The 1,050,454-nt window shown below is 36.1% G+C and overlaps 73 protein-coding genes, 3 long non-coding RNA genes and 2 other non-coding genes across 125 annotated transcripts; 37 read left to right on the forward strand and 41 right to left on the reverse strand.

Annotated features, from left to right (window-relative positions):
- Window positions 1-43,759: 43,759 nt before the first annotated feature.
- Window positions 43,760-49,672, reverse strand: LOC123312006 (neprilysin-11-like). The gene is made up of 11 exons (XM_044896174.1): window positions 49,221-49,672; window positions 47,544-47,699; window positions 47,042-47,309; window positions 46,708-46,871; window positions 46,100-46,393; window positions 45,565-45,782; window positions 45,037-45,510; window positions 44,657-44,721; window positions 44,364-44,605; window positions 44,079-44,235; window positions 43,760-44,021 (listed from the first exon to the last, which is right to left on the reverse strand). Exons 1-11 carry the CDS (start codon window positions 49,440-49,442, stop codon window positions 43,834-43,836), a joined length of 2,448 nt encoding a protein of 815 aa, XP_044752109.1. The 5' UTR covers window positions 49,443-49,672; the 3' UTR covers window positions 43,760-43,833.
- A 223-nt stretch (window positions 49,673-49,895) lies between these two features.
- LOC123311304 (endothelin-converting enzyme homolog) lies at window positions 49,896-55,842 on the reverse strand. The gene is made up of 11 exons (XM_044895191.1): window positions 55,618-55,842; window positions 53,827-54,380; window positions 53,079-53,464; window positions 52,857-53,020; window positions 52,507-52,800; window positions 51,894-52,111; window positions 51,238-51,711; window positions 50,965-51,029; window positions 50,640-50,881; window positions 50,426-50,582; window positions 49,896-50,355 (listed from the first exon to the last, which is right to left on the reverse strand). The coding sequence occupies exons 1-11, from the start codon at window positions 55,786-55,788 to the stop codon at window positions 50,135-50,137; spliced, it is 2,946 nt and encodes a 981-aa protein (XP_044751126.1). The 5' UTR covers window positions 55,789-55,842; the 3' UTR covers window positions 49,896-50,134.
- Window positions 55,843-56,986: 1,144 nt separating this feature from the next.
- Window positions 56,987-62,098, reverse strand: LOC123310789 (neprilysin-1-like). The gene is made up of 10 exons (XM_044894447.1): window positions 61,787-62,098; window positions 61,026-61,372; window positions 60,350-60,501; window positions 59,936-60,220; window positions 59,044-59,243; window positions 58,364-58,831; window positions 58,240-58,304; window positions 57,835-58,073; window positions 57,564-57,720; window positions 56,987-57,216 (listed from the first exon to the last, which is right to left on the reverse strand). The coding sequence occupies exons 1-10, from the start codon at window positions 61,936-61,938 to the stop codon at window positions 57,005-57,007; spliced, it is 2,277 nt and encodes a 758-aa protein (XP_044750382.1). The 5' UTR covers window positions 61,939-62,098; the 3' UTR covers window positions 56,987-57,004.
- On the reverse strand, window positions 61,994-63,754 carry LOC123310819. Its single transcript, XM_044894489.1, has 3 exons — window positions 62,899-63,754; window positions 62,093-62,538; window positions 61,994-62,021 (listed from the first exon to the last, which is right to left on the reverse strand). The coding sequence occupies exons 1-3, from the start codon at window positions 63,064-63,066 to the stop codon at window positions 61,994-61,996; spliced, it is 642 nt and encodes a 213-aa protein (XP_044750424.1). The 5' UTR covers window positions 63,067-63,754.
- Window positions 63,755-63,949: 195 nt separating this feature from the next.
- On the forward strand, window positions 63,950-66,038 carry LOC123310790 (FAD-dependent oxidoreductase domain-containing protein 1). 2 transcript variants are annotated; one of them, XM_044894449.1, is made up of 7 exons: window positions 63,953-64,522; window positions 64,580-64,848; window positions 64,921-65,146; window positions 65,202-65,347; window positions 65,398-65,641; window positions 65,693-65,807; window positions 65,862-66,038. In XM_044894449.1, exons 1-7 carry the CDS (start codon window positions 64,199-64,201, stop codon window positions 65,999-66,001), a joined length of 1,464 nt encoding a protein of 487 aa, XP_044750384.1. In that variant the 5' UTR covers window positions 63,953-64,198; the 3' UTR covers window positions 66,002-66,038. The 2 variants fall into 2 exon arrangements, with proteins under 2 accessions (XP_044750383.1, XP_044750384.1); XM_044894448.1 differs by having other exon boundaries at window positions 63,950-64,522; window positions 65,398-65,807.
- A 235-nt stretch (window positions 66,039-66,273) lies between these two features.
- Window positions 66,274-68,363, reverse strand: LOC123310791 (fumarate hydratase, mitochondrial-like). The gene is made up of 4 exons (XM_044894451.1): window positions 68,139-68,363; window positions 67,844-67,984; window positions 67,016-67,779; window positions 66,274-66,955 (listed from the first exon to the last, which is right to left on the reverse strand). Exons 1-4 carry the CDS (start codon window positions 68,235-68,237, stop codon window positions 66,451-66,453), a joined length of 1,509 nt encoding a protein of 502 aa, XP_044750386.1. The 5' UTR covers window positions 68,238-68,363; the 3' UTR covers window positions 66,274-66,450.
- Window positions 68,364-69,950: 1,587 nt separating this feature from the next.
- Window positions 69,951-168,007, reverse strand: LOC123310787 (TLD domain-containing protein 2). 12 transcript variants are annotated; one of them, XM_044894438.1, is made up of 16 exons: window positions 167,475-168,007; window positions 163,079-163,216; window positions 98,813-98,872; window positions 98,295-98,395; window positions 94,557-94,630; window positions 93,999-94,203; window positions 90,367-90,816; window positions 88,046-88,232; window positions 87,818-87,986; window positions 87,474-87,701; window positions 86,842-86,975; window positions 83,413-83,543; window positions 81,780-82,012; window positions 79,585-79,713; window positions 72,310-72,591; window positions 69,951-72,143 (listed from the first exon to the last, which is right to left on the reverse strand). In XM_044894438.1, the coding sequence occupies exons 2-16, from the start codon at window positions 163,189-163,191 to the stop codon at window positions 71,832-71,834; spliced, it is 2,808 nt and encodes a 935-aa protein (XP_044750373.1). In that variant the 5' UTR covers window positions 163,192-163,216; window positions 167,475-168,007; the 3' UTR covers window positions 69,951-71,831. The 12 variants fall into 12 exon arrangements, with proteins under 12 accessions (XP_044750373.1, XP_044750375.1, XP_044750370.1 ...); XM_044894440.1 differs by lacking the exon at window positions 98,813-98,872 and having other exon boundaries at window positions 167,475-168,005; XM_044894435.1 differs by lacking the exons at window positions 163,079-163,216; window positions 167,475-168,007 and adding an exon at window positions 120,260-120,943 and having other exon boundaries at window positions 88,046-88,196.
- On the forward strand, window positions 140,803-146,229 carry LOC123310795. Its single transcript, XR_006537402.1, has 3 exons — window positions 140,803-141,077; window positions 141,137-141,861; window positions 145,764-146,229. It is a non-coding gene; the product is annotated as an uncharacterized LOC123310795 (long non-coding RNA).
- Window positions 168,008-168,758: 751 nt separating the features above from the next.
- LOC123310794 lies at window positions 168,759-170,764 on the reverse strand. The gene is made up of 4 exons (XM_044894454.1): window positions 170,538-170,764; window positions 170,127-170,302; window positions 169,627-169,796; window positions 168,759-169,006 (listed from the first exon to the last, which is right to left on the reverse strand). Exons 1-4 carry the CDS (start codon window positions 170,692-170,694, stop codon window positions 168,799-168,801), a joined length of 711 nt encoding a protein of 236 aa, XP_044750389.1. The 5' UTR covers window positions 170,695-170,764; the 3' UTR covers window positions 168,759-168,798.
- A 1,037-nt stretch (window positions 170,765-171,801) lies between these two features.
- LOC123310792 lies at window positions 171,802-173,333 on the reverse strand. Its single transcript, XM_044894452.1, has 4 exons — window positions 173,076-173,333; window positions 172,639-172,811; window positions 172,400-172,566; window positions 171,802-172,028 (listed from the first exon to the last, which is right to left on the reverse strand). Exons 1-4 carry the CDS (start codon window positions 173,245-173,247, stop codon window positions 171,821-171,823), a joined length of 720 nt encoding a protein of 239 aa, XP_044750387.1. The 5' UTR covers window positions 173,248-173,333; the 3' UTR covers window positions 171,802-171,820.
- Window positions 173,334-173,984: 651 nt separating this feature from the next.
- Window positions 173,985-175,205, reverse strand: LOC123310793. The gene is made up of 4 exons (XM_044894453.1): window positions 174,957-175,205; window positions 174,703-174,875; window positions 174,479-174,645; window positions 173,985-174,262 (listed from the first exon to the last, which is right to left on the reverse strand). Exons 1-4 carry the CDS (start codon window positions 175,132-175,134, stop codon window positions 174,064-174,066), a joined length of 717 nt encoding a protein of 238 aa, XP_044750388.1. The 5' UTR covers window positions 175,135-175,205; the 3' UTR covers window positions 173,985-174,063.
- A 744-nt stretch (window positions 175,206-175,949) lies between these two features.
- LOC123312313 lies at window positions 175,950-182,896 on the forward strand. The gene is made up of 10 exons (XM_044896678.1): window positions 175,950-176,085; window positions 176,317-176,981; window positions 177,232-178,053; window positions 178,174-179,189; window positions 179,396-179,776; window positions 179,872-180,026; window positions 180,183-180,402; window positions 180,505-180,726; window positions 180,786-180,908; window positions 181,093-182,896. The coding sequence occupies exons 2-10, from the start codon at window positions 176,321-176,323 to the stop codon at window positions 181,213-181,215; spliced, it is 3,723 nt and encodes a 1,240-aa protein (XP_044752613.1). The 5' UTR covers window positions 175,950-176,085; window positions 176,317-176,320; the 3' UTR covers window positions 181,216-182,896.
- A 105-nt stretch (window positions 182,897-183,001) lies between these two features.
- On the reverse strand, window positions 183,002-184,259 carry LOC123312316 (39S ribosomal protein L47, mitochondrial). The gene is made up of 5 exons (XM_044896681.1): window positions 184,112-184,259; window positions 183,901-184,059; window positions 183,535-183,768; window positions 183,306-183,443; window positions 183,002-183,177 (listed from the first exon to the last, which is right to left on the reverse strand). The coding sequence occupies exons 1-5, from the start codon at window positions 184,201-184,203 to the stop codon at window positions 183,045-183,047; spliced, it is 756 nt and encodes a 251-aa protein (XP_044752616.1). The 5' UTR covers window positions 184,204-184,259; the 3' UTR covers window positions 183,002-183,044.
- A 78-nt stretch (window positions 184,260-184,337) lies between these two features.
- LOC123312315 (aladin-like) lies at window positions 184,338-186,615 on the forward strand. Its single transcript, XM_044896680.1, has 5 exons — window positions 184,338-184,555; window positions 184,607-185,152; window positions 185,205-185,458; window positions 185,540-185,902; window positions 186,327-186,615. The coding sequence occupies exons 1-5, from the start codon at window positions 184,436-184,438 to the stop codon at window positions 186,535-186,537; spliced, it is 1,494 nt and encodes a 497-aa protein (XP_044752615.1). The 5' UTR covers window positions 184,338-184,435; the 3' UTR covers window positions 186,538-186,615.
- LOC123312314 (coatomer subunit beta') lies at window positions 186,610-191,338 on the reverse strand. Its single transcript, XM_044896679.1, has 11 exons — window positions 191,200-191,338; window positions 190,791-191,142; window positions 190,442-190,675; window positions 190,109-190,384; window positions 189,023-189,388; window positions 188,495-188,959; window positions 187,864-188,101; window positions 187,462-187,775; window positions 187,063-187,384; window positions 186,847-186,949; window positions 186,610-186,783 (listed from the first exon to the last, which is right to left on the reverse strand). The coding sequence occupies exons 1-11, from the start codon at window positions 191,200-191,202 to the stop codon at window positions 186,745-186,747; spliced, it is 2,712 nt and encodes a 903-aa protein (XP_044752614.1). The 5' UTR covers window positions 191,203-191,338; the 3' UTR covers window positions 186,610-186,744.
- A 268-nt stretch (window positions 191,339-191,606) lies between these two features.
- On the forward strand, window positions 191,607-193,013 carry LOC123311141 (RNA-binding protein 48). Its single transcript, XM_044894933.1, has 2 exons — window positions 191,607-191,767; window positions 191,867-193,013. The coding sequence occupies exons 1-2, from the start codon at window positions 191,639-191,641 to the stop codon at window positions 192,743-192,745; spliced, it is 1,008 nt and encodes a 335-aa protein (XP_044750868.1). The 5' UTR covers window positions 191,607-191,638; the 3' UTR covers window positions 192,746-193,013.
- LOC123311140 (tyrosine--tRNA ligase, cytoplasmic) lies at window positions 192,955-195,121 on the reverse strand. 2 transcript variants are annotated; one of them, XM_044894930.1, is made up of 6 exons: window positions 194,991-195,121; window positions 194,391-194,902; window positions 194,197-194,337; window positions 193,735-194,142; window positions 193,325-193,610; window positions 192,955-193,268 (listed from the first exon to the last, which is right to left on the reverse strand). In XM_044894930.1, the coding sequence occupies exons 2-6, from the start codon at window positions 194,896-194,898 to the stop codon at window positions 193,016-193,018; spliced, it is 1,596 nt and encodes a 531-aa protein (XP_044750865.1). In that variant the 5' UTR covers window positions 194,899-194,902; window positions 194,991-195,121; the 3' UTR covers window positions 192,955-193,015. The 2 variants fall into 2 exon arrangements, with proteins under 2 accessions (XP_044750865.1, XP_044750867.1); XM_044894932.1 differs by having other exon boundaries at window positions 194,391-194,899; window positions 194,991-195,101.
- Window positions 195,122-195,245: 124 nt separating this feature from the next.
- Window positions 195,246-197,057, forward strand: LOC123311142 (coiled-coil domain-containing protein 28A). 2 transcript variants are annotated; one of them, XM_044894935.1, is made up of 3 exons: window positions 195,246-195,607; window positions 195,660-195,810; window positions 196,508-197,057. In XM_044894935.1, the coding sequence occupies exons 1-3, from the start codon at window positions 195,473-195,475 to the stop codon at window positions 196,792-196,794; spliced, it is 573 nt and encodes a 190-aa protein (XP_044750870.1). In that variant the 5' UTR covers window positions 195,246-195,472; the 3' UTR covers window positions 196,795-197,057. The 2 variants fall into 2 exon arrangements, with proteins under 2 accessions (XP_044750870.1, XP_044750869.1); XM_044894934.1 differs by having other exon boundaries at window positions 195,264-195,607; window positions 196,472-197,057.
- Window positions 196,806-197,512, reverse strand: LOC123311143 (partner of xrn-2 protein 1-like). The gene is made up of 3 exons (XM_044894936.1): window positions 197,243-197,512; window positions 197,063-197,193; window positions 196,806-196,962 (listed from the first exon to the last, which is right to left on the reverse strand). Exons 1-3 carry the CDS (start codon window positions 197,416-197,418, stop codon window positions 196,925-196,927), a joined length of 345 nt encoding a protein of 114 aa, XP_044750871.1. The 5' UTR covers window positions 197,419-197,512; the 3' UTR covers window positions 196,806-196,924.
- Window positions 197,513-200,135: 2,623 nt separating this feature from the next.
- On the forward strand, window positions 200,136-205,909 carry LOC123311029 (organic cation transporter protein). The gene is made up of 11 exons (XM_044894779.1): window positions 200,136-200,718; window positions 201,871-202,074; window positions 202,824-203,067; window positions 203,256-203,362; window positions 203,421-203,575; window positions 203,654-203,822; window positions 203,878-204,022; window positions 204,080-204,174; window positions 204,327-204,541; window positions 205,137-205,318; window positions 205,372-205,909. Exons 2-11 carry the CDS (start codon window positions 201,932-201,934, stop codon window positions 205,504-205,506), a joined length of 1,590 nt encoding a protein of 529 aa, XP_044750714.1. The 5' UTR covers window positions 200,136-200,718; window positions 201,871-201,931; the 3' UTR covers window positions 205,507-205,909.
- On the reverse strand, window positions 205,499-211,041 carry LOC123311028 (ubiquitin-protein ligase E3C). The gene is made up of 15 exons (XM_044894778.1): window positions 210,999-211,041; window positions 210,811-210,941; window positions 210,549-210,734; window positions 210,166-210,370; window positions 209,763-210,077; window positions 209,298-209,586; window positions 208,689-208,873; window positions 208,516-208,634; window positions 208,095-208,299; window positions 207,805-208,041; window positions 207,507-207,751; window positions 207,091-207,297; window positions 206,777-207,032; window positions 206,513-206,643; window positions 205,499-206,107 (listed from the first exon to the last, which is right to left on the reverse strand). Exons 1-15 carry the CDS (start codon window positions 211,000-211,002, stop codon window positions 205,943-205,945), a joined length of 2,880 nt encoding a protein of 959 aa, XP_044750713.1. The 5' UTR covers window positions 211,003-211,041; the 3' UTR covers window positions 205,499-205,942.
- Window positions 211,042-211,227: 186 nt separating this feature from the next.
- On the forward strand, window positions 211,228-212,489 carry LOC123311030 (ATP synthase subunit delta, mitochondrial). The gene is made up of 5 exons (XM_044894780.1): window positions 211,228-211,389; window positions 211,536-211,645; window positions 211,731-211,928; window positions 212,055-212,159; window positions 212,242-212,489. The coding sequence occupies exons 2-5, from the start codon at window positions 211,538-211,540 to the stop codon at window positions 212,302-212,304; spliced, it is 474 nt and encodes a 157-aa protein (XP_044750715.1). The 5' UTR covers window positions 211,228-211,389; window positions 211,536-211,537; the 3' UTR covers window positions 212,305-212,489.
- A 218-nt stretch (window positions 212,490-212,707) lies between these two features.
- On the reverse strand, window positions 212,708-219,129 carry LOC123311846 (folliculin-interacting protein 2). Its single transcript, XM_044895938.1, has 11 exons — window positions 218,834-219,129; window positions 218,257-218,461; window positions 217,602-217,730; window positions 217,355-217,523; window positions 216,944-217,105; window positions 216,711-216,888; window positions 216,004-216,543; window positions 214,056-215,627; window positions 213,560-213,784; window positions 213,092-213,230; window positions 212,708-213,033 (listed from the first exon to the last, which is right to left on the reverse strand). The coding sequence occupies exons 1-11, from the start codon at window positions 218,896-218,898 to the stop codon at window positions 212,827-212,829; spliced, it is 3,591 nt and encodes a 1,196-aa protein (XP_044751873.1). The 5' UTR covers window positions 218,899-219,129; the 3' UTR covers window positions 212,708-212,826.
- Window positions 219,130-220,121: 992 nt separating this feature from the next.
- Window positions 220,122-228,133, forward strand: LOC123311848 (homeobox protein 12-like). Of its 4 annotated transcripts, none has more exons than XM_044895942.1 (9): window positions 220,122-220,301; window positions 220,362-220,534; window positions 220,777-220,842; window positions 220,902-221,066; window positions 221,186-221,493; window positions 221,591-221,653; window positions 221,727-222,170; window positions 222,695-223,282; window positions 224,889-228,133. In XM_044895942.1, exons 1-9 carry the CDS (start codon window positions 220,294-220,296, stop codon window positions 225,036-225,038), a joined length of 1,965 nt encoding a protein of 654 aa, XP_044751877.1. In that variant the 5' UTR covers window positions 220,122-220,293; the 3' UTR covers window positions 225,039-228,133. The 4 variants fall into 4 exon arrangements, with proteins under 4 accessions (XP_044751877.1, XP_044751876.1, XP_044751878.1 ...); XM_044895941.1 differs by having other exon boundaries at window positions 220,123-220,301; window positions 220,902-221,069; XM_044895943.1 differs by lacking the exon at window positions 224,889-228,133 and adding an exon at window positions 223,365-223,551 and having other exon boundaries at window positions 220,123-220,301; window positions 220,902-221,069.
- On the reverse strand, window positions 227,174-232,930 carry LOC123311845 (probable multidrug resistance-associated protein lethal(2)03659). Its single transcript, XM_044895937.1, has one exon. The coding sequence runs from the start codon at window positions 232,928-232,930 to the stop codon at window positions 228,875-228,877; it is 4,056 nt and encodes a 1,351-aa protein (XP_044751872.1). The 3' UTR covers window positions 227,174-228,874.
- On the reverse strand, window positions 232,899-237,524 carry LOC123311847 (bifunctional heparan sulfate N-deacetylase/N-sulfotransferase). The gene is made up of 12 exons (XM_044895940.1): window positions 237,308-237,524; window positions 236,694-237,226; window positions 236,444-236,638; window positions 236,091-236,343; window positions 235,783-235,948; window positions 235,232-235,720; window positions 234,928-235,072; window positions 234,712-234,874; window positions 234,446-234,628; window positions 234,168-234,388; window positions 233,648-234,103; window positions 232,899-233,566 (listed from the first exon to the last, which is right to left on the reverse strand). The coding sequence occupies exons 2-12, from the start codon at window positions 236,882-236,884 to the stop codon at window positions 233,341-233,343; spliced, it is 2,688 nt and encodes an 895-aa protein (XP_044751875.1). The 5' UTR covers window positions 236,885-237,226; window positions 237,308-237,524; the 3' UTR covers window positions 232,899-233,340.
- Window positions 237,525-238,926: 1,402 nt separating this feature from the next.
- LOC123312003 (cuticle protein-like) lies at window positions 238,927-240,380 on the forward strand. The gene is made up of 3 exons (XM_044896171.1): window positions 238,927-239,150; window positions 239,522-239,647; window positions 240,142-240,380. Exons 1-3 carry the CDS (start codon window positions 239,085-239,087, stop codon window positions 240,349-240,351), a joined length of 402 nt encoding a protein of 133 aa, XP_044752106.1. The 5' UTR covers window positions 238,927-239,084; the 3' UTR covers window positions 240,352-240,380.
- Window positions 240,381-240,974: 594 nt separating this feature from the next.
- On the reverse strand, window positions 240,975-241,047 carry Trnak-uuu. Its single transcript has one exon. It is a non-coding gene; the product is annotated as a tRNA-Lys (tRNA).
- A 179-nt stretch (window positions 241,048-241,226) lies between these two features.
- On the forward strand, window positions 241,227-242,512 carry LOC123312301 (cuticle protein 19-like). 2 transcript variants are annotated; one of them, XM_044896664.1, is made up of 4 exons: window positions 241,227-241,491; window positions 241,548-241,608; window positions 241,705-241,800; window positions 242,044-242,512. In XM_044896664.1, the coding sequence occupies exons 2-4, from the start codon at window positions 241,600-241,602 to the stop codon at window positions 242,305-242,307; spliced, it is 369 nt and encodes a 122-aa protein (XP_044752599.1). In that variant the 5' UTR covers window positions 241,227-241,491; window positions 241,548-241,599; the 3' UTR covers window positions 242,308-242,512. The 2 variants fall into 2 exon arrangements, with proteins under 2 accessions (XP_044752599.1, XP_044752598.1); XM_044896663.1 differs by having other exon boundaries at window positions 241,228-241,608.
- A 105-nt stretch (window positions 242,513-242,617) lies between these two features.
- LOC123312300 (EF-hand domain-containing family member B) lies at window positions 242,618-246,320 on the reverse strand. The gene is made up of 10 exons (XM_044896662.1): window positions 246,175-246,320; window positions 245,948-246,121; window positions 245,637-245,817; window positions 245,325-245,454; window positions 244,986-245,168; window positions 244,671-244,905; window positions 244,244-244,424; window positions 243,952-244,032; window positions 243,154-243,317; window positions 242,618-242,950 (listed from the first exon to the last, which is right to left on the reverse strand). The coding sequence occupies exons 1-10, from the start codon at window positions 246,220-246,222 to the stop codon at window positions 242,753-242,755; spliced, it is 1,575 nt and encodes a 524-aa protein (XP_044752597.1). The 5' UTR covers window positions 246,223-246,320; the 3' UTR covers window positions 242,618-242,752.
- LOC123312299 (EF-hand domain-containing family member B) lies at window positions 246,276-250,428 on the forward strand. Its single transcript, XM_044896661.1, has 10 exons — window positions 246,276-246,432; window positions 246,861-247,037; window positions 247,141-247,321; window positions 247,618-247,747; window positions 248,281-248,463; window positions 248,724-248,955; window positions 249,017-249,203; window positions 249,495-249,572; window positions 249,700-249,863; window positions 250,040-250,428. Exons 1-10 carry the CDS (start codon window positions 246,385-246,387, stop codon window positions 250,268-250,270), a joined length of 1,611 nt encoding a protein of 536 aa, XP_044752596.1. The 5' UTR covers window positions 246,276-246,384; the 3' UTR covers window positions 250,271-250,428.
- Window positions 250,429-250,748: 320 nt separating this feature from the next.
- LOC123311489 (ras-related protein Rab-5B) lies at window positions 250,749-257,264 on the forward strand. Of its 2 annotated transcripts, none has more exons than XM_044895504.1 (4): window positions 250,749-250,942; window positions 255,163-255,406; window positions 255,542-255,831; window positions 255,923-257,264. In XM_044895504.1, the coding sequence occupies exons 2-4, from the start codon at window positions 255,165-255,167 to the stop codon at window positions 256,033-256,035; spliced, it is 645 nt and encodes a 214-aa protein (XP_044751439.1). In that variant the 5' UTR covers window positions 250,749-250,942; window positions 255,163-255,164; the 3' UTR covers window positions 256,036-257,264. The 2 variants fall into 2 exon arrangements, with proteins under 2 accessions (XP_044751439.1, XP_044751438.1); XM_044895503.1 differs by lacking the exon at window positions 250,749-250,942 and adding an exon at window positions 251,195-251,337.
- Window positions 257,265-258,307: 1,043 nt separating this feature from the next.
- Window positions 258,308-275,248, forward strand: LOC123311463. Of its 3 annotated transcripts, none has more exons than XM_044895468.1 (27): window positions 258,308-258,626; window positions 259,714-259,866; window positions 261,526-261,557; window positions 261,688-261,781; window positions 264,536-264,994; window positions 265,203-265,259; window positions 265,318-265,386; window positions 266,021-266,065; window positions 266,275-267,912; window positions 268,039-268,204; window positions 268,512-268,892; window positions 268,957-269,879; window positions 269,934-269,966; window positions 270,064-270,108; window positions 270,164-270,280; window positions 270,683-270,745; window positions 270,803-270,898; window positions 270,962-271,045; window positions 271,435-271,575; window positions 271,705-271,839; window positions 272,014-272,568; window positions 272,636-272,803; window positions 272,885-273,031; window positions 273,094-273,471; window positions 273,534-273,937; window positions 274,279-274,666; window positions 275,007-275,248. In XM_044895468.1, the coding sequence occupies exons 1-27, from the start codon at window positions 258,432-258,434 to the stop codon at window positions 275,154-275,156; spliced, it is 7,116 nt and encodes a 2,371-aa protein (XP_044751403.1). In that variant the 5' UTR covers window positions 258,308-258,431; the 3' UTR covers window positions 275,157-275,248. The 3 variants fall into 3 exon arrangements, with proteins under 3 accessions (XP_044751403.1, XP_044751404.1, XP_044751406.1); XM_044895469.1 differs by having other exon boundaries at window positions 273,534-273,748; XM_044895471.1 differs by lacking the exons at window positions 270,683-270,745; window positions 270,803-270,898; window positions 270,962-271,045; window positions 271,435-271,575.
- Trnag-gcc lies at window positions 271,330-271,400 on the forward strand. Its single transcript has one exon. It is a non-coding gene; the product is annotated as a tRNA-Gly (tRNA).
- A 241-nt stretch (window positions 275,249-275,489) lies between the features above and the next one.
- LOC123311298 (WD repeat domain-containing protein 83) lies at window positions 275,490-276,823 on the forward strand. The gene is made up of 4 exons (XM_044895184.1): window positions 275,490-275,673; window positions 275,738-276,208; window positions 276,285-276,393; window positions 276,472-276,823. The coding sequence occupies exons 1-4, from the start codon at window positions 275,598-275,600 to the stop codon at window positions 276,749-276,751; spliced, it is 936 nt and encodes a 311-aa protein (XP_044751119.1). The 5' UTR covers window positions 275,490-275,597; the 3' UTR covers window positions 276,752-276,823.
- A 339-nt stretch (window positions 276,824-277,162) lies between these two features.
- Window positions 277,163-279,930, reverse strand: LOC123311875 (homeobox protein Mohawk). Its single transcript, XM_044895987.1, has 4 exons — window positions 279,795-279,930; window positions 279,349-279,427; window positions 278,250-278,409; window positions 277,163-277,757 (listed from the first exon to the last, which is right to left on the reverse strand). Exons 2-4 carry the CDS (start codon window positions 279,420-279,422, stop codon window positions 277,170-277,172), a joined length of 822 nt encoding a protein of 273 aa, XP_044751922.1. The 5' UTR covers window positions 279,423-279,427; window positions 279,795-279,930; the 3' UTR covers window positions 277,163-277,169.
- A 1,733-nt stretch (window positions 279,931-281,663) lies between these two features.
- On the forward strand, window positions 281,664-291,117 carry LOC123311874 (large neutral amino acids transporter small subunit 1). Of its 2 annotated transcripts, none has more exons than XM_044895986.1 (7): window positions 281,664-282,304; window positions 286,764-286,889; window positions 288,049-288,190; window positions 290,070-290,193; window positions 290,250-290,450; window positions 290,514-290,775; window positions 290,907-291,117. In XM_044895986.1, exons 1-7 carry the CDS (start codon window positions 281,836-281,838, stop codon window positions 291,044-291,046), a joined length of 1,464 nt encoding a protein of 487 aa, XP_044751921.1. In that variant the 5' UTR covers window positions 281,664-281,835; the 3' UTR covers window positions 291,047-291,117. The 2 variants fall into 2 exon arrangements, with proteins under 2 accessions (XP_044751921.1, XP_044751920.1); XM_044895985.1 differs by lacking the exon at window positions 281,664-282,304 and adding an exon at window positions 284,899-285,505.
- A 714-nt stretch (window positions 291,118-291,831) lies between these two features.
- On the forward strand, window positions 291,832-297,991 carry LOC123310777 (importin-5). Its single transcript, XM_044894421.1, has 12 exons — window positions 291,832-291,966; window positions 292,336-292,650; window positions 293,368-293,811; window positions 293,971-294,181; window positions 294,303-294,478; window positions 294,561-294,741; window positions 294,828-295,103; window positions 295,298-295,473; window positions 295,536-295,716; window positions 295,888-296,333; window positions 296,415-297,036; window positions 297,126-297,991. Exons 1-12 carry the CDS (start codon window positions 291,886-291,888, stop codon window positions 297,341-297,343), a joined length of 3,327 nt encoding a protein of 1,108 aa, XP_044750356.1. The 5' UTR covers window positions 291,832-291,885; the 3' UTR covers window positions 297,344-297,991.
- A 600-nt stretch (window positions 297,992-298,591) lies between these two features.
- LOC123310778 (protein CWC15 homolog) lies at window positions 298,592-299,589 on the reverse strand. The gene is made up of 2 exons (XM_044894422.1): window positions 299,335-299,589; window positions 298,592-299,263 (listed from the first exon to the last, which is right to left on the reverse strand). The coding sequence occupies exons 1-2, from the start codon at window positions 299,463-299,465 to the stop codon at window positions 298,753-298,755; spliced, it is 642 nt and encodes a 213-aa protein (XP_044750357.1). The 5' UTR covers window positions 299,466-299,589; the 3' UTR covers window positions 298,592-298,752.
- A 326-nt stretch (window positions 299,590-299,915) lies between these two features.
- Window positions 299,916-303,457, forward strand: LOC123312098 (protein 60A). The gene is made up of 6 exons (XM_044896327.1): window positions 299,916-300,493; window positions 301,397-301,583; window positions 301,900-302,054; window positions 302,682-302,867; window positions 302,932-303,008; window positions 303,094-303,457. The coding sequence occupies exons 1-6, from the start codon at window positions 300,088-300,090 to the stop codon at window positions 303,352-303,354; spliced, it is 1,272 nt and encodes a 423-aa protein (XP_044752262.1). The 5' UTR covers window positions 299,916-300,087; the 3' UTR covers window positions 303,355-303,457.
- Window positions 303,458-304,257: 800 nt separating this feature from the next.
- Window positions 304,258-346,748, forward strand: LOC123312529 (patronin). 11 transcript variants are annotated; one of them, XM_044896992.1, is made up of 26 exons: window positions 304,258-304,275; window positions 304,365-304,556; window positions 328,136-328,231; window positions 328,639-328,851; window positions 329,742-329,972; window positions 330,076-330,165; window positions 332,295-332,545; window positions 333,557-333,651; window positions 335,510-335,632; window positions 336,291-336,531; window positions 336,728-336,920; window positions 337,073-337,708; window positions 338,782-338,907; window positions 339,077-339,204; window positions 339,429-339,649; window positions 339,718-339,994; window positions 340,296-340,630; window positions 340,729-341,246; window positions 341,370-341,606; window positions 342,019-342,199; window positions 342,811-342,912; window positions 343,364-343,450; window positions 343,974-344,066; window positions 345,208-345,441; window positions 345,556-345,838; window positions 345,894-346,748. In XM_044896992.1, the coding sequence occupies exons 2-26, from the start codon at window positions 304,419-304,421 to the stop codon at window positions 346,036-346,038; spliced, it is 5,274 nt and encodes a 1,757-aa protein (XP_044752927.1). In that variant the 5' UTR covers window positions 304,258-304,275; window positions 304,365-304,418; the 3' UTR covers window positions 346,039-346,748. The 11 variants fall into 11 exon arrangements, with proteins under 11 accessions (XP_044752927.1, XP_044752928.1, XP_044752926.1 ...); XM_044896993.1 differs by lacking the exons at window positions 304,258-304,275; window positions 304,365-304,556 and adding an exon at window positions 306,364-306,727; XM_044896991.1 differs by lacking the exons at window positions 304,258-304,275; window positions 304,365-304,556 and adding an exon at window positions 327,429-327,582.
- A 1,615-nt stretch (window positions 346,749-348,363) lies between these two features.
- LOC123310848 lies at window positions 348,364-421,427 on the reverse strand. 2 transcript variants are annotated; one of them, XM_044894528.1, is made up of 11 exons: window positions 421,117-421,427; window positions 401,170-401,212; window positions 379,213-379,279; window positions 357,381-357,509; window positions 356,757-356,970; window positions 354,794-355,099; window positions 352,784-353,915; window positions 352,069-352,263; window positions 351,765-352,015; window positions 350,448-351,683; window positions 348,364-349,848 (listed from the first exon to the last, which is right to left on the reverse strand). In XM_044894528.1, the coding sequence occupies exons 4-11, from the start codon at window positions 357,499-357,501 to the stop codon at window positions 349,374-349,376; spliced, it is 3,930 nt and encodes a 1,309-aa protein (XP_044750463.1). In that variant the 5' UTR covers window positions 357,502-357,509; window positions 379,213-379,279; window positions 401,170-401,212; window positions 421,117-421,427; the 3' UTR covers window positions 348,364-349,373. The 2 variants fall into 2 exon arrangements, with proteins under 2 accessions (XP_044750463.1, XP_044750464.1); XM_044894529.1 differs by lacking the exons at window positions 379,213-379,279; window positions 401,170-401,212; window positions 421,117-421,427 and adding an exon at window positions 375,998-376,019.
- Window positions 421,428-422,603: 1,176 nt separating this feature from the next.
- On the reverse strand, window positions 422,604-423,188 carry LOC123312013. Its single transcript, XR_006537567.1, has 2 exons — window positions 422,935-423,188; window positions 422,604-422,827 (listed from the first exon to the last, which is right to left on the reverse strand). It is a non-coding gene; the product is annotated as an uncharacterized LOC123312013 (long non-coding RNA).
- A 408-nt stretch (window positions 423,189-423,596) lies between these two features.
- LOC123310820 lies at window positions 423,597-429,161 on the forward strand. The gene has a single exon (XM_044894490.1). It carries the CDS (start codon window positions 423,597-423,599, stop codon window positions 429,159-429,161), a length of 5,565 nt encoding a protein of 1,854 aa, XP_044750425.1.
- Window positions 429,162-430,408: 1,247 nt separating this feature from the next.
- On the reverse strand, window positions 430,409-434,040 carry LOC123311419 (signal transducing adapter molecule 1). The gene is made up of 9 exons (XM_044895350.1): window positions 433,853-434,040; window positions 433,587-433,747; window positions 432,641-432,886; window positions 432,289-432,580; window positions 432,103-432,222; window positions 431,863-432,039; window positions 431,622-431,806; window positions 430,932-431,233; window positions 430,409-430,864 (listed from the first exon to the last, which is right to left on the reverse strand). The coding sequence occupies exons 1-9, from the start codon at window positions 433,896-433,898 to the stop codon at window positions 430,723-430,725; spliced, it is 1,671 nt and encodes a 556-aa protein (XP_044751285.1). The 5' UTR covers window positions 433,899-434,040; the 3' UTR covers window positions 430,409-430,722.
- A 138-nt stretch (window positions 434,041-434,178) lies between these two features.
- LOC123311420 (pseudouridine-5'-phosphatase-like) lies at window positions 434,179-435,559 on the forward strand. Of its 3 annotated transcripts, XM_044895352.1 has the most exons (4): window positions 434,179-434,627; window positions 434,683-434,901; window positions 434,970-435,411; window positions 435,464-435,559. In XM_044895352.1, the coding sequence occupies exons 1-3, from the start codon at window positions 434,321-434,323 to the stop codon at window positions 435,377-435,379; spliced, it is 936 nt and encodes a 311-aa protein (XP_044751287.1). In that variant the 5' UTR covers window positions 434,179-434,320; the 3' UTR covers window positions 435,380-435,411; window positions 435,464-435,559. The 3 variants fall into 3 exon arrangements, with proteins under 3 accessions (XP_044751287.1, XP_044751286.1, XP_044751288.1); XM_044895351.1 differs by having other exon boundaries at window positions 434,970-435,559; XM_044895353.1 differs by having other exon boundaries at window positions 434,227-434,615; window positions 434,970-435,559.
- A 148-nt stretch (window positions 435,560-435,707) lies between these two features.
- LOC123311421 (probable pseudouridine-5'-phosphatase) lies at window positions 435,708-437,195 on the forward strand. Of its 2 annotated transcripts, none has more exons than XM_044895354.1 (3): window positions 435,708-436,339; window positions 436,435-436,647; window positions 436,774-437,195. In XM_044895354.1, the coding sequence occupies exons 1-3, from the start codon at window positions 436,036-436,038 to the stop codon at window positions 437,184-437,186; spliced, it is 930 nt and encodes a 309-aa protein (XP_044751289.1). In that variant the 5' UTR covers window positions 435,708-436,035; the 3' UTR covers window positions 437,187-437,195. The 2 variants fall into 2 exon arrangements, with proteins under 2 accessions (XP_044751289.1, XP_044751290.1); XM_044895355.1 differs by having other exon boundaries at window positions 436,822-437,195.
- On the reverse strand, window positions 437,186-437,698 carry LOC123311423 (NADH dehydrogenase [ubiquinone] 1 alpha subcomplex subunit 2). Its single transcript, XM_044895356.1, has 3 exons — window positions 437,534-437,698; window positions 437,377-437,483; window positions 437,186-437,319 (listed from the first exon to the last, which is right to left on the reverse strand). The coding sequence occupies exons 1-3, from the start codon at window positions 437,608-437,610 to the stop codon at window positions 437,237-437,239; spliced, it is 267 nt and encodes an 88-aa protein (XP_044751291.1). The 5' UTR covers window positions 437,611-437,698; the 3' UTR covers window positions 437,186-437,236.
- Window positions 437,699-438,141: 443 nt separating this feature from the next.
- Window positions 438,142-597,660, reverse strand: LOC123311745 (pseudouridine-metabolizing bifunctional protein C1861.05). The gene is made up of 9 exons (XM_044895815.1): window positions 597,321-597,660; window positions 594,364-594,586; window positions 592,546-592,685; window positions 589,893-590,226; window positions 588,618-588,733; window positions 587,731-587,790; window positions 447,773-448,063; window positions 447,451-447,565; window positions 438,142-438,748 (listed from the first exon to the last, which is right to left on the reverse strand). Exons 1-9 carry the CDS (start codon window positions 597,558-597,560, stop codon window positions 438,168-438,170), a joined length of 2,100 nt encoding a protein of 699 aa, XP_044751750.1. The 5' UTR covers window positions 597,561-597,660; the 3' UTR covers window positions 438,142-438,167.
- LOC123311749 lies at window positions 440,354-441,555 on the forward strand. Its single transcript, XM_044895822.1, has 2 exons — window positions 440,354-440,522; window positions 440,614-441,555. Exons 1-2 carry the CDS (start codon window positions 440,384-440,386, stop codon window positions 441,138-441,140), a joined length of 666 nt encoding a protein of 221 aa, XP_044751757.1. The 5' UTR covers window positions 440,354-440,383; the 3' UTR covers window positions 441,141-441,555.
- LOC123311747 lies at window positions 443,112-445,339 on the forward strand. 2 transcript variants are annotated; one of them, XM_044895820.1, is made up of 2 exons: window positions 443,112-443,466; window positions 443,941-445,339. In XM_044895820.1, exons 1-2 carry the CDS (start codon window positions 443,443-443,445, stop codon window positions 444,592-444,594), a joined length of 678 nt encoding a protein of 225 aa, XP_044751755.1. In that variant the 5' UTR covers window positions 443,112-443,442; the 3' UTR covers window positions 444,595-445,339. The 2 variants fall into 2 exon arrangements, with proteins under 2 accessions (XP_044751755.1, XP_044751754.1); XM_044895819.1 differs by lacking the exon at window positions 443,112-443,466 and adding an exon at window positions 443,582-443,734.
- Window positions 445,788-447,432, forward strand: LOC123311748. The gene is made up of 4 exons (XM_044895821.1): window positions 445,788-445,964; window positions 446,021-446,087; window positions 446,141-446,478; window positions 446,536-447,432. The coding sequence occupies exons 1-4, from the start codon at window positions 445,922-445,924 to the stop codon at window positions 446,787-446,789; spliced, it is 702 nt and encodes a 233-aa protein (XP_044751756.1). The 5' UTR covers window positions 445,788-445,921; the 3' UTR covers window positions 446,790-447,432.
- LOC123311746 (tetraspanin-9-like) lies at window positions 452,731-583,428 on the forward strand. Of its 2 annotated transcripts, none has more exons than XM_044895816.1 (2): window positions 452,731-453,034; window positions 582,141-583,428. In XM_044895816.1, the coding sequence occupies exon 2, from the start codon at window positions 582,155-582,157 to the stop codon at window positions 583,154-583,156; it is 1,002 nt and encodes a 333-aa protein (XP_044751751.1). In that variant the 5' UTR covers window positions 452,731-453,034; window positions 582,141-582,154; the 3' UTR covers window positions 583,157-583,428. The 2 variants fall into 2 exon arrangements, with proteins under 2 accessions (XP_044751751.1, XP_044751752.1); XM_044895817.1 differs by lacking the exon at window positions 452,731-453,034 and adding an exon at window positions 481,895-482,180.
- Window positions 489,018-494,584, reverse strand: LOC123311743 (serine/threonine-protein phosphatase 6 regulatory ankyrin repeat subunit B-like). The gene is made up of 2 exons (XM_044895814.1): window positions 489,810-494,584; window positions 489,018-489,723 (listed from the first exon to the last, which is right to left on the reverse strand). Exon 1 carries the CDS (start codon window positions 494,441-494,443, stop codon window positions 489,815-489,817), a length of 4,629 nt encoding a protein of 1,542 aa, XP_044751749.1. The 5' UTR covers window positions 494,444-494,584; the 3' UTR covers window positions 489,018-489,723; window positions 489,810-489,814.
- LOC123311750 (vegetative cell wall protein gp1-like) lies at window positions 528,264-528,815 on the reverse strand. Its single transcript, XM_044895823.1, has one exon. It carries the CDS (start codon window positions 528,772-528,774, stop codon window positions 528,403-528,405), a length of 372 nt encoding a protein of 123 aa, XP_044751758.1. The 5' UTR covers window positions 528,775-528,815; the 3' UTR covers window positions 528,264-528,402.
- An 882-nt stretch (window positions 597,661-598,542) lies between the features above and the next one.
- LOC123311200 lies at window positions 598,543-600,196 on the forward strand. Its single transcript, XM_044895025.1, has 2 exons — window positions 598,543-598,919; window positions 599,359-600,196. Exons 1-2 carry the CDS (start codon window positions 598,658-598,660, stop codon window positions 599,997-599,999), a joined length of 903 nt encoding a protein of 300 aa, XP_044750960.1. The 5' UTR covers window positions 598,543-598,657; the 3' UTR covers window positions 600,000-600,196.
- Window positions 600,197-600,458: 262 nt separating this feature from the next.
- On the reverse strand, window positions 600,459-603,727 carry LOC123311418 (zinc finger protein DZIP1). Of its 4 annotated transcripts, none has more exons than XM_044895348.1 (8): window positions 603,479-603,727; window positions 603,180-603,415; window positions 602,803-603,117; window positions 602,440-602,691; window positions 601,671-602,302; window positions 601,441-601,618; window positions 601,225-601,391; window positions 600,459-601,103 (listed from the first exon to the last, which is right to left on the reverse strand). In XM_044895348.1, exons 1-8 carry the CDS (start codon window positions 603,582-603,584, stop codon window positions 600,575-600,577), a joined length of 2,415 nt encoding a protein of 804 aa, XP_044751283.1. In that variant the 5' UTR covers window positions 603,585-603,727; the 3' UTR covers window positions 600,459-600,574. The 4 variants fall into 4 exon arrangements, with proteins under 4 accessions (XP_044751283.1, XP_044751282.1, XP_044751284.1 ...); XM_044895347.1 differs by having other exon boundaries at window positions 601,671-602,052; window positions 602,113-602,302; window positions 602,440-603,117; XM_044895349.1 differs by lacking the exon at window positions 602,440-602,691.
- A 114-nt stretch (window positions 603,728-603,841) lies between these two features.
- LOC123312248 (endonuclease/exonuclease/phosphatase family domain-containing protein 1-like) lies at window positions 603,842-609,171 on the forward strand. The gene is made up of 5 exons (XM_044896578.1): window positions 603,842-604,883; window positions 607,631-608,028; window positions 608,179-608,360; window positions 608,452-608,679; window positions 608,754-609,171. The coding sequence occupies exons 1-5, from the start codon at window positions 604,359-604,361 to the stop codon at window positions 609,011-609,013; spliced, it is 1,593 nt and encodes a 530-aa protein (XP_044752513.1). The 5' UTR covers window positions 603,842-604,358; the 3' UTR covers window positions 609,014-609,171.
- A 264-nt stretch (window positions 609,172-609,435) lies between these two features.
- LOC123312250 (ubiquitin domain-containing protein UBFD1-like) lies at window positions 609,436-610,613 on the reverse strand. The gene has a single exon (XM_044896580.1). It carries the CDS (start codon window positions 610,474-610,476, stop codon window positions 609,634-609,636), a length of 843 nt encoding a protein of 280 aa, XP_044752515.1. The 5' UTR covers window positions 610,477-610,613; the 3' UTR covers window positions 609,436-609,633.
- Window positions 610,614-610,672: 59 nt separating this feature from the next.
- On the forward strand, window positions 610,673-619,945 carry LOC123312247 (maestro heat-like repeat-containing protein family member 1). 2 transcript variants are annotated; one of them, XM_044896576.1, is made up of 11 exons: window positions 610,673-610,976; window positions 611,034-611,377; window positions 612,317-612,506; window positions 612,606-613,325; window positions 613,405-613,999; window positions 614,302-615,373; window positions 615,660-616,132; window positions 616,221-617,042; window positions 617,749-618,034; window positions 618,089-618,223; window positions 618,559-619,945. In XM_044896576.1, the coding sequence occupies exons 1-11, from the start codon at window positions 610,925-610,927 to the stop codon at window positions 618,808-618,810; spliced, it is 4,941 nt and encodes a 1,646-aa protein (XP_044752511.1). In that variant the 5' UTR covers window positions 610,673-610,924; the 3' UTR covers window positions 618,811-619,945. The 2 variants fall into 2 exon arrangements, with proteins under 2 accessions (XP_044752511.1, XP_044752512.1); XM_044896577.1 differs by lacking the exon at window positions 610,673-610,976 and having other exon boundaries at window positions 611,254-611,377; window positions 612,317-612,334; window positions 612,387-612,506.
- Window positions 619,854-622,302, reverse strand: LOC123312249. The gene is made up of 4 exons (XM_044896579.1): window positions 621,945-622,302; window positions 621,208-621,435; window positions 620,667-620,830; window positions 619,854-620,209 (listed from the first exon to the last, which is right to left on the reverse strand). The coding sequence occupies exons 1-4, from the start codon at window positions 622,218-622,220 to the stop codon at window positions 619,972-619,974; spliced, it is 906 nt and encodes a 301-aa protein (XP_044752514.1). The 5' UTR covers window positions 622,221-622,302; the 3' UTR covers window positions 619,854-619,971.
- A 156-nt stretch (window positions 622,303-622,458) lies between these two features.
- On the reverse strand, window positions 622,459-624,232 carry LOC123311756. Its single transcript, XM_044895832.1, has 4 exons — window positions 623,787-624,232; window positions 623,445-623,672; window positions 622,968-623,131; window positions 622,459-622,760 (listed from the first exon to the last, which is right to left on the reverse strand). Exons 1-4 carry the CDS (start codon window positions 624,048-624,050, stop codon window positions 622,502-622,504), a joined length of 915 nt encoding a protein of 304 aa, XP_044751767.1. The 5' UTR covers window positions 624,051-624,232; the 3' UTR covers window positions 622,459-622,501.
- Window positions 624,233-625,534: 1,302 nt separating this feature from the next.
- On the reverse strand, window positions 625,535-797,528 carry LOC123310956 (zinc finger protein ush). 2 transcript variants are annotated; one of them, XM_044894682.1, is made up of 4 exons: window positions 797,125-797,528; window positions 732,866-732,922; window positions 627,484-629,621; window positions 625,535-626,895 (listed from the first exon to the last, which is right to left on the reverse strand). In XM_044894682.1, the coding sequence occupies exons 1-4, from the start codon at window positions 797,162-797,164 to the stop codon at window positions 626,278-626,280; spliced, it is 2,853 nt and encodes a 950-aa protein (XP_044750617.1). In that variant the 5' UTR covers window positions 797,165-797,528; the 3' UTR covers window positions 625,535-626,277. The 2 variants fall into 2 exon arrangements, with proteins under 2 accessions (XP_044750617.1, XP_044750618.1); XM_044894683.1 differs by lacking the exons at window positions 732,866-732,922; window positions 797,125-797,528 and adding an exon at window positions 718,198-718,217.
- Window positions 644,970-645,848, forward strand: LOC123310957. The gene is made up of 3 exons (XR_006537414.1): window positions 644,970-645,290; window positions 645,357-645,519; window positions 645,597-645,848. It is a non-coding gene; the product is annotated as an uncharacterized LOC123310957 (long non-coding RNA).
- Window positions 797,529-805,065: 7,537 nt separating the features above from the next.
- Window positions 805,066-806,691, forward strand: LOC123312083 (Krueppel-like factor 10). Its single transcript, XM_044896301.1, has 2 exons — window positions 805,066-805,280; window positions 805,392-806,691. Exons 1-2 carry the CDS (start codon window positions 805,212-805,214, stop codon window positions 806,490-806,492), a joined length of 1,170 nt encoding a protein of 389 aa, XP_044752236.1. The 5' UTR covers window positions 805,066-805,211; the 3' UTR covers window positions 806,493-806,691.
- Window positions 806,692-808,267: 1,576 nt separating this feature from the next.
- Window positions 808,268-813,470, reverse strand: LOC123311481 (coiled-coil and C2 domain-containing protein 1-like). Of its 2 annotated transcripts, none has more exons than XM_044895496.1 (8): window positions 813,300-813,470; window positions 812,987-813,239; window positions 812,271-812,927; window positions 811,622-811,984; window positions 810,902-811,139; window positions 810,035-810,583; window positions 808,821-808,911; window positions 808,268-808,602 (listed from the first exon to the last, which is right to left on the reverse strand). In XM_044895496.1, exons 1-8 carry the CDS (start codon window positions 813,321-813,323, stop codon window positions 808,483-808,485), a joined length of 2,295 nt encoding a protein of 764 aa, XP_044751431.1. In that variant the 5' UTR covers window positions 813,324-813,470; the 3' UTR covers window positions 808,268-808,482. The 2 variants fall into 2 exon arrangements, with proteins under 2 accessions (XP_044751431.1, XP_044751430.1); XM_044895495.1 differs by having other exon boundaries at window positions 808,821-808,950.
- A 5,397-nt stretch (window positions 813,471-818,867) lies between these two features.
- On the forward strand, window positions 818,868-827,478 carry LOC123311350 (ATP-binding cassette sub-family C member 4-like). Its single transcript, XM_044895256.1, has 9 exons — window positions 818,868-819,062; window positions 820,285-820,521; window positions 820,781-821,211; window positions 822,005-822,161; window positions 822,869-824,122; window positions 824,397-824,919; window positions 825,275-825,425; window positions 825,553-825,780; window positions 826,247-827,478. The coding sequence occupies exons 1-9, from the start codon at window positions 818,986-818,988 to the stop codon at window positions 827,146-827,148; spliced, it is 3,960 nt and encodes a 1,319-aa protein (XP_044751191.1). The 5' UTR covers window positions 818,868-818,985; the 3' UTR covers window positions 827,149-827,478.
- Window positions 827,479-829,225: 1,747 nt separating this feature from the next.
- On the forward strand, window positions 829,226-834,933 carry LOC123311544 (ATP-binding cassette sub-family C member 4-like). Of its 2 annotated transcripts, XM_044895580.1 has the most exons (10): window positions 829,226-829,242; window positions 829,315-829,461; window positions 830,098-830,331; window positions 830,453-830,883; window positions 831,078-831,234; window positions 831,313-832,545; window positions 832,724-833,234; window positions 833,349-833,499; window positions 833,559-833,789; window positions 833,916-834,933. In XM_044895580.1, exons 2-10 carry the CDS (start codon window positions 829,385-829,387, stop codon window positions 834,839-834,841), a joined length of 3,951 nt encoding a protein of 1,316 aa, XP_044751515.1. In that variant the 5' UTR covers window positions 829,226-829,242; window positions 829,315-829,384; the 3' UTR covers window positions 834,842-834,933. The 2 variants fall into 2 exon arrangements, with proteins under 2 accessions (XP_044751515.1, XP_044751514.1); XM_044895579.1 differs by lacking the exon at window positions 829,226-829,242 and having other exon boundaries at window positions 829,285-829,461.
- A 1,412-nt stretch (window positions 834,934-836,345) lies between these two features.
- LOC123311445 (ATP-binding cassette subfamily C member 4-like) lies at window positions 836,346-842,539 on the forward strand. Its single transcript, XM_044895429.1, has 9 exons — window positions 836,346-836,624; window positions 836,677-836,910; window positions 837,498-837,928; window positions 838,516-838,672; window positions 839,079-840,317; window positions 840,471-840,939; window positions 840,985-841,135; window positions 841,233-841,460; window positions 841,540-842,539. The coding sequence occupies exons 1-9, from the start codon at window positions 836,548-836,550 to the stop codon at window positions 842,436-842,438; spliced, it is 3,885 nt and encodes a 1,294-aa protein (XP_044751364.1). The 5' UTR covers window positions 836,346-836,547; the 3' UTR covers window positions 842,439-842,539.
- Window positions 842,540-843,190: 651 nt separating this feature from the next.
- LOC123311207 (neither inactivation nor afterpotential protein C) lies at window positions 843,191-856,662 on the forward strand. Of its 2 annotated transcripts, none has more exons than XM_044895036.1 (16): window positions 843,191-843,332; window positions 843,768-844,068; window positions 844,125-844,229; window positions 844,345-844,733; window positions 845,193-845,283; window positions 845,339-845,614; window positions 845,779-846,167; window positions 846,491-847,033; window positions 847,224-847,516; window positions 847,759-848,039; window positions 848,094-848,374; window positions 848,533-848,789; window positions 849,249-849,314; window positions 849,504-849,676; window positions 849,919-850,121; window positions 855,953-856,662. In XM_044895036.1, exons 2-16 carry the CDS (start codon window positions 843,784-843,786, stop codon window positions 856,611-856,613), a joined length of 4,293 nt encoding a protein of 1,430 aa, XP_044750971.1. In that variant the 5' UTR covers window positions 843,191-843,332; window positions 843,768-843,783; the 3' UTR covers window positions 856,614-856,662. The 2 variants fall into 2 exon arrangements, with proteins under 2 accessions (XP_044750971.1, XP_044750969.1); XM_044895034.1 differs by having other exon boundaries at window positions 843,256-843,381.
- Window positions 856,663-857,011: 349 nt separating this feature from the next.
- On the reverse strand, window positions 857,012-859,029 carry LOC123311208 (presenilins-associated rhomboid-like protein, mitochondrial). Of its 2 annotated transcripts, none has more exons than XM_044895038.1 (8): window positions 858,868-859,029; window positions 858,607-858,814; window positions 858,441-858,560; window positions 858,123-858,381; window positions 857,924-858,048; window positions 857,767-857,868; window positions 857,530-857,627; window positions 857,012-857,167 (listed from the first exon to the last, which is right to left on the reverse strand). In XM_044895038.1, exons 1-8 carry the CDS (start codon window positions 858,903-858,905, stop codon window positions 857,077-857,079), a joined length of 1,041 nt encoding a protein of 346 aa, XP_044750973.1. In that variant the 5' UTR covers window positions 858,906-859,029; the 3' UTR covers window positions 857,012-857,076. The 2 variants fall into 2 exon arrangements, with proteins under 2 accessions (XP_044750973.1, XP_044750972.1); XM_044895037.1 differs by having other exon boundaries at window positions 858,123-858,387.
- A 236-nt stretch (window positions 859,030-859,265) lies between these two features.
- LOC123311209 (SUMO-activating enzyme subunit 1) lies at window positions 859,266-860,766 on the reverse strand. The gene is made up of 6 exons (XM_044895039.1): window positions 860,748-860,766; window positions 860,530-860,710; window positions 860,301-860,472; window positions 859,962-860,218; window positions 859,722-859,906; window positions 859,266-859,665 (listed from the first exon to the last, which is right to left on the reverse strand). Exons 2-6 carry the CDS (start codon window positions 860,610-860,612, stop codon window positions 859,361-859,363), a joined length of 1,002 nt encoding a protein of 333 aa, XP_044750974.1. The 5' UTR covers window positions 860,613-860,710; window positions 860,748-860,766; the 3' UTR covers window positions 859,266-859,360.
- Window positions 860,767-861,376: 610 nt separating this feature from the next.
- Window positions 861,377-868,043, reverse strand: LOC123310958. The gene is made up of 5 exons (XM_044894684.1): window positions 867,886-868,043; window positions 867,359-867,765; window positions 866,549-866,861; window positions 862,833-866,187; window positions 861,377-862,412 (listed from the first exon to the last, which is right to left on the reverse strand). Exons 1-5 carry the CDS (start codon window positions 867,902-867,904, stop codon window positions 861,698-861,700), a joined length of 4,809 nt encoding a protein of 1,602 aa, XP_044750619.1. The 5' UTR covers window positions 867,905-868,043; the 3' UTR covers window positions 861,377-861,697.
- Window positions 868,044-868,568: 525 nt separating this feature from the next.
- Window positions 868,569-877,902, reverse strand: LOC123311122 (facilitated trehalose transporter Tret1-like). The gene is made up of 4 exons (XM_044894908.1): window positions 877,542-877,902; window positions 870,864-871,054; window positions 870,593-870,795; window positions 868,569-870,353 (listed from the first exon to the last, which is right to left on the reverse strand). Exons 1-4 carry the CDS (start codon window positions 877,577-877,579, stop codon window positions 869,094-869,096), a joined length of 1,692 nt encoding a protein of 563 aa, XP_044750843.1. The 5' UTR covers window positions 877,580-877,902; the 3' UTR covers window positions 868,569-869,093.
- A 2,541-nt stretch (window positions 877,903-880,443) lies between these two features.
- On the forward strand, window positions 880,444-890,244 carry LOC123311121 (esterase E4-like). The gene is made up of 10 exons (XM_044894907.1): window positions 880,444-880,765; window positions 882,573-882,716; window positions 882,785-882,932; window positions 884,642-884,836; window positions 888,165-888,361; window positions 888,636-888,801; window positions 888,888-889,072; window positions 889,127-889,277; window positions 889,680-889,815; window positions 889,924-890,244. Exons 1-10 carry the CDS (start codon window positions 880,580-880,582, stop codon window positions 890,111-890,113), a joined length of 1,698 nt encoding a protein of 565 aa, XP_044750842.1. The 5' UTR covers window positions 880,444-880,579; the 3' UTR covers window positions 890,114-890,244.
- Window positions 890,245-890,504: 260 nt separating this feature from the next.
- LOC123311123 lies at window positions 890,505-892,626 on the reverse strand. The gene is made up of 5 exons (XM_044894909.1): window positions 892,371-892,626; window positions 892,185-892,317; window positions 891,795-892,019; window positions 891,144-891,265; window positions 890,505-890,736 (listed from the first exon to the last, which is right to left on the reverse strand). The coding sequence occupies exons 1-5, from the start codon at window positions 892,569-892,571 to the stop codon at window positions 890,560-890,562; spliced, it is 858 nt and encodes a 285-aa protein (XP_044750844.1). The 5' UTR covers window positions 892,572-892,626; the 3' UTR covers window positions 890,505-890,559.
- Window positions 892,627-892,904: 278 nt separating this feature from the next.
- Window positions 892,905-895,952, reverse strand: LOC123311844. The gene is made up of 5 exons (XM_044895936.1): window positions 895,679-895,952; window positions 895,499-895,631; window positions 894,853-895,074; window positions 894,525-894,646; window positions 892,905-893,259 (listed from the first exon to the last, which is right to left on the reverse strand). Exons 1-5 carry the CDS (start codon window positions 895,871-895,873, stop codon window positions 893,008-893,010), a joined length of 924 nt encoding a protein of 307 aa, XP_044751871.1. The 5' UTR covers window positions 895,874-895,952; the 3' UTR covers window positions 892,905-893,007.
- A 69,299-nt stretch (window positions 895,953-965,251) lies between these two features.
- LOC123312561 lies at window positions 965,252-966,313 on the reverse strand. The gene is made up of 2 exons (XM_044897049.1): window positions 965,764-966,313; window positions 965,252-965,678 (listed from the first exon to the last, which is right to left on the reverse strand). Exons 1-2 carry the CDS (start codon window positions 965,787-965,789, stop codon window positions 965,339-965,341), a joined length of 366 nt encoding a protein of 121 aa, XP_044752984.1. The 5' UTR covers window positions 965,790-966,313; the 3' UTR covers window positions 965,252-965,338.
- Between the last annotated feature and the right edge of the window lie 84,141 nt (window positions 966,314-1,050,454).

The raw sequence follows: 1,050,454 nt of genomic DNA on the forward strand, positions 1-1,050,454 counted from the left end.
TTCCAAAGGCTGTATCTTGGAAGGGAGATCGATTTCGAAAAAAATTTATAGGAACTACCCCTGCTTATTTTCATCGAGGAATCATCTCCCCAAGTCCTCAGCATTTGTTTACTGACACTTTGTATAGCGGAGTCTATCTTCGAATTTTTTTGGATTCCCTGAAATCCGCATATTAAGTTAAGTATGATTTCCTTTAGGAATATCAAGAGTTTTTCAGGATAAAATAATAATATTTCAAACAAATGATGTATTCGCAATAAGAAAAATATAATATGTATTTGAAAAAGTATAAAATTTCACGAAAAACTGCTCCAATAACTGCTTGGCATGTTTCCACCAAATTTTGGAAAAAATCACGGAACTAGTGAAATGTTTCTAGATGTCTGATATCTCATTTGTTTGGTTTTCAAAAGCCCATCCTGTATATGTGCTTCACAAATTCTCCTTATCTATATTGTACGTAAATCTCATTTTCTTCAATTTCTGGCTAAAAATTCAGACTAAATGTAGAATACATCTCACCAATTTTCCATTATAATTTTCAGAAACGCCGCCAATTAATTTGGTACCCGTAACAACAACATAATAAATTTCAGGATTCACCCCTCTGTGATTTAACGAACCCAATTCTCGTCTTGTCACTACCCTCCCTGTCTTTGTTGACATATATCCAGAAGTTACTTCACTAATTACTACAGCGTCAGGGTATTATTCTCAGTCCATTCTGAAAGAAGGTATCAAGTTGGTGTTAATGCATCTTTCTAACCATTCATGCGTAAATACACTGCGCAAAAAAATTAACGCACATTATGGAAATCTCAAATTTATTCTAAAACTGAAGGTGTTCTCAATGATAATTATTTTTATCAGAATTATGCATGCATATGCTATCCACTTTCAATGGTTTTCTTCAATACAGATGTTTTTTCCCAGCTGGAATAAAAAAAGATGATATTATCAGATTTTGAATGTATTGGCTCCATTCTAAAATCAGTTGTTCTCGATCAATTCTAGTGATCAATAGTTTTTCTTTCGTTTGATTTTCTACACTCGATCGCTATGCAACGCGAAACACGCAACATGACCCAAGAGGAATGTGCCCAAGAGGTAGTTTTGCGAGAAGAAGGGTGGACATACACAAGAATTGCAGAAAGGTTTGGAGTTTCCCATACAAGTGTGTCCAGAATGTTGCAGCGGTTCAGGGAGACAGGTACGAATGTCCGAAGACCAGGACAGGGTAGACCAGGGTAACAACTGCCATTCAAGAACGTTACTTGAGAGTTTCTTCGTTGGGACAACGCTTTGCAACCGCTCGCCTCCTTCAAATTCAGCTTGAGCAAACTCATGAGGTGAAGATTAGCACTCAGAATATAAGAAATCGCCTCAGAGAATATGATTTAAGGTGTCGTGTCGCGGCAAGAGGCCCAGCTCCTACCCCAGCCCATCGAAGGGCGCGTTTGGATTTTGCGAGAGAGCATATCCATTGGGAAGAGGCCGTTTGGGAAAGAGTTCTTTTCACAGATGAGTCTAGATTCTGCCTCTACCATTGTGATCGACGTTCCCTTGTATGCAGACGTCCAAATGAAAGATATGCGCAGTGCAATTTCCTGAATACTACTGGTTTCGGGGAAGGATCGATTATGGTATGGGGTGGAATATCTTTGACTGCTCGCACAGACCTAGTGGTCGTTGATAATGGAGCTATGAATGCTGATAAGTATATAAGGAACATTCTTGAAGAGCATGTAGTGCCATTTGCCCCATACATTGGTGAAAATTTCATTCTTATGGACGATAATGCCAGACCCCATCGTGCGCGCATCGTTCAGGAGTACTTTGAAGAGGTAGAAGTCTCGAGAATGGAATGGCCAGCGAGAAGTCCAGATCTCAATCCGATTGAGCAGGTTTGGGACAACCTTAATAGAAGGCTGAGAAGTTCAGAAAATCATCCAGCTACTCTTAATGACTTAGGAATCCAACTCGGAGAAATCTGGGAAGGATTAGATCAGAACATTTTAAGATCACTCATTTTGAGTATGAACCGTCGTTGTCGAGCTGTAATTAACGCAAGGGGTGGAAATACCAAGTAGGTATTAAATCACTTATCAGCATTTCAGTATTTTGAAAATTGTTCATTTCTCTTCTTTCACATAAGATTCGGTGAAATCCTGACTTTTTCTTCCATTTAAGGTGTCTTGTTTCGTTCAAAACCTTCCCGAGAGAACATAAAAAATATGTTATGAAGTCAATGTAGAGTTAACTTTCATTAAAATTGAGATTTTCAGAATGTGCGTTAATTTTTTTGCGTATTTCGATAATAGAGAATAGGACTATGCAGTCTAGTGAACTCATGCTGAAATTTTCAAAATTTTACGTCTACAGCTTGCTACTTGAGAATGAATTTCGAAACAATTGTTAGGTTTCCCAAAAACGTCCATTTTAATCCGAAGTAAAGGGCATCGAAAATAATCACCCCTTGTGTGAAATCAACACGTTTTTTGTTGCTCAAACCAGACCTCGATGATTTTAATCTGATTTTCATCTACCTCCGTCCGTTCCACTGCGAGGCAAAAAAAGCGTCGGAGGGAAAATATATCAGTGGCATGCACCCTTTTCGCCGGAAAACCTCCCTTACCTATAAATCTCGTAGTACATCGTTTAAAATTGATAAAATCCATTTATAAGAGATGGTCGGCTTCACTTATAAAGTATTCGCAATCGCTTTATGTGATATAGTTTTCCGGTCCCCTAAACGCGGTAGTCTATCATAGAGGGCCGGGAAGGGCAGGAAAAGCAGGGGACAGAATCACGTCGAGCGACAAAACTGTGCAAATTTCCGCCTTCGACTTCCTCTCGCACCAAATTAAGAATATGATGCTGATCCCACTGCTGATGTCCCAAGAACGCCCAACTCTTAATTGAACGCTCTCACTGATACTTTTAATTTAATTTTTAACTGCCGCATTTTCCAGGGGCGGCACTGAACGTGCCCTTTGAGATATGACACACAGCAATTATGTCGTAATACAATTTCGGGGGTATTTTCGGTGGGAGAGGTTTAATTGTGAGGTTCTTTACGCCTTTAGTGTCTTGGTGGTTCAGAGGAGGGGGAGGGTATGACTTTGGTTTTAACACGACACGTTTATTTTCGTAGGGTAATGTCAGGTGGTTCTGTGGGAAACTATGGCTTCTCTAATCAGTGGTTCATCAAGGAGAAATAAGATTGATTGAAAACTATACAATAATTATCATTACTCAGTGGAATATGTGCTACTGTTCATGATTAGCCAGAAAATGGCATTTTTACTAATAGCAGCCTGAAATGGGACTACTCCATTGATAAGTTCACCAACATACGAGGATGTATTGATATCTAGTTAGCCTAGACCAGTTTCACGCATAAAAAAAATATTGCGTTACCATAGCAACGAACAATAACTCATTAGAAATGTCAGTGTGAAGTTTGAGGCCAAAAAAGTAAACCAGAGTTACGCAATAAATTAAAAGAAAGAAGATGTCCACCGAAATTGTGCATCCATGTTATTTAAGGATTCTCAAGATTGTTGTGCTTGAAATAGAAATACTATATATACTCCATTCACATTTATTTTAGCACTCGGTTGGCCATGGAAATTTGACACATTTCACTCGGTATAGTACGAAAATGTGGGGTTATGATGTTATGAAGCTTGTCAAAACATTTTTGGGTTTTAAATCAACGCCATGTTGCCAGTTCTAAGTAAAAGTTTCTGTTATTACGTATTTGATCACAATGTCAAATCTCTTCGGAAAAAATGTGACGAACATAATTGAAGATTATACAAACTGATTGAAGGCATACCAAATCCATTTATTTGCATGGAAAATACAAGAGATCAGTATAATATCATAATATGCACTAGCTTGAGGAGAGTTAATGTTCATTATCTTCCTTGGCTAAGGTTTGAATACGTTACATCAGTTGTAGATTTAAAAAATATTAACCCGAAGATGAAATGCATATGTTGCAGTGGTTGGGAATGGGTATCTCCTGAAGGAATCAACAGATACTTACAAGAATGTTAAATTCTTCAACAAAAATCATCTTGCATCAATATAAGTAAAAGGAATTAAAGGAAGTTTCAATCAAGATGAACTTCACCTTTGAACAATAATTTCACATGAATAAACAATTAGCAGAACAACTGGCGCGAATTTGTGACTGTTCATCTTAATTCATTGATATAATAATAATAATTAGGTATTTATTGGTACCTTAAGACATTTACATTGTATAGGACAAGTCAAATGAAAAATAGAAAAATCCATTTTCGGGAACTTATTCTACGATGACATTTATCGAAAATCCTGTTGAAAACTTTTCGCATTAATTCACTCAAACATAAAATTCTCAAATGCCACCACTTTTTTGGGTCTCCCAATAGAAGGAAATTCTTTGTCATCCTCTTTATTCACAATCTTTCTAATTGTGGAAATATTCAGCTGGAATATAAGTCATTTAGATTCAGATGAAACATTATATAAATTCTCTCACATTGAATATGTTCGCTACCGTCTGACGTATTGTGGATTTTAGAATATCAGGGTATAACTATTTGAATGAGCGCACCAGAATTCTAAATAGCATTTCCTGAAACCCTGTTTCTTTTTTCAATCACTTTCGGCATTTTCGTAATGAAAATTGATATTAGCAAAGATTATAGAGTAGAAAGATAGGAAACGCCCTCATATCGCTAGTACTAAAAACCGACTACATTTTGGCCAGTGAAAACACATTTGACAATGAGATGGCGCTGAAAACGTATCATCAATACAGAAAAACTGTTTAATAACAGTTTTCTCTTTTATAATTGAGGGGCGCGAAATTCGAATTCTATTCCTTGTATTCAATTTCAATATTGACCTTGTTGAGACCAGAAAACAAACATCCTGAGCGACAAAACGAAAGGGTGGTTTTGTTTTGTGACCAGGATGTTAGTTTTTATCTGAACATTGTTTGGAATCGATTGGTACCAATGAAATACGCTGTTGGATGTGATAAATCTTTATTTGCAATCAAATTAACAAAAATTTGAAATTATGGACCACGAATAGAGCTTTGACTAGGATACAAGAGTGCATGGTTATCTGCTATAGTTACGTGAAAGGTGGTTTTTCTGTGAAAAAGTTTCAAATTAATAAACTGAGTTGAATTTTTATAATTTATATCAGAAATTAATATGAACCAATATTCGATTTACCGTCATAGGATACATATTTCCGTTACTTACATATTATTTACAAAATTTTCAGAACCACAATTGAAAAAAACCTTACAGAGGTATACAAGCCTTGTATTCAAGCCCGTCAGTATAATTTCTTCATGCTTTTTCATGATTTCTTCATGGTATGGTCTCTTTATGAAACAATATACAAATTGATTGGCGAATGAACACTCACAGAAGGTTTCATAAAACTTTGACTTTCCAAACAACAATTTGACAGTCACCCGATTTCCAAATCGAAATCCATAAAACTTTTGCATTTCTGAATATATTGAAGGCAATTGGGAATCTTTGAATGGATGTGTAAAAGTAATAATTTCCCCTAAATGAGCCCTTCATGTGAGGGATGCTTCCTGCATACAACAATTCACGTGGATAAACTTCTCAATCAACTAGCACATGGTGTAGTCACTATAGTGTTTGCAGGCCTTTACGCCCTGACAATTTTATCCACTTCGTAGCTCTGAAAATAAAAATCAATGAAAGACCGAGTCACATGTTACCAGTTAATACTTACATTCCCATTTTCCCTAGTAAAATTCGTTTTATTTGATCCACTGTTCTTCACCATACAAAAATTTTCGAACGATATTCTGAGGTTTTCGCCAAGAAATAAGACAACAATCTCAATAATCAGCAACTAGAACGGGCTCGAAAAACAAAAGGCGATACGAGGTTGTCTATGGATACGAGAATCAAAACATTCAAAACCGGTTTGATCAAAATGGCCATCTGACTCTGACATCTCGCAAAATTTCATATGTCCCTTGAATTAATAATTTAACCAGTCTTAGGGCCTTAAAAACACATTTGAAACACAGATGGCGCTAACATCACTCTAGTCGCTTCGTTTCCTATCTTTCTACTCTATAATCTTTGGATATTAGTTGTGGCAACGGCGTTATGACATTAACGACATTTCATGAGTGCCAACCTTATTTCGTTATAGTTACAAAAACTTGAGAAAAATATTTCATGGCCAACCGACTGCTAAAATAAATTTGAATGAAGTATACATCGGAAAATTTCCTAGTATCGAAGGTCGGATCCATTACTACATGATCTAATACAGCCAGGTCCCTCGCTTCGTCTCTTTCATGCACCTTTTTCTTGTTTCCGACTGAACTAGATAGACTAAGGTAAATCAAAACATGGTCCGTCTACTTTTTTGGACAAATAATCAATATATTCATAGAGTTTTACTTAAAACTAAGACCAAATCCGCGTCGATCGTTTAAGAAGAGAAACAATTATCACTAGAGGGTAAGATAGTATAGAAAGAATATCCCGATATGATCTGAATGTGTCAAATTGTACAATAAACCTTCCATCAACTGTAGTTTCATGTCAACAACCGACAAGATAATGTCCCTATTAGGATTAAAATTATCGACCAGAAACCCCCGAAGAAATCCATGACCACATCAATCCTCCCTCGGACTATCACACATTTCTACGGATGCGTTTTACGATTTGCCGAGAAAATATATCGCCGTCCACCCCCTGGAGGCGGCATAATTAGATGCGTGTGCAAGGCCATAAAAGTGACCATGGGATGTCATCTGTTTTTTTACTGTTTCCGCATAATAATAAAAGCTCGCCTTAGACGACCGTTACTGGCAAATGTTACTCGGGCATTTGCGTTTTTGGACATTTATTATTGGGCTGGAAGTGATGTCTGTCCCGATACGTCCAGACTCTTTTCCGATTTTCCTCCATTTCGTTCATCCAGTGCAGTAGGAAGCTGGGGAATGATTCGAAACTGCAGAATTACAGTTGAAGGATAGGGTGAGTTTATCCATTCCAGACTATTGGAAATGAAAACGTAAGCATGGATTTCTAAAGAATTCTTTGTACCTATCATTATCAGGTAGATAGAAATAATCGACTACTGTCTAGTAGCTGAATGTGTAGCCAAATACATTGACAGAAATGATTTGTTAGATTAGAATTGTTGATTATTCAATGAATCATCACGTCATCCACCCCAAAATATTACAGAATGCTCAATTACAAATAAAAAAAATTCAGCAATGAGCATAGATATTCAGAAAATCGTTTGATAGTGTATGGACGAAGAGTGCAGGTCAGTGGTTCCCAACTAGTGGTCCGCAGAAGCCAAAATATGTCCCGCGAACTTAGAACATGGAACTTAATTCGAAGTCCGCGAATGATTTACGGTTTTTTATTCAAGATTTAACCGCTGCTCTCATACAAAACTGTATAGACAGCGTTAGTGAATAGAATCAGTAGTACAGCCAATACAAACTTGCTCAAAAATTTGAGAACGTCGCAAATATAGAAATACATATATTTATTTTTGAAGATAACCTTCGAGCTTTTATTTGCAAACTTCAATTGTGATTATACGTGAAAATTTCCAAAAAGATGGAATCAATTAAATAATCCATAAAATTTTCAGATTTATTACTAGAAGAGTTGCTCTTTCAGCATATGTATCATATTTCCATCTGCGGTTATTATTATTGAGAGATAATTCACTCGAAAGGTGACTATAGAAAAATTTCGAAAAAGAAAGAACTAATTGAATAATCTTCATGACCGAACGGCTGCATCGAGTTCCATAAAATTTTCAGATTTATTACAGGTTTATTACAGGTGGTCCCTGCTAACAAGAATAATATACAATAATATACTCCACACCTAGTAGATGGCGGATGACAAACTCGTGAATTATACATGAAAATTTGCGTAATTTCAACTATTCGAGCATTTTTCTACAAAATAGTAAATACCAAAGATATTGAATATTCTACGTACTTTTTTACTCACTCTGTATATCACCAGCCAAAGCTAGAATTACATTGTGTATTTCTGAACTCTCTTACTCCGTCCAGCTTTCCACGCCACTGAATCATCCCGATTTTCTTTTCCGTACGAATCGTTCGGCATCCGCAGATGGGATTTGTTTTATTGAGTATCCCACGCTCTATTTGTTCCTTATTGTGCCAGATCCAAATCCCATAGCGTATTGATTATTACAAATTCCCCAAATCCGCCCTCATATTTCCCGGAAAATTGGCGATAACTTAGGAGGAAACTTTCGGAACTACTCCACCAAAGAGTACACTAATACCTATTCGCGAGTTTTATAAGTGCCATAATAACCACGCTGATAACCAAGTTATGGTGTTATGGTCCGGATTTTTAGTGGTTTGCAGTGATTTTATGTGTTCAAGTGGTAGGAAAGACATCACAATAATAGTTGTTACAATGGTGCTTTGTTGAAATTCTATTCTGGCAATAAAAGTGGATGAATAATTCAATAAAGGTATATTTCGTCGACTTGACACTTTTGTTCGTTGTTAGTCAGAACTAAAAACACAAATTTTACTGGATATTATAGTAGTCCAGTGATCGATTGCCCAGGGATGTGGATCTGAAGAGGGTGGAGACAAAATTTCTCCATATGGGCTGCTTAGCTGTACCTTGTCCTAACCCAACCGACTCCTTAATAAATCTTATCAGCGTGCAAGCTAGTACAGCAACAGCCTTATTGAAGGTAGCCAAACACTTCTCCAGTATGAGAACCATTTAACTGTTTGCCATGGAATTGTAGCGTAGAACGTGTTCCACCGACTACTCTTCAAGTTTGCAACCTCTGAGTGCCCCTTCTTCATCAGCCAGAGCCCTTCAGATTGCCTTCACTATCATTATTCTATCCTTTGACCCATTCTGTGCAGATTTACGAAGATATGCTTAATACCCTTGATGATCAATGTTCTTGGTATGCGACCGTGCAAAATTTAAGCTTCAAAAGAAGTAAATTTTCCTTTGAAGATGATGACCGATCGGGAAAGCTAGTTTCAATGTCAGTCCCCGAAAATATCGATGCAGTTCAAGACATGATTTTATCAGACCGTCGAATTTGGCTGAAACGGATATCTGAAGCACTGAATATTTCATACGAACGCGTTCATCATATAGTTCACGTCAATTTGGACATGAGAAAAATTGCTGCGAAATGGATCCCAAATGTTTGAATGTTGACCAAAAGCGTGCAAGGGTTGAAGCATCGCGTTCGATCTGTGCTCGATTTGAAAACGATATAGACTTTTTAAACCGAATTGTTACTATAGAAGAGACTTGGGTACATTCCTGCGATCCAGAAACAAAGCAACAATCGATGAAATGGCGACACTCTGGTTCTCCAAGACCTAAGACGTTTCGCGTCCAAAAATCTGCTGGAAAAGTTTTTGCTTCATCTTTTTGGGATTACCATGGAGTAATCATGATTGATTTTTTGGATAAGGGTAGAACAATAACCGGAGATTACTATTCGACATTACTGACCACTCTATGGGAAAAAATTAAAGAGAAAAGACGCGGAAAGCTATCCAAAGGTGTTTTGTTTTCGCAGGACAACGCCCCTGCACACAAAGCTCATGTTGACATGCAAAAAATTCGTGATTTAGGATTTGAATTACTAGAACACCCCCCTTATTCACCAGATTTGGCTCCATCTGACTATCAGGTCGTAAATTTTCTTCCAACGAGGAGGTAATTAAAGCTGTGGAGGTCTGGTTTGCAGAGCAAGAAGAAACATTTTCTTTGAAAGGTCTAGAGACGTTGAAGGTTCACTCTAATGAATGTATCCAATTAAGAGTAGATTATGTTGAGTAAGAAAATATTTTGACATTGAAATTTTGTTCGATGATGAAAAACTAACCTCTCTCATGGGTTAGGGAGACATGCACCAATTTTCGGTTCCTAAAAAAAGAATGGCTGTACTCAAAAAGTTAATCTCACCATAACTCTACTATTATCTATCGTTACCTATTTGGGCATGATATTTTCACGCAAAAAAGTGACTTGTTACCATTTACAGATACAACCTAAGTGGCTTCAAAGTAAAAAAGGGGTTCAACTCTCCCGGACTCCCCATACTAATTATTTAATTTTTCAATGTGCAGTGCGGAGAATCGTCAACTTATAAGTAGTAGGGTAATAGTAGATGGTTAGACCTTGACATATGAGAGGTAACCCTCTAATTACGTCCCGTAATTAAATTACAGGCGTTCTTGGACAGACGACACCGTCCGAAGATTGTGTTTTGCCGTAAACATCACGTATAAAAGAAAAAGGTCCGTCGTATAGACGTGCAGACGTTCCTGTTCCCGGAACGACCATTGTGTCTGACGGCAGATAAGGAGCCGTTTGTATCTGGTGTGTGCCATAATGACGCACGACGACGTTCCAGAGGAAGACGCTAACTTTTTACGAGTCGGACGGTCTTTTTCCTCCTTTCGATATATTTTATGGGCGATGTCCAGTAGCAGTCAATAAATAGAGGCGACCACCTCGATAAAGAAACTTACAGGGCCATTCGGACCCCTCGGGGGCGGAATATACAATTTTGGCAGGGTCGTTCTGGAGCCCGATCGGTCTCAGGAAGCAATTGGTATAATTAGGATTCGGGGGGTGACTGTTTTCGATTTCGATGGTGTTTTGATCCCTATCGATTTATTTTCGATGTCCTTGCCGGTCGAGCGAATGAAGCTAACAATACCCTCCATATAGGCTAACCTATACACCTACGTGTAACAAACACGTGAAAAATTCTTAGCCTACAATAGAACCAAACAAAATCTCAATGTCAAAAGATTTTATTACTCAACATATTCTCCTCTTAATTGGATACATTTTTTACAGCGAACCTGCAACGCAACGTCTCTAGACCTTTCAAAAAAAAATGTTTCTTCTTGCTCTGCAAACCAGACCTTCACATCTTTTATAGAGATAGAGAATTTATGACCTTTTGAACTTTTTTTCAGTTGAGGAAAGAGATGATAGTCGGATGGAGCCAAATCTGGTGAATAAAATGGGTATTCTAGTAATTCAAACCCTAAATCACGAATTTTTTGCATGGCAACATTAGATTTGTGTGCTGGGGTGTTGTCCTGCTAAAACAAAACACCTTTGGATAGCTTTCCGCGCCTTTTCTATTTAATTTCTTCTCGTAGAGTGGTCAGTAATGTCGAATAGTGATCTCCGGTTTTTTTTCTACCCTTATCCAAAAAATCAATCATGATTATTCCATGGCAATCCCAAAAAAACTGAAGTAAGAACTTATCCAGCAGATTTTTGGACACGTAAGTTCTTAGGTCTTCGAGAACTTGAGTGTCGCCATTCCATCGATTGTTGCTTTGTTTCTGGATCGTAGAAATGTATCCAAGTCTCATCCATAGTAACAATTCGGTTTAAGAAGTCTACATTGTTTTCAAATTGAGCACAGATCAAACGCGATGCTTCTACCCTTGCACGCTTTTGGTCAGCATTCAAACATTTGGGGATTCATTTCGAAGCAATTTTTCTCATGTCCAAATTTTCGTATGAAATACATATTTTCTATTTCAGAGCCACTCTTACTTATTTCCGAGATGTTTTTTACTTTTGTATATTATAACATAACCTCAAAAATAGAAGTATTGAAATGTTGTTGATTTTTCAAGAGCATTTGATTCTGTTGAGCTTGAGACCCTGTTGAACAAAGTCTCTTCATTCGGTTTTTGCCCTGTTTACTTCAAGTTGATTGGTTCTTATTCGAGTGATAGAATCAATTATGTGTTCTATGATGGTTTTGTGCCTTTTGAATATAACTTTAGAAGCTAGAGTTCTGTTGGGGTCTAATCTTGGTCAATTACTGTTTGTGGTATTCATATCTGTCGAATCCCTGAGGTGCATGGTGATGCTGATGATTTGAAGCTGTTCTTGAGGACACGTAGTGTGAATGAATTGAGGCTGCTTCAGTCAAGTTTGCCTTTGGTGTTTGAGGAATGGACTAACGCTTACCGTTGAATTTGGACAAGTGCTTTCTAATGTCTTTCACAAGAAGGTTGGCTATTTCTTTAGGTGCTCTAGGTGAGTTTGACGATCTAGAGGTATTGAGAAGTGTTTACTTCACACTTGTTATCAGCAAGTAGAAGTAAGGTGGTGGTCTGATTTGGTTTCCCTTGTGCGACTGTCATCTGAGTATTCTCGATTTTTCTTTGAAATGTTGCTGTATATTTTACCCTATATGGGATTACTCCTGTAGGATAAATGAAGTTAATTTATTATTATACATTATTAAAAGACATGATCGAACTAAAAACAGATTATATGATATAAGTTTAAAAATAGAAGAACCCGCACGGGAAAAAATAAAAAAATTCCCAACAAAACATAATATATCATCACAAATCTTTTTTGGAAGCGACTAGGGAATTCCATTAAGTCAAAGATCGAATCCAGCTAATTGTTGTTTACAACGTTCAAGTGCAGTACACCCAGATAAGTTAACTTCTATATTTATAACTCCCCCCAGGCAATATCGAAAATTATTAATTGTCCCTTTTTCCGATAGGGGGTAAACAAAGGAACATAACTTCCCCGTTCCCGGGATATGATGAACGCGACGCGTCGGTTATAAAAATAAATCCCCGAAATTTAGTTTCAATAAATCGGCGCGGAGGAAGTTCGGGGACATTTATCTAACACTTGCCGGTACAAAGGTCGGAGGAAGAATAAGTTCACGCCAGAGCCCGGACTCCTCCGGTATATACGACCCTGATTTACGGTGCATCTCGCTTTATTGGCCAGTTTGTTCCGGTCGTTATTATATTAAGGCCGGATGCCGTAGTTTATCTAACGCTGTCAACTTCGACAGATGCAAGGGGGTACGGTCGGTTATGAAGTTATAGATGGCGGAGATTATACTTACTATTTTTTGTGAAAACTTACATACATTTTCCTCTTGAAAAGAACTTTGAAGCCGACCAATATTTAAATTTTTCTCTGAGATTAAAAATATTTTGATCTTCCGAAAAATTTTCTAAAGTTAATGAAGAAATACATACAGGGTGAGTCATCAGTGCTCGATTGGTCAATAACTCTAAGGAATTTTGGGCTAGCAGAATGATTCAAACTTCTGAGGAATTGACCATACCATGGGGTGCCGAAGAGGGAAATTCAGCATTTACTCGAGCATGTCAGATTAATACAAGGAGAGATACCTTGGCTTAGAAGTTGTTTATCACCAATTATTTCACAAGTTACTTCTTTAGATTTTAATAGGTTAGAATGTAAGCATATGCTGATATAAGAATAATAATAAATAAAGAAGTCACTTTTGAATTAATTGGAGATAAACAACTTCTAAGCCATTCATCTCAAAACTAGGCTGAATGAACTTGGATCACTTTAGCTCTGAACCCCTCATATGTGGTTAATTACATGTTGAAAAGTATATATTCTCTTAATCTGACAATTTAAGCTTGACGAAAATGTGTGGAAGGGCACCAAAGTTGGCAAAAAAAAAACGTCACGTGTAAATTCTCGAACACGTTGGGGTTTTTTTATTTTGAAGCTAATTATTCAAGAATAACGGACAAAATATAATCCGACAGTTTCAGCAATCCGAAACAATTAAAATTGACCATAAAGGTCATAAAAATCATTTTCTTTTAATTATCTTCTCCCCTGGGCTTCAAATCTTTTCCGCATTCAATATAAAAGTTGTAGAGCTTAACATTTCCTACAAATTTTGTCTCAAGCAATTTTTTCTACGTTCAAGCGTTTTTGAGATATATGGCGATTAATGTACAGGGTGGACAAATTTCGATATTTTAGCACTACAGCTTTTAAACCAGAGGAGATAGAAAAAATCTGATACCCCATTCTCGTGTTCTTTTTCTGAGAAACTAACAAGAGTAGTAGTCATTTCTGGCCACCTTTTTTTGTTTTCGAGTTATAAGCGAAAATTGGAAAAATGGGGATTTCGAAATAAATTTATATCTCCGCTAATACTGATGATAGAGCTCTGAAATGAAAACATTATACAGGCACTTTTTTAAGAAGAATCCAGTGGCGTGCTTGCCTTTTTAGCAGGATTTTTAACTACGAAGCTATGACCCAAAGTTATGTTTTTTTAAATAGGAACACTAGATTTCTGTGCAATTTTTTAAAAGCTTATTTTCTACTGATTCCAAAAATATATATCATCATATGGTTTCTATCAATATAAATAATAGAAAATGGACAAAAACCTATTTTCTCAATATTTCTATGGTTTCTACTTTTGATGAGAATAGAAAAATGTAGTATCTTATGATTACCACAGTCTCCTTCTATTAGTTCTTTCATTTCTATGCTTCTCACTCAATTTCTCCAAAATTCAAATTTTGTGTAAATTGGTAAAAAGCATAGAAAGAATGACATTGCCGGAAGTAGACTGCTCTTGTTATGGGAATTTCTATTTTTCTGTGTTGTATATTTTTGAAATCAGTGAAAATTAAGCTTTGAAAAAATTGCATAGAAATCTAGTGTTCCCATTTAAAAAAACATAACTTTGGGTCATAGCTTCGTAATTAAAAATCCTGCTAAAAAGGCAAGCACGCCACTGGATTCTACTTAAAAAAGTGCCTGTTTAATGTTTTCATTTCAGAGCTCTATCATCAGTATTAGCGGAGATATAAATTTATTTCGGTATCGCCATTTTTTCAATTTTCGCTTATAACTCGAAAACAAAAGAAGGTGGCCAAAAATGACTACTACCCTTGTTAGTTTCTCAGAAAAAGAGAACGAGAATGGGGTATCAGATTGTGTCTATCTCCACTGGTTTAAAAGCTGTAGTGCTAAAACATCGAAATTTGCCCACCCTGTACATTAGACTGGGTTTCTACATTGACCTTGGCCTTTCGTATGTGGGGCAAAGCTCCTCGCCTTTATCGCCCTCTAACTCGAAAACGGTTGAGAGTAAATTGCTTCAGACCGAAGTTGTATAGAATTTTATTATCTACAATTTTCATAATGAATACAAAAACGATTAGAGGTTCAGGCAAGGAGATATTAGAAAAAAAAATGCATTTTTATTTTTCAAAGTGTCAGATTAGTGTCAGATTAATGGGTCAACACGTCTACAACACCAAGATTAACCCCTGTGACCTTGCGTCACGTCCAAATTGTCAGTACCTTGAAAAGTAGCTTCCTTTGGGTCGATTTTTTTTACATCTTTGAAAACCTGCAGACGTTTTTCCACCGCTGAAAGTACATGCATCATAAAACCTTTTTTTCTTTCTACCATCTAATCTTCAAAATCCACTAGGTTTCCACGACGCTCGAGTAAATCCCGATTTAGCATCGTCGGCTCCCCAACTATTAGCGCATAAGCTAAAATTATTTTTGACGAAAGAGAAAGTGCTGGAACACGATACCACCCTGCTTTTTCAAATCAAAATAACCAATCATATTCTGAATCTACATCTACATGTAGATTCTGATTTAGAAATACCCCAATTGTCATAATTTATCTGTGTACTTCTGTGACTAAGGCCACTTCTTCTGACAAATTTCATGGTTTTGATCATATCATGAGAGCCGTTCGAGATGAATGTATGATCTTTTTAAAAAGAATCTTCGACAGTATTCAAGTCTGCAGTTTTTCTGATCACTCTACAGTTGTTCTGAAAGACACTGAAGTTTTCGAAAATGACTTTCAATAATAAGTACATTTTTTGTCTGTTGAATACCCCAGTCGGTAGTCTTCATTTTTATGGATATATTTAAGGCCTGAAATGAAGATTTCAAAATTAATTATGGGCCCAATAAAAGAAATAAGACATCAGCCTCAAGTGAATTATTTCATCAGAGTCTCAAAAATTCAGTATTTCTCGTATTTCTTCATGAAATGGAAGAATTTGGTGAATTAGTGAATTGAAATTAAAAATCTGAGTTTTCTTCTGTGTGCTATTACAAATATATTTTTTTTTCACGCTTTTAACTCAGCCTATTGAGACAACATTCCTTATTGATGAAATGAAGCAATCCGTGGTTCCCCCATTTGTTTTTGTAATGAAGTTTTTCCTTATCCCCGTCCCCCGAGTCCGAGGGAATCGGTTGAAAAATAGCGAGTGTCCTGAAGTCCATCAGCGTTGGGGACGTGGCAGGCCGTTTAAGTAAGCGAGATCATCGTCCTTTATGGAGCGTGAACGGATCCCGTTGACCGATTAACGCTAATTCGATTAACGCCCACGGCCTATCTGGACTTGCATTTAATCACCTGTGCTGATTTATGTGCTGAAATGGGCCAATTGATGAGAGATTGATGCCAGATTGTTCCCCGATAATATATTAATTAACCTTTAACTATCCTCATTTTCTAGGAGGGAAATGCAAAAAAAGGTCAACATATTCAAAATAAAATACTTATTATTATTATTATGAAGCATGTCATGTATTCCTGTTTATCATCCAAAAATTGGGTACAGGATAATATTGGTTGCAAAATGGCGAAAGCGCTATAACGTTAACCTCGATGTCAATAACGCAATACTGAACTATTGTTACCGATTAAATCAAAGCCAATTCGATTAATTTACTTAAAAACTCATATTTTTTAGTCACGCTCAGGAGGAAACAGTAGTCGTCACATCAGTTAGGTTTTTTATCCATTCATTCTCTAAATAAAGACAACCAAACTTAACCGAATTGATTAATGGACAGAAGACCACTGATTTCATCAACATAGAGAATAAATGGTTAAAAACCCTAAAAAAACCTAACGGATGTGACGATTCCTGAAGTAGTGAAAAAAACACTTTCATTAGAAAACAGTAGTTCGTTGTCTACTGAGGGGATCTCGGGGACTATAGCAGGTAGAAGAAAATGGATGACATATTCTTTAACTCTTTTTCTATGACTAATCCAAATCTGAAAACAGAATCGGCCTATCATTTTTAGATTTCGAGTTATAAACAAAAATTTAGATTCTCACGATTCTCAAAAATTCTCATAACTTTTTTGTCTTTGAAGTTACAGATCTGAAACTTGAACCTTCTGAAGCACTTTCAAATGTAGAATCTACTGACAAAAGATATTTGTCAGTTCAAAAATAACAAATTCAATAAAAGTTTGCATTTAAAAAAATGAAAGTTCACCTAATGATTCGAAATGAAAAAATATTTTGAGCTCATCAGGGGATTCTACCAAAAAAAGTGCCTGCAGAGGGTTCAAGTTTCAGATTTGTATCTTCAAGGACAAAAAAGTTATGAGAACTTTACGAAATTGTCAAACTCAAAAACGAAGTATTGTAGGAGACTGCGGTTTTCACTATTCTTTGTTACTCTGATAATGAGCTCGGAAATGTGTCATCCGTTTTCTTCTAGCTGCTATAGTTCTCGAGATCCTCTCAGTAGACAACGAATTTTGCCCACCCTGTACAGCATGAGTCTTTGACTCGTACAAATATTTTAGCAGTAGATTCTTGAGGTCAAATGAAACATTTTTTTCCTATAAATTTATTTCCGAATCGGATCAAGAGATACAGGCTGTTGAAAAACAAAAAAAAAAAATTTTTAGTTCTATCTCACAAACGGTCCTATCGAATGAAATGAATTTCGGAATATAGTTTTTCATTTATTTGATGAATCTATTTCGAAACTTTCAGTTTTCTCATTATGACCACTACGTACCATAAAAATACAAAAAATTCAAGGAGCTCTTGAAATGAAGTTGGACGCTGTCTAATGCATATTTGAACGTTTTGTAAAATAAAAGTAATCTTCATATTTTTTCGCCGGTTTCGAGTAATTTGATGTTCAAAAAAAATTAAAATGTATCTGTAAAATTTGAAAAATTGGGACTTTGGCTGAATACAACTTTGTTTAAAAGATCCACAGATGTGTAGTGTCGCAGACTTTACCTAGTTATTCAAAGGTAATTATGAAGCTCATTATGGAAACTTAAAATGGCTATATCTTTTTATCAGAGCCGAATCGAAAAAAAGTGTTTTTTTTGACCTCAAGAATCTACTGTTGAGATATTTGTACGAAAAAGACTCACCCTCTATATTGTATATATATTTTGAAATCTAAAAGGTTTTCCAATTCATAAAAGACAATTTCAATAATAGTTCACCTTCGAAACAACAATGATTTGCGTTATGATTCGAGATCTATAGAAGTGAAGAATTTTTCATGATTGTCAGTAGATTATTCGCAAAAAAGCCCCAAAGACATAAAGTTGGGAGAAATTTTCGAAATCGTTTAAATCTCAATTTTTGCTTATATCTCAAAAACGAAGTCTACAGTTTCCACCATTCTTTGTTTCTGTAAAAAAAGAGCTCTGGAACTTGAAATCTGTTTTCCTCTAGCTCTTCTGGTTTTCGAAAACCACTCACTTCATGTGACAACCTGTATAGATACTGCATGATATTCATGCAGTTTATGCCAATTTTTTCATTTCGATAATTCATTAATAAATCCATTAGAATAATTCGCACAACCATGACTAGAACAATCTCGCTCAACATCTTTTCTCCCTGCTGTCGAATTGGCGAACCCACTCACACCCACCTCATGGAATTTCCTCGGAAATCCCTGAAACAATAAGAGAACCGGACGCACACGTCATTCCATATCTCGTCTGAAGATATCAGTTCAAAGGGATCCCTCCACGCCCTGTGGAGGAGGTTGATTCGATAAAAACTGTCAATATAGAGGGGGCTAATTAGTGGCCCTCGTCTTCATTCTTTCGACCGCCGCAAAGGGAAAATTCCCGTCATGAACGCGGCTCCGTAATGCGATTTCCTCCTTCACGTGGGCAGCCCAGCACCTAGTATCGCCTTTGGAATACCAAAAATGTTCGTGCAGGGACAAAGCGCCTATACAGGCACTTAACCACGTACGGATTTTGTCTCGCTTTGTCGCTCGCGGTACACTTCAAGGTTCGTCTTCATCGGGAGGTTTTGCGAAAGGGGGATGATCTATTTTGCCGTTTAAATCGTGGGATAGTTTTAACGAGGCTAGTGTGAGATTTGAGGCACCTTGGAAGGAGGGTTAGGTTGAACGATACAAACAACTGTATCCCAAACTATTGCATATTTTCATTTGTGCTTCTTTCTTTATTGTTCAACTGGTTCTTTATCTTACTATCACCCTTACGCTCAGCGATCAGAAGGACGTAATCAGCCTAGCCTATCCTACCTAACCTCAGCTAGCCTAGCCTTACCATACGTAGCTCAACCTAGCGTAGACTAACCTGCAAGCTTCAAAAGAGGTGAATTTTCCATTGGAGATGATGACCGATCGGGAAGGCCAGTTTCTGTGTCAGTCCCCGAAAATATCGATGCAGTTCATGACATTATTTTATCAGACCGTCGAATTGGGCTAAAACGGATATACGAAGCACTGAATATTTCATACGAACGCGTCCATCATATAGTTAACGTCAATTTAGACATGAGAAAAATTGCTGCAAAATGGATTCTCAAATGTTTGAATGTTGAACAAAAGCGTGCAAGGGTAGAAGCATCGCGTTCGATCTGTGATCCATTTGAAAACGATGTAGACTTCTTAAACCGAATTGTTACTATGGATGAGACTTGGGTACATTTCTACGATCCAGGAAGAAAGCAACAATCGATGGAATGGCGACAATCTGGTTCTCCAAGACCTAAGAAGTTTCGTGTCCAAAAATCTGCTGGAAAAGTCCTTGCTTCAGTTTTTTGGGATTGCCATGGAGTAATCATGATTGATTTTTTGGATTAGGGTGGAACAACAACCGGAGATTATTATTCGACATTACTGACCACTCTACGGGAAAAAATTTAAGAGAAAAGACGCGGAAAGCTATCCAAAGGTGTTTTGTTTTCGCAGAACAACGCCCCTGCACACAAATCTCATGTTGCCATGCAAAAAATTCGTGATTTGGGGTTTGAATTACCCCCTTATATTTACCAGATTTGGCTCCATCCTACTATCATCTTTTTCCTCAACTGAAAAACAGTTTAAAAGGTCGTAAATTTTCTTCCAACGAGGAGGTTATAAAAGCTGTGGAGGTCTGGTTTGCAGAGGAAGAAGAAACATTTTTTTTGAAAGGTCTAGAGACGTTGCAGATTCGCTGTAATAAATGTATCCAATTAAGAGGAGAATATGTTGAGTAATAAAATATTTTGACATTGAAATTTTGTTTGATTCTATAGTAGGCTAAGAATTTCTCAATATATCCTCGTAAGCTGGCAAATTCCTAAAGAGTTAGATACTCATTACATCCCTGTAATGAGGACAAGTTGTTACTCCAAAACAATACTAGGTATCAAAAAAGGGCATGAGGAAGAAGAAGAAAGTCTTCCATCATGTCTGGCATCGGGCTTTTCTGGATAAACTATTTGCATATGATGCTCTGAGAATTTGTGCGAGTGCATGAAAAATTGACCTTATGTCCAACTCAACTATACTAGGAATACACCACTACGAAATTCCAAAACACCACCAACTGCATTGCGACCAGTCGGAAGCAAATCAAATGGACATCCGGAAAATTTGACTGCACGTCAATCGCGTCGTCCGTGACGATTCGGAGCCCCTTAAAGTCCCGTCCCCATGATTGGATTACATTTAGAAGGTAATCCGTTTGACGAGGCTCCAGGGATCGGTGCCGGCCTCTCGTCACCGTCGAGACTTTAATGATCTCCAGCGACAAATCGAGCGCTTAACCTCTCTCCCGGGGGAGCCTGGGGCCCCGATTTGCCGGGGCGATTGTGGAACACATTCACAATATACATTTCGTCAGGGACGGAAGAAACGATGCTGGATAATCCGATTTTTTTGTACAAGTGTTGAGGAAACTATTACATTTTTTTGAATATCGATTTATTGTATAGGAAAAACTGTCTCAAATTATTGTTCTCCCTCCTAATTAATTACTTTAAAACTGGGAAAATGCATTTGAATCTCCTTTCTGATTACCATCTCTTATTATTTAGCCAATTCCATGAGACATACATGAGGTTGTGCATTGTTCTACTGAGTTATAAACAGTTTCCTACGAGGCTTATACGAGGATATATTGAAAAACTCTCAGCATACTATAGAACCAAACAAAATTTCAATGTCAAAATATTTTATTACTCAACATATACTCCTCTTAATTGGATACATTTATTACAGCGAACCTGCAACGTCTCTAGACTTTTCAAAAAAATGTTTCTTCTTGCTCTGCAAACCAGACCTCCACAGCTTTTATGACCTCCTCGTTGGCAGAAAATTTCCGACCTTTTAAACTTTTTTTCAGTTGCAGAAAGAGATGATAGTCTGATGGAGCCAAATCTGGTGGATAAGGGGGGTGTTCTAGTAATTCAAACCCTAAATCTCGAATTTTTTGCATGACAGCATGAGATTTGAGTGCAGGGACTTTGTCCTGCTACAACATAACAACTTTGGATAGATTTCCGCATCTTTTCTCTTTAATTTTTCCCGTAGAGTGGTCAGTAATGTCGAATAGCAATTTCCGGTTGTTGTTCTACCCTTATCCAAAAAATCAATCTTGATTATTCCATGGCAATCCCAAAAAACTAAAGCAAGAACTTTTCCAGCAGATTTTTGAACACGAAACTTCTTAGGTCTTGGACACTCTGGTGAGTGTCGCCATTCCATCGATTTTTGCTTTGTTTCTGGATAGTAGAAATGTACCCAAGTCTCATACATACTAACAATACGGTTTAAGAAGTTCACATCGTTTTCAAATCGAGCACAGATCGAACGCAATGCTTCTACCCTTGCACGCTTTTGGTCAACATTCAAACATTTGGGGATCCATTTTGCAGCAATTTTTCTCATGTCCAAATTGACGTGAACTATATGATGTACGCGTTCGTATGATATATTCTTAGAACATAGAACATATGTTCTAAGGATATATTCAGTGCTTCAGATATCCGTTTTAGCCCAATTCGACGGTCTGATAAAATCATGTCATGAACTGCATCGATATTTTTGGGGAATTGACACAGAAACTGGTCTTCCCGACCGGTTATCATCTTCGATGGAAAATCGACCTCTTTTGAAACTTGAAGTCCAATTTTTCACGGCCGCATACAAAGGACATTGATCAAGAAGGGTATTAAGTATATCTTTGTAAATCTGCTTACCTCTTAATCCATTAAATGCAGGTAGTTGATGATGGCTCGCTACACAATTTCGGTGGACATCTTCTTTCTTTTAATTTATTGCGTAACTCTGGTTTACTTTTTTTACCTCAAACTTCACACTGACACTTCTAATGAGTTATTGTTCGTTGCTATGGTAACGCAATATTTTTTTTTATGCATGGAACTGGTCTAGAGTAACAAGACATTCTCGTATATTTGGGGACATAGAAAACACAACAGTATTAATGAACTCGATAATATGGTTTTTCAATCATACCTTCAAAATGATTTTTATGTTATCGTTTATTCTTATTGAAAAGGTGAGTACGTGAATTGTTTTTTCTATCTACAATTTGCATTGCATAGTCGTGAAATACGTTATGAAGAGCTGCTTTAGTTTGTTCGCAAGAGCGAGAAGACAATAAAGTTTTGAACAGCTCAGCGAATTTGATAGGGGTATATACACTGCTCTCAACGATTGATAAGGATCACTGATCATCCATCAATTAATTTCAGGTCTATTTTGATCAGATAACAAAGTATAAATAGCAAGGAGAATGGGAAATAGGACAGCCTATGAAACACAACCTCTTAACTAACATCTATATACATATTTAGACTTCTTCACAGCCTAAATATGTAGACGAAAAGTTGATACTTAGTATTCTTAATCTTCTGTACTTTCATTCAGTCCCAAATAAGATCTACGAGTCGACTGCGTGAAAATCTAACGGAACGTGGCCCTTTCAACTTTCCAGGCAGGGACGGAGGTCCGGTTCCCTCAGGATCTTTCTATTATAGAAATCGTCGGAAGATTTACAGTGGAAAGGCCGTCCCTATCGGATGCCCTGCCACTTCGAGATTTATTTCAATCGAATATTTATAATCTACGAAGAGACGGACCAGATAACATAAGGAATTAAATGATATCTTCTGCCCGCCCAAACTTCGCTGGACCTGAATGGAAAGGAAAACATCAATAGCGAAATGGAATGGAACGAGATTTGGGAAAATACAAAGTGGGATTAGGGAGGCGACGTCGATCTACCCATTGAAAATTGTCGTCTTCTTAATCCTTGTATCTCCTGCATCGAGAGTGCGTTCGGTGAGATGAACCTTTCATTTGGAATATTCAAATTATTTTCATTCGCGTCAATAGAAATCCCACTTAAATTTTACGCACGTTCACAGAGAGAGTCATGTCCTCCTATTTGCTACTAATACCAGCAACTGTTAAGGAGCATCGTACACTGGTGCTACCCTATTTGAATCATGAAATTATCGCTCTAGTAGACAGGGTGTCCCACGATTAATGTGACTAAATTCTTATTCAGGGTCAGAATCTTGAAATAAAACGAATAGTTTAGTTTTAGTCTCTGAAACAAAATCAATTGAAATCTTGAGAGAAATTGAAAGAGTTTCAGAAGTTCCTATAGAGTCATGACCGTTGAAGAATTGCGTTGTTTCAAGGTTGAGGACGTGATGATGGATTCAATTCAATAGAGCAAAGGACATTTTTTGGAGGAAAATCATTTCTGTTTTCAATGCATATCTTTCATTGATAATATTCGAAGTCTGTGAGAAGTTATGGAAGAGAATAAAAATGGCTACCAATTTCACCCCTCTGTATCTATGGGGGATGAGTGTAATTCTGCTAAATTTCATTTGTTCGTCTTGGTCTGCTTTTGAAATGGCTGTATGTATCCATAATCAAGTCGTCATCTTCAAAGCAACGTAACTCTTCAACTAACCGTTTTCGTCTTGTTTGGAGGCTATGAACCTATATCCAAATTCATTCCCATTAATCCTGGGACAACCTGTATATCTATTGGTGAAAATTCCATTTCAATTGACGATAATTCCTCTCCTCAACGTAGTCGCCTGGTTGATTAAGAACTGGAAGCTCATGCTATTGAAAGAATGGACTGGCCAGCTAGATCTCCAGAAATGAATTGCATCGAGCATGTCTGGGCAGAGATGTCTAGACAACTGTCCTTCTTAGAGCAATCTGGAGCAGCCTTCTAACGGTTCGATTTATATTTGGACCAATTTGTCTCAAAATTTTATGAATTGTCTCATCGAAGAGTGTTCTCTTCACTTAAGTCCCCTTCTAAAATTTCTCATATTTTCAACTATATCAACTGAACATCCTGAAGTGAAAATTCCTGAAACAAATTGATGGAAAGTTAGTGATCCCTATAAACTATTGAGCAGTGTATAACCTAATCAATTGATACGCTTTAAGCGAGTTCAGTATATGTATGTCAATGCACATACACGTCTTGAACATTTCAAGGACAGTTATAATTTTTTCTTACTCGATTTCAAAAGTTTTCTCGTGAAAATCATAATAAACTAAAGAAGTAATATTATTCTTACTAAACCCATCCCTTCACCCCTGCGTCCTGTACAAAAAGTACGGCTATCCCAATAAGGAAAAACATGAAATCATCCCTTTCGTAGGAAGTCACCCCATAGCGCCGAGAGTAAAAGTGAAATCGACTTATAAACCAGATAACGGGATGAATCAATCCCAATCGGGGTTTATGTGTAAAAGTCTTGGGGTAGAGGACGTTCCGTAGTCTAGGACCCTGATCCCAATCATCCACGATGCAGTTAGTAGTCTCTTCTTCAGTTTTTGGACCGGCTATTTGCGATCCTGAACGGAATTGCAAGTCGACGGGAGTGTGTTAGGGGGTTGGGAAGTGGGCAGGGAGGGAGGGGTGTCGATATCGATTCCCGCTTGCATCCCTCCACCCCAGCCTATTTGCCGGAACGAACCCACATTTGATTCTGATTGCGCTCATATTTGTGAACTCTGAAGAGGATCGCTTGTTGGGATCACTTGTGGACTCTTAACAGTTACCTGATGGTAATTTCTGTCTTGTTGGATATTGGAGGGTTACAGATTTCAATTTTCATCCTTCACCTAGATTATATACCTAGGGAATGAGATGATCGAAATCTGAAGAAGATAAATAGATATTCGAGAGAAAGAGTACAGAAAGATTGCACAAATTTTCAAATTACAAATTGCTGTATGTTTGTTCACACACACACAGACAAAATATGTAGTTAGCCTAGACCAGTTCCATGCATACAAAAAAATCTAGCGTTACCATAGCAACGAACAATAACTCATTAGAAGTGTCAGTGTGAAGTTTGAGGTCGAAAAAGTAAACCAGAGTTATGCAATAAATTGAAAAAAATATAAGAAAATGAGAGCTGTGGAGGTCTGGTTTGCAGAGCAAGAGGAAACATTTTTTTAAAGGTATAAAATTTATAAAGGCACCATTATATTCTTATATTCGAACTGTGAATAGATTGAGCACTCAGAATACAAGTGAAAAACTTTTCTAGGTCTAGGTATATTCTGCCATACAGCTCATATACTATTCGTAGATATCGTAGTATAGCATTTTTTTAGTATACGTGAGATTCTATCTATCGTGCCAAGATTGACTTGATTTTCTCGGAAATAGTGACACAGAAAAATAGAAAACGTGGGTAGAAACAAGCGAATCCAAGTTATGGAAATGGTTGCGATTTTACATGGGAGGTTAGGGGGGTTGGAGAAAAGGGAATCTTAGCCGTCAGACGGGGTGAGGTGTCGTACGTGCCTAGGAAGTTGCAGGGTAGGCAACAGCGGATCCGCTTATATTGGCATTATTTATTTCACTGACATGTGTTCGATATGTATATTATTGTCGGTCAATCCGGATTGCCCCATTCAGTCGGGATGGGGGCCTTTATATCTCTCATACTTCATAAATATGCCGCAGAAATGGACAAGGGTGGTTTTTGCGGACCGCAACTGGCTGACCGTCCACGATTTATAGTTTTATATATTGGGCTCCCCAAACATTTAGGAAGGTCGTTGGTCAAGTAATTGATTTAAGTAAATTTCGTCCCATTTCAATATATTTCCTGTGTTTGACCGATCGCATAAAATTTTATTTTCTGTCGAGATCTCATGCCCAATATGTTCCGGACAGATTTTGGATTCTAGATCAAAAATAAATTAATGAAAAACTTTGTCTCATAGAATTTCTTCACTCATTCGAATAAAGCGATAGGAGAATAAGATATATGTATTTGTTTCACTAAAATTAGCTGATGCTACTAAGCGTTTAAATTTCGGATTTAGGCAAGACACTAAGTTGAAAAAAAATGAAAATATCTTTGATTATTCACCAAATCTTTATATTCAGGATCAGAATGTCTGATGTCTTTGATGAATAACTACTCAACACTAGATTTGAATTCCTGATTTCTTGTTCTTATTTATGGAAATTTTTGTTTATATTTCAGTAATTCATGATTTTCAGCGTCACTGAAAATTTTTGCAGTATTTAGAAGTTTAACCATATTGAACCCCGCTATATTTTGTATCTGTTATTATTGAATTAATGTTTTTTACGAATATTCGATTGATAAATTATAATCGATACAAATGAGCGAAAAAGTACGAATGAAGAATCCACATAAACCGGCTGAAAAGTAACAATCTAACCCCTAAATAGACAAATTATGGAGCTATTGTATCCTTACTGAACGTAATTTTAAAGTGGGGGATTAGAGACCGCTTTTCCCCTCGGGTATTTTCCGAGACCGGAGATGTATCAATTTATTTTGATCCCTTAAAGTTCCCGAGCAAGAGGGGTTTCTTTTGAGGGCACAAATTGAAATTTAATTGGGTCAGTTTTCCTCACAATTTCCAGATATTCATAGGTGCTCGTATCATCGATGATATAAATATCTTATTATTGTTTAGTAAGAATAACTGAAATAAAAAATTATCATACAGAGTGTCCCAACTAAAGATGTCATCTTTCATATGAATCAAATGATTAATATCCAAAATCCATTTTGTGCGAAGTACATATTTTGAAAATTACTTAATTAACTGGGCTTATCCTTATGTGATGGAAGATCTCTTATTATAAGAGGAATAAAATGAACTAACATTCTTCCAGTCTACTACCTATACTCCAAGGTTAACAATAGTTGAAAAATCTGATTCTGAAGGTTCTGAGATTTATCTAACTGAGAATTATTTTTTATCAGTACTTTTGAAATTATGTATTTCTCTCTACAGAAAAAGTTGAGGTGTTAACTTTGAACCCTAGAAAGAGGGATGAAGTTGTGTATGTGAAATCCTCATGATTCTCGGACCAGAAGGGTTCTGGAAAGACCTGTTTTTAACTATAATTTCATTAGTTATGAGCAATGTCGTGTTTTAGTTAAAACCCACTATATTTTATTTCGTTTTTCTGTTCTAACTACCCATTTTCTAAGGTCCCGCTTGCACCCCCTGCTTGATATTCTTATGCGGTTTTCAAACTTCTTCTTTGACATAAGCCTAGTAATATTCTGGAATGAATATTAGAATCTGGGGGACTTTTTAATTCAATGTTGTCGCCGAGTTGAAAATCTCGAAAATTATGTGGGTAATGTTTGGGGGATGAAGAAATGACGAGGAGAGATTGAGTCTCAACTACTAAATGGTAATGGCAGATTATAAGACTGTGATAGAGAGGGGGATGAAGAATTTTGGGGTGCCTCTAATCGAGACTTCATTTATGAAATGCTAGGGAATTGAAATAAAGAAATTGTTATGAGTAACATAAGATTCTATGTTGAAGAAAGGTTTTGTATTCCTTATAATATTGGAGGTTTATATATAGTGTGGATTTTTTTTTCAACTAGGATTATCTAGAGAATTCCTGCGATTGAACGTCGAGGGGAAGCGATTTCCCCGATTTCCTTCAAGGTGAAAACACCATCATTAGAGCCCCTATGTGCCACAGAAGAATATGGATGTTTGAAAAGATTTTGCGCCTGTTCGGGTGAAATAATACCACATGCAGGTTGGAACTTTAAATCAAGAGACCTTTGTTGGGCTTCACGCTGGTTTCTCCCATTAAGGATTTGGTGTGACAGACAGAGTAAAGGGAGGAACTTGGGGTGGCTGGTTCGATTCTTCGTTTCTATTGAATCAATTGATTCGGACGCTTGGAAAAAATATATAGTCATTTTTAGTTTCATAATGAGCTAAGCCACCCTTGGAAAAACGAAATTCCCTCAGAATAAAGAGCTAAACCTATGACACTACACATCTGTGGATATTTTGAACAGAGTTGCATTCAGACAAATTACAAATTACCCAATTTTTCGAATTCGAGAGAGATTTTGTATTTTTGAATACAAATTGCTCGAAAACTGAGCAATATGAGAGAGAATATGAAGAATACTTTCATTTTCCAAGATTGTTCAATATCCATCAGTTGCACGTTCATCTCACAAACGGTTTTATCGAATAAAATCAATTATTTAGGAATATTGTTTTTTTTTATTTGGTGAATCTTTTTCGAACATAAGATATCACCCACGTTTTTCAGTTTTCTCAATATGACCATTACCTACTACAAATTGGGACGCTATCTGATGAATATTCAAAAGTTTTGTAAAGTAAAAGTGTTCTGCTTCATATTTTCTCGTACAGTGCACTGAAAAATTAGGTACTTTGATGTAATGCAATTCTTTTTAAAAGATCCACTGATGTGTAATGTCACAGATTTTGTTTTTCCAGGGCTGGACAGCTCATTGTGAAAACTTTGCTATATCCTTTTATCAGGGCCGAACCGGAAAAATGGTATAGAAAAAAAGTTTTTCTTTCGACCTCAAGAATCTACTGTTAAAATAATTTTACGAGTCAAATCCTCACCCTGTATAAGTAGATTCACACACAAAAATTATATATGGAATATTTGTGGCATAATTTCATATATAAAAAAGGGTTGGGAGGTCGAGAAATATTTTTTCTTACTATGGGTGTCGTGTCATGAAAACGGTTGAAAAACAGTGGTGTTAGGAAATAATTGGGAAAGAAATATCATCCTCAGGACTGCTGGAGTGCGTTAGATATGGAAGTGTTAGGAAATTTTTGCTCTTCTATACTTCATTCAAATTTATTTTAGCAGTCGGTTGGCCATGAAATAATTTTCTCAAGTTTTTGTAACTAGAACGGAGTAAGGTTGGCATTCATGAAATGTCGTTAATGTCATAACGTCGTTGCCACAACTAATATCAATTTTTATTACGAAAATGCAGAAAGTGATTGAAAAAAGAGACAGGGTTTCAGGAAGTGCTATTTAGAATTCAGGTCCGCTTATTCGAATAGTTATACCCTGATATTCTAAAATCCACAATACGTCAGACGGTAGCGAACATATTCAATGTAAGAGATTTTATATAATGTTTCATCTGAATCTAAACAACTTATATTTCAGCTGAATGTTTCAACAATCAGAAAGATTGTGAATGAAGAGGATGACAAAAAATTTCCTTCTATTGGGACACCCAAAAAAGTGGTGGCATTTGAGAATTTTATGTTTGAGTGAATTAATGCGAAAAGTTCACTACAGGATTTTCGATAAATGTCATCGGAGAATAAGTTCCCTAAAATGGATTTTTCTATTTTTCATTTGACTTGTCCTATGCAATGTAAATGTCTTAAGATACTAATAAATACCTAATTATTATTATTACATCAATGTATTAAGATGAATAAGCCACAAATACGCGCAAGTTGCCCTGTTACTTGTTTATTCATGTGAAATTTTTGTTCAACGGTGAAGTTGCATCTTAACTTGAAACTTCCTTCAATTCCTTTTACTTATATTGATGCAAGATGATTTTTGTTGAAGAATTTAACATTCTTGTAATTATCTGTTAATTCCTTCGGGAGATACCCATTCCCAACCACTGCATCATATGCATTTCATCTTTGGGTTAATATTTTTTAAATCTACAAATGATGTAAGCCAAAGAAGATAACGAACATTAACTCTCCTCAAGCTAGTGCATATTATGATATTATACTGATCTCTTGTATTTTCCATGCAAATAACTGGATTTGGTATGCCTTTAATCAGTTTGTATAAACTTCAATTATGTTCGTCACATATTTTCCGAAGAGATTCGACATTGTGATAAAATACGTAATAACAGAAACTTTTACGTAGAACGGGCAACATAGCGTTGATTTAAAACTCAAAAATGTTTTGACAAGCTTCATAACCCCACATTTTCGTACTATACAGAGTGAAATGTGTCAAATTTCCATGGCCAACCGACTGCTGAAATAAAATTGAATGAAGTATAGGTAGCACACCCTGTGTGGAAGTCATTCTTCACTAGCTGGGATAGATTTCCGAAAAATTATATCAAAATATCAACCCTATTTTCATAATACTGGATAACCCCTTTCAAGGCGTAATCTGAAACAGAACATTCACCTATCCCCGCCACAAAAACGACGATGACTGAGCCACTTCCAAGCTGGCGTCCGATTTATCTCAAAAATAAATGGAGAATCTCAAGCGGGAGATAAACACTCCTTTTGAATCTTAATTCCATTGAGCCGAACCCAACCGCGAGCATCTTGTATAATTTTAACGCATCGACTGGAGAGGGCGCCGTGGAAGGGGGGGTGATCTCTCGAAATTTAAATTTGTAGTGGGTGACTTTTATGAATTATTCATCGGTAAACATAGGAATATACAGATATCGGCGCCCCCTAGCGCCGCGACTGATGTGATATTAATTAACTGGGGTTTATATACACGTTCTAACCACTATTAATCACATCCAGCGACGGCGGTAGGAGGAGGATCCCCATTCCACCCTCGCGTTCTCTTAATCTGTGCACTTGTCGACTTAATGTGTCAACGAGCAACTACAAACCGCTATCTGGAGGAAAGAAATTTTCGAGGGAATCGGGAGACGATAGAGTGTGATAGAAAACGTCATTTTCCATCCACTAGTCGTCAGGAAAACCCTTTTTATTCCTTTATTGAGAGTGTTCTCTTCGATGTTACGTCAAATCTGAGCAAGGCAATCAGATCATGCTTCATTTCATAAGGATTCGAGATTTTAGCAAGTGCAATTAAGAAATGATCAATTAAAATTCATAGTAGTCAATTAAATTTCAGAATTGGCCATTTGAAATTCACATTTATTTCAAAAACCGTCAATTCAGAATCGGAGAATCGTACAAGATTTCATCCCAACAAGAAGCCATCATGGGGGATGGAGAAAATAGTTGATAGCTGATTATATGAAAGTAGCTGGATGGGGTATAAAAATTTCGAATTTATCGATATTAAACCTAAAGTCTAGAAACAAAACACCTTTGGATAGCTTTCCGCGTTTTTTCTCTTCAATTTTTTCCCGTAGAGTGGTCAGTAATGTCGAATAGTTATCTCCGGTTATTGTTCTACCCTTATCCAAAAAATCAATCATGATTACTCCATGGCAATCCCAAAAAACTGAAGCAAGAACTTTTCCAGCAGATTTTTTGACACGAAACTTCTTAGGTCTTGGAGAAACAGAGTGTCGCCATTCTATCGATTGTTGCTTCATTTCTAAATCGTAGAAATGTACCCAAGTCTCATCCATAGTCACAATTCGGTTTAAGAAGTCTACATAGTTTTCAAATCGAGCACAGATCGAACGCGATGCTTCTACACTTGCACGCTTCTTGTCAACATTCAAACATTTGGTGATCCATTTTGCAGCAATTTTTCTCATGTCCAAATTGACGATGATAAACGCGTTCGTATGAAATATTCAGTGCTTCAGATACCCGTTTTATCCCAATTCGACGGTCTGATAAAATCATGTCATGAACTGCATCGATATTTTCGGGGACTGACACAGAAACTGGCCTAACTGATCGATCATCATCTTCAATGAACAATTTACCTCTTTTGAAGCTTTCAGTACAATTTTTCACGGTCGCATACGAAGGACATTGATCACCGATGGTATTAAGCATCTTCGTAAATCTGCTTCCTCTTAACTCTTTTAAATACAGGTACTTGATGATGGCTCGATACTCCATTTTTTCGATTTTCACAATTTCGGTGGACATCTTCTTTCTTTTAATTTATTGCGTAACTCTGGTTTACCGTTTTGGTCTCAAACTTCACACTGACTCTTCTAATGAGTTATTGTTCGACGTTCGTTGCTATGGTAACGCAATATTTTTGTTATGCATGGAACTGGTCTAGGCTAACTAGATATCAATACATCCTCGTCATAGTTGATAGCTGATGGATACATTATAAGAAAAAAGCTGGATGGGGTACAAAAAATTTAAATTTATCGATATCTAACCTAAAGTCTTTTACTGTTCGTATTGTGTTACCCGAGCTAATCTTACCACTTTCAGCCTTTTTACGGAAAGACCTTCTGACTCCTGACTAGTCCTGACGTAACCGAGGGAAAGAAATTCCCCTTCCCAAAAACAAACAAACAAGATAACGATAGAGTAACACTAACTCACAAGTCTACTCGTCTCGAGATATATGTCTATGGGCCTTTCTCCAAACTCCGGGACAATATGAGGGCTAATAAGGGTTTTCCAATCGAATAATTTGTGTGGGCGTATCCATTTTATTTCACGGCAATAACGTTCCAATTTTATGATGCCTGTGATGGAGAAATGGGAAATCGCTTAAAGGTTATCGGATCTGTACGCCGAGGAAATGGTTGAGTTCAGAACCTAGAACATTCGCCATTTAGTACCCTAAGTACTATTGAAATACTTGTTTAACTCTTATTTCTTTCTACATAAGAGCCGAACATGGTTCTAAGTGAACTATGATGGATTCCTCAAAAATATTTCAATTTATTGAAGATCGTGTGTGTGTTCAACTTTTACCAGATAACAAAGGATATTTTTATGAAGAAAACTTTCGATGGAACACTGCCTTAGTTGAAGATTCGATGGTATATTGATCTTCGTACTCTTTTAACTTAAGATGATCCTTGTCGTTTAAACGTTGGTAAATCGGTTAAAGTTTCCTTCAATATTTGGATATCTTTGGTGAAAATGGGCATCTTTTAGTAGTTACATGTATTCCAAACACCTATACAGGGTGAGTCTCTGATATCTGATATTTTAACAGTAGATTCTTGAGGTCGAAAGGAACGCTTTTTTCTTTACCATTTTTCCCAAACGGCAACTCTATTTGAAAGATCCACAGATTTGCAGTGCCACAGATTTAGCTAGTTATTCTGAAGATTCTGTATAGATTTTTGTATTTCCAGGGGTGGCACAGCTCATAATGAAAACTTAAAATGGCTATATCTTTTTATCAGGACCAAATCGGAAAAAATGGTACAGGAAAAAAGTGTTTCTTTTGACCTCAAGAATCCACTGTTGAAGTATTTGTACGAGTCAAAGTCTGTAGTGTAGAAGGTTTTTACATGTTTTTAATAAATGGCATACATTATTCGATTTTTTTGAGACAATTGCGTTTTTGGACTGAAGGCTCCAATTCTCACAGGGAAAAATGGCAAAAAGCCCAGGGATCACGTGAATAGTGATCGAAATCAGAAACCGCAACATGTTTAGTGGCAATCGAGGAAATAGGGAGGAAATCGAGCGAACGTAACGCATTATCGTTTGCTCTAATCACTGCGGCTGGTGGTTACTAATGACGGTATTGTCTAGGCCCCTGGAGAACAGTTTCAACCCCGAATGCCGGATCATTCTTTGTCGGAGACGTAAAGGAACCTTTCACGTCAACGTATTGTCCTTCTCATTGAAGACACATCTATTACCGGTTGATTTATCACTGAAAAGAGTTTGATGATGATTACCTTGAACAATTTCATCAGAAACTTGAAATGAAAATACAATTATCGGGTACTGGACTGATTTATTTCAGTCAGTGAAATCTCATTGTAGATTATAATAGTTGGGGAGCCCAAGAGGGAAATTCTGGAGTTACTCGAGCGTGGCAGATTGATATGAAGGGAGATACTTTGGACCCTGTTGAGTACCTCTACCAAAAATTAGACATGTGTATAGGAGGAATTGTCTAGGACAACCTGTCAGAATAGTTAATAAGAAACGATCATTGAAAATACTCGAGCGTATCAGATTAAAATATATGTGGTCAATTAAACTGTTCCACATGAGTTAAGGATATTGACTCTAATTGCAAAAAAACATAGTTAAAATGAGATTTTTGTGATGAAAAGTCATATTAATATGTTTTCAAGTTGCGAATTAATTTCATCCTGTAGGTCTGCAGCGTATACAGCGCGGTTAAGAAAAATCGAGTAATATAACGAAATTTTATTACCAGAGAATTCAAGTATTTTAAGACTATCGATACAATGTATGGCCACCACGGGCATCAAAAACAGCTTGACATCTTCATTTGGTTCCATAAACGGGGCAGAAGCTCTCTCAGATCATTTAAGGTATCTGGGGTAGGTTGATGATAATCTAATCTTTTTTGGAGCATATCCCATGCATGTTCTATGCAATTCAAATCTGGTGAGTGTGGAGGTATTGGTAAATGTGGAATACCAAGCTCCTCGCGCGCATTCTCAACCATGGCTGCACGGTGCGGTCTAGCGTTATTGTCTAGAAATTGAAAAGTTTCCCCAATAGTAGCGTGAAAATTTGGCACAACATTGTCAATGACATGCTCCCTATAGTGTAAGGCGGTCATATTCCCAGGACAAATGTGTAGATCTGTGCGCCCGTTGAAACATATCCCGGCCCATACCATAACACTACCCCCTCGGAATGGATGGACTTCTTTGACATAGCGACGATTACGGGGTATGCGTGGGATTGTCCATACTCCATACCCTTATTCTTCGAGACTCTGAAAATCGTCCATATCTGGATTCATCAGTGAAAAGGACACTACGCCATTGATCGTTCCAATTGATATGTTGGCTTGCCCATTCCAGTCTTTGACGCTTGTGGTCACGTGTTAATGGAACTCCTCTTAATGGACGTCTAGAACCTAGATTCACCTCTTTCAAACGTCGTCTGATGGTTTCGATGGGAACTGCATTTTAAAGAAGCATTTTTAAGAGTATTCCGTAGCATTCTACACGTAGATGTAGGGTTTCTTCTCGCCGAAACGGTGATGAAACGATCCTGAGCAGGTGTTGTTTTTCGTCGCCCACCAAGCCTTGGTCTTTCCAACACGGAACCTGTCTCCCTGAATCTATTAAAAAGTCGAGATATCACACTTTGGCTGACTTGGAGCCTTTCAGCTACAACAGCCTGAGTTAGGCTACCCTGTAGCATTCCGATAGCCTTATTAGCCTCAGCGTTTGTTAATTTACGTCTTGGCATTTTCAGAAAACTCGTTTCAAATCGAAGCCTTTGATAAACTGACTTCATTTCGAAATAAAAACATTCATGAAGCATATGCAAAGAACCAAACTTCGGAAAAAAGGCGACCAGATTGACGAAATGTCTTATACTGATTTTTATTGTATCGATTCAAGTTGTTATTGAGTTTTAAATGATTTTACAGCGATTTTCCAGAAGATTACATACTTTTAATAACGATTGAATACGATATCCCTAACTCTTGTGGAGCAGTTTACATGTTGAAAAGTATATATGTATTCCCTTAATCTCCCTACTACATGGAAACGAGGAACTTTTGCCATCCTCTAGGTATGGAAAATCTGGATCCGAAAGAAAGACCGGACGTGTAAAATAATCCGGACATTAGGGCGAGAATAAGAGGAACCAAGGGTTCAATTTATGGATTTATAAAATATGCCGCGTCGACACTCTTGACCGGCACGAACTTTCCTCGGCCATCTGGATATATCTATTCGAGATCCTGCTTCCCAGCCTACAGGGCTCGAAGGGCAGTCGCTATCGTCTAGTTCAAACATTTTGCACCCCATAAGTCGGGGTGGTTTCTGTTTACAGACAGCCTCATTAATATGCATTAATTGACATTGTACGACCTCTTAGCGTATTAATGCAAAAATCTATAGAATCTTAATGTGTTGACATGGTTTACCCAATACAGCAGCTCGCCTCAGAATGGCCATACATGATCAAACAACCTGATCCAGACCAACTCAGTCTACACTGGAGAAAATACGTTGACCGAAGAATTATTGGATTGAACTTTGAAACTATCACTACCGATCTTTGGATTCCTCAAAGAAAACAAGTTTTGAGGATCATTTCTGATTGAAATATGCTCGGAAGAATTATTGAATTATTGTTATTCAGTTCAAATGTTTCAAAGTTTATATTTTATGTTTGTTTTTCCAAAGTTTTTTTTCAATAACAGTAGATTAACGTTTAGAAATAACCAAAAATAGTTGACTGGTGTCAAGAACATAATACTCAATACGCCATAGATGTTCGTGGTATGAAAATTATACCCTAGGTCCGACGTCCATTTGAAATAATCAACAACGTACGTCCACCCCTTCGTTGAACTGTGGACATTGTCCAGATTTAATTTGTAAGATTAGCATTGTATTTATTACGTTTATCCCTTGTCCAACGACCCTGTACCAAGCTTGATAAAAGCTTTCCTCGTGAAGTATACTAGAATTTAAACAATATTAATTTAATTTCACATTCACTTTTTGAATTTATTACATAAACGATTTTTTTTCCAGTTCCTAATCTGTTCTGTATTCAGTTATACTGATGATGAATTGGTGTACCTAGGCGAATGGTTACTTTTCCGTCCTAGGGGGTTTTTCTTCCTTTTCCACATATGTAGCAGAACCAGCAATACATTGTGAGTGAAAAATTTTCTTTGATGATTTTCCAATATATGTGGACAATTAATTGTAAATAAGAATCAGCGAACCTATAATCAGTTTTAATTGTCGATAGAATGCCCTTTATCGAAAATATAAATAACATAAATATTATTCCATAATTTTCAGTGCTCATAATGAAAATTCGAAATACCAAGGAAAACATATCACACATATATTCAAATATTGAATTATCTTTTCCAGTTTTTCAAATGAATCACCCTATATTATCGGACATATAGGATTGGAGAACGCTTATAATTTGTTTACGGGTAAGTGTTGACCATTTTCGAATTATAGAACATTTTTGAATAGATCAATGCTAGAAAGCGAATAGAAACATGAACAATTTATAATTGAGAAAATATTGTCCAAAAATGAGTTTTAACAATATATTTTCCTAAATTTTTATTGTTCCATCGAGAATTTTAATGGCTGGTTTCATAGTCTAACTTAAGTTCCCTTCAATTTCAAAGCTTGCCTTAGTTCCACTGAAAATGACTCTAAAGCAAGTTTAAGCTTAAAGAAACATGGAACTGGCCGTAAGTATATTAATTATTACTGGGTGTTCATTTTCATCAATGCCAAATCACGAAATCACTCACCGCCAGCTTCATAGTTAATTTTGAAACTTTTGAAATTGAGGAGAATTAAAGAGAATTATTTTAGTAGCCTATTTTAATCTTTAAATTATTGAAGTTTCCTTTATGATATTTTGTCGACATCATTTGAGTTTCATAATCAATTTTGAAGTCCTCTATTAAGAAGGCTTTGTCGATAAAATATCATTTGTTGTTTGCTTGAAGATTTATTGAGTATTGTATTTCTGATGGAACGAAAAATGTTGAAAAAGGCAGTTCAGAGTGAGATTTTTTGTTCGCTCACATTCTAGAAATGCAGGATTTTTAATTAATAGGTCGCGGGTAGATTGTCGAGAGAACATTCCTTCAATTGATGATATTATTGTGTAATTTATATTTATTTACCGTTATATGTTTATCTGTTTAATTTTGAATTATTATCAATTTAGCGTTATATCTATTCGACGATCTACATTCTGCTCAGTAATTCATTTATGATAAGTTATTTTTTGTTCATCTGTCTAACACGTAGATCGAACAGCCTCCCTAGAATAGTTCGATTGCGGTGTCTGGCATTGAAACGGTTGCCGGAGCAGGGTTAACGGCACACGGGCAGATTTGCGAAAGTCAGCAAAATGCGAAAAGTCGATGCTCGCCTCGTTTTGCGGCCCTGTTTAACCGACGAACGCACCCTCACATTCAGTTTCATCGTAAACGAATTTGAAATCGTCGATTATTCCAATGATGATCAAAGACGAGGTGAAATTCATGGAAAATATCACTCTATATTTATTTTTGGAGAAGACTTTATGGTTTTCACAGAAAATGAAATTTTTCTTTGAGTAGAAGTATTTAATGATGTTTTTTTTCTAATTTGTTAAATGAAGCGTCCAAAACTAGACATTCGGCATTTTGAGCTGAGAATGTGGAATAGGTCCTTTAACAACACAACGTTTGTTGTGTTGCGTTCAAACATGACTATTGGAATGTGTTGTTAATTTTCTGTGGTTGGAAGTTGTTTTTAGATCATTTTAGGGAGAATTTTCTCGTTAAACATAACGATTTGATGAAAAAATAACGATGAGTTAAATAACTCTACAGAAAGAATAGTACTATTCCTCCAGTATACTAGGATGTATTGATATCTAGTTAGCCTAGACAAGTTCCACGCATGAAAAAAATATTGCGTTATCATAGCAACGAACAATAACTCATTAGAAGTGTCAGTGTGAAGTTTGAGGTCAAAAAAGTAAACCAGAGCTACGCAATAAATTAAAAGAAAGAAGATGTCCACCGAAATTGTGAAAATCGAAGAATTGGAGTATCGAGCCATCATCAAGTACCTACCTGTATTTAAAAGGGTTAAGAGGAAGCAGATTTAAGAAGATATGCTTTGAACCCTTGGTGATCAATGTCCTTCGTATGAGACCGTAAAAAATTGGACTGCACACTGCAAGCTTCAAAAGAGGTAAATTTTCCATTGAAGATGATGACAAAATCGGAAAGGCCAGTTTCTCTGTCTATCCCCGAAAATATCGATGCAGTTCATGACATAATGAATTGTCGAATTGGGCTAAAACGGATATCTGAAGCACTCAATATTTCATACGAACGCGTTCATCATAAAGTTCACGTCAATTTGGACATGAGAAAAATTGCTGCAAAATGGATCCCCAAATGTTTGAATGTTGACCAAAAGCGTGCAAGGGTAGAAGCATCGCGTTCGATCTGTGCTCGATTTGAAAACGATGTAGACTTCTTAAACCGAATTGTTACTATGGATGAGACTTGGGTACATTTCTACGATCCAGAAACAAAGCAACAATCGATGGAATGGCGACACTCTGGTTCTACAAGACCTAAGAAGTTTCGTGTCCAAAAATATGCTGGAAAAGTTCTTGCTTCAGTTTTTTGGTATTTCCATGGAGTAATCATGACTGATTTTTTGGATAAGTGTAGAACAATATCCGGAGAATACTATTCGACATAATTGACCACTCTACGGGCAAAAACTAAAGAGAAAAGACGCTGAAAGCTTTCCAAATGTGTTTTGTTTTTGCAGGACAACGTCCCTGCACACAAATCTCATGTTGTCATACAAAAAATTCGTGATTTAGGGTTTGAATTACTAGAACACCCCCCTAATTCACTACATTTGGCTCCATCCGACTATCATCTCTTTACTCAACTGAAAAAAAGTTTAAAAGGTCGTAAATTTACTTCCAACGAGGAGGTTATAAAAGCTGTGAAGGTCTGGTTTGCAGAGCAAGAAAAAACATTTTTTTGAAAGGTTTAGAGACGTTGCAGTTTCGGTGTAACTAATGTATCCAATTAAGAGGAGAATATGTTGAGTAATAAAATATTTCGACATTGAAATTTTGTTCGGTTCTATAGTCGGCTAAGAATTTCTCAATATATCCTCTTAGAAAGTGGTTAAAGATATTTTGGTCTTATTTTTGTATGGATTCTTTCCTTGATATCAACGTAGTTTGGTATTTTTCATTTTGTTTGGGAAATTGTTTCAAAATTTTGGACCAAAAATCTGCTCCACATACTGAACACTTAATACTTACATATTTCTCGTTACCTTCAAAAGACACTGTCCCTGTTATCATTCGAGCAAAACGAGTAGATGAGGGATGGTTATTAGAGTCGCCATCCACCAACCCGTATAAATAACGTCCGCGTCTGCCTAACCAAACTTGCGGACCCGATTGCTCTTCATTTTGCACAACACAAGTATATTACCAGCAACCAACGCCGGTATAAGTTATTACTAATAAATCTCTCCGGTGTAATTGTGGCTTTTCGCTTCGATGCTTCCAAATTGCATCTGATTTATGGCGCAGCCGATAGGGTCCTGCCTATTACCGCTAATACTGTATGCGCCATCATACCAAACCGGAAAAGAAGGAAATTTCATGATAATTTTGAAAATTGGGTGAACAAACAGAAAGATCCTAACTTATTTTGCACCATGCAGAACGAATGGATTGAATGAAAAAAATAAATAAATATGCTGAACATATTCTCCTCTTAATTGGATACATTTATTATAGCAAATCTGCAGCGTCTCTAGGCCTTTAAAAAAAACTTTTCTTTCTTCTTGCTCTGCAAACCAGACCTCCACAGCTTTCATTATCTCTTCTTCGTTGGAAGAAAATTTACGACCTTCTAAACTTTTTTTCAGTTGTGGAAAGAGATGGAGCCAAATCTGGTGAATAAGGGGGGAGCTCTAGTAATTCAAACCCTGAACCACGATTTCTTTGCATGGCAACATGAGATTTGTGTGCAGGGGCGTTGTCCTGCAGAAACAAAATACCTTCGGATAGCTTACCGCGTCTTTTTCCTTCAATTTTTTCCCGCAGAGTGGTCAGTAATGTCGAATAGTAATCTCCGGTTATTGTTCTACCCTTATCCAAAAAATCAATCATGATTACTCCATGGCAGTCCCAACAAATTGAAGCAAGAACTTTTCCAGCAGATTTTTGGACACGAAACTTCTTAGGTCTTGGAGAACCAGAGTGTCGCCATTCCATCGATTGTTGCTTTGTTTCTGGATCGTAGAAATGTACCCAAGTCTCATCCATAGTAACAATTCGGTTTAAGAAGTCTACATTGTTTTCAAATCGAGCACAGATCGAACGCGATGCTTCTACCCTTGCACGCTTTTGGTCAACATTCAAATATTTAGGGATCTATTTTGCACCAATTTTTGTCATGCCCAAATTGACGTGAAATATATGATGAACGCGTTCGTATGAAATATTCAGTGCTTCATATATCCGTTTTACAAGTCTTTCTTGTGACTAAGTGTTGAAGTAATATGGTTTTGGATTTGATCTTAAAATTCTCATAATGGAACAAAAATCGATGTAGACAAGTGTTTTTTCAATAGTTCGGTTTTGCTGAACTACAGAGCCGCTGTTTCGTTTTCAATGGCCCACTCTGTATTGAAATCTCCATCGAAATAAGTTAATGGTTGAGGAGTTATATAAAGACAAACAATCACTCACTCTTTCAATCAACATCCTTATCAGTGATCATTTTCCAGTAAGAAATTTCAATGCATACAAGCACCCATTAAAATAACATGTGTCCCTCTTTCCCAGAGGAAAATTGACGCGTGAAACTGTGTCAGGAGTTGAAAGACCGAAGATCATTTTCCGAACAGGACGGGGGTTGCTGGCTTTCTTTTCATCCTGGGCAAGGATACATGCAGCGAGAGTATTTTATCCGGCAAATATCTAACGAGGGTCATTGGAGGTAGCGCCTGAGGGGTCTCATGGCGAATTCTTGGGGTCAGATCGACGATACGTCACGTCCGTTCTGCGGTAGAACCGGCAGCTCCTGATCGCTACGATATTGACACGGCGGTGGTCGTGGTTCCGGTATATAAAAGGGTCTCATTAACACGGGAATTGACAATGGGGTTGCTGTAAAGAGTGTGGTTTGGCGGGCGGCGATTCTGGTTTTTTCGCGTATCAGATTTTCCGATGAAATATGCGCTTTTGACAGTTTGCAATGGTGAGGTTTCGATCGGATCAATTTTTTGACAGCCTGTCGGAATAATAAAAAAAAGCCTGTCGGAATTGTAAAAAAAAACCCATCATACTCAGATTTAGATATATGTTTCGTAGATTCGGGTGAATTCAACTTGTCATATTTTCAAAACGGTGATCTATTTTTATCTGAATATGCTTATAACTCAGACTATTGATTAGTATACAGGGTGCCCCAAAACTAGTGAGTCAAACGTCACACCACGATAGAGTAGACCAAATATTATGGAATGACACCAACATTAATTCAACGAAAATGTACCGTTTACAAAATAATCAGAATTTTATTAAAATATCTAAAGTTGACGATTTTCGAACTATTTTTCTTAATCACAGGGCCAGTTTGTGAGAAAGGATATCGATTTTAAATTATATTGAACTAAGATTATTGTTTTATCTCCCCTAATTGAAATTATTCTAAGTAGTTCGATAACCTAAGTAAATGTAAATTAAAATAATTGTTTTTCTTCATGATTTTTATTACTCAGAATAAACCCCCTCTATAGGGGTGATAATATGGGAGAAAAACGCTATCCGTTATCACAAATTTGGCTTTTGATTGAAAAAATAGTTCGAAAATCGGAAACTTTAGTTTAGGTTTTTCCAGAAACGGTACATTTTCGCTCAACTAATGTTGGTGTCATTCGATAATATTTGATCTACTCTATCGTGGTGTGACGTTCGATTCACTAGTTTTGGAACACCCTGTATATGCCATGCTTCAGAATTCGGATATAAATTTTGAAAAAAATTTGGAAGGCTTGGGACACAAATAAAAAATCTATTGATTTCTCAACTCTCAAATGAAATAGGTGACTTGGGACGGTATATAGTTTTGAAAAATTATAATTTGTGATTATATAGTTGAAATTCGGTAAGGAAATTAAATGATAAACCCCTATTACAGCGAAAGTAAATATATTGCAACTAAAATGTAAAAAAACTAAACAAAACAAGGAAACTTTGATTCTTTTCGTTCTTTGATGACTTCTTCGTGGAAATAATGCGAAAAATCGGCATATTTCCTGCTGCCATTGCGCCTCTTGTATATATTCGGTATTGTCCCAAGTCACCCTATGAAACAAAAAAATGAATGAATGAGATCCGTGTTGCCGTTTGATTTGTAAACAACCTTGTTTCATGACATATCTAATATCAAAATATCCCACGTATCCAGAAAAAAATTACACATGCACAAAGTGAAACACATGTACATGACACTAGGAAGTATAAGGGCCATAAAAAACGCGCTTGTACTCTCCTGAATTCGTTAACTTTTTCTGTCAATTCAAACGCTCTGGTCACGGCAAACTCAACAGGAATTAATTGTTAAACTAACCGAAAAGACGCTACACAATCTTATAAGTTTGTCCCTTCATCCATAAATGGTAAGAAACAAAGAAATCTGCAAGGGGGGTTAGGTTAGGAGTATGTAAAATTGCTTCAGACAAAAGTTGTGTACAATTTTATTATCCACAACTTTCATTATGAATATAGAAACGATTAGAGATACAGAAAGGGAGATATTTTAAAAAATGCCTTGTTATCATCTTCAAACTGTGAGATTAGGAAAACCCCCCCCTGATAGATGTTAGATTAATGGGTCAACACGTCTGCAACACCGAGATTAACCATCTGCATGAAAATCTGAAACGATCGAGTATGTTGGTACAAGTAACGATTTTTTTTTGCATTTCCAAAGGACCGCTGTGATGTCGAATTGTCAGACTCTTGAAAAGTAGCCGAGGAATTCAAGAGGTTTTTTGTGTAGATTCAATTCCAATCAATGAAAAACAATTCCAATCTATAAAACTCTATTTTATAAAACCATCTTGTAATCTTTGAATTTTCATACAGCATACAGTTCGATTTCACGACAGGTATGGAAACTGGAGACTTTCTTCAATCCTCGCCATTCCCGAACCAGGTTTGCATCCAAATGTTTTCAGAAACTCCCCCGAATTCCCTAGAAAGTTGGCTACTCTAAGCTGTGGTGGCAGAACGGGACTTTCGTAAGCATCAACCATGAAATCTGTGACCTTCATTTTCCGACAAAAACCTAAAAAATGTGTGATATCAAACGATTTCAGTCGTCACAGACCTAACTTTGTGATACCCTGTACTAAATGAAGAAAAAATATCTTCTCCCTTGTGAAATGTGGTGGAATCAGAGGTAGTAAATCGAGATTTTGAAAACTAGGAAGGTTTTCTGTCACAAGCTTCATTGCAGTATTTTCTGCGATACGATCACTTTCTGACAAATCGTTGTTCAGCTGAAAAAATTTCCAATTAGGTATTTCATTAAACCAGGGTTTAATTTATATTCGAATTCCTATAATAATTGTTTTTTTCACATTTTTATTCCAAGTGAATATTGGCGAATATTGATTGATTGACTCACGTTGAAATACAGCAATTTTTTCCCAAAGCTTATTGGGTTTGTGAGTAGTAGCATATCCTTGGTTTCCTCAGCAAAATCCTTATAAGTATATTTGAAAGATTCAGTGAGGTTAACGCCATAATGCATTCCGATTCTGTCGAATGAATGTCCTATTATTTTGGCTAGAGCAAAACCAACTCTAGATTCGATCAAATATTGAGGGAGATCGTCTCTGATGTGTTTAGATAAACCAAATGGCACACCTACAGAGAAATGAGTTCAAAACTGTTATGACTCTTCGCCAACTTACTCACAGATCAGATTGCTTGGATAAAAGAAAACTGGTTCTTCCTTAGTTGCATCTACGAAATGCCTGTACCTGTAAATGATGATAAAATATAATGAAAACAACAAATTAAAATGAAATTGAATAGAAGTAAAATCTGGGTTTGGCCAACATTATGAAAGTAAAATAACTATGGAGAATTAACACTATTCTTTGACAAGGAATCATCCCTCAAATTTTTCGCATATAGATGGGAAAATAGTAAATGAGAATAGTCATTTACACCCTGTATATATCATATCGATGATTTTAAACATCGGTCTTCTATCAATGAATGCGAAGCTACTTTGAACATTCTGTGAAACAAAAATTAAAGAAAAATATGTAAGAGATTTTGACCATACTCACATATTTTCAGGTGTCAACTTTTCACCGTAAAGTGAAAGGAATTGTCGCCTTCTAAACTCTATCAGGTCGAAATGATTGTGTTGATATTCGTCTTTCAATATATCTAATGGTTGATAGGTAAGTTCCAAGTGAATCTTCTCAGCATCTGAGTTGTCAGTCTCGAAGAGTAACAATTTCAAATTGTTCAATTTCTGTGTGATGGATGCTTTGGATGCATCGTCCATCCACTTTTGCTCACCGAGTGAATTCAAGAATCTAGTCTTCAGATTATGGAACATATCTCTCATGATTTTGTTCTTTTTCTGGACCACTTCTGGATTAACTATAACTTTATAGAGGTAATTCACGATATCGGGCATGAGTGTTTTGCTTTGTTCCTTGCAATATTCTTCCCGAGTGTGTCGGTGAGATGGCAGGACTGTATTCTCGTATAAACTATTGGCTAACAGAGCCAAGAAGGCGTTATTCAAATAACTGAAAAATTTCAGAACGTTTTATCACATTTTGAAAAATGCCCTTCTCCCTCACCTATTTTTTTCGGCTGAAAGTTCACGGAAAACGTCTTCGAAATACTCTTGATTGTACAACTGTATAACAGTCTCGTTGTTTATGCTCTTATTGGTGAGTATTTCGAAAAGTAGTTCCCACTGGATCATCGGAAACTTTTTCTCTAGTTGTCCCACTTTCAAATTGACATGATTACGTTTTATGTTGAGTTCTTGTAGGTTTGGGGGCAGAGGAATTTCCTGGAAATATTCGAATTATTATGGGATTTTTATTGGCATCGGTATGGCCATCTAGGGGAAAACTTCTGAACAGTTTCACCCCTCGAAGAAATTTTCTTTCTACACGGAATGGTAAATTGAAGATTTTCACTACATATATTCTTTGGTTTTAATCTCTGAAACTAATAAATCTAAAAAAAATTCTCGAAAAATTTTCTACAAGAAATTTCATTGACTATTGTTAAATCTGAAATTAATTATTTAATATAAAGTGAATTTACCCCCTATGTGTCGGTGATAAACACATATTTATTTAAAATAATGCTATAAGTACTTACATCAAATTTGGACAAGATTTCGAATTCAATAAAAATTCTTATGTCTCTTATCTGACCATAAATCTCGTTTTCGGTCAAATTTGTGAAAAATCCTAATTCCTGCATGGAGGTGCTTATGGAGTCTAGATAATCTGCATAATTCTTCTGGCATAAAAGAAAAGTGTTGTAGAGGAGTGTTACGTTCAGTTCTTTACCATATGACATATTTTCAGTTTCTCTCAGGCATTTTCTTTTAGTTTCTGACAAGGAGGACCAATGCCCTAGACTTATCGATGTTTGATCGGGAAGCATCAACTGAAAAGTGAATGGATTATACCTAAAAAACCTAATTTTCGTTAAATCTATCACATTTTGTAAGGAGGCACTTAGTTTTTTTTAAATTTTCAATGCACGAAAATGACTCAATCGCCACTCTCCTACCTTGCCGTGCCATATTGACTACAGCGGGCGAAAAGAGGTAGCGGACGAAAAGTGTCTGCGGATGGAAAATATCTGCCTTCGAAAATAGTCGACGAAAATTAGAACGTAAAATGTAATTTTTTGTTCGATCGACGGAAAAAAAGGTTATTTCGAATGCCTAACGAAATCATATTTGATGCATGACATACCTTCAAAATGTAGGTGGAATCTGTTGGGTTAACATCAATATCCACATCGAAAAGAGGCATAGAATCATAGAGAATCATATCAGCAATAAATTTCGTTAAATTGAATTCCATATTTCCTTTTTTGTTCAAACGAATAGTACCCACCCTTTCTAATAACGACTTGGCTAAGAAAAAACAAAACAGAAATAACATTGTGTTGTTCATTTGGAATTATGATGAATTACTTGTCGATTATAATCATTAAATATTGAAAATATGAATTTTATAACTGGTTCCAAATATATAAGGTTGTATATACTAAGCTTACTCGAATAAATATTTTTATTGAACTTACTATTTTGCACCCTTGTCCCATAATCGAATTTGTCTTCATGAGTTAGGCAAGATTCGTAAAATCTCCGGAATTTCTTCAAGAACTGGGGTTTATCCTTACCCATCAAATATTTAGGTGCAAAAATGTCTAGTGGTTCTTCTCTTTCATCATCATTTCTTCCACATGCATAATCGTAAAAATTCTCACAAGGTTGCTGAGTGAAGTCTATGGAGTTCATCATATGAGCTGCAGTATGGAGGCAGTCAGGATTTTTGCAAGTTAGTTTTTCCTGAATAATGAAATTTCAAATAAAAGTAACTTCAGAAAAATATATTATCCTATGATTTCAGAATCAATAATTTCACAATTTGAATTCAGCCAAATGAATAACTTCATCACATGATTTTTTTCTCAAATTCATCAACCTACGACAAATTCAAACATCAATGATTTCATATTCAGAACCATTCAACAGATAACCAATAGATATTATCTAATTATATATCATTTATATGATACTTACAAATTCAGGTTCTGCATCCCTTTCAGTGGTTTCTGAAGATGTTTTTCCCATACGAAGATCTATCTGTGGAATTCCTTCAGTGTTTCTTCTCGGTAAATCTGTTGTTCCGAATGCATTTTCTTTGCCTGGTAAACTTGCTCCAGATTCCTTACGTTCCTGAATGAATGGAAAGATGAATGATCTAGAAAACCCTTCCTCCACAAAAGCCATATAAATCTGAGATAATATATATTCTGTCCCTATTCTGGGAAAATTACACAATGAGGCCAAATTTGTTTATTATTATTTTCGAAATCTGATTTCTTTAGTTCCAGTCCACAATTTTTAGTTGTGAGCTGTTGGAAATCAAAATATAGATGTACCTATTGTTTTCAAATGGTACTCGATTTTGTACCAATTAGGCGTCTTTAGGAAAATAGATCAAAAGAGAAAAGAGAAAAGTGTTCAAAACGAACTATTTATTTTGGCAACAAAAAAAAAGATGTAATTTTGTTCACAATGTGAAAACTGAACTACCTGTATGATTTGAAGAGCACGTGTTTGAATAATCATCGGGGGAAAACGCAAAAATTGAATTTTTGTGGTGAATATCGTTATCAGGTTCTTTGTATCATTTTTTTTCGAAATAATTTAATTGTTTAAACCACCGATTGAGTACTATATGATAGGTGAGTCGATATAGTGATAATAAAAAGACAATATGCCGAGGAAAGTCGCTATTATTGATATGATAAAACCTAAAGGTAATATATTATCATAAGAGGTCATTGAATATTTGTAGAGCTAAAAAACTAAAAATTTGAATTTGTTTCAAATATAGTTTTTACAAATGAGAAGTTTGTGAAATACGAAGCCCATCATAGTTCGAGTAAAAAAATCCAGTTTATTATTTACATATCATCTTTTTATTTACATGCAAGGAAATTGCAGAAATCTGAATGATAATAATTATCGATTATCGTGCAAGGTTTTGAATCTAAACTCTACTAAATCGTTATTGCAATGAGCTGCAAATGGCACACAAAAGTACACGTGAATCCCAAAATGTTCGAAATATTGTAACTTTAACCATTAGAAATCGGAGTTGCTAATATTAGCTATACTTGATCTCCCTTAAATAGACCGTTCAGCAAATGAAGCAATTGTACATTTAAATAAAACAAAAAACGTATAGTGATACAAATTCCATGAATAAGTTGAAATAGTCTCATGTAGTGAAAACTAGAACACAGGATTTTCATTTTGAATAAACAATAAAAATCCTTAGCAATGAAGCACATCTCAATAGTCAACGATCTAATGAATGAAAACATATTTAGATTTTCATAATTTTCAAAAAGGTCACAAAGATTCTATGGAAGCAATACTAGGACTATCGATCATAGTCGTATGCTGAAGAATTTGTAACGAAGTTCATCGATTTATTTCCAGTAGGTAGTTTCCAAAAAGAATCATAGAGAGTTTTTCGAATTCTTCTTCAGGATTCCGATAACTTATTTATTGGTGTATCACGTCTCAGCTACGTAACATTTTACAGAAGTCAGTTGAGTATAATTTTAGCCCCAGGAATATGTTATTTTTCATGATGCATTCAAAAGACAATCTTTATATGCAGGATACCAAATCAAAACTTTTTATACTAGACGCAAATATATAAATTTAAAAAAGTTTACTTACATTGAGTGAAGAACAGGATTGGGTGAAATAGAGTAGGAAAACAATTATTGCTATCAAAAGAAGCTGCATAGTTACTAGGCAAAGTATGAGCAATTTAGTTCTGAGCGGTGTTGGCTGAGATGTTTCTATGCCATCTTCAAGGGCTTCAGGGCTAACAACATCCTCGACGTTTTGTGACATGTTTCGTATTGTTCCCTTAACTGTTATCAATGTACTGTTCATTCGTAAAAAATCGAACTCTAATTTCCATTCGCACTGGGGAAATTCTTTATCATTTGTAATCAAAGTGGTTATCTGTACTCAATTTGTATTCTTTCCTTCGGGGACTGAATTCATGAAAACTATTAAAACATATACTTGAATACCATTTGTTGCCCGCCTGTCTTTACAGTGAATTCATATTGGAATTATCCAATAATATTATTGGTATACAGCTATCAACTGACGCAAGAGCAATCTTCATATCGTATGTTAAGACACATATTTTCATGGCTCAAAACAATATTCTCTTCTTCTTTATTTCAAGATATTATTCAGAATAAATATATTATTCACATCAGTTAACAGTAACTTCATACGTACGAACCAATTCAGAAAAATCTCCACAATAATAATTCATAACCATTACCGATTATGTGTGAGTTGAAGTTTAGGCTTTTGTTGAAAAAAAATCAATTATAAGGACACTATATTAACAAAAATTACAAATATATTAATGGAAAACAATTGCCAAGCTGAAAATTACGAAATTTACTCCTATATTTCACCATTCAGGATATTTTTCTGGATCTTAGTATCTTGTAAAAAAGGTTGAGTTGTATATTGCTAAAGGCAGACTCAGAAAACTTTTCAATAGTGTTTTCAGTTATCGATATCGAATTAAAAATGAGTATTGACTGTCTTATCGTTCGAAATCAATTCATATAATCCAAATCTTCTTTGGACAAGGCTATCAAATGTGGAAACTGTAATCTGTCTTCAAATCTAGTCATTGCCGATCCTGGTCGACAGTTGAATTGCTTCAGGAATTCTTCTGAATTGCCCAGAATGTTCTCGATTCTGAATTGCGGTGGTAAGATGTGACTTTCGTAGGCTTCTATCATGAATTCGGTGAAATCCATATCCCGGCAGAATTCTAGAAAACGAAATGTAGAGAGTAGACACATTTTTCAGAGCAGATATAAATTTTTCATCTTGAAACGCACCTTGAGTCATTGTGAGGAAAAATATCTTTTCTTTCTTGAATTTGTAAGAGATCCATGGCAATAAAGAATCGTTTTTGAAGGTTTCGAATAGATCTGTGAGTAACCTTAACGCTGTATTTTCCGCCACTCTTTCGCTCTCCGACAAAGCATTATTCAGCTAAAAACAGTAGAAAAAATCTCAACAAGGCGATGAGAAAACTTGGTAGGTACTCACAGAAAAAGAAAATTCTTGACCTCCAAATTTGATCGGGTTCGAGAGGACAATCATGTCCCTTGTCTGCTCGGCGAAATTCAAGTAAGACAGGTTTGCTGTTTCGCTAAGCTGTGCCCTGTATTGAATACCTACAGGGTCAAAGGCATGACCTATAATTTTCGCCAAAGGGAATCCCACTTGAGCCAGAACTATGTATCTTGGAAGATCTCTAGTTGCTCTTTTCGCCAAACCATAAGGTATACCTTAAAGGGTATTCATGAATAACAAATTCGAATCATGTCAGGTCGTCTCTTAACAATAGTGTAGGTATACGCTCAATACTCACATACTATATCATTGGCATAAAAGAAAACTGGTTCTTCCTTGGTAGCATCTACGAAATATCTATACCTACGAAAAACAGATTGATAAAAAGGTGTGTCGAATGTTTTTTTTAGCAGGCCCTGCTTATATACACCCCCCCTAAAGATCTCACATGAAAAGCAATTTTAATTTTTTTTAGAAACCAGAAAACTAACAGGAATGGAACTGAGTATACTTAAATTTATATTCCTGGTTATTTTTTGTGGATTAAATGGATTGAAAGCGAAAAACTCACATATTTTCACTGGTAACTTTCTGCCCTTGCAATGAAAACAACCTCTTCCTCCTGAACTCCATCAAATTAAAAAAATTGTATTGATAATCACTGTCTTTCAGCACCAGATCCTTGTATCCATCCTCAAGATAAACTATTTCACTGTCAACGTCATCATTGCGGAACATCGCAAGCTGAATGCTGTCCAATTTTTTTCTTATCGACATTTTGGACGCGTCGTCCAACCAATCAAGGTTTTCCAAAGATTTGTTGAAACTACTCGCGAGATCGTTGTAGAGTTCTTCGATATATTTGTTATGCTCCTTGAGTTCTTCTGGAGGAATGATTTTCTTGTAAAGATAGTTTATAATATCGGGCATGAGTTCTTCACTCCTCTCGTCACAATAGTCAGTTCTTGAGTGTTTGTGCGAAGGTAGCACTGTATTCTCGAAAAGACTGTTGGCTAGTATTGCTAAAAAAGCATTGTTGAGCATCCTGAAACATACATTGATATACACACAAAAAAGTGATACAAATTTGGATGAAAATGAAACTCATGAAAATAATCTACATCTGAAACCATGAATATCTATTAATAGATGATATTTCCTAGTTACATACATCAGATTCAAATCGAAATTCTTGCTGGTTTTAGGGATGAACGTGTAGTAACTCACCCTCTATCCAACGATGAGAGTCCTCGGAAGACATCTTCGAAGTATTGTCTATTATACATTTGGATGACGGTTTCGCTTGTAATATTTTCGTTACTTATAATCCTGAATAATCTCTCCCACTCTATCAGAGGAAATTCATTTTCTAACTGTTTCAGCTTAATATTTTCATATTGTCTTCGAACTACCATCTCCTGAAGGTTTGGAGGTGGTGCTATTTCCTAGAATGAAAGGCGTAAAAATTACAAAATAATATAATGAAAGTGGGTTAGTATTTCGAAGAATAATAATGTACCCCAAAAAATAATCCTTCCTAAATTTCGATGAAGGACTCTACTACATCTGTCATAATTTACTTGCAGGCTGGTGGTAAGAGAAAACTAATAAGTAGTATACGTAAAACTAGTGACAGAAGTGAAACTTTTAATACCTCAACCACTTGCGACCAAGCGGCATTCATAACACTCGTTGCTGTATGTAGTTACTCATTTAGATGCCTCAGGAATTAAATTAACTTCTACTATTTTGATTGACTTTTTTCTTCACTATCGATCTATTTCTTCATGAATATGAATAAGACTACAATCCAAAATATTATATTTCCACAACTACTCACCTCAAACAACGAAAATATTTCGAATTCTATGAATACCCTTATATCCCTTATCTGCTTGAATATTGCCTTTTCCGATAGATGAGAGAAGAATCCTAGTTCTAACACTGCAGTGTCAATGGAATCCAAAAAATCACTATAATTCATTTGACAATTTCTGAAGTACCTATACAGTATGGTCATGTTGAGGGGAGAACCTACAGCGTTTTCCTTCGTCTCCCTCAGACATTTTCTCTTGGATTCTGCCAGCGATGACCAGTGCTCGAAGTTCAAAGAAGTTTGGTCTGGCATCATGAGCTGAAAAAAATTCTATAAATCTAAAAATTCCTATTATAACCTTCCCTGTGTCATACCTTCAGAATATACTTGGAATCATCAGGATCTATATCAATTTCAACTTCGAAAAGTGGCATTGCTTTAAACAGTATCAAATTAGCTACAAATTCCGTTATATTGTAGGTTTTGTTGGTTTGGCCATCGAAATGAAATGATCCGATGGAATGCAATAAATTTTTAGCTGAAAATAAAAGTCAATTTATCGAATATTGTACTGAAATCAATTTCATTCTCGTCACCTCTCTTGATCCTGAGTTGGTAGTTAAATCTATCTTCATGTTTCACACAGGAACGGTAAAAGGTATTGAATTTGTTCAAGAATTCTGGATTATCTTCGCTGTTGAGCATTTTGGGTGAGAAAATATCTAATTCTTCCCTCTTGATTCCCAATATTCCACCGCAAGCAAATTCGTAAAAGTTTTCGCAAGGCTGTTTGGAATTATCCATCGAAAGGATGATCCGAGCAGCTGTAAGATCGCATTTTGTGCTGTTACACACATCTTTGTCTTTCGCGAGAAGTTCATTCAGTTTGGAAAGAGAATCCACTGAGATATCTGCTGAGGACAACGTTGAATTTTTCGATACAGTATTTGTCATTGTTTGAGTTTGGAGGTCCTGGGTTACACTGAAATTCAAGTAATTTTCAATGAGTACCCTTTCTCAGCTCAAAAGAACAATTTTTTATCGAGAGAGCTGAAGTGTCCGCATTTTTTCTGAAGAATAACACCAGACATTTATTCGTGAACACAGCAAAATTACTCCTGGAATGCTCGAGAACATCAACTGGAAAATTATATGATTTTTTGGAAATTGAAAAGACACAATGATTGAAACTCAAAGGCGTTCAAATGATAGATCGTATGATTCCTCTTAACTTAACAAAATTCAGGGGTTTTTGGGACCTTGAGAATTGATATGTCTGGGTGATTTTTGAGATATATTATAATAATTTATTATTCTCCTATCATCTGACAAGCAGTAGCTTACCCTATAGTTGTGAGTGAAAAATCTTCCCCCACTTCATCCGATTGATTTCTTGGCATTGTAGTGCCATTACTTGCAAGAGTTCCTTTTTCCTCATATCTCTGGAATTCAATTTTTTTGGTCGAATTTACTCCTTCCTGTGCCGTAGAGCCTACGCTATTCTCTACTCCTGAAATAGAATCTACTTCGTTCGATTCTTGAGTACTCGTAATTTCCATATATGAATTTTCTATAGATCCGTCTATTTTTCCACTGGTCGTCTCCTCAGTTGAATCTTTCATCGTTTTTTCCCTTGAGTTAGCAATAGGTTTGTTAGGAGTTTGGAGCGATTTCAGATATTTGAGGTAGGTTAAGAAGGAAGCGACGTACTTTTTTGATGTGGTAGTACCGGGTGGTTTAGCAGTGGAAGAATTGACAGAAATTTCTGCTCTTTTGGAAGAACTGCTTATTTCTGGTCGGGCGGTGCTTATATTCTTAATGATTCCAAATTCCAATATTTTTGTTGTTTCTGTTGTATACTGGATTCTCTCTAGCATTTCAAAGGAACTTTCTTCGCTCTGGAAATTGAATTTTCTCGACTAAATCAGAACTGATCTCCAAAAAAGTAACCTATTCAATGATAAAATAACCGAAATAAATAGATTCACTTGATAACCAGGATACATTGAAGTTGATACTGAAGTTGAAAATATTGGGTGTATACCAATAAAAAAAAAACAACAATTTGTATCGGCATATACAATGCTTGAGAATTTTGATTTTTTTCTGATAATTCATGTAGAAAAAGAGAATGTTCGATTGAGTTCATAATATTTTTTGGAGGCACAATCATCCAATAAGCTTTAATGAGTATAAACAACTACTTAATATAACAGACATAGTGATGATAAGATAATTATTATATTACGTTCATTATCGAAATCTGGTACTAATTAAGTAAGATACCAAGAAATATTGTGGGCAGTGAAACTGAAGACCTGATTGTGGTTAGCTGCTGACCCATTTAACATCTGTGTCACAATAATTTGTGACTTTACTTGTATCCCTATATCAGAAGGATTTATGTTGAAAATATAAGTATACCACGGATGATGGGCAATTAGAGAGATAGATACTAAGAATAGAAGAAAATTGTAAAAAGTTGGAAACTGTTGGAAACAACATGTTCAAGATGAATTATGCTAACATGAATTAATTTTTCAATTCAAAATATGAATAAAGTAAAAAGTTTCTTGCATAACAACTTTTAAGGGTGGCTTTTCTTCCCCATGAAATTATATACGGGAACAGCAGTAAATTTCTCAGATTGCCTTCTCTGCTCTATTGAATTTTATTCAATTTTCTGACTCCCAAGAAAAAAATTGCTTCCTGAGTGTCATCTCCAGGGAATTCTAACTAATAAGGGGTTGCTCAACAAACAAAATTATAGACCCGCACCATTTTTTGATCCTTAACTTTTTTACAACCATTCAGTTACACCCTGTATTTCATTCAGTTTCACAGTATTGGACAATAGTTCCTTAAAAAATAAATATCAATTCACTTAGAATTACATCACTTACAAAATTTTTCTTATAAGTTCTGAAAAAATTAAATTTTCTGGTAGTGTCCTCATTGAACTCGAGTTCCGTCATCTCAAGAAGAATTATAAAATATTACAAGATGTTGAAAATGAAATAAATGTTAAAAATGCAAAAATATTTCAGAAAGGTTGATAGATTCTACTTTATCAGTTCTGTACCATTGAGTATTCAACCATGCAATGGCGGTTTGATACTCAATGTTGATACTAACCTTCCTAAAAAGCCCTAGCTCGCACCATTTGAACGAAAACATCAAAATTATAACACAAATCAAAAACACAACCAGCATGGTGCAGGCGCACAACCAGAAGGAATTGTCGGATCTTCTTCGGGGTGGACCCCCATTCAGGGGGCTCGATACCTCGTAGGTTTCTTTCGTCATTTCACACTAATTTCCTGCGGACGACTAGTATGTGTGTTCCGGTGTGTACGTAATTGTGTTAGAAATTAGGAAGGATATTGGTTAATCATTGGAACCACCGGTGATCTCTGGGATACCAGATAAGAATGTGTAATAAAGTGTACGTGGGCTTAAACAAAATTAAACATCATGAAATCACAACTCTGAAGGAACGTTCTGGTTTATTATTTGCAGCGCTAGCTTTGTTTTTTTTGAAATCATTTAAAACTCAATAATAACTTGAATCGATCCAATAAAAATCAGTCTGAGACATTTCGTCAATCTGGTCGCCTTTTTTCTGAAGTTTGGTTCTTTTGGTTCTTTGCATACGCTTCATGAATGTTCTTATTTTGACATGAAGTCAGTTTATCAACGGCTTCGATTTGAAACGAGTTTTCTGAAAATGCCAAGACGTAAATAAACAAACGCTGAGGCTAATAGGGCTATCGGAATGCTACAAGGTGGCCTAACTCAGGCTGTTGTAGCGGAAAGGCTCCAAGTCAGTCAAAGTGTGATATCTCGACTTTGGAATAGGTTCAGGCAGACAAGTTCCGTGTTGGAAACCATCAGACGACGTTTGAGAGAGGTGAATCTAGGTTCTAGACGTCCATTAAGAGGAGTTCCATTAACACACGTGACCATAAATGTCAAAGACTGGAATGGGCAAGGCAACATATCAATTGGAACGATCAATGGCGTAGTGTCCTTTTCACTGATGAATCCAGATATTGACGATTTTTAGATTCTCGAAGAATAAGTGTATGGACAATCCCACGCATACCATGTAATCGTCGCTATGTCCAAGAAGTCAATCCATTCCGAGGGAGTAGTGTTATGGTATGGGCCGGGATATCTTTCAACAGGCGCACAGATCTACACATTTGTCCTGGGAATATGACCGCCTTACCCAAATTCCTCAAGAAATGTTCAGCAACCTCGTGTGTAGTATGCAAAGAAGATATCAAGCTGTTATTGATGCCCGTGGAGGCTATACATTGTATTGATAGTCTTAAAATGCTTGAATTCTCTGGGAATAAAATTTATCATATTGATATGAATTTCATCTCAATAAAATCTTATTTTAACTATATTTTTTTGCAATTTAAGTCAATATCCCTAACTCATGTGCAGCAGTTTAGTTTGAAGCAAAATTGGTTAGGATAACAAAAATAAAATTCCATGTATTAAAAAGTTTATTTCAATTCAACAATCCCATGTCAAAATTCATTTGGATGTATGGAAACTGCAACTTGAAAGTTCGGAATACTGATGATTGACTATCGCAATTGAATTGCTTCGAAAATTCCTCTGAGTGGCTCAGAATATTCAAAATCCTTAGAGGTGAAGGTACTACATTGTTCTGGTAGGTTTCGATAACCACATCCATAACTTCTTTTTTTCGACATAATTCTGTGGAAAAATGGCATTATGTTAGTATCGGACTTTCGTAGCAGAAACATAATTTTCGGAAATATAAATAATTTGCTGGATTGACTTAAATAGAATCTTTCTAAAAATCAATATGAAATGGATTGCTAGATTCAGATAATTCAAAAAAAAATTTAGTAGGTTTATGAAATGTGAGAACCTACTTGATTTTCAAATTAATGGCATCTACATAGAATAATAATTATAGTTTCCTGTCAAATAAAAAGATACTGATTGTTTTTGTTGTTCGATGTTGAAAAATCTTCCAATTTCAATGTGAAAAATTGATATTTCTTTTTTGAAAGGTTGGGGTTGGCTATATTCATCACCTTGTGTAAGTCTAAGAAAAAAAATTTTCTCTCTGGAGAACTGATATGAAATCCAAGGTAACAAAGACTGCATTCCAAATGTTTCCTTCCTATCAGTGAGAAGTCTCAAAGCTGTGTTTTCTACGATCAGATCATCAAGATATGGATCTATTGTTGACTGAAAATAAAAATGAAAATTGTCTTCATATTCTTCGCAATTAATGATGTAAATATATGACTATTTCAATAAATGAAAAAAAATGGTTATTTGTTCCATTATTGACAGGGATACCTCTAAGAATAAGCTATGATTGTTGAATATGAATGGTTTCGAGAAAGTCCCATCGCCTCTCATTGTATTCAAAAAATGGGAATATTGCCCGTAGGTTTCCGGATTCATTCGGATATTTTTAATATTGGTTGGACTGAAGGCTTGACCTATTATTTTTGCTAGAGGAAAGCCCACTTGGGCCATTACTATGTAGTCTGGTAATTCTTTGGATGCCTTCTCAATCAAACCATAAGGAATATCTGAAACACAACGATGACAATTTCTGAGAAATTTTGCAATTGAAGTCAAATTTTTGTGAATATAACTTGTCACTACAATAATTTTGTTCTAAAATTGACGAATCTTCACTTAAACATCGATTTATTTTTGCATTAGTAATTGGGCTTTTTTATTCATAATACTCACAAGCTACTCCATTACTCTCGATATACAAAGGAAGGTCATCAGTGGCAGAGATCAAATAACGATGTCTGAAAATTGTATGATAGTAGGTATCAGAATTGTTCAAAATTTGAACGTACCTACTCACATTTTGGCTGAAGTAACCTCTTGCCCTGACAACGATAGTATTTGCTGATTCTTATGTTTTATCAGATTAATCAAATTTGTTGGATAATCATTTTCTATCACACTTCCATTATATATGCGGTTCAAAAAGTCTCTTTCTTCTGCATAATCTTCTGTCTTGAATAAGGACAATCTGATTCCTTGCAATTTTTCCATCATCGCTTCTCTGCTATCATCATCAATCCATGTACTAGACTCCAAGGAACTGTTGAATTGGATTTTGAAATGATCGAAAATGTTTCGAATATAACCACTGCGTTCAGGGAGTTCAGAATTCGGTATTATTTTATATATATAGTTGACAACGTCCGGCATCAAATATTTAGCTTGTCTTTTGCAGAATTCTGTCCTTGAGTCGATATGGTTCTGAAGAATGATATTTTCGAAAATACTGTATTCGCCAATTGATCTCAGGATATTAGCCAAATCTCTGAAAATATTCGTAATTCAGATTCTCGTCCATATTTTTCATTTTTATATCAATTAAAAATTGAATAATATAATTTTCTATTATTTTTAACGTGTACAACAAACAAAATACGTTCAGCGTTTGGTACGTTCCTCTCGAGTCACCCTGTATGTGTATGAGTGTTTGTGAAAATATGGAAAATACTATACATTATAAAAATTTATTCAACTAACCTCCTTTCTATTTCTGCCATTCTGATCATAAGTAATTCGAAATGAGCATTATTGTCAATCCAAACTATATCGTCTCCTTGAATATCCCCATTACTTATCAACGAAAAAAATTTCCTCCAGTTCAATATTGGATATTTTCGTCGAAGTTCTTCAACTTTTATTAGAGACTGGAAGTGAATATTTGGACTATTCAGGGATACCTGAAACAAAAAGAGACAACGAAAACCATTAGTTACTTCGTTAACTAGTTCATTATTGGGTGTGATAACTATTAATTATACAGTAAACATACATTCATTTCACTGGATGAAGGACGTATCAGATATGTGTTCATTCATTTTTATAATTGCAATTTTTATTTAAGGTAATTCATCAAAAACTATGGTTGATAAAAACAACTCTCAATGACCAAATCATCCTCAGCAACAAAAGGTCTATCCATTTCTGGCACAAAAAGTTAGGGTTTCTATTTAAAGGATCAACTCCTCAATTATACATGAGAGGTTGCGTAATTTCAAATAAAAATTCTCCTAAACGCATTTTTTTAAGAAATGGTGAATACCGAAGATATGTATTTTGTGTCTTACTTTTTACTCATTCTCCCCATTCAAGAAAGGCATAAGCTGAAATCTTTTGGTTTGAGAAACTGGCTATAATAAATTAGGCTCATCACATTTTCCTAAAAATTGCTCTGAATTTCACACATTGGCTCATCAGTTCCATATACCTTTCAAAACAATTTATTTTCATTTCGCATTGCAGATTATAAAAAAGTTTGGAAGTATAACCTGAGCAAATCCTCAACTCTAAACATTTCAGAGAACTTTACAACTTTTACATTTTCCCATGAAAAAAAGGAAGCTTCATATTGAAAGGTCCTATAGCTACTCACGTCCAAATGCAGAAACCATTTTGAAATATTTCCAACCGATTGTTTTATTTCCTCGAGAGTTTGATTTTTCCTTAGAGCATCATTCTGCTCTACACTTAATGATTCAATAGTTAATAGATAATCAGCATGATTAAGATAACATCTCCAGTATTCATTATAAAGGTTCGAGCCATCTGAAGTAGATGCATTTAGTTTTTCACTGGTTTTCCTCAAACATTTTCTTCGGCGTTCTGAAAATGATGACCAGAATTGAGAATTTGGAGCTTTGTATTTGGGCTTTCTCAGCTGAAAACATAGAGAAAATTGAAGATTTTTTTAGCTGGGAAAATTATCTTAGAGATAATTCAAAAAAGGGAGAAACTGTTTTTTCTCTTAAAAACTCCGGATTATGTACCGCTGATGGTTCAAACTCACCGCTAAAATGAACGATGAAGAATTTTTGGGATTAACATCAATGCCAATTTCCAAATAAGGAAAGGATTCCATCAACGTCAAATTGGCCAATAGCTGTTCTAAATCTGGGTCGTCATCATATCCAGCAACATCTCTAAGTAGGATCTTGAATACTGAAATCCATTATAGTTTTTTTTTAGTTTCGATCAATTTTGGACTATACATAATCGTCTTCATCTTTGCTCGGCAACCAACTTCATATTTTTCCCGATTTGAGTCAATTGTACAATTGAAATATAAACAGGCCTTTCAGAAAGTAAAATGGAATTTTGGATATTATTATTTTATCTCGTTATGAAGATACCACAAAACCCTTGAAATCTGAATTAAGAAGAGGAGTCATATGGACGTTTATTTTCAACAAAAACTTCAAAATAGTTCTTTCGTTTTAAAAATTATCGATTTTGGTAAAGTATCGTAGTGATCATTTCTTGGATTTACCCCTCTGGAACAGAACAGATACCTACTTGAACAGATATTGATTTTGACTAAAATACTTCAGAAATGACTTGTTGAAGATGAAATTTTGGCCGTTTTGGAAAAATAAGAACAACATTTCGAATTTTTGGATAACTGATTTTTCACAGAGAGCTTTTTTTGTGTTTGTAGTTTCAAAAACTTTCAATTATTCACTTACGAGCTTCAATGCGCTCCTTGTAGAGGAACCTATCTTCATAGTCCTTACAAGATCGATAAAAATTGAAAAAATCCTTCAAAAACTTCGGTGTTTCCTTCCCAGACATTTCTGATTCGAAAATATCGACTTGCTCTTTAACATCCACATGAATGCCCCCACAAGCGTAATTGTAAAAGTCGTTACAGGGTTTTTCCGAAGGTTCCATGAAACTGATGATGCGAGCAGCCATTTTATTGCATTTTCTGGATGAACACGTATCCTTGTCCTTGAAATTCAAAGTATTGAAATCTTCGTTTCCTTCTTTCGAACTCTCATTTCGATTATTATTCTCCTCATCCAGATAATCACTGAAAATAAATAGAAGTCTTCCAATTAGCTTTAAGTGTACTTCATTTTCTCATTAGGTAAGTATGTTGTTTTAGGGATTAGGGTAATATGAACTTTCTTTTTTATTCCTTTCAAATTGATGGTTAGTGGTACATACTCATGTCAGCGAGCTGTCGGAAATAAGAAATAAAACTTTAAAAATTGAAAGGTTTTCAATATACTGAGTGTATTTTAGGGTGAGGTTTTTCTTTCAACAGAAGCTATAACTGGGACATCACAATCTTCTTCTTGTTCAAACCCTCCAACAATCATCTAAAAATGATTATATACCGCACGTTGCAAGAATATCTTCGAGTGACCTGGTACTACTAATTAGATTTTTTTCCACATAATTTCTTCTGCATTAATTATTTCACGTAGGTAGAAGTACCTACCTTTCATTTATTGTGGTTGGTTTGAAAGATGTGAAATCAGTTGAAGTCTGGGAAACCTCTTGGGTTGATTGTGTGCTGGATACTTCAGGCTCAGTACTTGAATCAGTAAATATAGTTTTGGTTTCTTCAGTACTGGTAATCGTCGAAGGCATTATTTTTTCTGTCCTGAACTGAGTCGTTGGTGTATTTTCCGTTTCAACACTGAGTTCAGTAATTTTTTGGGGAAATCCTCCAGCTTCAAGAGTTGTTGAAATTGTTTCAGTGGATTGCTCGGATGTGAAATATGTTTGAGTGACTGCAGAGAACTTTTCATCGGTCGTTTCATATTCAACACTATTTAAAGTGGTTGATTCAGTAAAAATTGTTTCTGTTCCTCCTCCATTGTCTAAGATTGTTTTCGAAGGAACTGTTTCCCTTACAGGCGGTGTATTTGAAGTAAATTCTGATTGAGTACTTGTAATTTGGCTCGTGGTTTCTTGCGAACCTTCAGCTTCATCAAATCGTCGATCTTTTTTTTCTTCAACTGTTACTATGGTAGAAGGAACGGTCATCGTTTCTTCACTTTCGCTGTCTCCTGTAACCTCTTTAAGTTTTTCTGTATTTGGAGGTACAGATGTTATTTTTTGGGTTGTTCTTGCGAATTCTTGTGTTGTTTCTATGATTTCTTGGCTCGTTTCCTCTTTCGCATCGTTTCTGGCGCTCGCGTTTTCATGAATAATTCTTTCGAATTTTCCTCTCCCATTTTTGTATTCCTAAAGAAAATACTTATTGAATATTTCAAAATTCATAACGTTTACAAACATCAGACATTTAGAAAAAAACTACCTATATTATAAATAATATAACATATTACTTATAGCCAGACTAAATTTAGCTTGATGTCTTTTCGAGCTAACATATAAAACTTTTTCATTCTGTTTGATATCTACAACTCTGAAAATGAAACTTGTTGTGAAAACTTCAACCATTTTTTTGCTCGTGCGCGGTTCAAAGTTTCATTGATAGAATGGACCAAAACTCCAAATATAAAGATCTCAATGCATAATTGAGAGCAACATGGAATTTAAATACTCCTTATCTGATGACAATAGGAAACATCTGAGAAAATTTACCTTTTTGTTGGCTGCCTTTTTCAAAGAGAAAGAAAGCAATAAAAGCAGTGAACAAATCGCTAAAATCACTAACATAGTACACAAACAAGATGAGAAGGAACTGTCATTTCTTTTCGTTGAAAAACTACCCGTTCTGGGTGTTGATACATCATACGTCTTTTTCGACATTTTTCAACGACACTGACCCTTCATCCGAACTTTTGAATAAGCCGAAATCCTTAACACGGAAGGAAATGATTATCTGTTGCGGGTCACCACTGATCTCAGTTTCCCATGATAAAGTACACATGAGAAATTTGCGGGGTACCATCAGTTATATCCGTTGATACGAGAAACGCCAGAAATGCTCTCTTTCTAATTCTGGGAAATGCAACGATTCCTGATTTTTCAAGCACAATTGATCAGATTTTATCGAGAATATAATTCGAAATGTTTCATAATTGCCACCCTCTTGCAATCCTCTGCAGGACTCGAATTCTGATTATGCAGCAAAATGTTAATATATGGGAATTTTTCGGATAGACAATCATTTTCCTTTTTTGTTTCATAAATTGGAGCATTTTGTTGCATTAGATGAGGAAGTTAGATCTTCAATTACATTAATATTCTTGAATATAATTTACGTATTACTCTTCACATTCGGCAAAGTTCTTTCTTATATTTTTTAATTTTTGTTGAAATATTAACCATGTTACAAGAAGATATATGTCCTGTTATTCAAGTACAGGTCTGAATCTTTTGCAATGATTACGTTGTAACAGCCATCATCAGTGACAATAATTTTTAAGTCCGGTCCTGTCGGAGTCCTGACTGATAAATTTGTTTTAATTTTGCCATACTGATAAGAATCACAACGATATGTATAATTATAATATAAACTCCTCAAACAAATAATAATTTTTGTAATTTGAAAGGAAAATTTTGTTTGAATCACGATTCAAACTACTGATGAATTTCGTAAGAGGTTTAATTTGTTTCTATGATGTCGTTTAACATTAACCTCACTTTTGAGCTTAGAATATTTTTCTTCTGCTCTGCCTGCTCAGGCTCATGTTGACATGGATCTTAAATCATTGTTGTATAATTATTTCATTATTTAATAGTAGATTAGTAGATATAATTTGAACGTTTTGTTTGCTCATATTAAGCACTGTACCAGATTATAATATTCAAACTGGTAACTTCTAGTAACAGGTCAACTAAGATAACAGTGAACTTGTGTATGTAAAAAAAGACAATACATGTAGAGCGTCAGAATATATTCATACAGTTATATATCGAAGATCTAGTCTATAGAACTATGCTGTCCAAACATATAAGGATGTTGGTGACAAGATCATCTGTGAGTGCTGTTTACAAAAGAACAATATGCTGTTCCAATATTCTTTACAAAAAAAAGAGAATAAATCCAATACTGAGGACGTGGAATGTGCTCAAAGGAGATTTTCAAAATATGGCCCCTAATTTTCAAGATAATGAGTTGAGAGTTCTGAATTCTTTTCCATCTCACACTGATATTTTGGTAATCGGTGGTGGCATAATGGGAACGTCTGTTGCTTATTGGTTAAGGGAAAAATCTGGTGTGAGAGGGGTTAATGTTACAGTTGTCGAAAAGGATCCCACAGTAAGTCCTCAAATGGATGGTTTCTATAAATGGTAACAAGCTTGTAACTCATTTCAGTTTTCTAAAAGTTCAACAGTTCTATCAGTTGGGGGCTTAAGACAGCAGTTTTCATTACCTGAGAATATACAAATGTCATTATATGGTGCTGAATTTTTGAGAACTATCAAAGAACGATTTGGCCCAGATGCTGATGTATGTTTCACCCCTAATGGTTACTTGACGTTAGCTGGCGAAGATGGAGCACATCAGTTATTAGATAATCACAAGTTGCAGAAATCTTTAGGTGCAAACAATATAATTTTGAATAAGGTACAATTGAAAGAAAAGTGAGTAATTGAATCTCAAGTTAACTTTGCAGTAAAAACCAACTAGATAGGATAAGTGAAATCTTATTTGAGGTTCCCTTGGATGAATGTTGATGGAATTGAACTAGGTTGTTTGGGAATTGAAAAAGAAGGATGGTTTGATCCTTGGTCCCTGTTGAATCTAATGAAAAAAGGTGCTACTGAATTGGGAACCCGATTCATTCATGGTGAAGTAACTGAATTTCTTTTTGCTGAAAGCAATATTTTAGTCTCGGGTGATGAAGAGGGTGCGAGATATGTGGGATCGAATGAAGTTGTTGTGAGTTTACATGATTGCAATTTTGTTGAAGAAGTGTAATGATGATTTTCTTCAGATAAAGTTGCCCAGTGGTGAAGAGAAAACAATAACATTTTCTGTATGTGTAATAGCTACAGGTAGTGAAACAAACGAGATAGCGAAGCTAGCTGGGATAGGAACAGGTAAAGGTATTTTATCAGTGCCAGTACCAGTAGAAAAAAGGTTAGTGAATTTCCCATCAAAAATAAATCAAACTCATCAATTTTTTCTAGGAAGCGATATGTATATAAGTTTGCTTGTCGAGATGATCCACCAGGCATAAATACACCAATGACGATTGACAAAACTGGTACATATTTTCGGAGAGAATGTATAGGGGGGACATTCATCTGTGGCCTAAGCCCTTCACCTGAAGATGAACCCCAAACTGATAACCTAGATGTGGATTACGATTTTTTTGATAAATCCATCTGGCCTATTCTTGCAGAAAGAGTTCCTGCGTTTAATTGCCTGAAGGTAATAGTTTCTTTTCAAGCAATAAAAAAAACTAATTACCTGCATTTCCAGCGCCAAAGTGGTTGGAGCGGTTATTACGATTACAATTATTACGATCAAAATGGAATAATAGGCATTCATCCATATTACCACAATTTCCTTTTAGCTACAGGATTCAGTGGTCATGGTAAGGTTAAAGTATGTTAGCGAAGTAGAATTGTAGTAATTAGATGTATTTTAGGGATCCAACAAGCACCAGCAGTAGGCCGTGCAATTGCTGAATTAATTTTAGATGGAAAGTTTCAAACTATAGATTTAACACGTTTAGGTTTTGACAGATTAATTGTAAATAAGCCAATGTATGAAGTTGCTATTTTTTAATAATGTAAATTGTATACATAATTGATTCCTAGTTGGATTTGTTCGTTTCTTTCATAGAAGTCCTACCTACCAATTCCTAAGAGAATGAAGAGTTTTTCAGGCCTGTTAACTATCATCTTGAAAATATCTGAACAACGTTAATTCTTCTGTAGTGTAGTGTAATAGTGAAACCTAGGAATCGGTTGGCCTAAATGCAAAGATCAGGAAAATCCGTTCTTCGGACAAAAATGAATTAGGAAGGGGGAGTAATCAGATCAGATATAAAGATTGTATAGCAAACAGAATAATTTTTTAATCACTGCCAATGAACAATTTCCAAAGAGACTCATGATCGACAACAAAACATAACAATGAGAATTCGAATAAAAGTATAATAATAGTATTATATACACACTGCTTCATTCACAAAACAAAAACAATAAAAAAGTGTTGAATCTTATAAATAATATTTATTTGGGTCCAAGCATCTCCTCTGGTTTAACCCAATCTTTGAACTGTTGCTCATTCAAATAACCTAACTTGAGAGCAGCTTCTTTCAGAGTTGTTCCTTCTTTGTGTGCTGTCTTAGCAATTTTAGCAGCTTTATCATAACCTATATGAGGATTTAAAGCTGTAACCAGCATCAAGCTTTCGTGAAGCAGTTGTGCAATTCTTTCTTTATTGGCTACGATGCCATTAGCACAGTGTTCAGTGAAAGATTTGGTACTGTCACCCAATAAAGATATAGATCTGAGAACATTTGCAACCATCATCGGTTTGAAAACATTGAGTTCAAAATGTCCATTTGATCCACCAATGGTTGTGGCTACATGGTTGCCCATAACTTGAGCTGCTACCATAGTGATTGCTTCACACTGTGTTGGGTTTACTTTGCCAGGCATGATGGAGCTACCAGGTTCATTTTCTGGCAAGCTGAGTTCACCAAGACCACAACGAGGTCCAGATGCTAAAAACCTACGAATATGAAAAAAAAATTAAATATATTGATTCACAAAACTTTCAGTTGCAATATACCTTAAATCATTGGCAATTTTCATAATTGAGACAGCTACTGTATTTAGAGCACCAGAAACTTCTACTAAAGCATCATGTGCAGCAAGTGCTTCAAATTTATTTGGAGCACTGACAAAAGGAAGACCAGTTTCCTGTGCTATTTGAGAAGCACACTTCTCTGCAAAACCTTTTCTTGTGTTCAAACCTGTTCCAACAGCTGTTCCCCCAATGGCAAGCATATAAAGTCTTGGCAGGGTATCAGCTATCCTATCAATACCAAAGGATAGTTGTTGGACATATCCACTGAATTCTTGACCCAAAGTTAATGGAACAGCATCTTGAGTATGAGTTCTACCAATCTTGATGATGTCCTTGAATTCTTCAGACTTCTTCTGCAATGCATCTCTCAACATTTTAAGACCTGGGAATAAAACCCTGTGTATTTCCATTGCTACAGCAATGTGCATAGCAGTTGGGAAAGTATCGTTACTACTCTGACTTTTGTTGACATGGTCATTTGGATGGACAGGTTCTTTGGAACCCAGCTTTCCCCCAAGAATTTCAATTGCTCTGTTACTAATGACTTCATTGGTGTTCATGTTGGTCTGGGTACCAGAACCAGTTTGCCAAATTACCAAAGGGAAATGGTCTTTGTACAACTTTCCTGATATCACTTCATCTGCAGCTTTAACTATAGCATCTGACACCTTAGGGTCAAGACCATATTCCTTATTGACGATTGCTGCAGCTTTCTTCAGAATTCCCATAGCAACGATAACAGGATACTAGAAACAAGCATTTAGCATCAGTTTCATCAAGTGGTGTATCAAATTGAACAGAAGCACTTACTGGCATTCTTTCGCAATCTCCACCAATTGGGAAGTTGATGGTTGATCTAACCGTTTGAGCTCCATAATATTTTTCATTTGGAACTTTTAATTCACCAAACGTGTCCTTTTCAATTCTATATCCTTCTTTGGCTGAAGAAGCCTATAGATCATTACAACAAGAAAAACATTACAACAGTGATATGGAAACATGTGTAACATTGATGAATTCGTAGGTTTTTTCGCAATGAAGTGTAAGGAAATGTGGTTATAGACATTCTAATATCGTTTAGGTATTGGGTGATGATATAACGTACCATTTGAGCTCGTTGTATTTTCAAGGATATTGTAGAAGCAGCGTACATACACCGTACGCTGCTGGTTAGCCTGCTATAACTAAGGCGTGATAAAGCCATAACTTGTATAAGAAGAGATAATTAAATGATGATAATGACTTGAACCGGTCTTACGTCAGTGGAAGGACGTAGATACCAAACAAAAAAAAGGTCAGTGAAGAACTGTCAACATTCATTCAACATTTCTAATCTGATTGTCAAAGTTTGACAGTTTGGTAAGTTTGGTTCTGGTTATGTGCCAGCATGAGAACGAAATCTTCCACCAAAGAGTTCGCCTGCTTCTACTTTAGATATTTTCTTCAACTTTTCATATTTTGATGAAGATGTTATCATAAATGAATGAAACTAGTAAAAAATAAGGATTGCGTTAATATTCTTCAATCTTCATTATATACCTTACCTCGAGGTTCTCATTATTGTCTTTAATTAGTACTCCCACTAACATTATTCTTTAAGGAATTAGGAGAAATACCCTGATGTTAAGAGAAATTCATTATGATTCTGACACTTACTGAGCTCAAAATAACTTGTCAATATTATTGCTTTCATTTACAAATAGGGAAAAAAAATTTAAGGAAATCCCTCCAGCAAATAACTCAGTTGTATATCATTCTCCTGATAAACTACATCTACTGCGAAAAACGGAATTCTCTCTTATGACAACATATAACAAAAAAATTTCAATCGAATACACCATCCTAAAGGCGCAAACACATTATTAAAACGCGACGCTACCCGATAAAACGTGATGCGTGTTGAGTTGCTATCGGATGGTTGCAACAAAACACTTAATTTCAAATACCTAGCTCTAGGGGAAACCTTATGGTTTTGCATCCTACTCAAAGGACTATGAAGGGTACCCTCCATACAAAGGACGGATAACACCGCAATCTCGAATATTTCAAGATGTGAAACCTGTACCTCAAAAAAAGGTCTTTGACCAGTACACATATTTTAAGAGTAGAGACTTGAGGTCAAGAGGAACTTTTTTTCTTTCCATTTTTTCCGATTCAGTCTAGATAAAAACATAGATCCATTTTAAGTTTTCATAATGAGCCATGGCTAGTCGAATCTATGACTGGTCCATAGACAACCATGTCGTCCGAACACAGAAACTAATAAGTCTATCTATACCATGGACCTATAATACCAACTGGACGTCGAACTTCATATCCGTTAACGAAGAACAATGTGAGGCATTTGGCCGCCATTTGTAGTTTGGGATGAACTATAAAGATATAGAATTATGCGGGACGAACATGCGCAATTCAGTCGAATTTTAAAAGTTATGAAAAACGAATTCTGAAAATCGAAATATTGACCAATCTCAAATGAAGAATATTTCCGATCTGTGTGAAAAATATTGAAAATGTAAATATATGTAAATATAATACCACGCTACCACATCAAAACAGAAACTATCCCAAACTGCAAATGGCGTCTGTTTGCCTCAAAAATTTTGACAGGTTCGCCATCTAGGTTAGTATTATACATCTATGATCTATACATCTGTGGATTTTTTGAACAGAGTTGCATTCAGCCAAAGTACCCATTTTTTCGAATTTCATATTTTTATTTTTCAATATCAAATTACTCGAAAACGGTGCATCATACGAGAAAATATGAAGAATTCTTTTATTTTCCAAAATGATCAAATATCCATTAGTGACCGTCGAACATTCAAGAGATGGGCTCTTTAAATTTCTTAATTCTGAAAATCCGTTGGACTAGAATTGATGAGGAAGAGGAAAAGGAACAACACCAAGCAATGAATTTAAAATACACTGTTCTATTTTATTTATATTCAGTTTATATACAGAAAGTTTCTCAGATAAATATCTAGATAAATGTTTATAATACACAACTGAGACATCGAACTAATTCTAAGTAAATTTACGGACTGATGCATGAACCTATAAATAATATATCAACAAGCTAACTGACGCTTCCTCCCAGTGACAAATAAACACCAGTCCGCATAACAGCCTCTAATAAGAAATTATCAAATTGACAACTGATATGGCGTGTTTCCTACGCACCTAATTGACAGATAGACATAAAATCTACAGCCTGTTCCAATTGCTACAACACAATCGTTCTGAACCTGGCTGTATGCGACGCAGAACCTATTGCCAACCACTCAAAAGTCTCTTCCATAACATATAAAGATATACTTAACCTAAGCTTCGTACCAAGGATGAAAGCATAAAATCACAATCAATTACTTTTTTTGGTTTTTTGCACAATTAACTAATTGCATACATCGAGAGATTATTATTCAAGTGGTGGCAAAGACATAAACCTGCAGAGAGCAAATATGGCATAGATTTCGCAAGAGCATCCACTTTTTCACGATAACCTATGAAGAATTTACGATCTTTTTCAAGAATGGAGTAATCAAGCATGAATATTAATTGTCCTAGTTCAAATGAAATAAGAGATTCGAGTACAATATCCACGTTCGGTCTGCACAGGAATATGCCAAGTTCAAATATGGTTGCGCACAGATTTAACAACATGTATTACCGTAATAAAATCAGGATTGCCAAGTCATTCGTTGTAAACTGAGCAACACAGAATGACTATAACCTATAACTATGCAACAACGTTATAAACCCTCATGCTTTCAAATCAAATTCAGACAAAGCTACTAAAATTAGAGTAGAAAAATGACTAGGGGGACTAAATGTAACTAAATACAGTCAAGTGTTAACTTAATCATTTACAAATAAATTATAAGATCTAATGTCAATTGAAGATATCTTATTGAACGCACGTTTGCTATGTTAAATTCACTAAATATTTCTGAAGCAGATGCTTACACAATGATAAAATATTAAAAATATATATCACCAAATTTTCACTTGTAATTCAAGAAAACCTGGAGAACATGAAGTATACATTCTAAATGAGGTTGAAATGGCATGAGTCACTAATTACAAATGAAAAAATATATGATATCAAACTCATGTATCCCTGATAATTTGGGAAGTAGCTAGTTTTCAATACATCATAGTGATTTGGTACATAGCTATTCAAGCAAATTTTTGCAAAGTAAGCTAGTATCTTCTGATAACAGTACTAAATGTTCGATTAATGATCTTTAACATTATTTATATTTTAATGACATTGTTTCAGAATCAGAGCCGAGAGAAATCAAGTGAATGTTACCAAGTTTCACCAAATACGATCATGAATACTACCAATGATTGGAAAACAGCACATATGTTGAGCATTGTATCCAAAAGTTCGGTTTAAAGTGCAAAATTTTAAATCAGTTCTTTGATTGTTCAGTTAATTCACTCTGAATAAGTATATCATCGAAAAATACATATCAAATTAAAAAGAAATAAATACATTTCACTTTTTTTCAGTAGAAATAAAATACAAAATCAATTTGGTCCTCTAAAAATTTCGTGAATTGATATATTTTCGGAAATGATGGATCACCTAATGAAGTTTAAGTTTTATTATCCTGTCGAATCTCATCAATGTTATACAAAAGCCCAAATCTTGTGCAATATTATCAATCGTTTTTGTTTGTAAATAGAGCCACAACAAATTTGAATTGAGGGAGATTAATTCGCCAAAAATCTTATCACAAACAGATCAGCGTTGGTACCGTGCACGTGTATGAAGCGACCAACGATACATTTAGCTGGAGACGAACGCCCAGCATTCGAGGGTTTTCACAACAAAATCTACAGAAGGCGTCAACGGATCATTACCGTATGTCTTGCACATTTCTGTGCGTCCCAAATATAGGTCCCCGTCCAACCAGAGACCGAATTTTCCATCCCCGGCTCCGATGCTCAAGCTCTCGTTGTTCCCTTTGATGAAATACAAATTTTCACCGGTCCAGTTGTACACTTGGAACTCAGGGCTGAATCGGAAAAGAAGCGACTCGCCGGTGCCGTAAAAATGTTCTGATACTTGAAGTGCGCAAGATGTCAAAGCACCAAATACCTGAAAAATCATACATTGTAGAGAAACGCAAAAAAATAGACTACGTCATAATCAGTAGGTGTCATCTGCCCCGAGGATACTTGCTTGGTCGCAGTGGTTGAGCTACTATGTACGCCTCTGTCTATATCTTGCAGAAAAGAGCTATTTTGTTTCAGGGAATACTCACATTATTGTCAGTGTCCTCGATCACGAGCAAAACAGGCGATTCCAGTTTGTACATCTTCCTATACATAGAATTAAGGCTAAATCCGTGTTGACTAGTGCTAAAAACGAGGGTCCATGCATATCCTTCAGCCCTCGCTGGTAGGTGGCGGCACAGGTTTTCACGATGTTCATACGTCAGAATTTCCGTATTTCCAATAAGGTCAGGCGGCGTCAATTCAACGTCCAACGAAGGAGCCGCAGAGCACAGGAAGGCCTTGCGGTATTCCTCTGACATTGGTAAAACCTGCGGAAGATTACTCATTTTTATTAAATCGAACTGGGGTGAGATTCTTTCGAAGGGTGCTTCTTCGATCAAGACGCTTTCTTTGACAACTGCCCAGTGTCGCTGTTGTGACATGAAATGACATCTGTAGTGACTCTAACTTGTTAGAGTCAACTGCATCTAGTTGCGACATCTGTTAGTCGAATTCAGATCTCATTATGAATTCTATTTCAAACAAAACGTCCATTCTCATTATCTATTATCATAATTTAGGGAATTCTACTGTTGACCCTAGCGTAACATCAGTAATTCCAAATAAAAATTAGATCATAAGCCATAGGTTGGATTCGTAGAAAGAACGCAAATAGCATCAGAGAAATATTTATAGGTTTGAAATACCGTCAAGAAAATTCAACTACGCTACTGATAGGACAGTAAAATGAAAAAAAATCACCTTAGCATATCGAATGAGAGCACTTTCTATCGCATGACAATCTATATATACCTACAACGTTTAAATAGAAACGGAGTATTACTGGTACCACTCTACCAATCTCACCTCAGTGATTTGTTGACTTTCAATTTTGTCATGATTGCTAGTGTCCTCACTTTCCTCGAAGTCAAAGCCGCAGCACAATATTATTTTAAAAATAAACTTTTTCGATTCGATAGCAAACGCCTGAACAGGCACGTCCGTAATCATTTTGTTATTAAATCGACGTAAAGATGTATACTGATTCTCGAAACGACAAGATAAACAAATCCGTGTACCTATGAATTTTCCTCTTTTGAAATTTCCGAAAGATTGAGCAACTTTAACTCATAAGGAACCGCATGAAAAGGCCCCAGACATTTCTAGCTTATATGCCGATTTCTAATTACCTTTGCCCGGCTCATTCCCTGATAACGAGTGGAAATATCATTAATTTTTGCATTAAATTTTCACAAGCGTTTCATTCGTTCGGTCATAAAACAAAAGATATCGAATTTTAATGGATATTCCTAGTTGAGTTGGTATAAACAGTAAAAACGCTTTTATAATTCGAATTGATCGAAAATTCGATTGTGACGTGGTTATTGCGCGTACTTTAATCAAAATTAAATCGAAGAAATAAAAAAAAAATTAAGAACTTCACGCAGGTGAAACATTCCAAGTCGATATAATATAGAACAGAATAAATAAAATAGCTATGCATTCCACAAAAAAAAATTGGTTGTAATCGATTCGGAACTATAGGAAGACTTAATTTGAAAACTTCCATTTCTAACATTTCTTCCGCTCAAAAGCAATTTTCAACCATTATATCCAATCACAGCCGTTGAGCCGTAACCTAATTTGATAAAGTTATCGAAAACAACTGTGGAAAAGTACGTCTTAGCATATTAATATTGATGTAACCCGCATGAGATCTAAGCAACAGAATTATGACTACACCGGTGCATTTATTACCATTTATTGATATTTACCTAGGTATTTCCATTGTTTCGTTAGTTTAAATGAAGCGCAATACAGTTCTATTTTTCATACCCAAATAATTGGTGCATGATGAATCAGAATAAACTTATGGTGATTAGGAAATCTTCCTTTAAAACAAATTGGGGAATCGGCATGATTCACAAAACTCTATAGAGAAACCACGCTTGCACTCTGCTCGAAAACTATAATTTTCTACTATCACTGATGCTGGGAGAGTAAATTCATATGTTTCAAGAGAAATAAATGACCACCATGGAATTGATTGGTTTTGAGGAGTAAATTCCTCCAATATTAAAAGAGTAGAAGTTGAAATATATCAAGGAAACATTTCTTATTATTGCCAGATTCATTGAGGAGATATATGAAATATGTATGTAGTAAGCACAAAATAATCACTTTATTGAATTGATTCAAAATGCTGCCGAGCTATCGAGGAGGTATGTATGAAAAATTCATAAAACGCTTCAACGTCCACAGAAAGATTCAAGCAATCATATTCTAGCACAATACAGGGTTATAGGATGAAATGGACAAAGTTATAATACCTTCAAAATGAAAAGGACCATATATATTCATGATAATTTCGCTTGCAATTATAATGACACTAAAGGAAGTTTAAAGTGACTTTAAATTTGATTATGAAACTGGACATTCGCATGTACAGATTCAAAATGACGAGCTCCATTGAAATCTGCGAAAATAAACAGGGTTACCCATTTGAATCAAAAAAGTTGGAGGGATTTCACCAGTGAAAGCGTTAGTAGGTACAGTAGTTAGAAAAATTAAGCAGTAGTCATTGTACTCGCTTGCAAAGTATAGAATAGACAAAAAAAGGCATCTATATATCTATATCAACTCACACATACAAATTTTAACCCTTTTCTGAGAAATAATCCGAGACAAAAGTCTAACATTGTCTAACATTCGGAGAAGGAAGTGTTGCAGCTTCAGAACCTTCCAGAAAAAGACGATACCTCGTTGTACGGAATCAAAACATCCGTTATAAATAGTCGAGAAACATAAACACACACCGAACATCCCAACATGACATCCTACTCACCATCACGAAATTCTCAAACTCCCGTGGGGGTACCGAATGGAAAAACACACGAATTCTTCGATGTTCGATCGTACAGAACCACCCGCAGGTACGTCTATCATAACTTTACCGTTCGGGAATCTCGCTCGCGATAAAAGCGCGATACGTTACCGACTCCGGTAACATTAAAATATATAATTGCCGCCTTCTATTCGTGCAGCTCCTAAGAATAGAGAGAATGCCGCATGCACGGATGCTCCTCGCCCTGGTTAGAATGTACGGCGAACCGGTCGACTAAACGGATTGTAATTTGAGCGTGTGCGTTTTATGTACAAGGTGTATGAACGTGAACTAAGCTGGAAGCTTCGCGACAGCTGTCGGTGTCATCATTTGAGACGCCACCAAGGTGAATTCGACGGTGTACTACGATTTGACGGTTTTCCAATTGATTCCTAAAGAACTAAAGGTCGAAAGACGTACAGCTAGAAACGACGGCGCTTTTGAGGCTACCGGCTTGCGAAGGATTTCATTTATCCCACACTTGCACGCTTTCACAAAGCTCCATTCAGTTATTAGCAATCAGAATATCATTCTCGCATTGAGCTTCGAAATATAATACATACAAGGTAGTTCAGAATAATGCACTTTGATTTCTAGAGCATATAGCCATATTATTATTATTGTAATGTAATAATCATCACTTCAAATATCTATTTATCACTCCCAGAATATGTATTCACACCGGACATTTTCTTCGTCGAAAAACCCAAATTACCTATTCCATCAGCCAATTAAGCTTCCATATATCTGGTCAGGTAATTGAGGGAGCTATATTTCAAACCGCGTCCTTCAAAATGCCATGTAAAAAACAGTCCCCAATTGCAATCAGCCCTTTTTTTGCTACCAAAACTATTTTACGACGATCCAGTGTTGGTAATCGCCGTCAGATTTTATAACCACTTCAAGAACCGTAAAAGTGGATAAATGAGGAGCGGACCTTGATTCCAATGTAGGAGATAAAGTAAGCGATAAATTATACAGCGAGGATAGGAAGTCAAGGAATTGCTCTTCGATGATATAAAAGAAGATACATCGATTTTTCCTTATTCGTGAATTAATTCACAGGAAGACGAGTCGACTCAAGGATTCTGAATGACAAAAAACGGATAACGAACGGAATGTCGGTGCTGTATATCGGAAATTAACAGGACGATAAATAAATTCAGGACAGAATTATGTGCGTGTTTTCAGCGGGAGGATTGAAGATAACAAAATCAAATTAAATGGCATGAACAACAAATAGAACTGGTTATGGCAATCTACAGGGATAATTCAACTTTTTTTTCATGAACAGAGGTTATTTATAACCTCCTGTCATGGAATTCAGCTAAATGTTGAATTCTTCAATTATTTGAATACTTAATTCAAGTATTTGAACCTACACCGGCTGTTTCTTTAACACAAAGAGCTGATAGCAAACAGAATGTCCAAGATATTTATGGAAAATTAATAAATAAACCTACGGCATGACTCAAGTACCCACTTGAATTCAAATATGCTAATAGACCATCTTCAAGATGTGAGTAAAGGTAATAAAACCAAATTAAATGGCATGAACAAGAACATGGAACTGCATATATTAGGGCAATCTTGAAATGTGTTGACAGGGATAAATGGGATAATTTGAGTTTTTTTTTTACTGAAGAGGTTATAAATGTTATATGTCCAACTGCCCAAGAATTCATTATAATTCTACAATATATCACGATAATTATTGTCAAACCGCAAACATCGGAACAGTTGATAGCCGTAGAGCAACAACATTTTTATAGCTATTATAAATTGAAGAGTAAGGATTCTGAATGTCAAATAGAGCTGATAACGAACAGTAGATTATGTCCGAGGGGTATTTATGGGAAATTACGAGGATGATAAATGAAATTAGACGGATTTCAAGTAACCCCTCGAATAGAATTATGTCCATCTTAGATGGAGGAGCAGTGAAGGTTGTAAAACCAAATTTAATAGCCTGAACAAGAACATGCAACTATTTATGCCAATCTCCAAATGTGTTGACATGGTTGATTCAAGTATTTTTTATTCCTGAAGGGATTATAAATCTCCAACTCTGTATAAATGTTCAAAGAAGCCACAATATATGATGATTTAATCATTGTAGAACAGCAAACATTTCAATCGAAACACTAGTAGTCGTAAAGAACCCAACTTTTTTATGTAACTTGGATAATAGCTGTCACGTTTAATTAAAAGATAAGAGGGGCACTGAAAATACTCACATTATACATGATTTATGTTATGCTGGTGAAAAGTGCTCTGTTCATACATTCACTTTCACCTCAATCTTCCAATGACATATTTGTGGAAAATGACTATACTTCGGTCGTACTCTACATACACTACTTCATTAGAGCATACTGTTCGTGTCTAGATGTCCGAAAAATAATCAAAAATATTGAACGAGTTGAGAAATAACCACTTAATTAGGGCTATATCCAAAGAATTTTTTCAACCAGCTGAACCGACATCGCATTTGTTATAACAAGTGGCGCCTTGATGAAGGTTTTGATCGCCAAAATTCAGCGTTACCCACATTATAGAGTGAATTGAACCCAAATAATGATCGGGTCCGGTTTTCTCGTAACACCCATGGCGAAAATGTAAGTTCAGTAGACGAAGGAATCGACAAAATTGAAGGTCAAACTCCTGAGAGAAGTGAGTGGTGGAATTCCTTTCGATATGCAGGCGTTTCTCTTCATTACACAAGATCAAATGAATAAAAAACATATAAAATACGACAGACAGGGGTCAGGCGTTTTTCATTTTCGTTCCAGGGTAGATATCCATCTATGTAATCATTCAATTAATGCTAATCTAAAACTAACATCGAACATTTATTACGACATTCTTGGTAAAGCCACTACATTGTGTTGTTTGGAGTTGGAATTGAGTTTGAGGTTGAGCTTCTATACTCCAGACGAGGTAATTATTATCCCCTTGAAAATATTCACACGACTGATCTACCAAACACGTCCAAACATGTGAGTTTCCTCTCATGAAAAGAACCAGCGATTAAAGCTAATTTTTCGAGATTGTTCCTGCCAAATATTATCACATATAATGAAAAAAACAGAAGCATCTATAAGTGCACCGTTCCCATGACAATTTGAAGAAAAACCAGTACTTAACGTCGACTTTTCTCGAAGAGAACAATTATATAATTGCATCTGCCTCAGATTCAAATTATACATGACGCTAAATGATACGCTTAGAAAATTGATGTTATGCTCGTTTACTTGGCACTACTAGGCACGAACTGAAGCATTGGCGTACCAATCAAAAATGAAAACGAACAAAAAAAATCTCGAAAATACTTTAGCGGGTCACTTGATATGTGACTTAGGGACAACCTGTATTATGGTAGTTATATGTTTATTTCAATGAATTTTATTGAAAATCCTCCTGAGGTAATCGAAAATGTAAAAATTAATCCATGTTTCTGAGTTATAATAACGTGGGTGTCTTGTCAGACTAGTTGGTTAACTACGAGTTAACTTCTACTCATACTTTTTTATAACAATCGGTGACGTAGACAGAGTAGACAGAGATTATTTGAAATTCATCGTTTGTCATTCCGTGTGAACATCTGGAGAATAGAGGCTCAACTAATGAGGTATTTCTCGGAGTCTGAATTTAGATATTTGTTTGTGGCGTGTGGTGCATTTGAAATCACCTCATCACTGTAGTCCGCCGACAAGGTTTGCGTCTTGATAATGCTGTAGATCTTAACGTAGGGCGCCTTGATCAGCTGCATTCAAATAATCACAATTTATCATTATTAACGCGAGCCCAGCACACCATCAAAATAAAATGGAATCTTATCGTCGATGTTCATAAATGCTCATTGTTTTCCCTTTTTTTTCATTCGAATTTGAAAGGTGGAGTTTAATTTAAACCTAAATCGTTTCATCATAGTTCATTACCGAGATTTTTTAAAGGTTTTTTCACAATCTTTTCAAATTGTCCATGTAATCCTATTGAAACTATACCAAAAATGGGACTGCTTCAAATCTGTGAAGGAAAAGCAATAAATGTAAGGCACACAAGCATTACGAGGAAAGATTGCTCGGCAGATTCATCATGACGTAAGATTCATTTCAACTTCCTGGCACCAGCAGTAATTGCAAATTGTGATGATTATTTTTATTCTAATTATTTCGCTTATTGTTACTGCTGCATCTGTGCCAAATGAAATCATTCTTGTTAGTACTGGATCCAACAAGACGAGGTCTTTTCAGAATCTGAAGTTGAAAGTTTTATTTGGTTTTTGAAGTTTGAGCCGGAGAAAAAGAAGCAAGCCAAACAAACATTTAATTTTTTCCCATGATCGAAAACGATCTATTTTGATCGGAAAACAATGAACATTTTGGATATAACCCGGATATACAAAACACCACCTTGAAAAAATAAAACAACTCACCTCCCAACTGTCTTTCGTCAATTCTGATATATCACCATCCTGACTGTTGTGTCTACTATTCGAAGGTGTCGGATCATCGCTCCAGAGTTCTGTGTCCATTTCGACCAAGCAGTACCCCCTTTCTTTGATCTGGACAGAAAAAGATCAAATTACAACCACATCGAGAAGCCACGGTGAAGAATAATAATTTATACATAAAAAAAATTACGCGTTCAATCACATTTTCAAATTTTCTTCAATTAAAAACCTCAGGTAAAAGAAAAACTCGTTCTATGATCGAGGATTTATTTTTATTTGCATTTAGTAAACGTCCAAAATCTTACTTTTTTTTAAAGCTTTCTGGATCATTTTTTTGGCTCCTCGAGTTATATGCACTTCTCAAATATTTTAAATGATTTTGAAACCCAACCAAAAAAAATTTATTGGCTGATGTTCACAGAATTTCATGTGCATACTCTCCAATTCATCTCAAATTTCTACATTTCATATTCAAATACCAAATATTCAACAGCAACAAAAACCTAACCTAAACGTCTGACAGATGGATATCAATACCTAAATCCGTCAAACTACGCAGTATTTTCGTTATCCACGATTTTTCACAGCGGCACATTCACAGGGTATCGTGAAGCCAAGATTATAGGTTGTAGACAAATGTTCGTCAACAATTTTCAACCGGCTTCTTGAAATTCAAAATACAAGACTTACTACAATAGATCACTCACCCTGTATAGAGCTGAATTGAAAAAGTGTTCAAGAACCGTCTAAAATCTACACTACATTCACGATATCCACTATATGAACTTAAATGCAATCCAATTCACGTTCATATTATGAACAATAATAGTTGTTATTGTTGCGATTGTCACAATCCCGCACCTCTGGATTCGTACTGACTGAGTGGCTCAATTATGTAAGCAGGAAGCAAGACGTAATTGGGGCCCCTGTGACGACAACTTGAAACAACAATACACAACCGAAACTGACCGGTTCGGTTCGACTTTAAGCAAAGTTGCATGCCTTAATTGAAATAACGCGAAATGCGATAGACGAATTAACGAGAAAAAAAACAAAGTGCTATGCTCGTTAATGTTATCATTATCCAATTCGCGAATGGCCCACACAAGGAACATTTCATTGACGAGGTCAAGGAGATTGGCGAGAGGGTAGAACCAGAATTCTTACAGAATCAAGATTACTGGCTATAAAACACACTATAAATCACTGTGCTCGTATTTGCCTATACTGGTTCTAAAAAACCCTGTAAATCTCGAACAAAATCTTACTCTAAGGGAGTATTTCACAAAACTTTGACGAGTTAAAGGCCCCATTTTGATACTCCACATCTTAAAAGGAGTGATCTCATGTTGTTTCACGCAATATCAACTGACAAGGCTGTGAAGAGATGCATATAGTATTCAATAAAGATCTACTTTCACGTTTGTATCAGTTATCAGTCATATTCACTCGAAAAAGTTTATATTGGATAGTGTAGCAAGAATGTTATTCTCCATTTTCAATTAAGGACAATTAAGAAAGGATAAACAGGAGACTACCGCCAACATAAACTTCAATATAGACGCCATAACGTTTTGAAATTCAAATGATCGAGCTTAATGGCTTCGTTTGATGGCGATGTGACATCAACCGGTGATTACTGTTCACTTTAAACGTCGTTTGAATCGAAAAAACATACGTTACAGAATATTTCATGCGTTATTCACATCATTTTTCACTCTTATCGTGAATTAAAAAAACGTATACATGAATGAATCAGTTTGAGTAATGAACCGTCGTGGTGGTTTTTTAAAATTTATATTACAAAATGAAGTCTTATTTTGTTGATGGCTAGAAGTGTGTAGAGGAGTGTACTTAGCAGTTTACACATATCATTACTTTTTTTCGAAAAATATTCCCTTCTTGTTTTGAAACTACTACTTCGTTAAAAAAACTGCTCTACATTTTCTGATGCAGGGCCTGTTAGGATAGCTCAGATTGTTATGACCCGAAGAAAAATTGACGCCTTCTTCCGAAGTGTTAATACTCTAAATAAACCTTCAGAGGGAATGCAATTAGCGTCCTATTGAAATCGTCGATTTCGGAAAAAAAAGGAAAAAAAATTAAAAAAAAAAATAAAAAAAAATAAAAAAAAAATAAAAAAAATATAAAAATTTTAAAGTCATGAGACAACTCACTTGTTCTTCATTGAGTTCTCCGTATATGTCAGGAACCCATGCCTGTATGAATTTGTACAGCTCGTCTGCCCTATTCTTTGGTACACTGAACCAATACTCCGGCCTCATCTTCTTCTTGCCGTATGACATGAGTGGCGTAGACTTGGAGATTGGCTTGAACATCGGCTTTCCCATCCGCAATCGAAGATAGAGAGGAGGATCTTCCGATGGTCTAGCGGGTCGTGGTATCAGTTCTGCAAAAACGTGCGAAAAAAAGGTAAAATGCAATAGTCAGTAGGCAATGAGCAAGGATTCTGCTTCATTTTTCAGAAAAAGATAATTTTTAGGTTCACAAATCAATTCTATTCGTGTCTAACTCACTTTAACTGAAAACAAATTATATGATTTTCACAAAAATGAGTTGCTATCACAATAGCATCTTCAGGTTCCAACATACTTGTTTGATTTTTGCTTTTTTTAAACATGCAAAATTTATATTGTTTTAGAAGTTGTCGTAAATTGAATTCGTTAGAACATGATTATACTTCTCTTCAATCTTGAGACCTATTTATAGTTGTCATCGAATAAAAATTCAATTTTCGACAACCCAAATCAACTCCTTCGAAAGGTGAATCGTTTGCGATCGGGAAAAAATGGGATGTTTTCTTTTGTGGTAAAATCTGTAAGGTGCTACAAAACAGCCACATGCAAAACCTACCAATTGAATCTAGCCCAAAACGTGGTGAATGGACTGCAGCGATTGAAAAATGAACATGATGTTAATCTGTTGTTAGAAATGGTAATTCTTATGATGTAAACATGAACAAAAGATGGATTTTTCTATATATTCTGCAACTATTTCGTCAGACTACAACGATTTTAACGGCATCTAGGAGAAACTCTAAAGATCTACTTCTATTTCCTACTAATCAGCCAATTGCAGTGCAGAGTGTTTATTTTTGGGTGTTGATTATGTTATGTGGTGAATTTTAATGCTATATATTTTTTTTTCGAAGATGAAATACAGTTATTTTTCGATTGAAGCAACATAATTCGTTTACCGATGTGTCATCAATTTTTCCGGTGTATTGCATCACTTCGTATTCATTAGTTTGACTGAGATCATAGTTACATAAAAATAAATTACTTGGTTTATCAGTTTTCAAGGATTCAACCTCAAATAATAAATTTTCTTAAGAACCTGGATTCGATTTATCCCATCGTTTCTATAATTGGAATCTCGGAATATAACACAACGAGAAAACCATATCAAGATAACACCGAATGAAGGAACGAAGGTATTCAACCATCCTATAAATATATTAATGTGTTTTTTATGTACCTCATTAATTGAACACGTCAGTTTTTTATTAATGATTCCGATAATTACGTTGACATTATTGTTGTGTGATAATTAATCAAGACGGTTCATTATTAAAAAGGAGAAACCGGATAGTTAATTGAGAACTATAAAAATCATTGAGGTCTTGTTTAACCATCTGAATTTGATGCTCTGATTATTCAAACCCAAGGCTCTTAAACCGGCTTGGACATCTTTCTGTACTTAATTCCTCTTGAAAACCCAGCATTTGGTGTTAGAATGCTTATTATACAATAAATAAGTTTGAAATGAAAAATATTGGTCACTACTTACTATCGAATGAAACGAAGAGCTCTGGCATGTCATCCACTGACACCATGGATCGGTAATCCAGCTTTGGTGGAGGTACTTTGGATTTGGATGTTTCTGTCGGTTGTCTCATGAATGTGCCAACCGAAGAACGTCTGGAATCAAAGGTGAAACTTTAGAACGTCACATAGAATCGACTCTCAAGAAGATAAAACGAGAGTAGGGAAAATCGCTACTGATGCAAGCGCAATACAACCATTTAGATGACTTGAATGATGATGATGATGACGATGCCATGGTATTAATGAGGTGAAACTGATCCTATGTTGGATTGAAGCGTAGTTTTATAGCTACATCATGTGGAATTTGCATTATCTCTTTCGGTTTTTAAAGGGAATCAACTGAGATTGTTCGTCCTTGTCGACACATTGTTTATAATGGTTTACCCATCCCAAGGGCATTTTTGTAGTCTTTCAGTCTCGCAGATTACTCTAGGGTGTTACTCCTTTCTTGTAGGAACATTTTGCATCAGAGAAGTGTTCCGAACCAGTGAAATAAGTTAGTGCTCCTATTCTGGCAAGTGTTGGTATCTTCATTACCTTTGACGAGTGACCGAGAACCCAGTCCAAACAGACCTTGTATTTCCTGTCCATTTCGTCGACTTTTTTTCTACATTCCCATACCATCTTAGAATAGATGATATGGGAGTTGTAGCGCTTTGATTGCAGTCACATAGTTTCTTTCTAGGTTCATTCCCACACATCTTTTATTTGTGAATATTTCTGCCTAAAAGACGCTTGGACAGCAGCCTACAAATTGTGAGCATCTGGTGCTAGAACTGAATAGTCCTGAGCCAGTCCCTGTCGTGGTTTTCGAACTATTTGTATACTATGGTTTTTTTTTCTGTGGATTTGGGGGTGGGTTCACCATTTTTTTTTTCCTCGCATCGTTAGGAATGTTTTCTCGATACTGGTTTTCTTTATCATCTCTAGGAAGATCCTCTGATGGGTGATGGGATGTATTTGGTGAGAGAGACCCAGGTCCTCTGATTCCTAATTCCATCACCCTTAGGTATTTTCGTAAGATATTCTTCGAATGACCTCGTGAGCTAAGCTATTTACCACAAAATGAATAGGTGTGAAATCAGTAATGATCCTTAGTACTCTCCAGTGTTGGGAGAATTCTCATAGCTCCAGTGATGCAAACACAGGCTAGCCTTTGTATACCATCTAGGGTTTTCCTCGTACTATTCTGACATGACTTGGCATGCCAGATTGTTGCATAAAATTTACAGAAACGAAACTCGATAATAAACAACAGATAATAATCCACCTACTGCAGTAGTGGTTGACATCGCGTGAAAATTGGATGATCCCCGAACATTTAATGATTTTCTAAGTTCGAATGAATGGTCCTATGGGATGAATGATGCAGCATACCAATAGTAACTCAAGATACCAAAAGAAAAATCAAAATATATCGACCACATACACCATATCGCTAGCAAATAAGTTTGACATTCGTGTGACAGTCTAGAGAGTGTTCCGTATATAAGTGATCTGTGTTCGTGTGTTGAGTGTACAGCTAGGTTACCACCAACACAACATACCCCATGTCTTTGACGGTGGCGCCGACCTCTTTCACGGAAGACCCCACGGTTGCGCCGAGGGCGCCCACCGAGGCGCCGACGGACGCGCCCATGGCGCCCACCGAGGCGCCCACGGAAGCGCCCATGGCGCCCACCGAAGCGCCCACGGACGCCCCCATGGCGCCGACGGACGCTCCCACCGCCCCCACGCTCGCGCCGACCGTATTGATGATGTTGCTGGGGAAGAAACTGGTTGTGTCGGCGCGGGGTGAGTCGGTTAGGGGCGGCCCGCCGCTCCCGCTCGACTGGGGCCCTCCGGAGCCGCCGCTCTCTTCCGACGGCGTTTTGTTGAACAGTCCCGAGCCAAAATCCACCAGACTGATGGGGGAGCTAGGGTCCGAACGGTGTTTGGTGAGAAAGAAGCAGATTAGGAGAAAAACATGGCACCAATTTTCTTATGAATCACAGTTTTATCACAGCAGACCTGCGGGGTCTTTGTCTCTTCCTACAGGGTGAGTCTGACTTGTACGTATATCAAGTCGTCGAGAATTATGTACAGGGTGGGCAAAATTTGTTGTCTACTGAGGGGATCTCGGAACTATTGCAGTTTGAAGAAAACGGAAGAAATATTTCCGAGCACATTTTCAGAGAAACAAAGAATGTTGAAAACCGTAGCCTCCTAGGATTCTTCGTTTTTGAGTTATTAGCAAAAAATCAGATTTTGACGATTTCGAAAAGTTCTCATAACTTTTTTGCCTTTGAATTTACACATCTGTAAGTGTAAGTGTTCAGGCACTTTTTTATGTAGAATCCACTGACGAGCACAAAATATTTCGAATCATTAGGCGGACTTTCGTTTCAAGTTTCAGATCTGTAACTTCAAAGACGAAAAAGTTATGAGAACTTTTCGAAATCGTCAAAATCCCAATTTTTGTTTATAACTCAAAATCTAGAAATGACAGGCCGGTTCTGTTTTCAGATTAGGATTAGTCAGGAAAAAAGAGATCATCATCAGAATGTGTCATCCCTTTTCTTCTAGCTGCTCTAGTTCTCGAGATCCCCTCAGTAGACAACGTATTTTGCCCGCCCTTCACAGTGAGTCACTGGATTTTGTGATTTATTCATTGAGCAAAGTGAAACATTGATATGACTTTTTTCAAGGGCTATCCAAATGTGCTATAAGGAAAACTATCGAACATGGGCATGGGAAGTTATTACGGAAAAATGATTTTTGAAAGAAATATAATTAGATTTTCCTGGATTTCTAAATTAATATTGTTTCTATACCTTTTGAGTTAGAAAACCTGTAAAATCTGAAATAATTTATTTTCAGAAACGATTTTTCTGTGATATACCTCCATGCAAATGTTCTATAGTTTTTCGAATAGCAAATAAGGATATTTCTCGAAAGATACTATCCTACTGATGGTTCCCTTTTTAATTTTGTCCAATACTGGTGAAATCGTGGCTAAAACACACTGTATGTTTATTTCTAAAGGTGATAGTACGTAATTTTCGAGAGTAAGTATTTTTTTCAATTTTCACTATTTGAATAAATTGACGAAATAACAATATTTCAAAAAAATAGTCACGGTTATATGATACTTGAAATAATTCTCGATATAGAGTGCAATTTAGAGGAAAGGAAATGCGAAAGTTTTTCGTTCAGATTCAGAAGATTGCATGAAATAGGTACAAGTCAAGCACTCATCCTGTAGAGTATTCATCACGCAGGTTGCTCTCAATTTCGCTAAAAATCTTTCCATACGAAACATTATATTTAATTGAGACATACCACATGTAGGTGAACGAAGGTGATTTGCAAACCACAACTTTGATACGCCTGGATATTCACAACTACATACCTTGAGAAAACTTTGGAGAACACGGACGCATGATGGGAGTCAGCAGAATTCGGATGACTTGACGGCTTCTCATCATCTTTTTCTCCTCCTAGCGTTTCCATCCACGACAAAGGATAGGACAGTCTTTTTAACATCTGAAAATGTCGCCCATTAATAATGTTTTAAACACTTTATTTTCGTTAACAGCGTTGTGTAGCAACTCCTAATACACCTGAATAAAATCTGTATGAATTTTGAGTGTTTCATAACCCCAATTCTCATCCGAAAAATAAAAAAATTACAAATTTACACGGCATTAAAATTAAAATTGGAAATTTTTCGAAAATTTCGAATAATTCAAAAACAATTTTTCCGATTTACAGTTTCCACCAATATTATTATTCTTTTTAAGAGCAGAAATTCGTATAATCCTGAAGAAATTGAGTCTGCACACCTAAAATCTTCAGAGATAAGAAGCCAATGACAAGCCCATAGAGAAAAAACGATTTCATAGAAAAATTACTTTTGGAAAAGGGTCATTTTACTATCACAATACACCAACTATAGGATAGGTGTGTTATAGAGAATTCATTTTTATAGAGGGAGTTGCTAAATCTTCAGAATTAATATTAAAGAATAATTTAGGTGCTCACTTTGTTCTTTCTATTTTCAGCCTTTTCGTTATCATCCTTGGACTCCATACTCGATGTCAATGGCGGTAGTGTAGGATCAAGCTCAGACGTAGAGTCGAGACTGAAGGACACTGAATTGTTCTTTTTCCTCGGACTGAACATCTCGTGAGTATTCGTAACATTTGTTGGGGCTATTGTGATAGGTGGAACCCAATCTTTCGATAGTACTATATCAGCATCGCTGTATTGCTGCAATAAAGTTGGGGGATTAAAATGTTTTATTCATTCAGGGTTTACACAAGAATCATGGACCATGGACTTCTTCTATGAGTTACCCAGGGTCCCTAAGAAGTATGTACACTCACTTTTTTGGTTGGTATGGGAACCACCGGCGGTAGACTCGTTTCCCTGATATCGATTCCTGAATCATGGCAACTTTCCTTTGATATGGTCTCCTCCTCTTCTTCTATTTGTTCCACTGGCTCTTCTTGCATCGAAGATGAATGCATGGGTAGCTCATCCACGTCGATCGAACTGAAGCAAAAAGAACAAAATTGAATTTTTGCGTCATAAGAAGTGTCATAAGAACTTACGCTCTATCTCTAGAAGACACAGGCCAGTGGTGGTCCAGCAGCGATTTTCTCCTCTCCTCCAATAGCTTCTGCTGCTGCTCAGGGTCGTCAGTGTTCGTTGGAGTCACTAGGTCTCGATCAAAGGCCTTGGGGAAGGCGTCGCCCTCCCTTTCTGTACAAGAACAAACCGATTCGGCATCATCACCAGCTGAAGGAAATCTTTTGTCAATTTATGCGAGAAGATTGTTAATCTTCGTTGGAAAATTGTTGAATTCGCGATTTCGAAAGACTTCTACCGTTAATGAACATCGTCATTGTTATCTCGAAAGGCAACATTTATTGTTGTTGTGTTTTATTCAATAATTCTTCATTGCAAAATCAATTTAAAAGATGAATGAATCGTGCACAGTTTTTCCTAGGTAAAAAGTTTTAAAAAATCTTAAGATGCTACTTTGAAATGATTCAGCAGCTCTATCAACACGTGTTAAATGAAATTTGGAATCATCCAGCAGATAAGCAGAAAATATTCACGTTTTTATGTCCCGATACTGAAGGAGTTTTGTAAATTGTTAAGGGCATGTCCATTGTGGGCAACCCCAAAATTTCCCCGAGGTATAAGCGGAAACAAAGAAAAGAAAGAGAAAGAATTTCGTGAATAACTGCAACGTATTTTATGGGCGGATTTGGTATTTCGAAAAATCAACAAATGATAAGTATATTTACATAAAAACGATTCTGTCAAGATAAGCAACCAAGAGATAAACGTAAATGACACAGAGAATATTTTCACTAATCGCTTTCGGCAATTTGATCTCAATAAACAACCAACAATGTGATAAATGTAAATGAACTTTTAGTACACAAATAAACAGGCTGTCAGATATCCAATTTTTTGGAGATTTAGGCTCAGTTGCAGGAAAGTTCATTTAAATTTTATGCCTCATCAAAATATAAAACTGTAATTTTTTAAGCGAATTATGGAGGATTAACATTTTAATGGATCGTCAAACTATAACGGACTTTCCTGCAACTGAGTATTAGGGTGTTGAAAATTTAAGAATTTTCTCACGTTTTTGTTGATAATATTGAGGGGGTAAGAGATAATTCGTTGAAATTTTCGATATGTTAATAATCATCCACCTACTATTTGTTTAAATGTGTTGAAGACATCAATAGTTCTGACAAATGATTCAAAAATAACGGAAAAAATATAATCTGACAGTTTCAGCAAGCCGAAACAATAAAAATTGGCCATTAAGGTCACACAAATCAGTTTTTCTGATTTACCTCCAATCCTGGACTTCAAATTGTTTTCGCATTCATCATAAAAGTTGTAGAGCATAACATTTTCTACAAATTTTGTCCGAAGCAATTTTTTCTACCTTTGAACGTTTTTGAGATATATGGCGATGAATATACATTAGACTGGGTTTCTACATTGACCGTGGCCTTTCGCATGTGTGGCTAAGCTCCTCGCCCTTTTCACCCTCTAACTCGAAAACGGTTAAGGGTATGAAAAATTGCTTCAGATAAAAATTGTATAGAATCTTATTATCTACAACTTTCATTTTGAATACAGAAACGATTAGCGGTACAAGAAGGGAGATATTTAACAAAAATGCCTTGTTATCATCTTCAAACTGTCAGATTAAGAAAATTATAGAACCTTTTTTCTTTCTACCATCTAATTTTCGAAATCCACTAGGTCTCCACGACGCTCGAGTAAATCCCGATTCAGCATCGTCGGCTCCCAACTATTAGTCATGAAAATTCATAATAAAACCTTCCCTTCAAAGTTCCGAATCCGACCCACCCTGTTCTAGCCAAAGGCATTGTATAAAGACCACAATCTCAAACACGATACGGGATTCACGGACGTGTTCGCCAGCCAGAACATAAGACGCACACTTAACGGACAGGTATCGGACCTCAGCCAGGTTAGGGGATGAAACAAGAAGGCACAGATTCACGACAGCTCACCCCTAGGTGCGTTCTGCACCCACTGAGCATCCACGCCAGCGGGGTGCTTCAATAACAGCAGAGGTGAGCTTTGATGAATAAGGGAGGAAAGAGGGTTAGCCACTCCAAAGTGCGTTACGCACCCCCCGAGTATCCACGCCAGCGGGGTGCTTTAATAGCAGTAGGAGTGGAGCTGGGGAGTGAGGGATGAAGGAAGTTTTTGCCACTCCAAAGTGCGTTATGCACCCCCTGAGTATCCACGCCAGCGAGGTGCGAGTATCGTCTTACCTATGGTTTCGGTATGGCCACTCGCACTCGTAAATTGGTCTTTATACAATGCCAAAGGCTTATATTCCCCTGTACGAAGAAGGAGATACACTTACCTAGCTCCGGAAAAGTCTCGTCCTTGACGAGCAGAGAATCGGGCTCCATGTCCGCCACGCTGCTCTCCGACTTCGGGTAATAAATCTCCGGCTTCTCGGACTGGCTGGTCTGCGTGTGACCGACCCTCATGTGGGCGATGTCGTTGTAGATGGCCGCGTTCACCACGAACTCCATGGGCGCAATCACGCCGTACGCCTCGGGGCCGTGCTCGATGACCAGGGGGTCGGACACGTTCGGGTCGAACATCACGGCGTTGGGGGTGACCAGGAGCACCCCGCCGACCACCCCCTGGCCGTCTGTGATGTGCCGCACGTTGATCTTGAGGAACCTCTCCCTGAAGATGGGCGACTCCTCGTCGCGCTCCGTCGAGCTCTGCGCGTACGAGGGCGTCCGCACCCTTTCCACATGTCCGGGTTTGGGGCTGGCCGGCCTCAGGGTGTCCAGCAGGTCTGCAACGTAATTATAGACCGATTGAAACATCTCCGACGAAAATCCGGCTTTTAGTTCACGTATTCGCTAATTTTACGACGTCCGGTCCTGGGTTTGTGCATTTCGATTGAGAAGAAAAGAAAATCGCAATTTGAGGTAATGAATTTTCCGTTTACACAAACACTTTGTCCATCGCTTGAATAAACTGGGAAACCGACTGGAAAGGTGAGGATATCTCAACTTGTGATAACAAAATATTATGGAACATAAGTTTCAGTGGAGTCAGATTATCTTATCTGAAGGTCGCACTTGCTGTATACATGCACTGTTTAAATATTAGAGATACGTCAATTACTTTCCAAGATTTCAATTCGTTACTACAAATGAGAATCTTTGAACAAATTTTTATGGAATTTCCATACAGTTTGGTACGTTCCAAACCATAGGTTCTCAACGTGGGCAATAATGCCCCCCTTTATAGGGGGCAGAAAAAAGCCAGGGAAAATCAAGTTGAAGAATATAGCATGAAGTCTTTTGAAAATATAATAGTAAGCATGCAAAAAATTTAGTCCAAGGAAGGCCCAAATCGTAATATTAATTGATATCTTTGAGTTTTTGGTGCTGCAGCAGGTACTGCAACTATTTTCATCCCGTATATGCTACAATTCACGTATTTCTGTAGTAGACTGTGGTAACACCCTGAATAATTCCAGTAAAAAAAAATGACAAAATTCATCAAGAACAACTTAAGGAGAAGTAATACCTCAAGAATCTCCATTCAAAAACGTCTTTCACTAGTCCCTAATTTACGCTTTCAATTTCTTACGTGAAGCCTTGATTTTTCTATAATTTATAAGTTAAAGGACGTCTTGATGTCACCCCATCTCTTTCTTTCCAATTTAGTTGTTTTTTTATGAGAAAAAAAACTTGAAGTTTAGTGTCAATAAAACTTGTTTTCACAACCATTTTTCGACATATTTCGATAAAAATAACGACGGGGTGATATCGGAGATTTAATTCTTTATACAGGGTGTCACAAAACTAGAGAATCAAACGTCACACCACGACAGAGTAGATCAAATATTATCGAATGACACGAACATTACTTGAGCGAAAATGTACCGTTTCTGAAAAAACCTAACCTAAGTTGCCGATTTTCGAACTTTTTTCTCAATCACAAGGCCAATTTGTGATTAAAGCAGTTTTCATTACTCAACTCAAAAGATTTTGATTCACTGTTCAACGATTTGTAATAGCATCCTCATCTTTCCATTTTGCACAACATAGATCTAGCTAAATTTTCTACATAACTGGAAAGAGGCATAATCTTCATGTTACTTATGGTTGTTTAATTTCGTGTTATACAAAAACGTACGTTATCGTGAAAGAAATCGTAATTTCCAGAGAAAAATTCGAGACAACGAAAAAGAAAAAGAAAAAAATAAAAAAAATTATTCCTAAGCAAATTTTTCAAATTTTATTCATCACGTCGAAAAGCTCTACTAGGAGGTATTTCAGGATTATCAATTCATTCTGGTACATCCTGTATAGCTCTAATCCTACTCAAAAGATCACTATTTATTGCAAATTTATTTCAATAACTCTCAGACCACAAAATAAAATCTTATTCCGGTTCGATAAAAATTCTTATATCCTCTCGACACTTTTTCCGAGTGAAACTGATACGGCTAAACTCAATTTATCACAGGGTTTTGAGGAGCCTTCAAAATATCTATGTTGCTATTCGAAATAAAGAAAAAGGGAATTTTTTGGTATCAGGATGAAGCAAAAATTCAATAATTGGATTGTAGCTTTTTGTTTGAAATGTCCTCGGAAGTTTTGACTTTTTATTCGTGATTTCTGGATCATTCTTCTTCTTTCCCACGCGTTTTCATATCGTTAACAAACCGGGAACATTTGCCTTGGAGCGTGGGAAAATATAAATCGGATTGATATGGTTATTTCCTTGATGTTTGATGAAATTAGAGGAAAAACTTCTGATCACATATTTGCTCGATGATTTGAATCAAGTTCCGGTAGGTACTACATAAAATTGTCTTCACCTTAATGTGATCGTTTCCTATCGTGAAATCCCACACGTGGCACATCTAATTCGACAACAGGGAACAACCAAGTTGTATTTCAATCACACTTGAATCACGAGTAACATCTTTCTTTAAAAAATCTAAATCCGTATGCCCAAAAGTGCAGTATTTTGGTTGAAGAGGTAGGTTGAAAATATAAGGATCCGATTTTGAGCTGACCCTATAAAGGCTCACCAACAAATAAAAACAATTGAGCTGAATATAATCTTTTCTATTTCGATGTTATCAATACATCGAACAGTGCCTACTGTGTTGTTCTGATGTGTATGCGACCTAAAAAATCCTTGACACGACCCACAAAAGCGATAAGCTGATATACATTTTGCCCAATTCAAATTAGGAAACTGACGAAAGGCGGCTAAGCTCAAAAGACATAAAATTTCATAGTTTTATAACCTCAATCAAGGCCGAATTTGTACTTATGAATAACGCATAGATTAGCAATCGATTTAACAGTTAATATTCAGTTCAACGTCCAAATTTTTTTGATTGATTTACGCATAAAAAAGAGGTTTTAATCGATTGATAAGTGTTCTAGGTGAGCCACCAGTGGCGTACTTGACAATTTACAAATAAGCAATACCTACACAGAAAATGCTATTATTCACAAGAATTATACTGGTTGAGTCAAAGAATGACAAACAAACCACTCATTTTGATTTCAGTTTTTTTTTCATCCACGAAATTCCGTTCTAAGATACAGCGAATCCCATTTATGATCTAACTTAAGATTCAAATACTTTTTTTTTTCAATGCCGCTGTAGACAACATGAATAAACTTGGTTTACTATTCAGGGTCAATCAGTGTAATGATTTGAACTTTTCATTTATAAATATGGTGGTATTTTTCATGGTATTCTGCATTGGTTAGGATCATCGATAGATAACTTCAATATATTAACATTCTACATGTCTAAATATAGAAATTTCCGACATATATATGGAAAACTCAAGTCTAAGTTGAATACTGAGTAGTGTAGTGACTCAACTACTTAATCCCATAATGCAGTTCTTTATATAACAAAATAGAAAATTGAAAATATAAATCTCAAACAGAAATGAACTGTGTTAAGGATATTAATTGTAAATTGGCTCACCTTTCTCGTCTTTTGGGAGATCCTCATGGGCCTCTTCAACAGGCGTAGATCCTTCAGATTCCTCTTCAACTGTTTCTCTGAGAGGAACATACAATTGTTGTCCGGGAAAAATATATGGGGTTGCTAACCTATTCAATTTGGTCAATTCTGTGGGGGTAGTATCAAACCTAGCAGCTACTGATGTGAGAGTGTCCCTATCCACAACCTGAAAGACGAAAGAAGAAAGTTTGAAATAATGGCGATACATGTGCAGATATTTTTTGGATAATGTACAGAGTTATCGAATGATTTAGGAATAATTTCTGAAATTTTTCCTTTTAAAGGGATTATATTTGATTTAATTTTGGCACCGAGTTGGATGCAATAAGAACCCACTTTGTTTCTACATGTACAGTCATAAAAGACTTTCAACATTCTTCACAAAAGCGAGAAATACTATTGACACCTGTACTTACAATGAATATTTAGGAAAGCATGAGGCATTGTTATCTAAAAACCGCATATTCACTTCCCCAATTGTGTTAGTCGATTATTCAAGGAAAAGTATTGAACACTCACCGTATAAAGCGTTGTATTTTCAGGAGGTCCACACTTTTTCTTCTCTGATAAACTATTCGTTGAACTATTCAGATCTGAAACAAAAAGCTCAAATGAAACGGCGGTTCCCCATTGCAGTTCAACACTATTGACCTTGTTTGCTGTTGATAAAGACAACAACGTAGTTGTCCTCATTATCTAGGCTGAAATAAATATCCGAATAATTCGTGATTTCATTTTCTGTCATAATTTCTGACAGGCGATGACGATCAGCGAGAAAAAGGTCCTTTCCACTCACACTTCAGCTACGACGCAGCCAGTAACAGTTGCATGGCATCGGAAGAAATTCGACACGAAAAAACGGCGCAAAACATTATCGTCTGTTAGCAAATAAATGAAGCTGGTGCGTGTAATTGATACGACCCGTCATTTGCTAGCTCCGCACGTTGAATCTATGGGAAAACTAAACGGAATAAAAGTGAACGTCCTTCGTCCGCAGTTACAGATGGAATGTGTTTTGATCAGCGAATTGGTTATGGTTATCATGCACCGCACCATGCTACAGCCAGACGTCGACTATTCCAAAGATAGTGATTGATTCCGTTTTATTATAGTTAGAATTGTATGAATACTGTTTGAAGTTTGCTGATAAAGTGCAGTTTGATTAGTCACCTTGTGGTCTGAGATTCTCTTTTTCCATTCTCGAGATAGACCATTTTTTGTTGATCCACCGATCTGCCGCTTATTCCGCTTCCTGTATTCTATAGCACCCAGTCCAATTTCCTCCCAAAATTGATGCAAAAACGGAAGATTTGGTCTAGTTTTTCACTACGCTTGTCAGCTTGACAATTCCATATTCTTCATAAAAATATGTGGAAAGGAGCAAAACTCTACTCCTCGAACGTTTTATGTTAATATAAAGAGCACAGAAAAACACAACGTAGTTCAATCATTTCATGGTACGTTGGAGGAAAATTCTGAGTCTGCAGTTGTTTAAAAGCATCACCTACAAGGTTCCACACCCTGACGTCTGCTCTTCGGAATTGATCCTGTATATTTCCTCTTTTCACTACTAGGAGAAATATCTTAGTGTTTCAGAAATTAACAGTGAAATTTTGATCATCGAGCAACACCAATGTTCATTACACTACATGCTTGAAGTACAAGTTCACAACAGAATAGTGGACTTAGATAAAACAACTTTGTTAATTTCGCAGTTATGGGGCATATCAAGAGAGTTGGCGTAGGAAAGAGATTATTTGATAAGATATGAGTGGTCTATTGGCGACAATTCTTCTCTAAGAGCTTTTCATTCAGTGTATGTAGGTGTATTTTTCGATAAATGGTATTGCTATCGAAAAACTTCCGAAAAGCACACGTCCAAATCTAGCTTTAGGATGAAAATATTGGAAAGTTCCATATTTGCCATTGTTTCAGGATTAAATATCCTGGAACTTGAATAATTCATAAAAATATATTGTGTTCCCGTGATATTCGTGAACTAACGATTGAGGAATACCTTCAATTATCATTTTGAACAATAAAAAAACCTCTAGCCATAAGGAATACCATGATTCATATGTTTTTTTTCGAATGAGTCATGAGAAACATTTGTGACAATCACTCGGGAAAACTAATTGCATTATTGAATGAAATAAGCGATCATCAACGTGAAAGAGAATTACATGAATGTTTCGAAGTGTTCGATATTGAAATTGATGAATTAGAAAAAGGAAAAATTAAAAATCCGTGAGATTTCAAGTGGATAGATAGAATTACATCAAGGATTCAAAGGACTATTAGACCAACGAATTTTTAATGTTTGAAGAATTTGCTTCTCCGATGTTGTCCAATATTCTCGATTTGTTATTGAATCCCCTATCAAAAATGCTTCTTTCGTACAAGCATGAAGTTTGATGAATATTTGATAATAATTTGGATGTTGGTTGGAGATGAGTTCGAACAAACTTCCAAGTAATAAATAATGATGAAAAACTTTCTTTTCGAACATAATTACTAGAAAAGTGCGAACCTTTATGAACCAGCAACATCTGATATATTGGGGAACACTAAAAGTTAATTGATATTTTCTTGGTTGAACCAAAGAGCTCAATGACATCAAACGATGTCTCCAATTTCTCAACCAACTGTCGGAAATAAATGGGTGAAGGTCTACTAAATGCGGAAATTCTTCCGAGAAATTACAAGTATCGGATTAGATCACCGAGAGAAATCGCCTGGATTACTTAAAATTAATTTCTCCATTAAATTCACAGTTCAAGGATACTCTCAATCTCTGTAATAGGTGTAGAAAACTACGTAAGTTTATGTCGACCGATTTGATTCATTGTCGGTTCGTTAGATGGCTCAACAATTCAGTTTTCAACGAGGTTGATTTGTTTTCGAAGTTTGAATATATACAGGCTGTTTACTGAACATGAAGCAAAAACGCAGGTGATGTTTTGAACATTGTAATTTTGTAAAGAAGCATACAACAAATATTCACCCTTTCTGAAATATGGGGTGTCAAATATGAAAACTTTTCTAACGTCTTCGTTCATCAAATCGAAAAGGCAAGAATAATTCCTGTATAAGCTACTAACTGTGGTATATATAAAAAGGTAAACGGTGGCTCCATACTCAAGGAAACTATACAGTATGAACTATTGAGTTGTTTTGGTAAGGAAAAATATAGAATGTGATGAAGATTGATCACTGATTGTCTTTTGTTGAGTTATCTGGAACTGTTATGAATGTGTCTTTTATGAAAAACTGGGATATTTCAAGCTGATCAATTGTAGTAGGCTACATAAAAAACCATGTGATGATTGTTGTTTAAACATGTTTTTTCTCGTTCACAATAGTAAGATTTGAATTGGCCATAATTGAAAATTTCAAACAGCAATTTAAAAGTCAAATTTGTGCCTTTCACAGGTTGCAAAACCAAAAAAGCAGAGAGATTTTCATTTTTTTCATCGGCACAAAAGGTTTCGTTCTATTAATTCAACGAGGTAATCAATTCCAAAGCAAAATGATTCAAAACGACTTGCATATAAACCTTTCACAAATATTATGTAGAGAAAGAACACGATCCTCCATCAACAGGAAAAGTTTATGATTTAGTTGCATGATCGACAGTGTTATTCGCTATTTATTCGAGCTATTTTTAGCACTAGCGGTTTTAAAGCCCATGAATATTGCAATTAATCAACCAATCAATTGGCGAATTTTTCGTGCTAGCCATATGTTCAATATCGGAAGATAAAATTGGTTCGAGCAAAACAAACATTGCAGCTTGCATCGTGTCTAAAGGAAGATATTGACTTCACGAATAATCGATAAAATGAAGTTTGGTGTCATGAAAATTCGTTTTGGATATTATGAAACACGTGATTATAGAACTGCAAGAGATTCTTTGAAGTAGAATAGTTGAATAAGATGATTTTATCACGAGTTTATGAACAATTCCCAACACACGTTTCGCTATCTATCTATGACCATCTTCAAGTGGGAGATTCAGTTGTGTTAAAAAAAAGAACTTAACTTCTCTCTATTTTGAAATGAATACTTCTAACCACACGAATAACGAAAACCTATGTAGGTGAAGATAATGTAAATAGTTAAGTTGTGAAGAAAAAGTTTTCAAAATATAGGTTATGAATAACTTTCGAGGTTATGTTTTGGCGCATGCCTATAGCGAAATGATGAAAATTATCAAAATAAACTAAGTTCAGAGATGAGGACTGGCAAATATCTCACCTCTTTCGATGCTCTTGTCCAAATGTCCATCTACCTTAGCTCGCAGGGCGTCCAAGTCAAAAGGTGTGGCAATGCCATGATCAACACTTCTGCTTTTACTCCTGCAAAGACAAAACATGTTTAGCTAACTTGAACATTGATGATAAATTTGGTCGATCAAGAGGTCACTTATCAATGTTTATATTTTAGCTCGTAATCCACATCAGTATTGAGTTGTTTTTACGTGAGAATCTCTTGCTGCATGTATCATTAGTGTTATTTAGCTGATAAGGCAATGACAACAAGAATATTGAGAGGAAAAAGTATCATTTTGGATCATCGATATTTTAAACATTGCGTAATCAGGCTTCGAATGAATACAAACATAAGTATAAAATTAGCAGCTTCATCAGTCTCACTACGTACATTATATAGATTATACCCTTCTTGTCTCAATTGATATGGATTGAACGAGCGAAAATATTCGGGATAACAAATCCAGAAGCATCATGCAGCTGGAAAATATCAGAATCACTCACCTTAGCCATGGGAAATTATCCTTGGTAACCCTACCAGTATCTTGCGACGCCCTTCTTGATCTACGACAAGCAAAAAAAAAATCATGCAAAACAAGCACAAAAAAAAACAGAATAAAAAATGCAAACAGGCAAAAATAAAGGATAAACACGTGCAAGCGAAATTGAATCAACTCCTTATTTCCTGTTGATTGGGAGGTAATTTTTATTGTCGAATGAATAAATATGCAGACTGAGGTTGAATATGATTCATATGTTGTTCTGAATGGTTTTTAACGGATTCATAAATAACAAGAAAAATAAGGATAATGTTCTTGTTTTGAAATAATGTATAATTTCATTCATAGGCATTGATTTTCTATTGAATATTCAATGGAGAACGAAACTGTACTCACACACATGAAACAAAGAAATTATTTCGATTATCCAACTACCTCGTTATTATTGTTGTTAACGATTTTGTTTGAATATCCTTCAAATGTATGATTGGAGAACAAATTATTTTATCAATGTACAAAATACAAAACTGAGCGAAGAAAAACTTTTAAGAAGACGTTATTGAATATATTTTATTCATGCATCATATACAGGGGTGATTCCTTGTCAAACATTAGTGTGGGTCTTTTATATAATTTTTTTTTTGAGCGGCCTCTGTTAGGGAAAAAATAAACATTGCTTTTCAGGTGCCACGCGGGGGCTGCAAAGAAATGAAAGACGCTCCCAATTTTTTGACAAAAATCACACCCCTTAAATTTTTTCGCAACTAAAAATTGATAAGTAAACAATGGTCTCAAACTGAGATCAGCTGATTGGTATTTCAAACAGTGGATTGATCTTCGTTGAATACATATCGAAAATATATCCTGGAATGTCAAGGACACTCAATCAATAATCAACAAAACCTGCGAAAATTTGCATAAACTGTATGAGATTCATTTGGTATCTAACATTTCGACGGAGCTTTATTTCAATTTGATTTTTATTGTTTTGTCAAGCTGGAACAATAAGATATTAATCATAATAACAATCCGTCTTTTTTTACACATGAAAAGTGCTTTTCTCGACATGACAACTGAACAATGTTGAATGAATAGGGAACACTAGTATGGAATTTTTCTAAACAATAAAATGTGGTTCCATGAATTGGTAAAACATTAGAGTCATTTCAATCACTGAGATTTTTTACATTTCTCAGAAAAAAAACCTTTTTTAGCAAACAGAAAACGTTGATTCTCTCTGATGAAGTGAGTTTTAGTTTTTCTAAAATACATTGAAGCATATTAATATCTTTATCCTTAGTGTGAAAAACAGATGTCCTCTTTTCAAAATTTTTGAATGCACAGTGAATTTAAATTGATTTTCATATAAATTCAAAGGTAAACTGTAATGAAACAATCAATTTCGTATGTGAAACTACATTTTTGCATAATTAACGAAAGTATGTTCCGCGCCAGTAGACATAAAAAAAATCCATGAAAAACTTAGTTGGCTGAAAACAAAAATCTATGCGTACCTTATTGAAAATTTCAAAAATTTGAACGGGGATCCCGCAACAATTTTAACCATCTTCTAAGCACTTAAAAACTGTCGATAAAATCATTCACACGATGCACTCAAATTCACGTGAACTTTTCAATGGATTCAGTGACATCAAACTAGTCTGGCGACGGGCCTACACCATTATATAAAGGTTTTCACGAGAGAGGATTCTGCTAATCGATCTTAATTTTCATAGATAACCAGTTTCACGCGACGAGGATGGACGCCTGCTGATAAAAAAGAAGTAGGATTTGAAGTGAGTCAGTGTATCGGAATAAGGATGTGGAATTGTTTGAAATGAACACTAAACGAGAATAACGGTTGCAAATTAATTTTGGAGAAATTTGATAAAGTTATTCTGTAGACAATTTTCAACAAAAATGTTCCTCCACTGCGCCATCTCCATCTGGCCCCACATTTCCAATAAACTCCAGTATCTGGAGTCTTCAAGGAGTCCCCATTTCTCCTATAAGTTCCTCGTCCAAGATATTCTTTGCCCTGGGTTGCAATGGCGAGGCATTCTGTAACCAGGTAAACAGAAGTTAGCTCCTTTTCTCATTATATCCTTCCAAAGAGACAATATCCTGTGGGTATGCCACTGAGGAGGCGTTACTTGGTCTGAAATCCAAATATTTCTTGCATCTTACAGTTTCAAATCTCGAAGAAACTTTTTGAAGTTATCCATTCCTGAAATATTCCACCACAGTGTTTCTCTTTCGATTTCCTCCTACAAAAACTTCCTTATGCATTTTCCTGTATAACAGAAAGGTTCAGATCCAGTAAGAGGCGTTTGTGCTCCATTCTTAGCAAGTGTGTTCGCCTCTTCTTTTCGATGGGTTTTCTACGGAACTCAGTCAATGATTTTTGAACCATCTGTGTATCTTTACCATTCTGGGGAAAAAAATTCAATCATCATATCCTGCCATTTTGAAGTTTCCAAAAATTCGAAAATAAAATTCTGCCCCCTTTCAAGTCCCACCCGGTAGATTCAAAGGTCGGCGTGTTGCCTTGAACCGACCTTCTGGATCTATTGACTTTATAGCGCCATTCCAACACGAGCGCCACTTGGACTTTGAAACGAAGAAATTCTTGACTATCAGGATGTAAGGATGACATTCCTGCATAGCGAATTCAGGCATTATGTGGTTTACACGGATGTCTCGACAGAAATATTTTGGCCGGGCCGTGTGTTGGCGACACCAACTTTACTGTTTTGCATATTTCAGCTACTTGTTTAGAACTCTTCGAATCGGACAAACACGCGAAGTGGGTTTCAACGGAGTGGAACTTTCTGCAGTAATATATTGTTTACTCAAGTGGGCATTTTACATATTCCAGAAAACGTCGAAATAAATACTCATGCTTATTTACATTCTTAGTGTAGATATAAAATACCGGTAAGAAGCCTATAAGAAAGGTACAATATCTTCTTCACTAAAGAGAAAAAACAAATATAATCTTGAAACTGTAAGTACCAAAACTGAGCAGATTTTTAAGATAATTCAGATTTTCATTTATAATGAAAACAGCGCTCTTTCTCCTGGACAAATTCCTCCTGTTGAATTTCCCAGAAAGAATACGATTACTTAATCAAGTATCAAAACTGATGACTAATTAATGGACTGAATACTGATTGCAGTTATCGTAAAATTATTGTTTTATATATTAAAGTAATCTGCATTATTCATTGCCGAACTCTTTTTACTTATGACGGAATGTTTTAAGTCAGATTGTGATACTGAGGATATTTTATTGCATAGTTCATAAAATGCATTCAAGAGCTTGAGATTCCACTACTTATACAAAACATGAATTCGTCAAAAATCAAGGAACCAGACTTTGAAGGAAGAAATTATTATATTGAAACTACATCAAAAATTCTTCCTTTTCTTCACCTTCATCATCTTCTTTTCAATTCATGAGGAAATATATGGTTGTCCTCCCCTAAACAGAAACGAAAATTTGGTTGAACTTCTTTCCTCATTGACCTAGAGAAGGTATCACAGGAAACAAAATTAAATATGACTGGAAATTCTTCCTGTCTACTGGTACCATAAATACCACAACTCCTTCCAAATATTACATCATCCAAATCGTATTTACATATTCATGAAGCCAGAGGAATAATAGACAAATAGATGAGGATCTTGGTTATAACTCACTGCAGCTTAATTGTGTTGGAAGCTTTCAGATAACTTCCTATTGGTCCAAATGACATAGATAATCTTGTTTAAAATATCTACCTTTGCAAAATTACCTTGTGATCGATGACATGTTTAAGAGAAACGTGATTGCAATCCACGTGTTTGAAGGTATCGATGTCATCTTTCCAGTGGCGTGTATGGTTGAAAATTTCAAGATAATTAGGGCAGGGACAAACTCCGTCCTTATGAACTTATTATTTCGATTCAAAACGGTATTTTTCGTCTAAATATTTGTGTTTCATCAAAAGAGGGTGAATTCATATATTCTGTAGAGGCTGATTGAATTTTATGAGGTAACTACCTACTTCATGCCTTGTAAGTGTAATATCTGAAGTAAAGTTCAACGATGGAAAACACTCACGTTATCTCTCCTCCGTAAAAAATACTCATAATAAGCAAATAAAACTGATTACCAAAAAAAGCAATTTTTTTTCCAATTTGAGAAATCTTCGTTATCAGATTTCATTTGCTTATCGTGAAACTCAATACTTTAGATACTTCGAGAAAACCGAGTATCAGCTGTTCATTTACTGCACTATCAGATAATTTCAAGTATGAAGAAAAAGAGAGATGATCAGTTGTGCAAACTGATAAAGTGCTATAACGTGAGTTTGAAACTCTTCAGGATTTAGGGCAAACAAACCGAACACTAGAACCTTAAGCCATATCACGTTTCTATGCAGTCAGGATCGGTATAGTTTATGACGAGGATATGATTGGAATTGTTAAGTGGATCAGATTATGTGGCTTATCAAATTATGGTTTCGGCTCTCGATGAGGTCATTTAATTATAGATGATGCCTCGAAATGAAGAACTGATCTAAGGATTCCAAGAAATAACGTATGAACACATTCTATTAAATTAGTCCCGACTGACTTGACTGGGATTCCATAAATGCTGATCTCTTATTATTGCCAACTCTGAATCATGGCAGAAGAATGCATTAAATTGTTCTTTTTTCAAATTGCATACTTTATCAACTACGCAGTAACAAGTATCGTTGATCCATAAGTCATCATATATGTATTTATGTACATGAATGAAAACTCATATGTCATAAACAGGAATCAAATGACTCTACTGGTACTTATGTAAGCAAATATGTGGAAACGCATTAGGTTGAGGAATAAAATCTAGGTAAAACATTCTCACCTATTTGAATGGCTCATATTTCAGGATGTTGTCTATTGAACGTTAGGAATCGAGTCGAATGTTTGGTAGAAAAATAACAATCTGGCTTGAAACGAGATTTTAAAGAATATTTTCTTATCATTGGTATCAATCGATGTGTAAAATTGCATACATAACCATTGAAAGATTTTTTGCTAGCAATCCAAAAACTGCGTTCAACCATCATACTTTCTATGCTTTATTAATCCGACAAATTTAACGTATGAAACAGCCCTGAAAACATCGATTAGAATATGAGAGATGAAAGATTATTTTACTTTTCTCAAATTGAGCATCACGAACCTAAATCGGTCAATGAAGGTCGCCAGTAAAAACATGTTAATGGAATGCCAATCACGCATGATCTCGAATAGCGGGCGATCGTAAAAACAGTTTTAATGTATTTTTTTTCATATTGAGACTCCACGGCAAAAGCAGAAGGTGAAACGAAGGTCGTTTCTATCTCAGAGTGTAGTGAAAATGATTCAATTTTGGAGATCGTACCTCCTTATTCTTCGAATGGTTTGAAAGCTCGGAAATGCTTCTATTTATAGTTATCTCAGAGGTCTTGGTGCATCGGAAGATGAGTCCTAACTCAAATCATTCACCACAATCAACTAAAAGGCGTTCAAAAATATTTATTGTTGGCTGTAGAATTTCGAAGTTATATATTATTTGAAATCCCAACACAAAATTTTATGGGTGAATGATGAATAGGCAACAAAGATTTCTGTAACTTGAGGTTCCTCTTCTGATATTCTTTTATATTGGAAACACGTGTCGGTCAAGGTCTAACGAGATAATAATTGAAGAATAGGCAAAATATCTCATTTTGAATAATTCATACGTTTTTATTATAGGTATATCCCTCGTGGAGTTTTTTAATCAGAAGAAATGAGTCATTATGATCTTTATAAAAAACAAATACTCAGATCTATAAAAAAAACTCGCAATATGGTTTGGTGGGAATAGTGAATGGAAATTTTTTTAAAATCTCACAAGAACGCATAAATTGCTTTTTTAGGACCTTGAAGGAGGGTCAAATTGAGTCAACTTTTTTCATCTTATACTCATAAATAATTGAAGGAGAAATATACAACCGATACGTTCAGAATTGAAAATTCCAGAAATTTAGATACAAAAAACGAATAAGAATTTAAGTAAACTAATAGAGATGTATTGATGACATTTGGTTCGAAAATCGATTACTATCCAAAATCCTTTCATAACTTTTGGCTAGAATCGACAGATATGACTAATAAGAAAGGAAAAAATTATGTTCCGATCAGATTGTATTGCAATAGCAGTCTTCAAGTAGAAGTATTTGAAAATTTCTGATGGGGTGTTGAAAATGACGAATACAGGTAGCGAGCTCAAAATGGCAACACATTTCCCAATCCACAGTTTGTTCTTCAACGTAACTATAGTGGCTTTCGAAGACTTTCCAAAGAAAGACATGAAATTTCAACACACAAACTAACAACTAGCGCTTTCGCCATTTTGCAACATGCAACAAAGAAACTAAACGCTTTTTTACCACTTACTCATTCTATTTTGTCACGTAAAACGTCATATCTTGAAAAAAGACATATTTTCATATCAGCTGCCAACCTTCAAATATAAATCAGAGGATTCCTTGTTGTTCCAATGAAAATGAATTCATTTATATCCGATGCTCATTAAATATGACACATCTTGACATGTTAACAAGGCGCTCATTGATCTCGACCAAGCTGATGCATTCTTGACCTTCTCAACGTGACTGATAATTACCGTTTCGACCCATATTTGTTATGCAACAATCCTGAGACCGGTACACCCGATGGTAACTAAATTCATAATTCAGCATTTAACACATGGCAATCATTTTTCCTGTACCGCCTTTATAATTATTCATGCATTCAGTTCACTTCAAGCCACAAAAATAACCGGTAATGTGGACCATGTCTATGAACGCCAAGGATGCAGAAACATGGAAAATTAAGCGACTGTTATGGGAATATGCGACGGTAATTCTAGAGTTTGTCGAATTCATGACATTGCTTGATTATGAACGCCCGAAGAATATGATTGAATAGAGTGCAAAATTCGGATTGATACCTATTTAATTTAAAAACATAAGCTATGGAAATTCGCTCATTTTGTGAAGGTTTCTGGAGTCAATTTCTATTTAATTTTAGTTATATGGTTTGCCATGTGAAAATGCAATTTTATTCGAACATTTGAACTTCGTTGGAGCTCTGTTCAATTTTGTTCAAAATTTTATATTCATACCACTTATTTTCATCTTGTTCGATAATTTTTCTTCTTTTGTTCAACCTCTCAAAAAGATACCGAAGAAATTTTTCAGGAAGACGCAAAAGCACATTATTTGAAGGGCTCTTAATTCCTTTCTACTAACTCTCATCATTGGATTATAACAGCGGATATACCAATGGGAAATGACTTGTTTCATAGTTGCATTGGACCAACTAAACCGAATATGATACGGAATTAGGCCTTCGAAAGGTCAGAACCAATTACACAATTAACACCACTTAGCCAATTCCCTAACTCGTAAAGCGTCCTGATCCGAAGGTAATTTGTAAGGATACTGCTGCAATTAGGTTGGCGAAAATGTTCCAAATGGGGTAAATTAGACCAATTATTCCCATAATTGTAGTTGGTACATCCTTCGTTGGATTATAGAATGATACGATGGTTAATTTTTATTCGGAGCACTTTAGATGAACGTTGCTAATGTTGTGAGTATTTATTAATTTTAACAGTTGCAACCTTGTTGGTGTGATTATTTTCTTTCAGTGAAGGGCAGCTAGCTTTCCGAAATTATACAAGAGTAATGAGAACTTTCGCATTCGCCATTTTGTAGAAGCCATATGTCGATCTATCCAATGAAATCAATATTACACGATAACTTTTTAATGATAGGTAATGATAATAAATATATTCCTATTAGATTCTTCAGACTAACCATAATGGCCAGAAAGAGTAGAAAACACACAGCTACATTTTGTTATCTGAGAATTTATTGGCCTGTATCTTGAACCCTTTCAATTTCCCAAAGAAAACGTGAGAGAAGATTTAGTACCCCATATCTCACAAGATTTTGACGTATTTTCAGACAAGGAATCACCTATTTCATTTTTGTGGCATCTTTAGTGAACACTCTGTATATTATTACTATGAATGTTCAAGAATGATACTGGATATTATCTGATATGTTCTGCATTCTGCCTCTTTTAGAAGATTCATTATTCAAATTAAAGTTAGCCTCAGCTAGAACATATTATTTTTATAGCAATTATTTTTGAAAATAACCTAATTGCCCTCATTTCAAACAACTGATAAAACGTTTTTGTTGAACGATATCAAAATTGCCTGTAGGATTTGCATCATTGCTTAAATTCTCCTGGTTTTACTTATCGATAACTCTGGGAAATTATTCAAGTTACAACATTTTCGTTTGAAGAAATGATGAAACAACGAGTAAAACACCATCAAAGATTTGCGGAGTAAATCAATAAACTAGCTATTATTCAAATTGAAATCAACGCAATATTTTCTTCCAGACTGCCAACATTAATTGTTCTGAACAAAAACAAACTGAACTTCCTTCACATGTAAATTAACGTCTGATCCAAATTCGCATTACCTACGTGATAATGGTGAAACCGTTAACTGTTCCCAATAAAAAATTACAGTGAAACCGTTTTACAATTGCTATTTTCTTAGAAACAACGAAGCGAGTCGACTGAAAAGGAAACAACACAAATTTTGTAAGTAGGACAATCGTTACGATACTACTTGGAAGATTGCAAATTGTAAAACATTAGCTCATAATTCCCATGCTTTGTTGATTGATGGCGTTGTCCAGTAAAAACCTCCTGTTATTGTGCGTTTCTGTTGAAGGAAGTAACTTTCACTATGTAGGAATGAATTTTGAATGGAATATAATAAGTCATTTTATAAATTCCAAGACACAAAAAAAGTGTTTTGAGAAAAAATATTTTAACAGTTGGATCAGGTCATTCGGCTATTTAGAATGAATTTTTCCTCTATCGAATTCAACTTCTCATTGGACATCTCTCAACTTTTTTTGCCAAATTAGAAACTGTCAAAACATCTTAATGAAGATCAAGTAACCTTCACTAGGAACAAAACATTTGACTTTATCAATTGATCAGTTTTGGAGCTGTTTTCATGAAAGATAATCAATAGGCTTATCTCCAACTTGTTGAAAATTGGAAAACACTCTTTGTACTTATTGTTGTTTTGTCTGGCTGTCTTTATCTATTATGTAGACTAGGAATCATAATTAATAATCATTGAATTAATTTCGTTTTATCAAAATGCCTATAAGTCTGAACAAATCGGGCATACAGAATTACATTTTTGGAAGGCAACAAGATGAGGAAGTTATTTGTTAATATCCAACATATTATCATGGTATTTTTAAATAGTTGAACCTTTGAGCTTCCAACATGTCAGTTTATGAAAACTGTGCTATGCAACTCCACAGCTGTTGATCGCCCACATCTTGACAAAATTATTTTGAAAGGTGAAAGATCAATATTTTGTCTGAACCCATTGAAATAATCTCAAGTCAATCTATTTACCCAGTGTTTTTTTATTTTATCGACTATTTTTGGGTTGGTAGCTATCTTTCAAGATATCCAATTCTCGAGTTGTCAAAGTTGTGAAGTACACCGGTTGGCAATAATAAATGTAATAGATATCAATTCATAATTACATTACAATATCACCTCTTGACCGGTTAAGGATCTAAACCTCGTTTTTCTTCACCACACGCACTGTAGCTGAAATCGGTTGGTTACCTCTAGATCGATGAAGACATAATCACTTATCATTATTATCTATTGGGAAATAATAAGGAATTTATATTGAGCAAAATCCATTCGAAAGTTGAAGTAATCTCGCGTAAAGTTGAATTGAACTTATGACATCGCTCACTGAGGATATTGCAACTTGTCACTTAGAATTATTTCTAGATTTTAACTGGTAAGTATGCCTGTAGTGGTTGAAAAACTAATCACGATAAAATGAAGTTATTACGGCAGCTTCAATAAAAATAGAGTCAGGTATAAATTTTCACTTATAAACTATTAAATTCAACCCGGAGAATGATCACAAGCTGACCAATAAATAAAGAAGTTGAGAACAGAATGTCAAATTGGAGTGGTCGAAATTCATATATGTCTGAGTTTTTTAGCCTTAACAGCGATATTTTTTTGATAGATTCTGGAAATAAATCAATCAATTGCTATAATAAAAAAAATGAATTTATTCCAAGTTTGAGGCTCACACTGTATGCCTATTTTATGAACCGCAATTCATTGTGAGTATGAGTGTAAGTGAGTTCATCGTCTTCACCAAAATTTATACAGATATTGGTTCTCGACTACTAACGACTATGTTATTTGAAAGAACCAGACAAATGGAGACCAAAATTCAAATAACAACAATGCATTCGATGACCCTGTATGCAAGTCATGTGTTGAACTGTTACATAAACATTCTATGTGCAATAATGGTTGCAATATCTGATCATTAAACGAAGAACGTTTACAAGGTGCAGGGATTTAGATCAATTGCACCTGAAATGGTACTTGTGCGAGAACCATTATGTATGTAGGTGAAGCCATTAAAAATAACGTAAAATACAGACATGACAATTGAGTTATGTCATCGTGGTTGGTGAATTAATGTGCCCCTAGACCCCCCAGCTATTTATTAGAGCAAAATGATTGCTCGACCACGCTACATTAAGTATATTTCTATTTTTTTGAAAGCTTTCTGCGTTTGCAAAAACAAAAATTCTCGAATGATCATTAAGTAGAAGTTAAACTTTTTCTTGGTTATCGTTCGTACATACCACGAATTAGTGAGTTCAGTTGTTGCAATGGGATTCAAAAAATATGACTTCTTCTCAATCATAAAATCAGCGTTTGATTTAAATAACAATCAAGGTCAAGAAATATTTCATTCGGAAAAGTATCATCAACTCCAAGCCGTTAGTTGTTTGAAATTTTCCTAATCTACGACGACTTTCATCAACCCAATAATCAAATCCCATTTGGAATAGACACAATGAGGGATATCATATGTCTATATTCGACGACAGTGGGTGGTGAACTATAATAGATTGAATTTCACCTTATTGTCTAAGCGATGTCTAATGACAGTATCGAATATACAGAAAGAATAAAACACATAATCATCCTGAATTATTCATAATACCTGATATCCTTTACCCTTTTGTCTTGAATCAAATCGAATCGACCTTCCTGTTAGTTAACGTTAACGAGTGAGCTATATAGAAATTATAACCGCTGGTGAATGCTCGTAAAACCATTTGTCCACACCCTTTTCCATAGCAAAGGATGAAAGATGGCAAATTAAACACCCAGCCTTGCAGGTCGTTAAATTAAATTTCATTGGATAACAGCAATCTCCAACTTGGCATTAACAATTGATAAATGAATGCTATTGTTAATTCCAATTAACGACAATTCGCTATCAGTTTTAATTTATGCGATAAAAGGAGGAAAATTTCCTTTCTTCCGATTTCTCGGTATATTCGGTCAATTGATTGTGTATAGTCAATGATATCCAAAAATATTGTCAGCATACCTACATTATGAAAAATTTTAGATATCCATACCTACTTAATTTACAAACATTCATTGTCAATGGTATTTAAAGATAATCCTTAAATTATAAATATATTCCTCAATTGATTATGAGTTATATCAGTTGCAAACAATGAATAGTTCTCTACAAATTTTCCACAACAAGGATATACATATACCTAGTTATCTTCCCGAATCAATTTTTCGATAAAACTAGCCATATGTTTGATAACAAAATTGAACTGAAGACAGCCAATAAGCTAGAAAGATGCCTGAATTTTTAATTTCGATGTTTTCAGGGAAATCTAGCATAAACACTGATTCTTTATCACCTATTGAATGGGAGTGGGTCCCAACATATTCTATATTTTCCAATTAATTTTAAAACCTCTTTCATCAATTTCTAACGTCCAAATGTATACAGATCATCATATATTCAATGAAATGAATTCGAAACGAAAAGTTTGCATCCACCCTTGAGCTCAAAACTTCTTCAACTAATTTCCATTGTCGTACCAACTGGGATCACCACGAACAAAGTTTTTCTTTCGTCCTTAGAAAAATAACGATGCCTTCAAGATTGGTTCAATCAACCTCAGCTTCAGTAATTTGTCCCAAAGGAGTTTCGAACGCAATTGGGTGATCAAAAACTCATTTGGCCGGATCTGTCTAGAGATTGAACTGACGAAAAATGAAAACGAAAACTCCTTTCAGGAAATGGAATTAATAATGTTCAAGTTACAACGATGTTGGTGGAAAATCCCAGTCAAATCTGACGATTGAAATCCAATAAAAATTTGAAACGAAGGGCTTCACTTTTTGGAGAATATTAACAGCAGCAAATAAAAATTAATAAAGTGAATTTTATTTGACTCTTTGACTGAATTATCAGAACTCCTTATTTAATGCCTTACTTAACCATTTGGTGAACTATTGTCCATTTTTCTTTAGATTTCAACTTGATATCCATGAAATTCTGACGTCTGTTTGTTTCTTTAGCCAAATTCTTATAAATTTCATCCACTCAAATTACAGAATCGTAAAAGCAATAACCGAGTCTTCAGTAAGTCAAAAGCGTAATTATGGAAACATTCTATTGGTCCGTAAAACATAACGCGCCAGACACTAACGGAAATCGATTTCACTTATGTAAAACAACGCTTATCTGACGACTCTGACGTTTTACTTCATGTGGGAATGGAATTGATGGCGCCAGTAGATCTGGAATTTATAGCATACGGAGAAATTCTCTTCGAGAATAGAATAATCATTCGATTCTAGACTTTTCCAGATTCAAAACGCGAATGTCAGATATAATAGTCGGAAATAGGCTTCCTTCTGTCTTGCTTTTACCTCTGAGTCAATCTTTAAAGAACAGGAAAATAAAATCGTTCTTCCGCAAGAGAAAAGCTGATTCCAGAGATAAGAAAAGTTTATGACTCCACCTCAGTTTCCCGCTCAACTAAATATGAATCGATTATAGATTTTCTATTAATCATTAGCAGTAATTGAATATTGATATCAAATTTCCATCACATACCACTCAATTAGGCTTAATCAATGACTTCATCAATAGTCCTGAAAAATCCTTATCAATGCGGAAGTAACGCCCAATGACACCGGTAAATAGTGATTACCTATTTGTAGATCATGATTCAAACTCAAGTTTCAAGTATGTTCGAGATATATCGCCAAGCAAGGAGAACTTCAAATCATTCTATCAGCGATAGTGTCATATGCAATTGAATAACAAGAAGGCTGAATTCGTCCTTGCTAATGAAAAACAATTTAATGAATGGCTATCGGAGCTAACAGAACTATTAGACGTTGACTGAGAGGCTGCAGTCATTCTCAAACCATCGAAAGAGTTCTATGAGAAAGATTTAGCAATAGAATGATGAAAATAAAAAGAGTTTCATATTGTTTGGAGTTTGCACAACCACGCCAATCATTCAAGAGAATTCAAGTCAAGTATTGATATTGTTACAGAGTATTTCTTACTTGCACTTTTTTAAAGAGCAAAAAAAACCATCAATGACCAAATCATTCTCAGTAACAAAAAGGCTATTCATTTCTGGCACAAAAATTCAAGACAGGAAAAGAGATAAGAAAGCCTCTAAGACTGTGACAGCTGTTTAATCGGATTCAGATAGAAATAAATCCTTGTCAAGTTCGAGCATTTAGCTTGGCGATAAAGGAATATAAAAACTACGCACAATTGAGACGAAAATAAGTTTGAATCACGCGATCAAAACAATAAGAAACTAAATATAAAACGTCATCTCTTAATGGTACCTGCATAACCGATTGTGATGAACGAAACGTTGACTACAAATGGTAATAAAAGACATTATTCATTCATTGACTAAAAAAAGCTGTAGTTTCAGCCTATGCACTTCATAAAAGGTGCCTACAGGAAAATTTCCAGGGTTTGCTACCCCTGAATGAAAATTTTGCAATAGAAAGTTGTCTCCCTTCAAATGAAATTGTTTTAAAAATGGAAAAATTAAATCCCTTGATTCTAGAGTTTCCTCCTTAGTTAATTCTTAATCGACTTTTCCTGTTGAATTATTATGGTTAATAATTTTTTTCTTTTGATGGTAAACATTCCGGCATAAATTCAACATTATTATGGTAATATTATAGCCTTAAAATTCCGTCCTACATAGCTTATTTGAACTATTTCGAACTGGATATAAAGAAGAAATTCTGAACGAATTCTTCCAGTCTACTCGAATATCTCCAAACGGAAATACATTGTGTCAGTGACCTACCAGATCGAAAGATATGATGTGAACCCAATCAGAGCTACTTCGCGTCTACCTAAACCAGAAATATCAGATTGGTAACCATAATTAATGAATATGACGATGTTCAAATTGCTAGAAGTGAAAACGATGGCGATTTTGTACCCCCGAGCATCAGAAACGAGGCTGAAACAATCATTATGAATTGGTAGTTCGACATCTGGTAATCGACCATTCTTCTGTGGAATTTTTATCTCAACTTTCAGCAGTTTTTTAAGAATTGATACAGTTTCAGAGTGCTGAATTAATTAAATTTCGATTTGATGATTCACCGGGGTTGGGCTATAATATACAGGGAAATCATGATGAAAGGAAACTCATGAAGACTATATATAAGGTGTGTTGCGACTGCCACATACAGGGTGGGTCAACGACCCTGATTTTTCTAGTTTCATCTGCCTTTGGGTACTTTTCATTAGCATTAATGACTAATGAAATCTTCCTATCCAAAGCAAGAAACTCTAGGGAAATGGAAAGTAAAAGAATCGAAATATTATAAGGGAAACTAGGATATTATAAAAGAGAAAAAATGTTTTCTTAACTAATTTTATGACTAGCCATTCCGAGGACTATTATACGTATTTCCCATTTGAACATTCAATACATTTCCAATCTTTCGCATTTTTACGGTGTGAAGGTTTTCGTAATTCCTTTCCCTTCTTGAAAACTAATTGGTTATACGTTATATAACCGAGTTACAATTAATATTTCAACCGAATGTGCTAAATTACCTTATATTGAAATTCGTTTATTTGAGCCTATCTCAATAGATTGTACATTTCACAAACATCTTTCACCCTACACAGTTTCTGATTTTAATTTGTTAAGAAAAAAAATAACAAATGAGACTTTTGTTCCTTTCTGTTGTGGTATGTAAATAAGCTACTCCAGCTGGAGAATATCTCGTATTTTATATCCATATCCTAATGAGTTATAATTGTCGATATAGACAATTATCATCAACATATGATGATTAATGGAATCTTGGATAATCCGCTGAGTTCAGATTGAGAATCACATTACGATAATGTTTCGTAGTATTAAAGATTTATTCTCAGAATCTGAAGCGCAGTAAACTCATCATCAAACGTAGTCTCCATTTCATTTTTCCAGGTGTTCTATTTCAGTTACCAACTCTCACGATTTACATTGAGATAAAGGAGAATAATGAATATTTAGTTGTTATCTTTTGACTCATGACCAGATATGTGCATCCACAAAAGTGTTTTATTTATGTATATTGAACTAGCCACTACACAAACGATTGAAGAACGAAATTTGATTAGATGAAATAAAGATCACACAATGTGATTCAACAGAACAGTAACAACTCTCTTCTGTCACTTAGTATATTCAGGCGCTAAAAACATGAAGAGTGTGAAATCCTGTGCCCAGAATCAGAGTGTAATCGAGAGCAGGATTTTTTTCAGAATTCGTGGTATTTTTCGAGGAATGCCGAATGTTTGCTCGAGATTCAAATTGTTGTTGAACCAGGATTATAGTATGCGAAATGATCATTCAACACTAACTAAATAACGATAAAATATGTTGCTTGTTCACGTTTTTCTACATTTTCATGTAAATACTCGTTTCATTTCAAATTACACGACACATCGTTGAAGGTAGATGTGAGAAATTAATAATGTGTTGCGGGCAAGGTCATTCAATGCCATATTTATGAAATTTTTTGTTCGACATGCAATTTAGGTGGAGATGCAATAGGGTCAGGGTTGAATCTCGGTACCGTTCGGTACATTTCTCCGAGTTTTTTTTTGAACCTTCGATCGATGCAATTAACAATATTTTCTACGGAGAAATCATCGATTTTGGTACTGAGAGAACCAATTTAAGAAAAGCTGAAAAATGCTGAAAACAGGCATAAGATGAATGAAAGATCTAGATGAATCTGGTGGACCTTGTTGATGTTAAACATTCACACTTCTAGGCAAAAAAATATCGACATACAAAAGTTATAAAGGGCGGGATAACAAACAGGCCAAAGTAAAGATATGGCAGGAAAAGTAATCAATAATTTATCGTATCAAATGAAATATCTTTAAAGTTCAACTCTTACTGGGTGCTCGAATGTCACCCAGTATAGGTACTTCATCTGCAAAGCTGTTTCCCTCGTGCAGACAAAGCTAGAGCCTTAAGAATCTTAAGATGCCCCGTTCCTCGCTAAAGCAACTACTGCAGAAGTATTTCAAAGAGAACCAGAAGACGAGTACCGCCGAAAAAAAAAGAATCTGGTTTTCCGAGAACCATTTACAATTGCACACATCGAAACAAAGAATCTGGGTGTGGGGAGGAAGGATTCGCATCTGAAAATGCAAACTTCTTGTGGGCGTTCAGGGTCGTATAAGGCAAACGCGACAAAGAGTACCTATAGGTATAACTCTCGAATAGCCGATAGAATACTGGACAGAGGAACCGAGGGCACCACTCGTTTCTTGGAAGGTGTTTCCAAGTTTCCATTGTGCATTTAGTTCGTATTGAAAACCGCGATGACTCAGCAGCAACGCCGAAGACTCTGTGGGCAATCATTGAAATTGCGCCTGATGGTGTAATGACAGTACTCTGAAACGCCGACAGTTCTTATTTGAAGCCACACAAGAATTTTAAATGATGTGTGGGAATCTGGGGGACGTATGGGACGTGACCTCTAAGTTATTGAATGAAAGCATAAAGGTACCACTCATAGTTTTTGCGCAATATGTGTATACCACATTAATGGTTCAAAAACTTCCGCCTTGAACTGAAGAGTTTGCTCATTGAAGTTTTGTGACATGGAAATGACAAAAATTTTCTATGACTGTCGATTCGTTCCCATTCTGTGCATCTTTCAACTACAGAAATATGTCATCTTTCAGAAATAGGTCTAATTACGATCTGAGTCACTTGAAAAGTAGGAACGAAAAGGTTCGAAATTGAAGCTGAATGCAAATTGGATATTTTCCATTAATCCATTAATTCTAGAGTAACTTTTGTACATCATACTCTCTTCTTGTCAACAAGCAAGTTTGAGGGGCCACATAATCGGAATACCGCTTTCTTGGAAATCAGAGAGAAAACCACAGAATATCGTGATACATTTTCCGAATTAATTCCAAGTTTGTCATCATCCATTTTGGCAATCCAGTAGACTCATAGCTATGATACCCGCTGTTTTCGATTTTACGATGTTTTCTTTACCACCTGTTTCACTGTCTCAGGCTCATAATGTGGTGAAATTTATACGCTCGTCTACTGTTGCCAAACAACGTTACAGCCAGAAATAAAGCACCACAACACTCAAAAATACACAGGAAAAGGTGGGGAAACTATTTGGGCAACAAGGAAGAGAGTCCTAGAATTGACGCGATAATTTCAGGCTATTTAAGTGCCACTGTATGGACAAATTGAGATCAGTAGGTAATGTAGGTCTTTATTTTTTATGCAGTGGTCCATGAAATGTTGGAGCTATGAACTAAACATTCAAATTTCTTCGAATTAGAAACCTGCGGGTATTCAATTTTGAAAACAAGAAGTACGACTCCATTTGTTGAGAATTTCAGAGTTATAACTCTGAAATCATGTTCTATAGAACATGATTTCAGGATGAATTCAGTTCAATTTCAAGTTGCAGAAAATCTTTATTATACTCTTATTCTCTATAGATACACATGTTTTTTACTAAGACCTACTTTGACATGGAAATCGAATAAAATATATTCCGCTACTTGTTGATATCAATTTAGAAGTATCCATCAATTTTTTCCTCATTTTTCGGAACTTTTGAATATTCGATTACCAAAACACGTGACTGACAGCAAGACAGCAAATTCGGAAAAAATATTCGATCCAGTTTTATGAGGAATGCGGAAATCATCCATTATGTCAGGTTAGCTTGTTTATTGACCGGTCACGTTTCATATAAAAAAATTGCAATCTATTTGATAATGAACGCCATCAACTGGATGAAGAATTCTGACAGGCTATTAAGAATCGAACAAACACAGTCTTCAATCATATCGATATGTTCGTGTTTATCGTCATTTGAGGAAGAATTATTAAAAATGATCGTCGTGGTTCATTTATTATTGTTTAATATCAACATCCGATAGACTGTTTCTACTTTGACGATTGGAAATATCGACTTTACAGATTGAACAGCACGTGTGGAGTAAGGAAACGGAAACAGGGAATATTTTCGTAATTATTAATCATGTTATTGGGGCTACCGTTGAATTATTATATGGTGATGATATCTCTAATGAAAACGCTGTGAATTTCTCACTAGGGATCATTATTCTCTTCAAAATATTCCAACTTCCACTATTCCCAATCAAAATTGAAATGAATCCTAAACACTAATTCAAAAAATTGTTGATGTATGGCGAAAATAAAGTGTGTGGGTGAGAAATTGATAGGTATATTATGAATCAAAAATTCCTTAGTGCAACATCAAAGAATGGCGTGAAAGAAGTGTGCCTAGGGATCGGTTCATAATTATTTCGTGACTAATTTTCCTGCATAACATTCTTTGACTGCTATTGAAAGCAAGTAACCTAACATCAATTTTCATTCAGCTGCCGAGGAATTCTTATAGGAGAATCGTGATAGGACTATTGATAATATGATCGACAAATTCGAACTAGGATGGAAGAAATTGATGAAGTTAAGTTTGGAAACTTGAAATTTTTTCCATTACTCAATGATTATTTAAGCTAATCTCATGCAGTAGAAAGTATTATAATAGAACTACAGGGTCCTCATAAATGATTGTAACATCGCTGTAGGATTTTGTAATATAATAAATGTCATATAATTAAAATTGACGCCCACTACGATGTCACAACCATTTATAAAGATCCTGTATCCGTATTATAATGGAAATATTATCATAGATACTGAGAGGCAGAGACGAGATGGAAAAATCGACTGAATTCAAGGGTATGGAAATCGCCCTATTTATCCAAACGAATGTTGAATAATCATACCATGCCAAGGTACACTCAAAACCCTAAAGCCAGATCGGAAGAGGCCAAAAAAGCCTAAGAAACCTAAGGTTTTTCGACGTTTACCAAACGTAAATGTAAACAAATCCACGTCAGTTTGACAAAACTGACAAGAGTGAGGGTAGAGTTAGAATAGAGGTGTATTTGAACTCGGTTTCTATGAAATTCATTCTATTATGAATATTTTAAAGCAAATCAACCTGACAAAGTGCGTCTCCTGGCCTACTAGTCCGTTATAACCACAATTTTCGCACCGCCACTGTATCGGGTGATATATATGTAGTTTATATCGCATTTCCGGATTTTATCAGAAACCCACTGACCAGAGGAAAAACATAACGGAGGTTTGAAGTACGATAGCACGAAAATGTAGAGGAAGTTCATCTCATAATCGAGCAACGGTGATTGAACTGCAGATGACATCAATTCGTTGGAATTGCTGCAGAGGCCAGAGCATCAGGAGGAAATGGTTATGTAGACCAAAGCTATAAATTTTTTTTAGATGTTTAATCCCGATCAGACATCTAGAATGAGGATAACACTTCATCCTACTAGAAAATTTCTGATAAATATAATACCGGAGAATTTGGAGTTTTTTAAAGCAATACTTTTTTATATGCAAAAATAAACGCTCCTGGATCTAACCACAGGCATGCCTTCTTTCAAGTCACTTCTTATGTCCAATCAAACGAAAAATTTGCAACTTTCCATTTCAGACAATATTTTCTGAACCGTTTGGAAAGCATTCTTTTGGGATAGAACTCAAGAAAAGGTTTTTTCTGCCAACACTATAATTTCTATTACCATATCTCCCCATAGAGATAGACAATGAAAAATAAATTACTAATAACCTCACGAATTATGGCTATAGAGAATGTAAAAGGTTGAAGGATTTGATCACAATTTTTTCGAAGGAGACCAAAGTTCCCTTTTGGCATCTGAAAGATGATATGTACTTTATCAAAGGAGTTCCAATGTGTCAGCTCTTTTTCAAGCTGCAATAACACTGATAAATTCTTTGCTATTTCGAAATTGTGTTGATATGAACTTTCATCGAACTTAACGAAAAAAAGGGGAAGTGATAAGTCGAACTGTCAGACAAAACGACGAATTTTTAATTGCATTTGACCCGCAGATAACAGAGAAAAAATGTTTGTTAGTAAATAATATCAGATATGAGCTAAACTAAATGACTAATCATTGGTTTGTGACTAATTATCGTATTTGTGCAAAATTATGTCACATGGTCCCCCTTTGACAGTGCGTGAATCGATATATTATTCGGAGAATTTGTACAAAATCCTATTTTTTGATGAAAAGGAGAAAAAAAAGATTCAAGACACCTCTTCATTGTTTGAATTTACCGAGGCTTAAAACACTCATTGATGAAGAGTTCGGGGTTGAATTCTCCCCTGATGAATTGAATTTTTTAGGTTAGGTTGAGCGTTTGAAAGCGCCAGTTGAGTCCTTTAGTACATTAAATCCGCTCAATAGATTCTTAGTTATAGACCACTGAATATTTGAAAAATATCAGTGGAATTAAATTGAAATTCACTAAATACGATGAGAATACTTTCATGGAGATCGTAGCATTATTAAATGAAAAAAAATTCAAAATTTATTCAGAAAATATTTTTTTTTCGGGAGCCAAGAAATATTTGGCCAGTTCAGTACCTGAAGAGGTGGAAGTTTTAGTTATGAATTCGAAGAATAGCGCAGAAGCTCCAGAGTTCACTCAAGTGCTGCTCTCTCATTTGTATAAGGTTTCAAGTACACAGCATCAAAAATTAAAGGGTTGATCATTATACATGACAGCAAAATCCTAAATACATTCCTCATGAAAATTTAGTCGGTAGAATCTATAGAGAGGTTTTTAACAAAAATTTCAACTACATATGACGAATAAGATGTCAAAAATTTGTTAGCTCCTGGGTTTAAACTCAGATTAGGTTTAGGCCTTTCAGTATTGGCTTCTAATGATAAGTTTTGATGGAAATCAAAGAAGAGATTCATGCTGGCAATCCGCATTGCCATGAAAAACCTCCAAAGCATGCCTGTTAAGCAGCAGAAACAAATCAATACCTTGGCCATTGCGAAGAAGCAAAGATATTCCACCAAGAAGGCCTCTTCTGCCTCGACTCTGGCGGAGTACTAGGGTCAACTACGCCCTTCCTCCTTTTTCTCTCGAATTTGATGGCGTGCCATGATTTCCTCCTGGACTTCTTGTCCACAATGATCGTCACCTCCTCCTGGATATTGGGCCAGGGTTCATCTCCTCCCCTGGGAAGCGTTGCCAACGGCGATTCATCTATCCAATGCTCCTTCTCGTGGACCACTTGCAGGACTTCCGTATTCATCATCATCATCTTGCGAATTTTCAATTTACATTGCCACTTTCACTGAACCGGATAAAATCGAGGGAAAAACACTTTGTTCTAGAAAGAACCGTTGTTCACGAGACAAATGACTTTCACATCGGACCAATTCCCGCTAGTTGAAGAAAAAGTCGTTCGGTACACTTTGTTGAACTATAGCACTAGGTGTCTTCAGTATCAGTAAGGACTATTGCGTTAAATTCGTACTTGGCGCTCGGTGAAGAGCGATCGCGATTGGCTGCGACTGGACGAGCAGTCAATTCTAAGTGCACTAACCTAACCCGCTTAGTAGTATCCGTTCTAGAACCGCTGGCTGGTATAGAGCGACTGACACTGCACGCTACTTTCACAATCCGTTGCTCGATGCTTCTACTGCTACGCTCTTTCTGTTTGTATCGAAGAGCCGGCCACTAGGGAAATATATGTCACTTCTGTCTTCCCGATATGACTTATTATCATATCTCGTGTGCAATGTTTGAATTCTGGCCCAAATTAGAATCTCCTCTCACGTGGTACCATCTCCTTACGCTGGGCGATCCGGATGACTCAATCCAGTTATTTTTGATTCGATTAGGGACTTGGGTGAAAGGTTTTCCACTGGCGGTGTTTTTCATTTCCACGAGTGTGGAGGCGTTTTTATGTAATCCTCTATATCCTATGGCATTGAGTGCGAAAGGCTGACGTCTCAGGCAATTTTATATCGTTCGCACTTCCGTTGCTCTGTTAGAGTGGAAAAGTTTTTCACATGAGGCTATTAATTGAAAAGTCTACTTGTTCTTCACTTTTTCCTTCCTCATGAGAACTTTCAAGGTGCAAATGAAATACATCAATATCAAGTTTGATTACTCGAGAACCAAGTAAGTAAAAGTCAAGCACTGAAACGTAACCTCTGGATAAACATTGAGGCAAACCTAAATCCGAAGTCTATAAACCAAAGGCTCCCCTATGAGATCTCCATCTTGTTCTTCGAAAATTCTCCAATGAACCCTACAGAGCTCATCAATATAAACATCCCAAGAGATTGTGTGGAAAAACGTATTTCTTCACGATTTCATAGAAAAAAGGTCATTCTCCATGATGTGGAAATTGTAACTTGGGAAATAATAAAGATATTGATAGAAAATTTCCTGGCTCTTAAGTTATAGTTGATGATAAACCAGTTCATTTAGCCGAACCCAAGATATGAAAATTTCCACTCGAAAAACCAGGGCGAATCCTTCAAATGACCATTTTTTTCTATCTACCAGAAATAATGGTGATGTAACATAATTCAAATACGAGGACCAAATCTACATGTTCAGCGGGCGAGCTGTGAACCTAACAACCACGAAATTAGCTGGATATTTCAGCTCACTGAAGGGAAAAGAGAAGAATCCACATGAACGGGAATATGATCGTCAGATCTTGAAGCGTAAAATCAGTGAGTTGTTTCGAGCCTGACTGCACTGCGGACAGCTCGAAATCTACGACATTGGAGAGATGTGATCTTCAACACGTAGGTTCACCAAACGTGTGACTGCTTAAATGGAACGCACCTTCCAATAAATAATTCATTCAGACAAGAGCTGGTGTGATTTCGTTGAAGATAAGGATAAATTCTACCATTTTATTTCGTGAAGATAGATTGATGTCCCATTTGCATCCAAATGTGAAATGATAGGCGAACTCTTTTCTTCATTTTATAGTGAAGAGTATGTCTTGACATGCATCCTCCCTAAGATACGACGTATCCAAAAAAATAGGAGAAATTGCCACTGAAAACCTATCTCAACCTGCCAAAATTGAATGAAGTATTCAACTTTATTTTAGCAGTCGGTTGGCCATGGAAATTTGACACATTTCACTCTGTATAGTACGAAAATGTGGGGTTATGAAGCTTGTCAAAACATTTTTGGGTCTTAAATCAATGTTGCCCGTTCTACGTAAAAGTTTCTGTTATTACGTATTTTATCACAATGTCGAATCTCTTCGGAAAATATCTGACGAACATAATTGAAGTTTATACAAACTGATTGAAGGCATACCAAATCCAGTTATTTGCATGGAAAATACAAGAGATCAGTATAATATCATAATATGCACTAGCTTGAGGAGAGTTAATGTTCGTTATCTTCTTTGGCTTACATCATTTGTAGATTTCAAAAATATTAACCCGAAGATGAAATGCATATGATGCAGTGGTTGGCAATGGGTATCTCCCGAAGGAATTAACAGATAATTACAAGAATGTTACATTTTTCAATAAAAATCATCTTGCATCAATATAAGTAAAAGGAGTTGAAGGAAGTTTCAAGTTGAGATGCAACTTCACCGTTGAACAAAAATTTCACATGAATAAACAGTAACAGGGCAACTTGCGCGTATTTGTGGCTATTCATCTTAATACATTGATGTAATTATAATAATTAGGTATTTATTAGTACCTTAAGACATTTACATTGTATAGGACAAGTGAAATGAAAAACAGAAAAATCCATTTTAGGTAACTCATTCTCCGATGACATTTATCGAAAATCCTGTAGTTAACTTTTCGCATTAATTCACTCAAACATAAAATTCCCAAATGCCACCACTTTTTTGGGTCTCCCAATGGAAGGAAATTCTTTGTCATACTCTTCATTCACAATCTTTCTGATTGTGTGAATATTCAGCTGAAATATAAGTCGTTTAGATTCAGATGAAACATTATATAAATTCTCTTACATTGAATATGTTCGCTACCGTCTGACGTATTGTGGATTTTAGAATATCAGGGTATAACTATTTGAATGAGCGGACCTGAATTCTAAATAGCACTTCCTGAAACCCTGTCTCTTTTCTCAATCACTTTCGGCATTTTCGAATTTTCGTAATAAAAATTGATATTAGTTGTGGCAACGGCGTTATGACATTAACGACATTTCATGAGTGCCAACCTAACTTCGTTCTAGTAACAAAAACTTGAGAAAATTATTTCATGGCCAACCGACTGCTAAAATAAATTTGAATGAAGTATAGTCGATTACTTGATAAAAATCAAAAATTCAAGTAGGCATTGGGAATAAAACTTACTTTCTGCATATGAATCAAATTTCAAATTTTCAGTATTGCTACCAAATTGAGATGTTTGCGTATTACATACACACACAAAATATGGTCCTCATGACAATTGAAAAAAATTACAAGAAACTCATTTTTGTAGGTACATATATGATGCAAAATAAAATGATTTCTTCTCTTTTTGTATATTGAGATATGTATGATCAATTATTAATTTGAAAAATACGAGTCCTTATTCATATTTCCATGAATAAAAATCCCGAAATCAAATTCGAAGAAGAGTTTGGTGAAATATTTTTCTGGGAGCTATCAACAGGATAAAAGATGAGCAGAATGAGATGAAAGATATCGATTCTAAAAATTCCTGGATTATCCAGTGACTAACTTATATTTATTGCGACTCGTGGCAGCTTTGAAAATATCGAATATTGCTCGTAATTCACGAAATAATCGGAAATATGTATTCTGCGGAATACTCCCGAATCCCCCCTGATCCCTCTTCAAACACAAAGGCCCTCGACTTCGTATTTTTAGTGTGGCATATTTATGTCAGTATGCCGAGAACTGCGGTGGCAGTCGTTAAATATTAGCTCAGATCATGATAGGATGATGGAAGGAGTGTTTTGATAGCAGGATATAAATGGACACCAAAACATACTGTGCAGATAACGAGTGGGTCGATAAACAGAGCTAGAAAATGTGGATTCATCGGGCATAATTGGAATGAGGGGGTTAGGTTAGGACGGCAAACTTTGTTTTTGCCAAATGGATACCGAGATAAGCCAATGTGGCTTTTCAAGAGAGGTATGACGTAAGGAAAAAGGTATTTGTGGCGAGGATTTTCCTCTTGGAAGCTTAGGGTGAACTTTTAGCTGCTCAGTTAGTCGGGTAATTTATTGAATGAGTTCTCTTTCAGTAATCCTGAATATTATGATGACGGAGTATCTCAGAAAGAGTTTTAACATCAATTCATAAAAATTTAAAAGAATATACACGGGGATTGTTGTCGGCTATTGTTGGAAAAAAAATCATTTCAATAGCTTGGATAGAAACAAAGTTATATACCTTGTACACGCTCCTTGGCCACCCTATGAATATGAGTTATTCAGTGGCATTTATAAAGAACAACTACTACCTACTAAATTTTACCAGCAGTCTTCAAATACTCCTCTGATCTGGGCATTGTAAAGTAGAAGAATCAGATCTGGCCAAAAATGACTCTTTTTAAACCTGTAGGAGATCTTGAACGAGATGATATCAAAATGATTAGTCATTCTGGCAAAACTGACGTTTCTTCTAATACTAATCACTAAGATCTCTAGTAGTATAGCTCAAAATTCACACAATATACCGGAAAAGTTGAGATAACGATCTTTCAAACGGCCAGATGCTGTTTATAATCTTCATGATTATAATCATCGGTAAATTATGAAATTACTACCTGTCTCAAGTAGATCTTGTACTTCCCCGTTGTAATGATTGAGTAAGAGCCTTATTTTAGAGGTCGGACCATTGTCGAAGTGAGCCATGATTATATGCATTTGTCGGTGCAATTCTTACAGTGGGCATATCTTCATTACATCAAAGAGAGAAGGATTTATACGGATAAACATTCTATTAATCAGAGGTATGTTACAGCAATACGATCAGTTGGGAATAAAAGGATGAAAATTAGAAAAAACAGGCCCTCTTGTTGCTGTTTTTTGGTATGAATGGATAATATGGAAGGTACAGGACACCTAGAGTAACACAAGAAATATCCATAAGTAGTAACTAGGACTACCATCCTAATTGACAGGTTTTAAATGTATCTCCCGAACGGAATCACCAAAATACCTGATATTTGGAACGAAGGTATACCACACGAGGTTCAAGAAATCTGCAATCAGATATTATTTGATGAACGAGGAGAAAAATGAAAAATATTTTTCGATTTGCAGGACCGTATCCCAAAAATTCACCCTGTACAGAGATTTTCATGATTCAATCGACATCAGCGTAAACTGTAGGATTCATGATTCATTTATTCAATTAGTCGCTTAATATAGCAAGGCACTAGCCAGGTTGCCAAGTACTGAATTTTTCACTTGATAGAGACAAAAAAATTTCTTTCAAGTCGATATTTAGCATCCTATTTGTCTCATAACTGAGTGATGTTTGAATCTTAATGAATGTCATCAGTTGAATATACATTACCGAATGTTAATTTTATTGATGGAATACATCAGTTTTCTGAAGCATAACTCGAGGATGAGTGTTCAATAATTTATTAATTTATAGGCATTTCATTAGCAAAAACGAACCATAAAGTGATGAATAAGAATTATATGGAATAAAACAAAAGTAAGCGGCTTTCAAAGTTTGTTCGAAATGAAGGCCTTCCATTTGAATCTCATTGCTCATTTATAGGTATAGGTAAGTTTATTCAGTAACAATTCAACTTGCGGTATTCTGCATGAAGAATTCGTAAGTCTGAAGTGGAGGTAATGTGAATTGAACACGAAAATTTTTCGCTGCTTTTGAAGGACCTCTCCTGCCCCCGTGCGAAGCAACTGACCTTTGAAAGATGTAATATTCGATACAGGAAGGCAGTGAAAAGAAATTTCCTTCAAGCCACCCACAAATTTCTTTTGTTTTATCTGAACGCCGATCAGCTAACAAGTGAAAACCCTAGAACTCATACAATCAGAGCCAGTCTATCGATTGGCTTTCGATTTTACTAGCTGGTCCCTATTGCTCAAACTGCCATACGTAGAACTATGCACAGAACCATGTAATCTCAAAGAAGTAGGTTTAACTATCGATTGTTTCTAGCCCGGAATGGAATTATCGTAGAAGCGATAACCTTCGATACCTCGCAATAATAATCGATAGCCATTTCATTCTGTGAATTAGGTGAATCAGAAAGAGGGTGATAACATTGAACAGACCGAAGCCATAAATAATAAAACGCCGCTACTGTGGAGTACGATCTGACAAAACTGAGATTTACGCGAACCCCTAACAATGGCGTTACGTGTCAGATCGAGAAAAAAATTCGAGGATTTCTTTTCATTATGATCCTTGCTGGTGCGATCACGTATTGTTCTGCTACGGTTGTTCAGAAGGAGATGCGAAGGATTAGTGTTTTACACCATGGCATTTTATTAGCTGAATAAGCTGAATTCATGTCAGAAAAGACAATGCAGGATACGAATTTAATAAAATGATGATATTTCAATGTAGAACCGATATGTTGGTACGACAATTGGAATATTTTTTTGTACTAGAGATATAAAACTCAAAATACATCTAATATGGAAACTATGCTACATTTGAAGATTCTTTCGAATCGAGTGCAAGAATATAATGAAAAACAACTTAAAATATCACAGTTTTTCATTGTATAACAGTAGTTCCAGATAACTGACCAAAAGCCACGAATAAGGTGAAAATTGTAGGTACGTACTTGTTGAGCAGTGAGATTTTTATCTAGAGCTCGTAAATATTTTTCACTCTTCAATTTGGAATAAGATTTTACGTCTTCATATCCGTATTTCACGTTGTAAATTTTTATGTCCTAAATTATTGGTCCATAAATGAAAATAGCTGGTCTCATATATCAGTAGAGCTTAATACCTGGCGACATATCAAGATAATCTCATTATTGAAACTATAGTCAAGAATCCTCGACTATCTGGCTTTGCAATAAATTGCTCATATTTCTGAGGCAGACCTTTTTTGTTCAGAGCTGAACTGGACAGATGAATTCTTTCCACGAAGATCGTTATTTTGAAATACATGAGCACTGCAGTAGGTACGCGTATTTATAATTCTTCCGACCTTATCCTAGTTAACTTTGTCTTGAATTATTATTTTCATTCCGCTTTTAGAACGCTCAATTGTACATTCACATATTCCACATTCTGCAGTTCGATTAATTTGAGATGTATTTTCTGTATTGATCTATTTGTGGAGATGATGAATTTCAGGGTGGATGCACCAATATTTTTTTGTTGTTCAGTAGAAATATAGCTCGAATCACCTTGTAAAAATTGGTTCCGAAAAAATGTTTGTGACATTGAATTGCGATGAAATTATTGCTCTAATGTTGTGATTTATAATTAACGAATACCATAGAAATCTCGACCATAAATTGTTGATGGATTACACACACGGAATTCTTTTTATGGAGCTTCAAATAGAATACGTTGAACTCATCTCAAGAAAAATCCCGTTGAAGAACATCTTCCATAGATATACAACCCATTTTGTGAAGTAATTGTTCGTAAAATGGAATCATTCGCATATCACAGGTGTAGTTGCGAAATGAGTACACAGTATTTACTTCTTACTGCGTATTACATCATCTGCACTATTTCCGCTGTAGAAAGCGTGTCTGTATAGTGAGGTCGTTTGATATCTGAGATCTTTACTAAGTTTTCCACAAATAAGGCGAATATTTATCAGCAGGTTATGTGTGAAGTGATTTGGGTATATCAAATATCAGTGGTATTCCTATAGTCTTCTGTTTTACGTGCTTTCACTATGTTGTGTTGTTATCTTTCTTGGTTTCTTCCCAAATTATGTTGTGATTCGACAGCAATTTGTCTATTAGCTTTTCGTGTAATTTGATAGATACAATATAATTCAAGAGACAGAGAAAATTACTTCCTGAAAGCCTACAAGATATAAATTATGCAATAACTGATGTTGTCTCTTCCTAAAAGACAAATTATGTCAACGGTTTGTTTAGACACTCCAACCAGAAATTGATGAAAATGGTCAGTTGTGTAGCTATTTCAGTAGTGATACCTGTAGAATGGCTTGTTCTAGTTTCTAGTTAGGACACCCTGTAAACGTTAGCCATCCACTTTCTCAACTACTTAGCTACGTCTTACTTTCTTAACATGTTTCTAGTCTCATCATTTCATAGCAATATGAAATTGAGAATAACAGATTCTTAAAATAAACACTTTAAGTGTAGAGAGCAGTATAAGTTTATAACTCAGTAAATTATTTTACAATTTTAAGTCAGTTTTATTATCTTGTCATATCCAAAGATTTTTCTCATTTGAATAATTATTTTCCGTTTTCTAATCTTAACTTAACTTCCTTTCAGATTCATGTTCGCTGTAAGACTGCACAGAAGTCAACACTGCCAAATCAATTTCCAATTGAATCCATAACCTCACAATTCGGCGCCATTCTACCGTATTGTTCGAGGTGTGTTATTCAGGGAATATTGTGAAAACATTGTAAAAAAAAAACTAGAACCTATAAATACATCACCAGCGATATGTCCTACTTCGATGACCTAGGAATCTTCTTAGAAATTTATAATTCTGAAAAGTGTTCACGCACATCTCAAGCTTATCCAATTCTCAGTATTTATCTAAGAAAGCACACAAACTCAACGAAGATTTACAATTCATCTGTACACAGACCACATAGTCTTTTGTGTGGGACTTTCTGTTTGCGAATTTCGTACTTGAAGTCGCTTTAAATCAATGACGTTTCTTGTAATTTTCTGCAGTCGTAAATGCGTCATGCTTCTATGGACACCAACGGTTTTTGTGGGTTGATCGTCTTGATCATGATTTATGATTATTTGCTAGCATTGTTCCCTCTATAATGAGTTCATTGTTCGGTCTCTCATCATCCGATGTTGAAATCTAGAAGAATCGGTAACGTTCATCGATTTCACGAATATATCGATGGAACGTGCATTGGCAAAAATGCGTCGAATTTTTTTGAACTCGGATATTTCGACAATTCTTTCAAATATACTTAGTTGATAGGGACGTTTGACATCATGACCACAATTGATTTCGTCCTGTTAGTATTATTGGAAATATCAAAATGAAAAACGATTTCAATTGAATTCTGTGGTTGCCTTCATCCCAATGAATGAAAAAACAGGAAACACAAAATATTAATAGCGTTCATAAACTCGCAGTTCGTTAGAAATTGTGGGCGTGCAACATATTTCAGGATGTCCAGAGAGATTATTCATAACTCAAAAATTATTTGGCATCTAGTAGTCATTTCCTCACCCGAAACTTTTCAGAATTCAATTCGGAACATACCAAGCGGACCATCTCCAAGATCACTCGATTTCGAAATATCCGCCCTTGAAATCTTTCCGTAATTTATGGAATTCGTTATTTTCGGAATATTTCATGAGATGAGCCATTCAGAAAGTTCATCATTAGGAGTCGTGAATCTCATTTAATATTTAAATGTCCCGTTGTGAATTCGATGCATCTTCGTTTTCAAGTTTAAGACGTTCATCATCTTCAGTTTCTCCTTGAGAGAAGAAGAAAGCATGAAAGATATTTTCATCACCATTTCTGTAGAAAATACAGGGCGAGTGTTTCAATTTCATCAGAGGAAACGTGAGAATAGTTCCTATTTTCTACAGCCCCTATCATTTAATTTTTCTCAATAAATGCTTGCATCGCCTTATTTCCAAAAATGATGTGTTATCCATAAATGTGGGACTTGTTTTCAAGGTTTCTCAAGGAGCAGCACTTGATTTAAAGAGCTGATCTGTGCCATATTATATCAAATGAAAATTTCGTTTACTAGGATCCATTATATAAAGATGAAAGTGTGATAAACCGACTTAATAAATAATTAAAATAAATGCTGAAATATAACAATGTATAACGTATTCGCCACAGTGAGTACATATATGTATAAGGAAGCAATCTTGGTACATATTATGAAATTCGTTCCATAACATTGGTATGGAATGTAGGTAGAATTATATTATCCGAAACAACGGAAGGAAGAATATTGCAACATGAAATTTGTGCGCAGAATTGAAAATTATTGAATTATTATAATTGTTTCCATCTCCTTGTCTAATTTGTTACAATTTAAAGAATTGATATTTTTTTTAAATCATTTTATGTTGTTGATGACAAGCTTTTCATCAATAATTCTTTAAGTGGTCGTCAAATTTTTTGCCTAGTAATAACGATTAAGTGGATGAATATAAATAGAAATTTGGAGTAAAGAAGAACACAATTATTTCAATTATAATAGGTATATCTTACACAACAAAACACTATCCCACTATCGAATTTTCAACCATATTATTATATACAGCTTACAATAGTGTTCTGTGGGTGTAACCAAAAGCAAGCATTCTCCATCAAACCTGAAATTTTCTATTACGTAAATAAAAGAAGACTTCGGTCATAAAGTCCTTACCACGAGCTACGATATACTAATAGCTTGTTAAAATGCACAAGAGGAAAGCCAAACGAGTTTGGTCTCGAATATCCGTGAAAGATGAATAGTGCCTTAGGCCTTAGCTACACAATGGATACATAACATGCATAATACAGAGAATGCCCGAATAAAAGCCATATAGGTACCTTAAATATTCTCAATAGAAGGGGTTTCTACAGGAGACCCCGAAAATAGATATCTACGTATTGAATTTCGCTTTCTAATAGGACTGATTGCGTTTTGAACAGGGTCAATTAAAACTTGTTCAGTTACTTTAGCTTATTTGTGAAGAGAATCGAAATAAATTCATGTCGAATCTTGTAACCCTGTTCATTTAAACAACACCAATAATATTTATCCAGAAAGCCATTCGTATTGAAAATAACTGAATAGTATGCTGCTTATATTGGGCCATCCTGTACACATACCATCATCGAGTCATTATGGCTCCATGGGATGTCAAGGTCAAAGAGAAAGTTGGTCTATGAGTGTCCATAAGCTTAATCTATGGCATTCGAATTAAATAAATTAAAAACATGCATGGGTCGAACAGAAATCTCTAGTCTACGGGTCACTGGAATCAGGTAATCTTAGGAATAGGTATACAGGATAAGACTTTTATTCGTGGTCGGAGGAAAATTCTTAGAATATTAAGGTTATCGATTTCGGAGCTTTGAAAGAGACAAATTTTCAGAATGTTTTTCTGTTCCAGAAATAAAACAACAAATGAAATGGACGGCCAGAAAATACCATACATTGACGTAAAGAATTGGGAACATACAAAAATGTTGCCTGTTTCTTTCGAACTGTGGCAACGACAGAGTTGAAACTGCGTACATATACAGAGCGAGTAAAGAGTAGATAATGCATAAAATCTTTGCTATTTACTTTTTTGTAGTAAAATGCCCAGAGATGTCAATTTTTATTTGAAATTTCACAACTTTTCATGTACGATTGATAAGTTTTTCTGCAACTTTTACGAGGGATGGGAGGCAGGTTTTTTAAATAGCAACCCTAACATTTTGTACCAGAAATCGATAGATCTTTCGATCTATCTGAGGATGATTTCGTCACTTATAGGTTTTTAGATCATACTCTTCCTTATTATAAGGATGAAATTGTTAATGTTATTGAATTCGACTTGTTACTTTTTTATGTATTTTGAAGTCAATAACTTCCACTTCAGAAGTGATTAATGTTCATGAAATGATATCGAAAATATTCTTTTTTCTTCAGAAACTAATTAGAAGAAGTATCTTGATTTGAGTCTGTAGATTCCTCTTTTATCAACACAAAAATCAATTTGCGAATTCCCATAAGAAATCAAATTTTTAAGGGTACTTTCATCGATGAATTTAGTGGAAGAACCTATTAAAATTATTATGGATCATAAAATTACGAATGAGAAATTCATAATGATCTGAATGAAAATTTCATTATCGATGTATAATGACTGTATTTTCTGCAAACGTCGAATAACTAACTTGAACATTCAACGAATACAAAACATGCAGGTGTGAGAACAAACATTTTTCCATACATTATACATCATGATGAAATCCCGCATGCAATTTCATTGGTTTAGTCGTGGGAAAATTACTTTCTCTGTGGAAATAGGGACATATTATGGAAAAACTACAGAGGAATTTTCATTTCAGCCTACTTACTCTCTCGTTTACAACTACTATTCAAAATCGACAAAGAGACTCAGAAAATTTTAACCTCAAACATTCTCTCCATAACTGCATAGAGATGGCTTTTTATGCTGAATGATGGCCTTTTGGATCTTGTTCCAATAAATGATATTTTAACTGAAACGTTTCATGAATTGGTAAGATCTAGAATTGTGGAGGAAGCATAACTACAGATTCTACTACGACTAGAAATCTCAAAGATAACAAAATTTCACGCATTTGTGTGAATTTTTTTGAGGATATCAATAGGAGTGGTACAGGAGTTCGTTCTGCTGGTTAATATTTTTAAATTTGGCAACACCCATGATTTACGCACAACAGGTGTGCCTCTATTCATTCACAAATTCGATCAGAAACATCCTGTCCCAATTTAAAATATGCCCCGATCAAAATTCTCACCGTGTTGAAAGTGAAATTACATCATACTTCAGTACCGAAGTTGAAAAACAAATTCACGAACAAAGAGGACATCCTACATAATAACATTCCTTATATCTCCAGATCTGTTTTTGAAAAGTTGGGTTCTTTGTTACGTTCCAAGGTCCTAGCGTCATCAGCAGAACGCGATGAATTTAAATTTTTCACATCGTTCTCAGTCCAGGTTTGCCTTTTTTCCTGTAATTCGAGGCACGAACACGCGTTCACAAAATCGTGGGCTGTTTTTTAGGACGGCTAATTAGTTCCTCTAGCATGATTTATAACTCAGCATGACTGGCCGCAGATTGTACTCCGCTGAAAATGATGGATTCGCTGGCTGCTAGCATCCAGAGATGAGTAATTAGTAGCCTTTTTGTCCCAACACACATAGAATTTCAATGTATGTATTCAGGATTACCAACTTCAAACAGGTTGGTATGTTTTCAATAGATATATGTAATGTAGTAGATGGTTTATTACTCATCGATAGTACATTGATTTTTGACGTTTACTAAACGCAAACAATTGTGGAGAAATACACGTCATCAGTTTACATTACTGGCAGAAGTGAGATTAGCAAGGATCAAGGATAGGGGTGGGTACTGGGTAGTACCAATTTATCATGAAATTCCTTTCTCTATTGTTTTTTTTAGGGCTGTGAAAGTGGATCTCCTGGCCTACCAGTATCATTTACTCTTTTGATAAATCGATGGGACAGTCCCCATTGTTGATTTCCTCCAAATTTTGGCTGTTGCTCATTTTTCATCAGGTACAAGATGATGAATTATTTCGATCATTCAAGTATATGATGATGAACAACACGGGTTTCGTAATTTCTGATGGTTGCGTTATTTTGAATTTTAATGAGCATGATGGGTCAATAATGGATGAATATTTATGATGCGAAGTTCAAATTGTTACGCAGAAGAAAAATATTAGCCAATATGATATATATCGTACAAGGCTCAATAATAATCCATTGATCAAATTACCTTTCTGCATGGAAGAGATAGTAAGAAATTCAAGTTGATGGAAAAATTTCTCGAACTTTCAGTGAATATTCGGCACAGCGGGTTTTCTCCAAAAGAGTTTGTTGACAAAAAGTGAACAACCTCGAGAAATTATTTTATAATTTCAGTGTATTTTTACATGCATTTCTATACTTGCAGGGGGTTTACTAGATATGAGGGGTTTATGCAGGTCTTCTGGTCCGTAAACTTTGATATTTTGTGGAGATATGTAATGTTGATAGTCTTTCATTATTCTAAACAAAAAATTTGCCAGCAGTTGTGGCTACGACTACCAAAAATGTCATCAGTATTCTAGACTTTCGAAAACTGCATTATTATCATAATTTTTTCCATACTACGTAAATTTGTCTCATATGTTCTTCATTTGAGAAATATACGCAATTCGCAATTTTATTTTTGCGTTTCTTGGAACTAATGAATCAGATTCTAAAAGTTAAATTATAGTTCGGCAATAAATAACATAAATATTGATTGTAAGTGGAAGAGGAGCCAAGAATCCTCCGAAATCGATACTCTATCCATAATCGATTCTATTCTCGTTATCTTCCGCAAGAAATATTATTTTTAAATTATGCCTCATCCGAAATCCTACGTTACAATATCCGTCATATTTTCATCGCCTTGTTTGAAGATCCAGATTATGAATTCGTTTAGCGCCTACGAGCGGATGTTCAAGAACGTAACGCAAACAGAGAAAGACATTGGACACACTTCTTCCTAAGAGATTTCACAGATACATCCATCCGGTCATCACAATATTTCGAAAAATTCTATATGAATAAATTTCTCAACTCACAGTTGAAATATTTACGATGTATTGATATCTTGTTAGCCTAGAACAGTTCCATGCATAAAAAAAATATTGCGTTACCATAGCAACGAACAATAACTCATTAGAAGTGTCAGTATGAAGTTTGAGGTCATCAAGCTATCATCAAGTACCTGTATTCAAAAGGGTTAAGAGGTAAGCAGATTTACGAAGATATGCTCAATACCCTTGGTGATGAATGTCCTTCGTATGCGATCGTGAAAAATTGGACTGCCAGCTTCAAAAGAGGTAAATTTTCCATTGAAGATGATGGGCCAGTTTCTGTGTCAGTCCCCGAAAATATCGACGCAGTTCATGACATGATTTTATCAGACCGTCGAATTGGGCTAAAACGGATATCTGAAGCACTGAATATTTCATACGAACGCGTTCATCTTATAGTTCACGTCATATGGACATGAGAAAAATTGCTGCAAATTGGATCCCCAAATGTTTGAATGTTGGCCAAAAGCGTGCAAGGGTAGAAGCATCGCGTTCGATCTGTGCTCGATTTGAAAACGACGTAGACTTCTTAAACTGAATTGTTACCATGGATGAGACTTGGGTACATTTCTACGATACAGAACCAAAGCAACAATCGATGGAATGGCGACACTCTGGTTCTCCAAGACCTAAGAAGTTTCGTGTCCAAAAATCTGCTGGAAAAGTTCTTGCTTCATTTTTTTGGGATTGCCATGGAGTAATCATGATTGATTTTTTGGATAAGGGTTGTACAATAACAGGAGATTACTATTCGACATTACTGACCACTCTGCGGAAAAAAATTGAAGAGAAAAGTCGCGGAAAGCTATCCAAAGGTGTTTTGTTTTTGTTGGACAACGCCCCAGCACACAAATCTCATGTTTCCATGCAAAAAATTCGTGATTTAGGGTTTGAATTACTAAAACATCCCCCTTATTCACCGGATTTGGCTGCATCCGACTATCATCTCTTTCCCCAACTGAAAAAAAGTTTAAAAAGTCGTAAATTTTCTTCCAACGAGGAGGTAATAAAAGCGATGAAGATATTTAAAGTAAACATAAAGCAGCACAATCATTTGAGTACTTTTTTGACAGCATTGGTTGGTTGCATTTCATCTAACGTAATTTAGTGGGTATCAAATTCCATTTTGAATTCATTGTGCCCAGTTCATTTATATCGATGTCAAATAACTTTCGTCACAAACCGACGTCATTCTCTCACGTTTTCGTACACCTTGATCTATTCGAAATTATCGATAATTCCTCTGATTCATTGCTACATTTAACAAGTATCACTGTTCGGATTGTATTTTGGAAGCGGACCAGAAGTACTTGAAACATCAGGATAATTTCACTCGACCAATGCCACCTTCCTTACGAGATTCGCTCCCAGCAAGGAGATCAGATTTTCATGACGTTGTTTCTGTGAAATTCGCCTACCAAAGTGGCGAACATCGATCGTTTCTTACGTCGTAAATGGTTCAGATCGGAACGTCACACTCGATGGCTAAACACACCCACGGGGTGACCTTTAAGTGTTTCCTTGTTGCTGTCGAATTCCTATGGCGATTTAATTAAACATTACGTACCGTTCCTACCTGTGGCGTTGTTCGAAATGAAAAAATTGGAGCTAGACTGCCGATTGCGAGGAGGCGTCTATCTGGGGGAATAATTTCGTAATTTGAAAGGATATCGAACCTCACGACTAGGCTCCTTTTAGGGCAGGCTGCTCAACGATTGCCTAGGAGTGCGAGGGTTTGCGTAAAACTCTTGAAAGCCTCACAGTAAAATGAGTACGTTCCAACATCGAAAGGCAAGAGTGAGAAAGAATGGTAATAGCTACACCAGACAAATCCGGAAGCACAGTACATTTTGTTAATTTTTTTCACAATTTATTACACCAGGTTCGAATTTTATTAGACTTTCCATATCTAGGCCTTTTTGGTGTAGGTTTGATGTGAAGCTACACCACCCACTTGTATTATTAGAGTAGATTTCATTACGAATTGGTTACAACCTTAGAACATAGATACTTGGAATGGAAAATAAAATTTTCAAAGACTGGAGTGAAAAAGTTGCTCAGTGTCGCCAATCACAATTGAGACAGTTGATTCGGACATCATTGGCGCATCAATTTTCAATACGAATAGGCAGGACGCATGTGAATGTTTCAATAAAACGCCACTGCCTTAGTGTCGCTCTAGACAGAGAAACATCGAATGTGTGAACTACAAACAATTCATTCGTAGCACTGAATGGCCATTCCATGTATCTATGTTGTAAGGTTACAACTGACTCATAGATTCAAATCCCAAGTTTCTACTTCGATTTGAAATAATCTGAGTTCCTAAAGACAGAATTAAGTTCGATTACGAATTATTCATCAACTCCATAGTTCAGAGACCATTTTTGGCTCAAAATTCGAAAAGAACAAGAGCCCAAAAAATGGTTCCTTTTGTTGACAAAGGTCTCGATATTTCATGTGGATATACGACGATGTATAGATATCTAGATAGCTTAGACTAGTTCCATGCATAAAAAATTTTTTGCGTTACCATAGCAACGAACAATAACTCAATAGAAGTGTCAGTGTGAAGTTTGAGGTCGAAAAAGTAAACTATAGTTACGCAATTAACTAAAAGAAAAAAGATGTCCACCGAAATTCTGAAAATCGATAAATTGATCCATCATCAAGTACACGTATTTAAAAGGGTTCAGAGGTAAGCAGATTTACGAAGATATGCACCCTTGTGATCAATGTCCCTCGTATGCGACCGTGAAAAATTGGACTGCAAGTTTCAAAAGAGGTAAATTTTCCATTGAAAATGATGACCGATCGGGAAGGTCAGTTTCTGTGTCAGTCCCCGAAAATATCGATGCAGTTCAAGACATGATTTTATCAGACCGTCGAATTGGGCTAAAACGGATATCTGAAGCACCGAATATTTTATACGAACGCGTTCATCATATAGTTCACGTCAATTTGGAAAAATTGCTGCAAAATGGATCCCAAAATGTTTGAATCTTGACCAAAAGCGTGCAAGGGTAGAAGCATCGCGTTCGATCTGTGCTCGATTTGAAAACGATGTAGACTTCTTCAACCGAATTGTAACTATGGATTAGACTTGGGTACATTTCTACTATCCAGAAACAAAGCAACAATCGATGGAATGGCGACATAAGAAGTTTCGTGTCCAAAAATCTGCTGGAAAAGTTCTTGCTTCAGTTTTTTGGGATTGCCATGTAGCAATCATGATTGATTTTTTGAATAAGGGTAGAACCATAACCGGAGATTACCTACCATTCGACATTACTGACCACTCTACGGGAAAAAATTAAATAGAAAAGACGCGGAAAGCTATCCAAAGGTGTTTTGTTTTTGCAGGACAACGCAACACAACACTCATGTTGCCATGTAAAAAATTCGTGAGTTAGGGTTTGAATTACTAGAACCTCCCCCCCTCATTCACCAGATTTGGCTCAATCCGACTCCATCATCTTTTTCCTCAACTGAAAAAAAGTTTAAAATGTCGTAAATTTTCTTCCAACGAGGAGGTAATAAAAGCTGTGGAGGTCTGGTTTGCAGTGCAAGAAGAAACTTTTTTTTGAAAAGTCTAGAGACGTTGCAGGTTCGCTAAAATAAATGTATCCAATTAAGAGGAGAATATATTGAGTAATAAAATATTTTGACATTGAAATTTTGTTATATTCAGTGTTATTCACAGGATAGTAGGAATGTGGATGGCCAAAAAACTAATTCCTTAGATGGAAGTAGTTTCTGACCATCCACATTCCTACTTTCCTGTGAATAACACTGAATATGATCTCACAAGGAAATTAAATATCAGACATACGTAAATTTTATAGCTATCAATTATATTCTCCACAATTTCATACCAGAAATATCATTTGCAAAAGAGTAACTGGTAAACAATATTTAATGTTTTGTTTTATTGCTTTCAGAAACACAAAAAAACAACCTTCTCATATTTTTCGAAAAATGTTTCTTGCTTCTTCTATGTTCAATATAAGAATCGGACAACAAATAGAATGATATAACACTTCAATTCGGTGCTCGAATTTTGCAGACGCACATTCGAATGAAACTAAATGATTTCATTTCACCAGTACCCGATCAATTGACCATTGACGTAGGTATGAATTCACTCCAGTCCTCGGTAGCAATTTGAATATTGGAAAGTAAAAATATCACGTCGATCATATGGAAATCGAGAGATTAACGTACTCGGCCTAAAGCGTGAGCAAAAATATTCATGGGATATATCACCGAGGAATTTTCAGATAGCTCATTCGAAATTGTTTGGAATTCCAATGCAAACAAACAATCACATCCGCTGAAAAATGTTTCTTCGGGCCAAATTTTATTCAGGACAACCGGAGTTGGGATTCTTGAACCCGAAAAATATTTCGTGAATGGCGTCCACTGTCTTGAAGTCAAAATTAGTGTGTCTATCGGTTTTCGGAATACCAATTCCTTTAGGAGAAAACGAAGCGTATCGTTTACGGGATTTACTGAGAAATCCTCCAAAAATATAATCGATTCATCGCTGAAAAGTTCCCGAATAGGAGAGATTGCCAAGTTATTCAAATATTTTCGGATGCTAAAAAAAACATAATTCGAAGTGGAATTCCAAGTGCATTTTTATCATGTAGTTTTCATGGTCGCTAATGTTTATGAAAATTACAACAATGGATGAAATTGATCCTTGGCTAATTAAACATTGTAGTGAGCACAATTGAGAAAACCCATTGTGAAAAAGTAGGTACAAAATTAAGTAGAATGCAAAAGATTCCAGTTTTCTGTCTGGTTACACGGAATATTTAATTTCTAGGACACTTTCCCTATTTTGAGTTATCAATTACTAGTTTTGAACTCAACCGACAAAGCCTGGTTATCCATTTGAACAAGAATTAAGAACTGGGGCGTTAGTTTCAGAAAAAAAACTACAAGAAACGTTATTCATTCATAATAAATTAAACTATTAGAAATTTATTTTTAAATATTGAAATATGAAAAAGGAAAAAACGTTTTTGGGCAATAAATTTAAGGGGTAGCTTTTTCAACTTTCAACGACTGGTTAATGCTTGAATTCTGACACAGATTTAATCGATTCATTCGGTCTAATCAATGAAAAAAATGTCGCAACATATTGATTGCTGAATATATTCCTGGAATTATTAATACGCAAATACCATTTAACATTTCTAACTAGGACTCCTACTGAAGGATGAAATTATAGATCTATTAAAGATTAAAAACATGTTGGAAACCTTCTTCGATTACACTGCGTTCTTCAAAAACCAGGAAATATTTCATTCGCCAAACCCCCTCCCAATCGATATTTCTGTGAAGTAACACTACTAAGCCAATATTAATAATTACACCAACAAATCATCGGTGACCTACATTTGCCTGTTTGTTCTGCGTTTAGATAACCTTCTCGTAAAGCAAGTCAGTTGTAAATCACTTTGTTACTTCTCAAGTGTGTACTTTAGTTTATTATATCTGTAGCTTTCAACGTTTCCTTTCAAAGGTGCCAGTCGTTTCACCTTCGAAAACCGTAAGTGGACCACTGGACAAGAGACACTGATGATGTCAATGAATGTGGAGTCGAAGTTTCATCCATATTGTTTGCTTATGGTCGAATAAGGAAGTTCCTTCTGCAGCGATGGAGAATCTGTTCGACTCTTGATTTCCATGACCGATTTATTGGCGAAGAGTCTACTGAATGGGATGAGACATGGTTCAATTCTTGTAAATGTATACAAAAAATAACTGGTTGTTCTTATTTCAATATCACTCAATCTAATTAGATATTATCTAATTCTCACGTCTGTGCTTCTACAATGAATGAACGAAATCTGTAATTTATTAGCAACCACAACTTTGAAATACTTCCAATTTCGTCATGGGCGTAGATAGTAAGGGGACAGGGTTCAAGCAAGCATAAAACAGCACCTAGCTTCCCAGCCCCCAACAGCAAACCCTGGCCACGCCAATGATTCTCGTTCACATTCAACTCCATTTCATCGGAATTCCGAAATATCGTTAAATATTGCAAACGTGAGAGCGCACTCGTGGAAAGAATGGATTAAAACGATGTGAATAATATGAAATACTCAGTGATTTTATTATTGTGTTAAAGAGGTTATTGTACCGCAAGTCGAGCATGAACTGCAACCGCCATTCTAACTGGCATATCGGTCTATATTTTGTCTGTTTTCCAGACAGAAGTAAATAACAACAATGTGTTGTGTTATTAAATCGTTTCGAATCGATTCTTCGATACTGAGGCAACAATTTTTCTGTTTGGTGGGTAGATAGCGCAAGGTTCACTGCCTTCAGTTACGAAACTCTTATTTGTGTTCTAGGAGGAAACTGCTTGTGACGACAGATACAGTTAGTCATTAGGAAAGTCGGATTTTAGGCACACAACTCACTGCAGCCTGTAAAAATTATTGTACTATCCTGTATTCTTATGTAAGAAGGTTGAATATAGATCTTATAGCCCTGTCACTTCATAACTCTCGAAGTTTGAAAGGGATAGCCCTTCGATCTCAGCTATCATGCTGTCAATCCCACATTCAACCTTAGAACATAGATACATCTATGTTCTAAGCATTCGACAGACTCTTCATGTCATGTCATTTTCTGTGTGAACTGATTTTTACTAGGAATAAATTTTTACTTGAAACTGTGAAATTGATGAAGAAATGGGTAAAAGAATCAGTTGGATAAGTGGATAAACATTTAGATTTCTCATATTTGAAGGTAACTTCTGAATCAGTCTCCAAATTTCTGAAATTCCGCAACTTTTGTGGATCAGTATATATGAATATTGTTACCCTGAGGCTTCAAGTGACACAATATCATCCAGAGGCTCCAAATTGTCTACAGACACAGACATGCATCTTGTACAAGCCGTGGATACGTGGCTAGACAAAATACATATTCATCAATCATCTTCAGGGCAAGAAAGGAAGTGGAGGAGACAAATCTGGGACGTTGGAAAAACCGGAAGTGATGTAGCCGGATGTACGGTACCTGGACGGAGGAGTGCATGCGAGAATTGAGGTCGCAATATGAATATTATTCAGTAAGTCATTGTTTGGAGACGGTGGGTATAATTTTCGAACGACTTTGACGCCATTCAAGAGTGCGTAGGTACGTCAGAGCTCTGCTTTATCGATATATTGATCTCATACGCCTATCTTTCGATTTGCCAAAAAGATTAGCGGTATCGATAGTGTTCTCGAATAGATCGAACGACCCAGATTGAATGCTGGTCGGTTTTTTATGCAAGTTCGTTAAACTATTTCGTGAAATCGAGACGGTTCTGTAGACGCACAGGGTATTTCGAAACTATTGATTGGTATCAATTATCCTTTCGATACCTATCTTAATGTTAATGAATCTACATCTGGAAACACGCAATATCTTAACGAAGATATTGGACTTAATTAACGAAATGAAATGTGCCATGTACAGGGTGGGCAAAATTCATTGTCTACTGAGGGACTCTCAAGAACTATAAGAACTAAAAGAAAAAGCTCATGCCTACAGTTCGATAAATCTTTCAGAGAATTTTTTAAGCCTGTTTCACAGGATCATTCATTTATGCATTGGAATTCGGGAGATTGGAAGCGACTTCAGTGATTCTGAAGCAATCTGCTTAAAATTAAGTCCGCAATTCCTAGAAAAATGTTTACACCCCACATAAATTCAATCCACTCTTTTTAGTTCATCGCTCTGACGTTCTGGATTCGAGAATTTTCAACAGAATCTACATATATTAAAGTGAAAAACGGAAGAAGAGACTTCGTCAATAATATTTACATCAATATGTAAAATTTGCAGTTAATTGTGGAAATCTCCGCAATAATAATTTATTATCATACACGATATCGAAGGTTTATTATTGGAAATAATAAACCATCAGTTAGCTGGTGTGATCAACAAGTGCATCGAACATTCGAATGCTATTTCCGAAACCATATTAATCTCATAAAACAAATCGTCCAGATAATATAAACCTAAAAGTTATTCCACCGAACATGTAACAAGCGAAACAGATTAATTCAACAACCATCCACTATAAATATTTTAACCTTGATTATCCTGCCAAGTAATTCGAAACAAATCATGCTCTATTAATATACCGAAGATGATTGTTAATGTGCTGCTCAACATTTTTCAGAGATAAGAAATCTCTAGAAGAATTTCCAAACAACGAATTGAGATGTTTTCGCATTGAGCAATATAAATTTATCAGCAGCTGTATGACAAGCTCGATGATGTGAATGATACATATCTGAAAATTTACCATGACCACAAAATGCTGAAGTTAACTGTCAAGTTAACCCCCCACTATACACAGCTTTTCAGTTTTGGCAGGGTGTGGTTGATATTCGGGGAGGCAATTTTTGAAACGGTCTCGAAATTTCTCAACTTTCCTTTCTTTCGTGAAGCAGTATATTTTGACAAAGCTAACATTACAGTTTATTCGCTTGGTAGTGTGTTGATTTGTTCAATTATTGCTCCTAAGTTCTGAATAGGATGTCCGCATGTCAAAACCGACTGTGGGTTAGAAATCAGAATCCCACTATCTATTGTCCTCTGTTTATCTGTTAATCCGAGAACAGTTTACTAACCAGGATTTGTTTGACGAATTTTTTAACGTGTGCGAAGGTTATATGAGGATTATTTGGCCTAAGGATTGGTTACTTCATTTGCTTAGGCGTATTCCGAGCTTTTCCATTTGAAGATGATAGCACTTGGTCAAACATGAAACGACAGAACAAATATCAATGAAACATTAACGTGTGCGAAGGTTATATGAGGATTATTTGGCCTAAGGATTGGTTACTTCATTTGCTTAGGCGTATTCCGAGCTTTTCCATTTGAAGATGATAGCACTTGGTCAAACATGAAACGACAGAACAAATATCAATGAAACATTAATATTGACAAATCGATTTATTAGTTGACATAGCACATTCATAACGTGTTTCAACTGGAACAAATCTTCACGGGAAGAAAAACCTCTCTGTTATCTGTACGTTATTTTTTGAGCTTTCGGCAGAAGCATTCTTCAACAATGAGTAGACTGAGTCATGAAAGAAGAAGTATCTATGTATACAGTCCCTGGCCATATTATTAGACGCATTGATTCGATGCAAAATCTCAATATTGAATTATTAAATTGAATGTATATGTTACATATACTTCATCTGTAAATGGTTTTCACATATAATATATCATATTCAATAAAAAATATTGATTTATTGATGATTAAACATGAAATTCTAATATTTTGCTGAGCCACCCTGTGTAGCTATGAGAGCTTCATACTATTAATGCAGAATTGTTCGGTTTGCTGCATTCGAAGATAATGATTTCATATGTGGATTATCGAAATAACGTTCGAACCTGCAGAATGCAAGAAGACCACTGGAAAACATAGTACTGATTCATACTTAAGTACTAATACTACAACATCAAAAATAAATGCCAAATAGAACAATTTAATGAGAGTCGTAGATGAAACTAACATTCTGTGGAAATGAAATTCAAATATTCTGCTTTTTCCTCGAGCAATACCAGTAAATATAAAAAAAATCCTCAGTGCGTCTAATAAACTGGCCAGGGACTGTATATCGTTGAGAACGAAAAGTCATCTTAGTGTTATTCATTTTAGTATTGACTTGTTGACCACAACTAGAGGTATCTCTGTGGAAATTACAGTTTTCTTTGGTCCGAATTTTCATTGATTATTAGTGATATCAATTGAATAGTTCCTAAGGAAATTTTTTTTATTTATTTCTCAGTTTCACCCAGTATACTCTGGTTATAGGAGGAAAGGAGGACTGAATGGAATTTCCAATAATAGATGTATTTAATCCGCCAAAAATATCCTTTTTTATCGGCCTGAAAAACTTTCAAACGACACCTGAACATGAAATGGAGGGAGATATAATAAATCTCTCCCGAGCAAGGATCATTAATAATGTCACACAAAACTTTTTCATAAAGACATGGGTTTTATCATTGTTTACATGATGCTGCTTGTCACTCTCACAACTTTCTGTATATTATGTCGTAATTGGAGTGACGTGGTTATCAAGATAAATATTTCAGTATCCTGAATAGAAAATGACAACTGACAACTCTTTTACTTCACAGATCATATGGTTATAATTTTATCATTTGCTGTGTCACAATAGCAAGGCATTTTACTTGTCGAGTTCAAATTTCCATGCTTACTTTTTAATTTTGTATGCAAAAACACAGTTGGTTTTACTCAAGATTTGATCAGTTTTTGGCCAGAACTTCGTTTACAATGATAGTTTTATAAGACGAACATGTTTTGAATATTCTGGTGTATTATAAAGTTTCAGTTGGTTTGGAATAAAGTATGAAATTTCTGAGAGTGGTCTTATCCCGCAATTTGATCTTGAAGCCGTAAGCAGCGTTTAAAAATTCATCCCTTATACTTTCTCTACCTTACTGAATATTTAACGGATAATATTCTTGAAAACTTTTCCCAACCTTCAGAAGAGAATCGATATTGGAATCATTACATGCATAATAATTTGAAACATAAACTTTTCAGCTGAAATAGAGTAGGAAAATAACAAATTTTAGGTGCGATTTAGTATATTTTTCGAAGAACTCTTCCAATGAAATCAAACCGACAAAAAAACGATGAATTTTCGTATAATTGCAAAATTAACATATGAAAAATGACGGATTGGCGAAAAATTATTAATACTATCCCTGAAGTTCGTTTTTAGTGAAAACAGAATTTCATGAAGCGAACCAACAAATTCATTCATGTTTCAAATAAACACCTTATAGAAAAATAAATGATCTATTTCTGTTCTTCCATCAATAAATAGAAGCCATAAGGAAATATACATTTCGAAATACATATGCCATTACGAAATAATCAAATATATACAGTTTGATAGAGTAAAATAATATTTTTCATTTCTCCAGACAAAAGAGAGACTGCACAAAATAGTGAGAAGACAAAGCTGGAAAACTGATCGAAGACAAGATAAATTCAATCTTCAACCCTTCAGATACTAGTCTGTTAAATGTATTGACTTAAAAATCGTCCATGACTAAGATCAAACTGAATTGATAAGAAGATTCTGATCGTTTTCTCCTGATCAACAGTAGTCATGATCAGGTATTTCCTCGAAAAGTACAACGTGATTTTTAGCACGAAGTACTGAATAAACATTCTTAATCATTCTTACGACATTAATTCAACTTCTCATTATAGTAGGCTGCAACACTTTAAAGAATTTCAACCGTGAACTTTCCAGCTATGGTGGAATTTCGAAATGTTTCAACGCAGTCTTTGTTTATTTTTGCTCTATTGGGATAGTCCAGGGCGTCCTTCGTTCAACATTTTCTATTTAAACAGAGTTATCAAGTCTTCCTCATCGAAATTGAAGCAAAAAATTCCAGAATTGGCAAAGAACTTCAAGAATTATCGTTTAATTAAATTGATAAACGAAAACAAAGGATCATTTTATCGAGAGCAGACAAATTTCTAAATCTTTCGCAATTTAAGGGTATAAATGTTGGTTATAACCATTATAGCAGAGATAGCTGAAAGCGAAATTGTCGAAGTAACTGTCCTGCTTAAAAACACATCATGTGCCAATTCTACGCCCAATATAATGTCCGCAAAATAAATAGCGGCAATGAAGAGGTGAACAACCTCAATTATTCCTCAAACTACCGTCATTGCGGTGTATTCAAACATTTTGTCTCGTAAAATGAAAACGAGATATATCGTCCAAGTTCATGTACTTGTACTTAAATGAAGAATATTTTGCGTGACATTTTTTGTGTTGAACTACAAAAACTCAACAGATAGCGATCAGGCATTTTAAGCCAACAAAAAAATGAAGAATAAAAAAAAAATTCGAATCATTAACAAAAACGAAAAAGAGATAGATTGAATGAAGCAAGAAGTTTCTATTTTTGTCACTTTTTTTATGAGACCAGCTTCGAAGAATTATAAATTCTTTGTGTAGCTCTAACGACACTGAAAGTATATGTACCTAATTAAAATCAAAAAAAATCCAGCAACAAACGCTGTCAAACCACTAATTTTTCACCGCTTTTAAGGATTTCCATAAAAGTGACAATTTACCTCAATTATGTGCTAACATGTTGAGCACAAAATAATGCTATTGATTACAAAACGGTGTTAAGGTCCAACCATCGTCTATTGAGAAAACCAATAAAGCGTTTGAAATTATCATACTTGCGCTGAAGGACTCTAGTATTTTGATAGATGTAGCAATGTTGTTTACAATAATTATTACCTAGAATCTGCATCCACATTCTGATCAGTAGATCCCATCATTAAATATATAGTGGACTGTATGTTAATGTGTGGCTGTGCAGAAAATATTAATCGATATGACGGTATTGTATGGTCGATGTTTATTTTAAGAGCCCACGACAACAATTATTTTGAGATGTTTTGTCTTGTTTTTCCTTTGATTCTGGTTTCGGTTAGCTCTTCAACGTGAAATTCTCACTGAAAAGGATGATGATAATCAGTTCCAAAATGAGCAAAAAAACAGTCAAAAATTCGTGGCATGCATATCCAGGCATTCATTTTAGATTGTGAGAATCATCTTGCATCAACTTTTGTGATCTATCTTGAGCATGAATAAAATATTACCTGTTTGACCTATGAACATACATTTTACATGAATACTACTGTACTTCTTGAATTTCCCTCTGTTAGATTCCTCATTGGATTTCCCACATTGAAAACACGGATGAGGTAAATCCGGCAGTTTTCCTTTTCTCATTGGATAACAAAAGAAGCGAATAGATTATCCCTCGATCGATCAATATTGACTAGAGTTATTCTAATGTCATCGCAACTGTCGATGCAAATATAATTTGCAATTAGCTGTATTGTTAACCATTGTTTTACATGTCGCTGATGATGTCATTTTTTTGAATTTCAATGATTGTCACTGAAATAATATTTTCCTTTCAATTTTCCCTATCAATGAATCACTAGTTAATTTTTCAGTTCAACACTCTTATATTCGAGTCTTCATCGTTTGCAGATGAATATTTTAACAAGCTTTTTAGCATTCATATACGAGAAATCAAATCATAAGTATACGTATTTGAAAACTTGCAAATATGAAAAACTCTACACATAGATATTCAAGAGTAAATTGGGTTTTTCTTAAGAGAAACAATTTTTGTCCTCATCCTTCTTATTATTTTCCTTCTATTGTTCAAAGGATCTTATTCTCTTCGTGTAAATTTAACCTTCATTCTAATCCAAAAGAGGAATTAGGTCGAATTTTTTGTGTTACGACTCAACTCTCAGAAAAGAATACTTCGTTTTTCGAACACCTATTCAGCCGTAACCTATTCCCGAAAGTTATCGACCTAGCGCTTCCTGTCTGTTCCCAGAATAAGGAACAACGGGATTCCAAAGCGTTCCCGCTAAATGACTTCCAAGAATTGGATCGATCGTTTCCGAGGAACCTTTATAGGCTGATATCTCTACCTTGTGCAATAAAAGGTAATCATAACACACCTTGACATTTAGCAGCAATTGAAGGAGGAATTTAGTGGAGCACACGGTATTTATTCGGGCACATATTTCATTCATCAATAACGTGAGTTCTCTGAGGTTAATTGAAAATTAAAGTTACTTCAGACGATTGTTATCTCTTTTCGGTGAACGATCTCCGAAGGTTTCCTGAGAGGAACTGAAATGATATTTCGATCGATTTCGACATTGATTTCAAGAGAGATTAAGTACAAAATCTCATAGCTTGGAATAGAAGAACCCCAGGCTAGCTGGGATCCTGATGTGTCACCTCTGATCCACATATTGTATTCAAAACAAGAGGTTCTTTTTGACGCTGGAAGGATATATCTAGGAAAAAAGACTTCAACCAAAAGTGTAATTAAAAAGTCGTGGTGATTTTCACAAAATTAATTGCGTGACCAGTTCTACAAAATTCAATTTGGAAAATTCCCTTCTCATATAGAACTCCTCAAGAAGTTTCATGACTTCGAGGCAATCAGGAAAAGTTGAGTAGCCAGTAGGAGAGGCTTGGTGTATATTCACGTTACAGAGAACTTTTCTGATTAACCTCCATACTAACGATTACTCTCATAATAATGTGAGTAGCTAATATCTTAGGTTCAGAACTTATGAGTCCCTATTTGCCTTTATCATAAATCTGGGGATGGGTTAGTGCATTCATATTTCTCTCCATACCGATAAATTTTTTGAATTTCGAGAATGAGCTCGATTCCAAAACCCCCCACATACCAATTTTCAATAAAATAGTATCAGAATCACAGAAGGCACTGTTGATAAATGTTTCATTTGCTTCAGGATCCAGTATCTCAATGTTGTGGCAGGATATCAATAGGATAAAGAGAAAGTGGTTCAAAAATCCATAGAGTACGCAACTATACGATTTTTTTGAACGCACGTCATAAAATAACTAAAAATCAGTAGGTACCCTTGTGATTCTGATAACGAATTTTTGGTTTTCCCAACTTCTGCCTGACCAATCCAGAAACGTGACCTCAAAGAACCGTAGCTCGTTGACCCGGAGGGTAGATGTAAAACAGTTACAGATAAAGATTCAACGTTGTGAATCACATCCTTCGAATTCACGAACACTGTAATCGATCACTTCTCGGAATTCCATCTGAATGGAACTGTACGTGTCTGTCTGCATGCTACACCATCATGATGGCGAAGCGAAATAAGGATTAGCATGATGAATGCACGTAGAGAACCGGCTGTGTGTGTATAAAACGAATTCGCAGTTCGATGAAAATTCCTTTCCTTTCCGAAATTGGTTTGAGTAATCATTCTGAGGAGGAAAATATTAAGAAGGTTTTCATTTCAGAATTTATACATCTCGAGAAAAGAACTGACTCGTCCAAAGTTATTTTTCAAAATTACACTTTTTTTTTCACTCAAGAAGGATTTTTCCAATGTGGCGCTGATACAAAATCAACTACATATCTGTATTAATTGTGTTAAGTTAGGGAGCATCTGGAGAATAACAAAATACACCCACTAATACAAGGTGTATTGTTTTCTTTCAAATGTATTGCTAATCCCAATGCAAGAAGCTACTCCACCTTCGTGTTGATGCACAGAGAGGTGTAAGAGCCACATGGTCTAGTCCCACATTTAGCTTTTCTTCCTCGATTCACGAATTTGCGTGCTAGGGGCGATAATCACAAGGAATGGCATGTCAGTAGTGTAATATCCACGTCGATCAAGCATTTCCGTGAGTAAACTGCCAACAGTCATGATTCCAAACAATTAAGCGAAGTAGCATCAAATGACCGCCTATTAAGGATGCACACCAAAACAAACAGATCCATTTAGCAAGACGGAAACTGCAATTTTAACCAATTTCGCAGGTATTTAGTTCGCAATTATGATGGGAAATGGAAAAATTGACGCAGAAAACATCCAATTATCCAATGAAAATGAGAAACAAAGGACCAAGTATTAGGTTCAAAAATTAAATTTTGAAAAAATTACCATTGTTTGCGAAGAAACATTCTGCCATACTGTGATATCTATACAATTAAAAAAATTGGAGTCTGTGGTCTTCGAGTATCTGACTCTTTTTATATTTTAGGATATTTGCACTGTACTGTATCTAAATATAATGAACTCTTCTTGGAACTGTTGTCTGTCTGTTCGTCCAGGGTAATCTCCGGAATAACCCCACAGATTTTCGAGGGACTTTGAATGTTGGACCCCAAGCTGGTAGACTCTAAAATCGACTAATTATGAAAAGATTGGAGCTTCAGATATGTCCCAATATACTAGATTTTCATATTCGGCAGAATTGTGCATAAAGAGAGAGGAACTGAAATGTGCTAAAGCTAAAGCAAAAGGGGTGGTTTTGTGGTTTTTCGACCATATCTTCTGTGAGACAGAAAATTACAAAAAATAGTAGATATAGAAGTTTTAGAGCATTTGATTTTGGGTCAAACGAGAGAGTTTTTGTTACACATGTCCTCAAAGTTTAAAGAATTTTTCAGAATAATGAAAAATCCAGTGTTTTGGAAATATCTTCCAAAATAACCCATAAAGATAAAAGTGATCTCTATCAAAGTTGTCGAGTATTAAATTCTGCATCGAATGGGATAATACTCCCACTAAGCATTTCCAGAATGGAGGCAGATTTGTCCGATTGCCCGAATATCCGTTACCTATCGTATAACGATCCATCCTGGTTTCGGCAGCAGCAAAATTGATGGCTGAAATTTCACGCCCTTGTGCGTTACCGCGTCGACCAATGCGGACGGTGAACGGGCCCAAAAGGGTACTTTATGGGAGTCGTTTTTCCGGAGAACCGGAGTTGTAGGTTCGCCGTACGCGTAAAAGGTCGCGCAGAGGAAGAATTCGATAAATTATCTGGGGCAAGGACTCGGAAAGTTGTTGAGAGTGGCCTTCGCCAGCGAATTAAATCGCCCAATTTAGCACTCTTTCCGAGATAGCTCATGAATTATCATTGATAGGAAACAACGACAGAAGAGACTGATGAGTTTGGAGTATGATGATAAGTTCATCATGAAAACTGCTGGTTCACAGTTTACTCACTCGGTATTATGATCAGTTTCCGTATATGTTTTTCATTAAACACAGGGCGGCCCACGTAAAAAAATCCAGCCCAATATTTCCGTAAGGACCGCTTGAAATCTAAGGGAGAGCTCAAGTGTCGATTCATCTGTGTGACGAAGCACAAGTGCCACCTATGTGACGTAGCACAAGTGCCACCTATGTGACGTAGCACAAGTGCCATCTATGTGACGGAGTAATTGTCATGCATAGACATAGAGTTTCTATGTCTATGCTATCATGGGGAATGCCACAAGTGTCACCTGTGTGAAGAAGCGCAAGTGTCACCTTTGTGATGGAGCACAAGTGCCATCTATGTGACGGAGTAACTGTCATGCATAGACAAGAGTTTCTATGTCTATGAAGTCATGGAGAAGCCCACAAGTACTACCTATGTGACTAAGCACAAGTGTCACGTGTGTGAAGGGGCACAAGTATTAATTAGCGTCATTCTCTGCGGGGTGTTTCACATTAATGGGCCTCAGATCGCCCCCATTCGTACATGTCCGTATTGCCCGTTTACACCAACAATGCCTAAATCTTGAGCTGACATCAATGTTTAAGGGACACTTGAACTCAAAAGGAGAGCTCAAAAGTCGATTCCCCAATTTTGTTTGACAAAGAAATAGGTGGAAATGGATAATGACATTGAATTTGTGAGAAGTATCTAACAAATATAATAATTTTGATTCTATTTCTTGAAAGAATCTGTGAGTATTTCGGTCCTCATTTGGTGTTATAGAGTTTTTTGTTTTCAATTTCAATTTTCTTTTTCTTCTGAGAATCTTTTAATGCATCTTCGTAGAAATCAGCCATTAAATGAAGAACCATCGGTGAGTCAAAGGACGCATTCCCCGAAAAAGCAGTGAAGTATAATACCCGAAGAATTTTCTGGCGTAAATTCTTCTTTCCATAAGGGAGAGCTCAAGTGTCGATTCACCTGTGTGAAGCACAAGTGCCACCTATGTGACGGAGTAACTGGCATTCATAGACATAGAGTTTATATGTCTATGCTGTCATGAGGAAGCCCACAAGTTTCACCTGTGTGAAGAAGCGCAAGTGTCACCTATGTGACGGAGCACAAGTGCCACTTATGTGATGTAGCACACATGTGCCACCTATGTGACGGCGTAACTGTCATGCATAGACATAGAGTTTCTATGACAGCATAGTCATAGAAACTCTATGTCTATGCTGTCATGGGGAAGCCCACAAATGTCACCTATGTGAACAACCGCAAGTGCCACCTATGTGACTAAGCATAAGTGTCACGTGTGTGAATGAGCATAAGTATTAATTGGCGTCATTCACAGCGAGGTGTTTTACATCAATGGGCCTCAGATCGCCCTCATTCGTACATTTCCCGTCTACACCAACAATAACAATGACTAAATCTTCAGCTGACATCAACGTTTGAGGGACAATTGAACTCAAAGGGTTCACAGTTTACTTAATATGTATTATGATCAGTTTCCGTATATGTCTTTCATTATACACAGGACGACCCACGTAAAAAAATCCAGCCGAATATTTCCATAAAGGAGTTCTCGAAGGGAAAGCTCAAGTGTCGATTCACCTGTGTGAAGCACAAGTGCCACCTATGTGACGGAGTAACTGGCATACATAGACTGACGTCCAGTTGCAGGAAAGTCCATTAAAATTTAATACTTCATTAAAATCTTAATCCTCCATTTCCCCCTTCAAAAATTACAGTTTTAAATTTTGATAGGACATCAAATCTTAATGGACTTTCCTGCAACTGGACGATAGAGTTTCTATGTCTATGCTGTCATGAGGAAGCCCACAAGTGTCACCTGTGTGAAGAAGCGCAAGTGTCACCTGTGTGAAGAAGCGCAAGTGCCACCTATGTGACGGAGCACAAGTGCCACTTATGTGATGTAGCACACAAGTGCCACCTATGTGACGGAGTAACTGTCATGCATAGACATAGAGTTTCTATGACAGCATAGACATAGAAATTCTATGCCTATGCTGTCATGGGGAAGCCCACAAGTGTTACCTGTGTGAAGAAGTGCAAGTGTCACCTATGTGACGGAGCACAAGTGCCACTTATGTGATGTAGCACACAAGTGCCACCTATGTGACGGAGTAACTGTCATGCATAGACATAGAGTTTCTATGACAGCATAGACATAGAAATTCTATGTCTATGCTGTCATGGGGAAGCCCACAAATGTCACCTATGTGAAGAACCGCAAGTGCCACCTATGTGACTAAGCACAAGTATCACGTGTGTGAAGGAGCATAAATGTTAATTGGCGTCATTCACAGCTGGGTGTTTTACATCAATGGGCCTCAGATCGCCCCCATTCGTACATTGCCCGTTTACACCAACAATAACATTGCCTGAATTTTCAGCTGACATCAACGTTTAAGGGACACTTGAACTCAAAGGGAGAGATCAAGGGTCGAGAGGTTTGACATTGAATTTAATTCTATTTCTTGGGAGATCTGTGATTAATTCGATGCTCACTTGGTGTAATATAGTATTTTGTTTTCAATTTCGGTTTTCTTTTTCTACTGAGAATCTTTTAATGCATCTTCGTAGAAATCAACCATTAAATGAAGAACCATTGGTGAGTCAAAGGACGCATTCCCCGAACAAGCAGTAAAGTCTAATACCCGTAGAATTTTCTGGCGTAAATTCTTCGCAGAAGAACATGCAGGTAGACCGTGAGCCATAGACCGTCTTCTTGTGTTCCACATCCGGAAAACCGGATTTCTAAATATAGCACATAAAGGAAGTCGGGCCCTGTTCTTTTTACGATAATTTACGCTGCAGTTTTATTAACTAGGGCCGTCTATAGGTGGTCAGGTAAGCGGAGAACCGGACAGGTCCGACGCGATATTTCATTTTCATTCCTACGTCGTTTATCACTTGCATTTTTCTCCCGCGCTTCTCGAACCTACCCCAATTGTTCCTGCAGCTGAATTAGCATTGAAGTTATTTATACTTGCCGTCATTGAAGCAATGCCTGTGCGGATACACTACCGGTTGACCCAGTTCAAATCTTGTTTGAAGGCATCCTTAACGATCTGATGTATGGTGCATTTACCTTTTTTCCAGTCGTCTTTGTTCTTAGGAATTTTTATCCAAGGTCCGGATACCCAGTGCCTGATCATATCGAACGCACCCCCTAACAAGTCTCATCAATGGGTTCAACGAAATAGTTTGAGGCCGTTTTCTTCTCAAAATTACAGACAATTGGAAAAATGAAACGCTCTAGTTTCTAGAAGGAAAATTGTCTCGTCTTCATACTCTAGACATGATTAACAAAGCACCTCTTAACGAAGTATTTCAAGACGATCGAATGCGAATGTACAAGGATATATTGAAAAATTCTTAGCCTACTATTGGACCAAACAAAATTTCAATGTTAAAATATTTTATAACTCATCATATTCTCCTCTTATTTGGATACATTTATTACAGAGAACCTGCAACGTCTCTAGACCTTTCAAAAAAAATATTTCTTCTTGCTCTGCAAACCAGACCTCCACAGCTTTTATTACCTCCTCGTTGAAAGAAAATTTACGACCTTTTAAACTTTTTTCAGTTGAGGAAAGAGATGATAGTCGGATGGAGCCAAATTTGGTGAATAAGGAGGGTGTTCTAGTAATTCAAACCGTAAATCACGAAGTTTTTGCATGGCAACATGAGATTTGTGTGTAGGGCGTTGTCCTACAAAAACAAAACACCTTTGGATAGCTTTCCGCGTCTTTTCTCTTTAATTTTTTTCCGTAGAGTGGTCAGTAATGTCGAATAGTAATCTCCGGTTATTGTTCTACCCTTATCCAAAAAATCAATCATGATTACTCCATGATAATCCCGAAAAACTGAAGCAGGAACTTTTCCAGCAGATTTTTGACCAATAAACTTCTTAGGTCTTGGAGAACCAGAGTTTCGCCATTCCATCGATTGTTGCTTTGGTTCTGTATCGTAGAAATGTACCCAAGTCTCATCCATAGTAACAATTCGGTTTAAGAAATCTACATCGTTTTCAAATCGAGCACAGATCGAACGCGATGCTTCCACCCTTGCACGCTTTTGATCAACATTCAAACATTTCGGGATCCATTTTGCAGCAATTTTTCTCATGTCCAAATTGACGTGAACTATATGCTGAACTCGTTCGTATGAAATATTCAGTGCTTCAGATATCCATTTTAGCCCAATTCGACGGTCTGATAAAATCATGTCATAAACTGCATCGATATTTTCGGGGACTGACACATAAACTGGCCTTCCCGATCGGTCATCATCTTCAATGGAAAATTTATCTCTTTTGAAGCTTGCAGTCCATACGAAGAACATTGATCACCAAGGGTATTAAGCATATCTTCGTAAATCTGCTTACCTCTTAACCCTTTTAAATACAGAGGTACTTAATAATGGCTCGATACTCCAATTTTTCGATTTTCACAATTTCGGTGGACATCTTCTTTCTTTTAATTTATTGCGTAACTCTGGTTTACTTTTTCGACCTCAAACTTCACATTGACACTTCTAATGAGTTATTGTTCGTTGCTATGGTAACGCAATATTTTTTTATGCATGGAACTGGTCTAGGCTAACTTAGATATCAATACATCGTCGTAGCTATAAAACACTTATATCGCGTACTTACTTTTTTGTGAGAAAAGACGACAAAAATCCACTCGATAGATATGGTTGAAAACCATACTTTATCATCCATTCATTCTGTAACACCCATGAAGGAAGAACCCTTCAACCGACTCAAAAATGGAGCAAGGAATTTCGAAATCTCCATTATCCTGTAGAGCCGGAAAACCGCAACTTGTTCCAACAAGTTCCACCTGCAAGGCGGTTAATTGGATTGTCCTAAAACTAGCGCTTCCGCCGAATTTACAGCGTAATTTGCACTCGAATTCGCATAACGCGGAAAATTTAATCCGGCACGCCCACGGCAGTCGCCGTGAATCCGGTTACATAAAGTACGTTTTAATATTTGGCGAAAACATCTTTGAAGCGCCCACCCGAGGCGTTTCCTACAATTTCAACTTTCCGTGTATAGGACGACGAAAATGGCAATTTCTTCCAGTATCCCTACAAGTCGCGAGGAATCCGGTTTTTTTATAAACAAACAGTTAACGGTTCTAAAAATAGGATGATTCAGTAAATATGCAAATATCAAAGGAGTACCATGCATTGAAAAAGTACACTATTCGTCAAATATTAAGGATATTAGTAGTCATTTGGTTTTTTCGTGGGTAACACACAAGACTAAACGGCAATGGTTTCGTTTTTATCCCCATAATTTTTCATTTATTTGCAGGAAAACAATGAAACAAACGCCCTAACCATCAAAAGATACCTTTTTCCTTCGATTCATCGATACCTCTGGATCAACATTTATGTATGTTTTTATAATAAATTCAATGGTAAAAAGTGTCACAATGGATAGAACAAATGGATGTGGAGACTGAACAGATGAATTAACCTACAACAAAGCCTAAATCAATTTTGAAAATAGAAATGGTTAAGTAATTTTGATAATATCCATAAGAAAAACCATTTCTATTATCGACTCGTCGATCATTGATTATAAGCGGAGATTTCTTCTGGAATTATGCTCTAAAAATAACCAAATCTAAATCTAACCTTTTTTTCGTATCATAAAAATATATTTTCTCGAAGCCAATTTTCCTTATCTCCCCTTATTCACTCCAAAAGTCCATATATCTTGTATAAGATAAGACTACAAATTTTCTCATACTCTCCCACGTCTAGCTTGCGGATCTAGCGAAATATACGAGGTTGAAAAAGGTGTGTAAATTATTATACCTCATCGACCTGGTATCTCCATTTTTTCTCTATCTGGTATGGTAGAACGAAAAATAACGACCATTTAGCTGATTGATGTGGAAGATAATAGCTCAAATCGATACAGGTAAGTAAATCAGGTGATAAAATCACGCAACCATTCATTTTTGATGGACCGCAATAACCCAGATGGCGGTAACTCTATTCTAGATATTCTTGAATGACATCTTTATAAATGTATATCATAACTTGACAAATTTCTTAGCTCCAATTCTGGAAACTGTATTTCAAATGAGGGTTATCAGTTTTGAGAATTATTGGACATATTTATGGACCTAGGTTCGAAACTTGCTAAGGGAATGAAACCTTTCATTATAATCTAAAGTAGAGTGTACAATATAGAAAACAAGATTTATATATAACAAATATTTCATCAAATATATGTTTTTTATTACAAGCTAAGTGATTTTCCAGAAGTGTCATCGAATATCTGTGTAAAAGTTGATCTGCTGATCTGAATAAGATGCAAGAAAGTAGACTCAATTGATAGTGTTGCTCCATAATACATTATAACAGATCCACTGACTTTTTTCCCAAAAATTTGGTAGGCGAGAAATGCCTAATTTGTGTCAGATAGTTTACATTCAAACGTCATCAGATAAATCGTGATTACAAAATACGCAACGCATTACTTGTAACAGCCTGTAACATAAGCCCGCAGTAAAAAAAACTTTCACCAGTCTAGCTTGACTGAAAACATGCAATCCACACTAGCAGTGCGGAAAATAAAACAAAATATTTTCACTATTGCAATTTCAGTTTTAAACATTCGATGTTAATGTTGAGAATGTCCAAAGATTTTCAAACGGAAGGACAATTACTATTATTATATAATGAAAATGTGAATAAACTGAAGGTTTACAAACACTGAGCGTTTCGAAGTCTAACACATTATTAATTTTCCGTTTTTCCTACGATCGGATTTTTTCACCCTATTATATCTTCTGCTCTCATTTCTTTTTGGATGTTTGTCCCTTTAAAACGAATCTAACTGTAACGCATGCAAATGAAGGCAGTTTTCAAAGGGCAAGGTTGTTCGGTAACTGGTATGACAACACAATTGATTCGTTGATTTCCCTGAAACGTACAAAAATCTCACTTCACGATTGAGCACAGCACGTTGATACGGTAGATAATTATGTTGAAAGTTGATGGAGATCTATGCCTTGGTCTATGATAGAGCAGGAAGTTGTGACAGTTTATCCAGACATCTACAGGGGCGTAGCGGAACCTTGCAAATCGCAGAAATATGCTTTCCCAATAGTATTTGCATAACACTAGGATCAAAGGATAGATATAGATAATGTGGTTTCAGTTGAATCGTATCCTTTGATTGGTATAATATTACTGTCAATTCCCTATGAGTCTAGTCTTGTATTGAACAAATAAGGTGTATATACTAAACGAAAAAGGTACTTTGTGCTATCAAATGGTGGAAAATGTTATTCGACGATTCCTAACAGGCTATGTTTTATCACATGAATTGTGCTCATTTGACCCTTTGGCCCCCCTCAATCGACAACGAATTACCCGAAAATGGCTATGAAAATTGGTGCAGTTTTTGTCATTTCTCAATATTATTTTTACCATAGCTGTGAAACAAAAACCATCCAACACCAACAACTGTCATGGGGAAGCCTACAAGTGCCACCTTTGTGACGAAACACAAGTGCCACCTACACAGGTGGCACACGACGAAACACAAGTGCCACCTGTGTGACGAAACACAAGTGTCATCACCTGTGTGATGGAGCACAAGTGCCACCTATGTGAAGTAGCACAAGTGTCACGTGTATGACGAAGCACAAAGAATTTAAGATCGGAAAAAACGATTTTTTTTTCATGCCCACACCGCAAAGACTGAAGGGCCTAGCCCATTCTATATAGAGGTGCAAAACTTTAGGAGTTTATGAGATCGCACGAAGTCCTTTCGGCGATCCCTGACCGAAGAACAGCATTGTGCTCATTTGACACTTTGGCCCCCTCAAACGACCACGAAATACCCGAAAATTGCCTAAGAAATGGGTGCAATTATTGACATTTCTCAATATCATTTTTACAATAGCTGTGAAATGAAAATCATCTAACATCTCAACTGTCATGAGGAAGCCCACAAGTGCCACCTGTGTGACGAAACACAAGTGCCACCTGTGTGACGAAACACAAGTGCCACCTACAGATGTGGCACACGACGAAACACAAGTGCCACCTGTGTGACGAAACACAAGTGTCACGTGTGTGACGAAGCACAAAGAATTTAAGATCGGAAAAAACTATTTTTTTTTTCATGCCCACACCACAAAGACCGAAGGGCCGAGCCCATTCTATATAGAGGTGTAAAACTTTAGGAGTTTGTGGGATCGCACGAAGTCCTTTCGGCGATTCCTGACCGAAGAACAGCATTGTGCTCATTTGACATTTTGGGCCCCTCAAACGACCCCGAAATACCCGAAAATTGCCTAAGAAATGGGTGCAATTATTGACATTTCTCAATATCATTTTTACAATAGCTGTGAATTGAAAATCATCTAACATCTCAACTGCCATGAGGAAGCCCACAAGTGCCACCTATGTGACAAAGCACAAGTGCCACCTATGTGACAAAGCACAATTGTCACTTGTGTGACGAAGGCCCGAACCACGTCCCGTAAATATACCAAAAAAGGTTATGAGCTTACTAGTATCTGCTACTAAATAGGAGAAATCCTTGTGAAAAAAATCTATAAAAGTTACTCCTCAGATCCCAGTGCATTTTGTTTCCGATTTCATGAAAGTATTGAGTACGCTAAGCTAATGATAGATTTCACTATAACTTATGTATGCATGTTGTAACGTATAATTGATCAGTTCCGAACATTTTCGTGTGAACTTTTGAAGTGATTCGTAGTTTTCAAATATCCATGTCACAGTTGTCATTGCCGTGTCCAATGCCGCCCTCTTTCGGTTTGGCAACATTTTCTGCACAACCTGTATTTTAATTTAATCAGTTCATAATTAATGACCACTCGATCACGTTCTCGCAATTTCCGAACTTGTACGACAGGTAAATTTGGGATCGTAGATGGCTTCACGGCTCCCAAAAAAAATGATCTGGTTTCTGGCCATTAGATCAGGTACCTTCCTTCGTCCGGTGGTGGGGATGATGTGGATCAGATAAAGATGAATCTGGTTTTTTGCCGATTCGAAAATGCAAATTCGTCATCTATTTTATGTTTTTTTTTAATTGAGGAAACGAGCAATCCTTTGTGCGAAAGATCTAGTTTTTTTGGAGGTTAATATGCTAGATTATCAGGAAATTCTTCGAATAACCATAAATATTACAGCAGACAGAGAACAAACTTTTGGCATTCAGATTATTGAAATCCGAAAGAAAATTCAGTTTTTCCCAATATCTCTGAAAACTATTGGATTTTTACTTTCAATGTTGGTACATGTAATATTCGCATAAAATTCTACCAAATAAGAGCCAAAAAATGCTTGATTGTTAAAGAAATTCCAATTCCGAGTTCGATATAAAAGCCTACCAATAAATCCGTCAATTATAAAGAAAACTGTCATCAGTTATCAAACCCATAAATTCCATTTTGAACCTGATAATTTCGAAAGACAAGCGATTCCAACCGTGAAAACGATTTGTATTATTTGAAGAAAGGAGAAAATGCTGGATAATACACAGTAATTATAGAGAGAATCGTCCATTCTCAGGAAATAAAAGGTAATTGCCACGTTTATGGAAAAACTTTCTCGTAAATAATTTCATCAGATTCGTTTTCGAGAGTAGCAGCAGATGTTTCGGAGAAATGAAAAGTTTTGGGAAAGGATACTCGGTTTGTATCTCTATAAATTAACAGGAAAACCTGTTTGAGTATGGGGATGACACCTTAACCGACAGACCTCTATAATACCATTGAGGGCCTGTTCCGATATTGCTGGTTTTACTGGCAATAACAATAACAATAGAACTCGAACGACTGGGCCAATAGGCATCGTCTCTGAAATACTGACAGTACTGTTAAGGAATATCGGAACAGACGGTATGTATTAAACTCAAGTGGGTAATACTCAATGATAATACTGTGGTTTCTGCTGAGCTTACAGCAAAATGAAACAGTTTTTTCTACAAAAATGTTCATTTTATAGTTTGTCAAAGTACATGGTACCGATACATACAGGTGTGAATAAATTATATAAAGATATATACGACTTCCTCCTACGAAAATATGTGCATCCAAATGGAACTCCCATATTTCAGTTTTTTTGCGACAAAATAAATTAGCCGAGTTCTTTCTAGAAACGGAAATAGCATCAATTTCTCATTTCGTTTGGTGCGTTCCATACAGAGAAATGAGCGATGGTGTGCTGAAAGTGAAAGATGAATGAATATCTTCGAAATCTTGGTCGAGATGCTGTCGCTCCTTGTATCGAAGAAACTAATATTAGTAAGTGGGTTACTCTCGTTTTCATCGGTATCCTCAATAGGCTGGCTAACTGTTCTCTGCCTCGAAGGCAACATCAATTTACTTCGTGAAGTTGATTCACACTTATTTTGTAATAAATTTAACGAGTAAGATGGTATATAGAGGAATTTCACAAAAGAGTGCAACATTTCCAAAGACTTCATTATATCCCATCTTCCATCTACCAGAGCTTTTCTCGTTTTGATACAGGACGCTATATCAATATCACTACATCAACGAAAGATTCCAGAATTTCAGCCAAAAAAATACTTAACTTCGAATTCAGAATCTGAAGGAGAAAAAAAATTTATCTGGCAGAAACCAACGTTTCCAGAGCTAGCGATTCTAAACTCTAAATCTAAATATCTTTTTAAGATATCGTCAAATGCCATTCATTGGTATTATTGTTCAACATTCTCCTGTCAATGTCTTCATCTCTTCAAATCTATTTACAATTAATTGTACATACAATGCAACTTTAGTGTAGATACTGCAGATGGAAATTATTTCGAGAAAAAGGGACAATTTTGAGTTACAGATTGTGAAATTATAGTGGATGCTAGACGGAAACCATATCATAAAGCTTGACCTTTATACTTTTTGCAGATCCACATTAATTGAATTTAAGGGATATTCTATTCAGAGAGATATCAAATCATCAAAAAAATCCGTGAAATCCGATATACTTTAAATAACCAATTTATCTTTCTAAAAGCCCTTAAATTATATCAGAGTTGGCGTTCACAGTTCATTTTATCTCTACTCGAATTTAAATTCCCACTCGCAAATAATGATCACTAATAATTATTGACAGTTAATTGAAATTCGTTCAAATTATTTACTTTGGAGGCTGTTCCCATTCCAGTATTGAATTATTAGCGAATTATTATAACATATGGTGTTATAAGTTTGGATATCGCGTTCTCCAAAGATCATTCATTTCAGGTATATTGACCAAAATCAATCACTATACGTTCGCTAAAAAGTTAATGCACACCATTCGTATTCTTATCGGCCATCTCTTATCGATCGAGCGAAGCAATACAGTTGCGAAGAAGAACACTGTAAAAAAACATATTCGTATTGTAGTTTTCTTGTCAAAGGAATGCGCTTTAACCAGCCATCTTTTAGCGAATAACTGCAACACTTCACAATCGAGGACGAAAACTATTTTACGTAAAAAGAAAATTAAAGGAGTTTCCTTCTTAGAGAACGTTAAATGCCCAGGGATATTAAAATTAAAAAAGGAAATAACATTCACATTATAAGCATGCCTTATCAAGTTCATCTAACTACGAAAGCAAAAAACACTTACTGTCTGTGCGTGCCATCTTTGAAAAATGAGGGCAAGCCTCTGAAGGAAGAGAAACGAGCACCTAGAGAATTAGAACGATGCTGTCGAGGCTCGCCGCCAGAGTTCGCGGACATCGTACACGAGCACAATTAAATTAATCTGCAAATAAAGAAAAACGAAACGAAATAAAAACGAAGAAAAGGTGGAAAATAATATGAAAAGCATGTCACACGTCGAATTATCCCAGATATAAGATAATCATAAGTATCCAGAAGTGTATCTCGAAATTTTCCACTTTTCACACAAATATTTATATGCTATATAAATAGATGAAGATTTTATATTTTTCCATCGTGTGGGATATCTGAAACGCAATTTTGTTTTTGAATGTAATCATAAATAATCTGAATATTTCGATATTCAAATTTAAGAGTGCATCCGCTATTCAATTTAGATAGGTATAAGTAGCTAATGAACGTCATAGCTTCGAATTGATGGAGCCAAAGATAAAGATACAGTGGTCAATTGACGATACTTGGATCATATAATAGGCCCATCGATATCGTAGCGAAAAATCGTGTCAATTAAGCAAAAAAGCGTTTCTTTTTTCCAACGACGCAACGATTATCTACCATTAAGTTTCAATGTCCGTAGATTTTATTGAAGAATAATATCAAAAATGTATCATGTTCAGATTATCGTAAAATTTATATGCAATATACGTAGTATCCCAAGACTTGTGAGGGAAAATAGCAACAAAATGGCTTATATCTTGCAGGAAATGAATTTCTGAAAAGCATATTTGTTTTATTCGAAAATTTTTTATTTTTAACGAGGACACTAAAGAAATTATTCGATAAAACGGGTGAAGATATATTATCATATTATCTATTATGCTTTTAGCCTTGGTTGAGCATCCATTCAACAAATCTCAAGTGGTGCACTTTTTTACTATCTATTTATAGATGTACAAGGACGCTCTCTTCCCAATCAAAGAGTACCTAAGTAAACTTTGTATGACAATAGGAAAACTGTTTAAAGTATGGCCTATATTGTACCATTGTATATATATAATTGTGAAAATAAGATAGAGTAGAGGAAATTGTAAATAAAATAAGTGGAAATCTACTGATTGAATAAGCAGTGAATCTACTCCTTAAATAATTTAGGTCTGAGGATGTCTAAAGTTGGTCAAAATCGTTATTTTATTCCATTACATTCATGGCTGCAATTTGAAAATTCAAGAATGGAATTAAAAACTCATGGAATAACATGAATGAACGTGTAACGCCACTATTAAGCACAACAAAATACAGCGTAATATCTGCATTTCTGCATACATTAAAATTACTGAAAAGAAGGAGCAAAACGTGACCGAACATAAATATTACGCTTTTTTAGTGGGCCATTCAGAATTTAATGTTTCCTCGTATAACATACCTGACTTTTATTACATGCATTTCATGTGCATGATTCTGGTCGTGTTACGGTTATTGTATTCGTGAATGTTTCCTACTTTTCGAGCTCGTATTTTGTAAACAAAGATTTTACACCTTTCCTTCGATTTTGAAAATCGAAAATGTCAGTGTTATCAATAAAATACTGAATAATTACCGTCTCAACGAGAATTATGAAATACCTTTAATCCTCAAGAAGGAAAACTGATATTTAACAGAGAAATTTTCCCTTCAAACCACGAACTAAGACAGAATCACCCCCAACCGACTCAAACTACCGATGAAAACTGACCGAGAAATTGCAAACCCGCCCTTGTTCCGGTTAACCTCCGGAAATATGTCAAGTGTCATGTTTCCCAGTCGTCCGGACTACCAACTTTCTGGAGTGCCATTCACTCGGGCTGTAAGATTCGAAAGATATTGAAAATGGTCCAGTAATTTTCTACTGTCGGCGGAAAAACCGGGAACGAGTATCGATCACAATGTGCCCTTGACCTTGGTCAAGTCCATATCCCGACCCGTCGATTTTCTGGAGCAGACGACAGGCCTGGAATCAGAGCTGAGACGCTCGTGAACATTTTAGAATCTGGGCTTGATGAGCCATCTTTATCAGACGTTTTCAGCCAAAATGAAAGGATATTACGCATTTCAAATCACAATTCAAATGTTCAGGATGAAGCTTCTAGTATGGAGGAAGGCAGTCAAAGTTTTGGTCCGATCCCAACCAAAATTGGCAAGACATTGCTTTCATTTTCCATTACGAAGTTCAGCATAAGTTTTTTATTGAAACTCATGAATATAAAGGGCCTATTGCATCAAACTACTTTGCATTACTTCACTCTGCATTTTGTCCAATTTATCCTATCTAAACTTAGATTCGAAAAGTAAATATTTTGTTCGAAAACACTTTTCATTTTCCACTTGAATTTTCAGTTTGTTTTTTCAACTCTCAATATTTTCCCAGTAATGTATTTCATTTGAAAAGTTTAGTGTTATAGGCCCCTGATTACGTTCGTTCATGTTTAATGCTGAATAATAAGGCGAAATTTGTGAGTCCAATCCTGGTATTGTGGAGAACGCAGTTGGAACAGATTACAAGTTGGAGTGTAGGAAGTTACGAATCTTTCCTCAACCGACAGTCTTTTAGGGAATATTCCCTCTTTGTTACCATTTCTTGAAGAGCTTTCATAAGAGGATATATCTGTTTTGAAACACTCTTATAACTTCGCGGTTCCCTTATTTCCAATAGTAATCTCAAATTTCGACGTAGAATCTAGGAAAAAAAAATCTTAAGATTTTCTTTAGATTCTCTGGAACATATTTAACAGCAGAAACCAACTCGTTTATAATTTTCCGAGATTCCTAATTTCTATTATGAATCACGCAACTTTCTATGTATAATTAATTATTTGTAATGCACCCTCTACAAGAGTTGGAGGGTTGTTGAGTTTTTTCAACGGCAGCCCTAGTTTTTTGTTGTTCCACTTTTCAATTTCGAGTTCACTTTGAAGGGCTCTCTGGAGTGCAATTCACTATTGAGGCAAGAACTGTTTGGTTCTCTGGAATCTACAAAACAATTCCTATGTACTTCATATCCTAGGAGAGTAGTACGAAAAACAGAACTGCAAATACGTCGTTTAAGAGGGGCTAACCCCTTGCTCATTTTTTTATCCTAAAAATCGAGTTTTTGTGCTATGGTGGAAGCCTTGGCAACGCTGATTATAAAACCCCAATGCCGCAGAGTTTGACCTTTGAGTATCCAACCCTTAATACTCAGTGAACGTAGAAAACATTTTATCTAGTAAATCGGGCAGACCTAAACTTTGTGAACGATACGCCACTGATGATGCAAGAAAATAAATATCATGGAAGGCAAAGTGTGAAAATTGGCAAGCGTCGACAATTCGATTTATCAACGTCGTTTTCAGAGGTTCGCAAGTTGGGGTTCTGTATTGGTTTGAAGAAATATTTCTGAATCTCCGGAGGATAAAGAATACCTTGGTAGTTGAAGTACCTATAACTCTGTCATCCAGACACCTTCAATCAAATATAAAATATACTGATTCATTCATCGATTATGAAATTTAAGCCATTTTCCTCTAATTTGAATTCATGATCGAATTACCTAAGGATCAACTATTTACACAATAAAATTTCCAATCAAAAATATATCGAGAATTTCTTAAAAGACGAATGTTTTCCGAGATAAATGCATTCATACCTAAGAGAAATTTGAAATGTTTCTTTGCGTCATACAAATACATACGAAGAAATCGTAGTTTCTTGGGGCATCACTAAGTAACTGATTGGCCTTTCGGTTGAACTATTGAACTTTTCAACAACATTCATATTTTTTAAGGATGGTTTATGTATATGCCAATAGGTATAGGTAATCCTCTGCTTTAAAAAATTGATTATGAACTTCACCTATCTATAAGACTATAGTCAAGTGGTTTGTGGTTTGATACCACTTCTGGATACTTGATAAATTATATCTTCTTGGGTTAGTAACTCGACGAAGTCAATACGCAAGTGGTTGTGGTATTTTATCTTTGTAACTGAATAAGGGAAGTGCGGGTCCGCCCCCTTGACAACCTTGACCTCGAGAACAGCTGGATTTCATAGCTGGAGCTCCTGTTGTCATAATTAATAACATAACGACCGTTTTAATGATCTAGGTCGTCAATTGACTACATCGACTAAACACGTAAAACTCGCACTTAAGAAAGCAGATATCTGCAGGATTCATAAAAAGCATGTCAAACAAACATACAAAACGGCTGCTACGCAAATAATAAATTGATAGGCTCATCAAAAACGTGTCAACTAACAACCATCATCAGGTTCAAATACTATCACATACTTACCATACTATTTCGATGTTAAACAATCATAAACATTTAAGATCCTTGCTGTTAGAAGAGTGGAAAACCTAGAAGACATTCAGAATCAATACTTACATATTTGATGATTCCACTGGATAACCAACAGGATTTTCTTCGATCTAAAATTCAATTTTGGTCACCCGGTGCTGTAGCACTGATCAACACACGTTTAAAAAGCATATTTCGACCTGTTTCGAAAGGTGGCTTGAAAATGGTCAAAACAACCGAAACGCAGTAGGTATCTGGACTGAATCAATTACATTTTTCGCGAATTTGTCTTCGACGACTATGAACGTGGAAAATTCGGAAATTATTAGACAGTTGTCACGCACAATACAAAAATGATCGATTTCCAAAGGACCACGAAAGGTATCACATATACAAACCCCTCGGCACTTTTGACAGAAATCATAAGTTGGTTCTGTTCGTTATTCTCCTAGTGCACGCATGTGCTGGGGAAATTGATTTTCAGACGGAGAACTCCGCAAGTATTGTTGACTAGGTTGGGCGAGCTGATACAAAGTGGAAAATTAGTTCCAGATTTTTCCAGGGAAACTCTAGAAACAATTGCAAACTAAACACATTCACCACTAATGTCGATCGTTGAAATACCTTCATTTATTCAGATTTGTCAATCGTGGTATCAGAAACTGGTTTGAAGTCATCTCGTTTCGCATGAGATGTTTGTTTAGTTGCGTGGCCAGATGTAGCATAACCTAACTCCAACCCAAGTCTACCGATTTCAAATGTTTATAAATATTTCTAAGCCCAGGTGGGTCAATGAGCTAAATATAACAAAATACGCGAAACGTGTGGGCGGGCAGACGAAAAATGCATTTCCATATTTCTTCATGTTTATTTCATCCTGTTATTACATAGTTGGTGTCTGCCAACTTGCAGAAGTTATGTGAAACGACCGTCTCTTTTCGAGAGTATCATAGGGAAATATCAAAATATCAGTTTTCCACACTATCTGCGAATATTCAATACACTGCTCAACAATTGATAGGGATCACATATAAATTTTCCTTTATTCGTGGCTTTTTTTAAGTTATCTGGAATATCTGTAATAGGTACAGGTGTTCTTGTATAAAACTGGGATATTTTGAGTTTTTTTTATCACATTTTCTTTTAACTTGCTCCCTGAAATCGATTTATATAGAAGTAAGCTGCTGATGATGATATAAAAAATAGTATATCTTTCCAAATCTATTTCATCTCGTTTGAACACATATGTTGGATTCAAATTGACAATAATTGAAGAATTGGAAGCAATAAATGACGGAAAATGACCAAATGATGCGGTGGATACAGAAAGAGTTTTCCCAACGAGAGGTGTGCCGACGGTTGGAAATAACATTTTCTTCACATAAATATATTGAATTTCATATATGTACAATTATTCGTACAGATTATACATATGTCTGATGCACTTAGAATATTCATTTATATTCGGATATTTAAAAGAAGGCTCAAGTTTTTCTAAATCGTCATAAGTTATGGACACAAGATCCTTAAATCCCACTTTTTCAGCCAACCTTTGAGATGCAGGCCCCGTGAACGTTGTTATAGATGCATTCAATCCTAATTCTCCGCAAAGAAATTTCCTGAAAATGGAGAATATCTAATTATTGATGAACAAGAATTTCTCGCTACCTCAACGAGTATGAAATACAAAATCAACAATGAAATGTCGCTATAGCACCACTCAAAACAAATTTGAATAACAGACTCTCCCATAGATTTACCGTAAAACCTTCGGAATAAAATAATGCTAAAACGCGTCTTCTGCTGCCCATAAAAAATTACAAGTTTCGGAGAAAGTCGTAAAAATGTTGTGTTTTATAGAGAATCGTGTATAACCTCATATCATTATAGATTTTACTGTGAGCCGATGTCTCCATCATAATATAACGAGTAAAATGTAATGCACAAAATTCATATCTACAATGACTAAGGGTTGATAAAGAACGGAATCAATAAATAAACCACCATGAGCAACAAAAGATCAATTCATTTCTGTCACAGAAAGTTAGGGTTGCCATTTATAAAACTCAACTACCCTCCATTCATCCGTTAATACCAACTCCTCAATTAAACAAATGAAGGTGGGGTAATTCAAAACAAAAATTGAGATTTTCGAGCGTTTTTCTACAAAACAAATAGATAGCAGAGATCTTAATTTTGTGCGTTACATATTACTCATCCTGTAGAGTCTCCGACTCACCTTGCTTTCAAAACTTCAAGTCCAATATTGAAACCTCGATATCCAGGAATGGTCACTAGACCGACAGCTCCTAAATATTCTCTTATCCCTAGTCCCTCCAATAAATCTTTTGATTTATTATTGAGGTAGTGTAAAGTATCGAGGACTTGTTTCATTGCCTCTGGAATTCCCTGAAATCATTAGCATATTGCAGGAACCTTTTTCAATCTACTTATCATTATGTACGCAACAGAGATATGATAAAATTTAATTTGATGAAATTTTTAAGAGTGCGCTTTCCTTCTACTTGTCTAAAAAGGTATTCAACGATATATTGATTAGATGTGGACGATAACGATAAAAATCTATAATCAAACGTGGGGTACATGGGTACTTCATGGAGCTCTGTAAGATTCTACACGTTTTTCCTACTTTAACTTCGGCTGTAAAATTGAGCTGATTGACCGGTAGATCATTCATATAAATATGTAGTTGCCAACATTTTCAATTTTAAACATCACCTCTTTTTTTTTCATCAATTCTTCTGTAATGGAGGTTTGGTAACATAAATTAGCAGCCACCAATTCCTTTTGTCCGTTATCGAGCTCGGTGAAACAAGCCAAAGTTTTATTTTGTTCCAATATATTCCGCCAGAAGTGGACTATAAATTTCATGGACTCCTCATCTTCTACGAGTTCTGAAAAAACAAGACGCAGGTGAAAAGTTTTGTTTTTAGTACTTTTGGAATGTAATAACACTCAAAAAACAAAATTATTAAAGACCCACACTATTTTTTCGCAAGGAATCACTCCTTAAATTTTTCACATTAATTATTCATTTACACCCTCTGGAACATAGGTTAGCTTAATTGAGATTTATTCTGATTTTTTGTTGCATTAAGATTAATCTGATAATACAAGGATTATGCTTACTTAATGATTTACTCAGGGGTTCATCCCTTATGAAATATTTGCAGAAATAATCAATGGTCTTATCTTTTTGATCGTCTGGCAGGACTTGAACCCAAAATTTTCTAACCCTTCCATTCATCTCCTTCTCGAATGTTGAAATAATGCATTTTTCCACCATTTTATTTTCACTAGTGCGAAAGTAAAACTAACTAATAAACCTGGTCTACCTCAAGTGTATTTTATGGTGTGAAAAACGGTATTTATTCAATTTGTCCCAAATCAAATAGATAAGACATAAGTACCTACCTGAACATCTCTAAAAGTCCATTGAAATTCCAATAATTCTAAAAGTAAATACTTCATTATGACTCGAATGCATATAGATTGTGTTGAGGTTATCGCGAATTTTTAATCCTTGTTTGTATATAAAAGGAGTTCACGATTTTAGACCCTTAACTCTGAAACAATTTGCTTGCTCAACTCAGAAAAAGTTGTGGCTTTCTTGAAGGCAATCAAACACTTAAAAATTGAACTTCATCATATCCTCCTTTTTTGCCCAGAAAAAAGATCATGAAGTAATTCAACAAATTTAGCTGCAAGGTCATAGGATACATTAGTGAGGAACGCATTTTTCAAATTGAATTCTTCATTTAACATTGAATTTATTTCGGCAACTCCATCAATGAAAAATCTGAAAGAATCATCATCAATTTTGGAATATTTTTTTAATTTCAAAGCCCCTTTCAGTTTTTTCATGGAAGAACTTGAAGAAGCTTCAAAATTAATTGTTTATGAAACTGACTGAAGCAGCGGCTTATACAAAACCATGATGTCCCAATCAACGACTTGACCGTCACTTGAATTCCAAAATGAAATCACTGAAAATTTTCCATTCCAATATGTTGAAGAGGAAGCAATTGAGAAAAATTAAATGGACGTACATAGATGATAATTTGACCCAAGAATGATATTCGCAATACTGAGAACCAATCGATTTTGATCCGTCAATGTAGCGTTGAGTTCCCATTCCCAATCAATTACCATGAATTCCTTAATGCTCAATTGTTTGAAATTTCGAATATTAGAAATGAGTGTGAGTTTTTTGTATTTTGAATTTGAAACTCATAACATATTTTTACCAGTTTTCCACCTGAAACTGATCTCAATAGTCATCATTTTCATATTTTATGTTACTTCCAATAAAAATATGCAATTTTCTGATAGAAAAAATGTATTTTCAAGGAGAGCTGTACTTTTCTGGGGTATTGACAATAAAATTCCCAAATTATAGATTGCATTATCTATCATTCATATATGATATACATATTTCTCACATATCTCGAGTATTCGTTTATATTAGGAAATTTCAAATCGGGATTCAGCTTTTCTAATTCGTTGTAAGTCATGCCAACCAAATCTTTGAAACCAGCTTTTTCTGCCAGTCGTTGAGCTGCTTCCGAGGTAAATACAGTTAGAGATGCTTTAAGTCCTAGAACAGCACACATTTGTTCTCTGAAAAATAAAATCAAATAATCAAATATGTAAATGATATCGATTCGTCTGGTTTTTTTCTGGTATAGGTATTCGAAGAGGGTTAAATTTCACTGAAGCGTATCCAAATAGAAAAATAAATATTTCTCCTCTGAAATGATTCGTATATTTATAGTGTATCATTCCTGGACATACCATTTAACACTAATGGTGAATTTATGCAGTGTTCTTAAGAACTAAAACCTAAGAAATGGATCAATCAGACGACGATCTGCCAATAAGATTGTTCCTTTCTTAGGAACTCTGCATAAAGTCACCATTTATCTTCTACAATTTTTGAATAAGAATAAGATGCCAAATTCAAGACCTAACTGAAAATGGTATGTAATCACCTAGCTCTCAAAACTTCAAGTCCTATATTATATCCCCGGTATTCTGGAATTGTTACCAAGCCTATAGCAGCTAAATATTTTTCAACTCCTAATTCCTTCTGTGGATCCTTCAAACCATACACATAATTTACAGCTTCAACAATCTTCCCAGCCAATCCAGATTCACTCTAAAATGATTCATCATTCAATTCTATCATTAAAAATTACTTTATGATGAATACTATTCCACTACTACTCACATCACTTTCTTTTGGTGGATCATTAACTGAACATTCGTAGCAAAAGTTTAATGCAACAAGTTTTTGTTCTCCAGTTTCTAACTTCGTGAAACATGCTAGTGAGCACCTTTTTTCAGCTACTTTTCTCCAAAATTCCATGGCAAACTTCATAGACTTTTTGTCTTCTATCAGTTCTAGAAAGAATTGAAAAAATCATACTCCATGATGTTTGGATATGAACTTAAAACACATTATATAATTTAGTTTTTGTGGTGTGAAACTCATTTTTGTGAAAATCATATAACCTGTTTTAAGTTCAAATATGTATTTTCATCAAATGTCAGCCACATCTATCCAATATGTTTGGATATTGCGTTTCTTGGATAAGTAGGAAGGGTTTTTTACTTCTCGCTAGAAGTTTCAAATGAGATGAATACATATTATGATTGATAACTCACTTAAGGATCTACATAAAGGCTCATCTCTCACGAAATATTTCGAAAAAATTTCTAGCGCTTCTTCCATTTTATCGCTTTTTAGATCTTGCACCCAAAATTTCCTCAGTTTTCCTTCTATCGTTCTTTCAAACGTATTAAAAACGGTTGGAAATTGTGTCTCCGGGGTTCCCATATTGAAAAAGGACGAACTCACTCGTTTTGTATATCAAACCACAATAATGTTAGCTCATTCGAGATGGTTTTAACATAACATTGACCTTTCAGTCGCAAAAAAACATAATCGGTTTATTGAAATTAAAAATCAAGCAGATAACTTTTGACATTGGGTAGTCATTACCAAAAGAAATTTCATCAATTGATATTTATACTGAATGCCTTTTGCAAATTGGATTTCTGCTAAATTGAATTTCCCAGTTCTGGCACTCTGTTGTTTGTCAAGAATAGATTGAAAATTCATTCAAACCGTTAATCTTTCGAAATATCAATATAACCGAAAAATTAGGAAACGGTTTTTCGTTTTTGTCACAAAATATATAGAACACTAAGATTTCGTATCTCAAGCTCAAACTTCTGATTTTTGAAAATCATGAAATAAAATTGGTTCAACTCCCATATAAATTTCAGGACAATGCATGCAAATTGAGGTCATATAATTTTCATCCAGCTCAATAAAGTACCAATGCGTTTTAGCACTGTTTAATGCCAAGAAATCAGCTAGAACCTTCTGTTCAACTTATTGTTTTCAGGTTGTGTTTTCTAGTTTCTGTGATTTAATATCAAATATAATTTCTTCTTGTACTTCGTATAAGTGAAAAACTCACATAATTCTCTGCTGAGTTTTATTTTCTATTTTTTTTTTCGAACTGCTTAAGTGTGATTATCTGGATGATATTGGGAAAAGGAAACTGCTAAATTTTCTACTGATTCTATTCTCAAAAAATACCATTATTAAACTACATACTTAGATAAATAATTTTCCAAACATTTTCTAGTATAAGATGTACATGAGCCTAATATATTCAGACTTTATATCAGGAATCTCAAAATCTGGATTTTCTCTTCCAAGATCTTCATATTTGAAAGAGCAGTAATCTTTGAATCCTGCTTTTTCGGCCAATCTCTGAGATGCAGGAGCGGTGAATATAGTGATAGAAACTTTCAGACCTAAACTAGCACAAAGCGGTCTCCTGCAAACATGAAACTAATGATTGCTTATCCATTGGGTAAACGAATATTCATATAAATAATATATATCGTTTGAAATTAGTCGAGTTCTATATCTGATGACACAAAAATATGTTATTGTTGATGATAATTAGAAGAAAAGTGAAAAAACATAACTGAGTTGACATTAACATTTAATTTTTTTTTAATAAATTTCTCAAACTTTTTTTTATACCCACCTGGCGTGAAGCATTTCCAAGCCTATATTGAACCCGCGGTATTTTGGCATTGTAAATAGGCCTGAACCAACCAATACCTTATCAACATCAAATTCACTGAAAAAATCTTTCACGTCGTAAACGTATTGGAAAAGACCAAACATTTTCTTCATTTTTTCGTTAATACCCTAGAACAGTATCATGATTATACGTTGTTTTGGAAATAATTGAAGTGAAGATCAAACATTTTTCAACAAAAACGGGTCTTCTTTAGATTTCACTCGGCACAAACTGAGGGCAACCATTTCGTTATTTCCATCATCCAAGTTTTTGAAACAAGCCAACGATACTTTCTGTTGCAGTACATTTCGCCAATATTCACGGATGGGAATAATCCAATCTTCGCATTCATATAATTCTGAAATTGTGTTGAGAATTGATGAGAACCTACATGAATTATCACATGAATACATCGATTTTTTTTCTATCGTATACTCACTCAACGCCTGAGATATTGGTTCATCTTTCAAAAAATATTCAGATAAATATTCCAGTGCAGTTTCCATTTCACTTTCACACAAAGTTCGAATCCAGAATTTTTCAATTTTTCCATTTATTTTTCTATTGAAGTCTCTCCAAATTTTATTATCCGGCAAATTATTTGTAGTTTCACACATTGTGTATGATAGGTTCGTTTTTAATTCTACCTGTACAACATCAACCGAACAATAGAAATCCTTATAATCACATAATGATTACCTAATCATTTGGACAAATAAGATGATTAGACGCGGTTTGAAAATGTAATTCATATAAAAAATATACAGAATATTTCTCGAGATCGGAGGTCGAATTTCATGAGTTAATTGATCCCGATTTGGAAAGAAAAGGAATTTCTGTTTATTTTCAACAAGAGTATTTTCGTTCATGATGAATATAAATTAAGGAAAATGAGCACCATGCAGAAAAATTTTCGAATTTATTCATCTATGTGTATTTATTACAATGATCAATTATCAAAAAGTAAGTAAATTATATTTTCAAAGTAAAAGTAAAACAGTAAAATTTAATTGGTTATATGGTGGATGCGCCGCAATATTTCTCATTCGTTAAATAAATCTTCGAAATATCGGTTTTCCAACTTGATGATGTAATTCCTTTATTTTCTACGAGAGATTCGAAATTTCAGCCAGCAACTCTCAGAAAAAAATGTTATGATTCCATCAAAACCCTTTTTCCCTTCATTACCGACGTCCATGTCATATATATAAAGACACACAACATTATAATAAATATACTAGCTCATGATATTATTCTTTTAATGAATTCAATCAATTCTATAAAAGAAACTCTTAAAAATATTCGTATTTTTTTCATATCCGAAATAATTATTAATATAATTAATTTTTCATAGTTGGAACCACTGAAATATACAAAGCATAGATTTATGTTTATTTTTTATTAATTATTAGGTCTATGATTCAAAGTGACGTTTAAGTCGTATTATGTTTTTTTTTGTATTGACTTTGATTAGAAAGTTCAATATTAATGGATTGAAGAAAATCCCCATTTTCTTCGCTTGAAGAAATGTTCTAGGTACCCATGCGAAATAGCTGTGGGTAATCTAGGTAAGAAGGGGTTAACTAATTTAATGAATTTCCACTTGAAAATTTCGCAGGATGAATAGAATGAATACATTACGATTATTCATTGAACAAAAATAATTTTATACTGCAACATCATCCTTTATTTTGGAAACATTAGCTGGCTTGTTCTGATTTTCTTCGTTATCTATATATGTAGTTAAATAATCTTCACTCTTAATCTGAATCATTATTTTATCTTAATCATTATTTTAGTAAAATGGAAGTTGCCATCTGCACAAACAATGTTGAAGAAGATAGTATAACAAAAGCAAAAACACAAAATATTAGCGACATGACCTCGAGCACTACATCAATGACTTCTAGTCTATCATCCCCTGTTGATTCGGGTGTTCAACTTCTAGATAGTGAGAGTGAAGGTACATCAGTTATGTCAGCCAGTGGAACTGGCTGCGAGATGGAATCCATTCTTGTTTCATATAACGAAAGCTCAAAAAAAAATGCCCGGATAGAGCAGAATGATCCTAAAAGACTAACAGTTATAGATTTAACAGAAACTAATAATCAGACAGAATGTACCCTGAATAATACTCACTATGGTAATAATGAACATAATGAAATAGAGACTAATGAATTGAAATGTCAAATGGATTTATTTGAGAAAGAATTTGGAATAGCAAGTATCAAAGAGTACTTCATGTGCAATAAAGAAAATATTGAAAATGGATCCACGTTAGATTTATTCAGTGAAAATCTGAGTTATAAAGATAAATTAGAATTGTACACAAAGCAGAATACTATTGTTGGCTCTAACTCGTCCCCCTGTTTGAGGAATAGTACATTGCTTGATTTTGGAGCTCGGGGGGGTTTAAATAAAAGTTTGAGTGATGATGTTTTTGAAATGGAGCATCCTATACAAGGTAAAAATTCTATATATTCTTCAGTTATGTTGAACACATATGAATTTTTGTTATACAAGTGCTTAGTACTGAATGTTCTCAGAAAACATTTTAATAGCTAAGGAGTGAAATTTTTGTAGTTGTTCCTCAAGAATTAAAATTAAAAGTTATTTTTCTAAAAAATTATCAGTATTAGGGAATAGAATAGATAGTTCTCACTTTTCTATTGTTTATGATAATTTTTGTGAAAATTATTATCAACAATCCTCAGGTAAACTTGAGCCTACTACAACAGAAGCAGATTTGATGAATGTCTCTTTAACCAGCTATGAATTATTAGATTATACGTCCCAAAATTTAGTATTACCCGCACTGCAAGATTCAATGAATGTTAGTGTGTCAGAAGAAGTCAATGAAAACCTATGTACACAGTTAAAAACTAATATTAAACAAGTTGAAGAAAATATTGAAGAGGTCCCAGTAATTGAACCTGAACCTAAGGCAGCAGATGAACAAATTGTTTATCGCAGGCAAAGAAAGAAGAAATCAAAGTCAGACACCCCAAAGAAAAGGGTATCGTTTCATGAAGATATATTAAACAGTACGAAAATTGACGATATTCATATTAATCATGGTTTCATAACACATGAACCAGATGTCTCCTTTAGTTTCTTCCAAAGGGGATTCATACGAAAACCAGATGTGGTAAAAGGACGTTATAGTTGGGCAGCAGAAGGTGATGCGCCCTATTATGAAAAGCAAGTATCGAATAGAAAAACTAACTCAGACATGTATATACAGAATCAAAAATACTCATCAACATCTTCAAGCTCTACTGGAAGTATCTCGAGTTCTATAGATGAAGAAGATTCATCTGATGAGAATGTACCGAAAAAGAATCCACCACTCTCTCAACCTAAGTCAAGCTGTTTGAAGAAGACATCTAAAAAGAGAACTATAGATACCAAGATTGTTCATGAAGAAATCAACATCCCAAGGCAAAAGTCTGAAAATAACTTATTGGATTCTAATATTTTTGGAAGTTTGAAGAACATTCTTACATTTTCTACATCTGTTCCTCTTGCTGAAAGAGGTAAGAAAGTTTTCATCATATTGATTTTTTGTGAATGAGTACAAGTTATGCAGCATTTAGTTCAAATGACCATATATTTTCCTGTTTTTTTCTACTTATGGAATGCTATATTTGTTTCAGGGGTTCCTGAAGGACAAGAGGATATACCTATTTATTCCTCCGGCAATGAGAAATCCAGTAGGAGACGCTCTTGCACAAATTTCTCATTTTTGGAGACAGATGGGATGGTCATTGAGGAAGAACCAGTGAAAAGGCGAGGAAATCTTAACCTAGAAGTTGCCAAGAGCAATTTCAGATTGTCTAGAAGTGAAGGATTCTATCCAAACTACCCGGTGGAACAACAATTACCACCCAACATAATTTTGTGTGACAGCAATGTTTATGAACACAAAGGCATAAGTTATTCTTATGAATATGACAACTTCCAGAAGACATTTGAACAGCAGAATAAACCAAAGAGCTCTACTTTATATCAGTTCATAATGAAAGAATTCAATTTCTTCAGAAATAAAAGTAAAGAAGAACCAGAAAAAGAAGCAAGGGAAGAAGCAGCTGTACTTACATCAACACCTTCGAAAAATAATGAGGAAGCAGCAGTTGAAACAAGTCCCACAGATAGGAGCTCAAAATCTCTCCTCAGCACTTATGCCTCTTCTTCGAAACTTGACTGGTCCGATAATGACGCGACTCTTTCAGAGTTTTCTGAAGCCACCCATTCCAGACATCTGAACTCCCCAAAAAAAAGGATCAACAGAAGCAATCACTATTCGACCCAGTCCTCTTTCAAAATCACCTCGGAATCCGATTGCAATCCTTTTTTATCCAAGAACGAGACGGTTTCGAGGCCATCGACTTCGAAATCGTCGCTGATCGACAGGTTTTTGAGAAACGTTACTTTGAAGAAAATTTTGGATGTGAAATCGGCGAAGAGGCATAAGAACGACAGGAAATATTTGAGCCTCTATGTGAAAGGGGTTAAGGGGAAATTCGGTTATGACGAGGTTGATAGGGAACTAGAGAAGGAGATAATAAATGGGTTGAAGAAGAAGGAGGCCAATGCGGTTGTTTATGATAAGAGGATGATAACCCAGCTGAAAAGAGAAGTGTTCAGAAGTCAGTTGGAAACTTTCATTAGGGTGAGCATTGGTGTTTATTTCTGTAGGGGGTGATTATTTTTCAACAAAAAAAAATAGTGCAGTTCATAGGGTTCTATGGATGAGTTCAGGAAGTGTTGCCAACGTTGTAAATAACAGTTTAGTCACAGAAAAAAACTAAGGAGAGACATTTTGGGATATTTATCATCAACTGAAGGTACAATATTGTGAAGTTGTTTTTTTTTTAGTTATTTATGGTAAGAAGCGCTTACACACCAAAAGGAGACAGCAAACCTCTGCTGGCTATTCTTACCAATGCAGCATTATACATAACGAGTTTAATATCAGGTGGACGATATCGGAACCATTTCTTCTTACCATATACAGATCTTAGTACTATCTTGATTGGGCCAAATGGTCAGACGATCCATATCTCAAATTTCAAACAAGATATGCAGTGTATGATAACAACAGGATGTATGGAAGTGACTAATGACTTCATTAGCCAGTTGGGAATGGCAATGCGAAAAGATATAAATAAACCATGCTTGCCCGCAGTGAAGCAGCTAACTATGCATGATATGGTCAACTTGAGGAAAACCATTTGCAAGCAGACTGCTGTCCAGAAGGTAAGTACGAAATTAGTTCATGAATTTTTTTCAACTTTTATTCCAAACCAAGCGCATCTGTGATTTCTTATATTTACTGTTTCCTTTTTTTTCAGGATGAAGAATATGTGTACTATAGCATTGTTGATATTCAGGAGTTAAGCGCAGATATTGAAGATTCTACACCACACGGTCCAACAAAAGAAGGGCCTCTTATGTTCAGAACTAAAGAATCGAATCCAAGATGGGAGACTGCATATTTCATTTTGAAGTGAGTGAGGAATTTTTTCATCTTTCACGGTTGTACTAGCATAATTCCTAGTAAATATTCAGTGTTATTGAATTGGCGAGAAATTGTCTTCTATTCTATCTGAATTTCTGATGCATGATTAGTTTGGAAGAATCACATTTCGCTTAATTCTTCCAGAGCTGGAGTTTTGTATATGTTATCATCGGCATCTAATAGAGTTCCTATGATGGTATATCCACTCATCAATGGTGCCTGTCAGGGGGCTCGACGTTTGCCGAACTCCCCAAGACCCCACACTTTTCAGATTATTGTTAACGGTAAAAATCTCCAACTAGCTGCACCTGATGAATATGTGGCCAGTGAATGGTTACAAGCACTCATACATGCTGCTAATGGGGTTAGTTAATCTGCCATTTGAAAAAATAAAGCTCAATTAGAGTCATCTATCATTATCCATCTATACCTCTGACAATTCTGTAAAACACAATTTTTTTTCAAGACCCACTTCAAGGATAAGCTCATTACGCAGTCTTGCTCTCTATTAATGACCACCGAACACATTCTGACAGTAAGAGAGGCATTTCCTTGTACTCTACAAACACTGTTCCTCGATGAACTTGAACAAGAACTGATGAATGGGACGCAGGCGTTATCTTGCGCCTCGATCTTGGATCTCGTGTCGTTTCGTTTACCTTCAGCTGAACAGAGCTGGTGTATTCTCGTGAGTCAAACCTCGTTGCATATTTGGTTGTTTTGAAGTTAACCCTTTTATCGTTTTAGGAATTTGCCTGCAGGGAAGTGTACGAATGTGGGGGCGATTGGATTTTGTATTTCGCCTCGAATGCCGAGTTGGAAAACTTCATCTCGACCTTGGAGGTGCTGTGGGATTACAACAATGAAAAGGTAAGCCTAGTCATTTTCAGATTTCAGTGATTAATTCATAAAAAGGCATGAGGGTTGTTGAAACTTAATCCCTTGTGGTTTATGGGCAATTCATTGGTCATTCATGGTCACAACCATTTGAGAACTGGAATTTGTCATTTATTTATGCTGTATTGGAATTTTTAAGCATTAAAATGTCTTACAGGGTGAAAGTTTTCCCTTGTCAACCATACCAGAAACTGACCCTCTCAGCAAAAAATGTATAGATGTATACATGTCCCTTAGAAATTCTTGGTCATCAAACACTGTCCATCTACAGTTCTTGTGAAAATAAATTCTGAAACATGGTCCGATATTGGAGAGGTATTTGAATTAATCAGAGCATATTGATATGTATGCTCAACGTTCTTGTTCTCCTTATTATTCGTTAGAAAACTACTCATACAACATTATATTCAACGTATAGTCCGATAAGATCAATATAATATACTTATTCCTTATAATTTCAAACTTCTGTAATTGTAAGTTTGTATTTATGAATTTTTGTTTGGTTCAAGATGACAAACTTTCGAGCTGAAATTTTTGGAAAAAATTAATAAGAAATTTTTATGGCTAAATTATGGACTTGTAAATTTTTGTTGCTGCAATGGCCAACTTGGCTCTTTTTTTTTCAAAGTAGATATCTTGGATTATAAAGGATTAAACTTCGAATAATTGTATAAGATAAACTCAGAAAGATGTGATATAAGCACAAAATTGTTATCACCTTCATGCAGAACAGCAATATTTAGTATATTATTTTGAAGCGTAAAAGGAAAGGTTGGAAAAAAAAATTGAGGAGTATTAATCGCTTTAAAATTTGAATTTTGTAATGCTTGTTCAAAATTTTGTGTAAATATGCTTTTATTTATTCTCTTGGAGCTTTATTCTATTTTTAAGGATTCACTTATAACTTCACTCATTTTTCACACATGAACAAAGGTTTTTCTCGAACTCAATCTACTCTATTTTAGATTTTGAAATCAAATTTGTTTTAAGAGTATAAATTTTGTTTTATCGTATTTGAAACAGCTTTTGTTCATGTTCCTTCAAGGTTATAGATTTTGTGTCTGAATTCAAAAATTATTTATTGGCTCCTTCATTCCAAAAATCGTTGAGAGAAGTACATCCTTGAAAAAACAACTCATTAAGAAAGTCTCAAATGTTCTTGAAATTTCTAGTCATTGTTGAATATTAGATAAAAATATGACTATTGTGATCAGTTAGAAAGTAGGTATTGAGATATTTTAGATCAGAAACGCTTCTAGTTAGTTCAGCACAACCAATAATATTTGTATAGGTATCAACTTGATAAATGCTAATATAAAATGAAAGACATTCAATTAACGATTAAGGGATTTTTTTGCCTTAAAGAATTCAAGTTATTTCTATTTGCTTTTGATGAGGACAATGGAATGTTTAAATAATATTCATAATAGGAAGAATATCTTCAGCAATGATATTAAAAAGTTATTGCAAATTGTTAAGAACTGTAGTGAAGGGATATTGATTTCAAATGTGTAGTATGTGATTTATGTTTTACGTTATCTGATTAATATATTAACCAATTTGTTACATAATATGCTTGTTATTCTTTTGCAATGTTGTAATCTTAGTTTTAAGCTTATTTATTATTTTTATATCGATATATTTTTTAATTGATTAATTTACTAGGTTATTTGTCCTGTTTTTATGGAAGGTAACACATTGTATTGTTTCCCATGCATAACCAGTGTATTTAATGTATTTGTAACTACAAAGAAATCCACATAAACAGAGATTTTGGAAAACAACCTTACATTAGGCATTCAAAAGTCAGTTGATTGATAATAACAGGTGTCCGTTTTTTAATTACATCTTTTAGAACCTCGTGGATTTTCGTGAGTTGAAACAAATATATAACTCCGTAATATATTTTGTTATCCAAACATATAACTGTATTTTACCCTCCAATTACATTGACAATATTATGAATTGTTTCTTTTGTGGATCCTTTTCCAAAATAGCTTATAGGATGTCTTGAATCTCAACTGAATGTGCAAAAAAAATTCTCGAGGCCAATAAATCAAGAAAAATATTTTTTATCTAATATATTATAAATCATTTGACAGAATCATCTCAATCAAGTCCTTTGTATCTTCGACTTCTTTTGGCTTTCTCAATATCAACATCTGGATACTGTTCTTTCACAGCTTCCATATCCATATTTGGGAATCTGTTCATCAAACCAATGACATGGTTGAAATCCCTCCTGAAAAATGTAATTGAAATTTTGAATATTTTTAGTATTTGAATTACAATATTGTGCTAGATAGAATGTAGTTCAAAATTTTCAAATGAGATTAGAGAACTGCTAGATTTTTCATTTGCAGTACTTACACCCTCTTTCTCTTCTTTTCTAAATACTTCTTTTCTCTATACTTCAGTAAGAAGTTCTGAACATCCCTATCATTTTCCTTAAATTCAAATGAAGACCATTTCTTATTCATATGCTTTGGTACTGGGAATTCATGTAACCTTAAATACAAAAATAATAGATGATAAAAAGAATCAATAATTAAAATGGTTCTCTGAAGTGGTCCAGTTTAGGTTGATTGTTTGCCCTTACTTTTTGAATGTTCGCAATCCAAACCCGTTAATGCATTCTTGTACTGGTCTCTCTCCTTCTTTGCCTGTTTCAAGCATATGATAAGCTTTATTTCTTTCTCTAACAACATCTTCCAGATTTTTCATCGCATTTTGTACTTTATCTAAACGTTCTGGGCTAGGAAATTCCTTAATTTGTCGATTTGCTTCTGCTTCCATAGTGAGAAGCATATTCCTTTCTTTCAATAAAACAAACCTAAAGAGAAAACCCATATTGAGTTGATGAAGTAGCATGGATAGATAGAGTAGTTTAATTTTAAAATATACAATATACTTTAAATTGCCAATCAAAAGATTACGAAAAATTATAAGAAATATGTATTAATACCATAATTTGTGCAAATCTTCATTAGATTTTATTCTCAAGTCATCTTTAGTCCATGTTCTTCCACTTTTTATTTCCGAAGCTCCCCAATTTTCTTTTGGTTCAAAAAATTCCTTCAAATCAAACAATCTTGTTGTCGTAGATATTGAATTCTTGGAAATTCTGAAACCAATATCAAACTATGAATGGTGAAAGTTCACAACACTCGGTTTACCTAGGAATTTGAACATTTCCCGTCGAGAGTACCGAATGTTTAGACTGAAGTGATAATTGGGAGAAAATTCTGAATAAATGTACTCTAGCCATTTTTCCATAATTTATTTCAGTTTGAATTTAGAGGTTACAGCAGAGTCATAGATATGACAGAGAGAAAGAGAGTAGGTGCAAAGATTAACCTCTTTGGTAGGTGATTTGAGTAGGTGCAAAAGAATGTGGAGCATAGAGAAAATCAATAAGTTTCTGTGATTACCGGCCAGTTGGAGGAAATTCCAATTTGAACGAAAAATTTTCTCTTCGGATAACAAAAATAGCTGGAATTATGAGAAATCTCAATGACTTTTTACTACCTCACAAGGAAGCTGTGTGTTTATGCGAGATTGATGGTAGACCATATTATGCAGAAGATTCTTATGACAAAGTCTCTAATTTTACATTAGCTGTGAGTAGAGTGGATTTCAAATTAACGAACTCTAATCTCTAATTACTTTAGGTCGAAACTCATCCGACCATACACATAACAAGTGATTTAATACATGCCGTTTCTTCTGGAGAAGAGGGTAGATCGTTATTTGTATCAGTTGATGTGCCATTCTTAAAACAATTAACACAGGTATATTACGAGCATGGTTTGTTAGAAGCTCTCCATACAGCTTCTACCCACAGACAAAAAATAATATCTAATATAGCTTTTGTTGCCCTCAATGCATTCAGTCTATACCAAAAGACTAGGTTATTTTTCAATCCTAGTTTGCAGTATAAAGGAATCAACACTATAAATGAATATAGTCAGACACGGAACTGGGCAAGTCATTCGGTGAGATGCATTGCCTGGCAACCTTATTCCTGTATGATAGCTGTTTGTACAGTAGATGATAGTGTTCGTATCTATTCAAGTGATAATACAACAAACTATTTATTAAGATGTAAACAACAAAAAAATGTTACATGTCTTGCTTGGAGACCTCTAACTATTGGAGAACTGGCAGTTGGACATGAAGGTGGTATAATAATATGGAGTATAGATCCTCATTCATTGGTAAGACTGATAAGCTAGCATTTTATCCTATAATGAAACAAAAAAATTCTAGGTAGTACGACCATCAATAAGTAATGCAATAATTTTATATCAGCAAAACCATAAGCCTGTGATTAGCCTCACCTGGAGTCCAAGGGGAGATTTCTTAGTGAGTGCTGCTGCTTGTGATAAATCCATCTATGTGTGGAATGTTGAACTCAATAGAAATAGTGCTCTAAGGAAACCTGGTGGATCTGGAAATATTATTGTTAAGTGGTCTCCTGCTGGTGATAAAATGTTTTCTTCTAGCAATGGTATTGTGTTTAGGTAAAGTATCAAAATGTTAGAATATCTAAAATTTTAATCAATTAAATTATAGTATAATACCTTTCATGTATCCTTATATAGGGTGTGGGATTGCCAGTCTTGGGAATCTGAAAAATGGACAGTACTCTCTGGAAGAGTGCAAACAGCATGTTGGACAAGCTGCGGCACACACCTCTTATTTGCTACATCTACAGAGCCACTAATTTATGCTTTAAGGGTCAAAAGTGGCGTTGTTTTCACTTCAGATATAGAATCTTCCAACGATCAGGCTATTCCCTTATTTGACTTAACTAAAATTGAGCTTGATGGCGTTTGTATTGGAGGATTGGTTCAAGCCATGGAAATTGATCCGAAGGGCAATAATCTGGCGGTACTATTTCAGAACACCAATGTGATTGCTTTATTCAACATAGCTAGAAAACATAATATAGAATTGATTGCAAGGTTAGTATTGAAATAGTTATTAGCCAGTACCATATCGATAGATAATTATTTCATTGATCGATACATTTTTCAGCAATACAACTTATCAACATTTGTCAGTTCAGTATTGCAAATTGAAAGAAAGAGAAGTGACATCAATAGTATCATTTCTAAGATGTCTAAAAACATCTTAATCATTTCCCTACCGTACTAAAGCTAAATTCTTTGGTTTCTTCTTTCTGACAAATATTTCATATTAATTTAACAGCCTCTGATTGTGTCAAATGACTCTTTTGTAGATTAGTATTAATCATTTCTCATTCTGAACTTTTTAAAATGGATATTTATTTGTATCCGCAGCTGGTGATCTAGCTATAATGTCATTTTCTCATTCAGATACAAATATCCATACAATTGGAATTAATTTTAATTAAATTTGTTTCAGTTCGTTGATTACACAGTGTGGTGCTACACCAACATGCTTAGCTTTCCAGCAGAATTTTGAATCTGGTGCTTGCTTATCAATTGGATGGTCTAATGGAAAAGTGCAACATTTCCCAATAATTTATACCGACTTATCCAATAGCTTGAATATCTCCAACATCAATAATACCATGAAAAATTCACTATCTTACCAAACATTTCATAGCCCCTAATATTTTTTTAATAAATTTGTTTCTTTTATATTGTTTCTAAATGATGGATCCTGTTGTAAATAAAGTAATTCAAAAGTTTGATATATATTTATTAGAAATTAATAAAATAATTTGAGGGTTTTTTTTTTATGAAGATCAAAACTAATTCACAATAACAAATACATATTTATATCTTACACTAGAATAATACATTTCTAAATTTCTTAATTAATCATCATCCAACAAATCATCATCTATATTAACATCCTGGAAAAAAAATTACATTATATTTTGCTATCGAAATAAATTTAATATAAAAGGTATACTTACGGTAGTATCTATATTATCATCTAAAGTTACACCATCCAAATCAAAGTCTAAATCATCGTCTTCCTCTTGTTCGAGGTTCATCTGGACATTCGATACTGAAGCCCTGAAATAGCCGGAATTTTAGTTTCATATTCTTCTATTTTAGATATACAGGAGTGAGTGTTCGAAATTTCTTCTAGTTCTTTGATTGATCTTGATATTTAACTTGAAACTCACAAAGGCTGTGACGCAGCTTTCACAAAACTGCTAGAAGTTTTTGCCGTTTTCATTTCAGAAATTAGATTTCTGTCAGAGTTTGGTGTTATTGCAGTTGCAAGAACGGCAGGTATGAGCCCCCTATCGTTCTTCCTGAAGTAATTTTCTGCTTCGATGGCTTCACTCAAGCCAGGAAACAGATTCTCATAATCTTTTGGATTCGCTAGACTTTGCGCTGCTTTCTCATTAGTCTGAGCCAATTTTTCCTTCCACATATCTACAGTTTCAGATATTTTACTAGGGAGATAGGACCTTGCGAAAAAGGCTGCCTCTGGTAATCTACCTGTAAATATGAATATTCATATAGTTGATTCTCTCATTCATATAGAAGAGAGTTTTGGGGATTATTGAATCAATCACCTGTCGCCACTAAAATTTCCCAACTCTTTTGCAGGTCCCCCAGAAGGAAAAATGACAGAAAAGCCAAATTATTTTTTCCTTCTGCCAACGTCACATTTCCCAAGTTCAGGACAGATTCACAGTCCCCCGAACTCGTTGCTAAAAGTAAAAGTCCCCCGTAATCTTGGGCCTTCTGCATACATTCTTTGGCCAGCTGTAGATTATTCGTAGATGCTGCCAATTCTCCAAGCTGGCTCCATTTTTGAGGATTATTAGCTTCTTGAGCCAACTGTTTGGCTATATTCAGGTCTTCTAAGGCTAGAGCCAGATCAAATCTGAAAAAAGTCGAACGCGATTAACATTTTATTTCAAGAGGTTTTAAGCAGAAATTACGTGATTTATAATATTAAAAATAGGACAAACCTATGTTCTGGATCCGTACTGACTGATAATGCTTGCTGTTTGAATCCTTGTTTTTCTAAGAAATGAGCTACACGAGTTCTATGTTCTTTGGGAATTGAGGGAAGTACTCTATCTGCTGTCTGGAAATCCCTTCTCATTACTGCTGTTTGATATTCAAGAACGGAAAGTAACAATTGGTAGCTCACAACACCTAGTTCTTTATCAGCTAAATACAAACGATCATCTCTGGGGACATATCCTATAAAATTGAGAAATTCAATCATTTTCCATGAAGCTTGATGAAAATGTATAATAAAATTACAACAAATGATAAAATCCTTGGATTTTAAGGAGCAACAAACCCTCTTGTCACTTCAAGAGGTTGAAAAGGTTCCCAGCAGTTCAATATCGCTTTCACTAAATACTCTCTATTTTACTGAATTCAAAACAATGGTGGTGTTTGAAATTCCAAGTAAAAAATTATATTGTGATCTGAATAAATCAGAGTCTTCTACAAAGTAATGAATAATATAATAAGTTATGAAGACTCCAATTATTCCAATTCATTTCATGTTATTATTGTAAACTAACTGAAAACAACAAACTAAAGAAAAAGAGATTATCTTTAATTACTATTAATAAATCTACTTACCCAACACGTAAAGAGGTCTATCTAAATGAGCAATGGTAACCAATTCTCCACCAACAAAGTAGTTGATACGATTAACAGCATTGGTATATATGAAACAATCCCCAACCCACAATCCAGTCCTTACGGATTCGTTAACTTCCCCCAACACATCAAATGCAGCCTCAATACCATCTTCTGCCACCTGATTGTTTTCCCTCGCCTTGTGAACTTGCTCAACATCATATGACAAAATATAGTAGCTGTCTTCAGTAGCCAAACAAACCAATTTTCCATTATCCGACCAATATATGGCCCTTGGTTGAATTTCTATCCTCCTTATCAATTCCAATGTTTCCCAATCGTAGAAAGTGAGCCCAGACACCGATTTTACTCCCAGCAGCCATCCTCCAAAAATGCCCTCTGTTCCAAAGTCCGGTTTGAAATTTTTTTTCTCCTTGAAATTCTTAAATATTCTTATTGTAGAACCTGTAAACAGAAATGAAAAATCGTGGTTCAAAGTGGTTACCTATGATGATGAATTCAACTCGCCTGTCTCTCTAATAGCGTATTCACTTGAATCTTGAGCCCAAACAAATTCTTGAGCGCTACCAAAAGCCTTATTCCTCAAAGCCATTGCTGTGTAAATGATGTATTCACCATCACCACAAACAACCACAAATCTTCCATTGGGATTGTGCTGTATGGTTTGGGGATATATTTCACAGGCTCCCATATCTTTGATAGCAACTGGCAATCGTTCACCATCCCGTATTTCAGCTCCTTCTGGTAGAGCTTTCAAATTAGCCTGTTGCAGTTCTGAGTGGCGAGCCCAAATAATTTTACCACCGCTTGCATCCATGCTGACAGCTGGTTCTTCGCGACCAATTTTGACCAAAACACTACCTTCATCATAACCTTTGAATTGAAATACGACAAAATATCATTTGATTTGATTGGAACATTGAACTGAATATAGAGATATTAAAGTGTCTCTAGCAAAAAATTATAAGTACAATTCACGGATTTGTTTATTTCAATAATCCTAATAAAAGATTGAAACAAGATCATCTTCAGAGTGGATCAGAAGATAGGTAAGAGGGCTTTGACCCAGAGGATACAAGAGTCAGAAGCACTTCATGACATGATGGAAACTTTTTTATCGTTCCTCAATATAAAAAAAAATCATTGCAAACATTTACACCAGGTGGCGCACCATAGAAAAATCTTAATAAAAGGATTCTATCTTTTTGAGCATCTGAAATGTAGAAATCTACTAAAAAATGCCGATTATCTATTTTATATAGGATGTGGCTGAATGGTTTTTTTTGGGGAAGAGAATATTTCCATTTTCATCATATCTTCACTCAAAGAAATTTTTTGCTGATAAAGAAATCAGCAATGGTATCAATGAAGGTAACTAGAGTTAGCACATACATAGCATGTTTACCCTGAGAAACAAAGAAGGTTTTTGGTGTTTTAATAAGGGTTTTCACAAACACAAACTGGTGCTTGTAAATCCTCTGTGTCAAAGACAGTGAATTAAATCTACCAATCTTCTGATACACTTTGAAAGTAGATATACTTTCAATCTTAGAATGATAAAAATATAAAATGAGGTATTAAAAGGAGCCTCACCAAGAACAACATTGTTAGAACCTTTCAAGCAGGTAATAGCCCAAACTCTCTCAAACCCATAGTTCAAACTACTCTCCAGCCTGTGGGTATTAGCATGCCAAATTCTCACTGTACCATCCTCACTTCCTGTCAACACAACAGGTAACTCTGGATGAAAGCATACAGCAGTTACATTCTGGGCATGACCTTCTAAGGTTTGGACACAAGTCTTATTCTGATAATCCCATATTTTCACCAGTCTATCATCAGCTCCAGAAATCAGATAGGGTTTGTCACCTGAATAGAACCCACTTTTTATCTCTTTCTCACTTACTTACAAAAGTATCATCATACCTCCATGGTAATAATCTACACAATTTACACCTTTATCATGACCTTCTAATGTGAAATTCGCAGTTGATGCTCCTAATTGCCAAACTTTCAATGTCCTATCTAGAGATGCACTGGCAAAAGTATTGTTATCTTTTGGGTTAATGGCAATCTGCATAACATAATGAGAATGTCCTTCAAATACTTGCTGACAACTCCAAGCCTTTTCCCAATTCCACAGTTTTATAAGCATGTCATCTAGAAGCATGTAATATATATTCATATTCCTCTATATAAATCGATTGAAACTATAATGGTCTCCCAAACTGCAGATAGCAAAAAATACTCAATAGTGATTCAAGCAAGTGCTTACCACTACTAGTTAGAATATAGGGCTGTGTAGGATGTACTACAATACATCTAACATAATCAGAATGTGCCTCAAATGAATGCACTCTATCCAATGTGTTATAATTCAAAACACGAATCTGCATATCATCAGATCCTGTGATTATCCAATTTTTCCGAGGAACAAATTTAGCCGCCCTTACGGGCAGATCGCAAACTTCGAATGTTTTAACTAACTGTTGTGTTTCATAGTTCCATACATTGATATTTCCATTATAAAGGGAGCATAACATCCATGGTTCTGTAGGGTGTAAATCAACACATTTCACACGATCGGATCTAGCTGTAAGCTTGCGTTTTATATCAAGACGTAGAGGCTGAAATATAGAGTTCGACATAGTATGCATATCTATGGGGCCCCCATAAATACCTACCATTTTGAGCCTTTTTTAATGAGAAAAAAAATATATTTGGAATACCGACACCTACGACAGCAACGTCAGTATTCGACGAATTGACAGTGACGTGACGTGGCGGATGGCGCCGTCATCAAGTTTTCTGATTAGACTGTTTATAAACAAAAACAATAAACAAACATACTGTGGTATAAATGTGTGCGTATCCGTATTTTTTCTTCTTTTAACTGCAATCCTTATTTATTTACTGAAAAAATAACTCTAAACTGATTTCTAATAAAGAATATTGTAGTTTAAAAAAAAAGAAGTTACTAATTTTTGTGAAATATCAAAACAACCTTCCTCTTTGATCCTATATTAGTGTTCTGTGATCTAACCTATTTCTCGTTGCTGTTGTCAAAACAAGAGACATTTTTCCGTTTTCCGTTTCTAATATTTTTGATCCATATTTATCATTATGCAAAGCGGTAAATTCATCACTGAACAAGAGAAAAATTTAAAAAAAGAGACTCCACATCACAAACAACAGGAACTATGTGTGACAAGACCAGCTTATCGTCAAGGAAGAAAACTAACTGCTGTCAAGGTAAAATTTATTTTATTCCTCACTGTTTTGGGCGTGACCCTTTTCCTTATTTATTTTATTTATTCAATACATTGATAATGATCAATTTCACCCTTTCAGGTTTATACCGTATCTTCAGAATCTCAACATTTGTTTGTATATGGAGTTCCGTCGATAAATCTTCGCTCTGAATTGAAATCTTTGTTTAATAAATATGGAGAAATTTCTACTATTCATGTGGTACCACAACAAAAAGTTGAATTATTCACTGAATGCTATCATGTTCATTATAAACGAATACAATCTGCCCGAATAGCTAAAAGATTAGTTGATACTAAATCATTTTACGGTGGAGTCTTACATGTATGTTATGCTCCAGAATATGAAACACTAGAAGAAACTACCACAAAACTGCAACAACGTAAAAAAGATGTTCTTGTTAGACTGAAAAAATACAATGCTGCATTGTATGAGAAAAATACAGTTCCTATTGATCCAAATGAAGTTCTCATCAATGCAAATAAAAATGGAAGTATCGAACCTGAAACATCTCGCAAGAGAAAATGTATAGAAATTGATGTACCACAAATTTACAGTGAGGAAGATCCTATTTTATCCCTCAAGAAGAAACAAAAGAAAAATACTGAAGAGTACATTGCAAAATATGCTTCACAATGTCCAAATATGAATGGTGGACTTATCAACAGACCAAATATTTCAAATAATAGACACTCAAAAAAATTTGTACCCTTGCCATTAAGGTATAAGGTTGATTCTGAAGCTAAGGTATATGGTCCTCAATTACCAAAGTGTTTAATAGATTCAAATAAAAGTATAATACAAGGCAGTGAAGTGTGTACTCAGAAAATATCTGAAAGTAAGCCAGGAGGTTCAAAAGATAATGATCGAAATTGTAACCAGTACAATATAAGGAAAATTTCAAAGAATGTGGAAAAGAGAATTATTTTCCGAAATAAAATACAGAATAAGATAAGTTGATGAATCTAACTTGAGGAAAAAAGATGTGAAAATCTAAAATAGAGAATTTGAAAAATCTGCTGAACATTGACTAGATAAACGTGTAACAAATTATCTCAAACATTATAAGTTTCAGAGATAAGGTACAGAAAAAGATGCTACTGTTTTGAAAATGATAATCGACTAGATTAACCTTAAGAGTATAATGATTTTTCAAAGAAACACTCATATTGTGTGATCTTGTATATTGTGTCAATAATAAAAATTGAATAAAATTATTTATTCTCAACCTTATTTTATTGGAGCAGCAGCCATTGATTTACTTTTAATTTTTCCACCTGACTTTGTTAATAAATTATTTCCTTGCCACTGTGCAATGCACTCAGAATTGGTTTTTAAATCAACTTGTAATTTTTCCCACACTTTCTTCTTGGGGTTCAGCACTTCATCAGGGTTTCCTGATTCGTAGTTCTCAACATAAACCTTTTCACCTGGTATAGCATCTTCTGGTGGAATCAAAGTTTCTACCTGTTTGGGATCATCCCTAAAAAATCAGTTAGAGCTGACAGGAATTCCTAAAATTTTATAGAAAGTACTCACACTGAAGCACAAAGCACCATTCCCTGGGATTCAACACCCCTCATTTTTGCTGGTTTCAAATTACATAACACAACTACCATTCTGTCTTTCATCTCTTCGATGGGAATAAAATTCACAAGACCACTAACAATTGTTCGAGGAGCTGCTTCACCTAAATCAATCTTCTCTACATATAGGGCATCTGCATCAGGATGTCTGGAAACTTCAACAATTTTCCCCACCCTAATATCTAATCGGCTTGGTACAAGTTCATCATTAGCTTGATTTTGCTGTTGATTTGATCCTTCTAAAATTTATCACTTTATACATTTTGCACAGATATAATAATAATGAATCAATATCTTTAGTTCAGAAATAATAATAAGAGTTGCATCACTTTGTTCTGAAGGAGTTCAAATTATTTAACATACTTTGTTTGCCAGGAACTGGATATGCTCTTGCAGTCAATTCCTTCAGCTTCTTGTCTTCAAATGTTTTTCTGATAGGGTCCAATAGTCTATTGAGGTAAATTTCCATTGCACTTTTTAAATCACCAGGATGAACTTCTTCTTTGGCAAATGCCTGCTGCAGATCTTCAAACTTATCAAATGCAAGGTCTCCTCCATGATCTGCATGTCTAGGTAAAATGAACTTTTCACTTGGCTTAAGGAGAGGAAATATAACATGTTTAACAAAAGAGAGGCAGCCATTATTTTCGATATTCCCAGGCTCACAGAAAGCTTTCTTCAACTTTTTCTTTACATTTGCAGCAGAATCTAGAAGGTCAATTTTACTATCTTCTTCAGAAGAAGACATTTTTCCTCCAGTTAATCCAGGAACTGTAATTATGAAATTTCAGTGGCTAGATTTGAAAGCGTGAACTCTCATTTTACCCATTGGGTTCATCAGATGAGCTCTCTTCTGGTAACCTAATTGTGGCAAATATTTTTCTGCAAATGTGAATATTTTCCTTTGATCAATTCCCCCAAACTGTGCATCTACTTTCAAGTATTCCTCATCTAAAGCTTGCAAACCTAAAACAATCAAGTGAGCACATCCAGCATTTTCTAAATGACAAGAACAATACCTGGATAAAGCAGTCCACTAAGAAGAGGATGATCAACTTGTTTAACAACTTCAGCACCAGCTTTCTTAGCATCATGCTCAGTTATTAATGAAGATAATCGATAAACATCTAATGTGTATTCCTTGGACAACTGATAATTCGTGCCTTTAACAAATTTCAATTTATCTAATGGTACACCTATCGAACTCAACATAGCCTTGATGCTTTGTTCATAATATTGAACTCTAGGCTCCAAAAGTTCCCAAGTCGCTTTCATATTATCCAAATAAGCATGAAGATCGGCGAATAAAATTGTTACTTCTGCACCTGCCCTTAAAAAATCTGCTATTTTGGACATAGGAACGAAGTATGCAACATGGGGTTTTCCAGTTGTAGCGGTACCCCAATAAATTTTCAAGTCTCGTTCTTTCAATATACTCTTTATTTTATCTTCTCCTAGTACTTCTTGCAAATTTCTGGAGATGAGATGATATTTCTCATCTGCAGAAAGGGCGACTGCATTAACCATTCTGCTGTAAACATATGGAAAGGCGTGAAAACGTTAACACTATCATACTATTGCAACTTTCATGCTTCGCCAATAATAATCATAATAATTACCTAAAAATATAATTATTCAAAAATGAATAGAAGTTTCTGGGAAACTAGGAAGAGAAACTGTTTTTCTTTGTAAGTTTCCTGGCCAGCTCCTGTATCCGAAAGAATCAGGTTAATTGTAGTCATAAAAAAATGTCAAATTTTGCTTTTTCTTCTGAGTGTGTCTCTGTCACATATCCGAATTCCTTATTGTAAAATGCTCTCTTTATCACTATCACTTAAATTCAATTTGCAGTACATTTCTCTAAAATTATTTCTCTAAATAATATTTCAGTTTCATTAGCCTACAAAGCAGTAATTTTGGTTTCATTGGGAATTTTGACAATTTAAGATTCGATAATTCGATTATCAATGGTCTGATCAGCTGTTTCTGTTTTTTTTTTCTACAGATAAACAATATGAATACTGAATATTCTAATTGCAATTAGAAAATAGATCTCAATACTATCGATACAAAAAACAATAGATTCCATTTCCCTGTTAAAATGGAATCAAGGGGTGAAACTTCAGAACTGCAACAATTGGTTTCAAGTGATGTGGATGGAGAGTATGACGATAGCATAACACAAGACGAAGGACTCAGTGAAAGTAAAGTGGTATCACCAGTTCGCAGTAATAAGGTATTGGATTATTGATGCCCTTGAATCATTACGATCAATGAAATGTTTTCAGATTTCTTCATCAGGTAATACTAGTCGTAGTTCGATCAACAGGTCCACTGGAAGGAATATTAACACCAAGATACATTATGTAAATGAAAGAAAAACTAATCGTGATAATATTAAGAATAATAACACAGCAAGACCTAGACATCCCCATAAAGGTAGGTCTTATTGTATTTTCTGGATTATGATAAATCCATTCCAACCCAATTTCACTAGAGTTCAGTGAAGAACAAAAATACAAGGAATACTAGATGTTCATGATCAGAAGTATTCCTTCTGACGAGTTTTCAATGCAATTGTGTATATTATAAAGTAATTATGAAAGTAGCTGTACATTTTTATTCTTCATATGATCTGGGTTAATAATAATAGACATCAGTTTTTGAATTGCATGATAGATTGGATGTTTAATGAATGCACTATTAATAATAGATAAACTTATTCATGAAACTTCGATAAAGAATTCAAAAATGGGTATTAAAATAAACTAATTTGTGGTTAAAATTGATTTGACAATGTAATTCTCAACATGATTGATTTAAAAGTCACTCAATATAGTACCCAATTGAATCATGGAGTTTTATGAAACTGGTCTCTGGTCTATGGAAGCCCTCTCCAATTAGAATTTTGTTGCAGCCCCTCAATGTTTATGATTTATCTTGAGTTTCTATAAAATATGCAGTTTTATTTGTAATACTTTTTAAAACCTTCTTGGAGTTATGTGTAACTAATGAAAGATTTTTACACATTCCCAATTCTTGTTTTGCTTCAGCTTGCTTTTTCTTATATGGTTTGTTTTTATTTTGGATGTGGTATTAGATAATACAGTGAAACATCATTGTTTTATCTCTGAAGTGCCGGATGTCAGGCATATGGAGAAAGCCTTATTGGATTTATTGAGCGACTTTAATTCTGGAAAGCTCAGAGCATTTGGAAGTGGCTGTACAATGGCACAAATGACAGATATAAGAGAACAGCAAGAGAAACTTGCCAAACTTCATTTTGATTTGAGTGGAACACCAGATCCTTCTTTAAGCAACAGTAGTATAGCTAGGTCTCAGAATGCGATGAGTGAACTGATCCAAAGATTGGAGCAACTGAGTGTATCTATAGAGGGACTGCACACTAACAGCAAAACTTAATAATGATCAAATTTGATATTAAAATATATTTGTTATATTTTGTTTATAAGACCTTTTATTTCTATAATAAGACTTGTCAAGTATCTATGTTATTTTTAACTTGAAGGAAAAAATTAATGTTTTTTTCTCTTCAATTTCTTCTGGTGGGCCCTGGATCACTTTTCCTCTCTAAAAATGAAATGTTAACGATCACATGGGATTAAATACAATTATTTATTGGATGTAATGATTATCTAATTATATTAAACGTTAAAAGTAAATTACTCACTTGCTTTACTTTCTGCAGCACTGGAAGCTGTCACAAAAGTTCTTTGCAATTTTGTTTTCTTGATTTCACGATATTTATGAGCAACATCTTTGGACAATTCAGAGATTCTGATCATTACAGCTGCAGGATAACTAAATTCAAACTTAAATTGCGAACTCGTCCCAAGTCTTCAATACTTACACACATCCCATAAACTCAACATTTGCAAATGTTCTAGCTAAGGCTACTAAATAATCTTCAGAGAATTTCCCTTTATGAACCTCCATGAATTCCTTTCTCAATTCCCAGTGTTGTTCAGGCTCGGTGTCGTCCTTATATTTGTCAACATCCCAATTTGTAGGATAAGTTTGAGTCATTTTCACTATTACTTTATTTTCTTTTTAATTATGAAATAATTTTTTTCCAAAGATATACGTTTTTTCTATTTGTTTTTCTTCAAAAATGCAGATAGGTTAAACCAAAGAAAATTGGAAATTTTCGATTACAACACAGAATATCAAACCTCTTTGCTACGATAGACTTTCTCTATGCTTAGAACAGTATATTGTGTTCTGTGGACAACAGGAGCGGCTCTAAAAGGAAGGTAACAGGGGCAGTCCCCCCATAATCTGGACTATACCAAAAAAAAAAAAATTTATCGGCATTATAACGATATTTCAAATATGGAATCAACTATACGAGTTAGATTATATAACAGTGATAATATTGATCAATTAATTTGCAACAAAAGTTATTGAAATGTATAGCGTTCACTCCCTCTGTACGGAACTACACAATGTCCCTTTTATTTTGTTTGGTATCATTATAAAGATAGGATGATTTGAATGGCATATTAAGATGAATAAACATTAAATTATAATACTAAATATCTCTGAAGCAAAGAAAATTCAAGGATAATCATGAAGTTACTAAACAAATATTACAAGGCTCGCCATTCATATTCGAATTAAAAAAATTAGCTATCATTGAATTTTATTGGCGTATTTACATTCTGCGAAATGATTTAACTGTCTTAATTACACATATCCAGAAATGTTATATTGAAATTGGCGTCCAATGTTGCGTGCAAGAGATATCGATGCACGCAAACAATATATTCCATCCAATAAAAATTATATTCATTATTTATATTTCAGCAGGATAAAATATTTTCCATACTTAAAATCCGAAGTTCTATATTATTCGAAGTAACTTTTCGAATTTGAATTCTCCGTTGATTTCAACGTGATCATTAGATCATTAGACATTAGATTGTCTATAGTGGAAAAAATTAATTTTTTGTATTATTCGATAAAGTTGCGCGATTATTCAATGAAAAATCATGCTAAATTGTTTCTGATTTTTATTCTTAAAGCAATGTTTACTGGTCGAAATAAAAATATTATATTCACAAAACAAAGCCTCTTCATCCTATATACGTTTTGATAAAAATGGACCATTTTATAGTAAGATAAAAGGACGAGGTCAAGTGACTTCCAAATTTATCGCTTAGATTTCAATTTATTATTGTTGGTGTGTATAGGACATTAATTTCCAGGTGAAACCACTTTTTTTTCAACACATGGATTTAAACCATAATAAATATAATATAATCACATAATCCAAATAGTGGTGAATTATATTGTTTCAATACAATCAAATAAGGCAGTTTTTGGAAATGGAGTAGTTGGTTCCCTAGCGTTGTTTTCTCATTGTTTTTTGCTTGACTCAAGTTCTCTCTTCTTGGCAGTTGAATTTTGTTAGCTAATCCAATACAACAGGACTTCACTCGATAAAAAAATCTCAGGAATGTGGCATCGTGAGATTCTTTTTTCGGATATTGTCATCATCGCAACATTTATTTTTAGGTTCCAGACCTAGATTTTAAATGCTACAAAATCAGTCGAACAGGGGCGGATGGGACCACCGGGAAACCGGGAAGATTCCGGTTATATAAGTATTCTTATTTCTCAACAAAAAACTCCTACAACTCAATTTTCTTGTTTCTACAGTCAAAATTATCATTATTATAAATTTTTGTGTTTTCCACATCACGAAACTAGCAACATTAGGCGTGTTTAGCCTAATGGCCATTCAATTAGTTGCAGTATCAATAGTTTATGGACTTTATTTAAGTTTTGAATAATATGTATGAGTGTGTCTTCAAAATTTATGTAGGTACAGTGGGTGTTTTACGTAAGTGGGTCACTGGATTGCACTTTATTCGTTTAGCAAAATCTTGAAGTGAATAATCAATATGATGATATTTTAAGGTAGGTATATAAAAATATGATATCGAAAAAATTATCCAACATAATCATGGAAAGGTATTATGGTAAAAAACTAAAAAACCATTTTTCAAATTAGTAAAAATTCTTCAGTGTCGACTGGCTTAGAAACTAATGGTACATATATAGAGACAATTTCTAACCTTTTTTTTTCATTTAAGATTCCACCAATTTCATTCAAAATTATCGCTGTCATTTTGCCAGTTTCCCTATACATACCGATCAACATTGACTACTGTTCGAATAAATCAACCTCTTATAGGAAGATATGAACCATATTTAATTTAATTCAGGGATTGTGTATGTAGGATAATAATGTTTTCATAAAGTTTCTATAGAAACAATGCATTCTAGAAGATTTGGATGAGTAAATTGGTGCTACAGCATAACACCAGTTGAAAAGCTCAAAAATCACAGGAAAGTAAATATTTCAATTTCGCATTATATTATACTTTTTTGCTTCAAACTTATAAATCTGTTATGGAATGACAGACGCCTCTCATAACATACAAGTCTAGTTACAGAGGATCGCTCAAGTCATAATTTTTTTTGCCATTTGTATTTGAAATATATGTACCTATGTAGGAAAAGTTGGAATATTTGGAAATGATGAGACTGGCGCAAATTTTGCACCGTTTTCACTGCAGCGAAGACTTGTATTTGTTAAAGGGTCCTCCCGTTTGCATCTGTTTCGAAAAATGTCACCACTTTTGCTTTCGGATGATTTTTTTTAACACAACTGACCTTATTCAGCATCATACCCTTAGTGTTAACTGATGCATGGATGAGCCTCATTCTGGATTTTTTAACCGTCTACCGTTCTGAATAATAACAATGAATTTATGCTCTTTATTGCAAGTCAAATCAAGGCCTTATATCGTTATGTCAGGAAATCATTAGCAATTACCATTGAATATTATATTTTGTGCTCGGGAAACGTGCTAATACGTAACAGAAATCTACAACCCTATATCTTCTGTTCGTCCCGCTAATTCGATAATAAATGTTCAAAACGCTCGCAAAAGAAAACCACACATGGATGTCTGATTAGTGACTAATCTACAAATTTTAACTCCTCCTGCTGGTCGGATTTTCTCACTACGCTATCGCGGAAAATCCCATATATTCGACAAGTTAAATACAACTAATCGAATTCTCAACATTTTTGTTTATCACTGATTGGAATATCTAATGATGGGGAGGAACGTATAATTGAACAATAATTATTGTTGGACGTAACGCTGAGGCAATTTGTTTTGATTTTCCAACGTTTGGCGACCGCATAGATTTTATAAAATGTGTGACACTCAGAATGAGATTTATCTGTTGTACTTGTGCCAAGTACCGCTATGGTGAATGTTCGGACTGATTTGTTTTGTTGACAGAACCGTAAGTCTCTTTGTAGCTATGTTTTCCAATCAATTTAAACAATTATTGTGGTACATGGTGAACGCAAGAAATAAGTTTCAATTTTCATTCAAAATCGAATGGAAACAAATACTAAATATTTTGAATTCATCATCTTCGCTCCAGTTTGGAAATAACTAGATTCCTTATACCCAAATACCTTTGTGTATTCAATAATATGAAATAAAATAAATGATATATCCCAATAAATGCGCTTGCTTTCGGTGTAATATTTTGAAACAAACAAAACATTTCTTCTTTTTAGATAAATATATGCCCAGAAAAGTTGAAAACTTGGAATACCTGAGGCAAATAAATAATACATTGAAAAAGAAGCCACTTATTTTCCACATCGAAGATACTTCTGTTACATATCTGATAAAGGGGATACTTTTAATTCTACTCTTCTATATAGTTTTTATTTCCTACTAAATGAGATGAAACGCGAGAAAAAACAGTTAATAAAATCAAATTATTAGGAATTTGATGATGTTCACATTCCTGTTATTGCCAGCTTAAAAATATTAATGTAAAAAAAGTTTAGCTCCAACATCTTCAGGGGGCTCCAAATTCCTCAGTATGTACACCCTTGAAGCACATCATCTAATGGGGTTTCGGTATTTCAGTTTCTCACAAGAGTAACTAGTAAAATTAACTTAATTTTCGAATAATTTTTAAAATTTTTGTAATTATATATCCATGGAGATTACGACTACAGTCGTCAATCTCCATGACTCAAATAAATGTATTGATTGATCAGTGGAAGGCCTATTGAAGACAAACAGAAATCGACAAAGTGCGTCTTGAACTCAATACATATAACGAGAACCATTATGAATATCTTATTATTGACATAAATGCTTTGCATAACTTAAATCTTTTTTGTTATGAAAAACTAAGCCTATATATTTACTAGAATCATTTTGACGAGATAATTTTTTTAGTCCGATGAGTGCATACTAATTCCATGCAATTTTGTAATTACAAAAGAATCTAATCTATTATTATCATATATCGTAATAACCCGAATCTCAAGTACACTCTAACTCGTAGCAGGTAAGATGATCGTCTCATTTCCATTTCTTGTTGTAGGCGAGAGAAGGTTCGCTTATCTGTTAATAAACATGATTTCAGTTCACAAAGAAGGAAATCTAACACAACACGAAGAAATCGATTATTTGAGTGCGGTACAAACATGGACTTGGATGATATGCTGGAAGAAATAGGGGAGTTCGGCAGATTTCAAATAACGATTTATGGATTGGTGTGTTTGCCAGTCTTATTTGCTGCTGCTAATAGTTTGAGCTATGTGTTCACGGCTGGCGTGCCTAATTACAGGTGAGAAAGAGTTGAAAGTATAATACAACAGAAAACACGTATATTTATATTTTTTCTAACGGGAGTTCGAAAAAAATTAGGTTAAACTAAGCAAAGAGAACTGTTTTATCGAAGCAAGCCTCACCTTCGACAAGTTTAGTAGGTATACTGCTTTTTCTCTGAAAACCGAATTCATTGGCGTAGCTAATCGTGGGCTAAGGGCGCCGCAGGCCCTCATCCATGGCCTATCCTTCGCCTCATATGATGAGGGCTTATTTGATTAGTTTCTGATAGTTCGATTATAGTACGCATTTAGTTATTCTATTTATGCTTTAAGTTTTTCAATTCATAACGAAACAACGTGTACGTGGGTTCCATTTTTTTAGAAAAAACTGCTCTCGTGATGGAAATTTCGTAAGTACATGTGAATAAGTGAATGCAATAGCACTATTTTATCGCAAGTAATCTTTGACTTCATAAAAACAATATGTCCTATATATTATCAAAACCCAGCATCCAATATCTCTTGAATCTTTGAGGTCCTTCGGTATGGAAACGAAAAAAACGCACTTTGTCTCATTCAACGCAAAATTTATTGTTGTACTACATATTTTCATAATTCTTGCTTGGTCACAAGAACACCCCTTATGAGGGCACATTTTTGGCCACCTCCCCCAAGGGAGAAATAGTAGGATAATTTTGAAGGGTTACTGCCATTCAAAACAATAAATCCTTATCGGGCGATTCATACTAGTAGATTCGAATTTCAGGTGTTACATACCAGAATGCGAAGATCTGCATAGTACATCTTATGACACTCCATGGATGAAATGGGCCATACCTCCTGACACCAATGCAAACCAAGATAGTTTTAAACCTAGTACCTGTATCAGGTACGTACCTAAAAGTACTACGCCATCCAATGCGACCTGCTCTGCTTCTATCTTCACAAATTCAACAGAGAAATGTTCAGAATGGATTTTCTCCAGCGATGAACGGACCATAGTGAATGATGTAAGTTTTATTCTGAAACACATTGTGCCCTAAAATCCTGCATATCACCTTCATCTTCATCCAGACGAAGAATACTGAGGAAGTTTTTTTATTTTTTATTTATAAAACACCTCACTAAACGGGGTTGTCCATTCAAATGGTTGCTTCAATGAATTGAAATTCAACCATTCAATGTTTATATATTGCAGTGGAAGATAACTTGCATTGAAAACCAGTGGAAATTGTCCCTTGTTGGCTCTTGTCATTTTGCTGGTATTATTGTTGGATCGGCTCTGTTCGGCGTTTTAGCAGATAGGTAATTGAAGTTTACATAAACATCACTTGCAGAATTCAGAACGTTGATTTCTGTTTAGGTTTGGAAGAAAATTAGTATTCATATTTTGTATCATGTTGATGGGGATATCAGGAATGGCTCAAACTATCTGTCCAGAATACGTTACTTTTGATATCATGATTTTCGTTAACGCTATGGGCACAGCTGGAGTGTATCCTCTAGCTTTTATAATAGGTAGGTCAACTCTTCTCAAGATAAAATCTGTTCTCGGTTGAAGTATTGCTCATAACACGTAGAGAGGTATGATTTCAGGGGTTGAAATGGTTGGAAAGAGAAGGAGGGAGCTCACAGGAATCGTCCTCAACTATTTTTATGCTATCGGCGAAGCTTTGGTAGCTTTAATATCTTGGCTCACAAGAGACTGGGTAATGCTCCAACTCATCATATCAGCGCCTGCCCTTTTATTTTTTGTTTATTATTGGTATAAAATTTAGTGGCTTTGTTAAAAGTATGTTCATTCATTTGAAAATTTTTAGGATGATACCTGAGTCGGTGAGGTGGCTCTTGGCCAACCAAAAGCGGAGAAAGGCGAAACACATAATTTGCAAAGTAGCTAAAAAAAATAAAGTTATATTATCAGATCTCGTACTAGACACATTCAAAGAGGAATCTTCCTTGACGGTAAGATCATGTTAACTTGAAATACACTTATTTCATTAATGAATACATTTATTTCAGGGGATAGAAGATGATACTAGAATAATCCCTGTTGTGAAAGAAATGATTGAATCGAACAAATTGATCATCAGATTCGCGATAATTTATTTCATATGGTAAGTGAAATGTAAGAGGGGAGATTTTTAAACTTTCACTCCATTTATCCACTGGGAACTAGTAATAATATGCGGAAATTTTTTAAGATAGTTGTCCAAAACTGAAATTTTCAACATGATAATGTATCCTGAATTTAACACATAATTTTTAGGGCTGTTAACGCATTTGTATACTATGGGCTCTCTGTAAACTCAACCAGCATGAGTGGAGATAAATATTTAAACTTCGCACTAGTGAGTTTGATAGAAATACCAGGTTATACTTTAGCATGGGTCAGCATAAGGCATTGTGGGAGGAGATTTTCTTTGGTTGGTTCACTTCTGCTTTGTGGATTGACTTGCGGCTTGACAATTTGGATACCACCAGGTAATTTTCAAATACGTATTTGCAGGATCATTTATTCACATACTCGATGTGCCCTGTCGGCTTGCAGGACGGATTTTCTTCACTTTACTCTACCTCACCTCCCCCACTCCACTTCACTTTAATTCACTTCGTTTTTCAATTCGATTTAATCGGAGGAAAAACTTAGATCGCCCGGAAACAAATGAGGAAATATCCAACTTTTCTGCTCATAAGTTATCATCTCATTTAAAGAAAAAAACTCAATTTTTAATATATGCCGCGAGAAAAGTATTTTTCAATAGTGGGGCAGAATGGTGGAAAGATTAAATGTAGTCTGAAGCCTTCCTTAAAGAGGACTCCTTCCAACTCCCACCAAACTCTCTTGAAAATCGCCAATCCGGAGATTACCCGGAAAAAAATTTTGAAAAAAGTAGAAAACGTGCAGGTAACCCAAAAATGTCATATAGTTGGAAATAACAGGCACACTCTAATTTTATTCATCAGTATGTATGTAGATTATTACATTTCTCAAATATCTGGATACAGATTGAAACTGAAGAATTTTGAATTATCATATTTTGAAAATGTATGTAGTGAGACGAAATTTTTCTTTCAGATTTGGCTTGGGCATCGATGTCACTATTTTTATTAGGGAAATTAGGAATAACAAGTGCTTTTGGTATAGCATATGTATACACTGCTGAATTACTTCCCACAGCTGTCAGAAGTGGAGGAGTTGGCTCAGCTTCAACAGTGGCAAGAGTAGGGGCACTACTTGCACCTTTCGTTCCACTTTTGGTAATTAACTGAGCGTATGTTTTTTCATATTTTACCACTCAATGTTTTTTTAGGGTATCTATATGAAATCTTTACCATCAATTTTATTTGCATCAGTTGCCATAACGGCTGGATTTTTAGCTTTAAAACTACCAGAAACTCTAGGAAGGAAATTACCAGAAACTGCCAAAGAAGCAACAATCATATGAAATTATTTCTATTATAGAAATTCGTCATAATGTGATACCCTGAAATAATACTAAATTTATTAATTTTTGTATAAAACTGATTTTATATGAAAACTCAAAACACTATATTTTCAAAATAAAAAAAATATATTCAAACATTGAAATTATATCAATGAACAATAATTTGATCAAATTTTTTGATAGTTCCTATGTTTCGAAAGTGTATATTTCAGAACTAACTGTGATACTGTAACTTCAAACAGGATTTTTTATATATCTTTCATCTCATTTTGAGTTCCCTAGTTCCCAATTATTTTACCAATGAATGGAATATTTGAAATAGATTTAGACAATCCTAAAAAAGTTTTCTGATACTCTATATCTTTGTATTAGAAGTTTTGAAATAAAAAACTATATACACAAATGAGTTAACCATTATTTCATACGATTAATAGAATTAGGATAATTCGAAACCAGCCTGTTGTTCTATTGCTTCCAGAAGTTTATGCCTCAAAGTGTTCTCATCTCGAATTACAGGAATTTTCAACAAATTTAAACAGGTACTAGCAGTTGGCATTCGGTCATTTCCTGATGATTGTATACAGAAGGGTGGATTCAATTCCTAAAATACATGAATTGATGTTTTTGAGTATGACCAGAATGGGGAATCAAAAATCAATGAGGTAATGGAATTTATACAAGAAGAAAAGCTCAAGAGGAGATGGAAGAGGAAGTTTGAGGCTGGCAGTGGATCGAGCAACATTTGGAATTATGCAAGGTGGGGGATGAAATGGAGTCAAGTGCGGAATTTCACATCGATAGATTCAAAATTGAAGCGTGCCCACAATTTTTCTGAAACATTATATGGTTAGCTTCAGGACGCAAAATGCAAAAATACCTATCCACATTTATGTTTTGTAACACAACAATTATTTATTTCCCACATTAATTTTACCGCAACCAACATAAACAAATATGAAATTAAAAGCATATAAGAATTAGGACGGCTTATATATTGAAAACTCACCTTGAATCCTAGGAGAGGTGGTCTTGAGCAACTTGTAACAAACTTCAACAGTTGCTTTCTTTGAGTTGCATCAAACTCATATACAACTTTCCAAAACAAAATAATTGTTTCATGATCACTGGTGTATTCACCTAAAAATAACGCCAAATATTAATTTCCCAAAAACATGTTTGTAAAATATGTTAAACGACATTGTCAATGACAACAGTCACTAATTAGAATAAAATTCCTAAGGAAAAGAAAACTTGAAAATGAAAAACAAACCTCCATAAGTAGTGTGTGATCTCAAATCAATAAGATCGATTTCTTGGTTATCTCCTCCGATGATCACTTGAAGCTCCTTATGATTGAATAATTTGAGCCATAACAAAGGTACCACACTATCCAATCCTTCCCTAAATGCGACGCATTGTCTCTTCAGTTGAGTGTTCAATTTTAGTTCAGCAAACCGTTGTATATACTCTAGCCGGTTCTCATCAGTTACAGGAATGTTTCTACCGTTGGGCTTCAACTCGATCACCTACAAATTTCAAAATTTCTAGGTTCTAAAGAAAAATCAACACATGTATTTTACTTACGGTGGTTTCTCCTAGATCATTGTGAACTGTGGAAAAATCTAAACCTAGATCAGTGACATTACCCTCATAATCACGTAGGAAAAGCAAATTTTTATAAAGTGTTGGATCCAAAGACTGTAGATAGTGAGCAGGTGCTCTATCCACTAGTAGTTTAGCTAAAAAGAATTCAGCTAAGGGAAGATCCACCAGTATATTCTCGAATATAGCCTAAAAAAGATTGGAGTGATGGAGTATGTTCTACATATTTTTTGGTCACAAAAAGAGATCAGAGGAGAGGAAGACAGGAAAAAATCTAGGAAAAATATGTATATATGTATCATACATATTGTTAGATACTCTCAAGGTATAGTATAATAATATTGAATCAATGGAATGATGAAAAATAAGCCGTATGCAGCAAACTACAAAATTTTCACCTTTCCTATTAGACGTCCAATAAAGAAATAATGTTCAGTGAAGTTTTTAATTATTCTTTCAATATTTGGATTTGGATAAAAGGTGTTTTCAGCAGTCATGATGAAAAATCCCCTATTAGGATCGAGAGCCGTCTTTAAAACTTCATTGATGAATTCCTTGAATAAACCTCCTCCATCAATACCAGCCTCTTCCAAACCAACATTGTTGATAAATCTTATTCTAACCTTGTGTCTCAAATCAGACTCTGAAAAAGATTTTTTTTAGAAATTCAAAGAACAGGAAACAAGGACATCTTACCGTTTTGTTGTGACAACTTTTCAAAGGCATCTTCGTATAGATGAGTTCTCCTAATGACAATAACATTATCAACAGCAAAATCCATTTGCATCCTTTGCATTTCATTGCCTAAACTATTTCGACATAGTTCCCTCAGGAGCAAAACTCTGGTGTTGAAATTGATCAAAAATGGGAGATCTTGTAAAATTGCAAGTGAACGTTGCTCAATTGTAGAGAGGGGTGGAAGATGTTCATCCTCTGAAAGATAAAAAAATAGACTGGGGAATTTGGACGAAAAACAACCTTTCTACCATCTTCATCGGCTATTATACCATAGAAGGGCTTCACTGTTTTTGATAAATAATTTTTGCGTGATATGTCCTGCGTTATATAGATTTTTTTCGAGGTCCAAAATTCTGTACGACAGAATTCCTTTCTCATATTCAGCATATACAATTTTTTCACGCAATTTAGGCAGGAATTATATAAATGGAGAACTTCAGGTGTAGCTGCCACCTGTAAGTGGAATAAAATGAATACTGAATCATTCACATGAGGTTTTTCACAATGATTTTCTGATAAAGTACAAATAATGAAAATCTATTCCATTTCTGGTTGCAGTTTGACATTGTTAATCACTTGTAAATGAAAGAATTCATAATAATGTGACTTTGAGTATCTAATGAAGTCATTGGACAAATTCCATATCATTTGTATTAAAAAACTACTCACTGAACTGGATCTGCACATTGGAAATGCCACATCGATAAGATCCAGTGAGACATTGACCAATAATCTACACATTGAATATAATTCAATCTTGTTGAAAGTTCCACTGGTGTCGGAATTCTCTGGAGTCAATTATCAATTTAGCTATTTTTCAGCATTATAATACAAGCACTCACCTCTGTCGGTAAGAGCTTGAGTGTAAAAAGTAAACATATCACAAAACACTGAAAGTCTAGTATGGCAATCCCTCCACGAAACAAGATAGCATCCCTTCAAATCATTCTCGATATTTCTACTATTTCCAAGAGCTGTCCAAAGCCTTTTTAGAAATACACTGTTTAGTCCTAACTTATAGAGTAATCTGAAAATAACCGCAAAGAAATCAGATAAAATTTGTATTTTATACAGGATGTTTCACGCAAAGTGTCCACTAGTAGTATCTAGAGAACTGAAACTGTGGATCATAATGAATTGCCGGATCAATTCAACTAAAATATTCTCTTAATTTTGTTCTCTAGATACTTCCATTGGACACCTTGCTTGAAATACCCTGTATCTTAAAATTATGATGCATGTTTGAATGGTCATATTATGGATGAAGGGTAAGTCCATATAATATATTTATTATTATGCTCCTCAGAATGCTTATTGAAAATCTAAACCTGAATATCTGAGAAACTCCACAAATTGTAGGCTCACCCAGCATATTATTAAAAACATGTTCCTATAACACTGAAATCTATGAAGAAGGAAATATATCAAAATTGTTTTTGAATCAGACTCACAAATATTTGCGCACAGCATCCTTGTAAACTAATAATAAATTATGACAAAGTTGGGTGAATGCAGCAAGGACATCTAAATCCTCATTATTTCGATCGAAAAATGAGGTCCATTTCAAGACCTTATCCGACTGATTCATGATTTTCATGAATTCGGCAAGTAGAAGATGCTCATCAGAATCCAACATTTCCTCTTCGTCATCGGAGTCTTCTACATAGGCAGCCTGCATTTTCAAACAATGGACATTCTTACTCAGTTTGGCCAGTACCTCAATTGAATCTTTAGTAGGTTCTATAAATGGAAATTTGATTGACACAAAGTCCTCAAAAGAACTATGAAATAGGCATAACTTAATGAATTCACATGATAAGCAGCTTTTTAGCAAAAAGATAAGATTCAAGTTTTTGGACTATGCTTCAATACATTCTCAAAAATATTAAAAACGTTCAAGTGCATTTCTTACTCACCAAAGTCATCTGGCTCCAATGACAGAATGCAATAAAATAAACTATTATTGCCTTCATGACAGCTTTTGTTCAAATGCTTAAGAATTCCATCGAAAGGAAAGTCTTTTTTAGTTTTAAGGTAAGGTATCAAATCCCACTTAACATTCTTGGTAAGAATCGGTTTCAGAAAGGCATCACAAAAATTTGAACATATTTTTTCTTTCAATTCTATAGGTACATAAATATACTGGAAAGGACGATAAATTAGAAGCAATATCTTTGCTAAGAGTTCCTCAGGTTCTTGATCCAAGGATAATCTCAGGAATTTGAAGTAACCTATAAAATAATTTGTAGATTAAAATCAGGTAAAACATCATTGCTTTCTGTCAACAAAGCAAACATTAAATAATCATGATATATTTACCTTGCATAATTATAAACTCGATAAGTTCTGGGTTCCGTGTAAATTTTTCGATGAAATCTAATAATGCTGTTCTCAACTCTTTTGTTTTTAAATTTTTCAAGCATATCACAAGAAGCCTTTTTATCAGCCAACAAAATGCCTTATCAGATACAACTCTTTTAGAGACTTCATTGAAATTATTCAATAAAAGTCCACACATTTCCATCTAAAAAGTTAAGTTGAAAGTTATAGGTCTGCCTACATAGAGAGCATAAAAATTAAAAAATATATAATAGTGAAGGGAGGAACAAGCTCAGTAAGCTGTTTAATGAAATTTTATTTCAAAACAGTGTTCTGTAATACCACTCCACCATTACTTCATTTATTCGCTCAGATATACTTACCATTCGAATATTATCTTGATCTGGATCATAAAAAAACAATAGCTTGGATAGCAGTTCTTGGATGGTGAGTTTACTCTGTTCATTATCAAAAATAGTCCTCTCGTTTTGTTTTATAGTTTTACGCACCAAATAGCTCCTTACATGAGATTGTAATATTTCTGCATTTTCAAGTTTCAAGCGATACTCCTTCAACACAAATTGTACAAGAAAATGAAAAATTTTTTAAATTTTATAAATTGTATGAGTGTGGATCAGAACAAACCTGTCTTTTCCTCCTTTCTTCATGAGTTTTTTGTAGCAAATTTTCTCTAGAAACTTTTTTACTGGACCCTCCAAGATTTTGCTCTGGCTTTGTTTTAGTGTTTCCATCAAATATATACGAAAATTTGAAAGCTACAAAACAGGGTATTATTAACATTATTAAAGGGATTTCACTTAACGAAAACTAACCCATTTAAATTTTTTCAGGACGCTTTGGGGAAATAGTCGGTTACCAAATAGTCTTATGGGAAAATGATAATTAAAACCAGAGACAATGTGGTGTAATATCTTTGATTAATAATGTTTAATCACTGTGATGTGTAGTTTCACTTTGACGTTTTTTTTTTCATTTATTTTGACAAGTTTTGAGTTTTGACTACTGTCAAATGAAGAATCATAAAAATAAAAATCAACTATTTTTGATAGATCTAGGATCTATGGTTTTAAGTAATCGACGTGCGGATTAAGTGAAGTGTCAAGTCTAGGATTCTCTAACCTCAGCCTGACTTGATTCTGATATCTTTACAACTTTCCTGTTTTGTAAATCAAATTATCGATAAAAAACCATTTTTAGAATAAGGTAGTATCTTGGAAATGCTTATTGATCTTTATTTTTACGAGAAACTTGTTTTTTCATTACTTCAGCAAGTTCATGTTATGTAATAGGCTTCATTCATTATCATTTCCACCTACAAATACAATTTTAATTCTTTTAATTTTCAACAGAAATGGCTTTAAGAAGTGTTTCACGATTATTGAGCAACCGCGCTCTCAACCAAGTATACAAAAGAGGATATGCTGATGAGATGAGTTTCACATTTGCAGCAGGAAATAGAGTGAGTTTTCTTTCTCACGTTCGAGTAACTGATTATTATTATAACTGAATTGGTTCGCCTTTTTATCAGGGACTGTCACTTTCAGGTTTTCTATGATTCAAAAGCCGTGAAACAAGTAGATGTTCCCTCATTTTCTGGGGCTTTTGGTATATTGCCTAAACATGTACCTACCATAGCTGTATTGAAACCAGGTGTTGTAAGTGTATTTGAGAATGACGGAAACGTAAACAAAGTTTTCGTATCAAGTGGCACTGTAACCATCAATGAGGATTCCTCTGTACAAGTGAGTTGTATAAGAACAGGCAAAACTTGAACCTTCAACATGTTTTGCTGAAAATATTGGATTTCATATATTTTTCTATTATTTAGCATGCTATTCTATTTCATTCAATGCAATAATAATTTATAGATAATAGCGGAAGAAGCTGCTCCTGTTGATAATATAGATTTATCAGCTGCTAAAGATGCTCTTAATAAGGCACAATCACAACTTAATTCAGCATCAACAGACAGGGTAAGATTTGAATTCAATTATTGGACTGAAAAAATTTCTTACAAAAGGAAATATTTTCAAAAATACCAAATTTTTGTTATAGGCGAAGGCTGAAGCAGCCATTGCAGTAGAAGTAGCAGAGGCAATTGTAAAGGCTGCAGAATAAATATTTTAACCAACACAATTAGTTGTCTCAAGTGAACTGCTCGAAAATGGAAGTTTTTTTTACAGTCATGTGTATGTGAAAGAAAAATAAATTTTTTGACTTCCATATATGTGCATTTAATCTTATTCATGAATGCAACTGTCAGAATTCAACAATAATTGTATCAATTAAAGATTTGAAAATCAGACTTGGTTTTGAATTTCTGGATGAATAATTGGTTTGTAATTGTCAAGTTTCTCGTATATTTTACCTGAAATGACATATCAAGTTTGCAAATTTCAATCAAAACTCGCCATACAAGAAGGTGAAGTGGCAAGTTTTCATTGAAACACATCCAACATTGGCAGGAATCCTTGATAAATAACTGAGGAGACCGATTGACGAGGTATCCTAAACTCGTGGAAACAAAAACAAGAATTTATTCAAATATAAACTTTAAAATAAAAAAACAAATATATACCTATATTAATATGAAATTGTGATGATATGTAACTACATATTCTAGTTAGGCCAGTAAAAAATTCAATGGAAACTTATTCCATACTTTTGAGTAACTTGTGGTGAAAATGTTGAAGCTACCGCTAGCAATAGAGGAACGTCATTCACTTCCAAATGAAGGGTTGAGGTTAGGAATTCCATGCTGCAGAATTCTGTCGCCAGTAGCAATTGTGCAACAGCTCTCGAAGTAACACATAGTGCTTGTAATCTTTGCTCAATGTGCATCATACACTAAAAGAATAATTCAGTTTGATATAATTTCAAACAATTTGAAGATTAAAGTACTCACCAAATGCGGTGGTACTTGCAATTTCCACATCTTCAATAAAGAATCTAACATACTAGCTATTAACTGGGACATACCAATCTTCACCCCAGATGAATTCTTATCGATTACATATGTATGACTGGATACTAAATGAACCTCCCTGTTAAAAAATAAAATTATTAGATTAAGTCCCTTCAACTATTTAATTTGAATGTTCATGCTCTTTGTTGTTTAACATGGATGAACAAAGAATCTGAACAAATACACTGCTCAGCAATTGATAGAGATCACTGACCTCCCATCAATTTATTTAAGAAATATTTGCTTCAAGATGTTCAATGTGTATTGAAAGTGCTTGTCACATTGTTCATTGACAAAGTGCTATTATTACTACCATATTTTTTCGCTGTGTAGACAACTGTGAACGAGCAGAAGACTGTGGTGACTCTTGTTATCTTGAAATGACCTGAAGAAAAATCAAATACTCACCAGGTATCAGTATCTGCAATAATTGCCACAGCCTCATCCAGGGGCTGATCTAAAAGGCAATGTTGACTGGAAAGACTCAATTCATTCTTTAATGTAGCTTCCCAATCTTTCTTGGGAGCTGAGGTTCCCTGAAGTACTAAGTCTGGAATGTAATTATCATTCAGACCTCTCATCAATGACAATGGATAAGGAATGGATTCCTTCACAGTAGAGGATATTTCGGACCTAAAATGTTCGATTTGAATTATGAATTTGAAAAAAGTTCACACGCATTCAAATTTGAAACATTGTAGTTGTATTTGCAATGGCTAATTTATATTGCCTAGTTGCAGGACTCCATTAAAATGTAAAACTGCAATTTTTGAAGGAAATAATGAAAGATTGAAACTTAAATCAAATGGAGCATTAAATTTCAACATAATTTCCTGGAACTAAGCGTAATTCAATATGTTCAGTGTGAATCAGCTCCAAAAATGATAAATATAAATTAACTCACTTCGGCATTGGAAAATAAATTATTCTCATTTTTGAGATATCCTCAGTAGGCATTTCTTTACATTTACTGAAGCAATCGTCTTCAACAATCCAATCCTTATCTACCCCCTTATAATCATTTGGAATGTGAGTCTTCATTGGCACCGGTTTTTCACTTGATTCCCTGGCATGACGATGCTTAGACATATCTACAGTTATTTCACTTGTGAATTCTAATTCAGAAGCATTTGAAGGAGTCTGCAGGGCTTCCATTTCATCCGAATTTATTTCATACTGTGGATAATCAGAATAGTCTTCTTCATTTTCTAAAGATATCTGATCGAACCTCTTTGTTATTTCGGAGAAAGATAAATTGGACATTTCTAAATTTTTACTTCTCATGTAGTTAGTAACAACCTGGGGATACTGATGGAGACTGAACTTGACACCAGAATATCGATATTTTGCCTTTACTTCATCCTTTACCGTTTCACCTTTTGATTCGGGAGGCATACTTCGAGATCTAACAAAAGGTTTCTCCAAAGGCGAAACTGGATAATTTTCAATATTCAGTTTCGCTTCAGCCTCTCTAGCAATATCCTCTTCTTCTGCTTGTTGAAGAGAAGCCCAACTTGTACTTGGTTTTATGGAGGTATCAGTCTCATATTTTATAAAATCTTCATCTTTGAAGATACTTTTAGAAAACTCTTCTTCAAAAGTCTCATACTTCTTGAAAATAGATTCCAAAAAATTGGGAACCGAATTTTTTTTCATAGAATCCGATTTTTCAACAGTCTTATCACTTTTTATTTTGTCTTCCTTAGAAATTTTCATTTTTTTTCGACTACTTTCTCCTTTTTTTATATTCACTAACTCTTCATTATCCCCCAATACAAATACTACATTTTCCTTCTCAACTTCAATTTTCATATCACAATTGGTCATGAGCGAATTGAAAGGGTATGTCTCAACCAAATTATCCATCTCCTTAAGGTTCATACACTTAGAATTTTCACGCAATTTTGAATTTGTCGTTTCAAATATTTTGTTTTCTACACATTCTTCATCCAGGTTTCTCAAATTATACTGCGTTTTTTTCGATTTACATAAACCTTTCCTAAGTCTATTCTCAAACTTTTCAGGAAAATTTCGAGAACTTGAGAATTCATTATTATTTATATTATTCTTAGATTTATTCGAGTCCAACATTTCTCTCAAATGATCTTTGTATTTTTTGAAATTTTCCTTTGGTATACACGAATTCTTATGGCAAATATAATCGGCAGTTTTATTATCAATATCAATTGTAGATCTGATTGAATTTTTCCGTTCTAACTCTGAACAACGAATGAAATAAGTCAGGCAATTTATAATCTTTGCTATAACATCTTTCTTCTTTTCGCCCATAATTATGGTTTGAGCCATTTTTGTAGGATGTCCCACAGCTCCATAAAGATCACAAAGTTGACCCCACAGTGGATTGAAAGTTAGGTCAAAATTGAAGAATATTTGATCATCCTTTTCTTGTGGTAAACATGTAGCGACCCAACCAAGATGATGGGTTAATACAGCAGTGAGTAAAGTACTCATGAAGCTAAAAAAAAACTCCTATGATTTTGATGAAACATGGATAATATATGGGTAACTATATTTCACCACATAGATCTATGGAGAAAAATACAGGGTGTTTCAAAAGGTAGTCTTCTTTTGAGAAAAGGTAGAGCTCATAAATAAAAAATTAATCAGATAATCAATCAATAATAGCCTGTATAAAATATTCAAGATGGATGAGTTATCATCGTTGAAGTTCAATGTAATTTCATTAAATTTAAAGTGCGGGAAAATGAAACAGATGAACTGTCATTGTTAAAAATGGTTCAATTTAGTATGTTTCGAGTCTATCTAAATAATTTTGACCAGTTCTCAAAAACGCCCTTTATATACATGGGATTTAGTTAATTTATACTCACAAATTAGTGTCTTTGATATCGATAGCCTCTAGCAGTTCACAAAATTCTTGCACGAAGTTTTCAGCCAAATTATTGCCAGTACAATGTCCAAACAGCTTGGAGTTGAAATAGTCCCACTCATTTTTAATCATCTTGGTGATATTCAGAAAACTAAATTCATATCTTTCACTTTGGTTATCAGAGAGCAAGTTCACATTATCACCATTAAAACTATTAAACAGTCCACCATTTGAATTATTCAGAATCGACCTCAAAGAATTCAATGTTTCTTTACTATTATACACATCACACTTAATACTGTTATTATTATCACAGTCAAAATTATTATCACTTTTATTACACAACATAGTCCACAAGTTTAACGGTAACAGAGGACTTGATAATAAATTAGTCAGCCAAACAGAAGAGAGATTCACCATTTTCATGAGTACTGATAAGAAATTAGCTGGTTTCAGGTATGCTATTTCCGTAGCCTGCCTAGCTCTCCAAAGCATTGACTCAAGAAGAGCAATATGTTCCATAAAAAACTGAATTTGGGACCTGAAATATTAGAAACTGCCATACTTGGTTCCACTCAAAAAATTCTGCAATGCACACAACATTCACATGTAATGAATCATTGTGGGACAAAAATGGGAAAACCAGCTCATATTCTAGTATGCAAGTAAAGTAAGCATTAAATGTACAATGTCAATATTAATACCTACTCTTCTTGTCCATTAGTAAGATGAATAATAAATGCAAGCCCCAATTTACTTGTTCTCTGATGAGATTTAGTGAAAGTTTCCTCCATAGAACTATTTGATGAATTAACAGAGTATTCCAAAGAAGAACTTCGCAACCATCTCTTGTACAAGGTACTATTTGAAAATGATGTTGCACTGCCTGCGTTGAAAATTGTGTAAAAATTGTAGTATTCAATATCAGTATGAACTACCACCTTTCACTGGCATCGACTCCCAGAAGGGAATCATGCTGAATTGCCTACTTCCATCAAAGCTGCTACATGAACGATCCCCATACACTCCTGAATCGCAAACAACACTTGAGCTTGATCCAGAAAATTTTTGGGGAACCTCTAGAGGAATGCTTGGTTTACATACTGAAATTGAAAATACCCATGGGTTTATTATGCCCATAGTCAATTTCTCATACTACAAATAGTGAAACATTTGAAAGGACATTATTATTGGGAATAATAAACAAAAGGATATTTCAGTCACATAGACTATGGACGCCAAAAACACAATACCAGAAGTAGTTTACCATTATCAGTCAAACAATGTAATGCAGGTATGTATTTAATTCCGTCAAAAATAGGTAAACAATAAGCAGAAATTGATCAACTTACTTAAAAATGTGTCTGAAGCTGTACTATGAACTGATAAATAATCACTGATACTTGTTCCAGAATCATCCAAACACAGAGACTGTTCTAGACTCTGGTTCGATAGCCCTGCATTACCATGACTTGATGCAGAACTTTTCCTCCTGTGTACATATTTGGGGCTAGGAAAAACCTATAAATCCATGGAAAGTTTTGAATTTCAGTTTGTTACCTTACGAGAAATTATTAAAATCTATATTTCTATATTCACCTGTGTGAGCATCAATCGAGATGGAGACTCCAAATTATGTATTTTGAAATAGGAACCTCGATAGCTCATAGCTACCAATCCAAATATCATTTCTGCTAAATGACTGGAATCGGTCGGTGGCTTGATATACTGCAAACATTTTTTAACTCAACTGAGAAATTAATAATGAAAAATCTATGTAATTAACAAGCTTTTACATATTGAATAACACATTAACTTTTTTTAACTTCCGAATGAGAGTTCAATAGAACCACTCCACAAAAGAGGGGAAACAAAATTTTGCAATGCATCAACTTGAACCTTAGTTAAAAATAAATTTCTAAGCAGAAATGTGAGTATAATTAGATAGGAGGAAAGTATGGTCAGTTATGTGCTAAAAATAAATCCACATGCAATAAAAACCAATTGATAGTTTAGGATTTGAAATATCTTGATATAAATGCAATGTGCAGAATAATGACAATGAACTATGTAATGTCTCATCATTCTGGCTCTCATTTCTAGAAGGCTTGCTTTTTTTATTATAACAAAATAATTAACAATCAGAATTTCATTCTATTCTCATAATATGAGAATATTATATTTTACTGTTGTTATGTTTTGCAAATGAGATTTAAAGGACTCTAATTGAAATCGTATATTTCTCAGAACTCACCATATATCCAAATCCATTTGATATTTCTGCAAACGAGCCAAACTGATCTTTTTCGTCTGAGCTGCTGTCCCCTGTTCCCAAAGAGGAATTGATTTGTATTTTCTTGACAGCTGTGGAATCAAACAATAACTTCCTTCCTCGAAAATCACATTCTCTGAACAAAACCACTCTGACTTGTTCTTTTGTGAAGCCAAAATGTTTTCCACTAAAATATATGTCACACATTATTCCACATAGTTAAATACTTTGAATTCATAATTTTTCCATCTCTAATAAAAAAAAAATTGTACTATGCTCTGATATTAAGCCCCAGACTTAATGATAATGAAATTCAAAAATTTATTAATTACTATTCATTTGTGATAAGCTCTAAGACTTGACATGATAAAGAACAATTAATATTTCGAAGGCTAGTTTATGGAATTGTGTTTGTACTCGCTGTGAATGATTATAAAAAATTCAAGTATATTTTACAGCTCCAATAACGAAGGTTTTACCATAACAGTAAAGTACAATTTGCCCAGATTACTTAGTTAAAAAGATAATTTTGTGGTATAAGCTATAACAAATGACTAACCTGACATTATCTTGATTACTAGGATTATTTTTTCGAGGTGAGAACAGTTTGTTGAATAGGGCCATATCATTGAGCCCCCTCTGTTAATATATTCATCTACCACAGGCACGAGACCGTTTCGCTTGTTGCCAGAAAATATGTCATACACACAACTCGTCTAGTAAATAGAAAGTCACGTGCGGCATAGTCATATGATACGATTACGATTCGAAAGAGTGAGACGCAAAACATGTAGGTTAGTGGGTGGGTGGCTTCTGACTTTAGTTGAGTAAGTTGAGTTGACGCATTCGCCATTGATGTGATGACTTAATGACGCTTTTTGTCTATCGTATATACCTTCTTAAATTCCCAAATTAACGTTGTTGCATTTGTTGATGCACCTATCCGTTTGCGTCGTTTGCGATAGATACGTCAGAAATTCAGGAGTCCTATTAAACATTAAATTAATTAATTTATTTCCGTTAGATGATAACGTGAGGTTCTTTGCGAAAACTTATCGCTGGGAGTGTTATGTTACTCAATTCCAAAAACCAAAGATTATAGCTCTTAATAAATCTTTCCCAAAAACATCAAGGGAGGTAATTTTATTTTATTTCACGAATGGTTAGAAAACGGTTCCGAAAGAATCAGTTGAAATGAAGAGTCAAAACATAAAAGTCAATTCGTACATATCCATGAGCAAAGATCAGTGAGTTACTCACTTATCTTCAATCCATAACACTCTGAACTATAAGCTAATGAGTTCATTGATTAGAAATAAAACATCATTTTACAATTTATTGATGAAAAAAAAACTAAAAAGGTAAAACAGATGTAATTAAGAAACCTATTAGTTATTATCCTTATATTTTTATTATTTTATCAATAAGCATAGCAGTTTCAAAGACAAACTCAAACTGTCTCTGGCAGTTTATTCCAATCATTTTCAACGAGTATTTGATATATAACAGAAAGATTCTCTCCCATCTTTGATTTGAGCTGAACTAAGGATGATAAGGTCCAGAAATATAAATTTTTAAGTGTTTTATTCCTCACACAGGAGGAAGATCTGGGAGGACCGTTGTCATACGATTTCAGATCAATAATTATTGATCTGAGCATACGATATTTACGAAATTTCATTGAATTGTCTGAAAATGTTGCATGCAATCCTTACTTTGTGATAGTTCATTATGAAATCGAGAAAATTGCGAAAACAAGTCCAAAGATTTATAGTTACATCTTTGATGGGGGTCATTAAAGCGATGAGTAACCAGTGTCGCCATTGATTAATGTTCTGTGGTTTTTTATTGCACGTCTATGTAAATGTCAACCTCTTTAGATTCATTATTCATTATCAACTTTTCATTTGAAATCAAAAATTAAAAAAATCTTAAATTTTTGGGATAAGTTTCCCAAAAGAACAATTTCATAAACACTCACAACATACATGGGTTTTTTAAAATAATTCTAATATAATAATGGAAGCGTAAGTTAAATTCCTGTGTGTTTGTATAATTCAATATTTTATTCCTAATGATTTTCTTAGAATTGATGAAACGTTATTGAATGATGATAATGATGACGACTTGGATTATGATTTAGACCCCAAAGAAGAAAATGCTCTCCTCCAAGAAGAAACTGATCTCTTGGAACAAGAATTCGAGGATGAAGATATTCTTGATATTAATGTTGACTATGAGCAAATGGATGTTTCTGATGGTACTTATCATTTTAGTTTGGAAATAACAAATTACCCTTTTCGTTAGCTATCTTATATTCTCATAATTCTTAAATCATATTTCATATGTTCATGAATATAAAGAAATATTGGTGTGTGAGGGTAAAAGGCAGAGATTAAAAATTATTATCGTTGCCTATACTGCTCTTTACTTTCACACATTGAAATAAATTGGTTGAAAAATTCTGCTACGAGATTTCACAATTCAGTTTTCCCATTTCAGAAAAATTGGATTCAATATCATCAGATAAAGCAAGAAATGAAATTAGAAGAGATTCTAATGCAGGAAGTAAGTGGAACCATCTATTTTACCATATAGATTCATATCAGGATTTGTTTTGTTTGCAGAAAAAACTACTATTCCGATGTATAAAAAAGATAAATTGAATAGAGCTAAAAATCTTTCAAGAATTAATAAAAGGGGCTTTGTTAACACACTTGGAAACCGCGTAATGAGGCGATCAAAAACAGTATTGATAAATCCTAGATTTAAGGGTCCTGTACATGTAAATGGTAGTGAGTACCTTGTTTTATCCTAATTAAAACTGAACTATTCAGTGTAGTTATGTTCCTAATTGTATATAAAATACTCATAATTTTTCAACATTTATAAAAAGGATTTCTAATTTCAGGACCATTTGCTTGGGAGAAGCCAACTAGAATACTGAATCAGGTACCTGCAAATCAATACATCCACCCTTGGTCTGCAGGCAATATTTTTAATCAGACAGTTCAACCTCCTCAAAATTCTGTCAGTAATTATAGCCCAGCTCCATTTGTCCCAAACAGCTCTTTTACATATGTACAGCAACCACAGCAACAAATTCTCCAGCCTCAACCTTTTATACAACCTCAGGTTTTTGTCAATCCCCTCCCAGTTATGAACCAGGCACCTATAATGAATCATAACATGCCTCCCCCACAACAACCAGCGTTGCAGGTAAATGCAATGTTTCCATTTCATAAATAATTTTTATTTTATTTTATCAAGTGTAGGTATGGTATTTGTCAATAATTGATACTGATACTACTTTTAGATGGACCATTACATGAACAATTATCAGGTACCCTCAATGCCTCAAATGGAACTGATTCAGCAGGTAATACAGACTTTACATAATGGAATCATTTAAAGACAAAACGAGAATTCCCTCTTAAAAATTATGCTTTTAGGTACCTGAAGCACAGAAACTACCTGTTCATCAAAGGTTGGGAATTCCAATGGACAACTTCAATCAACCTCTGAATAATCCAATTCGTTATGATAATAACCAGTCTTTACTTAATCAGATGGCTTTTGAAAATCATGAATACAACAACCAATTGAACCAGACAAATTACAGTCATCCTGAGCAGATGCCAAACATGAACCAACCTCGTACCAACAATAATCATTATTCAAATAAGAAGATCGATAACTCAAAGTATATGAATTTTAACAAAAAGCAGCATAGGAAATTCTCAGGAAATCAGAACAGTAACAACAATAGGGTGTTGTTGTCTCCAAAAAAGGTCAATATCATGCAGAATCAGAAGCCCCCTATTTTACAAAACTCTGAAACAAGGGAAAATAAGCAGTGCTTAAGGATGGAAAATAACTCTAGTTCTAACATTGTGGTGAGTCTAAGAACATAGTCACAAGTAGCATTTATAAGTATCGGAAATGTTCAATCCCTGAAGAGGCTAGATTGTAGATTTTAAGGGTTGGGGTTGTGTTGAACAGCTAGCTTAAGTTCTATTGAGTCCCCATCAGAGCTGTTCTCACTACTACGTGAGGTGGAGAACTAATTTTCAGTTTCCTCCTCCTTGTGAAGGGAACAATCAAGGTTTTAGAATGGTTTACACCTAACTCCTCACCCTTGTTAGTGTTTACTGAAGGACAGCTGAGATAAGTTAGCTCCACTGACAAGCACTATTGCTCAATAATTCTGAGGCCCTTTTGCATTAAATTACATAAGGTAGTCTCTTATTCCCGTCTTACTATCAGAACTATTTAGTCAGCATAGCCTGAAGAGTCGAATGAAATAGTGAGATACTTATAGCGGATTTAAAAATAAATAGAAAAAAAAAATTTCACATCGTTGTTTTCTAGGAGACTAAGCAGTGGATTATTAACTTATTTTTGTATTTCAATAATTTAGGTTGTACCTGAAGATGAGGATGAAGAAACTCGCCAATATAGGATTAAAATAGAGGAACAGAAAAGAAAACGGGAAGAAGTTCTCAGAAAAAAAGAAGAAAATAGACTCAAAAATTTGTCGGATCTGAACACAAATGTTTCAACATCAACAGTGGAGCAGAAGATAAAGAATCATCCTAAGCATATTTTCAAACAAAAAAAATTCAGTTATCAGCATCGCCCCCAACAAAATCAACAATTTGTGAAACCTCAAGTTAACACTAACAATATTGTGATAACAGGGAATGACGACCAGTGCTATTTTAATTCGCGCCTTAATAAAAACATAGGCAATTTTAACAAAGGTTGTGAAAGCCCTTCTATAAGAATTGTAACTGCTGAACCTATTTCCTGCTCTAACATCAATTCCAATATTGAACACTTTGATAAAGACGTTGATTCTAAAAGCTTGTCGTCCTTCCTTAGCAACAGAGTCGTTTCAACTCAAGAAAGTTTAATGCAAACAAACATTGTTGTGGTTAAAAATCTAGCAACAGCAACAACCAAACCAAAGATTATGAAATTATGCAGGGGTATTGGAAGTGTTCAGGTAAGAAGTTTTTTTAGGTTATGTAGCTGATATATATTAGTGATGGATGTATTTTATTCAATTGTAGTTGTGATATTTTTAGGCCAAGGCAGTTTTATCTAGAAAAAACTTCTTTGATGCTACAATATGAAAGTTAAGGCAAATTGCAGCTTTATTGGAAATTTTATTTCTTTTCAAGTATTTTGAAATTTGAAAATTATTATGTTGTTTTATATTTGGCAAACTAAAAAAGTGGAAGAATAGGTTTATCGAATTTGTTATTGTTACCAGATGATAAATTTTTTTCTTTAATGTTGAAATATTCACCAAAGTGTTATAGGAAAAATTTACTCCATTTGATATAATTCCTGAAGTTTCTTTTGTTTTTTGTGTCCCTCCACGTCTTCATTTTAATTTATTGCTTTAATTTTAATGGAATTTTCTTTCTGAATACCGGTCTAATCAATTTTTTCACACAAAGACATTTTGTGAAATTGAACTTGTCTCCAAATATTATTTTAACAAATTTTATGTTTTTTTAGAGAAGAATGTATTAAAACAAAAAAGTAAAAAGAAAATTTCACCAAAATCAAATGAATAAGTAAATCCATTTTTATCCCAACAAATTAGAATGAAGAAAGATTATGTTATGAACATTCGAAGTTTATCTGTTGGAAGCAGTTATGTTTTATATTCCTTTTACTCAAGTTTTATTGTTTTTTAGTTTTATAATAAGACTCGTTATTTTATTCATTTTTATAGTTTTTTAATAAACTAATACTAAGGACCTCTGTTTTTCGATTTTTAATAATACTGTGATAAATTGATTTGATATTGATAATATTCTTTAATTTTTGATGAAATATAAAAAATATTTCACAATATGAAGAAAAGAATATTTTTGAAAATAATTTTTTCGTCAAGCATGAGCTACTGATAATGGATAATCTATTGTTCATTCGAATATTAGGTTCAGGTATGATTTTCAAATAAAAACTGTCTTGGTTTTAACTACAGCCAATTAATTGAAATAGTTTTAAGTTATATCAATTAATTTAATAGTTATGATACCTCCTGGATGGATTATGGGAAATATTTGTATGTTATTTCAAAAATGGCTGTGATGTTAAGAAAAACCGTTCCTAACGACTTTGAATATGTAGTGGATATTCATTATTTGATTGTTTCATTGGTGGCATATGAAATGCCACCATAGGGTTACCAACACTGTTGTCTGAAATCACAAAACTTCTATCATTAAAAATCTGAAAGCAACAGTAGTTTTGAAAACTATGTATTTGAAAGAATACTGTTATAATTTCATTTTGATAACAAAGATTCTGAAAAAAAAATTTCCAAGGTGATTTCACTTTCTGAACTGATATCTTTACAAAACTTGTCATGATACAAGATATTGTTCTCATTAGTGAGCAAAAACTAGATGTTGTCTTTGTCATGCATGTATGATGTAACTGAACATGGGAGGAAAAACTTTTTATGTTATATTTCCAGATAATGTTTGCTATTGCATTGTAAAACCCTAAAATGATTATCCATATTTCCATAATTTATTCCAGCAGTGGAGGTAGATATGTGCACCTATGTTAATCCATTATTGCATTTTCAGAAACTACAAATGGAAACAAATGAGCGTCAAGCAACAATTCATTTTGATACTGTTGCATCAGCTCATAAATTTTATAATAAATACAGACGATATATGATTGATTTATCAATGATCCAGGTGGATCTTCTGCCACCTGAAGGCAGCACCTAGATTGATTTAATCCAAGTGTTTTGTTACCTGTATATATTCATATGCTCATTATTGGTGCTTTCTTGTGCAAATCCGAATTTTTCGATACTCATTAATCGATTAATTATGTACATATGTATATGTTGTGCTGAATATCATTGCAATTATGTAATCATTCAATATTAATTATGGAATTGGGTGAATAAGAAATCCCATCCGAAAATTCATTTTTAGAATAAGAGGAAAAATGTTTTCGATAAAAATATGTCGAAAATCATTCGGTTTTATCCAATCTAATAGATCATTGTATCTTTTATCCAATATTTTTAAATTGACAACATTTTATGAGATTTTTCGTACTCGTTTTCAAGACCTAAAATTATATTCCAAACAATTTTTTATACCCATTTGCATTTTATTTATATGTATTTATTAAGTTTCGAGTTGTTGTCGGTTAGATTCTGTGAATTTACCTGGACTTGCTGAATTAATTTGTAGAAATGTAGTTGCATTGACGGTTTCGGATTTCGATTTGGGTCCTGCTTTGTTTTATTTGTTCATTGAAACTTATTTATTTTGTGATGTATGGAAATAACAGTGTTGTTCTGGTTCAGATTTACTGCTGTAATGAACTAGTATTCAATATTGAACTAGCCAGTGACTGATTATGTTTCTGTACCAGTTGTATTCATTTGTTGCAGACATTCTTATTAATAAGCCTTAATATTCAACTCAGACATTACGTTCTGTACAGAGAGACTCTCTGTTCTGTATGTGTAATTTTCAATTATTTGGATAGATGAATTAGTCTAATTGTTTTCCCTTGGATTGAATTATTTTTCAATTTATTTATATAAAAGATAAAATTTGACTTCCTGTAAGTTATTAGTAGTAATTCGGATTTAAGTGATCTCATACATGTTGTGTTCACTAGGTCAGAGGTGATGCATATACAGGGTGTTTTACGCAAAGTGTCCACTAGAAGTATCTAGCTAGAGAAACAAATGAGACTTTTTTCTTGAATGTTGTGGATCATAATGAATGGCTAATTGGAATATTTTCGCCTTGGTCTCCTTCCGGTGTAATCATGAATTGTTATAACTTCTCGAATAACTTCAGATTTAGGTATAAGGCGTGAATTATTGTTAGATAGATTCTTGCGTCCCATCCAATGGTCTATCAAACTACAAGGAGTCGAGAATATTTTAGACTAATAGATCCCAGTCATCCATTTATATCCACAAATTTTCAGGAAAAAATCTCATTTGGTTCTATAATTACTATGGGTGAAACACTCTGTATTTTAACTAATTCAGTAACTTGATATAAACAACGAGAAATTTTCTTGGTGTTACAATGAATGAAATTAATTACTGTAGTTTTTACGTAATTTTAAGAACGAAAACTGTGAAATGATTGGAAAATCTTATTATTGATCCTATTGTGTTGATATGTAAATTTATTTATTTTTGTCAGTTTCAATAACAATTTTTTGTGTGAGTTTTTGATGACAATCACTGATAATATTTTTGTGCTGTGTTTTATACATTTTGCTATATTGATACCGCTTATATGTTTCTTTATTATTTACAATTGAAAATAAACTTTGTCGAAAATAATTAAAGGCAACCGTGATTATTTGGTTAAATTGGGGAGAAACGTAACACAACATAACTTCTTTTAACTTCAGTTGATAAGAGATGAACTGTATTTGGTTTCATGCATGTTATTTTTTTAATCAATATCCAGAGACCTCCTTTTGAACGCATACAATTTTCAATATTGTATACAATGCAATGTTTTTTTTTGGGCTACAGTCTGAAAATATGCATTATATAACATCCTGAGCAAAGAAAAATTGTAATCATTTTTGGAATTCTCCGAATTGAATCTCTTATTTCAATTATCACTAAAAATATTTTATTTATCCAAATCATTGTTCGTCACTTTTTTACTGTATAAGTTTGTTGGAAGAGTCATTGCCTAGTTGTAGGCAATTATTTACATGAAAAAATATATTATACAACCTGTGTGCTTTATATATTCAAAACCTGACATTCCTTTTTTAGAAAATAACTGAAATTGTCCACTGTATAGTCTACGAAAAAATCTTCCCACATTGTGAGAAAATATAAGGATGAAAATGGAACATTCAATTTTCAAGTCAATATATTTATTGTCACTTCATGATTTTTGGTATTATTAGTTGTCGAATTATGATGAACACAAATGATTTATGTAAATATTCTAACAAAAATTGGATGGAAAAGTCATGTTAAGATAACACTCGTTATAGACAAATATGTACAAAGATGGCACCGAACAATACTCTCAAGGTCAGTGTCCTAAAGTACTTTACCAATACCCATGAATCTTTGAGTTTTAGTTTCTTTGAAATATAATTGGCTGCATATACAATAAAATAAAAGCATGGAAAATTGTACTTTGATAAAATACTTTATCTCACTAGAAAAAAAATATCAAAAATTCTCATGCAATGAAATATACATTTAACGCCTCTTTTTGGATATGCATTATCTCAAAATTTTCACAAAGATTTAACAAACAGTGATCTTACAACATATAAACATGGGTTTTCCAATTCAATTTCGAAATTTACAACTGCTTTATGGCTTTAGCACTGACATCTATAGTAAAACCCTGGTGCAAGATCTAGCAAAGCCGCAAACTTTTCAAATGAGTCCAGTTTATCCAGTTTTTTCCAAAGTATAAATTTGATTGTGTTCCATAGCTTTCATTCGATGGATTATTTATAAGAATAGAAATGTAATTCCTTCACTTAATAAATATCATATGTTCTTTCTGGATTATTTGAATTTATATATTTCAAAGTAGTTATTTAATAAGATATACCAAAAACCAAACTGAATGCATTATCACAGAATGAATATAATAAAAAATACTGTTGAAATGACTCTGCCTGTTTGCGTCTTCGCATTTTTTCATGCTCTCGGATTTTTCTCTACACTATTGAAGTTCTTTATGCTGGATAAAGGAATGTCCTGATTTAAAAAAGATGCAAATCTGTCATAAACAACACTCAAAGAAAGAAAACCCTTTAGGAACTTTCACATACTGTAAAATATGTTATCAAATGAAGATTATAATGCAAAATAAAATTTTTGATATGCTCCCAAGATTTTCTCACTTTATAAAATTGAACATAAGCCAACATATATTTCCTCTATTTCAACCATTTAGCTTGAATAATAATATTCATGAATAGAACAAAAATATTTAGTTGGAGATCTACTGGTCTGATTTTTGTTTTTTAAAACTTAAACATGCTCCATAAGATATGTCACTTTTTGAACTGAAAATGAATTTGGAATGAACACCCTGTACAACACTGAACACTTATATGAAGCTTATTTTCATTCTAGTAGATTCTATTCAATTCACATTTTAGAAACGCATATTGCCTGATAAATTGATATGCAATTCACTTGAAACTCAAAATATATTACAACCAAACTAAGAGCTAAAACTAATCAAAAACAATAAAGAAATAAATACTTCTTGCGCTATGTACAATTAACCATATCAATAAACTAACAGATCACCTAATAATAATCTTTAGGCAATAAATGTTTTAATTGAATCTAAATGATTTTAGGCCTTCAAAAACGATTATTTTCAATAGAAACCTAGGTTATCAATATTTTTTATTGAAAATGTTGAAGGGGTCCACAGATTGATATTCTACACATTCTATCGAAGAGCAACTTTTTCTCAGAAGAAATAATAAATGGTAATGACTGATATTCCAATAAATTATTTAATTCCTCCTCAATTGAATGACATTAATTTCTCATATATTAAAATTATCTACATTCTTATTCTGTTTTCGTTTGAGCTTCAAAAGTTTGTTTTGCGATTTTTCTCAAATTTTCCGCCATATGTTTTCCCGTTTTCTCAACCATTCCAGAGAAAATTCCTTCAGGATCCTGCAGCAGAATATGAGGATGATCGAATTCTGCTACTTGCCCTGCATCCATCACCAACACCTTGTCTGAATCCATGATTGTGTGTAACCTATGTGCTATGGTAAGAACGGTGCAATTGGAGAATTTCGTTCTGATTATAGACTGTATAAATTTATCAGTTTTCGCATCGATATTGGCAGTCGCTTCATCCATCACTATGATCCTATTATTTTTTAGTAGAGCCCTCGCCAAGCAAATTATTTGCCTCTGTCCGATGCTGACGTTAACTCCGCCCTCAATGATCATGTGATTGAGGCAATCCTTACCATGGGACAACGCATCTTTATTTTCGAGGTCAATAAGGACTTTCATAATCCAGTTGGTGTCGAATTCACTGAATGGATCTAAATTGTACTGTAGCGTTCCATTGAAAAGTACAGGTTCTTGAGGGATTATAGAAATTTTTCTTCTCAAATCGTGCAAGGACAACTGACTGATGTCCAAGTTGTCTATACGTACTTCACCGTAAAAATAAGCTAACCTGAAGAGTGTAGCAATCAACGAAGATTTCCCTGCACCAGTTCTTCCAACTATACCGATTTTCTCTTTGTCCTGTATTACAAAGTTTACATCTCTAAGGACATGTGCACCTTGCGGTCCGTATGTCATGAATGCATGGGAATATTCTATTTTTCCTGTCGTAGGCCAATGTGGCGGAGGCGGTTCAGCTGGTGAAGATTTCAAATTCGGCTCTGGTTCCAATTTTACGTAATCTAGAACCCTATCAACTGAAACCATTTGATTTTCCACCTCTACCGATTGCCTCAAACCCCACTGAAATAATCCAGTGAGACTGATGGTTTGCGTGATAGCCAGACCAACAAAACTGCCTTGGTTAGACATGAATAAAAAACTGAAAGACACGATAGCAATGTAAACGATACAGATGAGGTCCAACCAATAACCAAAAGCTCTGGCTGTCGCGATATAAGTAAACCACGCACTGCTATGGATATCTTGGTGTTTGTCGAACTCCGACGTGAGAATTTGTTCAGCTCCGTTCGAACGAATGGTCGTTATTCCTTGCAGGGTTGAATTTATGTGAGCAAAAACTGGGCTTTTTGTGACATCCTCAAGTCTCTTGATATTATTACTGATTTTCAAATAAAAGTTCCTCATGAAATGAAATATTATCAAAATCAAAACGGTAGGAATCAGTAGATAGGGATTTATGATTCCAACAACTAGAATGACACCAAAGAGATTCAAAAAAATCTGCATGGTATCTATGAGGGCGTTGGGAAGAACTTCGTCTATTGAACCCAAATCCTTCGAGAATGTGTTGAGAATTTCTCCGGAATTATGACTATAGAAGAAACTCATCCTGGTCTCTACTACACCCCGAAACATATTATTATGCAAGTTCAGTGAGGCTCTAGTACATAAGGTGAAAAAATGTATGGATCTCAGGAGTGCTATCACTATACAAACAATAATGATACATGAGTATACATATATGTAGGTCTTCCTAGTTGTCAAAGAGACCTCGCCTACTTTGAGTTGTTCCTCTTCTTGATTGATCCACATCGAAAGGTAATAATCGGCGGAACTTGCTACTATTTGAGTTGAGAAGAACAAGAAAAACATCAAGAAGATACCAAAGGAGTTCGAGGCTGCTTTCATGTATTCTTTATACACAGCTGAACCAACTCCGCCAGTTTTATGTGCTTCCTTGGAGAGCTTTTTTATGGCAGGCATTTGATTTTCTTTATCGATGAAAGTAGCGGTCGCTATGCTCCTCCTAGATATGTCGGCAACTATTTTCAATAAGGTCGATTTTTTTCCTTTGAGTGGTCTTTCTATTCGGTCGTCAGTCATTGTTAGTTGCTCAATCATCAGCAGTGAAAAATCGAGGCCAGCATCTTTCATATGATCATAATCAGCTTTTGTTTCAATAACGCCATCTTTCATCAAAATGATTTGATCAACATTTTCCAAGTATTGCAATTGATGGGTAACAAGGACCACAATTTTATCGGACAAATAACCACAAACGCACTCTTCAAATAAATGTTGACCCACATGGGTATCAACCGCTGAAAGAGGATCATCAAGTAAATAGATATCAGCTTCTTTATAGATTGCTCTTGCTAAATTAACCCTAGCTCGTTGTCCTCCACTGAGGGACGTGCCTTTTTCACCAACAGGAGTTTTATCACCTTGAGGCAACAACTTGAAGTCGGTATTGAGAGCACAAGCAAAGCAAACCTCTTCATAACGCCTCCTTTCGAATTTCCTCCCAAAGAGAATATTTTGTCTGATTGTTCCCGAGAACAGCCACGGTTCTTGAGAGGCATAAGATATAACACCTTTCACTTCTACGGTACCTTCGAAATACGACAGTTCTCCAAGCAACAAATGAAGCAAGCAACTTTTACCAGAACCTACTGGACCTATCACAACGGTTAATACACCTGGATCAACTTCAAAAGTGATATCCCGTAAAATGACTTCATCGTTTATTTTAACTGAAGCACCAGATGTCCTAAGAACTCCATATTCCGGAAAAGATGACACTCTTCTAGACTCTAATTGCTGATCATCCATTTCTTCTAAGAATTTCGGTTTCAGGGGAGTGGGATCGCCCACTGAAGATTCCGGTAGTCTCAGAAATTCTTCCAGTCGTTGTAGAGAAACCATGAGTTCAGCGCCTTGTGCTAGAGTTTGTGGATAATATATAGTTACAGTCTGACGTAGGATGAGAAGAAATGCTGTAATAACGAATATTTTCTCGGCAGATGCAGCACCGCCGGTATAAACGTAAGCAACTGTCATAACAAATATGGAAAATCGAAAAGAAAATATTATCAATGACATCAGTACGCCTTTTATATAACCCATTTGATTCACGAGTTTCATTTCTTGCGATCTACTTTTATATATGATCTTCATGAAAACTTCCTCCCAGGTATACATTTTCAAGACTTGAATGGCCTGTATCATCTCATTGGTTTCCCTCACTCTTTCATCAGTTCTCAAGGCAGTTTGATGTCTTAGAGTCATCACCCTCATGGCTAACCACAGCTGGATGGGGATCACAGAGATAAGTGCTAAAATGCCATAAATTCCAGCAAGGCCCATCTCCATGTACATAAAATAGGTGACGAATGCTATTTGCAAAGGACAGAGCCAAGTGTAGGGTAAAAACATGATTCCATTATCGAAACGATTAACATCGTTGGAAAGTAGATTGATTATATTGCCCATCATGCTGGCACCTGCAAATTCGAGTCTTATCCTGAGAGCTTTTCTGTAAATTAAGGAACAACAAGCGATTCTCATCTTCATCCCTAGATGCATGATGCCCATCAAATAAGGATGGCCTATCGCTATGCTCATCCAACTAGACAAAATAACTCCACAAGTGAAAAAGACAGCTTCGTGTTTAGAGATAGGTCCCTGATTTTCATCATACATAAAAATCATTCTACTCAAGTATGTGTATTTCGATGTTTCCGTTTGGTTGACCAATTTCTCCAAATTGTCTGAGGAGTAATATCTCAATAGAAGTTTCAAGAAGAGGGGCTGGGAAATTCTCACAATCATTTCTAAAACTACAGCGGCAGCAGAGAATCCTATTATTTGCCGTAGGAAACATTTGTACAGGACCGAATGAAGCCTTGGTTTTTTTCCTGTTTCCTTGGCCTTGATCACTTCTTTGGACCATAATATGGCCAGTTTTTCTCCCAAATAAGATGATTTATGTTCCGTCAAAGGTTGTGTAAGGTCCTCTTCACTAAGGTCACCTCTTTTGGCCTTATTGAAAATCCGGATAGTGTACCAGAAACTCAATATCGATAAAAAGTTTGAATTAGCTTGAGGGTTCGCTGGTCTGGCAATGAATGATTCTTGACGCATAATTTGACAACTATGATATTTTATGTTTGTACAATTCAAAATGAACATCGATAAGGATATGTGAAATGTGAAAAAGAAGAAATATAATTTCACTGGGAACTCAAAATAAAATCTTACCTTCTTGTGATTCTTAATAAGTGCAAATATAGCCTAATGTAGGCTTCAACAAAAGGAACAATTATCATGTATTTGAATACAAAATTGGTAACTAAAAATACCAAAAAAATTTTTGTAATTTTCAAGACAATAATTAAAGTCTGTGATGAATAAAATGTCAATCTGTGACCTCTGAATATTATTATTATTATATTTTTCTGTGATGTGGTCAAATCCCCCTGTTCTCATCATTTCACTTAAATCAACAAGAATAAATACGTAATATAAAAATATATACAATCAGATAAATTATAAATATTGAAAAATTTTGTACGAAATTTCAATTCAGGTCTTTATCATGACTATGCTACGTTATCGGAAAGATCATCTTTAAGCCAATTAGGAACTGTCCTTATCCCAATTCGCTTCATCATCTTTACCAATGCAGTATTATGACTTACGTAATATCTTTGCAGGAATTTCTGCGATTTTTCATCCATGGGTGGGTAATGTCTTCCTTTGCTCCTACCCAGACATTTTGGACGATTATTTTTCACTTGGCAGTAGAACCCCTTCTTCGAGTCAAACCTTGAAAGAACAAATAACAACTTGAATGAGTCTCTTACAAGTGGAGAGGCAATTTTAACATGTTTCCTAAATTTTATTTACCTTAGATGTTCTGTGTAGTTCATAAAGGGTGTGATCTTCAAAAACTTCTGCATCTCATTCATAACCTCAACAGGATTGGATTTCAGCACTTCCCCATCTATAATATGCAGATTCTGAGGTGCGAAATAAGTGAGCCATCTTTCTAAGTGTTGCGCGTATTTTCCAGGGTTCAAACATCTATTTCTCAAATCCCTCAGAGACTTTGGTGCGGTATCGGAAGCTGTGATAACCTGATTAAAAGTATAGTTGTTGGCAGAAGGATCCCCATGAGCTTTAATATGTTGGTACCAAGAGTACGCTCGTTTTGCTGGCGATATCAAGATGGTTATAAGTTTTGCATAAGGTAAGAGTGCATGCACTCTTCTAGGAACCAGTTCTCCGTCGAAATATGTGGCACTTTTTTCAAAATAATACTTGGTGGTCGAGTTGACGTCAACCGGAAAGAAGTTCATGTACCTAAAAAATTTAAAAATTTAATTTTATAAACTGGAGCAATTTTCTTCGGAATTATTACTCTTACCAATCTAAGCCTCGTAAATAATTGTGGGCGTTGAAGAATTGTATTTCTTCGAAAGTATCAGTACTGGGAATATTACTAGCGATAGCTGGATGCAGAGAGAGGAATGTATAGAGAGCTGTTGTTCCAGTTTTCTGTGGTCCTATCACTAGAAATTTCGGCAAGGAATCGCACGATTTATTTTTCGACCATATTTTTTGATGTCTCGTGTCCAAACAGGGATTCTATAAAAAACACAACCGTACAGCTCATTCTGCATTTACAGAATAATTCCCACTCACCCCCCAAACTGGATCAACTTCTCCGGGATATAATTTGAAGTAGGCTTCTGCGATTTGTAATGGAGGAGCAGATGTGAGATGTATGTTGGTCCAGCATCTAATAAATTTTATCACAGATTCAAACGTGTATAGTCCGAGTCTGTCATTTCCGTAATTAGACATATGGGTCATAAAAATGTTGATCTAGAAATGAATAGAATATTTTCTAAAATACGGCATCAAATACAAATGAGATAAAATCTTAAAAATTGTTTTGAATCACTCACTGGATTATAAACGATAGTTTGAAACAATTCTCCCCCTTGTATCGACTCGTCTAGCTTCATTCGGCCGCCAGGATACTTGTCTATCATCATTGTGTGAGTAAAGAGACCGCATGTTTGTCTTGGCAATACCATGATGTTCCTATGTATGAAGCCTCTCCTAAGTCTGTGAAAAATATCCCATCAATAAATTCTCAAAATATGGGCTTTATATTCTACCTGGCTGGTCTCAAGTGGGGATACTCTTCAGTAGATGTCACTCTTATGTTCCAAACTTTTTTCCATGCGGTATAAAGAATTTCATGAACCGGGTACACACCAGAATGGTGGGGAGCAACAGAATACCCTGAGTCTACAGGAATACCTGAAAAATTTTACCAATAATAGCATCCATATTTGAATATATCCCATTGAAATCATGCTGATCGTTAACTATGAGAAATATCAGCGGTGGCTCTATATCATTATGAGACTCTGTATAGACCGAATTATAGAACACAATTGTCCTAATTTTCATTCTCACCTTTCTGTTTCGCGAAATTTTTGTTGAGCATCATATCCTCCATGAGAAAAGTAAGATTGTCATACAAATGAGGTTGTAAGTGGTTCCACATGTGAGAAAACCACATGAACTTATCGATATTTTCCAGTATCACATCGTCCCCTTCATCCTCTTCCGAATTTCCATGATGGAAGTACTTTCCAGAAAAACCGAGGTTAAATTTGAATCCCGGAACCATAGCTTGAATTCTCGACTGGGTATCTATCAAAGCCCTAACATCATCAGATTTGAGTCGAGTTCCAACTTCCCCAACGAAGATATCATCAATGTCAACTAAGAACATTCGGTCTAGCGATAAGCTCAGCTGCCCGTGACTTAAATAACTTAGGGAGTCTAAGAAAAGTAATCTATGGAGCCAGAATTTCAAACCTGAGCCAAAAATAACTCTCTGGATATTGTCAAAAAGGCCATGATCTTGCAGGACGGTAGTGAGGGGTGTTCGAATTTCTCCTGAAATTTATAACTTGCTATTTGAATATTGCCACATTTTGATTAGACAGGTTAGAAATTACCTTCAGTTGGTTTGAAATAATCATTTTTGTGAGCCCACTCTAAAGGTTCATAGGTAGAGTGATTTGCCTGAAATACTGTCCAGTCATTTCCTGGTAATTCCCCCCAGGCTGTCTCCCCAGCACGGGTAAGCCTCAAGATCTGAGATGTTGGATTGAGAGCTGCGTCCTGAAAAATTAATTGTCATCAAGCTGGAATATGAATCTATAGCAGACTGAAAAGTAAGTTCACAAATTGATATGATAGTTAAAACCTCTATTTGGTTAAAATAAAAACCCCGAGCGAACTCAATGATTCTGGTAACACTTACTCTCAATCTGAGGTTAGTATGGATGAAAAGTGGAAATCCTTTCAGCTGGGATCCAACATAGGTCTCTTCATTTGATGGGATGAAACCTATCATACCAACAAGGTATTCCCGACAGTATTTATCCAACAACTCTCTGTTCCAGTTATCCATTTCTAAATATTTACTGAAATTCTCAAAGACTATAACACCATATCGGCCTTTATCTAAATTTGTTAATACTGGTAAACTTTTGCCTGCTACCTCTACCTTATACCTAGAAACAAATTTCAATTATTACTAGTAATCAGTTACACTGTAAAACCGAAGAATCTAGTGACCCTTGCTTTATTCTAATTAGTTGAATCCATACTTACTTAATCCGAGTATGAACTAATAATTCTGCAATATCCCGACCCAATTTTGAGAATGCAGTTTCCACAAAAACAAGTACTTTTGGGTAACTTCTGAGCTGTGCCTCGGTTTTGTGGCCATGATCTTTCAGTATCCTTGGCCCATTCATTAAGCCACATCTTATATTAGGTTCAGGGCGAGTGTTCTTTTGAATAAAACTTTAAAAAATGAAATCAGTATCTACACATTTTAAATATAAAAACAAAAACTTACTGAGCCAAATAGGGTGTATTTATGTGTTTCCAATACAAAACCATTAATATAATGCTCACAAGTATTACAGCAAGAACACATTTTTTTAATGTAGTATGCTTCAGAATCCATCCAGTTCTTTTTTTTCTCCGGTTTCTAGTTGCAATCTCATATATTTTGTTAATATATCTATTTATTCTTCTATCACCCATTGTAATTGATATAAAGTTTATTTAGTACCTAGCTATTAGTATTGACTTAAATTTATTAGTTTAGATTTGGGATACCTAGAGTCAGTGTTTGATTTGTCGCCAAGTATTAAGTATTGCCTCAATATGGCACAAACATTAGAATTAGGAATGTGAATTCAATTACAGACAAAATTTTTACTATCTCAGTTTATCAATAATTCTCCATTTACTGTGCTTCCAGATTTCTATATCACAAACTGTATTTCCCATCTTTGATTAACAGTTTATAAAGATAGATAACATAAAGTGTATTCAAGGAGATGCATTTCAAAATCATAACTTTGATTTATTTCCTTACTGTTCCTGGAAATTTGTATGCAAATTTATTAATTTAATGTTTTCAAAACAAAAACATCCAAATCACATGAAATGAATGAAGATTACCTGTTTGAGAATAATTATATTGAGGGAATGCATTCTGAGGATTATCTCTGATTGTAATCAGAAGATCATGTCCACAAGATCTCAATAAATTCCTTGAAATAATTTGTAAATAATCTTAATATTTGTTTTTGTTTAAACAATTTTTGTGTTACTTGTCTTTTGCTAGAAATTCAATACTCTATGGATCTAGTTCGTAACTAAGAAACCACAGATTCACAATGCCACTTTAATGATCGCGAGGCTACGCAATTCTTGGGACAACAAAAGAATTCATAATATGATTGGTGATGCTTACGCATTTTGATTGCAAGTTATCTTTCATTAATATTTATCAGCCTTTATTTCGAATTATTTACATGTCTGCTTCACTGCTTCACATAGGCGTAGGTAGGTAGAGGCCGGGGGTGGGGCAGATACTGAAATCGACAGCATTTTTGAGCAACCTACCAAATTTCGAAAAAAACAAAAAGTCTACTTCAATGCTCCTTCGAATATTTTTTCAAAATATCAGCTTGGATTTTTACATTCCTATGTAGGTACCTACTTATTGAAGTAGAAAAACTCTATTTAACATAAATACAGTGTGTTTACTAAAAATACGGCACAAATGCAGAAGATGATTTCTTGTTTGAAAATATTTGGTGGAGAAACATATATGGTCAAATATCCATGGAGTATGCATCCCATATGGGGTTCAAAAATGGGAACTTATTTCGTTGAAATTTTTGTCAGGGCTCAATTATAATCTACCTCTAAAAACCTTGGAGAACATTGTCGGAATTCAGGCTAGAAGAATAATTGTAATCTAAGTCGAGATTCAGATTCAAAATCAATGCCGAAATTCAGATGAGACCCCTGCTGAAAATGCATGTGACATTTATTGTTTATGCATTTCAAATTTTACGAAGGAAACGGGATGGTGTAGGTTTTTAGTTTTGTTGCATGTATCAGTATAAATAGCGTTAACACTATTTTAAATAATGAACGCACAATCTTTCAAGCGATTAATAGAACATTGTGAGTAATAACCCGGGATTATTTAGCAAATTTATCTAACAGTTTTACTTCATTCTCTTGTGGTTGACCCACAAAACTGAGATTTTATTGTTGACCGACATGTATAACAAATTTTCAGATTAAAGGTCTCCATACACGCTGAGAGTTCTGAGAGCATGCTTCTTTTCAAATGGCAATCCTAGAAATGGATAGACCTTTTGTTGCTGACGATGATTTGGTCATTGATGGACCTCTTTCAACCCTTTTCCAAAAGGGATGAAATGGTTGAACTTATACCTTTTTCATGTATTTTGAAATGACATATACCTACACTTTAGCAGTGACTGATGTTGTTGAAGTGTAATCGAAAACATATCTTCCTGAATCACCACTGAAATTTTTCGCAAACTATCATTTAAACCCTGTCTAATAAGAATCATAAAATGAAGTATATTCGAATATATATACCATCGTATTTCCTACGCCCACGATAGTAATGAATCCTTTTCCTTGTGGAAACCTTTAGATGATAATCCATCAGAAGATGTAATTATCAGCTGTTTTTTCTAGGCCGATTTAATTTGAATAGTTAGGTAATCTTCACCCGAAGTCGAGCGTTTTTCACTTTTTCCATTGTTTCACACAATTACAACTCCTTTGTTACAAGCTCCGAAAACCCGGACCAATGAACCGTGGCTAAATTGATTATTTCCGGAGATGCAATTTTTGCAACTCTTCAGTTGCATAAGTTTTTTCGTTGTTATAAATAAATCGATTTTCGATGCTGGTCTCAGTCTGTGGTAACCTACATCTCGACGAAAACATGGATTATTATGTTGTTTTATTTGTAAGTGTGTTAGTTTATCCCGAAGGGATTGGAGCCCTCCATAAAAAATCCTTATAGGATGAACGATCAGTTGGTGTGGTCTAGTTAATTAGGCAAAAGTTTAGATGCTTTACATGATATAAGATTCGTGCAGCGAACATCTTTCATTTCTTGCAGTACAAAATTTCATGTTGATGCTACCTACGATGTTAAAATTATTAATAAAGTCCCTTTGTGATAAATATTCTTCATCGAATGAGATTAACTCAACTGATTACCGATATGGTATTGAAAATTCAAATTCTGTATTGTCAGAATAATCCAGTTTAATCGTTTCGAACCTATATCCAACCCTTTTGTATAAAATTAAAAATACGTTTTTCTCTTTTCAGGGTACCTTTGCAGCAATCAGTCTGCTTGCAAGAGGAGAAGAGTCTTTTTCCTTCCACAAATTTCGAGGTCCTGTTAGTGGCGATATTCAAGAAGTGATTACGAAAAACCAAAATATCGATTATGTGGTAAGCTTATTTTTGATAATCAATAGTTAAAAAGGGGGTTGCAATTCACTGTGACCAGAGACACAGTCTCTGACTGAGTTAATTAACTCTATAATCTTTGGATGTAATTGCTCTCTGGCTCTTAATTCTCTCATTTCCCGTACTTTTTCCTGGGATGACTTCTTGGACAAATCTATCCATCACAACAGAAGAGATGTGAGATCTGTTATGATCTCAAGTGCCCTTATTGTGAGCATAAAGTAAGTCAAGATGGGTCTGTTCTGTGATTGTGAGCACGTACTCATAGTTCCAGTCAAAGATTATAGACTCTATAATCTTTGGTTCCAGTGATGTACCGGCAAGCCTTTGTACCTCATCGAGTATTTCCCTTGTTTCTCTTCTTCTCTAGCCCCTAATTTTACCGGACGGATTTCGGCACGCTATCACAGCCCTTATTATTATTATTACTAACAGCAATATTGAGTTTTACTCGCGTTAATTGTCCAATTTTTTAGGCCAAGCCAGATTACTCGTTCTCTTACGGAGTCCAGGATCCAGTGAGTGGCAACTCCCAAATCCATGAGCAATCTAGAGATGGAGATGCTGTCCACGGTGAATACAGGGTGTTACAATCTGATGGTATTGTGAGGATAGTGAGGTACACAGCAGATGCAGAGAATGGATTTCAGGCAACAATAGAATATGAACCAAATGATCCTCAATGAAGTGACTGATCGTGAGATCATGCAGATGTTTTTAATAATGTCAGCAGTAGTGAACAAAAAATAGTCCCATTTTAATATATATGTATTGATTAATATTCACAGATCTCCGTGTTGAAACAAAATAAGTAGGAGGAAGTTTGTTCAATCTTCAATTCTCATTTCAAATGATCTGTCATGAATATTAGGGAAATTGCTCTGATGAGAGCCGAATAATAAGCTATAGATAATTTTAATGTTTCGAACCAACATTTATCTGTGATCAATTGTTTTTAATCTTTTATTGAATATGTTATAGAGAAAATAAACAAAGTTAGTTTACCTAACTAGTTATCTCAGAATTTTGTGTTTTCTTCTTTTGTAATAAAATACCTACAAATACTCGATAGGTGACTCTGAAGGAGCAATAATTCAGAAAAATACTTGGGAACACAACAATTGCGGAGAATTAATTATTTTTTCTCTGTTGGGTGCGAATTTCAATGCAGGCAGCTGTTGGGACATCCTATTATCGTAACATATTTCAGACGTTTATTCTGTATATTCTTATTATTTCATAAAAATATAATTACCTAGAGTGACGAGTAAAAAATAAATGAGGTATACAAAAAGTACAAAAACGTTGACGCCCGAGCAGGGACTTGAACCCTGGACCCTTGGATTAAAAGTCCAATGCTCTACCGACTGAGCTACCCGGGCTCGCATGAGTGCTGTGGTATTTGGATGAACCCAAATTTGAGTGCAAGAATAATTAAATTTTTGATAAACAGATTATGAATGAATTTCCCTAAAGTTGGCGACTGAAAAGCATAATTAATCTTTAATTTTTGTTATAAACCAGAAAGCTGACCGAAATGAAATAGTGCAAACATTATATGGAGTGAGATAATAAAAAAAAAAAAAATCAAGTGGTGTTCGATTCCCATAAAAAACATATCAGGAAGTCCTCAAATGTGACTTGATCCAACTGAGGACTCAATTATTTTCGATAAATCTTCTTTAATTGAAGTACTACCAGCAAAACATAGATGTAAGAGACATTTCTAGCATTCTTTATACGGAATGAAACGTATGAAACAAGCTGTTAAAATTGTCCAGATTGGGGTTTGCGCCTGAGAATACAAGAAATCGCAATATCGTTTAGTGAGATTATCCCACTTCTGAAATTTCCTTATAAATGGACCCGATCCATGTTTCAGATCAGTGAAATCACATGAGATTGAAAGTAGTTTCGTTTCATATTCGGACAAAATGTTGAAGGTATTCCTTGTAAAATAAAATTCAAAAAACGTGGAGTTATCGATTTGGTTGTAAAGGCATTGAATTATTTTTCTGATTTTCATTTCTATTTCACAGGTATTTTTTATTTTAATGATCGTATCGAATACAATTTTGGGTGTCACAGTCAAATATGAACAACCTGCTCAAGAAGCTGTGAAAGAGGAACCAAGTGTGAGTAGAGTTAATTGATACAAAAAATTCATTGTATACGATTTGTTAGGCCGCATTTCCACAATTTTTGTTCATTTTCTCCAACGTTTCGTCTAGTATTCACTAGCATTATTCAGGAAGCTATCTATCTTCCATTAAAAAAAATTGGAGAGAATACCTATTTCAATATGATGGAAATAGCCTATATCCTATTACGATAAACCGATATGGGTGAACCATAGAAAAATATACTTTTCTTCGCAGTCTTACCCCAAGTACCACTTCGAATATGGAGTGAAAGATGACCATTCAGGAGATGTTAAGGAACAATACGAAGAGAGAGACGGTGATGCAGTAAGAGGGGAATACACCCTTCTTGAGCCTGACGGTACCATCAGAAAAGTACAATACCATGACGATGGTCACAGCGGTTTCAACGCTATCGTAACCAAGACGGGACAAGCAGTACATCCAGCGGAACCCGTAAAACAGCCTGTACATCAACCATACGCGGGATACTTGCATTAGAGTTGAAATAATGAAATATTTGTTGCCTTTTTATTAGTATAAGTAGGTTGAATGTCAAATTTTTTCAGTTTTAGGTGCCGCCTGAATGTTTTTAAAAATTTTTGTTAATCTCCTGTAAATAAACTTGATTCCTCCTCACAAATAATTAATGGTACTACTCCCTATACATTGTTCTGAAAATAGATGAGGCGAGTAAATCTCCAAATTCACTCGCTTCATCTAATGTTGCAGTCTCTCAGAAATATCACAGTATTTCCTCTATTAGGTAGGTTTACGAATGAATCGTTTCATTTTTTTTTCAACTAGGGCACTCGTGTAACTATATAATTTACTCTCTTTAGGAGGAAACGAAAATATCGTATCCTATGTCTATTTCCACCAAGGGTTCGAGAATTATTGAGAGATTTCTTCATCGTTCGATATTTTATTGAGCGAATCTTCATTTCTAAGTAGCTACACCGTCGACGTTCAATTTCCTCTGCAAAGGAAAATACTCGTTCATAAGATCACGAAATGTCTGCACACACACTCCACCAGAGCCATCCCTTCCTAATCCAATTTTCCAAATTTCCTCGAAATTTTGGTCGCTGAGCTCGTAACCGATTTTTCTAAACAGCGACCTTATGAAGTCCTTGTCTCGTGGCTGAAAAAATAATAAATTACAGGAAGCAACGTGAAAACCATACTTTTCACACCCAGAGTGAGTAAAAAGTAACGCACAATATTCACATCTTCGGTAGAAAAATTACGCAACTTTTCATGAATAATTGAGGAATTTGGAATTTGTACGTTATTTGAAGGACTATACCTTCAAAATCCCTATGATAAATAATGAAATGGACTTACACATAAGAAATCCCGATGCGACAAGGAATATTGCGTGAAAATGCTTGGCTGCAGGCAGGCTTTCATATTGGTGAAATCCGATAATTCGACATATTTGTCTGTATAAGGATTAGCAGGTTTTCTTTCGTCCAATCTGTGCGTCGGAATGCCAGCATCGCGTCTACCTACAATGGGAACAATTCGAAAACATTGCAATACTACCTCGAATAAAATTGAAAAATCTGGCTTTGCTAGATACAGGCTGTAAATTAAAAGTTTCCAAAAAACTCAAGGGGTGATTCCTTGTGAAAAAATATTGTGGGTATTCCACATAATTTTTTCTGAACAGCCCTTTAATTAGCTATAGCATGGCTAGATGGCACCTGAAGAGCAATTTTAATTTTTTTTCCCTAGAAAGCAGAATACTGACAGAAATGGAATTCAAGGCAATAAAATTTTTTTTGTGGTGTTACTCCATAATGTCAGAATGATATCCGCTTAAATTTAAGTTTAGAAATAATTCCAGTCTATACAACTCACGATGAATAACTTTTTTTTTCGAAAACCGTTTCTTTTAGCGATAAATTACAGGTGACATTACTTGTTCGAAGAAAATCAATCTATCAGATATTAATTTTTCTTTGATATAATGGCAATAAAAATAAATTCTTGTGAAATAAATTTTAAGGGTGACTTTCTCTACTCCTTGCAATTATAGGGGAACACCCACCACCAAAATTTGTTTGATCGCCTTTTAGCTCCCATAGAAGATTTACCCTAGTTTATGTCCTGGGTAATTTTTCTCATAGAAATACTCACAAACATTTTCATCGGGAATTAACAAGTCACAGCAAGACGCCTGATACGTTGATAAGAAATGTGTGTCATTTCCAGGTATACCTGTAATGAATAAGTTACAGTGGATTAGTAATAATTCAGAAGCTTTTTCATAGTTCTTCAGTCAATATTTCTATGATTTTGGGAATGCTTGTTTGGGACAGGCATTTCGTCAGTGAATAGATGAAAAAAATTGATTTCTCAAATAAAAAACATTTATTTTCGAGCATACTCTTTCAACATACTTCACATGAAATCTCTCTCAAAAACTTACGAATTTTCCCAAGTGACAAATGCCCCTTCAAGGCGTCCATAAATTTTTGATAATCCACAATATTTTCCACCACTATTCCCAGATACTCCATCAAAGCTTTCACGTTTTTTATATTGAAAAAGATCTCGTGACACCTCATCACCTCTAAAAGATGACCGAAAGTTATTCGGCCAGATCCATCCTAAGAAATAACATATGTACCAGGCTTATAAAAAGGTGCAAGAAGTATAAAACAGTTTTTCTTGGCCGATCACCGAGTCAAAATCACACAGATTTTTAATCCCATAAATATTGTATATATTGAAATTAGTATGCACCCACTTTTGAAGCTAAAAAAGTGAGGTGCATTCAACTCACTTCAATAAGGGGGTGCAACTAGAGCAGGTTGAGAAATTTGTGGCTTAAAAGTTGATCTGTAGAAACTCACCCTATCGAAAAACTTCAACCTTTCGTACAAGATGTTGTAGTCGAAGGTAGGCGTAATCTTCTTCTCAATCGCCATCTTTAATCGATTGAAGGATACCAGCCAGATGCGGATGTCACGTGCAGACGTTGAAATTGGTGTGTTGGGCTCCTTCAGGAGTTCCTCAACTCCATACATTTCCCTTCGGTAAGGGGCGCCAAAGGTGTGGCCCTCCGGAAGGATTTCCAGGATCTGGTTGCTGAAAGTTAAAATAAAAACCAGAATGGGCTCAGTTTGAACGTAAGGCTTCAGAAATATGAACTAAAAGTATTTTCTTACGGTTCGTAGCATTTTCCGAGTTTCCGTTGGTTTTTCTCCATCCAGTTTTTCTGGATTCCGCTCACGATGGTAACCGGGCTGTTGTTGTACCATTCTAGGCAGCATTTTGCTTTCAATCCTCTCTTGTCGTAGCCACATTTCTTGCCGAATGTTTGGGTTGGGCAAAAAGGTGGCGAAACATACCTGGCATTAATTAAAATCATTATTTAAGGGGTGTAAGTGTTTTCCATCTGCCCAGGAGATTGGTCCCTTTAATTCTTAGTGACTTTACATAAACTCACCATTAGAGTTCACTGGACTCAACTAACGCAGAGAGTGATACCCTTTGCTATTACTTACCCCCTATTGATCTGTTCACTGGGATTATAACTACCATACACTTTTTTATAAGCATCATGGTTTATTTGGCTGTCCCACAAAACTTGGTAGGGTGTCTTAGGAGGCTGAATTAAATCCTTTACGCTACAGTCTGAAAAGATTTTCCCTGTATAGTGTTCAGTTCTTCGAGAAGCAGTGGTAAAATGACATATAAGATTCTCAATATGAGGGAGAAAGCTATTTGTGAAATTTTGCTGAGTTCCTAGTTGTTTATTGTATTTTATTTGCATATATGGGTTTTTTGAGCTGGTTAATCTGTTTTCATATATTTACCATATTTATAAGGATCGCCGAAGGTAATCTCATCAACTTTCATTCCTTCAGGAAATGTTGGAGTTGAATCTGGAGTTGCTCCAAGTTGTTTGTTCCAATAGCTTGCATAAGTGGTCTCTTTTAGGTCGTTAACTAATTGACGATATCTTGTCAGCGGAGGAGGATTCAGTAATTCTCGGCTCTGTAAATTACAGTTCTCTTTGAATGCGTGAAATTCAGGTATGTAATATGTGGTGTAGCGAAAAAGCCAAAGTTGCAGCCTTTTTCACATTTTTTGGAGGAGCTCTTGGAAAAAGCGCAAAATGTGTTACCTCCAAAAATATGCCGGGATTGCGATTTGTTGCAGCCACTTTGGGCAATTTGGTCGGTTTGTATTCCTTTTTAGGCACATGAAAGTCTGCCTTGAGTGCTTGCACTTCATCTTCTAAGGTATAACGCTTCAAACAGTCTCCAGCACTGAAATTTGGTTTGTTCCAAACGCCTGCCTGTAGGAATATTTGTCAGTGACCATTTTAGAAGAAACTCGAATCGATTTTACCGCACAAATGAAGGAGAAATTATCCTTGTATTTTCCCAGATTAGCCATCGATTATGAATCGAAAAAAAAACTAGAAATGCTGCTGAAAAACATATAACAAAAAGTAAATAACATTTGTCAAAAATATTGTGACATTTTAATCTGACCAAGTTTTTCATATTTATATACTCGTATTATATATAAGATTTTATTTTTAAAAGTGAATAAAACATGTCCAATGCCGGTAGATATATTGATAGGTGTCCTGTCATTTGTGCTGTAAGAACAAGTTCTTCTTAACTTTTTTTTAATATTCATGGGAATCTGGTAAAAACATCTCCTGAATGCATCGAGGATGTAAAATATCGAGCAAGTAATACACCGATAAAGATGAAAATTAGAAAAAACAACGCTCTAGGATAGATGACCTAAGCAATCTATTACGTTTTCGCTCTAATTCCAAACATATACTAGTATGAATGAATGAATGAACGACAATTCGAAGATTTGTCGTTCCATTAATGCATGCTAGTCATGAATCAGCGAAAGAATTCCCAGAGAAGCTAAAACATATAATATACAGAAACTGTAGATCGGTTTGGGTACTATTGTCCCTCATCAGTACAGTGAAGTGCAACACATCTCAACCGGAGGATGGTGTCTTTAAGCGAGAAAGGGGGCCGGCCATAATTTTTTTTTTATTTCAGGCAGGAAAATCAACTATTCCAAACACAACAGCGAAAGTAACTTTGCAGGAATATAATCTCAGCGACAAAGTCGACGCGTTAAAACATGACTTGAAAATATTTAACGAGAAAGAATTGGATGTACCTTACAGACTGCCACAAATTGAGAATGTTAGACATAGGGGAGCCAATGATAGGGTAAGTGAAATTTTGCATAGTTGTGGGACTTTTCTGGCGTTTGGAAGAACAGTGAACATGCAAGAAATATTGTATATTTTTGTGTCTAACAATCATTTCACAGATCCTCAAACACCTGACGATGCCGAAGAAGACCAGGTACCAACAATTGGTGACCGATTTGAAGGAAACTACCTATCGTTCTTACTGGGGGCAACCATTGGGGCAACCAGCTGATCCTGTTCCAGGATTACCACAAGGAATGGACACTGTCACCACGACATTTGGGCACAAGCCCTTAGAACGTAAATTTTTCATTATTATTCGTTGATGGGCCAATGGGAAGATTTTTGGATTACCTAATTTCGAAGTTTTCCTATCCAGTGAATACAATAGAATAGTACAAGTGAATTATATTATACCACTCAGTATATAATTTCGGAAAAATTTGATAGACGGTTCGAGAGATCACCAAAAGATCTGCCAAAATCAATAAATCACCCTGTATCTCAAAATCGAAGAGCCCCAGCTCCCTTTGCTATACTATGAACTATAAGGCTAATTTGATCTTCAATTTTGACACTTTTCACAATATTTTCAGATGTCCCTTTGTACGAGGTGGTTTTTCCCCGAATACCAAGGTACCAAGTATTATGGAATAGCCAAGTGAATCATGATAAATATAAGAAAATCTATAACGACTACAATGTGGGTGAAAAAATGGACAGGAAGTAAGTCATTTGGCCTCTATTTGCTCTTCAATTTGTTCACTTAAAATGAGAAACCGATCATAACCAAAGAAACGCGTGAGGTAGTTTCCAACATTCAACCAGACATCGTGAAACTTCTTTAGCTGGGTGAAGGTAATGCTTTTTATACTTTACCTTCACCTTTCACCCACCTGCGAAGGAGCTATTGATTTAGCAAAGCACGTATAATAATCATAAACTTATATCAGTGAAAATTTCACTTAATTCATTTCCTTTTTCCAATTATTCACTTTGCTTTTTCATTTCATCGGTGAAATGCATTTAATAATGCGTCCTATTCTCCCGAAATGAAATTATCTCAACAAGAAGACTCCTAATCAATCATCTCTCCTTAATTTAATCTGTATTTATCACACTCTGCCGCGTATATAGTACCCGCATATCCGGATGTGATACCAAATTTCCCTCTGCATCCGAGACTTCAATTGTTCAGATAGATGAACACTGCGTATAATGCATAAATAAGGATGATCCCGAATAGAATTCATTTCCAGCTATTTCAAACCGCCATACAACCCAGAAAACTGCTTCGGTTACAAAACGAAAAACGACGAGAGAGGACTGGGTGCTAGGTGCGCCATGAATTGGTTCAACATCGAACCTGTCACAATAGCATCCAGCAGACAGGTCGACTATTGGGATAAGTACCACCTGAAGATGGGAGAGGTACATGCCCCGTAAGTTATTTGGGTGATTCATGCATTCTTGGAAAAGAAAGGCACTGACCTCACGTATTGATTAATTATTTTCGAATAACTTGCGATAAACAGTTCGCATTGTTACTGGCCTACATTAGCAGGCCAGTAACCACCTTCTTGATCTGGGGTCGTCCTTCTGACACGTCCTGTATCTCTAGCTCTTCGTGTACATCAGCAGTGGAAGTGCTTTCCTCAGTTTATTCCTACTTCTGAATTCTCGCCAATCCCGCATTTTCCAGCATCGGAATCAAAGATTCAATGCCCAAGACCCACACCTATGGTAAACCGTACAAAATGGAGATGCACGGAATGGCAGAGCTTCTGAGGCCTGGGTGTGAGCCTGGCATACAAAAGAGAGATGCCCTTGTGAGGATGGCTTCATTGAACATGCTGAGACAAAACATTAAGAAGAGGTTCACCCCCAGTTTCACCCTGAATGATTTATACGCCAAACTGGCTTACTACGATAAGGTTCGTCCTGATATTGGAAAATATCAGCTTTCATTGTACTATATTGTATACACTGACGCAGGATATGTCCAACTTCATCACCTTGAGGGACTTTTATCAAGTGATCGGTTGTCTGAAGATCAAAATGAACCGCGAAAATCTAGAGGACCTCTTCAGGCAAGTTGGCATAGTCCAGTCGGACAAAATTGATTACAGAAGGTTTGTGGATGCATTATCTTTCGATATGGAATTCGAGAAACAGCTTGATCGTAAGTTAATATTCTTGTTAAGGGTTCTGTATCGATTTTCTTTTGCTTTGAATCATCCTTCTTACTCAGTTGAAATTTGTAACTGATATATCTGAGGGCGAATAATTTGAAATGGTTTACAACATTGGCTTTCATGACTCTTTGAGCCGTAGACTAAATGCCCTGTATAAATCGAAAAAAGTGAATACTCGTTTATTATGATAACTTGAGAGTTGGACCCATTTGCAGCGTGAAAAAATTGCACTAGTATTTATTTGATGACAGATATTAAACAATGATTCTCATTCACAGCGCTCCCAGAAGAAAAGCTTCACTATTGTACAGAATCCGCAGCTTCTCGTCTGGACCACTATTTCATTGACAATTCTAGTAAGTTTTTGTATTCTAATTTCTATCACTTCTTGCCAACATTCTTATCATATTATCCCCTCCTATACCTACACATTTAAACATGTAAAAAAAAAATTGAACAATAAGAAAGTTTCTTATTCTCCAGAAAAACCAGCAGCAGGTCTTTCCTCGTATCGCTTCGACCTGAAGTATCCACCAAAGAAAGGTTGCGAATCGGAAAGAGAAGACTTACCTACAGATGACGTGAAGACTCTGGTGGATAGAAGTATCTTCCTCCAGTATAACATATCCTACAGGGATATGTTTAAAGTGAGTTATTGAAGAAATAAGAAAAGTCTTATATGTTTATGGGGCACAAATATTAATATCCTAATGTCTAGAAGTCTAATTTCTCTGTACTTTATTTCTAACCCTGTTATCCCACCCTTTTATTCAGAATTAATTGATTCTAAATTGATACTGCATAGTAATTAATCTTTTTTCAGGGAAGAAGCAAGGAATTTATCAAAACACTGTTCGAAAACTGTGGATATCAATTCGCCGAAGGGGCTTTTGAAGAATTGTATCAATTAGCTTTGGCCCATGATAAAACTGGTAGCGTATGTGTAGATACTTTCAACAAAATTGTGAAGCAGCACCAGCTTCCTATGAAAAAAATTGTAGATGAGTTAGCTTGTATACCAGAGGAAATAAGGAAACCATGTGCATGCGTTTAATACTCGTGATATGTTTATGTGGATGAATTTGTATATTTAATTTAGTGCAGACACTTTACATCTAGTTTATTTTTTTGATTTTTTCCATTTTTTTTTTAATATAAGAATTTTGTATTTTATTGTATAGCAGCTCTTTTTGTTCTAAGGAAATTAAAGTATGTTAACCGAATTGTTACATCATTTATACTTATTTTAAAGTGCTCCTAATATCAAATCAACAAAATAACAATCTTTTCAAATTCATATTTGATTTTTCTCATCGCAAATAATCGTGGTGAGTGAAATTAGATATCTGATAAAATCAGTAAATTTCTAGAATGATAAAATAACTCTTTTAAAAACAAAAAATAATAAAACGTTCCTCTACAATCAGTACCATCCCTATCATTGTCCGTAAAATTCATGGAGATAACCATGGTAAAAACAAGAAAAAAGCGCGTGGTATGACTGTTAAATCGTCTAGGGAATTCTTCAATTCGTCACCTTTCAGTTGGCAGTGTGGAGATTCCAAAGTCGCTTAGGAACTGTCATTGGTTTGCTAAAATTGCTTTATTGTCTGTAAATTTGGTGCTCTCCGATTTAAAAAGTTACCATTCGTTGTGTTTTTATGTGGGATAAAATAAGCAATAGTAAAACAATAACGTGATCTCCAACAAAACATTGGTTTATAAGGTAGGTTATACTTTCCCAATGTTTTTTATCATGTCAAATGCGTCATAGTGTCATTGGTGATTTCAATTTTATGTTTTACAAGTTTTAGCTAATTATTTCATGTAATTACAATGTTTACTGGCCTATTCTGATCCTCCACGATGTGGTAGATGAGTCAGCTGATTGGAGACAATGTTTGATGTATTTTCCCTGGGATCAAGTTATAATCCGCCCCCCACTAAACACTCAATTATGAAGTTATTAGATCTTTCGAAAATCAATTGCACCTGAACTTCTATAAGGATTCCTTTGCCGTTTTAATGTCTAAATATGTGTACTTCTCATATGCGCAAAAATCTTTGTAGAGTTGAATGAAAGACTTCTGTCATTGTGATCAACCATGGATCATTCCACAGGTAAATTTGTGAAACTCACGATACCGTTAGCGGAATTGACATCAAGGGTAATGAGTAAATGAGCTCTTAACGAATAATAATATAAAGTTTATTGCATATTTGTATGAGCATAAAGAGCATACTACTGAATTACCACGAACCGGAAAAATCACTATTGGCTGAGGTATGGAAGAATGGTTGGGCTTTTCTTCTAGATGAACACTAGATTAGGGATTGCAATTAATGAAGAAAGCACAACTTGCCAATATAACACTATCCTTATTTATGATCAAAATTAATATTTCCTTGCTATCTATAATAACAAACTTCTCACTCCCCTTTGAATTCTGCAGTATTTGTGCAAGTTGACAAATATGTACTAGGAAATGCATTCTATTGTCTCTACATCACCTACCATAATCTTATCATGCATTGAGGTAGCAATAAACACTAATTAATATTTCAGTTGCAATGTCATCTTTTGACCTCTAGTGTAATGATAAATTTTTACTCAAGTAACTGTATCTATAAGGAGTAATTCGAAACAAGGTTCTACATTCATAAGAATATTTTGAAGAGTTCGAATATTTCGAAACAAGTTTTGGACAGTTTATCTTGATGGGAGTTGAATCTACATCAATAGATTTTATATTTAAGAAATATTTCCATCTTTAGAAACTTGTAGTGGTTCTTTAACTAGTCTAGTTCAAGAACCCCGAATTATTAATCAAGTTTCAATAACCTCTCCATTGGTTCACATGATATTGAAAAAATTCACAAGTGATAGATTTCTGGAACAAATTAAAATTGAAGTTTCTAAATTATGTGTATAAGTATTTTTTATGATGGGTGTAATTATTGTCCTTTTTCACGAGTACATCTGAAATATTCGTTCCGCTTTGATTTTTTCTTCTTAATCCCTAATGAAGCGGAATATCTAGATGCAGATTAGAATATTTTTGAAAATATTTTTCTATCGTAATCTGAAACGATTTTTCCGTAGTAAACATGTGGAAGCATGTTTCTGTTGAAACTTTCGCTACTATAAATATTTGAACCTGTGTTATCTATGGAGATAATATCTAGGATTAATTAATGAAGAGCAGATTTCACCTCATTTCCAATGCTAGTTAACAATGGGGTATTTTCCTAAATTTCAAAATATATATCAACGAAATCCTCATATCTCAAATATATGGAAAAGTATTTTTTTTCTATTTTAACAATTGTATTTAGCCTGTTTTTAATTACGGAAATTCACATCGCGGAGGCTTTCTCCCAGAAACATTCTACGTCACTTTTACAATCCGGCATCGTTGGAACACTCATCAATGCATTGAACTCTATGGGAACCCATAGAGTTCAATGCATCAATGTTTCTCATCAAATTTTCTGATCTCCATATATTATTGTGTCTATGGTTGTGTATTGCCATCAATGACTCTTATCAATGTTTTCTGATCTCCATAGACTTGATAATATATTATTGAGTCTATGGTTGTTTATTGTCAGTTAATATTCGATCTTCCTTGGGCTGTTATTGTTGATGAAAGAAGGCATTGCTGATATATTTTATAGATTCCTAAAGTCATCAATATGAAAAAGTTTACAGGGGGTAAATTTTCACTGCTTGCTTTTGAAAAATTCGACTCCATTTCCACAAGTTATAACAATCTGACAAGAACGTTTAAAACAATGTCAGAAACTGTCATCGGTTTCAGGAAGATATAATTCTGTATCTTGGAACATAAATACATAAATGCATTTATGTTCCAAGTTCTATATAATGTCCTCTTGATCAGTTCCGATGTTGTCGAATTCACAAAAATTACTAGTCTCTAGTAAAGGCATTCTACGTCACAAGCTCTCACATATTTTTTTTCAAAGGCTATATTTTTTTTCCTACTGAATTTTGAGTGGAACCTTTTATGTGGTGACTAACCAATGGAAAATGGTTTCCAAAAATAATTTTTAATTCTTTTTTTGAGTTTTAGGAAAATACCCCATTATGTAAAAATGTTCGCAATGGGCAAGTACCCAAGTCTAGAGAAGTTTTGAAGGCTGATATTCTTTCTGTTTTTGAGCCTAATACTAAGCTTTTACTGTAACACTTGGTGGTTCCTTCAAATTTGATAAAAGGTCGAATGTTTCGGAGTTTTGCGTGAATCATTAAGATCTATTTACATATTTTCTCTTCGCGAATAATACATACAGATTACAGAATATCTACTCCATAAATTCCAAAGCCTACTTCGCTACAAATTTTTTGAACGCGCGTTATATCCTTCTTTCGTGCGTTCGGAGAGAACGGATATGACAGTGTGACCGCCGTTATTGAACAACATAATCGGCGTAGATGAAAAGTTTCTGAGGTTTTACCAATGACGTTAATTGGGATCTACATTTTATCACTTTCAAGTTCGGAGCCTATCCAAAGTGAATGAACATTAATGAATCATCCTTACCTTTTTATCAAGTTATGGTTTTTTGTGCCATTGTGCATGATTACTATATTGAAACATTTATAATGGCCCAATAATCCATTTTGAGCCCTTGAAGGAAAAAAACTTGTGTCATCATGTTATTAGTTGTTGATTTATTATTTCACATCAAAGGGGGAAGCATCTTAACCTTTATGAATTAAAAATTTGTGTTTATTCTTGTTGAAGAGAAATTTTGAAGAATGGGCAAATTTTTTTTCACTTATTCAAACCTATTTTTCTGGGAACTGAAAATTTTAGATTGTAGAGAATAGTTTTTTCGTAGCCAACATAAGGGTCCGTTATATAAGGAATCAACATGTACAGGAGAGATCTTCAATTCCGGAAAATTATCTGTTTGACTTATTTCTACTATCGTTAGCGTAGGTAGAATGTTATTTTTATGGTTATCAATGTATTAGTAGCGTATGAAGGGGGCTCCCTACAGTAGGATGTGTTGGTACAGGGAAATGTGTTGGGAATTCTTAAGGAGTTATGAAGTTTATATTGTTGAGGATACACATTACCCTACTGTGAAAACTAATTCAAATTGAATGCAGATTTCGATGAAGCAGTTATTGATATGTACAATAAAGATGTCAATAGGTCTACTGCGCAAATATCATTCTTTCTAATTGAGTTACATGTCCTGCATATGAATTATATGGGATATTGATACCTTAAGTTAAGGTATCATGCCCACTCTACAACATCTACAGTTCGCCATGTAGATGCGCCTGTTTGAATACTAAAACTGAAAATTCAAGGGGATAATTATTATAGAAAAATGAACTATAAATGTGCTGCTTCAATGGTATTCAAATAATACTACTGTGGATGTACTTACATAATGAGTAAGTACTAGTTCACTAGAGATATGATTATGTAAACTAGTGCTACGAAATTTACGCTTTTTGAGGAATTGATAAATTGTGGATGAATAGATAATTCATAAAGCATCTTGAACGGCGAATGTAAATAAGATAATTAATGATGACATTTTATGCATATCGATAGCGGTACAGTCTCATTTAATAATTAAGACAAACAAGAGAAATTTCATCCCGACACTGCTTCAATTCACGCATCAACTGAACAATTCGGGAAAGCAAGCGTTCCATACCATAAAAATTGGTACCTATGTTTGTGTTTTGGAAATTTGTCTATAGAATTTTCAGGCATACAATCAATTTTCCAAAAATGCTGAATTCTCTTCACCTAACGTCATGAAGGTATGCTGTATGAACATTTATAATGTAGCTCCAATTCACCTCTTCAGAAAATCTGAAAGTGGCCCCCTAACTAAAACATATGAGTACTTCGAATAAGGTTCCTTAAATATACAGAATGAATTTTATTGTTACAGAAATGGCAAGTAGACCAGGAGCAGCTCAAAGACCTAATGGAGTCCAAGGCAAAATATGCCAATTCAAGTTGGTTCTTTTAGGAGAATCTGCAGTCGGTAAATCTAGTTTAGTCTTGCGTTTTGTCAAGGGACAGTTTCACGAATATCAAGAGAGCACCATTGGAGCTGCCTTTTTGACCCAGACAGTTTGTTTGGATGATACAACAGTCAAATTCGAAATATGGGATACTGCAGGCCAGGAAAGGTAGGGAAAATTTGTAGGAGTCATAATATGAAGAATACAGCAGACTTGGTTAGGAATATCAATTATGGATATTCTTAAATTAAACGTCTTATTTCATTTATAACGTCACCTATTCCATATTCAATTTCTTGATAGATACCACAGTTTGGCCCCCATGTACTACAGAGGGGCACAGGCAGCTATAGTTGTGTATGATATAACCAATCAAGACACATTTGGAAGGGCAAAAACATGGGTGAAGGAGTTGCAGAGACAGGCGAGTCCGACAATCGTCATTGCTTTAGCAGGCAACAAGCAAGACTTGGCCAATAAACGGATGGTGGAGTATGATGAGGCCCAAGCGTATGCTGAAGAAAATGGATTGTTGTTCATGGAAACATCAGCTAAGACAGCTTTAAACGTAAACGATATTTTCCTGGCGATAGGTGAGAAATTAGCACAGAATTTTTGTAGTTAGATTTGAAGAAGTGTATGAATCATTAATGAATGGCAATAACAACTTATTTCCATTTTTAGCAAAAAAACTCCCAAAGCACGATCAAAATCAAGGGCAATCTGGTCAAGGTCAAGGAAGAAGGCTGGCAGAAGGAGATCAAGGAGTCAAATCTCCTGGAAATTGTTGCAAGTGATGGCCGCCAGAAGAACATGATTTATTGGCGATTTTCTCTTGAAAGGGAACGAACTGTGCTCTTGCACTTTAGTGATATATAAGTGTAATAAAAATGCCCTTCTATTTACAAATACACTGTCACATATTAGTACATTTTACTATATTATTTCTTTGCAGCCTGCGCTGAATTTCCCCATTATTTTTATCTAATTTAATTGATTGTGGAGGTTAGCAGGGATGTATGTTGATGGTTTCTTATTATTCAAAATCGATTATAGTTGCTGAATCAAAGGGCGTTTGAATCTTATAGTAATATATTTAAGTTTAAATAAATTCCGATCATGTTGGTGATAATTTCTACTTTTAAATTATATCTCACACTGTTATGTGTTGTATCGAAATAGTATAAAAGTAATCTGTGTATGTGATAGAAAAATTTATTTTTATTATAGTTTGATATATAATCAATATATGACAGTGTACAATCTCAATAACTACAGATTGTTAAAATTTCTATTAAGTGCAGTAATCTATTGAAGTAGATATCATTTAATTGAATAAGATTATCCAGAATTTTAACAATCCAACGAAATTGTTTGATTAATTTTATTAACCCATACCAGATGATTGTTTAACTGGTTTGGGAAAAAATACAAATTGAATATATTCAGTGAATGTATTTTATTAATGTTTTTCAGATAGGTCACATTTTCAGGAAGTTGTTCAGAGGTACACAGAACTATTTAATTTTTATGCATTTATTCTTGTCAATTTTTTGTCAACACAATCCTAGCGATTTCAACAATATTGCTGGATATAATTTTCTCTAGTGGCCCATTTTTTCTGAAATTATTTCACAGCCAAGTACTGGCCCTTACCAGTACTTCTTTTTTGGTGTTTAGTGTAAATTTGATCAATTTCCAAATTCCCCAACTCTGTCATGAGTAACCTCTCATGTCTTGGTTCATATAATTCTCTTGATCGTCAATGATTCCATTGATTATCTACATTGGCATGTAACAAATATTAGTTGATGTAAAAGGTAGATGGTGGTTGTACAGAGTTTAAAGAATACCAATATGGATAAATGTATAATCCATAATCATCTTTGTATAATATTTGAATATAATTGAATTTATTACAATTAGTTACTTTTATCAATTTTATTTGCTTGCTTACATCATTATTGTTCTGTATGCACAGAAATTGTACAGGAAAGATCATACTCAATAAAGTTGAAATAATAAATCTCTTCTTTCATTCTAATCCTAATATCAAGAACATACCATTTTTTTGTACCAATAAGTTTGGGGCATGCTGTGAATAAGCCATACTTTTTCAGTGATTCAGTGATGTTTTTAGACATCTTCTAGACATCCGAATCGAGAGTTATTGCTGGGCACGCTCTGGTTATTCGTCTTTTGTTATAATTTTATGCGGCGCTCAAGATGCAGCGAGTTTACATGCGCCGATGACCTAAGTGATCAACTGGCTTGGTGCAGAGAACGGCTAAACTGGGATCTTATAGTGGAATACCTAATATTTCCTCAAGTGATGAATCTATATTCTGTTTGGGCATGAATAATGGTCATGCATGGGTGTGAAGACGGCGCCGGCGTAGTGAAAGAAAAGATCTTCAATTTTCTTGGAAAGGCATGTGCATCACACTGTCGGAATTATGGTGTATGGGGGCTATTGCTTATGAAAGTAGGTCACCTTTGGTATATATATATCCAAGGCAACGCCGTGTGTTATATATCTTGCGGGCAGTGATACCCTATGCTCTAGCTTATATATTCAGAAGCTGTTCAAGTGTCAAACCCACTTTTCCTACAAGATAATGCACATGTAGCCAGCAGCCATTACTCGGATTGGCCATACAATGAATAATAACATAGGTATAGAAATACGAACGGAAAAAAACTAATGAAGTTTTTTACGAATTTTGAAAAGGGGTATTGTATAAACTTGGAAAATGTTGATGTAGGATATTTTCATTTCGATTTTCCCCTTATTTTTATAACTTTGGCAAAGCTAGTGGATGGCATTAATTCACCTGTTTAGATGAAAAACCATTATACGAAGAATTTTTCAAAGAAATTCAAGAAAAAAAGGTTCTGACAAAAGTTCAGTTATTGACGGCGCTCAAAAATTGCTTCGAGGCAATGAACAATTTAACGCACTACATCATATAAAAGCCGAGTACCAAAAAATAGAGGAAATAAGGCACATTCCCTAACATATCGTCGTTCTATTTCTGTCGCTTAAAAATATACACCAAATATATCGGGCAGTAACAGTGGAAGTGCGATCTAGTGTGTATAAGGCGGGGATTGTCATGGGAAATGAAGTTTAATTGAACTTTTACACAAGTAATGACTATAACCGATTAAATTTTACGTAGAAAGTGGTAAAATGAGTCAAGTGGCTACTTACAGAGACAAGAGACAAGTGGTGGCAAAACCGTACGCCCCTGGAGGCTGCCCTATACATGTCGGTAAACAGAAATGCGGTGAAACGCAAGGGCTGGATATCATTATGGATTTTCACAAATTGTATCAGGAGAAGATGAATGAGATAGATGTTAGCGCTGGGGGAGATAGTTTGCAGGTATATATTGAAGATTTTAAATCTATAAACACGACAAATAAGAACTTTGTTTTGGGAGAAAAGTACTTTAAGCAAATTGAAGAAAGGAGAAAATAATCACACATCTTTTGAGACTATGCAGACTGATCTGTTTTCGAGGGTTATATCATTTTCCTTATGAATTCATACAATTTTGCATTATCAAAGTGTTTCATCTAGCGGAAACCAATGGGTAATTAGGACACGAAACAATTGATAAATAGGTAGAATTGTGGTAATATTTCATAAGATGCTATACATTTTGCGTGCTCAATCGCTCACCGCGGCACAACCGTTCGGTCTTGAGGAAGTTAGCTGAACCCAACTTTTTAGGAATTTTTCGAAGGTTATCTTCCAGGAAAATTATCGTAGATCTGAACGTGTTACGTATTCTGAAAGAGCAATTCTTCTAGTAATAAATTTGAGAATTTCATCCACCCCGGCGCAACTGTTCGATCTTGAGGAAGTTTTAACTGAACCCAATTTTTTGGGAATTTTTCGAAGGTCATTATGCGAGTGGTTTATCTTCCAGGAAAATTATCATAGATCCAAACGTGATACATATTCTGAAAGAGCAACTCTTCTAGTTGTAAATTTGAGAATTTCATCCACCCCGGCGCAACTGTTCGATCTTGAGGAAGTTTGAACTGAAATTTGTAATTTTTGAAAAATGCTATTTCGAAAATGAAAATCTAAACGAAAGGAGATATGTTCACGAGTTTGCTCGCAATAGATTTAGCGTGTCGCTAATTTCAAATATCTGGCACTTTTCAGGAGAAATAATTTTTTTTTGTATTTCCACTTTTCATTTTCGAGTAAAGGCTCTCTGGAGTGCAATTCTCTTTGGAATCCTCAACTGTTTGGTTTTCTAGAATCTATTGAAGACTAAGACTCCTAATTTTCTGTCGTGAATCTGTAAGAACATTTTTTTTGCATCCATTTCGACTTTTCAAAACTCCTGGGATGCGTTACAAAGATGTAGTAGTCTTAATTCTTGTTATCAGGTCTTTTCCTCGGCCTTTTCTGTTAAAATAATATGAATTTTCTAATACGTAGGTATATTTTACAGGAGAAAGTGGATCTTCAAGAACAGTGGATTAACGACCTCACCGAACAGAACAAATTACTTGCTAAGGTGATCGAAGAACTGGAATCAGAGACCATTGGAAGGGTTCAACAATTGGAGGATAAACTGAACAATGCTGTTAAATCTCTGGGAGAGGTAACTACTTACTCAAACCCTTCACTGAACCAAAAAATGGTACCTCAATAATTGAAAAATAAATCGATGGAAATGCGGATAAACATGATTTTGTTAGAAGTTTTGTACATATTTTATCTTCAAACTATAGCTTGTTCGCATTCATGATTTTTGAAATTCTATGCCGTTTATATAATATCGGGATCCTTTTACCACTTGCTCTCCCTGAGGTGTAGGTGATGGGAGCTTTTTCCTCTCCTACAGTGAAAATAGAGTAATTTACATAGAACCTCAACTGCGAAAAGAAGTAAAAGAACCGTGAAATAAGTGAAGATTTTCCTGCAGGCGATTAAAAGGTATGACGACCATCTACATCGGGATAATCAGATTGAATTTGATTCATTTCAGGTTGTATTCTACCTGGCGCACGATCTAAAGAGCCTTTTGGAGTTCATCAGAAGGATAAGGGAAGAGGATAGGTGGTCAATTTGCGGTTTGTACTTTTATGAGGTGTCGTGGGAGGATCTATTCGGAAACGGATCGAAACCGTCAAAGAGTAAAAAGTGAGTTGATAACATTTCGAACACCGTGTGATGTTATTTGAAAAAAATATATATTTTCCAACTATTTTCAAAAATACAGGCCTGATCGAGTAAAAAATAAATACCTAGTTCTACATACACGTTTTGACGGTTTGTACATGTCATCTGTCTCAAAAACTAAACAGCAGATGAATGGGATAGCCGAAATATAGCAAAGTACATACAGATCCTTGGTCTCTATGTGACCGGCCAAAGTTTTTTTATTTCTTGGTGGTTGTACACGTTCTGGATGTAAGGCAGTCTTATAATGATACAGAAAATGCTTGAAATATTCCAATTACATACTACTACACTCTATTGCTAGATATTCTTCAGGCTTCATGCAGTATAACTAAGAGTTTAACAACTGAAAATATTTTTCATCTTTCTCCAATTTCTTATATTTCCAGGTCGAACCTAAAAAAGAAACTAAGGGAGCGGATCTTGGCAAGGTGGTAAGATAAAAGCAGTCGAGTTTGAAGCGAGTAAAATGCATGTCTTTTCAATTTAATTTCCAGCGAAGACAGTCCTGTGAATACTTTGTCAGGGGTGAATTCGATCAACTTATCATTCGAAGTTGTGACAGAATGTTCGAAGATATGCAACAACAATAGAAGAAAATGTTGTTTTTAGAAATTGTGCCTGTCCCTGTAAATGCTGATTCTGACAAGTTCAAATTAAAAGTATCTTTTGTAGAACCTAGTTTTTGTTTTTTTAATGTTAGCATAAATTTGCCTGCCATGAAGAAGGCGCTTCGTAGGCTATAAAGGAGAATTTTTTATAATAAGCGCATAAAGAGATAAGAAAGTAGGTAAAAAAGTTGAAATTTTGAAAAACACTCTTTGAATTGAATGAAATAATGTACTTTCATCCTATCAATGATATAAACTCGAGATTGTCGAAAGAAATCACAGTCCTAAACGCTAACTAGGAATTTAAATTTTCCAATCTCATTTGCATTGTAATTATCACCATCTTCTATACGAAAATGAAATTATAATAGGAACTTATACTTAGGTTGCTCAATAAAATCCTTTATTCCTGTGATTTCCATCCACACAATATAATCAGGCACTATCTTTCTTTATTTTTGTTGCAGGAGGATGGTAGACCATTGGCAGAGAAAAAAAAGTGAGTTTTTCCTTTGGTTCGGTGAAAAGTGTTAAGATAATAAGACTTTCGTATTTTTGATACGTTCGAACAACTCGATTTGAGATCAAATAGGTATTCAATGAATAAGATTCATCTTATATCCCTTCAGAAAACCAGAAGAACTTCAACAAGATTCGAAAGCTGTACCACCAGCAGAGGATGAACTTAAGAAGAAAAACGAAGAAAATGATCAACTGAAACAGGTTAGTCTCTTTTTCCTTTTTGGAGAAAATGAGGAGAGTATAATACGTGAAAGATCATAATTAGGTATAATACATTCGATATAATAATCGATGTTGATTCGGAAATCGAGAATATGTGGGTATATCGAATTCTTGGCGGGTTATCTTCATTTTCCTACCAACGATTTTTTTCAGTGCAGAGTTTTTCGTGAACAAACCCACCCTCGAAAAAAGGTAACAATCACAATTCAGTTTTCGTTTAATCTAACATTGATTCCTCGTAGGAGGTGGCAGGCATGAAAAGAGCATTGTCCGAGGAAATAGCCAAGAAACAGGATTTGATCTCTCAATTACGACGTGAAATGTTTGAGTTGGAAGAGAAGAACTGCGAAACCCTCAAAGAAACCTCAATCAAAGATGACATTATAAAGGAACTGCGTAGGGAGCTGAAGAAGTCCAAACAGAAGGTGAATTGAATGAATTTTTACGGAGGGGCATTTCCATTCTTTAACACTCCAGTTTTTCTCAACAGTTTGTGAATTTTTCACGATATTAGCCCAACTACACTGCTCGAGAATTGATGTGGATTTCGAGAAAGCTGATTTTTTGCGCTTGGATCAAGTACATAGTACGTGGTAGGCTTATGATTACGTGTATTACACACACGAAATATGGTCCTCATGACAGTTTATGGCTTATTAATCGAAAATGTCCAAAACTCAGCTACTACCCGAACCTCACATAGTCACATGTATTTCCTTTTCAATTTTCCCTGAAAACCACAACATTTTTCTTCAGTACGCAAATTATTCACTTAAATTTTTGAGCAGAGCATATTTGGATATAGAAACCGAGCTCACTGTATAGTTCGGTCCATTGAATTTGTTTGGTATGACCGTTTTAAACAGAGTGTCCTTTCAGTTCCTCACCCCGAAGAAAGAATCGGATAGACTCAAAAAAGTAACTGCCGAAAAGGCAGTGTGCACCAGAGAGACCGAAGTTGTGGAGATCACCCATTCTAATGATTCCCACGAAACCAAGAATTCCGCCATCATCTTCATACACAGGGACGAGGAGAGTATTAGAAAGGAGGAGAAATCGAAATTTGATTCTAGCGACAGTTCAGAATGCGGTCTCAACGAAAACGTGTACGAGAGGGGGCAGATTTACACCTGCAGATCGGAGAATGACATGAAAATGATCAACTGGATGAGACCCACGAAGGAGAGATCGATCCTGACGAAGACACGGAAGGGTGATCAGGGGGAGAAAGAAAGGGAGCAGTGTCCCAAAAGACTGAACATACCCAGGCATATCCCAGTGAAAACTTACGTTAATAACATAGAATATAACAAAGATTTAGAATAGTTATTTTCAATTTTGCTTATTGTATATTTTTAATCTATTGTGAAATATGAAATATATTTGTGTTTTTGCATTGTCTGTAGTTTTAGATGTTGAGTGCGCTGTCTGGTATAGATTTCTGGTTGTGTAGCAATGTATGATGGCCTCTGATATTTCAGGGCCATCAGCTGAAGCATCTTGGACAGAATAAGCTTCCGGTAATAATTGAAGTGAATGAGCAGGTGAGGTTGTTTAATTCGAAATGATGACAAGTAAAAATTTGAGTATATTTTCAGGAAATTTTACTGAACGATTGCATCCTGGATTATCCACCAACGGAGAAAGTTAAGGAAAATAAGGTAAAAATGATTTTCAGTCGAGATAAATAGGTTATGCATGAAAAACCATCATCATACTCATTCCTTACTGACCATTTGACACTAACAAAACACCGATTCAGAAATTTGAGGTATACATGTATACAGGGTATATCTAAATGAATAGGAGGCTCTTTCTAGCCTCAACTCACCACAACTCTATTTTAAATAAATTGTGTTGATTTTCTTTGTTATAAAGATTTCAATTTTTTTTTCGATTCAAGGACCTGTTTGGGGAGTTCATCAGGGGCATACAGGGAGAATCAACGCCACCTTCGCCACCGAGAAAAACCAAAAACGAATTGCCAAAATGTAAAGATTTCTGCTACATGTGGAAGTTGGTCTCTGAGATCACCTCCCTGAAGTTGCAAATTGACTTGAAGGATGACCTCTTGGTCCAACAGTTGAAAATCATCAAAACACTGGCGACGAAACTGTTCATCATGGAAACATTTTTCAAGAAGACAGGAAAGACTACAGACGAGATTGTACTAACTCGATAAAAACGCTGTTAATAGTCTAATTGAGTTCTTTTTTGCAGTTGGCCGAGGAAATATTATCAGGACGAATATTTTGAGGAGGACAATAAGAATAAGAAGATGAATAAAGTGACCGTTTTGAAATGTTCCCATTTTATCAGTTTTGAGTTTGTTCACGCCATTCCACCTCAGCGTGCACACTTATTGTCTATTTATTTTGCATTCATTTTGAACGTTCTTGTAAATGAATTAAATAAAATTTTTTGTAGGCTTAATCAGTGTCTGACTCTATATGTTATTCCATAATTATTAAAAAATTTTTTGAGTGTTTCTATTTCTTCTTCCTTTTTGGAAAATTTGGAACTATGTTTCATTTTGAATCATTATGATCGACTGTCGTGAAAAAGCCTGATCGAATATTCAAAATTTGAGAATATTGGATGAAGAGAATTATCTAATGAACCGTTGTGAAATATTTTGCAGCATAACCTCTTATTTTAATTTTAACCCAATCATTACGACGTCGTCTAATGATGAACACCTAGACCTAAAATACCAATAAACGCTCTTTTCAGTCTGAAATCCTTTCGGAAGAAGAGATCCAGAATCATTCCATGTCCAAAATAGGTTCTGGTGAGGTGGAGCAGAAAGACGAGACGAAGCAGGTCATACTTCCGGATGTAGAAGTCTTGAAGCAGCCTGAAGAAATCTCTGCTCTATCCGGACTCTCATCCAAAAACCTCTCCTTGAATACCGAGGCAGACGAAGAGTTGCCCGATCAGATGCAGGTCAAGGATAAGGTCACGTCCAAGGTGTCGTCCAAGAGCGTGCATTTGATCATCGAAAACGGAAAGGAGGAGTCGCAAATTGTTGAACCGGAAAAGGACCTGACGATTGACTCTGAGTTGGGCACACCGCCTTCCTTAGAATCGCTGCCTGTTTACGCTACCACCGATTCTGTGGAACTCCTGAAGAAATCTCCCCAAGTATCTCAGCACAAATTGAAAGATAACGCCTGCATTTGCGAAGACAAGGTCTGTACAGAGTTTCAGTAGACATAACCATATTCCTCCTTATATAATTTCGAAAATCCACTCTGAATTCAAATGTGAGTGGTTCCCACAAGGATCTAACCTAGGACCGGCACTAATGTAATCTACGGCTCAATATACTCAATACTCTATTGAAACTTGGAACTTTATGGGAGTCTCTGAATAACCATGTTTTCTTGTTTTTCCTCAGGACTACTGGGATGAGTTGGATAAACTGAAAGAAGAGAATAAAATGCTGCGAGAAGGTGTAAGCTACACAAATTAGATTTCATATAGCAGCAAGTGATTATTGATAGCTTTTTTAGGGCGAACTCCAAAAGTTGAAACAAGAGGTCGAGGAAAAAATGAGAAGAATCCTAGAATTGAACGAAGAGGTGAGTTTTTTGTTTGTCAAGATGAGGGAAGCCTATATCACCTTATCGGTGAGCTAAACGGAATACGGTAGCCTTTGCATTCTCATTTTGAACCAAAACCATCGTACTGACAGAAATCTACATTCCTATTATAACATAGAAAACGTGCCGACCGAGAACCGTAGCTATAGACAAGTTTTGCTCTCGTTTGAGCTAATAAGTATCGCATATGCGATATATATTGCAATCAACGATGCCGACCAACTGAAGGAGAGGACCCTGTGATGGGAGACAATAATGTGCCTACTGGGTTTCAACAAAAGGTACCATAGACTGCCTACAAGCACATTATAGACACCATTGGTGTGTATACTGTGCTAAAAGGTACTCATCTGCTTCATTTGGTAGGCTTCGTTAGTTGAGTTATGCGATGATGATGATGATAATGATGAGCTCAAACTAGAGCGAAACAAATCTGAAATTTCCCTCCTGTGTCCCAAGAGCAGTAGACTGGCTGTTTTAGTTAATAGTTAGGTAGTCAATGGATGTAGTCAAAGTTCTATTCTGATCGTGGCTCTGTGAATTAGAAGAATATGAATGCGATGTTTCCATAAAATTAAAATTTTCAATTTGTTCAAACAGGTTTTTGTTTCAGAACCGAACACTGAATGACATGATCAATATGCTTCGAACTAATCAAGTGAGTATTCAATAATGAATAATTGCTATATATCATAATATCCTTTTAAGTTTAAAGCTTCCTTTGATGTCATTAGGACTAAAGGAAGCTTTAAAAAAAAGTTGTATTCTGAAAGCGGCTGTAAGGTACAAGAGATAACGTTTTCTGATACTAGATTTCCTCGGTCACACCTTTATCGAAAATATTCTGATACGATTCTTCCCCGATAGAGTTCGAAGAAGCAAAAAGAACCACCGAGCGACTCGGAACCCATGAGCTCAGACTCCGACTACTGCACGGGAATCTGCGAACTTCTCAGGTCGCCAAACAAAACTCCATCATCGAAACGAAGGGCTTCTTGCAGAGAAAAATGCAGCTATCAACACAAGGAACCCCCAGATCCTAGCCAGACGAGAAAACTGTGCGTATGTCGAGAAGACCCAGAAAGGGGGAACGATTCTCCCCCTTTCATCGACGTCTACAAGCGGGAAGACAAGGGCAAGTTCATCTCCGATTCGAGCAGCACGGTGTGCAACGAAGAAGTGTGCCCCTGCCTGAACAATTTCGCGCCATACTATAACCAGCACCGGGCCAGGGGGGGAAACGACACCAACAACCCTTGCCCGGCAGGCACCTTCCCCAACTTCCAGTACAACGAAATACTCGATGAATGTCAAGATTCCAACTGTCCGAACAAGGATAGCTTCCTGGTCACTCAGGCAATCGACACCGATGCAGTAAATTGCGGGGCTAACGAGTTTGCCCTTGTGTGCGGGAATAAATCCTGCCACACCCAGGGATGCGAGTCGTTTCAAGGAGACCTTGGACCTCCAATGGCTCAATGCGACATAGGCAGCTGTTTGAATACCACTTGCGGGGGAGAAGAACGACTGATTGACGTCAAAGAATTCTGCGCCGGATGTGAAGATACCACGTGTCCTAATAAAGATTATTATCCACCATCGACACAGGCGTACGGACAGCTGAGTAGTGGGCAAAATTACGTGGATCAGGGACAATTAGTTGATTTTCCCATAACTTGTACCGACGATACTTGTCAAGTAATGGAGTGTCCGTCGAAATTTGGTAATACTCTCGAGCCACCAAGTCAAAGTTATGCTCCAGCTGGTAGTTTCCCTATCACGTGCGATGATAACAGTTGTCAAGTGGCTGAATGTTCTGCCAAATCCGGTCCTATGGTGCCGCCAGAGTCTTCATACATATCGCAAGGATATAAAGAAGTTTCCCAGTACGGCACTCAGGCGGATTTCCCAACAGACTGTCCCTGCGTGACATCGGGTCAGATGGACCCCAACTGTCCCTGTATGATGATAGATGGTGGTGCCAACGTGAACATACCCATCCAGAATGCGTTTGCTCCGCAAGGTTTGCCGAGGACACCTAGTATCTGCATCTGTGGCATGCCGGATGAATGTCAGATGGATGCCCCACCAAGTGGAATGCCTATCGACCAGCAGACATCTAGCTTCGCACGGCCACCAACCAAAACCTTCGATGGAAAGTGTCCAAGAGGTATTTGCGATATTTGCGCATGTATACAGATCCCTTCAACCGACGGTGTACCACATTCTGGAGTTCCTCCGCCAGCTATCTTCTATGGTGCCCAATCTACAGGAGGTGCAGGTGGGAGATGTTCGAGAGAGATCTGCGACACGTGTGCCTGCATAAGGTATCCAGGCGTTGTTCAGGGTGGCGAACCAAGGCCGTTTCCACCGTCAGCTGGTCCTCCCGGTTACGGTGGAGCTAAGCCGCCGAGTGATGTGGATAACGAAGGGTTCTGTGCCATATGTGGGTGTGAGTTGACCGCCAGTGACATGGGAGTTAACGCTGCGCCCGGTTCTATTCAGGTGAGAGCTCTCACGAAACACTTTCGTGGTTTCTACATAGGTACAGTAGTTAAACGAAAAATTTTACTCATACCCTCCATATATCCTATCCTCGTATACTTATTGTGATTGGATTTGTTGCTGTAGGGTACGGCTCCAAGAATGGCTCAGACCCCCATGGGGGTTCAAAGACCACCTGGCGCAGCGGATGAATGCTTATGTGTACAACAACAACCATGTATTTGTGTCGAAACCGAGAAGCCGATGGCACCTCAAACAGCAACCTACACAACACCAACAGGAGTTTCAGCAGGTAGTAGACTAGATTATATTCTGTATTAAAAAATGTTTTGTTTGAATTTCAAGCAACCGTTATATCGTACCTATATGAAGAAAAAGTGCTAAATGGGACTATAATACCCTTCTCCTTGTGTTCAAATGGTTTGAATTTCCTCAGAATGAACTGAGAACTTTGGCAACTACCTCTGAGCTGAGCTTAGCTTGTTTCAGTGCTTCGCAGTGGTCTATAAGAGATTCATAAACGTGGCAGTGATTGATCAAAACTTTTTGGCTGGCAGAAGCATTGGATAACCTAACCACATCCTCTCCAATTTCCACAGGAACCACGGGCGCACTAGAACCTCTAACCACAGTACCCTGTCCGGACGAAGTTTGTCCAGAGCCTTGCACCTGCAAGGTGGTTCCAAGCGAACCATATTTCGATCCCGATGAGCCAAAACCTACGCCCACAAACGTAACCCCAGTCAGCAGAGGTGGAGGTGGCGGCGAGTGTGATCCTTGCGATCCCTGCGTTTGTGAAGAGGACGAAGGGATGAAGGGACAGAGCAAGCCTTCTCCTGTCAGCGGTGTTGCGCCAGTAACCGAAAATATATGCCCGGATGAGATTTGCGAGAGACCTTGCACTTGTAAAGTTGTACAAAGCGAGGAATACATCGATTCCGACACCGATATCAGAAAACGACAGATAACAAGTGGAGGAGGTGCGCAGTGGATAATTATTTTAGTTGTATAGTGGAAAAAATCTTCACATTTTGCATCTTTTAGGTATGGGTGAGAAACCTTCAGGTGTAGTTCCATCGGAAGTTTGCTCAATGGTTTGCCCAGCAGCGATAGCAAACCCCTCACTTCAGGTTGCTGAGAAAACTTCGGTGGCGTGTAGTGCCGTGTGTTCGGAAGCGATTGATCGGGGAGTACCTGACAAACCCCCCGAGGTGTGCTCTGTTGTTTGTCAAGCAGCCATCGAGAACCCTTCACTTCAGATCACCGATAAGGCTTCGGTGGCATGTAGTGCTATATGTTCTGAAGCCATCGGAGATAAACCGTCTGTTCACGTAGGCGAAAAGCCTATCGGCCAACCACCCAGTTCTACCACGGATGGCGTGTGTGGCGATAGCACATGCGCCAGAAGGTATCCTAAGGGTGGATCTGCAGGAGCGTCCGTCCCACAATCCACATCCAGACCCCCACCGCCTGCTGGTGATGATAGGATGATCATACGTTGCATTTGCAAGTCGAAATTCTGCAAGGTGATTCCAGATCCCGACAACCCTAATCAAAAACTCTGCGTTGATGCTTCCGATACGAATACGAATCGTAGAGGTAGCTCCTGCGTGTGCCAACCGGATTGTCCGGAGATGGGTAACACAGGAGAGACTTGCAGTCAAGGCCAGTCTCCGTATCCGAAACAAGCTCAGGTGATGACAGTCAATCAGCTGTACAAGATGCCCAAGACGCCGGAAAGTCTAAGCAAAGAACAGGAATACGCAGGGTTGTCTCGTAAAGATAGCTTCACCAGAACGGTCGGGTATATTGCACCTAGAAAGGCATCCAGCAGATACGGTATTCAAGATGATGACGAGGATTTCAAAGTTAACGACGAAATGAAGAATGCAGACTTGAAACTGGTGATTGCTAATCTGAAGAGCAAGCTCTTGGATGCGGAAGATAAAATTGAAGAATTGAAAACAGTAAAGTGTTCTGTTATTTCAATCTTTCATCACTAATCTTCTCATATTTTTCAGGGCAAAAATTATAGTGATAAGGATAATGATACCGTAAGAGAATTCATATTCGCTATACTTCTACTTTTTCACAACCTTATTACAAATATCAGCAGAGGCAGTTTTAATCTCATGTAATACTTTTTTTCAGGCTTTGATAAGCAGATATTCTGAAGAGATAAACGAGATGAAAAAGGTTTCGATTGTTTATATCTAATGGCATTGTGTGATGTTCGTCTTTTTTGTTTCAGTCGCTGAAATGGACAAAAAAGGAAAGAGAAGAGTACGAGTATTTGAAGCAAAGAGTGAAACTCTTGGAACAGGGTAAAGGAGATACCGAACATATCACGTCTAATCTACAAACGGCAGTGAGTTCTGTTCATTAAATTAAGATCCAATGGAAATTTTCTCTCATTCTTTTCCTGTCAAATATGTGCATTTTCACTATCCTTTTTGGAATACCTGAAAATGGCATAATTTATGCATTGATATATAAGATCAGGCTGAAGGACTTCGGTCGATGGCCAATAAAGTACAGTTATTATTATTATTATTATATAAGATCTCTGAACCTTTTTCCTTAAAACCACGAGATCGAGCAAAAAAACTTCCCTTGACTTTCTATGAAAATTCCCTCAACCTTCTAATGCCCTTTACAGCTTTAAAGGGGAGAAATTTTCCGCTGGATCTCAAAATGAAAAATTTTAGCAGTTTCTTGAAGTACGCTTATTTTTGTTTCGCTTTACTATGCAACAAACTTCGAAATTTAGGTCGATCTGTATGTAGACACCATAGAGCTTCTGGAATCGTCTGAGCGAAAACTCAAAACTGAGGTAAATTTGATTGGCTTTTTCCACATAAAAAAAAGAATATATGAATCGGAATTTTAGATTGAACAATACAGAGGAGTGAATGAGACCCTCCATGAAAATATTTTAAGCATGAGGGAAGAAATAGAGAACATGAAAGAAGCTTTTCAACAAGAGGTAATTACTTTTTGATTATTTCGAACAGGTAATTCAAATTTTCAATTATGAAATTTTTTCAAGATGGATGACCAGAAGTGGACCAATTTCGTTTTGCATATAGAAAATGTTGATGTACAACAGACCAACCAAATGTATTCGGAGCAGGTGGGTCAGTATTTGATGAAGAATATTACTTCTGATCTAATATTTCATTATACAGGGTCCTTGTAAATGATTTGTTATATATAGGTATATCTCAGTTCAGTTGAAGTCAGCTTTGAAATTGAAATAGTCTGTGAGAGTGCTCTACGGAGAGTTTCGATTATAAATTATGAAATGTTGGAATTGATGCCCACTACGATGTTACAATCATTGAAATGAAGCCCCTGTATATAAAACTGATTTTATTGTAATCGAATCTATACACTCCTTCTAATGTTTGGCATGAAGCATCGGTGGTTCAGTGGTAGAATGCTCGCCTGCCACGCGGGCGGCCCGGGTTCGATTCCCGGCCGATGCACATTTTTTATTATTTTTTTTCGTTTCATTTTTAGATTCAAAAGTACCAAAATTTATATCAACAACTGATGGAACTCAATTACGAACTAGAAATGGAACACGTGAACAATTTACAAGATCTCGCAATAATGGAATCCCATTTCAATAAGTATCAATCCATTTTCAAGATACAAGAGGTAAAGACAAAATGTTACAATCTAACAGATCCGCTTCACTTCCCTGCCAGCTTGCTAACTGTTCTGCTTCAAAACAATATGAAAAGAATCCTTCTTTGACACAGTTAATACACGTAATGATTTTCACAGGAGGAAAAGATTGTGATCAGGAATCAGCTGAGAAAGTTGACAAAAAAGAACAAATGTTACGAAGAGGTTGTGAAATTTTTCAAAGATGAAATGTCTGTTATGTCTGATGAGCTACTGACACTTCAGGAAGTTCTTGTAAGTACATCCGAATCTCTGAGAAGTTCAAACCTGACTATATATGGGTAAGTATTCAGTCCTTCATGGGAATGAGTCTTCAGATTTCAAAGAAATTTATTAAGGTATTATATTGGGTGATAGAAAAAAATATTGAGTATTCTTAAACTGAACCATTTCATCTCCTATCCACAGAACGTTACCAATGTCAGCTCCCAGGAAGAGAACAACAAACTGATAGGAGCCATTCTACAACTGAGAAGGATTAACGACCGCTTGGTGGGACATTTATGCGCAATCGAGAAGCAGGCAATCCTAGAGAGCCAAATCAACCAGATCAACGAAGCCAGAATCAACGAACTCCAGAACATAATCAGCGCCAAGAACAACGATCTCACCCAACACGATGACATCATACAAGATATGCGCAGAAAACTGAACAACGCTACAAAGCAGAACGTGGACCTCAAAAAGACCATCAAGAATTTAACAGATACCGTGGTAGAGATACAAGAGGGTATCAAGTCCGTTGAAAGGGAACAGATGAAGAATTTGAGTGACGTATCCGTGGTGGAGTCCAAGGTTTGTTTAGCCAGCGGAGATTTAGAAGCGATCAAGACTTGTATGGAGCAGAAGAATAACAGAATTGTAGAGCTGGAGAACCAACTGAAGAGCCAAGAGGTCGAACTCATTCTGGCCACTAAAGAGCTGGGCGTGTTGAAGGAGAAAAAGACCGATAGCAAGGAACTGGTAAGCACATCAACTTTTAAACAGGTGTGAATCCCTGTAGATATTGATAGAATTGTATTCATCTCAGATAAATTCCCTGAAAGAACAACTTTCGATAGCAGAGAAGAAAAACGAGCAAGTTATAGGGGACTATCAGATGGTTGTGAAAAAACTTCAAGACTATTCAAGTCTCGAGCACATGAAGAATTATGAACTGAATCATTATAAATCCCTTGTCGAAGAAATGAAAATGAGCGTGAGTGAATTGATATTATTCCACTACTCATACTTCTTAGCATCATAAAACGTAACTTCAATCTGCATATGTCTTTCGCAGCTGATACAATTGAACAATGGACTGGAGAAGTGTGAAGCGTCAAACATTCACTTCTACGAAGACCTGAGGAATTCAGATCACCTTCGAGGACGTCTACAACACAGGAAGAATAATTTACCAATTGTTTTCGACGAATTGAAGAAATCGGTGAGTATACGCGCTGTTCTCAACGACGAAAACTTGTATTCATTGATTGTGAAACGGTTCAGATGGCCGATTTGAAGAGGAGGCTTTCAGAAGCCGATTTCAAAGGTGGACTTATAGAAGAAGAACTCCTCAAAGTGAAAGAATCACACATGTCCCAGATTCCAGAAGAAATAACAGATACGCAGAAAGAATTGGAAGCCAAGATCATATCCTCCATAGAAGAACAAAGTAGGCTCAATCAGCTGGTAGAAGACCAGAAAGAAGAGATACAAAGATTAGAACGGGAGTTAGAGAAGGAAAGGGCAGATATATGTTGCTGCAAACGCAGCGTCAGTGAGCTGAAGAACGAAAAAACAACGTCCAATGCAGAAATGGAGATATCTCAGCTGAAATGCGAGCTGAACAAGTCCCTTCACAGGCAGAGGCTGCTTAATGAAGAAGTAAGTAGTTGACTATATCATATTGAACTGTAAAACAATTTCCCTTGTTTTTATTTTTCCAGAATGACCAAATACACACCCAAACGATCAATCTCAGGAAGAAACTAAGCGTGTTGGAACAGGCATACGACGTGTTGAAACAAGAGAACGAAGACTACAAGTCGCAACTCAAGCGGACCATCAGGGAGAAAGAGTACTTGACCCATAAGAACCACGACCTGGCTAGGACCATTGAGCAGATGAGAAACACCCACGAACAGCTGGAGAAACAGTGCAGGTACAACAGTGATCGCGTACAAACTCTCGAGTTGGAACTTTCCGAAACCAAGACCGAGAATGAAAACGTGTGTTCTGAGGCGCAAAACTTAGCTCGGGTGGTGAGGATGTGGCTTCGCGAACAGAACGTTGTTAACGACAAGATACGTGGAAAGTTTAAGGGTTATAATGAAACGATAGCTTCCTTAAGGCAGGTATTCCTAACTGGGAAAGGGAGTTTGCTGTGTGAAGAATTAACGCAAAAGAGTTGGTTTGATTTCGAGTTGTTGCATGTGGTATTATTTGTTATTCTCTTTATGTATCGCATGTGTGTTTTCGTTGCATTTCATTCCTTTATTTTGCGGTTATTTTCCCTCATAATTTCATGAAATTGGTGCAGGTAGATGCACCCTTATCTTGTCAACCGTGCCGAATTGGAAAAAAAGTTTCTTTACACCTCAGGAATCTTCTGTTAAAATATACGTAGGAGGCTTTAGTTACTATACAGTAACTTGTCCGGCTTAAATGTAACTGAAAAACCTTTCCTTTAAGAACGATGATGAGGAAAATGTCAGAAGAAAAAAGCTGGATCAAGATGCCGATGCAACAGCCATTCTCCCCGAGACGTTACGGTACCGTAGGTCAACTAGAAAGACGTGCAGTATCGCCAGCCAGAACTAGAAAGTTGGAGAGGCACACCGCAGACGCCAGATACAGATCTTCAAGCCCTCGGCACGAGATGAACGCCTTCCTAAACGACGAATACCTTCCGGAAGACTCGAACAGCCACAGGAGCAATATCGTGAGGAACATCTCGTACGATTCCAATTCATCGCCGTACACCAGCAGAAGTCCTTCACCCAGAAGTAATTCCATACGCGCGGAAGATGACGAGTTGGACGAACTGAATTTGAACGATTGGTTTTCGCCTAATTATAAGGTGGGTATTGCAAAGCTCCAGGCAGAGAATGATTGCAGTCTGCCTATGTAGATTGGTTATTTTCTTAGGTCTTAGTCTTAAGCCTTATATAAGGAATATTCCTTAGTCCTTAAGAACTTATTTAGAGAACTTATCACCAGGCTGCGATCATGTGAACGCCATTTGCCAATGAGATTGTTCCTTTCTTAGACCTTAGTTCTTGGGAACTCTGCATGAACCCACTTAAACAGCATCTTTATCTGTTCCTTTCTTAGCTCTTTGTTCTTAGTAACTCTGCCTAAACTCACCGCGAAGGTGTGATTCTACCAAATATAACAATAATATTATGCTATTTCTCTAGGAGACAGATACAGATGCGGATGAGGGAGAAGAAGAGAACTTCATCAACAAAGTTCAGTTGATGACCGCTCAAGTGCAAGAGGCGAATAAGAGGTGGCAGAAAAAAATGAAGAAGGAACACGTGTCCAAGTCTCGTGCCAGTAACAAGTAAAGTTTGAAATTGTGTTTTAAATTATTTACAAGTGTACTCAATTCAAATGTATTTTTGTACCTATGTGCCTTTTAAATAAAAAGTTTACCGTGCAGAATTTTTAATTACGGGGTAATTACCCCCAGTACCCCCCCGTGGATGCGCCCCTGCTACTGGGGTAAAAAATTGTTATAACACGATATTTGAAATGAAACAAACCACTGTTTACAGATTTGATTTTTCGAATTGAATGAACGATCACGAAATTTCAATATCTTTCACAAGGAATGAAAAAAAAACATTGACGATTTCCTAACCTAAAGTTAGTTGTTATTATTTCTATGCAACAAACAGTATTCTATGACTGTAGTATGAAAATGAAAACAAACAATATGAATTTGAATTTTGATAATTATTATATCGAAAATTCTTGAATAGTTTTGTGGAAAATCAGCCAAAGCTATGTCAGAGCTGGATTTGGAATGCTTAGTTACTCTAGACTGCAAGCAAGGGGCAGTGAGAGCTGTTAGATTCAACGGTGAGTATTTCTACAATGAATTGCTCATTTTCAGAATTACACTATTTTATTGATATTGTTCTAGTTGATGGTTCCTACTGTTTAACCTGCGGTTCAGATAGAAAACTTAAATTGTGGAATCCATACCGCAGTCTCCTCTTGAAAACGTATGGAGGTCATGGGAACGAAGTGTTAGATGCTTGTGGTTCGAACGATAGCAGCCAAATTGCATCTTGTTCTTCAGATAAATCTGTTATTATCTGGGACGTATCTACTGGTCAACCAAAACGAAGATTTCGAGGTCATGCCTCTTCAGTTACATGTGTGAAATTCAATGAGGAGTCAACTGTAGCTGTATCAGGTAGCTTAGATAATTGTATCATGTGCTGGGATGTCAGATATACACATAATAGACCAATTCAAACAATGAAAGATGCAAAAGACTGCATATCATCTATTAGAGTTAGTGACCACGAAATTCTTGCTGGATCAGTGGACTGTACAATTAGAAGGTATGATATGAGGAACGGCAGTTGTCATATGGATTATATAGGTGGTAGGTACCTTGAAAATCATCACCAAGTGTTGTAAACTCTTATTTTTGTTATCTCACCAATTTCTTATTTTTTCAGCTCCTGTAGTATCAGTGGATTTTTCCCATGATGGTCAGTGCATTTTAGTGGGATCAGCCGATGATTCTATTAGGCTTATGGATAAAAATACAGGAGAAATGTTAGCAGAGTAGGTTCAAGATAAATATAGAAATTTTCTATATTTCAAGCATTTTCTTCTTTCAATTCTTATTCTGACCATTTTCAGGTACACAGGACATAAAACTGATGATGTAAATATTGAAAGTGGCATCATAACAAGTGATGATTATGTAATTTCGGGCTCAATTTCTGGACATCTTTATATTTGGGATCTCATTAATGCTAAGGTTGTTAAAAAGTTAATGCATACCCCTGGTAAAGTTCTCAATTCTATTGGCATTCATCCAAGGAAAAATATTGTTCTGACATCATCAACAAATAACATTAAACTTTGGGGTCCAGGCAATTTAACCATTGAGGATACAATTCAACCTCAGGAAACTTAAATATCAAACTGTAAAGAAAAACATTTCCTGTGAAAAATTTGTTTATGTTAATAGATCTTATTTGAATACTTATTATTTGTCTTTCAATATACACATTACTCTTGAATTTACATTTTATTTGAATGCTGGGGCATATTTTATAGTTCTCTTAAAACAATATCTAAACAACAAAATTTCTTAACTAATAACAGCTAATAGCCATTAGGTTTCAGTGGAGCATTATCGTCTAAAATTTTTGCCATCAAATATAAAATATATGATAAAAAAAAATTAAATTTCAGATGGTCGACTGTAGTTCTTTGAATAAATAAAAGACCATAAAGGTGGGTATAATTTGAAATTCCAGGGAGTTTGGTACTCTCCTTCTCCAAACGTAATAGATCAGGTTGAAGTGTAAATGAAACTCTGAAGAATACTACTATGATTTATTTCTACTAGAATTCGCTAACGTTGTCAATGCTTCTGCCGCGTCAAGTTCTTCTTTTCCGTGTATCTTTAACTTTTCCATGTCTTCCCGAAGACTTTGTTTGGCCACTTTTTTCTTCTGCGTTTGGAATAGCTTCACATCGAGATAACTATTTTCATTGGGTTTGAAATTGGCTGCGCTTTCTAGCCACTTCGATATCACAGAAGGCGTAGAAGAATCAGTCTCCAAAATTTCTTTTTTGACGGTTTGCTGACAGTCCCGAAGATATTTCTCCATTATGTGATTCTTGTATTTATTGGATGGTTGGACAAAGGGTCCGAAATCCAAGGTGGTGGAGCTGACCATGAAGCATTGATTGTTGTTGTTATAAGATTCTTGTTCCACGATGGGTTTCTGTTCATTGTAGTCGTCTGTATCGCTCTCATACCAAATGCTGTCGTCTGAGCATATGCTGAAGTGTTCTATGTTGCCGTGGACCTGGTTGTTGTAAGTTTTGATGAGATCTCCCCAAGTTTTGCACTGAGGTTCCTTTCCCGAATTTTTCAGCTTCCTTCTCCAGTTCGCGAACCAGTTGCAAACCTTTTAAAGATTTAATTTCGTCAAAAAGGCGCACACATAAATGATGACAATAAGTGGGATATTTCAAAATCAAATTTCATGTTGATTCAACGAATATTCTATAAAAATTGGGTATTGTCAGGGTGTAGTATCACTTCGGGACCACCCTATAAAGTCAAAAGTAGTTCTAGCTTCCGCGCTAATAACTATAATCAGAGTTGATTCCGCCAAAGTTTGAACCATTCTCCTAGTCCAAAATTTCTAAGAGTTATCGATCACTGATGTTGGCTCACCCTGCATAAAAACACTTGTAATCCAGAGTGTAGTGCAAGGTGCAAGTAAAAACAAATTGTTTAGAGAAGGTTATTGGGAATAATAAACCAAATTGAAATTTGCAGCGTTTTTGTGCTATACAGAGTGAAGACCAAGTAAAGCAAAAAATTCACATAATGTATGTATTACTATTTTCAGGAAAAATGATCGAAAATAGGTCAATTTTTATTGTTTTCTTACTTGTATGTAAGTGAGTCCAGTTTGAACAGCTAGTGTCTTCTTTTCTTCTCTATTAGGGTATGGGTTATCTCTTCTTCTAACTAGCCAATCTTTCAAATACCTTTTAATTTCGGGAGTGAAAAGTCGCTTTGGGGGTCTTTTTTCCTCTCCAAACACCTTCCTATTGAAAATATAAATTCATCATCGGAATATTCAAAAGACGTCCAAGAGAACTGAATAAGAGCTACCTTATACTACAGCTTTTTTATAATGTACAAACTGAAATATCCACCTTGAAATGTGGATCTTCATTCAATGACACTTGTTGTTAAGTAAAATAAGTGTCTTGAAATCTTTGAATAAAGAAAGATATATTTTTTTCAAAGCTTGAAATAATGTTCGCATACTTGCCTAATGAGCAATGTAAATTTGGAGGATGTTCTTAAAGTTATCTAGTTTTCATATTCAATAGTTTCGAAGTATTGGGTTAGTTTGGTAAATCTCATGGACCTTATGGACTTTTGAATCATTTCATATAGAGCATGAATTACGCATTACCTACGAAATATTTCTTCACTGAATGTTTCATTGATCAATTCATCTTTTGCGAGATATATAGACTAAGTAAACGAAAAAGTATTATTGAATGCAAACTCCCAGAAAAAAACCTGCATTTAAGTATATGTACATATATTTAATCAAAATCATAATGTTCAAATTAATGATGCATAAATTATAATGATACTATACTGACATGCGTTTTTTTCGGAATACAAGGCGCATAAACGAAAACTTTGGTAATATCATGTTTTGCGTCGATATAACTGAAGTCTTATAGAACAATAGAAAATTTTCATATTCAATAATTATTTCTTATTGAATAGGGAAACCTTCAGATAGTATTACAACCAAAACTCGCCTTTATGATCAGATGTTATGGGTGAAATTGAGTCTTACCTAAGTTATATCACTCTCGTTAACAAACCGAATTCTTTTCATTCCGAAAGAAGGACATTTCAGGGAGTTTATAAATAGTTGGGTTATTTTTTCAGCACAAAACATGAAAACAAGCATGTAAGGGGGACACTCTCCACTCCAAAGCAAAAATTCAAAAACCTGCCTGTTGAAACGCTTATTTCTAACGGGTCTTCTGGTTCTCTCCTTGGAAAAACCTTCTTCCATTCTTGTATCCATTATTTCTGATCAAAAATAAATGTCACTTAACACCAATTGAAAAACTTGTACGAAAATAGAACTTTATATTGGATAACTTTCAAAAACAAGATGGTTGCTCTTCATGTTTTCTGGACGTGTATTCCGATATTTCAGAGCGAATGCGAAAGAATTCAGAAGAAAAATTATATGAGAAAAACATTCTCGCTTTCAAAATGCGATCAGTATGAAAATTTCATGCGTTAATGCGATTTTTCGAGACATTTTCAGGAAAACAAAATTTTCATGTTAGATAACGAAAACAATCGATTTTGTAATTCTAACGTTACGAACCAATTCAAATCGATTTATTCTTGCATAAATTGATCAATGTTGAAAGGATTTGTTACATACCTGCAGTTTTTGAACAATGAGATGGAGCGCTGTCCTTATAGAAAAGCAAACATTGAGAACTTCACAGCGTAACTGATGTGATGTCTCTCTTTCAGAGGTATCTATGTACTGAGGTGTTTTATTTTCAGTACCTCTCCCGCTGTGCCATCTTCAGCATTATAATTGTTTAAAACAGTAAAAATTAATTATCAATAGAGGATAATGAATCATTCCTTCATTTCACATTTGTTTAACCGTTCATTGACAAATAAGAGTTTTCGAAATATGGAATTGGAATCGAATTTTCTATCGAAGAGGAGCTAAAAATGAGAACCAGGTGTACATTATGTAGGAATTAAGTATTTTGGTTGTCATAAAATTTGGGTCATCTGTTATATCATATATGTATGGATAAAAAAAGCGGAAAACGAAAAATGATAATCGGATCTCTGAATTCCAGTGAAGATAGTGAAGCTGGTTCTGACGACTGACGACTTTTGAGTGATTTGAGCAAAAGGTTTTTCGACCGTTACGTATAAAATTTAACAAAATGTTATTTTCCCAACAAGTGCGGAAAGTGATAATTTCCTGCAAGCAATAGTCGTGCTTTTCCGCACTAGAGCCTGAGAAAATAACTTTCCCTAATTGATAGGGGAAGGAGATACTTTTTAAACTGAAATGCAGTGCGGGCAAGTGAGTGAAAATGCACTTTAGCAGAAAAAAACCGGTCTAAACTGAAAATGGTGGATGCGCTGTTGAACGTCTCCCGCAGAGTTTATTGTACCAACAATATGTTGTTGATAATAATTGATGAAAATCCATCAAATAATTTCAGTCTGTAGTCGCAATGGGTTGCATTCAAATGAGAAATGGAAAAATTGGAGAAGAATAAGGACCAAACATAAATTGTCCTTATAGCAACTGTTGTTTTTCTTCCGAAAGTTAGGAAAGTATAACTGATCATGTTTCTCATGTCACCTACATGTGATCGTTTACAGTGACAATGATTTGAATATTTCAATCATATATCACTTGGTAGTCATATACTAATGTCATTTAGTATAAGTGTATTAATATTATAACTTAGGGGACAAGGAAAAAAAAACTTTTTCTCACATTTTTTTGAGGCAGTACATATATGATACCCTTGCTTATCGACAATAACAATAATATTGGTATTATCGATGCTTTGGTATTGCAGGTGTTTGATTTAATTTTTGAATCGTCACTGTTTTACACTGTTCAGATGAATTTTTGAGTAGATGCCTGTTGCCTGTTAAAAAAGGGAAAGAAACGATGCTCAATATACTTAAATTTCGAAGAATTCTTAAAGTTTCTAATAGTAACTTATGAGTGCCTTTTTCGTTCAAGTCTTTTGCAGATTATGGAGGAGAAGAATCATTTTGTCCGTGTGAAAGGCTTCTCAAACCGAGCAGGTGGGGTAAACCATGAGATCTATATGGGGGAAGAAAATTCGACAATCAGGTAAATTGGTACAGTTCAATGAACACGGGTAAGATGATCTCATAAGAGGATAAAGGTTCATTGAACTAACCACGTTTTTAATTCAATATCTAGGTATAGTATGGGGGCGCGCAATTTTTTATGGAAGCAAGTCGCTCTTTGGCAGCTCTTCATTTCCGATACATGCTAATAAACTTATAAGCTTTTTATAGAAAATTCAGGACAGAACCAACCGATTCCCATATCCCATTCGACGCTTGCCGAACTGCACGGTGTGACAAAGTTGACGAAATGAAATACGCGCAAACTCTCCACATAATAGGGAAAAGACGCACGGACGCACACGCGAATATTTCCTCCGCTCGCGTGGGAAAAAGACCGGCAATATTCGATTTTGTCGTCCGGCAAACAGCACAAGAGCGCATTTCAGTTTTCTACGGTTTCTGTCATACTATAGTTTCACTCTCTTTTCCCAGAGTGACTCACCGACGTATATCATGTTCCATGTGCTCTTACCGGCTTCGTCGTTGATCTGTATCGCGTGCTGAAAATCGCGGGAATGTGAAAATAAAAACAATAAAAAGAGTTCAACAAAGACATGGGATCGCGGGAGAACCTGAAGGCGACCTTTCAGATGGGTAATTCGGGGGGTGAGAGTGTTAAATTGAAGAGGAAGATCACCCTGTTGAACGGAGTCGCTCTGATCATTGGGACTATCATAGGAAGTGGTATTTTTCTTTCGCCAGCTGGTGTGTACTCCAGCACGAAATCGGTGGGGTTCTCCCTGATAATATGGTGTTTATCCGGCGCCTTCTCGACGCTCGGCGCCTTGTGCTACGCTGAATTGGGGACCTCCATAACGAGATCTGGGGGCGATTATGCTTATATCTACGTCGCTTTCGGCCCCCTTGCCGCCTTTCTGATGCTTTGGGTGTCTATACTCATCATTCGTCCTACAACACAAACTATTGTTGCTTTAACTTTCGCGGAATATGCTGCGAAGCCTTTTTTTCCAGATTGCGCACCACCTGCCAATGCCATAAGATTCCTTGCAGCCGTTTGTCTATGTAAGTAGATAATTTCACCGCTTGGATACTGCCAACGTTGTTTGCAGTTATGGGCTGATGCAATCGCCTTTCAGTTTAGATAAGAAATTTAGCCTACAGGTATATTAGTTGCACGTGCATAATTCAAATTTAGCCGCCTTACCATGTGATCTGTTTCGACCAATGGCATTTCGTCGCTCCAGGATTTCTCTTGGATACTATATCACTTCAAATTTCAATGGAATGCGATAATTGGATATCCAACGTTTGAACAATTTTCTTAAGGCCAAACCTGACATCGAAACTCAGAACTATAATTTATAATAATTTCACGAGTTCAATGAATTGGAAAGGATAAGACTGACTTTCATATTCTTGAAAAGCAACAGTTTTTTTTTTCTATTGCATCATACAATTTTGAATCCCATTTTTCTTCGCTTGTAATGAAAGTAAGGAATCAAGTACGAAAAAAAAATTATAAAGAGAAAGTTTCAAGAATATCTGATTTTCACAGCAGTAAAAATCTTATCGTTTTCGAAAAAAAGCGGACATTTTCAACCTTTCAAGAAATACGCATTTCAAAGAGTCAACTCCAAGAGTTTTCGGGAAAAAATCCTGGATTCTTTAAATATGTTTCATAATGGAAACTGTGAAAGTCTCAGAGGGAAATTATACTCATTTTTTCGTGCTCGATTTCAAAGGATCATTGTTGGAAAAATGGAGTAAAATTTCCCTTCTGAATGTTCGACTTCCAAAGTCAATACTCAAAAGTGGTAGAATCCATGTATTTCCAATTAATTCATTTTATTCCTTTTCGACGAATATGATAAGTAGTACCTAAAGGAAACAAACGACTCAATTCAAGGTCTTCAGAAGTCATACTATATTTTTTTAAGATTTCACTGTTATTTGATAATGTACGGAAGCCATTGATATCCACTATAGCACTATCTGTTTAGAAGTTGTTTATCCTCGAATTCGATGTCAAAGTATCATTAACAATTATTATTCACGGAAAACGTAAGTGATGTGATCAATTGAATATTTTGTCATACAGAAACTCCACAAGCGGTTTGATGCGAAAACCTTATCTTTTTCCTTGTTTTCTGGAATCTAGTTTAACTGTTACCTCTTTTCGTTCTCTTATCGAAAAAGATTTTCCCCTATTCAATGAAATAATGATTACAAATTATTCGTAGATCACCACTCGATATGAGTAGTGGATGATTAATATATGCAGATGTAAATTGAAGAGTGTCTATAAAAGAATAAGTCAATTATTGAGTAATTATTTCAAATAACAGACTTTGAAATCGAACATTTATTAAGAAAATAAGCATAGAAAAAAATGTCTGAATCAGAAACATAAATATTAGTTTTTGAGCAAAGGGAGTATAGGTTTCGTTAAGTATGTTGACTTCAAATCAGAGGTTCAATTTGAACTAAAGTAAAAACCTTTTTTGAGCTTCGAAATGTAGTTTTGACTAAGCTTTATTACACAAAGAATTCCTAATGTTTGAATTCCGCCCTAAATTATGTAAATATACTTACAAAAAAATATATGAAATAAGTGAATTCAGACAATTTTCTTGCAAATTCTACAACTATTTTTTACTCTTCAATGAAGGTGACCTCGATAAACAGCGAAACCTTTGGTTTATGATTTATCTCAAACAAAATCGTCGTTTCTTCTCTCTCACTTTATGAAAAGATGATAAAATAATTTTTAATAAGGACAAGGTATGTAGGTTACATCCGTTCATGTTCAAACCTTTCATTATTTTCTGGCTCCAATGCGCCCAGGCTCGTCGTCTTCACAATACATTCTTTTCAAGATTAATATTCGTCTGCCGTATTCTATTCCAATAAAGCACAAATATTTAATTCGACCTCCAGGCACAGGGGATAATTTCCTTTTGGTCCTCGAGTCGAGAGAATTTTCTCCAAATTTAAGACGAAGAGACAACAGAAAATTATTTCCAGTTATGAGTCCAGAGAAAAAAATTGTGTCGAGTCCAGAGAAATTCTTTTGTAGATAGTGCCCGAAGAAAAATTTTTTCACTTCGACTCATTTTTGACCTTGAATAAAAAGAGAAAGATTTCTTAGATCTCGAGACCGAAGAAATTTTTTCCAAATTCAAGCCTGGAGGAGAAACAAGCTTGTCGACCTAGAGTGAAAAAAATTTTTTGTCGATATTAAAAAAAATTTTCGACAAAAAAATCCTCGGAAAAAACTTTTGTGAATGCAAAGAGAAATTCATCCTTTCACTTTCATTTTGATTACGAGCCTGGAGAAAACATTTTCCCTTGCTTCGAACCCGAAGTAAAAAATATTTGCAATCTGGAGCCCGAAAAGTTCATCTCATTTATCTGCTTCAGTCTTAATATTCTGACCAGGGAATGAAAACCAAACTTATCCAACAAACAGCACACCTGAAAGGCTCAATCGGAATCCCTTTCAATTCACTCCCTTCTTGAACTCAATAGAAACAGCTGCACCAGTTATGAACGCGAAGAATAGAAATTAACATAGCGCACTTGATGGGGGTAATACCTCCGGTTCACTGGTGCTGGTACCAAGAATGTGTACCAAGTTTTGATTTGTCATTATCTCTTCGATACGCTCTATACGAGTTGGTAACGACAGTTCCTCGATATCCAATCACCAAACCACAGCATAAATGTCGTGTGGTGACCAAAACGATCTCTGAGTTTGAAGATGTGATTTCGGTTAATCGGTTACGACAATCATGGGAGGAATCAACCACGAATCTTCGCAACCATCTCTCAGTAAAAGTTCTAGTTCGGGTAGTGTCAGACTGAAGAGGAAAATAACGCTTTTGAATGGTGTAACTCTGATTGTGGGATCTATTATAGGAAGCGGAATTTTTGTGTCACCTACCGGTGTTTATATGTCCACGAAGTCCGTGGGTGCTTCTTTGATCATATGGATTGTGTCTGGGTTGTTTTCCACCCTGGGTGCTCTGTGTTATGCCGAGTTGGGGACGTCAATCACAAGGTCGGGGGCTGATTATGCTTATATCTATGTCGCATTTGGTCCACTTGCGGCTTTTCTGATGTTATGGGTGTCTATTTTGATCATAAGGCCAACAACTAATACAATAGTTGCGTTAACTTTTGCGGAGTATGCAGCTAAACCTTTCTTTCCGGATTGCAATCCTCCAGCTGATGCCATTCGTCTCCTGGCAGCAGTATGTCTTTGTGAGTATCATAAAATTCGATTCAAAGACCCTCAGCCTGATTTGATCTCAGCTGAGATATTTTTATACGAAAATTTCTGAAAAAAGACATCTGCGAGGTAATCGTTCCAAGAATCTACTGATTCCTTATCCCTCTAATACAGTGGTCGACAATCCATACTGCTCGCGAGCTATCAGTAGCTCGCTGAGGTGATTTAGGTTCATTTTTTTCCCTTTACCATTATTTCCGATTTGACATAGATAAAAAAATATTGGCCATATTAAGTTCTCGTAATGAGCTATGCCACCCCAGGAAAAACAAAATTCCCTTCAGAAATACAAGGGAAAGAGTGTTTCTTTTGACCTCCAGAAGTCTTCATTCAAAATATACGTACAAGTCAAAGACTCACACTGTATCATGAGCACTTTTGCTGTTGAAAGCTTATCTATAGGCGATAAATTTCACTAATATGTTAATCTATTTCTTATTCTCGACATGGATCAAATATTAAATTCAACATTGCTTCACCCAATGTCCAAAACTTCTTCTGTTATAGGTTGTTGAATTTGCGATAAAGACGTTCACAGATTTCCTGTTTATCGTTATGAATCTCATCATACAAAGCTTACATGATTGAAGTATTGAGTTTCACTATTCTGAGTTGTAAATGAAAAATGTAAATCAGTATATTACCTTTACTCCAAATATCGAAGACTGAAATGAAGAAATATTTTTCTGAAAATTTCCGATTTTTGGTTACTTTGAGTGTTTTTCCATATCTGAAATTTCAGATTTGATGTTCATATTTCTCAACAACTGTGACTTGACCATGTTTCGATCGCAAAATTTTATCCGAATAATTTTGTCCTCATCCTTCATCAAATTAATTAATTCTCACATAAAGATATGATGAGAATCTAACAATACTTTTTGATCCCTAAAAAATTATCGCTCGTAATTAATTCTAAGTTCAACAGTTTATCAGTGTTTATCATCTGCAGTATAGTCGCTTGAAGATCAATGACTTATCCATTAGAAATAAGTGAAATCTGTAATATTAATATTGAACCCCTCCGTATTACACAATGTGAAAGAGCTTCTCAATTTTCGCTCAGTTCTGCATGACATACATAACAGAATTACCAGCAATTGCTACCAGTGTATTAGAAACTGCTATTGCATAAATCTGGTTACGCCTGAATATCCTACTAATGAAGCGATCAAAGAACAACTTATCTCGTAATAACTCCGGTCACAAATCCTTTGTTTTCAATTTCAGGTCTTCTGACTGCTGTGAACTGCCTAAGCGTGCGATGGGCCATGCGAATCCAGGATCTATTCACTGTAGCGAAATTGTTTGCTCTGGCCATCATCATTGTCGCAGGAGTTTATCACATGATCACGGGTAATTAACTCAAACAATAACCAGAGTATCTAACTTTGATGTCGATGAATATTGCATAGACATAGGGGGTATCCCAATGAAAGCGAGCCACCCCCTATATTTCTCATATTCTATTGATCAGCGAAATATAATTTGGGTGACACTATCATCATGATTTCCTGAATAATATTTCAATGATAGATTGGTGAAATTCCAACTGATTTCACTATATAGTGGGAAACACTCGTTCATTCCTAGCAAGGGTGGCGCTGCACCCCCCTCTTTGAGAACTTAGAGAAATATTTTTTCGAATATTCGAATGGGGTCAGTTGAACAATCGTCAAGACCGAACGGTTGCACCGAGCTGCAAGAGAGATTTATCTCTAGAAGAGTTGCTTGACATTAGACAAATATTTCTTCAAATATCCAAAAATGATTTTATTTCGTCCTTCAAATAAGAATAAGTTTCAAACTAGTATTCTAAAGGCACAACATTTAAGGGTAATAAGCAGGGAATGGCAGGGATGTATGGTGCCAAAACGTTTTACTCTGCGCCATTACTAATAGTTGTAAATGCGATCGTAAAATTTATATAGATTGGAAGCCATTAAACCGACATCAACCAAAAAGAAAGATTAAGATAATACAGAGACACCACAGTGCACTTCGATAGTGTGTTTCAATTCAAAACCGCCATTAATTAGATCAATTTTCTAATTAAACCTTTTGAGAATCACCTGTCATTCTACACACAATGAATACCATTGTATATCTTCATTATATAATGAACCTTTTGTTAGAGAATACATGTTGAACATTATGATAAGGTATTTGGAATGTAGAACAATGCATTTTGATGAATAATACTGCGTATTGATTTCGTTGAATGATCAAAAAGTGCAGTGAACGTAGAGTGAATCTGATTTTGATGCTATCGATAGTATCCAGCATCCTTGTTTTAACCATTGGGAGACTTTGCATATTTCCAAACAATCTAATCGTAGAAATAATTCCCTCTGTATGTTATACACACTTATTCTAACGTCACTGGGTATATTATTTCTCGCGCTAAAATAAATGTTCTTCTACTCATTATACAACCTTCCAAACTTCCTTCGATGAGTGCGCTTCGAATTCATAAGCATTCTTCTTGATTCTGAAAGATTCCTCAATTTTTCAGGTGATTCACATAACTACAGCAATTCTTTCGATGGAAATTTCGAACTTACTAATATTGCGCTGGGATTTTACTCTGGGCTTTTTGCATTCGGAGGTTGGAACTTTTTGAATTTCGTCACCGAAGAATTGCAAGATCCCTACAGGTAAGAACAATAAGGACATATATTTCGAAGACCTTAATTCATTACACTATGAAATATCTACCTTGAAAGTAGATTTATTCATCAATTTTTGTACGAAAAAAATCAGAACGCATTATGCAGATGTTTTCCAGAAAACTTAACTGACCACTCAAGCCCTCGATCGAAGTATAATATAATTATATCTTCATTTTTCTATTTATGTATAACTACATCAACAGTCTCTAGTATCTATATATTCATTCATTCGTATAATACATATTTCGAAAACTACTGCATTAATTTTGCTAATTCGAGTTTGAAAATGTATGCATTCTTGAAACCAAGTATAATCTATTATTCCACTGTAGCATAATAGATGCAGAACTTCTGCACCATGATATATTTCAAAGTGTAAAGTTGGCGTTGCAAAATGGCGTATGCGCTTGTAGAATTTTTCTCCAAAAAACGAATCACGGAGCTATCCAACGATCCTATCAGCTTTTAGCTTCACTTTCAAGACCCAAAAATGCAGGAACGTGCCAAGAAAATCATTTAACCTATAATACATTCTTTTTTCGATAGGTGTTTGAAAAAATGGGTATGAATTTGAATAACCCAGCATAAGCTCCTGACTAGACTGGAAGTTCTGCGAAATGCTTCCCAAACTAGAATATATGTGATTAGAAAACACCCCATCCTTGTAGAATAGAATTCGAATAATTTCTATCCAGTTGTGTTGACGCAACTACTCTATCTCAAGTACCAGAGATTGCTCTGAAATCGACTTCTGGTAGAACAAAAGTGCGCTTTCATGTTCGATTGGCCGACTCCCTCGAGAAAAATACCCCAATCAAGCTGAAAGCACGATTCCTCTCTTTCGGAAGTTCGCTATGTTAGAAGAAAGAAAATCGTTTCTGTATATTTGATCGGGATCTATCTTTTATTCATACTCCTTTTTCGCTTCATGTCATTCCTCAGGCAGAAGCAAAGCTTTAATAAGTGCGGGTCTTAAATGCAGCCCCCTGGCGAGGAAAAACATCGTTTCCGTGTCGAAAACCATATCTGTTTTATCTAAGTCGAAAACAAATTCAAAGGCCGATGTCATGATAAGCTTAAAGGTACCTATATTTTCAATTTGCGAATAATGTGGTGGTGCAGGATATAAAAATAACGTTTAGACACGTACCTATTCTAGTTGAATTAGCCCTTCGTTGTGAGAATATAAAACTGCGGTAATGATTATTGGTTTCAGTTCCCTTTTAATTTTATGAGACATTATGCTCATGATATTTCTTTCAGAGCGATTTTTTACTGTCTTTCGAATGACTTGGGAGTGTTTCGTAGAGATTCCTGCGATTTTATGGGAGATACAAGTCAATTTCGAGTCCTTTGAGTTATTTGGCTATACCTACATAAAGTATGGATAAGTTATTCAATAACTTTGGAAGAAAAAATTATTTACCATTCAATTTGTGGGTTTTCATTACAAATATTTCACCTATGTACGTGATAAGTGTATACTGATTTAGACATATTATTAATATGTCTATGGGAATAAATAGGTACTCAATTTAAATCCATATTATCTTCGCATTAGCTTATGCAGTCTAGATAATTCGAAGGAAAAGTATCGCCGAATGGTCCACTATTTACATTATGTTCCATTTTCCATATTAGAAAATGAACGATCACCTTCACAAGATAATGCATATAAACCTTATTAAATCAAAAGGAACATAGTTATTGATTAGACTTAGAGCAAATATAGGTGTTCGACTATACAGAATTTGTGTTGAAAATTGGATACCTCTGAAAACGATCAACTGCGGAGGAATAATTTTTAAGTAGCTCATACAAACCTATCAAATTTTTCATTTTTAATCTTGGAAAATTATTCCAGGAATCTCCCTAGAGCAATTTGGATTGCACTGCCAATGGTAACTGGAGTATATGTTTTAGCTAATGTAGCATATTTCGCTGTTTTGTCAGGAGAAGAAATGGAAAATTCAACCGCAGTTGCTGTGGTAAGTTTAAAAAATTCTTAATTTCCATTCTTCGACATCAATATAAAATTTTACAGTCGTTTGGCGCCAAAATGTTCGGCAGCTTCAATTGGTTGGTGCCAGTGTTCGTAGCATTGTCAACTTTTGGAGGCGTCAATGGTATACTTTTCACGTCTTCTAGACTATTCTTGACAGGGTCCCAGGAAGGTCATTTACCTGAATTTTTTTCATACATTCACGCTAAAAAGATGACACCTATTCCATCTCTTATATTCACAGTGAGTGTTTCCTCTTCTAATTCTTCAATTTCATGATGTACACTGATAATTTTTTTTTTGCAGTGTTTGACTTCGTTAGTCTTACTTTTCGTAGAAAATGTTTTCACCCTCATAAATTATTATGGACAGATATTATGGCTTTCAGTAGCAGCAAGTATAGTAGGCATGCTTTACTTGCGACGCAAACAACCTGATATGCCAAGACCAATAAGGGTGAATACAATAATCCCAATTGTGTTCCTTGCAGCATGTGTATTTTTAGTTGTATTTCCAATACCGAAGCAGCCGATGTATACTTTGATTGGGTTATTGATAACATTATCAGGTAATTGAGATTTTTCTCTATTCAATTTGCTTCTTGCTCTTGGAGTCAAAGACTCACCCTGTGTACTGATAGTGAACAACGCGCTGTAGAATGTACTGTATAATTATTAATAAACTGCTCTTATTTTTCAGGAGTACCTGTATATTATCTATTCGTCAAATGGGATGTTCTCCCTGATTATATGAAGAAGAACTTGGCTACTACTACAAAAGTATTACAAAGTATTATGTATGTTGTATCTCCAGAGACTGAGCAGACTTTGCATTCTTAAACACCATCTGGAATTTTTTTAGTTATATATTTTTATTTATGAAAAAACATAATATATTGGAATTGCAATATAAAATTGTTTTATTCATTGCGTTATAATCTCAGGTGATACTTATCATTTGAATAAAAAAGTCCTCATATAGACATGAGGAAAATTGGGTTTGGATAGTTGTGCTATATTAATTCGATTTCATTTTGCGTTTTGTTCCTGGCGTTTTTTTTTGGTCAAAAACATGTAATGTGATAAGCTTTGGATGCAATTGTTCTTTTTGGAATGTTGCAAATTTCTAATATTCAAAAAGATTTAAAGGTCTTGGATTGCGTATTTGATTACTCAATAGGTGCTGGATTGTGTTTAGATCAGGGGTATTTGGCCAAGATTTTCTGATGGCTCTTCTTGAAGTAGCAAAACAATCCACCAAGACCAATTTACATTCAAAGCATACGACGTATGCAGTAGCAATCGAAGTTATACTGAATGCCTATTGTAATGTTTTTAATTGTTCAAATTATGAGTAATATTTTGAAAGTTTGTGATTCGTGTGAATTGCCTATAAAAATATTTCCAAAAATAAAACTATGCAGTATAATACCGTTGAGGCCATATTCATTTTACAGTTTGCCAGGAACGTTTAGTTCATTTCCCGTTCCATATTCTTCATTTCGGGAATTCTTATAGGAAACAAATTTACATAGATGATTCACTGCTAGGCACATTGTAAAAGAAAAAAACTTAGAATTTATGGAATCTGTGGTCCAAGGCACATAAGTCCAAAATTGACAGATGAGCAACATTTATTTTTATCCGTCATTTGTCACTTTCTTTAACAAGAAGGCGCCATGGCCGCCGATAAAGAACAATTTTACCAAATTTTAACTACTTTATTATCTACAGATAATAACATCCGATCGCAAGCAGAGGTGAGTAACTGTTAGAGCTATATAAAAACTTTGTAAAACTAAAATTTGAAGTCGCGGCACCCGTTAGAAGCTTCAAAATATTAGATTATTTTTTTGCGAAACAACGTGCGATTCAGCGTGGTCCATACACTGTAGTTCACGGTTGTTGATGATTCATTGTAGATTCCTTATTTTTTGTTGTTTTATTCATCGTAGAATCCGTTTGTAACCTCGAATCCGTATTTCTAAGTTAAAATCGCCTAAAAGCTGACACTGAATCAAAAACGCCTTTTAGGTGTGTTACTAATTAATTTTTCATTGTTGACAACATTTCTGTGATTGTTACTTTTGGTCTCTTCAATTCTTGAGTTTTTTATCATTCATTTTCAGGAAGCTTATTCTAATTTGGTAATTGACACGAAAGTGAGTCACCTCCTAATTGCCATTCAAGATGGGAACCTTTCAGAGGAAGCGCGCCAAATGAGCGCTGTTTTATTAAGGCGAATATTTTCTAATGAATTCTTGGAATTCTATCCAAAACTGTCACCAGAAAACCAGGCACAACTGAAGCAACAGGTTATTTTGTCCATACAAAATGAACATCAGTCTGTTCAGCTCCGTAATAAAGTTTGCGAGGTGGCAGCAGAAGTAGCAAGGAATTTAATTGATGATGATGGAAATAACCAGTGGCCCGAATTTTTGCAGGTAAATTTATAGGCTTTAATTATGAAAGTAGACAGTATCTCTAAGAAGTGAATTATTGCAAAATAATCGTCTTTAGAAAATTGGAGTTTGACTGAAGAAGTTTGACAGTGCATTCAAAAGACATTTTAAAGGAATACTCATTTAAAACGTAAACTTACCACCTTACTAATGTGGTATACAATATTCATTAGTTTCTGTATGTGTATGTTCAAAACTGGTAGTTGAGACTGTAATTTTTAGTGATAGTGATAGGTCTCAAAAAAAGAGTATGTGTCATTTGAAAAATATATAGTTTTTCTTTTTGATTTTTGATTCATAAATAATAGTCATACTTATTACTTTAAGGGTTACAATTCAACAGATTTTGAATATTATCTATTGATAATAATATTTGTTTTCAATTAGGATTGTATTATCTATAAGTACATTGCACATGTGTGAATATGTTAGCAACTATTACACCGGAATGTAATGTTTATCGTGGAAACTCACTTCGGTTGCACTATCTTCATGAGAGATGATAAATAATAAAGAGTTTACTTGGAAATATTCTCAACATCAAGCATTTATGAGATCTGGGCATTACTTGGATCTTGAATCAATACTTTGCTTTTATATACTCATGATAATATAAGATTAATATATTCCCATTTTTATTTAATTCTCTACTTTCTACATTGTATAATTGTAATTATGCATTTTCACCATTTCTTCCAGTTCCTATTTCAATGCGCAAATGCCCCAAGCCCTATCCACAAAGAGGCGGCTCTCCGTCTCTTTGCCAGCGTACCTGGCGTCTTTGGAAACCAACAAAACAACTATTTGGACCTCATAAAGCAGATGTTGATGAGCAGCTTGGCTAATACAGAACCCTATGATGTGAGATTTCAAGCCGTTCGGGCTGTAGGAGCATTCCTTGTCATTCATGATAAAGAAACTCAAGTTTTGAAGCATTTTAATGATGTACTTCTGCCCATGTTGATGGTTATTGCCGAGAGTATTCAGCAGCAATTAGATGATACGCTTTTGAAACTATTGATTGAGATGGCCGAGTCTGTGCCAAAATTCTTGAGACCTCAGCTGTTACCTGTATATGAGATGTGCATGAAGTTATTCAGTGATGGTACAGCATTGGACAGTTGGAGACAACTTGCGTTGGAGGTACGAACTTTTAGCTGTATCATAGTTTGTTTTTGTTTCGATCTAATGCCCATAACTAGATACTTCCAGTAGACACTTAATGTGTCTAAATAAATAAAAATATTTTAACATCATTGTTTATATGTAAATTTAAGAAACAATGAAAACATTTCTTATCAGGCTATGGTTTCTCTCGCTGAAATGGCACCTGCCATGGTAAGGAAAAATGCGGGGAAGTATATTGCCCAGTTGGTCCCTGTAATTCTCCAGTTCATGGCTGACATTGAAGAAGAGGAAGACTGGAGTAAATCTGACGAACTACTAGACGAAGAAAACGATTCCAATCATGTGGTTGCAGAAGCAGCACTTGATCGTCTTGCCTGCGGCTTGGGTAAGTCAACAAAATTATTTGTAGGTACAGTAGGAATATTATGAATGTTTTACTGGTGGAAAATTAATTGAAATAAATAATCATCCCATTGAAGGTCAAAATTCATGATTGTTCATTTCAGGTGGAAAAACTATTTTACCTTTGGTAACCCAACAAATACCAGCCATGTTGGCTAATCCTGACTGGAAACAGAGGTATGCTGCCCTTATGGCACTCAGTGCTATCGGTGAAGGTTGTCACAAACAGATGGAAGAAATGTTAGGCCAAATTATCAATGGAGTTCCTGGTGTTATGCAGGTAAAAAAACTTTGGGATACACAAAATTCTGGTATATTTTAAAATAACGATGTATATCTTCACATTGCATTGTTTTTTCTAGGGAGCTCTTACCTATTTACAAGATCCTCATCCTAGAGTGAGATACGCAGCATGTAATGCCATAGGCCAGATGTCAACAGATTTTGCACCTGTTTTGCAAAAACAGTTTCATTCCACTGTCGTTCCTACACTATGTATGCTTTTAGAAGATAATGACAACCCTAGAGTTCAAGCTCATGCAGGTAAAAACAAAAAGACTTGAGTAATAATTCATACTTCAATTCTATTTTGATCATCTTATGCTAACCTTTTCCTTTGTATGCTACAGGTGCAGCTCTGGTTAATTTTGCCGAAGACTGCCCAAAACATATTCTCACCGGCTATCTGGACACATTGATGGGTAAACTAGAAGCTATCCTTTCATCAAAATTCAAGGAATTGGTGGAAAAGGGTACAAAGTTAGTGTTGGAACAGGTGGTAACCACAATAGCGAGTGTAGCCGATACTGCTGAATATGAATTTATCGCCTACTACGATCGACTGATGCCTTGTCTTAAGTACATCATACAGAATGCTAACAAGGATGAGCTTAAACTTTTGAGAGGTATGTGGCGAATATTTCAAGGCTGTATAATTTTTTTCCGATGAAATTGGGCAGTTAAAATGCTTGGATTATTATTTTTGTTCAGAGCTTGGAACTGAAGACCATCATGTGTCGTATTAATGAACTTCCTCTTTCTACACACCATTTGACCATGGTTTTAAATAAAAAAAAGCTTATGCTGAAAATATTTTCAGGAAAGACTATCGAATGCGTTACTTTGATTGGGGTAGCTGTTGGAAGTGAAAAATTCCAAAATGACGCACGGGAAGTGATGGATATGCTTCTGAAAACACATGGAGATGGAGTCGATTTACCAGATGACGATCCACAGACGAGCTATATGATATCCGCATGGTCCAGAATATGCAAGGTAATATATTCAAAAATACCTTTCTCTCCATGATGATGACATTTTTCTGACACTCTGTTTAGGTTTTGGGAAGGAATTTCGAACCCTACCTGCCACTTGTGATGGGTCCAGTTATGAGGACAGCCTCGATGAAACCGGATATTGCTCTTCTGGACAATGAGGATATGCAAGGTGTGGAAGGTGATGAGGACTGGCAATTCGTTTCACTTGGCGAGCAAAAGAATTTCGGAATTCGGACTGCAGGTAAAGATTTCCTGATCCTTTGAGTTCGAGTACCCCTCAAAACAGAAAATTACTCCCTGAATGACTTGAGAATGGTGTTGAGAAAAGGATTAGATCAACAACCATTTCATAAGTTCTTTCCATTTTCAACCAGTGTCTTTATTTTAGTGTGTATTTTTTTTTTTTGGTTAGGTTTGGAAGACAAGGCGGCTGCATGTATGATGCTTGTGTGCTACGCAAGAGAACTGAAAGAGGCCTTCGCGAAGTACGCCGAAGAAACCGTCAAACTGATGGTGCCCATGCTGAAATTTTATTTCCATGACGACGTTAGAAATGCCGCGGCAGAATCTCTCCCCTGGCTCTTGGAATCTGCAGCCATTAATGGTCCAGCCTTTGTGCAGGCCATGTGGAACTACATATGTCCGGAACTCTTGAAAGCTATTGATACCGAACCGGAAAGTGAGGTGATGATGATCCTTTTGGACTCCATGGCTCGCTGTATCGAAAAACTTGGGATTGGTTGTTTAGATCAGGACTCCATGACTGAACTCCTCAAGTTGATCGATAAGTTGATGAAGGAACACTTTGAAAGGGCTTCTGACCGGGTATCAAAAGTTTTGGATGAAGATTATGATGAGGTAAGGAAGATAGGAAATGTTGATTTGCTCTGATGCCAATAATTGGAATTAGTGAAATTATAAATTGGAATTTTTTTACAGATTGTCCAAGAGCAGCTAGAAGATGAAGAATCTGATGACATATACTTGTTGAGTAAAATTTCAGAATTGATTCATTCTCTTTTCGTCTCGTATAGAGAACAGTTCTTACCGTTTTTCGATCAAATTTGTAACCATTTTGTTGCGTTACTCGAACCAAATAAGGCTTGGGCCGACCATCAGTGGGGCCTTTGTGTTTTTGACGATCTAATCGAATACTCAGGACCTGCCAGTGCCAAATATCAGGGTTTGTTCATTACCGCTTTTCACATGTATGTCAAAGACAAGAGCAGCGAAGTCAGACAGGCGGCTGCTTATGGATGGGGTGTTATGGCCCAATATGGCCCCGATGATTACATCCATGAATTGACAAAGGTGATACCTTCATTGGTCGATGTTATCAGAGATCCCAAATCCAGAGAACCAAGAAATATCAACGCAACAGAAAATGCAATTTCTGCATTGACGAAAATCGTGAAATACAAACCGGCTGCTGTTTCTAACATAGACGAATTGTTGCCCATGTGGTTGAGCTGGCTTCCTGTTATCGAAGATGCTGATGAAGCTCCTCACGTCTATGGTTATATGTGTGATTTGGTGGAACAGAATAACCCGCTTATTTTGGGTGAGAAAAATTCCTTCATTTTTTTGCAAATTCATATATCTGAATTATTGTTTGTTTATAATACTTCATTGGAATGTTTTATATTTCAGGAGCTGGAAACATAAATATACCAAGACTCATCGCGATAGTAGCAGAAGCATTCTTCAGAGATGTAATGGAACCAACAAAACCAGAAGGAATTAGAATGTTGAATATTGTGAGACAAGTACAGTCAAACGAAGCACTATTTCAAACAGTCATCCAATCTTTAGCCCCAGAATTACAACAGGCTCTACATAACGCATTACATGCTCCTGTAACATCTTAATAGGCGCTTTTAAAATAATTGAAAGTGAAATTTTTTTAAAATTATGTACGATTCATTATTTTTATATAATTAAAATGTGTTATGTAAGTTTATAATGCAAAAGTCCAGTTATTAGTCAAGTGAGTAGGGCTATTTTTCCCTATTTTCATGCTCAAATATGTTATTTGCTTGTTTTTCTTCTAAAATTCTCTATACTCATTTTAACTTGACTAACACTGGACATTTGCAGATTTTATCGATGCACCTAAATTTATAGGTGCATTAATAAATTTTGGAGGTCATATGTGCATACAAGAAAGAACTTGCAACCCAATGTTATGTGATAATTTTCATCTCTGAAATGCACTCAAATAAATTTTGACGATGAAGTTTTTTAGTTCTTAGCTGTTGAAAATTTCTGAAGGACACATCAATGTTATGCATAAAACATTAAATCAATTTTCGCTAAACATTCGATTACTACCCTCTTTTTTCCCATAGATTAACTCAAAATTTAGTGGAAAAAACTGTGATTCTCTTATATTTAAAATAATTGTTTCAGAATATTTATTGTTAGAAATAATTATATTGTGGCCTTGAAAAATATAACTTGAATATGTTGAGATGGAACTGCCTTAATTGAATTAATTTAATAATTTTTATTGCATAGAATTGTCTCGTTTCTTTCCCTACCTTTTTGTTCTTTTTGATGCAAAAGTGCCATTGATTTTTTTTCATTGGGGAAGCTGAATCTTTTACCTCTGACGTTTCCCATTTTTGGACCAAGATGAATAATTCATTTTTATACAGGGTCTCATGAAAGTGCCCCTTGAAAGTTAACATATCGGATAAACTTTTTTAAAATATTCGCAAGGATTTAAGATTTCCAGTTATACCAGAAATCGATATCAACTTGGTTTTTTTGTCATCAGCACAAAACAAATTTTGATATATTTATTTTTTCTGAATCAGATGATTGAGTCAAATTCAAACATTTAACTTGATGAGATATAAGTCCGAGTTTCATCTCATAAATATATTCCTCACTCTTGAAAACTACTACCTTTTGAGTTAGAATGGTAATTTAAAGAACTAAAACATAAAATAGTCTTAGTTTTCCTGCCTATAAATTTTGATAATATTCAAACCATTGAATCTTTATATTCATTATATTTTAGAGATTTTTAAGAGCTTTGACAGAAGGTGAATGATATGATTTTAAAGCATTAACTATGGAGAACCAGGCTATGTGAAGATTCAAAGAAAAAATTACTAGAACATTATTTCCTTTATTTTTACTTATTTTAAGATTTAACTCTTAAAAATATGATATATTTTTGGAAAAAATTATATTAACAATGGAACCTAATTGTCTGACTTTTCACATACCTTGATTATAAATATAAAAACAATTCAATTTAATTCAAAATTTACTTCACATACTTATCCATGAATTTCTTGTGGAATTCTGATCTCAAAGAGTCATTGATGAAAACATTTGTTTTTTTCTTAGGTTCACTTTTCGCACAATTTTTGAACACAACATCGTCATCCCATCTCCTCTTCACTTTTTGATCAGTCTTTGCACTTCCAGCAGAGTAGTGAGTCAGTAATGGATTACCACTCAAGATATTTTCCATTCTTATTCTTTCTTCTTCTTGTCGTCTTTCAATTTCCTTCTTTGCTATTTCCATTGCTCGTTCTTTCTTAATTCTATTCAATTCATTCAATAAGGTTTCAGTATCATCATCACTATCTTCAGATTCAGAATTTTCTTCTAATGGGTCATCGGCATCCAAACTAGCTGCAGGAACTTGATCTAATTTCAGACGTTTATTTTGATCAAATCTCGATCTATTTCCTGTCTTGCCTTCCCTCTCCTCCAGTTCTTTACGGAAGTCTCTTGATCTTGTTTCGTCAGCTGTACCCTGACCATGTTCTCTGTAAATTATATATGTTGAGCATTCTACATTATTTGGGACTCATAATTCCAGTTAATATCTTATACGTACCGATATTTGAGTTTAGTATGTCCAGGTAAATCTCTACTACTGTATTGTCTAGAAATTGCACTCAGATCTTTCTCATTTCGACCTTGCCCACCCCGAGCAGGTTCAAATGTTGGGCGTGCAGCAGATGTCATCTTTTGATTGAAGAATAATGTACTCAGCAACAGAAAAAGAGGAGTCAACTGCACATACGAATTATTTTATTATGAAAATTTCAATGTTTTCCAAATTCAATCTATCTGATGTCAATAATGACAATGGCAACTGTCAAGAATGTCAAGTGTCAAGTTGACTTCTTATCACAGATCGTTATATTTTTTTTCCCATAAAATGAACATGTCTTTTTTTATCTGTAATTAGACTTCAATCAGAAAAATTGATAAAATCGGATTCATGAAAATGTATACTTTGGGTCGAAAGCTTTTCAGAAAACAAAACAAAATTAGGTAAATTACTGATGCGGCATCTGTCTTCCCAAAATACATATTTTTGTATTGTTTGTTGCCTACCTGTTTGAATTAATTACTTATCCAAGTGGTATGGAATGGGGATACCTCTACTTCTGACCGCCTGCGGGTCTGAAACCCGTTTTTGAAGAGGAAACTACATAAAGTTAAACAACAACCCACACTTTCAATTATGATTCCTACAAGAGAGCAGTGAGTGTTATTGTATCATTTAAAACAGACCAGAATAGTGTTTAGTAACTAAAAAAAGTGCGTGTTTCAGTGCGTTGAGTAAAATCCGAGCGACATTATGAAAGAAACTCTTGTAGCTGCGATTGCACTTTTTGTAATTTTGAACGTTTCTATAAATATTAAGTTTACAAACAGTCTGCGGCCTTCGGGCTTCTACAGTGATAACGAGAATGATCAGACTGAAATTGATTGGTCGATGACTAAAGAAGAAAAACAAGCAATGGAAATGGAACTCCTGAATCTTTTGGGTTTACCATATAGACCTAAAAAAATTAACGAGTCCCATATAAAAAAAGCCGCGCCAAGATTCATGATGGACATTTATAAAGCACTGATGGAAAAGGAAAATGAGGATGAAAACGACGATAACCACAGGAAAAAACGTAGTAGCGATTTAGATTTGAATTTGAGCGAAAAAAATGCCATCGACGAGAGCGATGTTATCATGACTATTGAATCAGTTGGTAAGTTCAGTTATTCGGTATAGAATTTTCTCCTAGAATTCTAGATAAATATGATTGAGTTCGAGCGTAGAAACAATTATTATTTGGATTGATTATAATTAATGTTGCCATGGTGATAATTAACTACTGGCAGAAATACATAGGAAAATTTTGAACATGTACATTAAGGGAATAAAAAATGTTATACACTGGATAACAATTCGTTAATTTTGAAAATAAAGCCCCATATATATCTTTTTTGCCCTTTCTTAAATTTTTATTCGTACAAATCGTACAAATATAGGTTGTTATTTTCATAAATTGCTTACATCCCTATATCTTTGCGTGAGAAAATCAGCCGAATTATTCACTGCGAAAAACCCAAGTTACGAATCAACGAACTTGTACATTATGTCCTATTCATTTGATTCAATAAAACGCCTTTTCATCGTGTCACATAGGATCTTTGAGGTATATAATTAATGTACGTATTTGCAGTCCGGAGTAACTTGTTTACCCATCTAGACTCCTGCTGAGAATAAATGCATACCCATTATAAGTTCCGATGAATTTTTATTAGATGAAATCACTCCATAGATATTCTGTTGTCAAAATTTATTGAACGATGTTTCCGAAGAAAAATACGTGCAGATCTTAAATTTATTCTTCCAAAGTTATGTTTTCCTGTTACTTATATTACCTTTTTTTTTTCATTCAATATAAATAACTCAAAGAATAAAGACGGAACAATAGGTAACTATGTATGTTCGGAAGAACGAATGAACTTATCGGGATTCAAGAAATACAATCGAAAGCAGTCAGCGATATTGAGTGCCAATTTGATAGCGGTCCTCCCAGCTCAGAAATCTAATCTGCTGTTCTTGGAATGAAGGAAAATTTTTTGAATATTTTTTCAATTTTTAGAGCATCATCTGAATGAGGTTCGACATGAAAGAGGTAAAAGGTTATGGTTTAACGTATCTGATGTGCCAATTGCGGAAAATATTGTTGGTGCTGAACTACGTCTTTATAAGAAGGAAAATCACAAACGAAAGAAATCCAAGGCACTTTTCACTATCACGGTGTATCAGCTCATCACGATTAACGATGGGTAAGTTGAGCATAACATCGAATAAAAATTTTCTGTTGAGTTTTCTGAGAACTGGTGCCATTATTTTCTTGTTCAATCTCTCATCAGAGAAAAATGAGGTTGCATCAGAGTCGTGGAAATGCTGCTTCTCCTAGCGATAAGTGCGTAAAAAAGAAATTTCAAATGTTGGTGGTATTTTCCATTACGAGTTTAAAAATTACTGGTCTAAGAACAGAAAAGGTGTATTTTTTCTGGTATATTTTTAGACTGTTCCATTATTTTTCTTGGAAACAGTTTTTTCCTTCGATGCTGCTGAACTAACTCGATACATTTTCAGGGAGAGAGACTTAGAGTACGTTTCTGCCATAAACACCACGGCTGGTTTCACGGGATGGCTGAGTCTCAACGTGACTAACTGCCTGGCGAATTGGGTGGCCTTTCCCAATTCCAACAAGGGCCTCTATCTGTCGGTACATCAAGTAGACAAACCAGGTATGTGATTAGTCACCTAATAGCTTCCTGGAAGGTTTTATTATATGGGACCTTTTTAACTTACAGTCTAGACCTATTTATTTGAGGATTTGACCGCGGCTTCCTTTAAGTTTGAATCTAAACTATTTTGTTACCTATTTGACGTCTATGCGTCCTTCAATTTGCTTCAATAGAGAGACAATTTGAAAAAAGTGATGATCTCTCAGTGACATGTCTCCTTTATTTTAGGAGATGGATAACTGAAATGAATTTTCAACCATATAATTCGGTCATTGGAAGCTTATAATTCTTGACATTAAGCGTCCTTCAATATATTTACCATATTAGTTGAAAATGTCAACTGTTTCTGTAATGAAGTCTTCGCTTGGAAGTATTTACTCTTCAAAATGTTGATTCAACATTAAATGAATATTATAACGTAGAATATGGTGGATGCGCCGCGATGAAAAATAAATTGCTTTGTACAAACTATTAGATATGGTGAATGCGCTCAACGTTATCATAGCTTGACTTGTTAAAATTTATTAATCCATCGATAATAATATTTGAGTATTTCTGAAAGCAACTATACTAAGTAATATTCTCCAAAGCCATATATCACTTATGTAATGATAAACGTTATTTCAGATCATGAGGTAAGACCAGAAGATATAGGGTTAGTTACTGCTAGAAGTGAAGATGAGACGCATCCATTCATGGTGGCATTCATGAAAGCAACAAATCGTGTCAAAGCCAGAAGAAGTACGAGGGAAATAAAAAAAACTACTGAAAAAAAAGCTAATTATACAACGATTATGAAACGGGCAGTTCAGGGTAAGATTTACTTTCAACCATTGATAACAGGTGGTATAAATCATCACTGTAAATTTTTTTTTAGATAATGTACCTCATGAAACTCCGACAAGTTGTAAAATAAGGACCTTGTACATAAGCTTCAAAGATATTAAATGGAAGGTAAGCCTACAGTGGAATTTTTCATGAGGAGCAAAATTGTAAATTTTTTATTTTCCGAAATAACATATCCTAATTTCTATTCCAGGATTGGATAATAGCTCCTGATGGATATGCTGCATATTATTGTGCAGGAGAGTGCAATTTTCCCCTTAATGCTCATATGAATGCCACGAACCACGCGATAGTTCAAACTTTAGTTCATTTAATGACTCCTACCAAGTATCCAAAACCATGTTGTGCACCGACCAAATTAACTCCCGTTTCAGTTTTATATTTCTTGGACGATACCAATGTAGTATTGAAAAAGTTCAAAAAGATGGTGGTTAAAAGTTGTGGATGTCATTGATTTGAAAAATATATAATCAGTTAATTACATTACACTTGAAGAAATTCTTAAATCAATCAAATGATAAAAGATCGACTGAAAATAAAATTGTAAATAAATCAAATGTGTAAAAATATAGTATGTAAGGAAAATGAAAACATTTTACCACCACACTTTTATACGAAATTGATAGTCCCATTGCAAATTAAGATGCTAAAAGCTGGAGAAAAAATTGGGATGGTTTTCACTGGGAAAGAAGTTGAAATAATTCAAGGAATCTGTATTTGCTCCCTACCTGTATAGTGTCACCCTCTATCGTGAAATAGCTTAGTGATACTATAATGGAGAAAAGAAATGTTCAAATTTTTTATTATCCTTTAAGGTACCTTCATATAGGTTTGATTGAATTCAAAATAAGCGGAACTGTTGATTTTTGTATTTTTCAATATATCTAATGCTATATGACGTCACATAAGGAAAAAACGAATTTTAAAGATACCTTCTTTGTATTAGTATGTCATTTTGTTTTTACAAGATAGAGGGTGACACCATAAGGTTACAGATTTCTGCAAAAAAAGTTTTTTTTGAATAATCTATAGATAGTTATAGAGCTCTGTAATCTATGTGTATAATTGTTGAAAACTCATTGATTACATAAGTACTTGTTTTATATTATTAGGAATATTTTGGAGGCTGTATCCTTCATATATTCTCTAATATCAACGAAATAGAAGAAATTGATCTTCGAAGAAATGGAATTTTCCAGTTTTGCTGGTGTATTAAGAGATGTCACTGTGAGCGCCTGTCGATTATTAATTTGATGATTCACCAGAAGAGGTGCTGGTGCAGAAGTTTTCTTGTAAGATTTTCGTTATGTCAGTTTGTGATAAAATAATTGTCAAAAGTGTTTCATCCACCTGAAATTATTGGATTTATTTAAAAGTATGTGCATTTCATTGCTTTAAATTTTACATTGAAGTATTGACTAAAACTTCCTCACTTCTAAAACCTAAATACGTTAATTCGTGTAGGCTGGGCAATGACATTGAATAGAAAATTGCTATTTTTCCGAAAGAAACTTATGAATGTGGAGTGCAATTACAAAAATCTTTGTGAAAAAACCTTGTGCTAACAAAAAAGTACAGGAAAATACAGTTTTTTACAACGAAATGGACTACGGTGACCAAAGGAGGGACATGGATGAGACGTTCACAACCAGACAGGTAGGTGTATATTCCGAATTATTCTCCGTTTTTAGGAAGTAATCCGATACAAGTTGTTTTTTATCCTGGACTCACTGTCCACTCTGCAGTTATTCGCTGATTATGATACAAAATCAAAGCAGCTTTTATCGGGTTCTTTCTAGGTTATAAGACTATTGATGGTTTCTGTAAATGAATCAGGAGCTTTTCTCGTGTTTATCGAGAAAAAACATGAGATTCTTGTATCAAGTATATTATTCATGTTGTAGGGTTATTTGTTTCTATCCCCCTGGTTCAAGCTGCAGATCCTCATGAGCTGCTCATATTAATTGGACTATGGTGTCATAATAAAAATTAGTTGTATAAAAAACCTTGTAAACAAGTTGAATGAAATTGATCAATTGAAATTGACAGATATGGAGCTCGTGCACAAAATAGTTCTTAGAGCAAATCCTCAACTATTGCAAAATAAGCCGCTAACAAATTGCGCGAAAAAAGGTGGTACCTAGTCGAAATAATTGTTCTTCAGTTATGTTTATTGCTTTTTCTGCAAATCCTGAATATATTGGTGACTAATTATCATTATTTATAAACACTAGATGGAATTGCATGAATTTGCCTAGCAATTTGTCACCTATTAAAATTTTTCCATACTAAACAAGTGGAAATTACTAAAATATGTATTTATATTTTATTGAGTCTTTTTGAAACAGTAACCATTGTTTGTTTTTTTCGTTATATTCTATTTATAGGTTTTATACTGATGTGCATCCAAAATTTTGGAAGAGGTGAATGTACTGCATTGAAAAACATTCACATTTTAGCTGAGTCTTTGCAGTGTTATACGTTTGTATTGGTTCAGGTTGGACTTGTTATTATAGGGACGGTCTAACTGGTCTCATTTGAGCGTAGATATGAGAAAAAATACAACGATTTATTCCGAGAATGTATGCCCTGGGCCAAGCTTAGCTGGTTGATACTTTTTTGTGAAGAATTAGTCAAAAAGTAGGAAAATTTTGCGTATTCCTTCATTCATTGAAATTTATTTTGGTTTTTCGATGACACTCTATTTACATATTTGTAAAACTTGCTGAGTGCGCCAAGAACTCCCATCAGAATTGTGCTGAGATCAGTTGTTGCCTACATTCTGATTTCCAAACTTATTTCAGCTGAAAAAATGGAAGGTTTATCTTTTTCGATAGAACTATCATTTTTGTAGAACTTATCTAGCGCTTCTAAGAACTCTCCATAACTGAAATAGATATCTTATTTTTTCATTCAGAAAGCTGGTTCTCCTGATTCAAAAATTGATTTTCCTCAAATGTTCCTGATACCTGCAGGACTTTTAATACAAACGATCAAGAACCCTAGAACTGATACTTATTTTTGCGAATAACTTGGCGCTGCGATTTGTCGGTATTATTCAAAATGCTCATCAGGAAATCTACCCGGAACTAAAAAAAATAGTGATTTTGAGAAAAATCGGCGCCAACTTCACAGGAGTGAGTATCTGGAGAGGCGAATTGAAAACTTCAGTTGGGATTTTGTCGGTTTTCCATGGTGCACTTTGTTATTATTGGGAGGATTGCACCCGTACAAAAAATCCCCGGCAACATGCCGTTAACCCGAGGAAACAGTGCCGATCGGGACTAGTTTATCGTGACAGCATATCTGCATAAAATGATCTTCTATATTTAGCCGCGGCTATGCACTCCGCGACTACGTAAGCTATCGCCTATAACGATTATCAGTTTTCAGTTGGATTCCTCGACAATTTTCAATCAGGCTCATCGACGGACGTTCGCCGCGGGCCCCCAGGTTCCCCACCAGCTCGAAGGATTTCTTTCGCCTCCCGATCTCAACCTCCGCCCAATCAAGTAACCGGCGACCTGCCTCAGTGCCTCGTTATTTTTGCCCGCGTACGCGGCACATAGACGTCCGTTACACCTTACTCAATTTCTTTCGAATTATTTTTTTATAATTTCTGCTCGGATCGACGTGAAATGAGTTGATTTTAAACCGAATATGAGCCTGATTAAATAGTGATATTTTGCGATAGCGAGCGTAGGAGGAATAAGTGTGCCATGGTGGTTACAGTGACAAGTGTCAGTACTTTCAGCGAGTACCGCGGTGGTGGATTTAACAGGCAGGATAGCCAGGATAACGTAGGAGTTTCCCTGCTGACCTATGGAGTGAGTGTTGAAAAATTCGGCTGGTAGTTCTTATGTACGAATTCTGAAGCAGGGCCGTCTCTAGCCCCTGGTAATACATAGTACCCATTTAGTCGGTCAAGAGTTGGGCGAATGGAATAGGTTTTATGAAAATTGGCCCTTTATCTCGTATAAACGTCCGAATTGGCATTTTGGGCTGCTGTTTACTCTTTGGTAAAGACCCAGTCATTACTTTGTACATGGTGTTAAATTCTGCAAAAATTCTGGATGTAATGCCTTGTCCAAAAGAGCAAGAGGGAAAATTGTCATTTTACCAATTAAAATTAGGTCATCTTCTTACTGTTCATTCTAGTAATGTCTTAAGGTGTCTTAAAATCACCCTAACTTCTCTTTTAATGCATTTTTGCAGCTGAAACATTTTTTGAAACCTTGGGGTGTTCGTCAAAAAATTTTTGTCTTGGTCTATCTATCTATCATATTATGTACCTGTTGATAACCTATTTTTTTTTCCAAAAACCGCTACTTTTAGCAAGTAATTACAAGAGAGCTCATTAATTCAAAACGATTTTTTTGGTTTCTAAGAAAAAAATTTGAAATTGCTCTTCAGGTGCCATCTTCAGGGTGCTCTACCTAAGCAGGGGCTGCTCAAAAGAACATATTTTTTGACGAGGAATCACCTCTTGACTCAATTATTCATTTACACCCCGTATACGAACCTTAAGCTCAATATTAGACTCTTTGAACGCTTAACCCAGTAAAATTCACTCCGTCTTCCACGTAACTATATTTTCATTTTCCTCTTGAGTTACTCCCGTTCGAAATTTATGTTCGGCTCGTTCTGGAACGAATTTTTATGAGATATATTTATTTCTAACGGCAAGTAACAGTATATTAATTATTACATTCTCATTTCCCAATTATGAGAGGTGATTGAACACAAGAATTACATTCCATCAGCGAAGCCAAGATATTGTACCTGCCGCGATCTGAACACCGATTATAATAAGCGGCTATAGGAAAAGTTCTTCGATCTGAATCTTCTATACCTTTCCCTTTCCTTTCAAACAAGTGAGATATTTTTCAAGTCAGGGAATCGTGTTGATAGAATCATTGTCGTGGACATACATTATGCGAGGATTAATATTAGATCGGATTGAAGGAATAGTTAGGTAGTTAGGTTTAATCAACTCGTGATATGAGTGGGTAGTTCTAGCTTAATTCATCTCATTTACCAATCTACTCCAATTGCACTAGAGAGAGTAATGACTGCGACTCGGATATGAATTTATTCATTATTCCTTGAGAATTTTCTTCATCATAATTCAGTCGCTGCTTGATAGATAAATGCTTCCTTAATTTTGCAATCTCGTCCAAGATTTATTCGCCTATTGGCCATAAATTTAGAGTATGCTCGTTTCCTAGTTTCGATTTTCATGAAAGAAAATATATGATCAGATTTATTTCACCCTATTTTCAAGCACTCAGTCGATTTAATCTGTTGATGAATATAATGTCTTTGGAAAAAGACTCTAATGATTTGAATTATGGCAGTTTACGTGCATATATGTGAATTGTGGACATAAAAAATTCTTTAAAGTAGAATAAAGGATATCTTCTTCAATTGATTGATTATAAGTCGAAGAAATTGGGTCCTGCTATATCAGGAATTCAGTTTACAGATTATTAGTGCAAGATAATTATTTGTTTTTCAATTTTGATTGTGGTTGTCATTATCTGATGAGATACCAGTGAAAAGTGTAAGGCAGATAAGAAATAGGTATGTGCAGTGCTAGTTTATACTCAAATTCAGTGAATCAAAGACATTTTTTGTTGTCAATAGGTATACTCGGATAGACCGATCAGTATTTTAAATTGCTCTGAGATATCAGTCAAATATGTTTCTTCGATAAATGCTCAGAATGTTCATTTAATTAACTGGCAATATCCTAAAACTCGTTTTGGATATTTCTAATTATTTATTCTTTCTTAACAGATCAATGTTAACTGATTTGGTCCCAAAAATGTTACCCCCGTAAGAAATTTTCCAGAGGGGTTGAATCTGGAGGCCTGGGAGGCCATTCAAAAGGTGCTTTTCTACAATTCTACAAACACCAAGATTGGCTAATTTCGTGTTCTCTAGCTATTAGCTATCTATCTGGATGGGACACGATCTTTTTGAACAGAGAGTACATTCATATTGACATTTTCAGTGGAGGGCACTGTGACGATGATTATTTGTTTTTCTATATTTTATCCTCGATTTTATCGAAACTGTTTTTCAATTTTGCCTATGGACATTGGCGGTAAATCAGGATAATTCGAATCGAAGTTTCTTGAAGAACAAACGTGGAATGTAAGAATACGAGTCTGGTTTATCTATTATGTCATTCTTCTAGTGACAAGTTAAAATAATGGGATGCGAAGTCCTCTAAACTTGGAGATATATGAATGTTGTTTCCACCTTATGTCACCGTGTAAAGATATTGAGAATTTGACGCAAGCATGTTGGCGTATTTTTAATGGGCATTACCAATAATAGTAGGGTCAAGGTCTGCGGTAACACTCATAAAAATGTTCTCCGATGAAATGATGTATCTTTCTGTAAAATTTGTAGAGTTTTTTGTGCAAGTTCAACAAATAGTGAATGGAGAGCGTGCTTTTCAAAACACGATCAGTATAAGTCGTTCTTTGAAATGTGGAGAACAGTTTTGCTTTCATCTGAATGACTTCCAAAACATATTGCTGTCATTCGGAAGTAGATTAAGTATCTTAGCTTCCACAATGATATTTTCCATTTTACTTTATTTTCCCTTTGGAAAGGATTTAGTTGGCTAAAATTGATAAACCTTTATGTTGAATTTTCGTCACTTTTGTTTCTAGTTTTTCGACAGATGGAACACGTTTTGTCCTCATCACGCGATACTTGGGATCGTCCCTGTTGGCGTCATACGGCGTCGAAACGACCGGAAACGACGTCGCGGCGCATCCGCGCCGCCGGGACGCATCTGTTGCGTGTCGGGACGCCAAAACAAAGGGTGTAAAAATAGTGGACGGATGATGAGTCGGTGTGTATGTATGACATATACGATGTTCGATAGGAACAACGCTATTTGAATTTGAAGCGGTGAAATTGCGCGACATTTAGTCAAAATCGGAATTTTGATAGATTGTTTGCGATAATGGTGAAATCTGCGTTGTTTCTTCAAAAATAGGGATATCGGTATGAATAAGAAAACAAATGGTACAGAAAGGATGGGGCTCTAAAGTTTCAGTTTAAGAAATATCATTTAGTTAGCAGGATGTTGAGAAGTTGAGCGTGAAATGCGGTTTTTTGTGATGCCCTGCATGACAAAGTATCCATTCATCCTGTCCGTTTAATCAATATCATACATGATGGAGATGAAAGTATCAGTAACCTGTCAAAAAATTACCGAAATTGGTCGAAAAACTTAAAAGTTATTCAATATTGAATTCGAGGATTTTTAATCGGTCCTGTTAGTTTTATGGTTTATGGTTTTTATAATTGAGGGGCCTTGAAGTAAAAGGATTCAGGCGAACATATTTTAAAAAACGATCCAAGTGAAGAATATCACACCCAAAAGATACCCCAAATGGAAAATGTTTTTTTTTTCTTTGAACTACATATATGTAAAAACTTAATGTGTTGACGTATAATTTTCAATCTTAATCCTGGATTTTCAGAATGCAAGTTGTTTTTAAAGCCAAGTATTTCAGAACTACAAAAATGCACTTGATTGAATTCTTTAACGGCCAGTTTCATAATAAAATTCAAAGTCCCTCGAAAGTATAAGGTTTTCTTGTGTGGTTTTTTTTAGTAGAACATATAAGGTGAGTAATCTTTAAGGTTAAAGGGGCGTCAGTTTTTGAAAGTGGACGTTACTTTCTAGCCCCCCAATTGAGAGCTAACCTAAAGGCATTTCTGACTCGTTGTTTGCGTCAGTTAGAAAGTCGCATAAACCATGTTTTTTTCCTCCTTCCTCAGATACAGTAATCGCACCGCGTCATACGGGTGGCCAGAGATGAGGACCATTGTTTGTCTTCAAGGAGTCTGTACAGGATGTCACATACATCAACTGTACGGTTTATTTGTGGAAATAATAAATTAAAACCCAACCAATATTCGACGACAGATGGTTCATCGATCCCGAGATTCGCATCACTCTCTTTTTTCGAACTTGTGAATATTTTCAACGAACAATCGTACTCGTATGAGAGTTTCTCTTTATTATTAGGCGTCAGAAACAATGTGTTCTCGCCGATCGAAGCTGAACGAAATGGAACGGTCGTAAAATGTAGGTTATACGAGCAAATCGTGATTGATTCCCATTTTTCGTATGAATCTGGTGGTTTGGTACGATAAAGAAACACTCCGGATTCGACAATATCAGGATTTTTTTTTATTGAACAAATTCGTATTCTTTCTATTCTACATAAAAAAAATAGGAATAGAGGTCTTGAGTAATGTAGAAGCTAAGTAAAAGATAATATACTTACAGTGGGACTCACAAAACTTTGATTGTTAAATCAACGATTTAATACTGAATATATCGATAAAGTACCAATTGGCAATTATCAAACGAGCTTATATCAATCACAATTGATTGCAGGAATGATATTCTGAACTCTAAGAACTGAGTTTTCGATTGAAAACAAATCGACATAGCTAACGTTGAATCCCCGATCAAGCCTTGTGAAACCGGGCCTAAGTGACATAGGCTACAAAACACCCAGTATAAAATGATAATAATAACTTTTTGTATACATGTATCTTTGGGTTAGATTAGTTATCGATCAAAATTTGAGAAAACTACAGCCTCTGATGAATACTTTTACCAGCTAGTTAATGCAGGATTATTTTTAGTTTCAACTTCAGACGCGGATTTTTCAAATGGGCTTTGAAATTCAGCGTGGAATCCAACTCAACTCCTAGATATTTTGGATTGAAGTTAGGTTCCAAAAAGGAATTACCGAAAACTACTCTCAATTTTCTTTATTTTGATGATTATTCAAATGGAAACACGAAACCTCTGTTTTATTTGGGTTAGGACGCAAACGCCACTCGAAAAAGTAATTCCTCAAAATTTGTAAATCTGTAAATAGATAATCCTATACATCTAAAATCAAAATTATAATCTCAGAATAAGTAGTAGGGATATCACACAGATATAAATTGAAAAGAAGAGGTGCTTAAACTGATCCTTGTGGAAGACCGTTTATCAGAGTTTTGAAATTACTACTATTATCATCAACAAAAACACGAAACCACCATGTTTTCTATACATGTTTTTTTTTTACACAAGCTATTTAGGAAATTCTCCCTAATGCAGTAATGGACTTGTTGAAGTTGGAACTTTGTGATCGACGTATCTAATTCATATGGGCAACGTCTTTTCGTTTTTCGGAAGTCATTCCAGGAACACGTCTTGAGTTACGTAATTATAATTCCGTCCAAGAAGACTCATTGCGTGACACGTCAATTTCGATTATGGAGTTGGCCATAGTGGATAGGATCTTGCCTGGTTAGCTCGTGACTTATGCACAAGAGGATTCTCATCTCATCAAACTACAACGACCTGCTCGTTTTGCTGTTCCTTGCTCTATAAAACAGAATGTTGGGTCACGGTCACAATGGGTCTTATGCATAAAGAAGAGTACATATTTGCTTTTACTATAATACTGTCTTTGTCAGTTGCTTATAAAATGTATAAGTTCCTTTCAATAAACTGAAGTAAAAGCATTTACAACTTCTTTATGCATATGGCCAATTGTGTCGAAAATATCCCAGAAGGGATAAAACTTGCATTTGATCAATTATTGCACAATTCATAAAATTCCATTCGGTTTCATAAACTCATTCTGTACTTAGAGTTTCAATGGAACAGTTTTCTAACTGATGAATTATTTCAATTGGTTGTCTGAATTCCATGCAAGATTTTTGTACTCACCTTCGTTTTCAACATACATAATAGTTGTTGTTCGAATCTGTGCCTACATAGGCTCCAGAAATGTATGCAAATGAGCTACCGAAGTAGGCTGATATCAAGAAAGGAAAAGTGGGTTGATAATGGAGTTCGATATTTACATCATCTCAGACTTGCCGGACAGTGCGTTCTCCCTAGATTAGATTTGTTCGCCTGATAATTGTTGTCTATTTGATATTAAGCAAAATTGCAGGACAAATGATATAATGAACTTAGAGACATCTATTTCTATGACTTTTAGTATATTGATCATCGATTGCATAGACATAGAGACATATGTCTATATGTCTATGATCGATTGTCAGTTCTAATTGTCAGATATGATCACAAAAACACGTTTCTGTGATCTGTGGATATGATATCTTCCCTTGTGTTCTGAATTCAACTTTTCTATCCTGTCAGGCCTTCTATTACACTGTCGAAAACGACGTGATATTTTCTGACCCGTTTTTTCTGATGTTATTTGAACGATGCTTCATTATTTGTCACGATCTCCGTCGTTTCTCGATTTGCTCCAATTATCCGACTTCGAATGTACGTGTCCGTATGAATCAAAACGAGGCATTACTCATAATCGCCACACGGATTCTTCGGTGTTTACGGTCGCGGGATAGCTCCAGTAATGCCTGCTTTACATTTTATCCGCGAATAAAGCTTACACGGTCTTCAATTACCGTAATTTATCTCTGGTATCGCGATCGTTAATTCTGATCGGAGTCTGGGCAGGCACGATACAACGATCAGGTCTAGAGGATTGTTTCTGCAAGATCAGGCTCTTGATTTTTGGATGGTCGACACAAATTTTGAACGCTACCAAAATTCACATGCACAACGAGACGAGGCACTCTTCTCGTACTTCCTGTGAGTTGATGGAAATTATCCTTCATTCTTCACAAATTAATTATTGCCAGGTGATGATATTTCAAGAACCCCCAGGAAAAAATCTGCCGTTTATAGAGAACTCATTGTAATTTTGTGCTAAAAATTTTCTGCATGTTGGGGTTTTCTACTAATCTACGAGGATGTATTGATATCTAGTGAGCCTAGACCAGTTCCATGCATACAAAAAATATTGCATTACCATATCAACGAACAATAACTCATTAGAAGTGTCAGTGTGAAGTATGAGGTCAAAAAAGTAAGCCAGAGTTACGCAATAAACTAAAAGAAAGAAGATGTCCACCGAAATTGTGAAAATCTACAAATTGGAGTATCGAGCCATCATTAAGTACCTGTATTTAAAAGGGTTAAGAGGTAAGCAGATTTACGAAGATAGGCTTAATACCCTTGGTGATCAATGTCCTTCGTATGCGACCGTGATAAATTGGACTGCAAGCTTCAAAAGAGGTAAATTTTTCATTGAAGATGATGACCGATCGGGAAGGCCAGTTTCTGTGTCAGTCCCCGAAAATATCGATGCAGTTCATGACATGATTTTATCAGACCGTCGAATTGGGCTAAAACTGACATCTGAAGCACTGAATATTCCATACGAACGCGTTCATCATATAGTTCACGTCAATTTGGACATGCGAAAAATTGCTACAAAATGAATCCCCAAATGTTTGAATGTTGACCAATAGCATGCAAGCATCGCGTTCGATCTGTGCTCGATTTGAAAACGATGTAGACTTCTTAAACCGAATTGTTGCCATGGATGAGATTTGGGTACATTTCTACGATCCAGAAATAAAGCAACAATCGATAGAATGGCGACACTCTGGTTCTCCAAGACCTAAGAAGTTTTGTGTTCAAAAGTCTGCTGGAAAAGTTCTTGCTCCAGTTTTTTGGGATTGCTATGGAGTAATTATGATTGATTTTCTGGATAAGGGTAGAACAATAACCGGAGATTACTATTCGACATTACTGACCACTCTACGGAAAAAAATTAAAGAGAAAAAAACGCGGAAAGCTATCCAAAGGTGTTTTGTTTTTGCAGGACAACGCCCCTGCACACAAATATCATGTTGCCATGCAAAAAATTCGTGATTTAGGGTTTGAATTACTAGAACACCCCCCTTATTCACCAGATTTTGCTCCATCCGTCTATCATCTCTTTCCTTAACTGAAAAAAAGTTTAAATGGTCGTAAATTTTCTTCCAACGAGGAGGTAAAAGCTGTGGAGGTCTGGTTTGCAGAGCAAGAAGAAAAATGTTTTTAAAGGTCTAGAGACGTTGCAGGTTCGCTGTAATAAATGTATACAATTAAGAGGAGAATATATTGAGTAATAAAATATTTTGACATTGAAATTTTGTTTGGTTCTAAAGTTGGCTAAGAATTTCTCAATAAATCCTCGTGAACTTTCTCCCTAAAATATTATAGGAATTTTGCATCTTCTGGTTATACCAAAAACAGCATACTTCTTCTTTATTCAAACTGGCACACTCTCAAAACTTAAAAGACTCTTCTCCACCCCTAATTGTCTGATTAGATTGTGTAGGTATAGGAGAGGGAACCTTCAGAGAATGACTTCGAGGTTTCCTAGTTGCGAAATCCCTTTTTTCCTCGCCCAACCCAAAAAGTCATCATCTCTTTCGACCGCAGGCCACAACTCCTCCCCGATTTCAACACCCTCGCTTCCTAATCGAAGAACCGCTATTTCCCTCAGGTCTTCCCTAATCTTCTCACCATCTCAATTGCTCTTTGAATCAACTGCGAACCATTTCTAGAAGGCGAATTAAACAAATGATTAATTGAGGTTATGTCATCCTACCGATTAGCGTAAGAACGCGTGGGAGGTTTAATGGTACCATCTGAGGAAATGTAATGTTTATCGTACCGAAGGCGTTCACAAGTTAGATCGTGTAAAGAATGGAGAGCTGGCTGGAAGATGAAATATTTGCTTTTCCCAACCCAAAAGCGCGTTTTGTTTTCTTATCGCGATCTTTCTTTGATGCACAGAGCTGTACGAGGCTGTTGGTGGATTTTTATGGGACCCACCTGTATTGTTCGAGTAGTTTTATGTCGGGTTATAAACCGATATACTATGGCGCTTCGGAAAAACTTCCAATTTAAGGAGAGTTTATTTTTCATGTCTATATAAATAAGTCTATAGCAGCAATGTTTCTCCTCTATCCTGAATAAAACCTTATTATACAGTGTGTTGAATTGGAAAGGGAATTTTCGTTATAAGTGCAAAATCAGAGACGTTCTTGGGGAAGTGGCAGGTATGAAATGGAGTCTTAGATCAGATGGGCTCATAATATAAAGGTGTGGAGACCCAGAGAAACCAAAAGAAGCGTTGAGAGCTCCCAAAAACGGAGGGTGGGTGATATGAGGAGTGGTAACAGGTAGATGAACGTGGCACAGGATAGGGAGACATGGAATTGGTTGAAAAAGACCTATGTTCAGGGTGGACGAATGCAGGTTGAAGAGGAGGATGAGGATGGACCTGGAACAAGACACCTGTTGAAGCTATTTACAGTTCTGCTCAAGAGTACCTCAAAAGGAACATCTCGTACATCACAAAGGACAGACAGGTCCTGAGATCATATAGCCAAGTTTCTCTGCTGACATGAGAATGTCGTAATACCATCGCAGTTCTGAAAGGGTGAGCCCATCCCTCACGACCCAATTCAATTATAACTGATATATACCTAGACAGCATTCCTGCAATCAATGTTGGACTTGCCTCCTCTCAGCTTAGAAATGATTCGAGAGATAATTTGTTGTCTCTTTTCAAACTTTCTCTTAAATCGAGCCTGGAGCATGTATATTAGTTTTTGGCTATTATCCTGTACCTCGAATTTGCACCATCCTGTACTTGATTCAAGTTTCGCTCTACGTAAACCGTCCATTATCCCTATCCATAGACTAGACTAGATTGTCTAGGGACTAGACCTGCTCCGATAAATCTCTCGAGAACGCCTGGTAAACGCTCGCGTGAAGCCGTAACTTACTCGTGGTGTCGTGGTTCCTCCTCTGATCATATTATACCCCGCGGAACACGTGCACTCGTTCGTTGATTCGAAAGACGCCGTTTTATTCTTCGCAGTAAATTTTTCGCATGACCAACCTGCTTGCTCTTGGATATCTCTTCCGAGTAAATTAGAAACTTCGTCCGATCGAGAAATGCACGCCTCTAATGGTAATGTAAACTATGTTAAAAATGCGATATTCCATTTCTCTGTGTAGACGTTGGTTGTTAGCCTCGCTCCGAGTTCAAAACAGGTGAAATGGTTGTCGTGTATTCGGAGGCAGCCACCATAAGAACTCATCTTTCGTACCTTCCAATTTGTTGCAGATAGGAAATTCTCGTATTGTCGCACAAGAGCAACATCTTCTCGCAGACAATCACCCAGGTAAAGAACGGCAAATAACAACATGCAGTGGTCTTTTCCAGATCCTTGGTTTCACAGGTTTTGCGAAATTATTGAATTTTGTAAAGGTCAGTTAGCCACTAACAGCAGCTGCCAGAAAGCTTTGATTGCCCGATCAACGATTTGAGAGACTTGCAGCGGGTTCATAAAACGCCTTGATTTCTAAAACGAAATCACTGAAACCTTCTCCTTTCTGAATATATTGAAGAAGTAACAATAGAGAATAATTGCATGGTTGTATAAACATCATAATTTGATGCGAGAATGATATTCTGAATGATCATGACTGAATTATCGACTGAAAACAAATTGATGTCTATTCGTCAATCAAGCGTTGATTCCCTGATCAAGCTTTATGAAACCTGGAGATAGGATTTTCAGAATGACATCACTTGTTAACTCTGGAATACATACATTGTGTGGCGTAATGAATTGTTTTATGTCTAGAAAAAATCGTTCGTTTTCGAGATATTCAACATTTTCGAAAATTAAAAGGAAAATCACAGGTTTTGCCACTCTTTTAGGTGGTTATGGTTACCTGATTGCCAAAGCAAGAAAAAACATGCCTGTTCCACTGGGATGCTGAAATTGTATGAACAACTTCTAGCACCTTTACCATTTTTACTTGTAACTTCTTCCTTGAGCCATCTGGATTATTTTCTGGGTGCAAAGGGTATTTCATTACTGAAGATGTTGCAGAGGGTCGAGACTTTCGCGATTCTTTGTTGAAGGTCGCTGTTCTGACATCCCCATCGGCTCCTTCAAGTGAGGAATTGGACAAAGCAGTACCTATGTTTTAAACTAAACATGGATGAATCTAGCGTTTAGTTCTCTTGAACCTCTTGTTGATAATATTATACGCGATCTTTAAAACGATGAAAGCAATTTTGTTTTTTCATCTTCGATGGATCTGTCCAGTGGAAGAAGACATACCGGGTTGGAAACCGGCTTCTTCTGCAATAATAGGAAGAAGGTTACGTTGATTCAACCTGAATTCCATCAAAAAGAATTCTCGCAAAGGCGTCGGTTATTGTTGTGTATCTCCTTATGCGGATTGTACGTGGTGATTCTGAAGGCGTACGCATATGGGGAATCTTCATCTCGAATGATGTTCTCTATGGATGTCCGACTTTCATTCGTTTTGAGGTGTGGTTACTGTGGCTATAAGCACCTTACAGCATATACAGGAAGTTTTACCAAAGAGTTGATACTTTTTGCAGATGAAGGCATCTGCTAAATGTTTATTTTAGTGGTGTTTTCAGGGATTACCACCCTTACTTCTCGCATTATATGCAAATTTGAGGTGAAAGCCTCATTCACTGAAACTTTGCATTGTTTGTGAAAAAAAGAACTTGGTCTGATGCTCTAAACCCAAGATTTTCCCAGAAACACCCTGTTTTGTTTTTTCCTCATCGTTTATCATCTGAGATCTTCGTTTTTTGCGCTATATAGAGGATTTCACGGGAACGAGGACGTTCCCGTGAAATCCTCATATATTTGCAATGAACTCTCCAAATTCTTGGTTCTCAATAATAATCACGATAATATGTGATGATTTCAATTTATCCAAAGCACGAGGATGTAACAGGCCAAAAATACCTAGTGGCTATTTTCTGAGTATAAGTTTAACGTTAACTTCTTGGAACTTGCTCATTTAAGAGTTTCACACTCCGTACTCCTCCACTAGTAGGTCATTTGTTCATATCGGAATGCATCACGGGAACATTAACAGCCAAGTATTCGACCGACTTATTTCTCGAAAAAGATCGTCGCGAACATCTAGGACATAGGATAGATCGTACGCATCCTTGCAGCAACGTCTGGCTGCTGCTTGGGAGAAAATGTTTTATTGTCTGTTAATGTGAGCAAAATAAATTGCAAAAAAATATAGTTAAAATAAGATTTTTGTGATGAAAATTCATATTAATATGATTTCAAGTTGCAAATTAATTTTAGCCTGTAGGTCTGCAGCGTATACAGGGTGGTTAAGAAAAATCGAGTAAATTAACGAAATTTTATTCCCAGAGAATTCAAGCATTTTAAGACTATCAATACAAAGTATGGCCTCCACGGGCATCAATAACAGCTTGACATCTTCTTTGCATACTACACACGAGGTTGTTGAACATTTCTTGAGGAAATTGGTTCCATAAACGGGGAAGAAGCTCTCCCAGATCATTTAAGGATTCTGGGGTACGTTGATTATTATCTAATCTTCTTTGGAGCATATCCCATGCATGTTCTATGCAATTCAAATCTGGTGAGTGCGGAGGTATTGGTGAATGTGGAATACCAAGCTCCTCGCGCGCATTCTCAACTTTGGCTGCACGGTGCGGTCTAGCGTTATCGTCTAGAAATTGAAAAGTTTCACCAATAGCAGCGTGAAAATTTGGCACAACATTGTTAATGACATGCTCCCTATAGTGGAAGGCTGTCATACTCCCAGGACAAATGTGTAGATCTGTGCGCTCGTTGAAACATATCCCGGCCCATACCATAACACTAACCCCTCGGAATGGATGGCCTTCTTGGACATAGCGACGATTACGGGGTATGCGTGGGATTGTCCATTCCCTTATTCTTGGAGAATTTGAAAATCGTCCATATCTGGATTCATCAGTGAAAAGGACACTACGCCATTGATCATTCCAATCGATATGTTGCCTTGCCCATTCCAGTCTTTGACGCTTATGGTCACGTGTTAATGGAACTCTTCTTAATGGACGTCTAGAACCTAGATTCACCTCTCTCAAACGTCGTCTGATGGTTTCGATGGAAACTTGAACCCCATTTGCATTTTGAGGAGTATTCCGTAGCATTCTACACGTAGATGTAGGGTTTCTTCTCGCCGAAACGGTGATCCTGAGCAGGTGTTGTTTTTCGTCGCCCACCAAGCCTTGGTCTTTCCAACACGGAACCTGTCTCCCTGAACATTTTCCAAAGTCGAAATCACACTTTGGCTGACTTGGAGCCTTTCCGCTACAACAACCTGAGTTAGGCCACCCTGTAGCATTCCGATAGCCCTATTAGCCTCAGCGTTTGTTAATTTACGTCTTGGCGTTTTCAGAAAACTCGTTTCAAATCGAAGCCGTTGATAAACTGACTTCATTTCAAAATAAGAACATTCATGAAGCCTATGCATTGAACCAAACTTCAGAAAAAAGGCGACCAGATTGACGAAATGTGTCATACTGATTTTTATTTTATCGATTCAAGTTGTTATTGAGTTTTAAATGATTTTACAGCGATTTTCTCGAAGATTACATACTTTTAGAAACGATTGAATACGATATCCCTAACTCTTGTGGAGCAGTATACTTGTGACAATTTCGACAATCATCTGAATTACAATGAAACATTCATTTATCAGCGCCCCAACTCTTCCTTCCCTTTAGACGACGCACTTGTTCTATTAATACAGGAATTCCTACGAATTCAGACGCTCCCAGATGCAATTTATATTGTCGCGTCTTTACGAAAGTCTCTTCCGCCTTCTTCAGACCCCAAAAAACTAAAATGAGCCCGAACAACGTGTCTTGACCTAGTCATCTCGTAAATCAGACGGGATCTTCCCGGATCGAAGCCAACGAGAGTTTGTCTTGCGTTTACATAACAGAACATACTTTTCCAACGTCAATTTTCGACGCCTTCGGTGCCTTTGGTTATTTCTGGACGTTGGCGTTTCAAGAATAGCATTCGGAGAGAGAGAGAGAGGACGAGAGTGTGAAATAGAAGAGCGAACGAATCCAAATGTCAGCTAGTTTTTCGTAAGTCAACATTGGGTCCATTGTCTGATTTCAGTATTTCTGGACGCATCAAGAATTGATGGATTCAGAACCAAGATGGTTCTGAAAGTTCATTAGTCCAGGTTTACCCGATACACGAATGTAATCCTTCATTTGTGTGGGCTTCCTCTTGAAAAGTATTCTTCTGCGTCCTCCAGAATTATGAACGCAAGACCGATAAGAGGTTTAGGGGTCTTGAATAAATTATCGTACCGTGAAATTTGCATCGTCGAAGGGATTCAGTGTACAGTTTCTCACTGGTTCAAGTTACAGGATTAAGTGAACTATGAAATGGTGGCGTGTAGGATCTAAAAAATGACTTTGTGAAAGATTTTCTGTGTTTTTTGTAGAGATATTTTCATACATCGACTCCTCAGTATTGGAGTCTTCGAAAAAAACGTTGAACGTAACAAATTACGTTCGTGCAAACACACAATGTGTCTCGAAACTCGCAAATTATTAAATCTAGCATATCAATTAATTCGCAGGGATATGTAAATGTAGGAGCCAAGTTAATGAAACACTTGATACTTCTGCAGCAACTGAAGAATGCGTAGGATTAAAATATTAATATTTATGAAGGTGGTTTCAAGGTGATAGATGAAGTTTGCACCATTACATGTGAGCTTAGTGAATGAAATTCAGCAAATGTCATATTTGATATTGAGAATTGATGACGTAAGGTCTGGAGGTGGATAATATTTATATTTTCTGCCTACCGTTGCCTACGTTTCATTGATTAATAGTACTTCAGGTGCACGTCTTTGTTGTTCGCTATATTCGTATGAATATTTATGAGAGGAAGGAGCAAATATTGTTCTACGGGAACAAAATTGCAGTACGGCGTCTGGTTTTATCCAGCTAATTTTATACAGTAAGAAGAATTTTATTGCGTATCGTACAGAGTTAATAACGTATCAAAACAATGTTGTATAGTAGATGGATTGTTTTTTGAAATATACATGTTTGGGAGAATAAAGTGTGAATATTTCAAGTGGGTTCTCGATTTTGAACCTGATACAATCATGATTGTATAAAAACTCTTTATTGTAATGATTATGTACCCAACGCATACGCCATTTTGTCCTCCCCTGCTCTCGTTTTATAAATATTTTTTTCGAAGTTGATTTATTTTTATCAATTATCATTATCGAAACATGAAACTTCTTGCATCTTATGCTTGATCGTTTTCAGTGTAAGTCACCATATGGGCCAATCGAATTTTTTTTATCAATTTATATTCTTCAAAAGCTTCAGGTTTATTATTATTATTTTTGAATTAATTTTTCTTCGCTCATCTTCACAACAGACATAAAACTTTCCTCTCGATTATTATTTTCAACGATTGATGTAAAACAGAAGACTCTTTGCATCCGATGGCAGGCATTTTAAAAATTCGAATTTCAATGATGCGATTTATGTTAGCGGTAGCTATAAATATTAAAATACGAAACTCAATGTCACGGTTTCATAAACGAACGAGTGTAACAGCATTCGAACGGGATATTTTTCATGTCCTAGAATAAATATGACTCTGCATTTCATGAATGCGTTAGAATTGTGCACAAATGATTATTAAATATTTATGTATACAGATTAAATTTCGGGGATTATGAGTGGCATCATACAGTATTTTAACTACATATGTTAAAAATGCATGCTTATTGATCGCAACTATTCCTTCATTTTGGGGTGAAAAGGGAAGGAAGAATAATCGGAATGATTCGAAGTGTTTTTATTATAAGAGGAGATTATTGAGATCAGTGGTCAAGTCATGGTATATCGCAGTAACTGCACCAGTTACATATCAAGTGAAGATCTCTATCGAAATTTGACCAGGGTTATTCTTCTACAAGATTAACGTAGTTATACTATTGGGTATATAGAACTGGTTTTTCTCTCACTTTCAAAGATGTTTTCTCCGTTAGAGTGAAATTGTTAAAAGGCCTCGGGGTACCAGAGATTATGAATTATTTCATGCCGGTTCTTGAGCGATCCCTGATTGATGGAGTCGACACGGTGAAATCGAGGTGAAGCTATCTTGAATCCCGTAGATTTTTCGGTAAATTCTGGATGATATTTAAATGAAATGATTTGGGAATGAATATTCGTGTTCTTGTGGTGGCATATAATGCTATACATGTTCTATTTCAGTAATTAATATTTGTTTTAATAAAGGAGAAAGCTTGGCAATGGTCAACCACATGAACACGACTCTCTGAAGTTTTACAATAAGAAACGACATCATTAAAACGTTCTCTCGCTTGTGGTTGAACCATCCCAGGTTCTCATATCTCAGGTTTGTATTTATAGCGTTCGTTGAAAAATTTTGAAGGTTGATATAAGGTGCTTAAACCTAGGCTCAGCTTGTACTATAACGTTTTGTTGTTATCAGATTTTCTCAAGGTTCTTATCTCTGTTTTTTTTGCGGGAAAATCATTCACGAATCCCGAATAAAAAATAATTAACTTTAGAGTCAACTTTCTCGCGAATTCAGGAAACAACATAAAGATAGAATAGGCTCTTCGATTTTCCTTCGGGAAGGTGGAGTCGAACTTCTAAAATGATCTTCTTTGAATTAAAGTCGGCACGCAATAACTTCATCAATCAATATACGTATAAGAATAACTGGCGTTATGGGCTATCAACATGGTTGGTTATGTGGGTGGACCGTGTATTTTGGCCAAGGCTGTTGTTCCTTTCAGACCGAATGGAATTCCAATTCATTTTCCTAAAAATAAGAATGGATTGTCCTACAGTCGACCGTGAAATAATGTGTCATTTGCAAATTACACCTAGGAATCTTCGACATCGTTTAACGGTACTCTCATCGTTGTCCAATCGCAAATTATGTATTGTCGAATACACACTTGAACTGACAAGAATTTCGAATATAACTTAGAATAGTGAACAATAATTAGTCTTGTACATATAAGTTAGGGCCATTTTATCTTTGTTTTAGCTTCCTGACAACGAATCCAAATAAAGAGAAAATGGCAATGATAAAGACTTTGAAATGAAATAGAAACTAGTTGATTTTGTTCCAAAAAGTGAGCAATGTTTGAAGCAAAGAGGGGGACATTTCCAGCAGCTTCTGTTGTTTTTCTGTTATGTCAAACATAATAAACACTTGAAGTTTTTCATCGTTTTTCTTTCCCAATTCAACGAAATGAATGTGAAAAATGCATAGAACATAAATGGGTATAACTTTGATAAATAAGATGTTCATCAGCCTTCATCAGACTGAAAATTTGAATCTCGGAATTCTCTTCTCGTAACTCAATCGTTTCGGCTCGAAATTCGAAAACTACAGGCATTTGGGTATATACAGGGTGTTTTCAAAGGTGTGGCTTTTTTTGACAGAAGGTAGAACTCATCAAAATAAGTTGTTGAACCAAAAATCGTCTATATAAAATATCCAAGATGGCTGAGGTACAACGCCTAGAAGTTCGACAAAATTTCATTGGATTTCAAGTACGGTACTGTGGAAGGTGACTCCGGCATCGCAAAAACTAAACAAAACATAAACATATGGCTGGACAATGAATGAATAGTACCAAGTTTATCGGATTAGATGCATCAGGTCACTTTTGAGAGAATCATAATTTTTGTATTTAGGGTGCAATTTAGGGTGAAAAAAAATGTAGAAAATCCAGGCAGTTTCTTGAAAATGCTAGTTATATTGAAAAAATGCTATGATCTTTCCCCATTTCATCCCATTGTTACGACGATTGTTGGAATGTTCGAACAAGAGGATTGTTATGCTCATTGTGAAAAAATTCGTGAATAATTTAGACGAATTTTATTGGTGAGATTTTGAAATATTATTCTATTTTTTACACTTGTGTCCTAAGTCTCTTCTGTCAGTTGGTATCGAATTGAGCCATTTCATAAAATCGTGTAAGTTACTAAAAAATAATGAGAACATTTCGGCAATCCTAAGTTTCCATTTTCATTACCACGCAAATATCGAACAAGCCAATATAATTCAGCTAACAAATGGTCTAGGGTCGTATTAGGATCTATTTCTGTAATCATTTTCAATTTTTTTTCTTCGTCGTTTTGTATAGGTGATTTTTGGCGAAACGCTTCATTTTGACCAGTTCTACCTTCTGTTGAAAAAAAAACACCCTGTATGTCTGAAAGGACGCTGCAAATTCAGCAAGTGCACATTATTCTCAAACTCTCTGAAATAATGGGAAAATTGAAGAAAAGTACGACTTTGGTGGTCTATTAGAACCAATAAACTGAGATTATTAATATTTCCATTGAAAAAAGTGGATTTATAGAAATTGAGGACATAATGCCTCTATTCGATTATCTAAATGGATTCATCAACCATAAAGACTACTTAGTTAGAATCGATATAAAAGGAAACTTGACTACATATCGATTGAACGCATGCTCTTAACTGCTCATTTTCTCTTCCTAGGAAATACCTTGTCGAAGAAATATATCCGCAGGAAATCAACGCGTTTTACGATATTCCAAGTCTCCATCTGCCTGTGGAACCTTGAGCACGCTTCATTAACTGTGACGAATCTCGAGTTAATCATTCCGATTCTGTTTTTTTCACGTTTCTGCAGAGTTGTTGACTCAACCGAAAGTGAATCGGGATAACGTCTTCATCAGGTGCCGTAAAATCAATTTCTGATGGAATTATTAAGGTACCATGAAGTCCCGCACCTGCTTCAACATCTTTGATTCTATTATGGTCAACTGACTGGTTTATTACCTTCTGTCGTTATCGTAGATAACGACAATCGAAAACCAAATCTTCTTTTTTCAAGGGGAAGTAATACCTTAATTAAGGAATGGTATTCACTAATTTATGATCTACTATGTAATTTTTCACGTGAATAATTGATGTTGAAGGACTCTCGTGTCACTGTCCTTTGTTTTTTTTCAATTTAATTGGTATTTCAATTGAGAAAAATATTCTTAACTTTAGTGAGGTGTAAATGAATAGTCCCGACAAGATTCAAGTAAAAATAGTGTGGATCTTTCATATGATTTTTTTAGCTTTCCTGTTTAGATACAGCACCCTAAAGATGGCACCTTTGCTTATACAGGGTGAGTCTATCTCGTACAAATATTTCAACAGTATATTTTTGAGGTCAAGAGAAACACTTTTTTCTTTACCATTCTTTTCGAATCTGCTCGGTTTAAAAGATACAGGCTGTTGAAAAACCATAAAAAAATGTTATTTTTAGATCTCACAAACGATTTTATCCAATGAATTGCAATTCGGATTATAGTTTTTCATTTATTTTGAATCATTTTCGAACGCAAGATATCACCCATGTCTTCCAGTTTTTTCATTATGACCACAATGTACCATAAAAATACCAGAAAACCCTACTCTTGAAACTAAATTGAGCGCTATCTAATGAATATTTGGCCGTTTTGTAAAACAAAGGTATTCCTCATATTTTCTCGTATAATGCGCCGTTTTCGAGTTATTTGATGTTAAAAAATTTAAAAGTATCTGTGAAATTTGAAAAATTGTGTATTTTGTCTAAATACAACTCTGTTTAAAAGATCCACAGATGTGTAGTGCCACAGTTATTCTAATTTTGTTTTTACAGGGACGGTACAGCTCATTATGAAAACTTAAAACGGCTATATCTTTTCATCAGGGCCGAATAGGAAAAAAATGGTATAGGAAAAAAGTGTTTCTTTTGACGTCAAGAATCTACTGTTAAAATGTTTGTACGAGTCGAAGACTCACCATGTATAGAAAGCAGAAAACTGACAGAAAGAAAATTGAGCATTAAAACTTATTTCAATTGGAGTTGATGATAGAGTTTTTTATTTATTTTTGCGAAAATTTTTTGAAAAGGAACCTCCGAGAGCGATTATTACCGTAGCTTTTTTTCCTTTCCTATAATATCATGTCAAAATTACTTCGAAGCTTTATAGTGTAAAGCAACGTTATGCAATTATTCAATTTTGTTTGTAATTGCTACTATAATTCTCATTCGAAACATTCCATGGAAAACCCATTATACTTGCTTCCATTAATTCAGCCCTACAAGGATATATGTTAGCTGCGTAGCATTTTCTCGTCCATATTGGGTAATACGTCTTTTTTCAGGACAACTATTCTCTTTCGAGCGATCTGATCTATCCAAGAATTTAGTTCGTCATTATGTTGTCATTTGAGAGGATGAAAAGTGACCGATTTGATTATAAACAACAAGGATTTCTTTCATTTTAGAAAAAGGGACAGAAATTCAGTGAAATGCGAATTCAATGAAATTTTGTACAAAAATCGTACTTCTAAATATGTCGAAGACTCGTGTGAGTCGACATTTTTTTATTCATAGTCTAATACAGCTTAAGTAGCTTTGAATTCACAAGCTTGCGAAGACAAGTTGGCCAATATGACGTGGAGATTTTTACTTTGGATTTAAAATATATATTCGAATAAAAGATATTTCAAAAACTTCTATTTTTTTTTAAATAAATCTGAAAATCAAAAATTTTGATGGGAGTTCATAATTTTTTCTTGGCTTCGTTTTCAAAGGAAAATAATGGAACATATTCGACAAATCTCAACATACGTATTCGATTTGATTTCCAATATGTGTTTTACGATGCCTATAAGAACATGCGTGACACTTTTTCACAATTTATCATATTGTAAAAGTAGTAATTTATTTTCTGTCGTTGAAACTATCCCTGTTCCTTCTTCTTCAGTTCGTCAATGGAAAAAGAAATTTTTTATTGTGGGGTTCCTCTGGTGTATCATGCGAATTCTGATAGTGGTACGTTATACAATAGCACAATTATTATCATTATGTTTTTTTTTTACTTTGTATGGCATCCAGCAGTAAATTATTTGGTTTTATGACATTTATTCGATCCTTCTGTCAGATGGGATTCAGGTTATGGAACACTACAAAAACAAACAAAATGTACAATACATCGATAACATAGGAAAACTGATGTAAAACATGCATCAATTTATGATGATAAGATTTTACCAGCTTATACTTAAGTATAAAGAGTAAATTTTTAAATTGAGAAACTGAATATGAGATACATACAAAAGTTTTATCGATCACCTGTTTCGGTATTGAAATATCAACTTCAGATGATAGTTCCGAACCCATCGAAATCGATATCTAACTGAAATTTTCATCGAGTCGTTTCGCCAAATAACTAAACAAAAGGTGACCAAGAATTGTTCCCGTTTTATTACGTTATAAATCTCGTGAACCCGGAATCCAGTTCCGAATACGGCCGGAATTTCATTTTTCATTCTTCGGTATTGTTGGAGTTTTATTTATATTTAAATGATTTTTCTTATTGTTCCAGGGAAAACAAAGAGCGGCGGTCAAGTGGCTTTTATCGAAAGCGTTCAACAATAAAGTTCCTGAAAATATCAAAGAACCCTTCTACAGAAATCATGAGGTGAGTTTTATGGCTGAAGTAACTTAAAAAAAAAAATTCGTCCCATTTTGAAATAATCGATAAAGTTTTTCGAGATTTGTTTTTATCAAAAACTTGCAGTGTTGGCCTCATAATTTGTTGCATGACATATTTCACCTATAAGTGGTTTCAACCCCTAATGATAATAGCGAAGGATTGGGTTACGAGTGCTTCGACAAGGTCATAATTTCTGCAACATTTCCTTAATAATTCGTCTATTTGTGAATCACCCTGTATATCGTCTTGAAGGCCCTGCAAATATTCAATAAAAAAAAATATTGGAACGACAGTGGTAATAAGGTGAAGGACCAAAAATTTGGATCGCCGTGAACGAGTCTTAAACTGTGCAACGTGTGTAATTTTTTTAACCGAATTTTCCTTTTTTTCAGGACAAGGAGTGCCTCAAGCCGCAGATTATGGGAGGCTTGGCTAACGCGGAACTCTACTGTATGGCTCTCGGGAACATATTCTCGGACCCTAACTACAATAACCTCAACCATGGTAGCATTCTTCAGACATTGTCGAGGAAGGGCGTTTTCCTCAACGAATCGGATTGTCAACTGACGGAAACGATCTTGATACAAACGAATCCTCTACGAATGGTAAGAATCAATTAAATGATTAGTATTTTCCCTTCTGAACCTACCAAATCCAGAATCCATAGGCCACTGGCTTCGAAAATTATAGTTTGCCTTCATTTTCCTCTGTTGAAGTTTCTGTTTCCTTTTCTATTCCTTGATAGGTCAACTTTGGGACGATACAATATATATTTTAGATACCTGTTCTTATTTTTGCTCTGAATGAACTGCTTCCTAATTTGAGAAGAATATTTGGTTGATGAAATGGTCCCTCACACTTAGTAGTATTTTGACCCCCAATTTAAATCATAACAAAAGGATATAATATTCGTATGTGAATCAATTATACGAGGAAGTTTCGTCACTTCCTTACGACCACATAGACTCACCCGGCTGTCCACTCAGATATGGGTACCGAAAGACAGAAATCGTTTTCAGCTAATTAGCTTTGTCCTTCTTATGATTCCCTAAAAAGAAAGTCTTATATTATCCATGTTTGGTCAAGTTTTCTCCAAATTGGAGGCTTAAATATGACTGGGATTGGAATACTACTTCCACCTTCGTGTGAAAGGTGATACTTCCATCTTTCATGCCCAATATTCCTTAGAGCTGGAATCTATTATGTTACGACTTGAGAAACCTCTCAGAAGAACTCGCCGAATAGGTTAATCCCACCGGTATAGAATCCAGTTTGAGACATCTAGAACGGCTCGATACGACCTTTCTTCTATACCAAGAGCAACTCTCTGCCACCTGGAGCTTTTCCAGAAACCTTTGCTCTGATCCTCTTGTATTGTATTCCTGAATTTCCTCTTCCCACACTCCATTGGTCCGCGGTACTACCCGTGTTTGGTCCCAACCTGCGTGAATAGTTTGAAAAAAAGTTTTTAAACGTTATGTTCATTTCTTTCCAGAATGCACACATGGCGGTTATAGAGTCCATCATGACGCTTTACGCGAAAGAGGTGGTATCTCCGGACAGGGTTGTTGCTGCCGTTCAACGTTTCTGTCACGATCGAAACGCACCCTCAGCCACGCCAGAGAACTTCGAGCAAGGACTTGTGATGTGGATATCGCACGCGTGCGAAGCACTCAAACGGAAGATCGAGCAGGACCTTGGTTCCGGTGCGACAAACGGGGGTGATGTAAGTGATCATGTGATATTTTTGCGATACTTTTTGGAACTACCCATTCATTCTCTACGTCTACTAGGGGTGATTGATGATATGATCATTCTGTTAACTGCAGGTACAAGATGATTCGCCGGTACAGAATGGTGGTTCTATATTTTCCAGGATTATTCCGAAGTCTTTTTCTTTTCTTTCGTTTTTCGATAAGGTATTCCGTCTGCCTGTTAGCAAATACATGCACAAGTCACCTAAGTAGGGGCTTTAATTCAAATGCAACATTTGAATCGTTTTTTAATATTTTTGTGGAATTTCTTAACCAAAAGTAGTTTTGTACACAAGAATAAGAGTTCTCATAAGTTTGTCTTCGTAACCGTCCACATTTTTCGTGTCCAATCTTTCAGAGTGTTATCATCAAGATCCGAATTTGATATTTTTCTGCCTGCGTCCGTAAAACATATTCAATTTCATGGTAAATAATGCTTACTTGTGAGGAATCGAAAAACTATGTAGTGTAAATCTTAGAGGTGCTGGTAGATCAGTTTTCAGTAGTTCTAAAATGAATAATCAGCCAATTTGAGATTATCAGCTTGAATTTGAATGAAAGCCCCTTCATTAATAAAAAATTCGGATTCAGTTATCGGTGGTATAATTAACACCAGACCTCCCTGTTCATCAAAAATACATTACGAATTTTGCTATGGAACCTAGTTAAACTGACCACTTTATGAAGCAGTGTCGATGCATCCGTGAAAATGGAAAAGAACATTTTTGTCAAAATTTCGAATCGATTACTGAAACTGAATTTTATACTATTACATCAAGATAACCTTCATGGCTTGAACGATATTTTTGCGCTGAACTAACAGCAAGTACGACCAGCATGGATTACAATACAGGAGTAAAAAAAAATTCTCTGGACTATCGACTACCTAGACACCTCCTTCGTCAAATCGCTTGTCTATTTCTCAACTCAAATTAATCGATGCATTTCTATTTTCGTTTTATGCTCGTTCAGCGATTTGTACATTCGTTAATTCACATGCGTTTCTTATGAATTGATGCTTTTGTTCGATTGAAAACGTGTGGCTCATAAAAAGCGTCTGATGGATGATGCAGATGTACATTTATTCACATTACATTCATTGCGTCAACTTGAACTATGTGCATGAAGTTACGAATAGCTGCAATGTCAAGGATTAATTCGATTTCAAGCTTGACGGACTTTTTGCTCGTATGATGTGGTTTTAATTTGCCTTGTTAATCGAAACATTCGATCTATAACTGCTTGTTTCAATTGGTCCCTATAAATTTTCGATAAATCGATTGGAACTAACAATTGCTACCAAATTATTTCTCTTGGAAATAAAACTTTCCTCACGTTTGTTGATAGAATTAGAGGGCAAGAGATATAGCTTACTACACCAAGTCTACCAAAATATTACAAAAATCCCACTCTTCCAGGTAGTAACTTTTATTCAACAATCACTCCATCAGAGAAATTGCAGCTACAAATTTGTATTTGTGAGAGTAAGGGTGGTTTAAAGGGAGGGTAACCCCTTGAAACATCACTGAAACAAATAGTAGGGGGATGATATTACTTTTTTGTTCACCATAATGAAGGAATATAAATACATCCAAAATTCCAAAGAAATTTCTCTTGCCTTTCAATTTTATCAACGAATAAATCCAATTTTTGACACCCCCATATCTCAAAAGGGATGCATGTAGGGCCTCGTGTAGGGTCTCATGTTTCTACACTTATTACTAACGTTTTCGCATTTTCCTCAGCTGTTGTAAGCATTTTTCCTCAGCTGTTGTTAGCACCATGTGAATGAAATGAACTTTCAATGCCTCATTAATGCAGGAAAGTAATTTTCAAGGTTATTTTTTACTGAAATTGGCATCGGCCTTCCAGACTGAGTTAACGATAAAAAAATCAGAAACACATATCACTTAGTTGGTCTTCAATTATAATTTAATGATCCATTTTAAATCCTCCATTAAACGGTGTATATAACCCGTTCAATGGAGGGTGAAAACTTTAATAGACCATCAAATTATAATTCACAATCCTGCAACTGGGGTTTAGAGTAATAAAGGAACATCAACACAACTTTTGGAGACTCATGAGTCATTCTTTGGAGTTTCATAGTCCGAAACCATTATCAGCAACCACTCTGCTTTGATGTGTATGGTAAGACAAGCCTTCATTTAATAAGGTATCAACATACCTCGACTATTTTTTTCCTGATACTATGCAAGGCAGATACATTCTTGTAAACAAGCTAGGCGAGCTTTCGTGGCCCTTGCTGATTTCCTAATTTCTGTATTCAACAGGGTGACAGATTGAGGCCGCCAAATTTTCCTCCAATAAGAGAACTGAAAGACTTATGCGACGGCGTCGGTTTGGCCGCCCTGGTTTCGTACTACTGTCCAGACGAGTTGCCTTGGACGGAGCTCAAGGTATCCTACGTACCCACAGTCCAAGAGAGCCTCCACAACGTCAGCCTCTTGCAGAATTTCTGCAATAAGTGTTTACCTAGTCCTATATTTCACCTTAGTCCGGAAGATATAACCTACATGAGAGAGTGAGTACAGATGTGGTTTCTGGTGTAGAATAAAAAATTGTTTTTTGCTCAATTAATCTGATTGAAATTATCATAAGGTGTTACAATCTAGATATTTGCTGAGATTCCTTTCTTTTTCTACACATCTTTATCGAATACCTCATCCTTGCAGATATTAATGGTATAATTTCATTGGATTGCCAAGATAAGGAGTTCCATTCGGAGAAATCGCTGATACAAACGGGAAATAGGAATCAAATCGTGATAGATCAATTTGCGCTAAGAATTTAATTCGATTCCAATTCATATCTGATTAATAAGCGAGAGAGGAATGTTAATTAATGCCTCGGGTATTTTCATTGCTCAGTTGTTCAATATTTCTTGTCTAGTTCATTGGCTGGGGGATTGTTCGGAACGTTTACCAGAAAATTTATTGTAATTTCCTCGATATGTCAGAATATTGTGGAAAATTGTTCCATTTGTGACTCATTTCTGCCGAGTGGAGACAAAAACATTCGGAATAACTAACGAACGAATTGAAACAAGATTATTATTATTAATAATCATGACTCATTTCTACTAGGTCATGGGAAAAACATACAGATTATGCTATGAATTGTAACCTCTGTTCCAATTACCATCGTCAATATTTCCAAAATTTAAACAAGGTTTCATTTGCACTTTTGGCATTTTGGCAGCTTAAAAAAATTTGCTAAATGGCTGTGCCAACGTGGTTTTGACATTAAGGACATTACTTTCTTCGGTTATGATATATAATATATGAAGCAATATCCTCTGCATTTTCCAACGTCTTAATCGATTTGGTCCAAATATATCGAATGCTGTGGGTTAAAAAAATCCTTAATAGAGTTCAAAAAAATTATACCTACAGGTAAAGCTACCCTACTGCTTTCAGAACTTGTGAAAACGTTTTGATTCGCACTGCTTCGACCGGCATAAATTGAATAAAAACAGAGAGGAAAAGCATCGAGTGGATCAAAATGATATAACCAATTTTTTTTGCGCTTTCAGTTCGATGAAGCTCAATGTCACAGTTTTTCTCGCCGACCTGTTCAACATGCTCGAGATCCAGACCCTGTACTGCGTGAAATATCCCGGTAGCAACGGTAAGTCCCAGATCCATTCTTGATGCGATCCTAGACGAATACGATTTGGCTTATTATTTATTTTTTTTTTTGTTCGCTAAGCTTACGATGAGTTCGCGTTCACTTTTCGCTTTGGCCCTATATGCAAATTTTCCGACGTTCTGTTGCTCTAGTTAGATGTAGGGTTAGATAACGCCGAAGTAGAAGCCGGTTCGAATTGACCTCCTGAAGTCGGGGTCAGAACTTCGGGTTTTCATTTCTAACACACCCGCATAAATGTTGTGTACGTCCCCGTATGTGTAAATTGTCCCGAAAGTTCGAGATGTGGTGATGGTCAAGCTTTTTAAGATTAATTTTTTTTGAGATTATTCTTAAATGTAAATATTTTTCTTTCGATTCTGTTTCTTTCTATGCTTTTTGTGATACTTTTTTCATCATCATGTGGTGGTGGTCCTATATTGGTATTGGTAAGAAGAGAGTAAGCGATAATTAATATAATATGCCTTATTCATTCCTCCGATTTCAAACGTTTCAATGAAGTGAAGAAGACCTGCAATTCTCGAATGGGGCCAATATACAGGGTATTCAACACAAAGGGTCCATTGAACTATTCCGGGAAACAAAACAAAAAAGTTTTTGTCTTACTTTTCTGCGTTGAATATACCATCAAAATTCCAAATTTTTGAACACCTTGTAAGTTCTATGCGGTTTACACTCTACAAAGAAATATTCAATGCTCAAATATCGTATGTGGACTTTCTATTTGTTTCCGATAGATAAGTGGAGTAACTTTATAGAAAACCAAACAACTAAATTGCAAGGAGATATTTATCTCTCTACTTTGAGGTTGCCTTTTATTGGGTGATATCTTTTTATAGATTAAATTGGTTTTTCGCTACCTTACTGACATTCAGTTTGCGTTAGTTACCGGATATAGGAATGAATATGGGATATTCCAATTTTTTTATGGTATAATTTTGGTGGGTTATGTGTAAAATATTGTGTCCGTTGTGATATTGGTGAAAACGGAATTTCTGGAGATTTTATTATTTAAATCCGGTCATTTGCTCTGAGAAGATTTCTTGTTTCACGCCAATACGTCGAGAAGCAATCCATATCGAATATACAGAGTGAGTGAAAAGTAACGCACAAAATTCACAACTTCGGTATTTATTATTTTGCAGAAAAATGCTGGAACAGCTCAATTTTTAATATGAATTACTTGATCAACTTTAAATGTATTATTGAGGAGTCATGCACAGTCCACCCCTTGTGGATCAATGACCAAATTATCCCAGCAACACAAGGTCTATGCCATCGCTGGCACAAAAAGTTAGGGTTGCCATTCAAAAAACTCAAAAACTCCTTAATTATACATAATGCATTGCGTAATTCAAAAGGAAAATTGGTTTCTAGGAGTTTTTTTCAACCAATAGTTTTGTGCCTTGCCTTTTGCCGACTCTATATTTTTGTTGGTATCATTCAGGATATGTACTATCCTTGAGTACTAATTATTGAATACTCGATGGTACTCAAAGGTTTTATTGGGTTGTAGTTGATTAACACCCTTAGAATTTATGCTTAATGCACAATAGTGTTAGGTTATTTTATTAAGTCTTATCACTCTTTAGTGAAGATCACTGTAGGTACCCCCAAATTACTGCCTGACAACCTCGTAGTATCTGCACTATGAGAGTGGGCATTAATTCACGAATGTAGTCAATAAAAGTACCTTTGTTCAGAAATTCCACATTCATAATTCGCAACTGATTTCACAGCTGAACACACACTAACCAATATAATTGTAGAGCTAGTTTGACAATCATTATGTAGTGTAGTTCTTTATTTTAACATTGTTGACCTTCCAATGTAACTGTAGACAATTTCCCTCCACGTAACATGCACGGAGTCGCGCATAAGCGCAACTTACTGCAGACGGTGATGGTACCCATCCCGGACTTGCGCAGTGGGATTGACGACACAGATAGTTCAGCGTTTCAAGGTAAAAAATATAAGGTTATGTTATCATAATGGGGGTGCGCTCCGAAGCGCCCCTTTTCGATTTTGGTTGCAGTTATACCTATGTTTTTTCATCGTTTCGTTGTTATATATATTTTCACGTCCATTTTATTATTTTCGTTTTCGTTGTTGTATTTTGTATTGCTCCATATGAATGTGTCTGTTAGTGTGGGATGTACTATTGCATTGTCCTATATGTACTTTTTTCTAAGGTCTACTTTTAAAATGTCCATTGCTCTTTTCATACTGGGCAATATGAATTACGCCCCATTTTTATATGAAACTTTTTTGATAACCTTCAAGCATGAATGAACTCTTCATATTTCTTTTGAATTTACCATAAGTTATCATCTATTACTTTTCCTGAATTCTGCACCTCTTTTACATCGTTAACATTGCATGAAACCATATTTTCTGCTAATGTAAATTAAAGTCCCATATTCGAGATGGAAAAAAAATTGTTATGCTTCAACAACATGAAGTACATTATTATTTCTTTGATAATGGGGTTCATTCAGTATGTAGAATGCTGATTTTTTTCATACAAGATTCAAAACTTAGTAAGTTTCTCGATGTGGGATTAAATAATTCTTCCAATCGGTGCTCTTATCGTTTCTAATTGGAAAATTCTTGTTCCTTAGTATCGAGATCTGCCCCCACCCATGTGCCTCTAAGAAAAACGAATTCTGTACAGTCTGTCCAGCATAGCATTAGTCAAATGAGCGAAGATAGTCTAAGAAGGGGATCGGAAGACTCCTTTGTGGTGCACAGAGGGAAGAATATTCCCACGTTGAGTAGAATTGTAATGGACGAACCTCTCATGCCTGCCAGGCTGAGGGAGAATAAGGAGAAACATAATAACGATACCAAAGCGGACGAAAGGTAGATGAAAAATGAAATAATATAGACTCCGAAAACCGAACACCCAGTATTAATGAATTTATCGAAAAATGAAATAGTCACGAGGATACACAGAAGTGTAAATACGCCAGTGATGAATTCATTCATACTGATATTGATATTAACTGTTGGAACAGTTGGGAGTCACATAATAATCCTTCTTCTATCTTTTCATTAGGGGGGAATATTCTAATAGGCCTAGTACTGCGCCAGCTGGTAAACCAAGTAATTGGCAGGACACTAGAACGAACACTTTTTCTGGTAGAAGATCCAGAAGAAACTCTACTAGTGATGATTCACAGTTAACCATTGAAAATTTCGGAGGTAGTCAAGATAATCTGAATTTTATTGGTAGAAATCCAGACAAAGAAGTGAGTATTTGGTTTTCATACACAATTCACCTCCAATGTGAAAATCACCCAAATATATTCAGTGTGATCGGCCTAGTCCCATGTGATCGGCCTAGTCCCATGTGATCGGCCTAGTCCCATGTGATCGTCGACTCATTCGTTCTTCCTTGCAGGTAGCTGTTCATGTAGGTAGGAAAATATCGGCGCCATCTTTTCCAGTGGAAGGCCCAGCGGTAGCTTTAAGGTCTTCGATCCAAGACGCGAAAGGCTCCATTCAATTTGGCTACGATGATGACGAGAAGAAGGACAATGGAACTGAGAAATTCGTGCTACGCAGGCAGCTAAGCAGTGACGACATCGCTCTGAGGAAAATGATGAATTCTAACAATAGTGATAAGGAAAATTTAATAAGGGACTTGGTCGACGGCGAAGTGTCAAACAGGATGAGTTTCGCCGAAGTGAAAAAACCGAACAGTGGCATTCAGTTAGTTTACATGCAGCAAGATAAGGAAGAGGATCAGATCAAGAGTGAACAGAAGAAGCCCAGTGAGAAAAAGACCAGTTTTGCGGCGCTGCCAAGTAACCAGACTACTTGGCAGCAGCAAAGTAGCAATCAGCAACGGTTGGATAGTAACGGAGGTGGCGAAAACGGTTTATCCAACAATGTCCCGCCTCAGTTGAGCGATATAAGGTTGAAGTTGGAGGAGAAACGGAGACAAATCGAAAATGAAAAGAGACGATTGGAACTAGCTATGAACAAGAATAGACAAAAAATTGGGAAGCAAGCGTTTTTTCAAGCAGTTACAAAGGTGAGTCAGTATGATTGTAGCAATTTCAGTTATTGTTGCGTAGTTTTTCGATGAGTAGAAGTTAGGAAACTTTTTTATTATACAAAAGGTATGATTCAGTAGGTTTGGTTTCGTTAACAGGAACGGTACATCATTCAACTTGACTCCGATATCTGGGACATCCAGTATACCATTTCATATTCAGCTTTGAAGTTGTTGATTATCTTAAAATGCGCCGTTCCTGTTTTTTTTTTCTTCATCCAAGATTCAAGATTTGATTCTTGAAACCTGTTTGAGTCAAGATTGAGTTTTGCAGTTGCTTGCAGATGTACTTGAAAAGAGCATGCGATTTATATCAGCAAGCATGGATTCCAATTTCGTAACTGCATCATACATAATGAACTGGTCGTCAAAAGTTAAGAGTATTGATATTTTCCGAAGATGCATCAAGTTTAATCATCTTTTGTCAATGTTTGTCAGAAATACACATTTTCTCTTCAGTCTATATTTCGTTTTCAAACGTATTGATGAACGAGAGATATAGGTTACTTAAAAAAAAGAACTTATGATAATAAGCGTTGAACATCCGATAATTGATATTATAAATCCTTAATGCTGTGCACAAATTAATTCAATATCCTCAACTTTTGACTGGCAGTTTATTTTGAGTTTATCTTCTAAATACTTTATTTATTATATATAATAGCCTAGGGCCATCTGAAAAATGCATTCAGTGTTGAAACTTTGTCAGATGATGACTGTGAAAAATATCAGTATTTCTACAGACGTTTTAATTGAAAGCTCATTTTCTCATACTTTTGGATGTTCTACAGTAACTATTGTATTATCAAATTGCATTTCTATTTGCCAGTCCCATTTTGGAATTTTCTGTAATTTTTGAAACAAACTAAGCATGTTCATTCGACATTAAAATCTCGAACTCAACTAAGCTATCATACTCTTCCAATGTTTGTCATCCAGTTCCTTGAACAACCCTAAAATAGCACCACTCGTATTTAAAAATATCGTTTTCACTTAGTATAACCAGACAAGTGAAGAGGTGGTTGGTGGTCTTATATATTACTAACTTTCAGGGTAAAGGTAACTTACTAAAATCTCAAGAAAATGATTCTAACTCTAATTCCACCGAGGGCTCTGAAACCCAAAGCCCAACCTCAGATCCTGTTTCAGTTAAATCCGAGAGGCCATTTACTCTGAAGGTATAATGTGTTTGTTTTTTTTTCTTGTTATGCTTGTCCATGTTGTTGAATGCAAATTTGTGTTTTATTATTTTTAGTCATTAGTTTGTGTCCGATGAAATCTTCTTTTAGTGTTTTTTTTTAAATTTTTGTATTTCACGTTGTTGGACACTATCAAAATGATTTTTAGGATGTGACTCATGATGCAGCTGAAGTCGAGAGAAAGTGGATAGATAATGAACAACCATTCCTGGAGACGAAACGGACTCCAGAGTTGGAGAGTATGAACATAGATCAATATCAACAGTCTATTGCTCAGTAAGTGTTCATCTTCACATTGAATAATACACGGATAGAAAAATATTCATAGTAGGTATATAAGTCTTTTTTTGGGGCACAAAAAAATTATAATAATAACTGATGAAAAGTTCGAAACTTTTAGTGATCGAAACAATGAAAAAATGGAGGAGAAATTATTAATCTTCTTTTCTTCAATAAACAGGAGGTTTCTCTTTTCTGTAATGATTAATTTTTTTTTGCAGAATTGATTCTAGTCTTTACGATATTCATAATGATATACAGAGATTGAGCAGTCAGCAAAACCAGATCCAGGCTGCTCAACAGCAGAGTCTAATCGCACAACAACAGAGGCAAATTCAAGCCTTACAACAACAACAACAGCAATATCAATCCCCCATGACACCGCAATATTCTACCCAGCATTCATTCAATACGCCAATGTACCACCCTTCTAGTCCTCAAGGTAAGGAATCATTTTTATTTTATGTCTACTATGTCTCTTATCTGGATGTTTCGTTTTCTCGTTTACAGTCTATCCACCGCCACTACAACAGTCATCAAGTGTACCGCACATTCCCCAGTCTCTGTACTCAGCCCAACCCCAATTTTTCTTACACGATCAGCAGTCAAGTCAACAACATCTTCCGCATATACCTCAACCTGTGGCCCCTCAAAGGAGGACATGGGCCCAACAGGCACAAAATCCACTGCCAGTCCAAATAGACAATTATCATCAGCAGGATAACATGAGAACTTGGGGAAGGCCCCAGAACCCCGCTGGTTTCATGCTGCACGATAACTCGGAGAGGTAACAAGCATTTGCGATCTTATTTTTCGATTAGACCTATTTTAATAATCATAAAAAAGGGAGTATTGAACATTGCCACCTTCTTTCGAAAATTTTTGGAGTTGAACGCGTTTGAGGATTCGTTTACTCGCAATAATTATTCTTCATGAAGGTCTTATAGAGGTATAGAGGAGTAACTATAAATAATAGATGACTTGATGGCTTAAACAAAAAGTTTATGCGTGCATTGACAATAGCAATGAAGAACATTTTCTCTTACGTCTGTGGTCAACTAAAGGGGTTGATAATTAATTTTTTTCAGGAATCAAGCTAGCCCCTATCAGAATGGTGATAACCGCACCGTCCATCATTCTAATAGCTTCACCCTGAGCCAACAATATTTACACCAGCAACAGAGTACGCCTTACGGCACGTCCCATAGCACACCATCGGCTTCCCCTCAACACAGGATCCACAAACAGATATCGCAACTGATGGACGACCAGAAGAGAGCACCGGTGAGTCTCCAGCAGATGGAATTGACGCCACAGAGGAAGATGAGCGTCACGCATGCGCCCATACCAGCGCCATCTGCCGACGACATGGAACCCCAGAACATTTCCTTCATTGGAAACTCGGACGAGCAAGCTCTCGAAGGTAGGTTTCAATTTGACCCAGCTCGTCGATCTCGATATAATCGATTTTTTGGAAGCCATGAAACCCTAGAGGAAACTGTTTTTTCACGAAATTTACAGGTATCGGTAGGCTAAACATAACGTCGGGTACGAGAACCTACAGGATACCCTCTCCCACCAGGCCAGCGATCTCTAGAAATTCATTTCAGCCATCCTCGCCACCCAGTAGAGAAACGATGGATGTGCCCATCGCCGAAGTTAGTACCCTCGAAAGCGACCCAACTAGTCAAAAAGGTTTCTATATCAGCTTCGATAACGAGCAACCGAAACGTCCGAAACCCCCTCTCAGGACGAAGCGGGGCTCGCCGAAGAAGGAGAGGAGTTTCGTTGATTCGGAGGAGAACAGCTTCAGTAGTAGAAGGCAGGAGCAGGAAAGGTTAGAGAGGAAGCAGCAGTTGGAACGGGAACTGCAAGAAGAGAAAAACAGGAAGGACAGGGAGGAGGCGGATCAGAGGAGACAGCAGCAGGCTGCTGAACGCGAAAGAATTAGAGAAAGAAATGATGCTAGTCAAGAACGACGAAAACTGCAAACAGCGTCGGCCATAATTATAGGAAATGAATTGCAAAATCCTGATCCCGTGAGTAGTTTGTTTATAAATGAAATTTGTGTTCGACTAAACTTCTCTTCTTGTCTATTTGCATTTCGATTTTTCGAAAAATATATATAATAATTTCTGTTGTGTTTTGTATTCCCCACTCAGGATTTGCAAGACGAAAGGGAAAAGAAGAAAGAGAGGATAATGATGTTATCGTTACAAAGGAGGCAACAGCAGGAAGAGGCAAAGGCGAAGAAGGAAGAGGAAGCCAGATTGAAAAAGGAGAAAGAAAAGGCAAAAGAAGAGGAAAAAGCCAGAAGGAAAGAAGAATTGGCCGCCAGAAGAGCGGCAATCTTCGAACAATACAAACTGAAGAAAGCGCTTGAAGAAGCTGAAAGAGAGGTAAATTCTTTTTTATAATAACTTCGAACGTCCTGTATAACAAGGGGTTAAAATAGCTCCTTGGATCTGCTTTGATAGCTCTTCGCTCTTGAGCTCTGGCGCAGAAACGCCTGTTGAATCATCTTTACACCTCCTTCACACCCGCATTCTAAATAAAGGCTGATATAAATAACTCGGAATTCCACGAAGAAGGAAATCTATTTTTGATCATATTACTGCAGCCTTTCTTCTTGCACTCTCACTCATATTTTAGCGTTCATTTCGTTCATTCGAAAAAATATCATAAATCGCAATTTTTTTTAATGTTCATATCGTTAAATCCGAAAAAATGTCCTACATTTATTGGTCCTTAGTGAGTACTTCTCCCTGCAATCAGGTTTATTATTCCTTATCATTTTTGTTCCATTCCTAGGGCAAAAGTATTGACAAATCGGAATACATGGCTGCAATGAAACCCACTCCTAAAATTAGGCCAAAAGCGTCTGTTAGGCCCAGACCTAAAACCATTCACATTGACAGCGGTTCAGTGGAAATGGCTGAGGGTATGTTACAGCCCAGCAGAGGAAAGAAAGGGTCCACATCTAATCTGACAGGTTAGTTTATTTTCAGTGATATTTTTTTTTTAAGTGTTGCCAGTGTTATTTTTTGCAAAGCTCCTTTGAGTTGAGGCATCCTAGCAGCTTTTATTTCAGATTTAGAATCTCTCGAATGAATCAAATCGATTTTGGATACGTGTTTGAGAATAAAACCTGACAACTTGAAAATTTTGTGAATAATTTACACGAAATTCAGTGGTTAGTTTTTGAACTCATTTTCAATTTTTTCACACTAGTATCTTTAAACCTTTTCCTGTCAGTAGGACCATTTCATGAAAAATCGTCAAGTTTCGGCCTTCTGTTGAAACAAAAGAATCGCCTTTAAACATATCCACAATTCTATATCAATAGTTAATCATCATATCAAATTGAAAAACAATTCGATAGTGAATGTGTTATACGAAATGGACATAAAAGTTTCAAGTAATTGTTTTTTTTTTATCGTTGGATCTAATCGTACAAACGGATATGAAAAATATGCTGGTTTTACCTACTTTCTATTTTCTTCGGTTATGTAATGACGTGGTGCAGTTGAAAATAATCGTTTGTTTTATAATGATTTCATCCCAGCTTCTGCATGTTGATTTTCTTTTATTTTTTCCATTCAGCTAATTCTTTCTCGCCGCATTCAACAATGAAACGCGACTATTATAGAGGTTCTCAGGATAGTTTGGCTGATAGAAGTCTGAGCAGTGGTGTGCTGTACAGAGGTGTGTTTTTATTTTGTGTACATTTTTTTCATGTAGAATGCTGATTCTGTAGTTTGCACAGCAATTAGGGCACTATGATGTCTAGAAACTCAACAGTTCTTTCCTTAATTGAAATTATATGGACTCAAAAATAAAATGCGTATGTTTTCTAGACATCTTAGAGAATGATGCTAAAAATAATCTTTCCTTCTATCAGAAAGATTATTTCTAGTAACACAGTTTCACAAAATATTTCAATACTTCGACACTGTCAAGATAACCTATTTCTGCAGTTATTCGATATAGTTTGAACACCTGATTACCTGAATCGTTTTAATTCTCCTTATATTTTTTGGTGTATATGAAAGCAACAAGCTCTCTTCTTTCACCTTGGAGAACCAACCACCCATTATCTTGACAGTGTCCGATTATTTTTGCTCTGTTGGTCACTAGAGGTGTTGGTGAATTTCAGATTCCCCTGACGATAGCAGGGGAATGTCGCCCTGTCAAAGTGCCAATCAAACTTTGGGAAGGCGCAGTTCATATAAAAATAGCAGAGGTTAGTATAGCTTTTCTGTTTCGTTCTTTTCAGCTTCATGTTAGTATTTTGCAATGAAATGTACCTGTAGTAGGTTTCCAGTATTAGATGGAGCACGCCCATTTATTTTCAATATTATTATTTCAAATTGCATCCATTTCATTTAAGATGGTGTTTTGGTATTTTTGAAAATTTGAAATTGGTATTCTTGTCGTCATTGGACTTATCCACCCAACATTTATCGATTTAAAAGTGTATTTATTTCAGTTTTATCATCAGGTGTTATGTATTCAAAGTATATTTATGAAATTTTAAATGGGTACTCACGGAATTCAATTTATTTGGAAGTTTACTGCTGTTATCTTCAACGTCAATGAAATATTATGAATCTCATTCTTTTTTTGTCCATATATATTTTTACCATATAAAATGCATGGCTTGGCGAAACACTTCCAGACCACATTATTTTAGGTAAATTGTGGGTGGATAATTCTCAGTTAAATGAAATGGACAGTAGCCTATGTATGTAACAATGTTTTTGCAGACCCTTCGCCTGCACAGGCCCGAGGCCGCTCTAAGTTTTCCACTTATCAAAACTTTAAAGGGCGCAAGTCTAGCTCTCTTATGAATCTATATGGTAAGATGTCTCACCCCATATTGATGGCTCGCTTTGTGGTTGTGGGGCATGAATCGTTTATGGTCTCTCCTATTCTGTCTCCTACATTTTTATGACATTGTAAAGTATTGAAATTTCATCGTAAATAAACTAGATATTATTTTTAAATAATTTAAAGTATTATGAAATTTCAGCCTCCTACAGTGTCATAACCATTACTATATGTACATTCTTGTATTAGGAATTAGTTGTTTATGTTATGCGGACATATTTTGCTCCATTCTTGTAGTCCTTCCAAAATTGCGAAGTCTAGGTTTTGACAAATTATTAATTTCATTAGAAATTTTAATTTGTGCGAATCCTTTATAACATTAGTGAGTCATTATGTAGGTGGAGGATTTATAGTGAGAGTGGCGAATAAAAAATTGGTTATTGCACATTTTATTTGTTAGTCATTCATACTTTTATCGAAAGCTTAATTTTTTTAGGACAGTGATAGTAGTAAAAGCATAAATTCATCGAATTCTGTTGAGTTCAAAAACCATTGTGCTTTCTTATCAATTCAGGGAAGTTTTTTATCCAAAATGACGAAATTCCTGATAATGCAGCATTTTTTTGTGATCAATGTGCTATTCCGTCGATATATTCATTTTTCTTTAATTTTAAAATGCATTTAAATTGGATTTTGTTCCCAGCACTTGCACGTTTTATTATTTTTCCTTTAAATGTTCTTTATCTCAAACCTTCTCGTTATGTATTATAAAAATGTGAACTAAATGAAAGAATTATTTTACACTCTGGTAGCATTCAATCAAGATTAAAATAGAAATCGCAGTTAGTAACATCTGAGCACTTTTATTATGATAAATAACCACTATATTAAAAGAATATGTAGAAAAACTGTTATTAATACTTCATGAACACATATAATTAACAAAAGAATAACTTGAATTCACAATTTTCAATGCTAAAAATTTACACTTCCAAAAATTTTAAATGTAACCAAGTAATTGAATTGTTTATTGATGGGGGAAGAAACAGATGTAAGAATATTTAAAAAAAATTCAACACTTAAGAGTTCACCATTTGTTACTTCTCCGCTAACATTTTACTGATAATTCTCCTCTAGTTCAAAGTTTATTCTACCTTTCGTTTTCTACAGGTTCTAGCTCGGATCAAGACAGCTTCGCTTATCGATATGGCGAAACGGACTCGGGTCTAGGAAGGGCAACACCACCACGAAGGGCGCCATCTCCTGGTATGGGTAGTTTAAGGCACTTACCTTCGCCATCAGGACCTGGATCATTACCTGGACTTATGTCAAAGGGACGCAGGATGTTTGATGACGGTTCCAGTGATATTAGTTCTACGCCCAGTAGTATGATGGATTATAATGGTAAAATCAGAGTTTTCCTTTCCTTTTTTAATTATGCAATTATTTCTCATGGTCGTGATTTGTATATGAATTCATTCGGTAAAATTTCAGTTGTTTAGTTAGTCTGTTTTTCAGGTCCTCGGCTCTACAAACAGCCCGCCACTAAATCAAATAGAGGTCTCATGTTGAACGCTGTTGAATATTGTGTATTTCCTGGTGTTGTGAATAAAGAAGCAAAACGTCGTGTATTAGATGAAATTGGTAAATCGGAGAGTAAACATTTTCTAATATTATTCCGAGATGCTGGGTGTCAATTTAGAGCGCTCTATTCCTACTGCCCAGATAAAGAAGAAGTAACAAAACTTTACGGCACTGGACCGAAACACGTGAACGATAGAATGTTTGATAAATTTTTCAAGTGAGTTTTGAAAACCGACCTGAATAATAACGATCTAAACATGATTTATTTTCAGGTACAACTCTGGAACCAAATGTTTCTCCCAAATACACACAAAACATTTAACTGTAACAATAGACGCTTTTACGATTCACAATTCCTTATGGCAAGGAAAAAAAGTTAATCTTCCTAACAAAAAAGATATGGCCCTTGTAATTTAAGTTCAGTTATCTTTCAATTGTCATATTTCTATCCAATCGTAAAATTTAATTATTCTGAGTTCAATAGTGGTTTACAAAAATTTTACCTTCTTCTCAAAGATGATTTATTTTTTGTGCCAACGAATCAGCATTTTTCTCGAAACGCGAATATGTTTTGCACGATTTACGTCCATGAAAAAACAATAAAATTTCTTAATTGTGTCATTCCAAAAATTTGTATTTGTAAAAATGTTTATCATTAGATTAGGTGAACAAAGGGCTGTTTTGTCGAGGAATGTTCAATAGGAAACCATGTTGATATGGTTGCTTTTTTTGACGTTTCTATTTTAGGAATTGTTTAGAAGAAATGATTCTTATTTGTAACATTATTTCATTGCATCATTGAACCTCAAAATTTCCCAGTCTAGGATACAGTTGTTGTTCATATACCATTATTTTCTAGGGGTTCAATAAAAGTGTCTATAAATTATTATTTTCCTAGTAAGGTCTTGGAAAACCACTAACTCGGTGTTAAGAAATTCAAAATATTTTATATGCCTTAATTTTTTACCTAATGTTTAATATTTACATTATTATTTAATATTACATTATGCTAATCAATATTTTCATGTTTGTAAATATTATGTTTTTATATATATATAAATATTTATTAATGAACATAAACTGCATTGAAAAATTCAAAGTCATAAATAAATTATACATAACCCAAATTTGTTTGTGATTTTTTTTCTAATATACGGTGTCGACTTTGATGATTTTTTTGTTTCTAGAAGTTGCAGGCGGAACAATCTGTTTTCATAATTTTCTATCAAAAATATGAAGTGATTGTGTCACTCGAACTCTAGAATATAAATTTGTTTTTGCTATATAATTGCATTTATCAAATGATAGACTTTGTTAATGGAAACGTTAAGGATCAGCTAGGAGATTTTTGTGAGAAATAAGAAAAAATTTTCAAAACAATTTTATTTTGTTTTCATTATAACGAAAAATAATGAAGATATTTGGACGAAATAGTATAAATATTTTAAAAAATAACCTAAATCTAAATCAGGTACAAGATGCATATCGAATTATATGCCATACAATGTTTCAGTCAGTCTGCCTTACATTCACCAAAAAGCTCACCTTATATGTAGATAGTATGTGAAATAAATTAATGTAGATGCAAAGTATCTAGGTAAATACGATAAAAATGTCTCCAGTGCAAACTTCGGGCACTTGCAGGAACTGACGAACATCAGTTTTTTTCTTCAGAACTAAAGGAAAAACAAAACTAAATAGGAAAAGAAAGTATTTTATCAATGATCAATGCATAAAATGATTAATTATTATCCATTGGAATCATTGAGCATTATGATATTCATAAATCACTCGTGATATATGAGCCATGATTCACCGGTCTATCAAACTTCTTGATCAAAACCAGAGACAGAGGCTCTGAAAATACAGATATTGCCATATCGAAATGTCAGAAGCTGCTGTATTGAGTATTGAGATATTGAAATGAATACAGATATTTTGGAACTAATCGTGGATGAAGTACATTATTCTTCAGTATTTCCATGGCTATCTTCTCATTTGAAATTATGAAATGAACAATAATAGTAATCGTCTTCAAATAAAAGTATAATTTACTTTCTTTCCCTATTCTGTTATATACAAGAAAAACATGTTTTTGTTTTGCAGGTAATTGAAATTAAGTAAAGTACTAAATGCTGTGATGCTTCAATCAATTATGAGACATTTTTAATACCTTCAAAAGAAGCAGCCTATTTCAATCAGCTAGCTCAGGTTTCAAGTTGGCTGGTATCTTGAAAAGCACTCTCAAGTAGATGTGACAATCGGAACACAGTAAATACCAATTATTTTAAATATATTAATTTAGTGATTGACTAGGATTTTTGAAGTCAGGAACAACTTCCCATAGAAGAAACTGCTATCAAAGATAGAAGGAACTAAGAAAAATATAGTCATGGTTGCTAAAAAGCAATGAATATTCGAAATGGAGTTCATCAACCCAATAATAATTTGAGGTCTTTCGGCTTTAGAATATTCCAAAAATATATATTTTAAGTATAATCATTAGCAAACAATTATCTTATACTTCCATAAGACTACTGTAAACGAAAAAAATTCACATTCCCAAAGGGATTCTTAAGCGATTCCAACAGGCAATGTGAATTTTCAGTTTTTTAATAGGCACACTGTTTATAACTGAATTACAACTATATTAAAGTTTTCATTTCCTTATGAACTTTGGATCAGTATGGTTTCATTAGTGATGTAAGGTAGTTACGAGTGCCTATTTTTTTTTATCTGAAGTCTATTTGGTTTGAATTTTTTCGACATAGGATCCCTCTGAAATGAGCACATTCACGAAATATAACATGATGATGAAAAACAATGTTTTAAGACTCAGTTTTTTCAAATTTGTCAAAAATCAGTAAAAAATTTCAAGACACTAGCTGCATCCAGGTCTAGAAAATTCAGTCAGGATGTATATAAAAATGGAACGACCTACAGCACCTAATTAATGAAATGAATATTTATCAGCATTTTTTATTCAAAATAGATTTTTCTTCAACCTACATAATGCGAGAAATTGTGAGCCAGAAAATGAAAGAGTAGTGTAATTTCCTGCACTTTTTGATTCTGAAGTAAACAATAAAATTGAAAATTCATCAACAAAATTTCAGAATTTCACGAAAATTTTTTGAATTCACGAATCATTTCCTTTAAAAAATCTAGTTTTAATTCAGTGTCGTTGGTAGAGAAAATTAACAATGTTGATCAGTTGAATCGCATTACTTTTATCAAAACCTCTTCTGAAGAATCTGCATTTATAACCTCCGAACAAAATACAATGCAACATTGGAAAAGCATAAAATTACAGTTCAGTATTCAATTACGGCAGTGAATTGAGGTAAGCTGTGTGTAGCTGTCAAAGATGAACACAAACAAAGAAATTCATCCTCTGAATGAAAACCTAATTCAGTCCATTCTGACCTAGATTCAGAGATTCCCAGTTTTCATGGTACAAATTGAATCTTTGTTGCATTGTAGATAGAACTTTGAAGCTTTGTGAAATAATTATTTCAGGGCTAACACCACATATCTCACAAGGAATCTCCGGTTGGAATCATTCCTGTGTTTATGAAGGAGGCCAGACCTAGGGGTTCATCCCCTTTAGGGACGTTTTTAATGTGAACAGAAATTGAAGAGATACCGTCCTGGAAATGCATATGTTCAAGGGGTCATTGAAGAACATATGATTCATTCCTGTCATTATTATTACTGTTGAATTGCTCACTCTTGGAAGCGCACATCTCTTCTCAGATTTTCGATATTGCATGACCATTCATCAACATACTGGCCGGCATATAGTCATCATCTTCTTGAACGCCTGAATCATTGCTCACGTGTTGAGGTGGTACAAGGTAATGGTTGGTAGTGAGGACATCTTGTTGCTGATTTAATAGCGGCTCTTTTGGACAGTAGCATTCAAGAGGTATATTGACAGGATTTTCTGGTATCGATATTTGCTTTTTGAATTTTCGAACTTCCGGCGGTTTGGATGCTACAATTCTTCTGCTGAAGGAAGGAAAGTTCTTAGAGGTGGGTGTAGATCCTTTTCTGTTTGGAAAACGCATTTCTAGTTCATCAGAGTTTTCAATTTGTACAGAAGCTAGAGGAGCATCCAAACAAGGTGTTAATAGCTCTTTGTATGTGGCAATATATGCTACTATTTCCTTAGCTTGTGGCCTAGCCTTTGGAGATCTGTTCCAACAAGAATTCATGAGTGCTTCCCTGTAATAAAGAACCGTTCATCAGAATAAACTACCAACATTGACTGTTGAATATTTCAAGAAATTTGCGAACCGTACCGATTTGAAACGAACTCAACTCAAGAGGTTGAAGAAAGATTTTCTTGTTCTCCAAAACTTTTGAAATAATTTCAACGGTGTTTAAAATACCAAAAAAACTATCTGGTGGTTCAGATGGAGTTGGCGAACAAACACTAAAAGCTACTTTCTTTCATACAAGAGAAAGAGAAGGATATAAGCGAGTAGAGCCCTCCTAAATTAGTAAGACAATTCAAATAGATATCTTCAAAAACTTGTTGTTGACTTTACAGACTTATCGATAGATATATGTAAATCGGTATCTACATACACCTTTTCAGCAAATGCACCTCATCTGATTGAAAGACCAGATGAACAACGCAGAAGTTTTTAAAAGATTAATAAATGAAAAACAACATTCTACGTCGACTTTTTTACGTCGGAATCTAGGAATTTCCAACACATCTTTCCGACAAATATTTTGACGTTTATTTGGCAGCCTCCGATGGTTTTATCACATGACCCGTTTTGTAGATTGTTATAAAAAAAAAGAATAATACTCACAATTGAGGTTTCACTCCTTTGGGCACAGTTAACGTTTTCCCTTGCTTTACAGCCTCTAATACTTCAGTGTTGCTGAGTCCTTGGAAAGGAAAACTTCCAAACGTCACAATCTCGTACAGCAATACGCCATAGCTCCAAACATCTGAAGCTGTGGTGAAAACTCCCAACGCTAAACTCTCTGGCGCCATCCATCTGACCGGAAGCATGCCTTTACGATTGAACCGATAATATTCCTTCTCTGCCATCGGTCGACACATGCCGAAATCGCCTATTTTAACCATCTTATTCGCGTTCACTAAACAGTTCCTCGACGCCAAATCTCTGTGAACAAACTTACACTCGGCAAGATAGCTCAGTCCTCTCGCTATGTCTAAAGCCATCGAAGTCAGTCTTTCGCTGCTAATTTCGTTCGATTCGTATGCGCCCTTTTGGAATACCAGATGCCTCCTGGCTAATAAATACGTTTTCACATCACCGTACAACATGAATTCCATTATCACATAAAGAGGCTCAGTATCCATGATTACTCCCAGTAATCTGATGATATTGGTGTGATCGAAGTTTCGCATTATGTCGGCTTCGGATAGGAAATCGATTTTTTCGTCGGTGTTCGCGCCTATCCTCAGCGTTTTGACCGCCACCGGCAGCCAACCTTCTTCGAAACAGGCTTCGCCTCCGAACACCGTGCCAAAGGACCCTTCGCCTATTTTACGATTGATGATCACATCCTTCCTCGACACTTCCATCACGCTCAAATCCTTCAGGCTCTCTATGTTATGCCACCAGTTGAAGCCTAGAGATTTCATGTAATCTTCCGTAGCCGCCTGAACTTTCTTATCATAACGCTTCTTCAAATGGTATATAGCCAATCCAATAATCAGCAATACGGTACTGATCACGATAATGTTCAAGATCACTATAGCCATCGAACAATCGACGTTGAAAAATTTGGCCAGGCTGTCCAAGGCGCAAATCTCTGGAGGCAGTTTACCGTCGTCAGGCCTCTTACCATCGGCAGTGTACCACCTGATGAGACTAGAATTTATCTCAAGCCGACCTCCCCGTATGACAGGAGTATGATCGCTCAGATTTGGATGGAACTGGCCAATAATATGCGTTTTGTTGTCGTACCATTGCATGATGTTGATGACGGAAAATCTAGAAGGACCTCCCCTGAACTTTATCCTTCCTGATACACCCATGAAGTCTGTGTCATTTATGATTTCTACAAGTTTTCTGCAAGAAAAAAATCATATTGATTTTAACAGAACAAATAGAATGTATTGAGATAATAAAATACAAATATCACGTTCTTACTTGATTGTTGTATTTGAGTGAATATGCGATAAGGCTTCTGGGTCAGTCTTGGCAAGTTTATCTGTAGCTAGAGCATATGTCCAAACAGCATCATAGGCATAACCGGCGTAGTCAGACATTTTTTGGTACTTTTGTGCCTCCGTAGCGTCACGATACCTATTCCGCCATTGTTTAACTGTTATATTCTCCTGCATGACAGCATTATCATCTCCATAATAAGCGTGGGCAATCGAGAAATAACCGTTAGTAGCCTGACAAAAAAAATGATTAAAATCATATTATCGCTTCTCTAAACTCAAAATACCTCCAACATCTCTTTGGCAGTACAATTGATATTTCCTCCTTGAAGAGTATTGTAGGATACTGGGAGGAACCATACATAACCTTCTTTTGGCGTCATTTTTAGTTTATACGCTTCGCACATTATTAGTCTCGCCATTTCGTCAACTACGTCAGCTATGATGATTCTGGCCCTTTTTCTCTTCAGGTCCTCTAGATACTAGAAAAGGAATAATAAAGGTTCCAACTTCGTTTAAAAATATATCAGAATTATTGACAACAACATAAGACATCTCCAGAAATTAATTTGGTTTTTTTAGGTGACTTTCGAATTATTGTTTTTGTGCTCTTTATTGGTTGTTGATTATTGAAGACATAATTATAATGATCATTGGAAGACTCAACGAAGCTTACTTCAAAATGGCCTTTCAATTCACTGGATTTTCCTATACGATATTTAATTTTCAAACTCATATATTCCATTTCATCTTGGTATTGGGGATTTATTATATTAATTGGCGGGATTAATGAGGAAAATCGATTAGTGATCACGTGTGAATTTTCAAACAATACAAAGTTTATAACTGCTTTGTCATTGTGGTTTCCATAATCATATGCTTTCGATTATCCATTCCTTAATTTCCTCAACACCAATTCTAATTATAATTACAACGAATATTCTACGATGTTCCCTTTCGAACAGAGAAAAAAAATGCATTAAAGATGAAAGTAAATCTTACCTTGCTCATGATGATATCATCCTGGTTTCTTGGGAATTTTATGTTCGAAAGGAACGTTATTTGATAATCATCTAACAGGCTCTGCATCTGCGAAATGTACTCAGTGTATTTCTGTCCATCTTCAGTCAAGGCTGCGATTTGTTTCCATCCCATTCGTTGGAAAAATTTAACGTAGACGTGATTGTAATGCTTGTTCTCTCCGATTGTTCTGAAGAAGTAGGGATAAGTTTCCCTGTCTGAAAAACTAGCTCCTTCGGCACTATACGAGATGATCATAGTTTGATAATGCTTGGAGACGCTGGCTAGGGGTTCCACAGTGTCGGAACAAGCTGGCCCCAACACTCCTATCAGAGACTGGAATTGCTTGTTAACAACGTAGTCTATGAACATCTTCATCACCAAATCCGACCTACACTGACCGTCCGACAGTAAAACCTCCAGTTTATAGTCTCCTAAGATAGTTTTGTTTTTGTTGATAGCCTCTTCAGCCATCTTTGCTGCGAGAGCTATTCCATTTCCAACGTACGGTGAGTTGTGCATCGGGAAAATTCCTCCAATGTATATTACAGACTCCAATACTGGATTCCAATCCTGCCAGGTCAAACTAGACTTCTTCATCCATTCACAGGCTGCGTTTCTTACACCACCCTTCGGATTTCTTCTGAACTCGTTCAATAAAGTTTCGTAGGCATTATCTCTGAACGAGAATAACCTCGTGGTCTCCAACAATGGTTTTCCTATTTCCTGAAGCCCATTCCAAGCGAACTTAACCAATCTATTAATCTCGTACTTACAACCTAAGTGACTAGTCGAGTTGAGCAACTCGCATTTTTTGAAACCAACAGTGATGAATTCCTTCTCGTCCATAACCATAACGCTGGGGGTCCAAGTGATGAAAACCACACTCTTGTCCGATTTTTTCGCTCTGTATTTGTCGCTCAGCGTTTTCACTACTTTATGAAGGTTGTCTCCGAGCCAAACAACCTTCACGTGTAGTTTCAGTTCGTTGATGTGCTCGACGACGAAATTCGTCGATAAATAATCGGAGGCCAGCAACAGGGCGCAATCTTGATTCTTCGTGCATTGCGGAGGTACGAACATCCCGTTGGAGGTGCAATTTTGACAGAAGTACCTGAACGAGAAAATGATGAATAAATAAAAAAAAATTATAAAAGGTCGATATTACAAAAATTGAAAGTTGATGACGAAGTGTCTGTCTCTAAAAAGTGCTAGACATGCCATTTATAAGGTTTTGTGTACCCTTTTATTACCCCCTCTTCCACTGGAATTTAGCTCTGAGACCTTATGGGCTTTATAGACAGGTCAACCTTGTCCCTCACTAGTGAGAGACAGACACCCAACACAGATTTAACATATCCAGGTTTGTGAAAACATTCGAAGAATAATACGTGCAAAAAAAAAAGAGAAGAATAAAAAATGGTCGATATTACAGAAATTGAATGTTGATGACGAAGTGTCTGTCTCTAAAAAGTGCTAGACATGCCATTTATAAGGTTTTGTGTACCCTTTTATTACCCCCTCTTTCAATGGAATTTAGCTCTGAGACCTTATGGGCTTTATAGACAGGTCAACCTTGTCCCTCACTAGTGAGAGACAGACACCCAACACATATTTAACATATCCAGGTTTGTGAAAACATTCGAAGAATAATACGTGCAAAAAAAGAAGAGAAGAATAAAAAATGGTCGATATTACAGAAATTGAAAGTTGATGACGAAGTGTCTGTCTCTAAAAAGTGCTAGACATGCCATTTATAAGGTTTTCTGTACCCTTTTATTACCCCCTCTTTCACTGGAATTTAGCTCTGAGACCTTATGGGCTTTATAGACAGGTCAACCTTGTCCCTCACTAGTGAGAGACAGACACCCAACACAGATTTAACATATCCAGGTTTGTGAAAACATTCGAAGAATAATACGCGCAAAAAAAGAAGAGAAGAATAAAAAATGGTGAATATAAAACACCACAAAAATATCCTCGAGTACTCACTCTTTGGTGTCGAAGTTCTTGAAGGAATTTCTCCTTACAAGCTCCATATCGGAAGCGTCTACGTCGAACAATGAAGATAAGGCTGGATTTCTGAACAGCGACCAAGACACCTCGCTGATGTCGCTGTACCACTTCTTGTAGAACCTGTGAACTGGCCCTGTCAGGTCGTTGGGGATGAACCACCCGAATCTTCCACCGGTGTTCGCCACGTTACCGCAATCTTCGACTCGTTTTACACTCTCAATGTCGATGGTGTCCTTGTCAGGTGATATCCATACTTCCAAATTTATCGTGGCTTCAGGAATGCTGAAACGATAAGTGCGATTGCTGAAAAATGTTGCCAAAATACTCGATAGGATTCCATGAATAAACTGATAGGCACAACAAGTTTAATAAGACTACGGGTTTCGTTATTACAGCAGCATCTTCAGATGAGTAGAGATAATATTTTGGCAGTCACAACATATGGGGATCAATAAATTATTATTATTATTATGTACCTAGATGGGATTTTCGGTGCATTCTCAGTGTTCAGACAAGTACAGCATATAATTCAGCCAGCAAATGAATAAATTAACATCGGCGACTAGGTGATATATCGGACCTTCTAGGCTGTAACCGCTTCCACATGGTCAGGTTGGTTACTAGCCATAGAAATTCCGCTGATTGCGGCTCTAAAGAACCGACAAGTTTGAATAATGGAAACTTACGGATGTGAGTGATTTAGTATCTGACCAACACCCACCGACAGTAATATCTCCAATAATAATCGGCCTGAATCCATTATTACATATCTTTAAGGCTGTGGTGTTCTGATTCATAATTTCCTGAATCAATAATAATCGAGATAGGTACGAATTATTTCAAAATGTCGCTGGCTGATAACGGATTTGATATTTACGTCAATAGTTCATGGCGAAGCGTTGGAAAAATTTATACCAGACTTCGTTCATTACAGTCTGTAATAATATGTATGTAAATAAACTTCGTTCACAACCGGCATAAAATTTCCCAAGGGAAACCGACAGCTGATTAAAACGCAGGAATTCGAACTGTGATATTTTTATTGCAACAGAGGAAAAGTTTGAGAACGAAAAAGCTTCTTCATGAAGAATTAATTTGTTCTTCTCTTTTGCACAGTTTTACAGCCCTATCAGAAAGTCATAAGCAAAGAATTAAGACTTAAGAAAGAAAACGACAACAGGTCTGGGGGGAAATTGGTCCTGGTGAATCGGAAAAACACCTATTTCCCAGAATCTGTAACTTCAATTAAATCCCTTCAATATCCTTCATATTGTTATTGCTGCAAGCATGTGCAGTTTGTAAACATCAATTTATTTGTTGTAACTATTTGTGCCTCTAATAACCCAAGTGACGCGGTATTGTTCCTTGAAATAAAAGAAAACATTCCTATGAAATTGCATGCAAATTGGCCGGCTTTCTTGTAAAAACCGTCAAAGGAATAAAAACAATGGAGATTGCAACCGCGGCAAAAATTCTCTTCGAATGTACGCATGTAAAAATGTATTGATCTTTCTGTGAAATATTTTGAAACGTAGTAGGTGAATCCCTTTTTATTAGTTTTTGTTGTTTTTGTACAACAATATTCCACAAGCATATCTACATAAGTATCTTTTATCCCTCTTTTGTTGAGAGGAAAATGTAGGTTTGTTTATAGGTAAAAGCAATTCGGTTCGGAATTGAAATTGAAAATTTATTTCATATTTTCGTAGAAGTCAGGAAAATTCAAGGTTTATCCTTTTCAACTACAGGGATAAAGTACTGGTCATTTATTTCTGAAGATTGGTCAGAATATAGACTGAGAGAAAATGTATGAAAATTCTCTACTATATTAAAGTGTTTTCACTCCATTAAAAGCTAGAAACTTATCTCTGTATTCACTAACTTCATATGAAAGTTAAGTTACCACCACACCAATATGTCAACAATTTTTCTTATTTACCTGAGATTTTCTTGGTCACTCAATCTGTCAACAGTCTGAAAGATATCGAAGTGATCCACAAAATAGGACAGTTCCACTCTGGGATATCCCAACACTTCTTTGGCGAAAATCATGAAAGCATGGGAACTGAGTTGGTGTGATATTCTATCCGAAGTATCTATTTTGATGGTGACAGGACTGTTCTTGAAGTAGGGATACCTTTTGGCATTAATTTCTGCAAGAAAATATATCAGTGAGTACAAAGTAATAATCAGAATTGAATTGTTTGAAAGCAGCCATTTTTTTGATTATAAAATTGGTTCAATTATACTCTTAGTAATAGAAACTTTCACATGAATTCTGGCAAATAGAATAACCAGATGTTCAGATTTCAGTGAATGAGGTTTTCAGCTACAAGTAATATAACGAAGAATGGACTAATGATAAAATTTTGTTTGTTTAGAATGATAAAAGGCTATGAGATCATTAATATCCTGGATTTTGCCTTATCTTCAGTAAACACCCTGTATATCAATTACGTAAGAACATTTCATTGAATCAACTTCTATGCTACCAAAACATTGAACCTTTATTCCTAGAGTGTACAAATATGTATGCAAATTAGCAATAAAAAGTAATGATTACCTGGTAGATGTGTCAAGCATTTCTCATAGTATTCAGTAAGGACACCCGTATATATCAAACTGATCAACAAATAATATAGGGCGAAAGAGCCATGTATGCTTCTATGCAAGATCCACCTCATCTTGTCATCTGAAAGAAAATCAAATTCGTTAAGACTCAAAACATTGGGGCATCAGGGGTTTTTGAAATATATACTACACATTCCAATAAAAAATAACATAACAAGAAGAAAACAAGCATATAGGTAATGCTGAAATATAATCAGCATTTACATACAGCCAAAAAATATTTTCTGGCCGTGAAAACCTCCATCTATTCAAGATAAGTTATGTTAAATTCATTATTGCTTTTTGCTATCTTCTTATTTCTTTTAATTTTTTTCTGCACATTTATCTATTTCATAAAATGTGGTAATATATTTTGAATATTCAATGATGAAAAGCCGAAGAGTTTTTGTATTACAATTAATCTGAATACAGAAAATTTCTTTCGAATATGTGACCTGATATTTCATGTTTCATCCTTCACTGTCCATTGTTTCGAGAGGAAAAATAACAGAAAATATGTTAAACCTTGGACGTTCGTCGGAAATTTCAAGTGGCTAATAGAGAATGGATTCAACGATGACAGACAATTTTACGCTGGTATAATTAAAAACATAAACAAACAAAATATCGCTCGAAGGTCGCCACGGCATTTCCTTATTTATTACCTGCGAAGTAAACTAATTCCGTCAACTTATAACTCGTTCCTGGCAGTCTATAATTAAATATTTCTTTTAATAGGCTCCAATCTCGACATATATTCCATTTTCCTTTCAGTGACAACGAGCGCGCCAAAAAAACGGTGCATTATTTTCATAAGGCATCATTATTTCCAGAATAATTGAAAACTTTTTTGCCCTATTCAATATTTGTGCAGAGATTCAGTTTTTAATGAATATCTTCCATATGGAACAATTTAGAAAAATGAAGACAAATAAAATGAGAAACAAGATCGTCATCTGCGAATAGAGGTTTCTTATTTTCTCTTTTATTCTCATTTTTTTTATTTGCTGTATAAAGACACAGTAAAATAAAGCTAACCCTAATAACTATCAAACCAGGATCAAAAAACCATTCAGATATAAGAGAATACACCTAAATGACTATTTGTAGAATTGGTAACTTTTGAAACGGTCGCAAAATTTCTGAGCATCCTTAATTTCTGTGGAGCAGTTTATATCCTTAAATCAGAGTTATTAGGCGAACTCGGAAAGGACTTTGCCCCTCGCACTCCTGACAATTTCACTACAAACGACACTCGTTCGTAGTTGTGGCTGAAAAACAAAATTCCTCGTTTGAACAATACGTTAGGATTTGAATTTTTTGCTGATACCTCACTTATGTAATCAATAAGGTAGTTTAGGATTATTCCCATTAATTATGGCAGCTTTTACACCTCGATGTTGCAAAAAATCGTGTGAAAAACAACGTCACTGTCGTTGATCGAATCTATTAAGACAAAATTGAATATTTATGCGTTAGGGTATAATTCAAACACATTAATGTTGTTTTTGTGGCATTGTAATTCTAGCTTGAGGTTATCCAATACTTTTCTTGAAGCGTTCGATTCTCGAAATACCTGCAAGTTCACTTATCTTGGTATTCGTACTACTTAGCAGTTGCTATTGAATATTTCAAATTTTTCCAATAAAAATAGTAAGTTTTATCTGTTACTGTAACAGAAGGATGGGATAGGATTAATTTTTTAGTATTATTACTGATACGTTTGAACCTTAGTCCAACTTTTAAACATACGAATTATCATTCTTTATATCGATGTGAAAACTAACAACTATGTAGGTCCTTCTATATCAATAGACATCAGGATGATACAATAATGAAAATCCGAGGGGTTTCAGCAGGGATTTCCGGCAATCAGAAACGAAATACGAGATTAAAAAAGCTATACATTGTGTGTTTACATGTTACTATCAAACAAAACATTGGTGGATAGATAGCGCCGGATGGAATTTCATAATAATAAACAATGAAGATTATCATTGAGCAAATGCGTAGTAGAGTAATTTTTAATGCACCGTCATTCATGGAAACGAATCCAGAGTTGTAAGTGGCAATGTAAATCTGATTGGGAACAATGTAATAATGATAGCTAGATGTTTGTCTTCACGATATCTACGACGGTTCTGAGATCGCTATTTTTGATTCCTCAGTCGAATTTTAAGGACTTGACTTATTCAACTTTGAGATTATGGACAGACGAAGAGAATATTGAATTCATATTTTGCGAAATGTTTCGAAACCTTTTGTTTTTTCTGAAAAATGTACTTGAATTCACAGTGGTATAACAGGATACTAATCCTTTATTTGATATGTAAAAAGCCATAGATGATGAAAATGCTGGGTGGATTACAACTTGCCCTCGTTTGGAAATTAAAGTTTTTAGGTTTCCCATTTGATCTGAAATTCAATATCCCCAGCTAATACGGAAACACATCTGATATACAAGCTGAGAATGAGTAGTTTAAGTAGTGATTGCTTGTCAAAAAATAGTGCTCCCTAAAGATGGCACCTGAAAAGCAATTTTCATTTTTTTCTTAGAAAACTAAACTAAATAGGGACTGCTCAAAAAAACACTATTTTTTGAATAGGAATCACCTCTATTCATTTACTCCCTGTATATTTTTCTTGGTTATTTTCATCTGTGGATATAGTTCTGGGTGTTAAATTCACCTCTATTGCTAAGTAACTGAATATTGAATCATCTTCCTGAGCAGATAGTGTACCCAACTGTTATTAAAAAGTCAATTCCACCAATTTTCCGTATATTAAACGACATCAACTTCAAACATTGGGTATTGAAAATATTCCAATGATATCATCAGAGAGGGTGTTTGTTTATCTTCCATAATATACTGCCCACAACTGTTGTTGTTATTGTCGTTCGATGACATGGGCAGATATTCAGTGTAGTCATTAATTATACTGAGTTATGGTGTTTAAATTTAGAATAGATTGAAAGGGGGATTGGGTAACTGAAAATTCGAAAAAATAGGGAAGTTTTTTCAAGAAATGTCGAGTTTATTTTTGCTGTACTCATCGCAATTCTCAAGGCAGCCTTAACTTTAGAACCACTGGGTGGTGTAGCAAAGAAACCTATAATCCAGGCCCATCCCAGTAAAATATCATAAGACAGAAGCATACACTCTGTGTATCGAAATTAATTAATCTCCAATGAAAAATGTACCTTGCAATGTAAGAGTATTAGGCAATTTGTAAAAATAAGTACAAATTATGCAACTCTCCTTGTGCATAGGAGGCTAGATTTTAGAGGAACAATCGTAAACCGTCTATTGTTTGTGGTGCTCATCAAATTCGAAGCTAAATAATAATTCTAATCCTAGGAGATGACGTCAATTTTATCGTCAGCTGATGTATTGAATGGACGAAGCGTTTGCGTTAGCTGTGAAATTATTAGCGTAGTATCGATGACCATGAGTTGTTAATTTTTATTGCCAGGAATATATACCAGCCATTTTTCGAATTAATAGTCGCAAAAGGGAAAGTAATGGGTTCGTTGATACCTTATCGATTCTTCTGTATCGGACGTCACAATATCGAAAATTATTATTTGCTTGTTAGCAGTTTTTCATGTTCCAACACTTTGGTTTTTACTTTATGGTTAGAAAATCATAAATGTATGCCATTAATTCATTTTACGACGCGTATTATTCACATGAAGATTTTCGCAGGAATATGACATTCCTTAAAAGATTACGAGTGTTATACAAGGGAATCATGAAGACAATTTAATGAATTTGAATGCACTGTTATGTAAGGTAATATGGCATCAATTATTTATTTATTTAAACCAGGTAATAACATCGATGCCTGCATGAGAGCAGATCTGGTATAATTTTGAAACAAAATGATGAAAAAAAAAACAATAATTATCCTACATACAATAACAAAACAAAAAGTTTCAGTATAAATAACAAAATAAAATGGTACCTAAACAATTCAGCCGTCAAAAACGATACATCCAAATGTTCAATATTCTTCAATCATTTGGCAGCAAATTTATTAGTCTGATAGCTACAATGTAGCTTTTTTGCCAACTTTGGCATCTGCTAAACTTTTCCTCTAGTATTCCCTTTTTTTTCCTCATATTCGTTTCGTAACTCATGAATTACTCGAAAAAAATACGAAGTCTTCTAGATTATTTTCCAGAAACGGAAATCAAAGGAAGTGAAATGATTGAATATTGTTAAATGACCTACTTTCAATATTTACTGAAGTGTAAAGAATTTGAAGAATCCCATTCGAGAATAATGTATATTGATGATTTATGAAAATCATTTCGATTTGCAAAGCTGAAATGTCTATAACAGTTTTCTTCCACAATGATTATTGTATGAATTTGAATGATGAATTAACTGCTTAAATACATACGTCTGAACACACATAATACAGAAGGTGGAATCATTCAATTGAAGCACTTGATATGTTCAATGAAATTCATGCGGACATCAGTTGGAAAAACATAGTAAACGCACAGGAACGAACAGATTCACAGTCACATAACGCTGAACCAACTAAGGATAGGACCTTTATATCAATGCGGTCAGAACATTCCAACTAAATGCCATTAAAACTTCTGAAATGGTACACGTAAACCTATTGTATTGGAAGTATTGCCAGGAAAGTGAGCATTTACCTACGTACCAAATGAAATATAAAATATTTTATGGAGAATTGATCTACCACAACAATCGTAAATCGTAATAATTCTTTCTGATCGATCGGAAAATTTATTGAATCTAATGACGTCACATCTCCAATTAATAATTGAGGTAGACGTTAAAATTGCATAAAAGCGTCATAGGCAGTGGGCAGTGAAAATGGAACAGGTTTAAAACTGTTTTATTTCAAGTTGGGGGAAAAATAAAGTTAATGTATAATCGCTCAGATTTATGAGGAAGTATGGAATGAAACTTGTACTGATTGATAGTAAATAACTATCAATCCCCGAAGACTTTTCAAGCCCTCTGCAGTTTTCGGGTGACTCTAAAACAGTTGATCTGAAAATCACTGCAATTTTGCGAAAATGATCTTTAAAAAATTTCAATGACTCCGTTATTCAAATGACATGCTCTGAAATTGTTGTGTTTGATACCCAGGATAACCTATTGGGTAGAAATGTTTTTAAAGTAAATTTTAGGCCTAAAATGTGTATTTTGTGAGATCTAGAATTATTTCGTGTCTTCTTCAGAAAAAAGGATCAATTTACTTTCAGAACTACAACTACAGACAATTGTTCCCATTCGATAAAACGAACTGAATCAGTAATTCATGAATCTGGCTAGTTTTGAATATTTAATACTGTTTTCCTTTGCTCGTTTTCACTCACACATATGTTTTCAAAGAATAAAATGACTGTTTCGATTGCATGATATAATTCTAGACTCAGGACGAGCTAAAATTGCAGGAACACAACCAATTTGAAGATTCGTTGCAGTTGCAACGCCAACTTAATTGCGATTAACACGAATATTATATTATATCCCTCGATTATCTAATCTTCAGATAAGAGAACAAAAATATTTACTTGTAATTTCTTGCATAAACAATGCCGTATCAATATAAATGTATGCATTTATGTCATGAGCTGTGGCTGTATAGGTCGCATGCATAGTTTTCTTACCACGTCGGTTATCTATATGGTTGTATAGGATGATTGTGGTGATGACAATATGATTGATAGGTGTTGTATATAACGTGCTCTAAAAAAATTGGTTGCAAGTCACTGTGGAATGTTGAGGGGGTGATGCGTTTGAACGTAATGCTCAGTTTCCCACTATAACTACAAGTTCAAGTTTCAGCTTCTGCTAAAGAACTTTCCATTGAACTAGAGGTTGATATCGATGAGATATATGTATATTTTCACTCTGACTCAGTGTCATTTAGAGATATGTATTATTGTATACTTTTTTGTCTGTATTGACTGCTTATACTTTGTTGTTATCTCAATGTTGGTTTAAAAATTCAAAGAAGCTTATTTCTTTTTGAAATATCCAGTTCTTTATTTATTTCTTATGGCTGTAGGAGTTTTTAATTGTTATCATGTTTTCAGGAGTAATGGAATATAGGGGGGTCCTAGATACGTATACCATATTTGTCCTCAGAGTTTTTCGGCTTTAGGAACAAGAAATTGATTTACATATTTTATTTATTGTCCCATTATCATGTTGACTTTTCGAGATATTCAGTTACCCTGATTTAACTGTGAGAAGCATCTCTAGGGCAAACAATTGATTCTAGACATCTTGTATATCGAGTCAGTAAACTGCTGTTTTTTGTATGACATTGACAGAAAAGTTTAACACTCTTTACATTGTCAAAAGGTACGAGCATCAGTTGTTGGATATGCTCAATAACGTTACAATGTTGGTTCATCATTTCCAATCCCAACAATGAAAAGTTTTCATTGTGTCCTCTTTCTTAATTTTCTCCGAGGACCAAAATTGTTGTTCGAAGTGTTTTTCATAGCCAAAAGCGGAAACGCCAAGATATAACGATCCATCCGACAAACGATGACCATGCTCTACGAGTCTACGACATACAATCCGCCATAAAATTCATTATAATCACCATTATACGGTGGTCGTAAAAATTAATCTTGTGTTTTAAAACACTTCGTAGGGAGCTGTAGCTGTAATTCCATTTACATCGGTAACGGCGGAATCTCCGAGCCATAATGGAATTAAATTGTGCTTTCTGTGTGTTTACAACACGAAGAAAGCGTACAAATTTCGGGGCTTATCAAGTTATAACAATGCGGCAGCCCGTTAAACCTATCGTTTCTTATTCCGATGACGACTGAATGATTTAATCTAGCGTCTTCCGACTTATCATAGTTTTAATGCCCCATTAGGCTACGTTTGGCGGTGTTTTATGACCGAAGTTCCAAACTATTTTTTCGTGGTTTTATTGGAGAGTAACGGCTCACTTGAAGGTGAACCTCAAATGAGGTAGACGAGTCTATAGTCTATTCAAATATAAGACGGAGCAATGTAAACAAGTTCGCGCAGAGGTAGGAGGATCGTCGTTACTGGCCGTCCAGAGTCGAATTGAGGATAATTCACACATTCGTACCGTTTGTACGATTGTATGTTGTAACTCAACATAAAATATGTATCTGCACATAACTGAAAAATACATTTTCAACGCGAGTTTAAAAAAAAAACAAGGAATGCAAAATACTATTCGTTTACGCTGGAACTGTTGGATTCGAATGATATCTATCTACATTCCGTTGCAATTCCAATCCTGGCAGTCTGAAAGGGATAAAGCATGGATAAGTGTTATGACCATTTGACCAATAAGAGATACCCTATGCGCAAACCATGCGATTCGAGTTGTTTATATTGCTCCGTCTTATATTTGAATAGACTATAGCACCAGATCGAATATTGTACAAAGTTTAAGGGACATATTACAAGCTATATGTTTGAAAGAAAATTACTTTGAAACTATGCTTACTTGAAGGGGGAAATAAAATCATTCTCAAAGAGCAACCCTCCTGGAAATAAAGCTCTAAACTTCATCGAGCACGATGCAACAATTTTTAAATGACTCCATCATTTTGGGAAATTTTGGGAAAATTATCGTAGATCTAAACGTGACACATATTCTATTCTGAAAGGGCTACTCTTATAGTCATGAATCTGAGAAGTTCATCCATTTCGGCGCAACCGTTCGGTCTTGAGGAATTTTTAGCTGACCCCATCTTTTTGGAAATTTTTCGAAGGTCAAAGTTCGAGTAGCTTTTCTTCCAGCAAAATGATCGTAGATCTAAATCTGATACATATTCTGAAAGAGCAACTCTTCTCGGAATAGATCTGAGAATTTCATCCATTTCGGCGCAACCGTTCGGTCTTGAGGAATTTTTAAATGACCCCATCTTTTTGGGAATTTTTCGAAGGTCAAAGTTCGAGTAGCTTTTCTTCCAGGGAAATGATCGTAGATCTAAATGTGTTACATATTCTGAAAGAGCAACTCTTCTAGTAATAGATCTGAGAATTTCAACCATTTCGGCACAACCGTTCGGTCTTGAGGAATTTTTAACTGACCCAATCATTTTGGGAATTTTTCGATGGTCAACGTTCGAGTAGTTTTTCTTGCAGGAAAATGATCGTAGATCTAAATGTGATACATATTCTGAAAGAGCAACTCTTCTAGTAATAAATCTTAGAATTTCATCCATATCGAGGTGGGTGCAACCATTCGGTCTTGACGAATTCTTAGCTAACTTCAACTTTTTCATAAGCTTTTTTCAGATGTTGGAAACTACAACTTTAACTTCTTGGCATTCTGCGCGTATTTCTTACTTTCAATTCCTCTACATCTCGGGGCTGTGTTCTATACAAAAACGACTTTAAATGTCCCCACAGGAAACAATACAGAGGTGTCGAGTGTGGGGAGCGTGGAGCATCTAAACCGATACATAAAGTGATTATTATCTGTGCGTTTGCTTGAGCATAAAGACACATCACTTGTGATGAACCATCATTCACTGATTGTCTATCAAACATTCATATATCATTTGTGATTTATGAGCCCTAATTGCCTTATTCACTAGTCACTGGTACAGTAAAATTCATGGCCGGAATCATGAGATGAGCATAGATCGAGTAGCTTTTATTGAAAATGAGATGCAATATTTTAAAAATAATTTCGTGGATAAATAATAGTAAGGCTATTTACTTGGATTATTAATCACGATGCGAAGTCCAGTCACCTGAGTAAATGATAGCCATCATAATAAGCTCGTTGAATAATATTCTAGTAATTTTTTGATCCTGTTTCTTTTCGCTAATCACCTAGACCTAGAGAATAGCATTCTGTTTTATTCCACTAATCATAGAACTGATATGAGGTTTTTCGCAGATTTCCCCATCTCCGCAAAAATTCCAATCCAGATTTATTGGGAAATTCCCAAATCTCTAAAGACTTATCAAATTTTACCACAATCAAGTTTCCGAACTGAACTTTCCACATAGGAGCCACGCTTCCATTTAAATACCATAGTCGTCATTTCCGGAATGCAGGTTGTATGCCTGGATGGCGGTAGAAGTCACGCTCGTCTCCTTATTTCCCGCCAATCAGCGGTGGCAGTTTGTGGCGTCTTCAGCAGCGTGCACTTAGAGGCAAAGCACCAGCAGAGTGCATTGGCCTCTGGGCTCTCTCTGAGGTAATATCAGAAAGGGCACTCATCCGTGAGGCAGATGTTGTTTTTAGAGCTTTCAAGGTGAAATACGCACGTTCTGGCACAAATGGGGTATAGCGCATGCTGAGGATTAATGGTCCGAAACGTAAACAGTTGTAAGAAAATTAAATTGGACTTCTGCTATCTTTGGAAAAATCCTGCGAGGGTGTTTGTCAGTTCGGAGGGGTGCCAAGCTTTAAAGTTTCATTGCAACTTCTATGCAGGGTCACAGTGCCGGCTTTAGCGCCACTGGAGACCTGGCCAAGAATCTTCTCGGTGCCCACCAATGAAATGTTTTGAAACCCACCAGAAGAACTGTATTAAAAGTTTACTGCAAATTAACTTGTGAATCTTCCTACTATTTAAAATCCTAGAGATACGACGAACGACGCTGAAAAAACTATGCAAGTATTTCGAAAATATTTACGTTTATATGACCGCCTATGAAAAATTTCCAGTTCATATTCGCAAAACACTCAGGCATCCTTCGAAACGAACAAATAAGAATACACTTCTCAGAATTCGTTGACGCAATGGAACATTTAGGTGAAAAATGAATTGCAATTAGTGTTCTTCGACGTGCGAGGCTATAAAAATAACAAATAATAATGTCACCGGTTATCGAACAACAAACGATCGAGCTACCAATTCCATTTCGAAATAGGTCGATTCTTGAGAGAATCTAATTGGTGCTCCGATGTTTCCTAATGGAACACAGCGACAACTCTGAATTGATATCGACAGGTTTCGTTTTTTTGTTATGTTCACCTGCTGAGAATTCTCCTGTTTTTTTTCTATCCATGGCAAATGGGATTTTTCGTGTTTCAGAACTTTCTGTCTAGATTGAAATGTTCCAGAAGTCAAATCTCTACAACTCATAGAGATTTAACTTCCACTACTCCTTTCGATGAAGGATAAGGCAACAATATTTCATCAGTAATTGAAGAGATAACGAGCGTTCAAAAAAATAGGCTGTGGAATTTTGAAGGTGGATATTCTGTGTTTATAAACGTAATTCTTAGCTTCTGCTGTACTATTTTCCAGGTAAACTGTGAAGTTAGCTTTCTGTATTGTAGTATTTGAATTATCAGCAAATTTCAAACATGGTTTATTTCTATTTCAGAAATAGGGAGATTATGGAAATATACATTTTTCAGAGACTTCAGGATAGAGTATACCAATGTTGCTGTTGGTTATCAATCTATCTGAAGTACAGTTTCGCGATGTGGTTGCGTTTTACATGAAACAGTTCGTGTTCAAAGATGAAAATTAAGTTATGGACCAAAGAAGAGAACCCAATGTTGAAATTGGGATGACAAAAGCTTCACGAACCTCTGTTAGGGTTTTAACTACTGGCAGGAATCTCTATTGGCACATGTCATAAGATTTTGAAAGAAGACATCAATAATTTGTTTCTGTATAGATTGAAGAGATTTATGTTGATTACTTTCGTAGTATGGTCTTCTAACAATGATTTTCAACCAATTCATTGATAACCTTAATCATTTTTTCTTTCGTATAAAGCCTGGTTTCATCTTTCTGAATATGTCCCCAAAAAAATGAGGATGTGGATCAGCCAAAAACCAGAATAAAGACAGATTAAAGGAGCAGAAATTCTTCATAAAATTCAGCCTATCCAAAACTGAGCAAGTCTTCAACTTCATACACCTTTTTAATAAGTGAAATCACGAATTGCCTGCCAAATGAGCGCTTATCTTCAAAAATTGGCCGGGCCAACTGAACGGTTATTTTATACAGATGGAAACACAACGATGTCACGTGAACGAAGGTAAATAATCTAGAGTGAAAACGAAAACTCTGATATTTTTACCGGTTTCAATGGTCTCGTAAAATTTTTACGATTCAGAGTCGATAAATCCGGGCTACTTAAGTTAAAGTCCCCAGAAAATTAGGGGTTCCCTCACGAAAGCACTGTTTTATCGTTAACAGTTAAGACGACAGAACATATATATGTTGTATATCATTTTTATTCCAATGGGCACTCGTAAAATGTGAAATTACGCTATACGAATATAGATGTGACGTGGGAAATCCCTATTTCCATTTTATTTTCTTTTAATAGGTACTGTTTTCCATCTCGAAGTTCATGGAACATCGTCTTTTATTACTCTCGTTGGAAAATTGCTTCGATGTGGAATTTGCATTCATATTCATAGCGTTATTTCATTTTCTTTCGCTTGTCACATCTTCAGCAGTTTTAGATATCCATTCTGAATCATTCAGCATACTTGATTAATGTGGATTCCATTAACTCAAAACCATATGGCACTTCGTTTGGGACATCATCTGATGCCCAGAATTCGAAGATCGGTTCAGAAAGTTTATCCGTTCAAAGGTGGTACAGTTAGAGTATTCGTTTCAATGGACATACAGAATTGTGGTGCTTGATGCTACCATGAATGTGCTTTTTTACATAGAGTGAGTAATTGCTCCACAAGAGTTAGGGATATCGTATTCAATCGTTTTTAAAAGTATGTAATCTTCGAGAAAACCGCTGTAAAATCATTTAAAACTCAATAACAACTTGAATCGATCCAATAAAAATCCGTATGAGACATTTCGTCAATCTGGTCGCCCTTTTTCTGAAGTTTGGTTCTTTGCATAATGCTTCATGAATGTTCTTATTTTGAAATGAAGTCAGTTTATCAACGGCTTCGATTTGAAACGAGTTTCCTGAAAATGCCAAGACGTAAATTAACAAACGCTGAGGCTAATAGGGTCATCGGAATGCTACAGGGTGGTCTAACTCAGGTTGTTGTAGCGGAAAGGCTCCAAGTCAGCCAAAGTGTGATATCTCGACTTTGGAAAAGGTTCAGGGAGACAGGTTCCGTGTTGGAAAGACCAAGGCTTGGTGGGCGACGAAAAACAACACCTGCTCAGGATCGTTGCATCACCGTTTCGGCGAGAAGAAACCCTTCATCTACGTATAGAATGCTATGGAATACTCTTCAAAATGGAGATGGAGTCCAAGTTTCCATCGAAACCATCCGACGACGTTTGAAAGAGGTGAATTTAGGTTCTAGATGTCCATTAAGAGGAGTTCCATTAACACGTGACCATAAGCGTCAAAGACTGGAATGGGCAAGGCAACATATCAATTGGAACGATCAATGGCGTAGTCTCCTTTTCACTGATGAATCCAGATATGGACGATTTTCAGGTTCTCGAAAAATAAGGGTATGGACAATCCCACGCATACCCCAAAATCGTCGCTATGTCCAAGAAGTCCATCCATTCCGAGAAGGTAGTGTTATGGTATGTGCAGGGATATGTTTCAACAGGCACACAGATCTACACATTTGTCCTGGGAATATGACCGCCTTACACTATAGGGAGCATGTCATTGACAATGTTGTGCCAAATTTTCACGCTGCTATTGGTGAAACTTTTCAATTTCTAGACGATAACGCTAGACCGCACCGTGCAGCCATGGTTGAGAATGCGCGCGAGGAGCTTGGTATTCCACATTTACCAATACCTCCACACTCACCAGATTTGAATTGCATAGAACATGCATTGGATATGCTCCAAAGATTAGATAATCATCAACCTACTCCAGAATCCTTAAATGATCTGAGAGAGCTTCTGCCCCGTTTATGGAACCAAATTCCTCAAGAAATGTTCAACAACCTCGTGTGTAGTATGCAAAGAAGATGTCAAGCTGTTATTGATGCCCGTGGAGGCCATACATTGTATTGATAGTCTTAAAATGCTTGAATTCTCTGGGAATAAAATTTCGTTATTTTACTCAATTTTTCTTAACCTCCCTGTATACGCTGCAGACCTACAGGCTAAAATTAATTTGCAACTTGAAATCATATTAATATGAATTTTCATCACAAAAATCTTATTTTAGGTATATTTGTTTGCAATTGAAGTCAATATCCCTAACTCATGTGGAGCAGTTTACTATTCCTTTGTAAGATGCTGCTATTGGGCTAATTTTTTTTCGGACGACAATGCTCCACCTCATCATGAGAGGATTTATCGATGAAGCTCTGGATATCCATGATATTCCACATTTGGACTTGTCCCTTCGGTCACCAGACCTAAATCCCATTGCACATGCTTGGGATCAGTTACAGAGTTTTGGATACTCATCAACCACCTCCATACACTTCAACAATCTGATCGAAAATATGCAAAGGCTGTGACTGATATTTGAGGAGACTAAATTTTTAAATTTTTTGAGCCAACTGATTTTGTTCTAAAACTGAATTTTACCTGAAACTGTGACATTTAAAATAATTCATAAGTTAGATGGGGGAGTTAACATTCAGATCTCTCTTATTGCGAAAAATAGGGAAAAAGTTATTGGTATGAATAACACAATGTACCCGCACAAATCACAAATCCAAGAATCTAATGTTCAAACAATCCACGTAGACGCGGAGGTGCGTCTACCAGCACGAAAACTAGTTAGACCCATTATTCCCAGCCGAATGAAAAAGCCATAATCCTGTATCAGGAGGGCTGAGGAACAGGCTCCCCGGCCATTATACAAAGGGGGATCCCTCGTAACTCAGCTGCTCTCACTTTACACGGGGACAGATGAAAAAAAAACCAATAAATCTATCCTGACGAACATACATCAAAGTGCCACCGTAGACATTCTACAAGAACCAATAAACGTTAGGGGAACTAGCTTGGTACGTGCCCCCTATGAGGTGCGTGGATTTTAGGGGTTCATTCAACCCTCTTAATTTAGAACGGCATGAACGATGTGACTTCCTGTATCTTCGCGTTTAAATAGGGAACGCTATATAGGCAGTAGGAAATTAGAGACCAGGAGGTAGGTAACACCTTGAGTGTTGTCCGTATCATGTTACGGCTATAGGAAGAGACTCTTTTACTATCGGGTGTTTTGGTTCAGAATTTTATATAGAACATTCGGAAGTGGCCACTTAAAAACTGATGTGGATAATTTGCGTTCATGTAATAATATAAAGATAGAGGGAACAAAAAAAAGATTTTGTATATGCATTGATGTATTAAGTTGGGTGTCCACATACGAGGATGTATTGATATCTAGTTAGCCTAGACCAGTTCCATGCATAAAAAAAAATATTGCGTTACCATAGCAACGAACGATAACTCATTAGAAGTGTCAGTGTTAAGTTTGAGGTCAAAGAAATAAATAAGAGTTACGCGATAAATTAACAGAAAGAAGATGTCCACCGAAATTGTGAGTATTGAGCCATCATCAAGTACTTGTATTTAAAACGGTAAAGGGGTAAGCAGATTTGCGAAAATATGCTCAAACCCTTGATGGTCAATGTCCTTCGTATGCGACCGTGAAAAATGGACTGCAAGCTTCAAAAGAGGTAAATTTTCCATTGAAGATGATGACCGATCGGAAAGGCCAGTTTCTATGTTTGTCCACGAAAATATCGATGCAGTTCAGTCGAATTGGGCTAAAACGGATATCTGAAGCACTGAATATTTCATATACGAACGCGTTCATCATATAGTTCACGTCAATTTGGACCTGAGAAAAATTGCTGCAAAATGGATTCCCAAATGTTTGAATGTTGAGCAAAATCGTGCAAGGGTAGAAGCATCGCGTTCGATCTGTGCTCGATTTGAAAACGGATCAATCCGAATTGTTGCCATGGATGAGACTTGGGTACATTTCTACGATCCAGAAACAAAGCAACAATCGATGGAATGGCGACACTCTGGTTCTCCAAGACCAAGAAGTTTCGTGTTCAAAAATCTGCTGCAAAAGTTTTTGCTTCAGTTTTTTGGGATTGCCATGGAGTAATCATGATTGATCTTTTGGATAAGGGTAGAACAATAACCGGAGATTACTATTCCACATTACTGACCACTCTACGGGAAAAAATTAAAGAGAAAAGACGCGGAAAGCTATCCAACGGTGTTTGGTTTTTGCAGGACAACGCCCCTGCACACAGATCTCATGTTGCCATGCAAAAAATTCGCAATTTAGGGTTTGAATTACTAAAACACCCTCCTTATTCACCAGATTTGGCCCAATTTGGCGAAAAAGGTCATAAATGTTCTTCCAACGAGGAGGTAATAAAAGCTGTGGAGGTCTGGTTTGCAGGGCAAGAAAAAACATTTTTTTTTATAGGTTTAGAGACGTTGCAGGTTCGCTTTAGTAAATGTATCCAATTAAGAGGAGAATATGTTGAATAATACAATATTTTGACATTGAAATTTTGTTTGTTTCTATAGTAGGCTAAGAATGTTTCAATATATCCTCGTATGGTTAACCTGCCTGAGTAAGCAAGACTGTTTTATAGTGACAACAAGAACCCTTTTCGTATCTACGGTTTTTGAAATCTACACGTTTCAGAACTCACAGGGTTTCACAAAACTTTGATTACTCGATCAACGATATGACAGTTACTCGATTTCGAAAACAAATTCACTGAAAATTTTTCATTTCTGAATATATTGAAGAATATATCATCATCAATCAATCAATATATCATCGTGTTTTATTGTATTAATAAACTGTGTGTGTTTTATTATAGAGCTTGAAGAAGCAACAAATTAGTTGGGAAACGTCGCTCAAAGGAATGAAATAGTGTCTGATTCCTAACCCATTCCGATCCCACGATTTGAACAACAATAATATTGAAGAAGTAGCAATTGAGAATAGTTGAATGGAGGTATATAGATTATAATTTGATGCGAAAATGATATTCTGAATGCTCATGACTGAATTATCGATTGAAAACAAATTGACATTTATTCGTCAATCAAGCGTTGATTCTCCAATCAAGCTTCATGAAACCAGGGGTGAAACTGAAAATTTCGAGGGGTTAAATTACTTTTTTCGAAATCAAAGTGACACAACTTGAATCCTCTGATTAATGAAAGGTTTGTCTCACATGAATTAGACACCAAGGCATGATTTATGATGCTTAAAAACATGATAGCCCAAAATAATCATTTAATAAGATTCTACCCAAAATCAATGACCAGTTTAATTCGACTGTCACTTCGAAAGCAAGGTGGGTATGTCGAAACGACCCTGTCCAAAGTTCAAGCTCAACCCACGGCCTCAAGAAAAAAAAAAAGATTTGCGAAATTTAAAGCGTTAATTCACTGTCGCCGTGTGATAATTCCAAGAAAACATGCCTGCCAATTATTTCTCAATTTCCGCAAAATGCGGTGGGCTGTCGATTGCGTGAAAACCAGACTAATGACACGAGCGACGTGTAGGAAATTAAGTTGAGGTTTCGGATCATCCGACAGCGGAATTTTTCGCAGATGAGGTACAGGTGGAAGATTCGAGCTGGATTAAGATGGGGTTAATGGAACGTGTGAAGGAAAATGAAACGATTCTGAAAACACCCAGCTTCAAACATTTAACGAATATTCCTCTGGCTGATATACTAGTAAGTCTGATATTACATATACTCCATTCAAATTTATTTAAGCAGTCGGTTGGCCATGAAATAATTTCCTAAAGTTTTTGTAACTAGAACCGAGTAAGGTTGGCACTCATGAAATGTTGTTAATGTCATAACGCCGTTGCCACAACTTATATCAATTTTTATTACGAAAATGCCGAAAGTGATTGAAAAAAAGAGAAGACAGGGTTTCAGGAAGTGCTAGAATTCAGGTCCGTTCATTCAAACAGTTATACCCTGATATTCTAAAATCCTCAATACGTCAGACGGTAGCGAACATATTCAATGTAAGAGAATTTATATAATGTTTGATTTGAATTTAAACGACTTATATTTCAGCTGAATATTTCCACAATCAGAAAGATTCTGAATGAAGAGGATGACAAAGAATTTCCTTCTATTGGGAGACCCAAAAAAGTGTTGGCATTTGAGAATTTTATGTTCGAGTGAATTATTGCGAATAGTTTACTAAAGGATTTTCGATGAATGTCATCGTAGAATAAGTTCCCGAGAATTGATTTTTCTATTTTTCATTTGACTTGTCCTATACATTGTAAATGTCTTAAGGTACCAATAAATACCTAATTATTATTATTATATCAATATATTAAGATGAACAGCCACAAATACGCGCCAGTTGTACTGTTGATTGCTTATTCATGTGAAATCTTGACTTGAAACTTCCATTAATTCCTGTTACTTACATTGACGCAAGAAGATTTTTGTTCAAGAATTTAACATTCTTGTAATTATCTGTTAATTCCTTCGGGAGATACTTATTCCCAACCAGTGCATCATATGCATTTCATCTTCGGGTTAATATTTTTGAAATCTACAACTGATGTAACGTATTCAAACTTAAGCCAAAGAAGATAACGAACATTAACTCTCCTCAAGCTAGTGCATATTATGGTATTATACTGATCACTTGTATTTTCCATGCAAATAACTGGATTTGGTATGCCTTCAATCAGTTAGTATAAACTTCAATTATGTTCGTCACATATTTTCCGAAGAGATTCGACATTGTGATAAAATACGTAATAACAGAAACTTTTACGTAGAACGGGCAACATAGCGTTGATTTAAAACCCAAAAATGTTTTGACAAGCGTCATAACCCCACATTTTTCTACTATACAGAGTGAAATGTGTCAAATTTCCATGGCCAACCGACTGCTAAAATAAAATTGAATGAAGTATACATACATCAAACTCTGAATGTATTCCTCTTATAGTCGATCATTTATTTCTTTGTGAGAACCACTATGATTGTAGCAACCACGGAATAATAAAGATCTGGATTTATCTACATCATAAAAGGTTTGAAATATGCATGGCAAGAAATGCTTGAAATGGGCTTGGAAAATGTCAATATATCACCAAATTATGAAGAAGGCATTGTATTCTATTTTTTTCCATTAAGAAATTAGTATGCAATTAGTTGAATAACATACCTACCAATAAACTCGTTAATTAAAAATTAATCAATTGCTCGTTACTTTAATCGACATAAACAAGCATCAATTTTACAAATTTTCGGTAGTTATATTGAGTAGATCACGCAGTAAGTTTTTATCAAGTCGAAAAAGAGTATACTGGACAGCCTTTAAAATTCGATGCTCAAATATCCTCATTTTTCTTGAAAAATTTCACAATTTTGCTATGGTACCTGATACCTCTGTCAGTACCATGTTCGTATGCGGGAAAAATTGGTATTATTTTATTTATTATTTCATTTTATGTCCATTCCTAGATAAGAACAGTTTGTGTTTATTTTGAACGAGATATGACAAAATTTATGGAAAAATCTGAGAACCAGAAAGTTTTAAAATTCCTTGGCATACTCGATTACTTTGTATAACGAGAAAAAAATTAGCCTACCTACATCGAAACTTTCTAAAAGTTGAGGCCTCGTTGTTTCCTATCCTAAAATACTCACCAGACGAATAAGAATCCACCTCGCTCGGATACAAAAAAAAGACGCGAAACCAAAAATTCGAACGTTATGAGCGAGAACGAGAAATACCAAAGGTAACTTTCTACAACTCTACCGGCACTGACCTTGCCAACATAACGATTTACGTTCCCATATCAGGATCTACTAAAATTGCAAATTAATGTATTCAACGAACACACAAATATAATATACTCACTACGTTATAATAACGTGCGGAACCGACCACAGAGATAAACAGAATGATTATGACACCCATCGAGACAAGATTGGTTTGTTTTTTGGTTTGGCCTTTTGTTCGTAACGTACTTAACCCGGCTTGGTTCACGTACGTTTAGAATTGACGTTTCATTGGGCGTTGAGTCACCTTTAACAGGTTGTAAATAGAAGAATTAGGGCTTGTATCGTCTAGAATTGAGCAGTTGACTTGTCACTTTCGATAGTAGTTTATGTTAGCCAAGAAAAACTTGTGAGACAGGAGGCATATTCGGTGCCATTAAATTCATGCTATATATGTCACAAAAATGACATATTGGATAAAATTCTTCGTGTTCAGATCGGTTGCGATTATTTTCACCACTTGTGTATACTAATTGCTATTAAGACAATTAATACGGATAGTTGAGGGAGAAGTTGCAAAATGGCGTATGCGCCGTACATTTTTTTTTTTTGCTGTTTCTGGCTTTTACAGACTAGATAGGTGAAGACGTTGAGAGGAATCCTTGGCTCTTTTTTCGTGAAAAATTTATTGGTGGAAACCGTTTCACGAAATCTTCATTTGTCTTGAATATATCGTGAAACGGTTTCCACTAACGGACTTTTCTTGAAAATCGAGCTCAAGACTCTTTTCAATGTATCTAGTCTAGTAGAAGTACCAGAAACAGCCTAAATAAAACAATTTGGGATATTCTGTATTTTATAGTAGGTACGGTGGGATTGGAAGCAACAAAAAGTTCACGATTAGAATTACCCATCTTCACGATTAGGAGCAACTCTACTTCTCACCATAACCAATTGCAAAATGGCAATAGAAACAATTCTCATGTACCGAAAAAGCCATTGAAATTCAACGATAAACTCCCGTAACCATTTGTTCGATAATTATATGGGTGAAATGTAAAAAACCGATCACTTTTCGAATTGATTACGGTTACATGAAAACGACCCATAAAAGAATCACAATTTTTCAGTTACAGACTGTTAAATCATGAACCTAACAACAAACACTATCTAACATGAAATCGATCATTATTCAGACAACGTTATAAACGTCATTGTCTCTTAATAAACGATCGTTTAATCGACAATGTTCAGCGTGTAGTATCGTAGTACGCATTTGATTGTTCTCCACCATTTCAGCCGTTTGAATATGGATAGGAACACAGCGGATGTGCTATTGTTTCTCGCCAGAACATTCATTCATACTTTTTATTGTTTCAAGTATATTGTAAGACTTTCTTATCATCGAAAGCAAAGTTGGATGTGGTATAGATAGAGACTACTTTGATGGATCGTTATAGCAAAACAATGTTTTTATAAGTAGGTACTTTTTATACTCTTCTGTAAGTATCTTATATCTAATCTATTAATTTTTCGATAGTCACCGTAAGAGTAGTTTTTCTCTCAATAAAAATATCCGTAGATGGAAATGTGATACATATTCTGAAATAGCAACTCTTCTAGTTAAAAATTAGAAAATTTTACATGGTCGATGAAACCGTTCGGTTTTGACGAATTCTCAAGTGAAATTTGCAATTTTTGAAAAATCCCATTTCGGAGATGAAAATTTCAACCAAGTGAGATAGGCTTTCGAAATTGTTCGCATAGATTGAGCGTGTTAAAAAACCTATAATTCCATACCAAAATTCCGAATATCTGGCACTGTTTAGTAGAAAATAATTTTTTTTGTTTTTCTACTTTTCATTTTCGAGTTGACTTCGAAGAGCTCTCTGGAGTGCAATTCTCTATTGAATTATCAACTTTGGTTTTCTAGAATCTTCAAAACAAATTCTATGCACTCCATATCCGAAGACAGTAATAGAACATGATTTTTAGACAGAGTAGTCTAAAACAACTTGAAATATATTTTTTCGCACCGTTTTTAATAATTACCATAAATCATGTTAATATGTTTTTAATTGATTTAACTTTTATGTGATACACAATATAACTATATTGTTATATAACGCTAGCCACGTATGAACCACGAACTTCTAGTTAACAACAATGAAAGACTTATTGAAGAGTGTAAATTATTCGTTTACGTACAATTTGAAAAAAAAATATAAACAAACCAGCACCTGCATCCAAAATTCTTCGATTTCTCAGCTTTTTGACAGAAGAAATCCCTGATGTGTGTTTTTTTTTTCGATAAACAATTGAACCGAAATAGTGAATTTATTCAATAACATACACATAATTTTTGGATAGTCCACCCCCCTTATCCGCTAATTCGTTGGTAAATAGAGTAACATGACGCTAGCACCTTAACCACTATCCTATCACGTGAATCGAGAATGATTATGTTGAAATCTAGGACACGATAGGTGTATCTGATACGCAGTATATCGATTCCTAGACAATTTACGAAGTAACCCACCAAAGAAAACTTCACGACAATATTGACATTGTACGACGGCGTCGTTATCTGTTTCTCCGACGTTTTCTTGAATGAAATCTACACAGCAAACTTCGTTGAGTATCTGGAATTTCATTGAGGAGCGCGACCTACGAAAGAACCCATCCTGTTTGAATTCCGCGAGTCTATTAATAACGAGAAATATGTACTCATCATGCCTTTTTACGCACTGGATACAATGAAGATTCAATTTTATTTCATAAGTGATTCTCGTGATATTTAACAGAACCTGACGTTCGATTATCCACTGAAATGTTTCGAATTGAAACCGTTATTCTATATAGAGGGTTGGGATGAAAAATATGGAACCAAATAAGTATCTTTTAAAACAATAAGAACCATATTTAATTCACGAAATACAATGGAGCATAAAATACTCCTCACTTTTTTAATTAGACGGGACATCCTATATATTTTAGCAGACTTTAAAAGACCTTATTATTTCGAAATTCGTATGTAATAGATGCAGTAGAAATCGCTTGAAAAAACGTAAAATAAATCATTTTGAGTTGAGCAATAGGTGAATTTATTACTGAATAATTACATATATATAAGTACTCACCAATATTTTCATTTCTCTCTCCAAACCATTCACTGAATTATTATCAGTGGCATATTCTTATCTCTGTCTGAAAACAAAAACATAATTTGAGAAAATATTCTTTGTGAAGGATAAAAATGAATAGATATGTGTACAAATACGGAGAAGATGTCAATTGATGTTTTTTTTTAATCTGTTTGGATGAAAATTATAAGATTTTACCTAAATAGATAAAGTTTTTCGTAATAACTTTTCATTGAATAATATATCGATATGAATAAAATCAGGTTTAGTTTACAATGAAAGTATTATACAAATAGACCTCGAAATAGACTATCTGAAACTTAAATTTATAAAAATTTTATATTTATGAACAATAATTTTATTTATATTATTTATACAATCTCATCGACTTTTGACCACCCTGTACAGTATTGTCAACGAATATCGTAAAGCTATCAGCTACTAAGTTAATGAATTACACCTTCTATGTAAAATTGTAATGTGTATTCAAAAGGGGGTGTTCCTTCCTGAGGGAAAGGTCCTTTTTCGAAAACTCTAGTACTAGTAAGTAGTACACGAGTACTTCCTACGTAGTACTGAAAATTTCCGAGAAGTAATCGGACATCGCCAGTTATTTCTCAATTTCAATTTCCCATTCTTACAGCTGGAATCATTAAATAATGATATGGCATTATTTCATTAAGACTTATTATTTACGAACAGAAGGAAAGGAAGAACAAAGTTACGAACAACAAAGCCATTGTTTATTCCAACTGACTTCCTCGGTCTTATTCGTCGAATAAATCACTCGTATACAACGTGGTCTTCTTATTATTCACATAATTCAGCGTAGCAAACAGCTCGGTTCTATTGACATAATTTTCACTTGGTACGTGCGAGAAGAAAAATAATCCAGTATTGAGAAATATGGAAAAATATGAGCGGCGTACGTATTGGGGCTTTCAGAGGTGCAAAATCTGGTATCTTTCGCATACACTGCTCAAAAATAATTTGCGTACATGTAAGAATATTTAAAGTTAAAAACGATTTTGTATGTGTACCGATTTGTTAAATTAGGTGTCCACATACGGTTAACCTAAGAGAAAACACTAATTAAAACTGGAAGGGCGACAACATGGTAGAGAAATATAGAGTTGCTTCGAAAAATTCCCAAAAAGTTGGGTTCAGTTAAAACTTCGTCAAGACCGAAAGGTTGTGCCGAAATGGATGAAATTCTCAGATTTATTACTACAAGAGTTGCTCTTTCAGAATATGTATCACATTTAGATCTACGATAATTTTCCTGGAAGATAAACCACTCGCATAAGGTCCTTTTGTTTGCATAAAAAGTGAAGCACTTTTCCACACTCAATTTTAGTATTCGTTTGCTCATTGAATTTACACCAGTGTAGAGTGTGTTATACACTTGTATAAATCAAATCGAGTGTAGAAAAATGCTACACTTCTTATGCAAACGAAAGGACCTATAATGACCTTCGAAAACTTCCCAAAAAGTTGGGTTCAGTTAAAACTCCCTCAAGACCGAACGGTTGTGCCGAAATGGATGAAATTCTCAGATTTATCACTAAAAGAGTTACTCTTTCAGAATATGTCTCACATTTAGATTTACGATTATTTTTCTGGAAGAAAAACTACTCGAAAGTTGACCTTCAAAAATTCCCAAAAAGATTGGGTCAGTTGAAACTTCCTTAAGACCGATTTCTTTTTGGAATATCGATTATCCCTCCTAAAATAAGAAAAAGTTTTCTTCCAAACATATAGCTTATTTTAATATCAAAGATATTCCTATTTTATATCAACAAACACCTTATACAGAATTCCAAATATAAAATTATGCCCCCCTAAGCTTCCTCTCGAATATCACTTCAATTTTTGAGCAGTGTATTTCAAATATTTCGATATGACTGCGCGTTTTGAATGTCACTTTATGTGGGGCACTCAATAGAAATGACGAGGCGCAGAAAAGACGTTTATTTTATGCTGAACGAACCGTTAAATCATTTTAATTGACAGTGATATATACGAAACGGTGGTGGTCATTCACAATATTCTAACGATTCGGTCATTTAAGGGATTACCTTGGCTAAGGTTTCCCCCGGATTAATTTCGAAGGGAATTAATGGCATGCCAGGCCAGGTTATCCTTGAATTCAGATAAGAAGGGAGGAAATGGAGAGCTTCATCGTGGAGAGCACAAAAAGCTTGTTAGTCGGTGTATCATATCAAATTTACATCGATTAACGTCGTTATCGTTTTCCATCAACTACGATGGAAGGGTCCTGTATTTTCCATACGTTTTGATAGAAGACAGATGGATATTGCATATTTCATTTAAATGAAATAACTTGCGTTCAACTTTCATTGAGTTAGATTACAAGGATCTTAGGCGATTGGAAACATTCTTGAATCGAACTTGTAATGGGGTTGAACTTATTTCAGAAATATGAATAAATTAGGGTAGAGTCATTCGGGGCAACTGTGCGCACTTTTGCCTTTCAAGCAATACCCTGTTTCAAATGTTGAAGCTAGGAAAATTAAAACATATTAATAAGATAGAGAATTTTCTAATCTATAAGAAAACATCAAAAAGCAAACAAACAAAAACGTTTTCCTTCCGCAAAAAAGAATTTAATAGAGAAAGTCGGAGTGCGTTCACATGCCCCGTATTGCGGGTAAGTGTGCGCACCCTCACGGGGTAAGTGAACGCAGTGCTTAGTGAAACACACAATCAAAACAAATTACAAAATAATGATGTCATCAAAATGTTACAATATTAGAGAAATGCTGTTTATTGTCAATACAGAAGCGCCTTTTTACAAGCAGTGCATTATTGTTCGTGCCACAATTCTTGGTGAACACAACACTTGATACATTCCCCTGTTGGTGGCTCTTCATATTTTTCTAAACAAATAGGACAATATTGATCGAGTCTTAACCAAGAAAATCAACAATGTCATAATTTATTCCTCACTGAACTAATGCCCATATAATGAATCTATGCGCACACTTTCCCGCGCACACTTTCCCCAGTAAGCCAAAATTTGAATTGACGTTCTTATAGAGTTGAGCAGCTAAGAGAACCTAAAATTTTTTATTATATGTATATTTAGTTAGATTAATATGCCCATGATCGAATAAAATATTGTTTAACACTGAGGGACTCGGAACTTGGACCTGGCAGAATGTGCAGAGATGCTAAAAATTAACAAGAAAACTAGTGAATTTGATTGATTGCAAATAAAAAGTTGAAGAAACGTGGCACGGCGCACTCCTATGAAAAACTAATATGGCGATTCTGCGCCCTTGCTTCACCCAAATGAACCCCTCTTTCATACATTGCATAGTCGAGATATACGCACTGCGCACACTTACCCACTGCACTCAGTTACTCCGAATGACTCTAAGACTTTTAATATACCCATTTAATTTCCTATAAAAATTGAAATGATGTGGGCAATACGTGATGAAAATCTATAACTAGTCGCACCAAGCAGCATTAGGTGAGTTCAGTACCAGGATGGTAACTGACAGCCAACTGACATACCCATAACGCTAGTCTAGAACCTATAAATTTTCTATAAAGAGCTAAAGTGAATTTTTTTCCTGTTCGCCAGATTTGTTTCTGTACCGAGGGTATAGGTTTTCATTTCAGAAGATGTTCGAATAAATTTCAATTCGCCTATCTCCAAAACGATACTTTGAAGTCATATTTTTGTCAATCGATGGAGCCCATTAATTTTTAATGTGACACACTGTACATGACCGGACATTTTTGATCTCGCGTCCGTGGAATCGAATTGAAAGATCCTTCCAAGAATTGTTTACCATGTTTTTTCTTCGAAATTGTGAATCATTCCAAATATTATGGTAGGAGGTATCCTGTGCATCAAAAGCTGATTGAGGTTCATTGCAGTGCCGAAAAATATTTACATAGCCTATTTTTAACACATGTTGCCCGATTTCTATGGCTCCTCGTTGTTTTGATCCAATATAAGAGCGACTTTGATGACTTTCATCGCAATCCACATAGATAATAATTATTATTGTTGTTTACGTTTTACCGAATTTGATGATCGCTATTTGTGCGTAGGCGAGGATAAAAATAAAATTGTTTCGATATGATGTGTTTGTCGAGATATTCGACCTGGAAAAAAACAGGAATGGAATAAGTTTCCAAGACACAAATTGGACTGTGCTTCTTGAAAGTGAGGAATGATAATATTCTTGAAAAACTAGAGTATTTTTGAAAGTCCCAGATAAACAACAACTCTTCTGTCTCCGCTTTCTACTTGAAAATAACGGCAATGATATCAAGATGAACTTTTTGGGAATTACCGACGACTCTTTCAATGGGGGAATTTTTCAATACATGTGATAATCTATTTCCAATGAAATGATGTAAAATACGCAGCCTTTTCATTCGAGTGGTCATAATTGAAATTTCCTTCCTAGTTGTGTTTCTGAGCACACAACAGTTGCCAAAACGATAAAAAATATCATCTAGAAACGCATCCGTCAAACTGCAACGAAAGACCATCAATCTTCGTCCAAGAAAACACCTCGACTTCTCAATGACCCAAATTCACGAGTCGTAATTTTTTTCGAATCGTCGATATATCTATTTCTGCATCTCACGTGTCTGCGATGACTACTAAAATGCACGCACCTTGAGCTACAACGATCAATCATTCACAACGAACTTACCGATCATGTGAGATCATGATCTTGCATACTTGGATCACTAAAAATAAATTAGAGTGCCAGTAAACAACCTACAGATCATCGGTTCGGTGACGAAATTTTCACTAGGGCCGGCAAAAACAAATCGATATCTCGGAAACATCGATATTTGATTGCATCGATAACATGTACGAGGATGTATTGATATCTAGTTAGCCTAGACCAGTTCCATGCATAAAAAAAATATTGTGTTACCATAGCAACCAACAACGTGAAGTTTGAGATCAAAAAATTAAACTAGAGTCACGAAATAAATGAAAAGAAAGAAGATGTCCACCGAAATTGTGAAAATCGAAAAATTTTAGTATCGAGCCATCATACCTGTAGTAGAATTTACGAGGATGTATTGATATCTAGTTAGCCTAGACCAGTTCCATGCATAAAGAAAATATTGCGTTACCATAGCAACGAAACTCATTAGAAGTGTCAGTGTGAAGTTTGAGGTCAAAAAAGTAAACCAGAGTTACGCAATAAATTAAAAGAAAGGAGATGTCCACTGCTATTGTGAAAATCGAAAAATATCATCAAGTACCTATATTCAAAAGGGTTGAGAGGTAAACAGATTTACGAAGATATGCTTAATACCCTTGGTGATCAATGTCCTTCGTATGCGACCGTGAAAAATTGGACTGCAAGCTTCACAAGAGTAAATTTTCCATTGAAGATGATGACCGATCAGGAAGGCCAGTTTCTGTGTCAGTCCCCGAAAATATCGATGCTGTTCATGACATGATTTTATCAGACCGTCGAATTGGGCTAAAACGGATACCTGAAGCACTGAATATTTCATACGAACGCGTTCATCATATACCTAGTTCACGTCAATTTGGACATGAGAAAAAATGCTGCAAAATGGATCCCCAAATGTTTGAATGTTGACCAAAAGCGTGCAAGGGTAGAAGCATCGCGTTCGATCTGTGCTCGATTTGAAAACGATGTAGACTTCTTAAACCGAATTGTTACTATGGATGAAACTTGGGTACATTTCTACGATCCAGAAACAAAGCAACAATCGATGAAATGGCGACACTCTGGTTCTCCAAGACCTAAGAAGTTTCGTGTCCAAAAATCTGCCGGAAAAGTTCTTGCTTCAGTTTTTTGGGATTGCCATGGAGTAATCATGATTGATTTTTTGGAAAGTCTTCGATTTCACTTTTCACTTTAGTCATTCTTCAGCTGTCACGATGACAGAGTACTTTTAAGCAATTCCTCTTCGTGATTTCCAGTAAGTGATTCACCATGTATCGACGAAAACATATCGATATCTTTGGGATATAGCCATCCCTGAGTATGCTCCAGGAAAGCAATTTAACGATGCAAACAGGCCATTTTATTTGCCTATTCACCGCACACGCTGTTCTCAGATATTCAAAACGAGAATTCTAGGAATGCATTTTATGACGTATTACTCACATGACAGTTATGACCGATTTAAATATTTGTATGACGAATAAACATGAGTTAAATTCAACAACAAACTAATATCATTAACGCTCGTATATGTCGAATCAACGAATTGGAGGCTATAATGACATGATTTATTGTTTATTATTGTTCTAAATTTTGATTACCTCTATTGCCAAGTTCATAATCATCGGGACAGAAAGCTTCATTGATGGGATATGTACTACTCGATGTAATCATCAAGTATTTTACTAATTCATTTCAAAGATGCATTATTTCAATTCATGAATCAGAAATGGGTGACAAGATATCAGCCCTCAAATGTTTTTCGCAACTATTCATTGTTATAGAGTTTAGGTAAAGTCTTTTTCCTTTTTTATATTTGTAGGTACTTATTAATTATTATAATTTTATTCATTTTTAATTTTGAATGACTGTCGCATTATATTTAAAATAGGTAAACACAATGTGGAACCTTCCATTTAGAATAAAAAATAAACATATTTCTGTCATAAAAAGATTATAATATTCGCATCTGATAAAAATTAGATGCCAAAAGACGAGAGAGTATTAGGAACATAAAATTTAACAGACATGTGCAAAATCACAAAAAATTTTGAACTGAATTTACCTTGGCGTATGTATATCTGCCAGTAGAAAAAAGAAAGAACAAGTGTAATAACTAAACACGTAACAATGGTCCCCAAACAACTCCATCGACAGTAATAAAACGTGTCATGTTCAAAATTAAATCTGGATCATATAATTAAGAACAATTAAACAAGAAGGACAACTTCAAAATCGAGGTGAGCTTGATGTGGAAACAAAACATGGTAAAATTCGGTGGACATAAAAAGAATTGGACAAACCGTTAAGATCAGGAAATTTTGAGGCATTATCAAGAAACTTTCCACGATGGTGTTGATCAGAAACATATTCAAATTGTCAATTTGGATTTGGATCGTCGGAATATTTATTTATAAAGTTTCCTAGAGCTTCATTATTCAAACGGAAATGAATGCATCCGCTTCATAGACGAAACAGGTGAATATAAAAATAATTATAGAATCGTAATGGGCAGTTTATAAGATACGATATCCGAGCTGAATGAGCATAAGGGCATTTGAGGCTTTAATGATTATCATCACTTTCGTTCTTCTTAATGGACTGGATAATGAACGTTGGAATTTAACGAGTTTATTAAACTTTTCAGAATCGACGAGATAGAAAATTTCACCCAGTAAAATATTTCGAGAATATTCATTTTTTAGGCTCTTTTCCTCAATTCCAACTATGTAATTCGAAAATTTTCACTCATCATAGAAACGAGGATAATTAGTATGTACAATACATACCCAATATAAAAGTTATGAGCACAAATCTAACACTCCAGCGAAAGAGTTTCATTAACATCTTCGAAAAATTACTACAGATTAATAAAGAACACCTAAGATATTCTTTGTGTTACAATACCACTCAAATCTGTTCATCTACTCCAGACTGAGAAATGGTAATAAATTAACGTTTCTAGCAAAATTGCATCGAATCCAAATTCTTCTGACAACATTCCTCCCTTGCCAAGTCACCATTCAGAATTTTCACCTGTTGTTTTGATACAATGTACACGTCTCAAATTTCTGTAAGCATATCATGTTACGTAACACAATGAAAAAAAAATTCCTAAAACTGAATTCAGCTATATACGTCAGGAAAAATCAAGGTAACCTGAAGTGATTACCAATTGCTACTGTTCCAAATGGCACGACAAAATTGCCCCATTCGATGAAGCCTTCAGGAAAGTTGGGAGCACAAGTGGGGGAAAAAAACTACCCTCCCCTTAACTTGAAAACAACTTGGAGATATAAAATTGCAGAATAAGCTCCATTTCTCTGGGAAACTGTGGTTTATAAATTTTTATTGAAAATAAAATAGGTTTCAACACAGATCCCAGGCAGTCACAAATCGAAATGAAAAAAAAATCGTAAAACAGGAGTCCTGAGGGAAATCAGTGATAGAGGACCACCCTCATATCCGCAAGGGGATGAAAATGACTGACGTCTAATTGGAATTTATAGAGCAACCAGGACACAACGCCCTCGGCTGGGAAAAAAAACAGCTCAGCTCTCCCACACATTCTAGCCTCTCTGTCAAGGAGGCGAAAATCTAATTTTCATCACAATAGACCACCAATTTCTTCCAATTGCACTTCGGTAACCTACGCATCATGTCTAGGACGTGCTGATTTTCTCCATAAATTGATCGTTAAACACACTGTTGATCATTTTATTATTTATTGGTTTTGTCGCCTCTGTAGCAGCGCAAGAATTGAATCGAATGGAGATTTATGACTAGTTCAAAATACAACAAGTGTTATTCCGTATTGATATCTCTGAGGATGCTTGTATGACGACCTTTCAGATAAAAGGAGAATGCAGTGAAATCTATTAAATTCCATTTAAGCAGTGATATATTTCTCTTGATTTATAATCTAAGTAGTGGGCAGAGTGAAAAAGGAATGGTTTTATTTCACACAAAAACACTAAAATAATTCAGTGAATTTCTATACAGTGTGAAAATTTCAACAGCAGATTCTTGAGGTTAAAAGAAACACTTTTTATATATACCATTTTGTCCGATTTGGCCCTGATAAAAAGATATAGCCAATTTTCATAATGAGCTGTACCACACCTGGAAAAACACAATTACCTTCAGAATAACTAGCTAAATCTGTGACACTACACATCTGTGGTCCCAAAAAGAGTTGCATTCGGTTTAAGTACCCAATTTTTCGAATTTCACTAATATTTTTTATTACTCGAAAATTGGGCATTATACGAGAAAAACTGAAGAATACTTTCATTTTAAAAAACGTTCAATTATTCATTAGATAGCGTCCAACTTAGTTTCAATAGTTGGATTCTTTGAATTTTTGGTATTTTTATGGAAGGTAATGGTCATAATGGAAAAACTGGAAGACGTGGGTGATATCTTGTGTTCGAAAAAGATTAATCGAATGAATGAAAAACAATATTCCGAAATTCATTTCATTCGATAAAACCGTTTGTAAGAACTAAAAATTTTTTTATGGTTTTTCAACAGCCTGTATCTTTTTAACAGAGCCGACTCTGAAAAAATGGTAAAGGAAAAAAGTGTTTCTTTTGACCTTAAGAATCTTTTGTCAATCATATCTCGAAAAGCGTTTCAGATAAATGTATCATTTTTTTATGAATTCCCAAAGAGTCTTCTGTCTTTAGCCGTCCACTACACAGCTGGTCCAAAATACACTGCGATTCTTCGAAAATTATCATTGAAAAAAGTGAATGAGTCCATTCTTTGATATTTTAGGTTTAAAAATGAGTTTAGCTGAAATCTCGTGAATGGTCATGGAACATGTCCCAAGTTTAAACTTAAACTGATAATGGATGTAATAACCTTATGTAGTGGACAACAATAATGCAAGTTCATCTACTCAAGGCACGTGTAGCGAATTTGACGCCCATAACAATCATCATTATGCGAATGCATCAGCGATAATTGACCGTATTTTTGTGATTGTTGTCATTTTGTTCAGATAGGAAGTGAAATCGTCAGCACATCGATGAAATTCAGGAGTGCATTTTTTTTTCGTAAGATAGGAGAGCTATCCTTTAGTGGGCATGGATTATATCGCCAAAAACCATCTCCAAAGCTTCCAAAAAAAAACACTAGACTGTATAACCATTTTGAAATATAAATTGACCAGTTCAGAAAATTTTCCATTGGAAAAATTCCAGTTGGACTTCAGGTTTATAAGTCATTGTGGGAAATTTTACTTTACTCATTTAATTATTTATGATAGCCATGGTTTTCGGAATGAACCAATTTCTTAGGTTCCCTCATGTCGTGTGTCCAACTTTGCATCTCAACATAAATATCCCCTTTATTTTTAGCGACACGGAAGGCATCCTAGAATAATTGTAATTACCTGATTTAATTGACCGTGAAAACATACTAGGTACTGAAATGGACCCAGAAAATATACAAACGATGTTAGATAAACAAACATAAATAATCACAATAATGACCGGATATTTTGGTCCCCAATTTTTATCACCAGGAAATACGACAGGAATATGCATTTTTGTTTGATATATGGATAAAAAGATGCAAGATTAGATAAGGGGCATTTTGTATTTGATCGTATAATTTGATGTGGATTATTCATTAGGTATGTTCAATTTCGGTTTCAATTTAAAGCTCATTTACTACAGCGGAATAATTTTTATTGATACATAAATAATAACACTCTCTGGCAGGGGAAAATAACAAGATAACAATGAAAAAATGCCAAGTCAAGGTGAATTATGTACAGGATGTATTTGAAGACTTTTTTTAACTGATCAAAATAGAGCGTTTCACCAAAAATCACCTAATACAAAACTTTGAAGATAACAAAGTTGAAAAAAAAATTGAAAATGATTACTGAGATAGATCAAACTTTATTTTAAAACTTAAATATTACTCCATTAATGTACTCTCCTTTTGTCCAACCCAAAGGTTACTTCAGAAGATCAATAAAATTACAATTCATAAAATGTAAACCGGATCTAACAATCACCTGATCTTATGTGGGTCGTCAACTAGATGACATAGGGCCTTTGAGCCATTTAATCAAAAAAATCATTTGTGACCATTCAAGAACAAATTTTTCCCCTTTTTCCTCGTTTCAAAGTGGACATATTCATTATTCAGATATTCTGTTTTCCAATAAATAAACTTGTCGCATAGCGAGGTTGAAAAATAGTTAGCTGACCGTTGTCAAGGTCAACAGCTTCTAGAGAGTTTAAACCAATATCCACATTCTATGTGTAGGAATTGCAAATGCTTATCGTTCTCAAATTAAATCGATGGGTAAAGGAAGGATCGATGAAGCGATTTTACGTGTTTGCAACAGATTCATTATTCATGTTATGTTTACATAAAAGGAAGTCTATGCGTTCAGGATAATATGTAATATTTTGGAGTATTCTTTTAGAGCTTTCCTTCAAGAAAGTCTCAAATGACCTCTTTTATGTTGACACAACTTTATTTCTGGTTGTGGAAATACTTGAGTGATATTGAAATTAGGATATAATATATAGCTGTGTTGAATTTGGTTTACAATACCTAGAAAAATTATAAATGTGTTCTCCAATAAACTGTGTTTTGAGTTTTGTATTTATATCTGATGAGGTCTTTTCTGGCGAGAATCGAGAATCCATCATAATAATAACAAATTGCCAGCGATTGCACCTGAAGAAATATTTACGGTATTTTCCAAGGTTATTCGGTCGCGGGAATAAACAAATGATATATCTGTTCATCATGATAATTGTTGTTTACGTCCCTAGCGGTATTTTTGCATGCTTTGAACGTTCATAATTGCACATTTGCGGCACTTTGAACGAGCCTAATTTTTCTTGTTCGGCACAGGATAATTAGGCTGACGGCAGTGCTTCATTAGTTATTTGAAGCAATGACAGTTTTATCCTTGAGTGAAGCTCAACACGCCTGATGCTTTAACCCATTTGTACTACCGCATAGTGGGCATGTAAACAAAACAACATACAGGGTGCAACTTTCACTTTTACATCAATATTAACAGTAGTATACTGAGTCACATAGAAAAAAACACTCAGTATTAAAGGATTTTATTACAACAATTTTGTTAACATATTAGAGTCGGATTATAGTTTTTCATCAATGTGTTGAATCTTCTTCGAACACAAAATTCCACCCAAATCTTCCAGTTCCTTCATTATGACTATTGCATACAATAAAATTCCAAGAATTCAAAGAACCCAACTCTTAACACTATCTTGAACGATCACTATAAATTCTTGATAATTTGGAAAGTCGAAACTACATACAGGGTGTCTGTAAACAAATGCGAAGGACTTAGGGAGATGATTACTCTATGAAAATAAGCAGGGGCAGTTCCTATACATTTTTTTCGAAATCGACCTCCCTTCCAAGATACAGCCTTTGGAAGGCGATGACGAGTTGACGGTTTTTAATTTTTTTTTACGGGTTCTAAGAAACGCTGAGTCATAAAACTATACATAATATGAAGCACTAAGTAGATGTTACTCACACAATTTTTTTAAGACCTCATAACTTTATAATTAGGGGTTGAAAATAACAATCCAAATGATTTTTCTTCAAAAATTGTTTTCGTGGGATAGATTTTCAAAAAATAAAATTATCTTATGGTTTCCCATTAAATTCTGGAGAAAAAAAGTCTTTCAATTTCGATTTATTCCGAGAAAACCATCGACTGTATCGAAATTTTGCAAGAAAATTTTTTTTCTCCAGACTTGAATGGAAAACCATGAGAGAATTCTATTTTTCGAAAATCTATTCCACGAAGGAAAATCATAAGGGGTTGTTATTTTCAAACCTTAATAAAAAAATTATTATGAAATCCAAAATAATTGTATGAGTAACATATACTTAGTGCTTCATATTATGTATAGTTTTTTGACCCAGTGTTTCTTAAAACCCGTAAAAAAAAATCAAAATCTGTCAACTCGTCATCGCCTTCCAAAGGCTGTATCTTGGAAGGGAGGTCGATTTCGAAAAAAATTCATAGGAACTACCCCTGCTTATTTTCATCGAGGAATCATCTCCCTAAGTCCTTCTCATTTGTTTACAGACACCCTGTATATGTACAGGGTGGGCAAACTATAGTAGCTAGAAGAAAACGGATGACACATTTCCGAGCCCATTTTCGGAGAATGGTGAAAACCGCAGCCTCCTACGATACTTCGTTTTTGAGTTTGACAATTTCGTAAAGTTCTCATAACTTTTTTGTCTTTGAACTTACAAATTTGAAACTTGAAACTTCTACAGGCACTTTTTTATGTAGGATCCACTGATGAGCTCAAAATATTGTTTCATTTTTCAGTGGATTCTACGTATGAAAGTGCCTAAGAAGGTTTAAATTTCAGATCCGTAACTTCAAAGACAAAAAAGTTATGAGAACTTTTCGGAATCGTCAAACTCTCAATTTTTGTTTATAACTCGAAATCTAAAAATGATAGGCTGATTCTGTTTTCAGATGTGTCATCCGTTTTCTCTTCAAGCTGCTTTAGTTCTCGAGATCCCCTCAGTAGACAACGAATTTTGCCCACCCTGTACAAGTCGAAGACCTGTAAAAAATTTCTAATGGTTTCATTAGTCCTGGGAGCCCAGTTTTCTATATTTTGGTATTTTTAGACAGTCGATCTACATGAACATCTCTTCTCTCAAATCTTGAAACCCACCTTCTTCACTCTTTTTTACCGAAACGGCGGAAATCTTAATGGACCCATTATCCTTCGATCTCGCGAAACCTCCAGCTTCCGGTATACGTATCCGCCTCCGCCTGGTTTCCCCCAACGCAAAGGTCGACTCGTCGTTTGACAGACGGCATGGCATGACTAACCGATGACTAACTTATTGTTTTCCTTCTTAAATGGCAATCCGCGGAATTCTCTAGGTGTCGTTCCTTCTCACAAGGTATGTGGGCATTGTTAAAGCGACCGAAAAAGGAGAGGTAAACAATGGATTAGGATCGAAATGATACCAGAGGAATTTGCACGAATACGTGACTGCCCGATCGTACTTCTGAAGGACGCGAAGAAATAAACGTAATCGCAACGACAGTGAATCAGGTGACTGGCAGCTACCACGAGATTCAGACACGAATGCAAGAAATAGGCTGTACGACAAATCTCATTGACGTTTACAAGGTTCATCCTACCCGTAAGATGAACCGATCACGATAAACCAACTCCCTGTACGGTTCGTGATCGATTCTATTCTGAACTGTTGTTCGGAATCAGTTATGGATTTATAGTTCGGTATCAGTTCCCAACTGTATTACAACAGTTCGGGATCGATTTTGAACAGCAATTAGTACATCGGGAACACCGGTGTTGGTGTTGCTGCCAAGACCAAGAACATGTCGTGATGGTAGAAAGAATGGCCCAATGCTGAGCGGGAATAAATCTACAAAAAGACAAAAAAAAATGGTGCGAACAGACTTATACTTTCTCAGGCCTAATTGTGACTGAAAAGAGTCTCCATTATAACTGTGTACCAAAGACCTCCACTGTGATCTGTCTAACGCTAGTTGTTCCCAATTATGATTAGCATTAACTGGTTTTAGGGGTTGATATAGTATATCCTTAAACCGCTTATACTGGCCTCCTGGTTTTCGGGCTCCCTCTGTGAATTCACCACACAGAGCTATTTTCGGGAGTCTTGTGTCTTGCATCCTCAGAATGTGGCCGCTCCATCAGAGTGGGGCCCTCGTTGCTTGAGTCTCAATTGTTGTACAACTCGCGCGTTGCAAGACTTCTGCATTCGAAACATTGTGGAACCATATGATGTGCATTATTTGTCTTAGATGACGTTGTTGCGTTTGTTCAAGCTGTTTAATATGTCGTCTGTAGGGCGTCCAACTTTCGCTTCCGTATAGAAGCGTTGGGAGGACCACTGCTCTGTAAACAGCTGTCTTATGGTGGTATTCTGTTTTCATCTGTAAGTCAATCTGTAACTTTTCATGAACTCCTGGACGTTTTTAGTCATCTGTAGCTTACAGAAATCCGTAACTTTTTACGATAAGTAGTTCAAACTTAACACTGTGATGAAGATAGTTGCAGGAAAATTTCCAGAATTGCATTATTTACGAACCTATCTGACCGATCGTTCGTACTCTACAGATTTGTAACTTACAGATGAAAAGCAGAATACAACCATTAGTCTTCAGATTGAGGTCGTGATTTTGAAACACTCTGTCCTTTAGCTTCCAGTATGCCAGTGATGCCGAATTGATACGGTTGTGTATTTCCGTGTCTAGGTTAGCCCTAGTATTTATGAAGCTTCCCAAGTATTTGAACTGCTCGACCTGTTCTAGAGTTTCATTCTTCAGGCTAATATATGTTTGAAGGCTTTTTGAGGGACTTACCAGGATTTTGGTTTTGTCGATATTGAGTCTAAGACCTAAAGCTTCGTATATATGTTTATAGGTGTCCCACATTATCTGTAGATCCTCTGAGGAGCTACTAGCGATAAGTTCGCAGTCGTCTGCATATTGAAGTTCCGTGATAAACTTTGTACGGGTTTTTGCTCTGATGAGCTTCAAGTTGAATAGGCCTCCATAAAATCTTAATCTCATTCCAGCACCTCTTACAGGCATACTCATGTCAGCAATTATCGAGACAGCTATGGTGAAAACATAGAACAGTAAAGGCGCTAACACGCATCCTTGATTCATTCCAGACTTTGAATGGTCGGTTGTAGAGAGATTATGCTGTATTCTAGCGGTGTTGTTGGTATGGATGCTCTTGCACACTGCTAAGAATTTTTCTGGTACTCCTTGGCGTCCCATGATTTTCCATAGCGCTCTCCGATTCACCGAGTCGAAGGCCTTACTTAAATCGATGTAGGCTGTATAGATCCTTGATTGTTTTTCACGGGCCTTCCCTTGCAGCTGTCGCAGTGTGAAAATTAGGTCCACCGTACCTCAATTCCGTCGAAGAATGGCCCAATACCCTGTATAATGGTGCAAAGGAACTGTTTGAAAGCTCTCGTGAACCAGTTCGTTAGCTTTGGAAGGTTTGTTCGTCACTTCGATTCTACCATCATAAAGAAATTGGAACATCGTTGGGGCGTTTTGCTTTTTTATAATTCCATCTATTCCACATATCATTAAAGGAACTAATTATAATCTTGGCTGTCGCATTCTCTGCGCTACGCCCCATTGAAGAAAAGTGCAAAAATAGGTGGTCATTTAAATTGAAACGTATCATCCCACGGTATAGGACAGCGATTCTAGAATCGTCAAATGATTCATCCGGATCTATTTCTAAGGTAGCAACGTAGTTCTGATTCCACGATGGTCGATGAAAAGGAGACACCGTTAACGGTGACAAATTGTTATGTTTTCATTAACATCTGTTGGTTACGATCGTGCAGAATCAACTGGCCGAAGGTCACTGTATAATGAGTTCGTAAATTTATCTGTTTTCGATTATGGTCCGGGCAAGATTTTTATATTTTTCGGCGAGGTGCGGTGGCTGTTTTCTCACACTGAATCACGGTGAACCTTCGACAATCAGTGGGTAGATTTCCTGTTTTCCATCCATTTCACCAAGTAAACTATGGAATGGGGTAGGGTTGCATAGTGTCTGGGGTAATGCTCGATAGGGGCAAAAGCCAAAGAGAGTGAGTTCGAAAAGCGGTTGCATCCAGTTTGTTTACGTGACAAATGTTACATAGCAAGGATGTCATCCGAATCAAATGACTGCGTCCCACTTCGCGGCAAGCTGTCTGTAAATAGAAGGTTCGTTTAGTGTGTAGACTGTAGACGAAGATTTCGATTTAAATAGACTGATCGCCGATTGACCCGAGTCGCAAGGGTTTTTTAGATCTCCCTAGCTGAATTAGACAGCCAATTTCATAGAGTTTTCATATCTAAACTCCATTCACATTTATTTTAGCAGTCGGTTGGCCATGAAATAATTTTCTCAAGTTTTTGTAACTAGAACGGATTAAGGTTGGCACTCATGAAATGTCGTTAATGTCATAACGCCGTTGCCACAACAATAGATAACATCTGAATCTAAACGACTTGAATTTCAGCTGAATATTTCCACAATCATAAAGATTGTGAATGAAGAGGATGACAAAGAATTTCCTTCTATTGGGAGACCCAAAAAAGTGGTGGCATTTGAGAATTTTATGTTTGAGTGAATTAATGCGAAAAGTTTACTACAGGATTTTCGATGAATGTCATCGTAGAATAAGTTCCCGAAAATTGATTTTTCTCTTCTTCGTTTGACTTGTCCTATACATTGTAAATGTCTTAAGGTACCAATAAATACCTAATTATTATTATTATATCAATGTATTAAGATGAACAGCCACAAATACGCGCCAGTTGTCCTGTTAATTGTTGCCTTGAAACTTACTTTAATTTCTTTTACTTACATTTATGCAAGATGATTTTTGTTGAAGAATTTAACATTCTTGTAATTATCTGTTAATTCCTTCGGGAGATACCCATTCCCAACCACTGCATCATATGCCTTTCATCTTCGGGTCAATATTTTTGAAATCTACAACTGATGGTTCGTATTCAAACTTTAGCCAAAGAAGATAACGAACATTAACTTTCCTCAAGCTAGTGCATATTATGATATTATACTGATCTCTTGTATTTTCCATGCAAATAACTGGATTTGGTATGCCTTCAATCAGTTTGTATAAACTTGAATTATGTTCGTCACATATTTTCCGAAGAGATTCGACATTAAAATACGTAATAACAAAACTTTTACGTAGGTCGGGCAACATAGCGTTGATTTAAAACCCAAAAATGTTTTGACAAGCGTCATAACCCCACATTTTCGTACTATACAGAGTGAAATGTGTCAAATTTCCGTGGCCAACCGAGTGCTAAAATAAAAGTGAATGGAGTATAGTAACATAATGGTTATATCTAATGAGCGATCAACAAAATTCTTCATCAATTAGGACGAGCAGACTATGGAATTTGGACAATTGAAGTTTTGCTTTAGATTTGAAGGAAAACGTTAATTCTTTTAGATTAACGAACTGCTTTCAAAATAAATCTTTCATTTCACTCTTTGGTGGTCTTTCGAAACATTCCCGAAAAAATAGTCATCATTTAGGTTCCTCAATCAGAGGCATCCCTCAGAAGAGACATATCGAGCGGTAACCATTCAAAGCAAGACTTTCCCCGTAATTGGCAATCTCATATGTTGCGTAACAACTTCAAGGGGGAGCACCAGCGCCCAAATAATTTTCCTGATGAACAGAGGATCCCACACGATGATCTAATGATGACTTCCGCCTCCCCCAGTACATGAATAAGAATTGCATTCGTAGTTTTTCATTCATCACGCAGCTCGTGGGTGACATCTTTCAAGAGAGCACGAGATTGATATTCCAGATGTCATTCTGGTTATTGTAGTTACCCATCGCGTGCTACACATTATAATGTTCTACCGTTTGAATACTTTCTTCCAAAGTTATGAGTTTGAAATGATCAGAAATAAATGTAATAGGACATGCCCTCATTCGAATTCACAGCTGGCAACTGAAGGTTATGTTATAAAATTATAATTCTATTTGGCTTTTGGCCCCAGTTGAAGAGTCTCTCCCGTGATTTTTAGATAAACGAGTAACACTCCAAGAGTCACTCGTCTGACACTCAAAGAATTATAGTTGGGTTTATACACTGCGCAAAAAATTAACGCACATTCTGAAAATCTCAATTTTAATGGAAGTTAACTCTACATTGACTTTATAACTTATTTTTTATGTTCTCTCGGGAAGGTTTTGAACGAAACAAGACACATTAAATGGAAGAAAAATTCAGGATTTCACCGAATCTTATGTGAAAGAAGAGAAATGAACAATTTTCAAAATACTGAAATGCTGATAAGTGATTTAATACTTGGTATTTCCACCCCTTGCGTTAATTACAGCTCGGCAACGACGGTTCATACTCAAAATGAGTGATCTTAAAATGTTCTGATATAATACATACTTCCCAGATTTCTCCGAGTTGGATTCCCAAGTCATTAAGAGTAGCTGGATGATTTTCTGAACTTCTCAGCCTTCTATTGAGGTATCGATTGAAATTTATTTTGGGAGGATTTTGCATCTCTTCATAAACTTTTTAGGGTTTTCACTCCCAATCTCTGAAACAAAATCAATTAAAAATGAAATCAACGATTTGCTCCTGCGTAAATTAATTACGCAGGAGCAAATCGTTGATTTCATTTTTAATTGATTTTGTTTCAGAGATTGGGAGTGAAAACCCTAAAAAGTTTATGAAGAGATTCTATTGAGGTAGTCCCAAACCTGCTCAATCGAATTGAGATCTGGACTTCTTGCTGGCCATTCCATTCGAGAGACTTCAACCTCTTCAAGGTACTCCTGAACGATGCGCGCACGATGGGGTCTGGCATTATCGTCCATAAAAATGAAATTTTCACCAGTGTATGAGGCAAATGGCACTACATGCTCTTCAAGAATGTTCCTTATATACTTATCAGCATTCATAGCTCCATTATCAACGACCACTAGGTCTGTACGAGCAGTCAAAGATATTCTACCCCATACCATAATCAATCCTCCTCCGAAACCAGTAGTATTCAGGAAATTGAACTGAGCATATCTTTCATGTGGACGTCTGTATACAAGGGAACGTCAATTACAATGGTAGAGGCAGAATCTAGACTCATCTGTGAAGAGAACTCTTTCCCAATCGGCCTCTTCCCAATGGATATGCTCTCTCGCAAAATCCGAACGCGCCCTTCGATGGACTGGGGTAAGAGCTGGGCCTCTTGCCGCGACACGAGGCCTTAAATCATATTCTCTGAGGCGATTTCTTATTGTCTGAGTGCTAATTTGCACCTCATGAGTTTGCTCAAGCTGAATTTGAAGGAGTCGAGCGGTTGCAAACAATTGTCTCAACAAAGAAACTCTCAAGTAACGTTCTTGAATGGCAGTTGTTACCCGTGGTCTACCCTGTCCTGGTCTTCGGACATTCATACCTGTCTGCCTGAATCGCTGCAACACTCTGGACACACTTGTATGGGAAACTCCAAACCTTTCTGCAATTCTTGTGTATGTCCACCCTTCTTCTCGCAAAACTACCGCTTAGGCACATTCCTCTTGGGTCAAATTGCGTGTTTCGCGTTGCATAGCGATCGAGTGTAGAAAATCAAACGAAAGAAAAACTATTGATCACTAGAATTGATCGAGAACAACTGATTTTAGAATGGAACCAATACGTTCAAAATCTGATAATATCATCTTTTTTTATTCCTGCTAATAACATATGCATGCATAATTCTGATCAAAATATGTAATTATCATTGAGAACACCTTCAGTTGTAGAATAAATTTGAGATTTCCATGATGTGCATTAATTTTCTTGCGCAGTGTATAAAATGATGCAATTGATCGAGAACAACTGATTTTAGAATGGAGCAAATACATTCAAAATCTGATAACATCTTTTTTTATTCCTGCTGGGAAAAAACATCTGTATTGAAGAAAACCGTTGAAAGTGGATAACATATGCATGCATAATTCTGATAAAAATAATTATCATTGAGAACACCTTCAGTTGTAGAATAAATTTGAGATTTCCATAATGTGCGTTAATTTTTTTGCACAGTGTACTTCAATCTAAAATGAACCTTTCGAGAATTAAGGTGATCACATCGCATGAATTGAGACGAGTCAGCTCTATAAATCTTGTTCGAATACTGACTTGTAGAAGTAGAACTACAGCAACATTTACTATATATTCACACTAGGAGACGTCAGGTTATACTCGAGTTATAATACACGAGTATGAGAGCCGCTTGGGTTATACTGATTTAAACCTAAAAAAACACTAAAGGAGTCAGTCACTGGAGTTATACTCATATCAGTTGCCTAAAAAAAAATTGGCTATTCATAGATTGCATTTAAGAAAGTGTTGACTCGATAATACAAGTGAAAATACTTCAGACTCAATACCCCTCTCACTCGAGTGCTATTTAAACGTATAAGACATTCGATTCTTTTGATCTTCAAGCTTGGACCATGTTCAAAAATTCCGAATCGAAATTAATGGATTTTCTTTTCTAAGCAACCGGTCAAGGACGACTTTTTGTTTTTATGTGGACAACTTCTTCGCCATGATGCAATATGTTTTCTTTATACATCCGGTCATCTGACATTTCACACCTGTAGTCTTATCTTGAAGTCTCAATTGGTGATAAATATTGACACTTGTACCTCAGAATAAAATCAAAATTTAGAGTATAGCTCAGCGTCCTTATGATTATTTTATGTGGAAACCTAAGAACACTTGTTCAAATTTTTATTTGGAGTAGATTAGCTTTGTTCAAGATACTTTCATTCAATTTCAATCATAAAATGGCTCTACTCCAAAATTTCAAAGAGTTATCGACCTTTCGATCACTGCTGACTCACCCTGTATATAAAACACGTGTTCCCTCCAAAATAAATTAAATTTTCGTGGAAATTTATGGTACCATACCATTATAACCAATACAACCAAAAAAATTACAGACCCGTTATGAGTTCCGCGCGAATTCAAACGTCAGAAAGTTCTCACGTCAATGAAAATTCCAGCTCTGCCCATTCATGATGTGCCTCTCTTGAAATTACGCTGACACGGCCGATGTACGTGGGTGTATTCCAATCAATATTCATGGCGACCTTAGCACCGCCAATAAAAGTCAAACTGGTGTAAGGATAGCAAAATGAATGACAAATTAGCGATACCCTATTTGCATATAATTGATGGTATCCCCTTGCCGGCGCTCAACCTCTCCGCATATCATTTGCCACCCCTAAAATGCAAATTTCCGACGCCCAGCCATGGCCGATCTCAGTTACGCGTCGATATTTTTGATGCAGATCGTATCGTGACCGAAGAATTCTACAATTTATTTATTCCCCAAGAATGATGCACATTTATGATGTACTTATTAACATATTTTTGCTGAAGAGTTGAAGGAATGGCATTTTGTGGGCATGTTCTACAAATAAGAAGGCTACAAGCTACAATAGATATCAATTTTTGGATTCTTTTCACAGAAGATCATTTCATGCACAATGTTGTATTTCAAAATCCTATAAATTCACAAGGCAAGGCCTACGAGCTTTACTTAACCTAAAAGAACCCCTTTAATTTTCTATAAGTAATCGCCCTCTGAAAACTTTCGCACACTTGTACAAATCGTGTTCTTACCTCGAAACCTTGTGCATGTAGTGTCAAATACAATATCGAACATCTGGAACAGAAAAAAGTGATATTAGTTCATAATTCTGAAACCTTTTCGAGTTATCAATCAATGGGAAAAAATTTCAGATTCTAAATCTTTTGAGATCTCGTGAACATTAAATATCCAATGCTCGTGATACGTTTTGTTGAATTTAATGGATCAGTTGGGTTGAATATCCAGTTGAAACTGTCAATCATAATCAAATGGCACTTCAAACTGACAATTATACGAAGTAATTGCTAGTTTGATCTGGCAACTAGGTATATATATAGTTGTGTGACAATTACTTCGTATAAATGTCATTTTGAAGTGACAATTATACACGATTGTCAGTTCAAACTAACAATTATACAGATAAAACTAACCATTATACATTCTAGTCATTTCACATCGGCAATTATACATAGCTATCTATTTGACAATTCAAACTGACAAGTATGCATAATTGCCAAATCCAACTGTCAGTTTGAAGTGGCAATTATTTATAATTGCCAATTTGTAGTGACAATTATACATGATTGTCAGTTCAAACATACATAACTGCCACTTTAAACTGACATTTATACAAAGTAATTGTCACTTTCAACTGGTATTATATAGGTATAGGTATAATTGAGGTCGAAAAAGTAAACCAGATTTAGGCAAAAAAAAATGAGAGATTTTCTCCGAAATTGTGAAAATCGAAAAATTGGAGTATCGAGCCATCATAAAGTACCTGTATTTAAAAGGCTTAAGAGGTAAGCAGATTTACGAAGATATGCTTAAACCCTTGATGATCAATGTCCTTCGTATGCGACCGTGAAAAATTGGACTGCAAGCTTCGAAAAAGGTAAATTTTCCATTGAAGATGATGACCGATCGGGAAGGCCAGTTTCTGTGTCAGTCCAAAATATCGATGCAGTTCATGACATGATTTTGTCAGACCGTCGAATTGGGCTAAAACGGATATCTGAAGCACTTAATATTTCATAAGAACGCGTTCATTATATAGTTCACGTCAATTTGGACATGAGAAAAATTGCTGCAAAATGGATCCCCAAATGTTTGAATGTTGACCAAAAGCGGGCAAGGGTAGAAGCATCGCGTTCGATATGTGCTCGATTTGAGAACGATGTAGAACGAATTGTTACTATGGATGAGACTTGGGTACATTTCTACGACCCAGAAACAAAGCAACAATCGATGGAATAGCGATACTCTGGTTCTCCAAGACCTAAGAAGTTTCGTGTCTAAAAATCTGCCGGAAAAGTTCTTGCTTCAGTTTTCTGGCATTGCCATGGTGTAATCATGATTGATTTTTTGGATAAGGGTAGAACAATAACCGGAGATTACTATTCGACATTACTGACCACTCTACGTGAAAAAATTAAAGAGAAAAGACGCGGAAAGCTACCCAAAGTTGTTTTGTTTTTGCAGGACAACGCCCCTGCACACAAATCTCATGTTGCCATGCAAAAAATTCGTGATTTAGGGTTTGAATTACTTGAACACCCCCCTTATTCACCAGATTTGGCTCCATCATCTCTTTCCTCAACTGAAAAAAAGTTCAAAAGGTCGTAAATTTTCTTCCAACGAGGAGGTCATAAAAGCTGGGAGATCTGGTTTGAAGAGCAAGAAGAAACATTTTTTTTGAAAGGTCTAGAGACGTTGCAGATTCGCTGTAATAAATGTATCCAATTAAATGTAGAATATGTTGAGTAATAAAATATTTTGACATTGAAATTTAGTTTGGTTCTATAGTAGGCTAAGAATTTTTCAATATATCCTCGTACCAATCTTTCTAGCTTCCGATCAACTTGTTTGGAAAGTTGAAAACTAAGGAACGATATGTACAAAATCATATTTTCGAGAGTGATGATGCTAATAGTTAAAATTACGCACACCTTTGAAATAATAAAACGTTTTGCGGAAATTGTGACGTTTATAACGTTTTTTCCTCACTGTTTTCCCAAAAACTAAATCTGTCTCGACCATTTTTCCCAAAACTGCGTAAGCAATTCGTTAACATCGGCAGGTCAGTGTTAACTTTTCCCAAATTGCGTATAATCATACATGCCTATAAGAATAAATCTTGCACAAATTGTTGACTCGATTCCGTTCGAGAAAAAAACACGTGAGAAGCCCACCAAAGCTCTGTTTCCGAGCTCTGCTGGCGTGAACTGACCTAAAGCCCACATAATCCGAGGCAGTGGAAGCACGTACCATTTGAATTTCGCCCGCTGAAAAGTCTTTGAACCCGATAAAAACGCATATCATGGTTGCAAATTTCGGGTACGCTGAACTCGAACAATTAATGGAAACGATGATCTTATCTTTATCTACTTTTCGTCTACCTGCCCTCGGTGTAGAGCAGTGTTGTTCAACTGTTCGTCTGGCATATCCAACGTTCAAATAAACTCGTATCTGCGCCACAGATTTGCTTATTAGAATCCGTTTCGATAATAATGATTTTTTTAGGGGTACAATCGAAGAGATTAATTGAGTAATTTCAAGAAAAAAAGTTTTTCTCTTATAGTATCTACACTTCACAAGATATTCCACTGAAATTCGGCATAAATATTATAAATGATAGTTCACACCAAGTGACATCGCAATTTCGATAGCAAATATACAGGGTGATATATATTTTCGAACACTGTCCCCTGTTTATCTAGAGAACTTTTTTTTGGTAAGCCACTGTTGATTTGAAAAAATATAAAAGGAAGCTTTGTTGTTATACTGAACTTTATTGTCTCTTGTAGTTTTCTAGTATCTGTTGCCGTTTTCCAGAAAAACATTTTTGAACGATTCTCTCTAAATTCTCAGAAGAATCCAAATTGTCCTGAAAAATCCAGTTAGTAAGCTTTGGCAAATAAATTCATTACTATTTTTGATAGAGATTCGATAAACTACTAATCATTACAAAAAATGTATTAATACGTGAAAATTTAAACACCCTGTAACTCGAAAACGAAACGTTTGCGAGCCCATGTTTATGGAATTTTGTTTCGTATAATATGGTATAATATGAATAAGGAAAAAGGTTTTTCGCGAAAAAAATGTTGGTAGCGGTTATTTCCACCCCTAGTAGAAACACAATCAAAAGTTTTTTGTCTTTCCACAATCACAGAATGTCTGCTCCTTGAGATTTCTGTAAGTCCTCTGGTTTCAAAAAACAAAATTAAAAATTGCCAACTTCTGGACCTATATCTAAGAATCTTAGCAGGGGTTTCTCAAAAAAAAATAATTATATAAATGAAATAAATGAATCGTTGTGCTCATACTCATTACTGGTGAATAGAATTTCTATTCGTTCGCAAAACAATATTCGTGAAGATTCAATTGGAATTTGAGGACATTTTGAGGACAATTTTTATATCATAATCACAAACTACGCCATAATACGCGCATATGCCAGGAATTCGAAGATGTGAAGAGATTCCTGACATACACATAGATTTCAATGAATTATTCAAACGAAATGATATGGTAGCGTTGTAGTTTACGATGGTATTTCGCTGGAAGGATTTTTGGAACCGCTGGTATAGACGACAAAGCGTAAATGGTTTACGAAGAATGTTGTACCATCAACGATACCTGGAATAGGTCAGGCTGGTTTCCGAAGAACTCATACTTACGCAAATGTAAATTATATGTGGACTCAATACATTGAGTCCACATTGGTTTTTCCACGAAAGATATGGATGATAAACAATGAAGTTCCAAACTGAAATTATGGGTTTGAGTGCTGGAATTTTTCACCTTCTTCAAATACTTATATCACTTGAATACTTTGCAACACAGAATATTACAGATTTATCTCACGGAAAAACTAACGATGTTGTAAAAAAATGAATTCTCTTTTATTGAGAATTGTACATAAGTACATAAGTTCCTTAATCATTTTTGAAGTCATCAACGCGAAAATAATCACAGGTTTTCGAAGCTATGTATTCGAGAGTCTTTAAATTTTGTATTTGATTAGATCCATATTTAGGAAGGAAAACTGATTTTAAACTTCGAGAGACTATTCCAAGTTTCCCAGCTCAAAAAGCGGTATGTATCCGATGGCGCTCCAAAAATGAAACTTTTGATAACTAAGTAACTCAAGAAATATTTCTATTTGTTCAGCCGATAAGATATAGGTTTCTTTATCTTTTCCACGTATTTTCGGCGATATTCTACAATCGCATCTCATTCATAGGAGGTCTACTTCAAAACCGTCGGCATGATAGGGCCTGTTTTTCCAAGAACACGAGTTTTGTACCTGCTTTTCGGAGAAATGCGTAATATGAACGCGGGTTGATCGATGTTTCTTTCGAAAATATAAGGATTCTCACGGTCCTTACTGAGAAATTAGAGCGTATCGTTTTCACACAAATTGAATGCAGCTTTGAGTTACTTAAAATCTGTGAGGAGTTCGTATTCACAATAGAAGCGTTATTATTATATAGTTATCCTACGTATTCCTACCATTGTAGGACTGAAAAATTATCGAGAAGATGCACTTCATTATTACTTTTCTTCCCCAAGAAAATGGCCATTGAACAAATTGATTAACAATGTGAAAGCATTATCTATGGCGCTAAAACTTTCTCAAGTTTTTGTAACTAGAACGGAGTAAGGTTGGCAATCATGAAATGTCGTTAATGTCATAACGCCGTTGCCACAACTAATATCAATTTTTATAACGAAAATGATTGAAAAAAGAGACATGGTTTCATTGTAAATGATTAATGCGAAAAGTTTACTACAAGATTTTCGATGAATGTCATCGTAGAATAAGTTCCCGAAAAAAGATTTTTCTATTTTTCATTTGACTTGTCCTATACATTGTAAATGTCTTAAGGTATCAATAAATACCTAATTATTATTATTATATCAATGTATTGAGATGAACAGCCACAAAGACGCGCCAGTTGTCCTGTTAATTGATTATTTATGTGAAATTTTTGTTCAAAGTTCATCTTGACTTGAAACTTCCTTTAATTCCTTCTACTTACATTGATGGAAGATGATTTTTGTTGAAGAATTCAACATTCATGTAATTATCTGTTAATTCCTTCGGAAGATACCCATTCCCAACCACTGCATCATATGCATTTCATCTTCGGGTTAATATTTTTGAAATCTACAACTGATGTAACGTATTCAAACTTTAGCCAAAGAAGATAACGAACATTAACTCTCCTCAAGCTAGTGCATATTATGATATTATACTGATCTCTTGTATTTTCCATGCAAATAACTGGATTTGGTATGCCTTCAATCAGTTTGTATAAACTTCAATTATGTTTGTCACATATTTTCCGAAGAGATTCGACATTGTGATAAAATACATAATAACAGAAAGACAGAAACTTTTACGTAGAACAGGCAACAGCGTTGATTTAAAACCCAAAAATGTTTTGACAAGCGTCATAACCCCACATTTTCGTACTATACAGAATGAAATGTATCAAATTTCCACGGCCAACCGACTGCTAAAATAAAAATGTACGAGCATATTCACAAAAACAAAAAAATGTTTCTGATTCACTGAATTTATTCCGCATTGTCGCACTGTATAACAAATTCGTGCACTCCTTGTAACTTCAAACATATCCGAGAACGCCGTATCGTGTTGCAAAAGAGCGTGATTACAAATTTACGTAAGCAAATTACCGCAAAAATAGGTCCCCTCTTACATAATAACTAAAAAGCAACATTCGTAATTTCTGTGCCTATTAAGTAGCCACTTACACCGAAGACCGTTCGAAGTCCCACTTATCAAAGTGGGTCTAAGTCATGTTGTGTCTTTGTCAAAGTTGTCAGGAACCGAAGTTTCCGAGAATTCAGCACTATAATGTTGAGTCAGCGTCATCGATACATCTCAGACGAATCGGCTGATTGCGCGGTTCTTTTGCAGCTTCACAACTGGGAGAGCCGACAAGTGTTCTTCAAACTCACAGAAATTCTGGCCCAGACCAAGTCGATGCAGGACAAGCTGGCATCCGTGATATCAAGATTCGATCGGATAAGTCACAAAACGTCAAAACAACGGGAGATATTCTATGACAACGTCAATAATCTACAGAACAAACTGATCAATCAAGAGAACTTGCTGAAAGAAAAGCTGCATCTGCACGTCATTGAATATTTCGATAATTGCAATCCGAAGAACGGGGCAACCTCAGGTACCATGGAGGGAGAAACAAGCACTGTCACTGCTACACCTAGAGGTCCAGCATCTTTGACGAAGGCCCAGAAGAACGCCTGCAACAGGATCAGAAAGATTCGGGACAAACTGAAAGGCACCAATATAGAGGCTTTGAACGTATTAGAGAGGATACAGAAGACGAACGCGTCGAGAAACTAAAAAAATCGAACTGAACGGAATTTCAAGTCATTCAGTATATGTATCTAGAATATGTCGAAAATTATCCGTGGAAAATGAATAAATAATATTTGGAAACCGATTTTTACTGCACGGCAACTGCGCGACCTCGGATTCTTCCATATCTGTTGGTGGAAATTGTTGAAATATTTGACCAAAATGAGGGCTTCGAAGGTATCACTAGCGTTTAGCATATCAAAAATTATAATGAACCTATTTTACGCTTGGGAGTTGTAGCGGTACAATTATTTTTGAAGATTTCTAAATCAGTCTAACAGCTACAATTCGAAGTTTGCAATGAAGCAATACAGGGTGAGTCTTCAACTCTTACAAATATTTTAACAGTTGATTCTTGATGTCAAAGGAAACGCTTTTTTCCTTTAAATTTTTTTCCGAATCGGCTCGATTTGAAAGATAAATGGCTATTGAAAAACCATAAAAAAATGTTTTTATCGAATTTCGAAATATATTATTTTTATTTATTTGATGGATCTTTTTCGAACACAAGATATCACCTTCCAGTTTTCTCATTATGACCATTACGATTACGTACCATAAATATATCAAAAATTCAAAGAACCCAACTAAATTGGACGTTATCTAATAAATATTTGAACGTTTTATAAAATAAAAGTATTCTTCATATTTTCTCGTATAATGCGCCATTTTCGAGTAACCTGATGTTCAAAAAATAAAAAATAGCTATGAAATTTGAAAAATTGGGCTGAAGTGCCTGAATACAACTTTGTTTGAAAGATCCACAGATGTGTAGTATGTCACAGATTTAGCTAGTTATTCTGAAGGTAATTTGGCTTTTCCAGGGATGGAACAGCTCATTATTAAAATATAAATGGCTATATTTTTTTATCAGGGCCGAATCGGAAAAAATGGTATGGGAAAAGTGTTTCTTTTGACCTCTAAGAATCTACTGTTAAAATATGTGTACGAGTCAAAGCCTCACTCTCTATATCTGGATAAAGCTTTATGCGACAACTGATTTTTCCAATATTCAGAAAAATGTCAATAAACTTAATATAGAAAACTAGAGAATAATAAGAATGAATAACACGATAGCCACTTACACGATTGTTTTAAAGCCAGTGTTCGAGCATCTTCAACAAACTTAAATATGCTATAAGCAGCAAAAAACGAGATTTACAAACACTATATGTTATGCCTATAAGCTTTCTTCCTAAAAGTTAGAACCTAACAATAAAAAACTCAAAGTAAAAATTTTTGACTGAAAACCAAGTTGAGTACAGATTCAAATCCCACTGCGGTATCCCAAATTGCTGGATTTTGGCTATTTCTGGCACTTCTAGATAGATGGGTAAAAGCGTTTGACGATATCTTCATTTGTCTTGAAGATATAACCAAATTTTGGTATTTTGTGAATTTCGAAAATGTGTCACAACTTCTTTATTCTACATCGAATAAGGGACATCCTGTAGAGCACTCCCTTAACGGGAGAAGCCGATTGGCATTCATTAACTACTCTGTTATTTAAATAGGATTGTCGTAGGACGTGATCTCTGCATACTTCGAAGAAAATAATAAGATCGAAATGAAAATAGTGGTTAGCTATTATCCCAAGTCTCATATATCGTAAACAACATTCCCTCAAATCTCTCACCTTGACTTTTTTATAAATATAAGAATGTAAAAATATCCCGCGAACGTTGAAGTATTTCCTGAATTAACATGGGCGATATCTTGTTTTATTGTTAGATCGAGCCTTAGTTCGTTCGATATTTTTATCAAGTCGATTTCCGTAATATGTATTATTGGCATATAACATTTCTGTTTTCTCAATATTTAGATGTTGCTGAATGAATTCTCAATCGAATTTATAAATTTATATGTATAAATTCGAATTAAATTTATATTTAATTTTTCCTTTATTTCACTCCATTTCATTTCATTTAAATTAACGAAATTAATTACATCCAAAAGTTTTTAAAATTACAAGAATTGTCTAATGATCCGCTTACGTGAAACACACTGTACATGTAATATCATTTATTCATAAAAACGATAAAAACTGACAGAGATCGATATTCCAAAAAGTGAAAATATTATTGATATCAACTTTTTTTCTTATGATTCCCAGCCAGGAGAAAAACCTGCAATTTGTGGTCGACAAAAACATTGTGCGGAAATCGCAATCATCAAAATAGCCCATAATTCATAATATCCGCGTCAACATCGTCATTACAACGGAAGTACTCCAGTTTTCTCAGTCCCAAATTGTTTTTTCCGTTTCCGCGCCCTTTGTTCGCACTTAAACAGGCTTATTTTGCCAGAACTAGATCAGAGAAGTCGAACTGGCAAGGTTTTATTTTTCTCATTTTCGTCGATAGAGTTTTGAGTTAGTTCAGAAACTGGCATGACAGAAGATCCACATTTTCAGGTCGATTTTCGTCAAAAAACCAAAATAAAATGAATTTCTTAAATACCTAGGTCAAAAACACTACTCTGTGCTCTCGATGAATGGAATCCGTACCACCCACCCCTGTGGCTGTCGGTGATAACCATAGAGAAAGGGAAAGATTTCTCTTGTCTCTGGTTATAACCCTACTTTGGTTAGTTTTGTCAAACTGACAAGTGAAATATATTTGTTTACATTTGCGTTCGTAATCGTCAAAAATCCCGAATTTCTGTAGCTTCTTTTCTATTTCTTCTTCTTAATGCGAATTAGTATCTCCATGCGGATGTTTAGAGGGAGGAGGAGGAGGGAGCCACGACTCAGAAATTTTTCGTGATCTCATGATCCGGTACTTTCTCGACTGCCTATTAATATAATTAAAATGTCGGATCGTTGAACTTTCTCGTGAGAATTGCGATGGAGGCATCGATAAGCAGGCATCGACATATTTGTGAAAGTGAAAGGGGGTCTGACTTTTGCGGGCGTCAAAAAATCGAGGGGGGGGTGCCGATCTGCAAAGCAACTCGCGAATTCGCGTCGTTATATACAGGGTGATTCGTGAAGGGTAGCGACCAAAATTGATAACATGCCAAAAACATGGAAAAAAGTTGAAAAACTTAATGTTGAGATAGTCTATAAAACTTTTTTGCAACAGGTTTATTTTCTGAGCTATAACATAAAGTTGTTTTTTCTTATGAAAACAGTAGTTTAAAATGACTTAGAAAGAATCGCCACTTTTTTTCCGTATCAGAAATATATCATACATTGCCCTCAGATTCGTTCAGATATTATGAAAAAACAACTTTTCGTGAAGGTCATAAATTTCGAATTTTCCATGGACCATAACTTGAAAACTAATCTTTTCAGCAAAATTCTGTTTGCATCTTCGTGATGTACACCCTCGATTTAGTAAATACTCTAATTTTCAGCAAAATTGGGAAGAACAAAAATTTTTCAAATTTTCCATGCAAATATGTATGGAAAAATTGCAATTTTTCGAAAAATATTTTTGGTCTCCGATCAAAACCATATTTATACTGTCGACTAATTCGAGGGCGTAGATAACGAATATGCAAACAGATATTTTTTTAAAAATTTATTTTTCAAGTTATGGTCCATGAAAAATTGGAAATTTTGGACCATAAAATCTAGACTGTTCGCGGTTGATGAAGAAAATTAGAATTTCCTATTCGCAAAAGATCAATCTATCATAAAAAAAACAGTATTTGTCTAATTCTCTTTTTCTGGCTGCTACAGCTCCTCAAAATTGACCGATTTTTTCGAAATTTTCCATTAAAAGTGATTTATTTCCTAAAATACTGATCCTTAAAAAAATCTAATTGCATATTCGTAATCTACGATCTCACCCCCTCTTGGGACGATCCTGATTTCAACATCCTATCAAAAACAGAAATGGAGATAATGACCAAAGTTGAAATCGCCCAAATTTCTATTTTGGCCTATAACTCGAAAACAAAAGAAGAGAGTAGAATGCAGTTGATGGCGTAATGTGCCATTCATTTTTCTCTATCTCGCTTGGTTAAAAAGTTGTAGTTCATGTATCTATTACCAATTTTGTCCACCCTGTACACTCTACAGGCTATCCCAAATTCACAGTGGAAAAGAAGCCGTAGAAAGTTTTAATAGTTTTAGATATTTTCGAAAATAAAAAGTTATGGTACATTTTCGAAATCGACAAAACTACGAAATTTGGTTATATGTATCTTCAAGACAAATGAAGATATCGTCATCTATCTAGAAGTGCCAGAAATAGCCAACATCAAGTTATTTGGGATACCCTGTACATCGCAGTGAGATTTGAATCTGTACTTTTCATTCAAAATGGTTTTCATTCAAAAGCTTCTGTTGGTAGATACTACGTACGAAAATGCCTAAGAAGGTTCAAGTTTCAGATCTGTAACTGCAAAGACAAAAAAGTTATGAGAACTTTACGGAATCGTCAAAATCTCAATTTATGTTTATAACTCAAAATCTAAAAATGATAGGCCCATTATGTTTTCAGATTTGGATTAGTCATGAAAAAAGAGCTCGAGAATGTGTCATCCGTTTTCTTCTAGCTGCTACAGTTCTCGAGGTCCCCTCAGTAGACAACCAATTTTGCCCACCGTGTACAGGGTCGGAACGAAAGACCACGTACTAGTAATTCCACCGGATCCCACGTGAACCAACAATAAACCTCTTCTCGTCACACTTTCCGCCTTCTAATCCGAAGAAGCGGTAATCATTATCGCCGCAATTAAAATTCCTGCTAACCCAGACGCGCCTCAACGACGACGGCACGAAGCCTCAGCAGCAGCAACAGCAGCTAGCAGCAGCCCGTTTCTCTTTATTTGGGTGGCGTTCATTCACGCTGATAGGCGTCAAATGTGGGTCAGTCACTACGTATACGCCCGGCCCGATATGAATGGAGCGTAGTGAAGATATTGTTCAGCAAACATTCGTTATTGTTGGGCTCGTTCCCTGGTCTTCGAATCATGAATGGGACGGAGCTTAATCTCACACATGGACGTGATCGCGGTGTTCCGGTATGATGAAATCTAGACGGTCGTTGATGACACAATATGAGAACTATTTATGCATGAATGAATGGATGGATGGATATTCAACGTGGTCTGGCGTAGAGGTCGTTAAATTCTTCTCCTTCTTTGTCTGCGTATGTACGGCGCAAGAAGTCCGGTTGAGTCTACCAACGTTACGAAGGATAGCTATAGCAATACCATTTCCTTAGAGGTTGATGCAAGAACAGCAACTGGTTAGCGAAGCATGAACGGAAAATATCGAGCAACTATTGGTACTATACGAGCCCTCTCCTCCACTTTGCTCCAAACACTTATCACATTATTATGACAGGGTTAAAATGAAAGGACCATCGTTAATTTGATTAATTTTTCAGTGATCTGAGTCTTTAGTTGTCAGAAGAAGTTATCTGGAAAACGGAGCTTCTGATGATCATTTTCCAATACAAGGGCTAGATGATAATTGTATTAATGAATCTTTTTTGATATTGGAAATTGGTATTTTCGAGATTTCATTGCCAATTCTTGTTGTAAAATCTTGTCAACAGAATCATGGCTATTCTTGTTTCTTGTACTCCGTGCCTGCGAACTTCTGGCATCCCCTGGTGATGTGCTAGATGGTTTCATATATCACACTGCCATATCGATAGTTTTCGTCAGCCACTTAGGCATCCTTGGCCATATATTCATATACATAGTTCCTTGTAGGAATCACTTGATCCTGGATAACAATGATGAAGCCCTCTGATACGGAAAACACCTTTCCGGAAGTCAACCAGTAGTTCGACGCAGATATGTCGACGTAAACATGGTTGACCTCGATATGCTGTCTTTCATGCGAGGATTCGCCAATCAGTTTCTTCATTTTGCTCTATGCAGTATGCTCGACGATTCCTAAGTGATCCTCTTGCAGCTTAAACGGAGTAGAACTGTCAGAATCACGAACTACTCGATGAAGTTCTGATGGAACAGCATTGTGCTCCAATTTCCGAGATATAGGGTTGGACAATTCAACCATTTCTCGACCGTCAAGATATCGTGGCAGTTTTGTTCGTTCTTTTGAACTTTTAGGGTGATGTTTATGTGGTATTACGTCAGCATGCTTCTTAATTCTTCTCTATAGGGCTTCTTAATCGGTGGTGGTCCAAAAGATGATACCGAGGATGATACCGAATGAGTTTATCTGTGCTGAACAAGCTTTGATCTGATTTTTGCTATTCAGACTTGTTTCCATTATCCTTCTTTATCTTCGGGTGAACTCTTCCGTCAATTCTGTCTTCATCTGGCTCTGATTGATCCCTTTGAATCCTAGTACTTGCACGTTTCTCCTTCCTTTAATGCTTCGATTATTATTAAGAATATATTCTTAACAAATGAGAGTAAAAACAAGCAAACAAATAAGTCAATCGGTCCAGGTTATTCTTGTCAAAAATAAAAATATTCTCAAGAGGATATACTCGAATATGTGACTATCCAAGGCTGAGATACAACCCAAGATGGTTGAGATAGAACCCCTAGGAAGTTCGACAAAATTTCATTGAATTTCAAGTACGGGACTGTGGAAGGTGACTCCGGCATCGCAAAAACGAAACAAGGCATAAACATATGGCTGGACAATGAATGGTTCAGTACCAAGTTCATCGGATTAGATGCATCAGGTAACTTTTGAGAGAATCATAATTCTTGTATCGTGCAATTTAGGGTGAAAATCGAGGCAGTTCTTTGAAAGTGCTTATGTTAGTTATGTTAAAAAAGTGCTATGACGTTCCCCCATTTCATCCCATTTTTACGACGATTGTTGGAATGTTCGAACAAGAAGATGGTGATGCCCATTGTGAAAAAACTTCGTGAATTATTTGGACGAATTTTTTTGGGAAGATTTTGAAGTTTTATTCTATTTTTTACACTTTTGTCCTAAGTCTCTTCTGTCAGTTGGTACCGAAATGAGCCATTTCATAAAATTGTGTAAGTTACAAATAATGAGAACAATTCGGCACCTAAGTTTCCATTTTCATTACCACGTGAATATCGAATGAGCCAATATCTTTAACGAAACCACATGGTCGAATCAGGATATAAGTTTTTTCCGAGGTTTTTTCCCACTGCTTTGCGATAATTCAGCTAACAAACGGTCTAGGGTTGTATTAGAATCTATTTCAGTAATCATTTTCAATTTTTTTTTTAACTTTCGTCATTTTGAAAGTTTTGTATAGGTAATTTTTGGTGAAACGCTTCATTTTGACCAGTTCTACCTTCTGTTGAAAGAAAAAAAACACCCCGTATATTTCAGTTAAAAGGAGGATTTCTTGGCAGCCTGAACTTTCGTCTGAATTATTGCAAGAATGCAACTTGGATTACCATTTAACCGAGTAATCTTTCCCACCACATCGCCAGTCATTTTATATTAGGCCACTTTAGTGAACGATTCCCGCATGTACTTTACGAATTTATTCAACCTCTATGGACGCAATCATCGACGCCTCCTTCGTGGAATACAATAGAGAGCTGTAAACACTGTCGACCCAAATAATTGACTTTGGTATGCGTCTTCGTCACAGCAGGCATGTAAAGGCGGACCTTGATAAACAGAATTGTTTATTTAGAACAAGATCAAAACAAATCCCAGCTGTAGATAACGAGGTATTTCATGGAAAATCTTGATAAATTTCTGCGGCTCCACGCTTCAGAATACTGAACAAAACGTTTCGGAATGTGCGTTCTCCTGAAAAAAAAATTGGTTACAGAATTGGTGTTATGAAAATAGTTCACTGCGTTCGTTTGGTATTTCTATGGTTCCTAGTGAATGTGGCTTCATCGGTGGACAGAGTTGATCTTGTCAGAAAGGAATTTTCTTTATCTACCTATAATAATACCTTAGAACATAGATACTATCTATGTTCTTAGAATAATACCGAATACAAAATTGGTGAAGACTAGCTTTAGACCAAAGATATGTGTAATATCTTTGCTTTAGACATTATTATTTTATTGTACTGACGTCAAAATAAGCTTTCAGTGTGCACCAGTTCTATCGATGGAATTCGATAATCACTAAATTCGTTCGCCATCTTGGAAGAGCCAGCTTCGCCATGAATTTCGACAATACTGACCAATCTCTGACGGCAATGTTCAAGCCATAAAATTTTAATAGTTTCGATGCATAATCGCGAAACATTTTCACCAGTGGCCATTTTGAATTTGTGAATTTCAACACTCCAACGAAAGGATAACTGAAATGAATATTTCAAACGAAGTTGTTGATGAATGGATATCCAGCGGTCCACAAAAGATAGCAATCGAGATGTTATCCTTCCAAACAAATCTGCTGATTTTATCTGATTTGGTGCCGGAAAATAAATAGATACGAAGTTTGGTAATCTTGAACTTGGCCTTTACGACGAATTCCTCCAGGTGGAATTGCTTCATTCCGTTATTGGTTGGCCGTTTTTACTTTTTGATGGCCAATAAAATTCTGACGGGGCAGAATGACGATTATACTTCGTTATTTCCGAGGTTATTTCATTCAAGTAGTGAGAGGATGGCCAAAAGTAATAACAATACGTGTGCGCGTTAAATATAAGCGGCGATTTGATGGCGAAATGAATTCTTGGCGAGGGACTAGGCGAAATTTCCATTTCATCGAACGAGTCGTGCTACGAATCGTTAGATTTCACTTTTATGTATCGCGAAATCATCTGGCGATGCAACAAATCTCGCCGAGATGTTCGCTTATTTATAATAACCCTACTAGACCATCGTCACTATTATGAATGCCATAAAACAACAAAAAATGTAGGATCAGTAGGCTTCTTAGCATCGTGGATCAGTCTAATACTCACGAAAATGGGCTCAATAGCAATAGCGGAAACATTAGTTTTCAAAATGTAATAGGGCTTAAGCTCCAAAGGAGATGAAGAGTGTGTTTTCTTTTATACTGCGCAAAAAATTAACGCACATTATGGAAATCTCAAATTTATTCTACAACTTAAGGTGTTCTCAATGATAATTATTTTTATCAGAATTATGCATGCATATGTTTTCTTCAATACAGATGTTTTTTCCCAGCAGGAATAAAAAAAGATGATATTATCAGATTTTGAATGTATTGGCTCCATTCTAAAATCAGTTGTTCTCGATCAATTCTAGTGATCAATAGTTTTTCTTTCGTTTGATTTTCTACAATCGATCGCTATGCAACGCGAAACACGCAATTTGACCCAAGAGGAATGTGCCCAAGCGGTAGTTTTGCGAGAAGAAGGGTGGACATACACAAGAATTGCAGATAGGTTTGGAGTTTCCCATACAAGTGTGTCCAGAATGTTAAGGGCGATTCAGGTATGAATGTCCGAAGACTAGGACAGGGTAGACCACGGGTAACAACTGCCATTCAAGAACGTTACTTGAGAGTTTCTTCGTTGAGACAACGGTTTGCAACCGCTCGGCTACTTCAAATTCAGCTTGAGCAAACTCATGAGGTGCAAATTAGCACTCAGACAATAAGAAATCGCCTCAGAGAATATGATTTAAGGCCTCGTGTCGCGGCAAGAGGCCCAGCTCTCACCCCAGCCCATCGAAGAGCGCGTTTGGATTTTGCGAGAGAGCATATCCATTGGGAAGAGGCCGATTGGGAAAGAGTTCTCTTCACAGATGAGTCTAGATTCTGCCTCTACCATTGTGATCGACGTTCCCTTGTATACAGACGTCCACATGAAAGATATGCTCAGTGCAATTTCCTGAATACTACTGGTTTCGGGGGAGAATCGATTATGGTATGGGGTGGAATATCTTAGACTGCTCGCACAGACCTAGTGGTCGTTGATAATGGAGCTATGAATGCTGATAAGTATATAAGGAACATTCTTGAAGAGCATATAGTGCCATTTGCCCCATACATTGGTGAAAATTTCATTTTTATGGACGATAATGCCAAACCCCATCGTGCCAGCATCGTTCAGGAGTACCTTGAAGAGGTTGAAGTCTCTCGAATGGAATGGCCAGCAAGAAGTCCAGATCTCAATCCGATGAGGTTTGGGACAACCTCAATCGAAGGCTGAGAAGTTCAGAAAATCATCCAGCTACTCTTAATGACTTAGAAATCCAACTCGGAGAAATCTGGGAAGGATTAGATCAGAACAGTTTAAGATCACTCATTTTGAGTATGAACCTTCGTTGCCGAGCTGTAATTAACGCAAGGGGTGGAAATACCAAGTATTGAATCACTTATCAGTATTTCAGTATTTTGAAAATTGTTCATTTCTCTTCTTTCACATAAGATTCGGTGAAATCCTGAATTTTTCTTCCATTTAATGTGTCTTGTTTCGTTCAAAACCTTCCCGAGAGAACATAAAAATAAGTTTTAAAGTCAATGTAGAGTTAACTTTCATTAAAATTGAGATTTTCAGAATGTGCGTTAATTTTTTTGCGCAGTATATTTCAAGTTTACTCGAACACACCATCAAACATCTTTCGTTTTGCCCACAATCTGATCGGTGTACCATTGTGTGAACGCACTGGATGATCCTTCCCATACAGAACGCCACTGCCTTGTTTTTGTTGTGCTGCAGCATTCTTGCAACAGTCGGGGACGATGATCTTTGTTTTCAGTCGCGAAAAGGTAGTCTAGAAGGCTCCTCCACAAAGACGGCATAAATGCGTTTGCTGATCTTTCCCGAGAGTGGCTTTTAGCGGCTACACGCAAGGACTTCTGGGAACGTACTATTTTTAGTTCGGTTTTTGTGCAATAAATCCATCCGATCTGGGGGCACGATATGGGCTGCCAGGCCTTAGATTTAAATTAATCGACCAGACGGAAAAATGGATGTCGACAAGTGCCCCAGTGATTTTTGCCGGGCGGAACGAGCAGTTTTATCCGACTGTTTATTCGCTACGATGTTTGTTTCATTATTTCGAATGATAAACCTTGGGAATCGAGTTCGAAAAAATAAATACTGAACTCCAATAGATTTTCACCGTTCGCGTGGGACTTAGATTGAAAAATATATCGATATGACTATTGGAGAATGAGTCATGCCACTAGAGATATCTGGAGAATGAAAATCTGTTTTGATATACCCTCGGATAAACCTGAATGAACTAACTGTTCGTCAAAAGGGTATTGATGCTTATTTTCCGTACAATTCATGAGTATTTACTCGAGTAATTGCGCTGTTGTTACTGTGAATGCGTCATTTCTTTGAAATTTTATTATTCAAACCATTAATACTCATATCCACATTTTAAAAGGATGCGGATTTTCAAAGCGAAAATACAAATTAACTTTTGAGGAGCAGATTATATCCTGAAAAAGCGAATATATTGATAGGCAAATCTGCCTGAAGCAGCTCTAAATGAAAGGCGAATTTGAAATGTGAATCTACTCGAAAAGAAAATCCAACTAAAGGGCCAACCTTCCTGAAAAGCAAGTATGCCTAAAAGGCGAATATACTCAAGCGAAATCTCCTCTAGAAGCGTATCTTCTCAAATGATTAACCTGGTTTTTTGAAGGGAAACATTCCTACATTTTTCGACTAAAAGGAAAATTAGAAAGAACCTTGGCTGCAAACATATTAGTCAAAGTTATCGGAGCACACAAATCACAATCGTCAGCAATATTCGATGATGTCATCGAGGTAAATCCATCAATCACATATCCGCCGAGTGTTATGAAATAAGAGAGTGGCAAATCAGTTTGCCGCTAAAGATGTTTGCAAATATTACGCTCGTTATTTACGTTTTGAATTTCTAACAAAGCCAGTTGAAAGCGAAGCAACTTTTTTTGATACGTAATCTTCTTGCTACTATGTTTCAAAAGGTTATTCATGGAATTATTGGACAGTTTTCAACTTTTTTTATGAATAAGCATTCAGAATTCGAAGTGAAGAGAGCTATGGTATTCTGAAGGTGATTATCGTGCTTTGACCTTATAGACCTTATACTATTTTGTGGTTATCTTTTAGATTCATTGGAAACTGTCAATTCAGGCTTGCTGATTCAGTGAAAATCAGCTAATATTTTTTTATATATTATGTATTTATATCTTATTATTATTCTATAGGCTTGACATGTTTTAAATTTGGAATTTATGGAGTGTACAAGCTAGGTTCAAATAGAGAATATCGAACTTTAAATTTCCACAGCCAACACGACTTGACCACAAATATTTTTGAAAGCTAGGTACAACAATGAAGAAAAGTGGTTCTTTTTTCTGTAATTACCTCTAAGAATTTTTCAATTTTAAAATAATTTCATGATTTTAGAAGATTATGCAACAACTATAAATGGGCAAGTTCCATTAAATAGGTAGGCCCAAGAATTCAATATCGAGTTGAATAAAACGAGTGAGGACCAACGCGTTTTTTATTTGAAAGAAAATGAAAGAGGATTTAGTAAAATTTCACAAGAAGGACTATCAACACTTTCATTTCAAAGTGGTCATATACGATGGTTTTTGCTAATTGGCTTTCGTTACCTAGATTTGAAAAAATTCTTGAGTCTATTCCAAAAAAGAAGCTATACAACTACCTATGTATTCGAACGACTCGGAAGTAATTCATCGACCTGAATAACCCATCTGCCAAAAAATAATACGCAAATTATGATTCAGGCTTGAATTTGAATCGTAAATATTGTTCGAAATTTATTTTTACCCCACAGCGCGTGGGAATGGGTATCAACCAACCAAATTTTTTTACGCACTTGCATACGCATCTAAATATATCAACCACCAATTTAGTAAAATGATAATATGTAATGCCTTCCGAAATCATTATTGGGAGTATAGGAGTGAAACGGTTCAGGTACCCATAAGGTATAAGAGGCGATTAACAGTTCAACTTGTAAGGTACTTTCATTTCAGTCATACCGATTTCCTTGTTTACGTCTAGGTGCTTGGCATCAGCTCGCCTCTTTCATTCCCCTAAAAATTTTTGGGCCTCAAACAATGGCATGCGAGTTCCGTTTAGGATGAACTTCAAGGTGGATGACCTAACCTACATCAGTCATTCACATTATTGAATCTATATTTACTGGCTTGCCTATTCTCAGCTAATGATACAAATGACGCAAAATATTCTGTTGAATATTCAAGATAGTAACATATCATAATGATTATATGTGTTTATCATTCAACCTTAAACAAACTAGGTGATGTATTGAGCGAAAATACTACTTTCATATCTAACAAGACATCTTGTTGAGTTAGAACATTAGGAAGGGAATTGAATAACTCTTATTAATAAAAGATACCCGAAATTTTAAGCAGGCATTGAAGACTGCAAATTATGTCTCTCATAGGGATAGGTATGACACTATTGAAAGCATGTTCATTGGAAATCTTATGTGAATAATCTTACTAATACGTACATACATCCCCCAAGAAATCAATAATACTGACCAACAGAGATAACATTACAAACAAGAATTTAAATTTATTTGATACGTTACTATTTGCCAAAATTCAATTGAATTAGGTACTTTTCCGAGGGAATGCATCTAGTACAAAATATACTTCATTCAAATAATAAGACCGAAGAAGACGACGCCTTATTCTAGAGAAGATGGTTCCCATCAGAAGAAACTTGTATGAAAAACCACTCACCCAAATATTTGTCTATAACTTAATTCAAAATTGAGTCATAAAATAGGACACAACAATTCACAATCATCCAACACTGAACTTCTAGGGAACAGCACTAAAACTACAACACACTTAAATATTCTACGGAGAAAAACATTAAATATTCCTTAACTATAAATAGTATGAAAAGTGAGAGGCTCCCCAAAAATTTAGGGAAAATCGCAATGTTTACAAACTCGTACGATCAAACGCTCTGTAGATTTTTACGTAATTGTGTTATCTACATACACTCCATCACCGTCGAGTATGAAATACAAACTAACCTCATTTCCAATTAGTGTTGTCAGACCAGGTCCATTGACAATTGACATACACAAACAAAACAACACGAGGATTGTCGAATTTTAACGAAGGGATCTCTAGGATCATGGACTTCGGAAATTCCAAAGACGAAAAATCTCAATAATTTCATTTCAATTAAATACTACAATATAATTATGAAAAAACCAACTTCATATTTTCACTTCCTGGAAGTTTTAGCTTGAGTTTAAAATATATTCGAGATATGCATAATTGTTTCAAAAAGAGACCATTTTGCTGGATAATTGATAATAAAGCTCCAGTTTTTCCATTATTCTGAAGCGTGTTTTTTTATTTTTCATTATATGCAGTTTTTAATTAAAATATTTAAGGTAGGTACTCTTTTCTATTCGTATGCGTTTGGCCCAGGTAATATTTTATGGAATTGCGAGACGCTCTTTCAATCAGTAAGTATTTCAAAATGAGTCAATATACCTAGAATTTAGATAAAAAATAGTGGCAATCCATTTATTCCAGAAAAGCAGAAATAATACGGTATTCGCCGAACATATTCAAATTTCGGATAATTTGCTAATACGCCATCTGTATATTTTTTGCACATCTCTCTAAATTTGATGAAGCAAATTGGAATAAGATCCCAAACATTTTGTTACAATGAGTTAATGCATAAATTAACTTCTGGTCAATTAGTTGTCACCTAGCGCTCATAGCTTAAGTATTTCCGTATCCTAACAAGTAAAAATTAGATGTGATTAGCCAGAATAGGTTATAATGTTATGTTTTGTTGAATTTATATATTTATCACACCCTTAGAAATTTGTTTGAAAAATAATAGTAGGTCCCTTGATGACAATAGTTGTAATTAATGTCAATGTGAAGTGACCATAGACAACTTATAGATGGGAAACTATCCCTCTAATGTTTGGGTTTAATACGCCCCCTGGTGGGTGTTGAAAGAGTTATTTGTAAAAATGCTGCCAACTGGCGGTGATAAATGGTACTAATTGGCGCGAAAATTTAAAATAACCTCTCCCTTCTGATTCTTCCAATTTATTTCCTATTTTGAATTCTAAATCACTGACTCAAAATATGATAATATGATCTTATCGAATTTTTTTCGAATGATATATTATCATAATAGTGAGTATGAGTGGTTGGACATGTAAAGGCACTAAGAAAAACGAAAATTGAAAAAACCAAACATTATATTTTCTATTCTGATAAGTCAGTCTTTTCAGTAAAATTTTTTCGTGAATGTTCATCATCACCCTTTTCTTGACTGCTCCTCGTCTCAATAAGTGGATGGAATTTGAACAGCCAGCAGGTTCCCCTATCATCAGATCATTGTTGCCTTCATGGATCTCTGGAACATTGGTACATTCTTGTATTTCCAGAACATCATTACTTTCATCTGAAAATTTATTAATTTATTACTTGAAATAAATAGTTAACGAAACAGTTATGTAATAACCAATTCGGTTACCACAAATCCATGTCATATCAATTCATTCAACTCACCAGGAAGAAACCAGGACGGGTCCTTTTCGGCCCTCTGTTTTGTGATTTTCTGGAAAATGTCAATCACAAACAAGATATGTTTTCCGTATCTGTTGTGGTGTTTTATTTTTTAGGATAGAATTATTCACTTTTTCCACCCAAAGTTTGAAGAGAGTAGAATATTTTTCTGGATTCGGAAACCGATGACGCTTGCATGTCCTATCCTCACAATTTGGAACACAACACTTAGGTTTCAACCTCATATTTCTTTCCATGTTGAAATATAGAATATTCCAATATTCGCTCACCCGGCTAACCAAAAACTCAATGTTACCCCTGTGACAGTTCAACAGTGAAAGACAGAGCATAGACAACTTAAGTTGTCTATGAGACAGAGGAAATGGAAATCACAGAACACACCCACTTGACTTACTTTATGATGGAAATCGTAACGAAAGACCGAAAACCACGATGCGAGCGCTGTCTGGTGGGTGTTGATGAAATTAAAATCACCTCCAAACGTTTAGTAGGAGAGTTTCCCATCTATAAGTTGTCTATGGAAGTGACTATAAAAAAGACAAGTTTGAGATACACCGGAATTTTATTTACTGTGAGACGACTTAACATTGGTCCTTCGAGACGTTTGAATTAGTTCTTGGATAGATATAGATCCAAAGACAGTTATGGACAGAAATTCGGAAGAAAATAATACAACAAGACGTAATGCAGGTATCAACACAAGACTTGCCGATTGTTACCTATGGCCACCAGAATTTGGTTCGTCAAAAAGGAAGTCCGTCAGTGGAATGTCAAAGATTTCAGAAGAAAGTCATTCAAAACTGAATCAAATGAAAGGAAAAGATGCAGTTCTAGAAGTAGATGAAGAGGACAAGACAACCAAAAATCACTCGATTCATCGAAAAGTTCTTCCATCTGCGGACGACAAACAAGAGACTGCATCTGTTCGTTCAGTATGTTCTAGACAATCGAACTCAAGTAGTGTTGAATTACAAAGACGAAAGCATGCTGTTGAAGTTGCAAAAATCAAACAAGCCATAGAAATGAAGAAACTAGAAAATAAATTACAATTGTTAGAGCTAGAGCAGAAAGTGTTTGAGACCCAGGTTTCAGATGACGTGGAAAGATCTTCGGGTAGATCATTGCATAGTTCCAGAAGTCAAAGACAAAATGTTCCAGACAATACTCCCAGACGGAAAATGGATGTAGTAGAGGAAGCTCCAAGACTGACAATACCAGATAAGAGACCCGTGCGTTCTCCAGAACCATCCGACATCGAACGATTATGCCATACCATAAGTGAAGCAGTGAAATCAGTAGGTAGTGCTCCAAGACGAGATCGATTTATTGCACGCCAAGTTGTAGAGAAAGACATTCTTCACTTTGACGGTAACCCTGAAGAGTGGCCAGTATTCATCACACAATTCAGAAAAATTGCCTCATTGTGTGAATATTCTTCTGAGGAAATGATGATAAAATTGCAAAAATGTTTAAAAGGTGAGGCCAAACTAGCCGTATCGGGCATGATGATTTCACCTGATAACGTTGATTCAGTGCTGAAGATATTAGAAATGAGGTTCGGACGTCCTGATCTGATAATCGATGGACTTATATCGAAGGTTAAAGCTGTGACACCCATCAGAGAACATAATATAGAGAGTTTGATCAAATTTTCAAATCATATATCTTGTTTAGTCGCAACAATCAAATCCTTGGGTTATAACGAACATCTTCAGAATCCTACATTGGTTCGAGACATCGTACAAAAGCTTCCAGATATGATTAAACTTCGCTGGGGGGAGGAAGTTATGAAAAAACATGGTACTGTTGACCTCAGTGATCTCTCAGATTGGATTTCAGACATAGCAGCAGCAGCATGTTACGTGAGTAGACCGAGTTCTTCAACAATGAATAAAACGGAGCCTAGATCGAAGCCATTCGTATATTCTTCGACAAAACGATATGAGACTACTCTGACGACAGCTGATAGCAAGAAAACTGACAAATTGTGTACGTATTGTCGAGAAAAAGGACATTATATCCAAGATTGTTCAAAAATAAATCAAGACGATGTTGAGACCAGATGGGAGACTGTGACCAGAAGAAAATTATGTTTCTCATGCCTGAAAAACAATCACCAGACAATGAAATGCAGATCCAAACGTCAATGTGGTATCAATAACTGCAAACGATCTCATAATAAGCTCCTTCATAAAGATCAATCACAACAAAATTTCGAATATACACAGTCTACCCAGACGGAAGATCTTAGAAAGGAAAACGTTCTTGCTGTGGGACAAGGTGCGGCAAATATTCTTTTGCGGATGATCAAGGTGAGATTGTATGGAAAAAATGATTTTCTGGAAACCATTGCACTCTGTGATGAAGCTTCGACTGTGACTCTCATAGACAAATCCATTGTTGACCACCTGGAAATAGAAGGAAATGTGGAATCTCTTTGTATACAATGGACGAATAATATGACATCGTGCTACGAAGATTCTCATCGCCTAGACCTTGATATATCGGGAATCCATAAAAATGCCAAGAGATTCACTATGGAAAATGTGAGATCTGTGGAAAATCTATCTTTACCTGTTCAAGTCATTAAGGAAACAGACTGGAAGAAATATCCTCACTTACAGGGCATTCCTTTCAATGAAATTCAAGGACGTCCGATGATTCTTTTAGGCCAAGATAACATCCGACTCACAGTGGCCAGAAGAGTTATTCAGGGTCCAGAAAATTCTCCACTTGCAACAAAAACCAATCTCGGTTGGATTTTACACGGTGATGTGGACAATCATCATGGCAATAAGGGAATTTTTCATTCCTTTCATATTTGTCATTGTGAAACTGTTGCTGACGACGAGCTCCACAAGATGGTGAAACACTCTTTTAGTACTGAAGCCTTTGGAGTTCAAGTAGCTATAAAATCCAACAAAAAAGACAGCAGGGCGCTTGATATAATGCAAAAAACTGTAAAACGAATCGGTGACCGATTTGAAATAGGACTGCTCTGGAGGGAGAACGATATTCACTTGCCTGAAAGTAAAAATGTAGCCGTTCGAAGACTTATGTGTGTGGAAAAACAAATGCACAAAGATGAAAATTTCAAGAGAAGATACTGTGAGAAAATTGAAAGCTACTTAAGAAAAGGATATGCCAGGAAGCTGTCAGCTGAAGAAGCATCTGAAGAAGGTCCTCGTTGCTGGTACTTACCTCATTTTGGAGTAATAAATCCGAATAAACCAGCCAAGCTACGACTTGTTTTCGATGCTGCTTCAAAGTCGTGTGGAACTTCCCTAAATGAAAATTTACTTGCTGGACCAGACCTCTTACAACCATTGGTGGAAGTATTGATAAAGTTTAGACAACGAAAGATCGCCTTCTGCAGTGATGTTCGTGAGATGTTCCATCAAGTCAAGATCATTACTTCGGATCAATGCTCCCAAAGATTTCTCTGGAGAGAAGGAAATACCGAAAAACCACACGATGTTTACGAAATGCAGGTCATGACATTTGGTGCTACCTGTTCTCCGACTTGCGCACAATTCGTTAAGAATTTGAATGCCCGACAACTAACACAAAGACAAGATATTTTGGACGCTATTGAGATGAAACACTATGTCGATGATTATTTAGACTGCACCGACACTGTAGACGAAGCCTTAGAAAAGATTTTTGAAGTGAAACGTATTCAAAATTTGGGTGGATTTGAATTAGTTGACTGGACATCAAACTCTAAAGATGTTATGGATGCTCTTTCTACACAAGAAGATTTTATATGCAAAGATCTTGATTTGGACTCTGATAGGTCGATACAACGAATTTTAGGACTTTCCTGGGATTCAAAACTAGATAGCTTCTGTTTTAAACTGAAATCCAACATTTTTGAGGTCGAAACCAGAAATGGCACAACGAAAAGACAAATTCTGAAAATAGTGATGTCCATTTTCGACCCATTAGGACTTATTGCTAATTTGACAGTACGAGGAAGAATCCTCATTCAAGATATATGGAAATCCGGAATTGGTTGGGATGATTCAGTCGAACATGAACAATATAAGACATGGAAATTATGGCTTTTGGATCTTCAAAAAATTACAAATATTTCTATACCTAGGTGCTATTCAACGAGTATTTCTAAGGCTGAAAGAGTAGAGTTACATATATTCTGTGATGCGAGCAAAAGGGCGTACGCTTCTGTAGCTTACCTACGAATGATCGCCCAGACATCAATCGATGTATCTTTAATTTTTGCTAGAGCTAGGGTGGCACCGAACAAACCGATTTCAATTCCGAGACTCGAACTTCAAGCCGCTTTAATGGGATCAAGACTCAAGAAAATGCTGATCAAAACGTTAGAAATCAAAATTGACAAAACGTACCTATGGACTGATTCAACAACAGTACTTCACTGGATCAAAAACGATGGGAGTAAACTGGGACAATTTGAATCTCATCGCGTAGGTGAAATTCAAGAGTCAACAGACAGTTCTGATTGGCATTGGGTTCCATCCAAGTCAAATGCTGCCGACAATGCCACAAGAACCTATTTTGATGATGGAAATAATTTGGATTTCACTCGTTGGCATAATGGACCAGAATTTCTACAACTCCACGATGAAATGACATGGCCGATCAAGAAAACCGACTGTGGGGGAATTTTGAAAAATTCTGAAGATGAAGAAGATATTCAACCGATAGAATTTTTGGCCACTATTCTAGAAAATGATTCCTGTTTACCGGATATAAACCGTTTTTCCAAATGGATGAGGTTGATTAGAGCCACGGCCTGGGTGCTGGTAGTCGCTAAATTGTTGATTTCAAAACTTCGTTCCAAAAATAGTCAAATTATAGCAGAAATTACCACTTCAGACCTTGAAGAAGCTGAAATCAGATCAATCACGCAATGTCAACTGGAAAGTTTTCCAGAAGAAATCTCTTTCTTAAAGAAAAGCATGTGCTTGAAGAATCAGAGTAGACTAAAACAACTTTCACCGGTCATGGATAAAAATGGAGTTTTGGTAGTGAGTGGACGGACTGACTTGGCCACACAAATGGAAATGACAACCAGAAGACCCATAATATTGCCATCTAAACATAGGTTGACTAAATTACTACTGCATCATTACCATGAACAATGTGCTCATCAAGGTATCGAAACTGTATTGAATACTGCTAGGCAAAAATTTTGGATTATTGATGGTAGATCAGCCGTGAAGACCACATTCGCAGAATGTAAAAAATGCCGGATTTTAAAAGCTAAACCTGCAATTCCACAAATGGGCCAACTTCCGACATTCAGATTGACTCCACCAGCTCATGCATTCACATACACAGGAATTGATTATTTCGGACCCCTGTATGTAACAGTTGGACGTCGACGCGAGAAAAGATGGGGAGTTATTTTCACCTGTTTATCGATAAGAGCTGTACATCTTGAAGTAGCACACTCGTTATCAACGGAGTCAACGCTAATGGCAGTGAGACGAATGATAGCAAGAAGAGGACAACCTCTGCAAATTTATTCCGATAATGGAACTAATTTTAGAGGATCCTCTGAGGAACTGAAGAAAGCTGTAAAAGAAATGGATAAGGAGAATTTGAAACGAGAAATGTTAGTGAGAAATATTGAATGGAAATTCATTCCACCTGCTTCTCCCCATATGGGCGGTGCATGGGAGAGACTAGTGCGTTCAGTGAAAACTACATTTCATGTTATTCTAAATAATCAGATATTGAAGGACGAGCTACTCCTTACCTTATTTGCAGAATGCGAAAAAATTGTGAACTCTAGACCAATCACGAAAGTATCTGTTGATCCTGATGACTTGGAGGCCTTAACACCAAACCATTTTCTTTTGGATGCTACAAATTATTCGACAGCTTTCGAATCTGAAAATGGAAATTTAAGGGGACAATGGAGACGAGCTCAAGAGTTAAGAAACTCGTTCTGGAAAAGATGGACGAGGGAATATCTACCGACTTTGACCAAAAGAACGAAGTGGAGGAACGATGGCAGACCTATGAAGCTACATGATGTAGTTATAGTTATAGATGATACCGCTCCTAGAAAATACTGGAAACTCGGATTAATTGAAAAGATTTTTCCGGGACCCGATGGAAAAATTAGAGTCGTTCAAGTGAAAACAGCGAATGGTTCTTATAAACGACCTGTTACCAAGATATGTAGATTGGATATCGAAGATAGTGGACAAAGATGATACTTCTGCCACGGCAGGGAGAAATGTTATGTTTTGTTGAATTTATATATTTATCACACCCTTAGAAATTTGTTTGAAAAATAATAGTAGGTCCCTTGATGACAATAGTTGTAATTAATGTCAATGTGAAGTGACTATAAAAAAGACAAGTTTGAGATACACCGGAATTTTATTTACTGTGAGACGACTTAACAAGTGGCAATCCATTTATTCCAGAAAAGCAGAAATAATACGGTATTCGCCGAACATATTCAAATTTCGGATAATTTGCTAATACGCCATCTGTATATTTTTTGCACATCTCTCTAAATTTGATGAAGCAAATTGGAATAAGATCCCAAACATTTTGTTACAATGAGTTAATGCATAAATTAACTTCTGGTCAATTAGTTGTCACCTAGCGCTCATAGCTTAAGTATTTCCGTATCCTAACAAGTAAAAATTAGATGTGATTAGCCAGAATAGGTTATAATGAAAAAAATATTCCTTTATTCCAAAGATATTATTATTATCTTTGCTTTATTCAACCTGCAAAAATTAAAAAAACAACTGAAATATTTGGATATAAAAGGATGTTGCCACCTAGCAACAATATATCCTTACTGGATTGTTCTATCATAGAAACCTGTAAATCAGCCATTATAGAATGAAGTTTCTTACAGGTTTCTTTACGCGATATAGAAACATTTACAGATTCCTCTATTCGCTAATGGAAATATTTACAGTTTTCTCTACTTAATAGTAAAAATATTTACAGTTTTCTCTTCGTGATAGTAGAAATAATTACAGATTTCTCTATTCACTAATGGAAATATTTACAGCTTTCTGTACGTGATAGTGAAATATTTACAGATTTCTTTTCGAGAATGGAAATATTTACAGTTTTCTCTACACGATAATGGAAATTTTACAGGTAATGACAATGCTTACAGATTCCTCTAAATAAAAATTTTATAACTAAGCAAGCATCGTCAGGTGGCAATATAAAAGTCAAAATTATTCAATTTCCTTCATGAAATTCAGATAGGTTTGCAATTTGCAGTGCATGTTTTATTATTAGTCTACCTCAATGATACAATTTGTAATATCTTTGGTTCACTTGTCCACAATGTCGAATTTCACATTTCCCACGACAAAGGACAAAAACTATTTTCAGGTGATAACGAATTGTTTCGTTATTATTGCATCGGCGAAATTGGAAATTATTACCGATATTGAACGCCAATATATAATTCAGGCATAAAAAATTTAGTTCAAAATCAAATTTATTAAATATTCATATATTACATCGAGTCTATGTTTTCTTAAATCTAAAATATAACACATTTTCTGTTAACCAAACCTTTAAAATATACAAATTCTCTTTGAATATTATCAAAATTGCAGCCTAATTCTATATTCCTTAACATGATAGAAGGCGTGGACTATAATAACAATGAACATATTCCTGACATAAGCAAAAGTAAAACTTTGTTTTACAGACTTTAATGGTTTCAGATAAAAATATTATCATCACATGATAAATTTGTAATAACAAAAGGTAGTTTAGAGCTGTGGAGGGCTACATCATACGACTGTTGTTATTTGAGGTATAATGAGGCCCTGGTTGTTGGGAATTATTTGGGATGATTGTATGAGAGCTTATGGGTGCTCCCAGTTGGTAATTTGGAGGTATTGATCCAGGTACTCTGAAGTTGGGAATCCTAGAAAAAGGAGTTTATGATGGACCTCCCAAAATCAAGCATTTGTCAATTTTCTGTGTTTGCTTACCCATATTGCATCATATTGGGATCTTGATTTCGTTCTTCGTTAGTATTTGGCATCATTTGGCTTGGCATTGTTTGTGATGTCATAGGACCCGTTGTGGAACCTGGTCCAGGCTGCATGGGACCCATATGGTGTGGGGGCATCATACCTTGTAATTGCATTTGGGGGCCATAGTGCATCGGAGCAGCCTGGTGCATGTAAGGAGGCCTGTTCATGCCTGGCGGTAAATTGTTGGGACCTATTGGAGGACCCATCATGGGAAGAGTATGATGTCCATTGAATGACTGAAAATTATTCCAGAAAGCCTGTTAACATATTATCATCGTATTATTTTTCTGAAAAGCATAGAAATGTCCTTCCAATGGTGTTTAGAAGCAAGTAAAATCTTTGTAGTGACTTTTCTCATCAATAGAAAAAAGATTTCTGACAACAACTTAGAAAAGCCTTGATGTGTCACAGAATTTTTATTTCCAAAATGTGTAATTCCAACTATCAAGTCAGAATTCTGACTTGCATCTCAGAATTCCCACTTGCAACTAATAATTCTGACTTTATCTAAGAATTCCAATTTGCAACTCATAATTCTGACTTGTATCCCAGAATTCTGAATTTTATCTCAGAATTCCAACTTGCATCTCAGCAAATTCCTTTCTGGATTTTAGCATAGCAACATGGGCAGTAGGGTATATTTACCTGACTACTAGTAGGATAACCATACGGTAACTTAGACATCGAAGGTAAGCCAGGCTCTCGCATCAAGGTATGATAGAGACTCAATGCCTCTACAAGATCTGCACTCAACTGAGTAAGCTGAGCATGTTTTCTGTCAACTCTTTCCAATTCTGAATCGATGAGAGGACCCATGGCATTTACTTCCTCTAAAATAAAACAATTTTGTAAATTTCTGTAGTAGAAAAAGGAACCCAATACTTACGTTCCAATAACAGCATTTCCTCGGTGTCTCTTTCAGGATTTGTAGGATCAGCTTCATGCATCAAATGTAAAAGCCTATCTATTTTTCCCTCATTTATTTCAATGTCATCAGCTTCCTTTTCAACTTTTATATCCACAGACTCCTTGAACTGAACAATTTTCTTTGCCTTTTCATATACTAAAAGTACAATGAAAATATTTCACGAACTCAATCATGAGAATTGTCAGGAAAAACACATACATAATTTTTCAGGTTCCACACTCAAATCAGTGGTAACGAAATTTGCTGGGAAAAGACCTTCTCCACCTTTTTGGTTGGTGCCTTTCCACCAATTTGGGTCTGAGTCATCTGTTACAAAAACTAAAAAATATAAAAATGGTTGGATTTTAACATTCTTTTCAATTGAGGATCAAAAATAGAGCTTACTTATATCTCCAGCATTAAAAGTGAGTTCATTATCCTCTGCTGCTTCAAAGTCGTACAGGGCTTGTACCTTAATAGGTTCTTTAGTGGGCACTGAAGTTGAAGGTTGAACTGAGGATGTACTCAAACTTGACAAATTAGTTGATGGATAAAGACTTGTATTTGTAGTTGTAGTTGTCCTAGGTGAACCTGAACTTTCTTTCAAAGAAAGTTCAATAGCTCTCATGATCTGTTCTTCCTCTTCATTAGATTCTACCACATTTGGATCTCTACTAATTGGGACAGATTTTTTAGGCTAAAAAAATAATATTACATTTACATCATGCATTATAAAATTAGTTCTGTGTCTTCTTACTGTATCAGATGAAATTGTGAAATCCATCCCTTCTCTCTTAAGTTTTGCATATAGTGAAGGTATTAAATTTAAGCTAGTATCATTTTTGAATTCTGTTTCGGACCATCTTTTCAGACATTCCCTCAATTTTTTTGCTGCCGATGGATGGGCTTTAGTCATCAATTTGATGAATTCATTCTCAAACTCTCTAGAGGCTACTTCTAAATGAAAGGTTTTACCTGAATTCTTCACACAGGCATCTAGAAGCTGTAATTAAAATGGCATTTGTTACATTCAAAACTTTTGCTATTAATAATCTGAGAATTTAAATAAATATTGAAACCATGAAATTTTAGTCTAATGCCATAGTAAGATTAAATCTCAAGAAATATTGCAGAAATTTATTTTCCTAACTAGAATACCTAAGAAATGCTAGTTATAATCAATCAATCAATCAAAAAGGAATGCTATTCAAAAATTCCTTTATGAAAGTCACTTAAATAGAATTATGATAGATATTTTCAAATTTGCTATTATAACTGAAGTTTGTTGGATAAAGCATGCAATCTTCAAAATCTCGAAACAACTTATAGATTCCACAAAAACTATAGCAAAAACACTAAGTGTGAAATAATTCTCAAAGATGCTTGGAATTTCCAATCAATGACTAGTCATTTATTCCTTTTGTTATAATACATCTTATCACAATGCATTTAGATTATCTTAATTATAGGATGTTTCATAAATCAACATTTCTCTCCCATAATTTATATCAAAATTTCCTCAATAATTATCCTGAAAAGCTGAAACCTCAACCTTTATCAGCTTATATTGCTTATAATAATTGTAATACTTCCTTATTGTTTCCTTTTTTCTACATTGACACAAAAATAATCATATGAATATCATGTCACAAATAAATCCATAACACATTATTGTATTATATGCCTAATTAGATAAAACTCACCACAACACCTTGTATGGCGATGTGCGGATCACTATTAAATAATCTTTTAATTATTGCTCTTAGATATTTTTTTGCGTCTTCACTAGTTTTTCCTGCTTTATCACAAATGTTCATAATCTCACCCCAATTCTCTTCGGTATTGTTTTCATCTGTTGCTTTATCTGAAATTTTCATTTCATAGAATCCTGATTATTCCAGATATTTTCTGTTGTTAATAAAATATGTATATTTCTCAAAATTTGATAAAACAACATAAGGTGACTCACCAACTTCTTCAGTAATTGGATCCTCCGTCAAACCCAAGAAACCCATTTTGAGTCAACTTTTTTATTGTAGTAAATGAAGAACTGAATTTTTTAGGATATGGAATGCTATTACTATTTATAAATGCAAAACATGATATTAATCGTTGTATACTTGGGATTTCATTTTGTGAATGAAAATGACGTTTTATTTATTACGTCCGTCAGACATGTCGAACAACAATGAAAACTTTTCTTCTTTTCCCCGTTATTGAAAAAGTCAATTAGGGTATGTGATTGAAATTGTCCTTGTGATAAGGGATCGGAGTTGAAATCCATCTTCCTTTTCCTTAAGAAAAACGCAATGTGTGGAAAAAACATTTTTGTTAACTAATGCATTGTTTTGTGTTGGTAACAGTTGTAAGAAAATAGAGAACCGTTACATGTACGCATGTCAATTATTTTTGAAAAGAAGAAATCAAAATTTTTTAAATGGATGAAGAGGAATTCACTTATTCAGATGACACTTACTATTCAGATGATAATGAAAATAACGAAGTATCTCCAAGTGTTGCGATAGAAAACGAACAAACATCTGTAGTTATTCAGAAAATTGGCCCCAAAATATCAAAAGTGGGTAGTGTCATCCGAATTGCATTAAAGGATAAACTAGAAGAGGCGAACCAGGTGGAATATGATGAAAATGATATCGTTGATACAGGAATCATTTTGGAATCCCCAGAAAAGAAATATTATCCAGTGACGCATGTGATCTTCGATTTGGATGGTACTCTTTTGGGTATCACTGCGTTGTTTTTTTTTTTTAATTTTTGTGTAAATTTCCATTTTCGTAGACACCGAAACCATTAATAATAGTATAATATCCGCAATTGCTGCAGAGTATGAAAAAGAATATACTCCTGAAATTCAGAGTCAAGTAATGGGAAGAATTTCTAGTGAAGGATCAATTAAAGCAGTTCAGCTTATGGATTTACCTTTGTCTCCAGAAGAGTTTGACGCGAAAGTAGAGTTAGAGAACTTTAGATTAATGCCAGAGGTGGAACTGCTGCCAGGTAATTGGATGTTTTAGGTTTACTGCTCTTGAAGATTCGATATCGATAATACCTTTTTTATCATATAGGAGTAGAAAGACTAGTCAACCATCTATACGAACATGGGGTACCGATAGCAGTAGCAACATCTTCAAATAGAACCAACTATGAAGTGAAAAGTACTTACCATAGAGAATTCTTCGAAAATTTCAATCATATTGTGACAGGGGGCTCTGATCCAGATGTTATCAATGGAAAGCCAGCACCAGATATTTATTTGATAAGCGCATCAAGGTTCCCGGATAAACCTAAGCCTTATGAATGTCTTGCTTTCGAAGATTCTCCAAATGGAATGAGAGCAGCATTAAATGCTGGAATGCAAGTGGTTATGATACCTGACCCATCAGTTAACCCAGAGTTATATGAGGATGCTACAATTGTCCTCAAATCAATGAGCGATTTTCGTCCAGAACTATTTGGACTTCCAGCATTCGAATAAAATAAAAATGCTGAAAATGAGGCATATATATATAGCAAGACATAGCCTACTAGAGTTAGTACTCTAGAACTTCTAGTAGACTATGAGCAAGATGAATAATTAATATTCTCATTCTGACTATTTTATATGCAAATATTGTACTCGCAATTGGAAAATGGTTGAATAAATTTATTGTGTAAACATGTTTAAAAAACAAATTCAGTACATGTTGAGATATCTAGCAACCGAATGAAATTAATTTTTTCATAATACTGCCTAACATTGTCAAGTTATTCGGAATGAATCATTCTACATTGAAGAATCACAACAACATGCTGCTGTATTTCACATTCGTGATAACAAATTAATGAATGATGTGATACATATTATATGCAGGAATAAATAAAAATATTGGAATAACCAAACAAAAACAAGGGAATAAGTATTTCAGTTTTGATGTGGGGATAAATTTAATATCCAGTGGAACTAAATTGAAGAGTGCTCAGTATCTTGCACACTGATATCAAATCATAGGCAACAATGACATCTTCATTTGACAACAGGAATAGTCATTGACAATATCAAAAAACAGCAAATTCACATTTCAATCATGGAAACTAAATAAGCTCAAAAATTCAAAATTCCCCATAAATTTTCGGTACAATTACTTGAATGAGATGGTACACAAAGACTGTGATCCCAGATGCACCGGAAAATGCAATAAGAAACGGTTAACACCGGCTCCAACCGCTGAAAAAGGTTGCGATCCAAGATGCACTGGACGATGCAGTAAAAAGAATGCTAGTATCTCACCATTTGAAAGTCTGCCTCCTATCGTTGCAATAGCAGAAAACCTGCCACCTACTACAGCACCAGTGAAAAATGAAGATATTGGAGATACTAAGCCTGATGGGCAAATTGCATTACTAAAACCTGGTGAAATAAAATTTGTTATTATGGACCTGGATGGGGTAGTTTTAGGTCAGTAATTGACTTTGTGTGAACAATTCAAAACGATATCTTCCCTCATATCTGTTAAATGAAAGGTTTAAACATTGTTGATTTATATTTATCAGATATTGAAACTGTTTATCAATGGGTGATAGAGGATTTAGCAAGCACATATGGTATACCAGCCAAAGACGTGCAACATATCATTGATTTACAAGATGAGGAAACAGCAAAAAAATTGTGTGCCGATTACAATCTAACAATATCCCCTCAAGATTTCATGACTGAATTCAGAAATACCTCAATTAAACATTTAGCAAACACTCCTCTTATGCCAGGTTAGAAAATAATCGTACTTCATTCCTATTCACTCAATATAAAATCTGAAATAATTATAATTTCAACATAACAGGTACTAATTCAAATATCTTATGATGAGAATTTCATACTTTTTTATGCTTCAGGAGTTGAAAAACTAATGGATTTTTTTCTTGAAAATAATATCTCTGTAGCTGTAGCAAGCACCTCAAATGAAGAAGCTTTCAAACTAAAAACTCAAAAGCACACAGCATTCTTTAGGAAATTCAGTCACATAGTCCTGGGTGGTTCTGATCCCGAAGTAGATGCCCGTAAGCCATCTCCAAAAATATATCAAGTTTGTGGATCCAGATTTCCATCAAATCCTGATCCAAAGACAGTTCTTGTTTTGGAAGATACTGCTGATGGTGTTGTAGCTGCAAGAGGAGCTCAAATGAATGCCGTTTGGTTTCCCAATAAATATATGAATAAGGAAAACAACCCAGGAGCTCTCGCAGTGTTGGATTCTATTGATGCATTCGATCCAAAACAATTTGGTTTACCATCAATAAAAAGATGATCGCTTATATATAATTTATTTTACTACATTATTAGTGATAACAAAATGTTTCATTTAGAAAGTGACTGAATTTTTGTTAATACTTCGCTTGCACTGAGATCCTTCAATGAAGCAGCTTGCTCTTCTCCTTTTTCTGAAAGCCGTATCAATTCAGAATACATTTTTTTTATGATGATGGGATTTATATTACCATATCTGGCCCAAACTTTGGGCTTAACTCCAGAGCATTCACGAATCAAAATAGGAAATTGTGGATTTGCCTTCTTTAATGGAACATAATGTTGTTCAATAAATTCCCTAAAAAAGTTTTTCAAATACCACATAAAAAAACATGAAACAACAAATACCTTACTCCTTTACTGGATGCACCCGTCTGGCACAAGTGGATTCTTAACTCTCTCAATCTCGAAGCGAATTTGGACATTTTATAGTAATATTTATGAATATTAAAGACCAATATTTGAAATTATGAAACAAATGTCAAACTTAATGGTTATGTAAGAATTTTTGGTTATGTCAAAGAATTCAGTGAACCTTTGTCTTGTTTGTCAATAATTGGTCTTAGTCTTAATAGCAAAGCGTCTTTGCTTCCATAGACAAACTGCTTCTTTGCACCCGTAGATAGAGGGTCTACGTTTGCACCCACTCATAGCCTACTAGAGTTAGTAGAACTTCTAGTAGGCTATGACCCACTGTTAACCCAAATAACGTCCAGTTTCATAATCAAATTTAAAGTCACTTTAAGCTTAAAGCTTCCTTTAATGTCATTTTTAGTAGGGTTAAAGGAAGCTTTAAAGTTAAAGCGGCTTTAGGTTTGATTATGAAACCGGCCGTTAGTAGGGTTAAAGGAAGCTTTAAAACTAAAGCGACTTTAGGTTTGATTATGAAACCGGCCGTAAATGGCATAAATAAGTCCACTTTAAAGGATATTTTTAGAAATTCAGTGATCAAAATCAAATGAATAATTCGTTTTATTCATATTCAAGTATGTGGCATTTTATTCAATTCAGTTATTTCAGTTTCAACAACATAATACTTAGCACAATCTTCCCAGTCTTCCAAATTTTCAACGAACATATCATCACCAACAGCTGTTGACGACTTTAAAGCCTTCTTCGCTGCTGAAAAGCCAACAGACACACACTTTTCTTCAGGTAATCCTCTCAACGTGCTAAGAATCAATCCACTAGCCAAACAATCTCCTGCACCGCTAACATTAACAACATTTTTTACTATTTCTGCTGGATAGTGCCTAATCTCAATATTTCCATTTTGGGGTTTTGTCAAAAAAGTATCGCAGGCACTAGCTTTTCTCGCAATTAAAACACCATTCGTACCTAAAGTTACTATCACATTTTCCACGAAAGAGGCTACTTTCTTGGCTAGCCGCGCAATATCCTCAATACTTTCAGACCCGCATTCTCTTTCAGAAGGTAATATCTTCAAGTACGAACCTATGAAATAAAGTTCATTTATATTAGGTGTTATTATCTTTACGGCTTTCCAGAAATCGGTCTCAAAGGGCTTAGCTGCTACTATGACATCTGTTGGTTCAAAGAATACTGTAACAAAAAAACGTATTTTATTTATTTCCATACATATATTTTATTAGTGTAATGTATTAGTTCATAACTAATCAGTTTGAATTCAGCAAATTAACATTATTTGATCTGTGCTTCTTAACGAATTCTTTCCGCAGTGCTTAGTTTCCTAGAAGATATTTAAAAATAAGTTTTCATAATTTCTATAACTTCATTTAGTGTCAATAATGCACTTTTTGCATTATCATTTAAAATAAATAAATATTTTTCAAATGATGGCCAAAGAACAGAAATTGAAAAATTCGCTGTCTAAAGACAATGACAAAAATGACTCAACCATGAGCTATTTTTCCGAAAACATGACGTCACGCTTAAAGGCGCTTCAAGATATCGATTAATCGCCAAAATATGGCTTTTGGCTACTCCAAGGATTGCTGTAATCTGTGGTCTACTCTGTGATGTCAAAGAGGAACTCTTTGTGATGTTCTGTGTATCGCATAGTATATTAGTGTTCTGTGGTCGCATCACATCATTGTCTTTGGTTATGGCAAAGAGGTTATGGAGAGTAGAGAGAAGGAGAACGATCGACGTACTAAAAATGTGTCCCCGAAAACGGGAAACGTAGGAAAGGTGTCGCTGCGATTGCAGCGGGTATCGATAAGGGGTGGGGATTCAAGCGTCAATTTGAAATGAACAGCCTTCATTTTATTTTAGGTTAAGTGTCATCGTGGTTTTTCCGATGATTTTTCAAATACCTTTCTTCAAATCTATATTAAATATGACTTCTCTGAATTATATGCAATAAAATGCAAGTCGAAATCAATGAAATTCAAAAGAAATCACTGATCAAAAAAATTGCACCTACTTTTGTTTATCATTGTTTATTGAAAGCAGCTATGTTAGTTGGTTTACCGTAATCTTCAAAATTATATAAATCCGTAGTGAGGAGTAGTACACATCAAGACAACAAAAGGTAGCAGTCTCAGATTTATCACTTAGGTATTAGAGTAGATTCTGTAGCCAATACTAGGCTGAGAATATAAACCATATATTATGTTATGCCAACAAAATTCTTCAAGAATATTTACTTCTGAACCATGTAGTTTTATTGGTTAGATATTCTTATTCAGAAGAGTCAACTTCTCACGACGGATGACAATTTCGATTTCGTTTATAATGAATCCATCATCTTTTTGATATCTTCATCGCAAAAGTGCTCTCGACACACAAATTGATTCGAAGTCGATTCTTGAGATAAGGTTTTTTCCAATTTTCTCTCAAAAAAGCTCTCGGAAATTTTATCTCTTCTCCTTTTCTTTCCGATGCCAAAACACTCTTATACTAGCGCACGCTTCAACATTTCACCATGGTCATATGTTGTTCTCTTATCAAAAATCGAAAATAATAATATTCCTATCATCTGTCACCAGGGAAACAGTTCACTCAGCCAACGAGCCAACTACAATTTGATTTGTGTAAATCAAAATTCGCACTCTCGTGATGGCCAGCGCGCCTGTTGGCAAAAGCTTGAACTACCCTATTGGTACATATTTTAGGGGACAAAAAATCTGTGGTCTCAAAGCAGCGATCGTTCTCCTTCTCTCTACTCTCCATAGTCTTTGGTTATTGTTGATTGTTGCAGTTCTGTGGTACACAATGGCGATTAAAAACAGGACGGGACTTTCCGCAATTGCAACAACTGTAGCAGCTTTTATATTTATTGTGATTGCATTTTGTACACCCTACTGGCTTCAGAATGATGAAAAAATAGATAATCCGCAATTTATAAAAATAGGTATGAACGAAATACCTAACCTAGTTATTAGTCATCGCCACTGCTCAACCCATCGACATGAATAATTAATTAATTTCTCAATTCTTTCCAGGATTGTGGGAAGTTTGCTTCGTGAATTTCGAAGATTTTCGGCACCAATATGACTACCGATTCACAGGATGCTGGTGGGTATTCGAAGAGGAATATTATATTATTGATGACTTCCTCCTTCCTGGATTCTTCATAGCAACTCAATTTTTCTTCACACTGTGTACAACGTTACTTCTAGTTGGTATATTTTTAACATGGATGTACTGTTTCTGCAGTAGGAATCATGATAAATACATACTACTCCTACTGAGCAATGGATCTAATTTGCTATTAGCTGGCTTTTTTGGAGTTATTGCATGTATTATATTTGGTATTAATGGAGATCGAAGAGACTGGATGCCTAATTGGCAGCACAATAGTCTTGGTTTCTCATATGCATTTGCTTGTATTGGATCTTTATTACTATTTCCAGCTGGGGCTTTATTTTTGATTGAAGCAAGAAGAGCTAAATATAGAAAGTTGAGATCAAGTTATCCCCCCTCACAATATAGTGTGGAAATACCAAAACCCTCACATACAGATATTTAAGCCTTACAAAAATTTGAACATTAGTGCCTTTAATTGTACCCTCTTTCTGGAGGTGAATATGTGACCTCAAAACTTTCACTACTTGCATTAGTATCTGAAAGCTTCTATCTCGATGACGATAAAAATGCCAGCAAATTTTTAAAACGCCGTCCAAAAATTATTTTATAAGTACTAGTTTTAAAGAAATGTATTCAGTATTTTATTATGTAATCATATTTTGACTAACTGAATTTTTTAACTTTTTCATTATGAATAAGTTGTTAATGTTTGAATTTATTTATATTTTGTTCATTCCTTTTAGTAAACTGTACGAGGAATAATTCTTTTCCATATAATAGCTTTTTTGCTAATACTCCGTCCAGAGAATGTATTATTTTTCCTTCATTGTTATAAAATATATTATCTATATTTATAAGATGTTTTTTCAATACTATAAATGATTTAGTCTTACATTGATATTCAGGGAAATTTCTCATTTGGGCAAGTTGTTTTGTTTCTGTCTTCCTAAGGAGTTCTGAAAAATTCAATTCCCTAATGCAATAACATTCTACCAATTCTATATTCCTTAATACATTTGATCTGCATTCTGACTATTTAACTTATTATTCTATTAGCTGAAAAACTTATTAGAAACGCTGCAGAAGTTACAAAAATAATATTACAGCCGTTCGGTCTTCAAGATTATTTGATTCCATCTTTTTGGAAATTATAACAATAACCAGAGATGGAAATGTGATACATATTCTGAAAGAGCAACTTTTCTAGTAATAAATCTGAAAATTGTATGGAGTTCGGTGTAGCCGTTCGGTCTTGACGATTATTTAATTGATTCCATCTTTTTGGAAATTTTTCGGTAGTCACCTTTCGAGTGGATTATTTCCCAATAACAATAACCGCAGATGGAAATATGATACATATTCTGAAAGAGTATCTCTTCTAGTAATAAATCTGAAAATTTTATATAGAGCTCGACGCAAAATTGAAAAAGGTTCGCCTCGGTCCTACAACAATACCAGTGATCGTTTGTAAATAGTCGGAACCTGAACCTATCATCAATGATTTACGGATGTAATTGATGTAGACGAGAAAAACTTGTACATGACAGAAATCAGTGAAGCACTTTGTGTTGATCTCCTCACCTCCTTACGTTTCTAGACTATATTCACCTTCGCAAACGATAAAAAGTCAGTGTTTCTGTTCAAGGCGTCTTTTTGCAGAAGATTATGAAATACGTAATAACTTATGTGAGAAAATATGTGAATGAGTTTTTGTTTACTTAAGTAGTTCAAGTATATATTTAAGGAAAGCGAACAATAGTTCGTAAACCTTGAAAATATTGGATAATTGGTACCCAAATTCTATTTTATAATTTCAACGAAGATGCGGCATAGGTACACGAACTTTTCAGTCCGTGTTTCTGTTGATAATTTTATATTTTGACTTATCGACGATGGGGTTAACATGATGAAATATATGTGGTTGCAAAAATTAGGTGCAGACATGGAGAGACAACCTGTTGATTTAGTTAAGCCCCCAATTGTATGTTCGTGTCACCAGAGTTGTCAATGGTGTCACCAAATAACTCGAATATGACCCTGCGATAATGTTGAAGAGCTGATTAGCAAAAATTTATTACACCTCAAAAACACTCCTCATAAGATTTCCCTAGGGGATATCGACATTAATTGATTCTTGAAATTCTACTTGCTATCTGTTCTCTTTCTATAACATAAATTCTTCGCTCTACTTTTGAAAAACTGATGAACGTTGAGGATAGATAGGGTTTGACTAACTTGGCTCATCCATGAACATATATTATCAAAGATATTATACCTATGATTCGTTAATTGATATAAAAATAATTATTCTATTCTTCAGAGAATACCAAACAATTACTCGAAACTTCAAGGGAGGTCGTTTTCTTTGGAGAATAGAAGGAAGAAATGTAAGCATTGGGGACAGGGGTCACAATTAGTTTAGGTCAGTCAGGTTGTGTGTTGGTGTCGTGGGTCGAGTGAAGAATCAAGAAACAGGTGTGGTCAGAGTTCCACTGTTGCGATGTTGTTCAATAATCCTTTAGAAATACCTGTAATTCTGTTCGCGCGAATGGAATAAGTGATGCAGTTAGTCATCGGTAGTTTCGAGAGCATTTAATTCGCTATTAGTTCTGGAAGTTTCTCATTTTGCTAATGTGTAACAATTTCAATACAATCTTGAAGCATTCCAGAGGAAAGGGTGAATTTTAGACAAGAATATTTTATTTCTAACCTGGAATTTTCTTGTAGAAAATATATATGTCAAAATGGTGGAATACAGACGTTCAGAGGTAAACAACTACATAGATAACATAACATAATTTTTTTTATCAAGTTATATGTTTGTTTTGTTTCTCATTGCTTCATTTACAGATATCATAAAATCATCTTGAGACTCTTCGCTTTTTAAAATATTGATCATGAATCAATCGTTCTCAATGTTGTAATTTATTAATGTTTGTCAATCTTATGATATTACTCAGTGAAAAATTAATCTGCGATGAAAAAATTCTTTTGAATATAATTGTTTTCATTTCCATGGCAACTGAGGTGATTTCGGTAGGGAAACCGTTTCTAAAACAAAGGGTTAATTAAACCACCAATAAAGGAATTTTATCCTGTATTTAAAAACATGAGTTTTACCCATGAATTGAATAAAGTATTTTGAAAATTGAACCTCAGAAATCATAGCATCGCTAAGCTTTAAATGGAAAGCTTGATTTTGAAGTTGAATGAATAATTCACTGAAAAAAACTTCTTTTCAGGGTAAACAAAGGAGTCTAGCTGGTAACGTAGGTCTTGGTTTCTTCGCCTTCTCCTTTATCTTGATATTCATTGCCTTTTGTACAACAAGCTGGCTTGTTTCTGACAGAAGAATAACAGGAGCTAACCTGAACCGTCTGGGACTTTGGACACATTGTTTCAGATCAATAAAAAATCCATATAGAGATCAATTTTTTGTTGGATGCAGATGGCTTTTTGACCCCTTCACATCAGGTTATGATGAGTTACGTGGATTCTTGGAACCTGGCTTTATGATTACAACCCAAATCTTCTTCACATTATGTTTCATTGCAGCTTTGGTGTGTGCGATATTGAGTTTATTATATTTTTTGTGCTGTGGACCAGAGCAAGAGCAGTTCACTACATTAGTACAGTTGAATGCATACATTCTACTGGCTGGAGGTTTGAGTGGAGGTATTGCAGTAATAGTTTTTGCAATATTTGGCAATACAAATGGTTGGATGCCAGGACATGACAATAATTTTTTTGGTTATTCCTTTGTTTTGGCTTGTGTAGGGACTGTCGCAATGTTGGTTGCTTCATTTCTATTTCTCACCGACCTATATATTCATCAGAAAAAAAGGAAGGAGCTGAAAGAATCTCAAGCTAGGTTCAATTTGGAATCAAGAGGGTAGGTTTGGCACAACCTATATCATAATGCCGTCCATATGTACAAATGAAAGTTAGTTTGTAATTAGTTTTTTGAGATGATGTTTTATAGATATTTATATTTTCAATGAATTTTAGAATTTTCCATAATAGCACAATTGACTTTCCCAATTTTCTGAAGAAAACATAGTATTGATGGTATTATTTACATATATGCTTCCGTATGGAGGGCTTCATATTATGCTGCTGTTAAAATGAGTACCTACATACTTATATATTGAACAATCAAAATATATTGAATATGGAATGACATTAGTATCATGCCATGAATGTTGAAAAATCTGTATGTAGCATATCAAAAAATATGTAATAGTTTCCTTAGTATTTTGAAGAATTTTCCAGATCCTATGATTTTCTTGAACATTTATTTCCATTCCATCCTACTCTTGAAAAGATAAGTACTTCATATATTTAATTGAAGAAAAAACATTGATGAAAACTGCTTTTCTACTATGAATTTTTGGGTATTTTAAATGTGTTCTTTTATAGGAAACAAGTATTTTGTGAAATCAATTGAAATATCTGATAACTTATTGAAATTGTAAGTGATAAAATCATTCCGTCCTCTACTTGAAAATTCTGACAATTTTTATACACTATTTTATACGAAACAAGTATTTTGTGGAAGTAACTGAAATATTTTACTCTCTGTTAATTATTATTTTGTAATTTTGAATAAAATAAATATTCTACATAATGTTTTCTTGATAACAAGTACTTTTTTTTTCAAATAAATGAATTATCTAATTCTACTTTAAAATAGTTAAAGCTACAAGCAGTGAGGAACCTACAAGCAAAGAGTTACTCTTTGCTACAAGCTAAGACCATTGTCGGATGACGCTTCTGAAAAATTTCATTATTTTATAATAATAATGTTGCTTAGAAAATTTGAGGAGTTTGTAATTATTATTCTTGTCTATAGCAAAGAAATTTTGTTTAAGAGCAACGTTATGGCATATTGGAAATTCTAAAACCAGGTTTCTCCTACAAGAAATTGAAAAGGAATAAATTGCTACATTTCAGGGTAGAATATTTGAAATTTTATTAGGGAATCTCTCGAATCAAATGTAATGAATAGTAATTCTATAATTTCGGTCTCAAATAAAATTAATTAATTAAAAGTGAGTGAGAATTGGCAACCTTGCATAGTAACACTAATTGACATAACGTCAACATTTATTAGTAATATGTCAATTAATGTTTTGATTTTCTAATTTCTGAATCATAGAACAATTTAAAATTCAACATAATTAAACATACTTCTAAGCTTCTAAGCACGGCTTGCTCAGCAATATGAGTCGAACTTTTGATAGAAACAATTATCCCAAAGTATCAGGTAATGTATAACCATTTGAATGTTACGCCCAGATAAATATGACCCAACTTTTCCAGATTATCTTCTGAATGGAGCAATTTTAACGTACATAGGAGGGGTATTACTGATGATATCATTTTGCAGGTAAGCGCAATATTAAAAATCATAATCCATCAATTAAATTTCATGTCTTTCAGCCCATACTGGGTGAAGTCTTACACCGAAACATTCTCAACCTTCAAAAACATGGGAATTTGGCAGTACTGTTTTGAGGAATTCAGATACCCATATTTTCAGTTTGATAAACAGTTCAATGGTTGTCACCATGTGTTCAGTAAGGAATATCACGTTATACGAGAGTGGCTGCTTCCAGGGTGGCTAATAGCGGTACAGACTTTCATGACGATTTCATTTTTATTGAGTTTTGGTGCTCAAGCAATTATGGCCTGTCAAGTTTGTAGATTTCCCTTGAAATTCATACTTAGATATGAGTGGATTTTATCTTCGATAAACTTTGGGTTGATCGCTACTGCAAGTAAGTGGAAAATAATTCCAATGTGTTATGCTTGTATGATGATAAACTTTGTTTCAGCTCTATTTATGTTCTTATCCTTCCTCATTTTTGGGTGCTCTTATACAAGAAGAGACTGGTTGATGTATCCTAATTTTAATTTCCTCACATGGGCCTACTGGTTTGGAGTTATTTCCATGTTCTTTCATGCATTTGCATCTTTATCACTTTATAAAGAGGCAAGATTGAGCTATGAGTTGAAACAAGAATCTAAAAATTTGATAATGCAAATGCAGCACAATCCACAGCACAGGCTGGGATGGTCTATCTATTGAAGTGTGTAATATATCTGGTATATTCAACATAAATATATTTTTTTACAGTATTGTTTGTACGTAAAGAGATATATCAATTTCTATCACCATTTTCAACAATATTTATTATAGTTTTGTAGATATTTTGAGCCTTAATGTACCTCTGGATGGTTGCAAATGTATCATTTATGATACATAACTCAATCGGCCTATTGAGTTTTGAATTTAGTGACTGACAAAATTCATCAAGATATTTAGTGTTAAGATAGCACTGTTCACTTGAAACAGAATATTTTGTATTTGATGTTGTTTGACTCAACACTGATGTTTTTCTAGGAACTTGTTTCCTACTAGCATTTAAACCTAATTTTTTTCCGATTGGTCATTATAGAAGGAATGATTATGAATTCCCTCACTGTTTTCTTTTTGATACGTTTTCTCTAATTAATTAGTTTATGTACAAGTCAATTATTTTAACAATGTTATCATTTGTTGTAAAGATATCTTTTATATGATTTTTGGCTCTTATTGTTCGAATTTTGAAGTAGTGATACTGAAGTATTATGCAAATACTGAATCCGTCCATTGTTATAATATTGAACAATATTGACTTTTTATATTTTGGTAGTTAAGATTTGAAATATATTCCCACTAAAATATTAAATATGTTTTAATTACTCACCTGGTATTTTATGTTCAGTAGCATATTTTAAAATAGTTCCCATACTTTCCACACTGATGTTTGCATCAAGAACGATCAGCTTTGCCCTTCTTATTATATCTTCATTTTTATGAATCTGTAATAGGACAAGGTGCAATAACATATTGTATGTTTGGCAATGTTTACCTACTAGATATGTAGATATAGTACTCATACCCTTGATTTGTCAAATGCATGCTGTTCAAACTCTAATAGCATTTACACTATTTTCTAAAGCAAGAAAGACAACATTCATATATGACTTATCTGTTCTGTATCGGCATGAAAAATCAATGAAACTTACTATTTCCGGGGTTATTTCGTTATGTATATCGAAATCAGCTAGAAGGTGAGAGCAATCTCCTTTGGAGTCCAGGACAATCACACATTGAGCTGTATTTTTTCCTCTCAATACATGAGATTTGTCTTTCATTTGCTTTGGCATCATCGACGTCAAAAGTTCTCCAGCTTTGTCATCCCCAATAGCTGTGATAAACGTTGGTGTGCTTCCCATTTTCGTTAGAGCTTCGCAAATGTTTCTTGCCACACCACCCGCTACATACGAGAGTTTTGAGGGATGCATTCTTCCGTCCAACTGAAAAGAATGCTTTTCATTATTAACATCGAATGGGGTCCATTCAGATGTAAATAGAACGAACACGAATACCGAAGGTTCATTTATATACATGAATACATAGCAAGTAACATTATTGCAAAAAGAACACCCAGTCGGTTTCTCAAGGTACTCCAGTTTTTACCCTGAAAGGCACAATAATAACTTTTTATGAACCAATTCTCTTCTTAAAAAAAATTGGAGAACAATTGAAAAATTTCCATATTTCATAGTGCGTACACAAAGATCAAATACGACATATAATATGTGTGAGAGAACTGACAAGCCCTTACAGGACTGAGAGACAGTACAAATTTAGAACGGTTTGAAGTCAGCCAAAACTTCTGATTATGGAGGGTAACCTACATACTTCTGATCCAGATCGTCGTGGTCTGCAAACCATTGAACCATTAGACATTAACCAATCCCTAAAGCCCTTTTTTGAAGTACCGGCATCTTGATACCATACTCGACAAAAATCTCCTCTCGAGAGCTCACTAAATTCTTCACCTATCGAAATCGCTGAGCTATTGAACATTTTTTTTTTCGTCTTCCTACTCTAGGTATGATGAACAAATTAATGCTCTTCTCTACACAATGAAATGTAGGAAAAACTGATCTTTTCTTATCCTAAAATGAACAAATATATTCCTGGAAAGTTGTTTCTAATGGATTCTTGAATACTGGGTGTTCTGTTAGTCAAGGCGCTCATCTTTTGTTTATAAAGGACAGAGCATCCATTGGAGATCCGTACCATATGGTTTGCATGTCTATTGGATATTAAAAATATGTCCTTATGTTTATTGCTGATCAAAAATGATTGAAAATACCTAAATTGACGAGTCTAATATCTCTGTATCCTGTATCTGGGTAGCTAGTGTAGCTAGACATTTGGGGTTGCGATTTCCATGACCTAGGCACCAGAGAAGATCGACGTATATTCAAACTTCCCCATTCTCGCTCGGTGTTCAGGAAATAAATTTTCCCATTGAATATCTCCGGATATCGATTAAGGACCTTCCTCCACTCCGGGGTCAAGTATCCATCGGCGTAAATGGATCCGAACAAGTCGTAAATTTCTCGTACGTGTCTTGAACGGAATTCGGTCTATTAAGGAATCACGCAGTTTATTTTACTCATGTTTTTTGCCACATATGTAACGGGGGAACATCCATTTTAATTACACGCATCAGTTTTCCCGCCATTGATCGTTTTATGACCGGTAGCTTCGAACGAAAACGAGAAATTGCCTAATGAACTTTCCCAACAGATGAACGAGTTTATTTAAGGCCCCCCGAAGGGACGTTCTCCTTTAATTAGTTTGGAATTGGGATTTTATTAAATCGGAAGGCGAATGCCACGAATGGTTTCTATGGGAGCAGCTGAATGTTTGACTATTCATCGAGAGGAAGATTTATCAGCGTAGCAGTATTCAGGAGACTTTTACTTTTTTTTTAGGTTTCACTAACATTTTCTTATCAAATGTTTCTTAAATTTGAATCGCTTTAACACATTCAGTACTTTCATTACCCTTGATTTGCGAATTACAGAAACCTTGTTATTCTTACCTATTCCACAAAGAAATAAGCCTGTTAAGTTTGCCAATATACACATGCTAGGAAAGGAGCACAAACTCCTCTCATTGACCCAAAAACCTTCTGTGAAAATGTATCGACAAGAACAAGTTTCAGGGGAAGGAAAAAACACTCTGGCGGAGGATGGGTTATACCAAAAAGTTCTTTCTTAAGATATCTTAGCAAGAATATGCTACATCTCTTTTCATGGCATTGCCACCTCAAAATTATCTAGTGCGAATGAGACTAGCAGAAATTTACAACTAGATTCTATGGGGAGGACGAAGAAACTCCAAATCCAATAGTGACGGAGTATCTAGCCATTGAAAGCTCACGCAAAAATTCTTCGGACGACAAACTTCTAGAGTGTGGAGGTAACCTCCTTGAAGCCATGCCAGATATTGGAATTCATTAGAATTCTGATAATCTGCAAGAAATGTAGTTACCTATATCTACCATTGCAATATCGAATCAGTTTACCTGGCAATAGAATGTCTCGCTAATGACAGATAAAGAAAAGAATGCTTTGGATAAAAAACTTGTAGAAGTGACGAGTTAAGTTCCTTGATGCCTTTCCACAGTTCATAAGAACCCTGGATGCAGTGGTTAGAGCAAGAACAGCTCTGTTGGGCGCCTCTTTGATGGACTATGATTAAAGTTAGAATATATGTGTTTGACTTTGGAAATGAGTAAAATTTTCAGCGTTTTTCGAAATCTATATCTATCTCAATACTTAAACTGTGAATTTTTCAGAGGGGTCAGAATCTTTTTTTCGTGCAAGATTGCGAAGGTTTGTCAATGACAATGAAAACCTAAAACAAGGTTTCTAAATTATAATCCATTCTTAAAAATTTCTTTCCCACACAACAAAATAGATTCAGTTTTCGATCAAAACATGTGAATTCAAAACTTTGTATCACCGACCAGGAAGAAAGCAGAGATTATGTCTTGATCGGTGCAGGATAGAATATATTCCTTTTCGAAGTCCCCACATACGACACAAACTTAACTCCGATAAGATACCATTTCAACTTTGTCCGAACTGAGCAAGACGGGATATTTTTCAGACAAATATCCGAGGAAAGTATACCCATTAAAGAATTACACGTGTATTTTTCTCAGAAACGACCGTATCATGCACGGCATCGAAGGAGCAAGCAGTGGGATACAACGCTTGAAGACATCCAGTTATCCTGATTTGCATTAGGAAACAACACATAAATTCCGGACAAGAATGGAGGAATCGGAGAATAAAAAAAACAGGAACCTAGGCAAGGAATGCTAGCATACATATCACTCGACTTTTATATTCGTCTCTATAGAAAGATAGATTCGATCTGGGTCAACTTGTTCCTTGGGAAAACTAACATGGTTCAGTCAGTTGGTTATCGTCTCTTCATACGCCAACTGCTGATCCTTGTGGAAATTAGCTAATTTTTTCAAAGGTAAGTGCTGCTTCTCTGATTGATTGTTGACTTATATCAAACATGAGAGGAACACTATTTTACCTCAATTTATGTATCAACCATTCAGTGAACATTGCAAACATCATCATTTCGCATTTTTCCCTCACCACTTCAATACGAGATAGTCGGATGGAGCCAAATCTGGTGAATAAGAGGGGGTGTTCTAGTAATTCAAACCCAAAATCACGAATTTTTTGCATGGCAACATAAGATTTGTGTGCAAGGGCGTTGTCCTGCAAAAACAAAACACCTTTGGATAGCTTTCCGCGTCTTTTCTCTTTCATTTTTTCCCGTAGAGTGGTCAATAATATTGAATTAGTAATCTCCGGTTATTGTTCTACCCTTATTCAAAAAATCAATCATGATTACTCCATGGCAATCCCAAAAAACTGAAGCAAGAACCTTTCAAGCAGATTTTTGGACACGAAACTTCTTAGGTCTTGGAGAACCAGAGTGTTGCCATTCCATCGATTGTTGCTTTGTCTCTGGATGGTAGAAATGTCTCATCCATAGTAACAATTCTGTTTAAGAAGTCTACATCGTTTTCAAATCGAGCACAGATCGAAGGCGATGCTTCTACCCTTGCACGCTTTTGGTCAACATTCATTCATTTGGGGATCCAATTTGCAGCAATTTTTCTCATATCCAAATTGACGTGAACTATATGATGAACGCGTTCGTATAAAATATTCAGTGCTTCAGATATCAGTTTTAGCCCAATTCGACGGTCTGATAAAATCATGTCATGAACTGCATCGATATTTTCGGGGACTGACACAGATACTGGCCTTCCCGATCGGTCATCATCTTCAATGGAAAATTGACCTCTTTTGAAGCTTGCAGTCCAATTTTCCACGGTTGCATATGAAGGGTATTAAGCATATCTTTGTAAATCTGCTTACCTCTTAGCCCTTTTGAATGCAGGTACTTGATGATGGCTCGATACTCCAATTTTTCGATTTTCACAATTTCGATATTCGATGGACATTTTCTTTGTTTTAATTTGTTGCGTAACTCTGGTTTACTTTTTTGACCTCAAACTTCACACTGACACTTCTAATGAGTTATTGTTCGTTGCTATGGTAACGCAATATTTTTTTATGCTTGGAACTGGTCTAGGCTAACTAGATATCATATCAATACATCCCCGTACAATCGGCTGATCAGGATAAATATTTAGGAGCGATCTTCAATTATTTTCTAAATGCTAAATTGCAACCTAAATGTGCAAAACATTTCCTTCAGACGCAGGATAATACTTATGAGAGTAAAAAAGCACTTGGAAAACATGAAACCTCAATTCTCTCTGCTGTGGCCAAAGTTTCTTTGTTCTTGGGTCCGGTGGAAGTTTCAGAGGCAAGTTGAGATGGAGCAGCTCATGAGCTCAAACACCTTCAAGGACTTGCCTCTGCATAATAACTGAAACGAACTCAACTTATAGTTTTCTATTAAAATGAAGGTTTATCCTTTTCGTCCAGATCCTCAGGCCAAATTCAAAAATTTCGAAGCACGGCACCTCCCTACCGACGCAGAGGAATATCCATGAGAGTGGTGGGGAGAAGCACCACCCCGACGGAGGCGCCGAGACGCCGGTATCGCCAGTGTGATGTGCGAAACATGCACGTGGAGGAGCGTCTGCCCATGACGCCAAATTGGGGAATCCCTCCGTATTCTTTGCCGCTCTCCATCCGGTGCAGGCCGTAATTTTTTCCGCGAGTTGAAAATGTTCAGTGAAAACATGTTAGTGACGGACAGAGGCATGTGAATGGTGTTTTTCACGATGTAAAAAGGATTAAGGCATCCATACATTTAGAGGATTTTTAGTAGTTACAAGAGTTACCCCATTCTCGCATGCATGAACACGAACTTCGCCCCCTAGAGTTTTAACCAACTTGTGCAGCGTACATCAAAAGGTGAGCGTTAATGGTTCGGTTCTCATTTGGCACAGCAGAATATTCCCATTATCCGTTTTCTATCAAGATAAACTTTTTTTTAAACTTATTACCAACAGTACGATCCTCCTAAATAAGCGGAAGAATGGGAATTTCAATAATATTTTTAAATTTAGAAAACGCAGGCGCGTTCATATTATTTTTTTTTAAATATGTAGTCCTCAACTTATACGAACGCCTCTGGTTGAAGCATTATTGAAACATAATAGGAAAAAAAATGGTTGTTAATGCTTCAAAGGCTTCTGCAAAATTTCATAAAAATTCCTAGAAATATACTTATTTCAGTCAAGCATGAAATCTTTGACACCCTGTAGCTCCAATGTCAGACGCTTGGGTCACAGGTGCCTTTGAAATTTTCTCCTAAGGATGAAGACTCTATTGTACAGGGAAAAACACCGAGAAGACCGAAGTTTTATTGCTGTATTTCAGTTTGTGATTCTCCCACTCAAATCTGCCGCGCGTTCTATTGACGCTGGGTCTGGAGATCTAGGTGTCCATACCCGTAGTAGCAGAATCTACAATATGAACCCTAGAGACGGAGACCGGTTAAGGGACCGAAGAAGATCAAGGATGCAATTGCCAATTGTATTGTGTATATGCACAGATGAATATAACAGTCAGTTTTATAAACAATTTTAACGTCCCTTCAATTCTGAAGCTTTGTTTAGTCTATACCGACATACTGACAAGAGAAATATACAGAAGACTCAAAATTAAAGAGACTTTAGAATGGTTTATGTTTCCTCTGATTTCTGAAAACGTTTGCAAAGATGATCTAATTACTTTTATTTCTATTCAAATGAATTGGTGTTGTGCAAGAATTTATCAAATCCAAAGATATTGAGATAAAATCAGTACTTCATTCGTTCAAATTAGTAAATTGTGGATGCCAAGAGAAATACCTCTTTTGATTTCATCCTCACTAGAAATCAAGTATTTATTATAGGTGAATATGAAATTTTATAAGGTATAGGTATATCTTATCGATTCTTTATACTAATTGGATTGGAAAAACAATAAAAAATTTCAAAGAATTAAATGAAACCGACAAACAAAAACGGAATTATAGGGTTTTCTCTTTTGAAGATACCTATTTAGAACCACAACCACCACACGTGTATCGCGTGTTTTTCTTCGGGATTCCTGAAAATAAATCTTAGTGACATGCGCAGAAAACTTCATTAAATTTTCATTGTTAATTGAATGGATATGAATTAATAGTAGAGGAAAGAACATAAATTCATTTCCACGTTAATTTACTTAACTTGCTTGGTTGTTTGTTTGTTTATCCTCGGAATAATTAAATTTGATCATTTTCTCGAATAGTAGGTAATAACTCAAAAATTATTCTGAATTATTGATTCAGAAGACCAGAATCTGGCTGAAGGTAGTTTTGAATGTTTATGATATTTCTCCTTTGCTATAATTTCCCTATAACCACATAGATTCGAAAGTTTCGCATCTTATTCTAATAGAAATAATATTTCAACATCACCAATTTTTTTAGGTTTGTTCATGTTTATCTTTCCAAATTAGTAAATAGGTGAATTTTCAAATTTTTTGCTGGGGATCTCATCGCTGTGGTTATTCACACATCAGATCACCCAACAAAATATCGAATTTGATATTTCGAGGTCTCGATCATCGATAGTATAGGGTGAATCTTCATGTCTCATAACAGCAACTGAAAATTGCAAGGGGATCGAGATTTGTTTTATGCTCGACAAAGATTCTTTTTTGGCAATAACGAACAAAGGTCGGATGATGGAATTTTTATTCTCACTTCAAAGTTCCACAATTACCTTTGGTTCTTTTGGATGATAATAATGATAGTGTCCCTTTAATTGTCTGGAGCGAACTTTCCCATATATTTCACTTAACCTCCTTCCGTCCATTTTCTCTTAATAGGTTACTTCATAGAACTCAAAGAATTGGGAACGGTGGAGATGCACTGGCTAGGTCAAAGGTTTCCTTTTTCACGGAAGTGTGGCTTCGGGAACAATTTATCTCAACTAAATCTCTGAGGACATCTTCAAGTTGGATCCTATCTCAATAGTTCTCCTGCGGTATATTGAGATTCAGCAGGAGTTTCGACTCAGTGTATTCCTCCGGAAGTTTTCGTTGTAACAGTCGATATTGATTGGGAAGAACTGGGACAGAATCATTAGAAATCGTGGGTGGAGGGCCCAGTGGCTGAATCATTATTTATTCATTCAATATTCGCTTTTTCGCGTTTATTTGGGAGCACCTCCCCAAGGAAGATCTCATTAAACTTCCGCTCGGAATACTCGAATTTAATATTCCTGTGAGCGTTTTCCATAGAATATTCTATACAGGCGCATTTTAAAGAATAACAGGTGAAGAAATTCAACGAATTACTGGCAAAAATTCACTTTTCGCTTCGTACGAACCTGGTATGATTTCAGGCGTATAGTTCAGAACACAAAAAGTTTTACAAAAAGTAATATTTTTTTACTCAACTATTCCAAATGAAAATTGACCGAAATTTTTCACCGAATGAGAACCCTACTAGTTGAGGTGGTGCGAAACCCTTTATTCCACTTAAAACTTATAGGTTTGAAGGAATAAATTGCTACAGCTTGGAGCAGTTCAGGCAAGACAAGTCTAAATGAGAATTGGTCAATTAGAATCACTCACCCCGGGTTTCATAAAGATTGATCGGGGAATCAACGCTTGATTGACGAATAGACGTCAATTTGTTTTCAATCAATAATTCAGTGATGATCATTCAGAATATAATTCTCGTATCAAATTGAGATGTTCATACGTCCATTCAATCATTCTCAATTGCTACTTCTTCAATATATTCAGAAATTAAAAGGTTTCAGTGATTTCTTTTTAGAAATCGAGTGACTGTCAAATCGTTGATCGGGCAATCAAAGTTTTATGAAACCCGCAGTGAGTCTTTTTCTGGGGGATACTTCTCAAAATTGCATCTTCCCTTTTCACTCTGAAGCCACTTAAGTTGTATTGTAAATTATAGCAACTCATTTTTTTCGTGAAGATGTCATGCCCAAATATTTAGGTAACGATAGATAATAGTAGAGTGATGGTGAGATGAACAGAGTATAGCAATTCTTTTTTTAGGAATCGAAAATTGGGCTCAAGACCCCCTAACCCATGGGGGGTTGAACAGGGGGCTAGAGACTTGACTATAAGTTTGTTTATCAAGAAAAACATTGAAAGAAAACAGTTTCCAATGACCAACGATTGTCTATGGTCTGATGTATCAGCGTATGAAAAACATATTTTCTATTTCAGAGCCGCTCTTAATTCCGAGATGTATTTTACTTTTTTGAACCTTTGTATATTTTTTTATATTTGTTTCTATTATTTAATTTTCGTTTTTTGAAGCAAACTATTATCTAACCTCAGTTCGGGAAACTTGAACCACTGATTATGTGTCCCGATCATAGCATGGGTCAAGTCACCCGCACTTTCTTTTTATTTATTCAACAGATGATTTCTAGAAACTTTTACAACTGTTATTAGAAAGGCTCATCGATTGTGAAATAATATTAATCAATGAAAGCAATAAAACTGGATAACACCACGCAGGTATTCAACTTTTCAGACAGTGAAAGAAACAAAAATTATTCAATTTCTTACTTCCTAACAACAAAATCACGTTCAACCCTCTCACTCCCGAACTGTTCTGATGGCGGCCAAAATGAAGCCGTCACTAGTTGTGTCTTGTTACGAGTATGTCGCAAGCTATTTACGATATTGGTAGCGCGAAATTTGAATTGAAATATTTGAGGTGGTTCAAGTCTCCTACCTGAGCAAGTCTCCCAGACTCCCCCTACATATAGTGATGTGAAAACACTTTAGCATAAAATACAATAGGTTTTAATTTCGTCTATAAAATAATGGACAGCATTTTGAAAATCTTTTATAGTAAAAATGTTTCATTTAATTGCAACTATTCTACACTCAACCCCCAAGGGGTTGCTGTCATCACGCTCACAGGGTTAATACAAATTGATTGGAACCAAATAAAATGTTCCCCTACTAATCAAAGTTTACCTCTTTCTGCATGGGTCCGAGATATTAAAGGTGGTACCGTTTCAAATTTATCTACTCTATATGTTGTTGAATCCTCAACACTTCCCAAATGAAAATTTTGAGTATATCAACCTCAATTTGATCGGCTCGTACAATATCCCTAGGGTTCGATGCTTTAATATTCATTTATATTGTCCCGAAACTGAGGAACATTCACGAAAGTTTGCAACTTTAATTAATTTCGAACCATTTCTATATCACAACGATTCCACGATTAAAGTTATAATGCCAAATTTGATGGAACTTTCTGCTAATTAGGAACAAGATCGAATAGAAATGATTTAACTTGGCATCGCCAATTTTCGTAATATTTATTTGACATGCTAGTAAGATTTTTTTAGAAGCACGAGTCAACGAATTTTTCAATTTTCCTTGGCGCTCTGTCGGAGGTTCAGAGAAAGACCGCCTGGAAAGATCAATGAAATACGAAATACCTCATAAACTAATGAGAAAAAGTATTAAACGTCAACGGAAATGTAAGCCGCCGCCTTTTAATCCAACATGAAAATATCCCTCGCTATAGTGACTATTGCTGGGGAGCTTTTCCCGAGTTTTCCCGAATATATATTCCGGAAAATCATTATTCCACCAAAATGATTTGAAACCTCGTTAACTCCACGCCTTTTTCCACCTCAACCCGACTAATCGAAAATAGCTGAAAGCAGCCAGTGAATAGGAACTGAAAATCATCTCTGACGGAGGTTACCCATACAATTACGACGAGGCTGGGCTACCAATAATGTAGGACTAACACGCATTTTTGTTGCGTTGAATTGTTGAGAAAAAAATTATATAAATAATACGTTAGGGAATAAGAAATCCATTATTTTTCAGCTAGATAGCTGTAGTGTTGCCTGTCTTGTAGAGAAACTATCGAAAGTTTCAAATCTATGCTCGTGGGAAAGGTGACGTTTAGTATACTACAACCATAGACATAAAGACATGGACTGTGCTTTCCCTTTCTATCTATGCATGAAATACGGACAAAAAAAGTGACAGAGAGAAACTGAACATCGGACATGCAGTTGTCTTTTTCTAGAATTTTGATTGCTACACACTCACCTCTATGTGAACAAGAAAGAGACAGGTAAATGCACGACGATCATTCTATAAAAAAGCCAATTTCATGCTGTAATTGCTCAGTCCATGTCTCTATGTCTATGACTAAAACAATTTTCGGTTCGTAAAAAAAGGATTGCTGTACTCAAAATGTTCATCTCACCATCAATCTACTATCATCTATCGTTACCTATTTGGGCATGATATCTTCACGCAAAAGTTTAATAGGTGCGTGGTGTTATTTAGTTTTATTGCTTTCATTGATTAATATTATTTCACAATCGATGAGCCTTTCTAATAACAGTTGTAAAAGTTTCTAGAAATCATCTGTTGAATAAATAAAAGGGAAGTTCGGGAGACTTGACCCATGCTATGATCGGGACACATAATCAGTGGTTCAAGTTTCCCGCACTGAGCTTAGATAATAGTTTGCTTCAAAAAACGAAAATTAAATAATAGAAACAAATATAAAAAAAAATACAAAGGTTCAAAAAAGTAAAAAACATCTCGGAATTAAGAGTGACTCTGAAATAGAAAATATGTATTTCATAGGCTGATACATTTGATGATGAAAACCATAGACAATCGTTGGACATTGGAAATTGTTTTCTTTCAATGTTTTTCTTGATAAACAAACTCATAGTCAAGTCTCCCGCCCCCTGTTCAACCCCCCATGGGTTAGGGGGACATGAGCCCAATTTTCGATTCCTAAAAAAAGAATTGCTAAACTCAAACTGTTCATCTCACCATTACTCTACTATCATCTATCGTTACCTATTTGGGCATGATATCTTCACGCAAAAAAATAAGTTGATACCATTTACAGATACAACTTAAGTGGCTCCAGAGTGAAAAGGGGTTCAACTCTCCCGGACTCCCCATATACTAGAACCTCAGATATTTAATGAGATGATGGCTAGGCTTTCTTGGGTTGAAAAATTAGAAGTGTATGGATTGTTTAATGAGCTTCAAGGCCAAGTAATTATATAGTTGTGGTTCGTGTGTTCTAGTTTTCACAAGCTACTCGATAACAAAATGAATATTGCATGATGAGAATAGTACATATAGATTTTATTGATGACCTTCCATTATGTAGAAGTAATTCTCCACATTCACAATAAGTTATTTTTGTCTAACCTTCACCTCATAGTCTCAAATACTTACTCTGTTCTTTCCGAGCCGAATCAATCCATTCCCAACCTGAGTGCATTTCTTCTGGCGACCCTCTCCTCTCCTTATTCCTTAATTTTCGGTAAGAGGCAATCGCCGCAACCAGAAGGCAACATTGTTCCCGTCCTACCTTTTCCAACGTAGTAGTCGATTACCCCCGACAAAAAACTTTTATTTCCGTAATTCATTCAGTAGCCAATTTCGAAAGGCGTCTTAGGGATTGTTACCCCGAATCCCCGGAAAATTGCAATGCGGATTCCTCCGGACTGCGTCGTAAAGATTTATAAGAATCTGCAACTTCGAATTAAATTAGGACTGATTTGCACCGCCGCTTTTAGCGCCACTGCCTCCGCGCCCGTTTCATCAATCTCGGAGGAAGACGTTACGAAATACTGTTCGCAAAAAGACGCAGTTTTCCCATTTCGACTCAAATTGGACGATAAATAAAAACAAGGCCGATGCTGGGGACTTGGGTGGAGGTGCACAGATGAACGAAACGCCCTTGATCGAAATCGAAGTGGATTCGATTGACTCTTGAAATCATTCACTTCCGCGAGGAAAATTCATTTTTCAATGTCTTCGTTCCATTAGATCACATCTGAGAAAAAAATCGTCGACGATTAGACTATGCCATGGACGTTTTAAGGTTGACACCTTCATTCGAGGAGAAGGCAATTCAGAGAAGACGTCTTCTTAATTGTTTACTCCCTCTATATGCTTTCAAAATTTCTGACCCCCTATTTTATAATCATCTTGTTTGCGATTGTGTGGACTCGTTTATACCTGCGCAAAAAAATTAACGCACATTATGGAAATCTCAAATTTATTCTACAACTGAAGGTGTTCTCAATGGTAATTATTTTGATCAGAATTATGCATGCATATGTTATCCACTTTCAACGGTTTTCTTCAATACAGATGTTTTTTCCCAGCAGGAATAAAAAAAGATGATATTATCAGATTTTGAATGTATTGGCTCCATTCTAAAATCAGTTGTTCCCGATCAATTCTTGTGATCAATAGTTTTTCTTTCGTTTGATTTTCTACACTCGATCGCTATGCAACGCGAAACACGCAATTTGAACCAAGAGGAATGTGCCCAAGCGGTAGTTTTGCGAGAAGAAGGGTGGACATACACAAGAATTGCAGAAAGGTTTGGAGTTTCCCATACAAGTGTGTCCAGAATGTTGCAGCGATTCAGGGAGACAGGTATGAATGTCCGAAGACCAGGACAGGGTAGACCACGGGTAGCAAGTCCATTCAAGAACGTTACTTGAGAGTTTCTTCATTGAGACAACGGTTTGCAACCGCTCGCCTCCTTCAACTTCAGCTTGAGCAAACTCATGAGGTGCAAATTAGCACTCAGACAAGGCCTCGTGTCGCGGCAAGAGGCCCAGCTCTTACCCCAGCCCATCGAAGGGCGCGTTTGGATTTTGCGAGAGAGCATATCCATTGGGAAGAGGCCGATAGGGAAAGAGTTCTCTTCACAGATGAGTCTACATTCTGCCTCTACCATTGTGATCGACGTTCCCTTGTATAAAGACGTCCATATGAAAGATATGCTCAGTGCAATTTCCTGAATACTACTGGTTTCCGGGGAAGATCGATTATGGTATGGGGTGGAATATCTGTGGCTGCACAGACCTAGTGGTCGTTGATAATGGAGCTATGAATGCTGATAAGTATATAAGGAACATTCTTGAAGAGCATGTAGTGCCATTTGCCCCATACATTGATGAAAATTTCATTTTTATGGACGATAATGCCAGACCCAATCGTGCGCGCATCGTTCAGGAATACCTTGAAGAGGTTGAACTCTCTAGAATGGAATGGCCAGCAAGAAGTCCAGATCTCAATCCGATTGAGCAGGTTTGGGACAACCTCAATAGAAGGCTGAGAAGTTCAGAAAATCATTCAGCTACTCTTAATGACTTAGGTACTCTTAATGACTTAGGAATCCAACTCGGAGAAATCTGGGAAGGATTAGATCAGAACATTTTAAGATCACTCATTTTGAGTATGAATCGTCGTTGCCAAGCTGTAATTAACGCAAGGGGTGGAAATACCAAGTATTAAATCACTTATCAGCATTTCAGTATTTTGAAAATTGTTCATTTCTCTTCTTTCACATAAGATTCGGTGAAATCCTGAATTTTTCTTCCATTTAATGTGTCTTGTTTCGTTCAAAACCTTCCCGAGAGAACATAAAAAATAAGTTATAAAGTCAATGTAGAGTTAACTTTCATTAAAATTGAGATTTTCAGAATGTGCGAATTTTGCGCAGTGTATTTTACACCATCCTTATTTCTTCATATTTTCACTTTTATCTAAGGAATGACGAATGACTGGTTGATCAAGCCTGCATGACGAAATACTCTAATATACATAGTTCGTTTTCAAGTTCCTCCAAGTTATCAATCCATTCGGGATATCACGAAGGAAGAACGTCCTTCCACAACACCCTTTCCATTAAGTGAATTTCCAGTTACAAAGTTCAGTCATCACTTGCCTCTGTTCCCACGAGGAGGGGCACAAAAAGCAACTTGGGATCGTCTAGACTTAAGACTTCTTCACGAAAGGACTTTTAACTTCAATACACTTTGCGAAGAAATTATCCCTACGAATGTTGCGGAATAAAATATGCAGAACTGGGAAACGTGTTGGCTTATTTTCATCCAGGTCGCTGAGAAATGTCGGTATTTTTCCCTTTTATGCCTTAGTGTTTACGTGATAGAGGGTGAGTTGTTTTCCCGGCTGACAAGGTAGGGCAGGGTTTTCCCCTATACGTCAGGAAGATATCTGTTATTCAGGTTATAGCAGCTCGTTTAATTTGGTTTCGTGATGCGGTTTTTCTTAGAGTTCCTTGACTACGTTTCCATGTTCTGCGAACTCATTTCAATTGAGGTTAACGAATGGAATCGCGGATACCATCAAAGAAATGTTGAAAGGAAGGTAGGGATGTATATCCCTCTTCACGGAGATCCTGCATAAATGGAACTCAAATGTAGTAGATGGAGTAGGACATCTTCAGCAGTTCTAGTAACTCAACTCAAGTTGATCTGCTCAAGCAGATAGATAGGATAAGTTTCTACAACTTGTTTTTTTGGAAATTGATTGATCGTATTCTAACCACGCTTTGCGTCCATAATTTAGGGCCTCATGGCATCTATGAAAGTGATATTCTACAGTGCTCAAAGGTGGTGATTGGACTGAGCAGTGTAGATATCATTTATGAAAATAAAAATAAAATGAAAAGTGTGCTTATGATGCTACCTGGCTTTCAATAGTGAGCAGCCTAATTTGGCAGCTACAAGCTAGCCCAAATAAGTTGGTGGATACGGTGCATACAAAACTGAAGTATTCATGAGCTTCACCCAAGCTTCGCCTATTGCTACACTGATAATAGGGGCATTAATGAATTTTCATTGAGGTAAGTATTACACGTATGCGATAATTGAAGAAATCTTTTCTTGATGAGGCATGAGGCCCCCCCACAAGTGGAATCCTATTGTAGGCGAAGTAAATAATCCATTTCGAAAGAAACTGTTAATCTGATACTCTTGTCTTTGCAGAACCTGTATCAACAAATTATTCTTCCTCCGAATGGCTTCATCGTGAAAACAAGATCGTTCCTCTGTTTTTAGAAAGAGTAAATATTAACGTTACGGGTGCTGGAGCTCCCTCATCTTCTTCTTATCTATATTTCATGAGCTCCAGCACATAATGGACGATGGTGAATTAGCAGATTTCGGCAGGAAGAGCATACACCTTTTGGCTCTCTGATTTCATGATTCTTCCTTTTGTTTTCCTCATCCGTTCACACAAAATGAAATGTGGAGATTTTGACGCCACCGTTTGTTGGAAAATTCATCCTTCATTGGAGGGAGATCCATATTTCTTTTTGTGGACGATTACTAAACAGGTTTTGAGCGCTTTTGATACAAAACAGATCAGGTTCAAGTTTTCCTTTCATGATACCAAAGATATCTTAATCTATTGGGGTACCTAATCCATGAATCGGACCTAATTTTTGGTATCTCCATATGGTGTAATATAGCCTGTATTTTTAATACCTGTTCCAGACAAAGATGACCAAAAACACCGAGACAGAAACAGGAAAATTCTGGACAAATTCAATACATTCTTTCGACATTTTTACCTCATTTTGACTCATCTTCCATATCTGAAGACGTTACCATGGATGACTATATTTTGAGCAAAGAGATCTGTTAGATCACTCGTATTAGTATTAGTTCCTGGTTTCGACAAGCCTTCGTGTGAATTATTCAACAACATACAGGAGTTCCTTTATCTTATGGCTCCAAAAAAAATTTTCCATATAATCCTTAACTGAAATGACTGAAAGCGGATGTGGATGTTGTCGTATTCGGTATTCTTTTTCAGTCAACCTAAATAAAGGAAATATATTCCAGATAATAATAGACCCTTCGATATACACAAGAGATAACTGATGACCTATGTCAAGGTTCGTTTGTGGATCGGCAGCATGAGCTATCGATTAACTGAATGAGTAAAATGGTGGTTGTATTGCGACAGTGCTATGCGATGTGAGCAGATAAGGATAGCGTCGAAAGGATATTCTGCTAGTTCAAGTTATCGGAGCTATTAATCTGGATACGATAAAAAACGTATTTGTGCTCCTGTAGGGCGAACGGAGCATGAAATTTTCTGCAGCGCAATTTGCTCCATATTCTATTTTTCCACGTTGAGATTGGAAGCAGTAGCGTTGCTTCACTAATATTTATATACGTTCAGGAGATGAGATAAATATGACTTTTTTATGATTCTTTTAACAGTCAACAATATCTACTAGACACGTTTTATGTACAGGTCAGCTCAAATTACTTGTTTTGGGGCTCTTCTGATACTTCTAGACTAGACAGGTAAAAACTTTTAGAGGAGGTTCGATTTTCGTGTAAACCGTTTCACAATATCTTCATTTTTCTTGAAGATATGGACTTTTCACGAAAATCGAGCCCAGGACTTCTTTCAAGTTTCCACTTATCTAGTCTGGAACTAACAGAAACAACCAAAATCAAGCAATTTGGGATACACTGTACAATAAACATTGAATTTATATCAGTAAAAGGCATTATATTGGGTGTTATTGAGACAATGCATATTTTAAGATTCACGACCCCAGTCGGCCGCAGTGAATGTAGTCTCAAAGAACAACAATTTAACATGGTTCTAACCAGGAGAACATTATTCTAGGTCCTTGGCTTCCCCCTCAGCACTTTCACAATTTCCTGACTAGGCTAACACCAAAGAGGTAAATTTTGGAATCAACTGCATCCATTATTATTCGTGTCTAACAATCACCAGATTGTCATTCATCATCTTTCCCATTGACGTGAATGGGTAAACTTCTCCAGCCGTCCAAGTAAGTTGGCGGAAACTGCTGTGCCCATATCGAGTTATGGGGGCATTATTAATACACGATTTTGGGCGTGGGAATCGGATTCTTCCACCCGAAAATAATAAAGAGAGGTGGCGGTTATACGGGAATGCCTACGAACTTTATCAGACTCCTGGAATTTATGGAAATTGGAACTGGCTGGATCGTTTCGTATGAACGGGCGCCCCATTCGATAGAGATCAAGCGGATATATTGGAATTGTTCTGAACTTTTTGAGTAATTCAGCAGATTGTTCAATTAGTCGAAGAACTTTTTATGGTACTCCTGCTGTTTCAAATGTATTGAAGTGGATATAAATCCCTTCAGAGCATAGAGCATGTTTCTATCCTCAACTGATTCGGAACCGAATCAATACGAAGTATTCGATTATGACTGGTTCAGAACTAATTCAGAACTTTAAATACCTACAGTTTTGGGGCACAATAAACCGAATTTTATTTTGCATTATATAAAAATTGACCACAATTCGATGAATTGCTAATAACAGGAGGTCCAATATGTGTGTGGGTCGCAGAGAGTTGTTTGTTTTGCAGAACGCTAGTATGAGCAGCCAAAGAAGAACTGTAGCCTCACCATTATGACTATATGTCAGAGGAAAGCATGTCCAAGCATCACAGGTGCTCTGAGCTCCACCTCTATGGCAGCCATGGAGTGCCTGCTGGGTTTATCTCCTTTACACCTTGTAGTTACAGAGGTGGTTATGAAGACAGCTAGGAACAGGAATAATGGCGTGATAGTTTACTGTTAAGGGTGCAAGCGAGGACTCTCAAGATGGTAGAGGATGGGTTAAAATTTGACTGACCGGCTGTTACCTGTGCTGATGGTGCAGAAGCACAGATGACAGATGAACTATTGAAAATATTCTGTTCATCTGCAGCAACCTTGAAGATTTAAGGATGACACACCTAGGAAACAGCCACGATTCCTATGGTGAGACGATTTGTGGCATTTTTGTCAGCGTGTCTCAGGGTTTGAGTCTGTCTGACTACAAGCGGATCAACAAAGGGTCACTAGGCCTCAGTTCAGCCCGGTGGGGCACCACACGAAGAATAAGAAGAAGACTAGCCAAAGATATAACGATTAGATAATGGGGTGTTTTCCTAAATTTCAAAATATATGTCATTAAAATCCTTATTTTTCAAATATATCGAAATTTTTGTTTTCGAATTTTAACATATTGCGTTTTGTCTGCATTAACTTACGAAAAATCTGATTTCAGAAGTGCTCTGTTATGAACATTCTACGTCATTTTTACAATCCGGCAATGCCCATTGAGTCAATAATGGTCATGAAAGTTTTCTGATCACCATGGACTTAATAAATATCAAGTTTGGTTATCACATTTGACAAGGAAAACAAACAATGCATAGATGGTATAGACATAGATTACAGGAACAATTTTTTGTAATCTGTGGATATAGAATTCTATATCTTCTTGATCAGTTTCACTGTTGTCAACTCAACAAAATTACTAGACTTTAGTAAAGGCATTCTACGTCACAAGCTTTTACATATTCGAATATTCACTAAGTTTCGAAGGGTATATTCCCGAAATTTCTGAATTTTGAAGCGAATTCTTTACGTGTTGGTTAACTAATGGAAAAAAGGTTCCAAAAATTATCTTAAATTCGATTTTGGAGTTTTAGGAAACTTGCCCATTTTATTGCAACTGGGATAGTCAAGAATGTATCAAAAACTGAGAAATAGCGCACTGGAATGGACGGAGCTGTCAGACAAAACTTAAGATTAATCACCTCAAACTTCTAACCACACCAAACTCACCAATAAAATTGATCTGAATTAATCACAGAAGTTGGTTCAAAGTTGTCACATTCAGTTTGGTATGCGCTTGTCTTGAGCTTATGCAGAAACAATAATATCCTTTTGTGGTTGAATGACTTTGGAAGCTCTTCCGTTTCGATGTATCAAATCTTCTACAGTATCCACTTTTCCTTCACTATACACTAAGGTTTCATGAGAAAAAATAACCGCAAAGATAGAAATCACAAGGAATTAGGAAATCTCCACATGACATTGGTGGTAATGAAAAGTATGGGGTAGAATCTAGCTGAAAATTAGTTCTTATATATAGTTAAAGCCTTCCTTTTATTGAGAGGAAGGATTTCCAGGGAAAACTATCGAAGAATAATTAGATTTTCATTGGATAAGATCCTGTCAGTGACAAACTCCTCATCAACCATGGAATCCACCCACTCCGCAAGTTCAATATCGACAAAGGACCAAGGCTATTGTCCCAGGATCGAAGAAATCTCCAGGAAGGAAATCCATTACTGCGGTTTATCTGGCTACAGAGACGACGTTGTAGAGATGATTGATTAGAGGTATAAAAATTCATGAAGTCTCAATCTTTCTCGATTTTTTCCATGGGACCACACATTAATCAACCGTTCGGAGATGGGGATAATGCCGATAATGACGGTTTTCTGGACCTTCTCCAGGGGAACGTCCACGTACTTCACTTTCAATTTGCGAGATCGCTCGTAAAATTGTTACGATGATCACCTAACATAAAACTGGGGCCTTTTCTTTATCCTTTTCAGCTGGCGCATGAATTTATTTTTAAACTCCCCAACACGATTTTAGAATCTTAGCATTTTGAAAAGTTCCTCATGCATAATGACGTGGAATGTGAAGGAACTCTTTCCATCGTTTCATTATAAAATACACTGCTCAACAATTGATAGGGACCACTGACCTTCCATAAATTTATTCAGTATGATATTAATTGATTTTTTCTCAAAAAAGAATGAAAGATTGCATAGTTTCATAGAAAGGAATTCTGGGTTTGAACAACAGAGGAGAAAAATTAAATGAAGAAAAAAGTCTTGGTAATGTTAATACTTGGTTGGTCACCCATCAGATGGTGTCAAGCATTCTACACTTCGAGGCATACTTTCGATGAGACAATCCATGGAATTTTGGGATAAGTGGGTCAGATCTTTATCAATTCTCTAACTTCCGAAAGAAAAGACTTAAGGACTTGAAATATTTTGGGTGTGTTGAGAATTCTGATTGTATAACGATCGAGTTTGATGATGGAAAAAATCCGTTCTATGGTTTCGGAGCTATAGGCATCTGTTCTATTCAGTTTATATTCGAATTTAAAAAAGGAAATTCGTCAAATGAAGCTCCAATTTTGTAAGAAGTTGCAAAGAGTTATTCAAAAGCCAAATTCTAGTTTTAACTTGGGCGAACCGTATGTACACTGCGCAAAAAAATTAACGCACATTCTGAAAATCTCAATTTTAATGAAAGTTAACTATACATTGACTTTATAACTTATTTTTTATGTTCTCTCGGGAAGGTTTTGAACGAAACAAGACACATTAAATGGAAGAAAAATTCAGGATTTCACCGAATCTTATGTGGAAGAAGAGAAATGAACAATTTTCAAAATACTGAAATGCTGATAAGTGATTTAATACTTGGTATTTCCACCCCTTGCGTTAATTACAGCTCAGCAACGACGGTTCATACTCAAAATGAGTGATCTTAAAATGTTCTGATCTAATCCTTCCCAGATTTCTCCGAGTTGGATTCCTAAGTCATTAAGAGTAGCTGAATGATTTTCTGAACTTCTCAGCCTTCTATTGAGATTGTCCCAAACCTTCTCAATCGGATTGAGATCTGGACTTCTTGCTGGCCATTCCATTTGAGAGACTTCAACCTCTTCAAGGTACTCCTGAACGATGCACGCACGATGGGGTCTGGCATTATCGTCCATAAAAATGAAATTTTCACCAATGTATGGGGCAAATGGCACTACATGCTCTTCAAGAATGTTCCTTATATACTTATCAGCATTTATAGCTCCATTATCAACGACCACTAGGTCTGTGCGAGCAGTCGAAGATATTCCACCCCATACCATAATCGATCCTCCCCCGAAACCAGTAGTATTCAGGAAATTGCACTGAGCATATCTTTCATATAGACGTCTGTACACAAGAGAACGTCGATCACAATGGTAGTGGTAGAATCTAGACTCATCTGTGAAGAGAAATCTTTCCCAATCGGCCTCTTCCCAATGGATATGCTCTCTCTCAAAATCCAAACGAGCCCTTCGATGGGCTGGGGTAAGAGCTGGGCCTCTTGCCGCGACACGAGGCCTTAAATCATATTCTCTGAGGCGATTTCTTATTGTCTGAGTGCTAATTTGCACCTCATGAGTTTGCTCAAGCTGAACTTGAAGGAGGCGAGCGGTTGCAAACCGTTGTCTCAACGAAGAAACTCTCAAATAACGTTCTTGAATGGCAGTTGTTACCCGTGGTCTACCCTGTCCTGGTCTTCGGACATTCATACCTGTCTCCCTGAATCGCTGCAACATTCTGGACACAGTTGTATGGGAAACTATAAACCTTTCTGCAATTCTTGTGTATGTCCACCCTACTTCTCGCAAAACTACCGCTTGGGCACATTCCTCTTGGGTCAAATTGCGTGTTTCGCGTTGCATAGCGATCGAGTGTAGAAAATCAAACGAAAGAAAAACTATTGATCACTAGAATTGATCGAGAACAACTGATTTTAGAATGGAGCCAATTCAAAATCTGATAATATCATCTTTTTTTATTCCTGCTGGGAAAAAACATCTGTATTGAAGAAAACCGTTGAAAGTGGATAACATATGCATGCATAATTCTGATAAAAATAATTATCATTGAGAACACCTTCAGTTGTAGAATAAATTTGAGATTTCCATAATGTGCGTTAATTTTTTTGCGCAGTGTATATTCTTGGAAATGTTTTGAGAGTCAAGCAGCGCTGGGTATGAGTACAATACCTGTATGGGGAATTGAATAAGCGGTGAAAATCTTCACGTCAGTGCTTCGTCTATTTATTTCAAGACTGATGGATGAAAAAAACGTCTTCTATAATTAATCAATGAAATAAGATGCAGCAGTTCCAGATTCCGAGTGCAGTTCGTCCAAAATAAAATACGACAACGGCATCGGCGGTCCTTAAGCCTATTATCCTCCCCGTTCAGCAAAAACACGGAGGCAGAGGCAGCTCAAAGTTCCTTCCGCAATGAATTTGCGGCAGCATCTCTTAAAAAGCCATTAAGGTTACTTTTCACCAGGTGGAGTAATGAATTGAGATGCTCCCGAATAGAACCATTTAAATTTCCAATTACACCGAGCGATTCCGCGAGACAAGGGTATTTTAAAGAGGGGGTGACATTACCTGGATTGACTCCCTTTTTTTTTCGAGCGAGGTCGATTATCACGAGTGTTTTTGTTCGGTTGTTGACTTGAAACGAGCTCTTTCGAGATCGGGATACTGTAGAGGTATTTTTTCTAGAGATATACAAGGGCATTCTTCTTCCTTTCCCTCATTATACGAAGAGATTTTTATGAAATTCGTTCATAGTGTGTCATCCGAGATGAGGAAAAAATCTGAAATATTCTCAAGTTTCTGTCAGTAGCTATCCACTTCGTTTTTTCAAATGGTTTACCCAATGAATTATTAAATTGGATTTCACATCGAATTTTGATGTGACTTCTATCATGACATCATGGATATTCCTAAGTTTTCCAGAGATATTTTATTTTCAGGATGCTATGTTTTTCACTCTGATTCTGATGGGAAAGTTCACCACCTTTCTGAGACTTTTCCGGGTGAAAATACGGCTATACTGTAGCATTCTTGTTTCTGCTGATTTCAGCAGCCTGTATCTTTTAAACCGAGCCGATTCGGAAAAAATGGTAAAGGAAAAAGTTTTCTTTTGAACTCAAGAATCTACTGTTAAAATTTTCTTACGAGTAGAAGACTCACCCTGAATAACATGGCTCCAATTATTGTGATGATAGTTTAATGTCTGAAATATATGTATTGAAAGTTTTAAAGGCATGCAGACAGGAATTGAATTATTCAATTATTGTACGAGGATATATTGATAACTAGTTAGCTGCAAAATGGATCACCAAATGTTGAATGTTGACCAAAAGCGAGCAAGGGTAGAAGCATCGCGTTCGATCTGTGCTCGATTTGAAAACGATGTAGACTTCTTAAACCGAATTGTTACCATGGATGAGACTTAAGTACATTTCTACTATCCAGAAACAAAGTAACAATCGATGGAATGGCGACCCTCTGGTTCTCCCAACTCCTAAGAAGTTTCTTGTCCAAAAATCTGCTGGAAAAGTTCTTGCTTCAGTTTTTTGGGATTGCCATGGAGTAATCATGATTGATTTTTTGAATAAGGGTAGAACAATAACCAGAGATTACTATTCGACATTACTGACCACTCTACGGGAAAAAAATTAAAGAGAAAAGAAGCGGAAAGCTATCCAAAGGTGTTTTGTTTTTGCAACACAACGCCCCTGCAAACAAATCTCATGTTGACATGCAAAAATTTCGTGATTTAAGGTTTGAATTACTAGAACCCCCCTTATTCACCAGATTTAGTTCCATCCGACTATCATCTCTTTCCTCAACTGAAAAAAAGTTTGAAAGGTCGTGAATTTTCTTCCAACGAGGAGGTAATAAAAGCTGTGGAGGTCTGGTTTGCAGAACAAAAATTTTTTTTAAAGGTGTAGAGACGTTGCAGGTTCGGTGTAATAAATGTATCCAATTAAGAGGAGAATATGTTGAGTAATAAAATATTTTGACATTGAAATTTTGTTTGGTTCAATAGTAGGCAAAGAATTTTTCAATATATCCTCGTAGTTGTGAAAATTTCATCCTTCAGTAGCATTATCTTTGTGGGGAATCCAAAATGTAATAATTTATTGGGCATGCCATCTGAAAAACGAAGATGATAGCTACTTTCGTCAATATCGATAAAAACTGGAGAATATTTTAGATTTTCTCCCAATGCCGAATTGAAACACTTGAAATAGATTTCATGAAAATATGTTTTGTTGGTCTCCGTATCATTTTGTGTGGGTTCGAGAAAGAATAGCCCTGTTTGAGTTCAAAACTGATAGGGAACAGAATTCTCCTTCGAAATGAATCGTGCGAAACATCAAACAACAAGGCTTTGATTGACGGGATAATGGAAACCTCTCCAAATGTTCGAGAGCACCTCTGTATTCAATTTTAAATTTGATGTTATGGCAGGCTCGACGAGAGGCATGTTTATTTTCACCGGGCCGGATTTATTTTCGCATCGAAAAATCGGATCAATCAGAACTTCATTAAAAGCAGAACTCGTAACGAGTTCGGAACTCCAGAAAATAGCGGTTGCATGATCTACTTGATAAAGACCGAATTGCCAGTTAGCCTAATATTCCGCGTTTACCGTATTTATCGCGGCGTGTGCCATTATCTATTCTTGGATCGTTTGGGGAAATGCGAAAGTAAATATAGTTGAGGAAAACTCCGGAAAATGGCATTACACGCCGTTTATTTTTCGTCATGGAATTCTGACGATATATTAATGTGATGTGAGTTTCGAGCCTTCTAGAAATTTAACATTAGCTATTTTCCTATAATAAGAAAATAATTTGGAGTGGGCTAAGATTGTAGAATATGCCATAAGTACATGTTTTACCAGGGTTCTCTTGATATTTTTCATTGCTTGCTCTACGATGTGAGGATAGTTGCTTTGAGTTAGATAGGTACTCGAAAAATTCCCCAAAAGATAGGGTCAAGTTTGAGGAGCTGTAGCAGCCAGAAAAGAGGCACAGGACGTATGCTGATTTTTTTGGTGATAGATTGGTTCTTTACGAATGAAAAAAAAACAGCTTTCATTAATATTCCGTGAACATTTGAAATTTCATGATTTTTTCCGCGAAGGTCCAAATTTTCCGAATTTCTATCAACCATAGCTTGTAAAATGAATTTTTTGAAAAATATCTGTTTACATATTCGTGTTCTACGCCCTCGAATTAGTGTATAGTATGAATTTGGTTCTGATCGGAGGCCAAAAATATTTTTCAAAAAATCGCAATTTTTCCATACATAGAGGTATGGAAAATTTGAAAAATTTTTGATCTCTCCGATTTTCACTAAAATTGAAGTATTCACAAAATCGGGGGTGTAGATATCGAATATGTCAACAGAATTTTGCTGAAATGATTAGTTTTCAAGTTATGATTGATGGAAAATCGAAAATTTTGGCACTTCGCGAAAAAAATCATAAAATATAAACTGTTTGCGGTAGATGAATGAAAATTGATTTCTTCTATTCGAAAAGAACCAATCTATCACCAAAAAAACCATCTTATGCCTAGTGCCTTCTTTCTGGCTGCTACAGTTCCTCAAAGTAGACCATTTTTTTCGAAATTGTGATTTTTTTCCCAAAGTACTGATCCTAGGAAAAATCTACAGCTTCCCAAAGTTGTACACTACACTTTGCGAAACCTGGAGGCGTTTAGCAACCAAAAAGTGAGCTATCTCTCAAATATTCACGTAATTTTTGAGGATTATTCAAACGAATATTGAAAATCTGAATTTTTCAATATAGCTCCAAAATCTATCACAATATAATCGGAAACGATGGTATATCACTATTTAACTGAAATAAGGGCCATTTCTGATTTCTAAACTGGAAATCATATTTTTATTACTCTTTTGCTTTCCAATTAAAACCGTAGGTCGAAACCATAGTCGTTGCAGTTCATAGCGATATCCAATATTCGTTTTAATTACATCGACACACTCATTGCAATCTCGACAAAACAAATTAGAGCCATAGTCGAATTCAAATTCAACTGAAATAAACCAGAAAAAACTGTCCTCTATTTACCTACGCGCGCCACAATAGCGTATTTTCATCAGCTTAAACAGGTTATCCAGATAAGCAGAATTCATGAGAAGTTTTAATTTCGCTGAATCTACACTTTGCAACGCGCACAGAACGGCGTTTTTTTGTCGAATAGAGAATTTGTTTCATTTAAATCCAGCTCGCAGCTCGAAGTTTACTTGAGGTTGATGAAATTAAAGACATGAAAATAATTTTTGGATGTAGCTTTTTTCAAGTGGAGTGTTGGTTGTTAGATTATATTTCTTTCTGCACTACCAAATATTTAATGTGCTACTGAATATCTAGTTTTAGTGATAATATTGAGGCAGGTCTGGTGAATATTATTATTTAATAATAGATAATTTTTATGAAATGAGTCCAAACAGCATCAGCATCATTTCGTAGCTCAGTAGTCGAGTTATCCTCACTGAATCTGATTTTGCATCAATTATTCAAGGTGATTTAATAATATGCCTCTGGATTTTCGTGAAGCTTATCATCACGCGAACTTGCAATTTTTCCAATTAGTTAACGATATCTTGAAAATCTTCGCAAAAAGCTGTTGAGGCCCTTTCCAATTTGTATACTTTCGCTTATCCAAGGATCAATTTGTGAAATGTACTCTAATCGGGATATATAATCGCATTATAACGTATTCGAGCTCTTGAAAAACAAGAATCGGTTAATATGAGTCGACATGCAAAAAAAATAAGGCATTAATTTTTTTCGCTCATAGGTTGGTTCATTTTCGATCGCATAATCTCTACGCAATCTGAGAAATTATTCAGCATTTCGAATTGAGGTTTATGTTACAAAAGGATTTTGACTTTGGAATCATTATATCATTCTCATTTTGAAATGAACCTAAAATAGATGTAAAAAGCGATCCTTCTCGGAAAAAACAAGGAAAAGTGCCAGAAATTTGAGATTTTTGACGTTTACCAAAAGCAAATATAAACAAATACATCACATCCATGATGTGCAAATCGGTCCATCTGTGGGTAGGTACCCTGGCCTGTTAATAAATATATCAAACACAAAGCTTAAGGCTGCTTGGTTTAGATCACTGATTTCATTCAAATAATTATGAAAAATTCATGTAAATATTTATTAGAATTCTTGAAAGTGTTAATAGGGATCAAAAATGTAATTCAATTTCGAAATTTGTATTTATCTGTGTTTTGAAATATACAGGGTGTCTGTAAACAAATGCGAAGGACTTAGGGAGATGTTTCCTCGATGAAAATAAGCAGGGGTAGTTCCTATAAATTTTTTTCGAAATCGAACTCCCTTTCAAGATACAGCCTTTGGAAGGTGATGACGAGTTCACAGTTTTTAATTTTTTTTTACGGGTTCTAAAAAACACTGAGTCATAAAACTATACATAATATGAAGCACTAAGTAGATGTTACTCACACAATTTTTTTAGATCTCAGAACTTTATTATTAGGGGTTGAAAATAACAACCCCTTCAAAAATTGTTTTCGTGGGATAGATTTTCGAAAAAAGAAATTCTCTTATGGTTTTTCATTCAATTCTGGAGAAAAAAAGTCTCTTGCAAAATTTCGAAACAGTCGATATTTTTCTCGGGATGAATAAAAACTTACAAGCAATACTGCTTGTACTGCTTCGTATACACGAAGGTCTATGAGGCAGAAAGTTGATGCATGTATTTTAGTGAGATGTAGTCAATCTACGGAACACTTATACTATGAAATGGAATGAACAGTAATCAACTGCTTGTAAGTTTTTATTTATTCCGAGAAAAATATCGACTCTATCGAAATTTTGCAAGGAACTTTTTTCTCCAGAATTGAATGGGAAACCATAGGAGAATTTTATTTGTCGAAAATCTATCCCACGAAAACAATTTTTGAAGCAAAATCATGAGGGGTTGTTATTTTCAACCCCTAATAATAAAGTTCTAAGATCTAAAAAAATTGTATGAGTAACATCTACTTAGTGCTTCATATTATGTATAGTTTTATGACTCAGTGTTTTTTAGAACCCGTAAAAAAATTAAAAACTGTGAACTCGTCATCACCTTCCAAAGGCTGTATGTTGAAAGGGAGTTCGATTTCGAAAAAAATTTATAGGAAATACCCCTCCTTATTTTCATCGAGGAATCATCTCCCTAAGTCCTTCGCATTTGTTTACAGATATCCTGTATATTTTCGAGAATATTTGACTACCCTTTTCTTCACCTAGCAGTTTGTTATTATTCAGAAATATTACAATATGGGACATAAAAATTGCCTTTATTATCTTCCATCATATTATAGTGAATAAACTTCAAACATATGTAGGTATATAAACTCAAACATTTTCCTGTAGTCCAAACAGTAAAAATATCTTTCAAGTCCCCAACATAATAATGATACGTGGTGCTCCTACGCTCCCGAATTTTTCAATATTACGCTCCAAATGAAATATATATCGAGAAGGAGCCGTCCATTTTTATTGGGGGTTGTGCTGTACAACATTCGGCGAACATGCTTTTTTATTCGATTCCATATTTTACGAACCGTATCCGTACGATTGTATTTACGATGATTCTTCAAGAGGAAGGGAATATATGTGGAAGCGGAAGGAAATCTGGGAATGTAAAACCTCCTGGATGACAGATTGACCCGAATGTCAGTTTTTTCAAGCCGGAAAACGAATTAGATTTTGTATATAGTCGTGTAGTCTATAATGAAGATATGAGACATTATATGGATGATGTAGGGGTAGAACATAGAAAAAGATCAGGAGACGGTACTGAACACTTTACACTGCTTAGCTCCCAGGTAGGTAATAGTAATTTATAATTTATGCAACCAGCTGGAAAAAGCGATCTCTCAACGTATCAGTGTTTATTAGGTACTATTTATTTATATCAGAAGTGTCACAGCGAATAAGGAATTCACTGTGAAGTTCAAGAGTATTCTACTCGGGTCTCTCCTCGTATATACGAATGGAGTCAACCACGCAAGACCATTTTTCACTCAGAGGGATATGCGAAAATTTGCCAGGTAGAGAATGCCAGGAACAACGTATGGTAATGCCCCACACATCAACAATTCATGAGGTGATAACTTTTATTGCTTGGACAATTCGGCATTCAGTTTCATGTTAAAAGGAAAAGTTTGAACGATCATATTTTATGTCTGTTTATATTCGGAGATGTGAGTCGTATATTATTACAACCGATATAAGAAAAGTTGACGAAAATTTCTCAGAAACATGGATTTCTTTCGTTTGGTTTTCTTCTTATTGGGGCAAACTCTTGATGCTACTTTGGAGGATTTATTCCAGTAGTTTCGGCTATGAAATATGGGAAGATTCCATTTTATTTGAGTTATAAATCGGAAGGATTCAGTAGAAAGACTATATGTAATGGTGGAACAATTTATTTGTGACTACTAAAATTGTCTGCTCGGCTAGTCTAGGTGAGCCAAAATCACCATTTTCGAGAGGGAAAGAAGACAAAATGCATGAGTTCCAAGATTGTTCGAAACTATCGACAAGGAAACGTTCTTAAAAACGCAATTAATTCAGCCGCCGATTATTAAATTCGTTTATTATTCACCTGCCTTACGCTTGAAGGCGTGATCCATTCATAATAAGTTCTTAAAAACATTGGATCTCGTGAAATGTCGAGAAAATAAATTGACATTTCATAAGATCCAATGTTTTTGAGAATTTCAATCGTTCCTTGTCGACAGGACTCATCAAAATTTCCAAACTATCAGAGTTGTTATCAAATAGAGTTCAGCATGAGCTGTATTTAGTTCTTATTTAGAAAAAATAGCTATTAAAGTTGGGGACGAAGTTGATAACGAAGTGGTGGAAAAATTTCAGTGCTGCTGAAAAAGGTCAAATGATTATTACCTTTATCCCACTCTACCCAGCTTAATTTTGGTGGTACAGAACTATTCGATGAAAAAATTTCCCTCTATATCCACATAATAGTCTCTACGGAATGCTTCCAAATGCTCGAACATTTCAGTACGAAATATCAACCTCACAACAGGAAATGGCTGACCAAAACAAATTCCCCAATCCCCTTTTTTTTCAGTATCGAACATGAGCACCGATAATGTACGTTTTTGTTCGCCATGCACTGAAATATCGATTCGAATCACGACAAGTATGGATCAACTTCGAACTCGAACCTATTATTTGCCATGGGGGGATTACTACTTTACAACTCTGGCCTATGTATGATATCTATAAATCATGCTGTAATTGATGAGTCTGCCACGCTATGACTTGCACGATTCCATTGGAAGCGAATGGTAATTCGACATAAGAACATGTTTATTTATCCACTTGCCCTTTGAGACCGCTGAAAATTGTGGATTTATGGTGGAAAACAATTAATTCTTGTTCTTGAAGAAAAAGGGGAATAAGAGGAGAATAGTGCAAACGGAAAATTAATTAACTTGTTCATTCTACTTCACCCTTTTATCAACAGAAAGTTAACGTCTATAATAGGGCTGTGAATGAAATAAAGCAATTGGATCAGCAGAAATCTGTGGTACCCTGTAGATATTTTTGTCAAAATCAGGATGGAGGACATTTAAAATGGGTCCAATAACAGTTCCTGGAAATTTCATCCTCCTAAAGTGAAAGGGCAAACAGTTATGACAAAAAATTGCGAAAAAGACTGAACTTTTCTGGAAATTTTGAACCTTATATTCGAACATTTTGTTCTTAAATTAAGAATGGGCCCGAATTCCAACGGAATCTTCAGGGGTTGATGTTTTGCATTGAGTTTTTTCGAATTTGCTACAGTGAAAACTGTAAGAAACGTACTCTTCGAAGCTTGACATCGAGGTGGTGGGTATTGCAATGATAAAAACGTTTTTAAAACGTCAATTCTTTCTTTTCCATCACATCAAATTGAGGTTTCAAAAATGTTTTTATCAATACAATGAAAGAAACGTAATCAACCATCATTAACACAAGTTCGTCTCGTAGTTGAACCTTTACTTCAACTGAGATTGATTAGAAAATCTATTCCAATAACAACCCTTATGCAATGAATTATTAGGATCTACAAATCTAATCTGATAACCAATATTCCCTTGATTATACCCGATTGGTTTATCGTGGATAAAATGGGTGTTCTGATGACTTTCATTTTCCCCAAGTAATGGCCCATTTTATGAAGGAAGTTTGTTGGAATGCCCCATCAATGAATCTTCCGAAGTTGAATGTGGAGATAATTCATTGATTTCCCTTCATTATCGAAGTTTTTATTGCGTCATAAAGTGAAACGGTGGCTCGCCCTCTTCAGTTATTTACCCTTCTTCATATTTAACCACTTCCGAACTCCAAAGCACTTTCCGGGTTATGTTTGCTAAGGTGTACCACGTGGGACGTCGAATGTAGTGAAGCAAGTTCGGAAGCCCACTTCATTCAACCAAAATCAGAAGTTAATATCGATATAATTCCTGGCTGAAACTTTCCAGAGCAGCAGAAAGTTCCACCTCGGCTTTCCACCTAGTCGAACGCGAGTTATCACCGATCTTCCCTTTCACGACTACATTATGTATAGCTTCTCCGTTCTGGATGATAAGTGCACGAGAAAGGTGTCAGGGATGCTGAAAAATGCGGTAAGAAAGCGGACAAGTTCTTTCTTTTATTATTGATACACTAAGTGAACTGTAGCCTTCCATTTATATACTTAGAGTGGAAGGTTTTGGCCCAGAATGCAGGGGGATATTTTTGATGTTGCCTGGATAAGGATACAGAAGTTTCCATTATCGATAGCTCTGATTTTCAGCCAGAATATTTCGGAAAAAGATTCCAGTTTTTTTAGGATCATAATTGAAACCTTCCTTCAGATATACGAGGACGTATTGATATCTAGTTAGCCTAGACCAGTTCCATGCATAAAAAAATATTGCGTTACGATAGCAACGAACAATAACTCATTAGAAGTGTCAGTGTCAAGTTTGAGATCCAAAAAGGAAACCAGGGTTACGCAATAAATTAAAAGAAAGAAGATGTCCACCGAAATTGTGAAAATCGAAAAATTTGAGTATCGGGACATCATCAAGTACCTGTATTTGAAAGGGTTAAGAGGTAAGCAGATTTACGAAGATATGCTTGATACCCTTGGTGATCAATATCCTTCGTTTGCGACCGTGAAAAATTGGACTGCAAGCTTCAAAAGAGGTAAAAATTTTCCATTGAAGATGATGACCGATCAGGAAGGCTAGTTTCAGTGTCAGTCCCAGAAAATATCGATGCAGTTCATGACATGATTTTATCAGACCGTCGAATTGGTCTAAAACGGATATCTGAATCACTGAATGTTTCATACGAACGCGTTCATCATATAAATCATGTCAATTTAGACATGAGAAAAATTGCTGCAAAATGGATCCCCAAATGTTTGAATGTTGACCAAAAGCGTGCAAGGGTAGAAGCATCGCGTTCGATCTGTGCTCGATTTGAAAACGATTTAGACTTTTTAAACCGAATTGTTACTGTGGATGAGACTCGGGTAGATTTATACCATCCAAAAACAAAGCAACAATCGATGGAATGGCAACACTCTGGTTCTCCAAGACCTAAGAAGTTTCGTGTCCAAAAATCTGCTGGAAAAGTTCTTGCTTCAGTTTTTTAGGATTGTCATGGAGTAATTATGATTGATTTTTTGGATAAGGGTAGAACAATAACCAGAGATTACTATTCGACATTACTGACCACTCTACGGGAAAAAATTAAAGAGAAAAGACGCGGAAAGCTATCCAAAGGTGTTTTGTTTTTGCAGGACAACGCCCCTGCACACAAATCTCATGTTGCCATGCAAAAAAAATTCGTGATTTAGGGTTTGAATTACTAGAACACCCCCCTTATTCACCAGATTTGGCTCAATCCAAGTATCATCTCTTTCCTCAACTGAAAAAAAGTTTAAAAGGTCGTAAATTTTCTTCCAACGAGGAAAAATAGTTCTGATAGACACTAGAAAATGAAATCGGTAACATCAAATCTACTACATTCTTGAATCACATACTGTTGAACAAGGTTTAGTACTATAGCTGTAAAAGAATACCATTTCAAGTTGTACTTAGAGGCATTTCAAAATTAAACGATAGATTGAGAATTTTCTTGCAGGGCTATTTTGAGTAAGCCTTGAGCGGACTGGAAAGATTTATGAGAAAACCCTTTGGCTTTCTAGAAACCGATAATGAATGTAGCCAACAGCAAAAACAATTAAGGAGCTTCATCCTTATTGATGCCTCTCGGAGAATATATCAAAACCCCGCTGTAAAGAAAAACAACCCGGGATATAAGAGTAAAAGGAAAACTCCCGAGGAGCCTGGCGAAATAGCGACAAAGATAATGTAATCCACTGTTTTGTGAGGTACAGGACCGTACTCTATCCCGTCGGATTCCACAAAGAATATGAGAAGTTTTTATTTATTCCGAGAAAAGTATCGACTGTATCGAAATTTTGCAACAGACTTTTTTCTTCAGAATTAAATGGGAAACCATAAGAGAATCTCATTTTTCGAAAATCTATTCCACGAAAACAATTTTTGAAGAAAAATCATTAGAAGTTGTTATTTTCAACCCCTTATAAAAAAGTTATGAGATCTGAAAAAATTGTGTGAATAACATCTACTTAGTGCTTCGTATTATGGATAGTTTTATGACTCAGTGTTCTTTAGAACCCGTAAAAAAAATTAAAAACTGTCAACTCGTCATCGCCTTCCAAAGGCTGTATCTTAGAAGGGAGGACGATTTCGAAAAAAAAATTATAGGAACTACCCCTGCTTATTTTCATCGATGAATCATCTCTCTAAGTCCTTCGCATTTGTTCAAGTCACCCTGTATAATACCGCAAAAAATGTCAAATTAAAATTAAGGTACTATGTTTCAACAAGGAAAGGCACAAAGGGAGAAATTGCATTCTGACAAACTTTCCCGAACAGGAACCAGTATGAATCTAGTCTACAATATATCACCTTTTTAGTTTAATCTGATAAGTAAGTATTTATGTAAGTATTCGAAAAGTGTAACATAAGCTGCCACTTTAGCTATTATTTTTTCCACATGTGAACTTTTCTATCCTCTACCGGCCAAGTCCATATTCTGCACGTACGTCTCTGTGGATAAATCGATCGTAGCAGAAGAATTCCGAAGTTCTCCCTCCGCTGAAACTGCCATAATCCAATAAGAATTTCCCCAATTAGGACGCAACATTTTTTCAGCCTTATGGCCTAATTTGTTTGCAACTTCGGAGCGTTGTCTGGGCGTAGTAGGTACGTCTATGACCGCCCCAAGAGTTTTTCGATAACACTCCATAATTTCACGCTGATAATTCCAACAGTTGATTGGATGTAGATCCGAACAACACATCAGGTTCCGATTTCAGCATCCGGGGACATATTAATCAAATTTCGTTTTACACCCGGTAACTTTTGAGAGCGAACATTACACAGTGTAGCGAATGAAACGATGTGAAAAGGAGCTTGATTGGCGAGGTGATGATGAATCCAGTGAACTCAGAATCTACCGTTGATGAACCTGGCATACCTAATAATCTTTTTGGAAAATCTCTCCAACGAAACGAAAAATCAAAGTGTACACAACATCCCAAGGGGATTGGACCCAATGGGATTGGAATATTTTTACCGAATAAGGTACAAAGTTCAACTATCAAGGGACATTATTCAGGCTTTTTTTTGTGTTTCGTGCATTATATTTATGGTTTCATCCATAGACTACTAATTTATTCATTGTTATACTATGGTTTCATCACAGAACACTTAGTAGTTGAGGCTTTCTGTGATGAAACCATAGCCTAACCTAATAATAAATAAAATATTAGTCTTTGGATGAAACCATAAATATAATGCACGAAACACAAAAAAAACGCCTGAATAATGTAAAAAGTCACCTTGAAAATTAAATATAAATTTATTTTCTTTTATATCACTTGAATTTGAGAGCCGGGGAAATTGCAAGGATAGTAAAATGATGAAAACGACCGAAAGGCACAAATATAATTTTAAAAAATAATTCGTGTCCATTGAAAGAGTTTTTTCTATTATTTAGATGGTTGGCAAACGTTTCTGAACTCGTCCATTGAACTTTGTTTCATGCGGATCAAGTGAAAATATTTGCCAGTTTCTTTTCGTAGTGTCACCTGGTAGGTACATGTTTCTAGAGTCAATATACACAATTTTCAATTTTATACCTATTGATATTATATTGAGAGTTCAAATTACTTCGAGTGTTATTAATGTCTCATACTGTCAGCTGATATGGTGGTTTCATTTCAAATTACTTTGAATTTCATACAAACCCTTTGTTTTTCACTGTATTGAATATGTTAGATTGTGTGTTAACTAAACATCATTTGCGGGAAGTTTCTGTTTTTTATTTTGATTAGAAGAAAAGTGCAGCTGAAATGCATCGAATGTTCGTGGAAGTTCAAGGCGACAATGCTCCAATAAATCATGAAGGGAATGCTTCCGACGTTTCAAGAATGGCGAAGACAAGCCTCCCTTCTGTCAGCCAAAAAACTCGAAGACGAAGAATTGGAGGTAGTATTCAATGCAACGATAAGAAAATGTTTTCAATGATAGAACCTTCCCAATCCCTTGAAAAATTTGATCTTGTATCTTCGATTCATTTCCATTCAATAATATTGGACCTTGTTTGCAGGTGAGCTTTCAATCGATTCGGGACACTTGGTCCACTTGGAGTAAGTATAAGAACGTTTCATTCCATCTTGAATTTTAATACGATCCATTCCTTCAATTAGTGTTTTGGCACTGGCAATCACCGTACCCGTTTGAAGTTGATTGGCAGTCAATTCAGAAAGGGAGCAATTAATAATTCAATTAGGTTCTGGTATAGCTCCAAATTCGAAAGGTACATTTAGACTTTGAGGGTGGAATATAATAGCAGCTCCTGAAATAAAGATGATGAGCACAACCCCGACGTTGTTCCTAAGAATCTGTTTATTCTCTTTCAAATGAAATATGGTTGTGTGATGTGAGACAGATCCATTGTAACAACTTCACATTTTACTTGCATTTTATTCTTCATCCTATGATTGGATGTTGTCCTCCTGACAGTCACACTTGATTAAACTCTCATCTATGTGGTATAAAAAGAGTCTTCTCCTTCTCTCCTACTTAACTTCTCCCAAAAGTTCGAAACAATTTGCCCTAATATATTCCTGTATAGGCCCTCTGAATGTAACCATTCGGACGTCTAATTTGGGCCTTTCCCAATTGTTGTTGACCTGGTAGTTCACCCTCCATACGGGTCCGTGAAAACTACCAACTAATCTGTTTATTCCATTGTATGCGAGTTGAAACGCGTGTCTTATAGTCGAGAATCGGACAGCTTTGAGTGTGTGCCAGGAAAATTGTTCGTGAAATTGGAAAACTACTATCAGGCCTTTTCAAAAGGGGGTAAAGGTTTAGGAAGTTTTGGAGGTTTCTGGTCTCTGGAATTAGATTGGTTGTTTTCTTCAGATGGGATATTTCTTTATTCTATACCTACATATATTTGTTTTTCGTGATGACTTCATCTCTGCCAGAATGGACAAAAGAGGTTTGATAAAAAGGCCTTAATTAGTCTAAGATTTCAAGGGAGGCTGCTGTGACCTCAAGATTTATCGTAGCTCCCATCAGGTCTGTTTTCGCCATTACTTGGAAATTTTGCTTATTCTTTCGTGAAATTTATTCTGATGAATTTAGTGGAGTTGTTCGAATTTGTCACCATCAGTTGGATGGACGAACAGTCTTGTCTGGCATGATAATGAGTGACTACATGCACCAACGATAAATCAGTCTGTTCATGAAGGTTTTCGAATGACCCCAAAGAATGAAATCGAAGGGATTTTGATAAGGCTAGCGTGCAGGTCAAAAATTCCACCCACCATGCCCTACTATAGTTGGAAAGCCCAAGAGGGAAATTCGGGATTTACTCCAGCGTGTTAGATTAACATGAGGGGAGATACCTTGGACCCTGTAGAGTATCTCTACAGTAATCTGACAGTTTCAGCAAGCCGAAACAATAAAAATTGGCCATAAACGTCAAAACAATAAGTTTTTTTGCAATATCTCCTATCCTGAGCTTCAAATTGTTTTCGCATTCATCATAAAAGTTGTAGAGCATAACATTTTCTACAAATTTTGTCCGAAGAAATTTTTTCTACGCTTGAACGTTTTTGAGATATATGGCGATGAATGTACATTAGACTGGGTTTCTACATTGACCTTGGCGTTTCGCATGTGTGGCTAAGCTTATCGTCGTCTAACTCGAAAACGGTTAAGAGTATGTAAAATTGCTTCAGACAAAAGTTGTATAGAATTTTATTATCTACAACTTTTATAATGAATACAGTAACGATTAGAGGTACAGGAAGCGAGATATTTGAAAAAATGCACGCTTTCCCCACTGCTCAAAGTGCATACATCATAGAACCTCTTTTTATTTCTGCCATCTAATCTTCAAAATCCCGATGTAGCATCGTCGGCTCCCCAACTACTATTTGGGAATACATTATTGGAAATAATGTTGTTGCAGAGTAGAATTGCACCTTGGAGAATTTGCCGCTGACTGTGACACACCAATGTACAATACGAGAATGAACATTCTACACAAATTAATATCACACTCAACCCGGTGCATCTGTTTCAGTAGGATTAGTTTTTAATTCCCAATTTTCGCCTTGCCACAACCCAAATCCTACGTGATTAGTTGTGTTGTCGCAAACGGCATTGTTCTGTCGTTGCTACGGGTCTTCAATGTTTCTTGCTATTTTAGTGTCAAAGGATTAGTAATTCCTTTGTCATGGAATACATCTCCGTGAGGAGATCGGATTTGAGCTCCGGTTGCGGTAGTTTGCCGGTTTCCAGTTCTGCATGTTGCGTAACTTTGTGAATTTATTAAGGCATCGGTTTTGTGGAAAACCCAGGGAAATGCGGGTCAGCTAAAATATTTCACGCTCGAGTGTTGTTTAATTCGAGGGAGATATAGTGTAATATGACTTCGGAACGAATAGGTTCAATCTATTTTCAATTACAAAGTAATTAGGCCAAAGGTGTTTTCTTATACCTTATACATATAACTTTTTAGAGAGAATTCACCAATAGTTCTATTAATTGTATCAGTAAATGATAATATATTTTTATATCATACAAAAATCGCTTTGAAAAATAGCTTAGACAGGTCTATGAACAAGATTTCTTTCAGAAATCAACAATAGACCTTTAAATCTGAATAGGAAAGAGCAGGAGTCCTATAAATCCTTACTATGTTTTTTTTGAAGGATATACCAATCGAAATTACTGGACTTTTTTGTTGTAGTCACTAGCCTGTAATGGAATTTATCCTATCTAAAAAATTTTTTCTCCAGCGTAGAAAAAAGTTTAAAAATCTGCCAAAGAAATAACATTTTTCCATAGTCGACATACATTGCGCAAAAAAATTAACGCACCTTATGCAAATCTCAAATTTATTCTACAACTGAAGGTGTTCTCAATGATAATTATTTTTATCAGAATTATGCATGCATATGTTATCCACTTTCAACGGTTTTCTTCAGTACAGATGTTTTTTCCCAGCAGGATTAAAAAAAGAAGATATTATCAGATTTTGAATGTATTGGCTCCATTCTAAAATCAGTTGTTCTCGATCAATTCTAGTGATCAATAGTTTTTTTTTCGTTTGATTTTCTACACTCGATCGCTATGCAACGCGAAACACGCAATTTGACCCAAGAGGAATGTACCCAAGCGGTAGTTTTGCGAGAAGAAGGGTGGACATACACAAGATTTGCAGAACGGTTTGGAGTTTCCCATACAAGTGTGTCCAGAATGTTGCAGCGATTCAGGGAGACAGGTATGAATGTCCGAAGACCAGGACAGGGTAGACCACGGGTAACAACTGCCATTCAAGAACGTTATTTGAGAGTTTCTTCGTTGAGACAACGGTTTGCAACCGCTCGCCTCCTTCAAATTCAGCTTGAGCAAACTCATGAGGTGCAAATTAGCACTCAGACAATAAGAAATCGCCTCAGAGAATATGATTTAAGGCCTCTTGTCGCGGCAAGAGGCCCAGCTCTTACCCCAGCCCATCGAAGGGCGCGTTTGGATTTTGCGAGAGAGCTTATCCATTGGGAAGAGGCCGATTGGGAAAGAGTTCTCTTCACAGATGAGTCTAGATTCTGCCTCTACCATTGTGATCGACGTTCCCTTGTATACAGACGTCCACATGAAAGATATGCTCAGTGCAATTTCCTGAATACTACTGGTTTCGGGGGAGGATCGATTATGGTATGGGGTAGAATATCTTTGACTGCTCGCACAGACCTAGTGGTCGTTGATAATGGAGCAATGAATGCTGATAAGTATATAAGGAACATTCTTGAAGAGCATGTAGTGCCATTTGCCCCATACATTGGTGAAAATTTCATTTTTATGGACGATAATGTCAGACCCCATCGTGCGCGCATCGTTCAGGAGTACCTTGAAGAGGTTGAAGTCTCTCGAATGGAATGGCCAGCAAGAAGTCCAGATCTCAATCCGATTGAGCAGGTTTGGAACAACCTCAATAGAAGGCTGAGAAGTTCAGAAAATCATCCAGCTACTCTTAATGACTAAGGAATCCAACTCGGAGAAATCTGGGAAGGGTTAGATCAGAACATTTTAAGATCATTCATTTTGGGTATGAACCGTCGTTGCCGAGCTGTAATTAACGCAAGGGGTGGAAATACCAAGTATTAAATCACTTATCAGCATTTCAGTATTTTGAAAATTGTTCATTTCTCTTCTTCCACATAAGATTCGGTGAAATCCTGAATTTTTCGTCCATTTAATGTGTCTTGTTTCGTTGAAAACCTTCCCGAGATAACAAAATAAGTTATAAAGTCAACATAGAGTTAACTTTCATTAAAATTGAGATTTTCAGAATGTGCGTTAATTTTTTTGCGCAGTGTATTTTCAGGGATGTGATGGAATTTTTCTTACTCAGCCTTCAATGTTGGAAGAATGGTGCTCAGGGAATTTTTTATCGGCTTCAAGCTTTCTTTTTCCCATAAGAACAAAGATAAAAATATCGAATAGAAAATATGATACAAGAGAAGGAGTTTGAATTTGCCAACAGCTTTTTGATGACACCTAAAATGTGAATGCTACTATAAAAATGAAAAAATATGAATTATTAAAACGTCAATTATGTTTATTATTTCCAAATGAAAATAATCAATTCAATTACGATTAATCAACAATAACAAACATCACCCAAAAGAACCCCTTATGCCTCATTATTGATCCGGACTTAAAATTCAGTAAATCACATAAATCCTTTCCGATGGAATGGATGTTGGGTCCGATAAAATGGTGAAAGGTTGATTTATGAGTTCTGTACATAGCGGATTCGAATCCTGTTTTAATTATAGACGGCTTTGCCACTGTTGACATTTGCCGGTAATCATGATAACATATACTAGTACACGTGAAATTACAATATGGGAACATTGATAAGGTCGGAGGTTGCATCTGGGATTCAACCACTGATAATATTGCCCATCAGAGCAGCGAATTATAATAATATTACCCACCAGCGTTCGGATTAGGAAAGGTCATAAACCGCAAGATAAAGAAATGGTCAATTTTATTCTTATTGTACAGATGTCCTGAAATTAATGCAACTTTGGGGATTTTCGTATGACTGGATTTGGAGATGAGAAAAGACTGAGTATTTTTAGGGGTGAAATTCAGGGAGCTGTAACTCTGAAATAGGGAGCCTTCTGGCAAAAAACGAAAGTTTGTCTCCGAATTTTATGCCCACAATCTAATCGTTTGACAACGAAAATAAATCAGACGATATTTTTCAGGAATTCCATGTTTGATTGTAGAACAAGTATCCTCGAAGAAGATAATTTCATTTCAACTCCTTTGTTATATTTACAAGAATGGTTCTTGTCACCTTGTCAGTCCCTCTGATTTTGCGTTGATTTTCCAACGAGGTTACTTGAAATATGATTTATTAAAAATCGAACAAATTTTCCTCGGAATTTCAATCTGCGAAAATTCTCATTAATTTGAGCTCTCGGAAGAATACGAGAACGGAAACGGGGCAAGTAATTAGATTTCACAATGTTTTGCTCTTCAATTCGGAATATTGGAATATATTGATCAGCTCAGTGAAAATTATAATGGGTACCCTATCATACCACACAGTATTCGACGAAAATTTTCTCTGCTCATCTAACGGAACATAATTCTTAATATGGAAGTCTTATTATCTTCTTTGATACCCAATTTGCAGGCTTGTTTTTTTAGTTCTGAGGCAGAAAAATAGTTGCGAAGAAATTCAACTTGGAAACAAAAGGACGTATTTGGAGATAAAAGGACTTCTCGCTAAAATAACACATATCGAGTTGTGAAATCTCTAGTATAGCACTTCAATCAAACACAAACTGCTCCTGGTTGAATAAAAAACATCACAAAAAATTATATAAAATTTTTAATAAAACTACAAATTTTATAGAGAAAAGTAGGTAAAAATTGAACAATTTTACACTTGGATATTGAAGACCGAAGAAGAGATGTTTACAATACTAAATTCTAACATTTTACTTGGATCAAATTGTCGCATGATTTTTATATTTACTGCTACAAGGAAAATATTTGTCTTAAAAAAATAGAATCAATTTCTATTTCAATTGAAATCAATGCTCAAATTATAAATTTCGATTGATCTATTGAAATTGTGAAATTTTCTTCCACGAAACAATCAACCACTTCTAGTCCATTGAATTAAATGTTGAGATATATGTTGAGAAAACAAATTTTCATTGAATATTTCATATTATGAAAATAATAGTTTTGTTTAAACAACATGCCTAATTATGAATGTTTTTACCAGAAATTATGTAGTTTGTGTTATTCACAATGGAAAATATGGAAATTATATTATAATATAATATAAAAAAGCCAACAAAAATGGATTGATGACAATTTTTGTCGCTTTCTTTCTGTTTACATAATATGCTAAAATACTGAAGCAAGTATAATAACTAAATGCTAAATACATGGTTCAATTAAAATAAAAATATGAATAATAATTCAAGGCTGTAGTTCACGAGGGAGGTAAAGAAGAGAAAGCATTTTCTTGTGATGATTTTAGTCTTTGCCAATGTTGCTAGAAGTTTTTTTCCTGAAACGAAATTAAAAAAATTTTATTCTGAAGAATGGTTCAGGGCATTCTTAAAATGAAACATTCATGTACATAACTCAACTTACTTTTTTCAATCTATTTCGGAAACCGACGATAAAGCTTCCTTCAAATTCAGCAGGTCCACCCATCTGAGCATTTCCAGGATGAACTCTATACATTCTATAGGCAATCTTCCAAGATATGTAGATTCACGTATATCAGGGCGGATTATACAACTGCAGATCTCGTTCCTGAGAATGAAGACCTCGTTACCCAACTCAATAAGCTGGTTCAATTCTTGTGAGTATCTTGGTGTATATACAGTCAAGTTGGTGGCAATCAGAAATCTAATCACTTCACGTGATTGCAAATATCTCGATATTTGATCACGGTCTGCCGTTAAGAAGCTTTTAAGGGTAACTGAAGAATTTCCAATGGGCTTCATGATGGGTAAAGCTTTTTCTATGACTATCAATTTTGTTCTCACGAAATCAAGGCACCATGCGATCACCTGCCTGTGATAATCCATCTGCATTATTTCTTTTATTCTCTCAATATTCCCTTCGTGCACTTCAGGGTAGCATTCTAACAGGATGTCAGCGTAAGTTACTTCCTCCGATAATTTATCGTCAATCAGACTATCTATACTGAGTGTACAGTCGGAAATGTTTTCCACGCAGCTATTTATTATTTGTTGAGCGTATGCATGGCCATTGAAATACGCTTTGAGTAAATTCAAATCTTTATCGTCATTCGACATGAAATTTTTTATAACAGCTCTCGAGATCAGATGATACGGACTGATATTCAAACAATTCCTCATCACCGATGGGTTTATAAAAGGGTCAGCTCCATATTTCAATAATGTAATGATGAGATCTCTATTCACGGTGTAGCACAGGGGGTTGTTATTGTATGAATCCAGAGCATTAGGATTCGCTCCCCTTTCCAGAAGTAAAACGGTTTCATGTGCCAAATTTTTCTGTACCGCTACATGGAGGGCAGTTCTCGAATATTCACCTGGGAAATTGACTTCGCAATTTTCATCTGCCAGTAGTAACTCTAGGACGGCTAATTGGTCCACTGCCACAGAAAGAATGGTGTCTGGTCTGTCATCGTTCGAAAATGCCATTCTGAAATTGATATCCGCGCCACTTTCTAATAGCGCCTGGACCATCTCGAATCGCTTATGCTTCCTGATGGAAAAGTAGAGCAGGCAGCTCAGATATTCAACGTCAAACCACTGTACGTTCTTGTTTAGTTCGATCATAGTTTCAAATGCATTGTACTGTTGGGTATCTATTAGTACTTCCATTGCAGACATAGCTGCCTCCTTCATAGTTGGTGGTACCATTCTTGTCGACAACCGATCATCGTCTTGGTAAAGGCTCTGTATGTATAAGTCAGGTGGTGTTCTGCCATATATATTGGTGACCTCTAACGATGCTCCTTCTTTCAAGAGGAATTTAATGCTTTTATTGTCAAGATTTCGACAAGCCAAGTGGAGTGGAGTCTCACCAATGTTATTTTTCGTGTTAAGTCTCCTCCTATCGTTTCTTATAATGAGCTCCAGTTGACTCGTTAGATCTTGGCGGGCTGCTACATAATGGACAACTGTATTACCCGCGTTACATGGCAAATCCACATCAGCTCCGTTCTTTATTAAAGTATCTATGACCGTTTCCACCAGCTCCTGGCTGATACCTCTGCATGCCAAATGGAGAGGTGTCAAACCATCTTTATCTGGAGCATCTAAAAAAATATTCTTCACGCTAACGAAAAATTCAATCAATTCTATGCGCTCTTTGTGTGCAGCCGTATGAAGAGGTGTCCTTCCGAACTGCGCTTCCTTTGCGTTGGGATCAGCTCCAAGTTCTATCAGTCGTTTTACGAGAGTAGTAGAATTTTGAATCACAGCTAAATGCAAGGGAGTTCTTGTTGTTGCATCTGCTATATTCACATTTAATGTAGGGACTCCTAGCAGCAGCAGAATTATTGGTATGCTTTTGTTTTTCAAAGCAAGAGTTAGGGCAGTATCACCATTACCTTGTAAATTGACGTCAGGTGCGTAATGTAAAAGCTCTCTCACAGACTTAAAATCTTGTTTTTCAATAGATATCATGAGGGGTGTTCTCTGATTGTTATCCAATGAATTTATATTTGGAAGAGGTTGGAATTTGAGGAGTTCCTTCAATACATCGCTACTCTGTTTCTCTGCAGCAATGTGGAGCAAAGTTTTATCTTCGAATATCTTCGCAGAATCTGCACCGTGTTCCAGAAGTGCCTTCACAGCCTCCGGAAAATCTCCTTTGACAGCATAGTACAGGGGCGTTGCGCCTTTGCAGTCTGGAGAGTTGATGGATGAATGATTCGCTTTCAATAAAGCTTCTAGAATTGCTAGCATTTCCTTCTTATCCTCCTTGGTGGTGGTTTCATTAACTTTCGCAGCTAAAATCAAAGGAGTCCGCCCATTCTCAGAGCTTGAAGCAACATTTGCTCCATGTTGGAGTAGGAGGTAAACCGACTGCACGTCTCTTGTTTTAACAGCGTGATGGAGAGGCGTCCGAAATTTGATATCCTTCACGTTTATCTGTGCACCAGATTCGATAAGCAGCTTCGTAATAGTTGCATCAGGAGATAAATGCAGTGGAGTTTTGTTGTCGTAATCACGAATGTTGGCATTCGCTCTATATTTCAGTAGAATTCTCACACATTCTGAAAATTTCAGCTTTACAGCCACATGAAGAACTGTCTGATCCTGCTCCTCGTTCCTTGAGTTTATATCAATTCTTTCCCCTTTTGGAAGTTTCTCATTATATTCTAACAATAAATCGATCATGTCACCTCTATTTTTTGCAGTTGCTGTGAATAGGATAGTGGACGCTGCGTCAAACTTTATTCTTCCTGTATTCAATAAAAGTTTCACTATGCTTGTTTGTTGATTGAAAACAGCTATACTGATGGGCTTTATTTTATTAGAAGCGACATTGGGATCAGCAGAATTTATTAAAAGGAGTCTTGCCAGGTCAGCATCGCTGTTTTGAACTGCATATCCGAGAGGAGTGTTACCGTAATCATCAGGTGCATCTATGGGAATTTTCTTGGTACCAAGAAGAATATCAACCAATGCAAGATTACCTTCTTCCGATACTATATGAAGTAGATTCTTTCCAAGATAACACAAAATATTGACATCAGCTCCCTGATTAATCAGCATTGCTACTGCTTCATTTGCTTTCAAATCAACGGCATATTTCAGTGGTGTTTCGCCGTGTGAATTTTTGGCTTCTATATCAATATTATCTCTTTGCAATAACATATAAAGGGTGTCCAATGAGCCTAAACTCACTGCTTCGTGGAGGGGTGTTTGTCCGGTTTTCGGATTAGGAATATTTGGATCGGCTCCAGATAATATCAAACGATCTACCTTCATTAGATTTTTCGAGTCGAATGCCAAATTCAGCGGTGTATAACCAGCCTTATTTCTTGCATCGAAATCCACATTGGGACAAGTCAAGAGCCGTGTTACCATATCGAGTGAACCTTTTTGGCAAGCTATGTGAAGCGGACTATTTCCATCTGCATTTTGGATATTCACATCGGCTCCATTTGCCACCAGAAGATCCACTATGTCGCCTCTTTCACTTCTTACTGCTGATTCTAAGGGCGTGACCCCTCCTTCTGACTTGAAATTGGTGGCCTCTGGAACTGGCATATTCTCTAGTAATAGTTTGGTAATATTGAAGTTTCCTTTTTCTACGGCATGCTGGAGGAGCATTTTATTCTTATGTTGTATGATAGGAGAGGCTCTGCGTGCAAGCAGGAGTCGCACCTTTTCCTCGTTTTCTGCAAGGACAGCCTTCTGGAGAGGAGAAAGGCCATCCATATCTGGTACGTCGATCATTTCGGTTCTTTCTAGGATCATGGCGAATATCCTTATATTATTTCTTTCGACTGCTAAATGAATGACTGATTTTCTTCGCTGATTTGGGTTGAAATTGGGACTTGCACCATTATCCAATAATGCTCTCACGATAGTTTCATTTTCAGCAAGAACAGCTGAATGTAGAGGTGTGTATTTATTAAAATCCAAAGCATCTATATCGGCTCCTTTTCTTATGAGGATATTCGTTATGGAATCATATTTGTGTTTCATTACTAAATGCAATGGAGATATTCTACTTTTTCTAGGGTTTGGATTAGCTCCAGCCTTCAATAATAGCTTAACCTTCAAGCATTGCTCTATCCGAACAGCGTCATGAAGAGCTGTACACTTTTTATTATCTTCTGCATTCACATTGATTGTAGGCATATTCAAGAGGCTCCTCAGTATACCTGATGAGTCCTTGCAAATTGATAAATGAAGAGCTGTCTTACCATCAACATTTCTAGGGGCGTTTGGATTTGCTCCAGCGCCTAGGAGAATATCCACAATTAATTGGTCACCTTTGTTGATAGCCAGATGAAGGGCAGTTTCTCCCAATGGAGTTGTGGCATCGATATCGATGATTCTAGAATATCTATGTATTATTCTGTATGTGAGTTCTTGCCTGCCTGTAGCGCAAGAGTAGTGAAGAAAAGTATAACCCTCATATTTGTAGTTGATGTCGGTATCGTTTTCTTCCAGATAAGACTCGATTAAATCACTCATTACATCCACATTTTGTTCTCTTCTTAAGAGAACATCCAGTGGAAAAACTTGCCAGTTGAAATTGCACATCGCACAAATAAACACGAACACACAAATTGGAAGTTACGAATTCACTTTATTCCACTCGAGTGAAAATAAATAAATACAGGAATGCATCTGCCTCCATTATAAAAACTGCATATTGATATACTCGAGAATAACTGTGATCAATGGAAATCATATGGCTCGGATATCTTGAGGGATCATAATTAAAAACAGAGTGCTACAACGATCAACGATTTCCCTAATGATTTCAATTTCCAGTGAAAAGAGTTCTGCTGTCCTTGGAATTAATATTTTTTTCAGGAGAGCATAAATATTCAGATTTCAAGTCAACGTTGGACTCCTGTTACTTAATCTTTTATCATTTTCGAAGGAATTTCAGTAATTTAAAATAAAACAATGCATTTGTTCACTTCCATTAGCTTCGAGTTTCAAGAAAAAATTGTTTCTGAGCACGAAATCAATATCAAGAAAGCATTTCCTCAATTATTTATTTTCTCAATTCAAAATGAAAAATACATTGTCGCTTGTACCTACGTCCTACTGAAATGTGCATATTGTGAACAGTTGAACCATTTCAAATAACGATTCGCATTTTGAATGAAAATTATGCTATATCTTCATTGCACTAGTTAGGTTCATGAGAAATTAATTGAATAGTGTGATAATTATACATTTTTTCTTCTGACAAAGTAATTTTGACCTTCATTATTGACATGAAGAATCAATATCTTTTGAATATCATTTCATTTTAGTCAGATGAATTATTCAATTACTTTTTATTGATCAGTGAAATAGTCACGACACAATTAATATTTCAAAGTAGACATGCCATGTCCTAGTAACCAGAAAAGACAATTACTAGTAGATTTTGTGTCGGGATCATCAAGGACACTGTTGAGGGAAGTATATAATTCATTGAGGTTGTTCATGGATTTGAAAAACTCCCTTCCTTTTTGTATTGTCTATTTATATCAATAGATATTTCCATTTCCTATTTGTAACACTCACTGGCGGCGATTAGGGGAGGCCAGGGGGGGCGGTTGCCCCCTCACTTTCTGGAGAATATGAAGCTACTTTTTAAAAAAAACTAACATTCTTTCAAGATTTCACCTTATTGCCCCCCCACTTCTTACGCCCAATCGCCGCCACTGGTAACACTTTGATTTCGTACTGCAGCATTATATGTTCACTTATAAACGGATTAGTACCTCATGGCTCTTGTTTTCACCTATTCAGTGTACCTATTGCAGAATTTAGCATGATAAAAATAAGTCAGTATTGGTTATGAATACGAATACTATGAATTCTTTTATAGGAGACCATTATTGAAATAGCAACATAATTTCAGTACAAATAAAGGAAGAAGACTCAATAAATTATAGAAGAGTTGCTGACTGCAACTGAATTTTCTGGTTCTTCCAGTTAACTTTAAAATGTTTCTCTAAAAGAGTAGGTAATCAAATAACGAGCAACTGTATAAGTTTGTCGTTGAGATTATAAATCATTTCAGTTTTATCATTCACATTGAAATTGAAGTGGGGACCTTCTTGAACCAGGAAAATCGCTTTCTCATGGCAATCAATCAATGTTCATTCACCTCTACATGGTTTACCACAACGGCTGACACTTCGAGAGCCTCTAGGGACTAGGCATGTCTGTGAATATCAATTATTGACATGTTCGGATTTGCATGCGGCTATATAGGGCGATATGATTTTTTTGTAGACAAGATCGGCTGTAGACCTAAATTTTTAAACTAATGAATAGGCTTTTGATGTAAAACTGCTATAATATGACCACGTAACTAGCTTGAGATATGAAATTTTCCTATTTTTCGACAGACCAGAATCCGTTCAAGAGATAAGGGTATAAACGAGGCAAATATATAACAAATCTTCAGGATAATTCGAAGACAAAGGGAATTTCGTCATTCATAACTACCATTCCATTTTGTTCGCTTGGGTGGTTCGATGGAAAATCATAATTTTCGCGACAATTGGCTGTGAAACCTCCAGGGTAGTTTCCGAATATTTCCCTGTTTGCTACGAAGCCGCAGAAGTGATTCCCGCTCTCATAATACCTGTGCGGCTCCGAAGTTTAAATAGTTTAGGAGTTGCCCCAGCACAGATATTGCAGTTAGAGGCTACTTGTGCAACTGGTGCAAATAAAACCTGCTTGCAGCTTTAGAACTTATGAAATGTAAACAAGTAATTTCTCAGGATAGGAAATGATAGAATTTTCTTGATAATTTACAGTGAGGAAACCCGATTTTGATATTAATTTCTGTATTCAAGTTAAGGTACTCACTGATTGTTCTTTGTACAAGACAATGAAGAGCTTCCTTTCGCTAGTCTCCGAGTGTCTTACCTGCAAATGAATAAAATAGTAAAATACATATCAAGCAATAATTTATGGTATAACATATGTTATTTATTGAAAAATTTTATCCCATCTAGCCCATTTATGATTTTTCTAATGATCACAAATACACATTTTCAAACAAGAAAATTCAACAAATCATCTAATACAACATTAGATTCAGATTAGATTAGATATTTTGTCACCTTGGCATTCATTGACATAACAAACTAACCAACTCCCATAATCCGATTTAAATAGGACCCCAAACTTTTTCTGATCGTTACAGGCATATTTTAGCGAATACACGAAAGTAGAAAAGAATCACAACGAACACAAAGCACTTATAACTCGATTAGATGAACTGAGCTCAATGAAATCATGAGTGATCAGCAGATCTCACTGGAATTTTTGAATGAAGTTGCTGCTGCTATTTCAAAATTCACACAGTTCTAAATCAGCTTGGGGGATGATTTACTGGCCAACTTGAATGATATACAGAGGCATTTTCTGGTGAAATAATGATGAGTTCTGTCTTCGGTCGAAAAAGGACTTTCCTTCGAATACACCCTGGATAACTGGTGGTCAAATTTAAACAGCATCTGATCCTGCGATCCAAGTTCCATTTTCAAACCGCAATGTACTTATATCCCCTCAGAATACCTTTTTCCTGTGTCCTAACACCCCGAAAATGGAAAATTCCTAATCCCGCTATTTTTATGAAAGAAAATGTATCGAGAATGTTCTTCCGACACGCGGCAGGAAGACTCGAGATTATCTTGGATGGACCTCGTTATGGCCATCCTTGTTCTGATTTGCGAACCGGCCTAAGCCCCTTTGAAATGGGCTCTACTTTATCCAATTCTGAGGGTTCCTTTCGACATGAAATGGTCCTTAAATCTTGTACGCTCACGGAATTGCAGGATAGGGAATAGGTTGGTTATTTTCACAATCGTATAGGTCGAAATGGATATATTTCCACATCGAAACAAAAATAATTATACATAACTCATCTTTTGAAACAAATTTGATGAGAAAATGCCCTGAAGGAACTTGAATAAAACTATAAACTCAATATAATACGATAATATGGTACGAAAAAATTTCATTACTAGAAATAATGAAAGAGCTATCATTGATTTCACTTAGGTATAGCATAAATATTCAAATAAAGAACTTTCAGCAGAGAAAAGCTGACTGAATTCTGCTGGGCGAGTATCTAAATCAAACTTGAACGTTTTTTATGTGAGTTTCATTTCATTTAGCCAAACATGGACATAGGGACTTAATTAGATCCGTGAGTAACACAGACAGGGTAACTAGTTTCTGCTATCTACTAAATGAAAGTTGCTTACAGTTGACGTTGATGCTACACAAATAAAGCATCCAAATTGTTCGTAGTTTAGTGTCTGAATTTTAACGGGTATGACTTATTTCACATCAGAACTGTACCTATTCATACCTCGATTAAAGATCAAATCAGATTATCAGAATTCTATGGAATATCCTCAAAAAGCCAAAATGATATTACGAATAATTATGGAAGATTCTATTTTAACTTCTCGTGAAATCAGCTAATAATACTGGGTTGAGATGATGTAATGGAACCAAGAAGATCTTTTCGAAACAAAGAGGAAGATATTCATCAAACTCAGTAGAAAAGTAAAATGACACATAAAGTATCTGATGTCCAAACTCTCATTTTTTTTTAAATTCAAATGTACTGTACGAGTACAAATAATTAACTAATACTTGTTACTCTGATGTAAACTTCTCATTTATTCAAATTATTTTCACTAAACTTAGTAGGCCTTTCAACAACTGCGCTAATATATAAGGTGTTCTATTAAAATGAAAAAGATATTTTTTCTGATGAAACTAGAAGTTACGTTGGAACTAAAAAAATAACATCAGATGTATAATGCCTCATTGTTCTTGTATACGAAGTTTTATAAATATCGTCCTTTTGGTTTTAGGAATATTTACTTGGTTGAACACTTTGTCCAACTCCCATATTAAAATTTTAAATGACATGTTGTCGATTTTTCATACTCCATTCTCATGTGATCAGATATTACTCAGAAATCGAATAATTTTAACATTATCCCACCTGTACATTGGCGTAGATGCGAATTTTCATTCAGCCAACTCCAATTCATCGATTTAAAAATAAATGAACAGGATCTATATGTACCCATGAATAACTTTGGCAACAATATTGGAACGACGAAGATTGTAGAATTCAATGTAACTCATTTTCGAGCACATGAAATGAATACACGTCTTTCACATGACCCCATAAAAATTTTTATATGGGCAGTGTCGGATTACTTTTACTTCATTTTAGTGACCATTCCCAGATTTTATACGGTCCATACGCCAGCCCTGGTCGTTACAAAGGATATAAGTCGATAAAAACGTGAAAAATTATTATTCAGTGGATAGAATAGACTCCCGGTTTACGAGTAAATCGGTTCAGTTTTCATCTGGGTTATTAAATGTTTGCTTATCAAGGTTGAACGTGGGAATAATACGGAGACGGCATGGGCGTCCCCAGATAGGGGCAAGGGAGTTGCTGCCCCCCTGAAATCACGAACCTTAAAGATTTGTCATAAAGAAGAAAATCACAATGCGGTTTGTTTAAGTTTCAATAGCATCAAGTGAATGTTACAGAAGATATCGCAAATTTATATTCGAAAGTTTAAAAAATCACCTATAATAAAAATCTAAACAAGATGAGGTCCAATTGAATTTTTTTTAGCTATGAATTATGAAAAATTACCTTCACTTAAAGAAAGCACATTGAATGATATCATATCTTTTTTATACTGACGGGTTTGCAATAAATCTTAGTAATACCTTAGAAATATCGATTCAGCAAGAGCGTTCCTATGGAAGGACTGGGAAGATAGCCGCCCACGACTGAAATTCATAAATTCGGTATTTTACTACCGAAGGGGATATCTATTTCACTTCGACTGAAACTAGTGTCAGACAAACCATGAGTTTGATACGGGTTTCTGTAGAACCGCAATAAATCACAAATAGGAAAACATTCAAAGGGTGTTTTTATGGGGAGCAGGAACGGTTTTTTCATTCGTATGCGAAGGGGTATTGCTTTTCATGGCGAGAAGGGAAAAGAAATACAAGAATCGTTTCGAAAGAAGACATCTTGTCCAACAACCTGAGAAACCTTATTTTGTTCAGATGGATTGGAGAATAACTGATCAATCTTTGTGAAAAGTATTCGGGAATATGCTGAACGAAAATTTCATGATTTCATTACTTGCTGGTACAATTTGATTTTAAAAGTTTAGAATGTATAATATCTGTCAACCTAACCGCACATTTTTTGTTTTAGGTATACTCCATTCACTTTTACTTTAGCACTCGGTTGGCCATGGAAATTTGACACATTTATCTCCACGAAAATGTGGAGTTATGAAGCTTGTCAAAACATTTTTGGGTTTAAATCAGGGCTATGTTGTTCGTTCTACGTAAAAGTTTCTGTTATTACGTATTTTATCACAATGTCGAATCTCTTCGAAAAATATGTGATGAATTGAAGTTTATACAAACTGATTGAAGGCATACCAAATCCAGTTATTTGCATGGAAAATAAAAGAGATCAGTATAATATCATAATATGCACTAGCTTGAGGAGAGTTAATGTTCGTTATCTTCTTTGGCTGAAGTTTGAATACGTTACATCAGTTGTAGATTTCAAAAATATTAACCCGAAGATGAAATGCATATGATGCATTGGTTAGGAATGGGTATCTCCCGAAGGAATTAAAAGATAATTATAAGAATGTTAAATTCTTCAACAAAAATCATCTTGCATCAATAGATATAAGTAAAAGGAATTAAAGGAAGTTTCAAGTCAAGATGAACTTCACCTTCGATCAAAAATTTCACATGAATAAACAATCAACAGGACAACTGGCACGTATTTGTGGCTGTTCAGCTTAATACATTAATATAATAATAATAATTAGGTATTTATTGAATCGAATAGAGACAAAACTCAAACTTTACTGAAAAAGGATTGTTCACATTGATTTCTGAATATACTGAATAACTGCGAAAATGGTGTGTATTCATTGATTTAGTAACAAATCTCAAGTAAATACAGAATTTTGTAGTAACAAAATGCGTCCAACCTTATCGGTGACCATCAAGAAACACTTTTTGTTCCTTGAGATTTGGTACTAAATCCATAAATACACACCATTTTCGTAGTTATGAGTTCTCGATACATTCAGAAATCAATGTGAACAATCCTTTTTCAGAAAAGTCTGAATTTTGTCTGTTTTCGATGCAATATGTGGGGTTACAAATACAAAGTTTAGCGAACGCTGAAGTTCTGCATGATATTCTGCCAGTTCTATTCGAGTAGAGGCCTGTGCTGAATTTTAATGCTGTGGGCTTTTATTTTCATAACTCCTGTTTCCTTTCGTGACTGCTATTAATACCATTATGCGAGCTCAATCTAATCAATGAACACTATCAAAAATCGCTCAATCTTCATTACGATTGACAACATCTTGATGATGACTAGGAAGCAGAAAATTGAATTAGCCTCAACTTCAACTCCTTGACGTAGCCGATATTCTTTGAATAAATTGGATGGAAAAGCAATGATTGGCGATTTAACTCGATTGTTCTCCAGGAGTTGAGAGTTGAACATTTTCAGATTGATTAATGGCTTTTTTGCTGAAATTCAGTTTCAGCTAGTGGCGAAAAAGTGCTCAGGAAACTTGGCTATTCATGAAACATTACACGAGTATTTAATTATTATTATACGGATATTATACTGGATACTTTTTGTCAAATATGATAATAATGCTCGGAACAGTTTTTCAGTAATGTACAAAAGTAATTTCAAAAATTTCACATTTCATCTATAGGTGACTTATCTTCATATTTTAAGCTCATGACTCTATGGTTGAAATATTTCCAATTGACAATGATACACTCTGTATGTGAGCATCCTGATTTAGTCAGAAATAGTTCTTTCATATAATCGCTTGAAATTGAAGTCCAACGTTCGAAAATTTGAGGCCAACATGAAATTTAAACCATACGATCTATGAGATTTTCTCTGATCTTGTTCTCAGAACGCTTCGAAAAGAATGAACTAGCGAATGAACGAGGGGGAAAGAGCTGTTTACGGGCTCTCTGAAAAACTTTTTCCTCTGAATTTACACCTCTGATCGATACAACATTTCAATCCTCAGAAAGAGTGAACTGAAAACATAATACAGTAGAGGCTGTAGACGCCGGAGAATGGTATTAATTTTTCATGACATCGAATGGTAAAATAAAATGGTGCTTTGGAGAATTACCCCCTGGGGAGTGCAGTATGGAAATTCCTTCCGACTGCTGTTCCTTGTTCACTGAATATTGATTCGGAAGAGAAAATACGTGGAAACGCAACGTCACGGGAGTGGAAAAATGTAGAAAGCTTTCTGGGTTGATGTGCTAAATTGAATGGATGAATATTTTTATGGATTCTAACTTGATAAGAAAGGGGGAGTTTCCAGAGATACCAGTAAGGAAAAACATATCGCAGATAGATCTTCTTCGATGATTAATATTGAGCCATGAAAATGCCATCTAAGGATGGATTTGATAAATGTCCTTTTATTTCTTGAAATGATTATGAAATATGATTCAATTTCATCTAGTCCATTCTTCTGTCCCAAAACATTACTATTTTGTGCAGAAGCATGGTATGTCAACTGTGCATACATCTGAGATGTGTGGTGCGCAAATTGGGAGTTTTTCTCACGTTTTCGTTGATAAAATTGAAAGTACAAGAAATATATCGTTAAAACTTTGAATATAATTTTGGGCTTTCATTATAATAGAGAAAAAGTCATCCGCCTATTGTTTCTTTGAGTGTTGTTTCTTAAAACCAGCCTAACTACCCTCAAAATCCAAATTTTCAGGTAAAAACTTCTTGAAACCTTGGTGTGCTTCGCGGAAGAAGGTACAGTCAATCTAATGCTCTAAACAGTATAAACCTAAACGCTACAGATTTCGAAAGAAAGGGTAAGTTTGTATTTTCAAACAATTTTGCAATATTTAAGTAGTCATACTTCATTTTTTGTTCAGAATAATGGACGACTAACAAATCGAAAATTTCAACGAAATATCGCTTACCCTTTCAATTTTGAAAACGTGAGAAACGTTTTAATTTTTGAAACAATAATCTATAAAAAATATTGAGAACGATTACAACTAATAGTATCCATTCTAGAGTTCATGAAATTGTAATACTCGAACTTTCAATCCGCCAAACAGTTAATTTTGAATCCACAATGAATACCAAAAGAGGAAACTTCTTCATGTTGTGACTCTGACGTAAAAATTAATCAATTCAGGACGTAATCCCACTTCTTCAATCTATCCTATCTTTTGGTGGAATGACAAGGGTATCTGCTTCATTAAACCCTTGAATAACCTTTTTTTGGATAGGATTTTCACAAGTTGGTTAATTATTCCCGAGAATACTTTTTTCAGCATAATTCGATACTTCTGAAACTGGATCAGCCCATGGAAAGAATTTCTTTAGGTGCTTTCGATATCATATTGAAGTGCATCTCAAAGGTGAAAGTTCAAGATTCAGCAAGTCCTCTAGTACTCGAAAACCCAGAATGAAGTATTCATCATCAAGTTCTAGAATAGTTAGGAATTAACACTTTTAGAATTGAGCATTTTCTTTCAGCAACTGCTTAGCTGCGCAATATGCTTCTTTTTTCACCTCATAAAATCAAATCTCTAATAAACGTTGATGGAACTTTTTATAATTATAAAGGAATATCGGATATGCTATTAAAAGAGCATTGAAAAGTCACAGAGTTTTCCTCGAATTATGCGGAGTTTGCATCACACATTTTTACGACCATTTCACTGCCAGTAAAAAAGATAAATATCGACTTAACTATATCGCAGATCGAACTCATTTCACGAGTTCCATTTCGTTGCAAACTTTCATTTCCCTGACGTGAAGGTAATGAAAATTTCTACGTCAAAATCTCCGTTTTTCCGTTGACTGGGCGGAAATAAGCCAGGCTGAATTTATTGTCATTGAGTGATGGAAAACTGCGATACTCACTGGGTATGACGGAGATGTCGAGTTGTACACTGAGTTGCTGGCGATATAGAAATGGAACTTCACAGAAAAAGTTATGTTTTTTTTTTACTCAACAACAGAAAGTTCCCAGCAGTAATGTTCAATGAAAAAGAACTGGTATTAAAATATAGAGATACTTTTCAACATTCAGTGACCCACAGCATAGTTGTGAAAAAATATATGACGTGATTTCTTATCAAAAAAACCCGCACTATGTTTGACAAGAAATCTCCCCATAAATTTTTTCGCAACTATTCATTTTCGCCGTGTATACTATTGTGCTTCCTTATTCTCAACATTTTTTATACCTCCTTTCCCATTTTTCTTCGTCAAAATTTAAACTGTACTGTCTGCTTGTAGTGCTTATTCTTCACGATCATTCTTTTTAGCCTCACACAAAATCATACAGAGAACTACAAAAGTTCTCCATTATCGCGACGTCAAAAAAAGTATTATAAAACCCTCCAAGAAAGAAAACCTCATCAGTAATCCGCAAAACACTTCACCTCCAACACTGATCTTACCCCACGGATCATCCCCTTTTTCCGTTGGGATTTCAACGAAATTGACACCAACTGAAAAGTTCAATCCCGATACCAGAAGCTCAAACTTTCATGCGAGTATGAACCGAGATCCTTTTCACAGGGATAATATGAATTATCGGCCTCGCCTTCAACAAATCTAGGAAAATGAGTATTTACGATCCTGATGACATTTCATGTCCAAACTGTATTAGGGTGGGATTGTAAGTTAGGATAGTTGTTTTAGCATAGGGGTAGTATATCTAGAAGGCCTTAATACCTTATTATCATGGAATTATTTCTACCGATGCGGGAAAATGGGTTTAATCCACAGTTGTTTTCGTGTTTTCTCTGGTTGTTTATAGAGCAATAAATTCTTCGAAAATGTAATCTTGACTATTTGTCTAGTTGAAAGAATTACTGCGCAGATTCATCGTATAATATGATCGATAACTAAAGCTTATATCTGTATGCATCAAGAATAAGTTGTCAGTGCTTCTCATCAAAAATATATATTAATAGTTTATTAGTTTTATTATTAATTAGTTTTATTTATTTATTAGTTTTATTATTAATAGTTTCATTAGAAGTTTTTGTTTCGATATTTAATGGCTTTTTAAAACTCATTTTCACACAAATCAGAAAAATATTCCATTCTGTTGCAAATTGAGGGATGAGTATCATTCGTTCCTGTACATTCACAAGCTCTCTCGATTTAATTAATACTTAGGTATTTGTACAGAAATTCTGACTTTTTTGGAATAACTTGTTTTTTTTTCTTCCTTTTTTCATTTTTGATAGCCCTTTGGAACACCTCAGTAAGTTCAGTCGAACCCTGTAGTATACATGCTGTTTCAGATATGCTATCCTCATGAATTTTCACGATATAAATTAAATTTTCAATTAAAGTGTGGAAAGTCATTGGTATGACTTCGTCCATTGACTAGTATCCTTCTTGCCTATAATTGAAGGATTGTTCACGAATCGGAGGAATAAAGTTGGTAAGGAAATACTGAAACATGCCTCGCTAATAACAATAATAACAAGGATATTGAAATTTCTTGGAAATAAATCATTAAGCACCCAGTATCTTTACCGTTTTAAATTCTAGCGAGAATCGCTATCGTTACTTCAAATATTTGGCGAAATTAGACGGTCTCGATCAGAAAAGTCACGTAAAGGACATGCAGAGAACGTGATGTTTGCAGAATTGTGTCTATTCGCACGAATCACAATTGCGACGAAATTTGTTTATCGATATTGGAGGGAAACACTTCAAGGATTCTCCAATTTGGCGGAACAGAATTCAATTTTCTGTGTTGGACCAGCACTTGACGAACTGAATTCCTCAAATGGAAAAAAGCTATTTCACCTATCGATGTGAAAAAAAATTTAATCGATAATTGAAATGAGAATTACTGAAGTACAATAAAAACATCACCACTCTTGTAGTTTATGCACAACTGAAATTTTTACTTGAATATTGCCATTATTGTTTTTCCATCTCACCAATCATAATAAGAAAAAAGAATAGAGTTCTAATACTTACGAATCTATTTTGAATTCACCATAAAAGACTCCTTTTAACCTACCTTAAAATTAAAATTACAAAAACAATGTTGAATGGCATTATTTCAGTGAAAATCATCGTTTTTTGCGATGACAACATGAATTAGGTACCCAAATAGTGTAGAATAATGCTTTGTTTCATGTAGAGAATAACGAACAGTGAGGAATAGCAATCTGCTAAGATGTAATTTCAGTACGAGATTCCTCTGAAGATGCCTATCACATTTATGACTGAAGTAGCCAAAAGACTACGACTAAGAAGTTTGAAAACTTCTAAAATTCACTTAGTATACGGCCACAAGTAAGCCAGGAGATGCACCTTGTAGGTAGATTCACCTTCTTGGGCTGATTCCCCTTAGAAGTGGCTCATATACGGCCATAAACGCCTCCATCCATACATCTATATCTCCATATGAACTGGAAATTCAATATTTCACAAAGTAAACCTCCCAGAATTGAGGGAAACTTCCAATTCGTCAATACTGCAAGCCATGCACGTGCCGCATCGAATTCACGAATTTCAATCGACGTATTATTCCCCTCACATCCGGTATTTAATTACACTCCTTTGGCAGATTCCCGGAATGGCCCGTGAAATCCAATATAGAGTGGTGACAAAAAAGGCCCCTGGTCTTCCAAGCGATTTCATTCGTATTGGAATCAAAGGTTATTGAGATAAGATGGATTGGATTGGAAATGTTGCACTGATGCCTCTAATTGCTTTTCTTCCATTCTTATTCCTAATTTTCATTGGGGCCTTTATAACTGGTGCTATGTTATAATTACTAGTAAGGGAGGGTCAATTATCCTTAGTTCCTGAGAAGTAACTCACGCGATATTGAACCTTTATTTCAAGATGTTTGTAAAAGGAACCTTTTTCAAGCCTGGAGACTCTATCAGGTGGGGGGGATCAGGGAGACTTGCTCAGGTGGGAGACTTACACCTCCTCAAATATTGCAATTCAAATTTCGCGCTACCGGTATCGTAAATAGCTTGCGACATACTCGTAACAAGGCACAACTAGTGGCGGCTCCATTTTGGCCGCCATCAGAACAGTTCGGGAGTGAGAGGGTTGAACGTGATTTTGTTGTTAGGAAGTAATAAATTGAATAATTTCTGTTTGTTACACTGTCTGAAAAGTTTAATAGGTGCGTGGTTCCATTCAGTTTTATTGCTTTCATTGATTAGTATTGTTTTACAAATTATGAGTCTTTTTAATAATAGTTGTAAAAGTTTCAAGAAACCATCTTTGAATAGACTTAAAGGGAGGACTTGACCCATGCTATGTTTGGGAGACATAATAAGTGGTCCAAGTTTCCCGCACCGAGCTTGCATAATAGTTTGCTTCAAAAAAATGAAAATTGAATAATAGAAATAATAATAAAGAATAAACAAAGGTTCAAAAATGTAAAAAACATCTCGGAAATAAGTAAGAGTGTCTCTGAAATAGAAAATATGTATTTCATAGGCTGGATGATGAAAACCTTGACATGGACAATCGTTGGTCGTTGAAAATTTTTTCTTTCAATCTTTTTCTCGATAAACAAACTTATGGTCTCTCTCGCTCCCTGTTCTACTCTCCTATGGGTTAGGGAGACATGAGCCAAATTTCACTTCCTAAAAAACGAATTGCTGTACTCAAAATGTTCATCTCACCATCACTCTACTATTATCTATCGTTACCTATTTGGGCATGACATCTTCACGCAAAAAATTACTTGGTACCATTTACAGATACAACTCAAGTGGCTTCAGTCTCTCTTCCCCGGACTCCCCATATATATTTTTCATTGAACTTCACTTTAAATTTAGACATTTTGGTGAAAACTGTAAAAATGGTCTAACACTCTCAACGGCCAACGTTCCATTAAGGGTATGGATTTCGATTCGAAATGAATACGCTTCAAACCTAACCTCTCGACGTATAAATGAACATCAAAACTCCACAGATCCCCGGTTGAAACACGAAAATCAAATTCGTCCCATCAATAATGCAAATCCGCCAGAAAGACTTTCCACTTTCCAGCAGCTCGGGGAACGTTGCTTGTCCTGCACAGCCACCCCTGATGCATATTTCAGCGTGACTCGGGGAGTATAACTGTAAACGATTATACAGCCGCAACCGTATAATAATCCCAATTTCTGCCATACTGCGTGATTTATAAATATTTAATTAGTCCGGAATAAAATACGGTTTATCCTTTCTGGCCAAGGCGTGGCAGTAGTTAGACTCCCTATCACGCAACCACAAATTGATTTATGGCATCGTGGTGTTGGGGAACGAAACATCCGTGCTATTGAACCTGGGGCCCAGACAAAGGCGAAGAGAAAGGAACGTTGGACCAAGTCGAGAATCGTAAATTTCAGCTGTCTTGGGCTGGTCACTGGAGATTTTGTGGATTTTATGGGTTGATGGAATACTGTTCACTTATTTGTACAGAGATTAAAAAACTCAAGTTGTGTGACTGGTGGTGGAGATGTTATGTGAAAGGTTCATTTCCTGAAATTCGATTTCTCACACTATAAACACTGGATTCTGTTGGGTAATATTCTTCTGTCACGTCGACATAACTACAACCGGTAGAAGTCTTGGAAAGCACAAGGTAACACATTAACACCTAGAAGGTGATCCCCTCAGTGACTGAGTGTCAGGTAGCTGAAGATGTTAGCTCTAATATCAATGAAAAATTTCGTTGTTAATCTGAGAAATATGAGATATGTAACACTATGGTGAATAGTCCATGTATGTAGGTATTATACAGGGTGGCCATTTGAAAACGAAACAGAGGAGATTACAGACGAAATAAATTTTTTCGACAGGTCGATTTCTGTTTCGAGGGGGACAACTTAAGATGTAGGTTACGGACGCATAGCGCTTCAACCCTTGCTACTACAACCCTCACCCCCAATTTTTGAATAGGGAAGATGGGGTGAGTGATACCTCATTTGAAAGGTATTTTTATTCTGATTTCAGCACAGTAATTGTTTTTTCATTTTATGCATTAGTTCTCGAAATAATGCTTAACTAAGTATTTGAAAATGAAGTGGTGTTTTCATGGCACTTGTAGTGTTTTTTTGTGAAAAATCGACATTTGGAGCTTCAAAACAACCATGACTGTGGCTTCCTTCCTCCAATCCACTGACATAGAAATCTTTAATCAAGATGTCGAACAAACAAAGCGTATTGCGAAGGAGCTCAATCTTGCTGAAACTCAATCTAAATTATCTTCGATATAATTTGCAGTATTTCCAATAACATGCGGTAACACTTGATCGATAGAAATCTCCAAAAAGTCCAAATACGTACGTATCTCTAATCAGATTACCAGGTAAGAAAATCAAATCATTAATGATGCCACATCATACGTAATAAATGAAAAATTATCGATTCTCATTTTTTTTAAAAAGATATGAATTCAATAATCAACAAAATGAAAACATTATTGAAGCCAACTGAGAAAACACTTCATAATTAAGTCGGAAATCGTTTCAGGAATTGGGACTGGCATATTTCTGTGGCATCATTAATGATTTGATTTTCTTACCTGGTAATCTGATAAGAGATATGTACGTATTTGGACTTTTTGGAGATTTCTATCGATCAAGTGTTACCGCATGTTATTGGAAATACTGCAAATTATATCGAAGATAATTTAGATTGAGTTTCAGCAAGATTGAGCTCCTTCGCAATACGCTTTGTTTGTTCGACATCTTGATTAAAGATTTCTATGTCAGTGGATTGAAGGAAGGAAGCCACAGTCATGGTTGTTTTGAAGCTCCAAATGTAGATTTCTCAAAAAAAAACACTACAAGTGCCATGAAAACACCACTTCATTTTCAAATACTTAGTTAAGAATATTTCGAGAACTAATGCATAAAATGAAAAAACAATTACTGTGCTGAAATCAGAATAAAAATACCTTTCAAATGAGGTATCACTCACCCCATCTTCCCTATTCAAAAATTGGGGGTGAGGGTTGTAGTAGCAAGGGTTGAAGCGCTATGCGTCCGTAACCTACATCTTAAGTTGTCCCCCTCGAAACAGAAATCGACCTGTCCGAGCATTTCTATCGAAAAAATTTATTTCGTCTGTAATCTCGTCTGTTTCGTTTTCAAATGGCCACCCTGTATATGGGGAGTCCGGGAGAGTTGAACACCTTTTCACTCTGAAGCCATTTAAGTTGTATCTGTAAATGGTCTCAACTCATTTTTTTGCGATATCATGTCCAAATAGGAAACGATAGATAATAGTAGAGTGATGGTGAGATGAACATTTTGAGTACAGCAATTCTTATTTTACGAACCGAATATTGGCTCATGTCTCCCTAATCCAGGGGAGAGTTGAACAAGGGGCGAGAGAGACTTCACCATAAGTTTGTTTATCACGAAAAACATGGAAAGGAAACAATTTCCAATGACCAACGATTGTCTATGTCAAGGTTTTCATCATCTTGACTTACTTTATGTTCTGATGGCGGCCAGAATGGAGCCTCCACTAGTTGTGCCTTGTTACGAGTATGTCGCAAGCTATTTACGATACCGGTAGCGCGAAATTTGAATTGAAATATTTGAGGTGGTTTAAGTCTCCAACCTGAGCAAGTCTGCCGGACTCACCCTACTTGGTACTGGTCACAATCCATTTAATTAAGGTACAATGAAACTGTGAAAATTCACAAAACTGCGAAACATTCAAAGCTAAACCAGCCTACATGACATCAGTACTGTAATTATCTTCCAAAAAAACTGTTATTTGTAGTAAAACAAAACTAGAACCTCACGTTGTAACTGAATAGCTGTTGAAAGTATGACAGGGTGCATTACCTCAGTTCTAGTACTTCTCGAAACACGATTTTTATGTAACATTACTCAGTTGAATCCCTCACAAAAAAGTCAATCGGGGTAAAATTTGTGGGATGAGATGGGATATTTTTTCATGCCTTATTCTAAAGTTCATCATATAAAGTATTCAATAAAGAATTCGAAATAGTTTTGCTTCTATCTGATTATCATCCCTCTTGTTTTCATGGTTCTGGAAATATCTTCCATGAAATTTCATGTCGTGTAGAATTTCTTTGAAGAAATTTCGGACCCAGCTGATAAAGGAAGCACCATTGAAGCAAGTCAAACACTTTGTTATCTCCTAGGACGTATACTAAGATACTCAGAACGGAACTATGTGAAGCTGAACCACAAACTTCAAGTCAGCCATATTCATTCAACCCCGATTCATCACCCCAACCCCGTAAACTACATCAAACTCTTGTGTAGATACAGAACAGCCGATTTATGGTCGCCCTATGGGTTATGAGAGTGTCCTGACCTTATCTAAACTTTATCGGCGTCAGGATTACCGCATCGACTCTGAAATCAAACTGTAGATTGCAAGTTCGACACTGGAAAATATCGAGAATACCATAAAACGGTAGTGAGTGTGTTATACCCCAGGATTTAGTGCCGCGATAGTTTATTTTTATAGGTCGTTGAAAAGTTCAGATCAAGTGAAGACATATTCCCACCTTTTATTGCGGTTAACATGTTCTATGAGAAAATTGGAGTTTTGATGAGTTCTTCATGTCAGGAATTAATTAATAATTCGAAATAATACAAGGTCCCCAAATTATTCAAGAAAATTTGGTCAGACATTTTCGGGACAAAATTGGGAGACGTCTATTTCAAATTTTTGCTCAAGCCACCTCTTTCAGACTTCAGACCCCCTAATTTCACCTTTAAAAATCCTTGATTTGACTACTTGTATGGTATGTTCAATCATCCATGGCCTACAAATTCTGCCAGTTTAATGATATTACTATTTATTGCCACAATAAAACGACCCCTCTCATCATTGACACCAGTAATCTCTTTCATACAAGGCTGAGGCACAGCTAACTGAGACTTAATGCGGAATCAAGAACGTGATCCGAATATATTCAAGTGATTTCTCCACGGTTCTCTTCTTATCTTCACTCTGGCTCCGCCTGAATTGAAATTCAGATGAAACTCAAATCCACAAACCCACATATCGCTAATGTGGGTTGTATGAATACTAGATTCACAATCTGATGAGATTATTCTAGTCTACGCCTATTCCGGAGAATTGGTGTCGGTATTAGTGTGGGACAACTCGATTATTGCTCTATAACGTAGGTATAGATCGAATAAAGTCATGTATGGAACAAGTAATAGTGTTACAGACTGATAAAGTTCGACTTAGTTGATGGATATATGTATATGTATTTCTTCACTCAAAATTTCGTTTGACGAAGCGGTCTCCATTTGCGATCAAATTATCTTGATGTTCAGCACTTGACAGAGATCCTAACATCATTACAGAGAGGCTGGAACCCTCGTGACTTTCATTTAACCGAAAACGAATTCGTCCAGCAAAATTTACACAAATATTAATGAATAAGCAGACACTAGAGCACAGAAACTCGTTGTGACTCCCCTTGAAGTCCTTCAAGTGCTGCATTGATAAACTTCCACTTCTTACACTTCAATGATCCCAAGTACATACTCTCCGTATTGAGGTGGATCGTTATAGTGAAAATATACTTGTAAAGTGACAAAAATTTTTAGTGAACGATCAACCCAGTAGTCGTTAGAAAATTTCATTTTAAAACTGTAAGAAAACCCAGCTTCAATGCTTTTTGAGAGTTCCACGTTTTGAAATTATTTAATTCAATATGCTAACGGACATACTTCGGAAAAATACAACGCTTAATACTATTAGGGACTTCAAACATAAATACGTGGAATAGAAATTAAAATTTTGTTCACGTTTGTGAATTATCATAGCTGAAATCATTCAGGTAGATATTTCAAAATGGCCAAATCATCCATCTCTTATGGAGGCTACAACTGGTTTCAATTTCTGATTTTACTTTCGTTAAAATCCTTAATTTCGTTAATGGAGCCCCAACTTCAGCGGAAGAATGATTTGAGACAGGAAAAACGTAGTTTTTTCTTTTGCAAGTAATGGTTGCAGAATGGCGAATGCGCAAGTAATAAATGCTGTTGAATTTTAACCCCATTCCGCAAGTTTCGCGTCATCGCATTATATTTTCTCTATAGGGTTTCTCCTATGAAATCCAATAATTCGTGATAAGCACGCATTGAAAATATTATCATTCAATGAAGTTTGCATTTCATTTCTTCACATATTTCCTCAGATATTTACCAATTCGATGTTGAGTGCTTGAACCCCACTCAAGCAACTTTTCCTCCGAACTAAAAGCTACAATCGAGAAATTTTGTATGAAAATATTTTTTATAAAATCAACTCTCTCCTTCGTTTGGTATCGTACCAACCCAAAGTCGACAAATACATCTGAATATTCCTCTATATTCATGTTGGCTTATAAATATGCAATACCTAACCAAATTTATACATGCATATTAATTATGGATTATTTCCAATGAAAGCATTCATGGCAAACGCAGATATACGAGATGAACGTAGATGAATTTTAATTTCGGAATTACATCTTTTGATTGTGAATTCATAGATGGAGGAACAATTTCTAATGCGATGTTTCAAACATTTTAACTATTATCTAATATGGCAAAGCGGTTCTTCTAAATATGCATTTCTTTCTATTTCATATTATGTTTATATTAGATTCTTTGAGCGTTATTAAAAACGAAAAAAGTCCTTGTTGAAATGGAACCAACGAATGAAATCGATATTTTGGTAGATGTTTCCTGAATTGATTCTTATGCAACAGAAGTTTGAAATCTGGAGGCTAATTTGGGGTTGTGTTCAGCTTTCTTCGGCTGATACCCAACATACAAACTGATCTCTCTCGACAGAATATCCTAATACATCCTGCAGGAAGTGTTTCTCTGGATGCAATCAAATTATCGCACACTTCCATGCAACAACTATACTAATGAACATATGGAAAGTGTAGTAGCAAGCTCGCAGACTGACGATTGACAACATTTATTCACAAAAAAAAATCTATACTGAACACACAATACAGTGATTACACGGCTCAGCTCACATAACCGGAAGCTTACACATTCTTGGTCCTAAATTAAATAAACATTACCCGGAACATACATGCAGTGCTTTGCGGTTTTGTTTGAATTACTCGTTCATGAATATACAATAATTTTACCGGGTTAAGACCCCGCACCCTAACCGAGGTGGAACGTATGAGTTGATGCATCTGCTTTTGGCACGAACTAGAATGGCTCGGCCTATCCGGCCCTATCCATACATATGGGCTGTAGCGCTGAGTTCTGAGAAAACGATGGCATAATGATGAGCGATATGTTCAGGTACACTGACTGGTGATAATCAGGATGTGTGGAAACGAAGGATGTCTATTTGATGTTGTACATAGACCGAAAATAAGAGTTCTGTATTTTACATGCAGTGACACTTGTGCTTGAGCTTAAGAGTGTCTTAAAAAGAACCTCGACGGAGGACACAGTTGCATTGTAACTTACAGCCAAGTTCCATCGAGGGCCATGAGGTCATCAAGTTTAAAAATTGTTGAGCTGATCATGAGTTACAAAAAAGTTTGGTGCAACAGTGATCTGCACCAGAAAGCTCTTGAAGTTTGCACAAGCTGATGACCCTCAAACAAGCCCCTATTTCTTGTAGATCAGACCTCTTTGATCATTGAAGTTATTCTCCTTATGCTACTCTGTATCATGAAAGATTCATACAACCGTATCTATACAAGTAATATCAACTCCAACAAAAAGTACCAAATACGTAATGGCTGAATGATAAGAACAATGGAAAATAAACTGAAATATCCACTTGAACGACATTCTATGTGCAGAATGTTATTGCCGCTGACATATTACACTCATCATACTATTTCAAACACTAACCCACCCTAATGGAAGACGCTTCAGTAATGACGACATAAAGAGAATGTTTCGGGAGCGAGGATAAAAGTGAACATCATTTCTTTATATTGAAGTTTGCGTGCTTGCGGCTACTAACAGAGGTTCTTGTCCTTGGAAGAGGTGGCGTTTGAGAAATGTACATAGTCTACTTCCCATGCCAAACCATTTGGGACTTGTCTGATCGTATACTCAAATGGCAAAGTACTATTATCAATTTTCAAGAAAACACGGGGGCTTCGAGTGGTGAGAGTCAAATTTTTTCCTCGTATGAATTTGCTACTCCAATATTATGAGGTGATTCACGAAGTGGATGAGAGGACCTTTCTCGTGAACGAAAAAATAGAAGCCTGATCAGTCATTCCCTAACTGATTGAAATAGCAACTTTTGCTATACACTTTGAAATCATTATAGCAGAAACTTTGATATTCCAAATGAAACTACAATATTTTTTTATGAAAAGAGTGGAAGATATATGCTGGAATGGTTGTAATAACGTGGCCATCTATATTCAATTATCCCATTAGTTTTCCCACCGAAAGAGTCATATTTCATCCGGATATCATTGCACATTTTGATCAATAAGTTATCGGATCGGAACTTGGAGGAAATTTGTGACGTCGAGAATGCTTCCGCCGACTTGTTCACGTGCAAGGTCTCCACCAATAATTTATTCATAAGAATGGGACATGCAATTGCACTCGATGAAATGAACAAGCATGGAAACAGCATTGGGGCAGAAATTGGATTGATTCATATGTTAAACTCATGTTATTGATGTTGTTTGTGTAGATTGGAAATCTGTGAGTAATGTGGTGAATCGGTGTTTTACTCCATCAATGCATACAATGAATTATCCAGCTTTACTCTCTTTTTTCTGCTGCAGCCTTCACCACACTTTTTTCCCATCAATGATTTTATTTTTCATTTGGTGACTATTTGGGTGCATACAAAATATTAATATTGATAGAATTCTTTATATTCTTTTTATTGTCGATCAATCTGGAAAATTTGTATATTTGTTATATTTTTGTGTTCGATATTGAAATTTTTCAACTTTATCATTCAACATATTCTTCACAAAATTGAATATATTCATTTCAAAGAATCTGCACTGCTCCTAGACCACTCAAGAATGTATCCCCATACTGCTTTAGAAATCAGTTTCAATCTATCTGAAATGTAGAGTCAGATCAGGTTAATCAGCCGAGCATTCGTGTAAATCCAACTCTAAATGTTATTTGCTTGTTAACATGTGATCTTTGAGATCTGTTAACCTTCGAACAGGTCTAGTCTAACAAGGTGTAACCATAAAATCGATCGATTTATTCCACATTTTCCAATATTTTCCTTATTTTCCAGTATATCACATAGACCAAACCGACTTTTCGTGAACCCTACAAACTTGGAGAAATATGAAGTTCGGGAACTTTTCGAGTGGCCCAAATTGTTCTGGTAACAAGTGTCTGAAACTTATACGGGGCAGTCAATCTACTGGTTTTCCGCCCTGGTCTGTGAAGCGGAAAAATAGCCTGATATATTAAATCACAAATGGACCGAGTCCAAGAGAGGTCTGTTGCGCTGTCAGAAAATATGTGGCGCCCAACATGAGCCTCTTCACTGGGAATTCTGGGAGATATGAATAATTTCACGAGAACGAACGAGCTAAAAAGTTGAACTTTTCCACGGAAAAGGTTATGACGGATGCTGGGGAAGCTCTACATTTCTATTTCGGCAGCTGCAAGTCCGGATCTCTGAAACTACACAAAATGTTAATCCATTAAAATTTACTGTGACCGACTATTCCATTGGAAATATACGGAAATTATGCACTTTGAAGAAATAAAATCCTGCAAGTCTCTTTAACAAGTTGATTTTCCTCTCGGGAAGAATATCTCTTGAAATTACATATAATTTCACTATTTTCCAGAACTATCCCAACCTTGTGGGGAGGGATCGTGTGAAATGTGATAGAGATGGTACCTGAGAAATAATTACATTGAATTTTATCGAAACTATTCATCTACACCTTGTATATAGATCCACCTAATGGCTCTCAATTGATACTCTTTCAATATATCCTGAAATGAAAAAGTTTTAGGTATTTCATCATCGATGGTTGATAGAGCAATCTGAATCTTGTGAAATATGGAATATTTCAACTGTTATGCGAGTATTCCTATTTCAATATGTCCAGGTAGTTTGATGTTCTAATCCACATACGAGGATGTATTGATATCTAGTTAGCCTAGATCAGTTCCATGCATAAAAAAAATTGCGTTACCGTAGCAACGAACAATAACTCATTAGAAGTGTCAGTGTGAAGGTTGAGGTAAAAAAAGTAAACCAGAGTTACGCAATAAATTAAAAGAAAGAAGTTGTCCACCGAAATTGTGAATATCGAAAAATTGGAGTATCGAGCCATCATCAAGTACCTGTATTTAAAAGGGTTAAGGGGTGAGCAGTTTTACGATGATATGCTCAATACCCTTGGTGATCAATGTCCTTCGTATGCGACCGTGAAAAATTGGACTGTAAGCTTCAAAAGAGGAAAATTTTCCATTGAAGATGATGACCGATCGGGAAGGCCAGTTTCTGTGTCAGTCCCCGAAAATATCGATGCATTTCATGACATGATTTTATCAGACCGTCGAATTGGGCTAAAACGGATATCTGAAGCACTGAATATTTCATACGAACATCATATTTATAATAGTTCACGTCAATTTGGACATGAGAAAAATTGCTGCAAATTGGATCCCCAAATGTTTGAATGTTGACCAGAAGCGTGCAAGGGTAGAAGCATCGCGTTCGATCTGTGCTCGATTTGAAAACGAATTGTTAATATGGATGAGACTTGGATACATTTCTTCGATCCAGAAACAAAGCAACAATCGATGGAATCGCGACACTCTGGTTCTCCAAGACCTAAGAAGTTTCGTGTCCAAAAATCTGCTGAAAAAGTTCTTGCTTCAGTTTTTTGGGATTGCCATGGAGTAATCATGATTGATTTTTTGGATAAGGGTAGAACAATAACCTGAGATTACTATTCGACATTCCTGACCACTCTACGGGAAAAAATTAAAGAGAAAAGACGCGGAAAGCTATCCAAAGGTGTTTTGTTTTTGCAGGACAATGCCCCTGCACACAAATCTCATGTTGCCATGCAAAAAATTCGTGATTTAGGGTTTGAATTACTAGAACACCCCAAGATTTACCGAATTTGGCAGCATCCGACTATCATATCTTTCCTCAACTGAAAAAAAGTTTAAAAGGTCGTAAATTTTCTTCCAACGAGGAGGTAATAAAAGCTGTGTAGGTCTGGTTTGCAGAGCAAGAAGAAACATTTTTTTTGAAAGGTCTAGAGACGTTGCAGATTTGCAGTAATAAATGTATCCAATTAAGAGAAGAATATGTTGAGTAATAAAATTTTTGACATTGAAATTTTGCTTGCTTCTATAGTTGGCTAAGAATTTTTCAATATATCCTCGTAGATGGCGAATCCACTGAAGTCTACCTACATAAATCTTCTGGGTCACTTGTAATATCTACCTTATTACTTCCTATACTTGGACCTGCATGAACAAACATGATATCAAAAGCTGAATGTGTTTGTGTTAAATTCAAACTACCTAGATATCGTGCGATATATCCTACCAGCTTCCTTGCGTTGGTAAGTATATTTTCCACCGACAGAATCGTAGAAATGCAGGAACGGCACTATTTTACGACTTTGAAACTCGAGCTCGAACGTAATCGCTTTCCAGAATAAAAACCCAACACAATCAGACTCTTTCGCTCCCATTCCTTCCAACGGTTCACGATATTCCCGTAAACGGACATTTGGTGACATTCGAACATAGTATAAACCTAGAGCTCGGAAATGTGATTAAATTCACAATGGCATTTTCCCCGGTCGGACTCCCAAGTCTACGGAACTTTCAATTGGACCAGCACGAAATTGAAGAAGGAGTACGAAACTTTGGCAGAACCCTCCGGTATCTGGGAGATTTACGCGATTTTGCCGCTATGAAGTGAAGAATGCGGTCTCATTTATGGACGCAAATAATGTGGAGAACTTCAGAGAGGACTCATCAGCGCGAATTGTATCTGGATGCTGGGGTATTTACATAGATGAGATTGAAACTTTGGTGAGAATATGCTGCCATGATGGAAGACTGAGTGACCTCGAAGGGAATAATTATTCGCAAAACGAGACTTTCAACAACAGTTTCAATCAATTTATTCTTTACTCATGCCAAAATCAGATGATAGTTATACCTACATTATGCTGGAATTTGCATTGATTTTTTCTGTTTCTCTACCTCAAAATTACATCTGGCAATAACAGTTTTCAACACTATATAAAATTCTGTGAACTCATTGAATGGTCCTCAAACCTTCATGAGAGGAATCAATATCTGATATGAAACATGTATTCGAAGCAAATTTTCCAATTCATAAATTCGGTTCATAAACGTCATTTGGGCAAATTTTATTTCCGATGAATCGATGAATGGAAATAAACAATAGTCTGTATATTATTCCGTTTATTGCATATCATGGATTTCATTTCCACGAAAACCAGAACAAGCGAAACTGTTACTAAAGTGCCATAACATTTCCATTGATGTTTGTTCCGTAGGATCTAACAAGCATATAATGTTCTTCCATTGATGCTCCTTCTCAAACCGTTCTGAATATAGAAATATATTAAAAACCTTCGATATCACCAAAGATTTTTGGGAAATATGGAACTTACACGAGTGGAACAAATTGGCGAATGCGCCAGGTCGCTTGCTATGAATAAATCCTGACAATAACGAGAAAGGATTTCGTTGAATTCGTTGCACTGAGTATTGGAGCAGAAAGAGAGAGAGAGAGAGAGAGACAGAGAAAGAAAGAGGTTATTCGGAAGATTCAGTGCATTGTGATTCTCCCAGCGTGAACTAAATTTTACAAATAACATATAACTGTATACAGGGTGTCTGTAAACAAATGCGAAGGACTTAGAGAGATGATTCCTAGATGAAAATAAGCAGGGCTAGTTCCTATAAATTTTTTTCGAAATCGACCTCCCTTCCAAGATACAGCCTTTGGAAGGCGATGTCGAGTTGACAGTTTTTTATTTTTTTTTACGGGTTCTAAAAAACACTGAGTGATAAAACTATACAAAATATGAAGCACAAAGTAGATGTTGATCACACAATTCTTTTAGATCTCATAACTTCATTATTAGTGGTTGAAAATAACATCCCCTCATGATTTTCCTTCAAAAATTGTTTTCGTGGGATAGATTTTCGAAAAATAAAATTCTCTTATGGTTTCCCATTCAATTATGGGGAAAAAAAGTCTCTTTCAAAATTTCGATACAGTCGATACTTTTCTCGGAATAAATAAAAACTTACAAGCAGTTCTGATCACTGTTCATTCCATCGTATCTATATGTCATTGTAAGTGTTCCATAGAATGACTACCTCCCGCTAATATACATGCATTTCATAGACCTTATGCTGCTCGTAAGTTTTTATTTATTCCGAGAATACAGAAAGACTGTATCGAAATTTTGCAAGAGACTTCTTTTCTCCAGAATTGAATGGGAAACCATAAGACAATTTTATTTTTCGAAAATCTATCTCACGAAAACAATTTTTGAAGGAAAGTCATAAGGGGTTGTTATTTTCAACGCCTAATAAGAAAGTTATGAGATCTGAAAAAATTGTTTCAGTAACATCTACTTAGTGCTTCATATTATGTATAGTTTTATGGCTCAGTATTTTTTAGAACCCGTAAAGGAACCTTCCAAAGGCTGTATCTTGGAAGGGAGGTCGATGTCGAAAAAAATTTATAGGAACTACCCCTGCTTATTTTTATCGAGGAATCACCTCCCTAAGTCCTCCGCATTTGTTTACAGACACCCTATATGATATAAAACCGTACTATTTATTCATACTGCAATCTGGTTCTCAAAGAAAAATACTCCACATTATCATTTTAATATTTTGAAGGCTTTCGAAATAATAAAGATATAGACCATATTAGTGAGGTTAGGCGGGAAATTTGAATCGCGATCCATCCGTGGATCTGGTCCCTGAATTCCCTATGCATTTCTTATGGGACTAAAAATGCCGCGTACTTCTCGCCTGTTTTTGGATATTTTAGCGAATTTCTTAAGATTTATTTCTGTTGGAATGTGTTCTATGATCCTTTCTTAACAAGTTGAAAACAAAATTTCGTAATAAAATGGTATATTTTTTTAATAATGGATCAATATAAAATTGGTCAGCAAGATCCATGGCAGTTTGTCGTAGCTTCATTTCGTTTCTAATCTCTGAAGCTGACATCATTCTAACGCGCAAGCGTAGCATGTCATTTTCATATGTAAAATGTACTTGGAAACAACCTCTAATAATTGCGGCACCCAATTTTGCATGTCTTTATATTAACATTTACTTCTAGCTAGCGATATTCCATCTTAAAGTCGATTCCTATGTAAAAAAATTTGAATATGGATCTCCCGCCAATTGAGTGATTCTAACCTCTCTAATATGGTCTATAGTAGGTTTTTTATCTTTGCCTCGAGTATGATTTCGCCCTAGAATATTTCCTTTTTTTTTAACATTGTTGAATTCGAACTCTTTAAAAAAATCGAAAATTTGAGAGAAAGAACTCCAATATTTATTTATATGATTAACATCTCCGAACTGTGAATCTCACATAATGTAATGAGCGCATTCGCTCGTGACTGAGTTCATGGAACGCTAAAACCCTCCTAATGAAATACCTCGCCACCAAAAACGTTATTTTTATCCGCATCGCGTAGATATTCAAATTCTGTACCAGGTCTATTTTCATGCCGCAAAGCCTCCCTAATCCACCCTTTTCCATTCAGTTTCATAGTCTGTCTTCGCATCGCCGCTAATTTATGCTGCGAATTCGGTGGCATAAATCAGGCCGATAGCGTGTTTGGGGAGCATTCACATTGGGCAGATAACGTCCTGAGGAGGTTGGTACACCTCGCCGCCATGACATTATCAGTCTTGACAAAAACACGGTGGATTTAGCGTAAACAAGCCGCGGAGAGCCGCACTGCTGGGCGGAGGTCGATGCACCGAGAAAAGCTTTGGAAAAACTAAACTTTTAAGGGTCCGGTATTTCTGTTCAGCACCCATTAATTTTTTTCCTCGAAAGTAATTCAGTTTTTTCGTCAAATGCCTTTTTATTGCTTTTTTTCAGCCCATATTTAAGCCAAGATAACTAAAAATATTCGAGGTTAATCAGAAATGTCATGCAATAATTCTAGGGATAATAGAATATCAAAAACTATGTGCTTTTTTCCTTTATCTAGAGATCTAGATCTGTATTCACCACGGTATTGTATCACTGGAACCAGGTATTCCTTCTCTGTATCACACTAGTCGATTACGTTGGTAAGCAGAAGTGTAACATACCTTGAAAGAAGATTATCAGTAGTATTACAAAGAGAGTTCTGCCCCACTGGACGATATAATCCACAATTTGAATCTTGAAAAGTATGATAAACTTAGCAGAGCATGAATTGATATTTAGACCCACAAATGTCATGCAATAATTCTAGGGATAATAGAATATCGAACATATTTGCTTCTTTCCTATATCTAGACAGGTAAGGTAAGGTTAGGTTAGTTTATATAAAGATCAAGATAGGTTTGTTTTTGTAGCACATTCGGCATATTTTACAATTGACTACTAAATGAAACCAGACAATATCCGTGGATTACTCCATAAGCAGAATCTGTATTCACCACAGTATTGTATCCCTGGATCCAGGTTTTCCTTCTCTGTAGCACACTAGTCGGTTACGTTGGTAAGCAGAAGTGTAATATACCTTGAAAAGAATCTTGAAAAGAAGCTGCTGCCTAAAGTGGCCCACAGACGAGCAACTTAGTTGACAACTATGTTGTCAACGAGCTTGTAAACCATACGAGGTTGAAGAAATATCGACCACCAACCAGCCCACAGACGTTCAACTTGGTTGTCAACACGTCGTGTTGAAAACAAAGTTATCAACTAGGTTGCTCGTCTGTAGGCCGCTTTAGGATTGTCAGTAGTATTACAAAGAGAGTTCTGCCTCACTGGATGATATAACCTCACAATTTGAATCTTGAAAATTACTACAAATTCAGCGGAGAATGAATTCATATTTAGATATGCATTCATATCTTTCTTCATTCAGCATTTTGGAGAGCATAAGCAGGACATCAAAGAGTTCCTGGCTGCAGAGGTGACGACAAAAACAATGAAAAACCATCACTGCGTAACCAAGTTGCGTCAGCGAGCTGCAACGCTCGTTTACAACAATTCCGCGAAATAGTTCACATATCAGCGATCCATTTTCCGGTGGAAATGTTGGGGGTAAACAACAATGAAGCATCGCACCGTAGGACTTGTGGACATGGAATTCGAAAACGTTGAAATGTTTAAACAACGGGAATGTAATACTTCCGGCGAAATTCAAATCAGTTCATCACAACCCTTTGTTGTCGGTTAGCTCAGTCAATATTTCATGAGAATTTTAGTATGTCGTGTCCAATATTGCAGTTGGTTTGTTCAGAGGGTAATTTTTTCACTGAAAATGCATGTTTTGCTCATAAATTATTTATTGAATACCGGGTGTCATATTTATGCAGGAGCATAGGCCTATTTGGCAAGATTGATTGAAGAGTAGGTACTACGCAATCTGAATAAATTATAGCTAACTCTACACATTTATTTATTTATTTATTTAGAAAATACAGGGATACAAACAGAAACAATTCCAAAACAGTATCCACTCTGTAAAAATGAAAAATCAATTTCAGTTAACAGACAAAGTAAGGACTTAAGTACACAAGTACATAAACATCTATTAGTATCTTCCCAAAAAATCCTGTTTCTTGATGAAATTCGCTTCAAAGGTATTCATTTCATTGAATGCCAAAAACTTCAGGGCCAACCTTTCTGTGAACAAGCATTCCGTGACTTACAATGAAATGTTGCGTCAGATGAAACATCTCCACCTTTCCAATCAGACCGAGACGAGAATGCTATCTTCTCTATCATACTATTCAATCTGTATATCATTCAGTATATCCTTCTTTGATACCGTATCACACATTACCCTCAGGTGACCAATTTTCCACCACTTCATCCAGTCCCCATATTCAAATATATATTCTTCGCATGAACATTATACCTGAAAGGTTCCATTTTCTTCAATCCAATCACATTTATGTTCATAAGTATTTCCGTATACCGTTCTTTCACGCGATCGTTTAAAGTTGATAGTAATTTTACGACGTGGGCTCCTAATTTTGTGTATCCATTTCCCGGACACGAAAGGTACTACGAAGTCGATCTTTGAAGACACTTTTATGATTCGAAAGACCTGAAATAACATGCAACGAGATTGTAACTTGTTTTCTTGGTCGTAAACCAAATCGCGGTGGTAAATTTTCAATCAACTCTACTAGTGTGTATAAGGTTAATGACTGCTTTCATTTCAGCCATTTTCGTGATTGCATAAAGCGAGATACGAACTCAATAAGGGGTAATGTTTGTCAGCGAATTCTATTTACTCTAGTTAAAAACCACTCCAGAAGTAATTTGAGCGATTTAACGAAATATATCCTGGATAAATTACATAAGTAAAATAATGGGCAAATGCACACTATTCAGATAGTAAAACTATGGCAGCTATAGCATGTTTCAATTGCGAAAAAAAACTGCTTGGTTGGTGTGTTGATAAACTTTTGTATGTTTCCTTGACTTAGTCACATTTTTCATCTTTCTGTTCCTTCTGATTTAGTATTATTTCGATCTGTGGAACACTAATTCAGTTTTTGTAGTCTTCTTTATCACCTATCAAATCATTACTGTTATACTATGAATACTTTCTGTTATACATTGGCGAATGTATTGTATTTAGTGTTTGTTTATTCTGCATATATCCAAGCAGATCTTGATATTCGGTTTCCATTACTTCTGCGTCCAAGAAAGCACCTAATATCAACTCTTTGTTCAGTCCAGTAATACGCTGAAAATCCTGAATACATTAATTCAAATGAGACAGTGAAAAGTCCGTGATATGTAATAAGTGTACTCAATTTCCTGCCATCACAAAAGGGAGTTAAAATTCAACGTTATCTTGTATCCAATTCTTCCGGATCATAATGAAAAGTGATGAACCCAAAATCTCCAACAATGCTTCCTCGAGATAAAGCTCGAAGATTTCCAGTTCTCGCGAATGCAGATAGCAAGGAAATTTCTCAGGAAAAAGTTGAAATGAGCTGCCATCCGTCATGTCCCACTAACGAAGTTGTTGACAGTTTCTAGTATCTCAAATTAAATAGGGTATTCTTGAAAATGTACTCTAATGAGTATAGACTTCCGTCGAGCCATAGCTCTAGGGTACAAATTCTAATGGGGAAATTTTAATAAGGATATAATTAGAATGCGAATAATTAATGACGTTGGTACCCCTTTCTGTCTTTCCGGGTAAATATTTGGGAGACATTTTCACAAACTCACAATTGGTTTTTGTTCGACTTTATGTTTGCAGAGAATGGTACATGTTTCTTTCTCTCTCCATTTCTGATCTAATTTTATGGTATTGATACATAGTGTATATCGCGAGGTGAAATGAAAACCAACTGCGATTTTGAAAGTTTTTATATGCTTCGAGTGGCAATACTTGAAGGAGGGGATTTACCAAGCCAATGTTTAAAATTTACATTTTCCCTTGAATGTCTGTGGGGATAAACAGTATATTCTACAACCTACATGCAATAAGGTAATATTTTGCACCATATGCAAGATTTATGCGAAAAACATAGGAAATCATGATCTTTGTCGTGATAACTGAGGTAGGTAGGTTGACACCCCTCTTAGGTTATTTCTATCCATGAAGCAGGAGTGCATTAGACTAGAATGTTTGCTGCTACAGTACGAGATATCCAGATCTCATTCGACGAATATGGCTTATCATTTGGTTGACTAGTACCTCGCCTCCGACCTCTTACACTTTCAATTGTGTTTGATGTTCTTTTTTTTTTGGCGCAGATCCTCCGGGTCAGTCTTTGACTTCTACATATATTCAAGCAGTAGATTCTTGAATAAAAATAACACTTTTGCCTTCACCATTTTTTCAATCATTTTTATGGTATTAATACCATCACATCAGTGATGAATCATCATTACATTCGAAAAAATCGTACATTTTCTTATCGATTTTCAAAAGCCTGCATCGAAAGCGAACTGAATTGGAAAAATGATAAGAGGACAATGTTTCTTTTGACTTCAGGAATATTCTGTTGAAATATGTAGTATGTATATGTAGGTACAAGAGTACAAGTTAAGGACTCACTCTGTACACAGGGCTCCTACCAATATGATTTCATTCCAGCAAATTCCATTTTTAAAACTTCTCTTCTGGAATATAATTCATGAACATACCCTAGTACCGCCCTGACTTCGAGAAACATCTGTAAAAATCTAATTGATCGTATTCCGTACGTAGCAAATAAATTTATCATTCGTTGTTGTATAAATAATGTTGAAACCAACAAGAATACCTTGAAGATTCTGTTACTCCATAAGAGTCGATTCAAGACAATGTCAACCTTTCTTGTCGCAGTTTTCCTGATATTAATTCTGGTAAATGTGGGAGCGCAGTGCAGAGCAATCGGATTAGGTCTCAGTCCGGGAATTGTGTCAGTTCCCAGCATCATTGGTACCGAATTGATTCAGACAGGAATTGGATTAGAAGGGAAGCCTTTTTGCTGCTAAGAGGAACTCTACTGGATTTCCTCGTTGAATCTGCCAATACTGATGTAGCGAAATTCAAATTGTTGTATTGGCTTTCTTTCCTCGTTGAAAGACATGTTTGTTCAATGTGTTAATTCTTGCATGTTAATTTGATTACTGTGAATAAAAAATTGGTACTCTTTCGTAAAAATTTGTATATTTTCAATTCCAATATACAATAGAAATTACACAGGTTTAAATGGAATATTGAAGTCAATACTTTCCGTTCACGCAAGTAGGTAGTCCAGATATTGGTAATCGGAATTTAAGGGTTGATATGAAAATCATGTTTTTTCCCAAGTATCCAGTAAAATAGGTAGTATAGTGAGACGAAACGTGTATGATCAGTATGATGATGAATCTAATTTCCTTGCATTATTCCAAAACGTGCTATCGGTGTAACTTTTAAGCAAAGGCATAAAGAATCACTTGAAAAACCGTTTTTCTAAAAAAAAATTACAGATTTTACAGCTATAGAGATAATTTATGATAATTTTTTCTGTCTATTTCAACTCCAATTTTGAAATAATATATAATAATATATTTTGAAGGATTTTTCTGATATTTTGGAATGCTCATTAATTCCAAATTCGAATTTATATATACAAATATATATGATATATGAATGGTTCTAGCAATAACTTTTCCTGCCTATATTGAAAAATTCTACCAAGAAGATGGCCCAATCTTTAATTTTGCTCAATAAATATGTCACAAAATCCAGTAACTGGCTTACATATGTGAAACACACTGTAGTTGCTTTATGATGAGATTATTAAAATTTCTGAACCTACCTAAGGGACCCTTACGAGGACAGTATTATTGAAGCAATTAGGAGTTTTGCTTACTTATGTGTGAACTCTCTTTTTGTGAATTTCTGTTTGAGTTTATAGGAAATTTCCTCTACTCTTATACTTCTGTTAATAATAATTATAACGCGGATGTTACAATCGTTTATAAAGACCCTATATTTATCGATATTAATGTCTCATGTCTCAATGATATTTGATTTAGTTTCTAGTTGATTTTTCAATTGAATGGCAAACTCAGACTTGATTTGTCCTCTATGGAAACCTATTTTTCTGCGGGATTTTCTAAAATGGAAAATTTCTGTTTATAAACCGATTTTTGTGGAGCACTTAAATACTTCTTGTGCTTGATTTTCTGCCATAATAGTGATAACATTACATGTTATCACTCAGTGTTTCAGTAAACAGTAGATATTGTGTGGAATGAACGCAAATTAATGATAATTCTCCGACTAGAATGCACAAATTATTCATATCAAATGACGAAAAAGTGTCAAGTATTCTTTGATTGAGCAGATTAATCAATTAAGCGAGTAATTTATTCTACAGACAGCAAGAAATGATAAAATTTGAAAAACCGTTCCACACTAATGAATTGTTGATTTCCATGATATAACCTATGTATTAAAACGTGAAAAATCGAAGGTGCAAAAAAACTTCCAAGTACGATAGAACACCACCGCAATATATCATACGTAAAAATGGCTGGGGCAGCTTTTACCACAAATCTTTGAGTATAAAAGACAAAAGGCAACAGGCATACTTCATCAGTTTTGATTAGAATCTGAAGTCTTAACCAACTGTAGAACAATGTTCAAAATAGCCCTTATCGCCGTAGTTTCCCTTCTTGTGGTGGCTGAAGCCAGCCCAAGTGGATGGGGAGCTGCAGGTTTGGGTGCTCAAGGAGCATGGGGTGGTGTAAATGGTGCTTGGGGTGGTGCAGGAGGTGCAGGAGGCGTAGGAGGCGCAGGGGGATGGGGTGGAGCTGGTGGTGCTGGTGCTGGGGGATGGGGTGGAGCTGGTGCTGGTGGAGTAGGTGGTGCTGCTGGAGCTGGGGGATGGGGTGGAGCTGGTGCTGCTGGAGTTGGAGGATGGGGTGGAGCTGGTGCAGGAGCTGGAGCTGGAGCTGGAGCAGGAGCATGGGGAGGTGCTGGAGCTTGGGGTGCAGGCAATGCCGGAGGTTGGGGAGGAGCTGGAGCTTGGAATGGTGCTGGAAGAAGATGGTGAGCCTGCTGAGGGAGCAGTAATGTTTGTCTTATGACTTTTGTCATTTAAATGTGGAAAAGACAAATTTAAATAAATGTTTTCGTTCGATAAAATATTGGTTTTAATTTTCTTTCTTTTATGAAGAACTCCAAGGATTTATTCAAACTATAAACTGAATTACATTTTCACTATAGGAGAGTTTCTGTATTACCGGTGTTACTAGCGACATTCGAATTGTAATAGATATGTAAGACCATAACTCTATTGTCTCTGGAAACACTAGCAATACCTAGGGGAGAGTTCCTTTGCATTGGAGAGCCCATGAACCGGACGCTACAGTTTTCTACTACACTGGATAATAATTTAGCATCCTTTACGTACCTAAATCCCATTTTCGCAAAATCGATAGAGATCTCTTGGAAAATGGCTGAGCCTGTGGCTCGCGCCTTGTTGCGAAAATGGGATTTACGTAAAGGATGCTAAATTACTATCGAGTGTAGTATAAAACTGCAGCGTCCGGTTCATGGGCTGTCCAATTCAAAGGAACTCTCCCCTACTATTCGGGAATATTGGAACTACCCCTAAGATAGGTTGTACAATTATTACAAGTGTATCATTTTCACAATATCACCTTCAGTTTGGAGTGGACACACTCCATTTTATACCATTGGTATAACGAAACAAGTGTAATGGTTGAATAACTCATTAATTAGGGATATTCATCAACTTTCGGACACGTCAATTCGATATTAAAAAATCATTCTCACAGTCAACTGTAATGATGAAGAGGAACCTTCAGAATACCTGAAGAGCAAAATTTGATAAAAACTTGGAATATTATAGGATGTCCTATAATATTTTCCTATTTTCATAAATATGAAGTTATATCTTCATATATTTATTTGAGGTATCGACTCTGAAGATCTCCGGTACCTAGGGAGAATCAGGATAAAATAATATTAATACTTTCATCAAACCACATCGTGAATAAGATTTTTTTCGCTGTACGGAATTTCAATCTAATAATTAAAGTGTTTCTACTGACAGTTGAAATACTTGAATTGTAGAAGAATTATTCAAGGATTGGTGTGACTTAAGAAATATTGGCTTTTTATTGATTCCGAATATTACTTCCTTGAAACAACAAATATAGGTATTCTTTGAGATTTTGATGATAGTTTTCGATGCTATTGAAAAATATATTTTTTATGTACATTATGTCACTTTTCCTCTGCATACACTGAGATCTGGAACGAGGAACAGGTTTTAGGATCTATCTCTTGTTGCCATTTCTTTACACCCACATTGTTTTTGGATTGTAACACTCTATTTCAAAAGAATATATTTATATATATTATTTACTTGAAAATGAAGAATATATTGTTTCATGGCATCGAAAAAATATCATTTTCCTTCGAATTTCAACGTTAGTTTTTCAATGCCATGCAAGAATATATGTTTCATCATCTAATTCAGTGACTGAATCTTTGAATTCAAGACTTGAAGATATCTCAGCAGATTAAATTTATTAAATTTGTTCAGGATATATCGTGAACTATGTTCGAATTATTGATCAACCCATTTTAAAATTAGCTCTAGAATACCTAAAGAAAAAACAATGATTTCAATCTACACTTTATTCCTTATGTACAAATGAAAAATTCGTACTGCAAAGCATTCCATAAAAACTCAACCAAGATGTCCATGAGCTAGGAGTCCATGACCAATCACCACACCATGTCCTGGGGCAATAAGAGCTGGGGCAGCGATAGCAGCTGGGGCTACAGCAACAGCAGCAGCAGGGGCAGCCAAAACAGCTCCATGTCCAAGTCCCCAAGGAATCACACTAGCTTGGGCGAAACCAATAGCCAATACGGCAATAACAACAATGAGCATTACTTTCATCATCTTGATTGTTTGATACTTCGATACCTTCGTTCGAATTGATACCCTACTTCACGAACAAGAAGTATTTATACGAGTCACACAAGGATAATGCGATTTTTTCATCGTTTATTGGAGGGAAAGTGCAAGTGTTTCAATATGAATAATTGTTTATTGTCCTTATCCATCAGCAATGTCTACATATTTTTATACACTTCGAGGAATAATTTCTTCCGTGTGAGCAAATTCTATTTATTTTTATCACCTGCATATCTTTGAGCTTTGTCACGTTTCAGATCTATCAAAATTGTATGGAGGATATTTCAATTTTCTGTCTTGAAATACTCAAATTAAGATTCACCTTTTTTCAGGAGTTTTCTTTGAATATGAGTGTCGACATTACTCAAATTTTAATTCTGACCTAATCATTACCAAACTCTGAAAGATAGATTGAATTGAACCAACCCAAACCGTCAGAGACACATCTTCCAATTCACAGCATAGTTTGTCTGGTTTCAACAGTTTCCAGATTGAAATTTGGAAGCTGGGAATGGGCCCTTCAACTCCATCTTTGTTTTAATTATGCATTTCAACAACAGAGACATTCAGTCAACAAAACTGTTGTTGAACTCGAGAATATTCAGCTGAACACAATCATTCTAGGTATAAGAATGCAATACTATTTGTTCCGACAATTCGGAAGTGACTCTTTTTCCACTGAAGGTAATTTCATTCACTGAAAACAATTATAACTTTCTGGAAAAATCGGTTCACTTTGAACAAATATTTTTGTCGTTATGGAAGAGCATTTGGACACATACTCTTGAGAATCCACGATTAAAATACTTTTTTTAAGAATTTAAATCAAGAGGAAATGGTTTTTCATGTTCTTCTATTTATCTGTATCATAATTCATCCAAATAGAAGGTTTGGAGGAGACCTAATAAAAGATAACTGGGCAATATTTTCCAGAATTTTCGACAGCAGCATGTATAAATACAAATTCTTTCTATTCGACATGCAGTTGGCATAGCATAATGCATCTTTACTGGATGCTAACTAGAGTTCAGGCCAGTTCATCCCCTATCCAGAATATATTGTGGTGCAATAATAAACACCCATTCAGCTATAATATACGGCCTGCGTTTGTACAACAGCCCAGTTGACGTAATGAGGCAAAAATTGGAGCTAACCCAATAATTTAATAGATGGACATGGTCCATTGGGATTGTTATGCATATTATGATAATTGCATTTACTGGATCAATACCATCTGGTTCACAAAGAGAGAATGAACTTGATCTATTGTATTAGCAATTATAATATTATTGTGTGTAATCATAATCGATCATTTGGAATCTCAATTCCGGATTGGAATGCCAATGCATGTCCTTTTTCGATCTACTCTGGACCAATAGTAGGCTAGAGGATAAAAATGATATGATATGGAGGCACCTGCTGAAATACAGGGTACATTTGAAGGTGAGGCTTTTTTCTAACAGAAGGTAGAACTGGTCAAAATGAAGCGTATCACAAAAAATCACCTATACAAAACTTTAATAATGACAAAGTTGAAAAAAAACTGAAAATTATTACTGAAATAGATCCTAATGTGCCCCTAGATCGTTTATTAGCTGAATTATCGCAGTGGAAAAAAACTCCTGATTCGACCACGTGGTTTCGTTTAGGATATTGGCTCGTTCGATATTTACATGGTAATGAAAATGGAAACTTTGGATTGCCCAATTGTTCTCATTATTTTTTAGTAACTCACGATTTTATGAAATGGCTCATTTCGATACCAACTGACAGAAGAGACTTAGGACACAAGTGTAAAAATAGAATGATACTTCAAAATCTGACCAATAAAATTCGTCTAAATTATTCACGAATTTTTTCACAATGGGCGTCACAATCTTCTTGTTTGAACATTCCAACAATCGTCAAAAAATGGGATGAAATGGGGAAACATCATAGCACTTATTCAACTCAACTAACATAAGCACTTTCAAGAAACTGCCTCGATTTTCTACATTTTTTTCACCCTAAATTGCACGATACAACAACTATGATTCTCTCAAAAGTGACCTGATGCATCTAATCCGATGAACTTGGTACTGAACCATTCATTGTCCTGCCATATGTTTATGTTTTGTTTCGTTTTTGCAATGCCGGAGTCACCTTCCACAGTCCCGTACTTGAAATTCAATGAAATTTTGTCGAAGTTCGTGGGGTTGTATCTCAGCCATCTTGGATATTTTATGTAGACAATTTTTGATTAAATGACTTATTTTGATGAGTTCTACCTTCTGTCAAAAAAAGGCTCACTTTTGAATACACCCTGTATTTCCACTCTTCGGTATTATCATTGAATTGCTTAAGAGACCTTCAGAAAGTCAATTATTAGCGATATTATTGATATAATCTCACACATGATGATTATAGTATGTTGGTTAAATGAAGATTTTGTACTCAAAAAGAACTTTTTGAGTGTCTCCGAGTAGGCAAAGTGTAGTTGTTAGTAAAGCGTTGAATCGCTTGTCCAAAGTATTGCGCATGTCTAGTCTGCAATGTCACAGCAATCACACTGCTTACCTAACCCACAACAGACATTACAATAGCCAATGCTTTGATGAATTTCAAGGTGTTTGTAGCAGAAGGAATCTTCTTCAAGCCTTCAGAGACCATGCACAAGCTAAAGTCTTTATTTTGATCAATTCTTTACTATGTTTTCGTTCTTGTCTTGCTTACTGTTGTCATTTTAATTAGGTTAACCGTATGTAGATTGTAGACACTCAATTACATAGTAATATACAAAATTCCTTCAAAACAATTCACCAATTTCAAGATAATGTCTTGCCGTCTCTCTTCCAAGATGAGACAGCAGATCCCTTCGACTCTATAGACCACCGGCTGCAGCTTGAAATATTTGCCGCCCACGCGGGCGATTCTCGATTGATCGGAACGCCCGGCTCACATTACAAAGTCAATTCCTAGGGAATATTTCGCGGTTCGGCAAAGTCACGAATTTCCGGATATTGGAATATCGCAATTCGCTGGTAATGGGGGAGCGGAAACTTATATTTCCCGTTGAAACTGTTCGAATTGAACGGCAGAACCACTTCCTGCAGCTGGGGATGTTCCCCAGACCGGGGAGATTGGCTTGTCGAGGTGATAACGTCGGAAAAGTGAATAAAACTGGATTTCCATGAAAGCTGCAATCCTATCTTTCCGTTGGATTATTATTACCCCAGATTTGTTTGCGTTTTTGGTTATATTTGTTATGATTCTTTTCATCATCAGTTCGATTGAGTTGAAAGAAGAGGAAAATCTGTAGTCAGGACCCTGAAATCTGTGATACTCTTTTTATTTGGTCATTTGGATGGTTGTCTGAAGATTTCACATCAGTAGTGGTTCACGCAATTTGTATTTTTTTCAAATATTCTCATGAACAGCACATCGAAATACTTACAATTCATCACTGATGAAAACCATGTTTAACTAGACCTTCGAATCTTGCAATTGAAAGCACGATAAGTGATAAGGGATCGGTAATTGAAGGGTCTGAATTATTTAATGCGCTCCTATATTTTTTTCGTGTTTCCTATTTTGATTATTTTCGATTTTCTTTTAATTTTCTGATGACGGGGTATGATCTAGATCTAGACTACAAAAAGCTACATGGAATTATTCAATCATTCATATCGTTTCGATATAATTTATTTGACAACATACATATTGATTCTAGCAATCATTTCACTTACGTAGGAGCAATTATTTATACATTAATTTTTATAAAACAGCTTCATCACAATTTCATCTGGGAATAGATGGAGCTACTCAACATTTTAGTCTAGAAAAAATCAAAAACGTCACATCTCAATGCAGCATCATAAAGAATATCCAGAAAACAAAAATTTAAACCGTTATATACACAAAAAAAAACAACAATGTGAATAACTATCTGAATAAATCATCTAAAATTGAATTACATGAGCCATTAAGTTTTCTCTAGATTAAAAATTGAAGAAACATAATCACTTTCACATCATAATGAAGACACTTTTCATTATATTAACATGGGATGAATCTTTAACGATGATATTAAATTTCCCTGCTGATTTCGATCAACCAAGGGTGATTGCTCCAGATGTAGGGGGTGATCCAGAACGTTGGGTTACAAGGATGGGAGTGGATCTAGCTGAAGCTAGTACCAATATGACCAACACTAATACAACTGCGAGTTTTCTGAACATTTTGAAAGGTCTTTATCACCCTGATTATTCAAGTCCTATTTATACTGCAATAAATGGATGACGACATTTTCTTCCTGATTTCCTGCTATCTATTTTCCATGATTCGATAGGAATATTCATGACAGAAAAGTTACGCTTATTATACGCATAATTGAAGTGACAGAATAATAAAATATGGGGAATGGTCGGAATGGATTATTATTCGGAATGAATATTTTGTGGTTCCATGATAGAATGTTGAACTGATATTCATTTCGTGAATTTTTGTTCAATTTGTCTCTACTTCCTTTTTTTACAAACTTTTCATTTTATTATAAATATCCCTGTAGTGAAAAAATTATGCCTCAGAAGGGAAAGCTTTTTTCATAGATTAATTGTGATTTTTCCGTCAGAAGAAGGTATTATAGAGGCAAGCCAAATTCACAGTATGATAAGACCTTCAATATCGAAATAATATGTAGAATTTGAAAAAAAAACCTTTACAAAGGGATACAGCCCAATTTTTGGAGTAGTTGTGAATTGATATAATAAAAATGGCAAAATGAGAGATTAGGAAGGAATAAATTCGATAATTTTTGCTCTATTGGCATAACTAAAAGTAAATAAGTGCGACAAACTTTATAGGGGTTGATTTTACATGAATGCTCTTATTTATTTATTTCTGTCCAGTCGAGATATGCAAATGAAAGTTAGTGGGTTATTGCTTATTTTCAACATGCAATCAAGACCTCCTATCTCGGAAAATGGTGCATCTGCGGACAACCTGTACATAAGCTGTATGAGGACATATTCACATGCAAACATGTACCTAACATACCTCTTCATGAAATATTTTGCTCCTGTTAATCTTTTTAGATAAGAGTTCGCTCAAAACGAAAATTCCAATTTTCATAACTCTATCCAGTAAGAGTATATATAGTAGATTTATGAATCTTGAATTTATCTTTATGATACTTCATGCACAGAGAAAACTATTTTGTTGAATCCAGATTTTTAGTTTCTTTGGTTTTCATTTTCTTCATGTAAGAAAAATTAATTTCAATGAAAATAACTTCTGTTGGATTGATAAAATAACGTTCTTTGAAGTAAGACTCTGTTTTCTTTGAAACAGTTTTGAAAATTTTTGTAGATTGGAAGATATAAATCGTTGTTTCAATTCGAGTATGTTTTGAAATTTTGAACTACCAAAGATCTTGATTGCAATATTCATTTCTTTGGAAGAAAAGAATCAACAGTCGTCTTCAAACTATTGCATGTCGTTTCCAAATAAATTATTGCTTTGTAAGTGGTACGCTTAAATGATCAAACAGAGTTTATTTATTCTTTGGTTTAATACCTCATTTCATTTCGCCCAGTTGAGTAAGTTATTGAATCAAAGAAATATTAGACATATGGGTACCGCATTCATATACTGTTTTATTCAATATTTTTCTCTTTTTTACTCAAAACTTGATATAACAACGACCATGTGATCAAGTGACACCAACAACAGTAGGTACGTGATTTATAATAAAATTTCTATTACCTATGTAATTAGGCATAATGTTCTGGTTTGCAGAACGTCGCAGTAACGAACCCAAATTACTAGATACTTCTGCAGCATTGCCATTCTTCTTCAATGGTAATAGTATTTATATACTTTTCTGATTATTCATTTTATTACGTTGCCTATGAAGTAGGTATATTTCAATTTGTTTCCGTGAGTTTTTTCATTGGTGATTTATTTTAAATCTCGATGATGAACAAATTTTTTTTTTTTTAACAACGAATCTCAGTCTTGTCTAGTCAAATATTGACTTGTTAAAGTTACTAGTCTTTTGAACTTCCAATAATCATATATGATCATTGTTGAATAATAATTAGAATTATATTTCTAATTATTTCTATATTATTCTTTCGGTAGAGGACTAAAAATGTGACCAAAAACTATCGATATAATAATCAATTTTAGTATCAATACTGTAGAAGCAGGTGATCTTATTTCCTGTCAATTATGATAATGAACTAACTGCGTATGCCACGAAAATTTTATTTTTCAATTCATCCCATAATATGTCCCCCTTTACAATAAGGGGGACTTATCCACCTTCAAAAGAGAAGAAATAATCACAGGCTCAGGTAAAGTTGAAGGAAGTAGTAGAAAATTAATTGCTTATGGTTATTATCTCTTAGAATTTTATTTAGTTCAAAGTATTACCGAATATCGCCCTTTTCTAGATGCCATTTATTATAAATAAAGGTATTCTATTCCATTTCACTCAACTTGTCTGACAACACTGCTCTGCTATGCTGAACGCGCACGCGTGTGTTCAACGTCAGCCATATTCTTGTTCTTTGCTCAGCCTGTCAGCCATGCCATGAGCCAAAGCGTCGACGCCATCGCATTACTTTCCCGCTTGAAGTAGCGTGAGCCTGCGTGAACCGTGAATGTGGAATTCTTGTATTCACAGTGATGGATTTGAGTGAGTTTCTACAGAGCTGTGGAATTGGTCATCTAACTGATCATTTCAGAGGTGAGTTTTAATATGATGGATTAGAATTATCCCTGTTATAGCGTAACTCATTTATAGGATATTTTTTCATTCCGTATTATAAACGCTCCTGGTAGAATGAAAAACTTCGTTGCATAGGTACAGTATTCATCAAATTACATCAGATATAGTTTTGCAAAATAATAGAATCAATTAATGAAAATTTATTCATGACTACCTAATAATTGTTCAACTTTGTTTTATAGAACAAAATATCGACTCGTTGGATTTATTGTCTGACCTGACACCAGAATTGATAAAGGACTTAGTTGTGAACGTTGGCGATCATCTCAAGTTTTTGAGAGGTTCGAAAAATTTACAGATCGTACAGGTAAGATTATTAATTCTATCTGTGATTTTTGGTTAACGATCATTTTTATTTCAGAATGTTTTTTTCAATTCAACTATAGATCATTGTATGAATATGATATTCATAAAGAGTTTAATTGTTCTGTTGAATATTTGTGCTTACACTGAATAAATGAATTTCTTGATGCGAAGTATATTATTTTACTTTCAGCCCATTTTTTTTTCAGGAGAATTGTTGAGGTCCAAAAATATTCTATTTGCCTCAAAAAAATTCGTTTCTATTAGGAATAAATTTATATTTGTTACAAATAGATTTTTATTTGAAAGTCAATCATTTTTCCAACAGGATAAACAAAACATTTTTGCTAAAAGTTTAAATGATTTCAAAAAAATTTTCCAAAAATTATTTATTTCAATCAAATTATATAAGTTCTTCAAGGTAAATCAATATGCCTTCAATTCAAGTAAGTATAATTTTATACTAAAATTCGAAGTGCTTTGGAACGAGTTCACTTTCTTTCATTCGAATAATCATAAACTCTGATTGAGACCTCATTTCATTACAGTAAAAATTACTATTTTTGAGTTGAAAAATATTTTATTTGAATTAACACATCATGATCTGTAAAACGAAATCAAAATACTTTTATTAAACTATTTTTTATTTGAATTGAACTGTATAGAGTCTTGATTCGATTTCCTCGAAATTCAAACCAAAAAAACATTTTTTTACTTTGAAAACAGTAGATCCTAAAGTGTAATCGTACTTCGATTGAATTAATAAAATATTTCTTTGATAAAGTCAAAGAAATCGCATTCTTCATATAACAAACATGTTTGTTTCGGTCTATTGAAAGCTCTAATTTATTCAGTTCAAGTAATTTTTTGTTGTTACAAAGAAATGATTTTCTCTGTGTGGATTAATCGATTCCTCTATTATTCAAGCAATTATGTTGCTTAATCTTTCGTTAATTCAATAATTCCTCTTTCAATTTGAAATGTGAAATAACTCAAGAGTTTCGTCTATTGAAAAATTTATTTGAATCCATCACGCTATTGAAAATCGGATGTTAGATTCTCAGGAAAAATGAAACTTCTTATGTTTCATTAATATCATATGTATTACTCAATTTCTGACTCAATATCACGAAGTTCCCGATCATCAAGTATTGCCTAGTGAAGAAACTTGTTTTACTAGCGGAAAACAAAGAACGGCCTACTTCGTATCATAATTCAATGACAAACTTCATGGGATTTTTTCGAATGAAAAAGGAACTATGTACATAAATACCAGATCTTTCTTCTAACAATCATAATAACTTCAGTCTTAACGAAGTAAAAAGCAACCACCATGTTCAAGAAAGTACTTGTATTCGCTCTTTTCGTAGTGTTCGCTCTGGCTTCAGTCCAGGCTAGCGTTATTGGAATTGGCGTTCCAACAGCCGTAGGGGTAGCTGGAGTTGGTGTTCCCCTTGGTGTTGGCGTTGGAGTTGGAGTCCCAGCTATTGGAGTTGTTGGACATCCTGGAGTTATCGTCGGTTGAGGAAGCTTTTGATTTGAAGAATACACAATAAAATTCGCTAAATCTATATATTTTTTCCTTTTTCCCTATCCGCTTATTAATTAGAAAGCTCAGGATCCATTTTTCGAAATATTCAGTGGCGGCTCGTGATCTAGTTCACTAGGGGGCTACTTTTAGAATAATAATAAAAATATGAAATTTTAAAACCAGTTTTCCGCAAAATTTTATGCAATTTACCATTCTTTTTGAAACATACCTGTTCTTATCTACTTGCTCGTTGTGCTTAATAATATTATTCCGGTATTCTAATTGAGCAGCGCTATAAGTCGTAACCAGAAAAGCTAATTCTGTCGAACAATTTACATGCTTGGCAGATAGCTCATGCTTCTTAATTTTTTCATTAAGGTGCTTCAAATCTCTAAATCCTGCCCTTGCTTGCGTCTTGCTTAAGAAGTTTTTGGAGTTTTATCTGCCTGGGTTAAATTTAAATCGGGAGTCGGTCTACCCAGCAGTTGAATACGGCTTTTTTCCGCCAGCGAAAGCCTCGCGAAATCAGTTTTTAAAATATTTTGAACACTATTGTCCGCTGTGATTTCAAAACGTAAACAAATACGAACGCACGCCAGGTTGTCTATACGCTAGCCGGCAGCGGCTAGAATGAAGCGGGTAGGGGCGACTTTTATCGTAGCCCTTTTACTCCTTAAAACGACCGACACGAAGAGTTGCGGCTGGAGCCGAATGACTGTCCGAATGCAAGAATTCGGGGCTATACGATTCATCGCCCATGCAGGGACGAACTGCTAGATTATGATTGAAATAAACAAAACTGCAGGAGTCGCATGAAAGTTTTACATTAATTAATTATTTAAATAACCGTGGAAAGTAATATTTTCATCGAAAATCATATGGTAAGGTAAATAGCATAAAAGGATTGATTTCTTGTGATTTATTGTATGGGGGGCTGTAGCCCTATAGCCCTCACAGACCAGCCGCCACTGGAAATATTCTAAAATTTCAAAGAAACTGGACGATAATTTTGATCATGTTTATTGATCAGCTTTCAGAATTACTCTTGAACTTTAAATTCCTATAGAAATATATGGTATGGATCAGAGTATCATGTTGTTGGTTACTGGTTAGGCACTAGTAGATTTCTTAAGTCTTTCAAACTTTAATTTGCACCTGCAGTACATGGATATGTTTTTTTTTTTCCACAAGAAAGTTTGAATAGCAGGCGAATTGGTTTATAGCTCAAGTGATGATTTAGAAATAAGTGATTCAAATAGAGATCTGATAAATGAAGATCAATTATTATAATTTGGTTGGTTGTCTTCTCTTCTACTCTTCTAAGGGGTGGCAATGGTGATATCTTCCTTCAAAGAATAAAGATACCGGCCTCATTCATAATGACAAGGACAATTCATTCAATGTTAGCCAAAGTGTGGTATCACGTTAACTCTCACTATAAGTCAAAGACCCAGAAGTGGTAGCGCACCTGCTACATTGCCAGTAGATTGTTTGTCAAATCTGTCGGTGGGTAAAACAGCTTCTCAGTAGATACTTGCAGAAAAGTGAGTGAACGTCTTCGATATGACACAGATACTATCCATAGCAGAGTCAGAAGACGTTTTCATGAACTCAATCTGATATCGACAAGCTTGTTGAAGAGCTCCACTCACTCAAAGATTAGAGAGGGTCCATCATACGGAGGCAGGAATACGGTTTGGGTTGAGTTCATTTGGATGGCATTAGAGAACCATGAACTCTCAGATATGCATATGTTGATGAAGTAAAATATGAAACATTCCATGTATAAATGCTCCAGTTGGATCGACTTTGAAATACACCGCGTTTTAAGTTGTGATTATCCAATGTATAGATCATTTCATATGATTCAAACTCAGAATTAAATTAATATAAAACTATTTCATCTTATATGACTCCAATTCTTCGGGATTCAAAGAATAAATTCAATTAGAAGTATAAAAACAGAACTTTTCACTATTTTTTACTGCTTTATTTATAGTTTCGAATCAATCTCTATTGTGAAGATACAAATACGTATATGGAATAATTACAGCTAAAAAATTTCGTCGATTCTTGTTGATTCATCCCAAAATTGCAGCACCGTGTCCAGCTAAGCCAAGGGGAGCTGCAGCTAAGCCAATGGGAGCTGCAGCTAAACCAATGGGAGCAGCAACTAGACCAGGAGCAATTCCAGCTGCTAAGATACCGGATGGTTCAGGATCAGCAGATGCGAGGGCCATCAAGGCAATCAAGACAAAGAGGAGGATGAGCTTGTACATTTTGAGTTGTTGCTTTTGATTCTTCTAAGAACAATCTGATGAAGTGGACATGGGAAAGAATTGCTTTTATACAGAAATAAAATGCTAATCAGAGTAATTTTTCAAGGTGTTGAAATAAAAAATAATACGGAACAATGTAGTAGTTATGGATAAAAAATTCATGTCTTTGAAATTGTATGAGCGAGACTTTTATTTATTTTCATCATCCGTTTTATTTTCGCTCGATAACTTCTTTGAACAAATTCACTTTTACCTTATTTCGTTTTTGGGGTTAAGACAAAAATTGTATTTTTCAGCTATAAAGCACACCTCAATGTGCAAAGTTTCCAAAAACTTGTATAATCTTCCGGATTCTTTAAAAGTAGGTACGCAATATTAGAAAATGAATTATAATGTGGCATTGAATATTTTCAATTTGGAATCAAATATGATGATCATTACATTAGAATATAAGATTTTTGTCTGAATCGTGAAAATATAGATAAAATAGCTATTGAATTCTTCCTTATGAAGAAATCCAGAATGATGGATGATGAAAATTTATGGAATAGCCACTCATGCCATTCAAAAAATCACTTCAATATTTTTTTTCGATTAATACTGCATTGTACACAAGTTTTTTTTCAACCTTGAATCCAGATTCCAATTAATATTTCAGTTCTGTAGGTACCTATATAAGCAATTCTTTTCTGTGTTCACTTCATCAGATTGTTCTTAGAAGAATCAAAAGCAACAACTCAAAATGTACAAGCTCATCCTTCTCTTCGTCTTGGTTGCCTTGATGGCCCTTGCATCTGCTGATCCTGAACCATCCGGTATCTTAGCAGCTGGAATTGCTCCTGGTCTAGTTGCTGCTCCCATTGGGATAGCTGCAGCTCCCCTTGGCTTAGCTGGACATGGTGCTGCAATTCTGGGATGAATCAACAGGAGATTTCTGTTCATTTTTGCAACATTTACGGAATTTTGAATAAAGCAGTTCAAAACATCAATCGTTTTTATGAATATTTCTTCAATAAACCCTTGTCGGATCTCGCTTGGCGTATAAAGCTTTGGCATGGTTTCCTTATTATATTCTCGTTCACTTCGTCTTTTCATCGATATTATTTTGGCGAGCTACACTCGCAGAAATTCCCATTATGTTCGATAAAAGCCGAATCAGCGACATGTGTATTCAAGTCTCTTTCTCTGTGTTATATGTTGCTTTGAAATATTTCCACCACACACGCTAACATGTTCTCTGTTCTCGTGGCAACTGTATAGAAAGTAATGAAACGAATATTCGAATAGCCGGAAAGAAAAGGGAATATTTCCTTTCCGCTTACAACGAGTACACATGCAAAGATACATATTACACAGGTTTACGAACTTCTATTTATTGACTTGAACAATGCCCGACTCAAAATGATAAATGAGAAAAGCAGATATTTCAATCACGTTTGTTCAAATGGAAGGATTTCTGGAATTCCATCAAAGGAAAATGAGGTAATTTCTTTAGGTTCATCATGGATTTTCATCAAGCAGCTGCCACTCCAATTCGAAATGTATTTTGTAACAGTTCAAAACGGATGAGCGGTGGTCTAGTTCTTAGAGAGAGGAGCAAATAGACAGAAAATACAGAATTTTCAATTTTAATTTTCATTTTGAAAAATGCCTCTTCACTATTAAAGTCCAAACTTAACTGTTTCAAAAAAAAGCAATAATGTTCTCGAAAGCAAGGGAGAAAAATCTTCGAACCAAGACTCAGATATCTCGATGAAATATGCATATTATGAGGTTTTCAGTTTCCGAAGCACCCTGATGAAAATATGAAGGAAGCATCTCATGAATTTGCCATTGAAGGCAGAATATAAACGAGAAAACTGAATAGACAAGTTTCGAAATGAGCTAAGGACAAGCAGGCTCAATCTCTGTGCAAGAAGATGACAACGCCAGCTTATTACTGAGTGAAAGTTTCATCAGTCTGTTTTTCCATGGCTTAAATATTTGCGTTCGTACTGATGGAGCTTCATATAACGACATAATTCAAGGATATTGCGAAAACTGCGCCTTTCTTATCGCAAGATCCTCGGTTCAGGTTTGGGTGGAAGGAAAAATATTGTATGACGTTAAATTATACTACCCAAAGACAAGAATAAGGTTTTTGCATAAACTCCGGGTCATAGCGTGTGTAGATCTTCTTTGAAGGATGATATTGAGGAGAATAGTGCAGCGTAATTAGGAATTTGAGGAAAATTGAGGTTAATTACATTAAAGAATTTGAAGATAATTATATTTCAAAGATATTCATCATATTCTTTTCATGAAAAACTTTGTTTCTTTTGTTTTATTCTCAGAATAATGGTTTTGATCGGAATAAGTCGATCTATTGTTGGTTTCTTTATACCACATTTTCATTCTAAACATACTTCACCTTCAAATATCCATTTTTCGCAATATTTCCGCCTTGAAACCAACGCTTGTCATATTTGACATCGTAAGGCCGCTAACCTGTTCTAATCAACGCTCGATCTTGTAAGCCAAACACAAATGTCGTCAGATTGTCGCCGCCGAAAAAATTTCATCCCTATATAATCTTAGCCCGCATGAGTTCCTGCATCAGTCTGTTCTCAGATAACGAATAAACAATCAAAATGTTCAACAAAATCATCGCTTTCCTCTTCTTCGTCGTAGCCGTTTTAGCCATGGCTTCAGCTGAACCTCAGCCATCTGGCATCATCGGCACTATCGGTACTATCGGCATTGCCCCTGCTCCAATCGCCATTGCAGCTGCTCCAGCAGTTGCTGTTGCCGGCCCTGTTGGTATTGGTCACATTGGAATCGCTGCCAGGCCAGCAATTTGGGGTTGAAGTGGAGATTATGGTCTGATATACGATTCAAAATGTATGTAGATTGGAGACGTTAATTTTTGGTATGACTGTAATAAATTTTTTTCCATATCTATTTTATTTCAATGTTTCCCTTAATTCGTACGTATTACCGCATTGGGAGAAATCTCTCCTCGGTTATGATTCGAGTAGGTTTGCTTGTCAATCATTAGATATATGTATGTACCTTGTGAGAGCCAAAAATGAGCACTTACCCATAGTTTGTCACATTAATTTTTGTAGAATTCTATGAGTGGAAACACTCATTTCCAAATTTTCCAACTCCTACCTATCACAGTACTTTGAGGTGTTGAATTAGGTTATACTTCAATTTAAACAGGGCTATAGTTGACTCTGAGGATTTGTGTAACTTTTGGATTGAGATAGGTTTGTGTTCAGCTTCAATTCATTCGAAAACTATATCTTTTGGGCCAAAGATGATTGACAGCAGAATTTGAAATAAAATAAGCACTGCTCTGGTACAAAAATATATGGGACAAATACTCCAAGACTTTGAAGATTTCATTCAATCCTAAGTACAGAAGAAGTTGGAAAATTTTGGTTATGAGTGTTTCAACAAGATCATTATTTCAGCCAAAATTATGTTATAATCAGTTCATGGGAAAAAAATGAAACTGTCGAATTGCTTAACCCTTGAAGGGGTCCATCTAAAGAGGGGATGATATTTCTAGAAGAATTCGGAGGAAAACCTACCCGTATTTTTGGCTATTTACGAATCGCCTCATGTTTATTGACATCTCATATGATTTGTGAATATTTCAATTTTCAATACTGAATTCAGTAGTGGCTCGTTGGATTGGACAAATAAAGTAGTAAGACAAAAGATCCAATTGGTCGCAGTTCTGAGAGGCTGACCCATAAAAATAATTCATTTGCCGGACTGGGTAATACACCAAAAGACAAAAAACACAAAAAAATTTAACTGCAGCTGTAAATCCCCGGTAATGTCTCGTGGCATTTTTCACTCGGATCACGGGAATGAGTAAAGCATATCTAAATTCATGTCACATACGGAGCACATGCGGAAGTTCCCAAGATATCCGGGTTGAAAACTTCTTTGCGGAATCTGAAGTGCCGTAAAATACGGTTGAAGAGCGAGGAGCTTGACGCATTATGCGGATGCGTTCGAATATTTTATGCCTAAGGGTGTGTTTCAACTTCTGCGGATGATGTTGGAAGAATGCCCCAAGCTTATCGTGAGAGGGAAAATTGTCACCTCTGACTGAAGCGACTAATCTTATCTGAAGTGGTACTTATCAATCCAATGTGTCATCAATTTTCTGCGAATAGACGTGAAAACATTTTTCGAACTCTAAGCTACAAGAAACACGTTCAAGACGTTTTTATTGTCACCATCATAATCATATCAACTTTGGAGTAGCAGAGCTCCAAAGAACATTGGCACAAAAGTTTCTAGATTATAAATTTTGAAGGTTGTTGAGTAGCACTGCAACTTCAAGATCTATTGATATATACAGGGTCTTTGACTCAAATATTTCAACAGTAGATTTTTGAGGTCAAAAGAAACACTTCTTTCCTCTGTCTTTTTTTCTGAATCGGCTCGATTTGAAAGTTACAAGCTGTTGAAAAACCATATAAAAATGTTATTTTTAGTTCTCACAAACGCTTTCATCGAATGAAATGAATTTCGGAATATAATTTTTCATTCATTTGATGAATCTTCTTCGAACACAAGATATAACACACGTCTTCAAAGTTTTTCATTATGACCATTACGTACCATAAAAATACCAAAAATTCAAAGAACTCAACTCTTGAAAGTAAGTTGGACGCTATCTAATGAATATTTAGACGGTTTGTAAAATAAAAGTATACTTTATATTTTTTCTACAAGCGTGCGCGTTCAACCTTTTTCCCGCACGCATTCCAAGTTGCAAAGAGTCACTTTCCCAAAACGTGCGGGAAAAACGCCTGCTATTTCTTTCCCGCACGCATTTGCGTGCGGGAATGGATTAGCAGGGGTTTTTCCCGCACGCAAATATCATAGAGTAAATTAAATTCTATCATGTTTCTATGCACAGAACGTCAACGATGAGAAACTCATAGTAATGACATGAAGAATTACGTCTGTCATTATATATGAATTAATCAAATGAGATATGAGATGTTTCGTGAAATGGATACATTTATATATTTCAAGAGCTTGTAGAAAAAATATTGTTCCTAACTCTTGAGGAAAGTGTCTTGCCCGCACTTGATAGGAAAATAACTATTATCGTATAATGCAACGTTTTCGAGTAATTCAATGATCAAAAATTAAGAGGTATCTGTGAAATTTGAAAAATTGGGATGTGTAGTGTCACAGATTTAGCTAGTTATTCGGAAGGTAATTTTGTTCTGCCAGGGGTGGCACAGATCATTTCGAAAATTTAAAATGAATACATATATCTTTTCAGCAGGGACCAATGAAAAAATGGTATAGAAAACAAAGTGTTTCTTTTGACCTCAAGAATCTACTGTTAACATATTTGTTCGAGTCAAAGATTCATTCTGTCGATATATGTATATCTACTCTTATAGCATTTACCGCTCTCCCTCGAGTTGCAGAGTTCTAATGAACTCCAGTTTACTTTAGTGGCAATAGAGAGATTACATCCTCGCTCCTATAAGTTACTCGCCAAAGATCCAAATACTTCTCACAAGTTCCCAAAGAAATTGTAGATACATTTTCTGACACCACTGAAGGTTTTGAGACAATGGCAACCATAACCTTCTGTATCTACAGTACAGAGATAGATCGGCTGCAGAATACAGATCTTGTGGAAGTCACATTATTTTTAACACAAAAAAATAGGGTCATTCACCTACTATTTGTTCAAGTGATATTTTAAGGGTTATCACACCTTGGCCCATCCTTATTTCTCCCAAGATGCAAATTTAGGGCTAAAAATCAAATTTTATAAAACCCTGGAGTATTTGTCGTTTTAAAATTCGATCGGTAGTCATGGCTTTTATTTCGTAATGAGTCTATAGGTTGGAATCTACTTTGAAAAATTCTTCCTAGGTCTCTATAAGCAGTTTCGGCCTCACTCCATTACCAAAATCTAGAATGAGAAATTCACTACATCTTCAAACGAAGAAAAGAATCAACTATTCAAGAATAACTGACCTATGCTCTGTTTATAAAATATTTTAGGGATAAATATCTGCAAGAGATCTATTTTTTATTGCGTTTCCATCCGCAAAAACTAACAGTATCGGTATATTTCACAACCAATAACCACCCATTAGAACGTGATAAAATGAATGAAAGTCATAAAAATGAAATTTGGGCCCCCAGTGCATATAAACCCATTCATCATGTGCTGCAAATATACCACCGCATCTGAATTACCCATGACATTTGATAGCATGTTAACTCAGAAAAAGCTTTTTACCACGTTAATATTTCAAGTAGTGTAGGAGGTCATGGCTAGGATGCATATTTTATACCGGTATTGACAGTAATCAATATCACGATCTGTTGATTTTTACCGAAACTGAATATTCAATGAGCTTGCATTAAAAATCACTTATCTATCGACCACCGCCACCAATTAATCTGCCCAGTTATGATTCAAATAATGAAATGAAATAGAGTAGTAAATAAATTAAATTTGTGCTTATCGGGTAGCCTGAAATCCAATCAATTATATGGTTTATACTCGTGAAGCGGTTTGGGCTTTCACCCGAGAAAAAAATGTGGAATATGAGGATTCGATAACAGCAGAATTATTATTTTCAATGGTTAAAATTGCACTTTTGATAATTAGAAATCATTGAGTTTGTTGCAGTTTTAATGATGATAATAAGAAGGATACTTTTGGCTAGAAAATTCTTTTTCATCCCAGTTTAGAGATTGAACTTGTAACATTGAAAATCTGCAACAATTGAAAATTTTCCGCATGTAAAAATAGTTGTAATTAACAGTCATATAAATGATGCAAGCCACTGAACAATTGCAAGAACAGGTGTGGTTGAAACTTGCCTACATTGCATCACCAACTTTCTTTGTGTACCCACTTGATAGTAAAAATAGGGTTATACGACCTTCTATAGTCTATCATGAATTTATCGCCTTTGTTATATTATATTTATGTCAATCCAATGTCACGAAATATGTATATCGTCATAAAATCAAGTGGACTCTGGAATAACTCACTCAAATAACTACCAATCTCAAAAAGAAATTAATCAAAAACTGATGAGAATAAACAGTGTGAATTTATAACTATTGGGATATTGACATATGTCATGTGGACCAAAGGGGTGTCTATTTGACCTCCTGTTGCTCTATTACCCGATATAACGAAAACTAAAAGTTTCGATTCCAGAGATCATATCAATTTTTGATAGAAATCTAGCCAGAAATCTATTTTTCATTAAATTCTCCAGACCAATCAGAATGACGACCTCGATTACGATTTCTCTCGCCCTGCAAAATCAGATTGATTAAAAGTCGACGAAACAAAAATCCATCCCCCTGAGAAATCAAATTTCCGACGACCAGATGAAAATTTCATTTGGAAAACCCGATTTCCCTCTACGAAATCCCTTTCTTCAATTCTCAAGTGTCGATATAACCGCTTAAAACTTCATTTTGTGGTGCTCGGAGCGCACAACTGGAATGAATGAAATCTCAATTATGCAAGCCGCAAAAACCAGGAATGTTCTCCAGGATGAAACCCAGAAAACTTGCAATTTCCACCTCATGAATGATTCTCCTGCGGATTCAATATTCGCCTATTTTTTGCCGCTATATTTGATCGTTTCTAACAATAATAAACATCGGCGTTCTCTATTATATACAAAAACAAGAGTGAATAGAATGGTGTCCAAAAAACGATCAATTTTTCCTTATTGTTGCAGTTCGAATAACCATGCGGTATATTTATGGATTAATTAGCACTTTATGAGTGTTATTATCCACACATTCTGTATGTAGTGTTCCGTTTTAATTTGATGTACATTTGATATCTATTACTACAGACATTTTGTTGATACCTAACATCATTTTGTATCATGTTCATTTCATATTCAAGGAAACAATAGGTTGAAACTCAGCTTCATGAATAGCATTTCATTCTATTGACATGCCTGCGGTCTCTCGGGAAGTTTATTTAAATAAAAAAACAATAATCAACATATAGAGCATCCCTGGATAATATCGTGAATACAAAGCAGACATATTCATCTTCATGGATAGTTAATAAAATCAACAGAGTCAAATTATATTTAGCTCTGCTTTAACAAAATTCATCTAGGGAAAATTTCCGTACGTTGACTATTTCTAGAAAATCATAAAATGGTTATGAGAAAGAACCCCATAACTTCATACTCATAAACTTCATATTCATTGGGATTTTTCATTTTCGTTCATACGAGCTTCAGTTCAATTTTTCTTATCCCATTTTCATCAAGTTTTTGGCGAGCGAATGATGAATATAAGACTTGAAAGTATTTTGGTGTAGTACAGAAGGAATCTATATAAACCTTCATTAAAATATTCCCTAGATTGCCGTTTCACATCATCAAAGAGACTAAGCAACACGGTTTATTTGCTCACAAAACCCTCTGGCTCATCTCAGATACAATCTCGTGACAAGCCTAACCAATCAAAAAATAAAAAGCTTATCTCGTTGATCTCATAATTGAACGTGCCTTTGATGAAATTCCGAAGCGAGCGTCTTCGTTTGATCGGACTCTCTGTTTCAAAGAGAGATAAGAGCAGAAAATTGGAACTGAAATGCAGAGACGGTCTCAATCCCAGTATCCGACGATATTCGGCGAAATAGAGCTGCTACCGAACCTATATTCGACCAAAAAAGGAAGCTCCCAATTAATTTTTTCTGTTTGTCAGTTTTTTCGGAGGAGATTCTGGATTAAATTGGACAGTGAGTTTTTGCTGTCTTTCTATTCGTTTCGAAGATAATTTTAGCAGTAATTATAGTTTGTCATGGCGGAAATCGACATACCTAGTGCAATATTATTTTCATGTTCGGAAACTACCACCATGGATCATAACTTGGTATATGCTTCGCTAGATATGTTGTACTTCTGGTCTGCAAGGGTTCAGTATCAGTTTTGAACTAATTATATTTGTAGTTCATTAATTCAGTTGGTGCAGTTGGTTGATAGAGTTTGACTACTGACATAAAAGTTTTATGAGGGCTTTATTTTGCTAATGGATAGTCAAAGCTCGAAATCTAGCCAAGGTTTTTGTTATTGCTGGGAAATCATTATGTTCCGATCTATTGTCTCCAGATAATTGGAAAAGTCTTTGTTTTTACCTCAAGAGTATACTGTTGAAATACGAGGTTATATTGAAAAATTCTTAGCCTACTATAGAACTAAACAAAATTTCAATGTCAAAATATTCTATTACTCAACATATTCTCTTCTGGATACCTTTATCTCTGGATACATTTATCACAGCGAACCTGCAACGTCTCTAGACCTTTCAAAAAGAATGTTTCTTATTGCTCTGCAAAACAAGACCTCCACAGCTTTTATTACCTTCTCGTTGGAAGAAAATTTACGACCTTTTAAACTTTTCTTCAGTTGAGGAAAGAGATGGAGCCAAATATAATAATATATTATATTATAATATAATAAGCGGGGTGTTCTAGTGATTCAAACCCTAAAATCACAAATTTTTTGCATGTCAACATTAGATTCGTGTTCAGGGGCGTTGTCCTACAAAAACAAAAGACCTTTGGATAGCTTTCCGCGTCTTTTCTTTTCAATTTTTTCCCGTAGAGTAGTCAGTAATCTCGAATAGTAATCTCCGGTTATTGTTCTACCCTTATCGAAAAAATCAATCATGATTACTCCATGGCAATACCAAAAAACTGAAGCAAGAACTTTTCCAGCAGATTTTTTGACATGAAACTTCTTAGGTCTTGGAAAACCAGAGTGTCGCCATTCCATCAATTGTTGCTTTGTTTCTGGATTGTAGAAATGTACCCAAGTCTCATCCATAGTAACAATTCGGTTTAAGAAATCTACATCGTTTTCAAATCGAGTACAGATGGAACGCGATGCTTCTACCCTTGCACGTTTTGGTCAACTTTCAAACATTTGGGGATCAATTTTGCAGCAATTTTTCTCATGTCCAAATTGACGTAAACTATATAATGAATTTATATTCATTACTTGTGTTATCTACTGCTCTTGAAAATGACTTCAATGCATTCACATATTGCCTCTGTTTCAGGTAAACAACTAGGAACTAGGTACTTCAGGAAGTAGTTAGGAAACAGGTGAGAGGATTAATAGGAAGCATCCTGCATTCAGGATGTTAAAGTGAAAATTACAATGTGGAAAACTATCTCGCGTTAAGGACATCCATATTTCTGAGTTGTAGCCTTAAATGCTCAAGGGTCTCAAGGGATTAAGGTACAGTCGTACAACAGCAATGAAATTTACTTCACTCACTTCAGATGTGAACGTTACGGTGGTTCGGTTAAAAAAAATTCTCTTCAGGTTGCATTTTCATAATCCAAATTATTGAATTAAATACAAGAGCATTTCCTATTGATAGAAAAATGATGTGCTGCTTGTCAGCTTCTAAGCTATTTCAAATCTTACTTATCATTTTGTTTAAGTGACTGTGAAAATCAATTTTACCTGCTCGACCACAAACACTATATAAAAGAGAAAAAAACTTGTTTTGAGTGAAATATTCCAAGGATCTGGTTGATATTTTTGGGTAAAATTAACGTAACTTATGAATTTCCTCCGTTCCATTTCTCCAATGAATTTCAAAGTTCGTACGGAGCTAACATTTATATGGGAGTGATCTATTATCATAATATTTTCCTAATGAACGCAGTATAACAGCGTGGTAGATAGAAGCTAATGGAAACAAAACCCAATTATCTTTCATATATTCGGCATTTCCCCTAGCGGCATTTTTCTTACGGAAACTTCCTTATGTATAATAACGAGACTCCAGCAGAGATTTTCGAAGGAACAATATACAATTATTAGCCCTATCTTTCTGGAATAATGGATGAAGAGCTAGTTGTATCAACATTCATATTTTCCTGCGTCAATATGAGTTCTGAGATTGCTATAATTCACCATAATAGTCTTGAATTACCATAATATGTAATTTGCATAGATCGAAAAACATTTATGAAACGATTGTCTCAATATTAAGGATCTTCGATGTACAAAAATCATATTCTAAAAAAGGTGCGGGTCAAAAGTGTTCAATGAAAATTAATATTTCCTATAATGATTGCTGAGGAAGGAAAGATAAGTTGCATTTCATATTATGAATAATATTTCCAACTCAGGTTTATTTATTCATTCAATCGTTCGTTCATTCAATCTATTAATTTATTCATCTATATTAATCGATATGGTTATTTATTCATTTATTTAATTATTCATTCATTCATGTTTTTATATAGGGTATTCCCTAAACAATAAGAATAACGAACTTAATGTGTAGTTTAACTGGAAGCAGTGGTGTACCATTTTATCTCCAAAAATGCAAAACTTGTACGGAAGCCACTGGCCAAAATAATAAAATTGCTGGTACATCAGAAAATACATCGTGACATATTCAAGATCAATATTAATTATTCATAAAGATATCTACAATGGTAGCACAGTAGTTATTAAAGAAATTTCTTCTCTTTGTCACCCTGTATCTCAAAACTGAAGATGACATTCGTTCACCTGCAGTTTCTTCTTCAAAGAACACCCTCTATAGGCACAATTAGATGAGAGAAGAAACTCAAATTTTGGACTTCCAACAGGAGTATAACGAAATTAGTTGATCCGTACAGGTGAAATTCAACAGAAATTCTCTGTTCGAAGAACAACGGGGATTTCTTGGTTTCGTCAAGTAGACGACTTGTTCAATTCACACAAGGAAAGCCATTTTACTACGAGCTCTTAAATCTTGCTCGGCGGACCTGCATGTAATCGGCAGATAAAGCCATTTACACGTTCTATTCTCCCGATTCGGAGAATTCACGATTTTTCCCTTTATCTCTATCGATAGCAGAGTCTTTCCCAATTTATTTTGTGTTGTGCCATGCAGGTTCATTCTGATATGCTGAGCAGTCACCTTCATGTATAACTTCCCGAGCTATATTTCCTGCACCTTTTATTGTTCCTCTGACTCTTGATCTTTGAAAGGGGGATACTAATCTAAGGATATTGTATTATAACAGTTTTTCAATATCATGGAGGAAAAGAGGTCCAAGAGATACAAAACAGTTTATGCTTCCCACAACTATTTTGTGGTATTGCCAAAGATATCACAATAATGTGATAGTTGAACGTTGAACCAATAATTTCAGAAATTATCTTATCTACTGTGTACTTGCTTTGAAGACACTTTATCATCTTCATTCTATTCTGGAAAAAAACAAGAATATCAACTGAAAACGAGTGTACTCTAGTATCTGTAAAAAGTGATCCCTATCAATTGTTAAGCAGTCTAGTTGTTTTCATTTCCTAAGTTTTCTCAGTAGCAGTATAGTATAGTGGTGTAGTAAGCTCTCGAAAAGGAGTGCCACTTCATGAATGGCATGAACACAAATCCCGCATGAATGAATATCGCAAATCCCCTGGAAATACGAAACTGCCGACGCTATTTTTATCAACGTGTTACGACATATTTCAACGTTCTCCCAGAGATTCCATTTCTTCAGCTCTAAAAGCATGGAGGAGAGAATCAGGAAATTTCATTAATATCTGAAAGACTCCTCCAACATTGCCGTTGTAGTGCCACTGCAGCGGTAAATTGAATTATTTAGTGAAGAAAATAGAATCACTGGGAAGTAGATTAGGGGGAATTGTCTTTCAGTGAGTAGTCCAAAGTATTAAAGCTTCCTAAGAGACTATTCCGCATTAAGAATGCGGACAACAGACGAAAGGGGTTAAAATGGGAATTTAGGGAAGGGGTTGGTTAACACCAGAGGCCCCCGGAGGAAGAACTCCCCGAAGATTAAAAAGTTCGTGGAATTCAATCGAATTCAACTTGTTTGTGCATATTTCTTGGAAACTAATAAATCTTCTACGTCTGACGTTTTCGTGCTGTATTGAGAAAAAGTTTTCTCCGTAGGAAGTTTGTAGGTATTCGTCAGTTTCCAACTGAATTGTGACAGTATTCGAATCTTTCCATTTCCATATTTCTCTCGAGTATTTGACATATTCCACGGAAAACTGTTAATGACTGCATACTCACAAGTTCAGGTTCATTCAATTTTGCGTGCTTATTGCTAATTGCCTTCTTTTGAAAGGAAGTTCATTTGATTATGAAGTCTTTGTAAGCGGTGCTCCAAAAGCTCTCCAAGGCTATTCAATCAGAACTAAAAAAATTCATTAGTCATGACAAGGAGGAGCAGTAGATATCTTATTTTCTCACGAAAAAGCCTTATCACTACGGAAGAAAGTAGGAAAAAATAACATTTTCTACGAATTAATTTGGTATCAATATGCCTTTAATCATTATTACACGACAGTTCAATTTCACTCGAGTGGAAGTTCCTGGATATACAGGGTGTCCGGATTGGAAGGTGATATATTACAGGACGTGTTTATAGGGTCCAAATTGTGGAAAAATCTCTTCAAGAACCTCCTGAAGAGGATCAACGAGGGAGATCTGTCGACATCTGTTACTTCAGTCAGAACGATTTTGTATGAATTTATGATGCTCATTTTGAGTGAACTTTCGATCCCTGTATGAATAATCGGATGATCACTATTTATTATTATTATTGGCTGTATAAATCAGATCGGTACTTTTCAAAAAATGGCTTTTAGTGTTGTTAATGTCTCAAAGTGACAGCTGATTTTAGGGGTTCCAAAGAGGTTAGGCGTCAGTTTATAATACTTATCCAGTTCATATCGCTTTGAATTTCATTCGACAACCTTTTTTTACTGTAAGATGTTAGATTATGTGTTAACTAAACAGCATTTGCGAGAGGTTTCAGTTTTGCTTGTATTCGAACAAACTGACAATGCATTTTCTCCAAGTCAATGGACTCAATCTAATCATAACATTTTATGTAGATCGTCCTGCATAACCAACTGGGGAATTCATGTACATATGTATCTCTTCGGAAGCAATTCATAGCTGTCAACCATAAAATCCGACTCTCAGACAAATGTTTTTTAGCTCATACAATTCGCATAGTTGAACCATTTCCCATATCCAGAATAATGAATGTCACGCGAACTCCTGAATATATTTCACCCAGCCTTACATGCTCTATCAAAGCTACCAATAACTCATTACTAGAGAGGCTTGTAAACAGATGTCGCTCTGGTTACGCCCCAAGTATTTCCTGCCAGGTTATCTAGGAAGCTTTATGAGAATTTCCGGCAATATTCGTTGGCTTATGAGCGTGAAAATCGATTCATAGAGAAGGGTGTTTCTGATGACAAGAAGAGCCTGAAACGAGGCCTGAGCTGAGCAATCATTTGTCTACATCTAGTTTAACACTGAGTACGAAGATCGTGTGTGGGAAATTGGACATGCACAACCCCTGTTTCCACCATATTTTGAGGTGGATTCTGAACAAAACTGTCTGTTTGAAATTAAATGCTTTGATATGTCATAATGCTCCATATTTGTACGAACACTACTTCTTGAAGAAGCAGAGGATGGTCACTGAAAATCTCTCAATAACTGGTTTTCACACAAATCGGTAGATACTTTTTCTTACATTTGCTCAGGAGCATACAATGAAACAGTAGTTCGTACCTATATTTCAGGTACGTAATTTAAGGTTATATTCGGACATCCTGTAAAAAAATTAAAATCAATGTAGGTTCACCTAGTATTTGTTCACCCTTTATCATATTAAGAATGATCAATCATCCAAACGATTGCTGGCATACGTTGTTTCATCCAGTCAGAGATGGATATCCAGACCGAAGAAAATTTTTCTCTGAACCTGATTTATGTCAATCCCTTCAAAATCGAAATTCGTTCTATTGAAAAATCCATTATGAAGAAAGAAATCCATTACACGTCTTCCGAACAATATTTCTCTTGTTCGACCCAGGAAAGTAAATGACCAAACATAAACATAACAATTTATGAAATTCTCCTGGGAAAGAGTATGCGCCATAATTTTTCTCCTCTGCTTGGCTGACCTACGTTCTAATTCACTGCCTCTGGTACGCTGTTTATTTTACGTCTAATCGTCCATGTTTGTTTGGGCGTATAATGCATGTGGCACATTTTTGCCTTCAACTGGAAAGTCGATACATTTGCCCGCAAGCTTGACATATTTCCAGAATACTTCAATTCTGAAAATAATGAATTTGCCATGGTCATTCTTAGTACTTGAGCCCCGTTTTCCAGACGTGGCTTGGCATTTCATTGGCGTAGTCTGAAAACTAAATAGGTACTATACAGGGTGTCTATAAACAAATGCGAAGGACTTAGGGAGACGATTCCTCGATAAATAAGCAGGGGTAGCTCCTATAATGTTTTTTCGAAATCGACCTCCCTTCCAAGATACAGCCTTTGGAAGGCGATGACGAGTTGACAGTTTTCAATTTTTTCACCAATTTTTGTTCCAAAGTTCCAAGTCTCACTTTATATGTCAAAATCAGAAAAATTTCATTTAAAACCCCCCACGAAACTCAACCCTGGCTACGCCCATGCTGTATAGGTACCCATAATGAATGGGACATAACTGCGGCCTTAATAAATAATAATATGATCCAACTGAGGTGCAATTTTACCCATTTTTGGAAGACTGGACAGCTGACACAGGTTTTCATTAAATTTGTTACCAACATGTCTTGAAACGAGTACGATAGTGGACAAGGAAAAATAAATTTCCAGTTATTTAAAACAATTCTTCTGGTACTGTACCAAAGACCTGTTATTGAAAAAATTGATCAGCAAATTAACTAGATCATGCGTTATAATGAATAGGTAAAAATGTTTTGCTTTCAAAAAAGGTTAAAAACGTAGAGACTATAAGATTTTTTAACCTCACCTACTAGATTCGAGACGAGACTCCAATGGTCTTGAGGCATCGTAATTCATTTCACAATTCGTAACGAACGTACATAAAAACCATCGTGAAAAAAGTACATCCCTTTTCATCATCAGATGAAACCCAAAGAAATATTGGTCCAGAGCCGCGAACTTGTAAAAACATTCCAGCGAACTCCAAACTTAATTTGCCAAAGTTGCAAAACTCCGGAAAACCTCCCTTCCTTTGTCCGAATCCGGCAGCGTCCGGAACAATACTTTGTGTTGTGATGAAAAACAGAAGAGCCCCACAAGCACCCCTATTAACACGTAACCGACAATTCGTTATGTATCAATGGAAAACTTGCGGAAAACTTCCTTTCGGCCCAGCCGTCATTCCCCTTGTGTACCCCGAATATTCAGCCCGTTAAACTTTACGATTCTTCAGAAGAATATTTTACGACTGCTGCCTTATCCCGGTCCGGTAATAAAGTTATAAATTGTTACCAGTAAAACGTCCGAAAAAAGATACTAAATGCTTTTTCTTCGCGGATGTATGCAAACAATATAATGATGATCCGACGGACCGGAGTTTTTTGCCGGATTCATGGATCTTTATGGATTCCGAATGATGTCGAGGGTGATATTCGAGAACAATGGGTCAGCAATTTTCACAGCAAACAAGCCGGGTGGAATGGCAAAACGATTCATTTTTATGAAAACTGAGAGGGCTATCTATGACGTCCCCAAATCCGGTAAACACGGAACTTTTTCGTTTTCCTGAATGAAAACAAGGATCTAGGAGAACCCTCGTGTTTCCTACATGCGATGAAGGTTGTTAAAGATGTTATTTGTAGACATTCTCCTTTTACCCAAGCAGGTTATTACGTATTGGATGTGTTAAAGCCTTTCAAACTTTTTGATCCATTGACCGTCGTCTTTTTTGAAGATGTCTCTCCAACTATTTAATTCTCTTATCTATACTCCATTCACTTTTATTTTAGCACTCGGTTGGCCATGGAAATTTGACACATTTCACTCTGTACAGTACGAATAATTTAAATCAACGCTATGTTGCCCGTTCTACATAAAATTTTCTGTTATTACGTATTTTATCACAATGTCGAATCTCTTCGGAAAATATGTGACGAACATAATTGAAGTTCATACAAACTGATTGAAGGAATACCAAATCCAGTTATTTGCATGGAAAATACAAGAGATCAGTATAATATCATAATATGCACTAGCTTGAGGAGAGTTAATGTTCGTTATCTTCTTTGGCTAAAGTTTGAATACGTTGAATCAGTTGTAGATTTCAAAAATATTAACCCGAAGATGAAATGCATATGATGCAGTGGTTGGGAATGGGTATCTCCCGAAGGAATTAACAGATAATTACAAGAATGTTAAATTCTTCAATAAAAATCATCTTGCATCAATATAAGTGAAAGGAATTAAAGGAAGTTTCAAGTCAAGATGAACTTCACCTTCTAACAAAAATTTCACATGAATAAAAAATTAACAGGACAACTGGCGCGTATTTTTGTCTGTTCATCTTAATACATTGATATAATAATAATAATTAGGTATTTATTGGAACCTTAAGACATTTACAACGTATAGGACAAGTCAAATGAAAAATAGAGAAATCAATTTTCGGGAACTTATTCTACGATGACATTCATCGAAAATTCTGTAGTAAACTTTTCTCATTAATTCACTCAAACATAAAATTCTCAAATGCCACCACTCTTTTGGATCTCCCAATAGAAGGAAATTCTTTGTCATCCTCTTCATTCACATTCTTTCTTCAGATGAAATATAAGTCGTTCAGATTCAGATGATACATTATATAAATTCTGTTAGATTGAATATGTTCGCTACCGTCTGACTTATTGTGGATTTTAGAATATCAGGGTATAACTATTTGAATCAGCGGACCTGAATTCTAAATAGCACTTCCTGAAACCCTGTCTCTTTTTTCACTCACTTTCGGCATTTTCGTAATAAAAATTGATATTAGTTGTGGCAACGGCGTTATGGCATTAACGACATTTCATGAGTGCCAGCCTTACTCCGTTCTAGTTTCAAAAACTTGAGAAAACTATTTCATGGCCAACCGAGAGCTAAAATAAATGCGAATGGAGAATAGATTAAACTGCTATATATCAATTATGATGTCACTGTACAGATTGGGCCTTAAAAACGTGTTTGTTTCAGTAAACGTCAAAGACACAGCCTCAAATAAGCTTCGCGATTTTATGACATTCCACAAGTAACAATTGTTTTCATCTTTCAAGCGATCATATAGTGACTGGAATACTAGGATCATGTCGCTCAGATAAAATTCTACAAGTCGATGAAAATGGAGGTCAATGAAAAAGTAGGAGCACTCCAATTTGTACGTTTCACAACTGTCATAAGTCATGCCAGTTCGTGCAGACTTCATATTTATGTTCCGTCGCGTCTCTTAGGATATGCAGCAGACTAAAAATATAACTCAACGTAGAACTGATATCGGAAGATGACTTTCTTGACTGAAATATATATCTGACAACTTCGATCTACATCTTTACCAGAAGGCTACGTGCAATCACTTGTTTAGGAAATTGAAAATTATACATACATGTGTTGATAAGAGTGAATACGCCTTTTCTGCTCGTATTGAATTACATGAAATGCTTTTTCGCAAAAAAATTTGTGACAATTATCAGAAAACTAAGTGTCTCTCATCAGCAATTAATTTTCGTTCTCAAGTCTGATTTATATTAGTAAAAATCAAAAAATGTCATTCTTGATAACAAAGAAAATGCTTTTTTTAGAAGGTTTCATCCATGCGCAGCTCACGCCTCTCGGTCTTCTATTTATTTTCTAAAACTCTGAAATTTCAATTTTGAAGTTTGTTACAGCATCTTGAATAATTCAAATTCAATACGAAATGGATTCAGAAATACCTCATGTCATAATCTGAGGCTATCGATGTAATGACATGGTATATGGTCTCATAATGGAGAATCAATAATAGTGTCCTTATAGTTTCTGCGATTTCATTATTTCTTTCAGGAAACCGTACAATAGATGGCAAACATTGAAATTATTGTCTCCATCATTCAAGGCAATAAACGATCATTTTCCCTACTCGATTAGAGCATTATTGAATCATCTGTTATCGGTTAATTTAATAGCAACCTAATAAAACTTTTTCTATTACTTATTTATAAGTTCCAACGAATCCCTTATATAGCCTGTATAGAAATACCACGTCTGCTAATAAAGCTGACGATATCTTGAAATGTCTTACGATATTTTAATATTATTTTATACTGACTCTCTAGGTACTATTTGTTTATAATAAAAATGATATGATATGAAGCATGAAGTGGGTAGATCCATGAGGTATTCAATAGCAGTTCTTCTACATTTGCTTTTATAACTTGGATTTTCGAAGCAACGATCACTGCCATGAATTCAAACGTTTGTAGACCTCTCTCTTCATACTTGATTATTCTAATATACGATTCCTACAATCTTAGAGTTTGAGCCAATGGATGCATGTTGCCATTTTCACTCTGAGAGTTAGGAAAGTGAATTGAGTTGGTCCTAGATTCCTGTTAGATGGCGATTGGATATATTTCTTCATAATATAAGGAGAAATGCTACAGGACCCTCATGTTATAATTCCATTAAAAAAACAAAAAGTTCCAACACTTCATTAGCAAATAATCATAGTATAGGTACCTACAGCATTATGAGTTTTATTTGATTATACAACATTGAAAAATTAATCGATAGGCAGAGAATAAATGAAATCACTTAGCCTGCATTCATTGCAAATGCCGAACGACAAGACAGGGTGAAGACAAATGAATTGAGGAACGCAATACGCCCTGAATTCAAGAACAGAACAGCTGCTGGGGTCCGTCCATATTTCTTGCAAGGGCAGAGTTAATATTGAACATTATTAATTGCGAGGCAGAACATAACGGAAATATTGTATTATGGGGTAGAAAAGAGTCATTAGAATGAGTTATTGGGACATAATTGGTAGAAATTACGCCGCTGCGAGAATATCCGAACACGAAGTTCAGCAAACGAGAATTTATCGGTGAGGGAGTGAACCAAAAAAAGGTATAAGTTTCGAGGAAGCGCTTCTTCCCATTCGCCTCCGAGCACTGATGAAAAATGAATTATTTCAAGGGCATCGGAATATTTTTCCGATAGGGGTTTATCAGAAGCCGGTAAAAATAAAAATGGATGAACGAAATGATTGAAGAATTGTCCAGTAAACACTGCAAACTGAAAAATTGTCGCAAACTTTATTTTTCTTATATTTAGGTGGCACAACGTTCGATCAAAAGGTTTTTCAGCTGGTTCGCAACATTCATTTACAAAAACTCTTATTTGGCTGGTCTTTTTTCATCTCATGAACAATCTAACCCATCATCAGGTAAAACAAAAAACCTAACCTAACCTAACCTAACCTAATCCATCATCAGATATACAAAGTGCCTCAAATAAGAAAGATAACCCTCAATAAGTCAAACTCGAACATTTTCAGTGAAAAAAACGTTTAGAGTCATTCGGGGCAACTGTGCGCACTTTTGCCTTTCAAGCCATACCCTGTTTCAAATGTTGAAGCTAGGGAAATTAAAACATATTCATAAGATAGAGAATTTTCTAATCTATAAGAAACCATCAAAAAGCAAACAAACAAAAACGTTTTTTTTTTCCGCAAAAAAACATTTAATAGTGAAAGTCGGAGTGCGTTCACATGCCCCGTATTGCGGGTAAGTGTGCGCACCCTCACGGGGTAAGTGAACGCAGTGCTTAGTGAACCAGACAATCAAAAAAAATTACAAAATAATATCATCAAAATGTTACAATATTAGAGAAATGCTGTTTATTGTCAATACAGAAGCGCCTTTTTATAAGCTCTGCATTATTGTTCGTGCCACAATTCCTGGTGAACACAACACTTGATACATTTCCCTGTTGGTGGCTCTTCATATTTTTCCGAACAAATAGGACAATATTGATCGAGTCTTAACCAAGAAAATCAACAATGTCATAATTTATTCCTCACTGAACTAATTCCCATATAATGAATCTATGCGCACACTTACCCGCGCACACTTTCCCCAGTAAGCCAAAATTTGAATTGACGTTCTTATAGAGTTGAGCAGCTGAGAGAACCTTAAATTTTTTATAATATATTTAGATTAATATGCCCATGATCGAATGAAATATTGTTTAACACTGTCGGACTCGGAACTTGGACCTGGCAGAATTTGCAGCGATGCTAAAAATTAACAAGAAAACTAGCAGTGAATTTAATTGATTGCAAATAAAAAGTTAACGAAACGTCGCACGGCGCACTCCTATGAAAAACTAATTTGGAGATTCTGCGCCCTTGCTCCACCCGAATGAACCCCTCTTTCATACATTGCATAGTCGAGATATACGCACTGCGCACACTTACCCTCTGCGCCCAGTTACCCCGAATGACTCTATATATGAGTGTATGTAAGGTGAAAAATTCAAATTTCGATGCACGAAACCAAAACTGAGTTGGATCTCGTTGCCTGCTATAATTTACATTTCTGTAAATCAACTGAGAATGTAAAATGTGGATATTTCACTGGAGATTTTTTCTAGACTTTATTCAAAACCTACGGACAACGTGCTTTCACTGCTGTACTTCATAAAAAGAAAGTTGACTCGGTAGATCAATAATTCATGTCTAACGAATAGACGACTTCAAACAATGAAAAACCGCAGCAGAGGCGAAGCAGTCCAATCTTTCTGCGAATGTTAGATCTCTGAATACTCAACTAGATGAATTCCCTTACTGCCAAAACCGACCAAAATTGGCTGTCTCTGCTTCTGCATACACGGCTAACCTGTTTTTCCTTTCGCAAATGTTTCTCGTTTGATCTTCCAACTGCGAAAGGGTTGATTAACGAAGGGTACAAATATAATGTCAAATCCATTCGACACTAAAACGAGTTACGTTCAGAAACTCGACATCCTGATTGAGATGGTGACGTTTCAATCTACGGACGCGCCTAATTTTGTTATAGCCAAATATTGACTACGTTTCAATTAGCGATTGCAACGTTTTAGCCCTAATACAGCGTGTATTCATGTGGAAATTGTAGTCATAATTAACGATAACCGATGTACGTGTTTCAATTCCATCAGTTTGCGAGCAAGTTGCGTATCTACGTACATGTGGATAGTAAATTGGTATAACATTATTAATTGTGCATTTTTGGATCCATGGAGTACGATTTCACTACCTGATGAACATAACGATCATTGAAATGAGCTGACTAACTCATTCCTGAAGGATATTATTTCTATAACAACGCAAATTTTGAATTGCTAGTAATTTCGGCCATATAATGGGAATAACATATCTCTTGTCCTCGATTTTAGTAATGAAAACGTGAAAAGATTTTTCTTATTGACCGCAAATCAGATAAGGGAGGCATATTTGAACTTATATTTCTTCACGAATGATTCACCCAGATCCTTCGCCATTTTGCAACCTGGCTCTCTTAGGGTGCTAAAATTCGTACTTCGGTGTTTTTGATAAACTAGATATTATTAATTGGTAAGTATACGAATCAAGTAGCAAATTATGACGATTCTACCAGATTTTTGCATTGATCGAACCAATTCAAGGTTCAAGTTAATATTTTAGCATGAGTGGAACAACTACAAAGCTTTTTCCTGAAATTTCGAGTTTTATATCGTACAGCATCCTGAAGATACAAGTCTACGGCACATTTTCTCAGATCGGAACTCGCCATCAACAGCTATTACGCTATCACCCTCATTGAAACCCTCTACCCTCAGCACACTCGAAACCTGCTATCTTTCCCCTCCTTCTAGGCAGAAAAAACGAGGAATCTCGCAAACTGAGACCCGAAATTATGTCACGTAGAAGAAATATGGATGTGAATGGGATCCCACTATCGAACTGATAGGTCCTATGAAACTGTTATAAGACGCATGACATCACCTTGTTCCCATCGTTTATCCTGTCGATAACGTTCGAAGAAAAACTCAAGGGTAGTTTGTTCTGTCGATCTCGATATATGGTTATTGCGGTCATTCAAGCTGACGGTTAAAGGTCACGACAAGGAGAAGAAGGAATCCTCACAACTCACGACTCTTCTAGTAGTGAATCTGAAAATTTCATCGACCTTAGTGCAACTGTTTGGTCTTGACGAAGTTTTCTTTTTCGGGATAATTCGAAGGTCAAATTTTGACACGCGTATCTCTAAGAAAAATGATATTGAGAGCTACTCTTCTTGTAATAAATATGAGAATTTCATCCCCCTCAGTGAAACCGTTTAGTATTAACGAAGTCTTAAGTGACCTCAACTTTTCAGGAATGTTTCGAGGGTCAACTTTCCAAAAGCGTATCTCCCAGAAAAGTCATGGTAGAGCTAAATGTGATACAAATATCCAAAGAGAATTTCTTCTAGTTATAAATCCCGAGATTTCATCTACTCCGGTGTAATCGTTTGGTCGTGACGATTTTTTAAGTGGAACCATCTTTTCCGGAATTTTTCGAAGGTCAACTTTCACCCAGAAAAATCATTGAAGTTTCAAAAGTGATGCATATTCTGAAAGAGAAGCTTCTCTAGTAGTGACTCCAAAAATTTCATAGGCCTCAGTGTAACCGTTTGGTCTTGACGAATCCATCAGTTATTGACGTTCATCGATTATCTAAAGACAATGTCTTCGGCATTTCAGAGCCAATGTGTTGCGTAAATGGTGAACGCAAACAGATAAACTTCCAGTATTGTAGGAAAATGACGTATATTGGTCAATTCTGTATTAGATTCTGTCATCAGCATTCAGTTCCACTCATACACGTGGATGGTTGTTTTTCAGTTGAATCCTGAAATGCTGAATAAATCCTTGTTCATCAATATTGTCTTCAACTCACGGAGTAACAGAACTTTACCGTGTTAAAGGGTCTATTTCCATCATTTTGGATTACTCTCCTATGTTTCGGTGAGCATTCGCCAGCTGTCTCTAGACTCTTTAGGGATTCTCTTGTTTTTTACCGAAGTAGAAGTGAAGACACATCCAGTAATACGTATACGTTCCAATATACAACGCACAACAGATAATCAATACTAATAAAACTGTTACTGTTGCACATATTCTCCTAAATAATTAAAAAACTATCCAGTGGTTCTTGGAGGATATAATTCCCGGTTTCACTGAGGAATTCACTTATTGAGTGAATGTGTATGCAGAGTAGAGGCGCAGACAATGCATGTTTATCCAATATAAAAGAGACACAGCCAAATCTGACTGTGTCGTTCTGCAGATATGGTCCATACAAATAATAATAATCCATGTTTCATGGATGAGAAGTTTTAATGATATTATGCTACGTGATATGTTTATTACACCAGGGGATATGGAACGATTTGACAAAACATGGGAAAAAAGATTATAGAAACGGTTTTTATGGGAATTATTCAATTATTCGTTGAAACACGCTAACAATCGGCCACAAAATTTGTTCATGAACAAAAGAGGAGATTAAATGGGATATTGTAGTGAGCTTCGTTTTTGTCTCATATTTTTTAATGAAATATAAATGAGTTCCTCTTTTTCCCTCATTGAATTTCCAGAAATGCATTTGGTTCTGTTTCCTTCACATCTTCCTTCCTAGCTTAGGTTCTCCGTTCTTCTCTGACTTGAGATGATGAATAAGTAATTTCCCTCTTAATACTACCCGTGTAGTTTCGTTTTTTGTTCGCTGATTCATTTGTTGATTCTCATCAAGCTCCGAGTGAATCCTCATAGTTTTTGAGGGAAGATTTCGATTTAAAATGAACTTTCCATATTGAATCTAAATTCTAAAGGAAGCTTAGATTCAAACAATGTTCTACATTTTGTTCAAGAAATAACGACTGATTTACAAGTGTTCACCGAAAATTCGCAGTATACATCATAATATAATGTTTAACCTACCAGACTAGAATTTTTTCCACCGTCAGAATTATCCAGCCTTCCATCGCTGTTTAATCAAAGGGAACTTCAAACATTATTTATTCCTTTGTTAGCTCGAATCAATCCATTTCATCCACTTTGTATGATGAATACTAAAAAATTCACCAGTATATCGGACTAACGTATAGTCTAATTAAACTGAACAAATTCCCTGTCGTCTTTACATCAAGAAGAATGACGATAATAAAAAAAGAAGGCTTTTCGCTCTACTCGCTGTCATGAGTATCATGACCAAATTGTTTTATCATTATTTATTCACTCCGATCTAGAACTGTGATTCTAACAGTATTACCGAGTGTGGTCTGATTTATAACGGGTTCACCCAATAGTAGACAAAGGTGTAAATAGGTATGAAAATATAATGAACCTATACCTGAAGAGTTTTTGTTCCTTTCAGCGATAATAAAAACAAACCTTTGAAAAAAAAACTCAACATTGTTGGCCATTTTGGGATCTCACGTTTATTGAAAATGAGTTGAATGAATCATTGAGTTTAGAAAGAAGTGAAGAAGAAATAAGCATTTCTTCAACCATTAACTCAAAATAAAAACGCTGAAGACCGTTAATTGATTTTCAATTGCCCTCATTTTCTAGCAATAAAATTCGGTGTTTTTCTTCAAGTTCAACTTCCCTTTTTCAAACAGAAACAAATAGAAGTATAATATATTTCAGTGGACAATAAAATGTAGTTCATCAAGGATCAGGATGAAGTTAAACCTACGTTATAGCAATTACTTGGTAATGCTAGACTGCATCGATCTGAAAAGGCAAGAGCACTGAAAGCCATATCTTCCAACTAAAATATTTATATATGCCAAGATGGAGTCATCAAAGTTTTTTATTCACCGTGCACGAGGATTCTTTCAAAATATATCGTAAAAGATGAATAATACCATATAAACAACGACAATTCAGCTGAATTCAGTCGGGAATGGATTCTGCGGATGCAATCTCTATCGCCATTTCCGGAAAAGACCTGGATCGTTGCCAATTACTCCAGAAAATTACATAGAATATTCCGGTTTGAACGTCACCCCAGACAATATGTCATATCTCGGCTCGGTTGATTTAATTTGGAAGAGCATAGTGGACTTCTGAAATTCAATATAGGGTAGAGTATCTTACCCACTAGGTCCTAAGCAATTTTCAGTAACATGAAAAATTGCAGCATAAATATTCGCTACTTGAGCCACGCTAACCGAGCCATTTTAAGTTATAAATGGTAGGGATTTATGAGTTCATCCTTTCTTCGTATAGAAAATAGTACGACGGTTCTGATAGGTTAACGAAACGGTCAAGAAATCATTCAGAACCCAATACATCCATAACCTTTCGGTTATTTCTTCTCCGTGCTTCTTTCTTGGGGCAAATGTGTAGTCTCTTCATTTTCTGTGTTTTCCGAGTGACCAGAAAACACTCCAGTCTAATCAGCCGTATTATCCAAAACCTATATACATAAAAACCATTTGAATCTGATTTCACAGCGTCAGATACACAACTGTTTTCCATTCAATTTCGAATGATAACCGCAAAACATACGCCTGAACCAATACCAAATGATAAAATCACCCATACTCCAATTACTGTGTTACAGACACATTGATTAAAATTGCTGATCACATCCTATGTTTATACAACCCTGCATTGTTTGCCTTGGTTGACGTAACTATCTATTTGTTGTGCTTGCGTGAAGCGTAGACAGTTCTGTTTACGAACTATGAAAAAATACTTCGAAAATTGTGCATGTTTGGTCAAAAAATTTGCAAGCATTGTACGAATTATACCTTGCATTTTCTGGTTGGGATTGTAGTACAAAAAAGCCTTATTTCTTCTTTCCCTTTGGCTGTCAAAGTAACGTTATAAGACATCATAGAAAGAATAGGCAATTCCTAATCTTTGTATAGGGACGAAATAATAATGATAATAATAGATGAAATATCGGGTATTAATCTTTCTCTGTCTAAGAAAATCTGAAATCTTTGGAGACAAAGTAAGATCATTCATTTAACTCAAGACAAATGATTCGGATTCTTTTAGATTTTCATTCCAGAAATGAAGGATGGAGATGATAGTTAATTCGATAATCTGAAGAAATATAAGTGCAGATATTTCGTTGAAAAAAAGTGACATCCCAAAGATATCACCATTGTATTCGGGCAGAAGTTTTCCTTTGATCCAAATATTTATCAATAAAAATGGGGCCCTGTTTCTTCGTCATCACAGCACGTAAAAACAGCTGAACCTATTTTATTTATTTTTTTCAAACAATCCTCATACAAAACTAATCAAGGAGGGTAGTCATAAATAACAATGAATCCACCAATAAACATACAGTTAATCTGATGGGGTACATACATGGCTAGATCCCAGAATGCTGCCTTGTGTTATCCCTAGTTCTACAAGCAGTGTTCAGAAATGGCCAAGGCTGCCACATCAATGTCAAACTTTAAGAAATCCTTGGGGAAGACGGAAGCCACTATGCATATGTATGTGTTCATGCTTTCGTTAGCTATTTGTCGCGTATGGAACGAAATTCTACTAAAAAACGAAGAAGTCATGCTCAGTCAAAGACGCTCCGTGCAAATTTCAGACGATTCGAGAGTAACGAACAGAAAATTCCTAGATCTCATTTCGTCTCCTTGCTAACATAATATACCTAACTATATGCTAATAATATACGACGTATTCGCAACTTGGGGCTGGAACCCTGGGTAAGCTCGCTCGAATGAAGAGTTGAATTTGCATTCCAGCATCCGAGATGGCACATGTAAGAAGATTAAATTTTTTCACAGAACATTCTTCATTCGGTGGAATTTTCATCATCGCCTGTAATTCAAGGCGAGAATTTTGTTGCGGGCCATGGAAAATTCGGTGTTTATTCGCAGTTTGAGAGGGAGGCAGTCACCGAAATGGTCTCTGTAATCGAGTTAATTTGCAGAGAAATGGGTCCTTGGTCTGTTGTTTTTCTCGTGTTGCTTCTGACCAGATTTTCGCTTTGAAAGAAGACGGTTTCAGTAGATTTCAATCCATAGATAAGAAATTCTCAAAAAGTGCTTCGTTCCATTCATATCAGGAAATTGGATTACTGCTGGAATAGTTAAACTTACAGGGTGTTTCAACGAGCGGTTGGCCATAGCCTTATGGTGAAGTACAAAAACAAAAATAGGATCCCTAATTTTTTTTCGACCTCGTTTTATTGCATTAAATTTAGGACATCCTGTATTATTGTCACATTTCTACCATGAATCAATAGACCCAATAATTCATTTGTAGGATATATTTCTTGATAAAAACTCCAAATCGAGAAAACACAAACTAATACATATTCACTGATGTGAGCACAACTTTTTTATCGATTCAAATCGAGAATACGAAGAACATTAGGTCCGTCCTACCCTCAAAAGTTTGTTTTTCTCAGCGGACATAATGGTGAGTTTTTACTGGAGAAATGACAATACGAATTGGTTCTGGAAGAAAAATGAACTGAATATATTCGAGTGAGATAAATTGTCGCATTTATTGCTCTGTATTGATTGTATTGGACTGGGGCCAAAATTGGGGAGGAAGACATTGGGAAAATACCAATTATATTTGGGTGGAAGTGCCTAATTTATCACAGAGAATGGTCTCTGTTGCCTTATTCGAATTTGCCATTATATTAAGGGATCAATCGGCAATGGCTTCATATAGTGGTGATGTTTTCTCGTGAGGATAGGTATTCCAATATGGGAAAATTAGGAGCTGGTTCATCGCTTTCAGTTTAATAGAGAAATCGTTATTTGAATAGCTTGTTTCTATTCAGAAGAGAGGCAATAGACTGGAACATTCAGCGGTTGTGGTGAAATGATTTATTTGAGCATTTCTAAATATTGTTTATGACTTTTGCGACGGTTCACTGCTCAATTCATAGGACTCTCCATTCCTTTGCTTTTGAATGTACAGAAACTGTTTGTTATGTCATCCCACGTAAATCTACAAGCGTCCTTTGAGTTCGACTGGGATCTTCATCGAGTTATGAGCTGCAAAAGGAAGCATTTGAATGCTTCCACAAGACAGATGGTTCTCTTCAACTGAGTGTTCACCATGTGGAATCAACTTCCAAGAACTGTTGTTAAGGCTTCCTCACTACAACGCTTTCCTGAACAGGCTGGACACAATGACTAATGCTCAGATATTGTTTATTTTGAAAATTACTTTTGTAATTTATGTGTTTTTAGGTTCAACCAGCTTCAACCCACTTTACTTTCGAAATAAATAAATAGCTCGAGAGACAGATTTTTGGTGATCATGATGAAAAAGCTTCAACTTTCCAGGGGTGCAGTTTATCGAATAGCTTGATATAAGGTTTCCTTAAATTTCTGACGTCTTTTCCCACACTTATAAATATTGAATGAATCCGGAACCGCTATAGGATTCTATTAGGATCCAGACATCTCGAGATGATGCATCGATACGTCATGATAACGTAGAACCTGACTCTCAAAAATCCCAGCTTCTTTCATTTCTGGAATCTTTATCAACCGAGTGAGAGCCCGCGTCCGACGTGGATCGCCTTGCCAAAGGAAAGAACATTAATTTTCCTGATATGCTGAAATCTATCGCTTTTTAAGAGCATCTCCGAATGGAGTTTTCACCGGAAATAGATCCGGAGTTATAGTCGGACTTATATTTCAGCGATATAAATCGATCGGATAAACCTGAAATGCATAAATTTCAGGCGATGCGGAATTCAGTCCACTTTCGTTGATATAGCTCATCCGTATTTCTTCCCTGATTCATTGGGGGAGGGGAATTTCATTGAAATAATTTTGCGATTAGTGTGTCGTGAAGATTCAGTAGTAGACTTATTGAATAAGGGTATGGTTATGGGGCTAATTGCCCTCTGAAACAGGAAAGAATTCTCGGAATTAAATTGAACATAATGGCTGTTCGGAATTCTGAGATACAAGTTGGAATTCTGACAAGTAAGTCGGAATTCTGAGATGAAGTCGAAATTCTGAGATACAAGTCAGAATTCTGAGATGTAAGTCGGAATTTTGAAATACAAGTCAGAATTCTGAGATACAAGCCGAAATTCTGAGATGCGGAGTCGGAATTCTCAAATGTAAGTCGGAATTCTGAGATGAAGTCGAAATTCTGAGATAAAGTCGAAATTCTGAGATACAAGCCGAAGTTCTGTGATTCAAATCGGAATTCTGAGATACAATTCGGAATGGAATTCTGAGATGTGTGTAGGAATTTTGAGATACAAGTCGAAATTATGTGATGCAAGTCGGAATTCTGAGATACAAGTCGGAATTCTGAGATGTAAGTCGGAATTTGAAGATACAAGTCAGAATTCTGAGATACAAGCCGAAATTCTGAAATGGGAGTCGGAATTCTGAGACACAAGTCGGAATTCTGAAATGCAAGTCGGAACTCTGACATGTGAGTCGGAATTCTGAGATAAAGTCGAAATTCTGAGATACAAGCCGAAGCTCTGTGATGCAAATCGGAATTCTGAGATACAATTCGGAATGGAATTCTGAGATGTAAGTAGGAATTTTGAGATACAAGTCGAAATTATGTGATGCAAGTCGGAATTCTGAGATACAAGTCGGAATTCTGAGATGTAAGTCGGAATTTAAAGATACAAGTCGAAATTATGTGATGCAAGTCGGAATTTTGAGATACAAGTCGAAATTATGTGATGCAAGTCGGAATTTTGAGATACAAGTCGAAATTATGTGATGCAAGTTGGAATTCTGAGATACAAGTCGGAATTCTGAGATGTAAGTCGGAATTTAAAGATACAAGTCAGAATTCTGAGATACAAGCCGAAATTCTGAGATGGGAGTCAGAATTCTGAGACACAAGTCGGAATTCTGAAATGCAAGTCGGAACTCTGACATGTGAGTCGGAATTCTGAGATAAAGTCGGAATTCTGAATTACAAGCCGAAATTTTGTGATGCAATTCGGAATGGAATTCTGAGATGTAAGTAGGAATTTTGAGATGCAAGTCAGAATTCTGAGATACAAGCCGAAATTCTGAGATGCGAGTCGGAATTATAAGATACAAGCCGAAATTATGTGATGCAAGTCGGAATTCTGAGATACAAGTCGGAATTCTGAGATGTAAGTCGGAATTTGAAGATACATTCAGAATTCTGAGATACAAGCCGAAATTCTGAAATGGGAGTCGGAATTCTGAGACACAAGTCGGAATTCTGAAATGCAAGTCGGAACTCTGACATGTGAGTCGGAATTCTGAGATAAAGTCGAAATTCTGAGATACAAGCCGACGCTCTGTGATGCAAATCGGAATTCTGAGATACAATTCGGAATGGAATTCTGAGATGTGAGTAGGAATTTTGAGATACAAGTCAGAATTCTGAGATACAAGCCGAAATTCTGAGATACGAGTCGGAATTATAAGATACAAGGTGAAATTATGTGATACAAGTCGGAAATCTGAGATACAAGTCGGAATTCTGAGATGTAAGTCGGAATTTGAAGATACGAGTCAGAATTCTGAGATACAAGCCGAAATTCTGAGATGGGAGTCGGAATTCTGAGACACAAGTCGGAATTCTGAATTGCAAGTCGGAATTCTGACATGTGAGTCGGAATTCTGAGATAAAGTCGGAATTCTGAGATACAAGTCGAAATTATGTGATGCAAGTGGGAATTCTGAGATACAATTCGGAATGGAATTCTGAGATGTAAGTAGGAATTTTGAGATACAAGTCAGAATTCTGAGATACAAGCCGAAATTCTGAGATGCGAGTCGGAACTATAAGACACAAGCCGATATTATGTGATGCAAGTCGGAATTCTGAGATGTAAGTCGAAATTTGGAGATACAAGTCAGAATATTCTGAGATACAAGCCGAAACTCTGAGATGCGAGTCGGAATTCTGAGACACAAGTCGGAATTCTGAAATGCAAGTCGGAATTCTGACATGTGAGTCGGAATTCTGATATAAAGTCGAAATTCTGAGATACAAGCCGAAATTCTGTGATGCAAGTCGGAATTCTGAGATACAATTTGAAATGGAATTCTGAGATGTAAGTCGATATTTGGAGATACAAGTCAGAATTCTGAGATACAAGCCGAAATTCTGAGATGAGAGTCGGAATTCTGAAATGCAAGTCAGAATACTGACATGTGAGTCGGAATTCTGAGATAAAGTCGGAATTCTGAGATAAAGTCGGAATTCTGAGATACAAGTCAGAATTCTGAGATACAAGTCGGAATTCTGAGATACAAGTCGGAATTCTGAGATACAAGCTGGAATTATGACATGTGATTAGGAATTCTTAGATAAAGCCGAAATTTTTAGTTACAAGTCGGAATTCAGAAAATATCCATCAGAAATATTCAGTCGTTATGATAACTACCAAAGAAAACAACATCATTCGCCAGAGTGAATCTCATCCGATGAAGGCATATAAATTTCATAATCTCGAAACGAGGGGTTCCTCTCTACATGTTGTTGATTTATTTCCTGCGGAAATGAGAAGGAAGTACGCGGTCGTGACCGCCCAGAAAAATGAATGAAGGTTAATAATCAGGTTCTGAGAGAGGGAACTTCCACACTTTTTAAGTTTTAATGATGTGGATGCACCGAAGAGGAAGGAAAAGCGGTTTATTAACTTTCTTCGAATAGGGCACTCAGAGTCACAAAAGAAAGAGTTTTGTCGAGTACCTCTGATGGGAATGAGAGAGTCGAGCAGGGATGAACCTGGAATAGAGTGGCGTATAAATTTTTCCTTGTTGGAAACTGGATTACATCATGTCCTGTGAGGATACGAATGAATATTAAATTTCAATCACGGACTTCATTCCGGCGGTGTTATTTTGAACAATCTCAGGGGCATTTATTCAAGCGGTGTGTTTTGGTTTATTATTTCAAATTATAAACCACAGCTCTGAAAAATATGCCCCCGATTGCGTGCAAAAATTCTTCTCGAAAGGCTCGTGATGAGCACTTCAATAATTCATCTGAGAAGAGTAGATGGTCTTTCAGTTGATACCCCAAATGATGGTGTATATTAGATCGTAACATTTGTTGATATTACTTCTTATCTGCGGCTTCCCGAACAGATTTCACTGATGATTTGGAACCAGCGAAATTCTGAGGAGCAACGTTCATTAAGTTTCGTTAACACCATTCTCAATTCCAACAAATTCCCTCTCCAAACAAGAAAAATCTTCCATAACTTTCGATTCGCGCCGGTGTCACGCCATAATTCAGAATTAATTGACCTACAAAGCACGTTAAGCCACCCCATTTCATCGAAGATTTCATCCAAGGTATCCACACATTCTACGAACGCCAAGGCCCGAAGGCCTCCGGGATATTTATGGGCTTATACCCTGTCTTGGCTTCTCGCACATGATGGTATTTTCCCTGAAATTTAGTGTATTTCGCCGCACAGAAACTACCGAGAAAGTGGGATTTATGGATTCATACCGGTGGAGCCGTATTGCGAAAATTGCTCCTTGCTGCGAGTACTATTTCTGACTTTTTCATTTATTTAGATTCGGCTAACACTCTGAATTGATGTAGCAGATTTAGTGACATGTTTGGATTTTAGAAACAAATTATATTACGGTGTTCAGGAGGAAGTGATGAGGGGATCTGAAAGAATGTCTTCATTTATCAGTGGCACAACAATTTCACAAATTTTCTGCCTGTTGTGAGTAACTAAGTGGTGCTACTAACCATAAAGTAATTCTAGTAGATTATTTTGCCTTAAACACAAAGGGCTGTAACTTGGAGGGAAAGGGGATTTAAAAAAAAAGGGAAATGCCCCCATAATTTTCGCGAAAAAATAACCCTTCAAAATTTTTCGGATCAATTTAAAAAACATCCTGTGTACAGTTCCCTAAAGATGTCATCCCAAAAGCAGTTTTTCTCTTAGACACCAGGGGAAAGAAATTTAGTAGTAGTCCTTTATAATTGCGAGAGGTAGAATAAGCCACCCCTAAAATTTTTTTCGCAAAAAAATTTTTCCTACTATAGAATCAATCCGATTGGGTCTAAGATAGGGGTTGGGTATCTGCAAATGCAAAATATCTGTTCCATTATGGGGTGCGAAGCATCAAAACCGGCTCTGAAGGGTGGAAATAACGTGTACAAAAGAAGAATTTCAAACTTTTCAGGATCCATCCGCCCAACTCTAATTATTATCGATTTCGTGATGCTTTCAAGGCCACATGTCGCTCTCCAAAAAATAACCAATTCCTGTCACTCGAACTGGCGAAACCTCTCTCGAAATCGATGGATTAGTCCTATTTTTTCCACTCGCTGTAATTACGTGCCAGCTCAATGTGTACAGAATACATGGGGCGCTTCCTGCCTTTTAATCAATAAGGCAAGAGCTGACTTCCTACTTCCTGTCTCTACGTTGTCATTTACATGCGCTTTCGGCGACGACAGAAAAAAGCTGATGTCAGCTGACATCGCTCTATTCGTGACCTTCGCCCCTCAATGCTGAGATCTGGAAACATTTGTCATTCAATTCGAACCTTCAAGGACCTCCTCTTTGAAGTAGTATCTAGAGGACTTCGAAATGAAGGACCGAAAAAACGACTTGTCTGCAGCTTCAAGGGAAGGTCATTTTCCTAGAAAAACGAGGTAATGAGTATGATCGAAAATCTAACCACTGATACGAGGATGTATTGATATCTAGTTAGCCTAGACCAGTTTCATGCATAAAAAAATATTGCGTTACCATAGCAACGAACAATAACTCATGAGAAGTGTCAGTGTGAAGTTTGAAGTCAAAAAAGAAAACCAGATTTACGGAATAAATTAAAAGAAAGAAGATGTCCACCGAAATTGTGAAAATCGAAAAATTGGAGTATCGAGCCATCATCAAGTACCTGTATTTAAAAGGGTCAAGAGGTAAGCAGATTTACGAAGATATGCTTAATACGCTTGATGATCAATGTCCTTCGTATGCTACCGTGAAAAATTGTAGGATTCAAAAGAGGTAAATTTTCCATTGAAGATGATGACCGATCGGGAAGGCCAGTTTCTGTGTCAGTCCCCGAAAATATCGATGCAGTTCATGACATGATTTTATCAGACCGTCGAATAACTGAAGCACTGAATGTTTCATACGAACGCGTTCATCATATAGTTCACGTCAATTTGGACATGAGAAAAATTGCTGCAAAATGGATCCCCAAATGTTTGAATGTTGACCAAAAGCGTGCAAAGGTAGAAGCATCGCGTTCGATCTGAGCTCGATTTAAAAACAATGTAGACTTCTTAAACCGAATTGTTACTATGGATGAGACTTGGGTACATTTCTATATACGATCCAAAAACAAAACAACAATCAATGCAATGGCGACACGCTGGTTCTCAAAGACTCAAAGAAATTTCGTGTCCAAAAATCTGCTGAAAAAGTTCTTGCTTCAGTTTTTTGAGATTGCCATGGAGTAATCATGATTGATTTTTTTGGATAAGGTTAGAACAATAACCGGAGATTACTATTCGACATTACAGACCACTCTACGAGAAAAAATTAATTTGGATTTTTCATTCTAGCTACTCGTTCACAATCTGAACATTTCACTCTCGACTCCACGTCAATTACAAATGCAGCAACGATGATAATTTCTTCGAAATAGGCATAAATCCTTGAATAATTGCCAGAGCCACGTTAGCTCGCAGTTTGCATACATTTTCTCGCCTTTTGTTCCAGTATTCGAGGAGAAACAAGCAGCTCATACACGAGCTGTGAGGGTTAACAATAAAAATACAGTTCCCATTGAAAACGCTGCCACTTTCAGAATAGCGGGGAATTCTTCTCAATAGCAGCCTTTTCCTGGCAGAATGAAGTTTTAATGAAATAAACAGCTCGGCTTCGTGAAAATATGGAGCGGATGTTTCGTCTCGGCATATCTCAGAATTGTGAACAGTAAAATGCGATATTTTGGGTTGAAGAGCGGTATATTGCTGATGTGAAGAGTACTTCTTCTTGGTGCTGGAAGGAAATATACATTTTGTGTTTTTCTGAAGGTCTAGTTCGAAATATGAAACATCCCAGGCTAAATATTCAAAAGAGTGCATCTGAAAAGCAATTTTTAATTTCGTATTTCAAAGCCAACTGCGATGACCCTGTATATTGACGTTGAATCCAAATAACTCTATCTGGACCCTCTTACGATTTTAGTGGTGATCATAAAACCCTCCAACGCGTTCGTTGTAGCAAATAGCAGTGTTCATTCGGCAATCTCGATTCCATACAATGCGAACTGTTTCAGTTATCGCAATGGATGTCCAACTATCCACTAAGGTATAGTGATATTGTCGCCAATTTGCCCAGTGTGCTGGGCAATCGAACTCTGTCCCGCATTAGTGTACATTTCTAATGATTAATTAAACCAACCGCAGAATCACGAATTGACCAATAGCTGCGGGGCGGAAAGTAAAACGTCAATTATGTGCTCGGCAAACTTCTCAAATTGAATTTCATGGGGACTTGGATCGAATTAAGGTCCAATTAGTCGAGGTGTTCTCGGAAGGATCTTGGTTAACAAATTCGTTCGGTGAAGGTAACGCTGACAACGAGACAGTGAATGATTGGCAAGGAACTGTACCAAAGGGCCTATTCAGGATCGACTTGGTTCAGACCCTTTTTCCGATTTCTTTTGTGCAGTTTGAATTATGATCGATTAGCTGAAGTCTAAATACACTAAATTTCTCCTTGTTGGTGGCTTTTGTAACAATTCTTTTGCTAAATCCTCCGATCTCTTGACTTGCCGTCAATGGTTTTCTTCTTATTTATACCTAAAGTGATCTCTCCTTTCCTCTCAATCTGAAATACGGTGATGGCAAAGAGTTCATGCTCTTTAGTGATAGACAGATCCTCGTTGATTTGTTCTCAAGCAATCCAATTATGAGCATTCAAAATATCATTCTCGCATCAAATTATGATCTAGAAACGACTCTCAGTCGTTTCTTTTTCCACATGTTCGGAATTTAAAAAGTTTCAGTGATTTCATTCAGGAAATCGAGTGAGACTGTCAAATCGATGATTGAGCAATCCAACTTTTGTAAAATACACTGCGCAAAAAAATTAACGCACATTCTGAAAATCTCAATTTTAATGAAAGTTAACTCTACATTGACTCTTTAACTTATTTTTTATGTTCTCTCGGGAAGGTTTTGAACGAAACAAGACACATTAAATGGAAGAAAAATTCAGGATTTCACCGAATCTTATGTGAAAGAAGAGAAATGAACAATTTTCAAAATACTGAAATGCTGATAAGTGATTTAATAATTGGTATTTCCACCCCTTGCGTTAATTACAGCTCGGCAAAGACGGTTCATACTCAAAATGTGTGATCTTAAAATTTTCTGATCTAATCCTTCCCAGATTTCTCCAAGTGGGATTCCTAAGTCATTGAGAGTAGCTGGATGATTTTCTGAACTTCTCAGCCTTCTATTGAGGTTGTCCCAAACCTGCTCAATCTGAACTTCTTGCTGGCCATTCCATTCGAGAGACTCCAACCTCTTCAAGGTACTCCTGAACGATGGGGTCTGGCATTATCGTCCATAAAAATGAAATTTTCACCAATGTATGGGGCAAATGGCACTACATGCTCTTCAAGAATAATCCTTATATACTTATCAGCATTCATAACTCCATTATCAACAACCACTAGGTCTATGCGAGCAGTCAAAGATATTCCACCCCATACCATAATCGATCCTCTCCCGAAACCAGTAGTATTCAGGAAATTGCACTCAGCATATCTTTCATGTGGACGTCTGTATACAAGGGAACGTTGATCATAATAATAGAGGCAGAATCTAGACTCATCTGTGAAGAGAACTCTTACCGCGCCCTTCCATGGGCTGGGGTAAGAGCTGGGCCTCTGCTGCGACACGAGGCCTTAAATCATAGTCTCTGAGGCGATTTCTTATTGTCTGAATGCTAATTTGCACCTCATGAGTTTGCTCAAGCTGAATTTGAAGGAGGCGAGCGGTTGCAAACTCTCAAGTAACGTTCTTGAATAGCAGTTGTTACCCGTGGTCTATCCTGTCCTGGTTTTCGGACATTCATACCTGTCTCCCTGAATAGCTGCAACATTCTGGACACACTTGTATGGGAAACTCCAAACCTTTCTCCAATTCTTGTGTATTTCCACCCTTCTTCTCGCAAAACTACCACTTGGGCACATTCCTCTTGGGTCAAATTGCGTGTTTCGTGTTGCATAGCGATCGAGTGTAGAAAATCAAACGAAAGAAAAACTATTGATCACTAGAATTGATCGAGAACAACTGATTTTAGAATGGAGCCAATACATTCAAAATCTGATAATATCATCTTTTTTTATTCCTGCTGGGAAAAAACATCTGTATTGAAGTAAGCCGTTGAAAGTGGATAACATATGCATGCATAATTCTGATAAAAATAATTATCATTGAGAACACCTTCAGTTGTAGAATAAATTTAAGATTTCCATAATGTGCGTTAATTTTTTTGCGCAGTGTATATATTCAAATTGAACTATCACTAGTCTGAAATTTGGCCAGGGAAGAAAAGATATGGGGTAGCTCATATGGTCAACCTCATTAAACACCATTGTACCCAACCTATCTCCACCATAAAAATTAAAGGTTACTATCTAGGCTGAACCTAGAACCAGGACGTTAATCACATCATCCAAGTCTTGGGGTAACCTCACATATACCTTCCTCGAATTCCCCAACGAATCCCGCCGATTAGAATCAAACAAAATAACCCGGTGAGCACAGGGTTCAAAGGGGGATTAACATATACGCCCACGCCTCCGGTAGACCAGTATCCTTGGCGTGTATTGACTGGTGGGCCATGTCGGTTTCTACGTTTCCTAGCTTCCGTTTGAAACTCAAAAGTATGCGGCCACCGTTTATCCTCCAGAGCATTCCTAAAAGGATTATTAGGTTAGCACGCAGGTACGGAAATGGGGTTCGCTTGGATAACGAGGGGACAGATTGTCCGACCCTCCGCAACAGAGATCCGATGAGAATCGGGAGGTGTCAAGGGTGAAATGGAAGACGAGCGGAAAAGATCGTCGAGAGATGCATCTGAAAAGTTCCATTGGGATTATGGGATTTGCTTTGAGGGACGCCCCTGCCATATCGAACGCTGAAAACTTCACATAAAGGATCAAAATTACCAAAATCTTTCCTGCTTCTGATCATTCTGAATCAATATTGTGAAAGGAGCTTCCTTTAAGTGTCATCATTGTGTGAAATAAAAGGGAATTCAAGTAATTGAAATGCATTCTACAGTCTTGAATTATGCACATTAATTCTGTCCACCTCGTTGTTACAGAGGTGGCTATGGAGACTACTTCAAGAGTCTGAAAACAGAAACAATGGCTTGATAGTGGAATGTTTAGAGGGTCCGCGAGATGGTGGAAGATGCCGATGCATTCTTGCTCCATAGAGGAGCAGGCACCAGCTTCTACTTCATCGAACTCTAAAGGGTGTTCCTGATAGAGATCTTTGGTCTACACCAAACAGGTTTATTATGCCTGAAGGTACCACCGATAGTTCACCGATGGCTCTGTTCTGTTCAAAACGACTGAAGTAGATTATATGACCTCCGTCTAGCCAGTCCATCCCCCTAGGAAAAAACTCTTTAAACTCCTTTCAGTGCATGCTGAACTGTATAGTGTTCTTGTTCATTAAACTCTTGCTGGTCCAGAACCGGCACTCTACTTCTGTTGTACATCTGTCAGGAACTTCTTGAATAGATGTCTAGACGGAAAATGTTCCTCTGGAGAACAAGGTCTCAGGCTGTCGAGGCTTCCTTTTGAGAGACCTTACTCTTATCTTGTAGTAAAAAAATTTCTGGCCCTTGAGAGGAAACAACTGATTCTGGTGACTGGTGCAAGGACTTTTGCTACCTGTTCAATAAACATTCAAATAAAATGGAATTTACCGGCTGTTCTTTGTGATGATTATGTGGAATTACTCAAGAAACTGAACAAAGCCAGAATAGGAAGGTAGCACTATGAGATTTAGCTAATCATGAAACTCCTGTGTGCCAGATTCCGGTAACATTAAAATCACTGAATCTGGCACACAGGAGTTTCATGATTAGCTAAATCTCATGATGCTACCTTCCTATTCTGGCTTTGTTCAGTTTCTTGAGTAATCCTACATCATCATCTCAAAGAAAAGCAGGTAAATCCCATTTTATTTGAATTTTTATTGAACAGGTAGCCAGTCCTTGCACTTGTCTCCAGAATCAGTTGTTTCCTCTAAAGAACCAGGAGTTTTTTCACCCCAGGCTTAGAGTATATGGTTTCTCAATGAGAAGCCTCGACAGCCTGTTCTCCACCGTACTAAATTCATAGGAGCATCTGTCTAGACATCTCTTCAAGAAGTTCCTGACAGATGTACGACAGAAGGCAGGTTTTGGACCAGCAAGAGCTGAGCTGACAAGAACAGCATACAGTTCAGCAAGCACTATGATAGAGTTTTTTCCTAGAGCGATGAACTGGTTAGAACGAGGTTTTCACTATAGTCCTTGTGAACAGCACATAGCCATAGGTTTACTTATGAGTATCGGTGGTACCTTCAGGCACAAGAAGCCTGTTTGGTGAAGACCAAAGATCTCTATCTGGAATAAATTAATGATTGAAATGCTTGCTAAGGTCGTTGATACCAAAAATATTCTCAGCACTACTTGATTCATGATATCTTATGGTTTTTCCTTTGTTGCAGGTGCATGGAGGGCGATGGGAATCTGGGAGAGTGAGGGGGGACTCCGAAGGCGGATGCCGCTAAGAAGAGCAGGAGGCAGTTGCGCTGTCGGTACGACCAGTCTGGGAGGGAGGGCCATGCGATACTACCGTTTATGGATATACACCTGCAATACTGTTTTACTGGCCGGAGCCCTGGCATTCTGCGGAGCAGCCTCACGTACCCTCATATTCGATTACCGCCGCATGCTCATACCGAATTTAGCACTGTACCAACCCACGTTCCTTTACGCTTATCTAGCCTTAGCAACCCAAGGCGGTGCGATCCAGGTCTTGGGATGCGTAGCCGCCCTGAGACTGTCCGAGAAACTCCTGAACGCCTACTGGCTGCTACTTCTAGTACTCTTGTTCGGTGACATCGTCCTGGGGGCCTTCTGGACCTACAAGTTCGAGAAAATGTGCCAAGATCTCAAGCCCGCGCTACGCATGCGTTTCCAACAAGAGTACGGTACCGACCAGGACATGACGACCCTCTGGGACAGGTTCCAACGTGACGAGGAGTGCTGCGGTGTGACTGGACCGGACAATTACGGTAACGAAACAGGGAAATTCGAGATGCCTTTGAGCTGCTGCCTAGAACCACCCCCGGAGAATAGCACTAGATGTATAAAGCACTTTCAGGTCGGGTGCGACGATAAGCTGATGGATTATATGAAGTCGACAGCGGCCCTACTTGCAATACTCGGATATTGCGTACTTGCCTTCCTGAAGATGTGCTTCCTAGGTATTTTACGCTACGAAATTAAGGAGATGATACAGAAGATTCGTATACTGAAAACGGAGCTTGCCTTGCCCAATGCTAACGGCGCAGTTCCAGGAACTATAAGAACTGAGAGCGCAGAAAGTGAACGGGAATCGCTCTTGGTGAGACCAGAAAGTACTGCGCTTCTATCGTCGCCTCCTACGCAGTCGAAGAATCCAAACGGAAATAATAACTACGAGATGCGAGAATATCGGAGTGGGAGGGAGAATATTTGACTAAAGTACCGCCTAGAGGGCCTTTTTAACCGGGGCCGATGGGGCCGGGTGAAAAAAGGCCCTCTGGCGACACCATTAGAGGATATCTTCAATAGGAGACCAAGGGGAAGAGTCAAGGACGACCCCTGTTGAAAATGAAGAACAAACTAATGGGTTGCGCGACCCCTAATAGACTGATCGCCACAAAGAACAATTCATTAGATTCCTCCCAGCTGATTTTTGGACATAATAGTACAGTTGCGAAAAGTATATACAAATGCTATCCATCTTTCACAAATTTATTTTCAACGAATCTAAAGGAGATGATAAGATACGTTTCAAATGAACTGTTCTTTGTTTTCCTAATCAGTAAACACCAACGCTGTAAGCTAACCAAGAATTTAAAAGTAGCAAGAAAATCTCAAATCGATGAAAAACTTCAGATATTCATGGTGAAAAACTTGTCGATCATTTCTCATCAAAGGCTTGAATATTTGAGATACCTCATGTAGTTTTTTCATTAGGGGTCATCATTAAAATCATCCTTGCTTCAGACCTCTGGGACCATAATATGTGAGATATACAAAATTTTCATGAAGAAATTCCAAAATAGTCTTAGAACTGAGGACTAAGTTGTTATAGTGATGAAAATGTGCAAAGCGACCTGATACGACAGCTTTAGGGTTCGAGAAAACCTCGTCATTAAATAAGATTTGAAATTACCAAATATATAAAAAACTTTGTAGTTCCAATTATAATTTTAAAATTTATGTTATCCATCGTCCCTTCAATTCATTTATAGATACCATTAACGTCCTTCAACTTTATATTTTTCAAAAACAAATCATCTGAAAATATTTCGAAAGTAATTTTCTGTAGGTATCGGAAATGAATTAGAAACCAAGTCACTCATTCTAAATAGGCTGAACTGAAAATATTTCAAAAACGTTCTCAAAAAACCAAAAGAATGAACTGTCCCAAGGTAGTAGATACAATGATCCATAATATTCTTCTAGTATTGATTTGAAGTGACAAGTTTTTCGCCATGATTTTCATGAATAAAAAAAAAGTCGTTATGGATGTGAAATTCCAGACTAGTCTATTCAAGAGATAGGGAGATCTAGTTTTTCATTTTTCAATTTTTTTAAGGTCATTACAAAATTTCACATTCAAATGACCCTGAGTAGAAAGTGAGTCAAAAACCAGGAGCCCTAGATGCTTTTATAAAAAATACCAATGCTATATTTTTCAAGAAACGCTCTCAATGAAGTCCTATTCGACCGAAATGAACGTTTTTTCCTAATTATAAGCTAACTGCTTGAACACAAGTTAAATTTTAGTCATAAGACCTATTGTGATAATTTTTTTTTCAATTCATGTGGATATTGTTAGAGATACTATTTTTTATATAACCCTAGTGAATCCAAAACATCTTTGTGTTTCATCGTGTGTTACTAGTAAGAAGAACTAGGTTAATTGTCGAATTATTACTATCGAAATTCTACATTCATTGTGGGAGAATTCTTAGTGTCGTCTGAAGAATCACGCCAATTTCATTAGTGTAAAAGAGAATTTTAATAAGATACGAATGAGCTTTAATAATTTGATATCAATTATAGCACAATTCATGTTTTTTCAATTCGGTGTTGGATGATTGAATAAGGGCAATATAATCGTAATGATTTCGATATTATTAGCTATTTCCACAAAAAAGATATATAAGTACATATTTGTTTATGCTTCAATAATGTCTTCGACAGTAACAGAGCTCTAAACATTGAGTACTGCAATTAATTAATGAGGTTCAAAATGTCCGCAAAATACTAGTTTTATTTTTCAATATCTGTTCTTGAATTATACAAATCATTCAATTTTATAGAACTATTGAAGCATAACGTGAAAAAATTTTCTCTATATGTTCCAAACAAATATTGCAATCTATACATTCTAGAGATTCCAATACCTCTCTAACTGTATTTTTCAATGAAAACCCGAATCAGAGATTCACTCACAATAACACTCATTGAATAATATAATCTCATATATTTTTCATGTCATTAAATACAATCAAGGAGCTGGGAAATGATAGGAGATCGAATGAATGAGTTCATTTCAACATAATTACATTATAGTGTAAAATAGGATAAAGTTATTTCAAAAAAAAATTAGCAAGGTAGATTTAGATGAAAGGATGACCGATCCTTTCAGAAGTTAATGAATTTGGTGCTAATGGAGTAGAGTAGAATTTTCATCATACTTCCTACATTCACTGTGAAATGTGGTGTTGAGTATCCGATAGGGAAAAGGATTTAAGTTCAACTTAATTCTTTCATATCAACGTATATTCAGTTCTTCCTTCATTGGTCCACTATTGAAATTATGAGTGAAATTTTTTTGTAATAAAAGAATATCTCAATCCATATAGGTAATTTCCAAATCAGCAATATTTCGGCAACTCTATGAATTAATGTACCTACTGAAGTGAAGAAGGATTCACAATAAGTGTGGGTAATACCTAATAGAATTGTCTAATTCTCCGTTAATCATGATTGAAATTTATTACCTCAACACCTCATCTTCACGAAGTAAGTCACTTTACACGAAAATATATTTATTGATACCCTCTGTAACATTGTAAACATAAAAATTTCATGTCCAGCGACATTAAGAATTGTCCCCTAATACGTTTTTCAAAATTGATATAAATGTATTTTGAAATCATTCCAAATATCCAAATTAAGTTTTTCTTTCACCTGTAGCAATAAGTTCTCAGCAAGTTCGTCATGTTATATACAGAAAAATATAATAACTATGATATAGTACCGACTTGAACAAATAGAATAGAAAGAGAATAAATAATTCAGTGCAGAATCCTGTATGTACAGTGTATATAAGTAAATAGACAATATATTGTAGTTTACATTGGAGTAAGGGTAGAACATTACTCTTTTCGACATGGATCATTTTATATAACATTATAAAGGAAAACAGATAAAACGCAACATTATCGGAATGTTCTTGCTTTGTTTGAAATCATCAAAGCTGTGCATTAGTCAATAAATCCTTATTTTCACTACCTCTTTCATTATCCTAGGTGGAGGAATTATCGTGTGTTTTTTCAAAATATGTTTTAAGTGATTTCAACGAGATAAATATAATTATATTGCTATCTAACCAAACACATCATCAAGTCTTTTCGAGATATGGGAAATGTGAAATGCAGCATTAGTATCGCATGTATTTGAAACAAATTGATTAAATTTATATAGCAATTTTGAAATTTCACCATCATGCAAAATTGATAGATTCGAAGGAATTATTTGATTATTGTTTTCCCCTATAACTGCACTCAATAATCATTTCCCTCAATTAAAATTTAGTTTTTTTAGTTTCAAATAATCAGAGGATGCTATAGAATCAATGTAGATTTCCATTATTAAAGTTTTTAGTATAGCATTAGTTGAAATTCAACTTTCAGTGGGATATAGTTTTTCAGAAACCCGATTAGGCGAAAATTTGATTGTATGTGAATTATTGGGGCGATAAATCAAGAACTATTGGTTTTTGTTGAGAAACCTAGAATGAATGAACATAATTCAAAATATTTCAGATGTTGGAAAAAACAACCTCGCTCTCTTTGTGCTAGCAATTAAACAGTGCCTAATACTATGACCATTTTATAAGGGTTCTTATAAAATATTGTGGCATCCCAAGTCAGGGCTAGCTCGAAGGAGTAATTCAACTCTTAACCCCAGCTTCATCGCTATATAAACTAGCACATATTACACCCTAAGATAAATTAGCTCTACATATGATTCATCACGAATCACGATAAACCACCAGTGTCATGCTGTCATTATGCCAGAGCTATACCCATTATGTTATCGAACAAATCAGCTTGTCGGAGCGCTCTTGTTCGAAAATGACATGTTAGAATATCGACCATCTCGAATCTCATCCTGTCACCTGGATGGTGCTTAGTAGACTGTATTGTTCTCCCGTTAACATCTTTTTGCAACCTCGTTTGTGAATTTTTCGATCGATATTACACGAGAAAATTATAAGACTATGATTGAACAGTTTCAATAAGGATAAAGCAAAGATAAACAACAGTTTATCCATTCGTTAAACTAATGATGGTTATTGAAACCGGGCATAAGTGTCAAATTCTGAATTCACTGAAATTTCATACATAAACAACTCACAGCTGACCAACCTGCTGATTTAGAATATGCAGCATTTCACATGAACCTTATCGATTATCAGTCGTTCAAACTAAAACATTCTTCCATCAGTTATCGATATTATCATATTCATCGATATCAAGCACTTATTCGCTCAAAAGCTCCAAAAAAACTAGTTTAAAAATACCCTTATGAATATTCGTATTAAGTAAAATACCAAGATGAACATGACGAAAGTGGAAGACCAATAGTATAAAACATATTTTAAGCTTCCCGATTCATTAAGAATTGTTATATTGAAAATGCATTAGATGAATGTATCTTAGTTCAAAGAGCTATTCCATGTTATCACCTGTACAAGATGTATATATCTATTTAATAAAATCTATTGTTAGAAAAGTGTGTTCATACCTTAATTTGATCCTGCTGCAGTTTGGCGCAAAGATCCAGGTTTGATCCTCCAATAACCACCTGAAAAAAATTTATGGTAACAAAATTTTTCAATATTTAGGGAGATTTCATCTATGAGCATAGGTCTCTTCCTGTTATATTTTAAGCATTGCCCAATTTTTTCATATATTTACATTGAAACAATGCAAAACCGTCCAGTTCTTATTAATCTTCCGCATCGAGTTACAAAACTTAATGATTCGGTTGGACACCCCTATTGAACAGTTTACAGAAGTTGAAGCAATTAATGAAACTTCGGAAAGCTACGCGATGAATAATTCATCTTCCTTCCGTGAATAATCAATTTTTTTTCCTGAGCTCACCCCCCTAGTTCCTCGACCTGAACCATAACACAAAAAAGTTCCACCAATTGAACGACTGCGGCCAATCGGAAGAGCAAATGGGAAGAAATAATTGCTCCATCTATTGAAATGGAAATATAAATGGATTTCGTTTGTATCAGAATGGCATTGAGTGCCCAATAGATGGTGAATGTTGCAGCGATTTTTACGATTAATGGCACTGTTTGGAAATTGATTCACATTAGGATAATTGAAAATGAAGTTTTAATCTTTTCAGTTATCGTGAATAACTTCCGAAAATAGAAAATGCGGAAATATATGCAGTCTAAAGAATTGTCTCTGAAACTATATTCCTTTGAGGTTTTCATTCTCTTCTCCGTACAGTCAATGAAATTTATGTGGTGAAACATATATGAATGATTATTTAAAGACTAAAAATATTTTACTTCAGGTAAAATATTGCACAACACGAATGGGTGCATAGAATCTCTGAAAAGGTAAGCACACAAGATTAATCATGTCAATACAAATAAAAAATTTACTTACAATGCCATCAGGATTATCCTTTCTTCCTATTTGTGAATCTGCTCCATTCTCAAGATTTTTTAGTTGGACTGCTATCTCAGCAGCAACCCTTGCATTGTTTCTTATCAAAGCAATATCTTTTCCAGGATAATGAAAACTCTCTTTGAATTGGGATGATTTTAATAGATAATCGTTAGTAATTTTTCTCGAAAATACTATTGAGTATTACTCAAATATTCAATGGTAAGACTTCAGAATAGAATAATCATCCAGAAGACCACAAGTGGCACAAGTATTTTATTGAAAAATTAAAATTAAGAATTGTACTTTCACTTCAGCCTACGTATCTTGTCTCATAAAAAACAGGGATATTTGTAGTTTTAACTATTTCAGAATGCCAATCTTATATTCTATAAATCTTAATCAGCAATTTTCCACTTGATGTTGAATGCTGCAATACCATTCAGGAACAGAAACGACTACCATTCATTCGTCAAGTTGTGGAATGAGATTTCCCACAAATCTACATCAAGTAAATTCAAATTACCCACCCTTATAATTTATTAGCACGTCATTCTGGAGCGTCATACAACAGAGGAACACTGAAATTAATCTTCCTTCTTCGCCCACTATATCTCAAGCCATCCGGATTCATTACATTTCTACATGATCATGAGAATTCATCGTCATCTCTATGCATCCATCTTAGGGCCCCTCATAAATAATGATAACATGGAGTACTACAAAATTCAGGTGAGCTTTATTATCAATTAGGGGCTCCCGTAATTTTATCGCTGGGGTGTTTTGATCCTACAGGAAGATACTTCTCCCAACAGTCGGCTTACTTTCCCCCATTCTCATTTATTTTTTCAAATGAAACGACAGAAGAGTTTCTAATTCAGATTTCATGACACCATTTAATTCTGCTTCTTTGTTTGTTCTCTTCCTTTTTATACTATGTATGTTTTGCTTTTATTATCAGGAAATAATTTGGTAAGAACCTACTTCATCTTTTTTTAAAAGTCATACATTTTCAGTGGATGTCGTAAATATGTAATTTAACATCAATTAAACGATGAAGAATCATCTTGTGAATAAAAAATGTTGTTTATGTATTGTATAAACATTGATTCACTCTCCTCACTAGGTTTTCGAATTTTCGTGAAATACACCGTGGTTATTTCTGATGTATTATTTATGACACAATTTTCCCGTCAGCCTCAAGTCATTAGAAATGCGATATTCGGAACACATTATATGAACACGAGACCAGAGCTGGGAATCGATAAAGGATACTAGTGTGCAATGATTTCCCCTGGGTCATTTCCCAAATTTTCCTCAAGAGATAAGGCGTGATTTGTTTCCCACGAATTTCCTTTTTCTTGGCCTCTTCCAGGGCTTCCTGGATGACCTTGTGGATTTCTTCTTCGTCAAACGCCTGCTCTTCCGGAACAGGCACAGCGAAAAGCATTCCCGAGTGCAAGTTCATTATTTTACTGGATAGAATTATCTTGGCGGCTTCATTGGGGTTCGAAACCCTGTAAGGTGCCATAGAGCCGCTTCTGCGGCTGTAAAATGCCGGAAATTCTTGATTAGTGCCATAGGTTGCGACGAACACGCCTTGCGTTTCCTTGAAATAAAGAAAGATTAGAGAAAATCACCTGAGTTGTATGAAGTGAAAAATTCTTACTGAAATTGAAAATTGTATCAAATGTGCCTATAATCTTCAATTTAAATCGAAACGACAGTTTTCTTACTGTGATTTCTCTCTTGAAATACAGGGTGTTTCACGAGAAGTGATACTAGATAAGTTCCGTGAATTATAATGAATATGAACGTGATCTATTCAACTGAAACATTCTCGCCTCGTTGGTTCTTCTGATTACAACGGAATTCGAGCCAAATGTTGTTTTCTCGAATAGAACGTCCTAACTTTCAGGGTGTCTTAGGGAGATGATTCCTCGATTAAAATAAGCAGGGGTAGTTCCTATAAAAAAATTTCGAAATCGGCCTCCATTCCAAGATACAGCCTTTGAAAGACGATGACGAGTTGAGAGTTTTTAATTTTTTTTACGGGTTCTAAAAAACACTGAGTCTTAAAACTACACGTAGTATGAAGCTCTAAGTAGATGTTACTCACACAATTTTTTTACATTTCACAACTTCATTATTAGGGGTTGAAAATAACAACCCCTTATGATTTTCCTTCAGAAATTGTTTTCGTGGGATAGATTTTCGAAAAATAAAATTCTCTTATGGTTTCCCATGCAATTCTGGAGAAAAAAAGTCTCTTGCAAAATTTCGATACAGTCGATACTTTTCTCGGAATAAATAAAAACTTACAAGCAGTATAAGAAGGTCTATGAGGCAGAGAGTTGATGCATGTATTTTAGCGGGATGTAGTCATTCTATGGAACACTAACGTCCAGTTTCATAATCAAATTTAAAGTCACTTTAAGCTTAAAGCTTCCTTTAATGTCATTTTTAGTAGGGTTAAAGGAAGCTTTTAAGTTAAAGCGACTTTAGGTTTGATTATGAAACCGGCCGTTATACCATCAAATGGAATGAACAGTGATCAGAACTGCTTGTAAGTTTTTATTTATTCCGAGAAAAGTATCGACTGTATTGAAATTTTGCAAGGGAGTTTTTTTCTCAAGAATTGAATGGGAAACTATAAGAGAAACTGGGCTATTGAAGAACGTCATTAGGTCCTACAACTCTCTCTTCTTTGAAAATGAAATACCGAATAATTTCTCTAAATCGCAATTATCACCAACAGCTAAATAATTGGTATGCCTATTTTTCTGTAGTACAAACTTGCGCTTGGAAACGCCTTATATAATAATGTGGTATATTTCGTAACTTAAATCGATAAAATTTGTGAAGAATCTTCCCCATGATGAAATTTAAGCTGCTTGTCGCCGAAAACCGGGAAGCGAAAATGAAAACTGTTTGAAATTGAAACTTTCCTTTGAAAAAAGTTTTTCGTACGAGATTAAATCAGATGTGAAATATTCGATTTCTCCCTTCACTGAGAATCGGTGCGGAACGCTTCGGTTTAAATGAGGAGATCAAAGCAAATTGCAGAAATCATAAGGCGAGGCCCATTTTAACCACCGAAAATAATTATCGTCTCTCCATATTCCCTTTGGATTCTCGTATTTCAATAAGAATCTCGAAATGGGAGTGTTTTGGTACGAATGTATGGGCCTTGTATTCAACATAATATAGACATTCTGCAATGCACCAATTTTTATCGAGAGTCCTTTTTTTATACAGGCTTTTCAGAAAAAAATTTTATATGAAAGGCTCACAATATTTCTGACAAGAAATCACCCATTTTGCTTCAACTATTCATTTGTACCCTGTATAGCATTTCCCATACTTTACAGTCTTCATGCATGAGAATGTGTTTTATTTTTTTAACCGGAAACGGTGCCTCGTACAGCAAAAAGTCAAGAGACCGAATTTGCTCCAAATTAAATAAGGATTTAAATAGTAATTTTCATTGTCGGAAAAACCAGTGGCGTATCATTTTTTTATCTGAAAATATTCAGTCTCGCTGCAGTACGGACGCCATGGTAGAATAGAAAAGAAATGATATTATGCAAACAGTTCTCCTTGACACACAAAATATATGTCTCATATTTCATGCAAATATTTCAAGCAGTGTGAAAGTTATTAATAAAAAACATTTTTTTTTCTATAATTTTAACACCCCGTATCTCGGAGAGGAAACATTTCTCGACATATGTTTATATGACAAACTAGGGCTTATTTTTGATGTAGAATACGTGGTTAAAATTTCTTGGTTACGATCTGGACCACCCTGTATAAAAATGGTGTAAAACTTTTCGGAACCAACTGTATAAAATATTTTCTTCCTGATTGCTGACATTGACACATATCGAGATGACAGGGCAGGTATTTTCGGACGCGTTTCTCTTACCAAATACTCCAAGGTCTTCGGGATGTCTAGAATGGACTTGACTCCACTGGAAACGACGGCCACTTGAGATTTTCCCAGTTCGGTGAGATCAGCAGAGATATCGAATGTCGTCTCGCCCTCCCTGTGCACCCCGCCGATTCCTGCAAAAGCGATACCGAAATAAATTTTCGCGAGAAATGAGCTTTGAGCCCTTCAGCTGGGGATCTGCCAACCCGGTTATTCTATTTGAAGAAGGATAATAGAAGTTCGCTCACATTTCATTCGTCGGGAAAACTGGGCCGTGCACGTGAAAGACAAAAAGAGCAATCGGATAAAATGGGAAAATCTTCGTTTTCAAAACTGCCGGAGCGCCTTGTCGTTTGACAACTGTGCTAATATAAGGACATTTTGAGCTGTATGGAGCAGTCAAGGGAATGAAATGCGTGATATTATGTGAAATATGGGATTTTCTGGTTATATCATCCTCATAAATAGCATATTCTGTATATTAAAGGCCGATTGTCGTGGAGGCCTAGTCGATTTTGAAGATTAGATGGTAGAAAGAAAAAAAAATTCTATGAAGTATGCACTTTCAGCGGTGGGGAAAGCGTATGCAGGTTCTCAAAGAAAAAAAAATATCGTCAAGTGTACATACTCGAGCGTGTCAGATTAAGATATTGTATATGCCCTACGTGTCTCTGATAATAATAAATTCATGCTTATCTGACAGTTTGCGCGGTAGGGCTGGCCGTACGGAAGAGTTGAAAATGGTAAAAAAAAATTTGTTCCAGCGTGTCAGATTTTTGGAGGATATGTTAATCGGACCCAAAGGAAGCTACTTTTCAAGGGACTGACAATTTGGACGTGACACAAGGTCACAGTGGTCCTTTGAAAATGTAAAAAAAAATCGTTACTTGTACATCATACTCGAGCGTGTCAGATTTTCATACAGATGGTTAATCTTGGTGGTGTAGACGTGTTGACCAATTAATCTGACACTAATCAGGAGGGGTTTTCTTAATCTGACACTTTGAAGATGATGAAAATGCTTTTTTTTCGAATATCTTCTTGCCTGTACTTCTAATCGTTTTTGTATTCTTCATGAAAGTTGTAGATAATAAAATTCTATACAAATTCCGTCTTAAGCAATTTTGCCTACTCTTAACCATTTTCGAGTTAGAGGGCGGTAAGGGCGAGGAGCTTAGCCACACATACAAAAGGCCAAGGTCAATATAGAAACCCAGTCTAATGTACATTAATCGCCATATATCACAAAAACGTTCGAACGTAGAAAAAATTGCTTGAGACAAAATTTGTAGGAAATGCTATGCTCTACAACTTTCATAATGAATGCGGAAAAGATTTGAAGCCCAGGGGTGGAGATAATTCGAAAAAACTTTTTTTTGTGACCTTTATAGCCAATTTTCATTGTTTCGGATTGCTGAAACTGTCAGATTATATTTTTTCCGTTATTCTTGAATCATTAGCTTCAAAATAAAAAAACTCCAACGCGCTCGAGAATGTACACGTGACGTTTTTTTTTTGCAACTTTGGCGCCATCCCACTCATTTTCTTCACGCTTAAATTGTCAGATTGAGAGAATATATACTTTTCAACATGTAATTAACCACATATATCTTAATCTGAGTATGTACAATGATCGTTTTTTTTTACGATTCTGACAGGCTGTCCTAGACAATTCCCCCTATATATAGGTCTAATTTTTGGTAGAGGTACTCTACTGGTTCCAAGGTATCTCTCCTAGTATTAATCTGACACGCTCGAGTTAATCCCGAATTTCCCTCTTCGGCTCCCCAACTATAAAGAAAGCTCACTCACCACCTGTAGCGAATACTGAAATACCCAAAGCATCCGCAACGATTAAAGTGCCGCTGACTGTAGTACCTCCATTTAAATTTTTGCTTAGAACGTATGGAAAATCACGCCTGGATGTCTTAACTGGGCTGCTTTTTTCCACATTTCCGATATACTCCATCTCCTCATATTCTAGACCTGCTTTTATGACCCCATCCAGAATAGAAATGGTTGCTGGAATTGCACCCTGTGAAAGAGCAAAATCTGTATAGAGCTGCTTGGTGATCTATTTGGCGGAGAATCTTTGCTGGTGCCTAGTATTTAGGTTATATTTTTATATCATAATGAAATTATCATTCGAATTGTTGTATGGTATAATATGCAGAAAAAAAAGCTAATGGAGAAGTAATGAACCTATTCGTAAAATTGGCAGATTTTCGTCCTACCTGATCTATTGTTAGTATATAAAGTGAAGCTTTCGTTTTTATCTAGACCTATTTCATAATTACAACAGTTACTTCATATTAGTTCATGTACCCCCTCCCTCCCCCCTTGAATTTTCTGCACTTCCTTCGGATGTATATGAAAAGGACCGTATTAATACTATTAATCAACATGTGTTCAAAATGATTCCAATTTTTCGTACAACACCATTTTATGGTGAGACGATGTAACAAATAAATCAAATGATACATAACAGTGCAGATCTCTTCTTAGGCCGCTGTTTCAACCCTTAATTTCAAGTAGCGCTTAATGGGTGTATGAGAGTAGAGAGATGAACCTTCTGAAGTGAACGGATCCATGAGAATTGTGTATCCCTGATGACACAGCTATTTCCTCAACATATAATCGTGCTTTGCGAAGCACATGATTGTGAATCTCATGAATAAAATATGGGTTTTGGCTTTGAGTATTCAAATGACTAAATATTATATATACAATTAGGGGTTTTGGGTGAGATAAAGCCCTATGTCCTATACCTACAACTATGGAGGGTAGCTACCCTTCATACCTACAACCCTGAACCAACCAACAATCATCAATGTTTGCATAATTTATCATATATCCGCATACATATTCGAAGCAGAAGGGTAAGAAATACATAGGTAACCCACGAAGGCTTTAAAACTTCCTTATCTTCAAATCGAATTATTCATCTGATGTTTTCCATATATACGAGGATCTATTGATATCTAGTTAGCCTAGACCAGTTACATGCATAAAAAAGATATTGCGTTACCATAGCAACTAACAATAAATAACTCATTAGAAGTTATTTCAGTCAGTGTGAAGTTTGAGGTCAAAAAAGTAAACCAGAGTTACGCAATAAATTAAGCCATCATTAAGTACCTGTATTTAAAAGGGTTAAGAGGTAAGCAGATTTACGAAGATATGCTTAATACCCTTGGTGATCAATGTTCTTCGTATGCGACCGTGAAAAATTGGACTGCAAGCTTCAAAAGCGGTAAATTTTCCATTAAAGATGACCGATCGGGAAGGCCAGTTTCTGTGTCAGTCCCCGAAAATATCGATGCAGTTCATGACATGATTTTATCCGACCGTCGAATTGGGCTAAAACGGATATCTGAAGCACTGAATATTTCATACGAATGCGTTCATCATATAGTTCACGTCAATTTGGATATGAGAAAAATTGCTGCAAAATGGATCCCCAAATGTTTGAATGCTGACCAAAAGCGTGCAAGGATAGAAGCATCGCGTTCGATCCTTCGACCTGTACTTGATTTGAAAACGATGTAGATTTCTTAAACCGAATTGTTACTATGGATGAGACTTGAGTTGACATTTCTACGATCCAGAAACAAAGCAACAATCGATGGAATGGCGACACTCTGGTTCTCCAAGACCTAAGAAGTTTCGTGTCCAAAAATCTGCTGGAGAAGTTCTTGCTTCAGTTTTTTGGGGTTGCCATGAAGTAATCATGATTGATTTTTTGGATAAGGGTAGAACAATAACTGGAGATTACTATTCGACATTACTGACCACTTTACGGGAAAAAATTAAAGAGAAAAGACGCGGAAAGCTATCCAGGACAACGCTTTTTGCAGGACAACGCCCCTGCACACAAATCTCATGTTGCCATGCAAAAAATTCGTGATTTGGGGGGTTTGAATTACTAGAACACCCCCTTATTCACCAGATTTGGCTGCATCCGACTATCATCTCTTTCCTCAACTGAAAAACAGTTTAAAAGGTCGCAAATTTTCTTCCAACGAGGAGGTAATAAGAGCTGTGGAGGTCTGGTTTGCAGAGCAAGAAGAAACATTTTTTTTTAAGTTCTAGAGACGTTGCAGGTTCGCTGTAATAAATGTATCCAAGTAAGAGGAGAATATGTTGAATAATAAAATATTTTGACATCGAAATTTTGTTTGGTTCTATCTCGGGTTCTATAGTAGGCTAAGAATTTTTCAATATATCCCCCGTATATTTCAAATCAACTACGTCAGATTTGGATTCGGACAGTTCACTGAATTTGTTTTTCTCAAACACGATTTCAATTTTAATGTTGGAGTTTGCAAATTATTTGTATTTACGTGGATAATAAATTCCATTCTCTTACTCTCTAAACTCTATAAATTTATTCGATCTCATAAAATCTTAAGTTACAATTTTCGAATCGTAATCAACAATTGTCTCTTCGAAGAGACTCTTCATCGCGGTGAGGTCAGATTTTCATCATGCAACTTTGCAGTAACTGAGCGCTAAACCCAATAATCTGACCCATTCAATTCCAGAGTTTCAGTACTTCTGGAAGGATCTTTTTTAGCTTTTTTTCTGAAAAGAACTGGAAAATTTAAGAGGGGCTTGTTGTCTTTGACTTAAAACTTCCCCTTGATGAGCATGGAGGTAGTATCTTTTTTGAGTACCACCAATATGTAACGGTCATTTTGCCGCACTATTTTGTAAAAACTAAATGCTCTCCAAGCATAAAACACTAAGTCAATATTTCATATTCATACCTTCTGGCGAATTTCATTCTCTACGTCCATGGCACACTTGACATTATCAGGGTAGGGAAGACCGTGCGTGATGATAGTGGATTCCAAGGCTACGATAGGATCATTTCTCTGTAGAGCTCTGCGTACCTCATCTTTTATTGATAGCACTCCCGATCTCAATAGTTTTTCCGAAACCGACAAATTAGAAATAAACCGAAAATTTTTCAATCTACTATTGAATGATCTAGTTGCGACTTGCATCCTGTCAATATCAAACGATACTTATATTCTTTCAACAACAATATCCAATATAAACTTGTTGATAAGAAAACAGTGATGCCTTGCTCTGAAGTATGCGATCCAAACTTAATATTTACTGGCCCCACTTGGTAGGGGTCTTTTGTGTGTGTATGCAGTGGCGTAGACACAGGGGAATTTTATGTCCCAAAGTGTTACCATTGATTGAAGTATTAGTTGGCCAACTAATACTATTTTCAAAAAACCAAACAACAAATAATTCAGTTTTAGAGGAACACGATTTCTACTGGCTATAGTAACGACAGAGTAGAATACTTTTTGCGCGCTTGTTCAAATTCCTGAGCAGAGCGGTCATCCATCAAAGTATTTTCCCAAACTTTCCAAAAACACAACTTCGATCATGTTGAAAACTTGATATTGACTCTAAAATAATATTTTGAAGCTTTGTAACAAATCTGAGTATCTTTTTGGGTTTTAAATAGTACGAGCCACACGAACTTCAGCACAAGTTTTCGTATTGATACTTTACGACTATACTTATTGGGTTTCAAAAAAACTTTTGGTTGAAAAAGATCATTTCCTTATAACTCCAAAATGATCGAACAGATTTTTCCATTTGTTTACTCAACTTCTGACGCATTTAAACCATGAATCTGAATATTTCGGTCTCCATATTTCTCGAAAGTAAAGTGTATAAGAAAGGGCTATATTTTGTTGGCGCAAAAATAATAGAAAGTTTGGTTTCCTCAGAATATTTCAGCTTAAAGTAAAATTCAAAGTATCCTAGTCTGAAGGAGTATTTTGATATACAGAATAACAAGAATTACGCACAATACGAATTGAATTACTTCAATCAACGATTTTACTCTTTTCTCTGTGATCTCAGATCAATAATTTTTTATTGATCTGAGTCTGTGATCAACGATTTTCGGAACTCAACCAAACGAACAGACAAACCATAGACTATAATGTTATTATAAGTCTATGAGACAAACAAAAATTGTTAGGTTAGTTTATTCCGACGTTTTGTTCAGCGGGAATTGCTTTATTTAATTTTATTAACAAATGGTTCTTTTATATCCATCAAAATTGTTTGTTGTATGATGGCAAGAAAATGTTACGTTGCAACATGTTCAAATACTTATGAAAAGACGAGGAATTTATGCGTGATCGACGAAAAAAGTTGCACTCTTACTGTGATTACCTATCATTCATTTCCAAAGGAGCCTCACTTGAGGAGAAAATGGATTGAGGCTACTGGAAGAACGGATTGGGAACCCACTAATGCGAGTTTCATTTGTTCTGAACATTTCAGAGAATCTGACTATGAAACGTTGCGACAAATTCACCCAGAAAACGATGGTAAAATTAGATTTTCATTGAACAATTGTTTGACGTTATGTTCAAGCACGAATAAATAAGATTCTTCAGTAATTAAATAGTAAAACTCTTCTCCAAGATTTCTGTGTTTGAGAATAACACTAATATGGAATTTTTGAACGGGAAGTGGATATTACCGTGTTCAAAGTTGTGTTGTTTCGAATAGTACTTCGAATAGTAATATAAATCAACCAATTATAATTTTAACTCCTATTCAGCTGAACTTTTATTTATGTGTTTACAACCAAGTTGTTCTGGAGAGATTGATAAAAAGTGCTGTATAATATTGTTCCTCCTTATTATACATTCTACCATGCTTTTACTGAGCACCGTTGAAACTTGTTTCTTTATTTATCCTTTGAAAGAAGTTTACTTCAACTTTTAAATGTTATTTCTAATATCGATTCATTGAATTTTTCAGAAAATCCAACCCAGTTGAAACGTGTATTGAAAAAAACTGCAGTTCCCACACAGCAGTTGGGCAGAAGGTTGAAATTAGAACAATTACCAGAATATTCAAATGAAAATAATGTGGATGTTTCATCTATCACAAGAGAATCATCAAAAATATCGCCCAGTCGAAAGCAAGGCTTGTTTCGAAGTGAGAAAAATTTAGATTTAAGTATAGTTAAAGATGAACCATGCTCACCAGGAGAATTTCATTGTGAACTAAACAATGCACCTTTTGTTATTACTTCTACCGTTACTGTCAAGGAAGAAAATGAACTTGGTGATAGACACAATGGTATTATAGAATCTTCAGTGGAATGCTTGGGTAGGAATAATATAGAATATAGAAATGAATACAGTCCAGATTATATTCGCCCAAAACGGCAAAAACACCAAGATAGTTTAATAGCACCTGAAGATATAAAAGTTGAAAGGTGTTCCTCCCCATTTAATTTTAATTTAGATTGTAATCTATCCATTGAGGAAAAATATGAACGTCTTCTCGATGAATTCTTGAAATTAAGAAGAGACTATGACTTACTGAAATTCAAATACGAGAGGCAGTGTGATGCAATAAGTAAATGTGAGCAGATACTCAGTGAGTGTAGATAAAATAGACTGAAGAAAAAATGAAACTCATTGTTTCTCAGCATGAAATTTACTATTTAAATTGTGTACAATTTGAGGACTCAAAATTTTTAAATATTATTTATTATATTTCTTTCTACCCCTTTGAAGTGGAAATTGTAATTAATTTTTAACTTTTTCGTTGTTTTATATTTATAAATAATAGAATATTTCAACATGGATTAATGGTTTTTAATTCAAATATGACCAGCAGTCAGTTTTAAAAATAGATCTATTGATTGCTTATTCTTTCAAGAGTACGAGTTTCATCAAAACAAGTTCAGTACAAATTTTTCTTAGAGGGAAATATTGGAGGACTAATTTGTGTATGTATTCCAAGATTTTCCGCATAAATAATCATTATTTTTTAACCTCACTAAAAATTGAAGCTTATTCGAAGAGTACAAAGAAAACTAAAGCAAATGAATAAACTGGTTTGTTTATGAACATTTATTCTCCTGAAATATCGTCAATACATTCAAGAAATACTTTAAAACAACAATATTCAAATTTTATAACCATCAAATAACATTTAGCCGCCACTTATATACATATATAATTCATTTCTTAGCTTCCTCCCCAATGTTTTCGAATATGCTGAAATCATCATCTGAAAAGTCTTTGATATCAAGGTCTGATCCAGTTTTCCCCCTATCTCCAGCTCTTGAGGGACTATCATCTGACAAGTCCAATACAGAACTTGCAATACTGGTTGTACTGCCTCCACCAACATCCCTAGTAACAGGTTTTGGAATTTCTGTTTCTTGGCTTTTCAGATCGAACAGCACTCTTTTCTTAGGTACAGGACCCACTGTTGGGAAGTTTTTCAGGACACTTTTCATCTGTAAATCCATCCTTTCAAGATTATCATTAGGCAGAGAAGTTTTCACTGTATCCTTGGGTTCATCATCGGACCTTTGAGTTTGTTTTAATTCCTCTATTACTGCAGAATAATTTGGTGTTCTATGAATTATGTTTGAGGATGTTCTCAAATTTATTTTCTGTTGCTCTTCCTCACTGCTACTTTCAGATTCATACATTTTCCTGTTTTTTATCTCCACTTCAGGGGCAGATTTGTATTTCCTTATTCTGTGAATAATTGACAGAATTATTACATTTTGCTCTGAATTCCAGGAAAGTTTTCAAGGAAGATAGATTTTGAACAAGAAATAAAAAAATTAAGAAGAAATATATAGTTAGAATCACTTGCCTCAATGAACTATTTTTGGTATTTAATGCCCTCAGCGAGGAGACCCCTTTGAACTTTGTTTTCTTGTTTTTCTTCTGACCTTCATTCTTCAAAGGTCCTTTTCTTTCTAATTCCTCTTCTACTTTCATTAATAGTTCTTTCCGAATATGTTTGTAGTCCGGAAGAGACTATAAAATATTGCTGAAATTTTTGTCATATTTGAGAATGAACACATACCCTCTGTAGAATTTTTGATTGGTGTTTCAAAATATCCATCACCCTTGAGTAGGTTCTCTGTGGAATTCCTTTCCATTCATTGGATACCCCCAACAAACTTAATCGTTCATCCAATACTTTTTCCATTTCCTTTTTCAATCTCTCCATCACTTCAGAACTAACTGAAGCTCTCCTTAAACTAAAAACGTATTTTGATTACATGCAATTAAAAAAAAATCGTTTTTTCTCACCTTGAAATAGACCTCTTTCCTAATGTTGACCCAGATTTCTCTTGGTGTAAAGCTTTTGAGGCTGGTAACTCATTCAGACCTAAATCTTCAGAAATTTCTGTTTCTGACATAACTTCTGAAGATAGTTGAGTATCTTCCTGATCTGATTCAAAATCCTCAGTTTCATATAAGGAATTAATGCTTTTGACTACTGTTATCGGTTTGGATGGTTCAGGATCATCCAAAACATCAATTCTATCTAAGTCATTTTCAAATTTAATTTTTGAATCTGATGATGCTGAAGGTTCCAAACTTTTAACTACAGTTATTCCTTCATCAGGTAGTACAACTTTCTTTTCAAAGTCATCAAGAGTATCATATCTAGTATCTGAAGAAGGTCTCGCTAAAATATCTGCATCCAATTTGTCTTCTCTCAACATTAATGATGGTTCTGATACTTTACTCGTTGTGTTCTCCAGCTTGCTACTGTACCTCTTTCTCGTTTTAGGTTTAGGCGCACTTGCAACATTCTTAGTAGCGTTTGCATCAGAGTCATTTATTTTTTCACCAAAATTCTTTTTTGCATCCAATTCTTGCAACTTGTCCCATAAGGCTTGCATTTGTACCTCTACATTTTTCAAAGAAGAACCCATCTGAAATTATAGTTTCACAGTTCAGAATTATCAATTCTGCATGGTTGTTATGAGTGAAAGGCAATATAAATATGCTTTCTTCAAAATTATATCATATGAGACTTGAAAAACTCAAAAAAAAAATAAATAAAACCTACAGTATGAGAAATACTTTCACAAGCAATTTTCATTTGATCCTCAAGTTTCTGCAACTTCTGCTCTTCAAATTTTTGTTTTGGATATCGAACCAATTGATCTGAATTCTCATCTGCTGGAACATTTTTTTCAGATGTATTTATTGAATCTAAGTCTGTTTGTGTTATGCTATTTCTTTTTTCATTGAACTTGTAGGGAGAGCTCTGAATTCCGAGTTCCTTATTGATCTGAATTTTCACATTTTCCAGTGCTGTCTGGAAGATTTTCAAATATTTCTCTTCGAAATCTTTTTGCGAGTGTAACATTTTGAAATCATTTTCAACTTGACTTTTCAATGATTCGAATTTGAGGAGTAGTTCACTTACTTTGGTGTAATTTTTATTCAAAGTATCCTCTAATTTTGGATTAATTTCTTCATTTTTCATGAGTTTTTCGTTATTGTTTAATTTTTCTTTGATTTCTTTTATTTCCATTTCAATATCCAATCCACTGATCTCAACATTTTTACTGGTATGGCGACGTGCGATGTGTGCAGATAAATATTCTTCAGTTGAAAAGGCTTTTGAGCATTTATTACATTTGAAAGTTGTTGTCAATTCCTCTTTCCTTTTTAATTTCGATAATAGAGTATCTGTATGTTGTTTGAGCTCATCATTGAATGTTCGCAATTCATAATTTTCCTGGAAAACCAAATAATGTATGTTTGTGAATATTTGATGTGACAAAATATTTCAAGTCTCACCATTTTTACTTCTTTCATTTCGTCTTTTAACATTATAACATTGTGATCTAAATATTTCTTGCAGAATAAGAGGTATTCAACAGCGAGTTGTGACATTCTGAACAGTTTCAAGAAATTTGGGTCTAGTATTCCTAAATGTTCATTAGTATCAATATTGTACTGAACAACCGATGGCAAGAATTGTTCAATAATTCCTACATCTCTTTCTTCAATTACCTTATCCAAATCCAATAAACCTTTCAACGAAATGAATTTGTTAAACACATTATGTAAAAATAGAACAACTAAGGTATACTCACTAATTTTATTCTTATCTAAAGGAAATCTAGTTTTTTCAAACGAGAAACCATTGTCTTTCGCCAAACGTATATAATCCAGGTGCCACTCATGCTTAGTTAACCACATTTGAGGCGAAAAACAAGAAAATATTTGATATTTCTAAGGATTCAATTTGAAGATGAATAAATTTTTTGAAAATACAAACATTTCAATGCGCATCTCAAAAAACTGTGTATGCGCTCTTAATAAATATTGGTATTTCTATGTGACAAATCGTCCCTAACCACAGATTACAGAGTAGTCCCTAACATTCTATGGTAATAGTTCAAATCTACCGACTTATTTTCATTTGTCATTGTCATATGTTTTACTGTCAGTGGTCAGTGTCGTCATATGTGTTGTAAACAAGTTCAATCAGTTTAATGTCATTTCGTAAAGTATTTGTTGCAGAATTCTGCTCGTATAGTTTATCGTTCGACTTTACAACTTTTTGGGGGTGTTCCTGCATACAGAAATGATGGAAAAACATACAAACATAATAAAGAATGTTTTTAATACCGCTTGCAAAACATACACCAAGCTCAACCTGAATGCTAAACGATTCAATCAAATCCAATATTTTAAAGGTCACTGTGGTTGAAGTCTGAGTATGAGCAGGATTACCGCTCAGTTCCCTACTGTAATTAGTTATTGGGCGACAATTGTTGAGTGTGGATTGTTTCAAAATTGAACATAGTCATATAGTTTTTGATCACTTTCAAATCAATAGCACTCCAAAGAAAACATGTTATCTTGTGCTGATAATCTTTACCTGCATTATTTTGATTATCTACGGTAAAACTGATATGAGAATTAGAATTTGTGACAAGTATTTTCTTCAAATAATTTTGTGCTTACAAAATGGGGCAACCTTTGAGTATGGCTAAGAAGAATAAGAGAAAAACCAACAAACTCTTCAACTCACTAATATTTATGAATGAGAATCATAATTTGAGTCACACATTTGCTATTTTTGATGATGAATCTACAGTAGAATTAGTTAATGTGAACACAGCAAATGAAAATGAACTCTTGAAAGTCCAAGGTATAGATTTGGAACTATCCAAAAATATAATCAAACACCGAAAAGCCATAGGATTCTTTCAAAAAGTAGAAGATCTAGTTGTGGTTCCTGGAATGGGGGCTGATAGACTCGATAACATTAAACACTATGTTTGTGTCAGCACTAGGAATGTTATGCGCAATTCTTTACAAAGTTTCGATAGTTTAAAAAGTGTTGATTCTCGAACTACACTCACTAAAACCAGTAAATTAGTGAATGTAAACGAAGCTTCAGTATATGAACTTCAATTAATACATGGAATAACACAGGAGATTGCAGCAGCTATTGTTTACTACAGATGTAAGAAGGGACCATTCAAAAGGGTAAGCATACTTTCTTCTAAAACCACCCCATAAATTGATGGAGAGGATTACTTGAAGAAGTAGTAATGTAGCTGATAATTATGTGTATCAATATCATCCCCTTCATTAATCTTTAGTGATTGGTTAATCTCCTGTTGCACTTACAGGCAGTTAAAACATTACCATTAGAGCTCATTTCAAACTACTGTAGAGATTTTGGAAAGCATTCAGAATAAAGATAATAATTATTAAAAAATAATAATCATTCAAAAAAGAATATCGATTTAGCCTCAGTATAACTATGTATGTAGTTATAATTCCAGGAGGATCATTGGAAAATAGAAAAATTCTCTAAAATTTTCTGCCATATATGGCGCTCAAATTTCGCACGTATGTTCAAATCATAATTTCAGAGCCAAGCACTAGTTTTTAACTGGATTGTGGAAAGAAGCCTTCGTCATGTTCAGTACTTGGATGGTTAACCGACTTATTGGGCATGAGTTTGAGCAAGCTCTCAAAATCTCGCAACTTATATCTCATTTCATAAAATGAAAATTATCATAGACTAAATGTGTAAAAATATAACGCAATCCTAGTAGAAATAAACTAATTAAGTCGAATTCCAGTAAGCATGCACCCATTCATCAAAGAATAACAAGTCTTCTTTTCTTTCAATATACAAGTATGAATGTATGTTGAATTTACAACAATGTACATTATATTATAACACGCAACCATTGTATATTTATTAACCTTCTCGGTTTCGGTAGAGGTCATTATACCGAAAAAATATCTTCAATCGATCGCCACTTTCTAAGCTATCATGAATTGATGCCTTCCAACAAAAACCGATAACGAAATTGTATACTATTCGACAAGGAATTCATGATTGATTGATTCGAACAACAAGAAAGAACCCAAAAGTCGAAAGTGGAAATTAGGATTGTCACGGTCAATATTTTATGTGCTTCTATTGTAGCGCTTCCTTCAGCTTCGAAGGGTTGAAAAAAACGAGCTGTATCGAATATTTCATTGGATTTCTCACACATAATGAGGCCTTTCACTTTCGCTTCAATAGTCGACTATTTTTTCGGAGGTCAAAGCAAGATTTTCATTGATTAATTCAAAGTTTTTCATACTGGATATTTTTGAAATTGGATTTTACCAAATGAGAGCATTGCATATTTGCAAAATCTTCCTATTCTGAGTTTAATTCTTCATCTGATCATATCGTCGTAATTCATATTATAGCCTGTTATAGAAAAAAAAGTAATTAGATTCACGTGTTTGTTGAATTATTGAATATTTTTCATGTACGTGTTTTTTCCTAAACACTTGGGGTTATTTCTATGTCTATTTCAGTAAACATTCTCTCATTTCAATTCCAACAAGTAAAAGCTATTGAATCAGTAATTAAATTAGGAAGAAACCTATACACAACACATATAATACTTTGGAAGTGACGAAGTATACTTTTCTTGCTACTGAGGCGTAGCAATTCAACCGTCAAGGAATTTGTAAAAGTACAGCGAAGGAAATTCACACTACATATTAAAATATCCATAAGTAAGCTAAAAATAATAGTACTCTGAAGGAGAGCATTTTCACCTGAAACCGAAACACTAGTTGTGATATAAGGTATAACTAATCCTAGTTTCAGGTAATTTCAGTTTTATCCTTGAATTTTCAACCTCGAAATGAGTATGAAAGACTCTGGTAAGATCAATTTTCATTTTGTGGTGTCATGTATTCTTGTTATTCTCTTATTATATTTTTTTCATCTTGAGGAACAACTGAAAAACGAATTTTCCATGGCCTAGCTGTAGGTTATCGTTCGAAGATTCTTTCAAGTATTTGTACAAGAGTACCTATGCATTTTTACCATAAATACCGACCTTGGTTTCATCACATAGAATTTATCTCTGTACAAGTTGGTACCTTTCAATAACTGATTGCAAAACCATGGTATTTGCTTCCCACAGAGGTAGTACATTAAACTAAATGAATATTCTAACCTTCACCTCTGATTATTTTTAACAATATGAGTTCGAGAAATTCCAGATAAATGACCGTTTTCCGCAATTTGAATTTCCATCATGATATTGTTACTGTATCGCTGAACGAGTGTCTTATTGACATGTTTTTTCGTTTTCTTACCGCATGATATGATATAATAAGGCAATAAATATTGGAGGAAGTTAGTTGAATAGAAAAAAAAACTTGTTTATATTTTTCAAAAATTCTTATGATACTCTAACAATCAGACATTCAGTAAATAGTTTTGATATTTCGATAATTTTACTATACCTATATGAACAATGGTCACGGGAATAAATTGACTGGACTTTTTGAATCGGAAGCTTTTGCGCGCTTGTTCGAATTCATAAACAGAGCGGTCAACCATCCAGATGCTGAACCTGCCATCGATGATAGCTCCCCTTGAAACAAATTTACTTAGTCAATATTTTCAAAAATGCAAATTCGATCGAGTTGAAAATAAGTACTCCTACAAAATCGTTTTTTATTTCCCTTTATATATTACTACATGCTACATGTATACAAATTATGCATATCAGTTTTTGAGCAGTGTATTTGCCTGTAACTCCTAAACCGTCTGACGAATTTTGCTATCGATTCCATCATTTGGTCCAATCCAATCGTTTAGGACGATTTTCGGTCCAAAATCCGAAAATTCTAGACCTTTGGGCTCTTTTTCAAGTTTATTTTATCATCTATCTGCACTGTAACCATCATCATTTTGTTCACAGCTGGAAGATCTCACAAAAATCAAATGCATCGACTGTATACGACTCGACAATATCAGCCAATACCTCACTGTCTACAATGAGCAAGAAATGTCAGACACGGAATCAGAAAAGCAACCCTACAATTTAACCCTCAACGGAGGCAGTAGGACGAGCAATACTCTGAATTTTTCCTGCAGGAATGGGACCACGAACGTATTGCTAGATTCGACTGTGGCAGATATTTTCGAGTTATTGTCGACCTATTCTCCCCGTCCAATAGTTAAGGAGTTATTTAGATATTCCAGAAACGACAGACCTGCCTTTAGGGTATCAAGTTGGGACCTGGATCAGTTTTCTGTGGAGAAAGCTTCGAATTTAGGAGTGAAGGAGGTTATTTGTAGGACTATTTTAGAGAACGGGTATGCTTGAGTATAAACTGCTCATCAAAGTTAAGGATGTTTGTCGAAGATGAATATTTTCCATATCATCTCAATACTAAACACCACAATTTTGAGAGCTTTCAAAAATTTTCTTTTTCAGTGCATTTTGATTTTTAATTATAATTGCAGATGGTCCATTTTGGCAATTCAAGATATTCAGGACAAAGACGCTTTGAGGGTCATTTGTGATGAACTGAACGATCCTCAGTTACAACGTGTACAAGAATGGAAAAACAACGTGTATTGTTGGAATCATATCATAATGGACAATGAACATGGTAAACTTGGATTCATCTTTCAGTCCAAAGGAGGTAATTTTTGTCTGGATAATTCTACAATATATAGAGTGTGAAACAATTAGCATCCAAATTGAAGATAAAAAGGTATCAAATTTTGTTTTAGTTGAAGAAATAACAGTGATTTCTTCAGAAAAGGGTCCCCTGGACCCTTCTGCTTGTGATAGTTTGATAACCAACTTCAAAATAGGAAATACAGTAGTACAAATTTTAAATTTGAAAGTAAGAGTCGACTTGGGTGTTGATAAACTGCAAGATCACCTGCAAAAGATGATAAATACAGAAACACATTGTTTGATTTGTCTAGATTTTGGTAGTTTACTCATTCATAATGGTAGGTTCTAATTGAGATATCTGTACTATTAATTCCTGTATATTTTATTTACTGATTATTCTTAATTGTTTCAGATTTTTTCACAAACTTAGAAAATTCCAAACTACTCCTACCTACAAATCTTTCAAACAGTTTTCACTCAATTACCAATTCCTCAAAGCATTGCAGCTCTAATTTTGTTGTGAATAGCAGGCTAGAAAAGTACCTCACAGGGTTACAGGGAATCCAAAGAAATGGTCTAACACACCTAGCTATACCCTCAGGATGGACTTGGGGGGGATCTGTTTCCTCGTGTTGCCCTGTTTGGGTTGAGTTCTTTGTTACTCCTAGTTGAATTTGTGATATTTTTTTGTATTTTTGACTTGTGAATGCCTTAGGAAAGTTTGTGATAAGATTTGTAATTCATATATTACGTATATTTTATTGATTTACAAGACTATCTATAGAATTGCTTATTTAATAAATTTTATTTGAAAAAAATTGAGATTTATTTGACTTCATCAAAATATGATGCAATATTATTTCTTGGCAGCTTTATTTTTTCTATTGAAGAGAGATTGAGATAGTAAATCCCCAAGTGGCAGCAGTTCAAACCACTGTACCTATCAACCTCAAAACATAACTTAAATAGTGAAAAGTTCAATGAACAGAAAAGCCCACTATATCATAGTGAATTTTTCCTTACAATAATACATATAGGCTAATAATAAAACACCCAAGTTTCTCCTATAAACAAAAAGGAATGAAACAATAAACTGCATAGAAACTTTTTATTTCTGAAAAAGTAAATGACCAGGCAGAAAAAGATTTCTTCTATTGCTGATATTTTTTCTGGAAGGGCTACTTACATAAATAACTTTCAAATTAAAATGCAAGAGAACTAAACTGTATACAAAATCAAATTCAACACAAATAAATACTTGTAAATATGTCAAATATTGACTCACAGAAGAGTTAGAAATACTGCCATTTCCCCAAGACAGCATCCTTAATTGCATCAATATATTGAGCAGGCACCCAATAGATCCAATACCTTGATGCTTCAGTAGGACCTAGTTGTAAACCCATGATGTGATATTCTTCATGTCCTTCAATACTTTCAGAAATAACATTTTTAATTGATGACATAGGTAATTTTTCAGTTCGTTCTTTAGTACTTAGCCATAACTGATCTTGTTCTAACTTGAAGGTGAGTCTTACTTTTCCCCCATGCTTATTTAACATACCAGACAAAGGAGCTGGAGGCAACCTTTCTTTGACATTTTTAATACCTGGCATAACATCCTCAGGCAACCCTTTATCTAGAATTTTCTTATGTAGTTTCTGTTTGCATAGTGGTTCTTTTGTGGTACCTGCCTTTTCTGCTTCTGCAACATCTTGTTTGCTTACAGATGAAACAGCTAAAACATCTTTCAAAGTTGACCCTACTAACATTATTTTAGTTCCTTTAACAACCCCAGCACTTTTCAAAGTTTGATTGTCTTGGAGCAAACCTTTAAACATTAACTTTTGCATTGAATCTGGTACACCTAATAAACCCTGTAGTTGTTTCTTTAAAGTGGCAACTGTGGCATCTGCAGAAATTTGAACATCATATTTTTTCTTGCTAAAAATTATTTTGATTTCTATAAGATCCTCAGGTCCTCTGCCATTTTCTGAGTTTTCTTTGTCTGCTGGTTCTTCAGTTTTTTTAATTTTGCATTCGGAAGGGAGATCGTCAGTTTTTCGAGATTCATTATTTTCTGACGAATCTAAAACTTTACTATCGTTCTTTTGAATTTCACAATTCTGTTCCATCTTTGTCAACTATCATTCATGTTATTATTGCCACAAATATAGAAAATCATCGACCCTACTTAGAACTGGCTACTAATGAAGAATTTGTATCGTCATTTATCAGCTGTTCGCAAATGCGTTTGACAATGACATTGATCCAGCTGCTAGCAGGATGCAGGAAGGAAGCTTTTTGTAAAAGCATGGCTGTCAGCAGTGTCAGCCGGTATTCTGAATTTGAATTTTTCTACTGAATCAAAACAGAAATATGATCTTGATCTTGTCAATTTTCTTCTGAATCAATCAGACTCAGTTTATATCCTCTGAACTGGTAATCTTGGAGATTTTCGTGATTAGTTAGTCACCTGATTGTGACACATTTGTCAACTGTAGTGTCTGTAGATTGTTTTCCTAGAAGTAGGGATGTAAATTTAAATTTTTTTTTACTCAAGTTGTGCAAAATCATCTCAAAATGATTCAACAAACTGGAATATGTAAAAATGATGGGGAATCTCAAATACAGGGTATTCAAATTAAAAATTTTCAATTTCAAAATTGTACTTTATGTTAACGTATTGCAGTGGCAATAGGAATGATACTCGAGGTATTAGCAGATAAAAATCCTCTTGTCGCAGAAACAGCATCAACTTCTCTGAGAAAATTGGCAGAAAATCATCCCAATCATGTGCTCAACTCTTCCAAAAATTTTTGTAAAAGATCTTCCACCATGAGTGACCAAATCTCCCAGGTTTTAAATATAATGCAGAGTATTTGTACTGAGCAAATAATTGCTATTGATGGGGATACTATTCTTTCCATAACTGATTTTTGTCTTGAAATGTTAACTAGAAATATAGTTGCAGATTCTGTTCAAGAACCTGCTAGTAATGTCCTTGTTGCTATTGGAAGAAAACATCATATACAGGTAAAAACATCTTCAATACAGTTAAATCATAGACTAATAAAGAACAAATAATTGTTTTCATCTATATGAAAGAGTGACAGCTCTCTCATGACTGTGAGACTACCAAGATGTTGTTTGGATACTTCCTAAAAAACCTCCCATACATTCTTGGGATGGTTCTTCATCCTGCCCTCACAGCGTTCATTAACAGAAGAGATGAGCTACTAGGAGTCATTGATTGGTGTGAGGGGAAAAACTTTTCAAAGGCAAACCCTGAGAGCGACTGCTCTGTCATGAGTGTGAAGCTTCCAAGTTGTTGTTTTAACACGTTGACTGTCCCCATTCTAATTTTTTTTTCACCCCCCATGTCCAACACATTTATCAAAAGAGAAGGGTTACTTTTGAGTGATAAAATATATATTCTATGAAAAATTAATTCTGCAGCCATTTAAGGAAGTGTTCTTGTTCAAAATCTTCAAGTCCAATGGAAGGCTTGATTCTGATGTTTCTTGAATCACGTATGATTAATTATGATTGAGGCAATCAATACATATTTCTACAAGACGTTAAGCCCATATGAACCGACCAAACTGCAGCGTTCATGAAAAGTAACCATATTTATCTTGAACATCAAATGAATCAATGAATCACATACGACTCATGGACTCCTGGCGAAAATTTTTATGTATCATATGTGATTCATGGGACAGTCAACGTGTTAATACTTACTCTCATACAATCTTGGGATCGTTTTTGCCTTTAGCGTGTCCCTTAATGAAAGGGATGAGCTACAAGCAGCTCTTAAAGTTCATGGGACCCTTTGTATCATTTCCTTTTCTTCTTTCATTACCACATTATTTTTAGCAGTGGAGGAAAATTATGATTATTATTAATTGTTAGTCTATGAGTAAAATGTATTGTATTGTATAATATGAATATGAACCTGAAATCCTTGCATAGGTTTTAGATAAATTGATGGTAAGATTAGACACTGGGTCTATGCCTCATTACATGATACCTTATACTTTAGGATCCTTAGCCAATGTTAATGCAACTGGAGTTGTACCTTACCTTAGAGATATATTCAATATTATGATACCTTTACTGAATGGATTAAGAAACGAGGTTCAAAGGCAAGCCTTTGCATTTGGTACGAAATTTTCAATAAAATTATTAAGTTCACTTGAGAAGACTTGAGAAATACTTCATGCAGTTGTTGGAGATTTTCTAAAATACAAACTTTTTTCAGCATTTGGAAGTTTCAGTGATGCTCTTGTAGAATATGTTGCTAATATAAACCAAGTACCAGATAATTCTATCACTTGGGAGAATTTTCAAAGTGAACTTGCAACAATCTACGAGGTACTTACGACAAACTGGCTACAATCAAGAGATAATAAGACGATACAAAATGTTCTCACAGCAATAACCGCTATATTTCCACTTCTTGATGTTGATAAAGTATCAGAACACACAGTGAAACAACTTCAAACCCTACTAATTTTGTATAAAAAGCAAGTTGACCCCTATTTCACAACTAGATGTCTTGAATCTGTAATTAAAAAAGCTACAACTGTTGATGGAACTTTGGTAGAACCTTTATTAGGTAACATAATGCAGAATATGAGCGATCTTCTATGTACTTCACCTGATTATGCTAGACCCGAATTATTGAAAACCCACTCAGAGGTTTTACGCTGCTATGAATGCTTAGCGATGTATTTTACTGACAATGTGATTGATCAATTGGTAGGTCAATTGAAAAACAACAATGATAAGGAAAAAGTGAAAGGTCTCCTTATTATAACACATTTAACATCATATTCTAATAATCAACTGGTAGAGAGAAGATTAAAAGATATAATGAAACATTTCAATGATGTTCTGTATGAGTCTAACATTAAGGTGAAAAAGGCACTACTGAAAATCATTGTAGCATTTGCTTCCAAAGGCATCCTCTTGAACAAAGGTAATGGTTTTACTAATTACAATATGATCTTTTGTGCTTAATTAGCTGAGTTTTGTGTAAACAAACAGCAAATTTTCAGATATAAATCCTGATGGCGCTGAAAAGTATATGGAGTTTATTCTGAAGCTTTGTTGTTCACATAACATGCCAAAGAACAACGATGTTGACTTACAAGAGTTGGATGACCTTCAGAGATCTGCCGACAACACTCTCTGTATGCTCAGTACTTCCGTTGTCGAATTGGAAGAGACGTTATGGAACCTTTTGATGAAATCTTTTCTTGGTCCCAACTATGACGATGCCATTGTAGTAATCTTGAGATGTCTCACACATTTGGCCGCTAGAAAAGAATCACCGCCCAACTGTGAAGGTGCTTTCGTCAGATGTATGGTTTTGTTGGCCATTCCTTTACCAGGATTTAGGGGCACATTCATCTTGAATTTCTTCAAACGAATAAGTCCATGTAAATTGAATAACCATGAAACTGTTTGGGATGTGAAAATTCCACAGCTGATGAAGTACCTGGAGCAAAACTATGATAATTTCAACGATAACGAATGGCAAGACCTGGTTTTTGATTTCTTCAATTTATTATTGGATTCAATCAAAGACGAGAAATGTTTCCAAAGTCTTCTGAATACTGCTAGAGATCAGCTGTTGTTGTACAATTTGGGGTGAGTTATTGAATTTGTTCTACAGTTTTTGAAGTGGCTCATTTAATGACCAACTAAAGCTTTGATGAAAGTCAGTAGCTGTTTCGAAGTACTAAATAAATACTTAGTTTTTCAATGACTTAAGCTTTCTCATACTTGCTTACTCAAAAGCCCGTTTCACTACATTTAAGTTGGTGTGGCATAGTGGAAATGAAAAAAATTGAGTAGTTAGGGAAAAAAATGAATACTCAAGAATGGTGTTGGTGCACTGTTGGCATTATGATAATTTTTTTTTGGGGGTTTATGTGAAATGTGTATTTCAGGTTGATGGGAGCCGACCAACCGGTTAAAATCGTAGAGAAACATTTCCTACTCAAATGCATAGCACTTTTACTATGCCATATAAAAGATAAAGATCTAGTTCTCCAAAGTTTGGATAAAATTTTGGAAAACGTTAAATTGACAGATTATTCTGAGCTCCATGCATGTGCGGAAGCCATTGGAATTATTTCCAAGAATCACCTTCAGCTCGTCTTAGATAAAATATCCATAATAAGGAAGGATCTTACGAACAAGAAATTGAAGATATTCCAGTTACCATTCATGAAAGATAAAAACCAGGATTTGGGGAGAGAAAGACTGCGTTACACAATTATATGCAGTTATGCAGAAGTTTGTAATGAAGCACCTTCAGAAAAACTATTGAAAATAATTGAATCTGAGATATTAGACTTTGTCGTGACTGAATTAGCGAATTGTAAAGATTTTCCCATTCGTAAGGCCTGTATTAAGACAATTGGTAGCGTTGCAGACGCAATGCATCCAAATCGTAACACTTTACACATACATATGAAATCTAAACAAGCAATTTTGAAAGTGGTCTCGTCTGAAATTCACTTACATAACGGCTCCGAATACATTGAGTTGTTCCCTATTATTTTACCTGTAATAACTTCGCTGGTACAGCTACCGCCTACCTTAGAATCTGAAGAGAGGATAAGACTTTTGAAATTATGCTTCGATAGTGTTTATAATGCTTCTTCCATATACTGCAAAATAAACGAAGAGGATCCCGAACACTACTACGGCTCACTGAAATTAGTTCCTTATGTGACATCTAGTTTTACGAAATTGAATCAGTTGGTGCAGGAGTTACTTATGCTGAATTTATCTCCGGAAACTTTAGATGAGATTGTGACACTTTTGGAACATTGGCTGAGTAAAAAGAAGGCTGAGCAGAGACTTCCCGCTTGCGAAACACTAAGAATTGCTCTACAAACGTACTTGGATAATATGAAATTTGCTTATGATTGCCCTCATAATTTCGCGCAGACTGGTTTGTTGCTGTCGAGAATTGTTCCTAGATGCACCGATTCTGTTACTAATATCCGTAAGGTAAGTCAACTCGATGAATTGTTTGAAACTTTGAAGTAAACTTGTGCTCAATTTCCCTTTTTCAATCATTTATTATACAGAGAATTTAGAGAATTGCAACTTAATTTTGATCATTTCTTACTAAGATGTTTTCGAGAAACTATTATTTTAAAATCTAATTCTGTATATTGGCCCAACTTTAATTGAACGATTATCCCAGTTTTGTATTTAACCCCTCAGAAAAACCAACTTCACCCCTTTGGAGGTTATTCCCAGGAATTAGTCCGATTCAATGAAATCTTTTCAGGTGGCTGTTGAGAATCTATGCCTCATCCTATGCATTGCTTCCCGCTACGAAGGGCATATGCGAGATCACGATAAAATATTGAGCAACTCTATGCAGTACATACAACAACAAATTGACCAACGTGATCCAAAACTGTTGTACAATCTCACAACCGATTTGTCCAATATATTATGCACGAACATTCCTCCTTTTCAATTAATCCATTTCGTGGATGGCTTAATCGATGCTCTTATTGATTGTGAATCGTCCAGCTCGAATGGAAGTGGAATTATTTTGAACCTGACTTTGAAATCTAAAGGGATGGAATTGCAGAATCATATAACTTCTATAGTGCAGAAAATTTTGTCCCAGATGAAAAACATCAAGTGCGTTTCTACCAGAACGTCTGCTCTTAGGGCGGTACAGAGCGCAGCTTCCCACCATTCGAAGACTGTTAGTTCTGTCTTACTTCAGCAACCCCTGCCATTTGAACAGTGAGTAAATTTTTACACTGAGCGCCAAAAAATTTGGCGATCAGTGTATATGTTGAGTTTGGATGTTTAGGAATGCAAACATTTTCAGGTCTATTTGTGAGTGTTGGACGATGATATCTACCGATCACACTTTGACCCAGAATTTATTAGATCAGTTCAAGAAAATCATGAAAAATACACCTCTTTACGAGGAACATGGCAAAATGGACATGAAGATAGCAAATTTGCCTCCTCTCCAGGTTATATGTGCCCTCCATGAAATATTTAAGAATACCCAATTGAAAGAAATTTGCATTCAGCAATTTCCAGAGCTGTTCAGTATTCTACTTATCACATTAGCATCCTATATTGGTACATCGGCTCCAGCGCTGAAAGAAGCAACAGATAAAAAAGAAAAATACTTTGTCATCAACAGGGAAGCTTATAAGATGAGCCCAGCGAAAATTGCACTGGAAACATTCCAGTTGTTTTTGATGTGTTGCGATTATAAGCAGATGGCAAATAATCTTTTGAGTTTTTCCCAGGCAGAAACCAGTGAGAAATTTTCATGGTTCTTGGATATTATCTCCATGTTGGTCGAGAATATTTGTCAAGATAATCCTCAATATATAACCTGGTTAGTTGCATCCCTAGGTCCTTACATTAGAGCGGAATTGGAACCTCAAAGGGTTGCAGTCGTTGCTTTTTTCACTTATTTATTCCGACAGAAAGTGAATGATCAAGCTATGTTGGCCGAGAATTTACTTGAGATGATAATGGATGTTCAGATGGACCAAAGTTGCTTGGTTAAACAAATTGGTTTGCAAGGATTAGGCTATGCCATTGAATTTTTGAAGCCTGAATTGATCAGTAGACATTGTAAACCCATTTTGAGTGTGTTAATGAGCAGTTTAGACTATAACAATGTGGGGTAAGTATTTCATAAAACTCATTTATTTATTCCAGCTATCAATATAACTACAAAGCAGCAAATGCAACCAGAAAAGGGAATTGTACATACTTCTATACATATCATTTAAATTTATAATTTTTGAAGTCTCTTTCGGTTGACTTCCAGAGTATAAAAGGTATAAAAATAGCTGCTGTCATCACTCCTAATACCTTGGACCATTTTGTCTTATTATAAGAAAACATTTTATAATATAAACTTTCTGATTTAACAATAAGGCCTTCAATTCTCGTACTGTATGAAACAATCTCTGTGTTGTCAGTGCTATACTTAACCTGTGCTTCACTCATAGATAGCATGCCCGATATTGTTGGTCTTACAACAATCAAATGGGTCAGAATTTCATTGGGTTCCATCTTGCTTATATTGATTGTTGATTGTCCAGCCACTAGTGTGAAGTATTCTGGTTGAATATCATGCAAAGTGATGTTCTCAACCTTTTTATTTCCGACATTATAAATTGTATTTTTGATGATCGTATCTTGCTCAGTAAAAATCAGTTCGTTGAGAATTTCTTTCTTCACTAAGAGTTTTCCTTTCTTTTGTGCAGAACATAGGGTTCTTTGGTTAATAAGTGAGATAATGAGGATAATTGACATGCATTTTACCCATTGAGTCTCCATTTTGACCTGAAATCAACCATTATCAGATAGTGTTTTTTTTACAGCTCTGAAGGTGCTCTCATTCTTGAGGGGCTCCATAGTTTCTCTAAATTATTGACAACATTGGAAGGGCATAAATTCAGTTCTTGTCAAGTTACTGCAGCAGTTAGAATAAAGCCACTGCTGGGCCAGGAGGATGTGCAGTTGAGAAGAGCATCATTTCGCCTCTTGGGCGATTTGACCAGATCCATTAACTCTGATTCGAACATTGAAGCTTTTAGGGAACAAATTCATGGAAATCTTATTACCTTATTGTTGCATTTATGTGACCCAGATCAGTATGTTGTCAAGGTAAATGATTTTACGCAATAAAAGACTTTATAAACTATTTTACTGAAATTTCAGGCATGCAAATACACTTTGAGGCAGATAGGTTCATATTTGGAAGGTCCAAACACAAACGCAATGATTCAGGAGCACTTGATCGATGATGCTAATTTGAATTATTACAATTTCATAAGAGATTTGATTAAAGTGATGGTGAGTTGATTCAGTAGCTCTTGGGGTTGAAAAAACAATTATTATAATCGGAGTTTTCTTTGGAGTTTGGTGTTGAAATATAATTTTTGGCTCACATTACCTTTTTCCCAAATTTTATTGGAATCGGGTCTTGATTTTGAATTGTGTGATAATTTGAAGGAAATCTAAGAAAATGTCTTCGAAATTTCCAGTGAATATAGTTGACAGGAATCACCTGAGTTGTTGTTATGGAAACAATTCAGTCCCTTCAAGATCTCTGAAAAATTGTTGAACATACTCTTTCTTAATATAGAATGTTTTGTAGTTGATTGTACCAATAAATGTTTTATTTTCAGTCAGAGGAACTTCAAGAATTTTTCCCACTTTTGGTGATGACCAGCTTATCTTATTTCAAGAGTCCGTGGGTTGATATAAGAGGAAATGCAGCTTTGGTAGCAGGATTGCTGTATTCAGCACTTGATGAGGAGAACAAAAGTAAAGTCTCAATAGATACAGTGTCATTCAGATTGATGAATTTAGTGTCCGATGAAAATGAGCAAGTAAGAATTAAGGCAGTTCAGGCCATAGTATATTTATTTTCTAAATAAGTTGTCTCTATTTTACAATAATTGCCAGTATCTTAGATATTGTTATTTCATTATTTTATTCAATTTTATCGTTATTTTATCATTGTTGTTTTGTAGTGAAGTCAATTCAATGATGCAGAAATTTAGAGTTTTGTTGGGTCATATATTTTTAAAGCCTAATTTTTAATATAATCAAGTCGACATGGTTATTTCAAGATTATTGTCCTGTGTTTTATTTTACAATAGCTACCCTAATTTGAAAGAAAAATCTTGTGCTTGGGTATTAGACCCTAGTTCTTCAGATAACACCTTGTTTTTGATGTTGAATATTTACCACAATTTAATTTTGATATCATTTTTGATTTTAGTCATGTTTTATATATACGTTTCACTTTTTTTTCATGAAGCGGAAGTTAAAATTAAATGATATATGAAAGGAAGATTTCTGCTACATTATTAGGTCAAATGAACATTTTTCGATTTCTGCATTTGTTTGAATTTTATCGTTATTGGTTTTTTATTTATTCATGTTTATTTTATATTTGTTACAAGTCTAAATTGAATAGTGTAGGAAAAACTGTTGAAAAAATATTGTTTGGAAAAATATTGAATTTTTAAAATCATTCCGCATATTGTGATAAACTTCCTCTAAAAAGTCTAAGTTCGGAAATGTTATGAATGTAAATGAATTTATTTGTTAAAAATCTATGATATTTTTGAGGTACTTACGTAGAATTTCCCAGGAGTTTGATTTTTTCCTGCTTTTATTCAAAATAAATTTCGAAAAAATGATTATTTTCATATCAGCCAATTTAAAATTTTCCTCCTCCTGTTATTTTTTTGTCATTAAAGCAATTTTAGTTGAAAAAAACTGAAATATTATTCGCCTACCTATTTTAACTGTTTAGAGGTTCCTTTATGGAAGAAAAAATATGTACAATGTGATACCTTCTACCAAGTTGAGTGGTTATATAATGATTAGTCTTATATTTTTATTTGTCTTTCATCGAGTATAATCCACTCCTGAATGATATAATCGGGAAATATTATATTATTTATACCAGTAAAAGTAAATATACATTATATTTCTACAATTGTTTGTCTTATAATTAAATGATATCCAATAATGGAAATAAATATACATGCAGAAAACTTCTATCTTCTTTTTCTTTATGAAAAGATTCATCTTTCTGCGCAGCCTATTTTCCAACTGAAAGCTTCTTGATATGTGGAACGAAATGGATGGTTCCGAGGAAAATCTCTCTTGGCGAGATCAATACCAACTGGAACACTCGATTTGAATCCACCATATTCTAAACAAGTTTTGTCATGTTGTATCTGAAGTTTGTCATTTGTAACCAGATCGTTTATTTTATCCTTGGTGTCTTTGCCCACCAAATCTGTATACGCTGGTCCATATCTTGAAAATCAATAAATGAATATTTCGAACACAATTCGGTATATTGAATTTGGTGAAAGGGGCCAGTTATTCAGGTGAACTGATAATAATAATAATTTTAAAAAAAGGTCCCACTCGGTACACTCAGAGCTCCTAATATTGAATGTTAGTAATGATACATTTAGGCAACTTGTGCCATGAAGATTTTCAGAAAAAAACTTTCAACTTTTCCTTTCAATTGTGGGAATTAGAAAAATTGGTATACTGTTTAACATCAATCATTATACATGGCAATAGGTTTGAGATTCAGTACGTTGAGGTTCGCAACCCTCCAAACAGAACTGTCATATTCCTAAATTATCTGAAGAATTTCAGTATTTTGTCTGAGCTGCCAAAAGCAAAAACTTTGCTGTAAAAATTCCCAACTGAGAAAGTTAGAAAATATATGTAGTTATATATCCGGAGGAAAATGACTTACTTCGGTTGATTATGTTTCCAAAAGTGTTGTGTTGAATTAGAAGTACCAATGGTTCTCTCATTCTCCCATTGTCTACCTCTTGAATTTTGCTCTGAAGTCATTTTGATTCTAAGTAAAGGTTTGGGATCGAAATAAACCCCAAAGTAGGGTTTTCTCGAAGCAGTCTGAAACATACCAAGATGCGACTAATTATTCTAATAAGGTTGAATGATGGAAATGAAATAGCAATTCATAGACTATGCTGTAACAATAATAATTCTTCAACTCCTCAAAAACAACCCCCCGTGGGGGCCCTATAGTTTAGATGGTAATTATTAAAATTAAACCATCACTAGTTGTGAACATCGCAAAACAAAACTTTTTCCGTATGAGCCAAATAGTGCTCACATTCAACATATTCCGGTCTGATATGAGTTTAAAAGGAAGCATGGTAAGTGAGATGCATAATTTGTTTTTGAGATTTTTTTCAGAGCGTTTTGTCCGAAACTGATCATGAGTCACATCTTCCATAGTACACATACGACGTTAAACAATTTTTTACCGAGAGTTTGTCAGGTTCTGCAACAATCTCTGGCATTTTTTTGTACTCATCCCAAATCAAGTCCAAGAGATCTTGCTCCGTACGTTTTAAGTGGGAGGTGTAGGTGTAATCCACAATCATTTTTCTCATATCTGGATCATGAACTTCATCCAAACTCACTTGGGGGGATTTAAATAGTCTAGGACGTGTTTTTATTACTTCAGCTTTTTTTCCATCTTCCGGTATTTCCTTGAAAGCAAGAAATATAATATATGAAAACATACATACATACTATGCTTTCAATGAAGGAGAACTCATAGGTTGAGAATACCTTCTGAGAAATATAATTCTGATCAAAACAAGTCTCCCTTCAAACTTAAAGTGAAGGGTTTCGAAAAACCAATGGTCACACAATTGTATGACCATGCATGTAAGCAATTATTAAGCTGCATTCACAATCAATTCGCGGGCCGAAGTACACTTCGGCACGAAATTTACCATTCGCAATAATCTTGGAACCAAATACTCAAATGAATCAAAAATGTAACTGATCAAAACATAAGCATCAGCATCATCTATAGCCAGCACGAAATTCCTTGCCGAAGTGATAGTTTGCAACTTGCAAGAAATTTTGTTTTGAATTTCATTGTGAATGGTAACGGAGAACGCCATCTGCTAAGCTTCCGTGCCGAAGTACACTTCGGCCCGTGAATTGATTGTGAATGTAGCTTTACGTTATTTCGTTACGGACAACTCACGATGTGTTGAACTGGTGATAGAGGGTTTCTTCCTGTAATATCATTGGGTACTGGCATAAGACTTATAGGAATTGGTCGTTTCAAGGGAGTAAACGTCTCCAAGTCCAAATGAGTCCTAGGTTTTGGTTTGAATTCTTGATTTTCCATAGAATCCCTTTTTTGCCTAAATCTTTCAGCCTGTACATCTTGGAAAACCTTATAACTAGCCATATAGGTTGATACATTTATGGGGTATTCAACCTTAATTTTTTTATTTTTATTGTTTGTTCTTCTCATAATAATATATTACGTCTGTATATAGACGTTATTGGTAAATTAGAATTCAATAACTTTGTCAACCTTGGCAGTTTTGAGACAGGATACGCCAGTGTCACTTTTCTGGGTAAGTATTTTGATCAATTTATTTGGATAATTTGAAAATACGGAATACGCCAAACGATCATCTTCATTCTGTAATGAGTGTAATGCCAAATCATTTCTTCGGGTTATTATATGGAGAGAATAAATAAACGGAAAAGTGCAATTTTTTTTTATTCAGCATTATACACCAGCAAATTCTAACTGAATTTAGGTATATCACTATCTTTAAGCTTTCTGCGTGCTACTACTTGAGAAGTAGATAGAAGAGGATGAGCACATGGTAGATCTGTTTTCGCAAGGCTCATTCCAATGGCCATATCTGGTGTAAATCCTGCATAACCAGGACATTGTTTGTCGTGGGGCATTCTGAGCCAATCTTTTTCAACCAATTCTCCAATTTTCTTCTTAGTTTCTTTCTCAACCAAAGTCATAAGGGGCTGATAGCAGGCACCACATCTGGAAATCCGTAAAATTGGTAAGATACATCAGTTCCTCTACTGCGCGAGCAGTCCTACATATTTAGCTATAAAATAATTTGAACCTCGAAATAAGAATAGCAGATGCAATTTTCGAAGACAATTTGGGATTCTCATTAGAAGAAAATTTACAACCGTATTTGTCTTTGAATAAAGAAAATTTTCTGAAAAATAAGTCCAAACTCACTTCACGTCGTGATTCTGCCAGAAGAGTTCATTTATATTAGCAGCACCTACGAGTTGTTCATTGGTCCATTTCATACCCTTCTTGTTCAACTCTGGAGTCATCTCTATGAGAAGCAAGGGCTTCGGTTTGAAATATACAGAGAAATAGTGTTTTCTAGTTTTTTCCTGGAATGAAAGGAATATTACATATTCCAAGATCGGAGCATATCTGTTAGGGATTGTCGCTTAGAGGTGATCATTTAGCGTTATTATAATGATGTGCCAGGAAATTTTCTGCTGCGAACGCAACGTACGATTTTGCTGCATCAGAGGTCAGCGAATATTGACTGCTAGTCAATGGCATTGAAGTCACACTAGGGGTGGAATCTTTTAGGCTGATGAGGATCTCCTTACTCATTGCAAAATATTCTTAGGGCACTCAAGGGTCCATCTTCCCTTCGTCCAGTAAGGACCTTATTAAATCTAAATTCAAACTCACCAAAAATCTGTCATGCTCAACAACCGTATTAGGCACTTCTCTGTATTCAATATTTAGCATGCTAAGGAGTTCCTGTTCTGCCTTCCTGAAATCTGTAGTGTATGCATAATCCAGCAGAAGTTTCTTCATTTCTGGATCAGAAATATCGTCTAAGCTAACCTGCGGCGCACATTGAACCCTTGGCCGAGTTTTTATCACTTCTTCTTTCTTTTCGTCTTCCGGTAAAACCTGAAATAAAGGTGGAAGATGATCAGTAGCAACTTTTGGAGTATTTTTGCTGTAGATGGCTGCTTGTGTTGGCCTACTCTTATATCAATAAAATAAGTAAAATTATATTTTTACCGTATCTCCTATTTCCTTGTGTGGATTGGTTCCAGTAACTTCATTGGGTTGTATCATTAAGTTCATTGGAATCTTCTTTCTGAGTGGTACAAAGGTTTCCTGATCAATCAATCTGGAAGGTGGCGGTTTTGACCTAGGTTTCTCGAATTTTGCTCTAGAATAATCTGGGTTTATCCTGTAAATACCAGGATACTTCCTGTAGTCGTTCAGGTAAGTAGTTGGACCATTAAAAACATTCAGTTTCAGTTGATCCTGAAAATCCATTCTGTATTCTCTGCAGCTTTGGATCAGCGGAAAAATTGAACAAAATGGAATAGATGCAGGTTTGAAATTGCTTCTAACATAAAGTACTAATGACAATAATCTCGGTTGTCATTTCCTGGGTACACTGTCTTGTTTTTCCCTCATCAGAATTTTCGTTCACTTCAGTGAGAGGAAGATAGGATATACTTCCGTATAAGGGTGGTAAACACTCCATCAAAGGATTTAGAACTTAATTCTCATTAAACTTATTGAGTATTAATCCAATTTAAGACTCAAGGATAAAAGCTTAAGCTTACTTTACCCACTCGTTGAATTATACGAGGATATTAAAGTGTTTGCATCAAAATCCATAAAATGAATCATTATTCATGGTTAACTTTCGACTTCTCCCTGTAGTACGCAACGCATGGGAAAAAGGGTCGCGAGCTAACAACTATATTCGCCATAATTATCTGATCTGGGTAATCTAAACCAACCGTGCATATACATATATACATTGTGCACCTAGATAACTTCGTTTATTTATTATAGCCTTATGCAAATTAACCCCATATCTAGAAAAAATGCATGGGTAAACTACGATAGTATGCGATAGTGCTCCCATTTTCTAACAACGCGATAAAGCAATATATGAACCCGCACAAAATGGTGAAAAATTCAGTTTCTGATCGTTTCTAGCACGATTCATTATCTGGTTCTGGAATATTTCAATCGGATGTTGATAAGATGGGACATAGAAATTCATACTCTAAGGGAAAATTGACCCAGTTTCTTTCGATTTTCATTTTTCCATCTTATATTATAATATTTATGGGTACACCACATGACACCAAGAGTCAGGGAAGTGATGTCGATGAAAGAAAAAAGGAATCCATTTCTTGCATCGTAATGTCTATGGGGATTGAGAGTGGATCAATTACAATAGTCCTCTAGGCGCAGATTTGATGGGTTGAGCTGGTGATTGTAGTTTGAAAAAAATCTGCCCATTTTCAGAATATTTTTCAGCAGCGACATCAGAAATGTTGAACTCAGGATAGAATTATTTCTACAACTTGATCTTTTTGTAACATGAACAGTGTAGGTATATTTGAATCATGACTTTGTAAGAGTGTCATGCAGGATATGAGAAAATAGTAGGTAGGTACAGATATTTTTTGTTCCTGTACCTCCGACTACTTAATGTAGGCTGAAGGACTTTGGCCCATGGCCTTTCGAGAAAGGGTGTTATTCACTTATTATAATAAGCTGCCATTGAGTATGTACAAATCCTCTTCATTATGAGATGAAAACAAATGGACTAGAACAACCATTGAAATTATGGAAATAGTAACTGAGATACCTAATCCAACTACGGTGGTTCAGCAGAAACTCGCACCTGCACTGTGTTGGGCTTGTATAATTTAACTGAAATATTTTGTAAGTAGAAGTTTTGAACACAAATGGTAACCACTTCTTCAAGGAGGATAAAAGAAGAAAAAACGTTCTACAAATAAATAATTTATTGTCTTCAAGAGGGTAAACTGACCGTGTCGATGTTGAATACACAGTCCTGATGAGAATAACATTAAATTTCTGTTACATTCAGCTATGATTTGAAGCTGTGGGTGCAGTAAGGTATCAGATATCACAAATTGATTCCGTTTGTTTACGATTAGAGTGCAAAGTGTATCGAGGAGCAATTCTGGTGTACTATTATGTCGAGTCAAATATGTATTGTTTTTTACTGCACCCATTGCGTCATTTTTATTCGAAAACCTATCGTAACTGATATGAAGGTGTAATTATAATAATTGCTTATAGTAGTATTTCTCTGACCACGAAAAATATACACAAAACGCTTTGGCAAATATTTTTGAAACATCAACACTTAAAATTATAAACATTTTGTACAAAACAAAGCTAAAGATACATTTTTACAAATGATGATAATAATTAATCAATAAACATTTTACATACATGTCCAATAAGTACATTATTTTAACTATACATTATTATAATTATGATATTGGTATACTTGTTTGGAGATTGAACAGTCTACATTATTCCTGTAGATCTTTATAACATATTCGAGAGAAATTGCCGAATGCTCACGAGATTATTTGACTCCTCTTCTACAGAATAAAATCCTACAATCAGTTCTTGAGAATTCAATTACTTTTAACACTCAACTGGCCTGTGACTTTGCATAACTACGAGTATTATGCCGAAAGTGAAAACCTCACTCGTTTCACTGAACTGAAGTTTCCGTAGTTCTGCTAGGGGCGTTATTGTTGTTGTTCGTAGAAGACGCTGTCATTTCTCCCGCGTGACTCGAACAGTAGAACTTTTTATGCGCTATGAAAGTGGAATAGTAGGTGAAGGATATGTCGCAGGATTTGCAGTATTTCGGACCGGCCTTCGAACCCTCCTGTAACAGTTCCTCCTCCCGTTCTGTCTTAACCCTCTGCTCTTCGTTTCCCGGGTCTAACGCCTCGCGTTTTATGGGCTCGTCGACAGGGGCTATGATGACTTCGGGCTCTATAGCCTCTTTCTTCACCTTGATCTCTTCGTCGTCTTCCAGATTGGGCATCGACTTGGAGGAGCCGTTCACAGGTACCGATGGTTCGAATTGTTGGGGTGGTGCGTTGTTGTGAACCATTTTGACGTGTCGTATTAGGTTCGCCTTGTAAGGCGAACTATAGGAGCACTGATTGCACTGATGTGGTGCGCTGTCAGGGCGTGAATCAGCTGATGGTGATATTTCCCGTTCATCTGAAGTATTCTGGATCACCGACCCACTGCTGACGTTCATTTCCAGGGGTTGAGAGCTGTCGTCTTCTAATATATAAGTTATATATTTCTCCTCCTGCAAAGAAAATGAAATGTTAATATAGGACCAACATCAGCAGCTGTAAAAAGAATTTGAACGAAGAGAGATGATTATTTGGATTGTTCCATTGCCAAAAACCAAAAAAACATTGATCAATCTACGAGGTGTGGAAATGTCAAGTTTTTTTTTTTCATTTTCACTCCTTATGCCGTATACCGACCAACAAATGTTGAGCTAGCCTACCGCTTAGCCAATGCATCTACCAGGTAGAAGTGGTAGAATACTAACTTGACTTAAAAGGACCTAAATCATATTGAACGTATCAGGGATTCCCTGCAAAGCTCATGCAGAAATTTGAAATGTCATAATGGTCTAGTCGGTAGGCTCTGACTTCATTTGGTTAATCTTTCGTTGTAAGAGATTCATTAATACTAGGTGTTCTGTTTTCCATGTGACTAAGTATTGTAACACCTTGCAGATGGATCATGGATAGCGTAGAAACCTTTCTTCTGAACTGCCTTGCCAGCAGATGGCATGTCAAAAGTCAAAAGAAGGAAGTGAAATCGACGGTATCCAAAACCGAACATCAAATAATTGGAAAAACTATTAAAAATCGAAAATTACCTGTAAATCAGGTGATCTCTTCTCAAAGTGCATCCTGATATGTGTCCTCATCCCTCTCAAAGTGTTCCCCTTGTATCTGCAGATAGCACATCTGTATGCCTTCACTCCAGTATGTGTCTCCATGTGCCTTTGAGCCGCGTTGGACGTGGGGCTGACCACATCGCAACAAGGACACTTCCATCCAGCAACAGGACAATGGTGGCCCGGTTCCATGATACCTCGGCATTTGGTGCATCTTCTGACATCAACATCAGCCCGTTTCAAACAGTAGTAGGCTTGATGCGCGTTCAGGTTATCCAAAGAGGTGAATTTGATTCCGCAAGCGACACAGATGAGCTGTTGGTACTGAGTAGCAGGACTAGATGTGTCGTTACTTCTTGGACTGACTGGTGGGCTTCCCGACGTTTTCGAAGCTTCGTCTTCCTGCGTCCTTGCCGAGCAGTAATGTTTCTTGTGGATCAGATAGTTCTCGTGTTTACAGAACACGATGTTACATTCTTTGCATTTGGAAACACCCTGCTTCACCAGAACCTGAGGGGCGACAGGTGGAACTGGCGGTATCTCTGCCGCTAAACGCATCTGAACTTCAGGGGAAAATAGAGCTAGCGATCCAGGATGCAGAAGGAAAGGATGAATTGAAGCAGCAATATCGAATGGAATGTTTGTGTCAGGACTAGCATGTGGTTTCTCGAGGTGTATATTCGATTTTGGATTAGATCTTGGCATTCTTGGACTATTACTCCTGGAGGTTTCATTATCATGTTTCCTTTTCGGGGAAACACTGAGAGCCGGTGAAGCTCCACACTGAGACCGAGGTGTGGACGGTGGAGAATTCGGGATGGAAGGTACACATTCGATTTTCTCAGGTGAAGGTGGAAAATGTTTCATATTCTCCTTCTCGTTCTCATTGTCATTCGACGAATTCTTTTCCGAAGGCTTCTTCACACTCAGATCCAGGGGCGCAGAAGAGTTTTCCTTCGTTATCACAGCGTCCTTGACCTTATTGATTGTTTTCAAGACTTCCGCAGGGTTCGTGGTGATAGAGGGAGTCATCGGTTGAAGCTGACCATTCGGTAGGAGAAAACAGGGGGTTTCTGCGTTTGGCATTCCAACAGACTGTGGTATGAAACCAGGAAGGAGACTCGCACTCTTGAATAAAGAATATGGCACTATTATTATTGGGTTTGTCGGTAAGGCCAAGAAAGGTTGTTGTGGTGGGAAACCATTCGGTGAAGCTGGATTTCTACCAGTTGTATCCACAGGGGAAGCCGGAGATGAGCTTGATGTGTTAGAGGCAGGTTTGGATGATACCGTGGCTGGTTTGTTAACGTGCCGGGAGTTACAATAGTGCAATTTGTGAGCGCGATAATTTTTTTGATTGCTGAACTTGATGTCACACTCTGCGCAGTATCGATCGTTTTCAGCATCTTGACTATTTACACTCACATTAGTTGGACTAGGAGAAACTGTGTGCATCCTCATATGGCGGTTAAGGCTCACTTTCTTATCAGCGCTATATGAGCAATGGGTGCATGTGTATTGTTTGCCTGTTCTTATACTTTTAGAAGATGGTTCCAAGCCATCTTGATCCGACTGGCTGCCACTTGGTTCTACTCCACTATTAGTTTTGGCTTCTTCATCGGCTTTGTTTTGTCTATGCGAACAGTAAAAAGTTTGATGAGCTTCCAGAGTACTCAAATTGGAAAATCGGATACCACAAGGTGGACAAATGAACACTTGCACAGCTGGTGGTCTTGCAGCGTCTGCCGAGTCTGGCCTTACTGGGGGTTCGGGGGGTTGTAGAGCCGTGGGTAAGAAAAACCCTCTAGCGAAAGCTGACTGGACTACTGGAGGGAGTTTGTTGAGATACTCGCTGGGCGAAGTCGTGATTTCTAGCTCAGGTTTCGAATTTGCCAGCGACAGCAACTGTGGATGCTGAGCAGGATCAGTAGCTAAGTTAGCCTTGAGCCTTATCCTTGGTTGGCTGGAATCTTCACCATCGCTCTTGTCGACCTTCGGTTTGGTGGCTTCTTCTTCCGAAACTTCTGGTGATTTGGCCTTAGCAACCGGGGAAGATGGCGATGCAGTCTCTGGCGTGTCAGCATTGTTGGTATTACTCGCCCAGTCCTGCTCCTCACCTGCAACAAGAACATCGATCAGTAATTATTCAGAAAGATCATTTCCATACAGTTATTCAGTTCGAACTGTGGATGGAAGGGAAACATGTTCTTTAATTGGATGTGAGGACGTGGGTGCCTTGTAAAATAATCAAGAAGGTAAGAAGGATCACCCACTCCTGTGGCTCATTTCGCAGAAACTAATCTGATGCGCAAGTTGATGAATTGAAAATCATTTAAGCGGAGATAAATTGATAAACACTATAATTATAATTAGTTCTGCGGAAAGCACGATAAGCAATCGAGGTTTAATGAGTGAAGAACTCTCACTTCTTTTTGCTTTAGTCGTCGCAGTGTGTGCTAGGAAACATGGCAGGAGATATAATCTGAGGCAAGCATTCGATAGTGGTAGGTGATAAGTAATAAAATAGTGGTCGAACGGAGTGAGTTATAGAGGATCCAGCCGGGGAAGAGCTGACGAGGCAGTGACTGCGATTATGCACACACAATTCAACCTAAAGAGACCCATTAATTAATCGTCAATAATTAGTTGAATACATACTTTCTTCTGATATTTCTGTAATGTAGAAACTTTAAAATAGGATCTTGAAATTCAATATATGAAAAGTCTATTGGACTTATTGAGAGATAATCCACTCCAAAGGTGACTATCGAAAAATTTCCAAAAAGATGGAATCAATTAAATAATCGTCAAGACTGAACGGCTGCATCGAGCTCCATGAAATTTTCAGATTTATTACTAGAAGAGTTGCTCTTCCAGAATATGTATCACATTTCTCTCTACGGTTATTGTTATTGAGAGATAATCTACTAGAAAGGTGACCATCGAAAAATTTCCAATAAGATGGAATCAATTAAATAATCGTCAAGACTGAACGGCTGCATCGAGCTCCATGAAATTTTCAGATTTATTACTAGAAGAGTTGCTCTTTCAGAATATGTATCACATTTCCATCTACGATTATTCTCATTGAGAGATAATCAACTCGAAAGGTGACTATTGAAAAATTCCCCTCTTCAAATGAGAAAGAAGTCTCAAAGTAGTGTTCTTTCACCCTTTTTTCTCTCGGAAAAAAATATTACTGTCGCAGTCTAGTCAGGGTGTGCACCTAAACAAAGTGCACAACCCCACTTCGAGTCCGACCTGAAAACTGGTTGGTACAAATGCACGGATGATAAGAGAGCAAGCACTACACGAGTCGCGCATGTCGCAGCTCTCTTCTAATGAAGCAGTCCATCAAGCAGCAACCCACGCATTCTTACGGACAGACCCACGGACAAGTGACAGTTATCCAGGGCCCGTACATCACATCTGGACCGAGATACGGAACTATCAACCGTACCATGGTGATCAATAATCATTATAAACTGCTTTGAACCACCTGAGAACAGATGGGACAATAACTATCCAAGTGTCGACTGGTGTTGAAAGATGCGCTTGGTGAATCTCAAACAGTCGGGATGTTAATTGGTCGCTCATTTGTATTCAGCCGCGATACTCGGAAATTAATTGGTTGTTTCAAATATAACGCTTTCGCTGACGCATTTAATTCGTGAAAATCATCGTAGGTCGTTGAAAGGCTGGGTAAAAGTCTCCAGAATTTGTTTCACGAGCAACTACATTTAAATACCAAATTTACAGCTTTTGTGCCTATTTGACTTATTGCGTTATCCTGGTCATATGTTATCTGCAAAAAGATGTTATGTCTCTAAAGACATATCCATATAAAATCGCATAAATTTGCCATGTTCCATAGACGCTGAAGAGGTTGATCTGACAGCATTTGTAATGCTCAGAGCTGCCAGTTGTTGAAGTTTGCTTAGCTCAACTTTAGCTTGCCTCTGATTTATCAAAGCCCCTCAAAGTAAATGGCTGTAGCGAGGGCTGTAGGCTATTATTAGCCTGCAGCAAGTCAAAATTGAACTATGTCTTGACCAGAGTTCACCCTTAATATGTTGTCTCCATAATACTTTAGCTGATAATTAGATAGCAACTCTTCTAGTAATAAATCTGAAAATTTCATGGAGCTCGATGCAGCCGTTCAGTCTTGACAATTATTTAATTGATTCCATCTTTTTGGAAATTTTTCGATAGTCACCTTTCGAGTCTATTATCTCTCAATAAGAATAACCGTAGATGGAAATATGATACATATTCTGAAAGAGCAACTTTTCTAGTAATAAATCTGAAAATTTCATGGAGCTGGATACAGCCGTTCGGTCTTGACAATTATTTATCTGAGTCCATCTTTTTGGAAATTTTTCGATAGTCACCGTTAGAGTGATTTTTCTCTCAATAAAACTAACCGTAGATGGAAATGTGATACATATTCTGAAAGAGCAACTTTTCTAGTTAAAAATCTGAAAATTTTATCTAGCTCTATGAAGCCGTCTGGTCTTGACGATTATTTAAGTGATTCCATCTTTTTGGAAATTTTTCCATAGTCACCGTTAGAATGATTTTTCTCTCAATAAAACTAACCGTAGATGGAAATGTGATACATATTCTGAAAGAGCAACTTTCCTAGTTGAAAATCTGAAAATTTTATCGAACTCGATGTGGCCGATCTATCGATCTTTCTGATTATTACCAGTGGGGCACCTACCTAATGATTTTTTCACAGTTCTAGATGTAGATTTCAAAAACGCTGTTAATTTAATTACCAAAGTTTACCATATTTTTTGTTTGAAAGAGACTCTAAAGAAAGAAAATGAATTCAAAGATATCTTCATAGCATTACCATCATCACATGTTAAAATGATTCGATTCAAGAATGTTCAAAATTTCAATCGACGGTTTGAATGGCTCTCACTGTCATCATTTAATGAAATTATGATGAAATCAAATAGCTATTATATCAGGAAATCGTTTAATCGAACGAAGAATAAGATGTTACCGTAGCAAATCGATTTATTTTGATAAATTGCTGGAGACTTCAACGAGCGGTCAGACGCGAAACCTCAAAGGTTTAATTAGTTCAATTCGAAACCATTTGGAAATTATGTGCAACATTCAATGTTTTTTTACTATTCTGATACTCATTCATCAGCTACATTCAGCACTGGAGCTTGTTACACTCCCTACCAAACTACCCTGTTGTCCATTCGAATTTGGTTCAGTTATAAATTTCGTGAAAATTTCCCATTTTTGACACCTATATTTCACCCCATTGTTCTTTACGGAATGTTGATGTTTCCCGACAAGGGATCACCTTGTATTCTCCCCTATTTTTGGGGTTAGAATAAACCCTGTAGAGACGATGGTGAATTGAAAAAAAAAATTAACTAGCTCACACTCGATTGGAATTTTTAAATCGATTACAAATTTCATTTCCAACATTTACAATAATTAATTATGTTCCAAAACATTCCATACTTCGTCAAAAAGGTCCATTCATGTCATATATAAAGTGTCTACCAGAAACGACCTCTTCATATAAACTTATAGTGAATACGGTCGGCAAGGATTCACTTAATGTTGTCGATTACATTGACTGACAGCTCGTAATGTACTTTGTTGGGCTAGAACCGCTGTTTACATATCGCTCAGACCCGGAGCTATATAATTAATTTCTAGAGAGCCCTGATGTTATCATCCAATCGTACACATACGCGTAAGTACCTACCTATCACGGACTATTACCTATGGAGTGGGTAAATATGATGTAAGGATACCGTTGGGTTGTCCTGGGTCACAGGTTAATTCGGTTTATTTTTTCCTTATCGAGATGCTGGGAATAGGAAATATCTGCCACGTCTAGATTTCAATATGGTACAGAGTTTATGATATCAGCTTAGTGCTTATACACAAGATGCTAAATGTGGGTTTATTGGAGCGTCGTAGAGACTTGGATTTTTGAGATTGTAAAATGCTATAGGAACAGGGTGTCCGAGTTAAAGTGTCCCTATACCTTCTTGTGGAAACTAGAGGAGCTAGAAGAAAAAGTTGAATACAAAACTTGTCTGTAATCGATTGAACTTTTATTTTTTATAACCCACCTTAAAACAGGGTGCTCCGTTTTTTCCCTGTTAGTATCAACTTTCTTATTTTAAATGGAACACCCTGTATATTATTGCATTTTTGAATTCCTTGCCAAATTTTAAAATAACTTTGGTATGACAACCATGATCCTATATAGCACCGATTCTGTGATATTCGACTCTTCCCTCAAATCTTGACAGCTGTAGGTGCTCACTAAAATAGCTGATACTAGTTTTCTAATGAATGTATCGAAACCAAATTTTGCCCAGCTCTTGTCAACATATTGGATTATACGTTACATCTCTATTTTTAGCAATCTGATATACAGGGTCTTCATAAATTGAAGTTAAAAATTCAAATAGAAATTCAATCAAAACTTAATTTTCTCAAAGGACAACCTATATTCTTTTCTTATTCATCATGCAGTGATTACCTACAGCGAGTCAATTCAGAATCCTCTAATCCTCCTAATAAAACTAAAACAAAATAACTTCTTGGTTTACATTATGTCCAAGGGCAACAAACTATTGTGGTTATGCCCAAAGGCCTAATGTACCTACTGAATAATGACATTGGTAACTCTTCAATGTAGTCAAAGTAATAAAATGGGGCATTTAAAAATTAGATTCTATAAGGAGTGCCACAAATTGGTTGAACACCATGGGATCTAGACTATACTGTCCTCATACTGACAGTTGACAGACGTCCCACCTTCAAATCCGACATCATACAGCTGAACCACAAACTCGTTAATGAAGAACCGATAGATGTTAACTGGCAAGAATACGAAATATCCCCTTCGTAACTTGTATTAGAGAAGCGCGCATACACATTCAACAACATACATCACAGTACACATCGCAGGCCGTATCTCTACTCGGCCTACCACGATCTTAATCTGAGCGAGTACACATTCCAAACTCTAATTAAAGATCGTTATCGCCCGCGAGAATTCCCAACCACCATCTTATTAATTCTTAATAACCTTAATCTCGAGCCACATCGACGTTTCGCTATCTTGTTCCGAGTATTGTTTTTCAATTGGATGCATGGGGAGCATGTGGTAGAGAGGTGGGTTTCACACTGTTGCGTGAGCTCTGCGTTACACGCTTCTGGTTGACAGCAATTCCGCAGTTGGAACACACAAGACCAATTTTCCATTACGAGGATGTATTGATATCTAGTTAGGCTAGACCAGTTCAATGCATAAAAAAAAGATTTCGTTACCATAGCAACGAACAATAACTCATTAGAAGTGTCAGTGTGAAGTTTAAGGTCAAAAAAGTAAACCAGAGTTACGCAATGAATTACAAGAAAGAAGATGTCCACTGAAATTGTGAAAATCGAAAAATTGGAGTACCGATCCATCACCAAGTACCTGTATTTGAAAGGGTTAAGAGGTAAGCAGATTCACGAAGATATGCTTAATACCCTTGGTGATCAATGTCCTTCGTATGCGACCGTGAAAAATTGGACTGCAAGCTTCAAAAGAGGTAAATTTTCCATTGAAGATGATGACCGATCGGGAAGGCCAGTTTCTGTGTCAGTCCCCGAAAATATCGATGCAGTTCATAACATGATTTTATCAGACCGTCGAATTGGGCTAAAACGGAGATCTGAAGCACTGAATTTTTCATACGAACACGTTCATCATATAGTTCACGTCAATTTGGACATGAGAAAAACTGCTGCAAAATGGAATTCCCAAATGTTTGAATGTTGACCAAAAGCGTGCAAGGGTAGAAGCATCGCGTTCGATCTGTGCTCGATTTGAAAACGATGTAGACTTCTTAAACCGAATTATTACTATGGATGAGACTTGGGTACGTTTCTACGATCCAGAAACAAAGCAACAATCGATGGAATGGCGACACTCTAGTTCTCCAGGACCTAAGAAGTTTCGTGTCCAAAAATCAGCTAGAAAAGTTCTTGCATCAGTTTTTGGGTATTGCCATGGAGCATTCATGATTGATTTTTTGGATAAGGGTAGAACAATATCCGGAGACTACCTACTATTCGACAATACGGACCACTCTACGGGAAAAAATTAAAGAGAAAAGACGCGAAAACCTATCCAAAGGTGTTCTGTTTTTGAAAGACAACGCCCCTGCACACAAATCTCATGTTGCCATGCAAAAAATTCGTGATTTAGGGTTTGAATTACTAGAACACCCCCCTTATTCACCAGATTTGGCTCTATCCGACTATCATCTCTTTCCTCTACTGAAAAATAGTTTAAAAGGTCGTAAATTTGCTTCCAACAGGAGGTAATAAAAGCTGTTGAGGTCTGGTTTGCAGAACAAGAAGAAACATTTTTTTTGAAAGGTCTAGAGACGTTGCAGGTTCGCTGTAATAAATGTATCCAACTAAGAGGAGAATATGTTGAGTAATAAAATATTTTGACATTGAAATTTTGTTTGGTTCTATAGTAGGCTAAGAATTTTCCAATGTTTCCTCGTATTCGGATACGTGGAGTTGTTGCCATTCAGAGGTCCTGACAATAGTACCATGAAAAACATCAAAGTGGAACCCATAAAGTGTTTGAATCTAAGTAAAGAGTAGGTCATGCCTCTTCAATGGCTTTCTTACAGGACATTGTCACATCAGAAAGCATATGATAAGAATTGGTTTATCAAAAAATGACTAGTGTATCTGTGAGGAGGAAACTCCTGCTCATCTGATCACAGAATGCATCTTTATTGCGAATCTACGCGAAGAAAGTCTTGCACAAGAAAATATGAAGAGGAAAGAGGGCTTAGCTAACTGGAAGCCTTAAAAGATTTTGGAGTTCACTCAGTTCACTGGAGCTCTGGAGCTGGAAAACAAGTTATGGATGACACAGTGGTGAGAACAGCTCAGATTAGGAAGCATAATAATCCTTAGGAAGCAGTTATACGAAACTAAATTTTTATGGTTCAAACTGACTCTTTTCAAATCAGAAGTAGGCTCAATTCTGCAAGAATCCAATATAAGAACAATTCGATATTGCTCGATATCTTGGGATTTCTTCGTTATGTTGATTTTTGAACAATTTCAGGATTACGAGTCGTATTTGTTATTTTTTGTATTTACCCATTATCGGAGTTGACCTAATGCATGAGTCACATCTTATCATAACTTCAACATACATACCATAGAATTCCGACACAATGAATGCAGGGACAGATATCTCCAGCGAAGATTAAAAGAAAGATACGTAGGTGGTATGGCTCCAGCAAGATACGGAATCCTTGCGTAGACCGTGAATCAATCATAGATTAAAACCATTTATAATTGACTTATCTATTTCCTAATTATCGGACTGGGCATTTTCAGAGTGCTTGTTTACCGGCCGTCAAGGATATTTTTAAACTGAATTCCAAGAGTTGCATTAGCCAGCCGAGATAGGACGATAAAGAACTCGCGATATCAATGTGAGGCTTTTAGAGTTATCATTCTCTTAAAATCGAAAATACATTCGCCAGATATCCTATCGTCCTGGACTGTTGATACCAATTATGACTTCTAGAAGGTTTGTGGGAAAAGATTGAAATAAGGGTTAAGTGAGTGTAACATTTCTGTAAGGCGGGATTAGTTTTTCACTCTTTTCCTCGTTATGAACGAAGAAGAATCAGATTTTAGACGCCATGAGAAGAACCCTCAAAAAAAAAATTCAATTTCAGTTAACTTATATTGTTTAATCTAGTGGAGAATTCATGTTTTTGTATATTTTGTTGCTCTGTTAAGCTCGACCCTTAATTTTTCAATTTCATGATCAATTTGAACTCTTACACTGATTTGAGACAATCCTCGAGCATGGATTTCATATACTTTTACAATAGGGCCTATAAATTGTTTTTATACCCATCCTTGGAGATTGAATGTTTATTTTCGATCATATTTAGAGTAAGATTGATATTTTTGTTTTTGGCTGAGGAGTTCGAAAACTTCAGTTCAAAGAAAGTGGAAGACTTCACAGAAGAAAAATTCTTTTGTCATTCGATTGATTTCCTCAAAACTTTCTTCACACTTTAAGCCCAGCTTGAAATTAAATCATCTAAACGAACATATTCTGTAGTTGGACTAAGAATACGTTCTAAATGATGTCACAAGCATCAGCTCAATTATGAAACTAGTTCTGAACTAGAAGCTGAACTAGGTAGAGTTATTTGACCACAAGGTACATGTTGAAGATAGCTGACAAATGCTTTCCGAAACGTTGATTATAATGACCCAAATAGTTTCACAATTCAGCTCGTCTAACCTGAAGATCTATTGTGATAGTGACTAGTTTTTTATGGCATCAATTTGCTAACCGAGTTACCATCAATATTTTTCTTGATATAAACCTGTGAACTAAAATAAGGGTAAGGTAGGTACTTTGAAGAGTGATAATTCATTCGTTGCCCCATTCAGATCTTCACATTAATAGTACCCATATCTCCCCTGCAACCTCAAAGTATGACACTGCAGAGTAGGGCCCTTATCTAATTGAGCTTTCAATAAATGCCGTCCTATATTAGGACAATTCTTCATTATCGATCTGAAAGAGGTTACCACTGTTGTTCGAACGCGGTGAAAAACGAGCCCCATTAGCGGAGATATGAACTATGAATGCATTTTCGCCCAGGATTAATTCAACAAAAAAACGTTATCATTATTGGAGCGGTGGCTGAGGGACCTATTATAAGGAAGGAAGGTCCAAAATGGTAGCCCAGGTGATTAGTAACTCACCGAGGGCGGCACAATGAGACTGATTGAACCCCGTCGAGATACACGCTGGTCACCTCGTTTATGCGCACTTCGGCTGTAAGCAATGCCCAAAAAGTGTCATTAGAGATGTTCAATGAGTATATCGGAGTCGAGTTTAGTAAATCACCCAAGTGGATAATAGCCATTATATGCAAGTAGGATACTAGGGATACTAGGGATTTGTACACAAATCCATTCAAAAATATCTCATTTCCAATAATATCGGTATCTTCGAATTTAAATTCACCTAGTAGACGGATATAATGCTGGCATTATAATAGAAAACCACCAAATTTTTTTCGATTGTCTTTTCTCTCCCATAGAGTATAAACTCAATTCCATTTCTGTCAGTTTTCTGGTTTTTAAGGAGAACATTTGTGTTTCAGGTGTCATCTTTTGGGGGCTGTATCGAAGAAGGGACTGCTCAAAAATAAATTATATGAAATGCAATATATTTCTGGAAATAGTCTTGGTAAATCGGCAAAAAGAGGTTAAAAGGATAGAAGAATAAGGGTACGGTATTGAATGTGCATGTAAAATAATTAGTGTTGGAGTATTCTTTCTGGGGGTAAAACTTATCTAAATGAAACATTCCATTAAAGTTACCATTTGATTTCATTCCAAATTTCAAACCAAGGAATCCACTCTTACAAAAATTTTAATAGTAGATACTAGAGCTCAAAAGAAACACCCTTTTCTTTACCATTTTTTCCAAACCGGCTCGTTTAAAAGATACAGGCTGTTGAAAAACCATAAAAAATGTTATTTTCAGTTCTATCTCACAAACGGTTTTATCGAATGGAATGAATTTAGGAATATGATTCTTCATTTACAGCAGGACCTCTTATATCCGAACTTCAAAAATTTACCCCCCGTTCGGATTAGTAGAGTGTTCGGATTACAGTATAGAGGATTTATAGGGTATTTTTTTATGAAATTTCAAATGTACAAGGTGGGCAAAATTCGTTGTTTATTGAAGGGATCTCGAGAACTATAGCAGCTAGAAGAAAACGGATGACACATTCTCGAGCTCTTTTTTCGTGACTAATCCAAATCTGAAAACAGAATCGGCCTATCATTTTTAGATTTCGAGTTATAAACAAAAATTGAGATTTTGACGATTCCGAAAATTTCTCATGACTTTTTTGTCTTTGAAGTTACGGATCTGAAACTTGAACCTTCTCAGACTCTTTCATACGTAGAATCTACTGACAAAAGATTTTTTTCAAATTCAAAAATATCAGATTCAATAAAAGTTTTCATTTAAAAAAATAAAAGTTCACCTAATGATTCGAAATGAAAAAATATTTTGAGCTCATCAGTGGATTCTACGTGAAAAAGTGCCTGTAGAAGGTTCAAGTTTCAGATTTGTAACTTCAAAGACAAAAAAGTTATGAGGAATTTACGAAATTGTCAAACTCAAACGAAGTATCGTAGGAGGCTGCGGTTTTCACCATTCTTTGTTTCTCCGAAAATGAGCTCGGAAATGTGTCATCCGTTTTCTTCTAGCTGCTATAGTTCTCGAGATCTTCTCAGTAAACAACGATTTTCCCTACCCTGTATATTCATCTATAAACACTACATTCATTGAACTTTTTCAAAGAAATCCAATATTTTAGTTTGCCAGGAGGTATTTAATGACAAATAAGAGCCTGGTCTCGAGGTTCAGTGCGCAACAAACGCACGACAAAAAAAAACGCGGGCGGGTGTCTGCCGTTCGGATTAGAGGGGGTTCGGATTAAAGAGGTCCAGCTGTACGTGATGAATTTTTTTCGAACACAAAATATCACCCACGTCTTCCAGTTTTCTCATTATGACCATTACGTCCCTCGAAAATACCAAAAATTCAAAGAACCCAACTCCTATCGAGTTAGACTCTATCTAATGAATATTTGAGTGTTTGGTAAAATAAAAGTATCTACTCTTCATATTTTCTCGTAAAATGGGCCATTCTCGAGTGATTTGATGTTCAACAATTAAAAAGTATTTGTGATATTTGAAAAATTGGGTACTTTGGCTGAATACAACTCTGTTTAAAAGATCTACAGAAGTGTAGTGCCACAGATTTAGCTAGTTATTCTGAAGGTAATTTTGTTTTTCCAGAGATGGCACAGCTCATTATGAAAACTTTAAATGGCTATATCTTTTTGTCAGGGCCGAATCAGAAAAAAATGGTATGGGCAAAAATTGTTTCTTTTGACCTCAAGAAGCTACTGTTGAAATATGTGAGTGAAAGACTCTTGCTGTAGAGTTGACTCGTTTTACGGGAGTTACCCTCGCACGTTTTTGTCCTGGGTGGCTCTCTGTTACAATCAAGGGTCGTATTTGGACCTGGATTAATGAAAAGTGAAATATCACGATGACTTTAGAAAAAAGGACCACTTGTATTGAAATTTAAAGCGTTTTGTTCCAAAGAAAAAATTGTTACCTTTTCAAATATCCATTACCCGGTCTATATAGAAAACGAGAGTGACAAATCGGCCCCAGATGAGCATAAACGAGGTACATCGATTGCGCGACTGAATAAACCATACCCAACCCCGTTATCTGCTCCGCCAGCGACGCTTCGCCCTTTTAATCATCCCTTAACACATTTCTCACCTTATCTCCCTAAACCTTTAAAAAAGTTTTGCTGGCGAGCCAGATAGCGCGTGAAACGTCTACAGATGACAGAGGTGTGCCCATCGATTTAATTCGCAGATCAATTTTAGATTCCGAACGATTTATAACTTCCTCTTTATTGCGACGACGTCGCGATACCATCTATCGATCACGGTACATTAGCATAAGACCAATAAGACATTGATTTATAATTATGCCGTGTTATTCAGGCGCGAAGAGCCAGATTTGATGGTTTTCCGATGTGAGCGGTCGGAGGAAACATCCACTCAGGATGCGAATTATCTCGTTCTCCGCCGCCGTTTCAGTCATATTCTATCTAAGGGCCAATTTACATTAGAGGACGGGGCGTCGGGGAAGTTCGCCAAGAGGCTTTCGTCGTCGATTTTCCCACCAGTTTTGGGCACGAAGGAATCGGAGATATACAAGGTGATTCATTGGTGAATGGCGTAAACTAAGGGTATATATATATATATTCTTTCGAATGTAAGCAATACATTTTTGGTTATCAAACAATATAGCATATGTATGAGTTTCAGCAAAGGTTAGTGTAACGGGGTACCATACAATTCGGAGTATGATACAAGAGCTTGGGTAAAAACTTTAGTAAAAAACCCTGTCTCCCCGTGAGTAGTGTAGTGATGACAAATTTGTTTACAGAATAAGCTTTTAATTAATACTGAAGGGCTCCTTTTCCATTGATATGAAAATTTCTTTATCCTTTTTCCATTTCGAAATAATATCTGAAACTAAAAAAAGGAGCAGAAAACGAGGAAAAAAGTGAATAATAAAGCTTTCATCAAAACTTATTCGAAGAGTTGATGATGAATGAAGAAAAAATAAATAATCATAGGTGCATAACTTGTCCTTCAATTGCACTGGGAGGAATATCATCTCTGCGTCAAAAATCTTCTGCTGATCTTGGTAGAGGATAACCCTCGTCGTTAGAAATGCCTTCAGTACTCAAATTAATAGCCTAATCTTGCTTTTGACTGGGAGGGTCTTTCCACCAGGTCCAGTCTTCCAAGTGATGATTCTTCTGTTCTTCAGTTGTTCGAGGAACGCTACAGGACCCTTATGTTGGGGAATCATCTCCCATGACTCCCATAGATATACCAGTGGTTATCCAGTAGAAAATTGAAAAAAGGAGAAAGAAATTAAAAAAACTTCTGACACTCCATTGACAACTAAGGGTAATTAGAGGGCACTGAGGGAGTTAGAATAACCCATATTTAAAGGGTCTATATCTCTTTATAATGAAGATACAGAGTGTTGTTCTATTGATTTTGCCAATTACCACCCATAACTTTCGAACCATCCTATATATGTTGATGATATTCTGTACGTTTATTCTCCGCAACACCAAGTTTATACTGACACAGCAACTGAATTTTTTTTGTTCGAGTTTGGCATAGGAAAAACTGATAAGATTGAATCCAAAGGAACAGCGTCTATATCAAAATTCCTTTTATTTGATATGATATTCGAGAAAAGGGGAAAAACTAAAGGGAACAAGGTTTTTCTCATACTTCCGCATGCGATTTTATCACCTGTATAGGATGGTTCGAATATAATGGGTAATGGAAGAAATTGACACAATCAATAAATCACTCTGTATCTTGATTATAAAGAGAGATAGACCCTTCGGCCATTTACCAATGAATCCCCTTGTATATTAATGATATAAGAATGGACTGTCCGCTCCCTATTCGACGCTACAATAAAATCAGGGGGGTGAAACTCCCTCAGTAATGACGTGAACCGAATGAACTGCTGCCATCTCTGAAAGGTCAGCGAATTAATATGAAAAAATGTTAGTTTCCTACGCTGATAATTCTGCGCATGAACTAGAGTGACTTTGTAGCATAGACTAAGTTAATCTTTGATTCTGCGCTTGTGTGTGAAATTGATATGTCAAATGATCAACATTCGATTTCAAGTTTGTTTGTTCATTTTATTACAAGTTTTCGTTGGGAAGAAATATTGTTGTGTACCTAAATTCAAGAGCAACGAGTAAAAGTGAAAGAAGAGAGAAAAAATTGCCTGTTCTTATGGTTCCTTATAGAGTTATCATAGAGAATGAGAGTTATGGTTGGCATAATTCTTCAGAAGCCGGACTATTAGGAATTCGAGGATTAAATCTTTCCTGATTTCGTAGGATGTAGTACCAAAGAAGAGGTATGATTTTCTCATGAAGCGCTTGAAATCTTGTCCAAATTTGAGGTATTTCAGCTCATCAGATTCGGTGGACGAGTTCAGGGGCATGAGAATCTCTGAGACCGACTTTCATTGAATTGCAGATCTATTATTTATATTTGATTATAGACTTTCAATACTGTATGTTTGTTTGACTATTCATGTAATTAGTGCTATGCTATTTACCTATATATGTGTGTGTGCATTCTGATAATGTGAAGTATTGTTGTAGTATCTGATGTTTCTATATCTCTGTACTGACCTGTGAAAGCATAATGTAGTGTGCAATTCATCAATAAATCTCTCTCTCTCTCTCTCTCTCTCTCTCTCTCTCTCTCTCTCTCATAAAAGATAGATAAGTTTCATTTAACTGATTTTTGTTTATCAATCATATATTCTATTGTTTTTCAATTATCATATGTGAACATTTCATCTAATAAATTGTATGTATGAACTCAGAGTATTATTTGTTACATAGTTGTCTCCAAATAAAATAAAATAAAATTACCTTATCAAAGCGTAAAGGGGGCTCTCGACAAATTAATCGAGATTAGTTTGCTGACGTTTAAGAGATGGCGCTTTTCTTCGTAACAAAATTTTATCTGAGAGTTTCCCATCTATAGTGTTTATCTATGAATAAAATGAAAGAAAAATGTGAAAGAGACTACCGAAAATGCGGCCAGTTGTTGTCATTTTCTAGAATTTTGATTGGTTCATCTATGTCTCTTGTCTATGAAAAAAGCCGCATCATAGCTTCCTCTCTTTCTACAGAGCAGACACTTTCATGCGGGTATTGCTTAGTACATTCTCTATGTCAGTGATCTATATAAAAAAGATTTCCAATGGGTTGAACTACTGTGCAAATGGCCTACAGCATATGAAACAGGGGAAAAACTGGCAATCTCCGAACATGTTTCTTTCAGGGCTTCGAGTAGACTGCAGTGTGGTTATTCGGCATTATTGAAGCGCGAAAAGCCAGATTTGATGGTTTTCCGATGCGAGCCATCGGAGGAAACATCCACTCAGGATGCGAATTATCTCGTTGTATTCCTTTTGAAAAGGCGAGAGCCGAGGGCGTTCTGCCACTTCGACTTGACGTGCCGTATCGCGCGAGGATGTGTCGACTTTGACGGCTCGAAACGAGATGACTGACGCAATACGATATCTTCAAAGTCAAAGCACTCTTAATTGACAATTGCAGCTATGCGTTTCCAGTGGTCTTCTTTTCGTGGAATCCTGCCGGTGTTGGATTTCCGCTTTGCTGGCAAGACAATAATCTTTGAATCTGTCGGATGAATTTTTACTGCCATGAATTAATGACGTGTGCATATATGGAAGGTTTAGAGATAGGGGAAGTATGATTTGAATGTCCATATCAAACTTCAACCACACTTTGTGAAGACAAGCAAACCAATATAAACACTGGTCGTAATGGTAATGGTAATTATCTTCAACTAACTAGAGTGACTTCTTTTGCTTTTCTTCTTCTTCCTCCTGCTTTTAATATAGGAATACTTCCTGTTAGTTTAAATCAAACAGAAATTAAAATAGAACTAAAACTTTGGGAGAAGAATATGTATCTTCGATAAGACCTTGGCGCCACTATTCACTTAGATAAGTCACATAATATAAGTGTTTGCTCTTTCAAGAATCTGAGGGTTTTTTTAACAGATAACAACTAGATTGATACTAAATGCCGTCTCAACCATTGAACTAAAGAAAGAAATGGAAGGGACCCGCAGTTCAGCAAATCGGCAGAAAGTGTGTCCAAAAGTGTGGGAGTGAGAAAGACTATTGGTGGGTATCCTTTCTCTCTCTTTTAGATGTTTTGTTTACATCAATCAGCTGACGGTTTTGTTGATTACTCAGTTTAAATTAGTTTTTGGGATGATTTCTGTTGTGTTCAATTGGAAACGAGATCTAAAAGTGTTCAGAATGCTAAAACTCATGATTAATATTCGCTTGAAACAACTCAAATAAATCGGGGAATCCCACTCGAAAACCTTTAAGTATCTGGATTTTCGGTTTCTGAGAAATATGGATCTAGTGAAGGGACAGATTACCTTTACCTGGCCACCCGAAGAAATTAAAAGGGTTGAAACTGTCTGAAAAGACCTCTTTCGATTTTAACTGTCCTCTGAGTAAGTAATCTTCAGAATTGAAGTTGTGAATTTGTGGTATAAAGTTTTAGAGAAAGTATTTTATAGGTTTTTGTGTTTCTCAAATCATTGTTGTCCCCATCAACATCAGTACTGTTTGCAGTCACGCAAAATTGGTAAAACTCAGAATCTTGTTAGAACGATGGTTGTAACAAGTTGCTAAAGGATGCTCTAATGAGCAGAACAAAAATGAGGCAAAGAGTTTCCACAGGTAGGTTTATTTTAAATATTTTCATTATGAGATCCCTTTTTGTGACATCAAAAGCATTATATATTACTTTATTTTAGGTTTCCTTTTAAACGCCCAGATATTTTGGAACTTTGGATTACTGCTGTAGGAAGGGAAAATTGGTATCCCTCAAGGTAAAGTAGAATATGTGAAGATTACCTTCATAATCCAAGTTATACAAGAAATATATTGAAACTTGATGCTGTACCAAGTGTATTCAATAATATCCCAAGACATTCAAAGATCATGGAATACTTACAGTTCCATCACTCTTCATATACAACTCACTGTGTTATGTGCATCAGAAGTGGAAGAACTTTCTGAGAGAAGTGAAAAGGTTGCTTTTAAATGAAACTATATATTCTATAGAAGAGTTCTTATGGAGAAAGAATATGTGATGAGGATTGTTTTTTATTTTTATTGTGTTTGTATGCATGTTGTTACCACTGTGATATTTTATATTTCTTTATTACTGTCGACACCATTTGTAATATTAATTGCAAACGAAGATCCATCTAATCTAATCTAATCCGATGAGAAGCAGAGCGCATGTAAGTTTTCGAGTGAATTTAAATTATTTGAAATCAATAATTTTCTTTTTCATTGTACACTTTAACTGAAGATATATATAAACTATTATATATATTGTATATAATAAAAATATAGAAAGAATTGACACTTGTTTTTTTTTGGACAACGCTCCTTAATTAACTTAAAATTCAGTATAGTAGAAGGAAAATACGTATGTTCAACATGTAGATTAGAACCTTGACGAGTTTCACATGATTATATTCTTTCACAATATGCTAATCTAGTTAAAATCAACAAATTTTTGTTCTTTTCATACAAAAAAAGACTCATTAAATTCCGTCTGCACTGCTCTGAAAAATATGATCAACATCGCAAAATTAATTCAGAAAACGTCTTGAATTGATGAAAAATATGATTCCAATCATCACAGTTCGAGAAACGAGTCCAAAATTTCAGATATCCCCATCTCATTGTTGCAGGTATTTGGCAAAAAAATTATTAAATTCCTTCTACACTACTATGAAAAATATAATTCACATCGCATATAGGTTATCTATGATCGCATAATTAACTCAGAAAACGTCCTGATTTGATAAAAAATACGATTCAAATCAGAAAAACGAAACGTCAAAAATTTAAATTCAAACTTTAATAGGTTATCTCTCCTTGCGCAAGTACAGAGAGAGAACGATATACATCCAATTGTCTATTTCAGTCGGCCTCACTTTTGCTGACCCGAGAGTCCCTTCCATTTCTTTCTTTAGTTCAATGGTCTCAACTAGGCCAGTAACCCCACATAAACGTTCTTTCAACTCTGACTAATTATTTGAGAGTAAGATACAGGGCGTTGAATGTATTCCAAATAATCAAGAAATTCCTCGATATTTTCCAAATATCAAAGATATTCGAACGGGATTCGGTAAAAATAGATACCTTATTAAGGTGAATATTTCAGGTTGAAAACCTTGTCTTCAAAAACTACACTGACTTGCCTACTGGCATTGACTTTCATATTCTTGAAGAAAAAAATAAAAGTATGCCAGTGCCTTCTTCCAAAATCATATTCATTGCTACAATTTTTGTTCCGAAAGAGTTTCTGCATTTTTCCTTTAGGATGCACCACTTTCCGTAAATTTTTAATCAATAGAAGGAACAATCCTTTAAAAGACCCTGAATTTGACGTAGCGAACCGAAAATCTCCGCGCCATTCTGCAGCAAGATTCCCAAGGCTCATTTCCAACGAATTATTCACGATCGGGCCAATACACAACACTCCGTTCAGATCAAAGAATTCGAATCTGTTCGTGAAACGTGCGACCATAAACTTTTCTACCCAGCCATCTTGATTAAATCCCTCTTCAGGCGAACCCGAACAAATGAACACCTGAAATTGGCATGAAACGTCAGCAGGCAATGTATCTTCATCTGAAAGGTGTACATTATTGTTATCGACATCAGTGTTTGTTGTCCGTTTCGAAAAATAAACTTAATTAATATGTACCTGGCACAGCCTACTTATAAAATATGGCGTCGTGACTCCAGCTCTACAAGCTGAACACCCAGAGATGTGTTTGGTTGATCCTTATACGGTTTGGATTTATTGGGATTGGCTGGTGGGGAGTGAAATACCACTGGGGTCTCACGTGGAAGTGTGAACATGAAAAATTAAGGGTTTCTGGGAAAGTTACTCCAAAATGTTACTGAACACTAGTAGTAAAAAAAAAACGAAAAGTTTTAGGGAAAAAAATTAGTCAGAAACACAAACAAAACAAATTATAAAAAAGCGATAGATAAGTTAGAAGCTGCGACGAGTGTAGAGCAACTTTTATTGCTTGCTTAATTTATATAGGTATACTTTTTTGAGCAAATTGTAGTTAAATATTGATTTCAGGCGTGTTAATATGAAGTCTCTCTAAACACAGGCTTCATTAATGACAAGTTACGTTTAATTTAATTACCAAACTGGAAGATAAGCATCTGTGTACTCACAAAAAGTGTGTCATTCCGAATAGGTAACTCGTAACGTTATGGAAGCAGAATATTCTCTCAATCACTTTTATTCAGAGCATGTTTTCGAACGGATCTTTAGCTAGGAGCCATAGGCGTTTCTTGAACGGTAGCAACCATTAGTGGTCCTTTGAAACACCGCACTGTTATTAAATACAATAAAGCGAATCAATCTACAACACGTGTAAAGTGAGGCTTAAAGCGATTTTCGAGTTATCTCGAAATCTTAGTTTATTATATCAGTGAGTTATATCAGTTTTGAGACCAATTATTAAAACGAATATTCAGATGTTATCGTGAAGTTTGTTGCTAGTGGATTCGAGTCAGGCAAATTGAACGCTGAAATATATTAGGAGAAAAATGACGTTTTTTTGGGGAGACTCTTCTTCAGTTCCCATTTAGATCGTTTGATTTAAGAGGAATAGTTGAAGTCGATGATGAGTTTCATAAAACAAAAGTTGATCTTCCATTGAACATATTCCAAAAGAATCCATATCTACAATTTATCCCATGATCTTTTGATCTATACGAATAGCGAATGACGAGCATCATTCTCACAATTTTATAGAGCAATTCCGACGAATTTACGCGCATTTTTAAAACGATTTTCCCCATATATGATCTGACATGCGAATCTAGAAATATATTTCCATATTGATAAGTTCTCGTGATTTCGCATTTTTTTCTGACGGAAGTAAAATTTTTCACGCAAGTTATAAGTTCTCAATCACCTTGAATAGCTAGAAACGAATGTGACGTCGACTCAATTTTCATTTTTGCGATAATAATTTGTTTTTACAGGAATGGAATGAACGCCAACTGAGATTTCATCGAGAGAACGACTTAAGAAAGTTAATTATACTTGATCGTTATACAAATGCAGTTTTTTGGTGGATTGCGACCGTAAGTATTGAAGTTGGTTTTTAATCTATTGAAAAGGAAAACGGATTTTCATTTTCAAATCATGAAAAGTCGAATTAAACATGCAAATGAGGTCAAGATGATGGTTGGATTTTATGCGACTGATTTTAACTCGCATGAAGGAATAATTTGTTTATTTTTTAAGTATCTTTCTAGTTCCTTGAAAAACGCAAAACTACACTACACTAATTCATTACTTTATTCTTGCCCTAATGGGGACTAATTTCATGAATTCTCGTTTTGATGCACTTAAAGAATAACTGAAACGTTAAATTTTGTAATGAATTGAATTAACTCTTCAGAAGTCCTTAAACAGGGTATATACTGGTACCTTCCTGGGGAGAACATCGAAATAAAAAACGAGGTGAACTTACAAGGGGCAGAGTATATCGGGAAAGTGGTGTGCAGGTTGTATCAGGCTTATCTTGCCGCTGCAGCCGCCATATTCCTTTCTTATCAGGAGTGTCTCGTTTCCTACTAGCAGCCGTATCTCTGGCGCTATCAGCCTTCGACCAGGCCCGTATGGATGCAAAAGTGGGCCCCCACGCCCCCACATATACGACTATCGTCTAATCTGACACTCGGATCGCCCCACATGCATGTTTGTATACTAGTTTCGCAGATAGTTTCATTGATTAACATCCACCGCCTAAATATGTACATACCGATCGCGGATAAAACTTATTAACCGGTAAAGTTAATGAGTTGTAAATAAATTACGAAACGCCGAATTCAACTTATCGTTGGCTTATCGGCGGTTTCGAAAATATGAGTCATTCCACTGTTTACGACGGCTTGAACATATACGCCTACACGTGAATACAGGGTGCTCGATTTTCAATCATTCAGATTGCTATCCAACAGGGTCAAATACCTGCCATTGAAAATCACTTTATTCAAAAGAACATCGTCTGAAAATATCGTGAAAAAAGTGTTTCACAAAACTTGATTGCCCAAAAGATCGATATTTAGATTGAAATCACTGAATGGCAATGAGGTTATCACTGCATATGCAAGTTTAAACTGAATAATTATGAGTTTCATTCATGATTTTTTCAAATTCACCGCGGAAACTTTTCAAAATCATCCTTCAAATATGGGGTTTTAAAATTTAAATCGCTTTGTGCGGAGTTTACGATTTGGCAACAGCGCATACAAGACAATGAAAAGAACAATGTCCGATCAGCTTGTTGATCTACAGGCGCGTACTTACTGGCGAGCTTCAACTGCAACCGGCCATAAAAATCCCATAAAATTTTACGACCTTCCTGGTTCGTCGCAGACTTCATAGACAGCCATCTTTGTCTATCTCATCAAGATAATGTATTTGTTGTCCTTTATTATCAAGGCATATTTCAGTGGATGTTGCCAACTTGTGCGATTGCACATGAAACGCTTAAATTTTGAATACTCATTTTTTTTTTCATTTTTAAGTGCTTAAAATAATTTTTTTTGGGAAACGGTTGAAATGGTTATTTCAAAATGTGACGTTTCAGATATTTCGTGAAAAATACATCATTTTCGCCAGAAGGAGTATTCCCTATTGGAAGGACGTACAGTGTTCAAAAATGTTTGCGTATTACACACATACACACACACAAAATATGGACCTCATGACACTGTGTGTTGGTTAAACAGGGGTTTAACTCAACAAAAGGTTGGTAGCTGTCTCCGGGTTTCGAAAAGTGTAGTAAGTAGTGCATGGATTCATTATCGTTATATTCATGGTGGTGGAAGAAAAAGAGCTACAACCGTTAGCACAAGATCGGCTAATAAGGTTAGCTGCACGACGCAGATATAACAGCTTGCGAATGTTTAGACGGACATTTGGCAAAACTATCCTCAAACTTTCATTGATAACCTTATCAAGAACATCATAGTCATAGAGAATTGACTGAGCATTCCCTATTCAGCTCTACACTAAATATGGCAGAAAATTTGCCCATTACATACTTCTTTTACATGAGCCTTGCAGTACTCTTATCATGAAATCTCAACCGTCTCCAGATAACACACAGAGACGTTCGCAGTTGAACATCCGCATCTGAAAATCCAGAAGGCAGCCGTATTTTTTATGCAAATAACCGAATATCAGAGCCAGAATCGAGTATATTCTAGACGCACCAAGGCGGCTAGCGCTTTATTCTCCATTTTTATCGTCTTTGCGAAAACGGTATATCTGTTTGAATTTCAAAGCCAGAGATTACCGACCCAACTGAAGATACGGTGAAATTTTTAAATAACAACACAACTTTGATCCTTATCATATGAAAATGGGACTGAATTAGGAAATACCACACCGCAACGTTTAACGCTGGCCTTGTTTCCATATTAGCTGGGCGACTTTGTTATTCATGAGATTCAATTCAGAAATATGTCGTATTTGCATCTTTATCGGCTCTTTTTCGTACTATCTGTGAAAATGTATATCTTACACATATCGGTTCCGTAGGTATACTTGGAAAATGTCCTCTTGAAGTTGAAAGGATATCATAGTAACATTCTGAATTTGGATAGAGGATTCATACGATGTATCAAAAAATTGGTGATGTCCATTTTGACCCACAGATCAACTCTATCTGGAGCTAGATTTTACCATCCATTCCTTTTGTTTTAAGTAAAAAAATTTGATCAATTATAGATATTTGCCTCATATTCTAGTGTTATTCTTGGACAACCATTGGCATACATTTCCTTCAAAGGTCTAATTCGCCAACACTTTTTTCAAACCACCAATTGTGATCTTTTCCGTGTAATTTGTTCTCTGCCAATATCGACGCCATAGCATCGGATATTCCCAAGCGTACTGAACATTTGTCAAAGTCGATTGCAGTCCGGTTTTTGGCAACCCAAATACAAGTCTCGCTAAATCAGTGTCATCCCTCAGAGGACCATATTTCTTAGGTCATGCGTTACGTCCACTTTCTTGACCATCCCAACGGTGAAGATCATTCAACAAAACCGAGAAATGGTTGATTAGTTTTGCCGGGATAACTAATTGTCTGTCAGGGGTAAAAGATGATCTTCGTTCTTGCAAGAATTGATTAAGTCCTCCATGCTATTGCAACGAAATGTGTCTATTTGATTTGATGCATTATTAATAGTTTGAAGTCGGATGCTACCGTGTTTCTGGCAGGGCACAGGGCTGTACTCTGATATTTTGAGGTCGATTGGGATATTTTATAGTGAGGGCAGTAACTCTCTTTTATTTCGTCTGTATAACACAAAACCTCCCAGCCAAAATGTGTTTCACACAGCTCCTTAAATTCTATCAGCATCACACTGAAAAAAGCTGTTGCCAGTTAGTTCTCAGATAAGCATTTTTTAAAGATATGAAGTAGGTATGCCAATGTAGCCTTTTTCCGAGTCTGTAATTCCAACATTTAGGATAGGTGGCACATCCATCTAGACTTCGTCCATAAGAATCTTTTCGACATACAGAAATATACATCTGCCCTTATCATGAGAAACCTGACCAATAAGTCCATAAACTCTAACGATGTCAACATCTAACCCCCTATCAAACGATTCATTGAGGGAAAGCTGTGGGTTATAGTATAATTTGCCTTTGTAGATGGGTGCAATGAAAATTCCCATACAAAGGGCACAAAAATGCGCACAGTTTTATGTAGGAATAGGCTCAAATCGATCAGTTTGGAGGGTCACTTCAGATACCTAGAAGAAAAACTGCAATAACGATCATCTCATGCATTTGTGATAAATTTTATTGTCATCCAGATCGAAAATTTGTTGCCCGTTGTGTTGCATTTTGAGCCACGCACGGTTCTTTATATGCCATTCGAGTTTTTCTACTTCGTGTTTTTGAATTTTCCAAATTCTCCTTTCTTTTACGAGATACATGTGTAATTAAAGCTTTCCATTCGAGACTAGGTATGAATATATGTTTATGATTCGAAGCCAGACCTGTGGTATCGCCCTTATTAATATTCCAAAATCATTATACACATATGAATGACGAAACCTGATCTTCGTATTAGATAATCCATTCAAGCTACTGTTCATCACAATGCTTATCTAGATCGATTTATTTTCAGTCCCACATCGGAGTCCGGCCCGGTTTCTAATTAAAAATGGTCGGAATTACGATAAAATTAATTGAAATCTTCAATAAAAATATTCCATAAACCAGATTCGAATCCAATTCTTCGCTATACGACATTATCGATCAATTTATATTGTTCGAGTTTGATTCTGTGTACGATAGCTGTTTTATCAATAATTGATGATTATTTCAGGAATTGGAATGGTTAGTTATCGGACTGCATGAATCGGAATCGTGGAATAGATTTTTCTGATTGGAAGGCGAAACAATTAAATTTAAAATACGGTTTTGGGCTGTTACATACGCGAACATAAATCGGAATATGATTTTATGCCTTCATCTAATTTAATTGATAACGACTGGGAAACAGAAACGAACTGGTCAATCTCTGAAGGCACAATCGATTAATTTTCAACGTTGAATCAATTCAGAAGTATTTTACTCCATTTCTTTCGAGATATGCAAAAATCCAGACAGAGGCACATGAATCGATGAAAGTTTTCCTTGTAACTGCACTATGGTAAAACGTTATCGTGCATATGGATATTTGAGCAAGTTGAAGTTTAGGAAATCACGTACAGAGAAGGCTGCAACGCCAAGGTAGGTACAGGAGATAATGATGAATTATACGATTGCAGGATCCTGATAATCTGGGAACTGCCGCATGTGCTCTAATTCACGTATGCACCCCAAAATTAAAGGGAGAAAAAAGACGGTAACTCTTCCAACTTTCGAATTTTATCACCGGCTGTATGTGAAATATGGGAAAACTGGCAAACGTACCATCAGAAGCGCTAATTGCAGTTAGAGATAGATAGGAAGCGTGGGAAGACATGAAATAACGTCTAATGGTAGGTACAGTCAAAAGTAATTACTTTAAAAATGAACGATAAAACTGCACGCCAATATCAACTTAATCGAAAATTGCACATGCTTCGATTCGGCTGCAGGCCCAATAGCAGGTTTTGACGTGACGTACAACGAACGTATACGGGTTTTGACGTGCTGCTGTGGGTTATTTGTACGTCCTGAATATATTTTTGCGGGACGTTAGTTTGATATTCTCATAAATTGGAATAAAACCAAAACTGGAAACGATTTGTAGAATACTAGGAATTTACTTCAACTTCCAATACGATAATAGTATAAATGTAAATGATTTTCATAGCCAAACCAATTGCTCTACGTAGAATATGCCTGCGAAAGATGTTCCTTTCAATTATTTCCATATTATCTAGCAATCCAGCAAACATAAGTTAAATTGTGTATGAATATTGTATGCTCGATAACGCAGGATGTGAGCGTTGTTGTTTATATCTGCTGTCCGCATGAAAGCATATACTTATAAATACAATTCCTTATCGGTCATCTGTTCAGCCAGTTTATCTGTCTATCGCTTACATCAGAATAGCGTATTAAAAGCTTGTTTGTATGCGGTCTTTAATATTCGCGTATTGGGAATTGTTTGATATATTGCTATCAGATAATGTTATGCACCCGTTTCGCATGGACACTGCCTGGTAACAAGCCAAGAGATTTTCAGGCTCAAAAACCATCACCAAGAATTACCGAACATTATCAACATATTGTACGATATCTATAGTTTAGATATCTCTAACTTATGATTATGCTCAGCAATACAATTCGATGGTCCTTCGCGGCGGATTCCGCTCCCAATATTGCACTGCATTACCATGAAGTGAGTTATAATGATGCAAAAATTTCTGTACGCGCGTTCTTCAGATTTACATGACGAAAAAAGACAAACGCTGACATCGACCAACTCAACTCTTACAGAATGACCAAACGTGATCAATAGTTTGTGAGTGAAATTCAAATGCCCGTTCACACCAACGAATTTAAGGCAAACTCGAGGCTTACATATTTCTGTCATTTCTACTGTCACGATCAATAGGAGTCAGAGATTTGAGTGAGCCTTTAACTTAATTAAATGCCTTAAATGTTATTGAATATATCGTTGGTGTGAAAGGGCATTTGTTAAGTGTTCGAAGTCCAAATCCACCTAAATTGGTACAATTATTGCCATGTGGCGAGTCCTACGCGGCAACGGCAACGTACCCAGGGTTTTATTTATAGCGTTTTACGTTGTTCCATGTCTTCGATCCCTATCAACGAAACAAGATGGCTAATCAGTCGACACCGCGTGACACACCAGCATAATTACAATTATGTTAATTGGCCAAGAACCACAGCGTTGGAATCTGATAAAAAGGCAGGCCCCATACAACTAAGACCTTCCAAATTGTCAGCGATAACCTTCGAATTGAAATATGTTTCGATTGGTGATAAATGCGATGTTTCTGTGAGATCGAAGACGGAGATTGGAAAGCGTGAACACAAACGGCTCTCTTGAACATCACTATAGGAAATCGAAGGGATTTTGTGATTAATCAGTTGAGTTATGGAAAGACTGTATATTTTCCCCAGAGAATTAACTGGAGATCGAGATGTTTTTAACAAATTCTGGGAGTTGGAGGTCATACTTTTCCCTGAAAATCAGTTTGTTGGGCAAACTTTTCTGATTAATCAAAAGACCAAAAATTTTTGGTTGGGGTACAGAAAATGTTACTATTTCCTGTAGTACATGTGAGTGGAAAATAATATGGATGTCCCTATGTTTTCGTAACTTTGATTGGTCAATATTGATGATCCTGGATCATGTACAAAATAACACCGGCCAACACACATTTTGGTGCCTGCGATTTTTTAACTGTTCCTGAGTAATTTTTGGATGCAGAATGTAAAAAAGTTCTCAGATTTTGTCTATCAGATCTAGTTTTTGAGATTTTCAAAAAAAATTGTGTATATATTATAATTTACGTTATAACTGTTATAATATATAATATTCCTATTGACAGTTAAAAAAAACAAAGACACATGGATTTAAGTATTTATTGCAAAAACTTAATTTACATAATTACATTAGTCACTAATCACATAAAAAATTTCTTTTATACGATTTTCTAGAATGGAGTTTACAAGGGCAGTCTCGCTGAAGGCTTCAGCAGTAGTCCGCCATTATGTGGCTATCTCATCGTCCTTGATAACGATCTTCCATAGTTTTAATATCCTGATGGAATCTTTCCCCCTGTTCTTCACTACAATCACCTAAGTTTTCTGGAAAACGATCTAGGTGGCTGTGGAGGTAGTGAACTTTTATACTCATGTTACAGCCGAGAATATTAAAATTTGAAAGCATAGTTTCCACTATTTCTACGTAATTCTCTGCTTTATGATTGCCAAAAAAATTTTGTACTACTTGAACAAATGAACTCCAAGCGTTAGATTCAGTCTCGTTCATTGATGTGGTGAATTGTGGATCTTTAACAAGTTGCCTTATTTGAGGACCATCAAATATACCAGCTTTTAGTTTTTCCGTGCTAATGGCAGGAAATTTACGTGACAAATACCCAAAACAATTTCCATCTCGATTTAAAGCCTTCACGAATTGCTTCATTAGGCCTAGCTTGATATGCAAGGGCGGAAGTAAGATTTTTTCTCTTGAGACCAAAGGTTCGTTGATCACGTTTTGTATTCCTTGAATTATGACATCTCTTGAAGGCCAATTTTTGTTAACCCAGTGCTCATTTTTAGCTCTGCTGTCCCAAAGCCACAAAACACAAGGAAATTCCTATTTTGACGATTAAGTACATATTTATCTCTTTATTTGTTGTCATCAGAAAAAAATATACCATTTAACCTGTAACGTGTATCTCAGAAACTAGAGCTGATAGAAAAAATCTGGTGGCATTTTTGGAATCAGCACATTAAAAACATCTGAAATCAGATGTTAGATTTCCGGCAGCAAATTTTTTTTTTTCATTTTGTTGACCTGTGTAATGACCCAAAAAAATCAGTTTCAGAGTAATACGGGATGACTCATTCTTTGACGAATATTTTTCGTGATTGCACTTTTTGCTATTGCTCTTCGAAGAAATGTGTCCAAAATCCTTAGCAAAAAAATTGAGGTCCATTTCGCTGGAAGGTCTCCTATAGAACTTCCAGTGACCGGTTTACGTCCTTTAACCTGAACTCATGCCTCGACATCCACAAGCGTCCATAACCTGAGGTCTTTTTGCATAAGGTGCTTTCGAATATTCCTTCGTTATCGCTTTCAATTTTCACGGGTAAATATTGGTGAAATTCAGGAACATTACGTCATAAATAAGTCCGAAATGGCCTTTCGAATGTGATATTAGAGACATATACTAGTTCCTCTGTCGTGGCGAATAAAAATTCCGGAATCCAATAAGCCCCCGGACTTTAAAATCCTAATCGATGGGTGTCAGGCAGCCGGGGGTGGGATATCGCTAATAAACCGCAGGCAGAGAAAACTGCCGGAATAAGAGTGAAAATGTGATCTATCTCCCATCGCAGTTAATGACATAATCAAAAACGCGGCGCCGCTCCGACCTCTTCAAAGCTGGAAAAGGTAGATTTAACATGCTGCCGCCGGTTCGAATTATTCATCCTTATCGCCCAGTTCGGTTTTGCACTCATTCATCTCGACCCGTCGGTCTCTTCTGGCCTACCGTGACGATGGCGGCCTCTGCCGGCGTCCCGGTGTCGATTTTGCAGGAATCTGTAATCCGCCATCGACTGGTTACAACTGGTGCTTCTGTTGTATTCGATTTGGTGGAAATCTATGCGGTTTATTTCCAAAATCACTCAAATTTATCTATAGGGTCTTTACAAAGGTGATTTTTTTGACAGGAGACAGAAATCAACAAAATAAAGCATTCCATAAAGAAGTTTCAGTTCTTGTGTGGGAATGAAACGAATTGAATCGTGTAGTCCAAGCTTTAACTTCAACCTATAATGGTCATCTGCAGGAGTGCCCATATCTTCGAACTCCACCTTGTGCATCTAGATATGATACTGAAGAAACGATCCTACTGCAAGTGGGCTAATTAAACACAAGAGATCCAGTGGGATGCGATTAGAACTCTCATAGACTATCGGAGCTAGATACGGTGGAAATGGGGACAGACAGCCCTGGATAGAGCATATTGTAATTTAGATATCGACTTGAAATAGATACCAATAGTTGAAAGAGTTATTTCTTTTGCGATTCTGGTTGTTGGAAATTTAAATCTCTCAGGATTGAACATCTTCCACAACTTGGCAATGAATAGAATAGAATACAGTATGTAGTCTAGAACAATATTTCTACATTTACAACTATACTCCATTCACTTTTATTTTGGCACTCGGTTGGCTATGGAAATTTGACACATTTCACTCTGTAAAGTACGAAAATGTGGGGTTATGAAGCTTGTCAAAACATTTTTGGGTTTTAAATCAACGCTATGTTGCCCGTTCCACGTGAAAGTTTCTCTTATTACGTATTTTATCACAATGTCGAATCTCTTCGGAAAATATGTGACGAACATAATTGAAGTTTATACAAACTGATTGAAGGCATACCAAATCCAGTTATTTGCATGGAAAATACAAGAGATCAGTATAATATCATAATATGCACTAGCTTGAGGACAGTTAATGTTCGTTATTTTCTTTGGCTAGAGTTTGAATACGTTACATCAGTTGTAGATTTCAAAAATATTGACCCGAAGATAAAATACATATGATGCAGTGGTTGGGAATGGGCAAGGCCGTGCCCAGATTTTTGATTCGGGGGGGGGGTCTCAATAATAAAGACGTGCTAATTCAAATTTAATTTGTTAACATCACATTGGCACGGGAAATTCCCCTCACTGAAAGAACTGTACTAACAAATATTTGTTTTCAAAACTAAAAACCTCAATTTTCCAGTTCAGTGAATTCATAATACAAAATCAAGCCTTCTAGACTTCTTATGGGCAAATTCTGTTATAACATCATTAGTTGGGATGATGATATCTCTGTGAATTGCCATTAGAGCCAACCCGGTTAGCCTCTCTTGCCCACAAGAATTCCGTAGATAGGTTTTTAGGCGCCTAAGTGTGGAAAATGACCTTTCCGGGGTGCACGTGGTTACTGGTAGAGTCGACAAGATGTTCAATAACATAAAAATATCGGGATACAATTGCCTGTTGCACTCTCCGACAGCCTCAATGGCGCAAGAAGGCCGGTCCGAAGGGCTTTTGCCCTGCCAAAACAATTTCCATAGTTGAAATTCGCCTTGTGCCTCGTCTAGTTCCACCAGATCCTCGTACATCACTAGATCCTCTCTTGGAAATGGCGTTTCCTTCTCGGAACAGACTGTTGGTATAAGAGTATACAAAGCAGCAATCACTTTCTTGTGGTCAGTTAATCTTATTTTGAGCTGGGAAGTTAAGTCTTCTAATAGGGGTATTGCAACAGTTATGCGGTAATACTGTTCGGGGTCATTAGTTTTTGGATTAGCGCGATGTTTCTGTACTGTCAACCGTGGAAGCCTGATCTCTTCATTGACATCTGCCAATAAATCCTTTGCTTCTGTAAATGGATTTGAAAATTCTTTTTCAATATTGGATCGAATATTTTGAAAGTGCGATATTATGTTCTCGATATGGTCGACAGCTGTTATTAAGTCACAAAGAGGTGACTGCAGGACTTTGCATACTGTTAATGTTGCTGCGAATATCCTCGCCAAAAAACAGAGTGATACCACGAATTCGCTGGCAAGAGCAGATCTCAGAAAAGAAGAAGCTTTGGTTGAGGTCTCCATATCCGGGTCTGTGCTGAATTGGTGCAATATGCAACGTCGTTGAATTTTATGGGATTTTCATGGCCTCTTATGCTGATGCTGCTCGCCAGTGAGTACGCGCCTTAAGCCTGCGACGAACGAGGAACATCGTAGGGGATTTTTATGGCCCGTGCTTTGATTTTTTGAATGTTTTTCGATTTTTTCTAGTGTTGATCCATTTTATTTCGGGGGGGGTCCGGACCCCCCGGACCCCCCCCCCTGGGCACGGCCTTGGGAATGATCTCCCGAAGGAATTAACAGATCATTACAAGAATGTTAAATTCTTCAACAAAAATCTTCTTGCATCAATATAAGTAAAAGGAATTAAAGGAAGTTTCAAGTCACGATAAACTTCACCTTTGATCAAAGAGTCACATGAATAAACAATCAACAGAACAACTGGCGCGTATTTGTGGCTGTTCAGCTCAATACATTGATACAATAATAAAAATTAGGTGTTTATTGGTACCATAAGACATTTTTCAATTTTCGGCAACTTATTCTTCGATTACATTATTCGAAAATCCTGTAGTAAACTTTTCGCATTAATTCACTCAAACATACAATTCTCAAATGCCACCAGTTTTTTGGATCTCCCAATAGAAGGAAATTCTTTGTCATCCTCTTCATTCATAATGGTTTTGATTGTGGAAATATTCAGCTGAAATATAAGTCGTTTAGATTCAGGTGAAACATTCTATAAATTCTCTTACATTGAATATGTTCGCTACCGTCTGACGTATTGTGGATTTTAGAATATCAGGGTATAACTATTTGAATGAGCGGACCTGAATTCTAAATAGCACTTCCTGAACCCTGTCTCTTTTTTCAACCACTTTCGGCATTTTCGTAATAAAAATTGATATTAGTTGTGGCAACGGCGTTATGACATTAACGACATTTCATGAGTGCCAACCTTACTCCGTTCTAGTTGCAAACACTTGCCAACCGACTACTAAAATAAATGTGAATGGAGTATAAATTTGGATTATTTTCCACTGAAATAACGTAGGTATATCCCAGGAATTCTTGAGATGATAATGCATTTCCTTTACATATTGGGAATAATCGAATGTGTGTTATGTTATCTATTCGATCACTAGATTTCTTAAAAATGTCTGAGAAGTCCAGAAGAGTCAAAAGCAAGGATCACTTTTTTGAAGAGCGTTGGTTCTTCTGAGAAGTCCTGCAGGTATATCTTCCTTTTAGTGCTCCGCCTTCTTGATTCCAACTCCTAGGTATACATCCTCGTGGCCATCACTTTAAAGGACGAACCACGTAAGGCCACTATTTCACCGACGAAGAAAGGTGACTCACTCATAGCTAGGAAACACAATTATCGCGTACTTACTTTTTTGTGAGAATGGTCGATAACACGAAAACCACTCTATGGATATGGTTGAAAAACTGATCGTTGTTTCACCTGTATCAAAAGTACTACCTACGTTTTTAAAATAATGAATTAATAGCTGATAGTTGAGTAAGTCTATAGCTTTCAATGGCTGTTAAAACATGACGTAAAAAACCCATTGGAGAATTCATATCCAATGCTTTCGGAGAGGAATCGCCGAATTTTTGTGCAGTCTGCAGATGGGGAAGATCAGATTAGAAACCCAGCCTTTGCCAATGAAACACTCGATCATTCGCAAGATAATGGGATGGCCTCAGAACAGTCTGCAGATATCGAGATAAGTGGCACTGAGAATATGGTCTGTGCCATATTCAACGGCATATATAATAGATAAGATTACACGCTTCGACGATGTTATGTTCTTCTGTCTCGGTAACCTTTGTCGAGAGCACAAACTTCTCCGGACTTCTTTTCTCGAAAGATAAGATTGCATATATGCACCGAAACTTACGGCGATATTCTGTAAATTAAGTTTTCTCCCCACGCTGGTCGAGATAAAAATTCAAACTTCGGACAGATACGGAACTTGGAGCTCTTCCCCTAAAGGTCACCATCCAGGGTCAGATATGATGGGGGTTCTTGGCGAATATAAATCAGACAGATATTGATTTATTGAGACTCCTTGCAAATGTTCAACCGAAGAATATGGAATATTATATTGGCAGTACAAATTAGTTCGGTTCGTTGAAAAAAAAATGATTTTTACTTTAATTCACTGTCACTTTGGCAGCAGATTTTGGTGGTTTCAGAGTGGTTAGATATCAGTCCATGGTATTTAGTTTAATTTGCTTCGAATTTCATATAAAAAACTTGTTTTTTATTTTGGATATGTTACATTGTGTATTAACTAAATTTGCAATTAGAAATGGACAATGTTGACTCATTTTGTTTCGAAATAAATATATTGAACTAATTTGTAGTGAGATTGTGAGATTTTCACTATGCTGAAATTGTCATATTCTGAACGGTCATCACCTACCCTATCACCATCAGTTTCAATATTATACAAAAATAACCGGACACCCTGCACATTATTCATACCTTGATTTTTGAAGAGTTTCCTATAGAGGTATAGTTGGAAGTAATATGCAATTCTAGTTTGATCAATAGACCAGTCACGTAGTTTTCATTTTAACCATACTTGAGTTTTACCTAGCTAGAAAGATCTTGATACGATCTTCTCGTGTGCACACATCCTTAATTGTCCCCACAAAACACAACGCCTCTATGAAACATTGACCAACTGACACAAGTTTATCTCTACCTCCCCTTCCACCACAAAAGACCACAGGTTTATCTAGATAAATTATTATGGAGAGCTAGATTTAGGTCAGCGATTGATCGAGATGGTGTTGGTGACTCAATATTTTCGCAATCCGTTATTCCATTCCTCATTTTCCACCCATTAAGAATGGAAAATAATTCAGATTTGAAATGAGTCTGACTTGAACTTTGAATAAAATATTCTTCGATGTATTGAGCAAGAACAGCTAATACGTACACGAAGATCGTATTACATACTAGCATTCAAATTCAATATATGTAGGTATGTTTTTTTGTTGAGGGAAAAATGGAGGATGTTGGTCCATTTTTGAAGACTGAAACAAAATTTGTGACCAAATGATCTGTATGCATTCTTTGAATTTTTGAATTATTTGACAATATTTCATTTAATTCAATTATATCCAGGTACTAATGTTCATTGGAAGTTGTTTCCTTCTCTAAGAACAGCTTGCGAATATTGAAAAGTTAGTAGGGGGACATTACTAACATTGAATTCATGAGAAGCGGTTGTCCAACTGTGCGGATGGAATTCATGTTCTCTGGTGGCTCAGTGCTAAGAGCACTAGAACGGCAATCAAGGTGTTGCGGGTTCAAGTCTCCCTCAGAGAGATACTTTTACAGAATTGTCTCTGGTACATTTACCAAAAGAACTCGTGATTCTGTTTCTAATTGATACCTGAGATGTATAGACTATACACAAATCACTGAACTCACAGGAGACCAATTTTAATCTGAATCGGCGTTGAGAAGTGATTGAATATCTTCTCTTAGCTCGAATCTGTGCTTGTTGACATTGAGAAATACAGCTAGAAACTTATTCATTCAGTATTTCATGAGGAATTCCCGTTTCATGTTTAGGAAGACTCTCGGGAAGACTTTTAGTTGTGATTACTGAAGATGTTTCATCGATATAATCATTTTCTCAGTTATTTCTTCAGGCGCAACGGAATAAGACTGGTCCTAATACAGATCCATGGGGAATACCTATGTTCTTTCACTAACATCAGAATATTTGGAGTTCATCGCCTCATTATATGATTACAAAAACACACACGACTCCTCTCGAAAGGCAACACGAAGTATTGAAGTATGAATCCCCTCTGGTGGTTGGCCGAGCCCGAAAAAAGCGACGTATTTGCGACGAGATCGGTGAAGACTGGTCGCAAAATGGCGATGCATCGCTCGCCCTGAGCGAGTCACCCACAACGCGCTGCCACAGATAACGAACTCAATTTTTAGCGCAACTCCCCGTGGAATGTTATAAGCACGAAATGATTTATGGTTGTTTATATTCCCCCCGGTCGATTAGTTTATGAAACGATTGATGTATTGATTGTCCATAGTTCCTGCATATAATGATCACTTGCGACCGATCTGATAAGCCGAAATGTGCATCCACCGAACACGTAGTTATCGAGCCGTGGTCCGAGGCCCAGAGATAGCCATCGCGAGGGGTCAGCCGTGATTTCTGGTTTTATCTTTCTCGCATCGCGACTCTTGGGCGGAAGGAAAATTGGGGATCTTTGGGCGAAGATATGAAATTGATTCATTAAGGGAGGGATCGGTGAGTAGCCATCGAAATTGACGGGGAGGTGTGCGAAAGATTGATGTCTGTAGAGGGTCTATTCGAAAACTATGAATATCTAGAGGTGGTGGACCACTGTGACCTTGAGTCACGAATTGTTAGTCTCTTGGGAAGTAGATTGCTTTGGGTCCTAGTGGATTTCGAAGATTAGAGGGTAGAAAGAAGAAAGTTTTCATGATGTGAAGTGCATACATCATAAAACCTTTTTTCTCTAAAGTCCTCTAAGGTCACCAAGATGCTCGTGCAAATTACCGACTTCAATTTTTGAGAGGTATAGATTTACTTCACGATGTTGGCATCCCTACGAGAAGATACTGAAAAACTGAACTCCTTGAAGCTTAGAGATGGAAATGTCATTTCTTGATGAATGCTGTCCTTCGGGTGAGGCAGGGTCTTAGGGTATCAGTGTATATGATAACTTGGAGACAATCTTACCAAGAATATTCCGCAGATCTAGGTCGGTTTCCGTTCATATAAAACCTAATTCTCTTATCTTTGAAGGAATTTAATCTTAAGGAAACAACCCTATGAAGTATGAGTCCTTTCTTATTTAAAACTTCTAATGACGAGTCCTCGTCACTTTTGTCTTCCACGTCAAACAATGTTGGAACTCAATCTTCTCTCACTCATGGCTGTCTCGACAAGCAATCGGTACTCGTGGCCTAATTTATTTCTTCAATTTGAAGAATAGACAACAGTATTGCATCATTTTATACACTGCACATCATGGAAATCTCAAATTTATTCTACAACTGAAGGTGTTCTCAATGATAATTATTTTGATCAGAATTATGCATGCATATGTTATCCACTTTCAACGGTTTTCTTCAATAGATACAGATGTTTTTTCCCAGCAGGAATAAAAAAAAGATGATATTATCAGATTTTGAATGTATTGGCTCCATTCTAAAATCAGTTGTTCTCGATCAATTCTAGTGATCAATAGTTTTTCTTTCGTTTGATTTTCTACACTCGATCGCTATGCAACGCGAAACACGCAATTTCACCCAAGAGGAATGTGCCCAAGCGGTAGTTTTGAGAGAAGAAGAGTGGACATACACAAGAATTGCAGAAAGGTTTGGAGTTTCCCATACAAGTGTGTCCAGAATTTTGCAGCGATTCAGGGAGACAGGTATGAATGTCCGAAGACCAGGACAGGGTAGACCACGGGTAACAACTGCCATTCAAGAACGTTACTTGAGAGTTTCTTCGTCGAGACAACGGTTTGCAACCGCTCGCCTCCTTCAAATTTAGCTTGAGCAAACTCATGAGGTGCAAATTAGCACTCAGACAATAAGAAATCGCCTCAGAGAAAATGATTTAAGGCCTCGTGTCGCGGCAAGAAGCCCAGCTCTTACCCCAGCCCATCGAAGGGCGCGTTTGGATTTTGCGGGAGAGCATATCCATTGGGAAGAAGCCGATTGGGATAGAGTTCTCTTCACAGATGAGTCTAGATTCTGCCTCTACCATTGTGATCGACGTTCCCTTGTATACAGACGTCCACATGAAAGATATGCTCAGTGCAATTTCCTGAATACTACTGGTTTCGGGGATCGAGGATCGATTATGGTATGGGGTGGAATATCTTTGGCTGCTCGCACGGACCTAGTGGTCGTTGATAATGGAGTTATGAATGCTGATAAGTATATAAGGAACATTCTTGAAGAGCATGTAGTGCCATTTGCCCAATACATTGCTGAAAATTCCATTTTTATGGACGAAAATGCCAGACCCCATCGTGCGCGCATCGTTCAGGAGTACCTTGAAGAGGTTGAAGTCTCTCGAATGGAATGGCCAGCAAGAAGTCCAGATCTCAATCCGATTGAGCAGGTTTGGGACAACCTCAATAGAAGGCTGAGACGTTCAGAAAATCATCCAGCTACTCTTAATGACTTAGGAATCCAACTCGGAGAAATCTGGGAAGGATTAGATCAGAACATTTTAATCACTCATTTTGAGTATGAACCGTCGTTGCCGAGCTGTAATTAACGCAAGGGGTGGAAATGCCAAGTATTGAATCACTTATCAGCATTTCAGTATTTCATTAGGTATTATAACCCCAATTCTCTTGGGTGCTGTGGTGGTAACTTTCTGGAGCTCTTCAAAAACTTGGGACATGCCTGGAGAATCATTTGTTTTGTGTAGGCTCTGTTAGTGTGCCCCACGATACCTAAGAAACAGCACTGTTAATTTTTCACATGCCAGTGAATGTTGACCCATAAGTTTGGTCTAGAAAGTTTCTTCTAGATATCCCTATCCTAAACCAATGCTCTCATCCACTGAACTAAGAGCTACTGACGCCAATTCGTTGCGTCATTGAGTTTGATATGGATTAATATGGTTGGGTTAACTGGTCTACAAAAATCCATACTGGAATCTTGGTGTCCAGTTCAACCACTACCCCAAACGAATTGGAACCAACTGGTGAGTTTATTCAAAAGAGTATTCTCTGCACGCGAACTGAACCCACTGTTTCGTCTACCGTAAAAAAGCACATAATCCGCGAGACTTCCACCGAGCCATAAACGCAAGTTCCGCAATATATCTTTCATTGTTTGGCGCGAAATCCAAGAAAAGCCCGATTTGCACGGGATAAAAGCTCGCCAGCTCCGATATGCTGGGACAGATAAGATTCCTTGGTGGTACACAAACACAGGTGGCATGAATTGCACCAGGCTCGGCGTAAGCGACACCGCAGCCCTAATTGTCTCGCCCGTTTAGCATACAATGCCAGGTCCGCGGCCATATATCGGCATCGATTTTTTAATGTTGCCTGGAGCGGAAAGATTAGGTATCTCCGTGGGGATCTTGCCGCTTGGTCGCCATTTACAAATAGTTATTGTGGCGATGCAAGGAGGTTCGATCTCTGAGATGTCGCATCTGGTGGTGACTCGGTTTGGGCGCGAACCTGCTATGGTGTTCTTCTAAATCTCCAATTTCCCAACAATGGAACCCTTCGCCAGATTTAAGGTATGCCTTGGAGTTTTCAGAGCGCAAACTGGCTCCAATCACTTGTGGAATGGTTCCACACAACCATCGAGAAATACATGTGTAAGTAGGCAGCAAGCTGCTAGCAGCTCTGCCTCATTAACTGGATGCAAGATCACATAAACATTTCCTGAAATTTGAACATACACACACGAGTGGAAGAATCACAATCGTCGCCTACAAAGTGAACCAGATAGCCTGTAGTTTGAACCATTTTCTACTTATAATAGTTTTAGCCTAGCTCCTCGGCAAATTGATTTGATTGTAGTAGCACTTCTCAGTATTTCTACCAAAACAGTCTGACAACTGAGGGGTTACAGAACACCGCGATCTTGAGACTTATTGTGCTCCCCAGCAGGGCTAATTCCGCTCTGCGCCGTCTAACGCTAGCCTTCCAGTTACACATATTTATCAAGCTGCAGTATCTGGCAAGAGGTTAGGTTGGCGAGACATTCTATAACCATGTAAGTTGAAGTTTCATCATCCCCCCTTCCTCCCAATTCACAGAATTCATATTTGTCAGTTTTTGACATTCTCATCAAATGCATCCTAACATGGACAACCTCCTCTGTGAGGAGTTGCACCTTAGTCTTGCCTAGATCCAGATACCCTTCTCTTCTTCTTCTTCTTTTACGTGCGGTCCCCACCGGGCTGAACTGAGGCTTCGTGACCCATTGTTCGTCCGCTTGTAGTTGGAGAGACCTAAACTCTGTGACATGCTGACAAAAATGCCACAAGTCGACAGAGAGGTGTCCCTCTCACCATGGGAGTTGTGGGTGTTCTGTTTCCTAGATATGTCATCCTTAAATCCTCAAGGTTGATACAGAAGAACAAAATGTGTTCAAACGTTTCCTCCGTGCTCCTGCACCAGCGGCACAGAGAACGGCTAGTCAGTCCCATTCTATTTCAGTGTTTGTTAAACAAATGGCCAGTCATTACTCCAGTCACTAGACTCAGTTGTTTCCTCTCAAGAGCTAAGAGTTTTTTGACCTCAGGCACAGAGGATGGTCTCTCAATGAGAAGCCTCGACTGTCTGAAACCACCTCTTATGCTCCATCCAGAGGAAAATTTCCTGTCCAGCCAACTATTAAAGAAGTTCTTGACAGATGTACGACAGATAGGCAGCGCCGGTCCCGGACCTACAAAAGCTGAGCGGGCTCCCTGCTTTGCAAGTTTGTCTGCCTTCTCGTTCCCCGGAAGTCCTGCGTGAGCCGGGCACCAGATAACTTTCACAATGTTACCAGAACCTAGCTCTCGCAGAGCCTCTCTGCATTCCTTCACTAGGTGTGAGTTAACCCTTTCCTCAGAAAGGGATTTCAGGGTTCCCTGACTGTCACAACAAATATAGATGTGTTTTCCGGAGTACTCTCTGCGGATATTCTCCAGTGTGCAGGCTGGAACAGCATACAGTTCCGCTTGCACTATGGAACAGTTCTTCCCTAGGGGGGTGGATAGATTGAAACGAGGTCCCACAATTCCCACTCCAGTTCCTGTGGGCATCACAGAGCCATCGGTGAACCAAGTGGGACCTTCGGGCTCAAGAAGCCTGTTTGATGTAGACCATAGGTCTCTGTCAGGGACAATTACCCTGTAGGGTTCGGCAAAGTAGAAGCTGGTGCCCGCGCGGTCCCCTCTATGGAGAAGGGATGCGTTGGCATCTCTCACCATCTTGAGAGCCCTCGCATGCCCCCTGAATAGTCCTATATTGCGCCATTGTCCCTGTTCCCAAACTCTAAGAGCTGTCTTCATGGCCACCTGTGTAACTGCAAGGTCCAAAGGTGGTAGGCCCAGCAGACACTCCATAGCTGCCGTAGGGGTGGATCTCAGAGCGCCTGTGATGGTTAGACATGCGTTCCTCTGACATCTAGTCATAATGGTGCGGCTGGAATTCTTCCCCATGGAAGTCCACCACACCAGTGATGCGTAGGTAAGGATAGGCCTCACCACTACTGTGTACAACCAGTGCATAATGTGTGGTTTGAAGCCCCATCCTTTACCAAGCACTCTCCGAGTAGACCAAAAAATTACATTAGCCTTGCTCGATTGAGTCTCAAAGTGTTTGTTTCACAATAACTTGTGGTCCAGTGTTACACCGAGATATCGAACTTGCTCGGATAGGGTGAGCCCAATCCCAAACAAGCTAGAAAGCTTGATGTTGTGGGGCACCCTCCTCCTAGTAAAAAGAAGAGAAGAGAAGAAGAAGATAGAAAGAAGATACCCTTTGTATCTTGCAGTTTTAAATTTTCAAAGGAACTTTTTGGAGTGATCCATCCCTGGAGAATTCCGCAAGAGTGTTTCTCTTTTATGTCTTCTCCTCCTTCAGAAACTGTTCCTATTGGTGCTTCGGCTTTTACCAATGGTTCAATTAGAACAATAAGGAGACAAAGAACCTTTCAACAAGCAGGTGAAATCTCTGGGCAGAGCGATCGTAACCGTGGTGCACTCCGTCCACAGCAACATACATACAAACATTGCCATTGTGGTCGTCCAACAAGGCGAAATCCCCGATCGAGAGCGTTCCCAGAGAGGAAGACCGAGAGAAGTCTCCTCGGGTGCGTAATTGTATGTTCAAAGAATGCACCTCGAACGCTGACTTATAGCCGTGTCGGCGATTATACGCGGTGGCCATATTTATTCGCGTTTGTTTATCGAGGTGGTACGAGCAAATTACCGTAAAGACGTGTGAATAGAGCCTGTTTGCGTGGTACCGAACGGGAATTTGTAAACGCATAATTTGCTGAATATATCTGGTGCACGTGGATTTGCATAAGCGGGATGCCTCCGTGGCTTCGAACAACCAGAGATTATTGATCTTTATCTTGGGTAGCGGACGGATTGTTGCGATGCTTGGTATCGTGAAATTGATATTTCTCATTCTTGAATTACTCCCAGGTGGAAAAATTTTTTATACCTACATTGGAGGATGGGCAAGGCATGTGACCGAAAAATTTCTCCCTGTTCTTCGACCCAAGAATAGGAGAACCTATGTCACCACTGGCTGGGGCCATGAGAGGAATGAAAGAGGTGGAAACGATTTTTTCTAGTTCATTGAAAGTAGGTAGTATTTTTGGTAAACATTAGTTCTTGGATGATTAAACAGCGTAGGGATGGGCAAAAGAATCTGGCAGCAACCGGCATAATGTACTGCGCAGAGCATTGTCCGAGATAGTTTCTACATAAAGGTACAAATTTTTCCCCGATTTTCGAACAGCAGAACACAGTTTATATTTCGAAGAGCAAACAAAAGAACAAAGTGATAATAAGGAATACTCCTTCTGACGAAAATGATGTATTTTTTATTATATATCTTTGAAACGTCACATTTTGAAATAACCATTTCAAACGTTTCCCAAAAAAATTGTTTGGAGCACTTGAAAATTAAAAATAAAAATGGGTATTTAAAGTTTAAAGCTTTTTGTGAGAATTGTACAAGCTGGCATCATCGACTGAAATATGCCTTGTTAATAAAGGACAACAAATACATTATCTTGATGAGATAGACAAAATATTATATTATGAAATTTTATGGGATTTTTATGGCCGGTTGCAGTTGAAGCTCGCCAGTAAGTACGCGCCTGTAGATCAACAAGCTGATCGGACATTGTTCTTTTCATTGTCTGTATGCGCTGTTGCCAAATCGTAAACTCCGCACAAAGCGATTTAAATTTTAAATCCCCATATTTGTAGGATGATTTTGAATAGTTTCCGCGGTGAATTTGAAAAAATCATGAACGAAACTAATAATTATTCAGTTTAAACTTGCATATGCAGTGGTAACCCAAATTGAGGAGAATTCCCCATTGGAGAGAGATAGATAATTAGAAGATAATCAAAAATATTTCGATGTTAACACTTCGTCCGACAGTAACTGATTAAAAGTAATTTTGAATATACGCTACTTGCATCAACATCTCGTACCAATCATTAGAGAACCTCATCTTCGACTTTTATCGATTAGGGATTTTGAATGAAAAAATTGACGAAACTTTGGAGATAATCGGAAAAAACAGGGAAATTTGTATGAATTTTCAACTTCTCATAAGAGCGAACAAAGTAATACTAAATATAAATATAAATGGACCTTATCTGTCGGAGAGTATGGATGGAGAATTCTGCTCAAGTGCGATTATGTTTTCACCTGAATTTACGAGAACCTTCTATCTCATTTTCCAAGAGGATATTATTTAGTGAAAAATCAATACTGCATTCATATTTATTTCAGCAGTCGGTTGGCCATGAAATAATTTTGTCAAGTTTTTGTAGCTAGAACGGAGGAAGGTTGGCACTCACGAAATGTCGTTAATGTTATAACGCCGTTGTCACAACTAATATCAATTTTTATTACGAAAATGCCGAAAGTGATTGAAAAAAGAGAAAGGGATTCAGGAAGTGCTATTTAGAATCCAGGTCCGCTCATTCAAATAGTTATACCCTGATATTCTAAAATCCACAATACGTCAGACGGTAGCGAACATATTCAATGTAAGAGAATTTATAAAATGTTTCATCTGAATCTAAACGACTTATATTTCAGCTGAATATTTCCACAATCAGAAAGATTGTGAATGAAGGGGATGACAAAGAATCTCCTTCTATTGGGAAACCCAAAAAAGTGGTGGCATTTGAGAATTTTATGTTTGAGTGAATTGATGCGAAAAGTTTACTACAGGATTTTCGATGGATGTCATCGTAGAATATGTTCCCAAAAATTGAATTTTCTATTGTTCATTTGACTTGTTCTTTACATTGTAAATGTACCAATAAATACCTAATTATTATTATTATATCAACCTTATTATTATTATATTATATTAGTATTATATCAATGCATTAATATGAACAGCCACAAATACGCGCCAGTTGTCCTGTTAATTGTTTATTCATGTGAAATTTTTGTTCAAAGGTGATTTTTGTTGAAGAATTTAACATTCTTGTAATTATCTGTAAATTCCTTCGGGAGATACTCATTACCAACCACTGCATCATATGCATTTTATCTTTATGTCAATATTTTTGAAATCTACAACTGATGTAACGTATTCAAACTTTAGCCAAAGAAAATAACGAACATTAACTCTCCTCAAGCTAGTGCATATTATGATATTATACTGATCTCTTGTATTTTCCAAGCAAATAACTATATTTGGTATGCCTTCAAATACGTTCGTCATATATTTTCCGAAGAGATTCGACATTGTGATAAAATACGTAATAACAGTAACTTTTACGTAGAACGGGCAACATAGCGTTGATTTAAAACCCAAAAATGTTTTGACAAGCGTCATAGCCCCACATTTTCGTACTATACAGAGTGAAATGTGTCAAATTTCCATGGCCAACCGACTGCTAAAATAAAAGTGAATGGAGTATAGGTATATTCGTGAACGGGTAAAATGATTCTGCATGTAATTTTGAGGAACCGATGGTTTGCTATACAAGACCATTTTTCATTGAACCTTGTTCTTTTATTGAAGCACCCTTTATTTTATTTTCCGCAATCTATATTCTGGCCCTGCGTTTTCGTTGAAATAGACCGGAGTAGGGAAAACAAACGGCCCGGGCCCTATCTGAGGCATCGACACTCATTCATTCGCGCCATTTGTTACGTTCGCTCCCGTTAATCAGATCTCAAAAATCTCCGTGCTTAGGGGGGAACGTCTCCCATTCAAGCCTGCCCTTATTATTTCTGCGGCGTGGCCGATATCTGGCCTTATCGCCGAAGGAGAAACAGAACAGCGCCGCGGCGCGTCTTTATCAGCGCCAGACCTCTCCGTCTGAGCTTATCAGCGTCGGGCCAGCACTGGCATATATGTTATCAGGCAGTGCCGCCACTATTAGAATATCTAAATATCCCTAGTTCGAGTCCGCACAACTCGGTTCAGTTGGTCCCACCCCCCTGCCCCTATTTTGCAATAGCCCCCCGTCGCCCACCTCCATGCAACTAAGCGATAAGCCGGGTGCCGTCATCTTATTTATATTCATCAATGCGGCTTTATCGGTTGGCAACAGCGCTTTATTAATGGCGGACTCGATTGTCCGAAGTCGGGAAACAGGGAATTTGGGCTTTGATTATATCGATTTGTCGGCGGTTTGTGCGTTCGATTCTGGGTAACAAATTGTTGTTACCTATCCAATTTCAAGACTTGTCGATTCTGAAATTTATCGAATGTTTTCTGAGGGGACAGTTGCAAAATGGCGAAAGCGCATTCCATAATTTACGTATACCACACCAAACATTCCTTCTCAACTCTGAATTCAGTAAAAAATTGGTTCATATTTATCAAGAATGGGAGCTTAACTCCTCTTCAAATTGTGAGATAAAGCAGATTTTCATTGAAATATAAGTTGTTTCAGCATAGAATTCAAAAACTGACTTCAAAAGAGATCCCAAGGAAGAATATTATGGAAAAATAGATATTTCGAGGGACATAAACTTTACGAATTGGCTGGAGTCCTTATAGGGTCATTCTTTCTTAACTATTCAGGATACTTGCATGAAATTCTTTGTCAGGGATGAGGAGAAAATTCAAAATATTTTCATGATTTTGTCACTTCCGGTTATACCGGAAAAAGCTATCAACTTCTTCGTTTATTTTAAGGTCTTGCAAAATGAATTATGGCATTTTTAGTTTCACATCGAATTTTAATGTAACTCTGGTCATATTCTGAAGCTTTCCAGAGTTATTTGAGCTCTATTGGGGATGATCAGAAAGATTGTTCTAATAGGGAATACTCCTACTGACGACAATGATGCATTTTTTATGAAATATCTTTGAAACATCACATTTTGAAATAACCATTTCAACCGTTTCCAAAAAAAAATATATTCTAAGCACTCAAAAATGAAAAATAAAAATGGGTATTTAAAGTTTAAAGCGTTTTGTAAGAATTGCACAAGCTGGCAACATCGACTGAAATATGCCTTGATAATAAAGGACAACAAATGCATTATCTCGATGAGATAGACAAAGATGGCTGTCTATGAAGTCTGCGACGAACGAGGAAGGTCGTAAAATTTTATGGGATTTTTATGGCCGGTTGCAGTTGAAGCACGCCAGTAAGTACGCGCCTGTAGATCAACAGCTGTTATTTTATAAACAAGCTGATCGGACATTGTTCTATTCATATTCTTATATGCGCTGTTGCCAAGTCGTAAACTCCGCACAAAGCGATTTAAATTTTAAATCCCCATATTTGAAGGATGATTTTGAATAGTTTCCGCGGTGAATTTGAAAAAATCATGAATGAAACTCGTAATTATTCAGTTCAAACTTGCGTATGCAGTGATAACCCAAATTCAGGACAATTCCCCATTTACGTACTACTCCAAACACTCCTTCTCAACTCTGAATTCAGTTAAAAATTGGTTCATATACAAGAATGGGAGCTTAACTCCTCTTTAAATTGTGAGATAACGCAGATTTTCATTGAAATATAAGTTGCTTCAGCATAGAATTCGAAAATTAACTTCAAAAGAGATCCTAAAGGAGAATATTACGGAAAAATCTTAGACATTTCGAGGGACATAAACTTCACGAATTAACTTGAGTCTATACAAGGTCATTCTTTTTTAACTACTCAAGGATGCCGAAAAAATTCTAAATATTTTCATGATTCTGTCATGCTATTAACTTATTTGACTATTTTAAGGTCTTGCAAAATATATCATCGCATTTGAATGTGACTTTTATCATATTCTGAAGATTTCCAGAGTTATTTGAGCTCTATTGGTGATGATCAGAAAGATTGTTCTAATTATATGAAGCAGGTAAATAACTATAATTTATTGTGGAGCAAACGGCCATCGACCTTAGGTCCTTCAGCCTAAAGCAGGTAAAAATTTCTGAATTATCAGTTTATTGAAGAAATGAAGCGGAAAGCAATCTAAGCAACCATATGCGAAGCTTTTTGCAGGACAGTCATAGAGTCATACTATTGTAATTTTTTCTCCGAAACTATTCTATTGGAGAAGAAGAAGTTGCTACATTTTGTAAGGCATTATTCAGTATAGCATGCTAATTGTCAAGTTGTAGAAGTCTCAGACAATTTAAAAAGTCGCAAGGTTCATACTCGCAAAATAAAAACCTAGGAGTTTTTCCAGACTGTAAGAGTTTGAAGGGTCGATTCAATAATTGAATGATTCATCTTTGAACCGCTGCCTTGTATTCGTTTCTCCCAAAGACTACAAGGTGTGCAATTAAAGTTCATCAGCTTTTTCACTTCCTCAATACCACTAAACCCTGAAACCCATACAAGAGTCACCTCATTGCCTCTATCTAGTTTCTTTACTCTATAAGGACATTCTCATATAAGCAGAGAACTCTGGCTATGTAATTCCACGTCGCTCAACGTAACCTGGAGGTTCTAAGTTTGAGCACAAGTGTGGACAGATAGCGTATATGCCTGTAAGATGGAGGGCTTTCTCCCAGGGGTGTAGAGATACTCAGTTAGAGGATAAAGTTGATATAACTCATCTTATTCTTGGTCTCCAACAAGACCTGCCTTTCACCAGGTGATTAGAAAAAAGTGTAATGAATTTGGTTTCGTAAAAATGAATAAATCATAAATCTAGTCAGACAAATCCCTTACCATCAAATAAGGGGTTCCATACACATCCCAACAAGCCGTATCTCCATCCATATTCGAGCACAATTTGCAATAATTCAACATTCCCTCCTCTGCTCAATCTGAACCGCGATTCCTAATTTATTACCGAGACACAGCGTCTTGGAACGCATGCAACTCGGTGGCACGACCGTATAGCGTTAACCAAGAGGCGGTTTACAAGTTGGGAGAGGATCGCTGGTCGTAATACGATACACGACTCGCATCCATAATGATGAATTCCAAGTATTGTTCTTTATGTGTCGGAACTAAGTGATTCCGAACACGTTTGTACACGCTGGTCGTGATAACTCGAATCCCTATCGGTTCTTATAGGCGATGTTCGCGGATATACTGCACAACAAATGGACGTCGATGCCGATTATGCCGAAGGTTTGAGGTGGCTGTATATGGTGCGTTCACACGACGGAATCGCTATTTTATTCATCGGCTTTGTAGGTTTTTAATCAGGGCGTACTAACTGTAACACTTCGTAACGAAATTCGATAGATTTTGATTCAGAGGTGGGCGTGATTTGGTTCTCCAAATTCATCTTCCAAAAATACTTCTTGAAGAATTCAAAGTTGGACCACTTTTCCAGAGGTCTCAACAATTTGACTCAATCGTACAAGTATTTCACAAAATTATGAAGTGAATTATTATTATTATAGTCTCTCATTATTTGTCTAATTTTGTAGGAACCTCTGGGAAAATTGAGATTGGTTGATACGAGGATAAATTGAAAAATTCTCAGCCTACTATAGAACCAAACAAAATTTCAATTTCAGAATATGTATTTGATTACTCAACATATTCTCCTCTTGATTGGATACATTTATTACAGCGAACCTGCAACCTAGACCTTTCAAAAAAAAATGTTTCTTCTTGCTCTGCAAACCAGACCTCCACAGCTCCTATTATCTCTTCGTTGGAAGAAAATTTACGACCTTTTAAAATTTGTTTCAGTTGAGGAAAGAGATGGTAGTCGGATGGAGCCAAATCTGGTGAATAAGGGGGGTGTTCTAGTAATTAAGTCCCTTAATCACGAATTTTTTGCATGGCAACATGAGATTTGTGTGCAGGGGCGTTGTCCTGCAAAAACAAAACACCTTAGTATAGCTTTCCGCGTCTTTTCTTTTGAATTTTTTTTCGTATAGTGGTCAGTAAAGTCGAATAGTAATCTCTGGTTATTGTTCTACCTTATTCAAAAAATTAAATCATAATTACTCCATGGCAATTCCAAAAAATTGAAGCAAGAACTTTTCCAGCAGATTTTTTGACACGAAACTTCTTAGGTCTTGGAGAACCAGAGTGTCACCATTCCATCGATTGTTGCTTTGTTTCTGGATCGTAGAAATGTACCCAAGTCTCATCTATAGTAACGATTCGGTTTAAGAAGTCTACATCCTTCTCAAATCGAGCACAGATCGAACGCGATGCTTCTACCCATGCACGCTTTTGGTGAACATTCAAACATTTGGGGATTCATTTTGTAGCAATTTTTCTCATGTCCAAATTGACGTGAACTATATATGATGAAAGCGTTCGTATGAAATATTCAGTGCTTCAGATATCCGTTTAAGCCTAATTCGACGGTCTGATGAAATCATGTCAACTGAATCGATATTTTCGGGGACTGACACAGAAACTGGCCTTACTGATCGGTCACCATCTTCAATGGAAAATTTACCTCTTTCGAAGCTTGCAGTTCAATTTTTAACGGTCGCATACGAAGTACATTGATCGCCAAGGGTATTAAGCATATCTTCGTAAATCTGCTTACCTCTTAACCCTTTTAAATACAGGTACTTGATGATGGCTCGATACTCCAATTTTTCGATTTTCACAATTTCGGTGGACATCTTCTTTCTTTCAATTTATTGCGTAACTCTGGTTTACTTTTTTGACCTCAAACTTCACACTGACACTTCTAATGAGTTATTGTTCGTTGCTATGGTAACGCAATATTTTTTATGCATGGAACTGGTCTAGGCTAACTAGATATCAATACATCCTCGTAAATTCCAATGGGGTGAAACATAACAGATTATTAGGATTCTTCCGGAAATGCGTCGACGATAGTGTAGGGCCCCAAGAAATCGCGATATTTCGGGTAGTTTATCGATGCGAGCGTACGTGTGAGTGACTCTCCCAGCAATGTTGGTTTATCGCGTCTGCCTTCTCACTTTATGAATTATGGATGCTGCCGTTTTTCTCCGATTCGATAAAAACGATAAATGGATCTCCGAAATGGGCTGGATAGCGGCGATGCGCTTTGGTATCTTTATCGTTACCGCATCGACTTTATTATGACGGAGATGAATATTCATTTTTCTGGCGGAGATCTCCGATAAGGCCCCACTCGATGGAGGAGCCACGCCACGGTTTTCCATTATTCTACGTTGTCTCTACAAGATTCGGGGTGTGAAATATTCCCCGCGGATTGAAATATTATCTTATAATTCAGCAGGGTGGAGGGGGGAGATTCGCAAGGAGAATGTAAAGGCAGGGATCCATTTTAAGCTCAGTAAGATGCTTGATAACTCAACTGATTTTAGTTCAGAATTTTCTTCAATAAACCTTTGTAATTGACCCAGCGTTTCCTCACGAAATATAAATGTTTTCAAAAATTTTTGCCGCATCTTAAGTGAACATCCTGATCACTGTTAAAATAGCAATAACAATAGAACCTTTTGCAGATTTCAAAAAATTAACTTACATGAAGTTGTATATCTGGGTACGCAAAATGGAACAGTGGCTTACCTGAAAAAAAAAAGAAATACATTAGAATCTATGTTTATGTGCATGCGCGTGAAAGTGATTGAGCATTTAGATATTAGGCAGTTCACTTGAAATTAGATTTAGGGTTTATACATTGTGTAGCCTCTTCTTTACGATGAAATTTTGGGAATTTCAAATCGACCAAGGCTAGATTATCTAAACATGAATTCATATCCCATATACTGCCGTGTGGTAGAACTTTCTTCCATTAGAAAGTCTGTTTCGAAAAAATGTCTCTGTCTTATAGTGTTAGCGGATTTTGGTGGTTTCAGAGAAGTCAGAGTAGTTAGACATCACTGCACAATATTTATCAGTACCTATCGTTTTGAATTTTGAACAAAAACCTCATTTCTAACACCATCTGATCAAATGGTTGACTTCAAAATAACAAATCATATCTTTATTGACAAAACATCCGAAACCATTATTTGAAGATGGCGACATTTGGCTGGAACATAATATACAAGATGAGTTTTGACTCGTACAAATGTTTTAACAGTAGATTCTTGAGGTCGAAAGAAACACTTTGTCCAATACCATTTTTTCCGTTACGACCCTGATAAAAAGATATAGAGTCATTCGGGGCAACTGTGCGCACTTTTCCCTTTCAAGCCATACCCTGTTTCAAATGTTGAAGCTTGGAAAATTAAAACATATTCATAAGATAGAGAATTTTCTAATCTATAAGGAAACATCAAAAAGCAAACAAACAAAAACGTTTTCTTTCCGCAAAAAAGAATTCAATAGAGAAAGTCGGAGTGCGTTCACATGCCCCGTATTGTGGGTAAGTGTGCGCACCCTCACGGGGTAAGTGAACGCAGTGCTTAGTGAACCACACAATCAAAACAAATTACAAAATAATGTGATCAAAATATTACAATATTAGAGAAATGCTGTTTATTGCCAATACAGAAGCGCCTTTTTACAAGCAGTGCATTATTGTTCGTGCCACAATTCTTGGTAAACACAACACTTGATACATTCCCCTGTTGGTGGCTCTTCATATTTTTCTGAACAAATGGGACAATATTGATCGAGTCTTAACCAAGAAAATCAACAATGTTACAATTTATTCCTCACTGAACTAATGCCCATATAATGAATCTATGAGCACACTTACCCGCGCACACTTTCCCCAGTAAGCCAAAATTTGAATTGACGTTCTTATAGAGTTGAGCAGCTAAGAGAACCTAAATTTTTTTATTATATATTTAGATTAATATGCCCATGATCGAATAAAATATTGTTTAACACTGAGGGACTCGGAACTTGGACCTGGCAGAATGTCCAGAGATGCTAAAAATTAACAAGAAAACTAGTGAATTTGATTGATTGCAAATAAAAAGTTAAAGAAACGTGGCACGGCGCACTTCTTTGAAAAACTAATATGGCGATTCTGCGCCCTTGCTTCACCCAAACGAAACCCTCTTTCATACATTGCATAGTCGAGATATACGCACTGCGCACAGTGCACACTTACCCACTGCGCTCAGTTACCCCGAATGACTCTAGCCATTTTAAGTTTTCATAATGAGCTGTACCAACCCTGGGAAAACAAAATCATCTTCAGAATTACTAGCTAAATCTGTGACATAACACATCTGTTGATCTTTTAAAAAGAGTTGCATTCGGTCAAAGTACCCTATTTTCCGACTTTCACAGATATTTTTGTATTTTTGAACATCCAATTGCTCCAAAACGGCGCATTATACGAGAAAATATGAGGAATAATTTTATTTATCAAAACATTCAAATATTCATTAGATAGCGTCGAACTTAGTTTCAAGAGTTGGGTTCTTTGAATTTTTGGTATTTTCATGGTACGTAATGCTCATAATGAGAAAACTGAGAGAAGTGGGTGATATCCTGTGTTCGAAAAAGATTCATCAAATAAATGAAAAACTATATTTCGAAATTCATTTCATTCGATAAAACCGTTTGTGCGATAGAACCAAAAATAACATTGTTTTATGGTTTTTCAGCAGCTTGTATCTTTCAAACCGAGTCGATTCAGAAAAAAAAGACAAATGAAAAAAGTGTTTCTTTTGACCTCAAGAATCTACTATTCAAATCGAGGTTGAAATATTTGTACGAGTCAAAGACTCACCCTGTATACCTACTCGTCCACAATGTGAAAGATTGTGGACTTGTTTACTGAAACTCATCTTTAGTGGAAACAGAGTTTTCTTGACACTGATAAGCATAAATACTGCTGGAAAATTTCTGGGAAACATTTGACTTTTCAATCAATTTCCTCGAATAGGTTCGATATTTAAAACTTTTAAGATAAAATCAGCAGAATTAAACGACTTTCGTTACTTTCAGAAAAATACTCTGTATTCTATTGAATTTCGGACTCCTTTTGTGATTTTTTATCGAAAATTATCAATCTAAAGTGGCCAGTTAAAATGAGATTCCATGTGTTGATGAAAGCTGTTGGGAGATATCCAAGTCCCTGAAACTGAAAACGTTTTAGCAAAGACCTCCTGACATTTTCGAAACACCGCAACGGTCTCCCCGACGAACAAAGCAACAGTTCCGCATTTTAACAATTTCCTGCCGCCAAATGGTCTAGAAAAACCGTATTAGCATAAAACAAAAGACTCGCACGTCAATCCCATCAACAAAAGACACAATTCCCCATCGTCTGTCCCGTCGACCTAACAGCCCACATCCTGCATTTAATCGATCGACCCGACTGGAGCGAGCAGTCGACAATGAAAAAAAAATCGGCGATCCGATTCCATCACGCCGTGTTTTCGATTCCAAACGAAGGCGTTCTGGCTTAATGCGTTAATTTAACGCTTTCGTGGAAACGCCCGCGTATTTGCCACCTGTTGTGGGGCGCTGACAGGCCTGGGATATGTTTGGGCCCGACCCTTCGCTATCTGATGTTTCATCGGGTGCTAAACTGCTGGTCGGAGTGAGCATCGATGGGCCCGACTCTCTCCCGTTGTCCCATTACGCATATGTCTCATTCTAATCGGATGTTTGGGAATTTCGGGGATCGATCAATTTTCGGTGGGATAATGGAAACCGAGATGATGATGATATGTCTAATAGAAGAGTGGGAAGTCATCCAGTTAATTCGAAAAGCATCAATCATCATTTTCATGTATTCATTTCAAGCAGGCATCTTCCCATTAACTACTACAACTCAATACTCAACTAGAGGGTAGATACCAGTAATAAAGAAATCAAGTAACAAAAAAGGTCGACTTTTTCATTATCAAAGATTCATGAAACTTGATCGGAGAATGAAGCGCTCAATGGAGGAGTTCCCTACATGTTGGCCAACTTAGAAAAAGGTCTAAAAGGTCTACCAACGGGGAATGATTGCTTCCTAACGAAACCTACTTCATTCTTTCCGCAATGATCAAATATAATCATGAAATTCTACCGAGCTTTCTAGAGTTTACTGTTGAAGAGAAAAAAAGATTTTCATAACCTCGATTGCTGATTGGTTGAAATTTATGTTGGTATTACTACTTCTTGTGACAATTGACATGTTTCGTTGGCAAATGTCAAGAAGGAAAAAGTAATCTGTTAGGTTATGGGCAAAGTTTTGGTTATGTGCACAATCTTTGCTTGAATGCATTCTTGTTTTCTTGTATTTTGTAAGCTATACAGCACATTGACAATATTAATATTATATACATATATCAGTAAAAATGACATTTGCCAATGAAATATGTCAATTGTCACAAGAAGTAGTAATACCAACATAAATTTCAACCAATCAGCAATCGAGGTTATGAAAATCTTTTTTTCTCTTTAACAGTAAACTCTAGAAAGCTCGGTAGAATTTCATAAATATATTTGATCATTGTGGAAAGAATGAAGTAGATTTCGTTAGAAAGCAATCATTCCCTGTTGGTAGACCTTTTAGACCTTTTTCTAGGTTGGCCAACATGTAGGGAACTCCTCCATTAACAGTTCCACATCTACCATGTACTACTCCACATATGCTAAGGAAGTTTTGAGACTTTCAAAAGTTTCCATTTATATCACACCAAATTTTCAAATATGAGAAGTCTGAATGTTTACTCACTATCTAACTCATTATTTCGACCATATGTTGATGAGTATCACTGTTTCAATTGAAAAGATATTGTTAATATTTGTAGTGCAACATCAGCAGTCTTTGTCTAGTACAGATATTTCAACAGTATATTCTTGAGGTCACAAGAAACACTTTTTTTACCATATTTTCAGATTCGGCCCTGATAAAAAAATATAGCCATTTTGAGTTTTCATAATGAGCTATGCCACCCCTGGACAAACCAAATTACCTTCGGAATAACTAGCTAAATCTGTGACACTACACATCTGTGGATCTTAAAAAGAGTTGCATTCAGCCAAAGTACCCATTTTCCGAATATCATAGATATTTTTGGATTTTTGAACATCAAATTATTCGATATCGGCGCATTATACGAAAAAATATAAAGAATACTTTTATTTATTTTACAAAACGTTCAAATACTCATTAAATGGCGTCCAACTTAGTTTCAAGAGTTGGGTTCTTTGAATTTTTGGTATTTCTATGGTACGTAATAGTCATAATAAGAAAACTGGAAGACGTGGGTGATATCTTGTGTTCGAAAAAGATTAATCGAATGGATGAGAAACTACATTCCGAAATTCATTTCATTCGATATAATAGTTTGTGAGATAGAACTAAAAATAACAATTTTTATGGTTTTTTATCAGCCTGTATCTTTTAAACCGAGCCTATTCGGAAAAAATGTATAAGGAAAGAAGTGTTTTTTTTTACCTCAAGAATCTCCTGTATACAGGATATTGTAAACACTCAGAATCCGATCTTGTACAGGAGTGGTAGATCTTGGGCGTCCACTTCTCGGTCTTTTTCGATGGATTATCGATAAACGAGCCAGGAAATTCGCAACATCTCTCTGATTACGTTCAATCTTGATCATACCAATAGCCCTGTTGGTTTCATCCCACAAAATTTACCTCCAGACATTATATTGCACATAACAAATTCTCAGATTTTGAATCAAAGTTGATTGTACGAACGTAAAACAATAACAGATCCAAAATTCTTACAAATGCAAACGACAAGAACTTGCATGAAACTGAAAAAGTTATCAAACGGGGAGCAAAAAAACCATTCAGACATAAGAGAGTTAACATTTGATTTCTCAAAAATGAACATTTGATGCAACTTTCGAAACAGTCACAAAACTTCCTTACTTTTTTAGGAAAGTATATTCATTCTCAATAAAAAATGTAGTAATTATTCGAACACTTTGACATTGATGGATGAATTCTGATCTGAAGTGAGGTCCAAGAATTTACCAATTCTACTGTGCGTGTTTACATTTCTCATTCGGTGCTCCAGATATAACGTTGATACCGTTGATCCTCCTCAGAGATGCCGAAACATCACAAATAATCCGAATAATCATCCAACCAAACTGTGATTCCACTGAATCGAAACAAAACATCAATCCGTTTATTTATTTTGACGGTCCCTTATCGAAGATAGCAAACTCAATCGATCTTTCGAGTTTCCTGATCTGTCCAGAGAGTGAAATTTCGCCTCACACTTGAATAACACGAAATTGTCGTAGATGAAAATTTTCGTGACGATACAATCGAAGTTTTTAAAACAATTTATAAGCTGGAATGGGACAGATAATATATTACACAGACGCATCTGAATGGCGGAGATAAGCCAAGTTGTTTAGGTGGTTTCAAGCTCTGGATGATTTTCGGTCAGATAAACGGAATGTATTCAGATACTTGAACAGTGTTCTGTATGCTTATTTCATCTGAGGAATGTGTGACATGACGCAGAGGGTTGGAAAATATTCTAAGATTGTCATTTGACTGGCAAAGTATACAGTTATCGTTTTGGGTTTCACTGCATCTGAAGAAACTATTTTACATTTTAATCTGGGGAAGAATTTGGTTGAGAACGATCTGGATGTCAATCATCTACATCCTCACAGAATATATTACAGAAGGATTTCAAAATGAACAAGCTACAGGTTTTGTTTCACTAGACAGCGCCAGAGCATTCGACAGAGTATGGCATGAAGGATCAATATATAAGATGAGATGGGCTGGATATTCGATCAAAATATGCAAGTTGATCAGGAATTATCTCGAAAATAGAAGATTTTACGTGAAAGTGGGAGGAGAATGCTCCACAACAAGAGATATAGAGGCTGGAGTACCTCAAGGGTCAGTACTTGGGCCACTTCTGTACAACATATACATTCACGATATTCCGAAGAATCCAAGAACCATGCTAACGTTATATGCTTACGATACAGGCATAGCAACTCGACACCGAAACCCAGAAGTAATAGAACGAGTTCTACAAGAAGCGATTCACGAAACGAATGACTGGTGCATGAAGTGAAGAATCAAGCTCAATGGACAAAGGGGCAAGCAATATTACTGCAGAAGAGAAGACTGCGGCCTACGACGAATCTAGAAGTTGACGGCGAAGAAATCGACTGGAAAAATGAAGCCAAATATTTAGGAATAACGCTTGACAAAGGACTTACTTGGAAAAGTCATATCAAACAAGCAATCGACAGAACGAAAGCAGCGATGAATAGACTCTACCCTCTGATAGGAAGAAGAAGCCACATGTCGAAAGGGACAAAATTGAAGATAATCAAAGCCGTTGCTAGGCCTCAACTGACTTATGGATCAGTTGCCTGGGGTTTCGTGGTAAAGAGCCATATCAAAAGAATTCAGGCCACTGAAAACAAGCCGCTACAATGTGCAATAGATGCACCTTGGTTTGTCAGGAATAGACAGACTTATAGGGACCTAAAATGGGAAACCATGACGGAATTCATGAACAGAAAAGCAGAGAAATTATTCGAAACAGCGAAAAACCATCCGGATCAAGAACTCAGGAGACTAGTGGACTACGACCCAGAGGAAGACAAAAGGAGAATGCGAATTTACCGAAGGAGACCAAGTGATCAATTAAAAAGATATTAAAATAAGAACTGAAACTTATTGATTAATCCAATAAAGTGTTATCCAATAGAGGATAAACACATAAATCCCAGCACGATAGTGTGCGGAAAGAAAACCGACTAAGAGATGAACGGTTTATAGACAAATGCCCGGAACCAATATTCAAGAAGCAGTTAAGGGTTTTTAGTGGGTCTCGAGCACAGGAGAGTGAGAATCCCCACACTTGTTCCCCCTCAGGAGAGGGTGGTTCGTCTGACTTGAAGATTTTTCTCCTGCAACACCAAAAAAAAGACTTCTTCCTGTTTTGAAATGAGTTACATGAAGAGAAGAGTCTTTTCTATCAATCCCTCTGGTGGCTTAAATTCTCCATACTTCCAAGAAATGCTTTTCTGGGATCGATTCCTCCAATTTCGCATGCAGAACGCGATAAGACGCCGTATCACGCGGTGGAAGATCGAACCGCCTTAATGGATCGTATCAGCACACGGTATAAGTAACAGGAACATGAATAAGTAGTGTGATATTTTACGGCAATTAGTACGAATCTCATCAGCGTCGAACAAGCCAGATAAACGCATGGTGCTCCTCGTATCGACGCGGTTTCTACGCGGTCACCAGATATGACTGGGGTCCGCTAATGTGATCTGGAGATAACGGTGTACTCAACCCGGGGAACTTTTATAAATCTGGCTGCCGATAAGTCGATATGTTTACAAGACCCTTGCGATCGCGTCTCAAGCGGCCCACAGACGAGCAACTTAGTCGACAACTATGTTGCCAACAAGGTTGTAAACCAAACGAGGGTGGAAATAGCGGTTGTCGACCAGGTTGCAAACATCATTTCAGTAGAAGTTTTCGTCGAGTGAACTAGTCGGTTGAGTCGGAGGAATTATCAGAAAATGGAGGAAGATCTTTTATTATATATAATAATAAACGAGTTATGCGACGATGAAATGCAGCACACTTCTAAGAAGAGAATAATTTGGGCAAAAGAGTGGTACCAAAATCGGGCTAAGTTTTCCCATTCCAGTCTAATGAAAGAATTACGTATCGATTACGACGATTTTAAAAATTTTCTAAGAATGGATGGCAAAACATATGATGAATTGTTAAATAAAGTGCGACCATATATTGAAAAGCAGGACACAGTTATGAGGAAGGCTATAACTACAAATGAACGGCTTTCTGCTACCCTGCGATTTTTAGCAAGTGGACAGAGTTTTGAGGATTTGAAATTCCTTACTGCTATTTCACCCCAAAGTCTTGGAACACCCTGTTCTTTAAACTATCAATGTGCGCATTTGGATCGATTTTTTTATATACTTCCAAAAGTGTGTCCCACCCTCTTTTTTTTTTATTCCGATCTTTAAATACATCGGACTTCACTTTCCATAATTCGGGCAGATCTCTCAAACATTCGAAAAAAATCCGCCCAATCTGGTATATTTGGAATATTGCTCATGTTTTATGTATATATTTTACGTTCACGCGTGCGTTGAATTCAGAAAAGATGAGATCTTCCCTCCACTCGTCGACAACTCCAACTGATGTTGCCATGCGCGTTGCTGATTACCCCCACAGACGCTGCAATTTTGTCACCAACATCGGACTCCGCCCATCGAATATCAAACCGATTTGATCTTACAGCAACCTAGTTGTCAACTTGGAATATCAACCACCAACCGGCCCACAGACGTTCAACTTGGTTGTCAACACGGTGTGTTGACAACCAAGTTGTCAACTAGGTTGCTCGTCTGTAGGCCGCTTTATAGGCGCGCTACTAAAGTTGCTGTCATGTTGAGCGTAGACGAGGAAGAATGGAGCTTTTTCGATCGCGTATTGGGGTAAACGATTGGGAAAATGTTTGAGGAGTTGGGCACAAAGTAGATTTTCCCTTTGATCCACGTCAATATAAGTATAGGTAATCCGTGAATGATTGACACAAATACAATACACGTTCACTTGTAATTCTGTGTAATATTGTCGTTAAATAGGGGAGACTAGGAAGCATTGATACATGGGGAGGCTTGATACAGGCTTATATCCGCGATCTGTAGCCGTTTTCAAAAGTATTATACTAGTGAACACTATTCTTTGGCAGAGGGCATTGCGTGACGTTAATATGTAAGGCTAACAGTAGTTTGTTTGTGAAATATTCAACGAAGAGTGTTTCGAGGTGAGAAATTGTAATTTTTAACCAAGTTACCTAAGGGTTTTATGATCATGCATTAATTCTTCGGCATAAACAAACATTTCACTGGGAAATATGCATAAAACTACTCAATTTATAGTTTTATTCGCTTTTCAAAATATATGGGTATAAGATGAAAACATAAATCACTTTAAAAATTGCTTTCAGGGAGGTTTGAGACATTTGTCGTGGGGAGGCCTGATACATGTATAATCTTCAAAAAATATTCCGTAGCTAGTTGGATAGGTCTACATGAAGGCGTCTTCACCATCCAACATATCAAAGGGATTTTTAAAAACCGTACAATCCCCATATATTTAACGAGGCCGACTTTTCTTGTGTGGAAGTGACTAACTGACAATTTCCTGATTTTTCTACACCTATAGGACCAAAGCAAGCCAGTATCATTGCTGACCTACCTACTGAGCTGAATAATCCTCTCGATTACTTTCCCAGTACATCGTATCAATCCTCCCATATGTGGGGAGGCTTGAGACAGTTTGCATGTTTTTGTGTTCAACGTTCTGTACAGAATAAGATGTTTATGTTTTGCGACTTCTATATTTATTTTGTTGAACGATTAATTGAAGAATTATATAATATAAGAAAAGTCCTGCTTCTTCATATAATTCAGTTTCCAGAATAAAAATTCCAAAAAACGTATCAACCCTCCCCAGTCTCCCCTACTTAATTATTGGGTTTCTATTTAATGGAAGTTCATGATAACGAATGATGTGTAAACAGAGGTAAATTTCCACAAAATTTATTGCACCACAACAAATGTTAGGCAACAATAGCTTCTGCTGGTGAATTTTTATGAATCAGCAAAATTACTAAATTACACTTCGATCTTCTATAGACAACAAGGTATAGCGTCTCGAAAACAGTTCAGGTAAACTACTAGATTCAGTGATTAAAAATCGTCATTCAAAACAAATATTAACGAAAAACAAAAAAAAAACGAATATTACCGAAAATAATAAGGAATCATTAAATGAAATCTGAAGTCTAAGGGATGTTTCAACTACAGCACCCTAATTTCGAAATAGAGGAGCCGGTAAACTTTATACTGAGTTCAGAATATCAAAATATCACCGTTTTCGAGATAACGAGTATTTTCTAAATTTCTAGATTATCGCTATCCCACCTTGAATTTTTGGGTGCCATGTCTACAAAGTTAGACTTATTCAAAAGTATCTGCTGCTCAAGCTCAACACGACCCAGATATTGACAAATTTTTTCAAAAAAAGGTGAAATGCATATTTGAATACCATCAATTTTCAACTAAAATTGTTGGAATTCAAATCTGGCATCTAACCCATTTCTGTGTTGATTGTATTAGTTTCGAAAAACTGTTTTGTACTTTTAAAATTATCTATCATTAGTAATCTTCAGCAGTAGAGTTATTTGAATTATGTATTTTCAATTGGTGGACATGGCATTCAAGAAACAAGGCGATTTATAAGAAATTCAAAAAGGCCCTTCATTCAATGATTTTTTTATGACGTGAAATTTTTCAGAAATATCATGACGTGGTTCTGACCAATTACATACGTGTAGGGGAGAGTTCCTTTGAATTGGATGGCCCATGAACCGGACGCTACAGTTTTTTAAAACACTCGATGGTGATTTGGCATCCTTTAGGTAAATCCCATTTTCGCAACAAGGCGCTAGCCACAGGGTCAGCCATTTTACAAGAGATCTCGATCGATGTTGCGAAAATGGGATTTACGTAAGGGATGCTAAATTGCTATCGAGTGTAGTAGAAAACTGTAGCGTCCGGTTCATGGGCTGTCCAGTTCAAAGGAACTCTCCCCTACAGATTGTACAATTACATTACAAGACACTCTGTATGAAGAATTGAACAAAATCACCTGAATAAAATGTGTCTCCTGCCTGAGTTCTATGGCGTTATATTTAAAATATTTGTTTGGACAAATTTCGACAAATAATATAATTTCTCTTGCTATTACGCAAAAAGTAGATCTAGGAGAATCGAAAAATTGTGTCAAAATTACAATTCAGCCAGTGGCGAAGATTTTGAGAAGAATCAACCAGTCGTACGTCTCTGATAGGAGCCATAAATTTTCATTCAACATAATTTGGAAACTCACCTGAACATTCAACCAAATATGAGAGACAGAGGCTCTCAACCTTATTCAATTTTGATTTTGAACAGGAAATTCGAAAATTTAATTTTCTCAAGGTATTCCGGAAAAATCAAAACTTTCACACACTCCCGAAGATAATTCTCGCACGAATGTGCCAGAATAAAAGTTGGACGATAAAAATTCAGTTTTCCCCGGTATCGTCGCACCATCTATCTAATGTGTATCGAATTTGCCGGCTACGTTAAATATTCATGAGTAATAAAGTCTGGAGAATTACATGAGGAGAGCAACCGACTGTGGATACCACAATGATTTATTATTTTTATCGTGGCTTTGGAAAAAGTGGCGTAGATTACCTGGCGTCCTAATGATCTTCCATTAGTGGCTCTGCGATTTTCGGGCTCACTCCTTCGTGTCGGTCGAACGTTGAAAAACTCCCTGTTCTTCCCTGGCTATCGCCGGTTAGATCCTGGAAACGAGTGTGTTTCCGCCATTCGTTATTTTGGGTGCATTCGCATATTAGCAGGTTCGATAATGCGCTTCAGATGGAAGGACATTAAAATTTCAGTGGTATGTGAGTAGATAACCGCATGAGTTCAGAAGGAAGGTAATCTTTGCACGTTTTTCGATTTCCAGGATATTCAACATCAAATAATCAGATTTTTCATCCTCCCTGGAGCTGAAATGTTGGGAGACACAAAACTTCTTTTTTCAAGTGTAAAATTCCGAACTTTCCACTGAGTATTCTGACTTGTATCTGAGAATTCTGACTTATAGCTTCGCAAAATTTTGACTCGTAACTCAGAATTTCAACTGCCAACTCAAAATTCTGACTTGTATCTGAAAATTCCGGCTTGCAAATCGGAATTCTGATGTGTACCTCAGAAATTCGATTTGAAACTCATTATTCTGACTTGTTACTCACAATTCCGTCTTGCAACTCAGAATTTTGATTTGTATTCAAGAATTCTGACTTGTATCTCAGCATTCCAGCATGAAACTGAGAATTGTGACCTGTACCTTAGAATTGTAACCTGTATCTCAGAATTCCGACTTGCAGCTGATAACTCTGACTTGTATTTGAAAATTTCGACCTGCAAATCAGAATTCTGCCCCGTATCTGAAAATTCAGACATTCATATAAGAATTCTGAAGTGTATCTCGGAATTCTGACCTGTATCTCAGAATTCCGTCTTTCAGCTAAGAATTTCGACTTGTAGTGAGAATTCTGACTTATAGCTTCTTAGCTACATTCTCATTCCGACTCGCAACTCAGAATTTTGACTCATATCTCAGAATTCCAACTGCTAAATCAAAATTCTGACTTGTATCTGAAAATTCCGGCTTGCAAATCGGAATTCTGATGTGTACCTCAGAAATTCGATTTGAAACTCATTATTCTGACTTGTAACTCAGAATTCCGTCTTGCAACTCAGAATTATGACTCGTATTCGAGAATTCGGACTTGTATCTCAGAATTCCAGCATGAAACTGAGAATTGTGACCTGTACCTTAAAATTGTAAACTCTATCTCAGAATTCCGACTTGCAGCTGATAACTCTGACTTGTATCTGAAAATTTCTGATTCTGACCTGCATCTCAGAATTCCGACTTGCAGCTGAGAACTTAGACTTATAGCTTCTCAGTTACATTCTCATCCCGACTCGTAACTCAGAGTTTTGACTGGTATCTAAGAATTCCAATTGCCAACTCAAAATTCTGACTTTTATGTGAAAATTCCGGCTTGCAAATCGGAATTCTGATATGTACCTCAGAAATCCGATTTGAAACTCATAATTCTGACTTATAACTCAGATTTTCGACTTGCAACTCAGAATTATAACTCGCATTAGAGAATTCCGACATGAGGTTGAGAATTGTGACTTGTTTTTCAGAATTCTAACCCGTATCTCAGAATTTCGGCTTGCAGCTGAGAATTCTGACTTGTATCTGGGAATTCCGACCTTCAACTCAGAATTTTACCCCGTATCTGCAAAATTCAGATATGCAAATAAGAATTCTGACCTGTATCTCAGAATTCCGTCTTGCATCTGAGAATACCGACTACTATCTGAGAATTCCGACTTGTATTTGAGAATTCCGTCCTCCAACTCCATCCGAATTACGACCTGGAACTTAGAATTCTGACTTATATTTTTTGAGATACTTCGACTTGAAACTCAGAATTCTGACTTGTATTTGAAAATTTCGGCTTGCACATCGGAATTCTGATGTATATCTCAGAAATACGATTTGAAACTCACAATTCTGACTTGTAACTCAGATTTCCGACTTGTATCTCAAAATTGCGGCATGAAACTCAAAATTGTGACCTCTACCTCAGAGTTCTAACCTGTATCTCAGAATTCCGACTTGCAGCTGAGAACTCTGACTTGGATCTGAGAATTCCGACCTTCAAATCAGAATTCTGCCGCGTATCTGAAAATTCAGACATGTATATAAGAATTCTGACTCGTATCTCAGAATTTCGTCTTGCATTTGAGAATTCCGACTTGTGTCTGAGAATTCCGAATTTCAACTCAGAATTCTACCCCGTATCTCAGAATTATGACCTACAATTCTGACTTATATCTCAGAACTCTGACTTGCAACTCAGAATTCTGACTTGTATCGGAGAAATTTGACTTGGAAGTCGATTTTTAAGACACTTTCAAGCTTTCCACATCTGCTACGCTATTGTTGAATACCAAGTATGTATGAGATTTCTATTCTATTTCTATCGATGTGATATAATTCTGCAATTTTTTTATGTATTATCCTCGAAAGACTGACAATGAAAAATGACGGACAAACAACAGCACGTCGACAATGGTCGAGTGCAACAAATTGCCTTTTTCGAAAGCGACATTTTTCTAAATCCAACACGCAACATCCAGCCATAGAGTACGGAACAAAGAACCACCGATCCGAAGTTTATCTCCGTCCTATTCGGTGGTTTAACACGAGGAGCGAACGAAACGGTAATGGCACCCCCGCAGAAACGATAAGCGCCATCAGATACCGCCGGTAAATATATCATATGACAATGACATAACAAAAATGATTACTGGAGACGTTCCTTCCTACATAACGCCGGCTCGGTCGGTAATGTCGGCAATGTGGATCACGCTCTACCGGTTCTTTACACTTACTCCTTCGGCGGACCTGATTTATAATAGGATGTTGAGGTGAATAAATCAGGCTATTTGCACCGGAGATTTATCGGCGTGAAATAATGGAGCAATTATGTTATATTGTACGTTTCTTCGATGTCATTGGCGATACTGCGGGTTAATCAGGTTGGTGGTAAGTTGTGCAACCAAAGAAGCCTGCCTGGTCGTGATGATAGGTTTCATAAGGTGTTAAAGTTTCATTATTAGCGCAATATCACAGAATTGATTTCTTTCGGATTAGAGGGCGAAAAGACACTAGAGCAGTGACGAACTGGAAGTTGACGGCATGGTTGATAAAGTTTCCAAGTTCAAGATTTAGAACTAGGACGTTTTTAGAGCTTCTATTTATGGCAAAAGATCCATTCAACGGATGGTCCTAATCATAACCACTTCCGCTTGATCTGTCATAGTTCGACGCGATTTATTTCATTTCAAAGATGAAGTTGGAAAAGATAACAACCACAACTGATGGTTTCAGCCACTATCTTGCGGTTAGCGGCTGCTTCAGCCGCACACTAAGTTCTACTGCGCGGCTAGATTGTGGATTGTTTTGAAGGGTTACAGTGCACTGTGACCTTAAGAGATGTTCTGGAGGCTACGTCATCTACGGAAACTTCGTCCTTGCAGGTGGTCTTCCTGCTCCCTCCTCCTTACAGAATCTGCATTCTGCTCTCGTCAGTCTCTGCTAACAGGCTACACCTTTTCTCATCAAGTGCTTCATGAGGCGGCAGTGCTTTTTAAGAATGCCAGTGAAGAGGTGTAGCATATTTTTTGTTTATACGTGGATTGTAGATTTGAGGAGAGTTGCAAACCAATCTACAGATACTTAGATCATAGAAACGAAATCACGTAGATTTTCTATCTTCAATAACTAAAACGACGAGTAGATAAGCTAATTGAAATCAGCCGTTAGTCCATATTCGCAAGACTTTGATTGTCCGATTGAAGATTTGACAGTTTGTCGATTTTCAGAATGAAATCGCTGAAACTTTGTCATTCCTGAATAAACAAGGTGTATTTAAAGGTGAGGCTTCTTTTCAACAGAAGAATCACCTATTCGAAATGACAAAGTTGAAAAAAATTTTGGAGATGATCCTGATACGACACTAGATCATTTGTTATCTGAAATATCTCGAAGCAATGGGAAAAACATATCTCGTGATGACTGACTCAATCATATAGTTTCGTTTAAGACAATTTCACCCCAAATCGAAAGATACAACAAATTTTTTGAAGTGACCTGATGCAACTAATCAGATAGTCTCGGATGTACTGAACCATTCACTGTCCAGCCATAATTTTATGTTTTGTTTAGTTAATCTCGATCGCGTGATGGATTTTATTTCGAATTCCGGATTTAAATAGTTCTATCCACTCATTTATTTCAACCTGAGTGGAAACTGGGATCAAGAAAGGACAATCTTCTTCTCTGTTGTTAAATATCATCATCATTTGTTTATTTGTCTCAAATATAATTGATGAAAATCGTAAAACTGGCAAAAATGTAGACGAAGTGAGGAAGGAAACGTTACCTGAATCATAAACTCCGATCGCCAGCCTGGTGAAACTACCGAAAGTTCGAATAACTGACGTATCCAAGAACATGATCTCAAGAACTCATAAGCTCGCACCAAACCTTCTCTACGGAGAAGACACTTTTTGGAACTGAATGATTTCGGGGTAATCATCGAATTGCTCATAACGGAAATGATTGGATGATACTTCAGATAACAAAAAATGGTACGCTCAGTAAAGAATGATTAAACACTAGATCTTATCCTAGATCATATCTGTCCCAATTGAGATTACATAAAATACTTAGATTCGTATTTTTTCTGAGTATTTTCGATGGCTCCCACTCGAGTTCGAAAAAAATACTCACTACAATGACCTGGACATCCTTAATCCTTGATACACTCGCTTGGGTGCTGAGTTTCGAAGGTCAAAAAGGATTTCCCTTTATGGTGATATGCATTTATGATTCAGATCGAAATGATCATCATTTTGGAGTGAGGAGGGATTCTGTTGAACTTAGGACTTGAATTAGAGGGAGTATCGATCCAGGTTATTGACACAAGGTTGACGTAGACAGCTATCTTCATCGATCAATTCAAATTTTTGAGATTTGATAGTCGAAGGTCAATGAGGAGTCAGCAGAATGGAGAGAGTGGAGAAAGAAAAAAGTTCTCGTTGTATCTAAGGAAACCTACTATAGTAATAGTTATGGGATTCAGACTTAAATAATATGAATTTCTGAAGCTGAAAAGCGTCCGCCATAGTTTGGGCCATCATAACAAAATGGGAGAATTTATATCGACTAAACCACCACATCAGAAGATTTCCGAATTCAAAATCATAGATTGGAACTTGAGTAGTAGAACATGTAAATTCGTCAATTATTTACTTACTTCACCTTTGGCAATCCTTCTTAAGCAGTAATAGGTTGAGTCGCTTCGAGAATTCAAAAAAAATCCTTGGGTTCATGCTTCAATCATTCAACATTCGAGATCGTGATTTATAATCATGGAAATGAATGAAATATTCGAGTCCATCCTTCCATTTATGGAAATATGTTCTCTCTCCCAACCAAATTTTTCTGCTCTAGAATAATTCCAAAAAACTCCTGATATACCTCGTTCGAAAAAGATCTGCAAGGCTTTCAAGCTTTCAGTACACGCGAAAAATTATTAATTATGAAAATGTACCGGGCATTTGATGTGAAAGGGTCATTTTTCGTATCCACGCTGACAAATATAGAAGAAACACATCCATTCCACACATTTCGCTTAATCACGTTCGTTAACGTCCGCTCCAAGGCTCGCTCTTATCAAAGGAATAACATTTCCATCGGCTTATCTCTGGCCAACCCCATTCCACCCCGCCATACTGGTACGTCCGCCCGCGTTCATTAAAACGAAAGAATAAAAAGTAGATCGATGGTTCAAGATATCCTCCCTGGATTTGCATATACAGACACCTACGAACAGGGACTTTGTCGATGTCGTGGATTCAGGCGTCCAAATTTATAAATAGATTTGGAAAAGCGACCATATGTTGAACAAAAATCAAATAAATATATTTAAAAAAATTAAAAAAATAGCAGACAACAGAAATCACATCATTTTCTATTAGTAAAAAGTTGCTCATAATGAATTCATGACGTCTGTAGCCTACACGAGGGACAGAGATCCAATGAAAAGATTAAATAGTGTGTTTTATAGTTTGTTATACCCATCTTCACAAGGGCGACCCTCTGGTTCATTCAGAAAGCCATCAGTCTCCAATTTCCATCTATACAGTCGTTTACAGGTCTATAAATTGGTCGAGAAGAACCAGTTCAGAGATGTTATCGCTCCATGTAGGTGGCTTGTATTTTAGAGCCTGTTTTTTCGACTAAAAGCTCCTACCTTAATGCCCTAACAAATTGAAAACGACTCTGTCGAACACAATGGGGGACAATTAGTCCGCAATTATTACATTGTTGCGAGCAACTGCTAACTTTCACTGGATGCAAGGACTCGGCTCTTGTTGAAATTTAAAACTTTTGAAGGCGAATAATTTTTACCTTTTTTCCGGGTAATTAAATTAGATCAGACTCATGTGAGATGATTTCCAAAATGAATATGCAAACTCGTGGATTGCAAATTGATGAGAAATGAGTTATGGTCAGCTAATACCGCTGGTTCAAAAAGGTAAATGCATTGAAAAGTATTTTTCTTCGATCTGATATAACTTTGGGTAGATACATGGCGATCGTATACTAAATTTTGTATAGGAGACTCATCATCATTGTGAAACGTAGCTTCTTATTCGATGTTTCAATAGGGAATAGAGTAGGTGTTACATGTAGAGTCATGCTCCTTTTTTCTCATGCCAACATAACACAAGTAGAAAGATAATTGAAATGAAGATTAAATATATCCTGGTTGTATCATTACACATTGATAAGAAGGGTTCAAAGATCTGAAACTATATGGGCGTTCGATAAGTGCCTTTGATAATGCTCAAAATCTCCACTGTTGCTAGTTAATGCGTTTTTGAAAAGAACGAAAAAGAATTATCTATATGTACGCACAATCTGTACTCCCACATAAGGCCAACAAAGTCTTAACGTTAATAGGAGTTAAAATGATCTATATTGCTATGAACAATTTTGTGATCTCCACCTATATAATCAGGCCAGAACTCAAAGGATCTCAACGTCTAAACCCATTTGAAGTGTGGAACTTTTGGACGTATTTCGAAGAAAATCATGTAGGCATTTGGTCGACTGTCTAGCCATACCATGTGGAATGCTCTGAAGTCAAATACAACATCGAAGAAAGAAAAAGTATATTCTTCCATCGATAATCTCATGGAAGATGCCTCAAAATGCTCAAAAACAAATTGAAGTGGATAATTTACTATCCCCTAGAGGCCCTAAGGAACCAACTATGCTTAGGGAAGGTCTTCTTAAGCGATTCTGCACGAAAAATATATTGAAATGATCCTTGAAGAATTTGTTTAGTAATCGCGCCCACGCTAACCTTACGTACCGGGCGCTTGGATTCTGAAGCTCTTTTCAAAATTGCCTGAGACACCCAAAGGCTCATTACACTATGTAACTTTAAGAAATCTTCACCCTTTTTGTAGCAGTCAATGAAGTACGACTTGAGGGACAAGAACTGCGATTTCGTGAAGTGTTATTGTAAGCACAGCACTAGAGGGTTCACGCCCACCTTGCTTACAAGACCCTGGGATTCTAAAGACGTTTTCAAGAGTACTTGAAGCACCTACTGGCCTGTTACACTAGCCAAATTCAGGAAACCTTTACCAGGACGGTAGTAATGATTGTGGTAAGCTCGCACTAGGTAAGGATCACGCCCACTTTACGTATAGGGCCCTAATAGGGTCATTTGTCTCATTGCCCCATACAAGTTGATGTCAATTGGAATACGTATTAAATGGTGTCGAGAAAACCATTCGTGAACCTACCGAATTTAGGGGAATTAAGAAACCGAGCACACAAAGCAAGCATGTGTTTTCCATCGCGATGGGCGGAAACGTTCCCGTAGCATGCCATCACCGAGTTTTTGTTTGTTTTCGTGGCGGGGCGAGGCAGCGATACTGATCTCTTATTCTACCACGGGCCCTGTTACGAATGTATCTCATACTCACCATCATCGAGGAATTCTTTGGGACCGGGGGATCGTCTGCCTTAGATTTTAACAGTTTTTATTCGAACTCATTTATAATGGTCGGAATAAACTGCGATAAGGGCCCTTGTCTCGCGGACAGATCGTCCGCCTTCGTGCCTCTCCCACAAAGGAGTGATACGTTTTCTTGAAAATCGGTTCATCTGGGATTCAATCCTATCGCCTTGAAATATGGCGGACTGGCTCGCCGAAACAAGCCTTCAAACTCTGCAAATCGACGAGATACAGACGCAGATTGCATCCCTTCAAGCCATACGGAATGCGGGGATACTGTTGCAAGATCTCGATTTGCCTGAATTAACGTACCACTCAAACAAACACGGAAAACAGCAATATCGAAAGTGGATGACGATTCCTGATTCATCAAATACAACATCTGAACCTTACAATGAAATTATATCTACTGTTAACGCGAATTAATGTTTGGATGACTGATGAATATCTATGGTCCTTTCTGGCGACGAATTTTGGAGGTATGTGAACGATAGCAATGTGGACTCTGGTATTTTGGTATATTATGCGTCTCACTCGATTCTTATATTATGCTTTGCAGCCATGTAAACTTTTCCACTCAAAAAAAAAAACAAAATTCTAGGACACATTTGGAGGTAGATTGTTGTTGATGCATCAGAGCTTTACGTAATCTACAGCTCGCCCTCCAGATCTAGAGTTCTAACTCCAATATCTGGCTTCATTTTTTTTGTCCGAAACATTTTTCTCGTTGGTTTGCAATGGCGAGGCCTTCCGTCACCAAGTAATGTGAAGTTTCCTCCTCTTTCACCCCACAGAATTTGTACTCGTCGTTTTCTGCTAAACCAATTTTCTTAAGGTGCTTCATGAGTCGGCAATGACCTGTTAGGAATCAGAAAAGGAGGTCAAGCAGAGTCTTGCCCAAATCCAGATACTTCTTAGATCTCGCCAGACTAAAGCTTCGAAGAAACTTTCTAGAATAACTTAACCCAGGAATCTTTCGCCAGATCGTTTCTCTCTCTAACCTAACCCGACTACTCCAGAGGCAGTCTCCGTCGTGATTTTAGGACCATTTGTTTACCATTTGATGGAGTTTTTTTTTTGAGAGCTGGGATTGTGGGCATGTGGGCTAGGAATCTCTTAAATTACGAAGTTTTATGAGACATCTTTCCATGCAAATGTCTGTCAACTAGTTTTTTTCCTTCTGATCGTCTCTGAATTCTACTTTATATGGAATATTTATGTGTCAATGGAAAATACCTGCACAAAAAATACATCATCTATAACGTTAACGAGGATTATAAACACATTTTGAAGCATGCAGCATCTTGGGGTCTTCCCCAACTGATTGGAGGTATTTTTGTGCTTTCCTTATTGTGCGATACTTCATATGTTTTCTTTGAAATGTCCTACTAACAGTTGTTATTGATACATGAAATGAAAAGATCGTTTCCATTTCCCTACATCGAATCGAGATATAGGGAAATGGAAAAGAACATGTAGACCCTTCTGTAGACTACTCTAGAATGTAAATTAAAGTATCTAGTTTCTGTAGAAAAAGTGTTAGTATACTAACAATCCCTCAAAAACACTACGAATGAACTCTAACTCGCAATGATATCATTCATAGATTATCAAAGTTTTTCATCAATCGAATTCGTGTCATTCCTACAGAGGATGCGAAATCAATAGATGAAGAGATGACATGAGAACAAAAAGAACGAAAAATTCAAGATACAACATCAACTTTCACTTATGGGTGGTATAGAAATCGAAACCCGTCTCTGAAGAAAGGACGATTTCCAGTAGATACCATCCGTCCAATACCTAACGTCGGCTTCACCCAATAACAAAAGGGGAGGACTTGACGTACCCGCTTCTTCATGACCACCCGTATTATGCACGTGCTTGATATTTGAAAAGACAATAACACAATGTAGATAAGTTGATAGCAACATCCGGAGTCAATGACAATTTTATGTGAAGGCTTCGAAATTACCATATCAACTTACCTCTTTCACTTTCAAAGAAGCGGAAGCACATATATATCTTCACCATACTCGTGTGGCCTGAATCCTTCTTTGAGGTTGGAAGTTGGGAGTTCATAACGATTCAACTTACTCCCTCAAGCAATGAAGAATGCATGAAGAAAGCAACTTGGTAGGTATCATTGTTGAATTAGAAGGGATATAAACTGCAGGTGGACCTTTACTTCTATTTTGATGGATATACAGAGAGGTCCATTTGGTAATGATCAAGAAGATGTCAAAATGATCCAGAAGATTATCAGTATGATCTAATATTGGCAATGGAGCATCAATTCTGATATCTCACTTTGATCAGAAATTCTGTCCCATTCTCATATTTTTCATGTCCACAAAATTAAAAGCTATGGCTCATTTTACTTTAATACCTCTCTAGTTGTGAATAGTTCACGATATACAGAACATAATCACTTCAATTTAACTGACTGGCTCAAACTGTTGTGATATTTCCACAGCCCAATTCTACACGATTTATACCTCCCATCGAAACTTTTCAGGAATTCTTCTTGTTCAAAATCTGGCCATGAGATGAACTCATTCCAAATATTGAGATTTTCTTCACTCTTCATGAGTTTTGTCAGGGGACTTTCATGGAAATGGAAATCCATTTGATCGTCTTCAACATTTTCCGTAAGTGCGGTTAGGAATTGATTGTTATGGAACCTTCTTGCTCTCCTTTTACCGAAGGATTTAGGGTTTTCTGTCTGGTGAATTTTGAAAGGTTTGTAGAATGAGGGATTCCCCTGGCGACCAAAGGAGGTGGTATCATCAGGAGACAATGGATCGAAAAACGAAGAATTCGAGGATTCGCTGTTTGATTGGTGCACTGGAATGGAGAATTTATATTTCTTGCGCTTCAGGACAGTCATTGTGGACGTTTTATACAAGAATTGTTCAATTGAGTTCAAATTTGATGATTTTGTGGTGTTTCAATGACATATTGCCAAAAATTTCAATAGAGAATTTTCTATGTTCAATGTTTCATTATACTGAGTGGACCTTGACATATTCTGAAAGCAACAGTAAACCTCTAACTACAATTCAAACGAAAAATATAAATTTCACAAAGGACCCTGCACCATTTGACTGGAAAATGGCTTTTGGTTGAATTTCCTGAATTTTTGGTGTGCTGCAAATTTTGACCTCCTCACAAAAGTTGTTCCTGGGCACACACAAAAATCGTATGACTATTTTTCGGATACGGGGTGTCGGAAATAAAAAGCTCCCAAAAATAGCTCTTCTGACAGAAAAGCCCTTGAATTTGCCTCTCTTCTCAAACTTCTGAAGTAGGTACTAAGTGCATGGATATTCCAATTAGTTTTTATTATACAGAGTGGCTTCTTTTATTGAAATAAGTATCAAAGGAAACGTTTTGAACTTTAATAATTCAATAATTCGTCAATATCAATGCCAGAAGAAGACGAAATCACATGACAATGCATATAGGGCCCTTCCCATCAAAGTGATTAGGCAAATCGTGTGCGAATTAAGATTTTAATCAGCACTATCGAAGCACACATAAAAAATAGCCTAGTGCAATAGAAACAACAACGGAATAGCCCCAATCGACGTGTAGTTCCCTGGTTTAAATTATTGTCACATCGGACAACAATTCACTCTGCGATAGTTCATCGATAATAGGCAAATGAAGGTGATATATCAGCTAATTTAAATGTTACTGAATGTTCATCTATTCCACTCTTTATGCTATCATTAACATTATTCCTTCGGTTATCTACTGTTTCGAACTATGAAAGTGCAAAGAGCAACAGAGTATAAACTAGTTTGAAGTTGAGTATAATTAATTGCGTCAAAGGTTCTGCCACACCTCGTTCCACATAACCTGGCATTACTATGTCAAACAACTTAATCCATCGTTCAGGCATGAGTAAAACGATTGCTTTGCTCGTTCTACGTCGTTTTATGGACATAAAACTAATTATTAACGGGCGTCGACAGTTTTTGTGGGGCTTCATTGATTTAATTAGCACAGGAATATGGAAACTGGTTGGGGAAATTAACATAAAGGGCCAAGAGGAAACGCTATTGGGCTATCAGATAAAAAAATTGATAAACGATGTGATTTGATTCCAGTAACTTCAAATTTCTTTAGTAGATTCTGTTGTACGATTCAGCATCAATGGTGCTCCATTTAGTTCATGTAAATACTAAAATAATGAATGAATTGTCAAGTTACTAAAACAAAGGATTAATGTACCTGAATTTTCACCAATCATACCACTGTCTTTTAGGCTGGAAAGCTGATTGACTACGAAAATATTAATAGAAAGTGTACACTCCATTAGAATGTCATAACACTGAAATATTCAAAATATTGGTGCGAAGTTTAGTGAAAGCTAATCCACAAAAGAATAAAAATAATAAAACTGAAATAAAATAAAAAATATAGAGCACTAAAGCAGCACAAAAAATAGTTTTTGATCACATAAACAACAAATTTTCAGCCTTCAACAACTGTCTTATAAGAATTATAGATTATATGATTTTCAAAGACGACGAGTTTCCACCACAGTGTTTCGGAAGCATCACTGCTTCTTCAGGTAGGTTCAAGTAATATTGAATATTACAATAAGAAGAATTTTTAATGTGTATGATACTAAGAAAAAGGAAAAAGATATGCCTGAGGGGGAAATTATAGATCATTCACTATTTTCTGATGCATCAATTCAAGCTTTCCATATCATTCCACTTTTTACAGCTTTATTTCCTTATTAATCCTTATCAACCTTCGGATAAACGAGCCCCATGTATCCTCCATAATTCAAGGGCATAATCAGGCGTTCCCATCCTTCGGAATGATTATTATTATAACTCCGAACCAGTTTCGGGTTAGGCATTGATTCGCTACATATTAATTAACCAGATAATGATGACTAAATTGAATGCGAAGTGGTACAGATTACCCTTTCCCTGCTTGAGCTTCGTCAAGTATTTTTGGTCCTTTTTTGCCTCTTATGGAGGCGATAATAGGGAGATCAATCTCTGAAATCCAATCGAGATAAAATCTGATGAAAGCGGGGTTCATTCTAGTTCGTTCTTCCAAGAAATAAAACATTATAACATATCATGGGTCCTTCGAATAAGATTTGAGAATTGGAAGAGTAGGAAGCTGAGGACCAAAGAAATTTTAAATTTAGGAATCGATAATTATGCAGGGTCTTTAAAAATAATTGTAACACGAGAGTTTTAGCTTTAAATTATTTTGTGTGTAGGTACAGGGTTTCGAACTGAATATACAAGAATTTCTTGTTTCGCCTTTTTGGATGGTATGTTTGAAGTGGTAATTAATTCAAAAGAACGAACAAAATTTGTAGTAAAACCTATATTGTCTATCTTCGAATTGTACCTAACTGTTGAAAATCAAAAATACATAAGGAAAACTTATGAGGCTCCACCTATGTTAAATAATTTCTTGGATTGATATTGGATTGTGATATTTGTGATTTGAGAGCATAGAAAGAATATATACTTGCTCGTATTGTCGAAATCGGTTGCCAGTGGTTACTGCTGCCCTGATAGCTGGTTTCAGTTCTCAATACATAAATAGCAACCCTCGTTTCTTTTGGAAATTGTGGAAAATACGCATTTTCACTGGGGAATAAGCAGCTTCCAGTTATTGGATGGTTGACCACGTTAGTTATTAATTTGCAGAGGAGTGCAATAGCACCTGACCTAAATTTGATTTTTTGAAATCTTTATGTCCCAAAATATGTTTTGTCGTGGGCATGTTGGGTTGCCTAACTCGGGCGTAGAGAAACGTAAACAATTTTTTCCTCTTTTCGTTTTCTCATCTCCATTGAAATCATCTATACAGGGTGACAATTTGAAAACTTGCCAGTCCAATTATGTCACGACAAGGATGATTTCAGAGAAAATGCCGGAACAGGTCTATTTTTATTCGTAGGGGGACATATTTTGAGCAGAATTGTAAGCCAAAATCTATACAACCCTAGGTATAGGAGCTATCACCCCTAAATTCTAAATAAGGAATAAGGGGTTAGCTATATACCTCGATTGAAAGATCAGTTGACTCCCTACATGAATACTATCTATGGTCCTTGAAGTAGTTACATGTAACTACTTGACAATTTTAAAACTTACCAGGCCAATTATGTCTCGACAAGGATGTTTTCAGAGAAAATGCCGGAACAGGTCAGTTTTTATTCGGAGGGGGACATGTTTCTAAAAGAATTGTAAGCCAAAATCTCCTCAATCTTAGGTGTAAGGGCTGTCACCCCTAAATTCTTAATAGGAAATAGAGGGTGAGCTATACCTCAATTGGAAGACAATAGTATTATACAGAGGGACATATTGTCTTCCATTTGAGGTTTAGCTCACTCTCTATTCCCTATGAAGAATTTAGGGGTGATAGCCCCTACACCTAGGTTTGAGGAGATTTCGGCTTACAATTTTGCTCAAAATATGCCACCCTCCTTGCAAAAATTGACCTGTTCCGGCTTTTTCGTTGAAAACATCCTTGTCGAGACATAATTGGTCTGGCATGTTTTCAAATTGTCACCTCCTGTAACTACTTCAAGAAATCAATAAAAATTTGCAAACCATAGTATTCATGTAGAGAGACAAATGATCTTTCAATTGAGGTAAATCTCACCCCCTATTCCCTATTAAGAATTTAGGGGCGATAATCCCTACACCTAGGGTTGAGAGATTTCGGCTTACCTGTTCCGGCATTTTCTCTGAAAACAGCCTTGTCGAGACATAATTGGCCTGGCAAGTTTTTGAATTGTCAACCTTTGTTAATTAAACCAGAGTGATATTGAGCAACTTTGAGTGGAGTGACTTGTGTGTTCTTTATCAGAGAGGTGATAACCACGAAGGTTGTAGGGTAGGAAGGTTAGTTCCCTGTTTCCCTTCCCTTCAAAACCCCGTTTCTGCTGCCAGATCAGTGGAGGTTCGACTAGGTTTCTTCTCAAGCCCGTTGGGGTAAGTAATTGCATTTTCACCAGCGCAGTTGCTCAATATTCACAATAACAATCATCTGAAATTGGTCGCAAACACTTTGTGAACCAATGGGGTATTTTCCTAAATTTCAAAATATATGTTATTAAAATCTTTACACCTCAAATATATCAAAATATATTTTTTTTCGAATTTTAACATACTGCATTTTGTCTGTATTCACTTTCGAAAATTCTGATTACAGAAGTGCTCTCTTATGAACATTCTACGTCATTTTCACAATCCGGCAACGCTCATCGAGTCAATAATGGTCATAAAAGTTTTTTAATCAACATATCACAATGAATATCAAGTTTTGTCATCACATTTGACAAGAAAAACACACAATGACAGAAAATGTCATCGATTTTGAGAAGGTATAGCATAGACATATAGACTCTATGTCTATGAGGTATAGACACGGATTACAGAAACAATTTTATGCAATCTGTGGATATCTTCTTGATCGGTTCCACTGTTGTCGAATTAACTAAAATTACTATACTTTAGTGAAGGCATTCTACGTCACAAGCTTTCACATATTCGAATGTTTACTAAGTTTCGAAGGGTGTATTTCTGAAAATTCTGAATTTTGAAGCGAATCTTTCAGGTGTTGGATAACTTATGGAAAAGGGTTTCCATAAATAATCTTAAATTCGATTTTGGAGCTTTAGGAAACTTGTCCATTATGACAAGCAGGTAAAAATTTCTGTGTAGTTTCTGTTTTTTTTCTTATACTTGGGTCATGATCACTCATCAGAATCTTTAAAAAAAAAACAAATTACTGAATGAGTTTCGTTCTCCACACTCGAATAAGGTATCAACCTTGCACCTCGAGCAATTTGTCGGATGTCAATTCAGCGTCGATTTCCCGCAGAATGCAGGAAAATTGCCACGTCGATATCCCATCGGAAAAGAGACCTCCGTCGTCGCCGTCGACTGCGTCGCACTTATCAAGATGCCTTCCGGCGGTTCGACACTTTTGTCTTCTGCGAAGTCGGTCACGTGTGATCGAGTGAGTGACATATCTCGCGGTTCCAGCCATTCTGCATCCCGTCGGGGGGGTTGACAACCCCCTGCGCACGCCGCCCCCTTATCAGCAGGACGCAAGGCGACCGCGGCGCCAGAATATCGCAGTTTGGCAGCTCTCGGACTGGCCCAGGTCGCCCATGTGGAAAAATGATAGGAACCTAACACCGGCATCCGTTAATGCCGATGCTGCCGCCGGTCCGATCGTGTGTGGGGGTTGCTTCATCGATAGGTGCTGAACGATAAGGGAAGATAAGGCGGGAGCGGGCTAGGAGCTGGGATTTTTGATGGAATTACTGCCTTGCTATTGGATTTCACCCATTTCCAAACAGAGATGGTCTTATAGTTGATCAAGCATATATACAGGGTGACAATTTGAAAACTTGCCAGTCCAATCATGTCACGACAAGGATGATTTCAGAGAAAATTCGTGAACAGGTCAATTTTTTTCGTAGGGGGACATACACTGCACAAAAAAATTAACGCACAATATGGAAATCTCAAATTTATTCTACAACTGAAGGTGTTCTCAATGATAATTATTTTTATCAGAATTATGCATGCATATGTTATCCACTTTCAACGGTTTTCTTCAATACAGATGTTTTTTCCCAGCAGGAATAAAAAAAGATGATATTATCAGATTTTGAATGTATTGGCTCCATTCTAAAATCAGTTGTTCTCGATCAATTCTAGTGATCAATAGTTTTTCTTTCGTTTGATTTTCTACTACTATGCAACGCGAAACACGCAATTTGACCCAAGAGGAATGTACCCAAGCGGTAGTTTTGCGAGAAGAAGTGTGGACATACACAAGAATTGCAGAAAGGTTTGGAGTTTCCCATACAAGTATGTCCAGAATGTTGCAGCGATTCTGGGAGACAGGTATGAATGTCCGAAGACCAGGACAGGGTAGACCACGGGTAACAACTGCCATTCAAGAACGTTACTTGAGAGTTTCTTCGTTGAGACAACGGTTTGCAACCGCTCGCCTCTTTCAAATTCAGTTTGAGCAAACTCATGAGGTGCAAATTAGCACTCAGACGATATGATTTAAGGCCTCGTGTCGCGGCAAGAGGCCCAGCTCTTACCCCAGCCCATCGAAGGGCGCGTTTGGATTTTGCGACAGAGCACATCCATTGGGAAGAGGCCAATTGGGAAAGAGTTCTCTTTACAGATGAGTCTAGATTCTGCCTCTACCATTGTGATCGACGTTCCCTTGAATACAGACGTCCTCATGGAAGATATGCTCAGTGCAATTTCCTGAATACTACTGGTTTCGGGTGAGGATCGATTGTGGTATGGGGAGGAATATCTTTGACTGCTCGCACAGACCTAGTGGTCGTTGATAATGGAGCTATGAATGCTGATAAGTAAATAAAGAACATTCTTGAAGAGCATGTAGTGCCATTTGCCCCATACATAGGTGAAAATTTCATTTTTATGGACGATAATGCCAGACCCCATCGTGCGCGCATCGTTCAGGAGTTCCTTGAAGAGGTTGAAGTCTCTCGAATGGAATGGCCAGCAAGAAGTCCAGATCTCAATCCTATTGAGCAGGTTTGGGACAACCTCAATAGAAGGCTGAGAAGTTCAGAAAATCATCCAGCTACTCTAAATGACTTAGGAATACAACTCTGAGAAATCTGGGAAGGATTAGATCAGAACATTTTAAGATCACTCATTTTGAGAATGAACCGTCGTTGCCGAGCTGTAATTAACGCAAGGGGTGGAAACACCAAGTATTAAATCACTTATCAGCATTTCAGTATTTTGAAAATTGTTCATTTCTCTTCTTTCACATAAAATTCGGTGAAATCCTGAATTTTTCTTCCATTTAATCTGTCTTGTTTCGTTCAAAACCTTCCCGAGAGAACATAAAAAATAAGTTATAAAGTCAATGTAGAGTTAACTTTCATTAAAATTGAGATTTTCAGAATGTGCGTAAATTTTATTGCGAAGTGTAATTCCTTGATTCTCCAATATGATCAACACCATTTTTAGCCTGCTTAACAGCACAACCGAACAGACACAGAAAGGAGCTTCGTTCTTCGTTTAATCTACATGAATTTCTTCAACAATCATCGAATGATAAGCACATTTTTTTCTGGACCCTCGGCCACTTTCCTGAATGTTTCTCTGTGTGGGTAGTCCCTGAAGACCTGTCAAAAAAATGTCCAAGACGAGCCTCCGTTACAACTTGATGCGATTTCCAGAGTGTACCCCTTATCTCCCAGCAATATCGGACTATACACTTCGTTTTAATGGACAAGGAGTGCTTCTGTTGTATGTAAAGGATTTTTATCTTACTTTATTTTCGTTTATAATAAGTTGCCTTGTTCGAATCAGAACCAATTAAACAGATACTATCTGTGGAACGTTTCAAAATATATAAAACAGACGCACACTCGCTAAAAAGTTGATTACGAGAATTACAAGTGCCTCACAGACTTCGTTTCAATTAACACTAGTTATCTGATCGCTCCAGAACTCATACGGATAAATTCACATTTATTATCATTGTTATTAGACGAGGATCAGTTGTAAAAGTGCTCGCTTCTAATGCAAGACCGTTCGATTTCTGCAATTATAACATTCGCGTTATCGATATTGGTAAATACTTCCATATCTTTATATTTGTGGCAGGTCGAACAGAAATCTTGACCATTTATGGCTATTCGAAACTTTCCGATAAGCTTTCTACGATAAATGATGAAAAAATCCAGGTTCAAGCCTTTCGTATTGATATATTTCTCTATATTGTATTGATTTTATGATCGTCTAACTTAGGCAGAGTTCAAAGGCAATTTTGTTTGGCTTTTCTAGAAAAATAAGGGATTGACTGATCAAAATTGTTTTGTTTTCAATCGGGAGTTTAGTCAAAAGTATTCTGAATATCGTTTTTGGATTTGGATTGAGCTAAATCTTGTGATGAATCTTGGAAACGATCAATGTCCTTCAAGCTTCAGTTGGTTCTGTCGATCAACCGTATGCATATAAGTATATTCAATCAAGAACCGCGAAATTATACCTGGTTTAAAAACTCAGATGTTCCTAATGGACCTTAATGGAGATAAAATTTCCTGTCCAGATATGATCAAATCAATTATGGATGTTTGCTTCACTGGACTCGAAGAATTTCGCCACTCATTTGCATGATCTTATAGCGGTTTAATCGACGGCGTAGAATGACTTCCTGCGACAATAACAGTCACTCGCAGTTGTTCTAGCTCTTATTCCCATTCTGAGAAAAGAGGTTGAAGAGAAAAATAAAAATGGAAGTCAAATAATTGATCAGAAAAACAAAATATGAATAATTATGATATGTGGAGGCGGTTTGAAAACGAATAGAATATACTAAACCAATACACTTAAGTTATGGCCTTTATATTTGATCTTAAAAAGTTACTGGGTATTCACAAAAACATAAATTATACTCCCCCAAACATTGAGGAATGCCGAGCTTAAATTACAATGATGTCTTTGTCGGACCAACCCAAATGATCATTGAATTCACACGCCCTTCGACGAAATGAAAGAATTGTTTCAGTATGAATCACACCGGGAGAATTTAGAGTTATTCCATTCGATGAAGCTATTCTTGTGCAGTTACCATGATTAGATCAACGCTGCACGATCAGGTGGTACCACTTAACAGACCCGATATTACCAACAAACAATCAGATTGTCTTTGATAAATTGCAGAGCTGGAGGTTCAATACTTATCGTCTAGAGCTCACGATGCCAGACCGCCCACATTTTCACAGTTCCATAACGTTGTTCAGAAATGGGGTTGAAACCGTGGATGCAGAACGAGAGCCATGAATATTTTATAAAATTAAAAACCACTTCTTTGGACGAAATACAATGAAACGTCTTTGTAATATTGATAGAAGGATCTTTATGGCATTTTGTTGAAATTGTCCTTAGAATTAGGATGCACAATTTCGACTATCTGCGATTAAGTCATGCAAACGATCAAAATTTAATATTTCGATGCATTGATTTGAGGTCACCGTTAATTATATTCAGCCAGTTTCATAATCAATAATTTCTCATGAAGAACAAATTTGAAGAAGCTTTTAAAATCAAAGAGACTTCCACATTGATTATGAAATGACTAAAACACTCGAAACAAACTGTATGATGATCTAAAAAGCATCGCGATTGGGCCATCGTAAGTTCTTCAGGTTTTTATTCATTGGATCCATCTAAGATATTGTATCTGGGTGTTATCTATCAAACTACATTCCCATGTTTTTATCTAACTTCTTTAGACGTGCTTAATATTGAGTCAGAAACATTAAACCTTAAGTTCAGATTGATATACGAAACCTTCTGTCCAAGTGCAGGTCTGATATCACTCACACAATAAAAAATGCCTTTTAATTATTCTTCAACTCGATACCCACGAAATGCCATGGTCGATCTATGTCGAACCAATTTTTTTTCCTCTTCCCAGATCTGATATTGTCCCACACAGACTGGAGTGTAGGAGGAATATTTTATATAATTCTTTGTTAAACTCTGCTATGAAAACTGATAGGGAATGAGATCTCGTAATTCAATAGTGTAGTATTATTATTTTCTTCAAAGTTGCACAGGAGTTTGATCTGTAAAAACAATTCATAGTTGATTCACTAATTATCCCCATTATTGGTCAGATAAAACCGCAATGATATATAATTATATATTCTTTCGAATGTCAGCAATACATTTTTAGGTATCAAACAATAAAGCATATGTATGAGTTTTAGCAAAGGTTAGTGTAACGGGGTACCATACAATTTGGAGTAGGTATGATACAAGAGCTTAGGGAAAAACGTCAGTAAAAAAACCCTGTCTCCCCGTGAGTAGTGTAGTGATGTCAAATTTGTTTACAGAATAAGCTTTTAATACTGAAGGGCTTCTTTTCCATCGATATAAAAATTTCTTTATCCTCTTTGCCATTTCAAAATAATATCTGAAACAAAGAAACAGAGCGGAAAACGAGAAAAAAAGTTAATAATAAAGCTTTCATCAAAACTTATTCGAAGACTTGATGATGACTGAAGAAAAAAAAATAATCATAGGTACATAACTTGTCCTTCAATTGCACTAGGAGGAATATCATCTCTACCTCAAAAATCTTCTGCTGATCTTGGTGGAGGATCACCCTCGTCGTTAGAAATGCCTTCAGTACTCAAATTAATAATAGTCACATCTTGCTTTTGACTGGGAGGGTCTTTCGACCAGGTCCAGTCTTCCAAGTGATGATTCTTCTGTTCTTCAGTTGTTCGAGGAACGCTACAGGACCCTTATATTGGGGAATCATCTCCCATAGATATACCAGTGGTTATTCAGTATAAAATTGAAAAAACGAGAAATAAATTCAAAAAACTTCTGACACTTCATTGACAATTTGTCAATGATGCTAACGTGCTATTTGGAAAACAGAAAATAAAAATTGAAGGACAGATTCCATGGATAAGCTAGATCAGAATCAAGATGGCAAGTATTTTTCGTTCGCATCAGATACTTTTCGTCCGTAAACACTTTTCGTCCGCTCTCTGTTTGTTTAAAAACAAAAACGACAGTGGCGATTACGATTAATCAATTCCGAGAGCCAGGATTCGATAAAAACATAAGGGCCTGTGACAGCAACTGTTATTGCATCAAAATTTGAGTTCATTTCAGGCAGCAAATTCGAAATCTTAAGACAGTTGGACAAAATGATAACTCTCTCGTTCTAAGGAACAAGAGGCTCGCAAAAATATTTGAACACTTCTGTGGATCCATAGATACGTCGGACTCCTTTCTTTTCAATTCTTCCCGCAGCTTCCATTTATGAAGCAGTTGCAATTTTCACGTCCTAATATTCCGGCCGTCACCTGCATCCCGGCTATCAGATCGTCCCCGAAAACGATCTTCCCTGCTCCATCCCGTCCCTCGCCGAATAGAATAAGCCTGGGAATAAGTGCTTCATCGTCATCAATTGATAAGATCGCATCCCATTTTACGCGATATCTCTGATCGCGCCGCGGAATTATCACGCCAAAGGATCTAATCGGCGATCTTCATCCAGCCCTGCCTGTCGAAACCGTTACCCTGGCCTTGTTGCCGGTCTCAAACTGATACTCTATTTCGATTTTCCGAAAAAAAAAAACAGGGCCATGAGCCGTTCCTGACGATATAAAAGTAAAAATAAAGTTCTTCAAATGTTATGCTTGTATTTTAAGTATGTCAAGCCTAACTGAGTCTTTCTATACCTCATTTCCTACAAATTGAGAATAATGGCAGCTTCTTACCCAATTTTCTATGAACCCTGTCAAGAAACAGCCTCTAACCATTCGAAGATCACTAAAATACATTGTTTTTATTGTTCCCCATTTGCAAAACAGGTTATTTGGACTACCACACATTGGAACTACTAGTCATTACAACTACCAGTCGCAAGAACTACCACTCATTGTGACTAACTTATATCAGAGCTACCTACTTGCCTAGAACCTTGGAACATAAATACATGGAATGGACATTGACGTGCTATGAATGTATTTGTTGTGGTACAAATCATTCGATGCTTCTCAGTCTAGCGCGACACTAAGGCAGTGGCGTAAAATAAATAAATTTGTATAGCTACTACCTTTTCGTATTGAAAATTGACGTGACAATGATGTCAGATTCAACTATCTCAATTGTGATTGGCGACACTAATCAACTATCTCACTCCAGCCTTCGGACATTATCTTGTATCTATGTTCCAAGGTGCAAAACCGGTTATTTGGACTACCACACATTGGAACTACTAGTCATTACAACTACCTGCCGCGAGAACTATCACTCATTGCGACTAACTGATATCAGAACTACCTACTTGCCTAGAACGCACTCACAAAACATTATCCTCACACGTTTGTACAACGGAAATTCAGTAACGAATGAATGAATTAGTATCGATTGATTTTTTATGGCAATGGACGAGTTCAGAAACGTTGGGGTCTGAAATTACGACCAATATAATTACAAATTAGATTTAGACAAACCGAATTGCCAGAACGAGTGTAGCAAACCAATCTGTTGAGCGCTATTCCAAATTTTTCGATCTATTTTTGCGTTGTGTTAATCCTATGAGATAATAAACCATTAGAAGATCCCTGGCTGTGCTGATATCTACCCGTCTGTCAAAGCGTATCTCTACCTACAAGACAGATAGAGTTTATCAGTAGCTCAAAGCCTAAAAACCATATATTTTGCGAATATTCTATCAAAATTTGACGGAGACTTAAAATTTGAGTATGCGCAGATTTTGGATGAGTCGAATTGTTTGGTTTTGATGCTAATTCTTACCAGTGACGGAGATAATAGGGGGACTTTTTACAAAACTATCCTGAGTTGGCGATCTGATAGGATATTCGATAGAAAAATAAGGTTCTCCAAATGTCTTTGAGGAGGCACCATTCTCGTGAAAAACAGTTGAGGAGCTCTAACTAACTCATTAGAGGTGAATTTCAGGAATTCAGGAGGATATTTTTACCCCTCGAATCCACCCCTGAAATATATATATCTACATCAACTTCGGACGCCTTGAATAGGTATAATCAAAATCGAATAAAATGCATAATTGCTGTATAAATTCCAAAAATCAATCGAATGGACGTGACTTCCCACCCATCAGCCCATTAATCTGGGGACCAGTTTCCTTGTCGCAACACGTAACAAACAATGTGACACTTCTCGCCTTTCCTCTAATGTTCTACATTCAAACTATCGCTCACAATATGATTAATGTCCAGATATTTTATAAAAATTCAAGTTCTGGACTGGGCGATATGATCTAGACTGGTCCGACCAAGCTAGTTAAGGCGATAAGATCTTTTCCATAGAGGCCAAATAGCCTGATTTGTCGTCCGATAACAGTCGGTGCTTGGATACCGACGGGTTGGGGGGTTGAGCGAGGGAAGCAGGCGATGCACGCCGCTGATAAGGGCCGGGCCTAGCCCTTATCAGTGCTCATCAATCAGGCACTAACTGATAAACAAACTCTGCCTCAACGCTGGGGGACCGCTTATCGCAGTCCACGGTTTCAATCTATAAAGTCTGCATTCTACCCACTCTCCCTCTGTTCTCTTTTTCCTCCCCTCTCAAGACGGGTAGGTACGCTGTACTGGTGTATCAATCCCTGTGCCATTGTTAATTAAAAACATAGAGTACATCCTGACTCGATTTTTGCCGATTACCGACGACGTCATGGAAACTGGACGGAAATAACTGGTCCGCATTATGTCCGACAAGAATTTCTACCTGAAATTCACGAAAGGATTCAGAATTCGACGCAATCTTGTGAACCTAGCAATATTCAACCACAGTGGAACGATGTTATAATATTGAGAACACACCAGTGAGATGGACCGCCATTCAAAAAGCATCTACAAGTACATATATTTTTTCTGATAAATCTACTTACACTTTATGATGAGTAGGGCCAAATGGTCCTACTTTTCGAAAAACTCAAAACCTAGGACTACCAAACCTTCAACCACAAGCGTTTGGAGTAGATTGGAACCTAGATGCCAAAGGATTCTCTAATGAATTTTCTTTTGATGATCAGTTGAAAACTTGCAAAACTTCCCAAGAAAAGTTAGAAGATCTTTGGGATTTTCGATTTCGTTTCTTGCCATGATTTTAGGTTAATTTCGAGGTTAATTTTAAGCTAGCCCCACCGTTAAACTAGATTTGCCGTTAAATTATATGCGCCCTTAGTTAAATTTACCGTTAAGTTCGATACAACGTTGGGTTAGGTTGGATTAGGTTAGACAGTCAAGCTAGATTGATCTTGAGTTAGATTAACCGTCGAGTTAAATAGATTCTCAAGTCAGACTCACAGTCGAGTTAAATTGATTCTCAAGTCAGACTTACCGTCAAGTTAAATTGACCTTGAGTCAGACTGACCCCAAGTCAGATTTGCCGTCCAGTTGACGAACAGACGAATATCTGCAAAACTATCTCCGAGAAGTCGAAGGAAGAGATTATAGATTTTGTTTGTTGCCACAATTTCAGGCTACTATTAAGTTTAACCGTTAAGCTAGTTCTAACACTGAACTAGATCCACCATGAAGTTAAATTTACAATTAGGTTAGATTTGCCGTTAAGTTATATTCACCGTTTAGATGGATTTACCGTTAGGTTATATTTACCGTTAGGTTATATTTACCGTTAGGTTAGATTTACCGTTATGTTAGACGTACCGTCAAGTTAAATTGACCTTAAGTTAGACTTATCTGCAAGTTAGAATTGGGCTCCAGTTGAGAAGTCAAAAGAAGACTTGTTTGTAGCCACAATTTTGGGCTAATATTAACCTTTTAACCGTTAAGCTAGCTCCACCGTTTACATTTGAGTTAGATTTATTTACCCCTAAATTAGATTTACCGTTAAGTTAGGTGTTAGATTAACCGTTAAGTTAAATTTATCTGAGCTTTTGCAACTCGCTTTTAAATAAGCTCAAAACAAACCCATTAAGGCAATAATTCAAGGCTATATTCATATTGATTCATTACACCATTTTAATTTTGTTTTCCCAATTAGTACTGGCAAAATTACGTCTCATTCCACATTTCGATCACTGAAAGCCACCGATAACAGAATAAAATGAATTCAACGTTTGATTTTTTTAATTACTCTGAGGCCTTCAAATATGATGTGCTCAGATTTTTGGTAACCAATCTAGCTAATCGTTCAGATAGAAGGACCACTGATTTCCCCATTTCTTCAGCATATGGAATAACCATATCACCAGCGGAATGGGGTGTGATTCCTATTTTCAATTCTCTCTCATTACTCCCAAATTTCAGTTATACACTACTCAGTTGACTTTTCCCTCCAATCCACCCGAAGAAATTCATTAAACTAACGCCAGCAAGACTTCCACAAACTTAGAACATTACGTCCAATTCGTTCAGAACTATATACAGTCATAGACACTAGTAATTTAATCATCCACCTCCAAAGCACCGTTTATCTTTTTAGTTGAGCGAGCCCGCACGTAGTTTGTATGTACTTATATTCCGCGGCGGAGAACGAAAAGCACAAATTTGACTATGCAAATTAGGGTACATTCGAACTAAATTCGGTAGCAGCGATCGTCGAATTCACACCCCGCTAACTGCGGGCAATGACGCGCAAGAATGGTGACTTGAATCATAATCAGATTTCCGAGGGTCGGCCGGGAAATGAGACAACCCTGCAGATGTTATCGCCGTCTTCGTATCATTTATAATCGTCGGTTTCGGAACAAATCGCTGGATGGGGGATTTGGCGGCGTCCCCTCAATGTTAATGAACCTGAACCTATGGAGACTCACTCCAACGAGCTCTCCAGCTTTTGAGACAGTGGCCAGGTCACTTGGTGGAAGAAATAATATTCGTAATCGAATACCAACATGGTCCTTTGACTTAGCAGCACCAATATGTTCCAGAAATTCATGACACGTCAGTGTGTCTCAGCTTAACACAACACCTCTTAGAATGGCGTTTGGAGAGCTAACTTCCCGAGTTTTCAAAATAAGCTCTTTTACGTACTCTTGTCAATCGCACCCACTTCAGTTTGGAAATTGTCAATTTCCCGCACATGTGTGCGGTAATGTGGAAAAATGCATCCAAAATAAGTTCTTTCTACTCCTATGCATTTTTAACTCCTTTGCCGCACTCATTTCAGTTTCAAAAGAGGATATATGTCTACTTATACAGGGTGAATCTTTGACTCGTACAAATATTATAGCAGTGGATTCTTGAGGTCAAAAGAAAAACTTTGTTCCTTAACCATTTTTTCCGAATCCGCTCGGTTTAAAAGATATAGGCGGTTGAAACCCATAAAAAATGTTATTTTCAGTCCTTTCTCACAAATGATTTTATTGAATGAAATGAATGTCGAAATATAGTTTTTCATTCAATTAAATAATATTTTTTTGACACAAGATATCACCAACGTCTTTCAGTATTCTCATTATGACCATTACGTACCATAAAAATACCAAAAATTCAAAGAACCCAACGACCCAACTCTTGAAAACTTTGGACTAATCTAATTTGAACCTTTTGTAAAATAAAAGTATTCTTCATATTATTTTCTCGTAGAATGAGTCTTTTTCGAGTAATTTGATGTTCAAAAATTTACAATATCTGTGACATTCGGAAAATTGAGTACTTTGGCTGAAAGCAACTCTGTTTGAAGGATGCACAGATGTGTAGTGTCACAGATTTAGTTAGTTATTCTGAATGTAATTTTGTTGCTCCAAGGATGACATAGCTCATTATGAAAACTTAAAATAGCTTTATCTTTTTATCAGGGCCAAATCGGAAAAAAATGGTATAGGAAAAGTGTTTCTTTCGACCTCAAGAATCTACTGTTAAAATATCTATGTATATGTACGAGTCAAAGGCTCACCCTGTATAAAGACCCTGCCCCTCCTTAACTTAACCACATAACATAACATAACCTGAACTTATCTCAACCTAACCTTGCTTAAGCTTGGGAGTAAGGAATCTCGTTCAAGTAACCAATATCTAGCAATTTTAATCTATGGTGTCTTCGCATTGATTTTAAATTTCATCAATTCTTATAAGGAGCCATTATCTCCTGGGTCAGGTACCTTAACAAGTCGTGTTACCAGGCTGGATATCCCCCGATCAAAAAAGCAAATTCCGAGGATTATTTTGTACAAGTTCCCTCATTGTTCCTCCAAAAAGTGGTACCTATAGCCTTCTTGCAATGAAGTGGTATAGCAGAGACTGTCTTATTGAAACCAGAGGTCAGTGTCTCTCCACCACTTTTGCCAAATTTCGTTTTTCCCTTTGGGCAGATTTGACACAACAAAAAGTATGACAATACCCTCAAGATGGACAAAATATATCAATTGAAGATAATCAATAACAGATGGTGAGTTGCTACCAATATTAATTCTTCATTTTTCATGCCAATAGCAAATATGTATCATGTATTAATCAACTATGACATTGAGAATAGAACATTTTTTTATGTGTCAAACAGAGATTGAGTATCATGTCGATTGTTATAGTGAATCCCTCGTTTCATCTAACAAATAAGGAAAAAGACACACAAAATAAACAGATACCACATTCGTGGTATTCTCTTACCCATATCAATATCTCCTGCACAAAAAATCACCATTTAAATCCCAAAACTCGAACTAACACCCAAAAAACCAAATCTCTTCAGAACCCCGTTCAACGTCAGATCTTCAAAACATGTCAAACGTGCCCACAGCTAACACTGGCTCTCGTCCAAACACCGAGCGTTCGACTGACTGTCAAATCAGCAAAAGGGGGCGACCAAGCTGTGGGAACTCATCAACAAAGGGAACCGCGTGTGTATCCTCCGGTGGGCCAATAATAAAGACGGCACAAGAGGGTGGAAGGGAGACAGAGTGAAGGGCTGGAGCACGAGGTGACGAAGAACTGTGTGAATCACCTGTTGAACACTTAACGAGTTGTCGGGGTTGTGATTTGGAAGGAGCATGAGGTCTCAATGAGTGTGAATAAATTGAGTCGATGTTTGACAGCGTCTTCCACGAAGTTCTGAATGAAATAAAAGTTTTGTGATGTTTTCCTTCGCACTCCCTTCATTCCTTCAAGAAGTAAAGGCACATTACTTATAAAATAATCACATTTAACACGTGGTTTAGTAATTTGGGAAGTAGAATTTAAAATTTTCTTCGTAATCTATACACCAATTGTCATCTACCATCAATTTTCATCCATACCACCAAATTTCTATCGAGAAACTTCAATCATACTAAATAGATCTGAATTAACATGCTACAGCTGTTTTATATTAAATTTCATTGTTCAATCTATTAACCTAGATTGATTCGAATAAAAATTTAGATGAGTGAAGCATCTAATCTATCCAGAGCTCATGACCTCATATTGTAGATATTTTAGGCCCAAATATGAATAGAAAAACACAGGATGAAAGTTCAGATTTCCCAGAAATTCAAAATTTTCAATATAGCCCCGATGAATTTGAAAAGTGGGATTTGGATTAACCTCTAGTATTGAGTGAAACATCTCCATATGGTCTGCATTCCGCATTCCAATGCTGCTTTGTGTCCGATACAATCAGAGTAATGATCGATCTATTTTTACAACAACTGAATTTTTCCTATTGGCGATCCCCATCAATCATACTCCTATAAATAGATAGGAATATTTTTAATGCCAGACGAGATGTTACAAAGTTGAATTCTAGAGATAACTGTATTAATAAACAGTTTGTTTCGACTAGATAAGATCATGATAATAACACATAAATTTTGAATAATTAATAATCTTGGCTCATCATATTTATTTTGATGAGCGGAGACCTCGATAACATCGTGGACCTGAGATTATATCGAAGCTTGACAGACGTATTTTATGTCATCCGAGCATGCCTTTGGATTCCTGTGTCATGATCTATCAATCCCAATCTGGAACCTAATGCATATGGAGGTGACTTACTTCTTCCTCTTCATCGCGCACATTGACGTTATGATGTCGATGAACAGCTTCCTTGAAGTGTTGGAAATTTTCTGGAGGTGTGCCAGTTGATTCGGAATGAATAATAGATGGGGATACCAATCAATTTTGATTCGATGTATGATTCATCGGTTACTTCATATCATCGTTGTCTATTCCTTGCTACCTGGGAGCGTTGAGTGTGATTAAATTAAAAGTTAGACTTCTTGAACGTTTTTTAATCATAAGGTGAAGAAGTATGAAACCTGAGTTTTCGATTAATGTTTCGACTTCTGCCTGTTCTGTAGATATTTTCACAATCATCTACAGGAAAGGATACAGGCTGCTGCTACATACTCATCCAGTGTTATACTGTTTTAAGCCCAAGATCTTAATATGACACAAGAAAACTCTTGGTTAATTGCTCTTCTTATAGGTACATACATGCTGCTTGAAACCAACTCACCAAAGATACGTCAAAATACAAGAGGTTAATCCTTAAACATCAACGTTGATATTTTGCGAAGAAACATGGGGTCAAATATACTGGTCTTCTGAGATATGGGGCGTCAAAATGTCAAAATAATTTTCTAGCGTTAACGTTGATAAACTTTAAAAAGTAAGAGATATTTCCCTAAAATTTTCGATATGTTCATAAAAAATGAGGTTCTCAGTTTCAAATTTGCATCTTACGAGAAGTTAGGGTGATTTCAAGAGGTTATACCTAACAACCTATATGGACTTAAGTAAGACCTTCGACTCGGTGAATCGGAGAGCGCTATGGCTAATCATGAGACGCCTTGGAGTACCCGAAAAATTCTTAGCAGTGTGTATAAGCCTCCATACCAACGACACCGCTAGAATAAAGCATAATGGCTCTACAACCGACCATTTCTTAACCAACTCTGGAATAAAAAAAGGCTGCCTGTTAGCGCCTTTACTGTTCAATATGTTCGCCATAGCTGTCTCGATAATTGCTGACATGCTGACAACTGCATATAAGAGGTGTTGGAATAAGATTCAAATTTGATGGAGGCCTGTTTAACCTGAAGCGCCACAGAGCAAAAAACCGTACAAAGTTTATCACGGAACTTCAATATGCAGACGACTGCGCACTTATCGCTAGCAGCTCAGAGGATCTACACATAATGTTGGACACCTATAAACATATATACGAAGCTTTGGGCCTCAGACTCAATATCGACAAAACCAAAATCCTGGTAAGTCCGTCAGAAAGCCTTCAAACAGATATCAGCCTGGAGGATGAAACTCTAGAACAGGTCGAACAGTTCAAATACTTGGGTAGCTTCATAAATACTAGGGCTTACCTGGACACGGAAATACACAACCGTATCAATTCAGCATCGCGGGCATTCTGGAAGCTAAAGGACAGAGTGTTTCAAAATCACGACCTCAATTTGAAGACCAAGACAGCTGTTTACGAAGCAGTGGTCCTCCCAACGCTTCTTTACGGAAGGGAAAGCTGGGCTCCCTACAGTCGACACATTAAACAGCTTGAACAAATGCAACAACGTCATCTAAGATAAATAATGCACATCAGATGGTTCCCAAAAGTTTCGAATGCAAAAGTCTTGCATCGCGCGAGTTGTATAACAATTGAGGCTCAAGCAACGAGGGCCCGTCTCAGATGGAGCGGCCACATTCTGAGGATGCAAGACTCCCCAAAATACGGCGAATTCACAGAGGGAGCCCGGAAACCAGGAGGCCAGTATAAGCGATTCAAGGATATACTGCATCAATCCCGCTCCATCTAAGTCGGGCCCTCGTTACTTGAGTCTCAATTGTTATACAACTCGCGCGCTGCAAGACTTCTGCATTGGTAACTTTGTGGACCATCTGATGTGCATTATTTTTACTTTTCTCAGATAACGTTGTTGCTTTTGTTCAAGCTGTTTAATATGTCGCCCGCAGGGCACCCAGCTTTCGCTTCCGTAAAGAAACGTTGGAAGGACCACTGCTTTGTAAACAGCAGTCTTGGTCGTGATTTTGAAACACTCTGTCCTTTAGCTTCCAGAATGCCCGTTATGCCGAATTAATACGATTGTGTATTTCCGTGTCTAGATTAGCCCTAGTATTTATGAAGCTTCATAAGTATTTGAACTGCTCGACCTGTTCTAGAGTTTTATTCTCCAGGATTATATCTTTTGGAGGCTTTCTGCCGGACTTTGGTCCTTATTAATGGATATGTCCCATATTCCTCCCAATTCAGTGCGCCGGCCTGCTTATTGCAGGCAACATGCGTGTTACAATTGAGATGGTAGGAGCACATTCAGTTCACGGCAGAAATGATGCCAGTGGTAAAATAATGAAGGGAATGATCACTCCTTAACAGGGAAGCAATGATTACAATAATAAGAATTAATTCATATGTATACCTCCCGCCGATATGAATATTAACAAGTTGTTTCGATCTCAATTGAACTAGACAATTTGCCATCGTCGAGACAACTAAATGAAAGAAGAGCAGATGCTGAGACCATAGTTTCGGTCTGAGCAACAGAACTCCTACGATGGAAAAACGCTTGGAATTGATGGATCCTCCATTAAGTTGTCCTGGCGATAGCAAATTCAATTCAGATCGTAACAATTGTTGATATTAATATCGGCGGGTGGTATGCATCTTAATTTATTGGTATCGGTGACGATTTACACAAGTATCGACAAGAACTAGCTACCGCGCCGTGAAAATTCTAGCATCGCAACCGAAAAATTCCAAGAGCAGATTTGTCACCGCTAACTGCGCCTTCCTCTGATCGATCATCCAGCGGAATTATCCTTGAAACCGGTGCCGCGATCCTGCCGTACGTATAATCTCCGCTATCTGGATTCACGGCCGGTAAGATAGCGGTAAAACACGTTCTCATCCGACGAAATCGCGAGAGAAAAGCCCCGTATGCACTGGAAAAACGAACACGGCGACGCCGGCGTGCACAACAGAAAAGTCATTAGCGCGGCCGGCCACCGGAGCGCGTCGGGCACCTTTTTTTATCGGCTTATCGGCCGTCCGGACGATAAGGCCCGACGTTTTGTCATTCGAAACGGCGATATTCGGCGATAAAAGCTCCGCGCAAACAGCACGAATATTCCATTTTGAAACTAGTCTTATCGCTCACGACCGTACGCCCCCCTTATCAGCGCAGATTCCTTATCGGGTCCGTACATAACAAAGCCATTGTGCCGATAGCGATAGCCTTGGGCCGTTTTTTTTTCCATTCATTTCGCTAAAATTCAACCCGAATGAAGGAATTAGCTGCGGGGACACGTTTTATTGTCCGGCTATCTTCTGGACGTCGTCAGGACTCGCTGAAGGTGCGTTTAGACGTGACCAATAGTTGGGAAGCCCGCGAAGCTAAATCGGGATTCACTCCAGCGTCGTGGAGACCTAGTGGATTTTGAAGAAAAAAGGTTCTATGATGTAAGTATGCATTTTCAGCGGTGGGGAAAGCGTCTGCAGATTCTAGAAGATGTAAAAAAAAATTGTCAGGTGTAGATAATCGAGCGTGCGATACTGTATATTCCCTACGTGTCTCTGATAATAAATTCATGTTAATCTTACAGCGTGGTGGAACTGTTAATTGGGCCCAAAGGAAGCTTCTTTTCAAGAGACGTTACTTATACATACTCGGGCGTGTCAGATTTTCATACCAATGGTTTCTTGGTGTTGCAGACGTATTAAACTGACACTAATCAGAAGAAATTTCGAGATTTATTACTAGAGAAGTAACTCTTAGAATAGAATCACAAAATAACTAGCTAACGTCCAGTTTCATAATCGAATTTAACGTCACTTCAAGCTTAAAGCTTCCTTTACTGACATTTTTACGGCCGGTTTCATAATCAAACCTAAAGTCGCTTTAATTTTAAAGCATCCTTTAACCCTACTAAAAATGACACTAAAGGAAGCTTTAAGCTTGAAGTGACTTCGAATTCGATTATGAAACTGGGCGTTCGTAGGGTTAAAGGATGCTTTTAAATTAAAGCGACTTAAGGTTTGATAATGAAACCGGCCGTAAATTTGTGACACTACACATCAGTACATCTGTCAAACGTAGTTGTATTCAGCCAAAGTACGCTTTTTTTCAAATTTCCCAGATACTTTTTAATTTTTGTTCATCAAATTATTCGAAAACGGGAAGGGTTGGGTTCTTTAATTTCTTTTTTTTTAATGGAACGTAATGACATGATGAGAAAACTGGAAGACGAGAGTGATATCTTGTGTTCGAAAAAGATTCATCAAATAAATGGAAGACCATATTCCGACATTCATTCGATAAAACCGTTACATTTTTTTATGGTTTATCCACAGCCTGTATCTTTTAAACCGAGACGATTCGGAAAAAATGGTATAGGAAAAAAGTATTCCTTTTGGCATCAAGAATCTACTGTTGAAATATTTGCAAAGACTCACCCTGTATACAGGCTGTCCCAAAACTAGTGAATCAAACATCACACCACGATAGAGTAGATATCGATTGAAATTTATTTTGGGAGGATTTTGCATCTCTTCATAAACTTTTTAGGGTTCTCACTCCCAATCTCTGAAACAAAACCAATTAAAAATGAAATCAACGATTTGCTCCTGCGTAAATTCTTGCACTAATTTGTCAGGAGCAAATTAACTAGAAAAAATTGTTGCCTGACAATGAACTCGTTGATTTCATTTTTAATTGGTTTTGTTTCAGAGATTGGGAGTGAAAACCCTAAAAAGTTTATGAAGAGACGATAGAGTAGACCAAATATTATCGAATGACACCAACATTAGTTCAACGAAAATGTACCGTTTCCAAAATAATTCTGATTTTATTAAAATACCTAAAGTTGCCGATTTTCGAACTATTTTTCTTAATCACAGGGCCAGTTTGTGAAAAAGGATATCGATTTTAAATTATATTGAACTAAGATTATTGTTTTATCTCCCCTAATTGAAATTATTTGAAGTAGTTAATCCATAACCTCGGTAAATGTAAATTAAAACAATAGTTTTTTCTACATGATTTTTAGTAGGGGTTTATTCTAACCCCCTCTATAGGGGTGATAATGTGGGAGAAAAACGCTATCCTTAATCACAAATTGGCCTTGTGATTGAAAAAATAGTTCGAAAATCGGCAACTTTAGGTTACGTTTTTTCAGAAACGGTACATTTTCGCTCAACTAATGTTGGTGTCATCCGATAGCATTTGATCTACTCTATCGTGGTGTGACGTTTAATTCACTAGTATTGGGACACCCTGTATTTCATATCAACAAACACCTTACAGAATTTCGAATATAAAATTATGCTCCCTCCAAAATCACTCCTGGAACCGCCACTGTTTGTAGCCTTCGTATTGGGAGAATATGCCCACAAAATTCCATTTATTCAACTCTTCAGCTCTTTCGAGAAAAAAAAATAATTTGTGCGCAAAGATCCACAGACGTAGTCTTGGTCAATTTGAAAATAAAATCTGAACACATGGATGTCTAACGCAAAAATTTTATTCCATTCTGGAACAATACGAAATCATAAATGTACCTACCATGGAACATATTGCATCAAAGAGAACGAAACCCAATGACAAAGCTCAATTTTCTGGAATTCCCTTGAAAATTTGCCTTCTCCCCCTCCCCCATTTTTCCCAGATGAATAATCGGAAGGACCGTGAATTCAAATTCGCGATCTGCAGACAAAAGAATCAAGGTAGGCCGAGATGGGTACCCAAGGAGGAATTTTCGCTCGAATTGCTTGATATGCAGACAATGATTGGTATAATGATGGTCCACGCTTCGCTTATCTTGATTCGTTCCAAAATCGGAACTTGCTCACAACTTCCATTTGTGTACCGTTGCAGAAAGATAGAGAAACTACTTTACACTTCATTGGAGGTGTTATCGCTCCATGTATGGTCGCCTGCACTTTTCTTCCATAACTCAACAGGAGCTCTTTCTTCCGCATTTTATATTCGGGTCACAAATTGAAAAATGTCTTTAATTGAAAACGTCCACATCAACAATAGTTTCTGAAGGGTTGCCTTTGTCGATTTCATGTTTATTTATTCGTGAAAATATACTTCTTCATTTTTACATTTTCTTAATCGTTATTTTCAATAATCAACATTCGAATCTGTATTCGTAGGAAAAGTAAGTAGGTACAAAATTTCATCTAGTTTTCAGAAAAATCTGGGAGGCTGGTGGAAGTTATTGTGATAGCAACGCAAGTGTAGAGGTAAAAACTAAAAATTTCAATCCCTATATATTTTCATCAAGTATCTGCCACGAAAATTCAATTTCATGTCACTTTACAGAATGAAAACAAAAGCAATTACCTAATCACAAAATATCTAGGTGATACTTTATGAATTTTTCGTATTTTCATTAGCACTTGTGAACTTGAGAAACAGGTCCATGGTTCATGAGGATAAGTCAACTAATCACTCGGGAAATTGAGATAGAGGTTAACTGCAGATATGAAAATTACATAGAAACCAATTACAAAAAGTCATATTCTATATGACAGAACTAGGTTCTCTCCTCATTGAATATTGTGCCGTCCTTATCAGAAATCTCTAATTTCTACTATCTACATAAACACCGGAACATACATTCTGTACCCTATAATTACACATTCATATTTGAATAAGGTTAGATGTTTTTCGAGATAAAAATAAATTACCTACGAAAATGTAACACTGATTTAAAATTTTCGAGCACTATCAACTTCATCAGCTGATCGATGAGATTTAAGGTAGGTTCAAATGACAGCCTTAAATGAGCCTAAGCTAGCTTAACGTTAAGCTAGTAGAACCCCCAATTTCTCCAAAAATTGGGGAGCAACAAATTTTTAATTGGGGTAATAAATTAGCCTAAAATTATGGCAGCAAAAAAAATCCAAAATTCGAAAGTGGTTCTGCTAGCTTAATGGGGGTGATGACATCAAGTGTGATGAATAAATCTCTTAATTTGTGCTGAGAAGACAGGGAAGTGTGTTGATTCAAACTTGGACTAAAAGGAAGATACGTTCAGCCCACCGATGACACTGATGACAGCAGTACGTCTAATCACCAGAGAGGAAACATGGCCAATCATTGCAGAAACAAGTAAAGACTTAGTTTTTTGTCAACCTACATCCTTGACCTAACAGTCTGTGGATATACCCACTGTGAAAATGGTATGACGTAAAATCCCCTTGAATGTTTTTTCAATAGTCTGTCTTCATGGTCGCCTGTCTTCCTACCGATAGACTTGTGTCAATACAATTTCCAATCACGGCTAATGAATGTTGGTCCCTATTCCAGACAGACACAGACATGCCGACAACTAGTTCAGCTCTGGATGCATGATTAGATTAGATACCCATTGCATTCAAACACACAGAGTGATGGACGTTATAATGCCGATACCATAGCTGCACTTGGTGTGATAAGGCGCAGATCGCGATTTATAGAGCCGTATGTATTTATTTTCAGATCGCACAGCCGCCACGGCTACAGATAAACGCGGTTCGATAGAAAATTTATCGAATTCGGCAGAGCGGGGTCATGAGTTTGAAACAGAGGCATTCCGACTACAAAGGGTGGGACAGGCTTTGTCGAAAAAAATTCGACACTTGTCTGGAGTCGAATGAGATGATTGAATTAATAACCACTGATCACACTACAGATACAAAAAAAAAAAAAAAACAGTAGCAAGTAAAACTTTGAAGAAGAAGAACCATGGTGGATCCAAAAATTGGTAGGCAGAATAATCGGTAGGTACAAAATCGTTAGATCCAATAACCGATTTTGTATCTACCGGTTACTGGATCTATCGATCATTCTATGCACCAACTTTTGGAGTTGGATTCATGCAACTCAACTTGAAAACTTCACGCGTTTTGTAGATTTGGTTGGGATTGATGAACAGCTTCAAGAAACTGATCTCATATTTTATCGAATCGACAAGGGAAATCTCTTTGAAATGAAATTCTCAAATTGTATTTCAATACAAAAATTATGCTAGATTTCAGGATTTGACTCGAATTTATCCAACTGTTTTTGAGAAATTGATCTCATACTTTGTCGAATCGACCATTGAAATCCCAACTTTTTTTTTTGGTGTAGCAGACGAACCACCCTCTCTTGAGGGGGAACAAGTGAGGGGATTCTCACTCTCCTGAGCTCGAGACTCACTTAAAACCCTTAACTGCTTCTGGAATACTGGTTACGGGCATTTGCCTATAAACCGTTTTCTTCTCGCACACTATCGTGCTGGGATTTATGTGTTTATCCTCTATTGGATAACACTTTATTGGATTTTTCAATAAGTTTATGTTCTTATTTTAATCTCTTCTTAATTGACCTCTTGGTCTCCTTCGGTGAATTCGCATTCTCATTCATCTTCCTCTGGTCCGTCGTAATCCACTAGTCTCCTGAGTTCTTGATTCGGATGGTTTTTCGCTGTTTCGAATAATTTTTCTGATTTTCTGTTCATGAATTCCGTTATGGTTTCCCATTTTAGGTCCCTATAAATCTGTCTATTCCTGACAAACCATGGTGCATCTATTGCACATCGTAGCAGTTTGTTTTCAGAGGCCTGAATTCTTTTGATGTGGCTCTTTGCCGCGAAACCCCAGGCAACTGATCCATAAGTCAGTTGTGGCCTAGCAACGGCTTTGATTATCTTTAATTTTGTCTCTTTCGACATGTGGCTTCTTCTTCCTATCAGAGGGTAGAGTCTATTCATCGCTGCTTTCGTTTTGTCGATTGCTTGTATGATATGACTTTTCCAAGTAAGTCCTTTGTCAAACGTTATTCCTAAATATTTGGCTTCATTTTTACAGTTGATTTCTTCGTCGTCAACTTCTAGATTCGTTGTGGGTCGCAGTCTTCTCTTCTATATATAATATTGCTTGGCTCTTTTGTCCATTGAGCTTGATTTTCCACTTTAGGCACCAGTCATTCTTTTCGTCAATCGTTTCTTGTAGAACTCGTTCTATGGTTCTATTACTTCTGCGTTGCGGTGTCGAGTTGCTATGCCTTTGTCGTCAGCATATAACGTGAGCATGGTTCTTGGATTCTTCGGAATATCGTGAATGCATATGTTGTACAGAAGTGGCCCAAGTACTGACCCTTGGGGTACTCCAGCCTCTATATCTCTTGTTGAAAATCCCAACTTGATCTGGGACTATCGAACTGAAAAAGAATGTAGTACAAAATGAGCTCCACCTCTTGAAACTGTCGATTTTTATATGGCAACTAAGAAAAGGGTTCCAATGCAAGGAATTAATCCTGATACTGCCTCCAATATCACTGTAACGATAAGCATTTTCAGTATTGACCCGGCATTTGACCTGCTACTTTCCCAATTCAAAATCTCGGAATTTATGCATAAAAAAGCAGCATATTTCACATTCTTGACCCTGAATCGAACATATCCAGATGAAGATGCCACGCAGCAGATAAATGAAATGTAATGCGCAAAATTCGATATCAAAAAGCCGCTCGTATATTTGTGCACCTTTCCACATAATGTAAAGAATGTTATCGCCAGTTATCAATCTTACCCTCCGTTGTAGGTAATATCCATACAATGTCACGCATATGGTCGACAATGCTATTGCTTATTAATAGAATTCCCGATCTTTGGATCAACAATATGATACTGAAAACCAAAGAAGCGCTGAATGATAAATTCTTGTACTCGCTGTTGGTACGCAATAGAACATTTAAATAGCTGCTATTTCATCTCGTTGGAGCGATCGTACGTACATATACCGCGGTGACACTGCCTCGGTCACGATATGGGATATTTTATATTGCGAAAAATGATGCCGCTAGATAACAGCCTGGCTGAGATCGAGTTTCTTCTGAAAGTTCACCATGCCTATTTCATAAGCAGGATCCACAACTAGAAGGTGTTGGATTATTCAACATACCCGATAAATATTCAATGAACGAAACTGAATGAGATCTCATAAATATCATTACGACGATTGACCTGAGAAAGGTGCCATTTAATATTATTGGTAATGGAATCATGTCTTGAATGTCACTTCTGCCTCCTTTAAACTTTGAGGACAATAACCCATGCAGGGTGAGCCTTTGACTGGTACAAATAATTCAAGAGTAGATTCTTGATGACAACACTTTTTTCTTTCTTCTTTTTTCCGATTCTGCCCTAATATGAAGATATAGCCATTTTAAGTTTTTATAATGAGCAGTGCCAACCCTGGAGAAACAAAATTACCTTCAGAAAAAGATTCATCACATAAATGAAAGACTATATTCCGAAATTCTTTTCATTCGATAAAAACGTAACATTTTTCTTATGATTTTTCAACAGCCTGTATCTTTCAAACCGAGCCGATACGGAAAAAATAGTAAAGAAACAAAGTGTTTCTTTTGACCTAATGAATCTAGTGTTAAAATGTTTGGACGAATCAAAGACCCACCCTGTATACAGGGGGGTGTCTACTTTTAAAGTGGCCAAACTTCAAGGGGAGATCAGACGAGTGATTTGCAACAAAAAATGTCATATAATACATGGTCGAAATGTTGACGGTTATTCTTCAATTTAACATTTCTTGTTGAGTTTTTTCATAAACTCAATCATTATTCAGTTTTCTTTGCAGCCTCGTCAAATTTGACCACATATTCGGGAAGGACAATAAATTTGCTACGAGATAAGAGAGTCTATGTGCAGAAAAAAGTCTTTATTGCTTATCACGAGTCTGAGGTGAATCAAATTAGTCCTATTTTTCCAATGGTTTTATCGATGAAACATTAATGATTATGCACATGATTTCTTTTCAGTAAAAAATACCTCATTTAGTGTACTTTCGAATGAGATATCAACTTTTGTGCTAGCTGCTTATCCTCTGCCATAATATCATGGCTAACAAGATAACAACGAAAAAGTCCAAAAATTCCAAATGTAGCGATATGTTGTTCATTCATGGATATGCAAATGATTGAGTTTATGAAAAAACTTGAAATATTTCGTGAAATCAAGAAATGTTAAATTGAAAAGTAACCGTCAACATTTCGACCATGTGTTATATGTCATTTTTTGTTGCAAATCACTGGTATGAACTCCCTTTGAAGGCTGGCCACTTCAAAAGTAGACACCCTGTATAGTAATATGTATGGAAATGCACTTTTTCAGGAGAAGTTACTAGGACGATATCCAATAAAGATTTCTTTCATGGAGTGGGATTACACATGAATCCAAACTTTCTGAGGTTATTGGAAAAATTCATTTGACTGAATTTCTGTGCCTAATTTTGGGTGCTTCTAATTTTCTTTACGAGTATATGATTTTATATCTTCGTGATTTTTGATGTGAAGATGAAATAGACCGCCAGCTTACAAACTCTGCAATTCGTGAACTTGTGAGGAATGATCAGGTTATAACTTATTCCGTGTCGTGAAAGAAAAAGCCATGGTAGGGGTACCAGCATTCGATAGTTTTTGAGACTTATCTATATGACATTTCATGAAGGGAAAGGATGACGTAGATTATCTAGAATAAATTCTATTTGAGCCCACTGCCCACATTTAATGGCAAATCTGGCTATTGCTGATCCCTGCTCGTTTTGCAAGTTGGAATCTACTCTCCTAGATCAATTTGAAAATGAAGTGAATAGACGATTGCTTTGGAAGTATATAACTACCAAATGTTGCACTGAAAAGCATGATTTGAGCTGCAATTTACACTCCTTAATAATTTATAGGGATCACATATGAACTTCTCTTTTTTCATGGTTTCGTTGGGTTTTCTGGAATATCTGTTATACCTGTGTTCTTTTAGAACAAACTGAAATGTTTTAAGTTGTTTCTACCTCATTCTTTTTTTAATTTCATTAGGCTTCTGCCTTCAGAAATTGATTAAAAGTAGGCTGCAGATGGTAAAATAAAAAACCATGAAATATCTACTTGTTATGAGATCTGTTTTTTTCGTTGTAATGCATAACTCTCGGCATAACTGCATAAGTCCGATTCGAATTGACAATAATTGAATAAATGGGAGCAATATCGATGCTTCACCAATGTTTCACCAGGTATTGTGAGTCGGGAAATTAATTGATGGAAGGTCTGCGATTCCAATCAATTTTATTTCAAAATTGGATTCGAATTGAATCAAACTTGTAGCTATATGCAATAATTCCCATACAATCATCTCTTATTCCTCATTTTCTATGTGTTTTTCACCAAGTATATCATCGTCAGTTTGCGTATTCTACTATCTAAGAAAGACCAAGATAGAATCGTGGTATCTTTAGTTATTCATCGTGCGAATATCTATTGATCAACGCAACTAATTGGTTTTCTGGAGTAACGCAACGTTCTGCCAATTAGCACTTGCAATTATCCATCATTTCAGGATCGATCTCATAAAATTCATATGTAAATTATCTCCGTGTGAAAATAATTATTGTGAAATGAAATTCCCTCCGATTCGGAGTAGGTAATATTTATTATTATTGTGCATGACGGGAAATTCCCTGAAAAGCATTTTTCATGGGATCTACACGATGTTAGTAATTTTATTCGTGATATTTTCTCGTGGGTCACCGTCGCTAAATCAGACGGAATATACAGGGTGGAACAGCGGTGCTTGATCGGTCGATAACTCTCAAGATGAGAGGAAAAAAATGTATGTCGATTATACGCTTCTAAACTTTAGTGAAAATGGAGTATCTCTGTGTTTTGTAGTTTCTTTACCCTCCTTACTTCCCTTCATAGACAAAGCAGATTTCAATATTAGCAACAGTTTGTATGAATTCATTTTATAACGTCGGCATTATAAACTTTAGCGCCAATGAAACTTTTTGAGAAAAATTCAGAACTGAATCACGAAAGCTCACAATATCAACGTTTAAAATTCCATAGTCTACTGATATTGTGGTAGCGAAATCCTAAGCTCACACTCATCTCACACAAACATGCAATAAAGTTCTCTTGATGGATTCGGAGAAAAAGAAGTGAAATTTCCTGGTCCTTCCGAAGTTCCAAATCCACAAAACGATCGCATTCCATCGATCCAGCACAATAAGAAGGCGCGAATGAAATTTCCCCACGTCGATTTTTTTCCCAACTACATTTTTTCATATCATTTCTGTTGAATTAAACATGCAATTAAGACCGACCTTGGGGAGATAAGATCTTGCTCGACGTCATTAGCATTTTTAAATATATCCACAAGGGAGATTTTATCTCGTGTTTGATTAAAGGTTATCTTCCTCGCAAAATCTCATTCTTTTCTTCTACTAGCCTATCGTGTCCGGATACGCTATAGCGAACAATTTATGGATATCTCTGTTTACACTTACCTTTTTTATTCTCGCCTTCGTTGCAGTAATCCAAAGGTAGTTTCTCCAGAGTTTCATCTGAAATGAAAACAGTTTTGTTCACATTACATCGCACAACATAAAGGGACACAGGAACTGGAGTAAAGTGACGCATGTATATTTCCCTTTTTGTCTGAAAAAACTTTTCAGTCGGATTATTTTAGATTCACTAGCGAATGGAGGTGACTTGAAAAGGAACATACAGTTTGTAGCTTTGTACTCTGTTAAAATAGTCCGAAATTTTTACAGAAAATTCTCAGTGTGTAGGTATATATCGACTGATAAATTCAATTCTAAGAAGGAGGAAATGATACGAGGATATATTGAAAAATTCTTAGCCTACTATAGAACCAAACAAAATTTCAATGTCAAAATATTTTATTGCTCATCATATTCCCCTCTTAATTGGATACATTTATTCCATCGAACCTGCAACGTCTCTAGACCTTTAAAAAAAAAGTATCTTCTTGCTCTGCAAACCAGACTTCCACAGCTTTTATATCCTCCTCGTTGGAAGAAAATTTACGACCTTTCAAACTTTCTTTCAGTTGAGGAAAGAGATGATAGTCGAATGGAGCCAAATATGGTGAATAAGGGGGATATTATAGTAATTCAAACCCTAACTTACGAATTTTTTGCACGGCAACATAAGATTTGTGTGCAGGGGCGTTGCCTGCAAAAACAAAACACCTTTGGATAGCTTTCCGAGTCTTTTCTCTCTTATTTTTTTTTCCGTAGAGTGGTCAGTAATGTCGAATAGTAATCTCCGGTTATTGTTCTACCCTCATCCAAAAAATCAACTACGATTACTCCATGGCAATCCCAAAAAACTAAAGCAAGGACTTTTCCAGCAAATTTATGGACACAAAACTTCTTAGGTCTTGGAGAACCAAACTGTCGCCATTCCATCGATTGTTGCTTTATTTCTAGATCGTAGGAAGTCTCATCCATAGTAACAATTCGGTTTAAGAAGTCTACATCGTTTTCAAATCGAGCACAGATCGAACGCGATGCCATTGCACGCTTTTGGTCAACATTCAAACATTTGGGTATCCATTTTGCAGCAATTTTTCTCATGTCCAAATTGACGTGAACTATATGATGAACGCGTTCGTATGAAATATTCAGTGCTTAAGATATCCGTTTCAGCCCAATTCGAAGGTCTGATAAAATCATGTCATGAACTGCATCGATATTTTCGGAGACTGACACAGAAACTGGCTTTCCCGATCGGTCATCATCTTCAATGGAAAATTTACCCCTGTTGAAGCTTGTAGTCCAATTTTTCACGGTCTCATACGAAGGACATTGATCACCAAGGGTATTAAGCATATCTTCGTAAATCTGCTCACCTCTTAACCTTTTTAAATACAGGTACTTGATGATGGCTCGATACTCCAATTTTTCGATTTTCACAATTTCGGTGGACATCTTCTTTCTTTCAATTTATTGCGTAACTCTGGTTTACTTTTTTGACCTCAAACTTCACACTGACACTTCTAGTGAGTTATTGTTCGTTGCTATAGTAACGCAATATTTTTTTTATGCATGGAACTGGTCTTGGCTAACTGGATATCAATACATCCTCGTAATTTCCCAAAGATTGGCCAAAACGATAAAGAGAGACAATAATCTTTTAATGCATTTAACTGCCCACCAGAACTATTCTTTAGATTTTTTTATATTTCCCTGAGAATTAAGAGAATTCCCAAGAACTTAAGTTTACAATTACATATATTTTCACGAGAAATAGTTTAAAACTAATTTCTTCGTAACTGTTTCTATTCCATTCAAAAATTTACAAACTGATTATTATTCAAGCATTGATATCTAAAGGTGCACAGTAACTTTTAGAAGATGCAAGCATTTCTGATGCTAGGTTTACAGTTTTCTGCTACTACCATAACAAAAAATTTGCCCCAATAGAAAAGGAGATGTTGTTGAAGAATGAGGTCCAGTAACGTTCCTTGGGAACTTCAACCTTTCGAGATCTAAGAAGGCCCTTAGAAATGATATGCTGCTACACCTTCTTACTGGATTGCTCACAGGACCTATTTACAAATGGTAGGAAAGCAAGGAAATTTTTTTGATAACGTAAAAAACGAGACAGCTTATACCCAATATCATATTTTCTATCATGTTGAAGTCTGGCGTTTCGAACAAGTATAAATGTGTCTTGATTCCTCTGGAAATACTCCTTGGCCTCGTTCGTCTTGAAGGTGACGCGAAAGAGCCTAAGTGAGAAGTTCCCCGATGCCTCCATTCATCTACCGATGAACCTAGCAGATAAAAACGGAGCTAGCGAGTAAACGTACTCAAACAAAGTCCCGTGGAAAAAACTGACGAACAAACTGTCGTATCATAACATCGTTTGGTAATTGGTAAAAGGCAATCATGATTGAATCACAGCGGTCGTCTTTTTGTTTGGATTGATTTTAAATTGAAATTCTGTCGGCATCGCTCCTGCGGAGCAGCGTCATGGTCTTCTTGTCCCGATACCTTTTAAGCGTTGTTATCGGTCCATCGCATGTTCCACTACGTTCTTCCCTCGCATCACACGCTGAATTGGTGCTTGTTACGACCACGGACGCGACGCGATGTGTTTTGAAGACAGTTTTTTTGCTCATTGCTCCCTACCAAGGAGAGCCTACCTACCTCCAGTTTACAGAAGATGTTGAGCCTGAAATTTCGATGGTAAATTATACAGAGTGTTTCACGAGTGGTGGGCCATGGGCTAGTGGTGAATGCAGCTCATCTAGGCCTTCCAGAAAAGTTGCTTCTTTTGTGCCAAAGACTATTAGTTTCGGAGATAGGTACTGGGAGATTTATGGCTTTCGGACCTAATTTTCGATGTCTATAACTTGAGAATGAGCATTCCGATTTTAAAGAAATTTTGTGGTCTCGTTGTCATCCAATAACTCTTCGACATAGCATATACAATTTCAAGATTATCAGAACAGTCCTCAGAATATTGAGCTTCATCTTTCAAATATCAAAATCTATATTTTCTGGATCAGTTGAAAAACTTTCGTTTTCAGAATTGTTAAAGAACACTTTTTTCAATTAAATTCAATTTTCTCTCCGCAAGGTTCATTTGTTGCAAAAAAGTAACGATCGAACAAAATCGACTTCCATGTTCATCGAAAAATTTATCCACAGTGTATCTACCAAACTAATGGTACCTTTGGGTACTAAAGAAACAACTTTTTCTGAAAGGTCTACACCTTTTCCAGTTGTAATTCAGAAAATCAAAGTTCAATTTCAGAAAAGCAAACATGTATTTCAGATTAGCAACATTTAATTCAGAAAAGAGAAATTGAATTTCAGAATAGTTAATTTAATTTCAGAATATAGAAATTGAATTTCAGATTAGGAAGTTGAAATTCAGAAAAACAAAGTTGTAATTCAGAATAGTGAATTGAAATTCAGAAATAGCATATTGTAATTCAGAAAACGAAAATTGTATTTCAGAAAACATCAATTCAATTTCAGAAAATGTAATATGTAATTCAGAAAAGTATCAAGTGATATGTATGACAATATGTCATCAAACTTCTCATGAAACTTAAGTCATTATCGAGAAAAAAATCAAAAATGGAATTGAAAGATAATTGTGCAATATGCAGAATATCCATGAGTAGAAACAAAGTAGTTAAATTATTGCCATGCAGCCATCTTTTACATGACAAATGTGCGGAGCCTTTGAGGGATCAGACTTGTCCTATTTGCAGAACTGTATTTGTGGAAAAAATAGAAGTTACCAGGACCATATATAAAAAAAACACAAGTCAAGACAGGCAGCGTATAACAGCATGCGCAAATAAAGGGGACGATTGGGTGTCTTTATTAGAAACTTTGGGTGTGAAATACAAAACTGCCTATCAGTGGGTAAGATCAGGAAGGGACAGTATGTTTGGAAAGGGTGGGAAAAAACCAAAAATTTTGAACAGTGAACAAATAGATATAATGATCTCATGGGTTGAGGAAACTTGCGACCTAACTATTAAACAGTTAAAAGCCAAGGTGTTAGCAGAGTTTGGAAAATCAATATCGAGCACAACGATAACAAACTATTTGGAAGGAAGAATATTCACATTAAAAAAGGTTCATACAGCACCAGCTACTATGAACACCGAAGAAAATAAATTGAAACGTGCCGATTATGTAAGGTCCCTTAACAATTTCATCCGTCAAGGAAAACAAATCGTTTGGATAGACGAGACAAATTTCAATTTATTTTGCCGAAGATCTCGAGGGCGTTCCAAAGCCGGTACTCGTGCAATTCAACAGCTCCCGGCAGCAAGAGGTCCGAATATACATGTGATTGGTGCTATTTCTGCCGCTGGTGTGATTGCAATGGAAAATAGAAGAGGATCTTACACGGCGCTTCTAGCTAACGAGTGGATTCAAAGACTTATGAATACATGGGAAGACTTGGGCAATCGATTGTCAGATTTGGTTATTGTGTGTGATAACGCTCCCTGTCACTCTAGGCTAGAAGAAGTTGTCAATGCAACGGAAGCTAATTTGTTGAGATTAGCTCCGTATTCCCCGATGCTAAACCCGATCGAATCAATTTGGGCTAAATTGAAAATGGGGGTGAAAACAAGACTTAGAGTCCCTGAGGTGACGGCCCCAGGGGTTCAAGAGCAAAGGTTGCAATATTTGGAGCAAATTATAGATAGAAGTAAAGACACAATTATGGGAGGCGACTGTGCTCGTGCCGCTCAGCACACAACAACATTTCACGACGCAGTGCTAGATTTAGAAGATTTACCAGTTGGTTGTTAGTTTTGTTATGTTAGCTTTATAATCTTATGTTAATTTTGTTAATTGTGTTACTTTTGATATTACTATTAATACTCTTCCTGAAGACCAGGATATCCCAATATAAGCTTCCATCAATTATTCATTCACGATCAAGAAATACCTCACCTGTACTCATTGTTATTATTTCTATGTAGAGTACATTCTGAATTACAATTTCCTATTTCTGAATTACAATTTCCATTTTCTGAATTTCAAATCACGAAATCTGAATTCCAATTTACACTTTCTGAAATGCATATTACTATTCTGAAATTCAAATTACCGTTTCTGAATTTAAAGTTCTTATTCTGAAATTCAAATTCCCTTTTCTGAATATAAACTTACTATTCTGAATTACAATTTTCATTTTCTGAAATTCAATTGTCTTTTCTGAATTACATTTTACGTTTTCTGAATTACAATTGGAAAAGGTGTAGATTACCTGCATTCACTATCAGGAAAAAACAGGGTTGGCATTTAAAAAACCTAACTAAAAGTTGATTAATTTAAAATATTAATTGACCTGTTCTAACATTTTGCTACGAAATAGCAAGTACCGAAGATTCGAATTTATTACTTCACTTTTTACCGAGTCTATATAATAATTCATAGGATGAAATCTCGAACTCTTGAAAGCAGCAAATGGCCGACTTCATACAAGTTAATAAAGGCCGTTTTCTGTACCGAGATACAACAGGGTCAAGCATTAGTCATCAGTAACACGCTTCCCGTAAATCAACTGGAGATACGCACTGTACACCCTGTTGACAGTGTATGTTTTCTAGCAGATAGCACCTTGATGAATTCCTGTCACCCACGAAGTCATCTGATTCACGCGCTTCCAACGCATTTCGATACGGTCAACGTTCCGAATAGTTTCTGTCGTTATTTAAAAAAAAAGTGACAGATATAAAACCAAATAGTTGACACGGTCCCTGAGAAGGATAGGAGATATTTCCGAAGTTTTTTTTTTAATTCCTGGTTATCCTGCGTGTTTTGGGTATTTTAATATCACAAAACGATATTCTCGATATTATTTTCATAATGAAATGACATTTTCACCTTCATGTTGTAAAGGTAAATGTAGTTTGGTAAGGGGATCCTATTGATTTCTCAACTTTTAAATGAAATAGGTGACATGGGACGGTGTATAGTTATGAAAAATTAGAAGTTGTGATTATATAGTTGAAATTCGGTGAGGAAATCAAATGATGAACCCCTATTACAGCTAAAGTAAATATATTGCAACTCAAATGTAAAAAAATTAAACAAAACAAGGGAACTTTGATTTCTTTCATTCTTTGATGGATCTTTGTGGATATAACGTAAATAATAATATCCTGCGGAAAAATCGGCATATTTCCTGCTGCCAATGCGCCGCTTGTATCTATTCGGCATTGTCCCAAGTCACCCTATGAAACAACAAAAGAAATGAATGAGAACCATGTTGCCGTTTGATTTGTAAACAACCTTGTTTCATGACATATCTAATATCCCAATATCCCACGTATCCAGAAAAAAAATTACACATGCACAAAGTGAAATACATATAGAGTCATTCGGGGTAACTGAGCGCAGAGGGTAAGTGTGCGCAGTGCGTATATCTCGACTATGCAATGTATGAAAGAGGGGTTCATTTGGGTGAAGCAAGGGCGCAAAATCGCCAAATTAGTTTTTCATAGGAGTGCGCCGTGCGACGTTTCGTTAACTTTTTATTTGCAATCAATCAAATTCACTAGTTTTCTTGTTAATTTTTAGCATCCCTGCAAATTCTGCCAGGTCCAAGTTCCGAGTCCGACAGTGTTAAACAATATTTTATTCGATCATGCGCATATTAATCTAAATATATAATAAAAAATTTTATGTTCTCTTAGCTGCTCAACTCTATAAGAACGTCAATTGAAATTTTGGCTTACTGGGGAAAGTGTGCGCGGGTAAGTGTGCGCATAGATTCGTTATATGGGCATTAGTTTAGTGAGGAATAAATTATGTCATTGTTGATTTTCTTGGTTAAGACTCGATCAATATTGTCCAATTTGTTCAGAAAAATATGAAGAGCCACCAACAGGGGAATGTATCAAGTATTGTGTTCACCAGGAATGGTGGCACGAACAATAATGCAGTGCTTGTAAAAAGGCGCTTCTGTATTGACAATAAACAGCATTTCTCTAATATTGTAACATTTTGATGACATTATTTTGTAATTTGTTTTGATTGTGTGGTTCACTGAGCACTGCGATCACTTACCCCGTGAGGGTGCGCACACTTACCCTCAATACGGGGCATGTGAACGCACTTCAATTTTCAGTATTAATTTTTTTTTTGCGGAAAAAAACGTTTTTGTTTGTTTGCTATTTTTCTATAGATTAGAAAATTCTCTATCTTATGAATATGTTTTAATTTTCCTAGCTTCAACATTTGAAACAGGGTATGGCTTGAAAGGCAAAAGTGCGCACAGTTGCCCCGAATGACTCTACAGGACACTAGAAAGTATAAGGGCCATAGAAAAACGCACTTTTACACTCCTGAATTCGTCAATTTTTCCTGTCAATTCAAACGTTCTGGTCACGGCAAACTCAACAGGAATTAATTGTTAAACTAACCGAAAAGACGCTGCACAATCTTATAAGTTTGTCCCTTCATTCATAAATGGTAAGAAACAAAGAAATCTGCAAGGAGGGTAATTGTCCCAAAGTACTGGACGGTCCCACGTCAGCCAAATCTACCGGTAGTGACGGTGAGTGTAGTGACCCATTTTGTAGCTTCTCAGGTTGAGCGCTTTCTCTATTACCTCATCCACGTTAAGATTAAAAAGGAGTCGGAGAAGCAGATCACCCTGATGAATATCGGATCTGTTAATTCTTCCTTCACCTTTTGGAGCGATTCAAAATGAGAATAAACAAATAGCAGGCTGCCAATTAGTTTCCCTTTTTCATGGCAGACCAATCTAAAAGAAATGCGAATTGTTGAAGTTTTCCAACCCTCACTGGGCGTCCTCACTTCAATGTTACTCTGTGTAATAGTTGGGCAACAGAGCCTGAGGTTCTTAGCGTCCATCTAATCGAATATCTCTCTCTGGCCGTAACTCCTGCAGGTTTTTTCTGTCGATTTGTGAAAGGGGTTATAAAACGCGATATCTGCAGGAGAATACATATATGTACAGTGGCAGGACCTGGCATGATTTACGGGAAACACATCGCTGAATAATGTCGGACCGGTCGCAGGCTTAGATAGCGGCAGGATCGAGCTGGGCGTCCCGCCGCCCGGTCGATGGGGGCGCGGCGGCAGGAAATGAGACGCTGCCCGCGATCGGGTTACTTATCTCCATAGAATATAACCGGCAGCCTCGTGCTGCTTTCAATTTATTTTAATAAATCTGCGAGGATACATCAACGCATCAGCCAATCCGAGCAAAACGCGATAAAGAGCAGCCAGCGGACCCCCCGGCCTCGCTTCCTTGGGTCCAGCCGTCGATTTCTGATCCACTCCAGTGGGTTCAACTCATTACCACCGCTCCCGGATCTCAATATCCGGACGTCTGGACTCTGGGAAATTTCGCATTCATACACGAGGGGATGGACGCTGATATGGGAGTTAAATAATTGTTGTTCGGAGTTAGAGATGGAAGAGATGTTATGGAGAGACGGGCAAGATAGCGCCCACCGACCACCGATCCATTTATAATTATTTATTTTTCCTCCCACCAGGGGAAAGGGAAACTTATGTTGCCTGTTCATTTTTACATAGAATTAGACTGTTTTTTGCTGAAGCGTAGGACTTGTAATTATAAATTAAACAACATACGGATATGCGTTGGGTATACCTAGTGCTTGGAGAGAATCTGTCAACAGTTGGGCAATACGAGGATGTATTGATATCTAGTTAGCCTGGACCAGTTCCATGCATAAAAAAATATTGCGTTACCATAGCAACGAACAATAACTCATTAGAAGTGTCAGTGTGAAGTTTGAGGTCAAAAAAGTAAACCAGAGTTACGCAATAAATTAAAAGAAAGAAGATGTCCACCGAAATTGTGAAAATCTAAAAATTGGAGTATCGAGCCATCATCGAGTACCTGTATTTAAAAGGCTTAAGAGGTAAGCAGATTCACGAAGATATGCTTAATACCCTTGGTGATCAATGTCCTTCGTAAGCGACCGTGAAAAATTGGACTGCAAGCTTCAAAAGGGGTAAATTTTCCATTGAAGATGATGATCGGGAAGGCCAGTTTGTGTGTCAGTCCCCGGAAATATCGATGCAGTTCATGACATGATTTTATCAGACCGTCGAATTGGGCTAAAACGTATATCTGAAGCACTGAATATATCATACGAACGCGTTCATCATATAGTTCACGTCAATTTGGTCACGGGAAAAATTGCTGCAAAATAGATCCCCAAATGTTTGACTGTAGACCAAAAGCGTGCAAAGGTAGAAGCATCGCGTTCGGTCTGTGCTTGATTTGAAAACGATGTGGACTTCTGAAACCGAATTGTTACTATGGATGAGACTTGGGTACATTTCGACGATCCAGACACAAAGCAACAATCGATGGTAATGGCGACACTCTGGTTCTCCAAGACCTAAGAAGTTTCGTGTCCAAAAATCTGGTGGGTAAGTTCTTGCTTCAGTTTTCTGGGAATGCCATGGGGTACTCATGATTGAATTTTTGGATAAGGGTAGAACAATAACCGGAGACTATTATTCGACATTACTGACCACTCTACGAAAAAAAATTAAACAGAAAAGATGCAGAAAGCTCTCCAAAGGTATTTTGTTTTTGCAGGACAACGCCCCTGCACACAAATCCCATGTTGCCATGCAAAATATGCATGATTTAGGGTTTGGATTACTAGAACTCCCCCCTTATTCACCAGATGTGGCCCCATCCCCAACTCTTTCCTCAACTGAAAAAAAGTTTAAAAGGTCGTAAATTTTCTTCAAACGACGAGGTAATAAAAGCTGCGGAGGTTTGGTTTGCAAAGCAAGAAGAAACATTTCTTTTGAAAGGTCTAGAGACCTTCCAGATTCGCTGTAATAAATTTATCCAACTAAGAGGAGAATATGTTGACTAATAAAATATTTTGACACTAAAATTTTGTTTGGTTCTATGGTAGGCTTTTGCGCAGGCTTTTTGAAACACCTTGTGTACTTGCATAAAATTAGGTTTTCCCAATTAGAGATCCATGTCTACAGTTTATATTAGATTTTCACATCATAAATGGAAAATGTAAGGGAAAATTACGTTTAGGAGGATTTTTCAATGAAAAACGGACAGATCAGAAGCACTACAAACCACTTTGTTAGATTGGGCTCGTCTGTAGATGCTTAATAGGCTATTATTTCTACCCTCACTAATTTCAAGTAAAGAATTATTACATTTCCTACAATAAAATTCGCATAAATTACTAAAAAGTGTCTCACAGTTTATTTAAAAACACATTGTGAACGATTTTTTGAAGTCGTTATTGATTCAAGTGCATTACAGACGCATTTTCACACCCTTCTTACGCCTGATAAGACTCTTCGGACGTTTGAAGTGCAGGTGACAACAATTTTTTTAATAATTCAGAACAGTTTCATCGCGTTCTTCCTTCTGACGAAATAGGACTCACTTTTGAAAACTGTACTGAAGGAAAAGCAACAAAAACGAATTGGTGACAAAACGATGCTGTTTTCCTTCACTCCATCCCCCTTTCCCTCCTACCGCAGCAATGATGAAGTATTCCTCTCGGAACCCGGAGCATGCCAACAGACGGACCCCCCAAGAGCCGGCCGATCGGGAATTCCTGGCACGAACTGGCGAAAATTCATTTCCGGAAGGCCGGCATGTCTTCAGCCGCAACCGACTCTGATCAGGAAGCGGACCCGCATTCGAAACGTTGAAACAAAGAGCCGCCGCCTACTTATCGCCTACCCCCTGATATACGCTGGTCGCATAAAGATGTGGATGGATCGAAATATTCGTTCAGCTTGTACGCGGATGCGATAATTGAGTTGGGAAATAGAGAAGGTGTGCGGTCAGTGGCGTACATATGGGGGCAGGTATCCCCCAAACTGTATAATATTTCTATATGATACGGGGAGTTTCGAAATTCAATACTATACATAATTTCAGGAGTATATTACATAATGAATTTAAAGGCGAAAAATTTATATAAATATACAGGGTGTATACAAAAGTGAGGCTTTTTTTTGTCAGAAGGTACGAGGTTATGTTGAAAAATTCTTAGCCTACTATAGAGACGAACAAAATTTCAATGTCAAAATATTTTATCACTCAACATATTCTCCTCTTAATTGGATACATTTATTACAGCGAACCTGCAACGTCTCTAGACCTTTCAAAAAAATGTTTCTTCTTGCTCTGCAAACCAGTCCTCCACAGCTTTTATTACCTCCTCGTCGGAAGAAAATTTTTCAACTTTTTTTCAGTTGAGGAAAGAGATGATAGTCGGATGGAGCCGAATCTGGTGAATAAGGGGGGTGTTCGAGTATTTCAAACCCTAAATCACGGATTTTTTGCATGGCAACATGAGATTTGTGTGCAGGGGCGTTGTCCTGCAAGAACAAAACACCTTTGGATAGCTTTCCGAGTCTTTCCTCTTTAATTTTTTCCCGTAGAGTGGTCAGTAATGTCGAATAGTAGTCTCCGGATATTTTTCTACCCTTATCCAAAAAATCAATCATGATTACTCCATGGCAATCCCAAAAAAACTGAAGCAAGAACTTTTCCAGCAGATTTTTGGACACGAAAGTTCTTAGGTCTTGGAGAACCAGAGTATCGCCATTCCATCGATTGTTGCTTTGTTTCTGGATCGTAAGAATGTACCCAAGTCTCATCCATAGTAACAATTCGGTTTGAGAAGTCCACATAGTTTTCAAATCGAGCACAGATCGAACGCGATGCTTCTACCCTTGCACGCTTTTGGTCAACATTCAAACATTTGGGGATCCATTTTGCAGCAATTTTTCTCATGTCCAAATTGACGTGAACTATATGATGAACGCGTTCGTATGAAATATACAGTGCTTCAGATATCCGTTTCAGCCCAATTCGACGGTCTGCTAAAATCATGTCATGAACTGCATCGATATTTTCGGGGACTGAAACAGAAACTAACCTTCCCAATCGGTCATCATCTTCAATGGAAAATTTACCTCTTTTGAAGCTTGCAGTCCAATTTTTCACGGTCGCATACGAAGGGCATTGATCACTAAGGGTATCAAGCATATCTTCGTAAATCTGTTTACTTCTTAACCCTTTTAAATACAGGTACTTGATGATGGCTCGATAATCCAATTTTTCGATTTTCATAATTTCGGTGGACCTCTTCTTTCTTTTAATTTATTGCGTAACTCTGGTTAACTTTTCTGACCTCAAACTCAACACTGACACTTCTAATGAGTAATTGTTCGTTGCTATGGTAACGCAATATTTTTTTGCATGGAACTGGTCTAGGCTAACTAGATATCAATACACACTCGAACATAGACATAGAGACATGGACTGAGCAGCATGAAAATGTCTTTTTTATAAAAAGAGAGAAATGATCGTCGGACATTTACCTGTTCACATAGAAATGAGTGTGGACCAATCAAAATTCTAGAAAAAGACAACTGCATGCCCGACATGCTTTTGTCTCTGTCACTTTTTTGGACCGTATTTCATGCATAGATATAAAGGGAAGGCACAGTCCATGTCTATATGTCTATGTTCTCGAATAAGTGGTCAAAATAAAGCGTTTCACCAAAAATTACCGAAAATGACAAATGACCCTAGATCATTTGTTGGCTGAATTAACGCAAAGCAATGGAAAAAACTTATCTCGTGATGACTGACTCAAACATAGGGTTTTGTTTAGGATATTGACCCTCTCATTTTTCCGTTTAAAATCACACAATATGAAAATATTTTTATAGCAACATTGAAAATGAAGTTGCTAGAAGTGTGCATGTAATCACAAACTGAGGGCATGATATTATCTAAACCGAGGGGTGAACCGGTCATGAAAATGTTGTACACCACAATTCAGACAATTCACGCAATTCCTATAATAGCATATAAAACAATTCAGACAATTCAACTATTCACATAATTCAAGAAAATTCATGGCAATTCACGGCAATTCACGGACAATTCAATACAATTCATGGCAATTCAATACAATTCATGACAATTCAATACAATTCAATACAATTCATGACAATTCAATACAATTCATAGTTATGTATTTTTTTTTTTGAATATATTTTTTGGGAATTTTCTTCACATCACACTATGAGAGGTCTGAAACCACTCAATAATATATCTTATAGATATAGCCAGATAGTAGTTAAGGCTAACTAAGGCTAGCTTACAGAAATTGGTTCTATCCATGGATATCCTATACTTCATTGTTCGATGTACTATTAACCTCCCCTCATCAACAGAGTTATATAGGCTGATTCAAACAACTTTGAAATTCAACTGAATAAAATGTTGTGAAAACGACCTAATATAGGATAAGAGCATTCCCTTCCATAACGACAATTTTGAAAATTGAGGTATAAAATTGTATGATCCGAAAAAATACTTTCAGGTAAATTTTTTTAAAGTCCCTCAGCAAATGGCTCTAGAGTTATTCTGTGCATAAAATCTTTTTGGTCGAAATGGGCAACCCTAATATTGAATACAACAGAGCGTACCCGTTCGTAACGACAATTTTTGTAGGTTTTTCCAAATTGAGTTATAAAATTTTATGAAGCGAAGAAATACTTCTAGGTGGAATCTTTTGAATCAGTACCTTCTATCAAACGCAAATTGATCGAGTAGTCGAAAAAAAATGGTTACTGTGCAAGCTATTAATTTTAAATCATACATCAACATGTCGAGTTATTTTATGGAATTTTATGAAAGTATGTGAAGTACTACAAAATAATAACACAACTTACCAGGTTTCAGAAACATGGTGCGTTGAAATCAAGATTGTGTTCTCATGAAAGTTGTTCGTTCAATTTATATGGAATAATAACGAGCTTACAGAATAACCATCAAGAGATTCGACACACGTGCTGAAATATCTAAGTCTACTTTTTGAGTGCTGAAAACAATTATTAATATTATTAATTCATCTTCACTGATTAATCAACTGAAAATATATCCCTCTCCGAATTGCCCAATTCGGTGATCCTTAGTGTGTACCTACATATCTAGGAATTCATTCAACGCGGACCTTAATTATTACATTACTAAAGCTCTATTGATTACAAATGGTATAAGCGAAATATATGATTTATATATTATTTGAAACATTAGACAAATGTTTCAAATAATTTTTATTTTAGACTTGGAGAAACATCTCCAAGCGAGTCTCCAAGTCTTAGATGAACCTCCGAATGATCTTTGTCAGGTTGAGAGGGAAGAAGCTGTGAATATATAATTGACATTATTGCAATCGATATACCGATATAGACCGACATTTCGAATTAACATCTTCTCAGAAATTATAAAAGTGTTAAAAATGAGGTTGATATAACCAAAATTATATGATATGCATTGAAGAAAGAACGCCCGTTCTTAACAATGATTTTAATGGGTTATTCCGAACAGAGTAATAAAACGGTTTCAACCAAAGGAATCGTTTCAGGTACCTGCTATTGAACGCAAAGAGATCGGGACCAATATTCACCAATATTGTTGGTGAATAGTCCCTGTACAGGTTAACAATGTGTTTTGATGACTGTTCATGATGTAAAATGTTATATCGAACCAATTTACTCTATTCTCAAGAATGCATATGTCTCGAGAAAATTTGAAATTTTTAACTTTGAATCCCTTCAGGCCCCCCGTACGGGCTGACAATGAGCTTTGATGATTTTCATTAGTATAAATCAAGGTATGAATAATATCCGATTGCACCATATCTCATTCTTTTTCCAAGAGAAACTCAAATCCTAAAACGAGCATTAATATCTTTTTCAGAACTGTAAGAATTGTATACTGAACAATACAGTTATCCTTAGAGCGCGGCGTTGACAGATTTTAACTGTGGATGAAAGAAACCTGGCTTCACACCCGTAGGAAATTATTGTGTATCAATAAGAAATAATGAAAAAATTAGATGTTGTATAATTCTTACCCGCTCAATCTTATATCACTTTAATTCAAATCACAGAATACAGAAATTAAACTCGGAGTTTGCACTATTGCGCCGGCATGCGACTATATACATGTCTACATGTCCATATACATGTGCAAACCTCCCTTTCTGCTTCCTAATAGTTGGACAGGTTGGACACCTGTGAATTGCAAAGACAGCGAATCGCCCAACAATTAGAAAATGCATTGCAATTCATAACAATTCCAGACAATTCATGAGAATTTTCGAACAAATCACGGAAATTAATAGTTCAGAACAATTCATTATAATTTACGACGATGGGCAAGTTTCCTGAAACTCCAAAATCGAATTCAAATTATTTATGGAAACCCATTTCCATTAGTTATCCAACACGTAAGAGATTCGCTTCAAAATTCAGATATACACCCTTCGAAACTTAATAAACATTCGATTGTGTAAAAGCGTGTAACGTAGAATGCCCTTACTACAGTCTAGTAATTTTTGTCAATTCGACACCAGTGAAACCGATCAAGAAAATATAGAATTCCATATCCACCGAAATATCCACATATTACAAAAAAAAAATTCTGAATTCTATATCTTAGAACATATCCATGTTCTATAAGAGAGCTCTTCTGAAATCACAATTTCCGACCGAATGCAATGTGTTAAAATTTTAAAAAATTAAATTTCCATATATGTATTTGAGTTATAAAAATTCTTAGATTTTGAAATTTAGAAAAATAGCCCATTCTCCACAATTCACGACAATTCTCAACAATTCTTGACAATTCACACAATTCTTGGCAATTCACAACAATTCTTGACAATTCACCACAATTCCTGGCAATTCATGACAATTCTCAACAATTCTTGGCAATTCAATTCAATTCATGACAATTCCTGCAATTTGTACACCACAATTCACGACCGGTTCACCCCTCGATCTAAACCTTATCCTTCAGATGTTTCATCCTAGTTCTGATTTTCAAGTGTAAATGGAGGTAAATAAATTCAAAAATACACCTTTCCTTTTCTATGTACTGTGTGAAGCATAAAAATTTCGAGAGGTTCAGATTATTCTCCCACAATATACATTGATAAAATTGAGATCCTTTTCGCTTTACCTTCTCTACGAAGTATTAACTCGATTTAATCGTGATGGAAACGAATCCAAGCAAAATTCAGAATATAAAAAGAACCGGTGTGAACTTAGCAGCCACTTTCCAGCAGCCACTTCAGATCTAGCGGCCGTTTGACCAGTGGCGTCGGGTACTTTTTTTTTCGCGTACTGTGCTTACTGAAATCGGTATTAGATCTCGGAAATGAATGAATTCTTTCAAACCCAGTGTGTTTATTCATTAGAAGATGATAAATACTATTTGAAAGATTTTTTATTCCAAGAATGTTGAAGTGTCAGTACCAGCCTTAAAATAGATATTCGAAATAAAATCGAAAATAGGTCTAAAAAATGAATAAAGGGTTTGAAATTCGGTGTATGTATTTATAAACTCTCAAGGAACGATATTGCAAGAGCTTTTTCATTTGCAGGACTTGGAAGGGTGAATTTCACCCCCTCTCCTCAGAGTCCACAGAATAAATCGAAAATAGGTCTAAAAAATGAATAAAGGGTTTGAAATTCGGTGTATGTATTTATTAACCCTCAACGAACGATATTGCAAGAGCTTTTTCATTTGCAGGACTTGGAAGGGTGAATTTCACCCCCCCTCCTCAGAGTCCACAGAATAAATCGAAAATAGGTCTAGAAAATGAATAAAGGGTTTGAAATTCGGTGTATGTATTTATAAACCCTCAACGAACGATATTCCAAGAGCTTTTTTATTTGCAGGACTTGGAAGGGTGAATTTCACCCCCTCTCCTCAGAGTCCACAGAATGAACCGAAAATAGGTCTGAAAAATGAATAAAGGGTTTGAAATTTGGTGTATGTATTTATAAATCCACAACGAACGATATTCCAAGAGCTTTTTCATTTGCAGGACTTGGAAGGGTGAATTTCACCCCTATTTCTAATAATAAAAAAAAAACATTGAAAATAGGTCTCAAAAATGAGTAAAGAGTTTGAAATTCGGTGTATGTATTTATAAACCCTCAAGGTACCATATTCCAAGAGCTTTTTCATTTGCAGGACTTGGAAGGGTGAATTTCACCCCCTCTCCTCAGAGTCCACAGAATAAATCGAAAATAGGTCTAGAAAATGAATAAAGGGTTTGAAATTCGGTGTATGTATTTATAAACCCTCAACGAACGATATTCCAAGAGCTTTTTTATTTGCAGGACTTGGAAGGGTGAATTTCACCCCCTCTCCTCAGAGTCCACAGAATGAACCGAAAATAGGTCTTAAAAATGAATAAAGGGTTTGATATTCGGTTTATGTATTTATGAACCCTCAAGGAACCATATTCCAAGAGCTTTTTCATTTGCAGGACTTGGAAGGGTGAATTTCACCCCCTCTTCTCAGAGTCCACAGAATAAATCGAAAATAGGTCTGAAAAATGAATAAAGGGTTTGAAATTCGGTGTATGTATTTATAAACCCTCAACGAACGATATTCCAAGAGCTTTTTCATTTGCAGGACTTGGAAGGGTGAATTTCACCCCCTCTTCTCAGAGTCCACAGAATAAATCGAAAATAGGTCTGAAAAATGAATAAAGGGTTTGAAATTCGGTGTATGTATTTATTAACCCTCAAGGAACCATATTCCAAGAGCTTTTTCATTTGCAGGACTTGGAAGGGTGAATTTCACCCCCTCTTCTCAGAGTCCACAGAATAAATCGAAAATAGGTCTGAAAAATGAATAAAGGGTTTGAAATTCGGTGTATGTATTTATAAACCCACAACGAACGATATTCCAAGAGCTTTTTCATTTGCAGGACTTGGAAGGGTGAATTTCACCCCCTCTTGTCAGAGTCCACAGAATAAATCGAAAATAGGTCTGAAAAATGAATAAAGGGTTTGAAATTCGGTGTATGTATTTATAAACCCACAACGAACGATATTCCAGGAGCTTTTTCATTTGCAGGACTTGGAAGGGTGAATTTCACCCCTATTTCTAATAATGAAAAAAACATCGAAAATAGGTCTTAAAAATGAATAAAGGGTTTGACATTCGGTGTATGTATTTATAAACCCTCAAGGTACCATATTCCAAGAGCTTTTTCATTTGCAGGACTTGGAAGGGTGAATTTCACCCCCTCTCCTCAGAGTCCACAGAATAAATCGAAAATAGGTCTAGAAAATGAATAAAGGGTTTGAAATTCGGTGTATGTATTTATAAACCCTCAACGAACGATATTCCAAGAGCTTTTTTATTTGCAGGACTTGGAAGGGTGAATTTCACCCCCTCTCCTCAGAGTCCACAGAATGAACCGAAAATAGGTCTTAAAAATGAATAAAGGGTTTGAAATTCGGTGTATGTATTTATAAACCCACAACGAACGATATTCCAAGAGCTTTTTTATTTGCAGGACTTGGAAGGGTGAATTTCACCCCCTCTTGTCAGAGTCCACAGAATAAATCAAAAATAGGTCTGAAAAATGAATAAAGGGTTTGAAATTCGGTGTATGTATTTATAAACCCACAACGAACGATATTCCAAGAGCTTTTTTATTTGCAGGACTTGGAAGGGTGAATTTCACCCCCTCTTCTCAGAGTCCACAGAATAAATCGAAAATAGGTCTGAAAAATGAATAAAGGGTTTGAAATTCGGTGTATGTATTTATAAACCCACAACGAACGATATTCCAAGAGCTCTTTCATTTGCAGGACTTGGAAGGGTGAATTTCACCCCCTCTTGTCAGAGTCCACAGAATAAATCGAAAATAGGTCTTAAAAATGAATAAAGGGTTTGAAATTCGGTGTATGTATTTATAAACCCTCAACGAACGATATTCCAAGAGCTTTTTCATTTGCAGGACTTGGAAAGGTGAATTTCACCCCCTCTCCTCAGAGTCCACAGAATAAATCGAAAATAGGTCTTAAAAATGAATAAAGGGTTTGATATTCGGTTTATGTATTTATGAACCCTCAAGGAACCATATTCCAAGAGCTTTTTCATTTGCAGGACTTGGAAGGGTGTATTTCACCCCCTCTCCTCAGAGTCCACAGAATAAATCGAAAATAGGTCTAGAAAATGAATAAAGGGTTTGAAATTCGGTGTATGTATTTATAAACCCTCAACGAACGATATTCCAAGAGCTTTTTCATTTGCAGGACTTGGAAAGGTGAATTTCACCCCCTCTCCTCAGAGTCCACAGAATAAATCGAAAATAGGTCTTAAAAATGAATAAAGGGTTTGATATTCGGTTTATGTATTTATGAACCCTCAAGGAACCATATTCCAAGAGCTTTTTCATTTGCAGGACTTGGAAGGGTGAATTTCACCCCCTCTCCTCAGAGTCCACAGAATAAATCGAAAATAGGTCTAGAAAATGAATAAAGGGTTTGAAATTCGGTGTATGTATTTATAAACCCACAACGAACGATATTCCAGGAGCTTTTTCATTTGCAGGACTTGGAAGGGTGAATTTCACCCCCTCTCCTCAGAGTCCACAGAATAAATCGAAAATAGGTCTAGAAAATGAATAAAGGGTTTGAAATTCCGTGTATGTATTTATAAACCCTCAACGAACGATATTCCAAGAGCTTTTTTATTTGCAGGACTTGGAAGGGTGAATTTCACCCCCTCTCCTCAGAGTCCACAGAATGAACCGAAAATAGGTCTTAAAAATGAATAAAGGGTTTGATATTCGGTTTATGTATTTATGAACCCTCAAGGAACCATATTCCAAGAGCTTTTTCATTTGCAGGACTTGGAAGGGTGAATTTCACCCCCTCTTGTCAGAGTCCACAGAATAAATCGAAAATAGGTCTGAAAAATGAATAAAGGGTTTGAAATTCGGTGTATGTATTTATAAACCCACAACGAACGATATTCCAAGAGCTTTTTCATTTGCAGGACTTGGAAGGGTGAATTTCACCCCCTCTTGTCAGAGTCCACAGAATAAATCGAAAATAGGTCTGAAAAATGAATAAAGGGTTTGAAATTCGGTGTATGTATTTATAAACCCACAACGAACGATATTCCAGGAGCTTTTTCATTTGCAGGACTTGGAAGGGTGAATTTCACCCCTATTTCTAATAATGAAAAAAACATCGAAAATAGGTCTTAAAAATGAATAAAGGGTTTGACATTCGGTGTATGTATTTATAAACCCTCAAGGTACCATATTCCAAGAGCTTTTTCATTTGCAGGACTTGGAAGGGTGAATTTCACCCCCTCTCCTCAGAGTCCACAGAATAAATCGAAAATAGGTCTAGAAAATGAATAAAGGGTTTGAAATTCGGTGTATGTATTTATAAACCCTCAACGAACGATATTCCAAGAGCTTTTTTATTTGCAGGACTTGGAAGGGTGAATTTCACCCCCTCTCCTCAGAGTCCACAGAATGAACCGAAAATAGGTCTTAAAAATGAATAAAGGGTTTGAAATTCGGTGTATGTATTTATAAACCCACAACGAACGATATTCCAAGAGCTTTTTTATTTGCAGGACTTGGAAGGGTGAATTTCACCCCCTCTTGTCAGAGTCCACAGAATAAATCAAAAATAGGTCTGAAAAATGAATAAAGGGTTTGAAATTCGGTGTATGTATTTATGAACCCACAACGAACGATATTCCAAGAGCTTTTTTATTTGCAGGACTTGGAAGGGTGAATTTCACCCCCTCTTCTCAGAGTCCACAGAATAAATCGAAAATAGGTCTGAAAAATGAATAAAGGGTTTGAAATTCGGTGTATGTATTTATAAACCCACAACGAACGATATTCCAAGAGCTCTTTCATTTGCAGGACTTGGAAGGGTGAATTTCACCCCCTCTTGTCAGAGTCCACAGAATAAATCGAAAATAGGTCTTAAAAATGAATAAAGGGTTTGAAATTCGGTGTATGTATTTATAAACCCTCAACGAACGATATTCCAAGAGCTTTTTCATTTGCAGGACTTGGAAAGGTGAATTTCACCCCCTCTCCTCAGAGTCCACAGAATAAATCGAAAATAGGTCTTAAAAATGAATAAAGGGTTTGATATTCGGTTTATGTATTTATGAACCCTCAAGGAACCATATTCCAAGAGCTTTTTCATTTGCAGGACTTGGAAGGGTGAATTTCACCCCCTCTCCTCAGAGTCCACAGAATAAATCGAAAATAGGTCTAGAAAATGAATAAAGGGTTTGAAATTCGGTGTATGTATTTATAAACCCTCAACGAACGATATTCCAAGAGCTTTTTCATTTGCAGGACTTGGAAAGGTGAATTTCACCCCCTCTCCTCAGAGTCCACAGAATAAATCGAAAATAGGTCTTAAAAATGAATAAAGGGTTTGATATTCGGTTTATGTATTTATGAACCCTCAAGGAACCATATTCCAAGAGCTTTTTCATTTGCAGGACTTGGAAGGGTGAATTTCACCCCCTCTCCTCAGAGTCCACAGAATAAATCGAAAATAGGTCTAGAAAATGAATAAAGGGTTTGAAATTCGGTGTATGTATTTATAAACCCACAACGAACGATATTCCAGGAGCTTTTTCATTTGCAGGACTTGGAAGGGTGAATTTCACCCCTATTTCTAATAATGAAAAAAACATCGAAAATAGGTCTTAAAAATGAATAAAGGGTTTGAAATTCGGTGTATGTATTTATAAACCCTCAAGGTACCATATTCCAAGAGCTTTTTCATTTGCAGGACTTGGAAGGGTGAATTTCACCCCCTCTCCTCAGAGTCCACAGAATAAATCGAAAATAGGTCTAGAAAATGAATAAAGGGTTTGAAATTCGGTGTATGTATTTATAAACCCTCAACGAACGATATTCCAAGAGCTTTTTTATTTGCAGGACTTGGAAGGGTGAATTTCACCCCCTCTCCTCAGAGTCCACAGAATGAACCGAAAATAGGTCTTAAAAATGAATAAAGGGTTTGATATTCGGTTTATGTATTTATGAACCCTCAAGGAACCATATTCCAAGAGCTTTTTCATTTGCAGGACTTGGAAGGGTGAATTTCACCCCCTCTTCTCAGAGTCCACAGAATAAATCGAAAATAGGTCTGAAAAATGAATAAAGGGTTTGAAATTCGGTGTATGTATTTATAAACCCACAACGAACGATATTCCAAGAGCTTTTTCATTTGCAGGACTTGGAAGGGTGAATTTCACCCCCTCTCCTCAGAGTCCACAGAATAAATCGAAAATAGGTCTGAAAAATGAATAATTATGTTTATAAATACATACACCGAATTTCAAACCCTTTATTCATTTTTAAGACCTATTTTCGATTTATTCTGTGGACTCTGAGGAGAGGGGGTGAAATTCACCCTTCCAAGTCCTGCAAATGAAAAAGCTCTTGCAATATCGTTCCTTGAGAGTTTATAAATACATACACCGAATTTCAAACCCTTTATTCATTTTTGAGACCTATTTTCAATGTTTTTTTTTATTATTAGAAATAGGGGTGAAATTCACCCTTCCAAGTCCTGCAAATGAAAAAGCTCTTGGAATATGGTTCCTTGAGGGTTCATAAATACATACACCGAATTTCAAACCCTTTATTCATTTTTAAGACCTATTTTCGATGTTTTTTTCATTATTAGAAATAGGGGTGAAATTCACCCTTCCAAGTCCTGCAAATGAAAAAGCTCTTGGAATATCGTTCGTTGTGGATTTATAAATACATACACCAAATTTCAAACCCTTTATTCATTTTTCAGACCTATTTTCGATTTATTCTGTGGACTCTGAGAAGAGGGGGTGAAATTCACCCTTCCAAGTCCTGCAAATGAAAAAGCTCTTGGAATATGGTTCCTCGAGGGTTTATAAATACATACACCGAATTTCAAACCCTTTATTCATTTTTGAGACCTATTTTCAATGTTTTTTTTTATTATTAGAAATAGGGGTGAAATTCACCCTTCCAAGTCCTGCAAATGAAAAAGCTCTTGGAATATGGTTCCTTGAGGGTTCATAAATACATACACCGAATTTCAAACCCTTTATTCATTTTTAAGACCTATTTTCGATGTTTTTTTCATTATTAGAAATAGGGGTGAAATTCACCCTTCCAAGTCCTGCAAATGAAAAAGCTCTTGGAATATCGTTCGTTGTGGATTTATAAATACATACACCAAATTTCAAACCCTTTATTCATTTTTCAGACCTATTTTCGATTTATTCTGTGGACTCTGAGAAGAGGGGGTGAAATTCACCCTTCCAAGTCCTGCAAATGAAAAAGCTCTTGGAATATGGTTCCTTGAGGGTTTATGAATACATACACCGAATTTCAAACCCTTTATTCATTTTTGAGACCTATTTTCAATGTTTTTTTTTTATTATTAGAAATAGGGGTGAAATTCACCTTTCCAAGTCCTGCAAATGAAAAAGCTCTTGGAATATCGTTCGTTGTGGGTTTATAAATACATACACCGAATTTCAAACCCTTTATTCATTTTTCAGACCTATTTTCGATTTATTCTGTGGACTCTGAGAAGAGGGGGTGAAATTCACCCTTCCAAGTCCTGCAAATAAAAAAGCTCTTGGAATATCGTTCGTTGTGGGTTTATAAATACATACACCGAATTTCAAACCCTTTATTCATTTTTCAGACCTATTTTTGATTTATTCTGTGGACTCTGACAAGAGGGGGTGAAATTCACCCTTCCAAGTCCTGCAAATGAAAGAGCTCTTGGAATATCGTTCGTTGTGGGTTTATAAATACATATACCGAATTTCAAACCCTTTATTCATTTTTCAGACCTATTTTCGATTTATTCTGTGGACTCTGAGAAGAGGGGGTGAAATTCACCCTTCCAAGTCCTGCAAATGAAAAAGCTCTTGGAATATGGTTCCTTGAGGGTTCATAAATACATAAACCGAATATCAAACCCTTTATTCATTTTTAAGACCTATTTTCGGTTCATTCTGTGGACTCTGAGGAGAGGGGGTGAAATTCACCCTTCCAAGTCCTGCAAATAAAAAAGCTCTTGGAATATCGTTCCTTGAGGGTTCATAAATACATAAACCGAATATCAAACCCTTTATTCATTTTTAAGACCTATTTTCGATTTATTCTGTGGACTCTGAGGAGAGGGGGTGAAATTCACCCTTCCAAGTCCTGCAAATGAAAAAGCTCTTGGAATATGGTACCTTGAGGGTTTATAAATACATACACCGAATTTCAAACCCTTTATTCATTTTTAAGACCTATTTTCGATGTTTTTTTCATTATTAGAAATAGGGGTGAAATTCACCCTTCCAAGTCCTGCAAATGAAAAAGCTCTTGGAATATCGTTCGTTGTGGATTTATAAATACATACACCAAATTTCAAACCCTTTATTCATTTTTCAGACCTATTTTCGATTTATTCTGTGGACTCTGAGAAGAGGGGGTGAAATTCACCCTTCCAAGTCCTGCAAATGAAAAAGCTCTTGGAATATGGTTCCTTGAGGGTTTATGAATACATACACCGAATTTCAAACCCTTTATTCATTTTTGAGACCTATTTTCAATGTTTTTTTTTATTATTAGAAATAGGGGTGAAATTCACCTTTCCAAGTCCTGCAAATGAAAAAGCTCTTGGAATATCGTTCGTTGTGGGTTTATAAATACATACACCGAATTTCAAACCCTTTATTCATTTTTCAGACCTATTTTCGATTTATTCTGTGGACTCTGAGAAGAGGGGGTGAAATTCACCCTTCCAAGTCCTGCAAATAAAAAAGCTCTTGGAATATCGTTCGTTGTGGGTTTATAAATACATACACCGAATTTCAAACCCTTTATTCATTTTTCAGACCTATTTTTGATTTATTCTGTGGACTCTGACAAGAGGGGGTGAAATTCACCCTTCCAAGTCCTGCAAATGAAAGAGCTCTTGGAATATCGTTCGTTGTGGGTTTATAAATACATATACCGAATTTCAAACCCTTTATTCATTTTTCAGACCTATTTTCGATTTATTCTGTGGACTCTGAGAAGAGGGGGTGAAATTCACCCTTCCAAGTCCTGCAAATGAAAAAGCTCTTGGAATATGGTTCCTTGAGGGTTCATAAATACATAAACCGAATATCAAACCCTTTATTCATTTTTAAGACCTATTTTCGGTTCATTCTGTGGACTCTGAGGAGAGGGGGTGAAATTCACCCTTCCAAGTCCTGCAAATAAAAAAGCTCTTGGAATATCGTTCCTTGAGGGTTCATAAATACATAAACCGAATATCAAACCCTTTATTCATTTTTAAGACCTATTTTCGATTTATTCTGTGGACTCTGAGGAGAGGGGGTGAAATTCACCCTTCCAAGTCCTGCAAATGAAAAAGCTCTTGGAATATCGTTCTTTGAGAGTTTATAAATACATACACCGAATTTCAAACCCTTTATTCATTTTTAAGACCTATTTTCGATGTTTTTTTCATTATTAGAAATAGGGGTGAAATTCACCCTTCCAAGTCCTGCAAATGAAAAAGCTCCTGGAATATCGTTCGTTGTGGGTTTATAAATACATACACCGAATTTCAAACCCTTTATTCATTTTTCAGACCTATTTTCGATTTATTCTGTGGACTCTGACAAGAGGGGGTGAAATTCACCCTTCCAAGTCCTGCAAATGAAAAAGCTCTTGGAATATCGTTCGTTGTGGGTTTATAAATACATACACCGAATTTCAAACCCTTTATTCATTTTTCAGACCTATTTTCGATTTATTCTGTGGACTCTGAGAAGAGGGGGTGAAATTCACCCTTCCAAGTCCTGCAAATGAAAAAGCTCTTGGAATATGGTTCCTTGAGGGTTTATAAATACATACACCGAATTTCAAACCCTTTATTCATTTTTGAGACCTATTTTCGATGTTTTTTTCATTATTAGAAATAGGGGTGAAATTCACCCTTCCAAGTCCTGCAAATGAAAAAGCTCTTGGAATATGGTTCCTTGAGGGTTTATAAATACATACACCGAATTTCAAACCCTTTATTTATTTTTGAGACCTATTTTCAATGTTTTTTTTTATTATTAGAAATAGGGGTGAAATTCACCCTTCTAAGTCCTGCAAATGAAAAAGCTCTTGGAATATGGTTCCTTGAGGGTTCATAAATACATACACCGAATTTCAAACCCTTTATTAATTTTTAAGACCTATTTTCGATTTATTCTGTGGTCTCTGAGGAGAGGGGGTGAAATTCACCCTTCCAAGTCCTGCAAATGAAAAAGCTCTTGGAATATCGTTCTTTGAGAGTTTATAAATACATACACCGAATTTCAAACCCTTTATTCATTTTTTAGACCTATTTCGATTTTATTTCGTATATCCATTTTAAGGCTGGTACTGACACTTCAACATTTTTGGAATAAAAAATCTTTCAAATAGTATTTATCATCTTCTAATGAATAAACACACTGGGTTTGAAAGAATTCATTCATTTCCGAGACCTAATACCGATTTCAGTAAGCACAGTACGCGAAAAAAAAAGTACCCGACGCCACTGGTCAAACGGCCGCTAGATCTGAAGTGGCTGCTGGAAAGTGGCTGCTAAGTTCACACCGGTATAAAAAGAGTCGCTTCCAGCAGTAGATATATCTCTGTTCCGAATAATTCGTTTCGAAACCCCCAACAATCCGATATTATCACGAATCTCGCAAAGAAAATGAATAATAAATAGATAGATATTTTTCATTTCAGCGTTTTATCACGCTCAGGGAGAACTTCTAATATAAACAAGTCCGAAGTAGATAAAAGGATAGATGCGATCTTGAGTTTTTAAAAACTCCACGAAGTTTCAAATAAGAATCATTAAGATAAAGCGGCAGATTAATGGAAAACTGTAGCGGAAAATTTCATGTAAAAATTACACTACTTTATATCATCTGCGATAAATTTAAAATATCACTTGCTTCCAGGTAAATGCAGAAACGCGAAAAAATGGGAAATATAATTACATTCTTGAAAACTGAGGGCATTTTATGCCTGTTTCTCGTTATTTGTTTCTTCCTGACTGGCGGTTATGTTTGCTTTAAATACCCGAGTATTACGATTTTCGCATAATTATGCTATTCTGAAAAGGTCCATATTATTCTATCTGCTATCTCGAGCACAAATGAGAGGAAGGGGGCAGTGGAGATACAGAAACGGTAATTCTTTCGTTTTGCCACAGAAAAATTAAAGGTACTCCAGGAAACTCTGTAGAATATCAAGTTTGAATAAGGAGTTATCAGAAAAAAAAAGAGTGAATTGATTTAAGAAAAAATTTAGTCTACTATAAAGATTCCCAATTAAGAATAGATGTAACCAATTTATTTTCAAGGTAAGGATGGAAATTCAAAGTAAAATTCCTGTGATTTTTATATTTTGCTCAATTTGAACTGATTTTCTTCCATGAAGACATCGTTCTTTGCATTCCTCACTCATCTAACCTCTTTTGGCATTCCTGTTATAGGTACTAACATCCCAGTTGAATGTTCCCCGTACGTATTGGCTTCTATCATTCCTCCTGATCGAGCATTTAATGTAAGAACTATTTCCCACCATCGATCCTCTTGAAAGATTATAGAATGGCTATAACCGATACAGACAAATGTGTTGTTGAAACCCCCAGATCCAAAGCTGCATTAAGATAATGCAGTCACGAATCTTTTCAACTGATACTGTTCCTGATTTATGGGAAAGAGCAGTCTTCCTCTCACTTTCGTGAATATTCATGAACACCTTTGCCAATCTACACGATCTGTAAGAATACGGGCTTTACGTCTCTGTCATGCATAACTATTAGGGGAGATACTCGAGTCAAACTGCCAAATAAGGCGTTTTAAATCGGGTTGAAGATGTCAGAAGTTCCATCCTAAAAGATGAGATAAATGGGATAATATATTTCAAATCTAATTTTGGGAGCAGTCAAAGTTCAGAATCATTGATCAAACAATTTTTCGAGGCTTTCTGTAACTATACTCCATTCACTTTTATTTTAGCAGTCGGTTGGCCATGGAAATTTGACACATTTCACTCTGTATAGTACGAAAATGTGGTTTGACGCTTGTCAAAACATTTTTGGGTTTTAAATGAACGCTATGTTGCCCGTTCTACGTGAAAGTTTCTGTTATTACGTATTTTATCACAATGTCGAATCTCTTCGGAAAATATGTGACGAACTAATTGAAGTTTATACAAACTGATTGAAGGCATACCAAATCCAGTTATTTGCATGGAAAATACAAGAGATCAGTATAATATCATAATATGCACTAGCTTGAGGAGAGTTAATGTTCGTTATCTTCATTGGCTAAAGTTTGAATACGTTACATCAGTTGTAGATTACAAAAATATTAACCCGAAGATGAAATACATATGATGCAGTAGTTGGGAATGGGTATCTACCGAAGGAATTAACAGATAATTACAAAAATGTTAAATTCTTCAACAAAAATCATCTTGCATCAATATAAGTAAAAGGAATTAAAGGAAGTTTCAAGTCAAGATGAACTTAACCTTTGAATTTCACATGAATAAACAATGAACAGGACATTTGGCGTGTATTTGTGGCTGTTCATCTTAGTACATTGATATAATAATAATAATTAGGTATTTATTGGTACCTCAAGACATTTACAATGTATAAGACGAGTCAAATGAAAAATAGAAAAATCAATATTCGGGAACTTATTCTACGATGACATTAATCGAAAATCCTGTAGTAAACTTTTCGCATTAATTCACTGAAACATAAAATTCTCAAATGCCACCACTTTTTTGGGTCTCCCAATAGAAGGAAATTCTTTGTCATCCTCTTCGTTCACAATCTTTCTGATTGTGGAAATATTCAGCTGAATATATGTCGTTTAGATTCAGATGAAACATTATAAAAATTCTCTTACATTGAATATATTCGCTAAAATAAATGTGAATGGAGTATAGGTGATCTTTGGTCTTCCTCCCCACAAAAAAACCTCACTCGTCAGTATCTGCTAGATCTATTCTCAACAAATGCTTCCTCAGGTGGCAGTGCTTAGAAAGGAGGCCAGTGAGAAATTTAAGCATGTTCTTATAGATATCCAGGTGATTTTTTGATCTTTCATTATCGAAGTTTTTTGGAGTCATCCATCCCTTCAAAATTCTACCAGAGTTTTTTTTTTGTTTCTTCCTAATTTCGAATCTCTGCCTCATAGGTGCAACGTCTCCTGACGTTGATAAGCCCCATGTTCAATACACATCCTCTGATGTGAAAAAACTCATGCGGAGTTCTTAAATATTCACAGTCCTACCATTACAGGTGCCATTTTCGTTATGTAATTAATTCCTCGATAATCACGTCTAGCCTTATGTGGATAATTTCTTGGGTTCAGCATCTTTAATTGATTCAATTCACAAATACCACATCGGTACCGAATACCTTTCCCAAGGGTACCCAGAACGTTATCTCCGAAAGAGAAACCAGCAGATATGGAATGAGTTTTACCTACTTAGTTATCGAATTGAATAATTTATACCATTAAAAACCCAAGATTAAATTCCGGACTGTCGCTGCCGTTATCAAATCATATCTTCAGACTGACCGTCCGTGCTATGTACGTTCTCTCGGGGCCTTATAAAAAGTGTAAAGATATTTATTTAGATTACAGATATGCTTATGGACTTTATCGTACTCCGCTTATCGAATTTATGCTAATACACATATAAGCAACACGCAAGTTTCCATTTTTTTACACCTATAACGTAATTTACATACACACCAGTTTTTAAAAACGGAAAAATAAATACTGGTCATATCTCGGCTCACAAAGGCATATTCAATTCTTCAGTGTTATCGTTGCCGATCGGGGCTATTTCACGGAGATAGCATCGGTGCATTTGCTGGATGAAGGGGAAACGGTCTTTAGGTCTCTTCCACACGGATACCTCCTGCTTTGTTTCATCGATGATGGGGTAAACCAGCTTAAGGGAATAATAGTATTCTGCTACGATGGCAGAATCTCATCCTAAATTGAGTTGGCTCCAATTCTATTCGATATACGAGGACGTATTGAAAAATTCTTAGCCTACTATAGAACCAAACAAAATTTCAATGTAAAAATATTTAATACCTCCACAGCTTGTATCACCTCATGGTTGGAAGAAAATTTACGACCTTTTTTCAGTTGAGGAAAGAGATGATAGTCGGATGGAGCCAAATCTGGTGAGTAAGGGGGGTGTTCTAGTAATTCAAACCCCTTAATCACGAATTTTTTACATGGCAACATGAGATTTGTGAGCGGGGGCGTTGTCCTGCAAAAACAAAACACCTCTGGATAGCTTTCCGCGTCTCTTCTCTTTAATTTTTTCCTGTAGAGTGGTCAGTAATGTCGAATAGTATTCTCCGGTTATTGTTCTGCCCTTATCCAAAAAAAAAAGATTTTGGCTTACAATTATGCTAGAAACATGTCCTCCTCCCAACAAAAATTGACCTGTTCCGGCATTTTTCTCTGAAAACATCTTTGTCGAGACATGATTGGCCTGGCAAGTTTTCAAATTGTCAGCATCTGTAACTACAAGGAATTTGCAAACCTTAGTATTCATGTAGAGGGTCAAGTGATCTTTCAATTGAGGTATAGCTCACCCTACGAATAGAAATTGACCTGTTCCGGCATTTTCTCTGAAATCATCCTTGCCGTGACATAATTGGACTGGCAAGTTTTCAAATTGTCACCCTGTATTGTCTGATACATTCACTAAGGCCCGGTACTTTCACCTTCGAATAAATTTTGTTCAATGTGAATAAGAATCTGTCAAATTATTTCCTCTCCGAAGGATACCTTATTTCTGTGCTTTCAGATGAAATTATTTGACGAATAGCAATTCTATGAAAGCACGGTATACTACTCTCGATACTTCTTTTCACTGATTAATGTAAAATAAGACACCGCATTGTAGAAATTGTTTTAATTCCAACTAGAAAGCAATTATTTCGTGGAAATCACACAAAGAATAATCATAGATCAAGAATTAAAAAAATTCAATCAATAATGACGTACCGACATTCGATCTATGACAAATAAACTTCAATGACAGTTATTCGATGAATAACATTATCTGAAAGTGAAAAGACGGCATTTTTACTTATTCTACGAATAAGACTTATCTATCGAATAAATTTATTTATTCGCACGTGAAAGTACCGGGCCTAACTCAAATTTTAGCTCAATGAATGACATCAAGTGTGATGAATAAATCTCTAAATTTGTGCTGAGAAGACAGGGAAGTGTGTTGATTCAAACTTGGCTAAAAGGAAGATACGTTCAGCCCACCGATGACACTGATGACAGCACGAAGTCCCAGAGAAACAAATCACCAATTCTCTCCGAACAAAAGCACCGTTGTCACGAACGAGGTCCATTATTCAAAAACGATCTCAATATTGATGACCATATCCTCCTTCTCCGAATGCTGCAGTCTAATCGCTTTCGCAGTTCCCTGCGCGGCCATTTATATCTTCCATATTAAATCACACATAATATACAGTCATATAAGTTCTCTTTACGATTTGTATAAATATGCAGATTCGTCGCCGTTTCGTTTAGGGCCCCGTGCCGGAAGTTGGTCCCATCTACAAGAGATGCAATATCCCGCTGTCTCTTCCTTTCTTGATTAATGATGGAAAGGATGACAAGATTTTATAGAATCGAAACGGGTATCGAGCATCTCTCCTGGCTGCGCCGGAAATTATCGTCACAGCCGAACGTGGGGAATATTTTATCTGAATTAATTGTGTATATGACGTCAGATCGACCGATATTTCAGGGATGATTCCATTAGTCTTGCCGGTGCGGAGGTTGAAGGGCCAGAAAAAGTCGGAGTAGAAGGGGATTCAACGAAAAATCGCTTTCGTTTTGGTTTCGACCTTTTATGTGAAATAAAGGAGGTTACTCTCGAGTTATTGGATGGAAAAAAAAACATTTAATGGGTATCAAATCAATTTATTTCAGGAATATTCGTTTCGAGATGTTTGTTTTGATCATATACGAGGATGTATTGATATCTAGTTAGCCTAGAACAGTTCCAGGCATAAAAAAAATATTGCGTTACCATAGCAACGAACAATAACCCATTAGAAGTGTCAGTTTGAGGTCGAAAAATAAACCAGAGTTAGGCAATAAATTTAAAGAAAGAAGATGTCCACCGAAATTGTGAAAATCGAAAAATTGAAGTATCGAGCAATCATCAAGTACCTGTATTCAAAAGGGCTAAGAGGTAAGCAGATTTACGAAGATAAGCTTAATACCCTTAGTGATCTATGTTCTTCGCATGCGACCGTGAAAAATTGGACTGCAAACTTCAAAAAAGGTAAATTATCCATTGAAGATGATGAAAACATCCTTGTCGCAACATAATTAGCCTGGCAAGTTTTTAAATTGTCACCCTGTATACCTTATTTAGGAAGTTTTAGAATGAAATTATCAATTATTAATCCAAAATGTATATCAGTTATACCAAAAATAAAAAACTCCAAGAAATCATTACCTTTTAAGGCGCATACTAAGAGAAACACACCCCATACTAAGAGAAACACAAAAAAGACTTGGAGTTAGAGTATGAAAAGGTATAAGTATAAGATGTGCTTGCTCGACATGCCTTCATTCTTTCGAGCGTTTGTGTTGAAACAAAAAGAATGAGAGATCATCACAGGTAACCTGGGAGATATAGATAATTAACCATATTTTGTTTTATTATGAATACTCAATTTCTCGGTGTTTACTTTCAATACTTGTTATACTCCACTTTTTTGTCTTCCATTAGATTGAACGTAAAATAGCTCCTTCAGGGAGATCCTTATCTGTGAGGTGCAAAAATCCACAGACATCGAAAATCCATTACATCCATAGCCTGATTTCTGAATTCCTATGCTGCAGAAGGAATGCATGCATATTTTCATACGTATTGCACATAACGTACAGCAAAAACCGGTAACTCCCTGAAGAGTTTCACTTTCCAATTTCCTTATGCAGTCAGATTTGATAGTCACAACTCCATTTCAATTAAGATAACGCACCTAGTCAAGATTCAATCTGCCGGAGCATAACGGCAGTTGGAGGCCATAAATATAAGTTATGATCATTGTAGTCTTTAAGAAGTGTCGCTTTATGGCGTTCCTTGTATGGATATCGTCTAGGGTCATTGTTGTTAGTGCCAGGAAACTTTCACGATTAACCTACACGTATTTACAAAATGCAAATGATGCAATTCAGTATCGAAAAATTCGTTATGGTCGTGGAGCATTGATTAGAAGCAGAACCACTCCGAGCAACATGGAATAGTACCTATTGTAACAATATACATCCGAAAAGCTAAGAGAATCGACCAATTGAAAAATGTTTCGCACTTCAATTGATGATAAAACCACGTGTTCTGCAAGCTTTACCGTTAAAGTCTAACAGAACATACCTTATGTTGAACTTATGTTCACATTAGCTCATCATCAAAAATTCAATTTTTAACCTCAAGTCCTTGTACAACAATCAAATTAGGAATAGTCAAAGTCAACGGATTCTTGATTCAAGTCTTCATACTATGTATACTATCGAGAGAAAAGATCGAATTTCTTGATAATTCTGCATATTGTAATACGAATGCCTCCTACAGATGGCTTCTCTTCGACCCAACACTTGTCATTGCTTAACAACTCTCTAGATCTTAGATACCGCAGAATATTAAACAAGTCCGGATATACGAAAGTTCACTTGATAAATTTCATACGATTACAACTTCCTATGACGATTCAGATAGTAACACCAGCTATAAAATGCGTCTCTACAACAGGGCATAGAAGGCCTTTACTTCTTGAACTCAGGTATAATATTTTAAAATGTTATTTCCAAGGTTTGAATTTATATCTTATCTGCGGAGACCATCAGTCTACGTCATTATGGAGCATTGTTCAAGAATGGTGAGTCTTATCTCAGTTGAGCGTTTTTTCCAAAGATGGAAGTGCTAGATTTCAAGCCGTTGATGAACCGATAGATAAGTGCATACGGAGTTCAATAACCTTCCCCGTTTGGACCCTATAATTGAAGGGGAAATAATTAATTCTGACAGCTAACGAGTAACTTATTAATCTATAAGCATTGAGTTCGAACTGTTCACTGAGAGAAGGAAATTGAATATCGGAAAGTTATTTTATACACTCACAAGCAGATTGATATGGAATCTCTGGATACTATTTTCTTGAGGCTCTTGACTCGATGCAACCATGAATTGGTCGAGATATGAGACTGTAGAATCATTCAGACTCTTCGAAAGCTGCTGGAATTAGTTGTTTCGTGTTTTCTGTTTATTTTTTGAAAATATATTTTTTAGAAAAATCCTAGTAAAAATCATTTTTAACTCAAATTTCAACATGTCCCAAATAATGGATGGGATTGAGATCGGTAGAACAAGCAGGCTTGTCTTATACCCCCACATCCAACAATTTGAAGACATTTTTATCATTATTGATAGCCACCAAAAAGTGGTCATGGAATCGTGAAACTAAATGTTATATTATTATAATGTTTTATGTCATACGAGGAAATATTGAAAATTCTTAGCCTACTATAGAACCAAACAAAATTTCAATGTCAAAATATTTTATTACTCAACATATTTTCCTCTTAATTGGATACATTTATTACAGCGAACCTGCAACGTCTCTAGATCTTTCAAAAAAATGTTTCTTCTTGTTCTGCAAACCAGATTTCCACAGCTTTTATTTTATTACCTCCTCGTTGGAAGAAAATTTACAACCTTTTAAACATTTTTTTAGTTGAGGAAAGAGATTATAGTTGGATGGAGCCAAATCTGCTCCTGGCAATCTTAAAAAACTGAAGCAAAAACTTTTCCAGCGAAACTTCTTAGGTCTTGGAGAACCAGAGTGTCGCCATTACATCGATTGTTGCTTTGTTTCTGAATCGTAGAAATGTACCCAAGTCTCATCCATAGTAACAATTCGGTTTAATAAGTCTACATCGTTTTCAAATCGAGCACAGATCGAACGCGATGCTTCTACCCTTGCACGCTTTTGGTCAACATTCATACATTTGGGGATCTGATAAAATCATGTCATGAACTGCCTCGATATGTCAAAAGTGATTCTTCAAATCACCAAATATCTGCTGTCATAACACTATCGCTCTATAAAATTTAAATTCGGAGAGGAAAATAAAGCATGAAAAAATGCGATCTAATAAATTCATATTTATTTCGGCGCATTCGCCATTTCGTTTCAGAGCAGAAGTTGTAATTTACATGGAACCAACTGGACGCTAGAATTAGATGAAAAACATACTTCATTACATAAGTAGCTTCCACAGAAGAAATATTCTGTTACAGACTTCCTACAGAACTGATGAATTTTGTTCAGTTATTCGTCTGAACAATTATTGATTATTGTTATCACGTTATCAAAGCTTACTTGAATCACCCTACACAATTCTTAGTGAAATGTATTTGGGGAAATAAAAGTATTGAACAACAAAACTTAGTCAAACATTTTCCCGACTGTACTGTTCGAAATTAAAGTTCCAATTGATTTTTAAGACGTAAATCTCTCCAATTACTCATTAGGAATTTTGAACTTGTACCACCTGAGGATCCAGCAATATTTTCGTGATCAATGGAACAACCCGAGCATAATTTTCTTTAGGGGACACCTCGTAACCGTGTCCGGCGCACCTTTTCCAATCTACCCAACCATCAGAGCAACGGGGGCGGGGGATCAAGCAGACACCGCGTGCCGTATTCGATATTTTTATCAGATTCGCGTATTCTCACGTTTTCCCAGCGCTAGGATGAGCCCGATAAGTCCACCACCGGTTCTTGCGTCGTCCGTTTATCTATTGCCTGGCTCGTTTGTTTGCTGAAATTAATTCCAGGCATGGTGCTAAGATGTATCGTTCATTAATCAGACAAGACCTGATGCAGTTCGCTGACGGCCGTTTGAAAAATCGTCGTCGAGAGTTCGATAGGCCAACGGCTTCTCGGCAGGCTTATCCACCACAGATTCTAGGAAATTCATGGAGAAATGTGGACCGGAGACGTGTGTGACAATTTGCCAAACAATTAGGGCTGAGATCCAAGATGATCCGGGACGAAAAGTCGAGTATTTTTGAAGGCAAGTACATTTCGTCCGCATCCACTTTTCGTCCTTCAACACTTTTCGATTGCTCTGTTCCTCGACTAGTTACAGATGCGTAAGTGTCGATTTAATCAATTTCGAAAGCCAGGATTTGATGAAAACATAAGTGCCTGTGACAATAATTATCATTTGCACTTGTCAAATTAATTCTTTACGAAATCTGTATACCGAGTATTTCAAATATCTGGCTCTGTTTGGGAGAAAACATTTTTGTTTTGTTTTTCCACATTTTATTTTCGAGTTGACTTCGAAGAGCTCTCTGGAGTGCAATTCTCTATTGAATCATCTACTGTTTGGTTTTCTAGAATCTTCGAAACAAATTCTATGCACTGCATATCCGAGGACAGTCATAGAACATCCTGATTTTTAGACAGAGTAGCAAATAGGTCAATTTAGGGGTCCAATCCCTTGCTCATTTTTGACCTGAGAAATCGAGATTTCCGAAATCGAGTTTTTGTGCTAGGGTGGAAGCCTAGGCAGCGCTGATTATATAACCGGAAATCCCAATTGGATCAGACGAATATAAGAGGATATATCGCAGATTGAAAATTGCAATTTAAAAAAAAATGCCATTTCCAAGATGAAAATCTAAACGAACGGAGATAGGCTCTCAAAATTGCTCGCAATCGATTCAGCGTGTTCGAACACCTACGTTCTTATATCAAACTTTTCAATATCTGACATTGTTTTGGAGAAAATAATTTTTTTTGTTTTTCGACTTTTCATTTTCGAGTTGACTTCGAAGAGCTCTCCTGAGTGCGATTCTCTATTGAATCATCAACTGTTTAGTTTTCTAGAATCTTCAAAACAAATTCTATGCACTCCATATCCGAGGACAGTCATAGAACATCCTGATTTTTAGACAGAGTAGCAAATAGGTGATTTTGGGGGGGTCTAACCCCTTGCTCATTTTTGACATAAAAAATCGAGATTTTCGAAATCGAGTTTTTGTGCTAGGGTGGAAGCCTAGGCAAAGCTGATTATATACCCGGAAATCCCAATTGGATCAGACGAATATAACAGGAGATATCGCAGATTGAAAATTGCAATTTTTAAAAAAATGCCATTTCCAAGATGAAAATCTAAACGAACGGAGATGCGCTCTCAAAATTGCTTGAAATCGATTGAGCGTGTTCGAAAACCTATATTCTTATACCAAACTTTCCAATATCTGACACTGTTTAAGAGAAAATAATTTTTTTTGTTTTTCGACATTTCATTTTCGAGATTACTTCAAAGAGCTCTCTGGAGTGCGATTCTCTATTGAATCAACAACAGTTTGGTTTTCTAGAATCTTCAAAACAAATTCTATGCACTCCATATCCGAGGACAGTCATAGAACATGCTGATTTTTAGACAGAGTAGCAAATAGGTGACTTTAAAGGGGTCTAACCCCTTGCTCATTTTTGACCCAAAAAATCGAGATTTTCGAAATCGAGTTTTTGTTCTAGGGTGGAAGCCTACGCAACGCTGATTATATAACCGGAAATCCCCTTTGGATCAGAGGAATATAACAGGAGATATCGCAGATTGAAAATTGCAATTTTTGAAAACTACCATTTCCAAGAATGAAAATCTAAACGAAGGGAGATAGGCTTTCGAAATTGCTCGCAATCAATTCAGCGTGTTCGAAAACACATGTTTCCATACCAAAATTCCGAATATCTGGCACTGTATTCAAGTGATTCAATCTTTTTGGAAATTTTTCGATAGTCACCGTTCGAGAAGTTTTTCTCTCAATAAACATAACCGTAGATGCAAATGTGGTACATATTCTGAAAGAGCAACTCTTCTTATTAAAAATCCGAAAATTTTATCGAGCTCGATGAATATACTCGGTAGCTTATGGGGAGGTCAGCAGCTGCTCAAGATAGTCATGTCCATTCAATTCAAAATTTGCAACCTTCTCCAGAAATCTGACTAAAACTCGAACTATTTTAGATCGAATCTTTGGAAAACTTCAGGATACAAGTTAGATTATTAAGTTTTTAATGTTGATAACAGTTAATAAACATCTTAAATTAGTTCAATTATTTTCTCAAGGACTGGGTTCATCTTTCAAATATTATTTTTCTGCATGAACTCTACTTCCACTTCTAACAATTACTATTAACCTTCTTTTTGAAAACAAAATCAAATGAAAAGTTGAAGAATCATGAATAAATGTGGAAAATTCAGGAATTGGTGATTTAGGTGAAAAGAGACCATTCCTCAATTCTCAGTAAATCAAAGAATATAAGACGCATTCTATTCTAGAAGTTACAATAGATATTTTCAACAGATAAATCTAAGATAACATTGATTTCTTCTTCTCACTTATCAGAGAGTTCAAGATACTATTCCCAAGTGTTGATCACGAATAACTGTATTTCTTGATAAGGTATTCATAATCTGGAGAAACTTTATCTTGGGTCGAAAGCTATCTAAGCTAGATGGAATTTAAGAATATCTTTGATAAGGATTCAATATAGTAATCGATAGAAGGAAAAACTGAAATATTTCCAGACAGGCCAGACGCAATACTTTTTTATCCACATAAACTACAAAGAATGCTGCAAATGCAATGGAATAAAATTATTCCAAAAATCTTGAAAATGTTTTAACATTGCATATACCAGAAGATTTTCAACTGAGTAACACCGAATATGTTGATGATTAGGAGAAGGTATACAGGGCATTACAAATAGTATACTTCTCTGTAACGGATAACCCAGCATCATTCAGGTATGAAAAAAAATTCCCTATCATTCCTTTAACAAATTTATTGGTTTTTGAGGCTGCTTTTGAAAAACGACATCCGACATATGGAGTGTATCACGCACTTTAATGGTTCTACGGTAATAATAACCAAATAAAAGTTGGAGGTAGATAATCTACAAATATTTATTTCCTACCATTTCCGGTCGTCGATTCAAGTGATGCACGTCCTCGAAAAAATAAATTTCCGAACCAGCCTAATAAATTTACCGGTGGGTGTTTATTCTAAGAGCGATCTATCATGCCTATCTATTACTATTATCTGGTTAATCATCAGCCTATTTCTCGTTCGTACCGTATATTTTACCAGCACGCCCCCCACGATAATTCCAATTATCGGCACTATCGACGAGCGTTGTATAAAACCGTAACAGAGAGATCACTCACATATTTATTCATTTATTCGAAGACAATGCCAGTGCGGCATCGGAGGTTGGTTCAATTCGTAATTAAAACTTTAATTGTACACATTACACGGGGATGTTATCTGGACACCGACCGCTGATTCTGAAAATTGGGATATCATTTTGCTCCCAATTATTTTTTATGTGCGTTATCGTCAAGATCGCCGTCCTTAACAGGATGTTTTAGTATTTTTTTAAACATGAAGTGTTGAATTTCAAATGCGTAGAACAACTTCAATTTGTTCACAGATGAATTGAATGAGGAAATAATTCCGGATTTTTTATACCCAGTCGATTATCATAACTTATTATAGTTTGTATCTTGATAATAATGATTCAACGCACAGAAAATTTTACAGGTCGGTATATTCACTTTTAACACATTTAACACCTCGCTTTTCCAACTTTAAAATGAAAATGTGGAAAATCGCTCGGACCCTTCAATTTCTGATTCGTAACTTCAACCCCCTAACCGGGGTGAGGACAACCCCTTGATTTTGAATAGAGATGGAGTGTTGCGATAACTAATTTTGAAGATTGTATCGAGTACTATCTGACCCTAAAATTTCGCTTCAAAATAATCATCGATGATGAAATAACAGCGAAAATAGTGAAAGAGGCAATGTGGAATTTATCTCGAGAATATTCTCACATTTCGAAGGTACATATTTGGTAGTTATGTTGTTAATTTTCTGTCCAAAAAAGTATTAATTTTTCGTCCAAAAAAAGTAAACGGACCATGATTTCTATTTAGGGGAGACCGGGGTTGGTTGTGCCAATTTTAAAGTATAATTATTTGTACATCTCGATAATAAAACTCAAGGCTCTCACACGCATATTTATTTAAATAGTTTAAACATATATCTGTAAAAAAAAATAGAAACGAACTAATTGAAAGCAATACAAACATGGCTACTGAGAATTAAAAAAAAAACTCTAAATGTCACAACCTGCCCCGACATGGGGCTGGTTGTGACGCTTATGGGGTTGGTTGTGACGCCCCTACATATCGTCATCGGAATTGCAGTGAATGCATACAAAATATGGACTTCATCCGGGCATTCTTCATGAGCCCATCTAGAGCAACTGGTGCAGTGCAGCCATTTTTCTTTAGGTCGAGAGATGGTAAAAGGTTCGTGGTTCGTGACAAATTAAACAGAAAGTTTCCTCTTCATCTTCCGAACTGCTATTAGCTTAAATGGTCTTAGCTTTAGCTTTACCTTTACCCTTGCATATATTTCTCTTGACACCGGTTTCCTTTGTTTTTTCTTTTGTTCTTTCAAATCTTTCATCTTTTGTTTTTCTTCTAATTCCTTCTTATTTGGAGTATCTGTCCATATGGCTGATCTACCAGGTTTTCGCCCTTTTCTTTTAGCTAGACGTTTTCCAGCCTTTGGTGTTGGTCTCAAATCTTCTGGAGAAAAATATGTTGTGATGCCAGAAGGTCCTGGTGAATTTTCAAGTTCTAAGTCTGGAAAGGAAAGGGAATATGTCTTAGATGGTGAATTTTTGGGGGTGCTTGGGGCCTCAATGTGGTTGGTTTTACTATTGGGCTGTGTTTTTGGAATGTCACAACCAACCCCAAAGCACATTTCTGCTGTGTTCTCTTATTTCCAACCTTATTTCAATGAATGGCCAAATAATTTTATATATGTGAGAAAGAGCATACCTGAATTAGTATTTTAACGCCACAATATTTGTTTCAGCTGTTACATTAGTCACTTCACACAACAATTTTTGACGTCACTTTTATTTCCTAAGGCACCTCAAAAATACATAAATCATCCAAACACACGCGGTACGTTAGCGATCAAAGCCACCGTCAGGCGCAATACTTAATAGCTATAGCTGGCTCTATTGGAATAATCGCGACGCGACTGATATCTATTAATTGAGCGCAAAAGCCTCTGTCACAACCAGCCCCCGTCACAACCAACCCCGGTCTCCCCTACATTAGTCTGTCGTGAGTTTTAAGAACGTTACAAATGTGTCGAAGCGATTGTAAATTTATAGTAGAATTAAAATAGTGAATTCCGTAGAAGAAAGGATGAAAATAATAAAATTATTTTTTAGAAATAACGACTCTGTGCGAACAATAGCTCCTTCATTTACAGAGCAATATCCAGGAAAAAATATATCCTATACTTTCGTTGTACAACTGTTTGCCAAATTTGACGCTACTGGTTCAGTCGGAAACAAAAAGAGGGTGCATCAAAGAGACGAAGCGAGGGACGTTGCTGTCTTAGGTCATGTAGCAATGGATCCCACCTTTAGTACTAGGAAATTGTCCGATATGTCTGGTGTTTCACGCACAACATTCATGAGAATCTTGAATGAGGCTGTTTCCGATTGCCGACTCCAGTTCTGTTAAGTGGTCAGTGAAATTATATCTGTTTTTCACCTTAACGGCATTGTAAACCGGCATAACTGTCGGTATTGGTCAGATGAAAATCTAAGATTATTTCGTGAGGTTCATACTCGCCAAAAATTCAATGTTTTTTTATACCTGGTAATCTCACTGGCCGAATTTATTTAAAATCTATTGGAGATCATTTCGTTATCGATGGAAATTTTGAAGCAAAATTTCAGGATCAGATAGTACTCGATAAGATCTTCAACATGAGGTATCGCAACATCCCCCATCTCTATTCAAAATCAAGGAGTTGTGCTCACCTCCGTTAAGGAGTTGCAGTGGGGAATTCTCCTCAATTTGGGTTATCACTGCATATGAAAGTTTAAACTGAATAATTATGAGTTTCATTCATGATTTTTTCAAATTCACCGCGGAAACTATTCGAAATCATCCTTCAAATATGGGGTTTTAAAATTTGAATCGCTTTTTGCGGAGTTTACAATTTGGCAACAGCGCCTACAAGGCAATGAAAAGAACAATGTCCGATCAGCTTGTTTATAAAATAACAGCTGTTGAGCTACAGGCGCGTACTTACTGGCGAGCTTCAATAGCAACCGGCCATAAAAATCCCATAAAAGTTTACGACTTTCCTCGTTCGTCGCAGACTTCATAGACAGCCATCTTTGTCTATCTCATCAAGATAATGCATTTGTTGTCCTTTATTATCAAGGCATATTTCAGTCGATGTTGCCAGCTTGTGCAATTCTCACAAGACGCTTTAAACTTTAAATAGGTACCCATTTTTATTTTTCATTTTCTTAAAATAATTTTTTTTGGGAAACGGTTGAAATGGTTATTTCAAAATGTGACGTTTCAAAGATATTTCAAAAAAAATATATCATTTTCATCAGAAGGAGTATTCCCTGTTACGGAGATGTAAAGAGCGCTAAAGTTGTTCCTCTCCGAATCACAAATTGACGGGTCCAAGAGATTTCCCACATTTTCATTTTAAGGCCAGAAAATCGACGTGTTAAGTTTTCGTTGGACCACCCTGCATTTCAAAATACTCTGTTATTTGAAATGCTCCGAATAGTTGGGAATTGTAATAAGCCATTCAGCCACCACCAATATCGAACCAAATCTACAGCATGCAGCAGTGCCTTCTATATAATTAATCGCCCAAGAGTCTCAAACACCCACCTGAACAACTTCCCCGAGATGTCGAGCCATAACTCACCGACTTTTCTTGGCTGGAAAAGCCACAAAGAGGATAATTTGTTGCACTCCATGGTGATATATGGTTCCATACTAATAAAGTAATCACTGTATGGTGACACCGAGGATTTACTGGAATGTAACCAGCGTTAACTGGTCATCCCGAATGCATTCGTTAACCAGCAGGTGTTATAATTCACCTTTCAGTGTGTTTGTTGTAGATCGTCCAGATTAGGCTGCATCGAACAAATTGAAATGGGGCGGAAAATGCCCACATTGATTTTCATTATTGCTGCAATCAATATTGCCGATGCAGATTGATGGTGATTCGTATAATAATTCTAGTACGAAATTGATTTTTGGCTACACTTTAACACTTTTGATCAACTCTGGGGCTCTCAGAATATCGAGCTTCGAAATTCCAAAGCCTACTTGACGACTATAATTTCATTGAAAGCACTTTATTTATAAGTTATATTTTATGGACATATGAGGGAGTGAGGGAGATAGCATTTGTTCTCCAAAGTATATTTCAACGATACAGCATTGAATCATTTCAATGGCTGGTGAATACAGATTGACAATTTAAAAACTTGCCAGGCAAATGATGTCGCGACAAGGATGTTTTCAGAGAAAATGCCGGAACAAGTCAATTTTTATTCGTAGTGACATATTTTGAGCAGAATTGTAAGCCGAAATCCCCTCAACCTTAGGTGTAGGAGCTATCACCCCAAAATTCTCAATAGGCATTAGGCGGTGAGATTTACCTCAATTGAAAGATCACTTGTCCCTCTACATGAATACTATGGTTTGCAAATTTTTATTGATTCTTTGAAGTAGTTACAGGAGGTGACAATTTTAAAACTTGCCAGGCCAATTATGTCTCGATAAGGATATTTTCAGATAAAAAGCCGGAACTGGTTAATTTTTGAATGAAGGATATATTTTGAGCAGAATTGTAAGCCGAAATCTCCTCAACCCTAGGTGAAGGAGCTATCACCCCTAAATTGTCAATAGGGAATAGGGGGTGAGCTAAACCTCAATTGAAAGATCACTTGACCCTCTACATGAATACTATGGTTTGTAAATTTTCATTAAGTCCTTGAAGTAGTTACAGGGGTTAACAATTTAAAAATTTGCCGGGCCAATTATGTCACGACAAGGATGATTTCAGAGAAATTTCTATGAATTTCTATTCGTAGGGGTACATATTTTGAGCAGAATTGTAAGCCGAAATCTCCTCAACCCTAGGTGTAGGCGCTATCACCCCTAAATTCTTCATAGGGAATAGTGGGTGAGCTAAACCTCAATTTGAAGACAATATCCCTCTACATAATACTATTGTCTTCCAGTTGAGGTATAGCTCACCCTTTATTCCCTATTAAGAATTTAGGGGTGACAACCCCTATACCTAAGATTGAGGAGATTTTGGCTTACAATTCTGCTAGAAACATGTCCTCCTCCGAATAAGAATTGACCTGTTGGCATTTTCTCTGAAATCATCCTTGTCGTGACATAATTGGCCCGGCAAATTTTTAAATTGTTAACCCCTGTAACTACTTCAAGGACTTAATAAAAATTTACAAACCATAGTATTCATGTAGAGGGTCAAGTGATCTTTCAATTGAGGTTTAGCTCACCCCCTATTCCCTATTGACAATTTAGGGGTGATAGCTCCTTCACCTAGGGTTGAGGAGATTTCGGCTTACAATTCTGCTCAAAATATGTCCCCCTACGAATAGAAATTCATAGAAATTTCTCTGAAATCATCCTTGTCGTGACATAATTGGACTGGCAAGTTTTCAAATTGTCACCCTGTATAGCAACAAGTTTCCTAATCTGACTAGACCATTTCTACAGCCATCTTTTGGAAGACATCCCATTCCCAACGTAAAATTCCTACTTCGAATTCGGAATTTCCACTTTGAAATCAAAATTTAACGAAAAATATTTCAAAATATTACGTGGCACTTCTACGCCTTCGTAGATCATGGGGTCCATGAATAATTCAGAATTTCATCTCGGATGGACACTCAGTATCTGAAATGCATCCCATTTCTTTCGCTTTGTTCTCCGAAACACGAGATCCCTTATCGAAATGCTGATGCATCATATAGTTCTCTGGAACAATAAATAGCTGATATCTTATCGGAATCACAATAACCAATTTTCTGGGTATGAGTGGGAGTATCCACCTAACGATACGTGTAAGGTTACGGATAAGGACGAAAATGAATCATGATGAATTTGCGTTGTTCCGATTGAAATCTAAATTAATAAACCAATCGACGAGGATAGGGGACAGAAATAGACTATGGCTATCTCGCTCAGCCTCCTGTGTAATCTAAGAGAACATGAAATTGATATTTTACAACAGTATCTACGACATATCGTGTTTAAACCCGATGTATAAATTGTACAAAAACCATCAGATAAGTTAATTTCTAGACGGTTCACATTTTAAAATATAATACCCACGTTCGATGACCAAATAGAGGATGACGAACCAAACAACGACGCATGGTATAAAATTCTGCGTTCGCTTATCTCCGCTCACAAACTGCGGTTTCAGATGGTCAGATAATCCAAACAAATTACCCAACATGCTTCTTCTCTCTTATCTCGGGAATTGTGGGGCAGGACGATCCGTAATTCGATAGGGACAAAACGAACAAAGCGTTCATTCATAACAGGAAAAAACGATGCAGATGTATGTCCTTGGAGATTTTTCGTGCTGGCTTTGTGAAAGAGGAAATTGATATTCGCCAGCATTCGATGAGATACGAGTTAGCATCGATATGATACAGGGTATCAGGATGGCACAGAATCATCGCAGTAGCATGAAACAGAGATCATCCATGTCGCCAGGTATTCTTTCAGTGGAATAACTATGAAAATGTGATGTCTCTCCACTAGAACTCGAACTCGTAAGTTCTTGGGGAATTATCAGAGATAAAGATGAGATTTCTCCGACCGAAACACCAGTACCAGTAGTAATAATTCGAATCTTTCAGAATTTCCACACAAACCAGATTAGTCCCCGTTCATTATTGAGTCATTGTTCCCATTCTGGACTTATCTGGACTTTATCAATCGAAACGATAAGATTTCACTGTATGGAAAAACCACCACAAGATAACCTCAGTTGATATCAGTCTTGCTAACGAATTAAACCACCATTCAATATCAAGAAATCTGATGGTGACTGCAGATAGGCTATCAATTTAGCAGCTTTGAGTAACGAAGTGATTGTGTTAAATTGCGAATATTAGAGGAGTATTCAATGAGGTCGTTCGGAAAAATGGATCCTTGATGAAGAATTTGCACCCTTTGTGTAGAAATTCGAAAGGAAAAACTGAGATTTTCCGATATATTCAACTAGGATGGAAATTAACATAGAAGATCTGGAGGGTATGCAAAATAAAATGATTTTATGATGTTGCTGTACTCTTTTTTTTGGCGTCCCTTCAATCCACACTCAAAATCAACAACCAGTTATTCAGTGTTTTGGGCATTTTATACTGGTAAACCTAGACCGAATCAACAGTACTTTGAAAAGATTGATAATCTACAGGGTTATTTGATTTTGACGATTTAGAAAAGTTCCCATAACTTTTGTGTCTTTGAACTTATAGATCTGAAACTTGAACTTTCTTAGGCACTTATACGTAGAAACCACTGACGATCTCAAAATATTTTTTCATTTCGAATCAATAACAATAATAATAACTGTTCTTCGATGGCCATCGACTGAAGTTCGTCAGCCCAAATCATTTCGAATCATTAGGCGAACTCGTTTTTTTCATGCAAACTTTTATTGAATTTTTTATTTTTGAATTGGAAAAAATCTTTTGTCAATAGAGTCTACGTATAAAAGTGCCTAAGAAAGTTCAAGTTTCAGAACTGCAACTTCAGAGACAAGAAAGTTATGAGAACTTTTCTAAATTGTCAAAATCTAATTTCTACACTACTGACTACACCATCCATATGCAATGAACATTTTACTGCAAGTCGATTGAGAACTGTTCATCCACGTAAATTATTGTATGCAGCAAGCATCCCTTGCATGAAGGGGAAATTATAACTTTCATACGTCCATTCAAAGATTCTCAATTGCCTTCAATATATTCAGAAATGTAAAATTTTTATGGATTTCGATTCGGGAATCGGGTGACTGTCAAATTGTTGTTTGGAAAGTCAAAGTTTTATGAAACCTTCTGTGAGTGTTTTGTTCATTCATCAATCAATTCGTATATTGTCATAAAGAGACCATACCATGAAGAAATCATAAAAAAGCATGAAGAAATTATACTGACGGCCTTGAATACAGGTCTTGTATACCTCTGTAAGGTTTTTTTCAATTGTGGTTCTGAAAATTTTCTAAATAATATGTAAGTAACGGAAATGTGTATCCTATGACGGTAAATTGAATATTGGTTCATATCAATTTCTGATATAAATTGTACAAATACAACTCAGTTTATTAATTCAAAACGTAAGAAAAAACACGTTTGACGTACCTATAGCAGATAACCATATACTCTTGTATCCTATAGTCAAAGCTCTATTCGTTGTCCATAATTTCAAATTTTTGTAAATTTTTTATAGATTGCAAATAAAAATTTATCACATCCAACAGCGTATTTCATTGATACAAATCGATTCCAAACAATATTCAGATGGAGACTAACATCTTGGTCACAAAACAAAACCATCCTTTTGTTTTGTCGCTCAGTATGTTTGTTTTCTGGACTCAACAAGGTCAATATTGAAATTCAATCCAAGGAATAGATTTCGAATTTCGCGCCCCTCAATTATAAAACAGAAAACTGTTATTAAACAGTTTTTCTGTATTGATAATACGTTTTCAGCGCCATCTCATTGTCAAATGTGTTTTCACTGGCCAAAATGTAGTCGGTTTTTAGTACTAGAGATATGAGGGCGTTTCCTATCTTTCTACTCTATAATCTTTGCTTGTAAGTTTTGATTTTGTCACAAAAGGGATTACTCGTCAATAACCAAATAAATAAATACATCATTTCGCACGTTGGTCTTCATAATTTGCTGATAACAACCAATATACAACAATCACAAAGAAACTTAACAGAAAATTAACCTAGAAAATGGTGCAACAGAAGCTAAGAAATTTCGTAGTCTACTTGACAAAGAATTTTTGGACGCACATCATATCAATATGTCATTCTACGAAATGATTCATTTCCATATAAGTCTATCGCAGTATCTGAGACAAAAAAAAATACATATCTCTAATTTTCCACACATCATTCCTGAATGAAAACTGATAGTCGGGAGAAAGCTCACTGGTCGTGATAGGCGACGAGACCCGGATGGAAAGAAATCGAGTATTCAATAAATCAGACCATAAAACAGTTATCGATCCCGGCGAGATAAATCCCCAAACCACGCTAATTGGAAAATGAGACGCACAGCGGGATGAAGAGGTCCCAGGCGTGTACAATATTCCTCGTCACGATTAAATCTGAAATATTCACAAAAATGTCGGAACATGAGAGAATAATCCGAGATTCTATATAGGTAAGCAAACTCCGAAGATCTTATTTCATTTCACGCAAGTATTTACTGGGAAACTACGTGATATCAGATCTCAACCCATGTAAGAAACAGTTTAGCATCAATGTAAACAGGTTTAAAGGAGAAGAAAGGTTTAATATTGTACCATACAACGTCCTTATGGTTCGGAGATATCGGATGTGATGAAGGGATGACTGCGTTTATGTTCGAACCCTCGAAAATGAAGAACAATTTTTATCGAATAAATTTTTTTCATTTTCCAACCAGAATAAAGTCTACTGGAAGATTCCTGAAGTTATTGAGGATGAACATAAAGATTGAGAGTAGAAAAGGATTCGAACATCATGTTTATCTATAAAAATTCAACCATTCCAATTCATTGACAATATAATTCTTCTTCCTCACTTCAAGGTAAAAGTTCCTTCAACGTATTGTTTTCATCCTGTCAGTCCTTATTTTATTTTTTCGTTAATTTCAGTAGCAGAGAACCTAACTTCATGTTTAAGCACTTTTGTCTACAATAACACACTATTTGCGAATTTATAAGAAAAACTTATTCCAATTCAGTGGGAAAATTGAAAATTTCAGTACAGATTATAATCTACTGTTTTCCTACTTCTATATTCTTCATTCGAAATCGTCATTGATAAATGTTTCTTCTAATGCGTTGTGCAAAATTCAAGCAGTAATACATTTTGGATGTAACGAAGATAACATAATAAAAATTAGGTACGTTTTATTTATTTGGAGAGGTTTATCAGTTGGTGTGACCGAACGAATTATAAGCTGACGCTAGCATGATAAAAATATTTCCTCGATAAATCACACAAAATCGTTTTGTTTTTGAAGGGAAAACAGTCACAGGTAATTACCCCCAATGACGCATTGAAATTTTCCATCACATCAATGCAGCAATTTCACGCCCAAAAATAACACATTATCGAGCGTCATCCTAGTCAAAAGAACACATTGTCCCTTTTTTCGCATTGTTCATTTTCATTAATGAAGAAGTCTCTAATGAACAAAAAAACGAATACCACTTGCATTGTTGCGGAGCTCCTCACCACTTTTATGTGAAATTATTGTCGGCTTTTGTTTCTTCATTCTTCTAAATTAACCTTAAAATTTGAACAAGACAGGAAAGTTATAACCCTTACACTAAAATTCTCGTAGTTTCTTCAGATATTCATGAGCTCTATTGCCTTCATTGTATCATACTACTTCGTTCAAATTCAAGAAAATTTATTTCATTCTGGTGAAAAAATAATACGTGTAGTACGAGTTAAGTTGATTGGGATTTGACATTAGGGCTGAAGAACATGAAGTCTATACATATACATCCTCCTGTCCCCTACACCAACCGTCAATGCAGAAAAGTAAGATATAAGTACGAGGATGTATTGATATCTAGTTAGCCTAGACCAGTTCCATGCATAAAAAAATATTGCGTTACCATAGCAACGAACAACAACTCATTAGAAGGGTCCACCGAAATTGTGAAAATCGAAAAAATTAAGTATCGAGCCATCATCAAGTACCTGTATTTAAAAGTTAAGAGGTAAGCAGACTTACGAAGATATGCTTAATACCCTTGGTGATCAATGTCCTTCGTATGCGACCGTGAAAAATTGAACTTCAAGCTTCAACAGAGGTAAATTTCCCATTAAAGATTATGACAGATCGGGAAGGCCAGTTTCTATGTCAGTCCCCGAAAATATCGATGCAGTTCATGACAAGATTTTATCAGACCTTCGAATTGGGCTAAAACGGATATCTGAAGCACTGAATATTTCATACGAATGCGTTCATCATAAAGTTCACGTCAATTTGGACATGAGAACAATTGCTGGAGAATGGATACCCAAATGTTTGAAAGTTGAGCAAAAGCGTGCAAGGGTAGAAGCATCGCGTTCGATCTGTGCTCGATTTGAAAACGATGTACACTTTTTAAACCGAATTGTTACTATGGATGAGACTTGGGTACATTTCTACGATCCAGAAACAAAGCAGCAATAGATGGAATAGCGACACTCTGGTTCTCGAAGACCTAAGAAGTTTCGTGTCCAAAACTCTGCTGGAAAAGTTCTTGTTTCAGTTTTTTGAGATTGTCATGGAGTATTCATGATTGATTTTTTGGATAAGGGTAGAACAATAACCGGAGATTACTATTCGACATTACTGACCACTCTACGGAAAAAATAGAACATAAAAGACGCGGGAAGCTATCCAAAGTTGTTTTGTTCTTGCAGGACAAGGCCTCTGCACACAAATCTCATGTTGCCATGCAAAATATTCGTGATTTAGGGTTTGAATTACTACCACCCTAATTCACCAGATTTGACTCCATCCGACTATCATCTCTTTCCTTAACTGAAAAAAAGGTTGAAAGGTCGTAAACTTTCTTCCAACGAGGAGGTAATAAGACCTGTGGAGGTCTGGTTTGCAGAGCAAGAAGAAACATTTTTTTTTGAAAGGTCTAGAGACGTTGCAGATTCGCTGTAATAAATGTAGATATCTAATTAAGAGGAGAATATGTTGAGTAATCAAATATTTTGACATTGAAATTTTGTTTGGTTCTATATTAAGCTAAGAATTTTTCAATATATCCTCGTACGACCTGAGAAAGAAACAATTCCATGGGAATAAGGCGTTGACGAGATACAGCCCATTATGTTTCCTTTCTTAAGCAACTTGTATGCAACTGAGCAGAGAATTCTACCGAAAGTGCGTTTGCAACGGTATATAATTCACGGCGCATGAATTTTCGAGTAAACTCTCTAGAGAATTTTCGGCTGTTGCAAACGGGCTTTAGATCTTAGTTCTTACTCGTGAATTCACCATAAGAAAAAGACAAATAAAAAGTGAGCTATACGTTCATGTATTGAATTATTCGGGTCCAAGGTGAGACCCTTGCGGTACTCCAGAACAGCAACGACTGAAGTTGGCGGCGTTTTCACGGGCCAAGTCCGCAAGAACCAAGTCAACGATTGTGTAGGTTCGGTATCGTTCAGACGATAGTGGGGAATAATTGCTGAGCAAATATTTTTATTGTTCCATTGCATCGTTATCTGGTGGCATCAGGGCCGCTATCGTCCCATATGATGCAGGAAGGCGGGCACGGCCGAAGACGTCGTGCTCTGCGGGCGGGGCTCTCACTTCATGAACCCGAATCGAACGTGCGTCTTGTTAACTTTCTGATTTATTCTCGAGATCGGTATCCGTCTCTTCCTTGGCGATACTTAACCGTACCACAACACTGTCTAATGGTCCCTCTTATAACGATCTGAGTTATGGCTGTTTGCCCATTTAACTGGCCAGTACCAGTTTTTACGTCTTCAACTGGCGATGGCTGGCTGCCGGTTGGTGGAGGCCCATGAGACAGTGCCTCCTCTTTCGAGATTTTAATTTTATTCAGTGCCATCGAGAGAAAGGTGATTAAGAGAATGGCCTTCCTTTTAAGGGGACGCTATGCGTGCTGTTTGTCCTTTCTTGAATGGGAAGATGAGCGAAATGTGCAATCTGCGAAGCGTTTTAGACGACAGCGGTTTATTTGTCTTACAACGGAAGCATAAAATCTGATGGTCTCTCTTATAACGATCTGGGTAAAGGATGTATGCCCATTTAACTGTACCTAATCGTATCACTATGTGTGTTTTAAACTGTTTTATACTCTAATTGAATTCCTTCTCTACTTTGTGACCGCAGCGATATACCTAAAGAGTTCAGCTTAATAAATTTAGGATCCTGATTCTTCAGGTCGAAATATGGAAAACCTACATACTACCTAACTCAATCACTTCTGGGAGAGTCCCACAACTTCCATTATCATGATCGTAGATGATGATCCTGTATTTTGTAAAAATTTGACAGAGACAAATGGAATTCAGTGTACAGGTGAGTCTTTGACTTGTATCTACATATATTTCAACAGAATATATCTGAGATCAAAAGAAACACTTTTTCCTTTTGCCTTTTTTTCCAAACTGGCTCGGTTGAAAAGATACTTGCTGTTGAAAATCCTCAGAAAAAATATGATTTTCAGTTAAGTATTTATATCTCACAAATGATTATTTCGAATGCATTCTATTAATTGACTTTGATGTGATGAATCTTCTCCGAATAAGCAATTGCATCCGAGATTGCACCCATAGATATCTTCCAGTTTTTCATGATGACCATTGGTTTGGCCAAATGGAATGGAAACAGTGAGTTTATGCTAGTATTTCTACTATACAGAAGCTTATTTCGAAGGTTAAAATTGTTTATTTAATGCTTGGAAATCTTCTGTGTCAAGTTTCCAGGAGTGGCATTGCTCATTATGAAAACTGAAAATGGCTGCATCTTTTTATCTAGGCCGTATCGAAAAACTGGAAAAAAAAGGTTTCTTTACACCTCAAGAAGTCACGGATAAATATTTGTACAATTTTTTACAAAAAAAAATCTCCAAATTTTTGTTGAAAAAAGAGGTACCTGTTTGAATGCGCTATAGGAAGTATGCGAGGAGTTCAGGAGAGTTGAACCTCTTTTCACTCTGAAGCCACTTAAGTTGTACCTGTAGATGGTACTTATTTTTTGTATGAAGATACAAAATATACAAATAGGAAACGATAGATAATAGTAGAGTGATGGTGAGATGAACATTTTGAGTACCGCAATTCTTGTTTTAGGAACCCCAAATTGTCTTATGTCTCCCTAAGCCATGGGAGAGTTGAACAGGGGGCGAGAGAGACTTGACCATAAGTTTGTTTTAGGAAAAACATTGAAAGAAAAAAATTTCCAATGATCAACGATTGTCTCTTGTCAAGGTTCTCATCATCAGATGTATCAGCGCATGAAATACATATTTTCCGAGATGTTTTTTACTATTCTGAACCTTTATATATTATTGTATATTTATTTCTATTATTCAATTTTCTTTTGTTGAAGCAATCGATTACCTGAGCTCAGTGCAGGAAACTTGGACCACTGATTATGTCTCCCGACCATAGCATGGGTCAAGTCTCCCGCACACCCTTTTAGTCAATTCAACGGATATTTTCTTGAAACTTTTACAACTATTATCAAAAAAGCTCATCGTTTGTAAATCAATATTAAGCAATTAAAGCAATGAAACTAAATAACACAACGCAACTATTGAACTCTTCAGACAGTGTAACAAACAAAAATTATTCAATTCCTTACTTCCTAACAACAAAATTACGTTCAAGCATCTCACTCCCGAACTGTTCTGATGGCGGCCAAAATGGAGCCGCCAGTAGTTGTGCCTACGACTACTACTATACCCCATGGGGTATATAGTCACTGTAGTTGTGCCTAAAGAGTATGTCGCAAGTTATTCACGATACCGGTAGCGCGAAATTTCAATTGAAATATTTGAGGCGGTTCAAGTCTCCTACCTGAGCAAGTCTCCCGGACTCCCCCTATCATATCCATTTTTTCTCTAGTGATGTTATCTGCACAAAGCTTTGTATCGATAGTTATTGATTGGCTTCCAATTCAATCGCATCGGTATTTTCCAAATATCCATCGCCATTGGAATTTTTCACATATCTCTTGTTATTATTATCATCGCTAAAACTGCGTGATTAGATCGCATACCTTCACAAAATATAAAGGAAACCACGTAATGCTCATGATATTCAATCGATGCCAACACTTATCTCAGATACAGGTTGCGGCTTTCTATTCTTGTACCTCGGATCGCATGAAATATTCAGCGGTTTTCAATACCAGTAGAAGTGTAAGTTCGCGCCATAACTCTATTAACCATATCTGGCCGAGAATTCGCTATTGCAAAACGTGACTCTATTTATTGCTCATTGTTGTGACGTAGGTAAACAACATTGTATCGATTGTTCGACATTTTTAATCTGCTGAAATATTGATTAATAGGAACGATAGCCTTTTTGGGGGGATTGTGTGCCAAACTGAAAAGTTGGTGCTGTCGTGATAAGTGTTCAGTGTTGGTATTAAACTAGTTGGAGCTGTGTATGTTGCTGAAGGAAAGGTCGTACAACAGTCGTGTACTGATACATTTTAGATTCGTTGAGGGTACCTATATGTTATATTACAAAAAAGTCTTAGAAATTTCACACAAAAGCAGATTATTTCTGAAACCCAAGAGTGTATACTGAAAATTGTAGTTATAAATTCATTTTTAGTGGTAGTTCAGTTTCTATGTCGCCTAGTATATGTTCCCGCAAATTTTCCCATGGCGAGGAAAGCCAAGCGTGCGTGTTCCTCTATAAGGAAAACAATCATTTAGCCAGATTTATCTGTGAGAGACGACGTGTGTCGTAAAGTGGGGAAAATCGTAGCCAGATTAGCATTCTATTGAATGGGTAGCGCAGTAAATAGCGGCATAAAGGACGGGAACAGAGTTCTACGCTGACATGTCATTAGCTGCTACTAATCGTTTGCTACTCCACTGACAATATCACGGGATGCAACACGACCTCTGGTCTCGATTTTATCGCGTTATTTTGTTTTTTACTGGCGAATTTCGCTAAAAACACGCATAAAATCAAAGACGTAACACGTAAATGGTCCATTCGTATTGTTGGTGTCTGATACTGTCTAAATATAATGAACAATAGCTTTAACGTTAGCGCCGTAAAAGCGGAACCACCTTAGAGTTTTAGATGTTTTTTCTTGCCATGATTTGGGGTTTATTCATCATCCTAGTGAAAACATTTTGAGAAGAATTGGTCATTTCGACATGCTCAGTGAGTCAATCAACTTTTCACTAATATTTTTTATGGTTTCGAGGATAATCTTCAATTCCTATACACCAGACATCAAAATATTACTGTTTATTTCTTTTATTAACAAAAAAGGTGAAAATAGTTTATTCTTTGACCGGAATAATTTGAATTATATCTTGATTTTTCGAAAATTATCAGTGCGGGAACCATGCCTGAAGAGAAAACCATCGTTGGTTAAAATTCAAATGCGAATATTTCGAACACGAATGGAGTGAATGAAAAAAAATTGAATATGCTGAACTCAGAATAGAAAGACCTCTCAAATGAGATATCCTTTGCCCTATCTTCCCTTCAAAATAAAAGGGTTGGAGTTGCAACACGCAGGGTTGTAGCGATACGGTTTTGAATTTGATCAAAATTGACGTGTCCGACCGTCTTTATACAGGGTGAGTCTGTGACTCGTACAGATATTTCAACAGTTCCTTAAGGTCAAAAAAACACTTTTTTCCCTAACCTTTTTTTCCGAATCGGCTCGGTTTAAAAGATACAGGCTGTTGAAAAACCATACAAAAATTTAGTTTTATCTGACAAACGATTCTATCGAATGAAATGAACTTCGGAATATACATAGCTTTCAATTTATTTGATGAATCTCTTTCGAACACAAGATATCACCTACGTCTTCCATTATTATGACCATTACGTACCATTAAAATACTACCTAAAAATACTTTTGAAACTATAGTTGGACGCTGTCTAATGAATATTTGTATTTTTTGTGAAATAAGAATATTCTTCATATTTTCTCGTATAATGAGCCGTTTTCGAGTAATTCGATATTCAAAAATAAAAAAATATCTGTGAGATTGTAAAAATTGGGTACTTTGGCCGAATGTAATTTTTTTTGAAAGATCCGCAGAAGTGTAGTGCCACAGATTTAGCTAGTTATTCTGAAGGTTTTTCCAGGGGGGGTAAAGCTCATATTGAAAACCTTTTATCAGGGCCGAATCGGGAAAAATGGTATAGGAAAAGTGTGTGTCTTTTGACCTCAAGAATATACCTACTTTCAAAATATTTGTACGAGTCAAAGATTCACATTGTATACTTCGTTTCTGCCGACCTACAGAGCCATTGATCGTTTTCAATGGCCCAGCCTGTATAATTCATTCAACGTAATTGTCGTAAACGACATCAGTTGAGGTATTTCCGTAGATAGAGGAAAGAGAAGATACCGCATTGCGCAGCTACGAAGGAGAGCTCTCTGTGTCCAACATCAACTTGTTTTTGTTTACGTTTACCCCAATCCGAATCTATCTTTTTCGGCATATTTTCCACAAATTACACAATTTCCTGGATTCCTGGCATGTCAACACCGAAATTCTTGATACTCAAGTCTTAAAACGCACGAAACACTATTACATCGAACACAAATACGATAATAAACATTCAAATATTGGGGTAAACGTAAACAAACATGGAGTAGATGCACAGTAAATGTCAACAAAAACATAGAGATGTTGGACACACTTTTCTTGTTGTTTACGTTATCTTCCCCTTCCTCTATCTACGGGTATTTCACCAATCTGCCTCCTCAAACTTGCACAGCCATCAAACATGCTCCAACAGAATCTGCATTCGTCACTTAAAATTCAAGGTCCAAGTTCAGCCGTTCTCTGCACAGAGCCAGTCAATCACTTCGCTGCCTAGGATTGAGGTAGGACAAACTGTGAAGATGTGGTTCTTTTTTTTATAACACTCAGTGTAGCTTCAATTGGAACCAAGAAGTGTTGCCCTTACATGATCAATGGTTAGGTCGTTCTAACAGCATTGATAAAATTATTTTTAGTATTTTGCGCCGAATTTCATCAAATAATAGTACCTACCCTTTCAATTGCCATACCCATTTCAGCGAGTATATTTCTGTCACCTTTTCGAAAGGCTCTTTCAGTTTTGCCCCATACCCCGCCTGCTATGATAAGGCCTTTCAGAACGAAAGCTAGGAAATCGTCTGACATATCGGATTGGGTGACTCGACCATTGTGGCGTGCATTTTCCATCAAGAGACGAAGGTGATTGTTTCAGCCGGTGCTGCACTAGGTGCCGCTATCTCTGCGGAAGGCAGATATCAGCGATATGGGCTGCATACGTAAGGATGCCACAATGTTCTTTCTTCAGATTATAATAATTATGCAATTTGAATGGTTATGTTCGCCACGTCATGAATGGGCGAGGTTTTCCTTGTGCATTTTATCGACGTTTGGCATCGTTGCCTTCCGTCGTTTCGATTGATAATGCTCTAAAAGCGATCTCGGCGGCATCCATTGAAAACAATTTAGGATATCTTGTCGAGAGAAAGAATACAAAAAAAAATTCTTATTTCAAACCTTTTTAACCATATTATTTTCCTTTACTTTCATGAAAATCTTGACGGGAGGCAGGAGTGCCATAGTATGTAAAATTTCTCCAATAATTGGAGAGCAAAAAAATTCTCACTAGGGTAATAAATTAGCCTAAAATTAGCCTTTAAATATGATGTAATCAGATTCTGGATAAACAATGGATTATCGGTTTTGTTTGGTTAGCGACGGGTTGGGTTAACGAAACCCCCAACTTCTCCAATAGATAGAGAGCAAAAAATTTCCCACTAGGGTAATAAATTAGCCTAAAATTAGCCTGAAAGGATGGTGTGATCAGATTCTGGATAAATATTGTATTAGCGGTTTGCTTGACGGTAAAGCTAGCAGAACCTTTTTTTTTTCAAAAAACCCATTCTAGGGAAATCCGCAGTAGGTTCAAATGGGAGCCTAAAATTATGATATTGTCAGATTTCTGCTAAATGTTCTATTAGCTTCTGGGTTCTGCTAGCTTAACGTTGAGTAAGCCCCCAATTTCTCCAAAAATTGGGGAGCGAACAATTTTTAATTGGGGTAATAAATTAGCCTAAAATTATGGCTACAAAAAAATTCCAAAATTCAAAAGTGGTACTGGTAGCTTAACAGGGGTCAAATCCTGAAGAAAGAGAGAATTAAGATTAAGGTATATAATTTTTTTTATCCCGTGAAGCAGGCAGGACCATCTTGGGATTTTGGTTGGATTCTGGCCATTATTTAAGGACCATGTAATAGCCTACTTAAAATTGTTTTGTTAATCGACTCTGCTAGCTCAACGCTAAGATCAGTTCTCTCTTTGGGGTGATAAATCAGCCTAGAATTAGGCTTCTATGTACAACAGGAAAAAAGTTGAATCGATCCTTCTTTCTCTCAGTTTTTCTGCTATGCATGCCTTGTAAGAATTCCATTGTCTGAACCTGTCAAGGGAAAGCTTTGTCACCATGATTAGACAAAGATCAAGGCATTGTTGTTGTTCCCAATCTCATGTACAAGATTCATGCTATGTATAAAGACATGCTTATGTATATAGCTGTAAAAACAAGTTAGATCTCATGTATATTATTGAATAATTTGGTTTTCAATTAAACACTTCGAACAAAAACAAAAAAATTACCATTTTTGAAGGCAAGTAGTATTCGTTAATTCTTCACCACCATCATTTCTTAGGCTCTTATGATCATCTTCATCCTTCCGAAATACTTAAATCTGATGCTTGAAGGATGCCATCGAACATTCCCATTGTTTATAATTCCGATTTTGATAACGAAATGAACCACCATTATTATTCTAATGATTTTCTATTAACATATACCCAGTGCATGCCACGATAACTCCGTCGATAGTGTCGTGAAAAAAGCAAGGAAATCAAGAAGTGATAAATTTCCAAGATAGGCTAAATCGTTCATATTTATCGACCTCCAGTTCAATTTGTTTCTGTGAGGATTGATAGCTTGATTGGCGCAATGCATACAGATTCAGATCATGATGTTTTTTGAATGGATTTATTTTCGAGCGTTCAGAAATTCGTCGAAAACATTGTACAAAAATAACAAAACAGAGCTGCTCTCGGTTGTCTTACGACAAATTGTTAGTTTTCAAGTTGTTGAATTGCATTATGTTTTATGTAACCCAGAACGGCAAAAAATCCCCTTGCTCAAAATCTATGAGAACTTCTGCCAAAATGAAAGAAAAATTCAAGTTAGTACCTTCCGATATACAGAGGATACACCTATACTGTTGCTAAACCTAGTACAATTCTCGTTCTCAAAGTACATGTACATGTAATAGACTGAACAAGCAACTATCTAGTGACACACATATTTAAGTTACATTCATTAACAATAAATCTAAAAGATAAAAACCATTTTTCATGCACGAATGCTAATCGGTTTCGATTCTCATTCAGGCTAGAAATGCAAAAAGCACAATTAACTAGACGTAATTGTGATAGCCCTAATCGGCTAACATGGTTTGACTCTTTGCGATGGGATAGGAAAAATTAATAAATTATGTGCCTGATAAATATTGAAGATTATGCATGCCTTGGTACACAGAGGTACTTGATTACGTTCATTTGAAGGAGGATCTGATATGGGTACATATTTTTGTGTGTTTTGACGAAAACGCAATCTAAACGATGGCGATATTATTGCCTGGTGAATATGTATTACACAGTCTTTATTTTATTGTCCACGATGTAGGAAGTAAGGAGTTCATACTTGGATAATATTGTGATCTTATTATTCCATCGGTGGTTTATGGTTATATAAGGTGAAAGGTTGGATTCTATCGAAGTAAAAAATACCTCTCTTTTGTAAACATTTCATTGAAATGTCTTATATCAAGAGAGACATTTTCAGTGTTTTATTATTTTGTTACTATCAAAAATGAATCACCTTGTATGTGATGACTTCTCAGAACAGATCGTATCGTTATGGTGCTATTTATGTGATAGGATTCACCAATTATATTTAATATCATATCATTGGATGTCGATCGAATAGCTTTTTTATCGAATTTCATTTCGTAAATCACGTAGGGTTCTTTATCTAATGCGAGTAAATAGGAAATTTAGATGGAGAATGGACCAACGAAATCAGTGGTAGATAAGCTAGGAATCATTTAACAGACATGATTATCAGTACAAAATGATGTTATTCACTAGAAATAATTATTTCGATTATTTAATCAACATAATATATCTGAAATATTTTTGAATCTGTGATTATTTATTTCAGTTCATCGACTCTAGTAATTTCCAGTGAGATTGTTTGGAATCATGTGGTAATAAACGATTATAAATGATAAGTATTAATTTTTTTTTGTTTGCCTACTTTATCCTGCACAATGATGTACACACAGGATTTGAGTTTTCCTAGAGAAGACTGTCGGTGTATGGCATGCTTTACAGGACTCTCGGACTTTTTCCGAGATATATTTTCTGGATCGAATTCGCTATTTACAATTAACTGACTGTGCGGTATACTGAATTTCGATAAAATTTAAATTGAGTAAACTTCTCTTATCGTTCAATAAAGATAATGCTTACATCAAAAATACAAGGATAGGAATTTCATTTGTTCTCGGACCAAAATTAATAAGCTATGACAAATTATCAATCAAAATCTGGAATATAAATATTTACGACCCAACTTTATGCACTTATTCTGAACGGAGAATTAAAGCAAGAATATTCCGATAACTCATTTGCCGTTATCAAATGAATAGTCTTTGTACTAGGTACCTTATCTACGTCTGATTATTTTGATTTCAAGTTTCACAGTAAAAATCAGGCTTTCCCATATAGGTTCGAAGATACGTTGGCAATTAAAGTGTAGATTACATTGGTAACCCATTAAGTGGAAAGCATTTTCCATAAAAGAATATAGGCGAGTGATATAGGTAGATAAGGCTATATTCAGATTCAGATTTGGTTTTATACGTAATCTTTATCGTCCTTAATCGTTTTTTATGTTCAAAAGAACAAGACCCAACAATCGCGAGATAAACATTGATGGGTTGAGTATCTATCACTTCCTGAAGATAAAAAAAAACAACACTCAGTTCCTTGTGACAATGTGTGATAAACGCAGTGATAGTTTTCATCATCCGAGGTGCATTTTATTTAAAACGCTTTTGTTGGAATAAAAACTTCCTTTCAAGCTGTCATAATAGGAACAATGCGTGCGTGGATAGCAGTATCATCTACCTTAAAGCAAAGAAAAACTCCACCTCTATGTAAAAAATTGCCAGTGACAAAAAGATAACACCTAATAGAGAGCGACCCCACAGTGATGATAATAATGACATTATTCTGCCACCATTTCGAAATTTTAGCTGTATTTTATCATAGAAGAAACCGGGGAAGAAACTTTTTCAACAGATCGCAAGTTGCACTTCATTACACTTATTTATCATTTATCGTTAAGAGCTGTCAGATTAAGATTTTTGCGTGTTAGATCGGCTATTTATTGGAAGAATTCATTTGTATTATATTAAAATACATTTTCAGTAAATGAAACAAGAATAATAATTTCATAAATTCATCCTAAATGATGGAGTAAATGATAGTTAATTGATGAATTATATCCAGTGTGAATGTTTGCAATTAGAGGATGTCAGAGATGAATTTCCGACTACTATTAACTATTATCAAACCGATAATTGTTTGAAACGAGGTTTGAAACAAGTAGAATAATACTTCAACCACTTTGCTTCCCATAGTTTACAAATTTGAAAAGCATGAATTTTCTCAAATATATTATCTAGTTATAAGGTTGACTCAGACGAGTAGCAAAACAAGTCTCCCCTTGATTTGTGATCAATATTTATCAACCAACATGATAAAGGATCTCTATCGTCTCTTCGATCGAAAGTACACACTGGGTATGCACATCGAGGCTGATCAAATAAACGAATTTTGCATCAGGCCTGTATCTTCAGAGTAGAACGAATGTCTTTCATCGGAATGTTGGACCAGGGAAAATGACGGTTTCCTTGATAACGATAAGATAAAATCATGAAAGAGTTTTTTGTTTCGACACTGAACTTGTGTCAATGGTATACATACATATACGCCGCATAAAATGACTTAATAACTTTATTTATTTGGAATTGAACCAACTGCATGTAAGTATACATGCATATCCTTGAACAATGCTCAACAATTGATGAAATTAGTCGAATTCGATATAATAAAGTTATCATAATCCTTTGAACTATGGACGCGTACGATAAAGAAGAACATCCGTTCTATAGTTTTATTTTTTCAATAAAGTTTATCTTATTTCAAGCTTGGTCATTGGGTACGAATTCAAGGGTATCCTCAATTGATATTTGTTGGGAAAACACTACTTTTTCTACCCTAAGAGAATTATTTCTTCAGTATATCCATAATTGGCTTTGACTGTAACTGCAAGCTTCATGTGTGCTGCCAAAATGGCAGATAATTGAAAAATGAAGAAGCACACAAATCAAACATAAATAATTCATCACAAAATGATTGAAGTTGATATCACAGATGAGTAAAATCTAATGTAGAAACTGCGAGAGGGGCAGTTAAAATTTTGTGTCCACGCATTAAATTGTGAAATAATCCAAAAGTTGAATTAATTTTTCAGTCGCGGAAATTGAGGTTGTATGAATAAACATCTTCCAAAATTCATTGAACTGAAAGACTATTAGATCCACTGAATTAATTTTTGATAGTCAAATTAATTAAACTAAAATATAGATGCGCTTGGTAACTCATAACAGAAAAATTTCCGAATACCCTCAATAAAAACTCTAGATGCATCGGCAGATATGAAATTTTATGTGTTTCCCAGATAACATCGATCCATATGCAAATTCCTGTGATACAATCTTGAAGGGTTAAGCTTCTGCCAACTGTTTACCGTGCTTACATAAATATATTCCTTTTATTATTATTATTATATTATTTTTTGTTGAAATGAAATGAAAATTCTCCTAAAAAACTATGACCATGAAGGAATGTACAAAAAATAAATGGGCTATCAAAAAAATTAGTTTCTTCGTCCAACATCTGTTCCACGATTGACCTTTCAAATAACGATATTTTGGAATGAAAATTAATGGATCAAATGCCCAAATTGAACCAATAGAAATGGATACCAATTTTATAAATCTGCAACTCAGTATTAGTCAAAAAGTACCTAGTAGATCGAGTAAGAAGCATTACATGAAACAAGCCGTTAACCTTCATTGGAAAAGATTTGGTCAGCATATCAACATTCACAGCAACTTTTTTGATTTATAAATCAATTTATGGCGTTCTCGAGTCAACCGAATGATGCAAAACACTTAATTTTCTTTAGTTATGTGGAAACAGTAACATATTTCTTTCAAGGTATCTTAAAGTAGACAGATTCCTGGTCCGGCAAAGCTTGACCGAAGGATAAAATTTTGTGAAACTCGCCTGGATCTAGAAATGCATTCTGAGATCGTTCTTTCCCTAACAAGTGCGGAAAGTGGTATTTGAAGGCGCGAAACTGCCGTTGAGTAAGGGCAAGACACTTTCCGCAAGGGTTAGGAACAATTTTTGGCAAATGCGTGCGGGAAAGATATAGCAGGCGTTTTTCCCTAACCTCTTTGCGAATTGAGATACGTGCGGGAAAAGTGTTTCAACCTAATTTCCCGCACTCATTTCGATTTCGAAAATGTCACTTTCCCGCACTAGTGCGAGAAAGAGATTTTCTTCCAGTTTTCGACGCGCGTCTTTTGGTCAAAGGTTGTCGCGTACTAGAAAGTATCACTTTCCGCACTTGCTAGGAAAAATAGTGATTTCAAGAGCGGAAACTGGTACTTTTCCGCACGCGACTGACGCGAGGCGGAGTTCAAGCTATAGGCGCGTGCGGAAAAGCTTTGAGTGTGAGTTGGGGATATTATTTTTAAGCTTTGTTTTCAATCTTCCTTCGCTCAATTCAATATTAAAAGCACTTATCAGGAAAAACAACCAATTTCCCGATCTAGTGCGGGAAAATGAGGGTATCTTCAAGTTCAAATGAAGAAGCCAGAATCTTCTGGTTGAAGAAAGCCATCAAAGCGCATATGTTTTATCAACATTCATCTTCCCAGAACCTTGTCTTCTTCAACATCTTCCAACTAGAAGATATTTGGATAACTTGATGGAAATGCAATGACCAGGGCCGGAAAAATTACTTTCTAGAACTGGAAAATTGGTCATGAAGGAAAAAAGTTTTTCCCTTGTCCAGAGGTATAAATGAAGTACACATACTTTTCAGAGGCTTAGGGTTACTTTGCTTGCGTCTGGACATCGTCGCCAGAATGACCCTGAAGATGATCGTAGCTCCAAAACCACAAAAATCTACGGACAACAGTCACAAAACACGGCGATCATAGTGATCGCAAAACTGGACACAGAACACAAAATGGCACATCGACACCAACATAGAGGAAACAGAACAAAACAGTCACGACCAAAAGTCATCAACAAAAAGCAACAGAAAGGGGCATGGTGGTAGGTTATGTTTTGACGTTTCACGTGTGCGGCCTTCGCAGCTTGGTTACGGAACGAGGAGCTCACTGCTCAACGGATGAAGCGGACTGAGAGAGGCCGGCAAAAGCGTTGGCCGAAGGCAAGGCAAGAGGCAACTCGCCGATTGTTGAATGTAACTTCGACGCGCACGCTCGCAATACAAGTTTCTTGCTTGTTCTCCCGATTTGTTATTAACCTTTCAACTTCTCCTATTTGTTGATGGAGCACCGAGAGCAAGGCATCCGCCAATTTGCGCTCGTCGGTTGGGTGCCGGAGTTGGCGATGACAGTCGGGCGTTGATGATCGTTAATATGGATGATTCATAGCCGACAAATTGGGATGATTGCCGTGCGTGAATGCGAGAAGCTATGCGGCTTATGGAGAGAGGGATGTGTGAGGTGTTGTTGATGACGATTGCAATTTGGTTGGAGTAAGGTGGCAAAACTGATCAATGCGAAGTACTATCTTATTGCAGGATTCATGAAGAAATGCTGGGGTTGATCTAAATGCCCCGCACAAAAAAGGTCTCCAAATTGATGCGAATTTTTTTTTTTATTTTTTCATCCAAAATTAAGGGGGGTATTTCATATATCTTACTTCTGAATATTCTTTTTCCGCAGAAAAAAAATCGATTATTTCTTTAAAACCTCAAACGTCTGTTGTACCTTGTTCAAAACTCCTTTAATTTCGGCTCAATTTTGGGATCAATTTAGAAACATCTCGAGAACTATAGCAGCTAGAAGAAAACGGATGACACATTCTCTAGCTCATGACTAATCCAAAACTGAAAACAGGACCGGCTTATCATTTCTAGATTTTTAGTTATAAACAAAAAATTTTGACGATTTCGAAGAGTTCTCATAACTTTTTTGTGTTTAAAGTTACAGATCTAAAACTTGAACCTTCTTAGTCAATTTTTTACGTAGATTCTACTGACGGAACCTTTTTTTTTCAATTCAAAAATAAAAAATTCATTGAAAGTTTGCATTTAAACAAACGAAAGTTCGCCTAATGTTCCGAAATGAAAAGATATTTGGTGCTCGTCAGTGGATTCTACGTAAAAAAGGGCCAGTAGAATGTTCAAGTTTCAAATTTGTAACTTCACAGACAAAAAAGTTATGAGAACTTTCCGAAATCGTCAAAATTTCATTTTTTGCTAATAACTCAAAAACGGTTTTCACCATTCTTTGTTTCTCTGAAAAAGAGCTCGGAAATGTGTAATCCGTATTCTTCCAGCTGCCATAATTCTCGAGTTTCCCTCAGTAAATAACAAATTTTGCCCACCCTGTATATTCATCAGTGGATTGGAAAGATTAGTTGATAGAGTGAAAAAGAGGATGTATGAGGTTTGCCTCCTGTGGTCGAAAATCTACTGGCCCTTGAGAGAAAACAGCTGAGTCTGGTGATTGGTGCAAAGACTGGCCCCCTGTTCAATAAACATTTAAAGAAAATGAGACTTACTGGTCGTTTCTTATGCCTTATTCCAATAAAGTAAGATAAATATTCAAAGTGCTCCGAAACCAAGGAATAGATTCTGCCTATTAATTTAACCGACACATTCGGATCCTCAATTTAACCTGAAAATTCAGCTCTTTTTCTTTAATTAATTTTGACTACGAATTCTTCATCAAAACGATAACGCTCTAGTTCCTAGAAACAAGTAGTTTAAAAAACGAACAAAAACAACGAAAAATTACCCAAAAAATTCGTTCATGGTACGTACAGAAACAAAACAGCTCGACAAAATTTTTGGAACAAAAATATGAAGCAAGTACTAACTTGGACCACTGTGAAATTAGAGATCCTTCAAAATGATTCCCTAAAACCTATATTTTGCTCTCATTTCGACAAATAAAATACAATATGTCAATGGATCTTTTAAAATCCATAACATCCAAAAACTTTGTATTCCAAAACGCTTGGAGAGTTTAAATTTCGCTTAAAAATTCAATCGCTAGAAGTTTGTTGAGTTTCACAATCGGTGATATTTGAACAACAATTCAATACAATCAATAATAATAGGCTCAAGTTCTGTTAGTATGTTGCTTCATCTTCATGTAGAATATTATTATGTTGCAAAATGGCGAAGGTGCCGGTTTAGTTAGCGAAAGCAATATTACTACCATATCTTGTGGACCTTCAAAATGTCGATGTGAAGATGACCTTTCACCTACCCAGTTTTCCAATATAAGTGATTTTCAGAGCTAAATACGATGATTTAGCCCTCAAATCCTATAAAAAAAAAGTAGTTCGAAAGCTATTAACTACTGCCGGTGTAAAGTTTACTTTTCACCACGATTCTAGTGCTGATAGTCTTAGTATTGAAAGTTTATTTATAAACTCAGGCAAAATCGTCCTTAAACGATACTCTACTTTTAGAAAAACTGCAGAATTTAACAAGGAAAGTTGATTGAAGACATACAAAGGGTCAAAAGTCACGAAAATATGCAAGGATATATAAAAATGTAATTTTTGTTCGACATTTTTATACCTATATCAGGGATAAAGCAACGGATAAGTAAAAAATGGAATGATTACTCACCATATGACTCCCAGTAATGCCAGCAAAGTGAAAATGAAGAATTTAAGAGGAAGATGAAAATGATAATTTTTCTCGAAAACGAATTCCATGAAAAGTTCTGTGTATTTATTCCTCAATGATAAGATGAAGTTGTTTTTCACATAAAATCTATAATAATTCCCTTAGAGATTCGATCGATTCGAAGAAACAGTTCTGCAATCCCGGAATTTCCTTTACTTATATCTTCAACCCTTGAGTATAAACCAATGTGTCGCTAATTGAAGCATTTTTATTTCGAATGAAAAATCTCCCAATATAACTGATCAGGGGCCTTTCGAATTCATTCCATAATCGAGATGTAATAAGAGTTCAGGACATTTTATGGAAAGATTAAACTATTATAATATCAGGCATGATTATCGCATTCGCCAATATGCAACCGTGATGTTCGGAACGCCTCAGTCGGAGAAGTGAGACTATCCAAAATACAGGTATGAGTATTTATAATAGTCGAAAATTTATTCGGGACTTTTAGCATCCAATTAATTCCATTCGATAGCGGTAATTTTTTTTTTGCAAAAACGGTCTGTACTATGAAGGATAACATTGTAATTTCCCAATCAAGTGAACATTTTCGCTGCTTGTCAGCATTCTTTGCTATTAATATATAATTGATATCTCAACTGCAGCTGTGGAAATTCTTCTCGTTTCTTGATATCTATTTCCATCAAAGTTTTTCGAAATTAGCACATTCAAATGAAATTAGACCACATCAATTATATCGAAATGTAACAGTTAATGATTTTCAGACACACATTGCTTGGTAACATAAGAGTACACATAATATTGAGTATATGCTTAGGATTAATATTCTACTTCCTATACCTACTGCTAATCACAATTAGAATTCAAACGAGACATATTATTAATAGAAATATATGATTTCTCTATGGATATGAAATGGGTACTTCAGATTTGCATGATATAAATACATTGACCCAATCCAACGCAGATAAAACAGGACGAAAACGGAGATTAGGAGTCAAATATTACATTTACCAACAATTTAAAATTTTAAATCACGTAGACTGCGAAGTTTCTGCTCGACAATCCTATCTGTTTATAATTCATTTCAGTATATACGTTCGTGAGATTTATCTACGATATTTCAGTTGAAAAAAGATTCAACCAAGATCTCCACCAAGCAGGTTTAAAGATCTAACGCTTGCTCCAGGTTCGAGCTAGGGAAAACCAAACAATTCATATGTTCTTCTAGGGAATTTCCATAGCTTGCAACCAATTTCCATTTGAACTTGTTTTTCCACCGCTTGGAGTAAAAATATAGTAAACAATAGCATTAATGCGACACCTGAATCAAAAGTATTCCAGAATAATATTCGAAATAACACATAAGTCCAAAGGTTTACCGGAATAGACCATTTTTTTTGCATCGAGGAAACGCAGGTCAAACTTCTATTTCGACTGAATAAACAATGGCTCAATGCCAGTCTATACTTGGGGGTACAAAGTCCCACTAGCTCACAATGCGAAATTCTCCTGGCAAATCCTTTCACCGGACCGTTCGAATATTACGCACAAGCGGAATGATTCATTCAGTATATTCATGAGCAGAGCACAAATCGGAATTGAAAGAAAAATGGAGGAGCAAGGTCTAGAGAATTTTTCGAAGGCGATCAATTTTTCTGAATATTTATGAAGGTTTTGTCACCGTTTGTAGAATGAAAGCTATCGTCGAACTTGAGACTTGACCTCACATTCACGGTCCCAAAAATGTTTTTGCCTCAAGATTTTATTAAATAATACGTTTTACCTCAGAAGTTTGGAAAACAGGAGTCTGAATAAATTTTTCATTCATTTTATAAATTTATCATCATTATTATCTACTTGTTGATATTCAGTCTACATTTAGATCCTACTCTAATTTTGTTGAAATATATTTTATATTAGATACTTATTTCCCAATTTTATGCATTTCACCACAATTCGTCTCATTCCTTCTTCGTTTACCTCGAAACGTAAAATAAATGCAAAAATGCCATTTTGTTCGAACCTACTTTACCTACTACCATATATATCTATTAAAATCGAATAATTTTTACACATTTGTATTTTATATATAATATGTGTATTCGTTTGATTTAACAAAAAATCGTTTTTTGGTGTCAAGCAGAATATTGAAAATAATAATGAAAATAAGAAGTATGTTTCATTTTATCAAGACATTTTTCTGCGATTTAAATAACTGTTTTTGTTCTACGTAGTTCATAATGACCAACGTTGCTCCTACAAATATATTCGATAGATTCATGTTTTCGAACTGCCAGTAAAAAATAAATAGAGACCTTTGATCAGTAGCTCTAGACATCAACACGTGTTTACACTCAAACAAACCTTCGCGATATTCAAATTTATATCGAACAGGGAAAATGTAAATTGTCATTTGGAATCTTGTTTGCCTAGCGTATCACAATAACACCGGATTCTCGTATTTTTCTACAGTTATTCCACCAAATAAAACGCAAACACTATCCAGTCTCCGATTACAACAAATAAAAGATAGACGAAACATTTTCTGTAGATGCATTTATGCCTTTATACAGTGTGTCCCAAATGAATTACATTACTATTTTTAACTACCTGATGCATAAAAGCCATTCAGTTTAGTCAATCGATTTTTATTAAATCAATATGAAAATATTTTTCATGGAACAATCGAACATAGGAATTGAACGTTATTTCAGAAATACCGCTCTTAAAAAATATGCAAATTCGATTGGTTTTTCAAATTGTCAGGGAGAAAATTTCTAATATGTACTTTTGTTCATTTCAATTTGTCGGTCCAATGAATCGATTTTTTGAAGTATTGTCCAATTAAGTATTGAACCATATACAACGACACAACGTAGTCATATTTTGTCGATTTTGAATTTTTTCCGATAGCATATTTCGAGAGCTCGAAAAAATACGATCATATCTATTATAGGTATCTACTGATACTACACTTTTCAATTCCATGCAAGTCACAAAATCCAGTGACCCGCTTAAGTGAAAAACACTGTACACTTTCACTTAACTTAGGTAGATACATCGATCCAAATTAATAAGAAAATATTATCACAAACATAATTTATTTTGACTTTGGATAGGGAATTGAAAAAGAAAATTGGACTTCCTGCATGTTGTTTAGTTAATTTAATAAAATTATTACTATTATACAGAGGTGTGAATGAAAATAATATGTGAAAAAAATGTCAAAAAATTTCTTGGATCTTTCATACCTATTATTTTTTCTGAGCAGCCTCTGCCTAGCTACAGCTCCCTTAAGCACCTGAAAAGCGAATTTTGAGTTTACTCTTAGACAAGATGACAAGAAATAAAATTTCCGACAGATTAAGGGTTTCTAACAAAAAAATTAAAAATTGCTTTTTTGATGCTATCTTTATGGGACTGTATCTCAGCAAGGGGTGCGAAAAAAATTATAGAAAAGACTCGGTAATTTTTTTCAAAACTCTTCATCTACACCCTGTATGTGGGAAAGCTTTGATTATCTCATCTATCATTTTATCAGTTGAAAAAACATGGGGAGAAGAAGTTTTCAGAAAATCCCAAATAAACTGTCGAACTATTTTCGAAGATTGATTCTAATAATCCGAGCGTAGAATATCTCATATTAATCACTACAGCTGTGATTAAATAATCAGGGGAATCCTCAACTCCACCTGCCAATTGACGGCAATTATTGCCTTGATTACTTTGGCCTGTGGCAAATAAATTGAATGACACTAGTGTTTCCCAAGATCCATCGTATTGCGCTGAACAATTCCCACACCGGTCCTGCTACTCAAATGACCTACGCGATTTTTTAAATGAACCGTTTCCTCATTGCACCAATTGATCCGGCACAATTAGTTTATAAATTCCCAAGTCCGTTTCTCGACAAACAAAATTAGACCATGTGTACTTTGACACTGTTTCGAATACCGGAATACGTAATTGGGCCATGAGGAGATGAAAGAGTTTCACCCGGATGCGATGTTGCCGCTTTGACCAAAAATATTTCTTCGAAAATGCAAAGATGATAAGGATTGGGTTGATTGGGCATTTCAATTCGAATGAAATACATATATGTATTCATAAATCGGGATTTAAACTGCAAGGAACGCTGAGAGGCCATTCAAATTCGAAATTCAGGATGTAAGGATTTACTTGACATTATCTTCAAACTGCCTTATTTCATCTACAGGTTACTGATGCTGATATATTTCTCTTATGGAATACTATTATGTATTTTCATTTCATATTGTGAATGTGAAATAATATTGTTTGAAGCTAGAACATATTCAATGAAATTAACGGAAACAAACATGGACTCCCAAAATGGACGATAAGTTTTCACAGCTTCATGACAACCCTATTAGATTTGGATATAAGTAATAAATAACACCTTCACACTATGCCAGAAGATTATCGAGACAAAACAATACAAAAGACCAAGAGAATATAAGACATTATATGACAATAGGTCGTCTATTAGTGAGAGCACCCACCAAAGTAGCGTAGCACTGACATATATGACACATACATGTCAAAGACGATTCATAATTTTGAGATATCGCACATCTGAGTGATATTATTTTGCATCACCTTTGTCATGTATGTGCCATGTCAGTGTTACTACTAATGATAGTTGATGAGGAGAATTGTTTCAAAATTCTTGACAATTCAGACTAAAACAAATGCAAATTATGTCAAATAGATTTTGATTTTCCATTTTCTCACCTATTTTTCAGCTCAACGGCACACAGAGCTCGAACCGGCAGGCAGACCGGTTTCTGACTTATTTGCCGTCATCAGTACCGCACAACTCAAGTCGATGATTCCCAGAAAACCTTGCCGGAAAGGCAACGCCGCAGAACGCGAACGCATGCAGGAGTCCAAAGCGGGCCCGGCCTGATGACGTAAAATAACAGAGCACGCTTCGTGACGTCACAATCACGGTTGTAGTGTCTGATATCAGCCGGTGTTCACGTGAACATCACGCAGAGTATCACGCTGTCTGTGTGTGATCACTCGACGCTGATTGGCCAGAGGAGGCGATCCCCCAATCGTTATTGGCTGGTTTGCCTCCTGCAGCAGCAAACACACCCCAGAGCTGTGCTAGCACAACAACATTACTGACTCAGTTCATAATAAAATCTTCAGTGTTTAGTCTTTCGTCGCTGGTGCAATATCTGCCTGGTGAATTTATTTTTCAAAGAAACTTAGACTAGTGAATTGTATCAAGATGTTTTTCAAGGAACCCTGGAAGGCTTTAATTTCTCCTCCAAGCAGCCCACAAAATAAAGATTCTAATGTAAGTTCAAAAAAAAAAAAATTCTAGAAACCAGTCATTTTCATGACCCTTTTAATTCTGCCCATGGATAATTTTTTTTCTCATCATTTAAACATTGTTTCTTTTTTCTAGGTATCTGATGATGAATCTGTGCAAGGTTCATTCAGCATCCCACCAAACCCAGCTTCACCTTTAAGAAATATCCTGACCCCTCAAAACTCAGACTCTGAAAACGACGAGCATGATTACCCTCTTAAGAAACGCATCTGCAGGAGGCAGCAGAACGAGCTGGAGAGAAGACTATTGGAAAGTTTCACTCCACCACCGGAACCAATACTTCAAGTATCTGAAAATCCTTCATCGAACAGAACTACATCGGTAATAATGAAGGCGAACAAAGATGGTTCCTGCTCGTCCACATCATTACCCTTAGAAGCACCACAGGAGGAGAAAAACATATTGAAACTGCTGAAATACAAAATGGGAACTAGGAGAGAAAGAATTTTAATAAATACCAAGGACAAGGAAAGAGAAGAGGCAACTGTACAGGACAGTTCAACACAACCTTGTCAGAATGTCTGTGAACCTCCTCCAGTGGTGCCACAACAACCCTGTACAACATTCAAAACGCCTCTTTCTCCCACACCACTCAACACCTGCGAAGTGCCTTCAATACAGCCAAGCATAGCTACAGTCCCCGTAGTTTTCAAGACTCCCCAGCTGTTATCACCATTGAACCATACCAAAACGAATCTCCTCCAACCAATAGCCCCAAAGCTGGTGAAACCCACGCATCAGTCTCGCGCTTTGTTTCTATCGGCAGATGGTACTGTAATTCCTGCTCAAATAGTTGTTATCGCTGCGCCTGCTCCTGCCCAAGCTCCCCCAGAACGGCGCAGAGTGTACGAATGCAGTTACGAGGGCTGCGGCAAGAACTATTTCAAATCTTCGCATCTGAAGGCTCACAACAGGACGCATACCGGGGAAAAACCATTCATCTGCCAGTGGAAGGATTGCGGCAGGAAGTTCTCGAGGTCCGACGAATTATCGAGACACAAGCGGACGCATACTGGAGAGAAGAAATTCGAATGTACCGTCTGCCAAAGAAAGTTCATGAGGTCTGATCATTTGGCCAAGCATGTGAAGAGGCACGCCAAGGAGAGACCTAGTACTACCCAAAGATTGAGGATTTTACCCTCTTTAAAACCTCCCCAATCGTCAATGGTGTGTTGATCATGTTCAGATTTGGTCAAACTATTTTTATCCAGACTGAAAGCATTGTACATTCCCATTCTCATCCAACTCTTATCTGTGATTATCGATTAAGTTTTATTTATTTAGATTTTTGAAATCGTATTATCTGCATATCTAGTTTATCGAGACTAGATGTGACAGTATTATTAATGTTTGAATAAAAATATTTTTATACCTAGTTCTTGTATTATTTCCACCAGAAAAATATCATTTTTTTTACTTGAGCTCTGGATAAAGCTCAAAATATAATAGAATGAAGAACACTACAGTTCGTTCATTTTTCACAAGAATGGAACGTAAATTAGGATAAATTGTCCATCAATTACTTTTTCCAGAAGAAATCGAATTGACGCTCAAATTTTGGATTTTTTTTTCTAGTCATTCAAACTATACATAGGCAGTAGGTATAGACTCCCCTGCCAAGACCCTACCTAAGTAGGTATCTATGTTGACAGAAAAACTGTTGCTCCTATCTTCGGAAAATTTTCTGTAGGAAACTTTTAAAATGCAGTCATACCCATAACGAAACTAGGCACCTATAAATAGCTCATTTTGTACTTTTACGAAAGAATCGCACAATAATTCATTACGTTCATCGTCATTTCTCTACTTCGGTAATCCATTGTTTATTTATAGCACATGGAAGGAAATAATCTCTGTAATGAATATGCGTTTCTATCACGTTCAAATAGCATGAACAATTGTGTTATCGTTCTCTTTATTCCATGTTTGAAGGTATTTTCGTAATTAACTATGAGTATGATAGCATTTAGAACCAACTAGGAAACACCGGTATTTCCATGGATATATCCTGGGGATAAGGAATCTATGAATATTTCTTCAATGAGTTGGGGGAGTTATCTAACTGATTTCGCTTGGAAAATATTTTTTTTCTTCTCCCGTGCGTTCTTAGCCATTCTCCTGCACTCATTTCAGTTACTAAAATGTCACTTTGCCGCACTAGTGTGGGAAAATGATACTTCATAAACTGTTAGAAAAATAATTGTTCTATCATTCACAAATTAATCTATAAATGGGTAGATTTTATAAAATATTTCGTTATTTCACTTTACAAAGGTGCTTTTGAGCTATATTTTATAGCTGATGATATAGTCTGCAGCCTCAGAGCCAATGAGAAAATTGAAAAGTTCAAAACGACCTCGTGAATTACCGTGATTAACAGAAGATGATAACTCCAAAGAACACAAAAAGTTTTATGGTCACAACGAGTTTCGAACCCAAGCCCTAATTTCTAAAGTGTACGGAATTTAAATTTCGATTACTAGAAAATTAGCTGACTGGCCAACAATATATATTCAGTTTCAGAAATCTCGCTCAAAATTTGGTTGATACAGTGTTTTCTTCACTTCTCTTGTTGTCTTTAATATTTTTTTCATCAAAAGTAGACGATTTATGAAGCTATAAAATTCATTAATTCATCTCTAGCGACGGAAAAAACTAGAAGAAACTTGCGGTGGATTTCTATAAACCAATGAAATGCTTTCAATACGCGGCGAAACTGATGCATATATATATTATAGGCGCACGCATTTTCGTCTGCGCACCACTTAGGGAGACAAAAAAGTGTTTTCGAAAACAATGACGATAATATCTAAAAATTCGAACAGCAAAATTTCAAACTTTTGGGATTATGAATAATACAAACTTTTTCACCTTGTTTGCGGCCTATTATACTGTCCTTTATGTTTAAAATTCGTCACAGGTTGAATCAAATGAAAATAATTAAAAAAAAATCAACATAAAAATATTTTATTTATAAATATCGAAAATAGTTAATGAATAAAACAACTGCACCTATCTATAAAGCTAAAATTCCATATAAAATAAACTATACAACAGCTTCAAATATTACATTATTTTGATTATTGCCCACTTCGAACAGGTGGGCATAGTTTTGAAGCGTGTAAAGATAAATATGACTAGTTTTTTGTTGTTGAGGTTTTCATCCTCAACTACCAATAACCAGCCATTTCTCGTGTAATCGTTCCACTTCTTGAGTAACGATTGGATGACGAAGGCGCATCCGTATTTCCAATTTACCGCCTGCTTTCTTCCTGCCATCCATAAGCTGAAAACAAACACAAAATTTTCTCACATTAAAAATTAAGAATATTCGAATACAAAACCGACTGATATAGGTTGACAATTAAACAATATAAGTGAAATTAAAGGGTCTTGAAACCAAAAAATAATTCTTTCAAAAAGATAACCACGAAGCCAGCTTCGTGTGGCTTTAGATCATATTCATGAAAGATTGCACATACTGAATAAAAGAATACAACTCACATCGTAGCTATCATGCAGTTCACACTGGGTTTCTAGGTTCTGCAATTTGACAGTCACACTTCCGAGGAGGGTATCGCTCCGGAACCAGCCACTGAAACAACAACAAAAGTCGCTAGCGCCCATGCAGCAGCTAGCACACCCAATAATGGCACCCTCTACTTAGAAAGCAAAAATATGTAAATTTATACAGTGGTTATCCCGTCATCTAAAGCTTGATAAGCAAAAGCTACAATGGTTGTTAGGTGATGGTGACTTTCGAGAGAGAGTAGGTCCAAAAGTTTAACTATCATTTGGAGAGGTTCATGTTCTGTATAAATTTATCACCTCCTCTTTTCTTATAGCCCTGAATTTTAATCGGAATAAATATTTCCTAGGTGCTGATGGCTGAACATGTCTACATTTTTTGTTGAATAATTGAGAATTAGATATGTTTTTGTTTTATTCTGAGTGTTCAATATATTTACAAATCAAATAGATCGCAATATTTGTTTCTGTAAATTCATATTTTAGAACCTAACCTCATATTCTGCAAGGAAGTACTTTCACAATGATTTATGATTGAGCTTTGTTTTTTCTATAATATATTGATTCATATCGTGATTGAGATGGAAGAAAAGCTAAGCAATAGTTGGTACCATTGAAGGGAATCAAATTTTCAAAATCCAAATTCTTCATACATGCAGATTGATACATATTCCAAATTTGATGAGCCATGCATCTTATTCAAAACAAATTTTAAGGCAAGGCCCGCAGCGAAGGACCGTGGCGAGTGGAACTGTTGAAGCCTGCAGCTGTGAGCATCGGAATGGAGGCGAGGTGCCTTCATAAGCGAAGTGCAGCACCTCCCCCACTACGATTACGATGCGCACTGCTGCATTTTCCTTTAATAGGCTTCAAAAATTCCTCACCTTAGACGTTCTCAAAGTAGAAGCCAAGGAAACAATATACCATTACTCATAAATTTGGGTTTCCATATCGATATGATAATTTTCTAGGATTTGAAAAAACAAATCCGAAGGTTTGATAATTGTGCATAAACAGTTTCCAAACCATGCAAAAACAAAACAACATATAGAAGAAAATTGCTGTTGCACTGATCCAAGATGAATTGAGACTCCATGATTAAATAATAAGTGAAAGATAGTCTAATTGGAGTTATACAGGAAACTGCAGACGAGAAATGCTTCAGACTAAACATTCAAAAACAAACTTACCCTTTGGAGTAAACTTCAAACTTAGCAGCATGCCTTTTGAACATCCTCTGACAAGATCTTTGCGTTCTATTTATAGGAACCATGAATGTAGCATTGTACTCTGGATTATTTGTATCCTTTATAGTAGCTGTTTTCTCAGTGAAAGGCGTTTCTTGGGGCCAAGGGAATGAAAACTTCACATAGGTGTCGATTTCCTTAGGATTTTCAGCATTATAATTGATACCTCTGAGTATTGAAATTTCTAATTCGTTGTCTGTCAATTCTGTGAAGGATTTCACCACAGAGAAGTCTTTGTTTTCATAATGAAACTTTGGGATTCCTGCACCTGGCGTCTTTTTAGCCAGCCTTACCAAGTCCAAATCTTTGGTTACATTCAGTGCCAATCGCTCAAACCTATTGGTACCTGCCACATCACCTAGCGCCTTGTTGTGGTCTCTGGTGGTAAGACACATTTTCAGCTGTTTCTGAAGCTGATGTTCCAAACGAGTGAGTATGTCTGTGCTCGATGGGTCATCATCCAGGCAGTCATCGGCACTAACCATGTCAAATCTAATCAAAATTTGACTATTACTATAGGGGGATGAAAAGCATTAAAATTAAAAGTGTCCAACAATTCATCACTTCTACTTTGCAAACTTGTTGGAAATAGTATGCTCTGAACAGTGTTCAATGAAAAAAGTTATCTTTTGAAGATATGATAAGAGATGACTTGACTTGAATTCTGATTTGAAAAGAATCTGATAAATGAAGTATCAAAAATATTGAAAATGTAAAACGGTCTGAAAAGTAAACTAGGATTTTTATTCAGGAATGGGGATTACATTGCACGAAATAAAATAGTTGATATTTTAGTTTATGTATTCTTACTCTTTGTCAAGTTGTGATTTTTCATCGGGAGGTAATGGCAAGGTTGAAAAATCCACTGGCAGACCACAAGAAGTAGCTTCTATCAGTTTATCAAAGCCTTTGGCTGTACGCAAAAATTCTTTAGCTTGTGTTATTTCACCCTTTTTTTTGGCTTTCAGGGCTGCTTCTTTGAATTGTTTCTGTCTTAGAAGAAGAACTTGCATTTGTTGATCAGCTCTACTATTAGGAACCTGATTTCCTGTTGAAAAAAATTATTGAATTCAATCACAATCAAAATATTTATCATGATTTGTGACCAAAACCCACTTTGATTTTTTACTCTAAAAGAATAGAATTCAATTGAATCAGAAAAATCCATTTCATCTAATTGCAAAAATTTTACTTCAGAAAATGATTTATCAAAAATTTATCATAAGGAAATAAGTCTACAAATTATCCTCAACTAATCAGTTCAGGCCACATTTCCTTTTGATTAATTTCCAGTCAGGATTACTCAACTAGAATAGTATTAGTATCTACAGGTGTTCCTAAAGAGTTAATCAGGAATATTGATCCTAAAAACTTATAATGTCAAACCTTTTTTTTTATTATATAATTCGGAAAGAAAATATCTCAGTAGAAGGAAAATGGATGATATGAACTTCAATGTGCAAGAAAACTTATCTTAATACATCATGTGAAGAATGAGGCGAAAAAATTCATAAGCTTTTTTCATTCTACCTGTATTTCGGGTAGTCGTATGTTTAGGTGGTTCTGGCTTAGTCACTTGCACTGGAGAGGCTTCAGATGAAGATCCAGAAGCTTCAGGACTAGCAGGTTTTGGCGCAGCGACTGGTTTAGGTCCTTGTAAAGGAGGAAAACCAGGAGGTACTGGCAACTCATCAACCGCAACAGGTTTCCCAGCTTTATTCTGTTTTATAGCTTGCTCGAATTGTTTGATTATTCTACCAATCCTACGAGCTTTACTGGCATTCTCTTCTGCTTTTGCCTTTTCCTCTTGCTTTTTATAGAAATCTACACATTGCAGAAGAGCCTCTCCAAGAGATGCCGGAGGGGCTGGAGTAGTTTCTTTAGGAGCATCTTCTACATAATCAAAAAATATTTCAAGAATATTCTTATTTGCCACAGAAAAGCATATAAAAGTATTTTTGATCTTCTCTATCTCATACCTTGTGTGAAAAAAAATTTGGATTATAAAAAACCAAACTACTATAACTATCAACTGTTTAGTTAGACTAAAAAAACTACAAAATTACAAAATAGCTAAAAAAGTTCCTCAACAAGTTAGATAATGAATAAATTTCTCATTTGTTTATGGACTACTCTAAAAAGTTAAGCATATGTACGACTGAGTCTAAAATAGAAATACCTTCAACTTCTGAGCTTTGTTGCATTTTTTCTTCTTCAATTTTGGGACTCTCCATTTCTGGGGGTCCAGGCATTTGAGAGATATCAACAGCTTGTCCATTTTGAACGGCTTCAATTACATGTTCAAATTGTTTAGCAGTTTTTAAATAATTGACTGCTCCTTGAACATTGTTTGATTTCTTTGCTTTCAATGCTGCCATTTTATACTGCATATGCCTTTGTTTCAGAAGAGCAAGAAGATCTTCATCAACATCTAATGGTGCACTCTCTGATTTCATTTCTCCTGAATCTGGCTCAATTTTATTTGGACTAATTGGTTGGGATGTGGGTTGCTCTTGTTCAATTTCCATTAGGTTTGGTTCCTCCGCTGTAACTTTATTTTCAGTTGGACGTTCCTTTGGAATCTTAACTTCAGGTGGAATATCATCTATATTAATAGGTTTTCCACTTTTGGCCTGTTTTATTAAATCTTTGACAGAACTCTTTCCCCTAGCATATCTTCTAGCTTTACTTGTCTCTCCAGTTTCTTTTGCATGCTTTTCAGCTTCTTCATACATTTCAAGTCGTTTTTCCAATAGTTCCATATTGGCTGATGGGACAGACGCAGTACTTGGAGGCTCAGAATCTATAGGGCTGCTACCTTCAACTTCATCGCCACCTATTAATAAGAATATTATCAGAGGGACAATGAAGAATTGAAAGGCAATAGAAACATACCAACAATGTCATTCAGCTCACTAAGCAAATCTGGATCATTCTCATCAACAGATATATCATCATCTGATGGAATATCTTTCATACTTTCCGCTATCATCGAATCCAGGTTTGTTTGTGGAGGAGGCTTCTTCCTTTGAGGTCTTTTTGGAGCATTATCACCTGCTAAAGCTAATAACTCTGCTTCCAAATCACTATCATTTTCATCGATATCTTCGTTTACACCAGTGTCAAAATCAATGTTGAATAGGCCATTCTGAAAAAAATGTGGTAGGTAACTGATTTTTAGAATAACAGTGAAAATATTGTTACTCACTGGTTTTTTTCCACCTCGTTTCATTGTTCAGCTTTTCAATAACTGATTTGAAGAATTACAAAATCGCGCACTTCCTTTTGCCTTTTTATTGATAATTTACGTTACAATTTAATGAATCATAGCAAACGTAATGCAAAGAATGCATAACAAGTTTGTGAATAAATGAAAACGGAAAAGCACAGATTACAGAGAACTGTAATCTGTGCGGAAAAGATAACCTTGATTCTTAAAGCATAACGTCAAAAAGTCAACAAACAAAGAACTTCATTTGTCAAAATCATATGTTATCTCAGAGACAACAACGAGACGGTCAACTCCTTCACTAAATTTGTCCGATTCAGGCTATGTCAATCATCTTTGTCTATTTCAATGAAAATAACATAAATCTATCTTTGTCTAACATCAACGGCCCTGAATGTAGAGGCGCTGCATACGGTTTTGCTGGCGTTGCCAAATGTATAAATATAAACTGCCATTGCGAGATAATTAACAAAATCAATGTTCCATTTCCAATGGCGAAAGCGCTATTCTATGTTCATCAGTCCACGTGCAAATACTTGTGGCAACACGGAATACAGCTACACATGCGTCAACTGAGTGACAGTGGTTTGAAATTTAAATTTTGTGAGACTTTGTTTGTGACAAATTATTCTTTCAAAATGGTTAAATGTTTTATTTGTGGAGCTGGAGAAGATGAAGTACCAAAAATGCATCGATTTCCAACTAATATTAACAAGTAAGTTGAAGATATTTATACCATAAATAATCAACTATGTACTATGTAGTGGCAAAGAGGACAGGGGAAATAAAAATCCTTAATGAGATGCAGACGTTTCGACCTTTATTTCTGGTCAGGACACGAATACCAGTGATGAATGATATTTATACCAGTGATAACTGTGAATACAATGTTGTTTTTTATATTTTCAGATCCAAAATCTGGCAAGAAAAATTAGGAATGAGATTCATGGGAGAGAATCTCCGAAATTACAGAATATGCTCTAAACATTTCACTCTAGAATCATACACAGATTCTATAAATCATAGACTGCTCAGAGATGCAGTTCCAATGCAGTTCTTCAATAAATCACTCGCTTCGACTTCTGCAACGCCAGATGAAAAATGTGAAGAAAGCAGATTTATTGTATCTGAAAGTAGCAATGATATGCCAATCGAATCTGATATCCCAAATATTATTGAATCAGGTATGTTTTAAATTAGGACCGAATCTCTAGTGTATACAACGCCACGATTCAAAATAAACTTTGGCGCCCTTTTTCCTTTGTTTGTATGCTGTTATCAAGAATATTTCAATGTGAGAGGAATTGAAAATTCTCAAAAACTGTAGGTATATAAAAATTGAAGTTCACATTGTTTTTAGATGCAGAGGGGTTCTCTAATAGTATGCAGTTGGATCAGCCACAAACACCCAAACGAAGAGGAAAAATTTTCAGAGATATAGAAAATTTCTCCATAATACACTCTTCACCTAGGAAAAAGAAATTGGTGAAAATCATCCAACAAAAAGAAGTCCACTTACGGAAACTCAAAAAACAGTGTAGACAAAAGTCTAAAACTTTAAGGAGCGTTTTAGAGTTGTCTGATGCCCCAGAGGTTCGAAATTTATATGAAAACATGCCTAAAACATCCTGGAACTTCATGATGTCTCAATTGAGATGTTCGAAAGTGAAGGGTAAAAGAGGCAGAAGATGGACTTTGGACGATAAAATTATGTCTCTATTATTATTGAAGAAAAGTCCCAGATGCTACAAATTGCTGAGCTCCTTTGTTGCGCTTCCTTCACGTAACACTGTATTGAACTTGCTCAAAAAGGTGCCATTGAATGCTGGAATAAATAAAAACATTTTTGAGCATATTAATGAAAACATAAAAGAGGACCTTGATCGCTGTTGCGTGTTGCTCTTTGATGAAATGGACATCAAAGAAAACTTGTACTACGATAAGGGCCAGAAGAAAATCATTGGCTTTGAGGACTTTGGAGGAGAAAGAAGTGGAAAACAGGCTGCCAGAAAAGTTCTAGCCTTTATGCTTGTGGGACTAAACCGTAAATGGAAGCAACCTATAGCGTATTACTTCACCCACAAGAGTTGCAGTTCAGAAATTCTTAGAAATTGTCTATTTGATGTCATCAAAGCTGTTACAAACGTAGCAAAATTAGACATTGTTGCAACTATTTGTGATATGGGTGTTAACAATGTCAAGTGCCTGAAAGAATTGGGTGTGACAACTCAAAAACCATATTTTATATATGGAGCCAAAAAATTTTTTATTATGTACGATGTCCCTCATTTATTAAAGCGTACTTATGCTTTATTCAGGAAATACAATGTATTTCTGAACGTTCAAATAGAAGAAAGCGTTACAACTATGGAGGCCAAATTCTCGCATGTTCGTTTGGCTTATGAGCATGACAAGGCATCTCCTTATGTCTTCAGGTCCCTTCATAAGCTGAAAGATAATTTTTTTGACCCAATCATGAAGTATGCCATGAAGGTTAACATAGCTGCACAAGTAATGAGTAGAACTGTGTCAGCATATTTGTACTCGATGATAAGAAATGGTAAAATTAATTTCAAATTTATCTTTATATTTTTTCATCGAATATCAATTTTTAGGAGCAATGCAACAGGAGTGTATTGCTACAGCCTCATTCCTGATGGAAGTGGATACGCTGTTCGATAGTTTTAATGGGAACACCAACCAGTCAGGAAAGGAGTTGAAATGTAATATTACTGAAAACTCTCCTCATATTGAATATTGGCCAAAAGCTTTGCAAATGGTGAAGAGTTGGAAATTTAAAAGGCTTTCAAAAAGCGGGCAGGTCAAGCAAAGTACACCACCATCTCAAATGGGTTGGATTACATCTCTGAATGCTATCAGGGGAATCTGGGCATATGTGCATTCTAAAGGATTTACAGTATTGCGTCCAAGGTCTCTAAATCAAGATCCTTTAGAGAACCTATTTGGATGCATCAGATATGGATCAGGATGTAATGATAATCCCTCTGCTTTTCAATTTGTGGGTAGTTTGAAAGCCCAAATTTTAAACAATCTAATTCATTGTTCCACTCATTCAAACTGTGAGAAGGACAATAATGATCTTCTCAGCAATTTAAAATCATTTCTGGAGAAAGATGAGAAAGAAGGAGAATATCAACCTAATGAAGTTGAAGTCATATGTATGCCAGAAATATCAACAGAGGAGACGGTATCCATAATTGAAGCAGATGTGAATGGGGGCCGTGCAGAAACTTTTTCAGTAGCTTATGTTGCTGGTTTCATTTTGAAAGGCATCTATAAGAAAATGACGTGTACGGGTTGTTCTGCTCTATTGTCATCAGATGTTTTGGAGGCACACAACATGTTCATCTGGAACAAGGAATGGTCAGATGATAAGAGGAGTTTGTATTATCCAAGTGTTGTATTCACAATATCCATTGCACAAGGTATAACTTCTTTGGAGAATTTTATGGTGGATAACTCTAATATTTCTGACCTTCCAAATCATGCCTCTAAATTTGTTCATAATCACATTGATTTTTCATGGTTAACATGTGAACAACATTGCGAACAGATAGAAACTATAACAGTGCAAAGTATTGTAAATATTGGAATAGTCTGGTGGGTTAAAAGGGAAAACCAGAAATTTAAAAACCAAAAAAATGCTATAATCAAATCGAAAAAATTGATGAAAATGAAGAATATGTGAAGGTCATTTGACCTATTTTGTTGTTTATACGTTACTTGCTTTATATTTTACTTGTTTTGTTTTATATTTCCCTTTTTTAATACTTCAATTGTTCTCCTATATGTTTGTTATTAGTTTCATTCAAACTCCAATAAATCGTAAAACCACCATTCGAAAAGTTGTATTTCCATCCAAAAATTTTCACGCAGCCATATTGATAGCGAAATTGTTTGCCAATTGATTATAATAATCAACATAGCAAAAATTTCAGCATCAATTTCATGGTTGCGCGAAATCGCTCCCATACTTCAAAACAAGAAAACAGTAATACACAAAAGAATAATTCATAATTCCCGCGCTAAACGCTACACCAGTGCCTTTGGCGCCATCTACAAACAGGTTCGATGCTGTGAGACAAGGATGCAAAACATCGGACGAAATATAGTGGGGAGTTGGGCGTCTCGTTGTTGTCTCTGGTTATCTGCTGCGTACTGGCAGAAATGGTACATTGGAACTACCTCGAATTATTCTTCGTTTCAGGATGAAACAAATAAATAACAAGTTGAAAAATAAATATTTAAAAACCACTTTAGAACACAATTAACAGTCTCTTCTTAAGCTTGACCTCACAATTATGTGGTGTACTAATGGAATTTGCATGCATATACCATATATCATACATACATAAAGATCATATTTACGAAATGTGAATTTTTTATTTCAATAAAAAAAATTATGTTGTTGAAAATTTAATTAAACTAAAATATCCTTACGAAGGGTATTTAAAAATCAGCTAATTTACAGCGCATGAGCTTCAAAATTTCTAAAATGAGATAAATTTATAATATACTTATATAATACTAATATGTGATATAAAAAGTATCATAAAAGATGAAATTTTGTCATTTGCTATTATATAATTATATTTTGAATATACTTCTATTGAAATTGCTTTTAAGTAGATTTTTTTGGTTTTTCGAACCTGCTTGTGTTTCCTAGAATTGAATTGATGAAATCTTAATTTCCTCATTCTTTAATATCTTATAGTCTAAACATAGTAATTCCATACTGAATGCGTTTTTGCGCAACTAATACAGTCCATAAATTCATAAAATATTAGGTACCATTAAGGTTCTGCTACCTCCGCATCTAATAATCAACAATAACACACTTACCTATATACCGTCATGGATTATTCATTTTTATTGGTTGATATATTATATGAAAACTATAATATCCATTAGCTAACATAATAATCAACAACAATATTAAGCAATAATATTTTATTAATTTTAGACTCAAAAGATTACACACACCAAATCCAGTATGAAACAAGAGCTGAAATTTTACAGCTTATAGCCTACGGTAAAAGTTGGAGGATATAGGGTCTCTTTCAACAGATTGAGGAATGAGTTACCGGTCAGCAGAAACCAGAAATAACTTCTTCAGTATCCGTTGTTAGAATATTCATAATCTTCCGTCAACTTCAGTCTTCTTTCAGCCTCTGATCTGTTAAAATACTTTTGAATTTGGTTAAGTATTAAGCTTTATTACAGCAGAAGTACAGGTATATAGGTATAGAAATTACAAGAAACATGGGTAATTCCCGAATCGAAAAAATCTCCGATACAAACAATATCTGACGAAACTGTGGATTACTGAAACGTAAACGAAGACGTCAGTTGAAGTAGCAGAAACAGAGGCAAATATTGAGTTTGTCTCACGGACTGCTCAACGATTTCTATTTTTAAATAAATACAATAAATTAAAATGGATGCTATTGTGTCTTATTGTTATTGATACCTTATCTGGCGAGTTTGAAACAGAATCTTATATAAATATGTACCTTTCTTAGTTTCAATGGAATTTTAATAAAATATCTAGAATGTGCTTGAGACGCCTCCCCATGTTGAACTATCATCTCATTATCATATCCGTATTATAAAGTGAGAAATATATATCTAATTATCTGTGAAGATGGATAGGGGCTATGTGGTAGATCGAAAAGAGCACCCGAAAGATACTGCGGGTATTTGGTCATTGTTGACTTTTTCGTAAGTTTTTTGAAAATTTTATATTTCGTTGTGTCTTCTCTCCTAAAAAGTACCCGAAATTTTTTAATTTCTTGTTGATTTATTTATAACTCATTGTTCTCAGATTGAAGTACATATCGCATTACAAATTTTCCTTAAATTTAGTATGTACTGATTTTTCTTTCGTGAAATGATCAATGAGTATGTACACTATCACTGAGTGATAGTGAGTAAAGAACATATAGAAACAGTTTTTCAATCCCTTTGCTTTATTGTTATTCCACTTCTGGTGAAAAAATCCTTGTAGGTGGAACTCTTAGGGATATTAATAGCGGAAATGTGAGAAGACAGACAAATTTACGTCGTCGCAGAGATTGATACTAGACAGAGTGAGGGTTTTAGGAAAAAAGTTTTGTCTTTGTCTTTAGAGGTTTTTTAGAACGAACTAAACATAGGTGTGGAAGGTGCTCGTATAGCATGATTCCCAATGGACAAACATTACGTAAGGACAAAACAGAAAATATAAAGAGAAACTGATCAAGAAAAGGTAGTCTCAGATGCTAGCACCTCAGGAAGAAATAGATCTTCTCATTGAGTGTTTATGTGCGCCCATAAAATTTAAGAGTTTCACGGCATTCAATTTTTTTAGGATTCCCACTACACTATTCTAGATCGTTATTATCTGCTTAGCACTTTGATTAAGAGTATTGCAATGATAACATCTTTTGAAAAAATTAATAAGAAAATGACGTTGAAGGCATCGAAGTATATAATATAATAGGGACAAAAACATTTGAGGATTACAGTGTAATCCAATCGATTCAATAAAATAAGTTTTCAGGAGATAATTAATCCAGCTCACATAACATAATAATATTTGAGCTGAAAACAATGATACAATAACTCAATAATAATACCTATACAATATAATATATAATATATAGATAGCCCTGCTGATGTATAATATAATGGGGACAGAAGAAGGCGATGATGACGGACGCTTTTTATTTTATTTTCATTGAAAGAATGATAATATATCATGTAACATATCAGTCAATGAACTCCACATTTTATGATAAATAATAACATTGTGGATTATAATAAAATTAAAGTATATCATCAGAAATAAGGCAGAAGTCATTGCCCTGAGTTTCCTAAAAGCTTCAATTCAATCCTTTTGTGATCTGAAACAAAGGAAATGAGATGTGTGAAGAATTAATTTAATCAGAATTATCTCTTGAAGGTACATACATCCTATCATACGCAGAGGAAATAAGAGGGATCTAACTGAAGATGACATTCCCAAAGTTTGGTCAAAATTTAAATCGACCGAACTGGGCGACAGAATGGAGCAGGCCTGGGAAAACCAAAAGGTGAAAAAGGGTCAGAAGAAATCGGTTTTTCGATTGTTAGTCGATTGTTTTTGGAGGCAATACCTGTTGCTTGGGATATTCCAGTTGGTTGTGAAAGTTACATATGCGTGAGTAATTTCTTCCTACTATAATTGAAAGTTAAAAGCTCGCTCAGGAAAAAATTAATACAGTTTGAAATGTGGATGTTGCAGCTTGAACCTTTATGAAAAATTTTCAATGTTTTGCCTATTACTCTTAATTATTATTGCTATTATTCTGTTTTCTATGAGCCAGAGCCACCAGGAAGACTTCAGAAATACATACATAAATAATAATCATATTATTATCACTGTGAGGGTAAAAAACATATACATATTATATTTTCAGTATCCTCACCCCTCGGGCTGTGGCCACTTTAGTGAACTACTTCAAGGAGGGCCAAACTGAGATATCGAAAAACGAAGCATGGTTCAATGGCGCAATAGTAATTTTCACGAATGCTGGCTATCTTTTCTACGAGCATCATTACGTCCTGTTAAAAACCGAATTCGGAATGCAAATAATTATCTCTTTATCCTCGCTGGTCTATAGGAAAGCTCTCAGACTGAGTCCGGCAAAGTTGGCCGAGATCTCCATTGGCAAGATCAACACCGCCTTGGTGAAGGACGTGGTGCAGATTGAAGAAGCAACTTATTATTTGAACGATCTTTGGGTGGAGATAGTACAGTCGATTGTGGTCCTGTATCTGCTCTATTCAATGGTTGGCATTTCTGGGAGTGCTGGCTTAGGGACCGTTTTCATCGTGATAATCGCACAATGTAAGTGAAAAAGGGATTTTGACTCGGAAATGCATTTATTTTTTCATTATTCTCCAAAATGACCTCCTATAATCGAAAATGAAAAAAATTATCAGCCTCATCCTTTCATAGTTTTTGCTTGGGTTTTCAAAAAGCGAATAAAACAATGCGTACATACACCGTACAGAAGATGTTCTCAGGAGAGTTAAAACTACTACCTCTCAGGCTTAGGAAAGTGCAGTTATCCATTGTGGTAGAGTAGTAATTGAAGGAGAAATAAGAAAAAAAGGAAACCACATCAAAGCATCCTGGATGCTAGGATAGCAAATTTATTTTTATAGCATTGAAAAGTATCAAATGCATATCAAAGCTATTAGAAAACACCAGTAATTCGCTCTGTGAGGTTTAGTATATAAATGATGAGGATTAGCGAAGGGACAGTTTTGATCGTTAAGGCAGTAAAAAGGTTATCCAGGTTCAATTCCAGCTATTGGTCTCATGGCTATTCATTGACGAAATATCGTTGATGTAAGCGTTATTGTTAGCGATAAACTGTATTTTTCCATACAAAAACATGAACAGTGCCTACCTATAACCCCTCCATGGCTACGCCCATGTGTATCATCCGCTCAAATTCCAAACAAAAACTTCACTTCCATCGGATGTCGTGCAAGAATTTTCAGAGATCGTGATATCGGAAGACTTTTGAAAAATATTAGGTCAGTTAGTGGAAAATTATATACATTCTACTGTTGAATCGCATGAATTCATGAAAAAGGTGCCTATCTTTTATTTCAACACTTAACTTTTTCAGTGTACATAGCGCTCGTGGTTTTCAAAAAAAGAAAAGCTGCGAACAACAAATCGGACGAAAGGCTTCAACTTACTCAAGAAATAATCACAGCTATAAGGGTGATAAAGATGTATGCTTGGGAAAAATTCTTCGCCAAAAAAATTATTGGTGCACGAAAGTAAGTGGAATTTACGTTTTGACTTCTAATTTGACTGGGAAAATTGAGAAATCTTCAAAATTCAATGAGAATATACATTGTTAAATGCTACACTGCTCAACAGTTGAAAGGGATCACTGAACATACCAGAGTATGTTTAGTCTTGGGGTTGCCAAGGGCTGCCAATCTCCACTATGAATATAATAAGCTACTGAACCTATTTCAAACTCGACTTAAAACATTTTGCGAAAAATTTAATCTCTTGAACACTCCTAGCTGGGAAAACCCTTCCTGTAACCCTTTCTGTATGATTTAGTCAAGTTTAACTGGACCAACTGACTGATCTTCGATTATTGTCAATTCAAATAAAAACTTACTCGTTCAAACGAGAAAAAAGGGGGTTAAGAAACAAATACTGTGTGTTTTTTTATGCCACCACCTGTAGCCTACTACAGTTGCAGCACACGATTTCAGAGGGCAAGTGGAAAGTAAAAAAAAAAAAGAATTTAATAAAGACAACTCAAAATATCCCAGTTTTTTGTGAAAGAACCTACAACAGATGTTCCAGATAACTCAACAAAAGCCACAAATAATTTTTTTTATGAGATCCTTATCAATTTTTGAGAAATGTGTCCTAAGTCATGCCTAAATTATACCGGTCGCATATGTCTACAATAGGATCAGAATTTTGAATGAATATACCTTCCCTGATGCTTTTTATGTTTCAGGCAAGAAATACGTAAGATAAGAACACTAACTGTGCTGAAGTTCCTAGCTATGTTCTTGGGCAACTTGTGCTACAAGCTATCCTATCTTTTCATCATCATTGTTTACCTTTGGACTGGTCATAATTTGTCTGCAGAGATGGTCTACTTCACAGCAACGTGCTACCAGAGGTTAAGGAGGGCCATAGCTTTCATCATACCCATATGTTGTGGATCAATCGCCGAATTCATAGCTTGCTTGAAGCGAATCGAAACTATTCTTGTCGCTGAAGAGATAGATCCCAACGAGCAGAACACCCCAGAGTCTGTCATTATGCCCAAAGTGGATTTCGTTTCGGTGGATGTAGGTGTTAATAAAACTCCAATTTTGAAAGATGTCAGCATGAAACTCAAACCGGGTTTGAATGTTCTTATTGGTCCAGTTGGTTGTGGTAAGAGCACCCTCATCAAAGCGATCTTGAAAGAGTACATACTTCTATCTGGAAAAATGAATATTGAAGGAACACTCTCATACGCGCCACAAAACCCTTGGGTGTTTCCATCATCCATAAAACAGAATATTGTGTTCGGTCAAGCATTCGACGAGGTAAAATATAAGAGAGTACTTGAAGCCTGTGCGTTGAAGTTTGATCTGGATGGTTTAGCTGAAGGAGACGAGACCATTCTAAGTGATTGTAGTGTGAATCTGAGCAAAGGTCAACAAGCTAGAGTGAACATAGCGAGAGCTCTTTACAAAGACAGCGACATATATCTGTTCGACGACTCATTGTCCTCTCTCGATAGTCACGTAAAGCAATACATCTTCGAAAACAGCATCCAAGAATATTTGAAAGATAAACTGGTCATTCTCGCTACCCACGACACTAAATTCGTATCTAAGGCAGACAACGTCGTCATAATGTTGGATGGGACTGTAACCTACTCCGGTAAACCTATGGATATCCCTCAGAAGCTCACCCAAAGTCTCGAGAGCCTTGATAAAGATCTATGCGAATCTGACGAGGAGAATGACGATGAGAGCAAGGAAACTGAAGAAGACAAACCGTGCAATGAAAAGACGGAGTTGATAGCGAAAATGTGCTCTTCGACCAAGGCAAATGTTTACCACGAAAGCTTAGCAACAGGGGGGATAGGTTGGGAGAATTACAAAAAATATTTCATGTTTGGAGGTGGTTTTGTTATATTCTTCATCGTGTTCGGGGTTTATGTGGTCGTGGAGTTTTGTTCGGGTTACTCCGATAAATTGATGACTCATTGGTGAGTAGAATGATACTTTATGGCTAAAGCATAATGGGTATCTATAAAACGATATATACCAAGCTACCTTTCGAACCTTAATGCAGACACTCTTCCACGAATATCATTTCTATTTCAGCTTTGAATATTAAAAACTTCTTCTTTGCATTTCAAAAATTTTGTTATCTTTCATATTCAAATAGCTTAGGACCTTATCAAGTCCAAATAATCCGGCCTTGCTTGGGATCGAAATTTCCACTACAGCTCGAAATTTGATCATGACTTGTTGTTTCAGGGTTCTACTGGAAGAGAAAATTGCTCTAAATCAAAAAAGATCAATGATGACTTCGAATACGAACACTACCAGCAATTTTGCCTCAACCACTACAGATTATATTCTAGAAAATATTTCATCAATCTCCTACGACTACGAAAGCACGAGTAGTTATTTTACAACTGAGACATCCTCTGAAGACCTTTCCACATCTTTCACAATGTCAACAATTTTCACAAACGATACATCAAGTAATATTACTTCACCAATAGAATATCTCTTATATGAGCGAATATTTTACCAAAATTGGTATTGTTTTCTGGTAATAGCTGCCTGTGTACTTTCTTTTGTTGCGAACGTTTTATTCTTCATATTCAGCTTGAAGGTTTCGAAAAATTTGCATAAATCTATGATAACCAACGTTCTCGGTTCACATATATCTTTCTTCGATGTGAACATGAGTGGAAATATTATGAATAGATTTTCCAAGGATTTGTTCAACATAGACGAGTGGATACCATATATCATCAACGAAGCCATGAAGGTAAGTGCCTTCTTGAATCTATTTTGAACCCTTAAAAAAAAATTTGCAAAGTTTCGGTAGTCTTCGAAATATTTCAATTCTCACTATTCAAAATTGTAATTCGAACTTCTAACCTGGGGCTTTGTTGATAGGAAGAACATGTGCAATTGCACTGTTGTTTGAATAGAAATCAAAGTACTATATAGGAATTTCTATTACTAGCACTGAACTGAATCTCATAAAATCCCAACTGAATTGATCTTGAGCTCTTTTTTAGAAAAAGTATGACGTTGTGATTCTTACGAGCATCAAATTACCTTACTCTTGTTTTAGCTGATTTGTCTCGGTTATGTTTACTTCTGGATTTCTGTTCCAGATGTTAACTATGATGACATCTACAGGATTATTGATTGCTTCAATCAACCTGCCGTTCACAATAATGACAATCGCTTTGGTTGTGATATTCTTCTTGGCTTCTCGCTATTGCATAAAACCTGCACGAACACTGAGACGTTTAGATATGGCTAGTAAGTAGCTATGGACTAATAATATTTAATTAGGGCTGATGAAAAGCCCTTTCTATTTCATTTTGTTAGTTGAAACCATCCATGTTCGAAGTGGTATATGCATATTTTATCGTAAGAATCATTTCAGCAAGGAGTCCTTTGCTTGGTCATCTTAACGCTTCCCTGGAAGGATTAACAACAATAAGGGCATACGGTACACAGTCTGTCCTTGCAACTGAGTTTGATAAACATCTCGATCATTACATTGCCGCCCATCATTCGTTCGAAATTCTGATGAGATGCCTGTCTTTTTCACTACACATGCTGTCTGCTGTCTATGTCACTACCATCATTTTGAAGTTTTTAGGACAAGAAGGTAAGAAACTGACCAAGAAAAGATTGAAACTTATATAATCTACGAATTATCCTTAGTTACGTAGACTTTGAATAGGTCAAACAGGTCTTCCACCCAAAACTAGATCCAAAGATCATCCAACAGATTTAACCAAAAGAACAAGGAATAATCGAACTAAGCAAAACTTTTTGTTCAAAAGTTCAAACTAGGCTTGTTGTTTAGTCGAGTAGAAAGTTATTAAGAGTGCGAACACCACTAATTTAATTGAGTGGAGCAGTAGCGGGTGTTTGAGCTACTAAACTACTCGCCACTTGACTAACTAGCCAACAGCCAAGTCTGAACAAGGCTGTCTTCATAGCCACCTTCGTAACGTCAGTTTTTAGTCAAGAATGTCGAGTATTTGAAAAATCTTCTTTCAATTGCTAAATTCTTAAACTTCTCAGTCTCTTTGATGTTTTTTATACTGAAAGAAGGTTCATTTCTCCAGGTGCATCCTCCTCGAATGTTGGATTGGCCATAACCCAGTCCTTCGTCCTGAGCAATTTCCTCGACTGGGGAGTACGCCAATGGGTTATGCTGGAGAGCATCATGACCAACTTCCAACGCTCGGTGGAATACACGGACGTCAAGCAAGAATTGCAGACCGGCCAATGCTTGTCCAACTGGCCATCCCGTGGATGCATCAAGTACCAGAACGTCAGCCTGACCTACAGAGAGAATAACGAGACAGTCCTGAAAAACCTGAATTTCACGATAGAACCGAATGAGAAAATCGGAATTGTTGGTAGAACTGGGGCCGGGAAATCTTCCATAATCGTAACACTATTCAGGCTATACGACTGCGACGGCGACATCGTTATAGACGACGTCAGTATCAAAACGTTATCACTGGATTATCTCCGAAATAACATCAGCATAATACCTCAAGATCCGATCATATTCAGTGGATCGGTGCGTTCCAATGTTGATCCTCTGAGAAAATTCTCGGATAACGATATCTGGCAAGCGTTGAGTGCTGTCAATCTCAAAGCCTTTATAACTGATCTCGATGAAGATATACACGATACCGGCCTCACCTACAGCGTTGGCCAGAGGCAGCTCCTGTGTCTAGCTCGCGCCATAGTCAGGAAAACTAAGATCATAATTCTGGACGAAGCCACAGCGAATATGGACGAGGAAACAGATCTCTTCATCCACAACAAAATCGAGCAGTTGTTCGAGAATTGTACAACCATCACTGTCGCCCACAGGTTGAATTCAGTGATGAGATGCGATAGGGTCATAGTGATGGACCGAGGAGAGATAATAGAGTTCGAGAGTCCGAATGCTCTTCTAGAGAATAAAGATAGTATTTTCTACAAGATGGTGCATCATCATGATGATCAGTAATTTTAATCTTGTGGGAGCTAAGTTTGTACTCAAACTTCAAGATTCCATTGAGCAAAGTTGTGTTTGTGATAATCACAAATTTATTGAAGACTGAACGTTCGATTTATTGAATGTAAATATCGTTTAATTTGTTTATGCATTCTGCGATTGTTATTTTTGCTTCCGTATTTGACTGTTCAAGACTGTTAAGCAATCATGTTTAATACTCAATTGCGATTGGTCAATACGAAACAGTTGAGAGAAAAAGCAGAAGGGAAATGATCTGCTTTTTCCTTATTTCACATCATTTTGTAATTCATTTTTGAAAATAAATTTCATAATCTAAAAAGATATCATTGCGTTTCATTTTAATTCAATGAATGAATGAGCAAAATCATAACTTACAGTTGAATTATTCACTAAAAAGAAAAATTATCATCATACTTCACTCTATGAGTTTGAGAGTCTAAGAGTTATTAATAGGAAAAAAATTGTTATATCATTTGATCAGTTTAGCAGCCTTTCACATGGTTTTAGTACACAAAACTTTTCTAGTCTGATTCGCCTAAGAACATTTGTTGTTTCAACTCCCAACCCTATTTTTTGAGAGCTTGTCACTAGCCTGCAATTTTCGAATTTTGAGCCAAAAATGGTACTTATCAAAAGATTGAGATTGACTTATTGCGTTCTTTCGAAAAAACAATCAAAAAACCGACAATTTTCAGGACAAAATTAGGACAATGGTTTCGAAGTTATAGACATCTCAATTTTTTATCACAAAACTGTACAAAACAAAATCGTCCTGCGTTTTCGAATACTGCAACAGTTTGAGTGATAGAAACTTTTAAATTGAATTGAAATTCACCATTCCACTTATTAAATGAATATGGATTAAAATGAACAACGTCGATATTTTGATTGTTGAGATTATCAGGATTATTTGAGTCATTATCACTCACGGCTTACTAGACGCATGGAGATAGCGAAAAAAACATGTGACAGGATTTATATTTCATTGTACCTGATGTTATTGGTGAATGAATTGCATCTTATCATACCAAAAAAGTGCAATCTCATGGTACGTCTTTCACTAATTTGGTCCAAGGATTCACAGTTGGATTTCACCCTGTCTTCAATTGAAACTCTAAAAAACTATCTATTCTATGGAATGATTGTAGTATGAATTTTCTTGTTGCGTTTTCCAGAAAAAATTCTGGAATACAAAAAAATTCAATCAGATAGGAAAAAGGACATGTGATGGCAGATCCTAATTATTCTCTTGTGTTGATAAAAGAGCATGCACAACGCTACTCTTTTCAACTCCATCGCCTTCATAGTAACAGAAATAATTGTTTCCTTTTTCAATTAATGGCAAGAACTAGATAGTCAAACTGTCTCGAACAGACTTCAATGTTGTTGAAGAGATAGATATTAATGAGAGACCTTTGTCATTTCAAAAGATTATATATGTATATGAGTTAATCTGAAAAAATTCAAATGATTGTAAAGATGTGAAAGTTTGACAGATCCAGTAGGGGGATTTTACAAGGTGAGTTTAATCGGTTTTCCTCATGTCCAATTCAGTTCATATCATTTTGAATTTCATACAGAAACGTCGTTATTTACTGTCTTGAATATCTGCTAACTAAACAGCATTTGCAGGAGGCTGAAATGCATTGAATGCTTCTTGAAGTTGGTGATAATGTCCAACGGATAAATCATGTAGGGAATGCTTTCGATCATTTTGATTTTCGTTTTAACCTATCGACTATTTTTGTGGTAGACCAATAGCGAAAATTTGCAGACTTTTTCTACATTAACCCTTTCTAGCATCATGTACTCTAGTCATTCCGTTGTGATTCTGACGGTCATTGAGAGATTAACTGATGAGAATTTACGATCCTATAATTTGAATGATGCATTTTTTCTTTCATGGCTTATCGAGAGTGCATCTCAATAATCCATAAACGGTCATTCAGCTTTGGGTGTATTTATTTTGAAGATAATTCATGATTAAATACAGACAATTAAGATACCTACGTACATTTCAAATCAATGAACCCGCTTTCTATTTCAGGGAGGATACAATTGAAGTGTTCCTCATTTATCGATAAGGTATCTTGACAACAATTTTCGATTAGAAAACTTAAGATGAAGCAGAATGGTTAACCGATATCTGTATTGTAGTGTACCTGGTTTGATTGGCGAATAGTTATTTTTTATGGTGTGATTGAAGCAAAACGTTAGACTTTTCAAAATGGACAGGGGAAGCTCATTCAGGAGACATCCATGTCCGAAGCAAAATGCAGGATTTTTCTCTCTACTGACTTTTTCGTGAGTACCAAAACAAATATTGGAAAGTTGCAGGAAATGTATCTCTTCCTTCTTAATCTGAATCAATTTGAAAGCATAATGAGTGATCAAAACATCTCAATCTACGACCTATATCGTAATGAATTGAATTAAGTTTATTTTTTACGGAAAAAATCAGTGTTGAAGACAAAACAAATTAATTAAAATTATCATAATAACTCTACGCTACTACCAGCATTTACTAATTGAAATAACAAGAGTTGTATTTTTCTGCTTTGTTCTGAATTTTCATGCGGCAGAAATTGATAAGATATTTTTTATATTCTACGATGTTATGCAAGCCCTTTTCGATTACCGTCTAGGATTTGAGAATATTATCGTTGGAATTGTAACAGCGACATTTGTGATTTATCATTGTTCAGATTATTGATACTGATTAATCTACATTATCACCAAGGAATGAAAAAATCATGATTCTGCAGATAAATAAGACCTATTTTATAGAAATATTTTCGGAGATTATATGGACATTATTTTTTTTTTCAATACTATAGGGTCGATACTAGGAATTGCTCCTAATCCAGGATAATGAATTTGTTGTTGGCTATAACTTTGAGATCACTCTTCCATTGCTTAAATTTTTATGAATATTTCCAGGTATCTCCTAGGTTTCATAAACAGAGGTCGAATACGCGAAATAGAAGAACGCGATCTTTACGATGTTATGGATACATTTCAGTCCAAGAAATTGGGCGATGAGCTTGAGCGTCATTGGTATAGAAATAGGGTGAAGAGGAAAAATCCATCGTTGATTCGGTCGCTTGTGTCCTGTTATGGCAAAGTATTTTTGCTGCTAGCAGTAGCCCAGGCCATCTCAAAAGTTATCTATACGTAAGTAATGAATTAGAACTATAATATAAACTGGAGTAAAAAGTAAAAATCGAAGAACTTTTTTAATACTGGGGCTTCCTAAAGTTCATCAATCAAAATTTAGCATAAAATATTCTTTCAGATACACAATGCCATGGGCTACTAGCAATTTCGTGTCTTATTTCACGCCAGACCAAACTGAGACAACAAGGCAAATGGCATTGTATTACGCTCTTTTCATGGCATCCATCACTTTCTTGAATGGATTATGGCAACAGCATTTTGTGTTGTGGAAGCTTGAACTCGGTATCAAAATGCAAGCAGCCATCTCATCCTTGCTGTACAGGAAGGTATTGTCCTTGAGCCAGTCGAAAGTATCGGAAATATCTACAGGAAGGATTGTTACAAGTATGGTCAAGGATGTGGCGTCGCTCAATCAGGCCATTTTGTATGGAATCGACTTTGTGTTAGAGTCCTTCCAAGTTTTGTTAGTATGTTATTTGCTCTACACAAAAATGGGGGTCGCTTCCATTGGTAGTTTGGGCATTTTGTGTTTTTCAGTGACGTTACAAAGTAAGTTCTTCCATAAGAAATGGAAAAATCCAAAATATGTTTCTAAATCTGCTGATCCTTTCCCAAGTCCTTTTCAATCAGCATGACAATCTACCTGATCTCATAGTTCTTCTCGCTCTAAATATCGAAAAGTATTTATTAGTGATTGATCTTGGAGTCATTTGGTATCAAATGAAAATGATTTTGAATTCCAGTTGCTGCTTCTTTCCTGACATACGTGAAAAGAAAGGGATGTAACCAAAAATCGGATCAGAGATTGCAACAAACTCAAGAAATATTGAGTTCGATAAGACTCATCAAAATGTACAGATGGGAATCGTTCTTTAAGGAAAAGTTGTTGAAGTTACGAAAGTAAGTATAATCATCATCGTCTCCATCGGTATTCATATTCAGCATGAATTTATTTTCATTCATCAACCTTTTTTTCAGAGTTGAACTCTCAAACCTGCACGGTGTATTTGTGTGGAAAAGTATATCCATAATCGTTGGAATAGTATCAGGAAAATTGGCCCAAGCTTGCCTTTTCGTATACTACATTCACCTTGGATATAGCATTAATGCAGGCATTATTTATTACGTGCAGGATTTGTTCCAAAAGGTTGGAAAAGCAATGATTTTCATACCCCTCGGTATACAAGCCATGGCTGAATTCATGGTGAGTTTGAGAAGAGTCGACCACATTCTCAACTCAGAAGAAAACAACGTAGTGTATAAAAGCACAATTCAAATGCTGAAACCAGAGATAAATCTAGCTGGAGTAGAGGTGGAATTCGGCAATAAAAAAATATTGCAAAATGTCAATATAAAGTTCTCATCAGGTTTACACCTACTGATCGGTCCCTCTGGATGCGGTAAGAGTACCCTACTGAAGGCACTTCTGGAAGAATTTGACATTTCTAAAGGCAGACTTAAAGTCCAAGGTACGATTTCATACGCCAATCAAAATCCATGGCTGTTTCCATCAACTCTCAGACAGAATATCTTGTTTGGACAAAAATACGAAGAGAGGAAGTATAACAAAGTCCTGGAGGTTTGTGGGTTGAAATACGACTTTAGTAGATTTGCCAATGGCGACGAAACTATCTTGACAGACTGTGGGGCTAATCTCAGTAGAGGGCAACAATGCAGGATCAACTTGGCCAGGGCAATATATAAAGAAAGCGATATTTATCTCCTAGATGATTGCTTGGCTTCTCTTGACGTTCAAATCAAGAGTCAAGTGTTCAATAATGCTATAAAGGAGTATTTACGCGGTAAATTATGCCTTTTAGTTACTCACAGCACCCATTTCGTCAATCAGGCGGATACTGTAACTATCATGGGAGACTCAACCGTCAAATATTCAGGACACCCATCTAAAATTCCCGCAGAATTGTTCAAAGAGATAGAGGAAGAGCAAAATGATGATGTTGACGAGACCACTGATATTATTTCTCCTGAAGAAGAAGTAGTCGACGATAGAGATGAAGGAAGTGCACTTTTACCTCAGAAAAAGAAGGACAATATTTATGAGGAGAAGAAAAAAACTGGGAAGGTCAATATGCAAAGTTACAAGAATTATTTCAAGTTTGGGGGTGGATGCACTATGTTTATCGCATTAATTGGGCTGCATATTATTTGTGAGGTTTCCAGTGGAGCAGGAGACAAGTTCCTGAGTAAATGGTATGTATCACCAATTACCATTTAGTGTCCAATCGTATTTCTCTTGAATCTTCGTTGAATAACAGAGGTTTTCATGCAATTATCAAAAAAATCTTTGGCTTAGAGCCGTTTTCTTCCTATCATTTAATTTTGATTTATCACAAATATTTGATAATAACTCAATCTAGAACATTTTCAGGGTAAACGAACAAAAAGTTAACGTAACAAATACAACCACGGTCCACAACATTACCCTTGGAACAACAACCCAGTCCCCTGAGTTTGTGGGTTATACAACAGAAAGTTTACGAATTGACACAACGACTTATTTCGATACAGAAATATCTCAAAACATATCCTTCTCCACTGATTCATATTTGGAACAGAATATTTCTACGGTAATGCCAACATCAGAAGATAATTCTTGGTTAGGTGGAATCGAGCAGTTTATAATACAGATAGATATGTTCACTTTGTACGTAGCTGCAATAATCTTTTCCACAATCTTCGTGGTGGTTCGCTGCTTCGTCACTTACTATTATACAATCAAAGTTTCCAAAAATATCCACAAATCTATGGCCACCAACATTCTGCAAGGATGTATGACATTTTTCGATACCAATTTGATAGGGAATGTACTCACCAGATTTTCGAGGGATCTTTATATGATGGATGAATTGGTACCGTTCATTTGGCTCGAGGGTTTTAGGGTGAGTACTGAAAAATTTTGGTTCAATTTTCACCCAGTTTCAGTAAAGTTCTTTGTGGTATATGCTGAAGAATATTCATCATTTGTATCGAAATTTTAACATTTTTTATTTCAGCTTTTCTTCCTGCTGCCCTTCGCCGTTCTCTTCATTGCATCCGTCAGTTTTACATTAGCCGTTGCTTCAGCAGTCTTGAGCATTGCTTTTTACTTCGTTTGTGACTATTTCCTCTGCACCACGAGAAGCACACAACGGTTGAGCAACTCCAGTAAGTTTATACTTTTGTGGTATACAAACGGATATTTAACCTTCTTGAAATTCTTACAGCCCTCAGCCCAGTTATTGGTCATCTCAATTCAACACTAGAAGGGCTCATAATCATCAGAGCATACGGTACACAACACATTCTGAAGAACGAGTTTGACAGACATCTAGATTTGAACATTTCGGCCAATCACTTGAGAGAAATGGCTGCAAGGACTTTAGGATTCTATTCGCATACTTTGGCGACAGGATTTACGGTTGTTATAGCATTAGCACTGCTTTTCTTGGATCTAGGTAGGCAATGGCTGAGCCGAGGCCTCATTTAGAATTTAATTAAATCACTATGATTCGTTCAGCAAAAACAATTTGAAAAGAAAAAGATATTTGGTGGAAAACGACTCATTTCCGCTTGTTTTCCAGGTGTCTTGGCTGGAGATGTGGGTCTGGTCCTCACCCAATCAAACCTGTTGTGCCTCTTCCTAGAATTTGGTATTATGATGTGGATGATGATGGAAAACAACATGACGAGCGTCGAAAGGGTACTAGAATACACGATACTCCCTCAAGAGAACCAAGGTGGCAGGGAACTCCAACAATGGCCTTATGAAGGCAGCGTCAAATTCCGAAACGTCAGTTTGACCTACAGGAAGAACGGTGAAACTGTACTCCGTAATCTTAACGTGGATATCCTTCCACAAGAAAAAATTGGAATAGTTGGTAGAACAGGGGCAGGAAAATCCTCCATCATCGTCACGTTGTTCAAAATGTACGATTTTTCTGGAGACATCATGATCGATGATGTTAACATCAAGACGCTATCGCTGGAGTGCCTCAGGACGCATCTTTCGATTATTCCTCAAGATCCCGTAATTTTCAAGGGGACTGTTAGGAGTAACATCGACCCTAAACAAACTATAACTGATGAACAAGTTTGGAAGACGTTAGAAATAGTAAATTTAAAGACTTATTTCAAGAGTTTAGACGAAGATTTGGCGGAAAAAAATCTGAGTATTGGTCAGAAGCAGTTGATTTGTTTGGCTCGCGCTCTGACAAGGCGTTCTAAAATCGTGGTACTAGATGAAGCGACTGCCAACATGGACGAGAAAATGGACTCGTTTATTCAGCAGAAAATCAGAGAACTCTTCCAGTTTTGCACGGTCATAACTGTAGCGCACAGGTTACATACAGTCAAAAATTGCGATAGGATAATAGTTATGGACAGGGGAAGAATAGTAGAATTCGACACACCGCAAAATCTACTCAACAACTCTAACGGATTATTCTACAAAATGGTGCATCAGAAGAAGGAAAAAGTGCATGAATCTCAAAGTAAAAAGTTGACTTGATAAAAATTTTAATTAACGAATGAAAGTTTTGAAAGTTGGAAGTGAACTACAAAAAAATAAATAATATCTAGTATGATATTATTTTTATGAATCCTTTATTATAGAAAGTGTTTGTTGTGAATGATTGAATAAAATGATGTTTTTGTTATAAATTCAGTGATATTATTTAGGTTACCCATGAAACAGCTTTACTTGTTATTCAGAGGTGTTTTGTTTTTGCAGGACAACGCCCCTGTACACAAATCTCGTGTTTCCATGCAAAAAATTCGTGATTTAGGGTTTGAATTACTAGAACACCCTCCTGATTCACCAGATTCGGTTCCATCCGACTATCATCTCTTTCCTCAACTGAAAAAAAGTTTAAAAGGTCGTACATTTTCTTCCAACGAGGACGTAATGAAAGCTGTGGAGGTCTGGTCCATTTTACTTTACACGGCTTTGTAAACCAGCATAACTGTCGGTATTGATCAGATGAAAATCCAAGATTATTTCGCGAGGTGCATACTCATGAGCTTCTTCCCCAAAAATTAAATGCTTGGGCGGGTTTTTATGGAAACCACATAATCGGCCGTTTTTTATAATCGGTAAGCTTACTGGCCAAATTTATTTAGATCTGTTAGAGAACGCTATTTATCCAGCCCTCGTGCAGGAATTGGAAAATGCAGAAGACCATCAAACGATCATTTTCCAACAAGATGGCGCACCACCTCATTTCGTTCAACCGGTGCGTCATTTTCCGAATGGAAGAAGGGGACATATTGAGTGGCCATACAGATCGCCTGATCTGGCTCCACTGGACTTTTTCTACGGAGACCCTTGAAATCCAACATTTACGCTACCCAGCCTGAGCCACTGGATGATTTGCGAACTCGAATCATTAATGAATGCCGTCAAATCACACATGAAATCTCGAGAAATGTACGTGAACGTTTTCAGCAAAACTTATATTACTGCATGGAAGTGAATGGTGCTCATTTCCGGAATTTAATGAACTAATCACAGCACCTAAGTACTCTTCCACAATTTCACCCGTCATTTCGTAATCGATAGAAATTTTGAAGCGAAATTTCAGGATCAGATAGTACCTACTCGATGAGATCTTCAACATGAGGTATCGCAACAGGGGGGGTTGCAGTTACGGGGATGCAAAGAGCGATTTTCCACATTTTCATTTTCAATCAGTTGGACCACAATGTATAGTGTGGTTCCGAATATATATTGCTCGAATCAATTGATAAAATAACTCGTTTTGTCCACGTATTGTTGCATGTATATATAGGATCAATATTTCAGACATTGTTTAAAATTTTTCGGCATATATCTTCTATTTCTCACTTCCCGGGCCTAAGAGCTGCGTTACAAAGTCAATTTTACGATCAGTCAATGTTTGAGGAATTTATCAGAAAGCAAATTCGTCAGTTGTACTTTTGAAAAAGAATTCTCACAGAGGTATTTGTTCATGAAAATTCAAACAGTAGAAATCTCCAATTGTTTCGTCTCGTTGTAGACAAATGTTGTTTACTTTATTGTAAGAGCAATACAAATAAATCCCCCAGAAGTAGTTTATGACTTCATTCTATCAAACTTATCGGGAGAGAATACACTGTCGATTCTTCTCGGAAATAAAATATATTTTCAGTTCGTTAAATTATTCCATCGAATTTCTAACTTTTGGTCGTGATATGTCATAAAATCATAAATAGAAAATGGATAGGGGGCCTAGGCAAGAAAGAGAGCAGCATCCGAAGGATCATGCGAACTTCTTGTCGATTCTATTTTTTTCGTGAGTATCTTCCGATTGGTTTTCATGAGGAAATTCTCGAACATCTTTTCAGATACATGGTGAAATTTTTACGAAAAGGAAGGAAGCAACATATGGATGAGAATGATTTAACGAACGTAATGGAAAATATGAAAACCAAACATCTGGCCGAAAAATTGGAAAATTGTTGGATAGAACTCCAAAAGACCAATAAAAAACCATCACTTCTGAGAGCGATCACGAGGTGTTTCGGATACTCCATGATTTGGCTATTCTCTAGTAATCTTATCGTATCAGTAGTGCAAACGTGAGTATAAAAAAAGTATATAACGCAAAGATCATAGATTACATTACAGTTGATATACGAGATAGGAGATAAATAGTATGAACCAAGGTAGCCAACGCAAAGGACACCGAGCAATTATATAAAAAACCCTAAAACTTCTACTCTTGATCAAAACAGTTATAAGTGGAGAATGCTAAATCTATCTTGTAAAAGGGGTGGTCTTGATTGAAATCATTCGGGGAATCACAAATATTCCGTCTAAATTATTTTTTCTTCCAGGCATATTTGAGGAAGCACATATTTCGTAAAATATATCTAATAAAAAAAACTAGAGCTGTACATGTTCCATTTTGTCCCACTCTCTTACTCTATTTAATAGTAACAAGGTGATCAAATTACTCTTCAAGAATGCCTTTTCCATAGATAGATAAACTAAGTACTTTCATAACAGTGATGACATTGAAGCCCTCCAATTTTTTCTCAAGAAAATCTAGCATCATCACTTTACTTGTTGTCCTCTGATGGTTCAAATTTCATTCACACGAAACTGGAGAAGTGTTGTTGAGCCTGCTGGCTGCTAGGTTGATTCTATCAAATTATACTTCCAGGTGGACACATCCATGGGCGCTAGGTAAATTTGTGGCATACTTTGAAAAAGGACAAACCAGCATTACAACGTCTCAAGCCATATTCTATGCCAGCATCATGTTATTATGTTCAGGATTGGGTAGCCTATGGAGGGAACATTACCATCTGTTGAAAACCGAGCTCGGTATAAGAATAGAGTCCTCCATTTCATCACTCATATATAGGAAGATTTTGCGATTAGACCAAACCAAGAACAAGAAAATATCTACCGGGAGTGTCATAACTGGACTTACAAAAGATATTTCAAACATCAAAGAAGTGATAATGGTTGGAATAGAAAACATATCGGATGTAATACAGTTGATATTCACTATCTATCTGCTGTACCAAAAGCTTGGGGTTTCCTCCCTAAGTGGAGTTCTCATAGTCGTGGTCACCACAGTCATTCAAGGTGAATATGAAGTTTTAAAATCTTAAGTACCGATACCTAGTACTACAGAATACACTACTAAAGAACTTCGTGATGATTAGCTTCAGTATTCATTTATTTGGGTATATGAGTATTCATATGGGAAGTTCTCAAAGCAAAAGGGTTTTCAGAGATATTGCAGAAATCTTGTGTGAAATGGGTGAATAGTACTAAACTTTCAAACAGTTAGACTAATAGAAACTGGCAAAAAAGAAGATTTTTACAGTAGGTTCTATTTCAGAAATTCACCACAACGAATATTAACAATAAATGAAAAAAACCAAATCAAATAGGTGAAAATAACGAAAAATAACATTTTTAAATTAATAAAGAACGAAGATCAAGATACAAAAATATTTCACGGAATATGTTGATACAAGATAAGTTGATGCGTATTGGTATTCGTTGCTCTAAATGTAAAAAACTCAAAAGCAGTCTAGTGTGAATTAAAAGTACTAGAGAGACGTTGTGTAGTCAACAATTTAGTCGAATACTGACCAGTTCTATTCCAAAACATTCACAATTATTTTCGGTACGTTATTAATCTATGTATTCTTTGTTTTCTGCAGTTTTTTTGGCTAGAATGACTTATGCTAGTCGAGGTGTATGTAATAAAAAGAGCGATGAAAGATTGGCGCAAATCCAAGAGGTACTGAGCTCAATAAGATTGGTGAAAATGTATGGCTGGGAGGAGTTTTTCGAGAAGAGGCTTATGATGTTCAGGAGGTGAGTAGATAGGTAGGGTGAAAGTAATAAGCAAAGAAATCTCGTTATATAACAATAATGAAATGATATCGTATTGTATCTGAGAAGTGGATAAGAAATCCCGAGTTATTTACTCAACAATCCACCAAATATAAAAAATCTTTGTAAGACCCCCCTTTTTCCAAATTCTGAGCCAAATCGGAAATTTTTGGTTGTTCTGCACCCGCAAAGCAATACTTTGCATCAAAGGCTGAAAAATGAAAATCCAGTATCACCAAAGTAATTTCAAATTTATACCTAGTCAAACATAGGCAATTTAAGCAACCCCACTTCATTTTTACTTAGTTTAGTCTAACCTAGGATACAGTGGTGAATTATTGACCGCTAATTCTGTGCAAGCAATTTTCATATCCTTGATTCCTTTCAGGATCGAGTTGAAAAGTCTTTTCAACCTATACACCCTGAAAAGCTTAGCTCGAGTTATTGGTTCAGTAACAGGAAAGCTTTCACATGCATCCACCCTACTTCTGTGCTTATGGTTAGGAAGAGATTTGAACGCTGATGTGATCTATTACGCGAGCTCTTGTTTCCATCGGGCTTCCAAAGCCTTGGTTTTCTTACCCATGGGCTTACAAGTAACATCTGAGTTTTTGATGGCATCTAAAAGAGTTAACATCATTTTGTACGCCGAGGAAAACCAAACAACGTTCTCTGAAAAATCATCAACGATGAAACCCTCCATTGTCTTCAAAGAAACAGATGTGGAAGTTGACAACATCAAGATTCTGAAGAACCTTAATTTAGAACTAGGGGTTGGGCTGAATGTTCTTATTGGTCCTTCTGGCTCTGGGAAGACTTCATTGCTAAAAGCTATTCTAGACGAATATTCTTGCATAAATGGTAAAAAAAATGTCCGAGGTACCATTTCATACATGGCACAAAAATCATGGTTGTTTCCCTCTTCGCTAAAACAAAACATCCTCTTCGGTCAAGCCATGGACGAAAAGAAATATGGAACTGTTTTGGATATATGCGGTTTGACATATGACATAAGTACTTTTTTATTGGGGGATGAAGTGATCCTTACAGATTGTGGTACGAATCTGAGCGGTGGACAACAAACTAGAATAAATTTAGCACGTGCTTTATACAAAGAATCTGACATTTATTTGCTGGATGATTGCTTGGCCTCCCTCGATGTGAACATCAAGAACCATGTGTTCAAAAATGCTATCAAGGGTTATTTGAGCAACAAGTTATGCCTTCTAGTTACCCACAGCACACAATTCTTGGACCAAGCGGACAATATCATCATTATGGATGGGGGCATCATCAAATATGCTGGGAAACCTTTGAATCTACCGAAAGAACTACCAATGATTGAACAGAATATAGAAGAGGAGGAAGATTTCGAAGTAATCGATCAAGAGACAGAAGATAATGACGAGGCTGAGATAGAAGAAGATGCATCCCTTCTTCTAAAAAAAGAACCAGAGAAACAAGAAAATATATATAAAGAAAAGAATAACACTGGAAAAGTTGGATTCTACATTTACAAGAGTTACTTCAAGTATGGCGGTGGTCTTCATGTGGTTTTCATAATTGGCGGTATTTACTTCTTTTCAGAGTTGTTTCATGCATCTGGCGAGAAACTACTCAGCAACTGGTGAGTTCATCTTATGACTTGATTATGTTCATTTAAAGCTTCTCTGTATTCAAACTCTGTTTTGAAGAGTCCCAAATAAGTGAGCTACAAACCTATAATTGACCTTCTCTCTACCTCTTCACCATTTTGGTCGATTGATGAGAATATTTCTAGGTTGAACGCTAAACATGCTACTAATACGACTACTTGGAATTTTGCGGAGCCCAATGCAACTTCAACGATTGCTACGAGTACCATTCAAGCTATTTTCTCGAAAATGCCTTCAGAAATATATTCAACAACGTCGTCGCCCCAGTCTTTCACCACGACATTTTTCAGAAATTCCTCGGAGGTTTTGGGTGAAAACATTACCAACTCCCTACTGAAGGAGGAGAATGTCAAGCTGTACTATTCAATAAGCATCACCTTCGCTGGTTCTCTGATCTCTTTCTTAGGTATCATCGTATGCGTATATTTTGGTTTGAAAATAGCGAGAAACATCCATCAAGACATGATATATAATTTGTTGAATGGTTGCATGAGATTCTTCGATACCCATCTGATCGGTACTATCCTCACAAGATTCTCTAGGGATTTGTTTATATTGGATGAGAGACTTCCCATATTTTGGAATGGACTGAGAGTGAGTTTTACCAATGACATGTGTAGGCGGGGAGATATTTTGTAGACTTTCTTTTCTCTAGCCATGTGCCTCTCTCTGATTGCCTCCATAGGACCTCTGTTCCTAGGGATTTCGTTAGTTTTGGTTGTGATACTCTACAAGATAACAGACTACGTTCTCAGCACGTTGAGGAACTTGCAAAGGCTCAACAGTTCCAGTGAGTATCATATTAATAACAAGAAGTTTCACAAAAACAGCGTCATCCAGAGTGTTTAGCGAAAAATTCATAAGACTGAATGCAAATCATTTTACAGCCATGAGTCCTGTAATTGGGCATGTCAATGCAACCCTGGAAGGTTTGAGCATTATAAGAACGCATGGAGTACAGGAAATACTCAAAGATGAATACGATAAACATTTAGATTTGAACATGACCTCTCTTCATCTGAAAGAGATCTCCAGCAGGTTCATGAACTTCTACTGTCACACAGTTGGATTATTTTATTCATCTCTGGTCGTTGCCACTCTCATTCTTTCCAAGGGTAAGCATTTTATTTGGTTTCCAGAATCATATCTAATAAAGTAAATAAATATTCTATTTTCTCTCAATTATTTCCTCAGGAATATTAGCTGGAGATGCTGGTTTACTCCTCAACCAAACACACACCCTTACACATTATTTGGAAATACTTCTGTTGCTCTGGACGTTGATGGAAAACAGCATGACCAACGTAGAACGTATCTTAGAATACCAGAAGGTTCCTAAGGAAATACGAAAGAAAGGAAGGGTAATAGAGAACTGGCCAAGTCGTGGAGAAATTAAATTCCAAAACCTCAGCCTGTCCTACCGCTCCGACAATGAAACTGTATTGAAAAATCTCGATTTCGTCATAGAGCCTGAGCATAAAATTGGAATTGTTGGCAGAACTGGGGCTGGAAAGTCCTCCATAACCATGACTTTGTTCAGACTCTACGAATATACTGGTAGTTTGATGATTGATGGAGTCGATATTAAAACGCTCTCCCTAGAGTTCCTCAGGTCCCATCTAGCCATAATTCCCCAAGATCCTGTGATATATACAGGTACTTTAAGGACCAACATTGATCCCTACGAAGCCTTGAGTGACGAAGAGATATGGAAGGTCTTGGAAATTGTGAATCTTAAAGATAATTTCAAAAGCCTACAGGAGAACTTGAAAGAATCAAATCTAAGTATAGGGCAGAAGCAGCTGATATCTATAGCGCGAGCCTTAACGAAGAAGACAAAAATTGTCATCTTGGACGAAGCAACTGCTAATATGGACGATGCTATGGACGCTCTAATACACGAAAAGATCAACGAATTGTTCAAGTCATGCACGGTGATAACAATCGCTCACAAGTTGAACAATGTTTTGAACTGTGATAAAGTTGTTGTCATGGATAAAGGGGAGGTTGTTGAATTTGGCAGTCCTCAGGATCTGCTGAACAATACTGGAGGAATTTTCTACAAAATGGTTAATCAGAAGCATAGCAAATGATATGTAAACTATAACCACGAGATCTTTGGACTGAACAATTTGAACTGAATGACCAGATGTACATAATACGAGTTGTAGGGAATAAAAAACTGTTTTTAGTAGTTGATGTTCACTTATTTCACAAATGCATATGACTGAACTCTTGTAGCTGAAAAATAGAAATTAAAACTACGACGCAAGCAAAATGGCTTCGTGGAATTAGTGAAATTCTAACAGCTAGAAATTGAGTTAAATTTTTTACTGGGATAAGTTATTTACCACCCCATGTGGGTTTCGTTAAAGTATGGGCCACATAATTCAAGAAATATAGCCTAAATGACCACTTTTCGATTCTTAACAAATATTTAAATAGTATTGCACTATCACTACACAGTTAATGAAACGTTGACAGATGGTTCAGTAATAGATAATTTTTCAGAAAATTTTTATATTAATGATTTTGAAACGAAAACAACAAACAACTCTTAGGTAAAATGATTTATTTCGTACAAGTGATATACCACACAATATATTCCTCAGATTTGACTGAAAATTGGATAATTCAGTTTCCACTCAATTAAGAAAATGGCAGCTTTCGAAAGGCGATATCAGGACTTGTTTTTCTGTCAAAAAGGGAACAAATTCACTTGATTCATTTCCAAGGACTAATTCGAGCCTAATCCAATAACAAACTGAAATTATAATCGAGTTAATCAAGTTCTGTGAAGTGAATAGCACACCTATCAAACAGTTCTTCGTTATTTTATTTTTTTTATAAAGAAACCCAATAGGATTTCCTTAACTGATCCTATTAGACACGCTGTAGGTTTCATAAACAGATAATTCTAGCTAGGATGAGAACAGTTCGTGTTGGACTATACGTTCCAGTGGACGGGGGTTGTAAAAAATTCTGAAGTGAGTCGATACTTTTTTCCTTGACTGGAGTCAACTCGTTTTCATTTGGGTATGTTTATGTGTTTTTCAAAAAAAAAAAAAATTCAGTCTTTAAACATTTTTATCGAAAATAAGTTCGCATCGAATACTCCTATAGTAAAATCTGAATTATTTCATCCAAATCAGTACCTGGCGGTCCTGAAGACTCAAGGGAAAGATGTTGAGACCTAATCATAACTAATATTTGTAACAATTCGATTCGGATAATCACCAGAATCGGTTGAGTCGTTCCGAAGTTATCACAGTATAATATCTGCTCAGCATTCCTGACTCGTCTTTATATAGCTACTTCTATGAGATCGTTTATTTCATTCTTGGACTCTCAAAAATTGAATCATCATACATCGTATAGAATTATTTGCAAAGATATCATTTTGCAGTTTCTTATTCTCGCAGATTTCGCTATAGAAACATGTCATCGCAAGGTCCACTAAAGCTGGATTCTTTTCCCGATCCCGGGGACAGATTTAAATTGGAGGAGGTAATTCGAGTTGGCTGTTTCGGAAAAACGTACATAGCCAAAGATACCGAAGCCTCAGATAAACAAGTTGTCGTCAAAATCCAAGAAATAACGCCCTATAATGAGAAGTATCTGAAGGATGAATATAAACTTCTGCGAGACGTATCAAGTCATCCAAATATCGTGGATTTCTACGGGATTTACTGTCTCAAAAACGAACTTATGCTAGTAACAGAGGTAAGAATAAGTTAATGTCGTATTCAAGTTATGATAATCGCCTCTGGAAATTTCAGTACTGTGAAGGTGGTAATGTTCTGGATATGGTGAATGAGTTATTGTCCAAGAACAGATGTATGAGGGAAGAACATATAGCTCATATTTTGAAGGAGGTCATAAAGGTAAGTCCCATCGCTGAAATAAGTCCTAACATTGAAGTGATAATTTGGAAATATATTGTTGTATCGATATGGAACAGACTAAATTTTCCAGAAATAAATTCAATTTTATCCACAGGCTGTTAGCTACCTCCACGAAAAGCATATAATCCACAGGGACCTAAGGGCTTCCAACATATTCATCACAAAAAACGGGGAGGTGAAGGTTGCAGGATTTGGATTGTGCATCACACTGGCTAGCACTTTCGGAAGGAGCAGTTCAGCTATAGGATCCCCAGCTTGGATGGCCCCAGAATCCATCCAAGCAACCAATGGAGATGAAATCAGTTATGACAACAGATACGACGTATGGTCCCTGGGGATGACAGCTATAGAACTAGGAGATGGAAAGACGCCCTTCAAGGATATGCATCCAACCAGGATTCTATTTCATGTCGTTAGAAATCCACCGCCAACATTATATAGGACCTCTAATTGGTCTGAAAATTACAATGATTTTGTGGCTGAGTGAGTTCGAATATTTCACTATTGACTCCAGTAATTCAGAATAATAACTGATAAGATTGACTAAGAAGCTTTCAGAAAAAATCAAAAACGAACTCCCTTCATTTACTGCTCAAAAATTGAATAGGAATTTCGAGAAAAAATATTTATTTTGTTTATTTCTCTACTATGTTATCGCTCTAAAGCAGTCTAGCCTTCCGTTGCAACATAACTCAATACATAAGTGCATATTTATACCATGTCATTTTTTTCTTTCTTTTTGTATAATATGACATGTTCACAAATTATCCACATCAATATTTTTAAGCAGTGTAGTTCATGAGAGACACTTTTCTATCTGTGCACTCTAAAGTCTTTGAGTATTCAACTCAATATGCTGGACCAACTTGTATATGAATATGTATTAAACCCGTATAATATTATGAGTTTTAAAGGAGAGCTCCTCACTGAAGATTTTTTAAGGTGCTTAGTGAAGAATCCTGAACACCGGCCTTACATGGCTGAGCTATTGGGACATCCCTTCTTGGAAGAAGTCCCAGAAAATAACTACCACGTAAGCGCCCTTTAACATCTATTGATTCACCTAACTAATCGAATCATATTTAAAGCTGACGACGGAATTGTTGAGTTTACTCGATTCTACGGTGAAAACCGAAACGCCACAGGATGATGTACATGTCTTGAACAACGTTTTGTGGGAAGGAGAGATAAGAAATGAGGAGCCGATGTATGTCGAAGATCTTGCCGCTCTAGATGACTGCGAAGAAAAAAACGTTTTATCCCATATCGAAAGGAGGTTCAACGACGGAAAATATCAGACTTTTGTTGGAGAAATACTGATAACTCTGAATCCTAATGTTGAAGAGAATATATACACTGATGAGGTAATACAAACATGAATTTAGAAGGAGGTCAACAGGTAGTGTGTGAACCAAGACAAAGAACGATAAAGTTGTAGTTATACTATTGATTCTTGAATTTCCTTTCTGCTCCTTATTGCTCTCTCCCTCCAATGGGGACTACTTATACTGACTCAGGTCTGTTTCAGCACCACGCCAGATATAAGATGAAATCCAAATCAGACAATATTCCTCACATTTATGCTATAGCGGATAGTGCCTACCAAAACGCTCTACATCATGTTGTGCCTCAAAAAATAATCCTGTCTGGAGAAAGCGGTTCTGGAAAAACGAAAAATTTTCTGAATCTCATCGATCACCTTCTTTTTATCGGCCACAACATGAACATACAGATGTCGAGGATCAGAAGTGCAATTGATCTTATACACGCTTTCACACATGCTTCCACACCTTATAATGACTTTTCTACTAGATGTGTACTGAGAACTGATTTGTCTTATGGAAGAACTGGGAAAGTTACAGGGGCATCCTTTCTTGTTAATCTGTTGGAGAAAACCAGAGTTTCCAGCACTGATATGTAAGCATTGCAAGACTATTAGATGTAAGATCACGACATCAAGATACCATAAATGCCAGACTCACCTCATTGTAAAGGCATTCCTAATATACTGATCCACAAGAATTAAGGATGTTTTGTGACCGTTTCAAAAGATTTCTCGAATCTGTAGGAATTGGATCCTGTAGGAACATGATTCTATGGTAAATAGCAGAGAAAGCAGTTTCTCTGAAAATTTTCCAGAGGAAATTCCACTTTTTCCATGGGTTGGTATTCCTGCAGATTCAAGAATCGGGACCCTGATGTATATCCGTTAAGAAGCCTTAATATAATATAAATTCCAGGCACCAAGCGAACTTCAACATATTCTACTACGTATATGACGGATTAGTGAATGAAGATCTGGCAGAAGACTACAAGCTAGACTCCAACAGAGGCTACAGATACCTAAGAGTTCTGGAGGAAGAGAGGGCCGAGAGACCAAGAGTCGCAATCGAGAAGAATATCCTCAAATTCAACAAAATCAAGGACATACTCCGAGAATTCGAATTCACGAATGAGGAGAGAGAGGCCATTTTCAAAAGCCTTTCGGCCATCTTGATTCTTGGAGAGGTGAGATTTCAGGAGCGAGAAGATGAAAGGGCAGAAATTTCCAATATTGAAACAGCGAAGACTGTCGCGCAACTGCTGGATACGAATGAGAAGAAATTTTGCTGGGCCCTAACCAACTATTGTCTGCTCAAGGATGGAGCTGTAGTGTCGAGGAAGAATACCTGCGACGAGGCTAGGGATACAAGGGATGTTTTGGCTAATAACATTTATTCTAGATTAGTTGACTACGTTGTGGCTCGCATCAACCAGAAACTTGTACTTGGGAAAGCCATCTTGTGAGTAACCATTTACTGGTTAACATCTTATCATGTGCATATGAACTGATTTTGGATTGCTGAAACATACGAACATTCAGAACTAATACTATTCAAATGAATGTCTGAAATATTGAATATGCTGTTCAACCAAATAACTTAAAGATTCTTGTAAACTGAGTGTCTTGTTTTCATTAGATTTTCATTTTAGCGGTGAGAAATACCTCATCCAGCTACTGGACTACTCGGGATTCGAATGTTTCAAAACCAACGAGCTTTGGCAACTCTTCATCAATATTTTCAACGAGCAAATGCAGCACTATTATGTACAGAGAATTTTCAAGTGGGAGATGGCAGATTTGAACGAAGATAATATTGAATACGAACCTATAACGTTTTATAACAACCAGAAGGTACTGGACACATTGCTAGGGAGGAGTGACGGCATTTTTAGCATAATAGGCCAAGCTTCCAAGTTGGAATATAACGGAAAATATATAACAGGTAATGGTTTCCAAGAACGAGTATTTGTTACAAAATGTCTCAATAGAAGTAGCAATTTTCAAATCTAAGAAGGACAAATGAGCTCATTTCATCAGATCGTCATATTCGCTCAACTAGTCCAAACAATGAATTTTGCAGAGATGAAAAAGCTCAGGAACTTTCATCGAACTTAAAATTAGATTGAAGAAGATTCTCTTATGGTTTGCCCTAAGAATTTTCACAGAATTATTCTAAAATTTCAGAATTTATATCGAACATGGATTGTGGACATATCACAACGTCTAAACACATGGAATTCTCAATAAGTCACTATACAGGGACACTCAACTATAATGCCAAGGAAATGCCTGATAAAAATAGGGATTTCCTACCTCCAGAAATCATAGAAACTATGAGATCTTCCAACAATTCCATCGTGAAGACCTTATTCTCTGGAAAATTGAACAAGTGTGGAAATTTAATCCTTGAATTCGAAGAAGAAATTGTTTCACAAGCTACGTTATCTCCGACAGATCCCCAGAAGGTTGAATACTCATTTTAACGTATTGGACATTTGTTGAAACAACGATTTTTCTAGGGTATCAATGCCAACAAATTTTCGCAGTCGAAGAAACTGAGGACTTTGGCCACCATCTTCAAGGCTGTGTGTCTAGAAACCTTGACTGCTCTGTCTACGGGTAGTACATCTGGTGGGACCCATTTCGTGAGGTGCATCAAGACGAATTTGAAAGCGAAACCAAATCATTTCTGCAGAGAACTGGTGAAGCAACAGATTAGGGCTATGGCTATTCCTCAAACAGCTAAAATTCGCAAAGAAGGCTACGCCTACAGAATTCAGTTCGCAGAGTTCTTGAAAAGGTATACTTGACTCATGAGGAGTGCATGCTTGTTGTGAAATATTTAAGGGTGCTGAGTTGAATCATATCCAAAGGATTTCTTGTAAAGTGGCTATTAAATCATTTTGTACTCTACTGAACATTTGAACCATTTATCTCACCCTTTTTTTTTAATTCTAGATATCAGTTTCTGGCATTTGACTTCGACGAGAATGTAGAAATAACACCGGATAACTGTCGACTTCTCCTCATAAGGCTAAAAATGGAAGGCTGGTTGATAGGCAAAAAAAGAGTTTTCCTCAAGTATTACAACGAAGAATACCTGTCGAGGTTATACGAGTATCAAGTTAAGAAAATTATCAAAATCCAGAGCATTCTCAGAGGATTTCTGGCCAAATGTCGAATGAAGAAGAACAGCGGCAGATCAGGAAAAGAAGGTACTCGACATCCGTCATTTTCATACTACCATAGTCCCACCGCTAAAGTTATTGGAATTTTTTTTTTAATAAATTTGTTGGAGCAGAACAGTAATGTAAAGAAAAACGTGAAAGATCTAACGTCATGCATCGAAAGAGTAGCAGGTAGACCGGTTTCTGAATCTACGCTTTTTTCCGACAGTTCCTTCAGTAAAAAAGTGTAGACATATCCCGTCAGATGTAACATCTGTTTTCTGAAACTCAGATGTTCTTTCTGGCGTGGAATATAAGTTCTGCATTTCATTTATGCGGTACCGATGACGGCAAATAAGCCAGACACTGGTCTGTCTGCTACCCTCTCGATTGATGACGGCACGTTCTAGCAGTTCACTTCTAATTTTAGTATTCCACACGTTTCATTGTAAAGAAAAAAGTTGTGTAGACGAAAAACACCTAATCTAATCAATTTGAAACATCTAGGGGCAGGAGAGCCAACCGACCAAGCTGAGCTGACCGAAGAAGAAGCTGCACAAGTAATACAAAAAGGTACTGATGATGAGCAGTAAACTTCGATGTAATTCCTGAATATATTAGTGTCACCCCATTCTTCTGCTTCTTATTTTAATGCAAACTTCCCTTTCAACTTTTCCTTATCCAGTATAAGTGAGGCGTGTTCCTCAAAAATAACGTCCACATATACCTATACTCCACATTCCCATGTACAAAAACTTTCAGCATATAGGAGACGGGCCAAAAAAGATCAAACTGACGAAGGCGGTTCAAAATCCGGCAAGGATTTCAAGCTGATGAAAAAATATGGAATGAGATGGAAAAGGAGTAGTTTTCTTCATTTGTTGTTCAAAATGAAATCAAAAAAAATTTTCGATACCTTCAATTTGAGCATACAGGTCAGCATATTTCCCATTTTAATTCAAAATACATACTGAGTTTCACTGTGAGCATAGATTGGAGTGAATCTTCTCCGATCTATAATCGTGAGGTTAATATCGTTCGATATGAAATTCTATAAATGAAAAATTCTTCCAGAAGCTTGAAAATGATTCCAGTATTGATGACCTTATTTCCCTCACGATGGAACACATTTGTTGAATTCGATTTTATTATTGCTATTATCTTTCAAATGTTTTAGACCTTCATCTTCAACCAAAATGCTATGGCTAATTTAGACTCGATTGCGTCTGAAACTGTTGATTTGTCCGATATCGATACCAATTGTACCAAACCTCCATGGGCAGGGAAGTCGAAGCCACTGGTAATGAAGATCAATTATAAATGGAATGAAATTCCATTTCATGATACTTCAGATATGCTGCTGGATAAAACCAGTTTAAGGTAGAAGGAATACTTAATGTAGCTGCTAGCTTCCTCCCAAGACCTGAGAAAGGTAGCAATCTGGTGGGCAGACAGGGCAATTTCTCTCTTAGGTCTCAATTCTCATTGAAATGTGATACAAATTCTGAAAGAGCAACTCCTCTTGTTAAAAAAAAGGTTTTATGGAGCTCGAAGCAGTCGTTCAGTCTTGACGATCATTTAATTGATTCCATCTTTTTGGAAATTTTTCGATAGTCACCGTTAGAGTAATTTTGCTCTCAATAAAACTAACCGTAGATGGAAATGTGATACATATTCTGAAAGAGCAACCCCTCAAGTTAAAAATCTGAAGATTTTATGGAGCTCGATGCAGCCGTTCGGTCTTGACGAAAAGATGGGTTGACTGCGAAGAGCACTCTGGAGTGCAATTCTCTATTGAATCATCAACTGTTTGGTTTTCTAGAATCTTCAAAACGAATTCTTTGCCCCTCATATCCTAAGACAGTAATAGAACATCCTGATTTCCAGAGTAGAAAATGGATCATTTTAGGGAGGTCTAACCCCTTGCTCATTTTTTACCCGAAAAATCGAGATTTTTGAAATCGAGTTTTTGTGCTAGGGTAGAAGCCTAGGCAACGCTGATTATATAACCGGAAATCCCAATTGGATCAGACGAATATAATAGGAGATATCGCAAATTGAAAATTGCAATTTTTGAAAAATACCATTTCCAAGATGAAAATCTAAACGAACGGAGATAGGCTCTCAAAATTGCTTGCAATCGATTCAGCGTATTCTAAAACATATATTTAAACTTCTCAATATCTGACACTGTTCAGGAGAAAATAGTTTTTTTTGTTTTTCGACTTTTCATTTTCGAGTCGACTTCGAAGAGCTCTCTGGAGTGCGATTCTCTATTGAATCATCAACTGTTTGGTTTTCTAGAATCTTCAAAACAAATTCTATGCACTCCATATCCGAGGACAGTCATAGAACATCCTGATTTTAGACAGAGTGGCAAATAGGTGATTTTAGGGAGGTCTAACCCCTTGCTCATATTTTACCCGAAAAATCGAGATTTTTGAAATCGAGTTTTTGTGCTAGGGTGGAAGCCTAGGCAACGCTGATTATATAACCGGAAATCCCAATTGGATCAGACGAATATTACAGGAGATATCTCAGATTGAAAATTGCAATTTTTAAAAAAATGCCATTTCCAAGATGAAAATCTGAACGAACGGAGATAGGCTCTCAAAAATGCTTGCAATCGATTCAGCGTGTTCGAAAACCTATATTTTCATACCAAACTTTTCAATATCTGACACTGTTTAGGAGAAAATAATATTTTTTGTTTTTCGACTTTTCATTTTCGAGTTGACTCCGAAGAGCTCTCTGCAGTGCGATTCTCTATTGAATCATCTACTGTTTGGTTTTCTAGAATCTTCGAAACAAATTCTATGCACTCCATATCCGAGGACAGTCATAGAACATCCTGATTTTTAGACAGAGTAGCAAATAGGTGATTTTAGGGGGGTCTAACCACTTGCTCATTTTTGACCCAAAAAATCGAGATTTTCGAAATCAAGTTTTTATGCTAGGGTGGAAGCCTAGGCAACGCTGATTATATAACCGGAAATCCCAATTGGATCAGACGAATATAACAGGAGATATCGCAGATTGAAAATTGCAATTTTTAAAAAAATGCCATTTCCAAGATGAAAATCTGAACGAACGGAGATAGGCTCTTAAATTTGCGTGCCATCGATTTAGCGTGTTCGAAAACCTATATTTTCATACCAAACTTTCCAATATCTGACACTGTTTAGGAGAAAATAATTTTTTTTGTTTTTCGACTTTTCATTTTCGAGTTGACTTCGAAGAGCTCTCTGGAGTGCGATTCTCTATTGAATCATCAACTGTTTGGTTTTCTAGAATCTTCGGAACAAATTCTACACACTCCATACATTAGGACAGTAATAGAACATCCTGATTTTTAGACAGAGTAGCAAATAGGTGATTTTAGGGGGGTCTAACCCCTTGCTCATTTTTGTCCCAAAAAATCGAGATTTTCGAATTCGTGTTATTGTGCTAGGGTGGAAGCCTAGGCAACGCTGATTATATAACCGGAAATCCCAATTGGATCAGACGAATATAACAGGAGATATCGCAGATTGAAAATTGCAATTTTTAAAAAAATGCCATTTCCGAGATGAAAATCTAATCGAACGGAGATATGCTCTCAAATTTGCGTGCCATCGATTTAGCGTGTTCGAAAACCTATATTTTCATACCAAACTTTCCAATATCTGACACTGTTTAGGAGAAAATATTTTTTTTTGTTTTTCGACTTTTCATTTTCGAGTTGACTTCGAAGAGCTCTCTGGAGTGCGATTCTCTATTGAATCATCAACTGTTTGGTTTTCTAGAATCTTCGAAACAAATTCTATACACTCCATACATTAGGACAGTAATAGAACATCCTGATTTTTAGACAGAGTAGCAAATAGGTGATTTTAGGGGGGTCTAACCCCTTGCTCATTTTCGACCCAAAAAATCGAGATTTTCGAATTCAAGTTATTGTGCTAGGGTGGAAGCCTAGGCAACGCTGATTATATAACCGGAAATCCCAATTGGATCAGACGAATATAACAGGAGATATCGCAGATTGAAAATTGCAATTTTTAAAAAAATGCCATTTCCAAGATGAAAATCTAAACGAATGGAGATAGGCTCTCAAATTTGCGTGCAATCGATTTAGCGTGTTCGAAAACCTATAATTTCATACCAAACTTTTCCATATCTGACACTGTTTAGGAGAAAATAATTTTTTTTGTTTTTCGACTTTTCATTTTCGAGTTGACTTCGAAGAGCTCTCTGGAAAGCGATTCTCTATTGAATCATCAACTGTTTGGTTTTCTAGAATCTTCGAAACAAATTCTATACACTCCATACATTAGGACAGTAATAGAACATCCTGATTTTCAGACAGAGTTGCAAATAGGTGATTTTAGGGGGGTCTAACCCCTTGCTCATTTTTGACCCGAAAAATCGAGATTTTCGAATTCGAGTTATTGTGCTAAGGTCGAAGCCTAGGCAACGCTGATTATATAACCGGAAGTCCCAATTGGATCAGACGAATATAACAGGAGATATCGCAGATTGAAAATTGCAATTTTTAAAAAAATGCCATTTCCAAGATGAAAATCTAAACGAACGGAGATAGGCTCTCAAAATTGCGTGCAATCGATTGAGCGTGTTCGAAAACCCATAATTTCATACCAAACTTTCCAATATCTGATACTGTTTAGGAGAAAATAATTTTTTTTGTTTTTCGAATTTTCATTTTCGAGTTGACTTCGAAGAGCTCTCTGGAGTGCGATTCTCTATTGAATCATCAACTGTTTGGTTTTCTAGAATCTTCGAAACAAATTCTATACACTCCATACATTAGGACAGTAATAGAACATGCTGATTTTCAGACAGAGTAGCAAATAGGTGATTTTAGGGGGGTCTAACCCCTTGCTCATTTTTGACCCAAAACATCGAGATTTTCGAATTCGAGTTATTGTGCTAGGGTGGAAACCTAGGTAACGCTGATTATATAACCGGAAATCCCAATTGGATCAGACGAATATAACAGGAGATATCGCAGATTGAAAATTGCAATTTTTAAAAAAATGCCATTTCCAAGATGAAAATCTAAACGAACGGAGATAGGCTCTCAAATTTGCGTGCAATCGATTTAGCGTGTTCGAAAACCTATAATTTCATACCAAACTTTCCAATATCTGACACTGTTTAGGAGAAAATAATTTTTTTTGTTTTTCGACTTTTCATTTTCGAGTTGACTTCGAAGAGCTCTCTGGAGTGCGATTCTCTATTGAATCATCAACTGTTTGGTTTTCTAGAATCTTCGAAACAAATTCTATACACTCCATACATTAGGACAGTAATAGAACATGCTGATTTTCAGACAGAGTAGCAAATAGGTGATTTTAGGGGGGTCTAACCCCTTGCTCATTTTTGACCCAAAAAATCGAGATTTTCGAATTCGAGTTATTGTGCTAGGGTGGAAACCTAGGTAACGCTGATTATATAACCGGAAATCCCAATTGGATCAGACGAATATAACAGGAGATATCGCAGGTTGAAAATTGCAATTTTCAAAAAAATGCCATTTCCAAGATGAAAATCTAAACGAACGGAGATAGGCTCTCAAAATTGCGTGCAATCGATTTAGCGTGTCCGAAAACCTATAATTTCATACCAAACTTTCCAATATCTGACACTGTTTAGGAGAAAATAATTTTTTTTGTTTTTCGACTTTTCATTTTCGAGTTGACTTCGAAGAGCTCTCTGGAATGCGATTCTCTATTGAATCATCAACTGTTTGGTTTTCTAGAATCTTCGAAACAAATTCTATACACTCCATACATTAGGACAGTAATAGAACATCCTGATTTTTAGACAGAGTAGCAAATAGGTGATTTTAGGGGGGTCTAACCCCTTGCTCATTTTTGACCCGAAAAATCGAGATTTTCGAATTCGAGTTATTGTGCTAGGGTGGAAGCCTAGGCAACGCTGATTATAAAACCGGAAGTCCCAATTGGATCAGACGAATATAACAGGAGATATCGCAGATTGAAAATTGCAATTTTTAAAAAAATGCCATTTCCAAGATGAAAATCTAAACGAACGGAGATAGGCTCTCAAAATTGCGTGCAATCGATTTAGCGTGTTCGAAAACCTATAATTTCATACCAAACTTTCCAATATCTGACACTGTTTAGGAGAAAATAATTTTTTTTGTTTTTCGACTTTTCATTTTCGAGTTGACTTCGAAGAGCTCTCTGGAATGCGATTCTCTATTGAATCATCTACTGTTTGGTTTTCTAGAATTTTCGAAACAAATTCTATGCACTCCATATCCGAGGACAGTCATAGAACATCCTGATTTTTAGACAGAGTAGCAAATAGGTGATTTTAGGGGGGTCTAACCCCTTGCTCATTTTTGACCCAAAAAATCGAGATTTTCGAATTCGAGTTATTGTGCTAGGGTGGAAGCCTAGGCAACGCTGATTATATAACCGGAAATCCCAATTGGATCAGACGAATATAACAGGAGATATCGCAGATTGAAAATTGCAATTTTTGAAAAATGCCATTTCCAAGAAGAAAATCTAAACGAACGGAGGTAGCCTCTCGAAATTGCTTGCAATCGATTCAGCATGTTTGAAAACCTATATTTTCATACCAAACTTTCCAATATCTGACACTGTTTAGGAGAAAATAATTTTTTTTGTTTTTCGACTTTTCATTTTCGAGTCGACTCCGAAGAGCTCTCTGGAGTGCGATTCTATATTGAATCATCAACTGTTTGGTTTTCTAGAATCTTCACAACAAATTCTATGCACTCCATATCCTAAGACAGTAATAGAATATCTTGATTTTCAGACAGGGTAGCAAATAGGTCATTTTAGGGGGTCTAACCACTGCTAATTTTTGACCCAAAAAATCGAAATTTTCGAAATCGTGTTTTTATGATAGGGTGAAAGTCTTGGCAATGCTGATTATAGAACCGGAAATCTCAATTGGATGGGATGAATATAACAGAGAAGATATCGCAGATTGAAATTTGCAGTTTTTGAAAAATGCCAGTTCAGAGATGAAAATCAAAACGAAGGAAGATGACGAGATCGTAAAGATGAAAAAGATACAAATTCTAAAAGGAGCAACTCTTCTAGCAATAAATTCCTAAATTTATATATCTTGGTTTTTTTAATACGTGTTAAGTGTAGTGAATAATTTTGATACTTACCTGAAAGTTGATCTCACTCTGTACTAAATTTCAGATTAATAGAAGAATACACCGAGTCTTGGGATAAGCCCTATCACTGGAGGGGTCATTCAATGATGGAACATAATGAAACACAAGACGAAAAAACCGAGGAAGCAAACGAAAATCTAATAAATCTGCAATTCAGCAGAAATCCCGAGGATAAATTAGAAAAATTGGAAGATAGTGAAGAACATGAAGTTAAGATTCAACAAGTCGAAGAATTGAAGAGAATGAAGAACACTCGAAATGAGATAACCTACAAACAATGTAAGAGTCCAAAAAAAGAGAATATCTCCATATCAATGAAACCTTCCGGATATAAAAATAACTATATTTTGGACAATACCCAACCAGCTAATAAAGATTTCGATTACATCAAAGCCCCAGTACTGAGCAAAGTCAGGGGGCCTGATCCTATAGCTGAACTGAAAAGCATCGGAAGAAGAGACAGTGCAAACGATGACAGTCCGCCCTTCAATTTTCAAGGAATGTTGCGAAAGACGAATTTCAAAAGGGATTCGATGAAAGCTGTTGTGAACGTTCGTCGTTTCTCTTTGAGAACTCAAGAACAAGACCATTTGGCAAAACAAAATGAAATTAACCAGAAACATGAACATATATCCCTCGAACTTGGACCTCAGTTGCTTTTAGAGGGCACTTTATATGACATTTAATTCTTATTGTTAGTAACATTAGACTAATATCAATAAATATTTCAGTCAGGACCGGCCTTTAGCACCACCGACACCCTGGGCAAGAATTTGCTCGGCACGCACCTGTTTATTATCCCTAAACAAGACAAAATCTCGAATAAATTTTTTCATTTTAGAAGCACCAATGAATTTATTAGAAATAGAAAGCATGTGCGGCCTAATTAAGCAATGACATATCGTAAAAAGCCCGTTTACTTTCACCAATCCGTGCATACGACGCTATAATAAGCATAAGCCAAATACTTTGGATTTGCCACGTTCACGTATAAGTACAATATAGAAATAAAGCTCACTGAGTTGATGAAAAATATTACTTTACTAGAATGTCTTTGGTTTAACTTCAATAATACACAAAATGGCAATTTCGTCATTTTCATTTATTCATTCAATTATAACATGTTCAACGTCCGAAATTTCTCATAAACTATTTGATAGCTCCCCTAGCAGAATGCCAGAGTTGAAGTAATGGTTCTCTTTTCTGCCACACGTGTTGGTGCCCATACAGTGCCCAAAACCTGTTAGGGTTAAATGCATTATACCATCAATATTCAGAACTAATGTTCTAATCAGTAGCGGTTCGTCACAGGACACTTTTCTCAATTAAAATGTTAAAACCCTATAGATTTCTCTATTTTTCTTGCTAGAGATGCTAGATGTAGTGTGAAATTATCTCGAAAACTACAGTTCCTATGAATGCATGAGATGGACAGTTCATGTATTACATTTAGCCTTTGTTGCCTTAGGGGTCAAATCAAGTTTGATTTTCTTCTCAAAACTTAATAAATAAAAGAGTTTTAAGTACATTCATCATTTTAAATTTAGCCTCCTCATGACAAAACCACGAACCACCACTGGTCCTAGTCACAGTGTTACTTACATCCCAAAGGCAGCTCCACCCAAATGTGCTGCATGATCAAAGAATTTCCACCCTAGGAGTACCCCTGCAGTATCTAAGCCCATGATGAATTTAATAGCCTAGAATAACTCCTAATATTATATCCTTCAATAAATATTGAATCATTGGCATAATACAAGTCAATTTAAGGTGTTTCCGTTGAAATAGAACTATTTAAAATTGGGAACTAATAAAGATCTTTCATAGAATAAAACTTACCGTTCCTGCAGAAAAACTGAATATGGGAATAAGTATTATACCCAATCTTGTGTCTGGATATTGTGTGCACACATAACCTAATATAGCCATTATTGCACCTGACTGTGAAAAAGATAGTTTATGGTTCCATGACAAAATTATCATTTTATTTACTCACAGCACCCAAAGATAGCCCAGGTTGTTTCGTAACCATTTTATATAGATAACTTGTTAAGCTTGAAAATACACCTGCACTAAGATACAAGCCCAGAAATTGTTCTTTCCCCAAACCTTGTGCCGCACCTAAGAAAAACATGTCATGTGCTTGGTATTTGTAGAACTACAATTGCAAACTACTGATGTAGTTCCCAACTCACCTGTGCTGAAACTATGAAGTACATACATATTTGCTAAAAGATGCAAAGTTGAGTAATGACTGAATGTCGATAACAACATAGGTAAACAGATATTATTACTACCAGGATTTGAACAAAACCACTTTAACATAAAAGGTTGACATCTTGGCAGCTTCCAAGCTGCAAAAACCAATACATTCAGGACACATATGGGAACAAACACTTTTTCTCCGCCACTCAGGCTACTCCACCATTTGGCGATTTCTTTTAGATATGGATGCTGAAACTTGAAGTTTCAGATTGAAATAAAGATTGACTATTTCACTGAATAATTCATACCGATCTTTCCTCGGTTCTCCTCCTAAATAAAGACAATGGTTTCTTTAGCATTGAAGCGGCATGAGATCTCATATTTTCATATTCCCAAATGGCAGCACCTCCATAACATGCAGTACTAAACTGTTACGATTGTATTATCGGAACTTTTCAAAATCTTTAAACTTACCACAATTGTGAAACCCAAAGGTTTCCAAATATTATTTATTTGTAACTTCGAAGCATCGAAATTGTTAGATTGAAAAGGTGTTGCAACACTATTTGTGGGCAAGTCTGTATTAGGCCCCGCATTTTTTTTATTGTTCCGTAGATTTCGGAAAGTTCTCTGGGGATGAAATTTCAAGTTTTTTGACGATAAAAGTGCTGATTTCGAGATGCTAAAAACAAATTTCTGAATAAGATAAGCTGTTAGAATTTCAATTTGGCTCACCATAAGTCCCCCAAATTAATTATTTTGCTAAATGACATCCTCAAATTGTTTCTAATTTATTTACAAAAACAACCATTTAACAAAAATTTTTGGAAATGTACGTAATCTTTTTGACGTTTAAATTGTGGTTAATTGGATCTAGTGGATCTACCACAAAGAAACAATGCATCTATGGAAAGGTAGTATTGAACTACAAATCATTGGACTGTTCTGTGGTCCATGCTACAAATAATTAATTACAGAGACAACCCAGAGATCTCTGAGACAAACTGTTGTTAATTATCAAAATTGATCAAAAAATGTTATGTAAACATTTGACATTTTTCCTTTTTGTTGTCAGCTCAGCACTCTGCACTATTGAATACATATATATCACCTTTATGATAGAAACAACAAAATTACTTTGAAGAAATGTTTATTAGAGAATTGAAAATGATATAAAAATGAAATAATTTCTTGGTTAAACTCGAAAAGGATATAGTTTCTGCAATAATCATGCACCCACACATTCCTCTTTTCCATTGAAAGTGAGAGGATCCAATAAGAAAATATTATTTATTGTAATTTCTTTGTGTGATACTGCCTTAATCACTTCCTGTGCTATAACTCCCCCTAATATAGCACTTACTGGTACCACCTCTCCAAATATTTGTTCAAATAAGGAATCATCGAAAACATTTTCCGACACTTTATAAAGATCTACTATAGAGCTTTTTATTATTTTCAATTTTTGCATATCTTCAAGTTTTGAAGATATTTCAGGATTTCTTGAATTTTCATTTCTGAATTCCAGAAGTACTGAAAATGAAAATTTTTATGAATTACAATAAACTGAACATATCTTTATTCATTACCCAGCATCAGGAAAAATAGTTCATTTCTCCTTTTAGACTTTTTTATGGCATCAACACTTTGTTTGGTATTTGGGAAAATCAATACTTTATTTAGTTCCGGGTAATCAATTTGTCCTTGAACTTGAACAGTTGTTTTCTCACTGCCATCATGACTTCTTTTCTTTCCCAACATTTGAACACGATCCCTATCAAATTGAATTATCACTAAAAAATCTATGAAAAATGTTTTTGTGACCTCACTCATAGTAGTCATGCTTCAAGAAATCTGCTACACAGAAACCAAACATTCCAAAAACATCTCCTGATATTAATTTCACATTGTTACTCCTACAAATCTTGTCTATTTTCAATACTAGATCTGTCTTGATTGCTGTTGTTATGATTATAGTGAATGATTTATAGAACTCAACATCTTTTTCTGAAGGATTCTGGGTATCAGCAGTTAATTTCACCAAGGGGTTTAAGGCCTGTGCTTTCGGGAGGACTGCTTCAGCCAACTGGAAAGTTAACCAATAAGTGAAAGCAAATTATGATGTTCTGACAAAAACAGTTATGACCAATATCCAAAAAACGGCTTACTTTTTTTCCGATAGAATCTACTGAAAGGAAGAAATTGCGTGTCTGCTCCTCTTCAGAAACGATGCAGTCATCTAGTATGGTCAACGAATTAATTCCAGAAAGTAAAATATTTTTAGCAATTTCACATCCTAATCCTCTACAATTAATCAAAAGCACATTTGATGCTCTCAATCTGAAAATAATTTTCATTGGAACCGAAAATGAAATTGGTTATTATATTAGTATATACTTTTCCTGTGATTCAATTCCCCATAACCTAATTTGTCGGTCATACAATTCTGCTTCTACAGCTGAAAGCGTCTTCTCGGACATCTTTGATGTTGCAAAAAAGAATTTATTTGCTCAATTTATTTTTTATATTTTCAGTTTTCACTCAACCGACTCAACGTGTTTACAAACTACACCGGCATCATAGAGTCTATGGGCAAGTCTCTGGTCTCTGGGCATATTCAAGGTCACAGATTTTGTAGTTCTTTGACAATTTTGACATATTTATTTGACGTTCTGGTCTGTGGTTATATGTTCAAAACAACTTGCATAGAGAAAGGGTCTTGTCTCTGCAACTTGGTTCAAAAAAGATAAAAAAAAATTCATCTTCAACAGAAAATAACTACCAGAGACAGTCTCTGATAACTATTATCTTATCTTGGTGGGGATGCATGAATTTAACCTCTTCGATTTAATCACACTATAGATAGTGATACGGAAAGTATTACTTTCCGCACTTGATAGGAAAATAACTATTTCCTAACAAGTGCGGAAAGTGGTATTATATTGCACATAAAACAGATCAAATCTGATTAACTCATATAATTGTTGTTATGTTTGTTACCATGATTATCCGCGCGCATATGCGCGCGGGAAAGAAAATTGCAGGCATTTTTTCATTTTTTTCCGCACCGTTTGGGAAAATGACTCTGCGACTTGAAACGTTGAATGCGTGCTTGTAAAAAAATTAGTTATTTTTCCAAAAGATATGCGATTATTACAACTTATTGATCTGCAAAAATGTTATGCCTCGCTTAAAAAGCTTAGTTTACAGATAGAATTCAGGAATTCGAAATAAAACTAAGAGAAAATTCAAAAATAACATTTCATTAAAGGATATGTAACATGTACATCTTTTTGTTCCAATAAAAAAATAAATTAAATTTTTACTGAATATCAAATGACATCAGAGTCAATAACCAATGTCTCTACTTGAATTTCCAAGTAAATTGGAATGTCTTTTTGACTTGGCAGGTACAAAGTGTTGTCTTAAAACTTTATATTGCTTAAAATCTAATAAGAATTCAGTCGATAATTTATCACATCTTTAGTTTTCAGTATCGCATCAATAAAACAAATTACAAAATGTAACAAATCACTTAAATAACATATAAACAAAATGCAAGCTTTCATTCAACTAATAGAACACTACCATGTGGTTTAAGGGTGTTGAAGCATTCACGTATATCTATAGGTGTACAATCATAATTAAAATCGAAAGAATATGGATCGTTTCCTTTTTGGAGTATATGCTTCATTATTTGGACAACATGATCGGTTTTAAAGAGGTCAGGAGCCAATTCATCATAAACATCGAAATTTCGTAGATCTTCGAAGATTCTCCTGATTCCTACTGCATTATTTAACCATAAGTTTCGGACTAGTTTGGTCTCAATTCTAATCATTTCTGATTCTGGATCATAATTCATTTCGTCAATAACCAAGGCGTCGAGTAATTGGATCATTGCATCAACTTCACGTTTCACTCTTTGATTGTAGCTGCTCTTATTTATATATGTGAAGAAAAGAGTTCCATAAGGGTTATTACCTTCATTTAGGTCTTTTAAACTTATATCAGATGAACATCTTCGAACAAGGAAGACTTTCAGACAATCCTCTTCGATCCTTTCCATAATTTCAGTTGTAGAATAAAGAACAGGGCAAAATTGCACTATATTTTTCAGAAAAGTGTTCATAATGTTGACAAACTGGTGGAAATTATCCCAATTTTTGATGTCTTCAATGTCTTTGGCCGAAAACGTAGTTACTTTCTTGTAAGTTTTTTTTATGGCTCCGGTTTTTACAGCATTTTCAGATGGATGTTTATTGGTTGAATCATTAGACCTGAGAACCATGAATTATCCAATCAATACAGAAAGTTCCACGAAAATTTGATAGAAACTATAATTGACCAAATAGGAAATTGCGAGAACAAGTGGTAAATTTTCTGCTATTACAGTACCCCTAGTGTATTTACTAGGGATGTAAAATTTCACACTATACATCGTGATATTTTATGTAGCAGATATCTTAAGAAAATATACCACAAGCCAAAACTTCACTTCAGCAGGCAACAGAGAAAATTAAATAGTGTAACAAATATGTTGTAACTTGTTTTTGAGTTCTGAAGGTTCCATTAACAGTATTGTTGATAATTTAGTGTCAGTAATAAGCAAATGAATAAAAAATATGGAAAAAAAATTGATAATAACTAATTAACATTCTTAATTATTAATCATGCAATTGTGAGTTTTTCTTACTTACCCTGGTATATCATTTTTGTTGAATGATTCGATGAAAGATTTAACCTGCTCATTCACAGAACTTTTCCCAAGGTTTTCATTGTCAGGCACTTTGGGCAGATAATCAGATGTCTTTGTTGAAGATTCCCCCACATTATCTGTATGTAGACTTTTAGAGTCCTTTACAAATGTTTCATGCTCAATTTCTCTTAAATCTGTTATTTTGAATGGATCCCGAGGTGGTAACTTCACAGAATCAGCTCTAACTCTTTCAATAGTAACAGTGTTGTTATCTTTCCATTTAAATAGTAACAACATTTTTTCTTTTTTAGGAGGTTCCTCTTTTTCATTTTCATCTTCTAATTTTTTACCCATTGAAGATTTCAGTATTTCATAATTTTTCCTGAAACTGTCGACAACTGCATCAAATTTGGATGACGTATCAATTTTTGCTCCTGATCCTAATATTTGCTGATACTGATCAGAATTGAGATAGTTCTGAACTAGCAGGTCCATAGATTCTTCACTGATGAGATCTGTTGCAACAAAAACCTCTACATTATCCTGTTTCGTATTATTTTTTTCATCAAGTGCACTAACACTTTCGAATTCCTGCTTATTTTGGTTAATCTGAGAAGCAGAGGAAATGGACAGCGTAATGCCTCTTATAGCTTCAGCATCTACTTGATCACTGACCAATTTTTCTATTACATTTACCGCTGGGGGACTTATTGTTTCATTAACATCAGTATTTTCTTTATCAGATCCATCCTCATTTTGAATTGATTTATTTTTTTTCTTAGCCCCTGATGAAGGAGATATTATGTTGTCTGCACTTTTGATTGGAGATAAGTACTTTCTTTCAATCTTATCAACTCCAAGATCTTCTGATTCCTGTTGTAAGAACTCTTCTGTTAGCAGAACATTTTTAATTATTTGGGAACCTTCAGATTTCGGCTCATTGTAATCATTTTTTGAACTAGCAGTTGATTGAATATTTCCAATTTCATTTTGGTTTGAATTGCGAGTTTGAACAACATCCTGATTTACGATATTTTTGTCAGAACTGATCATATTCCAGTTCATCATACATTCATTTGAAGCTTTTTCGTATATAGAGGTTCCTAAACTTTCAATCTGATCAGGAATTTTCTTTGTTTTAACACAGTCAGTAATACTTTTTGTCTCCATTTCTGAAACAATGGGTTCAAAATCTTCAACCAATTCAGGAAGTTCATCTATTTCACTAGCGTTACTAGCACTCCCTTTATTCTTACCCATATCTTCTATTTTTGGTTCAATAGGTTCTGAATCTTCAATCAAGTCAGGAATTTCATCTGTATCACCCCAATCATTGCCAGCCCCAACTATACCGCAATTCTCATTACCTTGTGAATATTTAAATGAATCAGAAATTTTATCTACTTCATTATCGTCATTGTTATCCGCAATCTTACTTTCATTATCTATTCCTGATACAATAGGTTTTCTATCAGTATCAACTCTTTCCCAAGCTTTTTCATCTGAAGTCACTTCACTTTCATTTTTAATTTCTTGATTTGACACAATGTTTTCTGAGCTCCTAACTCCAGTTGCATCATCCGTATTTACTCTAATACCATGCTTTTGACTCAGTTCAATTTCTGATAGAATGGGTTTAGAATTTTCCGCTAAATCAGAAACATCACCTGAGTCCTTATGAGCATCAGGAGTTTTAAGCATCTTTATAAATTCAGGGGTTTCTTCTTCATTTCTGGGACAAATAGTTTTGCTATTAGTGGGTTCTGAAGTGAATGGTTTAAAATTTACAGCCATATCAGAAATTCCAACTTGTTCATCATAATTTATGTTAGCAGTGTTTTCCAACTCTGTCGATGATATATTGGTTTTCAAAGCTTCTGCTTGATCAGTGCCCTGTACCTCCATTAGGGTGGATTCAAATTCTTCAACTGTAAGAGGAATCCCTCCCCCAAATTCTTCAATTTCAAATGCATCCTCTACATTTCTTGTCCTCTCAATTTCATTTAGTCTTTCTATTTGGAGTTCATAATCTATCAAATTAGGAACTTCAATATTTCTTACATTAGTATTTTCAAAACTACTCTTCATTAAATTGCATTCACCTTCAGTTCCTGCTTGAGCACTATATTTTATTAGAGTTTCAGACAGTTCAATTCCTTCAGGCATTCCACCATGTTCATTATTAGATTTCTTTCTTTTCTTAGGGTTGATAGAATGCTCAAAGCTTGTTGTTTTACACGCAATATTTTTGTCATCTAGAAGTTTATGGAGTTTTTCTTTATTTGTTTTATTTTTTGTGGCAGTATTTTCAACCTCTGCTTTTACATCTAGTTTTTTTGTTGCTTTTTCAGCAAGCTTTGATTTACTTTCAGATTGTTTATCATCTTCAAAACTGATTTTCTTAACAATGGTTTTATTTTGTGTCTGCACTCTGGTAATTGTTGGCCGTTTCATTTGGTCTTCAGTAATGGAATTAAGACTATTGTCAAAGCTGCTCTGGGAAGTGTTGAGTGATTCGCTTTTGGATTTTTTTCTTTTTTTACATTTTGACTCCAAACTCTTTTCAGAATCTTGACTATTTTTCTGATTACTTTCTTGATCACCACATTTGCTTTGAGGCTCTCTTTTTTTTTTCTCCCTACTTGCCACTTGCACAGGTGGTTGGTTATTCAAATGACTGTCAGTATTTTTGTGCTTCTTACCCTTGGCTTTGGAAGAAAGAGTTACCTCATCACAACACCTCTGAGTTTCTTCCTTTGGTGTTGTTGGAATTTTAGTTTTAGCCAATTCTTTTTTCTTAGTGGATGTTGTAACCTTTGATGCTTCTGCTGCAGCAATTCTTGCTCTTATCAATTCTTTCCTGACATCGGGAGGAATAGGGGCGTTTTTTTTCTTTCGACTTCTTTTAATTCCTCCAGTAGGAGTTGCACTTAATGTTTTGCCAGAGGAAGTGGTTATTACAACATCAGGATTATTTTCAATGAAATCAGGTGTATTACACATTTCAGAATAGATATCACGTTCAAGCTTTTTCGCCTTTTCTTTGAATTTAGCATTTTCCTCTTTTTCTGCCTTGTCAGATTGTTCTTTGGTTAAATAACTATCAATATCTTTCAAATTTCTAACAGTTTTTGATGATTTTGGCTGTTCTCTGTTTGAGCTTTGTGAAGATACCCCTGAAGTTTTTTTTTCTTCAATTGCTTTTAGGCTCTGAGTGAAATTCATAAGATCATTCATTGCACTGTCGTTAAGGATGAGAAATTTTGCATCATCAGAATTTGAATATAATTCTTCAAATAATTCTCGAAAAATTTTTATGAAAATTGCAGTTCCTTTGGCTTTGGGAGGTAATATTTCTGCAAAGACAAAATATATGTCATGTGTGAGTTTTCCAAAGAAAAGATATATTTCAGGAAGAAACACAAAATTTTCTGTTCATATTATTGGGAAAGTTTTTCTGAGGAAAGCTGTATTATTAGTTTGTTATATTTTGACTAGAGCTGGAAAATAACCATTGGAAAGTTAAATTTAAACTTTTTTCTTAAGAAGTTTGTTGACCTGTATGCTTCGATCTCTATAACAGTAGCGGGAAAGTATCACATTCCGCACTTGTTAAGAAAAATAACTACATATAATATGTCAAAGAGGTTCATTGCGTTCAAAATACGCATTCAACAAAATTTATTCCATCTAACAAGAAAAACAAAAAACGCTTACTCAGTTCGATAAGTCTTGCTATGTTTTGGCTGACTTCATCACTCAAATAATATTGACCTACAGTACTTGTTTGTTCAAAAAAATCTTCTTCTAGATTTCTTGAAAATAGTGGTTTTTTATTCATTTTCAAACACTCCACAATATCTGCTTTCGAAGCTATATATCCAACTCCATGGACTAAAAATTCAAGGTCATTTTCGAGAAAGAGTTTCACAAAGCGGTTCTCAACATGTGTCGGATCGTGGATATGATAAATGCACATATCCTCAACATAATAGCAGAGAGCTCCGTAGAATTCATGAAAGTAAGGTATCTGAAAGAATACCCAGTTAAGTGTTCATCTAAAAGTGAGTGAACAGAAAATATGATAATAATCATAATTTCAAAATAGACAGTTCAGTTTTAATTCTTCAGCATCTATAGAAGGTCCTTTCGTTTGCATAAAAAGTGTAACACTTTTCTACACTCGATTCAGTATTCGTTTGATGATTGAATTCACACCAGTGTAGAGGAGGTGTAGATTATCTACATCTTCTTTTGACTAGAAAAACTACATTTCCTTTACACTGGTGTAGAAAAGTGCTACACTTTTTATGCAAACGAAAGGACCTAGAGTATAGACAAAATATTAACTCTTCGACAGTTTAGAGTCTCAAATTAATCAGACTTCAATAAGGTTCATGGAATTCATAATCTTCATTTGATAAAAATTATAGACGAGAATGTTACATAAGAAATGATGACTTGTCAGGTTGTTTCATCAATAAATAAAAAATTTTAAATAATTTTCACACACAGATTTCGACTTACATAACATAGGTTTTTGATAGCTCCATAAAAAGTATCTGTCATGGGTGCAACAGTAGCAATTACAGTCAAACTTGCATGCTTTAGTGCTAAAATGTAAAGTTTCATACATTCGGATATATCCTTGCTGAATTTGTCTATATCTTTCTCCATATAATCTGAATAAAAAAATAAGCTTCCTAAAAAGTGGAACGTCCTATCATACACAAATCTGATACATGGAATTAAAACATGGGAGGGTAATTTCTCCCCATTATTATATCCGTCAGGTGTCATACGAGCAAAGTAACTGAATGGAAATTGATTGAATGTAAGTATGACCACTCTTTCATGAGCGGGTGCTTCTTCACCGAGTTCTTTCAAATATTTGAAAACTTTTGGACTTATCGTTTTTGGTTGAAGAAATTCTCCTGGAAACAAAAACTCTATCAGCATTTTACAAGTAAGTGCATCACAATACAATGGTAAATTTTTTAAAACTCACTGTAATTTTAATTCTACAGTGAATCCAATATAAAAATACAACTTACCCTTATCGACTTGAACCATTTTCAGTCAGAAATATTAACATTTAAGCAATATCACAGTAATTAACATGTAACTTGAGAGGAGTAGCGATCACATTGATTAAAAAAAAATAAACGGAGGTTAAAATAATGCCGGCATGACGATAAAACATATGTAACCCAACAATAAAAAACACTCCAATCATATGGTTTTAGTTTACCTCTTACCTCAATAGATCTACCGGTAGTTTATTCACTCATCTGATGAGCACATACGAGGGAGGAATAAAAAGTGTATCGTACTTCTTTTGACGAATTTTTCGATCTGAGATACTTTCATGATGAAATGCGAAAAGCTCCCCGACGACTCAGTTTTATATTTCTCATTACCTAATGCTTGAATGAAATTCAGCCAAGAAAGGAAAATTTTGAAATCCGTTTTCACTTTTCACCATTTCGTGTGCGTTGAACGCTGAAATTATCAAACAGGTTAAAAATACACGAATAGGATTACTATTTGAAGTCCCTCCACGAGTTACGATAAAGACAAATCCAGAATACATGGATAACAGATATTCCAGAAAACTCAATGTAAGCCATGAATAAGACAAATTTATACGTTGAACAGTGAAGATATATCCTAAAAGGTAGATATGATATGAGGGTGTGTTTCTTATTTAGCCCTAATTGTCAATTGAAAATTCAAATAAGTCGAAAAAAATTTATTAGTCATATCTAACGAACATCAATAAATATATTACAATTCTCATGATAATAATACAATCTCATTAAAAACTGAAATAATGTCTAATATCACATTGATTTGATACCTATGTACAGTGAATATGAAAGTCAAAAAAATAATATTAATAACTGAAATTGAATTTTTCTCTTTCAACTTTAGCTACCTACTCCGAAACTTTGTAATAGTTATATAACTGTTATATACGGTGGCAGTTAAAGAGTTCTACAGTGTACTGATAGAAGATGAAATAAATATTTCCTAGGTACCTACATTTGTCGAAAAGAGATAGATAGATATCGGCAGTAGGTAAATCATTATAACTCTAATTATTGTTATTAGGAAAATTTCTTTCATCTTCCTTAAAAATTCGTTTTTGTTTTTTATTTGTAGATCAGATAGAAATCTGTGTAAGAGATTCAAAACGTTATTACCACTAAAATTTTCCTCTCCGTCTCTCATGCTGCTATCATAGATCGGAAAATTGAGATCAAAATTTACTTTCAACATCAGACTTATTTTTATTGTCATCAACAAAACCCTCGTTGTGGAAACTGTAACCACTATCTTCATTATTCCTTAAAACATTATTACCCAGCTTCATCTTCCCGGCAAAATGATTGGTTATGTCATGTAGCGTTTTTCCCTCAGTTTCCGGTAACGTGAAGAACAAAACGATGAGCCCGAGGAAACTCATGGAACTGAAGAACCAGAAAGTACCTGGTAGGGTCAGGCCAGAAACCATCGATAGAAAAACTTTGTTACATATGAACCCGAAAACGTAAAAACTGGTAGCTGCGATGCCAGAAGCTATCGCTCTTATCTCGTTTGGAAAAATTTCTCCCGTCAAAATCCACGGCAAGACCCTGATTCCCATGTGGGAGAAAAACGCAGCGATTATGAAGAGGATCATGGGTAGCCATGCGTTTGCACCAGAGGTTTCCCTCTCTATAATATGTGAAGTTATGTTTGACACTGTAGAATTTGAGTTATCTGATAGTAAAGAAGTGATGTTGGCTAAGTGAGCGTATGTTCCTATGACTAGGAAACAAATAGCTGTTCCTCCAAGAGACAGAAAAGTAAGTACCCTTTTTCCGAAGTAATGGACCAAAGATACGCAAGTAATGCAGCCTATCACTTCAACAACTCCCAATAAAGCAGTGGCATGGTATTTGTCTATTGGAGCTTTGAATGACGAAAAAATACTGACAGCGTAGGTTTGCACTGGAGACAGCCCGTTGAAATGTGAGAGGAAGAAAACAAACGATACCAATAAGTAGGGAACGATGAAGTTCCTCTTTTTGAATAATTTGACGGTTTCTAATTTGGTTCGTTTTCTGATTTCGGTGTTAACTGCTTGTCCATAAGTGTTGGCAGGGTTCGAAGTTCCATTGTCCGCTTGAAAACCTTCATTTCCTATCCCTCTACTTGTTTGCACTTGGTCGAAGAGGTCATTGTATTCTTTATCGATTTCTTCGATGGAAACCCAGCCCCTTAACCAGGCGAGGCTTTCTTTTGCTTCCACATACCTCTTTTTGGACAGCAACCATATGGGTGTTTCTGGTATGAGGAATAGAAGACAGAAGGGGATTATGGGTACGAATGCACTGACAAGGGCCACTGTTCGCCAATTTAAAAACGTTGCAAGGATGAATTGGATCATGGAGCCTCCTATAACTGACATAGAACTAGTTGACGATAGTATTCCTCTCAAGTGTGGCTGTGTTATTTCAGCAACGTAAGTGAGTACCTGGAAAAAAGGTTGAAAAACGATTTTACCTTCATATATCTATAAAGTTTCCGCATATCATTAAAAAGAGGGTGAATCTTTTTTGAAAGTAACAAGAACTGGTCGAAATAAAGCGTTTCACCAAAGGTGTATACATATACGAAACTTTCAAAATGATAAAGTTTGTAATGAAAATATTCTCCTCTAGTGATTTTTCATGAAATGGTTCATTTTGATACGTTAAAAAAAAATAAACTTACTGGAGCTTCCATTAAACCACCGCTCAATCCAGCTAGGGCAAGGCCTACAAATATATGCCAAATCTCCGATGAAAAATAGAATAGTAACCAAGCAGCTACGAAGGGAATATTTATAAGTTGCATCGATCGTCTTCTTCCAAGAGGTTGCGTCAACATCCCTGACATAAAACAACCGAATGGTACGCATATCATACTGATGGATCCTGAAAAAGAAGGAAATCATCATCTATCTGAGTAGTTTCCCAAGAACTACATATGGCTCGATACTCACCAACCCATGATAGTCCTTCTTCACCCAAAGAAAAGGGTTCATCTGTGTTATGACTGGATAGCACCGGTATAAGCAAAGTTGGAAATCCTAAAGTCATGCCATATCCGAGTAAAACGAAATTTTTAACAGATACAGCAAGAATTTGAGAAAGTGAAGATCTCCAGGCCAATGTGGCCGATTGTTTATTTTTACTGAAATAGAAATATATTTTTATTATTAGAACACACTACACATACAATGTCTGACAATTTTTCATAATATTGATAATATAGCGGTCAAAATCAAGCTAAAAATCCATGATTAAATTGAAAATTCTCGAAGGAATTCGATACGCCGTTGATGTTTAGTAGTTACAAAGACATTGTGGCCCGGTAAGAAGTGTCTTAAGGAGGACATCTTAGGGACATCCTGTATTTCTGTCGATTTTGGAACATTTTCATGTTTTTGACATAAAGAAAAAATCACTGTTGAATAGTATTTTTTGTCACGTATACCAGAGATGCATTTAAATATGCCCACATTTGTTGAAGGAAAACGTGCTAGCCAATATAAGTGACAAAAGTTCAATTTACCATTTCAATTTAATCACCGTTATTCTGCTGATTGCCGACCATGACATTCGTCAAACTCATTGTTCTGTCTTTGTGTACAAGTAGGTATAACATGATTCATGGGAAGAAGTATTATATAATGATATTTTATTTAATTTGCAAGTTAAGTGACGAGGTGCAAATAAAAAAGAAGATCCGTGTCATCATTTTATTGAAGAATCTTCACGTTGTAAAAAACGTAACTCTGCAACAACCCTTTTTTTCCAAACGAAAGATGAACTTTGATTGCCCTATCAACCATTTGGTTGTTGATTGGTTGCCAGCAAAAAATATTCGTTTTCTGTAGAAATTTAATCGAGACTATGGCAAGTATGCTTAAATTCAGCTGTTAAGCATTGTTGGATTTTCATATTTCAACTCTTTAATCTCATGTGTACAATTTGAATGATTTCTGAAGTAAAACCAAGGGCACAAGCTAATCATTTTAAATTATAATTCATTAGCATAAAATGTGATGCTGTTGAAGTGATATTCAAAATTCATTTTCATGTCTTTAATGTTATTATCAGTGTATCACTGAAATATTTTAGTTGTAGTTTCTGTACAACTGAAATGTTTTAGCTGTCTGTTACCATTTCGTTCGAATTAGGTAGGTACTAATCAAACCATGCTCTTTTAATTGATACTTGTTAAAACTTATTTACCTGACATTTCTGTTTGGAGTTAGGTTAGGAATATTTATGAACAATTTTCAGCTATGAAATCGAAAAAATTCTATGCAACAACCTTAGATAACAAGGAAAAGGTATTTAAAAGAAATTTATTTCGCACTTTTTCAAGATTCCATAAAAAGCGACATAAATAATTGATTGTTCGGTTAGTTGCTGATAACATTATTAGTCTCTAATGAACAATTGTACTTCTGGAAAATAGAAGCGAATTCTATTAACTGTTGCATATCACCATTATTTTGCAGAGGTAAAACCGAATACACGTGTGTTTGTGAAATATAACAAGAATAATGATGATTATTCCAACCTCATAATATAATTTGTGGGGAAATATCACAAATGATACCTTGTAAATAGGTTGATAAACACTTCTTGTACCAGTCCCGCATACGTACCTACTGTGTCAAGGGATTGTTTTTTCAATTTTTTCTTCTACTCCCTTGATGTTAATAATCATATGCTGGATGGTAATTAGCAAATTGCATTCATTTTTATGTTGAATCTCGCAAACGAAAATATAAATCTCTTGATGGAAGTTGCTATAGTTCACCAAGTTGAATAGGTATTCGAAATGTCAGCATTTTTGTATTGAGTTGGAGAACTATCGAGTTTTTGGAAAAATGCCATTTTTGGCATAAATTTTCATTGAAGTGAGACGAGAAAATTATAAAATAACGAACATTCAAACAAGAAACTGAATTACCTACAGGATTTTCACATTATTTTGTGATAGATTCTAAACTCAAGAACAAGTCTAAAAATTGATATTTTAGAGGAACTATTGTTGTTGAAATTTGTTCTTTATTATTTTTGTGAATATGAGGTCAAGGAAACCTTATGGCCAGATTGAGCACTGAAGGTACTTTCATTATAATCTTTTCGTATCTATTCAATAACCATTAACGTAGGTACTTAACGCTATATATATATGACCAAGACTATTAAGTATTTGAGTATGTTGAATACTCGAAGGTAAGACATTGGCTTTCGTCTAACTTAATATTTGATGACACAAAGCACAATATGATGAGCTTTTGGCCGTATTATCATGAGCTCAGAGCTCATTTGTTTCTGCAATAAATTGGGCTGAACTTCTCAATGGGACAGTCAGATTACTCATGAATTACGCTGGTTCAGATAAATCCATTAAATATTTACTACACCCGATCAAATTTACCAAGAAATCCAATTAATTTATTCAAGATACTACTATCTCAGTAGGACCAACTGTTGTGAAAAACTTATTCTTTGATCATATTAAGATAACCAATAGTGATGAGCATTTCCATTGCTCGATCTCGTCATAAAATTTTTGTCACTTATATTATTATTGTGGAAACTTCTCAGAAGGACACGTTTCCGAAGAGTTTTTTTTCGAAAACTGGAACAACAGAAAATATCTGTTGTTTACGTCCACGTCAATTCAATCAGATATTCGGATGTGCTACTCACAATGTGAAAACAGTTTCTTGAACCACGAATGTATGGCATCTTATTACGCAAGTGGAAATATCTTTATAATGATGGAAATATTAATTGATAGATCTCCTTATCGCTACAATGTAGAGTTGAGAAATAGGTAAATTATCGGCATCTTTGTCAAACTTCAAAGAACGGTGATAATTGATATTCCGGTTTATTTCCCAATTAAATAAATTCCTTGCTTTCTGGTCGAAGAGTCTGATATCTTCCCTATACAGGGTGACACGCCAATTATGTCGCGACAAGGATGTTTTCGAAGAAAATGCCTGAACAGGTCAATTTTTAATCGTAGGGGGACATATTTCGAGCAGAATTGTAAGCTCCTCAATCCTAGGTGTAGGGGCTATCACCCCTAAATTCTTAATAGGGAATAGAGGTGAGATTTACCTCAATTGAGAGAACACTTGTCCCTCTACATAAATACTAAGGTTTGAAAATTTTTAATGATTCCTTGAAGTAGTTACAGGGGCTGACAATTTGAAAACTTGCCAGGCCAATTATGTCTCGACAAGGATGTTTTCAAAGAAAAAGCCGGAAGAGGTCAATTTTTATAGGGAGGGGGGCATATTTTGAGCAAAATTTTAAGCAGAAATCTCCTCAAACCTAGGTGTATAGGGGCTATCACCCCTAAATTCACAATACTAGCGTCTTCCAATTGAGGTATAGCTCACCCTCTATTCCCTATTAAGAATACACTCAAGATTGAGGAGATTTTGGCTTACAATTCTCCTAGAAAAATGTCCCCCTGGTTCTCGTGTGTGAAGGTGAAGGAACAAACCCTCAGATTACCTACTTTGTAATCTGCGAACAAACCTTTCATTTTGATACATCATTAAGTTTTCTGAAAGTGAAGGAATCAAGACCAAAAAGGAAATATTCATATAATATTGATGATCTGATCAGTATAAACAGGAAAAATATTCAGTTAAAATTATCAATAAGTTCATGTGAAATCCGTTGAACTGCAATGTCAGTGACCATATATTTTATTACTGATGGGGAGTCGAAAGCCTGATAACAGAAATTTGCATATTTAATCGTTATTCTCATTCATGAATTGAAATGCATTTCATCCCAATTGTTTACAATTATTGCTGCTTTATTTTTCAGCCATGACTAACACGATTTTCAACTGCAGTATTCTAAACGTAACGAAATTAATCACTTCATTGTTTTGCGAAATTTGCGATTAGAAATCGAGAGTACCACGTTATCGCCGTACATTTTCGAGAAATGCCATAACCTGAATTAAAGAGGCCGAGAAGATTGTGGTGGAAAAATACGGTTATATAAATAATAACTTTCTACGAACTGTTTGTGAACCCCCGCCAGACAACAAACAATCTCTATATGAGTCCTAGTTCTTCACTTTTAATCTTTAATCAATCCCAATAATAAACTTTCAAATCCAAAAAAAAAATACGATGAAATGCGGTAAGAAAGTCTAGTGTTATTCGGAAAAAGATCTTTTCAATTAGTATCTTTCAACAAATCCGTCGTATTCTGGAAAGCAAAAAGCAATAACTCATTTTGTGCCTCTTCAAGGTGTAGGTTGGGACACCTTGTAAAAACGAAGCTATTATTGCTTTCTATACATTTATAGGGCAGGAAGTTCGAATGAGTATTTACTCTTAGGTAAACTCTTCATAATTCTAATTTACGCACATACCTACAAACGCCATTATGAGATTTTATGGCTCTGTCCTCAACCATTATGAGGAATTTCAAGGTTTTTTCGTGGAATTGTGTGTTTTCATTCATCGCTGCACGAGTGAATAATTTAATTGCAGGGAATGGAAACTTCAGATAGGTTAAAATTAGTCCTGAGAAAATTTCTTATAAAATATTCCTTCCATATGGAAAAATCCGGTGTGTTTCGTATCCAACTCCAGATTATTCTTAGGTCTTGTATGGATTTTGGCATTTTACGAATTTTCAACTTTAATTCTCCCAAGAGCAATCTTTCAGATCGTTTTCAATACATTTTTTTTAAGCTTCTAGAGTGGATATGTTGAAATGATACGCCATTGACCCACATTCTTTCAAGAATAATAATAAACGTTATAATAATTATTTCGGTTACTCATGAAAGAGTACGTTATCTAAATCAATTAACCCATTAATTCAAACATGTATCGATAATTCTTTACAGAATGGTAACACTGGAAACATATCAACTACGTTTCGGAATCTTCTGAAGGGAAATTATCACATTCGGAAAAATTGATCTATAGGCTAATATAAACAAACTGAATCGATCAAATTGATTGAATTCACTCAGAAAATAAACACACACTATTGTATAAATTCACATAACTGTCGCTCTTCGTAGAAAGGTTGGGGACAATCCTAATTTCTAATAGTGCAGCAGAAAATAGGAATTATGATTTTAAGTCTGGTTTCCTGGTTTCCTTAGAAAAAAATCGAGACTTGAAAGGACTTGGGGTGGATTCACACAGTATATAAGAGCTGAAACCTAAGGAAGGAACCAATCTAATGGGCAGATAACAATTAGATTAGTTCTTTCTTTGAGTCTTCTCTAAGTTAAGTTCTTACTACGCTAGTACGCTGGATTTCAGTTAATGAAGTGGAGTATTGTTTGTCATAAATCAGTGCATAATAAGATATTTCAGATAATTAGTTTCAAAAACGCAAATTTTATACATTGCAAGAATTTATTTTCTGAAATTTCGAATTAAAAGTTTCTAATTGATATTTTCACATCGACAAATTATTGATAATGGATCATTTGTTGTTTATTGAGCTCTTTCAATTGCAAAGTTTTCCGAATGCTGTTAAACTGAACAGATAACTTCTTAAGCAAGAGGACTACTGGTGAATACTTGCCGAAAAGTTGGATAGAGTGGTCCAAAATGATGCAATTACATACATTCAACTCAATTAGTTCTACAGTTTAATGATTAAATTGATTACAGTATACCCATGTGTAAGACCGTATTTCGTTTAGAACAAAGTAATAACTCATTTTTGAAGCTTGTAGTAGGCATATCTATGTGTTATATCGCATTTCGTATAGAAAAAAGTAATAACTCATTTTGACGCTTGAAGATATGAAGTGAAACTGAAAAATTTGAATGCTTTGTCCATAGCATAAATTCAACATCTTGAAATTTTATGAAAGGCATTTACGAGGGAATACTGCCTTATCATTTTCCTAAAAATGTCTGAAGCTCATTACGTTTTTGTGTTCAAATTCTTTGCCTATTTGAGTTAAATTATAGGAAATATTCTATTCCCGATATAAAACAGAATGCCATGACAATTTCCATAAACCACATAAATTGTGTACACCGAATCTTCAGAAAAGAAGAAAAAAACAAGTGTTACTTATTTCGTAAAAGTCGCGATGATTTTGAAAACTTCCAAAATAGTAGAATTTTCAAATAAATGAAAAATATTCCATTGATTGCATGAATTCACAAGAACAAGCAATTCTTAGCAATGCAAATTTTTAATATAAGTTAACTGCAAAAGTTAGGTATATGATTTCAACAGAGTTACCGAATGTAAGTACTTTGAAACGCCTCTTGTTAAAAGTAACTACATATCACTTTTTTATTATCTCACCATCTCACTGAAGATACACACGAAGGTATATGTAATATTAAATCGAAGAAGTAGGTACGTTATATGTTGTACCAAAAATTTCTTATTGATGAATAGAAATCTTCATGGAAAGCCGGTGAAAGTATATTTCTTTGAGTTTAGTAGAGCAAGTGACATCCCTTAAATGTGAAATTTCGATGGAAATTTTTGTTGGAAACCTTATGGAATTGATAAGATTTCAAACATATGGAAAAAGCTATATAAAACCCAAAGATCGATGAAAGTAATTGACTTGTAACCTCATTACCAGAGGCAAGAACAAGTCTCAAGGTATTGGAGTTACCTACCTCGCTTTGCCCATAGTCATCGTCGCACTTGTCTTCATCACCAATACAAACTATCTACTTTCCCAGCCCAGGATTGAATGACTCCTGCTACCAGTTTCCGAGCACTCTTCATCAATCGAAAAGCATTGTTATCACTTATATTGTTTATATACTTTCGGTATACAAATCACTACACAGATTCCGTTCATTAGCTTTCTAAGTTATTGTTTTATAAACATTGTGTATTTGATGTGCCCGTGTACCAGCGCGCTTGTAGAATTCTCCTACCGGTGTATGCTTGGATGGGAGAACAATCTCCCACTTGATTGGAGGTTGGTTTGCTAACACTTCTCCAGAATTGCCCTCTGAATGGAGATGACCATTAGATGTTATTATCGAGTTCCGCAATTGTACACTTGCACAATTTGGAGTATTTATATGTCGAGGCTAATGGCTATGTTTGAGAATCATAATTATGGCGGGAATGTAAAGGTTTCACCTGACAGTCTGTTTTTTAAACGGGCTATCGAATTATCCCCTTACACCAGAAAATGTTCTGAATGGTGTATACCTAATTATCTGTTATTTGTCAATATTCGGCTTCATGAGTTCACGAGAAAAGCATTGGTGAGATAGTCAGAGAGGAAAAATTATTCTTTTACCTCATTTTGTCCGTATTTATGTTGCAACATTGTAAAAACCTATATGAGAGATTCTACACCACCAGTGGTACTCAGAGGATAGAATGAATATCCCTTTTTCCAGTCGATGGAAAATGGTTTGTCTGAGCAAAGCTTCACATCAAATCAAGAAAGCAAAAATTGAATTGATTCTAGAATAGACACAAGAAATGAAAACTTCTATCATTGTTTGATGACTACGATGGTTCTATTGACCTATTATCTCATTGGAGTTAGAGAGATTGGAAAACTAGTGAGGAAAATAATAAAATGTATCGTCCTTTCACAATAAATTCCTAATTTTTGTTAAATAACACCAGAAATTTATTCGTACACCCAAAACAAACCATCATATTTCATTATCATAATTCTGGTTACTGAAAATATCCACACATCCAAAAAATGCCTGGTGCATGGTTCAATTTTTCAACTTGTTCAAATGGACAAGTGATTGTGGAAATCCACAAACTCTTCCACCAATTTGGTTCCTGAAGTTCTAAATATGACTGGTTGCAGCTCTCTTTAATAAATGGGCTGAACTCGTATACCAATACCAGTGACCAGTGATAACTCGATATCGATCTATCTATACCAGGGGTTCCCAATATTTTCTTGGCCAGGGACCTCTTTTATATTATTCTTGTTAGCAGGGACCACCTGTAATAAATCTGAAAATTTTATGGAGCTCGATGTAGCCGTTCGGTCTTGACAATTATTTAATTGATTCCATCTTTTTGGAAATTTTTCGATAGTCACTGTTAGAGTAATTTTTCTCTCAATAAAACTAACCGTAGATGGAAATGTGATACATATTCTGAAAGAGCAACTCCTCTAGTTGAAAATCTGATGATTTTTTGGAGCTCGATGCAGCCGTTCGGTCTTGACAATTATTTAATTGATTCCATCTTTTTGGCAATTTTTCGATAGTCACCGTTAGAGGAATTTTTCTCTCAATAAAACTATCCATAGATGGAAATGTGATACATATTCTGAAAGAGCAACACCTCTAGTTAAAAATCTGAAGACTTTTTGGAAATTTCAACGTATATAATCACTTGTCTATACCTACAGTGTGTTTTTGTTTTGATACTTAAAAAAACTATCGAATATAGGCATAGACATTATTACGGAAAATCCGTTTTTCAAAGGAAAATATACGAATTCTATGAATTCCTTAGATTAGACGAGTTTTCAAAATCAAATGGTAGAATGCTTTCCTCAGTTTTTTTTTTCGAACAACAGTAACCTCTATTCCATGGAAGGTAGACTCTATATACACTGTTCGCTAAAACCACAGTATAGACTCTAACTGTTAGTTAGTGGTAAAACCATTCTAGGTAGAAGGACTTTGAACAAGCTAAAGCAGTAGGTTGACAATGTTAAGTCCCACCTTGAATCTGTTCCTATTCACTGAAAAGTTTTTCGTTACTATAGCCACACATTTGATGCTTTCATTTCATTGTCTAAATACAAACTAACGGGAGCTAGATGTTGTTGATTCAAAACGAAGGTGAACCAGCTCTATTGGAAGAGAAACCAGGCTGAGTCTAAAACAATTTAAAATTCCGAATCCCAAACATATTCGAAATCGTGAGTGCATTAGATTAGATAATTTGTTATTATAGTCTCTTCTCTGTTGAAACTATTCTTGTTTCCATACCCAGATTTTAATTGAGGGAAAATGAGTATTTCTAGGAAATAATTATTCGCAAACAAGTTTCTAGGATTTTCCTCGTGTACTTTACAACGCTCAGTTTTTCATGCCTGAGGTTTGAGTGAGAAGGCCGAAATGAATTGTCAGTATGAAAAAAGGAATTTGAAACTGAAAGCGAAGTTTTTATGAATTATTAGGCTTCCATTAACGGAGGGAATATTTTCCAGAATTAAAATCCATCAAAAACTATTTTATTCCGTCATCGTTTGGATTTGGTAACTGCACGTGTGTTAAAGGGTGAAACAATTTTTCCTTTAATGAGTACATTAGTTAAAAATCCATTCTATGGAAGTGAGAAGAAAATTAAAAAAAAATTGGTGGTGTTACCACCAGCAATATTATTTTCATTTTCCAGGAGTACCATAGATCAAACTTTCGTCAGGTTCAATAAAATATTTAACGATTTTTTGTAACGATTCAGTTCATTATTTAACCAGTCTGGTCTAGTGAATAATAAAACTCTTCAACTTTAATGAATCCCCACTCAACCAGAATCCGTGCTATTGAGCCTTTGGGTCATTATCACTCACCTTTCTAAAGTTGATGATCGTTCCAACTTCCACAACAAATCTAGACATCCGTGGAGTAGGACGTTATAACGCAACAGTAAACCCATGTGATTTCAATAATTTTATCGGCATCGGTTATCAAGTTGCGAATTCATTATGTTGTTACCACTATCCGTTTGTTTTTGTTTATTTATGGTTATTAATTGTGAGCGCAATCCTCAAGTAAAAATAATAGATGGGAAGTTAGAGGGGAAAATTTTGAAAACTAAAGAAGGCAGAGATTTTTATGCTTTTCAAGGGATACCATTTGCAGAACCCCCACTTGGGAAACTAAGGTTCAAGGTAGGAAAACCATATTAATATGCATACCATTGGTAAAGGTGATCGGAAAAATGACGAACATTTTAGCAAAAATGAAAATGATTGTCTGTTTGTATACCCTGTACATACATGTACCGTACATTTATGAGATATTATCGTTTGAAATCGCGTGACTACAAAAACCAATAATTTGAGCTCGTAAAGAGATCCTAGCATAACTTTTTTCCTTTATATTTTTATGATTAAGCAATAATGCGCTCCATGTTATAGTCCTTCAACTTTGGATTCAATGGTAACACTTCATTGCCGAATTTAAAGAAGAAAAAGTTGTTTGGAATATTTTTCAAACTGGTACATTTTTAGAGTGTTGATATTTAAAGATATTTCTGTAACTACCTCAGTGAAGAAAGAATTTCAAAATGATTTGAACACTTAATTGTATGAAAAATTATGTTCCGATCTTAAATTGTATAATTTGTAACATTTGAATAATCATATAACGAAATTATTTCTAAAGTTGCCTGAGTACCTACTATGACCAAAAGACTTGCATTAATTATGGGAAACCTAAACTTATCGAGCTAAAATTGTGCACCTAACATTAATTGCCACAAATTATTAAAAAAATCATTTTGTGAATTATGTGAATCTGCCGCACCTTGAGGTGAAATTAGGATCTTGATAAATGAAAGCCTCTAGAAAATATGAATAGGGCAGTCAAAGGGGTCCTTCAAGAAATTTAATGAACATAATTACAAACCTGTTGTTTAATTTCTGTATAAATATAACAAAACTGAAAATCAATACTGGCAATTTTCATAATTGATGATCAGTTATGATTGTATATTATGAATTTCATCCCTATAATAAAAAAGGGTTGATAAAAATCTATCAATGACCAAATCATACTTAGCTAAAGGGTCGTATTATTTCTGGTACAAAAAAACTCAACTTTCTTCCACCCCTAGTCGAGGATGCATGAAAAATTCCTCAATTATAAGTCGCGTTATGTCAAATAATATTTGAAGTCTTCGAGCTATGAATTTTGTGGGCTACTTTTCACTCACTCTGTGTAGGCGCCGGTGGCTAAAACTCCAACCATTTTTGGGCAGTGCATAAGGTTACCCTACTCTGAAATATGATGAAATGATAAGCCTCTCTTGCACTCGCCCAATTCATACCAATTATAATTGTGAAGGTGCTTTACTGCGTATATGCATATCAAAATGGAATGAAAATGTGTACCTATCTGTGCGTTAATATGATAATTTCGAATTTATCTCAAATAATGAATATGGAGTCCAAACTTCAAGATATTCAACTTTCGAATAAGCAACTCTTTTATGTTTTGTATCCCATTTACATACACGAGAATCCAAGCAGCGATGAGATGCATGCAGCCTTGAAATATACTCGTATTATTAGATAGATTCTAGTTTTCGGATCTAAGAAATCTCATTCTGTTTAGGAAGGCTGGGCACGTTAAACAGTTTGATTAGAATTTTTTATGGAGTTTTTTGAAGTGTGGTTGAAAATGCCAAGCTATTCTATTTTGGGATAAATTATACCCCTCTTTGCAGTTATAGACTAATAATATTTAAAAAATTTTCAAACGTTGCACTTCATGTATCTATCGAAATAAAGAGTTATTAATGAACAATGTTGGAAATTATAGATGAAAAACCTGTTGAATAAAATATCGAATTTTATTATTCCACTTAATGAAATAGGAACCTACTCATGAAACAAGGTTTATTTGGGTGATCAACAATAGTGTTGACACAATTAACTTTAATTAGCTTATTATTTTCGAGCAATATTGTTTCAGTCCCCTATACCAAACCAACCATGGAAAGGTGTTTTGAATGCCAAGGAACCTCACGTAGTATGTCCTCAAAGAGATACTTACAGACGTGTAGACTTGATGGAAGGAGAAGAAGACTGTCTTTATTTGAATGTTTATACTCCAAACGTAGGTACTTTTTTCGGAGTTATCAGATATATTATAATAGAGCATCTAAGGAAACAATTTTTTTTCAGTTACCCTCTGAAAATGCCTCTCCTTTACCAGTTATGGTATTTTTCCATGGTGGGGGATTCCACTGTGGAGGAGGAAACTACTATTGGTACGGTCCTGAGGTATTGCTTGACAGAGATGTCGTTTTGGTAGTAGTAAATTATAGATTGGGTAAGTCAATTTATTAGTCTATCCAAAAAAGACTCAGACCGAAAAAAAAGTATATCGACCCAAACAGGTATAACATAAATAACAGAATAATGCCATATCAAGGCATGATGAAGAAATGATGAAATATGTAAATATATTTATTCGGCTGAGAATTTCACATGAGGCTGCGTTTAAAATATCAATACAATTCACTCATGTTATAATTTAATACTAACGTGTGTGGAAAAACAGTTATTTCGTTTTCTGCGATGGTGCGGAAAATTACACATTCGAAACTGAAACTATTGTAGAAAAAATACTTTACAGGACCAAGAATTTTTCATGTTATGTTTCCTTAATGAACCGTATATGTGTATCATCATAAAAAATTATAGGTACATAGAACGATTTTAATATTTTTAGCGACTCAATTAACATTCAAGAACTTTGCGACCTTGTTATATTCGTAGTCGGAAAATAAATGCTTTCCAATATATAGGTCTACTACTATGGGTATGAAGTTCAGATTTTCAGTTGCGTAACTTGTAATTAATAGTTAATAAGATTGCCTCTGTCATTCTTCATTTTCCAAGATGAGTTTTATGAATGACAGCAATTATGTAATCTGGTGCTGTTGAAAAAATTCGTTAGATACTTTTTCATTAGATACGCCATGAATTTGCAATGATTGAAGTATTTTGCATTTTAAGAGATTTCAATTCGGAATAACGTGCATGGTTTGTAATGAATACATCGCGATTAAATGGTACATAGAAGGTTATTTCATTAGAAATATTATTTTTATATATATAAGGCAATTATTTGAAAATGTTCTATTGAAAAGCTCGTGATATTCGAACCTTTTTATGATTGATGTAACCTTGTTCTTTGTTGTATTGAAGGTAAAATTTCTTCAATAAGGAAGTTTCGGTACCTTCACTATGATAATCTATCTAATATATTTTTGGTATGTTGACTAGTGCTTAGATAGGTATCAAAAGATCGAAGAACCTGCTAAAACACCTCGGGGAATGGTTACTTTGCCTTTACCCTAATTATTTCTCGTCAACAACAAGACATTTAATATGTTCGCAAAATAATCTGATACCTATATTCTTACTGAACAAAATTTCTGTCTATTTACAATTTGAACCCATCTCTAGAATATTCACCAAAAAATTAGGTTCCAATCGAATATATATTTGACGACTTTACGTTTTCTCAACATAAAAAGGCACTTCAAGAATAATTTATTCATTTATACATTCCTAATCTTTATGAAAAAACCCTTTCCAGCTGTTGGCGGATGACTTATGCCTCATAATCTTCAACTGATTCAGATGAAGTATGATTTTTTTCTTGCCCTCCTATCAGGAGTGTCTTTCGATAAGGTCGGGTCTTCAAAGTAATAATTTCTCTGTCCTTTAGGCCTTTAGGTGTCCTTTAGGAGAGACCCTAAAATTGGAGAATCATCTTCCACAGATATAGTGGTTATCCCTCATTAAAATATGAAGAAAAGGAGTGGTGAATTGGAATCTTCCAAGTCTCATAAATCGTTCTGTTCATTTGAATTCTAGCTCTATTTCAGGCTCATGTTTGCGTCTTTAAGAAAACAACGGATATAAATTATTGAGTTATATCCTTATAATTTGCATGTTATCAACATTACTGCGATCAGTATCGTACATAAGCCCACACCTTTGTTTAATGATAAATCTTTACGTTTGAAGGTGTACTGGGATTCTTAAGCACCGGAGATGAGGTATCACCAGGTAACTACGGTCTGAAGGATCAATCCTTGGCTCTGAAATGGATCAGCAGAAATATCAAACACTTCAATGGAGATCCCAACAGCGTAACACTTTTTGGAGAATCTGCAGGAGGAGCTAGTGGCAATTATCATATGCTTTCTCCCATGAGTAAAGGTAAGAAATTTTCTTACGTAATTTCTTTGGTGTTGAAGATTTTAGCTCAAAAATCGTTGATACAATATCTCTTTAATTTCTCTTCAAAATTTAGGATAGCAACTGTGAATTCATTCAATCAATTATTGTATTTATAGGAAATTTTCATATACAGGGTGTGGCGTAATGAATGGATAATATTGAGCCTGGGGGTAGAGGACTCTATGGCGGTTCAGAAAAATATATTTTACGTTTAGTAAAAGTGCCTTGGTTTTCGAGATATTCGAGATTTTCGAAAATTCAAGAGAATTACACCCTTCGCCACTCGTTTCGCAGGCAAGACTCCAAATGAAGGAATTTTTTCAAACTGTTTTTTGGATAGTATTCCTGGATAGATGATCTATCGAATGTAATTCATTATTTTTGAGGCGCATGAATAGTTCTTCATGAAAAAAAGATCTAACTCAACTTTTCCGTTTTGCTAATTTTTTTTCATAAGCTCAACCTAGCGCGGTGTAAAAAATAATATGGTTACCTAAGAGCCAATGCAAGAAAAAACATGCCAGTTTCATTGAGATTCCGAAATGGTATAACTCTCTGTATTCTCAGCATTTAATACAAAGAAAATTCCTATTGCAATCAGTTGAGGCCTAGTTTAATGTGACAGTGTTTCTAAAATTTTTAGCATCTAAAATGAGAAATGCAAGCAGAATGAAGCAATAGTCTATAAGAAGGTATAGAGCATTTACTGAAGCTCATAATGGCCTCTTAGAGATTCTTTTGTGATATTCAATTCAATGAATCTATACTCATTTTAAAATTGTTGATATCTATGCAATAAAGATATGATTCATTAGAAAGTGTAGACTATAGAGTATGTATCAGAACTCATTGTGGCCAATTTAAGCATCATTTGTGATTTGTGAAACTTTATTCAATGAAAGGATATTTTAAAATTGTTATTTTTCTCTCGTTTTCTTTTATTATTGAACCCCAACGTTGTGAAATCAATATTTTCAAGTTAATTTCAAGTTATGCATTAAATTTCAGCATTTTTGTTACTTGGGTCATGATTCAATGTAATGAAAATTGACTAATTTTCAGCTTTTTTTTTAATTACAAAAGTGGTAAAATTCACTTCGTTACTTGAAATTCGCTTAACAACTATTAACTTTATAACTATAGGGGTTAATAATGAAAGAATACGAGGGAAAAAAACCAATTTTAAAATATTGTTTAATTGAATCGAGTTTTACAAAAAGTGTTCAAAGTGTGCATCAGGAGCTTTACTAGATGCTCTACAACTTCTTATGAATATTTGCTTTATTCTGCTTGCAAGTCTCATTTCAGTTGCTAAAAATTACAGAAAAAGGCTTACGTCAAACTCTGCCTTGACTCATTGTAATAGAAATTTATTTTGTATTTAATGCTGAAAATAGAGTGAGTTATACCATTTCAGAATCTCAGTGAAACAGGCATGTTTTCTCTTGCTTTGGCTCTCAGGTAACCATATTATTTTTCACACCACGCTGGGTTGAACTTAGGAAAAAAAATAAGCAAAACGGAAAATTTGAGTTAACTCTTTTATTTATGAAAAACTATTCATGCGCTTGAAAAATAATGATTTACATTCGATAGCGCATCTATCCAGGAATACTATCCAAAAAACAGTTTGAAAAAATTCCTTCATTTGGAGTCTTGCCTGTAAAAAGAGTGGCGAAGGGTGTGATTTTCTTGAATTTTCGAAAATCTAGAATATCTCGAAAACCAAGGCACTTTTACTAAACGTAAAATATATTTTTCTGGACCGCCATAGAGTCCTCTACCTGCAGGTTCCATATTATCCATTCATTACGCCACACCCTGTATACGGTACTTCGAATGAAAAACTGATTCCAAATAATGCGATAGGCGGAACATTATCCTGTTCTTCTAATTTTTTGTTGAATTGCAATCAACCACAAAAATCAAGAATGTTTCCATGATAGTTAATTTATCAACATACATAAAGTATTACGATATGTAGGCTGATACTTTAATCTTTCAGTTGTTTGAGACAAATATGATAATGCAAAATTGTTCATTATTGTTTATTATAATCTGAATGGTCCCCAAGGATCTTTTCGATATGGAGGAGAATTTTTTCAAGCAAATTTAATGGGACTTCATCATTTACTGACCTCATTGATTGACGATTTGAGACTAAGCAGTGCTACCTACCTTTAATTTGCAAGTTTAATCATGAAAACCGTGAATGTATGCAATGTAATATTTGTCAGGTATCTTATCTCATCAATTATTAGTCAAATGAGTAAACATAACGTTCAGAATATATTAATGTACATATATGTTAAAATTATGAGATTATTGATACGGCAGTTAATTGATTCCTTCAGTATTAATCTGTATCTCGAGAGAAATCAGCTTTGAAGGTTTCCCAATTGAGTAATAGGTACAGTAACATTATTATTATTATCATATTATCCTGATTCTCCGTAGGTACCGAAGTACCAAGTAAATACTTGCGGTAGGTTATCATATTTTTGTTTGTTTGTGAATGCACTTTCAGGTTCAGATAGCAGAATTAACTAATTTCTTCTCAATCATCAGAACTAATTAACCTAGCAGATTCATTTCATCAAGAATATCACAAATAATTGTAGTTACAAGAAAAATAAAATTTTTCATGACTCATTTCACAGTTTCTTATATTATGAACAAAATTCTATGAGCGTCTTCAATTGTGTATCATTCATCCATAGTAGTACTGTTTTTATAGCATCATTTTTTCCTAATCTAATCTGAAAGTATATGGAGAACTAATAAAGATATGACAATACGTAATTTTTCAAGGATGTAGAAAGATTGGAAAACACTTTCTTGGTTATCCGGTAATTTTTTAGGTTGATTTAATTCCTCGAAATTAATGAAGAAGTAATTTTTTGACCTCAATGTTTATCGATCAGGTTGATTGCACTGGGAAAATGATGAATTTGCAAGTATAATAGGAAATACCACAATTTTTTCTGTCGAGAATATTCATCAGGTGCCTTATCAAATCAATAAATTATTCGTCCAATTAAATACAAGTTTCATACTTCCACAAAGTGAGTGTTTATCAAAGTCGTGAGTAACGAGACAAATGCAAAGAATTTATAGACAGTCGCTAATTGATTCCATTAGGTGGTAGCTGCAGAACTGATTCTCATCTCGAAGGAATTTGGAAAAACACTTTTGCATAGACTAGAAAAATCGCAGTTTTTAATTTTATAGATCAACCAATGCCTACATTTGGTAAAGCATGTTCTTAGAGATTTTTGTTTTGAATATTTTTATTCATTGGTTTCAGGTCTTTTCAAAGGAGTAATTTCACAGAGTGGCACAGCATTTTGCGTGTGGGCTCATGCCCCAAAAGGTGAAAATGTAATGAATGCTAAGAAACTGGGCAAAATTGTAGGATGCCCTACAACCTCCAGTAAAGAATTGGTAGAATGTCTGAGGGAAATCGATCCAATGGTTTTCGTGAAACATGACAGAGATTTCTTCGTGAGTTATCTTCCATATATCAATATCTGTATATCGAAAATTGGTAATATAATTTTTTTGCTCAACTATTTCATAGCCTTCTTTGGGAAACATGTTGAACTATAGAAAATAGTTGTCTGCAAATTTATGGAGGGCTTGAAAATGATTAGAATACTTATATAAAAAGAATCTTCTAATTGTGGTGGACTTTTTGCTTGTTACTTCCTTGCTGGACCTCTCCTGATGAAAATCCTCATATCGCATTGTTGCCATTAAAATAAAGTGAATTTTTCAGGACTGGGATTTCGATCCCATGATCCCTTTCAAACCAGTAGTTGAACCCCCATCCAAAGAAGCATTCCTGACAGATACCCCAGCAAATCTGTTCAAAGCTGGAAAGTTTCAAGATGTTCCATGGATAGTTGGAGTAAATAAGGAAGATGGTCTTCTAAGATCCGCAGGTGATTAATTCTCCAGAGAGTCCAGTAAATTTTTTTTCATTTGTCGATTCCACGGAGCAAGGTTTTGATTTTTATGAAATTTACAGCGTACATTGGAGTTCCAAAACTGTTCGAAGAATTGGAGGAGGATTTCAACAACAAAGCGGCTATATCTTTGATGTATAAACCTTTTGCGGAAAATCCGGAACTTGTGAGCGAAAAAGTGAGAAAATTCTATTTCGGAGATAGGAAGGGCTTGAACTTCGATAATTCCATCGCTGATCTTACTGACGTAAGTAGCTCATGTGAAAAAATTGAATCATACATAATTAAAAAAAAATTCTAGATGTACACTGATGGATGGTTCACGAAATGTATAGATGATGCTGTTAGGATTCATTTGAAGGTATCGAAACAACCAGTTTATAATTACCTGTTCGCACACAAAAGTGGAGCAAGTTTCAGTGAAATATTTGGTGCTCCAGGAGCAGTTCATGGTGAGCGACATTTTTTAAATACTCATTTGCTGCAATGTTTTATTCCAATTAACTGAATTGTCTGAGCGAAGTATAAGAAAAGATACAATAATTATTGTCTTTACGTATCATCTTGTATGATGTTCTCAGTTTTACCTGAAAATTTTCTTAAATAAAAAAAAAAATGATGTTGTATTTAATTGCATAATAGTCTGAGTCTATTGACTGACCGTATTTACATCAAATAAACTAGGAAATATCAAGAATATATCGATTCTCTGATTTCAAAATGAAATTTGGACTATGGTTAAGTAATATGACATTGGTTGTTAAATGTAGATACTACATATATTTATTGCTATGTAGGTAGAATGTTGCAACTCCCTATTTGATGAATCTTAAGAAAATCAACATGTTTTCTAGGGGTCTGTCACGCTGATGAATTGCAATACCTATTCCCTATAGCTGATGGGTTGTTTCCTCACAAAAATATTACAGATGAAGACAGAAGGGTAACGAAGATATTAACTACGATGTGGGCAAACTTCGCGAAAACAGGGTGAGTTAAAAAAAATTAAAGAATTTTGTCCATTTTTCTTTATACTTATGTCGATGGTCCATCGAATATAATAGTATATTCGTAAAGGTACCTATAATATTTTTTTAGAAATCCCACCCCTGAAATTGATGAGTTAATAAGCACGAAATGGACCCCGATAAAATCGGAGAAATTGGAATATCTATACATAGACGGACAAACTTTGAAGATGGAAGATGCTCTGTTCGAGAAAAGAGTGGAATTTTGGAGGAGTCTGCCCCTAGAACCTAAGAAAGAAGGTATAAAGGAAGAACTGTGAATTTTAAAAATGGCTTTGAAGCATTTTTTGGAGGTTTAATTGCATTTCGAATACTCGAATGCTTGAATTTTTGATATTGAGAAAAAATTTATGAACAGATGATTCAAAATAAAAATAAGAATCTTTTGGAATTTGTTTTCTTATTTGGGTATGAAACACAGATGATTTGATAAAATTGCAATATCATTTCTAATATGAATATTCTCAAAGAATAAAATTGTATGCATATTAGAAAACATCAAGGTGATCCTTGCCCCTCACATTTTACCAAAAAAAATCTATTAACTCCTTTCATAAGTGATACTTTTTCAGTTATGTATCATCAGTTTGGCCCTTATGTGAGCAAAGAAGTCAAGTTCATTCGTAAATCTCCCTTTAAATAAATTAAAACTGAATATATATATTACTAAGAATGCACAAATACTATAAATTGGAATCTAAAACAGTTATTTCTTCTTCTTTCGTGGTTCTTCCACTATTATGGTCTCGGTTACTGGAGGTGGTGGAGGTAATGGTACTCTTCCAGCCATTAGGGAACAGCTAGTTCGATCCTGCCTCAGATTAGGGAATATCTCATTGTTGTCGAAATCTTTCCAGTCCGAATATTTTATCTTCTTTATTTCCTATAAAAATGATTATTTTTTCAAGATACTATAATAATACACGGTCGGCCATATAACGCCACCATAAACGTTGTTGAGTGTCACAGAAAGCCAGATAAACAAAATCTCTCCAGAAGATCTCAAATTTTTTGAACAAATCTAATTGTTCAATTCATACCCTATCGAAGAATTCCCCTTTTTTCCTCTACAATACAGAAATATGAATTGAGAGTGAATCTCTGGTCATCCAAAGCTTATAAATGTCTGCGTAGTAGGAGTTTGTATATCAGAAAAGCCAACCAGATGGTACAACTCGTGTTAATAATGATAATTGAACAGTGAAGCGCATCCACCAAGGATCTCTGCTCTTTCGAGGAGAGAGTTATCACTGTGTCCAAATATCTTTTTTCGCATTTTAAATGACTTACAGTCATCCCAATTTTTCTGGCCAACACCTGCAAGCAAGAATCGGTGAACACACCCATAATTACTGGAATCCTCAAAGACTGAGCAACATATATTGCAGTTTCGAAAAATTTTAATCCCAGACCTGTAAAAAACATGAATGAGAGAGAGCTGAAATCCTGGTTTCCGGATTCTCAACAATTGAAAAATCCAGTCATGATAACAAAACTGTACCTACTGCTAGTAGGTACATAATATCATATTTTTATAGTCCACAAATGACAATATTTCCCTCACATAAATTCCTGCATCTTTTTCGGATTGTGTATTATTCAGCGTATGCTTTCGAAGGTTTTTAAAATTATTTTATAACGGCTTGTCATCGGAAAGCTTTTTAATCTACACAGTAAATGGACAGTTTGCGTGCTTTACTGTTCCTACTTGGCAATCTTCTGCAGCAATTTATGTTGATGAAAAAATAACAATCACGGCATCGAATCAAAAGCGGTTTAGAGTTCTAAGCCTCAAGCATAAGGAAAACTAGTGACAGGACTGGGAAGAACGTCTCCTAAGCTCTGCTGAAACACCACAAGAGTTCCGACAAGCTTTAAAATTATAAGCGAGTGAAGCCGCTGAAAAATGCTACTTTTTTAATGAATGTATGTAGTAGTTACCCATATGCCTGTAGTTAGGTTTGATGCACAAAGCGTATATTCTCAAGAATATGAAACAATCAAACATGGAGTATAGATCGACATCATATATCAACGTGCTGGTAAGCTTCACATACATTTTGTGACAGTGACCTTGCACCAAGTCTTCCCTACTCATGTTTCTACTGAAATAATTTCTTGTTACTTCTACCAACACGAGCACACCGGCAATCTCCAGAAGATTTCCTGAAACGTGGATATTTTAGAGAATTCTCACCACTTATGTGTAGATTTTGAAAATTTGAAAATCTGAAGAAGTGAAATAATTATTGATATCTGAAAACAGACAACAGGGCTATGTTACCACAAAAGATTGATCTCAGAAGTTCTGTGAATGTGAAAAATATTTACCCTCATTTAATGCAATGACCGATGTTGAGTTCTTCAAGTTGTTTAAAACCCTCCATCTGAACGACTTGGAAGAATCGCAATCTTCAACCAAGCCCATATTTTGGAATAAGGGTTCCTCGTTGAGATAATACTCCTTAAATAAGAATTGAAAGTAATTTTGAACTGAATATAGGAAAGGAAAGATACCTCGATGACGTTTATTGCATCGAAGTAATAGTTGGGCTTGAGTTCTTGCAGTTTCAAGTTGCATCTCGGTATCCTCTGCCAAAGCTGATATGGGTATGGCGTGTTTCTCAGTGCCTCATATTTCCTCATCTCTTCATTCAGATTATCAGACAGATCTTCCAATCTTTGCTTTTCTTTCATGAGCGACTTGACGGGATTCATTTTCGCAGATTTCAACAGAATATTTGCGAAGAATTTCGAAGAGAAACGTCATTCAATCGTGACAATAATTGACGTTATTTCTATGAGTTTTTCTCAAGTATTTTTGTGATTCGGCATATTTCATTAATTAATGGAAATATCACCATCAGTTCATGGGTATGTTGAAGGTGGTGGATGGAACAAATTTTTATTGAAGAACTGGAGTTCTAATGTTTTCAAGAAGTGTTAAGGCAAAAATAGACTAGAGATCATAAAGATAACTTTATTTTTCAACCAATTGTTTGAATGATACATTAATGTATACGGAAAAAACAGAGGAATAAAACGAATTAAAAGATTATGTATTCAGGATTTATTTCAACTTAACGATTAATCGAAAACGACCACAATGTTTTCAAAATTTTGTTCTAGATGCATTGAAAAATAGATATTATTCTTAAGGATTCAATAAACTGGTCCTCCTCTGTGACTTGGACTTATCCTTGTCCATTTGAGCTAGTCTCTCAACGCGTGTCAGCTTTTTCTCCTCAACCACCACGACTTCTTCTTTTGGAGGTGGCGGTGGAGGTAGTGGTGGGGGTACTTCACCACCCATCATTGCGCAATAATAATTTCCTGCTCCAGGCTCTGGAAAAATCATCTCTCCATCTTCATCCTTCCAATCGAGATAACTGAGCTTATACAGTATCTGAAAGTGGGTAAATGAGGAAACAGATGAGATAGAATCTTGAATTCATGATTTGTCATCACAACAACCATTGTGCTTTCAATACTCAGGAATGTATTAACTATTTTTGAAGAATGTGAAATTTATTTACGACGAACTTTCTGAAGTTTCTTGAGGGGCAGATAAGAGCTGTGTTGTTATGTATGATCCAAATTTTTTCTTACTCAAATTTCAACATTTGTTTAACGAGCACTCAGCCAATAAAACAGGATCTCATAATGGACTAATTTTTTTTCGCTTCCCCAGAAATAGCCGTAACAAATTTTCGATTAAATGCAAATTACTGAATATCCTCAGTTTCCGCTCAGCTTCAAAATTAATTAACACAAAAGTAGGTTTCCCTGTTATTCTACAAATAATAATAGTTCAACTTCATTCTGATAAATCACCACATGAACCTAGTTCGATATTTCCCCATTCTCAAAGCAATTACTTCGACATATTTACAATCATAGGTATGGGAAGCTATCGGAATATAGAACCCGGTCGATTTCACAGTTAAAATCGATCAATTGTCGAATGAGGGCGTATCGGCTCTTAGGAGTGGCCAAATCCAGGAATCCATATATAATCGACGTCAAAAAGCATCATAGCAGCGATGATTTGGATCATCATAGTATGCCACCAAATATGTACTATGGAGGAGTGAAAGTACACCCCCACAATATCTCTAAAGTGTATCTTCGAGACCTCGTCCATACAAGTGCGTTTGCTCAGAAAAATATCTCATGCCAAAGCTCAGAAAACAGATGCTTAGAAAGCAATTTTACCATTGAGGTGAAATTGTTATAGAGCTAGGATTGACATTGAATGGCAGGTATCATCTATAAAATCTTTAAAATTACCTAATTTTTCCTTAGGAAAATATCGATGTTGCTATATTGATGGTATCGATATATCGTTGCCATCCCTAGCTCCATAACGAATGCGATGCAATAGAATTTCTTGCCAAGTATTGCAACATTTCCATTACTTTCATACCCAAATGAAAACGAAAAGTAATATGGAAATTACGCGGTTTGAAACATGTGGGTCACTTTATAGTTCAACAATTTGATATACCTCGAAAGAATATTGATATACAGGTTGTAATATTGAAAAGTTAGGACGTCTGCTTTTTTCAACTTAATTTCTAGATCCACGAACCATTCAACTCAAAACCAGACTCAATTTTACAAAAAATTTTGTCAATAATTCCTTCGTGGACAAGATACACCTATACTCACTTTCATTCCAAGTTTTTCAGCGCGTTTTTGAAGTTTATGTGTTACGAAAATCCCAGAAACAATTGGACATTGCTGGGCTCTTGCAACACTCAGCCCACATTCCATTAGTTGATAACCAAGACCTTAAATATAAGAAGATTCAACTAGTTTACGATATCAATTCATTATTTACGAAGTTACGAATAGGGACTGTAGAGACTCATAGTCTTGAGCTTAGAGAATGAAGATATTAATTGGATAAAGAACCATGAAAAGTTCTGCTCATGAGGTGAGGTTTTTTAAAGTTTAACATGTCTCGAAATCTTGAAGGATTCCAAAGACCACTTACCTCTATGTCTATGGTTTTTCTTGATACACAATAACACGTATTCGAGATATGTATCGATGTTGAAATATTCATAAATATCCAACTTCCTGGTTACTTGACCGAGGAATCTACTGACTTCTCTGAATGCGTCTCCTTCGATCATTTGTACTCTGTCAAAAACGCGACCACAGTCGTTCTTCTGGACAGTTTTCAGAATCAGAACGCCAACAATCTTTTTGTTTTCTGCAAGAAAAATATCGGTTATCCGACAATTCAAACTTGTGTGAATGTCCGAAAACTTCGACGGTTTTGTAGAAGTACAAATTTCGAAACGATTTCCAGTTATCCCTAAGTTCTAGCTTCTCACAGGTGAAAACACATTTGCAAAAAAGCCACGAAAAATCGTTAAAGTTCTGTAATTGATTATTAATTTTTTTCCCTTGAAACACACGGAAATCCCTTAAGAGGGCTTGCAAATGCTTGCCAAAACGTTAGAGCGAATAATTCAAAATGATATAAACAGCCCAATAAATCCTGCTACATTATATCATTAGGGCTCTCACATTCAATCCGAAACCCCGAAAAAAGGGACAAACTGGAGTTAATGGATTTCCCTTGTAAACAGAATGGTTCCTGAAATCGCATCAATTACAAAAGATGCACTCACCGACATCAACCAGAGCTATAGATTGTCTATATTTCAAATTGAAGTGGACAATACTAAGAAAAGACTTGACTGAGACTGGATCCTTGCTCAGGTTGGCGTTTCGACACAACAGGTCTTCGTCGAGGAAGTGTTTCTGAAAAACCAGGAAGAGATGAATGATGAAACTGAATCTGCGCCCACCTCAATCAGCTTCATGGACTCTTCGAACATCGGAACCTTCAAATCTTGAATTTGGAGACCCTGAGCTGGGATATCCTTCCAGATTATCGGCGCGAAAATTTTTTCCCTCTGCAATTTGACCCTGTCCAACTCTTCCTGCACTTCTGCGTTGAGCTGCTTGAGTTTGAGTTGCTCATTGCGGAATTTTCTACTCATGATTTAGGAGAATTTAAAGAAATACGGCTGATTTGACAGAATTTAAAAGTTTGTGTTGAATTTATAGAGGTTGATTCATGACATTCTAAAATCCTAATTATAGGTTGAAGTTTGTAAAAACTGTAGAGTCGAGGTTTGTTTTTTGTTTCTTTGGCTTCACAAAAATTTTTGTAATTTACTACTTTCTGTTCCTCTTCTGATGAAGCACTTGAGTAAAGGTTCATCTGTCAGAAAAGAGAAAATGATTTATTTATTCATTTTCATTGAAATGGCGAAAACGTTTAATTCTACTGAAACTTTTTGACGTGAGCCAGTGCAAATTTAACACTTAGGTTCGTCATCTCCAATATTACTTGAAATTTTAACTTTTCTCTTCAAATCGCAAAGAAATAATAATATACTATGAACCTAAGGATCGAAGTGGTACTTTAAATCCCGAGGAAAAGAGTTTTTCTTCATAAATCAACCATCTACGCAATTGAAAATCGAATTTTTATTAGGTATACTTACCAAGAAAGTTATCCAATGGTGTTACCAAGAGAGAAGAGAGTGCTTGGGATGCTTCAGGAAGTCGAACATAAGTGTACGGGGTCAATTAGGTCAATGTTAGCTAAAGTTTGATATCACGTGTAATCCCAGGGTATTTTGCCACTGGAACTGTTCGTCAAAGACCCAGAAATGGTAGACCACATTCTACAACACCAGTAGAAGACAGTTTTTCAACTCTTTCGGTGAGAAGATAGCTTCTCAGCACTTGCAGAATGGCGAGTAACATCTTCGAGATACCAGAGGTAGCTCAATTTCCCTGAGCATGGTAATTTATACAAGTCTACAATTTATGCATTAAAAGTTCATGAAACATCTCAGATCATCGGGGTTTTCGTGTCCAATACTCCATACACTTTCAACAAAAATTTGTCTTGAACGTCAGCAATTTGAGCTTAAGCAGTCTTGGGGTTTTTGAACTTCTTCAATTCTTTCAACAAAAACTTGTCTTGAACGTCAGCAATTTGAGCTTAAGCATTTTGGGGGTTTTTGAACTTCTCCAACATTTCGGAGAGGGCAGAGTTCTCCTGATACGTCTCTATCGCTTCCTTCTTTCCAATTGCAATTCTCCCTGGAAATAAACGTTTTTCTCTGAAAACCCCAAAGCATTCAGCAGTACCAGAAGATCATTGTCCGTCCCTGTAATGACGACAATATCATACTCTTCGGCAACTGAGGTATCAATCTGTGCCATCAGCAAAGACATCGTCTTCTCTACTGCCTGCTCGACTGGAATCCAATTTCATCATCATTGTTATGAAATTTATCTTGTTTGTGTCGTTCGAAAGAAATTTTGCCTTCGTCATGGTGCTGCTGAGGTTTTCTTGGAGAACAGTAGAGAGGAACATAGCTTCGCTTGACTATGGAACCCTAAATCTATGACAATGACTGCTTTTATGCATTGCTTCTTTTGTGAAGAGAGACATAGCAAAAGGGGTAAGTTTATATATCATATTTGTACAAGTTTCTCAGGTCAGCCTTGTATTTGTTTATGATGCACACTCGTTGGTATAAAATCAGCATATCTATTGCGATGTGTTTGTCCATCATGTTCAGAGAGCAAAAAAAAAACCTTGGCTTTTGCCCGTTTTTTGCATTTTCATTCATCTAACTCTGATCAGCTTCATCTTGGTTAGAATAAAGTCGAGGATAAGCTTATGTACACGAATTTGTAATGAATTTGATGTCCTGCAACTTTGAAACTGATTGTTTGGTCGAAAACTCTCAGTTTGAAAGTATTGTGCACTTAAACAAAGATAGTCGGAAAATTTTGAGGATTTTCGACTCTTCTCAAGTTACCACCAGTACCTCGAAGAAGAAAACTTGACAGAGTCAACAATTTCAACTTCAGAATTTTGTCAACACATCTTCATCTCTGTCTACTGGATATTTCTGGTTCTATTGGGTTCTATCTGGCTCCAGTTTGGTTGAATTATTAGCATTCTAAAGATATTCACCATCAATCCACATCTGATCCCCAGTTCAAAGTTGAAAGGGCACAGAAGAGCGACTTTTCTTTTTTTTAAGTCTAAACAACTTTCGGCACCATATGGACCGACGGAAAATCCATATTTCCTCCTCGGACTGCATTCCGGAGATGGTGGAAAAATCGCATCTCCCATGCACCGAGGGCTGACGCATGCCTAACGCCAAAATGCAGCGAGCAGCAAACAGGCGCAGCTCGAAATCGGACTCCGGCAGTCTTCCTTCTCAGCCTCAGTTCAGTCCGGAACGTCTGTCAAGGTGAGGTGTCGTCGGTCTGTGCGCGAGTGCCGTTTCATGTTTTTCATGACAGCCTGACAGGATATCGTGCTTTCCATGTTCTGTTCGGAGGATTTGAACGATTTCGAAAAGGTGAGTCCTGTGTCCTGCCCCTGCCCTTGTGGACGTCGAGGATCGGGCCTTTTTTCCGGTTTATTTTGGCAGTTGCGGACTGACGATAGGTTATGTTAAAACACCGACACAGACGCATCTGTTTTGAATGTGGGAATGGTAATTTCGAATTGATTTTCGGTGTTGTTTATGCATGAAGATGAGTAATGTTCGGTAGTGTCAAGGTAGACAAAAATAGAAGCTGCATCACCACTTTCGGATTTCTTTTTCGGGGGGAAAATTTGAATTCAAACTGAGCCAAAATAAAAAATTGTGGCAACTAGGAAAATCTATGAAAAACCAAAACAATGATATGAAAAAAGGTCAATCATTTATCTTTCTTATTTCATTGAAGAAATTCCATTTGAGCATATGAAAATTCCGCATTACCCTTCCAAAATACTCGATATTGTAACAAACGCAATGTGGGGGAGGAATAATTTTACCTAAATCGCAAACAATGTTAGGTATCATTGTACTAAGTAAATAAAGGATTTGCTTTACTCGGAAGATATCGTTTTGTGTTGTCAATTTCGGCGAATACATCCATATGTCGAATAACGTAATTGTTTGTTTATACCTACGATTGATAACAGATGTTGCGAATATTTATCTTTGAAGCTCATTTGGTCGTGTAGTAGTTACCAGTCACAAAGGCTTGGTGAACCCATTGTTGGAATGGATTTAATAGTCCATCAGTGGTGCAACTACTGATCAGTACTGATGCTTGGTGACATGCATACATACTGTCTTAGTATAATCCTCGATATAATCATGTATGATTGAGGAGCTCGTAATTCACTGTCTAGGAGGGATGGAGGGTAGTATACAAAGTGTACAAGATATCTATCACAGAGTGATTCTCGAAAAAATAATTCGATCATACTCCAGTGTGAAATTTGGACAGAAATGACTTTGGGCTTCTAGATAGGTTGATTCCGAGGTTGATCCACACTAAGATTCATTATGAATCTACCACATCAAAAATTAGGTGTGGATGACAAACAGGTAGGACATTTTCACTTCATACAAAGTTGGAATCACTGAGTTTCTCTCACAGAGTTTCAATTCTATCGTATCGGCTTTAATTTCGATAGAAAATTTTAATTTTCTTGAAAAAAAATCTCTAACAGTTTATTCCATACGTTTCATGGTTTCATTTTTGTGTACCTGTTAAAAATAATAAAATTTTCTTGGATATACATGTTTATTTGTATAAGTTTTTCCTCATTTTTTGCCATTTCAATGCAGGAAGAAAACATGTAGGAAAACCAATAATAAACTATTTCTGCTTCGTTCCTTATCACTATTCCGACCTATTTTGAACCTCTATCTCGCGATAATAGTTCGTAATAGGAGCAGCTGCAAAAAAGGACACTCATCCTTACTTATTGACTGCACTTGCTCGTGATATTCTTTCCAGACTTCCATCCATGATGTGTTTATGGTGAGATCAATGGTTTTATCAAGGTTGCTAAATGTCAATATTTATAGTGCGATAAAGGAACCTGATTTGTGTCTAGTTAGGTTGACTCGGTTTCAAGAAGCAGAATTCGACATAATAATAAAAAAACTAGTATGTACTACTGCTAATTAGAACATTTCTGGAAGGAAATATTGAACACCAAAACTGGTGGTTGAGGTGTTGACTTTTTACTGGCGTATATATACAGTGGTGATTTCTATTGCGAAATTACGCAATGAATTAAAGGAAAAGTAATAAATAACTGAGAAATCCACAATTGTTTTTGCGGGATTCCTTTCAAATAATTATTTCAATAGCCAAGTGGAATCTGGAAACCGTATTTCGATTAACATCATTAAAATTAAATAACTCTGTTGGATTGGTATCCATTATTCATTAAACATTGTTGTTCGCGAAATTTCCCTTATACATACAGTGCTCAGTAGGCATGGTAGAAATTCAGGAGGTGTTATTATTTCATCTGATGTGTGGGGTGTCAAAATAGGAACTTTTCTCACGTTGTCGTTGATAAAATTGAAAGAACACTAGCTATTTTGTTCGGTATGTTAATAGTTTATCAATATTAATTAAAAAAATGAGGCCTTCCGCTTAGCGTGTGCTAAAGTGGTGTTTTCAAAGGTTATTACCCTTAAAAACTACCATAAAGTTTCGCAAGATGCAAATTTGCATCTAAAAACCTCAAAAAGGTACTTATCTTCTAATGGTCTTAATTCACATTACCAGGAAAAACTCAGAGAAAAACCTCCTTAACGAGTAGAAAACATAAGATACCCCGTTCCTCAGACGGTGTGCATATTTGACCCTACGAAATATTGATGATTTTGGATAATGAATACCATACTGATTTTCTTCCACATAATAAACACTCTGTATATGGGAAGTGCAGAAACGACGATTATGGAGTAGAAAATTATTATAAAGAATGTATTGGAATGAAAGAATTTGTTGAACGAAAACATTTTTTTTCTTATTCATTCTGAACATTCATCACTGTGATAATCAATTCTGTCAGCTATCGAGAATATGCTTATATTTAAAGGTCGATACTGCAAATAATGCAGCTGCATTCTCTAGGCGCATATATACAGGGTGTCTGTAAACAAATGCGAAGGACTCTCAGGGAGATGATTCCTCGATGTAAATAAACAGGGGTAGTTCCTATAAATTTTTTTCGAAATCGACTTCCCTTTCAAGATACAGCCTTTGGAAGGCGATGACGAGTTGACTGTTTTTAATTTTTTTACGGGTTCTGAAGAACACTGAGTCATAAAACTATACATAATATGAAGCAGTAAGTAGATTTTACTCACACAATTTTTTTAGATCTCATAACTTTATTATTAGGGATTGAAAATAACTCCTCATGATTTCCTTCAAAAATTGTTTTCGTGGGATAGATTTTCGAAAAATAAAATTTTCCTGTACTTTCCCATTCAATTTAGGAGAAAAAAAGTCTTCTGCAAAATTTCGATACAGTCGATACTTTTCTCGAAATGAATAAAAACCTTCAAGAGGCTGTATCTTGGGAGGTCGAAAAAAAATGATAGGAACTACCCCTCATTATTTTCAATGAGAAATCATCTCTCTAAATCCTTCGCATTTCTTTACAGACACCCTGTATATTATTTATCATATCTACTAATGGAAGCAGGCACAGAAATAATATGTATGTAGTTATGAAATTTACGATAAAACTCTTATGGCTGCTCTTAATCTTAAGGGACTAATCTCAAAAGTTGAAAATTGCTGAAACTTATATACATTTTCCATTCTGAGGACCATGGATCGATTGCCCTGATCAGCGACGCGAAAAACTTCTCCAGAGTACGTCGCAAAACTATACCCACTTAGGAGATTTATGCAGGGCTTGTAAAGCCAATAAAAAATTACGACAGTATTCGACATTTACGGGGAACGATTTTTCATCAGCCTTTTACGGGCGTACAACTCGAGGTGAACTCGCTCAACTGAGAAGAGAGTCCAGGGAAATTTCGCTCAGTTCAATAAACTGCCGTCCCTACAATCAATTTTTTTTTATTTCGTTAGTTTTCCTGCGACGCGGGACGTTCCGCGCATGAAATGGGAATCCATTCGTTTGAATTTTATTCGGGAATCCATAACTGGATTTCACTTTTATTATTTATAATTCTTGAATTGAATAAATATCTACGAGGATGATATCTAGTTAGCCTAGACCAGTTCCATGCATAAAAAAATATTGCGTTACCATAGCAATGAGCAATAACTCATCAGAAGTGTCAGTGTGAAGTTTGACGTCAAAAAAGTAAACCAGAGTTACGCAATCAATTAAAAGGAAGATGTCAACAGAAATTGTGAAAATCAAGTACCTACCTGGTAAAAGGGTTAAGAGGTAAGCAGATGTACGAATATATGCTTAATACCCTTGGTGATCAATGTCCTTCGTATACGATCATGAAAAATTGGACTGCATGCTTCAAAAGAGGTAAATTTTCCATTGAAGATGATGACCGATCGGGAGTGCCAGTTTCTGTGTCAGTCCCCGAAAATATCGATGCAGTTCATGACATGATTTTATCAGACCGTCGAATTGGGCTAAAACGGATATCTGAAGCACTGAATATTTGATACGAACGTGTTCATTATATAGTTCACGTCAATTTGGACATGGGAAAAATTGCTGCAAAATGGATCCCCAAATGTTTGGATGTTGACCAAAAGCGTGCCAGGGTAGAAGCATCACGTTCGATCTGTGCTCGATTTGAAAACGATGTAGACTTATTAAACCGAATTGCTACTATGGATGTGACTTGGGTACATTTCTACGATCCAAGAACACAGCAACGATCGATGGAATAGGGATACTCTGGTTCTCCAAGACCTAAGAAGTTTCGTGTCCAAAATTCTGCTGGAAAAGTTCTTGCTTCAATTTTTTGGGATTGATATGCAGTAATCATGATTGATTTTTTGGGTAGAACAATAACCGGAGATTACTATTCGTCATAACTGACCACTCTACGGGAAAAAATTAAGGATAATTTTGCAAGACAACGCCCTTGCAGACAAATCTCATGTTGCCATGCAAAAAATTCGTGATTTAGGGTTTGAATTACTAGAACACCCCCCTTATTCACTAGATTTGGCTCCATCCGACTATCATCTCTTTCCTCAACTGAAAAAAAGTTTAAAAGGTCGTAAATTTTCTTCCAACGAAGAGGTAATAAAAGCTGCGGTGGTCTGGTTTGCAGAGCAAGAAGAAAAATTTTTTTTGAAAGGTCTGAAGACGTTGCAGATTCGCTGTAATAAATGTACCCAATCAAGAGGAGAATATGTTAAGTAATAAAAAATTTTGACATCGAAATTTTGTTTGGTTTTATAGTGGGCTGAGAATTTTTCATTATATCCTCGTATCTATCTATCTAAAAATGGTATATTCTGCATCGCATTATACGACGAAATATTCATTAGGGTTTCCGATATACAGGCCGATCAGTTAATCCAACTAACAACACAATACTGTTATTTTAATTTTTTTCCCTAATTGATGCATTGGTGATGGAAATTTCTCCTCAAATTCGTTCCGAATTGTTCGATTGCCTACTTTATGAAATGAAATTCAATCCTCGAATGGATTTTTTGGATAATTTCTTGAACAAACTATGACATTCAATTCCGTTTTTCTTCTTTACTCTCTCCCGCATATAATTCCCGAATCTGGAAAGTGTAGAGCTCGGCTCGTTTCCATTTAATTGAATAAATAATCGATAGTTGTCGGTGGAGTACTTGTTTAAATATCAGATTTCCATTAGGGGTATCGTTCAACTCCGTGTGAGCACTCCGAAAAGATAGCTGGGTATTCGTTGCCGATTCTGAAATCCAATTTCTATCGAATAATTATTTTTCGTCGTTTCCCTTATTTGCTCGTTCGCGAACGAGGTGAAGCCCCCCAAAAAGTAGTCGGATTAACGCTTTGGGGGATGGTAATCGATTTGGAGGGGCGTCCAGGATTTTGAGTACTCTGCAACCGATTAGATCCATATCCTAATGCAGATTTTAGTTAGGGAAGATACTGCGTCAAAGATACCTAATTATTGATATACGAGTCATCGTGGAGGAGTTTATTGATGTGAAAAAGAAGTGTCCACTGTGGAAATCCGGAAAAATCCTCAGAAATTGACCATTTTCCATAAATTTTATGAACACGTGGCTACACATAGTGAGCCTTTGATTCATACAAATATTTCAACAGTAGATTATGGAGGTTAAAAGAAACACTTTTTTCTTTCACAATTTTTTTCGAATCGGCTCCGTTTTGAAGTTACAGGCTGTTGAAAACCCATAAAAAATGTTATTTTCGGTTCAGAATTGAATGAATTTCGGGATAAAGTATTTTATTTATTTGATGAGTCTTTTTCGAACACAAGATATCACCTACGTCTTCCGGTTTTCTTAATATTATGACCATTACGTAATAATAATATAGAAATACCTAAAATTCAAAGAACCCAACTCTCAAAACTAAGTTGGAACCTTCATAATGAATATTTGAACGTTTTTTAAAATTAAAGTATTCTTCATATTTTCTCGTATGATGCGCCGTTTTCGAGCAATTTGATGTTCAAAAATTAAAGAGTATCTGTGGAATTTGAAAGATTGGGTACTTTGGCTGAATACAACCATGTTTAGAAGATCACAGATGTGTATTGTCACAAATTTAGCCAGTTATTCTGAAGGTAATTTTGTTAAATCAGGGGTGACACAGCTCATTATGAAACCTAAAAAGGCTATATATCGGAAAAAATGATATAGGAAAATCTCAAAAATGTATTGTTAAAATATTTGTACCTACGAGTCAAAGACTCACCGTGTATGGGGAATCTGACTGGAAATTACGAATACAGGGAGTGTCTTCGACTTGTAAGTACATATATCTTAACACTAGATTCTTGAGGTAAATCGACCTTTATAAAAAGATATAGCCATTTATATTTATAAGGAAAAAGTATTTCTTTCGACTTCAGGAATATTCTTTTAAAATATATGTAAAAATCAGACTCACCCCCAATATCCAGAATACTCTCCAAAGAGGGAGTTCCCGAACTCTTGCAGAATCACTTCCTCACTTTCTTAATCACTGTCGCGGTTCGAAAAAAAAAGGGATGTTTTTCCCCTTGTTGTGAACAGCATGGGAGGCATCAATTTACGGAAGACGACGATTACGACAATCTTTGGGGTGGTTACCCGCCGAGTTTGAATAATTAAATTTGTCTTTCTTTCGGCTGTTATTCCGTTTTAATTCCGTGTGCTTTTAGCCGGGGGTGGATTGGGAAATCATGCCGATTGTGTAACAGTTTTAGTGTTACATGTTATGGATTATTTTGAATGATCATTTTTCGCTAAACTGAAAAATCGATGATAAACTCTTGAGGATCTTGATGCTCCAACAAAATTCTATCTAACATACATATAGAGCGAGGGTACAGAGTGAGTAAAAAGTAACGAACAAAATTAATATCTTCGGTATTCCCTGATTTGTAGAAAACTGATCGAACAGGACAATTTTCATCTAAAATTATGCAACATTTCATGTAGGTACAACCGAGGAATTTGACTAGTGTTTCATTCACCCTCTGCGATTTTAGGATGATTTGGTCATTGATGGGATTTCTATCAACCCTTTTTTCATCATGAAATCGTTGCACTCATGGAAGTCGTTTTCTACTTTTTACATTTTGAGGTCCATGACACTTCAGGATTCTTCGATGATTTTGAAGCGTTATCGAAAACATGCATTTTTTGTAAGTATCCTCCAATTTCGTTGTCGTCTAAAGTATCATGCACACTCCGATCTACCTCACAGAATCTTTCCTAGCCCTATTGCCTTACACAGGACATTTAATCCATCGAATCAACGTCCCAGCCCCCTCACGAATTTTTCACCATCGAAAAGTTTCCAATTTCCTTACCGAAACTACCTGCCAACCACCGTTCACCCCATCAACCGAATTCTTTTCCAATCCCAACTTAATCCCCGTATAAAACCTTTATTAGCAATGTAATTAAACTTCCTGGAAGGATTATAGAGTGGATCCCCGTTTAATTCTACCGTGTTCACGTGTGCGTGGCTATAATCTAGTACGCGATCGGGCATGCAGGAGACCATAAAATTAAACGCCGAGTGATGCTACTACGCCCCTGCGAACTTCGTGTCATGTGATCGAATTGAAGACGGATCCGGCTAGATACGGAAGTACCTACCTGTGGAGGTTGAAAGTATATGGGAGATTGTTGTCTACGAATAGATGTTGGGAATTTTGTGCAGGACCGTTCCTAGCGGGGGTGCAGCAGTCAGAAGGGGTGTTTCGTTAAATAGTACAAAATATATCAACCCGGGTCATTTCATCGACTAATTCGAGATCGTAGATTACGAATATGCAATTAGATTTTTTGTAGGATCAGTATTTCAGGAAATAAACTACTTAAAGAGGAAAATTTAAAAAAAATTGGTCAAATTTGAGGAGCTGTAGCAGCCAGAAAAAAAAATTAGAAATATGCTGATTTTTTTGATGATAGATGGATCCTTTGCGAATTTAAAATTCCAAATTTCATTCAGCTACCCCGAACAGTTGAGATTTTATGATTTTTTCCGTGAAAGTCAAAATTTTCCAATTTTTCATCGTCCATAACATGAAAAATAATTCTTTTTGGAAAAATCTTTTTGCATATTCGTTATCTTCGCCCGCGAATTAAACGATAGTATAAATTTGGTTTCAACCAGAGACCAAAAATATTTCTCGAAAAAATCGCAATTTTTCCATACATATGTATGGAAAATTTGAAAAATTTTCGATCTTCCCTATTTCCACCAAAACTGGACCTACGACCTAATGGAGGTCGTAGATCACGAATATGCCAACAGAATTTTGCTGAAAGGATAAGTTTTCAAGTTATAGTCGATGAAATATTCGAAATTTTGGACCTTCGTGGAAAAAATCATAAAACCTAAACTGTTCGCGGTAGGTCAATGGAAGTTAGATTTTTTTATTCGCAAAGGATCAATCTACCACGAAAAAAATCAGTATATGTCCAGTCCTTTTTTTCTGGCTGCTACCGCTCCTCAAAGTTGACCAACTTTTTCGAAATTTTTCACTAAAAACGATTTGTTTCTAATCCTAGGAAAAACCTAATTGCATATTCGTAATCTACGACCTCGAATTAGTCGAAAAATGACCCGGGTCGATATAGCTCGAAAAATAAGAAAATTTCCGATTTAGAATAATTTCGTCTTCTACTTGTTTTTACCCGCGCTCCACCACCGAATAACACAGATAAATGATGACGAGAGGGATATTTCGAAATCAGATTGTACGTAGATTCAGAATATGAAGTCAAAATTCGTAGGGTATCGTAAGTTTCAATCATTCTCCTAGTCGAAAATTTCAAAGAGGTATGTTGACTCACCCGGTGTACACAATGGAACAATATTACTCTCTACCATAAGGTCACTAACTTCGAATCTTATTCCGGGGAACATATGGTGAGACGATTTATTCAAATGTGATTCTGAGCTCCTAAATTATGCCCATTATTTATATATTTAAGTAGTAGTGCTTCGAAGAATGGTCTCTACTTTTCTCTGCTCCAGAATGTCTCAATTTCGAGCAGAAGATTTTTAATATTTTTATGTAGGAACTGCTTCATACAAACGAGGTGCGCAAAAGTTGGCCTCGTCATTTTTCCGTTCTTCGTTTGTAATTTTTTTCGTCTTATTTCTTTTTTATGTTTTCATTACCTACTCTTAAGTAGGTAATCACCTCAGATATTATTTTGTCAAGATCAGTGGTCGAAATTTCTGGAGTTTTTTCATGGGATTTTCCCAGTATTTTATTCTTGTTGAAGTTTTGAACCTTGGATACATTGAAAATCCGAGTCAATTCGCTCATCTCAATCTCAGCTAATTTCAGTTCGATGTTCTCATCTAAGAGTGGGAGTTATCATGCATCATTTATTTGCATTCAATGTTGTCTTGGAGGTGTTTTATCAAGACAGGTCATACCTTGAGTTAGATAACCAGTTATGCGAATCCATGAATAACATCAAGCGAAACTCATCAGCGAGATTAAATTTTCAAGGAAAGTTTTTAACCAAACATACCGTGAATATATCGGTATATAATCTGCAGGTTGTTGTTGTGTGAGCAGGAAAATACATCAGTTTTATCATATTCATAAATTCCGATGTGGTGAAAAAAAAATTGAAACTACATAAGCGATGTTTTTGATTAGTGAAACGTTACGATTCTAGGTGTCTCATTTCTTTCACATTCAATGAATTTTGTTTGGTCGGATTCTGTGGTCCACATTTAGAAAAACTTCCTAATTTTTGTTCCTCAAGAAAGGTTTGGGGCACTTTATGACAGATTATTTCCACCAGTGTTGTGTTGTGTCCGCATTGTAGGGCTTATGGAAATGGAATTATAATAAAAAAGGGTAGTGGATGATGTAAATGCGATTTTTTATGGATATCCCAGTTTTTTGTTGTTCCCGTTAAATGCTACCGTTTTACCAGGTGTTACTAATTGAGCTACTGTAGACGCCTTCTCAAACCACATAATAACTATGGTTCAGAGAGATTTATAGATTCATTACTCCGTTATCGACAAGAAATTAAATTGCTTTAGCGATTTGTACGTTCTATTAGTTTTTACGAGTTGAACAATGAAAGGAAAAGGTCTGCTGGCAGATTTTAATCGCTATTGCCATTATGGTTAAGTAATGTCATGGAAATATATCGACTATTTCATAATATAGGTCGATAGAACGTAAAGAAGAAATGGTCATTCATTAAAAAAAAAGATGAAGAAATTAATGGAAATAACGTTTATGGATTATTCCAATACAGATTTCATCAATTTATTTTTCCACTCTGTCTTCTGCTCACATAACCAAGACCATGTGAAATCACCACGAGATTACAAACAGAAAGGGTGTTTTCATTGGTATAAGGCTTTTTTTTGACAGAAGGTAGTAGTCATCAAAATAAGTCATTATTTAGACGGAATTCATTAAATTTCAAGTATCTACGGGACTGTGGAAGGTGACTCCGGCATCGAAGAAACGATACAAAACATGAACATATGCCTGGGAATGGTTCAGTACATATGAGTCTATCCGATTACATCAGGTCACTTGAAAAAATTGTTGTATCTTGCGATTTGGGGTGAAAACTATGTAGAAAATTGAGACAGTTTTTTGAAAGTGCTTATGACACGCTTCATAGTGACTAGTTCTGATATCTCATGAGAAAAATCCTTACATGTAAATGTATGTACAGGGTGATTCAATGATGAATGAAAAGGATTCTTGTGGTAGTCTAAAACTAAGGGGGATTTTATACTCTACCATGATTAAATTTGGTAGCTATCCTGTCTGAGTTGATACAGGTCGTTGATAACGTTGATTTTAATGCCAAATCGACTCTTTCCCACTCTGTAGACGCTACAGGAGGATGCTCTTCTACTAGTGAGCCTTCAGTTTGACCCTAAGGGTCATCATAACGCGGTAATGGCTTCGTTATGCACGTAGTCGCTGGAGCCCAGCTCACGATCGAGATCTTATCCCGCTTACAAATTTGAATCCGCATTGCACATCATTGTTAACTGCCACCATTATAATTCCAGCGCGGGCTGTTAACAGGACGCTGGTGACAGTTAACATGCATTTTGGTTCCGCGGTCGTCGGCAGATTTTTTGCGAAAAGCGGCGTAAATCACAGCGGGGGCTAAGGGGGTCAGACGTGCATCTTACTTTTTGTGCACATTCGTGCCCGCCGGATGACAATGCGAGGTTGTATTGGCGTAGTTAGGTACGTGAGGTTTTTGCGAATCGAGAGATTCTACGCCCTTGAAAACTGGTGGTCACAATTTGAAAAATCTTTATACAGGGTGGGCTTTTTAAACAGAAACAGACGAGATAACGGACGGAATAAATTTATTTCGAAAAAATGCTCGGACACGTCGATTTTTGTTTAGAGGGAGACAACTTTCAAGGCCAAATTCACTACTATATCGCTTCAAACCTTGGTGTTAGAACACCAACCCCTAAATTTTGAATAGAAGAGATAGGGTGAGTGATACCTCATTTGAAAGGCCTTTTCATGCTGAATTCAGCATATTGATTTTTTTCTCATTCAATGCATTCGTTTTCGAGATATTCAATTTGGAATTTCGTACAGTACCAGTCATTCCGCTAATTATGCTATGTGAAAGCATCAATTATTTGACTAATTCATTCTATGGTTACGATGGTAAACGTTAATTGTCAACATTAGACAATGAAATAATTATTAGTGGTAATTACTTTCTTCAACAACTAAGGTGGTTGTCTCGTTTGTTTCGTTTTAAAAAGCCCACCCTGTAGTATTTTCAAAAGCCTGGCTTAGCCAATTATTATTCTTAAATTGTACCAAAATTGAAAACACATAATTCATTATTTTCTAAGAACCTTAGAGTTAAACGAATGAAACATCTATATGTTTATAACAACCTGATTATAAAAGCTGCGAAACGGTAGGATACCTCTTTATTGTAGACCTTATTGCAGGGGTGCTTAGACTTGAATGGTCTGCGATCTACTTCAATATTATCAGACTCCAATCGATCGACTTTGAGAAACTGCAAGTACAGGGTGGGCTTTTTAAAACGAAACAGACGAGACAACTACCTTAATTGTTGAAGAAAGTAATTACCAATAATAATTATTTCGTTGTCTAATGTTGACAATTAACGGTTACCATCGTAACCACAGAATTAATTAGTCAAATAATTGATGATTTCACATAGCATGGTTAGCGGAATGACTGGAACTGTACGAAATTCAAAATTACATATCTCGAAAACGAATGCAATAAATGAGAAGAAAATCAATACGCTGAATTCAGGATAAAATGGCCTTTCAAATGAGGTATGACTCACCCTATCTTTCCTATTCAAAATTTAGGGTTCGTTGTTCTAACACTAAGGGTTGAAGCGATATAGTTGTGAATTTGACCTCAAAAGTTGTCCCCCTCGAAACAAAAATCGACGTGTCCGAGCATTTTTTTGAAATAAATTTATTCCGCCCGTTATCTCGTCTGTTTCGGTTTAAAAAGCCCACCTTGTATATGTAATGTAGTGGAAGTTATTTATACAGAGTGTGTCTTCAACTCGTACAAATATTTCAACAATGAATTCTTGACGTCTAAAGAAATACTTTTTTCTTATGCCATTGTTTTCAATTCATCCCTGATAAAAGGATATAGTCATTTTAAGGTTCCATAAAAAGCTGTGCGACCCCAGAATTACCTTCAGCTGCATCTGTGACACTACACATCTGTGGTTCTTTTAAACACAGTTATATTCAGCCAAAGTACTCAATTTTCAAATTTCACAGATACTTTTTAATTTTTCAACATCAAATTATTCGAAAACGGCGCTTTATACGAGAAAATATGAAGAATATGAAGAAAACGTTCAAATATTCATTAGATAGCGTCCAACTCAGTTTCAAGGGTTGGGTTCTTTGAATTTTTGATATTTTCATGGTATGTAATGGTCATAATGAGAAAACTGGAAGGCGTGAGTGATATCTTGTGTTCGAAAAAGATTCATCAAATAAATGAAAGACTATCTTCCGAAATTCATTTCATTCGATGAAACTGTTTGTGAGAAGAGTGAACAAAAATAATTAATTTTTTATGGTTTTTCAACAGCCTGTATCTTTGAAACCGAGCCGATTTGGAAAACATTGTAGGGGAAAAAAGTGTTTCCTTTGACCTCAACAATCTACTGTTGAAATATTTGTACGAATCAAAGACTCGCCCTGTAGATCAGAATCGGCTGATTTTTCATGAGATCGACTCAAAAATCTCACGCAATCGACAGTTCGAGCACCTCTGCTTTATTACAAACTTTCCTGTTAATGTTATCTTGCCTTTCTGTTAATCAGCTTGATGAATTATTATTTGTTTTTTCTACCATTTATTTCCTCTTCCTTGAAGAGACACTATGTGCTATGTGTAATCCCTGCACAGTATTTTTCGGCATTTTCTGTTTCGCATCAAAAAGAATCGCAATAATTTGACGTTACAGTCCTTTACACGCCTTACTCTGTTGATGATACCCTTTGGTTTATGCCAGTTTTCCTTCAGTTTGCCATAACGATAATTTGATGACGAATAAACTCATTTTTTTATAATTTTGGGTCTGAAAACTGGTCTCTAAGTTGACCAAAATAAAAAAAATATTATAAATAAAAAAATTATCCGACGTGTTATTTTTCATTCAAACCTTGATTCATGAAAATTATTTGGAACTTTTACACAAAATCCATTCGGTCGCATAATTTATGACCGAGAACAAAAAAGGATATCATCCATTCTTGATATTCTCCCTTAAACACGTAAATAACCCCTCTTCAACTTCCTCAGGTGCAGAAAGCCAAACGTTTGCAAGAAAATTTACCATCTCAACTTCCGCCCACCCTCGGCATCCGCAGACTAATTGCCACGAGTGTGTACTCTTGTTCTCACGAGGCATACTAAATCATCTCTCATCCTGCGCGGAAAACGTTTCAGCATCGAATCCCGCTGAGGTCGTCGCTTTCTTCGGTTTCTTTTTTCGCCAATCTACCGAAGAAATAAGAATTCGATTGTCTCTTCGTTATTTTTCATCAGGTTCCATGGGGAGGTGAATGATCGAGTTCGTTTCGATTTAAATGAAGAAAAATGTTTTCCTCTTCATGTAGCTGATGGGATTGGAAGTTCCAACGGTTACGGGAAAGACATTAAACTTTGATGGATGATATTCCTTGAAGCGGGCCTTAGTTGATTCAATAATTCACGCTGTTCAACATCTCGTAGATTGAAAGTGAAGAAATAATTGCAAATTCCAATTGCCAATTCCATCTTGTCTTTTTAATGTCCAGCAAAAATTCAAGATGCATTCTACTATTCCATGGAGGAAGAATAGACTGAGTAAATGACCCACGTTTACTGCCAAAACTGCGAACGTTTCCATAGTTCCCTCTTGACTGCTTGATGACCGACAACTGCGGTTCCTGCAAAATAATAGTATGTAATAAGTGGATACATGCTGCCATCTGAGAGTTGAGATTCGATATTCTATCACCCAAGCATAAATACACTGCGCAAAAAAATTAACGCACATTCTGAAAATCTCAATTTTAATGAAAGTTAACTCTACATTGACTTTATAACTTATTTTTTATGTTCTCTCGGGAAGGTTTTGAACGAAACAAGACACATTAAATGGAAGAAAAATTTAGGATTTCACCGAATCTTATGTGAAAGAAGAGAAATGAATAATTTTCAAAATACTGAAATGCTGATAAGTGATTTAATACTTGGTATTTCCACCCCTCGCGTTAATTACAGCTCGGCAACGACGGTTCATACTCAAAATGAGTGATCTTAAAATGTTCTGATCTAATTCTTCCCAGATTTCTCCGAGTTGGATTCCTAAGTCGTTAAGAGTAGCTGGATGGTTTTCTGAACTTCTCAGCCATCTATTGAGGTTGTCCCAAACCTGCTCAATCGGATTGAGATCTGGACTTCTTGCTGGTCATTCCATTCGAGAGACTTCAACCTCTTCAAGGTACTCCTGAACGATACGCGCACGATGGGGTCTGGTATTATCGTCCATAAAAATGAAATTTTTACCAATGTATGGGGCAAATGGCACTACATGCTCTTCAAGAATGTTCCTTATATACTTATCAGCATTCATAGCTCCATTATCAACGACCACTAGGTCTGTGCGAGCAGTCAAAGATATTCCACCCCATACCATAATCGATCCTCTCCCGAAACCAGTAGTATTCAGGAAATTGCACTGAGCATATCTTTCATGTGGACGTCTGTATAAAAGGGAACGTCGATCACAATGGTAGAGGCAGACTTTAGACTCATCTGTGAAGAGAACTCTTTCCCAATCGGCCTCTTCCCAATGGATATGCTCTCTCGCAAAATCCAAACGCGCCCTTCGATGGGCTGGGGTAAGAGCTGGAGCTCTTCCCGCGACATGAGGCCTTAAATCATATTCTCTGAGGCGATTTCTTATTGTCTGAGTGCTAATTTGCACCTCATGAGTTTGCTCAAGGTGAATTTGAAGGAGGCGAGCGGTTGCAAACCGTTGTCTCAATGAAGAAGCTCTCAAGTAACGTTCTTGAATGGCAGTTGTTACCCGTGGTCTACCCTGTCCTGGTCTTCGGACATTCATACCTGAATCGCTGCAACATTCTGGACACACTTGTATGGGAAACTCCAAACTTTTCTGCAATTCTTGTGTATGTCCACCCTTCTTCTCGCAAAACTACCGCTTGGGCACATTCCTCTTGGGCCAAATTGCGTGTGTCGCGTTGCATAGCGATCGAGTGTAGAAAATCAAACGAAAGAAAAACTATTTATCACTAGAATTGATCAAGAACAACTGATTTTAGAATGGAGCCAATACATTCAAAATCTGATAATATCATTTTTTTTTATTCCTGCTGGGAAAAAACATTTGTATTGAAGAAAACCGTTGAAAGTGGATAACATATGCATGCATAATTCTGATAAAAATAATTATCATTGAGAACACCTTCAGTTGTAGAATAAATTTGAGATTTCCATAATGTGCTTAAATTTTTTTGCGCAGTGTATTTTGAACTATTCATATCAATCTCATATTGTTCTAATTTTTGTTATGATTGTTCCTGCTACTCATGATGAATTGAATGCCCCTTCATCTAATATCGGTTCAATACTTCACGTATCAACAACAGAAATTAATTTCTCCCCCTATTTGACGCAAAACCACCTCTGTTTGCTTTTCTAGAACAAATTTAACTACAGCAAACGTAGGTAGCACCACGGGGCTTTCCAGTCCATACGAGCGGAAAATACATAAGCTTCAAATTGACGGCATCCAATTTGTCTGCGGCCCCCCGAATATGGTGGGGTCAGTGGCCCATAAAAGGGGATGAAAGTGGTTGTAGCGGACGAGATCTGATGCACAGGTGCAGCGCGAAGAATTTAGGTAAATTGAGGTTTCGACAAGTTGAATTATTTAGTGGGGGTTTTACCCGGGTATGGTATCTTTCTAATTAATTGCTTGGTAAGTATGTGTAAGGTCATTAATCAAAGCTCGATTTTTAGCTGGTTGGATGAAATTTTGTAGAGGGTGTTCTCCTTCATTATTCTCACTAAACATCTCAATGCAGCTCATTCAAATAGTTATACCCTATTCTAAAATCCACAATACGTCTGCGAACATATTCAATGTAAGAGAATTTATATAATTTTTCATCTGAATCTAAACGACTTATGTTTAAGCTGAATATTTCCACAATCAGAAAGATTGTGAATGAAGAGGATGACAAAGAATTTCCATCTATTGGGAGACCCAAAAAAGTGGTGGCATTTGAGAATTTTATGTTTGAGTGAATTAATGCGAAAAGTTTATTACAGGATTTTCGACGAAAGCCATCGTAGAATAAGTTCCCGAACATTGATTTTTCTATTTTTCATTTGACTTGTTCTATACATTGTAAATGTCTTAAGGTACCAATAAATACCTAATTATTATTATTATATCAATGCATTAAGATGAACAGCCCCACAAATACGCGCCAGTTGTCCTGCTAATTGTTTATTCATGTGAAATTTTTGTTCAAAGGTGAAGTTCATTTTGATTGAAACTTCCTTTAATTCCTTTTACTTATATTGATGCAAGATGATTTCTGTTGAAGAATTCAACATTCTTGTAATTATCTGTTAATTCCTTCGGGAGATACCCATTCCCAACGACTGCATCATATGCATTTCATCTTCGGGTTAATATTTTTGTCTACAACTGATGTAACGTATTCAAACTTTAGCCTAACAGAAGATAACAAACATTAACTCTCCTCAAGCTAGTGCATATTATGATATTATACTGATCTCTTGTATTTTCCATGCAAATAACTGGATTTGGTACGCCTTCCATCAGTTTGTATAAACTTGAATTAAGTTCGTCACATATTTTCCGAAGAGATCCGACAATTGTGATAAAATACGTTGAAACAGAAACTTTTACGGGCAACATAGCGTTGATTCAAAACCCAAAAATGGTTTGACAAGCGTCATAACCCCACATTTTCGTACTATATAGAGTGAAATGTGTCAAATTTCCATGGCCAATCGAGTGCTAAAATAAAAGTGAATGGAGTATACATATTAGTCCCTTTTTAGACCCGGTTATCGTACATCCAAGGTGTTTTCCTAAAATTCTGATATGATGCTCATTCTGTATGAATTTGAAATGATTGTGAATTCACTGTTCAATTTTGAAATGATGATTGCAATTGGCAGCGGATTTTAGGTCATCTGTAAATAATCTGTAATGCTACCTGATTGAGGTGCATCCTGAATAGCGATATAAAAATCAATCGTGTTGTAAACTCATGAGAATGATGGTTGTTATAAATGAAATTCTTACTACCAAAAAACCTGACAGTAATTACCTCTCCTACCTATACGAACAGAAGTAAGAATATGACATCAATCAGAGTTATACGTGTAAAAATAAACAAATTGGGCAACATATAATGATACTAACCACTGTATCGTCACGTTAACGATCTTTCCTTCCAGGCTTCTCATCTCTTTTTTCAATCATTCTCGTCCGTCATATCTCCAAGAAACATCTCACGATTATTTATCGCACCAATTAAAAATAACAAGGTGGATACGACACCTACCTCTGCTTGAACGATAATGGAAGAAGAAGATGACTCGAATAAGCCGCAAAATTCATTTATAGGAGGTCCAATATATGCCAGGAAAAAAATTTTATGCTCATTTCATTTTTATCAATCTCATGATTTTCGATGTGATAGAAAACCAGTTGTTTTCTTATATTCATCAGATATCATTAATGAACCACTTTTTCTGAACTACCAAAGTGTATTTAACAGCTTTAATTCTCTACGGATTTACTAAGCAATCAGAGGGATCCATAAAGAACGTCAGTTAGGGTGCGATTTTTTCTGAATGCCCAGAAAATATATTCGTGAATTTTGAAGATCGGTTGGCCATGGAAATTTGACACATTTCACTCTGTATAGTACGAAAATGTGGGGTTATGACGCTTGTCAAAACAATTTTGGGTTTTAAATCAACGCTATGTTGCCCGTTCTACGTAAAAGTTTCTGTTATTACGTATTTCATCACAATGTCGAATTTCTTCGGAAAATATGTGACGAACATAATTGAAGTTTATACAAACTGATTGAAGGTATACCAAATCCAGTTATTTGCATGGAAAATACAAGATATCAGTATAATATCATAATATGCACTAGCTTGAGGAGAGTTAATGTTCGTTACCTTCTTTGGCTAAAGTTTGAATACGTTACATCAGTTGTAGATTTCAAAAATATTAACCCGAAGATGAAATGCATATGTTGCAGTGGTTGGGAATGGGTATCTCCCGAAGGAATCAACAGATAATTACGAGAATGTTAAATTCTTCAACAAAAATCATGTTGCATCAATATAAGTAAAAGGAATTAAAGGAAGTTTCAATCAAGATGAACTTCCCCTTTGAACAAAAATTGTGACTGTTCATCTTTTTTCATTGATATAATAATAATAATTAGGTATTTATTGGTACCTTAAGACATTTACAATGTATAGGACAAGTCAAATGAAAAATAGAAAAATAAATTTTCGGGAACTTATTCTACGATGACATTCATCGGAAATCCTGTAGTAAACTTTTCGCATAAATTCACTCAAACATAAAATTCTCAAATTCCACTTATTTGGGTCTCCCAATAGAAAGAAATTCTTGTCATTCTCTTCATTCACAATCTTTCTGATTGTGGAAATATTTAGCTGAAATGTAAGTCATTTAGATTTCAGATGAAACATTATATAAATTCTCTTACTTTGAATAAGTTCGCTACCGTCTGACGTATTGTGGATTTAAGAATATAAGGGTAGATATACTTCTTATTCAAATGAGCGGATCTGAATTCTTAATAATACCACAGAGTATCATACTGTTCCTGAACCCTGTCTCTTTTTTTCAATCACTTTCGGCATTTTCGTAATTAAAATTGATATTAGTTGTGGCAACGGCATTATGACATAAACGACATTTTATGAGTGCCAACCTTACTCCTTTCTAGTTACAAAAACTTGAGGAAGTTATTTCATGGCCAACCGACTGCTAAAATAAATGTGAATGCAGTATAGGTATTTTACAAAAAGCACTAAGTTATTTTGTGGAAAACAACGTTCTTCATTTATCCCGATGAAAGTATCCTGATTTACCGCCAGGTACCATGAATATCCTCGCTAATTTTCGCTCTATACAGTCTATACGATGCTACTCTCCTTTCATATTTTTATTCAACTTTCTTGTTCTACTAAAAAGGATAATGAATACCGACTGATCCCCAATCCATGGTTATTAACCTGATGTTGGTTGGATGTCGCTTATACGTTCAGTCGTGCAACACACGTGCCAGGGGTGTGGGCAATTTCTGCCAAAATCGCATCCTCATGGTGTCATAACGGATTTCCGGTGTATGGCGATTCACCTCTGAGGTCGTTTCGGACAGTTTGAATCAATATCGTCTACATGAGCGAGCTTTGGGGTCAGTCAATCGGAAAGGTGCACCATTACCCATTAATATGATAGTGGGGTCGCACCCTAAGCTCATCTTCTTCTTCTTCGGGTCGAGTGGACGATATGAGATCTTGTTTTATCTCTCGGGGAATACAAACAGCTACAATTTCTGATGATATTTCATTCAGGATGGAATTGAATGATTTATTTATTCAAAATAGGGATACAAACAGGAACAATTCCATCAAAGATACGGAATGAAAGATGTTTCTCATACAATTCAAGTGAAAAACAAAATGATTGAGGTCCGAAAGTAACAAGAGTTAATATTGAACTTTCAGCCATATTTTTTATTGTAGATACGGTGAAAAATTATTGACCACGATTTCTGGGAAACCCTTTATATAGCTAAAAAACATGTTTCAGCAATAATAAACAATATAATGCTTCTCACTCCATAAATTATTTTACTTTAGTCAAAACTTCAATTTCACCTTTTAAATGGTGTTCTATTAATTTTTTCATCCGATTTTTTATCTCTAGTATATTACGTTTGGCTGTTTTCTCAGCTTGCGTCGGCTCTTTATCAACTGATTGAAAGGTTTTTAGTGCTCGGAACACTAGAGCTCATAATGTCCCACTATAATGCTAATTGCTGTGTTATTTCTCCCAATAACCATAAATTACTCTCGCAAGGCAGTTCTGCAATCAGCTGTGTGATTGCAATCACTTAAAAGTTTTTACACGTTCGACTGGCAATCGATTAATCGGGTTTCCTTATTGGTATTCTTTTTGCTTCACAACTTCAATGTTTCGAGATCGAAAAATTGAAGTTTACCGATTTCGAGAAAAAATTGAACATTCCATTTATTTTTTTACTATTTATTGAATGGATGAAAAAGTGAATCCATATGCTAGACATGAGCATGAAAGGGAATGGACCTCGATTTCTTCATGTTTGTTTTTGGAAGCTCTGATATTATTACAGCTGATAAAACGAAAAGTTTTGATTGTTAGATGAAACTCTTTTGACATATTTTGTAGAATCAACGAATACTACTCAGAACTCCATCAGAAGTGCTGATTTAGTTTTTGCCCACATACAAAATGTTGGTTTTTCTAATTTTTACCTTATTATAGCTAATAAAATGGAAAGTTCTGTTTTTTCCACACATTTTTGGAGAACTTAGCTGGTGCTACTCAGAACTGAAATATCTCTCATTTTCTCTCTCAAAATGATGATTTTCTGGAGTGAACTTTCTGTGAAGCAGATCAAGAATTCTAGAATTCTTTCTTATTCATTGAAACATACCACAAAAACCAATTTATTCGTTCTTTTTTGTCTTTTTTCATTAAAATCCATGATTTGCCAGAACTATTCAAAATTTTTATCAGGAATTCCGGAACTCCTTGGCACTTTCTTAATATTTTCAGGTACATTTGAAGAGGAGTGCATGATAACCTTCCATCCAAAAAAATAAAGTCCAGATTGCAAGGCATGCCTTGGCGCCAGCCATGAACATTAATTTTTATCGAACGGTTCTAAAACCGTACATGGACGAAACGCACCTCGGTGCAATTATAATACGATCTGATAATAACACACTACGTGGTATTGATTAACGACGCCGAATCCGAACAAGAATTATTTCGCTAATTGAGCGTAGGAGATGCTGCAGATAACGCATTTTAATAAACGGTTGCACTTTTACGAATGTTCAATTATTGCTTCCATACATAGTGGAGATCTAGATGGCGACGCGAGTGTCGCTCGTAAACACACTCCTACGCTTCTCATTTAGGGATGTGATATCGATAAAATTACATCGGTATCATACACAACGAGGCGATAAACGCCAGAGTTGAGAAAACGAAAAATTTGAAAACCATTTGACCGGTTTTACCATCTGTTGAAAAGGACTCACCTCAAGGAAGACCCTGTATTATATTACTGACACTATCAGAATTACCTTAGAATGGGATCCAATACAGTTATTAATTGGTCAATAGTCAAATACTGAACAGAGAAGAAATGTATTTTGCTCCAACAACCTTGCAAGAAAGAAAACGAAAGATGTATTTAAGTACGTGGAAAGTGAAAATCGATGTTTAAGAACACAGAATACATTGAATGTATTGCGTGTATATCGATTTTACATCCATTGTATCGATTTGGTCCATCGATAAACAAATTCACCACCCCTTGTTGTGGACGAAAATTATCATAGCCCCGGCTCACTGGCTGCATTCGTTGAATATTCATCTCGATATTAAAATACGATCCAACGAAGGTTCTGCTAAACTCCACCATTCGGAAAATTTCTGTTAGACCAGGGGGTTGAGCTTCGGGTGAATAATGTAAATAATTTTGTTTATGGAAATATGATATTGCGTTTGGTGAAAACTGCCAGGAATATAATTCAACTTAGTCGTAATTCAACTCCAGGTAATATCTTTGGGGGATGGTCTTTTTGTGTGGGGATTTAGCTTCGTTTTCCTTTTCCTAGGAGAACCTGTTTTACCTTAGGCAGTATTCCAGGGTGTCTGTAAACAAATGCGAAGGACTTAGGGGGAGATGATTCCTCGATTAAAATAAGCAGGGGTAGTTCCTATAAATTTTTTTCGAAATCCACATCCCTTCCAAGATGTAGCCTTTGGAAGGCGATGACGAGTTGACAGATTTTAATTTTTTTTACGGGTTCTGAAAAACACTGAGTCAAAAAACTATACATTATATGAAGCACTAAGTAGATGTTACTCACAAAATTTATGATTTTCCTTCAAAAATTATTTTCGTGGGATAGATTTTAGAAAAATAAAATTCTCTTATGGTTTTCCATTCAATTCTGGAGAAAAAAAGTATCTTGCAAAATTTCAATACAGTCGATACTTTTCTCGGAATAAATAAAAACTTACAAGCAGTAAGACCAAGGTCTATGAGGCAGATAGTTGATGCATGTATTTTATTGGAATATAGTCATTCTATGCAACACTTATACGATGGAATGGAATGAACAGTGATCAGAACTCCTTGTGAATTTTAATTTATTCCGAAAAAAATTTCGACTGTATCGAAATTTTGCAAGAGATTTTTTTCTCCAGATTTGAATGGGAAACCATGAGAGCATTTTATTTTACGAAAATTTACCCCACGAAAACAATTTTTGAAGGAAAATCATAAGGGGTTGTTATTTCCAACCCTAAATAATAAAGTTATGAAATCTAAAAAAATTGTGTGAGTAACATCTACTTAGTGCTTCATATAATGTATAGTTTTTCGACTCAGTTTTTCAGAACCCGTAAAAAAAATTAAAAACTGTTAACTCGTCATCGCCTTCCAAAGGCTGTATCTTGGAAGGGAGGTCGATTTCGAAAAAAAATTATAGGAACTACCCCTGCTTATTTTCATCGAGGAATCATCTACCTAAGTCCTCCGCATTTGTTTACAGACACCAGGTTATATATTTTTCGAAGAGAAATTTAAAATAAGGAAACCCTAATAATTTCGATCTTCTTGATTAGCCTGTGAATTCCGGAAACCACAAAAATAAACTAAAATTCGTTGTTCCGATGAAAAAAGTTGAACAATCAAAACTATCAGAATTCGAAGTGAATACAAATATTCAATTAGAAATCCGATTGGTTTTCCCTTATAAAAAACGTGAAAAACCAATGCGATGTTCGAAAATTGATGATTTTTTACCACCATATGCACCTTCAACAGTTACGATAAACTAACCATTCTCTCCACTTGTTTCAGGTAACGAAGCATATGTTCCAGCCATTCTTTGAAGATATCCATTCCCAACACACGGTAAGAAGTCCTCTTCGTTTCAGACACGACCCATTGTTCCTGATCCTACCATATTAGAACATCAAATTTCCTGACTTGTTTTTTAAGCCATTGTATAATTCGATTGTTAGTCGATAATACATTTTATTATTCAGTTTCCTTATACGACCCTCGGATAGATTCCTTCTGCTGGTTGCTCCGGTGCATATAAATGTGTGGTTGTCGGTGAGCGACATTGTTCTCTGTTCTTGGTAACTGGAAGAAAGTTCTCGAGTTGGACCATACCAAAATTCCCATTCCCCACATTGTGCGCTATAAGTAACGCAAAGAAACTGCTTTTCTGTAAATACAGGATTGATACTAATAAAAATTTGCCAATTTTCAATGGGAAATCAACAAGGTTAAATTGTTGAAGGTTGTTCATTTTCTTTCAATAAAAAATGTAACAATGTCCGACATGAAAAAACGATATGACCATGCAGTAATTTTTGTAGCTCTCTTAATTTATACGAAGAAAAATGTGTTGTGGAAGCCATAAACAATCCAAAGAAAAGTTGGTGGGTCAGGGCTGACAGTGTATTTTATGTTTAGGGTGCGTTTTATTCTTGAAATCCTTCATATTCTTGGTTTATCAATGGAATATTAGTGATCAATACAAACATTCCATATGTGAGGTACATCATTATGTCGCTTTGCTATCGAAGAGGCTCCTTGAGTACATACAGATACCTCTCTAGTTCTAAGAAACATGGATATAATTAATAATATTTATATATGTTATCTCTCTGTTTATCGCTCCAATCACGCATTCAAACAGTTCGTATGTGACGTTTTTTCAAGTGGATCTGAATCCTAATGAGTGGTAATTCCTTTTATATATGTACGCAGCATCCGCATTGTAGCGATCTGAATTCAATTGTTATTCCAATTAAGTTCCCGTTGTCCTTGGTTCATACGAATATGACACGTAGAAGATACATTTTGATCGATCAATAGAAATTCAGTCATGCCTTGGATTATATTCATGAGTTAATAGTGCCATTATATTCATCCGCTAATTAGAATTGTACCTTTAGCAACTCTTCATTGGAATCGGTAAATTGGAGATCTATTATACGAAAAGTATGGATTCAAGCTGGTGGAGGGTGTGTTCAAAGAGAAATATCTCAATTTTCGGAGGAATAATCCTCTCGTAAATACACATGAGAATAATCTTTGGGAATAGAACTAATGAGCCGATCAACAATATCTTATAGGCTATGTAATTTTAATAATATTATTAAATGTCAGGTAAGTTTCATAATTTTGGAACAGGGGTGTCACAACTATCAGACACAGAACAATAATCTTCGAAATTCCGCAGCTTACTTTAATGACAATGTTCTTCGCTAAAAGCTAGTGATAAAAGAAAAGCAACTTCTCAATTTCCAACACTCATAACCGAAAACGAATCGATACGGTTCTTGTAAATCGGGCAGAAAATTTATTATTCATGCAGTTTCCGCATTCTTTATTATTCATTCGGTTTACTATTGTCAAAATTCTTTCCTTCAACTCCATGCCTTTTCCATTCAATGGAAAATCGGGAAATGAATTTATTATTATTCCCAAGTCCTCAAAGTTTTTCTTGGGGCGAAACAAATATACAATGAGGTCCAAGGCTCCGCGGTAACGATTGATTGAGTTACAATAGCGCTGAACCCTAATGTCTACAGATATTAATCTACAAGACTCCCTTGATCAACTGGAAACAATGGGGGAATTTCTTACACAAGGACCGTATTCCAAAGTTTCAACCTTATATTTATTATTGAAGCAAACAATGTTCAACTGAAAAACGCCAACTTTCTCCATATGTGACAATCTAAATCAAGCGTGCAACGCAATGCAAATTCGTTTTTTGGACGACATAACTAACTTAAAGGGTAATATCTGTATTTTATGAGTGGGTACGCTATATGAGGATAAATTGAAAAATTCTCAGCCTACTATAGAACAAAACAAAATTTCAATGACAAAATATTTTATTACTCAACATATTCTCCTCTTAATTGGATACATTTATTACAGCGAACCTGCAGCGTCTCTAGACCTTTCAAAAAAATTTTTTCTTCTTGCTCTGCAAACCAGACTTCCACAGCTTTTTACGACCTTTAAAACTTACTTTCAGTTGAGGAAAGAAATGAGAGTCGCATGGAGACAAATCTGGAGAATAAGGGGGGTGTTCAGTAATTCAAACCCTAAATCACAAATTTTTTTCATGGCAACATGAGACTTGTGTGCAGGGGCGTTGTCCTGCAAAAACAAAACACCTTTGGATAGCTTTCCGCATCTTTTCTCTTTAATTTTTTCCCGTAGAGTGGTCAATAATGTCGAATAGTAATCTCCGGTTATTGTTCTACCCTCATCCAAAAAATCAATCATGATTACTACATGGCAAAACCCAAAAAACTGAAGCAAGAACTTTTCCAGTAGAGTTTATGACCCGAAACTTCTTAGGTCTTGGAGAACCAGAGTGTCCGCCATTCCATCGATTGTTGCTGTGTTTCTGGATCGTAGAAATGTCTCATCCATAGTAACAATTCGGTTTGAGAAGTCTACATCGTTTTCAAATCGAGCACAGATCGAACGCGATGTTTCTACCCTTGCACGATTTTGGTCAACATTCAAACATTTGAATATCCATTTTGCAGCAATTTTTCTCATGTCCAAATTGACGTGAACTATATGATGAACGCGTTCCTATGAAATATTCGGTGCTTCAGATATCCGTTTTAGCCCAATTCGGCGGTCTGATAAAATTATGTCATGAACTGAATCGATATTTTCGGGGATTGACACAGAAACTGGCCTTCCCGATCGGTCATCATCTTCAATGGAAAATTTACCTCTTTTGAAGCTTGCAGTCCAATTTTTCACTGTAGCATACGAAGGACATTGATCACCAAGGGTATTAAGTATATATCTTCGTAAATCTGCTTACTTCTTTACCCTTTTAAATACAGATACTTGATGATGGCTCGATACTCCAATTTATCGACAATTTCGGTGGACATCTTCTTTCTTTTAATTTACTTTAATCTAACTTCACACTGACACTTCTAATGAGTTATTGTTCGTTGCTATGGTAACGCAATATTTTTTTTATGCATGGAACTGGTCTAGGCTAACTAGACATCAATACATCTTCGTATATGCTCGATGACTTAAAGCCACACGAACCAAATCAACCTGCCCAAACCAGAAGCATAGCTCAATTTGTTACATGTTTATCACATGTCGAAAATTGTCACAGAGGTGAAGTGAGCTATGTAGAATACTTTAAATGCAAATACATTGTATTTTTGAGAGGGCAATTTGGCTGGTGTAGCTTTAAGGCACTTTAGAGCTCGTACTTTGTAGTGCGTTGCGTTGCCTTCGTCTGTTTGCGTTTTACGAAGAACTGTAAAGGTCTGCCTCATAAACCATGTCATTCTTGAACATAACTCTAGGACAATCCCTCTACGATTGTCTAAACCCAAGCTGCCCGATAAATTAGACCAATATATCTCAACGGTTGCGTTTAAAATAAATCTCGACCGCGTAGCTTTTCCGTTTTGATTTATAATAAGGATAAAAGCAGTAGTTAAATTACACGCGACTGCCATCCATCACACCGGGTTCGAGTTCTATCTGATTTTATAATTAGAGGATTGTAGATGGACTTCAACTATCTACGTAGGTATAATTATCGCATCAGATGCGTCTTCCAGAGGAGAACGATGAGTTGGAAATGCATATCTGAAATATGGCCTTTTATCGCGGTCGGTATCGTTGTAAAAGGTAGCCCGTTACAACTGCTTAACTTCTGTTCATGACGTTACGATGCTGCCTCTAACCAAATTAGGAACGATTTAGATCTCGCGTTCGTCGGAAGCCGAAAGCCGGCTCTAATTATGATTTATAAGAATCGTTTTAGGCTTATTGTTTTTTAAGATTGACTCGAGAGATTGTTACGTTCGAGAGATGAATTATTCCGGTTGTGGCGCTTGAATTTCTGATTCGGCGGCGTAAATCAAATTTAAGGCTTCGGGCAGTGCTAAAGCCTCACGCGAAAGGCAGATTGAATTCCGGAAACGCTCGATGACGCTAAACTAACGAATAATTTAGCGAGCATGGAGGAATTGAGGTTTATTATTCTATTAATAAACGTTGATATCGAATACTAAACCGCCTGGAGAATTCTCTTCTAATTTTGGAATTTGATTCAATTTGAAGGGATTCTTCCATTGGTAACACAGCCGCATTAAGGCATCCGCTTCATTGCTCAAATATGGAAACTTCGTTGAAAATCAATCGTCTTTCCTTATGATTTGAGAGCAATCGTCTTTCCTTATGCTTTGAGAGCAATCAGATCTATCGTAAGATAGCAATCATCAGAGATATTAACACCGCATCAAATAAACTGCTCCACATGAGTTAGGGATATTGACTTGAATTGTAAAAAAATATTGTTGGATTTTTGGGATGATAATTCATATTAATATGATTTCAAGTTGCAAATGAAAGAAAGCCTGTAGGTCTGCAGCGTATACAGGGAGGTTGAGAAAAATCGAGTAAAATAACGAAATCTTATTCCCAGAGAATTCAAGCACTTTAAGACTATCAATATAATGTATGGCCTCCACGGGCATCCATTACAGCTTGACATCTTCTTTGCATACTACACACGAGGTTGTTGAACATTTCTTGAGGAATTTGGTTCCATAAACGGGGCACAAGCTCACTCAGATCATTTAGGATTCTGGGGTAGGTTGATGATTATCTATTCTTCTTTGGTGCATATCCCATGCATGTTCTATGCAATTCAAATCTGGTGAGTGCGGAGGTATTGGTAAATGTGGAATACCAAGCTCCTCGCGTGCATTCTCAACTATGGCTGCACGTTGCGGCCTAGCGTTATCGTCTAGAAATTGAAAAGTTTCACCAATAGCAGCTTGAAAATCTGGCACAACATTGTCAATGACATGCTCCCTATAGTGTAAGGCGGTCATATTCCAAGGACAAATGTGTAGATCTGTGCGCCCGTTGAAACATATCCCGGTCCATACCATAACACTACCCCCTCGGAATGGATGGATTTCTTGGACATAGCGACGATTACGGGGTATGCGTGGGATTGTCCATACCCTTATTCTTAGAGAATCTGAAAATCGTCCATATCTGGATTCATGAGTGAAAAGGACAATACGCCATTGATGGTTCCAATTGATATGTTGCCTTGCCCATTCCAGTCGTTGACGCTTATGGTCACGTGTTAATGGAAGTCCTTTTAATGGACGTTTAGAACCTAGATTCACCTCTCTCAAATGTCGTCTGATGGTTTCGATGGAAACTTGGACCCCATCTGCATTTTGAAGAGTATTCCGTAGCATTCTACACGTAGATGTAGGGTTTCTTCTCGCCGAAACGGTGATGAAACGATCCTGAGCAGGTGTTGTTTTTCGTCGCCCACCAAGCCTTGGTCTTTCCAACACGGAACCTGTCTCCCTGAACCTATTCCAAAGTCGAGATATCACACTTTGGCTGACTTGGAGCCTTTCCGCTACAACAACCTGAGTTAGGCCACCCTGTAGCATTCCGATAGCCCTATTAGCCTCAGCGTTTGTTAATTTACGTCTTGGCATTTTCAGGAAACTCGTTTCAAATCGAAGCCGTTGATGAACTGACTTCATTTCAAAATAAGAACATTCATGAAGCATATGCAAAGAACCAAACTTAAGAAATGAGGCGACCAGATTGACGAAATGTCTCATACTGATTTATATTGGATTGATTCAAGTTGTTATTGAGTATTAAATGATTTTACAGCGATTTTCTCGAAGATTACATACTTTTAAGAACGATTGAATACGATATCCCTAACTCTTGTGGAGCAGTTTAATCGAGAGTAAAACCTAAGAAAATCTACAGGAACCCACCTTAATTGAATTGGCAGATACTGGAGTTTGGGGAATCCTCACGACTTGCTATCAAGTACCAATTCCTGCACATGTAGTGTTCAAAGGAGAACAGGAAGTGAAAGACCAAAGAAGACAACCCTAGAGTTAACAACAGTGTTGAAAATGTAATGGCAGAAGCTCCACGAACCTCTCTTTTATCTCAACTGGCTGAAATCTCCGTTTGCACATCTCAAACGATTTTGAAGAATCGAATAGGAGAAATTTGGCTCCTTTTTCAATTTCAGTTTTTTAACAATTATGATCGATTAAAAACCCTTGCTGCATGGATAACTTTACACAATCTCAACGAGGCAGTCTTTCGCAATTGTGTCTAAACCTAACAATTCCACATTAAATTCACCTTGCCCCTTTTACTCGCGCTCCAAACGATTCTTTGAATCACGACCGGACCACTTAACATTTACGTGCTTTGGTGTATTACTTCTCATGGCGCCTGGGTGGCCTGAGGATCTTACCCACTCACACCAGACGCCTACAAACGGAATCACTGTTATTTCCAAGATATCGGCCCGTTAAATCAGATTCCCCCAATAACTATATTATATAATAAATCACGCGAGGGACCCTTGGTCATGGTTTGGGTGGTTGGATTAAGCTTTCACATTGATGATATGTTGTTATTGTTTCTTCCTTGAATTGCGTGTGGCAATTTGTGGTTTGTGGTTCTTGTAGGAAGAGTAGAATGTCCTCGATGAGATTAATAAATAGTTGGAAGATCTCCTAGGGTATTATCTGTAATGTATCTTCGTTTGAATCTATGCATCTTTCGGTAATGAAAATTAATGATGATGTTGCTCATCATTGATACCCAGTAAGAGTTCTTCTTGTTTCAAGGACTCAGTGATTTTAGGATGCCTTACTAAAAGTGATGCCCACTATAAGATACAGGGTGTCCCAAAACTAGTGAATCAAACGTCACACCACGATAGAGTAGACTAAATACTATTGAATGACACCAATATTAGTTTCCAAAATAATCAGAATTTTATGAGAATACCTAATGTTGCCGATTTTTTTCAATCACAGGGTCAGTTTGTGACAAAGGATAGCGATTTTGAACCATATTAATCCTAGATTATTTTTTTAACCCATCTAATTAAAATTTTTCCAAGTAGTTAATCGAAATCCCAAGTAAATGTAAATTGAAACTATTGTTTTTTCTACATAATTTTTATTACTCAGAATAAACCCCCTCTATAGGGGTGATAATATGGGCAAAAACCGCTGTCCTTAATCACAAATTGGCCCTGTGATTAAAAATAGACCGAAAATCGGCAATTTCAGGTTAGGTTTATCTGGAAACGGTACAGTTTCGCTCAACTAATGTTGGTGTCATTCGATAGTATTTGATATAGGTACTCTACCGTGGTGTGACGTTTGATTCGCTAGTTTTGGGATACTCTGTAGAGTGTCGTTTTCGAGAGGCTCGACTCGTACAAATATTTCAACAGTAGATTCTTGAGGTCGAAAGAAACACTTTTTTCCCATACTATTTTTTCAGATTCAGCCCTGATAAAAAGATATAGCCATTTAAGTTTTCATAATGAGCTATGCCACCCCTGGAAAAACAAAATTACCCTCAGAAAACTAGGTAAATCTGTGACACAACACTTCTTTGGTTCTTTCAAGCAGAGTTGTATTCAGCCAAAATACCCAATTTTTCAAATTCACAGATAGTTCTTAATTTTTGAACATCAAATTACTCGAAAACGGCACATTATACGAAAAAATAGAATACCTTTATTTTACAAAACGTTCAAGAATTCATTAGATAGCGTCCAACTTAGTTTCAAGAGTTGGGTTCTTTGAATTTTTGGTATTTTTATGGTACAGAATGGTCATAATGAGAAAAATGGAAAACGTTGGTGATTTCCTGTGTTCCAAAAAGATTCATCAAATAAACGAAAAACTATATCGCGAAATTCATTTCATTCGATAAAACCGTTTGTGACGTAGAACTGATAATAACATTTTTTATGGTTTTTCAACAGCTTGTTTCTTTTAAACAGAGCCGATTCGGGAAAAATGGTGGAGGAAAACAGTGTTTCTTTTGACCTCAAGAATCTACTGTTAAAATATTTGTATAAACAAAGACTCACCCTGTATTGTAATGGAAATGTAATCTTATATTAGTCTATGTGAGAATAACATTTTCTATAGTTTCTCAACAGCCTGTATCTTTTAGGCCTGCCGCAGACATGCAACTTTTCAGTTGCGCAACAGTTTGATTGCAAGCGGTTTGAGGGCGCACACATAGGTAATCGCTGCAACTTTTCAGTTGCATGTCTGCGCGGCCCCATATAAATGCATTGTACTCACTTCTGCAACTAAACAGTTGCAAAACTAAAAATTGCATGTCTGCGGCAGACCTTAAACGGAGTAAACATAAAGTGTTTTTTTCTGACCTCAAGAATCTAGATTCCGAATTTTCCTATACAAGATTGGAAAAACATGAAAAAATGAGTTGTTTTCATGGCATATTCTATCACAATGATCGAGAGCAGAATTTCTTTATTCTACTGCAATAAACATATCAAGACGAACGTATTTGGTGAAAAATTTCAGGGTATGTTTATGTAAAAGTAAAGTCTCGTCTACTTGGTCTCATGGGCATCACTTACTAAGGGGCTTTTTGTAAATTTTATCTCACTGGAATTAGCTCAACTTGACTCTGCACTTTCACCATTTCGAAAATCAATTTGTTGTCGTTGTCTGAACTCCAAGGCGTAAAATAAGGGTTGTTATGGCGACAGAAGGACACAACACTTACATGCAATGATGAGACTGGAATTCAACGTTAACACCCTCGAACATTCTTTCCGCCGATCTGAGTACTCGTAAAAGTTGTAAAACCTCTTGATCCATGTACGCGGTATTTAATCGCGTAATATCTAAATCAGACCTTGTACTAGCAGTAATGAGCTCTAACGTATACCAGTTCTAGTAGGCGCTTCGGGGCGGCATATCGGTCTGTCCCCCGTCGTGGTCAATTATGTCGAGTGCACACACATGTCAGTCAGCAAGTTGCAGAAGCGCCTTAATTAACAAGCGATACACCAGTAATTGTACCTTGTCGAGTATGGAACGACCTGCCTGATGGAATCCAGTGTTTGCGCTGCTGTCTGGTCGGTGTGCTCTAACAATAACGCATTCATCATGGATATTTTGTCGCAGATGCATTTTGCACCATAGTCAACACTGATGGTGTTGCAGTTCAGTCAACCGAGGGGTTTCAGAGGACGTGGATGATTCTGGAATGTTTTCTTGAAGAAAGTGTCGAGGTAGTTTGGAAATTGATTCGTTTCAGTCCCTGACAATGAACGATAACTAATTTCTGTACACTGGGCAAAAAAATTAACGCACATTCTGAAAATCTCAGTTTTCAAAAGTTAACTCTACTTTGACTTTATAACTTATTTTTTATGTTCCCTCGGGAAGGTTTTGAACGAAACAAAACACATTAAATGGAAGAAAAATTCTGGATTTCACCGAATATTATGTGAGAGAAGAGAAATGAACAATTTTCAAAATACTGAAATGCTGATAAGTGATTTAGTACTTGGTATTTCCACCCCTTGCGTTAATTACAGCTCGGCAACGACGGTTCATACTCAAAATGAGTGATCTTAAAATGTTCTGATCTAATCCTTCCCAGATTTCTCCGAGTTGGATTCCTAAGTCATTAAGAGTAGCTGGATGATTTTCTGAACTTCTCAGCCTTCTATTGAGGTTGTCCCAAACCTGCTCAATCTGATTGAGATCTGGACTTCTTGCTGGCCTTTCCATTCGAGAGACTTCAACCTCTTCAAGGTACTCCTGAACGATGCGCGCACGATGGGGTCTGGCATTGTCGTCCATAAAAATGAAATTTTTACCAATGTATGGGGCAAATGGCACTACATGCTCTTCAAGAATGTTCCTTATATACTTATCAGCAATCATAGCTCCATTATCAACGACCACTAGGTCTGTGCGAGCAGTCAAAGATATTCCACCCCATACCATAATCGATCCTCTCCCGAAACCAGTAGTATTCAGGATATTGCACTGAGCATATCTTTCATGTGGACGTCGATCACAATGGTAGAGGCAGAATCTAGATTCATCTGTGAAGAGAACTCTTTCCCAATCGGCCTCTTCCCAATGGATATGCTCCCTCGCAAAATCCAAACACGCCCTTCGATGGGCTGGGGTAAGAGCTGGGCCTCTTGCCGCGACACGAGGCCATAAATCATATTCTCTGAGGCGATTTCTTATTGTCTGAGTGCTAATTTGCACCTCATGAGTTTGCTCAAGCTGAATTTGAAGGAGGCGAGCGGTTGCAAACCGTTGTCTACCCTGTCCTGGTCTTCGGACATTCATACCTGTCTCCCTGAATCGCTGCAACATTCTGGACACACTTGTATGGGAAACTCCAAACCTTTCTGCAATTCTTGTGTATGTCCACCCTTCTTCTCGCAAAACTACCTCTTGGGACAAATTGCGTGTTTCGCGTTGCATAGCGATCGAGTGTAGAAAATCAAACGAAAGAAAAACTATTGATCACTAGAATTGATCGAGAACAACTGATTTTAGAATGGAGCCAATACATTCAAAATCTGATAATATCATCTTTTTTTATTCCTGCTGGGAAAAAACATTTGTATTGAAGAAAACCGTTGAAAGTGGAGAATATATGCATGCATAATTCTGATAAAAATAATTATCATTGAGAACACCTCCAGTTGTAGAATAAATTTGAGATTTCCCTAATGTGCGTTAATTTTTTTGCGCAGTGTAGTTTAAGGATTCTCATGGTTGTTGTGCGTGAAACACCTGATACATCGGACAATTTCCTAGTACTAAAGGCCGGATCCATTGCTACATGACCGAAGACAGCCACGTCCCTCTCTTTATCTCTTTAATGCATCCTCTTTTTATTGTCAACTGAAGCAGTAGCGTCAAATTTGGCAACCAACCACTTGTACAACGTAGGTAAGCAGTGGATGCATTTTTGTCCAGGATGTCGTTCGTTAAATAAAGCCGCTGTTGTTCGCACAGAGTCGTTATTTTAAAAGAAAGGGTCATTTCCATCTTTTCTTCTTCAGTCACTCTGACACACTTGTAACGTTCTTAAAAATCCATCGTGGAGACTTTTGTATCTCTAAGTAGCATCATCATAACTCAGTTGGATTCTCCAAGTAAATAAAGCCAGATTATTGTACCACCAATTCAGGCGATTTCTTAGCGAATTTATCGGAATTTATAAGAGTAGTAATCTCATTTTATGATCGGAAATAAGAGGTTTGTTGCAATATAAGACTCTCTCCACTGTAAAGCCCGTTTGCAACAGCCGAGAATTCTCTGGAGAATTCTCTACAAAATTCTCGCAAGAAAAGGGCGGAGCCTATTTAGTACGCAACTGAACAGAGAATTCTACCGAAAGTGCGTATGTAACGGTACATAATTCACGGCGAATGAAATCTCGAGTAAATTTTCTAGAGAATTCTCGGCTGTTGCAAACGGGCTTAACAGCACAATGAATTTACCGACTCCGTCTGAAAATCGAAAACAGTTATCGTTATTCTCTGACGATGTTTCCATTTCTATTCGGCCACGATTCCTATAGGATAAATACCCATTTCTCCACTGATAGAATTTTCCGACTTTTTTCCAATTTGGCCGAAGGAGAAAACTTGCTATAATCCTCTTTCCTGAGGCATATCCTGAAGCCGAAGGATTGCCGATATTGAGGTCAGTGTTGATAAATCTGTAGACGTGGAGTTTTGCGAAGCGAGCTTTGATTTGATTTCATCGATATCGTATTTGTTTGTATTGGATGGAATAGATCGTTTTTCGAAAAGTGGTAGTTTTATATGAAATTTGTCCTGAAGCATCGCCTCCGATCCCTGCTCGGTTTGAAGAAGATGCTGTTATTAGTGTTATTGCTTTGGATTAACTTGGATAGATTTCTGAGATTTAGGAACAGATTTTATGTGATGAAGAAGCGATAAAATTAAGGTAATGTGCTTCTCAACTAAGAATCAGAATAAAACAAGATAGGAAAGCGAATATCAGTTGGCAGTGATTGCCATCAGTCATTAGGACTTTCCCATCTTGTTTTATATAAATTCTTCTTTTATTTATTTGCTTTATATCTTACTTATCAACTGTAAATTCTTCGACATGCTATACTACAAATAGTTATGGTTAGAAAAATCAGAAAGTTGTTTTGTTGTTGCAGAAAAGAGACTCTACACATAAACACATAAATAAAAATTGAAATCGACATTTTCCAAAAAAAGCGAAAAAAGAGCTGAAAGTTAGGAGCTTCAAGTTGGAAAGCCAATCAGCTTGGGTTACATACAGGACTGTCAGTAAGAGCAGAAAACTCAATAGTTTTTACACCTCTGTTTTGTATCTTTCATCAGATCTGTTCAACGTTTGAGGGCTACGGGCTACAGTGAAATAGCATTGTTATGCTAATCGTAATTTCCGTACTTAAAATTTATTTAAAAATGTTCTGATCAGATTCGGGAAAATATTACTGTAGACATTTCGAAAATGATTAATTCTCAATTATTGAACCTAAAGACTTCCCGAGTGTTCTGAGAAGCTTTGCACCTTAGCGAACGTCGTTTGAGCAGCATCCGAAAGTGGTTCTCCCAAGGGTCCATCAAATATCGCCATTTACGGTAGGCGCCTTCGGACACGTTTCGGCAGCGTTTAAACCTCACCGGGCAGCGCTGAAACCGAAAGGATGTAAATTCGAACACAATCGCGACGTGTATCGTTTGTTTTATGCAAACGAACCTGCAAATTCCGCGGATGCGGGGTTGACAAGTCTCGCGATTTTTCTCGGAAATCAGGAAGTTTTATACAGGTGGATTTTAGCTTGAGAATATTCTTACGACGTGCTTATCATTACAGAAGAAGCAAAATCATCTGAGAACCTGGAATGCAATTAACTACATAGTATATTCGAGGGGATATATTCGAGGTATATAGGTATTTATCGTTCAACTAAGTTCAGAAAATGAATAATGTTTTTTGAGTTCAAAAATTCGCCTCAGATTCAGGGAGGTCTTCAACTTGGCAATATCGCATGCTCATGAGTTTAGCTTCTGCATGGCAGTGCGTATACTAGTGCCCGTTTTCGAGACAGGGATTTACGGGGCTCGCAGATTATTTACGTCTGTGAATATTCAACATTTTTCACACCATTCGGCGTAGTTCATCCGGATAAGGAGAAATTATGAGTAGCGATTTTCGCTGTTTTATACGGGGTGGGATTTCTTATAAAGTATTTGTTGAGAGGCATTCGGGAAATGGAGTTTGTCCATAATATATATGTCCTAACAGGGATTGATGAAATGAAAAAAAAATAGGGTTTACATTTATCTTATATGAGAACATCGAATTTAGCTTCCTCGTGAGGATCCAGGGCTGTGTAAGCCACGTTTTATAGTTCTTAGGCCAGCCTGTTTTGGATACATGCATACTATGTGTTTTGCCATTTCTTCCAAGATCTATACAGCCTGTACGTCTTGTGCATGCGGTACAAAAGATATTTGCAACGACAGCAACTGTCAGCAGTACCACCATTAACCGAAGCTCAGCTCGAAGTACCTTCAGGAGGTTCCTAGTAAGGATCTGTAAAACCACGTTTTTGCCTTTGCATTTCTAGAAGCAGCAAGAAGATTGCTGACCTATCGATTGTTGCATTGCTGCCTTGTTATAGGTTGGGGTAGGTTAGCACCAAGAAGGTTGTTGACCCATCGATTGTTGTATATTCGTTCAAATTCAGTGTGTTCAGTGTAGAGTCCAGATCACCTCCAAGATCGCTGGTTCCACGGATATCACTGGTGAGTCGATTTATTTTTCTCATAGTATAGAAAATATATAACTTAGCCATTTTTCTTTTGTCTTGAAAAATTTTATTTCCAATTTCTTTGAGTAGCAAAGTAATTATTAATTAGATTCTAAAATGTCTGACCATTCGGACTGCGATTCCGTAATGGAAGAAGACGCGCCAGAAATCGCTAATGTCGTGTCCGAACACGATATTTTGAGAGAGAAGAACGCAAGTTTGAAAGCGAGGGTGAATGAGTTAGATAGATGCGTATCTAGCTTAGTTGCTGAGATTAAAAATCTCAGGGAGAGGCTCGAGTTGCAGGAGGGAAATAAGGAAAGTTACTCCAAAGCACTCAAGAAAAACATTATTTTGAAAAATGTCCAAGAAGTGAACTTACCGGTTCAAAAACAGAAGATGGAGGTGGTCAAAACCCCTCAAACCAAAATTTCCCCACCCGCCAAAAGAGTGAGAAAGGATAGCTCCTCGTCAAATGAAGATACAAACAATAAAAGAGTCTTGGAAACCCCAGACCAAGAGAAAACCACTCCAGTGGAGAGAAAAGAAAAAATCCCCCCTGTGACCCTGAGAGGTACGTCCGAATGGACTTCAATTTCGAACGCGTTAATGCGAAACGGTATTAAATACCAAAGAGCGACGACAGTAAAGGACGGTATAAGAATCGTCCCACAAAGCGCCGATGATCATAGAAGGATGACGGACTTCCTTCATAAAATAAATAGGGAGTTTTACACTCTTCAACGGGAGGAAGAAAAGAAAATATACGCGGTAGTGAGATACCTACCGCTGGATGCAGATATCCCGACGATCCTTGACGACCTCAAGGATCAAGGGATCGTCGATGCTGAGGTCATAAGGATGACCTCAAATAAAACAAAACAGCCGATGCCCTTATTGCTGGTTAAAACCCAGAATAAGGATATCTTCGAGGTGAAAAGGCTCTACAACATGAACTGTGTTGTTGAACCTAAGAGAAGGACGATTGGGCCTGGACAATGTTACCGCTGTCAGCGATATGGACATGCCCAAAGTAAGTGCACTTTTCCATGGAGGTGCGTGAAATGCTCCGGTAATCACAGCTCCAAGGAGTGTACGCTTACCAGGGAGAACGAGGAGCGAAATGCCTCTTGTGTTCTCTGCGGAGAGCAAGGACATCCAGCCAGCTACAAGGGATGTAGCGAATGGAAATTGGTCACTAAAAAGACCAAGAGATCGCCAAGATCGAACCAGACCAGCTCGAGGCCAACACAAAATACACCGAGGCCATCCCAAAACTCTTCGGAAGTGAAGAAACCCCAGGAAACTGCAACCAAAGTGGTCAAAGACACGGAGAATCCAGAGAAAAAGAAGGAAAAGTCAAAAACCGTCAAAAAAGCCGAAACCAGGAAAGGAATTTCTGGAATCACTGAGGAACTAGATAAGTTCACGAAAAACCTCCTCAGCACGATGATGCACAATCTGGAGAAAGAGATTGAGAAGAAGATGCAGCAAATTATTAAGAATATTTAATGGCTGATACGACGATAAAGAACAATCTCATAATTGTCTCTTGGAACGTCGAAGGATTGAGAGCCCGCAGATCAGAATTCGAAGAACTGATTGAAGAGAAGAGACCGGATGTCATAGCTCTCCAAGAAACAAGACTTAACGCCAACATTCGGATAGCATTTCCCAATTACGATATCTACAGAAATGATAGACCTAACAGCACAGGTGGCGTTGCTATACTGGCTAGAAAGAATATGGATCACCATTTCGACCAAATATTCAATGGACAAGAAGTAGAAGCAATATCGATTATTGTGAATACTAATCGAGGACAAGTGAAGATTATTTCAACTTATAAATCACCGGATAAGGACATGCTGGAAGAGGATCTAAAAATGCTACTAGAAGGAAGACACCCTAAAATCATAATTGGTGATCTTAACTGCAAATCGCAGGAATGGAATAGTAGAGTGGAAAATACCAACGGGAGAAGACTGAAAATTTATGCTGAAAAACTTGATGCAGTTGTAATAGGACCTGATATACCGACCTACATACCAAGAGTAAATGGACTACCTGATGTACTGGACATTGTCGTAATGAAAGACATCACTGAAGAAATCAGCATTGATACAATAGAAGACGGAACTTCAGACCACAATCCCATAGAATTCATAGTGGGACATGGCCCAAGAAACGAAGAAGAGACACAAACCAAGGATCGCACAGACTGGGAGAAATATAAGAATTTACTTCAGGAGAAAATCACGGAAATTCCCCAAATAAACACCCGGGATGAATTAGATGAAGCAGTTGAAAAATTGGAAAATCAAATAAAAGAAGCCTATGAAGAAAGCACCAAGAGAATAAGGAAACCAATTCCGAAACATTCACACGGAGATACGCCAAGGGATATAAAGGAACTTATAAAAAAGAACAGAAGACTCAGAAAAATCTACAGAACAACAAAAAGAGAAGAAGACAAGAAGAAACTGAATAAGCATAGCCAGATATTGAAAAATGCTTTAACAGAACTGCGTAATAGCAGATGGCACCAGAGATTAAGGGAACTGAATACAATAGATCACTCGGCTTGGAAAATGCAAAAACGCTTACGACGAGAACGGACAGTTATACCTCCACTGCATGGAGCAAACGGAATGGTATATACGAGACTTGAGAAAGCCGAAGCACTGGCCGACTCAATTGAGAGAGAAGCCAGAATAAATTACAGAAATGATGATGACAACGAAGATCTAGAAAAAGAAGTGGAGGCAAACGAAGAACTGATGATGGAACCACCGGAAACCGAAACCATTCCAAAACCGGCTTCACCAACAGAAATCAAAGAGATCATAATGAAATTGAAAAGCAGGAAAGCGCCGGGAGAAGATAAGATAACGAATTATATGTTGAAGAAATTGCCTAGAAAAGGAATAGCAGCCTTGACGAATATAACAAACGGAGTGATGAGGACCGAATACTACCCAAAGAGATGGAAAACTGCAGAAATGATAGTTTTCAACAAGCCTGGAAAGGAACGGAAATTTCCTCAAAATTATAGACCAATCAGCCTACTATCAGCACTAGGAAAAATCGTCGAGAGGGTTATCGCTAAAAGGCTGAATGAGGAAACAGAAATGTTGAAGATAATTCCACCTGAACAATTTGGATTTCGACGAGAACATTCGACTGAACTCCAATTACTACGGCTCATAGAATACGTCACCGAAGGAATGCAGACCAAACAGGCCACAGGATTAGTTCTGATGGATATTGAGAGAGCTTTTGATAGAGTATGGCACGAAGGCCTAATCTACAAAATGAAAAAAGCAGGATATTCGACCGAGCTGTGCAAGATTATAAGGAACTATCTGAGGAATAGAAACTTTTATGTGAAAATAGATGGAGCAACCTCTCAAACCAGACAATTAGAAGCGGGAGTGCCTCAAGGATCGGTACTTGGACCTCTGCTTTACGTAATATACGTCTATGATATCCCGAAGAATGCTAGAAATATGCTCACCTTGTACGCAGATGACACAGGAATAGCGTTCAGACATCGACGCCCAGAGATCATACACCGGAGACTGCAGGAAGCCATAGATGAATTACTCAAATGGTGCATCAAATGGAAAATACAAATCAATGGAAGAAAGACTCAAGCAATATTACTGCAAAAGAGAAAATTGGGGATGGAAGAAAACCTTGAAGTTGATGGAGAAGAGATTGAATGGAAAAATGAAGCAACATACCTAGGAGTGACGTTTGACAGAGGACTTACATGGAAAAACCACATCAAATGTGCTGTTGATAAAACAAAAGCCGCAATGAGTAAACTTTATCCACTCATAGGCAGAAGAAGTCATATGAATAAGAACATCAAGTTGACGATGATTAAAACAATTGCGCGACCACAACTCACATATGGTTCGGCGGCATGGGGCTTCGCAGCCAAGACCCACATCAAGAAAATACAGGCCACTGAGAATAAACTCCTTAGAATGGCGATGGACGTACCCTGGTTTGTTAGGAACAAACAAATCTACAAGGACTTGGAATGGGAACCAGTTACAGAATTTATGAAGAGAAAGGCGGAAAGGATATTCGACAAAGCCAAACAACATCCAAATGAGGAACTACGAAGATTGGTCGACTACGATCCAACGGAAGAAGCTAGAAGGTCAAGAACCTACCACCGAAGACCCAGAGATCAGTTAAGGATTTAAATGTAACCAAAGAAGAGCTTAACCTATAAAAGCTATAGGCAGCATACAAATATCAACACGACTACGATCGTGTGAGAGTCCAGAAACCATAAGAGTCAACTGGTTAATAGGCAAAATGCCCGGAACCTATGAAGAAGCAGTTAAGGGTTTTTAGTGGGTCTCGAGCTCAGAGAGTGAGAATCCCCACACTGTTCCCCCTCAGGAGAGGGTGTGTTCGTCTGTTTGCAGATTTTCCCCCTGCTACACCAAAAAAAAAAAAAAAAAAAAAAAAAAAAGATTGTTGTATGCTGCCTTGTTGTAGGTTAGGTTGGGTTAGGTAAGGTTAGCACCAAGAAGGTTGCTGACCCATCTATTGTTGTATTGCTGCCTTGTTATAGGTCACAGCAGATGCTTTTTTCGCAAGTTAATCGGCTTTTTTATTGCCTTTAATGACCCTTACATTCCCCCTTCCAGGAAAATCTCTTGTGATTGGCAATCTTCAAAGAAAAACCTTAAGATTGGCTGTCATATGGTCACATTTCCGAGTCGAATGAACTATTTCACATAATCGTGCAAAAAAACTGGTATCATCGCCCGTTGTTCGCAATATTAACCGGAAATTGAAGCTTTTACATATACTCCATTCACTTTCATTTTAGCACTCGGTTGGCCATTAATTAATTTTTAAGTTTTTGTAACTAGAACGGAGTAAGGTTGGCACTCATGAAATGTCGTTAATATCATAACGCCGTTGGCACAACTAATATCGATTAATATTACAAATATGTCGAAAGTGATTGAAAAAGTGAGAAGACAGAATGGACAGTTTCAGGACTTTCAGGAAGTGCTATTTAGAATTCAGGTTTGCTCATAACGACTTATATTTTAGCTGAATGTTTGCACAATCAGAAAGATTGTGAATGAAGAGGATGACAAAGAATTTATTTCTATTGGGAGACCCAAAGAAGTGGTGACATTGGAGAATTCTATTTTAGGGTGAACGAATGAGGAAAGTTCCTACAGGATATTCGATAAATGTTATCGTAGAAAATTAAATTTTCTATTTATCATTTGACTTTTTCTATACATTGTAAATGTCTTAAGAGATCAATAAATATATGATCATTATTGTTGTATCAAAGTATTGAGAATAAATAGCCATAAATATGAGTCCTCTACATTGTAAATGTCTTAAGATATCATAATAATAATAATAATAATAATAATAATAATAATGTTTATTTCAAAGAATGTCACAAGTACATGGTAAATGCACATTAAATGAAACAACGTCAAAAACCTTACACCCTATCTGTCTAGGTAATCTCCAATGGAATAGGGTTCTAGTGTGATGAGCATCTCTTTCAAATTCTTTTTGAAGACATAAATACTGTTACAATTTTTCAATTCGTCAGGAAGTCTATTGAACATTCTGATACCGGCATAAGTTGGGTGTTTCTCAATAAATATATCATTATTGTTATTATATCAAAGTATTAATTACTACGAGTCCTGTTAATTGTTAATTTACGTGAAATTTTAGATTGAAGGTGAAATTCCTCTTTCTTTGTAAGTTCTTCAATTCTTTTGACCTCCATTGATGAGGGATGATTATTTTTGAAGAATTCAAGATTCTTGGAATTATTCGTTAATTTTCTTCGAAAGATACCCATTCCCAACCACTGCATCATATGCCTTTCATCCTAGGGTTGATTTTCTTGAAATCTTCAACTGATGTATAACTTCAATTATGTTAGTAACACCTTTTCGACTTTATCTTCGTATAACGGGCAACATAGCGTTGATTTAAAACCCAAAAATGTTTTGATATGCGTCATAACCTCACATTTTCGTACTATACAGAGTGAAAGGTGTCAAATTTCCATGGCCAACCGAGTGCTAAAATAAAAGTGGATGGAGTATATATAAAACTGTCATAAAGCTAGAACTTTCGAGCATTATCTAGTATTTTCCTCTTGAGTTGAAATATCAATCGGAGATTTGTCATATCAGCTTGTCGTGGGTAGACGTCTGGGGAGTTTTCGGCGTGAATTCTCCAGAAATACCGCCGGCTGCTGGCCCAGTTGTTCGGCAGCTCGCAGAAATCCTCGTAATCGCCTTAATCACCTCTTCACGACTCCCCTTCGATGCACTTTTCGATAGCGATCCGATCACCCTTGCCAACAAATTAACCATTGTCTCCTCGCTGTCGATAACTCGATCGGATTCCTGCGACGCTCTCCCCATATGGACCTTGGTTTTTTGCCCGCGTCCCCGTCTGCGGACGCAACAATCTATCGCCGAAACATGCACAAAGCGGGGCCGCCTTGTATGGTCCGACTCCTGGACATGTCACGATAAGGCTGGTAGATTGCTAGCGTGGACAAGGAGGAATACTAAAGGATCGCGCCGAACGATTTCGATTTAATGGCGTGTCCCCGTGAGAAAGTCCGCTGGAGTTTTCGCGGATTCCCCAGATGGCAGTGGCGTATATAAAGGGGAGGGACAGTCCCCACCCCCAATCATACGGTATATTTTAGTCGTATCTCAGGTAAAAAACCTGTATGAAAAGTGTATTCCAACCTGAAAACATTTGTGGATTTTTTTACACCTAATTACTCCCTCACAGTATAATGTCGAATAATAAACATTTTTGCATCATCACAATATTACACCTCGGTCTTTGAGAGTAGTCATCTTGAATTTACTCATGGGATTTGACAGAAACATTGTAAGCCTCAACTTCACTGATCGTTCTCCATCAACTTTTAGAAGAATCTAACCATAATCGCAAGCGTGGCCATTTTGAGAGAAGCGTTTTGATTTTGTGAATATTGAAAGAAGGTATACAGGGTGAGTCTTTATCTCGTACAAATATTTCAACAGCAGATTCTTAAGGTCAAAAGAAACACTTTTTTTCCTTACCATTTCTCCCGAATCGACTCGGTTTAAAAGATACAGGCTATTAAAAAACCTTGAAAAAATATTTTTTTAGGTTCTATCTCACCAACGGTTTTATCGAACGAAATGAATTTCGGATTATAATTTTTCATTTATTTGATGAATCTTTTTCGAATACAGGTTATCACCCAAGTCCTCCTTATGACCATTACGTACCATAAAAATAACAAAAATTCAAAGAACACACCTCTTGAAATTAGGTTGGACGCTATCTAATGAATATTTGAACGTTTCGTAAAATAAAAGTATTTTTCATATTTTCTCGCATAATGCGTCGTTTTCGAGTAATTTGATGTTCAAAAATTAAAAATATCTTCGAAATTTGAAAAATTGGGTACCTACTTGGCTGAATACAATTCTCTTTAAGGGATCCACAGATGTGTTGTGTCAAAGATTCAGCTAGTTATTCTAAAGGTGATTTTGTTTCATGAGGAGTGGCACAGCTCATCATGAAAACTTAAAATGGATATATCTTTTCATCAGAGCCAAAATGGAAAAAATGGAACTGGAAAAAGTTGTTTCTTTGGACCTCAAGAACTTACTGTTAAAATATTTGTACAAGTCAAAGACTCATCCTGTGAAAGAATGGGTCTTCGTGATGTAGATTCGGGTGACTTGGACGATTTTCAAATTCAACTTGTCATATTTCACCCACCGAGTTGGAAGGCTTGGGACACAAGTTAAAATCCATTGTTTTCTCAACTCTCAAATGAAATAGGTTACTTGGGACGGTGTATAGTTTTGAAAAATTAGAATTTGTGGTTACATACTTGAAATTCGGTAACGAAATTAAATGATAAACCCCTATTACAGCGAAAGTAAATATATTGCAACTCAAATGTAAAAAAAAACTGAACAAAACAAGGGAACTTTGATTTCTTTCATTCTTTGGTGATTTCTTCGTGGAAATATCGTAAATAATAATATCCTGCGAAAAATTGGCATATTTCCTGCTGCCAATGCGCCGCTTGTATCTATTCGGCATTGTCCCAAGTCACCCTATGAAACAACAAAATTAATGAATGAGATCCTTGTTGCCGTTTGATTTGTAAACAACCTTGTTTCATGACAAATCTAATATCCCAATATCCCACGTATCCAGAAAAAAAATTACACATGCACAAAGTGAAACACATGTACAGGACACTAGAAAGTATAAGGGCCATAAAAAAACGCGCTTTTACTCTCCTGAATTCGTTAATTTTTCCTGTCAATTTAAAAGCTCTGGTCACGCCAAACTCAACAGGAATTAATTGTTAAAGTAACCGAAAAAACGCTACACAATCTTATAAGTTTGTCCCTTCACTCATGAATGGTGAGAAACGAAGAAATCTGCAAGGGGGCTAATTGTTCTCAAGTTACAGGACTGTCGCGAGTCACCCGAATCTACCGTTATTCAAAAGTTCAGCCCAATCAGATGCCTGCAAATTCTTGAAAAATGAATAATAAATTTGTAACTGGAAAGGTTTGTGGTGATAATTATAGAAGCACTGGCCTTAAGGGTCCACTACGAAGCAGTAATAACCAGACATACCAAATCCCTGGTCGTTCAAGAATTCTTTGTCTCAAAACTTTTTCCCAGTATCAGACCTTCCGAAGAAGGCTTTCCAAGGCACCACAATCCGGAATACGTGCTTTCAGCCGGCGTGGAAATCTGGGAAACTCCTGAATCGATATTTGCCTAAGCGATAGCGTGTTTTCAGGGTCATTGTTTCCTTAAGGTGATGCAAGAACGAATCACACAAACAGAACGAAGGAAAATGCATTGCATGAGCGAAAAAGACTCGTGCGAAATCGAATTTTCTTTTTATGACTCATTTTTCTCAAAGAAACAATCATTTTCATGAGCAAACGTTAAAACTTCCGTGTCCTTAACGAAACATTACCCCCGGGTTTCATCTTGATCGGGGAATCAACGCTTGATTGACGAATAGACGGCGATTTGTTTTCAATCGATAATTCAGTCATGATCATTCAGAATATCATTCTCGCTTCAAATTATGATGTTCATACGTCCATTCAATGATTCTCAATTGCTATTTCTTCTATATATTCAGAAATGATAAGGTTTTCAGTGATTTCGTTTGAGGAATCGAGTGACTGTCAAATCGTTGATCGGACGATCAAAGTTTTATGAAACCCGCTGTACATCTTGTTAATTTCATTGCGGTTGATTTGATTCTCCATTTCAATGAAATAACTTCCTTCCTGGTCGAAATTTGTCGAATACATTGAAAATGAAGAAGAGTATTGAATACAATAAGTTGATTGGGTTCATCCACCTAACAGGGTCCTTGATCCCATTTTGATTCAATATCTGACGTCAACTTATCCCTAGATTTATGACCAATATTCGATTGAAATATGCAAATGCCTGCGGCAGCCTGTAATTTTTATGAATTATTCGCCAATGTTCCTCCCTGTACCATGTACAAGTTGTTCCTGAAACAAAATGGATGCGAACCGCTGTACTTTCGGGGTATTTTTCACAGCTTCATTGAAATATCGGAATATTGATGAGGCCATTCATCATGTTGTAGTGGATTTGAATTCGCCCTAAAAACCACACCCATTATGTCACCTTTTATCTGAGATTTAATCTTGATAATGGAATGGAAATGTTGTGTTCTTTTAATATATTTCAATAATGGAAACTGAGTGGCCACTTTCATGGCATGTCGTTATAAAAATGGTCGTAAAGTATGTACAGGAGTTGACTATTTGGAATAAGCATGAATTCGAGGTTTATTATCGTTAATCAAGTGCTACAAGAATATATCCTTCGGCACCTTTTATAATTCACGTTTTCAGTCATAGGCTGATGGATACTTTACTTTGCTCGTAAATCTAGCTTTTTTCTGGTTCGAATTCAGTCCATTCTAGACTGCCCTGAATCGATTAATATTAAAGGTTGAAAAGAACATAAAATTTCCCAAATCAATTGTTCTCAACTCATAAATATTACCCCAAGAGAATTTTCGAACTCGATTAGTTTCTGAGTAAATAAAATAAATAATTTGATAATTGAATAATTAAAAAATGAGAAAATCATCGATCTAATGAATGATTCAAAGCTTGTCCTTGATTTAATGTTTGTCATACCTTTACTAAGGGTACCTAAAAGAAAAAGAAAACCATTTTCATGGCAATCAAAATTTCCATTTCTGGCATATCCACTATGCATCACATATCGACAGTCTGAACATTCGACTGCATATTTTCAATTTTCCATGCACGATTATCTCCATCCCTCATGCCACCCTAACCTGTCTATATGAAAATTTGATCACGAATCGATAATTTTCACTATACGTACTACGTTTTATGGGAAAACTCCCCCACGCTGTTGATGAGATTTTAATGATGTATCCTGCAGATGGTGTTTGGACTGAAATTTCGGGTATGCATGTATACAAAATACTGATTTACTCTCAGAATATCATATTGGTAGCGAGACTGTTGACTATCCATTTTCACAAGCCAACTTTGGCAGTCTGATTCATGAATTTTTATCATGGAAAGTTAAAAAATACCCTTTCTGTATTCGATGGAGTATAAAAATGTCAATTAAAATCGACATTAAAATGCAACGAAATGAGACCAATGCTGATATCGGTGATAATGTTCGAAACAAGTTAAATTGAAGGGTATTTTCCGTCTGAAATTCGAACAGTGGAGTTCTGTTGATCTAGAGCTGATAATGAAGAAACGCCACCAGGGAGTAAATTGCGTAATGATGTATTTTGTCAGCTCTGATAGGCAGGTTCAATCAATTTATCGTGTTACGTTGTGGTTGCTATGGAATACTGTCAGCCAAATAATCCTGCTGCTGATATTGCCGTTATGAGCTCGTGGAAGACGAGACTCTGAGGTATAGACGTGAATTTGATAGCGATTCGAATGTAACAACATTCTGTTTGGAATTTTAGGCAAAGGGGATACCCCTTCGAATAAGCAGTATGTGATTACGAAGTGTGGATGATTTAATGTTAGATTTGCGATCGCTGATCACGAATTTGATGTTATTTTCCAAAAAAAAAAATCGATAACGAATGGTGTTGAATAATTTCCAGAGCTGTCAGCATCAGCCCTTGAAAATAATTATTACGAAAAAGAAAAAAAAAATGACGTGACAAGGAAGAAAAACTAATTATGTATCATTAGACCATGAAAACTTGGGAATTATTCAAACAAAACCGCGAACACAACGAATCCTAATGAATTGCTGGTCGTATGGTTTATCGTGGTTTGCCCTGTCGGCTTTAATTGGTCCGTTGGAAACAATAGTCGGCCGTATTTACTGTGCCCCATGTCGAACTTTGGGCCTGGATTGCGTGGTCACGACCTGCCTCATGGTAATTAGTGAGGAGTTCGTTAATCTATAGGTGTTATCGACTCAGAATAACGGTCTGGTAAGTTTTCTAGGATTCAGACAATTGCCTACAAGGTTTGTAACAACAACGAAAAGGATGGCAAGCTTGCTGCAAGTATGAAATGACGCAAGCCTTCCTAGTTTTCTTCAACGTTGTATTGCGTCGTGTAAATAGCAATGATGAATAAAATATGACAAAAGCATTCGAGACAGTCTTTCAGAGTAAACTGAATCCAATTCATAAATATTGTTATGAATCTAAAAGTTTAGTAGATATGGAAATATAAGTATACAGGATGACCGAGTTAAAGTGTCCCTATACCTTATTGTGGAAACTAAAGGAGCTAGAAGAAAAATTCGAATACAAAATTTATCTGTAATCGATTGAACTTTAATTTTATAGTCCACCTTAATACAGGGTGCTCAGTTTTTTCCCTGTTGGTATCAACTTTCTTATTTTGAATGAAACACCCTGTATATTATTGCATTCTTGAATTCCTTGTAAAATTTCAACCATTGTCCTATATAGCACCGATTCTGAGATATTCGACTTTTTCCTAAAATTTTGACAGCTGTAGGTGCTCACTAAAATAGCTGATACTAGTTTTCTATTGAATGCATCAGAACCAAATTTTGCCCAGCTCTTGTCAACATATTGGATCATAAGGTACATCTCTATTTTTAGCAATCTGATATACAAGGTCTTCAAAAATTGAAGTTAAAAATTCAAATAGAAGTTCAATCAAAACTTAATTTTTTCAAATGGCAACCTATAATTTTTTCTTATTAATCATATAGAGAAGGTTGAAATGAGTAAAAAATGTATTCGAACTTTTTCCGTAAAGAGAATAGTTTCAGAAATATGGAAGAAAAAGTGAATGTTCCCGCAAGAACTAAGGATTAGATTAATTAGTTTGGATGCTATAAAATTGGCTTTGATTTTTTGATAAATTTAATTAACTAGATCGACTAATGAAAGACAAAAACTCTTTTACCCATAATCAGTTCTCGCTCCCAATAAAATTAATTTATTTCAATTTTAAAGGGAGACTCAACTAACAGATACATTTTTCTCGAAATAATCAAGTAGTTGTGTGACAACACAAAAAAAACTCGAAAATATACAATTAGATGAGTGCTAGTTTCATTAGTTACCATATTCTATCAGCTTAATTAATTAATTATCGTTGGTTCTTACGAGAAAATTCACTTTTTCGTCCATATTTCTGAAACTATTCATTTTACAGAAAAAGTTTAAAAACATTTTTTGCTCATTTTAACCTGCTCTACATGATGAGCAAGAAAAAAATATGGGTTGCCCTTTGAAAAAATTTAGTTTTGATTGAACTTCTATTTGAATTTTCAACTTCAATTTTTGAAGGCCCTGTATATCAGATTGCTAAAGATGTAAAGTATGATCCAACATATTGACCAGAGCTGAGAAAAATTTGGTTTTGATACATTCATTAGAAAACTAGTATCAGCTATTTTAGTGAGCACCTACAGCTGTCAAAATTTTAGGAAAAAGTCGAATATCTCAGAATCGGTGCTATATAGGACCATGGTTGTCAATTCAAAGTTACCTTAAAATTTGACAAGGAATTTAAGAATGCAATAATATACAGGGTGTTCCATTTAAAATAATAAAGTAGATCCAAACAGGGAAAAAACTGAGCACCCTATATTAGGGTGGGCTATAAAAAATAAAAGTTCAATCGATTACAGACAAGTTTTGTATTCAACTTTTTCTTTTTACTCCTTTAGTTTCCACAATAAGGTATAGGGACTTTAACCTTGTACCTAAAAGTGGTTTTTAAAGGTAAGGAGAAGTTATTTGAGGGGTTTAGAGCTGAAGTGAACCAAGTCCATTCAGCCTAGTTTTGAAATGAATGGCTTAGAAGTTGTTTATCACCAATTAATTCAAAAGTGACTTCTTTAGATTTTGAAAGATTAGAATGTAAGCATATGTCACATAAGAATAATAATATATAAAGAAGTCACTTTCGAATTAATTGGAAATATGCAACTTCTAAGCCGTTCATATCAAAACTAGGCTGAATGGACTTGGTTCACTTCAGTTCTGAGCCCCTCAGTTGTTAATCAACGAGAAACGAAACAGCTCATGATACAATGGTCAATTGTTATAATGAAAACCTTCAAAAGTGAACTAAGAAATGAAAAATGGGAAATAAATTCGATTTTCTCGAAAAGTGAGTGAGAGTTTTCGAAACCACTGAGTATTTTGCAAGCGAATGTTTCGAGGGTTAAGCTCTTTAAAAAGAATACCCAACCAAAATAGTTTATATTTGCTCCTCAGTCTCAGATTTAAGCTATGGAATAACGACAAACGACGCATCCTGAGGAAACTCATTAATCAGTGGATTCTCTGGTATCAAAAATAGGTCATAGCTTTCTCATTTTCCATCTGGAGCTTCTTCATTTCTGATAAACCAACTCCCACACTCACTCATCCTTGCATATCTCCGAGCTGAACAACGCCCTGAAAATGATTGCCTTCACCACTCATCCTCCTTGTCCTATCCCATTTCATATCGTGCCAGAAAAGCCTGCATCCTCCTTGACCCATCCCATCATCCCCTTCCTTCCTATTCCCGACGCGTCTTCTGGAAATTCCCGACCACTCCGTGACCCGAAAATTTCCAATTAATGGAATGATTCCGATCTGAAGAGGCTCCATTTTTCAAGCAATTGCACAGGCATTGTCTGGAGAACCGGAGAAATGAGGTCGTTGGGCGTCCTACGCTCTTTCTGGGTTATATTCAAATGTACGTCAGGCACAAACGACCGGATATACGTCCGATGGAATGAGGGACGGGAAAATGGCGTGACTGCAGTCGGGATTCTTGATTGGCACCTTGGGCGGCATCGAAAGGACCCGGAAAATGCACTGGGGGTTGACTGGTCTGGATTTTTCTGGTTCTGATTTTTCAAAATCGCTTCTGGTTTCCCATGAAGATTTTTCGTGCTCATAGGAGTGTCAGAATTTTTTTAATTTCCTGGACTGGATCTAAGAAACAGAGCAAGTAATATGTACTTGGATAGCCGAATCTTCTGATACAGTACCTTCCTTGGATCATAGTTTTGTAACATTATAAATTGAAGTAATTCCCAGGAACAAAATAAATATTTGGAAGGAATTTCCTGAAATTACTCGATAAATGATTTGAGTAGCTTATCTACAAATTGTTTTCTTTCGTTTTCTGTAATTTCTGTATTGTTCTGTCTCAAATAAGTCTACAGAGTGGCTAAAAAGTAACGGAAAAAGTTATATCTTCTGTAATCACTGTTTAGTAGAGAAGTGTGGAACAGGTCAATTTTAATTTTCAATTACGCAACTCTCCATGCATAATTGTAGGTCATCCTCTTTGAGGGCTAGAGAAGATAGTGGAGTTTATGAAATGGTATCGAAACATGCCTTTTTATAGGGAAGTAATTGATGACAAATGAAAGAACATTTCATTCATATATTTATTCATTTGTGTAATTGGGACTTATATTGCAGATAATTCATTCCTGAATTGTTTTACCTCAAAATCCATAAAAAAAGGAAAAAGCTAATCATCCTCAACATCAAGAAGTACCAATACTGGCACAAAACGTTAGGTTTTCTATCACTTTGTATATGACATACTGCTCCTTTCCAAGTATCGAGCCATCATTAAGTACCTGTATTTAAAAGGGTTAAGAGGTAAGCAGATTTACGAAGATATGCCTAATACCCTTGGTGATCAATGTGCTTCATATGCGACCGTGAAAAATTATACTGCAAGCTTTAAAAGAGGTAAATTTTCCGTTGAAGATGATGACCGATCGAGAAGGTCAGTTTCTGTGTCAGTCCCCGAAAATATCGATGCAGTTCATAACATGATTTTATCAGACCGTCGAATTGGGCTAAAAAGGATATCTGAAGCACTGAATATTTCATACGAACGCGTTCATCATATAGTTCACGTCAATTTGGACATGAGAAAAATTGCTGCAAAATGGATCACCAAATGTTTGAATGTTGACCAAAAGCGTGCAAGGGTAGAAGCATCGCGTTCGATCTGTGCTCGATTTGAAAGCTCGAATTGTTACTATGGATGAGACTTGGGTACATTTCAACCATCCGGAAACAAAGCAACAATCGATGGAATGGCGACATTCTGGTTCTCCAAGACCTAAGAAGTTTCGTGTCCAAAAATCTGCTGGAAAAGTTCTTGCTTCAGTTTTTTGGGTTTGCCATGGAGTAATCATGATTGATTTTATGGATAAGGGTAGAACAATAACCGGAGATTACTATTCGGCATCACTGAACACTCTACCGGAAAAAATTAAACAGAAAAGACGCGTAAAGCTGTTTTGTTCTTGCAGGACAACGCCCCTGCACAAATCTCATGTTGCCATGCAAAAAATTCGTGATTTAGGGTTTGACTTACTAGAACACCCTCCTTTTTCACCAGATTCGACTTCATCCGAATATCATCTCTTTCCTCAACTGAAAAAAAGTTTAAAAGGACGTAAATTTTCTTCCAAAGAGGAGGTTATAAAAGAGGTGGAGGTCTGGTTTGCAGAGCAAGAAGAAACATTTTTTTTAAAGGTCTAGAGACGTTGCAGGTTCGCTGTAATAAATGTATCCAATTAAGAGGAGAATATGTTGAGTAATAAGATATTTTGACATTGAAATTTTGTTTGGTTCCTTAGTAGGCTAAGAATTTTTCAATATATCCTCGTAAGGCCGTCAAATCATTAGTGGTATTTTTTCAGCTTGATCTGATCTGCCTTTCGGACATTTTCAAAAATGACATGCCTCATCCAGTTCACTCTGTCTAAATCAGTTGATCGTTTACTCTTCCCGATACTCAATCATCCAGAATGGTCGGAAAATCCCCCCACGAAACTATACGGGGATAACATACAGCACGAAAACAAACAGTTATCTTGAGGGGTTCCGAAAAATGCAAGTCTCACTTTCCCCAACAATAACAGTTTTTCATTTCTCCCCTTTGCAATCGTGCCGCAGCCCGTTTGGCCTTCCTTCTCAAGGTCCACGACCTTACATCCAGTCTCGCAATCTTATTTTTAGTTTTCTGAGATGCCAAGTTCATACAGTTCCCGGAGGGACGCATCCTTTGTCAATGTCATCGCGGATAAACACGAGTTTAGATGTCATGACGCAACGGTAAGGACGTATCCCGGTAACGTAATATCTGTTTTCATTTATCATCCAATTTTCTGGATGATGTGCGGTTTCAAGGTTTAATCTTTGTGCCTTCCCCTCATCCCTGCTGATCCAAAGGGTAGATGTTGGAGGAGATGTTGTATTTAGGGGTCTGTCTGTTGATGTGGAAGTTAATTTGGGGGTTGGCTTAGTTCACTGTCAAATCTATTCACTCTTTTGAGTAAACTACTTCGCAGGATACATTTTTTTACTCAACTTCAACTCCACTCTACTCCTCTTTAACCCCACTTTACTACTCTACTTTACTTTCAAGTAAAGCCTCTTGGTAGAGTTCCTTTTCCAACAGTCAGTCGGTTGAGCCAACTCGAAGATTACCCTGAACAAACATACAGACAGACTTAAATTTCCCAAAGACTTGATGAGGTTTAGATAACGTGAAAATAGCCCACAAAAAATGGTCATGTAGTATGTATGGATTGTTATTATATTTTTCAAATTCATTACTCTAGTATTTTTTGTTGTTGACATAGCATTTTGAAATCACGAATTATTGTTCTGGCTGGTTCATGATTTTATGCACCTAGGTGAGTTGTTTCTGGAAAAGTTTTTTCATTTGTTTTGCGGTGTTATATCACTTTGGGAATGGCCAAATAATCTGCTCCACAAGATTTAGGAATATCGTATTCAATCGTTTTTAAAAGTATGTAATCTTCGAGAAAATCTCTGTAAAATCATTTAAAACTCAATCACAACTTGAATCGATCCAATAAAAATCAGTATGAGACATTTCGTCAATCTGGTGGCCTTTTTTCTGAAGTTTGGTTCGTCGCATATGCTTCATGAATGTTCTTATTTTGAAATGAAGTCAGTTTATCAACGGCTTCGATTTGAAACGAGTTTTCTGAAAATGCCAAGACGTAAATTAACAAACGCTGAGGCTAATAGGGCTATCGGAATGCTACAGGGTGGCCTAACTCAGGTTGTTGTAGCGGAAAGGCTCCAAGTCAGCCAAAGTGTGATATCTCGACTTTGGAATAGGTTCAGGGAGACAGGTTCCGTGTTGGAAGGACCAAGGCTTGGTGGGCGACTAAAAACAACACAGGATCGTTTCATCACCGTTTCGGCGAGAAGGGAGAAGAAACCCTACATCTACGTGTAGAATGCTACGGAATACTCTTCAAAATGCAGATGGGGTCCAAGTTTCCATCGAAACCATCAGACGACGTTTGAGAGAGGTGAATCTATGTTCTAGACGTCCATTAAGAGGAGTTCCATTAACACGTGACCATAAGCGTCAAAGACTGGAATGGGCAAGGCAACATATCAATTGGAACGATCAATGGCGTAGTGTCCTTTTCACAGATGAATCCAGATATGGACGATTTTCAGATTCTCGAAGAATTAGCGTATGGACAATCCCACGCATACCCCGTAATCGTCGCTATGTCCAAGAAGTCCATCCATTCCGAGAGGGTAGTATTATGGTATGGGCCGGGATATGTTTCAACGGGCGCACAGATTTACACATTTCTCCTGGGAATATGACCGCCTTACACTATAGGGAGCATGTCATTGACAATGTTGTGCCAAATTTTCACGCTGCTATTGGTGAAATTTTCAATTTCTAGACGATAACGCTAGACCGCAGCGTGCAGCCATAGTTGAGAATGCGCGCGAGGACCTTGGTATTCCACATTTACCAATACCTCCGCACTCACCAGATTTGAATTGCATAGAACATGCATGGGATACGGTCCAAAGAAGATTAGATAATCATCAACATACCCCAGAATCCTTAAATGATCTGAGGGAGCTTCTGCCTCGTTTATGGAACCAAATTCCTCAAGAAATGTTCAACAACCTCGTGTGTAGTATGCCAAAAAGATGTCAAGCTGTTATTGATGCCCGTGGAGGCCATACATTGAATTGATAGTATTAAAATGCTTGAATTCTCTGGGAATAAAATTTCGTTATTTTACTCGATTTTTCTTAACCACCCTGTGTACGCTGCAGACCTACAGGCTAAAATTAATTTGCAACTTGAAATCATATTAATATGAATTTTCATCACAAAAATCTTATTTTAACTATATTTTTCTGCAATTTAAGTCAATATCCCTAACTCATGTGGAGCAGTTTATATTTCTCCGCCAAGAAAAAGTATCCAACCGAATAGACACATAAACAAATGTGGTGTGCTTACTGGCACACTTTTTAAGAATGAGAGAATCTGGTTGAAAATTAAAAATGTGAAAAGAAGTGTTTTGAGAGAGAAGCATAAGAAGCCCAAAAAGATAAAGAAAATAAGATAGATAGATAAGATAGATAATTTCTAATATAATAAAGATTGGGCTATATTGACTCTCATGTCTGATAGATGTTGAATGATTCTGGATTAAAAAAAGTTAGTTGAAGCATTAATTAATAATCCACATGTTGAATACTGAAAGGTGTAAGTAACGTCGTTCAATAGTCACGTCCAAATAGAAGAAAAATTTAAAAATTACAGTTTCAGGTGAGAAATTGTCCTGCTACATCTTGTGAGTATAGGTATATTGAGTCTTTGGATATTGAACCAGTTGATTCTATACATTTCCCCTGAACCGTAAATTGAGCACCTTATGTTTGAACACAGCCAGTGAAAGATACGGCTTTCAGTCGTATAAATACCCACTTTATCGTAGGAATTGAGTCTCGAGGGAACTCTGAGCTGCATATCCATTTCAACGCGGTGCGTTCGCAGCTCATCAGCGGGTTCTGCAAAATTAACGATTCTGCGACAGCTTGCCAGCGAGTCACTTCATAATCGACGCCACGTCATATATCTGTCACATGACACCGTCCGTCGCTTCCTGTTTCCGCATTCTTCCGCCACAGTCGCCCCGTCCTTCGTTAAACTATGGGCTCTCTAATGGATTTATTGAAGTGCGAGGAAATGGCCAAGGCTCAACCCCTCCAGAATGTTTTCGTCGATTACGAGCTTGCCCTTTAGCCCTCCCTCCTACAATTAAGCGTTAAACCCTTTGTTAATTGAATTTAAATCATTTCAGAATTTTAATTAATGCGAAAATTTCGTGTCTCATCGTTTAAAGTCGCAAGTCTCGTGTATGAAATATGGCGAGTGGAAGGTTTGTGTGTTTAATCGCATTGAAACGTTTTTTCAGGAGTTTCGTTAATTGTGGGAATTTACGAGGAAATTCAGCTTTCAGAAATGAGGGGTTCATGGAATCGACAATATAATCTTGAGTTAATTTTCCAGTTTTGCTTCTTGGCTCATTATCAGCATCATCTGTAGTTGCCAGAAGCTAGAGGGATATTTTCCTTTAGTACCTACCTACTCAATTTCTGTTGGCTTTCTAATCTCGTCCTTATAATCGATCAACAATAGGTAACCTCCGCTTGAGGACTGGTGAAACAGAAAAAAGGAACAAAAACCCTTGTTAAAATTACCAACGTTTCGAATCTTTATTGATTTTTCATCATGGCTCGAGAAAATTTATAAAAAAATAATAATTGGTGATACTTCATTAGAGGAACAGAACATAATAACTAAACTAGTTCAGCAAATCATTAGTAAATCAAAGAAATTCAATTTGAAGCATTTCCGAAAATAAAAACGATACAATTTGAGGAATAAAAAACTCACTAAGCTAGATGAAAGTTGCCCAAAAAGTAAAAACAATAAAATAATATTGGGAATCTGGGAGAGTTGAAACCCTTTTCATTTTGAAGCCACTTAAGTGTGTAAATGGTAGCAACTCATTTTTTTGAGTGAAGATATGATGCCCAAATGAGTAACGATAGATAATAGTAGAGTGATGTTTAGATGAACATTTTGAGTACAGCATTTCTTTTTTTAGGAACCGAAAATTGGCTCATGTCTCCCTAACCCATGGCAGAGTTGAAGAGGGGGCGAGAGAGACTTGATCATAAGTTTGCATATTTTCTATTTCAGAGTCACTCTACCTTATTTTCGAGATGGTTTTTACTTTTTTGAACCTTTGTATATTTCTTATATCTATTTATATTATTCAATTTTCTTTTTTTGAAGCGAACTATTATCTAAGCTCAGTGCGGGAATTTTGGACCACTGATTATGTCTCCCCACCATAGCATAGTTCAAGTCTCCCGCACTCCCTTTTAGTCTTTTCAAAAGATATTTTCTTGAAACTTTTACAACTATTATTGAAAAGGCTCATCGTTTGTAAAACAATATTAATCAGTGAAAGTAATAAAACCAAATAACACCACGCACCTATTAAACTTTTCAGACAGTGTAACAAACAAAAATTATTCAATTTCTTACTTCCCATGAACAAAATCCCGTTCAACCCTCTCACCCCTAAAACTTTTCGATGGTGGCCAAAATGGAGCCGCCACTATTTGTTCCTTGTTACGACTATGTCGAAAGTTATTTACGACACCGATATCGCGAAATTTGAATTGAAATATTTGAGGAGGTTCAAGTCTCCTACCTGAGTAAGTCTCCCGGACTTAATTTGTACTTAATTTTAAACCATTAGGTTGAGTTTCTCTCTACCAATGGTGAGATTAGCTGCTTTTCTGTAAATTGACCATACCCAAGTGTCTTTATCCTCTCTCGCTCTGGTAATCTCTTCAAAACCGTAAGTAGGACTCTTCCTACTTACGGTCTTGAAGAGTTTTTGAAGAGTCCGACACAAACATGGGTAGAGTTGATGAAATATTGTCCTCTGACAATATTTCATCAACTCTACCCATGTTTGTGTCGGACTCCGGTGGTGAACAGGGAAGTGATAACACTTGCGAAAGTATCACATTCTGGCAAAGACCGAGCGTGAAATAAATTAGGTAATTTAATATGAAGTACGTATGTGTTGTCGGCTGTATTTGCATAGATAGGACATTATCTCACCTCGCAGGGTTTCTTTGGTGAGCTCAAATCTCTAGATACTTATTTGACTAACATATGAAAGGGCATTATATTTTAAAGGTTTATCCCAGCCCACTGGGATAAACCAGTAACGATTGGAATGTAGAAAGATTCTACAAGGGTGGGGACACTGGACAGATATCAAGTGGAATATTCAAATTCTTACTTAATCTTACCTGACACCATTTTCACTTTCATATCGAGAGCAAAAATGATTTATTCAATTCTTTTTCAATAATTTTGTTTCTTGTTTGAGCCACCCTGTATTATAACTTCTTTAAACCCTTTGGCGTTCACCATCTTAATGAGGAGAGGATAATGGTATGCCTTATTTTTGGTGAAAAGTTTATTTATTTAATCAGACTGCAAAAACACGTCTGCTCGACTAGTTTTGGTTAACACATCTTGTTACTTGGCTCCCGAAGATGGTGATGTGTTAGATGGTGATGTGTTAACTCACCGAAACTAGTCGAGCAGACGTGTTTTTACAGTCTGATTAAATAAATAAAGTTCTCACCAAAAATAAGGCATACAATTATCCTCTGCTCACCCTGTATTATTCCACGATATCCGTTATCAGAACTTCAAGGAATGATGGGATGGAAGTTTGTGCACCTTTGGAATCCAAATGTCCACTTGGTGGACGGAAAAAAAGACGGAGAGAGAGAGATATGGCATAGGGTAGAGTCTCTGATTTTCCAGCCTCCGATTTGTGATTCACCTCAGCGTTTCTACTCGCGAGGAATTCTAAATACCTTCATATGAAGTTGTACCTACTGACGTTTCGTTTTTTACGTTCTAGTACGCTTCATGTCACCTACTTCTCGTTCAACACCGGTCGGCTCGCGGCCTGGAAATAATCGTAAATTTCGGAAGACGTTAAATCGATTGTGTTCGGGTCTCTCGCTGCGAACAGTCATTAAATCTCGTCGTTTCTAATGAACTCGTTCAGTTTTCAGATAGCTCGGACCGTTTTATCTACTCTCATAATCTGTTTTACTGCTGTATTTCGTCGGAAAGGCCGTTCGAAACGCATATATGAATATAATGGGAAAACGAGCGATACTCTGGTTAGGAACCATGAAATTTTCGAGATTGTCGTGTGTAAACCCCCGGGAGGTGGCCCAAACTACATTTTTCCCTGCTTTTATGAACAGTAACTTCAGAAAAGACCTTTCGAAATTAATGATTTTTCTATCTTCTGAAATTCTTTAGGGTTTTCACTTCGTCTCTGAAACAAAATCAATTTAAAAATTATAATAATCAATTTGCTCCTTAAATTTGATGGAAAAAATTGTTGCCTGACAATGCACGAAAAATGGAACTTAATGGCAAAACTTCGTTAGGTTTCGGAGTCTATATTAGACTCCTTCATTAGACGAATTCTTGAAAATCCTTAGAATTGTAGTTTGTCAGTTGACATTTGTCAACACCCTTAAGAATTTCAGAAGATGCAGAATCCTCCCAGATTGAATTTCAATCGATTTCTAATGATTCTTGATCTTGGTTGATTATTACGACTAATAGGTTTCTTTAGTCCAAATTGCCACGCTAAACTTTGTGTTGACCATAAAAATCCGTGAAATAACTCCCATGCTTTTCAAACCAGGTGATTATATCCAATTATTCATATTTGTGAAAAACATGCCTGATTGAATAGAATTTGGGTTGGGGCGTCAATAATTTATCATGAAATAAGATTCTTATATACCTATACCTACAAGATGTATCATTACTATTTCAAAATACAATTTCAACCATAGACTCCCGAGCTCGAAATATGAGTTATTTTTGACCACTGAAAAATTCTCAGTCTACTATAAAACCAAAAAAATTTCAATGTCAAAATATTTTATTACTCAACATAAGCTCCTCTTAATTGTATACATTTATTACAGCGAACCTGCAACGTCTCTAGACCTCCACAGCTTTTATTACCTCCTCGTTGAAAGAATATTTACGACCTTTTGAACTTTTATTCAGTGGAGGAAAGAGATGATAGTCGGATGGAGCCAAATCTGGTGAATAAGGGGGATGTTCTAGTAATTCAAACCCTAAATCACGAATTTTTGCGTGGCAACATGAGATTTGTGTGCAGGGGCGTTGTCCTGCGAAAACAAAACACCTTTGGGTAGCTTACCGCGTCTTTTCTCTTAAATGTTTTCCCGTTGAGTGGTCAGTAATGTCGAATAGTAATCTCCAGTGATTGTTCTACCCTTATCCAAAAAATTAATCATGATTTCTCCATAGCAATCCCAAAAAACTGAAGCAAGAACTTGTCCAGCAGATTTTTGGACACGAAACTTCTTAGGTCTTGGAGAACCAGAGTGTCGCCATTCCATCGATTGTCACTTTGTTTTTGGATCGTAGAAATGGACCCAAGCCTCATCCATAGTAACAATTCGGTTTAAGAAGTCTACATCGTTTTCAAATCCAGCACAGATCGAACGCGATACTTCTGCCCTTGCACGCTTTTGGTCAACATTCAAACATTTGGAGATCCATTTTGCAGCCATTTTTGTCAAGTCCAAATTGACGTGAACTATATGATGAACGCGTTCGTATGAAATATTTAGTGCTTCAGATATCCGTTTTAGCCCAATTCGACGGTCTTATAAAATCATGTCATGAACTGCATCGATATTTTCGGGGATTGACACAGAAACTGGCCTTCCCGATCGGTCATCATCTTCAATGGAAAATTTACCTCTTTTGAAGCTGGCAATCCAATTTTTCACAGTCGCATACGAAGGATATTGATCATCAAGGGTATTAAAAGCATATCTTCGTAAATCTGCTCACCTCTTAACCCTTTTGAATACAGGTACTTGATGATGGTTCTATACTTCAATTTTTCGATTTTCAAAATTGCGGTGGACATCTTCTTTCTTTTAATTCATTGCGTAACTCTGGTTTACTTTTTTTACCTCAAACTTCACACTGACACTTCTAATGAGTTTTTGTTCGTTGATATGGTGACGTAATATTTTTTTATGTATGGAACTGGTCTAGGCTAACTAGATATTAATACATCTTCGTATTTCAAGTGGAACATAAAGTTGCATATTATTTCGATTTTGGATAGAAATGAATTATGGAAGCTTTTTGAATAGGACAAATACGAGCATTTTTGTTGTTGTTCATACAGATACCTATTTATTTGCCTAGAAAATCGAATTTGAGGATTCGTAAACACAGACTTTTACTTTAATGATATTGGTAAGGATTTACGAGTTCAAAAGTTATTTAGTTTCGAACAAATACAACAGGGGATCTTTGTGATCGAAGATCCTGTATATTCAAGATTGAATAAGTTCCTGAGTGTTAGCTGGGAACGATTTGATTCTTTGTATTGTTTGGACAAATAGTGCAATTTCCCAACCCTCTACATCATCTGATTCTCGCATAGGAAAGTTCACTATTTATAAAATGACATGAGCACACTTGGTTGTCAATCGAATTCAATAAAACTTTGCTTATCTCGAGTTAAAATTGAAGAGCCGAATCAATTCACGATACAAAATCTTCTTGTGAATATTCCTTTCACCACCCAATAGTTACAGAGACATTGACCATTTCGTTGATTTACCGTCCATCCTTTTTCGCACCGGTGTATTGTTCCAAGATTGTAATTGCGATTCCTGGAAAGACAACAACCATATGGTCATCGGCACCATCGCCCATACCTTTTCGAAAAGTCGCCGGCCTGGCTGTTTTCACCTCGCGTCCTACTCCGTTATATTTTTACGCATAATCTACCCACGATCACGGGTGTGGGCAGCAGGTTGAAGTCTCCTTATGAATGGCGACGTAAGGTGGCTCGATCTATTTCGTTTTATGTTTGTCACAATGGTCAACGGTGATGGATGGTGGAGATTGGCGTACGAATGTTGCGGGCTCTTTACGCGGACACTTCATCAATCACTTCCGCTCATTCATTTGAATCCCCATATACCGGGTGGCCCACCCCAGACGCGGCGCTCGTTTTGAGGGAGTAAATGAAGATATTTTGGCAATCTTTTCTTGTGGTGTGTGTAGGATGTCCCAAAGCACAATCTTAAATTATTTTCATATATACAGAGTGTACGAAAACAAAGATATAGACCAAAGTTACACTTTTAAAAAAGTGTAACTTTGTGTGATGTAACACCCTATATTTGACCTCAAAAATGGAATGGCAAGCTCAAGTTATGATGATTTTCTTCAGATTACTTTATAGCTCAGAAGCACCCTTTACGAGATAATGGCGAAAAATCGAAAATATGGAGTTTTTTAAAGGCTGTGACTAGAGTCCCGACTCGGGACCCGTGTCCAGTCCCGAGTGACGTCATTGAATTCGGGACTGATATTCAGTCCAGAATTCAACGATGAACTGCACCGGTGCTTTGAAATTATTAAGCAGTGAAAGAAGAAGCGAAAATCATGAGCCTATACCCAGTCAAATAGAAACAATGATTTATATTTCAATCGGGCATGTAGATATGATTTGCTATAAAGATAAATATGTTGTTAAAGTATATTTTATTTTCAAATCATCACATTTATAAAGAGGAAAAAGAGCAATCTTGAAATGAAACATCTAAGGTGTAAATTTTAAACAGAACCTCAACCTTCACCTTTTTGGCTAAATTTTCATACACTTCGAATAAAAATACAATTTATTGAGGTGCCGCAGCATTGTATCGTTATTTCGTATAAAATATCACACAATTCAGAAATATATTTTTCAGCTTCCTTTCTCGATCATATTTTTTTTAGTCAAGAATGGCCGTAAGGAAGAGGTTCACTTCTGAATCAAAAATTGTCTGGCAATTCCTCTGGATCAATTTACACTAAGTTAGAATTGCATACTTCGATGCTCCTTCTATTCTCATATTCCAAGATAGTATTTTCTTCTGTCTTTGCAATCTTGATTTTGAAAAAGCCCACACTATTTTTTGATAAGTAATCACAACTTGAATTTTGTCGCAACTATTGATGACTTATATTATACGATTCGCGAACATAACCTCAAAACTCTTTCACAATGTCGGGACTGGACAAGGATCCCGAGTAAGGACAAGAGACTTGTTTGGTAATTGAGTCATTTGATTTCGTCCGTCGGGACTGGACACGGATCCCGAGTCGGGACTCTAGTCACAGCCTTTTTTAAATAGCAATTAATGAAGAAACTAGTTTCGCCAGCGATACAGACAGAGTTTTTTCGAATAGATAAGTTGGCTACTTCTACATATAAAAGAAAATTTCAAATCTGTAATATACTAAGTGATCATAGTGATCATAATTAATTTTCAAACATCAACTACAAATAATCGTCGAAAACTCTCTTATTTCAAATGGCACACTCGTTATTTCTATATCTCGTTGAACGTAAAAAATTATTTCGAAACTATCTTCATAAAATTTTCCTACATTTAAACCTGATAGTTTGTGAGCAATTTTCGATTTTTAATTCAAAACTAGTGAAACATTTTCGCCATTATCTCGTAACTGGTCCTTCTATGGTATGGAGTGATCTGAAGAAAATCATTATAATTTTAGCTTGCCATTCCCTTTTTGAGGTCAAATACATCTATCTATCTACACAAATGATCTAGGTGCAATAAATAATTATAGGAATAATTTTACAAATTATGGATTTTTTTGTTAACCAAATGAAATTGTACTCAACCAATTCTAAATAAAATAAAAATAAATAAAAAATACAGAGTGTTACATTTAAAAAAGTGTAACTTTGGTCTATATTTTAACCCTGTCTATATGACGATAATTTTAAATTGTGCTTTTGAACACCATACACACACCACAAGAAAAGATTTTCGAAATATCTTTATTTACTCCCTCAAAATCAGGCGCCGCGTCTGGGGTGGACCACCCGGTATAGTTGGGGAGCTCAAAAGGGAAATTCGGGATTTATTTGTGCGTGTCAGACCTTGGACCCTTTAGAGTACCTCTATCAAAAATAAGACCTGTATATAGGGGGAATTGACAAGAACAGCCTGTCATAATAGTAAAGAAAAAAACGATCATTTTACATACTCGAGCGTGTCAGATTAAGATATATGTGGTTGAAAAGTATATATTCTCGTAATCCGACAATTTAAGCTTGACGAAAATGTGTGGGAAGGCGCGAAACTTGGACTTGGATTTGGAAGCTAATGATTCGAGAATGACGGAAAAAACATAATCTGACAGTTTCAGCAAGCCGAAACAATAAAAATTGACCATAAAGGTCACAAAGATCGATTTTGTTGAATTATCTCCCCACCTAGGCTTCAAATTGCTTTCGCATTCATCATAAAAGAGCATAACATTTTCTAAAAATTTTGTCCGAAGCAATTTTTTCTAAATTTGAACATATGGCGATGAATGTACAATGGACTGCGTTTTTACATTGCCCTTGGCCTTTCGCATCTGCGGCTAAGCTTCTCGCCCTCTAACTCTAAAACTGTTTAGAGTATGTAAAATTGGTTCAGACGAAAGTCGTATAGAATTTCATTATCTACAACTTTCATAAAGAATACTGCAACGATTAGAGGAAATGAGATATGTATTTGAAAAAATGCCCTGTTATCATCTTCGAACTGTCAGATTAAGAAAATCCCTCCCTGATTAGTGTCAGATTAATGGGTCAACACGTCAACATACCAAGATTAACCATCTGTATGAAAATCTGACACGTTTGAGTATGTGCAAGTAATGATTTTTATGCATTTTCAATGGATCGCAGTAACCTTGCGTCACGTTCGAATTGCCAGCCTCTTGAAAGGTAGCTTCTATGGGTCCAATTAACATATCCTCTAAAAATCTAACACGCACGAAAAAAATTGTTTTTTACCATTTACAACTCTTTCGTACGGCCAGCCCCACCACGCAAACTGTCAGATTAACATGAATTTATTATCACAGGGCTTATACAGTATCTTAATCTGCACACCTAACGATTTCTTTTACATCTTTGAAAACCTGCAGTAGCTTTCTCCACCGCTGAAAGTACATAGGTACCTACATCATAAAACCTTTTTTCCTTTATACCATCTTATCTTCAAAATCTACTTTGTCTCTTATGACTTCTATTAACAAAATATGTAGAAACAGTTTAAACTGAAAGGTGTTGGGACTATGCGGTCATTTTATACAGGTACCGAAATTAATGCACAAATTCTCGGGTCACAATTAAACCCCTCTTTCCTTTCTTTCATCCTAGAATGCGCCCATTCATTGAATTTGGTACACAGGAGTTTAATGATATGCGAAATCTTATAGTGCTACCTAGTGAAAACATAGTGGGGTAATGCCAGACATATTTATTCAATCACAAGAAAGAATGCAGAAGTCAAAACATAGATGATTTGGCCTAATTTTATGCTAGTACCGAAAGAAAATTTTGAATTTAATATTCGTAAACACGATTTAAAAATAGGCAATTTATATCAATGAGAAACCTTGTGATACTTACCTATTTTAATTACTAATTTTTAGTCTCACTCACAATTGTAGTTTGGAAAAATGCTTCTAGAAAAAATTATGATGAAGGACGATTCTCCTTTCACAATGATACAACGTAGTAACAGTAAAAAATAGTTTATTAAATAGACAATACAGATTGAACTACAAAACAACAAATCACACATCCTTCAAACTAAAAAATGAAGTCAACGTTTTCGTTGTGGAATTGGCATGGCAAAAGCGCATATTGATGCATAAATCATCCTTACAAGTCGATGACTATCGCCTCCATATTGATTGTCTTCTTCTTTAACATCCTCCGGCGCAATTTCTTCCGTTTTAATGTCTCCAGGTTCTTTCAGTTCCTCTTTGATTTGATCCTTCAGCACTTTTTTTTCTGATATGTTGTTTCGATGTTTTCTTCGTTTTTCTTCAATATTTAGATGGATGTCCTTGTGGTTTTTGAAGATTTCGTAGTGTTCAAATTTTAAACTGCACTTATAGCAAACGTGTCGACCCTTTCTTTGAATTCTTTTAGATATTTCACTGTAACAAAAATCACTATTAATTTCGAGTGTAAAAATATGCAAGCTAACTGAAAATTAACAAAAATCGAAAATTTGTATCTCACCTCGGGTTATTCCTCAACTGCGTCATTTCTAAACTTTTCTCTACGGCACTCTGTTTCAGATATGTCAGCAAGAGTCGAAGTCTTTCTTTTTATATCTTATTCACAGGTAAAATTTTCAAAATAAGGGCGGTGCCCTACTAATGGCTATTTGATTAGTCGATTCTCAATAATTTTCTCTATTTCTCCGCCTACATTCTCAAATATTCAGTTTTTTTCATACAGTTCAATAGAAATTTCTGGAATATATGTTACTATCATTGATTCTTGATTCCATAGTGAAGCACGTAGTTTCTTGAAAAGCCTTCATTCAATTTACAATAACGTAATGCATAATTGTGTATTCTCTTGGCTTATTGGAACAAACAGCACTACAAACTCAATTTGAGTCAATTTATTGACATCTTCACAGACTAAAATCAAACACAAGAGACATGGTAAAAAACACATAAACAATTGAAACAATCAACAAAAAAACTGAATCGATCAAAGACTGAGGAACTACAAAGATTAACAATTATTAAAACGAACAACAACAAATGAATCTATTAGAACTGAGGAATGAAAAACCGAAAGAATATCATCTCATATACAATACCTCAAATTGATCAGAAATATCCAAATTTAGATATCGTTAATTGAATAAAAAGTCTCAAAACAAGTCAGTTCCTCATTGAAAAACATCTTCAATAATCCCAGCGCGAGACAAACAATCAGAATGATTCCAAATTCCAGCCATATGAGATGCGAGCACAAATACGTCAACAGTGTTAATTAGATATCTTATTAGGTTCGTTCCATATTTGGTTGGGATTTCTAGAATCATATTTCAACTTCACGAGTAAATATTACATCGAATGGATACAACAAAAATAAAAAAAAATTGATAACAACAAAATGAGAAATGAAGGGTACAAAAAAACAAATCTTGAGAATTCAACGATTATTTTGCTAACGGTGTGTGAAATCTTCTTCAGGTTACAAAATTTGTCCGATTCTTATTCGAATTTTTAATTTTATTCATTGAGTAGCTACATTGCGAAAAACTGTTTTAAACAACTTAATTCATCATCTTAATTTCTTAATCTTATTTTCATTGAATCGAAAATTAATTACCAACTTTAGATTTAACTAATTTATCATTGGAATTTTTAATTATATAATTCAGAGGAAATCTTTCATCCCTTTTCTGCCTTTTTGTCTTGCCTAATGTAATCGAATAATTGATTATATTCGTCAATTTTTTTGTTATTCTTTAATGGTTATTTCATAGAGTAGCGCCAAGATAATTCTTTGCGAAGCTGAGTGAAAATCCAGCATCGCCAAAGTAATGTCGAAGTTATAACCAGTCAAACTTTTTTAGCTATCCCACTTCATTTGCTGCGTAGTTAAGAGGAAGAGCTTTGACCTATTAATGCTTGGGGTAGCAAAGGGGACACAGTGCATTACTACTACTACACCTTGAGCTCATTTTTTTTTTGGGTCAAACATACTCTTCAATGTCCATCTTACACCCGCAAAATCTCCCCATTTTTCGACCCTAGTGTCACGATGCAGAATAAATCAGCAGTTGTACAATCCAATATCCATAAAAGACCATATTATAATTCCCACACCGTGGCACACATCTTTCTTCCATTCGAAAGAACGACAGTTATAAGATTACATTGTGTTTAAACTGTGGCATAGTTTTACGAACGCTCGCACTTAAGTTTTCTGGTTGAATATGACATCGTAAAAACTTATATGGAAGCTATTTATATAAGCGAGGATTTCGGATGTGCAGGATTCTGTAGATATCCAGGGCAATTCCGAAGTTTTATGTCTTCGGGGTGTTGGAAAGTTCAATATGGGGCTCCGAGCCTGAATGCATTGATGCATTTCAAGTTTTATGTTCTCCTATTTCTGCAGCAGCAGCAGCCTCGATTTCATGTCACTACTTGATAAATTTCTACATAGGTACGTGAGAATTGCTCTCTCTACTTTATAGTAGAACGATGCTATTACTCTCAATATCCTATTAGAAAATTCGTAAACGAAGTTTTGCCACAAAATAAGTATACTGTGGTACCATTGGTCAAATCTCAATTCACCACTACAAATTTGAATTGGAATTCTGATCGTCAATTTTATCGAAAACAGGATCAGGAGGTACAGATAATTAAAAGCTTGTGAGAGGCTGTGAGTGTGACTAAACTCCTGAATCTTTAGACGGGATTAAGACCCGTTTGCACCAAACATACTTAGTGTTAATTGTCCCTTAAAATGAACTCTTAACTCAAATAACGTTGCACCAACTGTCAATTGACATTTAAATGGCAAAAGCTATCCTTAAATTTAAGCTCCTCTAATGACCACTTAAATATTTGAGGGCGGGATTCTTACCTAGAATAATTTGTTGAACTGGCTACATTTTTGATGGATTCTGAAAATTGAATGAATTCATTATTGAATATCAAGCCTCTTCTTTTGCCTTTATTGTTATGCCATCAGTCTTTCAATTTTCTATTTTGAGTCACAGATCATACTATAGTTAGCAACAAACTCTTTTCTTCTGTTGAGAAGTTGAGTGCCCTTTGAAGATTACCACCACTTTCTTGGCAATAATTTATCGTATTCGTACTAACAAGGACAATAAGGACATTTTCTCCACGTTCCTCTTCAACATTAATAAAACAAATTCACACAAGACCTCACAAAGAAAGTGTTGTACTTATATAAACTTAGGTACCCTTTATTTCACAATCCTTATCATTATCAATAAGAATACTAATTCAACAACAAAAAGTTGTTACTTTTTACTCTTTGATAATAATATAATAATTTACTTGAAACTGACTGACAGAACAATTAGGTAAGTTAGGTAATAAATGAAATGACAACGATCATCGGCAACCGGCCAATCACTGAAATAGCTTTATTGGACTAGGAAACTAGGATGAAGTTGCACCAAAATAAAAAACAGTAATATCACTAGATATTAAAGCTTAAGGGCCCCTTACTTAATATTCTGTTAAGCCACAGTCGACCAACTGGGAATAAAATTAAGCGTCAACTTTAAACGACGCTTAGTTAAGTACTCGTTTTGAGGGGTATTGGTGCAAACGGGCCTTAAACGTTTCCTTATAATCAGATTCTCTTTTATTATTAAAACCCCTTCTGAAAATATCATTTTTTGTCTCAACTCGAGGTGAAGAACGATTTTACTCGTTTTTCCAATTCATGAATGTTTTTTCCTCGATTTCAGATGAGCAGACTGGCCAATGACGATGATGCTGAATCAGATCCAGAAGCTGATCCTGAGCAGTTGCTCAATGAGTGGTTAGGGGAACTGAAAACACTATCAGGGGTAAGTTTATCTGAATAATTTATCGTTCACGATTAAATCGCGTAAAATTGAGGGCACTAGCGAATTAATTTTGGACAGTACCTTATAGCTAACCCCAGAGATGGTCACCAAATTTTATTTTACTGAAAATATGAACTCATCTGATGAATTCATTAATGTAGGTACTTAGATTCTAATTAAAAGACATAATATATTGGACGTCCCAAGCGGCTTATCGTATATAACTTGGTTATTTCAAATATTACTTCCAACTGCATTAAATGCTGCTGTCAAACTGGTGTTAGAATGACAAGTGTCAAAATAATGATAGTCAACTTCTTTTTCAAATGATTCGGTGGTATATTTTTTGTCACATGTTTTTAAGCTTTAAGTAAGTTTCTTTGATGATTTTTCCGACAAGATATTTTTCAAATGGACGTATACTTAATGGGGAATACTATTTGAAATAATAAAGTTATAATGGTACGACATTCAGTATGGAACTTCCGGTATATGTTTACTGAATTTAGTACCTAAAAGAAGAAGTTTCACGGAAATATTTGGTTGAAGAGAACAATAAAAATTTTTTATGGGTATTTCCATGCCCTCTCTATAACCAACGCTTCGAATGCATTGCAACTCCAGGAATATCCAGTAGGATATTACGCTTATCCTCAATAATTTTCAGCGTCAATGATCGACGGAAAACACTCTCTGTTGGCCAGTCAGCTGTTCTGTAGCCGTGCGATAACAAATTTTCACAATATTCAGCCAATGCTCTGGACAACGTATATCTCACAACAATGCTGCGAGCGATGAAATATCGGAGACCTTATCGGGGTATAAATCATCGGAAATTGGATTGGAGTAAGCCAAGTGTCCACCGATAGACTGCTTTGTAATTTTCAATATCAATATTAAGCCTCGATATTTGTCATTCGGTCCGATAATGTTGTAGAGAACTAATTGTCTAGCCCATTGATGATTTAGACAAGAGAACAGCATCATATGATCAAGGAAGACCAGGGATGATGTAATGGTTATGTCTTTCATTACTGTTCAGCTGGAGAAAGTAATAATTATAATTATTTCTAAGAGCCATCGAAATATTCTGTTACATTTCAAAGAAAGCTAATTCCAACCAATTCTTCTACTCCTTGCTCAACCATGATTTTCACCCTGTATAGTATAGGCCGTAGTTTTTTACCTTTGTTCGATTCTTCGAGTTGTAAATGTCATTCGGATTCTCCTTCAAATATTTACTCGATTGATGATATCACTCCGACTCTGAGTGCTTTCTGTGGTAGATTCATCTTTGTCGCAACCGAATCCACAATTGAAAATTCAACAAGTAACGCATGTGGCCCTTCTCCTCACAGTGTTCAATTATAGAACGAAGACGGGTCAAGTCAAAAGAAGCCCCTTGTCACCTCATTCTTCGGTTACTTATTAGGTGAGGCTTTGTATTCATTAACCAAAACAAATACAACCAGAATATATTATTCATTCATCGAACCCTGAATGAATATTCGATCCTGAATAATTTGGATGTATGAAGCACCTGCTCCTCACTATAGAAACAAATTTTTATAGGGTTGTCCTTATAAGAAATTGTATTCCGCAATGGTTTAGTCATCGAGACGTCAATCCATTCATTGCATATTTCGAAATAGCATCAACATGTTTCATTGATGAAATTTCAATTACCTAGTGGGAATTTCATTTCCGGCATTATAAGCTATGGCTTTGAGCACTCAGGAATTGATGGTAGAATAGTATAGAAAAACACCCTTCTTAAAGGATGATATTCCTTGGAAGCTGCGTAGGCCTGAACATATTTTAGGGAGAAAACAACAACACGCAAATTTACAGCCAAAATTTTGATTATTTTCATGACTTCTCAGAATTCTTGCATAATATGAAATGGTACCATTCATCATATGCATCTGTAACAATTGAAAGCCGTTATGAAGGAAATAACGAGTGTGAATAAATAACTGTCGAGGCAAGAAACTTGCAATTGATTTAGAGTGCCACATTACCGTCTCTATACAGAGCGTTGTCGGCTGACTACCTTGCCTGAAGCTGTCTCTTTGATATTCATTGCTGCTGGTAATGGATTAATGATGGCGTCCAAGCATCGGCACGGGAGAAATGGCAGTTGAATCATTGCCCAGGTAGAATGAATGTACGGAATAACGAGACGCGTTGTTCTCCACTTTCTCAAAAACATCGACCCCACGGTGCACTTAATTGGTTAATTTTTTAGTCGTGTTCCTTGGGGCAACATAAGTTTCTTCTTCAAACCAATTATTCTTAGGATGCGTTCGTTGTCAATTCTTCAGTTTTGAAAACATTTTTGATTGATCTGGTCGAGATCACTCCAGAACAGAAAAAAGTTGTTTCATCGAAAATAACACCTCCAAAAACGACCTGTACATCATATCGTGTAAAAATCAGTATCATCCACTTCTCCCCGTACACACACATGTACTACAAGGCTAGAGGCCCCGTCGGGAACATCAATATGTGCACTTTGAAAGTCTCCCCAACACTCAGAAGTTATAATAGACACTCACCGGCTTATACCTTCCCTCAAATGCCCATCCACTTTTTCCCCGAGTGTTTACCAACATCGCGAGGGGCGGAAAGGGGGCTTTCCTCATTTTCTATGTATGTGTGTACCGACGAGTGCTTTCGCGGGACTCAGGAGTACGTGTGTGGAAAAGTTTAACGCTGCGCTTTTGTGAAATTTCCACCCCAGGTCTTTTTCCGGGTGATATATTCGCAATGGAATCTAGTTGCTGCTCATTTGGCGGGGGGGTGGACTTGTGGGCCGGGGATGTATGTCAACATACCGATGAATGGGGGAGAAGAAGGATTTTCCGATCTTATGATTCGAGGAAAGTTTCGTATTTTTGGTAAATGATTTACTAATACTTCTAGAGAATGTCTTATATCATGTTCGTAGTGGATTAACGAGTGAGTCGATGAAAGAACATGTTGAATTGGGTAGATATTAGCTTAAACCGAGGTAAATGTGTTTTTGGCCCAACCAGAAAGGGTTAGTCAAAAATGCATTCATCAGCAAAATATCACGGGCTAACGTATAACCTCTCTGAAACTATACCTGAATTAGCTGCCATATGAAACATTAAAGAAGTCAAAGCCATTTTGTCAAAACTGACAATTTGTAATGTATTGATATCTAGTTAGCCTAGACCAGTTCCATGCATAAGAAAATATTACGAACAATAATTCATTAGAAGGGTCAGTGTGAAGTTTGAGGTCAAAAAAGTAAACCAGGAAGATGTGCACCGAAATTTTGAAAATCGAAAAATTGGAGTATCAAGCCATCATCAAGTACCTGTACTTGAAAGGGCAGATTTACGAAGATATGCTTAATACCCTTGATGATCAATGTCCTTCGTATGCGACCTTGAAAAATTGGACTGCAAGCTTCAAAATAGGTAAATTTTCCATTGAAGGTGATGACCGATCGGTAAGGCCAGTTTCTGTGTTAGTCCCCGAAAATATCGATGCAGTTCCTGACATGATTTTATCAGACCGTCGAATTGGGCTAAAACGGATATCTGAAGCACTGAATATTTCATACGAACGAGTTCATCATATAGTTCACGTCAATTTGGACATGAGAAAAATTGCTGCAAAATAGATCCCCAAATGTTTGAATGTTGACCAAAAGCGTGCAAGGGTAGAAGCATCGCGTTCGATCTGTGCTCGATTTGAAAACGATGTAGACTTCTTAAACCGAATTGTTACTATGGATGAGACTTGGGTACATTTCTACGATCCAGGAACAAAGCAACAATTGATAGAGTGGCGACACTCTGGTTCTCCAAGACCTAAGAAGTTTCGTGCCCAAAAATCTGATGCAAAAGTTCTTGCTTCAGTTTTTTTGTGGATTGCCATGGAGTAATCATGATTGATTTTTTGGATACAGGTAGAACAATAAATTGATATTACTATTCGACATCACTGACCACTCTACGCGGAAAGCTATCCAAAGGTGTTTTGTCTTTGCAGGACAACGCCCCTGCACACAAAACTCATGTTGCCATGCAAAAAATTCGTGATTTAGGGTTTGAATTACTAGAACACCCCCCTTATTCACCAGATTTGGCTCCATCCGACTATCATCTCTTTCCTCAACTGAAAAAAAGTTAAAAAGTTCAAAATATAGCCTGGTAAATGTTCTTTTGCTACATATGCTTTATCTTATAATCGTCATATAAAGGCTGGGTCTTTTACTTTATATCAACAGAAGATCCCTGAGGTCAAAAGAAACCTTTTTCCCTTCAACATCTTTATCGATTCGGCTCGGTTGCAAAGATACATGCAATTGAATAAACATAAAAAATGTGAATTTATGTTATATCTCATGAGCAAGTTCATCGAATGAAGTTGTTTTCGGGATATAATGTCTCCTTAAGGTGACGAATCATTCACTTACATTATTCTAACTGAACGCTCCCTAATGAATATTTGACCATTTTGGAAAATAAAGTATTCAAAAATGAAAAATATCTGTGACATTTGAAAAATTGGGTACTTTGGCTGAATGCAACTGTGTTCAAAAGATCCAAATATGTATAGTGTCAAAATAATGAAGAGTGAAAAATAATCAAAAACTTTGCCTAAAATAATGGCGGCAAAAAAAAACGGAAATCACAATGTGCATTTGCTTCATTTAGGTACACGGGTTTATTCCCAAAGATGTCCAATAACTGTACATGCTTTCACTTTGTTCCTATAACCAAAGAACGCCAGCAGATCAAATAGCTCCCACAGCTGTCCCATAGTTTTTGTCGGATGTCTTATTCCGCAAGATTTGAAACTAACGAGGCTTGCCAATAACTCTCTGACCATTACTCACTTCTTCGCCGAAATGAAATAGATATATCCCTTTTCCTCTATAACTCCGGAGAATTCAGGAATCCTCAGCAATATCCCCGATTCGGATCATGTACAAGACATTAGTCTGAATTCTTCGATTCAATTTCAGAGACGAACGACATCCGAGAAAGATAAATGGTGGATGTAATATGGGAGATGGTATTTTCTCCTTGCATCAACATTCATAATATATCGTCTTGTAGGCACGGATGTTCAGCGCTTTATTTCGGATAGCGGTGATGTCATGAATACAATTTCACTTTTTATAAGGAGAACGAAAGTATTCCGAGTTATTCAACATATGCGAGTTATGAGAAATGTACGATCATTTCTTTGTAGTTGGGGAGCCGACGATGCTATATCGGGATTTACTCGAGCGTCGTGGAGACCTAGTGGATTTTGAAGATAGGAGAAAGAAAAAAAGGTTCTATGATGTATGCACTTTCAGCGGTGGGGAAAGCGTCTGCAGGGTCTCAAAGATGTAAAAAAAAAATCGTCAGGTGTACATACTCGAGCGTGGCAGATTAAGATACCGTGTATGCCCTACGTGTCTCTGATAATGAATTCATGCTTATCTGACAGTTTGCGCGGTGGAACTGGCCGTACGGAAGAGTTGAAAATGGTTAAAAAAAAAAATTGTTCCAGCGTGTCAGATTTTTGGGGGATATGTTAATTGGACCCAAAAGAAGCTACTTTTCAAGGGACTGACAATTTGGACGTGACGCAAGGTCACAGCGGTCCTTTGAAAATGTAAAAAAAAATCGTTACTTGTACATACTCGAGCGTGTCAGATTTTCATACAGATGGTTAATCTGGGTGTTGTAGACGTGTTGACCCATTAATCTGACACTAATCAGGGGGGGTTTTCTTAATCTGACACTTTGAGGATGATAAAATCCCTTTTCTTCGAATATTTCCCTCCCTGTACCTCTAATCGTTTTTGTATTCATTATAAAAGTTGTAGATAATAAAATTCTACACAACTTTTGTCTGAAGCAATTTCACATACTCTTAACCTTTCTCGAGTAAGAGGGCGATAAGGGCGAGAAGCTTAGCCACACATGCGAAAGGGCAAAGTCAATGTAGAATCCGAGTCTAATCTACAATTGTCAAAATGACAAGGTAATTCTATGATGACAATTTCGAAATTAGTCACTAAAATTTTAGTGTTGTCTGTGACTGAACCTTAGAATGTACTATTTTCCAACGAGTGAATTTTCGCTTCAGCATGTATCGCTAAACCCCTCGCATTAATCGCCATATATCTCAAGAACGTTTGAACGTGGAAAAAATTACTTGGGACAACATTTGTAAAAAATGTTATGCTCCACAACTTTTATAGTGAATGTCGAAAAGATTCGAAGCCCAGGGAAGGAGATAATTCAAAAAAACTGATTTTTGTGGCCTTTATGGCCAATTTTTATTGTTTCGTCTTGCTTAAACTATCAGATTATCTTTTTTCCGTTATTCTTGAATCATTAGCTTCAAAATAAGAAAAAACGCCAACGCGATCGAGAACGTACACGTGACGTTTTTTTTTTTGCAACTTTGGCGCTCTCCCACACATTTTGGACACGCTTAAATTGTCAGATTAAGAGAATATATACTTTTCAACATGTAATTAACCACATAAATCTTAATCTGACACGCTCGAGTATGTACAATGATCGTTTTTTTTTACTATTCTGACAGGCTGTCCTAGACAATTCCCCCTATATACAGGTCTAATTTTTGGTAGAGGTACTCTACAAGGTCCAAGGTATGTCCCCTTATATTAATCTGACACGATCGAGTAAATCCCGAATTTCTCTCTTCGGCTCCCCAACTATTTGAGGTATTTGGCGTTTGCAAAAGCAAATTGACGAGTTTTCAGACAAAAATGAAACCTTGTGGGTATAAAAATTCATACGACTCCTCTGGGATTATTCTTCCTACCCTAAGGAATCTAGTTCTTCGCTCATTTAATTCTCGAATTGTTCCATAATTGCCTCTCCAACCAATGTTTGAGGAGGATCAGACTTTCATCCTGTCTGAGAGTGGAATCGGCGAAGCTTACTAGAACTTCAGCAAATATTGTGCCTCTCAATCTCCGCTCGCTGGAAAAAATGATGGTATTAACAACGTCTCATAACAGAGAACTCAGCCTCACTTTTCAAAAAGCCACGAAGATTTCCTCCATTCTTTCGATCTAGTTAATTTGGGAATTGTGCACGTACAATGAAAGAATCTAAACTATTTCTGGGCTGTGAATTCATGGATGTACGGACACCTTCAACTAATAAAATGGTCACATGTTATTATTTCCGATTTTTCAACTCATTCACTAATGCTTCATTTGAGAAGTAAATACATGCTGAAGATCGTGAATATTCTGCTGAAAAATACGCCTATCTTTGAAGATATCATCCCTTGTATGTGCATGTCAGGTGCCTTTAAACGCAGGGCCTGAAACAGACTTCATGTCTGAAGTGGTTGCTTCCATCACATAAACCTTGCTCGATACGAGTGAGAGTTTTACTTGAGGGGAAATTCACTTGGAAGGAATTGGAGAAGGTAGAGTGGCGGCTTTGTGGAAGTTGTTTAACTTGTGTCTTCTTCATATGACATGTTGATAAATACGCTCTCGAATTGCATGGTTGTTCGCCTTCTCTTGGGTTATTATCGAATGACATTCTTAATCGGTACATACTTTGATGAAGAAAGTTTGGATATTGCCAACTCCGGTATTATGAGGGAGTTAGGTTATTATAGGCAGATTTCACTGTAGAATCTGTTATCCTTCAGGGTAACCAGATTTTTGCTCCTTTCCTTGCTTAATCATTTGATCTGAGATATATCAGGCTGAAAACTTCAACGAACATTACTTAAGATTTCTGGTGTACTTTAACGGCATTCATAAATGTACGAAAATCATCCAGTGACTCAGGTAATCTTAAGTGACATCCCGAACTGAGAATCGAGGAACGACCGGAATCAATTGCCTATAATTAATTGACGCTAGATGAACACTGCTACATATGTCCAAAGGTGTTCATCAGAAGGTTCTCCTTATGCAACATGCAAGCCTTCACTCCTGGTTACACCAACACCCATCGGAATCCCATCGCCAACTACATCTGTATTACGGATGAGCAATCATATCCAGACCGTGAGATGAAATGCGACCGATAAAGCCGCGTACCCACGAGTACCGCGGGCCGAATGATGTGTAATACAGACATTATCGATCTTATAAACAGATTGCGGGTGACAGGCTAATATCAGGAAATGAAACTGTCCAAACCCTGCCGTTAATGCAGGCCTCGTCTGCAGTCGGACGTGGTTCTCCACGAGATCGAGAATAGATAAGCATCTCTGATTGAATTTCTCCAATAAGATAAGGCTAATCAAAATTCACTTTTGCCTTTATGGAGTTCGAAGCTGTTCGGAGCTCGGATATGTAGTTGGGGAAAAAGATTGTGCAAGTCATATATCGTTGGGGGCGAGTCTTTCTAGGAAAATAAAGAGGAACGAATTTTGCTGCATATGTTTTGAAAGAGAACGATAATCAGCACAACAGAAAATCGATCTTATTGTTCAAATGAGCCTAGTTTGTTGACTGTACTCGAAATTTCACGGAATCGCATTAAACTTTTGGGGATGATAGCTCCAACTTGAAAATTTCATGAAGGCCAGTTTTGGTGTAATGATTCATTCTTATGAGTTATATTTTCTCTAGAAACAGATTAATCTTCGAAAACGCTATGTCTGTTAATGATACCTGCACCACCGATTTTAAGGTCAGTTTCATAATCAAAGAAAGCTTCTTTTAATGTGATTTTTAGAAGGATTAAAGGAGGCATTGAAATAAAAGGGGCTTCAAGTTGATAATGAAACTGCACGTCAGTTACTTTAAGGGACAAATGCGATTTTAAGGTCAGTTCCATAATCAAAGAAAGCTTCTTTTAATGTGATTTTTAGAAGGCTTAATGGAGGAATTGAAATAAAAGGGGCTTCAAGTTGATAATGAAACTGCACGTTAGTACTTCAAGGGACAAATGCTGATTTTGGTTTAGTGGCAGTATGGGGAGTCCGAGAGAGTTGAACCCCTTTTTACTTGTATCTGTAAATGGTATCATCTCATTTTTTGCGTGAAGATATCATGCCCAAATAGGTAACGGTAGATCAGAGTAGATTGATGGTGAGATGAACATTTTGAGTACAGCAATTCTTTTTTAGGAACCGAAAATTGGCTCATGTTTCCCTAAACCACAGGAGAGTTGAACAGGGGATGAGAGAGACTTGACCATAAATTTGTTTATCAGGAAAAACATTGAAAGAAAAAAATTTGAAATGACCAACGATTGTCTATGTCAAGGTTTTCATCATCAGCATGCAATACATATTTTCTATTTCAGAGTCACTCTACCTTATTTCCGAGATGTTTTTCACCTTTTTGAACCTTTGTTTATTTTTTTATATTTTTTTATATTATTCACTTTTTTCTTTTAAAGCAAACTATTATCTAAGCTCAGAAGGGGAAACTTTGACCATTGATTATGTCTCCCGCACTCCCATTTAGTCTATTCAACAGATGTTGAAACTTTCACAACTATTATTGAAAAGACTCATCGTTTGTAAAACAATATTATTCAATGAAAGCAATAAAACTAAATAACACTACGCACCTATTAAACTTCAGACAGTGTAAACAAAAATTATTCAATTTCTTACTTCCTAACACGTTCAACCCTCTCACTCCCGAACTGTTCTGATGGAACTGCCACTTGTGCCTTGTTACGAGTGTGTCGCAAGCTATTTACGATATCGGTAGCGCGAAATTTGAATTGAAATATGCGAGGTGGTTCAAGTCTCCTTCCAGAGCAAGTCTCCTGGGCTCCCCCTAATAAAATAGGTTTTTTTTAAAGTATTTTTAACTGGATATTTCGATATTTTATCTCCTTTCGTCCATCTAGGAGAATTGATCCATCAGAACCAGAGTAAAATGGTATCTAAAGTGGAAAAAGAAATAAAGAAGGACGGAGGAACCATGTTGTATATCTTCTAGGACCTAGGAGATTTGAATAAAGGGGAAGAATTGTACTGGACTCAGAGTTCAAACAGAAAAGAATCAAATTTTTCAACAATATCAAGACCTCGTTTTTCTTCAAATCTGTAGCTAAATACTTGTTTTGACGGCTTCCGACGTGACATGACCTCTGGGCATGAGAGACTTGCCCGACCCAACGATGGCATCTTGTTTTTGTTCCAATTACAATTTGCAGTCGCCATCATCGGACTTTGTATACACTTCACGTATCAGTAGCAGGGCATAAATCAATCATTATTAATTAACGTCAAATTCCACCAATTAGTGTCGCGAAAGAGGAGATAATTCAAGTAATTCTTTCCGTCGGTTTCATTGTTTCATTTGCGGCAGACGCTACTGTCTGGCGCACCAGAAGCAAGAACGGGGACGTAAAATCGATTTTTTGCGTCCGTCCGTACGCAATGGAATAATATGATAACGTAATTTATAATACGATTATGGCTGCAAATTGAAATGCGGACGGTCGCAGTAGGCCCTGGGAATCCTGTCGGTAATAAACGTATATTGGGGTTAATTTTATTGGCATGATATGGAATAATAATTACGCATATACCTCGGGTTTACTGCGTGTACAATTTCTGCATTTTGTTCCAGCTTTCAAAACAGCGGGAAAGGATGAATTCAAAGTCATTCCGAAGATATTCCTGAGTATGAATAAAGGAAAATCATGCACGATTGCATAAACAGGGTTGGCATAAAGTAGAAAAAGTTATTATCTTGATAAAAAAAGACAAAATTTCGTCCAGTATCAAAATTATTTTTTGACGCTGTTTTGCTTAATGTTGTTGAGAATGGAGTATCTGTCATCAGAGAAAATGTATTCTATTTTGTCGCTCTCTCTCTGAAGCGGAGATAGGCTCTCAAAATTGCTTGCAATCGATTCAGCGTGTTCGAAAACCTATATTTTTATAACCTACTTTCCAATATCTGACACTGTTTAGGAGAAAATAATATTTTTTGTTTTTCGACTTTTCATTTTCGAGTTGACTTCGAAGAGCTCTTCGAGATTTTCGAAATCGAGTTTTTGTGCTAGGGTGGAAGCCTAGGCAACGCTGATTATATAACCGGAAATCCCAGTTGGATCAGACGAATATAACAGGAGATATCGCAGATTGAAAATTGCAATTTTTTATAAAATGCCATTTCCAAGATGAAAATCTAAACGAACAGAGATAGGCTCTCAAAAATGCTTGCAATCGATTCAGCTTGTTCGAAAACCTATATTTTCATACCAAACATTTCAATATCTGATACTGTTTAGGAGAAAATAATATTTTTTGTTTTTCGACTTTTCATTTTCGAGTTGACTTCGAACAGCTCTCTGGAGTGCGATTCTCTATTGAATAATCTACTGGTTGGTTTTCTAGAATCTTCGAAACAAATTCTATGCACTCCATATCCGAGGACAGTCATAGAACATCCTGATTTTTAGACAGAGTAGCAAATAGGTGATTTTAGGGGGGTCTAACCCCTTGCTCATTTTTGACCCAAAAAATCGAGATTTTCGAAATCGAGTTTTTGTGCTAGGGTGGAAGCCTAGGCAACGCTGATTATATAACCGGAAATCCCAATTGGATCAGACGAATATAACAGGAGATATCGCAGATTGAAAATTGCAATTTTTAAAAAAATGCCATTTCCAAGATGAAAATCTAAACGAACGGAGCTAGGCTCTCAAAAAAGCTTGCAATCGATTCAGCGTGTTCGAAAACCTATATTTTTATACCAAACTTTTCAATATCTGACACTGTTTAGGAGAAAATAATATTTTTTGTTTTTCGACTTTTCATTTTCGAGTTGACTTCGAAGAGCTCTCTGGAGTGCGATTCTCTATTGAATAATCTACTGTTTGGTTTTCTAGAATCTTCGAAACAAATTCTATGCACTCCATATCCGAGGACAGTCATAGAACATCCTGATTTTTAGACAGAGTAGCAAATAGGTGATTTTAGGGGGGTCTAACCCCTTGCTCATTTTTGACCCAAAAAATCGAGATTTTCGAAATCGAGTTTTTGTGCTAGGGTGGAAGCCTAGGCAACGCTGATTATATAACCGGAAATCCCAATTGGATCAGACGAATATAACAGGAGATATCGCAGATTGAAAATTGCAATTTTTAAAAAAATGCCATTTCCAAGATGAAAATCTAAGCGAACGGTGAAAGGCTCTCAAAAATGCTTGCATAGATTCAGCGTGTTCGAAAACCTATATTTTCATTCCAAACTTCTCAATATCTGACACTGTTTAGGAGAAAATAATATTTTTTGTTTTTCGACTTTTCATTTTCGAGTTGACTTCGAAGAGCTCTCTGGAGTGCGATTCTTTATTGAATCATCTACTGTTTGGTTTTCTATAATCTTCGAAACAAATTTTATGCACTCCATATCCGAGGACCGTCATAGAACATTCTGATTTTTAGACAGAGTAGCAAATAGGTGATTTTAGGGGGTCTAATCCCTTGCTCATTTTTGACCCAAAAAATCGAGGTTTTCGAAATCGAGTTTTTAAGCAAGGGTGGAAGCCTAGGCAACGTTGATTATATAACCGAAAATCCCAATTGGATCAGACGAATACAACAGGAGATATCGCAGATTGAAAATTGCAATTTTTCAAAAAATGCCATTTCCAAGATGAAAATCTAAACGAACGGAGATAGGCTCTCAAAAATGCTTGCAATCGAGTCAGCGTGTTCGAAAACCTATATTTTCATACCAAACATTTCAATATCTGACACTGTTTAGGAGAAAATAACATTTTTTGTTTTTCGACTTTTCATTTTCGATTTGACTTCGAAGAGCTCTCTGGGGTGCGATTCTCTATTGAATCATCTACTGTTTTGTTTTCTAGAATCTTCGAAACAAATTCTATGCACTCCATATCCGAGGACAGTCATAGAACATCCTGATTTTTAGACAGAGTAGCAAATGGGTGATTTTAGGGGGGTCTAATCCCTTGCTCATTTTTGACCCAAAAAATCGAGGTTTTCGAAATCGAGTTTTTAAGCTAGGGTGGAAGCCTAGGCAACGTTGATTATATAACCGAAAATCACAATTGGATCAGACGAATACAACAGGAGATATCGCAGATTGAAAATTGCAATTTTAAAAAACATGCCATTTCCAAGATGAAAATCTAAACGAACGGAGATAGGCTCTCAAAAATGCTTGCAATCGATTCAGCGTGTTCGGCAACCTATATTTTCATACCAAACCTTTCAATATCTGACACTGTTTAGGAGAAAATAACATTTTTTGTTTTTCGACTTTTCATTTTCGATTTGACTTCGAAGAGCTCTCTGGGGTGCGATTCTCTATTGAATCATCTACTGTTTGGTTTTCTAGATTCTTTGAAACAAATTCTATGCACTCCATATCCGAGGACAGTCATAGAACATCCTGATTTTTAGACAGAGTAGCAAATAGGTGATTTTAGGGGGGTCTAACCCCTTGCTCATTTTTGACCCAATAAATCGAGATTTTCGAAATCGAGTTTTTGTGCTACGGTGGAAGCCTAGGCAACGCTGATTATATAACCGAAAATCCCAATTAGATCAGACGAATACAACAGGATATATCGCAGATTGAAAATTGCAATTTTTCAAAAAATGCCATTTCCAAGATGAAAATCTAAACGAACGGAGATAGGCTCTCAAAAATGCTTGCAATCGATTCAGCGTGTTCGAAAACCTATATTTTCATACCAAACTTTTCAATATCTGACACTGTTTAGGAGAAAATAATATTTTTTGTTTTTCGACTTTTCATTTTCGAGTTGACTTCGAAGAGCTCTCTGGGGTGCGATTCTCTATTGAATCATCTACTGTTTTGTTTTCTAGAATCTTCGAAACAAATTCTATGCACTCCATATCCGAGGACAGTCATAGAACATCCTGATTTTTAGACAGAGTAGCAAATAGGTGATTTTAGGGGGGTCTAACCCCTTGCTCATTTTTGACCCAAAAAATCGAGATTTTCGAAATCGAGTTTTTGTGCTAGGGTGGAAGCCTAGGCAACGCTGATTATATAACCTAAAATCCCAATTGGATCAGACGAATATAACAGGAGATATCGCAGATTGAAAATTGCAATTTTTAAAAAAATGCCATTTCCAAGATGAAAATCTAAACGAACGGAGATAGGCTCTTAAAAATGCTTGCAATCGAGTCAGCGTGTTCGAAAACCTATATTTTCATACCAAACATTTCAATATCTGACACTGTTTAGGAGAAAATAACATTTTTTGTTTTTCGACTTTTCATTTTCGATTTGACTTCGAAGAGCTCTCTGGGGTGCGATTCTCTATTGAATCATCTACTGTTTTGTTTTCTAGAATCTTCGAAACAAATTCTATGCACTCCATATCCGAGGACAGTCATAGAACATCCTGATTTTTAGACAGAGTAGCAAATGGGTGATTTTAGGGGGGTCTAATCCCTTGCTCATTTTTGACCCAAAAAATCGAGGTTTTCGAAATCGAGTTTTTAAGCTAGGGTGGAAGCCTAGGCAACGTTGATTATATAACCGAAAATCACAATTGGATCAGACGAATACAACAGGAGATATCGCAGATTGAAAATTGCAATTTTAAAAAAAATGCCATTTCCAAGATGAAAATCTAAACGAACGGAGATAGGCTCTCAAAAATGCTTGCAATCGATTCAGCGTGTTCGGCAACCTATATTTTCATACCAAACCTTTCAATATCTGACACTGTTTAGGAGAAAATAACATTTTTTGTTTTTCGACTTTTCATTTTCGATTTGACTTCGAAGAGCTCTCTGGGGTGCGATTCTCTATTGAATCATCTACTGTTTGGTTTTCTAGATTCTTTGAAACAAATTCTATGCACTCCATATCCGAGGACAGTCATAGAACATCCTGATTTTTAGACAGAGTAGCAAATAGGTGATTTTAGGGGGGTCTAACCCCTTGCTCATTTTTGACCCAATAAATCGAGATTTTCGAAATCGAGTTTTTGTGCTACGGTGGAAGCCTAGGCAACGCTGATTATATAACCGAAAATCCCAATTAGATCAGACGAATACAACAGGATATATCGCAGATTGAAAATTGCAATTTTTCAAAAAATGCCATTTCCAAGATGAAAATCTAAACGAACGGAGATAGGCTCTCAAAAATGCTTGCAATCGATTCAGCGTGTTCGAAAACCTATATTTTCATACCAAACTTTTCAATATCTGATACTGTTTAGGAGAAAATAATATTTTTTGTTTTTCGACTTTTCATTTTCGAGTTGACTTCGAAGAGCTCTCTGGGGTGCGATTCTCTATTGAATCATCTACTGTTTGGTTTTCTAGAATCTTCGAAACAAATTCTATGCACTCCATATCCGAGGACAGTCATAGAACATCCTGATTTTTAGACAGAGTAGCAAATAGGTGATTTTAGGGGGGTCTAACCCCTTGCTCATTTTTGACCCAAAAAATCGAGATTTTCGAAATCGAGTTTTTGTGCTAGGGTGGAAGCCTAGGCAACGCTGATTATATAACCTAAAATCCCAATTGGATCAGACGAATATAACAGGAGATATCGCAGATTGAAAATTGCAATTTTTAAAAAAATGCCATTTCCAAGATGAAAATCTAAACGAACGGAGATAGGCTCTCAAAAATGCTTGCAATCGATTCAGCGTGTTCGAAAACCTATATTTTCATACCGAACCTTTCAATATCTGACACTGTTTAGGAGAAAATAACATTTTTTGTTTTTCGACTTTTCATTTTCGATTTGACTTCGAAGAGCTCTCTGGGGTGCGATTCTCTATTGAATCATCTACTGTTTGGTTTTCTAGATTCTTTGAAACAAATTCTATGCACTCCATATCCGAGGACAGTCATAGAACATCCTGATTTTTAGACAGAGTAGCAAATAGGTGATTTTAGGGGGGTCTAACCCCTTGCTCATTTTTGACCCAATAAATCGAGATTTTCGAAATCGAGTTTTTGTGCTACGGTGGAAGCCTAGGCAACGCTGATTATATAACCGAAAATCCCAATTAGATCAGACGAATACAACAGGATATATCGCAGATTGAAAATTGCAATTTTTCAAAAAATGCCATTTCCAAGATGAAAATCTAAACGAACGGAGATAGGCTCTCAAAAATGCTTGCAATCGATTCAGCGTGTTCGAAAACCTATATTTTCATACCAAACTTTTCAATATCTGATACTGTTTAGGAGAAAATAATATTTTTTGTTTTTCGACTTTTCATTTTCGAGTTGACTTCGAAGAGCTCTCTGGGGTGCGATTCTCTATTGAATCATCTACTGTTTGGTTTTCTAGAATCTTCGAAACAAATTCTATGCACTCCATATCCGAGGACAGTCATAGAACATCCTGATTTTTAGACAGAGTAGCAAATAGGTGATTTTAGGGGGGTCTAACCCCTTGCTCATTTTTGACCCAAAAAATCGAGATTTTCGAAATCGAGTTTTTGTGCTAGGGTGGAAGCCTAGGCAACGCTGATTATATAACCTAAAATCCCAATTGGATCAGACGAATATAACAGGAGATATCGCAGATTGAAAATTGCAATTTTTAAAAAAATGCCATTTCCAAGATGAAAATCTAAACGAACGGAGATAGGCTCTCAAAAATGCTTGCAATCGAGTCAGCGTGTTCGAAAACCTATATTTTCATACCGAACTTTTCAATATCTGACACTGTTTAGGAGAAAATAACATTTTTTGTTTTTCGACTTTTCATTTTCGATTTGACTTCGAAGAGCTCTCTGGGGTGCGATTCTCTATTGAATCATCTACTGTTTTGTTTTCTAGAATCTTCGAAACAAATTCTATGCACTCCATATCCGAGGACAGTCATAGAACATCCTGATTTTTAGACAGAGTAGCAAATAGGTGATTTTAGGGGGGTCTAACCCCTTGCTCATTTTTGACCCAAAAAATCGAGATTTTCGAAATCGAGTTATTGTGCTTGGGTGGAAGCCAAGGCAACGCTGATTATATAACCGAAAATCCCAATTGGATCAGACGAATATAACAGGAGATATCGCAGATTGAAAATTGCAATTTTTAAAAAAATGCCATTTCCAAGATGAAAATCTAAACGAACGGAGATAGGCTCTCAAAAATGCTTGCGATCGATTCAGCGTGTTCGAAAACCTATATTTTCATGCCAAACTTTTCAATATCTGACACTGTTTAGGAGAAAATATTATTTTTTGTTTTTCGACTTTTCATTTTCGAGTTGACTTCGAAGAGCTCTCTGGAGTGCGATTCTCTGTTGAATCATCAACTGTTTGGTTTTCTAGAATCTTCAAAACAAATTCCATGCACTCCATATCCGAGGACAGTCATAGAACATCCTGATTTTCAGACAGAGTAGCAAATAGGTGATTTTAGGGGGGTCTAACCCCTTGCTCATTTTTGACCCAAAAAATCGAGATTTTCGAAATAGAGTTTTTGTGCTAGGGTGGAAGCCTAGGCAACGCTGATTATATAACCGAAAATCCCAATTAGATCAGACGAATATAACAGGAGATATCGCAGATTGAAAATTGCAATTTTTAAAAAAATGCCATTTCCAAGATGAAAATCTAAACGAACGGAGATAGGCTCTCAAAAATGCTTGCAATCGATTCAGCGTGTTCGAAAACCTATATTTTCATACCGAACCTTTCAATATCTGACACTGTTTAGGAGAAAATAACATTTTTTGTTTTTCGACTTTTCATTTTCGATTTGACTTCGAAGAGCTCTCTGGGGTGCGATTCTCTATTGAATCATCTACTGTTTGGTTTTCTAGATTCTTTGAAACAAATTCTATGCACTCCATATCCGAGGACAGTCATAGAACATCCTGATTTTTAGACAGAGTAGCAAATAGGTGATTTTAGGGGGGTCTAACCCCTTGCTCATTTTTGACCCAATAAATCGAGATTTTCGAAATCGAGTTTTTGTGCTACGGTGGAAGCCTAGGCAACGCTGATTATATAACCGAAAATCCCAATTAGATCAGACGAATACAACAGGATATATCGCAGATTGAAAATTGCAATTTTTCAAAAAATGCCATTTCCAAGATGAAAATCTAAACGAACGGAGATAGGCTCTCAAAAATGCTTGCAATCGATTCAGCGTGTTCGAAAACCTATATTTTCATACCAAACTTTTCAATATCTGATACTGTTTAGGAGAAAATAATATTTTTTGTTTTTCGACTTTTCATTTTCGAGTTGACTTCGAAGAGCTCTCTGGGGTGCGATTCTCTATTGAATCATCTACTGTTTGGTTTTCTAGAATCTTCGAAACAAATTCTATGCACTCCATATCCGAGGACAGTCATAGAACATCCTGATTTTTAGACAGAGTAGCAAATAGGTGATTTTAGGGGGGTCTAACCCCTTGCTCATTTTTGACCCAAAAAATCGAGATTTTCGAAATCGAGTTTTTGTGCTAGGGTGGAAGCCTAGGCAACGCTGATTATATAACCTAAAATCCCAATTGGATCAGACGAATATAACAGGAGATATCGCAGATTGAAAATTGCAATTTTTAAAAAAATGCCATTTCCAAGATGAAAATCTAAACGAACGGAGATAGGCTCTCAAAAATGCTTGCAATCGAGTCAGCGTGTTCGAAAACCTATATTTTCATACCGAACTTTTCAATATCTGACACTGTTTAGGAGAAAATAACATTTTTTGTTTTTCGACTTTTCATTTTCGATTTGATTTCGAAGAGCTCTCTGGGGTGCGATTCTCTATTGAATCATCTACTGTTTTGTTTTCTAGAATCTTCGAAACAAATTCTATGCACTCCATATCCGAGGACAGTCATAGAACATCCTGATTTTTAGACAGAGTAGCAAATAGGTGATTTTAGGGGGGTCTAACCCCTTGCTCATTTTTGACCCAAAAAATCGAGATTTTCGAAATCGAGTTATTGTGCTAGGGTGGAAGCCAAGGCAACGCTGATTATATAACCGAAAATCCCAATTGGATCAGACGAATATAACAGGAGATATCGCAGATTGAAAATTGCAATTTTTAAAAAAATGCCATTTCCAAGATGAAAATCTAAACGAACGGAGATAGGCTCTCAAAAATGCTTGCGATCGATTCAGCGTGTTCGAAAACCTATATTTTCATGCCAAACTTTTCAATATCTGACACTGTTTAGGAGAAAATATTATTTTTTGTTTTTCGACTTTTCATTTTCGAGTTGACTTCGAAGAGCTCTCTGGAGTGCGATTCTCTGTTGAATCATCAACTGTTTGGTTTTCTAGAATCTTCAAAACAAATTCCATGCACTCCATATCCGAGGACAGTCATAGAACATCCTGATTTTCAGACAGAGTAGCAAATAGGTGATTTTAGGGGGGTCTAACCCCTTGCTCATTTTTGACCCAAAAAATCGAGATTTTCGAAATAGAGTTTTTGTGCTAGGGTGGAAGCCTAGGCAACGCTGATTATATAACCGAAAATCCCAATTAGATCAGACGAATATAACAGGAGATATCGCAGATTGAAAATTGCAATTTTTAAAAAAATGCCATTTCCAAGATGAAAATCTAAACGAACGGAGATAGGCTCTCAAAAATGCTTGCAATCGATTCAGCGTGTTCGAAAACCTATATTTTCATACCGAACCTTTCAATATCTGACACTGTTTAGGAGAAAATAACATTTTTTGTTTTTCGACTTTTCATTTTCGATTTGACTTCGAAGAGCTCTCTGGGGTGCGATTCTCTATTGAATCATCTACTGTTTGGTTTTCTAGATTCTTTGAAACAAATTCTATGCACTCCATATCCGAGGACAGTCATAGAACATCCTGATTTTTAGACAGAGTAGCAAATAGGTGATTTTAGGGGGGTCTAACCCCTTGCTCATTTTTGACCCAAAAAATCGAGATTTTCGAAATCGAGTTTTTGTGCTAGGGTGGAAGCCTAGGCAACGCTGATTATATAACCTAAAATCCCAATTGGATCAGACGAATATAACAGGAGATATCGCAGATTGAAAATTGCAATTTTTAAAAAAATGCCATTTCCAAGATGAAAATCTAAACGAACGGAGATAGGCTCTCAAAAATGCTTGCAATCGATTCAGCGTGTTCGAAAACCTATATTTTCATGCCAAACTTTTCAATATCTGACACTGTTCAGGAGAAAATATTATTTTTTGTTTTTCGACTTTTCATTTTCGAGTTGACTTCGAAGAGCTCTCTGGAGTGCGATTCTCTGTTGAATCATCAACTGTTTGGTTTTCTAGAATCTTCAAAACAAATTCCATGCACTCCATATCCGAGGACAGTCATAGAACATCCTGATTTTTAGACAGAGTAGCAAATAGGTGATTTTAGGGAGGTCTAACCCCTTGCTCATTTTTGACTCAAAAAATCGAAATTTTCGAAATCGAGTTTTTGTGCTACGGTGGAAGCCTAGGCAACGCTGATTATATAACCGAAAATCCCAATTAGATCAGATGAATACAACAGGAGATATCGCAGATTGAAAATTGCAATTTTTAAAAAAATGCCATTTCCAAGATGAAAATCTAAACGAACGGAGATAGGCTCTCAAAAATGCTTGCAATCGATTCAGCGTGTTCGAAAACCTATATTTTCATACCAAACTTTTCAATATCTGACACTGTTTAGGAGAAAATAATATTTTTTGTTTTTCGACTTTTCATTTTCGAGTTGACTTCGAAGAGCTCTCTGGGGTGCGATTCTCTATTGAATCATCTACTGTTTGGTTTTCTAGAATCTTCGAAACAAATTCTATGCACTCCATATCCGAGGACAGTCATAGAACATCCTGATTTTTAGACAGACTAGCAAATAGGTGATTTTAGGGGGGTCTAACCCCTTGCTCATTTTTGACCCAAAAAATCGAGATTTTCGAAATCGAGTTTTTGTGCTAGGGTGGAAGCCTAGGCAACGCTGATTATATAACCTAAAATCCCAATTGGATCAGACGAATATAACAGGAGATATCGCAGATTGAAAATTGCAATTTTTAAAAAAATGCCATTTCCAAGATGAAAATCTAAACGAACGGAGATAGGCTCTCAAAAATGCTTGCAATCGATTCAGCGTGTTCGAAAACCTATATTTTCATACCAAACTTTTCAATATCTGACACTGTTTAGGAGAAAATAACATTTTTTGTTTTTCGACTTTTCATTTTCGATTTGACTTCGAAGAGCTCTCTGGGGTGCGATTCTCTATTGAATCATCTACTGTTTTGTTTTCTAGAATCTTCGAAACAAATTCTATGCACTCCATATCCGAGGACAGTCATAGAACATCCTGATTTTTAGACAGAATAGCAAATAGGTGATTTTAGGGGGGTCTAACCCCTTGCTCATTTTTGACCCAAAAAATCGAAATTTTCGAAATCGAGTTATTGTGCTAGGGTGGAAGCCAGGGCAACGCTGATTATATAACCGAAAGTCCCAATTGGATCAGACGAATATAACAGGAGATATCGCAGATTGAAAATTGCAATTTTTAAAAAAATGCCATTTCCAAGATGAAAATCTAAACGAACGGAGATAGGCTCTCAAAAATGCTTGCGATCGATTCAGCGTGTTCGAAAACCTATATTTTCATGCCAAACTTTTCAATATCTGACACTGTTTAGGAGAAAATATTATTTTTTGTTTTTCGACTTTTCATTTTCGAGTTGACTTCGAAGAGCTCTCTGGAGTGCGATTCTCTGTTGAATCATCAACTGTTTGGTTTTCTAGAATCTTCAAAACAAATTCCATGCACTCCATATCCGAGGACAGTCATAGAACATCCTGATTTTCAGACAGAGTAGCAAATAGGTGATTTTAGGGGGGTCTAACCCCTTGCTCATTTTTGACCCAAAAAATCGAGATTTTCGAAATAGAGTTTTTGTGCTAGGGTGGAAGCCTAGGCAACGCTGATTATATAACCGAAAATCCCAATTAGATCAGACGAATATAACAGGAGATATCGCAGATTGAAAATTGCAATTTTTAAAAAAATGCCATTTCCAAGATGAAAATCTAAACGAACGGAGATAGGCTCTCAAAAATGCTTGCAATCGATTCAGCGTGTTCGAAAACCTATATTTTCATACCGAACCTTTCAATATCTGACACTGTTTAGGAGAAAATAACATTTTTTGTTTTTCGACTTTTCATTTTCGATTTGACTTCGAAGAGCTCTCTGGAGTGCGATTCTCTGTTGAATCATCAACTGTTTGGTTTTCTAGAATCTTCAAAACAAATTCCATGCACTCCATATCCGAGGACAGTCATAGAACATCCTGATTTTTAGACAGAGTAGCAAATAGGTGATTTTAGGGGGGTCTAACCCCTTGCTCATTTTTGACCCAAAAAATCGAGATTTTCGAAATCGAGTTTTTGTGCTAGGGTGGAAGCCTAGGCAACGCTGATTATATAACCTAAAATCCCAATTGGATCAGACGAATATAACAGGAGATATCGCAGATTGAAAATTGCAATTTTTAAAAAAATGCCATTTCCAAGATGAAAATCTAAACGAACGGAGATAGGCTCTCAAAAATGCTTGCAATCGATTCAGCGTGTTCGAAAACCTATATTTTCATGCCAAACTTTTCAATATCTGACACTGTTCAGGAGAAAATATTATTTTTTGTTTTTCGACTTTTCATTTTCGAGTTGACTTCGAAGAGCTCTCTGGAGTGCGATTCTCTGTTGAATCATCAACTGTTTGGTTTTCTAGAATCTTCAAAACAAATTCCATGCACTCCATATCCGAGGACAGTCATAGAACATCCTGATTTTTAGACAGAGTAGCAAATAGGTGATTTTAGGGAGGTCTAACCCCTTGCTCATTTTTGACCCAAAAAATCGAAATTTTCGAAATCGAGTTTTTGTGCTACGGTGGAAGCCTAGGCAACGCTGATTATATAACCGAAAATCCCTATTAGATCAGATGAATACAACAGGAGATATCGCAGATTGAAAATTGCAATTTTTAAAAAAATGCCATTTCCAAGATGAAAATCTAAACGAACGGAGATAGGCTCTCAAAAATGCTTGCAATCGATTCAGCGTGTTCGAAAACCTATATTTTCATACCAAACTTTTCAATATCTGACACTGTTTAGGAGAAAATAATATTTTTTGTTTTTCGACTTTTCATTTTCGAGTTGACTTCGAAGAGCTCTCTGGGGTGCGATTCTCTATTGAATCATCTACTGTTTGGTTTTCTAGAATCTTCGAAACAAATTCTATGCACTCCATATCCGAGGACAGTCATAGAACATCCTGATTTTTAGACAGACTAGCAAATAGGTGATTTTAGGGGGGTCTAACCCCTTGCTCATTTTTGACCCAAAAAATCGAGATTTTCGAAATCGAGTTTTTGTGCTAGGGTGGAAGCCTAGGCAACGCTGATTATATAACCTAAAATCCCAATTGGATCAGACGAATATAACAGGAGATATCGCAGATTGAAAATTGCAATTTTTAAAAAAATGCCATTTCCAAGATGAAAATCTAAACGAACGGAGATAGGCTCTCAAAAATGCTTGCAATCGATTCAGCGTGTTCGAAAACCTATATTTTCATGCCAAACTTTTCAATATCTGACACTGTTTAGGAGAAAATAACATTTTTTGTTTTTCGACTTTTCATTTTCGATTTGACTTCGAAGAGCTCTCTGGGGTGCGATTCTCTATTGAATCATCTACTGTTTGGTTTTCTAGAATCTTCAAAACAAATTCCATGCACTCCATATCCGAGGACAGTCATAGAACATCCTGATTTTCAGACAGAGTAGCAAATAGGTGATTTTAGGGGGGTCTAACCCCTTGCTCATTTTTGACCCAAAAAATCGAGATTTTCGAAATAGAGTTTTTGTGCTAGGGTGGAAGCCTAGGCAACGCTGATTATATAACCGAAAATCCCAATTAGATCAGACGAATATAACAGGAGATATCGCAGATTGAAAATTGCAATTTTTAAAAAAATGCCATTTCCAAGATGAAAATCTAAACGAACGGAGATAGGCTCTCAAAAATGCTTGCAATCGATTCAGCGTGTTCGAAAACCTATATTTTCATACCGAACCTTTCAATATCTGACACTGTTTAGGAGAAAATAATATTTTTTGTTTTTCGACTTTTCATTTTCGAGTTGACTTCGAAGAGCTCTCTGGAGTGCGATTCTCTGTTGAATCATCAACTGTTTGGTTTTCTAGAATCTTCAAAACAAATTCCATGCACTCCATATCCGAGGACAGTCATAGAACATCCTGATTTTTAGACAGACTAGCAAATAGGTGATTTTAGGGGGGTCTAACCCCTTGCTCATTTTTGACCCAAAAAATCGAGATTTTCGAAATCGAGTTTTTGTGCTAGGGTGGAAGCCTAGGCAACGCTGATTATATAACCTAAAATCCCAATTGGATCAGACGAATATAACAGGAGATATCGCAGATTGAAAATTGCAATTTTTAAAAAAATGCCATTTCCAAGATGAAAATCTAAACGAACGGAGATAGGCTCTCAAAAATGCTTGCAATCGATTCAGCGTGTTCGAAAACCTATATTTTCATACCAAACTTTTCAATATCTGACACTGTTTAGGAGAAAATAACATTTTTTGTTTTTCGACTTTTCATTTTCGATTTGACTTCGAAGAGCTCTCTGGGGTGCGATTCTCTATTGAATCATCTACTGTTTTGTTTTCTAGAATCTTCGAAACAAATTCTATGCACTCCATATCCGAGGACAGTCATAGAACATCCTGATTTTTAGACAGAATAGCAAATAGGTGATTTTAGGGGGGTCTAACCCCTTGCTCATTTTTGACCCAAAAAATCGAAATTTTCGAAATCGAGTTATTGTGCTAGGGTGGAAGCCAGGGCAACGCTGATTATATAACCGAAAGTCCCAATTGGATCAGACGAATATAACAGGAGATATCGCAGATTGAAAATTGCAATTTTTAAAAAAATGCCATTTCCAAGATGAAAATCTAAACGAACGGAGATAGGCTCTCAAAAATGCTTGCAATCGATTCAGCGTGTTCGAAAACCTATATTTTCATGCCAAACTTTTCAATATCTGATACTGTTTGGGAGAAAATATTATTTTTTGTTTTTCGACTTTTCATTTTCGAGTTGACTTCGAAGAGCTCTCTGGAGTGCGATTCTCTGTTGAATCATCAACTCTTTGGTTTTCTAGAATCTTCAAAACAAATTCCATGCACTCCATATCCGAGGACAGTCATAGAACATCCTGATTTTCAGACAGAGTAGCAAATAGGTGATTTTAGGGGGGTCTAACCCCTTGCTCATTTTTGACCCAAAAAATCGAGATTTTCGAAATCGAGTTTTTGTGCTAGGGTGGAAGCCTAGGCAACGCTGATTATATAACCGAAAATCCCAATTAGATCAGACGAATATAACAGGAGATATCGCAGATTGAAAATTGCAATTTTTAAAAAAATGCCATTTCCAAGATGAAAATCTAAACGAACGGAGATAGGCTCTCAAAAATGCTTGCAATCGATTCAGCGTGTTCGAAAACCTATATTTTCATACCAAACCTTTCAATATCTGACACTGTTCAGGAGAAAATAACATTTTTTGTTTTTCTACTTTTCATTTTCGATTTGACTTCGAAGAGCTCTCTGGGGTGCGATTCTCTATTGAATCATCTACTGTTTGGTTTTCTAGATTCTTTGAAACAAATTCTATGCACTCCATATCCGAGGACAGTCATAGAACATCCTGATTTTTAGACAGAGTAGCAAATAGGTGATTTTAGGGGGGTCTAACCCCTTGCTCATTTTTGACCCAAAAAATCGAAATTTTCGAAATCGAGTTTTTGTGCTACGGTGGAAGCCTAGGCAACGCTGATTATATAACCGAAAATCCCAATTAGATCAGATGAATACAACAGGAGATATCGCAGATTGAAAATTGCAATTTAAAAAAAAATGCCATTTCCAAGATGAAAATCTAAACGAACGGAGATAGGCTCTCAAAAATGCTTGCAATCGATTCAGCGTGTTCGAAAACCTATATTTTCATACCAAACCTTTCAATATCTGACACTGTTTAGGAGAAAATAACGTTTTTTGTTTTTCGACTTTTCATTTTCGATTTGACTTCGAAGAGCTCTCTGGGGTGCGATTCTCTATTGAATCATCTACTGTTTTGTTTTCTAGAATCTTCGAAACAAATTCTATGCACTCCATATCCGAGGACAGTCATAGAACATCCTGATTTTTAGACAGAGTAGCAAATAGGTGATTTTAGGGGGGTCTAACCCCTTGCTCATTTTTGACCCAAAAAATCGAGATTTTCGAAATCGAGTTTTTGTGCTACGGTGGAAGCCTAGGCAACGCTGATTATATAACCGAAAATCCCAATTAGATCAGACGAATACAACAGGATATATCGCAGATTGAAAATTGCAATTTTTAAAAAAATGCCATTTCCAAGATGAAAATCTAAACGAACAGAGATAGGCTCTCAAATATGCTTGCAATCGATTCAGCGTGTTCGAAAACCTATATTTTCATACCAAACTTTTCAATATCTGACACTGTTTAGGAGAAAATAATATTTTTTGTTTTTCGACTTTTCATTTTCGAGTTCACTTCGAAGAGCTCTCTGGGGTGCGATTCTCTATTGAATCATCTACTGTTTGGTTTTCTAGAATCTTCGAAACAAATTCTATGCACTCCATATCCGAGGACAGTCATAGAACATCCTGATTTTTAGACAGAGTAGCAAATAGGTGATTTTAGGGTGGTCTAACCCCTTGCTCATTTTTGACACAAAAAATCGAGGATTTCGAAATCTAGTTTTTGTGCTAGGGTGGAAGCCTAGGCAACGCTGATTATATAACCTAAAATCCCAATTGGATCAGACGAATATAACAGGAGATATCGCAGATTGAAAATTGCAATTTTTAAAAAAATGCCATTTCCAAGATGAAAATCTAAACGAACGGAGATAGGCTCTCAAAAATGCTTGCAATCGATTCAGCGTGTTCGAAAACCTATATTTTCATACCAAACCTTTCAATATCTGACACTGTTTAGGAGAAAATAACATTTTTTGTTTTTCGACTTTTCATTTTCGATTTGACTTCGAAGAGCTCTCTGGGGTGCCATTCTCTATTGAATCATCTACTGTTTGGTTTTCTAGAATCTTCAAAACAAATTCCATGCACTCCATATCCGAGGACAGTCATAGAACATCCTGATTTTTAGACAGAGTAGCAAATAGGTGATTTTAGGGGGGTCTAACCCCTTGCTCATTTTTGACCCAAAAAATCGAGATTTTCGAAATCGAGTTTTTGTGCTACGGTGGAAGCCTAGGCAACGCTGATTATATAACCGAAAATCCCAATTAGATCAGATGAATACAACAGGAGATATCGCAGATTGAAAATTGCAATTTTTTAAAAAATGCCATTTCCAAGATGAAAATCTAAACGAACAGAGATAGGCTCTCAGGATTGCTTGCAATCGATTCAGCGTGTTCGAAAACCTATATTTCCATACCAAAATGCCGAATATCTGGCAATGTGATTCCATCTTTTTGGAAATTTTTTGATAGTCACAGTTAGAGTAGTTTTTCTCTCAATAAAAATAACCGTAGATGAAAATCTGATACATATTCTGAAAGAGCAACTCTTCTAGTTTAAAATTTTAATATTTCATTGAGCTCCATGTAGCCGTTCGTACTTGACGATTATTTAAGTGATTCCATATTTTTGGAAATTTTTCGATAGTCACCGTTAGAGTTATTTTTCTCTCAATAAAAATAACCAACTCTTCTAGTTAAAAATCCCAATTGGATCAGACGAATATAACAGGAGATGCGCAGTTTGAAATTTGCAGTTTTTGAAAAATGCCATTTTAACGATACAATCAAAATGAGATAGGCCCAGGAATTGCTCGAAAAAGAAAAATTTTTGATTTTCCGCTTTTTATTTCCGAGTTTAATATGAAAAGCTCTCTCCCAGAAAATCATATTATCATATGGATGTTTCGATAGGTCGAGAGCCTGTAATACTAAAAAATAATCTGGAAACTCGTCAAGTTCGAATTCTCCCGGGTCATCACAAATCTACATCATTGGGTTCATTGCCATCAATTGATCCCAGAAAATCAGCCGTCGAATTTCGTCGATCGCAGATAGCCGTAGATGGAGCTGGCCGAGCCGACCAGAACGGCAAGGCCGAAAATAAAACCCAGACCACAGACAACGTCGACTCCTAAAAATACGCGCGATGGAAATCTCTGCGGGACATGAACACACTTCTTATACAAATTAAATGCCCGCAATAGCAGTCAATGAATAAACTATGGGGCGTAATAATTGTTTGCGTGGTACAATTCCCTTCGAAGAATATAGCAATGAAGAAAGTTTAAAGCTGGTGCCAATTACATTGGCCAGGCTCGGCGCCTTCGGTGTCTGCACTCTCTGCTGCGTTCGATCATACGGTGAGATAACAACAATGGGGTTTGCGAAAATTAATTTACTTTCCGGAAGCGACTCTTTGTTGTTCTAGTTGCCGGTGTAGTTGTAGTTTGTTTGTTTTTAGTTGTCGTCTATCGGTTAATGAAATTCAAATATACTGACACTTCCTCTTCGATAGAACTGATATACTTTCTCTTCCTGGTCTGCACATTTTCATCGTTACAAGTCAAGTTTTCATTTGGATTAAAAAAAATTGATTAACGTAGTCAATGTTCAGTGAAATCAAAAAGAGAAGGAAATTAGGTCCAAGACGAAACACATTCTTGTGAGGGTTTTACAGGGTGGTTGCCAGAAATGCGACAAAAATACAGCAGGTAATTTCTTGTCCGAAAACATCACAGGCTGAGTCTTTGACCCTTACAAATATTTCAACAGTAGATTCTTCAGGTCAAAAGGAACACTTTTTTCTTTGCCATTTTTTTAGAATTGGTTCGGTTCAAAAGATACAGGCTGTTGAAAAACCATAAAAAAGGATATTTTTAGTTCTATCTCACAAATGGTTTCATCGAATGAAGTGAATTTCGAAATATAGTTTTTCATTTATTTGATGAATCTTTCAGGTTATCACCCACGTCTTGCAGTTTTCTCCTTATGACCATTAATGTCCATAAATATACCAAAAATTCAAAGAACCCAACTCTTGAAACCAAGTTGGACGTTATCTGAAGAATATTTGAACGTTTTGTAAGATAAAAGTATTCCTTATATTTTCTCGTATAATGCTCCGTTTTCGAGTAATTCGATGTTAAAAAATTAAAAAGTATCTGTGGAATTTGAAAAATTGTGTACTCTGGCTGAATACAACTCTGTTTGAAAGATCCACAGAAGTGTCACAGATTTAGCTAGTTATTCTGTGGGTAATTATAGCTTTCCAGCTGATGCACATTTCATTGAGAAAACTTAAAATGGCTTTATCTTTTATCAGGCCCGAATCGGAAAAAATGGTATAGCACAAATGTGTTTCTTTTGACCTCAAGAATATACTGTTAAAATATTCGTACGAATCAAGGCTCACCCTGTATAACAAATATTCCCTATTCTCAGATATAGTTTGTCAAAAATGGCAATTTTCCCCTTTTGGTAGATACAATTGAAAGTGCAAGAGTGATTTCTTTGAAGTTTTCGTTATAATAGGTTGGGTAAAAAGAAATCCATAATTTTCGATGTTTTCGTCGGTTCTTGAAGTTGAAAGTCTCACTTATTTCCAACTCTGCCTTCCAAAAATGGAAGTCTGTGAGGAATGTCCCTCATAGTCCTATTTTCAAGGTCAATTATCATTTGGAATGGTGTCAAGCCAAATATTTATAAATTTAGAAATGATATACCTACATTTATCAGACACCATCAGATTTTTAGACTTAACATGAAGAAATAGAGCAATGTCTGGTACATTTCTATTCGCTTTGGATATCTCTATACGATCTGGAGTTACAGAATAAGGCCGAATAACTGCCTACAAGCGGAGGGAATGCTCAATCTTACTCTAAGAGCACGAATAGCTGGAGAAGTTCTAAATTTTCATTCGTTCTTTTTTTCGCCTCCCCTTCTCCCAAAATAACTGATAAGGAGAAACGAGAGTAAATTTTCGCCCCGAATACAAGATGTAAATCTGATGCACTCCGAGAAGTTTCAGATTCTTGTTTTCTTTTCAATTATAGCAGCAACTTCATTCAATGGAACGGACTATTTACGGTTCCCTTCATAAGATAAAAACCCCTCGTTTCGTACATTGCTAGCGAGTTTATTTCAAACTGATAAGAAATAACGGCCATCCAGAGAATTTCTGCAGTTCTTTCGTGTGCTACAATATTGAAAGAAAGCTAAAAATTCAACAAATAAATATATTTTCCTTTAGTCATATGGCAGTTGCATGATACGTTGTCAAAATATTTCATTGTCAGTGAGTAATGGCTACCTAGTGATGTAAAAGGTCTTTTAGAATAAGGGCTGTCGATTTGTATAAGAGAAAACATTTTAAATTGTCTGAAAATGAAAAAACATTAACCCGAAGTATGTGTCGTTGGCCTCAAAAGATAAAAATTTCAATTCAATAAAATCATCAGCTTCAATCCTGTATAATGAAAAAAGGGTTGTTGAAAAAAACCTATCAATGACCAAATCATCCTCAGCAACGAAAGGTCTAGGTCTATTTCTGGCGCAAAAAGTTAGTGTTGCAATTTGAGCTCGTAAAGGCAGCTTGACTGACGGCCGGTTTCATAATCAAACCTAAAGTCGCTTTAATCTTTAAGCTTCCTTTAACCATAATAAAAATGACACTAAAGAAAGCTTTAAGCTTAAAGTGACTTTAAATCTGATTATGAAACTAGACGTAAGTCCTCAATCATAAATAAAAAGTTGCGTACTTTGAAATAAATATAATAATGATAATAATAATTTATTCACCATGAAAAAGAGTTTCTACAGTACAAATAATATATCTAATATATAAAATTCTCGTGTCATAGTTTTCGTTACCATACTCCTCCGAAACGGCTTGACCGATTTTGATGAAATTTTTTGTGCTTATCCGGTATCTATGAGAATCGGCCAACATTATTTTTCATCCCCCTAAATGTTAGGGGTAGTCCACCCCTAAATTTTTTCTTGTATTTTTTAGACAAAATTTCTAATTTCTATTTTTTTATGATACAACATACAAAAATACATACAATCCTCAATTTTCACCCTTCTACGATCAACCCTTATTTTTTAATAGCCATTTTAGTAATTTAATCATTAGGAAATTATTTATATGGCAAAACAACGTTTGCCGGGTCAGCTATCTATGAGAATCGGCCAACATCTATTTTTCATCCCCCTAAATGTTAGGGGTAGTCCACCCCTAAATTTTTTTTTGTATTTTTTAGACAAAATTTTTAATTTCTATTTTTTTATGATACAACATACAAAAATACATACAATCCTCAATTTTCACCCTTCTACGATCAACCCTTATTTTTTAATAGCCATTTTAGTAATTTAATCATTAGGAAATTATTTATATGGCAAAACAACGTTTGCCGGGTCAGCTATCTATGAGAATCGGCCAACATCTATTTTTCATCCCCCTAAATGTTAGGGGTAGTCCACCCCTAAATTTTATTTTTATTTTTTAGACTATTTTTTTATGATACAACATGGAAATTATTCATATGGCAAAACAACGTTTGCCGGGTCAGCTAGTAGAGTAATATATGAACAAATAAAAAGATGAAACGACATCACAGAAGCTCCATCTGGAAGCCATCGCTTGTACGTGTTGTCATATCGTGATAATTCACCCCTGATGATGAGTGAACAAAGTGGACGCAATATACACACATTTTACCTTGGGGACAATTTATTTTTTTTATTCGTTTTTTTATTTTTATTTATTTATTCTTTTTTTTTGAATTATTAACCTCTTCTACCATTTTCCTGCAAAATGGTAAATACCGGAGAAAAATAATTTTTTGTGTTACTTTTTACTAACTTTACACCTCTATTCTCACATTCCTCATTAATGAATTTGAGGGAATTCCTCTTGTCTTAAATCCTCTCGGGCAGTGTATACATTTTATTCTACGCCATCCATATCTCTATTCTCCTCACATAAATTGCTTTTCCACCTGCAACCTCGCAAATTCTCCAATAAATGCGGAATCTCCATATATAAAGGGTGGACAGGACCAATTCAATTTTCTCGTCGAGTCTACAGCGTAGACAAAGAGACGACAAACTCCATGACAGGGAAAACACGACCTGGGGGATCATCAGGGTATGCTACGAAGCCTCAACTGCCTAATGCAATTTCAAAACAAAGGATCAAAGGAAAATTCCATTTCAACTGACCCCCACATCCCCTTTCCTGTTCTGCAAACTGGATAGCGAGGCTATGTATATTTTGCGAGTGTTCACATATTTATTCGTTCAAAAGGCTCGTTAAATACGTCGTTTTTATAATTTGTTTCGTTTGTAAACGGGCTGGGGTGGAATCTGTTAATGCGTTTTCGCTTTTTTTATGTGATTTGTTGGATCTGCGGATGCTGTTTCATTCTGGCTCATCCAGATTTGACATGTAAACCTGTGCTTAACTCGAACCATAGGTCAACAGGCAAGAATTAAGGATATTGAATTTATTTATGTTTTCTCTGCAGGAAAGTCCTATTTCATTTCAGAATATGTGAGTGTATGTAGAGTTCTTAGTGTTTAACAGATTTGTCAGTGGGATTCATCTTAGTCTTTCAAAATTAACGCCAGCTACGATGTTACAATAGTTTATAAAGACCGTGTACTAGGTATGTATTTATATGCATATCTAAACTATTTCTGATAAGTTCAATGCCCAACATAAGCACAATATATATATTTACATATTCCGCTAAATTTAGCCCTCTTGGTGGCCGATCAAAGTTCATGAAGTCGTGGAGCATCTGGTATATCTTTCTAAATATATCTTACTATATTCCATACTTATCATACATAATTTATCATTAAAATAACACTCGAACAGCATCCAAAATATGCATTTCTATTATGGTCGTCCAATACACGAAAATTCTGATAACAGTTCCATAATTTTTCAGTTCTGCCAGTTCAGCCCACCTGTTACAAGTTGAAAGCTATTGTGCGTGCGTATTCAGCAATCCTGAATGTTTTTCAGCTGATGCGTTAAAAAATATCATTATGTGGAAGTCGTACGCCTCATACCCTCCTGCTGCAATATCGATCATACCATCAATGGTCATTATTTTTCCAGTAGAAGAACTGCTAATAAACTCTTTCCAATCAGCTTTTGTATCGATTCAGCTCGCGCCTTCTACACTCTCGCTCCGAGTTCATCTATATTCATGAGCTGCCCCATAAATTTTCGCTTTCATGTATTGCTTCTAAGATTCCGACAAAGGAAGTACATTGACGCAATACACTAATGCATCGACTATTTATATTCTCACTATGCATTTCGCATTGTCATGCCTACAGCGGCTTAATGCTACTGCCTTATATTCGTATAATCTTCTTTGTACGTTTTCCTCAGTTGAGGAATCATTTACAATACATCTTGAATAGAGAATTCGAATATGTTATGGAGACGGAAGTTTTCTTCCTCTTTATTAGGTGAATGAAGAATGCGAGTCATTTAAATACCTTTTCTGTTGGTATTAAATATTACTATTTTTCTGCACCCAACATTTTGGGAATTTTTCGAAGGTCATCATTAAACTAATTTATCTTCCAGGAAAATTATCGTAGATCTAAACGTTCGAGTAGTTTTTTTACCCAGGAAAATAATCGTAGATCTAAATGTGGTACATATTCTGAAAGAGCAACTCTTCTAGTGATAAATCTGAGAATTTCATCCATTTCGGCACAACCGTTCGGTCTTGACAAATTCTCAAGTGAAATTCGCAATTTTCGAGAAATGCCATTTCCAAGATGAAAACCTGAATGAAGGGAGATAGGCTTTTGAAATTGCTCGAAATATATTCAGCTTGTTTGAAAACCTATAATTTCATACCAAAATTTCAAATATCCGGCCCAGTTCAGGAAAAAATATTTTTTTTTGTATTTCCACTTTTCATTTTCGAGTTGACTTCGAAGAGCTCTCTGGATTGCAATTCTCTATTGAATCATCAACTGTTTGGTTTTCTAGAATCTTCAAAACAAATTTTATGCACTCCATAACCTAAGACAGTAATAGAACATCCCGAATTTCATACAGAGTATAAAGTATCATTTGGGTGGTCTAACCCCTTGCTCATTTTTGACTGAGATTTTCGAAATCGAGTTCTTGTGCTAGGGTGGAAGCCTAGGCAACGCGGATTATACATATATCTGATGTGAGAGCTTATATTGGAGGAAAAAGTATGTTGGACATCATACCAGAATATTTCTAGATTCTAGATTTGAAAATGTGTAGCGTGTCCTCCTCCACGCATAATTTGCACTCGTCAATTTCTGCTAGACCCCTTCTCAGTAGGTCTTTCCTGAGGAAACAATACCTTGAAAGGAATCAAGAAAGGAGGTTCTCAAGGATATTTTTGGAGTCTTCCAGTCTCTGAAGCTTCCTCCAGAGTTTTTCCTATATCACAGAAAGGAGTTTGAACTCCTTTTCTGGCATGTGTAGTTGTAGTATCTTCATTTCTTTCGATTCTTATAAGTGACCGGGACTACAGGTCAAACGGACCTTGTAATTCTCATCTAATTGGTTGAGTTCTCCTTCGATGAGCTCATTTTTTTTTTATCGCAGCCCAACATCATACTTAAGAATAAGTACGATACCATGATCTTCAGTTGTGGTGAATGATTGCGAGCCCTTCTTCGATTTTTCGCTTTTGTATTTCATCTTCAAGTTGAGTCCTATTTTCTTATTCTCTGAATTGCACCGCCCTGCCCTATTCTACTTCGAAATCACGTTTTATGTGTCTAATCCTGTTTCGTTTCCGTATGGACTCGAAGCTCAATTCGTTATACATGAATTTAATTGAGTTTGAATCCTATTAAATTCCGAAGTCACTAATTGAGCCACGTGAATGAATGCCGTAAACTTTGATGTCGAAAACGGGAAAACGAATGATGATGTTATCAACTTTTGGGGCTCGGCAAAAGATTTGAGGGGCTTACAAGTTTATTCTATACATCAGAGATTCAAGGTGAGGTATTTATTAGAATGGCAGCATGTTACACATCCAGGGAAATATGAATGCTTTCATTCAATGACATAAGGGAAACACTTGGGGCTTTTTTTGTTAAGTTCAAGTCTCAAAGGCTTTCCATAATAAATAGGTACTTTCACAAGAATATTCATTGTTTGCTTGTGATAGGACTTCTTGTAGAACCCTCTACGATGTAACGAAATGAGCCGTCTTATTCTGAGGAAGTTGAATTCCAAATTTATAATCTGCCACAAATATTTCGGTGTAAACTGGATTCGAAAATCCTTGAGTATAATTACTACAGAACAGAACCTCCAACACACCCAACAAGATTTAAAAAAATATTATTTCCTGAATTATTTGCGAGATGCAATATCCCAAATTGCATTCAAACGAGAATTCGAATCGAATTTACATAACGACATTTTAAAAGAAACAATAACGGGATTAGAGCAGGACAAGTTATGGACGAATATGAAATTTTCAGAGAAAATGTCCTGAGGAGAGGGTGCATAACTTACTATCGGTATGCACTCGAGAGGAAATATTTGAATGTCCCCTCTGGATAACCCCAAGAAAGGTCGTTTTTCATTCGGATGAAATACACACAAATGAATTATGCATTTCTAATTTTAATTCCCGTGCTACTAGGAGAGAGAAATGGAGGGCGGTATGATGAAAGAGATGAGAAAACTTCTGAGGGATGAAAGACACGAAATCGATGTTCGAACTTCGATCAAACTTGAAATTGACTTTCGTATTTCATGAAACTCTTGCAAGATCAGAGACATCAACTGATGAGTGTATCCTTGTTGATATCAACACATTTATTTCTCAGCTACGTTGTTTCTTTATTACAGAATTATCGAGTGCCATTGGTAACTTTGGTGCACCCTGAGTTTTTATTTTGAACTCACTACCATCAATTTGCAGGCACGACTATAATGGGCAGTTTTTCGTCCTTGGTACATGAATGTTTGAAGTAATATTTGCCATCATCTATGAGGATACACTGAAAAATTCTTAGAATACTATAGAACCAAACAAAATTTCAATGTCAAAATATTTTATTACTAACATGTTCTACTCTTAATTGGATAAATTTATTACAGCGAACCTGCAACGTCTCTAGACCTTTCTAGGTCTAGATTTGCTCTGCAAATCAGACCTCCACAGCTCTTATTACCTCCTCGTTGGAAGAAAATTTACGACCTTTAAAACTTTTTTTCAGTCCAGATCGAACGTGATGCTTCTACCCTGGCACGCTTTTGGTCAACATTCAAGCAATTGGGGATCCATTTTGCAGCAATTTTTCTCATGTCCAAATTGACGTGTACTATATGATGAACGCGTTCGTATGAAATATTCAGTGCTTCAGATATCCGCAATTCGACGGTCTGATAAAATCATGTCATGAACTGTATCGATATTTTCGAAGACTGACACAGAAACTGGCCTTGCCAATCGGTCATCATCTTCAATGGAGAATTTACCTCTTTTGAAGCTTGTAGTCCAATTTTTCACGGTCGCATACGAAGAACCTTGATCACCAAGGGAGTTAAGCATATCTTCATAAATCTGCTTACCTCTGAACCCTTTTAAATATAGGTACTTGACGATGGCTCGATACTCTAATTTTTCGATTTTCACAATTTCGTCGGACATCATCTTTCTTTCAATTTATTGCGTAACTCTGGTTTACTTTTTTGACATGAAACTTTACACTGACACTTCTAATGAGTTGTTGTTCGTTGCTATGGTAACGCAATATTTTTTTATGCATAGAACTGGTCTAGGCTAACTAGATCCTTGGACCTTCAATATCTGGAGTATTATGCAATTTTTTGAATATCTCATCATCTCTCGTCTTTCAATCAGTTATTGGTCGATTCACATCTCACATAGACTGTGCCTCAACTCAACATTATACTCCCTGGACAATTCAGCAATGAGCTCGTGAGTAAACTTCTCGAAGTTCATTCGAAACCACCATTCGCGAAAGTTGGAAAATAAAGCCAACGTAACTACGAATTGCTCTCGAAGAATCTAATATCCCAGTTGAGCAACTTCACGCTCAGCATTACTAAACAACAACTCCGAACTCTCCTCCAAAGTAGACCCCGCAAAATCGGCTTGACAAACTAATCCCCAACTTAAACTATTCATAAAATCATTGCTAATCGAACCCGAAGGAATTCGCAACCTAATCCCCCTCCCACGCCTCCAGTGTTCTCCTCATCCGGGCGATTATCCCCATCCGGTTAATTCGTGAATGCTGAGCCTCCGCTCCCGAAGAAGAAGAAAGAACATAGAGGCCCGTCCGATAACTATGCATCTAGATAAGCGGATACTACGCCGTCTAGTCGGAGGCGCCACACAATTACGGGATGGCAGAGCCGATTATTCCGATAGGCCTGTTCTGATCGCGTGTACAAACAACGAGCCTGTTAGTTCGTTCCGTTGGATGTTATACCATCTGTTTCTAAAACGTTCCGTCTTTATGGAAATTGGGGATAAATTGTGGCGTTCGGCACGGATCCTGCCATCTGATATTGGAAATTTGAATATGACCCAATTTTATGGGGAGTAGCAGTCTCTCAGATACGCTGCATGCCTCTCTTGAAAACACCTGGAACATAGGCACTTCAAATGCAGTAGGGGAAGAAGGAATCATTATCATACACACAAATCTGGATCAGTAAAAATATGACTCTTCTAATTTGAAGCCTAATCAGAACAAAGGGAATGTTCTTTATGATATATAGACGAGTACGCCATCTAGCGCCAGGTGAGCGGATGGGCTACCTAGACCGCGCGTGACGTATATAGATCCATGTCAAATGCGACAAGATTAAGAGTTGCCAAATATCCATATGATATATTGGTATCAACATCAGATAAGGATTCAGATATAAGGACATATGAGGGGTTCAAAGCTGCAGTGAACCAAGTCCATGCAGCTTAGTTTTGAGATAAATGGCTTAGAAGTTGTTCATCACCAATTAATTCAAAAGTGACTTCTTTATTTATTATTATTCTTATGTAAGCATATGCTGACATTTTAACTTTTCAAAATCTGAAGAAATCACTTCTGAATTAATTGGTGATAAACAACTTCTAAGCCATTTATCTCAGAACTAGGCTGCATGGACTTGGTTCACTTCACCTCTGAACCCCTCATATATGCTCAAACTAAGGCTGTATATTCCCTCTGAGCTCTGGAGTAAGAAACCTGCGCTTACTGCATATTGGCTCAGGAGTGACCTTAAAACCACCTTGAATAGGAGCATACATGCATCACAATGGTCATCGGGGCTACGGAGAATGCTCTTAAAATACAAGACAACTGGTCATGGTCCACAGCTTAACGCTTCTATGGTTGCCAGGACATTTTGTTTTAGAAGCAATTGAAATTGTCTACGATATTGACGACAGAGCTTTGAGGTAAATTGTAGATGTGAGGTGGCTTTCAGTTCACTGCGCCATTACTTAATCTACAGCTCACCCTCCAGTTCTAGAGTTCTAATAAACGAACGGTTGAATAAATTAAATGAAGGTACACTAAAGGTAGTAGAGTAGTAGTGCTTTAACTAGAGCTAGTGTTTCGAGCACTAAGCACGGATGAAGTGCTTGCAATCACTACAGGGCTTCTGAGATATTTTTTGAATCACTTAACTCGTTAGTGTTTCACAAAACTTTGATTGCTTGATCAGCGATTTGACAGTCACTCGATTTACAAAATGAAATCACTAAAACCTTTTCATTTCTGAATATATTGAAGAAGTAGCAATGGGGAATCACCGAATGGTTGTAAACAGATCATAATTTAATGCGGAAATAATATTTTGAATGCTCATTACTGAATTATCGATTGGAAACAAATTGACGTTTATTCCTCAATCAAGCGTTGATTCCCCGATCAAGCTTCGTGAAACCGGGGGTGAATCTTTTTGTGAAATGCTTCTGAAATTAAGAAATGGTTTGTGGCGTCTAGGAATTCTGGGCTTCAAAGCATTAAAGGGCTTTTGCTTGCTTTATGCAGCTTTCCATGTTGTGAGGAAAATATCCGCTTTATCTGCACGTTGCCGGTAAGTAATAACTTTCCGGAAAAAATGGGTCATATTCATATATTTAAACTTCTATAGAAACCATTCCATTATGTTTCACCATAAAAATAACTGCCCATTGTTTGCTGCTAAAATAGGAAAAGATAAAAACGGAAAGACAATGGCATAAAAATACAAATGTTTGTGGAAAGATGGGTTATGCATTATGTTATGAAGAAACCCAAGCAAACTTGGCTATACTCATATGGGATATCGATTTTATAATAGGAACGCAATGAAAGGAAGAGCGTTTCGTTCCACCTCACATTCTGTCTATGACAGCACAAAGAATTCCATCCATTTGTATTTAAATCGACATCGAAAAGTATTGCGGATCTTCGTTAATACATAGTTCAAAACCTAAGCTGTACAAAGCAATTCAAAGCTAACTGTGATGTTTCAACTATTTATAAAGACCCTACAGTTATACTTTTGAAAGGAAAGAATTAAGCTAATGAAGTGTGGTCTGAACTCATTCCATGAGAAAACTTTGAATGTGAGAGATTATTTTGCCTGGTTAACTTCTGTTATTGTTCTCTGCCAACAAGTTGTGGAATTTTCAATTATCAATACCAATAACGACAGTCTGTAATCGAATTCAGAAATGAAAATAATGGGCCATAATTTGGGACATGTATATTCGAAAAAATTGAAAAAAGAACGGTTAATCGTTCTGATAAAATTACTGTAAGAATGTTAGCCGTGTGGGAATGTTAAAATTTTTCAAATTTAGAACATGCTTCACCTTCTCCACAAATAATATTTCTCCTACTAAAAGGACGGGAATTCTATTGATCTGCTTGTTATTTCATAGCGGAAAAAATGATCACGTTCATTTCTGGCTATTTCCACAACCTCAATCTGAATCAAGACAAATCGAATATCGACAAACATTTCTTTTAATGGATATCCGAGATGGAAAAACGCAGTTAAATGTTGAAATATCACGGAATATTGGGGATGGTATTTATTATTATGGATGTTATAAAGTGGGGATCGTTGTTGGTTGGTTATTGTATGTTAGGGTGCAGTAGTAGTTAAGGGCAAATTGCTTATTTCATGTCCTTTTTGTGCTAGATTTAGATGAAAGTGATTCACATGGACTTTGATAAATTTCTTCACGAATTTCACCCTCATCAGAAGTAACCTAACTGAGAAAAAAATCACTAATTAGTGATTCATCTCTTATCAAGCAATATTCAATCAAACTCAATTTCCTGTCTAATTTTCTTTCGAAATATGCTAAAAAGATTATTGCTCGTCCAGTTTCAGTATGTAATTACCAAGAATGTGCATGATATGATTTTCGATAATCACAAATGAATATGTTCCATTCAGCGAGAATCCAAATTCAAAGCTTTATCAAAAATATCGAATATTCCCTTATAATGCAATAAAAAACATTTTTCTTCACAAAATTCATCTAAAATTTCCTTACCACTCGGAATTTCTTCTACATCTAATTAAAATGCTCGTCATAATAACGTCGAAGAAGAATGCAGACAGGCCCAAACTCAATTACGAATAACGAAAACAATTTTCGCTATAATTTTGAAACTTCGTCTCTCACATCCTCGATTTGCTCAACGCCAAGCTCTCGTGAAGATAGGGGCAGGATAAGAACGGGGCGGTAGGGCTGAAGGATCTCCTGAATGGGGTTGTTAAAAATTAAATCTTGGCTGAGGGTAGCTCGGAATAGATTCATTTATGGGCCGCAGTTGAGTATATTTTCCTGAATTTATATAAAAAATGTGTGGACAATAATAATTCAATATCTCTGCCAAGTTTGCTATTCTGGTCGAGACCATCATGAATTTCGTACCTATCAGCAGGTGCTTTTGTCCCTATATACGATCTGCGAGAAGGAGTTGAGGTCATAAAGAGACAGACACTCCATCAACGTCGTTTCTCACTCTCAATTTACTCGTATTCACTGAAAGATACGGATGAGTATGTCATATATCATGCGGATTTGATACCGAAGCGTATGTGGGATGCTATTGTGGATTTTATGTGTCAGTCGTAAAAATATTACATTAAGTTTCCCATTCTCTCATGATATTACCCCGGCAGAAGGAGTTTTCCATTTATAGCCAGTTAGACATTAAGAAACTCCCAGTTAATTATTGTTTCCGAAAAAACGAACGGAGATACTAAATACTTGTTGAATTAACAAAAAACTTCCCATTACCTCTCGTTCCTTTATTGTCCTTTTAAATTACCTAAACGCATTCTTCAGTTGGAAGGCCTTAAGAACATTTTTTCTCATCTCGTCGATCCTAACGACATAAAAACATCGAAACTGCTCGATATATGAACGACAAATTCACCCTCCCAGTCATAATAGCTATTCGAGGGTCCTTTATTGCTGAAATCTCTTCAGTTTCCTAAACCTCACAGATCTTCGCCAGATCAGGGTCGACAAAAGATATGACAATGGCTAGTCCCCTGTCTTCATGGGGATGAACTTGTTCTCTTGTTCGATTTCCCACATCGTCATCGACAATCCTTGTCGACCCTTGTGACTAAAATCTGATGGAAGGAGGTGTGAGGCAGAAATATATTACTTGTATCCAATAATGACCTGTTGATAAATAAGAAGAAGTTTTCATAATAATGATACAAACGACTATCAATCCACCCCTTTGAACTGAATGGCAAATTCACCCGGAGTACAATATACGTTTTCATTTACAAACATATGTCAGATACAGCGGTTGATGTTGAGTTTCTTTAGGCTTAAAAGCACGACCCGAAACATTGACCGTCAGTCTGAAACTAAATGTCGTCCATACAAGCGGAAAAAATACGGTTTAGAAGAAATATCCTACGGCTATCAGAAACAAACATGCTCTTTGTCACAAAGGTAGTTATTTAGGATTCATTCGAGGATTTAATCGAGAAACTTTTACAATCATTTCTTTAATTTCATATGATATCTCTCAACTAATAAATTTATGGTTGGATTTGTGGAATTTTATTGATTCAAGGTCATTTGCAGTGATAAAAGTTTCTACTGGACGTGTTGATATTGATATTGAAATGTTCTCCATTTAGTTGTCCTGACGATGGCAAATTGGTGAGTCAGGTCGTGACACTTGTTGATATTCATAATTCATATCGAAAGTAAATCTTGATTCAATCCCTGAAAGGGCGTTTGAAACGGAATGAACAAATATCAATCGTGATGACCAGACCTGAAGAGTTCAATAACATCCGAATCTGTCGGTCTACCAAAACAAGTGACGTACAGTATTTTCTCCGATATTGCGATTCCGGAAGCTAGAATGTTGCATGCATCATTGCCGGTGGGAAATGTTGGTTGCAGGGGTGTTTCTGGTGAAATGGATAAACAGGGTTGTAACGGAGAGACTGACAGTATAATTAAATTTTGATCCTAATCCGCAGGGTAGACATTGGATAGTGTCCACCACAAAGCTGATGGAATTTATCCACTTGTTTTTCATGTGCATGCACGCTATTTCTGCTTATGAGTTTTTATGTGGAAATATATATGAGAATATGGGAAAAAATGCCCTTATCGAAGATCTTCGGTGGAATATAATTGAAAAGGAGTCAGGAGACCCCTATTTTTTATTTTATCCAGGGGGCCCTCAGTTTTGGAATTTCGAAACTAAAGATAGTCTTTTCTTTCTATCTCAGAAACCGATCATACGAAAATCACAAAATTTGGTAGATAGGAGTTTTATGACATGTGAAATCTCAAAGTGCAACCTTTTTTGGCGATGAGCCCCTTTACAATACTTTTAACTGGGCCACAATATATTAATTCACATTATTAACTAAACATTTCCCGGGTATTTATATTTGATCATTTGGAGCATTAGTTTTTCTATAAAATCTGGATTTCCATTGTCTAGTTTTGCTTGCATATGATGTCAAATATTCAGTATCTGGAAACTTCTTGTGGCAATCCCTCCCTGCAAGAAGACATCCTCTGTTTTTCTCTATCTTATGCCATTTCCAGCCACCCCTGTTTATATCCAGATGCAAGTGCAGAAAGTGAAGTCGTCCTTTTGTGTTTCTAGAGAATATGCGGATGCCTCCACCCCAGGGTGGCCGGTGATTCAGAACGACAATACCTCAATAGAATTTCCCTGGATTTGGGAATTTCCGAATGGAAAACGCCATTCCGAGGGTCTCGTCTGATCGGAAAACTTTGATTCCTATTGGATTTTGATGGAAATCGCTCCAAGGCGATGGGGAGATATGTCGTTGGTTGTGATCGTATAAACATGGCGAGGGAAGAAGGAAATGACAAGCAATAATTTGTCTTCATTCTGAATGAAACGCCCAAGAAAATAATGCTAAACTGCTTCACATGAGTTAGGGATATTGACTTAAATTGCAAAAAAATATAGTTGGATTTTTGGGATGAAAATTCATATTAGTATGATTTCAAGTTGCAAATTAATTTCAGCCTGTAGGTCTGCAGCGTATACAGGGTGGTTAAGAAAAATCGAGTAAAATAACGAAATTTTATTCCCAGACAATTCAAGCATTTTAAGACTATCAATACAATGTATGGCCTCCACGGGCATCAATAACAGCTTGACATCTTCTTTGCACACTACACACGAGGTTGTTGAACATTTCTTGAGGAATTTGGTTCCATAAACGGGGCAGAAGCTCTCTCAGATCATTTAAGGATTCTGGGGTAGGTTGATGATTGAAAATGGTCCATATCTGGGATTCATCAGTGAAAAGGACACTAAGCCATCGATCGTTCCAATTGATATGTTGCCTTGCCCATTCCAGTCTTTGACACTTATGGTCACGTGTTAATGGAACCCCTCTTAATGGACGTCTAGAACCTAGATTCACCTCTCTCAAACGTCGTCTGATGGTTTCGATGGAAACTTGGACCCCATCTGCATTCTCAAGAGTATTCCGTAGTAATCTAGATGTAAGGTTTCTTCTCGCCGAAACGGTGATGAAACGATCCGAGCAGGTGTTGTTTTTCGTTGCCCACCAAGCCTTGGTCTTTCCAACACGGAACCTGTCTCCCTGAACCTATTCCAAAGTCGAGATATCACACTTTGGCTGACTTGAGCCTTTCCGCTATAACAACCTGAGTTAGGCCACCCTGTAGCATTCCGATAGCCGTATTAGTCTCAGCGTTTGTTAATTTACGTCTTGGCATTTTCAGAAAACTCGTTTCAAATCGAAGCCGTTGATAAACTGACTTCATTTCAAAATTAAGAACATTCATGAAGCATATGCAAAGAACCAAACTTCATGAAAAGGCGACCAGATTGACGAAATGTCTCATACTGATTTTTATTGGATCGATTCAAGTTGTTATTGAGTTTTAAATGATTTTACAGCGATTTTCTCTTCACTTTTTTCCTATACCATTTATTCCGAATCGGCTTTGTTTAAGGTACAGCCTGATGAAAAACCATAAATAAATGTTACTTCAAGTTTTATCTCACAAACTATTCTATCTAATGAAATAAATTTCAGAATATAGTTTTTCATTTAGGTATTTGATCAATCTTCTGCTATGAAAATTTCTTACAATAAAAGATTTTCAAAATGTTGTCCATTATTTCATAGACAAAATATAACCTTTCTTCAAAATGGGCCCTTAAGTTCTGGAAAGCCTCAACCTGAAGAGGAAAAAGTCTGAAGGTATCAAGTTTGGAGAGTGTGGTGTCCATTCAATTGGACCTCTTATACCTTCCTCTATTTCTCTTGGAAATGATGGATACCAAGAGAAATGGATTGGCTGAGGAGACCTGTGAAAGACCATTCGCGGCATTCCATTCCCACAATTTCATGCCGTACGAACTTGCGATTACTCTTCACCGGACCGAGAACCAGTTGGGCCAATAAACCGTGCATTTTCACAGTCACAATTTCATTAGTATCTTGTCCGATTCTGCGTCCGAACTTCCCGTTAAACATCGTAACATAAGCGAGAATCCATCCGGACGAACTTGATTAATTGGCACATTACTCAACCATACGGACGGCCATACCTCATTCCTGCAGATAATGGATGCGGCATAACGAACGTATCCGAATTTATTTCGACTGCGACTACCACCATGTTTCGCAATCTTGCACGCGAATCCACATGACTGATGTTGACAGGAGAAGGCCATATAATAACTACGTAGTCATAACCCCCGTTATTATGTTGGGGCATCTTTCCGTATTCCAAGGAGGAACGATGCTGAAGTATGAATTATAAGCCGGTCGGTTGTGAACTATGGACTATTTCGGGGTGAAATATCGTTTTATTGAGATCGTGAAGGCGAACCCAGACAATCGATACCAACGTCTCTAAGTTCTATTTGGAATGTCCTGCATATCTATTGCCTAATTTATACAACGACTTCAACATTGCAAAAATAAATTAGCAATATCAATATACAGGGTGAGTCTTTGACTAGTACAGATAAACTGCTCCACAAGAGTTAGGGATATCGTATTCCATCGCTTTAAAAGTATGTAATCTTCGAGAAAATCGCTGTAAAATCATTTAAAACTCAATAACAACTTGAATCGATCTGATTTCGTCTTTTTTCTGAAGTTTGCTTCTTTGCATATGCTTCATGAATGTTCTTATTTTGAAATGAAATCCGTTTATCAACGGCTTCGATTTGAAACGAGTTTTCTGAAAATGCCAAGACGTAAATTAACAAACGCTGAGGCTAATAGGGCTATCGGAATGCTACAGGGTGGCCTAACTCAGGTTGTTGTAGCGGAAAGGCTCCAAGTCAGCCAAAGTGTGATATCTCGACTTTGGAATAGGTTCAGGGAGACAGGTTCCGTGTTGGAAAGACCAAGGCTTGGTGGGCGACGAAAAACAACACCTACTCAGAATCGTTTCATCACCGTTTCGGCGAGAAGAAACCCTACATCTACGTGTAGAATGCTACGGAATACTCTTCAGAATGCAGATGGTATCCAAGTTTCCATCGAAACCATCAGACGACGTTTGAGAGAGGTGAATATAGGTTCTAGACGTCCATTAAGAGAAGTTCCATTAACACGTGAACATAAGCGTCAAAGTCTGGAATGGGCAAGGCAACATATCAATTGGAACGATCAATGGCGTAGTGTCCTTTTCACTGATGAATCCAGATATGGATGATAGGGTATGGACAATCCCACGCATGTCTAAGAAGTCCATCTGTTCCGAGGGGGTAGTGTTATAGTATGGGCCGGATATTGAGTTTCTAACAAAAGTGCATCTACACTGTGCCAATTTGAATGATTGTGAAGGTACCACCTTCAATATCTCAGCCTCCATGCAAAATCGGAAAACTATAAAAAGTGGTAAACTTTGGTTTGGAGGTTGGTTCCAATCATAGACTGAACCCAAGGTTGGGGTTATGTCTATGGTTCCAATAAATTTGTATCAAACCTGTGAGCGTGATGACAGCCCCTAAAATCTCAAATGGGAAGGGGGTGTGACACCTTGTTTTAAAGGTATTTCGATTGCCTTTTCAAAACAAGTGTTACAATTTGGTTGGCGATCATCTTCCGGGTGTTTTTATTAGTTGTTAGTATTTTTGATGCAATATAAGTTATTGTTCTTGTTCATTCTAACCTAGAAAACTCTACATACTTATACATACATATTTCAAAATGAAATCAAATTAATATCTTGAACTTGTAACGAATTGTTTACTTTTCGTAGATTAAAGGAAAAAATGTCCATGGAAAATTATCGCATAATCGAATCGTCCCTTTGCATGATTGATTGAATTTTGATGCTGCCTCAACTCAAAACTCCCACCGGATCTTCTTGCATCCATCCGATTCGCAAATCTGCATGCATCCAATCTGAAAATGCTTTTCGCGCGACGCTTGGCAAATGGCATTTTCGGAGGATTTACCTTAAACCACCGGATCTGCAGAAAATGAAGGGTACACATCGGGCCCGTGAAACTCCGGAATTTTATTTGTATATCCGATCCGATGCGTGCACATCGAGAGAACACCCCCCTATATTGAACTTCCCGTTTCTGATGAAACGTCAAAACAAGGGGTGAATTTCCTTTTGTCTGCCACGTTCGTTTCGCGTGTTTTTAGCCAGGATTTCGGTCTTGTCAGAGGCTCGGGTTCTTCTGTTTACAAAGAGTCGTTCCCATGAAGAAGCTTCACAATACGGTATTTATTGAATGGAAGTTCTAAGCGGAGCTATTCAGATGAAGATAATACATAAAACGTCACATTACAGTCGAATTATTCAGACTCAACTCTTCATAACACCACAATTTAGCGTATACAGGGTGTGTCTTTGACTCGTACGAATATTTCAACAGTAGATTCTTGAGGTCAAAAGAAACACTCTTTCATAGTGATTCATCACTCTGTTTTGACAACTTCGTTTCCAGTCTAATCCCTCGGTGGAAATTGGATTTTCTTGAGACGAGAAGAAACTTATGATTCCATTTTTCGAATCTTCCCTTATCTCTGAGCATATTAGAACACGTTTTTCTTGTCTGCGGAAATTTTGTGCCATGGAAATGTTCCGACAGTTCTTCAATTTCGATTAACAATATAATCTCCTGTGCTGCAACGATTTGATCGAAACGATTAGTGAATTAATTTCTCCTCTCTGGAACTGCCCACCTGTGGTCACGGTAAATAAGCGAATAAGCAGATAAATCTGTAGTGAAAGCCTCTCGCGGACCATTTGATGAATTTTTAATGGGATTACCTACTTTCAGTTCCTTCATGCGGTCTTGAATTCGTAATTAATGCAGTTTTCAGGAGTGAAATACCTTCCTACAAAGCACGAACCTTTCTAAGGGATTTTCGGAACCCCAACTCACCTCTATCCTACTGACGGTGAAAAAAGTCCTTCATTCAAGCTGTAATGTTCTCATTTCCCAGGAATTTAGAGAGAGGGGGGCTCGCCTAATTGGAATTTCAGGAATGTTCAACATTTCAAGAAGTAACTTTTCCCTTTAAGGTTGATTTCGGTCTTTTGGTGTGTACTGTTTTTGACGTACATAAGGCTTTAATTTGATCCGACTACCGTGAAAAAGGTTGATGTCTTCTAGACAGTTTTTACATTTCTGTATAATTGATTCTTTCCACTGGAAAAAATGTGGTAAAATCTCTTGGAATATAGTGAGGGATTATGGGTTCCTGGTTTGGAATAAACTATTCAAATTTGTAATATACACGGCGATTCTTTGACTCGTACAAATATTTCAACAGAAAGTAGATTTATGAGATGGAAAGAAACACTTTTTTTCTAATTCGAAGCTGATAAAAAGGTATAGCCATTTTAAGTTGTCATAATGAGCAGTACCACCCCTGGAGAAACAAAGTTCCCTTCAGAATAACGAGCTAAAACTATGACACTATACATCTTGGGATCTTTTAAGCAGAGTTTTATGCAGCCAAAGTACCCAATTTACCGAATATCACAAATATTTTTCATTTTTGAACAACAGATATGAATATGAAGAACACTTTTACTTTACGAAACGACCAAATATTCATTAGATAGAGTCCAACTAAGTTTCAAGAGTTCTTTGAATTTTTGGTATTTTTATGATTCTTCAAATAAATGAAAAACGAAATTTATTTCATTCGATAAAACTGTTTTTATGGTATTTCAACTGCCTGTATCTTTCAAACCGAGCCGACTCGGACAGAATGGTATGAGAAAAATGTGTTTCTTTTGACCTCAAGAATCTACTGTTAAAATATCACATCATACACACTTATGAAAATACCTTCTTAATGTATTGCGTTAGATCTGTGCTTTATTTGAGAAAGATGAATACAACTTAATCTGTGTGGTTACTAGCTCCCTACAGATAAAACTTATATTTTTTTCTACGACTCAGAAGTAAAGCACCAATCGATGGAATTGATTACAGAGTTATTTCCTCTACTGAAACCAATTTTGAAAAACGGATTTTCTTCTGACGAATAGGCGATACAATTTTGGGATTATGTTCTCAGAAGAAGATGCAAATTTGCTCTTCAAAGGTTTAGACTTTAGAGGGTTTTAATTTTGTCGTTATAAATGATGTAAGAAGGGAGTATTTTAAGTGAATAATTTATTTTGGGTTAAAAGTTTCTTTGCCTCTACAGTAGGCTAAGAACTCTTCAATACAGGGTCTTTCACGAGGAACCTCACCCATATTTATACGGGAAACTACTGAACTTATTTTCATGAAATTCAGCACTTATAAGTATTTCACGATGTTGATGAAATCTAAAATATTTTCAAGGCATGAGCACCTCCGGTTTTTCCGGAAATGACGTCAACTTCCGTTTTTCAAATTAGAACACCATTTTTTTATTACAGAAATAGATTCCTTAGAAAATTTCAAGTTATTTTGATGTAACATTTATCAGTTTTGGTTGGAAAATTCTCTCTGAGCGGGAAAATTCGAAAAAAAAATCGAAAATAGAGCTCCGCTGAAACAAGAATAACTTCGAGGTTTTTAGATGGAAAATTTTCATTTTTGGGATTTTTCAAGATGTAAGATTGATGTATCCACTTTAAAAATCGAAATCGCGATTCATGATACAGGGGGTAAAAAAATCGCTTTCAAAGTTAGGGATGACAAAATCGTGAAAATTCAATTTTTTCAAATTAGAACCCCATTTTTTTATGGCAGATATTGAATTTACGTTGAAAAATAATGTGAGTGTATGCATCACACCCTTGCCCTAAAGTGGATATTTTCTGAGTTATTCACAAAAAACTGTTTTTCGTCTTGAATTTTCAGCTATTTCTTTTCCCTTCACGCCAAAGAGATGAAATTTTCAGGAACTGTTACTTAAACCATGTTTTAGATTTTACTACCCTAATATGCAAGAGAAAAAAGTTACAGGTTGTTCCTAAATAGATGGCGAATTTTGATTCGAATTTGTATCGGAAACCTCTTTATTTCAACTAATCGGTCATCGGTTTTCTCTCCAGTGATAAATAAATAATTCCTTATGAACCATATGCAAAAACTTACCATGGTTTACATTATTTTTTTTTTAAAACAGTTTTTTGTGAATAACTCAGAAAATATCCACTTTAGGGCAAGGGTGTGATGCATACACTCACATTATTTTTTAACGTAGATTCAATATCTGCCATAAAAAAATGGGGTTCTAATTTGAAAAAATTGATTTTTCACGATTTTGTCATCCCTAACTTTGAAAGCGATTTTTTCACCCCCTGTATCATGAATCGCGATTTCGATTTTTAAAGTGGATACATCAATCTTACATCTTGAAAAATCCCAAAAATGAAAATTTTCCATCTAAAAACCTCGAAGTTATTCTTGTTTCAGCGGAGCTCTATTTTCGATTTTTTTTTTCGAATTTTCCCGCTCAGAGAGAATTTTCCAACCAAAACTGAAAAATGTTACATCAAAATAACTCGAAATTTTCTAAGGAATCTATTTCTGCAATAAAAAAATGGTGTTCTAATTTGAAAAACGGAAGATGACGTCATTTCCGGAAAAACCGGAGGTTCTCATGCCTTGAAAATATTTTAGATTTCATCAGCATCGTGAAATACTTATAAGTGGTGAATTTCATGAAAATACGTTCAGTAGTTTCCCGTATAAATATGGGTGAGGTTCCTCGTGAAAGACCCTGTATATCCTGGTATAGCAGTCAGATTGACAAATCATTCCAGTACTTGTCGGTCTAATATTCTTCGTTATCCCCTGTATCGCTAAGTACCTCTGATAGTCGATCAATAATGGCCGCACATATTTTATTTATTCCGTGATAAATTGCCTATCCATTTGTTTCGGTCTGTTCCCTTTTAAGTCTCGTAATGGAAACGTACCACATCTTTCCTCATTGAATTCAGCACGACAATCTCTAATCGTGTGATATTTTCGTGATTATGTTGGAATAATCGTCTCGCTCTATCGCTCGCACGTTCCGTTACTACTCGCAAAATACATCCATCCACCTTATGGTCGATTATGTCCAGATTAAGGACTTCGACGTGAAAAATTCGATCATTAGGTGGGACCCCCACGAGCGTGGCCTGTTCGTTTTGCCAGTTTACGAGGTTGGGCTCACCCTTCTGAATGATTTGGAGAGTGGAAATGGTCCCAGTTCCCAGTTCGTATGAACAGATCGTGTAGCGGTTATGTAATGGACTACACGCAATATTGCATAAGCGGTAGAGTGTGCCCTCATTTGGCCGGTAATGGTGCTGAACAACTGGTTACGCCAAAGGTGAAAATACCCCTTCCGTAGTAGATTATTTTGGAGTTATTAACATCTGAAAGTTTCGGAAAATAGCAGTCTAATTCGTTGTCACCAGATGCCACTCAAATTCTGCAAGAACCTTGGAAACTTTATATCAAAGCACACTAATTTCAAACTTGATCGATTGATATTTTTGAATATACGAGGATATATTGAAAAGTTCTTAGCCTTTCTCCTCCTGATTGGATACATTTATTAAAGCTAACCTGCAATGTCTCTAGACCTTTCAAAAATAATGTTTCTTCTTGCTCTGCAAACCAGATCTCCACAGCTTTTATTACTTCCTCGTTTTAAGAAAATTTACGGCCTTTTAAACTTTTTTTCAGTTGAGAAAAGAGATGATAGTCGGATGGAGCCAAATCTGGTGAATAAGGGGGGTTTTCTAGTAAGTCAAACCCTAAATCACCAATTTTTTGTATGGCAAGATGAGATTTGTGTGCAGGGGCGTTGTCCTGCAAAAACAAAAAACCTTTGGGTACTTTCCGCGTCTTTTCTCTTTAATTATTTCCCGTAGAGTGGTCAGTATGTCGAATAGTAATCTCCGGTTATTGTTCTACCCTTATCTAAAAAATCAATCATGATTACTCCATGGCAATCCCAAAAAACTCAAGCAAGAACCTTTCCAGCAGATTTTTGGACTCAAAATTTCTTGGGTCTTGGAGAACCAGAGTGTCACCATTCCATCGATTGTTGCTTTGTTTCTGGATCGTAGAAATGTACCCAAGTCTCATCCATAGTAAGGACTGCAGCGATATTTTCGGGGACTGACACAGAAACTGGCCTTCCCGATCAGTCATCATCTTCAATGGAAAATTTACCTCTTTTGAAGCTTGCAGTCCAATTTTTCACGGTTGCATTCGAAGGACATTGATTACCAAGGGTATTAAGCATATCTTCGTAAATCTCTTAACCTTACCCTTACCTCTTAACCCTTTTAAATAAAGGTACTTGATGATGGCTCGATACAACAATTTTTCGATTTTCACAATTTCGGTGGACATCTTCTTTCTTTTAATTTATTGCGTACCTCTATTTTTTTGACCTCAAACTTCACACTGACACTTATGATGAATTATTGTTCGTTGCTATGGTAACGCAATATTTTTTTATGCATGGAACTGGTCTAGGCTAACTAGATATCAATACGTCCTCGTAATGGGAAAATGAAAAACTCTGAGAGCCAAGAAGAGTTAAGCGAGTTTAATAACTAATTAACTGAAATCTGAAATGGCCTTCATACGGAAAAAACATTAAATTTATACAATGTTGCGTTGATTGAAGAAAATTTCTAATCCTTACTTTTTTCTTTTCAGGTGAGTTTCAATTTCCAATATGTTGAACTATATCGTGGTGAGTATATACTCGATTCGATGCGCAACCTCAATTCATATTTGATTTAAATTGTTTCGTCAAAACTAAAGGGTTCAACAAAAAGTCTTTAATCTTAATAGAAATAAATTCAGATACATACTATCTATTTATATAATAATCGACAGATGTCTCGATCTAAATCGAACTGGCTAATCACCACCACTCGGAGCATCAACAGAAAGTCCAGTCCATTGAGGAAGAGAAGATGCTGACCATGGTTTCGGTCTTATTCGACTGAAACCTTTGGATCACGTCGAGCAATAATCGGAGTTAATTCATTGATCTGAATAATTTTCGATTATTTTTGGTCTCCTCAATATAAAGACGTATTCATTTCTTGACAATTCTAATATTCTTGAATTTTGTTTATTCGTTGCGTACATCTTCTCAACTTTCAATTTAGAAGGTTCCAAATCCTTCTTCCTGTACTGAAAAGGACGTAAAAGTGATATTCACGCAGTTCATGATTTTCCAAATCAATTTTTTCAGGTTCCTTTCTCCCCTCACCGACGAACATGATAAGTGTTCGACGTACAAAAACTTTTCCTTCCACTCCGAATGCTCTACTGCTAACTGTTCACCTACGCATCCGTGTCCTTTCCCCAGAGAGCGCATCGCCGAATCACTTAGATGGTTTGCGTGTGATATGCCGTGTAAATGTTAAAATGTTACCCATGGGCGAGATAAATTCACGTACCTAAAACGAAAATATGACTTGTCCCACCCAATATCCCATTTATGGACGTTTCAAGTGGGTGAAGAACGTGAGAAGGGAAAGATAAATCGGCATGTATTCCTTTGAACTACAGAATGATGCCGTAGGATTTTGCATCGTGATATCAGTCTTTTATGTTAGGCCACGGTTTATCGGGTGACGAATGACCCTAGCTTGAATTGAGGGGAAACCTTTCTATGTTGTTGTTACGATGTTGATTAGCTGCGTTATCAGTTGATGTTTTATTGATATTGGTATTAAAACTACTACATCCAAAATGCTTCTAGAGGTTCGTCCTTCATTCCAGATTGAGAGGTATATTATACCTACTAAAAAAAATGGGAATTTTCATGAATAATAATTCGTGAAAAAGGTATTCAAAATTAATGCCAATGACAGAAAAGAAATACAAATTTTTCCTGATTGACAGATGAGAATTGTATTGAAAATCTCAAATGCTAAATTTACTTTCCTAGACCTATTGAGATGTATGAAATGGAAAGACATAAGAAGTTGCAATAAGACACAAACAACCAACATCAATCCAGAATGTTCGTGAACTGACAGAAAATACTTTGTGGAACGGAAATTTAGGATGGATTTTCATATAATTTTTCGTTTTAAACCTTTGATATGAATAGCCACTTCCTATATAGAGGAGGCTATACAGGGTGACAATTTGAGAACTTGCCAGTCCAATTATGTCACGACAAAATGCCAGAAATGGTCAATTTCTAGTCGTAGGGGGACATATTTTGAGCAGAATTGTGAGCCGAAATCTCCTCAACCCTAGGTGTAGGTGCAATCACCCCTAAATTCTCAATAGGGAATAGGGGGTGAGCTATTCCTCAATTGAAAGATCACTTGACCCTCTACTTTGGTTTGCAAATTTTTATTGAATCCTTGAAGTAGTTACAGGGGCTGACAATTTGAAAACTTGCCGGGCCAATTATGTCTCGACACGGATGTTTTCAGAGAAAATGTCGGTACAGGTCAATTTTTATTCGGAGGTAGACATGTTTCTAGCAGAATTGTGTGCCAAAATCTCCTCAATCTTAGGTGTAGGGGTTGTCAAACGTAAATTCTTAATAGGGAATAGAAAGTGAGCTATACCTCAATTGACAATAGTATTATGTAGAAGGACATATTGTCTTCCAATTGAGGTTTAGCTCATGCTCCATTCCCTACAAAGAATTTAGGGGTGATAGCCCCTACACCTAGGTTTGAGGAGATTTCGGCTTAAAATTTTGCTCAAAATATATCCCCCTCCCTTTAAAAATTGACCTGTTCTGGCCTTTTCTCTGAAAACATCATTGTCGCAACATAATTGGCCTGGCAAGTTTTCAAATTATCAGCTCCTGTAACTATTCAGGGAATCAACAAAAATTTGCAAACCATAGTATTCTTGTAAAGGGACGAGTGATCTTTCAATTGAGGTAAATCTCATCCCCTATTCCCTATTAAGAATTTAGGGGTGATAGCCTCTACACCTAGGGTTGAGGAGATTTCGGCTTACAATTCTGCTCAAAATATGTCCCTCTCCGAATAAAAATTGAACTGTTCCGGCATTTTCTCTGACAACATCCTTGTTCCGACATAATTGGCTTGGCAAGTTTTTAAATTGTCACCCTGTATAGGACTCTGTTATGATGACAGATTACTGTTGGGGCTTGCAACGAGAGGTCTTTCATTCCAAGAAATCGTATAAAAGATGATTTCATAGTGTTGAATAACAATTTTACTATCTTTTGGGTCAAAATGCAAAAAAACTGCGAATTTCAAACACTGAAGCTTTCAGCAATTGCCCAGTATTTTAATCAGAGTACTAGACATGTTCGATAAAAGTGAAAACAAAGGGGGAAAAATATAGTATATACCAGTGTAATCTATACACCCTGAAATCTTGCTATTAATTTTTCATAGCTGAGTAGAACGTATCTTTTCCAGATAGTGTGCCTGTGTAGAATCCACTTTCGATCTCATATTTCAACACGTTGCCCTGTTTCACCACCAGCGCGATATATGTTTTTGTCTGCGAATTGCGACTCCAATAGGCGATCGAAATAGACCACATACCACTAGGGTAAAAAAATCACATCCTAAAGACTAAAAAAAAAATTCCTCGAAGAATTCCCTAGCCAATCAACAGGCCATCCTTTCCGTCCATTGTTACACCCCCGAAACGAATTTTTTACCGTCCGCAGCAAACGAGGAACCACTCGGCGAAAACGCCCAAAAAACACAGCTGATTACAACCCCAAATGACACTTCCTTATTGAAACTCCGACAAGCGTCGTTCATTCCGGAGTCTGAACGAGCCCGAAAAATGGAACTCGTTAAAAAGTTCCGTTGCCGTCAGTAATTCCAAGTCTCAACATAAAGCATTCGGGGAAGTTTCCCACGAGAGCAGGTCGACGACAAATGTGCCCCCGTTGCTTATTCCGAAATTTCGGATTCTCTGCTGCCAACTTCGCCAGTGCGAATTTTTTACGTGGACTGGCGCGAGAAGTTGGTGCTCAATATTGTCGGTTCGAGTTTGGAAGACTCAAAAGTGAACGTTTCGCTTTGACTGACGACAATTAGGGTGCCTTGCAATTATCAGGGTTGGGGAAGATTGAATTTGTTCCTCCTAATTTAATCTAGTCGGGAGGCGGTGAATGTAGTGAATTCTTCTCTGTCCCGGAAGTCAGTTACGTGTTTTTCATGCGGCACATGGATTTGTGAGACCCTCCTGTCTGAGGACACCAACAGTCAAACGAAATTTTTCGAGCAGAATGCAGATGATCTGAAATTTCCTTGGCATGACTCATGCATATGATAATCCAAAACTCAACGATTTTGTTGAATTCAAAAGTTCAGCAAAAATCTTAATTTCGAGAAAGAAAGGACATTTTTAAATCGTGTGCAAGTGAATTCACTCGATTCTGAAGAGCGGAGATGTGACTGGCGCATTCGCCACTTTGCAACTAGGTATACTCTATGTCAAAATATACTCAAATTACAATATAGATATTTGATTTGTACAATTTGTACAATCATCATAAATTAATGTGAAATAATGGTTCTAATCGAAGTGTTGTGCTCAGTGTGGGCTGCTGATGTTTGCTCTTAGAAACTTTCTGCTGAAGTTCATCCTAGAAATAGAACAAAATTTTTATTTTCTTTGAATCTCGAAACGTTTTAATAACATCCAATATCAATATCTAATATATTCAGAGAATAATATAACAAACTATTCTATGAGAGCAAAATAGGATAACTATGAAAGTTCTAGAGAAAACAAGAAATAGTACATGAGCGTTGCACTTCACTAAGTATATCATATTATATAAAGATTCATTCGTAGGTTACGGCATCTGTTAGTTACCAGAATCATTGAGTATTTTGGGGTTAATAATTGATGCTTGTATTAAAATGAGCGCTTTCGCCATTTTGAAGCTCGGTAATCGATCTGCTAAAAGTAGATACAATAATGAAGAATGATCACGCCTAAACGGGGAGGCAATGAATACAATAATATGATACAATGCACTAAAAAAATTCTGGAAATTTGTGACTTTAAGATTATGATTAGCCTCAGTTTCTTGGACTTGAAATTTTCCACTTGTTCAGATTTATATTCTGAAGATAATGTAAGTAGTATGAGATTTTTTTCATTTCTTTTCCGTTTGTCCTGTTTTCTAATGAACATATCATTCAGTATATCTATAGCTGATGATTCTGCGATATGACGGTCCTGTCATTCACTGAAAACGAAGTCTGAGAATTTTTAGTTTTTCAATATATCAACCAGCTTTCGAAGATGTGTACAGGGTGTCCCAAATTCCAATGAGGGAATCTCGGAAACTAGAAGAGCTAGAGCCAAACCGATGACAAGTTTCTTAGCACTTTCTCAGAAAATCAAAGAATGTTGGAAACTGTAGTCTCCTGTGATCCTTCGTTTTTGAGATTTTTACGATTTCGAAAAGTTCTCCCTACTGTTTTGTCTTTGAAATTACAGATCTGAAACTTCAATCTTCTAAAGGCAATTTCATTCGTAGAATCTAGTGACGGACGATTCCTTTCCAAATCTGAAATAACAAATTATATAATAATTTGCATTTGAAAAAAAAGTTTGCCTAATAGTTCGAAATCCAGAACAGGAAAAAACTTGTAGACCTCGTCAGTGGATTCTACGTGAAAAAGTACCTGAAGAACGTTTAAGTTTCAGATCTGGTACTTCAAAGATGAAAAAGGGAATGAGAACTTTCTGGAATCGTGAAAATCTCATTTTTTGCTAATATCCCAAAAATATCTTAGGAGGCTACGAACCATTCTTCGTTTCTCTGATAAAGAGCTCGGAAATGTGGCATCGGTTTTGCTCTGGCTATTCTAGTATCCGAGATACCCTCACTGGACATCGAATGTGGGACAGCCTGTACAGGATTCACTAATGTAGAGGAAAATAATTATAGAAGTACCCTGCGCATCCGGCAGTTTGCAACTTGGTACCGTCGTATGCAGATACTATCAATGATTGCGACATCAACAGAATTCTTCATCCTCAATCAATTTGGCTTCCCAATTCACGGAGATGAAGCCGTTCATCTGAGCAAATACGAAAAGGTGCCTCTTAATTTTTCAACGAAAAACGGGAACGCTAATCTGATGAAAAAGGCACTAATTCAATTAGCCAAGATCAAAACGTCGGAACGCCGAACAAGCTGGAGCTACTGATTCTCATGAAAGGGATATCGAACAACAAATTAGAATCCCCTCCTACCCACTGACGTTCGGCGCTTGTTTTTCTTATTCTCCAGTGAGGATTAGGTCGGGGGAGTTCATTCTTTGATTCGTTACTCAGATGTTCGCATAGCTAAGAGCTGAGAAAATTCCTGGTTCTCTTATATTTTTTCTCGAAATCATTATTCACTAGGAAGTTAAAAATATTCGATAACCTACTTGATGTCCAATATTTTCGAACCAATGGTCCATTATCTGAATATTACGAAAGGGGAGTGACTTTTTCTGATTTCTACTCAATGAATTCCACAAAATTCCGTAATTTTTTATGTATTAGGTTCATTATTATACGTGAAGTCTTTTTTTTTCAAATCCCTGAAAGCCAAAATGATTTTGGCTTTCAGTTTTTAAATAACCTCTTTAATTTTTCAATGAGGATATCTTCAATGTGCGACCGCCAATGCTACGCATCATGATTTCATTGGGAATGCCGAGGCACGACCCCCATCAAAGCATAAATCTCTGTGCGGCTTCAACGCAGCATGTACACCATCTATAAGCAAATAACCCTTTGCCGCATTCGTTCTGGTCCTGATACAGCAGACTCCGGTAAATTCCAATATCGCGAAACGGTGCCAAGCGATAATTTTACTCTCGAGTTGAACGTGCCTCGCATCCATAGCAATTATCGGCGTCATTTTCTCGATTAGAATGTACGATGAAATGTGGAAAGGTCTGGAGATTTATGTGTTTTGATACAGAGCTTATGTTCTCGTCGGCGTTCATTCAGTTCCAGTATGTTCCTGTCTGTTTCTATTAATTTATTTCGCCACTGGGAGTCAATAATAATACCTATCCCTTTGGATATTGTCGGTGTCAGAAAATTCATCAGGTTGAATTCATGAATCGTTTGATAGTTTTTCACTGGATTTTCTTCGTATATACAGGTGTATTTGAAGATGAGGTTTTTTCAATAGAAGGTAGAACTGGCCAAAATGAAGCGTTTCACCAAAAATCACCTATACAAAATTTTCAAAATGACAAAGTTGAAAAAAAAATTGAAAATGATTACTGAAATAAATCCTAATACGACCTTATTAGACCGTTTGTTGGCTGCATTATCGCAAAGCAGTGCAAAAAAACTTATCTTCTGATTCGACCATGTGGTTTCGTTTGGGATATTAGCTCGTTCGATATTTAGGTGGTAATGAAAATGGAAACTTAGGATTGCCGAATTATTCTCATTAGTTTTTAGTAACTTACACGATTTTATGAAATGGCTCCTTTCGATACCAACTGACAGAAGAGACTTAGGACACAATTGTAAAAAATAGAATAATACTTCAAAATCTCACCAATCAAATTCGTCTGAATTATTCACGAATTTTTTCACAATGGGCATCACAATCTTCTTGTTCTCGAATATTCCAACAATCGTCGTAAAAATGGGATGAAATGGGGAAACATCATAGCACGTTTTCAACATCACTAACATAAGCACTTTCAAGAAACTGCCTCGCTATTCTACATTTTTTTTTCACCCCAAATTGCACGATACAACAATTATGATTCTCTCAAAAGTGACCTGACGCATCTAATTCGATGAACTTGGTACTGAACCATTCATCGTCCAGCCATATATTTATGTTTTGTTTCGTTTTTGCGATGCCGGAATCATCTTCCACAGTCCTGTATATGAAATTCAGTGAAATTTTGTCGAACTTCTAGGGATTGTACCTCAGCCATCTTGGATATTTTATAGAGATAATTTTTGGTTAAACGACTTATTTTGATGAGTTTTACCATCTGTCAGAAAAAAATCCTCACCTTTGAAAACGGTATACTGTATATCTATATATTATCTGTTTCCCATTTAATACCATTCGGTGTATGGGTATTTTTTTTATTTATGGGAGATATCTTAAGACGTCCAAATGCAAAGAAACTCATACTGTTACTGCCTTTTGAATATGAGGTTAGGAATGTATTTTCTTGTCTGCATTTTGTCTTTTAAAATTATTAGTTCATCTAAAGAAAAGTCAAGTGATAATCCTTATTTTTTCACATAAATTCACAGAGAACCTGTAATTTGACAGACACAGTAAGAGAGTTCCACCACAATTTTCAATTCTGGAGAACATGAGGATCGTAATTTTCAAGAAATTTAATTTTTCCCTTTTGTAAATACCCACGCTCAAGTATCCCATTGTGAGGTTATGTGTCAGGATATGACTCAACGTCAGGACTGCGATATATTTTCGTCGAATACGTCACGAGAAATCTTTTGTTTCATTGTCTATGAGTTCAAGGGCTATATAAAAATTTATCATGACAGCTACTTCCAGTTACTGTTACGAGATTTAAAATTGAATCCATATTTTATTCTGACGCTTATTTCCAAGACGTATTAGGTTCTCCAGCCTCCATTCTTCTGAAGTAATCTTATCTTTCTGTCTCGAAGTTATGGAGAGGAAACTTGATCTACATTAATATACGTCAGACATTTTTCAACTCCTAAACGTACAGGAAATATTGTCCTACAGCTCTCGTAGGATTATGTGTGTGAGGATAATCAGCAGGTTTGCAACGGATCGCACACAGTTTTGTGGAGATACGACATTTTGAAATTTTGAAAAATGCCTGTTCGAAGATGAAAATCTGAACGAAAAGTAGGTAGTATATTTTCAATTTTGCTTGCAATAGATTCAGTATGTGAAGAATTTCCTTGCAATAACATATCGTAGTGATTCCATAGCACCATCCGAAGTCGGGGAACTCAAAGCGTAAACATTGCATAAGTCGGATTCTTGAATGAGTCGGCGATATTGAAGGCTCAATGGTATCGAAGAAACCTATGGCGGTTCCGAACAACTGAATATATTCATGGCTTCTCGCCCGTGTAAATATACAATTCCTGAGAAAACACTCACCAGGACGTATGCAATCACTTGAAGTGGACAGCATTATTCATTCTCCTATTTATTTACCCTCCTCCGGTATTGCATATATCGGTCGAATTGAAAGAAGAACACGGTACATGACTGACGGGCAGATCCCTTTGAATTGGAATTCTTGAAGCGCCTCGCTTGAGATGTATCTATTTAATTTTATCGTAGAGATATGTTCGAAAGCTAAATAGAAGACGCTTGTTGGCTGTGGGAAACTTATCGAAGACACTCTCATGCGAAATGAGTACCTGAAGCAACACGATGTGGTACAGATCTAACCTATATTGGTTGCTTTCAAAGATGAGGCTTTTTTTGACAGAAAGTAGAAGTCATCAAAATAGGTCATTGCGCCAAAAATGTTCTTTATAAAATATTCAAAATGTCTGAGGTAGAATCCCTTGAAGTTCGATAAAATTTCATTGAATTTCAAGTACAACTCCGACGTTAGAAAAACGAAACAAAACATAAACATATCTCTGGACAGTCTGGACAATGGTTCTGTACTTCCGACGAGTCTATCTGATTAGTTGCATAAGGTCCCTTTGAAGAATTGTTGACAAAATGCTATTTCTGTTGTTTTGTTTCATCCCATTTTTACGACGATTCTTGGAGGGTTCAAACAAGAAGAAGATTGTGTTGACCATTCCAAGAAAAATTGTGAATAATTTGGATAAACTTTATTGGTGAGATTTTGAACTGATACTTATTCTATTTTTTTACACTTCCTAAGTATTTTTCTGTCCATTGGTATCGAAACCAGCCATTTCATGAAAAACGTTCAAGTTAGTAAATAATGGGAAAAATTCGGCCATCCTAACTTTCCATTTTCAATCCCACTTGAAAATTAAACGTTCCCAATATCCTAAACGAAACCATATGGTTAAGTCAATCATCACGAGATAAGTTTTCTCCAATTTCTTTGTCATAATTCAGACAACAAATAGTTTAGGGTCGTATTAGAATCAGTCTGAAAGTTTTGTATTGGTGACTTCTGTTTTCTGTTGAAAAAACCTTCAAATATACCATGTTTGGCCTGTTTATCAAACATTATAAGCCACTCTTTATTTTTGGGAGTGCTGTGTCTGAGAAGGCCTAGGAAATCGAAGCCTACACACAATACATCTTCTGAACACTATTATCTTAGTACCTAGAAGATTCAGGATAATCATACATAATAGTAATTAAGATTATCATTGTGAAACGTCTCTCACAAGAGCTCTACTGATTCATGGTAATGTGTTGTAAATACGTAGAAAGCCAGTGGTACATGCTTCTTCCCATTTTGCCTTTCACACATTCGACAAATTAAATGTTATTCATGCATTATGGATTATACTCTGTTTACTCGATTTATGTACCAAAGATACAAGTTCAGGAAATTTCGTAAATTAAGTGATCGAATGGAAACCAAATGCTTTTCACGCCTCCAATGATTTCTTTCTTTTTCCGGGGCATAATTCCCCAGACGTTTATTTCCAGAGTTATCTATTAGGTCCAGAAAAACCAGGACTATCATTTATATCCCTTCCATTAAGACAATTTCCCTGGAGTGTTGCTCCAATTAAGTTCCGATCTTCCAACTGGAAGAGGTTATAAATCCGAGGTTTTACGTAATTAGCGCATATTGAGAAAAATCGCCTCCACTCGTCTACGTCACCGGAAGACTCCCCCAGTTTCTCAATTTGAGGGGTTTGTCAATTCCAACCCCAGCGTCGATTCCAGTCTGATATCCTTGTTCGGATGGGGTAAGAAGGCTGTATTCACTCTAAGAAAATTAAAGTGGTCCGTGGTTGACGGGATGAGCACCAGGGAATATCATGAGTGTGTGACTGACACTTTCAATATAAACCCTTGAGCTAGATTACCGACAACCAGGAGCATCGGGAGACCCTACCTTTTTACCAAGATGTCTAGCTTCATCGTCAATATTCGACTATGAAGGCTGATGAAATGTACCATTACATCTTAATGTCCACTGAAGCATTCAACAGATTTTCTGATTTTAAACGTGAAATAGTTTCCACACAATGTTTGATTCAGTAGGGATCCAAATATCTTACGGTATTCATGAATCTTTTCTGGCAAATACAAAGATGCACAGAGCATCTGATTCGTTGATTTTGTTATTTCTGTACGTTCGATTTCAACGGAAATCATCCCAACTTTTCTAATTTGAATGGTACATTCAATGAGAGCACCTTATATGCGATCTGATGCCTAATGTCTCAGAATTATTGGGCAATGGTGCTGCTGAACTAATATAATCAAGACCACACCGAAAAAGGAAACTTCAAGCTATGCAATACATATCTTAATGGAGACATTATGGAGTGGAAGTCTGAAGTTAAATATTTGGGAGTAACCCTAGATAGTAATCTAGGCATATTGAGATAGCTGCTAATGAAGCAAGAGAGGCATCGGTGGGATGCAGAAACCTGGGGTATGTAACCTAAAAATACTGCGATGGATGTACAGGGTGGGCAAAATTCGTTGTCTACTGAAGGGATCTCGAGAACTTTAAGAGATAGAAGAAAACGAATTACACATGCTCGAGTTCTCTTTCAGATAAACGAAGAATGGTGAAAGCTGTAGCCACCTACGTTTCTTCGTTTTTAAGTTATTAGCAAAAAACGAGATTTGACGATTTCGAAAAGTTCTCATAACTTTTTGGTCTTTGAAGTTACAGATCTGAAACTTGAACCTTTTTAGGCACTTTTATACGTTAAATCTACTGACAGAAGATTTTTCTCCAATTCCAATTCAAAAACAACAAATTCAATAAAAGTTTGCATTTAAAAAAACGAAAGTTCGCCTAAAGATTCGAAATGAAAGAATATTTTGTGCTCGTCAGTGTATTCTACTTAAAAAAGTGCCTGTAGAAGGTACAAGTTTCAGATCTGTAACTTCAAAGACAAAAAGTTATGAGAACTTTTCGAAATCGTTAAAAATCTCATTTTTTGCTTATAACTCAAAAAAAAACAATCGTAGGATTCTACTGTTTTCACCATTCTAAAAAAGGAGCTAGAAAGTGTCATTCGTTTACTCCTAGCTCATATAGTTATCAAGATTCTGCCAGTAGACAACGAATTCTGTCCATTCTGTACAATATGATTTTGAAAACAGTAATCACTTTTGGGGCAATAGTCTGACATGACAAGGAAAGTCAGAACAGTACGAAGAAAACCGTCGATAGAATACAAAGATTAGCCTGTGTTTACACCACTGGAGCTATGAGATCGTACCTGTATAGCAAGAGCATTAGAGACACAACGCAGCCCGCTTTAAAATCTACAATTTAAATGACAGTGACGTGTAATTTCTTCATTAGACTAGAAATACAAACCTTCAAAAAAGAATTCGGATCATTTCTCATTCGGAAATAGAGACAACAACATTTTTTGCAAAAATAGTTATTAGTCAAACTAAAAATTGAAACTGGTTGATTGAAGGGTATTCAAAATCTCAGCAATGACAACAAGATTGGATACTTCGACAAGTGCTGGTAGCCAGACGAAGTACTAGTAGCCAAACGATAATGACGAACGTCTTTTAATGGCCCAAGAATTATCGATTCCCCAACTGTACCATTCTGCACCTGAACTCCTCCAGAACTTCCGCCAACACTCCGGGAATTATAGAAAGTTTAGTCACGTCAGTCCCTAACAAGAGAATTAATGTTCGGGGGATGAATTTACAAAGATTACACCGGTCGAATAGAGAACCGCTGTTCATTATCCGTCAACAATGGGTTTCGGATTGGAACAATATAGCGGTGTTCGAGCCCGAGTGCATCTTCCCCCTGTTCCTGCGATTCATCTCCATTTATACTCATTTTGTAACGAATACTCCGGGTGGTAACGTGGTTACGGCGAGCGAGGGGGTTGGTTCCGAGATTAAAAGTGCTGCGGTCTTGATTCGGCTGAGCGTTCGATCATACTTATATGCAGGATGGCCCACATTAAACAGTAAAGCCGGGTATTTTCGTAAATATGAATTTTTCCAGAAAATGCAGAGACACGTCAATGTTTAGCATAAAAAATTCTTGGATGTAGGTACCCACTGAAGAATCGAACCTACAAGGGCACCAAAAATCCCATAAAATTTGTTGTTGGTCATTGAATCAGGACCAAATTATGTTACAGGCATAAGAAACAAGCCTCATCTCATAAGAAATGGATTAGAAAATTCCAATTGTTTCGTTTGTTCAGACATAATCGATTTCTCATAGACTCTCCATGTGAAAATCATTTTCCATAGCATGTTTCTGAAGTGAATAGTTCTTTGAAGTGTTCGGAGCACTCCAGTTGACAACGCTGATGACGAACGAAGAACGGATAAGGTCCCAAACTCCCAATTCTTATTGCAGATTCCAGGTTCGGTCCAACAATGAGAACCCTCCTTCAAACAGCAATAGTAGTCCAGTGGCATGTCATTTCTATGGTTTTATACATATTCTTATGAAAAGACCGAGAATTTTAGGGTTGGGGTGCATTTTATGCTCGAATTTCTTAAAAACTTTTGATTAATGAGATGTGGTAGTACCTTTAATCAACATTTTCTAATACGTTCTGTAGTATTTCGGTGTCATTTAATTACTTGCTTACACTTTTCTCCGGCGAAACTTTGTTATTATTTTTGATCCTTCGATCAAACCTAAAGTGCTACCAAATAATGACAAAAACATCGACAACAGGGTATATTATTACCTAGAAGCGAATGATAATCAGTTATAACGTCTCAAACTTAGGTTTCGGAAAAAGTTTCAGGTAATCATAACTCCTGATAAATAAAACCAAATCAAATAATCTTCGTAAGAAAAAAAGGCTTGTCCTCATACAGGGTGCATGACAAACGCCTCAATTATTGGTGAAAGACGTCGTAATTCCATGAAAAATGGACCTTTCTGAACATTTCTCTGCAAAATAGTAAATGGATAGTGAATATCGAAGATTCGAGTTTTGTGCGTTACTTTTGATTAACTCTGCATACCTATTTGAGTCTTAGGCCTGATCTCTGCAGGACGGTAACTTATGTCTTCACCCCTCAAATAATAAATAATTTGAAACAGAAACTTAATTTATATTAATAGGGTTAATAGAGTGTTCGTCCGACTTACTCAACATACCTATATGTAATATCGTTTGAAATTACCGCCCCCGTGAAACAAATGAATTGATTTGTGCTTAGTCCGCCCTCTATCCATGTGAGCCAGAACTAAGGTTTCGAAGTGGAGCAAACTGTGCGAACTGACAACTCTTCTTTACCGACTGACGATCTGTTCTCCAGTTTATGCGAAGCGATATAGATGGCGATCATAAGGAACAGGAAATTGAACTTCAATAAAACTAGTCTGCATGATAATTTGGATTAATTTCATTTTAAAAACTATCGAAATTTCACCTCAGACTCCATGAATAAAAGCCTCTCTGATTTTTTTGGGAATTTTTCGAAGGTCAGCTTTAGAGAAGTTTTTCTTCCAGGATAATTATCGTAGATCTAAATGTGATGCATATTCTTATAGAGCAATTTTTCTTGTAGAAAATCTGAGAAGTTCATTAATCTCGGCGCAACTGTTTGGTTTTGACGAATTTCCAAGTGAAATTTGCAATTTGTGAAAAATGCCCTTTCCAAGACAAAAATCAGAACAAAGGGAGATAGGTTTTGGAAACTGCACCCTAAAGATTCAGCGTGTTCGAAAACCTATATTTCAATACCAAAATTTCAAATTTCTGGTTTTGGAGAAAATCATGTTTTTTTGATTTTTCACTTTTCATTTTCGAATTGACTTCGCAAAGCTCTCTGGAGTGCAATTCTCTATTGAATCATCAACTGTTTGGTTTTCTAGAAATATCAAAACAATTTCTATGCACTTCATATCCTTTAACAGTAATAGAATATCTTGATTTTCAGACAGAGTAGCAAATAGGTCATTTTAGGGGGTCTAACCCCTTGCTCATTTTTGACCCAAAAAATCGAGATTTTCGAAATCGAGTTTTTGTGCTAGGATGGAAGCCTAGGCAACGCTGATTATTTAACGGGAAATCCCAATTGAATCGAAGAAATATAACAGGAGATATCGCAGATTAAAATTTGCAATTTTTGAAAAATGACATGTCCAGATGAAAATCTAAACGAAAAAAGATAGGCCTTCGAAATTGCTCGCAATAGATTATAAAATCTTTATTTTCATGCCGAAATCTCAAATATCTGGCCCAGTTTCGGAGAAAATAATTTTTTCTGTTTTTCCAATTTTCATTTTCGTGTTGACTTCGACGAGCTCTCTAGAGCTCGTAGAGTAAAAAAATCAATTTTATATAAGTACTACGAAATTTTTCAAAATTATATGGGGAGTTCAGAGTGGAGCCAGAAAATTTTCAGTTTTCATTCTAGTCTTGGAAATGCGTGGATTTTCAGAAAAATCTTGATACAACTGCCAATCATACATATCTACAGCTCGTTGAAACATTTTCAAAAGGCTTTTTTACTTTCTCTTCTCGAAGTTTATGTAGAATTCATGTTCTCCCGAAAGGATTTCTCCATTGAAAATACTTGTCAGGTGTATTTCTTCGGACCACCCCATATTCCTATAATTTACTGCATTTTAATTTTACAGAATGACTTTTACATAATCAAATGAATCTCTGATTGGTTATCTGAGACTTCACACTGACGCCAATCCACCAAACAGGTGTATCAACTCCAGCAGCTGCAACATACACATACGCGAATATTTCTTTTGTTCGTAGGGGCATCTGTAATGGGCTGAGCTCAATTTCGCTCATTCTAATTTATGCTAATATTTTCGTCACTAAAAGGCAATAATGGGTACCGTTAGAGCAATAATATCTATTCGCAATGATTTATCATTTCCTGTTGTGGGGCCACGTTCGTTTTTTCCATTTGCAATCAACAATGCTTTATTGTCGCTGAATTGGTTCGTATAAGCAGATTGCAATTTCATTGCGCGTTGATATGTTTATTGGCGATTTCGCGAATGTCATCCACGCTCAGCTCTGCTCGTTCGATCAAAAAATCCCCCTCTTATCTGGGTTTCAGTGAGCAGTGAACCTTTATTTCACATCTGCACAGTCATAAAAAAAACGATCTCACATTTTCTTCATCGTCATTTGTGAAGGTTGGAGGCCTTCTTATCATCTTATCCAATCATTGGAGCTCACTAACAGTACAATATTCTTTTCATACAACCGCTATGAGAATTATTATCTTCAAAGTTATAACTACACAATTGCAATTGTTCACTCTCATAACACTCATTTGAAATCGAGATTTTCGAAATCGAGTTTTCATGCTAGGATGGAAGTCTCGGCGATGCTGATTATACAGCCGGAAAGCGCAGATTGAAAATTGCAATTTTTGAAAATTGCCATTTCCAAGATAAAAATCTAAACGAACGGAGATAGGCTTTCGAAATTGCTCGCAATGTATTCAGCGTGTTCAAAAACCTATATTTCCATACCATAATTCCGAATATCTGGCACTGTTTAGTAGAAAATAATTTTTTCTGTTTTTCCACTTTTCATTTTCGAGTTGACTTCGAAGAGCCCTCTGGAGAGTAATTCTCTATTGAATCATAAACTGCTTGGATTTTCTAGAATCTTCAAAACAAAATCTATGCACTCCATATCCGAGAACAGTCATAGAACATCCTGATTTTCAGACAGAGTAGCAAATAGGTCATTTTAGGGGGGTCCAACCCCTTGCTCATTTTTGACCCAAAAAATCGAGATTTTCGAAATCGAGTTTTTGTGCTAGGGTGGAAGCCTAGGCAACGCGGATTATATAACCAGAAATCCCAATTGGGTCAGACGAATATAACAGGAGATATCGCAGATTGAAAATTGCAATTTTTAAAAAAATGCCATTTTCAAGATGAAAATCTAAACGAACGGAGATAGGCTTTCGAAATTGCTCGCAATGGATTCAGCGTGTTCAAAAACCTATATTTTCATACCTAAATTTCAAATATCTGGTCCTGTTTAGGAGAAAATAATTTTTTTTGTTTTTCCATTTTTCATTTTCGAGTTGACTTCGAAGAGCTCTCTGGAGTGCAATTCTCTCTTGAATTATCAACTGTTTTGTTTCAAAGAATCTTCAAAACAAATTCTATGCACTCCATATATTAGGACAGTAATAGAACATCCTGATTTTTAGACAGACTAGCAAATAGGTCATTTCAGGGGGTCTAACCCCTTGCTCATTTTTGACCCAAAAAATCGAGATTTTCGAAATCGAGTTTTTGTGCTAGGGTGGAAGTCTAGGCAACGCTGATTATATAACCGGAAATCCCAATTGGATCAGACGAATATAACAGGAGATATAGCAGATTGAAAATTACAATTTTTGAAAAATGCCATTTCTCGCAGTAGAATCAGATTGTTCGAAAACCTATATTTTCATACCAAAATTTCAAATATCTGGTACTGTTTAGGAGAAAATAATTTTTTTCGTTTTTCCATTTTCCATTTTCGAGTTGACTTCGAAGAGCTCTCTGGAGTGCAATTCTCTATCAAAACATCAACTGTTTGGTTTCAAAGAATCTTCAAAACGAATTCTATGCACTCCATATCCTAAGACAATACTAGAACATTCTGGTTTTCGAACAGAGTAGCAAATAGGTCATTTTAGGGGGTCTAACCCCTTGCTCTTTTTCGAACCAAAAAATCGATATTTTCGAAATCGAATTTTTGTGTCTTTTTGAATTATAATGTAGTCTAATTTTTTTTGGAATAAGAATAACTTCACATGATCTGGAATCCTTAGGAACAGATTTTCACTCTCATTGTTCTCCAATAGATGGAAGTGGACATGTCAGTGGTACACCCTATAGATATACCATTAGTATTCTTTTCATTTCTTGGCAAATGGTCGGATCTTTCGAGAGACCAGCCTCAATATAATCCCCGGTCCCCCTGCGCCAGTGGAAATCGATGAGTGAACGTAAAAAATCGAAGCAAATTCGGATTTCAGCGATGTAGCAACCACCAAGGAACACCTGTCGACAGGTGCTCGTGGAATTGGTTTCGATCGACGCACATTTACGTGGACCTATTTCGGATTGAAAAATATTCGATTGGCGTTTCGCTTTCTTTATCCGCCATCATAATGGAGTTGAATATCGATTGCGTCTGTTTTTGTTGGTGTCTCGAAAAAGGTGTTTGTTTCTCCGGAGTAATATATTCGGATGAACGAGGTCAAGCAGGATCTAGGAGCCGTCCATCTATATCAGAACACCTATTATTATTTTATAGCCGATGGTGGAGTAGACACTTTTAGTGCTGTAATTTTCTCGTTGCTTGATTCAATATTATTTAAGTGATAACCACACCTTTACGTGGAAGGTTGGAGATGTTATCACAACCATTTTATCTATGAACACGTTTCTGTATTTTTGTGATGAACCCGGCTTAGCTGGGGTATATAGAAGGAAGATATTTTCAAGGATGAACTATTTCAATCGAATTTGAGGAAAAATCTGCAATCCCTTATATTCAAACTCTTAATATCTTAGAGTCTTAGAGAAAGAGTGAAGAAGTCAAAAGTGGAGAATTGAAGGAATTCTGGATGATTTTGTCGAGTAAAGCATATACAGGCTGTATTTGAAGGTGAGGCTTTTTTCCAACAGAAGGTAGAACTGGTCGAAATGAAGCGTTTCACTAAAAATCACCTAAACAACACTTTAAAAATGAAAAAGTTGAAAAAAAATTGAAAATGATTACTGAAATAGATCCTAAGACGACCCTAGACCGTTTGTTAGCTGAATTATCACAAAGCAGTGGAAAAAACTTATCTCCTGATTTGACCATGTGTTTTCGTTTAGGATATTAGCTCGTTAGATATTTAGGTGGTGATGAAAATGGAAACTTGGATTGCCGAATTGTTCTCATTAGGTTTTAGTAACTTACACGATTTTATGAAATGGCACCTTTCGATACCAACTGACAGAAGAGACTTAGGACACAAGTGTGAAAAATAGAATAACAATTCAAAATCTCACCAATAAAATTCGTCTAAATTCTTCACGAATTTTTTCACAATGGGCATCACAATCTTCTTGTTCAAACATTCCAACAATCATAGTAAAAGTGGGATGAAATGGGGAAATATCATAGCACTTTTTCAACATAACTAACCTAACCACTTTCAAGAAACTGCCTCGATTTTCAACATTTTTTTTTCACCCTATATTGCACGATACAACAATTATGTTTCTCCCAAAACTGACCTGATGCATCTAATCCGATGAACTTGGTACTGAACCATTCATTGTCCAGTCATATGTTTATGTTTTGTTTCATTTTTGCAATGCCGGAGTCACCTTCCACAGTCCCATACTTAAAATTCAATGAAATTTTGTCGAACTTCTAGGGGTTGTATCTCAGCCATTTTGGATATTCAATATAGACAATTTTTGGTTGAACGACTTATTTTGATGAGTTCTACCTTAAAAGAAGCCTCACCTTTGAAAATTCCCTGTATAAAGGCTCTTCTAATCTAAAATGACTTGGACCTTCTACAGTGTACATGTTCAATAGATTTCAAAATTCATAATTAAACTTGAATGTGATTTTAATTTTCCACTGTTTTAACAACACGAAAGTGAAAAAGAACTATCTGTTACAAGAGTAAAAAGCTTAATCTTTGCTTGATTAAAAGCAGTTCTTGAAAAAAAACGAAGATATATTCGAATAACTAAAAATTTCAAACCTTCGCTTGAAGTTGTCTCTTCCAATGAACTTATTTTCTTCATCAATATTCTGTTCATAGAGGCATGTGACGATATTCATTTGCTCGTTGCACACAACCTTGAAATCTTGTTGTTTATCTATTTTCGTTGAGGAGTTCTATCCATCATTCCAATCCACAGCTTTCAGAAAGACATATGTTTCATATATTATGAATTAAGTTAATTGCTATGATGAAGAATGATCATATCTATGCGTTGGAAATACATTACGCTTATGTGTTGATTTTTATAGCACTCGACTGAAAATGTCGACATCGGTTATGGACGGTTGTATATCAGTTACATACCTTATTCTTACACCGCTCACTGAAATGAGGTTTTTGTTAGTTTTCTGCAAAAGTTTGTACTTTTGACTCAGATGCCATTTAATTATTGCAGTTCTGCTGAAATGGTTCTTCTAAAGGCTAGTATTTCGTAGAAGAAAGACTAAAGCATGAAATCCTCATAAATCCAGATCATCTTGAAGAGATTAGGTGCGGGAAGAGTTTTTGGAAAATGAGTTGATTGATTACAGTGGGTATTTTAGTTGGGACACCTGTATTATTTACCCATTAAACATTTATTCGAGTCGTCGTTCTCATCCTCTAAAACGCACTATCATTATAAATTATTCCGGCAATTAGGATAGCACGAAGGTTTCTCATCCAAAACCATTCCCTTGGCTGAATCCAACTGAGGCTCTTAGCGTTCTTCTAATTTGCAGAATTCTCTCGCACCTGTTCTACGTTCTGCGAAAATTTGCGCAAATTCTTTCCGCCAAAACTAATTAGAGACGCCAATCTGCGGACTATTATGCAAAATTCGCTCCAATTTTATAATTGTAGCCCAGCCTTGCACCGGGCTGTGCCTCGTTGATAATAACATCTTTGATATATGGTCAACAGATTTTATTATGCTCCTTTTTGCCAGGTGCCCGGCTGGATTGATTGAAGTTGTATGTAATTTGGGGCTGATCGTGAATGCTAGAAGCATGCACAACTGGATTTTCAGAAGAGGGGGTTAGTTATGCAAAGTTTTGATGAGGCTATTGATGATAGTTCTTCTTCGAAGTTTTTTTATAGAAAAATCAAATTAAATCGTGTTATTTCTAGTATATAATGGAATCGAAACTGGAGCTTCGAAGTTTAGGGGGTGGAAAATCAATGGGTAAAAACAATTTATCGTGTGTGTTTCCTTAGCCAGAAATATCAGAGTAGTATGGTTTGATTGAGGCTACAAAGCTGATGCTAACCGACTAACTCTTGAATATCGGACCTACGAGGATATATTGAAAAATTCTTAGCCTACTATTGAACCAAACAAAATTTCAATGTCAAAATATTTTATTACTCTCCTCTTAATTTTATACATTTATTACAGAGAACCTGCAACATGTCTAGACCTTTCAAAAAAATCTTTCTTCTTGCTCTGCAAACCAGATCTCCACAGCTTTTATCACCTCCTCGTTGGAAGAAAATTTACGACATTTTAAACTTTTTTTCTTTTAAGGAAAGAGATGATAGGCGGATGGAGCCAAATCTGGTGAATAAGGGGGGTGTTCTAGTAATTCGAACCCTAAATCACGAATTTTTTACATGGCAATATGAGATTTGTGTGCAGGGGCGTTGTCCAGCAAAAACACAACACCTTTGGATAGCTTTCTGCTACTTTTCTCTAATTTTTTTCCCGTAGAGTGGTCAGCTATGTCGAATAGTAATTTTCGGTTATTGTTCTACCCATATCCAAAAAATCAATCATGGTTACTCCATGGCAGTCCCAAAAAACTGAACCAAGAACCAGCAAATTTTTGGGCACGAAACTTCTTAGGTCTTGGAGAACCAGAATGTCGCCATTCCATCGATTGTTGCTTTGTTTCTGGATCGTAGAAATCAACCCAATTCTCATCCATAGTAACAATTCGGTTTAAGAAGTCTACATCGTTTTCAAATCGAGCACCCTTGCACGCTTTTGGTCAACATTCAAACATTTGGGGATCTATTTTGCAGCAATTTTTCTCATGTCCAAATAGACGTGAACTATATGATGAACGCGTTCATATATGGAATATTCAGTGCTTCAGATATCCGTTTCAGCCTAATTCGACGATCTGATAAAATCATGTCATGAACTGCATCGATATTTTCGGGGACTGACCCAGAAACTGGCCTTCCCCATCGGTCATCATCTTCAATAGAAAATTTACCGCTTTTGAAGCTTGCAGTCCAATTTTTCATGGTCGCATACGAAGGACATTGATCACCAAGGGTATTAAGCATATCTTCGTAAATCTGCCTACCTATACCCTTAAATACAGGTACTTGATGATGGCCCGATACTCCAATTTTTCGATTTTCACAATTTCGGTGGACATCTTCTTTCTTTTAATTCATTGCGTAACTCTGGTTTACTTTTTTGACCTCAAACTTCACACTGACACTTCTAATTAGTGATTGTTCATTGCTATGGTAACGCAATATTTTTTTATGCATGGAACTGGTCTAGGCTAACTAGATGTCAATACATCCTCATACATATTGAGGGACGATATATTATCTAACCTCCATTTTCAATTCTTGTTGTTCGAAAATCTGCAGTTTTCAATTCAATATTGTGCATTTGATGGTCAATGAAAATACATAAAAGAATTTGCCTCCCTCTCCTTTACATCAAATAGAACCAACGAAGGAAACCAATCATTCGTTCAAACCGTTCATTTATATTCCATATAATTATTCGAGTATACATTCAGCACTAATATATTGTTATTAATATGAATGTCCGCTTCCTTACCGCCGCTGTGCTGATTTATTCCATTTAAAATGTGCATATTGTGACACCTGAAGTGGGTACTTTATGAAGGCAGGAACTTCGTCGTGTGCTTTGCCAAGCCGTCGTCAGATACACATATCCGCTTCTATCCCGCTTCCTGTTAAGAGACGCCTAGAAATTCCTTCTTTTATACACACATATTCGATTCTTCGTGCACGATTGCATTGGAGCAGTCTTCCCAAATGGAAATATTCAGTATGTGCCAGATATCATCCAGTCTGGTGGAATATTACAAAGTGTTCTGTTTATTTTCCATGTTTATGCGAATGGTGAATGTTTTGGATGAATGTGCACGATAAAAATTAATGATGAGCTTGTTGTGGACCGAGGACTGTTGATTTAACCCTCTCCCTGCTTTGTTTTGATTTCCGCTTCATTAACTACATCATTCAACTGGAATATTGTCAATCCGTAATATACAAGGTGCTTCTTTGACTCGTACATACATATATTTCAACAGTTGATTCTTGAGGTCAAAAGAAGCACTTTTTTTCTATTCCATTTTTCCGATTCGGCCCTGATAAATAGATATAGCCATTTTAAGTATATATAATGAGCTATGCCACCCCTGGGGAAACAAAATTACTTTCAGAATAACATGCGAAATCTATGACGCTACTACACATCACAATGTGGATCTTTTAAACAGAGTTGCATTCAGCCAGATATTTTTTATTTTTGTACATCAAATTACTCGAAAACGGCGCAGTATACGAGAAAATATGAGGAATACTTTTAGTTTACAAACGTTCAAGTTCAAGTATTCATTAAATACAACTGAATACCTCAACTTCAATAATAGTTCTTTCCCTTAAATAGTATGGTATCATTTTCTGTACACTAATAAATCAAATCTGAACATGATTATTTTATGGCAGGTGGAATCACTCTGGAAGTATCTCACTGTTACACTTCAAAAAGATTCTTGGGAACTTAAACAATGTGCAAGAGATGAAAAGTATCTGGATGTGGTCTCACAAAGCACCTTATGAGAATAAGTCTAGCAGAAACTGACGCGTGCATATTCTGTGGGGGGGTAGAATGAAACTCCAGATGATTAAATGCCTCGCCATTGTTAGCCAACATAAAAAATGCATCTTCTACAGAGATATTTGACAACTATTGAAAATATATGCAATCTAGCAGGTACAAACTGGAAAATTTTCAAAGTTTTGTAAACGTTCTCCTATCGTATGCAATTTTCAACAGGCATCTGCTAGACATGACGTGACTATTGCTAGAATAAATCGACTACTAACTTGGTTGTCTGCATTTTGCTGTTTTCTGATCGAATTGACTGATAGATATCGACATCTCTATCTCGATATATCAATATTTTGGACGAATGGCAGCCATCCCTAGAACGGATTCATAAATATATTAATGTTTATCACCCATGCCTATACTTCCCTGTTCTTGCCGAAGTCGCGTGCGCATCCCCACCAGACCGTGACGAAAGGGCGAAAAACAATGAAGGTCGGAGTCATTGATCGTGTTTCTCGAACCGATTGATTGATCCCTTTATGTGATTAATACAGATTCGAGGATAAAGGTCGAAAGTTCCGACTGGCCGAACGGTCCCTGAACCGAAATGTCAGATGAAATGATATCTTAATTAGCTGATAAACAAGTTAACAAAAGATCCCACTGAATGCGGAGTTGGATAGGATTTTCCGGATGGATGTTCCATTCCCTTTCAACCTTTTCATGGTTCAAAGTATTAAATGTTTGAATACATTTGAAATGGCAGTAGTAGTGGAAGACCATGACGACAAATATCTCATTGTTTATAATATTAGGTTTGTTTTCACACATAGTTCATTTGGTATCCTGAACTAATTCATTACTAATCAATTGCATACGAGGATGTATTGAAAAATTCTTAGACTACTATAGAACCAAACGAAATTTCAATGTCAAAATATTTTATTACTCAACATATTCTCCTCTTAATTGGATACATTTATTACAGCGAACCTGCAACGTCTCTAGACCTTTCAAGAAAAATGTTTCTTCTTGTTCTGCAAACCAGACCTCCACAGCTTTTAGTACCTCCTTTTTGGAAGAAAATTCACGACGTTTTAAACTTTTTTTCAGTTGAGGAAAGAGATTATAGTCTGATGGAGCCAAATCTGGTGAATAAGAGGGGTGTTCTAGTAATTCAAACCCTAAATCACGACTTTTTGCATAGCAACATGAGATTTGTGTGCAGGGGCGTTGTCCTGCAACGACAAAACACCTTTGGATAGCTTTCCGCGTCCCTTCTCTTTAATTTTTTCCCGTAGAGTGGTCAGAAATGTCGAATAGTAATCTCCGGTTATTGTTCTACCCTTATCCAAAAAATCAATCATGATTACTCCATGGCAATCCCAAAAAACTGAACCAAGAACTTTTCCAGCAAATTTTTGGACACGAAACTTCTTAGGTCTTGGAGAACCAGAGTGTCGCCATTCCATCGATTGTTGCTTGTTTCTGGATCGTAGAAATGTACCCAAGTCTCATCCATAGTAACAATTCGGTTTAAGAAGTCTACATCGATTTCAAATCGAGCACAGATCGAACGCGATGCTTCTACCCTTGTACACTTTTGGTGATCCATTTTGCAGCAACTTTTCTCATTTCCAAATTGACGTGAACTATATGATGAACGCGTTCGTATGAAATATTCAGTGCTTCAGATATCCGTTTTAGCCGTTTTAGCGGACTGTGGAAGGCAAAATTGATTTTCAATATCCTACATGTGGTATGCATGTATGGTTCTACATATATCGTCTGCCCTTGTAGATGAGAACATTTTGTTGCACCTTTTCTGTTCCAAATTCTTGGTTTGAATAGTCTCCAGCAAGAATTCCTTTTGTTGGAATAGATAAGCGTCTAGACGATGGAATGGTAATTAAAGTTGAGATTGCGTACTCAGTTTCAACAAGACTGCAGCGTAATATCTATTTCAGGATTTTCATCTCGAGCGATTTTCATATCGTCATTATGAAAAGGATTTTTCATTTTCGTTGATTGAAAGAAGATGCTCAAATTTTTTTTCTGTAACGAACTGTAGTTTGGAGTTTTTCCAATTGTAGATTGATACAACGAAAGCTTTTGAGTACCTATTAGTTATTTTTTATTCTCTCGGACTAAGCCAAATTATTAATTAATATTAATTAATATACTTCTCAATTTAGCCCAACCGAATCAACAATGAACACAATTTTTTTTTACTTTCGTGTTTCGAAAGAGGCTTTCATTCTGTGAATAATTTGTTGAGCTCGAAATACAGAAGATTGATTTCTTGAATTAGTTTCGAACACTGTATTATTATGGCACTGTCTCGATGGATTGTCGAAATGTGAAAATTTCATTTCCAACTTTCATGTTTATTTACCTGTTTGTCCCATCTTTTCTACGATCAATGTCCAGTGTTACCTATATCATAATCGATTAAGATCTTATCGAGACATTCCTTTTCCTTTCACAAGTTACCGCAAAGATACCTATAAGAAACCTCCAAGTGAGTTATGGCTGCCCTTGACTGTTTATTTCACTTGACAGTGTAGGGGAGTCGTAATTTGAAACTGGATTCGTTTTCCACCCTCGTCCTGATGTGAGAATTCAGAATATGCATAAAACAAAAGGATGCTGTTGGCAAGCACGAGCCTTGAATTTCCATCGTGTGTCTTCTGCGCCTCTGGTCATTTATACGGGCTTGGGTACCAACAGCTGTCGAACCATATGGAAACCGCAAGATAGGACTATGAGGGGGTGGGGTTCGGCATCTGTCGAATCATCCCTATTGTTTTGCTGGACCACGTTGCCAACTTTCACTGTTTCCACGAATGTTTTCGATTATATTGAGGTCAATTCGTAAGCAGTGGAATACTTGTCATCAAAATATTTATTTGTGGCATGCTCAACCCATTGTCAAATTATTTGATGTGGATTTCGCCTTCTCAGCTTCATCCCTTGAAAGTTACGGTGTGTAAGGTCTAGTACCAACATCGTTTTAGAGGTAATTTAAGTTCACTAAGGTCGAGGATATAATTTACCTGTATTTCATTATTTTTATTCTTGATGTTTTATTCATTTTCTTCATGAACACATTTCAGTGGTATATTTTCCTTATTTCCATTCATATATAGACTGCCTTGCATACCAAATCCAGTATCATTCTACCATGGGTCTCCAACGATAATATTCCTGAAAGTGTTCTTGCATAAAACTCTAAATTCGAAGTGCCACTGTCACCCATTTACCTGAAAATTCAGCATCCCCCCCCAACTTCATATGCATCAAAGGGATTTTTATTATCTTTGGCAACATGGTTTCTGTAACCTTCCAAAAATAGAACTCTCTGTGATTTATGGTCATTCATAGAGTCATAATAGTTATGGGTCCAGAAGCCATATTCATAACCCCTACTCAGTTACATCGAAGCTATCCTTGTTAGTTAAATGATCTCATATAATTCTTCATTCAGTCTATTCTACCCTTGAAGATACACCTGTACCTGCTCTTGCATCGTTTCATTTTGTCCCTCGTCCACTTTTATTCACTGAATGTTTTTTAGTGGAAGTAGACCTTTTCATCGCTTGATAAAATACGACGAAGAGTATTGTTCGCAAATTTTAGACATCAGCAGAATTTTGTGATATTACTCTCTGGATTGAAATCGCTCACAAAAATGGTCAAAATTTTACCTTATATGCTCCTTTTTTATTTATAATAACATTCGAATAACACGAATCATAAGTGGATATTCGTTGTTAAAATTTTTGATTTCAGTAGGTTGTTCCACATCAGCTTTGATAACCCAAGAATGTGGAAGGAATATGCGGAGAAAATTAAAATTTTTAAAGTGATCCTAGGGAACTGTGGTGGATTAATAGAAAAATAATAGAAATCTCCACAAATGGTTCATGTGCAGTAGATCAGTGATAACATGAAGTTAAAAATTTGTCATTTATTATGTTGCCGTTTGAATAGATGTACATTCGTAAAGGAAATCACTGTGGAATTATGCATCAGAGGATAAACTGTGTTCTTGAAGGCAAATAAATGTATTCTTCTGTCACAACAAAGAGTTAATATATTGTAAACGCTTGCTGTATTGAATGGATCAAAGAAATTGCGTTCATGAGGGGGAGCTCACAACATTCAATTTCATTCAAAGGATTGAAGAAGTAAAACCCCCTGCTTGTACCGAAACCATTTCCGGATTTTCCTGTTGGATGTGAGTGGCTGGAACAGCTAAAACGCTCGATAAAAATAATACCTACAAGCGGTATTGGGTTCAAACTGTTTCTCCCGGTTTAAAAGCACAAGCAGCTGAAATATCAACTCCCAGAAGTTGGAAGACGTTTCAAGTCCAGGAACATTAACTTCAGATGTCAGTTGAATAATTATTTAGTTGATGAGAAACGTTTTGTCACTGGGGAGAACATAAATAGTCGTCAAAAATCTCTCGAATTGACACTATCGAAGGAACGAACGGCTCAAACAAGAAATGAGAATCTATAACTACTTCATATATTTTATTCAATGTAAAAAAATTGTTTTATACGAATTTTCTTATTTATCACATAAGAAATGCAAAAAATAGACATTATATGATGCTTAATGCTTCCGATTTCCGATCTAATGGAGAATATTCTGAATTTACTTAGCCAACAAATCTCATATTTGGGTCACCTTGAAAAAGTGCAACCCTCCGAATGTTTTTATTTACCAGAAACGATAAACTCAGTTCAGGAATCGTTCAACCATCAAATTGGAGGGTTTCGTCGAAACAATCAGGGTAAAAGCTTCTGGTAATGAGTACGTTTCTCTGAATTCAATTCGAACCAGGTGGTTTAAATACCTCATTTCGTTTGTCAACGACCCGACAGAAGAATCGCTCATGCGTTTAAAAAAAAATAACATCTGCCTCGAAGATTACTGCAGAAAAATCGATGAAACAAATAGAATTATGGAGATAGAGAAATTTATCTTGTATACTTCGTGCTTGGTCGCTCCAGTATGAACCAAAGAGTTCGATTAAACTTATGAAGGAATGTATCAAATTGATAATTTTCACTTAGGTGTCCAGCATATGAAATTCTGTTCAGTAACTGCTGACAGGGAAAAAATTGGAACTTGTTTATAACTGAAGGAACTTCAATACTGATTATGAAACTAGCTGTAGGTAAATGTATTCATAGTATTCAAACCTAAATCAAACACTAATATATAGATGAAATAGTATCTTAGGTGAGATCTGAGATGAATATTTTTATTTCAAAAATATTCACTTGTTTCAAATACTGCTCTCATAGAGAACTGATTTAAACCGATGCTGGGAGAACCTCAGTCTTTTTTATTCCACTTAATTAGTGACATCCTTGAACTGAACAGAAATGTTCATACAAATCCTGGAATATTTCTGATAATTCACAGAAATCGGCATATTCCTATCTGCTAGCATTGCCAGGTGGATCCTGGTACCATTGAATCCACAAAAATCACTTTTTGCACAGCCTATATGTAATCATGAATTATTCATGGAAAAA

The sequence above is a fragment of the Coccinella septempunctata genome, chromosome 4 (assembly GCF_907165205.1).
Source record: "Coccinella septempunctata chromosome 4, icCocSept1.1, whole genome shotgun sequence".
Lineage (NCBI taxonomy): Eukaryota > Metazoa > Arthropoda > Insecta > Coleoptera > Coccinellidae > Coccinella > Coccinella septempunctata.

What these genes read in the sequence shown, in the direction of transcription:
- LOC123312006 (XM_044896174.1), bottom strand. Translation starts at nt 49,442, where the DNA reads ATGAACAGTACATTGATAACAGTTAAGGGAACAATACGAAACATGTCA. An exon ending in GGGATGCAGAACCTGAATTT is followed by an intron (nt 47,310 to 47,543) that starts GTAAGTATCATA and finishes TTCATTATTCAG; the next exon opens with GAAAAACTAACTTGCAAAAA. An exon ending in TGGGACAAGGGTGCAAAATA is followed by an intron (nt 46,872 to 47,041) that starts GTAAGTTCAATA and finishes GTTTTTTCTTAG; the next exon opens with CCAAGTCGTTATTAGAAAGG.
- LOC123311304 (XM_044895191.1), bottom strand. Translation starts at nt 55,788, where the DNA reads ATGACGAAAGAAACCTACGAGGTATCGAGCCCCCTGAATGGGGGTCCA. An exon ending in CTCTCATCGTTGGATAGAGG is followed by an intron (nt 51,712 to 51,893) that starts GTGAGTTACTAC and finishes TGTATGTTTCAG; the next exon opens with GATGCTCAACAATGCTTTTT. An exon ending in GTCAAGAATTTTCTTTTTCT is followed by an intron (nt 50,583 to 50,639) that starts GTGAGTACCTAC and finishes TACTGTTTTTAG; the next exon opens with CTGAATAATGCTTTGTCGGA.
- LOC123310789 (XM_044894447.1), bottom strand. Translation starts at nt 61,938, where the DNA reads ATGCCTTCGACGATTACCAGTACTGAAGAAACCAAAACTATATTTACT. An exon ending in CAAGGAGCGCATTGAAGCTC is followed by an intron (nt 60,502 to 61,025) that starts GTAAGTGAATAA and finishes AATGGATTTCAG; the next exon opens with TATTCAAGATCCTACTTAGA. An exon ending in CTTCATCGTTCATTTTAGCG is followed by an intron (nt 60,221 to 60,349) that starts GTGAGTTTGAAC and finishes CTATGTTTTCAG; the next exon opens with CTGAGAAAGCCCAAATACAA.
- LOC123310819 (XM_044894489.1), bottom strand. Translation starts at nt 63,066, where the DNA reads ATGTCGAAAAAGACGTATGATGTATCAACACCCAGAACGGGTAGTTTT. An exon ending in AAAAGGCAGCCAACAAAAAG is followed by an intron (nt 62,539 to 62,898) that starts GTAAATTTTCTC and finishes TATTTTCTTTAG; the next exon opens with GAATACAAAAATGGGAGAGG. An exon ending in TATGAAACGACCGATGAAAA is followed by an intron (nt 62,022 to 62,092) that starts GTTCTCTGCAGT and finishes CAACTCTTGAAG; the next exon opens with CTGGAGGATTTCCCCAAAAA.
- LOC123310790 (XM_044894448.1), top strand. Translation starts at nt 64,199, where the DNA reads ATGCTGTCCAAACATATAAGGATGTTGGTGACAAGATCATCTGTGAGT. An exon ending in TTGTCGAAAAGGATCCCACA is followed by an intron (nt 64,523 to 64,579) that starts GTAAGTCCTCAA and finishes AACTCATTTCAG; the next exon opens with TTTTCTAAAAGTTCAACAGT. An exon ending in TGGGATCGAATGAAGTTGTT is followed by an intron (nt 65,147 to 65,201) that starts GTGAGTTTACAT and finishes GATTTTCTTCAG; the next exon opens with ATAAAGTTGCCCAGTGGTGA.
- LOC123310791 (XM_044894451.1), bottom strand. Translation starts at nt 68,237, where the DNA reads ATGGCTTTATCACGCCTTAGTTATAGCAGGCTAACCAGCAGCGTACGG. An exon ending in AAATACAACGAGCTCAAATG is followed by an intron (nt 67,985 to 68,138) that starts GTACGTTATATC and finishes AATGATCTATAG; the next exon opens with GCTTCTTCAGCCAAAGAAGG. An exon ending in GAGATTGCGAAAGAATGCCA is followed by an intron (nt 67,780 to 67,843) that starts GTAAGTGCTTCT and finishes GCTTGTTTCTAG; the next exon opens with TATCCTGTTATCGTTGCTAT.
- LOC123310787 (XM_044894434.1), bottom strand. Translation starts at nt 120,543, where the DNA reads ATGATGATGATGAATACGGAAGTCCTGCAAGTGGTCCACGAGAAGGAG. An exon ending in AAAATACAACGCTTTATACG is followed by an intron (nt 94,204 to 94,556) that starts GTGAGTGTTCAA and finishes TTCGTCTTTCAG; the next exon opens with GTTGTGGATAGGGACACTCT. An exon ending in CTGAAAATAGAAAGAACAAA is followed by an intron (nt 86,976 to 87,473) that starts GTGAGCACCTAA and finishes CGACATTTTCAG; the next exon opens with ATGTTAAAAAGACTGTCCTA.
- LOC123310794 (XM_044894454.1), bottom strand. Translation starts at nt 170,694, where the DNA reads ATGGTGGAAAAATGCATTATTTCAACATTCGAGAAGGAGATGAATGGA. An exon ending in ACCCCTGAGTAAATCATTAA is followed by an intron (nt 170,303 to 170,537) that starts GTAAGCATAATC and finishes TTGTTTTTTCAG; the next exon opens with AACTCGTAGAAGATGAGGAG. An exon ending in CTTGAAGTTTTGAAAGCAAG is followed by an intron (nt 169,007 to 169,626) that starts GTGAGTCGGAGA and finishes CTCCATTTTCAG; the next exon opens with GAAATTTCTTTGCGGAGAAT.
- LOC123310792 (XM_044894452.1), bottom strand. Translation starts at nt 173,247, where the DNA reads ATGGGAACCCCGGAGACACAATTTCCAACCGTTTTTAATACGTTTGAA. An exon ending in GCCTTTATGTAGATCCTTAA is followed by an intron (nt 172,812 to 173,075) that starts GTGAGTTATCAA and finishes AATTCTTTCTAG; the next exon opens with AACTGATAGAAGACAAAAAG. An exon ending in ATCCACCAAAAGAAAGTGAT is followed by an intron (nt 172,567 to 172,638) that starts GTGAGTAGTAGT and finishes GAATCATTTTAG; the next exon opens with AGTGAATCTGGATTGGCTGG.
- LOC123310793 (XM_044894453.1), bottom strand. Translation starts at nt 175,134, where the DNA reads ATGTGTGAAACTACAAATAATTTGCCGGATAATAAAATTTGGAGAGAC. An exon ending in ACCCGTTTTTGTTGAAAAAT is followed by an intron (nt 174,646 to 174,702) that starts GTTTGATCTTCA and finishes ATACTGTTCTAG; the next exon opens with GGTATTAACGAAAAAATGAA. An exon ending in TTGGAAATGCTTCACGCCAG is followed by an intron (nt 174,263 to 174,478) that starts GTGGGTATAAAA and finishes TCATGTTTGCAG; the next exon opens with GAGACCGCTTTGTGCTAGTT.
- LOC123312313 (XM_044896678.1), top strand. Translation starts at nt 176,321, where the DNA reads ATGGAAGTTGCCATCTGCACAAACAATGTTGAAGAAGATAGTATAACA. An exon ending in TGTTCCTCTTGCTGAAAGAG is followed by an intron (nt 178,054 to 178,173) that starts GTAAGAAAGTTT and finishes TATTTGTTTCAG; the next exon opens with GGGTTCCTGAAGGACAAGAG. An exon ending in AACAGAGCTGGTGTATTCTC is followed by an intron (nt 180,727 to 180,785) that starts GTGAGTCAAACC and finishes TTATCGTTTTAG; the next exon opens with GAATTTGCCTGCAGGGAAGT.
- LOC123312316 (XM_044896681.1), bottom strand. Translation starts at nt 184,203, where the DNA reads ATGGCTAGAGTACATTTATTCAGAATTTTCTCCCAATTATCACTTCAG. An exon ending in GGATTGCGAACATTCAAAAA is followed by an intron (nt 183,444 to 183,534) that starts GTAAGGGCAAAC and finishes TTTGTATTTAAG; the next exon opens with GTTACATGAATTCCCAGTAC. An exon ending in GAAAAGAAGAGAAAGAGGGT is followed by an intron (nt 183,178 to 183,305) that starts GTAAGTACTGCA and finishes TACATTTTTCAG; the next exon opens with GAGGGATTTCAACCATGTCA.
- LOC123312315 (XM_044896680.1), top strand. Translation starts at nt 184,436, where the DNA reads ATGAGAAATCTCAATGACTTTTTACTACCTCACAAGGAAGCTGTGTGT. An exon ending in GTATAGATCCTCATTCATTG is followed by an intron (nt 185,153 to 185,204) that starts GTAAGACTGATA and finishes AAAAAATTCTAG; the next exon opens with GTAGTACGACCATCAATAAG. An exon ending in AATATAGAATTGATTGCAAG is followed by an intron (nt 185,903 to 186,326) that starts GTTAGTATTGAA and finishes AATTTGTTTCAG; the next exon opens with TTCGTTGATTACACAGTGTG.
- LOC123312314 (XM_044896679.1), bottom strand. An exon ending in TGTAGATTATTACCATGGAG is followed by an intron (nt 190,385 to 190,441) that starts GTATGATGATAC and finishes GGTTCTATTCAG; the next exon opens with GTGACAAACCCTATCTGATT. An exon ending in TTCTAACAATGTTGTTCTTG is followed by an intron (nt 189,389 to 190,108) that starts GTGAGGCTCCTT and finishes TTCAATTCAAAG; the next exon opens with GTTATGATGAAGGTAGTGTT.
- LOC123311141 (XM_044894933.1), top strand. Translation starts at nt 191,639, where the DNA reads ATGCAAAGCGGTAAATTCATCACTGAACAAGAGAAAAATTTAAAAAAA. An exon ending in GAAAACTAACTGCTGTCAAG is followed by an intron (nt 191,768 to 191,866) that starts GTAAAATTTATT and finishes TCACCCTTTCAG; the next exon opens with GTTTATACCGTATCTTCAGA.
- LOC123311140 (XM_044894930.1), bottom strand. Translation starts at nt 194,898, where the DNA reads ATGGTTAATGCAGTCGCCCTTTCTGCAGATGAGAAATATCATCTCATC. An exon ending in TAGTGGACTGCTTTATCCAG is followed by an intron (nt 194,338 to 194,390) that starts GTATTGTTCTTG and finishes TGATTGTTTTAG; the next exon opens with GTTTGCAAGCTTTAGATGAG. An exon ending in TCATCTGATGAACCCAATGG is followed by an intron (nt 194,143 to 194,196) that starts GTAAAATGAGAG and finishes TCATAATTACAG; the next exon opens with TTCCTGGATTAACTGGAGGA.
- LOC123311142 (XM_044894934.1), top strand. Translation starts at nt 195,473, where the DNA reads ATGGAATCAAGGGGTGAAACTTCAGAACTGCAACAATTGGTTTCAAGT. An exon ending in CACCAGTTCGCAGTAATAAG is followed by an intron (nt 195,608 to 195,659) that starts GTATTGGATTAT and finishes AAATGTTTTCAG; the next exon opens with ATTTCTTCATCAGGTAATAC. An exon ending in ACCTAGACATCCCCATAAAG is followed by an intron (nt 195,811 to 196,471) that starts GTAGGTCTTATT and finishes ATGTGGTATTAG; the next exon opens with ATAATACAGTGAAACATCAT.
- LOC123311143 (XM_044894936.1), bottom strand. Translation starts at nt 197,418, where the DNA reads ATGACTCAAACTTATCCTACAAATTGGGATGTTGACAAATATAAGGAC. An exon ending in GTTGAGTTTATGGGATGTGT is followed by an intron (nt 197,194 to 197,242) that starts GTAAGTATTGAA and finishes GTTTGAATTTAG; the next exon opens with TTATCCTGCAGCTGTAATGA. An exon ending in TGCTGCAGAAAGTAAAGCAA is followed by an intron (nt 196,963 to 197,062) that starts GTGAGTAATTTA and finishes TTTCATTTTTAG; the next exon opens with AGAGGAAAAGTGATCCAGGG.
- LOC123311029 (XM_044894779.1), top strand. Translation starts at nt 201,932, where the DNA reads ATGGACTTGGATGATATGCTGGAAGAAATAGGGGAGTTCGGCAGATTT. An exon ending in TTATTTTTTGTTTATTATTG is followed by an intron (nt 203,823 to 203,877) that starts GTATAAAATTTA and finishes GAAAATTTTTAG; the next exon opens with GATGATACCTGAGTCGGTGA. An exon ending in CACCTTTCGTTCCACTTTTG is followed by an intron (nt 205,319 to 205,371) that starts GTAATTAACTGA and finishes ATGTTTTTTTAG; the next exon opens with GGTATCTATATGAAATCTTT.
- LOC123311028 (XM_044894778.1), bottom strand. An exon ending in CGAGTTTATAATTATGCAAG is followed by an intron (nt 210,078 to 210,165) that starts GTAAATATATCA and finishes ATTATTTTATAG; the next exon opens with GTTACTTCAAATTCCTGAGA. An exon ending in AAAGTTGTCACAACAAAACG is followed by an intron (nt 207,752 to 207,804) that starts GTAAGATGTCCT and finishes AATCTTTTTCAG; the next exon opens with AGTCTGATTTGAGACACAAG.
- LOC123311030 (XM_044894780.1), top strand. Translation starts at nt 211,538, where the DNA reads ATGGCTTTAAGAAGTGTTTCACGATTATTGAGCAACCGCGCTCTCAAC. An exon ending in ATGAGGATTCCTCTGTACAA is followed by an intron (nt 211,929 to 212,054) that starts GTGAGTTGTATA and finishes AATAATTTATAG; the next exon opens with ATAATAGCGGAAGAAGCTGC. An exon ending in ATTCAGCATCAACAGACAGG is followed by an intron (nt 212,160 to 212,241) that starts GTAAGATTTGAA and finishes TTTTTGTTATAG; the next exon opens with GCGAAGGCTGAAGCAGCCAT.
- LOC123311846 (XM_044895938.1), bottom strand. Translation starts at nt 218,898, where the DNA reads ATGGCCCTATTCAACAAACTGTTCTCACCTCGAAAAAATAATCCTAGT. An exon ending in GATATCAAAGACACTAATTT is followed by an intron (nt 215,628 to 216,003) that starts GTGAGTATAAAT and finishes GTTTTTTTTTAG; the next exon opens with CTTCATGAGTACTTTACTCA. An exon ending in ATTTATTTTCCAATGCCGAA is followed by an intron (nt 213,785 to 214,055) that starts GTGAGTTAATTT and finishes CGAACATTTTAG; the next exon opens with GTCCGAAATATCCTCTACTG.
- LOC123311848 (XM_044895941.1), top strand. An exon ending in AAGAGATTCTAATGCAGGAA is followed by an intron (nt 220,843 to 220,901) that starts GTAAGTGGAACC and finishes TTTTGTTTGCAG; the next exon opens with AAAAAACTACTATTCCGATG. An exon ending in GGGGTATTGGAAGTGTTCAG is followed by an intron (nt 223,283 to 224,888) that starts GTAAGAAGTTTT and finishes TTGCATTTTCAG; the next exon opens with AAACTACAAATGGAAACAAA.
- LOC123311845 (XM_044895937.1), bottom strand. Translation starts at nt 232,930, where the DNA reads ATGTTCATTTTGAATTGTACAAACATAAAATATCATAGTTGTCAAATT.
- LOC123311847 (XM_044895940.1), bottom strand. Translation starts at nt 236,884, where the DNA reads ATGGGTGATAGAAGAATAAATAGATATATTAACAAAATATATGAGATT. An exon ending in AATACACCCTATTTGGCTCA is followed by an intron (nt 236,639 to 236,693) that starts GTAAGTTTTTGT and finishes CATTTTTTAAAG; the next exon opens with TTTTATTCAAAAGAACACTC. An exon ending in ATACTAACCTCAGATTGAGA is followed by an intron (nt 235,949 to 236,090) that starts GTAAGTGTTACC and finishes TTAATTTTTCAG; the next exon opens with GACGCAGCTCTCAATCCAAC.
- LOC123312003 (XM_044896171.1), top strand. Translation starts at nt 239,085, where the DNA reads ATGCTGGTCTCAGTCTGTGGTAACCTACATCTCGACGAAAACATGGAT. An exon ending in ATTATTATGTTGTTTTATTT is followed by an intron (nt 239,151 to 239,521) that starts GTAAGTGTGTTA and finishes TTCTCTTTTCAG; the next exon opens with GGTACCTTTGCAGCAATCAG. An exon ending in ACCAAAATATCGATTATGTG is followed by an intron (nt 239,648 to 240,141) that starts GTAAGCTTATTT and finishes CCAATTTTTTAG; the next exon opens with GCCAAGCCAGATTACTCGTT.
- LOC123312301 (XM_044896664.1), top strand. An exon ending in CTGTGAAAGAGGAACCAAGT is followed by an intron (nt 241,801 to 242,043) that starts GTGAGTAGAGTT and finishes TTTTCTTCGCAG; the next exon opens with TCTTACCCCAAGTACCACTT.
- LOC123312300 (XM_044896662.1), bottom strand. Translation starts at nt 246,222, where the DNA reads ATGGCTAATCTGGGAAAATACAAGGATAATTTCTCCTTCATTTGTGCG. An exon ending in ATTTCTCCTTCATTTGTGCG is followed by an intron (nt 246,122 to 246,174) that starts GTAAAATCGATT and finishes ATATTCCTACAG; the next exon opens with GCAGGCGTTTGGAACAAACC. An exon ending in CGCATCGGGATTTCTTATGT is followed by an intron (nt 242,951 to 243,153) that starts GTAAGTCCATTT and finishes TTATTTTTTCAG; the next exon opens with CCACGAGACAAGGACTTCAT.
- LOC123312299 (XM_044896661.1), top strand. Translation starts at nt 246,385, where the DNA reads ATGTCCAATGCCGGTAGATATATTGATAGGTGTCCTGTCATTTGTGCT. An exon ending in CTATTTCATTGACAATTCTA is followed by an intron (nt 249,573 to 249,699) that starts GTAAGTTTTTGT and finishes CTTATTCTCCAG; the next exon opens with AAAAACCAGCAGCAGGTCTT. An exon ending in CCTACAGGGATATGTTTAAA is followed by an intron (nt 249,864 to 250,039) that starts GTGAGTTATTGA and finishes ATCTTTTTTCAG; the next exon opens with GGAAGAAGCAAGGAATTTAT.
- LOC123311489 (XM_044895503.1), top strand. An exon ending in GATACTGCAGGCCAGGAAAG is followed by an intron (nt 255,407 to 255,541) that starts GTAGGGAAAATT and finishes ATTTCTTGATAG; the next exon opens with ATACCACAGTTTGGCCCCCA. An exon ending in CGATATTTTCCTGGCGATAG is followed by an intron (nt 255,832 to 255,922) that starts GTGAGAAATTAG and finishes TTCCATTTTTAG; the next exon opens with CAAAAAAACTCCCAAAGCAC.
- LOC123311463 (XM_044895468.1), top strand. Translation starts at nt 258,432, where the DNA reads ATGAGTCAAGTGGCTACTTACAGAGACAAGAGACAAGTGGTGGCAAAA. An exon ending in AGCGAAAACTCAAAACTGAG is followed by an intron (nt 270,746 to 270,802) that starts GTAAATTTGATT and finishes TCGGAATTTTAG; the next exon opens with ATTGAACAATACAGAGGAGT. An exon ending in AGAGGCTGCTTAATGAAGAA is followed by an intron (nt 273,472 to 273,533) that starts GTAAGTAGTTGA and finishes TTATTTTTCCAG; the next exon opens with AATGACCAAATACACACCCA.
- LOC123311298 (XM_044895184.1), top strand. Translation starts at nt 275,598, where the DNA reads ATGTCAGAGCTGGATTTGGAATGCTTAGTTACTCTAGACTGCAAGCAA. An exon ending in TCATATGGATTATATAGGTG is followed by an intron (nt 276,209 to 276,284) that starts GTAGGTACCTTG and finishes TTATTTTTTCAG; the next exon opens with CTCCTGTAGTATCAGTGGAT. An exon ending in ACAGGAGAAATGTTAGCAGA is followed by an intron (nt 276,394 to 276,471) that starts GTAGGTTCAAGA and finishes GACCATTTTCAG; the next exon opens with GTACACAGGACATAAAACTG.
- LOC123311875 (XM_044895987.1), bottom strand. Translation starts at nt 279,422, where the DNA reads ATGGATACAAGAATGGAAGAAGGTTTTTCCAAGGAGAGAACCAGAAGA. An exon ending in AGAAATAAGCGTTTCAACAG is followed by an intron (nt 278,410 to 279,348) that starts GCAGGTTTTTGA and finishes TATTTTCAATAG; the next exon opens with GAAGGTGTTTGGAGAGGAAA. An exon ending in CTGGACTCACTTACATACAA is followed by an intron (nt 277,758 to 278,249) that starts GTAAGAAAACAA and finishes AATCTTTAAAAG; the next exon opens with GTTTGCAACTGGTTCGCGAA.
- LOC123311874 (XM_044895985.1), top strand. Translation starts at nt 285,034, where the DNA reads ATGGGAGGAATCAACCACGAATCTTCGCAACCATCTCTCAGTAAAAGT. An exon ending in CCTGGCAGCAGTATGTCTTT is followed by an intron (nt 285,506 to 286,763) that starts GTGAGTATCATA and finishes TTTCAATTTCAG; the next exon opens with GTCTTCTGACTGCTGTGAAC. An exon ending in GAATTGCAAGATCCCTACAG is followed by an intron (nt 288,191 to 290,069) that starts GTAAGAACAATA and finishes AAATTATTCCAG; the next exon opens with GAATCTCCCTAGAGCAATTT.
- LOC123310777 (XM_044894421.1), top strand. Translation starts at nt 291,886, where the DNA reads ATGGCCGCCGATAAAGAACAATTTTACCAAATTTTAACTACTTTATTA. An exon ending in AGTGGCCCGAATTTTTGCAG is followed by an intron (nt 292,651 to 293,367) that starts GTAAATTTATAG and finishes CATTTCTTCCAG; the next exon opens with TTCCTATTTCAATGCGCAAA. An exon ending in TTTCGGAATTCGGACTGCAG is followed by an intron (nt 295,717 to 295,887) that starts GTAAAGATTTCC and finishes TTTTTTGGTTAG; the next exon opens with GTTTGGAAGACAAGGCGGCT.
- LOC123310778 (XM_044894422.1), bottom strand. Translation starts at nt 299,465, where the DNA reads ATGACATCTGCTGCACGCCCAACATTTGAACCTGCTCGGGGTGGGCAA. An exon ending in CATACTAAACTCAAATATCG is followed by an intron (nt 299,264 to 299,334) that starts GTACGTATAAGA and finishes TATAATTTACAG; the next exon opens with AGAACATGGTCAGGGTACAG.
- LOC123312098 (XM_044896327.1), top strand. Translation starts at nt 300,088, where the DNA reads ATGAAAGAAACTCTTGTAGCTGCGATTGCACTTTTTGTAATTTTGAAC. An exon ending in CTCATCACGATTAACGATGG is followed by an intron (nt 301,584 to 301,899) that starts GTAAGTTGAGCA and finishes ATACATTTTCAG; the next exon opens with GGAGAGAGACTTAGAGTACG. An exon ending in ACATCAAGTAGACAAACCAG is followed by an intron (nt 302,055 to 302,681) that starts GTATGTGATTAG and finishes ACGTTATTTCAG; the next exon opens with ATCATGAGGTAAGACCAGAA.
- LOC123312529 (XM_044896992.1), top strand. Translation starts at nt 304,419, where the DNA reads ATGTGGAGTGCAATTACAAAAATCTTTGTGAAAAAACCTTGTGCTAAC. An exon ending in GGACGAGCAAGCTCTCGAAG is followed by an intron (nt 340,631 to 340,728) that starts GTAGGTTTCAAT and finishes CGAAATTTACAG; the next exon opens with GTATCGGTAGGCTAAACATA. An exon ending in CAGTGGTGTGCTGTACAGAG is followed by an intron (nt 342,913 to 343,363) that starts GTGTGTTTTTAT and finishes GGTGAATTTCAG; the next exon opens with ATTCCCCTGACGATAGCAGG.
- LOC123310848 (XM_044894528.1), bottom strand. Translation starts at nt 357,501, where the DNA reads ATGAGGTGGATCTTGCATAGAAGCATACATGGCTCTTTCGCCCTATAT. An exon ending in ATGATATCATCATGAGCAAG is followed by an intron (nt 352,264 to 352,783) that starts GTAAGATTTACT and finishes TTCCTTTTCTAG; the next exon opens with TATCTAGAGGACCTGAAGAG. An exon ending in CTGCCAAAGAGATGTTGGAG is followed by an intron (nt 352,016 to 352,068) that starts GTATTTTGAGTT and finishes TTTTTTTGTCAG; the next exon opens with GCTACTAACGGTTATTTCTC.
- LOC123310820 (XM_044894490.1), top strand. Translation starts at nt 423,597, where the DNA reads ATGGACAGAAATTCGGAAGAAAATAATACAACAAGACGTAATGCAGGT.
- LOC123311419 (XM_044895350.1), bottom strand. Translation starts at nt 433,898, where the DNA reads ATGGGTTTCTTGGGTTTGACGGAGGATCCAATTACTGAAGAAGTTG. An exon ending in TTTTAATGCTGGAGATATAA is followed by an intron (nt 432,223 to 432,288) that starts GTAAGCTCTATT and finishes TATATTTTTTAG; the next exon opens with TTTTTGTAACAGATGACTCA. An exon ending in GGAAATGCTGTTATTGGAAC is followed by an intron (nt 431,807 to 431,862) that starts GTAAGTATTGGG and finishes GTTTTATTTTAG; the next exon opens with AGGAAGTAAATGCCATGGGT.
- LOC123311420 (XM_044895351.1), top strand. Translation starts at nt 434,321, where the DNA reads ATGGATGAAGAGGAATTCACTTATTCAGATGACACTTACTATTCAGAT. An exon ending in TTTGGATGGTACTCTTTTGG is followed by an intron (nt 434,628 to 434,682) that starts GTATCACTGCGT and finishes CCATTTTCGTAG; the next exon opens with ACACCGAAACCATTAATAAT. An exon ending in AGAGGTGGAACTGCTGCCAG is followed by an intron (nt 434,902 to 434,969) that starts GTAATTGGATGT and finishes TTTATCATATAG; the next exon opens with GAGTAGAAAGACTAGTCAAC.
- LOC123311421 (XM_044895354.1), top strand. Translation starts at nt 436,036, where the DNA reads ATGGTACACAAAGACTGTGATCCCAGATGCACCGGAAAATGCAATAAG. An exon ending in CCTGGATGGGGTAGTTTTAG is followed by an intron (nt 436,340 to 436,434) that starts GTCAGTAATTGA and finishes TATATTTATCAG; the next exon opens with ATATTGAAACTGTTTATCAA. An exon ending in AAACACTCCTCTTATGCCAG is followed by an intron (nt 436,648 to 436,773) that starts GTTAGAAAATAA and finishes TTTATGCTTCAG; the next exon opens with GAGTTGAAAAACTAATGGAT.
- LOC123311423 (XM_044895356.1), bottom strand. Translation starts at nt 437,610, where the DNA reads ATGTCCAAATTCGCTTCGAGATTGAGAGAGTTAAGAATCCACTTGTGC. An exon ending in GCATCCAGTAAAGGAGTAAG is followed by an intron (nt 437,484 to 437,533) that starts GTATTTGTTGTT and finishes AAACTTTTTTAG; the next exon opens with GGAATTTATTGAACAACATT. An exon ending in CAAAGTTTGGGCCAGATATG is followed by an intron (nt 437,320 to 437,376) that starts GTAATATAAATC and finishes TACGGCTTTCAG; the next exon opens with AAAAAGGAGAAGAGCAAGCT.
- LOC123311749 (XM_044895822.1), top strand. Translation starts at nt 440,384, where the DNA reads ATGGCGATTAAAAACAGGACGGGACTTTCCGCAATTGCAACAACTGTA. An exon ending in TCCGCAATTTATAAAAATAG is followed by an intron (nt 440,523 to 440,613) that starts GTATGAACGAAA and finishes AATTCTTTCCAG; the next exon opens with GATTGTGGGAAGTTTGCTTC.
- LOC123311747 (XM_044895819.1), top strand. Translation starts at nt 443,630, where the DNA reads ATGTTTGTCAATCTTATGATATTACTCAGTGAAAAATTAATCTGCGAT. An exon ending in TGGCAACTGAGGTGATTTCG is followed by an intron (nt 443,735 to 443,940) that starts GTAGGGAAACCG and finishes ACTTCTTTTCAG; the next exon opens with GGTAAACAAAGGAGTCTAGC.
- LOC123311748 (XM_044895821.1), top strand. Translation starts at nt 445,922, where the DNA reads ATGAGTCGAACTTTTGATAGAAACAATTATCCCAAAGTATCAG. An exon ending in CTGATGATATCATTTTGCAG is followed by an intron (nt 446,088 to 446,140) that starts GTAAGCGCAATA and finishes CATGTCTTTCAG; the next exon opens with CCCATACTGGGTGAAGTCTT. An exon ending in TGGGTTGATCGCTACTGCAA is followed by an intron (nt 446,479 to 446,535) that starts GTAAGTGGAAAA and finishes ACTTTGTTTCAG; the next exon opens with CTCTATTTATGTTCTTATCC.
- LOC123311743 (XM_044895814.1), bottom strand. Translation starts at nt 494,443, where the DNA reads ATGTGCAATTTCAACTGGCAAGTTTTTCCACTGGATGTTCTCTTAAGA.
- LOC123311750 (XM_044895823.1), bottom strand. Translation starts at nt 528,774, where the DNA reads ATGACAAAAGTCATAAGACAAACATTACTGCTCCCTCAGCAGGCTCAC.
- LOC123311746 (XM_044895816.1), top strand. Translation starts at nt 582,155, where the DNA reads ATGGGAATCTGGGAGAGTGAGGGGGGACTCCGAAGGCGGATGCCGCTA.
- LOC123311745 (XM_044895815.1), bottom strand. Translation starts at nt 597,560, where the DNA reads ATGCAAGTCGCAACTAGATCATTCAATAGTAGATTGAAAAATTTTCGG. An exon ending in GGGGAAATCATTGCACACTA is followed by an intron (nt 588,734 to 589,892) that starts GTATCCTTTATC and finishes ATCCTGGAAAAG; the next exon opens with ATATTGCTTTGATAAGAAAC. An exon ending in AGGATAATCCTGATGGCATT is followed by an intron (nt 587,791 to 588,617) that starts GTAAGTAAATTT and finishes AATTTTTTTCAG; the next exon opens with GTGGTTATTGGAGGATCAAA.
- LOC123311200 (XM_044895025.1), top strand. Translation starts at nt 598,658, where the DNA reads ATGATGGCAAGAAAATGTTACGTTGCAACATGTTCAAATACTTATGAA. An exon ending in AATTCACCCAGAAAACGATG is followed by an intron (nt 598,920 to 599,358) that starts GTAAAATTAGAT and finishes TGAATTTTTCAG; the next exon opens with AAAATCCAACCCAGTTGAAA.
- LOC123311418 (XM_044895345.1), bottom strand. Translation starts at nt 603,584, where the DNA reads ATGTGGTTAACTAAGCATGAGTGGCACCTGGATTATATACGTTTGGCG. An exon ending in AAATGAAAGAAGTAAAAATG is followed by an intron (nt 603,118 to 603,179) that starts GTGAGACTTGAA and finishes TTGGTTTTCCAG; the next exon opens with GAAAATTATGAATTGCGAAC. An exon ending in GGAAAGAGGTCTATTTCAAG is followed by an intron (nt 601,619 to 601,670) that starts GTGAGAAAAAAC and finishes ATACGTTTTTAG; the next exon opens with TTTAAGGAGAGCTTCAGTTA.
- LOC123312248 (XM_044896578.1), top strand. Translation starts at nt 604,359, where the DNA reads ATGGGGCAACCTTTGAGTATGGCTAAGAAGAATAAGAGAAAAACCAAC. An exon ending in AGAAGGGACCATTCAAAAGG is followed by an intron (nt 604,884 to 607,630) that starts GTAAGCATACTT and finishes TTTTGTTCACAG; the next exon opens with CTGGAAGATCTCACAAAAAT. An exon ending in TAGTTTACTCATTCATAATG is followed by an intron (nt 608,680 to 608,753) that starts GTAGGTTCTAAT and finishes TAATTGTTTCAG; the next exon opens with ATTTTTTCACAAACTTAGAA.
- LOC123312250 (XM_044896580.1), bottom strand. Translation starts at nt 610,476, where the DNA reads ATGGAACAGAATTGTGAAATTCAAAAGAACGATAGTAAAGTTTTAGAT.
- LOC123312247 (XM_044896576.1), top strand. Translation starts at nt 610,925, where the DNA reads ATGATTCAACAAACTGGAATATGTAAAAATGATGGGGAATCTCAAATA. An exon ending in GAAGAAAACATCATATACAG is followed by an intron (nt 611,378 to 612,316) that starts GTAAAAACATCT and finishes ATCCTTGCATAG; the next exon opens with GTTTTAGATAAATTGATGGT. An exon ending in CTGTTACTAATATCCGTAAG is followed by an intron (nt 615,374 to 615,659) that starts GTAAGTCAACTC and finishes AAATCTTTTCAG; the next exon opens with GTGGCTGTTGAGAATCTATG.
- LOC123312249 (XM_044896579.1), bottom strand. Translation starts at nt 622,220, where the DNA reads ATGAGAAGAACAAACAATAAAAATAAAAAAATTAAGGTTGAATACCCC. An exon ending in TATCACCAGTTCAACACATC is followed by an intron (nt 621,436 to 621,944) that starts GTGAGTTGTCCG and finishes CTTGCTTTCAAG; the next exon opens with GAAATACCGGAAGATGGAAA. An exon ending in CAGAACCTGACAAACTCTCG is followed by an intron (nt 620,831 to 621,207) that starts GTAAAAAATTGT and finishes GGTATGTTTCAG; the next exon opens with ACTGCTTCGAGAAAACCCTA.
- LOC123311756 (XM_044895832.1), bottom strand. Translation starts at nt 624,050, where the DNA reads ATGGATTTTCAGGATCAACTGAAACTGAATGTTTTTAATGGTCCAACT. An exon ending in ACAAGGAAATAGGAGATACG is followed by an intron (nt 623,673 to 623,786) that starts GTAAAAATATAA and finishes CCTTTATTTCAG; the next exon opens with GTTTTACCGGAAGACGAAAA. An exon ending in TTGAGCATGACAGATTTTTG is followed by an intron (nt 623,132 to 623,444) that starts GTGAGTTTGAAT and finishes CTTTCATTCCAG; the next exon opens with GAAAAAACTAGAAAACACTA.
- LOC123310956 (XM_044894682.1), bottom strand. Translation starts at nt 797,164, where the DNA reads ATGTCCAGACGCAAGCAAAGTAACCCTAAGCCTCTGAAAA. An exon ending in CGAAGGCGAGAATAAAAAAG is followed by an intron (nt 629,622 to 732,865) that starts GTAAGTGTAAAC and finishes TTCTTGTTGCAG; the next exon opens with GTGAGGAGCAGGACTGGGCG. An exon ending in AGAGATCACCTGATTTACAG is followed by an intron (nt 626,896 to 627,483) that starts GTAATTTTCGAT and finishes TTTTCTTTGCAG; the next exon opens with GAGGAGAAATATATAACTTA.
- LOC123312083 (XM_044896301.1), top strand. Translation starts at nt 805,212, where the DNA reads ATGTTTTTCAAGGAACCCTGGAAGGCTTTAATTTCTCCTCCAAGCAGC. An exon ending in CACAAAATAAAGATTCTAAT is followed by an intron (nt 805,281 to 805,391) that starts GTAAGTTCAAAA and finishes TCTTTTTTCTAG; the next exon opens with GTATCTGATGATGAATCTGT.
- LOC123311481 (XM_044895495.1), bottom strand. Translation starts at nt 813,323, where the DNA reads ATGAAACGAGGTGGAAAAAAACCA. An exon ending in TTTGAAGTTTACTCCAAAGG is followed by an intron (nt 808,951 to 810,034) that starts GTAAGTTTGTTT and finishes TGGGTGTGCTAG; the next exon opens with CTGCTGCATGGGCGCTAGCG. An exon ending in AACTGCATGATAGCTACGAT is followed by an intron (nt 808,603 to 808,820) that starts GTGAGTTGTATT and finishes GTTTGTTTTCAG; the next exon opens with CTTATGGATGGCAGGAAGAA.
- LOC123311350 (XM_044895256.1), top strand. Translation starts at nt 818,986, where the DNA reads ATGGATAGGGGCTATGTGGTAGATCGAAAAGAGCACCCGAAAGATACT. An exon ending in TGGTCATTGTTGACTTTTTC is followed by an intron (nt 819,063 to 820,284) that starts GTAAGTTTTTTG and finishes TATCTCTTGAAG; the next exon opens with GTACATACATCCTATCATAC. An exon ending in GAAGTTTTTAGGACAAGAAG is followed by an intron (nt 825,781 to 826,246) that starts GTAAGAAACTGA and finishes TCATTTCTCCAG; the next exon opens with GTGCATCCTCCTCGAATGTT.
- LOC123311544 (XM_044895580.1), top strand. Translation starts at nt 829,385, where the DNA reads ATGGACAGGGGAAGCTCATTCAGGAGACATCCATGTCCGAAGCAAAAT. An exon ending in AAGTTGTTGAAGTTACGAAA is followed by an intron (nt 831,235 to 831,312) that starts GTAAGTATAATC and finishes CCTTTTTTTCAG; the next exon opens with AGTTGAACTCTCAAACCTGC. An exon ending in ACAACGGTTGAGCAACTCCA is followed by an intron (nt 833,500 to 833,558) that starts GTAAGTTTATAC and finishes AAATTCTTACAG; the next exon opens with CCCTCAGCCCAGTTATTGGT.
- LOC123311445 (XM_044895429.1), top strand. Translation starts at nt 836,548, where the DNA reads ATGGATAGGGGGCCTAGGCAAGAAAGAGAGCAGCATCCGAAGGATCAT. An exon ending in GGTCACCACAGTCATTCAAG is followed by an intron (nt 837,929 to 838,515) that starts GTGAATATGAAG and finishes TGTTTTCTGCAG; the next exon opens with TTTTTTTGGCTAGAATGACT. An exon ending in CACTCTCATTCTTTCCAAGG is followed by an intron (nt 841,461 to 841,539) that starts GTAAGCATTTTA and finishes TTATTTCCTCAG; the next exon opens with GAATATTAGCTGGAGATGCT.
- LOC123311207 (XM_044895036.1), top strand. Translation starts at nt 843,784, where the DNA reads ATGTCATCGCAAGGTCCACTAAAGCTGGATTCTTTTCCCGATCCCGGG. An exon ending in AGAGTTTCCAGCACTGATAT is followed by an intron (nt 846,168 to 846,490) that starts GTAAGCATTGCA and finishes TATAAATTCCAG; the next exon opens with GCACCAAGCGAACTTCAACA. An exon ending in CGGCAGATCAGGAAAAGAAG is followed by an intron (nt 848,790 to 849,248) that starts GTACTCGACATC and finishes TGAAACATCTAG; the next exon opens with GGGCAGGAGAGCCAACCGAC.
- LOC123311208 (XM_044895037.1), bottom strand. Translation starts at nt 858,905, where the DNA reads ATGTCATTTAGCAAAATAATTAATTTGGGGGACTTATG. An exon ending in ACTTCATAGTTTCAGCACAG is followed by an intron (nt 858,049 to 858,122) that starts GTGAGTTGGGAA and finishes TGTTTTTCTTAG; the next exon opens with GTGCGGCACAAGGTTTGGGG. An exon ending in TCAGTTTTTCTGCAGGAACG is followed by an intron (nt 857,628 to 857,766) that starts GTAAGTTTTATT and finishes GAGTTATTCTAG; the next exon opens with GCTATTAAATTCATCATGGG.
- LOC123311209 (XM_044895039.1), bottom strand. Translation starts at nt 860,612, where the DNA reads ATGTCCGAGAAGACGCTTTCAGCTGTAGAAGCAGAATTGTATGACCGA. An exon ending in TAGATTCTATCGGAAAAAAA is followed by an intron (nt 860,219 to 860,300) that starts GTAAGCCGTTTT and finishes TTAACTTTCCAG; the next exon opens with TTGGCTGAAGCAGTCCTCCC. An exon ending in ACTATTTTTCCTGATGCTGG is followed by an intron (nt 859,666 to 859,721) that starts GTAATGAATAAA and finishes TTTCATTTTCAG; the next exon opens with TACTTCTGGAATTCAGAAAT.
- LOC123310958 (XM_044894684.1), bottom strand. An exon ending in CTATCAAAAACCTATGTTAT is followed by an intron (nt 866,862 to 867,358) that starts GTAAGTCGAAAT and finishes GTATTCTTTCAG; the next exon opens with ATACCTTACTTTCATGAATT. An exon ending in AACAAAAATGATATACCAGG is followed by an intron (nt 862,413 to 862,832) that starts GTAAGTAAGAAA and finishes CATGGTTCTCAG; the next exon opens with GTCTAATGATTCAACCAATA.
- LOC123311122 (XM_044894908.1), bottom strand. Translation starts at nt 877,579, where the DNA reads ATGAAGACAAGTGCGACGATGACTATGGGCAAAGCGAG. An exon ending in ATGACTATGGGCAAAGCGAG is followed by an intron (nt 871,055 to 877,541) that starts GTAGGTAACTCC and finishes TTTCTATTTCAG; the next exon opens with TAAAAATAAACAATCGGCCA. An exon ending in GTGGTTTAATGGAAGCTCCA is followed by an intron (nt 870,354 to 870,592) that starts GTAAGTTTATTT and finishes CCTTTTTTCCAG; the next exon opens with GTACTCACTTACGTTGCTGA.
- LOC123311121 (XM_044894907.1), top strand. Translation starts at nt 880,580, where the DNA reads ATGTTGTTACCACTATCCGTTTGTTTTTGTTTATTTATGGTTATTAAT. An exon ending in TGAATGTTTATACTCCAAAC is followed by an intron (nt 882,717 to 882,784) that starts GTAGGTACTTTT and finishes ATTTTTTTTCAG; the next exon opens with TTACCCTCTGAAAATGCCTC. An exon ending in GCAAACTTCGCGAAAACAGG is followed by an intron (nt 889,816 to 889,923) that starts GTGAGTTAAAAA and finishes ATATTTTTTTAG; the next exon opens with AAATCCCACCCCTGAAATTG.
- LOC123311123 (XM_044894909.1), bottom strand. Translation starts at nt 892,571, where the DNA reads ATGAATCCCGTCAAGTCGCTCATGAAAGAAAAGCAAAGATTGGAAGAT. An exon ending in ACCTAACTACAGGCATATGG is followed by an intron (nt 891,266 to 891,794) that starts GTAACTACTACA and finishes TGTTTTTTACAG; the next exon opens with GTCTGGGATTAAAATTTTTC. An exon ending in CCAGAAAAATTGGGATGACT is followed by an intron (nt 890,737 to 891,143) that starts GTAAGTCATTTA and finishes TCATTTTTATAG; the next exon opens with GAAATAAAGAAGATAAAATA.
- LOC123311844 (XM_044895936.1), bottom strand. Translation starts at nt 895,873, where the DNA reads ATGAGTAGAAAATTCCGCAATGAGCAACTCAAACTCAAGCAGCTCAAC. An exon ending in TATAGCTCTGGTTGATGTCG is followed by an intron (nt 895,075 to 895,498) that starts GTGAGTGCATCT and finishes TTTTTCTTGCAG; the next exon opens with AAAACAAAAAGATTGTTGGC. An exon ending in GAAAAACCATAGACATAGAG is followed by an intron (nt 894,647 to 894,852) that starts GTAAGTGGTCTT and finishes CTTATATTTAAG; the next exon opens with GTCTTGGTTATCAACTAATG.
- LOC123312561 (XM_044897049.1), bottom strand. Translation starts at nt 965,789, where the DNA reads ATGACGCAGTTGAGGAATAACCCGAG. An exon ending in CAGTTGAGGAATAACCCGAG is followed by an intron (nt 965,679 to 965,763) that starts GTGAGATACAAA and finishes TTTTTGTTACAG; the next exon opens with TGAAATATCTAAAAGAATTC.